Source organism: Eumetopias jubatus, unplaced genomic scaffold (genome assembly GCF_037043125.1).
Source record: "Eumetopias jubatus isolate StellerSeaLion01/CBP00866 unplaced genomic scaffold, mEumJub1_p1.0 scaffold_7, whole genome shotgun sequence".
In the NCBI taxonomy this organism is placed as follows: domain Eukaryota; kingdom Metazoa; phylum Chordata; class Mammalia; order Carnivora; family Otariidae; genus Eumetopias; species Eumetopias jubatus.
In genome coordinates, this window is record NW_028274813.1 from 143,829,977 (window position 1) to 144,966,870 (window position 1,136,894).

A 1,136,894-nucleotide genomic window follows, 5' to 3' on the forward strand; every position below is an offset into this window, starting at 1 on the left:
AGAGAATCCTAGGAGCTCTGCTGCATGAATTCCAGTTTGAAGATATGCCTATTGCATTTACATGCTGCTCAGTCTTAAAAATGATTACTATTTAGTGAAAAAGATCACATTAGTTTCTTGCTCTCTGATTTTGTATGGTAGATATTTCAGTGTTTATTATTTTTAATGAGGACATAAGAATCACCCTGGGAAGAATAACAAGGCAAGAAATAAAAATTTTTGGAAATAATTATAAATTACAGTGCCCTACTTTTAGAATGAGGGTATGTATTTAAATGTATCTCTTTTGACATTACCATAAATAGAATATTCTAATAAGTCAGCAATCAGTATTACTTCTATATTTCTCAGGAATCCATGGACCTATCTAGGGCAGGCTTTTGCTAAAGTTGGCCTAAACGCTTGTATAAATATTTGGGTTCAATTGCTTCTAGAGTAACCACCAAAGTTAAAATGGTATAGCAAACACTATCCCACCTCATTGAAGGTTGACAAAGAGGTTGTAAATTTTCTAACCTATTTGTATGTGAATGCCTTAGAAATAGTGTTTTATGTCTCCTATGGAACAAGCTATGGGAAATAGGTATAGCAAAAGAGAAATCTGTTTTACAAATAAAGATATTGAAACCCAAAGAGGTTAATCCATTGGCTCAAATCATATCACATGTTAGAAGAAAATGCAGGCCTAGATTTTAGTTCTCATAGTTCACAACACCATGTGATTGCTTCCAGATGGAAGTTGATTTAGAACAAAAATGTAACCTAAAATGAAAAATCTTGCTTTGTGCTCTGGTTGAATGATTATCTATTACAAATACCTTAGAGAATATTTTTGGTTTTTATTTTGTTTTTGTCTTTGTCACTGAAAGCATGACCTTTTTTTTTTTCATGTCAGTACTGTATTTTATTACACATTCATATATAATAAAATTATAAAAAGATACAAGAGGAAAAACCGTTGATGTGTAATAGTGCATACATGGGAGGCAGAAGGTGAGGAATGGAATGGGACAGAATTTACAGAAGGTTTTAACTACATCTGTAACATTTTATTTTTAAAAAGTTGAGGGGCACCTGGGTGGCTCAGTCAGTTAAATGTCAGACTCTTGATTTCAGGGTTATGGGATTGAGTCCCACATCAGGCTCCATGCTCAGCGGGGAGTCCTCTTAGGATTCTCTCTCTCTCTCCCTCTGCCCCTCCCCCTGCTCATGCTTGCTCTCTCTCTCACTTTCATTTTTTTATTTAAATTCAATTAATTAACATATAATGCATTATTGGTTTCAGAGGTACAGGTCTGTGATTCATCAGTCTTATATAATACCCAATGCTCATTACAACACATAAACTCTCCAATGTCCATCACCCAATTACCCATCCCTTCATCCCCCTTCCCCTAGCAACTTTCAGTTTGTTTCCTATAATTAAAAGTCTCTCATAAGACTCTTATGTCTCCCTCTCTGATTTCATCTTGTTTTATTTTTTTCTCTCTTCCCCTATGATCCTCTATTTTGTTTCTTAAATTCCATATACTGGTGAGATTATATGACAATCATCTTTCTCTGATTACTTATTTCACCTAGCATAATACCTTCTAGTTCCATCCACTTCATTGCAAAATGGCAAGATTTTACTTTTTTGATGGTTGAGTAGTATTCCATTGTATATATATACCACATCTTCTTTATCCGTTCATCTGTCGATGGACATCTGGGCTCTTTCCACAGTTTGGCTATTGTGGGCATTGCTGTTATAAACATTGGGGGTACAGGTGCCCCTTCGGATCACTACAGTTGCATCTTTGAAGTAAATACCCAGTAGTTGAAAGCATGACCGTTAAGTCTGTTCCTTTTTACATAAAAATTCTGTGCTTCTGTGATCTTAGAAACTCCTTTTGATAGAATGGACCTAGTGTAGCACTCTCTATCCCACCTCCCCCATCTAAAAGACAAAGAAACAGTGAGTGGAGGAATTGGTAGAGAGAAGTGGTAAGGAAGGAAGAGGCAGGGAGCAGATGGGTGTAAGGGGGAAGGGAGGGGAGAGAGAAGCCCTGATTGACTGGAGCCAAGTATCTTGATGTGATTGCTCCTTCCAGAGTACCGATGTAAATGATTATGGTTACTGCATTGGGCGGTGTCTACTTCAAGGAGAAAGCGTATCTTTCAATCGTATTGAAACAAAAAAAAACATTCATTATTTCAATTCAAGCGTATCAATCAACATTAGCTTCCATTGTAAAAACTAGCTTCAAATCAAAAAGAACTATTTTTTGAAAATTGGAAATACCATAGTTCTTTCAGTAAAAACAGTGTTTTAAATATTTAAAAATTAGTCTCAATGTCTTTTTTACAATACTAGCACATCTGGGACAATCAATGCCATGAGCAAACATGGTGAGAATTTGAATATGAATAACTCTGATCATTGCAATTACTTGCCAGGTTTGCAGTGATATAAGGTAATGCCTCTGAAGTGTGCAAAAGGTTCATTTCATCAAAGATTTGCATGATTATCTGTTTGTCACTGTCATTTTCAATAGACTGTCTCAATCCCAAACTCAGATGCCCTGTATCTTATCTTGAAATGATCATGGATTCTTTATGGAAACCTGTGATTCAAAAATATTTACTGCTTTGAATTTCCTTAATATAAAAGTCTGAAGAAATGAATTTCCTTAGATTTTCTGAGTTCAAATTGAAAGACAAACAAAACCATAGATCAGATACTATATTTTATAATGTATAATCTTAGAAGGCAAATTTTGAAATGAACTGTAATTGACACAATACTAATTTAAGTCCAATCTATTCTACATTCTTCATGTTGCTACCACTGCCTCTCTAGCAGCCAACACTATTCCAGGGCAGTGACAGGTGCTCAGTGAATGTGAACTGATAGAGGAATGAATACTAGAAAGTGGATAGACTGGATGTTATGAAACCTCTTTGGGTAAGGGTGGTTGTATCCCATGCAAGGAAAATATTTTTTTAAGAATGTATAAAATAAAAATTTCAGGATATTTACGAACTTATCCATATTTTCACATAACAACACTACTGGCAACACATCCCCACATGGCAACAACTGGCTTGGTCTGGCTAACAGGCTGACCCTTTAGGTAGAGTGACTATAAAATTTATTATCTAGGGGTGAAACTTCCAGATGACAAATAATGACAACACTGGCAAGATTATCAAAAGCAATCATTTCAGAACTCTGGAAACTTCACCAAAGACATACAACAAATTAAAAGTACTTATTGAAGAAAAACTACTGAACCTAAGTTGGAATAAAGAAGTCTATGACATTTTAACTTAGGAATACTCCCATCTCCCTACCAACTCTTTAGAATGGTAACATGAAGACCATAAGCCTTGCCGCCACCAGAGGGAGCTAATGTGATTTGGAACTACACACACACACACACACACACACACACACACACACACACACACACACAACCTGTCCCTAGGGCTTTGCCACTATTTGACCCGACTTGGAGATTCGTGGAAAAACTTTATTCCCAGGATGTAGCTGATAACAGTAGAAACCAGTAGTAGTCAGGAAGGTACATATCATGGTTTCGTAAGGCTGTGATATCAGCTGTGCAAGGAGTCCAGACAAGAATTTAAAAGGAAGGTCTGTCTAGGTAATTACATGTCCACAGTGGGCTAGGAACACCTCTGACATATTCCTGGGAGATCTGGAATGCTGTTTGCCTGTTCAGCGTTTAATGAACTGTAAAGAAATTGCAGAGAGAGCTATGCTGATGCAGGAATGACCCCTAAGAAGCCAGGACTAAAATTTAATCAAGAATTAAAACAAACAGAGACTTCACACAGCATGGGATACAAACACTACTGAACTGGTCCTGGGAAGTCATTAAAAAAAAGAAATCTAATTCCCAACAACAAAAAAAAAGTACAATAACAATGAACAGTGGGGAGATGGGAAGGATGATCAGATTTCAAAGTTACTAAAATATACACATAGTTTGTTCAGTTTTCAACAACTATTAGGAGATATGCAAAGAAACAGGGAAGTACAACCTGTATACAGGAAACAAAACAATCCAAAGAAACTGAACCCTGAGGGTGCCTAGATGTGTGCCTTAGTAGATGAACTTTAAATAAGCTTTTATAAATATGTTCAAAGAAAAGGAAACCATAAAGAAAAGTGGGACAAGAATATTTCACTAAATAGGTAATAGCAATACAGAGAGAAATCATTTTTATAAAGAAACAAATAGAAATTCTGTAGTTAAAAAAACAATAACTGAAATGAAAAATTCACTAGATGGTCTCAATATCAGATTTGAGTAGGCAGAAGAAAGAACCAGCAAACTTGAAGACAGCTTAATAGAGATTATTGTCTGAGGAACAGAAAGAAAAAGAATGAAAAAAATAAACAGAGCCTAAGATACTTATGGAACACCATCAAATGGACCAACATGTGCATAATGGGAATTCCAGAACAGGAAAAAGATAAAGATATTTGAAGAATTAATGGTCAAAATTTCCTAGAGTTGATTAAAAACATTAATCTACACATCAAAGAGGCTCAATCAACTCTAAGTATAGTAAACTTAAAGAGGTCTACATTATAATCAAGCTGTTGAAAGCCAAAGACATAGAAAGAATCTCAAAAGCAACAAGAGAAGAGACTTCTCATGTACAAGGGATCCTCCATAAGCTTAACAGCTAACTACTCATCAGAAACCATGGAGGCCATAAGACAGTGCTAAAAGGAATTTAAATGGTGCACTAGAAAATATCTAATACAAAAGAAGGCAAAAACAAGTAACACTGGTACAAAGGATATAAGAAAACAAAGAGCAAAGCAGCAGATGTAAATCTAACCATACCAGTAATTATATTAAAGGAAATGTATTTAGTATTCCAATCAAAAGGCAGAGATTGTCAATTGGATTTTTTTTAAAGATCCAACTATATGCTGTCAGTAAGAGATAGGTTTTAGATTCAACAGCACAGATAGGTTGAAAGTAAAGGATGGAAAATATATACCATGCATGCATACAGTAACCAAAAAAACACTGGAATGATTATACCAATATCAGAAAAAATAACTTTAATACAAAAAATATTACTACAGTCAAGGTGGGACATTTATAATGATAAAACAGTCAATTCATCGGGCATATGTAAAAAATTGAAAACAGATACATACTTAACAACAGAGCCCCAAAATACATGAAGCAAAAAATGACAGAACTGAAAGGAGAAATAAAAAGATCAATAATAATAGTTGAAAATGTCAATACTCCACTCTCAATAATTGATAGAACAACTAGTCAGAACATCAACAAGGATGCAGAAGACAAAAACAGCACCATCAACCAACTTGACTGACATCTATAGAAGGCTTCACCCAACAACAGCAGAAGATACACATATTCTTTTCAAATGCACATGCAACGTTCTCCAGGATAGCACATTTTCTGTACCATGAAACAAGTCTTAACAATATTAAAGAGATTGAAATCACAAAAGTTTGTTTTCAAAACACAGTGGAATTCAATTAAATATTTATTGTTCAAACCAGGACACTTTTAAGAGGGGCTCAATACTGATAATTACACCAGGAAAACAGACATAAATGAAAACTGACTTAAGCAAATCAAGGTATGTGTTCATCCTACTTTTAGCAGGGAATTGATATACCATTCCCCATAGTTCCCCTCTCCCTCTCCTTCAGTCATCTGCAGTGTGAAACCTACCTCACCCTGTAGACTTTTGAGTTTGTAACACATCTTCTAGGCCAATTTGAATTGGGGTGTTTCAGGGGACATGCACTTTATTTTCAAATGAATTAATCTTGAGTTCAGTATGCCTATTTAAAACAATTTTTAAAGACAAATTTAGTTAGAATTTTTTACTTTTAAGTTAAATCCACATGACAAAGGTGGGCTATGGGAAATTTTAAAGAAAAGTTTGGCTTTGTCCCTTTGTTGCATTTGGCTTCAGACTCGGTCTTGGCTTTGGGAATGCTTAGCATTTTAGAATGGTTAATTTCTACTTATTGTATCTACCTGGAAATTCCAAGCTTTACTAGAAATGTATACCATTCCAAACCTCAAACATCGTAAAACCTTGATATGGCAAATAAGAGTGGGGAAAAGAGATATTTTCCACTTTTCTCACCTATTATTTTGCTTAGAGGGGTGAACTAATTGAGCCTGATTATATGGAGGGGATTTTGTTAGCAGAAATATTCTAACCTAAAAGTTTGAGTATAAAAGGGGCAGGCAAAATGTAAATGTTTGGTCAAAACCACTCTTCTTCTGAATCCTGACAATTGTCTGTGAGAGAAAGCAGTTTGAATATTTTTGTGATCCTTTTAATTTGCTACTAGAACTAACAGTATACCTCCAAAGAATTTTAATGATTTTGTATTTGTCAGCAGTAAACAAGAGAAGCAAATCAGCAGGATATATATAGATATAAATAATACAGATATATAATTGCTTACACAATGTAGGGGCTGACTAAGCAAATTCAAAGTCTATAGGGCAGACGACCAGGATGGGTGATTGGGGACTTTAATTACATCTGCAAATTCCCTTCATAACAGCACCTAGATTAGTGCTTGATTGAATAACTGGGGACAGTAGCCTAACCAAGTTCACACATCAAAATGCCAACACAGTCTACCCCTTGTCAAACTGTATTTAATATCTCCTTAAACTGTATTCATTCAATCTCCTAATAAAGATAATAACAAAGTTATATCTCTGCATAACATAATACAACTAACCTACCCACAACAAAAAACACACCAACATTTTCCCCAGGTGAGTACACAAAGTCTTTGGGTGCTATTCATTCATCCTGATATATTATATCCTAAATAATGAGATATAAAATTAACTACTATCAACACATTTTATATTAGATGAAGGGATAATAAAGAGAAAAAAACAAAATATTTGTATGTACATACAAAAATATTCACACCAAAATAAAGAAGAAATATTTATAACTATTAGTCCTCATTTCTGAAATTGGCCTTATGGTTGGAAGTATTTATAAATACCTCCTTCTACAAATCATTTCATATTTGCTTTACTCTCAGCAAGCATTTCAGCTGATGGGGTGAACCAGGTCCATTCCTGAAAGGTGTCTGTTATTAGCAGTCCTGCCTTAACTGGGTGGTTGAAGTTTTCCATTGGCTTTAATCACAGGACATGAGAGTATTAAATGATGCCCTAAGAGATCTCCTGTATTCCAGATATACTCTTTCTTACGTCCATTGTGGGACAATAGTCCAATTTCCCCTTGGTAATCAGGGTTAGTCAATCCAGCCAGCAGTGACTCTTTTTTGGCCTATTGATTCAGAAGCATAAGGAGCCCAAAATGGCTGGTTGCTAGTCTCATCTTTTAGTTTTCAATGGAATCACTGTTATGTCCCTTGGTGGAAGCATTCCTGCCTTTGGAACTGAGACCTCTAAACATGTAGAGTCTAAGATCAAGGGGAAGGGAACCCAAATTTTGCTAGGTATTGCCAGTTAACCAGTGTCATGGATGAGTCTTCAAGGGGTATTTGTCTTAGTTCTGGCTGCTATAACAAATTACCAGAGACTGGGTAGCTGAAACAACAAACATTTATTTCCCATAGTTCTGGATGATGGGAAGTCCAAGATCAAGGTGCCAGCAGTGTCTGCTGAGAGCCCACTTAACTGGTTTTCAAATAGCTGTCTTCTCATTGTATCCTCATTATAGGGGAGAACAGAGAGAAAGAAAGCAAGCCTTGTGAATCTCTTCTAAGGACATTAATTTCATCATGAAGTCTCCACTCTCATGACCTAATAACTTCCCAAAGGCCCTCCTAATATCATCACAGTGGGGTTAATATTTCAACATATGAATTTTAGGTGAATACAAACATTTACTCTATACTACTATTCCACCATTCTATTAAGAAAGCTGCTGTAGGATAATGAAGAACATAGTAAGACCAATGAATTCCATGAGTGTGGGTCCATTATCATACTTTATTTGTTGTGAATGAATTTCTTGATCAGAAGCAATGTTGTCTGGAATACCATGGTGGTGAATAAGGAATTCTGTTAAGTCCATGGAAAGTGCTTTTGGCAGAAGAAGCATTACGGGCAGGGTGGGCAACTTTATATCCAGTTAAGTATCTTTTCCAATAACAACAAAACACTGCCCCCTAATGGAAGCAGTTCAAAGTAATCAACCCACCACCAGGTAGCACCATGAGAACTGATCACCATGGGAACTGGTGCCATATTGAGGACTCAGTGCAGCTCTCCGCTCCTGGAAGACTGGGCTCTCAACAGTGGCATAGCCATGTTGGCCTCTTTGAGAGAAAGTCCATCTTGCTGAGTCTATGCACAATCTCCATCCTTGCCACCATGGCCTGTTTGTTCATTAGCCTATTGGTCAATGACATAAGTGGCTGAAAAAAGAGGCTATCTAGTATCCCAAGCACGGGTCATACTGCCTACGTACTTATTAAAAGTTATCACTGCTGAGGTCATCTGTTGGTGAGCATTCTCATGGGACATATATGTCTTCCTTCTGAGCACATATTAAAAGTTCTATCCAAAGGGAGGAAGATGGCGGAGGAGTAGGAGACCTGGTTTTCGTGGGGTCTCAGGAATTCAGCTGGATAGGGATCAAACCATTCTGAACACCTACGAACTCAACAGGAGATCAAAGAGAAGAATAGCAACAACTCTCTGAACAGAAAAGCAACCACTTACCGGAAGGTAGGATGTGTGGAGAAGTGAATCGGAGGCGATATTCGGGAGGAGAGATGGCGGGGGAGGGGGCCTCCGTTGGCCGCTTCTGGCAAGTCATAGAGCCACGGAGCACAAAATCGGAACTTTTAGAAGTCGGCTCCGCTGAGGGACGTCACTCCAGTGGCTAAGCGGGGTGTGGAACCCTCGCAGGACAGTGTGATCTCAGGACCCTCGGGGTCACAGAAAGACCGGGGGTGCCTGAGTGCAGCAGAGCTCCCAGATATCGGAACGGGAAAGCCGGCTACAGAGATGGAGCCGAGGCGCGGGCTCTCAGCTCGGGGTTGCCACAAACTGTGATCCGTGGCCCAGTTGTGCCACTGCTACTCCAGCAGGGACCCAACAAGCGGCAGAGCTGGGGAGACTCCCCTTCCTTCCCCGGGAGGAGCGGCGCGGGAGCGCACCGCAGGGATCTGCTGGGTTTGGAGACTCCACATGGGGTCAGGTGCCAGGGATAGAAACACTCGGTCACAGGCCGGGTGAGCACGGAGTGCGGCCGGAGACCGGGGACATGGGAGTGACTGCTTCTCTCTGGGGGCGCACTGAGGAACGGCGTCCTGAGTTCTCAGCACCTCCGGAGGAGATTGGGAGGCCACCATTTTCAGTCTGGTCCTCCAAAGCTGTACCGAGAGATTGGAGGGAACAAAAGCACCGGAGAGCAAACCTCAGCAGATTGCTTAGCCCGGACCGACAAGGGCAGGGCAATTCTGCCTCCAGCAAAGACATTTGGGAACCACTGTAACAGGCCCCTCCCCCAGAAAATCAGCACAAAGAGCCAGCAAGCCAAGAACAAGTTTACCGATCAAGGAGAAAGGGAGAACACGAGCGCTAGGGGAATACTGCACACAGAACTCATGGCTTTTTTACCATGATTCATTAGTTTTTCAAAGTTGATTTTTTAACTGTTTTTTTTTCTTTTTTTGAATTTTTCTTTTTCCCTTTTTCAACCAACATCTTATCAATTCCTTTTAAAAATATATTTTTTTATTTTTCATTTTTAAGAGTCGTATTTTATCCCTTCATAGTAGTTACCCTTATTTTTGGCATATATATATATATATATATATATATATATATATATGTTATTCTCTCTTTAAAATTTTGAGATAATTTCTTCTAACAGATCAAAATATACCCTAAATCACTAGTGTATGGCTTTGTTCTAGTCTTCTGCCTGATCACATTCTCTCCCTTTTCTTTTTTCTTTTCCTTCTTTGTTTTTTAATCTTCTACTTTCTTTTTTTAAACAACTTCTTATCTTATCAATTCCTTTTATAAAATCTTTTATAATTTTCATCTTTACAGTCACCATCCATCCCTTCATTTTATCAACCCTTATTTTGTACATAGATAAGTCTTTCTTCCTTTAAAATATTAGGAGGCACTTTCTTCTAACAAACCAAAATACGCCCAAAATCTAGTGTGTGGCACTGATCTATACACTAGCCTGATCATATTTGATCATATTCTGTTTTTTTGGTTTTGTTCTGTTTTTTTTTTAATTTTTTTATTGTTATGTTAATCACCATATATTACATCATTAGTTTTTGGTGCAGTGTTCCATGATTCATTGTTTGTTCATAACACCCAGTGCTCCATGCAGAACGTGCCCTCCTCAATACCCGTCACCAGGCTAACCCATCCCCCTACCCCCCTCCCCTCTAGAACCCTCAGTTTGTTTTTCAGAGTCCATCGTCTCTCATGGTTCGTCTCCCCCTCTGACATACTCCCCTTTTCTTCCTCTCCTGTTATCTTCTTCTTTTTCTTTTTTCTTAAAATATGTTGCATTATTTGTTTCAGAAGTACAGAACTGTGATTCAACAGTCTTGCACAATTCACAGCGCTCACCGTAGCACATACCCTCCCCAATGTCTATCACCCAGGCACCCCATCCCTCCCACCCCCAACCACTCCAGAAACACTCAGTTTCTTTCCTGAGATTAAGAATTCCTCATATCAGTGAGGTCATGTGATACATGTCTTTCTCTGATTGATTTATTTCACTCAGCATAACACCCTCCAGTTCCATCCACGTCGTTGCAAATGGCAAGATCTCATTCGTTTTGATGGCTGCATAATATTCCATTGTGTATATATACCACATCTTCTTTAGCCATTCATCTGTCGATGGGCATCTTGGCTCTTTCCACAGTTTGGCTATGGTGGACATTGCTGCTATAAACATTGGGGTACACGTACCCCTTCGGGTCTCTACATTTGTATCTTTGTGGTAAATACCCAGTAGTGCAATTGATGGATCGAACGGTAGCTCTAATTTCAACTGTTTGAGGAACCTCCATACTGTTTTCCAGAGGGGTTGCACCAGCTTGCATTCCCACCAACAGTGTAGGAGGGTTCCCCTTTCTCCACATCCCCGCCAACATCTGTCGTTCCCTGACTTGTTAATTTTAGCCATTCTGACGGGTATGAGGTGGTATCTCATTGAGGTTTTCATTTGGATTTCCCTGATGCCGAGCGATGTGGAGCACTTTTTCATGTGCCTGTTGGCCATTTGGATGTCTTTGGAGAAATGTCTGTTCATGTCTTCTGCCCATTTCTTGATTGGATTATTTGTTCTTTGGGTGTTGAGTTTGATAAGTTCTTTATAGATTTTGGATACTAGCCCTTTATCTGATATGTCATTTGCAAATATTTTCTCCCATTCTGTCGGTTGTCTTTTGGTTTTGTGGACTATTTCTTTTGCTGTGCAAAAGCTTTTTATCTTGATGAAATCCCAATAGTTCATTTTTGCCCTGGCTTCCCGTGCCTGTTTTGTTCTGTTTTTGATTGTTTTTATCTTTTTCTTTTTTATTTTTTTCTCTTTCTTTTTTCTCTCTTTCCCTTTCCTTTCCCCTGGTTTCAGGGCTTTTCTGATATCTATAGAGTATATTTGCTGGGGACGTTGTTAACCTATTAGCATTTTGTTCTCTCATTCATCTATTCTCCTCTGGACAAAATGACAGGACAAAAAAAATCACCTCAGCAAAAAGAACAAGAGGTAGTACCGTCTGCCAGGGACCTACTCAATACGGACATTAGTACGATGTCGGACCTAGAGTTCAGAATCATGACTTTAAAGGTACTAGCTGGGCTTGAAAAAAGCGTGGAAGTTATTAGAGACTCCCTTTGTGGAGAAATGAAAGAACTAAAATCTAACCAAGTCAAAATCAAAAAGGCTATTAATGAGGTGCAATAAAAAATGGGGGCACTAACTGCTAGCATAAATGAGGCAGAAGAGAGAATCAGCGATATAGAAGACCAAATGATGGAAAATAAAGAGGCTGAGAAAAAGAGAGATAAACAATTACAGGATCACGAGGGCAGAATTCGAGAGATGAGCGATACGATAAGATGAAACAATATTAGAATAACTGGGATCCCAGAAGAAGAAGAAAGAGAGAGAGGGGCAGAGGTATATTGGACCAAATTAAAGCAGAGAACTTCCTGAGTGTGGGGAAGGAAACAGGCATCAAAATCCAGGAGGCACAGAGAACCCCTCTCAAAATGAATAAAAATAGGTCAACACCCCGACATCTATTAGTAAAACGTATGAGTCTTAGAGACAAAGAGAAAATCCTGAAAGAAGCTCGGGAGAAGAGATATGTAACCTACAATGGTAGAAACATTAGATTGGCAACAAACCTATCCACAGAGACCTGGCGGGCCAGAAAGGACTAGCATGAAATCTTCAGAGCACTAAACGAGAAAAATATGCAGCCAAGAATACTATATCCAGCTAGGCTGAGTTGAAAATAGAAGGAGAGATAAAAAAATTCCAGGACAGACAAAAACTAAAGGAATTTGCAAACATGAAACCAGCCCTCCAAGAAATATTGAAAGGGGGCCTCTAAGCAAACAGAGAGCCAAAAAGCAGCATAGATCAGAAAGGAACGCAGACAATATACATTAGCAGTCAACTTACAGGCAATACAGTGGCACTAAATTCATATCTTTCAATAGTTACCCTGAATGTAAATGGGCTAAATGCCCCAATCAAAAGACACAGGCTATCAGATTGGATTAAAAAACAAGACCCATCGATATGCTGTCTGCAAGGGACTCATTTTAGACCCAAAGACACCCCCAGATTGAAAGTGAGGAGGTGGAAAACCATTTACCATGCTAATGGACACCAAAGAAAGCTGGGGTGGCAATCTTTATATCAGACAAATTAGATTTTAAAACAAAGAGTGTAATAAGAGATGAAGAAGGACAAGATATCCTACTTAAAGTGTCTATCCAACAAGAAGATCTACCAACTGTAAATATCTATGACCCTAACATGGGACTAGCCAATTATATAAGGCAATGAATAACAAAAGCAAAGAAACACATTGACAACAATACAATAATAGTGGGGGACTTTAACACCCCCCCTGACTGAAATGGACAGATCATCTAAGCAAAATATCAACAAGGAAATAAAGATTTTAAAAGAAACACTGGACCAAATGGACATGGACTTCACAGACATATTCAGAACATTCCATCCCAAGGCAACGGAATACACATTCTTCTCTAGTGCCCATGGAACATTCTCCAGAATTGATCACACCTTAGGTCACAAATAAGGTCTCAACTGGGACCAAAAGATTGGGATTATTCCCTGCATATTTTCAGACCACAATGCTTTGAAACTAGGACTCAATCACAAGAGGAAAGACGGAAAGAACTCAAATACATGGAAGCTAAAGAACATCCTACTAAAGAATGAATGGGTCAACCAGGAAATTAAAGAAGAATTAAAAAATTCATGGAAACCAATGAAAATGAAAACACAACTGTTCAAAATCTTTGGGATACAGCAAAGGCAGTCCTAAGAGGAAAGTATATAGCAATACAAGCCTTTCTCGAGAAACAAGAAAGGTCTCAAATACACAACCTAACCCTACACCTAAAGGAGCTAGAGAAAGAACAGCAAATAAAGCCTAAACCCAGCAGGAGAAGAGAAATAATAAAGATCAGAGCAGAAATCAATGAAATAGAAACCAAAAGAACAGTAGAACGGATCAACGAAACTAGGAGCTGGTTCTTTGAAAGAATTAACAAGATCGATAAACCCCTGGCCAGACTTATCAAAAAGAAAAGAGAAATGACCCAAATCAACAAAATCACGAATGAAAGAGGAGAGATCACAACCAACACCAAAGAAATACAAACAATTATAAGAACATATTATGAGCAACTCTATGCCAGCAAATTAGATAACCTGGAAGAAATCGGTGCATTCCTAGAGATGTATCAATGACCAAAATTGAACCAGGAAGAAATAGAAAACCTGAACAGACCTATAACCACTAAGGAAATTGAAGCAGTCATCAAAAATCTCCCAACAAACAAAAGCCCAGGGCCAGATAGATTCCCAGGGGAATTCTACCAAACATTTAAAGAAGTATTAGTACCTATTTCCTGAAATTGTTCCAAAAAACAGAAATGGAAGGAAAACTTCCAAACTCATTTTATGAGGCTAGCATTACCTTGATCCCCAAACCAGACAAAGACCCCATCAAAAAGGAGAATTACAGACTAATATCCTTGATGAACATGGATGCAAAAATTCTCACCAAAATACTAGCCAATAGGATCCAACAGTACATTAAAGGGATTATTCACCATGACCAAGTGGGATTCATCCCTGGGCTGCAAGGTTGGTTCAACATCCGCAAATCAATCAACGTGATACAATACATTAACAAAAGAAAGAATAAGAATCATATGAAAAACTCTTCAAAGTATAGTGATAGAGGGTACCTACCTCAATATCATAAAAGCCATCTATGAAAAACCTATAGCCAATATCATTCTCAATGGGGAAAAGCTGAGAGCTTTTCCCCTAAGGTCAGGAACGCGGCAGGGATGTCCACTATCACCACTGCTATTCAAAATAGTATTAGAAGTCCTAGCCACAGCAATCAGACAACAAAAAGAAATCAAAGGCATCCAAATCGGCAAAGAGGAAGTCAAACTCTCACTCTTTGCAGATGATATGATACTGTATGTGGAAAACACAAAAGACTCCACCCCAAAACTGCTAGAACTCATACAGGAATTCAGTAAAGCAGCAGGATATAAAATCAATGCACAGAAATCAGTGGCATTCCTATACACCAACAACAAGACAGAAGAGAGACAAATCAAAGAGTCGATCCCATTTACAATTGCACCCAAAACCATAAGATACCTAGGAATAAATTTAACCAAAGAGGCAAAGGATCTGTACTCAGAAAACTATAAAATACTCATGAAAGAAATTGAAGAAGACACAAAGATATGGTAAAGCGTTCCATGCTCATGGATTGGGAGAACAAACATCGTGAAGATTTCAATGCTACCTAGAGCAAACTACACATTCAATGCAATTCCCATCCAAATACCATCCACTTTTTTCATAGAAATGGAAAAAATAATCCTAAAATTTGTATGGAACCAGAAGAGACCCCAAATAGCCAGAGGAATATTGAAAAAGGAAAGCAAAGCTGGCGGCATCTCAATTCCCGACTTCCAGCTCTATTACAAAGCTGTCATCATCAAGACAGTATTGTACTGGCACAAAAACAGACACATAGATCAGTGGAACAGAATCGAGAGCCAGAAATGGACATTCAACTCTATGGTCAACTTATCTTTGACAAAGCCGGAAAAAATGTCCAATGGAAATTAAACAGTCTCTTCAACAAATGGTGTTGGGAAAATTGGACAGCCACATGCAGAAGAATGAAACTGGACCATTTCCTTACACCACACACAAAAATAGACTCCAAATGGTTGAAAGACCTAAACGTGAGACAGGAGTCCATCAACATCCTAAAGGAGAACACAGGTAGCAACCTCTTTGACCTCAGCCACAGCAACTTCTTCCTAGAAACATCCCCAAAGGCAAGGGAAGCAAGGGCAAATACTAACTATTGGGATTTCATCAAGATAAAAAGCTTTTGCACAGTAAAAGAAACTGCACAAAACCAAAAGACAACCGAGAGATTGGGAGAAGATATTTGCAAATGACATATCAGATAAATGGCTAGTATGCAAAATCTATAAAGAACTTATCAAACTCAACACCCAAAGAACAAATCATCCAATCAAGAAATGGGCAGAAGACATGAACACACATTTTTCCAAAGAAGACATCCAAATGGCCAACAGACACATGAAAAAGTGCTCAACATCGCTCAGCATCAGGGAAATCCAAATCAAAATTTCAATGAGATACCACCTCACACCAGTCAGAATGGGTAAAATTAACAAGTCAGGGAACGACAGATGTTGGCGGGGATGCAGAGAAAGGGGACCCTCCTGCACTGTTGGTGGGAATGCAAGCTGGTGCAACCACTCTGGAAACAGTATGGAGGTTCCTCAAACAGTTGAAAATAGAGCTACCCTACCATCCAGCAATTGCACTACTGGGCATTTACCCCAAAGATACAAATGTAGGGATCCAAAGGCGTACGTGCACCCCGATGTTTATAGCAGCAATGTCCACACTGTGGAAAGCCAAACTGTGGAAAGAGCCAAGATGTCCATTGACAGATGAATGGATAAAGAAGAAATGGTATATATACACAATGGAATATTATGCAGCCATCAAAAGGAATGAGATCTTGCCATTTGCAACGACTTGTATAGAACTTGAGGGTGTTATGCTGAGTGAAATAAGTCAATCAGAGAAAGACATGTATCATATGACCTCACTGATATGAGGAATTCTTATTCTCAGGAAACAAACTGAGGGTGCTGGAGTGGTGGGTGGTGGGAGGGATGGGCTTTCTGGGTGAGAGACAGTGGTGAGTGTATGTGCTATGGTGAGCGCTGTGAATAGTGCAAGACTGTTGAATCACAGATCTGTACTTCTGAAACAAATAATGCAATTATGTTAAAAAAAAGAAGAAGAAGAAGAAGATAGCAGGAGGGGAAGAATGAAGGGGAGTAAGTCGGAGGGGGAGACAAACCATGAGAGACGAACGACTCTGAAAAACAAACTGATAGTTCTAGAGGGGATGGAGGTGGGGGGATGGGTTAGCCTGGTGATGGGTATTAAGGAGGGCACACTCTGCGTGGAGCACTGGGTGTTATGCACAAACAATGAATCATGGAACACTACATCAAAAACTAATGATGTAATCTATGGTGATTAACATAATAATAAAAAATGAAAAAAAAAAGAAAAGTTCTTTCCACATACATCTTCCCCAGATCACCTTGTTGCCAATATCCCAACTGTATTCCCTCCAGGTCTCTGGTTATCCAGACACACTACTTGCCACAGCTCATGAAATAGAAGAGATTCATATGTCTGGACATCTTTCCTTCCAGGCAAAATGGTCATGGGCATTTGAGTCTCTTCCCTTTTTTGGATGCGAAAGGTGACCAAGATTTCTGTGGAACTAATATGACATAGGCTAAAAAATTGGTATACCCGGGATGGAAGTGAGAATGAGTGGGTATAGCTATAAAAAGGCAACATGAGAGATCCCAGTGGTAAGGAAAGTATTCTATATGTTGATCGTATTAATGTCAATACCTTGGGTATAATATTGTGCCATTATTTATTAAGTTGTTACCTGTGGAAGAAACTTACTAAAGGATACATGAGATTTCTCTGTATTATTTTTTACAAATTCATATGAATCTGCAATTATATAGAAAAAATGCTTAATTAGTTAAAATTGCTATGCTTTTTCAAATTAATAAAAATACAGAGGGGGAAAAAAAAGATGAAATGAATGTTAAATTGTTACCTTTTTTCTCCACTGCATATGAGAAACCAAAAATAATGAGAGCCAAGAGAAAATAACTTTCAAATTGAATTCTATACCCATGACAACTATATTTTTAAGAAAGAAAATACAGTGGAGACATATTTAGGTTAATAAAATCTGAGATTTAATGCCAAATGATCCTCACTAAAGGAAATTCTAGGGGATGGAAAAAGATCCTACAAATTTCATGAATGGTACTTTGATCATTAGTAATAAAACTAGAAATTAAAGACAAAATTCAAAAAAGTCTCTTCCAACTGGAAATTTAAAAATACTTCTATTAAATAGTACAAGAATGAAAGGGAGACATAAAAACTATCAAAATTACAAAAAAAAAACCCAAATGTAATTTTAAATTACACATAAAAGTCTACGGGATACATTTAAGGCATATCAGAAGAAAATTCATATTCTTAAATACTTATATCAATAAAAATGAAAAAATGCAAAAAAATTAAATTCTCACTCAAAAAGCTAGAAATAAAACAATGAAATCGACCAAAAGAAAGCACAAGGTAAATATAATAAAGATAAAAGCAGAAATTAATGATGTAGAGCATATAAAAACAGAAGATCTAACTAATGAACCAAAACTCTGGTGATAAAATGAAATGTACAATCCATTTAGGGATAAAAGGGAATTGCACACAAAGTAAGAACTGATACTATATATACAGAGAAAAACAAAAAGAAGTCAAAAGAAAAAGAGACTACTTAGCATACCTTTATTCTTTATTTACTTTTAAAGACTTTATTTATTTGACACACACAGAGAGAGAGAGAGAGCACGCACAAGCAGGGGGAGCAGTAGAAGGAGGAGAATCAGGCTCCCCACCAAGCAGGGAGCATGATGCAGGGCTCAATCCCAGGACCACGACCTGAGCTGAAGGTAGACAACCATCTGAATCACCCAGGTGCCCCTAGCATACCTTTATTCAAAAACATGGAAACATGGATGTAGTGGATGATTTCTTGGAGGAAGTAGTTTACTGAAATTAACCTCATTAAAGATATACAGCTTTAGTTTAAGGAGACTATTTTCCATAGAAGAAAAGAAAAGAACATTCCCAGGAAACTTCTACACAGGGGAGGGAGGAAGATGGCAGAGGAGTAGGGGACCCTAGTTTCATCTGGTCCCTAGAATTCAGCTAGATAGCTATCAAATCATTCTGAACACCTGTGAACTCAACTGGAGATCTAAGAAAAGAATTGCTGCAATTCTACAAATAGAAAAGCGACCACTTTTTGCAAGGTAGGAGGTGTGGAGAATTGAATCTGAGGCAACATATTGGAAGATAAAATGCAGGGAGAGGGCACCTTCATAAGCCTGCTACTGGAAAGTGATATAGCTTCAGAGCACAAAATTGGAACTTTTAGAAGTCTGCTCCAGTGAGGGACATCCCTGCCTGAAAGCCACTCAAATGACAAAGTGGGGCAGAATCCTAGTTGGGACAGTGTGGTTTCAACATCCCTGGGGTCAAAGAAAGAATGGGGGTGTCTGAGTGTGGCAGAGTTCCCAGGCATTGGAGCAGGGAAGCCAGCTGCAATCAGCAAGCCCTGGAGGGGCCTCTCAGGTAGGTGTTGCTATAAACTGTGAACACTGGCATGCTCTCTGAGCAGGTCCCCAGCAAGCAACAGAACTGGGGTGAGACACCCCTCCTTCCCTCCAGGAGGAGCAGTGTGGGTGCACGCCACAGGAGTCAACAGGGCTTGGGGACTCATAGTGGGGTTGCGTGCCTAAGATAGAAATGCTTGGTCACAGGCTGGGTAGGCACAGAATGTGGACAGAAACCAGGGAGACAAGAGTGATTGATTGCTTTTCCTTAAGGGTCCACTGAAGAGTAGGGGTTGTGATCTTTCAGCTCTGGAGCTAGAGATTGGGAGGCCACCATTTTCATTTTCATCCTCTAAAGTAGTGCAGAAAGCCTTCAAGGAACAAAAGACACATAGAGCAATCCAGAGGGCTGACATTGAGCCTGGACTCCTGGCAAGGGAAGTGTAATTCCTCCTGGACAAGGGCATCTGAGTATCAGCATAACAGGTCCCAACCCAGAAGACCAGCAAGAACATCCAGTTAATACCAAGTTTACCAATCACACAGAACTGCAAAACTCCAGTGCTGGGAGAAAATAGTGTATAGAATTCATGTTTTTTTTTTTCCTCATGTTTCTTTAGTCTTTCAATTTTATTTTTCTTTCTTTTTCCTTTCAACTAATTTCTTATTTTATCAACTCTTTTAAAGTTTTTTTTTTTAATTTTCAATTTTAGAGTTACATTCTATCCTTTCATTGTATTTGATCTTAGTTTTGTACATATATGTTTTTCTTGTTTTACAATTTTGGGATCTAGTTTCTTCTAACAAACAGACCAAAATACACCGAGGATCTAGTGTATTGCTCTGTTCTGTTCAACTGTCTGATTATATTTTCTATTTTTTTTTTCTCTTCAGTTTCTGGTCTCTTCTGATTTGTATAGTGTATATTTCTCTGGGGTCATTGTTGCCATTTCAGTATTTTGTTCCCTCATTCATCTATTCTTTGGACAGGATAACAAGATGGAAAAAGTCACCTCGAAAAAGAGAACAAGAGGCAGTACTGACTACCAGGGACCTAATCAGTATTGATATAAGTAATATGTCAGAACTAGAGTTCAGAATAATGATTATAAAGATACTAGCTGGGCTTGACAAAAGCATAGAAGACACTAGAGAATTCTTTTCTGGAGAAATAAAAGAACTAAAATCTATCAGGTCGAAATCAAAAAAGCTATTAATGAGATGCAATAAAAAATGGAGGTTCTAACTGCTAAGACAAATGAGGCAGAAGAGAGAATTAGTGATATAGAAGACAAAATGATGGAGAATAAAGAAGCTGAGGAAAAAAAGAGATAAACAACTATCGGATCATGAGGGGAGAATTTGAGAGGTAAGTGATACCATAAACTGAAACAATATTAGACTACTTGGGGTCCCAGAAGAAGAAGAAAGGGAAGTGGGGCAGAAGGTATATTTGAGCAAATTATTGCTGAGACCTTCCCTGATCTGGGGAAGGAAACAAGAATTCAAATCCAGGAGGCAAGAACCCCCCTCACCTCAGAGAACCCCCCTAAAAAAACCCAATAAAAATAGGTCAACAGCTCGACATTTAATAGTGAAGCTTGCAAATCTCAGAAGCAAAGAGAAAATCCTGAAAGCAGCTAGGGACAAGAAGTCTATAACCTACAAGGGCAGAAACATAAAACTGGCAGCAGACCATCCACAGAGACCTGGCAAAGTAAAAAGGAATGGCATAATATATTCAGCATGCTAAATGAGAAACATATGCAGCCAAGAATTCTTTACCCAGCAAGGCTGTCATTCAGAGTAGGAGAGATAAAGATTTCCAGGACAAACAGAAACTAAAAGAATTTGTGATCATTAAACCAGCCCTGCAAGAAATATTAAAGGGGATCCTTTAAGCGATGAGGGAGCCCAAAAGTAACATAGACCAGAAAGGACCAGAGACAATGTACGGAAACAGTGACTTTATAGGTAATACAATGGCACTAACTTCTTACCTTCCATAGTTACTCTGAATGTAAATGGGTTAAATGCCCCAATCAAAAGACACAAAGTATCAAATTGGATAGAAAAGCAAGACCTATCCATATGCTGTCTACAAGAGACTCTTTTTAGACCCAAAGAAACCTCCAGATTGAAAGTGAGGGGGTGGAAAACCATTTATCATGCTAATGGGCATCAAACAAAAGCTGGGGTAGCAATCCTCATATTAGACAAATTAGATTTTAAACCAAAGACTGTAATAAGAGATGAGGAAGGATACTATATCATAATTAAAGAGTCTACCACATAGCCATAGCCAAACTATGGAAAAAGTCCAGCTATCCATTGACAGATGAATGGATAAAGAAGATATGGTGTATATATATATGTACAATGGAATACTACTCAGCCATCAAAAAATTGAAATCTTGCCATTTGAAACAATGTGGGTATTATGCTAAGCGAAATAAGTTAATCAGAGAAAGACAAGTATCTTATGATCTCACTCATGTGGAATTTAAGAAACAAAACAGAAAATCATAGGGGAAGGGAGGGAAAAAGAAAACAAGATGAAATCAGAGAGGGAGACAAACCATAAGAGACTCTTAATCATAGGAAACAAACTGAGGGTTGCTGGAGGGGAGGGGTGTGGGGGGATAGGGTGGCTGGATGCTGGACATTAAGGTGGGCACAAGATGTAATGAGCACTGGGTATTATATAAGACTGATGAATCACTGAACTCTACATCTGAAACTAAGAATACACTATATGCTAAGTAACTGAATTTAAATTAAAAATAAATAAATAAATATGCTCTGTTTTTGTCTAGGACAACTCAGTATCATAAAGCTGTCAATTCTCCCTAAGTTAATTTATCGGTTTAATAGAACTCCAGTAAAAGATGAAAAAATTTGGGGCGCCTGGGTGGCTCAATTGTTAAGTGTCTCTCAGGGACCTGGGATCGAGCCCCGCATCGGGACCCCTGCTCTGCGGGAAGCCTGCTTCTCCCTCTCCCACCCCCCGCCGCTTGTGTTCCCCTCTCTCACTGTGTCTTTCTTTGTCAAATAAATAAATTAAATCTTTAAAAAAAAAAGATGAATAAAGTTTTTTTTTCTGCAGCTGTACAAGTTGAGAGTAAAGTTAATTTGGAAAAATATGTGAAAGTACTTGAAATTACCGTACAAGAAGACTAAGAGCTATTGCTAACCCAAACAGATGTTAAAACATTTTACAAAGTCTCAATAATTAAAATTGTGGTACTAGCACATTAGTAGTAAAACAGCCATTGGAATTGAATGAATATTCAAAGACAGATCCAGGTACATATAGAAAGTTAATATATAATAATGGTGATAATTCAAATCAGTGGGGCAAACTTGAAATTTTGAATAAGTAATGTGGGAAGATCTGGATAGCCATTTGGGAAATATTAAAATTACATTCATACCTCACACAGTACACAAGAATATACTCCAAATAGACCAGCGATATAAATGTAAAAAATGCAAGCACATAGTGACCAGAGTAAATAATGGTTGAATTTTTTTATAACTTGGATGTAGGGAAAATCCAAATCAAGAGGCAATAAAATATTGATAAATTTGACCACAGAAATATTTTTAAAATTTGCATAATGAGAAAATTTAAGCAAGTCAAATGAAAAATGACAAGTGGGAAGGAATTATTTGTAACACATACTATAGAAAAATAGCTATAATATATAAAAATATAAATTCTTAAAGTGTAAGGACAAGATATGAAGAAATCTTACAGAAAAATGTTCAAAGGGCATGGGAAGACAATTTGCTAAAATATAAAATATTTATATTTTATATATAAAATAAACATATATAAATATATGAGACATGAAGGAAATGGACACACCTCCAATAGAATGAAAATAAACACGAACAAGGATATATAATCCAGCATTATATGTAATTGCAAAAGATTGGAAACTACTAAAATTCTCCAACAAAGTAGAATGATTTAAAATGGTAGTACTTACTCACAGAGTAGCTACATAAAATGAGTAAAAGCAGCATTAACTGGTATAGAGTGGTTTCCAAGATACATTATTGAAGAAGTTAAAGAAAAAACATGCAAAAAATTTTTACCTAGCATGCAATATTAAAAAAAAAAAACAAAGGAAGGGAATGAGAAAATAGTTATTCACCTATTTATTTTTGTAAAAAATAAAAGAAAAACATAAAGCAGAAATTCATAGAATAGGTTATATACAAGAAGGGTATGTGTGGTTAGGGGCAAATGGAAAGGATGGGGTGGAATGACACTCTTCTGGGTATTCCTTACTCCTTTTTGTATAGTTTTGACTTTTGGAATCATATTAATATTTTACATATTAAAAAACAAATTTAAATTTACCATGAAGGAGAACAAACCCTAAAGTTGAGTACACATGGAAACAAATGAAGTCCTCTCCAGTTTAAATTAATAGCATACTCTCATTGGGGAAAAAAACAAAAAAACCTAAACCAAATAACTTTTGAACACAGTATTTTGATTATTCTCTTGAATTCTTTTAAAGAGGACAAAAAGATCTGAAAAGAAATCTTGAACTCAATCTAGAAATCTGCCTTTCTTTGTAGTATGATTACAGTAATTCTGAAACTACCTTGCCTGCATTGTAGGGTTGAGCAAATTAATAAATATATTAATTTTTTTGAGAATTGGGAATCTTGATGTGAAAGAAGAGAGTTACAAATAGAATTGCAAAGGTAAGGAAGAATGCTATGGGAGTACCATGAGCACTCATAAATTCTATAATATAATAATATAATATAATATAATATAATATAATATAATATAATATATGTAATATATATAATTTAATATACAATATCATATTGTATATAATTAATTATATAATATTATATAAGATGGTATGATATATGATATAATAGTCTATAGCAGTATAGTGTAGTTCTGTATGTCATATAGAATATATATATTCTAGCTCATCCTTCTAGAAAGCCTCAAATCAATGGCACTTCAGAAGAATTAGATCTTGTTTCCTGACTATCATTCCCAGTTAAAAGGATCCAGGAAGAAATTGTGGCTTCAAGGGCTGGAAAAAGAACTTATGAGTGGGCCTTGAGAATCTTCTTGCACCACAATGTAAGAATATACTCAAAAATATACTGGTGACATACTAAAAGGAGTTAGGAGTCAGCTTGGAGAGGCTTCTACTGTCTAAATCTTGGATAATATGAGAATAACAATAAATAATTACAGCAATGGATTAAAATGCATTGAATAAAACAAGAAACCATGAATCCATGCTGAAAATAATAAGAGGGAAAGTGTTTTCTTATAGTATACTAATAATAACTCATAAATGTAGAAAGAACAACAAAATCACCTTTTACAACCAGCAGGTGGGATGCCTGGGTAGCTCAGTCAGTTGAACTCCAGACTCTTGGTTTAGGCTCAGGTCATGATCTCTTGGGTCCTGGGATCCAGCCCTACCTCTGGTTTCCCACTCAGTGGGGTGTCTGCTTGAAAGATTCTCTCCCTCTGTCCCTCCCCCCACTCACACTTCTCTCTCTCTCTCTCAAATAAATAAATGTTTACAACTAGCAGGGAAGAACCACCAACGCAAGCTAAAACTAAAATAGTTAAATGTTTTCAAATAATTTGTCCTAAAGAATAGTTAACAATTCAAGCTCCTTTCAGAGCTCAGTGAAATTAAAATTAGAGTAAAATATAAGAATGGCTATAATTAAAAAAGAATGATAAAGTCACATTTCACTGAAGTTATGTATGGAACTCATTCATAGCTAATGGGTGGTAAATTGATACAACTACTTTGAAAATCTCTTTAGTAATATTTATTATAACTAAACATATACCTTCCCTGTGTTCTAAAAATTCCATTTTTAGTCAGAAAACTAAAAGAAATGAGCACGTATTTCCACACAAAAAAAATGTACCAATATGTTCATATCAGCTAAATAATATGTGGTATATTGAACACCACAATGAAATACCATGTGCAGCAATAAAGCATAAGGAATGAATACATCTTGCAGACACTATATTGGGTGAAAGAAATCACATGTTAAATAGAACATACTACATAATTCTATGTGAGCAGGCAAAAACTGTCTACTGGGCCAGAAGCCAGAATAGTGTTTACCTGGGGTCAGTATTGACTGGGAAGATGACCCAGTTATTGGGAGGGAGCACCTGGAAAATGTTCTAAATCTTTATCTGGATGATATACACATGCTATTCTTATACATATGGCATATACATGTGCAAAAAATCATTAAGCCATTATTTTAAGATGAGTGCATTTTGTTGTATGTGTTCTTTTAATATTTTTAAGTGACGAGGAAAAGTTTTTTTTAACAACTATGAAACATCATAATACAATTCAGAAGTATAATTTTGAGGGCAAGAGAGATTTTATTCAAACAGAAAATTCAGAAGCAATAAAGAATAATATGCAGAACTGATGCAGTTGTCCAGTTATATTCAGCACGGTGACTCGCTCTGCTCCTTCGCGCCTGTAGGAGGTGAAGCGAGGCCATGAAAGAAATCCTGAGGTATTTCTCAGAGACGCCGCAAGAGGATCTCTAACCAAGCAGCCAGTCTGGCTGCCTCCTTGGGTTCCTTCCCGCTTCCTGCAGAGATGCAGCTCAACCCACGCTGTGCAGGCCAGCCTGGGTCTTTCCCCGGAAACCTTGAGTCTGGACCTGATGCAAAAGCTCGAAACAAACAGCATGCATTGCCGGAGGATGTTCGATATTCACAGAAGTGTATGTGTTTGGTTTGAGTGGCTCGATCCCCAACCCTTACCTCTTACGTTACATTTTATTTTTCCTTTCTCTTCCTGTGAACTTGGAGAATTGAATGAATGCAAGTCCCGCGCATCCATGTGGAACTGTCAGTTTTTCTGGTGCTGAAGATGGAGAGCTGAGGCAAAGGGAGAGTGAACACTGCGCATGCTCTGTAAAGCATTTTTTTTGTTTCTCTCTCTACCCCTTCCCCTTCTTTTCCTTTCCTTTCCTTCCCCTTCCCTCCCCTACCCACAGGTCAAACTGGGCAAAGGAGGAAAATCACAATCAAAGCCTGAAAGTTTGTCCTTCGAAGATTCTCTATTTTGGACCCTGCATTTTGTTTTTACACTCATGCCCAGAGAGCTTGTTTTGGATTTTCCTTCCTCTCAACTCAGTTTGATTATAATAGAGGAAAGGAAAGGAGAGGAAAGGAAAGGGAAAATTTTGCTCCAGATCTCAACATGAGAAAGGGGGCTTTTGAAGGTAAAATGTTCATGTCTACCAAGCTGACCCATTAAGTCCAATAAGTGGAGCAAAGCATTCCAAATGCCAGAAGAGCTTCAAAAACACTCAAGTATTGTTCTGTCTTTATTATAAACAACTTGTAAGCATTTTACTCATGCTCAAATAAAAAAGAATACAGCTACGAGTCTAAAACTTTGCTCAAAGGGGCAAACAACAATGGTTCACTGAGCTCCTATTCATCTGAGAAGCAGTATGACATAGTGATTAAGACTGAGACGTTGGAGCTGACTGTCTGGGTTTTAACCTCCAGTTCTCAACCTGTGTGAACTTAGGGAAGTGACCTAACTTCTCTGTACTTTTCCCTTCATCTTTGAAATAGGAAGATTGCTGTGAAAGTTAAAAATGAGTTAGTCAATGTAAAGCCTTCACATCAGCCCTGGGCCCCTTTATGTTATCAATATCTGAAGGTTATTTTTACCTATATTCCTATTGCTGTGTTAAAAATTGGGGGTCAGAATTCTTTCTTTACTTGAAGTTTTCTCACAGCACATTTAAAAACTATGTGAACATTTGACATATTTCTATAAGCAATTAACAAATGATAAGTCATTATCTAACTGATTTTTAAAGTATTCAGTTGTGTGATAGAGAAAATTAGAGATTAGGGCAGAGTATGATAAAGGCTCATATTCCCATGAAGCTGAAAGAATTTCTGGAAGTGGCAGAATGCAGGAATGTTGGGGGTCCTCTTAGAAAATAAGACTTGAATGGGGTCTGTGCATTTAAGTAGGAGAGATTTGGAAGGCAGAGGAGGATGCCAGAAGGAGCCCTGAGAAGCAGTGAGCTGGAGTGAGCTCAAGGCCACACAGAGATAGGAAGATAGTAATGGCAAGGAAGAAACCAATACTGACTTCACTGACTTCATTCCACTCCACTTCATGACCACATTCATGTTGATGAACTAGAAATCAGAGAGAAAACACCAACTTCCAACTTACTGTTCTATATATTTTATGAACAAAAGTATTTGAAATATTAAGAAAGTTATCATACTCTTCCATAATTCTATGAATAGTAGTTCAAATATAAAATAATTTATAAGAACTACTGTTTTGCAGTATAAAAGCAAACTTCTTAGTGGATTTATTCTAAGCTATCCTAACATTGTAATACTTATTTGGTGACAGACTAGCTTTCGGGGGCTACTATTACAAATGAAAATATAAATGCAATTTTCAGTCTTTGGGGAATGAAAATACATTGAACTAAGTGCCTTTTACGTTTTGACTTAGTATCTTTCTCTCTCCTACCTTTAACTTTTTCACCTGTTTATTGGTATGTGTTAGAATGGTACATATTGGGAGTGGTTTTTTCTAAATATCCCTAGCAAGCCATTTTTTCCACACACAATCTTAGTAATCTTAGAGTTCAGTAGGCCTAGCAGGGCGTGTGCATGGAAGGGGCGCTTTCAGCAAACCATCTCACTCCTTTGTTATGGCTATCTAGCTGAAGACGCGCGGTGAAGGACGGGCAACATGAGGTCAGAGAGCCTGGGAGAACCAACACGTCTGCTGAAAGGACAGAAGGAACGCATTCCGTCGGACTCGGGGGCTAGCTCTCAAAGATGAGGTGCCAGTCCCTGGAATCCTTCTAATGGCTCCCTGCGGGATCCCCAAGCTTCCCCTCCCCCGCCGAGCCCCGCCCCCTTCCTGGCCTCAAACTCTTGAGTCCATTCAAACCTTGCTTTCTTCGCCACGCGCGTTGTCAGGCGTGTAATTGGGGAAACTCCTCCCCGCCGGGACCGCCTCACAGAGGCGCTGCCAGAGGAGCTGCCTCGCTGCCCCCATCTCGGAGCGCGCGGCGGACTCACTCCCGCGCGCAGAGCCCACCGCCGGGGCACTGGCGCGCAGCTCTCCGCGGAGGGGGCAGTGCCTCGGCGGGCCTCGGGGCTGCAGGGCCAGGGACCACCAGGGACCGCCCGCGCCCACCCGCTCCTGCCACCAGGCTGCGCGGACCCGGCGCCCGGGTGCGGGCGGCGCGCCGCGGTGGCCGGGCGTCCCGCGTGCGCCCCGCGGAGCCGCGCGCAGACCCGCCGGCCGTCGGGGGCGCGGCGGGCAGCCAGACCCCACGCCTGTCCGCCGGCGGCGGCGGGGAGCCGGTGTGGCGCCGCACTCCGCGGCACCGGAGGCAGGAAGGGAGAGGAGAGCGGGCGGAGGCGAGGCGCGTGCTCCGGAGGACGCCGCACCCGCCTGGAGGCCCTGGACGCTGCTCCCCAAGCTCCACCGCACCATGGCCCCGAAGCTGCTGCTCTTCCTCTTCCTGTTCTCGGGCTTGCACGCGCGGTAAGTGGCACCCGGGCCCCGCAGCGCCGGGGCTCTGAGCCGGGCTGGAGGGCGGCGGGGGGCGCTGTCTGCCGGCCAGGAGTCCCGGCGCGCCCCGCCGTCGGCTGGGCTGCGGCATAGCCCGCTGGGCCCGGGCCAGGAGAAGAGGGGAAGTCGGCCCGCACCTCACCTGTCCCATTGCCCCCTGGACATGGCCATCTGCCTCTCCAGGCTGGGTGACTGCAGCCTTCTCTGCAATGGGGAATGTGGGGGCTCTGAGATTAATGGGCTTCTCCTAAAGCTTTTAGGATCTGGTTGTTTTAAGGGGTTTTGAAAACCACTATCATAAAGAACCGGAGGTGTCTACCTCCTGTTTACCTCCCTGCAAGTGTTCCAGGGGCTCACACACACACACTGGCCGACATTCTGTATAATTTCCATCACTCTGAAATTTCCCAGGACCCAGAAGTCATGATTTCCTAGCTGCCTAGTTTAGGTCACACTGGCAAAGAGCATCCAGGCTGGGGGCAGGTGGAAGAGGATTGGAGCAAGGGAAAGAACCCTACTTCTCAGAAAGGATTCCCCCGACCCAGGTCCTGCAAACACACACTATAAACATTGCACCCCTTCTAGATGAGCCACTTTTCACACACACGAACATACACACACTTACCCCCATAAAGCAAACATGTTGAAATTGATAAGTCTTCTGCCTGGTAACTGTAAGATCTTACCCTAAATACCCTTAACCTGCCTCCTAGAACAGCAACCCGCTAATGGGAGCTTAGAGGGGCTCCTGGAAGGGATGAAGATGGCTCATAAGGATGGAAGGGCTGTCGAACCAGAAGAGTTAAACCCTGTTGCTGTAAATATAACTGGATATTCTGGGTTTGGTTTCTTTAATTCTGTCTCCCAGACTAGATCTTTAGCCCAGAGCCTGCAGACTTTGGAAATCAGAGCAGCTCCATGCCTCTCCTCCTACCCCCATCCCAAAAGTCTTGGGACACCCCTTTCCCCAAAACACTCTTTGTTCATTTCCTGGATCTGGAAGCTAGAGAGCTAGAGAGCCTTCCTATGGGCAGTTAGCCCTGCAGGTGTCAGCAGGCAATGCCAGGTCTTAGATTTTCATTCATACTGATGAAGTAGGAAGGCACATTAACAAATCTTAGCAGACATAAAGGGACCCCCAATTTCACTCCCCACTTTTGACAGGGGTGTTTGACACTGACAAAGAAAGCCCCGGTTCTCCCCTCCATACCACTTATCCCTATTAAGAGGTGAGAGTGTGAAAGGCAGACAGTGTGCCAGAGACAGTGTCAGCTGGTGATACACAGGCAACTCTCTCAACCGGGCATTGTACTCCTTGGGCCTTTCAACTCAAGTTTCTTCCTGTCTAAGGAGAGAGCTAGGGAAGGATATGGAAGTGCACTTTCTGAAGTTGATTATGCCTGGAAGTATCTCTGTTTAGAGGCAGAGAGACCAGCAGATAGCACCAGGCATAATGTAGACGTCTGAAGTATATAATCTTGATCTAAAGTCACATCTGCATGACCCTTCTGTTGCTACCAACTGGATGAAGTGATCTGCATTTCAGAGTTAGATAATTACATACAGTTTAGATTTGTAGCTACTTAACATGCTACAAGGAAAACTGCTTATTGTCCTCATTAGTTTATGTGCTTAGTAGGAAGATATCTTAGTTTCTAACATGAAGCAGTCAGGTTTCTAGGGATTCCCAAATACATGTACAATTTCTTGGGATTCTTCATCCTTCCATTTCACCAAGGCAGATATAATTGTTTTAATATGTTCTGTCTCTCGGTTCATTGCCTGGCCTTTATAATAGAGGTTGCATATCAGTTGAAAAAAAAATCCAAATTTTAAACTAATTGCATTGCTCTATGCCTCTCCTTTGAGAGCATCTCTGTTCTTTGAATGGGTTTTATAGACATGTAAAATAATCTGAAGTCCAGTGACATCTTTCAAAACTATTATTAATGCTGAGAGGGTTCTCATTTTCACTCTGGAATGCCTTTCTGGTGTTCAGAATCCCTGGAAAAGGTTCTGAGAGTTGTGCTCTGTGGTGATGGCTTGGTACCTCCGTGGAGAGAAAAACACCCTGTTCTGACACCCATGGATGAAGTTATTATGCATTACAACGCACCACGGCATGCCTGGACCTTGGTGATACCTTGCAGACAGTTAACTGCTTTCTGAGGTTTAGGAGCTCCTTTTAATGTTTAAAAATACTTCAGACTTTGTCTCTGTCCTTCTAGTTGAAGGGAAGGTTTGTAAGACCTGAAAATAACATCTGAGGGTTGAGCAGTTCTGTGACAATGACAATACATTGCCGATTTGTTTTTTAAGAAAAGCTAATTGCAGTGATGGTTTTTGGGAGCCAACATTCCTGATAATAGAACACTCAAAAGATTATATATAGCCCACCTAGAATTTAGAAAAGCAGATCATTCTTATTTTATTCATATTCTAGTGGGTCCTCTGAGACGAGATTTGGTTTTCATGAAAGGGAGGATTTTCCTGTGGGGCTGGTGGTCTGACACTAGCACTGTGAGGCTTCTAATTCATTCCCTGAAGTCCTGCAGCAAACTGACGGAAGACCAGGATTGGGAGAAACTCGGTGTCGGCCTCTAAGGGGGCAAGAGGATCTCTGCCCACACTTTGCCACTGTGCACCCCAACCCAGCCACTGCGCTGCAGGTTCTGGTTTACCTCCTGAAGGGGTGGGAGAGGACCCTGCTGCTTTTCCTTCCTCCTCTCTCCCACTCTCACCTGCCTTGGCCTCTAAGGAAGAAGCTTATGCAATTTCAGGAAAACCCTCTCGTCACCACTAGAGGGAGAATTAGGCTCATTATAATACCTGCCTTTGAAGTAGCTCAAAGTCTTTTTCAAAAACGAAGGCTGTGTGTATACAGAGAACTGATGAAGAATTAGTGTGCTCAGTCTATGTACATATGACCATTGGGGCAATAGAAAATAACAGGGCATGGAGACCATAGTCTGGTCTGTGCTGGTGAGCTATCTTTGGGGGTGGGAGAGGGGAAACAGGGAGAGGAATGAGAAAGGTAAGGGAGGGGAAGAGAAGAGAGAGAAAGAAGCAGAGAGACAGAAGAGGGAGAGAGGAAAGCACTGTGGTTGGAGTTGGAACATGTCTTGAGAATGTTGTATGTGATTCTGCCAAAGTGATCTGCCCCTCTGTCCGTAGTCCCTCCGAATGGTTTTGCTGCAGAATGAATTGCCAGGTCCTGTGGGCAATGATTGCTTCCAGCTAACCATGTCCTAGAGAACCTGCTTCAACCTAGTCCTTTTTTTTTTTTCAAGATGATAAAATTAATATTCCTGACAATATTTCTGATAAAATGTTCTAAAGTGACATTTTAAATTCTATAATGTTATTTGTAAAAGTTCAGTTTTACAAATAATGAAATGCAGCATATCACTTCTTGAATGTGTCCCAAATTTTGTTGGTTCCTATTGATGGTGAATGTTCAGGGCAAATAAAAACTCACAGCATTTTATAGTTTCTGTGGATGATATATTTTAACCTTCTAGCCAATAAATATTCAAGAAATAGAATTAAAGTCTAAGATAAACCTAAGAAAACTTAAATAAAGTCAGTCTGCCAGACATATGCCATATACTCATTTTCAAAATCTCATTTATATGTATATATTCAACCAGGACCAGACTATGTGACACTGCCCTAGTCTAGGTTAAGGCTAGTTAACACTCATAGAAATACTGTAATGTATATGATACATGACATATACATATAATTACATATTATATAAAATCATGTATACTATTGTACTATATATGTAACTATGTGATTATATTATATATACAATTGTGAGCATTTAAACAAAGTAGAGATAATGAATTTTTAGAAGTTTCTTCTCTTCCTTTCTTTCATGTTCATTATAGATAATTTAGACAATTCCAAAAATTAACTTAAAGAAACGTGTCCCAGAGCACAACTTGCCCTGGGATAATGTTAACATTTTGGCTCCTGTTTGGGAAGCTAAACAGAAATGAGCTCGTACCAAGTCAGGACAAATAAACCTCAATACAATCTTCTATTCTATATTTTGTTCTCTTTGGTGAAGACAAGTCATTAAGGCATTTATGTCGACAAAGTATAAGGAAACAAGCAAAGTTGTTTGTTGTTTTATAAGTTTTTCTTGCCCTAGTAAATGAAAGTCCACCTGGAAATGCTGCTTTAAGGCAGAAGGAGACTCTCCTCTTTTAAGCCTGAATGGCTGTGTTGTTGATTTGGCCTCACTCACTGTGAAAACTAGCTTGTCATTTTGAGGCCTCTCCATTCAAGTACTCCTGTCAGTGTGTATCACCCAGGAGAGGCGGCTGACCTGCTGCACAAGACAAGCTCAGAGATGCTCAAGCATCTGTTTCAACCCGTTTATTGAGGGGCCAAATGATTAAGACATACTAGAAAGATTTTAATTTTTAATGTCTGTATTAGCCTGCTCTGTAGGAAATGAATCAGTTTATGTTGTAAGAGGTCAAATTGCCAGAGGGTATTCATCAAACACCATCTCTGCTCCTTTTCACCACACATGAGTGCTGGCCAAGCAGACCACCTCATAATGTCCCCATGTCTACCTAGATTGAAGGTTCCAGTCTCCTTAAGAAACACAAAAGTCAGACTCAGCTATTTTCAGCAAAAGTTAGTCTCACCTTCAACAAAAATGAGGTCTTGGCAGTAGGGGGTAGAAACAGCATGATAAAGTCACCATCTAACAAACATCTGGAAGGTTTGTGCCTGGACCTTTAGAGGTTCTCAGGGTGGGACCAAGCAAGGCTGATTGCTTGCTGTTTGATCTCCTGGCATTGATTTGCTTATTTTCGTGTTTATAGCTTAACATAGACAAGGAATCATTTTGTGACATTTAATGAAAACATTATAACATGTTAAGAGCAGTGGCATTCCTCCTATTGATTCTTTCTAAATGATATTTTGTTTTCATTTTAGAGGTAATCCATTTGGCTGCGAGTATTGGGGACTGTCTACTTATGTCAGTGGTGCTTGAGTGGGCAAAGCTTAAGATACTTCCTGGAGCCATTGCTACGACTTATACTTCACGCTTTGTCCCATAATTATAGGTCCAGAAAGGTGGAAGAGGATGAATATGAGGATTCATCATCAAACCAAAAGTGGGTCTTGGCTCCAAAATCCCAGGACACTGATGTGACTCTTATTCTCAACAAATTGCTGAGAGAATATGATAAAAAGCTGAGGCCGGATATTGGAAGTGAGTGTCGTTGTTTATTATTCTAATAGAAAATACACTGTGATGATATATTTTTAAAGTTTTTATTTTAAATAGTTATAAATTCACAGGAAGTTGCAAAGATGGTACAGAGTCACACAATTTATGAGTGTATGATATGATATCAAATATGACATCAAAACCAGGGAATTGGCATGGGTACAATGTATGTGCATGATTTCATGTCATCTTATCATACATAGATTTGTGGAAGGACCACCAAAATCAAGCTATAGAACTGTTTCATCAGCATAAAGACCCCCCTCCCTGCTGTGCCCCTTTATAGTTGTATCCACCTCCCTCTTCCAAAATTTCTGAACCCTGTCAGCCACTATTTGTTATTTCTGTGTTTTGGTCATTTTTAGAATGTCATATACATGCAATCATTCAGTATGTGAACTTTTTTTTAATATTTTATTTATTTATTTGAGAGAGAGAGAATGAGAGAGAAAGCATGAGAGAGGGAGGAGGGCCAGAAGGAGAAGCAGACTCCCTGCTGAGCAGGGAGCACAATGCAGGACTCAATCCCAGGACTCCAGGATCATGACCTGAGCCAAAGGCAGTCACTTAACCAACTGAGCCACCCAGGTGCCCTCAGTATGTGACCTTTTGAAATCGGCTTTTCTTCCCTCAGCAAAGTGATTTAGAGATCCATTCAAGTTGTTGTGTGTATTAATAGTAGTTTGTTCTTTCTTATTGCTAAGTAATCTTCCATGGGAGGAATATACCAGTTTGTTTATCCATTCACCTATTGAGGAACATTTTTGTTGCTTACAGTTTTTATTACAAATAAAATGACTATGTGCATTTGTATTCAGGTTTTTGTGTGGAAGTAAGATTTCATTCCCTCGGATGAATGCCCAGGAGTATGATTACTAGGTTTTATGCTGAATGTTTAGTTTTTTAAAGAAACTGTCAAAACTTTTTTTCCAAAGTGCCTGTTCCATTTTCTATTCCCACCAGCCAATGTATAAGAGATCCGGTTTCTCTGTCTTCACCAGCAAGGAGTATTGTCACTATTTTTTATTTTAGCTGTTCTAATAGGCATAAATCTAATAGGTTGATACCTCATTGTGTTTTGACTTGCATTTTCCTGATGATTAGTGATATTGAACTACTTTTATATGCTTATTTGCCAGCAATATATCCTCTTCATTGAAATATCTCTTCATATTAGTTGCCTTTAAAAATTGGATTCTTTTGTTTTATTTTTTCTGTTGAATTATTGAGTTCTTCATATAATCTAGGTATAATCCCTTTGCCAGATGTAGTTTGCAAATGTTTTTCTCTCAGTATGTAGCTTGTCTTTTCATTCTCTTAACATGATCTTTCACAGAGGAAAAGTTTTTAATATAGATGAAGTTCAATTTATTGATTTTTAAACATTTTTTGGAATATGCTTTTGGAGTAATGACTAAGAACTCTTCATGAAGCCCTAGTTCCTGAAGATTTTCTCCTCTGTTTTCTTCTAAAAGTTTTATAATTTTATGTTTTACATTTAATTCATTATCTGTCTTTATATAAAATCAGTGTGTTAGGTTTAGAGCTAAGTTCCCCTACCATTTTTTTTCTATGGATATCCGGTCCTTCTATCACCGTTTATTAAAAAGACTGTCTTTCCTCTGTTGAATTGCATTTACACATTTGCCAAAAATCAACTGGCATAGGATATTTCTGGATTCTCTATTCTGTTCTATTTATTTATGTGTCTATCACTGTGTAATACCCACTGTCTTGATTACTATAGTTACATAATAAGTCTTGAAATTGGGTAGATTAATTCAACCTCTTTATTCTTCTTTTTAAAAATTATTTTAACTCTTATAAGCCATTTCTTTTCCATATGAATTTTAGAATTATCTTGTTATATCTAGAAAAACTCTTCTGCTAATTTTCTATCAGTTTGGGAAAAATGCCATCTGTACTATGTTGAGTATTCAAATCCACAAATGTGATATGTCTTCCCATTTTAGATCTTTAATTTCTTACATTCAGTGTTTTACAGTTTTTAGTATACAAGTTCTGAATATATTTTGTTAGATTTACACCTTAGTATTTCATGTTTTGGAGTGATTATAAATGGTACTGTATTTTAAAATTTCTTTTTCCCTATGTTCATTGCTAGATATACAGAAATACAGTTGATTTTTTATATATTGATTTTGTGTCCTCTGACTTGCTGAAACTCACTATTTTAGGAAGTTTTGTGTGTTTGTTTTTTGATAGGTTCCTTGGGATTTTCTGTGTATACCATCATCTCATATGGGAACTTTTATTTCTTGCTTACCAATCTGTATATCTTTTATTTTATTTTTTTGCTTTATTTCACCAGCTGGAACTTCCAGCACTGTGTTGAATAGCAGTGGTGTGAATGGACATCTTGCTTTGTTCCAGATCTTAGAGGAAGGACATTCAGTCTTTCACTATTAAATGTAATTTTAGCTATATATTTGTATATATATTTTATCAGAGAGAGTTCCCTCTATTCCTTGTTTTCTGAAAGTCACTTTTTTAAAAATCATGAATGGATGTTGAATTTTGCCAAATGCTTTTTCTGCATCAATAGATGAGATCATGTGACTTTTTTTTTTTAGCCAGTTAATATGGTGGATTAGGTTGAGTGATTTTCAAATATTGAACCAGTCTTGCATCCCTAGAATAAGCCCCACATAGTTATGTATTTGATAATACTCTTTTTAAAAACCTCTTTTATATATTGCTGAAATTATTTGCAAATATTTTGTTAAGGATGTTTGCCTCTCTATTCATGAGGAACATTGGTCTGCAGTTTTCTGTTTCTTTTTTCTTTTCTTTTCTTTTTTTTGACAATCTTTGTTTGGTTTTGGTATCAGGTAATACTAGTTTCATAAGATAAGTTAGGAAGTGCCCTCTGATCTTCTGTTTTCTGGAAAAGATTGTGCAAAAGTTTGTGTAAACTTCAATATTTCATAGAATTCTCCAGCAATATTCTCTGAGTCAGGAGATTTCTTTTCTGAAGTTTTGTCATTACAAATTAATTTCCTTAATAGATATAAGTCTCTTCAACTTATCAATTTTATATTAGGTAAGTTGTGAGCATTTGTGCTTTTTAAGAAATTGGTCCATTTCTTTTAAGATGTTAGTTTATATGTGCAGAATTTTTCATGATATTCCCTTATAATCCTCTTAATATCTTTATGGCCTATAGTATATCCCCTGCTTCATTTCTGATATTAGTAATTTGTGTCATCTTTCTTTTTTTTTTTGTCATCTTGCTAGAGGTTTGATTTATCTTTTCAAAGAACTACCTTTTTGTTTCATTGTTTTTCTCATATTGTTTTTCTGTTTTCAATTTCATTAAACTTCTCTTTTATATTTATTATTTGTTTTTTTTTCTGTTTGATTTGGGTTTATTTTGCACTTCTTTTTTGAGGTAGCACTTAGTTTCTTGACATGAGACTATTTTTTTTTTTTTGGAAAGACTTAACACAAGTTTATTGTGGAATATATAAAAATAATAAAATGATAGCATCCATGAATATGAACAGTAAATATTCTAATGTAAGCAATAGTGCTTTAAATTACCCTCTCTGTACTGCTTTAACTGTTCTCTCACAGATTTTGGTATGTTGAAATTTCATTTTTATTAAGTTCAGTGTATTTATTTCTCTTGAGATTTTTTTTTCCTTAAGTCAGATTATTTAGAAGTGTATTTTTAGTTCCCAGGTGTTTGGAAGTTTTCCTGTTATCTGTTACTAATTTCTAGTTTGATATCATTGTAATAAGAGAATACACTCTACATGAGTTAAATTCATTTGAATTTGTTAATCTTTGATTTATGACCCAGAATATGGTCTATTTTGGTGAATGTCCCGTAGGCACTTAAAAAGAATGTATATTTTGCTGTTGTTGAATGGAATGAACCTGTTGTTTGATGGTACTGTTGAGTTCTTCTATATCTTTACTGATTTTCTGTCTGGTTTTTCTATCAATTGTTTTGATAAGTTAACAATAGATAGATCAAAAAGTAGATTTTGATCCAAGACCAAGACAAGAGTGGTGTGTTTGTCCAGGAGAGAATCACATACAGTTATTGGTATAGACCTGTGCCATAGTCATGATGATGATCAGAGACCATGGGGATTGTGGCAGATACATTTTTTATAGGATGAACCCAAGCTTTAGTTTATTTCTTCTTCTCCATGGGGCTCAGTTTCATTTAGAGCCCAGCAGCTTGCCAACTCGCATACTACCCCAGCCACCTTGTTCCTCTGTTTTTCCAAGTTTGAGGCTCGGGTGTCCAATTTATCAGTAGCAGGACATAGAACTACATTGGTTCCAATAGGCATAGAACATCAAAACCCTTGTGGTGTAGTGTGCAGGAGGCTTGGAGATGCATGCCCATGCATTATTGGAGCAGTCATGTCATCTTTACATGTTTCTGTTGCCTTTCCATACAATAAAGGAAAGGGACCAAATTACCTGTAAACTTCCTTCCAGCTTTAAGATATTTATTCAGTAAGCAATACATCTAAATTACCATTGCACAAGGTTCATAAATTCAACTGTCACCACATTTCCCCTTCATAATTATATAAAGTGTCTATCCAGTGTGAAGAATGTGCAGCAGTTCTGCACTTACATGGAAAGAGAAAATTGAGAAAATGTTGCTAATTTCTTTATTAATTGTCAGACACTGTGCTTGACCCTACAGCAAAGATAAATAAGACTTTTCTCCTTGCCCTTCTGGGTAAGTTTAGTCCTTTGCTTATCCCATGCTATAAATACAGCGCTGCACTTTCCATCTATGGTATTATTCAGTACCACATTTGTCCTCTGAGGTGGAAAATTGGACATGGGTAGAAAGTGGGTGAGCTCGGCTTCCCACCCAGGTCTCTGACGATACCTTGATCACTTAGCCACTTTACTAGTTATAGAAAATGCCAGGCAATTCTGTTCAAAAAACAGGGAGCCTCTCTTACACACACACACACCAAAACATTCAGAAGGGGATGTACTAAGGCTTTGTCATGTGCAACAGGCAAGCAGAATTCACAATTCTAAGGATTTTATTTTTCCACTATGTACATAGGAATTGTAAATTTTCTAAGTGAAACAGTGTGCTACAAACTAAGAAAGAATACTTTTTTAAATGGCAACTCTTCTAAAGCCTCATGTCATCAGAAGGGCTCTGTGGTTTTTGAGCGAAAGATATTTAAAAAAACAACTAAATATAAAACCATAAAGCAGGATGCTCCTCTTTTGTTTTATGATTTTGAAGTTCTTCCAAGCACACTGCCGTGATCCCTGGGGCAGCAGAGTGACCTGATGAAAGTCTGCAGGATCACTGTTGCATCTTAGGATTCCTCTTGTTTCATTTAAATGTTAAATAATGTCTGAGTGGCAGAATCCAGCAACTCACTGATGCTCAATCAAGAGTCATTGCCCAAGAACAGCTCTCCTGGTCAAAGATACTGAATTAGACACCATTTTCTTTCATGGTTTAGAAGGGCTCTTCTTTAAAGGACAATTTCCTATAACAATCTGAATTTCTTTTCTTTTTTTCACTACTTTTATCACTTGTAGCCTATTTATTATGACCATCCTGCCTCTTCCTCAGGGCACAATCAACTTATATTACATAGCATGGTGCTATACATGGATTTATCATTAGTTTACTATAATTCCCAGTTTATTTACTCACCTCTCCTATACTCTTCCTCCCTCTCTCAGTCAACCTCTATTTACGGTGCTTTCACTCTGCACCAAGCCCTGGGACATGGATATGTGGGGAGCAAAGCAGATGTTTGGGTTTTCCTAATGGAGAGGGAAGGAGGTAGGTTCCCTGAATACAGGCATGTAAGAGTCGATATTGGGATATTGGGATTCCCACTTTGGGGTAAGGCAAGCCTGTTTAAGGCACTCTTTAGTTTAAATTCCTTGAAAATTCCACTTTAATTCTAGGATAAAATCCAAACCCTTAGAATGACATAAAGTGTTAAGCCACTATCTGGCCCTTGCCTACCTCTCTGCTTTCACTTCCTGACACTCCACATTTCACATGTTATACCCTCTGGGGACACCAAACCTCCTGCTTTCCTTAACTGGATGCTTGCTTTTATGGTTCTCTCATTCTAGCATGTGGTTCTTTTAACACCCTTTTCCCTCTTCTGCACTGAGCTCTTTCCTACCTTTCTTCAAGCCGTGAAGTTACCTCCTATTAGAAGCCCTCTTCCATGACCTGCCCCGTTCTCACCTCCCTGCCAGGGTGGATCAAGTGTTTCTCTGAGTTTCTTCTAGCATCATTTTCTCATTTGTGCAATAGGAATAGTACATTTTGAAAGACTGTCTTGAGGATGGCGAAATGTGATGCAGCCATGAAATAGCTTCTGCAACACTTTTGTGTACTTTCCACAGTTCTGCAGCTGGGAATTTGTCTTCTTTCCTCCCACCCCAGGACACAGTTCCCAGCTCCTAACTGTAGATGCATCAGTTTACGTTGGCATCTCCCAACATACGTAGTCCAACTGCATCCACAAAGATCCAACATCAGGAAATAAATAAAATGGCTCATCACTGTTATTGTCCACAATAAATAGATGGAATTGAACAGACTCATTTATGTTGCACAAAAGTAACATACCCACATGGAATCCTCTACTTAGTTTTCATAATACAAACTGTGATCATTACGTTTTAAAAATACTCATTATTTTTCTAGCTATTATCTCTCAACTATCCACTAAATTATGGATGTATCTGTTTTAGTTCTCCATCTTTAATTCTCCTTCATTCTAAGTAATACTTCAGCTATGTCCTTTACTAGTTCAGGGTTATTCAGGGTATCATTTATCTCAGGAACAGATCTTGTCATGTGAGCTCAAAAAGGCTAGAGGAGGATAAAACTTCTAATAAGAGAACTGTGAAAAGGAAAGGAAATGAACCTGAGTGAATTTCTCTCCCTTCAGGGTTTGAAGAAATTTGAACCACTGTCTTGAAAATAAAGTATTTCAGAATACAAATTCCTTGTCCATAATCTGGACAGTCTATACCAAATACAGTCAGTATTGGGAAAAATAAAAGGTTATGTGTTGGCTTTTAAAGGTGAATGAACACCGAATACATGCACAATGCATAGAAATGACTCATGGACTCATTTAATTTAGGCAGAACATCTGAATAATCTTTTCTTGGCTATGTCCATAACAAGAAGGATTAATTTTTCTATTCCTCTTCTTCAGGTGTTTGCATATCTGGACTTCTTTTCCAGGCTTTTCTAAAGCTTATTTTCCCAGTTTAGTTAAAACTTCTTCAAAATGAGGGATGATGAGCATCCAGCATGAGAAGAAGCTGGTTGCATGAGTGAGAAGGTGAGCTTTGCACTGCTGTAATTTGCTGGCAGAAGACAGAGGAACCCCAACCTCCTCCTCAGTGGGGAGTACCCCCCTAGTGGAGAGGCCACTTGAGCTTCTTTTCTTCACAATTCCCAGAGCTGGACATGGCAGCTGGGCACTGATTCAAGAGTACTGAAGTGACAGGACCAAATCCTCGCTAGGAGGAGCTCCTGCTCCTTCCAAGGTCACGTTCCTGGCTGAGGAAGGAGAAGGAGAGAATGACTCAGTAGTGGGAATATGACCCCAGAGAGGTCTGGAGTTAGTTTTGTTGCAGATAATGTTACGTTAAATGACTAAAAGACATAACAAGTGGGCTTTGAAGTATAATTTTTAAAGCACACCTTATCATGTTGCTCTTTAATATCTTTCAGCTCAAAATTATGAGGATAATTGAGTAACCAAAGAACTGTAAAAAGAATGCCTAAAGAATGTTGGTCACAGATGTGATGTCTCTGAGAGAGGCCTGGAGTAGCCAGTAGAAAGGCAGAGCAAAACCTCCTTTGTTTCTGGACTGGTTCCTGATGTGTGTAAATGTGACAACTCCTGTCAGGCCCTGCCATAGGGTTTTGAGAGTTTAAGCTGGATCATAGAATTTGAGAGAATTTTGAAATGTGTGAAGGACTGTACAAACAATCAATTATATTAACATATGATTTATAATGGATATATACAATTGTCCCTCATCCTGATGGTTTTATATTTTAAGAAAAAAAAAGAGACATAAAGTTTTAATCTGAAGGAATGAAATACACATGTTAAAGTGTAGGTGCTTGTGTGCCAGAGGAAGAGAGAGTTGATTTTGGGGTCCCTAAAGCATAGCGACTTGATGGATCACAATCTAAGTGCCTCAGCTTTGGTACTGATTTTCAGATGACCTTTCTAACTGTCTTACTGCACATCAGATGACTGTCTCAACTGTACATTTAGGTTAGCTTGGTTAATCTTCATCTAAAACCACAGCCTACTATGCAGACGGGTGAGTTGTCATTTCCCAACAATTACTGTATATCCAGAAAATAATTCAAATATATTCACTCCATTCTCAGAAAAGGTGTAGGAGGAGAGGAAACAGACATTCTTAATTGCTGTGCTCAAAGTAAAAGCTATTACTGTAGACTTAGTTAACTGATTTTCTCACAAAGTTAATTCAAATACATAGAGAGGTGGAGAACAAATTTTGTGGAGAAATTATACCTGTCATCTCTATGGGAGAGTAATCAGGCATCCAGAGGATGCTGGGTTAAGACCCATTACCTCATGTAAGACCTACATGTTGGTAGGTGACCCTTCCCCTCATAATCCTTACCATTTTGGGCAGTGATCCTTTTTACACGTATACCTTAGCACTTGGGATTTCACCATGGCACTCTACCTAAGGCAGAATTCTGTGTAAGGCAAGGCTGTATGAGAACATCTGCCTATAGTTTGGTTCATTAAAAAGATTTTTTTACTAGGCTATATTTTTTCTTGTAGGAGACATATAATGAGATCTCAATGTATAAGTATTTTTTTTATCTGTAATTTGGTAAATAACTCTGATCACATGTCCCTAGGAATAATCTAATGACTGGACTTGATTTGAATATGCAATTCAGTTTATAGAATAACAAGTGATCTGTTTCTTATGTTTATTCATTACCACTGCAGGAATTGAGCAAATAGCTTCATGTGGCTTAGAGAGGGTTTGAGTGAGAAAAGAGCTGGACTCAAATAATGGGTTCTTCCACCAGTTGCCAGTGGATTGACTTAGAGATACAAACTCACTGACCTGTAGGTTTAGTTGGATAATTAAAACTGTATCCAAGTCTTGTAAGAATTGTAGATTATAACGTCTGACCCATAGAGAGAGGACAGAACGTGTCATCTGCCTTCCGCCCACTGTATTCCTAGACCTACACACCGTGTTGGCTGCTGGTTCTGCCTGGTTTATGAGTAGTGAAATAGAAGTCGCAGCCAGTTCCACTGTCATAAAAGCTTTGTCTTAGATCGAGATTTCTGTTCAGCTGTCGGCATATCATCAGTATGTAATTAACATCCTGATCCAAAATGTCTTACAGATCCTTTTATAAAGTATTACTGTGCCCATACTGATTAGGTTGTTATCCTACTAATTCACATTTGAGGGACAAATGCAGATGTGAGAATCATAGTTTCATAGAATATCATGGCTTGAAGGGATTCCAAAGGAAACCTGTCCAACAATTTACAAATCTGGCTTTATATCAGAATTACCTTGGGAGCTCTTTAAAACACAGAGCTCAGGGCCCAACCCCAAGACCTGCTATGGAATATTATTTTTCTGTTTTCTAGTTCACTGATTTTCACTTAGATCTGTATTATTACCATTCTTCTGCTTGCTTTGAATTTAGTTTGCTTTATTTTTAGTTTCTTAATGTGGAAGATGAAGTCATAGATTTTGAGACCTTCTTATCTAATTTTAGTGTTTAGTGCTATAAATTCCTCCTAAGCAATACTATAGTGGCATTCCACAGATTTCAGTGTTTTGATTTCATTTACATTCAATAAAGAAAACCCTACTAATTTCCTTTTTTATTTCTTCTTTCACCCATGCATGGTGTTCATTTAGATGTGTGGTATTCATTTTCCAAATATATGAGATTTTTCTGTTAATGATTTCTAATTAAAATCCACTGTAGTCAATGAACATACTTTGTATAACTTAGATCCTTTTACATTTACTGAGACTTGGTTCATGGCCCAGAATATGATCTATATTGGTGCACACTTGGAGAGAATGTATTCTGTTATTGTGAGGTGGAGTGTTGTGTGATTAGATTAGGTGAAGTTAGTTCATATTTTTATAAAGATCTACTTGCTGATTTAATTTTTTGTTATTGAAGTATAGTTAACATATAATGTTACATTAGTTTCAGGTGTACAATATAGTGCAGTGACACCATGTGTCACCATACAACATTACAATATTATTGACTATATTCCCTATGCTGTACTTTTCATCCTCATGACTTATTTATTACTTACTGATTTTTTTAAAACCAATTTTTATCAATTATTCAGGGTAGGGTATTGAAATCTCTGGCAATAACTATGGATCTGTCCATTTCTTTTTATAGTTCTATCAGTGTTTGAATCATGAATTTTGAAACAATGATATTAGGGGTAGAAGCATTTAGGATTTTTATGTCCTTTTGATTAATTGACCACATCATCATTAGAAAATGAATATCCTTGTACCTGGCAATATTCTTTTTTTGTGAAATCTACTTTGTCTGATGTTAAAATAGACCCTCCAGCTTTCTTTTGCCTAGTTTTAGTATGGTATAGGTCTTTCCATTCTTTTACTTGTAAACTATATTTCTCAGTAGGCTTAAAGTGTGCTTCTTGTAGGCACCTTATAGATTGGTTTTGCTTTCCTAACATTCAGTCTATCAATCTCTTCATTCTAATTGGAGTCTTTAGATCATTTACATTTATTGTAATAATTGTTGTGGTTAAATTTAAACCTGTCACCTTTTTATTAATTTTCTATAGATCCTGTCTGTTGTTCCTTTTCTCCTCTTTTTATGTCTCTTATTTCCTGTGTTATTGTCGATAACCTTTATCATGCCATTTTAGTGGTTATACTAAAGGTTTGTAGTATAATTTTTAACTTATCACAGTCTACCTCCAGGTGATTTTATACCAGTTTACATATAGTACAAATGTGTGTGTGGATACATATTTCTGTCTTTTATCATTTTCCTTCTACTTGAAGAACTTCCTTTGACTTTTCTTTTAGTGTAAGTCTATTATGAGTTCTTCCAGCATTTGTAAACCTGAAAATATTTTTAGTTTACTTTTTTAAAAAAATCTTTATTGAGATATAATTCATATACTATAAAATTCATCCAGTTAAAGTATACAATTCAGTGGGTTTTATATTTATTTATTTATTTATTTTTATTCATATATTTGAGAGACCGTGAGTGAGAAAGAGAGCATGAGCAGGGGGAGGGGCAGGGGTGAGGTTAAAAGCAGACTCCCCACTGAGCAGGGAGCCCCGACTCAGGACCCTGGGATCATGACCTGATCTGAAGGCAGAAGCTTAACCAACTGAGTCACCCAGGTGCCCGTCATTGGTTTTTAAATGTTCACAAAGTTGTGCTGCCATGATTTAGTTGGAGAACATTTTCTTTTTCTTTTTTTTAAGATTTAATTATTTGAGAGAGAGAAAGAGAGAGGGAAATTGCACAAGTGGTGGGGGAGGGACAGAAAGAGAGAGGGGAAGCAGACCCCCTGCTGAGTGGAGAGCCTGATGTGGAACTCGATCTCAGGATCCTGAGATCATGACCTGAGCTGAAATCAAGAATTGGATGCTTAACCAGATGAGCCACCCAGGCACCCCTAGGTTGAGAACATTTCATCATCCCCCCAAAAGACAAGTATCTATTAGCAGTCACTCTTCATTGTTACAACCTCCCACTTTGGGCAGTAGGCAACCAGTAATCTAATTTACATCTCTTATGATTTGCATATTCTGGACTTCGCATATAAATGGAATCAGAATATGTGCATTTTTGTGACTGGCTTTTATTACTTAGCATAATTTTTAAGGTTCATTTATATGATAGTTATCAGTATTTCTTTCTATTAATAATATTTTATTGTATGGCTATATTTTGTTCTATCCTTCATCAATTAATAATAACAAAACTCAATAAAGCATTAAGGTTGTTTTCACTTTTGGCTGTTTGTAATAATGCTGCTATGAATATGTGTGTATTTTGTGTGGACATATATTTTCATTTCTTATACATGTAGAAGTGGAATTTTTTTATTATGTTCAGTTAGCCAACATATAGTACATTATTAGTTTTTTTAAGATTTTATTTATTTATTTGACAGAGAGAGAAAGAGAGCACACAAGCAGGGGGAGCTGCAGAGGGAGAGGAGTTTTAGTACATTATTAATTTTTGATGTAGTGTTCAGTGATTCATCAGTTGCATGTAACACCCAGTGCTCCTTGCAACATATGCCCTCCTTTATATCCATCACCCAGCTCCCCCATCCCCCACCCCCTCCCTTCTGTAACCCTCAGTTTGTTTCCCAGAGTCCAGAGTCTTTCATGGTTTGTCTCCCTCTCTGATTTTTATACTTTAATAGAATTATATTAAAAATCAATAATAGAAAGAAATTTGGTAAATTCACAAATATGTGGAAAATAAACAATGCACTTATAAATAAACAATGGGTGAAAAAAGAAATCACTCAGAAATTTTTCACCCATTGTTTATTTGAAGTGCATTGTTTATTTTCCACATATTTGTGAATTCGTGGAAATTCTGAGTGATTTCTTTTTCCACCCATTGTTTATTTAGAAGTGCATTGTTTATTTTCACATACTTGTGAATTTACCAAATTTCTTTTTGTTACTGGTTTCTAATGTAATTCTATTATAGTTGAAGTACACATTTTGTATGTTTTCAGTCCTTTTACATCTATCAAGGCTTGTTTTATAGAATATCATATTATTCTAGCATGTTCTATACACACCTAAGAAAAATACATATTCTGCTTTTGTTCAGTAGAGTGTTCTATAGAAATCTGTTAAGTCTTGTCATTTTGTAGTGTTGGTCAAGTTCTCTGTTTCCCTGTCAATTGCTGTCTAGTTATTCTATCCATTATTGGAAGTAGAAAATTGAAGTAAAGTATGATATATTGAATTATCTACTACTTCTTTCAATTCCATTAGTTTTGTTCTTTATGTAATTTTGGGCTGTGTTAATAGTTCTAGTTACTGTATTTACCAGTATATTGACTCTTTATAATTATAAAATATTCCTCTTTATCTCTTATAGCATTTTTTATTTAAAGTATTTTGTCTAATATTACTATAGGTATTTCAATTTCTTACAGTGCTGTTTGCATCATGCATCCTTATCCATCCTGTTGTTTTCAAACTATTTGTACCTTAGAATCTAGAGTGTTTCTCCAGAACCAACAAAGTATTGGGTCTTGTTTTTATATTCATTTGGATTGTACTAGTTAATCATTTTACATTTAATGATATTATTAATACAGTTAGACTTCTGACATTTTGCTTTTTGTTTTCTGTCTTAAGTTCATTTGCTTGCTTGTTTGTTTATTTATTTAAGTATTTTCTCTGGCTTCCTTTACTACTTTCTTTTATAGTAAATGAATATTTCATGGTATAATATTTTAGTTTCTTTAATGACTTTTAAAAAAATTAATTTTTTCAAGAGCACTTTTGGGTTTACAACAACATTGAGAGGAAAGTACAGAGATTTCCCATATACCTCCTGTCCCCACACATGCATAGCTTTGCCCATTATCAATATCACCAAAAGAATGGTATACTTTTCTAAGGATAAGCCAACATTGATGCATTATGGTTACATAGAGATCACAGTTTATCTTAGGGTTCACTCTTTGTGTTATACATTCTGTGGGTTTGGACAAATGTATAATGATGTGTATCCATCATTATATTATCATGCAGAGTATTTTCACTGCCTTAAAAATCCTCTGTGTTCTATCTATTCTTCTCCCTCCCCTTACTAGCAACCACTGATCTTTTATTGTGTCCATAGTTTTACCTTTCCAGAATGTCATATAGTTGGAATCATACAGTGTCTAGCTTTTTCAGATTGGCTTCTTTCACTTAGTAATATGCATTCAGGGTTTCTTCATATCTGTTTATGGCTTGATAGCTTACTTCTTTTTTGTGCTGAGTAATACGCATCTGGATATACTACAGTTCATCCATTAACCTACTGAGGGACATCTTGGTTGTTTACAAGTTTTGGAAATTGTTAATAAAGCTGCTATAAATATTCCTGTGTAAGTTTTTGTGTGGATCAATGATTTTTAATTATATATTTTTTATTTTCTTAGTATTTGCAAGCCTATTACAATATACATTTATCAAAATCTTTTCTACTCTAAACAATATCTACCTTAGATCTTACTAATTAACACAAATTAAATATAGAAATTTACTCTAGTAGCTTCATTCACTCACCCATTTTTATGCCATTATAAACATATGTATTATAAACCTAATAATTTATTCTTCAAATTATTATTTTATATAATTTTATGTCTTTTAAATTGTATTTACTATTTAAATGCTATACTTGTATGATTCTTGTCATTTCTTCCTGTTAGAGCTGTCATCTGGAATTATTACCTATTCTAATATAGCTATATTCCTACCACACTCTTATTGTTAAACATATCACTTGTCTTTTTGTTATTGTTAAATGTATTTCATCAAATATATTTGTTGACAAATATAAATATATTTGTTACATATATTGTTATTTTAAAATTTATTTCCTGTTACAGACCTAACAATACAATTGTATATGTACTATTTTTTGCAATTACTTTTTAAGTTAGGAAGAAAGCAGAGAAGATATTTGCAATTATGCTTTTTTAAAAAAATTGTCTACATAATTATCTTTATCAGCTCTGTGGGTTTTTTTTTTTAATTTGAATTATTTTCTGGGGTTGTTTGCTTTTCACCTGAAGAAGTATTTTAATGTTTCTTATAAGGCAGGTCTGCTACCAAAAAAGTTCTCTCAGTATTTGTTTTCCTGAAATATCCTTATTTTGCCTTTATTTTGAAAGATAGTTTTTTTTTAATATTCAACACTTTGACTATGTCATCCCACTGCTTTCTGCCTTTGTTTTTGATGAGAAGTCAGCTTTCAATTTAATTGAAATTTCCTTGTATATGATGAGTTATTTTTCTCTTTCTGTTTTCACCATTTTATTTTTGAGTTTCAACATTTTGAGTATGATTTGCATGGATGTGGATTTCTTTGTGTTTATCTTACTTGGAGTTAAGTTTCTTGAATGTGTAGATGAATGTTTCCTATCTAATTTGGGAGGATTTTAAATCTTATTTCGTTGAATATATTTTCTGCCCCTTTCTTTTTCTCTTTCTGATATTCCCATTATGCATATATTGGTGTGTTCGGTGGTATTCTTCATTTCTCTGAATCTTTGTTGATTTTTTTCATTTTTTCCCCCTTCTGTTCTTTAGATCCCATTCTCTCTACTGATTTAACCTCAAGTTTGGTGATTCTTCTATCAGCTCAAATCTACTGTTGAGTCTCTCCAGTGAATTTTTATTTTGGTTATTATTCTTTTCCATTTTGGAATTTCCATTTGGTTCTTTGTTATCTTTTCTCTTTATTGATATTCTCTATTCCATGAGACTTTGTTATCATATTCCTTTAGTTCTTTAGATATGGTTTTCTTTAATTCTTTGAACATATTTAGTTTATAATAGCTGTTTTGAAGTCTTTGTTAAGTCCAGTATCTGGAACCCCTGAAGAGTAAGTGCCTACTTTTTTTTTCCTCCTTGTTTGGGTCACACTTTTCTGTTTGTCCATAATTTTTTTTTTTAAACTTTACCCTTTAGTTAATATATTATGGCAACTCTGAATACTAATCCTCCATCATTTAAGCATTGATACTGTTTTTGTTTGCTAGGTTCTTTATTTATTAGTCTAGTGATTTACCTGTATTACTCTGAGAAGTATATTCCATCCACATCCCACAGAGTAGGCAACCAATGATGTCTCTGCTCAGATTTTTTTCCCCATTTAGCTTAGTAACCTAGTGGTTGAGTTTTGCCTGAGTCAGCAGATCTACTACTTATTGGCCAATGGGTGTCCTTAAGTCCCCTTTTCCAGTTAGATTTTTTTATGAGAGGATGTCTTTAAGAGTTGGAGGCTACTCTCAAAGTTTTGAAATTTTATATTTTACCACATGTTTAGCTGGGAACTGGTAGGTTGGCTATCCAACCCTCCCTCTCCCCACACATCACTCCTGAGATGTTGCAGCCTTTGTCATGCACAGTCTTCCAGACTTCCAAGTATGCAAATGGTTTTATTTAAAGTCTGATTTCCTTAAGAATCACCCCTGGCTCAGAGTACTTTGTTCTTCAGACAGTGTTTGGTCAGTGGTTGTGTTTAAGCCCTTGTGCCATTGAGGCTTCCAGCCTTTACTGATGTATCTGTTTTTATGGCTTAGGGAATGTTTTCAGTATGTTCATATTTTGCTCTGATTGTACCTGAGTAGATATAGCTTAACACATATTCACGGAATTTCTGATGCCCAATGTTGACTGGTTCCACAAGAGCACTCTTTATAGTTGCCTCTTGCTCTGATTCTCTTTGTTAAACTTCTGGTTGCTCTGTTTTTTTGTTTGTTTGTGTTGTTTTGTTTTGTTACCAGTATCATAAAGCTAAGATCTTAATTGCTCTTTTCAAAGATCTCCATTGATTGCAGCAACACCCTTAGGCATGGAATTATCCACACTCTCTGCCAAATAATATCATCCTCCTTATGCAGATCTGAAGAGTATTTCATGTTTCTGGTCTTCTTCTTCTGGAAAGAATCTCTCTCTATGCCACTGGATAGTGCTGGGGACTGGGACAGTACTCTGCTACTCTCAGATGGTGACATCTCTGCTCTACAAGGACTGTGGGGGAGGGAGGTTGGTGACCTTGGACTATCTGGCTTGCTCTTTTCAGTGTGCAACCTTCACCTTACAAGTGTACAATGTATGAGCACCTGGATTAAACTTCTCCCCTATGAGGAAGGCCTTGGTGGTGAAAGGCAATATCAGTCCTCTAGACCATGCCTACCTGAAACAGAACTGCTGAAAAATAAGGCTAGAAAGAGAGAAACACTGGTAACCTGCCCCTCCAAGGGTGAAACCCTAACCCTAATCTCAGCCTGGAAGAGTGGGGACATTTGCTGTCTTGGCCAAACACACCCAACATAGATTTCCAGAGTAGAGTTTTTAAAATGGAGATGGGAGTGAGGTGGAGGGCTAAAATGCCATAGACTCGCACTGTTCTCACTGATATTTAGTAGATTTTCTTAAATGAATGTATCTCTTATTTGCTGTATGCCCTTAGGATATAGGGACATTAAATTCTTTTTCCTCCAGCTTTACTGAGGTATAATTGACAAATAAAATTTTAAGATATTCAAAATATGCATTATGATAATTTGAGGTACATATATATTGTGAAAGGATTCCTCTCATCTGATTATCAACACATCCATCATTTCATATATATATATATATATATGTATATATATATGAGAGATATAAATTCCACTGTCTTAGAAAATTTTAATTAAAAAATACAATGTTGTCAACTATAGTCACCATATTATACATTGGGTCTAATAATTTTTACCAGTTAAATAGCTATTTTATTTGGGAGTGGGTCTACTGAACTCCTCATCCTACCATTTTGGAAGTCCTGTCACTTGTCTTCATTTTTGATATAGGATTCTGGGTTAGCAGCCATGATTTGGTTTTTTGTTTGTTTATTCCCTTTCAGTACTTAAAAGAAAATGCTCCACTGTCTTCTCACTTGCCTTTTTCTGACAAGGAATATGGTGCTGTACTTCTTTTTGTTCCTTTGTATTCCATATGGTTTCCCCCCCTGCAGAGTCTTTTAAGATTTTCTTTTTATTACTAGATCTGAGAAATTTGATTATGATTTGTCTCATGGCATGTTCCTCATGCTTGAGTCTCCTCAAGCTTCATGGATGTGTAGGTATATGGGTTCATTAAATTCTGAAAATTTCAGCTACTTTTTCTTCAAAAGTGTGTTTGTTCTGATGCCCATATTATCTTTTATCTTCTCTAATAGACATATATATAAAGAGAGGGAGAGAGAGAATCCCAAGCAGGCTCCACACTGAGCATGGAGCCCCATGCAGCACTTAATCTCATGACCCGAGCCAAAAATCAAGAGTTGGACACTTAATCAACTGAGCCACCCAGGCACCCCACTTCTGTAAATATTCTTGAGTGTCATTCTAGGGTGTGTTAAGTTACTTTGAAACAGTTTGATCTTCTAAATCCTGCCTTTTTTATTTGTTCGGCAGATCAGGAGAAGTGGTCTGGCAGATTCTAGGGCTAATTATTCTCCACTATTAAGTCAAGATTTTTGTGAGTACCAAAACCTCCATGAATTTTGCATTTTTCCACTCTGGCTTTTGAGCACAGGTACTGTTCCCAGTCGTATGAGAGCATGGAAAACCCTTCTGTAATCGTATGGATTGTTCTTACACTGATTCCAGTGAGTTTTCCTTACTCATGTGCATTGATAATTGCTCTGCTAGATAGCAGAGAGGCGCCCTCTGCAGATCTCCATAATTCTCCTGCACAGCTCTTTCCTCTTCCAAGTTGTGTTCTGTGAACACTATTTACCTTCGTCTCATTAAATAATCAGCTTCATCTCTTGAACTCAGGTAATCCACTGAGCTTTTGCCTGGGTGCCTTATCATGAGCCACAGCCTGGAAACTCTTTTAAGGTAGTAAGCTGGGGTAGTTGTTAGGCTAACCTTACTTATTTCCAATCTCAGAGACCACTGTATTTCATTGCCACATATCCCCTGTCTTGAAAACCATTGTTTCACATATTTATTTTCTGATTCTTTACTGTTTCTTTTTTTTAATAATTTTTTATTGTTATGTTAATCACCATACATTACATCATTAGATTTGATGTAGTGTTCCATGATTCATCGTTTGTGCATAACACCCAGTGCTCCACGCAGAATGTGCCCTCTTTAATACCCATCACCAGGGTAACCCATCCCCCCGCGCCCCTCCCCCCTAGAACCCTCAGTTTGTTTTTCAGAGTCCATCCTCTCTCAGGGTTCGTCTCCCCCTCCGACTTACTCCCCTTCATTCTTCCCCTCCTGCTATCTTCTTCTTTATTTTTTCTTAACATATATTGCATTATTTGTTTCAAAAGTACAGATCCGTGATTCATCAGTCTTGTACAATTCACAGTGCTCACCACAGCACATATCCTACCCAATGTCTATCACCCAGCCACCCCATCCCTCCGACCCCCCACCAATCCAGCAACACTCAGTTTGTTTCCTGTGATTAAGAATTCCTCATATCAGTGAAGTCATATGATACATGTCTTTCTCTGATTGACTTATTTCACTCAGCATAACACCCTCCAGTTCCATCCACGTCGTTGCAAATGGCAAGATCTCATTCCTTTTGATGGCTGCATAATATTCCATTGTGTATATATACCACCCCTTCTTTACCCATTCATCTGTCGATGGACATCTTGGCTCTTTCCACAGTTTGGCTATTGTGGACATTGCTGCTATAAACATTGGGGTGCACGTACCCCTTTGGATCCCTACATGTGTATCTTTGTGGTAAATGCCCAGTAGTGCAAGAGCTGGATCGTATGGTAGCTCTATTTCAACTGTTTGAGGAACCTCCATACTGTTTTCCAGAGTGGCTGCACTAGCTTGCATTCCCACCAACAGTGTAGGAGGGTTCCCCTTTCTCCACATCCCTGCCAACATCTGTTGTTTCCTGACTTGTTAATTTTAGCCATTCTGACTGGTGTGAGGTGGTATCTCATTGAGGTTTTGATTTGGATTTCCCTGATGCTGAGCGATGTTGAGCACTTTTTCATGGGTCTTTTGGCCATTTGGATGTCTTCTTTGGAAAAATGTGTGTTCATGTCTTCTTCCCATTTCTTGATTGGATTATTTGTTCTTTGGGTGTTGAGTTTAATAAGTTCTTTATAGATTTTGGATACTAGCCCTTTATCTGATATGTCATTTGCAAATATTTTCTCCCACTCTGTCGGTTCTCTTTTGGTTTTGTGGACTGTTTCTTTTGCTGTGCAAAAGCTTTTTATCTTGATGAAATCCCAACAGTTCATTTTTGCCCTGGCTACCCTTGCCTTTGGCGATGTATCTAGGAAGAAAATGCTGCGGCAGAGGTCAAAGAGGTTGCTGCCTGTGTTCTCCTTTAGGATTTTGATGGACTCCTATCTCACGTTTAGGTCTTTCAACCATTTGGAGGCTATTTTTGTGTGTGGTGTAAGGAAATGGTCTGGTTTCATTCTTCTGCATGTGGCTGTCCAACTTTCCCAACACCATTTGTTGAAGAGACTGTCTTTTTTCCACTGGACATTCTTTCCTGCTTTGTCAAAGATGAGTTGACCATAGAGTTGAGGGTCCATTTCCTGGCTCTCTATTCTGTTCCATTGATCTATGTGTCTGTTTTTGTGCCAGTACCATACTGTCTTGATGATGACAGCTTTGTAATAGAGCTGGAGGTCCGGAATTGGGATGCCGCCAGCTTTGCTTTTCTTTTTCAATATTCCTCTGGCTATTCGGGGTCTTTTCTGGTTCCATACAAATTTTAGGATTATTTGTTCCATTTCTTTCAAAAAGGTGGATGGTATTTTGATGGGGATTGCATTGAATGTGTAGATTGCTCTAGGTAGCACTGAGATCTTCACAATGTTTGTTCTTCCAACCCATGAGCATGGAAAGTTTTTCCATTTCTTTGTGTCTTCTTCAATTTCTTTCATGAGTATTTTATAGTTTTCTGAGTACAGATCCTTTACCTCTTTGCTTAAATTTATTCCTAGGTATCTTATGGTTTTGGGTGCAATTGTAAATGGGATTGACTCCTTGATTTGTCTCTCTTCTGTCTTGTTGTTGGTGTATAGGAATGCCACTGATTTCTGTGCTTTGATTTTATATCCTGCTACTTTACTGAATTCCTGTATGAGTTCTAGCAGTTTTGGGGTGGAGTCTTTTCGGTTTTCCACATACAGCATCATATCATCTGCAAAGAGTGAGAGTTTGACTTCCTCTTTGCCGATTTGGATGCCTTTGATTTCTTTTTGTTGTCTGATTGCTGTGGCTAGGCCTTCTAATACTATGCTGAATAGCAGTGGGGAGAGAGGACATCCTTGCCGCGCTTCCTGACCTTAGGGGAAAAGCTCTCAGCTTTTCCCCATTGAGAATGATATTCGCGGTAGGTTTTTCGTAGATGGCTTTTATGATATTGAGGTATGTACCCTCTATCCCTATACTCTGAAGAGTTTTGATCAAGAAAGGATGCTGTTCTTTGTCAAATGCTTTTTCTGCATCTATTGAGAGGATCATATGATTCTTGTTCTTTCTTTTGTTAATGTATTGTATCATGTTGATTGATTTGCGGATGTTGAACCAGCCTTGCAGCCCAGGAAGAAATCCCACTTGGTCATGGTGAATAATCCCTTTAATGTACTGTTGGATCCTATTGGCTAGTATTTTGGTGAGAATTTTTGCATCCATGTTCATCAAGGATATTGGTCTGTAATTCTCCTTTTGGATGGGGTCTTTGTCTGGTTTTGGGATCAAGGTAATGCTGGCCTCATAAAATGAGATTGGAAGTTTTCCTTCCATTTCTATTTTTTAGAACAGTTTCAGGAGAATAGGTATTAATTCTTCTTGAAATGTTTGATAGAATTCCCCTGGGAATCCATCTGGCCCTGGGCTTTTTTTTGTTGGGAGATTTTTGATGACTGCTTCAATTTCCTTTGTGGTTATAGGTCTGTTCAGGTTTTCTATTTCTTCCTGGTTCAATTTTGGTCATTGATACATCTCTAGGAATGCACCCATTTCTTCCAGGTTATCTAATTTGCTGGCATAGAGTTGCTCATAATATGGTCTTATAATTGTTTGTATTTCTTTGGTATTGGTTGTGATCTCTCCTCTTTCATTCATGATTTTGTTGATTTGGGTCATTTCTCTTTTCTTTTTGATCAGTCTGGCCAGGGGTTTATCAATCCTGTTAATTCTTTCAAGAACCAGCTCCTAGGTTCGTTGATCTGTTCTACAATCTTTTGGTTTCTATTTCATTGATTTCTGCTCTGATCTTTATTATTTCTCTTCTCCTGCTGGGTTTAGGCTTTATTTGCTGTTCTTTATCCAGCTCCTTTACGTTTAGGGTTAGGTTGTGTATTTGAGACCTTTCTTGTTTCTTGAGAAAGGCTTGTATTTCTATATACTTTCCTCTTAGGACTGCCTTTGCTGTATCCCAAAGATTTTGAACAATTGTGTTTTCATTTTCATTGGTTTCCATGAATTTTTTTTAATTCTTCTTTAATTTCCTGGTTGACCCATTCATTCTTTAGTAGGATGCTCTTTAGCCTCCATGTATTTGAATTCTTTCCGACTTTCCTCTTGTGATTGAGTTCTAGTTTCAAACATTGTGGTCTGAAAACATGCAGGGAATAATCGCAATCTTTTGGTACCGTTTGAGACCTGATTTGTGACCTAGGATGTGATCAATTCTGGAGAATGTTCCATGGGCACTGGAGAAGAATGTGTATTCCATTGCTTTAGCATGGAATGTTCTGAATATGTCTGTAAAGTCCATTTGGTCCAGTGTTTCACTTAAAGTCTTTATTTCCTTGTTGATATTGTGCTTAGATGATCTGTTCATTTCAGTTAGGGGGGTGTTAAAGTCCCCCACTATTATTGTATTGTTGTCAATGTGTTTCTTTGCTTTTGTTATTCATTGCCTTATATAATTGGCTGCTCCCACTTAGGGGCATAGATATTTACAATTGTTAGATCTTCTTGTTGGATAGACCCTTTAAGTGGGATATACTGTCCTTCTTCATCTCTTATTACAGTCTTTGTTTTAAATCTAATATGTCTGATATAAGGATTGCCACCCCAGGTTTCTTTTGGTGTCCATTAGCATGGTAAATGGTTTTCCACCCCCTCACTTTCAATCTGGGGGTGTCTTTTGGTCTAAAATGACTCTCTTGCAGACAGCATGTGGATAGGTCTTGTTTTTTAATCCAATCTGATAGCCTGTGTCTTTTGATTGGGGCATTGAGCCCATTTACATTCAGGGTAACTATTGAAAGGTATGAATTTAGTGCCATTGTATTGCCTGGAAGGTGACTGTGACTGTATATTGTCTGTGTTCCTTTCTGATCTATGCTGCTTTTAGGCTCTCTTTTTGCTTAGAGGACCTCTTTCAATATTTCTTGTAGGGCTGGTTTTGTGTTTGCAAATTCCTTTAGTTTTTGTGTGTCCTGGAAGCTTTTTATCTCTCCTTCTATTTTCAATGATAACCTAGCTGGATATAGTATTCTTGGCTGCATATATTTCTCCTTTAGTGCTCTGAAGATATCATGCCAATCCTTTCTGGCCTGCCAGGTCTCTGTGGATAGGTTTGTTGCCAATCTAATGTTTCTACCATTGTAGGTTACATATCTCTTCTCCCGAGCTTCTTTCAGGATTTTCTCTTTGTCTCTAAGACTCATACGTTTTACTAATAGATGTTGGGGTGTTGACCTATTTTTATTCATTTTGAGAGGGGTTCTCTGTGCCTCCTGGATTTTGATGCCTGTTTCCTTCCTCACATTAGGGAAGTTCTCTGCTATAATTTGCTCCAATATACCTTCTGCCCCTCTCTCTCTCTCTTTCTTCTTCTTCTGGGATCCCAAATATTCTAATGTTGTTTCGTCTTATCGTATCACTTATCTCTCGAATTCTGCCCTCGTGATCCTGTAGTTGTTTCTCTCTCTTTTTCTCAACCTCTTTATTTTCCATCATTTGCTCTTCTATATCGCTGATTCTTTCTTCTGCCTCATTTATCCGAGCTGTTAGTGCCCCCATTTTATTGCACCTCATTAATAGCATTTTTGATTTCGACTTGGTTAGATTTTAGTTCTTTTATTTCTCCAGAAAGGGTTTCTCTAATAACTTCCACACTTTTTTCAAGCCCAGCTAGTATCTTTAAAGTCATGATTCTGAACTCTAGGTCCAACATCGTACTAATGTCAGTATTGAGTACGTCCCTGGCAGACGGTACTACCTCTTGTTCTTTTTGCTGAGGTGATTTTTTTCGTCTTGTCATTTTGTCCAGAGGAGAACAAATGAATGAGAGAACAGAATGCTAACAGGTTAACAACGTCTCCAGCAAATATACTCTATACAATTCAGAAAAGACCTGAAACCAGGGGACAAGAAAGGGAAAGAAAGAAGAGGAAAAAAAAGGAAAAAGAAAAAGATAGAAACAAACAAAAACAGAATATGATCAAATATGCTCAGGCTAGTGCATAGATCAGTGCCACACACTAGCTTTTGGGCATATTTTGGTCTGTTAGAAGAAAGTGCCTGCTAAAATTTTAAAGGAAGAAAGACTTATATATGTACAAAATAAGGGTTGATAAAATGAAGGGATGGCAGATGACTGTAAAGTTGAAAATTATAAAAGATTTTATAAAAGGAATTGATAAGATAAGAAGTTGTTTTTAAAAAGGAAGAAGATTTAAAAACAAAAAGAAAAAAGAAAAAAAAGAAAAAAAAAGGGAGCGAATGTGATTAGGCAGGAGAATAGAACAAAGCCATACACTAGTGATTTAGGGTATATTTTGATCTGTTAGAAGAAATTGTATCTCAAAATTTTAAAGAGAGAACAACTTATATATATATATGCCAAAAATAAGGGTAACTGCTATGAAGGGATAAAAATATGACTCTAAAAATGAAAAATAAAAAATGTTTTTTTTAAAAAAGGGATTGATAAGATATTGTTTGAAAAAGGGAAAAAGAAAAATTCAAAAAAAACAGTTAAAAAATTAACTTTGAAAAACTAATGAATTATGGTAAAAAAAACCATGAATTCTCTGTGCGGTATTCCCCTAGGGCTGGAGTTCTCCAGTTCTCCTTGATCAGTAAACTTTGTCTTGGCTTGCTGGCTGTTCGTGCTGATCTTCTGGGGGAGGGGCCTTTTGACGTGGTTCCCAAATATCTTTGCCGGAGGCGGAATTGCCCCGCCCTTGTTGGTCTGGGCTAAGCAAGCTGCTCGGGTTTGCTCTCAGGAGCTTTTGTTCCCTGCAAGCTCTCGGTACAGTTTTGGAGGACCAGGGTGAAAATGGTGGCCTCCCAATCTCTGCCTGGAGGAGCTGAGAACTTGGGGCCCCGCTCCTCAGTGTGCCCCCAGAGAAAAGCAGTCATTTCCGTCTCCCCAGTCTCCGGCCGCACTCCGTGCTCATCCGGCCTGTGATCGAGCATTTCTATGTCTGGCACCCGACCCTGTGTGGAGTCTCCAAACCCAGCAGATCCCTGTGGTGCACTTCCACGCCGCTCCTCCCAGGGGAGGAAGGGGAGTCTCCCCGGCTCTGCCCCTTGTTGGGTCCCTGCTGGAGGAGCAGTGGCCCAACTGGGCTGCAGATCACAGTTTATGGCAACCCCGAGCTGAGAGCCTGAGCCTCGGCTCCATCTCTGCAGCCGGCTTCCCCGCTCCAATACCTGGGTGCTCTGCCACACTCAGGCTCCTCCGGGTTTCTGTGACCCCGAGGGTCCTGAGACCACACTGTCCAGCGAGGGTTCCAACCCCCGCTTAGCCACTGGAGCGACGTCCCTCAGCGGAACGGCCTTCTATAAGTTCCAATTTTGGGCTCTGCGTCTCTAGCACTTGCCAGAAGCGGCCGACGGAGGCCGCCTCCTCTGCCGTCTATCCTCCCGAATATCGCCTCGGATTCACTTCTCTGCACGTCCTACCTTCCAGAAAGTGGTCGCTTTTCTGTTCAGAGTGTTGTTACTCTTCTTATCTTCGATCTCCTGTTGATTTCGTAGGTGTTCAGAATGGTTTGATCCCTATTCAGCTGAATTCCTGAGACCAGACGAAATCCAGGTCTCCTACTCCTCCGCCATCTTGCTCCGCCCCTGATTCTTTAGTTTCAAGTGACAGAGTAAATTCAGTTTCTATTACTCCATCTTGGATGGAAACAGGAGTGTTTATTGTCCTGGCTGAGTTTAAAATTGCAAGCCTGTTACTTCTCTACAAGCTAGCATTTGTGGACCTTGAATTTCTTCTCTCCACTCGATTTGAGGAGTTACTGCTTAAATTGGGACTAGCAGGAGGGTTTGTATGCTTCTTTTTAGCCATTTTCTTACTGCGTTGCTCCTTAAGTCATATTTGTAACAAGATGGGGGTGTGCAGTAGTTAATACTTACAGTAATTTTATATCTACCACATTCTATTACTTGTTTCTAGTAGGTCGCAGAAAGAATGGGAAAGATGAATTGATAACCTCGTGGTCTGTTTTCTTTGAGGCAGTATCTGATTTGGCTTAGAAACAGATGGGAAAAGGGGATTTCTCTTAAAGAAAGATGCCCATATCCAGCTTCTAAGACTGTGGTCAGGGCAAAGTGGACTCTTTAAGGATTTTTGGGGTATTATCAGCTAGTGGCAAATATTGTGATAACTATCATGAGTGTTATATATGTTTTTACAGTGATTGCATAGGAAACCATTTACTTTTACCTTTGTCAACCACAACAATGAAAGAACTTAAAGTTTTAAAATGTTCGTACCTGTAAGCCCAATCTTCCTCCAACAATCAAGTTTTAAAAATAATTAGCATTTAACTCAAACATTGAAAACCCTGTCATTACATGTACCTTGAGCAATAACTATAATACAGTTGTTGAAGGCTACTGCCTGAAGTCATGCCCTGATGACACACCATCGTGTTTTCTGTTAGGGCCCAGTGGCCCACAAGGAGATTTTCCAGTGTCATCTCAGGGCAGAGTCTGTTCATTGTCTGAAGCCATCTACTTCTCTCTGGCTGCAGGCCAGTCTTCACTGATAACATTTCCTCTCTAACAGATCATTCTGATTTCATAAAATTCTTTAGAAATTTTCACAAGATTAGGTAGTTTTGTTTAAACCATTTGACATTTTCCTCTGAACATTTAAATTGTTAAGTATCTTTTTTTTGGTTTTTTTTAATTATGTTATGTTAATCACCATACACTACATCATTAGTTTTTGATGTAGTGTTCCATGATTCACTGTTTGCTTATAACACCCAGTGCTCCATGCAGAACATGCCCTCTTTAATACCCATCACCAGGCGAAACCATCCCCCCAGCCCCCTCCCCTCTAGAACCCTCAGTTTGTTTTTCAGAGTCCATAGTCTCTCATGGTTCATCTCCCCCTCCAATTCCCCCCCTTCATTCTTCCCTTCCTGCTATCTTCTTCTTTTATTTTTAACATATAATGTATTATTTGTTTCAGAGGTACAGACCTGTGATTCAACAGTCTTACACAATTCACAGCACTCACCATAGCACATACCCTCCCCAATGTCTATTGCCCAGCCACCCCATCCCTCCCACCCCCACCACTCCAGCAACCCTCAGTTTGTTTCCTGAGATTAAAAATTTCTCAATCAGTGAGGTCATATGATACATGTCTTTCTCTTATTGACTTATTTTGGTCAGCATAATACCCTCCAGTTCCTTCTACGTTGCTGCAAATGGCAAGAATTCATTCCTTTTGATGGCTGCATAATATTCCATTGTGTATATATACACCACTTCTTCTTTATCCATTCATCTGTCAATGGACATCATGGCTCATCCCACACTTTGGCTAATGTGGACATTGCTGCTATAAACGTTGTGGTGCATGTACCCCTTCAGATCCCTACATTTGTATCTTTGGGGTAAATACTCAATAGTGCAATTGCTGGGTCATATGGTAGCTCTATTTTCAATTTTTTGAGGAGCCGCCATACTGTTTGCCAGAGTGGCTGCACCAGCTTGCATTCCCACCAACAGTGTAGGAGGGTTCCCCTTTCTCCACATCCCTGCCAACATCTGTCGTTTCCTGACTTGTTAATTTTAGCCATTCTGACTGGTGTGAGGTGGTATCTCATTGAGGTTTTGATTTGGATTTCCCTGATGCCGAGCGATGTTGAGCACTTTTTCATGTGTCTGTTGGCCATTTGGTGATGTCTTCTTTGGAAAAATGTGTGTTCATGTCTTCTTCCCATTTCTTGATTGGATCATTTGTTCTTTAGGTGTTGAGTTTAATAAGTTCTTTATAGATTTTGGATACTAGCCCTTTATCTGATATGTCATTTGCAAATATCTTCTGCCATTCTGTCAGTTGTCTTTTGGTTTTGTTGACTGTTTCTTTTGCTCTGCAAAAGCTTCTTATCTTGATGAAGTCCCAATAGTTCATTTTTGCTCTTGCTTCCCTTGCCTTTGGTGACGTTTCTAGGAAGAAGTTGCTGTGGCTGAGGTCAAAGACGTTGCTGCCTGTGTTCTCCTTTAGGATGTTGATGGACTCCTGTCTCACATTTAGGTCTTTCAACCATTTTGAGTATATTTTTGTGTGTGGTGTAAGGAAATGGTCCGGTTTTATTCTTCTGCATGTGGCTGTCCAATTTTCCCAACACCATTTGTTGAAAAGACTGTCTTTTTTCCATTGGACATTCTTTCCTGCTTTGCCGAAGATGAGTTGACCATAGAGTTGAGGGTCCATTTCTGGGCTCTTGATTCTGTTCCATTGATCGATGGGTCTGTTTTTGTGCCAGTACCATACTGTCTTGAGGATGACAGCTTTGTAATAGAGCTTGAAGTCCAGAATTATGATGCCGCCAGCTTTGCTTTGCTTTTTCAACATTCCTCTGGCCATTCGGTGTCTCTTCTGGTTCCATACAAGTTTTAGGATTATTTGTTCCATTTCTTTGAAAAAACTGGGTGGTATTTTGATGGGGACTGCATTGAATGTGTGGATTGCTCTAGGTGGCATCGACATCTTCACAGTAATGTTCTTCCAATCCATGAGCATGGAACGTTTTTTCCATTTCTTTGTGTCTTCTTCAGTTTCCTCATGAGTATTTTATAGTTTCTGAGTACAGATTCTTTGCCTCTTTGGTTAGATTTATTCCTAGGTATCTTATGGGTTTGGGGGTAATTGTAAATGCGATCGACTCCTTAATTTCTCTTTCTTCTGTCTTGTTGTTGGTGTATAGGAATGCCACTGATTTCTGTGCATTGATTTTATATCCTGCCACTTTACTGAGTTTTAGCAGTTTTGGGGTGGCGTCTTTTGGGTTTTCCACACAAAGTATCATATCATCTGCAAAGAGTGAGAGTTTGACTTCTTTGCCGATTTGGATGCCATTTATTTCTTTTTTTGTCTGATTGCTGTGCCTAGGACTTCTAAGAGAATGTTGAATAGCAGTGGTGATAGTGGACATCCCTGCTGTGTTCCTGACCTTAGGCAGAAAGCTGTCAGTTTTTCCCCATTGAGAATGATATTTGCTGTGGGTTTTTCATAGATGGCTTTTATGATATTGAGGTAAATACTCTCTATCCTTATGCTCTGAAAGTTTTGGACAAGAAAGGATGCTGTGCTTTGTCAAATGCTTCTTCTGTATCTATTGAGAGGATCATATGATTCTTGTTCTTTCTTTTCTTAATGTATTATACACACTGATTGATTTGCAGATGTTGAACCAACCTGCAGCACTGGGATAAATCCAACTTTGTTGTGGTGAATAATCCTTCTAATGTACTGTTGGATCCTATTTGCTAGTGTTTTGGTGAGGATTTTTGCATCCATGTTCTTCAAGAATATTTGGTCTGTAATTCTCCTTTTTGATGGGGTCTTTGTCTGGTTTGGGGATCAAGGTAATGGTGGCCTCATGGAGCGAGTTTGGAAGTTTTCCTTCCATTTCTATTTTTTTGGAACAGTTTCAGAAGAATAGGTATTAATTCTTCTTGAAATGTTTGGTAGAATTCCCCTGGGAAGTCATCTGGCCTGGGCTTTTGTTTGCTGGGAGATTTTTGATGACTGCTTCAATTTCCTTAGTGGTTATATGTCTGTTCAGGTTTTCTAATTCTTGCTGGTTCAGTTTTGGTAGTTGATACATTTTAGGATTGCAACCATTTCTCCCAGATTATCTAATTTGTTGGCATAGAGTTGCTTATAATATGTTCTTATAATTGTTTGTATTTCTTTGATGTTGGTTGTGATCTCTCCTCTTTGATTCATGATTTTATTTATTTTGGTGCTTTCTCTTTTCTTTTTGATAAGTCTGGCCAGGGGTTTATCGATCTTGTTAATTCTCTCAAAGATCCAGCTCCTAGTTTCGTTGATCTGTTCTACTGTTCTTTTGCTTTCTATTTCATTGATTTCTGCTCTGATCTTTATTATTTCCCTTCTCCTGCTGGGTTTAGGCTTTATTTCCTGTTCTTTCTCCAGCTCCTTTACGTGTAGGGTTAGGTTGTGTATTTGAGACCTTTCTTGATTCTTGAGAAAGGCTTGTATTGCTATATACTTTCCTCTTAGGACAGCCTTTGCTGCATCCCAAAGATTTTGAACAGTTGTGTTTTCATTTTCATTGGTTTCCTTGAATTTTTTTATTTCTTCTTTAATTTTCTGGTTGACCCATTCATTCTTTAGTAGGACGCTTTTTAGCCTCCATGTATTTGAGTTCTTTCTGACTTTCCTCTTGTGATTGTGTTCTAGTTTCAAAGCACTGTGGCCTGAAAATATGCAGGGAATGATCCCAAACTTCTGGTCCTGGTTGAGACCTGATTTGTGACCTACGATGTGATCTATTTTGGGAATGTTCCATGAGCACTAGAGAAGAATGTGTATTCTGTTGCTTTGAGATGGAATGTTCTGAATATATCTGTGAAGTCCATTTCGTCCAGTGTGTCATTTAAAGTCCTTATTTCCTTGTTGATCTTTTGCTTAGGTGACCTGTCCTTTCCAGTCAGGGGGGTGTTAATGTCCCCCACTATTATTGTATTGTTGTTGGTGTTTTTCTTTGCATTTGTTATATATGGCTTATATAGTTGGCTGCTCCCATGTCAGGGGCATAGATATTTACATTTGTTAGATCTTCTTGTTGGATAGACCCTTAAGTAGGATATAGTGTCCTTCTTCATCTCTTAATACAGTCTTTGGTTTAAATTCTAATTTGTCTGATATAAAGATTTCTACCCCAGCTTTCTTTTGGTGTCCATTAGCATGGTAAATGGTTTTCCACCCCCTCACTTTCAATCTGGGGGTGTCTTTGGGTCTAAAATGAGTCTTTTTCAGACAGCATATCAATAGGTCTTGTTTTTTATCCAATCTCATAGCCTGTGTCTTTTGATTTGGGCCTTTAGCCCATTTACATTCAGTAGCTATTGAAAGATATGAATTTAGTGCCACTATATTGTACATAAGGTGACTGTTACTGTATATTGTCTCTATTCCTTTCTGGTCTATGTTACTTTTAGGCTCTTTCTTTGCTTAGAGGAGGCCTTTCAATATTTCTTGTAGGGCTGTTTCGTGTTTGCAAATTCTTTTAGTTTTTGTTTGTCCTGGATGGTTTTTATCTCTTCTTCTATTTTCAATAAGAGCCTAGCTGGATATAGTATTCTTGGCTGCATATTTTTCTCATTTAGTGCTCTGAAGATACCATGCCAGTCCTTTCTGGCCTGCCAGGTCTCTGTGGGTAGATCTGTTGCCAATCTAATGTTTCTACCATTTTAGTTACAGATCTCTTCTCCCGAGCTTCTTTCAGGATTTTCTCTTTGTCTCTGAGACTTGTAAGTTTTACTATTAGATGTTGGGTTGTTGACCTATTTTTATTGATTTTGAGGGGATTTCTCTGTGCCTCCTGGATTTTGATGCCTGTTTCCTTCCCCAAATTAAAGATGTTCTCTGCTCTATTTTGCTCCAATATACCTTCTGCCCCTCTCTCACTTTCTTCTTCTTCTGGGATCCCAATTATTCTAATGTTGTTTTATCTTCTGGTATTACTTATCTCTCAAATTCTGCCCTCGTGATCCAGTAGTTTTTTCTCTCTTTTTCTCAGCTTCTTTATTTTCCATCATTTGTCTTGTATATCATTGATTCTCTCTTCTGCCTCATTTATCCTAGCAGTTAGATCCTACATTTTTGATTGCACCTCATTAATAGCCTTTTTGATTTCGACTTGGTTAGATTTTAGTTCTTTTATTTCTCCCGAAATGTTTTCTCTAATAACTTCCATGTTTTTTTCAAGTCCAGCTATTAACTTTAAAATCATCATTCTGAACTCTAGTTCCAACATCTTACTAATGTCCGTATTGATTAGTTCCCTGGTAGTTGGTACTGCTTGTTGTTCTTTTTGTTGAGGTGATTTTTCCATCTTCTCATTTTGTCCAGAGGAGAATAGATGAATGAGAGAACAAAATTCTAACAGGGTAACAACATCCCCAGAAAATATACACTGAACAAATCAGAAAAGCCCTGAAACCAGGGGAAAAAAAAGGGAAAGAAAGAAAAAAGAAAAAGATAAAGATAAAAACAAACAAAAATTAAAAAAAAAAAGAATATGATCAGATATGATCAGGCTGGTGCATAGCTCAGTGTCACACACTAGTTTTGGGGCGTATTTTGGTCTGTTAGGAGAAAGTGCCTCCCAAAATTTTAAAGGAAGAACAGCTTATATATGTAGAAAAATAAGGGTTTTCATTGAAAAATGAAAAGAGGATTTAAAAAAAAAAGGGGAGAATGTGATTAGGCAGGAGACTAGAACAAAGCCATACACTAGAGATTTAGGGTATATTTTGATCTGTTAGAAGAAACTGTATGGCAAAATTTTAATGAGAGAACAAGTTATATATATATACCAAAAATAAGGGTAACTACTATGAAGGGATAGAATATGACTCTAAAAATGAAAAATAAAAAAGATTTTTTTAAGAAAGGGATAAGATGTTGGTTGAGAAGGGGAAAAAGAAAAATTCAAAAGCCATGAGAGACGGTGGGCTCTGAAAAACAAACTGAGGGTTCTAGAGGGGAGGGGGGATGGGGGAATGGGTTAGCCTGGTGATGGGTATTCAGGAGGGCACGTTCTGAGTGGAGCACTGGGTGTTATGCACAAACAATGAATCATGGAACACTGCATCAAAAACTAATGATGTAATGTATGGTGATTAACATGACAATAAAAAAATATAGTCTTTAAAAAAATTAACTTTGAAAGACTTAAGAATCATGGGATAAAAGCCATGATTTCTATGTGCAGTATTCCCCTAGTGCTGGAGTTCTGCCATTCTCATTGATCGGTAAACTTGGTCTTTGCAGGCTGTTTTTGCTGATCTTCTGGGGGAGGGGCCTGTTGCCATGGTTCCCAAATGCCTTTGCTGGAGGTGGAATTGTTTTGCCCTTTCTGGGTCTGGGCAAAGTAATCTGCTTGCATTTGCTCTCGGGAGCTTTTATTCCCTGCAAGCCCTCTGTACAGCTTTTGGGGATGAGAGTGAAAATGGCAGCCTCTAAATCTCTGCCTGGGAAGAGCCGAGAACTCGGGCCCCCACTCCTCAGTGAGCCTCCTGAGAAAAGCAGTCACTCCCTTCTCCCTGGTCTCCGGCCGCACTCCATGCTCACCTGGCCTGTGACTGAGCATTTCCATCTCTTGCTCATGACCCCATCTGGAGTCTCCAAACCCAGCAGATCCCTGCGGTGCACTTCTGCGCCGTTCCTTCCAGGGGAGGAAGGGGAGTCTCCCTGGCTCTGCCGATTGTTGGGTCCCTGCTGGAAGAGCAGTGGCCTGACTGTGCAGCGGATCATGGTTTATGACAAGCCTGAGCTGAGAGCCAACTCCTCAGCTCCATCTCTGCAGCTGGCTTCCCTGCTCCGATACCTGGGAGCTCTGTCTCACTCATGCACCCCCAGTCTTTCTGTGACCCCGAGGTTCCTGAGACCACACTGTCCCAGCGAGGTTTCCACCCTCCTCTTAGCCACTGAAACGACGTCCCTCAGCGGAGCCACTTCTTAAAGTTCCGATTTTGTGCTCTGCTGCTCTATCAGTTGCCAGAAGTGGCCAACCGAGACCCCCTCCCCCGCCGTCTATCCTCCTGAATATTGCCTCAGATTCACTTCTCCACATGTCCTACTTTCCAGAAAGTGGTTGCTTTTCTGTTCAGAGAGTTGTTGCTATTCTTTTCTTTGATCTCCTGTTGAGTTCGTAGGTGTTCAGAATGGTTTGATCCCTATCCAGCTGAATTCCTGGGACCAGACGAAATCCAGGTCTTCTACTCCACCATCTTGCTCCTCCCCCCGTTCCCTTCTTTTTAACAACACACCCATGTCCCCAACTCAGGACCTACTCAGTTTTAAAGAGTTTAATCTCCATTGTTTTCCATTCCACCATCCCCAAATTTGGTCTTTGACATAACTCAGAACGGCTTAAAAACTGAAATTCTTACTTTTATTTTAAATTCTGACCATAGCATAAGCTTTTGTTTTAGTATTTTTTTTAATTTGAATGCAATTAGCCAAAGTATAGTACATCATTAGTTTTTGATACAATGTTCAATGATTCATTAGTTGAGTATATCACCCAGTGCTCATCTTATCACGTGCCCTCTTTAATGCCCATCACCTAGTTACCCCATCCCCCCACCTCCCTCCCCTCCAGTAACCCTCAGTTTGTTTCCTGGAGTTGAGTCTCTCATGGTTTGTCTCCTTTTATTTCTTCCCATTCAGTTTCCCCACCCCACCCCTATTGTCCTCTGAACTATTCCTTAGGTGCCACATATGAGTGAAACCATGTGATAATTGTGTTTCTCTGATTGACTTATTTCCCTTAAAATTCCCCAACTGTCTTAGGCCTTTCAGAATGTTTTTTTTTTTCCTCTTCACTGCTGTCTATAGAACCTTGGCACCTTTTTAAAAGCAAGATATCTTTCAATGAAATACTTTCTCCTCTTATTATCCCCTTTCTGGTATCTCTTCCCCTTCCCATCACCCAGATTTTTGGCCCTTCAATAAGTTTTTTTCTGTTCTTCTTCTTTTTTTAAATCCAATCATTTTTAATGTGACATCAACATATTTGGCTTCAACCACCATTCCCATGCATTCTTATAATATTTTCCAAATCTATACTTTGGCCTAGACCACATTGCTACTTAGTTCTACATTTGCAGTTTACTTCTGGATATTTGAGGTACATGCTATTCCATCAGACTCTTTAACTTCACATATGCAGTGGCTTTTAAAATAGTCCCAACTGGCCTGGCAGTTTCCCATCCCATCCTTATAGCTATCCACTGTTGCCAGAACCATCTGGATAAAGTCAGCCATGACGCAAAGCCTCTTCTTGTTAAAGTTCTTCACCATGAAAGTCAAACTTCTTTTTCTGGCAACAAATGGTATAATAGTTTTTATAACAACCAACGTTTTTTCAAACATATTTTCCCTTCTTTCTCACATGCCTGCTATATGCCAGTTAAAGACAAAGGCGCTAACGATTTCAGTATCTATTTAGTGATTTCCAGTTTCTTTGAAGTGGCTCCTGCTGTTCTGACTGCCTGAGTTACTCGCTTCTGTTAGCCTCACTTCACAAGGTCACTTTGTCCAATGAGCTTTCACTGCAAACCACAATAAACTCTACAACACATGTGTAATTTTAATAGAACATGTTACTTTCAACTCTTGTCTACTTAGACATGTACATCTTATTTTCTTCACTGTAGGAGTCTCACAGGCAATTCATCTAATTTGTTCTTACCTTCCCCCTTGGTACAATGCTTGTTCGTAGTGGGGCCATAACAAATTTTGATTGAATTTAATTAAATTTTGCCTGATAACTTCCTAGCCAGTCTTTTATGGTGCTCTTCATTCTTTCTTGCAGATCCAGGCTTCCATATGTTATAATTTATTAATAGTGTGAAAACTTTCTTTCAGTATTTCTTACAGTGAAAATATGCTGCAGATGAATTCTTTCAGATTTTGTCTGGCTGAAGATATATTTATTTCCCTTTGATTTTTAGAGGATATTTTTCCAGGTACAGAATTATAGATTAATATTTTTTTCTTTCAGTATTTAAAAAAATCTTGTATCATTGTTTTCTCATCTGTGTTATTCCTTATGATGAATCAGTCATCATTTCCTTCTTTATATATCTTTATTTGACTGCTGTTAAGATTTTATTCTTTACTGACTACTCAGCAGTTTGATAAGGACATGTCATGATAGAGTTTTCTTTATATTTATGATTCTTGGTGTTAGATGGCTCACTTAGATCTGTGATTTGATATCTTTAATCAGTTTTAGAAAATTCTTGACTCTTCAAATTTTTTCATCCCAATGTCTCTTTTTCTGGGAATCCAATTCTATACATTTTTTCTTCATAAATCATTAGATGTAATTGGGCTGCCTGTGTATTCAAAAAAACTACAGTCAAGGCTCTATTAACTATCTAGGGTATCATGGCTATAGGGGAGTGAACCACAGTACTGAGGGCAGGCTCCTATCCTCACACCGTACTCACTCTTTATCTCAATATCTAAGTTTATTCCTGTCATGGTACTCAGCACTATCAAAATACCTGGTTTATTATTAGTTTGCTTGTTTCCTATCTGTTTAACTCACTATGATTTAAAGTCTATGAAAGTAGGAGTTTTATGTCTTGACTATAGGCTATTCTCAGCCCCTAGGACTCTATCTAGTTCAGTAATTACCTACTGATTATTTGTTGAGTGAATGAAGAACACTAAGTAGGAAGGCAAGGATAGGATTTACCATATTTTCTTAGAAAGGACAATATTAAAACATAAATATTAATAAAACCCATTAATTGTAATACTGAAATGTTGAGTTATAAAAGTAGATTGGAAAGTGAAAGCAATTTGAAATAGTAAAAATATTTTGTATTATTAATGCTTAATTTGTTGTAATAGAATCACAGGATCACAGATGGCTTTTGACTTCATATTAGTGGAATCATCTAGCATTTGTCCTTTTGTAATTGGTTTATTTCATTTAACATGTTATCAAGGTTCATCCATACTCTAGCGTATGACAGAATTTCCTTCTTTTCTAGGGATGAGTAATAGTCCATTGTATTTGTGGACACATTTTCTCTATCCATTCATATACTGATTGACCGGTTAGTTCCACCTCTTGGCTATTGTGATTTCAGAAATTTTTAACTTTAATGCAGTCCCATTTATCCATCTTTGCCTTTGTTCTTTGGGCTTTTGATGTCATACCCAAGAAATCATTGCCAAATCCAATATCATGAATATGTTCCCATTTAGTTTTAGGAGTTTTCTAGGAGTCTTATGGTTTTAGGTATTATGTTAAGATCTTTGATACATTTTGAGCTAATTTCTCCATATGGGATAAGGTAAGGCTGTAGCTTCATTTTTTTTTTCACATAGATATACAATTTTTCCAACATCATTTGTTGAAGAGACTGTCTTTTCCTCATTATGTAGTTTTAGCACTCTTGTCAAAAATCATTAGGCCACGTACACAAGGGTTTATTTTTGGTTTTCTATTCTGTTTCATTGGTTTATATATCTGTCTTTATGCCACACAGACTTGGTTACTGTTGCTTTGTAGTATGTTTAAAGATATGTGAGACTGTTAACTTGAGCGTTTTCCTTTTTAAGACTGTTATGGTCTTTAAGGTCCCTTGAGATTCAGTATGGAGGTTAGAATGGGATTTTCTATTTCTGCCAAAAATGTCATTGATATTTTGGGTAGTATTGACATCTTAAAAATATTAAGTCTTCCAGTCCATGAACACAAGATGTCTTCCATTTACTGGTGTCTTCTTTAGCTTCTATTATCAATGTTTTATAGTTTTCAGTGTACAAGTTCTTTGCTCCTTTGGTTGAATTTATTCCTAAGTATTTTATTCTTTTTGATGCTACTGTAACTGGAACTGTTTTTTAAATTTCTTTTTCGGATTGTTCATTGTTAGTGTATAGAAAACCAACTGATTTTTGTGATTTTATATCCTGCAACTTTGATAAATCTGTGTGTGTGTGTGTGTGTGTGTGTGTGTGTGTGTGTGTGTAGAATCTTTAGAGTTTTCATCTTATAAGATAATGTTTAATTTTTCTTCTTCCTTTACATTTGGGTGCCTTTTATTTCTTTGTATTATAAGCAGTGGGCTTTTTATGTATGGCCTTTATTATATTAAGATAATTTCTCTCTGTTGCTAGTTTGTTGAATTTTTTTATCATGAAAAGGTATTAAATTTTGTCACATGCTTTTTGTGAATCAATTGAGATTATCATACATTTTTTTCTTTCTTTTTTTTTAAAGATTTTATTTATTTATTTGACAGAGAGAGACACAGCGAGAGAGGGAATACAAGCAGTGGGAGTGGGAGAGGGAGAAGCAGGCTTCCTGCGGAGCAGGGAGCCCGATGTGGGGCTCGATCCCAGGACCTGGGATCATGACCTGAGCCGAAGGCAGACACTTAACGACTGAGCCACCCAGGCGCCCCTCATACATTTTTTTCTTAATTTGTTAATTTTTGTGTGTGTGTATGTGTGTGTGTATATGTATATATGTGTGTATGTGTATATATATATATATATATATATATATATATATATATATATATATATGTTGATTTTCATATGTTGAACTAACTTGCATTCCAGGAGTAAATCCCACTTGGTCATGGTGTACAGTCCTTTTAATTTGCTGTTTCTATTTGCTAGTATTTTTTTGAGAAATTTTTATCAGACTTCAGAGATACTGGTCTGTACTTTCCTTGTAGTGTCTTTGTCTAGCTTTAGTATTAGAGTAATGATAGCAGCCTCGCAGAATGAGCTTGGAGCTCTATTATTTTTTATGATTCAGTCTTGGTAGGTTGTATGTTTATTCCAGGTTATTCAATTTGTTGGTGTATAATTATTGTTAGTCTATTATAACCCCTTTTATTTCTGTGACATCAGTTGTAGGTCCCCTCTTTCAATTATAATTTTAGTTATTTGAGTTTTCTCTCCTTTACTCTTAGTGTAGCTAAGATGTTGTCAATTTGGTGGATTATTTTGAAGAATCAATTCCTGCTTTTGTTTATTTTTTCTGTTGTTTTTCTATTCTTTATTATATTTAACTTGTCTACAATTATTATTTTCTTCTATCTGCTAACTTTTGGTTTAGTTTTTCTTTTTCAGTTCCTTGAGATGCAAAGTTAAGTTATTGATTTAAGATCCTTCTTCTTCTTCTTCTTCTTCTTCTTCTTCTTCTTCATCTTCTTTTCTTCCTATCTTGCAAGTGTTTACTGGTATAAAGTTCCCCCTTACTACTACTTTCTCTGCATCTCATAAGTTTTGATATGTTGTGTTTTTGTTTTCATTTGCTCCCAGATACTTTTAAATTCCTGTGATTTCTTCTTTGACCCATTGGTTATTTAAGAGTGAGTTGTTTAATTCCCACATATGTGTTTAATTCCCCCTTCTCATAGTGATTCCTAGTTTCATTACATCATAGTCAGAGAAAATAGTTCGCATGTATGGTTTCAATATTCTTAAAATTAAGACTTGTTTTGTGGCCTAACATGTAGTCAGTCTTAAAGAATGTTCCATCACATTTGAAAATAGTGTATGTTTCTGCTGTTGTTGTATGGAGTGTTTCGCATTTATGTGTTAGGTACAATTGGTCTATAGTGTCGTCAGATTTCCTGGTTCCTTATTGATCTTCTGCCTGGTTGTTATATCCATAACTGAAAGTGGGGTGCTGAATCTTTTACTAATAATGTGTTGCTGTCTATTTTTTCCTTCAGTTCTGCCATATTTACTTTATATATTTGGCAGCTCTAACAGTTGCATATATTTTTATATTTTTCTGGTAAATTGGCCTTTTTGTCATTCTATAATGACATTCTCTGTTGTGATATTTTTGGTCTTAAAGTTTCTTTTGTCTGATATACATATGGCCCCTCCTGCTCTTTTGGGTTCCCATTTACATGGAATAAGGTTTTCATCCTTCACTTTTAGCTGATGTGTGTCCTTAGATCTAGGGTGAATTCTTGTAAACAGCAAGTTGGATCTTGTTTTGTAAAACATTGAGCCAATTTCTATTTGTGTCTTTTAATTGAGGTATTTAATCCATTTACTTTTTTCTTTTTTTTTTGAGAAGGAGGAAGAGAGAGAGAGGGAAAGAGAGAGAAAGCATGAGTGAGCAGGGAAGGGGCAGAGGGAGAGAGAGAATCTTAAGCAGGGTCCACACAGGGCTCAGTCTCACAATTCTGAGATCATGATCTGAGCCGAAATCAAGAGTCAGGTGCTTAATCTACTGAGCCACCCAAGGTGCCATAATCCATTTAATTTTGAAGTGATTATTGATATGGAGGGACTTTTATTGCCATTTTAGTGTTTTCTGTATGTCTTACACCTTTTTGTCCTATTCCTCTTGCTGCATTATTTTATTTTCATTTATTTTTTGTAGTGACATATTTTGATTACATTCTCACTTCCTTTAGTTATATTTATAGGATATATTCTTTGTGGTTCCTATTATATTAAACATCTTAAAGTTATAATAATCTATGTTAAACTGATAACAACTTCAATTGCATATAAAAACTCTACTTCTTTATATCACTCTAACCCCTGAAAACTTTATGCTTTTGATGACCCAAATTACTTATATTTTTTTATTTTATTATGTTATGTTAATCACCGTACATTACATCAGTAGTTTTTCATGTAGCGTTCCATGATTCATTGTTTGCATATAACACCCAGTGCTCCATTCAGTATATGCCCTCTTTAATACCCATCACCAAGCTGGCCCACCCTGACACCCTCCTCCCCTCTAGAACAGTCAGTTTGTTTCTCAGAGTCCATAGTCTCCCAAGGTTCATCTCCCCCTCTGATTACCCCCCTTAATTTTTCCCTTCCTGCTATCGTCTTCTTCCTCTTCTTCTTCTTTTTTTTTTTACATATAATGTATTATTTGTTTCAGAACTACAGGTCTGTGATTCAACAGTCTTACACAATTCACAGCATTCACCATAGCACATACAATGTAATGTCTATGACCCAGCCACCCCATCCCTCCCCACCCTCACCTCTCCAGCAAACCTCAGTTTGTTTCCTGAGATTAAGAATTCCTCGTATCAGTGAGATCATATGATACATGTCTTTCACTGACTGACTTATTTCGCTCAGCATAATACCCTCCAGTTCCATCCACGTCATTGAAAATGGCAAGATTTCATTCCTTTTGATGGATGCATAATATTCCATTGTATATATATACCACTTCTTCTTTACCCATTCATCTGTCGATGGACATCTTGGCTCTTTCCATACTTTGGGTATTGTGGACATTGCTGCTATAAACATCGGGATGCACGTAACCCATAGGATCCCTACATTTGTATCTTTGGGGTAAATACCCAATAGTGCAATTGCTGGGTCATATGGTAGCTCTATATTCAATTTTTTGAGGAACCTCCATACTGTTTTCCAGAGTGGCTGCACCAGCTTGCATTCCCACCAACAGTGTAGGAGGGTTCCCCTTTCTCCGCATCCCCGCCAACATCTGTCATTTCCTGACTTGTTAATTTTAGCCATGCTGACTGTTGTGAGGTGGTATCTCATTGAGGTTTTGATTTGGATTTCCCTGATGCCGAGCGATGTTGAGCACTTTTTCATGTGTCTGTTGGCCATTTGGATGTCTTCTTTGGAAAAATGTGTGTTCTTGTCTTCTTCCCATTTCTTAATTGAATCATTTGTTCTTTGGGTGTTGAGTTTGATAAGTTCTTTAGAGATTTTGGATACTAGCCCTTTAACTGATATGTCATTTACAAATATCTTCTCCCATTCTGTCACTTGTCTTTTGGTTTTGTTGACTGTTTCTTTTGCTCTGCAAAAGCTTCTTATCTTGATGAAATCCCAAAAGTTCATTTTTGCCCTTGCTTCCCTTGCCTTTGGCGATGTTTCTAGGAAGAAGTTGCTGTGGCTGAGGTTGAAGAGGTTGCTGCCTGTTTTCTCCTTTAGGATGTTGATGGACTCCTGTCTAACATTTAGGCCTTTCAACCATTTCAGTCTATTTTTGAGTGTGGTGTAAGGAACTGGTCCAGTTTCATTCTTCTGCATGTGGCTGCCCAATTTTCCCAACACCATTTGTTGAAGAGACTGTCTTTTTGCCATTGGACATTCTTTCCTGCTTTGTCAAAGTTTAGTTGACCATAGAGTTGAGGGGCCATTTCTGGGCCCTCTATTCTGTTCCATTAATCTATGTGTCTGTTTTTGTGCCACTACCATACTGTCTTGATGATGACAGCTTTGTAATAGATCTTGAAGTCCGGAATTGTGATGCCGCCAGCTTTGCTTTTCTTTTTCAATTTTCCTCTGGCTATTCAGGGTCTTTTCTGGTTCCATACAAATTTTAGGATTATTTGTTCCATTTCTTTGAAAAAAGTAGATGGTATTTTGTTGGGGATTGCATTGAATGTGTAGATTGCTCTAGGTGATACTGACATCTTCACAATATTTGTTCTTCCAATCCATGAGCATGGAACGTTTTTCCATTTCTTTGTGTCTTCTTCAGTTTCTTTCATGAGTATTTTATACTTTTCTGAATACAGGTTCTTTGCCTCTTTGGTTAGATTTATTCCTAGTTATTTTATGGTTTTGGGTGCAATTGTAAATGGGATCGACTCCTTAATTTCTCTCTCTTCTCTCTTGTTGGTGTATAGGAATGCCACTGATTTCTGTCCATTGATTTTATATCCTGCCACTTGACTGAATTCTTGTATGAGTTCTAGCAGTTTTGGGGTTGAGTCTTTGGGTTTTCTACATAAAGTATCATATCATCCGTATGGAGTGAGAGTTTGAGTTCTTCTTTGCTGATTTGGATGCCTTTTATTTCTTTTTGTTGTCTGATTGCTGTGGTTAGGACTTCTAATACTATGTTGAATAGCAGTGGTGATAGTCAACATCCTGCCACATTTCTGACCTTAGGGGGAAAGCTTTCAGTTTTTCCCCATTAAGAATGATGTTCCGTGTGGGCATTTCATAGATGGCTTGAAGAATATTGAGATATGTACCCTCTATCCCTATACTCTAAAGAGTTTTGATCAAGAAAGGATGCTGTACTTTGTCAAATGATTTTCTGCATCTATTGAGAGGACCATATGGTTCTTGTTCTTTCTTTTATTAATGTATTGTATCACATTGATTGATTTGCACATGTTGAACTAACCTTTATTCTGAGAGATAAATCCCACTTGGTCGTGGTGAATAATCCTTTTAATGTACTGTTGGATCCTATTGGCTAGTATTTTGGTGAGAATGTTTGCATCCATGTTCATCAAGGATATTAGTGTGTAATTCTCCATTTTGATGGGGTCTTTGTCTGGTTTGGGGATCAAGGTAATGGTGGCCTCATAAAACAAGTATGGAAGTTTTCCTTCCATTTCTATTTTTTGTAACAGTTTCAGAAGAGTAGGTATTAATTCTTCTTGAAATGTTTGGTAAAATTCCCCTGGGAAGCCTTCTGGCCCTGTCCCTGTTTGTTGGGATATTTTTGACGACTGCTTCAATTTCCTTAGTGGTTATAGGTCTGTTCAGGTTTTCTATTTCTTGCTGGTTCAGTTTTGGTAGTTGATACATTTTAGGATTGCATCCATTTCTCCCAGATTATCTAATTTGCTGGCATAGAGATGCTTATAATATGTTCTTATATTTGTTTGTATTTCTTTGGTGTTGGTTGTGATCTCTCCTTTCATTCATGATTTTATTTATTTGGGTGCTTTCTCTTTTCTTTTTGATAAGTCTCGCCAGGGGTTTATCGATCTTGTTAATTCTCTCAAAGAAAGAGTTCCTAGTTTCTTTGATCTGTTCTACTGTTCTTTTGGTTTCTATTTCATTGATTTCTGCTCTGATCTTTATTATTTCTCTTCTCCTGCTGGGTTTAGGCTTTATTTGCTGTTTTTTCTCCAGCTCCTTTAGGTGTAGGGTTAGGTTGTGTATTTGAGACCTTTCTTGATTCTTGAGAAAGGCTTGTATTGCTATATACTTTCCTCTTAGGACTGCCTTTGCTGCATCCCAAAGGTTTTGAACAGTTGTGGTTTCATTTTCATTTGTTTCCATGAATTTTTTTATTTCTTCTTTAAATTCCTGGTTGACCCATTCATTCTTTAGTAGGATGCTCTTTAGCCTCCATGAATTTGAGTTCTTTCTGACTTTCTTCTTGTGATTGAGTTCTAGTTTCAAAGCATTGTGGTCTGAAAGTATGCAGGGAATGATCCCAGTCTTTTGGTACTGGTTGAGGCCTGATTTGTGACCTAGGATGTGATCAATTCTGGAGAATGTTCCATGGGCACTAGAGAAGAATGTGTATTCTGTTGCTTTGGGATGGAATGTTCTGAATATATCTGTGAAGACCATTTGGTCCAGTGTGTCATTTAAAGTCTTTATTTCCGTGTTGATCTTTTGCTTAGATGACCTGTCCATTTCAGTGATGGAGGTGTTAAAGTCCCCCACTATTATTGTATTGTTGTCAATGTGTTTCTTTGCTTTTGTTATTAATTGGCTTATATTATTGGCTCTTCCCATGTTAGGGCATAGATATTTACATTTGTTAGATCTTCTTGTTGGATGGACCCTTTAGGTATGATATAGTGTCCTTCCTCATCTCTTGTTATAGTCTTTGGTATAAAATCTAATTTGTCTGATTTAAGGATTGCCACCCCAGCTTTCTTTTGGTGTCCATTAGCATGGTAAATATTTTCCCACCCCTCACTTTCAATCTGAGAGTTTCTTTGGGTCTTAAATGAGTCTCTTGCAGACAGCATATCAATGGGTCTTGTCTTTTTATCCAATCTGAGACTGTGTCTTTTTTTTTAAGATTTTATTTATTTATTTGACTGAGAGATTCACAGTGACAGAGGGAACACAAGCAGGGGGAAGTGGGAGAGGGAGAAACATGCTTCCCACTCAGCAGGGAGCCCGATGTGGGATTCAATCCCAGGACCCTGGGACCACGACCTGAGCTGAAGGCAGACACTTAATGACTGAGCCACCCAGGTGCCCTAGACTGTGTCTTTTGACTGGGGAATTTAGCTCATTTACATTCAGAGTAACTATTGAAAGATATGCATTTAGTGCTATTATATTGTCTATAAGGTGACTGTTACTGTGTATTGTCTGTGTTCCTTTCTGGTCTATGTTACTTTTAGGTTCTGTCTTTGTTTAGAGGACCCCTTTCAATAATTCTTGTAGAGCTGGTTTCGTGTTTGCAAATTCCTTTAGTTTTTGTTTGTCCTGGAAGCTTTTTATCTCTCCTTCTATTTTCAATAAGAGCCTAACTGGATATAGTATTCTTGGCTGCATATTTTTCTCATTTAGTGCTTTGAAGATATCATGCCAGTCCTTTCTGGCCTGCCAGATCTCTGTGGATAGGTCTGTTGCCAATCTAATTAATGTTTCTACCATTTTAGGTTACATATCTCTTCTCCGAGCTGCTTTCAGGATTTCCTTTTTGTCTCTGAAACTCGTAAGTTTTACTATTAGATGTCTGGGTGTTGACGTATTTTTATTGATTTTGGGGGTTCTCTGTGCCTCCTGGAGTTTGATGCCTGTTTCCTTCCCCACATTAGAGAAGTTCTCTGCTCTAATTTGCTCCAATATACCTTCTGCCCCTCTCTCTCTTTCCTCTTCTTCTGGGATCCCAATTATTCTAATATTGTTTCATCTTATGGTATCACTTATCTCTCGAATTCTGCCCTCGTGATCCAGTAGTTGTTTATCTCTCTTTTTCCTCTTTCTTTATTTTCCATCATTTGATCTTCTATATCATTAATTCTCTCTTCTGTCTCATTTATCCTAGCAGTTAGAGCCTCCATTTTTCACTCTACCTCATTAATAGCCTTTTTGATTTCAACTTAGTTAGATTTTAGTTCTTTTATTTCTCCAGAAAGGGTTTCTCTAATATCTTCCGTGCTTTTTTCAAGCCCCGCTAGTATCTTTAAAATCATGATTCTGAACTCTAGTCCAACATTTCCTAATGTCCATATTGATTAGGTCCCTCGCAGTTGGTACTGCCTCTTGTTCTTTTTTTTTGAGGTGATTTTTTTTCTGTCTTGTCATTTTGTCCAGAGGAGAATAGATGAATGAGAGATCAAAATGCTAACAGGGTAACAATGACCTCAGAAAAATATACACTAAAATCAGAAGAGACCTGAAACCGGGAGAAAGGAAAGACAAATAAAAAAGGAAAAAGAAGGAAAAAGAAAAGGATAAAAAACAAACAAAGAAACAAAAAAAGAGAATATGATCAAATATGATCAGGCTGTGCATAGATCAGTGCCACACACTAGCTTTTGGGCATATTTTGATCTGTTAGAAGAAAATGTCTCCCAAAATTTTAAAGAAAGAAAAGCTTATGTATGTACAAAAATAAGGGTAAATATGATGAAGGGATGGAATATGACTGTAAAGATGAAAATTATAAAAGATTTTACAAAAGGAATTTGTAAGATAAGAAGTTGGTTGAAAAAAGAAAGAGGATTTAAAAAAAAAGAGAGAGAATGTGATCAGGCAGGCGACTAGAACAAAGCTATACACTAGAGATTTAGGGTATATTTTGGTCTGTTAGAAGAAACTGTATCCCAAAATTTTAAAGAGTGAACATCATATATATATATATATATATATACCAAAAATAAGATTAACTAGTATGAAGGGATAGAACATGACCTTAAAAATGAAAATAGAAAAGATTTTTTTAAAAAAAATGATTGATTAGATGTTGGTTGAAAAAGGGAAAAAGAAAAATTAAAAAAAATTTTAAAAATTAACCTTGAAAGACTAAGAATCATGGGAAAAAAGCTATGAATTCTATGTGCAGTATTCCCCTAGTGCTGGAGTTCTTCCATTCTCATTGATCAGTAAACTTGTCTTGGCTGGCTGTTCTTGCTGATCTGGGGGAGGGGCCTGTTGCCGTGGTTCCCAAATGTCTTTGCTGGAGGTGAAATTGCCCTGCCCTTTTCAGTCTGCGCTAAGTAATCTGCTCAGGTTTGCTCTCGGGAGCTTTTGTTTCCTGCAAGCTTTCCATACAGCTTTGGGAGATGAGAGTGAAGATGGTGGCCTCCCAATCTCCGCCCCAGAGGAGCTGAGAACCCAGGGCCTTACTCCTCAGTGCACCCCCAGAAAAAAGCAGTCAATCCCTCCCAACTCCCCAGTCTCTGGCCGCACTTCGTGCTCACCCGGCCTGCGACTGAGTGTTTCTATCTCTGGCACATGACTTCATGTGGAGTCTCCAAACCCAGCAGATTCCTGCAGTGCTCTCCTGCACTGCTCTTCCTGGGGAGAAGAAGGGGAGTGTCCCCGGATCTGCCCCTTGTTCGATCCCTGCTGGAAGAGCAGTGGCCTGACTGCGCGGCCGATCACGGTTTATGGCAACCCCAAACTGAGAGCCCACTCCTCGGCTCTGTCTCTGCAGCCGGCTTCCCCGCTCTGATACCTGGGAGCTCTGCTGCACTCAGGCACCCCTGGTCTTTCTGTGATCTAGAGGGTCCTGAGACCACTCTGTCCCAGCGAGGGTTTCAACCCCGCTTAGCCACTGGAGCGACATCCCTCAGCAGAGCCAACTTCTAAAATTTACGATTTTGTGCTCTGGTGCTCTATCACTTGCCGGTAGCTGGCTGATGGAGGCCCCCTCCCCTGCCGTCTATCTTCCCGAATATTGCCTCAGATTCACTTCTCCACAGATCCTACCTTCCAGAAAGCGGTCGCTTCTCTGTTCAGAGAGTTGCTGCCATTCTTTTCTTTGATCTCCTGTTGAGTTCATAGGTGTTCAGAATGGTTTGATCCCTATCTAGCTGAATTCCTGGATCTAGACGAAATTTAGGTCTCCTACTCCTCCACCATCTTGCTCCTCCCACCCCAATTTACTTATTTTTATATAGTGTATTCAATACATAGATTTGTAGTTACTTTCTATACTTTAAAAAAAAATCTCTATTATATTTAAAAGTGATTTATGTATGTACATTACAATACTACAGGATTATATACTTATTTTTATACTTTTACCAGGTAATTTTATGTTTTTGTATAGTGCTGTGTTTCTATTTATTATCTTTTTGCTTCAGCTTGCCTTCAGTATTTCTTGTAGGGCAAATCTAGTGGTGATGAACTTCCTCAGCTTTTGTTTAGCTGGGAAAGTCTTAATTTCTCCTTAATTTTTGAAAGACAGTTTTGCCAGACATAGTATTCTTGGTTGTCAGTTTTATCTTTCAGCACTTTGATTATATCATCCCATTACCATAGAGCCATGAAAGTTTATGCTGAGAAATCCAATGATGATCTAATAGGAGCTCCCTTATATGTGATGAGTCACTTTTCTGTTTTCAAGATTCTTTGTGATTTTTGAATTTGATTATGATGTGTCTCTGTGTAGATCTCTTAAGATTATCCTACTTGGGGTTTCTTGAGTTTCTTAAATTTGTGTGTCCATTTATCTCGTCCAAATTAGGACATTTTGGACCATAATTTCTTCAAATAAGCTCTGTACTTTTCTTTGTTTCTTTTCCTTCTGGAACTCCCATGGGCATATGTTGTTCTGCTTGATGGTATCTCATAAATTCCTTAAGCTATCTTCATTTTTCTTCATTTTTTTTTGTTTGTTCCTCCAGTTTGGTAATTTTTAATGTCCTATCTTTGAGATTACTGATTCTTTCTTCTGCTTGGTCAAGTCTGTTCCTGTGTCCCTCAAGTGAATTTTTTCAATTCAGTTATTGTAATTTTCAGCCCAAAAAATTCTGTTTGGTTTTTCTTCATGATTTCTGTATCTTTGATATTCTCATTTTGCTCATGTATCATTTTCTTTATTTCATTTATTTGTCTATCTGTGCTCTCTTTTCATTCATTGAGCATCCTTATGGTGGTTATTTTGAGTTCTTTGGTAATTAATATATTTCTGTTTCATTTCCTGGAGATTTAATATGTTTCTTTGATCGAACCCTGTTTCTCTTGTTATCTTCTGTGGGATGTAGGCATTTGAAAAATCAGTCACTTCTCCCAGTCTTTGTGGTGTGGTTTCATACAGGGAAGTTTTCACCAATTTTCCTGCCTAGGGATTCCAGCAACTTCTCAAACTTTGCCTGAGGATGCAGTCTTCTTGGGCTTTTTTTGGTAATAGAAGTGAAGAGGTTTGCCAGTACTACTCTGGTGCTCCCCCTGGTGTCTGACTATGGTACTGAGGCCTCTCCAGTCATGTAGCAAGCTAAACTGGAGCTCTTCTTAATGTCTTTGTTGGGTACTGCAGATTTTGCTGATTGACCAAACCATATTAATGGCTCTTGTTCTCAGTAGTCCCCAACCTGGTACCCACTTCCTGTGAGTGCTTAAATTCAGGCAAGACAGAAAATAGCCTCTGGGGCAGTTCTCCCAATAGTCAAAATGTTGAATGTATGTTCAACCCTTTTTTTCCCTCCCCAGGGTGAAGTTGGGAAATGGGAGCTTTGTCTTGATATTTTCCTTCAGTGTTAGGGGAAGAGACCCTGATAAGTGTGTGCCATGAATTTTCCTGCTGGGCTTCCATGCGGCTGGCTTCAAATTCACCTGGGGTGCAGGGACCTCTTAACTGGCTTCTGGATTTCTCACAAAGGCAGTTAGTAGTTGGGTTCTTTGTGGGGGTAGGAGGATCTGGGACTTCCTATTCACCCATCTTGCTGGTATTACCCTGTTATGCATTTTAAAGTACAGTAAGATTTGTCACATACCAGGCCTCTCATACCATTCTCAATCTTATTGTTTAAAAATGTAATGCATTCGTTTTTCATATCTGCTATGGGCTAAAAATTCTTTTGGTGAATATAGTTTGATATTCCCAGTTAGGTAGCACCACAAGGTGCTATCATGAAGAACATTGTTAAAATGTATCTTTCCTGTTAATAGCCAATTATATTCATGCTTGGAGGAAAATTTACTTTAAACACTCAGTTTACAGATGTAGAAAATGAGCCTCAGAGAATTTAAATTATTTTCACAAGGTCATGTGTCTACTTCAGAGTCGAATTTATAAGATTATTAGACTTTGTGGAGGCCTTTCTAAATTCCTTTATCTTCTTATCACCAAACTCTTTTAAGAGGTGGAAATTTGGGGCGCTTGGGTGGCTCAGCCATTAAGCGTCTGCCTTCGGCTCAGGTCATGATCCCGGAGTCCTGGGATCGAGCCCTGCATCGGGCTCCCTGCTCAGCGGGGGACCTGCTTCTCCCTCTCCCACTCACCCTACTTGTGTTCCCTCTCTCGCTGTGTCTCTCTCTGTCAAATAAATAAAATCTTAAAAAAAAAAGAGGTGGAAATTTATATACCCATTGGAGTTCTGAAGTTGTGGTTCTGAACTTTAGCACTAGTGCTCTTTTCATTCTTTTGAGAATATGAATTCTCAGGCTATCTACCTCAGTAATACATTTTTATCCAAGTGCATACAAAAGCAGAATCTCACTGTTTGCCTTCTTTCATATTACTTATCAGGTGTGACCCGGGTCTGAGGTGAGGACATCTGTATCTTTATCTTTTAACTTGGCCCACTTGAGATCACATACTTAAAGAAAGATTGAGAAAGAAGTAAGGCTTTGGAGTTGGCGTCTATAGTTCTGGGATTAGTGGAGGTGGGATTAGCTGTAAACCTTATAAGGGAATGCCAGAACCAAGGTAACTGGCCCAGTAAGAACCCCAACAGAGCTGAAATGGGACCCACAATAGTGCTCTCAATGCTCCAGTACTAACCTGTGTCAAACATTTCTGCATGGACTTAAGTTTTGAGAAAACTGTGATACTAACCAAGGTTGCCCATTCTAGGTACCTCTTTTCCCCAAATCCCTTCACCCATCCCCCCATAACCTAGTATTCTCCTAGCTAGAGAAAAGCATTTGAAAACACATCTCTGCTGAGATGGTATAGATGGACTTAATGTAAGCCTCAGAGGCAGTATTTGCATTTTAAGAAGAGCCTGGAAAGATTATTTACAATGATGATGGTGGTGGTGATGGTAGTAGTGGTGATAAACTGAAGTCATTTTTTAAAAGATTTTATTTGTTTATTTGAGAGAGAGCGAGAGCACAAAGAGGGGGAGAAGCAAAGGGAGAGGGAGAAGCAGGCTCCCCGATGAGCAGGGAGCCCTAGAGGGCTCGATTCCAGGACCCTGGAATCATGACCTGAGCCAAAGACAGAAGCTTAACCAACTGAGTCACCTAGATGCCCCCCCCCAATGAAGTCATTGTTATCCAGAATTCTTTTAAGCCTCATTATCAAAGTTAAGATTTTGCTCCAGTGAGGCTGTAGAATCCTGGATAAGTCACCTCCTCAACCATGTTTTTAACTGCCCATCTTTCAAATGGGAATGAAATATTACATATTGATTAGATGTAAATGCTTATTACAGTGCAGTTTAATTTATATTAATACTTTTATCTATGGGCATCAACAGGAGGGGAGGCAAAACTTAAATGGAAGTTGGCGATGGAGTGGGGAGTCAGTCTACCTAATGCATCATCTTCCTCAGTGTACTCTTACTTCAGGTAAAGGAAGGGGGCAATAAATTGGAGGGTCCCAGAGCAGATGAATCCCCACTTTTTCCCCAAAGGCAGCAAAGATTAGAAAGGAGGTTATCAGCTATAGGAAGAGCCCTACTGTTTAACCCTCATGAGCATGAGTTGTATTGTTTATTTTTCTCTCTTTTTAAAATTCATTTGCTGATATTTAAATATTTCTGTCAGTATACTTAAACTTCTCATGATAAAATAGAATTTAAGTGACCAGGTGACTTTTAAACATAAATATTAGTGGAAAGGCAACAAATGCAAGATTTTGGCATTCTTTTCTGTATGTAACTCCAGGGGTCCCAGCAGCCATAGCAAACATTTACTGAGCACCTACTACTTATTTCACAATGGTTTAACCACCATCTGAGCCCCCACCATGATTTAGGTTCTATTATCATCTCATTTTGCACATAGTGGGATTGAGGCACAGAGATGTTAAGACACTTTTCAGGATTACAGAACTGGTAAATGGCAGGGCTGCTCCGGACAGCCTGGCAGCAGGCTCTATTGTCTGTGTTGCCTCACTTAGCACATTTACTCAGTGTCCTTTGGGGTCGCCATTCCTCCTCCCTCTTGCTGCCAATCTGGGACCAGCTCATGAAGGATTGCCTTCTGTGAAGAGCTATAATCACCTGGAACTTTCCCTTACTCTGCACTTTCTATCCCTGTCAACCCTTACTGGCCCTATATTCCATCTATTCTAATCTGTGTTTCTATCATTGCCTATTTCTTGCTTGTTTATGAATGAATATAAATGGTTTATTTGCTTTCCCAATGCCACTCTCAGCTTTTTTCCCTCCCAGGGAGTTAATGTAATTTCCATTATAACAGATGCCTATTTCCAGGAGTATCCTTGTCTTGGACAATCTTTTATCAGCTCTTGACTATTGGTCTTGACTACTTGGCTACTTGCGTCAATCTGTGGTTGTCATCAGGTTCCAGGGGACATTTAAAAATTATTCTTCCTGTTGCAGTTTGCAATCTCATGTGAACAACTTAACATGTAAGAGCCATTTAAATATAATAAAACCACAATTTTCGGGAACCATAATTATCCAGTAATCAATGAGTACCTACTGTGTGCCAGGAACCGTGGCAGATGCTGTGGGAAGGGGTGAAACTGAGTCACCTGTAGATCCCTCTCTCCTAGGGCTAGTCCTCATTGGGAATGGTAAGGGATGTTCATGACCTAAAAGTAGCAAGTGACCTAACAATATGGAGATTCAGAGAAAGGCTATACATCTTTTTCTCTCAGTTACTACATGTAAAATAATTTTTCCTAACAGACCCCAGGCACTTATTCAAACTTTGTATGAGACTATCTTTTGTAAAAGATATTAATCAAATGACTTGAGAAAAACCAAATGATTATTAATGTGGGTCCTTGTGGTTTTGAGGCCTGCCACTTCAACATGCTGGGAATTTTGTGTAAATCTTTACCTCATTCCATCTGGGATGGATTTCTGGGATGGATTCCTGCTCTTCTACCTCCAGAGGAATTGACACCGACTCACCCAGAGTCCCATGAGTCCACATTGCACCAAGCATAACTCCTCTGTTTTCTACTGTCTTTTTAATTTTCTCCACCAATTTTTCTTAAGTAAAATATGCTATCATAATTCTATGGTTTTAGGGAGAAATGGGGTGCCTGGGTGGCTCAGTTGGTTAAGCGTCTAACTCTTGATCTCGGCTCAGGTTATGATTTCAGGATTGTGAGATCCAACCCTGCATCTTGCCCATGCTGGGTATGGATGTCCTTAAGATTCTCTCTCCCTCTCCCCCTGCTTCTCCCTACGACCCCTCCCCCCAGCTCACTCTCTCTCTCTCCTCTGCCCTCCAAATGAGAGGAACTTCTGGGGGTTTTGAGAAGCCAGCTCAATACACCTTTCCATTTCATCTTAGGAAAATTAGAAGATATGGAATCTGATCAGCCGGTCTGCCCCTTATCTTGCTATAAGAGAAGCTCAGAGCTGACCTTATTTTGAGGCACAATGACATATTTGATTCATTGGATGACATTGGTGTTCACCTCTGGGGGCCCAGGACCAGAGCAGTAACCACCAAATTGGATGATATTGGTGCTCACCCCTGGGGCCCAGGACCAGAACAGTAACCACCAAATTTGGCAGAAAAATGAAAGATGTTTGTTAAGATTTATATGTAACTGGGAAGCAGTAAGCTGGTGGCAGATTATACAGAAATGTTTTTATTACCTGTTTGATTCAGGTTTGGCATTTTAGACACCTGCTAGGAAGTAACATTTATGATACATCAGTGGGGCCCCTTAACAGATGCTTGTTGGGAATTTTGGAAATGAAATTTATTTTTCTTTTCACAAGAGGGGCTGAATTTGTCTAATAGGAATCTTATATTATATTAGATGTGGTTTTGGATGTCAAACATAAAAAAATAGACTTTCTTGCATCGAAACAATTTATTTACTTTTTATCATAACAGGATTTCTTTTGTGTCCACAGTAAAAAAGACAAAGAATTTGTTAACCTCCAGGCTTTAAGGAGCAAAATTCATCCATGTGCCCTTAGGTCCATCAGTAGACAGACCCACCCAAGAACTATACTCTTCCCGCAACAAGGTCACTCTGATAGGTGCCATTTCTTGTCTGTGCATCTGGGTCATCTCCTCAGCTCCTGACTGATAATTCTACGATGCTTGTTCTAAGATGAAGAAGCCTCTGGTTGAGTGGGGAAAACTAACCAGGCAGGTATGTGCATAGGTTTTATGAGAGAGGCAAGTAGAAGTGCAGTCTACATTACTGCCCTTTGGGCCACATATCATTCTTTGTTTTTTTATTGTTATGTTAATCACCATATATTACATCATTAGTTTTTGATGTAGTGTTCCATGATTCATTGTTTGCATATAACTCCCAGTGCTCCATGCAGAATGTGCCTTCTTTAATACCCATCACCAGGCTAACGCATCCCCTCACCCCCCTCCCCATAAAATCCTCAGTCTGTTTTTCAGAGTCCATCGTCTCCCATGGTTCATCTGCCCCTCCAATTTCCCCCCCTTCATTCTACCCCTCCTGCTATTTTCTTCTTCTTCTATTTTTCTTAACATATATTGCATTATTTGATTCAGAGGTACAGATCTGTGATTCAACAGTCTTGCACAATTCACAGTGCTCACCATAGCACATACCCTCCCCAATGTCTATCACCAGCCACCCCATCCCTCCCACCCCATCCCCATGCCAGCAACCCTCAGTTTGTTTCCTAAGATTAAGAATTCCTCATATCAGTAAGGTCATTGACTTATTCCACTTAGCATAACACCCTACAGTTCCATCCATGTCCTTGCAAATGGCAAGATCCCATTCCTTTTGCTGGCTGCATAATATTCCATTGTATATATATACCACTTCTTCTTTATCTGTTCATCTATCGATGGACATTTTGGCTTTTTCCACAGTTTGGCTATTGTGGACATTGCTGCTATAAACATCGGGGTACACGTACCCCTTCGGATCCCTACATTTGTATCTTTGGGGTAAATACCCAGTAGTGCAATTGCTGGATCGTATGGTAGCTCTATTTTCAACTGTTTGAGGAACCTCCATACTGTTTTCCAGAGGGGTTGCACCAGCTTACATTCCCACCAACAGTGTAGGAGGGTTCCCCTTTCTCCGCAACCCCCCCAAATCTGTCATTTCCTGACTTGTTAATTTTAGCCATTGTGACTGGTGTGAGGTGGTATCTCATTGAGGTTTTGATTTGGATTTCCCTGATGCCGAGCGATGCTGAGCACTTTTTCATGTGTCTGTTGGCCATTTGGGTGTCTTCTTTGGAAAAATGTCTGTTCATGCCTTCTGCCCATTTCTTGATTGGATCATTTGTTCTTTGGGTGTTGAGTTTGAGAAGTTCTTTAGAGATTTTGGATACTAGCCCTTTACCTGATATGTCATTTACAAATATCTTCTCCCATTATGACGGTTGTCTTTTGATTTTGTGGACTGTTTTTTTTGCTCTGCAAAAGCTTCTTATCTTGCTGAAATCCCAACAGTTCATTTTTGCCCTTGCTTCCCTTGCCTTGGCGATGTTTCTAGGAAGAAGTTGCTGTCACGGAGGTCGAAGAGGTTGCTGCCAGTGTTCTCCTTTAGGATTTGAATGGGCTCTTGTCTCACATTTAGATCTTTCAAACATTTTGAGTCTATTTTTGTGAGTGGTGTAAGGAAATGGTCCAGTTTCATTCTTCTGCATATGGCTGTCCAATTTTCCCAACACCATTTGTTGAAGAGACTGTCTTTTTTCCATTGGACATTCTTTCCTGCTTTGTCGAAGATGAGTTGACCATAGAGTTGAGGGTCCACTTCTGGGCCTTCTATTCTGTTCCACTGATCTATGTGTCTGTTTTTGTGCCAATACCATACTGTCTTGATGATGACAGCTTTGTAATAGAGCTGGAAGTCCAGAATTGGGATGCCACCAGCTTTGCTTTTCTTTTTCAACATTCCTCTGGCTATTCGGGGTCTTTTCTGGTTCCATACAAATTTTAGGATTATTTGTTCCATTTCTTTGAAAAAAGTGGATGGTATTTGGATGGGGATTGCATTGAATGTGTAGATTGCTCTAGGTAGCATTGACATCTTCACAATAATGTTCTTCCAATCCATGAGCATGGAACGTTTTTCCATTTCTTTGTGTCTTCTTCAATATCTTTCATGAGTATTTTATTGTTTTCTAAGCACAGATCCTTTGCCTCTTTGGTTAGATTTATTCCTAGCTATCTTATGGTTTTGGGTGCAATTCTAAATGGGATCGACTCCTTAAATTCTCTCTCTTCTGTCTTGTTGTTGGTGTATAAGAATGCCACTGAATTCTGTGCATTGATTTTATATCCTGCCATTTTACTAAATTACTGTATGAGATCTAGCAGTATTGGGGTGGAGTCTTTTGGGTTTTCCACATAAAGTATCATATCATCTGCAAACAGTGAGAGTTTGACTACTTCTTTGCAGAATTGGATGCCTTTGATTTATTTTGTTGTCTGATTGCTGTGGCTAGGGCTTCTAATACTATGCTGAATAGCAGTGGTGAGAGTGGACATCCCTGCCACGTTCCTGACCTTAGGGGGAAAGCTCTCAGTTTTTCCCCATTGACATTGATATTTGCTGTAGGATTTACGTAGATGGCTTTTCTAATATTGAGGTATGTACCCTCTATCCCTATACTCTGAAGAGCTTTGATCAAGAAAGGATTCTGTACTTTGTCAAATGCTTTCTCTGCATGGATTGAGAGGATCATATGGTTCCTGTTCTTTCTTTTCTCAATGTATTTTATCACATTGATTGATTTGCGGATGTTGAACCAACCTTGCAGCCCAGGGATGAGTCCCACTATATCATGGTGAATAATCCTTTTAAAGTACTGTTGGATTCTATTGGCTAATATTTTGGTGAGGATTTTTGCATCCATGTTCATCAAGGATATTGGTCTGTAATTCTCCATTTTGATGAGATCTTTGTCTGGTTTGGGGATCAGGGTAATGGTGGCCTCATAAAACGAGTATGGAAGGTTTCCTTCCATTTCTATTTTTTGGAACAGTTTCAGAAGAATAGGTATTAATTCTTCTTGAAATGTGTGGTAGAATTCCCCTGGGAAGCCATCTGGCCCTGGGCCTTTGTTTTTGGGAGATTTTTGATGACTGCTTCAATTTCCTTAGTGGTTATAGGTCTGTTCAGGTTTTCTATTTCTTGCTGGTTCAATTTTGGTAGTGATACATCTCTAGGAATGCACCTATTTCTTCCAGGTTATCTAATTTGCTGGCATAGAGTTGCTCATAATATGTTCTTACAATTGTTTGTATTTCTTTGGTGTTGGTTGTGATCTCTCTTCTTTCATTCATGATTTTATATATTTGGGTACTTTCTCTTTCCTTTTGATAAGTCTGGCCAGGGGTTTATTAATCTTGTTAATTCTTTCACAAAACCAGCTCCTAGTTTCATTGATCTGTTTTACTGTTCTTTTGGTTTCTATTTCATTGATTTCTGCTCTGATCTTTATTATTTCTCTTTCATGCTGGGTTTAGGCTTTATTTCCTGTTTTTTCTCTAGCATCTTTAGGTGTAGGGTTTGGCTGTGTATTTGAGACCTTTCTTGATTCTTGAGAAAGGCTTGTATTGCTATATACTTTCCTCTTAGGACTGCCTTTGCTGCATCCCAAAAATTTTGAACAGTTGTGTTTTCATTTTCATTGGTTTCCATGAATTTTTTAAATTCTTCTTTAATTTCCTGGTTGACCCATTCATTCTTTAGTAGGATGCTCTTTAGCCTCCATGTATTTGAGTTCTTTCCGACTTTCCTCTTGTGATTGAGTTCTAGTTTCAAAGCATTGTAGTCTGAAAATATGCAGGGAATGATCTCAGTCTTTTGGTACCGGTTGAGACCTGATTTGTGACCTAGGATGTGATCTATTCTGGAGAATATTCCATGGGCACTAGAGAAGAATGTGTATTCTGTTGCTTTGGGATGGAATGTTCTGAATATGTCTGTGAAGTCCATTTGGTCCCGTGTGTCACTTAAAGTCTTTATTTCCTTGTTGATCTTTTGCTTAGATGATCTGTTCATTTCAGTCAGTGGGGTATTAAAGTCCCCCAGTATTATTGTATTGTTGTCAATGTGTTTCTTTGCTTATGTTATTAATTGCCTTATATAATTGGCTGCTCCCATGTTAGGGGCATAGATATTTACAACTGTTAGATCTTCTTGTTGGATAGACCCTTTAAGTAGGATACCGTGTCCTTCCTCATCTCTTATTACAGTCTTTGGTTTAAAATTTAATTTGTCTGATATAAGGATTGCCACCCCAGCTTTCTTTTGGTGTCCATTAGCATGGTAAATGGTTTTCCACCCCCTCACTTTCAATCTGGGGGTTTCTTTGGGTCTAAAATGAGTCTCTTGCAGACAGCATATTGATGGGTCTTCTTTTTTTGTCCAATCTGATAGCCTGTGTCTTTTGATTTGGGCATTTAGCCCATGTACATTCTGGGCAACTATTGAAGGATATGAATTTAGTGCCATTGTATTGCCTGGAAGGTGACTGTGACTGTATATTGTCTGTGTTCCCTTCTGATCTATGCTGCTAAGGCTTTCTCTTTGCTTAGAGGACCCCTTTCAATATTTCTTGTAGGGCTGGTTTCATGTTTGCAAATTCCTTTAGCTTTTGTTTGTCCTGGAAGCTTTTCATTTCTCCTTCTATTTTCAATAAGAGCCTAACTGGATATAGTATTCTTGGCTGCATATTTTTCTTGTTTAGTGCTCTGAAGATATCATGCCAGTCCTTTCTGGCCTGCCAGGTCTCTGTGGATAGGTCTGTTGCCAATCTAATGTTTCTACCATTATAGGTTACAGATCTCTTCTCCAAGCTGCTTTCAGGATTTTCTCTTTGTCTCTGAGTCTCGTAAGTTTTACTATTAGATATCGGGGTATTGACCTATTTTTATTGATTTTGAGGGGGCTTCTCTGTACCTCCTGGATTTTGATGCCTGTTTCCTTCCCCAAATTAGGGAAGTTCTCTATTATAATTTGCTCCAATATACCTTCTGCCCCTCTCTCTCTTTCTTCTTCTGGGATCCCAATTATTCTAACGTTGTTTTGTCTCATGGTATCACTTATCTCTCAGATTCTTCCCTCGTGATCCAGTAGTTGTTCATCTCTCTTTTTCTCAGGTTCTTTATTTTCCACCATTTGGTCTTCTATATTGCTGATTCTCTCTTCTGCCTCATTTATCCTAGCAGTTAGTGCCCCCATTTTTTTTTTTTTTGCACCTCATTAATAGCCTTTTTGATTTCGACTTGGTTAGATTTTAGTTCTTTTATTTCTCCAGAAAGGGTTTCTTTAATTAACTTCCATGCTTTTTTCAAGCCTAGCTAGTATCTTTAAAATCATGATTCTGAACTCTAGGTCTGACATTGTACTAATGTCTGTGTTGAGTAGGTCCCTGGCAGACAGTACTACCTCTTGTTTTCTTTGTTGAGGTGATTTTTTCCGTCTTGTCATTTTGTCCAGAGGAGAATAGAAAATGAGAGAACAAAATGCTAACAAGGTAAAATGTCCCCAGAAAATATGCTCTAAACAAATCAGAAAAGACCTGAAACCAGGGGAAAAGAAAGGGAAAGAAATAAAAAAGAAAGAGAAAAAGGAAAAAGATAAAAACAAACAATAACAGAACAAAACAAAAAAAAACAGAATATGATAAAATATGATCAGGCTGGTGTATAGATCAGTGCCACACACTAGATTTTGGGTGTATTTTGGTCTGTTAGAAGAAAGTGCCTCCCAAAATTTTAAAGAAAGAAAGACTTATATATGTACAAAATAAGGGTTGATGATATGATGAAGGGATGGAATATGACTATAAAGATGAAAATTATAAAAAAAATTTATAAAAGGATTTGATAAGTTGTTTGAAAAAAGAAAGAGGAGGGTTTACAAAAAAAAAGGTGGGGGGAGAGAATGTGATCAGGTAGGAGACTAAAACAAAGCCATACACTAGAGATTTAGTGTATATTTTGATCTGTTAGAAGAAACTGTATATCAAAATTTTAAAGAGAAAACAACTTATATATATATGCCAAAAATAAGGGTAACTACTATGAAGGGATAGAATATGACTCTAAAAATGAAAAATAAAAATTTTTTTTTTATAAAGAGATTGATAGGGGCTCCTGGGTGGCTCAGTCGTTAAGCGTCTGCCTTCAGCTTAGGTCATGGTCACAGGGTCCTGGGATCGAGCCCCACATCAGGCTCCCTGCTCAGCGGGGAGCCTGCTTCTCCCTCTCCCACTCCCCCTGCTTGTGTTCCCTCTCTCGCTGTGTCTCTCTCTGTGTCAAATAAATAAATAAAATCTTTAAAAAAAATAAAAAATAAAAAGGGATTGATAAGATGTTGTTTGAGAAAAGGAAAAAGAAAAATTCATAAAAAAACAATTAACTTTGAAAAACTAAAGAATCATGGTGAAAAAGCCATGAATTCTATGTGCAGTATTCCCCTAGTGCTGGAGTTCTGCCATTTTCATTGATGGTGAACATGGTCTTGGCTGGCTGTTCTTGCTGATCTTCTGGGGGAGGGGCCTGTTGCTGTGGTTCCGAAATGTCTTTGCCGGAGGCGGAATTGCCCCGCCCTTGTCGTCTGGGCTAAGTAATCTGCTGGGGTTTGCTCTCGGGATCTTTTGTTCCCTGTAAGCTTTCAGTACAGCGAAGGAGGGTGAAAATGGCAGCCTCCCACTCTCCACCCTGGAGGAGCCAAGAACTCGGGGCCCCACTCCTCATGTGCCCCCAGAGAAAAGCAGTCAATCACTCCCATCTCCCCGGTCTCTGGCCACACTCTATGCTCACCGAGCCTGTGACCGAGCATTTCTATCTCTGGCACCCGACTCGGTGTGGAGTCTCCAAACCAGCAGATCCCTTCGGTGTGTTCCTGTGCTGCTCCTTCCAAGTGAGGAAGGGGAGTCTCCCCGGATCTGCCGCTTGTTGGGTCCCTGCTGGAGGAGCAGTGGCCTGACCGTGCCGTGGATCACAGTTTATGGTAACCCCGAGCTGAGAGCCTGCTCCTCGGCTCCGTCTCTGCAGCCAGCTTCCCCACTCCGATACCTGGGAGCTGTGCCGCACTCAGGCACCCCTGGTCTTTCTGTGACTCTGAGGGTCCTGAGACCACACTGTCCCGCGAGGGTTCCACCTCCTGCTTAGCCACTGGAGCGACGTCCCTCAGCGGAGCTGAGGTTCCGATTTTGTGCTCCACTGCTCTATCACTTGGCAGAAGTGGCCAACGGAGGCCTCCTCCACTGTCTATCCTCCCGAATATCACCTCGGATTCACTTCTCCACACATCCTACCTTCCAGAAAGTGGTCGCCTTTCTGTTCAGAGAGTTGTTGCTATTCTTTTCTTCCATCTCCTGTTGAGTTCAGGTGTTCAAGATGGTTTGATCCCTATCCAGCTGAATTCCTGAGACCAGACGAAATCCAGGTTCCTACTCCTCCGCCATCTTGCTCCGCCTATCTGGGCCACATATCTTTCAAGGGAATGAATGTGGTTGATGCCTGTCACAGCTAACCCAGTGCATCTTTGCCACATTCCTTTATGCTTCACAGTTTATGAGTTTGTGATTCTTCTCAGACATACTCATTCCGAACTTAAAGGTAATAATGACATCCAAATAGGTAAGATAGAATTCAAATGAAGAATTGAAAAGTGAATATATTTTTGTGTGACACGTATGGGACCCAGTATCATCAGCCCTATTTTATACTTTTTTTCAATTGAATCTGCCTCCTTTCACTCAGAAAATCACATCCCCTCCCCCCTCTCTCCCCATTTCTAGCTTCTTTACCTCTGTGTAACTCTTCATCCTTCTACCAACTATCCAGAGCTTAATCTTTTTTTTATTGTGGTAAGATATACATAACATAAAATTTACTATCTTGGCCACTTTTAAGTGTACAGTTCAGTGCTATTGTATGCATTCACATTGTTTGCAACCATCACCACCCACCACTCATCTCCAGAACTCTTTTCATCTTGCAGGGCTTTAACTCTGCACCCATTAAACACTAACTCCTCACTCCTCCCTTTCCCAGCCCTTGGCAACCACCATTCTGCTTTCTCTCTCTGTGAATTTTACTACTCCAAGTACCTCATAGAAGTTGACTTACAAAGTATGTGTCTTTTTTGACTGAAGTATTTCATTTATTATAATATCCTCAAGGTTCATCGATGTTGTAACATGTGTCATTGTATTGTATATATGTATACATAAACACACATGGATATTTTAATTTTACATTTCATATTTATAATTTGAATCTTATGATGTTTTGATATCTTAAAAACTTCTTGATTGAGGACAGACTGCTCCTCTGGGGCTAGCCAATTCTTAGAGATAGCAAAGGGCCTAGCCAGGAAGGAGTATACCTTTGGTATGCAGGCAAACCAGTCCAGAGCTGTAGTCGCTCTTTTTGGCCCTTACACTACAAGAAGCAATATTCTTCTGCCTTAATCATCCCAGGACCACTAGAAACCACTGGAATTATTCAAACTAGCCAATATTAGTTGTTTATCCTGCCTTGCTGTGTCTCTCCCATGGAAACCTCATTTATGATCGTGGCATAAGTGCCTTCTCCCTCTACCTTGCCCTGGCTTCTGCCTCCTGACCACTCTGGTGTCTTTCTCATGTGGACCTGCAAGTCATATGTCCAGTCTCTAGGACTTGTGAATATAATAAACTTTGTTATTCTGAGCCTTTTCTCTTGTAGCTACATGTGACTAACCATCACATAAAAGAATATAAAACAGTCAGAATCTCCATCCTTTTTATATCCGAACTATATTCCATATAAATATGCTACATTTGGTTTATCCATTTCTCCCTCTATGGGCACTGGGTTGCTTCTACCTGTTGTTTTTTGTGCATAATGGTGCTATGAATATGGGTGTACAAATATATGTCTGGTTTTAATTCCTTTGGGTCTATCGCCAGAAGTGGAATTACTGGGTCATGTAATTATATGTTTAATTTTTTTTGAAGAGTGCCATACTGTTTTCTACAGTGGCTGTATCATTTTACATTCCTACCATGTGCAAGAGTTTCAGTTTCTCCACATCCTTGCCACCACTTGTTATTTTCTGTTTTGTTGTTTTTCATGGACATGAAGTGGTATCATAATGGAGGTGAAGTGGTATCTCATTGTGGTTTTGATTTGCACTTCCCTAATGACTGGTGCTGTTGAGCATCTTTTCATGTGCTTAATGGTCATTTGTATATCTTTGAAGAAATGTCTAAGTTCTTTGTCCATTTTTAAATCAGGTTTTTTTTTTGCTTATTTATTGTTGAGTTGCAGGAGTTCTTTCTCTGTTGTGGATTAACCACATATCAGATATGTGATTTGCAAATGTTCTCCCCCATTCTGTGGGTTGCCTTTCCACTCTGTTGACTGTGTCTGATATACAGAAGTTTTTAATTTTGATATAGTCTAATATATTTATTTATTTTTTGTTGCCTGTGCTTTTGGTGTTCATATCCAAGAAATCATTGTCAACTCTAGTGTCATGAAGTTTTCCCCCATGTTTTCTTTTAAGAGTTTTGTAGTTTCTGGTTTTACCTTTCGGTCTTTGATCCATTGCATGTGGATATCCAGTCTAACCAACACTATTTGTTGAAGAAACTGTCCTTTTCACATTTGAATGGTCTGGGCTCCCTTGTCAAAGATCATTTGTCAGGGCCTAATTTTGAGTCTTTGAATTATAAACCATGAGCCACCTGTGGCCAGGCTCTTTCCTGGGTGTCACTGTCAGAGCCAATTTCTTAAAAGCTCCTTTTACTTTAGCATGATGCTTCTTAAAAGAGCATTTGCTTAAAACAGTTAATTTTCCCCTGGTTTTGTGTGCACATGTGTGCATCCGTGTGTGTGTGTGTGTGTGTGTGTGTTTATTCCAAACCGTTATCCCTTAAAACCTTTATTGCACTATTGCACTTAATACTCATTTGGCACTTCCCACTTCAAGTTAAGGTTTTATGTCTGTAGGTCTTTTTTAATTTAATGAGAGTAAGAGCTCTGGAAGCCTAAACTCTAATACCATAAAACAACCAGAAAAGTCTCTTGCAAAAAAGTAGGTTCTCAACTGACTGACTTAACCAGGCTTTTGAATGACATCACCAAAGGTTATTGCGGTGTCTGGGGACAGAAAACTTGCTGAATCCATTGAAGTTGAAGAAAGATGCTACTTACTATTTATAGTAGTTAACAAATCTGTCTAAAATGAAGAGCAGTCCTTTTAGGAAATGTAAGCACTATATACATAATACATAGAATTGTGTTGGGGTGTTTTCCAAAATGCCAACAGCTCTTTGAAGCCAATATGACTTGGTTGTCCTGACAGATGTTAGAGTGGTTGGCTCAAATTCATAATCATTGTTTTCATTTTCATGGAGGTCTGGAAAATGTGGCTCAGGCAACAGACTGCTGGGTATGCAATTTAATGAGATTGTGAGCTCAGAAGTACCCCTCATAGTTCGGAAAGTAGAGTGTGGAAGTCCATTTGTGAATGATTGGTTATTTAGCAAAACTGAGGGAAGCTTATCGAAATAATTGCGGATACAAACACTCTTGTATCTGAAATGATTTGTTTTATATGCAAAGGTTCAGAGTCTTTCTCCTTTTCCTCTGGGGAAGAAATATTCTGAAATTGGTGCTGTGATTCACTTTATCAGTTGCTAAGTTCAAAGAAAAGAACCTCCTTCTTTTCAGAGGGCATGAACCCCTGACTCAGAGGTTGGCCGGCTCTGCAATCTCATTATTGGTTTTCTTTAAGGGGAAATGAGCCAATTTTACCTCTGATGCACAATGTTGGATTACAATCTCTCATCTATACATTCTATGCCCTCGTAGTTGAAATTGTAATTCCTTGACTTACAAAAGTGTTATTTATTTTTTAACTATAGGATTTTAAATCTGTGATACGTGTATGTGTCTTTAGGTTTTCCAATAACAATAATCAGTATTCCTTATTCTTCTCTGATGCATACACTCTCCAATCTTTGCTTTGAGTCACGTTGCTTTAGAACAATTAAGAAGTCGGGTGATGGATAAGGGACTGGAGCTGTATCTGATATTACTCACTGGGGATTTGGCTTTATAGAAAACGTTGACATTAAGTTGCTTATGCAGTGTCTTTTACCATTTAACATTTATTGTCTTATATTTTCTTTGCCATATAATCAGCTTAACAAATATTGCAGGATATCTTTACAGTCATCTATTCCTGGCAACTTGCAATGTATAAATGTCCTGTTTTCCAAGAATTTGTTAAATACCAGTAAGAATCTCTAATCCTTTGAGAATTTTAAAAAAGGAAGAGAGGCAGGGTTTGAATTGCAACTACAAGGCAAATCCAAAAAAAAAAAAAAATCCACCACTTTTCCACATACCCATGAGGTGTCAGTGCATGAGTCAAAGGAAGTTGAATACTGCTTTCCTCAGTCTCTCTGGCACAAGGTGTTAACACACGTGTATTTTTCTCCACAGTAAAACCGACTGTAATTGACGTTGACATCTATGTTAACAGCATTGGTCCTGTTTCATCAATAAACATGGTAAGAAGCTCTTTTCTGATTTGAAGACCTTTATATCAGTTCTTACTTACATTCTTGTCATGAGTTTCTGTTCAAGATTTATCATGCAGGCTTAAACTCACAATGGACTTCTTAAATCTATAGCAGCGATTGGTAGTTTAAATATTGAAAATGATTTTAAAAAATCAAGGAGTGGAGTTTGTGACCCTAGTAGTGAGACATGGCTCTAGTGTTTAAAAGGCATCTCATCCAAACCTTCTCCACACACATATTTAATGCACATAGATTTTCGGATAAGATTATTTGCAATTAGGCAATCATTGGCTATATCTGATTTCATTAATATTAAGGATAAATATAAATGACAGCTTTTTAACTTTTGGTTCGGTTTTTCAAGACCCCAAAGAGCTGCCTTTTAGTGTTTCTTAGGAAAGGATCTGAGATTACCCAGTTTATACTTTGCTCTTCAGTTTGAACTCGGGGGGTAAATAAACTGCCTTATTTTTATTTGTTTATTTATTTTTGGCAGGAGAAAGTATGGCATCAAGTATATGATTTTCCTGAGTAGGGTATTTTCACAGATTTAGAAGCAAAATGAGCTCCAGAAGTAACTGCAGTGTGAAAGAAGGCCTTCCCTGTAAAAAGTGCTTAGCTATGAAGAAAGTGTTGAAATGCTGGAATACATTAGTATAAAAGTGTCCCATGAGGTGTTGCAGGCCGTGATGTGGCTCCCTGAGAGGCGTATGCAGGGTTCCAAGAGCACACATTGGCATTTGTGGACCCAGTGATGGCAGAAACTCTTGTATGCTGGGGGGCTTCTTTGTATTTTACTGCTGCACACTGGCTCCTGGATTTGGGAGAGGTGAGGCTGAGGGTGGGGAATTGCCAAAATGCTGACTTAGATGTTGTCTTTTCATTGCAATGTTCTGTAGATAGAAATAATCTCTCCAGAATTAGTAGCAAAATCAGTTCTTTTCATTGCCAGATATTAAAAGTGTTTATCTTTTCTCTGATGATATAAAATTTTCTATGTAGGGGTAAAATTATATTTATGGGTGACTCACATAAAAAAAAAAACATGTTATCCATAAATTGGGGATGTGGCACTGGCAAAGAAGTGAAATGAATAAAAGAGAATTCAGTTCACACAGCCTATGTGTTGCTGATTGTAAAATGTAAATTGTAAATGTAATATTCCCTTTCCTTGCTATATAATTATTCAGTTGACCGCGTAAAGACTATCACCACTTCTTAGTTCATTTGTTTCTTATTCTGGAGTTTTATTTTCTTACATCAGTTCCACATTATTCATCACCCTATGTCTAACATTAATTTATATCTAACACTAAAAAAGAAGTGCCTCCACAGAGATATAGTTACAAAATTATTTTAGAAACAGGTGCTTGCATTTATATATCTTAGGGAATTTCATGAACTCCTGTAGCTTTGATACCTACTCAGTGCCCAGGATTAAGCTTTGCTATTGGAATTGATAGAAATTTCTGCCTGGAAGTCATAGGCTTCACAGGAGGAGGCTAAGTAAGTGATAGTCACCCACGGAGTGATAAGGACTCTGCTAATGGGCAAGCCCCCTCTTGGGAAAGCTGGTAACATTTGGAGTAGATTTCTCTGATGAGGTCTCAATCTGAAACTTGATCAATAGGCAGGTGTTTGCCAAGTGGGACAGCATGGGGAAGTCCTCAGTAGCAGTCAGGAACACAGGTGTGTGACCTGATGGAAGGAATGGGGGGGGACTAGTGTGTTGTTTGAAAAGCCAAGGGAATGGGGTGTGGCTAGACAGCACTTTGGACCTGCCTGGGACTGAGGCCCTGAAGCCTTTATGAAGAGTTGGGCTTCATCCTTGGGCAGACCTTGGCATTTGGAAGTGTGCAGACCCACTTCCATCTAAGATATGTATGGGTCAAATTTTGTGAAATTGGTTTGTATCTAGCAAAGATCTCTATTCAGACCCCTTCCTCCAGGGAAGAGAGAGCACGCGCAATTACATGGCATAGAACTGACAGTGAAAAAAAAAGAAGATAGCAGGAGGGAAAGAATGAAGGGGGGGGAGATCCGAGGGGGAGATGAACCATGAGAGACAATGGACTCTGAAAAACAAACTGAGGGTTCTAGAGGGGAGGGGGTGGGAGGATGGGTTAGCCTGATGATGGGTATTAAAGAGGGCAAGTTCTGGGTGTTATACGCAAACAATGAATCATGGAACACTACATCAAAAACTAATGTGTGATGTATGGTGATTAACATAACATAATCATAAAAAAAGAACATCATTATTTAAAATAATTTACTCTGATCCCTTCATCAAGAGGGGATGGATGATCTTAAATGGTCTGAGATGTTGTAAGACCTGAGAAAAATACATGAGCATCAAAACCATATATGTTCTGTGGCAGACACACCAAAATACTGCTGTTAGATTTTTAATAAGTGAGATTGAGTAGAAAGCTTTTCCAGTTAACCTCCCATTTGAAAAAATAGCTTGAATATCTTGAAAATTCATTTGGTTCAGTTTTTCTTTCTTTCTAGGCGTTATCTACTGCAGTGAAAGGGGAGGCCAATAAATGTTGGTTGCCTTTTATTGATGAAAGTGAAGCAAGTATCTAGACAACAGTGGGCAAGCTGAACAATAGGAAATGCATTGCTTTGGAAATAGTGACATGTTTACAGACCGTTCTCAGCAGAACTAGAGTTGTCTAAGCTGTCCCCCTGTCTGCTTCCAAGAGGAATATTAATGTACTACTAACATACGTCAGCTAAGCAAAGCATAAAGGGTAGGCAAAGTTTTGATAGATAGATAGATAGGCAAAGGCTTGTTTTATAGATAGATCAATTGATCAATCTAGGTATACACAGGTACATTTAGATATTCAATTCCTATGTTTCTGGGGTGAATTTCTCTATTTCCATCTTTGTTCATTCAGTAAACATTTGACATACGACTACTGTGTGTCATGCATGGTGCTGGGTGCAGGTTAAGACAAAGATGAGTGGGAGGAGCAAGTCCAGATTCATAAACAAACCATCATGCTACATAGGGGGCCAGAGCAAAGATAGATTCAATGCCAAGTGTCCCCAAAGGGGATTATTCCATAGCCCTGAGGGGTGTTTCAAGAGGCTCATGAATCAAAAGCTTCTGAATTGCTTTTTTTAAAATTTATATATTTATTTTTTAAAAAGACTTATTTTTTTAGAGCAGTTTTAGGTTCACAGCAAAATTTAGAGGAAGGTACAGAGATTTTTCCATATAACCCCTGTCTTCACACATGCGCAGCCTTACCCCATATGAACACCACCTCCCCTCAACCAGAGTGGTACATTTGTTACAATCGGTGAACCTATATGTTGACTTCTTTATCAGTCAAATATCCTAGTTTACATCAGGGTTCACTCTTGGTGGTGTACATCGGTGGATTTGGACAAATGTGTGAGGATGTGTCCACCATTATAGGATCATACAGAATAGTTTTACTGCCCTAAAAACCCTGTTTGTCAGTTGCTTCTTGAAGGATGAGTATTTCTAACCTTTGTGCTCCAAACTTGAAAACGTCCAAACTTCGAAATTCTGCTTGGAAGTCAAAAGGATAAAGGGGTTCTTCTCACATTGCTGAAATCATCACATACATCCACTCTGTAACACCAAATAATGTAGTTTCAAAAGAATGTAAAGTGCTTCAAAGTGGACCTCATGAGAAGTAGAAGCAATTTAAAAGTAGAGAGTTGATGGTGTAAGTGGGTATTGGGAATTGGGTCAGCAATAATAATAAAAAGAAGAATATGAGAGAGACCAAAGCAATCAAATTAAATAATCTATTATGGGGGAAAAAAGTACAATTTAGAGATGTATGTGGGATTTAACATATACATTTTTATTGGGGTTTTGACTGTGATGCTAAAGCCTGATAAAATTATGGCTTCCTCCCACCAAATATTCATTTAACAACCAAGGAAAGAGAGAAAACAATTATTTCTACTCCTTTTTCCTCTCTTCCCTCCCACTTTTCTGTTTCTTCTATTGATACTATTAATACTTAAGATTTAGTTTCAGATATTCTCTCCGCTAAATAAAAATGAAGTTGCATTTCAGTCTGTTGTTTAATAGACTGATTCTCATTGTCTTGTTTATCCTGGAGTTGTTTATGATTTTTCTAGTTATTGAGAAGATTAGAAATGGTTCACACATGTTGAGGAGAATCTTTTTTTACAATCTTTAATCACATTCTCTGTCTTTGTCACTACAGGATATCTAAATGTGCACAATTTTTTAATTAAAAAATTTATTTATTTGAGAGAGAGCAAGAGAGAGAGCACAAGGGGGGTGGGGAGTGGCAGACGGAGAGGGAGAAGCAGACACCCTGCTGAGCAGGGAGCCCTATGCGGAACTTGATCCCAGGACCCTGGGATCATGACCTGAGCTGAAGGCAGATGCTTAACTGACTGAGTCACCCAGGTGCCCCTAAATGTGCACAATTCTTAATAGAAATTGTGCATCATTTATTTCAAGACTGGGAATCTGAAGATCAGGAGAGCTTGCACATTTATTTTTGAGAGTGATCACCATAAGCAACATTTTAGGAAAGGAAAAAAGAAAACTAATGCTTTGATACCTATTCTGTGGTATCGACCTCATCTCCTTTGATCTTCACAAGGTCATGGTAGAGAAGATACTGCTCTTTTCCACGTACTGTGTTTGTAATGAGTATGTGAAGCTCTTGAAGATGGAGATCCCGGAGCAATGGTTCCAACTATGACCAACTGCACTTCTGTAGTCAATATCAAAATACAGCTGCAGCACTTACGGAGTTTCAGCTTTAATTTGGAAGTTGAGATGATAAAGGCTCAGAGTGAGTGTAATGTTAGAATTGTTTTCCTTTTTTTAAAAAAAATAATAGACTTTATTTTTTTAGAGCAGCTTTAAAAATATTTTCTCAGCTTTGTTGAGATACAATTGACATAAAACAGTGTATAAGTTTATGGTTTACAGCTTGGCAATCGGATATATGTACACTGCAAAATGATTACCACAATAAGGTTAGTTAACACCTCTATTACCCCACATAGTTACTCCCCCTTTTTTGTGATGAGAACTCTTAAGATCTAAGCAACTTTCAAGTATATAATATAATACAATATTATTAACTATACTCAGCATGCTGTATGTTAGATTCCCAGAACTTACTCATCTTGATGCTGCAGGTTTGTACCATTTGAGCAACATCTCTCCATTTCCCCCACTCCCAGCCCCTGACAGCCACGATTCTACTGTTTCTATGATTTCTGTTTCTTTAGATTCCACATATAAGAATATCATACAGTATTTGTCATTCTCTGACTCACATAATGTAGCATAATTTTAAATTTACAAAAATTGGGCAGAAATCACAGAGAGTTCCCATATGGGCCTACACACACACACACACACACACACACACACACACACACACACACACGCCCCTTTTCCTATCATTAACATCTCATTAGTATGGTACATTTGTTACAATTGATGAAAGAATATTGATATATTATTATTAGCTGAAGTCTGTAGTTTTTATTAAGGTTCACTTTTGGTGTTGTACGTTCTATGGGTTTTCACCAATGTGTGATGACATGTATCCACCATTGTTGTATCACATAAAAATATTTTCACTGCACTATCAATCCTCTGTGCTCTACCTGCTCATCCCTATGCTGTAACCTCCAGCAACTACCGATCTTTTTACTGTCTCCATCAGTTGCCTTTTCCAGAAAGTCATACAGTTGGAATCCTAGAGAATGTAGCTCTCTCAGCCTGGCTTTTATTTTTTGCCTTTATTTTTAAGAGAACTGGTACTGAGTCATCTGAGGAAATCCAAGACACATAGTGATTGAGTCAATGTGATGTGACTATACTAGCTGGTTGTGATGACGTGTTACCTAGAAATGAAGGGGGCCTCTGTACAGGTCTTGAGGACAGGTCACACATCACCAGAATATGCTCCATGCCTAAAATTATAAAACTTGTGGGAGGACATGCAGCCAGGAGGGGAAGGTGGGGAATGTGGGCTTGTAAAGCTTGTTGTGACATCTGTGAACCTCATCCCACCTCCTCTTGCTGTTGGCTGAAGTTTTAAGAGGTGAAGTCAGGTGATCACGTGGAATCATGGAAGCCCAGAAGGGAGGAAGGTAAATTCCATTACAGAAAGATCTGTTATTACTACAGGTTGCCCATTGCTTCATAAAACTTTTCTGAAGGCATCTAAGCTCAGGAAAGTCCAAAGGAAGGGAAGGATGCAGTGCCCTGGAGGCGCCCTTGTTTTGGTTTTCTTTGCATTTATCCTGCTCACAATTCATAGCAGTTTTGCATCTGTACTTTGATACCTTTCATCAGTTTTTTTAAAAATCTTGGCCATTATTTCTTAAAATCTGGTTTCTGCACCATTCTTTCTCCCTCTTCACTCTCTAATACTCCAATCACATGCATGTTAAATGTTTCCCCCACATTCCACTTGTCCCGTATGCTTGTGGCCTTTTTGACATCCCTTTGGTCCATGCTTCCGTCAGTGGAAAAGCTTCCAGCCTACCTTTCAGCAAATCGTCACTCCTCATCGGTGTCCAGTTATCTCTGAAAGCCATTTGTTGAGTTCTTAATTTCAACTCTAAAATTTTAATTTGGTTGTTTCTAAGTTAGTTCTCTGGTGAAATTCTCCATCTTGCAATCTGTTTCCTTGAACACATTAATCATTAAATGTGGCTGATAGCTGCAGGATCTGGCTATCCATGGCACCAGTTTTATTGACTGTTTTGTTAATTGGCCCCATTTTCCTGGTGTGCCTGATAATTTTGATTATGTGCAGAAACTTGTGGAGGCTTCAGGTGATGTTCCCTCTCATGTCTGGACATCACAGCTGGTATGGTCTGGTCTTCAGTCTTACCAAGGCACAGTTGGGCTCTGTTTCTCTCCTACTCCAGGGCATAGCTCCCCAGGGGTCCCAATTGAGGTCCTGGGATGCTTCCCAGGGCCCCCCCAAAAAGATTCTAAACTCTAGTTTTTATATTTTTGGCACAAGAAAATAGCTGACAATTCTGCTCTTCTTTTTAAGCTGTTTTTATGACTGCTTTTTAACTTTTCTATGAGGTCTAATCAGTAAATGTATTGAGGGCAAATGAGTGTTGTATGGCTCACTTCCCCATCATTTATCTTCTCTGAAATCTTAGCCTCTTGTATATACCATATATACAAAGGAATATTACTCAACCATGAGAAAGAATGAATACCCACCATTTGTATCGACATGGATGGAACTGGAGGGGATTATGCTAAGTGAAGTAAGTCAAGCAGAGAAAGACAATTATCATATGGTTTCACTCATATGTGGAACATAAGGAATAGTGCAGAGGACCACAGGGAAAGGGAGGGAAAACTCAATGGGCAGAAATCAGAGAGGGAGACAAATCATGAGAGACTCTGGAATCTGGGAACCAAATTGGGGGATATAGAAGGGAGGGGGTTGGGGAGGATGGGGTTACCGGGTGATGGATCTTAAGGAGGGCACATGTAGTGATGAGCACTGGGTGTTATACGGAACTAATGAATCATTGAACACTACATCAAAAAGCAATGATGTACGATATGCTGGCTAATTGAATGTAATAATTAAAAATAAATAGATAAATAAATAAATAAAGACTTTTTCAACCTGAGATCCAGCAAGCCTCATTCTGTAGCAGGTGCCCACTTGACTGTGAGTCCTGAAGCCAACACCCACATCTCTTTTTGGTTCCCCTAGTATTTAGTCCAGATGCCCTGATAAGTATGTGTCAAATGAATAAAAGGACAAAAATCATTTTCACCCTCTGTTTCTCCACATACATACCCATTAGTATATCTTTATGTGTGAAAACATACATCCTTCACACCATACACTTTGCCATGTCATTAGGTTACAATTTTATTAGTTAATAGACTAACTTCTCTTTAGCAATATTAGCTAACACTTTTCCAGTACTTCCACATTGCAAGAAATTAATCCTGACAATAAACCTATGAAGGATATTAATATCATCACCCAAGCTATGGCTAATGGAGCTAAAGCTTAGAATCCTCATGTTCCATCTCAAAGGCTGTCCATCTGAAAGATGGCAGAACAATCACTCACCCTTTGAAGTAAAAAGGAAATCAGTGTGAGCTATCCTAACAGGCACATCTTAAATGTAAAACCTGCATTTTAAGTTTATACCATATGTCTTATTTCTTTGTCCTCTTGTGTCTTGGAACTTTTTACCATTTTATACAAAATGTTATTAGAGATATTACCTGGTAGGATGGGGCATTCATGTGCATTGTGTGAATGTATGTGAATTTTTCAGTGACTTAAGAACAGTGAAATATCTGTAATGATAATAAAACATCTGTCCTTTGTTAGTGGTGATCTTGCATACAAACTCCTTTAAATGTATGAGTAAGTTTCTTATTTTTTTCTCTTGAACTTTTCCATTTCTGTTGCATATTTCATAATTAATATCTGTCCTTCTTCACAATATGGGCTCCATGATGTACCTCTGAAAAGAGCATCTTCTTTTTGTTGTATATAAAAACCATTTTCTGAAAGGGTGGGCCATTGAATTGGGACTCATTATTAAAGAATCTGAAGAAGCTCTTGCATCTTACCTTGATTAAGTGCCCACAAGTCTTCACACAGGTCCAGCTTGCCTAGAGGCAGGAAATAGCACTCAGTTTGTTGTGGCCTTATTTTGCACCTATGGCAGGATCAGAAGGACAGGCGTGTTGTGCTGAGGTGTTGCTACAGGTGGCAGGGTACAATTATTGGCTCCTAAGGTGGTTGGTCACATGTATCTTTCAGAGAAGTCCTTCCTGTAGGATTGTGGAGGATGACAGTAGGGGCTAACAAGACTGAGTTAGGGAGATCTCTGAGGATTGCTATGCAAGTCTAGGGTGAGAAATATGAGTCCTGAACCTGAATAGTGGTGGTAGGATATAGAGGTGAGTGTGGACCTGAGAAATGTAAATTCCGAGACATGATGATTGGCCTCATGTAGGTATTAAAGAATGGCAGAAGTCAGGGTGACTCACAGTCTAACAGAGTTCGTTAATACAATAAATATTACTGAGCACCCACTATGTGCCAGATGCTGAGACAGGTAATGGGACACAATGTTTGTGTAATAAACTGCAAAAGGCCACAGTGTTTACGCAAGTTCAATTCCTATAGCATAAAACATTGAACAAACACAAGCACTATGGCTTCAATTTGTGGGCAGATCCACAAAGAAGTTAAACACATGGATGTGACCACACACTCAAGGTTTCCTTTTATGAGAGTGGAGAGAGCTAGATATGCTTGCTTATTGATGCCAGATCACAGTGGGGGCTTTGTAGAACACAGTAAGGTGTTTGGACCTTATTCTAGGTTCAGGAGGAAACCTATGGAAGTTACTAAACAGGTAAATTATGTAGCTTATCTTTCAGAACTACTAGTGCTGTACCCTGACTATGCAAAGGGTTGAAAGGCCAGCTTTACCCTTGTCACCCAGTTCCCTGGAGGCAGCATATAGCATCTACAAATCTTGTTAATGAGGCCTGTGATGGCCTAATTGTATCTCCCCTGTCAGGTCCCCCCTACTGAAATTCATTATTGAAGTCTTTTCCCCAAGTACATCAGAATGTGACCTTATTTGGAAATAGAGTCATTGTAAGTGTAACTAGTTACTAAAGTAGGGTGGGCCCTAATCCAACAAGACTAGTGTTCTTATAAAAAGAAAATTTGGACACAGGCATGCACATAAGGAGAACACCATGTGAAGATGAGGGTAGTGATCTATAAGCCAAGGAATGCCAAAGATGGCCAGCAAGCCCCCAGCAGCTAGGAGAAAGGCCAGGAATAAGGTCTCCTTCACAGGCCTCTGAAGGAATTGACCCCAATGCCACCTTGATCTTGGGCTTCCACCCTCCAGAACTGTGAGATGCCCCATTCTGTTGTTTGAGCCACCCAGGTTGTGGTACTTTATTGTGGCAGCCCTAGCAGGGTAAGACAGGGCCCATCCCATATTTTTCAGGTTCTGGTCATTTATAAGAGGTTGTCACTTTCCATGTGACACTGACTTGCTGCTTCAAGGAGGCTGTAGTTCCCCCACTACACTACCCCTTTCTCAGGACTCAGCATCACAAACAGGGATGACTGACAGGTCAGTGGAAGCAGGCGTAGCTTCCCTCTTTGTATAGCTACTCCCCTAGCCAGGTTGTATTTCATATTATATTACTGGTCTGGGACAGTCCTAGGAAGTAAGAATTATTGTTCCACTTAATAATGAAGAGCACAAGACCCACCCACAGAGAATAAGTAGAAGGAGGACTTGAAGGCAAGGCTGGTTCTAGAGGTGTGAATGGTGCTTCCTGAATCTCCCATTCTGAGAAACAAAGCTGTTCACTGGTTCTGCAAGAGCCATAGCTGGGAGCTGTGACCATTCTTCAGCTCACCAGCAATGAGACTTCCTAAGTGGGCAAGGAGGGTGTCAGGGTGGGTCACTGGACATGACCCATGGCTGTGAGGGATTATACAGAAGGGAGAATCGCAGTCCACCCCCCACCCCACCTCGCCAGGATGGCACCCACTGGTGTCAGCCCCTCATGGCCAGTGTGCCCCATTTCACACTTGGAGTGAGATCTGCAGGGGTTGTGAATCCCAAGGTCAACATGAACATCATATATTATGGCACCCGTATCATTGCTGTGGCCAGGACACCTCCACATAAGTGATAACCACTTATTTTTACATCTCTCTTTCCCATGAGACTCAGAAGTCCCCCAGAGCATGGATTTGTGTGTCTGTCATCCCCTGACTAGCACAGATGCAGGACTCAGAGAAAACTTGCATTCGGTGGGTGGGGTGGTGTGGATGAATGATAGAATGAATGAAGCACTCTGAGAACAGAATTGTGGGGGTAATATTTAGGGATGTGCATTCTGGAGCCAAGACCTTTAGCATCTAGTTCACTAACAAACCCTAGCATCTGCATGATGTCAGGCACAGAACACTAAATACTGGTGTTGACTGGAAGTCACACCTTTATCCTTTGAATCTAGGTTTAAGAGGCCCCGAGTTGTAGGCTGCTTGCTCATCCTTGTGCCTCTTACAGTACCTGCCGTGATGCTGGTCATGTATGGGTCTATGTTAGGTGGGTATGTGTGTGCCGAGCCTCACTGACCCAATTGGAAGGAGAGAATCAACAACACCTGTGTTGGGAAAATGGGAAGAAATGCGTTCGCCTGTGGCTCTCTCCAGGTACTACTCAGTCAGTTTAAACTACTAGAATGATTTGGATTCTTGGAAAAAATGCTGCAATTCGAAACCATGTCAGTCAAATACCATTTTCCTGAAAGTCACAATGCTATGACTAGGGGTTATTTCCCCACTAAAGCATCTGATGTTCTGATAATTTTTGTTTCATAAAAATAACCACAAACATCATTTCAAATCAGCTACAATGGAAGTAACTTACATTGTGCAGTCAGGAATTTCCTGAAGTTTGTAGAAACCACCTGGAATATTATGAATAACATAGCACTGTGCTCAGGGCTTCACTCAGTTGTGACATTCTAGACCCAGGCCTTACCACTCCCCAGGCCCAGACATTTCCTGTGCGGTGAGGCTAACAGAATGGCCTGGACAGTAGAAGCTTCATGAAACCTGTTGATAACTTTCCCACTTTGGAGCGACTGCCATGCTCTCCCCAGTATCAATCAGGGTGTGGGGGGTATGAGCAGTGCAGTGTGGATAGTCAGGAGTGCTTGGAGCTTGGCCCTCCCAAGGGCAGATCACTGGTGCAAAGGGAGCAGGAAATGTCCAGAGAAAGAGGAAAATGTGTGCATATGTTCTCTTCCTCATTTGTGAAGAATAAGGGGATGAGCAAGAGAGGCTGACCTTTGGAGAAGATGCCATGCTTTCCCCCTGTGTTTCTAGGACTGCACATGACAACAGAGAACACCTTGTTTGCTTGCGGGCTGTCAGCCACTCACACACCCCGACACAGATCCAGGCTCCAGCAGCAGTTGTCTGGCCTCTTTTGTCCCAGCTCATTTTCCTCCCGTCCAGGCTAGCCGTGGCAGGAGCGCTTCATGGGCTCCCTTAGCCACCTCCTGTCCTTTTCCCTCCCCCATTCACGGCTCTCCTTCTGCTCCCTCGAACTTTGCTCCAGGAACTATTTTCTTTGATTGTATCTTTGATCTCTTCTGCTCTCTCTTCAGGCTCCCACCTGTTTTCTCTGGGCTACTTCAGTTTCCTGACTGGCTTTCCTGTGTACAGTATTCTTTCTCTCCCATGTCACCTTCACACAGGTGCCCCAAGCTGTCTTCCTGGAGGTGGAACTCAGTTCACTGCTCCTCTGTTGGAACACCTTGTGCGGGTCCCAGGTGTCTGTGGAATAAAGGCTCCCCAGCCAGCACCATGGGTCTTGTACAGTTTGCCTCTAGCCTCTTTCAGCCTCACTACCCACTGCAGTCCCAGAAACATGATACGTTAGGCATGCTGAACTAGCAGTGTTACCCCCAATTTCCCATTCCTAGCTCAGGCCTCTGCTCATCCTGTTCCTCTCCTGGAATGACTGTCCGGTTTTTCTTTCCATAAAGATCACATTCACTCGTCAAGGCTCGAACACTCTGAAGACACCTCACCACTGCCATTCAGTGGGTTCCTTTTTTGCTTCTACTAGTGCAGTAAAAAAAAAAAGCAAACACAAAAATCCTCAATTGTGGCACTCACCACGTGCTTCTTCATATTCCTACTAGGGGAATATATGTCTGACCCCTAACATTTTTAACTGCTTCAGGAGTTCAGTTCTTGGGAACTGGTTTTGTCTGGTTGTTTTTGTCTCTTACTGTCATTTTCCAGGGTTCTGTGCACATAGAAGAGGATTAATAAATGTGTACAGGTTTGTGAAATTCAGTTGTAAGAAAATAATCAAGTGGGAAGGATGTAATAAATAGTAAGAATTAATTCAACTTTGAAATTAAAGAGAAGTTATTTTTAAATATAGGTGTCTTATTCAAGACTAGTCCTGAGAAACTCCCATTGTGGAGTTCCCTTACACTTACATAGCCACTTACCTAAGAGAATCTGCTTCTAGTTGTACCTTTTCAGGAAGTTCTTCCTTATTTAGACACTTTCATCCCCCTTTGAGCTTCTGCCATCCTCACATGGTTCAACTTGGTTCTCATGTCCTTGCTGACTCTGCCAAGTCTTTCCTTTGGTCGTACAGCTGCCCCACTGTGCATGTCCCCGCACTTGGTGTTGCCCCGCAGCTTACAGCAGCAGAACAGAGCCGGGCCAGTTAGGAAGAGGTGCATGTCCCAGGCAGGTTGGGAGTCCAGATTATCCACCACTGGATAACTCATTTGCTGAGTTCACTGCTCTTAGGCTGACAGGCAGGCACCTAGGGCTAGGAAGATCCTGAGACACACTCCAGTCTGCATAAACCACATTGCCCACTCTTTCTTTGTCCACCCAAGAATGCCTGAAATCTTGCAAGAGGATAGAACTGGAATGAAGCAAACGGCTGGGCCTTGGAGGCAAGCAGGTTGTACCTCCACTCCCAGAGGGCAGAGCCGGCTGCTCCCAGGTCACTGAAGGGCCCAGTGGAAACCAAGGTGCTGGGGCAATGTTGGGGAGAAGAAACATTCATGAAGTGTCCTTTTTGATCTCTTCTAGAGTAAATGTCCTACAGTTTCATGAGCCTATGACACAAAGGGGAAATTCTATAATACTGAAAAAAACTCTTTTAAAATTTCCTACCAACAATTAATTGTGTCAATGATTTGCAATCACTCACCTTTTGTTTCTAGACTCTAATCTGGCCATCCTTCTCTTTCACAATATTGAAGTCTAAAGATAGATTCATCCTTGGAGCTATGCAAGGAAATGAAAATGAATTATCAAAGAAAGCAGTAAAATTCTGTTTTCCTTTCTTTTCTTTTGGCTTCAAAGTTACAAGTTAGAGATTTCAAGAAAGACATTTGAATGAGGAAAGCAATTAAAGTTTAAGCTTTTAAAAGGAATTTACATGAGATTAAAAAAAAAGTGACCCTGTGAATTCAGTTTCCCTTTCTTCCTCCTTCTGGAATTGTCCAGTCTTCTCTGAATAACTCAGTTTTGATGAAATTGACCAGCAAGACCCCTTCTCTATGAGGAGTGGACCTTTCTATCAGGTGCACTGACAGGTGAAACCTCTTCCAGCATCCAGTATTTAAGGAGCATCTGTAGACTCTATTTGCTGAAAATCTCTCTGTCTAGCAGTGCTGGGCAGACTAAAAGCCACAGAAGAGAGAGACGTTAGATGCTCTATGCACTGTACACAGTGTTCCTTATTTGGAAAATTATATGATTTGAACATCTTGTGAGTTTTTTTTAGCCTAAGCTGTAGACATGATTTCTGACTTCTTCCTAGATCTTGTATGGCTATCTGGTAACTACTCCTCACTCAGCAGATTCTTAACTGAACACCCTTACTTGTCAATCCAAACTTCTGCTTCTTGGTTTCCATACTGTTAGCAACATACTCATTTGCAAAATCAGCCAGTCAAAACAAATGGGCCAAGTCAGAATCATCTTTGATCTTGTGTCTTTTACTTTTTCAAATATGTCTTGTCACCAGGTATGCTGCATAGGTGATGCTACCAGCATGAAGTCAGAACTCTAAACTTATCTCTGCATCCATAGGAAGACACAGTGAGAGGAAAAGTGCTGTCAGTCCAAGCACTTAGGTCACTGCAGTCCCTGGTAGAGCTCTCATGGTCCATAAAGTGGTATAAGAAGTCCTCAAATAGGTCTTCATATTCATGAAGGAAGGGTGACATCCTCCAAAAACAGCCCTGTTCTACATGCAAGGCAGGTCTCCTGTTTTGGGTCTTATTTTGTGGTGTGTGATTTCTTTAGAGGAAACTGAGGCAGAGAGCCAAAACTGACCTCGAGGTTCTTGGAGACCAGATCTGTATGGGAGGATGCAGCACCCTGGTGGCCTAGTTTGATGCAAAGGACTGCCCTGGTGGATCCCCTCTGCATCCCCACTCTCGCTATTGATAGAAAACCTCATTCTTTATTGATTTTTCACCTGACCTAGAGAATTTCAACAGAGTAGCTATATAACCTCCCCAGCCACACACACTATTTTCCAAATTCTTACACAGAATCAAAATATGTAAAATGAGTGGATGTTGGAGCTTCTCTGAGGCAAGTAGGAAGAGAGAGCCTGGAGCCATGCCACTTGTACCCTCCCACCACCTCAGGGAGCCACCTGCCTCCTGGGGCCCATAGAACCTTTCTGAAAATCCCTCACCTAGAATGCTGCAGCTCCCTCCTGCTGCTTCTGACTCTGGCTGCTTCCTTTTCTCTCCTTCCTGGACATGGCTGCCATGTCCTATGCATCCTCCAGAATGTGCAAAGTAAGCTGGCCAGCCCTTCTGCTGAAAAGCTTTTGAGGAAGCCTCATTGCTCTTTCATGTGGTTGTGTGATTATAGCTGGTTCCCCTTTCCTGGGTACCATTCCTGGCTCCCTGCCTTCCCTTCCACCTGCTGGCACATCACCAAGTGTTGCTGGTATGATACTGCAGGAGTCTCCCCAGCCTGGAGGCTCCCAGCCACTCCTCAAGACTGCTTGTTCACATTCTTTCAATGTGAACAATGCTTCCGGCCTCAGCTCCAAACTCCTTGCCATGGACGTCAGGCTCTCCACAAGATTCGTGGGACTTTGTCCCTTGGCTGGCGCCATTGCTTCCACCAAGAATGCTCTCAGCCTTTCTCTTTGCCTGTATAACTCTCTCTCTCTCTCTTTTTTTTTTTTTTTTTGAAGTGTAATCGCCATTTTTTTTTTTTTTTTTCCTGGAGAACAGCTTTTCTTCAGTCCTTAAGGACTTAGGTCTGTATAACTCTTACTGTTCTTCTCCTCCCAGGCAATCTGCTATCATTCCAGGCTGGGCAGGAGACTCTTTCCGGAGTGATCACAAAGCCTGGTACAGACGTGTGTTAGACACTTAGCAGATATCACTGTTGCCTTTCTCTCTGTAGGTTTGTGTGCTGTACTTAGTGACAAGCCTTTAAGGGTGGGGTCCTACATTTGCAGGGCTCAATGGCTGGCCCTGAGCAGATGCTCAGTAACTATCTTTTACTCTGCCTGAAACTGATTACCTTGTATATGCTTCTTCCACTGTCTGAAAGCTCTTCCTTGCCCAGACAAATGATTTCCATCTTTTCAGCTCAACTCCAGCATCTATCACTTCTTTAGTAATGCTTTCTTCAGCAAAGCCCAGGAGGAATTGTTGATTGAATTGAATTTGGTGGGCCACTTCATTTTTCTTAAACTCAGAAAAACACCACATTTTTTCCCCCTGTTGCTTGGATATAAATATGCATTTGTCCATCAGTATGTATTTCTCCATCAGGTCAGGAGTATACAGTTAAGTATGGGTGGCTACCTATTGCTGCATAACCTATTATCCTAACAGTGACTTAAAATGGCATATTTCTTGTCTCACAGTTTATATGGTCAGAAATCTAGGCACAGTTGGCTGGCATCTCTGCTCCAAGATCTCTCACAGGCTGCAGATAAGGCCAGACCTACAGACATGTCAAGGTTTGACTGGAGTTGGGGGGAGGATCCATTTCTGGCCTCACTCATGTGGCTGTTCGCAGGACTTGGTTCTTCATGGGTTGTTGAACTCAGGGTCTCAGTTCCTTGCTGGCCTTTGCTGGAGCCTCTCTCAGTTCTTGCCATATCAGCCTCTCTGCAGGGCAGCTGGTTTTATTAGAGAGAGGCCAGAGAGAGTGAGGAAGAAAGGAAGGAAGGAAGGAAGGAAGGAAGGAAGGAAGGATTGGGAGGAGAGAGAGGAGGTGTGTAAGAGGCAAGTTTTTATCATCTAATTTGGATGTGATACCCTATCACTTCTGCCATATTCTGTTCATTGGGAGCATACCATTAGGTCCAACCCACAGAATAGGTGGGGATATCCTCAAGGGCTGGAATGCCAGGAGGAGGGGGTATTTAGGAGCCATTTTAGAAGCTGATGACCACACACCTGCTTTGTGACAGTCACTCTGCTGGTTTTCTCCAGCCATGAAACTCCCTCTGCTGTGCTTTGAGCCACTGTGCACTTGGAACTGCAAACCAAAACTAGACATAGCCTCTGAAATCAAGGTTATAAAACCTAGAAGGTTTAGTAGTCATGAATTCACATAATCACTGAAACAGATTATTATACAAGTTGAGGTGAGTTATTTGGAGAAATGGAGTGAGCAACTTTGAAGCGATGTTATGATGGAGCTTGACCTAGATCAGAGATCATCAGAGGATTCCTCAAGGAACTCATGAGATCTGAAGAGATGAGTTGAAGCTAACCAGGGGAGCAGGTGGTGGGAGGCCTGGGGTGGGCATTGGGGCATCCTGAATAGGAAGGAACAGTAGGCACAAAGCGCTCATGCTGTGTGCTGCATGGCACATCCCAGACGCTCAAAGAAGAGCAAAACATCTCACTGGCTCTGACCAGGAGAACAGACTTGAGAAAGTTGCTACCTTATGCTCCATCCTTATTGGTTTGCACTCAGCCCAATACTTCATCCATTTCCTTTTTCTGGAGTGCACCTAGCCTCTACCATGAGATAAACTATTTGGAATGAATGAAGTGATATATGCTTTGGTGACAATCACTTTAAACAGCTTCTGGCTAGAGCACAAAACCATAAATCTGCTGAAATTGCTGGGTATCAAGGGACGTCAGCCATCACACTACTTTGCTTTATCAAAAGCAGATGTGTGTTCAGTGAAAGAGGGAATGGAACTAGCATCTACTGAGTTCCCAATACCCACCAAACAATTTACCCAAATTATCTCATTTAGTCCTCACAGAGCCTCATGAAGTCAGTATGACCAGAAGCTTTTCAGAGATGGAACCAAGTGCAGTTAGACCCTGGCCTGAGACCCATGCCCACGTCTGTCCACCCCAGGGGCAGTGTGCCCTCTGCAGGGTGGCTTTCCCTCACTTTGCAGCTATCCCTATCCCTACCAACAGGCCAATTAATCCTAAGTATACAGAGAAACCCTGCCTAACTTTGGAGCACAGTTTCAATTTCTTCATCTGCAAATGGTGATGTTAATTATGTTTGCTGTGTCAGCACACGGGGGTGGATGTTAGCTTGACTTGAGAACTCTGGAAAGTTCAGAGCTCAGAATGATGACAGCATGCCCTGAGTCCTTATATTCTTCTTAAATTATTTCTTCTTCTTCAGTGTCTCTCTGGCCTGTTCCTGTTTTCTCCACCAGTGTGAAAACAGCCACGAAACTTACTCTGCTGTGCTTCGAGCCACTGTGCTCTTGGAACTGCAAACCAAAGACTGACAAGGAGATGGGGTGTGTATAAAGATGGGGAAGACCTACCACACATCTTTATACACATGCTGTTTCCTCATCAGTCTTTGGTTTGCAGTTCTGTGTTATAGGAGAAGGCTTATCCTCCATACTTCTTTTGCTCTTTAATACATTGATAGGAAATTCTCTGAACTCCAGTTTCAGAGTCACCTCATGTTCATGTTTCATTGCTCTCCAATATGGGAGGCATGGTTTTTGGAGGTCAGAAAGTAGGCACGTGCTTTTATAATGTTATTCCAGTCTTGGAATAGAAGAAAACATTCATTATACTTTTGTCTTCCAGCCTTCTTTTGGAGGTAAAATATCATCAGGCACATCTGCAGCTCATAAATGCTTAGAATAGTATGATGTCTTCAGGACGAATTATACCTAAACAACTGTTAATCATGGCTATGCCTCTGTGTCTTTCTTGTTTTATATGTTTTATTATTTATTTAAAATCTTTCTTCAGTGACTTCTCTATAATACTCTGAGATGGCTACAGACACCATAAGATAATGTCTTCAGTGGGACCATATGGTATCAGTTGCTTACTCAGCTAGTTGCATAATTGTTCAGGCTAGCTTGCCTTCCAGAGATAAACCACCAAACATTCATTTAAAATCCAGCATATTGGGCATTGTTAGGCTGTGTTCTGAAGGAACATTCTGGTCGAGTGTCTGTATACTCACTGAGACTTTCCAGTCTTGTACTTCTTATATCACCAGCATTATTGAGGAATAAAAAGTCCAGGGGTGCACACTTATGTAAAGGATACAAGGCACCCTCACAGGCCATCATAATTATCTGCAGACTCAGTGAAGAAAAATGAGGCCCAGTGCCTTCATTACTATAGTTCTCAGTACTGGCTGTCATTCTGATGAATGGCCTGGCTTAGAGGGAGCCCCAAGGTCATATCATAATTAATTATACAACTCAGATACATTTTCATGATTCTTGGTTCTCATATGTTTGTTGCATGAGAAAACACTTAGCTAAAGGACAAAGGTGGTTCCATTTGTAGCAACATTCTATGTATTGAATACGGAAAAGGGAATTTTCAATACTTGAAACATATTTGGCCATACAGAGTTTTAAGTTTTTCAAATGTATACTTCATAAGCATCTTTAAAAACCATTTTCAGCTACAGAGGGTCATGGCTAGGCTCTGTCTTAAAAGAAACGAGCTGGAAATACTATTGGATTTGCTATTGGGCTGCTACCGACTTTGCTGATCTGGAAGAGGAAGTGTGAATCTATTTGTGGGCCAAAAATGGAGTCAAGATGGATTGTCTCAGCCCAGGAGACAAAACTTAATTGTATAGTTTATCTTTATTTAGATCTATTAGGTTTTAATCAGAGGCCATTTTGCTAAATGTTTTGAACCTGGGTAAGACTTTAATTTGCGAAACAACTGAATTACAGAAAATTAGAGACTCAGGTGAGTGGGGATCCAAGCAAATGAATTAAGGACAGCTCATTTATATTTAGTAAAGTGATGACACAAACAGGGTTATTACTTTGTGTGAGAGGGGTGAGGTGACACCCTAGGAAGAGCAGAGTGAGGCTCCATCTTGGCGGGGAGGGTCTGCTGCAGCCTGGGAGGAGGCTTTAGCAAAAGACCTGCAGATGACCGCCCAAGCGCTGCATCCCTGCTGCCCCTGGAGGTAGAACTTAAGCCTCTCAGGTGCGCATTACTCTGCTGAGGGCCTGGATACCCAGCCTCTTTCTCCCTTCCCGAGAGTGGTCACTGACATGGTTTCAGAGCCAGCCTACCCTCTGATCCAGAGCCTTCAGCATTGGACCAGGTGGACATCAGAATCTCTGGGGAAACCTCATAAACTCCAAGTGCGAGGCCCATAGCAGACCTCATGAGCAGATGCCTAAACAGGTATTTGTTTAGAAAGGCCACAGGGAGGTAATCTGGCCCCAGCAGTGGAGTTTTCTGGGAATGTGCCCTGGAGAACAGAGGAACCTGCAGGCTCAGGAGAGTCCAAGTGAGTGCAGCCCCTCCATGAGGACCTCAGGCAGGGCTGCCAGAGTCTCACTGTTTGTGTTCCTCCACCCAGTCCCATGGTAGTAAACATGTGGATTTTAGCTATTTGAGAAAAAGATGGGGGTTTCAGTCTCCTGAGACGGCCATTCATGCTAATATAAAATCATGAAATCATAATGTCGATTGGCTTCCTGAGAGCTGGCATTGTAATTCTCTTTAAAAGGAAGACATCTTCCTTTTAAATGACCATCTAACTGTCACCTTGAATTTATATCTTCCCCCAAGATGTGGGGTGTTCATTACTGTGACTGTGATGTGACTTATGTGCTGTCCAGGGAGTGGTACCACTGGCCTCAGACTCCTCCAGGAAGGCAAAGCTCAGGGCTGGGATTAGCTCAGAGCCCCAGGCTCCTCCAGGATCTCCCCTGACCCTCTGCTGTGCCTAAACCTGGTAAATCCGACCTTGGGACTTGGTCCTTCTCTCTGCCCCATACCCGCACAAGGTTTGTATCTCACCCCCTGAAGATCTTGATTAAGTGGTCTATTTCCCCCATCTGTCTCCTTCTCTGTTTCACTTCATGAGTCTTGGGGTTCTTCTGGTATAGTCAGTCCCTGACTTTCCTCCATGACCCTCAGGGCCCCTGCACCCACTGCTCACCATAACCTGGGCTCTGTACGCCTTTGTGGGGCACACAACCTGTTGGAGGAAGTCTGTACTCAGACACTAGAGGAAGAATGCAGAAGTCAGAGACTGATGAGAAATGCTGAGCTGCCTTCACAGGGCAGCTGCAGGGGTGAGTGCCCTATGCAGGCACACGGTGCCCTGTGTGAGTTTAATGTTCTTGTGTTACCACCTTCAAAATTTTTATAATTTTGACCAAGGAGCCCTGTGTTTTATTTTGTACTGGTCCCCGCAAATTATGGAGGCAGCCCATCTTCCAGTGAATCTCTACCTTCAAGTAGTAGGTTTGTTTCACCTGTCATGGTTACAAGGCCCATAATCCCACAAATTAGAGCATTACCTGTGCAAGCTACAATTTCAAAATCAATCATACAATTCCAAATCTTCTAGAAAGACCTGCTAGCCATTGGCTATTCACACTGTGTATTAGTGTCTTCCAATTTTTAATCTTACAGTTTCTAATTTGCAGCTCATTTCCTTCCTAGGAGCCTTACAAATCACTCACCTGAGTTGGGGAACGACTATAATAGTTTAGAGTCACACATGTGGGTGGTTGGGATACCCACACAGTGCACTGCAGAAATGTAGAGGAGAGCAATTGTCAGTCATGGAGTAAGACAAATCAGGGCTCATATGTTCTAACTCCCAGTGTTTGAATATCGTGGTTCTTATCTCCATATTTGAAAAGTGGACACAATAAAGCATCTATCAAATGAATTTATAATTATACCAGATATCACACGTAAATATGTATAATTAATTCATTAACGAGTAATTACTCCCTCAAAGTAAAGTAAATAAAAAGGATGAATGAAATGTGCAGATTGCTAGAACTCAGGAGAGTTGGGTGTGTGGGAGTTTTAGTTGGGAGGATGGGGGGAATGTGGGAGGATGTGACAAGGCCAGGGGTCCAGGAATGACCGTATCCAGGATGCATGTGCCCTCCCTGAGCCTCTGTTTTGTATTTGTTAAACCTGTTATAGACTGGTCAATTGTTAGTTAATGAGATAATTATGTCAAACACTTGCAATGCTCTCTGATATATGTTGAATAAGACCTATTATAAGTGAGTTCCTCTCTCTTGTTCTGAGATGGGACTTTTCAAAAGCAGAGATGAAGCAAGAGTCTTTTGGTGGAGGAAGATGGTTTAAATGTAATTTGTGGTACATCTGTCCCTTCTAATACCTGTGTATATTGCAGATTCTTAAGTGAGATTTAGTTTCTATAATAGGCATGAACTCAAATAGCATCCATTTATGCTTGGATAACACACAAGGAGATTAGCTTTAGAAAGAAAACTACACTATTTTATTTCTGTATGAAAGAGTGAATTTGCATTGGACTGTTTCCTTCTCCTTATGCTCTTGCATGGGAAGCTCTGTCAGCCCCTTAGATCAGCAGTGTTGACTTCACATGACGTTCCACCCCGTCCCCTGGAGCAGGAGCAGATTCAGCTATAACATAAGCCCCAAGAGCTCCAGCCAGCATCAGCAGGCTCCCCCCCAATCTGGGCAATGATGGCACACTGGTTTGTCTACCCATCTCCTTAGAGGGGATGCATCCTTCCATCCTCCTGCCATTCTTAGAATAAAGTACCATTTTAGAGTGGATCTTAGGAGGATGTATGGATTTTACTATCAGTAAAACTGTTACTAGCCAAAGACAGCAAGATTTCCTCAGATAAGTAAACAAAGTTATGTAGATGCTGCTGAGTTTAGACTCTAAGATTCAGACTTCCTAGTGTTGGTTATTTTCATACTTAATGTGTTTTATTTCCAAACTGATGACAATGCATTTTTAAAAGGTTTGTCTATTTAATTGTAATATTTTATCAACTATTTGTTCATTTTAATAAATTATAAACTAATAATTTATAATTATAGTGAAATTGTAATCTACCATAGTAATAAAATACTACTACTGATTAATAAATTATGTATTATAATGTTGCTAATAGCTGTATATAAGTAGCTTGCTTACAATATAATATTTAATATAGTGATTCTGCTCTTCTAAGTTTGGTAGTTTCTTAATTCATTTGAGAAGGTTAAGACACTTGTCCACTATGTAGGATGAAAGGAAAATGATTCAAATATCGTTCAATGTCTATTTTAAGCTGTTGGTAATCTCTAGCATATAAATACTGCACAAAGTCTAGGTGTAACCAGATGCGTTTAGGCAGTAGGATGTAATCCACAAATTTTGTACACTTATCGTATGCCCATAGTGCATTTTTTTCATACCTATCACCTAAATTCTATGGGCTTGCATTCCAAAGCTAAGAAATCTAGACAAGCTACAACTTTTGATTCCCTTGACTTTAATCATTTTAGGTAGTGATTAGACCTGCATCCTTTATTCTTAGATTTGCTTGTAGTTGTAAAGATTTTATTTGTCAGAGAGAGAGAGCAAGAGAGAGAGAGAGCACAAGCATGGGGAGCAGCAGGCAGAGGGAGAGGCAGGCTCCCTGCTGAGCAAGGAGGCTGATGTGGGACTCGATCCCAGGACCTTGGGATCATGACCTGAGCCAGAGGCAGATGCTTAACTGACTGAGCCACCCAGGCATCCCATACTTATGGTTTTGGGACTTCAGAATAAATCTCTTTATTTTTGTCAGGGTTCTGCAGAGAAACAGAATCAATAGGTTATATATATATATATATATATTTTTTTTTTTTTTTTTTTTTTTTTAATTTTGAGAGAGAGCGATATGGATGTGAGCCAATCCTCCAGATTGGCTCACATGATTATGGAGGCTGAGAAGTCCTATAATCTGCCATCTGTAAACTGCAGGTCCAGGAAAGCTGGTGGTGTAGTTCCAGTATAAATTTGAGAACACAGAACATCAAGTCTCAAGGCAGAAGATGGATGTCCAGTTTAAGAAGAGAGTAAATTCACCCTTCTGATGCATTTTTGTTCTATTCAGGCTCTCAATGAATTAGATTGTGTCCACCTGCTTTGGTGAGGGTGGATCTTCTTTACTCAGCCTACTGATTCAAATGATAATCTTTTATGGAAACACCCTCACAGACACACCCAGAAATAATGTTTTACCAGCCATCTGGGCATCCCAGGCAAATTGGTATGTAAAATTAAGCAACCCAGTGTTTTATTGATTTTATTTTTTATTGAGGCCATATCCTCCAAAAGTACATCCAAAATACAAACCATAGTGAAATGGCAATTATTTTTTTTATAATGAATTAAGAAAAATGTTGTTCTCTTGATTAATATCTGCCATTTAGCTGTATTTCTTTTTCTGACAGAAGGGAAAGCCACGTAAATGTCACGTCTGGTAGGAACAAAGTTTTATTCCCTAGTATTCTCAGGGAATAAAAGGAAACTCCTGAGATGGACCACTCTTGCTCTTTGTTTCCTGGGGCAGTGGGTTACTTTGATCACGATACCTCTAGCTGTTTTGAGAGGAGGTTTCTCACTTCCTTGCCTCTTCGGCAGAGCAGATTATAAGGAAAGACTGAGCCCTTAGACCAGATTATGAGGAAGGACTTAGCCCTCAGGCTCTGGAGCCTCAGAATGTGGCACTTGAGGAAGGGAGAAAAACTCACCATTCTGTGGTCCAACTATGGAGGATAAAAGCCTGGTTAATCATAGAAAATCCCAAGTGTGTGACACATCTCTTCTGTGGTAACCCCTTAATGAATCATGTCAGTAGCCCCTGATGTCTCCATATAGCAGACCATATACTTTTTACTGCTTCCAGAACACAAGAAATCTAATATCAACAAGTGAACGGAACAGAAAATTTAGCAAACAGATTAACCACTAATTAAAAAAATGTAATATACGGTTTTGTTAATAGTTTTTAAAATCTAAATAAAATGGACAATTTGTAGGGAAGATAAATTGTAAAATCTAGACCCAAGAGGTAAGCAAATAACTTTAGGAAAAATTGTACAAGTTGTCAAAGAATTTTCTCCAAAAAAGATATCAGAGCCAAATTTATGTTTTTCAGATTTTCTCAGAATTAGTAGTCTCAGAACTATAAAACTTGACTGAGCATTACAAGGAGGGTGAAAACACACCCTCCTTGTAATAAAATATTTATTTTGTAATGACTTTCCTATGACTACTCTGATCTTAATTCAGAAAGCTAGTGAAGGACAACAAAGTGCTGCACATCTGTAGTATATAATGAATTTAGATCAATCTCAACACAAAAGGCAACGCTTGCAAAGAAAACTCTGTATTACATTGAAAGGACCTTCTGCAGATCCCAGGACTGCTTGACAGGTTGTAAGGTGGTTCTGCATCAGAGAAGATGCAGCTGTGCAAATGTCGCAGCTGTAACATGAAGGAAATGCTTGTAATCATTGAGATTGACTACAAAAACCCAAGTGATAAATACTGTTCCTTTCTATGGTGACCCTGAGACAGACCCCTTGTAGGATGATTGTCAGCCTTAAAGCAAGAGTATCAAACCTGGACATGAAGCTGGTCAAGGTTTGGTAAATTACAGCCCATGGGCCAAATGGGGTCAAGACGTGTTTTTTTCTTTTTCTTTTTCTTTTATTTTTTCTCTCTTCTCCTCCTCCGCCTCTTCCTCCTCCTCCTCCTCCCCTCTTCTAAGCTAAGAAAGGTCTTTACATTTTTAAGGGATTAAAAAAAAAAAACAGCAGTAGCAATACCACCAACAAAGCCCCCAAAACAAAAGAAGGATGTGTGATAGATTCTGTGTCCTGCAAGCCTGAAATTTTTGATCTCTGGATCTTTACAGTTTTATGACACCTTCTCTAGCAATATCCTTACCTTTCTGCCTTTATAATATAACTTTTTTTTGGATGTTAAGATCAATCAATACAAAAAGTAACATGAACTATTAGGTGAATAATTGGGGGAAATTTGTGCTAAAATTATTACTTGCTGATGACATGATTATATATTTAGGAAACCAAAAGAAGACAATGGAAAAGTTAGATGAGAGAGATTTTTAAAGGTTTGAGAACAAAGATGAAAGCATTCTTAAAAGTCAGTAAGGAAAAATAAACCACCATCACACCAGAAGTACTGGGGAAAATAATTTTTAAATATTTACAAAATATTTTAAATTTAAAATAAAACTTTACAAAAGAAGAATCATGAATAGAAAATACAGATACAAAACAATTTTTAAATCAGTAATCAAAGGAAATGACTCATTAAACAAATGTGTATTGCCTGCCTTCTCTGGGTCAGGCATTGTTTTAGGTGCTGAAATAAAATTTAACACCAAAACTCACCCTGGGAATTAGCAAGATGTTCTCAAAGGTGATAACATAGTGCTGTAAAGGACTGTGGGGAGAGGTGAGATGTGTCATCCAGTGTTGGTGGGAGAATAATACTGGGGTTTATGGGGAGCAATTCTGAGAAGCCCCCACATGGAAGTGCATCATGTCACATCTGCTAGGACATTATGTATGGGCCAAATGGGAACCCCTAAGCCCCACCACGGAAGCATCTACTGCAAACAGAAAACAAATATATATGCAAGATGGGAGAGGTGGGCAGATAGGTTGTTTTCATTGGATTTGTAATATTTATTCTGTAATGAATAAAACTCAATTATACAGTGGATTTTCAAGAATGGTTCTAGCATATTATTCTGGATTCCTTTACTGACTCCTCCTAAGTCCTAAAATTTTGATCAGGAAAAAGCAACAGTAGGTCACCCAGTTCCTATATATACAAGTGCTTGAACCTTCCTCAAAGAAATATGTCATAAGAATGTAGACCGTTTCTCCCACTTTCCAGACTCTGTACTTTTCTTTGCTTAAAGTGTTGAAATATGAAGACAGAGTCTAGAGTAGACAGTGCTCTTCCATATCCATTGTCCTGATGGAAAAATAAAACCCTCCAGCAAGACCCTGCTGTTTTGAAGCATTCAGTATTTGTCCTCCCTCTCCCCCGCCTTTTTTCATCAGATTTTTCTGATGAAAACACCTGTTTTCATCAGATTTTTCTGATGAAAACACCACTGGTGTTTTTTGCAAGGGCAGTTCTTCCTTCCTACTTGTGGACATGAGCTGATCTGTGAGGAGAACTTCTGTACCCTGCGGTCACTGAGAACTTCCATAAAGACATTTTCTAATTGGGTCTTTTGCACAAAACCAGTTAGGACAAGTGATCAGGCAAAGATTTTATGAGACTAAATAATTTCTATTCTTGTCGTTCCAGTGGAGAATGTTTTTTGAATCTAATTAACAAGAAGTCTTCAACTCCTATGGTTACTTAGGCTTTGGGTTTCTAGGAGAGAATGGCAAATAAATAACTAGGATTCTCAGATTTATTAAAACAAAATAATTCCAGAGGATATGTCATGGAATCATTTGAGGTTTGCTCAACTGTCTGTGCCTTATACATCTAAAGGGCAGCACAGTCCTGAAGGATGCATCTATACTGTCTCAAAAGATTGAGGGCACTGGTGATGGGGAAAGTGAGTCTTGCTCTCCAGGTTATCCTTAGTGCTCCCTTTGGGCATGGCCTTCATGCCATTTCTATGTAAAAATGTGGTATTGTTTTAAAGGGATTTTACCATGTACTCATTCTTTGGAAACTTACAATACTGGTTGGTAGGTGTAAGACAATATAGTCCCAGATATTTGCCATTTAATCCAAACACAGAAAAGCCAAGTTTACTTGCCTAAAAGTCCCAGAGACAAAGAAATAAAAAAGAAGTTCCCACATATGTCCAGAATGAAACTCATTACATCTAGCCCTACTGTAGTGCCAGGAGGCCTTTCCTCTGCCCTGTGCTGTCAGGTTTGTTGCATGACGTGAGAGCTCAACCGGGAAGCTATTTACTCACATTCACGGTGAATCTTAGGGATATTTCTCAAAGTTGAAGAAACATGCAGATTCTTACAAACAGTTGGATGGCAAGGCCAGACTTTTGTTGAAGAGTGTGCTTATCTGTTGCATCTCCAAAGACAGTCTTTGATCTTAAAGTTTTATCTTATTGAATTCACATGATAGCTCACAATGATAAGACATCAGATCACACAGATCTTCAATATGCCAGAAGAGAACAAGAGAGATGCTGATTTCTGCTAGGAAGTCTAGGTATCCAGCTTTACCCTGCCTCTGAGAATGAAGTGGAGGGTGTTGAGAGTCCATACCCAGCTCTCCCCATAGAGCTGTTCTCTGTTCAGTGGGATTACATAATCTGACCTGATAACTACAGATAAGGGTAAAGATTTTTATGTATCCTTTTCCTTTTAAGCTTTAGATGCACGCTTTGGAGTGAAAATACTCAGCAGAGATCTGAATCATTTGATTTCTCAATTTGACTAAGTTCTGAAACATCTATTGAACAGGAAGTGAGTTATGCTATGCTCTCCCAGAAGTCACAGTATGTCTGAATTTGGGAAATAAATTTATGAATCCCCCAAATTTCTGGCTACATATCCATTTCTGGTCAATTGTTTTGATCTGTTGCTATCTGTCAAAGTATTTTTTTTAAAAAATCAAATTGCTGTAAAGGAAGCTAAGAGCCATGATCTCATATCTAATCAGAGTAACTGTAGAGATGTGCTGTCTGATTGTATCCGTGTAGATATGAAGGCTAATTTAGTCTGTTAGATTCCAGTATGTTCATTGACTTATTCTCAAGTGATAAGTGATTAGCACTAAGTATGTAACTATGCATTTTGTATGAAATAAAATTGCTTCTTAACTGCTTTTGTATTGCTACAGTATGTAACCCCCTCCCCAGCTTTATTGAGATATAAATTGACACATAACATTGTGTAAGTTTATTGTGTACCACCATAGTGTTAGCTACCACTTCCATCCCATCACATAGTTACAATTTAATGCATTTTTGAAAAGCTCTTAAACTAAATGCAACCACTGTCACCAATAAATCATTTGTGAAGCCTACACACAAATTTTGGATCCCATGGCCAATATTAAAATAAAGTTAGACTGTGATTTGTTGGATAGGGAGCACTAAGCTGCTGTAACAAGAGACTCCAAGTAATTCAGTGATCTGAAGAGAATAGAAGTTTCTCGTGTAGGAATTCGGAGGTGAACATTTCAGGCTGATAGGTTGCTCTGGCCCCTCAGTCATTCCAGGAAGCAGGCTGATAGAGCATGCTCCTTTTCATTTCCAGCATGTGACTACAGAGCTTAGGGGTACTCTCTACTTCTGTTTGTCCACATTTCTCTTGGGAAGATATAAGTCCCAGAGCTACAACCAGCTGCAAGGGAGTCTATGAAATAGGATCCTTTCTATCAGACAGCTCCAACCTGCAACCCCACCAAATAGAACATTGGGAGCTTTTGGTGGGCAAATAGCAGTCTTCGCTACTACATTAGTCTCTACAAGTTACATGAAGAGTATGTTGGCCTGTAATTTCTAAATTGCTATTGGTAACCATGATAATTTCAACCTTTATTCTAATTTGAAAATATGGTTCAATAAACAAGGAATGAGAATGTATTTCCAAATTAAGTCTTTATCACTATTTTGTAACAATTTCTAAACCCATATTCTCAATAGTGTTTCTTTTGCTGTCCTCACTCATGGTGGCATTGTCCCCACCATGTAGTGATGGCGCACAGGGCGGCTCACCTGGCAGAAACGAGCCCCTTTCATTTCCTCCTTGGCAACATGTACCACAGTTGTCAGAAATAGAAATATAAATATGTCTGATTATTTTCAGACCATCTGGATCTATTTCAAAAAGTGATATTAACAGGGCATATGACAAACAAACTCCTCTTTGGCTCTACTTGAAGAGGTTTAGCTATGTGTTTATTCTCATGACCAGTCCCAAAGAGAAGGCTAAAATTGTATCTACAGCCAACCAATACCAACTGCATTTCTCTCACCCTGTCAAGAAACCTGAAGAAGTTTGGCAAATATCCTTTTTCATTTCCAGCTTAGATGTTCAAGAGAGAAGACATGCGTTCCAAGACTATAGTCTTAAGACAGTGTGAAGGTAAATTATGCAAAGTAAAAGGATTTGCAACCATATGCAATCTTTCACCTACCTGATGATAATGCCCCTATGGTCTCTGTAAAAAGACACAGTTAGATTATTGAACCACCAGGTGGCACCACAGAGAGTGTAAATTTCTGCACCAATCACCAGGGTGTGGAAAGGTTTGCTCTATGCTTAAGTATCTGTTATTTCTAGCATCAAAACTTGGTCTTTCTTATGTGCAGTCAAAGCTTATTGGAGAAAGAACCATGTTCCCCTTCTAGTTTATTTCCCTAAATTATGTATGAACAGATAGTGTCCTATTAACTATAATCTTTTATCAGTGTTCTAAAATTAAATGCTAGAATATAGACAATGCATTTACTGTTCATTGTGGTTATAAACCAAGAGACGAAGAACAGTGGAAACTACAGACTTTTAAAACGTATACTTTAATTTGTATGCATGAAGGAGAATTTAAAATCCAGTTTTATTGTTTTTTTTTTTTTAATTTCCAGTATTGAACCACTTGTGGTCATGAATTTTCATGAGAGGAGAACTTAAGACTATTGGAATCTTTCAAACATAAGCCCTCTTCTGTTTGTCTCCAGAAGGGGCAGGCAGGGTGGTTACCTATTTGAACTCATCCCATGGTCTGGCAATGCACTTCCTGACCGGCTGACCAGGCCCCCTGGGCAGGGCTGAAGCTCTCCTTCGCAGGTTCTACAAAGTCATGGCATGTTGCTCTGGAAACTCTCTTTGGCAAACAGCTGGTAGTCCCACAGCTACTTAGACCTAACGGACTGTGTCATGGCCACATGTTGCAAAACAGTCCCTGCCCAGAAGGACTCAATTCAACCTCAGAAGGTCCTTGAGAATTCAAGAATGTTAACAGATCCATGCATTAACATGCAAAGCAATTCAATGAATCCTGTGGAATTACTGTGTTTCGTGTTAGGTGGAGGGAGGAGGATACAGAGATCATTCCTGATGAGTGCCTGCCCCCGAAGGAGCAACAGGTGATGAGAACACAGGAGTCCATGCTAAGTACCAGCTGTGGGGGTGGAAGGAAGGAGTAACCTTGGCCTTCTGCCCACTGCACTCTGCCAGTCTCATTGATTACTCTTTGTGCTTGAAAACAGGTGAATTTGATAGCCCCAAACTCCCTCCTCTCAGTAAAGGGGCTGATGCCGTAGGTCTGTTTTTTTAATATTTCTCTCTTCAGCTCTTCTGACATGTAGCAGTTCCAACTATAGTTCCATTGTTCCTCCTGTGGGGTGCTAATAGTATTTTGATTTTCTAGGGAAGCCACCAAATGCCATTAAATATTCTGTAGTTTATGCTAAGCGAAATAAGTCAATTAGAGAAAGACGTGTATCATATGATCTCACTGATATGAAGAATTCTTAATCTCAGGAAACAAATTGAGGGTTGCTGGAGAATGGGCGGTGGGAGGGATGGGGTGGCTGGGTGATGGAGATTGGGGAGGGTATATGCTATGGTGAGCGCTGTGAATTGTGTAAGACTGTTGAATCACAGACCTGTTCCTCTGAAACAAATAATACATCATATGTTAAGAAAAAAAAAAAAGATAGCAGGAAAGGAAAAATGAAGGGGGGGAAATTGGAGGGAGAGACAAACCGTAAGAGACTATGGACTCCAAGAAACAAACTGAGGGTTCTAGAGGGGAGGGGGTGGGAGGATGGGTTAGCCTGGTGATGGGTATTAAGGAGGGCATGTATTGCATGGAGCACTGGGTGTTATACGCAAACAATGAATCATGGAACACTACATCAAAAACTAATGGTGTAATGTATAGTGATGAACATAACAATAAAAATAAATAAATAAAATATTCTGTAGTTTACTTAATGAGGCGATGCGCAGTGCCTCGCTCAATATGATTCAAATGAGTGAAGCCCTACCTCAAGCATTTCAAGTTTAATAGATGAGAAGGTCACAGTACAAAGTTGGAATCTATTAGGGATGAGGGAATTTGCTCTCATGTGTTTAATATTTTCTTCTCCCAATAAAGGCAGATAATACTTGGAAAAGTGTGTCTGTGCTGGCAGAAAATGAAAGGTCACTTTATGGAGATGGTATTGTGTACATCTAATGATAATGGGAGATTTGACCAAACATATATTCTTATATTGCTGATGCAATGAACTCCATAGTTTCATGGATCTCTCAAGGAAGCCCTGAATGGGTCATCACAAGAAACACCACCCTGTTTGGTCTCATGCCTTATACTGAACTGGCTGGATTCTCAACTCTGGCCATCTAACTAATTAGGGTTTTTAATAAGTCTATGATAACAAAACAATGTTCCATTGAACTAACTAGTCATTTTTTGTTATTAAAATTAAGCATCGTATTTTACCATTTAATTCAAAAACAAACTGTTGGGCTGCATAAAAAACTGTTTAGATTATGATCACAACTCTCCCAGGCTTAATCCTTGTGCTTATTAGTCGTGTTCTTACACACCTGTCAGACGCAACCAAGGATTTATGATCAGTACCAGTTTCAAAGAAAATGCTCAGATTGATTTATGGAACCAGTCTCCCTATCTTTTATCTTCCTGACTCTCCCCTCTCAACAACAACAACAAAAAAAAAAGAAGAAGAAGAAAAAGAAAGAAAGAGAGGAAGGAAGGAAGGAAGGAAGGAAGAAAAAGAAAGAAAGGAAGGAAGGAAGGAAGGAAGGAAGGAAGGAAGGAAGGAAGGAAGGAAGGAAGAAAGAAAGAAAGAAAGAAAGAAAGAAAGAAAGAAAGAAAGAAAGAAAGAAAGAAAGAAAGAAAGAAAGAAAGAAAGAAAGAAAAGAAAGAAAGAGAAAGAAAGAAAGAAAGAAAAAAAAAAGAAAAAGGAAAGAAGAGTGTTTCCCCTGACGACTGAAACTCCAGCTCTGACCCCAGCTTAGTCGATGACCTTGAGTAAATTGCTTTCCAGCAGCAAGCCTGGTTTTAAAAAGTAACTCAGACCAGGTAGAAGCCTTAGCATCAGCGTCCCTTCCCTGGGTAGAAAATGTCCCTGACAGGATCACCTGCCTTCTGCGTCAGCATTTTCCATGCTTGAACAATTTGAATTAAAAGAAAATTCTTCTCATGACGCTAAAATCTGCCTATTTTACTTCTATATACTGGTCCTGTATTTTGCTGCCTGGAATCTTACAGAATAATTCTAACCAACCATCCACAAGCTACCTTTGAAACATTGGGAGGCAACCGCCTTATTCTCAGTGTTCTTGTGCCTCATGCATATCCTCAGCTTCCCCAGACTATGGTGCTACAAGTGGAGTTTCTGACCTGACCACACCACTGCGTTGTCTGGATATTCATGAGTTTGTCTCAGAGCTGCGACCTCTAGATTAAGTTTCTTCTGTAGATAGAGCTGACTAGCACAGAGTCACTAGAGAAGAAAAACAGCTCAGTGCACTGACTGTTTTGTGTGCGTGTTCAGATGGGTGCCCATGAGCGAACGCAGCCACTTGAAAAGACTGGGAATACTTCAGTCTTTAGCTCGAGAGCAGGAATAGATATTTTGACTATACTTGGTGAATAGTTCAGACAGATATTTTGTACTCATTTGTAGGTCCTGTGAGGACCAGATAGGTTCAGTTAATATTTACTAATTAGTGCTCAATTAATGTTTACTGAATTGAGAAGCATTTTTTTAAATTAAAAGTAAACCCTAAAAGAGAAATTTAACAAATTAGTTTCTCTGGAGATTATTATTTTATTTATAAAATAAGTGGATTTAGCTAAAATATATCTGACATCCCCTTCACTTCTTATATTTGCTGGTGATTTGCAAATAAAAGGAATTCATATATTATAGTTCAGTCTCCTAAGAAGTCAATTTTGCACTGCAAAAATGCAAACGTCATTACTCTTTCTTCCCCCAGTGAGGGACAAGCTCAAAGGATGAAATGTATACTTTGCATTACTCACTTGCCTAAGCCTGGCTAAGTTGTTGCAAGGCAAAGGCAAAGTTGGAACCATGGCAAAAGTGGAAACTTAAAAAAGAACTTTTGCATTTAAATGTTGTCAGTGTCTATGTCACAGCAGTGACAGCATATTAATATCTTAAGGTATATTTTTTCAGATGGGAAATGCAGATATTCATTCAGGTGGCTTTGGGAAGCCTTGTGCAGTGTTTAGAAAACCAATCAGTGGGATAGCCATGCAGCCCAGCAGCATTGCCTTCTTTTTAATGAGTATGGAGTTGACAAATGGACAGTCCCCCATGCCTGACCTCAGGAGATTCAGGCTGATCTGAAAGTGGGGAAATGTGCTGGTGTGGACTGGCTGCCCTGCCTGTTCACTTTCTTTGTGTCCTTTCTCATTTGCATCCTTTTCCCCCTGATGGGCATAATTTCAGGGTTGAGCCCCCACTGCTGTCTAGAGACAAAAAGCCATTTTGGCCGGTAAGAGTACCTGTTTGTCCCTAATCAGAGAAATGACCAACCAAGTTACAGTCTCTGGAGAAGCTGTAAATCATTTTAATGTGTTTACTTGAAGATGCAAGTATTGATTTGGGTTTCAGGAGAGAAAAATGGAAAGGGTCAGGTCCATGGAGTGGGGTGGACGGATGAGATATACAGAAGGCAAATGGCTTCTAAACAGGTGGACAAAGGTGATCATCAAAAAACCTAGTGTTCACTAGGGTGAGTTGCAGGAAGAAAATGGCCATTGTAAGTCTCACTATAGTTATAAAAGTGAAAATTTTTACAGATGAAGTAAACTTTACTTGACCATCAAGTTTGAGGGCCCCAGCCAGGCACGGCAATGTGGTTACACATCCTGGATTCTCTGGACTCTTTAAAGCTGGTAAATTGACACAGCTTTTCTTACCCTTCCTCTTAATCCATGAATCCCGCTGTTTGCAGGAACTCTAGTCTCACTGCTTCTTGGAGGAAAGGAACATTTCATTTTCTGGCTTTTGCCTGTCTTGGTGGGGCAGTCAAGGTGACCAGCTGGTCCATAGCTGAGTGAAGACTCAGGTCGGCAGTGTCCTTTGGCCCCACCGTTTCAGAAATCATGCTGAATAATAGGGAACATTGCTGCCCAGTTCTTTTGATTATCCTCAATTCACTCCTCCTCACCTTCACTAGGGGTTCAAAGCACTTAAAGAATGAGTGGAGCATGTGGTTAACAGGGGGCTTCATTTTGGCTCTTCTCATCATGGCAGAATGTTCAAGGGCAATTCCAGACATGATCACCTTTGCATACCACCTTGGTATGCAAATTTATTAATATCTTAAGGTATATTTTTGCAATATTATACAATTTTCTAACCATAAAGGACTAGTTATTGATGGTGCATTAAAAATCAGTCCTCATCCCACCTTCATTTCATTCATAAATTTTATCCTTTTTTAATCCTTTTTTAAATCAATGTAAAGTCAATACACTAAATTTAAACAGTTAAACTTGATTCTTCAAAGAGTCACCAGAGGTGACCGCCCATAACAGAGGCTTACGTTGTCATCTCTCCCAAGAAGGCCTACGTGCCATATCATATAGGGTAAGCTCCCCCATGGTTTCTTTTTGGCACTGTGTTGTTTACTCTGTGTTTTATGGTGCCTACCCTCTCTACTGGTAATGCTCTTGAGGAAAGCTTCAGTTAGCTGTTTACCTTGCACTTAGCAAAAATGGTAATGAATGGATTAGTGAATGGATCAAAGCAATTCACTGAACAAATTAATGCATGGATTTGATTCTTCTCTTATTTGTACAAAAAATTCTTAAGTAGGTCTTTGCTATTGTCTCTGGACTGGGACTTTCAGCTAACACATAGTAGGAATTGGATTCGTCAAAAACTTGCTCCTAGACATATGTCTATATTTCTGAAAATTTGAAATGATATGAAGTTGTTTCATTATTATAGGAAGAATTGGAGGCAGAATTCCAGGAATGTGTGAGTTTTCCTCTGGTTGGTCGGTGGTAAGGACACAGGAAGTCAGGGGCTGTCTTTTCTGCATGTCCCCTGAAAACTGCAGTAGGACAGATGGGTCTCTGTTCCTCCCACTAGTGACATCCCATGGGTGTAGACCAGTAGTTTTACAAGGAATTTGGGAGCCAACTCAAATTATGTTTATGTGCTTTTTGTTATTTTGATAAAAGATGTGTGGTATAAGATTTTTGTTTCCAGAGAGGTAACAGGAAAAGAGAAGAGGACGAAACACAATTTTGCTGTCTGCTGAGCAGCAATCAGGCAGTCGCTGGAGCCAAAATACAGCCTGATAGATCATAGCACTTTACAAGCTTCTTTTTGAGAAACAATAGAAAAACAACCCAAGCATATTTTCAGCTTTTATCTCCACTGGAATCCTCTGTAGGGAATTGAACTAGACAGCTACAACATTGTGTGAACTTCTTTTTTCATATAGACAAAATCCTGGCCAATTTAGACATGTCAACTTGGATTTATACTTTTAAAGGGAAGAGTATTCTCTGCGGGAAGGTGGCATTTACTTCCTGTGTACATTCCCAGAAAATGACTAATTTTGCATGATCATACTTCTACAATGTTTCTCAGTGATAGCTGAAATAAATGAACTAAAGTGACAATGGCTGTTTGCAAGGATTAAAAATTGGGTTTCTGGAAAAATGATATTTCAGGCTTCCCTGAAATTTACCCCCTCTTTTTTTCCTAACCCTTGATAGAACTAGGAACCCTTAATATATAGATGTTCACACAAAACTTGCTTAATACTAACTGTATCTTTTGAGCATCAAAGATCTCATCAGTTTAATTTATCCTGTCTTTTTCTACATATCCTTGAAATCATGGTGGTCTTTTATTCTGTATCTTTAGCTTATAGAGGTAGAGTGTTGCTTGAACTTTGCAGCTAAGTGGTCTGAAAGACCAGTGGGCTCAAACCCTAGACAAGAGAAAGCACCTCACTAACATTTGGAACAATTGGGACTGATTGTGATGAGATGTTAACAGTTCTTTTTCTAATGCTACAATTCAAATATTTCTGTAAGAAAAAGAAAAGCACCATCAAAATGCAAGCACTTAAAAGTAGACCCCAGGCCAATTGAGGGATTTCAGAAATGACTGGTGTTGTCCATAGTTGCATGGAAACACTTCAAGTTTTTGGAAAATTTTAAAATAGTTTTCAGTCTGAACCTCACTCAATGTTAAGCACTCAACTAACTTTTAAGTAACTTTTCTTAAATACTGTAATGTTTTCCTCAGAGCATTAAAGAAAAAAACCCTTTATAATTTACTATTTGTTGAAAAGGTGTCTTTTTCCTTTCTGCTACTCTTTTTTTTAACCAAAATTCACTGATCATGAATGTTTGTAAAATTGAATTTCAAATGCAAAATACTTAACTCATTTTAAGCTAAATTTTGTTACTGATTCACTTGTAAATCGTCATTGCAATGAATTTTTTCATAAAAAAACCCTTATTACTCTCTGGAAAATGCAATGGAACAAATTTTTGTAAAATAATGGAAAAATCTTTTAACCTCAAAGCAGTTTTACAGAGTTGGCAGGCTAGCTATCACAGATAGAGGAGTGGCTAGGATGGTGGGGAGAGGCTTGGACTTGATCAGGGTTCAGGAGGCCCCACATGGATCACATTTCCTGGATTCCCACTCAAGTTCATTTTGGAAAATAGCATCATTTTAATTTGCATGCTTCCAGAAAAATCTCTCTTGATTTTATCCTGTTAAATTCTTTATTCCAAGTTCTAAGGGTGAAGAAATTTATCATTTTTATTTATAATATTGTATAGCTAAACTTATGTGCCAAAATGTTGGGGAAGAGTTTTCAAGAGTGAGAGGGACTAAGTAAAAAAATAAATATGCAAAAACTTCAGTGTGCACATGACTCTCGGGAATGTGAAGGGCTAATTTGCAAACTTCTCCCAAGAGAAATGAAAGCACTGATGTATACATAAATGAAATATTCCTACTTTTTTAAATTCCATAAACACATTAAAATGTTACAACCTGAACCACCTTCCTCGCTACAGCTCCCCTTTCCCAATCAAAGAAGCATTTTATAGTATGTTATGCTTCGGTCTGGCCAAATGAGAAGATCTAAGGCTTAGTGAAGACAGGACATGGTTGGAAGTTGGATGGACCTGGATTCATCTAGATAAAAGCAACAAAAAAGCATTTCAGCTATTTGCATGTTACTGACATCTCGTTTCTGTGTTTTATTCAAAGCTGGTGGAGCAGGGTTATGCGTAGGTGAGGGTTCCTATGTCCTGATTCACATGTCCCTGCCTGTGTCTATTTGAGGTTCTTTCTTTCCTTTTTCTTTTATGATATATTGTGGAGGAAGCTGATGTTGTGTTGCCAGCTGAGGGCTCATGGCTACCCCTTTCCAGAGAACATTCCATGCTGAAAGGAGCCACTCTATATAGGAAGTTTTGTATCACTCTCCCAGGACAGCAGTGACTGACAACGGCTACAAGATGCTGGCCCTTTTGCCACAGGTGGAATAATTCTATAATATGGTCCATCCTCCCCTATGGGGCCAGTCTGCTTCCAGCTAAGACGTCCTCTTTGCTTGGCTTTTTTCTCCTGCCCTATTCTGCTTCCCTCACTCTCCTGCTCCTGAGATCACTCCCCTAGATTATCACCTGCCCAAGACCCCCATTTCAGCCTCCACTTTCAGGGAGCCTGACCCAAGACAGGACTTCCCAGGAACTTTGGCGCCTAGAACCCTAGATCTGTTGAAGTTGTTCTCCTTTCCAAGCCTAGCCTCCAGCCTTCCCCTTCATTCTGTAAACTGTTCAGTATCCTTCACTAATCTCTTTTCTGCTCTTAGTTAGAGACTGTGCATATTGTTTGCAACCACAGAGCTCTAACAGATTGATGCCTGTATCTATCATGAGGGTCAGGTCAGGAGAGAGAAGCTGTATAGTACTTTGAATGGGGAAAGTTTAATATAAAGAATTACTAACTGTAACAGAGGATTGGAGTGAAGAGGGGCCGGCTAATAAGAAGTAAAGAGAACACTGAAAAATACAGGAATAAAAGGATAAAAGGAGATAGACACCCAAGGAGGTGGCCCCAGGGGATAAGATGCAGAATTGTTGGAGGGACTGCGGCCGTGGCTCACCGGGTGACAGAGAAGTCAGTGTGGTCCTGCACCAGTGGAACTTGTCAGAAACCCACCCACCAAGTTATGGGAAAATCTCTTTACTGGGAGGTGTCCAATTAGGGAGTCACTGCACTATAAAATCACCCAAGGTGGGTGCTGGGGAAGCTCCTGGCCCTGGGAGCTATTAACTGCTGTACAATGAGGAGGTAGCTGTGAGAGGAGCTGCCCATACTGCAGGAGCTGGGCACTGGGGAAATGGTATGCTGCAGGAGCCTAGAACTGGAAAAGCCACATGTGCTGGGAGAGCCAAGCCTTGGAGACACCACCGTGTTGCAGGAGGTGGATGCTGGAGAAGCAGCACACACTGCAGGAACCTGCTCAGAAAGTTCCAGAACCAAGAAGCAAACCCTTGGCAGTGTCTCTACAGCATCCCCTGCTGACAGAACTTACTGCCAGTTGGCCGATAAAACGTATTCATATAGGGTCCAAGTCTATTTCCATGAATTGGCGATGAAGGGCAAACTCAGAGCTGAGAGGTAGTTAATTGATAAATGGCACAATGTCCTATTTCCTCATGGGATGACCTGGCAGGAACTCTTTCCTAGTCCGGTGGGATAGGGAGTGTCCGATAAATAAGCGGTGTAATTGAAGGGCAAGGTATTGAAGGGGATGAATTGTTAACACTTTCAAAAAGAAAGTGAAAACCATTTACCTTGGAACTGTAATAAGAGTATTTTATTTAATCAGAGCTCCCTAATCTCTCACTTTCTAGGCTCTCTGTGTCTTCTGAGATAGATAACACCTATGGATCTGAGTGCCACATTCCTCTGTTTTCCAGCAAGCACACCAGCTCAAGCATTATTGCAGAAACTCCTCACTTTAAATAGGACATTGTTTTCCACCCCCGGCAAATGGGACTGCAAATTCCAAGGCAAATAAATGACTGAAGGGAGGCACATACGCTGTGGATAGAATAATTTTGCTTCTGTTCCTGTTCTTGCAAGCTTGCAGTCCTGCATCTTGGACGTCACAGAAATAGCTAAATGGATACAGTGTGCCCTTGAACCATGCATCTTCTCTTAGAACTCTTAAGCATATTGATGCTTTTTCACAATGTATAATACTTTTGGACTTGTGATTTTCCCAAGGTCGAGTATCAATTTGGGATGAAACACTTTACTACGTAGACATTCATGACTTAGTGGAGAGATCATTGCACCCAGAGGCAGGCTACTACCCTCCATACACAGCTGGGTCATTGTGAAAAGCCACTCCAGGTCTCCTGTTTTCATTGCTGCATCCATAAAATGAATGAGTTGCACTGAAAGGCTCTAAAATATCATGTATTTTACAGTTCTACTGTGTATCAAAGAACTAAATTCTGTTAGAAAGCCTAGTGCAGGAATCACACTGTACACACACAAAACCGTCTCTGCCCTTTCTCTCCTCTCCGTATATATGTGTGTGCCTGAGTGGGTTTATATGCATCCATATGAGGGGAAGACTGGCAGGATATAGACTAAAATGTTAATTATAGTTATTCTAGGAGGTAGGATTTTGGATGACTTAAATTTCTTTCTTTATACCTTACTAAGTCTTCCAAATGTTACACAATCTGAATGCACCACAGTCGTAATCAGGAAAAGTAGATCTTATTTAGGAGTAATATTCACTTTATCGTCTTGTAAAAGACATGCCTAACGTTACACGTGTGCAAAAGTGAAATGTCCCAGTAATCTACTCACTGAAGGAATGAGTTCAGAGAGTTTGCAACCATGCCTGTGGATCTGTGCTTTCTCCAAATGCTCTTCTGTCTGATGAACAGAAGCCTATTTTCAAACATCCTCAACTGTTTCTGATCACACTGGTAATTCCATCATTTGAAGGTGATCCAAGCTGCACTTCCTAGAAGAAGCAGAAAGGGAAGCAAGTTAGAGAGAGTAGTAAGAGTTTTGCAAGCATATTAGGGAAACAAGAAAGCAAAGAGGCAGAGGGTGGATATGCAGTCTCCCTGGACGGGGTGGGGGGTGGAAATTGTCCTCCAATTTAGAAGAGAAGTGTCCAGTTTCCAGTTACACCACCTTCTGTGGAAAACAAAATATTTTTTCAACACTCTGAATGCAGTTCAAACTTTGCTTTGTGCCTTCAATGTCAATATAAAGAGACAAAAATCATTTGGTGGTATTGCTTCCTGTTGGTGAGTTATCACCGCAGGAGATGTAGCACTGGGGCTGTTCTGGAAGAGTATCAAGTAGTTATGACTGTCTTTAAAATTGTATCTGTTTTTCATCACTGAGAGTGACTGTGGTGAAAGGGAGAGAAAATTCTTTTCTACCCTCAAGGTCTTCCAACTGGACCAAGATTGAATTTACCTGAGGCAGATTAACAGGAGAAGAAAACAAAATTTTATTATGTGCACACAGAGGTTCAATAATGAAATTGAGATCTAAAGAAATGACCAAGGCAAGCAGTTTTTATACTTTTTAGACAGAGGGACAATAGATTCATGAACAACTGATAGGAATAAATGGAAAAAAAAAAAACACCTTAACTTTGGGAGCTTCAATTAGCGAGGAATCCTAAATTTCCTGTCTTTGGTGATAAGGATGTCTCTTTACTTCCTGGTACAAGGAGGGTAATTTCACATGGGAAATTTATTTCCTGCTTTCAGGGGGAAAAGGAAGGTCTGAGTGTCCTTCTTGCATAGGCTGTCTAAGTAACTTTATTTAAAATTATCAATATGCCAAAGTGGTACATTTTGGGGCAGCCTGCCCTTGACCCTACAGTGGCCACATATGATGTGTCACTGTGTCATACTTCCCTCCTCTGTTCAATCAGACTACATCCTATGGCATGAGTGAAACCCATTTTTAGGCAAGTCTTATAAATATGTAAGTTTCACACCAACAAAATTTCTTCTGCTCTATATTTGGGAATGGAATTACGCTTGTTACCAACAGTCTGAAGAGTTTTTGGTCAATTCATCTCCTTGTCCTTTTTGTCTTAGAGGTCGAAGTAGTGAATTTGATGAGATTTTTAAGGTTCATGATAATTGATATAAATGAAGAAGCTAGAACCTGTTTCTGGTTGGCCCTGAGCAAGCTGTGACCCTAGAGACATCCTGGGAAGCCAGAAATGGAGTGGACTGGTAGGATGTGTTTATTTAGAAAACTGGACTCTTTGAAATAAGGCACTGAAGTAAATGTCTCAATGATAAATGACCACATTTTATTCTGAGTTTAGAAAAAGAGAACTACCCAATTAATGTTGTTGGTGTTCAGACAGTAGCTTAGAGTCTCCCGCTGCCTGCTAAAACCAAATTTACTTTGCAAATGCAAATGAACCTTGCAAGGCCCTCTCCCACCTAAGGACCTCCCAAGGCACTGGGAGAATGGGCTTCACTGCTGCATTCTAATTTCTCTTCCATCTGACTAACTTGAAAGATGTCTGATCTTGCATTCAGTGTCTGTGTTGTTTTTCAAAATCTGGGCTCCCTTGTATCCTAGGCAACCGTTTGGAGCAAAGATAATGCAAAATGGGAGGCTGCCTGTGTGTTTGTCACAACCTCTAGTCCCAAGTAACAGCAACAATCTTGGTACTGTCATTTTGACCCTGTGGGATCAAAGCTTTTGTAGCCAGAGACTTTTGGTGGCACTGCACTGGGCTTGGCAGCCAAGGAGGGAATTCTTTTATCCTTTTGCCACCTCTACCCTCTCCTCCTCTCTTTTGTCAGTCTACTTAGAATTGTAGAGAGGTGAGGAAGGAGATACTGTGCTAATTACGCAGTTACCAATGTACTGCCCAATCTCTGCTTTTTGTCTTTGCTGGCAAGTGCACCAGTGATGTTGGAAACTTGAGTGTGCTTAATTAGGGAAGCCTGTTTACCAGTCCTGATTTGGTGCTGCAGCTTGATAAATCTCTGACTTTAATACCATGTCAGAAAATGTGATTGCTCTTCACTAACTAGGCAGCCTGCAAAGCGTTGCTAGCACCTCTCTCTTCTGGGTTTAGTATGGGAGAGTGGATTTTCCTCTATTAGTGATAAAGCAGTACCCACTCTAAATATGCTGAAAACTTATTTTCTAGAGATGCCAAAATTGTCACATTTGCAGTCAGTTATGGATATTTACTCTGAATTTTGGTTGTTAAGATGTTACCTTCTTAAAGTGTATCTTAGAGCTTGAACATTTTATTCAGGAGTTCTAGGACAAATTTTCTGGTGAATAGCAATTACGTTCTTCTTTCACAGTTGTGGGAATCAGGAAAATAATCTTGACACCTCCTCTCAGGCTGTACCAAATCATGCAAATGAAACCTCACAGAGTTTTCTCTGTCCACTAGCCAGCTTCAGGGTGTGGACAAGAAATCTGGGTCATGTCTAATAAATCAGGACAATATTTAAGCCATATGCAAAGCTGGACCTCAGTTCATACAGCCTTGCTTTTCTCATTCTACCCTTAGAAATGAGAACCTATTACCACACTCATCCCCAGGCATGCTCTTTGTGATGCCAGCCCCCTGCCTTTCCTCTCGGGGTCCTAAAAGACTGGATACTCTCCCTCTAAGTCTCCTCATGATCTAAAGACTCTTACCTGCAAGAAAAGACATTATTTGTCTTTCAATAAATGGCCTTTGTATGGCCCCAATCCATTTTCTAATATTGGTGTAGATACACTTTGTCTTCAGCATCTCATCACCTTTTCTTTGAAGCATCCTTCTGATTCTTAGAAACTCATTCATAACCACTTAGGTATGCATCTTATTCAAGGATTCTACAAGGTATTCAAAACAGCCCCCAAAACCACCTCTTTCATGGAACATGCTCATCAATTTCCAGTAATAGTTTTATCCTAGAGTAGAAAATGTAGGCTTCTGGTGGTGGTTAGCCATCTCTGCAAAAGTCCACCCTTCTAGCTACCAAATATTCAGGCTTACCCTATTTTTGAAATATAGAACAAAGCCATTCACTACTGTCCTCATCAGACAGCCACATTCTTGACCAGGACTGTGTCCAGCTCAATGTACAAGATGTTTGGGTCAGTGTATCCAGTTCTGGTGTGATTTGGGTATTCAGGGATCTATAAATCATGAGATATCTGGTTCCTTGCACATCCATCCAATTTGTGATAGGGAAGTAGAGACAGAATTTTTTCAAAAAAAAAAAAAAAACCTTCTGGAGAAGAGAAGAAATGGGTGCACAGAACCTTCAGGAATCCAACCTCATACATTCCCACATGGCAGACGTTGAGCAGCATTTCTGTCCTGGCTGAGGAGGAGGCTCCTGGCAATGACAATGCCTTCTAGAGATTCTTTCTTGTCCATGATGCTGGTATGGCTTCAAATGTGGTAGGCATTGGCAGGGTGTCTTCTTTAGAGTTGTCATAGTGTGTGCAGTTTTCTTCTGCTTAGTGGTGGCCACAATGAAGCATATGAAACAATAAACTTTGTTTAACGACAACAATATCACCTGATGGTTTATGATGTGTGGAGTTACCAGCTTTGACTGAGAATTCTTAATGGGGTTTTGTGGCTCAACATCTTTTATAATTCTACTTCTCTCATTGACTCTAGAAGCAGTCAATTTCACTATCCCTAAAGTCCCCAGATTTCTAGATTCTTCTTCTATTATTTATTTTTGCTTTTACACAAACCAATATTCCACTGAGCTCACCTTCTTGTAATACTTTGTTAACTAGTTAGCTATTGTTATATAATTATACTACAAACTCGGTGACTTAGAACAATAATTATTTATTATTTCACATAGTCTGAGGAATAAGAGTCCAAGCACAGCTTGGGTAGGCCTTCTGCAGGGCTGAGATCAAGGTATCAGCTAAGGTTGGGTTCTCATCTGATGGCTTGACTGAGGAAAGCTCCATTTCTAAACTCATGGGGTCATTGTTCACATGTGGTTTCTTGCTGGCTGTTGAACTGAGGGACTCATTTTGTTACTGACTGTGGCAAGAGGTGGCCCCTTGCTCCTGGTACATGGGCCCATCCAGCATGACTGTTTGCTTCATCAGAGCCAGACACAGAGAGTGTCCTAGTGAGATTGACATTGCAATCATAATCATGGAAGTGACATCTGGTCATTGCATGCTATTGATTCGAAGCAAATCATAGATTCTGCTCACATTCAGGGACAAGGGATTGCATAAGGGCTTAAGGACTAGGAGGTGGGTAGAATTTCAGGCCATTCTAGAGCCTTTATTGAAAATCTATTTGTAAATATATACTATAGCACTTACTTTTTACAACAAAATTTGAGGCAGTTATTATCTTTATCACACATATAAGAAAATTGAAGTTCAGAAAAGTTACTAACCTGATAGTAAGTGTGTAGCCAGGGATCAAGTTTAGTATTTAGTGTGACACATTTAGAAGAGTGTGTATGTGTATATGTGTGAGCGCACACATGTGCAAGTGTGTGAATGTGTGTGTAGAGAATAAATGAAAGGCAAGGGTAGAAAATGAGTAGAGGAAGTGAAGCTGGAAAGATAGATTGGTGTTGGTTTGTAAAGTGCTTGAGCCTCACACTGAGGCTTCATTCTGAAGTTCTAGGAGGAGGCATTGTGTTTGAAAGCCTGAGAATATGTGTACCCTTCAGTTATTTTTAAGTAATAGTCATACCCAACAGCTCATGTTCAAAGTTGATGGTAGAAAAAGATAATTCTTACTGATACCAATGGATCTTAACTAAACTACTTCAAGTTAAATATGATCATGATTCTTAAAACAACTTTTTAAAACTGGTTGGCTACTATTTCTTCTCATTTGTTTGGAGTAATATCACTGACTATTAGTAGTACTTGTGGTTATGTAAAAGTTATTTAACAGGAAGACTTTCCTCTCTTATTGAGCAAAACATTTCAAAATATTTAGTGGTGTAGCAAATGTTTAAGTGTACAGGCTCTACCTTGATTGAACTACAGTGTAGATTCTTCAGGAAAGAAACTGAACCTTGTTTATTTTGGCAATACAGCACCAAGGACAGTGTCCACCACATAGCAGAAGGTCAATGCTGGTTTGTAGAAAAAATGAGTTACATAATTCATCCTCAACCTAGTACAATAATGAAGTCAGCTTCCAGGAAATGACAGTTTTGGGCAGCCAGCAGAGAAGGCTTCCTATGGTGTTTGTGTAAGAAATCTGTTCTGCCCTCTGAGTCATTCATTGAACCTGAAAAAGTCAAACAATTCAAAACACAGAAGGCAAGCCAGAAGTGATGTTTAAAGTGACATAATTTAGAACATTTTTTTAAGAATCAAACAATTTAAAACACAGAAGACAAGCTAGAAATGATGTTCAAAGTAATATAACTTACAATAATTTTTAAAATCACATGATCAACTTTGCTATTAAAAGGATTTACAAGTCACTTTGTTAAGGAAGATTCTTCCTGAGAGCCAAGTTGGCTTGTTGGTGGAGGTGATATTTGTACTGGAAGATAAGTCCCTTGTCTGTCAGACAATGAGAGGTTCAAGGGACTCCAGTCGAGGGGAACCACAGAGTGAAGGTCCTGATGTGGAGAACTGCCACCCAGATGCATGTGTGTCTTGTCTACCATCTACTAGTCCCTGCAAGAATGCAATGCAACTCATAGAGTAGAAATGACCCAGTGTTCACTTAGCATGCAGAGTTTCTGCATTGAAAGTCAAGGTTATTTTTATTTTCAAGGGCTTCTTCAGAGTCCTGAACTTACTAATGTTTAACTCCTGGATACACTTCTTGCAGACCCTGCGTGCTTTTCCATTTGTCTTGGTTTCAAAGGAGTGCTGGCTCCATATCACTTTGTTTTCATTGATTCAGAATGTCAAGACTGGCTAGGTCTTATAGACTACCTCACCCAGACCTTCTGTGGGAGGCTGAAACACAGTTCCCTAAAAGTGGAGACTTCTTTCCAATGGGGAGTGGAGACTAATGTCCAAATCCCTGGGACCGTGAATGTGCCTTATTTGGTAAAAGGGCCTTTGCTGATGGGATTAAGTTAACAATCTTGAGATGAAAACATCCAGATGATTGGGGGGGAGGGTGTCCTAAATACAATGAGAAGTGTCCTTATAAAAGAGAGGCAAGGAGAAATTTGAGACAGACAGAGGGAAGAAGATACAGACAGAAGAGGGAATATGGTGTGAAGATGGACGCAGAGATTAGAGTGATATGGCCACAGACCATGGAATGTGGCAGCCATTAGAAGCTGGAGGAAGCAAGGAAAGATTCTCTCAGTGGAGCCTGGGAGAGAGTGGGACCTTGGAACACCTGAATTTCACACTTCTGACCTCCAGAACTGTGAAAGAAAAGATCCTGTTGCTTTAAGGCACCAAGTTTGTGGTATTTGGTTATGGTAGCCACAGGAAGCTTTCTCATTGGCAAACGGAGAAACTGATTTCTGAGAGTTCAGTGACCTTCCTTGACTCAAGGCCTCCCTCTGATTAATCCATATACAACCCTTGAGTTTAGTTTCTACAGTTCTGCTAGGGTGTAACACCTGTTATAATCGTCTTCCTCTGCCATTTTCCAGAACGCACCAATCAATGAGGCCGAACAGTGTGCAGTCTTAGCAAGGTAGTGACTGGATGTTAGTGGAGCAACATCACCCAGAGACATACAGTTTCTTGAAAACACTCTGCATTTTCAACCATGCTGGGTAGTCACCGTGTTGCAGAGTGTTTGTGGTATACATTTCATGAGCTGTACAGTTCCAACCATGCTAGCATCTCCATTTCATAAAAACTTTATTCTAATGAAAATTAGAACTAAAAGCCCTGCATGCACCCAACGGCCCATGTAGCCCCACACTGGCTTGTTAGATTCATTCCAGCTTGGCTGCATTTTCCGGAGCAGCTGGACTCTCATTCTCTCATTATTTTTTTCCTATTCTGTTCTATTCTGGGGTGCATTAATTTTAGAAATGCCAAGACAAATGGAGACTAATTTCCAAATGCCCCTTATGGCTTAATTGATTGTTTCCTGCACTGACCTTTGTGGGAAAGTGGAAGCCAGCAGGAAAATGAACATCCTCTTTGTGTCCTCAACAAGACTTCTTCCCTGTTGCCTTGTCAGTTTCCAGAATACTTTGAGGAAATTGAGTAAAGATGAAAGAAACCATTTCCTGAGACGGCCAGTGATTTTCTGGGCTTTGTAATGATCACCTGATATCTTTCCTCTTATTTAGCTGAAGATTGCTCTGGAAATCAAAGGAAGGGCTTTTCCCCCTCTTGCCTAACCAGTGTTTAAGGCTGAGATCTACAAGGACCAGAGACAAAGAGATGGCTAAGGGTGGATCGCTCTGGAGGGCAATTTTGAGTATTAAAACAGCCCAACAAGCACTAATGCAGTGAGCCTGACAGCATATATGTCTCAGCCCCACAGGCTGGCCCAGGCTTCTTCCGTTCAGTTTTCAGGTCAGGTCATATCAGGTACTTTAAATATGTGCCATGTTAATATTTTCCCAGGCTCTCAGGGATGCTAAACATGCAGAATATAGGTTTTCCTTGTATAAGGGTTAATTTTGTGTGCCAACCTAAGTAAGCCACAAGGTGCCCAGATATTTAGTCAAACAGTACTCTAGGTGTGTCTGTGTGGGTTTTTTTCTGGATGAAGTTAGCATTGGAATCACTAGACTAAGTAAAGCAGATTGTCATCCCAGATGTGGGTGGGTCTCATCCAATCAGTTGAAGATCTGAATAGAACACAAAGACTGAGTATCCCCTGGGTAAGCATATCCCCTGGATAAGAGGAGAGATCAGCTGATCATTACAAAGACTGAGTATCCCCTGGTGGCCTTCAAACTGAAAAAAAATCAACCTTATTCAAACTGAAATATTGATTCTTGATGCCTTGAATCTGCCAGCCTTCAGATGAGAACTACACAACTGTTTCTCCTGGTTCTCAGGCCTTTGGACTAAGACAAACTACAGCGTCGGCTTTGCTGGGTTTCTACCTTGCTGACTCACATGCAGATACCATCTGCAGATTTTGGAACCTGCTAGCCTCCATTATCCCATGAACCAATACTTTGTAATAAATCTCACTGTGTATACACCCTATTGCTTCTGTTTCCCTAGAGGACACTGACTAACACACCTTGTTTTATCTTATCATTTGGGGCTTTGATCATTTTCTCATTCTTCTCACAATATTTCTAACTTTGGACAACCAAGTTCTCAGCTCTTCTCCAATGGGGAAAAAAAAACCCATATTTATGGAAGGGAAAACATGCCTTAACCATAAACATATTACAAAAATCATAACACATTAAGATATTTGTAGAAGTAAAACAAAACTATAGTAGAGAAACTAGAAGATGTAATATCAGACATCACTGGGTCATTGCCCAGGGTCTTCTCATCTGTAAAATGGGAATAATCATAGACTCTCTCTGAGACCATTGTTGGCATGATGAAAAGAGACATTGAAATGTCTTTTGAATGATGGCCTTATTACAGGTCTGATAAAAATCAGTTGGTCAAACAAAGAGTCCTGTAATGCATTGGATAGTGTCCTCCCAAAGTTCATATCTTTCTTAGAACCTCAGGATGTGACCTTGTTTGGAAATAGGGTTGTTGCAGATGTAGTTAATTAAGATGAGGTCAGACTAGAGTAGTAGGGTGGGCCCTTAATTAAATATGACTGATGTCCTTATAAGAAGAGGAGAAACACAGAGACAGAGACACACAGAGAGAGTGCCATGTGATGGTGGTGATAGAGATTGGAGCGATGTGTCAATAAATCAAGGAATGCCAAGGATTGTTGGCAACACCAGAATCTGAAAAGACATGGAACAATTCTCCACTAGAACCTTCAAGAAGAGCCTAGCCAACACCTTGAATTTAGACTACCAGCAAGATCATGTGTGAGTGAAGCCATAGCACTTTGGGAGATAGACATAATGAACACTGAGGATATTTATTAATATCCCTAACCAAAAACTGGTAGTTGCTAAAAGCAATGGCAAAAGCAAAGAGTAGAGGGATAAAAAGAAGTCACTAAGAAAAAGCACCAAAAGCCCTGTTCTACAAAGTTGAACAAGTGTTGGAAGTTAGAATGATACTTTTAAGAATTAAGGGCAATTTAAAATAAAATGGGAGCAGGGAAGCATTTGGAGAAACAACAGGTCTTCCTTATAATTTAAGGACAAAAGCTACAAATAGAGTAAATTTAGAAGACATTGCATAGGATGTGTGTGTTGTGAGTGGGTGAGTTTTCATTGGAAGATGGATTTAAATCTTGGCAAGGACTAATAATCAATCAAGTGGCTGGGATAAAAGGGGACAGAATGGTAGTACAGAAGTTTCATGAAGAGGCCCAGTAGGAGTTTGGCAGCAAAGTTGGCTTTCTTAGCCAACGAGACCAAGCCCAGGTCTTGCTGTTAATAAACATTATTAAAAATAACTAACATATCCATCACCTTGCAGGAAAGCAAGGTAAATTGAAGACAGAGCCTCCAACACAGTCCCAAAGTAGTCCTGAAAACTGGTTCATGACATCCTCAGATGGAGCATCAAGACTTTTAATGGCAAAAGATGGGTTGATGGAAAATGAAATAAAAATTAGCTCTCACCTTCTAAGGTTTACTCTTCTGTTGATCATATTCCTGGCAGAAAGATATCTTCCCTAAATAATTCCCAGTTCTCTCTCTACATGCAGAGGTTAATTTTTCCAGGGGCTGGCTTTTGGCTAAGGATAATCTCTAGGATCAGGTGAAAAGTGAGGCATTATGTCAGCCCCTTGGGGAACACAGGATAAATGACAGCATTTTAAATTCAAAAGATACCTTGAATGACTGTCTATAAGCAGTGGGCATAGTTATATCCCTCTCTGTGTCCACATCACTCTACAGTGTGACTTCTCAACTCCTACAGTCAGAGTTGGAGTCTCTATCTAAATCCTTTTCATCTGGCCTGGCTTTGGGACTTGCTTTGTTCCTTGGGACTTAGGTGGAAGTTACCCTTCAGTTCCAAGTCTGGGAGGCAAGAGGCCTTGTGGTTTCCACTTACTTGCTTGGAACCCTTCCCAAGCTGCCATGGAAACCAGACATGGTGGCCCGATGGAGGATGGGAGAACACGTGGAACAGAGATGGGCCATCCCAGCTGAAGCCATCTTGGTGAGACACCCCTTTTGGGGCTGCTGGCACCCACATGAATGAGCCCAACCAAAATTAGCTAAGTCTGGCCCACATCAGTAGGACTACTTAGTTGACCTATATACTCACGAGTATTAATTTAAGCCACTAAGTGTTGGCTATAGTGAAAGCTAGCAGGTACAGGTGCTAATACTGACAATTTGCAAATTAGAAAACTGAGACCCAGAAGAATGCTAGATGCATGGTAATAAAACCAGGGTCTACTTATTCTGATGTTTGGTTAATGGTTTTTCCTGCTTGATTTGTTAGGAAACTGATGACAAACATTCTGGTAAAGTTGGTGGCTTTTTTAACCATTGCATGTTTTAAAAAAGATCTCATGTATTTATTTTTTTGAGATAGAGATAGAGAGCATGAGGGGTGGGGCAGGGCAGAGGAAGCAGACTGAGCAGGGAGCAGGGAGCCCTACTGAGCAGGGAGCCCAATGCAGGACTCAATCCCGGGACTTTTGGATCATGACCTTAGCCAAAGGCAGACGCTTAACTGACTGAGCCACCCAGGTGCTCCAGTGATTGCATTTTTATAAAAATTCTTTTTAAATTCATTAAGTATTCATTTATTGATTTTGCCCTCAAGCTGTGCCTTATAGAGACCTTCAGAGCATGTGTGGACCAGAGGGGGCTGGTCCCCAAATGGATCTCAGAATACATTGTGTGGAATGCTCTTGGGCTCTAAGAACTGGGACAGAAGGAAAGGGTTGTAAATGATGAGCAATGGACAGGACAGGCCTCTCCCATCCAATTATAATACCAACAGCACATGCTTTGCAGAGTCAGTGTCTAATAGCCTGTAACTGAACTCATCTGCTTATGGCTGACCCTGCTCACTGTGGGAGACATACTTTGAATGTTTGTGGCTCGACCACATGAGTATCAAATATATTTTCAGTATTAAAGAAGGCCCTTGGAGCTATATACGCTAATGTGGCACATCCCTCTAGTGGCTATTAACTGGGCACATTTCACTGAATTGAGTTTTAATCCTCGGTGAGAGTTCTCTTGGGAACCCAGAATGTACTTAAGTTATAGCCTGTATCTGAACATGTCTTGGTCAATCTTTAGTTGTGAGGCAAAGCAAACAGTCACACAACATTACAAATAACAGATCTGGCCATCATTGTGAGAAGCTCTGCTTTTCTCTCTGATTATGAAGATTTCCTGTGTCCAATTCTGTCTGAGGTATGTCCAGATATACCCTTACCCCTGCTGCCATGTGGCCCCTTACAATGATGGAGCAATCCTGTCTGCTCCCTCACAATGGCAGATGGTATCAGACATGAAATGACTTCTGAAAAATAAGTCACAGGGCATTTGGCTTCTGATTCGGCAACTTCTATAATCCTCAAGGGAAGTGGAAGCCACTATTCTGCTTTTAGTCAAAGGAAATGAAGATGCAGATATAATGATAGAGAAGAAAGAATCCGAGCACCTTGAGTAGATAATGTGTCCTTCATCTGGGAGAACACATGAGCTTGTGTGGCATTCATTCAGATTCTTAACCAAAATTTCAAAATAACAAAACAAAATATTTCTGTAAGCGAGGTTTCAGATCAGAAATGTTGTTTTAGGAGGATTCAAGATGACTGGGTGCACTGCAGTAAATGGAACCTGATTCAAAATCACTAATGCAAGGGCTCAGCATTAGTTTGTTTCTGAACCGTATGACTGAAGAAAGATGTCACAGAGAATTTAAGATCAAGGGAAAACCACAGTGTCATTAAGTAGTTGGCAGAAAATGTGACTTATGTGAAAGGATAAAATGACCTTATTTAGCTTACCAACACACAGATGAGAAATAACTTTCAGAAACCACCAGATGGCTTTTAAAAGCCCCTGCAATAAAAGACCCCTGACTTGATGAATAAAGACCAGCTAGAACAGCAGTAAGAATTTTGGTGAGCTTGGTAGAGGTCCAGTGCCCTGCAGTACCTGCCCCAGCTACTCTGTTCCTTGCACTCATCTACCAGAGTCCTGCTGAGCTCCCTGGATCTCCGTGCCCCCCACAGGGTTTTCATCACTACAAGTTTTCTCCATTAACCATTTCCTATGCTTGAAGAACCTTATGTGTATATGTGTAGTGTAATTTAGGTTTTATCATTATTTTTATAATATAAGGAAACAATCAAACCAGGCTAAACTATACAAAATGTAGTTTTTCATGTTTTTAATGGTAACTTACAAGCTGGGCTTGTTAGCATAACATAAATGAGGTAAGGAAAAATTAAGATGGCGTTCATTATGAAAAAATAGCACTTGCAAGCCAACAAGCTAACCCTCATTAACAAAGGCTAAGATCATTTTTTTCCTGACTTTTATTCACAAAGGAAGCTACATAACTGCATAAAATTTTTAGTTTTCTGAACTGACTGATGGCAAAATTTGAATTACTGGAAGAAAAAGAGCCATTGGCTATTTTTTCCAAGAAAGTTTCATCACTTCTAAGTACATATTGTTAAATGCGAAAGCCAAACAAAGATGGCCTCAGCAATGGTGAGTCTCTCTCCCCAACACATCAAAGTCCACATATGCATTCTTTCCCAATGTTGTCACAAAGCTCCAGGCCCTGTGTGCAGTACCATTTTACCATATGGGTGGAGCACGGGTGCTTTAACACTCCATGAATGGAGTTTAAGTAAATGTTTTCTTTCTAGACTTCTTTTTTACTATTTTTATTCAACAAGCCTCATTTTTTACATGGTATGAAAGTGAACTACTCACCTTTCTCTGTCTACACAATCATAAATTCATTTGCTAATAGTTTATATGTTAAACTGTCCACAATAAAGAGGATGTGGAGGGCAGCCTGGTTGGGTTCCTGGGCTGGTGAGGTCCAGTGATCCAGGACCCTGGATCCCAGTAGGACCACATATTTTTTTGTCTAACCCAGACCCTGTCTTGCCTCAACCATTTTGTTTATGCTCCCCCACCCAACTGAAAACTTGTCTAGATAAACAATCTCACTGAAAATGCTCATTCTTTCGGTTCAAATTCAAATACTATCTTGTCCTTGAGCCTTTCTGGATTATCCTAGATGTTTCTGAATTCCTGTGGTCCCTTGTGTCTCTCTGAGACTTTCTTTTGCAACCTTTTTTCTTTGGTTTTCCAGACACGTGTCTCATTCTCTGAAGAGGATGAAATTCAAGGAAGGACCCTAAATGTTCATGTCTCGGGGCGCCTGGGTGGCTCAGTCGTTAATCGTCTGCCTTCGGCTCAGGGTCCTGTTATCGAGCCCCGCATTGGGCTCCCTGCTCAGTGGGGAGCCTGCTTCTCCCTCTCCCACTTCCCATGCTTGTGTTTCTTCTCTCACTGTGTCTCTCTCTGTCAAATAAATAAATAAAATCTTAAAAAAAAAATGTTCGTGTCTGCACTGCATCTGGCAGGATGCCTTCTACAGTCCATCCAGAATGGGAAAGTATATGTTCTGCCCTGGTCCTGGGCTGGACACTAGCATTTAATAGAGATTCAGTCTTTAACTGAAGGAGCTTTTTTCTGTTTTGTTTTTTCTTTTTTTTACATTTTATTTATTTTTTATTATTATGTTCAATTAGCCAGCATATAGTACATCATTAGTTTTTGATGTAGTGTTCCATGATTCATCAGTTGCATATAACACCCAGTGCTCATTGCAACATGTGCCCTCCTTAATACCCATCATCCAGCTATCCCATCCCCCCCACCCCCCTCCCCTCTGTAACCCTCAGTTTGGTTCCTGGAGTCCAGAGTCTCTCATGGTTTGTCTCCCTCCCTGATTTCTTCCCATTGAGTTTTCCCTCCCTTTCCCTTTGGGCTTCCACACTATTCCTTATGTTCCACTATGAGTGAAACCATATGATAATTGTCTTTCCCTGTTTGACTTACTTCACTTAGTATAATCTCCTCCAGTCCCATCCATGTTGATGTAAAATTTGGGTATTCATCCTTTCTGATGGCTGAGTAATATTCCATTGTATATATGGACCACATCTTCTTTATCCATTTGTCTGTTGAAGGGCATCTCGGCTCCTTCCACAGTTTGGCTATTGTGGACATTGCTGCTATAAACATTGGGGTGCATGTATCCCTTCTTTTCACTCCATCTGTATCTTTGGAATAAATACATAGTAGTGCAATTCCTGGGTTATAAGGTAGCTGTATTTTTAATATTTTGAGGCATCTCCATACCATTTTCCAGAGGGGCTCTACCAGCTTGCATTCCCACCAACAGCATAAAAGGATTCCCCTTTCTCCACATCCTTGCCAATATTTGTTGTTTCCTATCTTGTTAATTTTTGCTGAAGGAGCTTGTGTGGTGAGAAAAATAAGGAGACTCTTAGAAGACAAGGTCATCATACAACAGTGAAGGTGAACACAAAGCACTTTAGGTTTGCTGGCACTGGTGGGGCCCCAGTCAGGCAGGTTTCCAGAAAGTTCAAAGTATACTCAGGAGGTGCTCATCAGTCAAGCAGTCAATTGTGTCTCTTTCAGATCATGGAAACCAAAAGATTAGTTAACAAATTGGGGTACAACATGGGCAAAAATCCTGTTTTATGAAGCAGACACAAAAGCTAGTTTCCACTAGATTCTGCAAGCAATCATATCCATCACCGGTGGAACTACAAAGCCTGAGCTGCTCCAAGGAGAGAGCACCCTCTCTGAGGAGCTTTTTCCTTTGCTTCTTGAGCAAATAGGATTAACATAAAAAGTGATTCTTGTTTTGATGTTGGTATTTTCTAATTGTCTGACTACTTAGCACTTGGAGCCTCTTTCACAGGATCTGGGACTTTTACAGTAACTGAAGTATCTCTAATCTCAGCAATTCATAGAAGTGGTTTATGTCAAAATTTGTTGAGAACTACTTTAAGGTTATTTATACTCAGTAAGTTCATTTTTGAATGAGCATAGGCCATGCCACAATGAGGGCACCTAAGGACTTTATTTCCAGGCTGATTTGAGTGGAGAATATCACATGATCCTAAGGACCCTGAAGGAAGAGTTATAGATGAGCAGAGTTCATCCCAATGGGATGCCATATCTCTAGGCTGTAATTTTATTATGTGTAATTACCTTTTACATAACAATAGATTTACCCCATTCTACTTAATTAATTCAAAGTATCCCATAGTATGGATGCATGGTCTGTTTTTTAACCAGTATGCTATTGATGGTGCCCCCAGGTTTTCCTCTAAACAGATCAGTTAGAAATAATGCAGTTGCAGTTTTCAAGGTCTGTGCACTTAAGTTATTGACAAATTTTACTTGAAAGAATTCAATATGTTATCTCAAATTACATCAATCATATAGAAGGGTGCTTTTTTTTTCTTTCACAAGCACTGGATATAACCCGTTTTAACTTAGAAATTGCAAATCTAATAATTAGTAACAATTTGTTTTTAATGATCTATGATAGGGAGAGACTGAATGAAGTATATTTATGTGTGTATTAAAGGAGGGTAATGGCAAGTTCCAGTTAATTTTAAAATATGAAAATGGTCACTTAAAAATATAATCAAAATTCTTTGGCTTATTTTATGCCTAGTATATTATTTTAACATACAGAAAGACCTTCTTATGATGTGTAAGCTTTATGGTTTACTTTCCCCTCCTAAGTTTAAAATTAAAATTGATATTATTTGAATATATCATGCCTTTTAGATGGAAGATAATGATTCATGCACTTTATGGTAACCATCAATGTAAACATTTCACTGAAGAACTTAAAACTAACTCCAAATGGATATTCAAAATGACAGAATGCTAACTAACAACTTGCTGTTCTTCCAACAAATTCATCCTCGATTCCTTTTTTTAAATTTTTATTTTATTGTGGTAAGAATATGTAGCATGAGATCTACCCTTTTTTTCTCTTTTTTTGTTATTTTTTTATTCATTTAAAATTATTTTTATTGAAGTATAATCGGCATATAATGTATTAGTTTCAAGTGTATGACATATTGGTTCAACAATTTTGTATATTATTCAGTGCTTACCATGATAAGTATGGTCACCATCTGTCACCATATAATGTTATTATAATATTATTGTCTATATTCCCTATACTATACTTTTCATCTCCATGACTTACTTATTTCATAACTGGAAGGTTGTACCTCTTATTAATTCCCTTTATTGATTTCATCCATCTCCCCACCCACCTCCCCTCTCGCAACCACCAGTTGGTTCTCTGTATTTAAGAGTCTGTTTTTGGGTTGGTTGGTTTGTTTCTTTGTTTGTTTTGTCTTATAGATTCCATGTACAAGTGAAATCATATAGTATTTGTCTTTCTCTGCCTAGCTTATTTCACTTGGCCTGATGCCCTATAGGTCCATCCATATTTTCACAAGTGGCAAGATCTCATTCTTTTCCAGGGCTTTTCCATGGCTGAGTAATATCCCATAATGGGATATATATATGTATGTGTGTGTATATATACACACACACAAACACATACACACACACACAAATATATATATATCACATCCTCTTTATCTTTATCCATTCATTTATTGATGTAAATGATATATATAGATAAGGCGATAATATACAAAATATATAAAGAATTTATAGAACTCAACACCAAAAAAACACAAATAATCCAATTAAAAAATGGGCAGAGGACCTGAATAAACATTTCTCCAAAGAAGACATACAAGTGTCCAACACGCACATGAAAAGTGCTCAGCATCACTCATCATCAGGGAAATACAAATCAAAACTATAATGAGATATCACCTTACACCACAAGGACTGGTCCAGCCACATCACTGTATACCTGTCAGAATGGCTAGTATCAAAAAGACAAGAAATAACAAGTGTTGGTGAGATGTGAAGAAAAAGAACCCTTGTGCACCTTTGGTAGGAATGTAAACTGGTGTAGTCATTGTGAAAAACAGAATGGAGTTTCCTCAAAAATTAAAAATAGAAGTATCATATGATCCAGTAATTCTACCTTGGGGAATTTACGGAAAGAAAAGGAAAACACTAATTGGAAAAGATACATGTACCCCTGTGTCTATTGCAGCATTATGTACAATAGCCAAGCCACAGAAGTGACCTAGTGTCTATTGAGAGATCTGCCCATTAAACAAAATTTTAAATATTCAATACAACATTGGTGAGATTAAACATTACATAGAATTTTGAAAAACTGACCATTTTGAAATGCTGACAATTTCTTTTCTTCCATAAAGAACATGGGAGTGGAGAATCAAATATATTAATGACTGTGGACCTCTACATGTCCGTCACTACTCCAAGAGACACTTTATGAAATGTTCCCTTGCGGAAGGAGGCAGAGAAGGGAGCCGCCTGTCAGGGGTAGAAGGTCTGCCCCTCCTCTCTGTAACCTGCTCCTACTGGGGGAGACATGTGGGCTGAGCTGCCAATGAGGTACTGTAGGCCATGGAGTGACAGACTAAGGGCTAGAAGTTTAAGGCCCAACTTGTTCCTCTGAAAACAAGGGCAGTAATTACTACCTTGCTTACCTTAGCAGGATTTACTGAAAATCCAACGAATAATATGCATGAAAGCATGCTGCAAATTGGAAAGTCTTGTACAACAGAAGGGTGTTAAAACTGTAATAAAGTTTAACTTTGAAAGGTAATTTAACAAAAACTATTGCAATGTAAGTGCCTGATGTTAAGCCTTTGATTGCCAAGGCATCCATTTCAATGACATCCATCTGGAATAAACACCTTAACAGCTGTGTGACACAGTTATTGGCTACACAACTACATAAGGAGCCAGGCCGGCCCACCCATGAAGTTCCCCTCTTAAGAAACCCCCGTAACCTAGACAACTGACAACCTAAGTGACCCTGCTTTTCCCTTCCCACAATCTAATGCCCACTCTTTAAATTCATCAAGAAAGAATGAACCCAGGAAACCTTGAGCACCCCACCCTCAACCCAAATAAAAGCAGAAACCCAGGTTTGAGATCCCCTCTCTCTCTTCCTTCCTGCCGGCCTTCCCTCTCCTCTCCTCTGTCTCTCCCTGAGACCTCACTGTGTGGCCCTACGTGTACTGTGTACCCCCCAGGACTTGTGAGTAATAAAACTTGTATTGTCCAAGTTCCATGATGGTTGTTGTTGAGGTGCATCTTGCAGTTATAATGAGAACCACAAGGACCGGTCCAGCCACAACACAGGCTCTATTCAGAGAAATGTCTGTGGGGCTGCCACCAGTAGGAGGGGCCCAGATGAGTGCCCCAGACATTTGTAGCTAATAGCATCAGAACAACTATGCTACTATATTAACAACTTTATAATATTTATGCTTAGGTTTGTTAGACAAATATTTTTTTCCAATGGACAGTTTATTTCAATTGCTAATCCTAAGTAAAGCATGCAAAAATATTCAAGGTTGTCTGAATTTGCTGATTTATTTTTGACATGTTTAAATTGTAATCTTTGTACCAATCGCCACTCTACAATGTTGGAGCTCTTGGCCTGTTCTGGGATGTCTGGGCTGGATTCTCAGAGCCCTACTAGGTAACAGTCTTGTCTCCATACCACATCTGTATGGTATCCACATATCCAAGATAAATGGAGGCAGGAATATTCCACCCCTATAGGAAACCACAACTTCTGTTACCAAAGATTCCACCAGCAAAAGAAAACTAGCTGGTGCTTAAAATACACCCATGAACACCTGGCTTGACAGAGCAATATGTCCTCTGGTCCTCTAGTAGCACATCACACTGCAGCCAACTCCTGTTCTTTGAGGTTGTTTTGACTGCAGGCAGACAAGGTTTCGATGACCTCGGAAGCCTCTCCTGCCCTGAGGCTTCATGGCGATGCAGTCTGAGCTGGTCACACATATACTTGACCTCCATGCAATTCTGTGGTGCAGACTGGACACTTCTGAGTTAAGTGCAGATATGGAAACCTTGCTGAGATGAGAGGTAGGTGCTGTACAGTGAGGTTGCTGACAGACACCTGAGTCAAATTTGAGCCCCTGGACTTCCTGACCTGTAAGTCCAGAATTATTGAATTTGAGGATCACATTTTCCATTTTGGCAAAAAATGCCCTTGGGATTTTGATAGGGATTGCATTGTTTGGGGGTAGTGTTGCCATCCTCTTTGGATTGTTAATTGCTAGTACAGAGAAATACAACTAATAGTTGAGTTTTTCTTGAATCCTACAACATTGCTGATATTGTTTATTAGCTCTAATATTGTGTGTGTGTGTGTGTGTGTGTGTGTGTGTGTGTGTGTGTTTGTATTCTTTGGGTTTGTTTACATAGAAGACAATGCCATCCTCAAATAGAGATAGCTTTTCTTCTTTTCTTCCAATTTGGAAGCATTTCTTTTCTTTTTCTTTTTAATTGAAGTATAGTTGACACACAAGATTATATTAGCTTCAGGTGTACCACATGGTGACTCAATATTTATATACACTACCAAATGCTCACCATGATAAGTGTAGCTACCATAAGGATACATTATTTATCACATATATACATACATATATATTATATATATATGATAAGTGTATCTGTCACTGTACAAAGTTATAATATTATTGACTATATTTCCCCGTGCTGGATATTTCATCCCCATGACTTATTTATTTTATAATTGGAAGTTTGTATCTCCTAATCCCCTTGATCTGTTTTGCCCATCTCACCATCCCCTCCCCTCTGACAACCACCAGTTCTCTGTATGTATAAGTCTGTTTCTGTTTTTTTTTTCATTTGTTCACTTGTTATATTTTTTAGGTTCCACATATAAGTGAAATCATATAATATTTGTCTTTCTCTGTCTAACATATTTAATTTAGCTTAATACCCTCTAGGTCCATCCATATTGTCCCGAGTGGGAAGATTTCATTCTTTTTAATAGCTGAGTAATATTCCATTGTATATATACCACATCTTTTTTATCCGTTCAGTTATCAAAAGACACTTAGGCTGCTTCCATATCTTGGCTATTGTAAATAATGCTGCAATAAACAGAGGGGTACATATATCTTTTTCTATTAGTGTTTTCATTTTCTTTCAGTAAATACTTGGAAGTGAAATTACTGGACTATGTGATATTTCTATTTTTAGTTTTTTGAAGAACTTCCATAGTTTTCCATAGTGGCTATACCAGTTTGCATTCCTATCAGCAGTGCACAAGAGTTTTCTTTTTCTCTACATCCACACCAAAACTTATTTCTTATCTTTTGGTGCTAGCCATTCTGACAGGTGTAAGCTGATATCTCATTATAGTTTTGATTTGCATTTCCCTGATGATGAGTGACGTTGAGCATCTTTTCATGTGTCTGTTGGCCACCTATATGTCTTCTTTGGAGAAATGTCTATTCAGGTCCTCTGCCCATATTTTTTTTATTTTTATTTTTTTGAAGATTTTATTTATTTATTTGACAGAGAGAGACACAGTGAGAGAAGGAACAAAAGCAGGGGGAGTGGGAGAGGGAGAAGAAGGCCTCCCATGGAGCAGGGAGCCCGATATGGGGCTGGAGCCTGATATGGGGCTGGAGCCCAGGACCCTGGGATCATGACCTGAGCCAAAAGCAGATGCTTAATGACTGAGGCACCCAGGCACCCCCTCTGCCCATTTTTAAATTGGATTATTTGGGGTTTTGGTGTTGAGTTGTATAAGTTCTTTATATATTTTGTATATTAACCCCTTATCAAATATATCATTTGGAAATATCTTCTCCCATTCAGTAGGTTGCCTGTTCATTTTGTTGACAATTTCCTTCACTGTGTAAAAGCTTTTTAGTTTGATGTAGTCCCATTTATTTATTTTTGATTTGTTGCCCTTGCCTGATAAGACAGCTCAAAAAAAAAAAAAGTATTGCTAAGATCAAAGTCCAAGGATTTGCTGCCTATTTTCGTAAGGAATTGTATGGTTTTGGGTCTCATATTTAGGTCTTTGATCCATTTCTTAATAGATTTTATTTACTTATTTATGAGAGACAGAGAGAGAGAGAGGGAGGCAGAGGTAGAGGGAGAATCAGGCTCCCTGTGGAGCAGGACGCCTGATACGGCCTTGACCCCAGGACCCTGGGATCATGGCCTGAGCTGAAGACAGAAGCCTAACCATCTGAGCCAACCAGGTGCCTCTCTTTAATCTATTTTTGAGTTAATTTTTGTAAATGGTGTAAAAAAGTGGTCCAGTTTCATTTTTTGCATGTTGTGGTCCAGTTTTCTTAGCAGTATTTATTGATGAGACTGTGTTTCCTCCCTTGTAAATTCTTGTCTCTTTTGTTATAGATTAGTTGAACAGGTAGTCATGAGTTTGTTTCTGGGCTCTATTATGTTCTATGGATCAATATGTCTATTTTTATGCCAGTGCCATATGGTTTTGATTATTATAACTTTGTAGTATAGTTTAAAATCTGGGATTGTGATGGCTCCAGCTTTGTTCATTATTTTCAGGATTGCTTTAGCTATTTGAAGTCTTTTGTGGTTCCACACAAATATTAGAACTTCTTGTTCTAATTATGTTAAAAATACTATTGGTATTTTTATAGGGATTGCACTGAATCTGTTGATTGCTTTGGATAATATGGTCATTTAACAATATGGATTATTCTAATCCATGAGCATGGTATATCTTTTCATTTATTTGTGTTACTTTCAATTTCCTTCACCAATGTCTTGTAGTGTTCAGAGTACAGATTTGTCACCTCCTTGTTTAAATTTATTCCTAAGTATTTTATTATCTTTGATACAATTGTAAATGAAATTGTTTTCTTAATTTCGCTTTCTGTTAATTTGTTATTAGCATACAGAAACACAGATTTTGTATTCTACAACTTTGCTGAATTCATTTATTCTAAGTTTTTTTGGTGGTTTTCAGGGTTTTCTACATATAATATCATGCCATCTACAAATAGTGAGTGTTTTATTTCTTCCTTACAAAGTTGGATGCCTCTGTTCCTATATGTTCATTTTGTTCCTGTATGATTGCTGTAGCTAAGACTTATTTTTTTTTAAGATTTTATTTATTTGACAGAGAGAGAGAGAGAGCACAAGTAGGCAGAGTGGCAGGCAGAGAGAGACAGAGAAGCAGGCTCCCCACTGAACAAAGAGCCTGATGCAGGGCTCCATCCCAGGACCCTGGGATCATGACCTGGGCTGCAGGCAGACGGTCAACCAACTAAGCCACCCAGGTGCCCCGTGGCTAGGATTTCTTATACTATATTGAATAAAGTCATGAGAGGGGACAATCTTGTCTTGTTCCTGATTTTGGAGGAAAAGCTGTCAGCTTTTCTTTACCATTACGTATGATATTGGTGTGGGGTTGTCATTTTTTTTTATGTTGAGGTAATTTCCCTTTATACCTACTTTATTGAGAATTTTATCATGAATGGAAGTTGAATTTCATCAAATGCTTATTCTACATCTATTGAGATGATCCTATGATTTTTATTTTTCGTTTTGTTAATATGGTGTATAATGTTGATTGATCTGCAGATATTGAACCATCTTTGCATCCCCAGAATACATCCCAGTTGACTGTGGTAAATAACCCTTCTATTGCGTTGTTGAATTTGGTTTGCTAATATTCTGTTGAGGATTTTTGCATCTATGTTCATCAGGGATATTGGCCTAAAATTTTCATTATTCTCTAGTGTCTTTGTTTGTTTTTTGTATCAGGATAATGCTGGCCTTGTAGAATGAATTTGGAAGCATTCCTTCCTTTTCAATTTTTTAGAATAGTTTGAGAAGGACAGGTATTAACTTTTCTTTAAGTGTTTGGTAGAATTTACCTGCAAAGTCATCAGGTCCTGGACTTTTGTTTGTTGGGTCCAACTCAGATGTCTTCTTTTTCTTGCTTAAGTGCTCTAAATAAACTTCTAGTACAGTGTTGATTGTAGTGACAAAAGTGGACATCCTTGATCTTAGTGGGAGGTTTTCGGTCTTTTATCATTGAGCATGTTGTTTGTTGTGGGTTCACCATATATGTCTTTTTATAATTTTGAGGAGGTTCTCTTTCATTTCTAGGTTACTGTATTTTTAATCATTAAAGGCTATTGCACTTTGTCAATTACTGTGGCTGCATCAATTGAGACGATTGTGTTGTTTTCTCAATTTTATTAATGTGGTATATTATATTATTTTGTATATCATAAGACTTTCTTGCAATTCTGTGATAAATCCTGCTTGGTCATGATATACAATTCTTTTAATAAGTTACTACATTCAGTTTGCTAGTATTTTGTTAAGGAATTTTGCATACATATTCATAACGGATATTGTTCTATAGTTTTCTTGTGATGTCTCTGTTTTACTTTGTAATGATGACCTGACCTCACTGATATGAGGAATTCTTAATCTCAGGAAACAAACAGTGTTATTGGAGTGGTTGGGGGTGGGAGGGATGGGGTGGTTGGGTGATAGACATTGGGGAGGGTATGTGCTACGGTGAGCGCTGTGAATTGTGCAAGACTGTTGAATCACAGATCTGTATTTCTGAAACAAATAACGCAACATATTTTAAGAAAAAATAAAAAGAAGAAGATAACAGGAGAGGAAGAAAAGGGGAGTATGTCAGAGGGGGAGACGAACCATGAGAGATGATGGACTCTGAAAAACAAACTGAGGGTTCTAGAGGGGAGGGGGGTAGGGGGATGGGTTAGCCTGGTGATGGGTATTGAGGAGGGCACGTTCTGCATGGAGCACTGGGCGTTATGAACAAACAATGACTCATGGAACACTGCACCAAAAACTAATGATGTAATATATGGTGATTAACATAACAATAAAAAATAAAAAAACTCAAAAAAAAAAAAAGAATGAGTTGGGAAGTATTCCCCCCTCTTCTAGTTTTGGAAAAGTTTGAAAAGGATTAGTGTTAATTCTTTGTTAAATATTTGGCAGAATTCACCAGTGAAGCCATCTGATCCTGCACTTTTCTTTGCTGGAAGGTTTTGATTGCTGATTCAAACTCTTTACTTGCTATAGGTCTATTAGATTTCCTGTTTTCTTTGTGAATCAGTCCCTTGAATCAGTTCTTTATGGAAATCTCTGTCAGGGCAAAACCAACAAACACAATTTCCTGGGAACAACGTTTGCTCTGCCCTTTCTGGAACCAAGTACTCACCCAGGGAACACAGGCTATTGTCTTCAAGACTGATGTTGTACTGGGTAAGAGGGTTGGCTTAGAAAAGTTAAAATATCACAATGCTCTCCTACCCTGTTTCAGTGGACTTATGTCCTGGCTTACTGTTCACTTGGTTACCAGAAACCTTCGACAAGCTTTGAGAGTTCTGATAAGGTTGATTTTGATAATTTTTGTGAATTTTTTTCTGTTTCTTTGGGACCTAGGGATCCCTACTCCACCATTTTTTGCCCCTGTTATTCCTTTCAAACTGCTGATACTTCTTCAAGCATTATTCCTTTTAATTTGGAGTTTTAAACATTTTCATTATTTTTATAGTCTTATATAGGCTCTCTGGTGAAAGCATGCTACTGCGTCCATTAATTCATGGCTTCAGTGTCTGGATCACACAGCATCAGTTGATAAACTAACCATTTCATTTCCATGTGACTTGGTTCATCAGCTTTTTATTTCTTTTTTGGGAGCAATGAGGAATCTTTAGGTGAAATGGTCCCTCAGATTTGAATCTCATAAATAATGTTATTTGTGTGTGCAAATTCTTAGTATATGAGCAAACATGGCAGGGAATGTCTTTCTCATTTGCTTTCCCCAGTATAGTATTTCTAGAGGACCTTGAGGGCCCATCCACATCTCTTCTGCTTTCCTCTTTCACTTATTTAGACCACATTCTATCTTGATGTACCCACATTTGACATTTGTTACTGACCTTTGGCTGCTGTGTAAGGATCCATAACACTCTCACTTCATGGTTTTTCTTGTTTTTACCAGCAACCAATATTCTGAATGTTCAAGGTAGTGATTCCCAGCCCCCATGGGCTGATAGTTCTCAATCTCTGGTGACTTAGTGCCAATGAAAACAAAGACAGGCTTGTCTGTTGAAAAAAGAGATGTTGAGAAAGAGAAGATGTGCTTATTATTTGTTTCCTTTGTGTACAATTTGAATTAACAGATTTTTCAGAATGGAAAAAAATCTTTGAGATCACTTATTCAGTGTCTTCATTTACAGACTAGGGAATAGAATTCACAAAAGCCCTTCAGGCAACAGATTCCTTCCTTCCAGGGGAGTGTGCCTCTGGTGCATCACACAGTTGCTAGTGTCTTCATCTAGGTGGTTCTTCTCAGTGAGTTTTCACTAAGCCTTATCTGGTAGCTGAATTTTCAGATTCTTGTGAGGTATAGTTTAAAGGGAACTGAGAAAGGTACCTCCTTTCCTAATGCCTTCCTTGCATCTTTCCCCAGTCTTTGAAATCCTACCACTAATCATTTCTCTAGTTGGTATGAATGAAGGTATTTCTTTGGTAGGGATGGCAGCCCAGAGCATCAGTGCCTGAGGTGAAGGCCCTGGCACCTGGAGCATGAAGCAGGAGAAGAAAGGACTATACAAGTGAGAAGGGAACAAACCAAAGGCAAGTGTGGTTGGGCTGGTGAGTCAGATGTAGAAGAACAGTGATAAGATAGGAGGGGCTGAGCCAGGCAGATTCAGGTCAAATGGGGTGGCGGGGGCGGGGAGTTCTGCCACTTATTACTGTGTGACTTTGAGCAGGCCAGTTACATGTTCTCCATCTCAGTTTCTCCATCTGTACAAGGGGGATAATAGTGATAGAAAAGATTAATGAAGAAAATGTATGAAACACTTAGGACATACACAAAGAACTCTATGAGACTTTGCTAGCTGTTATTAATTCATTGCTATCATTTGTAAACACATGTTAAGCACTGAGGCTCCCCAGTGAACTCAGGGATTCTGCTTTTCAGTATGCACAGGGTCCATTCCAATGTGCTTTCTCTTCATCTTTGCTGTTGGCTCTTCTACTGGATGTACAAAATAATTACATGTACTGATACCCAGGATATTTCTGTGAAAAGAAAGGCTTTTAGAATTTTAATTTTTTTTTAATTTTAGAAAGATACCAAGCTGGATAATTTTGGCAACCAATGCTTGGGTGCTCAAAATAAAAACCCAATTTTCCATATTGTAGTCAGAGAATGACCTAAAGAGCCCTAGAGAAGCTCCAAATGATATTGACAGTATTGTACTTTTTAAATGTTGAGATCACTTCAGTGTGCTAATGCATGCATTAGTAATGTCTTAATGTCTTCATATAAAGGGTGGAAAACATAGTGGCTCAAAGTTTGATCAGATAACCTGGTTCCAAAACCAAACTCCATGGGATCATGAGCAAGTGTATAACTTTGTCAACTCCATGCCTCCTTATTTAAAAAATGAAAATGATAATAATAATACCTTCCTCCTACAGTGTTCTACAACTGAAATTGGTTTTATGCATGCAAATTACATAGCAAAGTGCTTGGCACATAGTACACGTTCATAATTAGCATTAGTGGTTGCAAATATTTACTCAATATAGGAAACAGACCTTTACTGAGCTGGGTGCTTCCATGTGCTCAACCCTGGGCTCTGAGCCAATAACTCAGGCAATTATCCTTCCCATTTCCTAGTGAATACTCTAATGACTGATTATTCAGAGGCTGCAAGGGTTACCATATTTCCTTGTTATTCCTTTGGAAACTGGGACACAGAGACTGAGAGCATTGCCCAAGGCGTTTGCAGGGAGATATAAGATTCCAAATAAGGACTGTCAGACTATAAAGCTTTTCAGAGTACCAGACTACCTTTTTGAAAAATTGCCTGCCCTGATATTTGTAACTTGGTCCAGAAAGCAGTGTCTACAAATCTCAACCAAGGAAAACAGATGACTGGATTGTACCCATAAGACAATGCCCTTCTTGGGTCCTAGGAAAAGCCTCTGGCTCTAGGGAAGGGATGCCTAGATTCTAGAGATCCAGAACATAAAGATAGATGGCAGTAACACAGTGAACAGAGAGAGCCAGGTACCTTCTTATCTTGATAGAATGGGGCCCAAAAATGTTTCTATCCCTTTATGTCTACACTCAAAGGTAATTTTTTAAAAAATTTACCATGAAGTTTTTTTTCCTGACCACAAAAGTGATAAACGTTTACTGTTGAAATTTGAAAATATATTAAAAAAAACAGAGAAGAAAAAAAATCCTAAATATCATCATTTACATTTCAGTGTATAGTTTTCCAAATATATATGCATTATGACAACATATACACACACATATGCTTTTTACACAGAATACATTATAAGTACCTGGGTGACTAGCTTCTTCAATACCACAGTTTCTTACAGTCATGAGTCAAAGTCTATGTCTCTATATAGGCCCTTAATACATTCTCCACCCTGAGAGGCCGGCATCTCTGCCAACAAACTGTACAATACTGGGTTTCTGCCACATTGATGTCTCCCATTGTAAAAAAAAAAAAAAAAAAATGAAATGTCAGTGAACAAATTCCACAAGGAGCAGGACTTAGCCTATCCTGTCACCATCATATCAACAATGCCTGGCTCAGGCTGTCAGCAACTGTGCTGAATGAAGGCATTAATGTTTGTTTTAGCTAATGTGCATGGATTTTATGGAGCTGAAGGCTTTAAGAATTGGGGTTTTGTATGTATCTGTGTGTATCTGTACACACATCTATAACATATAACATATGACATATATAATATATAAAAGGTACATATATGTGTATATATATATGTTTGCTTATATATGTATATATATATTTATAATCTTCTATATGGCAAAAGAGAGTTCTGGGAATCCAGATACACTCCAAAATCACATCTGGAAGCTCAGCCTCAGTGGTCATTCCGCTTCTTTGCCATCTGCTCACTTTCCTGCAACAGATGTGGTAAATGTAAGTTTTCTCATTTAAAATGACTTCCTCTGGCTAGCATCTCTTACATTGGATATTTTGATGTGCTGGAGTATGGTGGTATCTGAAAGTGAAATCATTCTGGAATCATGTGTGGTTGTCTCTCATTACAATTTGCAAAACCTTCTCAGACTTCTCATAACCAAGTTTACACTAATCACTTGCTAGCAGAGAATGATGCTAAAGCATGGGGAGGGGAGGCAAGTGTCATCTTTTCCCCACTTTCTCACTGAATTTAGGTTTTTCCCTCTGGATGATGTGTTCTGTGGAGCAAGTCTTTGGGAATTAAGCCTCCTCAGAGAAAATCATCCAAGACTTGCCCTGAGGAGAGATCCTGCTGGACCCCTTCATCTGCTCACACCTCGTGAAGGCTGACCTCGTTTAACCATAGCCAGAAAGGACATGTTTTCCCCTGGCTCTCCCTGCTCTTCTGCTTTCCTCTTCACACCACCCTAGTCTTCAGACACGATGCCCACGTCTCTCTTGCGTCTTGAGACTGAGTTCCCCTGGCTGCAGAATTTCCTGGGGGCCCACCTTCCCTTCCTGTGTGCCCATGACAGCTCTTCAATTTCCAGCAGTTCAGCTTGACCTGGATTATCACATTTGATAAACAGCCACCATATGGTCAGCCTGGCAGGCTGTGGATTCTTGCATTCAGAAATGCTCCAATTCATCACGTACAGTTCCCAGCAAAATGTAGTCAATCAGCTCGTAATAAGTCATGACAAATTGTTCTTTCACAGATTCACAGTGGATCCTATCACACAAAGCAGCATTCTGTTTCCATGTATTTTTTTAATCTCATGTTTGTCGTTCAATTTAACAAATATTTACTGAGCACAACTGAATAGAGGCCCTGGGCTTGGTGTTGCCACGGATCCTGAGGTTGGTGAGAGAAAGTCTCTGTCCTGGAGTATCTAGTTTGGGGAGTGGCTAAGAGGTGCACACAAATATCTGGCAAACCAGATGCAGCATTGTGCCTCTGTTGTGTTTTGGACATCAGGAAAAAATGGATCTTTCAGCAGAGATGATGGATTGATTACTCATCTTTGTTCATATTCATGGTTCTTGCATCTTTGGACTTTTAAGAGAGAGCTGCAGTGCTACAGGGTTAACTGTGTTAAGACAAGAATCTTTAGTCAAGAATAGACAACTCTGGACAAAGCATAAAATTAGAACCAGCATTTACCTTCGAATTTTCAGGAGCTCTGTGTGCATACATTTTATTTGTATGTTTTCTGAGAAGGACACATAACTGTGAGATACTAATTTCCCTTTCTAAATTTATTTTTCAAATGTAGAATCACTTTCCAAATAAGCTATAAATTTGAACTGGGTCAGATAAAGGGCAAGGATTAGGTCCTGTCCACCTCGTTTTGGGGTTTATTTTTATTTTTCTATCACTGTATGATGTCTACCTCTGTATTAAAACATTGGTGAGGGCGCCTGGGTGGCTCCATCGTTAAGCATCTGCCTTCGGCTCAGGTCATGATCCCAGGGTCCTGGGATCGAGTCCCACATCGGGCTCCCTGCTCAGCGGGAAGCCTGCTTCTCCCTCTCCCACTCCCCCTGCTTGTGTTCCTGCTCTCGCTATGTCTCTCTGTCAAATAAATAAATAAAATTAAAAAAAATTGGTTGAAGCACATGCTGACATGTTATTTACATTAGTTCCTTCTACTAAGTTCTGAGTCTGGTGGGCAGGTACTTGCAAATTCTGGCCCTCTCTCTGGCACATCAAAATATGAGTGATGGAAGAAGCTGCATAGGGAAGCCTGGGGTGACAGAGACAAAGTAGTTTGAGGTGAGGGGTGGGCTAGTGGGAGCCTTCAGTACATGGGGCTTAGGATGAGGGACCTATTTACCTGAGGTATAGCCCCAAAGGTAGGAAGGGTTAGGAAGAAAAGGCATCTTCTTCATAGACATGGCTCAGCTCATTCATAATTTTTCTTGAGGCACAGAAAAGCTTATCCAGTTATTGTTACCTTTCTTTCCTTCCCCTCTCCCTCCCTCCTATCCTCTCCACCCAAGCCTTTCTTTCCTTCAGTGCCCCGGCTTTAATTATAATATTCTTTAAATTGTCTGATCACTCTAGGGCAGTGATACACAACCAAGGCTATTTTGCTGCCCCCTCCTCCCTGCCACACACACCAGAGGACATTTGGCAATGCTCAAAGCCATTTTTGTTGGTGCAATGTATACAGGTAGTGCCACTGACACTGAGTGGGTAGAAGCTGGAGATGGGCTGCTAAATATCCTAATGCACACAAAAGTCCTTCCCCATCCCCCAAAATAGGATTATCTGGCCCAAATGTCAATAGTGTCAAGATTATGAGGAACTTTGCCCTAGAAAATAAAGATATCCAGGATAAAGGGCATTGTGATTGTATTACAAGCCTGTTATCATTATTAGCTAAAAATTCTTTCCTTCTTAAGTGTATTTTTCTATTTTATCAGAGATGTTACAAGAAGAGATCCTGGGTAGAATAAAAAAAAAAAAAAAAAAACCTAAACTATATGATCCCATTTATGTGGAGAATCTAAAACAAAACAAAACCAACTGGTAGATTCAGAGAACAGATTGGTAGTTGTCAGAAATAGGGGTGAGGGGTGGGTGAAATGGGTGAAGGGTTTCCAAAGGTACAAACTTCTGATTATAAGATAAACAAGTCTTAGGGATGTAATGTACAGCATAGTGATGACAGTTAGTAACACTACATTGTATATTTGAAATTTGCTAAGAGAATAGATCTTAAAAGTTTTCATCACAAGAAAAAACCTTTGTAACTATCTGAGCTGATGGATGTTGACTAAACTTGTTGTGGTAATTGTTTACAATACATGCACATATCAGATCATTACATTTTACACCTGATACCAATACGATGTTATATGTCAGTTGTATCTCAAATTTTTTTAACTGAAAAGAAAAGAAAGCAACAGAGTGTGAGGTCCCTGTGGTAGATCCCAGTCCTCAAGTGCATGTAGCTGCATCTTGGCCCAGGCATGCTTCTCCATAGGATGTCAGGAAATTGTGAGGGTCCTGTGTGATGTCCTTCTCACCATGAATCCTAGTCCTTACCAGCAACGCTTGCTGGCATTCACCTACACCCTTTGCATGATACCCACTAACATAGTAGCCCTGCTAGACCCTTCCTCTGATTATTTTTTCACCAAATACATCACGAATATCTTTCCATGTAAGTACACATAGATCAACATTGTCTTTTTTAATGACGGCATGGTATTTTACTGCATAGGTACACCAGCATGTAATTAGCCAATCTCTTTGTTGTTTCCAATTTGAATTCTTCCAGTTATTCACAATTAAATGCAATACAGCAGTGAATAACTGTGCAAACATCTTTGTATGCTTGTCTGATTATTTCTTTAGGATAAATTCTTATAAGTGTAATTGCCCTAACAACAATTTTTCATCTGAAAAAGAAATAAAGAAAACAATCCCATTTGCAATCGAATCAAAACAAACAGTAACAATGAAGTCCTGGGTAATGCACAGATAGTTAGGCCTGAATATTTGGGGTATTTTGAATTTTATTATTTTGATTTTTTGTAAATATACTCTGAGAAACAATAAGGGAAAATTCAGTTTTTTTAAAAAAAAATATTGAACGCTAATATCACAGGGCCTACCCCAGAAAATATGCTCCCATTTTTTTTTAACCAACCTGACTTGGATACCAGGAAAAGGAAGTAATTTTTTAGTTTTTAAATAAGAAATTTTACATAATTATCATTATTTCTTAAGTAATTTGAGCCTTTCCCAAGCCTACTTTCAAGAGTGAGGTCTGAAGGCCTCCTAAGTCTGATAGGAGAAGCAGAGAGTCTCTACTCATTAAGGTAAATCAGAAATTCTTATAAAACTCAGATATGGCAAATTTCCATATGGAAAATGACAAAAAGAATTGACCAAAAAGATAGAAACATTCCCTGTACCAGACAAAAGTTTAAACATATCAGAGAGATTTCTAGTTCCAGTCAAGATGGAGCAGCCCCATTGCTCTCAGGACCTTCATTTTAGGAGAGAAAATCCCTGGATATAACACAATTATCAAGCATAGAAAGGCTGAAACATGGAAATAAGAGGCAAATCTCCTTGGGACTTTAGGACTTAAGAACAACACAATGGTGAGTTAGCCTCAGTGCTATAATATGTTATCTGGAATGCTGTATATAGAAATGAAACTCACTTGTTATCCAATGAGACAGGAAAATCACAACCTGAATGAGAAGAGAAAATGAACAGATGGCACTACCGAGATAAATAAGATGTTATTATTATTTAACAAAGGATGTAGTATGCAGAGAAAATACTGAGACGATTACATTTAGAAAGTGGGGAAGATAAAATGACCTGAATGAAATAAGTCCCCTCTACTTCACTCAAAGGGCTAACATGTCAACACCAGTAGACTATGACTGTGAGGCATTACTGCATTGGTTGGCTAGGGCTGCTATAACAAAGTACCACAGACTGGTAGGGGAGGCTTAAATAACAGAAACTTATTTTCTCAAAATTTGGGAGGCTAGAAGTCCAAAATCAAAATGTATGCAGGGTTGGTTTCTCTCAAGGCCTCTCTCCTTGGCTTGTAGATGGCTGTCTTCTGCCTGTGTCCTCATATTGTCTTCTCTCTATGCATGTCTGTTTCCTGATCTCTTTTTTTATTTATTTATTATTTTAGAGAGAGAGAGAGTGAGAGAGAGCACTAGGGGAGGGGCAGAGGGAGAAGAGAGATAATCTCAAGCAGAGCCCCCGCTGAGCACAGAGCCCAATGCAGGGCTCAAGCCCATGACCCTGAGATCATGACTTGAGCTGAAATCAAGAGTCAGATGACTGACTGAGCCACCCAGGAATCCCTTGATCTCTTCTTCTTATTGGACACCAGTCATATTGGCTTAGAGCCTACATTTATGAACTCATATTAATGTAATTACCTTTTTAAAGACCGTATCTCCAAATATAGTTGCATTCTGACGTACAGGGGGTTAGGACCCAACATATGAATTGGGGGGGCACAATTCAGCCCATAATAATTATGCACATTGTATTTTATGCAATTATATGCATATTATAATATCTAGAGCAACCACAAAGAAAACTATACAAGTGATACACTTAAAAAAACTAAAACTATAGGGGCAGAGCAAGATGGCAGAGGAGTAAGAGACCTGGATTTTGTCTGGTCTCAGGAATTCAACTGGATAAGGATCAAACCATTCTGAACATCTACGAACCCAATAGGAGATCAAAGAAAAGAATAGCAACAACTCTCTGAACAGAAAAGCGACCACTTTCTGGAAGGTAGGACGTGCGGAGAAGTGAATCTGAGGCGATATTTGGGAGGATAGACGGCAGGGGAGGGGGCCTCCGTTGGCCACTTCTGGCAGGTGATAGAGCCGCGGAGCACATAATCAGAACTTTGAGAAGTTGGCTCCACGGAGGGACGTCACTTCAGTGGCTAAGCGGGGGGTAGAACCCTCGTGGAACAGTGTGGTCTCAGGACGCTCGGGGTCACAGAAAGACCAGGGGTGCCTGAGTGTGGCAGAACTCCCAGGTATCAGAGCGGGAAGCCGGCTGCAGAGACAGAGCTGAGGAGCAAGCTCTCAGCTCGGGGTTGCCATAAACTGTGATCGGTGACAGTCGGGCCACTGCTCCTCCAGCAGGGACCCAATAAGTGGCAGATCCGGGGAGACTCCCCTGGGGAGGAGTGGCGCGGGGGCACACTGGAGGGATCTGCTGGTTTGGAGACTCCACACGGGGTCAGGTGCCAGAGATAGAAACACTCGGTCACAGACCGGGTGAGCGCAGAGTGTGGCCAGAGACTGGGGAGAAGGGAGTGACTGACTGCCTTTCTCTGGGGGTGCACTGAGGAGTGGGGCCCCAGTTCTCGGCTCCCCCTGGGCGGAGATTGGGAGGCCGCCATTTTCACTCTCGTCCTCCAACGCTCTAAGGAAAGCTTGAAGGGAACAAAAGCTGCCGAGAGCAAACCCGAGCTGATTACTTAGCCCGGACCCGGCAAGGGCGGGGCAATTCTGCCTTCGGCAAAGACATTTGGGAACCATGGCAACAGGCCCCTCCCCCAGGAGATCAAGAAGAACAGTCAGCCAAGACCAAGTTTACCGATCAAGGAGAACTGGAGAACTCCAGCGCTAGGGGAATACTGTACATAGAATTCATGGCTTTTTTACCATGATTCATTAGTCTTTCAAAGTTAATTTTTTTATCTTTTTTTTTGAATTTTTCTTTTTCCCTTTTCCAACCAACATCTTATCAATCGCTTTTTTTAAAAAAAAATTATTTATCATTTTTAGAGTCATACTCTATCCCTTCATAGTAGTTACCTTTATTTTAGGCATATATATGTAAGTTGTTCTCTCTTTAAAATTTTGAGATACAGTTTCTTCTAACAGATCAAATATACCCTAAATCTCTAGTGTACAGCTTTTTTCCAGTCTCCTGCCTGATCACATTCTCTCCCCTTTTTTTCTTTCTTTCTTTTCCTTTTTTTTAATCCTCTTCTTTATTTTTTCAAACACTGTCTGATCAATTCCTTTTTTAAAATTTTTTATAATTTTCATTTTTACAGTCATATTCAATCCCTTCATCGTATCAACCCTTATTTTGTACATATATAAGCCTTTCTTTCTTTAAAATTTTAGGAGGCACTTTCTTCTAAAAGACCAAAATATACCCAAACTCTAGTGTGTGGCACTGATCTATGCACCAGCCTGATCGTATTAGATCATATTCTGTTTTTTGTTTGGTTTGGTACTGTTTTTGTTTGTTTTTATCTATTTCTTTTTTCTTTTTTTCTTTTTCTCTTTCTTTCTTTCTTTCCCTTTCTTTTCCCCTGGTTGCAGGTCTTTTCTGATTTGTATAGAGTATATTTTCTGGGGACGTTGGTACACTGTTAGCATTTTGTTCTCTCATTCATCTGTTCTCCTCTGGACAAAATGACAAGACGAAAAAAATCACCTCACCAAAAAGAACAAGAGGTAGTACCGTCAGCCAGGGACCTACTCAATAGAGACATTAGTGCGATGTCGGACCTAGAGTTCAGAATCATGACTTTAAAGATACTAGCTGGGCTTGAAAAATGCGGGAAGTTATTAGAGAAACCCTTTCTGGAGAAATGAAAGAATTAAAATCTATCCAAGTTGAAATCAAAAACGCTATTAATGAGGTGCAATGAAAAATGGGGGCACTAACTGCTAGGATAAATGAGGCAGAAGAGAGAATCAGCGATATAGAAGACCAAATGATGGAAAATAAAGAAGCTGAGAAAAAGAGAGATAAACAACTACTGGACAACGAGGGCAGAATTCGAGAGATAAGCGATACGATAGGATGAAACAACATTAGAATAATTGGGATCCCAGAAGAAGAAGAAAGAGAGGGCAGAAGGTATATTGGAGCAAATTAGAGCAGAGAACTTCCCTAATGTGGGGAAGGAAACAGGCATCAAAATCCAGGAGGTACAGAGAACCCCCTCTCAAAATCAATAAAAATAGGTCAACACCCCGACATCTAATAGTAAAACTTACGAGTCTCAGAGACAAAGAGAAAATCTTGAAAGCAGCTCGGGAGAAGAGATATGTCACCTATAATGCTACAAACATTAGATTGGCAACAGACCTATCCACAGAGACCTGGCAGGCCAGAAAGGACTGGCACGATATCTTCAGAGCACTAAATGAGGAAAAATATGCAGCCAAGAATACTATACCCAGCTAGGCTGTCATTGAAAATAGAAGGAGAGATAAAAAGCTTCCAGGACAAACAAAAACTAAAGGAATTTGCAAACACAAAACCAGCCCTCCAAGAAATATCAAAAGGTGTCCTCTAAGCAAGGAGAAAGCCTAAAAGCAGCATAGATCAGAAAGGAACACAGACAATATACAGTCACAGTCACCTTACAGGCAATACAATGGCACTAAATTCATATCTTTCAATAGTTACCCTGAATGTAAATGGGCTCAATGCCCCAATCAAAAGACACAGGCTATCAGATTGAATGAAAAAACAAGACCCATCAATATGCTGTCTGCAAGAGACTCATTTTAGACCCAAAGACACCCCCAGATTGAAAGTGAGGTGGTGGAAAACCATTTACCATGCTAATGGACACCAAAAGAAAGCTGGGGTGGCAATCCTTATATCAGACAAATTAGATTTTAAACCAAAGACTGTAATAAGAGATGAGGAAGGACACGATATCCTACTTAAAGTGTCTATCCAACAAGAAGATCTAACAACTGTAAATATCTATGTTCCTCACAGGGGAGCAGCCAATTATATAAGGCAATGAATAACAAAAGCAAAGAAACACATTGACAACAATTCAATAATAGTGGGGGACTTTAACACCCCCCTGACTGAAATGGACAGATCATCTAAGCAAAAGATCAACAAGGAAATAAAGACTTTAAATGACACACTGGACCAAATGGACTTCACAGACATATTCAGAACATTCCACCCCAAAGCAACGGAATACACATTCTTCTCTAGTGCCCAAGGAACATTCTCGAGAATTGATCACATCCTAGGTCACAAATCAGGTCTCAACGGGTACCAAAAGACTGAAATCATTCCCTGCATATTTTCAGATCACAATGCTTTAAAACTAGAATTCAATAACAAGAGGAAAGTCAGAAAGAACTCAAATACATGGAGGCTAAAGAGCATCCTACTAAAGAATGAATGGGTCAACAAGGAAATTAAAGAAGAATTTAAAAAATTCATGGAAACCAATGAAAATGAAAACACAACTGTTCAAAATCTTTGGGATGCAGCAAAGGCAGTCCTAAGAGGAAAGTATATAGCAATACAAGCCTTTCTCAAGAAACAAGAAAGGTCTCAAATACACAACCAAACCCTAGACCTAAAGGAGCTGGAGAAAGGACAGCAAATAAAGCCTGAACCCAGCAGGAGAAGAGAAATCATAAAGATCAGAGCAGAAATCAATGAACTAGAAATCAAAAGAACAGTAGAACAGATCAACGAAACTAGGAGCTGGTTCTTTGAAAGAATTCACAAGATTGATAAACCCCTGGCCAGACTTATCAAAAAGAAAAGAGAAATGATCCAAATCAACAAAATCATGAATGAAAGAGGAGAGATCACAACCAACACCAAAGAAATACAAACAATTATAAGAACATATTATGAGCAACTCTATGCCAGCAAATTAGATAACCTGGAAGAAATGGATGCATTCCTAGAGATGTATCAACTACCAAAATTGAACCAGGAAGAAATAGAAAACCTGAACAGACCTGTAACCACTAAGGAAATTGAAGCAGTCATCAAAAATCTCCCAACAAACAAAAGCCCAGGGCCAGATGGCTTCCCAGGGGAATTCTACCAAACATTTCAAGAAGAATTAATACCTATTCTCCTGAAACTGTTCCAAAAAATAGAAATGGAAGGAAAACTTCCAAACTCATTTTATGAGGTGACTATTACCTTGATCCCCAAACCAGACAAAGACCCCATCAAAAAGGAGAATGACAGACCAATATCCTTGATGAACATGGTTGCAAAAATTCTCACCAAAATACTAGCCAATAGGATCCAACAGTATATTAAAAGGATTATTCACCATGACCAAGGGGGATTTATCCCTGGGCTACAAGTTTGGTTCAACATCCTCAAATCAATCAATGTGATACAATACATTAACAAAAGAAAGAACAAGAATCATATGATCCTCTCAATAGATGCAGAAAAAGCATTTGACAAAGCACAGCATCCTTTCTTGATCAAAACTCTTCAGAGTATAGTGATAGAGGGTACCTACCTCAATATCATAAAAGCCATCTATGAAAAACCTACAGCAAATTTCATTCTCAATGGGGAAAAGCTGAGAGCTTTCCACCTAAGGTCAGGAATGCGGCAGGGATGTCCACTCTCACCACTGCTCTTCAACATAGTATTAGAAGTCCTAGCCACAGCAATCAGACAACAAAAAGAAATCGAAGGCATCCAAATCAGCAAAGAGGAAGTCAAACTCTCACTGTTACAGATGATATGATACTGTATGTGGAAAACCCAAAAGACTCCACCCCAAAACTGCTAGAACTCATACAGGAATTCAGTAAAGTGGCAGGATATAAAATCAATGCACAGAAATCAGTGGCATTCCTATACACCAACAAGAAGACAGAAGAGAGGGAAATTAAGGAGTCGATCCCATTTACAATTGCACCCAAAACTATAAGATACCTAGGAATAAATCTAACCAAAGAGGCAAAGGATCTGTACTCAGCAAACTATAAAATACTCATGAAAGAAATTTTTTTTAAAGATTTTATTTTTTTATTTATTTGAGAGAGAGAATGAAAGATAGAGAGCACGAGAGGGAAGAGGGTCAGAGGGAGAAGCAGACACCCTGCTGAGCAGGGAGCCCAATGTGGAACTCGATCCCGGGACTCCAGGATCATGACCTGAGCCAAAGGCAGTCGCTTAACCAACTGAGCCACCCAGGCGCCCCTCATGAAAGAAATTGAGGAAGACACAAAGAAATGGAAAAACGTTCCATGCTCATGGATTGGGAGAACAAACATTGTGAAGATGTCATGGCTACCTAGAGCAGTCTACACATTCATTGGAATCCCCATCAAAATACCATTCACTTTTTTCAAAGAAATGGAACAAATAATCCTAAAATTTGTATGGAACCAGAAAAGACGCCGAATACCCAGAGGAATGTTGAAAAAGAAAAGCAAAGCTGGTGGCATCACAATTTCGGACTTCAAGCTCTATTACCAATGTCATCATCAAGACAGTATGGTACTGGCACAAAAACAGACGCATCAATCAATGGAACAGAATGGGGAGCACAGAAATGGACCCTCAACTCTATGATCAACTAATCTTTGACAAAGCAGAGAAGAATGTCCAATGGGAAAAAACAGTCTGTTCAACAAATGGTGTTGGGAAAATTGGACAGTCACATGCAGAAGAATGAAACTGGACCATTTCCTTACACCACACACAAAAATAGACTCCAAATGGCAAACATGAACTCTTGGGACTTCATCAAGATAAAAACTTTTGCACGGCAAAAGAAACAGTCCACAAAACCAAAAGACAACCGACAGAATGGGAGTAAATATTTGCACATGACATATCAGATAAAGGCTAGTATCCAAAATCTATAAAGAACTTATCAAACTCAACACCCAAAGAACAAATAATCCAATCAAGAAATGGGCAGAAGACATGAACAGACATTTTTCCAAAGAGGCCATCCGAATGGCCAACAGACACATGAAAAACTGCTCAACATCGCTCAGCATCAGGGAAATCCAAATCAAAACCTCAATGAGATACCACCTCACACCAGTCAGAATGGCTAAAATTAACAAGTCAGGAAATGACAGGTGCTGGCGGGCTTGCGGATAAAGGGGAACCCTCCTACACTGTTGGTGGGAATGCAAGCTGGTGCAACCACTCTGGAAAACAGTATGGTGGTTTCTCAAACAGTTGAAAATAGAGCTACCATACGATCCAGGAATTGCACTACTGGGTATTTACCCTAAAGATACAAATGTAGGGACCTGAAGGGGTACGTGCACCCCAGTGTTTATAGCAGCAATGTCCACAATAGCCAAACTGTGGAAAGATCCAAGATGTCCTTCAAGAGATGAATGGAGAAAGAAGAAGTGGTATATATACACAATGGAATATTATGCAGCCATCAAAAGGAATGACATCTTGCTATTTGCAATGACGTGGATGGAACTGGAGGGTGTTATGCTGAGTGAAATAAGTCAATCGGAGAAAGACATGTATCATATGACTTCACTGATATGAGGAATTCTTAATCTTGGGAAACAAACTGAGTGTTGCTGGAGTGGTGGGGGTGGGAGGGTTGGGGTGGCTGGGTGATAGACATTGGGGAGAGTATGTGCTTTGGTGAGCGCTGTGAATTGTGCAAGACTGTTGAATCACAGATCTGTACCTCTGATACAAATAATGCAATATATGTTAAGGAAAAAAAGATGAAGAAGAAGATAGCAGGGGGGTAAGAATGAAGGGGGTAAATAGCAGGGAGAGAGGGACCATGAGAGATGATGGACTCTGAAAAGCAAACTGAGGGTTCTAGAGGGGAAGGGGGGTTGGGGCAATGGGTTAGCCTGGTGATGGGTATTAAAGAGGGCACCTTCTGCGTGGAGCACTGGGTGTTATGCCCAAACAATGAATCATGGAACACTATATCAAAAACTAATGATGTAATGGATGGTGATTAACATAACAATAAAAAAATTAAAAAAACTAAAACTATAAATAAGATAAGAAGAAATCTTAAAAATATTCACATACCCTTATAGAAATAACAAAAGTAACAGAAGAATGAGAAACAGAGGGAAAATAGAAACCAGGAAAAAAACCATCAATCACTAGTATTAAGAAGGAAACAAAGTGTACTACTATAGATCCTGTAGACAGTAAGGGGATAGGAAAGGAATAATATAACCAAATTTAAACCCAATTTGACATTACTTTATAAGTTAGAATAAGTGGACCATTTAAAAAAATTGACTATAGAAAAAAAAGATGCAACAAGAACCTGAATATTCTTATAACCATTAAATAATTGAATTAGTAATTAAAAGCTCCCAAACAAGAAATATTTAATTTGATTTGGTTACACCAGAGGATTTTACCAAATAGCTAAAGAAAAATTAATACTGACTTTACACAATCTCTCCCAGTAAATCGAAAAGTGGAGAACATTCTTCAACTCTTTTTATAAAGCTAGTGTTCTTAAATACTAAAGCCAGATAAAGACAATACAAAAAAAAAAAAAAAACTACAGATTAATTTCTTTCATGAACCTAGGTGTAAAAATCCTTAACAAATTAGCAAATAGATCCCAGCAAAGTATAAAATTATTATACCTCATGACCAAGTGAGATTTATACCAGGTATGGAAGGCTGGTTCAACGTTCAAAATCAATCAATGCAATCTACAAAATCAGTGGGCTAAAGAAACAAACATCATATGATTATATCATTTGGTGAAGAAAATGTATTTAATGAAATCCAATGCCTATTCATTATAAAAACTCTCAGTAAACTAGGAATAGAAGGAAACCTCCCTGATATGGAACATCTACAAAATTCACATAAACAAACCAACTTACAGCTAACATTATACTTAACGATGAAAGACTGAAAATCAGGAACAAGGCAGGAGTGTATATATTTTTTTTACATATAATGTATTATTTGTTTCAGGGGTACAGGTCTGTGATTCATCAGTCTTACACAATTCACAGCGCTCACCATAGCACATACCGTCTCCAATGCCCATCACCCAGCCACACCCCTCCACTCCAGCAACCCTCAGTTTGTTTCCTGAGATTAAGAGTCTCTTATGGTTTGCCTCCCTCTCTGGTTTCATCTTGTTTCATTTTTCCCTCCCTTCCCCTATGTTTTCACTAGTCTTATTCATCATAGTACTGACAGTCCTAGCCACTACAATATGGCAAGAATAAGAAATAATAGGGAAACACTTTGGAAAGAGTAAAATAAAAGTATACTTGTTTACAGACAGCCTGATTGTCTACATAAAAATCACACGGTATGTACAAAATACACTTAGAACTAATGAATTCAGCAAGGTCTTAGGAGAAAAGATCATCACACAAATTGAATCATATCTGTATATAATAACAGAGAATATGTAGAAGCCAAAGTTAAAAACACAGTAACATTTACAATTGTTTCAAAAACTGAAACACTTAGGTATAAATCTAACAAAACATGTATAGATTCTATATGCTGAAAATTACAAAATGCTGATGAAAGAAATCTGAGAAGCTCTAAGTAAATAGAGAAATGTTTTGTTCCAGGTTTGGAAGACTCAACAAAATAAAGATGTTAGTTTTCTCCTACTTGATCTATAGGTTTAATGTAATTCCTATCAAAATATTGTCAATGATTTTGGTGGATATAGGCAGCTTATTTACAAATTTATATAGAATGAGGGGTGCCTGGGTGGCTTCGTAGGTTAAGCGACTGCCTTTAGCTTAGGTCATGATATCAGGGTCCTGGGATTGAGCCCTGCGTTGGTCTCTCTCCTCAGTGGGGAGTCTGCTTCTCCCTCTCTCTGCTCATGCTCTCTCTCTGTCAAAAAAAAAAATTATATAGAATGTTATAAGACCTAGAATAGCTGAAGCAATTTTGAAAAAAAGAGAATAAAATTGGAAGAATCAGTCTATCTTACTTAAAGACCTTTTATGTCGCTATCATAATAAAGACAGCAAGTTTGCATAGAAGAATAGACAGATAACTCAACAGAATATGAGGAATCCATAAGTAGACCCATACAATTATGCTCAACTGAATTTGACAAAGTTGGGCATCTATAGGCAAACAGACCAAAAAGCCCTTACAAAACCTCAACATTAACTTCACACTTTATATTTAAAATATTCACTCAAAATAAAATGTAAAATTATAAGCTTTTATTTTAAAAATGGGTAATTCTTAGGATCTAGGTTTAGTCAAAATAATTCTTAGACTTGACCCAGATTAATAAAAAAGGAAAAATGGATAAGCTGGGCCTCATTAAAATTAAGGCCCTACCGAAGACCTTTTAAGTAGATGAAAAGAGAGAAAATATTTGTAAACCACATATCCAACAGAAGATTAGTACCTAGAATGTATAAAGGACTCTCAAAACTTAATAGTAAACAAACAAACAATCCAATTGGAATATGGGCAAAAGACATGAAGAGACATTTCACTGAAGGAGATATGCAGATGACAAAAGATATTTAACATCACTAGCCATTAGGGAAATACAAATTAAAACCACTAGAAGAGGGGCGCCTGGGTGGCTCATGTCATGACCCCGGGGTCCTGGGATGAGCCCTATGTCAGGCTCCCTGCTCAGCTGGGAGCCTGCTTCTCCCTCTTCCCTCTGCCTCTCCCCACCACTGGTGCTCTCTCTCTCTCACTCTCTCAAATAAATGAATAAAATGTTAAAAACATAACACAAAAAGATATCACTATAGACCAATCGGAATGACTAAAAGAAAAGAATGGTGATAATGCCACAAGGATGTAGAGAGTCCAAAACACTCATGTTACTGGTGAGAAAGTAAAATCGACAGCCACCCTGGAAAACAGTTTGGAAGTTTCTTAAGAAACTCAAGGTGAATTTATAATTCAACCCATTGCACTCTTCTGCATTTGTCCCTGAGAAATGAAAACTACAGAAAAACCTATACATACCTTTTCATAGCAGGTTTCTGAGTAACAGCCCAAATCTGAAAATATTCAGATGTTCTTCAATGGGTGAGAATGGCCAAATAATCTGGGTCCATTCCTACCATTGAATAATACTCAGCTCTGAAGAGGAATGAACTGTTGATACAAAGAATAGTTTGGATGGTTCTCAAGGAAATCATGCTGAATGAAAGAAGCCTACTGAGAAGTTTACATATTATACAATTCTATTTAGATAACATTCTTGTAATGATAGAATTATAGCAACAGAGACCAGATGAGTGGTTGCTGTGTGTTGGGGCCTGGGAGGAGGCAAAAGGAAGGTGACTATGGATATAAAAGAGTTGTGTGAGGGATCCATTTGATGGAACAGCTCTGTGTCATTACTGTGAAGGAGGTGACATGAATCTACACATATGATACATTTGCATAGAACTAAACACACACATGCAAAACTGGTGAAATCTGAATAAAGCCAGTCAATCTTGGTTGTGAATTTTTACTATAGTTTTGTAAGATGTTAACAGTGGGGGAGACCAGGTAAAGTATATATGTGATCTGTCTGCATTACTTCTTAAAACTGCATGTGAACCTACAATGATCTCAAAAAGAAAGTTAAAATATATGTAATAGTATGCTTTTCACATGTATGTATATGAATGTGTTAAGAACGATTTGGACATAATTTTATCCATTGAACGCTGTAGGGTACCACTGACTTCTGGTCTGAGAGAGGCTCTCCACAGCCGACCCAGGCTCTGTGCATAATGTGAGTACCCACACAATCTTGCTACAGGGAGGCCACTCAGGTGTGAACAAGACCCTCCTGGTGTCAGAGGTCTTCCAACATGGGCTTGTACCCCCTGAGCTCTGCTTAGCAGGGTCCTCATGTCCAGATAAATACATTGGCTGCTGTTGATGTTAGAAGTTCATGGATCCAGTTAATTAAATTTAATCTTAACACATAAAATCCTAAAAACTGCTATTTTCCATACAGTTTTGGAAATGACAGTCTTTGGTTTGTAGTATGACCTGCCTCTTTATTCTTAATGGGTCTAATTATTTGAGGATTTGGGGATAGCTAATCAGAATTTCCACTGAGGAGTTAGACACTCAAACTTGGCTCTAAAAAATGATTTGGAGGCATATTCTGTTTCCTCAAAGGTGTTCAGATAAATGCCCAGTCTCCATAATAATAAATGATGTTGAAGAAGATGTTGGTGATGATAGTCTTCCTAGGAGGGGGGGATATCCCATGGTCTGAGGTATTGTTATTCAAATATTGTTCATTGTTATTTGAATCTTTGGCTAAAGACTGTTCTATGGTCATATAATATGAACACGTTGCTTCCTGTACTATATGCTTCAGGAATATGATGCTATGGATTGAATTTCAGAATTTCCACCACATTAACACATGAGCTCACTTCTCCTAATTAAAGTGCTGACAGGGCATACCTTTTAATACTCATTAAATTTAGTACATGTAATTGCTAATATCTGATTTTTCGACATAAATATGTAATTTTGGTGCATGTTTGTATTTTTTTTTTTTGCACAGTCTTCCCAGGAGTACTATATATAGTAAAAGTTAACCAAGTCTCAAATATTAAAAATCCTAGGGAAAGGGTGCCTGGGTGGCTCAGTCAGTTAAGAGGCTGCCTTCAGCTCAGGTCATGATCCCAGGGTCTTGGGATTGAGCCCTGCATCAGTCTCCCTGCTCAGCAGAGAGCGTGCTTTTCCCCCTCCCTCTGCTGCTCCCCCTGCCTGTGTTCTCTCTCTCTCTGTCAAATAAATAAAGAAAATCTTTAAAAAAATCCTGGGGGGGGGGGAAACATCCCAGGAAGAGCAAATAAAACTTACATCGATAGAAATGATACAAAGTGATTTCTAACTAATATTTTCTTTAATTGCTTTTGTATTATTATCTTTTAAAAAGTTTAAAAACTTGTTTATGCCAAGCATTCAGATTTGTGAATTATGAGATATTAGTCACTGTATAAGAAAAACATTCTTCTCACCCTGCTACTGCCATATTTGTACCACTGCTGACACCAGGTGTGTGGGTTTTCCACACATCAAGCAATTCTGTGACACTAGCTGGTTGTCCTGTAATTTAAATCAATCCTGACACCATCTATCTGGCCATAGCATCAGATCCCACAGGTTAAGCTCAGTCCCACAAGACCGCTCCACTTTAGATACCAATTGCAAGTCCTAGATCATCACTTGTACTTCTGACCACTGGCTATAAATCAGGGTTCCCATGACCCCTTCCTTGGGTTGCATTATTTGCAAGGATGGCAAACTCAGGGAAACAATTATGTTTACTGATTCATTATATAAAAAGGATATGATAAAGGATACAGATGAACAGATGAAGAGATACATAGAGCAAGGTCTGAGAGGGTCCTGAGCACAGGAGCTTTTGTCTCCATAAAGTTGGGGTTGTAGACACAAAATGGACAAACCTTTTAGAATTTCTAAAAAAAAAAAAAAAAAGTTTTATTCAAGCCCAAGTGAGGACAGCTGCCTGGGATACACAACCTTCACAAAGAAGAGTGCTCCAGAGAAGGAATGTTTAAGGATTTTTTTTTTAAAGATTTTATTTATTTATTTGAGAGAGAGAGAGAATGAGAGATAGAGAGCACAAGAGGGAAAGAGGGTCAGAGGGAGAAGCAGACTCCCTGCCAAGCAGGGAGCCCGATGCGGGACTCGATCCTAGGACTCCAGGATCATGACCTGAGCCGAAGGCAGTCATTTAACCAACTGAGCCACCCCTGCGCCCCAGAGAAGGAATGTTTAATACAGCGTTATATGTTTTTGTGTTACATCAAGTATTACAAATCATCATGATGAAGAACATTTCAGAAAATTACAAATTTTATCTTATGCTGTTAGTATGTGCAAGGTTGCAGGTTTTGGAGGTAGGAACTTAGGGAGATTTTTACTCTTTAGTTTGAATGTTTCTTTTAGGTTATTTGCTAACGAAGCAGATGTACAATGTGTGCTTGGGGCAGAAATAAGAGCCCATGCTTTGAAGTTTGGTGAAGTCATTCTGGCCTTGATAAAAATATAGCTTCCCTGGAATCCCAGAAACAGGTCCCTCAAATGTTAAAAGTTGAAAATTTCCTTTATCAGTGTGTATCACCCTTCTGGCACAGATATGTGTTCATCAACCTGGAAGCTCTCCAGACCCCGTAATAATGGGAATGTTATGGAGGTTTCGTCATATAGGCATGATGGATTATTAACTCAATTTCCCTTTTCATTTCCTGGAAGAGGGGGAGTAAAAATCCCGATCTTCTAATCATGGTGTGGTCCTTCTGGTGACCAGCCCTCACCCTGAAGCTATCAAGTGCCCACCAAGCATTGCCTCATTTGAACAAAATACACTCCTATCACCCAGAAAATTCCAAGGGATTTAGGAGCTGTGTGTCAAGAGTTGGGTCAAAGACCAAATATTAAAACAAAAGATCCTCCTAATGCTCTTATCACTTAGGAAATTATGAGTTTTAGGAGCTCTGTGCCAGGAACTGAGGGCAGAGACCAATATACTATTATTTTATAATCATATAACATCTCTTCTCAGTGAATGTGGAAGATTTACAGGTGTTTATGTGTGCTGTGTGATCTTCATCATACAGTAATACATCAGGGACACTGAACAACCACTCTCAGCAGGTTCTAGGTCTACTGAAGGCCTTACATCTGCTCTGACATATCCATCTCTATCCATATTTGCCCTGGACTGAAAAGCCTCTTCTTGGAACTGAATCCCTTATCCTTTAGTGTTAATAAAATCATATTGGCATGGTTTAATGCTTAAAAGGTAATCTTTCGGGCGCCTGGGTGGCTCATTCGTTAGAACGTCCGCCTTCGGCTCAGGTCATGGTCCCAGGCTCCTGGGATCGAGCCCCGCATCGGGCTCCCTGCTCCACGGGAAGCCTGCCTCTCCCTCTCCCACTCCCCCTGCTTGTGTTCCTGCTCTCGCTGTCTCTCTCCCCGTCAAATAAATTTAAAAATCTTTAAAAATAAAAGGTAATCTTTCTGCTGTCAAAGTTTCAAATCAAAGACTTCCACTCAAGCATAGTTAAAGAGCCCATGGACCCCGGGGCTGCCCACAGCAGGCCCCATTCAGATGACCCAGGGCTGCCCTTGCAGCAGGAGGGAATCAGAAGAAACAGGACCAATTTATAAATACCAGAGTGTAGGCAGGAAGCCTGGAGAAGAGAAAACCAAAAGGAATTGCTTCCTATTTTCCTTTAAATCTTTATTTGGTTTTATAAATTATAAAAATTTTACACACCCATTGTAACAAGTATGCAATACAGTGATGTATTAAAAAACAGTTAACTCCCCTTTCTGATCTCTGTTCTTTCCCACCCACCTAAGGTGACCAATAGTTTGGGGGTATGTTCACCCACAGCTTTCTCCTGGCTCTTATACATGCATTCAAATATAAATTATATGCCTTTTAAATGACTGCTTTTTAAATGGTCCTTTGGCATCTGTTTCTCATGGTGAGGGGTTTCTTTAATGGTTAGTTGGAAAACAAATAAACAGTTGTTTTAAAGAACAAAAGGCTAGCTCAGCCAGAGCCCTATAGAATGTGCCTCAATATATGGAAATTACCAAGTTGAGGCAGTCTTAGTGCAACACACATGCATATAGAAGTCACAGAATGGAATGTGCCTTGCCTTAAGGTGTTTGGGGAAGGAGAAAACCTACTCCTAATGAAATGTGAAGTCACATGAAAAATAACTCTTGTTAGCTTGTTTATAGAATGCTGAGCTATTTGTTCTGCCTTAAAATGATGATTTTAGTTAATTTCCTTTCTTTTTTTTAAAGATTTTATTTATTTATTTGAGAGAATGAGAGATAGAGAGCACGAGAGGGAAGAGGGTCAGAGGGAGAGCAGACTCCCTGCTGAGCAGGAAGCCCAATGCGGGACTCCATCCTGGGACTCCGGGATCATGACCTGAGCTGAAGGCAGTCGCCTAACCAACTGAGCCACCCAGGCGCCCTAGTTAATTTTCTTTCTATATGATATCTTGTTTTTTGTTTTGTTTTGTTTTATATTTTGTTTTCTAATACTTTGCCCATGGCACTTGATTGAATCAAATGACAAGCAAACTGACCAAGCAGTGTTGCCTTCCAGAGGCTTTTGTACAGTGACAAGCATGGTCCAATAATGGCCAAGGTGTCCTGGCTTTTGAGTATGAATTTGGATGCTAACTTAGTCTCAGGGAGAAGTAAATTTTACAAATTTTTAAAATTTGTCTGTTTGTTTTGTTTTGTTTATGGGTTGTATTAAACCTTTTCTCTCATTCACACATTGAGGGAAACATGGAGGGCTATCTGTATGACTGATGCTGTGTTATGCATTTGTTATACAGATACCAATTAAGCACGGCTTATGTTTCCTATGAGATGTTAAGCTGGCCTCAGCAGGCATCTCACCCATAGCTTTTTCTTCTGCCTCATAACGTTTTAACTGGGCTAGTCTACCTAGGTAAGAATAAAAGCCCCAGGTGATCTTCATTTCCTTGGTTGAATGGGAGATGGAAAATGTAATACACTGAAATACAAGTAACTGGAATCACACAGCTAAGAGAAAGTCATTGTAAAAATTAAGGCATTTCCTTCTAAGGATATCTCTGTTTAACTATAAATTTTGAAATTTTAAAAGTAAAATTAAGAGGACCAGAGGAAACAAAGAAAATTTAATATTAAATGACAGACTTATACCCTAATATATCAATAATTACCTTAAATGTAAATGGTTAAAACATGCAAATGGAAAGACAGAGATAGGCAGACTGGCTTTAAATTTAAAAAAAAGATCCAACTCTATGCTCCTTACAAGAAGCTCACTTCAAATTCAATGATATAGGTAGGTTGAAAGTAAAAGAATGAGAAAAGTTATACCCTGATTGACTCTGAGATTAAGAATTCCTCATATCAGTGAGGGTTCTAGAGGGGAGGAGTGTGGGGGGATGGGTTCGCCTGGTGATGGGTATTGAGGAGGGCACATTCTGCATGGAGCACTGGGTGTTATGAACAAACAATGAATCATGGAACAGTACACCAAAACAAATTATGTAATATATGGTGATTAACATAACAATAAAAAAATAAAAAAAAGTTATACCCTGAAAATATTAAATTAAAATTTAAAAAGCAGGGGAGCTATGTTAATATCTTATGAAGTAGAATTCAGATCAAGATAGAGACAAAGAGGGACATTACATAATGATAAAAGTATCAACCCACAAGGAAGATGTAATGATTCTAAACATGTATATATCAAACAATAGAGCCTCAAAATACATGAAGCAAAAACTGATGAAGCTGAAAGAAGAAACATATACACCCACTTGGGAAGTACATAGTCATATATACTTTGGATGTACTTCGGGAAGAATACAGGAAATCTGATCAATGCACTCAACCAGCAGGATCTAATTAACAACAGAATACACATTATTTTTCAAGTGTTCATAGAACATATACCAAGATAGATTATATACTAGGTCATAAAGCAAACGTCAACAAATTTAAGAGAATTGCAATTATACAGGGGTGCCTGAGTTGCTCAATGGTTAAGCATCTGCCTTCGGCTCAGATCATGATCCTGGTCCTGGGATCTGAGCCCTGCATCAAGCTCCCTGCTCAGCTGGGAGCCTGCTTCTCTCTCTTCCTCTGCCATTCCCCCCTGCTTGTGCATGCTTTCTCTCTCTCTCTCTCTCTCTCTCTCTCTTAAATAAATAAATAAATACAATCTTTAAAAAAAGAAGAATTCTGTTCTGTTCTGTGCCCATAATGCAATGAAATTAGAAATCAATAACAGAAAGACAATAAGAAAATCTCTAAGCAAATGGAAATGAATGCATATCTAAATAATCTACCCATCAAAAAGTTTAAAAGAAAAAATAATACATAGAATTGAACAAAAATGAAAACATATCAAAATATGTGGGATAAAGTTAGAGCAGTGCTGAGAGGGACATTCATAGCAAGAATGTTTACATTAGAAACGAGGGAAGATTTCAAATCAGTAATCTAAATCCCTACCACAGGAAATTAGAAAAGTAAAATGAACCCAAACAAATAAAAGGAAGACAGTACTAATAAGAACAGAAATCAATGAAATTGAAAATAGGAAAACAGTACACAAAATCAATGAAACAAAAAGCTGAATCAGAGGGGGAGACGAACCATGAAAGACTATGGACTCTGAAAAACAAACTGAGGGTTCTAGAGGGGAGGGGGGTGGGGGGATGGGTTAGCCTGGTGATGGGTATTAAAGAGGGCACGTTCTGCGTGGAGCACTGGGTGTTATACGCAAACAATGAATCATGGAACACTACATCAAAACTAATGATGTAATGTATGGTGATTAACATAACATAATATAAAAAAAGCTGATTCGTCCCCCAAAATCAATGAAATTGGTATGCAAGATGACAAAAATAAAAAGAGAGAAAAATGCAAATCATCATTATTAGGAATATCAGTACAGATCCTACATCTATTAAAAAGATAATAAGGAAATATTTTGAGCACTTTTATGCTGATAAATTCAACAACTTTGGGGCGTCTGGGTGGCTCAGTTGGTTGAGCGACTGCCTTTGGCTCAGGTCATGATCCTGGAGTCCCGGGATCAAGTCCCTCATCCAGCTCCCTGCTTAGCAGGGTGTCTGCTTCTCCCTCTGACCCTCTCCCCTCTCATGCTCTCTCTCTCATTCTCTCTTGCTCAAATAAATAAATAAATAATCTTTAAAAAACAAATAAATTCAACAACTTTAAGAAATGTACCAGCTTTAAGAAATGGTCCTTGAAAATTATAAAATTTCAACCAGGATTAACTAGACTACCTGAATAACTCTAGAGCCACTGCAGAATTTAATTTGTGATTACTAAGCTCCCCAAAAAGAAATATCTTGGCACAGATGGTTATACTAAATAATCTCATACAATCTCTTCAATTTTACACAGGTTCTTCTAGAAAATAGAATTAGGGTTGCATATCTCCAATTCTTTATGCCATTTAAAAAATAAGTTTTTAATTTTAGGATAGTTTCAGATTTATAGGAAAGTCATGAAGATAGTAGAGTGAGTTCCCATATATCCCACACTTAGTTTCCACTGTTGCTAACATCTTACATCAATATGATACATTCATCACAAGTAATGAGCCAATATTGATACATTATTATTAACTGAATTCCATATTTTATTTATATTTCCTAATGGAATATATGGAACAGTGAGTTCTATGTCATTTTTCTGTTCTAGGATCCCATTTAGGATATCACATTATATTTAGTTGTCCTGTCTCCATTGTGGGTTTTTTGTTTGTTTTGTGCTTTCTTTTCTGGTACTACAAGGTGCTCCAGGCTTATCCTGTATATTCCCTGCCCTAGCCCTAGTATCAGTCATTTTTCCAAGAGTTTATGTTTTGTATCCCTGGCCCACTGTTAACCATCACTGGAGCCACCTTGGTACGGTGGTTGTATATGGAGTAGGGGAACCATGCTATACTTTTCTGATATAGTCTCAGTCTTTAAGTAGGCCTGTGTCTTAGTGTTGTGGGCTTTTAGGTATTTTTGTTCTTGCTCTAGTGGTATAGATTTTCTTCCTACCCCATTCCTTCAGGAGTGGTAAGTTTCAGAATTCTGCTACTGCAAAGTTATTTCCTCTGGTGAGGAGGCCTTTGTTATGGAGCAGCCTCTGTGAGTGTTTCACAATAATTACTGTCCCTTACCCACTACCAGGACCATGAGAATGGGTTCCTTTTGTGTCCTTACCATGAGAATCTAAGAGTTTATGTCTTGTAGCTAATCTAAGGATTCTGATCAATTCCAATGTGTGTGTGTGTGTGTGTGTGTGTGTGTGTGTGTGTGTGTTGGTGGTGGGGGTTTGCATATCCCTAAGCAATTCTCTGACACCGTCTGGGTGTCCTATAATTCAGCTCAATTCTGACATTATCTACTTGGAGATAGCATCAGAATCCACAAGATAAGGGCTCAGTCCTATAAGACTGCCCACCCCAACATATACACACTTCAAAAGCCAATTGCAAGTTCAAGTTATTACCTGTGCTTCTGACAGATTGGCTATAGGTCAGGAGTGCCCCCTCTTTAGGTTTGATTAATTTGCTAGAGGGGCTCACGCAACTCAGAGAAACATTTTACTTACTAAATTATCTGTTTGATATGAAAGGATATAACTGAAGAACAGCCATATGGAAGAGATGCATAGGGCAAATATGGGGAAAGGACACAGAGCTTCCATGGATTCTCCAAGCACATCACTCTCCAAGCATCTCCACAGTGTTCACCTACCTGGAAGTTTTCCAAACCCTGTAATTTGTTTTTTTATGGAGGTTCATTACTTAGGCATGATTGATTAAATCATTGGCCATTGACAGTTGATTCATTCTCCAGCCCCTCTCCCCTCTTGAGAGGTCAGAGAAGTGGGACTTAAAGTTCCAACCCTCTAATCACATTATTGGTTCTCCTGACAACCAGCCTCCATTCTTAGATGGCGTCCAAAGTCACCTCATTAACATAAAAAAAGACTTTTGTTGCTGTCATCACTTAGGAAATTTCAAGCATTTTAGGAGCTCTGTGCCAGAAACAGGAATGAAGACTAACTGTATGTATCTTACAAGTCACAATATCACAGAATCTGGTGGAGTTCCTGAGGAAAAGCCCAGGAAAGTATTGGGTGTATCTTACGATGGGGCCCACAGAGTTTGCTCATTGTTGTGCTCACCTGAGCTCAGCCTCCAGAAAATCAACATTTCATTGATCCTGCCGTTTTATGGCTCCCATGGCTTCTGCCCAGTGCAGGCAGATCTCCATTGCTTACTTCTCAGAATGCTGCCATCTCTCCAGATTTTGATGTGGCAGTTTGCCTTATAACTTTATTTCTCTGATGCTTCCAAGAAAGGTCATTGATTATCAGTTTGTAAAGCTTTTTCTTGTCATAAAGCAGGAATAACAGCTTTTGAGTTCTCTGAATATATAGGAAACAAACCCAGATGTCCTACTAAACAAATTTTTTTTCCCACTTAACCTTCTATCTTAATCATTTTCTTATGTCATTTAATTTCTTTAGAAAACACAAGTTTGTGTTGTTTTCACTTGCATTGTATGGGCATGCTATAAATTAGTCATCTGATCCCTCATGTGTAATTAGTTAACTAGTTTGCTAGTTCACAGTACTATGATTTATTTGGGGACATTTTCATCCATTTACTTTATTTGCAGTCAGTAATCCTTTCCAACAAGGAAACTCTGCCCTTTAGCTCTAGGAATAATCTTGAAATATTTCTTCAATAATTTCCTCTAATGGGACTCCTGGGGGGCTCAGTCAGTTAAGTGTCTACTCTCAGCTCAGGTCATGATCCCAGGTCCTGGGATTGAGTCCCATATGGGGCTCCTTGCTCAGCAGGGAGACTGCTTCTGCCTCTGCCTGCTGCTCCCGCTGCTGGTGTTCTTTCTCTCTCTCTCTCTCTGACAAATAAATAAATAAAATCTTTAAAAATAAATAAATAAATAAATAAATAAATTTCCTCTAATATGTTTTCTCTGGTTTTACTTTTAAAAATTCTTACTATTTATTTATTATTATGTTCAGTTAGCCACTGCATAGTACATCATTAGTTTTTGATGTAGTGTCCAGTGATTCATTAGTTATGTATAACACCCAGTGCTCATCACAACACGTGCCCTTCTCAATACCCATCACCCGGCTACCCCATGCCCCCCAACGCCCACCCTTCTGCTCTTTAAATAACTTCTAGAGGGATCCTCTCTTTGGCATATATTTACTCTTTTCATTTTATTTTTTTGTTTTTCTAATCTTTGGTCATAGATTTCCTCAACTTTATGTTCTGTTCCTTCTAATTAAACTATCATATTTTTTTCCAAGAGCTTTTTTTTCCTGAATAATTCTTTTTCTCTCTTGAATGCAATAATTTTTTTTCTCTCTCTGAGGTTATATTAATAATAGTTTATTGTATGTTATTTCTTCATGCATTGTTTCTGCTTCCTCCAAGTTCCTTTTTTCTTGTTTGTTTTGATTTCTGTGTTTTTATGTTAGTCTATGTTTTTTTTTTAAAGATTTTACTTATTTATTTGACAGAGAGAGAGAGACAGCGAGAGAGGGAACACAAGCAGGGGAAGTGGGAGAGGGAGAAGCAGTCTTCCCGCCGAGCAGGGAGCCCAATGCGGGGCTTGATCCCAGGACCGTGGGATCATGACCTGAACCGAAGGCAGACGCTTAGCGAAGGCAGACGCTTAACGACTGAGCCACCCAGGCGCCCCTGTTAGTCTATGTTTTTAATCTCTAGTGATTCTTCCTTGTCTGTTCATAAATTTGATTATTATGTGACAAGTGGATCTAAGACTTTTCATCTATGTAGTGAGTGACTGGGAGTTTAATGGAGTAACCACATACCAGTGTGTCTATGTAACTGGACTAAGTTGAGAGTAAAGATGAGGGATGTTCTGGCTGTGATCTGGTGAGGGGTCGATGCATTTGGGGGAGGTATATTTCTGAGTTTTAAGACCTGGGCAAAGATTCAGACAAAGGGGGGCTAGATAATCAGAATCCTAATACATTTTTGGCAGAAGTGTGTGCCCCTAGCTTCTTAATCATTCAATTTTTTAAGCTTTAAATCTAGGGATTCCTGCTTTCTCTCTTTAGAAATAGGTCCCTTTGGGTATTTGTTTCCAAGAGAGAGCAGTTTCATCAAAATTAAAAATCTGACATAGAATAAAACCTTCTACATGAATGAAATATGGATAACAGCAACAAGGAATATGATACTGTATAAAAACTTACCAACTATTTGATTGCCTGGATACTCTGAGGTGCAGTTTGTATGGAAAAGATGAGATAAATGCTTAATTCTGCCTCCCCCGCCCCTTTGTTTACTGGTTTGGGTGATGGTAAGGCACTAGCTAATTATTTTGCCAAGATGACCAATAATTTTTAAAAATTTCTATAAAGGCATGGGATAAACATATCTGATATATTTTTAATCCATTGCACTTATTCTTACTGAAACTCAAATTGTCTTATCTTTAGCCAGTAGGAAAATATTGAAATTTCCTCCTAACTTCTTTGGGTATATGTTGAGTAGTCTTTAACAGATTATTTGCATTCTGTTATAACAAGATACTCCAGGCTTATCTTATACATTTCCTGCTTTAAACTTAGAATGACCATTTCTTCAAAGAGTCCTGGTTCCCTTTACTGCTAAATAATATTTAGTGACTACTATCTGGATTCTGCTACAAGTTTCCAGGATAGTTTTAGTTGATGAATGAAGATAATGATTTAAAAGTGAAAGTAGGAGATAAAGTTATTTGACTAGATAATATAAGGTACAGATTTATTGAGGGAATAAGGGAATATTTACCCAAAAGAATTATTCTGTTTGCCCATGGAAATGTACCATTACAGTGAACTCACAGGTATAATTATCATCTGCTGCCTTTATTGCAAAGAAGTTTATTATAATCATTACATGGAATAAAACTTTTAGTAATGTCATTGGCCTTTTGATTTCTGGAAATATTAATTTTTAGATAAATTTTGATAACTTCTTGATGTTAAAATTTGCCCTTAGTTTACTTTCCTATTATAACATCCAGGACATACTTTAAAAAGTGAAATAAATAGAAATAGTGCGCTACTTCTATACATTTTTTTTTGTAAGTGGGATATACTTTTTGACTAATGGTGGAAGTTGGATAGGATTTGATTGGACAGAAGCCTCAGAGGACCCAAAATGATCATGCCTACAAAGCTATAGTTTAGTGCAGGAAAAGGACTCAGTATAGCAACAGCAGCATTAAAAAAAGGATATACATGAGAGTCAAAGACACCCTGACAGGTCCAGAGAGGACAGGTGCCACATATAAACACTCATTCTCTCAGAACCACTGACACATGCACAGAACACCTTGGGTTGAGATGCCCAAAACTGAGTCCTGGTCAGGACATTTTATATCCTTCTGGTTGTGGCATATACCTACCACACAACCAACCCCAATAGCAGATACTTCTGGGTTTCTCACCTTCAGCCTGTGTGACTCATCACTCTCACTGTTACTGTCACTGAATGGAAAAGGCTTGCCTCTTGGAATATGTCAGCCAATAGATCAGCCCAAGTCCTTTCTGTTTGAACAAATAGTTTTTATTACTTGCAGCATGTAAGGAAACAGGGAGATAGCTCTCAAAATCACTCACTGTCTCCCCACAGCATTAGTACAGGAAGGTTTTATTTAGTGTATTAGGGAGCAGAGGAAGGGAGCTTGCATATACATTAAAGAACTTATGCATATTCTATTACTTAGGCACTTTGGTTCAATTGTGCATTCCCAGCATGTCAGTGTCTTAGTGCACACATCACATGTTCAGAAACTGGCAGAAAGCCCCGCCCATAGGAGGAGATCTTAGTATTATAATGAGCTAAAAGTAATCTCAGGACAACTTAGGGGGGCTTCTGCACAGGTCCTCAACTTCATCTGGCTCAAACTGGCTCACATTAGGAGCTATCAGATGAAACACCTAGCAAGGGGCTATCAGGTGAAACACCTAGTTGGGTGTCCCCTTGGAAGGAACTGCTCATTCTTCAAAACAAAACACATTTTTCTCTGCTTTTGTCCCTACCACCTCCTCCTCCGTTCAACTGATAGTTTTCAGCCCTCTGATTTGAGTACATCCTTGTTGCATTCTAACTAACATTATCAATAAAATGCTGATAGTGCAAATCACCCCCAAATTTCTTGGATCTGTGCTTATAAACAATATTGTCAAGTATCATGTGTCATGCCTTGACTAGGTGTCAGTCCCAAGCAAGTACATTTCTTATTTCAGTATAACATTTCTTATTTCAAGCTAGTTGTAGTCCTGCTGGGATTAACTTCCACAGCATACCTTTGAATTTAATATTATTCCAATACACATGCTAATAAACATTTGTTTTTTAATTGGTATTTCCAGAATTCTTTCATGAATTTATAAACAGTAAAATTTTCAAAGTTCCCAATTTCCAAATCCATGCAGTTATATACAAATCTTGAAAATAGGATTTGATGTTGATTCATCCTTCATTTTCCTCTTTATAGAAAACAATAATAGCCTTGACAAATGACAAAACTAAAACAATTTAGTAACAAGTTTGATGTCCTTTACTGAAGGGAAGACAATCCATGGGCTGGGGGGAGTCCACTGCTGTAAGCAGAAAGAGTTAGGGGTCCCTGGAAGAAAGAAAGATGAAACAGCTTTTTTGACATAAGAGAAGTCATTTTATGTCCCCGGCCATCTTGTGATCTATGCCTGACCAATACTACTTGACCAAAGCACATTTCTTGCAAAACCTCCTGGGATATGTTAAAATTGTGGAAGAATAGATCCCAATAGATAATGGTTTAAAAGGAACTAAAGAATGTAAGAACAAACACTACTATAAGGCCAAGAGATAGCCCAATCATATCAGGGACAATAAATCAGGTAGAACTTCTAGTGCTGGTTCAAAAGTAAAGATTGACCTGAAACACATTCTTGAGTTATCTTTGTTGGATTTAACCCTCTTTGAGCACTCAGACACCAAACCAACTAAAGCCAGAGAATTCATGATGCTGACCCTTGCAGTCCTTGTGATTTAGACCTGGACTCTATCATCTTAAGATGACTTTTGTTCCAATTCCATGCTAAATCCCCTATTGTGCAAGCCCCTTCCAATATATATGTACTCTTAAGCTTAAAACTTCCCTAGTTTTGTTGTTCAGGGAGACACTGCTTTGGGAAATATCCCTGGTGTTCTCCTTTACTTGTTGCAAGTAAAACCCTTCTTTTTCCTATTCTTTGGCTTGGTTGTCTTTTGGCTTGACATCCACCAAAAAGTGACTCAGTTTTGGCTAACAGTGCCTCACAAGCAATGGAGAACTCTTCCCAAAGGATTTTGGGCAAGAGTGAGTTTTATAGATTGTTAGGAGAGGCAATGCAGAAATGGCATAGCTGGCTAGGAAGTTGGGGATTTCCTTTTCAGCTTAGCAGGTCCTACTGTGTAAGGTAAATTAAGCCAGCTAAAGCGGAGTTGGAGAATGTGACTGGTGTTGTTTCCTTGATACTGAGGTGTTTTTTTAAATGTAGAGAGACAGGTTTAGATCCATTTTGTGGGTCCTGATATACAAATTAACTTTATCAGCCTCTACAATTTGTTCATGATTATTTTTTTCACATACATGCCTAGAATATGTAATACTCTTGTTACTCGAGTTCCTTAATAGCCAAAAAAAAAATAAATAAAACCTAGAAATATTTATTGTCTACTTATTTTTCTCAAGACACAATGAAGGATTCTAGTAAATAATATTAGTACTCCACTTTTACTACTTCTTCTATACTACTAAGGGAAAAAAAGGAGGAAAAGGAGGAGAATTATAGCTACCATTTATGCATAAAGTTCTCCTAAATACTTTACACGTCATAACCCATTTAATGCTCACATCAACGCTATGAGGTAGGTAATACTACTGTCTTGATTTTTTAGATATAAGCAAATCAAGGCAATAGCTCAAGGTCACAAAGCTAATAAGGAATGGAGACAGAATTTAAACCAAGAGTTTGGCTTTAGAGCACAGTCTTTGTTTCATACCTTGAACTCCCTTGTTTTGTGAATCTCATTTCACTGAGGTATTTCTCTGGAAACTTTACTCTCCCTGGAAATCTTACATAGGTAAATTTCTTCCTTATCCCCCTAGATGAGGCCTGGATTTCAGTTTAGAATTTTCTTCCCTGAATCAAAGAAATAATCAAGATTTCTTAGATCCTGGGGCGCCTGGGTGGCTCCGTCGTTAAGCATCTGCCTTCGGCTCAGGTCATGATCCCAGGGTCCTGGGATCGAGCCCTGCCTCGGGCTCCCTGCTCAGCGGGAAGCCTGCTTCTCCCTCTCCCACTCCCCCTGCTTGGGTTCCTGCTCTCGCTGTGTCTCTCTCTGTCAAAAAAATAAAATCTTAAAAAAAAAAGATTTCTTAGATGCAATATAAACAGATCACAAAGAAGTGCTTTCTCTCTCCATATTCTGAATGGCATACCCTTGCCTTCTCCCACAGGCTCACAAAGTGGTCCTCCTGTAACATTTTGGAGTGGGGTTGGGACAAAAAGACTCTGATAAAGTGGATCATTTGAATTGTTGAGTGATTGAGATGAATTAAAGATATTTTTATAAGAACTCTCCTAAAAAATCATAGAGAATTATTTGCAAATTTCCAGGGGTGAAGTGCCCTTTACTTCAAACAGTGTCATTTCCATTATCAGGCTCAGATAATTAGAAAGTTTTTCTTTACATAGAACTGGTCTCTGTCTCTGTGATTTCTATCCACTAATAGTAGTTCTGACCTCAGAGCAAGCCTACTTCTAACTAGTCTTTTAGCTAATGGGAAAATACTAATAATATTATTACTAATCACTAATGCTTCCTAAGTGCTACTGTGTGGCATGCCTTTTTCTAAGCTGTGTAAATGTGCTAACATGTCTCTTCATGAAACCCTCTTGAGATGGGTGTTGATATTCTGATCTTCATTTTACAAATAAGAACACTTAAGTAAAACGGGAGCAAATAATATAAAATGCAGGCGTAAGAGCTGATTTGAACTCAAATAGCCTTGCTCCTGTGTCTATGTACTTAACCAGTTTGCGGAGTAAAAAGTTTTCCTTTTTCTTAAGGTCCCTGTCTGGTATGAAAATGAAACAGTCAAAGACAGATTAACGGGAAAAAAGCATACAAATTTATTTAATATTAGTTCTACATGACACAGAGCCTTCATAAGGAAATGAAGACCTGAAGAAATGATTAAAATTGAATGCTTTTATGCTAAGTTTGAGGAAGAATGGAAAGTTGTGGAAAGATATGGTAGAACAAAAGGGTATGACCAAAGGGTGCTAAATTGAGGGAAACTTAGCAAGGCCTCTTCCTTGAGATTCTACTCTGTTCCCTTTGTCTTCAGAGGTAAGAATGCTCCTTTCTTCTGGGTATAGGGAGGGCTCCTTTCTCATGAGGGTTTTGTAACCTGCTTCAGGGGAAGATCTGAAAGACCTTCCTATGCATGCCATTTCTCACATTCCTTCAGATGACATATTCAATATGCCAAGGTGCCTTATTTTGAGGCAATGTGTCCTTGAGCTCCATCACCAGCATACTACAATTGCAAACTGAAACCCCCACTATGTCTTCTACTAATTTAAATCTTCATTTTCCAAACTGTTTCTTGTGGCTTCTGTTTACAGACATTCGTTCACTCAGTCCATAATGTAGTTATTCAATAAATATTTATTGACTATTAGCCACATACCAGGCACCATGCCACCATGCTGGGTTGCCTCCTTTAAAGGGCTTTAGTTGGTGATACCTGTCAAAATTGAACATGGTTCTCCAAGGCCTGGAATCGAGATGGGATGAAACCTGGTAGCATGGTTCATGTGTGTATATTATACCATAAATGCAGTAGCAATGGTGACATTAAGTAATAGGGCATTTCTTTTGATTCACAAAGAAGGGGCATACAGCCCAAGATATAAGACCTTTCCATTTCTGCTACCATATGTACTCTACTTCATCTGTGTGTGGTTTGTACTTTTCAACCTAAACTGAGAGATTTCAATTTAATCCTAAAAAAATGTGTATCATTAGAGTTGGTGCATCATTCTGACCTTTTAAGTCTACCTTGTTCTATTTTCTAATTCATTTTCTTCTCCTCCAAACAACATGTCATTTATGAATTTGGTTTCCAGAAACTCTGTTTTGCTTTGAGTTACTAATTCTAATATTGTAGAAGAATAGCACAAGGGCAGTCACCTGAGGCATGCCAAGGTGGCACCTGTCCATTAAATGTCATTCATGCATCCATTTAACATATAATTACTGCACATCTAGCTCTGCTTTAAATGCCATTTGGTGAGTCACCCAATCTCTAAAAAATCCACCTCTGAAGTAATTGTGTTATTATCTTGACCAACTCATCCAATCTTTGTAGAAATGAGCACATAAATCTTTACCAAATATAATAATAAAATCCAGGGTTATGCCTCAGTCATTTTCCTGATTCACTAATGAGGAAATGAATTAAAAAAGGAAAAACGTACCCTGCATGTACTATAATGACTCTCAGGGTTTATCTGTTTCCCCTAAATGCTTTGAACTCTGCCTAGAAAACATTATAATTTTGGCAAATATTGATGTCAGGTTTAGTGGAATACAGCAGATACTGTAAGTTAGTTTTCCATGGCAAAATATGTCTTTTAGATGTGATTTGTTTATTTTGCATAGTGTGTTAGTTGCATACTGTTGTGCAACAAATGAGCACAAACTGATGGCTTAAAACAGCACACATTTTTAATCTCATAGTTTCTCTAGGACAGCAGTCTGGACATGGCTTAACTGGGTCCTCTGTTTAGGGTCTCATGAGGCTACAATCAGAGTATCATCTGTCTTTGTTTTCATCTGGAATCACAACTGGGGAAGAATCTGCTCTAAGATCACTCAGGTTGTTTGTAGAATTCATATCCTTGTGGTTGGACAGAAGGCTTTGGATTCTTGCTAGGGTCAGTTCTTAGGTCCCAGAGAAAACCCTCAGGCCCTGGACACCACCCTGGGCCTAGTTCCTCCAGTTCCTAGAGGCCACCTGCAGCTCTTTGGCATGTGGGCTTTCCCTACTTGGATACTGACTTCATCCATCAATAAGGAGAATCTCTAGAGGGGCGCCTGGGTGACTCAGTCGGTTAAGCGTCTGCCTTCGTCTCAGGTAATGATCCCAGGGTCCTGGGATCAAGCCCCATGTCAGGCTCCCTGCTCAGCAGAGAGCCTGCTTCTCCCCCTGCCTGCTGCTTCTGCTTGTGCTCTCTCTCTCTGTCAAATAAATAAATAAAATCTTAAAAAAACGAGAATCTCTAGAGTGAGTCTACCAGCAAAACAGAGTCTTATATAATGTCATGGAATCACGGCAGTGACACTCCATCACTTTACAAAGTTTCCTTGGTTAGAAGCAAGTTGCAAGACCTGTTTATACCCAAGAAGAGGAGATTGAACAAAGATGTGAACATGAGGAGTTGGAGGATCACGGAGGGCTATGTGTCTGCCTGCGACACATTTAAATGATTAAATTTATTGCTACCACTTAAATGTTAGGAAATTATATATTAAAAACAAGGTGGTTTCCAGATTTTAAGAAGGTTGATAGAAGGTATGTTTTTATATGGCAAGTACTGGTGTGGGTTGAGAAATAGCTAGTTCCTTTGAACAGGTCACTTGCTCTTCTTTGGCTCACAGTCTGTCTTCTTACTGTATGCTGCTGTTTATTATCCTTGCATAGTTGTTTTTCTCACATCTAAGCAGCATCAATTATTTGTAGTACCTATCTGGCCTCTGTTGGCATTTGAGGTTTTATGACTCCTGGTCTAAATATATAATATTATTTCTTTCCTTTCCTTAGGGTTGCATGATGTCTTTGATTGCTCCTACTCCTTGTGAAATTCTGGCTATCATTTTGTGCTAAAGATTGTAAGGAATCATAATAGTCTATCTTTGGCCACTGAAAGTTTCTAATCATCCACAGGCTTTGTGCTTGTCAGTTGGTATTCCTTAACCAGGATCCTAGTGTCAAGGCTGCTGGTTGTCACTGCCAACTAAAACTCCTTTGGTGGAGGCCAAGTCTTGAAGCCCCATCTTACTGTTTTAGAATCTTGACTTGTAGTAAACTTCTTTAAATCTCTAACTTCCTTGAATGTGTTTTACATAGTATAGATATTCACCTTAGTCAAAGACAGCCTGAGGTTACAGATTCATTGTCATAAAAATGTTGGTTATCCTCCCTGTTTGTCAATATCTCAATACTCTCAGGAGGCAGTGCTATCCCAAAGTGACCACTCAGTTGGCCTTTTCTTTAAAAAAAAAAAAAGAAGAAGAAGAAAAAAAAAAGTAAATAATCTGAGGTCATCCATAGCTTGTAATTCAGAAAATGAACCGCCTTAGGGAAGGATGGTTATTCATTTATAGACCACATTTCACTTTATTTATTGTCTCTATGTAGCACAAGTCCTATAGGCAACAAGAGGGTAGCATTCCTACAGATTATTTTATGGTTCTGATACAATACAAACATCAGCCCTATCATGGCCGCTATATAAGAAATCAAATGCCTGCTTATTCTGGAAGCTGGTTAACTTTCTCTCCAGTAAAGTGGAGCTTGTATTTTCGTTCCTTATTTGAAGCTAAACTGAGATATTCTTGATTGCTTTAAAGCAGATGTTCATAGACTACAGATGCCTTTGCCCTTGGAGAGTACTCAGATTTGTATCTCACAGCTTCAGGGAGTCAGAATCTTAAAGACTGGCTCAGCTTCCCTTTGGTGATACCCATTCTGGTTCCATCATTTCTAATTTCCCTTTGAGCAGCTGGTGAGTAAGTTATTCAATCAACAGCTATATGCATAACTACTGAGTGATGCCAGGGTTGTGCAGTAATGTGACTAAAAGGGACTGTTGTAGAAGCTCCAGCATGGGTCTGCCCATCCAGCCACCACCCCAATAATACTAGGCAATATGGTAAAAACTGTGCCATCTACTCTTCTAAGCACTTTATATACTTAGAAAGTTATATAATTTGCCCAAGGTCATAAAGCTAGAGCATAACTGAACCGGGATATAAACTCAGGCAATTTGTTTCCTCTATAGTATTATATAATCTTAAAAAAGCATAGTATATAAGATGTGCTTTGGATAAATAATATCAATACAAACAATTTATGTGCCAGATACAGTACTATATACTTCATATGTAGTGTTCCATATGATAGAAGAACAACCTGTGAAATGAGATATATTATTATCGTCTTATTTCAGAAATGAAGAAACCAACACACAGAAAGGTGATGTACTTGTTCTAGGTCTCACAACTAGAAATGGGTTCAAACCCAACATATGCACTGTTAACCAATATACTAGAAATTATCAACTGTGTAGAGGAATTTATTTATCCACATGACCTTGCTCTGCATTTAGTAAAAAAAGAAAATTTGTAAAAAGGAGAGAAAGCCAAAGCAGCATCATTTCAGAAAAATTCCTCTCTTACAGTATGAAGGCTTAGATAGCCTGGTGCTCTGCACATAAAGCTGATCTGTCTCTGTGGCCCCATACCAATCGTATCAATAGGACGTGCTACTAGGGGCGCCTGGGTGGCTCAGTTGGTTAAGCGACTGCCTTCGGCTCAGGTCATGATCCTGGAGTCCTGGGATCGAGTCCCACATCGGGCTCCCTGCTTGGCGGGGAGTCTGCTTCTCCCTCTGACCCTCTTCCCTCTTGTGCTTTCTATCTCTCATTCTCTCTCTCTCTGAAATAAATAAATAAAATTTAAAAAAAATTAAAAATAGGCCTTCCTGCTAAAAGATGGCTCTTTAGCAACTGATTCAGAGTCAAAGTAGATAATAAGCTAATGGTTATTCTTGAAGCTCAGTAAAATAGTATACCTTCTGCACCTAACTTGTTTCCTTCACTCCCCCTTTATGATTTGTTTTGATATTTTGAAAATAGGATATGTTTACCACTGAAAGCAAGCTGGATAATTGTTTCAAGAGTGTCAAAGTGATCCCACTTCTAGTAAGATGTTGGGCACAGGTGGGCCACTGTCATAGGCATGGCTTGTAGCATGGAGTGGTTCCCTTTCTTTTTCCCCTCCTACCTTTTTCTAAGAACCATCTTAACCTTACATGTTGATTTTACCTAATAGGGCATCTGTGAAATCCCCCTTTTTCTTTCTTTGTCAGTGAAACTTTTGTTGAGGTTGGAATATGCTAATGAATAAAATAGGTGACTACTTGAAAAAATATAGATGAATTCTCATCCTCTTAGGTGTGAGATATCTTTGTGATGATTGGACATCTTGGCACATTTTCTTTGTCATTGCCTACAGTGAAACCAATAGACATTTATTAAGTATCATCCATGTAAAGTCTTGAATGATTAATATACTGAGAGAAATAAAGATAACTTATATCCAATCTCTATTCTCAAACAGCTCAGTGTACAGCTGGAGAGAAATACATCCATGAAAATGAAAATTTAAAATTTAAAGCTGCATAGAACAGGACCCAAAAAGGTGAGTGTAGGCAAAGGGAAAGCTGAGGTTAATGGGGGTTGACTTAGGTCACTGAAAGTGTTAGTGAAGGTGGCCTCTGACCCACTTCTGGAAGTAGACACCCACCCATCCCATCCATCCATCTGGCATTTGCTGAACACCCAGGTGGCTGAACTATCCTGCTGACTATCATGGATCTCCCTGTGAAGCTCACATTTTAGGGAAGGTATTAAAATCCAGATTGATAAAGGTGGAGTGCCTGAGGTATTTAGAGGGCAGCACTGAGGAGGCAAACTCTAGAGCAGTTTGACTCACATGAGATCATAGTGGAATGGCCTGTGTTTTTATAGGGTCTGGGAATAAATTACCAAGTAGATGATATCTACTGAGATAGTTACAGACACTTTCAGATATTGTAGAACCATGGTTTCCCTTTAAACACAACTTGTAGAATGATTGAAACAACTGTGGTAAGAAATCACATTTAACTTATTGTGTCTAGTTCACTTTGTTTTATTTCCTGGGATCCTCATAGTAACCCTATGAAGTCATTACCCCCATTTTACAGGTGAACAGATGGAGCTCAGAGGGTCAACTAGACTGAACCAAAAAGCCCAGTGGAACTGTTTTCCGATTCTAAGTCCAGGCTGCCTACAGCTGAGCCATCCTGTTTTTCACCATGTGAAGCAGAGTCATTTTTCCATACAGTCAAGACAGTATAGCCTTCTGGATGATGTGATCAGGGAATGGAGGGAGAAATTAGGCCCCTGTTGTCTTTGATTGATTATCATGGGCCTTGTCAGTTTTGTGTCTCATTAAAATGAAACCATTCTCAGCAACGTGCATCAGTTATTCACTGTGTGAGTAAATACCTTGTTTTGAATCGCAGCTCTAGTAGGGGAACATAGGGGTGGAGAGAGGCACAGAAAACTCTCTGGTGGGAAAAGCTGTGGGTGCAATGAGTAAACCTAATGCTCTCGGACCGGCCTGCTGGAGGTTCTCTCCACATTTAGAAATTCCTGGAGGAACTGTTCTGGTTCCTTTGAAAAGAATATATTTTGAAAGCTTTCCCTATCTTTTCTTTTTCTCTTTCAGCAGTGCTGTTGAGACTACCTGTTTGATGCCTTATAATTACATTTTTACTCTAATTATAGCTGCTTCTTTCTAAAAAACCTCAGTTCCTTCCAATATGACTTTTAATGCTTGCTTACTAGTCAATGTGGGTTTGTTTTTCCCCAAATGTTCATCAGACATTGACTTTAAGAAGCCAGTTGCATTTCCAAAACATCTTTAATTATATTACCTTTTTTGATCCTAAAGAGATTCAGTCTGAGAATATGCCAAAGGGCTTAAAAAATTTTTTTTGAATAAAAAGAGCTGAAATCTATCACTGATAGATTCAGCAGCCACTGTTGCATAATAAAAGGTAATTCAAACATAGGCAAAAAATAGCCTTGTTAGCTGGAGTGCCATCTTCCTGAGAGCGAGATTGTCTCTCAAAGTAAGACATGGGGGGGGAAGGCAGCTGTCCACCACATGGCTGGGTCATGTGGATTATGTGCAGGTGTACCAGAGTCTGCTCAGGACCACTGTAAACACCAAATGCAAGATTGGATCTAAGTTTGTAGTTGAATGCTTCTTAACAGAATTGAAGGGAAGTAATAATAAGATGTATTAGGAGCTTTAAAATGGCATATACGGTAAAAGAAAGTTGCCATATGTGATGCAGCAGAGGCATGAAAGACCTGATGACTGGATGTACTTCAATGTGTGTTTTTAAGATAAATGTTAAGGTGCATTCACCAAGTCAGACAGTCCCTGGTTGGGAGTTCTACCTCTTCTAAGTGTATAGGACTGTTCTTACAATACTTGTGAGTCTTTGCCTTCTGATCGCCCTCAGGACTGCACTTCCTGACTGTGTTTGATTGCAGTCACCTAACCAGGTAAGGTCATGGGTTTTTCACAGAAGCGATGGGTGTCACTTCCAGACCTGAGCATCAGATAGTTAATGGGACATCCTTTCAAGCTCTCTACCCCCATGCTGTGGTGAATCATCCCCCGTTGGTGGAATAAGTCCACAGTGAGGATAGCACAGTGCTGCACCCTGCCAACCTGCTATGGAAAATGCAGAGTGAGAAATAACTTTTGTTGTTGTAGGCCAAAGAAATTGTGGGATTCTCTTTTGCAAAAGTTTAGTTTACCCATTATGATGAATTCGGAAATTGCTATGAGGAATGGATGGCATAATAACCAAACACATAAAATATCCAGCACTAGTTTCAGGGCTAATAGTAGATGACAAGGGAAATATTCTCTGGGGCCAATGGCATCTTGATCTGTGTTATACAGTGATGAAACATTTGGTTTTGATGAGCAATAATTTGGAAAGCAGAGCAGGTACTACAGACCTCATGGCCAGGGGAGAGATCAGAAACCAAGATTGTCAATGGTACATGTTAGTTCGGTATTGATTGTATTTGACAAGGCATTAAAAGAAAGAGATGATCCCAAAAAACAAGTGGTTTTTACAAGTAGAAATTTAAGGCACTAATAGGAGTTCACAAATTCAGGGACTGACCAGATGGAAAAAGGCAATTACTTCTCAATTCCAAATTCTAAAGGTTAAAATTGAGAAGCATCTTGGTCAACAAAATCTGATTATAATAGACCAGTGGCAAGCACACAATCAAGAGTGTGCCCATTATAATCACTACTGAAACTGGCACCCAGTAAGCCCTTCCAAGGCTTGGAAAAAGAAATACAAATGTAGTCCTCACTCTGGAGCATGACCTGCCAAAGCACCCACACTGAAAGTACCCACAGCTGAGAGAAAAAGATGATGGCAAGAAAGAGGAGGCTGAAGGCATGGGGAGAGGAGGCACAGAAAAACCACACTTCACCAGTGTGTCTAGAGAGCTACGGGAGCAGCTGTAGGAATAGCTGTGAGCACGTACAGTTGGTGGCATCGTGCTTAAAAATGTACTTGATTTCAGGAGACTCACACTGCCAAAATAATCACAGACACAAAGACTGAAACACATGAACCTGAACAAAGTTTCTGTGACTGTGTGCAACTTAACCCATTAAACATCTATGAGCAAGGCTAAGAAACTGCTTAGCCCCCCCCCAAAAGGAATATTCTCCAGTGCCCACTGCCGAAGGGCCCAAGGAAGGCAACAGAAAGGGAAACTCACCCCTGCCTCCAAGGACAGAGCAAGGCTGTTGGGAGACCCTGTCAGAGAACAGTAGGGGCCCTCCCAAAGAGTTGGCACCCCTCACAGCATTGGCATGGACCAATTCCTGCCATCCTCCCAGTGGGTGGAAGACAAGGCAGGCAACTGGTCATTTTAGTTCTGAGTCTCCAGATGAAGAGGAACTGCATCTGGGACTTGACAGAGAGACTGCTGCATATGACACAGAATGCTGGAGCTGTGAGCTGGATGCCATGCAAAGGAAGGCCTCGGGTTGTCTCCCTGCAGGAAGGAAAGGGAACCAAACACTGTGACCAGAGTGCTTTTCATAAAATATTGTCACCCTCTGCCTTCCCTGTACATGGTGGGATTGTATTTCCTAGACCCATAATGTTGGGTAGGGCTGGGGGACTAGTTCAAGCCAGGATTGATACCACTTCCACATTTAATTGTCAGTTGGATACTCTTTAGCCCTCGCTTTCGCTCTGCCTGGGAAACAATATGAAAGCTGGTTCCAGACAGTTCAGGAATCTGGGCTTACAGAGTGAAGGGCATATGAAACCCTGGGTCACCAGGGAACATCAGCAGGGACAGCTGAGATGTCCAAGGCCAGTGAGGTGCAGAACATGGCAGCCCCTGGACAGCAATCCTGAACCAAGACTAGTCCCCCAAAACAGAATCTCATTGAAAGTCCTGTCTCCTTTTCTTTTTTTAATTGCAGAAATCTTCTATGAATTCCAATCCCTATATTTTAAGGTGGAGTGAGAGTTTAAAGACACTGGTGAACAGAGTGCTTTCTCATTGTCTGGACAACATGAACTTAATTTTCAAAGAAACATGCATTCTTTGTTTAACTTATATTTCATGTGTCTTTTAAATAATAGTACATGTGATCATAATAAAAATTGCCTTTGGCCTTGGTAGATTTGGCAGGCTATAACTCTCAGTAAGAGTAGAAACCCTCAGCTGGTGGGTGCATGAAGGGTGATGGTGATGATGGAGGGCCATACTCTGTCCCGTGAGCTGGTCAAGGAGAGGTCAGTTAAGGAGCATATGTGTGGGTTCAATATTATGAAATGAGGAGAAACATATGTGACTTGGATATCACAGTCAATAACATTAACATGCATCTAGTGATGTTTGGAGGGAAAGTCCTCTTTCATCCTTTAATATCTGGTTTGTTATGATTAATGGCGTATGTTGTTCATGTCCAGTGGAGGAGACCAAAGCAGCTATAATTAAGTATCTACAGAACAGTACCATGCATCTCATTATTTTAACAAGGTCTGTCTGATATTTTTAATTGATTTTGAGTTATGTATTTTGTTTATGAAACTGGATTTTCACTTGTGTGAGAATTAGAAGATACGGAATTTAAAAAGAAGATATGGAATTTATATCTACTTTTTAAAATTTTTGTATTTTATTATGTCATGTAATTTATATCTACTTTTAAGTTCCCACGTATTTAAGTAAAATTAAAATTAAGGTAATTTAAGTCAATATTGGAAGTTTGAAAAACCTTTTTGTGGGGGCTTTTTTTACTTCTGTTAAAACATACATAACAAAATCTATCATTTGAACTACTTCAGTGTCATTAGTAGATTCAAATTGTGCTACTATCATCACCATCTATCCAAAAAATTTTCTTCATTTTCCAAAACTGAAATTCTGTACCCATTAAAAAATAACTCCCTTTCCCCATACCTTTCAAACCCTAGCAACCACAATTCTACTTTCTGTGCCTATGAATTTGACTACTCTAGGTGTCTCATGTAAATGGAATCACACAATCTGTGTCCTTTTGTCGCTGGCTTGATTCGCTTAGCATAATAACTTCCAGGTTCATTCATTAGCATATGTCAGGATTTCCTTCCTTCTTTAGGCTGAATAATATTCCATTGAATGGATATACCACCTTTGTTTATCCATCTCTCAATGGACACTCAGGTTGCTCCTACTTTTGGCTCTTATGAATAATGCTGATATGAACATATATGTACAGATATGTCTGAGTACCCGCTTCCAAATCATTTGGGTGTGTATGTACCAGAAGTGGAATTGCTAGATCATAGCATAATTCTGTTTTTAATTTTTTGAGGAGCTGCCATACCATTTTTCATAGCAGGTCCGCCATTTCACATTTTCATCAACAGTACACAAATATTCCAGTTTCTGCACATCCTTACTAACGCTTGTTAGTTACTGTCAATTATTTTTTCTAATAGCTATCCAACTGGGTGTGAAATGATATCTCATTGTGCTTTTGATTTGCAGTTCCCTGATGATGAATGATGTTGAACATCCTTACATGGCTTATTAGCATTTTATATATCTTCTTTGAGAAATAGATACTCATGCTCTTTGCCCACTTTTATTTTTTTTAATTTTATTTTATTATATTATATTAGTCATCATACATTACATCATTAGTTTTTGATGTAGTGTTCCATGATTCATTGTTTGTGTATAACACCCAGTGCTCCATTCAATACGTGCCCTCCTTAATACTCATCACAGGGCTAACCCATCCCCCGAATCCCCTCGCCTCTAAAACCCTCAGTTGGTTTCTCAGAGTCCATAGTCTCTCATGGTTTGTCTCCCCCTTCGATTCCCCCCCTTCATTTTTCGCTTCCTACTATCTTTTTTTTTAACATATAATGTACTATTTGTTTCAGAGGTACAGGTCTGTGATTCATCAGTATTACACAATTCACAGCACTCACCAAACCACATACCCTCCCCAGTGTCCATAACCCAAAAAACCCATCCCTCCCACACCCCACCACTCACACAACCCTCAGTTTGTTTCCTGAGATTAAGAATTCCTCATATCAGGGAGATCATATGATATTTGTCTTTCTCTGACTGACTTATTTCACTTAGCATAGTACGCTCTACTTCCATCCACGTCATTGCAAATGGCAAGATTTCGGGTTTTTTTCATGGCTGCATAATATTCCATTGTGTATATATACCACCTCTTCTTTATTCATTGATCTGTCAATGGACATCTTGGCTCTTTCCACAGTTTGGCTATTGTGGACATTGCTGCTATAAACATTGGGGTACACGTGCCCCTTCGGGTCCCTACATTTGTATCTTTGTGGTAAATACCCAGTAGTGCAATTGCTGGATCGAATGGTAGCTCTAATTTCAACTGTTTGAGGAACCTCCATACGGTTTTCCAGAGTGGTTGCACCAGCTTGCATTCCCACCAACAGTGTAGGAGGGTTCCCCTTTCTCCACATCCCCGCCAACATCTGTCGTTCCCTGACTTGTTAATTTTAGCCATTCTGACTGGTGTGAGGTGGTATCTCATTGAGGTTTTGATTTGGATTTCCCTGATGCCGAGCGATGTTGAGCACTTTTTCATGTGCCTGTTGGCAATTTGGATGTCTTCTTTGGAAAAATGTCTGTTCATGCCTTCTGCCCATTTCTTGATTGGATTATTTGTTCTTTGGGTGTTGAGTTTGATAAGTTCTTTATAGATTTTGGATACTAGCCCTTTATCTGATATGTCATTTGCAAATATTTACTCCCATTCTGTCGGTTGTCTTTTGGTTTTGTGGACTGTTTCTTTTGCTGTGCAAAAGCTTTTTATCTTGATGAAATCCCAATAGTTCATTTTTCCCCTGGCTTCCCGTGCCTTTGGTGATGTTTCTAGGAAGAAGTTGCTGTGGCTGAGGTCGAAGAGGTTGCTACCTGTGTTCCCCTTTAGGATGTTGATGGACTCCTGTCTCACGTTTAGGTCTTTCAACCATTTGGAGTCTATTTTTGTGTGTGGTGTAAGGAAATGGTCCGGTTTCATTCTTCGGCATGTGGCTGTCCAATTTTCCCAACACCATTTGTTGAAGAGACTGTCTTTTTTCCACTGGACATTCTTTCCTGCTTTGTCAAATATAAGTTGACCATAGAGTTGAGGGTCCATTTCTCGACTCTCTATTCTGTTCCATTGATCTATGTGTCTGTTTTTGTGCCAGTACCATACTGTCTTGATGATGACAGCTTTGTAATAGAGCTGGAAGTCCGGAATTGGTGATGCCGCCAGCTTTGCTTCTCTTTTTCAATATTCCTCTGGCTATTCGGGGTCTCTTCTGGTTCCATACAAGTTTTAGAATTATTTGTTCCATTTCTTTGAAAAAAGTGGATGGTATTTTGATGGAGATTGCATTGAATGTGTAGACTGCTCTAGGTAGCATTGACATCTTCACAATGTTGGTTCTCCCAGTCCATGAGCATGGAACGTTTTTCCATTTCTTTGTGTCTTCTTCAATTTCTTTCATGTGTATTTTATAGTTTTCTGAGTACAGAACCTTTGCCTCTTTGGTTAAATTTATTCCTAGGTATCTTATGGTTTTGGGTGCAATTGTAAATGGGATCGACTCCTTGATTTGTCTCTCTTCTGTCTTGTTGTTGGTGTATAGGAATGCCACTGATTTCTGTGCATTGATTTTATATCCTGCTACTTGACTGAATTCCTGTATGAGTTCTAGCAGTTTTGGGGTGGAGTCTTTTGGGTTTTCCACATACAGTATCATATCATCTGCAAAGAGTGAGAGTTTGTCTTCCTCTTTGCCGATTTGGATGCCTTTGATTTCTTTTTGTTGTCGGATTGCTGTGACTAGGACTTCTAATACTATGTTGAATAGCAGTGGTGAGAGTGGACATCCCTGCCGCGTTCCTGACCTTAGGGGAAAAGCTCTCAGCCTTTCCCCATTGAGAATGAAATTCGCTGTAGGTTTTTCATAGATGGCTTTTATGATATTGAGGTATGTACCCTCTATCCCTATACTCTGAAGAGTTTTGATCAAGAAAGGATGCTGTACTTTGTCAAATGCTTTTTCTGCATCTATAGAGAGGATCATATGATTCTTGTTCTTTCTTTTGTTAATGTATTGTATCACGTTGATTGATTTGCACGGATGTTGAACCAGCCTTGCAGCCCAGGGATAAATCCCACTTGGTCGTGGTGAATAATCCTTTTAATGTACTGTTGGATCCTATTGGCTAGTATTTTGGTGAGAATTTTTGCATACATGTTCATTAAGTACATTGGTCTGTAATTCTCCTTTTGGATGGGGTCTTTGTCTGGTTTTGGGGTCAAGGTAATGCTGGCCTCATAAAATGAGTTCGGAAGTTTCCCTTCCATTTCTATTTTTTGGAACAGTTTCAGGAGAATAAGTATTAATTCTTCTTGAAATGTCTGATAGAATTCCCCTGGGAATCCATCTGGCCCTGGGCTTTTGTTTGGTGGGAGATTTTTGATGACTGCTTCAATTTCCTTAGTGGTTATAGGTCTGTTCAGGTTTTGTATTTCTTCCTGGTTCAGTTTTGGTAATTGATACATCTCTAGGAATGCACCCATTTCTTCCAGGTTATCTACTTTGCTGGCATAGAGTTGCTCATATATCTTCTTATAATTGTTTGTATTTCTTTGGTGTTGGTTGTGATCTCTCCTCTTTCATTCATGATTTTGATGATTTGGGTCATTTCTCTTTTCTTTTGGATCAGTCTGGCCAGGGGTTTATCAATCTTGTTAATTCTTTCAAAGAACCAGCTCCTAGTTTCGTTGATCTGTTCTACTGTTCTTTTGGTTTCCAGTTCATTGATTTCTGCTCTGATTTTTATGATTTCTCTTCTCCTGCTGGGTTTAGGCTTTATTTGCTGTTCTTTCTCCAGCTCCTTTAGGTGTAGAGTTAGGTTGTGTATTTGAGACCTTTCTTGTTTCTTGAGAAAGGCTTGTATTGCTATATACTTTCCTCTCAGGACTGCCTTTGCTGCATCCCAAAGATTTTGAACAGTTGTGTTTTCATTTTCATTGGTTTCCATGAATTTTTTTAATTTTTCTTTTTTTTCCTGGTTGATCCATTCATTCTTTAGGCTCTTTAGCCTCCATGTATTTGAGTTCTTTCCAACATTCCTCTTCTGATTGAGGTCTAGTTTCAAAGCATTGTGGTCTGAAAATATGCAGGGAACGATCCCAAAATTTTGGTTCCGGTTGAGTCCTGATTTGTGACCTAGGATGTGATCAATTCTGGAGAATGTTCCAAGGGCACTAGAGAAGAATGTGTATTCCGTTGCTTTGGAATGGAAGGTTCTGAATATGTCTGTGAAGTTCATTTGGTCCAGTGTGTCATTTAAAGTCTTTATTTCCTTGTTGATCTTTTGCTTAGATGATCTGTCCTTTTCAGTCTGGGGGGTGTTAAAGTCGCCCACTATTATTGTTTTGTTGTCAATGTGTTTCTTTGCTTTTGTTATTAATTGCCATATATAATTGGCTGCTCCCATGTTAGGGGCAAAGATATTTACAATTGTTAGATCTTCTTGATGGGTAGACACTTTAAGTAGGATATAGTGTCTTTCTTCATCACTTATTACAATCTTTGTTTTAAAATCTAATTTGTCTGAAATAAGGATTGCCACCCCAGCCCTCTTTTGGTGTCCATTAGCATGGTAAATTGTTTTCCACCACCTCACTTTCAATCTGGGGTTGTCTTTGGGTCTAAAATGAGTCTCTTGCAGACAGCGTATTGATGGGTCTTGTTTTTTAATCCAGTCTGATAGCCTGTGTTTTTGGATTGGGGCATTGAGCCCATTTACATTCAGGGTAACATTGAAAGATATGAATTTAGTGCCATTGTATTGCCTGTAAGGTGACTGTTACTGTATATTGTCTCTGTTCCTTTCTGGTCTATGCTGCTTTTAGGCTCTCTCTTTGCTTAGGGGACCCCTTTCAATGTTTCCTGTAGGGCTGGTTTCATGTTTGCAAATTCCTTTAGTTTTTGTTTGTCCTGGAAGCTTTTTATCTCTCCTTCAATTTTCAATGAGAGCCTAGCTGGATATAGTATTCTTGGCTGCATATTTTTCTCGTTTAGTGCTCTCAAGATATCCTGCCTTTCCTTTCTGTCCTGCCAGGTCTCTGTAGATAGGTCTGTTGCCAATCTAATATTTCTGCCATTGTAGGTTACATATCTCTTCTTCCGAGCTGCTTTCAGGATTCTCTCTTTGTCTCTGAAACTCGTAAGTTTTACTATTAGATGTCGGGGTGTTGACCTATTTTTATTGATTTTGAGAGGGGTTCTCTGTGCCTCCTGGATTTTGATGCCTGTTTCCTTCCCCACATTAGGGAAGTTCTCTGCTCTAATTTGGTCCAATATACCTTTTGCCCCTCTCTCTCTTGCTTTTTCTTCTGGGATCCCAATTATTTTAATGTTGTTTCATCTTATCGTATCGCTCATCTCTCGAATTCTGCCCTCGTGATCCTGTAGTTGTTTCTCTCTTTTTCTCAGCCTCTTTATTTTCCATCATTTGGTCTTCTATATTGCTGATTCTCTCTTCTGCCTCATTTATCCTAGCAGTTAGTTCCCCCCATTTTTGATTGCACCTCAGTAGCCTTTTTGATTTCGACTTGGTTAGATTTTAGTTCTTTTATTTCTCCAGAAAGGGTTTCTCTAATAACTTCCACGCTTTTTTCAAGCCTAGCTAGGATCTTTAAAGTCATGATTCTGAAGTCTAGTTCCGACATTGTACTAGTGTCCGTATTGAGGAGGTCCCTGGCTGACGGTACTACCTCTTGTTCTTTTTGCTGCGGTGATTTTTTTCATCTTGTCATTTTGTCCAGAGGAGAATAGATGAATGAGAGAACAAAATGCTAACAGGTAACAACGTCCCCAGCAAATATACTCTATACAAATCAGAAAAGACCTGAAACCAGGGGAAAAGCAAGGGAAAGAAAGAAAAAAGAAAGAGAAAAAAAAAAAGAAACAAAAAGATAAAGATAAAAACAAAAACAGAACAATACAAAAAACAGAATATGATCAAATATGATCAGGCTAGTGCATAGATCAGTGCCACACACTAGATTTTGGCCGTATTTTGGTCTGTTAGAAAAAAGTGCCTCCTAAAATTTTAAAGGAAGAAAGACTTATATATGTACAAAATAAGGGTTGATACAATGAAGGGATGGAAGATGACTGTAAAGTTGAAATTATAAAAAATTTTATAAAAGAATTGATAAGATAAGAAGTTGTTTGAAAAAAGAAAGAATAAGATTTAAAAAAAAAAGGGGAGAGAATGTGATCAGGGAGGACACTAGAACAAAGCCATACCCTAGTGATTTAGGGTATATTTTGATCTGTTAGAAGAAACTGTATCTCAAAATTTTAAAGAGAGAACAACATATGTATATGCTATAAATAAGGGTAACTACTATGAAGGGATAAAATATGACTCTAAAAATGAAAAATAAAAAATGTTTTTTTAAAAAAGGGATTGATAAGATGTTGGTTGAAAAAGGGAAAAGGAAAATTTTAAAAAATGTTAAAAAAATTAACTGAAATACTAATGAATCATGGTAAAAAAAAGCCATGAATTCTATGTGCAGTATTCCCCTAGAGCTGGAGTTCTCCTGCTCTCCTTGATCGGTAAACTTGGTCTTGGCTTGCTGGCTGTTCATGCTGATCTTCTGGGGGAGGGGCCTGTTGCCGTGGTTCCCAAATGTCTTTGCGGAGGTGGAATTGCCCCGCCCTTGTCAGTCTGGGCTAAGCAAGCTGCTTGGGTTTGCTCTCAGGTGCTTTTGTTCCCTGCAAACTCTGGTACAGCTTTGGAGGACCAGGGTGAAAATGGTGGCCTCCCAATCTCCACCCGGAGGAGCTGAGAACTCGGGGCCCCGCTCTTCAGTGTGCCCCCAGAGAAAAGCAGTCAATCACTCCCATCTCCCCGGTCTCTGGCCGCACTCTGTGTACACCCGGCCTGTGACCGAGCGTTTCTATCTCTGGCACCTGACCCCGTGTGGAGTCTCCAAACCCAGCAGATCTCTGCAGTGCGCTCCCGTGTCGCTCCTCCCTGGGGAGGAAGGGGAGTCTCCCCAGCTCTGCCGCTTGTTGGGTCCCTGCTGGAGGAGCAGTGGCCCGACTGGGCTGCGGATCACAGTTTATGGCAACCCTGAGCTGAGAGCCCGAGCCTCGGCTCCGTCTCTGCAACTGGCTTCCCCACTCCAATACCTGGGAGCTCTGCTGCACTCAGGCACCCCCGGTTTTTCTGTGACCCCGAGGGTCCTGAGACCACACTGTCCCGCGAGGGTTCCACCCCCATCTTAGCCACTGGAGCGACGTCCCTCAGCGGAGCCAACTTCTAAAATTTCCAATTTTGTGCTCTGCGGCTCTATTACTTGCCAGAGGCATCCGTCGGGGCCCCCCTCCCCCGCTGTCTATCCTCCCGAATATCACCTCGGATTCACTTCTCCGCACGTCCTACCTTCCAGTAAGTGGTCGCTTCTCTGTTCAGAGAGTTGTTGCTACTCTCTTCTTCGATCTCCTGTTGAGTTCGCAGGTGTTCAGAATGCTTTGATCCCTATTCAGCTGAATTCCGGAGACCAGACAAAATCTAGGTCTCCTACTCCTCCGCCATCTTGCTCAACAACCCCAATTTATCTACTTTTTATTTTAATGCCTGTGTTCTGGTGTCATATCCAGGAAATCACTGATAAATCCATTGTTATGAAGCTTTTTCCCTATGTTTTCTTCTCAGAGTTTTATAGTTCTAGCTCTTACATTTAGGTCATTAATAAATTTTGAGTTTTGTATATGGTGTAAGGTTAAGAGTCCAACTTCATTTTTTTACATATGACTATCCAGTTTCCCAGCATTCATTGAAAAATCTGTCTTTTCCCACGTTTAATAGTACTGGGTACCCTTGTAGAAAATCATCTGACTATATATTTGTGGGTTTATTTCTTGTATCTCTTTTCTATTCCATTGGTCCCTATGTCTGTCTTTATAACGGTATTGCACTATTTGGATTACTGTACTTTGTAGTAAATTTTGAAATTGGAAAGTGGGAGAGCTCTAACTCTGTTCTTCTCCAGACCTTTTTGACTATTTGGGGTCTTTTGAAATTCCATTTGAATTTTGGGATTCTTTTTTCTATTTTGGCAACAGGCATTGTTGGGAAGCAGACAGAGACTGCATTGAATCTGTAGGTCAATTTAGGTAGTGTTGACATCTTAATATTGTCTTTTAATCCATGAACACAGAATATCTTCTCATTTATTATTGTCTTCTTTAATTTCTTATAACATTTTGTAGTTTCTGGTGTACAAGGGTTTTTGCCTGCTTAGGAAAAATTAGTTCTAAGTATATTATTATTATTTTAAAGATTTTATTTATTTATTAGACAGAAAAAGAGAGAGCGAGAGCACAAGCAGGGGGAGCAGCAGTGGGAGAGGGAAAAGCAGACTCCCCGCTGAGCAGGGAGCCTGATGTGGGGCTTGATCCCAGGACCCTGGGATCATGACCTGGGCCGAAGGCAAATGCTTAACCAACTGAGCCACCCAGGCATCCCTATTATTTTTATACTATTATAAATAGAGTTGTTTTCTTAACCTCTTTTTTGGATTTTTCTTTGCTAGTATATAGAAACACAACCGATTTTCAGATGTCAATTTTGTATCCTTTAGCTTTGCTGAATTCATTTATAGTTCTAAGTGTATGTGTGTGTAATCTTTAAGGTTTCTACATGTAAGATCATGTCTCTTTCTGAAAAGTTAATTTCACTTCTTCCTTTCAAGGTTGGCTGCCTTTTAATTTCTTTTTCTTTCATAATTGCTGTGGCTAAGACTGCCGGTGCTACAATGAATAGAAGTGGTAAAATGGTCATCCTTGTCTTGTTTCTGATCTGAAGGAAGTTTTTAGTTAGTCATTAATGAGTATGATGTTAGCTGTGGACTTTTTATATATGGCCTATATTATGTTGAAATTGTTTCCTCTTGGTTCTTTTTTCAGGGTTCTTATCATTAAAGGTATTGAATTTCATCAGATGCTTTTCCTGCATGAGTTGAGATGATTATTGTTGATACCATCCTTGTTGTCCCACAAGGTCATGGTCTATAATCCTTTAAATGTACTATTGAATTCTGTTTGATAATATTTCATTGAGTATTTTTCTATAAATATTGGTAGGAGATATTAGTCTGTAGTTTTCTTTCCTTATAGTGTCTTTGTCTTTTGGTATCAGGCCTCATAGAATGAGTTTAGAAGTGTTCTTTCCTCTTCAATTTTTTTTGAAGGGATTGAGGAGGATTGTTGTTAATTTTTCATTAAATGGTAGAATTCACCAGTGCAGCCATATAGTTTCTGGGCTTTTCTTTTTTAGGAGGTTTTAGGCTACTGATTCACTCCCCTAAGTAGTTATAAGTTTGTTCAGATTTTCTATTTTTTCATTACTCAGTCTTGATAAGTTGTATTTCTGGGAAGTTTTCATTTCATTTAGGTTACCCAATTTGTTGGTGTACAATTTTTCATAGTACTTTTTTTTAAAAGATTTTTTATTTATTTATTTATTTTGAGAGAGAGAGAGAGAGCATGCACATGAGCAAGGGGAGGGACAAAGGGAGAGGGAGAGAGAGAATTTCAAGCAGATTCTGTGCTAAGCTTGGAGCCCAACCTGGGGCTTGAGCTCATGACCCTGAGCTCATGACCTGAGCTGAAATCAAGAGCCAGATGCTTAACTTGACTGAGCCACCCAGGCATTCCACCTCATAGTACTTTATTATAATATTTTTTATTTCAGTAAAATAGGTTAGAAGGTCCCCTTTCATTTTTTATTTTAGTTATTTGAGTTTTCCTTATTTTTTTTCTTGGTTTGTCAATTTTGTTGATCTTTTCAAAGAACCAATTCCTGGTTTTGTTGATTTTCTTTATTGTTTTTCTATTGTCTGTCCAATTTATTTTGCTTTAATTTTTATTTCCTTCCCTCAGCTATCTTTTGGTTTAGTTCTTATTTTTCTTTTCCTTTAAGCCTAAACCTAAGTTACGGATTTGAAATATTTCTTCTATTTTACATAAACATTTACAGCTTTAAATGTTCCTCTTAACCCAGCTTGTGCTATATTCTGCAAGTTTTTCTATGTGATATTTTAATTTTCATTATTTTCAAAATACTTTCAAATTTCACATGTGATTTCTTCTTTGACCCACTTGTTTAAAAATGTGTTGTTTAATTTTTACATGTTTGTGAATTTCCCAGTTTTTCTTCTGCTTCTAATTTCTAGTTTCACTCCAATTGTTGCAGTTTCTTCTGCTAACGGATAGAGAACAGAAAAGTGAATATGGCCATGCTTTCATTACCCTTTCTGCTTGCCTGTTGAGAAATTAAGAGGTTTTAAAATAATGGGTTCATTACTTTTTTAGCAAGTGTTCTGAGTTAAATGCCTAAAATTCTCAGGTTCTCCACTGCCAAACTTTTTTTCTCATTGACCAATTATTATTTGTGGAAACTCCTGCCCCGGGGGTTGTGTTGTGCCCGTAGTTGCTGAGTCATGGGGGACTTCCTGTAGCTACCACACAAGGGGCTCTTGAGGCAGCCTGTGGATTGCCTGTGTTTCACTTCAGGGCTGTGAATTGTCCTCCTCCCTCTAAGCCTTCCCACCTTGAAATGGACCTCTAATAAAGTGCTTTCATAGCGACAAAAATTAGTTGCACTGCTTCCAAGTATATAATTTGCTTTCTAACATCCAAATACAAACTGCTTTGGGAGAGCTTTTTATTAATTCTTACGGCAATGGAGTCTTTCTCCATTAGGCAATTTGTGAGGAATCATTTGAATTTGTTACCTGCGAAGTTGGATAGCAAATTGTTATAAGTTGCAAATGCAATCAGGTTGTCAATTTGAGCATGATAAATGATTTTTGTTAATGTAAATACCTGGGTTCATCTTATAGTATGCATTTACAAGATTTCACATTTCAGCAAGATCTATATACCTCAGCAGCTTAAAAATTTCTCACAGAATGCCAAACATTTGGACCTCTTTGGGCTACTTGCATTTTAAGCATTTAATTGCAGAAAATCAACATTTCCTTACTCATGAACCAAAGGAAATTATTATTTGGTTCTTATGGCTTTGCTATAATTAAATACTTTGTCAGGGCGCCTGGGTGGTGCAGTCAGTTAAGCGTCTGTCTCTTGATTTTGGCCCAGGTCCTGATCTCTGGGTTGTGAGATCGAGCCCCGCATCGGGCTCTGCACTCAGTGTGGCGTCTACTTGAGATTCTCTCCCCCTCTCCCTCTGCCCCTCCTGCTCGTGCTCACTCTCTCTCTCGAATAAATAAATAAATAAATAAAAATAAAAAAATCTTTAAAAAAAGTACTTTGTCATTTACCTCCTGCCACTTAAAGAAAAGACAATTTCACATCTCTGAGTGTGTCCATAGGCATCAGAAAACATCTTCTTACACCTCATTCATTTTATCCCTTATGGAATTCTGAATGTAGGAAATGACCTTGGCCATAACCATGACGATTGGCCAGAGACCAGAGTTTAAAATGTATGTCATTGAATTAAACATACATAAGTTAAATGGCAAGTACCAGGTGTTAAGCAGAGATTCGTCTGAGAGACAGCAGCAGCGTGTCCTTGAAGTGCAAGTTTGCTGCCGCTCCCCCTTCTCACAGTTTTGAAAGGGTATTTCCCTCTTTGGTACTCTGCCAGGGGAGCCCCTAACACTGCCTTTGTGAGCAACACTCTTCTGCTCAAGGCCACTGCCACATCTGTTCAAGGTCAGCCTCCTTTCCTTGGCTTCTGGGGGCTTTGCAATGTGACACCCCACTTGTCTACCCAGATGCCCCCCATCTGCTGAGGCCCCCATGATCACCACACTAGCCTCTGGCTTATTCCCACTCATGCCTGGCTTGTTCTTTTACCACCTCCCAACTGTACACTGTCTTCCTCAGAATGACCACAGGCATGAAATTGCCCTGGTTTTAGACAGAGCCCTCTCAAGGCCCCTCCTCCAGGAAGCCTTCCTGAAATTCTATTGTTCATGCTGGTCTCACCCTCCACAGAGATCCTCTTGCATTCATAAGTTGGCATTTTGCAATTTAATACTTCTTCCAAAGCATATGACAATGATAAAACAATTTCCTCTTTAAGATCATCAAAAATTCCTTGAAAAAAATGATCATTTTTGAGGCTTCTGTTTCACTTCTGAATCTCACATAGCTCGTCCTCTATTCATTAAAAAAAAGAAAGTAAAAAGATACAGATTTCCAGGGATTCATTAATGGTGTTCCCCACATTAGAGTTGATTTTCCAAAGTGTGATGAGAACAATTATCACCACCAGTGATAATGTGGGACTTTCAGACATCATAGAAAACAAGGTCAGTAATTTCCTCTAAAAATTTATATTCAAAATATATTTGTACTGATAAGTAAATGGGTGCTTTCAGGTATGGTGAAGAGAAATATCAGTGGCAATGTAGGATGCTAAATTTTTTTTTATCATGCTAAATTTCACTAGTTTAGATAAATGTGATTAGGATATAGTGCATTTATTTATGTGTGGATGTGTATTCTTATGTAAATAAACAATGAAACATCAACCAATCTTAATTAGGGAAAACATTAAGTAACTTTGAGAGTAACAGAATACGTGGCTAGATAGAGCTTCTTTGAATGGATGGATAATGGCAATTTTCCTAAGTAGATGTTCTTATGTACTTGAAGACAGTCTGTTCTCATAAGCAGCAAGGGGAATTCTGCATACCATCTTAATTTGTTTCCCAGCTCCTTCCCTATAGCTCCCACCATCCAGTACTTGATCTAGACATTTAAGGAGGAGGATTTTGATTCATCAGGTAAAACCATGTCTCAAGCACACTAATTGTGTGAGCTAGGGCAAGTAAAGTCATATTTTCCAGCACTGACTTTAGGTTTCCTATTAGAGCTAAAGAAGATGGTGAGAAAGTCCAATGGTGTGCCCTGAGGTGATGCTCAGTAAGCCTGTTTTTTCCTTCTCTCTAACTGGGAGTTATGAAGAGCTGGCAGCCCATGCTGGGGTATGACTGTGACACCCACAGCCACATGATGTCTTGAAGCAAAAGAAATGCCGGGTTCTGTCCCTTTAGCTCCAGGCCTGCCGTGTATGTGAAAGGATGCTATGATCATTAATTAAATATAAATACAATGATTAAACATTTTATCTCTTTAAGGCTCTGAAAAGTTATATTTGGCAAAATGACTTCCGCATCAAGAATTATTTATACTGGTCTTCAAAGAGTGAAAATTTGGATTGAATTTTATAATTACTGATATGGGATGTGAAATTGACATATATAAGTTTTGAAAGAGTCATTTTCAGAAGAAGTATTTTTGACTGTATTCTGATGCTCTTTAATTACATCTGAATATAATAGAAAACAGTTTCAGATGAAGTGGAGGTTTTAACATTAGGGGTTGGAATGTGGCTCTGCTAATTCAAGTCTTTCCTTGTGTTTTACCAGCTTTTTATTAAATGCATGAATTAGGTAATAATGCTGAAAGGCTGGGACCAGTCATAGACCCTAGAGATCAGTTATTAAATGATCACTTATAATGTGATCATAGGTTAGCTGCTTCATGTTCTTCTTATGTGAAAATGGATATAAATTCTTTTTAAAGAATTGCCATTTCCCATTTATGTTCTCTTGGATATAATACTCTAAATTTGTTCCCTGGTCTAGAAAATGTAAATTAACCCTAGGTTCCATGGCGCTTGGGTGGTGCAGTATGTTAAGTGTCTGACTCTTGGTTTCAGCTCAGGTCATGATCCCGGGTGGTGGGATTGAGCCCCATGTTGGGTTCCGTGCTCAGTATGGAGTCAGCTGCAGATTCTTTCTCGCTCCCCCTCTGCTCTTCCTTGCTCTCTCTCTCTCAAATAAATAAATAAATAAAATCTTTTTTAAAAAAATCATAGGTTCAGGAGTGCCTGGGTGGCTCAGTTGGTTAAGCATCTGCCTTCGGCTCAGGTCATGATCCTGGGGTCCTGGGATGGAACCCCAAGTCGGGCTTCCTGCTCAACGGAGAGTCTGCTCTGCCTTTTCTCCTGCCCCCATCATGTGCAGGAACTCTCTCAAATAAATAAAATCTTTAAAATAAACCGTAGGTTCCCACACATCATCCAACTCAGTCAGTGGGTCACAAGATCTCCCAATTACACCACCGAAATTATCTCAAGTGCAAACCACCCACCCCACACACCTTCCTTCTTTCAGCTCAAGTCCTTGCCATTTCTCTCTTGGATGACTATAGATGGGGCTGCTTCTGGATCACTCCTCGGATTAAAATACTGTAGTGATTTTCACTTGACTCCTCTGTAAGAGAAAGTCCTAGTGTCCTCCTGGGATGTACAGGATGCCCCATTAGCTGAATTGGGCCTCAAATCTCACCAGTCTCCCCCAGCATCTCCCATTGCAGGCAAACTCCAAACTGTCTATGCAAGGTTCCCTGTAGTCTTAATATCCTGGGCCTCTGTGGGTGGACCTCCAGCCTGTTGCCTACCAGATCCAGTAATCCATGCCCCAGGCAGCCTTGTCTGAGCTCTGGTCCTACACCCCAAGGTTAGTCTTTAAAAAAATTTATAGCATTTATTATATTGTCTTACAATAGCTGTATTTGCCATCTCCTACGCTAGACCATAATCTACAGATTCATTCCTATGGTTATGTCCAGTCAATAGCACATTGCCTAACACAGTGTGTGATAATTAAGGTTTGTGGATAAATGAATGATCCTTTCCCTGTCATAGTGGGGAGCTGGAGGAACCTTATGAGATAATTGCGATGAAGCAAAGCAATTGATGAAAACATCTGTAGAAAATGCCAAGATCAAGTATTCAAATGAATTCAGGAGGAAGAAGCATATGGAGAGAAGTACTATGAAAAGAGGAGGAGACATCACTGCAGTGAAGGCAAGAGGAAAGCCAAGGGTCTGTCCTGAAAAAACTCCCCTTCCTAGGCTGATACCAGTGAGCATGTGTTTTGGAATATTAAAGCTGTCAGTCAATTAATTAACTCCCAATCAAATTCCCGATGGTCTAAGGGGAAATGGATACAAGACCAAAGGTTAAAGTAAAAAAACAATAATCCAGTACCACATTATTATTTATAGTTTTTGCTTGTGGCTCCTCTGTCCTGAAGAAGGAGATCTTGTGGAAGAACTTCACTTACGTAAGCAAAGCCATGTTATTTTTCTTTTGGTGTAATAACTACATCAATGTCCATTTAATATTGGGTATTCTAAACACTCTGTGCACATCCTTTCTGGGACAACCAAGCCTAATGCATAATGTACTGGGGCAAAGACCTGGGAAGTGTTCTGACTAACCATTTGTAATACAGACTCCCTACGTTTTGTCTGTTTTCAAACAGTTCACAGGAGTTGCTAATATCTATTTGGAGGACTTTGTGACTGCTATTTGGTTTTCTCTTTCATAAAGCCGTAGGTATTCTGTGACAAATGAACCTATACTCAGGTTACTTTTTCCTTGTCTTTCTCTTCTTTGGGTGGTGTTGGGCTGGGAAGCTTGCTTTGTTTCCATCTAAGGTTTTTGTTTGCTTGTTTGTTTCTTTTTGCTTTCTGCTGGTTGTTCTGCATGGTTAGGGTATGTGACAAAGTCCTTCATTAGGATTTAACAAAGCAGCTGATGCCCCTGTAAAATGAGATGGTGTGACAGCACTTTTGAAATGTGTTTACTTTTCTAAAGTTTATTTCGTGTTCATTTAACTTATTTGCTATTCCTATTCTTACTTATGTTATTTGTAAATACTTTAAAACATAACAAAAAATCACGTTTCCCTTCTCAATCCTGTTTTCCAGAGGTAACGACTTTCAACTTTTCCAGCTTTTTTTTTTTTTCTGTTATTTATCCCTGCAGTTCAGGATAATGTGTATATTCTACTTCTTTGATTCAATTTTAGACACAGACTACTGACTTCCTATAATGGTTGCTGAAGATTCTGCGTAACTCATGGCTCCTCTCCATAACCTCTATCCTCCCTGTGTAACTGCATCTTAATTGGATAAACTCATAATAAGAGTTTTCATTCTTTTGACCATGTAAATTCTGTTCCCTCTTGGGCTAGTATACTGTAATTATATGTCCATTCTCACCAAACTCTTTATTTTTCCTTGGAATCAAAAATTGACCTTTTTTTCTACTATAGACTCAGGTTTCTTGGAACACATCCCAAAATCTTCCTACATCCTCAAACAGTTTGCAAAATACCTCTCAGAAGAATTTTGCAGACACTTAGTTCTGTCTGATGATTTACCCATCCCCCACCTCTTAGAGCCTTGCACTGCTTCGTGTAGACTTGTTCCCTGTGACAGTGCTGTAACCCCGACGGACACCTGTCCCATTAGGATCTTCCTTGAGCTTCACCTCCCTCTGGCCTTGGACATCTTTATCTAGGATCTCAGGCCTTCCTCATCCTTGGTTAAGCTCCACTGTGGAGCTGAAAATCATTATCCCTCAGGATTCTGAAGGCATTGTTCCATTGTCTTTCAGTTTAGCTGGTTAGGGAGTTCTATATCATTCTGATTAATTATCCTTTGTAATGTTTTTCTTCTCTCTGGAGGCTTTGGGGAATTCCTTTTATTCTTGGTGTTCTGAAATTTTACTATGAGATGACTAGAAATGGATTTTTTTTTTCATTTACCATCTAAAGAATTTTGGGGGACCTTTTCAATCTTGGATATCTCTCCTTCTGTTCTGAAATTTCTTCTTGTAGTATTTAGTTGACAATTTTATTACCATTTCTTTTTGGCCTCCCCTTCTGGAATTGATATTAACTGGGCATTGGACCAATCATATAGTATTCTTTTCATTACTCCTTTAGCTTTGTCAATTTTTTTCCCCATATGGGAAATTTCCCCAATATCAGCTTACAAATTTCTATGGAATTTTTATAAATTATCATATATTTTCTAAGATTTATTTTCTTATTCCCTGATTGTTCCTTTATAATAGCATATTGTTTTTAATTTATGGGTGCATTGGCTTTTTTTTTAATCTCCCTGAGGATATTATAGTTACTTTGATATTTTCTTTTATACTTCATATTATTTTTTATCTTTTTATTTTATTGTCTGTTTCATGGTTCTGGTTCCCTAATATTTTACTGCCATTTAATTTGAGAGTGAATTACTAAAAAGTTGGTTAAAATTTCTTTGTGTGTATGTGGGTGGAGGTGGATGTATAGACAGAGTGCTTCACTACAGGGTTATTGGTAGGTCTCACATATTTTTCCTTTGGAGTTCACAATCATCAGCATTTGCTGATTTTTTTTTCCTTTTTGCTATTGTTTCTTTGTGATTGTCTATGCAGAAAAGTAGGCTCGTGTGTAGTGTCTGCCTTGGAGGAGATGTCATAGGGTAGAGTAGAATTGGATATAGGCTTATTTTCTGACATCTGACATACTTAGCCTTTGGGATTATGGAAAAATAAAATGTTCCTGGAATTCTTATTGTTTCTATAAAAAGCCCTGGTCCTCTAGGCCCCAGATCTCACACCCCTTAAGAATTAAAAAAAAAAAAAAAAGAATTAGATCTCTAACCATTTGTTTAGTTAATTGCTCTGATCTGAAATGACAGTAAAACATCTTTTATCTTCACAAAGAGGACCGAATTGTTACAGCTCAGGCCAGATCCTAGGTTAGACTCTAGGGTTCCAGGAAGACAGAGATGGTTATCTCCCTAGGTGTTTACATTTCAAGAAGGAATGAGCTTTGGAGACATCTCTATGGTGATCAAGTTCCTGTAGATTCTTTTATTGACATACCAAATGGCTGGAATTGGGACTCAGACCCATTACATTCCCAAGGAGATCCTGTTTGGTGGGGCAAGGGACCTTATCCTTCACCTAAAAGGTGTCCAGCTACCAACATAGGACAATTGATTTGGCTGTTACATTACTCTAGGGACAAGGACTAGTGAAAGTGGAGGAGAGGGGCACAAACATATTTACTGTAAAGTATTTAATAAGAAATATGCCTCGGATCCTGAATAACACATGTGCACATTAAGGATATAATTAATAAAGATAAGATTAAAAACCCAACAGAGGTACTGGGAATAAATAGAGGTTCCTATTTTCAAGAACTGTTGTTCCTATTTTCAAGACCTGTTTTCACCAATCCACTCCCTTTTGTGAACCTGTGTTTGCTCTTTCTACTTACTGCTCAGTCATTTCTCATTTATCCTACTGCTTTCTATCTTCCTATATTTGAATGAGTTTTAAATATTTCTAGCTTTATTAGAGTTTATATCCTGTTTCCCTTTTCTCTTTGATGCTTCTTGAGAAAGAAGTGAAAAAGTTTTTATACCTCCACCTAGATTTTAAAACTATCAGGTTTCTTCTTTTTAATTTTAATTTACAATCAGCCTTTCATAATTTATACTTTCATAATGGAATTCTAGATGGTTGAGTTCATTCTATAAAATACATATGATTTTGCTACTTTTTCTTTGATAATTTATTCCTTTACTATATTTTGCATAGGTATTCTGTTTTAAGATAAAATTCACATCACGGACACTTGAAATGCTTCTCTTGTACATGACTTTTCCCTCTTGATCAAATTCTCATGGCTAGATAGTCAACGTTTTGCATAAGTCAGTTTTCCCTACATGCCCATCTGTTTATCACTTCAGTCCACCCCTTCATAGCCACTGAGAAGGGTTACTGGGTTTCTTAGGAAAAGAAGCACCATGAAAGCCTTCAGTTCAACCTTTCCTTAAAGATTAGATGAATTTGACAAATATTTGTCAATTATTTTCACAGGTTGAAATGCACTTTATTTATCAAATGAAAATTTCACTAAAGAATCTTTCATGCTCCTAGATAAGAGCAAGGCAAATCATACATTATCAATAAAAAGAAAGGCCAGGGTGACAGAATGATATTTCACAGGAGTATTTGAGATAATGATATGGAATTCTGTGAGTGTATCTTTCCTATAGACTTAAGAAATGGCTGACAGTCTATTAAGACTAGAATGTTTTGGGAGGAGTGACCAAAACAATAACATAAAATATTGAATGACTTGCATTGAAATAGCTGTGTCTAAAAGATAAGTTGAATTGCAACTGGCATTGAGTTCTTTTTTCAAAGCTGATTTGGATATTTATATATCCCCCTCTTGATCAATTTATAAATGTATTGACCAGAAACTTTGCTGTGATGATGATAAGTAGACTTTCATAGTGTAGGGAAAAAAATAGAAAATGGAAAATATATTTCTTTATAGAAAGACAAGACAGTATTTTGCTACATTTTGAAGACATTTAAATGCAACTCAGAGGCTTGCCATTAACAGAGCTTGTGAAATATTGAGAACTCTAAGTGAGGTTAAGGAAAATGGTGGAGTAAGGGCCTCCCAAAATTCACTCTTCCATAAAAACAACGTGAATACTGACAAAAATTGTCAAAATCAACTTTTTCAGAAGTCTGAAAATTAGTCAAGTATTTGCAATAATCTCAGTAGCATTTATTCAAGTAAAATATCTCAGTCTTGATAAGAACAGTGAGTTTGTGTGATTTCAACCTGCCCCATTCCCATGTCCCTCTCCACAGTTCTGTGGTAGCCTTGAAAACCAACAGCCCCAAATTATGATGAAAACCAGCAGCCTAGAAGATACTGGAAGATGTAAAATGGATTTGGAACTCCCCAGAGGACTGTCATTATTCAGACTGTTTAGTAGTTCCCATGAAGCTGTTTTGTCTTTATTTGACCTAATCAGAGTTCTCTTAGTACAAATATTCTTTTCACCAGAGATATTTGTTGAAAGTACTTTTTTACAGTAACATATTTCTGAGATGACAATATAAGTTGGGGCAATTAAGGATGACCAAAAGATTTAAAGGAATAAATAGCTGAAGTCTAAGATGCTCAAGGGGGGCTTGAGCATATATGGCATATATGCAGGGCTTTGGGAAGCCCAGTGTCTATGAATGTCCAGAAAAGACCTGAGTAAACCCTGGGCTCTCATCTGTGACTGGCCTTGAGGCTCTGCATAAGCAGAAAGTGAAGGCTAAGGCAAAGTTGTAAAATGTCTACCTGAGCATTGAATGTGCACACCAACATGCACATAGAATTCTTTGGCAGAGGCTGAGAGATTTATTACTTCTAGGCATTAAAGGAAATCTCTCCAAACACTAAGCAAGACCACTAAGTAACAGCAGAGATATTAATGGCTACACACAACAAAGAATACAGTAACAAATAACAGCAGTAAGAAACAGGAACAACAACAATTCCTGGGAGGAAAAGGAATTTGATTTCCAGATTTCACATTATTTTGAATGTCCCATTTCCAGGGAATAAATTATGAGATGTGAAAAGAAACAAGAAAGAATGACCCATACTCAAGTAAAAAAGTAGTCAGTGGAACTTGTCCGTGAGGAAGTTCAGTCATTGGACTTAATAGACAAGGACTTTAAATTACCTATTTTAAATATGTTCAAAGAACTAAAGGAAACCATGTTTAAAGAATTAATGGAAGTAATAAAGAAATATCACCAAATGGAGAATGTAAAAAAAGGATAGAGCTTATTTTTTAAATGAATCCAAACAAAATTCTAGAATTGAAAACTTCTATAATTGATTTAAAAAATTCACTAGAAGCACCAAAAACAGATTTAAATTGACAGAAGTTACCAATGAACATCAAGATAAGTCAATTGAGATTACCCAGTCTGAGGAATAGAAATTTTAGAAAGTGTGGAAAAATCAATAGAGCCTCAGAGACTTGTGATTTACTATTTACTCTGCATAAGCATATACATAATAAGAATCCAGAAGGAGAGGGGTGGCAGAAAAAAATATTTGAAAAAATTAATGGCCCAAGATTTTCCAATTTGAAGAAAAAATAGTAAATCACAAGTCTGCATAAGCATATACATAATAAGAGTCCAGAAGGAGAGGGGTGGGAGAAAGAATATTTGAAAAATTAATGGCCCAAAATTTCCAATTTGAAGAAAATAATTAACTTACACATCCAAGAAGCTCAGTGAACTATAGGTAGGAAAAACTTAGAGATCCATACCAGACACAACTGAATCTGACTTAAAAGCAAAAGAGAAAGGACCTTGAAGGCAGTGAAGAAAAGCTATTCATTCTGTTCAAGTGATCCTCAGTAAACCTACCCCTTCTTTTTTTTTCTTTTTTTTAATTTTCTTATTGTTATGTTAATCACCGTATATTACATCATTAGTTTTTGATGTAGTGTTCCATGATTCATTGTTTGTTCATAACACCCAGTGCTCCATGCAGAATGTGCCCTCTTTACTACCCATCACCAGGCTAACCCATCTCCCCACCCCCCTCCCCTCTAGAACCCTCAGTTTGTTTTTCAGAGTCCATCATCTCTCATGGTTGCTCTCCCCCTCTGACTTACTCCCCTTCATTCTTCCTCTCCTGTTATCTTCTTTTTCTTTTTTCTTAAAATATGTTGCATTATTTGTTTCAGAAGTACAGATCTGTGATTCAACAGTCTTGCACAATTCACGGTGCTCACCGTAGCACATACCCTCCCCAATGTCTATCACCCAGCCACCCCATCCCTCCCACCCCCAACCACTCCAGTAACACTCAGTTTGTTTCCTGAGATTAAGAATTCCTCATATCAGTCAGGTCATATGATACATGTCTTTCTGACTTATTTCACTAAGCATAACACCCTCCAGTTCCATCCACGTCGTTGCAAATGGCAAGATCTCATTCCTTTTGATGGCTGCATAATATTCCATTGTTTATATATACCACATCTTCTTTATCCATTCATCTGTCGATGGACATCTTTACCCCTTCTTTTTCTACAGAGAAATCATGGAGGTCAAAAGATTGGGAGAATTATAATAAAGTGCTAAAAGAAAAAGACTCACAGGAGAATTCTGTATCCAACAAAACTATCATTCCAAAATGAAGGTGAAATTCAGACATGCCCAGATAAACAAAAACAGAAAATTCATCCTTAGCAGATCTGTCTGTAGAAATTCTAAAGGAAATCTTTCAGGTTTAAATGGAAACACCAAAGAGTAATTGAAATCTATCTGGAGAAATAGTATTTTTCTTCTATCTAAATTGAAAGGCAACTGTATAAAGCAATAATTATACATCTACATTGATGGATATAATAATGTAAAAAGATGCACTTACTATGACAATGATGGCACAAAGAGGGTGTAGAGAATGGAGCTATGTATGTGCATAGTTTCTGTATATATTTGAAATTAAGTTGGTGCTGATGTGAGCTAGATGATTATAAATTAAGATGTTAATTGTAATCCCCAGGGCAATGACTATCAAAATAACTTTAAAAAATTTAAAACAAAGGTCAAGGGAATTAAAGTAGTACAATAGAAAATATCAATTGAACATGAAAGAAGGCACTAGTGAAGGAATGGAGGAACAAAAAAGACATAATATCAATTTAAAAAATAAATAGCAAAGTGACACACACAAATCCTACCTTATTAGTAACTAAAATAAAAGTAAATGGTTTTCTTTTTCATTAAAAATAATAAAGTACTGGATGCCTGGGTGGCTCAGTTGGTTAAGCGACTGCCTTCAGCTGAGGTCATGATCCTGGAGTCCCAGGATTGAGTCCTGCATCAGGCTCCCTGCTTAGCAGGGAATCTGCTTCTCCCTCTGACCCTACCCCCTTTCATGTGCTCTCTCTCTCAAATAAATAAATAAAATCTTTAAAAAAATAATAAAGTACTTTATTTTTTTAAAAATTGAATTTAATTGTATTATGTTATGTTAGTCACCATACAATACATCATTAGTTTTTGATGTAGTGATCCACGATTCATTGTTTTCATATAACACGCAGTGTTCTATGCAGTCCATGCCCTCCTTAATACCCATCACCGAGCTAACCCATTCCCCCACTGCCATCCCCTCTAAAACCCTCAGTTAATTTCTCAGAGTCCATAGCCTCTCATGGTTCATCTACCCCTCCGATTTCCCTCCCTTCATTTTTCCCTTCCTTCTCCTAAAGTCCTCCATGCTATTCCCTATGTTCCACAAATAAGTGAAACCATACGATAATTGACTTTCTCTGCTTGACTTATTTCACTTAACATAATCTCCTCCAGTCCCATCCATGTGGATGTAAAAGTTGGGTATTCATCCTTTCGGATGGCTGAGTAATAGTCCATTGTAGATATGGACCACATCTTCTTTATCCATTCATCTGTTGAAGGGCATCTCGGCTCTTTCCACAGTTTGGCCATTGCGGACATTGCTGCTATGACCATTAGGGTGCCTATGGCCCTTCTTTCACTACATCTGTGTCTTTGGGGTAAATACCCAGGAGTGCAATTGCTGGGTCATAGGGTAGCTCTATTTTTAATTTTTTGAGGCACCTCCACACTGTTTTCCGAAGTGACTGTACCAACTTGCATTCCCACCAACAGTGTAAGAGGGTTCCGCTTTCTCCACAACCTCGCCAACATTTGTTGTTTCTTACCTTGTCCATTTTTGCCATTCTAACTGGCGTAAGGTGGTATCTCAATGTGGTTTTGATTTGAATTTCCCTGATGGCTAATGATGTTGAACATTTTTTTCATGTGTCTGTTAGCCATTTTATGTTTTCTTTGGAGAAGTGTCTGTTCATGGCTTCTGCCCATTTTTTGACTTGATTATTTGTTTTTTGGGTGTTGAGTTTGAGAACTTCTTTATAGATCTTGGAAATCAGTGCTTTGTCTATAGTGTCATTTGCGAATATCTTCTCCCATTCTGTGGGTTGTCTCTTTGTTTTGTGGACAGTTTCCTTTGCTGTGCAGTTTTTACCTTGATGAAGTCCCAAAAGTTCATTTTTGTTTTTGTTTCACTAGCCTTTGGAGATGTATCTTGAAAGAAGTTGCTGTGGCCAATGTCAAAGAGGTTACTGCCTATGTTCTCCTCTAGGATTTTGATGGATTCCTTTCTCACATTGAGGTCATTCATCCATTTTGAGTTTATCTTTGTGTATGGTGTTAGAGAATGGTTGAGTTTAATTCTTCTGTATATAGCTGTCCAATTTTCCCAGCACCATTTATTGAAGAGACTGTCTTTTTTCCATTCGATATTTTTTCCTGCTTTGCTGAACATTATTTGACCATAGAGTTGAGGGTCTGTATCTGGGCTCTCTATTGTGTTCCATTTGTCTATATGTCTGTTTTAGGGCCAGAACCATGTTGTCTTGGTGATCACTGCTTTGTAATATAGCTTGAAATCAGACAACGTGATGCCCCCAGCTTTTTCTTTTTTGACATTTCCTTGGCAAATCGGGATCTTCTCTAATTCCATAAAAATTTTAGGATTTTTTGTTCCAGAAATTTGAAAAATGTCATTGGAATTTTGAATCGGGATGGCATTAAAGGTATAGATTGCTCTGGGTAGCATAGACATTTTAACAATATTTATTCTTCCAATTCATGAACGTGGAAGGTTTTCCCATCTTTTTTGTGTCTTTTTCAATTTCTTTCATGAGCATTCTGTAGTTCCTAGAGTATAGATCTTTTACCTCTTTGGTTAGGTTTATTCCGAGGTATCTTATGGTTTTTGATGCTATTGTAAATGGAATCGTTTCTCTAATTTCTCTTTCTACATTTGCGTTGTTAGTGTATAAGAAAGCAACTCATTTCTGTGCATTGATTTTGTATCCTGCCACATTACTGAATTGCTGTATGAGTTCTAGTAATTTGGGGGTAAAGTCTTTTGGGTTTTCTACATCAAGTGTCATGTCATCTGCAAAAAGGTAGAGTTTGACTTCTTTGCAAATTTGAATACCTTTTATTTCTTTTTGTTGTCTGATTGCTGTTGCCAGGACTTCTAGTACTATGTTGAACAATAATGGTGAGAGTGGGTATCCTTGACATGTTCCTGATCTTAAGGGAAAGGCTCTCAGCTTTTCCCCATTGAGGATGAAATTCACTGTGGGTTTTTCATAGATGGATTTTATGAACTTGAGGAATGTTCCCCCTATCCCTATACCCTGAAGAGTTTTAATCAGGAAAGAATGCTCTATTTTTTCAAATGCTTTTTCTGCATCAATTGGGAGGACCATATGGTTCTTCTCTCTCCTCTTATTAATGTGTTCTATCACATTGATTGATTGCAAATGTTGAACCAACCTTGCATCCCAGGGATAAATCCCACTTAGTCGTAGTGGATGATCCTTTTAATGTATTGTTGGAGCCTATTAGTTAGGATTTTGTGAGAATTTTGGAATCCATATTCATTAGGGATATTGGTCTGAAATTCTCCTTTTTGATGGGGTCTTTGCCTGGTTTGGGGATTAAGGTAATGCAGACTCATAGAATGAGTCTGGAAGCTTTCCTTCTGTTTCTATTTTTTGAAACAGCTTCAGGAGAATAGGTATTCTTTCTTCTCTGAATGTTTGGTAGAATTCCCCAGGGAATCCATCAGGCCCTGGACTCTTGTTTTTTGGGAAGTTTTTGATCACTGCTTCAATCTCGTTACTGGTTATTGGCCTATTCAGGTTGTCAATTTCTTCCTGTTTCACTCTTGGCAGTTTATAGGAATCCAGGAAGGCATCCATTTCATCCACGTTGCTCAGCTTATTGGCATATAATTGTTGATAATAATTTCTAATAATTGTTTCTATTTCCTTGGTGTTTGTCATGATCTCTCCCCTTTCATTCATAATTTTATTAATTTGGGTCCTTTCTCTTTTCTTTTGGTTAAGTCTGGCCAGTGGTTTATCGATCCTATTAATTCTTTCAAAGAACCAGCTTCTAGTTTCATTGATCTGATCTACTGTGTTTCTGGCTTCTAATTCATTGATCTCTGCTCTGATCTTAATGATTTCTCTTCTAATGTGTGGCTTTGTTTGTTGCATTTTCTCTCGTTCTTTAAGGTGTAAAGTTAGTTGGTGAATTCAGGGTTTTCTGGGGTTTTTTTGACTGAGGCTTGGATGGCTATATGTTTCACCCTTAGGACTGCCTTTGCTGTATCCCATAAGTTTTGGACCGGTGTGTTTTCATTCTCATTGGTTTCCATGAATTGTTTAAGTTCTTTGATTTCCTGGTTGACCCAAACATTCTTGAGCAGAGTGGTCTTTAGCTTCCAAGTGTTTGAAGTTCTTCCAAATTTTTTCTTGTGATTGAGTTCCAGTTTTAAAGCATTGTGGTCTGAGAATATGCAGGGAATAATCTCAGTCTTTTGGTATTGATTGTGACCTGATTTGTGACCCAGTATGTGGTCTATTCTGGAGAAAGTTCCATGTGCACTCGAGAAGAATGAGTATTCTGTTGTTTTAGGGTGGAATGTTCTGTATATATCTATGAGGTCCATCTGGTCCAGTGTGTCATTCAGAGCTTTTCTTTCTTTGTTGATTCTCTGCTTAGATGATCTGTCTATTGCTGAGAGTAGAGTATTGAGGTCTCCTACAATTAATGTATTGTTATCAATATGACTCTTTATTTTGGTTAACAGTTGGCCTATGTAGATGGCTGCTCACATGTTGGGGGCGTAGATATTTACAATTGTTAGATCTTGTTGGATAGACCCTTTAAGAATGCTATAGTGTCCTTCTGTGTCTCTAACTATGCCAGCTTTCTTTTGAGGTCCACTGGCATGGAAGATCGATCTCCATCCCTTCACTTTCAGTCTGGATATATCTTTAGGTTCAAAATGAGTCTCTTGTAGACAAAATATGGATGGGTTCTGTCTTTTTATCCTATCTGCATCCCTGTGCTGTTTTATGGGAGCATTTAGGCTGTTTACATTGAGAGTGATTATTGAAAGATATGAATTTATTGTCATCATGTTGCCTGTGAAGTCCTTGTTTCTATAGATTGTTTTTGTAAATTTCTGTTCTATATTACTTTTGGTGTCTTTCTCCTTTTACAGAACCCCCCTTAATATTTCCTGAAGGGTCAGCTTAGTGGTCACATATTCTTTCAGTTTCTGCCAGTCTTGGAAGCTCTGCATCTCTCCAACCATTCTAAATGACAGCCTTGCTGGATAAAGTATTCTTGGCTGCATGTTCTTCTCGTTTAGTACCCTGAATATGTCTTGCCAGCCCTTTCTGGCTTTCTGGGTCTCTGTGGATGGGTCTGACGTTATTCTGATGTTCCTCCCTCTGTACATAAGGAATATCTTCCCCCTAACTGCCCTTAAGATGGTTTCCTTGGTTCTAAGATTTGTGAGTTTTACTATTACATGCCAGGGCATTGGCCTGTTTTCCTTGATCTTGGGAGGGGTCCTCTCTGCCTCTAGGACATGAATGTTTGTTTCATTCCCCAGATTAGTGAAGTTCGCAGCTATGATTGGCTCAAATATATCTTCTGGGGTGCCTGCGTGGATAAGTTGGTTAAGCGACTGCCTTCGGCTCAGGTCATGATCCCAGGGTCCTGGGATCGAGCCCCTCATTGGGCTCCCTGCTCAGCCAGAAGCCTGCTTCTCCCTCTCCCACTCCCCCTGCTTGTGTTCCCTCTCACACTGTCTCTCTCTCTGTCAATTAAATAAATAAATAGAATCTTAGAAAAATATATATATCTTCTAGTCCTCTCTCTTTCTATCCCTTCAGGGATCCCAATAATTCTGACATTGGAATGTTTCATGGTGTCACTTATTTCTCTGATTCTGTTTTCATGGATTTTGAGTTGCTTCTCCCTGGTCTCCTCTTTTCCTTCTTTTCTGTCAATTGGTTTTGTAGATCACTAATTCAGTCTTCTGCCTTGTTCAACCTAGCTGTTAGATTATCTAGATTAGATTGGATCTCATTGATAGCATTTTTAAGTTCTGCCAGTTCATCTTTCATTTCTGCCCTAGAGACTCTACATTGCCATTAATCGACTTCTCCATTCTAGCTATTGTCTTCACAGCTGCTACCCTGAAGTCCATTTCTGACATCTTGGTTATATCTGTATCCATTTGTAAATCTGTGGCAGAAATTACAGTCTCTGAGTCTTTCCTATTTTGGGGGTTCCTCCTCCTACTCATTCTGTTGAGGGGTGGTTGAGGGAATGTACAGAGTCCAAATTATTGACCACAATCCAAGCAAGATGCACCTGTTTTATGGGGACCTTAGGGTTGTTGGCCTCTTATTCTCCCAGCCTGTGTTCTGGGGGAGGGGCCTGCTGTGCTGTTACTCAGGCAACCCTGTTTGGGCAGAGTTCCTCTGCCCTTTGTGGCAGGGGATGGGCTCAGTGAAAACTGGTTTTTTGGGGCTTTTGTTCTCTGGCAGCTTCCCCTGGTGGCTTTCTGCATCTCTTCTGAGAGTCAGCAGAAGAGATTGTTTCCAACCCTCTGCCTCAGAGCAGAGAGATTGCAGTCTGTTCTTCAGTGAACTCTCCAGGCCACACTGTCTCTGTTTCTGTCTGTGTTTCTGTAAACTGCAGCATCCTGGGTTGTGCGCTTCTCAGCAGGGCTCCCAGTCCTTGTCTCCAGGTCAGGGCACAGGAGCATGTCTCTGCCCTTTGCACTTCTAAAACCACCAGCCGCCCCCAGTTTGCTCATGCGGCCCCACCGCTCCAGGTTTCAGTCCAGTGGGAGTGCCCTAAAGTCCTTTCCCTGTTGCTACTGGTCTGCAAGTCTGTGCCCTGTCCCCAGCTCGGGAGGCTATTGCTCACTGGTAGTGTAGGATTGCCATGGATTCCTCCCCCTTCAGTTTATCTTCGGATATGTGCCTGGGAATCAGGGCTCCCCACTTCATACCTTGAAACCAACTGCCTGTGATACTCTGTTTTTAGAGGTCCAGATCTATCTTCTTACATCTCAGGTTGATTTCGTGGGTGTTCAGAGTGGTCTAGTAGATATCTAGCTCAATTCCGGGGACTGGTTGGAATCGGGTCCCTTACACCTCTTCCATCTTTTCGTCCCCCCAAAGTAAATGGTTTAAACACCCCAATCAAAAGGCAAGAATCGACAGAACAGATTTTTAAAAATATAATTCAAATATATGCTGTCTATAAGAGACACAGTTTATATTCAAAAACACAAGTAGATTGTAAGTGAAAGCATGGAAATAAGATATGCCATGCAAGCAGTCACAAAAAAAGAGAGCTTGAGTGGTTATATTAATATTAGACAAAATAGATTTCCAGAAAAAAATAAAGGACATTTTATAATAATAAAAAGAGTCAACTCACTAAGAAGACATAACAATTATAATCATACATGGACCTATCAAGAGAGCCCTAGAATACATGAAGCAAAACCTGACAAAATTGAAGGGAGAAATAAGATAATTCAACAATAATATTGGAGCCTTTAGTTCCTTACTTTCAGTAATGGATAGAAAAACTGGATGGAAGATTAACAAGAAAATAAAATATTTTAACTCTATAAAGCAACTAGACATATTTATAGAACTTAACAATAGCAGACTACACATTCTTCTTCAGTGTACACAGACAGATCTCCTCCATTCTCCAGGAAAAAATTCTATGTTCAGCCATTAAATAAGTTTCAATAAATTTGAAAGATATGAAATTATACAAAGTATCTTCTTCTAAATGAATTTGGAAGTCAATAATAGAAATTTCGGAAATTCACAAATGTGTAGAAATTAACAATATACTCCTAAATAATGAGTCAAATAAGAAATAAAAGGAGATTAGAAAATACTGAGATGAAATAATAGAAACACAATATTTTAAATCCTTTGAGATTCTGCACCAGCAGTGGTTAGAGTGAAATGGATACTTGCAAATGTCTATTTCAAAAAAGAAGAAATACCTCAAATAGATAACTTTTCACCTTAAGATAGTAGAAAAAGAGCAAAATGACCACAGAGAAGTGAAAAGAATGAAACAATAAAGATTATGTTGGAAATAGACAAAAAATGGAATAGAAAAACAATGGAAAAAATAAAACCAAAATGTTGTTCTTTGAGAAGATCAACAAAATTAATAAACCCTTAGCTACACTAACCAAGAAAAAAGAAGATACACATTACTAAATTAAAAACTGGAAAACGGGACATTACTACTGACCTCACAGGGAAAAAAAAGATTATAAAGGAATACTATGAACAACTGTATTTCAATGAATTAAATAATGTAGACACAATAAATTAATTTTTGGGAAGACAAATGATCAAAACTGACTCAAGATTTACAACAATTAGGATGACTATTATCAAAAAACAAAACCAAACTCAAAAGATAGCGAGTATTGGCTAGGATGTGGAGAAATAGGAACTCTTGTACACTGCTGGTAATGTGTCACTACTATGGAAAACAGTATGGAAATTCCTCAAAAAATTAAAAATAGAACTATCATATGATCTGGCAATCCCACTCCTGGATATATCTCAAAAGAAATCAAAAAAGGGGTCTCAAAGTCACCTTCATCCTCATGTTTATTGCAGCATTATTCATAATAGCCAAAATTTGGAAACAATCCCAATGTGCATACATAGATGAATGGATAAAGAAAATATGGTGCATACATACACTGGTATAGTATTCAGTCTTAAAAAAGAAGGAAATTCTACCATTTGTGACAACATGAGTTATCCCAGAAGACATTATGCTAAGTGAAATAAGTCAGATGCAGAAGGATATTCCATGATTTCATTTATATGAGGTACATAAAATAGTCAAACTCACAGAAGTAGAGAATAGAATGGTTGCCAGTGGATGGGCAGAGTGGGGAAAATGGGGAGTTGTTCCTTGGGTAAAAAGTTACAGTTATACACACTAAATAAGTTCTAGAGATTTGCTGTACCACACAGAGACTATAGTTAACAATTCTGTGTGGTGCACTTAAAAACTTAAGAGGGTAGATCTCATGCTGTGTTCTTACCACACACACACACACACACACACACACACACAAGGGACACAAGAAATGTTTTAGAGGTGATAGATGTGTTAAGAAACTTGTTTGTGGTGATGATATCACAGATATATACACATGTCTAAACTCATCAAAATGTATAATTATATATGTGAAACTTTATTAAGTATGTCTCAGTAAAGTTTTTTTTTAAAGGAAGTAAATCTGGATAGACCTATCAAATACAGGGATTTAATTAGTAATTAAAAGCCTTCCTATCAAGAAAACTGTAGACCTGGATGGCTTCACTAGTGAATCCTACCTAACCTTTAAAGAATTAACACCATTCTTTCACAAACTCATCTAAAAAAATTGAAGAGAAGGGATTACTTCCAAACACATTTTATGAGGACAATATTATTTTGATACCAAAACCAGACAGATATCACAAATGATGAAAACCACAGATCAGTATATCTTATGAATATGTACGCCAAGATCATCAACAAAATAGTAACAACCTGAATCCTGTAATATATAAATTTGATTATACACCAATGACCAAGTAGGATTTATCTTAGGAATGTAAGAATAGTTCAGCATACAAAAATCATTTAGTGTAAAATTCCATGTTCAGAGAATAGGCAAAAAAAAAAAAAATCACGTTCATCTCAGTAGATGCAGAAAACAAATTTGACAAAATCAAGCATTATTTCATGATGAAAACACCCAACAAACTAGGAATAAAAGGTATCTTCTTCAACCTGATGAAGGGAATCTATGAAAAATCCCCAGCTAACAACATAGTTAATGATTTAAAAAAAAAGAAAAAAGAAAACTTCCACACTAAGCACAGGAAGAAGATATGATGATGTCCACTCTCACCATTTCTATTCAACATTGTACTAGAGTTTCTACTCAGAGCAGTTAGGCACCTGTCAATAATAAAAATAATAAAACACATCTTATTGAAAAAAATAAGCAAAACTATATCTTCAGATGATATGTTTTTATATATAAAAAAATCAAAGGAATCTAAAAAAAAAAACCTAAACTATTACAACTAATTAGTTCAGCAAAGTCATAGAATACAAGATCAAAAGAAAGAAAGAAAGAAAGAAAAACAAAGAGAAAAGAACTCTACTAACTAGGTTGATCCTAGCCAAAATGTAAAAGAAGTGATATCACTACTGACCCCTGCCACTTTCCCATGTAACTCCTGTTTTACTCAATAGGAATAAATTTTGTGAATCACCAGCTCACAGTACAACACACAACTTGTTATTGCAGAGTGCAGACAAGGGGCCTACGTTTCTCAAGCTGACTACTTTGTTTTTTCCAACACAGCCCACTCCTCTGATTGACTAAATGCAATTTTGAATAGCACCTTGACCAAGTGGATGCCTGGAAAGGAACAGGTACTTTAGAGAAGAGAGTATTTGTCAAGTTGCTGAATAGACTATGAGCTCACAGAAGGAGCAATTCAATTTTTCTAGGTGCTCAGGTGATGATTAAGACAGACTGTGAAGCATCTCATTTCCAAATTTACTGATTTTCATAACATGCCTGAGATAAATATTTTTAAGTTAAACTTTTTTATTTTGGAACAATTATAGATTCATATGGAGTAGTAAGAAATAATAGAGGTCCCCTGTATCCTTTACCCATCTTCTCCAAATGATAACATTTTGTCAAACATTTAGAATATTGACAATGGTACAGTCAAGATACATAACATTTCCACCACCACAATAATGTTACATGTTGCCCTTTTATAGCTACATACATTTTTTTCTCACCTCCATCCTCTATTTAACCTGTGACAACCACTAATGTGTCATCCATTTCTATAATTTTGTTAATTCAAGATTATTGTAGAAAAAAATCATATAGAATGCTACCTTTGGGATTGGCTTTTTCTACTTTGATCCAAGTTACTGAGTAGATGCTTCCCTTTTATTACTGAATAGTGCTTCATAATACATTGGGCAGAATAATAGCATACTTAGTATGCCTTAAACACCAGATCCTGTGAATATTTTATGTCAAATGGAAAAAGGACTTTGAAGGTGTGATTAATAATCTTTTTTTTAAAGATTTTATTTGTTTATTTGTCAGAGAGAGAGAGAGCACAAGCAGGGGGAGTGGCAGGCAGAGAGAGAGGGAGCAAGGAGCCTGATGCAAGACTCTATCCCAGGGCCTGGGATCATGACCTGAGTTGAAAGCAGATGCTTAACTGACTGAGCCACCCAGGCATCCCTTAAGTTAAGAATCTTGAGATGAGAAGGTTATCCTGGATTATCAAGGTTGACCCAGCATCATCACAGGGTTGTTATAAAGAAAAGAGTGACAGGAGAGTCAGAGAAGGAGATGTGAAGAAAGAAGAGGTAAGTGATTTGATGTGAGAATGACTGAACCCACTGTTCCTGGCTTTGAAGTTGGAAGAACAAGACCAGTACTCAAGGAATACAGGAAGTCTCTAGAAGCTAGGAAAAGCAAGGAAACAGTTTTTCACCTGGAGTATCCAAAATAAACAGTCCTTCCAACACTTGGTTTTAGATTTGTGAAACCCACTTTGGTTTTTTGTTGAGTTCTAAAAGTTCTTTATATATTCTCCGTACTGGTTCTTTGTCAGTTATGTTGTTGTAAATATTTTGTCCCAGCTTATCTTTACATCCTCTTAACAAGATTTTTCACAGAACAAAGTTTAGTTTTGAAGAAGTCAACTTATCAATTTATCCTTTTCTGGTCATGCTTTTGAAAACAGTACAAGACCTTTTCTTCACAGGCCTAAATCCTAAAGATTTTCTCCTGTGGTTTTTCTTTAAGCTGGTGATGCATTTTGAATTATTATTATTTTTGTATAAAGAATGAGATTAATTTTTTAAAAATAGACGTCTAATTTTTACAACACCATATATTGAAAAGGGACTCTTCCCTCCATCGAATTCTTTTCAAACCTTTGTCAAATGTGTGTTGGGCATATTTGCAATTGGTGTGGGTCTCTTTCTGGGTTCTCTCTTCTATTCTATTTATGTGCCTGTTATTCCACAAATACCACACAGTCTAATTTACTGTAGTTATGAAATTAGTCTTGAAATCAGACACATTAATTCCTCCAAATTAATTCTACTTTTTCAAAACTGTTTTAGCTATTCTAGTTCCTTTGCATTTTAATATAAACTTTATAATAATCTCCATCTCAACAAAAATCTTGCCTATATTTTATTTATTTTTAAATTTTAATTCCAATATAGTTAATAGACTGCTATATTAATTTCAGGTGCAAATGTAGTGATTCCACAATTCCACACATGACCCGGTGCCCATCACAAGTTCACTCCTTAAACCCCATCACCTATTTCACCCATCCCCCTACCCACCTCCCCTCTGGTAACTATCAGTTTCCTCTGTATAGTTAACAGTCTGTTTCATGATTTGTCTCATTTTTATTCTTTGCTCATTTTTGATTCTTAAATTCCACATATATGTGAAATCACATGGTATTTGTCTTTTTATGACTCACTTTGCTTAGCATTATACTCTCTAGCTCCATGCTTGTCATTGCAAATGGCAAATTTTGTTCTTCTTTGTGGCTGAATAATATCCCATTATATTTATACACCCCATCTTCTTTATCCATTCATCTAGTGATGGACACTTGCCCTGCTTCCATAATTTGGCTATTGTAAATGATGTTATTATAAAAATAGGGGTGCATGTATCCCTTTGAATTAGTGTTTTTGTATTTTTGGGATAAATATCCTGTAGTGCAATTACTGGATAGTAGGGTAGTTCTATTTTTAACGTTTTGAGGAACCTCCATAATATTTTCCTCAGTGGCTGCACCAGTTTGCATTCCCACAAACATTGCAACAGTGTTCCTTCTTCTTCACATCCTCAACAACACTTGTAGTTTCCTGTGCTGATGATTTTAATCATTCTGACAGTTGTGAGGTGACATCTCATTGTGGTTTTGATTTGTATTTCCCTGATGAGGAGTAATATTGAGCATCTTTTCATGTGTCTGTTGGCTATCTGATGACTTCTTTGGTGAAATGTCTGTTCATGTCTTCTGTCCATATTTTAATTGGATTATTTGTTTTTGGGATGTTGAGTTGTTTAAGTTCTTTATTTATTTTGGATACTAACCCTTTACCATGTATGTCATTTGAAAATATCTTCTCCCATTCCATAGGTTGTCTTTCAGTTTTGTTGATTGTTTCTTTTGTTGTGCAAAAGATTTTTATTTTCATGTAGTTCCAATAGTTTATTTTTGCTTTTATTTCCCTTACCACAGGAGATATATCTAGAAAAATGTTGCTATGGCTGACGTCAGAGACAATACTGCCTGTGCAGTCTTCTAAAATTTTTGTGGTTTCAACTCTCAAATTCAGGTTTTTAATCCATTTTGTGTTTATTTTTGTGTATTGTGTATTTTGTGTTTCATTCTTTTGCATTTAGCTGTCCATTTCTCCCAACACCATTTATTGAAGAGACTTTTCAATTTCCCATTGGATATTCTTTCCTGCTTTTGTTGAAGATTAATTGATTATATAATTGTTGATTCTTTTCTGGATCTTCTTTTCTGTTCCTTTGATCTATGTGTCTATTTTTTGTGCCAGAACCAAACTGTTTTGATTACTATAGCTTTGTAATATAACTTGAAGTCTAGAATTGTAATACCTCAAGCTTTGTTTTCTTTTTCAAAATTGCTTTGGTTATTTGGGGGTCTTTTGTTTCCACATAAATTTTAGGATTTTTGGTCTAGTTTGGTGAAAAATTCTCTTGGTATTTTGATAGGGATTACATTAAATGTGTAGCTTTTTTGAGTAGTATAGACATTATAATAATATTTATTCTTCCAAAGCATGAGCGTGGATCTTTCCATTTCTTTGTGTTGTCTTGAGTATCTTTCATCTGTTTTATTATTTATTTATTTATTTATTATTTATTTATAAATAAATATTTTTTAAACAATTTTTTTCATTTTATTTGAAATAATATATAAGAATATAGTGTGCAAAATTTAGGGGCAACATCATGAAGAAGTGTAATGAACTGAAATCAATTTTACAGCTGTGATTCCTAACCAGAAACACCACTTGGTAAGTAACATGAAAAGCCATGATTGTAGTTCAGAGCAGAAGCAGTTGTCTTGCCAACGTGTGTGCTCTCACCTCAGACAGTTGGAGGAGAAGTAAAGTGCATGTGTTGCACTGCAGGAAGTGCAAAGTCTGCCCCCACCATACACATAGGATGACAAACAAGATATTTAAGATATGTGGCTGAGGAGATATAGAACACAAAGTTAAAAAATACAATGGTGTCAACTGTTAATAGCACCATGACAGTGACTATATCCCAATGCTATTAACTAACTTGACCTGGGCCTGGGCGAGGCCTCCGCCGCAAGTCCTGCATGGGTGCTGCCACCCGGTGCCAGTCTCGGCGTGCCCAGGGGACCCTGTGGCAGGCGGCGTGCATGCACTGGGACGCCAACACCAGGCACATGTTCAGGAGCTCCCGGGTTTGGCACAGATGCTGGGCCATGCGGTGGTCGCTCAAGGAAAGGCCAGCTCCCGGCTTGGTTTCATTCCACTATGTGTACAATACAGATTAATAAGCAGTAAGGAGCCAATGTATAAACAGCAGTTACATATTTTTAAATTCCCCTTTTGTACAATTTAAAATAAAACATGTATACACTCTCCTCTCTTTCTACTGTACTTTAACACCACAGGATATCAATTTTCAAGCCTATATTACCTGAGAGACATATATGAAGTTTGGAAGAAAAATAAGGCAATTTGGTTTACAATGTTGATAGTTTTAGCTTACTTAATGCTCTAATGGAAAAAGCAAATCCTCATTCATATTATTAAATCATTTCAAGACTCAATGCTATCAGTATCTTATGGTCACACGAATTCAGGACAAATGGTGACACCTCGATCTTAAGTCCCTCCGTCAACAGTCAGTGTTTATGCAACTACAGACTTAAGAACATATGCATCCTGGCTTAATGTTGCTGTGAGCCTGAATTGGTTCTTTTCCTTTTCCAACAGTCAGGATTTAGGCGTTTTTGTTCTTCAGCCAAAGCCTTTGCTTCTAACGTATACATCCTTCTCTCTTCATTCTTCATTTTCTTCCACCTGTCACCGAGGATCACGCTTATGGCTCTGTTATCTTTCCCTGGGTACATCTGAGTATATTCAACTCTATATTTTTTGGCAAAAAGCATGAAGGCATTCATTGGTCTTTTGCACTTGTTAGGAGAAGTGGCGCTCACAGTCCCTGAGCTGTGGGTTTTGACAGCTTTAGCATACAAGGAATTGGAAGAGAGCTGTGATGATCCTGGTGAGCCACAGTTTTTACTGAGTCCAGATCTTGCAAAGTCTTGACCTCCAGGCCCTCCACAAGACAAAGATGCACAACGCTGATGAGCCATACTACTTCACACATAGACTGCAGAAGAATCCATAGGTGTGAAGTCATAGCTTTTAAATGTATCAAAAACACCTGAATCATCAAAATTAATGGCATTGGGGTGTCCAGGAGGTAGACATACATCACCAATATGAATCTCACAACATGGGATGCCATGCTGTACCACAGTCAAGCTTGGATAAAATGATGACCAACCTTTATTCTTAACATAGAAAGGGTGGTCCAGCTTACACTCTACAGTAAGTAAACCATCTTCCTCTGTACCGGGATCAAAAGTCAACTTCAGTACAGACTCACCAAATGATACACTTTCTTCATGTGATAACAACTTTAGACCATCAGAACCATAGCCCTTGTGAGTGCCCACTTGGAAATCTTCTTCATTATCACAGCCTTCGGTTCTAGCAAAATCTTCAACATCCTGCCATTCCTTTTTGCTTCCCTTATGAAAGCACAGTCGTGTGCCTTTCAGAAAACAGTGCCAAGCAGTTGAAGGCCAGGAATTGCACCAGCCCAAATCATCATCATCGGAGAGGGAGGACATGCAGAAAATGCCAGATTCTGACTCACTATTTGCCCTTTCGTGTCTGACTGGTGTTTCCTCCTTCCAGTGATGATGAGGGAAGGCTGACTCGCTCTTAGAAGAGGATACAGGTGGAGGGCGTGCATAGGAATGTAAACTTTTGCTAGTAGCTATGATGTGTACAGGAGATGATCTGTTGTAGAACGAGCACTGCATAAGTGGACTCTGTGGGCTGGTGGCAATATTTGCTAATTCTGTTAGCCAGTCCACCTCATTTTCACCATAAGTATTTTCTGATATGTCTGAGGTATTTTGGTTCCAAGATGGTCTTGGATACTCTTGATGTGAAACATCTGAACTTAGCTGGTATATGGCAGATTGGGTAGGATCACTCTGAACAGCTTGAAGTTCAGGAAGGTCATCAAGCTCCATGTGCTCATCACAGGAGTTGTATCCAGGTGAGGATGGCAAGTTTTCATTACACTGCAGCAACTCCAGTGAGTCATTCATTCCTGAAGCTCGCTTGTCCATCACCAGCAGGAGTTTCTGTACTGCATTAGGCATCTGATTTGTCTTCACTTCCCACACCATGTTATGGTGCTCCGACAAACCCGTCGCCATTACCAAGTCTCTATAAATAAATATTTTTAAAATAGGCTTCATGCCCAGTGTGGAGCCCAACCCAGGGCTTGAACTTATGACCCTGAGATCAAGACCTGAGCTGAGATCAAGAATTGGATGCTTAACTGACTGAGCCACTCTGGTGCCCCTTTTCTTCGGTTTTTTAGAGTTTTCAGAGTACAGGTTGTTCACTTCTTTGGTTAGGTTTATTCCTAGGTATCTTATTGTTTTAGGGGCAATTGTCAGTGGGATTGTTTTCTTAATTTCTGCTGCTTAATTATTAGAGTATAGAAATGCAACAGATTTCCGTACATTGATTTTGTATCCTGTGACTTTACTGAATTTGTTTGTCAGTTCTAGCAAATTTTTTGGTGGAGTCTTCTGGGTTTTCTATATGTAGTCTCATGTCATCTGCAAATAGTGAAAGTGTTTCTTCTCTCTCGCCAATTTGGATGACTTTTATTTTTATTGTTGTTGTTGTCTGATTGCTGTGGCTGGGATTTCTAGTACTATGTTGAATAAAAGTTGTGAGAGTAGACATCCTTGTCTTGTTCTTTTGACATATGGCTTTCCCTCTAGCTTTGTTTTGACATCTATTTCCATGATAAATGTTTCTCTCAGGTTTCCCCCATTGAATATAATGTTCACTGTGAGTTTTTCATATATCACCTTTATTATGTTCCGGTATGTCCCCTCTAAACCTACTTTGTTGAGGGTTTTTATCATGAATGGATGTTGTACTTTGTCAAATGCTTTTTCTGCATCTATTGAAATGATCATATGTATTTTATTGATCATATTTTATATTACAAATGATCATATTATTTGTATTTCTGTGGTATTGGTTGTTATTTTTCCTCTTTCATTTGTGATTTTATTTAATTGGGTCTTTTTTCTTTTTGGTAAGTCTAGCTAGAGGTGTATTAATTTTATTAATTTTTTTTCACAGAGTTACCTCTTGGTTTCATTGATTTGTTCTACTGTTCTGTTTTTGGTTTGTTTTTGTTTTTGATTTTAGTTTCTATACCATTATTTCTGCTCTAATCTTTATTATTTCCTTCCTTCTGCTGGTTTGGGATTTTGTTTGTTGTTCTTTTTATAGGTCCCTTAGGTGTAAAGTTCAGTTGTTTATTTGAGATTTTTCTTGCTTCTGAAGTAGGACTGTATTACTATAAACTTCCCTCTTGGAACACTGTTGCTGCATCCCCAAGGTTTTGGACCATTGTGTTTTCTTTTTCATTTGTTTCCATGTTCTTTTTGATTCTTTCTTTGATTTTTGGTTGACCCATCCATTGTGGGTCATTAACCTTCATGCATTTGCTGTCTTCCCAGATTTTTTTCTTGTGGTTGGCTTCTCGTTTCATAGTGCTGTGGCCAGGAAAAATGCATGGTATGACTTCGATCTTTCTGCATTTGTTGAGGGTTGTTTTGTGGCCTAACCTGTGATCTATTCTGGAGACTGCTCCATGTGCACTTGAAAAGAATGTGTATTCTGCTGTTTTAGGATGGAATGTATCTAAATATATTTTGAATATATCTGTTAAGTCCATCTGGTCCAGTGTGTCATTCAAAGTCACTGTTTCCTTGTTGATGTTCTCTTTAGATGATCTGCCTCTTGATGTAAGTGGGGTATTAAACTCTCCTACAATTATTGTATTACTACTGGTTAGTTCCTCTGTGTTTGTTATTAACTCTTTTCTGTATTTGGGTGCTCCCATGTTGGGTGCATAAATATTTACAATTGCTATATCTTCTTGTTGGGTTGTCCCTTTATTATTATATAGTGTTCTTCTTTATCTCTTGCTACAGCCTTTGTTTTAAAGTCTGCTTTGTCTGGTGTAAGTACTTTTACTCTGGCTTTCTTTTGATATCTATTTCCATGATAAATGTTTCTCCGTCCCCTCACTTTCAATCTGCAGGTGACTCTAGGTCTGAAATGAGTCTCTTATAGGCAGCATAAAGATGGGTCTTGTTTTTTTATCCACTCTGTCACTCTGTGTTTTTTGATTGGAGCATTTAATCCATTTACGTTCAAAGTAATTATCAATAGATACGTATTTATTGTCACAAGTGTTTTGTGCTTATTTTTGTAGCTTTTTTCCTGATTCTTTCTTCTCTTTCTCTCTTTCATGGTTGGCTGGTTTTCTTTAGTGATATACTTGGATTCCTTTCTCTTTATTCTTTACATATCTATTAATGGTTTTTTATTTGTGATTACCATTAGGTTTGTATATAACATCTGCATTTGGCAGTCTATGTTCAGTTGATGGTCACTTAAGTTTGAACCCATTCTTTACTCCTCCCCTAACCCCACACATTTTAGGTATATGGTGTCACATTTTACATCATTTTATTTTGTCAATCCCTTGACTGATTTTTTACATAAATACTTACTTTTACTGCTTTTGTGTTTCCTACATTTCATACTCTTCCTTTCCATTTGAAGAGTCCCCTTTAATATTTTTTGTAGGGTTGGTTTAGTGTTATGAACTCCTTCAGTTTCTGTTTGTCTGGGAAAGTCTTTATCTCTCCTTCTATTCTGAATGATAGCCTTGCTGGATAGAGTATTCTTGGCTGCAGATTTTTCCCTTTCAGCCCTTGACTATATCACTCTCTTCTGGCTTGTAAAGTTTCTGCTGAAGAATCCATTGAAAAGGTTATCCTTGTATGTAACTGTCTTCTGTTTCTCTTGCTGATTTAAATTTTTTTTATCACTGTTTTTTTCCATTTTGAATACTATGTTTCCTGGTGTGGACCTCCTTTGGTTGATTTTGTTGGGGGATCTACATGCCTCTTGAATTTGGATATCTATTTTCTTCCCAGATTAGGGAAGTTTTCAACTATTACTTCTTCAAATAAATGTTCTGTCCCCTTTTCTCTCTCTTTTCCTTCTGAGATCCCTATATGTGAATGTTATTATGCTTGATGGAGTCATTAAATTCCCTAATTCTCTCCTTGTTTTGCACAATTCTTTTTCTCTCATTTGCTCAGCTTGATTACTTTCCATTACTCTGTATTCTAGTTCTTTAATAGTTCCTTGGCTTCTGTCAGCCTGCTATTCATTCTATCAACTGTATTCTTAATATCATTTATTGTCACCTTTTTCTCTTTTCTAATGCATGCACTTAATTCTGTAAATTTCCACTCATCACTGCTTTAACTGCTTTCCATAAATTGTGATACAATGTATTTTTAGCTTTATTCAGATCTATGTATATTTTTATTTCACTTTAGACTTCCTGTTTGATCCTTGGATTACTTAGATGTACATTGTTTAGTTTCCAAGTGTTTGGAGGTTTTCCTATTATCTTTCTGTTAATGCTTTCTAGTTTGATTCTATTGTGGTTATAGACATACTCTGTATGATTCCAATTCTTTTACCTTTGGTGAGGTTTGCTTTATCACACAAGATATGGTCTGTCTAGCTATATATTCTGTGGGCACTTGAAAAGAACACATATTCTTCTTACGTTGGGTGGCTTACTCTATAAATGTTGATTAGACCCTCTTGTTTTATGATGTTTTGAGTTTGTGTGTATCCTTGCTGATTTTCTGCTAGTTGTTCTATCAGTTGTTGCCAGAGGGATGTTGAAGCCATCAACTGTAATAATAGATTTATTTAATTCTCCTTTCAGTTCCATCAGTTTTCACTTCATATATATTTTATAGCTCTGTTGTTTGGTGCATTCACATTTAAAATTGCTGTATCTTCTTGGTAGATTGAAACATCATTATATTACCCTGTCTCTGGCAATTTTCTTTGCTCTGAAGTCCACTCTAGCTGATGTTAATGTAGCCATTCTTCCTTTCTTTTGATTAACTTTTGCATGATATATCTTTCCCATTTTTTTTCAACTTATCTATATGGTTGAATTAAGTAACATATAATTGATTCATCTTTTTTAATCCACTCTACCAATCTTTATCTTTTAATTAATATCTTTAAAGCATGTGCATTTCATGTAATTATTAATATGCTAAGGCTTAAGTCTGCCATTTTATGTTTTGTTTTCTTGGGTTTTTTCTGTTTGTTTGTTTTCTGCTCTAGGACTTACATTATATACACATAATTTATCTTACTTTACTGGTGCAATGATTTTACCAGTTTAAGTGAAGTTTAGACACCATACCTTCTTTACATCCCTTTACCCTCCCCAGTTTGTAATAAACTTGCTTTAGTAATTCCATTATATACATTTGGAACTGCATCAGACAGTATTATTATTTTTACATCCATCATCAAATATAATTTCAAAAAATAAAGAGGAGAGGGAAAATCTATTGTATTTTCCCATATTTTTGTTAATGGCTTACTTCCTTTCTCCTGTTGCCTATAATTTCTTTTTTTATTCTCTTCGTTTAGAGATACTCCTTTAGCCATTTTTTTAGAGTAGGTCTAGTGGTAACAAATTTTATTAGCTTTCCTTCATCTGAAAATGTCTTGGTTACTGCTTCCTTTTTTAAGCTTATTTTTGCCAAATACAGGGTTATTTAGCTCCTTCAGCACTTGAAAAATGTGTGCCACTTATACCTGACCTCCATGGTTTCTGATGAGTAATCCAGTGTCACTTAAGTTTTTGATTTTTTTTGTTTTAAATAAAGTATAATTTTTCTTTCACTAATTTCAGGATTTCTTTTTATTTTCAGTTTTCAGAAATTTTACTATGATGTGTCCTAGTTTGCCTTTCTTTGCATGTATTCTGCTTTTGGATTTCTTAGCTTCTTAATGTGTAGATTTATGTCTGTAGCTTAATTGTGATGTTTTCAACACCCCCCCCCTTTTTTGAGTACTTTTTCATACTTACTCTCCTTCTCTTTTGCTTCTTGGTCTTCAGTGATACGAATGAGCTCTTTTGTAATAGACCCATAAATCTCTGAAAATCTGATCATTTTTCTTTCAGTCTATTTTCTCTCTGTTCTTTTCTGATTGTATAATTTTTATTGTTCTATGTTAAATTTCATGATTCTTTTTTCTGTCCCCTCCATTCAGTTGTTGAACCCATCAGTGAGTTTTTTGTTTACATTTTAGTCATTCTGTTTTTCATTTTAATTACTCATTACTGTCCAGGGGAAATGAAAGTCCCATCTCAACATTCTCTGAAACCACCTTGGTTGAAGGTGGGGGATTCTTACTGTAGCCTGGCAGGAGTGGAAGTGAAGGCTCCCCACTCATCTTTGTTGGCATGAGTGGGGCTGGGTCCACTATTTTATCCATTGTGTTTATCTAAAGTAAAGCAATTATTGTTAAAAAAAAGTATTCTGTTTTGCTAGGTTGAACTTTTATTGGTCTTTTAGTTAGAAAGAGCATGCTTTTGTGGTGTTTTCAAATGTTTCTCAGTTGCTGGCTTTTTCAGCTCCAAGTCTGGACCATATGAGGTGAATAGATACCTCAAGGAACTTACCCCCAAGCCATTCTTTGTGTCCTGATGCCCTAAGTGTCGGCCTTCTTCTATTTTTCACAGTCTTATGCTGTTTTATGATAATATCCAAGGATTTTAGCTAACCTAGCAATAGAAATATGAGTAAGTATGTCTCTTGCATCTTTGCAGAAGTGAGATCTCTGAGATAATTTTTTTTTTTCTCAGCTCAGTCTGTTCTCATCAAGAGAAGTTTGGGTTTTAATAGAAAATGGGTTTGCTTTTCTGTTTTTATTCTCAGTGACCAGAAATTTTATTTTTGTGCAAGGGTAGGACTAATACATTTGGAACTATGGATCACAGATAAAATTAAAAGGTATGTCATATTTTCCTTTCTATTAAAGGTTTAGATAATTTGTCCATTAAAGAAGACTATACTTGAGAAGTAATTTTATCCTCCCATTTTCCTGTCTGCCTCTTACCCAGATGTAGAATGGCATTCCTTTCCAAATATAGAAACTATAAGAGTTGATAAAATCTGCCTTCTTGGACATTCCCCAGCCCAACAGAGAAAGAATCATATTCCTGAAGTAGAAGAAAAGCATATATTATTGGCAAACTTATTTGCACTTGTGGTTAGGGAACACTGCACTATAAAAAAATAAAAATAATTTTGCCAATAATATATGATCCTGTTCCACTTCAGAAATATGAGAGCTGGAATTCAATTGCTGCATGCTTGGAGCAGAAGATGGAAATTTTTATATTTTGGAGAAGAAAATATTACAAATACTTTTTGAGAATTATGGTTTGCAAAATTATGTGGTTTATCCAAGTTTTAAAAAAACTCACCCATATGGTACTAAAATTTTTATTCTAATGTGATAGTTTGCCCCATAAGAATTAGGAACATATGAAATGCAAATTTTTCAGGATTTGAACACAGGAGCCATAAGATGAAGAAAAGCTAGCAATAATTTTTCATTTGATAACACAGTGGGTTAAAAATAATATATTAAAATTCCTTTAGCCTCATCCTGAATTTTCTGGTGCACCAAAGCTCTTGGGCCTCCCCCCACAACTGTCAATCCTCTGGGTTTTACATATATTTATTATCAACCTGAACTTTGAAAGCGCTTGAGATATTTACTCCTGTGTTCAAGTATATCCTGAGCTTGGAAGGGGGCAGACAGACCTGGACTCAAATGCTAGTTTGGCCATTACTGCCTGTATGACAATTGGGTAAAGTATTAATCTTACCACATTTCTATTTCTTTACTTATAAACTAGAAATAGTAATATTATCTCCTTATAATAGTAATAATTCTTATACAGGCATATTCCAATATCAGATGCATATATGCTCATTATTATAATTTTTACTATACTGAGATATCACAATGTATAAGGCAGAATATATTGGACTATGTGTGTACAGTGTCAGAATTTCTCATGTTATCAAACTTCTTTTGATCATGCCTCCTCAGACTTCTTGTGCATAGAGCTCTCTGGCTGAATATAAATTACTATCTGCATTCTCCATCTGCATTCACCCAAATGCACAGAAGCTCTACTATATACCTGAATGAAGTGTATGGAGTTCTTATGTTCTCAGTTTATAAGTACTTACTAAGCATCTACTTTGTGCAAGAAGGCTCTGGCCCCTGGTTATATAGCAGTAAACCAGACCCACAGATGGGCTTTCTAGGTTTTTCTCCTGCCTGTTGGGTCAGGTTAGGTTTTCAGGTGAGCAGGAACTTCTGGAATACAGGTGGGTTGAGAAATATAGTTGTTAGGAATAAGACCTGGGTTATAAAAACCCATATGGAAAAGAGTGTGGTTAGTTTTCGGGTTAATTACACAAGAAAAGAGAGATAAAAAGAAGAGAAAATACATTTAAAACCATGGGTTAGACACTGAAGCAAGGTGCATAGCAGCAGAAAAACAGCTCCCACCATCACAGCAGATTTCTCATTCCTGTAATTTTGTGCTGAACACATACTAATCTGAACCTAACAGATCTTGTACCCAGGAGTCCATGAGGAAATCATTTTGTTAAAGGCTTTTTATTTCCCCATATTCCATGCTCTCTTTAATGTGATTTTTAAAATTTTTACTTTCAAATTATACCTATAAATCCTATTTAAATTTGCTTTATATTAAACATTTTGTCTAATTATGGCAGTAATAAAAAGGAATTACACTACTCATACCTATTTCCATAAGAATTTTGAGTGTAATATGTTATTTTATCCTAACTATGCACCTGTGTGAGTTTTTTTTAAATAATGTGCCAGAGGTTTAATAACAAAAAAATAGCATTCTTGTCAGATACGGATAAAAAAGGGAAAATAGAAACCATGTCACTTGGGGAATACTTCTTTTATTAGATGAAAATACTATACTGCTGATTTTTTATGTAGAAATACCATCTGAATATTAAATTATTCTGATAGTGGTCTTTTATTCCTCTCTGGTTTAAAGACATCATCCTTATAATTTACATCTCCCTCTTCCACACACATTGCCCACCTTTCCCACCAAAATTATTTACTTCCTTATACAGGTCATTTTAGTATTTCATGAAGTCATGTGACATTTTCTCCAAACTTCCCACATTGCTTATGCACCTACCAAGGATTTAAAAAAATTATTTCTTCTACTCCTCTCTGTTCTCCTCCTCTCCTATTCCCCTTCTCACTCCTCCTTCTGCTTCTTCTTTCCTTTAAAATTTATGTTAATCAATGGAACTTAATTTTCATAACTTAAAGAAAAAAATAATACTAAAAGATTTTAAAAAGAAAAATAGAGCTGCTTCATGCTCTACCTTGCCTGACTTGAGTCCACTTTCCATTCTCTACATTGTTACTTATCTTCCCGTTCCTAAAATATGTTTATATGAAAATTTCTGGATTAGTCATTGTAAGACAGTACATATTAGTGCCTACCAGAAATGACTAGAATTTAGTTTTCTACTAACTGCCCTCCCCTGTGTATTCTCCACCCCCATTGTCCCCAAACAATTACAAAACAAAATTTGATTAAATATATATTCCCTGCTTACATGTTATAATCATGTGATTACTGAACTCCGCAGAATGTCCTAGTGTGATTTGCTCAATTTTGGGGGGAGGGAAATAGAAATTCTGTTTGTTCTAGGAGGTAAATACTTCCTTTAAAAAACATAATGTCATATCCTGACATCACAGTGTTTTATCAGTAATTCTGACTGAATCATAAAATCCTCTCTAGGTTTGAGTTCTTCAACAGCCACCTTTGGCCATCTTCCTCAGATTGCTCTCCCTACATCTGCTCATGGAACTGCTCACTGGCTGTGGACCTGGAGTTTCCCTACACCATTATCCTAGGAAGCCCCTTCTTCTTTTTCTTGTGTCTAGACCAGTCCTTCCCAGTCTTAGGCATTCTCTTCCCTTATTTTGGGGGAACACATTCTCCAAGAACTTCCTGAAGAATGTTTCATAGAAGGAAACTTTTTAGAAACCTTGAATATCTGAAAGTTTCTTTACCTTCACTCTCCTAGGTTGGAAATAATTTCCCCTCAGAGTTGTGCAAGCATTAATCTATTGCTGGCTAGATTCTGTTATTGCATGTGGATGGATTCTATCTCAACCTTATTTATGCTCATTTGATTGTGACTACTTTTTGCCTCAACCCCTTTACTCCTTGCCACAATCAGAAAGTTTCTTTTCCTCTTCAAATTTTGGAATTTTATGATGATGTGTTTAAATACAAGTATTATCTGTTTGTTTGTTTTTTTTCCTTTCATTATGCTAGGCACTAGGCAAATCTTAACTACCTGGAAGGTCAAGCCTTTAGATAATAAAAATTTGTCTCCTATTATTCCTTTTTTAAATATACCCGCTGTAGTTTTAAAGTATTAAGCCTAATGCTAGTCTAACATGCTTTTACACATTAAGTGTACAAACAATTGTATCTTAATGAAAGAATATGTTACTTGAAAGACACATTATATGAGTAGAGTTTCACTGAGTCAGTAACAGGTATACTCTAAAGTGCTTCTACACATACATTTACAAATACTTATAATGAATAAATATGTTACATGAAAGAAGTTATATACACAGTGTATTGCAATGAGTTGAGCATCTGGTTATTCCCATATAATTCTACATGTATGTTTACATTTTAATGAAAGAAAATGTTACTTGAAAAAAGGTTTATACACAGTACAGTTTCCATGAGTTAAACATGTGGCTATTCCCATATGGTTCTACCCATATGTTTACAAACACTTATAATAAAAAATAAAGATGTTACTTGAAAGATGCATTATACACAGAGTAGTTTTAATGAGTTAAGCATAATGGTACTCCTATATGCTTCTACACAAGAGTTTACATACCGTATCTTAATGAATGAAAATGTCATTTGAAACACATATTATACAAAGTGTAGTTTCAATGAGTTGAGCATAGGGCTATTCGCATATGCTTCTACACATAAGTTTACATAGACTTCTATCTTAATGAAGAAGATGTTATTTGAAGAACATAATGTATACATTGTAGTTCTAGTGAATTAAGCCTACTGCTATATCCATTTGCTTCTACACAGAACTTTACACTTTTTTAAAGTTTTTATTTAAATTCCAGTTAACATACAGTGTAAAATTATTTCAAGTGTACAATATAGTGGCTCAACACTTTTATACAACACCCAGTGATCATCATAACAGGTGAACTCCTTAATCCCCATCACCCAATTAACCTATCCTCCCAACCACCTCCATTCTGGTAAGCATCAGTTTATTCTCTATAGTTAAGAGTCTGTTTCTTGGTTTGTCTCTCTCTCTTTTTCACCTTTGCTCATTTATTTTGTTTCTTAAATTCCACATATGAGTGAAATCATATGGTATCTGTCTTTCTCTGACAGATTTATTTCACTTAGCATAATACTCTCTAGTTCCATCCATGTCATTGCAAATGGCAAGACTTCTTTCTTTTACAGCTAAGTAATATTCTTGTGTGTGTGTGTGTGTGTGTGTGTGTGTGTGTGTACATATATAACACTTCTTCTTTATCAGTTCATCAGCCAATGGGCATGTGAGCTGTTTCCATAATTTGGCTATTATAGGTAATGCTGCTATAAACATCTGGGTACCTGTATCCCTTTAAAATAGTATTTTAATATTCTTTGGGTTATAAATACCTAGTAGTGCAATTGCTGGATCAGAGAGTAGTTTTATTTTTAACTTTTTGAGGAAACTCCATACCATTTTCCACAGTGGCTGCAATGGTTTGCATTCCCACCAACACTGCAAGAGGATTTCCCTTTCTCCACATCCTCACCAATACCTGTTCTTTCGTCTATTGTCCATTGTAGCCCATTCGGACAGGTATGAGGTGATATTGCATTGTAGTTTTGATTTTCATTTCCCTGATGATCAGTGATATTGAGCTTCTTTCATGTGTCTGCCGGCCATTTGTATGTCTTCTTTTGAAAAGTGTCTATTCATGTCTTCTGCTCATTTTTAAATTGGCATATATGTTTTTTGGGTGTTGAGTCACATAAGGTCTTTATATATTTTTGATATTAACTTTTTATCAGATATGCCATTTGCAAATATCTTCTCCCATTCCATTGGTTGCCTTTTAGTTTTGTTGATTGTTTCCCTCACTGTGTAGAAGCTTTTTGTCTTGATGAAGTCCCAACAGTTTATTTTTGCCTTTGTTTCCCTTACCTCAGGAGACATATCTAGAAAGAAGTTGTTATGGCCGATGTCAAAGAAGTTACTACATGTTCTCTTCTAGGATTTTTAATGATTTCAGGTCTCACAACTAGGTCTTTAATGATATTTGTGTATATGGTGTAAGAAAATGGTCCAGTTTCATTCTTTTTGCATGTGCTGTCCAGTTTTTCCAACACCATTTATTGAAAAGACTGTCTTTTTTCCCATTGGATATTCTTTCCTGCTTTACTGAAGACTAATTGATGATATAATTGTGGGTTCATTTCTGGGTTTTCTATTCTGTTCTATTGATCTATGTGTCTATTTTTTTGCCAGTACCATACTACATACTACAGCTTTTTAAAATAACTTGAAGTCTGGAATTGTGATACCTCCAGGTTTGCTTTGCTTTTTCAAGATTGCTTTGGCGATTTGGGGTATTTTGTGGTTCCATACAAATTTTAGGATTGTTTGTTCTAGCTCCATGAAAAATGCTGTTGATATTTGGATAGGGATTGCATTAAATATGTAGATTGCTTCGGGTAGTATACACATTTTAACAATATTTGTTCTTCTAATCCATGAGCATGGAAAGTCTTTCCATTTCTTTGCGTCCTCTTCAACTTCTTTCATCAGTGTTTTACAGTTTTCAGAATATAGGTCTTTCACCTCTTTGTTAGGTTTATTCTTAGGTATCTTATTGTTTTGAATGCAATTGTAAATGCAATTGATTCCTTAATTTTTCTTTCCACTGTTTCATTATTGGTGTCCAGAAAACACAAGAGATTTCTGTACATTTATTTTGTATCCTAGCACTTTACTGAATTTGTGCATCAGTTCTAGTAGTTTTTAGCAGAATCTTTCTGGTTTCTATATATATAGTATCATGTCATCTACAAATATTGAAAGTTTAACTTCTTCCTCGCCAATTTGGATGCTTTTTATTTCTTTTTCTTGTCTGATTTCTATGGCTAGGACTTCCAGTACTATGTTAAATAAAAGTGGAGAGAGTGGACATCCCTGTTTGCTCCTGACCATAGAGAAAAAGCTCTCAGTTTTTCTCCATTGAAGATGAGATTAGCTGTGGGTTTTTCACATATGGTCTTTATTATGTTGAGGTATGTTCCCTCTAAACCTACTTTGTTGAAGGTTTCTATCATAATTGTCAAATGATTTTTCTGCATCTATTGAAATGATCATATATTTCTTATCCTTACTTTTATTAATGTGATGTATTACATTGAGAGATTTGTGAATATTGAACCACCTTTGCAACCCAGGAATAAATCCCACTTGATCATGGTGAATGATTCTAGTAGTTTTTCGAGAATTTTTGCATCAGGGGTATTGGCCAGTAGTTTTCTTTTGTTGTGGAGCCTTCACCTGGTTTTGGTATCAGAGTAATGCTGGCATCATAGAATGAACTTTGAAGTTTTCCTTCCCTTTCTAGGCTTTTGGAATAATTTGAGTAGAATAGGTATCAGTTCTTTAAATGTTTAGTAGAATTCACCTGTGATGCCATCTGGTCTTGGACTTTTTTTTGTTTGGAGTTTTTTGATTATTGATTAAATTTCTTTGCTAATTATCCATCTGTGCAAATTTTCTATTTCTTATTGTTTCAGTTTTGTGAGTTTATATGCTTCTAGGAATTTATCCATTTCTTCCAAGTTTTCCAATGTTTTGGCATATAGTTTTTCATAATATTCTCTAAGAATTGTTTGTATTTTGGTGGTGTTGGTTGTTATTTCTCTTCTTTCATTTGTGATTTTCTTTATTTGGGTCTTTTTTCTTTTTGATAAGTCTGGCTAAAGGTTTATCAACTTTTTAAATTTTTTCAAAGAACCAGGTCTTGGTTTCATAGATCACTTTTATTGTTGTTGTTTTTTAAATTTTCTATATCTTTTATTTCTGCTATAATCTTTATTATTTCCTTCCCTCTGCTGGCTTTAGGCTTCATTTGTTGTTCTTTTTCCAGCTCCTTTAGGTCTTTAGGTATAAAGTCAAGTTGTTTATTTGAGGGTTTTTTTGTTTTGTTTTGTTTTGTTTTGCTTGGTGAAGTAGGCCTGTATTGCTATCCTTGCCTCTTAGGATGGTTTTTGCTGCATCCCAAAGGTTTTCGACTATTGTGTTTTCAGTTTCATTTGTTTCCATGTACTTTTTGATTTATTCTTTGATTTCCTGGTTGGTGCACTCATTGTTTAGTAGCATGTTGTTTAACTTCCATATATTTGTGGTCTTTCCAGACTTTTTCCTGTTGTTGACTTCAGTTTTATAACATTGTGGTCAGAAAAGGTGTGTGGTATGACTTCGATGTTGAGGCTTCTTTTGTGGCTTAATATGTGATCTGTTCTGGAGACTGTTCCATGTGCACTTGAAAAGAATGTGTATTCTGCTGTTTTAGGATGAAATGTTCTGAATATATCTGTTAAGTCCATCTGGTCCAGTGTGTAATTCAAAGCCGTTGTTTCCTTGATGTCCTGTTTAGATGATCTGTCTGTTGATGCAAGTGGAGTGTTAAAGTCCCATAATATTACTGTGTTATTATCAATTCATTCCTTTACGTTTGTTATCAACTGTTTTATATATTTGGGTGCTCCCATGTTGGATGCATAACTATCTACGATTGTTATATCTTCTTGTTGGATTGTCCCTTTTGTGATTATATAGTGCCTTTCTTTGTCTCTTCTTACAGTCTGTGTTTTAAAATCTATTTTCTCTGATAGAAGTATTGCTACTCTGGTTTTCTTTTGACGCCTGTTTGCATGACAAATGTTTCCTCATGGCCTCACTTTCAATCTGCATGTGTCTTTAGGTCTAAGGTGAGCTTCTTATAGGCAGCATATAGATGGGTCTTATTTTTTTTTAACCATTCTGAAACCCTTTATCTTTTGATTGAAGCATTTAGTTCATTTACATTGAAAGTAATTATTGATAGATATGTATTTATTGCCATTTTATTACTTGTTTTACTTTCTGGAGATTTTCTCTGATGATTTCTTATTTTTGTCTCTTTTGGTCTCTCCTTTGCACTCAAAGAGTCCCCTTTGATATTTCTTGCAGGGTTGATTTAGTGGTCCTTTAGTTTTTGCTTGTCTGGGAAACTCTTTATCTCTCCTATTCTGAATAATAGCTTGCTGGATCAAGTATTCTTCCTATTTAGCACTTTGAATATATCATGCCACCCTTTTCTGGATTGCTACATTTCTGTTGAGAAACGTCCAACTAGCCTTATGTGTTTTCCCTTGTAAATTAAGGACTTCATTTTTCTTGCTGTTTTTAAGATGTTTTCTTTACTAGGGGTGCCTGGGTGGCTCAGTCGGTTAAGCATCTGCCTTCAGCTCAGGTCATGATCCCAGGGTCCTGGGATCAAGCCCCACATCAGGCTCCCTGCTCTGCGGGAAGCCTGCTTCTCCCTCTCCCACTCCCCCTGCTTGTGTTCCCTCTCTCACACTCTCTGTCAAATAAATAAATAAGATCTTTAAAAAAAGATGTTTTCTTTATTAATATATTTTGCAAATTTAATTGCCATATGTCTTGGTATTGGCCTGTTTTTTATTTTGATGGGAGTTCTTTTTGTCCCCTGGATCTGGATGTGTATTTCCTTCCCCAGATTAGAGAAGTTTGGCACTATTATTTCTTCAAATAAATTTTCTGCCCCCTTTTCTCTCTTCTTCTTCTTCTGGGACTCCTATAATATGAATGTTATGTTCGATGGAGTCACTGAGTTTACTAAGTCTATTCTCGTGTTTTATAATTCTTTTGTTCAGCTTCATTATTTTCCATTAGTTTGTCTTCTAGATCACTAATTCATTGCTCTACTTCTTCCAGCCTGGTGTTCATTGCATCAAGCACATTTCTAATTTCATTTATTGCATTCTTCATCTTTTATTGATTCTTTAACTCTTTTATCTCTGTGGTAAGGATCTCACTGATGTCCTCTATTCATTTCTCATGCCCAGTATCCTTATAACTGTTTCTTGAATTTCTCCACCAGACATGTTACTCTTATACATTTCACTTTGATCTGACCATGCCTTTATCTTGTTCTTTCATTTGGGATAAATTCCTCCATCTTGGCATTTTTTCTAAGTCTCTGCCTTCTCTGTGTTAGAAAAGCCAGTTATGTCTTCTGCTGTTGCAAGTAATGGCTTCATGAATAAGAGGTCCTCTAGTACCCAGGGCCTGGTGCTTCAAGGAGAGTCTCCAGCGTGTGCTGCATGAGCTCTGTTGTTTTGTTTTGACTGCTCTATCCTTCAAGCCAGTCATCTGCTGAGGTTCTCCTTGCATGCTGTAGTCAGTGTTTGGTCTGTGGCCTGAATGTGGTGAGTTTTAACTAGATGTGCTCTGGTCTGCTTGTGAAATGAGACTTGTCACCACCTCTACCATAACTGAGGCCCTAAGGAACTCTCTGGTTGGGAGAAGCAGTATGGGCAGGGGTTTGCGCTGTTCTTCTGGGGGAGGGGTCTGCTGTGCTGGGACTGAGGCAAGCGTGACTGAGAAGGGCGGTCCTACCAGAGCACAAAGGTAGGGCTTAGTGTATGCAAGTTAGGCAGCCAGTGTGTGGGCTGTGCTGCTTCCCACAAGTGGCTCTGCATTTATACTGAAGGGCAGCAGAGGGAAATGGCACTGGCCAACTCCTGTGTTTCCTAAGAAGTGTCTCCATGAAAGCTGCCTCTCAGGAATGCACTCTAAGAAGAGTGAATAATCTCCCCACTGTGAGCCCGAGGTTCTCTTCAGACTGCTGTTTCCAGGCTGTCTGCCCCCAAGTTGTGTGCCTGCCTTCTTTCTGGGAGTAAGGCAGTGCCCTCCAGGCTCTAGCCCAGCCAACCTTGCTGACATTTGAAACTCCAGACTTTAAGCTTTGCTCATTGCGTGAAGTCATGAAATTCAACACCTCTCATTTTCCAAGCCAATGGCTTTGGGAAAACGTTCTCCTTGTGCATTACCTTGTCTGTTCCTCTCTCTCTCTCCCTTCTCCATGACCATGGCGCCCCCACCTCCACAGCATGAGCAATTCATTTCTCCCTGAAACCACATTTCTTCACTTCTTACTTCTTTGATGTGGCCTCTTCTCTTTCTTCAGTTGTGGAGTTTGTTCTGTCAGGCTTTAGGTCTATTTCTGGGATATTTAGGATGATTAGATAGTTATCTAGTTGTGTTTATGGGAAGAGGCAATCCTACAGTCCTCCGATTCCACCACTATCTTTCTCTGAAAACTTTCTTACATTATTTCTTTAATAAATTCTTTCTTCTATGGTATTATCTTCTTCTCATATTATAATTATATTATAACCACTTTGTACTGTATGCATTTTTCTTATTGAACTAGTTTTCAGGAAACTTCTACCAATTTACCTGCCAACTATCTACTAATTAAAAAAAAAAACAACAAATCCAAAGCACTATCTTGTCCTTGGAATATTCTTCTTTTATGGCATCTTGCTATTATTTTGATGACTTAATAATGTCTTTTCTCTCTCTGAGGACATTAATCATAATTACTTTGAAGTTTTCTTCTGGTCCCACATTGCTGCTGATACCTCTGGTATCATTTATTTGTTTTGGAGTACTTTTTTTATAATAAAGCATTTCCTCACTGGTGTCTTATTAATATTTAGAAATGAAGTACTTATGGATGATTGGAAGCTCTCTGTAGGTCTCACATTAGGGTGAAGACTGGGAATTTAGAGCAAGTGTGGCTTGTTAGTATTTCTAGGTCTTTTTACTTTGGCTTATTCATTTCACAAAGTTTTTTTTTTAATACTTTGCTTGGGAAGTTGCAAGCCTGTGGACAAAATGCTGGAAGCCAAACAAGAAAATGACCTGGTGTGCTCATCTTTTATTTCTGTGTCACTGAATCCTGGGTTTTTTGATTCAGTCTCCAAAGATCAAGGAACTCCATGTTCTACTGGAATGGGGAAAGACAATCACCAACTCTGTGTTTGGTTTATGGAGTTTTAACTCCCTCTTCTATTTTTGATCCATTGCTAGTTCTTGTCCTGAGATACCCAGAACCTCTAACTCTTGAGATACGTCAGGGTTCTCCTTATCAAGAACTGTGACAGTCTGAGATACTACCTCATTTGTGAGTTAACAAGTTGGCCTACTATAGTTTCATAGATTCTGGCAGAAGAGAGATGACTGGTTCAGAGACAAAGGACTTTATTATTCAGGTCACAGCAAGCATCATAAGTTCCATGTCTGTCTCTGTTCCTCTTGCCACCCAAGTTCCATGGGATAAATGTGAAACAGTTTGTGTCATAGATGAGGACCCCTGAAGTTAGAAAACCCTGACATTTTTAGTGTCTGCACATCTTTTAATGATGTATTTGATGAAGAAATTTCTTAATTTTAAGGAAATTCAATTTATCAATTTGTTCTTTTATGCTCAATGTTTTAATGTCCTATTTAAGAGATATTTGCCTATCTCAAAGTCATGAACATATTTTTAAAATTTATTTTCTTCTTAAAATTTGAATATTTTAACATTCACATTTAGATCTATAATCTACCTCAACTTAATTTTTGTCTATGACATGAGATAAGAGTCAAGGTTAATTTCCCTCCCTCATTATGATATCCAGTTGCTCCATGACCACATATTTGAAAAACTATCTTAAAGAATGCATAGAATCCTAAAGACTGGGAGCATGTTTCAGTACTTAATATGTACTACTTTTATGAACTATAGAATGTAAGACCAGATAAGGCTGCCATTATTGTGTTGTATTATTTGTATATTTGTGATTGGACTATTCAAAGGAAACAAAGAAACAAAAGATCTGTTTTTAAGGAGGTTATAAACAAATGGATAGAAATAAACTTTATACATATACTATAATTTATATAAATGAAGGAAAAATTTATGCAATAAAATGGATAACATGTTTTTCTAAGACCTCTTAACTGTTACTATAGTACTGCAGTTGTCCCATTTGTTCCAAAATATCTGTCCATGCCTAAGGAAAATTAGGGAGCCTGGAAAAACTGTATATCTTGATATATTAAGGAATTTCCTAGGAGAGAACTCAATCCAAGAAAAGGAGCACCAGGAAAGACAAATTGGATTCATAAACAAAGCTTTGGTTAACAGATGTGAGAGATAACTCTGAGTATGGTATCTGACACTCCCTTTCTTCTGCAGGTAAAGCTATTTCACTGAAACCATTCTAGGATATCGGGGCCCTTGCAGCCCTAATTTATCATTTCTTAAACCTGGGTCTACACAAAAGGGTGAAGTTAATTCTTCCTCATTTTGCTACTAATCACTGTGCAGCTTTGGTCCTCTGAGAGCTACAGGGCAAGTGAGCTAAATGGAATTGTAATGGCACCTTTTGGACAAGGCAGGTACCAGATCAGATGGCAGCACCCAGCAACAAAGGAAATCATGTACAATGGATAAAGCATGCCAAATGTATTAGTGTTTTCTAGACTACAATTAGAGGAGAGAAAATGAGCATTACATTTTGATGGTTCAGAGAGCAGACTGGGCTTGTTCTTTCTCCCTTCTTTCCACCCTTCCTCCCACTCTCTCACTCTCTTTCGTTCTTAAAGATTTTTTTATTTATTCATTTGAGAAAGAGAGAGCATGGGCAGGGGGGGAAGGTCAGAGGGAGAGGGAAAAGAAGACTCCCCCTGAGCATGGAGCTTAATGTGAGGCTTGATCCCAGGACCCCAGGATCATGAGCTGAAGGCAGATGCTTAACTGACTGAGCCACCCAGGTGCCCCATTATTTATTTATTTTTAAAGATAGATAGATTATTTATTTATTGATTGATTGATTGATTGATTGATTGATTTTAGAGAGAAAGAGTGAGCATGAGTGGAGAGAGGGGCAGAAGGAGAGGGAGAGAATCCAAGCAGACTCCCCGATGAGTGCAGAGCCCAACTTGGGACTTGATCTCATGACTCTTAAGATCATGACCCTGAGATGATGACTTGAGCTGAAACCAAAAGTTGGATGCTGAACCAACTGAGCCACCCAACTGTCCCTGGGATTTTTCCTTAGACACGTGAAACATCTCTTTGAGGCTCTTAGATAGATTATGAGCAAGAGAAGGGTTGGCAGGAGGAAGAATAAGGGTCTAATTAGCAGCTGGGATAGAGGACCAGCAGAAAACTATTTTGAACATATAAATGTAAGGCAACATTATTATTGGATTTTAAAACATTTAAATTATCTTACTTATTTGATTTTCTTAACCCAAGAAACTGCAGCCAGTTTTTCTAAAATGAAAAAGAAGGAATCACATGGAGGTTAAGAGATTTGCCTACTATTTTAGTAGTCAGTCCCAGTCTAGTGGAACCTGGGTCTATGGACATCATTCTCTTAACTCTTGCCTCTTACTCTCTGCAGCCTCACTGTCCCCACAGTTTCTCACCCTAAATTTCTCTCAACAATCCTGACCCATCAACCTACCAAGACCACTCGCAGGCAAATTCTGCTGAAAAATGCTGCTCTTAACTATGCTTCTACTCTATTCAACACATGCAGACTCCCCACTGGCTCCTAGATTACATATAAATGCCTCAGCCTGGCAGCCACATGCCCTTCTTCTCTCTCACTTCTCTTATTCTTTGGTTCAACCAATTTCCCAAACATCTCAAGTTTTCCCAAAGCTTTTGTAAACTCCCATTACAATCTCTCCCAGTGCAAACATTGCTCTCTATAATGCACTATATGGGTTTCCATCTCTTAGTCCCTCCATGAGTGAACATTCTGTGGTAGGAGGGGTATCCAGAGCCTCTTGGCATCTCCCCTGCAGGAGCTGGGGGAGTGCTCTGTGTAGAGGGCCGACTCCACCATTGATAGGCCCAGACTCACTGTCACTAAAAGAATCTTCTAAGTAGTGGACTCTGATCCAATTCATTTAGTGGAGAGTTTGGAAAAAAGAAGCATCAGAGGGAACCATAGTCATGTTCCCAAGTAAATTTTATTACCACTGAACATAGAAGAAATGAGAATGTTTGACATTAATATTCCAAAAATAATTTTGCACTTTTCTTTTGAAAATTTTCAAATGTAAAAAAAAGCTGAAGGAATAGTACAATAGATGCCTATTTACCCTTGACCTAGATTAACTGGGTTTTTTTTTTTTTGAAGGCTAAAAATTTTTATTTATAAAGAAATAATTGTATGCTAATTTTAACATCTAGATTGTACAAAAAAGTAGCTTGAAAATTCCCTTTTGATATCCTTAAAGAGCTGGATTCCATTATATATACCTTGCTCTCTCTTCAGGACATCTTAACCTCAGACTGGAGTTGAGAAGAAATATTGCTTAGGTCCCCTCAACTCATTCTTGGGCTCCAGACAATGTGCTGGACTTCTGAGCAAATAAGCAGGTTACTAGTAACAGTACCCAGGGAAAGACAAAGCTGTGGGTAATGAAAGTTCCTTCCACATGGCATCCCTCCATTGTAACCTTCAGTTTCTCAGTTGTTCACATGTTTTCATTGTATAAGTCATAGTGAGCTAGTTTGATTCATTGTAGAATGACCTAGATTTTTAACTTTTCCATGTTTACTTTCTCTCTGTAAACACACACACACACACAAACACACACACTCTCTCTTTTTTGCTAATATGTTGAAAATAAGTTGCAGACATCACAACATGTCACTTCTGAATATTTTGGATGCCCTAACTATGAATGAAAGCACTCCCTTCATAATACCACTAAAATAAAGTTATCATTTGGTGTCTAATCTACAGTCAAAAATTTTCCAGTTGCATTTGAAATGTCTTCCATAGCTGTGTTATTTTGATCCAAGAATCAAGGTTCACACTTGACACTTACTAATTATGTGTCTTCAGTCACTTCTGAACTAGATTGGCACCCTCCTTTTTGATTTGTTGTGTTTGTCGTGTCACTTACTTTTGTGAGGATTCCAGGTTGGTTATGTACTAAATGGTAGAATGTCCCACATTCTGGAATACCTGATTGTTTCATCATGATTAGATTTACAATGAACATTTTTTGGCAGTAATATCTCATTGGTGAAATAAATTTGATTAACCAGAAAATGATAACCATTTTCTGCTATACATTTCTATATTACATTTTCTGCTATTGTGAAAGGGAGTCTTCATCATAATGGGCATGCATTCCTTAGCTTCCAACAAAATTAACAAGTAATATTAACACATGTGGATCTCCTTCTCTAAATGGAAAGTGATATCTCTCACATTAGATCCATGTTGCTTTTGAAGTGTTTAGAAATTCAGCTCCATAAGCAGATCAGTAATAAGTCTCGGATCAGAATTTTCTTCATATTGTTCTTTTAAATATTCTCCAAGAGATCCAAGATGGCAGATGTGCTTTAAGTATTTTTACTTAAAAATTTACTTTTTACTTTGAAAAAAAAAAATCCAAAACTTAACATAACAGAAATTAATGGTAGTTGAGATAAGTCATTAAGAGAGCTATTTAGTTTCTTGTCCTAGATTGTTTTCTTTCCCTTTTCTTTTGTCTGATATGGGGCAGATGGATTGGGGCTTCTTATTAGAGGACCATAGAAGTGATGTTGCATTTATCTACAGCCAGACTCAGTGTTGGGAGACACCCACATGATCATGTAATACAGTGTTCCAACTCACTGCACCAACTCCCTGCAGAGAACTGGTCCCCACTCAAAATGGTGACATCCATCACCAGAGACATCCATTGAAATTTTTGAGTTAAAATTTCCCCCTATCTTCATATATAAATATAAGTTACAGTTCTAGTAAGCCTTTACCTACCTTAAAACCCACAAATATTTGTAGACAGCTCTATGTTCTCAGAAGAATTTTATTCTCTGGTTTAAAAATCCTAAGCTTGTCCTCTGTCCCCTGGGTATTTCCTCTAAATGTGCACATTCTGCCTGCTTTCTTTCTAAAATGTGTATTCCAGTCCTCTCTCCCTCCCTCCATCTCTCATTTCCTTCCTCAGGCAATAATTGGGGTCCACCATGTACAAACCAGGCATGGGAACACCAAGGTGACTGCTTTTCCTCAGGGAGCTCACAAATCACAAAAGTACAAGGACAGAATCCAAGGAACCAACAGCATTCACAGCAGTGAGTCAGCACCATGACTGGGATTGGGCTCCTGTCACACCCATCATGAAGGAGGAAGTGGTCACTGGACCCAGAGGAAAGAGAACCTCAGTTTTGTATGAGTGGTAGTATTCTAGGGAGGGGTGGGCATGGCCTAAGTTCTGGATGGGGGAGTGCAAGAGGAAGACATACCAAGTTACAAAGTAGGGAAGTGTAAGGTGGCAGGAGTGTGGGATGGTGAAGGCAAAGAGCCAGGCATAGTCTTTGGAGCCTTGTTCTCAGTGATTTAGATTATGTCTTTGAGCAGTAGGAAGCTTCCAGAATGAGTTTCACATTACAGAGTAGTAACAAGACAGACACACCTTTTAGAAGGATGTCTGATGGAAAATGCATTTAGATATCTATATATGAAATAAAGTATTTTCTCAACTAATCATCAGATGTACCAAGGAGGGAAAAAAATGCAAAACAGAACTATATTTTCCTTTTCTCTTAATATCTTAGTTATCTTATACCACCTTAGCTGATTGTAAACAGAGTATCACCATTGATTTGATTTTATTATTGTGTTTGCAGACAATATGCTCTTTAAAATTTAAGAAGTGCCCTAACAGGGGAAGAATGAAGCGGGGGGAAATCGGACAGGGAAATCAAAGACACAGGCTATCAGATTGGATTAAAAAACAAGATCCATCAATATGCTGTCTGCAAGAAACTCATTTTAGACCCAAAGACGCCCCCAGATTGAAAGTGAGGGGGTGGAAAACAATTTACCATGCTAATGGACACCAAAAGAAAGCTGGGGTGGCAATCCTTATATCAAACAAATTAGATTTTAAAACAAAGACTGTAATAAGAGATGAGGAAGGACACTATACTTGACTTAAAGGGTCTATCCAACAAGAAGATCTACCAATTGTAAATATCTATGCCCCTAACGTGGGAGCAGCCAATTATATAAGGCAATTAATAACAAAGTGAAGAAAAACATTGACAACAGTACAATAATAGTGGGGGACGTTAACACCCCCCTGACTGAAATGGACAGATCATCTAAGCAAAAGATCAACAAGAAAATAAAGACTTTAAATGACACACTGGACCAAATGGACTTCACAGATATATTCAGAACATTCCATCCCAAAGCAACGGAATACACATTCTTCTCTAGTGCCCATGGAACATTCTCCAGAGTAGATCCCATCCTAGGTCACAAATCAGGACTCAACCGGTACGAAAAGTTTGGGATTATTCCCTGCATATTTTCAGACCACAATGCTTGGAAACTAGAACTCAATCACAAGAGGAAAGTCAGAAAGAACTCAAATACATGGAGGCTAAAAAGCATCCTACTAAAGAATGAATGGGTCAACCAGGAAATTAAAGAAGAATTTAAAAAATTCATGGAAACCAATAGAAATGAAAACACAACTGTTCAAAATCTTTGGGATACAGCAAAGGCAGTCCTGAGAGGAAAGTATAGAGCAATACAAGCCTTTCTCAAGAAACAAGAAAGGTCTCAAATACACAACGTAATCCTACACCTAAAGGAGCTAGAAAAGAACAGCAAATAAAGCCTAAACCCAGCAGGAGAAGAGAAATAATAAAGATCAGAGCAGAAATCAATGAACTAGAAACCAAAAGAACAGTAGAACAGATCAACGAAACTAGGAGCTGGTTCTTTGAAAGAATTCACAAGATTGATAAAACCCCTGGCCAGACTTATCAAAAAGAAAAGAGAAATGACCCAAATCAACAAAATCATGAATGAAAGAGGAGGGATCACAACCAACACCAAAGAAATACAAACAATTATAAGAACATATTATGAGCAACTCTATGCCAGCAAAGTAGATAACCTGGAAGAAATGGGTGCATTCCTAGAGATGTATCAACGACCAAAACTGAACCAGGAAGAAATACAAAACCTGAACAGACCAATAACCACTAAGGAAATTGAAGCAGTCATGAAAAATCGCCCAACAAACAAAAGCCCAGGGCCAGATGGCTTCCCAGGGGAATTCTATCAGACATTTCAAGAAGAATTAATACCTATTCTCCTGAAACTATTCCAAAAAATAGAAATGGAAGGAAAACTCCCCAACTCATTTTATGAGGCCAGCATTACCTTGATCCCAAAACCAGACAAAGACCCCATCCAAAAGGAGAATTACAGACCAATATCTTTGATGAACATGGATGCAAAAATTCTCAGCAAAATACTAGCCAATAGGATGCAACAGTACATTAAAAGGATTGTTCACCATGACCAAGTGGGATTTATCCCTGGGCTGCAAGGTTGGTTCAACATCAGCAAATCACCAACGTGATACAATACATTAACAAAAGAAAGAACAAGAATCATATGATCCTCTCAATAGATGCAGAAAAAGCATTTGACAAAGTACAGCATCCTTTCTTGATCAAAACTCTTCAGAGTATAGGGATAGAGGGTACATACCTCAACATCATAAAAGCCATCTATGAAAAACCTACAGTGAATATCATTCTCAATGGGGAAAAGCTGAGAGCTTTTCCCCTAAGGTCAGGAACGCGGCAGGGATGTCCACTCTCACCACTGCTATTCAACATAGTATTAGAAGTCCTAGTCACAGCAATCCGACAACAAAAAGAAATCAAAGGCATCCAAATCGGCAAAGAGGAAGTCAAACTCTCACTCTTTGCAGATGATATGATACTGTATGTGGAAAACCCAAAAGACTCCACCCCAAAACTGCTAGAACTCATACAGGAATTCAGTCAAGTAGCAGGATATAAAATCAATGCACAGAAATCAGTGGCATTCCTATACACCAACAACAAGACAGAAGAGAAACAAATCAAGGAGTCGATCCCATTTAGAATTACACCCAAAACCATAAGATACCTAGGAATAAATTTAACCAAAGAGGCAAAGGATCTGTACTCAGAAAACTATAAAATACTCATGAAAGAAATTGAAGAAGACACAAAGAAATGGAAAAACGTTCCATGCTCATGGATTGGAAGAGCAAACATTGTGAAGATGTCAATGCTACCTAGAGCAATCTACACATTCAATGCAATCCCTATCAAAATACCATCCACCTTTTTCAAAGAAATGGAACAAATAATCCTAAAATTTGTATGGAACCAGAAAAGACCCCAAATAGCCAGAGGAATATTGAAAAAGAAAAGCAAAGCTGGCGGCATCACAATTCCGGACTTCAAGCTCTATTACAAAGCTGTCATCATCAAGACAGTATGGTACTGGCACAAAAACAGACACATAGATCAATGGAACAGAATAGAGAGCCCAGAAATGGACCCTCAACTCTATGGTCAACTAATCTTCGACAAAGCAGGAAAGAATGTCCAATGGAAAAAAGACCATCTCTTCAACAAATGGTGTTGGGAAAATTGGACAGCCACATGCAGAAGAATGAAACTGGACCATTTCCTTACACCACACACAAAAATAGACTCCAAATGGTTGAAAGACCTAAACGTGAGACAGGAGTCCATCAACATCCTAAAGAACACAGGTAGCAACCTCTTCGACCTCAGCCACAGCAACTTCTTCCTAGAAACATCACCCAAGGCAAGGGAAGCAAGGGCTAAAATGAACTATTGGGATTTCATCAAGATAAAAAGCTTTTGCACAACAAAAGAAACAGTCCACAAAACCAAAAGACAACCGACAGAATGGGAGAAAATATTTGCAAATGACGTATCAGATAAAGGGCTAGTATCCAAAATCTCTAAAGAACTTATCAAACTCAACACCCAAAGAACAAATAATCCAATCAAGAAATGGGCAGAAGACATGAACAGACATTTTTCCAAAGAAGACATCCAAATGGCCAACAGACCCATGAGAAAGTGCTCAACATCACTTGGCATCAGGGAAATCCAAATCAAAACCTCAATGAGATACCACCTCACACCAGTCAGAATGGCTAAAATTAACAAGTCAGGAAACGAAAGATGTTGGCAGGGATGCAGAGAAAGGGGAACCCTCCTGCACTGTTGGTGGGAATGCAAGCTGCTGCAACCACTCTGGAAAACAGTTTGGAGGTTCCTCAAAAAGTTGAAAATAGAGCTACCATATGATCCAGCAATTGCATTACTGGGTATTTACCCCAAAGATACAAATGTAGGGATCCGAAGGGGTACGTGTACCCCAATGTTTATAGCAGCAATGTCCACAATAGCCAAACTGTGGAAAGAGCCAAGATGTCCATCGACAGATGAATGGGGAAAGAAGAAGTGGTATATATACACAATGGAATATTATGCAGCCATCGAAAGGAATGACATCTTGCCATTTGCAACGACGTGGATGGAACTGGAGGGTGTTATGCTGAGTGAAATAAGTCAATCAGAGAAAGACATGTATCATATGACCTCACTGATATGAGGAATTCTTAATCTCAGGAAACAAACTGAGTGTTGCTGGAGTGGTGGGGGGTGGGAGGGATTGGGTGGCTGGGTGATAGACATTGGGGAGGGTATGTGCTATGGTGAGCACTGTGAATTGTGCAAGACTGTTGAATCACAGATCTGTACTTATGAAACAAATAATGCAACATACGTTAAGAAAAAAGAAAAAGAAGAAGATAGCAGGAGGGGAAGAATGAAGGGGAGTAAGTCGGAGGGTGAGACGAACCATGAGAGACAATGGCCTCTGAAAAAACAACTGAGAGTTCTAGAGGGGAGGAGGGTGGGGGGATGGGTTAGTCTGGTGATGGGTATTAAAGAGGGCACATTCTGCGTGGAGCACTGGGTGTTATGCACAAACAATGAATCATGGAACACTACATTAAGAACTAATGATGTAATGTATGGTGATTAACATAAGAACAAAAAAATTTTAAAAAATAAATAAATAAATCAGAGCGGGAGATGAGCCATGAGAGACAATGGACTCTTTAAAACAAACTGAGGGTTCTAGAGGGGAGGGGGGTGGGAGGACATGTTAGCCTGGGGATGGGTATTAAAGAGGGCACATTCTGCATGGAGTACAGGGTATTATACACAAACAATGAATCATGGAACACTACATCAAAAACTAATGATGTAATGAATGGTGATTAACATAACATAAAAAAAAAAGTGCCCTTACATCTATAACACCATCTTCTTTGAGCTTTAGAGCCATTTTTTAATTTTTTTATTTTTAGGAAAATAACAGCATTTCTGTGTCCTCCTTCCCAGCATTAACTCTTTGGAGAACTCTCTGGGGTAGAACAGATACTGCAGGGAGGCCTGTGCCTGTTCTCTTGGCTTGGCCCACATGTAGAAAACTGTGTGGCCATGACAGCCCTCAGCTTTCATGTACTGCAGCCACCATGCCCATCAGTTTGGTCACACCCATTAGGTTCCAACACCCAGTGAGGCACTGGCATTGGACTGGCAAAACAAATAGCTCCTGCTGTCTGTAGAGAAATAAAGATGTTCAGTATATTATCACAAATAGTATTACATATAATGTTATTTAAATAAGATTACAGCAAAGGAAAATTCAATCATCCTGAAGGATGAATGTCTCAAACTGTATGCAGGACATGCTTGTTCAGCAAAGATAATATCCCTCCTTTCTTAGCATATTTCTTCACAGAGATGATGGAATAAGTCTTGCAGCCTGAACCCCTCTCCTGTGTCACCTCAGGGGACTTTAGGCTGAAGCCAGACTCTTTATAACAAAAATTCAAGTGATAGGGAGCTTCATTCTCTCTAGGTTTAACTATCCAGCCAGTGTGACCTTGACTAATTTTGCTCAGCATCTCTAAATATATCCTTCTCTAAAATATAATTCCCTCTTTCTGGTTCTCTGGACTATGAGCTCATGTAGAACAGGGGCTTCTCTTCATTTTTGTGTCCCCAGCTCTTCCATAGTACAAGGCCCAGGCTCTGTTGGTTTTGGATGAATAGTTGAAGGAATGACTGCAGGAAGCACATCCTCAAGGCTACTGTGCTCCCACCATCATAGTGCCTCATGTTGCTTTTGCTCCTTCCTCTGCTTCTTGTTCTATTTGGGCCTTTGGATGGATTAGATGATTCCTACCTACAGTGGTGAAGGTAATCTTTACTCAGTTCACCAATTCAAATGCTAATGTCTTCCAGAGACATCCTAACAGACATACCCAGAAATAATGTTTTACCAGCTCTCTAGACTTGTCTTAACCCAGTCTAGTTGATGTGTAAAATTAACCATCACAACTCCCCAATGGGTGGTCACCCCACTTGTGCTGAAAACATACAATAATTAATCAGGTCTCCCTGTGAAAGGCAGAACATGTAGTTGTTTGGTTAAAAAGTTTCTCCTTCTGTTTTTCTGCAAGATTCCTATAGTCAAGGTTTATGCAGAGGAATTAAATCTAGGTCTAAGGGGAGAACCATGATGGCACGACCTTATGTATATGGAGGTCTATATTGTTCTTTATCAACATGTTTATTAGAATAGATAAGTTGGGCCAAAATAGGTATGTGCCAAGTCCTGTGCTGAGGGGTGGGGATACAATGGTGCGCAAAATAGACATGGGGGCCCTTGTCCTTGTGGAACAAGGAGAGAAGAGTGGAGGAAAAGCCATTAATCTCACACTTATAGAAAACATACTTAACAGATGTTGGTAAGTGCTGTGTACAGGTGTCATGAAATGTGTAATGGTAAAATTTATCTGATTAGGAAAGTCAGAGGAGACTTTCCTGGACAACTGCTAGATGTGAAAGGGAGTGAAAGAGCATGACATGCAGAGGGAGTAATACAACAGGGCATGAAGGCTGTAGGGAGCATGGCCTATTGGAGGAGCTGATCAAAGGCCAGTGAGTCTAAGGAAGAGAATGAAGAGGAGCATGTTGATGGATGGGCCTGGAGAAGTGGGCTGAGGATAGCTTACCCAAGGCTTCTAGGTGATAATAGCTATGGAAAGCCATTAGGAACGGCTGATGGGAATGTGAACAAAATTGTGTGTCAAATCCTTTCCCTTTGAGGGTTTCTGCACAAGAGGAGCTATAGCTGATGACCAACAATAGCATGTGCTCCCTCCTCACTGAGATAGTTCAGTATCCTTTGATAGCAGCTCTCCCTCCCTGTCTGTCTTAGCTTGGGCTGTCATGACAGAACACAGGAGGTTGGATGGTTTAAACAGCAGACATTTATTTTCTCAAGGTTCTGGAGGTTGGGAATCTATGATCAAGGTCCTGACTGATGCAGTTGCCTTCATGTCATCACATGGTACTGGTGTCTCTTCCTCTTTTTATAAGAACACTCCTCGCATCATGGGGGCTCCAACTTCATGACTTCATCTAACCCTAATTCCCTCCCAGAGGCCCCTCCTCCAAATATCATCACATTTGGAGGTTAGGACTTCAACATATGAATTTTGGGGAAACACTTACATTCAGTCCATAACACAACACTTTCAAAGACCATCAAGAAAAAGGCCAACAACAATGACAACAATAATAGCCAACCTTTATGTAGCACTTTCTATGTGTTTGGTATGCTTGTAGGTGTTTTACATATATTCATTTATCCTCCCAGCAGTGGCTTAAAAAAAAAAAAAAAGAAAAAGTCCCACCACCCTCTGTGAAAAGGACTTAATAGCAAAATTATTGTGCTTCAGTTTGTGTGGGATATTGGTTAACCAAACACCCAGCCTCTCTGTTCCCACTTCCACCTCACCTTTTCTTTTCCTTGGTTACAAGCTAAGTCTTGTCTCAGCAGTTCAGATTCTTAGGTAGCACTTTCTTCCCACCGGTCACCCCAGTGAAAAGTCCTGTCTATGTCCCCACTATGACTAGCCCCATACTAATGGGTCCATGACTGTCTCTCTTATTTATCAGTGCATCTCTACCCCCAAACCCAGTGTGTGGGTCACTATAAAGCTTAAAAAAATATTTGTGGAATAAATGCATGTTATTTTGGCCTTGACATTTGCTAGCATGTCCAAGACTGGTGTATTTCTGCCCAAAGGGTTTTGAATCAAGTATCTTGCTAAAATATCTCCCACATAAGCATATTCCTAGTTACTCATTAACATCTGTCAAACCAGTGCTCCTAATTCTACTTCCTGGAATTAGCCTTTGCATATTAAGGTCTTTAAATATTTGAAAATATAATCCCATTACCAATAAGTCTTCCATTTTCAAGGTTTAAAATCTTTTGTTTTCTTCTCCCAATGAGATTCCCTTTATTAGCTTGGTTGGACATAAGTGTTTTTATCTATCTCATTCCTCAAAATGTTCAACCTTGCTAATAATTTCCACTGGAAATCCTCCTGTTTAGCAATGAACTTTTATTGTTATTTTTTATTTATTTATTTGACAGTGAGAGACACCGCGAGAGAGGTAACACAGGTAGTGGGAGAGGGCGAAGCAGGCTTCCCGCGGAGCAGGGAACCCAATGCCGGGCTGGATCCCATGACCTGAGCCAAAGGCAGACGCTTAACAACTGAGCCACCCAGGCGCCCCCAGCAATGAACTTTTAAAAATAAGTTTTCCAGGGCGCCTGGGTGGTTCAGTCAGTTAAGCGTCTGCCTTCGGCTCAGGTCATGATCCCAGGGTCCTGGGATTGAGCCCCGTGTCAGGCTCCCTGCTCGGCGGGGAGCCTGCTTCTCCCTCTGTCTCTGCCTGCTGCTCTGCCTACTTGTATTCTCTCTCTGTCAAATAAATAAATAAAATCTTTAAAAAAATAAGTTTTCCAACCATGAAGTGACTCCAGATATAGTCAGTTCAGTGACCAATGCTGGACCACCTTTGCTGCCCTTAATAGGGATGAAAGACTTCTATTTATGCAGCATGAGTCTATACTAGCAATTTATTTTAATTAAATAATTAGTTATTTATTTATTTTTTGCTGGCTTAAAGTTTGTTTGTAGCCCAAACTCTGAGGCCTTTCTCAAATGATTTCCTGCTACATGATCTCTTTTTATTCAGTTATTATGTACTTAATTTTTACTTCTTATCCCTTTAAAAGTTCTTCTTAGTTTAAATTGATCACAATAACCTGGGACAATATTTTGGGCATTAATGTCAGCTAAGATATTCCCCTTACTCCACAGAATGCTCAACCCAATAGTTCATAATGTTATGATGTTCCTACATCTTCATCATGTTTTCAAATGTGACAAATGTTTATGATGCTGAGAAGTATGTTCTCAGCTGATATTAACTTCTATTCTCTGCGCATGACTCCAATCCTCTTTAAACCTCTATACTGCTCAGCATATAGCTGCCACATTTCTGTGCTCACCACAGCATTCAGTGTCCACAAACGCCTGCTAAAAATCAAGGCATATGGGCTCTCTGGTTTTCCTCTGACCTGCAATTTTGGTAGCTCTTGAAAAGATGTGGCATGGTTTGCCATAACCTTTTTTTTTTTTCACTGATTCCATCTTACTCCTAGTGATTAGAGTATCCTTTTCTAGAGGCTTAACAACCACCCAATAATTATTTATTCTTACCATTGAGGAGAGATTGTTAGATTTACCAGTCTATCCCAAACCTACCATTTCAATGTTAGGAAAATCATAACAGCATGTGCTAGTTTCTACTATTCCATAACCGCTATCTTCTCTGCACTTTGAAGGGTTTGTAGTTAACATCTATATGGAGGTAATTCTCTTGAACCTGAAACTTTAAACCTAAAATTTTAACAACTAAATGTCACCTTCCACGGCTAAAGCTTCCTGGAAGTCCATTTTAGCCTTACATTTTCCTGCTATTAGCGCCCCCTGGATCTCTCATTATTTCTAAAGCTCACTAGAGAGCACCATCTCCTGTTCTAAAATTCTCCTGCCTCCCATTGCTTTTCTGGGCTTCACTTACCATTAACATTTATTGCTATCTTTAACTTATATTTTTATATCCAACCAAGTTCTAAGACTTGGTAATCCTACCTATCTGGCAGCTGTGTCCTCCTTTTAAATCCCAAGGTCCAATTCAGGTTCTCATATCCTCTTACCTGGGACATTCCCGATGTCTCCAGACCCTGCCACTTGCTTGTCTTCCCATATGTTGCAGCAGATCCAGTTTGCTGAAGCACAGATTTTATCCTGGTATTTTCCTTTTCAAAAGCTTTCAGGCAGTGAAGGGCTTTGCATTGTGGGAACTCTTTCCTTTCTCTCTTCCGGCCATTTTGGCGGCTGCTTTGGGTTGGGACCCTCCGGCATCTAAGGCAGGAGGATGGTGGCCGCAAAGAAGACGAAAAAGTTGCTGGCGTCCGTCGACTCCAGGCTCCAGCTTGTTATGAAAAGTGGAAAGTACGTGCTGGGGTACAAGCACTCTGAAAATGATCAGACATGGCAAAGCGAAACTGGTCCTCCCTGCCAACAACTGCCCAGCCTTGAGGAAATCTGAAATAGAATACTATGCCATGTTGGCCAAAACTGGTGCCCATCACTACAGCGGCAATAATATTGAATTGGGCACAGCATGTGGGAAATACTGCAGAGTATGCACACTGGCTATCATTGATCCAGGTGATTCTGATATCATTAGAAGCATGCCAGAACAGACTGGTGAAAAGTAAATCACGCAAAATTTTTCTTTGATAAAACTGGCCACAGCTTGTTTTAAAAACAAAAATAAAAAATAAAAAGCTTTCAAAGTTTCTCCATTTCCTGTGGAATCAAGTCTTACTTTTTTTTGCCTCTTCTTGGCCAAAGTGTGTTAAATCCACATGAAAATCTTAATTCAGTTCATCCACTTCACATTCCTTTGGTGTCAGACTGAAGTTTATGACTTGATTCATTCTCCTGGTCAACCTTGCTTATTGCCCACATCCGGAAGGCTGGGAAAACCTAAAAGGGAGGCAGCAAGGAGCTTGGGTTAAGACTTTCAAGCCAGACACCTCCTTGGAATGTATTTTCCTTACTAACAGAATGGAAATATCTATTACAAAACATTAGGATTGTAAAATGTGGCTGAAAGTACTGAAAACAGTGCCCAGAATGTAATAAACACTTGCTGTATAAATGCATGTGGTTGCCTAGTTTAGGAGATTGAAGTGTTCGTTATTTCAAGTACTATAACTTAACTCCAGTGAGCCTCAGTTACCTCAATGATGAGATGGTTGGTCATAAGGATAAAGAACAAGGTTTTGCAGTCAGACAGACCTGGGTTTGAGGCTCAGCTAAGCCACCTGTTGGCTCTATGACCAAAAGAAAGCTACTTACAGTTAGTTACAAGAGGCCAGTTACCACATCCTTTTAACGTAATGCCCTGTAAACAGTTAAAGAATTATTGAATAAATGGAGTCCTGAAAATGGTCAAAGAAAGATGAACTGGAACACAGCACTATCACTTTCTATTTAAATGAATGTGAGCAAGGTACTTGACTCCTCTCTACTTCACTTTTCTCATATGAAAGTGTAAGGGTCAATGAAATAATGCATGTAAATAAAGCAGCATGCTCATACTTATTTGGCTCTCAATAAATGTTAATTGTTAATATATTACAATAAATAGTAATTAAATAAGACACAATGCATAATGTCCCTGGTGGAGTTGGGGTGCAGTAAATACCCAATAAATGATATTTGTCAGTCATCATCATTCTTTTTAACATTCTACCTTTTCTAATTCCAAAATTATTCCTTTTTATAGAAAAGATATAGATAGTATTTGAAATAGCATTAAACTCAGAAAAGTGGAAATTGAATGACTAGCTAGAGGCAGGTAATTCTTTCAACTATTTCCAAGGCTGGAATTTAATCAAGGATAACAGTATTCTGGATTTTTACTTTCACTCCATGTGTGTGATATTCCTCAGTTTACTATTGGAGACTAGAGGACATCTTTTTCCCTCTCCTACTCAGTGGATTCTCTGTTATCTTTCAGAAAATAGGTGAAGAACCATAAAAAATGATGAGAGAGCTTACTGGGAATTTCAAAGAGCAATAAGGCAAGTTAAAATCTTCTAAGACAACTGTCTCAAGGGAGACACTATGTGACAATGACATTTGCCCAAGATTTTAGAATTTTCTCAAGGTCTAATAATTCCTCTTTATTCCTATTATTTTACTGTGGGCTTCCACCTCATCTCTCCCATTTCCTCTCCTTTCTTCCATAGGTATTTCCACTCTTGTTCTTAATTTTCTCTTGGAAACTCTTTTCATTTCTGAGGACATCTTTAACTCTTCCTTCCCTACTTATTTTTTTACCTCCCCTCCCCTCTTGTTTTTAATTCTTAATATATAGATTTGAATATTATTTTAAATGTTTTATACATTAAAGAGGATTTTAATGTCTCTTAAAAAAAGTGAATTCATAATCTTTTTTACTCTTCTCTGTGATCCTTGAGGGTTTTTTCCCCCTCTCTGATTAGTAAATTTCATTTTTAGAAGAGCAGAAAAAAGATATTTTACCCTGAAAACAATGTTTTTGGTTAAATAGGTGACTTTATGTGAGTTTTCATATGATTAAAAATATATATTACACATGCATACCTACGGTGCACCTACTTTAGGAGTATGTAGTTACAACATGTGAGCACTGGATGTCAGAAGCTATCATAGGTGCTGTGTTTATCATCTCCAAATCTGACAGTGACCCTTCAAACACAATTTTTGCCTCTATTTTTCAGATAAGAAAACTGTTGTTTACAAAGATTATTATTTGGGGAGTACAAGACTGAGAATGGCAGAGACTAGCTTCAACCCAATGGAGGCTGAGTCTAAACTTCCTCAGACTGGGGGATTTTGAAGTATGGCTGGAAGAGCAGAAAATAAAGCTTTCATGTACTTCTAACATAAGTAATCTAAAACATCAGTTTATATTAAAACAAATATGATGTGTTATACGATAGATTGCAGATTTTTCATGAATTTTAAAGCTACCATAGGTAACTTCAAAGTCATCAGGACAGCAACAATATTGTGAGTTTTTTCATGATTTTTTTAAACTTTTCATTTTGTAATAACTATAAATATATTCAAATAAATAATAATTATTTAAAATAAAATACATTTATTTTATTTGCATTTATTAAATAAATATTTTATTTTAAATAATTACAGGAAAATGCAGCACTAGTGTAGAGAAGTCCTTTGTACCCCTCACCCAGTTTTCCCCAAAGGTTACATCTTATATAACTACAGTGTCAAAACCATGAGATTGGCATTGCTATAGTGTGTGGATGGATATAGTTTAATGCCATTTTATCACATGTGTATATTTCTGTACCCACAACCTCAATGAAGATACAAAACCGTTCCCTCACCCTGTTCCATCACTACAAAAATCTCTCTCCTACTGCCTTTTTATGGTCACACTCTGAATTTCTAACCCCAACAACTGCTACTCTGTTTTCCATTTCTACACTTTTCTTCCTTGGGAGCATGTTATATAAATGGAATCACACAGTATGTGACCTTATGAGATTGGCTATTTTTTTTTTTCCACTCAGCAGTGTCCTTAAGTACCATCTAAGTTGTAGAGTGAATAACTAGTTTATTCCTTTTTCCTGCTGAGTGATATTCCATAGTATGGATGTACCACAGCTTCCCTAACTGTGTACTTACTGAGAGAAATTTTAGTTGTCCCCAGTTTTAGGCTATTACAAATTAAGCAACTATGAACATTATTATACTAGCCTTTTATACTTATACAGTCCTAAGATCTAGAAAAAATTCTAGATCTAAGGAAAATATCTTCCAGAAATGAAGGTGAGAGTAAGATATTATATGATTAATGAGTGAAAGAATTCATCACCAGCAGGGATGAACTACAAGAAACATGAAAGGAATTTTTTCATGTTGAAGGAAAATTATACCAAATGGAAGTTGTCCACTGAAGGATTGAAGAGCTCAGATAAATGTAAATATATAGGCAAATTTAAAACACTTCTTATTTCTTAATTTCTTCAAAAGACAATTGACCATTTAAAGAACAAGTAATAACAATGTAGAATTAAGTTTAATATATACGGAAATAACATGTGACAATAATAGCACAAAGGACAAGAGAGAGTAATTGGAAGCATATACTCTTTTAGTTTCTAATATAATGTGATATGTAAATAATATAATACTAGTTTATAATAGACATTGATAAATTAAAAGATGCATATTGTAAACCACAGAGCCACAAATTTAAAAAAAACACAGAGATGTAGCTTAAAAACAAATAAAGGAGATATGGTAAAATATGAAAAAATCCTTCCTTAGTTGATCCAAAAGAAGACATAAAAGAAATATAAGGAATAAAGAACAGATAGAAAAAATAGAGAACTAATAACAAGATGGAAGGCAAACAGAAATATACCAATAATCACATCAAATGTAAATGGACCAAATACTCAAATTAATTACCTAATACATCCATTTTTCAATAGCAGTATTAGCGCTCTTGATTATTTTGAAATCATGACAGTGGAATCATGTAAAGATTGTGACAAATAAGATGTGTGCAAGAAATAAGATTTCATTTTTATTTTGTTAGCATTTTTTTGCCAGTTGTTTTAAATGAGTGTTTAAAATAGGAAGGCTGATGTAAAAAATGTGCCAATTATCAGTATATTATTTATGCATTCCCCAAATAGATTTTGAATCTCTCAACTCAAGCAGTTTTCAAATTGAAAATATATAATTACTACTTTCAAGTCTGTCCCTTCCAGATTGGGCTTTTAGCTCTCGCTCTGTAGCTGACTCAGACTTCACCAGGGCGGGTGACAAAAAAGAAAGAGCTGGGCATGGTCTGGTGCTGGGGTGACAAGGGAAGGATAGGATGAGAGGCCTAGTGTCTCAGGGCATAGAAGCACAGATTTCACTGCTCAGCAGTGGGTTGGGTGGGTTCGATGTTAGAGCCAGATCATCAAAAGTTTCTCCTAAAATTATAGTCCATAATTTGGTAAGGCAGATGAAACACCAGTATTTTAGAATCCATGATCCTAAATTAAGAAATAAATTATAGCTTTGAGATTCTATATCAGTCAAAAATCATGAAACCCATTCACTTTAAGTAATGATTTCTTTTAATATTAAATAAAAATTATTTTTCTTTCACTTGGCCCAATGTAACAGCTAGAAATAAAGGAATAGTGTTGCATATAAATGTTCCTATTGAATCATTATTCCTGGTAGATTTGCCCAAAAGTACCTGCCATGCCAATTGCCTTTCTCCCCAAATTGTGTGTGTGTGTGTGTGTGTGTGTGTGTGTGTGTGTGTGTGTGTGTGTGTGTAGTATAGGGAGAACAAGAGAAAGGCAGAGAGAAAAGAGAGAGAGGAAGAGGGAGAGATAGAAGGAGAGAAAATATTTCCCTCTCTTGTCACCTGGCACAACATTTCTTATATAGTGTTGGTGCTGAGAGGTGAAGCTTCCCCGAATGCATGGAGTTGTTGCCCCTGTGAAATCCTGGAAGATCTTTAGTTCTCAGGATGATGGCTTTCCTGGCTGTAAAATTTCTCTGGGTATTGTCAGCGCTGGGTTACACACTGACCTTCACTCCCCTTTCCTCCTTTGAAACTCATTGGCTCAGAACCATGACATGTGTAACTTAGACAAGTCACTATCCTGCACTTTTGCGTACTGAACTCCTCTCTGACACTTTTGTTACTACTTCCACGGGATCTTCTCTGTCCTTTAGCTCCAAGTTTCAACAGGACAGGTGGAGCTGGACAGGGACTTCTGTAGTGCCACCTCATTTAGTTAATGCATGTAGCAGGCTGCACCTGCAACTCCTAACCTCTGTGAGCCAGAAAAGTCCACTGATTCCTTTTTAGTCAAGTTAAGTATGACTGCAAGCCCCATCACTCAGTTTAATCCCAGTCATTACTGGGCAGGCACCTTACTCCCCCTCCAGGGATCCAGGGATTTCCGGGCTACTCAGACCTTCAGAGAAGGGCCTTTAGTCCACAGACAGCCTCCTAGTTCAGGTCTCTGTACCTGGAAATCATGGTCTCATTCCTCTTTTGCAAACTGTCATCTCAGAATTAACTGGTGAGTCTGGGAATACTGTGCAAGGCATCCAGCCACTCTATCAGATGAGGACTGTCAGATTGCCAGCAACAGTTTGTACCCCATCATCATCTGGGTGGCCTGAATTTCACTTATCCATGTGTGAATGCACCTAGAGAAATGCTTTTTCTGCTTGCAAGCCTCACTCCCATATTAGGAGAGCAACACTCCATCAAACAGTTAGACTCATTTCTTGTGACAGAGGCATATAATGCACCATTCTAAAAGTCTATAATCATTTGCTAACTCTAAAGTTGATATGTCAGGGCTTTCTTCTTGTTGCATTTTAACTACCTACTTCATTTCAAAATGTTCTGGATGTGATTCTCTTTATTGGTGTAGGGAAATGTTGTATGCAGTTAGAGTCCCATTAGCAGTTCAGCAGGGAATTTTCTGCATTCTAGCGGTGTTCAGAAGATAACCCAAACGCAAATACCCATTATGTCTGCTCCTTTGACTAGCAATTCCAAGCCATCTAGATACAGTTGGTATGGTTTTATGAGAAAGGGAGAGGGTTAGGGGGCAGGGGGAGGGGTGGACACCTAGTGTGGAAATTCTGAATAGCATTCCTTGCTCCAAAGACTGTAAGACACAGGTCCATAATTTTTAGCAAAAATATGGACTTTTAACACCTAACAACAATGCTATTACACTACCAAAAAAATTCCTGGTATTTCTCTGACATCCTGTATGTAATCCCCAGTCCACATTCAAATGCATTTGTGTGGCTGCCTGGCTTAAAGCAGTATCAGACTCCACTGTCCACACTTGGAAATACCCACATGTCTGTTGAATGTCCTTTGTTCTCCAGCAGAACTTCGATCTGCTTGTTTTCCGTAGCATGTGATGCCAGCAAGCCAGGTCAGAGGACCCAGATGGGGTCCCACAGGACCAGCCAACAGGGTCCCTTGCACACAGGATGGAAATCAAACAAGCCAGCAGGAGGTGAAAGCAGAGTTTATTGAAGATATAGAGGGAGTGCAGATACAGACAGAGTGTCTGGGAGACTCAGAAAGGAAAGGAGAGAGTCTCGTCTTTGGAGTCTGAGAGTTTTTACTGAGGACAGTGGTCTTGTGTCCATGTCCTCTTGGGCATCCAGGAACTGGTTAGAACAAAGATGAGGGCCTGGGTGTTATTCTTTGGAGCCAGGGGTCTTGGCATTGAGATGTCTAGCTCTGGTGATCTGGAATACACATATGATCACTTTATCCAGTCGTTCTCATCTGGTCCTTCCTTAGATGTCATCTGTTCTAGAGAAATCATAAACTCTTTGTCCCTTACAAGGAGGACATATGCTATTTGCATTACAAGGCATATGTCAAGTGGGATGGAAGTGCAGGTCCTAGCAAGAATTGAAGCAGGAGAAGGAGAAAAAGCAGATTTTTATGGAGCCCTTCAGTTTTCCTATCTCATGCTGATTTGCTGAAGACATTTGGCAGTTTTCTTTCTCACTGAGCCATTTAACTTTTTCTATTGCCCCCCTTCTCTGAATTGCAAATACTGCATCACATCAGGTGTGCCATCTCTTCCACTTTTAATAGCTAGAGTTTCTCGGTGCAAAACTACTTCTCTTCCTCAATTAGAACTATTTGGTTACCTGGAAAGACTACTGTATAGGAAATGGAGGATAAATGTGGAGATCTTTCCCTCCAGTTGCCAGTTTGCAGAGAGAGCGGTGCCCCAGTTATCTCCAGTGTCGCCCAGTGACTGTTCTTTTCTCTCTCCTCCTGCTCCTCTTGCCCCTCGTTCTCTTCCTTTTCCTTCTGTCTCTCCTCTTTCCCTCCTCACCCTGGCACCTTGTTAAATATCATTAGAAATTCAGCCTTCTTATATATTCAGTGCATTTCAGTCAGTTACAATGGTTACCTTTTGATTCTCACATATTCCTATCTTTAGAGAATGGAAGCCCCCACAAGTTGGCTTCTGTGACTTTTGACATGACTCTCCTCAGGACGTCCCAGAATCTCTTTTCACATTTCTTTCTCAAGCCCTGGAATCAATTATCCCTCTCTGGAGCTCTGCCCCGATTCGGTAGGGAATGGCTTTTAGAAAATAACATCAGGCACCTATGGTTGGGCTTTGCTATTATTCGGAGGTCACAGTTTCTAGAACCTTCTATGGTTCAGAGCTAGGAAATACATAGTGTTTAAAGAAAGCAGTTGGGACCAAGGGTTAGCCCCACATTTGTCAGTCTTCCACCAGGCCTTTCCCTGGGGATAGTGGATTTTGATGTTTGTCCATCTCTCTGGGATCCCCTTCTTTTGCACCCCTCTCACCCCATCCCAGGGGCACTTTGTTTTTCCTGGCCCAGGGCTTCTGCCCTATTCAAGGGACACCCTGCTTTTGCAACCATCTAGTATTTGTGACCATCACAGAGTTCCCTGCCCAGAGGGGCAATCCATCAGCCCCTCTGCCAGGCACACTTTCTGCATTTACCTACAGTTTGGGGTCTGCACTGACTTCTGGTTTCACCATCATTTGCTGACCCATGGACCTGGTTTCTATCAGGGGCCAAATCCTCCTTTTGGAAGGATGGAACCTGGTGGGCAGCCTATGGGACCTCAGGTATCTCCTGCATCATCCATGACCCCAACACCCCACACTAACCCCAGCTACCGGTGTGGCCACCACCAGTATTTTAGGGCTCAGGCTGTTCCCTGACAATTGTCTGTTTCGTTCAAAGATATTATCCATGAGTTTTCCATATACTATCCCCATTGATCTGTTTGTTTTGCATTGGGAATTTGGGGAAATCCAGAAACGATGCAGACATTCTAATTCCATGGCCCAATAATGTTTTAAATTAAAATTAGTATATAATTAGACATAGCCTAGACATATGCCTCTTATGGAGACATTACAGACATGTTCTCAGAGGAGAAGATAAAACAAAACAAACGCCAGAAAGCAAGGCAAATGGGCCCTTGGTGGTTCAGCATCCCTCAGGATTGTCCTAGAGAAGGGATGCCTTTATTCTCTTTCCCTCACAATGCATCCTGACCTTTGTGCTAAGAATAGTTCAGTTGTTGCTTTAAACATTTCTAGTTCACCTCTAACTGCTGGTTACAATGAAAGAAAAGAGCCATTGTCCCTTCCTTTTAAGCACACCTGCAGAGCCACCCAGCAGAATGGCTTGGAGCAGCAGGTCTGGGGCAAACCAAAAAAAAAAAAAAAAAAGGCTTAGAGAGTAGCTCTTAGCAACCTTTCATTAAAAAGGCTTGGAGCTTAAAAAAAAAAAAAGACTTGAAGCCCAAAGCTGGTATTAGGGAAACTTATTTTGACCTGTGTAAATAGAAATGCTGAAAAAATAATAATAAACAAGCAAAAAAGACATTCTGTAGCTTAAATTTGTCTCCTAAGTAAAATTAAACTTGTTCCTTTACAAAAAAAAATTTTATTAAAATATATTGACATACAGTGTTTCATTAGTTCCAGGTATACAACGTAGTGAAAATCTGTTCCTTTTTTTCTTTTAAGAAATCATCACACTCTTTGGTATGCTAATGCAATGCACACACACATATATATAATAGCAATGCATATAATAATGAATTTCTTAAAGAAAGAGCCAGCAGTCAGCATCCCCCAGCTAACTTGACCACCCACCCATTTTACACTTATATTTTAACAGTTCAATCCCAAGAAACACAGCTATAGAATGAATGTAACGGGGCTCTAGCACTTATTAGCACCAAAAAACTACTGTGAGCTTAAGAAAGGTAATAATATTTATTCTTTAACAACTTATTTATGAACTAGTGTTTACTGAATAGCCTGGTGTCATCCCAGGTCATGCTAGTTATGCCACCGAAGGAGACATTAGGAAATTAGGAAATCATCATAACAGAACATGATGAGTTCAGCAGTTATAAAGTACGAGGAACTATGGCTAAAAGAACAAGAGATCTTTTATACTAAGGATAGTTTTATTGTTACTTTAAACATTTGTGGTTTATTTCTAGTGTTAAAAGTTAGATTGAGGCATGTTGAAATTTTAACTTTATTTGCGCAAACATCAATTCGAGTCAGGCAGTGCCAACCCAGAAGTGGTTAAGAGCGCCCCAATGACAGGAACAAGGTGATGTGGTTTTGGAATACAGGTGAGGTTCAGTGGGATGGAGTCCGGAGTCAATGACCAAGAAAGAATTCTTGAGACATCTTTGGTGCAAAATGGTGGTTTATTAAAGCCGGGGACAGGACCCATGGGCGGAAAGAGCTGCTGCATGGGGGTTGTAATGGGTGGCTGATTATATACTATGGGGTTAGGGGAGGTAAGGAAAAAGGGAGCTTTCAAAAGAACTTTCACATGCAAAAGAGGACCTAGAAGATACCAGAAGACTTGCCATTGTCAAGTTAAGGTTGTTTTTCCCTCTAGCAAGGCATTAACATGAAGATAGTTGGGAGCTTCCTGGAGGAATACACTCTGCCCACTTCAAGTATCTGTCAATGGGCTGCAGGTTATAAGGGCATTTAATCGTATCTACATTTCCTTTTGGAAGCTAAATCATTGTTGATAGGAATGCTTTGGTTCTTGTAGATTGCTAAAACATTTGTAAACTGAGGGAGACTCATGTCTTGTAGGATTGTGATCTCTGTAAGTTAACTATTTGTTTTTCCTTTAGGGTAGCCAAAGAGTGCCTGAGGAATTTCACATATATCCCATGGTGGGGGGGGGGGTTAAGGGGTGTCAGCTTCTGCTTTGTCCTCAGCTTGACTTCTGTTCCCTCATCATAGGGGCAAAGCTTTTAAGGAGCAGACATGGAAGCAAAACAAGGAAATGATTTGATTAGTTATAGCTTAAGCAGTTTCCTTATTTGGGAAAGCCTAGCTGACTGTTTATGTTTGCTTGTTCTTAAATTTCATTTTCTTTTTTTTTAAAAGATTTTATTTATTTATTTGTCAGAGAGACAGAGAGAGTGAGCACACAAATAGGGGGAGCGGCAGGCAGAGGGAGAAGGAGGCTCCCCACTGAGCAGGGAGCCTGACGTGGGACTTGATCCCAGAACTCTGGGATCATGACCTGAGCTGAAGGTGGATGCTTAACCAACTGAGCCACCCAGGCATCCCTTAAATTTCATTTTCTGGAATACCAATGCATTTATAGGACTTGACTCTGGCTTAGGTTTCGGTTTGCTTACAGAAACCACCAAGGCATTAGAGCCACCGGTCTATTAGCCTATCTGTTTAATTGTTTTAACACTGTGATTGCCTCTGCTTTTGAAAGTCAGAAAGGCTTCCCAGAAGCAGTGCCCAGAGAGTACAAGTCTGAGAACTTGCATGGCAGAGAGCTGAAAGAGTTGGGAGTGTCCAATCCCAATATGTCATGTACCACTGTGTGATTTTCCACTGGAAGGAGAGCTTGGAAAATTCTGGGATTCAAATGCTGAATTCAATGCCTGATTTTAAATAAAGCCACGAAGAGCATCAGTGACAATGCTCAAGTTATGACTCTTGAATTAATGGATATTGTGTGGAAGAGTTGGTTTTGAAGTGGGAAAGTGAGGTTCCTCTCTCACGGAGTCAAAGAATGAATCTTGCAGACAAAGGAGAGTGAGTAAAGCAATAGAGTTTTATAAAGCAAGGATACAGAAAAAGCTCTCAGGAGTGAGAGGGGTCCCAACAGGGTTGCCAATGTGGGCCTCCACTGACAGTCTTTTATTTAGAACTGACCAGAAAGCTTGTGGCCTTAACATTCTTGTGATGTCTTGTTTAGAGTAAGGACTGGTGATAAAATCTTTAATGGCTCACATCTTCTTTGGGGTCTGCTCATTCTTTGTTGGTCACAAATGACTGTTATAAAAGCTCCCTACCTCTGACACCAAGGGCAGGGTGATTTGGTTTGTTCCCTTATCTCTGGTTTCATTATGTCTCAGCATTTCTGTGAGCTTGATCACATAGCCCCCTATCTATCTCTCCCTACCTAGCCTTGCCTGTCCCTTACTCACTGAGACCCTTCAGATGTATATCGGTGAGTCATACACTTAGGGGATGATTGCCAACATGTATCTTTGGGGGGGGTGGGTAGAGATAAAGGAAGTTTCCAAAGGAATTTTTATATGTTAAAGTAGACTTACAGGATCCTGGTTGGGGTGGGGGGGGGCAGGCTAAGCTTGCTTTATGCCCTTAGCGAAGTGTCAACATCCAAGCAGTTGAGTCCCTAGGTAATGTCACTCTAGGAGAATGTCACTCCACCTGTTTTAAGGACCTGTCAATGGGCTGCAAGTAGTAAGGAAATCTAATAATTTTTCTTTTGTCTTTGTTTCCTACATCAGTTTGGCTTGTGTCACACCTACCTGGGTGTGTCTCATTTCTGTGGTTCATTAAGCAGAGGAACACTCCTTAACTGCTTCAATGCATTTCAATCTCTTTTTTTATTAAATTAATTAATTGTTTCAATTAATTTGCCAGAGAGAGAGCACACAAGCTCCACGCTGAGCATGGAGCCCGATGTGGGACTTGATCCCAGGACCCTGGGATCATGACCTGAGCCGAAGGCAGATGCTTAACCAACTGAGCGACCCAGTCGTCCCACATTTCAATCTCTTTCTAAAAACTTTGCAGGGCTGCCAAGAAGACTAGCTTAACCAAACCATGGAAAATGATATGAGGCATCTTATAGATGCTCCAACAGAGATTATGAGTATTATTGACTCAGTTAATACTTACTCTTGGTTAAAAACCACAACTCATACAAGCCTAAATGTCAGAAAATATGAAATTCCTCTTCAGAAATACAAATCAATGCCAGAATCAAAAATACTACTTATTTTGTAAATGAAAATAGTATCATCAAGGAAGTGCCACGATTTGCCATTTTGGAACATGTCCAATTTAGCAATCTAGAAAAGCAGTGTTGTCAGTCTTCCCTCTAAGAGCAGCTTGCAACAATGTCCCATGCATTGTCCCATGCCCCTTGCAAGGCAGTGTCACTATGCATTCATTGTATGTGTCCACGATAATAATGCATTAGTCACATTCAAAAAAGGGGCATTGTGCTTTTTCCATTTTTGTTGATAACGGTGCCACCAGTTTTGTAATCACTTATTTTCGGTCTACTAACTTCTTTGCATAACAAATTCCTCTGATTTTTGTGATGAAATCCTCATGGTTTGATGCTTAGTCTGACTCCCAAGAAATTTATCTTTTTCTCCTCTGCTATAGTATGAAAACTTTAATCAAGAAGTACCCAAGTGAGCAATTTCCAGTTTGAAAATGTTCAGAATTCACCTCTTTCCAGAGTACAAAGAAACACAACACTCTAGGGTTCTATTCCTGGGTCAGGAACCCATTTATCTTGTGTCTTCAAAAGTTTGATTCCCTATTTGTTGCCACTTGTTCCTTATCCTTTCATGTCATGAACTTCAAATGCCACAGTATGTGGAGGTCAGAAGCAGCACGGGGTGCTTGGAAAAGGAAACAACGTAATGATGTAAGGTGGGGAAGGGGAACAGTTCCCTCTTCAGCCTGGTATGACTCAAAACAGTGCCTCTGTTTTTAATCTCTGTTACCAAACTGTCCTCTGCTGTCACAGTAAGTTCATCACCTTTTAGATGTAACTGAAGGCAGCTCTGAGGAGTCAGAGCAGTTCTACCTCTGAGTGCATTGTGCTTGCTGGTAGACTGCCTGCTGGAACATCCTTGGATCTTTGGCTTTCCCCGGGAAACACTGGGCTCAATGTACTTCATCTTCATGTCACAGAGAGTTCATGAAGATGTTAGCTGGCATCTAGGGGTGATAGTGATAAATTGGGCATGACCACCACACTCTTTCTGAAGAAACTTATTAATATCTAAGTAAAGCTGTGGGAACTGTTAGTTTAGAAGACTGAGTAGATTTATACCTTTCAACAGCAACTGAGAACAGACAGGCAAATGGCCTGAGTGGAAAAACAAAAAACAAAGAGACACTGAACAAGATAGCAGCTGTAATATTCTCCCAGATCACTTAGTGACAGTTGTTTTCAAATGCATTTCCATCCTCAGGTGGCCCAGTGCCCCTCTGGTAAAGTACTAGACTTTCCTCTACTGTAGCTTGCATTCACCTTCTCGAGATTCATTGATCAACCCATTTCTGTTAGCCAACCCTGACTCCTTTCATACCCTCAAGCTCAACTTAGGGCTCCAACCACATCATCATTTACCCTATTATCTTCACCCCAACTTAGATCCCATTTCTAAGGTGAATCTATACTCTGTGTGTGTGCACATGCACATGTGCATTCTTTTTTTTAATAATTTTTGTTGTTATGTTAATCACCATACATTACATCATTTGTTTTTGATGTAGTGTTCCATGATTCATTGTTTGTGCATAACACCCAGTGCTCCACACAGAACGTGCCCTCTTTAATACCCATCACCAGGCTAACCCATCCCCCCAACCCCCAGATCACTCAGTTTGTTTTTCAGAGTCCATCGTCTCTAATGGTTCGTCTCCCCCTCCGACTTACTCCCCTTCATTCTTCCCCTCCTGCTATCTTCTTCTTCTTTTTTTTTTCTCAACATATATTGCATTATTTGTTTCAGAAGTACAGATCTGTGATTCATCAGTCTTGTACAATTCACAGTGCTCACCATAGCACTTACCCTCCCCAATGTCTATCACCCAGCCACCCAATCCCTCCCACCCCCCACCACTCCAGCAACACTCAGTTTGTTTCCTGAGATTAAGAATTCCTCATATCAGTGAGGTCATATGATACATGTCTTTCTCTGATTGACTTATTTCACTCAGCATAACACCCTCCAGTTCCATCCACGTCGTTGCAAATGGCAAGATGTCATTCCTTTTGATGGCTGCATAATATTCCATTGTGTATATATACCACTTCTTCTTTCTCCATTCATCTGTCGATGGACATCTTGGCTCTTTCCACAGTTTGGTTATTGTGGACTGCACATGCACATTCTTACAAGGGTTCAAGCAGGGTCAGTTCTAGAGATTATTGGAAAACACCACCACCAGCAGCTCTGTTTTTGTTCCTTGTTCTTCTATTTCTTCCTTCATTCTTCCTGGCTCCAAACCCACTGACTAACACTAATGCTGTCTCTGTTAGCATAGACACAGACCTTATGGCCTCTGAAAATTCTCTAATATTTAGATAGGGCTCAAGATTCGGACTGACCAACCAAATGCACAAAATTGTTTTGGTTTGGTATTTTAAGGTTTGTTTTAGTCTTCTCAGACTACAATAACAAAATACCATAGTCTGGGTTACTTAAACAGCGGAAATTTATCGTCTCACAGTTCTGGAGGCTGGGAAGTCCAAGATCAAGGTGCCAGCCAATTGGGTTCCTGGTAGGACCTCCTTTCCTATCTTGCAGATCGCAGCCTTCTTTCTGTGTCTTCACATGGCAGAGACTCATATAAGGACACTAATCCTATCTCACTGGAGCCTCATGCTTATGACCTCATTTTAGCCTTGATTACTTCCATAAAGGCCTTCTCTCCAAATATAGTTATATTTGAAATGGTTTGAAGTGGTGGGGTTCAGAGCCATTGGTCAAGAAAAAATTCCTGAGACGTCTTCAGTACAAAAGGTGGTTTTATTAAAGCATGGGGACAGGACCGGTGGGCAGAAAGAGCTGCTGCCCTGGGATCGTGAAGGGTGGCTGATTATATACTTTCAAGTTGGAAGGGAGTTAGGGGTAACATAAATCTCTAAGGAATTTTGGAAGCAAAGTTTCCAGGACCTTGAGGGGGCTAGCTATTGTTAGAAAAAGGTCATTTATTACTGTCTAATAAAACCCTAGTCATGAGTCCCTTCAGATGTATATCGGTAGGTCATATACTTGGGGGATGATTGCTAACATAATAAAGGAAATTTCCAAAGTAATTTTTATACGTTAAAGTAGATTCACAGGATCCTGGAGGTTGGGCTAAGATTGCCTTTGCCCTTAGCCAAGTATTAAATCAAGGCAGCTGAGTTCCTAGAGGAATGTCACTCTGCCTGTTTCAAGGACTTGTCAGTAGGCTATAGGTAGTAAGGAAATTTAATTTTTCTTTTTTTTAAAGATTTATTTATTTACTGGGGGGGGGAACGAGAGACAGAGGGAAAGAATCTTAGGCTGACTACCTGCTGAGTGCAGAGCCCAGTGCAGGGCTCCATCCCAGGACCCTTGAGATCATGATCTGAGCCAAAACTAAGAGTTGAATGCTTATCCAACTGAGCCAAACAGGTGCCCTGGGAATTTAATTTTTCTTTTGCTTTTGCTTCCCACATCGACATTGGGCATTAGAACTTCAGTGTATGAACTTGGGGGCAGGGAATATATTCAGTCCATAGCAAGGTTGGAAATTCCTCTCTCACATCAGAAGTTACTTCTAGCTGCTAGATTGCACTGACTCTGCTTACAAGAGCCCCAATTTCAACCTTCATGAGAGGGAGCAGGGCAGTAAGGGCCTAAAGAGTTGAAGGGCCAGAATTCAATAAATTCCTTCATATCTCACCATCAAATCTTCCAACATTTTGGGATGGAGACATTGCAAGCAGGCACCTGATAGGAGGGATGGTTTGTTAAAAGCTGCTTTTATTCTCTAGTCTTGTGCCACTGACAGCCACTAAGAGCTGCTCATATATCATGTGGGCAATTTTGCGGGGGGTGTTTTTGGTGGGGAGTCTAAAATCAGCATAACCATGATGCCCCATTCCAAATCCCCAGAGTCCTTCGTTCTAGATTTTATTGATCAGGGAGGGAAAAAGAAGACAGTCCTCTTGCCAACATACACCTTATTTACTAGAAGTCTTACCTAGAATCACAGTTGGGTCTGGATTTGTGTAACAGACATACCCTAATACAAATACCTGGGCATACAACAAATAACAAAGGCAGTGTTACAAATGTGTGGCCACTGAAAGGTTCAGACAGAGGTTAGGGCCAGAAACACAGATTTCATGATTTCTGTCTGAATGAATTGCTAATTCTGTTTGTTCTATGATAATACACTATCATATATATACAAAGCCATCTGACCACACACATATATTCCAGCCACATCTTTCTGATTGTTCCTTTTTCAGTTCCATAATACATCAGTGATAAATGATTATTCATTCACTTATACAAATACTTATTGAGTGACTGTTATGTGTAAGCACTCCCCAAAGTGCTGGGTAAGCAGCTGTAAACCAAGACTCCAGCACTCAAGAGTGACAAGTTCTGGTCATATTCAGATCATAAGGTCCTAGTTAAGAACTCTCTGAACTTCTTAATGACATATATGTCATATACTTAGCAATCTTTTTATGCCATATACTTAGCAATCTCTCCCATTAAATTCTGCACACAAGAAAGTACAATGAATTCCTGAAACTACTAAAGGCATAGCATTTCCAATATAAAATACAACTGAATATAACTGAAAAATATATGTGACTCCTATTGAGAGTTAGTACTTAGTAAAAAAGCAATACAATTGAATGTGGACACAGATATTAGAATAACATGGAGAAGTCAATAAAAATGCAGATTTTGAGGCACCCTTGTACATCAGCCCTGGGGATGGTCCCACATCACAGGTACTTTCTGTAGTTTCTCTGGCTGATTTTTAGACTGCAGTCTCTATGTTTGAATGCAGATTGGTGCTTGGACACAGTTTGCTCCCACAAACTACTCTTGTTAGGTTTATTATTCAAATGTGCATGTATTCAAAATTACAGGTAGTAAAATGTCATGGACCTGAGAAGTTATTCTCAAATACTCAAGACTTTGGGTAGTCAAATCCATGAGTCAGAGTTTTACTGGCTTTTATTGTTTTTCATAAGTGATGTTTAAGAGGATGCACTCAGGAATCAGAGACCATGCTCTGAAGCTGTGTGACCTGATGCCTGGACACACCTGGGCTTCCACTCCTGATTTATACAATGGAGGTAAGGATTCCTGTTTCTCAGCATGGTGCTGAGATTTGAATGAGATGACCTGAGGAGGGTGCTTAGCTGGGAGGCCAGTATAGAGAGAAAAGAGCTTCCCAAGCAACCATCAACTAAATAGATTTGTGCTGAACGCTGGTGGCCCCACTGGATATCCAGCTGTGCACAGCTGGATTTTCAACTTTTGTAAATCAAGAGTGGCCCTGCTGGGGGAGCAGGCAGTGTGTGGGCTCAATGGTCCAACTAGCAAGATGTCCTCTTGACCGAGGTTCTGCTGATTCAGGCTGCTAATGGGCAACTAATGTTTACAGGAAGCCTACAAAAAACATCCTTTGATAACCGAGGACACAGTCTTAAGGTGATGCCAAGCTAAATTGAGCAAAAACAGCAAGAAAATAAAACTTCCACTTTTGTGATTTATTTTTAGTTTTTACTGAAGAATGATCAGTTCATCTTAGAGACAAAAGCCTTAGGTGGTGGATTCCTTTAAATCCTTGATTTCTACTTTGTGAAATATTATTTCACAGATGACAAGTTTGTTTGTTTGTTTGTTTTCAATTTTTTTCCTCCTGGCAAGCAGTGAAATGATCGGCTAGAGTTTTAAATGGATGACAAACATGCTTCATTTCTTTCTAATAGGTACCTGATCATGTTGCTGAATTTCTGAATGATAAGGATATAAAAAAATAGTTAACTTTATTACCACCTCCTCTACTCCCTTAGCTACAGAAAGCCTGGAAAGAGAAAACAAAACAAAGCATTAGGCTTGGCTTTCAACTAGCATCTTGTTCCTGGCATCTAGATAAGAAGAGAGAGAACTGAGTGATGGAGATGTGTGCCTGAGGTTGCACAGCTAGCTAAGCAGAGGGAGCCAGACTGAGAACAGGCAGTTTGGATCCCCATTCCCTGATTTTATCCAATACTGCAAATTTAAGTAACAAAAGTGGTGTTTTGAAGGAGGTTTGAAATGGTTCTGGGCCTTAAAAACTCTCAAAGTATATTTTCCCCTGTTTTATTGAGATGTAATTGACATATAACATTGTATTAGTTTGAGGTGTACAATGTGATGATTTATGGATGTATATATTGTAAGATGGTGACCTTATATGGTTATAATTCTTTTCTTGGGATGAGAACTTTTAAGATCCATTCTCCTGGCCACTTTCAAATCCACAGTACACTATTGTTAACATAGTCATCATGCTGTGAATTACATCTTCAGAACCTATTTATGTTATAACTGGAAGTTTGTACCTTTTGACCACCTTCACTATTTTCCCACCCCCCACCCCCATGGCAACCTGTCCCTGGCAACCACCAGTCTGTTCTCTGTATCTGTGAGTTCAGTGTTTTGTTTTTCAGATTCCACATATAAGTGAGATGGTTTGGTATTTGTCTTTCTCTGGCTGACTTATTTCACTTGACTCTGGAGGAGTTGGCCCTGGATGCAGATCCCAGCTCAGCCCTACTACGAGGGTCTTTGACCATGTGGATCACAGCTCTGCATCCATGAAATATGGGCAGTACTCCCAGGGTTGTGAAATTTAAAGGAGGCGACACATGAGAGCTCCTGGTGTGAGGTGTTGAGCATAGTAAGCACTCGATAACTTCTGCAGCTCTGGTTGTTGCTGAGCTTAACATTACTGCCGTGCCATAAAGTGAGACTCAGTGAGGTGAAATTAGCCCAAGAGCACAGAGCTCATAAGTGGTACAAGGTGGACGTCTCTCTAACACTGGAAACACAGGGTGGGAGGAGGAGTAGATGGAATGATCCTTCTGGTTACTTCCAGGTTTCCTCTATGGAAACTCTAGAAAGAACAAAAACCATTCTATTTAAAATGTGATATATTAGCTGCCTGCTTCTGCCCTGAACAGCTCTCACTACCAAACTTGTCTCTTTGTTCCATTTATGTGAGCAAGAAGTTGATGTTCATAGGAGGGCTTGTTGAGGAGATACCAATGGAACTCTCCATAGCAAAATAAGCATCCACCTATTTATTTAATTTTTGTCTTCTTTAAATAAGAATTTACTTCATCTTGAAAGCAATGTGGATGAGGTGGCAGCTGCATATGCCCCTGGTGGGAGTGACCCTCCCAGGTGACGCCCTCAGGAAACAGAACAGTGGAACTCAGGCTTGTACTTGGGTCTGGTGTCCAGTGGAGTACATACAAGTAAATGTCAAATATGCATTTTATGGAAGGTCTCACAAGAAAGGATTAAGGATAGATGGAGCCAAAGCTTATTGGAACAAAAGGACCACATATTGACAACCTGCTTTGGTTTTTTATTTTGATTGTGTGGTTAGAATGACAACCATTGTGTTAATCTGGTCCTGGAGGTGATGCACTTTTGTTTTAAAGTGAATCTGTTTTTCTTTATTATTATGTTCAGTTAACCAACATACAGTACATCATTAGTTTTTGATGTAGTGTTCAAGGATTCATTAGTTTATTATATTATTTATTTCTCCCTCTCTATCCCTCCCTCCTTCCTCTCTTTTTTTCTCTCTCTTTCCCTTCCTTCCTAGTTTTCTTTCTTCTTTCTTTCTCTCTTTCTTTCTTTCTTTTCTTTCTTTCTTTTCTTTCTTTCTTTTCTTTCTTTCTTTCTTTCTTTCTTTCTTTCTTTCTTTCTTTCTTTCTTTCTTTTTCTTTCTTTCTTCTTCCTTTCTTTCTTTCTTTTCTTTCTTTCTTTCTTTCTTTCTTTCTTTCTTTCTTTCTTTCTTTCTTTCTTTCTTTCTTTCTTTCTTTTCTTTCTTTCTTTTTCTTTTCTTTCCTTCCTTCCTTCTTTCTTAAATATTTCTCCTAAAAATAATGCCTTTATCTCTTCCAAACAAAAAAACAGAAGAAAAAGAAGGAAGAATGTTTACCAGCTTCTCTGTGACCCTTCAACAAAGAAATTACAGCAGATACAGTCCAGCAAGATTTCCTGGTTGACATTGTCTGTGTGCAGCTATGACGTGTTACGTTTAAATTCAGTTTATATGGGGCAGATGTGGCTTTCCCTCTTACTATAAATCATCTAATTATGAGGTTGAATTCTATGAGCCATACTAGAAAAACTGTCTCAGCACTCTTCACTCTTAAAATATATGCTCCCTTTTGGGAATTTTACAGGAAACAAAATAAGAAAATCATGTTTTTCCAGACTGGCATGTTAGTTAAGTGTTTAGGATTTCTGTCGGTGCTTCATCGATGGCATTACTTCTCTAGCTCAAGACACATCCCTGAGCACAGCAGATGCAGGCCCTTCCTTCAGGGAGTTTGCATTCTGGCATGAGGAAGAAGAGTGACTGACCCCTTTTCTCTTTTAGAGAAGGGGGTCCCAAAAGTCTTCCTATAAGAGTCCAGATGGTAAATGCTTTAAATTTTGACCACTGGGTCTCTCTTGCCATTGCTCACCCACGCCCTTGTTTTGGAAACAGCCGTGAACCATATGTGAATGATGGGCATGGCTGTGTTTAGTGAAACTTTATTTATAGAAGTATACCTTAGGTGGACTTGACCTGAGAGTCCCAGTGTGCTATCTCTGAGCTATATTCATCACTCCCCACAAAATCTTTCCTTAAGGCCTCGATATTTACATCTTTTTAAATTTTTTATTGCTGTTGCCTATATTCCCTACTCCTTTTAGCTGTCTCCAGCTTTTTAGCTCATCCATATTTTATGAAATGCAGAGAACAGCATCTCCTAGACTCTGTATAGATAACCAGCCATCTCTACACATCTCCCCTGGAATAATCCCCACTAATCCAAACAAATATAAAGTAGAGAGGAGAAATAGAGCAGAATGTTTGTCTTTAGCTCCTGTCTGCTGCTTGACTAACTGCATCTGCTTTGATTTCTAAAGAAGAGATTAAACAGAAATTCTTCTCTGTTGAGTACCTGTTGGGTCCCTACCAGTGTGTTGTTTTTTGGATATGCAGCTGTAGGACATGGCTGCTATCCCTTAAATGTGGGCAGGTCAGGAAGAGAGTTAGAAAAGCAAATACCCAGCAGAGTAGAGCATGGTAAAGTCAACCAGCAGAGCTCCACATAGGATGTCACTGGAGTACATGGAATGAGCATCTACCCAGCTGTGTGTGTGTGTGTGTGTGTGTGTGTGTGTGTGTGTGTGTGTGTGTGAAATAGGGAGAGAAAAGGAGAAAGGAATACAGAAAGAACGAGAAAGAACAGTCATTCTGAGCAACACAACACAACAACAAAGACAACAACTTGCCCAAGGGCAGTGGACCAGAGTCCATAGTATTTTTGAAAACTGGGAACTGCTTCTTGACAGTTTTGGTCTATGTAAATAACTTGAATATTTGAGGCCTGAAAATCTGGTTTAGGGACTCTTAGGATGAGAAAAAAGTCCAACAAACATCCAGGTTCCTTTATGAGGCCGGACAACATGCCCAGTTTACCAGGGACTGGCCACTTCTATGCAGGAATGCCTCTCAGAAGACCACAGAATCAAGACCACATGAGCCCTAGATAGGGGGCAGAGTTGAGGTGAATGTTCACAGGTGGATAAAGCAGAAGAAAGGATCCCTCTTTCTCTCCTCAGCCTCCAGAAACACCTGTAATTCATTTTAAACTTTCCCCTCCTGATTGCAGGCAACAGAGCTGGCCTTTATTTTACCTATGCTAAAAACAAATGAGTGTAGTAAGAAGAGTATTCATGAACACATTTTCCCCCACATAGGTGACTTTCAACTTTCTAGTTCCCATAGTGTTTAGTGGCATACTGCCTGTCTCTCACAGCCAGGGATTCTTCCCAACTTTGGGCTACTTGCAGCTATGTGAATTTTTTCTCTATCATATGCACACACCTGTACACACAAACACAGGCACTAGGGCATGGTCACTTTCAAACTCACAACCTAAACTGATGCAGAATTGTGTTTCCAGTGAGTTGCCAACTATGAGGGATACCACTCTAATATTTCCCTTGATAACAGGTAAGTGTAATGGAGAATATTACTGACAGTGCTTATTCTTAGAAGATACAATAACAGTAGACCATGGTACAGTTTGAATGTTTAAATCTTGACATTTTAAAAGTCAAGTGCCAACAGAGTAGGAGAAGTAGCAGTTCCATAGCCTGGAAAGGAACACTCTGTGGACCTTGCAGATGCCACCCCCCCCCCCAGGGACATAAGGAGGAGCTATGGGGACAGCCCTGGTGTAAGTGTTTTGCTTGACAACATGTTTTGTTAAAGCACACTAGAAAGCCAGGTTCCTAGGAACATAGTCCCTATTTTCTCTCACCCTGATCTCTCCAGATTCCTTAGAAGATCCCCTACTGAAGGAGCATTTTTCTATCTATCAGAAAGTAGAAATAAAAGGAGGATTGAAGAAATACCCTAGGCCATCTCTGAGCCTGTTGGGAATATATTTTTGTTATTGTGGGAGACTGAAAAAGAGACCTGGAAGGAAGTGAGCCAGTGAGGGAACACCAGGGCCAGGCTTGCCTGCATCTGGACTCTAGTCACACAGGTCTCCTTGTGCCCACTGAGAGGACCAGATGTTGCATCCTTAATGTCATTTTGGCTAACAGAAGCAGGCCATTCCTTCAAGACAAGAAGCCTGTGTTCCTTCAGTCATCTCTTCACCAGGTCTATGTAACACACAACCTTTCATGGGACCCAAGCAAACATTCCATATGCTCAGAATCACAGGAAGTCCCTAGAACACATAAATATTCATCATCCCCAAGTTACAGGGATAGATTTAACTATACCCTTTAGGCAGCCCTCTTTCTAAAATGTAATTTGCAATTTGGTGTTCTTAAAGACAGTTCATCAAATGTAAGTTGCTCTGTGGTCTCCAAACAGAGGGCTGGTTGGGGACCAGAGGTCCTCTGGCACAGCTGCAGTGCTGGCCACAGTGCTAAGTGCTCCTGGAAGCTGGAGGTCTCTGATGTCCTGTGTCTTCTTGTCATTATTTCATTCTGTCCCTCCCTGATCTTATGCTCTCCTAACATTTTGATGCCATTGGTAATATTATCTATTGTAATTCCCTCTGTTTCTAATTAACATTTTTAAGCTCCTAAGCTTCCAGCAGCTTGGAACTCAGAAAACAAATCTTAAAGTAAATCAGAACTGGAGGAGCTTGGGAAGATGGTGGAGTAGGAGGACCCTGAGCTCACCTTGCCCCACATTTTCAGTGAGATATCATCCACATCCAACTCAATAAACTGGAGAGTGATTCAAAGACTGGCAGAACAAACTCCACAACTAAATTCAGAGAAAAAGCTGCATCTGAAAGGTTACAAAAGTCAGAAAGATAGAGGGAGGCTGCCCACAGGAGAGAGTGAGCTGTGCACTCGGAGAGGGCAGAGACACTAGTCCTTGAACCAGGGAGCTCACATGGGGAAGACTAATCCCTGTAATGTTTGGCTTTAAAAACTGGTGGGGCTGAATTCTGGGAGTTTGTAAAACTAGTAGGACTTGGAACCTGGGGCTTTGGAAGTCAGTTGACTCAGCACTGGATGAGCCAGGAGGGCAAGCAAGAGCCAGTTGCCACCCTTGGAGAGATAGCAGCCTGCATGGAGAAACAACATACAAATGGTCATTTACATAATTCTGGGGGCAAACAGGAGACAGAACTGTTCACACTGATTTCTGAGCATGTTAGGGGACTTCTCTGAAAACAAGGGAGCTGGCAGGCACCGTTCCCCCCTCCCACGCCCTAAACATAAGCACAGAGAAACCTGCTAGAGGCCGGGCTGCACAGACACTTGCTACCTAACCCACTAGCAGTGCAGCAGGCTTACAAGTTCTCCTTAGGACTTGCCCACTCCAAGCCTGCTGGCCTCAGGCCTGAGATCAGGGCAAATTTTGTTAAAAATTTGTGGTACACGGGCACCACACCCAGATGCCAGGTACACAGCTGCCACTGACACCATGTACATCTGCTGTGCTTGGCTATCCACCCCTTTGCCCAACTATGCACCTCCAGCCACCAACACGTGCCATGGGTTGATGCACTATTTTGCCCCTGCCTAGCCAGGTGCCCACAGGCACCGTCTCTCACCCCACCCAGCTATGCAACCCCGGCAGCAGTTGTGTGCCTCACCCACCTGCCAGGTGCACAGCCGAGGCCACACTGACACCTGGCCACCACAATTAGCTAGAAGGGCATGCCATGCTTAACCACACATCCCCAGCCACCATCTGGCTCTGCAACCAGCCTCATGCCCCTGGCTGCCCTGGCACACAGCCCCCTGCTACCCCAGCAATGAATGGGATCTGGTGTAGGAATAGTTGCCCAGTACACATTTTTCTGACACTGCCACCCTTCTCCCAAGTTCTCCAGTGGACATGCACCCCCAGAGCTGGCTTAGTAAGTCCTACTAACACAACAGAGAGCAAACACAGCCCAAAACAGGCAAAGAGTCAGTGCAGATGACTGCACAGAAAGGAAAAGTGACTCAGACACAACAGCAAGGTGTAAACAACACACATAGGATATTCTTCTGAAGTGCCAGGTTTTGGTGCACAGGGGATGTGGACTACAGGGAACTCTAGGACCTCTTCATAAAGCCACTACTTTGAAGAGGAAAAGACACAGCTGACATTCTTAACACACAGAAATAGACACAGAGAGGCAGACAAAATGAGGAAACAGAGAAATTTATCCCAAATGAAAGAACAGAGCAAAGCCAAGGCAAAGATCTACTAAAATAGATACAAGTAACATGCGTGATACAGAATTCAAAGCAATAATCATAAGGATACTCACTGGACTTGAGAAAAGAATGGAATACATGAGTGAGATCCTTACACAGAGATAAGGAAAATATTGTAGAGATAAAGGATACAATAAATGAAGTAAGGAACTAGCTTGATGGAAAAACAGCAAGCTGAAAGAAGCAGAGGAACAAATTAGTTACCTAGAAGACAGTAATGGAAAGTAATCAAGCTGAACAAAAGAGAGAGAAAAGAATTATGCAAAATGAGAATAGACTTAGGGAACTCAGTGACTCCATCGAACATAATAACATTTGTATTATAGGAGTCCAAGAAGAAGAAGAAAGAGAAAAGGGGCCACAAAATTTATTTGAAGAAATAATAGGTGAAAGCTTCCCAAATACAGGGAAGGAAACAGATATCCAGATCCAGGAGGGACAAAGAACCCCCAACAAAATCAACAAAAGCAGACCAACACCAATACATATTGTGATTAAATTTGCAAAATATAGTGATCAAGCCAGAAGGAAGTGGCATGACATATTCAACATGCTGAATGGGAAAAATCTGCAGCCAAAAATACTCAATCCAGTAAGGTAATCATTCAGCATAGGAAGAGAGATAAAGAGTTTCCCAGACAAACAAATACTAAAGGAGTTCATGACCACTAAACTAGCTCTGTAAGAAATATTAAAAGGGACTCTTCGAGTGGAAAAGAGAACCAAAGGTGGCTGTACAGAGGTATGAAACACAAAAGCAGTAATAAAGAATATTTCTGTAAAAAATCAGTCATGGAAATCACAAAAAAAGAATATAAAATATAATAACATATACCTAAAATGTGGGGAGGAGAGGAAGAAAGAATAGGTTCAAACTTAAATGACCATCCACTTAATACAGGCTGCTATATGCAGAAGAGCTTATATACAAATTTAAAGGTAACCATATATCAAAAACCACTAATAAATATGCAAAAAATAAAGAGAAAGAAATCCAAATATATCACAGAAGAAAATTAACAAAACATGAAAGACAGAAAAAGATCAGAGAAAATCTTCAGAAACAACCACAAAACAAGTACAACATGGCAATGAATACATATTTATCAATAATTACTTTGAATGTGGGGGCACCTGAGTGGCTCAGTTGGTTAAGTGTCTGCCTTTAGCTCAGGTTATGATCCCAGGGTCCTAGGATTGAGCCCTGCATCGGGCTCCCTGCTTAGCAAAGAACCTGCTTCTCCCTCTCCCTCTCCCTGCTGCTCTGCCTACTTGTTCTCTCTCTCTCTGTCAAATAAATAAATAAAATCTTTAAAAAAATAAAAAAATAATTACTTTGAATGTAAATGGACTAAATGCTCCAATCAAAAGACATAGGGTGGAAGAATGGTTAAAAAACAAGACCCATCTATATGCTTCCTACAAGAGATACATTTTAGACCTAAAGACACCTGCAGATTGAAAGGAAGGAGGTGGAGAAACATCTGCCATGCAAATGGATGTCAAAAGAAAGCCAGAGTAGCAATATGTATATTGGACAAAATAGATTTTAAAACAAAGACAGTAACAATAGACAAATAAGGACATTATATAATAATAAAGGGAACAATCCAGCAAGAAAATATAACAATTATAAATATTTGTGCACTCAATACGGGAACAACTAAATACACAAAACAGTTCATAGCAAACATAAAGGAACTAATTGATAATAGTAGGGGACATTAACATCCCACTTACATCAATGGACAGATCATCTAAACAGAACATCAACAAGGAAACAATGGCTTTGAATGACACACTGGACCAGATGGACTTACCAGATATATTCAGAACATTCCATCCTAAAACAGCAGAAGACACATTCTTTTCAAAGGCACATGGAACAGTCTCCAGAATATATCACATATTAGCCCACAAAACAAACCTTAATAAATCAAGATCAAAGTCATAGCATGCATATTCTCTGAACACAGCCCTATGAAAATAGAAATAAACCAGAAGAAAAAATCTGGAATACACAGAAGTTAAAGAACATGCTATTAAACAATGAATGGGTAAACCAGGAAATCAAAGAAGAAATAAAAAACTACATGGAAACGGGGCACCTGGGTGGCTCAGTCGGTTAAGCATCTGCCTTTGGCTCAGGTAATGATCCCAGGGTCCTGGGATCAAGCCCCGCATTGAGCTCTCTGCTCAGTGGGAAGCCTACTTCCCCCCTCCCTCTGCCTGACCCTCTGCCTACTTGTGCTCTCTCTGTCAAATAAATAAATAAAATCTTTAAAAAAAATACATGAAAACAAATGAAAATGAAAACACAATGGTCCAAAATAGCAAAAGTGATTCCAAGAAGGAAGTTTATTGCATTACAGGCCTACCTCAAGAAGCAAGAAAAATCTCAAATAAACAACCTAACCTTGCACCTAAAGGAGCTAGAAAAAGAACACCAACAAAACAAGACAAAATGAAACAAAACCCAAACAAACAAACCCTGAAACCAGAAGAAGGAAAGAAATGATAAAGATTGAGCAGAAATAAACGATACAGAAGCTAAAAAAAAAAAAACTAAAAAAAACAAAAATGAAAGAACAGCTCAATGAAACCAGGAGCTGGTTCTTTGAAAAAAAAAAAAAAATCAATGAAATCGATAAATCTTTAACCAGACTTATCAAGAAAAAGAGAGAAAGGACTCAAGAGAATATTATGAAAAATTAGATGCCAACAAATTGGACAACCTGAAAGAAATGGATAAGTTCCTGACTCTTGATTTTGGCTCAGGTCATGATCTCAGGGTCATGAGATTGAGCCCCGTGTCAGGCTCTGTGCTGGGTGTGGAGCCTGCTTAGGATTCTCTCTCTCCATCTCCCTCCTCTTTCTCTCTCTCTCTCCAAAAAAAAAAAAAAAAAAGTCCTAGAAGAGAACACAGGCACTAACTTCTTTGACATTAGCTATAGCAACTTTTATCTAGATATGTGTCCTGAGGCAAGGGAAACAAAGGCAAAAATAAACTATTGAGACGTCATCAAAATAAAACTCTTCTGCACAAAGAAACAATTAACGAAATTAAAAGGCAACCTACAGAATGGGGAAAGATATTTGCTAATGACATATCTAATAAAAGGCTAGTATCAAAACCATATAAAGAACTGATACAACTCAGCACCCAAAAAACAAATAACCCAATTAAAAAGTGGGCAAAGACATGAACAGACATTGTTCCAAAGAAGACATCCGGAGGGCCAATAAACCCATGAAAGGGTGTTCATTATCACTTATCATTAGGGAAATGCAAATCAAAACTACAATGATACATCAGCTTACACCTGGCAGAAAAGCTAAGAGGCTAAAATCAACAACACAGGAAACAACAAGTATTGGCGAGGATGTGAAGAAAAATGAATACTTGTGCACTGTTAGTGGGAAAGCAAACTGGTTCAGCCACTGTGAAAAACAGTATGGAGATTCCTCAAAAAGTTAAAAAGGGAACTGTCTTATGATCCAGCAATTGCACTAGGGGGTATTTACCCAAAGAATACAAAAACACTAATTCAAAGGGATACATGCATCCCTATGTTTATAGCAGCATTATTTACCATAACCAAGATATGGAAGCAACCCATGTGTTCAATAATTGATGAATGGATAAAAAAGAAGTGGCATATACATACAATGGAATATTATACAGTCATAAAAAGGATGAAATCTTCCCATTTGCATTGACATGGTTGGAGTTAGAGAGCACCATGCTAAGCAAAATTAGAGAAAGACAAATACCATATGATTTCATTCATATGTGGAATTTAAGAAACAAAACAAATAAACAAAGGAAAAATATAGAGAGACAAACCAAGAAATAGACTCTTAAATATAGAGAACAAACTGATTTACCAGAGGGAGGTGAGTGGCTGGGATGGGTGAAATAGGTGATGGGGATTGAGGAGTGTATTTGTCATGATGAACACGGGGTGTCGTATGGACATGTTGAATTACTATATTGTACACCTGAAACTAATATAACACTGTATGTTAACAAACTGGAATTTAAAAACTTAAAAAAAATAGTAAATCAGAACATGAGCAATTTAAGTTCATGGAAGGTCTGGCTTTGGTCTGGCTCCTGGGAGGTTTACATGGGTGAACTTTTGTCCATGCTGGGTATAATGATGGGAGCTACATTTCTTGAGGTCTTGCCATGGGCTATCTCCATACAGACCCCATCGTGGGATTCTTGCAAGTGCTTCCAGGGTGGGGCTATTAGGAGACAGTTCTTGTAGAGAACATATCTGATCGATGCATCTAAAAGAGGCCCAAGGCTTTCCAGGAATGAACTACCTCTAGATTCCCTGCTCCTGGCCCCTTGGTTACTATCACAGAAGCAGTGCCATGGTTCATTAGTTAACAACCTACAAAAATTTAATATAAAAACGAGACATTTCAACCACTGATAAATAAGACTTTTGATATAATAGAGAAATACTGCTTAGGAAACAAATAATACATGAAGCATAGAGACTTCCCGTCCTAAGAAACAAACACATTTAGAAGGTTTTAGTATTCCTAAACTAGAATAGAGGTTATTAACATGCATATTTTTATAGTGTAGTTAGGCTTGTATACAGATACATTGGAAAGTAACTAACAGCGCATACTAATATGTTTTTCCTCTTATCATTGAGAGTACAGTTTAGAATGACAACTTGCCTTTCTTTTTTCTTTTTGAGACTAGTAAGAAAGGCCAGTTAAATATCCCCAAGCCTCTGTGCTGAGTAATAAAAATTAGACACATTCGGCTCCACTGGTCTGTCCTCCTGCTCTCTCATCTAGAATTTGACTTTGTGTTTGTTTGAAATACTTACTATATATTCATGAATTTGCATGCATAACCTCATTAAATACACATAACAATACTGGTGTTGGAATTTTTGTTTTCCATTCTAAAAACTGGAAAATTGAGGCTTAACGGTTTGAGTTCAAACTTCAAGAATTGGGTTCAGGGGACAATAGCACTTACATTTTCAGCTTAAGGAAAACTACATATAGGGAAAAAGCTGAATCTTGTCATTAAAATGAGCATCTTTAAAATGTGAATAAATTGACAAAAAACTCCTGGAACTAATAAGTGATTATAGCAAGTGATTATATCAAGGTTGCAAGATACAAGGTTAATATAAAAAGGTCAGCCCTTTCCCTGTACACCAGCAATGAACAAGTGGAATTTGAAATTAAGTGCACAATACTATTTACATTAGCACCCCAAAACAATGAAATACTTAGGTATAACTCTAACAAAATATGTACAAGATCTGTATGAGGAAAACTACAAAACTGTGATGAACAAAATAAACAGATATTCCTTGTTCATGGATAAAAAGACTCAATAGTTTCATGATGTCAGTTCTTCCCAACTTCATTTATAGATTTAATGCAATCCCAGTCAAAATCCCAGGAAGTTATTGTGTAGCTATTGACAAAATGATTCTGAAGTTTACATGGAAAGGCAAAAATACCCAAAATAGCCAACATAATATTGAAGGAGAACAAAGTTAGAGCACTGATGCTATCTGATTTCAAGACTTTACTATAAGGCTACAGTAATCAAGACTTTGTGGAACTGTTAAGAAAAATAGTCAAATAAATCAATGTAGCTACTCTCCATTGATCTCAGAAATAGAGAGATCCCAGAAACAGACACGTGTATTCAACTGATATTTGACAAAAGCAATGGAACAAGATAATTTTCAACAAATGTGCTGGGACAGCTAGATATCTACAGGCATAAAATGAGTCTAACACAGATTTTACACCCCTCACAAAAATTAATTCAAAATAGATCATAGATCATAGACTTAAATGTAAAATGCAAAACTATAAAACTCTTAGAAGTTAACATAGGAGAAAATCTTTGAGTATGGTGATGCCTTTTTAGATACAGTACCAAAGGCATGATACATAAAATAGATAATTGATAAGCTGGACTTCATTAAAATTTAAAACTTCTGCTCTATGAAAGACAATGTCAAGAGAATGAGATGAGCAACAGACTGGAAGAAAATATTTGCAGAAAAACACATCTGATAAAGGACTGTTATCCAAAATATACAAAAAACTCTTAAAATTCAATAGTAAGAAAACAACTTGATTGAAAAATGGACCAAAGACCTGACCAGACAATTCACCATATAAGATATATAGAGAAAGGATGTTCCATATCATATGTCATCAGGGAAATGCAAATTAAACAACCGTGAGATACCACTATGCATCTATTAGAATGGCCAAAATCTGGAACACTGAAAACACCAAATGCTGACAAGGATGTGGATCAGTCTTCTATCTAATGTTCACTCTATGTCAGATTTACTCGATGCCAATATTCCTTTAAAGAGAAGCAGCCAGTATTTTTGGATCGCTCCTTGCGGGGAAAGGTTGGGAAACTCAAAAGAGGAAGAGGGCTCAGCAAGGCTGTTTAGCAGGTGATTTGGGACCCTGCACACTCCCAGTGGCTTCTGAGCTCCCTGGCTTCCCTTTCTTTCCCTAGCTCATTATTAGGCACTCTCCCTGACTTTGATGTTCTTGCAAACATGCTGCAGCTCCCTAGGCAACCATGACAAGGCCTGACTGTTCAACACTCAACACGTTAGGAATGCGAGATGTGCCTACCCTATGCTGCACTCCAGAAAGCACTATGAGGAGGGGTTGCACATGGCCTGAGGGCAGAAGCACAGAAGATTTGCCTCTGCCTGTCTTCTTTGGTCTTTATCCCGCTCTTGCCCTAGCCTTAAAAAGGTGAGCCCTTCTCATGTTACTTCTGCACTGTTTCCTAAGGGCTAGGGTTAAAAGGAGGCAAGGGGTTCTCCCAGCTGCACCTCATTCGTGCCATTTAAACTTTCCTATGCTTCTCTGAAGCTCAACATTCTGCAAACTTTTACCCCATCAAGATCCTAAGTCTAATCTTGATAGATAGTTCCAAACTTCTCCCACACATTGCAAGGACCTTAGAACCATTCCTTATGATTAACCAGCAAAGGTTCAGTTTGCCTCTCTTTATCTCATGCTGTATTATTAAAGATATTTGCAAAACCTGTGTGGGAGAATTGGCATCCACTCCTTGGGCATGAATCACAAGACCAGACCAGGGTATTCTGAGTCACTTGGATCAGGAGTGTGGACCTGCAATGACTGGTGTGTGACAGATGAATGTGGGCAGTGACTTTCTGTGAGGACATGTGGTTTGTGTTTTTTCTAGTCATAGGGATGGGTTCTACTGGGCCATGTCCTCCCTCTCCTGGTCCCTCTTCTGGGAGCTGATGAATATCTGCATATTGTTACCTAGAATTAGTGGCTCAAATTAAAATAATTTATACATATATTCTTCTTTTATCAGCTGAGTTTGCAGGGTATAGAAAAGATGAAAGTGTATCTTCAGTCGCATTTACACACAACTTAATGAATTGAGGGAATTGGCTAGGATAAACCTGTACTGTATCAAGATTATCCAAAGATCTCTGCTTTACTGATGCTCTAATGTGGTATTGGCTCATTTGCGGTGTTTTACAAATAAGACTGGCACAGGCTGGCTATTCTGTAGATGGTAAAAACTAAGGGAGGTGGATTTGGGGCCAAACATGGGTGCAGACCTCTGCATGCTTGGGTTGGAAACATAGTCTATGGAGCTGGTGATAATTAGATGCACAAAGATGAAGTTTACCAAGATTTGAAAGGAGAGCAGGGAGACTCTGCAGAAATCTTTGGAGACAGTAAAAACTAGAGAGCCTTCCAGCTCAGTTCTGCCACCTGGGAGCACAGGGGTTCTTCTGCAGAGAAAGACAGAGCCCAAGGGGGTGGGCATTCAAAAGTCACACCAGCAACCATTGCTCTGGAGCAGTCCCAGAGGCAGAAGCTACTTTATTACTGGGGATCACCTATTCTGACATTTATCTCCATCAGTATGTTTTCAAGAAGAATCCACTGCATATTTCACAAACCAGCTCTTGGGAATCAGTTGTTAGGTACCAACACTCAGTGAACTTGGAGCTGGGTTCATGCTGTGACTACACATTCCCTGTTTCTGCAGGTATAATCTCCCAAGCTATAAACCTGCCATTATATTTGACCAGCTCATTTCCATGTAGGGATGTTTGAACCCCTGCTATGGCTGTTAGTAACAGCAGTGGACGACAAGTACAGCTCTAGTCGCCACCGCTGTATACATGTGATATTTTGGGAAACGCATCTTAGCTTCTTTTTTTCATCCACCAGGGTGTCATGGTTCTGAGATGCTATTGTATAGCTAAATAATACCCACTGCCTTGTGGCCCCTAGGGGCCCCCTCCCTGGCCTCACAACCTTACCCCAGAACCGCCTGGAATGGCCTTCCTTGCTCTACCTCAGTTTCCGGAGCTGCAAGTCTCCACCTGGGCCAGCAGGAGCTTCTAGGATCCTGCTGCAGGCTGTGGCCACACTGGTTGTTAAAAATTTTGCTTTCACCCCTGCATGCCTCATGTGGTAATGGTGAATATGGAAGTGTTTTGTAAACAATAAAGTATCAGGGATCACACTGTCACTACAGTTTGATACTCTGTGTGTCATGCATTGAGGGACACAAAGGAGACCAAAAGATTTTGATTTCAAGATAGACACACATAAGAGAAAGCAGGCTCAATGGGGCAGTCCTTGTTGGCCAGACCCTGGCCAGGTCACCTGTAGGCACAGGCTCCCAGAAGGCAGAGCTATCTTGCCTCTCCCTGAGGTGGGGTCTGTGGGAAGGGGGGTGAGCAGCACTCCAACCTCAGGGGCAGGGTATGAGAGGAGGACATGAACAAGGGCCACAACCTCTGGGTGCTCTAGTGACCTGCACTTTGGAAGTCTCACCATTTTTCTGGACCTCGTCCGTACTCACAGGGTGGTAGCCCCACTTCTTCTTCATGACAAGAAGGAAAATAAACTTTCCTCTACCCTTTAGGTTCAATAGTTGGAGCCCCACAAATTGAACTGAAATAGGACAGATTAACAGGAGGAAAAGGTTTATTTCATATACATGTGGTAGGCCTCACAGACACAACATGAAAACCCCTAAGAGACAGGCAGACCTGGATGTTTATATACCATTTTAACAAAGGGCAATAAATTTGTGGAGAAGTGATAGATCAAAGGAAAAGGGTTTTGAGTTTCTAGGGATGATAAATTGTGAGAAAGTAAATATATAAGAAAACCAAGGGAAGATAAGGGTTATTTAGTAATGTTTGTACAGTCCAATCTCAGTCCAGACTCCCCTGGAAGAGGGGATTTATGGCAGTCCTCATTTTTCAGAAGTTCATGCTCTTAGATAAGGGATGCTCCTGAGAAGGCTTCTTTCTGTACTTATGGAATCTCAGTGGCCTTCAGTTCAAAATAATCTATAGCCAAAGTGGCATATTTGGGGTGGCACATTCTGATCTTCACACAGCAGTGATAAATGCTCACATCCCAGGGCTGCCATGCCCTGCATTTCTGTCTCCTCCTCATCACTACCCAGTTTCTGTCTGTCTGACTTGGTTGAATGTGGCAGCCCAGCCCAAATGTGTCCTCTCAACTCTATTAACCCCTTTATCAACTCTGAGGCCAAGCTCTGAGGGTGGTCATGCAACTCATATCCTGCTTGTTTTAGAGAACAGAGCAGGATTTAGCAGAGGACTCAGGAATCAGTCACCATTGGGTTTGAATGGCTGGAACTGATGCTAACAGGTGGGTGACCTTGAATAGGTCACCTTCCAAAATAGTTTCCATTTCTCCCCCTTGACAGTATGACAGAGGTTTTATGTCTATTCACATTAACAGAGAAAAAGTCAGCTACTATTATTCTAACTGTTGAAGTAAGGACTAATGAACACAAACCCTGTGGTTTCCTCTTGCCCCTGAGGAACCTGGCTGGCATTCTCCCTGCCAGTCTCTCAATTTACTTATGTGCCGCTCTAACCTTGGCCTTCTCCTTTTGGCTACAGTCCAAGCTCTAACTATTTGCCCTGAGATTCTGAAATCTTTGCTGGACTTGTTCCTTCATTGGTTTTAATTTCTTCCCTCTAGATTTTAAGTTCCTTCAGCAACCATAGGGGCCCAAGGGGACCCTGTACCATATATATATATATATATATATATACTTTTTTTTTCTATTTCAGGTGGATGTCATTGCATGGGGAGTGGTGATTGTTTTCACCTACATAGTCGTCCTGGCCTGGGGGTGGGCATGGCTTTCCCTTTGGTTCTCCTCCCAGGCCATGGCAATTGCCCCAAGGGATAAGCAAAGAGCCCAATTTGGGCAAAACCTCTTCCCCAGTATTAGTCATACAAGGTCTGGGTGAGAGAAGCTCTGTCCCCTTTCTGGCCTCTGAATTGTAGAGGTGAAATAGTCTCCAGTGGCTCTGTGCCTTCCTACCCCACACATAGCTGCCATGACAGGTGATGGGATAGAGCAAGGAGGAAGCAGGAGGATAGATGCACTCATGGCTGTGGATCCCATAGCCCTGGACACCTGCTGTGGGATCCCATGGTTGCCACCCCCAGCCTCCATCTTCCTGGCCTCTGCCTGGCAGCCAACTGTGTCACCACCCTGCAGACTTGCATGCTGCAGGCTCCTGCTGGCTGGCTGGTGCTGGCTTCCCCTAGCAGGGAGCCCCACAAGAGCCTGGAACACTGAGGAATACAGTGTTGAGGAAATTTAATGTCTGTTCCTTCCTTGCTTTGTTTAAAAGCATCTCCCTACAATTAATATGATTTACTTAAGACAGATTTGCAGAAATGTAATCATTAGATTCAAGTCTGTTTGCCATGACTTGTGCAACTGTTTCTCCCAAGAACTATTCCTGGTTACACATTCAACAATTGAGGAATGTGGCCATTTTACTACATAGTAGTAGTAGGGGGTGCTTTTTGCCATCCATAATAAAAAATTACAGATCAGGAATTCTGTTCAAACTTTTAAATTGACAATACTTTATATGCAAGGCATTATTGAACTTTCCAGTCGGTTGAACCTAGAATTATTTATTTTTTCTTTCTTCTATTTTTTCTCTCTATCTTTTACTCCACAAATATTGAGGTGCACATACTGGGCTACATCCAGGGAAGAAAGTTGCTCAGACTTTCAGGATTAATTAAAGGGAATTAGAATTTGTTCTAAAGAGATGAAGTCTTTTATTTAATAGATGATTAACATGATATAAAATATTCCAGGAATATTTGTCTCCTGAAACATGCAGAAATGTGATTCTTTTCCTTTCTTTGTGACTTTCATTTTTAGATACTTGCTGTGCTCCCAATATGCTCTGTAGAGGGAAACCTCCTTCTCTTCCCATTTGTTTGGTGAAGAGGCTGAAGACCAGTTAATTCCTGGTGCAATGTTAGTTTATGTTACTGCACTTCACATCTTTAAATCACAAAATCAATGACCACATGGTTTGAAAAAGAGTAGAGGAAGTTATAAAACAAAAAAACCCAGACAAACAAAAAGCAATAATCTTTTTTTTGTTTGTTTGTTTTGCAAGATTAAGGTACAGTGACTAAGTGGATACTGATTTTTACTTTTAAAGTATTCAGAGAAAAGGAGTCTGGTAAGAGATGCTAATTTCAAGGTGGATTCTCAGAAGGCCCTGGGGGACACAGACATAACCATGTGTACCAAGACTTTGGGGGCTCCCATCAGGTCATCCATCACACTTGTGAACTAAAATACATTTCCAGTTGCCTCTGTAATATTTTGCCTCCTTACAATGTAGTGGTCATTTTCTAGAGTGTCTAAATAGCCCTTCATAATTTCTTCTGAGTGTGCCTGGATAAATGTAGCCTGTTTTGGCTTTATAAAATGTTGCTTCTCTCTATTTCTCAGCTACTCAAAATTTGAGGTCAGCAAACTGACCTTGCCTGTCCAGATGGCAAATAAAAATGATGAAGATCCTGTTTTATGTCTTCTTTCTCAAGTAAAGCCATGCACTAGGCGTTTTTATGATTGCCCCCAAATGGGTTACATGATTGAAATCCATTTAGTTTGAGGATAGCAGGTGCTTTTGGTTTTCCTTTGCTGCCTCTATATTCTTTTTTTAAACCCTTTTTAATATATTCTTCTGCCTTTCAAATGCAGATTTCTCTATCGTTCTGGTCTCAACCCTTCTCTCCCTTCCCTCCTTGTTCTCTTCCTGGGGAACCTTTCTGGGGAAGCTAATCCTAAGGCTCCAAATATTCTTCAACAGAAGACTCCCTGAACTGCTTTCTCCTTTGTGAGCACTACCCTGGGTGGAGCTTATCCCCTACCCCTTCAACGTTGAGAGTCAGTAGGTCTGAGCCAGGTGCATAGGCTTGAATATTGGCTCAGTTGCTTATTGGCAATGCCGTCTCAGGCAGGGTATCCGCATATGTAAAATGTGAATAATAGAATAATCTGCTTGCAGGGATGTTTGAAGATCATATACAAAGTCTCAGAAGAGTACCTGAGAGATACTTCATGTCAAATAAGGGTTAGTTATAATTATCAGTGATATGATCTCTGTCAGACCTACTTCTTCACTTGGATTTCATGCTAAAACTTCTGGCAAAATATCCAAAAGCAAATTCCTAGTTTTCTAAAGTGAATTAGTGGAGAATGTGGACTTTAGAATTCAGGGGTACTTGAGTACAATATGGGTGCATAAAGCAGGAACACACAATCAGTGCAAATATCAATCTAGGAATTAGAGGTGTCAAATGACATAACTCATTATCTCCAAAGATAGGAGCTCCCCAATCCTGAATGTGTTCAAGATCTTGAGAGGTATTTGAGAGGTATTTGGAGTGAATTGTTACATTACAAATGTATGATGTACATTTGTATGACCTCATTACAAACCGAGATTGATTCCAGCTGTAGCTGCAGTGATGCTCCTCGGGAGCCATAGGCTGAAGCCAAGCCATTGCCAGTGGCTACACTCGCTTGTGAATAGTTTCAGCCCAAGAACACACAGAGAGGGCCTTACATAAATTCTTCTTGCCACACATGGGTGCCCAAAGCAGAATTAAAAACAATCTGCAGCCAAGCTTAAGAAATCCTTCCTCTTTCTTCAATTGTTTGCCTCTTTTGGTTGATTCTTATTTACTTTCTTGAGGGTAGGTTTGAAGTAATTGAAATTCATGATTCATTCATTCTAAGGGCAGAGAAAGGAGTGCTGTGAATAATTTAAAGATGTAACATCGATTTGTATCTTTATAGCATTTCTTTTCAATCCAACACTGATGTGGGGGCGCCTGAGGAAACTTTCTTGTAAACCACTAAAACATGGGGCACCAGGGTGGCTAACTTGGTGAAGCACCCAACTCTTGATTTCAGCTCAGGTGCTGATCTCAGGGTCATGAGATTGAGCCTCCAGTTGGGCTCTGCACTGGGCATGGAGATGTTTAAGATTCTCTTTCCCTCTGCTCCTCCCTCCCACATCCAGCTCATGTGTGTGCATGCTCGCTCACTGTCTCTTTCTAAAAAAAAACCCCAAAACAAACAAAAAAACTAAAACACATATTTTTTATTGTGCAGAAATTTGAGATCAGTTTATAATTAAATGATTTTTCTTTCCAAAATATCAGAATACGAAGAAAAAATTTTTTAAAAGACTCACAATCTTACTACCTTAACACAGCTATGTTTAGCATTTTGGTAGGATCACTTTTTAATTTTTAAAATACTAGGTAGATTAGATAGATAAAAATAAATGTTAGATCTTTAAATATATGTGTGTGTGTGTGTGTGTGTATTTTCATACATACATACATATACAACCCATTTTGCTACATAGCTAGATAGATATAAAAGGATATTTAGATAGATTATCCACAGCCTGACACTGCACACTCAGGGACTGTGAAGTCTGCTGCAGGATAATACTCAATTGAGTACAGTGAGTGGCTGCCCCTAAATTCACTTGGTCCATTTCCTCATTGCAAGAAATGTTGATTTCATGTTGCAGAACACTGCTATACACAATCTTTTCTATATAGAACCATTTTCTTTAGGTAAATTCCCAGAACCTATTTGAGTCAAAGGTTGGACATTTCTTTTTTTTAATTTTTTATTGTTATGTTAATCACCATACATTACAACATTATTTCTTGATATAGTGTTCCATGATTCATTGTTTGGCATAACACCCACTGCTCCACGCAGAACGTACCCTCCTTAATACCCATCACCAGGCTAACCCATCCCCCCACCCCTCTCCCCTCTAGAACCCTCAGTTTGTTTTTCAGAGTCCATCGTCTCTCATGGTTCCTCTCCCGCTCCGACTTACTCCCCTTCATTCTTCCCCTCCTGCTATCTTTTTCTTTTTCTTTTTTCTTAACGTATCTTGCATTATTTGTTTCAGAAGTACAGATCTGTGATTCAACAGTCTTGCACAATTCACAGCACTCACCATAGCACATACCCTCCCCAATGTCTATCACCCAGCCACTGCATCCGCCCCACCCCCCACCACTCAGCAACATTCAGTTTGTTTCCTGAGATTAAGAATTCCTCATATCAGTGAGGTCATATGATACATGTCTTTCTCTGATTGACTTATTTCACTCAGCATAACACCCTCCAGTTCCATCCACGTCGTTGCAAATGGCAAGATGTCATTCTTTTGATGGCTGCATAATATTCCATTGTGTATATATACCACTTCTTCTTTCTCCATTCATCTGTCGATGCACATATTGGCTCTTTCCACAGTTTGGCTATTGTGGACATTGCTGCTATAAACATTGGGGTGCACATACCCCTTCGGATCCCTACATGTGTATCTTTGTGGTAAATACCCAGTAGTGCAATTGCTGGATCGTATGGTGGCTCTATTTTCAAATGTTTGAGGAACATCCAAACTGTTTTCCAGAGTGGTTGCACAAGCTTCCATTCCCACCAACAGTGTAGGAGGGTTCCCCTTTCTCCACATGCCCGCCAACATCTTTCGTTTCCTGACTTGTTAATTTTAGCCATTCTGATGGGTGTGAGGTAGTATCTCATTGAGGTTTTGATTTGGATTTCCCTGATGCTGAGCAATGTTGAGCACTTTTTCATGTGTCTGTTGGCCATTTAGATGTCTTCTTTGGAAAAATGTCTGTTCATGTCTTCTGCCCATTTCTTGATTGGGTTATTTGTTCTTTGGGTGTTGAGTTTGATAAGTTCTTTAGAGATTTTGGATACTAGCCCTTTATCTGATATGTCATTTGCAAATATTTTCTCCCATTCTGTCAGTTGTCTTTTGGTTTTGTGGACTGTTTCTTTTGCTGTGCAGAAGCTTTTTATCTTGATGAAATCCCAATAGTTCATTTTTGCCCTGGCTTCCCTTGCCTTGGGTGATGTTTCTAGGAAGAAGTTGCTGTGGCTGAGGTCGAAGAGGTTGCTGCCTGTGTTCTCCTAAAGGATTTTGACGGACACCTGTCTCACGTTTAGGTCTTTCAAGCATTTGGAGGCTATTTTTGTGTGTGGTGTAAGGAAATGGTCCAGTTTCATTCTTCTGCATGTGGCTGTCCAATTTTCCCAACACCATTTGTTGAAGAGACTTTCTTTTTTCCATTGGACATTCTGTCCTGCTTTGTCAAAGACGAGTTGACCATAGAGTTGAGGGTCCATTTCTGGGCTCTCGATTCTGTTCCATTGATCCATGTGTCTGTTTTTGTGCCAGTACCATACTGTCTTGATGATGACAGCTTTGTAATAGAGCTGGAAGTCCGGAATTGTGATGCCGCCAGCTTTGCTTTCCTTTTTCAATATTCCTCTGGCTATTCGGGGTCTCTTCAGATTCCATACAAATTTTAGGATTATTTGTTCAATTTCTTTGAAAAAGGTGGATGGTATTTTGATGGGGATTGCATTGAATGTGTAGACTGCTGTAGGTAGCACTGACATCTTCACAATGTTTGTTCTTCCAATCCATGAGCATGGAACGTTTTCCATTTCTTTGTGTCTTCTTCAATTTCTTTCATGAGTATTTTATAGTTTTCTGGGTACAGATTCTTTACCTCTTTGGTTAAATTTATTCCGAGGTATCTTATGGTTTTGGGTGCAATTGTAAATGGGATCGACTCCTTGATTTGTCTCTCTTCTGCCTTGTTGTTGGGGTATAGGAATGCCACTGATTTCTGTGCATTGATTTTATAGCCTGCTAATTGACTGAATTCCTGTTGAGTTCTAGGAGTTTTGGGGTGGAGTCTTTTGGGTTTTCCACATACAGTATCATATCATCTGCAAAGAGTGAGAGTTTGACTTCCTCTTTGCCGATTTGGATGCCTTTGATTTCTTTTTGTTGTCTGATTGCTGTGGCTAGGCTTCTAATACTATGTTGAATAGCAGTGGTGAGAGTGGACATCTCTGCCGCATTCCTGACCTTAAGGGGAACGCTCTCAGCTTTTCCCCATTGAGAATGATATTCCCTGTAGGTTTTTCATAGATGGCTTTTATGATATTGAGGTAGGTACCCTCTATCCCTATACTCTGAAGAGTTTTGATCAAGAAAGGATGCTGTACTTTGTCAAATGCTTTTTCTGCATCTATTGAGAGGATCGTATGATTCTTGTTCTTTCTTTTGTTAATGTATTGTGTCACGTTGATTGATTTGCAGATGTTGAACCAGCCTTGCAGCCCAGGAAGTAATCCCACTTGGTCATGGTGAATAATCCTTTTAATGTACTGTTGGATCCTATTGGCTAGTATTTTGCTGAGAATTTTTGCATCCATGTTCATCAAGGATATTGGTCTGTAATTCTCCTTTTGGATGGGGTCTTTGTCTGGTTTTGGGATCAAGGTAATGGTGGCCTCATAAAATGAGTTTGGAAGTTTTCCTTCCATTTCTATTTTTTGGAAAAGTTTCAGGAGAATAGGTATTAATTCTTCTTGAAATGTCTGATAGAATTCCCCTGGGAAGCCATCTGGCCCTGGGCTTTTGTTTGTTGGGAGATTTTTGATTACTGCTTCAATTTCCTTAGTGGTTATAGGTCTGTTCAGGTTTTCTATTTCTTCCTGGCTCAATTTTGGTAGTTGATACATCTCTAGGAATGCACCCATTTCTTCCAGGTTATCTAATTTGCTGGCATAGATTTGCTCATAATATGTTCTTATAATTGTTTGTATTTCTTTGGTGTTGGTTCTGATCTCTCCTCTTTCATTCATGATTTTGTTGATTTGGGTCATTTCTCTTTTCTTTTTGATAAGTCTGGCCAGGGGTTTTTCAATCTTGTTAATTCTTTCAAAGAACCAGCTCCTAGTTTCGTTGATCTGTTCTACTGTTCTTTTGGTTTCTATTTCATTGATTTCTGCTCTGATCTTTATTATTTCTCTTCTCCTGCTGGGTTTAGGCTTTATTTGCTGTTCTTTCACCACCTCCATTAGGTGTAGGGTTAGGTTGTGTATTTGAGACCTTTCTTGTTTCTTGAGAAAGGCTTGTATTGCTATATACTTTCCTCTCAGGACTGCCTTTGCTGTATCCCAAAGATTTTGAACAGTTGTGTTTTCATTTTCATTGGTTTCCATGAATTTTTTAAATTCTTCTTTAATTTCCTGGTTGACCCATTCATTCTTTAGTAGGGTGCTCTTTAGCCTCTATGTATTTGAGTTCTTTCTGACTTTCCACTTGTGATTGAGTTCTAGTTTCAAAGCATTGTGGTCTGAAAATATGCAGTGAATAATCCCAATCTTTTGGTAGCAGTTGAGACCTGATTTGTGACCTAGGATGTGATCAATTCTGGAACATGTTCCATGGGCACTAGAGAAGAATGTGTATTCCGTTGCTTTGGGATGGAATGTTCTGAATATGTCTGTGAAGTCCATTTGGTCCAGTGTGTCATTTAAAGTCTTTATTTCCTTGTTGATCTTTTGCTTAGATGATCTGTGCATATCAGTTAGGGGGGTTTAAAGTCCCCCACTATTATTGTATTGTTGTCAATGTGTTTCTTTGCTTTTGTTATTAATTGCCTTATAGATTTGGCTGCTCCCATGTTAGGGGCATAGATATTTACAATTGTTAGATCTTCTTGTTGGATAGACCCTTTAAGTAGGATATAGTGTCCTTCTTCATCCCTTATTACAGTCTTGTATTAAAATCTAATATGTCTGATATAAGGATTGCCACCCCAGCTTTCTTTTGGTGTCCATAGCATGGTAAATGGTTTTCCACCCCCTCACTTTCAAACTGGGGTATCTTTGCATCTAAAATGAGTCTCTTGCAGACAGCATATTGATGGGTCTTGTTTTTTAATCCAATCTGATAGCCTGTGTCTTTGGATTGGAGCATTGATCCCATTTACATTCAGGGTAACGATTGAAATGTATGAATTTAGTGCCATTGTATTGCCTGGAAGGTGACTGTGACTGTATATTGTCTGTGTTCTTTTCTGATCTATGCTGCTTTTAGGCTCTCTTTTTGCTTAGAGGACCTCTGTCAATATTTCTTGTAGGGCTGGTTTTGTGTTTGCAAATTCCTTTAGTTTTTGTGTGTCCTGGAAGCTTTTTCTCTCTCCTTCTATTTTCAATGATAGCCTAGCTGGATATAGTATTCTTGGCTGCATATTTTTCTCGTTTAGTGCTCTGAAGATATCATGCCAGTCCTTTCTGGCCTGCCAGGTCTCTGTGGATAGGTCTCTTGCCAATCTAATTTTTATACCATTGTAGGTTACATATGTCTTCTCCCGAGCTGCTTTCAGCATTTTCTCTTTGTCTCTGAGACTCGTGAGTTTTACTATTAGATGTCGGGGTGTTGACCTATTTTTATTGATTTTGAGAGGGGTTCTCTGTGCCTCCTGGATTTTGATGCCTGTTTCCTTCCCCACATTAGGGAAGTTCTCTGCTATAATTTGCTCCCATATACCTTCTGCCCCTCTCTCTCTTCTTCTGGGATCCCAATTATTCTAATGTTGTTTCATCTTATCGTATCGCTTATCTTTCGAATTCTGCCCTCGTGATCCTGTAGTTGTTTATCTCTCTTTTTCTCAGCCTCTTTATTTTCCATCATTTGGTCTTCTATATCGCTGATTCTTTCTTCTGCCTCATTTATCCTAGCAGTTAGTGCCCCCATTTTTTATTGCACCTCATTAATAGCGTTTTTGATTTCGACTTGGTTAGATTTTAGTTCTTTTATTTCTCCAGAAAGGGTTTCTCTAATAACTTCCACACTTTTTTCAAGCCCAGCTAGTATCTTTAAAGTCATGATTCTGAACTCTAGGTCCAACATCGCACTAATGTCAGTATTGAGTGGGTCCGTGGCAGACAGTACTACCTCTTGTTCTTTTTGGTGAGGTGATTTTTTTGTCTTGTCATTTTGTCCAGAGGAGAACAGATAAATGAGAGAACAGAATGCTAACAGGTTAACAACCTCTCCAGCAAATATACTCTATACAAATCAGAAAAGACCTGAAACCAGGGGACAAGAAAGGGAAAGAAGGAAGAAAAAAAAAAAGGAAAAAGAAAAAGATAAAAACAAACAAAAACAGAACAAAACAAAACAAAAAAAACAGAATATGATCAAATATGATCAGGCTAGTGCATAGGTCCGTGCCACACACTAGGTTTTGGGCATATTTTGGTCTGTTAGAAGAAAGTGCCTGCTAAAATTTTAAAGGAAGAAAGACTTATATATGTACAAAATAAGGGTTGATACAATGAAGGGATGGCAGATGATTGTAAAGATGAAAATTATAAAAGATTTTATAAAAGGAATTGATAAGATAAGAAGTTGTTTTTAAAAAGAAAGAAGATTTAAAAAGAAAAAGAAAAAAGAAAAAAAAAGGGAGAGAATGTCATCAGGCAGAAGAATAGAACAAAGCCATACACTAGTGATTTACGGTATATTTTGATCTTTTAGAAGAAATTGTATCTCAAAATTTTAAAGAGAGAACAACTTATATATATATATATGCCAAAAATAAGGGTAACTACTATGAAGGGATAAAAATATGACTCTAAAAATGAAAAATAAAAAATGTTTTTTTAAAAAAGGGATTGATAAGATGTTGTTTGAAAAAGGGAAAAAGAAAAATTAAAAAAAAACAGTTAAAAAATTAACTTTGAAAAACTAATGAATTATGGTAAAAAAGCCATGAATTCTATGTTCAGTATTCCCCTAGCGCTGGAGTTCTCCCGTTCTCCTTGATCGGTAAACTTGGTCTTGGCTTGCTGGCTGTTCGTGCTGATCTTCTGGGGGAGGGGCCTGTTGCCGTGGTTCCCAAATGTCTTTTCCGGAGGCGGAATTGCCCTGCCCTTGTGAGTCCGGGCTAAGCAATCTGCTCCGGTTTGCTCTCAGGAGCTTTTGTTCCCTGCAAGCTGTCAGTACAGCTTTGGAGGACCAGGGTGAAAATGGTGGCCTCCAAATCTTCACCCAGAGGAGCTGAGAACTCGGGGCCCCTCTCCTCAGTATGCCCCCAGAGAAAAGCAGTCACTCCCGTCTCCCCGGTCTCCGGCCGCACTCCGTGCTCACCCGGCCTGTGATCGAGCATTTCTATGTCTGGCACCCGACCCCGTGTGGAGTCTCCAAACCCAGGAGATCCCTGCGGTGTGCTTCCGCGCCGCTCCTCCCAGGGGAGTAAGGGGAGTCTCCCCGGCTCTGCCGCTTGTTGGGTCCCTGCTGGAGGAGCAATAGCCCGACTGGGCCGCGGATCACAGTTTATGGCAACCCCAAGCTGAGAGCCCGCGCCTCGGCTCCGTCTCTGCAGCCGGCTTCCCTGCTCCGATACCTGGGAGCTCTGCCACACTCAGTCACCCCCAGTCTTTCTGTGACCCTGAGGGTTCTGAGACCACACTGTCCCGCGAAGGTTCCACCCCCCGCCTAGCCACTGGAGGGACATCCCTCAGCGGAGCTGACTTCTAAAAGTTCTGATTTTGTGCTCCGCGGCTCTGTCACTTGCCAGAAGCGGCCGATGTAGGCCCCCTCCCCCGCCGTCTATCCTCCCGAATATCGCCTCAGATTCACTTCTCCGCATGTCCTACCTTCCAGAAAGTGGTCGCTTTTCTGTTCAGAGTGTTGTTACTCTTCTTAACTTCGATCTCTTGTTGAGTTCGTAGGTGTTCAGAATGGTTTGATCCTTATTCAGCTGAATTCCTGAGACCAGACGAAATCCAGGTCTCCTACTCCTCCGCCATCTTGCTCAGCCCCCTAAGGTTGGACATTTCTTAAGGCTTTAAATCTGCTTTAACCCCCAACCTCCCACTGCTGGTCTCCAATTTCGCAGGAAATGATTAACAGTTAACATGACTTTCACTGAGAGAAGGGATTCTGTAGTATCCCATGTTTGTGTCCTCACTGTGCCAGCACCTAGATATGTAAAACAGAAAAATCATATTTCAGCCAAGCTGGATTTTAGTGTCCCTGAGTGCAGAATCATTTTCTTAGAAACCCTGAAATACTGAATCATGTTACCCAGCTTTAGTAGCTGTATAGGAAGTAGCTCTTAGGGAATCTAAACAGTGTATAGTTTTACCTGACCCTAGGAAGAATCAGCCAGCAGACAGGTACAGGCACACAGATGGCAATGTGGATGCACTTGGTGCTGAGGATGTGCTGATGGATTTGAGTCTAGGAAAATGAGGCAGGGAGGTTGAAAGCCTGAGCAGAAAGGGGTAAAGGTAACTGTGTGGGCCTTCGCTGGCAGAGCATTAAGGACAGAGTGCTCAGGGAGAAGTGCTAAAAGAAGAGTTAAAAGTTTTTATTCCTAATTACAAGCAAAATGAAAACCTGCAGTTTTATATGGTTTATTAAGACCACAAGGAAAAACATGCATGGTAGGATGGAATTATTGAATAATTACCTCAGCCTTTATATTATTTCTGAAGAGCAGATACGGTACAAAGCTTCTCTACCAAGTACTTGATAACATTTCTTTATTTCATGGTTGAAATCTAGTAATTGATTTTTTCTATAAAAGAGATATGAAGGGGTATATGCACCCCAATGTTTATAGCAGCAATGTCCACAATAGCCAAACTATGGAAAGAGCCAAGATGCCCATCAACAGATGAATGGATAAAGAAGATGGAGCAAGATTTCCATAGCCAAGCTATGGAAACTCATGTTGTGGGAATGTCGCCAAAGGCTTGGGAGTAGCTGTCTTGGACACCTAGAGATTAGAGGAACAAGGTCTCAGGAGCCATGGGCCTAGGCAGATGAGCTGTCATCCCAGGGAGCATGGTGTGAACTTTGTGCTCACACTAAGCTTCGTCATGGCTGCAGCAAGGCCCAGCTGCTCTGGGCTTGGGGGTTGGGGTGCACATCATTGGTGATTGCCCACCCTCTGGTTGTCAGGGCCCATGCTGACAGAGGTGCTGAGTGGGGAACTCTGCTTCCATTTTAGTTAATGTAATCTACCAGTGACAGCTCCTAAGTTTATGGAATGACAACACTGCCATACCTTTCCTAACTAAGATCTTTCTCTCCATTCCTGGAGACACGAGGACAGAAGCGTGCTCACCTGATTCATGAAGGACATCCTGGACATTTATTTGGTCACAGCCAGCACCTCCCCTTAACCTATTGTTTTATCCCCTGGAAGAATGGACCCCTAAGGGAGTTAGACTGGCTCATATTGTCCCTGTTACCAAAGGAATTAACCACAGACCTCTACTTCCCCAAGGAACTTTTTATCCTCCTATAATAAAACATCCATACCCCGTCAAAAAAAAAAAGAAAAGAAAAGAAAAGAAAGAAAAAGAAAGAAGAAAGAAAGGAAAGGAAAGGAAAAAAGGAACAAAGTTCTTCATAAGTTGCAAAAACAGCCAAAGGCCCTGAGGCAGACAGCAAAGTTCCCTAGATGTTAACTTACATAAAAGATTGGCTTGGGGTGCCTGGGTGGCTCAGTCGGTTAAGCTTCCGCCTCTTGATTTAGGCTCAGGTTGTGATCTCAGGGCCCTGGGATCTAGCCTGGTGTTGGGCTCCTCCTTCAGCGGGAAAGTCTGCTTGAGGATTCTCTCTCTCCCTACCACCCTGTTCTCTCTCTCTCTCTAAAATAAATAAATAAATCTTTAAAAAAAGGTTCTTGGCTTAACATTAAAGTATCAAGTTTATTAACAGAAACTAGAAAATATGATAATCTCATAATTAAAGAAGACACAAAAGCAGCCATGGTAATCTCTCTCTCTCTCTCTTTTTTTGCAGTTCATTTTGTCTTTATTCATAGACTCCAGTCATTTCCAAAAATACTTAGGTCAGCACCATTACCCCCATGCTTTTCAGTAAGATTGTTCCACATATTTGTTTTGTTTGTTTTTTTAACATATAATATATTATTTGTTTCAGAGGTACAGATCTGTGATTCAACAGTCTTACAAAATTCACAGCGCTCACCATAGCACATACCCTCCCCAAAGTCTATCACCCAGCCACCCCATCCCTCCCACTCCCCACCACAACAGAAACCCTCAGTTTGTTTCCTCAGATTAAGAATTCCTCATATCAGTGAAGTCATATGATACATGTCTTTCTCTGATTGACTTATTTCACTTAGCATAATACTCTCTAGTTCCATCCACATCGTTGCAAATGGCAAGATTTTGGTTTTTTTGATGGCTGCATAATATTCCATTGTATATATATACCACATCTTCTTTATCCATTCATCTGTTGATGGGCATCTTGGCTCTTTCCATAGTTTGGCTATTGTGGACATTGCTGCTATAAACATTGGGGTGCACATACCCCTTCATATCTCTTTTATAGAAAAAATCAATTACTAGATTTCAACCATGAAATAAAGAAATGTTATCAAGTACTTGGTAGAGAAGCTTTGTACTGTATCTGCTCTTCAAAAATAATATAAAGGCTGAGGTAATTATTCAGTAATTCCATCCTACCATGCATGTCTTTCCTTGTGGTCTTAATAAACCATATAAAACTGCAGGTTTTCATTTTGCTTGTAATTAGGAATAAAAACTTTTAACTCTCTTGATATATATTTTTACAATTTCATTTTATTTATTTAAACTTTTTCTTTTTCTTAAGATTTTATTTGTTTATTTTAGAAAGAGAGAGACAGAACATGTATAAGCAGGGAGGGACAGAAGGAGAGACTCTCAATCAGACTCTGTGCTGAACGCAGAGCCTGAGGTGGGGCTCCATCTCACAACCCTGAGATCATGACCTGAGCTGAAATCAAGAGCCTGGTGCTCAACCAACTGAGCCACCCAGGCACCCTTATTTTTACAATTTTAAATGCTCACATAGATAAACTGAAAGGTAATGTTTACTATGTTTTCACAGTTGAATAACAGTGTTAGCACCAATTAAATACCCATTGTAATACAGAGCTCTGAACTTGTACATTGAATCAAACCTATAGCATGAATCTGAGATGCATTTATGATGGTAACGGTCTGAAATTAAATTACAGATCAACCCTAACTAGTTTTTATACTGTTCTGTTTGTTTCTGCACATCTGATGGCTTCTACCTGTCAAAATATCATGGCACACCCTAAATGAGGTTATGTGCCAGAGTCTGGAATGGACAGGTTACTCACATTCATTTTCCTTAGTTTCTACCTTGGATGTTAACTCTCACTGTTACTTTTTAATTGTTCATTTTTTTCCCTAGAAATACTTGTTCTACAAGCGCAGGCTTTTATCATTTGTGGATGTCTATAGAACTTGCATATGATTTCCTCTAGACTATTTGCTGTTGGTTTTTGCTGAATAGGTTTCCTCTGCCTTGTTTGACCCTTTAATAGTGGAGAAAATAATTAGTCTAGTGCTCTTTGCAAGAGCTGCCATTTGAAAATGAGAAACATTTCTACTGTGGTCTTCTTATTTATTTATTTATTTTAACTGTGAATATTAAGCCATTAAATGACTTAGCACTGAAAATATTTAAATTGGCCTAAAAATAAATTTTACAAATTATAGACCTGAACCTCCCATGCTGTTGTAGCTTGTCATTAACAGCTGGGTGTAAAGTACTCTGCAGGAGACAGTAGAGCAGCTGAAATCTGGGTCATTGTTTTGGTCCTTTGAATAGTGAAAATAGTTTTAAAACTGTATTTTAAGTGATTGGACCAAATTAAAAGGTGTGTGTGTGTGTGTGTGTGTGTGTGTGTGTGTGTGCATGTACACATGGTGGGCTTTCTTCTTAATATTAAAGGGGATTCAAGAAAATAAACCTTTAATATACTTATACTTTCTATATAACATATCAAATATCTGAATCTCAAACTAATGTTTTCATGTTGCATACACACTAGTGTTACATGTATTTGTATGAATAAATAAACTATGAACTTTTAAAGTTACCTTTATATTTTACATATTTTCCCAAACACTTAATTTTTTAAAAAAATCCTGTGAAAAAAATCCTATATGTTCAAGTGTTAGATGTCCAACACAGCAATATAATTATAGTTAAGCTAATGATAACCATAAAAGAAAAGAAAGAAAGAAGAAAGAAAGAAAGAAAGAAAGAAAGAAAGAAAGAAAGAAAGAAAGAAAGAAAGAAAGAAGGAAAGAAAGAAAGAAAGAAAGAAAGAAAGAAAGAAAGAAAGAAAGAAAGAAAGAAAGAAAGAAAGAAAGAAAGAAAAAAGAAAAGAAAGAAAGAAAGAAAGAAAGAAAAGAAAAAGAAAGAAAGAAAGAAAGAAAGAAAGAAAGAAAGAAAGAAAGAAGAGAGAGAGAAGGAAAGAAATATGAAAGAAGGAAGGAAGGGATAGAAAATACTTAGCAAGAGTCATACCAAGCTTCAAGGCAGTACTTTCTCTTGAGAACTTTGAAGGCCTCCTGAGCAGCAAATTTGTCTTTGATTTCAGAACATTCCTTGAGGTTCAAGTGCTACAGATATTGTGAAATGTGGAGGGGGAAGAGGACATCAACAGCAGGAGAAGAGGAGGGCTTGGTCCTATGCCAAGGAGACTGTAGCCTGGAATGAAATAAGCTGTTAATTTCTAAATGTCTTGTATTATCTGCTATCATTCATGGATGTGGGGTTGAAAACCTGAATTTGGTGACTCTCTTTCTTGGAAAATATCTTCTGGAAAAGAAAGGCAGAGGGTGCCTGCCAGTCGAGGTTGGCATCCTAGAACCCTCCCTAGTATCCTAGCTGTAGAAACAAAAATAGAGATTTCAGCTTTTTTTCATTTATTTTCAATTAATTCGTTTTCTGGATATGGTAACCTTTTTATGTTTTGCTTGGTAGACAGAGTATATCCAAATTTTTTTGGCTCTTCCACAGTTTTGCGAGGGAAAGAATGATCCAATTATCTAAACCTTGCAAAACATATTAAAATATTTTTTTTAACTTGACAAAGATCCTCTCCCCTTCATCAAATGATCTAAATAATAGATGGGAAAACTGTAATGCTACTCTTGTTTACCGTGGTTCATAAGAGCTTCTCATACAAAAATCCAATTTTTATGCTGGTAAATAATAAAGTCAACTACATAATAAATTGTATCAGCCCTCTTACAATTCAGGTAAAAATAAATTTTTAATATGTGAAAATGATATAGAAAGTAAGACAATTTTAGATTAATTTTCTCAGAGAAAATGGAAACATCAGATGCTTTATAATAATTGTGCTGTGTTAAATGGAGTAAAATCCAATTTCATTGCAGGAAATTCTGTATGTCATAATTCAGTCTAACTTTGAGGTCTTGAACATACTGTTTAACCACGTGGAATATGGTTAGTGAGGGCCGATTCTTCAAACTTAATTCAGTAAAATAACAAAGAGTGAATATGGTTTACATTAAATTCAATAAGTACTTAAAGTAACCCATTTTCTTCATGCTTCTGGCCTGAAATGTAGTGGAGGCAAGTGTGGTTCAAGCAACTGCCATTTTATCTGCCACCTGCCTCATTCCAGATCTGAGGTCTTCTGTACAGAGTTAGCACATGGTTACTTACTGGATGGAGACCGTAAATCTTGGTGGGCTGTGGTGTGGCATGAGAGGATAGGTTGGCAGTGTGCTGGGCTGAGGAGGAGACCCAGAGTACACCAGGAGCGACTCCCTACCTTAGGGGTAAACTGAGGCAGCTTTTCTCCTACCAGGTCACATTCTAAGTGCCGAGACCCTAGAGGATATTCATGAAAATTCTGTTTATGATCAGTCAACCTTGACTTGGGGGCAGAAGGCAAGGAGACATAGATGAAAGAGGAAAGGCCATTATTCTCTTTTGTTTGATGACATTAAGAGTAGAAATTACTTTCTACTCACAAACATTTTCAGTGGAAAAATGATACAATGTCTTAAATATTTCTTCTCAAATAAGATACCATAGTTAGGTCCATGGTAATTGAGCTCTCTTCTACCTGCATCTCTAAAGGAAATGAGTTGATGAGAAATCTGCTTCTTTACTTCTGATGTAGTGCCCTCCGGGGAGCCTGTGTCAATCAAGAGGAGCCTTGCTCTCCTGGGCATGCTGCAGAGAAAACACAGGTGGAAGCAGACATTCTTCTGTGAGCATCTGTCCATTTGAATGATGCCCTCCCTCAGTCTCGGGTCCTTTTGTCCCTGGAGTGGGAGAGATGGGAGCCTGGGTTGAAGAGAAACAATTAGAGGTGTGGTTGTGTGGGAAGCTAAACCTATCTCACTGGGTGGCATGCCTGGAAATGTGGGGCGTGTGTGCCTTTCATCTCAGGCTGGGGCGAAGAGATGGGGCTGCTGGGTGATGGGTTGTGTTTATCTTTGCCGTGTACCCAAACATCTGTTTGTTAGACTTCCCTTTTCTTTAAATTCCTGTTTTATTTAGCTAAGCCTTAATATGAAGCATAGAGAAGTGGAATAGGGTGTGTGACTCAGTCATCTTGGGCTAATATAACAAGATACCATAGACTTGGTGACTTTAAAATTTATTTCTCACAGTTCTCGAGGCTGGAAGTCTGAGATCAGGATGCCAGCATGGTTGGGTTCTAGTGAGAACCTTGTTCCTGGTTTACAGACCATGTCCTTCTTACTCTGTCTCCACACAGCAGAGAGAGATTTTGTGTCTCTTGCTCTTTTCATAAGGACACTAATCCCATCCTGGAGGCTCTACCCACATGACCTCATCTAACCCTAATTTTATCTCAAAGACCTCACCTCCAAATATCGTCACATTGGAGATTAGAATTCCAACACATGAGTTTTGGGCGATACAATCATTTGGTCCAGAGTAGTTTATAGAAATAGTGAACCCACTTCATTAACATTTTTCTACAAAATACACTAGACACCTATACAAACCACTAGATAGCTTGACTATAATAGAAAAATGGGGTTAATTTTGCCCCCATTCATGGTTTTTATGTTTCCTATAAGTTGTGAAGCTATTAGATATAATATGAAATTATCATTCTATTAAAATTATTTTTATGTCATTAAATAGGTAGTTATTTAAATTTACAATATGACGTCTTCTCCTTCTTTACATATTATGAACCATGCATTTGTACTTCAAGACCACAGAACTTTAGAGAGGAAGATTCCTGTCTGTCTTTCTCTCTTTTTCTTTTCTTAAATATTTTTTTCTTTTCTTTCTTTTCTTTTCTCTTCCTTTTTTTCTTTTCTTTTCTTTCCTTCCCTTTCTTTTTCTTTTTTTGTTCTTTTCTCATCTCTCCTCTTTCTTTCTCTCTCTCTTTCTCTTTCTTTTTTCATTAGTCTGAGAAGATTTAAAAAATAAGGAATGAAATTCTACAATTTTATTAAAAAGGAAACTAAAAATTATTTAGAACTATTTAGTTCTAATTCTATTCTGTTCTATTCTGTTTGGTTCTGTGACATTTGGTTGATGGAATAATGTATCAAGAAAGCTTATTATTGTATAAAAAACAAAACAAAAAACCTCCTGAAGCCCACATTCTCCCCAAGGAGGCACCCCATCCTCACATCCATAACACATGGGCAAGGGTGTGGCTCTGCACCATCCGTCCCTGGGCGCCAGTGCCAGTTCTGCCACATTCTTGCTGTGTGACCTTTTCACATGTATTTAGCTTCTCTGGGCCTCAGTCTTCTCATTTATAAAATAGAAAGACCTTCTTCCTAGGGTTGCTATGAGGATTAGGTGTGGGTGGCCTTGCCCTGGCATTTATCAAGATTTGTTATCAAGCATTAGTAATTATGGTATGTAGGATTGGTGTAAAAATACATAAAATAGACCAAAGGAGCAGAAACAGACTGATGTATATATCCCTGTATAGATGGGGCCTAGAAACACACCAAAGGTAGATTTTCAGATTATGGACAGTCAATGGATTTATAATAAATGTTACTGGATAATTTGTTGATCTATATATACATATATATATGTAAACATACAAAACAAGCAAAGTAACTGGTATATATATTAAAAGTCCATCTATGCATATATACATATAAATTTTACTGGATAATTAGGTTAGGTACATATTTAGATGGATTAAAATTAAGAATTTCCATTTTATTACATAGTAATCCAAAAGGACTAATACTAAAAATATGTAAGAACTTCCCAGCAGACAAAAGTCTAGGACCAGATGGCTTTAATAGTGAATTCCACCAAGCATTTAATGATGAATTAATACCAATCTTTATCAAACTCTTCCAAAAATAGAAGAGGAGGAAAGACTTCCAAACTTATTTTATGAGGACAGCATTGCCATCATACCAAAACCAGATAAGGACACCACAAGAAAATTATAGGCCAGTTGCCTCGATGAACATAGATGCAAAAATCCTCAACAAAATTCCAGCAAACTGAATTTAATAATAAATTAAAAAGATAACATACCATGAACAAGGGGGGTATATTCTTGGGATGCAAGGATGATTTAACATCCACAAATAAATCAATGTAATGAACTGCATTAACAAAACGAAGGATAAAAATCATGATCATCTCAATGGATGCCAAAAACATTTGACAACATTCAACATCCACTAATGATAAAAACTCTCAACAAGGTGGATATAGGGGTAATATACCTCAACATAATAAAGGCCACATATGACAAACCCACAGTAATACTATACTCAATAGTGAAAAGCTACAATGGTGAAAATGTTCCTGTAAGATCAGGAATAAGACAAGGTTGTCCATTCTCACCATTTTTATTCAGAATAGTATTGGAAGTCCTAGCCAGAGCAATCAGACAGAAAAAAAGAAATAAAAGGCATCTAAATCAGAAAGGAAGAAAAAATGTCATTATTTGCAAATGGCATGATATTACATATAGAAAACCCTAAAGACTTCACTGAAAAACTGTCAGAACTAATAAACAAACTTAGTAAAGTTGAAGGATACAAAGTCAGTATACAAAAATCTGTTGCATTTCTATAACTAATAACAAATGATCAGAAAGAGAAATTAAGAAAACAATCCCATTTACAATTGCATCAAAAAGAATAAAAATATCTAGGAATAAATTTAACCAAACATAAAACACCTATACACTGAAAACTATAAGATATTGATGAAAGAAATTGAAGAAGACACAAATAAATTGAAAGTTTGTGCTCATAGATTAGAAGTAGTTAATTCCTTTTTAAAGTGAACAATATTCCATTGTACAAATATGCCACATTTGTATCCATTCATCCATTGGTGGACATTAGGGCTGCTTTCACTTTTTCAACCATCATAAACAGTACTGGTATGAACATTTGTGAACAAATATTTTGTTGCATATCTGTTTTCAATTCTTTTGAATATACAACTTGAAGAGGAATTGCTTGGCAAAATGACAACTCTGTTTAACCCATTAAGAAACTGCCAAACTATTTCCTATAAGGCCTACATCATTTTACACTCCCATTAGCCAATGTATAAGGACTCCAACTTCTCCACACCATCATCAACCATCATCAACGATTGTCATTTTCCACTTTTAAAAAAAATTATAGGGGCGTCTGGGTGGCTCAGTCAGTTGAGTAACTGACTCTCGGTTTCAGCTCAGGTCATGATCTTAGGGTCGTGAGATTGAGCCCTCTGTAGGGCTCTGTGCTCAGGAGGAAGTCTGCTTAAGGTTCTTTCTCTCCCTTTCCCTCTGCCCCTGCCCCATCTCTCTCTCTCAAAACAATAAGTGAATCTCAAAAAAGCATATAGCCATTACAGTGGGTGTGAAGTGGTATCTCATTGTGGTTTTGATTGAGGAATGTTAAAGAAAATGGGGTGTGTGTGTGTATATATATATATATATATATATATATATATATATGAAATGTTATTCACCATAAAAAAATGAAGGAAATCTAGTCATTTGTGACAAAACAGATGGGCCTTGAGGGCATTATGCAAAGTGAAATAAGTCAGAGAAAAAAAATACTATATGATCTCACTTATATGTGCAATCTAAAAACAAAACAAAACAAAAACAAAAACAAAAAGCAAAAAAAAAAAACCCACAAAAACTCATAGATACAAAGAATAGATTCGTAGTTGCCAGAGGTGTAGGGTAGTAGATGAAATGGGTGAGGGTGATCAAACCATACAAACTTACATAAACAAAAGAACAGTATATAATGGATTCCTATAAAACAGAAAATGGCAATCAACCCATGATAAAGATGGGCAAAGCAATTTAATAGATATTTCACAGAAAACGTAAATAGCCAATAAAAATCTGAAAGATGCTCAACCTCATGAGCAATTGAGGATTGCCAAGTGAAAATAGAACACTAAACTTTGTTACTTAGAACTGCATAGAGAGGCAGTAAGCCTATAGTGAATGTAAGAGAACTATTAGCACAAATTTAAAGTAGTGAATACCTTCTGAAGAAAAGTCTGGACACACGAATGCTTGATGTCCCTACAACATTCTACTTCTTAACCTGAGGGGCAGAGGGGCATTCTACTTCTTAACTTCTTAACTATAACTCTCTTGGTTATAAGAGAGTTTGCATGAAAAAAACTGCCACACTTAATATATTTTATACATTCTTTTGAGTGCACATTTTATTCACAATTTAAAATAGAAAAAAGTTAATTCTAGAGCCATGTACATAATATGAGGCCATTAAAAATTATTTAAAAAAAAACTGGCAAAATTCACCTGATAACATAGGAGACAGATTGAGAAACCCATGAGAAGGAACACCACAGGCTAGATGAGAGCCCCAAGGAGTTAGGTATGGGGCTCCAGGGAGAAGGATGAATGTTTTGCTTTGTATTTGCACTATTTTATTTCTTTCACATACATATATTACTCTTTAAGTAATTTTAACAATGTAAATAAAATTCACAGCATAAGATCATACTCCAGAAATTTTTAATAATCTACCAATAGGTTTAGAAGTCACATAACTCATGCAGCAATTTTCAATACTTTTGCTTTTTTCCCCCTTAAATGAAATCTACAGCAGAAAGTCGTAATATAAGACAGAGGACAGTGGTAATGAAGGGGCCCACAGCCCTCTTCAAATACTCTCATTCCACCCTATCGCCAATTGACCCAAGTCCCCAAATCCCGGGAAGTGGGTAACCCAAGTTGGAAACCATCCTACAGTGCAACAATTTCATGGTACAACAGGCCAATCTGTGATGTGTTAAAGAGAAATTATTCACCAAGCACTAGTTAAAAAATAGCAAGACAGATTTTATTCAAGACTATTGCAATGGGGGAGAGAGACTGAACTCAAATCCAAATACAATAGGGACAAGTAGGAATTTATAGCCAATGTCTAGTGAGGGGTTCAGTGGAAGAAAAATTGCTAAGAGGAACTTGGTTAGACACCAGGGGTGGAGGGATTCTTAATTGCCTGACCTAATAGGATTCTTGCTGACCAAGTCACGATTTTTACATCACAGGTGGGGATGAGGAACTTGATCTGATAGCAGAGGTGATCAGATACAGAGAATGGGGGGATTTCAGCTAAAATGATTTAGCAGAATTCTTGCTAAAACTATGCTAGGCAGGCCTAGCAAGGAAGGACAGGACAGATACAGAAGGCCAAGGTTGAGATATAGTTGAGAAGAGAGCTCAGGGGAATGAGGCTAAAGTTTGGTCAAGCAGAGAGTCTTCTCATTTGTGCTAACTTAAGGTGTCTTATGTTTGTGTTATTTCCACCAGAGTCCATAAACTCCTTGAAGAAGTGTACTAGAGGTTTGGGAAGGAGGAAGGTGGAGGAGAACACGTAAGAAGTAGAGTTGATGTTCTCTTAATGTGAATTACATGCAAATAGGAACACAAGATTCTAGGAGATTGGAAATGCAGTAAGAAAGTGCAGAGTCCTGTTTATCCAATTTTGAGAATCACTCCTGTCATGGATACACTTGGGACACAGATTTCCAAGCTGTAGGGGAAATTGAGGTATGGGCTAGTGATCCCCACCTTCCTGCAGAGAAGTGAGTAGAAGTAAGAAAGGGGATGCATGTGGGTAGTTTATTTATTTTGGGGTTTAATTTGTTTTAAAATTCTATTTTACTTTTTATTTTTTAAAAAGGATGGGGTACCTTGGGCAGAGGTTTGAGTAATGGTATTTAAGATTTTACTGAAAAAAATTCACTGTGCTAACAAACACATTCAAAGAAAACCTCTCATGTAAGGGAAGGTTAATCCCTTCCTCAGCCCTCCTTCTATCCTTCCCAACTACTGTGTATTTGACTTTTGAAATTATCTGCAGCTCACCAATGTGAACACTCCAAAGTGAACAACATTTGGAAGGTGGTCACGTTTTATATGTATTTCAGGGCACTCATTTAGACCGGCAAGGAGAGTTCCTATTTGGACGTGTCCTCTCCCATTCTCTTGAAATTTGTGTGTGTGTGTGTGTGTGTGTGTGTGTGTGTGTGTGTGTGTGTTTTAAGATTTTATTTATTTATTTGAGAGAGAGAGAGAATGAGAGACAGAGCATGAGAAGGGGGAGGGTCAGAGGGAGAAACAGACTCCCTGCTAGGCAGGGAGCCTGGATGCAGGACTGGGACCCCAGGATCATGACCTGAGCCAAAGGCAGTCCAACCAACTGAGCCACCCAGGCAACCCAACATTGGGTTTTTGATAGCATTGGGAACATTCTCATGTTTGACAATAACACAATTAGCCACCTCTTCTCTTGATGTGAAAAGATAAACAAACTGTTTAGCAGCAAACAATTAGGATTAGTTGAAAAGCAATTAATCTGCCTTCCTCTCTTCCTGTGCTCTTCCGTAATGACTCAGAGCTGTGCTTTCTTTTCAAAGGGGAACTCAAAGGTCAAGAATTAGGGCTCCAGCTTGTGGCATATTACTTTTATTAGCAGGCAAATGGCTGGTAAGAGACAAGGGATGTAAAAGGCCATTATGATGGGTGCCTGGGTGGCTCAGTTGGTTAAGCGACTGCCTTCAGCTCAGGTCATGATCCTGGAGTCCCAGGATCGAGTCCCACATTGGGCTCCCTGCTCAGCGGGGAGTCGGCTTCTCCCTCTGACCCTCTTCCCTCTTGTGCTCTCTATCTCTCATTCTCTCTCTCTCAAATAAATAAATAAAATCTTTAAAAAAATAAAAAAATAAAAGGCCATTATGAGGAGGAGAAATTTAAGAGAAGGCTGAGCCCAGAGGCTAAGTTGTTACCTTACAGTAGGTGGAAAATATGCCTGGCACAAGCTCAATCTTATTACAGAATTGCAAAGATTTAAATGTTTTAAGGTGTTGGAATTTCCAGGTTAAAGTTTTATTTTATTTTATTTTTCACTAAAATGACCCAAGAAACTGAACTCTTTCATAGCCAGTTACCACTCCACACTAGTGTCCAGGCAGAACCACTGTTCTGTGGCTTCTACATGCTCTGCATCTGACATGGTAATTACATACCTTCCTGTCTCCCTAGAAGCTGGTCAGTGATTTGCATGTCACAACATATTAAGTGTAAACTAACTAAAAAACTCTCATAAAATCATTGAGTCCCAGTGACTGTGCCCACATATTTCTTTGGTGAAATTCACCCAATTCATTTAATGTGTTCAAACTGAAATATCCATTAGGAAATGTATCCAATTTTATCCCCCATTTCATTAAATAATAGTCACATTCATAAAAGAAGGTAGATAAATTGTTTTGAAACAAATGATTATTTCAGAACTTCCTAAGACGTTAATGGCTACAGTCCATGATTCCCTAACTCGTGGTTTATGGGGTCCTCTGGGACCCTCAGGGTTGGCAGTTAATACCTACCCTGTTATGCCCCCAAAGGGGTACACTGTCTCTCCCCGTCTTCCCTTGCTAGTGATTGCTACCAATGCGAGAATGAAAGAAGCTGCCCTTTGCAAAGGGTATTTGTTCTTTCTGGATTTTTTTATCTTGTCTTCTCATTAAAATTATAAATCCAGTGAAAGCTGACATTGGATCAAGTATTTTTGTTATGTATCTAACAGATTTTAGCACAACTAGCTTTAAGCATGTCGAAGGTACATATTAGATTGGATGATTGCTGAGTTGAATGAATGTTATAGGTTATTAGAAAGAGGTATAAACTGACATAATTCATGAAAGTTAATGATAAATGAAATTGAATCTATGAAATAAATGGGAAGTTAATGGTGACAATGCTGACCACTTTTTAATCACAGGACTAAGTGTAAAGCAACTGCATTCAGATGAACACAACCCCTTCTCATCTCTAGGTCATGACAGTTTGATCACCTGAAGAATGGTATTACAGCACATTTTATAAAGAACCATGGCAGAGACTCAGTAGGACACATCCAGCATGCATGCACAGCATGCATGCACCCATCTTAACAAAAAAAATCTGCAAATTCCTATGAGGTGTCCAATGTATTCAGAGCTCCATGAATGAGGTCAGTCCTTCTGAGTGCTACTTGATGTCTAGTTGATGTTTTCATGTCACCAGAGAAGGTGTGCTGTGGACTGAATTGTGTCTCTCCCAAATTCCTGAGTTGAAGCCCTAACCCACCATTGACTGTATTTGGAGATAAGGCCATTAGGAAGAGGTTAGGTTTAAATAAGGCGATAAGATGGGAAGACCTCATCTGATAGGACTGGTGACCTTAAAAGAAGAAGTAAAGAGAGAGGTCTCCTTCCTTCTATACACACATGGTGATAAAAAGCTATGTGAGGATAAAATGAGAAAGTGGCTGTCTGCAAGCCAGGAAGAGGGCCCTCACCAGAATATGACCAGGCTGGCACTCTGATCTCAAACTTGCAGCCTCCAGAACTGAAAGAAATAAATTTCTATTGTTTATAGGCCACTCTGTCTGTGGAATTTTGTTATAGCAGTCCAAACAGACTAAGATGCCATGATCCATTCAACTGATTTTTCAACCCAGCAGAGAGATTTCTCATCTGTAAAGGGAGACTAACAATGCACCTAATATAGAGGGTCTCTGTGAGGAGTAGGTGAATTATGTGGGTCTATGTGTTATTTAATTTTTGTTTATACCTGTTGTACATAGACTGTGCATGGTGCTAGTGAACACAGGAACATTTAGTTATTATATCTAGGGGAAGGAAGGGAAGGAGGGAAAGGTAAGAGAAGAGTTTACTCAGACCCTGCATCAATTCTGCACTTAGAAGGTGAAGCACTTGGTCCTTTGTATTGGACATACTATGATAGAATCATCTTAGCACTCCACACCTACTAGATAGCAGGCATGGTAGATTTAACACTTCTTTTTGTTTTTGTTCCTTATTAGATATGTGATAAATGAGGTCTCAGAAATGGAAGAATTTATGCTTCATAAGGAAGCAGTGACAGAAATTACATTTGTTTAATGTGTTTAAATTATTAAAAACTGGGAGAGACAGTGTTCTCTAACATGGGTCCTCAGAACACCCATGGCAGGAGGAGTGAAGCTTCCATCACCCTCCTTCCTGCTCAGGATTTCCTGAGGAAGACCTGGGAGAATAGTATACATTATCCCATTTATTTCACATTAGGGCAACAACGTGGAAAGACATGAAATGATGCTGTGAAGTTACAGAGATCTGGATGAGAAATATTTTATCATTTCCTTCCTTCATTCATTCCTTCCCTAATCTGTAATATGAGGCGAATAAGAGGAAAATAAACATAGACTAAGGCCCCAACCTTCATGAATGACACATAATTGAACTAAATAATATTTTTTAATGCTATGTATGCTTCCCTTCTCTTTCTTGTTTGTAAGTGCTGGGAATTTTTGAGTTTTTTAATCACTTAAAGAATTTGCTTCCCATAACAAGACCAAGTAAAATTTCTCTATAGTTAGAAAGTGTTCAACAACTACTGGTTAATTCACCTGAAGTTTCAAAGAACAGTCAGCATCGCTACTGTATTAAACTAACGGATAGGTTACGGTTGCTTCAAATGTTTCTATATACATCATGATTGTTAGTATCCTAATAGTCAAACAAAAACTAAAATTCTGAATTTAGAAGAATATTTGTAAAACATTGATTCTTTCAAAAAGAGCATAACCTCTTTAGAAATAGAAGAACTATGCATAGTTTAAGACCCTTTTATATTTTCTAACCTTGTACAGCTAAACATTTCTATATATTAAGTGAAATACATTTAATAGGTTGATTTTATATATTTCTTTTTCTAATACTGAACTCAGAGCATTTGTTTAAATAATAACACCTGTTTAAAGCTCATGAGACTTCAGAAATCATATATCTTATTAATAAAATTTTTATCTGAGTTAAACAGTTTCCCCATCTGCTTAAATATATTGGTTTCTACAAGTTATCTAAAAACATTTTCTCATATATCTTCAGAACTAAATGGTAATCTTTAGTCATTCATAAATTGCTCTTATATGAGAATTTTCATCACTCCACAATTTCCCAACCATTATCTAAGATCTCTTAACATTTACTAATTTGTATGCTTGGACTTACAGCTAATTGTATTATGATAAATTACCATATCCTTATTATAATACTAACAATGATTAGTTACTCCCTCAATGTTAAATTCAATCATTTAGTATTGATGCTTTGAAACTTTTATGAAAACTCCTAATGAGTTAGTGCTATCAATTACTTAATATTTTTTCTGAAATTTAAACTTTAGAACGGCAAGCCCATACAAATCCACTGAAATTTCCCACTTGCTCTATGATTTTGTCATCTTTGACTTTCTTTCTAAAGCCCCCTATATTTTGTTATGTGTAAGATCATTTTATATTTTTAGAAAATGAACTAGACACAGCTAATTATCTTGCTAACAAGGTGGTAAAAGCAGTAAAGCAGGCTCTTAGAGCAAAGAACGGGACCATCGTACACACAGATGTGAGAAACTCTTGATCAGGGATGTGGGAAGACTAGTGATAGGTGGTAGGAGTTCATTTCCTGATGAGGTAGGACCTTGAGTTTTGCAGGTGATGATTTCCATACATGACTTTTGCATGACTTGTGGAAATTACTTCATAATTAGCTAACACATTAAAAATATATGTGCCATTTAAAAAAATGTACACAAGAATAATTAAATATTTTCGCTCCCATCTGGATTATCTAAATGGATTATTTCTAATATTCCTGACAATATTCTTAATATTTTATAAAGCAGGTGGGAATTATGACTAAATTGTATTGATAAAGAACAACAAAACACCTATTTAAAGGCATCAAGGTGGGTCTAAGCTTAAGGTAACAGATATTATCAAATTGAGTCCTGAAATTTTTAATTTTTCTTTTAGGTCTGATGAATGACTTTTGTAGAGACCTCAGCATATTTATGTTTTCTGTTATCATGATGAAATGATATGTAAAATGTTGATTTCAGTGTTGCACTGAATGTGGTTAGGTGACTTTTCATACCATTGTAAATGTTCAGGATAGTGGTGTTTCTTTCTTTGTTTTTATTCGTTTATTTTGGGCTTTGAAACTTTTCATCAAATGCAATTTTATATGGAATCCTGATAAAAAATCTGAGATGCTCTTACTGAAGTTGGGGCAAGAGTAAGTCCTTCCATGTCCATCAACCCCTGCATCCCTTCCCACCACCCCAAGTGACCCCTCAGGTAACTCCAGATATCCCGAGCATTGAGCACTGATAGGGAACAGTGTGAGAATAACTGTTTTAACACACACTAAAATAATTGGATTCATTTCCCTGGAGAAGCAAGTGTAAATTGTGTTTTTTAATGTCTTTTCAAGATCGAAGACTTCATGTGTATTTTAAGATACCTGGGGTCACAACAGGTCATTTCTTCAGAGGCAGATAGAGTGAAAAATCTTAATCTATTACAAAGAATGTAAGTTGGTGACAGCATTATCTCCTTTGTTTCTTCCTATATGCTTATCAGCTTAATTTGTCAAATTAAGACATTTGGCAACACTTGGGTAAAAGAATGGCTGACTTTTTAGGAAGTATACTATTTCTGTGACTGAATGCCATACCTCCTAGAGCAGCAGGTGGGACTTTATGGCTTCCAGCACAATCTCCCATTTAACATGCATATTGGGTATTTGGTGACAGGACTGTGTTGCAATTGAGAATGTTTGGATGCTGCATCTAAAAATCTCACTTTTTATTTTATTTTTTTTTTAATTTTTTATTGTTATGTTAATCACCATATATTACATCATTAGTTTTTGGTGCAGTGTTCCATGATTCATTGTTTGTGCATGACACCCAGTGCTCCATGCAGAACGTGCCCTCCTCAATACCCATCACCAGGCTAACCCATCCCCCTACCCCCCTCCCATCTAGAACCCTCAGTTTGTTTTTCAGAGTCCATCATCTCTCATGGTTCGTCTCCCCCTCTGACATACTCCCCTTTTCTTCCTCTCCTGTTATCTTCTTCTTTAAAAATCTCACTTTTTAAATCTCCATTTAAATGTTCTCGTTCATGTACTATTTGATTCTAGTCACATCAACTACTATCCTCGTGCATAGTTAGCAGTCCATGAGCATTCTAAATTCAGTTGAACATCTGTCTTTCCAAGGTGATCAATCAAGACAAGCCAGATTTTGCCTCTCGATATGTCCCTTCCTCTAAAGTGAATGGCATATCAGAATTTTGAATTTTTTTTGTTTTTCTTAATAAAAGCTCCACTTTCCACAAGAGCTAAAACTAGATTTAATATTATATCTGCAACCCTGTAGATCACTTAGAAATTGAGCTTAACAAATAGTAATGGAGACTCCACATAAGTGCCTTAACCATACAAGAGATTATTCTCCCAGAAGGTGTCTGTAGGTAGATAGTTCAGAGCTAATATGGTGACTTCATAAAATCATCAGGGACCCAGGCTCCTCCCTTTTGCCATTGCTCTGTCCTGGTTGTTTTCATCCTTCACATACATGATGGAAGGTTTGCCTGGACAAACTGCTGCTCTACCATCTCAGGGAGCAAAAATGAAGAAGGGTGTGAGAAGGACTTACAGAAGTTATATATAACACAGGATCTTTTTAGCTAAAACTCACATTTGTGGCTATACCAACCTGCAAGAGACACTGGGTAGTTCTACTCTTTAAACTGGATACATTCCCTAGGGTTCTCTTGTAGGACAGGAGGAGACATGGGGTCAAACAGGAGACAACTACATATCTCTATGATACTGCAACATTCACTTAGTTGTTTTGGGCTTAGAGGAGTTATTTTTTTTTAATTCTTTGAGTATTTGTGATTAAGACAGTTTGTGTCTACCCAAATTATTAGTTAACGAGGGAAAATTCAGTTAGGTCTTTCCTGAGTAGTCCTTAATTTACATAAAAATTAAATTTACTTACATTATTTTGGTTAAAATAATGAACTCTACATCTTATTTCCTTTGAAAAGCCTTGTTGCTAATAATTCTCAATCAGAATAATGATACTTCAAGAAGTCAATGTATTTATCAAACCAATGCTCAAATTACTTTCTATTCAGTTGAAACTGATAGTTGGTATATGTTAAGTCTTCATTGGACAGAGCAGGATAAATAGCAACTGCAATTTGGGCCACCATTTGCTAAGGACCACAGAAAGAGCCACAACAGAAAAATGCATGGATGATGAGAATTTAATTTTGGGTAATTTGCAGCTTGATAATTAGATTATTCTCAATAACTAAAAATGAGCAAATTATTTTACATGTTTCTCATACAGCTTACCACATAAGTATTAGTTAGATTATAAATATTAATTTAGAGAATAAATGAATTAATTGAGGCATTTAGGATTGATTTTTAACTTATTTTTGACTTTATTCCTATTTCTTCCCAACATCCACAACATCCATGAAGATACAATAGACATTGCAGCTGCATGAATGGAAGGATAGATGAGAGGGATAGTGGGAATCACCATAAATTATTGTGAGTCTTAGCATTTTGAATTCTGCTAGGATTACAGACTTCAGTATCCAATCATGTCAGTTCTAAAGAAGTTTTCTGGATCCTTACCAGTTACTATTCCACTCGTGTTAGGGAATACTCCTAATACAATTCTCTTTTTATAATTGCTAGAAAAACATTTGATATGAAGAATAAATACTTGATAAGGGTGCATGCTCTTCGTTCAGATGCAAGAAGGAAGGTACTTTAATGTTACCATCATTAATACTGTAGAAGTAAAAAAGACCACCCAAAAGAGAGTAAGTGAAGGCTGTTTTTTGGTTGGAAATTCCTATAGCAAAAAAGTCAGCCACCATCACTTGGAGGTGGTGGAGACTCAAAAGCAGGTAGAAAAGTGGGAGAGCTTTATGTGGAAAAAAGGAAAGGCTTCAGGGGTGCCCTGAAGGCCACTGGCATGAGGAGACTGGAGGTGGGCTAACTAGAAACAAGGCATCTGTGTAATTGGTTAAGGGTGCTTATGTGGCTTTCTTTAGTGGTTCTTAAGTTTGACATGGGGGCAAAAATTAGGGAAATTGGCAGTTATTGACCAAGTTGAGAAAAATTTGAGTGAATTGCTGCAGAGCTGTGGCTTGGCTTCCCTGGCTGGTTGCTACAAAGGTTATGACTCAGAGTTCTGTTTTATATATGGTCTGGCCATTGTCTGTTTGCATAGTCTGTCTATAAGTACCAGTTCAACAACAATTAATACTAGTAAAGCTTAATGGGAATCCTCTTAAATGTTATGACAGAACATTTTCAGAAGAAAAAGACCCCAAATCATGATTTTACCAGTAAATGGAAAATTTCAGAATCTTGTGTGCATATTCATAAGGCATGTATTCTAGAAGCTGTCAAGTAGATTTCAGTACATACACACTGGAGCTTACTAGTACATTCACATTTAGGGCCATAGAACTGTATGAATAATGATAACCCAATTAAACTGGGATTTTTCAGGAAAACAAGGTTACAGCACTTAGTGTTTATTTGTTGTTTCTTTTCTTTATTTATTTTGGCTTTGTTGATTTCTGAAAGTGATAAGATGCTAAGGAAATTGAAATGAAACAAAGGCAAGAAACAACAAATGTTGGAGAGGTTGTGAAGAAAGGGGAACCCTCTTACATTGCTGGTGGGAATGCAAGTTGGTACAGCCACTTTGGAAAACAGTGTAGAGGTTCCTCAAAAAATTAAAAATAGAGCTACCCTATGACCCAGCAATTGCACTACTGGGTATTACCCCAAAGACACAGATGTAGTGAAAAGAAGGGCCATATGCACTCCAATGTTCATAGCAGCAACGTCCACAATAGCCAAACTGTGGAAAGAGCCAAGATGCCCTTCAACAGACAAATGGATAAAGAAGATGTGGTCCATATATACAATGGAATATTACTCAGCCATCCGAAAGGAGGAATACCCAACTTTTACATCAACATGGATGGGACTGGAGGAGATTATGTGAAATAAGTCAAGCAGAGAAAGTCAATTACCATATGGTTTTACTTATTTGTGGAACATAAGGAATAGCATGGAGGACATTAGGAGAAGGAAGAGAAAAATGAAGGGGGGGAGTCAGAGGGGGAGACAAACCATGAGAAACTGTGGACTCCGAGACACAAACTGAGGGTTTTAGAGGGGAAGGGGGTGAGGGAATGGGTTATGCCGGTGATGGGTATTAAGGAGGGCACATATTGTATGGAGCACTGGGTTTTATACGAAAACAATGAATCATGGAACACTACATCAAAAACAAATGATGTACTGTATGGTGACTAACATAATGTAATAAAATACAATTAAATTTTATTTTAATTTTTTTAAGATTTTATTTATTTACTTGAGAGAGAGAATGAGAGAGAGAGAGAGAGAGCATGAGAGGGGGGAGGGTCAGAGGGAGAAGCAGACTCCCTGCTGAGCAGGGAGCCTGATGCGGGACTCTATCCCAGGACTCCAGGATCATGACCTGAGCCGAAGGCAGTTGCTTAACCAACTGAGCCACCCAGGCGCCCCAATTAAATTTTAAAAAAAGAAAGAAAAGCATGTAAAATATTGATTGAGTATGGAATGTGTGAGTGCTGGTTTCTGGCCACTGTGGATAAATACACAGGAAACAGAAGACATCATCTCTTTATCTGCCTGGAGATTAAGAGCATGTGTATATGGATATTTAAGAGGCAAAGTTGAAAAAAAAAACATTCTTTATCCATCTCAAGGTTTTTGTGTAAGATGAAGCTAGGCTATGTCTTAGGGTTTGGGAAAATGAAAATGAAAGAGCTCTGAGCTATAAGATCTCATAATTTTCATGTGGTACAAACATGTTATATTTATTACAACCTGCAGTTAGCACCATAACAAGGTGTGGGTAGAGGTGAGAGGAGAGTGACTGTATAAAAGACATTAAAGAACTATGGACTCTGAGAAACAAACTGAGGGTTCTAGAGGGGAGGGGGTGGGAGGTTGGGTTAGCCTGGTGATGGGTATTAAAGAGGGCATGTACTGCATGGAGCACTGGGTGTTATACGCAAACAATGAACCATGGAACACTACATCAAAAACTAATGATGTATGGTGATTAACATAACATGAAAAAAAAAAAAAAGACATTAGAAGACCATAGGGGCCTTCTTGATTTGGTGAGTTAGGAACAATTCCGGCAGGAGCACCTGAGATCCAGGGAATGTACCCAGCTGAGCCCCTCACAGAACATCTTAACTCCAGTATGTATTAGCCTCTATCATGCTACATAGCTTCAACCTAGATGGATCTGTCATTTTTACTTCATTTGACACTTAATGTACAGCATATATATTAAATAGCTGTGGTATTTTTAAACTATAATGTCATTTGGATAGAATTCTCTTTTTATCAGTCTGGAAATATTTAAAGAAAATAATACTAAATAATACTCTAATAATTTTTCTTTCCAAAGAAGGTTACATATCCCTTTCAACAGTGTGTATATATGTGTTCTTAAAACTTCCATGGTCTTTTTGCCCCTAGAGAGAAGTAATTTAAGGTTAGTAAAGGGGGTCCCTTCCTTCCATATGCATGTCATGTGTATGGGTTGAAATGTGTGTAAAGCAGGCCCTCCTCAGCCCTGTAAGGTACATAGAGAGAGACACATGGACACTCTGACAGAGGAGGGCCCCACAAAGGAGGGCTGTCATTCTGTATTGTGATGTGAGAGCTGAGGAGAATCTACAAGGGGGAAATGAGGTCTGTCTTGAACTTTGGAATATGATGATCTGGGCCAGGTAGCAGGTTCCAGGCAGGAGGAGCAAATGAAACAGCCCTAACATTTGGAAATGACATCTTTTTCAGGGGGTCTGCTTCCTCACTTGTGAAAGACCTAATGGATTCAATGGATTGTAAGGATTCAATGAAGTAACATTGACAATACTCTAACCCAGTTGCCCAGCACTTAGTTAACTCTCAAGGAATGATGTTGTTTATATGTGAGCAAATGTACTAATGAGTAGTTGTTTAACTAAAAATTGGATTTTCCTTCAAGCTGTCTTCAAAAGGTGGCTGAAATATGATTTGGGCATCCAAAAACCTGAAGCAGCATGGACATAATCTCTCTGTCTCCTTTTTTCTTTAAAATATAGCAATGTAGGGGTGCCTGGGTGGCTCAGTTGGTTAAGCGACTGCCTTTGGCTCAGGTCATGATCCTGGAGTCCCAGGATCAAGTCCCACATTGGGCTCCCTGCTTGGCAGGGAGTCTGCTTCTCCCTCTGACCCTCTTCCCTCTCGTGCTCTCTATCTCTCATTCTCTCTCTCTCAAATAAATAAATAAAATCTTTAAAAAAAATAAAATAAAATATAGCAATGTCAACATATTTAGGAGAGTTTAATTCCAAGATGATATGGCATACTCTTTACATGGGGAAAATGAATGTGAATGTGGGTGAACATAGCTGAGTCATGTAATCATTTTATGAATAATTACTTTCTAAATATATACATGTTCCATTTACAAATGGAGATTGATGTGCAAAGATAAACAAACACATCTAAGATAAGGCAGTTGTTATTCTCTAAAGGTTGGGTATCATTTGGTCACAAATGTATAGGCCATTAATATAATAAAATATTATCCATCAAACTTCTCTTTTAAGGAAGCTACCTACCAAAGCTTTCTTAGCTTTTTTATTCTTAAAATGGCTTTAAGTAATATTAAACTTGGACAACTGTTCTAATTAAGGCATAACTCTGGCTCAAAGCACTAGGTTTCCAATTCTAGCATCATTAGTTGCCTTGAATTAAAATCATAACAGACCTAATTAGATAAATATTGTGGTTATCACGATTTGATTATTAAGCAGCAATTTGGAAAGACCTGCCATGAAAGAATATTTCTTCTGGTTTTATAAATACTGAAAGACAGCACTGTAACAAAAGCAGTGTGACCTGAATATAAAATGGTGTTAAGTAGCATAATGATTTACAAACGCTTCTTTTGCTTGTGATTGCATTTTGTGCATGTGTACTCATATGCACATAAATGTATATTTATATAAAATCCCATCTTTAAATTGTCTTATATATGCCCCTCTTCTCATGAGCTCTGCATCCTCCTCCTGTCCCGTAATTCTCTTACTGCTCTGGTCACCCCATCCATCCTCCTTGCAGAGCTGCTGCCTCAAGCACATGTTGGGCTACCACCTTTGATTGAGTTTTCTCACTCCCAACCTCCAAGAACCATGAGCTCAATAATTGACCTGCTTTATATTTAGCCTTACAATATTTAGCCTTGTAATATTTCCAGATGTTATCTGATGCTGAAAACACCACTTTCATTCTTATTCTGAGTTTTCTTAAAATACTACTCAACCCTGCCATAAAAGAAAAAAAATATTGTCTATTTTAAGAGACAGAGGAGAATCCCCCCAAACTGTCACATGGTACATGTAAGCAGATGATCACTAACAGAGTCTGAAACACAGAGAGAAGACAAAGCAGGAGTGACTCCACCGTCATCTGTATGCATTTCTACTTATTTTTTCTCCCATGAACCATGCAGAAAAGCTCTTCATGTATTTGGAAAAGCAGTTTCTGCTTCATTTTCTAATTTTTGCTCATTGCTGTTGAAGTCCTCCAGACAGGTGCCTGTCTCACCTGCAGTTTCCCTGTCTCATGAGGCAAAACTGCTCCCCCAAATTCCCTTTGAACCTCACCACTTTAAAATCATCCCATTCTCCTAGGAATAGATCCCATAATCCTGTTTCAGTGGGTTCCTACTGTCATTCTCTATCAGGTCACCACTAAATCTGGTGCAGTCTTTAGGTAGATTGGCCATCCTGCCTTCTGTTTTCCTAACTATCTGTCATATGGTCAGAGCCAAACCAGCACCATACAATGAGCAATAGCTCATCCCATTGGTATCTGAAGGCAAGGCAAAGAACTAAAGTATACTTTCAGAAAATAGCACGTACATCCAATAAAGAAAACGTGAGTATTTCACAACATTCAATATTGGTACAAGTTAAATCCTGTCTTAATTTTTGTACTTGAGCTGTTTGACCACATAAAGTTCTGGCATATGGTTCCAGTCATATCATTGGCACTAAGAACAAACTAAATACTGAAATCAGTGATCTGTAGAGTATTTGATGATACCAGTAATGACATCTAAAAATGGAAGAATTTTGAGTGAGGAGTAAAAAGAAGAATGGCCTCTGTAGGTCTTGGAGAAAGGAAGGACCATCGTAACCTCAGGGGCCTGTGTGTCAGTCATTAAGGAGAACACCATTGAAACAATGAACCATCACAACTTTGAGGATGGATCAACAAGTCTGTGTTCTGGGTGATAGGGTGATATGTAGAGTGAGGAACACATACAGTCTCCTTGTGAGGAGCAACAACACGGAATTTAACTAAATGGCTGGGATAACTAGAGACAACACATAAGGAAGAATATTCAGGACATTTGACAGATATGAGGTGGGCTGTAAAAATGATAGTCACTTCCAATTTTTCAAGTAGACACATTTGGGGAGAAGGTCAGGAGAAATGCTTGAACCTGAAGGTCCTGGTCTATAGGTGACAGCCATCATCATCAGTGTTTCTCAGATTCATGTACCATGCTCCTCAGAGGTTTCTTCCTAACATGGGTCAAAAACAGCCCTGGGGACTAAAACCAGAGAGTTGTCATCCAAAAGCAGGGCTGAGAAGCTTGGGGTCAGTCAGCTGTTACTCATTCATCAGGAAGGGATTTCCAAGATTTCTACTTCAAAGCTTGCCATGTGTACCTGCTAAGGATGTCACTGAACCCATTTCAAGACCAGCCCATGGAACCTACCCTACCCCAAGGCCATGGCATCACAGGGCGTTCACATGGCTGCATCTATGTTAGCCACTCACACCAACTCAGCCTGGCCATGCAAACTCTATTACTGTCACAAGTTTCCTACCAGGAAGCAGGACATACTTTTGAGTGCCTATTAGTGTGAATTGGATGTAGAGCCAGGCTTGACAAGCTGAAGAAATATTCTCGATGGGTAATAAAGAAGCTGCAATATCTGATTGTGGTGGGCAGTAGCCAGATGACAAAGGCAGCTCGTACCAGCAGACATATGATGCATTTATTTTTTTCAGATGGTATAATAACCAGTTTTTCTCTCATTCCTCATGGTTGGAAGAAGGTGAAATTTGGTATTCTGCAGGAGCACAGAATTTCGAATAAGACCATCTCTGCCACACTGATGAAAGATAAAGCACTTTCTGACTTTTGGAGAGCATAAGTGACCTGTTAAGTGGACAGCCACCCCCTCCTGGAGTGTCTCTTCCATGCTGATCTACTTACGTGCACCCTAGTAAATGTGATGATGGCACATCTGTGTCTCAGGAGTACTTTGCAATGAGTAGGATAGCACAAGGAGGGCAGTGGGGTGGAAAATGCCTAAGGCCTTATGCCTGGATATAATGCATAAGCTTTACGTGAGCTTTATTGAAATCTTAAAGATTAGTCAAGTTTCACAATCAAATACACAGAGCATAAGGGTGGACTTTGGCTTTGATGCCAACTAAGTTTGAACTGGGGGTACCTAACCCTGCATGTTGGGACATCAGGCTCTCTGGGAGCAGGGTGCATATCTGGACAACTGTAGGCTAGTGGGATTATTGCAAGATATCTCTTTGCTGAAAGACATTCATTGGTACTGAAGCCCACTTTACTAATGGGTCCTGCATGTCACCATAATTACAAAATCTGAAGGCATAGATTTACACACACATATCTGATCTACATCACCTCAGCCCCATGCCTTAAACACAGCTCAGGGCTATGTCTTTGCTATTTATCTTGCCTGGCACCATATTTCCCCCAGAACTTTGTAAGTCCCTTCTCCCTTCCTCAGAGAGCCCTTTCCTTATCATCCCTCCTCCCTGAGGCTTTGTCTGCTTAATCTCGCCATGGTCATAGTGTCACCACAGGACACTATAGCATTCCTTGTTGTCCTCCTCCAGTAGGATTAACTACAAACTGCTGCATCCCAGTCACCTTCAACTGTATGACAGTGTGAGCTCAATGACACACGTTGCTTGAGCAGATACGTGTATTAATTAAAGAATGTAGCTCTAAAGGAGATTACCTAATTGATCGCTCAAACCTTTGCAACTCAACCTGCAAAACCTTTTACCAGACACTGTGGAGGAGAGACAGCACAAAGAAAGAGTGATGCTTCATTTGGCAACCAGAAAGAAGTTTCTGCATAATTTCATTTGGTGCATTAAGATAATGACGTTTTTGTGATTTGTGAAAGCCGAGCAGGTTGTGTCAAGGGACAAAAAGGAACTGGGAGCCTCAGATCTGACCTTCCGTTCAGGGCAGCAAAGATGCTGAAATCCATGGGGTGGAGGCAGGTGGTAACCTGGCACAGGCTGCCCTGGACAGGAGGCATCACCATGTGCACACCCAGTTTCCTCACCTTTCCCTCCTTCTCTCCATCTTCTCCTCTGCTTCTTCCCCTCCTTTCCACACTCACCTAACCTCCCCCACACCCACCACCACATTTGTCTCACTTCCATTGGCCTGATTGGGCACTTCTGAGTTTAAGAACAGGAATGCCTTGTCCCTGGACACAAGGGGTCTTTGTATACCCAGCCACACTCCCCCATCCTTACCCCGTGGAAGAGTATCTGTTTTCTTTTGCCCTGAAAACCACTCTCTGTCCCCTGTCTTGCAGCATAAGCTTTGCTTGCCTGCAGACCTATGCCGTCCAGTACCATAACCACTGGTCACAAGAGGCCATTGACATTTACATTAGTGAAAAGGAAATAAAGTTAAAATTTTGCTTCCTCAGTGGCACTGACCACATTTGAAGTGATAAATAGTCACGCATTTTATGTGAACACTTCTAGCATTGCACAAAGTTCACTCTAGATAGTACCTATGAGCAGAGCTAAATATTTCATCACATTTTCCTAGGCTGTCAAGTTATAAGATAGGAACAGTGCAAATTCAGAGGCTGCTCAGAGTGCAAGGGAAGTGAAGGGCCACCACAGAGCTCCGCAAGCCACAGGCACTGTTCCTGTTAGTCGCCCCCAGTGCCAGAGCCCACTGCTTTCACAGCTTCTCATTGCATTCTGTCTTTGCTTCCCTGTCTTGCCTGCAGGAGGCCTGGGGCAAACTGAACCTTCAGGCACACTCTACAACAGAGACCACCTGCCAGATGCTCTGGCTATTCTCTCCTATCCAGCTTCACTGTGTGGTTCACTCTTGCAGGGGGAGAGAGCTCTAAAGTGAATTGACAAACCATACCTGTTTTCTGGCTTATTCTATCACCTATATGGTAGTTACTAGAAAGGTAAACTCTCTCATCATGATTCTCCTTTTGCTGTCTTCAAGTGCTAACTCCTTTCATGTTTTATTTCTAGCATTGCAGAAGTTTCTTTTCTAGACACTTTTGCATTCATGACTTCCCAGGTGATGACCAGTGAGGGTTTTTTGTTTTGTTTTGTTTTTGGTTACAAGAAGCATGTGCCTTCAGAGACAGTGACATACCCCTACCTTCCATTCTTCTCAAAGCAGAGAGAATAAGGGACACTTGGAAAATGTAGGATATTTGGAGAGTAAAATCTTTTTATGTTTGTTTGCATTTTTGTTTTTTTTTCATTGTTTGTTTGATTTTAAAAGTGCTATTATTGGGGCGCCTGGGTGGCTCAGTTGTTAAACATTTGCCTTCAGCTCAGGTCTTGATCCCAGGATCCTGGGATCCAGCCCCGCATTGGGCTCCCTGCTCAGTGGGGAGCCTGCTTCTCCCTCTTCCATTCCCCTTGCTTGTGTTCCCTCTCTGTTTCTCTCTGCCAAATAAGTAAATAAAATCTTTTAAAAAAAAGTGCTATTCTTAGTGAATGTAAGTAGTAACATTTTGACTTGAACCAAATGTTACAGATAAACTACAGTGCTTTTTAAAGATATCCTAATAAAATATTAAATATGATATGGTAAGCTATAAATTATTTGATGGGCTTTTTTCATAACTCAAGCATTGTGTGAGGTTTTGATTTATTCTCAGTATATATTCCTTTCTGCAGTTCACAGAGGTGATTCTGTAGGGGAGTCTAGTACCGGAATAACCTGAGAAGAAGTCAAGAGCTCAGATGAAAAGCAAAATGGGGACAGAATTGACTGCAGGCTTTTTTTTTCCTGTGTCCCAGCCAAACAGCCCCCTCCTTTGCCATCGCTGCCCCTGCCTACCTGGGCCAGAACCTTGGGATCCTTGTTGCTAACAGATGAGACTTCCCCTGCAGGGCTGCTCAGCATCAACCCTGTGAGAGTTTGGGTGGATACACCCTGCCGGTGCTTTGAGGCCTGATGCCTGCAAATCCAGTATAGATGAGCCTCCTTGAGAAAGATGCATGCTAAGGAAATTAATAATTGCTAAAGTGAGACTTGCAGTCTCCCTCCCCTTCTTTAGTGCCCCGTCACCGGTGATATAACACTGGCTATTCAGTCAGTGGGTATGGGAGATGATTAGCAAGAGAACAGAGAGTGGCCGCTGAGACAGCTTCTCTGTGCTCTCTGCTGCTAGTCACCCCTTCATGCCCTCAGGTTCTGTTTTTTTCTGGTCTGATGTCTTCCAGGCTTCCAGACCACTAGGTGACATAATGCATCATCATGGGCCAGCCCAGGCCTGGCTTCCCTGGGTCCTTACCAGCCCCAGACCTTAGGCTGGCTAGTCACTCTGTCAACACTACTTCCCTAGCTTCCAAGGGGCCATCCTATCCCATGCGTGGACCCCACGTGAAAAGCCTGTGCCCTATAGGTATTGAGCACTTAAATAGATGAGATTGCCCCAGATCAGGGAGAACATACCTGCCTCCATCTCTCTCTTTGCCAGGGGAAACTCATGCCATCTGCTTTGTGGACAAACCAGTTGGGCCTCTGAGGAATTTATACAACTTTCTTAAACCCCCAAGCACTCTGCAACCATGGAAATTAAATGCTTCAGCAGGGTCAAGTGGGGCAGATTCTTTCAGATAACAAAATTAGACTCTGAGAGGGGACCCTTCCCACCTACATGCCTGACACCAGGCAGGACAGAAAGAATACTAAATCTGGAAGAGATTTCTGAGATAATCCAATGCTATCATTTTATGGATAAAGAAACTTAGGATTTGAAAGGTCCATGTCCAGAGGATTTCATTGTAAATAATAGCACAGCACACTGCCTAACAGTTTATAATTTTAATCTGTAATCATCTGTATGTCTCTAACACAGGGTTTGTGTTAATTTGGCCATGTATCTTCAAGGACTGTAACATTTGCTTTCACATTGAAGTCCACTTGCTTTTACTGAATTGGAGCTTGGGCCCCAACATTGGCTCTAGTGCTTAGATGGTTGAGGTCATATTGTCAGATTATTTCCTCAGTGATTAATACTGTAGACACACACACTGTATACTGGCTATGGCAAGTTCACTGAACTAACATAAAATAGTTCTGGGGTATCATTGATCTAGTCGCAGGGCTCCTGGGCCACTCATGGAGTGTTTGCCTGTCACCCAAGAAAGGACTTCCTGGGAAGGAGCACTGCAAAAATGGCATGTATCAAAATGTAGACTACAGTATTTTCCAAATGGATGGGTTTAGGCATTTAGGGACATGACTGATTTTTAGTGAGAATGCCCAGAGCAGGGCTCTCCTGGGTGCTACAAGGGGCACAGCAGGGTGAATTTCGCTGGAACCCTCTGCCCCTTCCCTGGCTGACCTCCTCTGCCTCTCTAAGGGTGTCTCATGCTCCTCCCTCCCTTGGTGCTAACCACCCAGTTGGCCCAATTGTCACATTCCAGGCTTTGAGAAATCCCCATGAGGTAAAACTCCCCAGAGGGTTTCCTGGCCCTGTGTGCACTGATTCCTTTTGCTGTTGGTTAGAAAATGCATTTTCAAAGACAGGAGCCTCCTTGTGGAGTAGGCTTCCTCTGGAAAGACCCTGAAGAGACCTGGTCCCTGGTCTTGGTGGTGTTGGCCATAAGTTCCAGGCACAAAGTGGGAATGTAGCGCAGGAACCTGGAGTCATGGTTCAATACCGCAGCTGCTCGCCCCTGGCGGGAAAGACAGAAACTCTCTTCTGATCTCACTGACAAACCCTGGGCTTAGGACTCCATCTGCTGCAGTGCCATGGGTGTTGTCTTTTATGATATAATGGGGTGGGAAGGAATAATTCTCATTCTACCATGAGCCAGATCTTACTTCTTTTATTCCCAGCTTCTTGGACTAGCTCAATTTCACTTTGGGGAGAGGAATAATGACCGGCTGGTGATATTTTAAATTTCCTGCTTTAAATAGAGTCATTCTCAGAGGTTGTGTCATTCTCCAATTGACTTTTCCTCCTATAGTTCGAAAAGTAACCTAATGTGATGCTTGAAATTAATTTTCCCAATTACTAACTCTAATCACCTTGCTTTGAAGAATCTTGGGGCATCTGTGAAGAATCTTGTTTTGCTGCAGTTCTAGAATTCTTCTAGTAACTGCAGAGACATTGTCCCAGAACTCAGAGGTGACAGTGCAATTGCCTGGCTCTCAGCTGCTCAGCACACTCACCAGTACCCATGCACATAGTGTCAGATGGAGATAAAGGCTGGGGAAGAAAGGGCCTGGGCAAGAGGCCCTGAGAGCGAGGAGGCAGACTGGGGTCAGGAAGGGTCTCTGCAAGAGGCTTCATTCAACAGAAACCAGATGAAGGGAGGGGTTTGCATGCAGACCTCACAGAAGCACAAAAGGCAAGGAACCTAAAGTGGGAAGGAGCTCAATGTGTTATAGACTTGAGAGAAGGCAAGGTGACCTGAGCACAGTGGAGGGACACTGTAAGATGGAACACATCACATGGGCGGGTTCTTGAATGCTTTTTTGAGTAAGCTTCCCTGTCATTTTAATCAAGGAAATTGCACTGTCTGGTTTTGATTTAAGGATCTTCTCTGTTGTGCTCCACTCTGTGGGATTAGGTTGCAGTAGGACAGGAGCAGAGCCCACATTGCAGTGAGAAGTAATCCATCACTCTTGGAGAGAGCAGGGCATAGAAAACAGAAAGGAAGGTGGAGAGGTGAGCTGTCTGCTCTGACATAAGCAGGGAGGCACACACAGAGCTAGCCTGGTCCCACCTGGGCCAGACACTGCCCACCACCACCCGTGCCTTTTTTGGCAGCTTGTCCAGGCTCACAGCTGCATGGGTACTATCTCTGTGTGGGCTCCTTACAGCTCCCAGGGCTGCCCCTCAGGGTGTGTGACCTATCTGGCTTGGCAGTTGATGCTGAGGTAAGGAATATGTTTCATTCTTTCCACACAGGCTAGTTCCCTGGGCAAACCTTTGATCGACAGAAGCAGGATCTGCAGATCCTTCCCTCCACCTCTTCCCCCGTGGGCATAGCTTCCTCCTGGAGAATGCCCTGTGAAATCAAGAGCCAGGGTCTCCTTTCTCCACCCCCCTCCACACCCCTCAATAGACCAGTAGCTCCAGGAAACTTTGCTGTGTGTTGCTTTGGAGAAGCCAGACCAACGTAATGATCAATTCAGATATGTCAGGCTACTCATGCCTTGCTTGGCTTGTTAAAAATCCAGAAAACAAAATTAAAATCACCAGGTCAATAACGTGGTAACTAGTAAGAGTATATTGTGCTCATAAAAACAGTTTGTGAATGGGAGCTTTCAAATCCTTGAACTGGTATGCAGCTCAGGGGCATGACCTTCTAGAATGGCTTTTGAAGTAAAAAGGAGGAAGTTGTTTAACCTTTATAATACTAGGGCGCCTGGGTGGCTCAGTTGGTTAAGCGACTGCCTTCGGCTCAGGTCATGATCCTGGAGTCCAGGGATCGAGTCCCGCATCGGGCTTCCTGCTCAGCAGGGAGTCTGCTTCTCCCTCTGACCCTCTTCCCTCTCATGCTTTCTATCTCTCATTCTCTCTCTCTCTCAAATAAATAAATAAAATCTTTAAAAAAAAATAACCTTTATAATACTAGATATTATAGTGGGGTTTCTAGATGTCAGGAGATTGGTTAAAAGTGATTATCTTATACCATTTTTAGAAAGATGAGTTAAGTTTCTGTTATGATTATCAGAGCCATTTACAAGAAATAACCCAAGTTAAGTTTTGCCTATGTTCATAAAATATTAGATTTAGTTTTGCTTACCTGGTTTAAATGGTTTTATCTGCTCAGAGAATTTTGAGGTTTGGTCTTCATTTTGCTTTGTCCTTTAATGGACTATTGGCCTACTTATGTATGAAACTGAATGAAATGGGTGCTGGAATGCCTCCTGCTTTCACACATTACCATTTCATTTCAGGCTATATCTTTAGATGATAGGGAGGACATAAGGTCTTTTCAAATTGAAACTTCTATTCCATTTTCATATTTTTTTGGAAATGTATTAGTGATCTATTATACCTCATTCTTTTGAATCCTGCGGTAAGTAGTATTATTATCATAAATTAGGCTCCTCCAAGCAGCTCACATGGTCCATTGCATTAATCCTCCTGAGAGGCCTTTGGTGACAAAGCCAGTAAGTGCTAAGGGGCAGAGCCAGGCTGGAATTGAGGTCTGGTATCTTCAAGGCAGAGGACTCTGGGGCTACACAGCATCCTTTCTCCTAAGTTGGCTCTGAAGATGCCAAATTTCACTTGAAACTGAAACATACTTTGGTTACTTTTTGTGGGTTTTTAGTGAGCGTGGAAGGCAGAATAATGGTCCTCCCTCCATCTAATATGTCCATGTCCCAGAACCTGTGAATATGCTATGTTAAAAGGACTATGCAGATATGATTAAGTTAATGGTCTTGATATAGCAAGATGTATTATCTGGGTGGGCCTCATGTAATCATAAAGGTCCTTTTAAGAGGGAGGCAGGGTGGTGTAGAAGGAAGGAGGTGTGAGGGCCCTGGGCCAAGGAATGTGGATGGCCTCTAGAAGCTAGAAAAGGCAAGAAATAAATTCTTTCCTGGAGCCTCCAGAAAGAATGCAACTCTGCAGATACATTTTAAATTTCTAGCCTTCAGAACAAGATAATAAGTTTATGTTGTTTTAAGCTAAATCTGTGGTAATTTGTCAAAGCAATGATAAAAACTAATATAATGATATAATATATTGTAACTAATACAATACAGTGTTTCTTTCTAGAGTGACTCTTTTTACAAAATTATTATTTCAATTGGTCACATTGTACTGTGTTCAAGGATTTTTTATCCCTGCAGAAGAATATTTAGAACAGTATGTGAAACATTAGGGTATCTATTTACTTATATCTCTATAGGTAATTTGGCTCAAAACATTCATCAGTTTTCTACTTAGAACTTTCTTAGTTAATAAAGTAGTTCAAAAGGAAAATGTTATTTGTATTTTAAAAACAGCTTATTGCCAATGGTCTAAATAACAGACTTGCACTGTGTATCCCATACAGGCTGTTTTCAAATGCATTATTGTGCTTGCTTCAATAGTAACATGGGCCTGGGGTGCCCAGTCCCTTAGGAGTAAAATTATGAAAGGAAACATTTGATTTCTAAGGGCATCCTGAGTGTAGGAAGAAAATCTAAAGGACACAAGTTGAGCGTAGGTATAAATATATAAAGACGAAGGCTTATTTCAATGTCATCATAATAGTAATGCCCAACATAAATCTTAATAATGAAAGTACAAACTGTTTTTAAATTGAGATATAATTGGCATATAAAATTGTATAGGAGGCTATGTTGATTTGATACATTTATATATTGCAATATGATTATCCCAAAACATTAGCTAACACCTCTATCATGTTACACAATTAACATTTCTTTTTTTGTGGTGAGGACAATTAAGATCTAGTCTCTTAGCATCTTTGAAGTTTATAATACAGTATTATTGACTATAATCACTATGCTGTGCATTAGGTCTCCAGGACTTAATTTATCTACTAGTTGTAAGATTGCACCCTTAAACAACATCTCCCAATTCCCCCACCCACCAGCCCCTGGCGACCATCCTTGTACTCTCTGCTTTTATGAGTTTGGTTTTTTTAGATACCACATATAAGTGAGATCATACAATATTGGCCTTTTTCTGTCTGGCTTATTTCACTTAGTATAATGTCCTCAAGGTCCACCCAAGTTGTTGCAAATGGCAGGATTTCCTTCCTTCTCATGGATGAATAACATTCCACTGTATATAAATACCACATCTACCTTATCCATTCATCCATTGACCCAAAGGAAATGAAAACAGGATATTAAAAAGATATCTGCTCTTCCATGTTTATTGCAGCATTGTTCACAATAGCCAAGATATGGAACAACCAAAGGGTCTGTCAAAGTATGACCTTTTAAAAAGTGGTTGCACAATCTACCCCTCTATCTCTACAATCTCCAGAATCATTATCTCCACAGTCTGTGAAAGGCTCCTTTATAAGTCTAAGCTTTGAGTGACCCCCAGCAGCACTGGAGGCAATTTCCTGGAGATGCCTCCCCTGGGGGAGGCCCGGCGCCCCCTGCTGGCCATGTTGGTGAGCACCATGCCAGGGGCTGGCACTGCTCCCAGAGGATACCCATCTTTTCTTACTTTTTTTTTAATTGAAGTATAGAGAATATTATTTTAGTTTCAGGTATACAACATAGTGATTTGACAATGATATACATTACAAAATGCTCACCACTATGTGTAGTTACCATCTGCCATCTTAAAACATTATCACAATATTATTGACTATATTCCCTATGCCTGTTTCTTTTCCTTAGTATGGCTGACCGTCTCAGCCCCTTAAGTTCTTGCTTTCTGCAGCTCCCACTTCCCTATCAGCCCTGTAGTGCGGCTGTGATCTCCTTCACCCTCTTCTCTATTCTCTGTCTCTCAGCTCCTTTTTCTATTGCAAGATGTCCTTGGATACTGTGAATACAGCACAAGGTTTTCTTCAGGACCTTGTTTTTTCTGCTTGTTATACTCAGTCATTAGCTATCCAGAGTCTTCTGTTGCCCCAATACCTTGGGAATATGCCTGCCTGTGATACAAAGAAAAGGTTTTTTTTTACTTTCATGAGTTCTAAGACAGCATGGTCCCACCATCTTCAAGCTCCAGCCCCTCAAATCTTGCCATTGATAGTAAGAGATAAGTTCAAAGAATCTCTTCTACCTTTTGAGAGTTAACGAGTCAGCAAGTCTCTTTCCCTGGAGTAGATTGGGAACTACACCATCATCTGCCTTATTCCCATTTCCATGAGACTGAGGAACAAAATGGAACACCTTTACAACAATGAAGACAGGAGGAGGAGGGTCTTCATTGTGAGTGATGGGAAACATCTTGGAACATGGAAAGCAGATGGAGGAGTGGGGAATCTGAGGGGGGGAACTGCAGCTCAAAGCCCACTAAGAGGCTGCAGAAAAGGGGCATGCTTTGTCCTACAAGAACTGGAAGAGACCCAGTCTTTAGATATGTGAGGCAGGAAGCAACCACCATTGAGCTGCACAGACAGAGCATGACTTTCCTTGTCCCTAGGAGCATCATACTGGAAGTCAGGTGTGTGCCACCAGAGAACACCCAAAAGGTGTTGTTCAAGAGAGTTGAACAGGGAGGTAATGAGAGGCAGGGTCCCTGAGTACAACCCTGGGCATTTGTCTAGTTGGACTTCTGTCTGCTTACCCTAGAGTTCACCCTTCCTGCCTAAAAGCCTTGCCAGCTATAAGGCAGCAGCTTTCTCTCTTTCCTTACATGTAAATATATATGGCCCAATAACCATGTCCATTAGGGCTACCATAACAAAATAGTAAAGACTACATGGCTTAAACAACAGAAATTTATTTTCTGATAGTTCTAGAGCCTGAAAGTCTAAGATCAAGGATTGGTTTCTCCTGAGGCTTCTCTCATTGACTTACAGATGAAACCTTCTTGCTACGGTCTCACACAGCCTTTTCCCTGAGTGTACATCCCTGGTATCTCTTCCTTTTCTTATAAGGCCACAGTCCTATTGGATTAGGGTCCCACCCTATGACCTCATTTAACCTTAATTACCTCTTAACTACCCCTGTCTTCAAATATAGTCACATTGGGGTTTAGGGCTTCAAAATATGAATTTTGGAGGAACACAAATACGTGTGATGGTAAAATAAAGACATTTATATATGTCAAGGACTCAGACAGTTTGCCTCCTTCCAGAAAAACTGGTAAACCAAATTTCAAGAAAGATACTGGTTCCAGGAAATAAGGCCAAAGTGGGAAATGTGTGAAGAGGGTTCAAGGATGATCCTGTATAGATGCTCTCTAGAAAGCACCAGGGCAAATGGACTGGGGTGGTGGAAGGTCAGAAGCAAGGGCACTAGGACAAAGCAGGTATGCACTAAATGATGTAACATGGGCCAAGAACACAAGGGTACAAGAAAAATAATAATGAAAAAAGCCACAAGATGTGCATAAATAAAAGGGCATAATAATACTCCACCTATCTCTGTGGTAAAAATACTAATGCGAGTTATTTATTGATTTTCAGCTTTTAGAATCAGCATGCAAACTTTGTGTTAATAGATGACAAATTAGAAGCTGAGAGATGAGAGGAAAGGATGGGAAAATAAGTTATCCTGTAACACTGTGAATCAAGATCTCTTATCTGTAGAAGGAAACATTTGGAAGCAGGTGATTTAAAGTTACAAATGTAAGCAATATAGGCAATCGTAACAGTCTTAGAGACATTTTAAGAAAGGTGATGGAAGTGTCATGTACTAGAGTCTAGAATTGTTAAATCAATATGTATTTCAGTGGCAAAGCATTATCTGGAGAGCTGGAATTAACCACTGGGACGAGAAAAAGTTGAAAGAATTAACACCCCCGCCCTTACCTCCCCACTTGCTTCTGCTCAAGGTAGAGGGTATTTGGGTTAGCTAGATGGGCAGATCCCCATCATATACACTTCTGACATTCTATTTGTTCATATATGTGTGTATTTAATTAAATAGGCATATCAAATGCATATAATTAAATATATCTGATATTTATAATGTTGACATTTTAGTTGACAAAGACTTAAAAACTACCTCTCCCTTTACTTTCCTTTTTGTATAAACCTTTTCCTGGTGTATTTCCATCTGCAGGATCAACTTCTTGACTTGCAAAATTACTGAAAAATTTATTTCACTTCACAACAAGGCATGCTCTTAAATTGCCCCATTTCTATCTAAATAAAAAGCTTCCATTATATGAATGACTACCATTTAGGGTCTACATTTTTTAATTCTCTAAATTTATGTGTTGTGAGTTGAGGCCAAAAATACAAATTTTCCCTTATTTTTCCCTGTGAATCAGTTGGTTGCACATCTGTGTCTTAGACCAAAGTCGCTTTAGTAAACGGCTTTGTTTTTTATTATTGCTTTCTCCCTTTCTCCCAACAGAGTCCATCTTGTCTTTCTTTTCCATGAGTATACAGCAAATCAGAACTCATTCTTGAGACCACCTATACAGCCATTCTCTCTCAAATTCCTCCTTTTTCAAACTTCCTGTGTTAGAGTAGAAAACAATGATAAAAGCTCCATATTTGTGCATCCTACTTAGACAGTGATCAGAGACCTGTGTGTCTTTCAAGGGAGGGAAAATATAATGTGTACCAGGGAAGAGAAAGGAGAATCTCAGAATTTAAAGAGACACTTCCATCAGTTGTTATCTCTTTTCTCTTTTCAGATGAAAGCTGCAGGTAGTCAGTGGAATCTTCTACCCTGTGATACTAGGTGCCTTTAATGAGCCATTTCTGTAACACTTGCTTATAAGAATGCTATTTTCAAAACAAGGATGCAACAGGGTCTTTTGGTCCATAATGGGTCTTAATGATTCTTTTCCAGATCTCTGCAGCCCTTATTACACGAGTGATTTCTTTTTAGGATCTAGTTCTGCCTTATTAGGAAGGTGACATTTGGTTAACTCCTTCTCCTCCCTGCCCCATTAGCTACAGTTGACTCCCACCAGAATGTTGAGGAAGTTTATAAATTTTACTCACTTGTTTGCCATTCATAATTATTTGAGGTGGGACGAATGCCCTTACCTGATTTAAGTATCATCTTTAACAATTTGGGAACTTTCTAGGGATGCACATGTAGAACCAAAAGACAGTCAAGTGACTTACTAAGAAATCAATTTAATAAACTTTTTTTTAAAAATTAGCAAATTATTTTGAGAAAATAGAGTCCGCTAAATTATATGTCTTCTCTCTAGTCCTTCATTCTGCCTAGTGCCATTTTCTACACAAAAGAAACACATATTTCCTCTTTTTAAAATTAGCAAATAATTTTGAGAAAATATAGAGTCCACTAAATTATACGTCTTGTCTCTCTTCACTATGCCCAGTGCTATTTTCTACACAAAAGAAACACACATTTCCTCAATTGGTTATTGTATCAGTTTGGCGCAGGTGAGAACTACTAATTTTGAATCAAGTGGGCTCTCATTCCTAGCCTCGCCAAGGATACATGCTAAGTGAATTCCTCTTTGAAAATGAAATCATCAGAGCTCACTTACATCAAAGCCAGGAGCTGTCACGGATAGTGCAGAATGCAAGGAGTGCATCTGTAGTAATGACAGATTGGCAGTGGGCCATAAACTTCCCTGAAGGACAGATGAGAAATGGAAGCAATTTGAATTTAGCACTCAAATGTGGTGTCATAGTTAGATTCTTGTTTTCCAGAGTTTAGTAATATTTTGATCTCAACCCAAGTGGTCAGTCATCTGTAAGCTGTAGTGTGTCCCAAAAAAATTCATCTGAAACGTGTGATGTTGTTTTGTTCAAGTCACCGGGCCCTAATTTCTAGTAACCATTCAGTCTATGACAGAGATGGATGCTATAACTGATACTTGGATATTTCCCCACATTAAGAGATTTGAACTTGTTGAACACTTTCAAACAAGCAAATGAAGCCTGTGGTTAGCCATTTTAGGAGCAGATGGGAACATCTGATACACAGACAGAAACCAAAATATTTAAAACACCCATTTTCTTTCTCTCTATCTGTGGGAATCATTTTTGTTTTAAACTTATGAACCAAAACTTCTATGCCTAGGATTAATTACTACCAAGTCAGTGGTGTTCAGTTATGATTCCTTAAACAAATATTTATGAATTATTTTTACATATTGATCAATGCCACTTGCTGAGACAGTAAGCGTGATCCCCATGTTGAGTAGATGAACACTGATCAGACTATTGTTAAATAAATTACAATCGTAACAAGTGCTGGAAAAGAGGAGCACAGGATTCTGTGAGAACCCATGTCTTCGTCTGGTGGAGGGTCAAGAAATGTCTCTTGGGAGATTAATTTTTGAGCTGACAGCTGAGAAATAAACAAGGCATTGTTGGGCTCAAGAAGAGGTGGCAATATTCTATTTGGAGGTAACAGTGGAGGATGGATGTAGAGGTGTGGATAAGTAAGTGTAGACACAGGCTTCCGGAGAAACTGAGAAAGGCTAGCAACCCTCATGCTTAGAGAGTAAAGAGTGAGCATCCAAGACATAGCACAACAGGTTGATAATAATCAAGGTAACCAGGGCTCCAGAACTATCTAAGTGTTTGGGCTTCATGGCCAGAGCTAAAGGAAGCAGTGGAGGCATTCGGCATGGGTGTTTACATGAATGGATATGCATTTTAAAGTGACCTTTCTGGCCCCAACTAGGAGTAGATATTTCAGGGAACAAAAGTGAGTACTGTTGTTTTGGCACATGTCCTTTATCATATACGTGCGTTGCAATTGTTTTCTCACAGTCTGGCTTGTCCTTCATTTTCTTAGCACTATCTTGAAGAGCAGATTTTTAAATTTTGCTGAAGTCCAGTTTATCTACTTTTTTTTTTCCTTTCATGGATCATGCTTTTGGTGCTTTACCTAAAAACTCATCACCAAACCCAAGCTGTGTGTTTTTTTCTTGAAGATTAGAGTTTTAGGTTTACCTTTAGGTCAGTGACCCATTTTGAGGTAGTATTTGTATGTGGTATGAAGTATCAGTCAGAATCCTTCTTTTCTTTTCTCTTTCCTTTTCTTTCTTTTCTTTTCTCTTTTCTTTTCTTTCTTCTTTCTTCTTTCTTTTTTCTTTCTTCTTTTTGTCTTTTCTTTCTTTCTTTCTTTCTTTCTTTCTTTCTTTCTTTCTTTCTTTCTTTCTTTCTTTCTTTCTTTCTTTCTTTTTTCTTTCTTTCTTTCTTTCTTCTTTCTTTCTCCTTCCCTCCTTCTTCCTTCCTTCCTTCCTTCCTTCCTTCCTTCCTTCCTTCCTCTCTCTCTCTTTCTTTTCTTTTCTTTCTTTTTGCTGTGGATACCCAATCTTTCCATGCTATTTGTTGAAAAGATTATCATTTTGCATTGTCTTCTTATCTTTGTTAAAAGTCAGTTATTCATGTGTGTGGGTCTATATCTAGACTCTGTCCTCTTCCATTGATCAATTTATTTGTTTTTATCACACTGTCTGGATTGCTATAGCTTTAAATAAACCTTGAAATCAGATCTATAGTCCTGCAGTCTTGTTTTTCTATTCTTCTCTTTCCAAGTTTTTTGGCTATTATAGATGCTTTGCATTTCCATGAGAATTTTAGAAATAGTTTGTCAATTTATAAAAAATATTGTACTGGATTTTTAGTAGGAATGCACCAATCAATTTACATCAAAAAGATCAATTGGGAGGATTAATGTCTTAATATTGAGATATAATATTCTTATAGTCTTCTGAAGTATAAATGTGGTATATTTTTTTCATTTATTCAAGATTTCTTTAATTTCTCCCAACAATGCCTTGTAGGTTTCAGTTTACACCTATTTCACATCTTTTGTCAGATTTATACCCATTAATTTCATATTTTTGATAGTACTGTAGGTAGCATTGATTTTAATTTTAATTTCCAATTGTTGCTAGTATATAAAAATATAATTTATTTTTGTACATTGATTGTATCTTGCTGTCTTGGTAATATGCTTTTAAAATAACTTCCATAAGTAATTATGTCACCTACAAATAACTATTCTTTCCAGCTCAATCTGTATGTCTTCTATTTCTTTACTTTGTGTGTGTTATTGCATTGGCTAAAATCCCTAGTACAAAGTTCAGTAGAAATGGTGAGAACAGATATCCTTAAATTTTTCATGATCTTAGGAGGAAAGCATCCAGTCTTTCATAATTAAGTCTGATGTCACCTCAAAGATTTTTCAAAATGCCATTTATCAGATTAAGGATATTCTCTTTTATTTCTAGTTTACTAAGAGTTGTTAAGTCAGGAATAGGTGTATTTTGATAAATTATTTATTGGTATATATTGATATGATTATATCCTTTTCTGTTTGTTAATATGGTGAATTGCATTAATTAACTTTTGGGTGTTAAACCAACCTTACATTCCTGGATTAAATACCACTTGATAATGCTGCATTTTCCTTTCTATGTATTGTTGGATTTACTATGCTAAAAATATGCTTAAAATTTCTGCATGTATTTCCATGAGGAATATTGCTATGTAATTTTCTTATAATGTCTTTTTCTGGTTTTGACGTTAGGGTATTCCTGGATCATATAATGAATTAAGAAGTATTCCCTTTTTTGCAGCTTTCTGGAAGATGTGTATAGATTTTATAGATTTGGTTTCATTTTTTTACTTATATGTTGATTAAATTCACCAGTGAAGCTATCTGGACCTGGAGTTTTGGTTTTTTGTTTTGTTTTTTTTGTTGTTGTTGTTTATATGGGAAGGATTTTTAACTGAAAATTCAATTTCAAAATAGATCCAGGGATTTTCAGATTAACTATTTCTTCACTTAAATTTGGAAATTTGTGTCTTTTAAGGAATTTTCCCATTTCATCTCAGGTATCAATTTAGTGCCAGAAAGTTGTTTGTAGTCTTAACTTTTTTTTCCTTTTAACAGAAATAGAATTTGTAGTGATGTCACTTCTCTCATTTTTTTAAATATTTTTTTTATTCATTCATGAGAGACAGAGGGAGAGAGAGAGGGGGAGAGAGAGAGAAGCAGAGGGAGAAGCAGGCTCCCAAGGAGCAGGGAGCCCAATGTGGGACTCGATCCCAGGACCCTGGGATCATGACCTGAGCTGAAGGCAGACACTTAACCATCTGAGCCACCCAGGTGCCCACTTCTCTCACTTTTGATACAACTAATTGTGTCTTCTCCCTTTTCTGATCAGTCTGGCTACAGGTTTGTCAATTTTATTAATTTCCAAGAACTAGCTTGTGGTTTAATTGATTTTTTGTTGTTTTCTTTTTTATTATTATTATTTTCCTTCTTGAACTTTATATTTCTTTTCTTCTATTGAAAGGTGAGGATAAGAAAAGTGAGGATGTTAATTTGCTCTTCTTTTACAAGTTTCTTAAGGCAGAAGCTAAGGTGATTGATTTGAGATCTTTCTTCTAATATGTTTAGTGCAATAAACTTAGTGCAATAAGAAATTAACTTAGTACAGTAAATAGTAAAAAACAATTCTGCTTTAGATGCATCCTGCCTGTTTGCTATGTTATGTTTTCACTTTTATTCATTTCAAATATTTGCTCCCAGTGCAGTTCTCTCCTCTAGTGCTCTGTTTTGCAAACTCTAGCCACCTAGTTTTTCCAGCGTCTCAGCTTCATCCCCTCAATTCAAGGATTTCCTTCATTGCCCTGAGGCCTAGAAACTCTTCTAAGTCAGTAAGCAAGAACAACCATAGGGGTCACCTCTTTTGATTCCCTTTTCTAGGGAACCATCCACTGATGCCGTTTCTTGCAAACACTGGAAGTGAAGAAATATCTTCACTTCTGCCACCTTTTATCATTCATGGTCTCTCAACTGGGCTACTTCAGTGCCTGTTCTTCTGTCCCTCACACAAAAAATTAACCAATCTTCCCCCCTCTGCCAGAGCAACATCTGCCTCCCAGAACCCCTCTGTGGTCTCCCCCATGACTTCAATGTAAAACCTAAATATCTTTAATTTGGAGCCAAGACATTTTTTTTTTTAAGTAGGCTCCATGCCCAGAGTGAACTCACAACCCTGAGATCAAGACCTGAGCCAAAATCAGGAGTCATATGCTTAACCAACTGAGCCACCCAGGTGGCCCAAGCCAAGAATTTTCTTGATCTTGCTACTGGCCTGCTTCATCCTGGTCCTTCCTCAGTCTTCTTTATCCAGCACATTATTGCCTGATCCAACAGTTCAAAGCCACATGGAGTTCTTATAACCCTGTTTTCATTCACATGTTGTCATTTTCCTATAATGCCCTCTGTCTCTAGGTGTCTTCAGGAAATTCCAGCTATTATTTTATGCATCAGCCTAAAGTTGTATCCTCTAATACCACCACCTCCATCCTTCACTAACTTTAGTGTTCTCCCTTTTATGTTTATACTGCATTTTGTACAACTCACTCCCAGCAAGCATCATATTTAAATGAATTTTTACATATCTATCTTGTTAAAACTCTCTAAACATTTTGAAGGCAGGGCTTTGCCACTCACAGTTCATCTTTTATACCCCAGGCCTTGTGTAGTCCTGACGTTAATAGGTAATGAATATACTTATAGACTAAAAAAATAATTCAACATGAAATTGGCCTGAAGATGATGTATCATAAAACATCACTGGAAGTCTGGAGAACTGGTGATAGGTAATTGAATGATGTTTTATCATTTATTTTCTGTTTAATATATATGTCATAAATACACACACCTATTTTAAGTATCGTGAAAAATATATTATTAATACTATCTAATATTAAATATTATATTAACTATAACCATAAAAGCAAGGGAAATTTTTTTAAACATTTAAATTTTAATACTTCCTTTATTAACTCTTTTATAGTGGAAGATACTTACAACCCAAGATTCATAGAAATTAAAAAATCCATCACTTGAAAGGAAGCTATGTCAGGAAAAAATAATGAATATTCCAGATAGCATCCAAAATAGAAGTGGTAAAGAGCAGTATATAAAAAAGAGAATGAAAATAAAAAAACACTTTTTGGAAAAATGAATCCATTTTCTCTGCTAATATTTTGAATGATCTGTGTTTGGGCTTAAGATCTGGAAACATCTCTTTTGCAAGAGGGAAAGGCCATGAAGAGGATGTATTCAGATGCCTAGTAATTGAATTTTTCTTTGATCTTTAAAACACAAATGATGGTGTGGACATGGGGCTTTGTTTCACTCTGTCTGTTGGCACCTGGTCATGTAGCCTTGCTTGTTTCCCAACTTTGTTTTACTTTGTCTGTTGGCAGCTGGTCATGTAACCTTGCTTCTTCAACACAGAAACTATAGCCAAGCAGATTAAGAGGAAAAGGTCCACTTATAGATGATGTACCTTGAATTCACTACCTAATACCAAAACATGTAAGGGGAATAGACTAACTCAGCTATTCTTCTGGGATGTAGGTGGACAAGAGCCACTCCAGGAGAAACTGGCAGAGGAAATTCAAGGATTCAAGGTCATGGTGGTGACTATTTTTATTTGTTCTTTTATTATCATTTTATGTGCTGTGCACACCGAGATAGAGCCTGAACAGAGAGGGGAAACACTGAACTTAGGGAGTCTAGCTCTCTGAACCCCCCTTCCCTTCTGGGTGAGTTCCTCCCATCACTAGGGGTTGAACGAGAGGATGGGGAGAAAGGCTCTTCCACCCAGTCAGAACTCTCCTGGCTGGCCCTACCCACTGAAATTGCTGGTTCTGACATCTGGACCCAGTTCTACAGCCCTGCAGGGCAGACCTTTGAGTTAGTTGTGTTTGGCTTTTCTGCCAGAAATGTCTCTTTGTGTCTCTTGGGCTATCACTCGGGCTCTCACATGCTTGCTGTTTGTGTGTGTCATATGTGCTCTGACATATGCTAGACACTGGAAGTAGAGGTAAGTGGGGCCCGGGCCTCACCCTTGGGGAGGCAACAACCAAGAGGGTTGGGTGGAAGTTGGGGTGACAACATCTCAGCCACCAATATGATGATAGCTGAACACTGGAGAGGGGTATGTTTCAGTCTCATTTGGAAGAAAGGGTGCTTCATAAGAAGATTGCATATTTTCTTTTTCTTCCTTAAGAAAGTAACAGGTTAGGTATGCAACCAACCATCAGTCACAAACATGGCAAGAAAGCAAGACACTCTCTGTAATCTTCTGCTAGTAACTGTACATCAGGGTAGACGTGTGTAGGTGGCTGGGGGACCCTCCTGGATGATGCACTTTACAGGGTGAGATGCAGACACTTGCTGTATCTTAGCAGATAAAGTGCAAAGAGAAAGAGGGCAGAGGACATATGCAGGCCCCGGGGAGGTCTTGAGGAATAATACCCATGTAAGCTTTGCCAGTATAGCCTGTCTTTTTAAATCACATAAACTAGGTTTGAAGTTTCCACTACCTTTAATGAGTATGGTTCAATTTACGTAAGGATCCCCAGTGTATATTATTAAAGTCTTCTGGAAAAAGATATGTCTATGATTGTACCTACTCTAAGCTCTTCAAAACCCTTTTTCCCCCTGAATGTCTGGCTGCTGAATCAGGGCTGAATCATGCTCCTGAAGACAGGGGAGGAGACCAAATTGAGCAGCTAGGACCCATGGTGCAGCATTTCAGTCACTAACGTGATGACAGCTGAGCCCTGGTGGGGGGCGTGCTTCAGTCTCATTCAGGAGAAAGGGTGCTTCATAGGAAGACTGACTGTTTTCTTTTTCTCCTTTAGGAAAGTAACAGAAGAAACAGGCTGTTTGGCTATCCAAAATACAATCAGGGCAAGTGAATTTTTAGACATTGTAATTTTTAATAATGAGCCAATAATAAAGTATTTTCAACAAAGTATTTAATGGAAACATATATTCTACAGCAAGGGTTAAAAGACTTTTTTTGTAAAGCACCAGGTAGTAAATATTTTAGGCCAAGTCTTGCAACTACTCACCTCCGCAGTTGTGCAAAAGCAGCCAACCACAGACCACACGTAACTAATAGGACATGGCTGTGTTCTGATACAACTTGATTTACAAAAATAGATGGTGTGTTAGAGTTTAGCCCATGGGCCATCATTTGCTGACCCCTGACTCTTGTTCTACAATGATAAAAAATAGACAAAGAGCAAGCTAGAGATCATGACAGAAGAAGTGTTTCCCCTAAGTCCAAAATAACATTATTTTTGGATGCTGTTTGATTCTTGAAAGACTTTTTTTTTTTTGAGTAACTGTATATAGCTTAGTTCAATTAAGTGTTTAATACCTATATTTTGTGATGATAGATTGCATCAGTATGCTCCAGGCTATCCTACTGCAACAACAACAACAACAAAAAAACAAAAACAGTAGAGTGCTTAAAACACATAGAAGCTTATTTTATTTCTCTTTCATGTAATGCTTTGACATGAGCCATCAGGGCTGTGGGATGACTCTGCTCCATGCAATTACTCAGGGGCCCAGGTTTCTTGCATGTTTTGGTTCATAATCATATGCAAGGGCATTGTGATGTTCTTCGTGGTTAAAACTAGGCTACTCTCTGTCTGCATTTCTGCTGGTAGCAAGAAAAAGAGAAACAGGGCACCTGGGTGGCTCAGTTGGTTAATCGACTGCCTTTGGCTCAGGTCATGATCCTGGAGTCCCAGGATCAAGTCCCGCATCGGGCTCCCTGCTCAGCAGGGAGTCTTCTTCTCCCTCTGACCCTCCCCCCTCTCATGTGCTCTCTCTCTCTCTCTCACTGTCTCTCAAATAAATAAATAAAATCTTTAAAAAAATAAAAAAGAAAAAGGGAAGAAACAGAGGAGGGAGCTAATACCCCAAGACACAGAAGCTGCATGAGCTTCTGAGAAATTGGTAGCCCCTCCACACAGTGCTGCACAGGAGACTGGGAAGTGGGCTCAGCCTGGGACCAGCTACAAATGGAGTCACTGTAGACGTGAGACATTCTGAAAGACAATTGGAGTTATCTGCCAAGTAAATGCACACTTGAACACAAGGTAAAGAAAGGGATTTTCTGCCTAGTTCACTGCTGTATCTTAGTGCATGGCTCATGGTATCAACATAATTCGCACTTGATTGCATGAATGAGCATGTCCTCCTGGTACAAACCTAAATATCATATTCCCCAGGTTTTCTTAATTATCTAGTTTATTAGTTACCTATTGCTGCATAACAAATTGCCCCCAAACTTAGTAGCTTATGAAAACAGCATTTAGTGTCTCACAATTTCTAAGGATCAGGAATTCATGAGGGGCTTAGCTTGGTGAGTCTGGCTTCAGGTCCATCAAATGTTGCAGCCAAGGGAGGAGCATCTTCCAAGTTCACACACATGGCTGCTGGCACGAGGCCTCCATTTCTCACCAAGAGGTTATCTCCATAGGCTGCCTGATCTTCCTCACAACATGGCAGCCACCTTGCTGCAAAGCTAGAGATCCAAGAAAGGGCAAGTCCAAGATGACAGTCACAGTCATTTATAATACAGCACTTCTGCCATATTCTGTTGGTCACACAGGCTAGCCTTAGTAGAATGTGGGAGGGGACTACACAAGACTGTGAATAATAAATGACAAGGATCATTGGGGTCCATTTTGGTATCTGTTTTCTGCTTCCAGTTCTATATCAAAAAGCACCACCTATCACATACTGGCATGAAGTCTCAGAACACCTTCTGAGACATGCTAGGGCTATGCAATGAGTTAAACATGTGGTCAGTGAAAAAAGTTTGCATGTGGAAATATCTGGGAAACACTGAATTTAGCAAAGTAAAACTTTTGTTTGTTTTGTAATTTCAGGATTTCTTAGAGACTTTGATATACTAAAATTCCTTATGAAACTTGGCAGGGTTGAAGCATATGGTGGGCATTGTTCTCCAAAGTTATTAGACTATGGACACTTTTTCATGGAACCTCTATTAATATTTCATAGAAATTATTTCATAGTGAAAGATTCAGAGAAAGGCTGCTTGGAGAAAGAGACATAACCACTGCAAGAGGATGAAGCCTCAGCCCCATGTCAAAGATAGAATAATTATCTGAAGTGAGAATTCATGTGCATTACATGGTTCATTTACTTGTCTTGCTTGTGAACTACTGAAGGAATGTGGCACTGGCCCTCGAAGAATCATCTACTCCTTCAGTCATCCTTACTTATTTACCATCCTTCTTTCTGCCTGCATCTTCCTTCTCATTCTTCCTTCTATAACACAGACCTTATACATATGCATAGTGCTTTGCTTACATAGCATCTTTCTTGAAACAACACTGCAGTTAATCATGATAAGTACTGTGTTCATTAAAGAACAAATTAGTCTTAAAGGCCCCTGTCCTTTTATCAAAGTGTTGTCATTTCTTGAATTGCTAAAATGTTTGTGGTGGATGTGAAGGCAAAAACCATAGAAATGTCTAGTGTTATGAATTGAAGGATAACAAAGGCAAGACGATAGAGTAAGTGATGCAATAAGCTCAATGTTTCCTGGACTTGGGCCACAGTGTGCTGCATCCACACAGTGAATCTGTTCATCTGTGACCTCTGGGAGATGGCAATGGAAAAACAAGGATCCTACCCTCAGTGCAAGCATTGGTGAACTCAGTCATGCATGTTACAATCATGGAGGTTAGGTAGGCTTGCAGTCTATGCATTTTAAGAGTCCCTGGGTTGTCTGCAAGTAACATGAGCTTTTGACTTATACTTGAGTGTTATTGTTCAAAATATCCTTGTTTGTTCTAAATCTACCTATTATCTCCTTGAGCTATACATTCAGTTTCCCCCTGGCTGGGTGGTAGGACTAGCTTTGTATATAACAAATATTTTTTAAAAATCTTAAAATAATGAGATTTTAGTATTAAACATTTTACTGACAAAAAGCTGGTCCTATTGAGTCAGTGAACCTTTATGGACTGCATGGAGAAAGTGATGTTCTGTGATTAAAGTCCAGGAAAGCCCATCCCTCTACTGGGACACCTGCCTAGACTACACCAAACAGACCTGCCAAGTTTGTTCCCACAAGGATTGGGTTGAATTTCTGATAGTTCCCAATGGTCTTTACTCTTCTCCTGTCTGTTGAGACATAAGAGAAATTGTATCTTCTCACAAATGCCACCAGGTAAATGAGTAATTGTCCTCAGTGTTTGGTCAGTTTTTAGTATCGCTTCCCTATGACAAACAGAAAAACCCTGAATATTTAAATTAGGTCATCAGTAAAATGCACTAATTAACCACTGATTCCTGTGATTGCAGGCCTGACCAAGGGACTTCATGGTATCATTTAGTAGCAAGAACAAATGATAATGAACACAGAGATGTTAGAGAAAGGAGCTTTGAGAACGGAGTCCTGGATACATTAGGTTGAATGATAATGACCTTCACCAGCTTCTGCCCACCCCACATCATGGTCTCTACATCTGCCAATGATGCAGATGACCCTGTGGATTGTAGACTTGTGGAAATAAATGAGACCAACCAAATGCCAATAAGCAGAGGCTATTCAGAGGTTGCTATAGTAAGGAAATCAGCCACCATGACTTGCATTTGACAAGGAATTAAAAGAAGGCAGCGAGGTGAGAGAGATTTATAGTTAAAAAAGTGATGGCTTAAGGCATGCCCTGATTGGAGGTTTGTTGGCATGGGAAGCTGGAAGCAGGCTAATTAAAGTTGGGTATCCTATGTGATTGGTTTGGGGAGCATATTTGGCTTTCTCTGGTTTGTCCTGAGTTAGAAATGTGGGCAAATTAAGGAATCTGGCAGTCATCCACCAAGTCCTGACCATTCTCAGCCAATGGCTGCTGCAGTTGATTTTAGCTTCCTGAGCTGTTAGCTGCAGAGGTTGTGATGCAGAGTTCTATTGCCGTATGTGGTCTGGCTGTTGTCTGCCTGTATGTCCATTCTTTCAGATTGGGATTAAATGAGATGTCACCAAGTACCCAGCACATCACTTTATGTATGGTAAAGCTTTCAATGAGCCATATTATAATTTTTAAATATTAAGAAACAGATAAGACTGGGCTTAATTACCAAGAGACTTGAGTATGGGAATGGTGATAATTTTGTTTGGAAAATTTTATCCTGCAATGCTATGTAGCATTGATTAAAGGGAAAAGGGTGGCATGATGCAGGCCTGCATGACCATCCTGGTTGTAGCACCTCAGAGTAGGAAATGCTCGCTCCACACAACGGATTAAAGTATAAGATAAATCTGACAAAGCAAAGCCAAAGCAGGGTCTGAATTCAGTATGTGAGACATGTATTTTTTACATCCCTGTGTGGATGTCATTCCAATGCCATTGGAATTGCTAATTTTACTGGGGTTGGACCAATGTTTCTATTCTGTGCCTCTTCGTGGCCCCTAGCTAAAATAGAAACAAAGTTTGATAGTTGACTGGATATCTCTGAGAGAAGTTTGTAGTTTGTTTAGATGAAAAATAAGGAAGAAAATATCAAAACAGCCGTAAATAAGGTGCTCAAGAAAGGGAAAGTCAGAATAAGGCAAGCCTCTGAGACTGAGAGCTGAGGTCATTGAGCAGGTAAGGAGGCTTCCCCTTTGATGAGGGTTGAGGAGGATGTAGATCCAGGTTCAGACCACCAAGAAATCAGAGAAGTTCTCTGCAATTTTTCTTTCTTCTTTCTTTCTTCCTTTCTTCCTTTCTTCCTTCTTTCTTTCTTTTTCTTTCTTTCTTTCTTCTTTCTTTCTTTCTTTCTTTCTTTCTTTCTTTCTTTCTTTCTTTTTTTCTTTCTTTCTTTCTTTCTTTCTTTCTCTTTCTTTCTTTCTTTCTTTCTTTCTTTCTTTCTTTCTTTCTTTTTTTTTCTTTCTTTCTTTTTTTTTTTCTTTGTGGAGTCCAGCAAGGAGTTCTTTGAGAAGGAAACAGAGTAAATGAAATGTTTACAGAAAAAGATATCTGTGAATGATTATGGAAAAGTATGACACATGACCACCTGTTGTTTTGAAGCCTTCTTGTTCTTATCTACATTGTTCATTGTTTTTATTTTTTCCTAATCACCATATAATATTACAAGGTATGGACATTTGAGTACAAACTAGTTCATATTGCATAATTATGAAGATAGAGATGATAATTACTCACCATAAATTCCTTGATGGCTTCGGAGAATCAGTCCTGGTGTCTAACTGGAGGACACTGAAAGCATACTTAGTGGAATCAGTATAAAAATATTCATAGACAGGCGCCTGGGTGGCTCAGATGGTTAAGCGTCTGCCTTCGGCTCAGGTCATTATCCCAGGGTCCTGGGATCGAATCCCGCATTGGGGTCCCTGCTCCTTGGGAGCCTACTTCTGCCTCTCTTTCTCTCTCTGTCTCTCATGAATAAATAAATAAAATATTTAAAAAAATATTCATAGACTTTCATTCTCCCAGGGCATATAAACTCATAATTATGTAATGATCTATTGATAGCCTGACATTCACTTCTATAATGCATTTAACCTTTTTCTCTGCTTTTTCTCCTATTTTCTGCTTTATGATACTAGTTATAAAGATTGCAAAAAGACTTCCATTTTAACTACTATAATTCTGTGTGATTATAATCTAAATTTACTATTGTTAATCAGTAATAAAGAAGAAATATAAAGGCAATTGAGCCATTATTTTTATTTTTTAATTTTTCATTGTGAGATTATTATAGATTATGAGGAAATCATAAAAATAGTACAGAAAGCCCTGGAAACTCTTTATCCCATTTTCCCCAGGGGAAACATTATGCATAACTTTAGGAGAGTATCAAAACCATAACATTGACATTGGTACAATCCACAGAATTTACTCAGATTTAGCCAGTTCTACATGCACTCATTGTGTGTGTCTGTGTATGGTTCTAAGAAATTTTGTTACGTAGTAGGTGCCTGTAATTACCACCATAGTAAACATATAGGACGGTTTCCTAACCACAATGATGTCTTGAGAAGATGTGCTCTGCTTGATAGCCATACCCATCCCCACCCCTATTTGTAACTGCTGGAAACCACTAATCTGTTTTCCAAGAATGTTTTATGAATGGAATCCCACAGAATGTAACTTTTTGGGATTGCCTTCTTTTCCTCTCAGCATAACTCTGTTGAGATTCATCCAACTTGTTTGTATAGATAGTTTGTTTCTTTGTATTCCTGACTAGTATTTCATGGTATGGATGTACCACAGTTTATTTAGCCATTCATTCATTGAAGGACGTTTGGATAATTTGCAATCTTTAACTATTAGAAAGAAAGCTGCTATAAACATTCTTGTACAGGTTTTTATGTGAGCCTAAGTCTTTATTCCTCTGTAATAAAAGACCATGAGTGTAATTTCTGGATAATATAGTAATGATATGTTTAATTTTTTTGTTTTGTTTTGTTTTTGTTTTTGTTAAGCTACCAAACTATTTCCTAGAGTGGCTGTACCATTTTACATTCCCACCAGCAATGTATGAGAGATTTATTTTCTCTACATCCTCTCCAGCATTTGGTGCTATTACTTTTTTTTATTATTATCATTTTAGCTATTTTAATAGGTGTGTTGATATCTCATCATGGCTTTAATTTGCCTTTCCCTACTGGTTAATGATGTTGAACATTTTATCATATGCTTATTTGCCATCTATATCTTCCCTTTAGTGAAATGTCTGTTGGTGTTTTTTGCCCATTTTCTAATTGGATTGTAGTGTTGAGTTTTGAGAGTTCTTCATGTATTCTAGATAGGAGCCCTTTGTCAAACATATGGTTTGCAAATATTTTCCCTAAATCTATATGTTATGTTTCCATTCTCTTAATAGGGCTTTGCGGAACAAAAGTTTTTAATTTTGGTGAAGTCCCATTTATTTTTTGTTCCTTTTTTTTTTGTTCTTTTATGGATCAAACTTTTGGAGTCAACTCTTGATCTTGCTATAAGTCTTAAAGATTCTCCTCTTATGTTTTATTTTAATAGTTTTGTAGTTTCACATTTTGCTTTTAAATCTATGATCAATTTTTAATTAATTTTTGTATAAAGTGTGAGACTTTGCTATAAGTTCATTTTTGTTTTTCCTGTGGATATCCAGTTGCTTTCACACCATATATTAAAAAGAATATCCTTCCTTGAATGAATTGATTTGCATTTTTATACAAAATCAGTTGGTCATACATTTTTGGGTTTATTTGTGCTTTCTCTATTCTGTTCCTTTGATCTGAGTTTCTGTTTTTCTTCCAGAACCACACTCTTCTGAGTATGATAGTTAGATAGTAAGTCTTAACATTAGATAGAATCATTCCTCCCACTATTCTTCATTTTAAAAAAATGCTTTAACTATTCTCACTTATTTGCCTTTCCACATGAATTTAGAAACCTTTTTCTATATCTATATGACTTTGATAGAAATTATATTAAACTTCAGATCAGTTTGGAGAAAGTCAGTTATCTGAAAATATCAAAGCTTCTAATCCATGAATGCATTATGTCTCTCCATTTATTTAGGTCCATGATTTCTTTCATCAGTATTTTGTAGTTATCAGTGTACAAATGTTGTATAGTTATTATTAGATTTATACCTATGTATTTCATTTCTAGTCATTATAAATTGTAATGTGTTTTTAATTTTTATTGGATTTCTGAAATAAAATTCTCTTCGTCATGGTGTATAAATTCTTTTTGTATATAGCTGGATTTGATCTGCTAATATTTTGTTGAGTATTCCTGCATTTATAATCATGAAGGATATTAGTATTCTTCCTTTTCTTGTAGTCTCTGGTTTTGGTATTGGATAATACATGATTTGGGAAGTGTTCCATACTCTTCCATTATCTAGAAGAGATTGGGTAAAATTGATCTTAATTCTTTGAATATTTGGTAGGATTTCCCACTGAAATAGTCTAGACTTGGAGATATTTTCCTTAGGAAACTTTAAACTATATATTTAATTTATTTAATAAGTATAAGGCTATTTATTTATTTTTAAGGATTTTATTTATTTATTTATTTATCAGAGAGAGAGAGCGCGTGCACACAAGCAGGGGAAGCTGCAGGCAGGGGGAGAAGCAGGCTCCCCACTGAGCAAGAAATCTGATGCTTCTGGGATCATGACCTAAGCTGAAGGCAGATGCTTAACCAACTGAGCCACCCAGGCATCCCTAGGCTTTTCATTTATATGATATATTTAATGTTAGTTGATTTTTGTTATTTTGTATATTTGGGGGAAATCGTCTATTTTATCTAGGTTGTTGAGTTTATGTGTGTAGAGTTGCTTATAGTAGTCCCTTATTATCCTCTTAATATCTGCAGGTGTGTTATGATATTCACTGTTTCATTCCTGATACTGGTAATTTGTGACTTCCTTCTTTGTCAGTCTTTCTAGATCTTTGTGAACTTTGTTGATAATGTCAAAGAACTAGTACCCCCACCCCCATTAATTTTCTCTTTTAATTTTATTGATTTCTGCTGATATCTTCATTTTTCTTCCCTTCTGCTTTCTTTGGGATTATTTTGCTATCATTTTTCAAATTTCTTGTGGTGAGAATTTTGATTATTGATTTGAGAACTTTTCTCTTTTTTAATGTAAACATTTTTTGTGCTATGAATTTCTCTCTCAGCACTGCTTTAATTGCATCTTACAAATCTTTTTAAAAGATGTGTTTATTTATTTTAGAGGGAGGAGGGGCCAAGTAAGAGCGTGTCTTAAGCAGACTTCATGCTGAGTGGGGAGCCCATCGCCTGGCTCAGTCTCACTACCCTGAGGTCCCAACCATCAGATTATGACCTGAACCCAGAGTTGGATACATAACCAGCTATGTCACGCAGGTGCCCCAGTTGCATCTTACAAATTTTAATGTGTTTTATTATTTTCATTCAGCTGAATGTATATTTGATTTCTTTTGTGACCCACTCTCTGGCTTATGGATTTTTTGGAACTGTTTTGTATAATTTCCAAATGTTTGCAGATTTTCCTACCATCTTTTTATTACTGCATTTTAGTTTTAATTCATTGTAGTTAGAAAACAAACTTTATATGCCTTCAACTCCTTTACATTTGTTGAAGTTTGTTTTGTGATTCAGGGTGTGATGTATTCAGATGAAAGTTTGATAGCTGTTTAAAAAATACGTATTTGTTGATGGTCATAGAAAGTTCTGCAGATGGCATTTCGAATATGTTGATTGATGGTGTTGTTTAGTCCTTTTCTATCCATACTCACTTTTTTAGATTTAATTTAATTTTATTAAGTTATGTTAGTCACCATACATCATTAATATTTGATGTAGTGCTCCATGGTTCATTATTATCCTATAACACCCAGTGCTCCATCCAGTACTGCCCTCCTTAATATCCATCACCAGGCTAACCCATCCTCCCACCCCCCTCCCCTTCCCTCTAAAACCCTCAGTTTTTTTCTCGGAGTCCACAGTCTCTCATAGTTCATCTCCCCCACTGATTTCCCCCCCCTTCATTTTTCCCTTTCTTCTGCTAATGTCCTCCATGCTATTCCTTATGTTCCATAAATAAGTGAAACCATAGGATAATGGACTTTCTCTGCTTGACTTATTTCACTTAGCATAATCTCCTCCAGTCCCATCCATGTTGATGTGAAAGTTGGGTATTCATCCTTTCTGATGATTGAGTAATATTCCATTGAATATATGGACCACATCTTCTTTATCCATTCATCTGTTGAAGGGCATCTCAGCTCTTTCCACAGTTTGGCTATTGCAGACATTGCTGCTATGAACATTGGGGTGCCTATGGCACTTCTTTTCACTACGTCTGTGTCTTTGGGGTAAATACCCAGGAGTGCAATTGCTGGTTCACAAGGTAACTCTATTTTTAATTTTTTGAGGCACCTTCACATTGTTTTCCAAAGTGGCTGTAGCAACTTGCATTCCCACCAACAGTGTAAGAGGGTTCCCCTTTCTCCACAACCTCTCCAACACTTGTTGTTTCTTGCCTTGTCAATTTTTGCCATTCTAACTGGTATAAAGTGGTATCTCAATGTGGTTTTGATTTGAGTTTCCCTGATGGCTAATTATGATGAACATTTTCATGTGTCTGTTAGCCATTTGTATGTCTTCTTCAGAGAAGTGTCTGTTCATGTCTTCTGCCCATTTTCTGACTTGATTATTTGCTTTTTGGGTGTTGAGTTTGAGAAGTTCTTTATAGAACCTGGATACAAGCCCTTTATTTTAGTCATTTATAATATCTTCTCCCATTCTATGGGTTGCCTCTTTGTTTTGTTGACTGTTTCCTTTGCTGTGCAGAAGATTTTTATCTTGGTGAAGTTCCAAAAGTTCATTTTTGTTTTTGTTTCAGCCTTTGGAGATGTATCTTGAAAGAAGTTGCTGTGGCCAATGTCAAAGAGGTTACTGCCTATGTTCTCCTCTAGGATTTTGATGGATTCCTGTCTCACATTGAGGTCTTTCATCCATTTTGAGTTTATCTTTGTGTATGGTGTTAGAGAATGGTTGAGTTTCATTCTTCTATATATAGCTGTCCAATTTTCCCAGCACCATTTATTGAAGAGACTGTCTTTTTTCCATTCGATATTCTTTCCTGCTTTGTCGAAGATTATTTGACCATAGTGTTGAGGGCCCATATCTGGACTCTCTATTGTGTTACATTTGTCTATATGTCTGTTTTTGTGCAGCACCATATTGTCTTGATGATCACAGCTTTGTAATATAGCTTGAAATCAGACAACGTGATGCCCCCAGCTTTGTTTTTCTTTTTCAATATTTCCTTGGTGATTTGGGGTCTTTTCTAACTCCATACAAATTTTAGGACTGTTTGTTCCAGCACTTTGAAAAATGTCGTTGGAATTTTGATTCGGGATGGTGTTAAAGGTATAGATTGCTCTGGGTAGCATAGACATTTTAACAATTCTTATTCTTCTGATTCATGAACATGGAACGTTTTTCCATCTTTTTGTGTCTTTTTCAATTTCTTTCATGAGTGTTTTGTAGTTCTAGAGTATAGATCCTTTGCCTCTTTGGTTAGTTTTGTTCCAAGGTATATTATGGTTTTTGGTGCTGTTGTAAATGGAATCATTTCTCTAATTTCTCTTTCTACAGTTGCATTGTTAGTGTATAAGGAAACAACTGATTTCTGTGCATTGATTTTGTATCCTGCCACATTACTGAATTGCTGTATGGATTCTAGTAATTTGGGGTTGGAGTCTTGGATTTTCCACATAAAGTATCATGTCATCTGCAAAGAGAGAGAGTTTGACTTCTTTGCCAATTTGATTACATTCTATTTCTTTTTGTTGTCTGATTGCTGTTGCTAGGACTTCTAGTATTATGTTGAATAATAGTGGCGAGAGTGGGCATCCTTGTCGTGTTCCTGATCTTAAAGGAAAGCTCTCAGCTCTTCTCCATTGAGGATATTTCCTATGGGTTTTTCATAGATGGATTTTAAGAACTTGAGGTATATTCCCTCTATGCCTATACTCTGAAGAGTTTTAATCAGGAAAGGATGCTGTATTTTGTCAAAAGCTTTTTCTGCATCAACTGAGAAGACCATATGGTTCTTCTCTCTCCTCTTATTAATGTGTTCTATCACATTGATTGATTTGCGAATGTTGAACCACCCTTGCATCCCGGGAATATATCCCACTTGGTCATGGTGGATGATCCTTTTAATGTATTGTAGGATCCTATTACCTAGGATTTTGTTGAGAATTTTGGAATCCATATTCATTAGGGATATTGGTCTGAAATTCTCCTTTTTGATGGGGTCTTTGCCTGGTTTGGGGATTAAGGTAATGCTGGCTTCATAGAATGAGTCTGGAAGCTTTCCTTCTGTTTCTATTTTTTGAAACAGCATCAGGAGAATAAGTATTATTTCCTTTTTGAATGTTTGGTAGATTTCTCCAGGGAATCCATCAGGCCCTGGACTCTTGTTTTTTGGGAGGTTTTGATCACTGCTTCAATCTCGTTACTGGTTATTAGCCTATTCAGATTGTCAGTTTCTTCTTGTTTCAGTCTTGGGAGTTTATAGGTTCCCAGGAAGGCATCCATTTCATCCAAGTTGCTCAGCTTATTGGCATAGAGTTGTTGATAATAATTTCTAATAATTGTTTCTATTTCCTTGGTGTTAGTCGTGATCTCCCCCCTGTCATTCATAATTTTATTAATTTGGGTCCTTTCTCTTTTCTTTTGGATAAGTCTGGCCAGTGGTTTATCAATCTTATTATTCTTCCAAAGAACGAACTTCTAGTTTCATTGATTTCGTGTTTCTGGTTTCTAATTCATTGATTTCTGCTTTAATTTTAATTATTTCTCTTCTAATACGTGGCTTAGCCATCGTTTGTTGCTTTTTCTCTAGTTCTTTAAGGTGTAGGGTTAGTTGGTGAATTCAGGATTTTTCTATTTTTTTGAGTGAGGTTTGGTGGCTATGTATTTCCCCCTTAGGACCGCCTTTGCAGTATCCCATAGGTTTTGGACCAATGTGTTTTCGTTCTCATTGATTTCCATGAATTGTTTAAGTTCTTCTTTGATTTCCTGGTTGACCCAAACATTCTTGAGCAGAGTGGTCTTTAGCTTCCAAGTGTTTGAATTTCTGCAATATTTTTTCTTGTGATTGAATTCCAGTTTTAAAGCATTGTGGTCTGAGAATATGCAGGGAATAATCTCAATCTTTTGGTATCGGTTTAGCCCTGATTTGTGACCCAGTATGTGGTCTATTCTGGAGAAAGTTCCATGTGTGCTCGAGAAGAATGAGTATTCTGTTGTTTTAGGGTTGAATGTTCTGTAAATATCTATGAGATCCATCTGGTCCAGTGTGTCATTCAAAGCTCTTGATTCTTTGTTGATTTTCTGCTTAGATGATCTGTCTACTGCTGAGAGTGGAGTATTGAGGTCTCCTACTATTAACATATTAATATCAATATGACTCTTTATTTTGGTTAACAGTTGGCTTATGTAGATGGCTGCTCCCATGTTGGGGATGTAGATATTTACAATTGGATCTTCTTGTTGGTTAGACACTTTAAGAATGTTATAGTGTCCTTCTCTTCTCTAACTACAGTCCTTAGCTTAAAATCTAATTTGTCTGATATAAGAATTGCTACCCCAGCTTTCTTTTGAGGTCAGTTGGCATGGAAGATGGATCTCCATCCCTTCACTTTCAGTCTGGATGTATCTTTAGGTTCAAAATAAGTCTCTTGTAGACAGCGTGTGGATGGGTCCTGTCTTTTTATGCAATCTGCAACCCTGTGCCATTTTATGGGAACATTTAGGCCATTCATGTTGAGAGTGATTATTGAAAGATATGAATTAATTGTCATCATGTTGCCCGTGAAGACATTGTTTTTATAGATTGTCCTTGTAAATTTCTGTTGTATATCACTCTTGGGGTCTTTCTCCTTTTGTAAAACCCCCCTTAATATTTTTTGCAGGGTCGGCTTAGTGGTCACATATTCTTTCAGTTTCTGCCGGTCTTGGAAGCTCTGCTTCTCTCCATCCATTCTAAATGACAGCCTTGCCAGATAAAGTATTCTTGGCTGTATGTTCTTCTCATTTAGTACCCTGAATATGTCTTGCCAGGCCTTTTTGGTTTGTCAGGTCTCTGTGGACAGGTCTGATGTTATTCTGATGTTCCTCCCTCTGTACGTAAGGAATCTCTTCCCCCTAACTGCCCTTAAGACGGTTTCCTTGGTTCTAAGATTTGTGAGTTTTACTATTACATGCTGGGGTATTAGCCTGTTTTCCTTGATCTTGGGAGGGGCCCTGTCTGCCTCTAGGACATGAATGTTTATTTCATTCCCCAGATTAGGGAAGTTCTCAGCTACGATTTGCTCAAATACATCTTCTAGTCCTCTCTCTCTCTCCAGTTCCTCCAGGATTCCAATAATTCTTGCATTGGAACACTTCATGGTGTCACTTATTTCTCTGATTCATTTTCATGGATTCTGAGTTGTTTTTCCCTGGCCTCCTCTTTTCCCTTTTTATCTATTAAATTGTCTTCCAGGTCGCTTATTCGTTTTCTGCCTCACTTACCCTAGCTGTTAGATTATCTAGATTAGATTGGATCTCATTGATAACATTTTTAAGTTCTGCCAGTTCAGCTTTCATTTCTGCCCTTAGAGACTCTACATTGCCATTAATCAATTTCCCCATTCTAGCTATTGTCTTCACAGCTGCTACCCTGAAGTCCATTTTCGACATCTTGGTTATATCTGTATCCATTTGTAAATCTGCGGCAGAAGTTACAGTCTCTGAGTCTTTCCTATTTTGGGGGTTCCTCCTCCTAGTCATTCTGTTGAGGGGTGGTTGAGGGAATGTACAGAGTCCAAATTATTGACCACAACCCAAGCAAGATGCACCTGTTTTATAAGGACCTTAGGGTTGTCAGCCTCTTGTTCTCCCAGCCTGTCTTCTGGGGGAGGGGCCTGCCATGCTGTTACTCAGGCAAATCTATTTGGGCAGAGTTGCCCTGTCCCCTGTGGGGGGGATGGGAATAGTGAAAACCTGTTTGTGGGGGGCTTTTGTTCCTTGCAGCTTTACCTGGTGGCTTTCTGCTTCTCTTCTGAGAGTCGGAGCAGAAGAGATCATTTCCAATCTTCTGCCTCAGGGCAGAGAGATCACAGTCTCTTCTTCAGTGAGCTCTCCAGGCCACACTGTGTCCATTTCTGTCGGTGCTGCTATAAACTGCAGTGTCCCGGGTTGTGCGCCCCTCAGCAAGGCTCCCAGTCCTTGCCTCCAAGTCAGGGCATGGGGGCATGTCTCTGCCTTTTGTGCTTCTAAAACTGCCAGCTGCCCCCAATTTGCAGGCATGGCCCCCACTGCTCTGGGTTTCAGTCTGGGGGGCTGTCCTAAAGTCTTTTCCCGTCGCTACTGGTCTGCAAGTCTGTGCCTTGTCCCCAGTGCAAGATCCCCATGGCTCCTTCCCCCTTCCATTTATCTTTCGTTATGTGCCTGCACAATCAGGCTCCCCACTTCATACCTCGAAACCAACCGCCTGTGATACTATGTTTGTAGAGATTCAGTTATATATTCTTACATCTCGGGCTGATTTCATGGGTGTTCAAAGCGATCTGGTAGATATCCAGCTCAGTTCAGGGGACCGGTTAGAATAGGGTCCTCTACTCCTCCCCACCATCTTTTCCCCCAGGTTATCCATGCTCATTTTTTGACTAGTTGTTCTATCAATACTGAAAGGGGGTGTTGATGTCTCCAATGTGTCTATTGCTTTTTCCAGTTTTATGTTTTGTTTCATGTACTTTGAATCTATGTTGTTTGTGCATACACATTTAGATTGTTATGTCTTCTTTGTAGGCTGACCATTTCATCATTAGGTAACGTCTTTCTCTGCTCCTGGTAATTTTCTTTGCTCTGAAGTCTATTTTATCTTATACTTTCTTTTGATTAATGTTTTTATAATAAATATTTTCAATATATGTGCCTTTTCCTTATTTATGTTTCTGGTGAGAAATCTATTGTCATTCAAGTAATTGTTCTCCATATGTAATGCTTGTTTCTCTCTAACTTCTTTCAATGTTCTTCTTTGTCCTTTATTTTTAGACGTTTGATCATAATGTGTTTTGATATGGATTACTTTGGATTTACCCTGTTTAGAGTTTATTCATCTTCCTTAATATGTCAGTTAATGTCTTTTACCTTTTAGGAAGTTTGCTTTATTATTTGTTTTGTTTGTTTGTTTGTTGTTTAAGTACTTTTTCTGCCCTGTTCTCTTCTTTCTTTCCTTTTTTGACTCTGTCATGAATGTCACATCTTTTGTTATAGAATCAATGTCTCCAATGCCCTCCTTGTTTGCTTGTTTGTTTGTTTGTTTGTTTGTTTTTTAGTGCATTCTCTCTGTTGTTCAGATTGAGTAATTTCTATCTATTTTCAAGTCCTTTGGGTCGGGTCATGATGTCATGATCCCAAGGTAATGGGATTGAGTCCTACTTCGGGCTCCCTGCTCAGCGGGAGTCTTCTTCTCCCTCTCCCTCTGCTCCTCTCCCTGCTCACTCTTTCTCAGATACATTAATAAAGTATTTAAAAAATAAATAAAATTTCCATTTGGTTCTACTTTATCATCTATTTTTTGTATTGTGATTTTCATTTCACTTGTATCAATTATGTTCTTAATTGCTCATGAAAACATTTTTATGATGGCTGCATCAAAATTCTTTTCAGATAATTTTGACACCTTGTCATCTGGTTGTTGTTTTCTGTTGATTGTCTTATCCCATTCAAGTTGAAATTTTCCTGGTTCTTGGCATTATGAGTGATTTTCAATTTTGACCTGTTATTAATTATGTTATGAAACACTGGATCTTCTCTTTTACTAATTGTTCTCTGAAACCATGCTGTCAGTCAAGGAGGGGAACCAAGTTCTTACTGCTGGGTGGGGGCTTGGAAGTCCAGGTTCTACACTCATCTTCAGACACACTGGTGGGAGGGGTGCTTGGTTGCCAGTGGGTGAGTAAAGTCTAGCTGCCTGTTTGGCTCCCTCCAACATCCCACTCAGGGACGTGGAGGGACACACTCTATGGCTGAGCTTCAGTGGTAGCCCAGGCTGCCCATTCAGCCCCTACCAGTCAAGGAGGGGAACCAAGTTCTTACTGCTGGGTGGGGGGTTGGAAGTCCAGGTTCTACACTCATCTTCAGACACACTGGTGGGAGGGGTGCTTGGTTGCCAGTGGGTGAGTAAAGTCTAGCTGCCTGTTTGGCTCCCTCCAACATCCCACTCAGGGACGTGGAGGGACACACTCTATGGCTGAGCTTCAGTGGTAGCCCAGGCTGCCCATTCAGCCCCTACCAGTATCATCCTGCTGGGGAGACAAGAGGCTCTTCCTCCTGCTGGGTGGAGTGGACATCCAGGATTCTCACTTAGCTTCTGCTGGCACTTTGGAGGATTTGGTGCACTTTGTTATTACCAGACATTTGTTGATAAGGTTAAGGACAGTGCATTTATTTTTCCCTGATGCTCTAACTGAGTAGGATGTGTGTTATCAAAAAATTTCTGTCTTGCTAAGCTTCCCCTTCTCTGGTTTTATGGCAAACTGAAGCAGGCTTTTCTTGGGGATATTTTTGTCTGTGCCTATTGGCATTTCCAGGTCACAGGCTTTTCCAAATTCTGTTTGGGATTTTGAGACAAAAAAGGAAACTCAGAGAATTTACCAGTATGTCTCCTGGGATCCCAAGCTGATCTGAAATCTTCTCCTTACCTTTTAGTGTATGTATGGTTTTTAGGGTTTTTAGCTGTACTCAGTAGGAGAGATCAAGAAAAAAAAAATAACTAAATGTATGTCTATTTTGTCTTGTCCAGAACTAGAAGTTCTCAATCAAGTCATTTTTGTGGTCTCAGAAAATCAGAAGACAAACTAAGCAGTATACAAAAATAGACACATAAGTGTTCCCTTCCTTCTTATTAACAAAGGTAGTTTATAATAAAAGGTCAGTCATCTTACTCAAGGTCATGAATTGCAGAAACATAGATTTAGAAGCAAATTTAACACCTGCTTCCTATGGAATTAAACTTGTTCACAAAAATCTAGGATTTCATAAAAATATTTCCCAAATATTTGCCAAGTGACTCTTGAGATCTAAGTCATGAAAAAATAGAATTGTGGTCAGTTTTGTTTATATATAGGATATGATAGATAAGAAAGATAAATAAAAATATTATCTATGTATTTAAGAACAGACACCTGTCTGTGCATGACATCTTTCTCACTCTTTGTCTCTGTGTCTGTCTTTCTCTCTCACATGCACACACACATGGCCCAAAGGAAGCAGCATCTGACCCCCCCTTTTTTTCTCATCGGGAGAGACTGGCTTGAACCCAGCTGAGCAGCAAGAGGAAAACACTGTGAGCAGTTAGAAAAGTCTGAAAAATCCTCTCATACTTAGGATAATCAAGATTTGACTGGAGTTTCCATGGAGACAGAATATAACTCATTATTAGCCTACAAACTCCAAATAATTTAACTAGTGATCTACAGAAATGATTCCTGTTTCCTTCTTCTAGTTTGCCATAGTCCCTAATGATGGAAGCAAAATACAAGAGAAAAAGTTGTATTTTCAGTTCTAATAGCTTTTGAGAAGAAAGACAACTCAGGAAGGATATAAATTTATTACAGAAATGTTTTCCTCTTTATTATGTGACTTTTCACAATGTGGAAAGTAGATATTGCATTTGGCTAATGAAGAATCTCAGGGCTTTGTTCTAACTTCTACCTTCGATCCTTAAATTTGCTGTGATGACTTGTTTTTCTTTGGGTACAATAAAGAATGTTTCCACCAATCCATAAAGAACTATGAATTGTAGTTACCTTGGAGATTTTGCTATGGGTAAATGTCAGAACAGAACAACCTGTTCCTCCCTCCTTAGTTCTATATGTGTATATTTAATTCAAGAATTGGGTAATTAAGGAGGACACATGTGGTGAGCACTGGGTGTTATACACAACTATTGAATCATTGAACACTACAAAAAATAAGATCTTAAAAAAAAGAACCTTAGAGACTAAAGTTTTCCTATAATGTGTTTTCTGTAGTATGGTAGCTATAGTTTGCTGAGTTTTCAGGTGTGTGTGTGTGTGTGTGTGTGTGTGTGTGTGTGTGTTACCTGTAATATGGTGTGCAAAGGAAATCAGAGGACAGGCTCTGTAACCAATGACTGAGACAGAGGAAAACTCATTTAGCTTCCCTGAAGCTAATGTTTCCCCATTGTTACCTCCTTGTTTCCCCAGAAAAAAATGTGTTAATTTTTCTTGCCAAAAATTTTGTCAGCAGGTATTGAATTTTTTTAAGTGAAATTCTACATCGTTGTTTGAATTTTTAGTCATTCAGTAAAAAAATCAGAATAGAAAAAATAAATGTATTTGTTTTTTCTAAGTGAGAAATAATAAGACATTTAATGATGTAGTATAGATATGTAGTTTATTAATTAGTATTAGCCATTAATATTTGATGACAGAGGTGATATAACCAGAGAATGAGCAGACATTTAAGCTGATTTTTTTTCTGCTCCTATTTCTAGTTACATAATCTTTATCTCCTTTGGTAGTGAAAGAGTTTGAGAGGAAAATGGATTCCATCTTCTCTGCCATCAAAGCAGATTGGCTTATACTAGGCAAGAGGTCACTCCTTACGTTTGTAGACATCTTGCCTTATTTTATCTTAAGTGGTAGTTTCTACCTCTCTCTATTGCTACATTTATATATAATTATGCTTTATGGTTTGCTTCTGGCATTACACTGAAGCTCCCAGACAGCTGAGGGGCATCTTCTCACCTTTGTGTCAATTACACATTGCTTGGCACATGGTAGGATCTTGAAAAATACCTGATAAATAAATTCATTTGGGAACTTTCTTTGCTTAAAAATAACCATTTTAAAAATAGGCAGTCATAAGAGATCACAGAACACAAAACTAATATCATACTTTACACACCAGGCAAATGTATAAGCAAAATGAGCTTTACATTCAACTTTTATTCACTCATCAAGCATTTTCTAAAATCTTCATTTGAATTGACCTGATATGTGTGTATATACCTCTTAAATGCAGGGCAGTGTTACACTTACTTTAGGATATACAAAGTCAAATGAAATAGTCACTCCTTCTAACCCTGAAACCTGTGATGGTTCAACCAGACTGAATCTCCTGACATCTGGACCATTTTCTTTCTCTGGGGCTGGCTGGTTTGTCTGTTCTCCTTCCCATTTGGAAAGCTTCAAACAGCTTCTTATTCTTCCCACAAGGGTTGACAGAGGGACATGCCCCTTGAGGCTGTGCTCTGAGGGAGGGATGGAGAAAGGGAAGTCTGCTACTTGTGAAGAGCAAGCAATGATAGGAAAGAAGGCAACTGTATGGCCATGGGAAGGAGAGTAGCATTTGAATCAAATCATCCAGATCACTAGAAGAGTCTGGTTGAAATGACTTTAGATAGAAAAGGTGCAGTTTGTACTTTCAATGTTTGTAAAAATGGAGAAGAAACATCAATAATTTAAGGAGTGCACAGACCTTGAGTACTTTCAAGAAAGAAGTTCCTGAATGACTACTCAGAAACATAAAATCTCACCTCAAGCAATAAAAATATAAGGAGTTCCTTGGTAAAGAACAGAAATATACCATGATATATTTTAATCAGTGGATCAAGTATTCATGTAAGGGAGAGTCCTTCCTTTTGAGGCTCATCCTCACTGCCACTGTCTTAATTCCATCTCTCCTCATCTTTTTCCTAGATAGGTAGCCCCTGGCCTAGATAGGTAGCTACTATGCCCTTTCCCATCAGATCATTCCTTAATGTAATCCTACAAGTCAACATGTCAGATGCAGCTAAAATGATCAGCAGATCGATGATATAGATTCTGTAACATTATCTTCTGCTCTTGCTGGGTTGAGTGTCCTATAGATAGCAGTGAAATCTTGTTAGTTGATGGTATTGTTCAGTTATTCTATATCTTACTCATTTGTGCCTCATAGTGCTGGTGAGAGTTTGGTGTTGAAGCCCCCACCTCTATTTGTGGACTTTTTTATTTATCTTTTTAGGCTTTTTGTTGCATATATTTTACAGTTGTGTTGTTTTTTGCCATCTAGAATCACTGTCTTCTTGGCAAATTGATCTTTTTTATCATCATGTAATGTGCTTCTTTAATATCTGATAATTACCTTTGTTCTGGAATCTATTTTATCCTTTAAGGAGTAATTCTTTCTAAATCTCCCTGATTCACTGGGATAAGCAGTTCTGTTTCTCACTCTTTTAAGAAGGTGCTGTGGCTCTGTCCTGCACTCGGTGAGGCCCCGGGATCATATCATGCTGCGGTGTCAGTTGCCGTAATTGGTATATTGACCCGTTGCCAGGAGAGAGAAAGATAGGAAGAGCTGATGACACAGGACGACTGACAGTAACTGCTTTTGTACCTATGGGTCTTCTCATCCAAGAAAGAGACAGTACAGAAGAGATCTTGCAGACAGCTAGAAATCTTGACAAAAAAGATAGAAACATAAGTGAAATTATTCTTAGTGACTACAGTTTAAATCTTGGCCTCCTGTGGCCTGAGGAAATATGGGCTGAGTGAGCAAATGAAGTAATTCACAGGTTGGCTTTTTCTTTTCTTGCTTCACACACAATCATTCTCCTTGAAGACACCATGACATCTCTGATAGTGATGTTTTCCAAAAGAAATTTAAAAGCTTTGAGATAAAACCATGGATAAAATTGATTTCATCAAGTTAACCAATGAAAAATTGATCTCTTACAATATAAATCAGGAACCCACACTTGACTTTTAAATATGAAGGTTTAATTTAATGCATATTTTGTTCAATTCAGTAATTGTATTTTTTTGCATCAGTGGAAGAAGAATTAATTCAATATTTAATGGATTAAAGGTTAATGAACTTGTGTTGCTTTCAGGAAATCAAGATAATTTCATCATAAGCTATATTCTATATTATATAGTGTCAGTACTCACACTAAAAGTAATAAAATGAGTGACTGTCACATCATAGATAGCTAATTATCCCAGGGCTAATCAATTAGAGATTTAGGGAATTGTTGGTTTGGAAGGAATCTTTGAGATGTTTTTGTTCAGCTTTTAATTTTGTAAAGGTGTAGCTGATGCCCAGTGAGGGGAACTGGCTAAGAATGCCACCTAAGGGTGGGTGGGTCTTAGCCTTGCAAGATGTCTAGGAAAGGATACAAAGAAAAACTTCATTTATATTTTATTTTATTTATTTTAATTTTTATTTTTGTTTTCTCTTTAAAGCAATATTTTTAATAATGTGATGGAATTTGCCATTTTATGGATTGAGAAGTTGTGATAAATATGTTAGTAAGAAAAGATAGAAAGACTTGAATTATGAAAGAATATTTTGAAAAAGTTATTAGGAGGATAAAGGGTTAAGTTTTTTTTTCCATGTAAAATTAAAAAAGAAAATAGAACTTCCCAAAGGTAAATACATGATAAAATTTGAGTCAATAAAGTCCATTTTTTATAGCACTTATAGGTACTTTGTGATGAGGAGTATAAATTTTAATCCTGAAATTAAAAAAAAAAAAACGTTTTGGAGGATAATGGTTTAGATTGCACAGAGTCTTTCAATAAATAGCTTTTGAGTTGCTCTATCCTAACTGAACACAGAGCCAGTTCTTGCAAGGAAATTTACACTATTTAGTGAGAAGACCCCTTGAATTTTAAAATTCAAATACTTTTTTCTGCAAGTAACAAGAAGTATTTTGATTCTGCCTGGGGAATACATTGATCATTACAAATCACTTAATTATGTGGGAGATTTATAATTTTATTTATATTATATTTATATTATTATATTATAGAATATTATTTATATAATATTATGTTGGGAGATTTATAATATTAAGAATGAAATGAAAGTCTTCAGTGAGTAATATGTATGGGAAATATTTTTTTAAAAATACGTTTAATATGTTTTGAGTAAAAATAGAATTATTGAATCAGCACAGTTAGGCAAAAGGTCATGGTTAGCAAGATCATGTCTCAAAGATATATTTGAATATGCAGACATTTAAGTATTCTTTTGGGGTTATGTCAATCACAAGAGAAGCGATTAAGATAATGAAACTGGTACAGGTGACAAGGACTAAGATTGTAAGGCTTAGAGTAAGAAGTTTACCTTATCTTGTAATAGATTGAGTCTAGAAGACATATTATAAAAGTCCGGATCACATGAGATACTAGGATAAGTATCTCAGTTTTCAGCCCTGATGACTGACTTTAGCAGATGAGCTGTTAATTGAAATCTTTAGATATCTTACCCCTTATTTCACATCAAGTTCAAATTAAATGTAAACAAATATGAGCTTTCAGGTGCATATGAGTAACATTAAGAATTATTTACTCTTTTCTATGAAATCATTTATCAATTCTTTTCTAACTTTTGGAAGAATCTACTATTTTAACTACTTTGGTTTGATAAACAGACTTCACAACTTTTTTATTTACTTCCTTCTGAAATTCAACATCAATGACTGCAATATATATTCCCAAATCAGATCCTCATTTTGTTAGGTTTTTATTATTGTGAGGAGCAGCTGTTCAATGTTAACACCTTCCCTATCATTTAACAAGTGTTACATTCATCAACAGACTTTGGCCATCACACTATATTTATTCATTGCCTTTTGCAAGTGAATTAAAATGAAAAGTTTATTTAAAAATATTACCAGCCTTTTCTCAGCCATATTAAGAACACTTTAAAAAGCTTGAAGTTAAACAATAATTGTTTTTGATAAACAGTAATGTTTTACAATATAAAGAAGGAAAGGTGAGTCAGCTTTGGTATGAGTCTCACTTTATATGCTTTCATATTCTTGCACTCTTCTCATATAAATTCTTCCTCTTTCCAAATAGTTTTTCAGAAACAGGAGGAATGTTAATCTATGAAATAGGCAACAGAAAAATAAAATATTAATGTAGCAGAATACTGAAAGAACACCCTTTCCCTCCACATCTTCATGGGCTTTGTCATGAATGCTGAATATGTTTGCATGTGTATCTGATCTTTATAACATTTTCTTTTATATGGAGCTGAAATTGTTGCTAATAAGAAATACCCTTCTTAGATATTCTTGAAAGTAGCTATTTTATATATTTATTTCCATTGATAATTGGAATCAGTGAGGGGATTTGGAATGCCCAGTGAGTCTATCTGCTTAGGCTTTTAATTTGGTTAATTATGAAAATTTGGTTTTCTTTTTTTTTTAAGATTTTATTTATTTATTGGAGACAGAGAGAGCACAAGCTGGGGAGAGATGGGAGGGAGAAGCAGACTCCCTGCTAAGCAGGGGGCTCGATCCTAGGACCCTGGGATCATGACCTGAGCCGAAGGCAGATGCTTAACTGACTGAGCCACCCAGGTGCCCTGAAAATCTGGTTTTCTTTTTGGAAAGATCTTTATAAATTTTAAGTTGATCATTTGAAACAACTTTAAGTTGTTGATAGTGCTGTTAATAAAGTGAGATGGTATTTCCTTTTTATTAGTTGCTATTTTCTTTAAACAACAAGAAGCAGAATACTTAAGATAAAACTAAAATCACTTTCTGCTTGCTTCCTAATACCTATCTACACTGCCGTGCCCAGAGTCAACCACACCCATGAATTTGGTGTGTATTCTTCCAGTCACTTTATTTTTACTTCCACTAACTGGCTATATTATCTATAAAATCTATAGTATGGCTTGGTGTGTCTTCAAATTCACAAAGATGATATGATAGTCCATTAGGTCTTTTAACTTGCAGCTGGCACATTGAACTTTATGTTTTTGAAAACTAGCTATGTGCATATGTATAGGTCTACTTTATTCATATTCATTTAACTGCTATGCAGTATTCTGTTGTTTGTCTGAATCACAGTTCAGTTAGATAGTTTTGACCTTTCCATTTTCAGGATTAAAATAATGCAGCAGAGAACAATTTCATCCATGTTTCCCATTCTCATATATGACAGAATTTCTAGAAAATTCGCATACAACTTACTTAATGAGGATTACTATTCAGAAAACATAAAGGACTACTGTACATCAACTAAGGAAACAAAGGACAACACACTCGAAAAAGAGGCCAAGGTTATGGACAGGGGATTTGGAAAAGAGATAACTTGAATCAGCAAATAACTTTTTTGTTAGGAAACGTTTGGTTATTACATTGTTTGTGGTTTTTCAAATTGTATTTTATTATGTTATGTTACTCACCATACCTTACATCATTAGTTTGTGATGCAGTGTTCCATGATTTATTGTTTGTGTGTAACACCCAGTGCTCCATTCAATATATACCCTCTTTAATACCCAGCACTGGGCTAACACCGCACCCTCTTCCCCCCTAGAACACTCAGTTTGTTTTTCAGAAAACATAGTCTCTCATGGTTCATCTCCTCCTCCGATTTCTCCCCCTTCATTTTTCCATTCCTACTTTTTTTTTTAACATACAATGTATTATTTGTTTCAGAGGTACAGATCTGTGATTCATCAGTCTTATGCAATTAACAGTGCTCACCATGGCACATATCCTCCACCATGTCTATGACCCAGCCACCCCATCCCTCCAACCCCTCACCTTTCCAGCAACCCTCAGTTGGTTTCTTGAGATTAAGAATTCCGCATATCAGTGAGGTCATATGATACATGTCTCTCTCTGATTGACTTATTTCACTCAGCATAACACCCTCCAGTTCCATCCATGTCCTTGCAAATGGCAAGATCTCATTCCTTTTGATGGCTGCATAATATTCCATTGTGTATATATCCCACATCTTCTTTATCCATTCATCTGTCAATGGACATCTTGGCTCTTTCCTTGGCTCTTTTCTTTTCTTTGGCTATTGTGGACATTGCTGCTATAAACATTGGGGTGCACGTACCCCTTCGGATCCCTACATTTGTATCTTTGGGGTAAATACCCAGTAGTGCAATTGCTGGATTGTATGGTACCTCTATTTTCAACTTTTTGAGGAACCTCCATATTGTTTTCCAGACTGGTTGCACCAGCTTGCATTCCCACCAACAGTGTACGAGGGTTCCGCTTTCTCCACATCCCCACCAACATCTGTCGTTTCCTGACTTCTTAATTTTAGCCATTCTGACTGGTGTGAGGTGGTAACTCATTGAGGTTTTGATTTGGATTTCCCTGATGCCAAGAGATGTGAGCACTTTTTCATGTGTCTGTTGGCCATTTCGATGTCTTCTTTGGAAAAATATCTGTTCATGTCTCCTGCCCATTTCTTGATTGGATTATTTGTTCTTTGGGTGTTGAGTTTGATAAGTTCTTTATACATTTTGGATACTAGCCCTTCATCTGAATGTCATTTGCAAATATTTTCTCCCATTCTGTCTGTTGTATTTTGGTTTTGTGGACTGTTTCTTTTGCTGTGCAAAAGCTTTTTATCTTGATGAAATCCCAATAGTTCATTTTTGCCCTTGCTTCCCTTGCCTTTGGCGATGTTTCTAGAAAGAATTTGTTGCGGCTGAGGTCGAAGAGGTTGCTGCCTGTGTTCTCCTTTAGGATTTTGATAGACTCCTGTCTCACATCTAGGTCTTTCAACCATTTGGAGTCTATTTTTGGGTTCCATTTCTTTAAAAAAAGTGGATGGTGTTTTGATGGAGATTGCATTGAATGTGAAGATTGCTCTAGGTAGCATTGACATCTTCACAGTGTTTGTTCTTCCAATCCATGAGCATGGAACGTTTTTCCATTTCTTTGTGTCTTCCTCAATTACTTTCATGAGTATTTTATAGTTTTCTGAGTACAGATTCTTTGCCTCTTTCGTTAAATTTATTCCTAGGTATCTTATGGTTTTGGGTGCAATTGTAAATGGGATCAACTCCTTAATTTGTCTCTCTTCTGCCTTGTTGTTGGTGTATGGGAATGCCACTGATTTCTGTGCATTGATTTTATATCCTGCCACTTGACTGAATTCCTGTATGAGTTTTAGCAGTTTTGGGGTGGAGTCTTTTCGATTTTCTACATAAAGTATCATATCATCTGCAAAGAGTGAGAGTTTGACTTCCTCCTTGCCGATTTAGATGCCTTTGATTTCTTTTTGTTGTCTCATTGCTGTGGCTAGGACTTCTAATACTATGTTGAATAGCAGTGGTGATAATGGACATCCCTGCTGCGTTCCTGACCTCAGGGGGAAAGCTCTCAGTTTTTCCGCATTGAGAATGATATTCCCTGTAGGTTTTTCATAGATGGATTTTATGATATTGAGGTAGGTACCCTCTATCCCTATACTCTGAAGAGTTTTGATCAAGAAAGGATGCGGTACTTTGTCAAATGCTTTTTCTGCATCTGTTGAGAGGATCATATGATTCTTGTTCTTTCTTTTGTTAATATATTGTGTCATGTTGATTGATTTGTGGATGTTGAACCAGCTTTGCAGCCCAGGGATAAATCCCACATGGTCATGGTGAATAATCCTTTTAATGTACTGTTGGATCCTATTGGCTAGTATTTTGGTGAGAATTTTTGCATCCATGTCCATCAAGGATATTGGTCTGTAATTCTCCTTTTTGGTCGGGTCTTTGTCTGGTTTTGGAATCAAGGTAATGGTGGCCTCATAAAATGAGTTTGGAAGTTTTCCTTCCATTTCTATTTTTTGGAACAGTTTCAGGAGAATAGGTATTAATTCTTCTTTAAATGGTTGGTAGAATTCCCCTGGGAAGTCATCTGGCCCTGGGCTTTTGTTTCTTGGGAGATTTTTGATGACTACTTCAATTTCCTTAGCGGTTATAGGTCTGTTCAGGTTTTCTATTTTTTCCTGGTTCAATTTTGGTAGTTGATACATCTCTAGGAATGCATCCATTTCTTCCAGGTTATCTAATTTGCTGGCATAAAATTGCTCATAATATGTTCTTATAATTGTTTGTATATCTTTGGTGTTGGTTGTGATCTCTCCTCTTTCATTCATGATTTTGTTGACTTGGGTCATTTCTCTTTTCTTTTTGATAAGTCTGGCCAGGGGTTTATCAATCTTGTTAATTCTTTCAAAGAACCAGCTCCTAGTTTCATCGATCTGTTCTACTGTTCTTTTGGTTTCTATTTCATTGATTTCTGCTCTGATCTTTATTATTTCTCTTCTCCTGCTGGGTTTATGCTTTATTTACTGTTCTCTCTCCAGCTCCTTTAGGTAGGTGTAGGGTTAGGTTGTGTATTTGAGACCTTTCTTGTTTCCTGAGAAAGGCTTGTATTGCTATATACTTTCCTCTTAGGACTGCCTTTGCTGTATCCCAAAGATTTTAAACACTTGTGTTTTCATTTTCATTGGTTTCCATGAATTTTTTTAATTCTTCTTTAATTTCCTGGTTGACCCATTCATTCTTTAGTAGGATGCTCTTTAGCCTCCATGTATTTGAGTTCTTTCCGACTTTCCTCTTGTGATTGAGTTCTAGTTTCAAAGCACTGTGCTCTGAAAATATGCAGGGAATAATCCCAATCTTTTGGTAGCAGTTGAGACCTGATTTGTGACCTAGGATGTGATCAATTCTGGAGAATGTTCCATGGGCACTAGAGAAGAATGTGTATTCTGTTGCTTTGGGATGGAATGTTCTGAATATGTCTGTAAAGTCCATTTGGTCCAGTGTGTCATTTAAAGTCTTTATTTCCTTGTTGATCTTTTGCTTAGATGATCTGTCCTTTTCAGTGAGGGGAGTGTTAAAGTCCCCCACTATTATTGTATTGTTGTCCATATGTTTCTTCGCTTTTGTTATTAATTGCCTTATGTAATTGGTTGTTCCCATGTTACGGGCATAGATATTTACAATTGTTAGATCTTCTTGTTGGATAGACCCTTTAAGTAGGATATCATATCCTTCCTCATCTCTTATTACAGTCTTTCTTTTAAAATCTAATTTGTCTGATATAAGGATTGCCACCCCAGCTTTCTTTTGGTTTCCATTACCATGGTAAATGGTTTTCCACACCTTCACTGTCAATGTCGAGGTGTCTTTGGGTCTAAAATGAGTCTCTTGCAGACAGCATATTGATGGGTCTTTTTTTTTAATCCAATCTGATAGCCTGTGTCTTTTGATTGGGGCGTTTAGTCCATTTACATTCAAGGTAACTATTGAAAGATATGAATTTAGTGCCATTGTATTGCCTGTAAAGTGACTGTTACTCTATATTGTCTGTATTCCTTTCTCATTCATGCTGCTTTATGCTCTCTCTTTGCCTAGAGGACCCCTTTCAATATTTTTTGTAGGTCTGGTTTCGTGTTTGCACATTCTTTTAGTTTTTTTTTTTTTTTTTTTTGTCCTGGAAGATTTTTATCTCTCCTTCTATTTTCAATGACAGCCTAGCTGGATATAGTATTCTTGGCCGCGTATTTTTCTCGTTTAGTGCTGTGAATATATCATGCCAGTCCTTTCTGGCCTGCCAGGTCTCTGTGGATAGGTCTTTTGCCAAGCTAATGTTTCTACCATTGTAGGTGACATATCTCTTCTCCCGAGCTGCTTTCAAGATTTTCTCTTTGTCTCTGAGTCTCGTGAGTTTTACTATTAGATGTCAGGGTGTTGACCTATTTTTCTTGATTTTGAGGGACGTTCTCTGTGCCTCCTGGATTTTGATGCCTGTTTCCTTCCCCACATTAGGGAAGTTCTCTGCTATAATTTGCTCCAATATAACTTCTGCCCCTCTCTCTCTTTCTTCTTCTTCCGGGATCCCAATTATTCTATTTTGTTTTGTCTATGGTATCGCTTATCTCTCGATTTCTGCCCTCATGATCCAGTAGTTGTTTATCTCTCTTTGTCTCAGCTTCTTTATTTTCCATCATTTGGCCTTCTATATCGCTGATTCTCTCTTCTGCCTCATTTATCCTAGCAGTTAGTGCCCCCATTTTTTATTGCACCTCATTAATAGCCTTTTTGAATTCGACTTGGTTAGATTTTCATTCTTTTGTTTCTCCAGGAAGGGTTTCTCTAATAACTTCCATGCTTTTTTCAAGCCCAGCTAGTATCTTTAAAGTCATGATTCTGAACTCTAGGTCCAACATCACACTAATGTCTGTATTGAGTAGGTCCCTGGCAGACGGTACTACCTCTTGTTCTTTTTGTTGAGGTGATTTTTTTGATCTTGTCATTCTGTCCAGAGGAGAATAGATGAATGAGAGAACAAAATGCTAACAGCTTAACAATTTCCCCAGAAAATATACTTTAGTCAAATCAGAAAAGACCTGAAACCAGCAGAAAAGAAAGGGAAAGAAAGAAAAAAGAAAGAGAAAAAAAAAGAAAAAAGAAAAAGATAAAAACAAACAAGAACAAAACATAACAAAAAAAAAAACAGAATATGATCAAATATGATCAGGCTGGTTCATAGATCAGTGCCACACACTAGATTTTGGGTGTATTTTAGTCTGTTAGAAGAAAGTGCCTCCTAAAATTTTAAAGAAAGGAAGACTTATATATGTACAAAATAAGGGTTGATATGATGAAGGGATAGAATATGACTGTAAAGATGAAAATTATAAAAAATTTTAAAAAAGGAATTGATAAGAAGATGTTTGAAAAAAGAAAGAAGAGGATTAAAAAAAGGAAGGAAAGAAAGAAAAAAAGGGGGGGAGAGAGTGTGATCAGGCAGGAGACTAGAACAAAGCCATACACTAGAGATTTAGGGTATATTTTGATCTGTTAGAAGAAACTGTATCTCAAAATTTTAAAGAGAGAACAACTTATATATATATATATATATATATATATATATATATATATATATATATCTCCCAAAAATAAGGGTAATTACTATGAAGGGATAGAATATGACTCTAAAAATGAAAAATAAATTTAAAAAAAAAAAAAAGGATTGATAAGATGTTGGTTGAAAAAGGGAAAAATTTAAAAAAACAGTTATAAAAAAATTAACTTTGAAAGAGTATTGAATCATGGTAAAAAAGCCATGAATTCTATGTGCAGTATTCCCCTAGCGCTGGAGTTCTGCCATTCTCATTGATCAGTAAACTTGTTCTTCGCTGGCTGTTCGTGCTGATCTTCTGGGGGAGGGGCCTGTTGCTGTGGTTCCCAAATGTCTTTACTGGAGGTTGAATTGCCCCGCCCTTGTCGGTCCCTAAGCAATCTGCTTGGGTTTGCTCTGGGTAGCTTCTGTTCCCTGAAAGCTTTCTGTACAGGTTTGGAGGAGGAGAGAGAAAATGACAGCCTCCCAGTCTCTGCCCCAGAGGAGCCGGGAACTCGGGGCCTCAATCCTCAATGAGCCCCCAGAGAAAAGTAGTCAGTCACTTCCATCTCCCCAGTCTCTGGCTGCACTCCGTGCTCACCTGTCCTTTGACTGAACATTTCTATCTCTGGCAGCTGACCCATTTGGAATCTCCAAACCCAGCAGATTCCTGCAGTGCGCTGTCACACTGCTCCTCCCCAGGGGAGGAAGGGGAGTCTCCTTGGATCTGCCACTCGGGTCCCTGCTGGAAGAGTAGTGGCCTGACTGTGCCACTGTGGTCATGGTTTATGGCAACCCCGAGCTGAGAGCCCACTCCTCAGCTCCATCTTTGCATCTGGCTTCCCCACTCTGATACCAGGGAGCTGTGCCACACTCTGGCACCCCTGGTCTTTCTGTGACCCCAAGGGTCCTGGGACCACACTGTCCCAGCGAGGGTTCTACCCTCCGCTTAGCCCCTGGAGTGACATCCCTCAGTGGAGCAGATTTTAAAAGTTCCAATTTTGTGTGGTCCACTGCTTTATCCCTTGCTGGTAGCCAGCTCCCTCTCCCCGTGGTCTATCTTCCCAAATATCACCTCGGATTCGCTTCTCTGCACCTCCTATCTTCCAGAAAGTGGTCAGTTTTTTGTTCAGAGAGTTGCTGCACTCTCCTGTTGAGTTTGAGGGGTTCATAATGGTTTGATAACTATCTAGCTGAATTCCTGAGACCAGATGAAATTTAGATCTCTTACTCCTCCACCATCTTGCTCTTTCTCCCAGCAATTAACTATTGAAGAAAGAAAGGGAAGAAGGAACAAAAGAGTAGGAGGATAAGAAGGAGGAAAAGGAGGAGGAGGAGAGGAAGAAGGAAAAGGAGAAAAAGAAGGGGAAAGAGAATCCGTTAGTAAATAGTAATATTCATAGATAAACAGTGAAATAATATTTGCATTCACGAGACTGCAAATCTTTTTTTTTAAAGATTTTATTTATTTTTTTGACAGAGAGACATGAGTGAGGGAACATAAGCAGGTGGAGTGGGAGAGGGAGAAGCAGGCTTCCTGTTGAGCGGGGAGCCTGATGAGGGGCTCGATCCCAGGACCCTGGGATCATGACCTGAGTCGAAGGCCGATGCTTAATGACTGAGCCACCCACGTGCCCACCCACCCAGCAAATCTTGAAAAGTCTGACAATATCAAATATTGGTGAAGATATGCAAAAATAAGAACTCTTTCCTATATCTTCCTGAAGGAAGTTAAAATTGGGAAATTACTTTGGGGAATAACAGGTTGTAGGTAATCATTTTGAAATAAGCTAAATATTTACACATTTACACATTCACAATTATACCTCTTAATTGTTAAGATATTTTTATTATGAATAAATATTTATTATGAATGAAGGAATGTTTTTCTTCAACTATTGAGATAATGCTACAATTTCTTACTTTGTAATGTAATTTCTGATGTTGAGCCAACCTTGGAACATAACTTGTATTTGTTCAGGATGATTTGTTGTTTTTATATACATTTAGTTTTGATATAACTATTTAGGATTTTTGCTTTTTTGAATTTGGCAGAATAATGGCTCCCCAAAGATGTCTGCATCAGAATCCCCAGAACCTGTGAATATTATCTTACATAAGTAAAGGGACTTTGCAGATGTGAATATGTTAAGGATTTGAGATGGGGAGATGATCCTAGTGTCTGGTATGTGAGTCTAATTACAAGGGTTCTTAGAGAGGCGTAACACCAGAGTCAGAGAGGGAGACATGACAAGGCAACACAAGGTGATGTCAGACTAGAGCCAAGGAATGCCACAGCCTCTGGAAATGGGAAAAAGCAAAGAAATGATTTTATCCTTGATCCTCCACACAAGCATGCAGCCCTGCTAACCCATGTTAGACTTCTAACCACCAGAATTATAAGAGCTGCAGTTTGTGCCACTACATTTGTGGCAATTTGCTGCAACAGCAGTAAAATCTAATACAATGTCTTTAATTGCATTTGGTATTTTTCTTGTATTTTCTTTGTTTTGTTTATTGTTAAGATTATTTTTGTTTCATAAAACCAGTGAATAGCTTCCTTTTTTTTTTAAAGGTTTTATTTATTTGACAGAGAGATAGATAGAAGAGCACAGGCAGAGGGAATGGCAGAGGAAGCGGGAGAAGCAGGCTCTGCACTGAGTAGAGACCCTAATGTGGGACTTGATCCCAGGACCCTGGGATCATGACCTGAGCTGAAGGCAGACGCTTAACCATCTGAGCCAGCCAGGTGCCCTTCCTTTTTTTCTTTTTATTCTCTGAATCAGTTTTACAAATTGAAATCATCCACTCATTCAACATTTGATAAAGAAACTCCCCGGACTATGTACATTTTTTGTTTGGGTGAGGGTTGGGGGAAGGCACTGGCAAAATGTTTTATAACAATTTCAGTTATCTTAATTGCATATGGTAGCTTCCTGTTTTCAGGTTTTTTTTAGGTTGATTTTGATAAATAAAAATTCTTCAGAGAATTTTCTATTTCATCTAAAATTTTAAATTTATTCACAGCAGGTTGTTTGTCATATTCTTTTGTTATTATTAAAACTTATACTCATTTGTGGCTGTACTATTTCTTTTATGCCTAATATTTTGTATTTATGCTTTCCTTTTCCTTTTAAATCAGCCCTCTTGAAGTTATTTTTGTTTTATTCAGGCTCTATTTTAATATTTTTCTATATCTTTTTCTCCAGCTTTATTCACATATAATTTACACATAATAAAACCTGCTAATTCTGTGTAGTTTATTGATATTTAACAATTGTTTACAGTCATGTAACTTCCACTACAAACAACATTTCCATCACCCCATCATCTTCATGCCCCTCTGCAATCAATCTCCTCCATTCATCTAGCCCCAAGCAGTCACTGATGTGCTTCTTGTCACTATGGTTTTGCTTGGCTTAAAATTTTATATAAATGGAATGATGCAATATGTAGTCATTTGTAGTTGACAGATTTTTACTTCATGCCATGTTTTTAAGATTCATCCATTGTTGTTGTGTTTATCACTTGTTCATTTGCTTTTATATAATTAATATTTTATAGCATAGACTCCTACAATTTATTCATTCACAACTTGACATACATTTGAGTTGTTCCTAGAGTTTGGCTATTATGAATAATGCCACTCTAAACATTTGCATACAAATCTTTATGTGAGTGTATGTTTTTATTTCTTTTAGGTAAATTCCAAGGAACAGGCCGGCTGGGTTTAGATGATAAGTATATGACTAACTTTATAAGATCTTGACAAATAATTTTCCAAATTTTCCAAAATGACTGTACCATTTTATATTCCTATTAGCAATATAGAAGATTTCAGGGTACTCCACATCTCTAGTAATGCTGAATAATGACTTTGAACATCTTTGATAAGATTGAGTTTGGGTCTATAATTTTATTAATTTTTCCCCATTATGCCTGATTTTAAAAACCATAAAGAACAGTAAAAATACATAAAAGATAAAAACCATAGTTTTTAGGTTGTTTCATGTATAATACTTTGCACTATATTTGAGTGTTTGCTTTCAGAATTAAAATAGACTTCCTTAAGTTTTCACAATCTATTTAGAATTGAAGTTGTACTACCACAGACAAATATAGAAATTCCAAAACTGCATAAATCCACTTATCTCTCTCCCCTGTACCTTATGCTATAGTTGTTAAACATATTTTTAATGCATATATTATCCATGAGAAAATATAGTATTTGCTCAAAAATGTCATATCTTCATAAGGAAATTAAGAGGAAAAATGTAAAAAGTTGATGATTTTTATTTACACAGATATTTAAATTTACGAAGTTCTTCCATGTTTTCATATATAATTTTTCCTGAGCCTGAATTTTCATTATCATACACACACACACACACACACACACACACACACACACTTTTGTCCAGTTTACTTATTTAAATATTATTCTTCATTTTTTCTGCCCATTCTATCTCTTCCCTCTTTTTAAGACTCTAATTCCTCAAATGTTGATGTCTAAGACGTCTCTAAGATTTTATACATTTTTATTTTACTTATTTTTCAATCTAGACAATCTATCTTTGAGTCCATTGGAACTATCATCTGTCATTTATATTTTTCTGCTCATTATGGATAAACTTAACTCCCTGTATTGAATGAAGAATATGAGAAAACATTCTAACAATATCACATATTTATGAAACAAAAAGGGCAGGGAAAATCTAGTGACCTAACTAACTTTGTAAATAAGTGGAGTCTGTAAGACTAAAGATCAAAAACTGTACATAAACACTGTAAACTAGATGACAAATTTGTGTCCTTTGGGAGTATGGTTTAAAATTCTGATACCACTATCTAGTATACTAAAATTGCACAGTTAAATAAATGGATGGCCAATGTAGGAGTCAGGTTTCTCATGGTTGGAGTGAGAATTTTTACATAAGCAAAGGGAGGAGGCTGGAATGATCTGTGTGGTAATGATTTAGAATTGGTTATGATTTAGCTGAGTGTGAATTCATGTTTAGTTTAATATAGATATAGTTACAAGTAGGAATATTTATAAATAAATGTATACATAGAGTAGTACACACATAGATATGTGTTGTTCTTTCAGCTAAGAGTGCCTAGAAGCAACAAGCATAACTAGTATCCAGATAATGGTTTCTCATACCAGTCTCCAATAAAAAAGATATAAACCAGGGCTTCTTGGAGAAATGGCAGATTCTAGGACTGGGGAAGTAAATACATGAGTCTGGAGTATCTTATAGTGGCAGAAAGCAAGACAGTTCTAAACACACACACACACACATTGGTGGATGTATGGCAAAAATGCACATGAGCCAATAAAACAGTGGAAAAGCTGGAAGAATTTGAGTCAAAAATACATAAAAAGTACAATTGGTTTATAAGTGAAAGTATAAAATCAATACCATGAGACCATAATGATATAAATGAAAATAAATAAATAAATAAATAAATAAATAAATAAATAAATGTGGAGAAGGGGCAAATCTTCCTTATGGGAGAACTTCAGATAATTTATGTAGATAACTTTTTTCCAGGAGGTGAAGCTCAATCCTTCCCCAACCTGAGTGTAAACTAGACTTAATGATTTTCTTTTAAAAAACTAGAATATGGAAAGAGGGCGCAAGAAAGTAACTTTACAGAGGAGAAACTTGACAAACATGACCTCATCCAGGGGATCAAGGTCAACATCAGCAGTGCTAAGCAGGCATGTGCCCTTGATAGATTGTATTGAGTGTGTCTATACCTCTGTGGTCTTCCTTCTAAAAACCATAACGCAAGTCTAATCATGAGAAAAACATCAGACAAATCACAATTAAAGACATTCTACACAATTCCTAACTAGTAGTCTTGAAAATTGTCAAGGTTTTCAAAAACAAAGAAAGTCTGAAACTGTTACGATCACAAAGAACCTAAGGAGAATTGGCAACTAAAATTGATGTGGTACCCTGGATGGGATTGTTACAGAAAAATCCAAGTTTGGCTACTTGTGGTTCAAAAAGCCAACACTCAAGAGATGAGTTTTGATTGGAAAGGAATATGAGCTTTATTCGGAAGACCACCACCTGGGGAGAAGGGACACTCTTGCCCAAAAACAAATTCTGAGGTTTCTGCCTGGCCCAAAGATTTTTAAAGGAATTTTACAACAATTCATCAGTAAAAAAGGAGTGCAATGGTCTGTAACACTTCTTGATTGTTTGCAGACTCAATGGTGCCAATTACAGACCTTATCATGGTGTTTAGAGGTTGTGCATTGGTGCCTGGGGGGAGGGTCTGGGTCTGAGTCTTTCTAGGAAGCAATGCATGATCTATAGATACACAAAGAAAGGTTTAGTTAATCAATCATGTGGGCTAAATCATGTGTTTGCTAAAATTTAAAGACTACTAAGTTGGCTGGAGGGGTCCAGGCATTGGTTTCAGGATCATGGAATAAAAAAAGTGTATTAGGTAAAAACTAGGAAATATGAATACAGGGCTCCTAAGTGGCTCAGTCAGTTAAGTGTCTGCCTTCGGCTCAGGTCATAACCTCCAGGTTCCTGGGATCAAGTTCTGCATTGGGCTCCCAGCTCAGTTGGGAGTCTGCTTCTCCCTCTCCCTCTGCCACACCCCCTGCTTGTGTTCTCACTCTCTCTTTCAAATAAATAAATAAATATCTTAAAAAGAAAAAAGTTTGTATATTAAAAAAAGAAATATGAATAAAATATGGACCTTAGTTAACTATAATGTATCAATATTGGTCCATTAATTGTTACAAATATTTCATACTAATCTAACATGTTAATAACAGGAAAAACTGGGTAAAGGGTGTACAAGAACTTTATACTATCTTTCCAGTTTTTCTGTAAATCCAAAACTGTCCTTAATTTAAAAATTATTAAGAAAATAAATAAAACAAAAAAAACATACTTACAGTTTGTTGAATTATACAATGAATTATATGTGTCCCAATAACAACAAAAGTTCTCCTATTTTCTGGGGCACCTGGGTGGCTCAGTCAGGTGAGCATCCGATTCGGTTTTGGCTCAAGTCGTGATCTCAGGGATGTGGGATCCAGCCCCATTTTGGGCTCCGTGCTCAGTATGGAGTCTGCTTGATATTCTCTTCTCTTTCCATCTTCCTTCCTGGCCCCTCTCCCTGCTCACACTCTTTCTCTCTCAAATAAATAAGTAAAATCTTTAAAAAAAATTTTCTCTTATAAAACTTTTCTCAGTAATTATAGAAAGAATAATATTAATGGAGAATTTTATAGGTGTTTCAGAAAACACACACACACACACACACTCAAATATACACACACACTGTATTTATTGCCAAACTGTGCTTAAATTCCCAAGATATTTGGATATTTGGCTGATGTGATATGGGCCAGAAGCAAATGGTCAAGAAAGAATCTTGAGACATTTTGATGCAAAAAGGTGTTTCTATTATAGCACAGGGACAGGACCTCCGGGCAGAAAGAGCTGCACTGGGTTTGTGAGGAGTGACTGATTACATACTTTTAAGTTGACAGGGGTAGAGATAAAGGAAGTTTCTAAAGTTATTTTCTTTTTTTTTTAAGATTTTTATTTAATTATTTGAGAGAGAGGGTGAGAGGGAGCACGAATGGGGTGAAGGGCAGAGGGAGAAGCAGACTCCCCACTGAGCAGGGACCCCGATGTGATGCGATGTGGGGCTCAATCCCAGGACTCCAGGATCATGACCTGAACCAAAGGCAGGTGCTTAACCCACTGAGCCAGCCAGGTGCCCCATAAAGTTATTTTCATATGTTAAAGAATACTTACAGGATCCTGGAGTTCTGGCTATTCTCAAGCTAAGGATTTTTGCCTCTAGCAAAGCATTAACATTAAGGCAATTGTGAGCTCCTTAAGGAATGTTTAATACTCTGCTTGTCTCAAGTATTTGTAAATAGGCTGCAAGTTGTAAGGAAATTTAATTTTATCTGCATTTCTTTTGCCTTTGTTCTCCTTATCAAGGCAAACTTCCATAACTGGCTATTTTGATTATTATGAAGTTAGATATAACCCATGCTTATGAAAGTAGATCCATGATTAATAGTTTTGGATTCTAGGATAAACATGGCCTTCTGTGTAATTTCAGATATCACTTGTATTTTTACTTAACTTTATTGTAGTTGCTGTGAATCTTAATGCCTTGTATGTTAATATCTGTGCTATGTCTAGATGACATATTAGTATAACCTTGGTCTTTGTTCTCAACATCAGTCATTAAAATCATCCCCATCTTTTATCTGTACCCATATAATTGAATCCCACTGAAATCTATCAACATGGCAGCAGATGATCTTATTTTAAAACACCAGTTTTCATTTAACTTCAAGAAGTAAAACAGAATTATGCAGTCCATTTGAGAAGTTTCTTAGTTAATGAAAACATTCTGTACAAAATGAATATTTTGCCCTTTTATATAGTATTCCAAATCTTGTCAAAATCATTGAACTCTTTTAATGTGAACTGAAGAACAAACAAATGTGTTTGGGGCAGAGTTATAATTTTGACCTCATTTCATCCTGCTATTGTTGGGGCAGCCCTCCATTAGAAAGAAGAAACTGTGCTCTTCCTTCATGCTGTACTCTTTGTATGTCTAATAAATTTGGCTATGGATTAGATGTATGAAAGAGAGAGAGAAAGGGGACATGGGTGTGTCTCCCCATGTAACTAACACTCCAAATGTCTTTGAGGCATTTGCATACTGGTGTTAGAACAAGTTATCTAACATTGTTTCCTAGATAATAAGCCATGTCACTTAGTTGAAATAAAGACTATGTTCTGGTGTGCAGAGATGGGAGAGAAGCAGTGATATGAAAAGCAACTTTCTGCAAGCTGTTACTATTGCTACCGAGATGCAGTCTATTTCTATACGAGCAGTAAACAGAAGTGCTTTCAGACAAGGGACAAAGGGAAAAGAAATCGGGGTTGTGTCCATAGCAACATAGATCTACTGTTGTTGGTAGATTATACTTTTCTTTACCTAATAATATTGATACTAATCATTAACAATTTTATAGGAGTAGAAATTTAGAAAGCCCTGATCCTGAACTAATAATGGCCTAAAATGAAAGACATAGAAACTGCATTAATTGAAAATGTCACTAAGGTCCAGGGGTGATGCTGTGAATTTGGATGACTGACACTGGGGAAACTAAGGGATTACTGACTGCTACAAATGTTTCTTTTTATTTTTCTGCAAAATTCAGAGAAATTTTCCTTAATTTATTTGTACCAAGGACTGTGTCAGGGGACAAGTGCAAGATATAGAATAAGTAGACATTAGGGGTGCCTGGGTGGCTCAGTCAGTTAAGCATCTGCCTTCAGCTCAGGTCATGATCCTGGAATCCCCAGGATGGAGTCCTGTGTCAGGTTCTCTGCTAAGCAAGAAGTCTTCTTCTCCCTCTGTGCCTCACCCCACTCTTCCTCACTCTCTCTCTCAAATAAAGAAAGAAATAAATAAATAAAACCAAAAGTAGACATTAGAGAAGTGATGTAAATGGAATTAGATTTAGAATGTATGGAGGGGGAATCCGAATAGATTGCAACATTACATAACAAAGATCTGATAAAAAAAGAGAAAAATGTAATTGATGCAGTAATATGAGTGTGTTCCTTGGAAGTAAACGCTGGAGGGAAAGGAGAAATAAAAGCAAATGGAGGGTAAGATTGCACAGCTGGAAAGGCACATTAGGACTATCCATGCTCAATTTGCATATCAAGTGTTAAAAGGCATTCATTCATGCAAATATTTATTGAGCCTCTACTATATGCCAGATACTATTTTAAGTTCTTGGTTTGTATATAAGTGATTTAAACAGACAAGCATCCTTGTCTTTGTGGAGCTATAGTCTCAAGGGAAAATATGGACAATAAAAAGTAAAGATAATAAATAAGAAAGTTGTGCATGTGTGCATGTGTGTGTACATGACAAGTGCTATAAAAGAATGCAAAATCAGCAGGATAGCAGGTATAAAGGTGGAGTTATAATTTAAAATGGAATATCAGGGTTGGCCTCATTGGGTAAGCAACATTTGTGGAAGTTAGCCATGCCAAATAGCTTAGGAAGAACATCCCAGTAAGAAAGAAGGGTACTGTCTTGACAATATCACATGCCAGATAATGGCAGACCAGGAATAAAACCTAGTGCCTGTCCTCTGTGTCTCATTGTTTTCTCTATCCCTCCATTTTAAACAGTTGCCCACCAATATAATTTCCTCTACAATTGTTCTAGTTCAGAGGTTCTCAAAGGGCTGTCCTTGGACCAGCAGCATCAACATTACCTGGGAGCTGGTTAGAAATATAAACTATCAGGCCCTACCCAAAGACTTACTGAGTTTAACAAGCTCCTCAGGTAATTCTGATAGTTATTTCTCTAAATACACTGCACATCCTCTTCAATGACTTGCCTCACTTTTGATTCTGGGGTCTGTGACATCTTTCATAAATGAGTCCTAATTTATCAACTATCCTAGTTCCCCAATATCCCAATTTGTTTTTTTGTAAGAAGGAAATATTCAACAGAATTTATTCCAGAATAAAGAAGACATACCTTCAATGTAGCATAATCAGAACCAAGTGAGGACAGAATGGATACCCAAAGATGAAGGCCTGGCCTAGTGCTATCCTAACAAAGAATAAATGTAAGAACAGCCAAGTTCTGGGACACCAATTCACCCAACCTGGAGGAAATTCTGGGGGAAAAGAATCTCATCCATGGAGAAAGAAAGGATTTTCTAGAACCACTCTGAGAACAAAGGTCCTCTGGAGAGAGAGACCCATCAAAAGTCACTGTTGAGTCAATTTTTACCTAAATGTGGGGCAGTGTAGATTTTTAATTAAATTTTATTATGTTTCCTTCCTTTCCATTACTTAATATTAGAATTATATTCCAACTTGAGGTGGATAAGCACAAGGATAGCTTATATCTTTTTACTCCTTCACTTTAGCCTAAAATCTTACTAGTAGTCATGATGTTTTGAACCATATTGGACTCCAATTCTGATAATAGTGAATAAGGGAGATCAGAACAACTAGCCCACTAAAAATAACCACAAAAGCTGAACAAAATACAAAAATTCTGCTTGAAAGCATGGGAAATCAAGCATCATGGCTGTGAAAAGTTTTGGGACAAAGATTCAAGTGATAAAGAAAATTCACAGTAGGTAGCCAGGCAGTTAGGACTATGTTACCTTAAGGAGCATCTGCATTTTGGGAGAGGTTGTTGACAAGCTGAGACTCTGAGCAGAAATTCTAGCCAACCATATAGGTATTAAAGAAAAAATTAATGTCCAGAGCCCTCCAAGAGGATGTCTGATGAAACCTGCAAATTTTGGATTTCAACTCCCAAAGTCTACAGACTAGGAGTAAAAGTATATGGAAATAGACCCACACTGAATCCTGTTCCTGAAATGGGGAAAATGTAGGTGTTATAATGGAGCAAACACAGCTGTCATTATTTGCAGATAATTAGGAATGCAGATGGGTGTTTTGGAATGATGGAATGAGGAGCTCAGCAGATCCTTTTTTTTTTTGGCAAAACAACCATTTAACTGGAGAAAATTATAACACACACACACACACACACACACACAATCATTTAAAGTCTCTGGAGCTCATCCTGAATGCATACAACAAATGGAGAACCATTCAAGAAATCTACTAAGTCTCAGTAAGGAGAGCAAAAGCCTGTGGTGTTTAAGCCACATCTGCTCCCTCCCCCCACCTTTATCTTATGGAAGTTTAAATATAGGCACTGTACTCTGGACAGGTGCCTCCAACAAGACTGCGGCTACCTCTCCCCTCAGATCCTAATCTAGGACTACAGTTTCACTGGGATGGGCAGGCTGCTGGCATTTCAAATAAAGTCAGTCCTTTCAGGCAGAGCTATGGAGATCTTTAACCCTATGACCTACCTTTACCCTGGGCAGAAACAGGAACTGGGAGGGAGACAGTGGCTTTCTACTTCTTCCAGGATGAATTTGCTCTATGAGCTGAAAATGGGAGGAATAGTAGTCCCTGATCCTGTAGGCTTGCCCTTCTTGGTATGGGATCTTCACCCACAGGTAACCTGTGATAGGGGTTACTGGGGCCCCAAGTGTTTATGGCCTGCTGTGCTTAGAGTGATCTCTTACCCTGTGAGTAGGGCAGCATGAAGGAGGAGCCTCTGTCCTCTCTGTTGCACTTATCTTGACTAGAGCTTGTGCAATATGGGAGTGAAGGTGGCGATGATGAGACCCGATTATAAGAAATGCTGAGATATTCTTCTGGCTGTGAGCAGGTGATCCTAGACAGTAATTCCACATGAAAACAAAGACAACAGTAAAGCTAAATATGTAATTACAAAAGACAGTATAATTGCCTGTTTCTTCTCTTGATTTAAAAGCAATTGCATAAAACAATATGTATATATAAAGAGAAATTTAATTAATAATAATAGCATAGAGGATGTGAGTGAGAATAAAACTGTACTAGATGAAGATTATTGATACTAGATGCTAATTTGAATCCACTGGAAAAAATTAAAAGAATCAAAAATGGTAAATAAGATGGTTAATATAACAACTCTACAAATATAAATGTATACTTGATCTCTTTTCTTCTTTTGGCTTTCTTAAAATGTATAAGATTATATAAAATAATAACGAAACAATGTGTAGAGTTTTTAACATATATAAATGTCATACATATAACAATAACACAAAAATCAGAGGAAATGGAGCTATGTAGGAGTAGTTTCCACATTTCCCTGGACTAATTTTGTGCAAATCTGAAATATATTTAATGAGCTAAGATGTATTGTGTAAGTCCAAGTACAACAACTAAAAATATAATTTTTAAAATACAATTTAAAAAATTACTGCAGAAATTCAAATGTTATATTAGAAAACATTCACTTAATATTAAAGAAATAAATAAACAAGGAAAAAAAGAATAAAAAAAGTAGAAATAATATTAAAAAAAGCAAATGGCAGATGTAAATACAACCATATCAATGACATTAAATCTGAATGAATTAAATAATTTAATTAAAGGCAGAGATTATCAGATTAGAAAAAAGGAGGACCCTACCTACCATATGTTGTCCACAAAGATACACTTTAGATTCAGGGATGCAAATGAGTTGAATGTAAAATGATGAAAAGAGATTAACACAAAACCAGCCAATGTTAGTATGCTAAAGTGACTATACAAATATCAGGCAAAATTGACTTTAAGAAAAACAAATGTTGCCAGAGATAAATAGGAGTATTACATAATGATAAAATGGTCATTGCATCAGGAAGATATTAACATACATGAACATAAAAACAGAGCCTCAAGTAAAGTCAGCATATGGAATATAGTCAATGGTATTATAATAGTGGTGTATGGTGACAGATTGTAGCTACACTTGTGGTGAGAATAGCATAATGTATAGAATTATCAAACCACCATGTTGTTCACCTGAAACTAATGTAACATTATGTGTCAACTATACTTCAATTAAAAAAAAAAAAACTCCAAAATATATAAAGGAAAAACAGAACTGAAGAGAGACATACACAATTCAACAATAATATTTGGAGTTTCCAATGACCACTTTCAATAATGGATAGAAAAAATAGAAATCAATAGGGAAATAGAAGACTTGAACAACAGTATAAATCAATTAAACCTAACAATTGTCTCTAGAATACTCATCCCCAAACAGCAAAATGCACATTCTTCTCATGTGTAACATGGAACATTCCCCAGGAAAAACCACATCATAGGCCAGAAAACAAGACTCAATGCATTTAAAAGGATTGAAATCATGCAATGTATAGTCTTTAACAACAATGGAATTAAATTAGAAATCAATAATTTTATACATAAAATATTGAATAAGGTCTATTTTTAAAAAGTAATGTGTGACTTTTCCATGATTCTTGGCCATAATATCAATATTTCATAATTAACTATTTTTATATATCAATGAAAAATCAGTTAAAACTAAAATTTTCTTAAAGATACAATTTATAAGTTCCTGTTCTAGGTTAGATAGGATAAACGTTCTTCACTCTTTCTCTCTCACTTCATTACAGCAATAAAAAACATAGGCAGAGTGCCTGGAACACCTATTTGAAGACACTGAAAATTAAATAATAGCAGGTGGATTGGGAAAGGACACCAAAGTTTGAAGTACCACACACAGTCAAGGAATTTACCATTATTTTTCTTCCAGGATCTTCTCACCTGAATTCAACACAAGTTGAAATCTGGAAGTCAGCACTATTTTGTAGACAATGAGAGCTCTTAAAATAAGCCTTCTAGTCCTGCTTGAGGAGTTGGACAAGAACTAATTCATAGAGAGGACAAAAATCTCCCATTTCCTCCCCCCATTTCTTTCATTCTCTCACATCTGAGTCCCTATATGAATCAAGTGTATTTCTGCATAGTATAAATATATATTGGAAAACAGAAAAGTTTGAAAGCATCATTTAAAATAAGTCCAAAATTGAAAGACTCAGGTATAAAAGTAACAAAATATGCACAGTGTCAGTTTATAGAAAACTAAAAATGCTGATAAAAGAAATCAAAGAGGACATAAAAAATGAAGAGTTACATTGTGTTCATCAAATGGAAAACTCATATGGTAAACATAAAAATTATCCACAAATTGAGACATAGTTTGAATGCAAAACCAATCCAAATCCCAGAAGGATTTTTGTAGATATGGACAAGTGATTCTACAATTTATTGGAAAAGTAGAGGAACTAGACTATCCAAAACAATTCTGAAGAAGTATGATAAAGCTTTAGCAGAAGATAATTTTGGTGAATGACAGAACTGTTCCATACTCTTATTATGTTGATAGTTACACAAATATATACATGTTTAAAATTCATGGAACTGTATTTCCACAGAAAGAGTTACTGTATGATAAATACAGAAATAAAATGTAATAGCAAATACCTAAGGAACTCCTAACAAAAGATGCTTATTACCTGATAGCTAACTATAAACCATTATTGAGAGAATTGAGAGACCTAAGTAAAGGTTGGTGTATTCTATGTTCATGGATTTGGAAGGCTCTATATTGGAAACAAGGCAATTATCCATTAATCTGTAGAGTCAGTGCAATCCCTATCAAAATCCTATTGTTTTTTGTAAAAATTTAGAAGCTAATCCAAAATGTATGTAATATACACATAACTAGAAATGACCAGCATATTTTTTTGTTTGAATATAGCTGACAAACAATGTTACATTAGTTTCAGGTGTACAATTTAGTGATTTGACAAGTTTGTACATTATGCTGTGTTCACTACAAGTGCAGTTACCATATGTCCCAATACATCGCTATTACAATATCATTGACTATATTCCTTATGCCTTTCCCTTTTATTCCTGTGACTTATTCATTCCATAACAGGAAGTCTGGATCTCCCACTCCTTTTCACCAATTTTGTCCAACCCACCACCCCCATATTTTTTAAAAAAAAGAACAAGTTGGAAGGACTTGCTCTACTGGATATCAATATCTATTAGAAAGCTATAATGGTTACAAGAGTGGTATCTGTGTCAAGGTACACTAACAGGTCAGTGGAACAGATTCAAGAATCTGGAAAAAAGGCCTGGGCATATATAGACACTAGGTTTATGAAAAGATTGGCATTGCCAAACAGTGAGAAAAACACAGCCTTTTCAGTCAGTAGTGGTGGGATAACGGTATGACAATATGAGAAGAAAACTTAACATCTATCTCACACAAAACCCAATTCTGATGGATTATAGACTAAAATATGAAAGACAAAACAATAAACCTTCTGGACATAAATAAATGGAGATATTCCTGTTAGTGTTATAGTCCTGGTAATTGACGGATTGGAACCTGAATGCTAAATATTTTCATCAAACGCATTCTTGCTCTTCTCATGGTGATAGATATGAGTCATATTACATTTATGCACAGAAATCCTTTTATCCTGTTTATCCTTTTATCACGTGCTTTAAAATAATTTTGGTAATATTGACGATTTTTAAAAAACACATTGATTATATAAATGTTGAGACTTCTCAAATAATTAAAATGGTCTTAGATCTACACAATGATTTTTGATGAATCTATATGTAGACTATACAAGTATATGTTTCATTTGACTTCTGAAGTTTTTCAATATGAAACTATTTCATATTGTTATATATTCATAGTTCAATATGAACTTTTGTAGTTCAAACTTCTTCATTTGACTTTTCTGAAAACATCCAAATTTTGATTTTTGTAGTTGTAGCATTCTACATTTTTAAACATGAGTTCTTTTTGAAAATATTTGTTTAACGAAATTTGACAACTTCAAATGATATTTTCCTTGGAATTATATTTTGTAAATTACCTTCACTTATTCAGCTTCTTAATTCATTAGTATTTTCAAAAAAAATGTGAAAATGGTTTGGCTGTTTCCAGTTGAAAAGAAAGTATATCTCTTCACTGACACCATCTTTGGATAAAAAATTGAGAAAGTTTTTACCTCATAAGGTAGTTGGGCAGATTAAAAAAAGTATTTGTCAAACAACTGTAACACTTGGGATATATACTGTGCACACTTGTACACAGTAAATGAATTACTCACTGGTGCTTTAAAATGTCTAAGATTATAATCCAGGATCTTATTCCATGTCTTTAGTTTGGGTATATTTTTCATGTGAGAGAAATTCCTCTGATTAATGAGGAATTTAGTTTGTTTTAGGGAGTGGAGTTTTCAGCATGACCTCTGACTTCCACCTGGGCTATAGCTGTCAAACAAGGAGTGCTATTTTATGAAGTGATGCTTTTCATCTCTACAAATTTATATGAGAAAGTGGTGATTTTCAATCAATTCTTTTTTTAATCCCAATTTCCAAATGAAAATCACTTCTTAGATATTTGTGAGGAATATAAAATGTTTAAATAAAAGATTAACAAAATCTCAGAAATTTCTTGTGATGTCACAAAGTACTATCTAGAAAAAAAAAAACCTGTCTTCTGTGAACCCTAATCCCAGAGCTGATAAAGTTTGTGCTCACTTAGTTTACTTATTTTAATCTTTCTAGGTCAGAGGTTTTAAACTCTGATGTGCTTTGGAGCTCCTCTCCACTTTTATAATTGTTTTCCAGGTCCTTCCTCATTTACTGCATCAACTCTTTCCTTCAGTTAAGTGCTGGCTCACATTTTTCCCATGCCTCTGTCCTCTCCCCTGCACTGAAACCCTGACCTCTCTTCCCTCTTCACTGTGGCATCCATCCTGAATATGTGGTATCTTCTATAAGGCTTGAAAATTATGTACACAGCCTTCCAGTACCACTGTGGGGACTGCTTTCCAATCTGAAAATGAGGTCAAAAGTTTCTCTCCTGGCTAGCTCAGGCTTATACTTTGTATTCACCAATTTGAGTGGTGGACTCATGGGACCCAAGCATGAGAATCAGCTGTTGTCATTTTCTGTGTTAGCCACCATTTATCTTAGATTCTTCTTTGTTATTCCAGATTGACCCAGACTTCCTTCAAAGGTGCTTTATGTTCATTGAGAATCCCCACTAGTGCAAAGTTATTTAGAGACCTGGCAAGGCTAAGGACTTGCTGTGTTATGTCTAAATATTAAAAAAGCAATACTTTAGTCTGAAGATAAAATGTGATTTGGCAACGAACTTTGACCAGGAATGATCACCAACTGTGACCAACTTCATGCTGGGATCAGCTGTACATCGAAACATTTTGTAGGAACTTAAATCATTTTCTCATGGAATGGTCAAACATTTTTGGGCTAAAAAAAGTGGTTGAGAAGTCACCTTGTTAAATTACAGATAGAGCATCATTTTCCTTTTCTCACCACAGGAATAAAATGTAATTATGTGATGGAATGGAAGTACTAGCTAAAGCGATAGTGATGATCACTTGCAATATATAAGCGTGCCCGTACATTATACTTCTTAAAACTTACACAGTGAATATATTAATTTATATCTCAATAAACCTGGAAAAAAGACTTCCCCACATCCTTTGCTCATGCAGTTTAAATAGAGCGTTGTTAACATATCTTGCAATACATTTTAACACCAACTGTGTTAAAACAACAACAACAACACTATGAAATCTGGAATCCTGATTTTTAAGGTTGCTAATAAGAGAAAGAGCTCAGTTCTTCAAGGGTAAAAGCAAATAACACAAAGTAAAAACCTTGCTTATGTAAATACCTGATACAGCTTCCTTTATGAAGTTTTACTACACCATCTTACATTCTAAAATTCTCACAATTCCCTTTTGGGTGGTGGTGAGTACTTCTGAATAATGACTAAAAGGAAAGTACTTCATCATTCTGGAAGGAAACACAAAGCAGGGATCTCCTGGAGACCTATTTACAGAGGTAAATATTAAAAATGTAACCCAGTGCAGAATTATAATAGTTTTCTCTATGCACAGGAAAGCCACATTATTTTTTTTCACCTTCCACTATTACCTTTATAGAGCCTCATGTAAAGCAATGTCCCAAAGGGGAGATTTACATCTTTAAAGTCATCTCTAATTGTAAAGGTCCCCTAGGGTAAAACAGGCACTCTGTTGGAAAGGAGGAGAAAAATACTGTATGTTCCACCTCCTTCCTCCTTGCTCTACCTTGGAACATTATGTGGATTCTCTAAATCACTGATGAGATCCCAGGACCTAAAAAGGCTTCATTTCATATTGGTCGGAAATTCTGTTTATTCTTTATTGTGGTGATGCCCCAGGAATGCTACAGACTGTTGTCAGATTGTGACTCAATTCATCTTACTTTACCTGGAAGAATTTTAAATCTCTGTAATGCATCCTCTTTATAATGTATTTAGCTTTGCATGTATGAAGGCAACTTCCTCGAATGGAGGCTAGCACCAAAAGGCATATCTCCACTTCCTGCCTCCTGTTTGTGGGTCCAGTGGTCTGAGGTGAACCTCTCACTATTGCTGGGCATAGTCATGAGAAAACATTTAAAACCAACTTGGCTCCACCAAAGCTGGATCACTGGTTAGGTGGATGATTTACCCACCCCTTGGTTCCTGTCTGAGAAACAAGGATATTAACAGTTATGAACACTCAGCAAATTGAGGGTACATGAATCATTTAGAACATGGATTGAGTCCTAGAAATTTGTAATGAGTGTCAATGTATTAGAAAGATGGAGCCTACTTTCTTCCAACAAAGGTAATTTGGTGATGACACCTGTCATCACTGTGGCAGGGGTCTTGGTGGTTACTTATTAATCAACAGGAACACCAGGCACACATGGGCTGGTGATGTGACCACAGTCCACCAAGAAGTCAGGCCTCTCTCATCTCCTGTTCTCCATTTTATACTATGCTGAACTTACTGATGGGGCACCACTGTCCATTTAAAATTTCAGTTTAGGGACCTAATTATTTCTGGAGGATTGTGATCCTGTGTCCCTGTCTTGGTGACAGAACTCCCCTCTCTAACTTTCCTGCATGTGCCAGTAGTATCCTGCTGTCAGTATATGCTAACTTCACTTCCTACACTCAGAAGTTACCCTGTCTGAACAAGAGAACACTTGGAAAATGCACATCCAGAGGAATGTTCATGAATATTTAGGGAATGAGTGGTGTCCAGTGCTTTGATTGGAACAAAGAAAATGCATTTATCATTTGGTACTGATATTTAACTTCCTAGAACGTCCTAAAACTTGTATTACATACAAATAATAACATGAAGGATTTTATCTAGAAAGAAGATATACTAGGAAAGTGGCAGACAATTTTTCTAGAAAAAAATTCAGGTACTCTGTTTAAAAGAGTCATCTTTTAAAAAAAATTAATTTAATGTTTTAACTTTTATTCCAGTATAATTGACATACAATATTATACTAGTTTCAGGTGTACAATATAGTGACTCAACAATTCTATACATTACTCAGTGCTCATCATGACAAGTGTACTTTTAATCTCCTTCATCTATTTCACCTATCCCTCCAACCACCTCCCTTATGGTAACCATTAGTTTGTCCTCTACAGTTAAGAGTCTGTTTCTTGGTTTGTTCCTTTTTTTCTTTGTTTGTTTAAATTCCACATATGAGTGATATCATGTAGAATTTGTCTTTCTCTGACTGAATTATATAACTTAGCATTGTACTCTCTAGATCTATCCATGTTGTTGCAAATGGCTAGAGTTCATTCATTTTTAGGGCTGAATAATATTCCATTACATATATATATATATATATATATATATATATATATATATATATATATATATATATAACATATCTTCTTTATCCATTCATCTATCAATGGATGCTTAGGTTGCTTCCATATCTTTGTTATTGTAAATAATGTTGCAATAAACATAAAGGTGCATGTATCTTTTTGAATTAGTGTTTTCATTTTTCTCAGTAGTGTAATTACCAGATCTTGTGGTAGTTCTATTTTAAATTTTTTGAGGAACCTCCATACTATTTTCTGCAGTGGCTGGACCAGTTTTCATTCCCACCAACAAGGCACAAGTGTTCCTTTTTCTCCACATCTTCATCTACAGTTTTTATCTCTTGTCTTTTTGATGTGAGTCATTCTGACAGATGTGAGGTGACATCTCATTGTGGTTTTGATGTGCATCTCCCTGATGATGAATGATGTTGAGTATCTTTTCATGTCTGTTGGCCATCTGTATGTCTTCTTTGGAAAAATGTCTGTTCGTGTCTTCTGTCCATTTTTTAATTGGATTATTTGTTTTTTAAGTGTTGAGTTATATAAGTTCTTTATATATGCTGGATATTAACCCCTTATCAGATGTATCATTTGAAAATATCTTCTCCCATTACATAAGTTATCTTTTTGTTTTGTTGATTGTTTTCTTTGCTGTGCAGAAGTTTTTCATTTTGATGTAGTACCAATAATTTATTTTTGCTTTTGTTTCCCTTGTCTCAGGGGACATATCTGGAAAGATGTTGCTATGTTCAATGTCAGAGAATTGCTGTCTATGCTCTCTTCTAGGATTTTTATGGTTTCAGGTCTCACATTTAGGTCCTTAATCATTTTTGAGTTTATTTTTGTGTATGATGTAAGAAAGTCATCCAGTTTCATTCTTTTGCATATAGCCATCCAGTTTTCCCAACACCATTTATTGAAGATACTATCTCTTCCCCATTGCATATTCTTGCCTCCTTTGCATAGATTAATTGTCCACATAATTGTGGATTTATTACTGGGCTCTCTATTCTATTCCACTGATCTGTGTGTCTATTTTGTTCCAGTACCATACTGTTTTCATTACTACAGCTCTGTAGTACATCTTGAAATCTGGATTGTGATACCTCCAGTTTTGTTTTTTTAAGATTGCTTTGGTTATTCAGGGTCTGTTGTGGTTCCATAAAAATATTAAAGTTCTGAAAGAATTGCACCTTCAATTTCAGGGTTTTACACCTTTTTTTTTTTAAGAGAGAGAGAGAAAGAGAGAGAGTGCAAGGTGGGGGAGGGGCAGAGGGAGAGAGAGGATCTCCAGCAGGCTCCACGTCCAGTGCAGAGCCCAATGCAGGACTGGATCCCACAACCCTAAGATCATAACCTGCACCAAAATCAAGAGTTGGATGCTCAACTGACTGAGCCACTCAGTTGCCCCATGGGTTTCATACATTCTGTAGGAAGGGTTTGCATAGGACATTCTTTTTTCTTAACATAAGATGACATTTCAGAAATTGCAGGTACAAATCTTTCAGAACTTTAATATTTTTAAAAAATTGAAAAAAAGAGTCATTCAGGGCCTTGTCTGACTCTTTTGTGAAGGTTAAGGAAGGTCCAAGGGGCTGCAAAGTTGTCTCTGAAAAGGTCTTGACTCCAGTGCCAAGGGCATTAATGGGGAAAGGTGAACACAACCACAGTCAGAAAATTCAGGGGCTTACAGAGATGCCTTAGAACTTAGGCAAATATCTAGATATCTACACACAATCTGGTTTTCTTTACATATCTCCATGCCAAGGTGTACTTTACAGTGCAAATCTCATCATGTGCATTACTTTTCAAAATGGACAGTAAAGATTGCTTTGCTTAATTGGAAGCACCAATGAACTCGAAATTTTCTTGTAAGCATTGTGATTACCTTCTTTCTCTTAAAATTCTCTATATATGCAAGAATTTAACAGCCTTTGTCAATGTGCAGGGATATGAAGAGAGCCATGCTGCCATGACTATTTGTAAAAGGTAGTATTTACTTCAGATTCTCATTTCTTCCATGGCCAGGCATACTTTTCCATAAATTAGTACATAGATATAATTATTTTATATATTTGTTATATATGTTTAATATACATTTAAATAACATATATATGTATATATATACACACATACATAGAATAAGCTTTCAAATAGTTTTTAAAACTAGGACTATATGAAGATGACTAAGTGATTTCTTAAAAACAAATGTATCTAATGTGTTAAGTGCAAGCTATATATTACCATGATGCAATTTTTTTTCTTTTATTATGTTATGTTAATCACCATACATTACATCATAAGTTTTTGATGTAGTGTTGCATGATTCATTGCTGGCGTATAACACCCAGTGCTCCATTCAATACGTGCCCTCTTTAGTACCCATTACCAGGCTAAACCATACCCCCACCCCCCTCACCTCTAGAACCCTCAATTTGTTTCTCAGAGTCCATGAGAGACTATGGACTCCATGATGCAATTAAAAATGATATATGAGGGGGATGGAGCAAGATGGAGGAGTAGGAGACCTGGATTTCATCTCGTCCCAGGAATTCAGCTGGGTAGGGATCAAGCGATTTGGAACACCTACAAACTCAACAGGAAATCGAACAAAAGAATAGCAACAACTCTCTGAACAGAAAAGCGACCACTTTCTGGAAGGTAGGATGTGCAGAGAAGTGAATCCGAGGTGATATTTGGGAGGATAGATGGCGGGGGAGGGGGCCTCCATCAGCCGCTTCTGGCAAGTGATAGAGCAGCGGAGCACAAAATAGGAGCTTTTAGAAGGCGACTCTGCTGAGGGACGTCGCTCCAGTGGCTAAGTGGGAAGTGGAACCCTCACGGGACAGTGTGGTCTCAGGACCCTCAGGGTCACAGAAAGACTGGGGCTGCTTGAGTGTGGCAGAGCGCCTAGGTATCAGAGCGGGGAAGCTGGCTGCAGAGACAGAGCTGAGGCATGGGCTCTTAGCTCGGGTTTGCCATAAACTGTGATCAGCGACACAGTCGGGCCATTGCTCCTCCTGCAGAGACCAAACAAGCGGCAGATCTGGGGAGACTCTCCTTCCTCCCCTGGGAGGAGCATCGCGGGAGCACACTGCAGGGATCTAATGGGTTTGGAGACTGCACACAGGGTTGGGTGCCAGAGATAGAAATGCTCGGTCACAGGCTGGGTGAGCACAGCATGCGGCCAGAGACCTGGGAGATGGGAGTGATTGAATGATTTTCTCTGGGGGCGCACTGAGGGGCGGAACCCTGAGTTCTTGGCTCTTCCAGAGTGGAGATTGGGAGGCTGCCATTTCCACTAAGTCCTCCAAAGCTGCACGGAAAGCTTGCAGGAAACAAGAGCTCCCAAGAGCAAAACCGAGCAGATTACTTAGCCTGGACCGACAAGGGCGGGGCAATTCCGCCTCCGGCAAAGACATCTGGGAACCATGGCAACAGGTCCCTCCCCCAGGAGATCAGCAAGAACAGCCAGCCAAGACCAAGTTTACCAATCAATGAAAACGGCAGAACTACAGGGCTAGGGGAATTTGCACATAGAATTCATGGTTTTTTTTTACCATGATTCTTTAGTCTTTCAAGGTTAATTTTTTTTAACTGTCTTTTTTTTTAATTTTTCTTTTTCCCTTTTTCAACCAACATCTTATCAATCCCTTTTTTAAAAAACCTTTTATTTTTCATTTTTAGAGTCATATTCTATCCCTTCATAGTAGTTACCCTTATTTTTGGCATAGATATATAAGTTGTTCTCTCTTTAATTTTTTTATTGTTATGTTAATCACCATATATTACATCATTAGTTTTTGGTGCAGTGTTCCATGATTCATTGTCTGTTCACAACACCCAGTGCTCCATGCAGAACGTGCCCTCCTCAATACCCATCACCAGGCTAACCCATCCCCCTACCCCCCTCCCCTCTAGAACCCTCAGTTTGTTTTTCAGAGTCCATCATCTCTCATGGTTCGTCTCCCCCTCTGACATACTCCCCTTTTCTTCCTCTCCTGTTACCTTCTTCTTTTTCTTTTTTCTTAAAATATGTTGCGTTGTTTCAGAAGTACAGATCTGTGATTCAACAGTCTTGCACAATTCACAGTGCTCACCGTAGCACATACCCTCCCCAATGTCTATCACCCAGCCACCCCATCCCTCCCACCCCCAACCACTCCAGTAACACTCAGTTTCTTTCCTGAGATTAAGAATTCCTCATATCAGTGAGGTCATGTGATACATGTCTTTCTCTGATTGACTTATTTCACTCAGCATAACACCCTCCAGTTCCATCCACGTCGTTGCAAATGGCAAGATCTCATTCCTTTTGATGGCTGCATAATATTCCATTGTGTATATATACCACCCCTTCTTTATCCATTCATCTGTCGATGGGCATCTTGGCTCTTTCCACAGTTTGGCTATGGTGGACATTGCTGCTATAAACATTGGGGTGCACGTACCCCTTCGGATCCCTACATTTGTATCTTTGGGGTAAATACCCAGTAATGCAATTGCTGGATCGAACGGTAGCTCTAATTTCAACTGTTTGAGGAACCTCCATACTGTTTTCCAGAGGGGTTGCACCAGCTTGCATTCCCACCAACAGTGTAGGAGGGTTCCCCTTTCTCCACATCCCCGCCAACATCTGTCATTCCCTGACTTGTTAATTTTAGCCATTCTGACGGGTGTGAGGTGGTATCTCATTGAGGTTTTGATTTGGATTTCCCTGATGCCGAGCGATGTTGAGCACTTTTTCATGTGCCTGTTGGCCATTTGGATGTCTTCTTTGGAGAAATGTCTGTTCATGTCTTCTGCCCATTTCTTGATTGGATTATTTGTTCTTTGGGTGTTGAGTTTGATAAGTTCTTTAGAGATTTTGGATACTAGCCCTTTATCTGATATGTCATTTGCAAATATTTTCTCCCATTCTGTCGGTTGTCTTTTGGTTTTGTGGACTGTTTCTTTTGCTGTGCAAAAGCTTTTTATCTTGATGAAATCCCAATAGTTCATTTTTGCCCTGTCTTCCCGTGCCTTTGGTGATGTTTCTAGGAAGAAGTTGCTGCGGCTAAGGTCGAAAAGGTTGCTACCTGTGTTTTCCTTTAGGATTTTGATGGACTCCTATCTCACGTTTAGGTCTTTCAACCATTTGGAGTCTATTTTTGTGTGTGGTGTAAGGAAATGGTCCAGTTTCATTCTTCTGCATGTGGCTGTCCAATTTTCCCAACACCATTTGTTGAAGAGACTGTCTTTTTGCCATTGGACATTCTTTCCTGCTTTGTCAAAGATAAGTTGACCATAGAGTTGAGGGTCCATTTCTGGGCTCTCGATTCTGTTCCATTGATCTATGGGTCTGTTTTTGTGCCAGTACCATACTGTCTTGATGATGACAGCTTTGTAAGAGAGCTGGAAGTCCGGAATTGTGATGCCGCCAGCTTTGCTTTTCTTTTTCAGTATTCCTCTGGCTATTCTGGGTCTCTTCTGGTTCCATACAAATTTTAGGATTATTTGTTCCATTTCTTTGAAAAAAGTGGATGGTATTTTGATGGGGATTGCATTGAATGTGTAGATTGCTCTAGGTAGCATTGACATCTTCACAATGTTGATTCTCCCAATCCATGAGCATGGAACGTTTTTCCATTTCTTTGTGTCTTCTTCAATTTCTTTCCTGAGTATTTTATAGTTTTCTGAGTACAGATCCTTTGCCTCTTTGGTTAGATTTATTCCTAGGTATCTAATGGTTTTGGGTGCAATTGTAAATGGGATCGACTCCTTGATTTGTCTCTCTTCTGTCTTGTTGTTGGTGTATAGGAATGCCACTGATTTCTGTGCATTGATTTTATATCCTGCTACTTTACTGAATTCCTGTATGAGTTCTAGCAGTTTTGGGGTGGAGTCTTTGGGGTTTTCCACATACAGTATCATATCATCTGCAAAGAGTGAGAGTTTGACTTCCTCTTTGCCGATTTGGATGCCTTTGATTTCTTTTTGTTGTCTGATTGCTGCGGCTAGGACTTCTAATACTATGTTGAATAGCAGTGGTGAGAGTGGACATCCCTGCCGCGTTCCTGACCTTAGGGGAAAAGCTCTCAGCCTTTCCCCATTGAGAATGATATTCGCTGTAGGTTTTTCATAGATGGCTTTTATGATATTGAGGTATGTACCCTCTATCCCTATACTCTGAAGAGTTTTGATCAAGAAAGGATGTTGTACTTTGTCAAATGCTTTTTCTGCATCTATTGAGAGGATCATATGATTCTTGCTCTTTCTTTTGTTAATGTATTGTATCACGTTGATTGATTTGCGGATGTTGAACCAGCCTTGCAGCCCAGGAATAAATCCCACTTGGTCATGGTGAATAAGCCTTTTAATGTACTGTTGGATCCTATGGGCTAGTATTTTGGTGAGAATTTTTGCATCCATGTTCATCAAGGATATTGGTCTGTAATTCTCTTTTTTGATGGGGTCTTTGTCTGGTTTTGGGATCAAGGAAATGCTAGCCTCATAAAATGAGTTTGGAAGTTTCCCTTCCATTTCTATTTTTTGGAACAGTTTCAGGAGAATAGGTATTAATTCTTCTTGGAATGTCTGATAGAATTCCCCTGGGAAGCCATCTGGCCCTGGGCTTTTGTTTCTTGGGAGATTTTTGATGACTGTTTCAATTTCTTTAGTGGTTATAGGTCTGTTCAGGTTTTCTATTTCTTCCTGGTTCAATTTTGGTAGTTGATACATCTCTAGGAATGCACCCATTTCTTCCAGGTTATCTAATTTGCTGGCATAGAGTTGCTCATAATATGTTCTTATAATTGTTTGTATTTCTTTGGTGTTGGTTGTGATCTCTCCTCTTTCATTCATGATTTTGTTGATTTGGGTCATTTCTCTTTTCTTTTTGATCAGTCTGGCCAGGGGTTTATCAATCTTGTGAATTCTTTCAAAGAACCAGCTCCTAGTTTCGTTGATCTGTTCTACTGTTCTTTTGGTTTCTAGTTCATTGATTTCTGCTCTGATCTTTATGATTTCTCTTCTCCTGCTGGGTTTAGGCTTTATTTGCTGTTCTTTCTCCAGCTCCTTTAGGTGTAGGGTTAGGTTGTGTATTTGAGACCTTTCTTGTTTCTTGAGAAAGGCTTGTATTGCTATATACTTTCCCCTCAGGACTGCCTTTGCTGTATCCCAAAGATTTTGAACAGTTGTGTTTTCATTTTCATTGGTTTCCATGAATTTTTTTAATTCTTCTTTAATTTCTTGGTTGACCCATTCATTCTTTAGTAGGATGCTCTTTAGCCTCCATGTATTGGAGTTCTTTCCGACTTTCCTCTTGTGGTTGAGTTCTAGTTTCAAAGCATTGTGGTCTGAAAATATGCAGGGAATGATCCCAATCTTTTGGTACCGATTGAGACCTGATTTGTGACCTAGGATGTGATCAATTCTGGAGAATGTTCCATGGGCACTAGAGAAGAATGTGGATTCCTTTGCTTTGGGATGGAATGTTCTGAATATGTCTGTGAAGTCCATTTGGTCCAGTGTGTCATTTAAAGTCTTTATTTCCTTGTTGATCTTTTGCTTAGATGATCTGTCCATTTCAGTCAGGGGGGTGTTAAAGTCCCCCACTATTATTGTATTGTTGTCAATGTGTTTCTTTGCTTTTGTTATTAATTGCCTTATATAATTGGCTGCTCCCATGTTCGGGGCATAGATATTTACAATTGTTAGATCTTCTTGTTGGATAGACCCTTTAAGTAGGATATAGTGTCCTTCCTCATCTCTTATTACAGTCTTTGTTTTAAAATCTAGTTTGTCTGATATAAGGATTGCCACCCCAGCTTTCTTTTGGTGTCCATTAGCATGGTAAATGGTTTTCCACCCCCTCACTTTCAATCTGGGGGTGTCTTTGGGTCTAAAATGAGTCTCTTGCAGACAGCATATTGATGGGTCTTGTTTTTTAATGCAATCTGATAGCCTGCGTCTTTTGATTGGGGCATTTAGCCCATTTATATTCAGGGTAACTATTGAAAGGTATGAATTTAGTGCCATTGTATTACCTGTAAGGTGACTGTTAACTGTCTGTTGTCTGTGTTCGTTTCTGCTCTTTGCTGCTTTTAGGTTCTCTCTTTGCTTAGAGGACCCCTCTCAATATTTCTTGGAGGGCTGGTTTCGTGTTTGCAAATTCCTTTAGTTTTTGTTTGTTCTGGAAGCTTTTTATCTCTCCTTCTATTTTCAATGATAGCCTAGCTGGATATAGTATTCTTGGCTGCATATTTTTCTCCTTTAGTGCTCTGAAGATATCTTGCCAGTCCTTTCTGGCCTGCCAGGTCTCTGTGGATAGGTCTGTTGCCAATCTAATGATTCTACCATTGTAGGTTACATATCTCTTCTCCCGAGCTGCTTTCAGGATTTTCTCTTTGTCTCTGAGACTCGTAAGTTTTACTATTAGATGTCGGGGTGTTGACCTATTATTATTGATTTTGAGAGGGGTTCTCTGTGCCTCCTGGATTTTAATGCCTGTTTCCTTCCTCACATTAGGGAAGTTCTCTGCTATAATTTGCTCCAATATACCTTCTGCCCCTCTCTCTCTTTCTTCTTCTTCTGGGATCCCAATTATTCTAATGTTGTTTCGTCTTATCATATCACTTATCTCTCGAATTCTGCCCTCATGATCCTGTAGTTGTTTCTCTCTCTTTTTCTCAGCCTCTTTATTTTCCATCATTTGGTCTTCTATATCGCTGATTCTCTCTTCTGCCTCATTTATCCTAGCATTTAGTGCCCCCATTTTTGATTGCACCTCATCAATAGCCTTTTTGATTTCGATTTGGTTAGATTTTAGTTCTTTTATTTCTCCAGAAAGGGTTTCTCTAATAACTTCCACACTTTTTTCAAGCCCAGCTAGTATCTTTAAAGTCATGATTCTGAACTCTAGGTCCGACATCGTACTAATGTCCGTATTGAGTAGGTCCCTGGCTGACGGTACTACCTCTTGTTCTTTTTGCTGAGGTGATTTCTTTCGTCTTGTCATTTTGTCCAGAGGAGAATAGATGAATGAGAGAACAAAATGCTAACAGGTTTACAACGTCCCCAGCAAATATACTGTATACAAATCAGAAAAGACCTGAAACCAGGGGAAAAGAAAGGGAAAGAAAGAAAAAAGAAAGAGAAAAAGAAAAAAAAAAGAAAAAAGATAAAAACAAAAACAAAACAATATAAAAAAGGCAGAATATGATCAAATATGATCAGGCTAGTGCATAGATCAGTGCCACACACTAGATTTTGGGCGTATTTTGGTCTGTTAGAAAAAAGTGCCTCCTAAAATTTTAAAGGAAGAAAGACATATATGTACAAAATAAGGGTTGATACAATGAAGGGATGGAAGATGACTGTAAAGATGAAAAGTATAAAAGATCTTATAAAAGGACTTGGTAAGATAAGTTGTTTGAAAAAAGAAAGAAGATTTAAGAAAAAAAAAAAAAAGGAAAAAGGGAGAGAATGTGATCAGGCAGGAGACTAGAACAAAGCCATACACTAGTGATTTAGGGTATATTTTGGTCTGTTAGAAGAAACTGTACCTCAAAATTTTAAAGAGAGAACAACTTATATATATATGCCAAAAATAAGGGTAACTAGTATGATGGGATAAAATATGACTTTAAAAATGAAAAATAAAAAAAAATTTTTTTTTTAAAAAAAGGGATTTATAAGATGTTGGTTGAAAAAGGGAAAAATTAAAAAAACAGTCAACAAAAATTAACTTTGATGAAATAATGAATCATGGTAAAAAAAAAAAAAAAAAGCCATGAATCTATGTGCAGTATTCCCCTAGCGCTGGAGTTCTCCTATTCTCCTTGATCGATCAACTTGGTCTTGGCTTGCTGGCTCTTTGTGCTGATCTTCTGGGGGGAGGGGCCTGTTGCTGTGGTTTCCAAATGTCTTTGCCGGAGGCAGAATTGCCCCGCCCTTGTCGGTCCGGGCTAGGGAAGCTGCTCCGGTTTGCTCTCAGGAGCTTTTGTTCCCTGCAAGCTCTCGGTACAGCTTTGGAGGACCAGGGCAGAAATGGTGGCCTCCCAATCTCCACTCGGAGGAGCTGAGAACTCGGGGCCCCGCTCCTCAGTGCGCCCTCAGAGAAAAGCAGTCACTCCCGTCTCCCTGGTCTCAGGCCGCATTCCGTGCTCACCTGGCCTGTGACCGAGCGTTGCTATCTCTGGCACCCGACCCCGCGCGGAGTCTCCAAACCCAGCAGATCCCTGCAGTGCGTTCCCGCACCGCTCCTCCCCGGGAAGGAAGGGGAGTCTCCCCGGATCTGCTGCTTGTTGGGTCCCTGCTGGGGGAGCCGTGCCCCAACTGGGCCGCAGATCACAGTTTATGGCAACCCCGAGCTGAGAGCCCGCGCCTCTGCTCCGTATCTGCAGCCGGCTTCCCTGCTCTGATACCTGGGAGCTCTGGCGCACTCAGGCACCCCCGGTCTCTCTGTGACCCCAAGGGTCCTGAGACCACACTGTCCCGGGAGGATTCCACCCCCCGCTTAGCCACTGCAGCGACGTCCCTCCGCCGAGCCAACTTCTAAAAGGTCCGATTTTGTGCTCCGCGGCTCTATCACTTGCCAGAAGTGGCCGGCGGAGGCCCCTCCCCCGCCGTCTATCCTCCCGAATATCGCCCCGGATTCACTTCTCCGCACGCCCTACCTTCCAGTAAGTGGTCGCTTCTCTGTTCAGAGAGTTGTTGCTACTCTCCTGTTCGATCTCCTGTTGAGTTCGTAGGTGTTCAGAATGGTTTGATCCCTATTCAGCTGGATTCCTGAGGCCAGATGAAATCTAGGTCTCCTACTCCTCCGCCATCTTGCTCCGCCTCAAGTTGTTCTCTCTTTAAAATTTTGAGATACAGTTTCTTCTAAGAGATCAAAATATACCCTAAATCTCTAGTGTATGGCTTTGTTCTAGTCTCCTGCCTGATCACATTCTCTCCCCTTTTTCTTTCTTTCTTTTTTTTTTAATATTCTTCTTTCTTTTTCCAAAAAACTTCTTATCTTATCAATTCCTTTTATAAATTTTTTTATAATTTTCATCTTTACAGTCTGACTTTACAGGAGAATGGGCTACAAGTTTGGTTCAACATCCACAAATCAATCAACATGATACAATACATTAACAAAAGAAAGAACAAGAATCATATGATCCTCTCAATAGATGCAGAAAAAGCATTTGACAATGTACCACATCCTTTCTTGATCAAAACTCTTCAGAGTATAGGGATAGAGGGTACATACCTCAATATCATAAAAGCCATCTATGAAAAATCTATAGTGAGTATCATTCTCAATGGGGAAAAACTGAGAGCTTTCCCCTAAGGTCAGGAACATGGCCGGGATGTCCACTATCACCACTGCTATTCAACATAGTATTAGAAGTCCTAGCCATAGCAATCAGACAACAAAAAGAAATCAAAGGCATCCAAATCAGCAAAGAAGCAGTCAAACTCTCACTGTTTGCAGATGATATGATACTTTATGTGGAAAACCCAAAAGACTCCACCCCAAAACTGCTGGAACTCATACAGGAATTCAGTGAAGTGGCAGGATATAAAATCAATACACAGAAATCAGTGGCATTCCTATACACCAACAACAAGACAGAAGAAAGAGAAATTAAGGAGTCTTTCCCATTGACAATTACACCCAAAACCATAAGATACCTAGGAATAAACCTAACCAAAGAGGCAAAGGATCTGTACTCAGAAAACTATAAAATACTCATGAAAGTAATTGAGGAAGACACAAAGAAATGGAAAAACATTCCATGCTCATGGATTGGAAGAACAAATATTGTGAAGTTGTCAATGCTACCTAGAGCAATCTATACATTCAATGCAATTCCCATCAAAATACCATCCACTGTTTTAAAAAAAATGGAACAAATCCTCCTAAAATTTTTATGGAACCAGAAGAGACCCCGAATAGCCAGAGGAATGTTGAAAAAGAAAAGCAAAGCTGGCGGCATCACAATTCTGGACTTCCAGCTCTATAACAAAGCTGTCATCATCAAGACAGTATGGTACTGGCACAAAAACAGACACATAGATCATTGGAACAGAAGAGAGAGCCCAGAAATGGACCCTCAACTCTATGGTCAACTCATCTTTGACAAAGCAGGAAAGAATGTCCAATGAAAAAAGGACAGTCTCTTCAACAAATGGTGTTGGGAAAATTAGACAGCCACATGCAGAAGAATGAAACTGGACCATTTCCTTACACCACACACAAAAATAGACTCCAAATGGTTGAAAGACCTAGATGTGAGACAGGAGTCCATCAAAATCCTAAAGGAGAACACAGGCAGCAACGTCTTCGACCTCAGTCGTAGCAACTTCTTCCTAGAAACATAACCAAAGGCAAGGGAAGCAAGGGCAAAAATGAGCTATTGGGATTTCATCAAGGTAAAAAGCTTTTGCACAGCAAAAGAAACAGTCCACAAAACCAAAAGACAACCGACAGAATGGGAGAAGATATTTGCAAATGACATATCAGATAAAGGGCTAGTATCCAATATCTATAAAGAACAAATAATCCAGTTAAGAAATGGGCAGAAGACATGAACAGATATTTTTCCAAAGAAGCCATCCAAATGGTCAACAGACACATGAAAAAGTGCTCAACATTGCTCGGCATCCAGGAAATCCAAATCAAAACCTCAATGAGCTACCACCTCACACCAGTCAGAATGGCTAAAATTAAGAAGTCAGGAAATGACAGATGTTGGCGGGTTGCAGAGAAAGTGGAACCCTCCTACACTGTTGGTGGGAATGCAAGCTGGTGCAACCACTCTGGAAAACAGTATGGAGGTTCCTCAAAAAGTTGAAAATAGAGCTGCCATACGATCCAGCAATTGCACTACTGGGTATTTACCCCAAAGATACAAATGTAGGGATCCGAAGGGGTACGTGCACCCCAATGTTTACAGCAGCAATGTCCACAATAGCCAAACTGTGGATAGAGCCAAGATTTCCATCAACAGATGAATGGATAAAGAAGATGTGGTATATATACACAATGGAATATAATGCAGCCATCAAAAGGAATGAGATCTTGCCATTTGCAAGGACGTGGATGGAACTGGAGGGTGTTCTGCTGAGTGCAATAAGTCAATCAGAGAAAGACATGTATCATATGACCTCACTGATATGAGGAATTCTTAATCTCAGGAAACAAACTGAGGGTTGCTGGAGTGGGGGTGGTGTGGGAGCGATACGGTGGCTGTGTGATAGACATTGGGGAGGATGTGTGCTATGGTGAGCACTGTGAATTGTGCAAGACTGTTGAATCACAGATCTGTCCCTTGAAACAAATAATGCAATATATGTTAAGGAAAAAAAAGAAGAAGAAGATAGCAGGAGGGGAAGAATGAAGGGGGGTAAATCGGAGGGGGACACAAACCATGAGAGACACTGAACACTGAGAAACAAACTGAGGGTTCTAGAGGGGAGGGGGTTGGTGGGATGTGTTGGCCTGGTGGTGGGTATTAAGGGGGGCACGTTCTGTGTGGAGCACTGGGTGTTATGCACAAGCAATGAATCATGGAAGACTGCATCACAGACTAATGATGTAATATATGGTGATGAACATAACAATAAAAAATTTTAAAAAATGATATATGAATCTTTAGTTTTCCAATTTGCCTAGAGAACCTTTGGCATGAAGAGGTTTTGTAGCATACCCATGTTTTCACTACCCTAAGTGGTGAGGTGTGATATGAACCCAGGTAGGCTGTCTCTAGGCTATGCTTCCATCAGGACACACTGGGAGAGGGAGCAGAAGAGTGATAGGAGCAGTGAGCTTTACAATTCCTCCCTTAGGAACAACATGAGACTATGAGGCTAATAAGTCTGAGTGGATGGTCAGACCTGGGCTATGATGCTTTCCCAGTCCCTATGATGCTTTCTGCAGTCATGAAGTTGCTTGGGATTGCCCCAATTTTTTAGAAACCTGGGTGTAGGGAATCAGCTTTGAAAGGTACCTCCTCTGCTTTCATGTTGTACTGTGTCTCCAGACATATGGGATCCCAGAATCACTCTCAGTTCTGGCATCTGGAAGGCACTCAATACTGTTTTTGAGGACTAGAATCATACAACTAGGACAACTATTAACACATATTTCTTGTATTATCTGTAATGGAACAAAGTAAAATTTGTAAACCATTTTTTAAAGTTTTTATTTAAATTCTAGTTAGTTGAGGGGTGCTTGGGTGGCTCAGTTGTTAAGCATCTGCCTTTGGCTCAGGTCATGATCCCAGGGTCTTGGGATCAAGCCCCACTTTGGGCTCCCTGCTCAGCGGGAAGCCTGCTTCTCCCTCTCTCACTCCCCCTGCTTGTGTTCCCTTTCTCACTGTCTCTCTCTCTCTCTCAAAAAATAAATAAAATCTTAAAAAAAATAAAGTAAATTCTAGTTAGTTGATTTCAGGAGTAGAACTTAGTGATTCATCACTTACATATAATACTCAGTGCTCCTCACAACAAGTGCCCTCCTTAATACCCATCACCCATTTATAATCTTGCATTTTTTTAGTTAACATGTATTGTGCTATTAATTTCAGGATAGAGTTTGGTGATTCATCAGTTGCATATAATAACACCGAATGCTCATTACATGAAGTGCCCTCCTTAATGCCCTTCACACACTCACTTGCCCTCCCACAACCCTCAGTTTGTTCCCTATAGTTAAGAGTCTCTTATGGTTGGCTTTTCTTTCGGTTTTTTTCTTATTTTATTTTTCTTTCCGTTCTTCTATGTTCATCAGTTTTGTTTCTTAAATTCCACATATGAGTGATATCTTATGGTATTTGGCGTATTCTGACCGACTTATTTCACTTAGCGTTAATATATTGTAGCTCCATTCACATCATTGCAAATGGCAAGATTTCATTCTTTTTGATATATATATATAAAACCACTGTTCTTTACCCATTCATCCATCAAAGGACATCTTGGCTTTTTCCATATTTTGGCTACTGTGGATATTGCTGCTATAAACAATGGGGTGCATGTGCCCCTTCAAATCACTGTTTCAGTATCCTTTGGATAAATGCATGGTAGTGTTATTGCTGGATCATAGGATGTAATTCATTTTTGAAATTTCGGAGATGAAAGTTCCCGATAAGTATCAAGGGGTGATAAATGGAAATTATTTCTATGACATTCTCTCTTTACTTTGGATGTGCAGATGCCATTGATATTCTCTCTAGTGGGATGTCTGTGTTTTTATGTTTTTGTTTATGATTTTTATTTGTGATTACGGTTTTCTTTGCCCTCCTTTCCCCATAATACCAACTTCTTCAAACCTGGATGGGACTACAATGGCATTTTCATTATTTGATTTCAATCCCTTTGTGAAAACTGAAAAAATAGCAATTTTTAGATAGTGGAAGGCTATATTCTATTTTCAAGTGAAAACATTAATGTATTTGCAGTCCAAACAGAAATTCCAATCTCCAAGAGGCAAGATGGCAGAAAAGTAGGGGACCTCGTTTCATCTGGTCCCTTGAATTTACCTAGATAACTATCAAGTCATTCTGAACACCTATGAATTCAACTTGATATGTAAAAAAAGAATTGCTGGAATTCTACAAATAGAAAAGCAATCATTTTTTGCAAGGTAGGAGGTGCAAAGAAGTGAATCTGAGGGGATATATTGGAAGATAAATGTTGGGGGAGGCCTCCATAAGCTGGCTGCTGGAAAGTGATATAGCCCCCAGGGCAAGATTGGAACTTTTAGAAATCTGCTCCAGTGAGAGACTTCCTGCCTGAAAGGTTCTCAGATGGAGAAGCAGGGCAGAATTGTAGAAGGGACAGTGTGGTCTCAGGATCCCCAGGGTCACAGAAAGAATGGGGGTACTTGAGCTGGAAGAGCTCCCAAGTATTGGACCAGGGAAACCGGCTCTGGTCAGTGAACCCAGTAGGGGGCTCTCAGCTCAGTTTGCCATAAACCACAAACCCCAGCAGGATCAGGCAACCACTGTCCGTGCAGGGACCCTCCAAGGGGATGAAACACGGTGACCCTCCACCTTCCCCTGGGAGTATCAGCTCAAGAATGCACTGCAAGAGTCTGCAGAGTTTGGCGCACAGTAACATGAAAACGATTTTTCCCTGCTTTCTCCCTGAAGAGAGGAGGTTAGGAACTTTGAACTCCAAGGCTGGAGATTGGGTGGGGCCATTTTTATTTTCATCCTCTAAAGAGAACTGGAAAGCTTTCAGGGAACAAAAGCCACATAGAGCAACCCAAGCAGCTTACACTGAACCTGGCCCACTGGCAAGGGGTGGTGCAACTCCCACGCAAAGATATCTGAGAATCAGAGCAGCAGGCCCCTCTCTCAGAAGACCAGCTGGAACAGCAGGCAAATACCAAGTTTACAGAGCACACAGAACTTCAAAACTCCAGCACTAGGGGAAAATAGTATGTAGAATTCGAGTTTTTTTTCTCATGATTCTTTTATCTTTCAGTTTAAAATCTTCTCTTCTTTTTTGCTTTTTCTCCTTTTCATCTAGTTTCTTATTTTATCAACTCTTTGTTTTTAAGCCTTTATTTAACTTATATTTTTACATTAACATTTTGTAGATATGTTCTTCATTTTTGGCTTCCTTTAACTGTATTCTATTTTAGTTTTGTATATTAGATTATATATATATATGTATATATATATATATATATATGTTTGCTTTCTTTACAATTTTGGGATTTAGTGTCTTCTAACATTGTCTAGTGTGTATTTCACTTTGGGTCATGGTTGATATTTTTGATTTTGTTAATCCATTCTTCTGGCAAAATTACTAGAAGAAGGAATTCACAAAAAAAGAAAAAAACAGAGGTAAGACTCTGCCACAGATCTAGTTGATACGGATATAAGTAAAATGTCAGAGCTGGAATTCAGAATAACGATTATGTTACTAGCTGAGTTGAGAAAAGCATAAGAGACACTAGAGTATCTCCTAGTGCAGAAATAAAATTTAAAGAGGCTGAAATTAAAAGTGCTTTAACAGAGATGCAGTCTAAAATAGATGTTCTAACAGCTAGGGTTAATGACACAGAAGACAGAGTCAATGACATAAAAGACAAGATGATGGAAAGGAAGGAAGCTGAGGAAAAGAGAGAAAAACAACTAATGGACCACTAGGGGAGGCCTGAAGAAAGCAGCAACATCATAAAGTGAAACAATATTAGAATTGCTGGGGTCCCAGAGGAAGAAGAAAGAGAGAGAGGACCAGAAGGTATATTGAAGCAAATCATAGCTAGGAACTTCCCTAATCTGGGGAAGGAAATAGGCAATCAAGTCCAAGAGGTAGAAAGAATACCCCTCAAAATCAATAAAAATAAACACTCTGACATATAATAGTGAAGCTTACAAATTTCAGAGATAAAGAGAAAATCCTGAAAGCTGCTCGAGACAAGTAGTTCTTAAACTACAGGGGTAGGGCCAGTAGACTGGCAGCAGCAAACCTAACCACAGCGACTTGGCAGTCCAGAAAGGGCTGGCATGATATATTCAGGGTACTAAATGAGAAAGAGATGCAGCCAAGAATACTTTATCCATCAAGGCTGTCATTCAGAATGGAAAGACAGACAAAGAGCTTCCAAGACAAACAGAAACTAAAAAAATTTGTCATCACTAAACCAGCCCTGGAGAAATATTAAAGGGATCCTATAAGTGAAGAGAGCCCAAAAGTAACATAGTCTAGAAAGAAACAGAGACAATCTACAGAACAGAGACTTTACAGGCAATACAATGGCACTAGCTTCTTATCTTTCAGTAGTTACTCTGAATGTAAATGGGATAAATGCTCCAATTAAAAGAGACAGGGTATCAGATTGGATAAAAAAGCAAGACCCATCGATATGCTATCTACAAGAGACTCATTTTAGACCTAAACACCGCCAGATTGAAAGAGAGAGGGTGGAGAACTATTTATCATGCTAATGAACATCAAAAGAAAGTTGGGGTAGCAATACTCATATCAGATAAATTAGTTTTTAAACCAAAGACTGTAGTAAGGGATGAAGAGGGACACTATATCATATTTAAAGGGTCTATCCAACAAAAAGATTTAACAATTATAAATATTTATGCTAACTTGGGAGCAGCCAATTATATAAACCAATTAATAACAAAATTAAAGAAACACATAAGAAATAATACAATAATAGTAGGGGATATCAACACCCCACTCAGAGCAATGGACAGATCATCTAAGCAGAAGATCAATAAGAAAAGAAGGGCTTTGAATGACACACTGAATGAGATGGACTTCACAGATATATACAGAGCATTCCATCCTAAAACAACAGAATATACATTCTTCTCAAGTACACATGGAACATTTTCCAGAATAGATCACATACTGGGTCACACATCAGGTCTCAACCAGTACTAAAATTTTGGGATTTTTCCCTGCATATTTTTGAACCACAAAGCTTTGAAATGAACTCAATCACAAGAGGAAATTTGGAAGGAACTCAAAATCTTGGAAGTTAAAGAGCATCCTACTAAAGAATGAATGGGTCAACCAGGAAATTAAAGAAGAATTTAAAAAATTCATGGAAACAAATAAAAATGAAAACACAAATGTTCAAAACCTTTGGGATACAACTAAGTTGGTCCTAAGAGGGAAGTACATACCAATAAAAGCCTTTCTCAAAAAGTTAGAAAAATCTCAAATACACAATCTAAACTTAATCAGCTAGAGAAAGAACAGCAAATAAAGGCTAAACCAAGCAGGAGAAGAGAAATAATAAAGAATTAGAGCAGAAATCAATGAAATAGAAACCAAAAGAACAGTATAACAGATCAATGAAACTAGAAGCTGGTTCTTTGAAAGAATTAATAATATTGATAAACCCCTAGCCATACTTATCAAAAAGAAAAGAGAAAGGACCCAAATTAATAAAATCATGAATGAAAGAGGGGAGATCACGACCAATATCAAGGAAATACAAACAATTGTAAGAACATATTATGAGCAACCAAATGCCAACAGATTAGACAATCTGGAAGAAATGGATGAATTCCTGGAAACATATAAACTACCAAAACTGAAACAGGAAGAATAGAAAACCTGAACAGACCCATAACCAGCAAGGAAATTGAGGAAGTAATCAGAAATCTCCCAACAAAAAAGAGTCCAGGGCTGGATGGCTTTACAGGGGAATTCTACCAAACATTTAAAAAACTAATACCTATTCTTTTGAAGCTGTTTCAAAAAAAAAAAAAATAGAAATGGGAGGAAAACTTCCAAACTCGTTCTCTGAGGCCAGCATTACCTTGATCCCCAAATCAGACAAAGACCCCATCAAAAAGGAGAACTACAGACCAATATTCCTGTGAACATGGATGCCAAAATTCTCATCAAGATATTAGCCAATAGGATCCAACAGTACATTAAAAGGATTATTCACCATGACCAAGTGGGATTTATTCCTGGGCTGCAAGCATGGTTCAACATTCAGAAATCAATCAATGTGATAGAGCACATTAATAAAAGAAAGGACAAGAACCATATTATCCTTTCAATTGATGCAGAAAAAGCATTTGCCAAAATGCAGCATCCTTTCTTGATTAAAATTCTACAGTGTAGGGATAGAAGGAACATACCTCAATATATTAAAAACCATCTACAAAAGTCCACAGCAAATATTACTCTCAATGGGGAATAACTGAGAGTTTTTCCCTTAAGGTCAGGAACACGACAGAAATGCCCACTCTCATGACTGTTGTTCAATATAGCCTCAGCAATCAGACAACAAAAAGAAATAAAAGGCATTCAAGTTGGCAAAGAAGTCAAACTCTCACTCTTCACAGATGACATGATACTTTATGTGGAAAATCCAAAAGTCTCCACCTCAAAATTGCTAGAACTCATACAGGAATTCAGGAAAGTGGCAAGATATAAAATCAATGCACAGAAATCAGTTGTATTTCTATATACTAACAATGAGACAGCAGAAAGAGGAATTAAAGAATTGATCCCATTTACAATAGCACCAAAACCCATAAGATACCTAGGAATAAACCTAGCCAAAGTGGTAAAGGATCTGTACTCCAAAAACTACAGAATACTTATGAAAGAAATTGAAGAAGACACAAAGAAATGGAAAAACATTCCATGCTCATGGACTGGAAGAATAAATATTGTTTAAAAGTCTATGCTACCCAAAGCAATATACACATTCAATGTAGTCCCTATCAAAATATCAACATTTTTCACAGGGCTGCAACATATAATCCTAAGATTTGTATGGACCCAGAAAAGATCCCAAATAGCCAGAGGAATGTTGAAAAAGAAAAACCAAAGCTAGTGGCATCACAATTCTGGACTTCAAGCTATAGTACAAAGCTGTGTTCATCAAGAGAGTATGGTACTGGCACAGAAACAGACACATAGATCATTGGAACAGAATAAAGAAACCAGAAATGGACCCTCAACTCTATGGTCAACTAATCTTCAACAATGCAGAAAAGCATATCCAATGGGAAAAGGACAGTCTCTTTAATAAATGGTGCTGGGAAAATTGGACAGCCACATGTAGAAGAATGAAACTGGACCATTTTCTTCCACCACACACAAAGATAAACTCTAAATGGGGCGCCTGGGTGGCTCAGTCATTAAGCATCTGCCTTCAGCTCAGGTCATGATCCCAGGGTCCTGGGATCAAGCCCTACATCGGGCTCCCTGCTCAGCGGGAAGCCTGCTTCTCCCTCTCCCACTCCCCCTACTTGTGTTCCCTTTCTTGCTGTGTCTCTCTTTGTCAAATAAATAAATAAAATCTTAAAAAAAAGATAAACTCTAAATGGATGAAAGACCTAAATGTGAAACAGGAATCCATCAAAATCCTAGAGGAGAACACAAACAGCAAATTCCTCGACCTCAGCTGCAGCTATGTCTTGCTAGACACCTCTCCAAAGCAAGGGAAATGAAAGCAAAAATGAACTATTGGGACTCCACCAAGATAAAAAACTTCTGCATAGCAAAAGAAACAGTCAACAAAACTAAAAGGCAACCTATGGACTGGGAGAAGATATTTGCAAATGACATACCAGATAAAGGGTTAGTATCCAAGATCTATAAAGAACTTATGAAACTGAACACTGAAAAAACAAAGAACCCAGTCAAGAAATGGGCAGAAGACATGAACAGATATTTCTTCAAAGAAGAGAGACAAATGACCAACGGACACATGAAAAAATGCTCTATATCCCTTGGCATCAGGGAAATACAAGTCAAAACCACAATGAGATACCACCACATACCTGTCCAAATGGCAAAAATTAACAAGACAGGAAACAACAAATGTTGGCAAGGGTATGGAGAAAGGGGAACCCTCTTACACTGTTGGTGGGAATGCAAGCTGGTACAGTCACCCTGGAAAACAGTATGGAGTTTCCTCAAGAAGTTAAAAATAGAGCTACCCTAAGACCCAACAATTGCACTACTGGGTATTTACCCCAAAGATACAAATTTAGTGATTTAAAGGGGCACCTGCACCCCAATGTTCATAGCAGCAATGTCCACAACAGCCAAACTGTGGAAAGAGCTGAGATGAGATGTCCATTGACAGATGAATGGATAAAGAAGATGTGGTGTGTATATATATATATATATATATATATATATATATATAGACACACAGACACACACAGAGTGGAATATTACTCAGTTATCAGAAAGGATGAATACTTATCTTTTACATCAATGTGGATAGAACTGGTGGGTATTTTGCTAAATGAAGTAAGTCAATCAGAGAAAGACAATCATCTTATGGTTCCACTCACACTTGGAATATAAGAAATAGCACAGAGGATTATTGGGGAAGGGAGGGAAAACTGATTGGGAAGTCATCAAAGAGGGAGAAAAGCCATGAGAGACTCTTAACTATAGGAAAAAAAAACTGAGGGTTGCTGGAGGGGAAGTGTGTGGAGGGATGGGGTAATTGGGTTATAGGTATTAAGGAGGCACATGATGTGATGAGCACTGGGTGTTTACACAATTGATGGATTGTTGAACACAACATCTGAAACTAAGTATGTACTATATGGTGGCTAATTGAAATTAAATTAAAAAAAAGAAATTCCAATTTCCCTAAGAAACAATGAAATACTATTAAACACCTATATAACAACCCAGAAAGGCTATCTGAGTACTGTACTGGTTATGAATTATAATTTTCCTCCCCAGTACAAAGAGTCCATGTGCCACTCTGCAAGCTGCAAAGAATACATGTTATGATGTAAAGAATAGAGACATAATATTTAAAAGATAATAAAGATACTACCTAAAATTGGGCTCAGTTTTGCAATAGGTTTGATAGGTTTGAAGACATGAATATCACAAACTTTAGGAGTTAAACTTTTCAGGAAAGGGAAGGGGATTGAAAAACATAATGCAACAAATATAACATTTGATGTATGAGCCTATCAGTCAGCTTGCTGTGTAACAAACCATCCTAAAATCTAGTGGGTTTTTATTATTCCTCATGATTCTTGGATTGGTTGGGCAAGTTGTCTGATTGAGGATGGCCAGGCTAGGGCTGGCTAGTCAATGATGGCATTACTCACCCGTCTGGGTGTTGGCTTGACTTGAGCTGGGGCCATGAACATGTCTGGGCATTTGTCTTATTTCTGGCAGATTGGCCTAGACTCACTCATTTGGTGGTTACAGGGTTCCCAAGAGCAGCAAGAGGGGCCAAACCCAGCCCTCAAGACTTTCCAAGTTTCTGCTGATGTCATTTTTGCTATTAAGTCACATGGACAAGGCCATGAACAAAATAAAAAGAATTCTTATAGCTGTTTTCACAAATAACTTACATAGTACCAGACACACTTTCATCCTTCACCTATCTCTTAAAAGTTTTGCTAATGTGCACATAAAGATTCATTATAGCAGATTTTCTACTTGATAGTAAATTTGGATAATACTGTTTGTGAACTGTTAGAGTGAATATTGAGACAGTGAGAGTTTGGGTAACAAGGATAGGTGCATTTTCAAATGGAAACCTGAAAGTGGCAGAAAACTGTGTTTAAGGACAAATGTTACAAACACCTTTGGATAACTTTGTGTTTTATTTCTGACAATCTCAACTGACATTTTGCGCTTGGCTGAGATATCTGAGCAGCCTTTAATTGGCATGGGCCTGTGATTACCATTTTATAACGAAAACTTCCAGTGGCTTCATTTACTAATATATTTATGCACCAGCACCAGGTGTGGTGCTAAAGTGCTCAGAACCTAAGGAAAAGAGCCTCTGCCCCCTGGGAGTGTGTGTCTGCTATAAACCCAATCTCCAAGTCCCTGTCCTTTATTAATCATTTTTCCATTTGACCCTCTTCTATCTATGGTAAAGGAAAAGGAAAGTGTTAGGAAGTAATTTTCTGAGTTTTAGAAGTTACAAATTGATATCATTAAGAGGCATAATTTTTCTTCTGTTTTGTCAAAATGCTCCACATGCTACAATAATTCATGGCCTATTTAGGAATCATTAAGCTCTCCAATTATTAAAACAAATTATGAACATAGGCTCTCCACAAGCATGATGTTTTAAACTGGGGGATTCTGCACATTTACCATGTGTTACATTTATTAGTATTTTAAACACATTAATTTCACAGCTATTTATGAATTATATAAAATATTTATTTGTAAGTGATTTTTTTTCTTGCAGAAAGGAAAAATGTTTAATGACATAACAAAGAAAGTTTGAGAAACATAAAAATATTTCTCTGTGGGTGGGAAGTGTTTCTTCAACATTTAGTCAAATGTAGACACAATAAAACATCTACCCCATGCACCACACACACCATCTGCATTATACCCTCTTGAGTTAGAGTTTGTGGCAGGGCTTCAGAATAAAGAGAGCATTCCCCCAAGCCCCACTGTCCCCAACCCCAGAGCATCATGGTGTGCTCTTTTCCCTTATAAGAAAGTAATACTGGGGGTAGGGACAGGAATCCATGCCTCACTCTGCAAGCTGTAGCATCACAGATGGTTTCTGATTACAGTGGTCCCCCCCCTTATCTGTGGTTTCCCTTTCTATGGTTTCACTAATCCTTAGTCAACCTTAGGTTGTCAGTCAGGTGCCCCCAAACCCATTTTAAAATTAGTCAGTATACAACAGGAAATAACACACATGTATACACACACACACAAACTTCCTCTTTATTTCTCTCTCTCTGTACAATTCCAAGGTCAGAGTCTGTTAATGAGAGACACGTGCAAAGTTCTGGAAGGTGATAATGAGACAGGCTATTATCCCCCAAAGGCATGTTTAGGCAGACACATGGACAGAGGGGAGGACTTGCACTGGGCCCCTCTGGATGTTGAGATTTCTTTCAACTCTGGAAGCTCCCACAGTTACCTGCCCCCAGCTTCTGCTTCCCTGGTATTTGCTCCTGCAGCTGGTCAAATGCTTAAGCAAGACTCAGATTCCCTATACATAATTCTTTCCACATTAAAAACTTGGATGTTTTTTGTCTTTTCTAGCTGGAATCCTAATTGATACGCCGACTTCATTTTTCTGGTTGCTATGTGTGACCATCAAACTTGCTGTTTTTTCACCTTAATTGTATGTTTAATTCCCAGACTAAAATATAAGCTCCATGAAGGGAGGGAGTTTTCTTGTCGGGGCAGTGATGGGTCTTCAGTGGTTTGCAGGGCATGGCATACTCAGTGCAGCAAAGAGATATAAATGAATGGATCAGTTAATAAAAATCAGGATCTGGTCAGTTGAATTAACTACCTCAGAAAGGTTCTTTAACTGGAAACTCGATGGTAAGGATAAATGTGGGATTTATTGAGAATTACTGAACCCACACTCGGTAATAGTAATTCATTATTATATATAATATGTAAATAAAACTGAAAGGTATAAAAATCTCTAACAGTCTGCTTCTAGATCCACTTTACTATGGGCCTAATTGATGATAATCCTTTAAACTATGTTTAGGGGAAGGGCCTCTGAAGTGGTCCAGTCTCTGAATATTTCTTTTATTTATTTTTTTAAGATTTTATTTATTTACTTGAGAGACAGAGGGAGAGCACAGAAGGAGAGGGAGAAGCAGGCTCCCTGCTGAACAGAGAGCCCCATGTAGGGCTCGATCCCATGACCCTGAGATCAGGACCAGAGCCAAAAGTAGACATTCAACCGACTGAGCCACCCAGGTGTCCCTCGGGACATTTATTTAGGTCTCTTGGTGAAATTAGTCCTATCCCACATCTAATGGTTGCAGCAAAGCTTTATTCTGTGCTGGGAATACCAAAAGGTTTCCAATTACAGAGGTCGTGTGAACCTCACCAGCCTTCTGTTGAATCAGCATTTGGCTTGGATGTCTGTTACCTTTATAGTTCTTTGTTGTTGCTTGTTTCTTACTTTTCTTTTTGATTTAGATTGTGTTGTTTGATAAGGCTTTTAAGTGAAAATGATCATTATTATATAAGCTAATACTGTATGGATCTATGCCAGACATTAAGGGTTTTTCATGTAATCATTTCCTTTCTTCTTTATAACCCATTTAGGAGGTGAACATTCCACCCATTGTACAGATTAGAATGAGGCTTCAATAGGTAATATTACCAGTTAAAGCTTGGACTTATGAATGCAGGGGAATCTGATTCTGTGCTTTGAATTATAGTCTACTACCACTTGACCCCTTATCACATTTTATGTGTTTATTACAATTTAAGACTTACAGAATCTTTTGTACATATGTTATCACATTATTGACTAATAAACTGGTTATCATTTGTTAAAATGTTTACCATATTGAGCCATGCACTATACTAAGCTCTAACAGAAAGGGACGTGGGGGTTAAGGAGGTAAACATGGAGGAAACCCAAACTTTTGACAAAGAAAATGAAACATACGGACAATTCATTTAATGAACCACTTTGCCTCTCCTTTTGCTCTGTTTCAGGAATACCAAATTGACATATTTTTTGCTCAGACCTGGACAGACAGTCGCCTTCGATTCAACAGTACTATGAAAATACTCACTCTGAACAGCAACATGGTGGGATTAATATGGATTCCAGACACAATCTTCCGTAATTCTAAAACTGCAGAGGCTCACTGGATCACCACCCCCAATCAGCTACTCAGAATTTGGAATGATGGGAAAATCCTTTATACTTTAAGGTGAGATGTGGTGGATTTTTAATCACTGATGGGCTGATAATTTAGATCATTGTAGAGATGGGACCCTATTTTCATTTCTGCGTTCTGTCACTTCTCACGTTTGACATGCTACAGCATCCTGAAAAAGTTTGTCCTAATGCCACTATGTGTGAAAATAAAGGCATACAAATCATCTACAATGAATATAAACTCATTCCTTCATCAGAACCCATTTCTGCTGGAAGTGGACTGTGCAATTATCTTTAATATATTTAACCCATGGGTCCACTCAGCTAAGAAAATAAAGGTATCTTGGTGTACCAATTAACAAATGTAATCATAGCCAAATTTAAGACTACAGGAAAAAAAGAGCACAAAAGGTATTCCCCAATGCATCCCTAATGGAAGTGGCAGCTACAGTGTAATAAGACTTCCTGTGGGCCAGGCAGTCCTTACAAAGCTGGGCAAGGTAAGAGAAACCACACGTCAAAGAAGTGAACTGACTTGCCTGTCCAAAGTCACCACTGGGAACTAGTGTTATCAGAGTTTGAACCTGTGTCTGTATCTCTCAGAAGTCTTTCCACTAGCGTGGCCCAAGTCTAACTGAACACCCAGCTGTAACATACCACAGGAATGCCCTGTACCTTGGCCAGCCTTTCTGTTTGTCTAGCATTAGGATCAGGACAGTACCCTCCAGACACTGTTGTCCCCACTGCCCGCCATCCCTTAGGAACACTATATGTGCTCACTCTCTTCTAACACTTTCTTTCACCACCTTTGCAGCACCATGGCTCCTCTCTATGTCTCCTGCTTCTGCTTTTGTGCAGTCTTTTCTCCCACTGTTCTTTCTGCCTCGGGACTTCCTCATTACTTCACTCACTTTCTTCCCTCCTGCTGACTTAGTTCATCCATTTCCATATCTATGCTGAGGCTTCCCACATGCCTACCTCCAACCCAGAACTTTCCTTCTGGACTCCAGATGCTTGGAGCCACCTGCCTATGGGATGTCTCCTCCTGAGGGTCTGAAAGGCATTGCAAATTCAGCATGCCTCAGGAGACTGTGACTTGTCTAATTCTTCTGACACATGTATCTTCCTGGCTCAGTAAAGCCCACCACCAGCCCCTGGGCACGTCTCCTCTCCCACCCCCACATTCAGTACATGAACTCTTAATTGCAGGTGAATTGTGGCCATGCAGAGAAGTCTGTAACTCAGAATGGTAAACAAGTATCCACAGCACAAATAAAAGTACTGATTAAAATCAAAAGAAGTGGAAGATTAGAGAATTTCAACTTTCAGGGAAATAATAATTTTGGCAGGCAGAGAACAACAACAACAAATCCACAGCAGGGAACTCTGCTGATGGATTATAGTTAGAGAGACAGAGTCTGTAACAGGTGTTTCCACATCAGTCTTAATGGAGTGCGGATGAGACTCTGAAGTAAAGGTGAGCCTCAGCAAACCAGAACGGGGACATGGCCTATCCTGGGATCCTTCATAGGAACTCTGGCCCCAGAGCTGTGTGCTCTGGAAGGATGCAGTGCACACACTTGTATAGCCACCACCTGCTTAGTCTAATGAGAGAGTTGTCTATATATGAAGTCCATTCTACAAGTGGATTAGTTTTGCATTATACCTACCTAGACAAATACACCAGTTTCAAAATGGAGGAAGGTTTTAATTCAGTCAAACAGATTGAAGACAAAGACATAAAATAACGGTTGTTTTTATTTGTCTCCTCTCTGACTTTGCTTGTATTTCTAGACATATTTGGAGTTTTACTAACTGAAGTTCTCTCTGCTACCAATAGTTAAAAACAGAACAAAATAACCCAAAAGCCACTAAATGGTATCCCTAAAAGGCACCACTGCCGAGTGAGTTAAGTGCACTGCTCTCACTCCCCAATTGTGGTAAAGTGACTGCTCCTTGGCTTTGATCTGGGACTTTTCTGGGTTGCTCCTGGCAGACCTCAAGAGTGACCCTTGGCTCTCCTGCAGGCTCACTATAAATGCAGAATGCCAGCTGCAGCTGCACAACTTCCCCATGGATGAGCACTCCTGCCCTCTGATTTTCTCCAGCTGTGAGTACCAACTTGGGTATAAATGCTGTGTAAAGGAATGTCTATCTTCTGTTGATTTATGGCAGATGGTCATGAGATTGATTATAGCATCATTGTGCACAGCAAAAAGGGATAATGGTTTTGGTATTAGACACATGGGTGTTTTAACTCTATTGTTTGGATGTATGTTACAGAATAGGTAGCTTTGAAAAAGCTGTGAGCAACTTGACCATTACTTAGAATAATGAAAGAGTCAGAAATTGGTGAACAGTTGACTTACCAAAGACCCTTATGCTAATGAGCTGTGCATATTTGGAAGTATAAAAAATTCATTTGCAATATTTTTGGGTTTAATATCATCTTCAAGCAAGTTGTTTTGTTTTCAGAATAGAAAGGTAAAAAATTTTATTTAAATATATTTATATTTGTTTTATTGCCATATTGTAGGATATAATTTTTCAGTATTTTATTTTCTAATATTTTATATATAATTAATATTAGCTAACAAGTAATCATTCACAAATTCTTTAAGACAATATCTAATACATACAGGGATACGTATAAAAGGAAATATCAAATTTATGTGTATTTATAAAATAACTTTTTAAGTAAAGCTCAATATGGAAATATATCTGTAGAATTCAGGATAGTTCCTTTTAAATGTATTGATCACAAGTAGCTAAGTATGACTCATAAGAATTTAGTTAACTTTATTGGCTTTCTATAAAATTGCATATGGAACTTGACAAACAAATGTGATGAAATCTCAGGCAGAGGTTTTGTGGCTTCCCTCACCAGACATTATAGTGAAAAGACAAAAATGAAATAAGAGATGAACACATTTTATAGTTCATTTTAGGTACAGAAAAAGGCAAGGTAGAAAGCGTTTATTACTTTAAAAGTTATAGAACCATTCAAAAAGTCTATTTCTTTGTGAGTCAGTTTGGTATAATGTATACAATTTTCCTAGTGATTTGTCCACTTCACTATTTATTAGTGTTCTCAGTAAACCCAATTTAGCTATGTAGATCCTTCCAATGCTCTGATATGCTATTAATTCATCTATAACTACTATAACTATAATTATTACTACTACATAACTTTAATGGTTGTTTCTTATTTTTTGCTTTTTTCTAATTCTTTATGCAATTTGACAGCATCTCATTTCTTCACTAAATTTTTAATGTCATCTTCCACTTATTTAAATTTCCAAAACTTTCCGATATCTTTGTAGGAGCAATTTGCAGAATTTGTTGTTTTGTTTTACTTGGTTACATGGTAATTAATTTACTTTTCTGTTCAATAAGTAATTTGTTCATTTCAGTTCATGTTTCTTGGATTTTTTTTTTTTTTCTGTGGGATTTCTTTGAGGCTTACATTTAAAACAGGTTTTTCTAAGCAGGTTTTGCTCTGGCTCTGCCTGGTGTCTCTATAACTTTAAAGTTTAAACCTGGATTCCTAGGCTACATAGTTGGTGTGAATTCTAGCTACATGTCTGTGATTTTACATTCTTAGGAAAGACTTTTTTTGCTTTTCTGTTGTTCCCAGAGCCAAATCAGGATAGGGAATCTACTTTTAGGGAGAGTTTCTCCTGAGTCCACAAGCTGAGGTTATCTCCTTTCCCTGTGGTAGCAACACAAATGTCCACCAACAGATGCATGGATAAGCAAAAGTGGGAGAAAGGATAAAAGATCATGATCCTGCTATATACTGTCTATATGAGACACAATTTAGATTCAAAGATAAATCATTTGGAAGTGAAAGGATGAAATAAGATATATAATGCAAATAGTGACGGAAAGAGAGTTGGATTGGTTATATTAATATAAGACAAAATATATTAAAGAAAACTGTTATTAGAGACAGAGAAGGATGTTTATAATGATAAAATGTGTCAGCACATCAAGAAATTCACAGTAATAATAAACATGCATGCATCTAATAATAGAACATTAAAATACATAAAGCAAAAATTGACAGATCTGAAGGGAAAAACTGATGATTCAACAATAGTTAGGTAATTTAATAACTCACTTTAAAAAATGGATAGAAAAACTATAAATAGAAGGTCTATCAGGGAAACAGAAGACTTGAACAGTACTTCAAAGCGACCAGATCTAGTAGATATCTATAGAATAGTCCACTGAACAACAACAGAATACACATTGTTCTTAAGTGCACATGAGACTTTCTGCAAGATAAGCCACATATTAGGTAATGAAACAAGTCAATAAATTTAGAATGATTGAATTAAGATTGCAGGATACAAGATCAATATACAAACAACATTTGCATTTCTATAAACTAGAAATTAAGCCTCGAAAAGGAAAGTAAGAAAACAATTACATTTTCAAAAGTATCAAAAAGAATATAATACTTAAGAATGAATTTAACAAAATAAATGCAAGAATTGTATGTTGAAAACTACAAAAATGTTGAAAGAAAGGAAAGAAGATCTAAGCAAATGGAAAGGCATTCTATGTTCATGAACAGAGACAATGTTTTTAAGGTGGTAATGCTTTCCAAAATAATCTATAGATTCAGTACAATACTTATCAAAACCCCAGCTGGCTCTTTTTCCCTGAAATTGACAAATTGCTTCTAAAATTTATGGGGAAATTAAAGAAATCTAGAATAGCTAAAACTATCTTGAAAGAAAAACAAATTTAGAGAGCTCACACTTCTGATTTCAAAACTTACTACTAAGCTACAATAACCAAGACAGTGTGGTGTGGTGCTGCTATAAAGATGGATATACAGATATACTCAAATGCCCATCAATTGATGAACAGATAAAATTTGATGTATAACAGAATATAACTTCACCTTAAGTAGATTGGGAAAAGAGACAAATCTCCCATACAGAAGAACTCCAAATAATTTATATAGATATTCCACCTTCATGGAGGTGGAACATAACTTCTTACCCCTTAGGTCAAAGACGAGCATAGTAACTTCCTTCCAAGAAGTTTATAATGGAAAGGGATAAAATGAGGTATTTTATAGTGGAGAAAACTAACAAACACTACTTCAGCCAGGTGATTAAGGTCAATATCAACAGTTGTAAGTCATATTGATAGTATGTACCTTTATATGATGAGATGATAATGGCACTTTACCTCTGTGATCTCCCTCCTAAAAACCTGTAACCCCCTTTTAATCATAAGAAAAACACCAGACAAATCCTAATTCTACAAAAACCTGAACAGTACTGTTCAGAACCGTCAATGCCATTGACAGAGCAAGAAATGTCTTTGAAACCATCATAGCCAATGTGGTATCTTGGATGGCATCCCAGGATAGAAAAAGAGCATTAGGGGCAAATGGATGAAATCTGAAAGAAGACTGGACATGAGTTAACAATAATATACCAATATTGGCTCAATAATTGTGGCAAATGTATATATTAATGTAAGATATTAATAATAGGGGAAACTGGGTGTGGTGTATTGGGAACTCCCTCTAGTATCTTTGTAATTTTTTCCATAAATTTAAAACTATTTTAAATTTCAGCATAGGAACAGTAGACAAAAACAAAATACAACCTAGAGAACGGGAGAAGATATTTGCAAATGTCTTATCAGATAAAGGACCAGTATCCAAAACCTATAAAAAAACTTATCAAACTCAACACCCCCCCAAAAATCTTATCTTCAAAAAGATAGAAATATGAGTAATCATACCGAGCTGGTATTATAGGTCCAAATCCTAAATAAAATTGGTCCAAGTTGCTGATAAATTACTACTTTAAGAGCTTAAGTGAAATAATAAGGTGAAAAATGACAAAACAAGATCCCATGCCTCTTCCTTCACTTCAGCAAAACAAACTTCTGAATTATGGGAAATTTCTGGAGACCCTGAGTTAGAAGTTCCAGCGTAGAGATCTCAGTGGTAAACAATCTTGTACAGTGGTTCTTACATATTTTGGGCTCACATATCACTATGAGAGTCTGAACAAACTTATGGTCCTTTATTCACACATTTAGATAATTTCACATGATATTTTGCACCTCTCAGCTACATAATTTGTAGTCCAGAGTTTCAAAACTTCTCATCTAGTCCATCTTGCTCATGTGTAGATGAAGAAACAGAAACAGATGCTGTCACTTTCCTAGGTTAAGGGATTAGAAATGGGATCCTCTGACTTCTGGAAAGTGCTTCTTCCATTGTATCAAACTATTACTATTGATTAGTTACTATTGACTCTACCTCAAAAATGTTACTATTGACTCTACCTCAAAAATGTCCCTGAACTTGTTCACTGCTAACTGTTTCCACCTGTTGGATTTTTCGCTCCAACTCTTATATTTCAAGTTCATTATATACATATATCCTGGCATTCGCTTACTAAAATATATATCTGTCTAAATCATTCCAGTACTTCTAACCATTCAAAATTCTTTCCCCTGGTGATGAGTATCAGACAGGAATGCTTTACCATAACCAACAAGATTCCTTCCTCTCTCTCTAACTTAATTTCTTTCCACTCTCTGTCTTGAAAGTGCATGCTTTACTATTCCTTTTATGGATGTTTATCTCTTTTTCACTCAAAATATAGCTCTATACAACACTAATCTATATCCTTTATATTTTCATTTTACCAAACTGTAAACTAAGGCATCCTCAATAACTTGTGTATATAGATCAATTCAAACACAAAGATTTAGTATCTATGGATTTTACTCATAGAATTTTAATTGCATGTTCCAAACCAAAAATAGTTTCTTCTACAGTTTTTAGTTATATGATTTAATGATATTTCACCTGCAGAACAACACATATGAAAAGAATAAAATATAGTCATTGTGAGTAGAATGGAAGCCTCTAAAGAGGATCATAATCATCATGACAATAAGATCATCCTCCATATTCCTTTATGGTTACTTGATGAGGAGGGATGTTTGTTAGCTCTTCTAGCACTCCATGAGCCCCTCATTCAGGAGAGTAGCTATGTGCTTGGTGAGAAATGGCATCTGGTGGATAATGTCAGTTGTGCTTCACTTTACTCAATTTCATGAGAAGTTTCTGTGAAGGAAGGAGGTTACACTAACCTGTTGTGTTTTCCTTAGGAATTTGATTATCTACTCAATAACAGTACCTCACATGTACCAAAATAAACTTCAAGTCCACCCCTCCATTTTCTGTGATATGTACAGCTTCCTTCTGATGTTGAGATCTGATACTTCTTCCCATATCTTTTTCAATATCTGAAACTGTTATTCTATCATATTAAGAGGGATATTGCTTTCTGTTCCTGATCTGTGGATTATTTTTAATTGTTCTTATAAAGATAAATTGAAAAGATATATTAGGACCCACAGAAATAGTTATCTTTGATCATCCTTCAATATTATTTTCCCCATTGCAGAAATTTCTGTTTCTATTTTTCCTTATCTAGTGCTCCTAACTCTGAGAAACTTGTACTCTATATGAATGCCAAGATTTACTCTTAGCTCTTCTTGGCGCTGCACCATCCTCTCCTATACCATAGGGTAGGGGTTGCAAATGCAATGAACAACAACAACAAAACAAAAACAAAAATACTGAGCCACATCAAGAATTTCAGTGAATGACTCTGATATATATACTTTTTTTCCCTCATATATGTATATACCATATATACTTTTTTTCCCTCATAAGTATACAGCAAGAAGCATGACTACATGCTTGACTAGTAAAAAGCAGCCAACCTTTATTTTCAGGCTCCAGCGTAAAACAGGTCATGATGGAGATTATGGCAAAGTACATAAATTGCCTGTGAGAGAACCACTTTCAATGTTGGCCAAATCTTACTTTGATGGAACACAGGAAAGATTTTGCCAGGTATTTTTATTTTTCAAACAGGAGATCTGAATTTTTATATGAAAGTTTCCAATATTTTTTAAAAGTTGACAAGAAATTCATTTAAAATTAAATGTATAATTAAAACATTTTGAACTTTAGAACTCTACTGACCAAACAAAATATATCCATGAACTGGACAGACAACAGCACAATCTCTGTATTAGCTCTTTCCTCTGTTTTACATTTCTTTTAAACTGTGTAACTGTTTCCTCTGGGTAGCACTGTGTTCTCTTCATTTTCCAAAGTGTTTATTTTCAATTAACAGTCCTTGTTCTCCTTTTATCATACTATCTAACAGAAATAGAATGTGAAGCACAGTCTTAGACTCTCCCAGAGGTTTTCAAACCAGCTCTTAATCTCCTTTAAAACTGTGTATTTTGCTTAATATCAATAATGTTCTTGATTCCTCTTTCCTATTTTGCTCCCTGTTTAGTTTACTTAAATACCTAGATGTAAATTTAACCAAAGATCTGTATTTTGAAAACTGTAAGACATTAACTGAAGAAGACACAAATAAATGAAAAAATATTCCATGCTCATGGATTGAAAGAATCACTATTTTTTAAATGTCCATACTATCCAAAGCAATCTAAAGATTCAATGCAATCTCTATCAAAATTCCAATGGCTTTTGGAAAAAACAGACACAGATCAATGGAACAGAATAGAAGTCCCATAAATAAACCCATGCATATATACTGAATTAATTAATGACAAAGGAGCCAAGAATATACAATGGGGAAAGACAGTTTCTTCAATAAATGATGCTGGGAAAACTGGACAGCCATATGCAAAAAAATGAAAGTTGACCACTATCTTACATGCACACAAAAATTAACTCAAAATGGATTAAGCACTTAAATATAAGACCTGAAATCATACAACTCTTAGAAGAAAACATAAGCTGTAAGTTCCTTGACATAGGTCTTGGTAATGATATTTTGAATCCGACACCAAAACCCAAACTAACAAAAATGAAAATAAATAACTGGGGCTGCATCATACTAAAAGGCTTTTTTTTTTTTTTTTGCACAGAAAAGGAAACCAAACAAAATGAAAAAGCAACCTATTGAATGTGATAAAATATTTGCAAATCATATATATAGTAAAGGACTAATATCCAAAATATATAAAGAACTCATACAATTCAATAACAAAAAAAGACAATTTGATTAAAAATTTCCTTTAGTAATGCCCCCAGACATCCCTTCTATTTTCCTCTTAATACATACCTGCCATGATGAGATACAAAAAAGCCAAAGGGCAATGGAAACCAGTTTCCAATTGATCAAATTACCCAGTTCTGTGGTTGTGAAGTTAAATTCATTGCTACTGAATTTGATTCAGACACTGGTTTACTCTGTTCGCATCCCTTCATGGCAATAGGATCTCTGAGGAATGTTGACTCAGAAAAAGATTCTAAAGACATCCAGGAGGTTCATGCTCCCATTTAGGTCTCAGAACTTAGAGGGAGGGCACCATCTGCATCTCATGGTCAGTTGAATTATATCCTTTCAAGGCAGGAAGGCAAGCTGAGCAGGACTAGAAGACTTCACTTAGCTTCATCACTATCAGGCTCCAGCAACATCTGACTGCCTTGCAGAGGTACAAATAAACCAGAAAGACTTATTTTTAGGAGTCATTAATACCTTCTTTATTCCTATGTGTGCAGCAGCCAGATTACAGCCAAATGTATTTTATTCTAAGCTTTTGTTGATGTGACCTGGAGAGGGAACTAAGTACTCTAGGCTCATCCAAATGCTTTTATAACCAGTGCATGTCTTAAAATAAGTTGAGTCAAAATTGTTTGTTTCCTGAATGCTGCCGAAGTGCATTAATGAGGTGGGCCTTCTGCCAGGTAGAGCATCCTGGCAGGTGGGGCTGTCTCCCATCCTTTTTGCTTTGGCAGGAAAGGAATCACACAGCTCCTTGAAAGTTGGAGGAGTTAATCACCAAATAGCAGATGGTGTGAAATGCCAGCAGTTGTCCTGTGTCCTCTGAAGCAAATGCTCAGGTGTGAGACTTCCAAAAGGAAACCCATCATCCAAGGGGAGAGTGGTGGTTAATTTTATGTGTAATTTGACTATGATATTGGTTGCTTGGATAACTGCTAAAACATTATTTCTGGGTGTGTCTGTGAGGATGTCTCCAGAAGAGAGATTAGCATTTAACTGCTAGACTAAAACAGATTACTCTAATCAATGCTGGTGGGCATCATCCAATGCACTGAAAGTCCAAATAGAACAAGGCAGAGGAATATGAAACTTGCTCTCTTTACTGGGGCCAGGACATCCATCTTCTGCCCTCAGACATTGCTCCTTCTGGTTCTGAGGCCTTCAGACTCAGACTGGGACTTATATGATTAGCCCCCAGTCGTCAGGCCTATAGACACAGACTTACATAGGCATACCTCATTTTATTTCCCTTCACTTACTGTGTTTCACAAACACTCTTTTTTTCACATATTTAAGGTTTGTGGCAACCCTGCATTGAACACGTCTATTCATGCCATGTTTTCCAACAGCATTTGGTCATTGCATGTCTCTGTGAATATTTTGGTAACTCTCACAATATTTCAAACTTTTTCATGATTATTTTATTTGTCATGGTGCTCTGTGCTCAGTGATTATGATTCACTGGAAGCTCAGATGATGGTAGCATTTGTTAGCAATAAAGTATTTTAAATTAAGTTATGTACATTATTTTTTCACATAATATTACTGTATACTTCATAAAGTGCAGTCAGTATAAATACTGGGAAACCAAAAAACTCATTTGACTAGCTTTATTGTGATACTCACTTTATTGCAGTGATCTGGAACTGAACCTGCGATTTCTCCAAGGTATTCATGCACCACAAGCTTTTCTGAGTCTTCAGCTTATAGATGACAGATCATGGGACTTCTTGGCCTCTAACTGCATGAACCAATTCCTGTAGTAAGTCTTCTCTTATGCCTATGCCTCTCTGTATCTGTCTATTCTACTGGTTCCACTTCTTTAGAGAACCCTGACTGATACTAAGAGGAAGTACCCACCCTCTGAGCCTACCAAATACATGAATTCCAAGGTCTCAAATGCTCCAGCATCTGCTTGAATCTACCTAATCTGGATGCAGCAAGAGTGAGCTCTGTGGCATGTCTGGGGGACACAACTGAGTCCAACAGCCTCCACCTTTCAGTGAGAATCAAGACAGCACCCTGGCAACCAGGTTTCCCATCAAGGACCACACCAGGCAAGCCTGTGTGGTGGGTGAGGCAGACTTTGCCGCCTTCTCTTGGCCGGCCCCATACTCCTCAAGGTGCTTACCCCACAACTGCCAGCCAGCTTGATTGCCCACATGTTCCTGGATCTCTGGCCTCTCCAATTCTGTCTTGTCCCTGTCTTCCCCTTGCTGTAGACACACATGCCTTGGTGGGGCTGGGAGGGTGTCCACTGCAGATGGTTATGACTGGGCATGCCTTCTACAATGGCAGTGATGGTATCCACAGCAGAACGAACAGGGCTTTGGGATCTCCTCCATGTAACTGTCACCCTCAATGTGGTGGAAACTCATTAAAACTGGTAAATTACTGTTACACATGATTTCTGTGGCTCCACTCTCCAGTCTTGAATGTGGGTTATATTTATTCTAGCTTTAGGTGAAGTAAGATGTTCAGAGAGGTTAAGGACCTGATCATGGCAGAACAAAGAATGCTTCACTGCAAGAGATAAGTTGTGACTTTGAATGCTGGGCTTTTCTTTTTTTTTTTTTTTCCCATCTTTTTTTTTTCTTTCATAATGATGTTCTGCTATTTTTATTTTTGAAATCACTTTATTGAGGTATGATTGACATGTGAAAAGCTGTAAATATTTAATGTGTACAACTCAATAAGTTTGGGGGTAAATATGTAGCCATGAAATCATCCCCAAATATATCCATCATATCCCAAGGTTTCCTCCAGCTCCCTTTATTATTTTTATTATTATTTTATTATTATTAATTATTTTTATATTTTTATTATTACTTTATTTTTTCATTTTTTGATAACCACACTTAACATAAGATCTACCCTCTTAACAGATTTTATGTACATAGTAAAATATTGTTAGCTATAGGCACCATGCTGTAGAGTGGATCTCCAGAATTTATTTATCTTGCATAACTGAAACTTTGTGCCCTTTGACCATTACCTCCCTATTACCCCCTCCCTCCAGCCCCTGGAAGCCATCTTTCTACTCTCTGCTAACTGTTTGACTGTGTTAGGTTCCACACATAAGTGAGATCATGCACTGTTTGTTTTTCTGTGTCTGGTTTATTTCATTTAGGATAATGCCCTCAAGATCCAACCATATTGTTGTAAATGGCAGGATTTCTTGCCTTTTTAAGACTGAATAACATTCCATTGTGTGTGTGTGTGTGTGTCTGTGTGTGTGTGTGTCTATGTGTATATATATGTATATATCACAACTACTTTATTCATCCACTGATGGACACTTAAGTTGTTTCCATGTCTTACTTGTTATGAATGTTAAAATGAACACGGGTGTGCAGATCTCTTTGAGATCCTGATTTCATTTCCTTTGAATACATGCCCAAAAATGGAATTGCTGGATTGTAAGGTAGTTTTATTTTTTAATTTTCTGAGAAGCATCCATACTGTTTTCCATAGCGGTAGAACTGGTTGACATTCCCACTAACAGGACACTAGTGTTCCCTTTACTCCACATCCTAGCCTAATACTGTTATCTTTTTTATAATAGCCATTCTGATAGGTGTGAGGTGACATATCATTGTCGTTTTGATTTGTATTTCCCTGATGATTAGTGATATTGAGCATTTATCTTGTACCTGTTGGCCATCTGTATGTCTTCTTTGAAAAAATATCATTCAGGTCCTTTGACCATTTTTTAATCACGTTATTTTTTCCCCTACTGAGTTGTGTGAGTTCTTTATATGTTTTGTCCTAATATTTTCTCCCATTTTGGAGATTGATTTCCATTTTGTTGATTGTTTCATTTGCTTTACAGAAGCTCTTTTTTTCATGTAGTCCCACTGTAGCGAGCCCTGTCACAGTGAATCCCTGGAGGCATCTTGCCTCTTTTCCAAATGACTTACAACAGGTGGAAGGAGGGAGGATGGTACAGTGGTAAGAAGGTCAAGGAGGTGCCAGAGACGGTGATTTTTCAGTATCCTGCAGATTCTATCATATAACAGCAAGACCACTTCCCTTGATATCTAAAGGGTATGCAGCAAATGGTCTTGTGGTTGTGCCTGTATTCAGGGCTGGATCACATGGAGAAGAATGTGATTTTTGTCTTTTGCACAAGAATGTACACAGGGGCTGTCTGCACATTCCAAACACTGTGTGCCTGTAAAAAAGCAAAGTGGAAGCATCAGAGGTCTAGAGTGAAACAGGAGTGGGATCTCTTCCCACTTTCACCACTTCTCACTGTATAGGTGTTTTCATACTGTTTAACCCTTCTGAACATTAGTTTTTTCATCTATGAAATCAGAATAATAATACCTACCTCATCTGTCACTGAAGATTAAATAAAGTGACAGTGTGTTTGCAATCGGAGCCACTGCCCAGGGCTCACCTAGAGGTCAGGAGGGAGTCATCTGATCTTCATTACTATAAAGAACCCTGTGGCAGCAGAGTACTGGGAGCAGAGTCTGTGAGGGAGGGGACAAGGACATGAAGCAAGGCTTTCTGGGCTGGAATCCCAGCTGGCAGCTCACTCACTATAGAACATCAGGGAACTTCTTTTACCTCTTTAAACCCCCCTTTTTTATTTATTACGTTTTTGTTTTAATACAGTGTTATATTAGTTTCAGGTGTACAATATAGTGATTCAGCAATTCCATACATTACCTAGGGCTTATAAGGACGAGTGTACTCCTTAATCCCCATCACCTATTTCACCCATTACTCCATCCACCTGCCCTCTGGTAACGATCAGTTTGTTTTCTATAGTTAAGAGTCTATTTCTTTGTTTCTCTCTCTCTCTCTCTCTTTTTTTTTTCATTTGCTTGTTTGTTTTGTTTCTTAAATTCCACATATGGGTGAAATCATATGGCGTTTGTCTTTCTCTGACTGATGTATTTTGCTTAGAATTATATTCTCTAGCTCCATCCATGACATTTCTTTTTTTTTTTAATTTTTTTATTGTTATCTTAATCACCATACATTACATCATTAGTTTTTGATGTAGTGTTCCATGATTCATTGTTTGTGCATAACACCCAGTGCTCCACGCAGAATGTGCCCTTTTTAAAACACATCACCAGGCTAACCCATCCCCCCACTCCCCCCTCCCCTCTAGAAACCTCAGTTTGTTTTTCAGAGTCCATAGTCTCTCATGGTTCCTCTCCCCCTCCGACTTACTCCCCTTCATTCTTCCCCTCCTGCTATCTTCTTCTTCTTTTTTTTTCTTAACATATATTGCATTATTTGTTTCAGAAGTACAGATCCATGATTCATCAGTCTTGTACAATTCACAGTGCTCACCATAGCACATACCCTCCCCAATGTCTATCACACAGCCACCCAATCCCTCCCAACCCCACCACTCTAGCAACCCTCAGTTTGTTTCCTGAGATTAAGAATTCCTCATATCAGTGAGGTCATATGATACATGTCTTTCTCTGATTGATTATTTCACTCAACATAACACCCTCCAGTTCCCTCCACGTCATTGCAAATGGCAAGATCTCATTCCGTTTGATGGCTGCATAATATTCCATTGTGTATATATACCACCCCTTCTTTATCCATTCATCTGTTGATGGATATCTTGGCTCTTTCCACAGTTTGGCTATTGTGGACATTGCTGCTATAAACATTGGGGTGCACGTACCCCTTCGGATTCCTACATGTGTATCTTTGTGGTAAATACCCAGTAGTGCAATTCCTGGATCGTATGGTAGCTCTAATTTCAACTTTTTGAGGAACCTCCATACTGTTTTCCAGACTGGTTGCACCAGTTTGCATTCCCACCAACAGTGTAGGAGGGTTCCCCTTTCTCCACATCCCCGCCAACATCTGTCGTTTCCTGACTTGTTAATTTTAGCCATTCTGACTGGTGTGAGGTGGTATCTCATTGAGGTTTTGATTTGGATTTCCCTGATGCCGAGCGATGTTGAGCACTTTTTCATGTGTCTGTTGGCCATTTGGATGTCTTCTTTGGAAAAATGTCTGTTCATGTCTTCTGCCCATTTCTTGATTGGATTATTTGTTCTTTGGGTGTTGAGTTTGATAAGTTCTTTAGAGATTTTGGATACTATCCCTTTATCTGATATGTCATTTGCAAATATTTTCTCCCATTCTGTCGGTTGTCTTTTGGTTTTGTGGACTGTTTCTTTTGCTGTGCAAAAGCTTTTTATCTTGATGAAATCCCAATAGTTCATTTTTGCCCTGGCTTCCCTTCCCTTTGGCGATGTTTCTAGAAAGAAGTTGCTGTGGCTGAGGTCGAAGAGGTTGCTACCTGTGTTCTCCTTTAGGATTTTGATGGACTCCTGTCTCACGTTTAGGTTTTTCAAGCATTTGCAGTCTATTTTTGTGTGTGGTGTAAGTAAATGGTCCAGTTTCATTCTTCTGCATGTGGCTGTCCAATTTTCCCAACACCAGTTGTTGAAGAGACTGTCTTTTTTCCATTGGACATTCTTTCCTGCTTTGTCAAAGATGAGTTGACCATAGAGTTGAGGGTCCATTTCTGGGCTCTCGATTCTGTTCCATTGATCTATGTGTCTGTTTTTGTGCCAGTACCATACTGTCTTGATGATGACAGCTTTGTAATAGAGCTGGAAGTCCAGAATTGTGATGCCGCCAGTTTGCTTTTCTTTTCCAACATTCCTCTGGCTATTCAGGGTCTCTTCTGGTTCCATACAAATTTTAGGATTATTTGTTCCATTTCTTTGAAAAAGGTGGATGGTATTTTGATAGGGATTGCATTGAATGTGTAGATTGCTGTAGGTAGCACTGACATCTTCACAATGTTTGTTCTTCCAATCCATGAGCATGGAACGTTTTTCCATTTCTTTGTGTCTTCTTCAATTTCTTTCATGGGTATTTTATAGTTTTCTGAGTGCAGATCCTTTGCCTCTTTGGTTAAATTTATTCCTAGGTATCTTATGGTTTTGGGTGCAATTGTAAATGGGATGGACTCCTTGATTTGTCTCTCTGCAGTCTTGTTGTTGGTGTATAGGAATGCCACTGATTTCTGTGCATTGATTTTATATCCTGCTACTTGACTGAATTCCTGTATGAGTTCTAGCAGTTTTGGGGTGGAGTCTTTTGGGTTTTCCACATACAGTATCATATCATCTGCAAAAAGTGAGAGTTTGACTTCTTCTCTGCTGATTTGGATGCCTTTGATTTCTTTATGTTGTCTGATTGCTGTGTCTAGGACTTCTAATACTATGTTGAATAGCAGTGGTGAGAGTGGACATCCCTGACACGTTCCTGACCTTAGGGGAAAAGCTCTCAGCTTTTCCCCATTGAGAATGATATTTGCTGTAGGTTTTTCATAGGTGGCTTTTATGATATTGAGGTATGTACCCTCTATCCCTATACTCTGAAGAGTTTTGATCAAGAAAGGATGCTGTACTTTGTCAAATGCTTTCTCTGCATCTATTGAGAGGATCATATGATTCTTGTTCTTGCTTTTGTTAATGTATTGTATCACGTTGATTGATTTGTGGATATTGAACCAGCTTTGCAGCCCAGGGATAAATCCCACTTGGTCATGGTGAATAATCCTTTTAATGTACTGTTGGATCCTATTGGCTAGTATTTTGGTGAGAATTTTTGCATCCATGTTCATCAAGGATATTGGTCTGTAATTCTCCTTTTGGATGGGGTCTTTGTCTGGTTTTGGGATCAAGGTAATGGTAGCCTCATAAAATGAGTTTGGGAGTTTCCCTTCCGTTTCTATTTTTTGGAACAGTTTCAGGAGAATAGGTATTAATTGTTCTTGAAATGTCTGATAGAATTCCCCTGGGAAGCCATCTGGCCCTGGGCTTTTGTTTGTTGGGAGATTTCTGACGACTGCTTCAATTTCCTTAGTGGTTATAGGTCTGTTCAGGTTTTCTATTTCTTCCTGGTTCAATTTTGGTAGTTGATACATCTCTAGGAATGCACCCATTTCTTCCAGGTTATCTAATTTGCTGGCATAGAGTTGCTCATACTATGTTCTTATAATTGTTTGTATTTCTTTGGTGTTGGTTGTGATCTCTCCTCTTTCATTCATGATTTTGTTGATTTGGGTCATTTTTATTTTCTTTTTGATAAGTCTGGCCAGGGGTTTATCAATCTTGTTAATTCTTTCAAAAACCAGCTCCTAGTTTCCTTGATCTGTTCTACTGTTCTTTTGGTTTCTATTTCATTGATTTCTGTTCTGATCTTTATTTTTTCTCTTCTCCTGCTGGTTTTAGGCTTTATTTGCTGTTCTTTCTCCAGCTCCTTAGGTGTAGGTTTAGGTTGTGTATTTGAGACCTTTCTTGTTTCCTAAGAAAGGCTTGTATTGCTATATACCTTCCTCTCAGGACTGCCTTTGCTGTATCCCAAAGATTTTGAGCAGTTGTGTTTTCATTTTCATTGGTTTCCATGAATTTTTTTAATTCTTCTTTAATTTCCTGGTTGACCCATTCATTCTTTAGTAGGATGCTCTTTAGCCTCCATGTATTGGAGTTCTTTCCGACTTTCCTCTTGTGATTGAGTCCTAGTTTCAAAGCATTGTGCTCTGAAAATATGCAAGGAATAATCCCAATCTTTTGGTATTGGTTGAGACCTGATTTGTGACCTAGGATGTGATCATTTCTGGAGAATGTTCCATGGGCACTAGAGAAGAATGTGGATTCTGTTGCTTTGGGATGGAATGTTCTGAATATGTCTGTAAAGTCCATTTGGTCCAGTGTTTCATTTAAAGTCTTTATTTCCTTGTTGATCTTTTGCTTAGATGATCTGTCCATTTCAGTGAGGGGGGTGTTTAAGTCCCCCACTATTATTGTATTGTTGTCCATGTGTTTCTTTGCTTTTGTTATTAATTGCCTTATATAATTGGCTGCTCCCACGTTAGGGGTATAGATATTTACAATTGTTAGATCTTCCTGTTGGATAGACCCTTTAAGTAGGATATAGTGTCCTTCCTCATCTCTTATTACAGTCTTTGCTTTAAAATCTAATTTGTCTGATATAAGGATTGCCACCCCAGCTTTCTTTTGGTGTCCATTAGCATGGTAATTGGTTTTCAACCCCCTCACTTTCAATCTGGGGGTGTCTTTGGGTCTAAAATGAGTTTCTTGCAGACAGCATATTGATGGGTCTTGTTTTTTCATCCAATCTGATAGCCTGTGTCTTTTGATTGGGGCATTTAGCCCATTTACATTCACGGTAACTACTGAAAGGTATGAATTTAGTGCCATTGTATTGCCTGTAAGGTGACTGTGACTGTATATTGTCTGTGTTCCTTTCTGATCTATGCTGCTTTTAAGCTCTCTTTTTGCTTAGAGGACCCCTTTCAATATTTCTTGTAGGGCTGGTTTTGTGTTTGCAAATTCCTTTAGTTTTTGTGTGTCCTGGAAGCTTTTTATCTCTCCTTCTATTTTCAATGATAGCCTAGCTGGATATAGTATTCTTGGCTGCATATTTTTCTCCTTTAGTGCTCTGAAGATATCATGCCAGTCCTTTCTGGCCTGCCAGGTCTCTGTGGATAGGTCTGTTGCCAATCGAATGTTTCTACCATTGTAGGTTACATATCTCTTCTCCCGAGCTGCTTTCAGGATTTTCTCTTTGTCTCTGAGACTCGTAAGTTTTACTATTAGATGTCGTGGTGTTGACCTATTTTTATTGATATTGAGATGGGTTTTCTGTGCCTCCTGGATTTTGATGCCTGTTTCCTTCCTCATATTAGGGAAGATCTCTGCTATTTGCTCCAATATACCTTCTGCCCCTCTTTCTCTTTCTTCTTCTTCTGGGATCCCAATTATTCTAATGTTGTTTCATCTTATCGTATCGCTTATCTCTCGAATTCTGCCCTCGTGGTCCTGTAGTTGTTTATCTCTCTTTTTCTCAGCCTCTTTATTTTCCATCATTTGGTCTTCTATATCGCTGATTCTTTCTTCTGCCTCATTTATCCTAGCAGTTAGTGCCCCCATTTTTTATTGCACCTCATTAATAGCCTTTTTGATTTCGACTTGGTTAGATTTTAGTTCTTTTATTTCTCCAGAAAGGGTTTCTCTAATAACTTCCACGCTTTTTTCAAGCCCAGCTATCTTTAAAGTCATGATTCTGAACTCTAGGTCTGACATCGTACTAATGTCAGTATTGAGTAGGTCCCTGGCAGACAGTACTACCTCTTGTTCTTTTTGCTGAGGTGATTTTTTTCATCTTGTCATTTTGTCCAGAGGAGAACAGATGAATGAGAGAACAGAATGCTAACAGGTTAACAACGTCTCCAGCAAATATACTCTATACAAATCAGAAAAGACCTGAAACCAGGGGACAAGAAAGGGAAAGAAAGAAGAGAAAAAAAAAAGGAAAAAGAAAGAGATAAAAACAAACAAAAACAGAACAAAACAAAAAAAACAGAATATGATCAAATATGATCAGGTTAGTGCATAGAACAGTGCCACACACTAGCTTTTGGACATATTTTGGACTGTTAAAAGAAAGTGCCTGCTAAAATTTTAAAGGAAGAAAGACTTATATATGTACAAAATAAGGGTTGATACAATGAAGGGATGGCAGATGAATGTAAAGATGAAAATTATAAAAGATTTTATAAAAGGAATTGATAAGATAAGAAGTTGTTTTTAAAAAGAAAGGAGAAGATCTAAAAAGAAAAAGAAAAAAGAAAAAAAAGAAAAAAAAGGGAGAGAATGTGATCAGGCAGGAGAATAGAATAAAGCCATACACTAGTGATTTAGGGTATATTTTGATCTGTTAGAAGAAATTGTATCTCAAAATTTTAATGAGAGAACAACTTATATATATATATATATGCCAAAAATAAGTGTAACTACTATGAAGGGATAAAAATATGACTCTAAAAATGAAAAAGAAAAAATGTTTTTTTTAAAAGGGATTGATAAGATGTTGTTTGAGAAAGGGAAAAAGAAAAATTTAAAAAAAAGTTAAAAAAATTAACTTTGAAAAACTAATGAATTATGGTAAAAAAGCCATGAATTCTATGTGCAGTATTCCCTTAGCGCTGGAGTTCTCCCGTTCTCCTTGATAGGTAAACTTGGTCTTGGCTTGCTGGCTGTTCGTGCTGATCTTCTGGGGTAGGGGCCTGTTGCCATGGTTCCCAAATGTCTTTTCCGGAGGCAGAATTGACCCGCCCTTGTGAGTCCGGTCTAAGCAAGCTGCTCCGGTTTGCTCTCAGGAGCTTTTGTTCCCTGCAAGCTCTCAGTACAGCTTTGGAGGACCAGGGTGAAAATGGTGGCCTCCTAATCTCTGCCCAGAGGAGCTGAGAACTCGGGGCCCCGCTCCTCAGTGTGCCCCCAGAGAAAAGCAGTCACTCCTGTCTCCCCGGTCTCCGGCCGCACTCCATGCTCACCCGGCCTGTGATCGAGCGTTTCTATGTCTGGCACCCGACCCCGTGTGGAGTCTCCAAACCCAGCAGATCCCTGCGGTACGCTCCCACGCCGCTCCTCCCCAGGGAGGAAGGGGAGTCTCCCCGGCTCTGCCACTTGTTGGGTCCCTGCTGGAGGAGCAGTAGCCCGACTGGGCCGCGGATCACAGTTTATGGCAACCCAGAGCTGAGAGCCTGCGCCTCGGCTCCATCTCTGCAGCCGGCTTCCCTGCTCTGACACATGGGAGCTCTGCCGCACTCAGGCACCCCCAGTCTTTCTGTGACCCTGAGGGTCCTGAGACCACACTGTCCCGTAAGGGTTCCACCCCCAGCTTAGCCACTGGAGTGACGTCCCTCAGTGGAGCCAGCTTCTAAATGTTCCAATTTTGTGCTCCACGGCTCTGTCACTTGCCAGAAGCGGCCAACGGAGGCCCCCTCCCCTGCCGTCTATCCTCCCGAATATCGCCTCGGATTCACTTCTCTGCATGTCCTACCTTCCAGAAAGTGTTCGCTTTTCTGTTCAGAGTGTTGTTACTCTTCTTATCTTCGATCTCCTGTTGAGTTCGTAGGTGTTCAGGATGGTTTGATCCCTATTCAGCTGAATTCCTGAGACCAGACGAAATCCAGGTCTCCTACTCCTCCGCCATCTTGCTCTGCCTCTCCATCCATGCCATTTCTAATGGTAAGATTTTATATGCTATCCAAAGCAATCTACAGATTTAATGAAATCTCTATCAAAATTCCAATAGTATTTTTACAGAACTGGAACAAACAATCCTGAAATTTGTGTGGAACCACAAAAGACCCTGAATAGCCAAAGAAATCTTGAAAAAGAAAAATAGAACTGGAGGCATCACAATCCCAGACATCAATATATACTACAAAGTAGTGGTAATCAAAACAGTATGGTAATGGCACAAATAGCTCAATAGATCAGAATAGAAAACCGAGAAAGAAACCCATAATTTTATGGTCAATTAATCTTCAACAGAGGAGGAAAGAATATGCAATGGGAAAAAGACAGTACCTTCAATAAATGGTGTTGGGAAAACTGGTCAGCTACAATACAAAAGAATGAAATGGGACAGCTTTCTTACAGCATACACAAAAATAAATTCAAAATGGATTAAAGACCTAAGTGTGAGACCTGAAACCATAAAAATCCTAGACGAGAACACAAGCAATAATTTCTCTGATTAGCAGTAGTAACATTTCTCTAAATCTCTTTAAACCTCCTTCCTCCCATCTGTAAGGTGAGAATAGCAGCAAGTTACTAAATGATAGAAAGGGACTAGAAGCACTCTGTTTAGAGATTTCTGGTTGGTTTAGTCAAGGATGTCAACATCAATGGGATTAGGATGTCAGGAACAAGTGTGAGAGATGTTTGCACATTTTCCCTCTTTCTGTTGGATTTCCCAATGATGCACAACTATAGTAGACACACTCTGCACAGAAGGCTTTCTAGGGAAAAGAAAAAAGTCAAACCCTCTGTAGTTATGTAGTTATTAGCATTTCCTACTGGACTTGACTTCTCCTAGTCAAAAGAATTTACCCAACAATGCACACATTTCTGTATAGGATTGTCTGAAGACACTAAGCTCTGTGACTGTGTTAAAAATGAAGCCAGCAATACGATAGCCAGTCTCCTTTCCCTAGACCATATCAATGGCATGCTCACTGGACTGGGTCTTGTCAGTGAGGTGAAATTTAAGGTTTAAGAAAATCAAGGTTTCGATCTGAGAATACAAAGAAAGTATATTTTTGGCAGCTGATGGGAAATCTTATCAGTGTCAGTACTAGTCCAGCTCTCTGTGTTCTGGTGGGGGTCAAAAGCACCCCCAGTGATTTATGGTACAACTTCATTGAACTACCATATCATGGAGAAAGCATCAGCAGGCTGACCATTCTGCCAACCAATATCTCCACCGCCATCCTTGGCCATTACCTCCACATCAGTACCTACCATAGACAGCTGATGTGAGCACCAAGGCATCAAGAGCATGCATCTATCCTACCCAAGTGCACAGCCATAGCACAAACTGATTTGAAGGAGCCACTGAAAGTTGTTGGTGTTGCCAAGGTGCTTGATCCATCAAAAGAAACTTCTGCAAAAATAACAAGATCAAAAAAACCTTCATGTTTCTTACATCTTGTAAAAAGCAAAACTTGAAGTCAGCAAAGATGGAACCAAAACTTCAGCAGCAACAACTGGGAATCTAATGACAACGTCATTACTTCCTTTGTTTATTGGAGACAGATATTTTTTACCTTTCATCTAACATTATCCCACAAGTGTTGTCTTACTCTTGGGGCAGACAAACAAACACTGAAGAGTACACAAAAGAAGCCCGGCAAAGCAGAGACTGCTTGGCTATGAAGAAAGGACTGCTTCTTTACATTTTTTATAGTTCTGTTACAAATTCTTGTACAGTATTTTCTTTTTTAAAATGAATTCTTAGGAACAGATACCCAAAGATACAAGCATTTTTGCTCTGGGTTGTAGTTTAGAGGGAAAACAGGGCAGGACAGCTGAAACACTGTAATGGAGAAATGAATGCCTTAAACTAATGAACAGTTACCTACGTCAACAATCCGCTTGAGTATTTACCCTCCAGTTCAGGATTTTTGTTTTATTTTATTTCTACATTTGGCTTTCCAGAAGAAATTTAACCAGTGTGGTGGGGGCAGGAGAGACATTTATTTAGTAGTTGTTTTCATTTTTTTAAATTTCATTTTATTTTATTTTTATGTTAGTCACCATACAATACATCATTAATTTGCCTTTAAAAATTTTCCCCTAACACAGTCTTGATAGTAAGCATTATGTGAAGGAATAGAAATGGTGAAATCTCTATTCTCTTTGTGTGTTTTTGTTGTTTTATATAATGCATGTATTCTCTAAAATGAAGTTTAAAAAACTTTTTTGAACTTTAAAAATAAAGTATGAGCCATGCTGAGTATCAGGGAAGCCCTGGCCTCTTCCCTGCTCAGACCTACCCACAGGCTGGGGTAGAGGGGTTGTGGATTAATGTTAAGCATTGACCTCCGTGCTTACCCCTGACACCTGACACTTTTGTAGGTGCACTTAGTATGTGCCAGACACTGTTCTGAGCACTTATGATCATAACCCCATTTGATCCTTACAGTGACCCTGGGAGGCCCTGTGTTTCCCAATGACTTTCACGGCTGTGGAAATCCAGCAAGAGCAATGAGGTCATCTACTACATCACTGGAGGTTTGAATCAAGTCCAATGGCTATTGAGTCTGTGGTCTTGATTATCACTATTTTTATTGTTATTGGTAGAGGAAGGTAGAGCAAAAACAGATACCCACGTCATAAGATATGAGAGGTATTTTGCTGCAGTGTGGCTTTATCCCAGTAAACCATTTAAGGCAAAAATAAACACATACACAAGTACTATTTATCTTTGACACTTATATCAACTTGTAACCACATTGAAGCTAGAAAAATTATTAGGGAAATGTCACTGCTGCTACAATGATGTATGAAATGTCTGAGAATGTTGGCTGATTTCAGAGTTTTAAGAGGCAATGCTCCATTCTCCCAAGGTAATTAATTTGGAAGAGGAGTAAATGCCAGTTAGTAAATCTCAGTGTCAATGTGTCTGGGTCCTGCCACTGCTGAGTTAGAGCAAAGGGTGAATCCAGTTCTCCCTCTGGTCTGATGCCACACCCAGCACCAAGCAGTGGCCAGAGAGCAGTGACAGATCCTCTTTTGGGCATGTATTTCCTGTCAGTGTGCAGGGAAGCACATTTTGAACCCCATTCCCACCTGCCAATCCCCTTTTACAGATGAGAAAACGGAGTCTTACATAAATAATAAAAATTCAGGTTCAAGGTCATACAGCTAGTGCATGGTAGATAAAATCAACTCTTGCTTCCCCAAATCCAGGCTTTTCTCTACCAGGCCAGCCTTTACCTGCGCAGTTATTAGTTAAATAGAACCAATGTCAAGGCAAATGACCCCTTGTAGGGCATTCTAGAAATGTACTCTCTATCTCTTCCATCCATACTCTGAACACTGCCTCCTCAGTGGACGACTGAAAGGCATGAACCTGAATGCAGGACATGACACAACTACTGCTTCCATTTCCCTAAACATTCCAGACAGAAAAAGAACTTGGAAATGTAAATCTCAGAGGATTCCTAGGGAAATAATGCATTTTTCAAAGGAGAACCTAGCACATTCTTTATCAAAGCATTGTTGATGTCATTTGTAAAAGCTTGTTAAATGATAGATACTAGGAATTCTTGGAGCTTCTCCCTGCTCTGCTTTGCCTTGTTCCACTGAGTGAACCAAGGTGGGGAGCCTGCCTCTAGATCCTGATTCAGAGGGTTCTGCCTGAATCAGGTAAGCCATAGACAGAAAGCAGCACTCCTCACTCACCTGCTTCTTCCCTGTGGCTGGGCTCTCAGGAAGCTTCACACTGTTTTCTACTCTGCTTAGAGGTTAAAGCGCATCTCAGCAAGGGTGTGTGGACAGTTTCAGGATTATTTGAACCATGCCAAGGTGGGTGCACTTAGCAACAGAAAAACATGGTAAACTGTGACACAGAACTACTACAAAAAATGTTTTGAATTCCCTCCCTGTCTACTATAAAACTTGTCTTTTTCTCCTCTAAATTCTCCTCCCCTTTCAACTGTCCAATGATAGTTTGCATGGTGCCACTAACTTATCTGACCTTCATAGATAAATATGAAAAAGGAAGGAGAAATGTGGACTATGAGTTTGACTTTTCCATTAATTTTGAAAAGCTGCTGTGCTTCATTTCACTTGTCCACTGATATACCTGTTTAAAGATTTTATTTACTTATTTATTTGACAGAGAAAGACAGCGAGAGAGGGAACACAAGCAGGAGGAGTGGGAGAGGGGAGAAGCAGGCTTCCCGCTGAGCAGGGAGCCCGACACAGGGCCTGATCCCAGGACCCTGGGATCATGACCTGAGCCAAAGGTAGACGCTTAATGACTGAGCCACCCAGGCACCCCAATATACTAAGATCATGGGGTGCAGAAGACCCTGTGGTCTTCAGTTATGAACTGAAAGAATTTCTGGGAAAAGTGTTTTGTTGTCACCTTAACAACATGAAAAGATCAAAATAGGAAATCTATAAACCAACTAAATTTCCCTGCTGGGCCAATGAAGCCAGAATGTAATTGGGAAGAAAGACTATCAACGCATGTTGGTTATAAACTGCTCTTTCTGTACATTTAGTCATTATTAAAAAAAAAAAAAACTTGACCTTGTTGAGTTTTGGAGGTTAGGGATCATATTTTCTGTGAGCTACTAAATACCTGTTCACAGTAGGTGCTTAATAGATATTTATTCTGTGTAGGTAGCTGGCTAAGGTCAACTATTTATATTAGCAACTTAAGGTGATGCAGCCCATGTAATGCCTCATTTTGGGGAATACTATTGGTCTAAGTAGGTGGTGAGCTCATTAATGAGGACATATGCTGCTCTTATTAAAGAACATTTTCCATCAACAAATTCTAAAATGTCATCTCAAACATCTCATCTAAAATCTCTGTAATTTTGGCTCAGTTTTGCTGTGAAGCTAAAACTGTTCCAAAAAATAAAATCTATTAAAACAAATGAACAAAAAACCTAAGGTTGAGGGAGAGAATCCAAAGTAGAAACAAACCGGAAGCAGATCTTCTTTGAAGGATTTACACTGGGACCTTGTTGGAGCAAGTGTGGTGGCAGCTCACCAGATGGTGGAAAATTCTCTGGGCTGACCTGGGCCAGAGCTGGTTTATCGTTGGCATGCAAGTAGGAAGCACCTGGTCAGAGTCCAAATGGGTAAAAATCTTGGCTGGTATTTGCAACCAGGAAACAACCCTGTGGGTATAGGTGACCAAGCCTGATTGGAAGGCCCAGAGAGGAAGTCAGGGCTTCAGAACCTGCTAAATGGCTGTGTGTTGTGAGGCCTGAGGTATGTGGTATCTGTGTCAGATGTTTCTTGACACACTGATGGGGTGCAGGTAGACCCAGGCACATGGATGGATTCATGGAGGAGGACAAGGCATCAGGAACTGGTCACTGAATGGTTAGCACAAAAGCTGGGTTGTACGGTCTCTACTGAGAGGACTGCATTGAGGTGGTAAGCAGGCCAGAACTGGGGCTGCAAACTCACAAAGGAACTGCATGCTCTGAGTGTACACTGTATAGCAGAAGGAAGAAAAAGCCAAGAGAAGAACACCCAAACTAGGAAAAGAAGTCCCACACTTTTATTATTATTATTATTATGTTATGTTAATCACCATACATTACATCATTAGTTTTTGATGTAGTGTTCCATGATTCATTGTTTGCGTATAACACCCAGTGCTCCATGCAGAACATGCCCTCCTTAATACCCATCACCAGGCTAACCCATCCCCCCCACCCCCTCCCCTCTAGAACCCTCAGTTTGTTTTTCAGAGTCCATCGTCTCTCATGGTTCGTCTCCCCCACCCTGATTTCTGCCCCCATTCTTCCCCTCCTGCTATCTTCTTCTTTTTTAAATATATAATGTATTATTTGTTGCAGAGGTACAGGTCTGTGATTCAACAGTCTTACACAATTCACAGCGCTCACCATAGCACATACCCTCCCCAATATTTATCACCCAGTGGAAAGAGTCAAGATGTCCATCGACAGATGAATGGATAAAGAAGATGTGGTATATATATATATATATATATATACACACAATGGAATATTATGCAGTCCCATCCTTTTTTCAGTTTCTTTCCTATGCCTTCTATTTACAATACTTAACACTGTACCAGCTGTAAAGGAAAATTGTTGACAGGAGTCCATGTCTGTCATCACAGAGCAGGTAGTAAAGGATGAGTTTACAGCTGAAAAATAATACGTTTATAAGTGCAAATAACTATCAAATACATATTATTTTAAACATATCTTGAATTTGTGTATTAATTTCCTTTCCTCTATATTGTGATTCTTTAAACTTTCACTAATACTCAGATTTAAAATCTGTTCTCTACTGATTCAACTAAATGACCTACCAAAAGAGGAAATGTGAATCATTCTTCTTTAAAAATTTTCAAAAATTATTCATAAGTAAATTCAAATTTATTTATCAAGAAAGAAAGAAAGAAAAAGAAAGAAAGAAAAGAAGAAAGAGAGAAAGAAAGAAAGAAGAAAGAGAGAAAGAAAGAAGAAAGAAAGAAAAAGAAAGAAAGAAAAAGAAGGAAGGAAGGAAGGGAGGGAGGGAAAAAGGAGAGAGAGACAAAGACAGAGAGGGAGAGAGAGAGTTGGCAGTCAAAAAGCACTCATCATCAATTTTCATTATTTGGGAATAGAGCCAAAACAATCCTATTATTCTTTATGTGAGCATGAACAGAGGACTTGGGTAAAGTTTAAGTACCAGGTGAACTACATTCTATACCTCTAGACACATTTCCTTTCTTTGGATGACCAAGAAGTAGAGAAAATCAGATAACTCTATACATTTTGATGTTTTATTGCAGCCAGGCAGAGGTTGTAGAATTTAAGATGATGCACATCTTTGAGCTTGAATAAAAAGGAAAATAGTTATGGTGAAAGGGAGTACTTTGTTTCAGGGTTCTATAAATATGTTTGACACATAGCTTATAACGAGTGATGTATTTCCTGAGAACTTAGAGGGTTCTGGGATCTCAGGTCATCATCTTATGAAGTATGTGATCTGTACTGAGAGGACCAGGAGGGAGGAACATCATGTCTGTTCTCAACTTGTTAGGCTTATTCTTTTTTTAAGCTTTTATTTAAATTCCTGTTAGTTAACATACAGTGTAATATTAGTTTCAGGCATACAATATAGTGATTCAACACTTCCATACAGCACCCAGTGCTCATCACAAGTGCATTCCTTAATCCCCATCACTAATTTAACCCATCCCTCACCCACCGTCCCTCTATAGCTGGGAGTCTGTTTCTTGGTTTGCTTCTCTTTTACTTTTTACCCCCTTTGCTTATTTGTTTCTTTTTTCTTTTTTATATTATATTCAGTTAGCCACTGTATCATTTGTTTTTGATGTAGTGTTCAGTGATTCATTAGTTGCATATAACACCCAGTGCTCATCACCACATGTGCTCTCCTTAATACCCATCACCCTGTTACCGCCTCTCCCCTCCCCTCTGAAACCCTCAATTTGTTTCCTGGGGTCCATAGTCTTTCATGGTTCTTCTCCCTCTCTGATTTCTCCCCCTTCAGATTTCCTTCCCTTCCCCTATGGTCCTCCATGCTATTGCTTATGTTCCATATATAAGTGAAACCATATGATAATTGTCTTTCTCTGCTTGACTTATTTCACTTAGTATAATCCCCTCCAGTTACATCCATGTCGATGCAAATGGTGGGTATTCATCCATTCTGATGACTGAATAATATTCCATTGTATATATGTACCACATCTTCTTTATCCATTTGTTTCTTAAATTCCATATATGAGTGAGATCATATGGTATTCGTCTTTCTCAGTTACCATAATACTCTAGCTCCATCCATATCATTGCAAATAGCAAAATTTGATTCTGTTTTATGGCTGAGTAATATTCCATTATATATATATACACACACACACACACACACACACACACACACACACCACATTTTCTTTATCCATTCATCAGTCAATGGACACTTAGACTGTTTCCATAGTTTGGCTATTGTAGATAATGCTGTTATAAACATCGAGGTGCATGTATTCCTTTGAATCAGTATTTTAGTAGTATTTGAGTAAATACCTAGTAGTACAATTGCTGGATCGTAGGGTAGTTCTATTTTTAACTCTTTGAGGAAACTCTATACTTCTTTCCAGAGTGGCTGCACCTGTTCTCATTCCCAAAAAAAGTGCAAGAGAGTTCCCCTTTCTCCACATCCTCCCAAACACCTGTTGTTTTCTTTCTTGTTGATTTTAGCCATTCTGATTCCTGTAAGGTGACATCTCATTGTACTTTTGATTTACATTTCCCTGATGATGAGTGATGTTGAACATCTTTCATGTGTCCATTGGAAATCTGTGTCTCTTCTTTGGAAAAATGTCTATTCATGTCTTCTGCCCATTTTTAAATTCAATTACTTGTTTTTTGGGTGTTGAGTTTTTGGAGTTCTTTATGTATTTTAGATGCTATTTATTGGATATGTAATTTGCAAATATCTTCTTCCATTCCACAGGTTGCCTTTTAGTTTTGTTGGTTGTTTCCTTTGCTGTGCAGAAGCCTTTTATTTTGACGAAGTCCCAATAGTTTATTTTTGCTTTTGTTTCCCTTGCCTCAGGACACACATCTAGAAAGAAGTTGCCATGGCCAAATAGGTTACTGCCAGTGTTCTCCTCTAAGATTTTTATGGTTTTATGTCTCACATTCAGGTCTTTAATCTATTTTGAATTTATTTGTGTGTATGGTGTAAGAAAGTGGTCCAGTTTCATTCTTTTAAATGTAGCTGTTGGAGACAGTCTTTTTCTCATTGGATATTCTTTCCTGTATTGTTAAAAATTAATTGACCATATAATTATGAGTTCATTTCTGGGTTTTCCTATTTTTCTTTAAGATTTTATTTATTTCTTTGAGGGAGAGAGAGAGAAAGAAAGAGAGAATGAGTGGGAGAAGGGACAGAGGGAGAGGGACAAGCACACCCTCTGTTGAGTTGGGAGCCTGACATGGGGCTTGATCACAGGACCCCAAGATCATGACCTGAGTTGAAGTCACATGCTTAATCCACTGAGCCACCCAGGACCCCAGTTTCTGTGTTTTCTACTCTGTTCTATTCATCTATGTCTATTTTTGTGCCAGTACCATGCTGTTTTGATTACTACAGATTTGTAATATAACTTGAAGTTGAGAATTGTGATGGACTTTTGCTTTGCTTTTTCAAGATTGTTTTGACTATTCAAGGTCTTTTGTGATTCCATGCAAATTTTAGGATTGTTTCTTCCAGTTCTTTTTTGTTGTTGTTGTTGTTTGTTTGTTTGTTTCTTCCAGTTCTGTGAAAAATGCTGTTGGGATTTTGATAGGGATTTCATTGTAGATTGCTTTGGGTAGTATATAAAATTTGCCATTTCCAATGGCATGGATGGAACTAGAGGATAATGCTCAGTGAAATACGTGAAAAATGCTGTTGGTATTTTGATAGGGATTGCATTAAATCCATAGATTCCTTCTGATAGTATAGGCATTAATATCTGTTCTTTCAATCCATGAACATGGAATGTCTTTCTGTTTCTTTAGGTCATCTTCAATTTCCTTCACAGTGTTTATAGTTTTCAGAGTTTTCTTCTCTTTGATTAGGTTTATTCCTAGGTATGTTATTGTTTTTGGTGCAATTGTAAATGGGACTGATTCCTTAATTTCTCTTTCTGCTGGTTCATTATTGGTGTATAAAACTTCTACAGATTTCCGTACATTTTTTATCCTGCAACTTAACTGAATTCGTGTATCAGTTCTACCAGTTTTTTGGTGGAGTCTGTCGGGTTTTCTATATATAGTATCATGTCATCTGCGGATAAACCAAATTTTGCTTCTGCCTTGCTGATTTGGATGCCTTTTCTTTCTTTTTGTTGTCTGATTGCTGTGGTTTACACTACTATTTTGAATAAAATTGGTGAAAGGAGATATCCCTGTCTTGTTCCTGACCTTAGGGGAAAAATTCTCAGTTTTTCCCTATTAAGGATGATATCAGCTGCGGGTTTTTCATATATGGTCTTTATTATGTTGAGGTATGTTCCCTCTAAACCCACTTTGCTACTTTGTTGAGGGTTTGATCATGAATGGATGCTGTACTTTGTCAAATGCTTTTTCTGCATCTATTGAAATGATCGTATGGTACTTATCCTTACTTTTATTAATGTAATACATCACATTGATTAGTTTGTGAATATTGAACCACCCTGGCAACTGAGGGATAAATCCCACTTGATCATGGTGAATGATGTTTTTTAATGTATTGTTGGATTTGGTTTGCTAGTATTTTGTTGATGATTTTTGCATCTGTGTTCATCAGAGATATTGGCTACTGGTTCCTTTATTTTCTGGTTTTGGTATCAGGGTAATTCTGGCCTCATAGAATGAATTTAGGTTTTCCTTTTTTTTTACTTGGAATAGTTTGAGAAGAATAGGTATTAATTCTTCTTTAAATGTTTGGTAGAATTCACCTAGAAGCCATCTGATCCTGGACTTTTGTTTGTTGGGAGTTTTTTTTATTACTGATTCTATTCTTTTCTGGTTATCAGTCCGCTCAAGTTTTCTATCTCTTCCTGTTTTAGTTTTGGTAATTTATATGTTTAGGAATTTTCCATTTCTTCCAGGTTGCCCAATGTGTTGGCATATACTTTTTCATGATATTCTTTTATAATTGTATTTCTGTAGTGTTTATTATTTCTCCTCCCTCATTTTTAATTTTGTTTATTTGGGTCCTTTCTCTTTTCCTTTTGGTAAGTCTGGCTAGAGGTTTATAGATGTTATTAATTAAAAAAAAAACACAGCTCCTGATTTCATTTCATTTTTTTTGTTTTGTTTTTTGTTTCTATGTCATTTATCTCTACTCTACTCTTTATGATTTCCTTCCTTCTGGTGGGTTTAGGCTTCATTTGTTGTTCTTTCTCTAGCTCCGTTAGGTGTAAGGTATGTTGTTAATTTGAAATTTTTCTTGCTTCTTGAAGTAGGCCTGTATTGTTACATACTTCCCTCTTAGGACAACTTTTCCTGCATCGTAAAGGTTCTGGACTGTTTTCATTTTCATTGTTTACATGTATTTTTAAAATTTCTTCTTTGATTTCCTGGTTGACCTATTCATTGTTTGGTAGCATGCTATTTAACCTCCAGGTATTTGTGGTCTCTCCAGATTTTTTTCTTGTGGTTGACTTCATGTTTCACAGCATTGTAGTAAAAAAAGATGTATGCATGGTATAACTTCAATCTTCTTGTATTTGTTAAGGCCTCTTTTGTGGCCTAATATATGATCTACTCTGAAGAATGACCCATGTGTGCTCGAAAAGAATGTGTATTCTGCTATTTTAGAATGGAATGTTCTGAATATATCTATTAAGTCCATCTGGACCCAGTGTGTCATTCAAAGCCATTGTGTCCTTGCTGATTTTCTGTTTAGATGTTTTGTCCATTGATATAAGTGGGGTGTTAAAGTCCCCGACTATTATCATATTATTATTAATTAGTTTCTTTGTGGTTGGCATTGTTTTATACATTTGGTTGTCCCACATTGAGTGCATAAATATTTACAACTGTTACATCTTCTTATTGGATTGTCCCATTTATTATTATATAGTGCTTCCTTTTCTATTGTTATAGCCTTTGTTTTAAAGTCTAGTTTGTCTGATATATGTTTTTCTACTCCAACTTTCTTTTGTCATCCATCTGTATGATAAATATTTTTTCATTTCATCGCTTTCAATCTGCAGGTGTATTTAGGTCTAAAATGAGTCTCTTGTAGGCAGCATATAGATGGGTCTTTTTTTCAACCATTCTGACACCCTATTTCTTTAGAATGGAGAGTTTAGTCCATTTATATACACAGTAATTATTAATAGATATGTATTTATTACCATTTTATAACCTGTTTTGTGCTTGTTTCTGTAGATTTTCTCTGACCCTTCCTTGTCTTTCTTTCATATTTTGTTGATTTTCCTTAGTGATATATTTGGATTTCTTTCTCTTTTTTCTTTGCATGTTTATTAATGGTTTTTGATATATGGTTACTATTAGGTTTGTATATAACCTCTTCTGCAAATAGCAGTCTATATTAAGTTAACGGTCATTTAGGTTTGAACCTATTCTTTTCTCCTCTTCTTCTAATGTTTTAGGTATATGTTATATAACTTATATCCTTTTTATGAGTTCCTTGAGTGATTTTTTACAGAAATATTCATTGTTACTGCTTTTTTGGTTCCTACTTTTATACTGTCACTTTTGATTTTCCTTTCCACCGGGTCCCATGTAATATTTCTTGCAGGAAGGATTAGGTGGTCACAAAGTCCTTTATTTATTTATTTTTGTCTGGGAAACTCTTTATCTCTCCTATTCTGAAATAATAGCCTTGCTGGATCAAGTACTCTTGGGTGCAGATTTTCCCTATTCAGCACTTTGAGTATGTAGGACACTACCTTCTGGATTGCTATGTTTCTGGTGAGAAAATCCAGCTAGCCGTATGTGTTTTCCCTTGAAAGTTAAGGACTTTTTTCTTCCTGTTTTTAATATATTTTCTTTATCAATATGTTTTGCAAATTTAATTACAATACGTCTTGGTGTTGCTTGTTTTTGTTGATTTTTTTAATTTTTTTATTGTTATGTTAATCGCCATACATTACATCATTTGTTTTTGATGTAGTGTGCCATGATTCATTGTTTGTGCATAACACCCTGTGCTCCATGCAGAACGTGCACTCTTTAATACCCATCACCAGGCTAACACATCCCCCAAACCCCTCCCCTCTAGGACCTGTTTGTTTTTCAGAGTCCATAGTCTCTCATGGCTTGTCTCCACCTCTGATTTACCCCCCTTTATGTTTCCCCTCCCGCTATCTTCTTCTTCTTTTTTTCTTAACATATATTGCATTATTTGTTTCAGAGGTACAGATCAGTGATTCAACAGTCTTGCATAATTCACAGCACTCACCATAGCACTTACCCTCCCCAATGTATATCACTCAGCCACCCCATCCTTCCCACCCCCCACCACTCTAGCAACCCTCAGTTTGTTTCCTGAGATTAAGAATTCCTCATATCAGTGAGGTCATATGATACATGTCTTTCTCTGATTGACTTATTTCACTCAGCATAACACCCTCCAGTTCCATCCACGTCGTTGCAAATGGCAAGATCTCATTCCTTTTGATGGCTGGATAATATTCCATTATATATATATAAAACATCTCCTTTATCCATTCATCAGTCGATGGACATATTGGCTCTTTCTACAGTTTGGCTATTGTGGACATTGCTGCTATAAACATCGGGGTACATGTACCGCTTCAGATCCCTACATTTGTAACTTTGGGGTAAATACCCAGTAGTGCAATTGCTGGATCGTATGGTAGCTCTATTTTCAACTTTTTGAGGAACCTCCGTACTGTTTTCCAGAGTGGTTGCACCAGTTGCGTTCCCACCAACAGTGTAGGAGGGTTCCCCATTCTCCACATCCATGCCAACATCTGTCATTTCCTGACTTGTTAATTTTAGCATTTCTGACTAATGTGAGGTGGTATCTCACTGAGGTTTTCATTTGGATTTCCCTGATGCCAAGGGATGTTGAGCCCTTTTTCATGTGTCTGTTGGCCATTTGGATGTCTTTTTTGGAAAAATGTCTGTTCATGTCTTCTGCCCATTTCTTCATTGGATTATTTGTTCTTTGGGTGTTGAGTTTGATAAGTTCTTTATATATTTTGCATACTAGCACTTTATCTGATGTGTCATTTTCAAATATCTTCTCCCATTCTGTCTGTTGTCTTTTGGTTTTGTGGACTGTTTCTTTTGCTGTGCAAAAGCTTTTTATCTTGATGAAATCCCAATAGTTCATTTTTGCACTTGCTTCCCTTTCCTTTGGCAATGTTTCTAGGAAGAAGTTGCTGCAGCTGAGGTCGAAGAGGATGCTGCCTGTGTTCTCCTTTAGGATTTTGATGAACTCCTGTCTCACATCTAGGTCTTTTAACCATTTGGAGTCTATTTTTGTGTGTGGTGTAAGGAAATGGTCCAGTTTCATTCTTCTGCATGTGGCTGTCCAATTTTCCCAACAAAATTTGTTAAAGAGACTGTCTTTTTTCCATTGGACTTTTTTTCCTGCTTTGTCAAAAATGAGTTGACCATAGAGTTGAGGGTCCATTTCTGGGCTCTCAATTCTGTTCCATTGATCTATTTGTCTGTTTTTGTGCCAGTACCATACTGTCTTGATGATGACAGCTTTGTAATAGAGCTGGAAGTGGGGAATTGGGATGCCGTTAGCTTTGCTTTATTTTTCAACATTCCTCCAGTTATTCGGGGTCTTTTTTGGTTCGATACAAATTTTAGGATGATTTGTTCCATTTCATTGAAAAAAGTGGATGGTATTTTGATGGGGATTGCATTGAATGTGTAGATTGCTCTAGGTAGCATTGACATCTTCACAATATTTGTTCTTCCAATCCATGAGCATGGAACGTTTTTCCATTTCTTTGTGTCTTCCTCAATTCCTTTCCTGAGTATTCTATAGTTTTCTGAGTACAGATCCTTTGCCGCTTTGGCTAGATTTATTCCTAGGTGTCTTATGGTTTTGGGTGCAATTGTAAATGGGATTGACTCCTTAATTTGTCTCTCTTCTGTCTTGTTGTTGGTGTATAGGAATGCCACTGATTTCTGTGCATTGATTTTATATCCTCCCACTTCACTGAATTCCTGTATGAGTTCTAGCAGTTTTGGGGTGGAGTCTTTTAGGTTTTCCACATAAAGTATCATATCATGTGAGAGTTTCACTTCTTCTTTGGTGATTTGGATGCCTTTGATTTCTTTTTGTTGTCTGATTGCTGTGGCTAGGACTTCTAATACTAGCTGAATAGCAGTGGTGATAGTGAACATCCCTGCCCCGTTCCTGACCTGAGGGGGAAAGCTCTCAGTTTTTCCCCATTGAGAATGATATTCGCTGTAGGTTTTTCATAGATGGCTTTTATGATATTGAGGTATGTACCCTCTATCCCTATACTCTGAAGAGTTTTGATCAAGAAAGCATGCTGTACTTTCTTGATGCACTATTCCCCTAGGGCTGGAGTTCTGCAGTTCTCATTGTTCAGTAAACTTGGCCTTGGCTGGCTGTTCTTGCTGATCTTCTGGGGGAGGTGCCTTTTGCCGTGGTTCCCAATTGTCAAATGCTTTTTCTGCATCTATTGAGAGGATCATATGATGCTTGCTCTTTCTTTTGTTAATGTATTGTGTCACGTTGTTTGATTTGCGGATGTTGAACCAACCTTGCAGCCGAGAGATAAATCCCACTGTTCCTGGTGAATAATCCTTTTAATGTACCTTTGGATCCTATTGGCTACTATTTTGGTGAGAATTTTTACATCCATGTTCATCAAGGATATTGGTCTGTAATTCTCCTTTTGGATGAGGTCTTTGTCTGGTTTTGGGATCAAGGAAATGGTGGCCTCATAAAACGAGTTTGGAAGTTTTCCCTCCATTTCTACTTTTTGGAAGAGTTTCAAGAGAATAGGTGTTAATTCTTCTTTGAATGTTTGGTACAATTCCCCTGGGAAGCCATCTGGCCCTGGGCTTTTGTTGGGAGATTTTTGATGACTGCTTCAATTTCCTTAGAGGTTATAGATCTGTTCAGGTTTTCTATTTCTTCCTGGTTCCGTTTTGGTAGTTGATACATCGCTAGGAATGCATCCATTTCTTCCAGGTTATCTAATTTGCTGGCATAGAGTTGCTCATAATATGTTCTTATAATTGTTTGTATATGTTTGGTGTTGGTTGTGATCTCTCCTCTTTCATTCATAATTTTGTTGATTTGGGTCATTTCTCTTTTCTTTTTGATAAGTCTGTCCAGGGGTTTCTCAATCTTGTTAATCCTTTCAAAGAACCACCTCCTAGTTTCGTTGATCTGTTCTACTATTCTTTTGGTTTCTATTTCATTGATTTTTGCTCTGATCTTTATTATTTCTCTTCTCCTGTTGAGTTTAGACTTTATTTGCTGTTTTTTCTCTAGCTTCTTAGGTGTAGGGTTAGGTTGTGTATTTGAGACCTTTCTTGTTTCTTGAGAAAGGCTTGTATTGTTGTATAGTTTCCTCTCAGGACTGCCTTTGCTGCATTCCAAAGATTTTGAACAGTTGTGTTTTCATTTTCATTGGTTTCCATGAATTTTTTTAATTCTTCTTTAATTTCCTGGTTGACCCATTCATTCTTTAGTAGGATGCTCTTTGGCCTCCATGTATTTGAGTTCTTTCCGACTTTCCTCTTGTGACTGAGTCCTAGTTTCAAAGCATTGTGGTCTGAAAATATGCAGGGAATGATCTCAATCTTTTGGTACCAGTTGAGACCTGATTTGTGACCTAGGATGTGATCTATTCTGGAGAATGTTCCATGGGCACTAGAGAAGAGTGTGGATTCTGTTGCTTTGGGATGGAATGTTCTGAACATGTCTGTAAAGTCCATTTGGTCCAGTGATTCATTTAAAGTCTTTATTTCTTGTTGCTCTTTTGCTTAGATGATCTGTCCATTTCAGTCAGGGGTTTGTTAATGTCCCCCGCTATTATTGTATTATTGTCAATGTGTTTCTTTGCTATGGTTATTAATTGCCTTATATAATTGGCTGCTCCCATGTTAGGGGCATAGATATTTACAGTTGTTAGATCTTCTTGTTGGATAGACGTTTAAGTAGGATATAGTGTCCTTCCTCATCTCTTATTACAATCTTTGGTTTAAATTTAATTTGTCTGATATAAGGGTTGCCATCCCAGCTTTGTTTTGGTGTTGATTAGCAAGGTAAATTGTTTTCCACCCCCTCACTTTCAATCTGGGGGTGTCTTTGGGTCTAAAATGAGTCTCTTGCAGGCAGCATATCGATGGGTCCTCTTTTTTAATCCAATCTGATAGCCTGTGTCTTTTGATTGGGGCATTGAGCCCATTTACATTCAGGGTAACTATTGAAAGGTATGAATTTAGTGCCATTGTATTGCCTGTAAGGTGACTGTTACTGTATATTGTCTGTGTTCCTTTCTGATCCATACTGCTTTTAGGCTCTCTCTTTGCTTAGAGAACCCCTTTCAAAATCCTGTAGGGTTGGTTTCGTGTTTGCAAATTCCTTTATTTTTTTGTTTTTCAGGAAGCTTTTTATCTCTCCTTCTATTTTGAATGACAGCCTAGCTGGATATATTATTCTTGGCTGCATATTTTTCTCATTTAGTGTTCTGAATGTATCATGCCAGTCATTTCTGACCTGCCAGGTCTCTGTGGATAGGTCTGTTGCCAATCGAGTTTCTACCATTATAGATTACAGATCTCTTCTCCCGCGCTGCTTTCAGGATTTTCTCTTTGTCTCTGAGACTCGTAAGTTTTACTATTAGATGTCGGGGTGTTGACCTATTATTATTGATTTTAAGAGGGGTTCTCTGTGCCTCCTGGATTTTGATGCCTGTTTCCTTCCCCACATTACGGAAGTTCTCTGCTATAATTTGCTCCAATATACCTTCTGCTCCTCTCTCTCTTTCTTCTTCTTCTGGGATCCCAATATTCTAATGTTGTTTCGTCTTATGGTATCGCTTGTCTCTTGAATTCTGTCCTCGTGATCCAGTAGTTGTTTATCTCTCTTTTTCTCAGCTTCTTTATTTTCCATCATTTAGTCTTCTATATCGCTGATTCTCTCTTCTGCCTCATTTATCCTAGGAGTTAATGCCCCCTTTTTGATTGCACTTCATTTATAGCCTTTTCGATTTCGATTTGGTTAGATTTTAGTTCTTTTATTTCTCCAGGAAGGGTTTCTCTAATAACTTCCACACTTTTTTCAAGCCCAGCTAGTATCTTTAAAGTCATGATTTTGAACACTAGGTCCCTAATCGTACTAATGTCCGTATTGAGTAGGTCCCTGGCAGACGGTACTACCTCTTGTTTTTTTTTGCTGAGGTGATTTTTTCCATCTTGTCATTTTGTCCAGAGGAGAATAGATGAATGAGAGAACAAAATGCTAACAGGGTAACAACGTCCCTTTCCGTCTTGTCATTTTGTCCAGAGGAGAATAGATGAATGAGAGAACAAAATGCTAACAGGGTAACAATGTCCCCAGAAAATATACTCTAAACAAATCAGAACGGACCTGAAGCCACGGGAAAAGAAAGGGAAAGAAAGAAAAAAGAAAGAGGAGAAAAAAGGAAAAGATAAAAACAAACAAAACAGAACAAAACAAAAAAACAGAATATGATCAAATATGATCAGGCTGGTGCATAGATCAATGCCACACACTAGATTTTGGGTGTATTTTGGTCTGTTAGAAGAAAGTGCCTCCCAAAATTTTAAAGAAAGAAAGACTTATATATGTACAAAATGAGGATGATACGATGAAGGGATGGAATATGACTAAAGATGAAAATTATAAAAAATTTTAGAAAAAGAATTGATAAGAATTTGTTTGAAAAAGAAAGAAGAGGATTTTAAAAAAAGAGAAAAAAAAGGGGAGAGAACATGATCAGGCAGGAGAATAGAACAAAGCCGTACACTAGATATTTAGGGTATATTTTGATCTGTTAGAAGAAACTGTATCTCAAATTTTTAAAGAGAGACAACATATATATATCTATATGCCAAAAATAAGGGTAACTACTATTAAGGAATAGAATATGATTCTAAAAATGAAAAATAAAAATGTTTTTTTAAAAAAGGGATTGATAAGTTGTTGGTTGAAAACGGGAAAAAGAAAAATTTAAAAAAAAGACAGTTAAAAAAATATTAACTTTGAAAGACTAAAGAATCATCGGATAAAAGCCATGATTTCTATGTGCAGTATTCCCGTAGCGCTGGAGTTATGCCATTCTCATTGATCGGTAAACTTTGTCTTGGCTGGCTGTTCTTGCTGATTTTCTGGGGCCTGCTGCCGTGGTTCCCAAATGTCTTTGCTGGAGGCGGAATTGCCCCATCCTTGTCGGTCCGGGCTAAGTAATCTGCTCGAGTTTGCTCTCAGGAGCTTTTGTTTTCTGCAAGCTTTCGGTGCAGCTTTGGAGGACAAGAGTGAAAATGGCAGCCTCCCAATCTCCATCCCAGAGGAGCCGGGAACTCGGGCCCACTCCTCAGTGCGCCCCTAGAGAAAAGCAGTCAATCACTCCCCCTGGTCTCTGGCCACACTCTTTGCTCATCCGGGCTGTGACCGAGCGTTTCTTTCTTTGGCACCCGACTTGGTGTGGAGTCTCCAAACTCAGCAGATCCCTGCAGTGTGCTCCCACACCGCTCCTCCCAGGAGAGGAAGGGGAGTCTCCCCGGATCTGCCGCTTCTTGGGTCCCTGCTGGAGGAGCAGTGGCCCAACAGTGTCGCCGATCACAGTTTATGGCAACCCCGAGCTGAGAGCCTGCGCCTTGGCTCCGTCTCTGCAGCCGGCTTCCCCACTCTGATACCCAGGAGCTCTGCCACGCTCAGGCACCCCGGTCTTTCTGTGACCCCGAGGGTCCTGAGAGCACACTGTCCTGCGACAGTTCCACCCTTCACTTAGCCACTGGAGCGATGTCCCTCAGAGGAGTCAACTTCTAACAGTTCCAATTTTGTGCTCCGCTGCTCTATGACTTGCCAGAAGCGGTCGTCGGAGACCCCCTCCCCCGCCATCTATCCTCCCGAATATTGCCTTGAATTCACTTCTCTGCACGTCCTACCTTCCAGAAAGTGGTCGCTTTTCTGTTCAGAGAGTTGTTGATATTCTTTTGTTCGATCTCCTATTGAGTTTGTAGGTGTTCAGAATGGTTTGATCCCTATCCAGCTGAATTCCTGAGACCAGATGAAATCCAGGTCTCCTATTCCTCCGCCATCTTTCTCCACCCCCTCCCCCGTTTTTGTTGATTTTAATGGGAGTTTTCTGTGTCTCCTGGATCTGGATGTCTATTTCCTTCCCCAGATTAGTGACATTTTCAGCTATTATTTTTTCAAATAAAGTTTGTGCCCACTTTTTTTCCCTCTCTCTTCTTCTTCTAAGACACCTCTAATATTAATGTTATTATGTTTGATGGGGTCACTGAGTATCCTAAGTTTATTCCCTTTGTATAATTCTTATTTCTATCTCTTGTTCAGCTTCATTGCTTTCCATTATTTTGTCTTCTAGATCATTAATTCATTCTTCTGCTTCTTCTAGCCTGCTGTTTATTGCATCAAGCATGTTTCTAATTTTGTTTATTGTACTCTTTCATCTTTGATTCTTTTTTAACTCTTTTATCTCTGTGGCAAGGGTCTCACTGATGTCTTCCATTCTTTTCTCAAGTCTAGTGTGTTCCTTATGATTGTTGCTTTAACTTCTTTATTAGGCATGTTATTTATATCTGTTTGGCTTAGGTCTCTGACTGTGACCTTATCTTGTTCTTTCATTTGGGATAAATTCCTTTGTATTCTCATTTTGTCTAAGTCTCTGCCTTCTTCTCTGTGTCAGAAAAGCCAGTTTATCTCCTTCTCCTGAAAGTAATGGCCTTATGAAGAAGAGGTCTTGTAATGCCCAGGGCCTGGCACTTCAGGGAGTGCCTCCTGTGTGTGTTGTGTGCACTTTGCTCTTATGTCCTCGCTATTCTGTCCTTCAGGCCAGTCATCTACAGAGGCTCTTCTTGCCTGATGTGGGCCGTGTTTGGTCCCTGGCTTGAATGTGGTGAGTTTTAACTGGGTGTGTTCTGGCCTGCTTGTGAAATGAGAACTGTCACCACCTTCACTGGAACTGAACCCTGCAAAACTCTCTGGAGACATGGTGTGGGCAGGAGTTTATGCTTGTTTTTTTGGGGAAGGTGCCCCCACAATGGGACTGAGGCAAGCATGACTGAGAAGGGCAGTTCCACCAGAGCACAAAGGGGTGGGACTTAGTGTAAGCAAGTTAGTCAGCCAGTGTCCAGGCTGTTCTGTTTCCTGCAGGTGGTTTTGTATTCAATCTGAGGGGCAGGAAAGGAAATGGCACCAGCTAGCTACTTCGTTCCCTGAGAGGTGTCTCCATGAATACTGTCTTTCAGAGACACCTGAGAAGAGCAAATAATCTCCTCACTGTGTACCCTGGATGCTCTTGAGATCAGTGTTTCCACACTGTATGTCCCTGGATTGTTTGCCTGCTTTCTCTCCAAGAGCGGTGCAGTGTCCTCCAGACTCTCTCAGCCAAGCCTGCTGACCTTTAAAACTCCAGGCTTTAAGGTTTCAAGAACTGATGAAATTCAGTCTTTCTCATTTTCCAAGGCAATTGCTATGGAGAAACATTCTCCTTGTGTGTTCCTCTGTGTGCCCTTCTCTCTCTTGCCCTTCTCTGCAGCCATGGCTCCCTCCCCTCCACAGCAGCCAGGAATCCTCTTCTCCCTGAAGCCACATCTCCACATTTCATAACTTCTTTGATGTGGGTTCTTCTCTCCTTTTAGTTGTGTTTATTCTGTCAGTCTTCAGGTGGGTTTCTGGGGCATTTATGATAATTTGATAGTTATCTAGTTGTATTCATGGGATGAGGTAAGCCTAGGGTCCTCCTACTCTGCTGCCATCTTCCTCCCAACTTGTTAAGCTTATTCTGACATAACACACATTCTCATGCTTGCATGCTTGGAATAAAAGAAACATTGGGTCAGACTCTGTTTTAGGTGAGGGATTTCCTTATTAGTCTTAATACCTCAGCAATGTGAAGTGATGAATGTTTTGTTGTTGTTGTTGTTGTTTGTTTTATTATCGATCTGATGCAGACTATGAATGTCAATGTAAATATGCTTTGCTATTTAATATGTATCTTTCAGAGTTCATTCCATTACTAGTCTTTGTAAAGAATTTTCATTAAAGAAGTCCCATAGTGAAAAGTTAATATTGGACAGAAATAAATATTGGAAACATTCTCTTAATTTAGCTGAATTAAATCCTCTTAACTTTTGAAAGGCAATGTAATTTTTGTGATGAAATTATTTTGATTATTATATCAAATTCTATAAACTGTTTAAAACATTTAAGACATTTTAAGTCACAGATTGGTGCTTTCTTTAATCATAAGTTTATGAACTAGTTGGAAAATTACCAATTGATAAAACAGTGTTTTTGATTTAGATTTGAATTTTCTCTGCCATTTAATAGCTGTGTAAGTTTCTATATCTGCTGAGATAGGGATGTTGAAGGATCTCAAGAAATTTATATACTTCTCTTTTCAGTTCTTTCAATTTTACCTCATGTAATTTGATGTTATTTTGTTAGGTACCTACATTTCTAGAACTGCTTTGTCTTCCTGTACAATTAACACCTCTACCATTGTATAATGTAACTTTTTACCCCTTATTAACTTTCTTATTCTGATGTCAGCTTTGTCTGAAACTAAAATAACTATTTTTTCTTCTGATTAATGTTAGCAAATCTTTCTCCATTCCTTTAAAATTAACCTGTCTGAGTCTTTCTGTTTAAAATGAGTTTCCTATAAACAACATATGGCTCTCTTTTTTTACTTCACTCTGACAATCTCTTTTACTTGAGGTATTTAGAGCATTTTGATTTAAAATTATCATTAATATAACTGGATTAATATCTACTATGTCTATAATTATTTTTGTTTCATTACCTTTGTTCTTTAATTCCCCTCTCCCTTTTTCTCCCTTCTTTGGTTTTAATTGAGCATTTCATGTGATTTTATGTGATTCCATTTAATTTTTAGCATATAAATTATATTATTTAAAAAATGATAGTTTCCCTAAAGTTTGCAATTTACATTCTGAACAACTGTAATTCTAATTTCAAATGATGGGATATTATTTCACGTGTGGTGCAGATTCCTGATTAGAGAATTTGCTTTTTTTTTTCTGTCCCTTGTGACATTATTCTTTTTTATTTCACTTGTCCATATGCTATAATCATATAGTTACTATTTTAAACAGTTATATTTTACATCAATTAAAAGTTATTAAAAGATTTTATTTTCTCTTTTTTTCCCCTAATACTCCTTTATTTAGGTAGATCTGAATTTCTGACTTCATTTCTCTTCTGTCTGCTTAACATACTTTAACATTTCTTGAAGGGCAAGTCTGTTGTTGACAAATTTTCTTAGTTTGTGTTTGTATGAGAAAGTTTTTTCCTTCACATTTGAAGGATAATTTATCTGGATATTGAATTCTAAATTAATGTTTTATTCTTTCTTTCAACATTACAAATATTTCACTCCAATCTCTTGCCTGCATTTTTTTTGGAAGACTTTATTATTAGGTTTCCAGCAAAATTAAGAGGAAGTTACAGAGATTTTCCACATACTCCCACCCCCCCCCACACACACAGCCTCCCTTATTATCAATGTCCCCCACCAGAGTCGTGCATTTGTTATAATTTATGAGCGCACATTGACATGTCATTACCAAAAGTCCATAGTTTACATTTGGGTTCATTCTTCGTGTTGTACATTCTGTGGATTTTGAAAAGTGTATGATCACATATTCACATTATAGTGTCACAAAGTACTTTCACTGCCCTAAAACTCCTCTGTGATCTGCCAGATTATCCATGCACCCTGCACCCATCCCATGGCAACCAATGATTTTTCTAATGTCTCCATAGTTTTGCCTTTTCCAGAATGTCATATAGTTGAAATCACAGGTTATAGCCTTTTCAGATTGGCTTTTTTCACTTAATAATGTGCATATAATGTTCTTCCATGTCTTTTTATGGCTTGGTAACTCGTTACTTTTTAATGCTGATTAATATTTCATTGTTTGGATGTACCATAGTTTGCTTATCCATTAACCCACTGAAGAACATCTTGGTTGGTTCCAAAATTCCTTGTGGAGCTTTTAGTGTGAACATAAGTTTTCAATTACTTTGGATAAATAACAAGCTGTGTGATTGCTGAATTGTATGGTTGGAGGATGTTTAGTTTTGTAAGAAGCTGCTAAACTGTCTTCCAAAGTGTCTGTACCAGCATGGTTTCTAACATGTGCACTGGAGTTTTTGTCCTTGTTTCTCTAATGTTAGGATTTATTAGCCCTCTTAGACCTGCTACCATTCTCATGTTTTTTCCCAAAAATTTACTGTTTGTCTTTGGTTTTCTGCAGTTTGAATATGATATGTCTAAGTGATGGGTTTTTGGTTGTTGTATTTTTTAAAAATTGCTTCATGTTCTCTGAGCTTCTTGGATGTGTGGTTTGGTGTCTGTCAATCTTGGAAAATTCTTAGCCCTTATTGTATTACTTTGTACATTTCTTCTCCTCCTCTCTTTCTCCTTTTAGTATTTTAAATCTCTTTTTTTAAAGATTTGATTTATTTATTCATCAGAGAGAGAGATAGCACAAGCAGGGGGAGCAGCAGGTAGAGGGAGAAGCAGCTCTCTGCTGACCAAGGAGCCTGATGCAGGACTCAATCCCAGGACCCCGGGATTATGACCCAAGCTGAAGGCAGATGCTTAACCAACTGACTGAGCCACCATGGTGTCTTTCCTCCTTTTAGTATTTTAATAAAATATATGTATATTCTATAACTATATATATTATATCTATATATTTTACATATATTATATATATATTTAATAATGTATATGTATATATATGTATATATTTATTTTTTTAAGTAGGCTCCATGCCCAGCATGGAGCCCAACCCAGGGCTTTAACTCATGACTCTGAGATCCAGACCTGAACTGATATTGAACCAGATGCTTGACCCACTGAGCCACCCAGGCACCCCATTAATTATGTATATATTAAACCTTTTGTAATTGCCCTACAGTTCTTAGATGTTATGGTCCCTCTTTTTCTCCCCCTTACTTTCCATTTGTTGTGGAAGTTTCCATTGACCTATCTTCATTATTTCCTTGATTGTGTCAAATCTACAGATGAACTCATGAAGATAGTCTTCATTTCTGTTATAGTGTTTTTGGCTTAAAATATTTCCTTTTTTATTAAAGATTTTAAAGATTTATTTACTTATTTTAGAGAGAGAGCATGTGTCTCTCTTCAAACAGACTCCCACTGAGTGCAGAGCCCGAGGTCATGGGACTTGATCCTACAACCCATAAAATCATGACCTGAGCTGAAACCAAGAGTCAGACACTCAACTGAGCACCCAGGCATCCCTATAACATTTCCATTTAATTTTTCTTTGTGTTTTCAGCTTTCTGCCTATATAACTCAATGGTTCTCCATTTTTTTCTATTAGAACCTTTAACATATTAATCTTAATTAATTTAAATTTCTTATCTGATTATTCCAACACCTGTGTCATCTGTGAGTATAGTTCTATTGATGGCTTTGTCTCTCCAGAGTTTTGTTGCCTTTTGGCCTGCCTTCTAATTTTTTTTGAAAGCCAGGCAAGTTGTATTGATTACTAAATACCAGGAAATAGGCCTTTAATGTGAGAATTTACCTTAATCTGGTAAGGAGTTGGGCTGTTTGTCACATTTGCTGGAGCTGTAAGTGCCAAAGGCTAAAAATCCCTCCAGTGTCCTTGTTGAGTGATTTAGGCTTGCCAGTTGCACCTCCTCATAGAGAGTCTGCATCTTGAAACTCTCTCAGCTCCAATCCATTGTTCTTACACTGGAGTCCTGTTAGTTTATAGTGAGGTATTGGGGTGGGGGAGCTCTAATTTTATAATTGCATCTCAGCCTTTAAGTAAGCCTGGGTTTCTGGTTATGACTTTCACAAGTATTTCTCCAGGGGTATAAGATGTTTTCTTCCTTACCCCTATTCACCTCGCTGGCTACAGTATCCTTATCTGATATTCTTGAAGCCCTAGTTCTTGCTGACTGTGCCTCACCACCTTAGGTGAGATAAGAAGGCCAGAGGCCCGGAAGTGCCAGGAATGCCTTTCTCTATCTGAGATAAGATTCTGGTAAAGACTTTTTCCCTCTCCGGTAGATATCCTTTATATAGTGAGGGCTTCAGATGTATTTTATAATGATTAATCTTCTCTTCCCAGAGAAAAGAAGAGATCTTTCTTGGACCTTCACTTCGAGAACCTTATAGGGTTCCTGGAGGTTAAGTCCATGAAAATGTTGGGGCACCCCTGAAGTTGTTGCCCCAAGAAGTTTTTCGGTTTCATTCTTGTTCACACTGAGCCTCCAACAACTATCAGAATTATTATGTGAGTGTTCCTACTAGCTTATTGCTTCAGTGATTTCTCCATATAAATAGACCTTTTCTTTGACTCCATGTTCACATGTCTCTCCATATTTCTGAGTGATGATTTGCTTTGTGATCTCAGTTCTTGGATGGGTCTAAAAAAAGTCATTGACTTTCAGTTAGTCCAAGCTTTTCTCATTGTAAGGACAGTTGTGACAACTTGCAAGCTCTTTTCAGCCTGGAGCAGAGTCCAGAAGTGTCTATGTATGCTATTTCAGTTACAGCTAATAGTTAAGAATCAGGAATTTTCAAAGAAAGATGTCCTTGAAAATGGAAACAAAAGATTGCAGAGTTAAATAAATGTCCGACACTCCTTTCATCAGTAAGAATTTACTGAGCAGATACTGTTTAGACTGCTGTATTTATGTAATAACTAATTAATTAATTAACTTAACCCTTTAAAAGCCCCAATGTGATACATACCATTGTTGTTTTCACTTTTTGGATGAGGACACTGAGGTCCAAGGTGCTCAAGTAACTTGCTCAAGTCCCAAGAGTCAAGATTCTAAAACAAGTCTGCAGATCTCATTCTCTTAACCACTGTACTTTACCTCTCTCCAACTATTACGTGTAGATAATATACTAACACATAATAATGCAAATAGTAACAAGGAAAGTAAAATTTCCTCTGACATTTTAGGAGGCAGGAAATTACTCCTGTAATGGGGAATCAGGGAAGAGTTGGCATTTCCAGTTATTAAAGTTAGGATTTAACAGACAGTTATGATGACAGGCTTTTGAGAGGAAAAAAAATGGTGGACAGACCCAGAGATTCATAAACAGTGTGCAGTGCAAGAGAGAGAGAGAGAGAGAGAGAGAGAGAAGCCTAGAACAGAATGTCAGCCTGGGAGATCTCAAATGTTTCCTGACAACAACAGGAAAGAGAGCTTTTGAATTAAGAAACGACAGGATCACTTGCATGTTTGAAAAAGATCAATGTGTAACAGAGAGAGCTGGAGAAATAAGGAACAGAGACAGACAAACTAGTTAGATACATGTTAGACAGTTGTAGTGAGAGTGGAAAAGGGGGAGAAAGGGCCAGAGGGGACAAAGACTAGTGAGTTGAGGATGTGTTAAGGCAGAAAAAGAAATAAAAATTGACTCTAGTGTTTAAAGTTTCTGTGATTAGAGAATGATGAAATAGATTGCTAAAGAGCAAATAATATACATAAAATAACATTTAAAATTAAATTGGAGCCCTTAGGGGAGAACTCAAATACTCCTCTAGCTTTCTGTGTCGTTGTAATTAGTTGGGCTGGAACCTAAAATGAAGGGTGATCTTCTCAAGACCCAGAGACCAAAGAAAAATTATGTCTGCCATAACTCTTACTCAAGAGAGGGATTGTGTCATTTTTTTTCGGAAGAGACACACTTCTACTTAAGTTTAAAATCTAAAGAGAGTTTATTTAACTTAATATAGGGGACAATAGAAATGGTGAAGGGTGGTGTCCTCAGCTCCCACTCTCACCAGAACATCATCAACACTGTTGAGATCAAACACCTTTTTGCAATCTTTCTGCATTCAGAACATGCTGACCAGACATTGGGTCTGCCTTTCTGTCCTTGCAAATTCCCCCACTAAGGGAATTTCTTTATTGTTTGGCTGGGATAACAGAACCTTGCCTGCTTCTTGAGCCTTGTGTAAAGTTTTCCATAGTTCATAGTTTGTGAGGTTATTACCAAAGAAAATGGAGGGATGTTTAGAACTTGTGCTTTGGGGGAAATGCATTTTAGAGGAATGGTTGTGCAGCAGTCTTTCTCCCAGAAACATGTTTTTTGGGCTCCCCATTAAGTTTCAGACCATGTTTATTATTTTGCTCATACCTGACTGCATCCTTTACTGCCCTATTTTTTTTCTTTTGTGACAATAACAAAAACACTTCTTACCAATACTTATTTTTGGCAACTTCAACAATAGCCAAAAGGTTATTGTGTTGGGTTGTGATTTTCCCCTGTGTACACACAATAAACTTTATTTGGAGAAATTACCACACTTGTCATACATTTCTTCCTTCCTAATCACTTTCCCAACCATCCTTTTAGACTTCAGGACTTCCCTCCATGTACATCTGAGACATTTAAAAGTTTCAAGCTTGAATGTATCTTACAGATAATCTCATCCAAGACTTTCACTCCATTTATGAGGAACCAGGGCCCAGAGAGCTTACCTATGCTTCTCACAGCACAAAGCTGGTCCTGATAGATCCATGATGGGAAACCACATCAGTGCTCTTTTTATTACTCAGTTTTTGGAGGAATTATAGGAGGAAAAATCCAACATCAATTCAACAACTTAAACTGTCTTTTTTTTTAAATAGATAAGCTATCAATACATAAAAATAGAAATATTGAATATAGATCGATATGAAGATACACAAGGGATGATTGCACAGATAAGAGAGGTTACCAATTGTTTGCCAAGTGAATTGTAGAAATCCCATTGCTCTTTATGTTTGGAGAGTCAGGATGGAGCTGGATCAGAAATGGGAGACAAACTGGGATGACAGGCCTGCTGAGGGAGGAGAGCCCAACAAGGCCAACTCTGGAAGCCCTCATGGGAGAGGAAAGACACCCTAGACTTGGCAGACAAACAAGGTTGGCCTGTCATGAGTGCTGAGACAGAAGATGTATGCTGTATGGCTTTTGGAGGTTACAGGGTTTCCACAGGAGACCGTTGGTCCACTGGACATTCCTTTGCAGCTAAAATACATAGGTCTAGACAGGCCAGGTATTCTTTCTTGTGAGTGTTTATTTTTTTCTTTTTTGTCCTCTTACATTTTTTTAAGACTGCATGGCACACAGGGACTCTGCCAAACCCCTCGCTCAGCCATTTAATCTCCACCTCACTGTCACTCTTCACCTCATAAATCAGGGCAGATAGAGAAAGAGGACCAAGGGAGAGCACGTTCAGCTCTCTACACTTCCAAGAGGGAGGGGTGTGTGAGGAGGAGATTTGTCAGCTTCTCTTTTTCATTTTCCTAAACTAGAAAAAATGACTCAGGAAATCCCACAAGACATAAATTCAAGGTGAACCAAGCAAGTTGATAGCCTTCAAATTAAGACTAAAAAACATTAAAGTATGGAATTCTAAGAATGAAAAAATGAGATATAGTGAACATATTTTGGGTCAGGGGCTGTCATAAGTTATTCCTCACTGGCCTGTAAGGCAGGTGCTCACGTCACCCCATGCTTCTGAGGGGGAAGGAGACTGTAGGAGCAACTTGCTTGAGGCCACAGGCCACACATTAGGGTCAGGTTTGGACTCAGCCCTAATGCCTATAGTTGAGCTTGAGAGTCAATGCTGAGCGATGTTCTCACTGCTTTCCCCATGCCCCACACTTGACATAGAAGCAGGAGGTGATGTGGTGGAAGTCACAGGGCCTGATAATTAACTCACAGGATTGTGGGGATAAAATAAAGGAAACCACCTCTGTGACATGCCCAAGATAGAACCCAGCATGTGCTCATTTGGTAAAAAATTGATACCTCATTTTATCTGTATTATTTAATTTTGCTATTGTTGACAAAGAAACATTGAAAGGGGATGGGTATTCTGTTAGTTGGGTGCCCATCACGCATTTCAAGTGTAACACCTACAAACCACCCCAAACATGTCCTTTTCTGTTCTTTTCTCTGCTCATTAAAGGAAAACCATCTTTGCAGACTTTAGAGTTGTCCTGGACATCTCTCTCTCCCTAACATGTAGTCACTGTATTCTCTGAGGGCCTATGTCCACTTTCAGTGTCTGTGTAGCTTCCTCCTGGCCCAGTGGCAGTTTCTCCATGTGGAGGCTGGTGGATGCCTCTTGCCACCACCAGGGCATTTGTACGTCATCTCATTAGTGCAGCCAGGCTGGTCAGATATATCCTTGCAATTGCTTTCTACCTCACTCAGAATAAAGACCAAATCCTTACCACATTCCCAAGGCTTCTCCACCTCCCATACAGACATACTGTTGCTCCTCCAGGTGCTCAGCCACACTGGACACCTATGTTCTGCACTTGCCAGACATGCCTGCCTGCAAATGCTGTATCAGCTTTTCTCTCTGACCAGAAGCCTCTTCTCATACACCTATGCATAATTTTCTTGCCCTTTTTCCAGGTCTTGGTGTAAAGTTCACCATATTCAAGAAGCCTTCTGAGATTTGTCTGTGTATAACAGTACCACACTCCACCCTTGGGTTCTGCTTTATTTTCTTTGAGACATCATGCATGTTCTTTTTCCTGTGTTCACTGCCTTTCCCACCCCAGTGAGTACCATGAGCACAGCAGTTTTCTCTGTTCTCTGTGGCACCTCTAGCCCCTGAGGGCAGTGCCTGGCTCTGTAAGGGCTCACAGTGCTTTTGAAAGAAGGGAGGAAGAAAGGGTTGATAAGGTAGCTGGCCAATTCTAAAGTCAGATCACTTTGGTTCAAATCTGAGCTTGCACTGATAAACTGGATGACCTTGGGCAATTACTGTATCTTTCTAAGCCTTAGTTTCATAGTCTGAAAAATTATGGTAATAATAGTAGGATGAAGTTAGATAACCCTTTGGAATGGTGAGTCTCACTCTTGGTGACAAGAAAACTGACAGCAGGTGCAAGTTATCATTTGAGCATTTATTCACCATGAGATTAAAGCATGTCCCTGCCCACCTCCTTCTCAGAAGAGCAAGATGGAATTCAGTGCTGTGCCATCATCACCATAACCTCAAATCTTTTCTAATTAACAAAAGTATATCATTTTAAAGTTATTTTGACTACAATGAATGACTATGTCTTTGGCCATACCTCACTTTGAGACGGAAGCACAATGACAACTCCTACCCCTGGCAGGGGCTGTCTAAGGATGGGTGATGCTGCCTGTGTGTGGATGGGAGCCTGGAAGACTCAGCATTGTCAGGGGCCTGAAGAAGGGCAACAGCACTTACCTGCACAGAGAAGCATCAAGGGGAGGCTTTAAGAAATGCTAATATGCTTTCTCATATTTTGTGGCTTACAGTAGCAGTATGCCCCAACCAGAGAAGCTACTGTAAGAATTTAATATTTGTTACGTTTCACTTCAGAGTTCTGTTACATGGGAGACTGTTTCACATGTGTTTAAAGCATGATTCAATTCCCACAATCTTGATATCTACTAGAGTTTTATGGAAGACTCTCATTAACTAGATAAATGCTCCCAAAGTCAGTGGCTACACCTGCTATATTCAGCACCACATGTCTTGCACACAGCCTGGGTGATACACAACCCACATTACTGAGTTTTTGAATGGACTTTTGCTGTTCAGTAGTGTTACTACCCAGGACTTGTATATCATGTAATTCTTGTTTCAATCAAAACACTTTTAAGAAGGAAAGAGCACTGTCAATAATTCTGGGATGGCAACAGGACCAAACTGCTGTGCCAGAAAAGCTCAGGGTGTTCAGGGTTTCACTTCAACAGGAAAAGGTTTGTCTCTGCTGGCTTCCATCATGAGCTATAACATGTTTGTCTCCTAGTCTCTCTATGTCTCAAAATCTGCCACCAGATGGGAGCTGCTTAGTGATCCCCAGCCTTAAATCTGGTGGGGAGTCTGTCTCCTCTGTGTAAACAAACAGACCACGAGAATAGAGACACTAAGAGTGTATGCCTGTACAACACAACAACAAAAACACAAATAGGCAATTAAAGATGGGAAAAGGATTTGAATAGGCTTTTCTCCAAAGAAGATATACAAATGGCCAATCAGTTCATGAAAAGATGCTCAATAACCCAAGTCATGAAGGAAATGCAAATCAAAACCACAATGAAGTGCTACCTCAACCCACTAAGAAGGCTTCATAGTAAAGTAAGTCTTTGTGATGATATGGAGAAATTAGAACCCTTCATTGCTGGTGGAAATATAAAATGATGCATCTGCTTTGGAAAACAGTTTGGCAGTTCCTCAAACAGTTAAACATAAAGTTACCATATGATTCATCATTTCCATTCCTAGGTATATAGCCAAGAGAAATGAAAATATACATTCACACTTATATAAAACTTGCTCATGAATGTTCATAGCAGCATTATCCATGATAAACAAAAAGTGGAAAAAATACAAATGTCCACCAACTGATGAATGGATAAAAAACTTGTGATATATCCACACAATGGAATATTATTCAGCAATTAGAAGAAATTTGAAGTCCTGAGGTATGCATCAATATGGATTAGCATTGAAAGCACTTTTTTAAATGAAAAAAAAGGACCAAAATTTGTATGATTCCACTTATATAAAATATCTAGAATAGACAAATTTATAAAGACAAAAATTATATTAGTGGATGCCAGGGACTGGGGCTAGGGAAGAATAAGGAATAAGGGCTAAAAGGCATAGATTAGGCTTTCTTGTTGGAGTGAAGACATGTTCTGGAATCAGATATTGGTAATTAATGGATTGGTAACCAATGTGTGAATATACTAAAAACAACTGAATTGTCCACTTTTAAAGGGTGAATTTAATGGTATGTCATTTATAGCTAGATAGAGCTGCTATAAAAAATACTATAGATGATTTATAAAGTGTATTTACCATAATGAATTTTATATTTATATAATAAATTATATCTTACCCTTGATTTCCATGACAATTCGAATAAAAAAATTTCTATCTAGGGAGTGGGGAGGATTTGACGGGGGATGCGATGGAGGCAGGAGATCTCAATGTACAGACAAAGCTGACTTCCCAGCAACTCTGTGATTTTTACCTCCCAATCAGAGACTCCAGAAATAAATCTTCTAGCACTGTGCTTCATCATTAAGTTATTTCATTTCATTAAGTTATTTATGATACTTATTGAGGACCCACTATGAAGCAGGATGTGAAAAGAGCTATTAATGCCCCCTCTATTCCTCTTGTCTTCAAACTTTCTTTGCCTGCTACATATGGACTCATATTGCACAGAAGATTTATGTTGACAAAACTTACCACAATACACACACGAAACCTTGGAAAAGTGTATGTTCATTCACTGAAGGATCCTAATTCTTAGACTTTATCTTAGGTAAATAAAGGATCATTGTAATGGAAAAATGTGTCTATCTCAACATTTCTCAAATTAGTAAAGAGTTTAACCAGTCCAAATATTAAATAATCTGAGATAAGTTAGATAGATCTCAGTGTGTCCTTACAAGAACAGGCTGCACACTTTGAATGTGGTGCTAAGGACTTGTATTCATGACATGGAGAGAATTTCCTAACATGTTGACTGATAAATGCAGTTAGATCACAGCAGGAATCCTATAACCCCATGGATTTATTTGATCTATACGGATAAGGATAAAAGCAAATATAGTACAATGTTAACTGAAGAATCTACATGGATATGGGGTGTTCATTATAAAAGCCTTGCAGCATTTTTGTACATTTGAAATTTTTGTAAACATTATAAAGATAAATTAACTTCAAGAGTGGGGCATTTTTTGGTGTTATTTTTGTTTTTGTTTTTACTGGGATTCCATGGGGAGGTACTCCAATGCAGAAATTACCCTTGCAGTCTAAAGGTCCTTCACTGTGATTAACTCCCCTTCTCTCATTCTGTCTTCCCTAATACTGAGCGGAGACTAGCCCTTTATGTTCATTTTTCCCATTCTGCCTCTGAAACGATTCCTAGTGAATAATTTGAATTTACTAAAATACACTGAGTCTCAGTGAAATTTATATTAGCAGCCATGACTTTTAAATGTGTGAATTGACTTAGCGTAAGATACAAAACCCCCAGTCCATGTGCCCACTAATACAGCAAAAATGCTCTCAGTATTATGTAAAACTCATAAAAATTATTGAAGGCCCAAAAAACTTTGATGTGCATTATCTCCATCAATATTTACTATATTAGAGATTAAAACTGATTCATTTTAATATATGTATTTATTAATTCATTTGAAAATAACAAAAAGCCTGCATAAGTAATGTACTTCTATAAAAACAACTATATTATCCAAAACAAAAGAATTTAGCAAGAACTTAGTGATATTATTTTACATTTTTGCAAATCTCTATAATAATCTGGCTTAATGAAAGCCAGAAAATTTTCATATCTCCCTCTGCATTCAATATTTTGTGATATATAATTTTGATTGAAGAAAATCCAGCCTGAGACAGATTTGTAGTTAAAAAACGGATAAGTAGGGGGCGCCTGGGTGGTTCAGATGGTTAAGCATCTGCCTTCAGCTCAGGTCATGATCCTGGGATCCTGGGATGGAGCCCCACATTGGGGTCCCTGCTCAGGGGGGAGCCCGCCTCTCCCTCTCCCTCTGCCTCTCTCCCTGCTCATGCTCTCTCTCTCTCTCTGTATCTCTGTGTCTCAAATGAATAAATAGAATCTTAAAAAATAATAAATAAAAATAAAAAACGGATAAGTATTTTATTAGACCTTTCAGGTAATCATGGATATTCTTCTTTGATATCACATAAACTTCAACAAGGAGTAATTTCTTAGAATTTAATTGCAATGTGAAACCTGAAACTGTATAATAAACTGTTCATACTGTTACATTGCAATCTATTGGTCTATCTTGTTATTTGAATATACCTTTTACCCATGCATGATTTTGCAACATTATGCACTGGTCCTTTGAAAAATATTGGTTCACAGAGTCATGCAGATCATCCAAATGTTGACACAATGTCACAAAGATCACACTTGTTAACGATCTCACCAATCTCATTAGAATAGTATTTAAAGTATTGGGAATCTATCAAACTCATGATGGTAAATACAAGTTTTCCAAAATTTTAATGTGTGCTTGAAATCTGAAATTTTAGTATTTTCAACAAAAACTTTCAATTGTTTTCCTAGAAGTGACAGACTGCCTTCTTTCATTTTCAAGAAAATATCTACCAAACACCCAAGTCTGAAAGTAACCACAATTTGTCTGCTTGTTTTTACAAATAGCATTCTATTTCATGAGAAAAACTGTGCCTTTTAGCACCTTGGATGTAAGGTTAGTTGTAGGTGAATATTGTAGATTCATTCTAAATCCTTTCTGGGAACTACTCTATTGAAGACAGTATCCTTCCCAGCTTTAGGAAATTTTATTCCAATGCAAATTATACTGTGTTGAGACACGAAAAGAAGTGTAGAGAGAAGGGCTGGTGGTTGGTAGTAAAGCAATCAGTAAATTCAGAGGTGAGAGAAGTGACACACCCTCAATGTACCTCCCCAGTGGGAAGCTGTGCTCTGAGCTAACAGATCTGCCTGAAGCCCTTTATTCTGTTATCCCTTCAGGTTTCCAAAGAGATCCAAAAAGAAAAACTGTCAGAGCACAGGGCATGTAATAAATGAGACACTGGATGAACACTGAAGAATGTAAAGAGAAAGTATTGCATAAAAAATAATTTATTTCCTACTCAAATACATATATCAAGAGGCTACTATGGGTGAAATGTACAGTCAAGAAGCAAGGATTTTTTGTTTTTATTTTTCTCTTGAAGCACACAGAAACATAGGAGACTCTGGTTACTGTGTGAGCTGGAAACTAGTTGGTTTGCACATCTCGAAGCTCCTTGAAGGGCTAACCTCAGCTCCAGTTCACAGAGTTAAGCAATGCAGAGTGCCACTTTTTGGAGCATTTGGTTAGGTCTGACTCCTATCCTGGTTGTACTTGGGAGGGCGACCGGTTCGTAGTTCAAGAGCCGCAGTGACACCGTCTGGTGGCTCTTTGGCACTGCAGGCTTCTTTTATAGACACTGAAGTTTAGAGGGAAAGCAGTGGAGAAGCATTACTGGGCAGGTCAGCTTGGCTTCATTCCTCCCATCCAGGATGTCCCAGAGGCCTCCTGGCCCCATGCCAATCCCACTTCAGGATGGTGCCCAAAACATCATGAGCTGGACTCATTTGTTCAGTGGGGACAACTATCTATTGTCTCTTTGGTCCTTCAGTTTCCTCAGTCAGAAGCTGTTTAAAGTGTTATGCAATTATAATAAAATACATTGATTTTTATTGTTATACCTCCTTTTCAGCCTTTTTTTTGGCAATATATTCAATTTTAATCAGATTTTAATGTTTTCCACAGTGGCCCATAATTAAAACTTAATTGAATGAGAGGTGATATATTCATTTAGTTATTTTATTTTTTAATTTTTTCAAGATTTATTTATTTATTTGAGAGACAGTGTGTGAGCTGGGGGAAGTGCAGTGGGAGAGGAAGAGGGAGAGAATCCCAAGCAGACTCCCCGCTGAGTGTGGAGCCAGGCCTGGGGCTTGATCCCATGGCCCTGAAATCATGACCTGAGCCAAAATCAAGAGATGGATGCTTAACTGACTGAACCACCCAGGCGCCCCAGTTATTTTGTTTTTGTGAATAATCAAATCAAATACAAAACAAAAGCTAGGATAAACAATGCAATTCTTTATGGGCCAGGATATTATAAACTCTGGTTTGAAGCTGAGGAAGCAAACATTTGTGATCTATCCCCATCGTTAAAAGTATAATAAAATATAAAATGAAAGGGAAAGTATTTGTATAAGCATTCCTATCTAAATTTTTGTGACCTTTTCTATGAAGTCACTATAGGCAAATGACATGTTGCAATTTCTGAGGGTTTAATAGATAATTTCTGTTATTTCCGTGCATGTTTATCTTAAACCTCCATCCAGATTTCCTTTCTTTAAGACAGATTTGAAGCAGAGGCTTATGTAAGCCAGAGAAGTCATGCCAAGATTATCTGAACATCTTTATAAAACCTTCAAGTTCTCTGATTTAGGTCTGATATAAATATTTTTATATGTGTCCTCATTCTCTTCTTCCTCCTTCGTAAGCTTGTCTACTTTGTTCTTCAATTTACCACACAGTTTTTTGGTATAGACCACACACTGGGCTCTGTACTAGGGCCTGGGGACAGAGGGAACCTGCTTCCCTGCCTCTAGGAGTTAGGACCCAGAGCATTTCCAGACCATGATGCAGCGTCAAAGTGCTATGCAAGGAGAGCAATTACTTAAGGGCTCACCAGACACTTTTAACTTAACAGAGGAGGTGATACCCAGTATGACAACAGAAGCAGCTGTGGCAGGACAGGCACGACTATTCAGTGACCAGGAGGGTGGGAGAGTGGAAGAAACTTAGGTCCAAACCCTGTTGCTTTTCCAGTGAGTCTTCACTGGGAGCCTTGTCCTGCCTGGAGAGAGTGATTCAAAGAATGAGCAGAAGAGAGGGCTTGAGAAATGTGTCTAATGGGACATGATCTTGGCTTGTGTCAGAAAGCCCAAGTGAAAAAGAACTAGCATTCTCTTGTCCGGATGTTTAACTGCTCTGAACCCAGAGCCCTGTAAGTCAGTTGGAAAATATTTTACCTGGAAAGCATTTTCCTCAGAACATGTGCTGTTTCAATGAGAATGTACCAAAAGGAGATTTTATTAACATGAAACACCAGTGATGAGTAATTCCTAATAGACAAGCCATCATAGTCTAGGCATGTGACCTGGATAAGGACCTCCCAGTCTACCTGTTGGTGTGTCCAGTGGTAGGAAATGCTCCTCCTTGGGATGCCTGGGTGGCTCTGTTGGTTAAGCGTCTGCCCAGGGTCCTGGGATCAAGCCCCACATTGAGCTCCTCCTTGCCCAGTGAGGACCTGCTTCTCCCTCTGCCTGCCTCTCCCTCTGCTTGTGCTCTCTTTCTCTCTGACAAATAAATAAAATCTTAAAAAAACAAAAAGGAAATGTTCCTCCTCCATGCTCACTGTTCCCCTGCAGTTACTACATAAGCCCTGCAAGCCTGTTTCTGCCAAACCAGACTCCCCTGCTGCAAAGATGACCCCTAAGAAATCCAAAGGTTGCCACTGTGATGCTAAACTCCCATCTGTTTCTGGGATGAAGAGCCCAAGTTTCTTTGGCTCCCAGAGAAATGTGTGGGATCCTCCCTCATCTGTGTGAAATGGAACCCTTGATGCTTCCAGATGGTGCTGTGTGGCCATGAGTCAGGCAACTATGGAGTTGAGCTCATGCATTCAGGGCTGAGGTCCATTTCTTAGCAGTGTAATCTTGGGCAATTCATTCTGGGACTGACTTGAGGTCTTTGTTTTGGTAATTGGGAAAGAGAGATCACGAATAGCTTATCTCAACAGTACCATGCAAGAGTGAAATCATCACTTATTTAAATGCCTAAGCATTGTGCCTGGCAATCAGCAAGCCCTCAGTACCTGTTGTCCATCATGACTGCAGCCTCTCCAAGGCTGAATGGAGGCACAGAAGAGCAGAGCCTTCTTCTCATTGACTAGGGCTCAGGGCTCTGAAGGAGTATGTTCATGTGGCATTTTAGCTAGTAGGTTCAGCAAAACACCTGGACTTGTGGTATGATCTAGCATGGCACTTGGGGCACTTCCACAGTGAACCTCACTTTCTCCTGGTTCAGCCCATTTCTGGATTTGAGTGCTGAAGTCTGCTTATCTAAATGGTACCCCAGGGGTGGGAAAAGGCCAATGCAATGTCTTAGGTGGGATACTGAATTAACTTCTTTCTGGAATGATGCTAATGAGCTAAGATTAAGGACTGGATCAGTGCTTTCTCTGAATATTATTCTATTCTGGAGGTAAGGGTGGAGAGAATAGCATTATTTTCATGGGTAAACTTCCATGAAATTTAACTGAAGCTGGTTTCACCTTCATGAACATCCCTGGCAAAAGACAGGAGACCTCTCCTCTCACTGGAGAGCCCAGGGGAAATTCTTCCAAGATTGGGCCCAAGCACTCCAACCTTTAATGAGGGTGAGTGGTCAATAGACTGTGAATATAAGAAGGTAGGTGATTCTTCGGGGCTTATGTGTTCTAATACAGATGTCATTCACTTTTTGTTGCACTCCTGAATCTGGCCTTCATTTAGAGACAGGCTAACAGAAGTGTATATGTCAGGGACACCTGGATGGCTCAGTCAGTTGACTCTTGGTTTCGTCTCAGGTCATGATCTCAGGATCATGAGATTGAGCCCAGCATCAAGTCCCACATCAGAGGGGAATCTGCTGGATATTCACTCTCTCTATCCCTCTGCCCCTCCCTCCCTTTCTCTCTCACTCTCTAAAATCAATCAATCAATTAAAAAAAGGAAGAGTATGGGCCAATTAAGTCAAATTACAACATTTCCCATTCAATCTGTAATTTCAACATTTCTAAAATGATTATTATCCCATATCTTTAAATATTAGGACTTATTTAACTGATGGATTTCACTAGCCTCTTTGAGTATAATTCAATAACCCCATTTTATTTACTTTGAGAAAAGTTCATGTTAAAAAATTAATATACACATGTATATTTTGCACTCACACTCAACACCATCTTTCTGTCTCCCAACTCATTGTACTTAATTATGATGACCACAAATGTTCATTATACAAAATGATTTTATATTTGCTCCCAGGTACTTAGTGTTAGATTGGATATTTTCTGAAACTATTGAATATTTTTCAAGAGCTCAAACTGGCTTAATTAAATGTACATACAGAATATTAAAAGCACACATCCAAAAGTGGCAAAATGACACCTTCTACTATCATCTTTATGTTTTGTTCTTTATCTGGTGGTTTCACTTTAATGACAGAAATTAGGTTAAAATGTAAAATCTAGACTAGCAGATTCCACCAAGAGGGAATTTTTGCACATGGCAAGTGTCCCAGCAGGATTCATCTGTGAGGTTCAGACATAGGATTAAAGATGGTGTTGTAGTTTGAATCAGTGTGTGAAGATGTTCTTTGGAAGAAGTCAAGAATCAAAATAAAAAAAAATATTGTGACCTTATAATTCTGCAAAAGTAGAGGTTTTGAAGGGATTAGTTTTTGGCTAAGAAAGTGGTGAGAATTGATTAATGCCTATTTCCATCATTAACTTTTTATGGTTTTTACTTTTCAGTATACATTAAGAGCCCTTTGATGTAGCATTTATATTCAGTATATTAAAACATGAAAAATAGACACAAGTGAAAATATCTCCCATTTTTGTGATTTTGCCATGTAACAGGAAATGGAAGGTTCACCAAAAGGACTCTGTATACCTTGACATTCAGTTGGATGCCTTTTACTTAACCCTAATATCATGCTCTGCTCTAGGTTATAGTCACTGCTTCCAACTAGTTAGGGCTTAACATTCCATCTCAGATGTTAGAGCCAGATATCAGTATTTCAAATGAGCATCTCTCCACACAATGGTGCAAATGAAGCTGTTTAAACTGCCAAAAATAACACTTTGTTCTTCATTATTTCAAGGAACTAGAAAGTACATAAGAATAAAACAAGTAATTATACTGATAAACAAAAACTTATGAAAATAATGATATTGTATATTGCTACAAATTTTATTTTATTTTTTTATAAATATTTTATTTATTTATTTGACAGAGAGAGAGATAGCGAGAACAGGAACACAAGCAGGGGGAGTGGGGGAGGGAGAAGCAAGCTTCCCGCTGAGCAGGGAGCCTGACATGGGGCTCAATCCCAGCACCCTGGGATCATGACCTGAGCTGAAGGCAGACGCTTAACCGACTGAGCCACCCAGGCGCCCCCCATGTGTTTTTTTTTTCTCCCTCACCTGGAGTTTCTCCCTCATCCAGGCTGGTAGGAATATCTGTGGCATCTTTCTCATTCCCCACCCTTAAAACCTACCTGTCCTATATATTTGTTTAAGTCATCTAGGTGACAGATAGTAGTCTTCTTCCTCCTTCTCTAAAACAATATAACTCTTAACCTATCCTCATGGACAAAAGGGATAGCAAAAGAAGCCAGCTACCAATAAAAATATGTGGTGTCTAAAGGTCAAAGAGTAGCTTCATTATTCCAAACAATATGGTAAATCTTGGTAAGGGTAGGCAGCAAGGATACTATTGTTTTATTACTAAAAGGCGTTTTATATTACTTTGAGGAGCCAATAAATTTACAGTTCTCTTTTTTACACAGTGCCCTTCCCATTGCATGAAAAGAGAAGGAGGGAGAGTGAAAGGGAAGGATGGAGAGAAAATGAGAGAGAACTATAGAGAGAAGGAGAGGGAGATAAAGTGAGAGAGGAAGGGAAAGAATTGGAAAGAAGTTAGACTTTCAAACTACATTTGAAATGTTTCAAATATAGTGGGAGTATCTATAAATATTATGACAAAATTGAATCATTTTATACACATGTGGCAACTTCTCTAAATTGTATGCAGCTTGTTGATTATTTAAATTTTATAAATTTTAGTCAGCTAATCATACATTAATTGTAAACCCTCTTGATGCCATATGGCCTTGACTGGTTAACCTTCATGGGTTGTACCAGTTTTCCTTCTGTTTACCAGGCAAAGAAGTCCAAATGTGAGATAAGGAAAGTCAGACAACTGTAATAAGGAATACTTTTATAGGTGGGAAAGTAGAAAGAGATCAGGGTAAATCTCTTAGCTTTCTCTGTCTCTCTCTCTTTTGAGTTCACTGTCTTTTCTTACTCCTATCCATCTCATTGGGGTATTTCCAGGTTCAGGACCTCACCACTTCCTGAGACCCCCAGCATGGCCAGGAGTGGGATAGGAAAAGGACTGATAGGATGGGCCACTCAGCTTAAAGTCTTGGAAAGAAGGACTCTTTCTTCTCTTCATTTAATTTCTTCTTCAGTGAAGTAAAGTCAGAGCTTAATGACTCAGATTATAGCATGAATTTAAGGGAATGGAGACAAGAAGACAATATGGCCACCTCTCATCCAAGTTTTAAACTCATTCCTAAAGCTTATCATCAGGAAACCTGATAGAGGTGTGTGGGCCCAAGAGCATGCGCGCACACACACACACACACACAAACACACACACACACACGCGTGCGTGCGCACACACACACACAAACACACACACACGCGTGTGCATGCACACACAGAAAATGCTAGGGTAGTTGGTCAAGAATGTTGTGATATAGTAGATCTAGGTATAAGGAATATGAAAAGGACATGGAACTGTCCTCACTGTACCACTGTCCCTCCCAGAAAACAATAATATTTCAATCATTTTATTACATGATACAAATAATTATAATACTACTAACACTAACAGTTATCCTATCTGACATTCATAGTGTTGCTGCCACTGTTCCTGTCATTGTCCTGGTGTTGTTTTACTTAACCCTCACAACACAATTTGTGGTTGGGATGCTCCAATTTTACAGGATGCTGATGCATAGGGATGAAGAACTCTAGGTCACGCAGGGTTCAACATACAGGTTTCGGTACACTCTGAAAATAAGAAGTAGAACCCTGTAGAAGGAAATGCATCCACTTAGGAGTCGAGGAAGCATCACAGTAGAGATAACGAATAAATGAGGATTTGACAGATATGTAGGGGTTTTCTGGATGGAAAGGAAATCAAGGAAGTGAAAGAAAGGGAGGAAGTTGAAACAGCCCAACACCTTGAAATCATCTTGGATAGGTAGGCAAGAGTCAGATAATAAATCCTCTACATTTTCTAAGACTTGACTTTCATTCACCTTTTTTCTTTCATTATTTAAAAAACGGTTTATGCTTTTCATCCCACCTAGTATTTTTGCCTTTTAACTGTATTTGATCTTTCTTAAGCATACTACTAAAAATGTACTGAACAACTTAATCTTATCTTGATTATTCAAAGGATTTATTTAGTTTTTAAAGCCTCAGAGATCATTTTATCTGACATCAGTTAGTATTATACCATAGGTGTGTAGAGAACCAATTATCAGAAAGTTCTAGGTAACTCAAGTGTGTTCAGAAAGATAACCTAATGGTGAATGAATACAAAAACAAGGAAATACCCAGTCCAAATATTCTTTATAAGACCTTTCAATTAATGGGCATAAGAAGCATAACTAGGAAAATTGCTCAACACAAAAGCTCTGCTGGGAATGTAGACAATACCAATATAGGTAGTGCTGCCTCAACACAAAATGATGTAGGTATTCTGTCTGAAAATTGGATGAGATTCTAGGAATTTTCTTGTTGTATGAAGTTAAGGCACATTAGAAAGAACTTTCAGACATGGGTATTGACAAAATTTCCTTCTTCTTTCATCATGTGGAGACTGAGAATGGGATGTTCCTTCTACCCCCTTACTCCAGATAAGCATGCGAGGCCCATCAGTTCCAACGTGTAAGCATAATAGGTTGGATACTGATTGCAAAATCCTTCAATACATCCTAATCAAGTGAATTTTTAGTTCTTAAAGAACAAAGCCATTCTTTAAAATATGCCTTTAACAGAATTCACCACTAACTGACCTTGTCCCTCTTTACATTCCCTGCCCATAAATACAGTCTGCCCAAAACCCTCAATGGACTCGCCTGTAGATTGCTACAGTTGGTCCTCTCAAATTACCATTTGTCATATTGCAAATTTAGTTGCAATTGCAATTGCTATTGCTTCATCTTCTAGTCAATTTTGAGTTTGCCTCAGTTTATCTCTTTATTTAGGTTGACAGCAACCATGATGATTACATTAAGCTTTTAGCAGAGCCTAGAGGGAAATTAAGGAGAACAATGCAATGTACAGATTGCCAGGGAAGAATTACCAACCAGATGGTTACTTAGCCACTCATCTTGCTCAAACAATAGCCTGGAGTAAATATTTTACAGCTTTCCCTTGCTTTGTTTTTGTTGTCAACATCAGACAATTTAAAGTTGCCAGTCTTCTGCCTGTTTGGATAACGTCCAGATTGCTTGGCGAAGTGTTTCTGTCACTCCACCTGGGATCTGAGCAGCAGAGTCTGGAGCGACCCATTTTGCTTGGTCCAGCAGACTTCAGGCACTGTGACATGGACCTGTTATTGCCCTAGAATCTCAGAAGTCCACTTCAGAAGAGGAGCCAGGTGCCTCCCACTTCATTGGCTGCTTGTTTAAAGCAATTGCATGGTTTTTTTCCTCATCAGTTACATTTCAATGATGAAAATAACTAGCAATGGCAAAATGAAGTGGCAGTCTGGCACATTCTCCTGCTATATTTAATATAACAAATATCTGTGTTTCTCATGCATGGAGATGCTACCAGTCGCTACTCTAAAGATATTAGTTGTTATTCCAACAGTGGCCAAAAATGGGTGCAGGTCCATGTGCACATTAATAACAATGACAAACTTGGTTCTGCACTACACAGCTGTGACATTCACTGCTCTCCTGATTGTTTCTCAGTCACCAGGTCACGATACTGGGAAAAAACAAACATACAAGCACTTATGTCTTATGTTGAGTTTTATTTTATTTTATTTTTTTAAAAAGTTTTTATTTATTTATTCATGAGAGACAGAGAGAGAGGCACAGGGAGAAGCAGGCTCCCAAGGAGCAGGGAGCCTGATGCGGGCACCGATCCCAGGACCCTGGGATCATGACCTGAGCCGAAAACAGACGCTTAACCATCAGAGCCACCCAGGCACCCTATGTTGAGTTTTAAAGTGACACAGGTGCCCTCATTTATCTCTGCAATTATGTGATCGCCCTACATTAACCAGCTTTTATGGTCAGTGCACTAAATTCCAGATCTGTACCTCTGAAACAAATAATGCAATATATGTTAAGAAAAAAAAAAAAAGAAGAAGATGGCAGGAGGGGAAGAATGAAGGGGGGGAAATCAGAGGAGGAGACGAACCATGAGAGACTATGGACTCTGAAAAACAAACTGAGGGTTCTAGTGGGGAGGGGGGTGGGAGGATGGGTTAGCCTGGTAATGAGTATTAAAGAGGGCACGTTCTGCGTGGAGCACTGGGTGTTATGCACAAAAATGAATCATGGAACACTACATCAAAAACTAATGATGTAGGGTGCCTGGGTGGCTCAGTTGGTTAAGCAACTGCCTTCAGCTCAGGTCATGATCCTAGAGTCCTAGGATCGAGTCCCACATTGGGCTCCCTGCTCAGGAGGGAGTCTGCTTCTCCCTCTGACCCTCTTCCCTCTCATGCTCTCTATCTCTCATTCTCTCTCTCTCTCTCAAATAAATAAATAAAATCTTAAAAAAACTAATGATGTAATGTATCGTGATTAATATAACAATAAAAAAATTAAAGAAAAAAAGAATTAGAAACAGAGATTTGTGAGAAAAGATTTACTATATTAAATCATGTACTATATTAAATCATACATTAATTCTGTGTTTGCCTAAAGGCTAGATTAATGATTAACCATTGATAGAATATGTTAACATTTTCCTGCCTCTCTTTTCCCTCAAACAACATTTTTGGAATGTTTTATAAATATATCTGGAATTCCCAGGTGTGAATTAAACGCTAATCTCTTTTAGCCTAGGTAGGAAGATGCAAGTATATTTATTAAAGAAATTTTTGATCGTTTTCTAAAAAAGAAAGATGATTTAGAAAAAGGAATCTGCTCTGTTAGAAGGAAAAGCTGACCCTCTTATTAATGTATATATTATATAACATACATACTATACATAATATAATAATATAATATATAATATAAATGTATCTTTCCTTGTAGTCTGTGGCAATTATGTTGGTGATAATTAATAACACAAATCACAAGAGTACCATTTATAGTTAATGTTAAATGATTTCCAAAACTGTTAATGATTGGGTGCCAGAGGAAAGTTGAAACGCAACTTGTTTCTATGGATTTTGACTCTTGTTTATATCCAACAAACCTGTGCATATGTGAGGAAAAAGAAAAAGAATTACAAAAAGATGACCTATTTCCCTAAATCTCAGTTGCAATAAAGCTCATTACAATGAAATTTGTCATCCACAAATATTAATATTTTACTTTACAGTATATTTTATAAAAAGCAAATAATGCTAATGTTATCAAAATATTATATTGATAGCCTAAAATCAGAGCATTAAAATGATGGGAACATGTGGTTTAATAATGTTAATTCATTTTGATTGCTTAAGAGCAAAGAATACTGCATCTTTTTTTCAATGGCTTTTAAAACACATACCGTTCAGTTTTAATTGTTTTAATTGACTTCGGATATATTTATATTTTAAGTTAATAAAAACCTAAAATATTGCACAAAATTTTATTCAAATATTGACTCAGCTTAAAGCTTATATCTGTCCACATTTTATAGACTATATGTCATTGTTATTAGGTTTGAATCCTATTATGGGATGCTTTTTAGCTAAAATGATATCAGAATCTTAGGGGATGATTTTCTGATGATATCTTTATATGTTTTTTTCTCAGTTTTATTATTAAAACTTTCTCAGTTTTATTATTAAAACGTAGTTTAACAACCAAACTTTAATATTCTTTTTTAATTTAATTTTATTATGTTAATCACCATACATTACATCATTAGTTTTTTTTAATTTTTTATTGTTATGTTAATCACTATATATTACATCATTAGTTTTTGATGTAGTGTTCCATGATTCATTGTTGGTGTATGACACCATACACCCAGTGCTCCATGCAGTACGTGCCCTCTTTAATACCCATCATCAGGCTAAACCATCCCCCCACCCTCCCCCCCAAACTTTATTATTCTTAAGAACAAGTTCCTTGCAGCATTAGTCTACTTCTTAAAACTTAAGTCCACCACTAAATATAGAAACTTACCATCACTGAGCCTGTTTAAATGGTCCAGCTCAAAACCAGCTTCCTCTTTGAATCCTTCACTGTGTCTCCACACCTGATTGCCCCCCTTCTAGCCCCAGCAGCACTCACTGTGCGCAGACCTCTCTCCAGGTCCCAGGCCACTGTAGCTTAAATGGTCCTTAACTGTAACTGACAGCTCCTTGTGGGCATCAGCCATACTGTGGTGATCTGATTACTAGGTTTCCGGCCTTAAGCAAGATATTATGCCATCTGTGTTCACTTCTCTCCATTTGCAAAATGCTAGTGTTTAACCCATACCTAACAGTACCTATGTAAATGAAAGGACATACAGACGTCAATTAAAATACAGTAGGAGATGGGGTGCCTGGGTGGCTCAGTCAGTTAAGCGTCTGCCTTTGGCTCAGATCATAATCTCAGGGTCCTGGGATTGAGCCCCATGTCTGGCTCTCTGCTCAGCGAGGAGCCTGCTTCTCTCTCTCACTCTGCCTGCTTGTGCTCTTTCTTTCTGTCAAATTTAAAAAAACTAAAATACAGTAAGAGAAAGATGAGCCATTCTAGCAAGGGCCCAGTCTGGGATTTAGAATGCATGGGTTCAAATTATTTTTTTTTTACTTTTTCAATTTTTTTTTCAAAATTAAATTCTAGTTAGTTAACATATGGTATAATACTGGTTTTAGGAGTAGAATTTAATGATTCCTCACTTACCTATATAACACCCAGTGCTCATCGTAACAAGAGCCCTCCTTAATACCCTCAAATTCTTGACCAGGAATTTGCATAATCTTTTTCAGTGTCTCTGCCTATGAAATAAAGAATTCAAACTATATGCCGCTGAAGTATAACTTTCAAAAACCTAAAAGGATGACTCTTAAAATATAAAATGAACATGTGTCAAACATTTTAATAAACTCAATAAATGAGGAAATCAATAAGATGCCAAACTCATTTGAAGAATGAGGTATTTAAAGGAAATTTGATTTTTATTTATTTTTTATTTTTTTAAAAAGATTATTTATTTATTTGACAGACAGAGCGAGAGAGCACAAGCAGGGGGAGGGATAGAGGCAGAGGGAGAAGCAGGCTCCCCGCCAAGCAGGGAGCCCAATGTGGGGCTCAATCCCAGGACCCCAGGATCATGACCTGAGCTGAAGGCAGACACTTAACCATCTAAGCCATCCAGATGCCCCGGAAATTTGACTTTTAAAAATGGTAGAAAGATTGCTGTTAGATATAGAATAATTAAATCCCTTCAGGAAAATAACCCTTAATATTTAGGGTTATCTTTTCTACAAGACAGAAAATATTTGCATCTCTACTGGGCAGAAGTCTACAGGTTAATAGGTGGCTTCACTAGGAGCAGGGCTTTTAGTCAGTGGTCTTAACAGTGTTCATTAAAAGGGATCTCACAACTCTAAAATGCTATGAATCAATATTAGTAATATTTAACTATATTAGTGGCAATTCATATTAAAATTTCTTTGAAAAACATGAACTTTTACAACTGCTGGCATTTACTTTTGGAATTTATTTATTTTTTTTAATATTTTTATTGTTGGGTTAATCTCCATACATTACATCATTAGTTTTGGATGTAGTGTTCCATGATTCATTGTGCATAACACCCAGTGCTCCATGCAGAATGTGCCCTCTTTAATACCCATCACCAGGCTAACACATCCCCCCACCCCCTCCCCTCTAGATCCCTCAGTTTGTTTTTCAAAGTACACTGTCTCTCATGGTTTGTCTCCCCCTCCGATTCCCCCCCTTCATCCTTCCCCTACTGCTATCTTCTTCTTTTTTTTCTTAACATATATTGCATTATTTGTTTCAGAGGTACAGATCTCTGATTCAACAGTCTTGCACAATTCACAGCACTCGCCAAAGCACATACCCTCCCCAATGTCTATCACCCAGCCACCCAATCACTCCCACCCCCCCACCACTCTAGCAACCCTCAGTTTGTTTCATGAGATAAGAATTCTTCATATCAGTGAGGTCATATGATACAGGTCATTCTCTGATTGACTTATTTCGCTCAGCATAACACCCTCCAGTTCCATCCATGTCGTTGCAAATGACAAGCTCTCATTCCTTTTCATGGTTGCATAATATTCCACTGTGTATATATACCACTTCTTCTTTATCCATTCATCTGTCGGTGGACATCTTGGCTCTTTCTAGAGTTTGGCTATTGTGGACATTGCTGCTATAAACATCAGGGTGTACTTACCCCTTCAGATCCCTACATTTGTATCTTTGTGGTAAATACCCAGTAGGGCAATTCCTGGTTCCTATGGTGGCTCTATTTTCAACTGTTTGAGGAACCTTCATACTGTTTTCCAGAGTGGTTGCACCAACTTGCATTCCCACCAACAATGTAGGAGAGTTCGCCTTTCTCCGCATCCCTGCCAACATCTGTCATTTCCTGACTTGTTAATTTTAGTCATTCTGACTGGTATGAGGTGGTATCTCATTGAGGTTTTGATTTGGATTTCCCTGATGCCGAGCGATGTTGAGCACTTTTTCATGGGTCTATTGGCCATTTGGATGTCTTCTTTGGAAAAATGTCTGTTCATGTCTTCTACCCATTTCTTGATTGGATTTTTGTTCTTTGGGTGTTGAGTTGGTAAGTTCTTTATATATTTTGGATGCTAGCCCTTTATCTGATATGTCATGTGCAAATATCTTCTCCCATTCTGTCGGTTGTCTTTTGGTTTTGTGGACTGTTTCTTTTGCTGTGCAAAAGCTTTTTAACTTGATGAAATCCCAATTGTTCATTTTTGCGCTTGCTTTCCTTCCCTTTCGTGACGTTTCTAGGAAGAAGTTGCTGCAGCTGAGGTCGAAGAGGATGCTGCCTGTGTTCTCCTTTAGGATTTTGATGTACCCCTGTCTCACGTTTAGGTCTTTCAACCATTTGGAGTCTATTTTTGTGTGTGGTGTAAGGAAATGGTCCAGTTTCATTCTTCTGCATGTGGGTGTCCAGTTTTCCCAACACCATTTGTTGAAGAGACTGTCTTTTTACCATTGGACATTCTTTCCTGCTTTGTCAAAGATGAGTTGACCATAGAGTTGAGGGTCCATTTCTGGGCTCTCTATTCTGTTCCATTGATCTATGTGTCTGTTTTTGTGCCAGTACCACACTGTCTTGATGATGAGAGCTTTGTAATACAGCTGGAAGTCCGGAACTGGGAGCTGCCAGCTTTGCTTTTCTTTTTCAACATTCCTGTGGCTATTTGGGGTCTCTTCTGGTTCCATACAAATTTTAGGATGATTTGTTCCATTTCGTTGAAAAAAGTGGATGGTATTTTTTTTTTAAGATTTTTTATTTATTTGACAGAGGGAGACAGCAAGAGAGGTAACACAAGCAGGAGGAGTGGGAGAGGGAGGAGCAGGCTTCCCGCTGAACAGGGAGCCCGATGCGGGGCTTGATCCCAGGACTCTGGGATCATGACCTGAGCCGAATGCAGACGCTTAACGACTGAACCACCCAGGCGCCTTGAAAGTGGATAGTATTTTGATGGGGATTGCACTGAATGTGTAGATTGCTCTAGATAGCATTGACATGTTCACAATGTTTGGTCTTACAATCCATGAGCATGGAACGTTTTTCCATTTCTTTGTGTCTTCCTCAATTTCCTTCATGAGTATCTTATAGTTTTCTGAGTACAGATCCTTTGCCTCTTTGGTTAGATTTATTCCTAGGTGTCTTATGGTTTTGGGTGCAGCTGTAAATGGGATCAACTCCTTAATTTGTCTCTCTTCTGACTTGTTGGTGTATAGGAATGCCACTGATTTCTGTGCATTGATTTTATATCCTGCCACTTCACTGAATTCCTGTATGAATTCTAGCAGTTTTGGGGTGGAGTTTTTTGGGTTTTCCACATAAAGTATCACATCATCTGCAAAGAGTGAGAATTTGACATCCTTTTTGCCAATTTGGATGCCTTTGATTTCTTTTTGTTGTCTGATTGCTGTGGCTAGGATTTCTAATAGTATGCTGAATAGCAGTGGTGATAGTCGACATCCCTGCCACGTTCCTGACCTTAGGGGGAAAGCTCTCAGCTTTTCCCCATTGAGAATGATATTCACTGTAGGTTTTTCATAGATGGCTTTTATGATATTGAGGTATGTACCCTCTATCCCTATACTATGAAGAGTTTTGATCAAGAAAGGATGCAGTACGTTGTCAAATGCTTTTTCTGCATCTATTAAGAGGATCATATGATTCTTCTTCTTTCTTTTGTTAACATATTGTATTACATTGATTGATTTGTGGATGTTGAACCAGCCTTGCAGCCCAGGGATAAATCCCACTTGGTCATGGTGAATATTCCTTTTAATGTACTGTTGGATCCTACTGGCTAGTATTTTGGTGAGGAATTTTTGCATCCATGTTCATCAAGGATATTGGTCTGTAATTCTCCTTTTTGATGGGGTCTTTGGTTTTGGGATCAAGGTAATGGTGGCCTCATAAAATGAGTTTGGGAGTTTTCCTTCCATTTCTATTTTTTTGGAACAGTTTCAGTAGAATAGATATTAATTCTTCATGAAATGTTTACTGGAATTCCCCTGGGAAGCCATCTGGCCCTGGGCTTTTGTTTGTTGGGATATTTTTGATGACTGCTTCAATTTCCTTAGCGGTTATAGGTCTGTTTAGGTTTTCTATTTCTTCCTGGTTCAATTTTGGTAGTTGATACATCTCTAGGAATGCATCCATTTCCTCCAGGTTATCTAATTTGCTGGCATAGAGTTGTTCATAATATGTTCTTATAATTCTTTGTATATCTTTGGTGTTGGTTGTGATCTCTCCTCTTTCATTCATGATTTTGTTGACATGGGTCATTTCTCTTTTCTTTTTGATAAGCCTGGCCGGGGGTTTATCAATCTTGTTAATCCTTTCAGAGAACCAGCTCCTAGTTTCGTTGATCTGTTCTACTGTTCTTTTGGTTTCTATTTCATTGATTTCTGTTCTGATCTTTATTATTTCTCTTCTCCTGCTGGGTTTAGGCTTTATTTGCTGTTTTTTCTCTAGCTCCTTTTAGGTGCAGGTTTAGGTTGTGTATTTGAGATCTTTCTTGTTTCTTGAGAAAGGCTTGTATTGCTATATACCTTCATCTCAGGAATGCCTTTGCTGCATCCCAAAGATTTTGAATAGTTGTGTTTTCATTTTCATTGGTTTCCATGAATTTTTTTAATTCTTCTTTAATTTCCTGGTTGACCCATTCATTCTTTAGTAGGATGTTCTTTAGCCTCCATGTATTTGAGTTCTTTCCGACTTTCCTCTTGTGACTGAGTCCTAGTTTCAAAGCATTGTGGTCTGAAAATATGCAGGGAATAATCCCAATCTTTTGGTAGCAGTTGAGACCTGATTTGTGACCTAGGATGGGATCTATTTTGGAGAATGTTCCATGGGCACTAGAGAAGAATGTGTATTCCGTTGCTTTTGGATGGAATGTTCTAAATATGTCTGTGAAGACCATTATATCCAGTGTGTCATTTAAAATCTTTATTTCTTGTTGACCTTTTGCTTAGATGATCTGTCCATTTCAGTCAGGGGGATGTTAAAGTCCCCCACTATTATTGTATTGTTGTCAATGTGTTTCTTTGCTTTTGTTATTAATTGCTTTATATAATTGGCTGCTCCCATGTTAGGGGCCTAGATATTTACAATTGTTAGATCTTCCTGTTGGATAGACCCTTTAAGTAGGATATAGTGTCCTTCTTCATCTCTTATTACAGTCATTGTTTTAAAATCTAATTTGTCTGATAAGGATTGCCACCCCAGCTTTCTTTTGTTGTCCATTAGCATGGTAAATGGTTTTCCACCCCCTCACTTTCAATCTGGGGGTGTCTTTGGGTCTAAAATGAGTCTCTTGCAGAAAGCATATTGATGGGTCTTGTTTTTTAATCCAATTTGTTAGCCTGTGTCTTTTGATTGGGGCATTTAGCCCATTTACATTCAGGGTAACTATTGAAAGATATGAATTTAGTGCCATTGTACTGCCTGTAAGGTGACTGTTATTGTATATTGTCTGTATTCTTTTCTGGCTTATGCTGCTTTTAGGCTCTCTCTTTGCTTAGAGGACCCCTTTCAAAATCCTGTAGGGCTGGTTTTGTGTTGCAAATTCCTTTAGTTTTTGTTTGTCCTGGAAGATTTTTATTTCTCCTTCTATTTTCAATGATAGCCTAGCTGGATATAGTATTCTTGGCTGCATATTTTTCTTGTTTACTGCTCTGAATATATCATGCCAGTCCTTTCTCACCTGCCAGGTCTCTGTGGATAGGTCTGTTGCCAGTCTAACGTTTCTACCATTATAGGTTACATATCTCTTCTCCCGAGCTGCTTTCAAGATTTCCTCTTTGTCTCTGAGACTCGTAAGTTTTACTATTAGATGTCGGGGTGTTGACCTATTTTTATTGATTTTGAGAGGGGTTTTCTGTGCCTCCTGGATTTTGATGCCTGTTTCCTTCCTCACATTAGGGAAGTTCTCTGCTCTAATTTGGTCCAATATACCTTCTGCCCCTCTCTCTCTTTCTTCTTCTTCTGGGATCCCAATTATTCTAATGTTGTTTCGTCTTATCGTATCGCTTATCCCTCGAATTCTGCCCTCATGATCCAGTAGTTGTTTATCTCTCATTTTCTCAGCTTCTTTATTTTCCATCATTTGGTCTTCTATTTCGCTGATTCTCTCTTCTACCTCATTTATCCTAGCAGTTAGTGCCCCCATTTTTGATTGCACTTCATTTATAGCCTTTTTGATTTCGATTTGGTTAGATTTTAGTTATTTCTCCAGGAAGGGTTTCTCTAATAACTTCCATGTTTTTCTCAAGCCCAGCTAGTGTCTTTAAAATCATGATTCTGAACTCTAGGTCCGACATCGTACTAATGTCTGTATTGAGTAGGTCCCTGGCAGATGGTACTACCTCTTGTTCTTTTTGCTGAGGTGATATTTTTTGCCTTTTCACTTTGTCCAGTGGAGAATAGATGAATGAGAGAACAAAATGCTATCAGGGTAACAACGTCCCCAGCAAATATACTCTAAACAAATCAGAAAGGACCTGAAGCCACGGGAAAAGAAAGGGAAAGAAAGAAAAAAGAAACAGAGAAAAAAAAAGAAAAAGAAAAAAATAAAAAAACAAAAACAGAACAAAACAAAAAAATAAACAGAATATGATCAAATATGATCAGGTAGTGCGTAGATCAGTCCCACACACTAGATTTTGGGTAAATTTTTGTCTCTTAAAAGAAAGTGCCTCCTAAATTTTTAAAGAAAGAGCAAGACTTATATATGTACAAAATAAGGTTTGATACAATGAAGGGATGGAAGATGAGTGTAAAGATGAAAATTCTAAAAGATTTTATAAAAGGAATTGATAAGATAAGAAGTTGTTTGAAAAAAGAAAGAAGATAAAAAAAAGAGAGAGAATGTGATCAGGCAGGAGACTAGAACAAAGACATACACTAGTGATTTAGGGTATATTTTGATCTGTTAGAAGAAACGAAACTGTATCTCAAAATTTTAAAGAGAGAACCACTTATATATGCCAAAAATAAGGGTATCTACTATGAAGGGATAGAATAAGACTCTAAAAATGAAAAATAAATTTTTTCCAAAAAAAGATTGATAAGATATTGACTGAAAAAGGGAAAAAGAAAAATTCAGAAAAAAAAGTTAAAAAAATTAACTTTGAAAAACTAATGAATCATGGTAAAAAAGCCATGAATTCTTGTGCAGTATTCCCCTAGCATTGGAGTTCTCCCATTCTCCTTGATTGGTAAACTTGGTCTTGGCTGGCTGTTCGTGCTGATTTTCTGGGGGAGGGGCCTGTTGCCATGGTTCCCAAATGTCTTTGCCAGAGGCGGAATTGCCCCACCCTTGTCGGTCCGGGCCAAGCAATCTGCTCCGGTTTGCTCTCAGGACCTTTTGTTCCCTGCAAGGTTTCCGTACAGCTTTGGAGGACGATAGTGAAAATGGTGGCCTCCCAATCTCTGCCCGGAGGAGCCGAGAACTTGGGGCCCCGCTCCTCAGTGCGCCCCCAGAGAAAAGCAATCAGTCACTCCCGGGTCCTGGTCTCCCGCCGCACTCCGTGCTCACCCGGCCTGTGACCTAGCGTTTCTATCTGACACCCGACCCCGTGTGGAGTCTCCAAACCCAGCAGATCCCTGCAGTGTGCTCCTGCGCCGCTCCTCCTGGGGGAGGAAGGGGAGTCTCCCCATATCTGCTGCTTGTTGGGTCCCTGCTGGAGGAGCAGTGGCCTGACAGTGTCGCTGATCACAGTTTATGGCAACCCCGAGCTGAGAGCGCCCGCACCTCGTCTCCGTCTCTGCAGCCGGCTTCCCCACTCTGATACCTGGGAGCTCTGCCGCGCTCAGGCACCCCCGGTCTTTCTGTGACCCCGAGGGTCCTGAGACCACACTGTCCCACGAGGGTTCCACAACCCGCTTAGCCACTGGAGTGACGTCCCTCAGCGGAGCCGACTTCTAAAAGTTCCGATTTTGTGCTCTGCTGCTCTGTCACTTGCCAGAGGCGGCCGACGGGTGCCCCCTCCCCTGCCACATATCCTCCTGAATATCGCCTCGGATTCACTTCTCCGCACGTCCTACCTTCTAATAAATGGTCGCTTTTCTGTTCAGAGAGTTGTTGGTATTCTTCTCTTCAACTCCTGTTGAGTTCATAGGTGTTCAGAATGGTTTGATCCCTATTCAGCTGAATTCCTGAGACCAGACGAAATCCAGGTCTCCTACTCCTCCACCATCTTGCTCCGCCCACACCTTGGCATTTATTTTTAACCTTCAATAGTACAGAAAAATAATTTTGGTGTCCTACAAATTTATGATTAAAACATGGATAATTTTATTTATAAATACTCAAAAGATAATTAACACTTAGTAATAGAGAACCTTCATTAAACCCCTCTCCTGGTACATCAGCTAATTTTAGTTTTTCTCTGAAACACTATCATGTGTAGCTGTAGTCCCAATGTAATATTAATGTGCTACTAATATTTTCATATTTTTCTTTATTTTGTTATTTATTTCTCATCTCAGAGGGGATGCTCAAGTCTTAAATGACATTTATTTTTGTAAAAAAAAGAATTCAAACTGATGTATCCTACAGTGTTTTATTAATATATTTGCATCTTAAAATTTAAGAATCCATTTGATATTTTGTCTGTTTTCAAGTTTGTTCCTGTTACTCATAAACAAATGCTTTACCCATACAACCTAGTTGTATGGTCTGTGTATTTCTCTTGTCTCAGGGTGGGTTTTCCCAGAAACAGAACCTGTAGCAAACACTAACTGCAAGCAGTATATTTGGGAGGAAACCTCAGAAACACTGGTAGCCAATCAAAAGTATGCATAGAGCAGGCTGTGGTCTCCTGGAATAGAACACACCTCAGAATTGTCTCATCTAGGGGTTAGGAAACTGGGGCTTATCCTCCAGTTGCATTTACCATTGGCTAAGGTCCTGTCACTTGTAGTGGAAGGAAGCCTTAAAACAGAATTGCAGGTGCTGCTTTAGGACACTCATATTAGAGCTGTGAGTGCCAAAGGGGCCAACACCATCCACGTGGATATATCATTAAAAGTACCTTGGTTGAACATGGCTCTTTGTAAGGCTTACCTCTGGAGTCTTTGAAATAGTACCTAGTATTGGTTTTTCATGCTTCATTTGGCCAAATTTTAATTGGTCTTTACCAGTTCTGAAATCATTTTTTAAGATTTTTGTGCTAGAATAAGGTGTGGAAACTTCAGATAGCAATTAAATGATCATATAATATTAACAGGCCTAAGAAGTTAGAAAAGAGGCCATGGAAACAATTTAATTCACCCTCTAACCTTACAGATGATTGAGTAACTTGCCCCCAAATTGTCAGTTGGTGAGTGGTGACCTTTTGTACCACATGTGTTATCGCCTCCTAAAAAAAAAAAAAAGACAAAAAACTGTTTTATCTGATGTCATGATATTAGCATAGGTTCCACGCAGAAATTATGAGGTAGGGAAATTGTCTGACATTCTTCTACTTCTTTTTAAACAACTAACAATCTCTACTTTATCAACATTCCCCAAAGTACTTATCCCCTCCCTTCGTTCCTTGAATGGGCTACTTGAGGCACAATTTGGCCAGTTTTGTTGGACCATCTGTCAGACATGAAAACTTTGTTATCTATCAGAAGTAGTCAATAGTGACTAATAGGTAGTTGAACATTTGGCAAGAACAAAGCTACCCAGTGAGAATACACCTTACTAGTGAAGTAAATATTACTAGGGTAGATGAGGACATTTTTATTGTCACTGTATGATTCTAGTATGGATTCTGAAACATCATAGTCTTGCAATTAGATATGTGACCTAATATGTCACGCATGTTTAAAGCATGATGATTTCTGATCCATGTTTTGGCTCTACAGTTTATTTGTATAATTACTTGATTATTGATTTATTGAAGTCATGATAAATGGTCAGAGTGCTAATGGTTAAGCTAAGGCAGCAATTTCACTTATTTTATGAAAGGAGTGTCATCTCACTGGAAAACTAAGATGAGATCATATAAATCTCTTGTTTTTGGAATTGGTGTGTGAAGAAGCCAAGTTAATTTTGAACAGGTGGGAGAAGTGGTTATGGGATGCAAAGAAAGAAAATTAGATGAAGTAGATCTTCAATGAATGCCATCCACAGACGTGTGTATTAGAAAAGTGTTGTTTTGCTTTGTGCCCCTCTGTGTGTGTGTGTATTCATGTGAATGTGTCTGTTCTTTGCTGTCTTTGTTTCTAAAGATCCCCACTCATCTGAAGAACTAAGATTTCCCAGTCTCCCAAAGCCAAAGGTCATCTCTCCTCCTTTGTTCCCACTCTTTTTTCTGCCTTTCATGGTTGTAACTGAGCAAATTATATTTTGTATGATTCCATTTTTCTCCCCTCATCATATTGATTATGCTTTTTTTTTGCCTTTTTCAGTGGTTGCTCTTGAGTTTGCAATATACATTTACAACAAAGTCAAGTCCACTTTCAAGTAACATTGTATCACTTCACAGGTATTGCAAGTACCTTATAACAGAGTAATCTTAATTCTTCTCTCACTTCCTTCATCCCTCATAATATTGCTGTCATTCATTTCCCTTAGCCATAAACTATAATCACCAAATTGATTACTGTTATTATTTTGAAAAACTATTATCTGTTGGATCAATTAAGAATAATAAAAGTAAAGTACTTTTTTATCTCCTTTCCTTAACGTTCTTCTTTATGTAGACCTGAGTTTCTAACCTATATAATTTGCCTTCTTTATGAAGAATTTCTTTTAATATTTCTTCAGGGCAGGTCTATTGGCAACAAATCCCATCAATTTTTGTTCATATGAGAACGTCTTTATTGTGCTCCACTTTTGAAGAATAATTTTTCTGGATACATAATTCTAGGTTGGTGGTTTTCTTCTTTCAACATTTAAATAATTCCCTCCATTGTTTTCTTGTTTCCAAGATTTATGAAAAGAAACACAATGTAATTCTTATTCTTGCCCCTCTGTAAATAAGGGGTTTCCCCACACATATACCTGGCTTCTTTCAAGATGTTCTTTTTTTTTATATTCTACAGTTTGTATTGATACACAGCTATAGTTTTTTGTATTCATCCACTTAGTATTCTCTGAAATTCCTAGATCTGTGGTTTGATGTCTATCATTAATTTTGGAAAATTCTCAGTTAATACTTTTTCAAACATTTCTTCTGCTCCTTTCTTTTTTTCTTTCTTTCCTTCTGGTTTTCTCACTGTATACATGCTAAATTTTTGTAATTGTCCCATGGTTCTTGGATATTCTCTTCCGTCCTTTCATTCTTTTCTTTTTTTCTTTACATTTCTGTTTTGGAAGTTTATATTGACCTGTCTTCAAGAGCACTAATTGTTTTCTTGATTGTGTCCAGGCTATTTATGAGTCCATTAAAGACTTTCCTCATTTCTGTTAGTGTTTTTTATTTTTAGCATTTTCTTTTGAACTCAGAATTTTCAGCTTTCTGTTTACATTGCTCATCTATTCCTTTTTTTTTTTAAGATTTTATTTATTTATTTGAGAGAGATCGAATGAGAGATAGAGAGCACGAGAGGGAAGAGGGTCAGAGGGAGAAGCAGACTCCCTGCTGAGCAGGGAGCCCAATGTGGGACTTGATCCCAGGACCCCAGGATCATGACCTGAGCTGAAGGCAGTCGCTTAACCAACTGAGCCACCCAGGTGCCCACATTGCTGTCCACTTTTTACATTAGGTCCTTTAGCATACTAATCACAATTGTTTTAAATTTCTGGTATGATAATTCCAAAATTTCTGCCGTATTTGAGTCTGGCTTTGAAATTTGTTTCATCTCTTTAAACTGTATTCTTTGGCTTTTAGGATGCCTTGCAATTTTTTTTCTGAAAGCCAGACATGTTGTATTTGTAAAAGGAATTGAGATAAATAAACCTTTAATACGAGGTTTTGCACTTATCTAGCTAGGAACTATGTTGTGTTTATTCTTGGCTCTAGCTGTCATGTCAGAGACTAAAATTTCTTGATTTCCTTGCTTCAGTCCCTATGTTGTCTTTAAATTTCCTTAGAGACATCTTCTTGAATGAGGTCTGTGACATATAGTTCTTTCAGTTGTATGCCCCTGTTATAATACAGGAGCCTATTGATGTGGTAGTAAGGGGTCAGGAGAGGAAAAGTGTTCCATAGTTCTACTATTAATTCTCAGTCTCTTAGTGTGCCTGTTTTCCTGGTCTGTGATCTTTGCAAATTCTTCTCCGTTGTTCTTCCCACTTTTAGGTGAGACAAGAAGGCTAATGGGAGCTTGAGTTAGGTATTTCTCTTCCCCAAGGTTAGTTAGGTTCTGGTAAAACCCTATTTTACCTACTTTTTGCTGGTAAACCAAACAATTTCCTTGATGTTATGCCTTGTTAAGAACAGGATGCTCTAGGTATATTTTGAAACAGCTATCTCCCCCTTCTGCTGGAATCAAAAGAATGTTTCTCTAGTCTTCACTGTGAAAACCTGGTGGGCCTCCTGGGGGTAAAACTCATGAAAATGTTAAAGCCCTCTGAAGACTGGACTCCCTGAAGTTTTTAATTCTCCAGATTTGTCCACAGCGAGTCTCTGACAACTTGTCAATTACAGTTCAGTTTTCTGTAAGAATACTGGTTCCCACAGAACTTTCTATTCCTGCAGTTCTGCTTCAGTAAGTTACAAGTCTCTGTATTTACTTGTCTGTCTCCAATTTTGGGAGCAATCGTTTTCCTTGTGACCTCAGCTCTTTAACAGATCTAAGAGGAGTTGTTTATTTTCAGTTTATTCAGCTTTTTTTCTTGTGATGTTTAGAGTGATGACGTCCAAGTTTCTTACATGCTGAACCAGAAAATAAAGGAGAATGGAAGTCCTCCTCCTTTGTTTCCCCTGATACTCACTTATGTGTAAGATCCAGGCTGGTGAACATTTCCCCCCTCAATGATATGTCTGATTGGATATGCAGAATGAGATAAAGAGAGGCTAAGATGACTTTTAGGATTCAGCGTTGTGTTGAATAGTTGGAAGTATGATTTACTTATGAGCTTTCCACCTATGTCAGCCTGCTTTCCTGCTCTTCCATGCCCCAATTACAAGAATATTCAGAGGAATTTATTATTTTAAATCATAATTTACTGAAGATGTAATGTAGCTATTATGCCTGCTTCTATATTCTCTATCAAAACTAGTGTTGCATTTGTAAAACCTTGTTAAAGATTAAGCAACAGTTAGTTGATATTTTGCTGAATTTACATACTTCATTCACTGCACATTTATTTAATACCTGCTATGTGTTAAGTACTCTTCCAGGAACTGGAAATACATTAATAAACACATAGACAAAAATGCCTATCTTTTTGGCATGTTCATGCCATATTCTAAGGTAGAAAAAAATCAATAAGCAAATGTGTGAAATATCCAATATGCCATATGGAGATAAGATATATGGATGAAACTAAGAGGAAGTATATAGAAATGCTGGAGAGGGGGTCTTTCAAGTAGGGCAATGCCAACTATGTTGATTAAGTGACAAGAGCATTAAGGGCAGATGCAAAAACAAGTGTAAAGTTCCTAAGGCAGAGCATACTTAGACTATTTAAGAGAAGCTAGAGGCCACCATATAGCTTTCACTTGAGTGAAGATGGGAGCCATTATAGAGTTTTAAGGAGAAGACATAATTTGATTCATATTTTTAAAAGTTTGTTCTGGATATTGTGTGGAAAATAAATGGGACAAGAACAAGGGTACATAGAGGGAAACCAATAGAAGGCAAGTTATGATAATAGTTTAAACTAGTGTGTATTAGAAAAAATGATAGGGGGGTCGGGGAATGGGTTAGCCTGGTGATGGGTATTAAAGAAGGCACATACTGAATGGAGCACTGGGTGTTATACGCAAACAATGAATCATGGAACACTACATCAAAAACTAATGATGTAATGTATGGTGATTAACATAACATAAAAAAAGAAAAAATGATAAGGTGTAATTGGATTCTGAATATATGTCAAGAGTATAGTGAAAACCATTTGGTGAGGGATTAAATATATGGTATGAGAGTAAAGAAGAGTCATGGATGAATCAGATTACTATGTATAGAGATGAGGACCACCATAGGAGGAGTCAGTTTTGGTGGATTAGGGGACAATTTTCAGCTCTTTTGGAGGATATTGAGTTTGAGATGTTTGGTAGATATTTAGAAGGGTTGAGTACAGTTGGATATACCACTACTAAATTTAATGGAGAGTTGGAATGTGAGATATTTTAACTGGATGAAATCACATAAGGTACAAGTTGAGAGAAAAGAGAAATCATCTGAACACTCATAGAACACTCCTGCATTAAGGGATTGGAGAGATGAAGAGAAAGCCACCAAGGAGACTGAGAAGTGGTCCACGAGATGAACTGATGCACTAGGGGCCCCATCCTGGCAACAGTTTTGACTGTATTGACTAATGGTTAATGTGTCTTAAAGCTCTTTCTTAAACAAGGCATCGTTATCTTCATCTGAGTACAGTTACTTTAATTTGGGATTTTCATGAAGATACAAAATGTTTTGTCTTTCTATCTTGTTACCCAAGACCACTCGTTCATTTGTTTAATATAGTTTACAAACTAGGTTATGTGTACTTTGACAGACCCCTGTCTTATGCTCCCGTTGAAACTAGGATACTGTAATTCTAGGCTGTAACTTTAGGAAAGTCATCTATTCCTCAGTTTCCCTATCATAAGTGATCATTCATTTAGCTGCTCAAAGCAATTCTGATCCCTTCTTATTTTCCAGCTACATATGTCCAGTTTAGTAATTGTCCCATTTGTTTCATTTTTCAATAAAATAGAACATTAAGTGAAATATTTCCAGCCATTCTGCCAACTGTATCAAGCAAAGCAGGACATAGGTTTATCCAAGTACCTATAAGAGGAAGACACAATATCTGAAGGAAAAATTATTCACACCTTATAAAATCTCACTAAATGTGAAGCATTATAAATGCATATGTCATTATCTTCACTATTTAACTTGCTTAATTGAAATTTAAAAATAATTTTTAAAGATTTTATTTATTTGCCAGATTGAGAGAGAGAGATCACAAGTAGGAGGAGCTGCAGGCAGAGGGAGAAGCAGGTTCCCTGCTGAGCAGGACCCTGGGATCATGACCTGAGCGAATGGCAGATACTTAACCGACTGAGCCACCCAGGCATCCCCAAAATAATTTTTAATGAGTGCTTATGAGCTTAAAAGTAATTTTATAAAATAGAGTATATGATAATTACAGGGTTCCATGTTTTATTTGTATAATGTCACCAAGTGCAGTGGTAAATTTAGCAATGGAAAATTGAGGCCAATTGATTGATATTTTTATTGATTATTCTGCAAATTTTCTTCAAGAATGAACAATATTTAAGGACCACATAACAGACTTTATATAGTAGCTTTCTTCTGCTATTTTTTAGCTTAATTAATTGTAATCTGTTCAACAGATGAACTAGGTTTAATTTTGCTCAACAGAAATGCAAACATATAAGTTCAATGCTATTTTTATATTATATTTAATAGTTACTGTATGTCTAAAGTGCAAAATCTGAGGTCAAGTAATTTTGGCAATAGAAAACAACCAGGACACAGTGAATCAGTGCAAGAGGCACAGAAGATGGCTCAGCCTTCCAGATTCTGTCGCTTCTCTTGATTAAATGCAAATCAAGTGTCACTGAGGATGATTTTCAGAAGAACCTTGAAATCTAGCATAAGCCTAGGAAATGAGAATTGAGTATTGCATTAAATAAGATGATTCCAGCTATGATATCACAAAACCCACCTGCTGCCTGAAAAAGTAAAAGAGGACATTTTAATAAAAGGATTTTTGGAAATTACTAAGAATAAACACAAGTGAGAAGTGAAATACACACACAAGTACCTGGGAAAGGTGGTGTGTGGATCATTTTAACTGACAGAATAAGTTAATTCATGTTTTAGATTAATTATGAATATTTAGAGAATAGAGGATAATAAAAATGCCCTGATGATTGCTCCTCATTTAGTAATGATTTAATAATGTTCTGTGCCTTAGATTATGACCATAATTCTTTTTTTTAATTTTTATTTAAATTCTAGTTAGTTAACATACAGTGTAATATTAGTTTCAGGTGTAGAATTTAGTGATTCAACACTTACATAGGACTTACAATGTTTAACACAAGTGCACTCCTTAATCCCCATCACCTATTTGACCTATCGCCCCACCCATCCCTTCTCTGGTAACCATCAGTTTGTTCTCAGTAGTTAAGAAAGACAGATACCATATGATTTAACTCATATGTGGAATTTAAGAAACAAAACAAATGATCATGGGGGAAAAGGAGAGAGGAAAACCAAGAAAAAGACTAACTATTGACAACATAATTCTGAGTTACACATTAATGATAAATGTACAAAAGTGGTGGAAAGTAGAAAAGTCTTGTGGGTAATACAAGAATAAAAATGCCTCTATTTTATAAAACTCATAATATGTACCAAACTGCACTAGAAACCTTCTGTACATGGTATCTGACCCTCATAATAAGTTTCCAATATGGACTTTTTTGGCTAATTTTAGTATTACTATTAATTTAATATTAATATTACTATATCAGATTGATTTTCTGAATTTTATTTGTATTTATATTTGATTGAAGTACTATTGGCATACCATAAAATTCACAGATCTTAGATGTCCCATTTAATGTATTTTGACACTTGTCTACATCTGTGTAAGTACAATCCAAAAAGATATAGAAAATTTCTCTTATCCCCCAAATATTCCTCCTACCCCTTTATTTATTAAGCATATTTTTTTATTCTGATGCTTTGACCTTTGGGGACATTGCTGACACTATAAAGGGCTCCCAGGGTTAACTAATTCCTAGGGATAGCTAACAGCTTCCCTGGGAGCAAACCAACCAATCCGGAGCCCATACCCCACAACCTCCTGCAGGGTCTGTTACACTTGGTGTCCCTCTCCACCTGCCCTAATCACCCCAGAGCCAGGTACCAGACAAGTAGGGAAAATCTGTATGCTCCAGAGTCTGCTGAAATTATTCAAACTAGCCATTCTTAAACAGCTTACTCTGCCTTGTCTATTCCCTCCTATATTCCCCCTTTTCCCTCTATCCCTAAACAATCCTGGTGCTTCTCTGTGTGGACCCCCATGGCATAGCATACATTTTCCTCTTGGGAACTATCTTTTCAATGACAATCTTGTCCTGATTTGTTGGCCTCACCATATTTGAATAATAAAGTTTGCATTTTGAAACACTTTACAAATTCTCTACAGCCCTAAAGCAAAAGCATTATCTATCTATCACTATAAATTACTTTTGTTTTCGACTTTTAAGAATTTGGCTATCTTGTGTCTGAGTGTGGATCTTTTTGTGTTTATCCAACATGGAGTTTGTAGAGCTTATTGGACATACATGTCAACATTTGCACCAAATTTTAAAAGCTTTCAACTGTTATTTTTTTTCAAATATATTTCCTATTGCTTTATCTCTCTCCTCTCCTGACACTACCATTATGTGTATTTAAGCGTCCTAAATGATGTCCCACAGGTCTCTAAGTTTCTTCTTATTTTTCTTCATTTTTTTCCGTTTTCTTTTTTAGAGTAATCTTTATTGAACAATCTTTAAGTTCATTCTTTCTCCTACCAGTTCAAATCTGATACTGAGTCTTACTAGTGAATTTTTGTTTCATTATTGCCCTTTCAAATCCAGAATTTCCATTCGGTTCATTTTTACAGTTTCATTGTATATTGATACTCTGTATTTTGTGAGTCATTATCATAATACTTTCCTTTAATTCTGGAAAAGTAGTTTCCTTTAGTTCTTTGAACATACTTACATCTTTTTTGTAGCTCTTGTCTGCTTGTCCAATATCTGGAACCCCTCAAAGAGTTTCTATTAATTTTTTTCCTATGCATGGGTCACACTTTCCTGTTTCTTTTAACATCTCGTATTTCTTTATTAAAAACTGGACATATTATTTGTTTCAGAGGTACAGGTCTGTGATTCATCAGTCTTACACAATTCATGGAAAAAATGAAGGGGGGGGAATCGGAGGGGAAGATGAACCATGAGAGACTATGGACTCTGAGAAACAAACTGAGGGTTTTAGAGGAGAGGGGGTGGGGGGATGTGTTAGCCTCGTTATGGGTATTAAAGACGGCACATACTGCGTGGAGCACTGGGTGTTATACACAAACAATGAATCATGGAACACTGCATCAAAAACTAATGATATAATGTATGGTGATGAACATAACATAATAAAATAAAAACCTTAAAAAACTGGACATAGTAGATAATGTAGCAGCTCTGTATTCTGATATGCCTAAGATTTATTGCCATTGCAGTTTTTATGTTTCCTGATTTGCCTGGACTAATTTCGTGACACCTGTTACCCTCACAGGAAGAGTTTCTGATCTTTCTTTCTTTTTTTCTTTCTTTTTTTCTTTCTTTCTTTCTTTCTTTCTCTCTCTCTCTCTTTCTTTCTTTCTTTCTTTCTTTCTTTCTTTCTTTTTCTTTCTTTCTTTCTTTCTTTCTTTCTTTCTTTCTTTCATTCTTCTTTTTTTTTTAGTTTTTCTTTATTTTTATTTTTAAATTTGGCTTTGTAAGTGGATCAGCACAACTTTAGTTGTGTTTAAACCCCTTGAGTGAATTAGGTTGCCACATTTTACCATTGGATTTTTTTTTAATTAAAGGACCTAATGAGTCTCTTCAGTGTTCCAAAGGCCCTCTCCAATCTTCTGAGTGGGTTCAAGATAAGTGAAATATTAGCAGGGCTCTCTTTGGCAATCTCTTTCTCTGGATCTGTCAAATCTCTGGCTGGTCTTTTTTTTGTTACTTTCTTCAACTAACATCATAGCCATGTTAGCCTTCATAGTTTGCCACTGAAATTTCTACTGTTTTTGAAACAAATATTCTATTTTTAATAGGATTTTCCCACGCTCTGCTCCAAATAAAATAAGCCTTGTCTGACAGTGCAGCAGAGCTGCCAGTACTCAAGGAATGCCCCAACAATCAGGGAAGAACTTACATTCATGGAGCTGGGGGTGGGTAAAAGCAATCCATGGCAAAAAAATGACATAGATTTCAGAGTTTATATAGAGTTCAATAGCTTTCTTTAATGAATTATTCTTGACTTGTTGTATGTCCTTCAGCCAATATCTAGAGACTAAATCATAATTTTTGAAAACGTTGTCAACTTTATCATTGTTTTTTTTGGAAAAGGATTAACCAAGTTCCTCTCACAGACATTCTGCTACCATGGATTACTTTTGTTTTTTCTTAGATTTCAGAAAAATGGAATTATACAGTATGCACTTGTGTGTGCATATGTATGTGCGTGTATATATCTGACTTATTTTGACAGTTTAAAAATTTTTTCCGTGTTAATGTTTGTATCAGTAGTTTCTCTACTTTTTAATTTTTCTAATTTATTAATGATTTTGCCTTCACATAGAAACTTGAGAAATAGTATAGAGAATACCTGTGTATGTTTTACCCAGAATCTCCCAATACAGTATGCATGATCAGACAAGGAAATTGACGTTGATAAAATATATTAACTAAATGACAAACCTTATTTGGATTTTTTTTTCCTCAATTCACCATGACCTTTATTTTTTTTTAATTTGGATTTTACCAGTTTTTAAATTCACTGTGTGTGTGTGTATGTGTGTGTGTGTCCTAAGAATTTATCATGTGAATAACTTCATGCAGCTTCCACTATAATCAGGACACAGGACTATTTTATTGCTTAAAAGAAATTCTCTATCATTTTATATTCATATCCTCTACCCAAATCTAACTAGTCATAACCATCAATCTGTTCTCCATAATTGATTCTATCATTTCAAGAATGTTATATAAGTAGAACAATAGAGGATGCAAACTTTTTGAGGCTTTCTTCCCTCAGAATAATGTCACCCAAATTGTTGCATGTATCAATAGTTTCTTCCTTTTATTGCTGTATAGTATTCTATTGTATGGATTTAGTGTAGTTTGCATATCCACTCACCCATTGATATTTAGATTGTTTTCAGTAATTACAAAGAAAGCCACTATGAAATCTTGTACACAAGCTGTTATATGAACATAAGTTTTCATTTTTGTACAGTAAGTAATCTGGTATGGGCTGGCTAAGTCATATGGAAGGTGAATGCTTAATTTTATAAGAAATTGCCAAAATGTTTTTACAGTGACTCTATCATTCTGTATTCTCACCAGCAATGTAGGATGTATCCAGGTGCTCTGTACTAATCCCATTATTAGTTTTACCAGCTTTTTTTTTTTTATTTTAGTCATTCTGCTTTAACTTGAATTTACCTTTTGGCTAATAATGTTGAATATATTTGCAATGCTTATTTGTCATCCATATATTTTCTTTAGTGATCTGTTTGCCCATTCTCTAATTACACTGTTTTCTTACAATTGAGTTAAGAAAGTTCTTTATATATTTTTCATAGAAACCATTTCTTAAATGTATGATTTGCAAATATTTTCCCCCAATCTGTAGCATACATTTTTCTTCTATTAACAGTGTCTTTCACAGAGTTAAAACTTTTGATTTTGATGAAATTCAGTCTACCAATTTCTTTTATGAATTTTGATTTTGTGTTAAATCTAACAACTCTTCAGTTAATTTTAGATTATGAAGATTTTCTATATTTTTATAAAATATTAAAATTTTGTTATACACTTACATCTATGACACATTTAGAGTTAATATTTGAATTCTATAAGGTATAAGGTTTAAATTAAAGTTCATTTTGGCCTATTGTTTTATGTATTGAAAAGACTATCAATTCTCTATAAAATTAATTTTGCATCTTTGTAAAAAAAATGTTGGCTATAATTGTATGAGTCCTGGACTGTCTTTTATTTCACTGATCTAGAGTTTATCCCTATGCTAATTCCACACTATATTTATCATTGTATCTATATAGTAAGTCTTTAAATTAGGTAATGTGAATTCTGTAACTTTATTCTTATACAAAAATGTTTTACCTACTCTAATTCCTTTTCCTATACATAGAAGATTTTGAAATAGCTTTTCTATAGTTATAAAAAAAATCTTCAGGATTTTGGTAGGAATCTTATGGTGCTACTGGCTACTCCAAGAATTACAGTATACATCCTTAATTTATCATGGTCTAGTAATGTCAACATTTTACCACTTAAGTAGACTGCAGAAACCTCACAAGCACTTACATTTCTTTACCTACCCCTCTAACTTTTATGATATAAGTGTTTTAAATATTTCTACTATGAACATTGAAAACTATGTAAGGTGGTGTTATTAATTTTATTAAACCATCAAACATAATCTAAAAAAAAAACTCTAGAGAAAAATAGGGTATTATAAGAACTCTGAAATTTGGGCGCCTGGGTGGCTCAGATGGTTAAGCGTCTAACTTCGGCTCAGGTCATGATCCCAGGGTCCTGGGATCGAGTCCCGCATCGGGCTCCCTGCTCCTTCGGAGCCTGCTTCTCCCTCTGCCTCTCTCTCTCTCTCATGAATAAATAAATAAAATCTTTAAAAAAAAAGAATTCTGAAATTTATCATTTTTATTACTTTTATTAATTTTTATGTTCCATGTTTCTCTCTGTTGTCATTTCTTTCTGTCTGAATAAATGCCTTTACCCATTATTTTAGAACGGGTCTAACAGGTTCTCATAGTTTTATTATTTTTTTTAATTTTAAGAGTGCCTTTTTTACCTTTATTCTTTTTTTATCTTTCTCTTTCCTCATTGTGTGTTTATTTTTTCTCTTTAAATTTTTTATTGTTATGTTAATCACCATACATTACATCATTAGTTTTTGATGTACTGTTCCATGATTCATTGTTTGTGCATAACACCCAGTGCTCCACACAGAACGTGCCCTCTTAAATACGCATCACCAGTCTAACCCAACCACACAACCCCCTCCCCTCTAGAACCCTCAGTTTGTTTTTCAGAGTCCACTGTCACTCATGGTTCGTGTCCCAACCCGATTTACCCCCTATCATTCTTCACCTCCTGCTATCTTCTTCTTCTTCTTTTTTGTTTTTTTAACATATATTGCATTATTTGTTTCAGAGGTACAAGTCTGTGATTCAACAGTCTTGCACAATTCACAGGGCTCACCATAGCACATATCCTCCCCAAAGACTATCACCAAGCCACCCCCTCCTTCCCACCCTACACCCACTCCAGCAACTCTCAGTTTGTTTCCTGAGATTAAGAATTCCTCATATCAGTGAGGTCATATGATACATGTCTTTCTCTGATTGACTGATTTCACTCAGCAGAACACCATCCAGTTCCATCCACGTCATTGCAAATGGCAAGATCTCATTCCTTTTGATGGCTGCATAATATTCCATTGTGTATATATACCACAACTTCTGTATCCATTTATCCATCGATGGACATCTTGGCTCTTTCTACATTTTGGCTATTGTGGACATTTCTGCCATTAACATCGGGGTGCACATACCCCTTCTGATCGCTACATTTATATCTTTGGGGTAAATACCCAATAGGGCAATTGCTGGATCGTATGGTAGCTCTATTTTCAACTGTTTGAGGAACCTCCATACTGCTTTCCAGAGGGGTGGCACCAGCTTGTGTTCCCACCAACGGTGTGGGAGGGTTCCCCTTTCTCCACACCCCCGGCAACATTGGTCGTTTTCTGACTTCTTAATTTTAGCCATACTGACTGGTGTGAGGTGGTATCTCATTGAGGTTTTGATTTGTATTTCCCTGATGCCGAGAGATGTTCAGCACTTTCTCATGTGTCTGTTGGCCATTTGGATGGCTTCTTTGGAAAAATGTCTGTTCATGTCTCTGCTCATTTCTTGATTGGATCATTTGTTCTTTGGGTGTTGAGTTTGATAAGTTCTTTATAGATTTTGGATACTAGCCCTTTATCTGATATGTCATTTGCAAATATTTTCTCCCATTCTGTCGGTAGTCTTTCGGTTTTGTGGACTGTTACTTTTGCTGTGCAAAAGCTTTTTATCTTGATGAAATCCCAATAGTTCATTTTTGCCCTTGTTTCCCTTGCCTCTGGTGATGTTTCTAGGAAGAAGTTGCTATGGCTGAGGTCGAACACGTTGCTGCCTGTGTTCTCCATTAGGATATTGATGGATTCCTGTCTCACATTGAGGTCTTTCAACCATTTTGAGTCTATTTTTGTGTGTGGTGTAAGGAAATAGTCCAGTTTCATTCTTCTGCATGTGGCTGTCCAATATTCCCAACACCATTTGTTGAAGAGACTGTCTTTTTTCCATTGGACATTCTTTCCTGCTTTGTCAAAGATGAGTTGACCATAGAGTTGAGGGTCCATTTCTGGGCTCTCGATTCTGTTCCATTGATCTATGTGTCTGTTTTTGTGCCAGTACCATACTGTCTTGATGATGACAGCTTTGTAATAGAGCTGGAAGTCCGGAATTGTGATGCCGCCAGCTTTGCTTTTCTTTTCCAACATTCCTCTGGCTATTCGGGGTCTTTTCTGGTTCCATACAAATTTTAGGATTATTTGCTCCATTTCTTTGAAAAAAGTGGATGGTATTTTGATGGGGATTGCATTGAATGTGTAGATTGCTCTAGGTAGCACTGACATCTTCACAATGTCTGTTCTTCCATTCCATGAGCATGTAAAGTTTTTCCATTTCTTTGTGTCTTCCTAAATTACTTTCATGAGTATTTTATACTTTTCTGAATACAGATCCTTTGCCTCTTTGGTTAGATTTATTCCTAGGTATCTTATGGTTTTGGATGAAATTTAAATGGGATTGAATCCTTAATATCTGTCTCTGCTGTCTTGTTGTTGGTGTATAGGAATGCCACTGATTTCTGTGCATTGATTTTATATCCTGCCACTTCACTGAATTCCTGTATGAGTTCTAGCAGTTTTGGGGTAGAGTCTTTTAGGATTTCCACATAAAGTATCATATCATCTGCAAACAGTGAGAGTTTGACTTCTTCTTTGCCAATTTGGATGCCTTTGATTTCTTTTTGTTGTCTGATTTCTGTGGCTAGGACTTCTAATACTATGTTGAATAGCAGTGCTGATAGTGGTCATCCCTGCCACGTTCCTGACCTTAGGGGAAAAGCTCTCAGTTTTTCCGCATTGAGAATGATATTCGCTGTACGTTTTTCATAGATGGATTTTATGCTATTGAGGTATGTACCCTCTATCCCTATACTCTGAAGAGTTTTGATCAAAAAGGATGTACTGTGTCGAATGCTTTTTCTGCATCTATTGAGAGGATCATATGATTCTTGTTCTTTCTTTTGTTAATGTATTGCATCACGTTGATTGATTTGTGGATGTTGAACCAACCTTGCAGCCCAGGAAGAAATCCCACTTGGTCATGGTGAATAATCCTTTTAATGTACTGTTGGATCCTACTGGATAGTATTTAATGAGAATTTTTGAATCCATGTTCATCAAGGATATTGGTCTGTAATTCTCCTTTTGGATGGGGTCTTTGTCTGGTTTGAGGATCAAGGTAATGGTGGCCTCATAAAACGAGTTTGGAAGTTTTCCTTCCATTTCTATTTTTTGGAACAGTTTCAGGAGAATCGGTATTAATTCTTCTTGAAATGTTTGATAGAATTCCCCTGGGAAGGCATTGGGCCTGGGCTTTCGTTTGTTGGGAGATTTTTGATGACTGTTTCAATTTCCTTAGTGGTTTTAGGGCTGTTCAGTTTTCTATTTCTTCCTGGTTCAGTTTTGGTAATTGATACATCTCTAGGAATGCATCCATTTCTTCCAGGTTATCTAATTTGCTGGCATAGAGTTGCTCATAATATGTTCTTATAATTGTTCGTATATGTTTGGTGTTGGTTGTGATCTCTCCTCTTTCATTCATGATTTTGTTGATTTGAGTCATTTCTCTCTCTCTCTTTTTTTTTTTTTTTTGATAAGTCTGGCCAGGAGTTTATCAGTCTTGTTAATTCTTTCAAAAACCAGCTCCTAGTTTCATTGATCTGTTCTACTGTTCTTTTGGCTTCTAATTCATTGATTTCTGCTCTGATCTTTATTATTTCTCTTCTCCTGCTGGGCTTAAGCTTTAGTTGCTGTTTTTTCTCTAGCTCCTTTAGGTGTAGGGTTAGGTTGTGTATTTGAGACCTTTTTTTTCCTTGAGAAAGGCTTGTATTGTTATATACTTTCCTCTTAGGACTGCCTTTGCTGCATCCCAAAGATTCTGAACATTTGTGTTTTCATTTTCATTTGTTTTCATGAATTTTTTTAATTCTTCTTTAATTTCCTAGTTGACCCATTCATTCTTTAGTAGGATGCTCTTTAGCCTCCATGTATTTGAATTTTCCGAATTTCCTTTTGTGACTGAGTTCTAGTTTCAAAGCATTGTGGTCTGAAAATATGCAGGGAATGATCCCAATCTTTTGGTACCAGTTGAGACCTGATTTGTGACCTAGGATGTGATCAATTCTGGAGAATGTTCCATGGGCACTAGAGAAGAATGTGTATTCCGTTGCTTTGGGATGGAATGTTCTGAATAGGTCTGTAAAGTCCATATGGCCCAGTGTGTCATTTAAAGTCTTTATTTCATTGTTGATCTTTTGCTTAGATGATCTGTCCAATTCAGTCAGGTGGGTATTAAAGTCCCCCACTATTATTGCATCGTTGTCAATGTGTTTCTTTGCTTTCGTTATTAATTGGCTTATATAATTGGCTGCTCCCATGTTAGGGGCATAGATATTTACAATTGTTAGATCTTCTTGTTGGATAGATCCTGTATGTAGGATATTGTGTCCTTCCTCATCTCTTATTACAGTCTTTGGGTAAAATTTAATTGTCTGATATAAGGATTGCCACCCCAGCTTTCTTTTGGTGTCCATTAGCATGGTAAATGGTTTTCCACCCACTCATTTTCAATCTGGGGGTGTCTTTCGATCTAAAATGAGTCTCTTGCAGACAACATATCGATGGGTCTTGCTTTTTAATCCAATCTGATAGCCTGTGTCTTTTGATTGGGGCATTCAGCCCATTTACATTCAGGGTAACTATTGAAAGTTATGAGTTTAGTGCCATTGTAAGTGGCAATGCCATTTTCATTGCCTATAATGTTCCTATATTGTCTGTGTTCCTTTCTGGTCTATGCTGCTTTTAGGCTCTCTCTTTGCTTAGAGGACCACTTTCGATATTTCTTGTAGGGCTGGTTTCATGTTTGCAAATTCCTTTAGTTTTTGTTTGTCCTGGAAGCTTTTTATCTCTCCTTCTATTTTCAGTGACAGCCTAGCTGGATATAGTGTTCTTGACTGCATATTTTTCTCGTTTAGTGCTCTGAATATATCATGCCAGTGCTTTCTGGCCTGCCGGCTCTCTGTGGATAGGTCTGTTGCCAATCGAATGTTTCTACCATTACAGGTTACAGATCTCTTCTCCCGAGCTGCTTTCAGGATTTTCTCTGTCTCTGAGACTCATACGTTTTACTATTAGATATCGGGGCGTTGACATATTTTTATTGATTTTGAGAGGGGTTCTTTGTGCCTGTTGAATTTTGATGCCTGTTTCCTCCCCACATTAGGGAAGTTCTTTGTTATAATTTGCTCCAATATACCTTCTGCCCCTCTCTCTCTTTCTTCTTCTTCTGGGATCCCAATTATTCTAATGTTGTTTCATCTCATGGTATCGCTTATCTCTCAAATTCTGCCCTCGTGATCCTGTAGTTGTTTGTCTCTCTTTCTCAGCTTCTTTATTTTCCATCATTTGGCCTTCTATATCGCTGATTCTCTCTTCTGCCTCATTTATCCTAGCAGTTAGTGCCTCCATTTTTTATTGCACCTCATTAATAGCCTTTTTGATTTCGATTTGGTTAGATTTTAGTTCTTTTATTTCTCCAGGAAGGGTGTCTCTAATAACTTCCATGCTTTTTTCAAGCCCAGTTAGTATCTTTAAAATCATGATTCTGAACTCTAGGTCTGACATCGTACTAATGTCCGTATTGAGTAGGTCCCTGGCAGACGATACTACCTCTTATTCTTTTTGCTGAGGTGATTTTTTTCGTCTTGTCATTTTGTCCAGAGGAGAATAGATGAATGAGAGAACAAAATGCTAACAGGTTAACAATGTCCCCAGAAAATATACTCTAAACAAATCACAAAAGACCTGAAACCAGGGGAAAAGAAAGGGAAAGAAAGAAAAAATAAAGAGAGGAAAAAAAAGAATAAGATAAAAACAAACAAAAACAGAACAAAACAAAAAAACAGAATATGATCAAATATGATCAGGCTGGTTCATCGATCAGTGGCACACACTAGATTTTGGGTGTATTTTGGTCTGTTAGAAAAAAGTACCTCCCAAAATTTTAAAGAAAGAAAGACTTATATATATACAAAATAAGGGTTGATACGATGAAGGGATGGAATATGAATGTAAAGATGAAAATTATAAAACATTTTATAAAAGGAATTGATAAGAAGTTGTTTGAAAAAAGAAAGAAGAGGATTAAAAAAAAGAAAGAGGAAAAAGGGGGGAGAGAATGTGATCAGGCAGGAGACTAGAACAAAGCCATACACTAGAGATTTAGGGTATATTTTGATCTGTTAGAAGAAACTGTATATCAAAATTTTAAAGAGAGAACAACTTATATATATATGCCAAAAATAGGGGGAACTACTATAAAGGGACAGAATATGACTCTGAAAACGAAAAACAAAATTTTTTTTTAAAAAAGGGTATTGATAAGAAAGTTGAAAAAGGGAAAAAAAAGACAGTTAAAAAAATTAACTTTGAAAGACTAAAGAATCATGGTAAAAAAGTCATGAATTCTATGTGCAGTATTCCCCTCGCGCTGGAGTTCTGCAGCCTCACTGATCGGTAAACTTGGTCTTGGCGGTCTGTTCTTGCTGATCTTCTGGGGGAGGGGCCTATTGCCATGGTTTCCAAATGACTTTGCAGAGGCGGAATTGCCCCGCCCTTGCTGGTTGGGCTAAGTAATCTGCTCACGTTTGCTCTCTGGAGCTTTTGTTCCCTGCAAGCTTCGGTACAGTTTTGGCAGACAATAGTGAAAATGGTAGCCTCCCAATCTCTACCCCAGAGGAGCCAAGAACTCTGGGCCCCGCTCCTCAGTGTGCCCCCAGAGAAAAGCAGTCAATCACTGCCATCTCCCCAGTCTCCGGCTGCACTCCATGCTCACCCAGACTGTGACCAAGTGTTTCTATCTCTGGCACCTGTCTGGGTGTGGGGTCTCCAAACCCAGCAGATCCCTGTGGTGCACTCCCATGCCGCTCCTCCTGGGAGAGGAAGGGGAGTCTCCCTGGATCTACCGCTTGTTGGATCCCTCCTGGAAAAGGAGTGGCCTGACTGTGTCGCTGATCACAGTTTATGGCAACCCTGAGCTGAGAGGCCGCGCCTCAGTTCCGTCTCTGCAGCTGGCTTCCCCGCTCCAATACCTGGGATATCTGCTGCACTCAGGCACCCCTGGTCTTTCTGTGACCCCGAGGGTCCTGAGACCACACTGTCCTGTGAGAGTTCCACTCCCTGCTTAGCCACTGGAGCGATGTCCGTCATTGGAGCCGACTTCTGAAAGTTCCGATTTTGTGCTCCGCTGCTGTCACTTGCCAGAAGTGGCCCACGGAGGCCCCCACCCCTGCCGTCTATCCTCCCGTATATCGCCTCGGATTCACTTCTCCGCACATCCTACCTTCCCGAAAGTGGTTGCTTTTCTGTTCAGAGAGTTGTTGCTATTCTTTTCTTTGATCTCCTTTTGAGTTCGTAAGTGTTCAGAATGGTTTGATCCCTATCCAGCTGAATTCCTGAGACCAAACAAAATCCAAGTCTCCTACTCCTCCGCCATCTTGCCCCCCTCTTTTTTACCTTTATTCTTAAAGGTTATTTTTCCTAGACCTCAAATTCTAGGTTGACAGTTTTCTTTCAGCATCTGGCAAATTTCATGCCATTTTCTTTAGGCTCTCATGATTTCTGATGAAAAATTAATCTGAATAGTTATTCCCCTGTAAGTATATCAGTAATGTCTCATGTCTCTCTGGATTCTTTCAAGGTTTTTTGTTTGTTTCTTTTGTTTTTGTTTCTTTGTGTTCTTTTTTTTTTAATTCCAGAAATTTGATTATGATGTGTCTGTGTGCAGATTTCTTTGAGTTTATATTTTTTGGAGTCTCTCAGCTTCTTGAATCTGTATGTTTCTGTCTTTCACCAATATTGAGAAGTATTCTTCCATTATTACTTCAAACATATTTTTTTCCCCACACCACACTTTTCCTTTTCTTCTTCTTGGACTTTCATAATGCAAATATCAGTTTTCTTGTATATCTCACAGGTCCCTGAGGCTCTGTTCCTATTTTTACAATTGATTTTCTATATGTTGTTTAGATTGGAAAGTTTCTAATCCTATCCTTCTATCTTCAAATCCACTGATTCTTTTCTCTGTCATCTCTGTTCTGCTTTTGAGCCCATCCACTGACTGTTTTATTTTAGTTACTTCATTTTTCAGTTCTAAAATTTTCATTTAGTTCTTTTGTATATCATCTGTTTATTTGCTGAGATTTTCTATTTCCCCATATGCTTAAAGAGTGTTTTGAATTATTTGTTAGAGCATTTTTTAAGCACTGCTTTCAAATCCTTGTCAGATAAGTAAACCACATGTGTTTTCTTGGTGTTGATGTCTGCTGATTATCATTTGTCATTTCAATTGCGATTTCACTTTTTTTGATATGTAATTTTGGATTGTATCCTAGACATTTTGAGGATGAAATTATGAGACTTTTGTACCTATTTAAATCTATTATTTTAGCAAAAAATAAATCAGTTGGTTTCCAAATACTTATTCTGGCTCACATTTGTGAGCTTTCATTTGAATGTTAATTTTATTTTCAAAGTCTATGCAGCACTATTCTGGCCCACCCTAGTTAGTACTACCCAGAGGCCATTTTTAATCACATATTCCATATTCTAGTTCACTTATTAAAGCTTTTCTCTGTGTATTCTGGTTGGTTTCATTCATGCACAACTTGGGTGTGTGCCCAGGACTCAATACACCACTATGAAATATTTTTTTTCCAGTTTTATCCTCCTTAGGTGGAGGAGGTTGGAAGCCAACTCTGCTGTGACTTGTTTAGTACACACTGGAGATGGCTGGCAGGTCTCCCTCCCCCAGTGTTGACAGACCCACTGGAGACTGGGATGAGCAATATCTTTGCTCATAAGAGTGCAGAGTTGGTGGACTTTAGAGTCTTCCACCCCACAATCTCTACAGCACTTTCTGGGCAAGGTGAGAAGTATTGCTATTTTTGTGGCATTCACCTGGAGTAAGGCAGATATAGCCCCCCATATTTTTATCTTGCAAGTCTATACTCTTCCTTATCTCTTGATTAGAAACAGTGGATTGTGTGTGTGTGTGTGTGTGTGTGTGTGTGTGAATGTGTATGTGCATACATGCATGGAGACATGTGAGTGCACATATGTATATTTGTCACTGACATTTTCAAGTTGAAAATTTCTCAATTTCCCAGGCCTGTGTACATAAGAGATATAAATATAAAATCCCAAGAAACCCACCACCATGTCTTCTCTTTTTTAAAAATTATATTTATATTCTAGTTAGTTAACATACAGTGTAATATTGATTTCAGGAGTGGAATTCAGTGATTCATCACTTACATACAACTCAGTGTTCATCAACAAGTACCTTAATACCCATCACTCATCTAGTTCATTCCCCACCCACCTTCCTCCATCATCCCTGTTTTTTCTCTATTTTTAAGAGTCTCTTATGGTCTGTTTCCCTCTCTCTCTTTTTCCCCCTCCCATATGTTCATTTGTTTTGTTTCTTAAATTCCACATATGAGTGAAATCATATGGTATTTGTCTCTCTCTGACTGACTTATTTCACTTAACATAATACACTCTAGCTCCATCCATGTCATTGCAAATGGCAAGATTTCATTCTTTCTGGTGGCTGAATAATATATATATACACCACCTCTTCTTCATCTATTAATTAGTCAATGGACATTTGGGCTCTCTCCATAGTTTGGCTATTGTTGATAATGCTGCTATAAACATCAGGGTGCGTGTATCACTTTGAATCTGTATTTTTGTATCTTTTGGGTAAATACCTGGTAGTGCAATTGCTGGATTGTAAGGTACTTCTATTTTTAACTTTTTGAGGAACCTCCATGCTGTTCACCAGTGGCTGTACCAGTTTACATTCCCAACAGTGCAAGAGGGTTCCCTTTTCTCCATCCTTGCCAACACTTGTTATTTCTTGTGTTGTTGAGTTTAGCCATTTTGGCAGGTTCACCACCATGTCTTCTCTTGAGTCTCAAAGTTCCTAGCCATTCTAGCTTCTTTATCCCCTTTCAGGATATTCTGATAGTTGTTTTAGATATATTGTCCAGGATTTTGAGTTGTGATCAGCAATAGAAAAAGGGTGGAACGTGTTTATTTCATCTTTTATGGACTTTTAAAAATGAGTGTTATTCTGTTGTATGAATATGCCAAAATTTGTTTTCTCTTTTTTTGTAAGTAGACAGTTGGGTTGATTTCAGTGTTTTCTTTTTCATTTATGAAAAGCTGTTATAAAAATTATTGTTTAACTTTCAAATATTTTCATTTTTCTTAGATAAATGGAAGTCATGGTCATAAGAAATTTATTTTTACATGGATGAAAACAATCAAAGAGTGCCGGATAATAAGGGTTTTTTTTTTCTTTGAGTTTTTAGAGTTTCACACCTAATTTAGAGAAAGTAATAGTACTTTTAATAAAACAATGCAGGAGCACCTGGTTGGTTCAGGTGGTAGAGTGTGTGACTTTTGATCTCAGGGTAACTCAAGCCCTGCATTGGGTATAGAGATCACTTAAAAGTAAAATCTTAAAAAAACTCAATGCTACTTTTAGTACAAAACGGTTGACTGAGCATGACATTAACTTCTCTTTCATTCATAATCCTGCCAAAATTATAGAAAATATATGAAAATAAAATAATTTCATAACATCACAAAAATTGAAAAAGGGTTTCATTATTAGAACAGACTATTAAAGAACATATGAAAAATAAAAGTCAATGGAGTATTATACAATAATAAAGATAAATAAACTATGATGACATCCAATAAGGATAACGGTAAAGCAATATTATATTTAATGAAAAAATTCTCAGAGGATTATTTACATCATAGATTGTTAACTTAATGGTGACCTTTGTAGAAAGTAATAAAACAACATATGTGTATATATGTATGTGTGTGCATACACACACAGAGAGAGAGGCACTACAACTATATAAAAGGAAATCTGGGGAATAATAAACACTAAGATAATTATTCCACTGTGGGTATGCAAGTGGGTGGGTTTGGGGGAGACTGCTAATTTAGATGCAGGGTGTTATTGAAGTCCTAATTTTTACTTCAGGTGGTAGTTTGTAGGAGCTTATTATACCATTAAAAATATCTAGCTGAATAAATTAATAAAAGGAGACTTTGAATGGACCAATGACAAGGGTATATCATGAAACAAAGATAATGATTCATCCAATTATGCGCTCCCAAGATCCTTAAAAGAAAGACAGAGAGACAGGAAGGAAGGAAGGACACTTATGACTTGCAACTGAAAGAATCCTGACTTATATAATATCTTTCTTAAACTGCAGCCCTATAAATAAATACCAAAAACCTAAATAAATAAAATCCACAATGCAATAGGAAGGTGTGCATATAATACAAACAGGAAATTCACACAGAAAAAGAAACACAAATGGTAATTTAACAAAAAATTAGTTGCATATCAATAAAATACAAAATATAAATAAAAATAACTGTGAGTTGTCATTTTAAACTACGAAAGTAGCAACAATTAAACTGTTTGAAAGGGCTCAATAGTGAGTATGTGTGAAATGAGAGAGTTTTAAAATAACATAAATGAATATATCACCTTGAAAGTAACTTGGTATTCAATTATTTAAACCTTCAATCTTTCTTCCAAGTGGGAAAATATTTCCTGTACCACAGAGAACTGATCAGATGCCTATATAAGTTAAAGGCTTATCCAGCCAAATTTTGTGCCAATGCAACCAGTGTTATCTGAGGTCAAATGGATTCAAGATACATGGATTATTTTGATAAACAATGTGTAATATTTGTATGTGTGTACCCTCAGGAAAATGCTGGCCATTGACTACATTTTGTTTACTAAGTATATATTCTTAAACTTTTAAAGTGATGTCTTCTTGCTTTTAGTCCATCCCACAATCTAATTCTGATTGATAAAATATACACATATGACGGCACCCAATAGTCACACCTACTCAGAATAAGCTATTTAAATGGTCTGTGCTAAAAAAAATTAATTTGGTAAATTGCTTAAATCTAGTTAAATATTTAGTTAAATATTTGGTTTCCATTTTTCCTTTAACAAATATAGAAAAAAATTTAAAAAAGCGTGTTGTGGTTTATCCTCCTTTATGGTTAAATTTAAAAGCAGTATAAAATATGCAGGCATAAAACTGCCTCCAGGGTATAAAAAATGTCATGAAGCCAAGGAAATATGCAAATATTATTCAAGAACAAAGAATGTAATCTATCTCACCTCTTATGCTAACTTTTTGTGTGCTAGGAATCTATTAAAAAATGTATAAAAATATAAATGTCAATGTTAAAAGTATAAATTTCTCATGATGCGTCTAGTGAGGTGTTTGCTATTTTTATTGTTTTAGCTTTTTAAAAATCAAATATTCATAGTGGTAAAATCATATAGGAGAAATATTTTTTTTAAGATTTTATTTGTTTTTTTGATAGAGAGCACAAGTAGGCAGAGGGGCAGGCAGAGGGAGAGAGAGAAGCAGGCTCCCCACTGAGCAGGGAGCCTGACTCTGGGCTTGATTGCAGGACCCCGGGATCATGACCTGAGCTGAAGGCAGCCACTTAACTGACTGAGCCACCCAGGCACCCCTCATATAGGAGAAATATTGAGCAATAAATACTTTAATGAGTAATGCTTCATAAATAATACCTCAAGTCAATTTTGCTCCTTTGATATGTGACCTCATTAGAAAATTAGAAAACAAACCACTGTTGTTTACTGTTAACATTAGTTGCTCTGTAGAAATTATATTTGACTTCACTAGGAATAGATTATAAACTGTGAACAGCTTGTAATTTCTAAAATATAAGTTAAGAATGGACAAACCAGGAGTGCCTGGGTGGCTCAGTTGGCTAAGCATCTGCCTTCGTCTCAGGTCATGATCTTAGGGTCCCGGGATTGAGCCCCACATCTGGCTCCCTGCTCCATCCCTCCCTGCCTCTCTTTGTCTCTTTCAAATAAATAAATAAAATTTAAAATAAATGAACAAACCAAAAATAAAGTTTGATAGTTATTCTGCTTTGAAGCACTGGACTTCAAACTGTTGACATGATTTTATTTGTTTTACTGTGATAACCATGAATCTATAAACACCCCAGGGTGTCAGTAAGCCCAAGCACCCAAAACACAAATATAATTCATGCACTGAATGAAGTGGATTCATTCATCCATTCATCCCTCCTCATGGCCCCCATTCTGTCACTTCATCCTGGTGACCCTAGGGAATGTGGAATGTTGTCTGCACTTTTGTCCCTGCTCATTTCTATGAGTGTCCCACAATGAGTCAGATAAGAAGTAGAGATCTATTACATCTTTTGTCATCTAGCTAAACCAAGAAGGAAGGCTAATGAAATCCTTTGTTAGGTCTTTATGGTCTGTCTGGAGATTTTCTCACCAGTTCTGGAAAGTCTATGGTATTCTGATCAAAGGAAGCAATTACCATCCCTCAGGTAGAAAACAGCACCCAGTGTAGGCTGGGAACCAAATATTCACATAACTTCCCAGAAGACTTTGTAAAATAAAAAAAAAAGCCCCTGTTTTCATGCCCACAGGAATTGTTTTAAAATCTTGTTTAAAACATGCTGGGGGGAGTGGAGCAAGATGGCGGGGGAGTAGGAGACCTGGAATTTGTCTAGTCTCAGGAATTCAGCTGAATAGGGATCAAACCATTCTGAACACCTATGAACTCAACAGGAGATCGAAGAAAAGAATAGCAACAACTCTCTGAACAGAAAAGCAACCACTTACTGGAAGGTAGGGCATGCAGAAAAGTGAATCCGAGGCAATATTCAGGAGGATAGATGGCAGGGGAGGGGGCCTCCGTGGTCCACTTCTGGCAAATGATAGAGCAGCAGAGCACAAAGTCAGAAATTTTAAAGAAGTTGGCTCTTCTGAGGGACGTCACTCCAGTTGCTAAGCTGAGGGTGGAACACTTGTGGGACAGTGTGGTCTCAGGACGTTCGGAGACACAGAATGACCGGGGGTGACTGAGTGCGGCAGAGCTCCCAGGTATTGGAGCAGGGAAGCTGGCTGCAGAGATGGAGCTGAGGCGTGGGCTCTCAGTTCGGGGTTGCCATAAACTGTGATCTGCAGCACAGTCAGGCCACTGCTCCTCCAGCAGGGACCCAACAAGTGGCAGAGCCGGGGAGACTCTCCTTCCTCACCCGGGAGGAGTGGCACGGGAGTGCACTGCAGAGATCTGCTGGGTTTGGAGACTCCACACGGGGTTGGGTGCCAGAGATAGAAACACTCGGTCACAAGCCAGGTGAGCAGAGTTCAGCCAGAAACTGGGGACACGGGAGTGACTGACCGCTATTCTCTGGGGGCGCACTGAGGAGCGGGCCTGGAGTTCTCGCCTCCTCTGGGGCAGAGATTGGGAGGCCGCCATTTTCACTCTCATCCTCCAAAGCTGTACTGAGAGCTTGCAGGGAACAAAAGCTCCTGAGAGCAAACCCAAGCAGCTTGCTTAGCCGGGAGGACAAGGGTGGGGCAATTCTGCCTCCGGCAAAGACATTTGGGAACCACAGCAACAGAGCCCTCCCCCAGAAGTTCAGCACGAACAGCCAGCCAAGACCAAGTTTACCAATCAAAGAGTACAGGAGAACTCCAGCCCTAGGGGAATACTGCACATAAAATTCATGGCTTTTTTACTATGATTCATTAGTTTTTCAAAGTTAATTTTTTTAACTGTTTTTTTTTTAATTTTTCTTTTTCCCTTTTTCAACCAACATTTTACCAATCCCTTTTTGGGAAAAAAATTATTTTTCATTTTTAGAGTCATATTCTATCCCTTCATGGTACATACCCTTATTTTTGGCATATATATATATGTTGTTCTCTCTTTAAAATTTTGATATACAGTTTCTTCTAACAGATCAAAATATACCCTAAATCTCTAGTGTATGGCTTTGTTCTAGTCTCCTGCCTGATCACATTCTCTCCTTTTTTTTAAATCTTCTTCTTTCTTTTTTCAAACAATTCTTATCAATTCCTTTTATAAAATCTTTTATGTTTTCATCTTTAGAGTCATATTCCATCCCTTCATCATATCAACCCTTATTTTGTACATATATAAGTCTTTCTTTCTTTAAAATGTTAGGAGTACTTTCTTCTAACAGACCAAAATACACCCAAAATCTAGTGTGTGGCACTGATCTATGCACTAGCCTGATCATATTTGATCATATTCTATTTTTTTTGTTTTCTTCTGTTTTTGTTTGTTTTTATCTTTTTCTTTTTCTTTTTTTTTTCTCTTTCTTTTATCTTTCTTTCCCTTTCTTCTCCCCTGGTTTCAGGTCTTTTCTCATTTGTATAGAGTATATTTGCTGGGGACTTTGTTAACCTGTTAGCATTTTGTCTTCTTATTCATCTATTCTCCTCTGGACAAAATGACAAGACGAAAAAAATCACCTCAGCAAAAAGAACAAGAGGTAGTACTGTCTGCCAGGGACCTACTGAATACGGACATTACTACAATGTCGGACCTAGAGTTCAGAATCATGATTTTAAAGATACTAACTGGGCTTGAAAAAAGCATGGAGATTATTAGAGACACCCTTCCTGGAGAAATAAAAGAACTAAAATCTAACCAAATCGAAATCAAAAAGGCTATTAATGAGGTGCAATCAAAAATGGGGCACTAACTGCTAGGATAAATGAGGCAGAAGAGAGAATCAGTGATATAGAAGACCAAATGATGGAAAATAAAGAAGCTGAGAAAAAGAGAGATAAACAACTACTGGATCATGAGGGGAGAATTCGAGAAATAAGCGATATGCTAAGATGAAACAACATTAGAATAATTGGGATCCCAGAAGAAGAAGAAAGAGAGAGAGGGGCAGAAGGTATATTGGAGCAAATTATAACAGAGAACTTCCCTAATATGGGGAAGGAAACAGGCATCAAAATCCAGGAGGCACAGAAAACTCCTCTCAATATCAATAAAAATAGGTCAACCCCAACATCTAATAGTAAAACTTACGAGTCTCAGACAAAAAGACAAAAACTTGAAAGCAGCTCGGGAGAAGAGATATGTAACCTATAATGGTAGAAATATTAGATTGGCAGCAGACCTATCCACAGAGACCTGGCAGGACAGAAAGGACTGCCATGACATCTTCAGAGCACTAAAAGAGAAAAATATGCAGCCAAGAATACTATATCCAGCTAGGCTGCCATTGAAAATAGAAGGAGAGATATAAAGCTTCCAGGACAAACAAATACTAAAGGAATGTGCAAACACGAAACCAGCCCTCCAAGGAATATTGAAAGGGGTCCTCTAAGCAAAAAGAGATCCTAAAAGCAGCATAGACCAGAAAGGAATACAGACAGTATACAGTAACAGTCACCTTATAGGCAATACAGTGGCACTAAATTCATATCTTTGAATAGTTACCCTGAATGTAAATGGGTCAAATGTCCCAATCAAAAGACACAGGCTATCAGATTGGATTAAAAAACAAGACCCAACAATATGCTGTCTGCAAGAGACTCAATTTAGACCCAATGACACCCCTACATTGAAAGTGAGTGGGTGGAAAACAATTTACCATGTTAATGGACACCAAAAGAAAGCTGGGGTGGCAATCCTTACATCAGACAAATTAGATTTTAAACCAAAGACTGTAATAAGAGATGAGGAAGGACACTATATCCTACTTAAAGGGTCTTTCCAACAAGAAGATCTAACAATTGTAAATATCTAGGCCCCTAACATGGCAGCAGCCAATTATATAAGGCAATTAATAATGAAAGCAAAGAAACACGTTGACAACAATACAATATAGTGGGGCACTTTAACAGCCCCTCACTGAAATGGACAGATCAACTAAGTAAAAGATTAACAAGGAAATAAAATGACACACTGGACCAAATGGACTTCACAGACATATTCAGAACATTCCATCCCAAAGCAACGGAATACACATTCTTCTCTAGTGCCCATGGAACATTCTCCAGAAATGATCACATCCTAGGTAACAAATCAGGTCTCAACTGGTACCAAAAGATTGGGATCATTCCCTGTATATTTTCAGACCACAATGCTTTGAAACTAGACCTCAGTCACAAGAGGAAAGTCGGTAAGAACTCAAATACATGGAGGCTAAAGAGCATCCTACTAAAGAATGAATGGGTCAACCAGGAAATTAAAGAAGAATTAAAAAAATTCATGGAAACCAATGAAAATGAAAACACAACTGTTCAAAATCTTTGGGATGCAGCAAAGGCAGTCCTGAGAGGAAAGTACATAGCAATACAAGCCTTTCTCAAGAAACAAGAGAGGTCTCAAATATACAACCTAACCCTACACCTAAAGGAGCTGGAGAAAGAACAGCAAATAAAGGCTAAACCCAGCAAGAGAAGAGAAATAATAAAGATCAGAGCAGAAATCAATGAAATAGAAACCAAAAAACAGTAGAACAGATCAACGAAACTAGGAGCTGGTTCTTTGAAAGAATTAACAAGATTGATAAACCCCTGGCCAGACTTATCAAAAAGAAAAGAGAAATGACCCAAATCAACAAAATCATGAATGAAAGAGGAGAGATCACAAACAACACCAAAGAAATTCAAACAATTATAACGTATTATGAGCAACTCTATGCCAGTAAATTAGATAACCTGGAAGAAATGGGTGCATTCCTAGAGATGTATCAACTACCAAAACAGAACCAGGAAGAAATAGAAAACTTAAGCACACATATAACCACTAAGGAAATTGAAGCAGTCATCAAAAATCTCCCAAGAAACAAAAGCCCAGGGCCAGATGGCTTCCCAGGGGAATTCTATCAAACATTTAAAGAAGAATTAATACCTATTCTCCTGAAACTGTTCCAAAAAATAGAAATGGAAGGAAAACTTCCAAACTCATGTTATGAGGCCACCATTATCTTGATCCCAAAACCAGACAAAGACCCCATCCAAAAGGAGAATTACAGACCAATATCCTTGATGAACATGGATGCAAAAATTCTCACCAAAATACTAGCCAGTAGGAACCAACAGTAAATCAAAAGGATTATTCACGACGACCAAGTGGGATTTCTTCCTGGGCTGCAAGGTTGGTTCAACATTCGCAAATCAATCAACGTGATACAATACATTAAAAAAAGAAAGAACAAGAATCATAGGATCCTCTCAATAGATGCAGAAAAAGCATTTGACAACCTACTGCATCCTTTCTTGATCAAAACTCTTCATAGTATAGGGATAGAGGGTACATACCTCGATATCATAAAAGCCAGCTATGAACAACCTACAGCGAATATTATTCTCAATGGGGAAAACCTGAGAGCTTTCCCCCTAAGGTCAGGAACGTGGCAGGGATGTCCACTATCAGCACTGCTATTCAACATAGTATTAGAAGTCCTAGCCACAGCAATCAGACAACAAAAAGAAATCAAAGGCATCCAAATCGGCAAAGAGGAAGTCAAACTCTCACTCTTTGCAGATGATATGATACTTTATGTGGAAAACCCAAAAGACTCCACCCCAAAACTGTTAGAACTCATACAGGAATTCAGTGAAGTGGCAGGATATAAAATCAATGCACAGAAATCAGTGGCATTCCTATACACCAACAACAAGACAGCAGAGAGAGAAATTAAGGATTTGATCCTTAAGGATTTACAATTTCACCCAAAACCATGAGATACCTATGAATAAATCTAACCAAAGAGGCAAAAATCTGTATTCAGAAAAGTATAAAATACTCGTGAAAGAAATTGAGGAAGACACAAAGAAATCGAAAAATGTTCCATGCTCATGGATGGGAAGAACAAACATTGTGAAGATGTCAATGCTACCTAGAGCAATCTACACATTCAATGCAATCCCCATCAAAATACCATCCACTTTTTTCAAAGAAATGGAGCAAATAATCCTAAAATTTGTATGGAACCAGAAAAGACCCCAAATAGCCAGAGGAATGTTGAAAAAGAAAAGCAAAGCTGGTGGCATCACAATTGCCCACCTCCAGTTCTATTACAAAGCTGTCATCATCAAGACAGTATGATACTGGCACAAAAACAGACACATAGATCAAGGGAACAGAATAGAGAGCCCAGAAATAGACCCTCAACTCTATGGTCAACTAATTTTTGACAAAGCAGGAAAGAATATCCAATGGAAAAAAGACAGTCTCCTCAACAAATGGTGTTGGGAAAATTGGACAGCCACATGCAGAAGAATGAAACTGGACCATTTCCTTACACCAATCACAAAAATAGACTCAAAATGGTTGAAAGACCTAAACGTGAGACAGGAGTCCATCAAAATCCTAAAGGAGAATACAAGCAGCAATCTCTTCGTCCTCAACCACAGCAACTTCTTCCTAGAAACATCACCAAAGCAAGGGAAACAAAGGCAAAAATGAACTATTGGGATTTCATCAAGATAAAAAGCTTTTGCACAGCAAAAGAAACAGTCCACAAAACCAAAAGTCAACCGACAGAATGGGAGAAAATATTTGCAAATGACATATCAGATAAAGGGCTAGTATCCAAAATCTCTAAAGAACTTATCAAACTCAACACCCAAAGAACAAATAATCCAATCAAGAAATGGGCAGAAGACGTGAACAGATATTTTTCCAAAGAAGCCATCCAAATGGTCAACAGACACATGAAAAAGTGCTCAACATTGCTCGGCATCAGGGAAATCCAAATCAAAACCTCAGTGAGATACCACCTCACACCAGTCAGAATGGCTAAAATTAACAAGTCAGGAAACGACAGATGTTGCCGGGGATGTGGAGAAAGGGGAACCCTCCTACACTGTTGGTGGGAATGCAAGTTGGTGCAACCACTCTGGAAAACAGTACGGAGGTTCCTCAAAAAGTTGAAAATAGAGCTACCATACGATCCAGCAATTGCACTACTAGGTATTTACCCCAAAGATACAAATGTAGGGATCCGAAGGGGTACGTGCACCCCCATGCTTATAGCAGCAATGTCCACAATAGCCAAACTGTGGAAAGACCCAAGATGTCCATCGACAGATCAATGGATAAATAAGATGGGGTATATATACACAATGGATTATTATGCAGCCATCAAAAGGAATGTGATCTTGCCATTTGCAATGACGTGGATAGACCTGGAGGGTGTTGTGAGCGAAATAAGTCAATCTGAGAAATGTATCATATGACCTCACTGATATGAGGAATTCTTAACCTCAGGGAACAAACTGAGGGTTGCTGGAGTGGTGGGGGGTTGGGAGGGATGTGCTGGCTGGGTGATAGACATTTTGGATGGTATGTGCTATGGTGAGCGCTGTGAATTGTGCAATAGTGTTGAATCACCGATCTGTACCTCTGAAACAAATAATGCAATATATGTTAAAAAAAAAAAGAAGAAGAAGATAGCAGGAGCGGAAGAATGAAAGGGAGTAAATCGGAGGGGTAGACGCACCATGAGAGACGATGGACTCTGAAGAACAAACTGATTGTTCTAGAGGTGAGGGAGGTGAGGGGATGCGTTAGCCTGGTGATGGGTATTAAAGAGGGCACGTATTGCGTGGAGACTGGCTGGTATGCACAAACCATGACTCATGGAACAGTACATCAAATACTAATGTTGTAATGTATGGTGATTAACGTAACAATAAAAAATTTAAAAAATAACATGCTGACACAATCTCTGTCCATTCATTTGGCAATGTTGTTCATTAACCATGTAAGTAGGCCAGAATGACTCCAGGGAATGAAAAAGCAAAGGGCAAGACATTGTCCAGGTTTTTGCTCCACATAACCACATAAGCTTAGATAAAAATAACTTGCTGAAATCTGGTTTAAAGAGTTAATTCGCAGAGCCAATACATACATTGTGAAATGCATCATTGTCAGGAACGGCCAGCAATCCCTGCACCGACGGATGAAAGATTACTCCAAACTTCATGTTACTTGAGCTTCATGTTCTGTAAATTTGGGAAATGCTTTACTTGGTTTTGGTTTCTTGGCTTTATTTTTATTAAAAACCAACATCATGGATAAGAGAGCCACAAATCTGTTAGATAAGGAAGATTCTTAAGAAAGAAACACTGTGGCTTCTTGCAATGTATATCAATTATGAACATGGACAATTTGGAGCAACCAAACATTTACCTGCTCACTTGGCCTTTTGTCATTGATCTGATTGATGTCTTTCACATGCAAATTAAAGAAAAGCTTAAGAAAAAAGTTTTATTTACTCAGAGAAAGATAACTATATGAATATCATATTAAATAATGTCAATGTTTTCCCCCAAAATTTTCTCTGAAAGTTGGCAGTTTTTCTTGGAAGCTTCTATGGTTATTTTAGATATGTGAAACATTTTCTAAGGGAAATAGAATATTTACTTTCTTTCAATGTACTTAGTAGAATATATTCAGTCAATGGAGCATAGAAACCCTGTGTAAAGTCTCATATTTTTATTTAGAGAGGTATATGCTAAAATAGAAAGAAAAAAATCAGGAAATCAGGAACTGCAAATAAAATGAAAGGATGGTTAATGTTTTTCCTCTGCCTCTGCTCCCAGTGTTAGTGGAGGTAATAACTCAAAACCACCAACAACAAAATGATGGTGATCAAACTATTTTTTTTTTAATGTACTGGGAGTTATGTGTGCTTGTCCTTTACATTCAAACTTAAAACTATTTTTTTCAGGTGAAATAATTTTATTTCACAGTTGTCTTTAAAACCACAAAGACACTATGTTCTTCATATAAAAACATCAGTACAGATACCTATACTTTCTAGAAAATGATTATATAGATGATCTCAAAGAAAAATGCACACCATTATATAGTTTCAGACAAGTTGCTAGGAAAAACACATTTGGACTGATTCCTATGTATAGATTATTGTCATCAGTACATGTTCCTGCATTCTTACAGATTTGATAATAAACATACAGACTGGCTTGTAACTTAATGTTCCATCAGTTCATCAGCTTTTTCTGCAGGTTCATCAGCAGGTTGAGCAGGCTGTGCCTTTCTCTGTGGTCCTTCTTCAAGACCTTCCAGGAATGGAGATACATCGTCATCATCATAAATCGTAAACTCCAAGTCTTTACCAACAACTCCAATGGAAACATTCTTTGTAGTTAGGTCCTGTTCTGCAGGAAGTGTCTCTCGTAAGGCACGCAGACAATGTTTAACGAGTTCATTCAAATTGCACTCCATAAACCCAGACATATGTCTCTCCAAGTAAGTACGAGCTGATTGAGAACGGGCTCCAGTGGGCATGGCTCTACAATCAAAATAGTTGGCAGATGGACAGGTTTGGAAAATGTGAGGACCCATATCATCATAACCAGCAATAAGCAGCCCAACACCATATGGTCTCCGGCCATATCATTGTGTTGGTATCTGGGTCTTGCTTCCAATTAGAGATTCAAGATGAGACACAGGAAGAGGTCTGTCAAATATAAATCTGGAATCCAAACACTCTTGGTGCATAAAATTACGTAACAGTCTAGCATCAGCAGTAAGTCCCACAATTGAGATACCAATATGGTTTTCAACACGGAGAATTTTTTTCTGATGAGAAGCAAGCTCTGACTGTGCTCTCTTCAATGCAACCAACACTGCATGCGTTTTTGATTTCAGACCAACTGTGGCTGAACCTTGCGTGACAACTTCCATTGCATACTCAATTTGATGAATCCTGCCCTGAGGGCTCCAAACAGTGAAATCATTGTCATACTGGTTGCGAAACATGGTTCTGGTGTGGGTCTGCCTGTGGCCTCCTGCAGAGGTGCGGATTCAGGAGGCTCAAAATTAAAACTGTTTTTTATTTTGAATGAAAAAAATACCCTAATTTAATTTATCCCCTTATGTTATTTCATACATTTAATGAGCATTCTAGAGGAAGTGAATTAAAGAGTTATGTTAGTGATAGTATTTGTCAAAGAAATGTTGTATAATATCTCCAATTTGGATGACATATGAACATAGAAAAAGTATGTAAAACTGTATGTGTAGTTCATATATCTCCATCCATATATTTTTATTTTTGGACACTGGTCTTCCAAAGTGACAATATAATTCACATTTTACATGAACACTTGCCACATGCCTGGTATTAAAAATGGAATACATTCTTTTTCCTCCAGAAATTTACATTTTAGTTCAGACAGTGCAAAGATCATGAAAAAAAAAAAATAACAAGAGTATCCATGCCCTCAACCTCCATTAGATTTTTATGTGGATAGGTCAGAAGAACTGCATTCTAAATTTGGTTAAAAGAATCTGGTCAGAATTTTCTTGAGGTGGTCCAAAAGTCTTCAATTAATGTATCCCCTATAGCCATCAGTTTTCTCAATGTGTATGACCTCCAAGAAAGCATCCCTGTTATCCTGCCAAAAGAACCAAAGTAATTTCTATTTTTCCTCCAGCAAGTTTTCTGGTTTTATTAAATATAAAATAGTCCCCTTAATTTCCTAGTGCTATTGCAGATTTCATTTCCTTCTATTGAATTCTTTGCTTTGTAAGCTGTGACTTTTATGTACTGTAGACTCAGATGCTCTCCACTGTTTCAGTCACTCTTGGACAGCAAGTACTTAATTGGTGCATTAACTGTTTTTGACTCTAAGGACCATGTTTAGTATAACAGGGGAAGTATGCACATGAATTATTCCTCTGTAGTTTATTTATTTATTTATTTTTAATTTTTTATTGTTATGTTAATCACCATACATTACATCTCCTCTGTAGTTTAGAATAGTTGATTTTTCCCTAAATTCAACAACAGGAGTTTCCCAAGTTCTAGGAAATGGAGCCAGATGCATGTATTCTTGAGAATATCACCCAAATTTGGGTGCTGAGGATACACACAGTGTTCATGAGAGATACTAAGAAGAAAGGATGCTGGCCTCCATGTTAGAAATATCAGTGGTTTGAGAAATAGGCAGGTTTTTCTTTTTTTATTAAACTTTTTTTAAAGATTTTATTTATTTATTTGAGAGAGAGAATGAGAGAGAGAGCGAGCACATGAGAGGGGGGAGGGTCAGAGGGAGAAGCAGACTCCCCGCTGAGCAGGCAGGACTCGATCCCGGGACTCCAGGATCATCACCTGAGCTGAAGGCAGTCGCCCAACCAACTGAGCCACCCAGGTGCCCAGAAATAGGCAGGTTTTTAAAGGAAATGATATCTGGGAAAGTGAACTGGCATGGAGAATTTTGTCCCCGACAACCATATCAAGTGAGTGGGAATGCAACGTGGAAGCTGTGATGCTGGGCAGCAAACTCTCCCAGGCAGATGATACCACTGCAATAAGATCTTTTCTCCTGAATTCCTGGGAAATGTGGAGTTGGAGGAAGGCATGAGAAGGACTAAAGAGCAAATCACCTGAGTGGTTAGACACATATTTTAAGTGTTTAAATACATATTTTGAGGTTTAAATACATAGTTTAAGTTTGTAACTGTCTGTGGGTATTTTTTGTCAATGGAAAAAAAAAGATAGTAGGGTTCCACACATAAAATGTCTGAAATCAAAATTATAAGATGACTTTTCTTGCTGGAATCACAATATTAGTTTTACAAGGAATACTGTTCGATCATGCCTGTTTAGCTCTGGAGAAATTTTGCTTTATTGTGTAGCAAACAACAACAATAAAACAAAGAAACAAAAAATGATACATCATCAAATAAGAAGAATTAATGTAAATTAATATGTGAAGGCATTATTTTCTGCATGCATGATTATAATTCTCAAAATTTAAAGAGAGACAAACCTATATTTGTTGAGATATAAAAATAACAAAGAGAGAAAAGTTCATGCTTAGGCGTGAGAATACAATACTGTGCTAGACTGAAATTTTACTGACTCATGTTCATTAACCATACTTCCAGAGCTTTACCAATGCAGGAGTTCTATCGAAAGCATTTAAGTTTCCTTTGTTTGGAACTAACATTCATTTGAACAATCCAAATTTTAGTTTCCCTCTCACTGGCTCTAATCTTATCACATGAAGCAGAAAAACAGGGATCTAAAGGGGAAAACTAATTTATCAGTATTGATACTTAATTATGCAATACTTTGGTTTTTCTCAACAGAGAAAATGAGCTATGCACAGGAAATGAGATTTTCTGGGAGATATTAGAAATACAAATAGACCCACAGTTGGATGGCTCAACCATTGTAGAAAATTGTTTGATGCTATCTCTTAAGCTTAAATATATACCTATTCTATGACCTGGGAATCCCACTCCTAGCATATACTCAAGAGAAATGAGTGCCCACAAAGAATATTAAAAAATATTCACTTCAGCTTGGTTCAAAGTTCCAAACACCCGTCTACAGAAGAATGGACAAACCTTCATACAAATAAATGCTCCTCAGCAATAAAACATGGAATATTGATATAAGTAACATGATGAATCTCTCATACATTAAAAAACCAGACACACACAAAAAATATATACTGATCCTAATTATATGAAATTCAAGAACAAGAGAAAATAATGTATGACAGTGAAGGCAGTATTCACTAAAACTATGTGCTAGGTAGCATACAATTTTGATTTCAGGAAAGTTTTTTGTTTCAATAAAATGTGAACACACCAAGTGATTAGGATTTTCCTGTTTATCCCCCATCACAATATGAATATTTAAAATTTCTAAAAATCATCAGGATATGAAAGTAAAGATGAAATTCATTCTCTGACAAATGAATCTGATTACCTTACAAGGACAACATATGACCACCCTAAAAGGGGTAGGGGAGAAAAGAGCTGTCCCCAGTAACAATGTTTTGTTTTGTTTTGTTTTGTTTTGTTTTGTTTTGTTTTTCAGGCTAACCCATCCCCCCACCCCCTCCCTTCTAGAACCCTCAGTTTCTTTCTCAGAATCTATAGTCTTTCATGGTTCTTCTCCCCTTCTGATTTCCCCCCCTTCATTTTTCCCTTCCTTCTACCTTCTTTTTTTTTTAACATACAATGTATTATTTGTTTCAGAGGTACATCATTTTGATGTGATCCTCTAAGGTTAACGATAAAAACAACTGCAATTTTAATTTTGACTACCATGTTGTTTTCCTAAATGTCTATAATTCCAATCTTGGTATATAAGGAAATGATGACTATTTATAAGTGCTGTAACAATTTGTCATTATTATGTAATTTCTCCATATTTTCTGATTTGTCATGTCCTAGGTTTTCTACTTAGCTTTTGGGCAATACTAATCATCAGGAGATCCTATCCTATGTAGTTCATCTTATTTTAGACTCTTTTGTAATCTGCCTCTCTCTCTGATTCCATTCACAGTGGCCCCTTCACAGACCACAACACATGTCTTCTGCCATGTAAGGGACATACTTCCCTCTGATTTTTCAGTGTTTCTTGCTTTTAATTTTTTTCTCTGCCTCTGCTTATGTATGTTCTTTCTCAGCCCAGTCCTATACTTTCCTCCAAACTTCTGATTAAGTTGACAGTGATTCGCATGTAACTTATACAAATAGAGGATATTTTATATACAGGTATTTGTTGTGGGTGTTCACAGTATCACACCAATCTTCATCTCAGCATCAAAGTTACTTTTTTTTCTGAAACTTTACTTTCTATGTCATTTATAAATAAAGGTAAGATATCTATATCATATATAAATGCAAGTTGAAACCACTTACAGAAAAGCCTGAGATTGACATTTGCTGGAAAAGAAGTTTCTGGATGTCAAGATGTTAAATAGTACCTGATATTTAAAATTACATATATATGTAAATATAATACACTATTATTATATAATATATAAATAATGCAATAAGTATATACATATACTTAATTTAAGGTGATATGTTTGGGGTTTTATGAGCTTCTACTACTATAAGTTTTTGGAAGGTGGAGATGAAGGAATAGGTAAAATTTTATTGCCATTCTCAAAACCATACTCATTAACATGAATTATTTTCTTTCTCATATGACATATCATGTCTTTTTTTTTAAAGATTTATTTATTTATTTGAGAGAGAGAGAGTGAGCATGGGAGAGGGAGGGAGAAAGAGAATCTCCAACAGACTCCCTGCTGAGTGAGGAGCTGGACGTGGGGCTGGATCCCACAACCCTGAGATCATGACCTGAGCTGAAATCAAGAGTCAGAGACCTAACCCACTGAGCCACCCAGGCACCCTGATGTATCACATCTTTAAATTTATAAATATTTATTGGGCAATTGCCATTATGAATATATGTGTTATATGTGTGTGTTTATGTGTGCAAATTATGGTAAGAGTTGCAAAGGAAATATATTTTATAAAGAAAGCATTTTATCTGGAAATCACAAATACTTACTAATTTCCTACCAGTATGGTGTAGTAGGAATGTATAAGACAAGGCACACGAATTTAAAAGTTTTGCCATCTTTTTGGGAGAATCTCACACCCACAAACACACCCACACACATGCCAGTCACAGCACAATGGAAGGCACTGTATAATTAAATAATGTTTGAGTTCAGTAAAGGGCTTGCTAAGAGACCAACATAGACCAAACTATTTGCTGAATTTTTCAGAAGATAGAACATAGTAGTCCCTGAACTACAGATAAAATCCACATCATCAGGAGTGCACAAGAGAGGCAATTCTGAGTAGAAGAACAAATGAAGCACAGAGGTGGGGTTAGAACACAAGTGTGGGGCACATCTGACACATGACAGCCAAACAGAAATTTGTTTTCTGCATTGTGAACAGAACCTTCCCATCATCAGAGCTGTGGTTTATGAGTTTTACTCTTAACTTTAAATATGAAGAATGGCAGAACTTTCTTCTCATTTACAAATCTAGATGAAAACAGAACTGGTTAATAAGCTGAAAGAATGGCATTGTCTGTGGGCAGCTAAAATTTGTTATTTATTACCTAAAATTTCAGGAAGTTGGTTTAGTAATAGTAGGCTTTCTACCTGAAGACTTCCTCTGAGTCCATTCGGAAACTGTTTGAAAAGACCCTACAAAAAAGACTGAGTGATTAAATGAAAAATTGACAAATCAGAGGATGTCAATTCTGTCCATTGAAAAGGAGAGAAATGGCAAGTGCTCTCTCTGCCAGACTCAAATCTGTGCTTAAGATGCTTAATAATGGTTTCCAATCCATCACTTAATCAATATTCAAGTGCCTTATTTAATTACATAGCAACGGTTTCTTTGTAATCCCTTTGCTTTCCTTAGACATACCTAGTAACCTTTGTTCAAACTATAGTGCATTTTCAATTAGTCTATCAAAAGGCTCTAGCTTAAGGTTTGAGATATTTAGAAACTTTGGACTTGGAAGTATGTTTTCTGAAGAGACTCATTCCTGTGCTTGACCTCGGGACCCTTAGTAGAAGAAAGAGAGTACTTTATTATATTTTATAGATTATATTATTATAGATTTATCTTAAAGCATTATCTGTATTTGCTATTTAAATGGCTGACTCTGAATGTTTGGTCCATTTTATTAAAATATCTTCAATTTTCTGCCTCAAGATTATTAAAGTTATTTCCTCTGAGTGATGAGAGTAGACCCAGATCTTCACAAGTGGACAGAAAAGGTCAGATCTGAGTCAGAAATTAAATATCCCCATTTTACTAACACACTCTTTAGGGTACTCAAAGAAGAAAGGCATTTGGCCTTGCTTCCAAGTGAAATATAAGGAGTTATATATTTTTATATGATAATCTATATGAATAATTAAAGCCCATGTCTATTGCATGTTATTTTTATTTTTATTCCATATTTTCAAAGTTACAAATAAAGTTTAAGTATTTTACCACTTTGTTATCAAATAAATTTTTGAAGCAAATATGTATTTCACAGATGATGTTTCCCCTTCTCTACTAAAGCCAGATATTGAGGGTTTTAACACTATTTTTCCTCCTCTTTACAATTGGTAGTTTTTGGAACACTAAAATGAATTGTCATCATCATATTTTAAAAAAATGTCCTTTTAGGTCCTTCTTCCTTAAAGTAGATTATGGAAATAAATAAGTTTATTTTTGTTTTTTCTGATCTAAGATTTTTATCTCACATTTGTATTTATTTTTCCATGATTTTACATAGTATTCTGCAATCATATAGGAATGTTTCAATTAATTTCTCTACTTTAAAATACTATGTTAAAGTAACTAAAATTCTGCCATTACCCATGCTGAGATAATATTATTTGGTGTTTTTGCATAATAATAATTGATTAGTTCCTTTCACCTTATTCCCCTTCCACTCACATGTTTGTTTACTTGTTTTATTTTTATTTTTTTAAATTTTTAAAATTTATTTATTAGAGAGAGAGAGAATGAATGAGAGACAGCACAAGCAGGGAGGAGAGGGAGAAGAAGGTTCCCTGCAAGCAGGGAGCCCAACGTGGGGCTCTATCCCAGGACCCTGAGATCATGACCTGAGCTGAAGGCAGATGCCACCCAGGCACCCCTGTTAATACTTAAGTGGTAATTAGGAAAGCACATGATTTTCTTAGAACTAAAATATGTCAGACAAACAAAACCAGAATTTAAAAAAATGTGTAACTTCATAACTTTATTATTCCTCATCATTAGATAAGAATATGCTCTTTAAAAATAGTTATATGTGGAGTGTTCCAAGTTCAAGATGAGCTTTTCAGAACAGAAAGAAATCAATTGACTCAAAAAACCTTATTTTCCTAAAATGCATAAGCAAAAGCTTAACATATGAATAACTGGAGTCCTAACCAAAGAAGAGATAGAAAATAAGATAGGCAATATTTGAAGTAATAACAGCTATGAAATTTTCAAAACTGATGGAAGATATCAAATCAAAAATTCAAAAACCCATATGAATTCCAATCAGGATGAATGAGAAAGTAGTTAAAAAATACTTAAACACATCGAGGTAATCAGCTAAAAATTAGACCAAATAGAAAAATCTTAAAAATACTTAGAGCAAAAACACTCATTTCCTTGAAAGATGCAATCATTAGATTGAAAGCTAAGTTCCAACTGAGAAGATGGAATTCAGAGGACAATAGAGTGAATTCTTCAACATACTTTCAAAAAATAACTGACATCAGGGTCTTGTACTTCTGGGGCCCCCATACTTTGGAGTACCTTCCTTAAAATCTTTTAAATCCCTCTCTGTTGCTTGGGATGGCCAGTGCATCCAGGACACCACCAGCACAGACAATGTCCTGCATGGATCTCAGTTCCTGGAGATGATGACCTTAAAATTATCTAACTCCCCTTCTGGTATCCGACTAGGGGGTTGCCTAGTTGGTTTGGCAACATGAGCCCAGGTTATACACATCTGGCCTTTGTCTCTGTTTCTTTCCTTTGGAGTGCTTTCTAACCTTCTCTTCTACACATAAGGTCAACCAAATGCCCCACATAGCTCTGGATTTTGTGCCTGTGGGTCATCCTGGGGTCCAGTGGCAAGGCCTGGTGCTGGGAGGGCAGTCTGGTCAATGTATTGCTCCTGCTTGCTTATCTGAGCTTGGAGCTCAAGAATAGTGCTGATGCACTGATGTTTGGTGACTTTTACTCATATTGGACACAAGAATTCAGAGATCTGCCTTATTGGCAGATGTGGACTTTGAGTCCCATCTGTGTTCTCACCACAATGCCGCCACTAGTCTATAAGAACCAACACATTCTCCACTTGTGCACCCGTGCAACTGGCCTTCTGTGTGATCACCTCAGTATATACCACATGGCAGTCAGTCATCCAAGGCCACACATATTTTCCCTGATGGCTTTCGAGACCATTGGCCAGCAAAGGCAACCAATTCTTCCCATCAGTGTCCTCCCTTGATTTTGACTGATAAGGTGTCACTGTGGTCTCAGTTCTGTTTCAGCCATGTTGGAGGAGGGATGCTCATCCTTTGTATAAATGGCATAGCCATTTATACAACCCTTCCATTCTTCCTGCTGGGAGTCTTCTCAGAAGTCAGGGATGTGGTCTATATTAAAACAGATCATATTCCAGGAATGCAGTTATTAGGACCTTAGAAGTTCAGGAAGAGATATGATTGGAGAATGTATTGTTCTATGCTTGTGCTATAAAATTCCAAATAGTAAAATTCAATATGATCTGAATATGAATTATTTTTTTCCTGCATACTCTGGTTTAGACTTGTATTTGTGATTATCATAAATGAAATAAAATAAACACCTCTGAAAGAGTTATTAGAAACTGGTATGTAGAGGCAGCCCAATGGATGAAGCACAATCATGAGTAATGATGTAACCAACAACAAATCAATAGTATTGGGGAACAGCAAAAGGCAAGAAGATATGTGCTGTTTTTATACAAACAGGTTTCAAAGAGCCATAGCATTGTGAGTAATTACAGTGTTCCTTCATTTTTTTTCCTGGTAGGAGACATAGAATTAGTTAGGAATGGCAAATTTTAACAAGAACACCAACTGAGTTTGATATCAGTAATATGTATGAATAAGAATATAGGTGAGAACATCCCTACCAAAAAATTAATGAATAGCCTGTGGTCACACAGCTATTTTAATATGAGCTACACTAGAAATCAAATCTCCAAATCTCTTAGGAGAACTACAAATGGCTGCTTCATAATTCTGAAATGATTTATGAATATTAAAGGACTTATGCATTTTGTTATCAGTGTTCAACTGAAGATTGGTACAAGAGAACCTTGTGTCAAGGTGGGTGGAAAGGTGAAAAATGAAACAGTAACAGCTGGGAGGGCCACCATGCCTGCCACATTTTGAATAGTTCCTGAGAATTCCAGTGTGGTGTTATTCCGCTTCAGGATGACTGGAGAGGACATTTCTCCTTATCATGGCACCTGCTGGGCCTTAATTGCTTTCTGACTTCCAGATGTCATGAAGTCTATTTACCTCCACCTAATATAAGATAAATATTCAAATCAGACAGGAAGCAGGAATCATTTCTTTCTTTTCAGCTTCTCTTGGTAACACATTTTGAGACACTTCTCTTGGTAACACATTTCATACACTTACCTCCTCTTCAGACTTCTATCTTAACTACAGATCCATTCATCCCACTACCACCCAATGCCCCATCATTGCTTCAAAATCAACATGCTGCAAACCTCACTCATTACTACCCACCAAGCCCTCAGCTCTCATTCCAAAGCTGTTATTTCCATTTCTTATCCAAGTGAAGACACTATCTGCACCTTTGTTCAGATGATTATCAAAGCTTGTGGATTTTACCTGGCAGTTTCTTTTCTCTGCTGCAACACCGTCAAAGTTTGAGCCAAAACTATTTGTGGGGGCACCTGGGTAGCTCAGCTGGTTAAGCATCTGCCTTCGGCTCAGGTCATAATCTCAGGGTCCTGGGATGAAGTCCCACATTGTTCTCCCTGCTCAGTGGAGAGCCTTCTTCTCCCTCTCCCTCTGTCCCTGCTTGTGCTCTCTCTCTCTCTGTCAAATAAATTAAAAAAATCTTTAAAAAGACTATTTGTGTACAGAAAAACTTCTAGACTTAGAATGACAATAAAGACATGGAAAATTCTAGAAGATAAAACCTTTTGTCTTACAGTTTTTATCTGGGGACAGTGTAACCTGAAACATTTGGCATTAATTGTTTGTTATTTAATTTCATGCAACATTGCTGAGTAACTTTTATTCATCTAATTACATTATGAGAAAAACATTGAGTAAAAATATTAAAAGTTTCAGGCACTCTATTAGGCAATGAGGTTAAAAATGCCTGTTCCCAATTCCAAGGAGACTATCTAACTATCAGAAAGTGAACCATAAGGTGCTCAGGTCTTGTGAATGGTAAAAGGAGTATATACCTTACATTTCTGGCTAGGCTGCACTTGATTATTGACTAATATCATTGCTTGAACTAGAACATAGCCTTGGGCAATGTTTTATAATTTTTAAAGATTCTTTTGATGGCAGGACACTCAGCACTCAGGTAGATGAAAGGCAGAACATTTTCATAACTTGCAGTTCCAAGCAAGAGAAGGCTGCCAGTCAGGGTCAAATGGGAGGTTGTCCCCTGGGACAGAGTAACAGCAAACTGCAGCTCCAGGGGGCGGCTTGTGCATGGCATATGGGGTGGACTTGGCCAGGTTTTATGGACTCCCCATGGATTGGCTAATTTAAGTAATTTCTTAGGCTCAGGGGCATAAAGGTTGCCCTTTTTTATCTGATACCTGGCCCTGAGTGATTAGGGCTGGTGCACTGTGGCTCTGTGTGAGATCCTGGCAATAGAAGTGGTTCAGGTGCAGATTTATTCAGCTGCTCAAGAAAGGGAATTGATCATCCTCTAGCCAGGACCCCAAAATTAAGTCAAGATGGCATTTAAAACAAAACAAAAAAACCCTATATTATAAGCAAGGGATTTGTTAATCTGATTTTTGCCTTCCTTGTCTTAGATTATGATATCTACAAGCTGTACAATTCTGTGATATTTTTTCCCAACTATTAAAACTGTGTCCTTTGGTTTAGGAACCTTGATAATGTGGCAAGTGCATGTCCTTTTATGAGAGGTTTTCATGGGTTGAAGCCTGTCAATCATTGTCTTTCGGTGGCATGACCCCTTCTCTCCAGATTTTGTCAGCACAGTTTTATCTTCTTCCTCAATGTTGAAATACAATGACTTCAGGGATGGTGGCCATGATCTCTTGTTGATGGTATGATCTTTGCTAAGTGGTGATGTTCAGTGTTCTGTCAACAAGTCTGTTGACTCAACATCTGTATTTCAAGGCTCTAGTCTGTTTGCTTTCTCCCAATTTCCATTCTAAATGTGAACATGGTACCCTGATTCCCATGTAGCCTTCACCCAGGTTCTGTAAATAGTGAACAAAGATAAGAGCTAGAGAAAAATTTACTGTTGGTCCCTATCTGGGTCACTTTGTTTAATTTGGCTATTTCTGGATATAGCCACTGCTCTGAATTAAGTTCCGCCTTAAAATGCAGTATCTTCTTCTATAATAATTTAGTTATTTAGAAAAGACTGTGTCCTGGACCTTACATCAGGTGAAGTCAGCAACTTTCTGTATAAAGATTTGAGAATATCAGAAGTCATCTTGCTTTTCCTCAAATCCCTCCAATTAGCTTTTATGTTATTGTACTACATTTTAACCAATAGAAAATAGGTTGTTTAATTTTGAAAATAATAAAAAAGGAGTCTCTGCTTTAAACAAATCCTAATAGATGACATGTGTTTTATTAATGGGAAAAAGCAAAAGCATTCAGTTTCTCCTCCATCATTCTCATATTATCAGAGTACAGCCTCTTTCTTCAGGTGAATCCAATATTTTTAGTCTTGTCAGACATATTTAGGGCTCAAACAGACCATGAAACCAAATCAAAGGGTGTGGGACAGCAGGATTAGAAGCCCTTATACCCAAGTGGAGTGTTCTCCAGAGCAGCTACCTCATCAAACCAGCCCAAGTTAATTTATCAAATTGCCACTTATAAAATTAGAAAACACAAAACCTAGAATACAAAAAGCATGGGGCACAGAGAGAATGCTTCACTTCATGGAGGAGAGAAGGGTGGGAATTGACAACAATCTGCTAATGCACCACAAGAAAACAGGGAGCAATAAAATGCAAAGGGCTGGGTATGCATGGTGGCACATGGAGTGGGACCTGGGAAGGAAATGTCACAGGTAGTAGGTGTTAAGTTGATGGCAATAGCTAAAAGTAGGGAATGCTCCCCATCTCTTGTTTAAAACTTTGAATTTTGAAATGATTATAGATTTCAAAAATTCCACATAGAATCCCATATAGTCTTCCCCACACTTACTGCAATGGTGACATCATACAGAACTGAAGTAAAATAACAAAACCAGAAAATTGACACTGGAACAATATTAGTAAGTAGAGTATAAACCTTATTTGGTGCTCACCTTTTCTTTTAATTGACTTATTCATATGTGTATTTGTATATTTCTGTGTGGTTTAATCACACACAAAGATAATGTGTAACTTCCACCACAATCAAGATACAAAACTCTTCTATCACTTCAAAGGAATTCCTTCCTGCTACTTTATATTTGCACCATGCATCACTACCCCCCACCTCCCAGCCCTACCCCCTAGCAACCACTAACCTGTTCTCTACTCCTGGTCTATTGTCTTGTTTTTTAAAAGATCTATATAAATATTATCATATAAGCATGTAGCCTATAGCTTAACTGGGGGAATATCTTTACTATATTGAGTCTTCTAATCCATCAACATGCTATTTCTCTTTATCTAGATTTTCTTTAATTTCTTCTATCAGATGCACTTTTCACTAAGCATACGTTGTTGCCTAAATCAGTAGTGTGTTTCTTTTTATTATTGAGAAGGATTCCATTGTATGGATGTACCAGATTTCATTTGGCCACTCACTCCTTGAAAGGCATCTGAGTTGTTTCCAGTGTTTTTGCTATTACAAATAAAGCTGTTATGAATAATTGTTATGAACACTTGTACACAGCTTTTTACGTAAACATAGTTTTTATTTCTCTGCTGCAAATTCCTAAAAATGTGATTTCTGTGTCATGTTGTAAATTCTGTTTACCTTTTTGTTAAACATCTTTATTGAGCTATCATTCACATACTATGCCCTTCTAAAATGTGCGATTCAATGGTTTTTAGTATATTCACAGACATGTGCAATGATCACTCCACTCAGTTTTCATCACCTGACAAAAAATCCCCATACGTGTCCACTATTGTGGCTTATCTCCATTTCTCCTCCACTCTTCAGCAACTAATCCACTAATCTACTATATGCCTCTCTAGATGTGCTTATTTTGGACTTTCATGTGAATGGAATCATATAATATCTGGACTCTTGTGCCTAACTTCTTTCATTTAGCATAATGTTTTTCATTTACATCCAAGTTATATCATGCATCAGTACTTTGTTCCTTTTCATAATTGAGTAATATTTCATTGTATGGATATACCACATTTTGTTTATCCATTTAACTGTTGGTGGATATGTAGGTTGTGTTCACTTTCAAATATTGTAAATAATGCTGGCATAAACATTTGTGTGCATGTTTTTGTGTGGACATCTGTTTTCTTTTCTCTTGGGTATATACTAAGTAGTGACATTCTGAAGTCATATGGTAACTCCATGTTTATTCATTTGAGGAGCTACCAAATTATTTTCCAAAGCTATTGCATTATTTCACATTCCTGCCCAGAAGTGTATGGAAGTTTTGATATCTCTGCATCCTTGCCAATACTTGTCATTATCTCACTTTATTATTCTAACCATCCTACTGGATGTAAAATGGTATCTCATTATGGTATTGGTTTGCATTTCCCTGATGACCAATGATGTCTATCTTCTTTCATGTGCTTATTGGCCTTTTGTATATCTTCCTCAAGCCACTTATGTATTTCCTTTTCTATGGGTTGTATTTGCACTTTCTTAAGTGTCCTTTGAAATCACAAACATTTTAAAAATTATTTTGATGAAGTCTAATTTATTTGTGTTTTCTTTTCTTAAGAACAAAATGGTTGCTGTCATATCTAAGAATTATTGCCAAATCCAAGGTCATGAAGATATTATCCTGTGATTTATTTTAACAGTTTTATAGTTTTAGTTCTTTAATTCATCCTGAGATAATTTCTGTATATAGTGTGAAGGAAGGGTTCAACTTCATATGTTTTGCTTGTGGCTATCCTACTCTCCCAGCACTATTTGTTGAAAAGTACATCTTTAATAAAAAAAAATTTCCAAACAATTTTCCAGAGTATTTATACTATTTTAGATTCCCACTAGCAATGTGTGAGAGATCAAGATGCTCTGCAACTGGATCAGTAATTTGGTAATATGACTATTTTTATTTTAGCTGGTCTACTGGCAAACTTGCATTTCCATAATGGCAAATGATGTTGAATATCTTTTTGTGTTTATTGACCATGCATAACTCCTCTCTGGTGAAATATCTCTGCATTTCTTTTGCCCATCCTCTAAATACTTGTTTGTTTGATTGTTTGTTTCCTGTTGAGTTTTGAGTTATCTTTATGTATTCTAGACATAAGATTTTGTCATATATATGTGGTATAAACTTTCTCCTAGTCTGTAGCTTTTTTATTCATCCTGTTCATAGGGCGTTTTCATAAAGCAAAATTTTAATTTTGTTGAAATCCAATTACTTTGTTTTTTCTAATATGGATCATGCTTTTGGTATTACATCTAATAACATTTTGCTTTAGACCTCAAAGATTTCCCCCATGTTTTCTTCTAAAATTTTTATCGTTTTTTTGTTTTCATTTTTGTTTTTGTTTTTGTTTTGAGAGCATACGTATGACAGAACAGGGGGAGGAGCAGAAAGAACGAGAAAGAGAGAATCTTAAGCAGGCTCCATGCCCAGTGTGGAGCCTGACTTGGGGCTCCATCTCATGACCCGGAGATCATGACCTGAGCCAAAATCAAGAGTCAGATGCTTAACCAACTGAGCCCCCCAGGAACCCCTAAAATGTTTATAGTTTTGCACTTAAATCCATTTAAAATTAATTTTTATCCATGACATAAAGTTTAAGTTACACTTTATTTCTTTTGCTGGTATCCAATTTTTCCTATACTTTGTATTGAAAAGGCTATCATTTGGGTGTGGAGCAAGATGGCAGAGGAGTAGGAGACCTGGATTTCATCTGGTCTCAGGAATTCAACTGGATAGGGATCAAACCATTCTGAACACCTATGAACTCAACAGGAGATCGAAAAAAAGAATATCAACAACTCTCTGAACAGAAAAGCGACCACTTTCTGGAAGGTAGGATGGGCAGAGAAGTGAATTTGAGGCGATATTCGGGAGGATAGATGGCGGGGGAGGGGGCCTCCGTCAGTCACTTCTGGCAAGTGATAGAACAGTGAAGCACAAAATCAGAACTTTTAGAAGTCAGCTCCATTGAGGGATGTTGCTCCAGTGGCTAACTGGGGGGCAGAACCCTCATGGGACAGTGTGGTCTCAGGACCCTCGAGGTGACAGAAAGACTGGGGGTGCCTGAGTGTGGCAGAGCTCCTAGGTATCAGAGTGGGGAAGCTGGCTGCAGAGATGGAGCTGAGGCACAGGCTCTCAGCTTGGGGTTGCCATAAACTGTGATCTGCAGCACAGTCGGGCCACTGCTCCTCCAGCAGGGACCCAACAAGTGGCAGATCCGGGGAACTTCCCCTTCCTCCCCCCAGGAGGAGTGGCACAGGAGCGCACCACAGGAATCTGCTGGGATTGGAGACTCCACAATATGTCGGGTGCCAGAGATAGAAATGCTCAGTCACAGGCTTGGTGAGCACGGAGTGCGGACAGAGACTGGGGAGATGGGAGTGATGGACTGCTTTTCTCTGGGGGCTCACTGAGGAGTGGGGCCCCGAGTTCTCAGCTTCTCCAGGGCGGAGATTGGAAGGCCGCCATTTTCACTCTCATCCTCCAAAGCTGTACGGAAAGCTTGCAGGGAACAAAAGCTCCCCAGAGCCAACCCGAGCAGATTACTTAGCCCGGACCTGGCAAGGGCGGGGCAATTCCGCCTCTAGCAAAGACATTTGGGAACCATGGCAACAGGCCCCGCCCTCAGAGGATCAGCAGGAACAACCAAACAAGACCAAGTTTACCGATCAATGAGAACCGCAGAACTCCAGAGCAAGGGTAATACTGCACATAGAATCCATGGCTTTTTTAGGATGATTCTTTAGTCTTTCAAAGTTAATTTTTTTAACTGTCTTTTGTTGGTTTTTTTTGAATTTTTCTTTTTCCCTTTTTCAACCAGCATCTTATAACAATCCCTTTTTTAAAAAACATTTTTACTTTTCATTTTTAGAGTCATATTCTATCCCTTCATAGTAGTTACCCTTACTTTTGGCATATGTATATATATATATATATATATATATATATATATATACACACACATATATATATGTAGTTCTCTTTTAAAATTTTGAGATACAGTTTCTTCTAACAGATCAAAATATACCCTAAATGTCTAGTGTATGGCTTTGTTCTAGTCTCCTGCCTAATCAAATTCTCTCCCTTTTTCCCTCTCTTTTTTTTAAATACTCTTCTTTCTTTTTTCAAATAACTTCTTATCAATTCCTTCTATAAAATTTTTTATACTTTCATCTTTACAGTCATATTCCACCCCTTCACTGTATCAACCCTTATTTTTGTACATATATAAGTTTTTATTTCTTTAAAATTTTGGGAGGCACTTTCTTCTAACAGACCAAAATACACCCAAAATCTAATGTGTGGCACTGATCTATGCACCAACCTGATCATAATTGGTCATATTCTCCTTTTTTGTTTTGTTTTGTTTTTGTTTGTTTTTATCTTTCTTTTTCTTTTCTTTTTTCTTTATCCTTTCTTCCCTTTCTTATCCGCCAGCTTCAGGTCTTTTCTAATTTGTTTAGGGTTTATTTTCTGGGGACGTTGTTACCCTGTTAGCATTTTGTTCTCTCATTCATCTATTCTCCTCTGGACAAAATAACAAGATGGAAAAAATCATCTCAAAAAAAAAAAAGAACAAGAGGTAGTACGGTCTGCCAGGGACATACTCAATACGGACATAAGTACAATGTCAGATTTAGAGTTCAAAGTGACGATTTTAAAGATACTAGCTAGGCTTGAAAAACGCATGGAAGTTATTAGAGAAACGCTTTCTGGAGAAATAAAAGAAATAAAATCTAACCAAGTCAAATATCAAAAAGATATTTACAATTGTTAGATCTTCTTGTTGGATAGACCCTTTAAGTAGGATACCGTGTCCTTCCTCATCTCTTATTACAGTCTTTGCTTTAAAATCTAATTTGTCTGATATAAGGATTGCCGCCCCAGCTATTTTTGGGTGTCCATTAGCATGGTAAATGGTTTTCCACCCCCTCACTTTCAATCTGGGGGTGTCTTTGGGTCTAAAATGAGTCTCTTGCAGACAGCATATTGATGGGTCTTGTTTTTTAATCCAATCTGATAGCCTGTGTCTTTTGAATGGGGCATTTGACCCATTTACATTCAGGGTAACTATTGAAAGATATGAATTTAGTGCCATTGTATTCCCTGTAAGGTGACTGTTACTGTATATTGTCTGTGTTCCTTTCTGGTGTATATTGCGCTTAGGCTCTCTCTTTGCTTAGAGGACCCCTTTCAATATTTTTTGTAGGCCTTGTTTCGTGTTTGCAAATTGCTTTAGTTTTTGTTTGTCCTGGAAGCTTTTTATCTCTCCTTCTATTTTCAATGACAGCCCAGCTGGATATAGTATTCTTGGCTGCATATTTTTCATTTTAGTGCTCTGAATATATCATGCCAGTCCTTTCTGGCCTGCCAGGTCTCTGTGGATAGGTCTGTTGCCAATCGAATGTTTCTACCATTATAGGTTACATATCTATTCTCCTGAGCTGCTTTCAGGATTTCCTCTTTGTCTCTGAGACTTGTCAGTTTTACTATTACATGTCGGGGTGTTGACCTATTTTTATTGATTTTGAGAGGGGTTCTCTGTGCCTCCTGGATTTTGATGCCTGTTTCCTTCCTCACATTAGGGAAGTTCTCTGCTATAATTTGCTCCAATATGCCCTCTTCCCCTCTCTCTCTTTCTTGTTTTTCTGGGATCCCAAGTATTCTAATGTTCTTTCGTCTTATGGTATCGCTTACCTCTCGAATTCTGCCCTCGTGATCCTGTAGTTGTTTATCTCTCTTTTTCTCAGCCTCTTTATTTTCCATCATTTGGTCTTCTATATCACTGATTCTCTCTTCTGCCTCATTTATCCTAGCAGTTAATGCCCCCATTTTTTATTGCACCTCATTAATAGCCTTTTTGATTTTGACTTGGTTAAATTTTCGTTCTTTTATTTTTCCAGAAAGCGTTTCTCTAATAACTTCCACGCTTTTTTCAAGCCCAGCTCGTATCTTTAACGTCATGATTCTGAACTCTACGTCCGACATCGTACTAATGTCTGTATTGAGTAGGTCCCTGGCTGATGGTACTACCTCTTGTTCTTTTTGCTGAGGTGAATTTTTTCGATTGTCATTTTGTCCAGAGGAGAATAGATGAATGAGAGAACAAAATGCTAACAGGTTAACAACGTCCCCAGCAAATATACTCTATAGAAATCAGAAAAGACCAGAAACCAGGGGAAAAGGAAGGGAAAGAAAGAAAAAAGAAAGAGAAAGAAAAAAAAACAAAAAGAAAAAGATAAAAACAAAAATAGAACAATACAAAGAAACCCAGAATATGATCAGATATGATTAGGCTAGTGCATAGATCAGTGCCACACACTAGATTTTGGGCGTATTTTGGTCTGTTAGAAAAAAGTGCCTCCTAAAATTTTAAAGGAAGAAAGACTTATATATGTACCAAATAAGGGTTGATACAATGAAGAGATGGAAGATAACTATAAAGATGAAAATTATAAAACATTTTATAAAAGGAATTGATAAGAAGTTGTTTGAAAACAGAAAGAAGAAAATTTAAAAAAAAAAGGGAGAGAATGTGATCAGGCAGGAGACTAGAACAAAGCCATACACTAGTGATTTATGGTATATTTTGATCTGTTAAAAGAAACTGTATCTTAAAATTTTAAAGAGAGAACAACATATATATATGCCAAAAATAAGGGTAACTACTATGATGGGATAAAATATGACTCTAAAAATGAAAAATAAAAAATGTTTTTTTAGAAAAGGGATTGATAAGCTGTTGGTTGAAAAAGGGAAAAAGAAAAATTTAAAAAATACAGTTAAAAAATTAAGTTTGAAAAACTAACGAATCATTGTAAAAAAAGCCATGAATTCTATGTGCAGTATTCCCCTAGCGCTGGAGTTCTCCCTTTCTCCTTGATGGGTAAACTTCATCTTGGCTTGCTGGCTGTTCATGCTGATCTTCTGGGGGAGGGGCCTGTTGCCGTGGTTCCCAAATATCTTTGCCGGAGGCGTTATTGCCCCACCCTTGTCTGTCCAGGCTAAGCAAGCTGCTCGTGTTTGCTCTCAGGAGCTTTTGTTCCCTGCAAGTTCTTGGTACAGCTTTGGAGGACCAGGGTGAAATGGTGGCCTCCCAATCTCCACCCAGAGGAGCTGAGAACTCGGGGTCCCACTCCTCAGTGCGCCCCCAGAGAAAAGTAGTCACTCCCATCTCCCTGGTCTCCGGCCACACTCTGTGCTCACCCGGCCTGTGACCAAGCGTTTCTATCTCTGACACCCGACCCCGTGTGGACTCTCCAAACCCAGCAGATCCCTGCGGTGCGCTCCTGCGCCACTCCTCCCCAGGGAGGAAGGGGAGTCTCCCTGGCTCTGCCACTTTTTGGGTCCCTGCTGGAGGAGTAGTGGCCCGACTGGGCCGCAGATCAGTTTATGGCAACCCTGAGCTGAGAACCCACGCCTCGGCTCCGTCTCTGCAGCCGGCTTCCCCGCTCTGATACCTGGGATCTCTGCTGCACTCACGCACCCTGGTCTTTCTGTGACCTCGAGGGTCCTGAGACCGCACTGTCCCGTGAGGGTTCCACCCCCCACTTAGCCACTGGAGCGATGTCCCTCAGCAGAGCTGACTTCTAAAAGTTCCGATTTTGTGCTCCGCGGCTCTATCACTTGCCAGAAGCGGCTGACGGAGCCCCCTCCCCCGCCGTCTATCCTCCCGAATATCACCTCAGATTCACTTCTCTGCATGTCCTACCTTCCAGTAAGTGGTCGCTTGTCTGTTCAGAGTTGCTGCTACTCTCTTCTTCGATCTCCTTTTGAGTTCGTAGGTGTTCAGAATGGTTTGATCCCTATTCAGCTGAATTCCTGAGACCAGACGAAATCCAGGTCTCCTACTCCTCTGCCATCTTGCTCTGTCCCCCTATATGATTTTTATCTTTCATTTTTTTGATGTGGTGTTTGATATTGATTTGTGAATATTGAACTATCCTTGCATCCAAGGAATAAATCACACTTTGATTGTGGTGAATGATCTTTTAATATATTCATGTATGTGTTTTGCTAAAATTTTGTTAAGGATTTTTGCATCTATGTTCATCAGAGATATGGACCTGTAATTTTCTTTTTCTGTAGTATCTTTGTCTGATTTTGTTATCAGGGTAGTGCTGGCCTCATAGAATGAACTTGGAATAGTTAATTTTTTGGAATAGTTTGAGGAGAATAGGTATTAACTCCTGTTTAAATGTTTGGTAGAGTTCGTTTGTGAATCCATCTGGTCCAGAGGTGTCCTTAGGTCCTACCTTTTTGGTAGTTTTTTGATTACGAATTCAACTTAATTACTTGTAGTCGGTCTGTTCAGATTTTCTATTTCTTGCTTGTTTCATTTCAGAAGACTGCATGTTTCTAGGAATTTATCCATTTTTTCCTAGTTTGTCCAGTTTGTTAGCATATAATTTTTCTTAGTATTCTCTTATAATCGTTTGTATTTCTGTTGTGTCAGTTGTTACTTCTCTCTCATTTTTTATTTTATTGATTTGGGCCCTTTATCTTTTTTTCTTGAGGAGTCTGGCTAAGGGTTTCCAATTTTATTTATCTTTACAAGAACTAGCTCTTGATTTCATTGATTTTTAAATTGCTTTTAGTCTCTACATCATTTATTCTGTTCTGATCCTTATTATTTCTTTTCTTCTACTCACCTTGGTATTGTTTGGTCTCCTTTAAATTTCATTTATGTCTTGAATAGCTGGAAGAGAAATTTGATTCTACTTTTTTGCTTTTGATTCCTTCCTTTCCTAACCTTTATATACAAATGTATGCTTAAGCATTTTCATAAATTAAGATATATCTAGCCCATCCCCTGGAGTGGCTTGTTATATTTAACTTCTCTGAAATTTAAAAGGCTTATGCTGGGGCACCTGGGTCGCTCAATCTTTTGGGCATCTGTCTTCAGCTTAGGTCATGATCCTAGGTGCTGGGATCAAGCCCCACAACTGGCTCCCTGCTCCACAGGGAGCTTGCTTCTCCCTCTCCCTCTGCCTGCAGCTCCCCCTGCTTGTGCTCTCTCTCTTTCTCTGTGTCAAATGAATAAATAAAATCTTAAAAAAAATAAAAAACATTCAAATAAACCCTTAATGTGTGAGTTTTAGGGTGGGGAATAGGGCTTCCATTTGAAAACTCCTACCATGGAATGTGAAAACTACTACCATCTCCTGTGTTGTTCTTACTAAATATGAAAATATAGCTGAGATATATGATTAAGGATACTGCTTTGTCATTCATACCAGAGATATATTGCCAAAGGTCATTTTCAACCTGGATCTATTACTTTCTGGTCTGGGAAGATTTGGCAACATTTAAATTGAAGCTTAACTCCCATCATTTTCACAAGAATGATTGACTAATGGGGTGCCTGGGGGTTCAATCAGTTAAGTGTCTGCCTTTGGCTCAGGTCATGATTCCAGTGTTCTAGGACTGAGCTTCATGTTGGGTTCCCTGCTCAGCAGGGGAGCTTGCCTCTCCTTCTCCCTCTGCCCCTGCTCCTATGCTTTCTCTCTTGCTCACTCTGTCTCTCAAAAAAATAAATAAAATCTTAAAAAAAAAAGAATGATTGACTAAGGGGACAAAGGGAGGGGGAGAGAACTTAAAATGAGACCATGAATGATCTTCTGCCACTCTGTTGACTCTGTTGTTATTTGGAGGATTTGTGTAATTTTCAAAAATAAAAAATGTAAGAATCTGAATTCTTATTATTCATTTTTCTGTGGATTAGACCTATATTGTTTAGCTTACTGCTTCCTAATTGGCCCACCAGACATGAATGAAATAATAAGAGATAAACTTAATGGGAGAAAGTCTTTACCACATTCCTAACTAATACTTCTGGTTAACAACAAAAAAGTAATGGCATGTGATTTTAAGTGTTTCTGACTGAATAAGCAAATAAGCAAACAAGCAAAGACTCTGAGAAAAAATAGGTCCATTTAAATGTTGTGTCAGTTCACAAATGGATTTCCTAAAACTAAAATAGCTAAATGCCAACATTTTGTCTAAACCTCTCAATGTTTACAACAATTCAGGGGGAAAGTTGAATGTGAATATGTGAAACTAAGCCTTTTAAAAGTTCAGAAAACATTTTCATGGACAGAAGAAAAATAAGGTATACTTTCATTCTCTTACTTAGATAAGCTTTAACTAGATTTCTGCAATCTAGGATTACAGATCATATTGAGTCTCCTAATATGATTACTTTGATTATTTAGAAATTGAAGTCTAGAAGAATTATTTGATCACATTAACACTTTCTTTTTTTATTTTTATTTTTTATTTTATTATGTTAATCACCATACATCACATCATTAGTTTTTGATGTAGTGTTCCATGATTTATTGTTTGCATATAACACCCAATGCTCCATTCACTACATTCCCTCTTTAATACCCATCACCAGGCTAACCCATCCTCCCACCCCCTCCCCTCTAGAACCCTTAGTTTGTTTCTCAGAGTTCATAGTCTCTCAGGGTTCGTCTCCCCCTCCAATTTCCCCCCTTTCATTTTTCCTTTCCTACTATCTTCTTTTTTTTTTTTTTTAACATATAATGTATTATTTGTTTCAGAGGTACAGGTCTGTCATTCAACAGTCTTACCCAATTCACAGTGCTCACCATAGCACATACCCGCCCCAATATCTATCACCCAGCCACCCCATCCCTCCCACCCCCCCACCACTCCAGGAACCCTCGGTTTGTTTCCTGAGATTAAGAATTCCTCTTATCAGTGAGATCATATGATACATGTCTTTCTCTGATTGACTAATTTCGCTCAGCATAATACCCTCCAGTTCCATCCACATCATTGCAAATGGCAAGATCCAATTCCTTTTGATGGGATAACATTCCACTGAATATATATACCACATCTTCTTTATCCATTCATCTGTTGATGGACATCTTGGCTCTTTCCATAGTTTGGCTATTGTGGATATTGCTGCTATAAAAATCGGGGTGCACGTACCCCTTTGGATCACTACATTTGTATCTTTGGGGTAAATACCCAGTAGTGCAATTGCTAGATTGTAGGGTAGCTCTATTTTCAACTTTTTGAAGAAACTCCATACTCTTTTCCAGAGTGACTGCACCAGCTTGCATTCCCACCCCAGTGGAGGAGGGTTCCCCATTCTCCACATCCCCGCCAACATCTGTCATTTCCTGACTTGTTAATTTTAGCCATTCTGACTGGTGTGAGGTGATATCTCATTGAGGTTTTGATTTGGATTTCCCTGATGCTGAGTGATGTTGAGCACTTTTTCATGTGTCTGTTGGCCATTTGGATGTCTTCTTTGGAAAAATGTCTGTTCATGTCTTCTGTCTATTTTTTGATTGGATCATTTGTTCTTTGGGTGTTGAGTTTGATAAGTTCTTTATAGATTTTAGATACTAGCCCTTTATCCGATGTGTCATTTGCAAATATCTTCTCCCATTCTGTCAGTTGTCTTTTGGTTTTCTGGACTGTTTCTTTTGCTGTGCAAAAGCTTTTTATCTTGATGAAATCCCAATAGCTCATTTTTGCCCTTGCTTCCCTTGCCTTTGGTGATGTTTCTAGGAAGAAGTTGCTGTGGTTGAGGACGAAGAGATTGCTGCTTGTATTCCCCTTTAGGATTTTGATGGACTCCTGTCTCATGTTTAGGTCTTTCAACCATTTTGAGTCTATTTTTGTGTGTGGTGTAAGGAAATGGTCCAGTTTCATTCTTCTGCATGTGGCTGTCCAATTTTCCCAACACCATTTGTTGAGGAGACTGTCTTTTTTCCATTGGATATTCTTTCCTGCTTTGTTGAAGATGAGTTGACCATAGAGCTGAGGGTCCATTTCTGGTCTCTCTATTCTGTTCCATTGACTTATGTGTCTGTTTTTGTGCCAGTACCATATTGTCTTGATGATGACAGCTTTGTAATAGAGCTTGAAGTCTAGAAGGTACATACATCAATATCATAAAAGCCATGTATGAAAAACCCACAGCGAATATCATTCTCAATGGGGAAAAACTGAGAGCTTTCCCCCTAAGGTCAGGAACATGGCAGGGATGTCTACTATCACCACTGCTATTCAACATAGTATTAGAAGACCTAACCACAACAATCAGACAACAAAAAGAAATCAAAGGCATCCAAATCAGCAAAGAAGAAGTCAAACTCTCACTGTTTGCAGATTATATGATACTTTATGTGGAAAACCCAAAAGACTCCACCCCAAAACTGCTAGAACTCATACGGGAATTCAGTCAAGTGGCAGGATATAAAATCAATGCACAGAAATCAGTGGCATTCCTATACAGCAACAAAATGACAGAAGAGAGCCAAATTAAGGAGTCGATCCCATTTACAACTGCACCCAAAACTGTAAGATACCTAGGAATAAATCTAACCAAAGAGGCAAATAATCTGTACTCAGAAAAGTATAAAATACTCATGAAGGAAATTGAGGAAGACACAAAGAAATGGAAAAGGTTCTATGCTCATGAATTGGAAGAACAAATATTGTGAGGATGGCAATGCTACCTAGAGTAATCTACACATTTAATGCAATCTCTATCAACATTAACACTTTCAAAACTAAACTGAACAGGACTTGGAGCTAAGTCATTCATATCATCATATTAGTAAGAAATGGAAGGAAGAGAGATTACCTAATCTAACCTTTTCATTTTGCAGGTAAAGATGATTTATCCATTTTTTACTTTTTGACTTTAGGCTACTAACATGGTAGTGAATTCTACAGAATTAAAAGCAGGGCTTGACTTGGGGTCCGGTCTCATATAACTTAAAATTCTGATGGCTAATTTTGAAATAATGACTTTAATGAGATGTAATGCATGTACCATAAATTCCTTCTTTTTAAAGTATACAATTTAATAGTTTTTTAGTATATTAACAGAATTATGCAAGTGTCACTACTGTCTAATTTTAAAAACTACTGTTTTTGTCACCTCCAAGATAAACCTGGTACACATTAGCAGTCACTCCCCATTTTCTCTTTGCCTCAGATCCTGGCATCCACTTTCTGTACTTGGATTTACCTATTCTGGATATTTCATATAAATGGATGGTATGATATGTGGCTTTCTATGACTGGCTTCTTTCACTGAAAATAATGTTTTCATGATTTGTCCATATTGTAGCATGTGTAAGTGTTGCATTCCTTTTGTTTGCAGAGTAATATTCCATTGTATGGATATACTACATCTTGAAGACCTATTCTTCAAGTGATAGACATTTGGGTTTTTTTTTCACATTTTCGCTATTATGAATAATTCTGCTGTGAAAATTCATGTACAAGTTTTAATTTCTGTTTTCAATACTCTTGGGCATATACCTAGGATTTGAGTTGCTAGATCATATGGTAAATCTAGTTTATATTTTGAGGAACTTCCAATTTTCCACAGTGAATTCATCATTTTACAATCTTACTGGCAATGTAAGAGTATTCCAATTTCTCCATATTCTCATCAAAACTTTGGTATTATCTTTTTTATTTTAGCTATCTTAGTGGATGTGAAGTGGTATTTCATGGTGATTTGATTTCCATTTTATCTAATAACTAATGATGTTGATCATATTTTCAAATACTTACTGGCCCTTTGTATATATTCTTTGAAGATATGTCTACTCAACTCTTCTATCCATTTTTCAATTGTATTATTTGACTATTGTTGAGTTATAGGATTTCTTTAAATATTCTGGTTACAAGTACCTTATAATATCATATGTTGTAGAAATATTTTCTTGCATTCTGGGTTGTTTTTGACTTATTTAATGGTATTTTTTTGAAATACAAAAATTATAAATTTTGAATAAATATAATTTTTTTATTTTTTGTTGCTTGTGTTTTTGGCATAATATCTAAGAAATCATTACCAAATGAAGGTCATAAAGTTCTATTTCTGTTTTCTTCTAAGAGTTTTATAATATTAGCTCTGGTAGCTAGGTTTGTGATCCATTCTTAATGAATTTTTGCATATGGTGAGTGGAAGGAATCTAACTTTATTCTTTTTCATGTGCATAACCAATTGTCACACACCATTTGTTGAGAAGACTGTTCTTTCACCCAGTGAATAGTTTTGGCACCCTTGTCAAGAATTAATTGACCACATTAATGAGGGTTTATTTGTAGACTCTCAATTTTATTTCATTGGTCTACATGCCTAACCTTATGACAGTACCACCCTATCTTGGTTACTGAAGCTTTGTAGGAAGTTTTGAAATAAGGATCTGCCAGTCCTCCAACTTTGTTCTTTTCCAAGAATGTTTTGTTTATTCTAGGTCCTTTGAATTTCCATATGAATTTTGGGATCAGTTTGTCAATTTCTGTAAAATGTCATCTGGAAGCTTTTAAAGTGAAATTGTTTTGTACTTTTCCTTTCTGATTTTCATTGCTGGTGTATAGAAACACAATTTACTTTTGTATATTGATCTTGGAAACTGCAACTTTACTGAATTTCCTTATTATATTTAATAGTTTTTCTGTGGATTACTTTGGATTTCTATATTTTATGCCATGTTATCTATACATAGAAATAGTTTTACTTCTTCCTTTTTAATATGAGTACCCCATTTCATTTTCTTGCTTAAATCCTTGTACAGAAGCTCTTGTTCAAGTCTGAATAGAAATGGTAGGAAAAAATATCTTTGTGTTGTTCCTAGGGTGAAAGCAGTTTTTCAATACTCAGCATCCTGTAAACTATAAGTTTTTTTTGTAGATACCCTTTATCAGGTTGAGGAAGTTACCTGCTGACTATTCCTTGTTGGTTATCTGCTCTTATTATAAAAGAGTATTTGTTTTGCTAATTTTTTTGGAATCTATGAGACCATCATGTTATTTTTTTCTTCATTATATTAATAATATGTTTTATATTATTTGATTTTCATATATTAAGCCAACCTTGCATTTCTGCACTCACCTAAAAGTATTTTCTTATTTCCCTTGTGATTTCTTCTATGATCTTTTCATTATTTAGGAGTGTGTTGTTTAACTTACAAATATTTGTGAATTTACCAAATTTACTCTTGTTATTGATTTATAATTTCCTTCCATTGTGTTTGGAGAACATACTTTGGATGGTTTCAATAATTTTAAACGTAATGAGGTTTGTTTTATGGCCCAGTCTATGCTTCATCCTGGAAATTATTCTATGTGTACTTGAGGAGAATATGTATTCTGTTACTGTTTGGTGGAGACATCTATAGATGTCTGTTAGTCTAATTAACATCTTAAATTGAAATAATATAGTTCAGACTAATATTGACTTAATTTTAATACTGTATAAGAGCTCTGTTCCAGTATAGCGCCTTTCCCTCACCCCACCTTTGTGCTATTAATTATATACAAATAATTTATCTATACATTATTAGCCCATCAACACATTTATATAATTATTGATTTATGTATTTATCTTTTAAATTAGACAGAAGAGTATAACAAGCAACTTACATTTATATTTTCTTTTATATATACAAATGTAAATTTCTTTAGTGTTCTTTATTTCTTTGTGTGGATTCAAGTTATTGTCTAGTGTTCTTTCATTTGTTGACATGGCTAAGTAGATCCAAGAGCCACATGCCTAATCTCTTCAAAGAGCTTTCTATGTGACTGAATATTCTACTTTTTGATCCTTAGGAGGAAAAGAAAGTCTAGCCACATTCTTGGCTTTTTCTTCAGGACACACTTTCCTCACATTTCCTGAATTTATCATCTTTTGCAATCTGGATAGGCTGATAATTTTTCATATCATGAAACCCTGGTTCTTTTTTACATAACAGTTTATCTCCTCAATTTATCTCTTTCCTATCACATTTTACTATAGGCAGCAAGAAGAAACACTTTGTTCAGAAATCTCTTTAGCTAAACTTACAACATATTATTCAAGAGTTCTATATTCTACATAACTATAGAACATGATTCTGCAAAAGTTTCTTCTACTGTATAACAATGAGTCTCCTTCCTCAGTTTTCAGCGACACATCCCTCATGCCTAGTGCCTTTAATATTAATATTTCTATCAACAGTGTGTTTATGATGATTTAAGTGTTCTTTAAAATAATGTTTTCTCTACCATGGTCCTCACTTTGAATTCTCACTAGCAGAGCTATTAATATTTACATTTATACTGTCTTTTCAAGGAAATCTAGGCTTTTTTCTATTGCTCTCCTCAGAATGATGCTAGCTTCTCTCCACTGCCAAAAGCCAGAACCCTACTTCCGGGTATCAAAATCTTAGTTTCCTATTGCTGCTATAACAACAAACTTAGTGGCTTAAAAGAACATAGGCTTGTTATCCTCTAGGTCTCATTATCAGAAGTCTAACATAGATCTTGACTAAAATCAAGCTGTCAGTAGACCTTTGTTCCTTCCACAGGCTGTTGGAGATTCCATTCTTTGCCTTTCCCAGCTTCATGAGGCAGTCTGCATTTCTTTGTTCATTGCTACACCGGATCCGACCTCTGCTTCTATCATCACATCCTTCTCTGAATCTGACCCAATTGCCTCCTTCTTTAAGGATCATTGTTTACATTAAGCCCACATTGAGCCCTGAACAATGCAAGATACTTACCCCCTACAAAACTCTTAATCCTATCTGTAAAGGCCTTTTGCCATGTAAAGTAACATATGCACAGGTTCCAGGAATTAGGATGTGGGTATCTTTGAGGGCCATTATTTATCCTACTGACACAGCCAAACAGAATAAACAGTGAAAATTCTATGGTCTAGGACTCACTGGGGAATTCCCAGTACATTCTGACTCTTCCCATGCCTTCTAAGCTGTGTTGGCTTTCACAGCTACTGTGGTGGGGAAGCCTTTGGTTTTCAAAGCCACCACAGAGGTGGGGAGAGGGAGGTGGAAGTAGGCAAGTCACAACACCACAGAGCTTTCTCTTCTTACTGAACTGTCAACATTTGTCTGTATAAATTCTCCTTGGACTGCTGTAAGGCTTTGGTTAATTTCCAGAGTTCTGAAAAGATTAATAGTTTTGCCAGTGTTCTCCTTGCTATTATGGAGTAGTGGCTTTGCAGAGATCTTTACTTTGTCCTTATAGAAGTGTTGCCACTCTGGTGGCTATTTTAAAATCCAATTAATCAACTAGTTTATCAAAATGATCTCATTAATTATTTTAGCAACTTCAATGCACTGGGGGCTGTGAAGCCGTCCTTGGCTTTCGGGGTGCCATTGCATGTGGTTGGGTATAGTTCATATGGCAAAAACATGCTCTATCACTCTGCTTTGGTAGATGCTGATTCAGAACCTTCTAGGGAGCAGTGATCATAGATCCCTCCCCACATCTTCAAATGTCCTAAAGATAAATTTCAAGATGACCTGTGCCTTCTGTACAAACACTAAAAACCTAAGAGTAATGAGTTTCTAATAAATGTTTGTTTCCCCCAAAATGTTTAGACAACACAATTGTTATAGACCTGTACTGAGTCTTTTTATTTATAACACTTTTCTTCACCAGGTACCCATGTCAAGTGCAGCTATGTGAAGTCTTCAATCTGACCCAGGAAATATATTTGCATAACAAATTGCAGGCAGTTGATTTTTGACTTTACTAAAGCTTTTTGATAAACATTAAAATTGCTAGTGTGACACTATAGTTCACACACATTATAAGCAGCCCAGAATAATGCATGACATATTTATGCAGATGTTAACAGCAGATTCAATTAGAATGGTTTAAATTTGTGTTTATGGCTAGAAAAAGATGGAGACAATGAGCACTTAAGGATAATCATTTTGTCAGATAAAATTACGAGGAATAACTTCTTTGAATAACAGAATTGAAGCACAGTGAAAAAGAAACATTTAAGTTATACATAGTGATTTGTACTGCAGTATAAAGACAGACAAGAGAAAGATGGGTAGAAAAGAAGGAAGGAAAAAAGGAAGGAAGGAAAGGTAGGAAGGGAGGGAGGAAGAAAGAAGAAACAAAGAAACAAAGAAACAAAGAGAAAGAAAGGAAGAAAGAAGAAAGAAAGAAAGAGAAAGAAAGAAAGAGAGAAAGAGAGAAAGAGAGAAAGAGAGAAAGAAAGAAGAGAGTTCAGTATAGGTAGTATCTCTGACAGGGGTCTCATATTGTCATCATTTTTTGCCTTTATAACACATAACAGTGATGGATTTTTAAAAAGTCCATCTTTTATATGAACTAATTCATGAGATATAATGCTTATTTATATAACTGGAAAATCCAGAATACAGAAATGATCTTATTCATATTGAATATCTCTTAAAATTAAAACAAATGATAGCACATACCATAGCCTAACACAACTAAAGTGTGAGTGTGTAGATATAACCTTTCCCTCATATGCCATTCGAGCCAGTGTCACTTGTCACTGAGAGCAGTAGAAATGGGCCAGAGCAGTGGGATAGTCTCCTGGGGAGACCAGGAGAGGACTGTCATTACTCTCCAGGGGCTTTGATTTGGAAGGTCCCTCTTTGATGTCTAAGGTGGAGGGAAATTTTCCTGCCTTACAACAGGATCCCTCTTTATCTGGAGTCCAGTTTGGGTTAGTTGCATTCCATTTGTGCATTTATCTGAATTTTCTTCCTCTTCTCATCTTTTTCTACTCTTCCCCAGTCACCCAGCCCAAGAACCCTGACACCTTTGTTGTTCTTCCAATATGCCAAACTTTCTTGTACTGGGCCCTTATACTAACTCCCACTCTGTTTAGATACTCTTCTCCTGCAAGTGCAGCACCTGTGCCCTCACATTTTTAGGACCTATTGGAGGGTTTCTTTATCCTAAGGGCTTTCCAAATTACCCTAGATATCCTGCCATGATCGCTGTCCCACAGTCTCTTTCTTCCCTTACACTGCTCTATTTCTTTCTGTAACAGAGTTTAGCAAACTTCTTCTGTAAATGTCAAAGCAGTCAGTAGTTTAGGCTTTGTGGGCTATATGGTCTTTCTTCCAACTACTCAATTATGTCATTATGGCACATAGAAAATATGCATATAAATGTGTGATTCAATAAAACCTATTTATAAAAATAGGTGGAAGCCAGATTTTACCAGCAGCCATTGTATGCTGGCCCCTGCTCTAGAGCTGGCAGTTTGTACCCCTGGAAAAATGTTGTTTATTTATTATCTTTCACCAGAATATGGGTGCTCAATAAATATGGTGAATGAGGAATGAATAAAGACTATTGCTTAAACATTGAATGATTGATATTAGTTTCTTCTTACCTTATCTCTGTTAAATAATTTAAGTTTATGGTATTAGAATCACGGCCAAAGCCTACAAAAGTAAAATGTCTAAATCTGGAGACAGACCAGAGTCCAGAACACCTAGACTTCAGGCAACCAGTTGTCCATTAACTATTCTTTTAATCAGTTAGCAAACATTCCATAAATAGTTTATTGATGCCTCCTTTATATCAGGTATGAATTAGGGAGAGAAGGATCCAGCTTGCCCTCCTGCTGCTCAGTTTCTATAAGCTCTGTGAATGGGTGCAGGGCTAAGAGAAGCCATTGCGGTAGTTCCTGTACCAGATAAAGATGCTTTGACGTACACAGTGCGGTGAAGTTGAGGGGAAGTGTTCAGACTCATGATATATGTTGGGGTTCATATAGATGGCAATTGCTGATGAAAAGAGTGTTAGGGTTACTGAAGGGATAAATAAAATACTTTAACTTAATTTTTGGCTTGAACACTGGGTATGTGGGGGGAATAGGCTTGGAGGCAATCTTAAGTCTTTTGGACATGGAAAGATAAGATTGTGATTCTTGTTATATATATAAGTGGTAATTGTGAGTTACTCAAAAGATGAGGCTGGAGGGGGCGAATCTAGGAGAGAGAGAAATGTAACAATTGTCTGCACATCCTTTGTATTTAAAGCGACAGCACTGAATATGGCCCCTTAGAGAGAAAGTGCAAATCACAGGGTCCTTGACTGAGGGCTGGGTTGCTACGTGGACTGGCCTGAAAGTGGGGAAAAAACTTGCAAAGTACAAGAAGAGCATCCAGGAGGTCAGGAGGATTAATCAGGGGGCAGTCCACAGTCTCATCAGAACATCAGCAATAATATATATTTCTTTTCATCTTCTACTTACTTAGCTTTGATAATGTTGATTATCATCAAGCATCTTTCAATTTGTCACACACATTCCAGACTGTTCTAAAATTGCAGCTACTTAGGAAGAGTGAAAAAAATATTAAAACTTTTCAGGTGAATCTGCTGACATGATGCATTATTCAGCATATAAGTCAAAGAAGTTGTAAATTTTAGAGTTACTGAACATAGCAACTCTAAATGTGTCTTTGCTTAATAAGTGGGGTATAATTAAATTTTATTTCATATTGTATTTTGGTGGAAACAGAAATTTTCTTTATTATCTAGGAAATAGATTAGTTTGGCTTTTTTTGCAAATCTTTTCCTACTTTCAAACCCCTCTACACCTCACCCCACTTTTCACTCTAATGGAGGCATTTTCTTCCACTCTTTCCCTCATTTTTCTCAAAGATTTTATTTATTTATTTGAGAAAGAGAGAGAGCATGAGTCAGGGGGCACAGGGAGCCCAACATAGGCTTGATCCCAGGACCCTGAGATCACGACCTGAGCTGAAGGCAGATGCTTAACCATTGAGCCACCCAGGCGCCTCTTATCCTTCATTTTGCAAATATTTTTAGAGCACCCACTATGTCCAGGCCCTGAACAAAAAGTTGGCATGCAGTGGAGAAAAAGCAGACCTGGCTGCCTCCCAGGGAAGCATTGTTTCTGGGAGAAATATGGGAATGAATACGATATCTAACTAAGCCTAACAGAGCAGAGTTCACCTCCTACAAATGAGGGGAGGCTGTGCCTTAGGAAGCAGGCCTGGGAAGGCCCATATGGAAATGATGCTTCAGTTGAAAGCAGAGCAGGGGAGAAGTCTGAGTGTTGATGTGTCCTCTGTGAGCATTCACATTCCAGCAGAGGAGAAAGGAGGAGGGAGGATCTCTGTGGATCCAAGGTGGACCCCTGAAGAAGGTGTTCCTCCTGCATTAATAGGACATCATCTGGTTCAGTTCATTAGGTCAAAAGTCATACAGATTTGATTACCTGAAAATAATGGTGTGATTGTTTAAGTGACATTTGAATTTCTTACTTCTAATAAATGTATCACTCACCAGAGATCTGTTCAGTGTTTCCTCAATTGCTTAGCTAAAAGTAAAGTTTTTCCTCATAATTTTATTCATGTCACACATTTTATGAGGGCTTTTTATAAAAAAAATAAATAATACTTTGAAGTCTTGTGCTTATTTTCTAAAGACAATACATAAGACCAGCATTGTCTGTGAAGTCAAAGTACACTGGGAAATTCAATGAAATGCATCCATCTTTGGAACTGTCACTCATGTCTGCGGTGGAATGCCCCTAAGGACCACCAGGACCCACACTGCCAGGACCCACACTTTTGGGACCTCCAGAGGGTCACCTTCAGAGCAGAAGGCTATCCCAGGAGCCCACTCCAGGTGGCCTTACGCCTTGGAAATAATTTTGCCTGATTATCAAATTCAATCAAATGAGTCACTGTAGAAGGTAGAACCCTACATTTTGCTTTAGGATATTTACTATGGAAACTTGGAAGTTACCATTGGCCCATTATGATTTTTTTATATGTAGAGAAGGTATAGATTGTACTAGTTTAACCCCCTAGGACTTAATCTTATTTCCAGGTTGTTAACATTTATGACTGACACCAGAGACCTTATTAGATTTTCCATGTGTCTGCATTTCCCTCTGCGTGCAATGATACCATACATGTGAGATCTTGGCTATATATGAATTGTATATGTCTGTGGCCTGTGTGGATGTCACTAAATTGTGAACTTTTTGCCCAAACTCTCCCCCCAAGCCCCCACTTGGCTCAGGATCCCTGCCCCATCCTGAGAATCCACATATGGGGGAGCTTCAAGCTGCAGGTCTTTTCAGACATCTGCTTTACCCACAAGTCCCCCCATTCCCACCAATCTCTCAAGAATTTTTCTGGGCTTTCCCTAGCAAGCCAGTGCCCTGTCTGAAACTACCCATGAAAGACCTTTCAACATTATAAATAGAAACAAATCAATAATGGAAGATATTCTGAGTCAGTTTGATCCTTTACTTTTTAGAATCTATACCTGTCTAGATAACATTTTTATGGGCTCTGAGATTCACATGTGTGTGTTTGAGGTTTTCATTATAGTGCATCTTTTTTCTCCAACAAGTTAGAAATGTTGGGGAACTGTTCTTGCCTTCTAGCTCCAAAATCATTCCTTTTCAGTAATTCTCATCATTAGCTATGCCATCTGCATTGCAATATGCTTCATTCCATTAGAAGAGTATCAAAATCCATCTGTTGGTGTCACTTCTCTTTGCTGGATATTAACAGCAAATATTAATCTGTGTTAATATAGCAATTAATGTTGATTAGGGCTTTTCCTGTGCCAGGCACTATAAAGCACGCTTAATATATCAGACCCACAAAGTAGGCATTTTTAATATTTAGTCCCCATTTTATCTAAGGAAGCAGGCAGGAGAGATTCATTATTTAGTCCAGAGCAAGGGGTGGGCCTGGTGCTACTCTTTAAAGGAATTATAAATGTAACATGGCTAAAAAATAGATCATAATAATCTGATATATCTAATTATTCAATTACATGAAGCCATTATAAAATAGAAGATAAATGACAAAGTAAATAGTATAACAATGGAGTAAATCACAGATTTTACCAGGTGAAGGCCTGAGATTAGGTATTCCTGTCTTTATGTAAAGCGGTTTCTTTTTTTTTTTACTTCTTTTTTGTAATAAGATTGGAGGTAAGTAGAGGGGCATACATGTTGGAGCCTCTGAAATCATAATGTGTAAGTTATGGATTCTGTCAGTGAGTGAGAGCAGCCCTGCTGGGAGGCAGAAGAGTGTGGCTCCCTACATACCACCAGCTATCCCAAACACCAAGTACTTACTCCAGGTGAAAATTCTTGGGTGGCTGGGTATGGTTTGTGAGGTGCCCTTCCATGTGAGAGAAGTTCTTTATCATACATGTGAGTGCATTTGGGTACATAATCATGAGGAACATGAAAGTAAAATGCATGCATGAATGCTATGTGGGTCCTGGAGTATTTACTGTTACCCTGGAGCAAGGCTCTCCAACTTTATTCCTTTTTTACAGCTTTATTGAGATATATTTAACATATAATATTGTGTAAGTTTAAGGTGTACAATGTATGTATTGCAAAATGTGTTTCTTAATAAGATTAGTATCACATTCTTCACCTCACATAATTACCATTTTTTGTTATAGTTATGATGAGAACAGCTAAGGTCTACCCTCACACAATTTTCAAGTAAATTAATACAATATCATTAACTATAGTCACCATGTTGTACATTAGATCCCCGGAATTTGTTCATTTTATAACTGAAAGTTTGTAGCTTTTGATCAACATCTCCCCATACTCCCACCCCCTGGTAAGCATCAGTCTACCCTTTGTTTCTATGAATTTGACAATTTTAGGTTCCATGTATAAGATTATACAATATTTGTTTTCTTCTTCTGAGTCATTTCACTTCGCATAATTCCCTCCAGATCTATTCATGCTGTTTGCAAATGCAGAATTACCTTCTTTTTTTTTTAATGGCTGAATAATATCCTATTTATATATGACACTTTTTTTATCCATTCATTCACTGATGGACACTTAAGCTTCTACCATGTCTTCGTTCTTGTGAATAACGCTGCAAAGACCAGGAGGGTGCAGATATTTCTTCAAATACTGATATCGCTTCCTTTGGATACATACTCAGAACTACTAGATCCTATGATAGTTCTTTTAGATTTTTGAGGCCCCTCCATACTATTTTCCATAATGGTTGCACCAATTTACATTCCCACCAACGGTGTACCACCAGGGTTCCCTTTTCTCCACATCCTTGCCAATATTTCATATCTCTTGTCATTTTGATAGCAGCTTTTCTAACAGGTATGAGGTGATATCTTATTGTGGATTTGATTTGCATTTCCCTGATGATTAGTGATGTCAAGCACATTTTCATGGATCTATTGGCCATTTGTATATCTTCTTTGGAAAAATGTCTATTCAGGTCCTTTGCCCATATTTTATCTGGATTACTTGTTTGTTTTTGTTTTGTTTTGTTTTGTTTTTTGCTGCAGTGTTGTATGAGTTCCTTATATGTTTTGGATAGTAACCCTTTATCAGAAAGATGATTTGCAGATGTTTTCCTCCATTCCATAATTTTCTGTTTCGTTATATTATTTTTTTGCTATGCAAATCTTTTTCATTTAATGTAGTCCCATTTCATTTTTGCTTTTGGTGTGTGTGCTTTTGTTGTCATATCAAAAAAATTACTGCCAAGATCCACATCAAGGGGCTTTTCACTTATGTTGTTTTTTCCCCCTGCTCCTAGGAGTTTTATGGCTTCAAGCCTTACATTGAAGTCCTTAATCAATTTCAAGTTGATACTTGTCAGTGGTGAAAGGTAGGAGTCCAAATTTATTCTTTTGCATGTGGAGATCTAATTTTCCCACCAACCCTTGTTGAAACAACTCTCCTTTCACCATTGAGTATCCTTGTCCCTCTTGTCAAATATTTTTCACAGTATATCCATGGGCTTATGCCTGGGTTCTCTTCTGTTCAAATGGTCTATAAATGTGTTTTTATACCAGTACAATATAGTTTTGATGACTATTACTTTGTAATCTAGTTTTAAATCATGAAATGTGATGTCCCCAACTTTGTTCTTTTACTAGATTGCTTTGGCTACTTGTAATTTTTTATGGTCCCATATAAATTTTAAGATTGTCTTTTTCTATTTCTGTGAAAAATCCAATTAGAATTTGTTGATATTTCATAGACTTTGGATAGTATGAACATTTTAATACTAAGTCTTCCAATCTATGGACATGGGATCTTTCCATTTATTTGTGTCTTCTTCCATTTCTTCCATCAATGTATTATAACTTTCATTGTATAGATGTCTCACTTCCTTGGTTAAGTTTATTCCTACATATTCTTATTGTTTTTGATACCGCTGTAAATAGGACCTTTTTAAAAATTTTTCAGATAGTTCATTGCTAGTCTAGAGCAATTCAATTGATTTTTGTATGCTGATTTTGCTTCCTGAAATTTACTGAATTCATTGATTAGTTCTAATAGTTTTTTCTTTCTTTCTTTCTTTCTTTTTTGGTGGGGTCTTTAGAATTTCTGTATACAGCATCACATCATAAGGAGACAGTTTTACTTCTTCCTTTTGGATTTGGATCCCTCTTATTTCTTTTTCTTGCTTATTGGTCTGACTAGAACTTCCAGTACTATTTTGAGTAAGAGTGATGAAAGTGGACTTTCTTGTTCCTATCTTAGAGGAAAAGTTTTTAAACTTTCACCATTGACTATGATGTTAGCAGTTGCCTTATGATATATGGGCTTATCATGTTGAAGTACACTTCTTATATTCTCAATCTGTTGGGTATTTTTATTATGAAAGGATATTGTATTTTGTCAAGTGCCTTTTCTGCATCTATTGAGATGATCATATGAATTTTTCCTTAATTCTATTAATATGAAATATCACATTTATTGATAAACCATCTTTGTATCCTAAGTATAAATTCCACTTTACCATGATATATGATCCTCTTGATGTACTGTTGAATTTAGTTTGTTAGTATTATGTTGAGAATTTTTGCATCTATACTCATCAGCAATATGGGCCTGTGTTTTTCTTTTCTTGTAGTACCATTACATGGTTTTAATATTAGGACAATGCTGGCCTCATAAAATGGGTTTGGAAGTATTTTTTTCCTCTTCACTTTTTTGGAAGAGATTGTGAAGGATTAGGGTTAATTCTTTTTTTTTTTTATTTTATGTACAACATCCAGAGCTCATTACAAGTGCCGTCCTTAATATCTATCACCCATTTAACCCATCCCCCCTCCCACCTGCCCTCCAGCAACCCTCAGTTTGTTCTCTATAGGTAAGAGTCTGTTTTATAGTTTGCCTGTCTCTCCCCCCGCCATGTTCATCTGTTTCATTTCTTAAATTCCACATATGAGTAAAATCATATGGCATTTGTCTTTTCTGACTGACTTATTTCACTTAGCATAATACACTCTAGCCCCATCCATGTCGTTGCAAATGGTAAGATTTCATTCTTTTTTATGGCTGAATAATATTCCATTGTGTACCACATTGGATTTTTGGATCTTTCCATTATTTGGCTATTGTTGATAATATTGCTATAAACATTTGGGTGCATGTACCCCCTTTGAATCAGTATTTTTGTATCCTTTGGGTAAAATACCTAGTAATGCAATTGCTGGATCATAGGGTAGTTCTATTTTTAACTTTTTGAGGAAACTCCATACTGTTTTCCGGAGTGACTCTACCAGCTTGCATTCCCACTAACACCATAACAGGGTTCCTCTTTCTCTTCGTCCTCACTAATGCCTTGATGTTTCCTGTGTTGTTAGTTGTAGCCATTCTGACAGGTGTGAGGTGATATCTCACTGAAGTTTTGATTTGTATTTCCCTGATGATGAATAATGATGAGCATCTTTTTTGTGTGTCTGTTAGCCATCTGTATGTCTTCTTTGGGAAAATGTCTATTCATGTCTTCTGCCCATTTCTTAAATGGATTAGTTGTTTTTGTGTGTGTGTGTGTGTTGAGTTTGATAAGTTCTTTATAGATTTTTGGTTACTAACCCTTTATCAGATATGTCATTTGCAAATATCTTCTCCCATTCTGAAGGTTGCCATTTAGTCTTATTGATTGTTTCCTTCACTGTGCAGAACTTTTTTATCTTGATGAAGTCCCAATAGTTCATTTTTGCTATTGTTTCCCTTATTATCAGGAGACATCTAGCAAAAAGTTGTGGCTGATGTCAAAGAGGTTGCTACCTGTTTTCTGCTATAGGATTTTTATGATTTCATGTCTCACATTTAGGTCTTTCATCCATTTTGAATTTTTTTTTGTGTATGGTGTAAGAAGTGGTACAGTTTCATTCTTTTGCATGTTGCTGTCCAGTTTTCCCAACACCATTTGTTGAAGAAACTATCTTTTTTTCCATTGGATATTCTTTCCTGCTTTGTTGGATATTAGTTGGCCATATAGTTGTGGGCCCATTTCTGGGTTTTCTATTCTGTTCCATTGATCTATATGTCTGTTTTTGTGCTAGTACAATACTGTCTTGATCACTAGTGTTCTTATTTAAATATTTGATAGAATTAACCAATCCATCTGGACTGAGCTTTTTTGGTTAGGAGATTTTTAAAATTGAAATATAGTGGACATACAATCCTACATTATTTTCAGTTGCACAATATAGTGATTTGACAGCTCCATACATTAAGCTATGTGCACCATGAAAATTGCAGTCACCATCCATCACCATAAAATGCCATTATAATATTATTGACTATATTCCTTATGCTGTACTTTTCATCCCTGTGACTTATCCATTCTATAACAGCAAATTTGCCCTTCTTAATCTACTTCACCTATTTCACCTATCCCCTGATCCCTTTCTCTCTGGCAACCACCAGTTTGTTCTCTGTATTTATGATTCTGTTTCTGTTTTTTGCTTGTTTGTTCATTTGTTTTCTTCTTTTTTTTAGAGAGGGGGAGGGGCAGAGGGAGAGGGAGAGGGAGAGAGAGAAACTTAAGCAAGCTCCACACCCAGCTGGAAGCTGGAGGTGGTGCTTGATCTCACAACATGATCTCAGGATCATGAACTGAGATGAAATCAAGATTCAAATGCTTAACCAACTGAGCCACCCAGATGCCCCCCACTCTCTGTTTTTATCTTATTTTATTTTTCCTTCCCTTCACCTATGTTCATCTGTTTTGTTTCTTAAATCCCACATATGAAATCATCTTTTTTCTGCTAACTTTTGGCTTAGTTTGTTCTTTTTCTAATTTCTTGAGGTGTAAAGTTATGTTGTTTATTTGAGTTTTTTTTATGTAGGCATTTATTACTATAAACTTCACTCTTAGCTTGGCTTTTGCATCATGCCATAGGTTTTGGTGAGTTGTGTTTCCATTTCAAGATATTTTTTATTTCCCTTTTGATTTCTTCTTGGACCCATTGGTTGTTAAGGAGTGTGTTAATTCCTACATATTTGTGAATTTTTTAGTTTTCCTCCTATTATTGATTTCTATTTTCATACCATTGTGGTTTGAAATGATGGTTGGTATGATTTCAATCATCTTAGTCTTGTTTTGTAACTGAGCATCTGATTTATCCTGGACAATGTTCCATGCACACTTGAGAAAAATGTGTATTCTGCTCTTGTAGATGGAATGTTCTATATATGTCTGCTAGGTCCATTTGGTCTAATGCATAGTTCAAGCCCAATGTTTCTTTATTGATTCTCTGTCTGGATAATCTGTCCATTGTTGAAAGTAGGATATTGCAGTCTTTTACTATTATTACATTGTCATCTACTACTCTTTTCAGATCTGTTAGTATTTCTTTAAAATATTTAGGTATCCAATGTTGGCTGCATATATATTTACAGTTGTTACATCTTCTTGATAAATTGACCCCTTTATCGTTATATAATGACCTTCATTGTGTCTTGTTAGTGTTTGACTTTTAAGTCTGTTTTATGTAAGTATAGCTCTCCCTTGTCTCTTTTGGTTTCCATTTGCATGAAATATCTTTTAATATACCTGCACTTTGAGCCTTTGTGTTCTTGAAGCTGAAGTGAATCTCTCATAGGCAGAATAGAGTGGGGTTTTTCCATTTAACCATTCTATGTCTTTTGATTGGAGACTTTAATCTATTTACATTTAAAGTAATTATTGATTGGTAGGGAGGGACTCTGAGGGTTGGTATCTGTGAATGTGAAAACCTGAGAGGGAAAAACTGGTGAAATCTGCAAGGAGTCTATAGTGTCTGTGCTGGCTGTTAGTTTCTTCAGTGGCAAAAGGTGTTGAGGTTAAAGGAATCTCTTCAGGTTGCCAGTTGTCACTTGAAGCTGCATTCCCATTTCCTGTTACAATTCAAAATATGGATCTCCTTTGTTAACCCAAGCAAGAAAAAAAAAGATCAGGATTTTTTTGTTTTTTGTTTTTCTTTTTTTATTTCAAAAAAATCATAAATATGAAGAATAGCAAAAATATGGCAGATATTTCTAATTGCTTTGAGCATTTATATCAAAGATCCATTCTCCATGACTTATGAAATATTGCTGCAATTTTCTTTTTCAAAGGGACAGACTACTTTGGAACATTTGTACAATGTCAATTTTCTGTACCCACTGTAGACTTAAGTCTCTTGCATGGAATATATTTTGTCATCCTAAGTTCATCATGTTAAGTTATTGATCTGTATAAGCCATATGGCAGGTATCTCACTGTTCTGCTCTAGTTTAGCAGGTAAAGCACAGAGTATCCTATAACGTGGTTGTTTTTTCATGTTTGGCTTGGAAAGCAGCCCTGGAAAGATGTTTAACTATCTTGTATCCTTGAACTCCCAGCTACAAAGCAGTTAGGAATTCCCAACACACACTCCAGGATGAGTGCAATGACAAATCATTTCTCTTCTCCTTGATATCACGGAACAATTTCCTGATAAAAGCTTGTCTTCATCTTCATTTTCCCTGCCTAGAACCAAAATTTCATCTCTAAAATCTTGGGGGCTCTCAAACTACCCTGAGAACATATACAAATCAGGGAGGACCCAGGCCAGCCAGGAGCTATCATTAAGCCCTTGCCTCTTGAATTTCCTTCTCTGTGCCTGTGACTTCCTGGGAAGAAATAGCCAAGTCCACACATTCTAATGCAGTGGTTCCCATAGGATGTTCAGAGAGTTAATGCTATTTTTTTTAAAGTTTGTGATAAGGTTTGGAAACCACTGAATTAAACACATTTCAATGAAGTTTACTACTATGAGGTTACTCACACCAATTGGGAATTTCAAAGTGAAAGCATAATATACAGCATTCCTCAAATTATTTTGCCACAGACTCATATTTTAAAGAAGCAGTTAAGATTACACTAGGTGAAATCTTAGGCCAAAGGGTGAGGCCTGTGCAAACAAACCAGGCCCAGAGAAACCCACTGCTCCCTCCTTAGAGCTTCTAGGAGGGAGAGGTGACTACCATGTCTCCACCCCCAGTCTTGGAAGAGTTCATAGCTGATGCACTTAGCAAGGCTCTGTCTTAGCCTCCTCCTCTAATCCTTTGCTCCCTAAAGCACAGATTCCTCCAGGTTCCCTTTCTTTTGCTCCCAGAGTTTTCCTTCTTTTTTTTTTTTATAGTGTTTATGACGATTACTGTCCTGTGAGTGCACCAGAACAGTGATGTTCTCTATAAACACAGCCTCAGAATGGTGGACAATGCATGAGAGTGCTGAGTGGTTAAATGAGTACTGGAACACACTCATGGGCACAAGTCCACTTTATAGCATTAACAGGTGAATATGCCACAGCTCAGCTTCTCCTTGTAGCAAATTACTAGGAAAAGGAATCCATTAAGAGAAACCAACACACATGTATTTTAATCAGGGTGTCTAATCAAGCCACCTTGGGCACTGTCAGACTGGAAGCTAGACCATACAGGTAATTCCTTTACACAAAATGCAGTTTGGAGGCCAATTAAGTTAGTTTTTCCATATATTAGCATTGGGTTCAAGTTTTCATCCTCTTATAAGGACCTCCAGAATCACTTTTTTTAACCTATTTTTCCACAATATGGTCCCTTTATACAGGAAATTTGAACAAATGAGGCTATAAATCCTGATAACATTTTTGTATCTCAGATAGAAAATAGAGAAAAACATGATTGTTTTCTTCTAAGTAGTAGACTGCATGAGGTCAGAGGGGTCAGCCCATCAAAGCAAATAGGAACTGTCAAACATCAAAGGCAAGAAGAACATTTCTCTTCAGTAAGGGTGGTCTGTATGCTATCAGAGTAGACGTGCTCTAGGAGCTGGCCAGAGTCTGGTCCTCCCTGCATGAAGTCTGTTATGGGTTGAACTGTGTCTCCTAAAAATTCATATGTTGGAGTCCTAACCTCCAGTACTTCAGAATGTGACTGCATTGAAAGATGGGGTCTTTGAAGAGGTGATTAAGGTTAAATGAGTTCATATATATGGGCCCTAATCCAATCTAACTGGTGTCCTTACAAAAAGAGATTAGGACACAGACACACACAGAAGGATGACCACATTAGGGCACAAGGAGGTGTCCATTTGTAAGCTGAGACTTGAGACATCAGAAGAAACAACCCTGCTGACCCTTTGATCTAAGATGTCCAGCCCCCAGAACTGTGAGACTACCCATTCTGTGGTATTTTGTTATGGCACAAATGGCAGCCAAACAAACCCATATAAAGTCCTTTCTGCAGAGCATCCAGTGGAGTGACTGTCAGACAACACCTTGGATCCCCTCAGTTTTTAGTTTTTATTCTTTGCTACCTTTGGGAACCTCTTATATGTTAGGTAGGGTTGCTCATGCTTTCATTTCACTTTCAATGGACATCTCCTCAGAAAATTTAGAGTAAAAACAAAGCATTCTGCACTGAGGTATTCTTATTTGCTTTCCAAAGGACTATGAAGTAAAAACAAAGGAAGTCTTAGTCATAACCATGGAAATCATAGTTATGAAATCAGAAAACTTTTCAACTAAGCTGGCTAGAATTTGTGTAAAAATTTAAGGTCAGTTTTGTTTTGTTTTTGTTTTTTAATAAAGCCAGGCATTTTTTGTTAGGGTGAGTGTCCACTTGTTCTTCCCAGTCACTTAATAAAAGTGACATTTTGGACTATAGTGAAACTTGACTCTTTTCTCAAGCCTTGCCCACTGAATTCAAAATCATTAGTCAGTAGATCAAAATTCTGCCATTAAAGCACCAATATTCCCAAAGGGGAATGTATCCTCATAGCTGAGAAATCTAAAGATTATTTTACAAATAAGCTGCAAGAAGTATATATCAATTACCTGCATGATTGGAAGACTCTGATAGGCACTTAAGTATTACCTCTTAACGAGCTTCTGATGAAGATTTTTTTTAAGATTTTATTTATTTGTCAGAGAGAGAGAGAGAGAGCACAAGCAGGGGGAGTGGCAGGCAGAGGGAGAAGCAAGCTCCCTGATGAACAAGGAACCTGAAGTGGGACTTGATCCCAGGACCCTGGGATCATGACCTGAGCTGAAGGCAGACGCTTAACTGACTGAGCCACCCAGGTGTCCCTGATGAAGATATTATTAATCTTTTACCCTGAAAACAAATTAAGGTTTAATTTGGTTAGTGATAGGGCATAGTTTAGAACTAGAAATACAATAAGTTGCAACCTCAGTCAAATGCCTGGAGACACTCACAATGACACTAAGGCCTCGATAAATCAGAATGTTTGTGGCTTGATGTGCTGGCCAGGGAAGTCCCTGGGAAAGCCCCTTGATCCATCAACAGAAATTTATGGCAGCAGTTTTAACAGATGCCATTGGAAACATGTCTTCCATAGGAAGTCCCTCCTAATAGCTGTTCACTTCGTGGTGATGTCTTGGCAACAGTTCTGCTAAGAGTGTTTCTGGTATCACCACTGGGGCTTCAGTCAATGGAGGCTCCCAGGGAGAATGCTTCTGTCTTCTCTAAGTGTCCCTCCGAATGCAGTGCATGCTGTGTTCCCCCAGCTGCCCTTGGATTCTGCTGGCATTCCAAGGCATCTCCCCGAGACATACTTTCTCTCTGATGGACAGCATCTTTAATGGGGGGCTACCAGAGCCCATGCTGCCTGCACACGTGGAGGTCCAGAGTGATGGGAAGTATATGTCCTCCAAGTGCTCCCTTTCTGCAGACTGGTGCAGAAGTAAAAATACCCCAGCTCCCACCTCTTGCTTGATGGGGCAACTCTGAATGGGGCCATACCAATTTTTTCTTAGCCCCTTTCCTTACTTGCACCGCCTTACCCACACCCTACTGGTTTTCCAGCAACACATCTTAGTAAATTACTTCTGCTTCAGTACTTGTCTCAGGGTCTGCTTGCTGCTGAAGAGCCTAGAGCAAGGTACCTCACACTATGAGTCATTTTGTCAGTTTATTCACACACACACACACACACACACACACACACACACATATGCAAGCACACAATTGGTATTTTATTTCAAATGGCATTGAATTTTTAATACATTTGGTGTGAATTGATGCCTTTGTTTAGGCTTAACTAGCAACAAACCCTAAGAGAAGTGCAAATAGCAATTTGGGAGATGAAAGAAGCACTACTATAGGAACACTATCAGGAAGGGAAGGACATAGCCACACTTTACAATAAAGTGTATAATTATGCAATTCACCAATCCTGCAGGGAAGCTCTGGAAACCAGCACAATTCAAAGGCCTCAGAATTGTCCTGCTGGAGGATTAATACACAACTCCACAGTTATTGGTTGAAACCTGTCCCCAGGGGACAATTATTCTCCAGTCTTCCAGCCACCACACAAATAGGCAAAGGAGACCCTGGTGGCCAATAAAATGAGCAGGCAAATGGGAGGTTAGGCTGCCATGCCCTAAAGCTATAGGCGTGAGAAGGATATCAACAGATAACTATAACAGATATGGGCACAAAAGTGACTTCCCATCCATGGATACAGAATATGGAATGAAGAATGATTAAATTATTCCTCCCCTCTCTCCATAAGTTTCTGTAATATGTTTTTAATATCCTCCATTTACTTAGTAGTAAAAGATTTACATTTTAAGTTATATTTCAAATGCTACCTTTTAAGTTGTCTAATTATTGACTATTAGTACATGAAAAGATAATCGATTTTTTTATTTTTTATTGTTATGTTAATCACCATACATCATTAGTTTTTGATGTAGTGTTCCATGATTGTTTGTGCATAACAACCAGTGCTCCACGCAGAACGTACCCTCTTTAATACCCATCACCAGGCTAACCCATCCCCCCAACCCCCTCCCCTCTAGAAACTTCAGTTTGTTTTTCAGAGTCCATCGTCTCTCATGGTTCGTCTCCCCCTCCGACTTACTCCCCTTCATTCTTCCCCTCCAGCTATCTTCTTTTTTTTCTTAACATATATTGCATTATTTGTTTCAGAAGTACTGATCTGTGATTCAACAGTCTTGCACAATTCACAGCGCTCACCATAGCACATACTCTCCCCAATGTCTGTCACACAGCCAACCCATCGCTCCCACCCCCCACCACTCCAGCAAGACTCAGTTTGTTTCCTGAGGTTAAAAATTCCTAATATCAGTGAGGTCATATGATACATCTCTTTCTCTGATTGACATATTTCACTCAGCATAACACCCTCCAGTTCCACCCATGTCGTTGCAAATGGCAAGAACTCATTCCTTTGATGGCTGCATAATATTCCTTTGTATATATATATATATATATATATATATATATATATATATATATATACCAAATCTTCTTTATCCATTCATCTGTTGATGGACATCTTGGTTCTTTCCACAGTTTGGTTATTGTGGATATTGCTGCTATAAACATTGGGGTGCACATACCCCTTCGGATCCCTACATTTGTATCTTTAGGGTAAATACCCAGTAGTGCAATTGCTAGATCGTATGGTAGCTCTGTTTTCAACTGTTTGAGGAACCTCCATACTGTTTTCCAGAGTATTTTCACCAGCTTGCATTCCCACCAACAGTGTAGGAGGGTTCCCCTTTCTCCACATCCCCACCACCATCTGTCGTTTCCTGACTTGTTACTTCTAGCCAGTCTGACGGGTGTGAGGTGATATCTCATTGAGGTTTTGATTTGGATTTCCCTGATGCCGAGCGATGTTGAGCACTTTTTCATGTGTCTGATGGCCATTTGGATGTCTCCTTTGGAAAAATGTCTCTTCATGTCTTCTGCCCATTTCTTGATTGGATTATTTGTTCTTTGGGTGTTGAGTTTGATAAGTTGTTTATAGATTTTGGATACTAGCCCTTTATCTGATATGTCATTTGCAAATATTTTCTCCCATTCTGTCACTTGTCTTTTGGTTTTGTGGACTGATCCTTTGCTGTGCAAAAGCTTTTTAACTTGATGAAATCCCAATAGTTCATTTTTACCCTTGCTTCCCTTGCCTTTGGCGATGTTTCTAGGAAGAAGTTGCTGCAGCTGAGGTCGAAAGTTTACTACCTGTGTTCTCCTTTAGGATTTTGATGGACTCCTGTCTCATGGTTAGGTCTTTCAACCATTTGGAGTCTATTTTTGTGTGTGGTGTAAGAAAATGGTCCGGTTTCATTCTTCTTCATGTGGCTGTCCAATTTTCCCAACACCATTTGTTGAAGAGACTGTCTTTATTCCATTGGACATTCTTTCCTGCTTTGTCAAAGATGAGTTGACCATAGAGTTGAGTGTCCATTTCTGGGCTCTCTCTTCTGTTCCACTGATCTATGTGTCTGTTTATGTGCCAGTACCATACTGTCTTGATGATGACAGCTTTGTAATATAGATGGAATTCTGGAATTGTGATTCCGCCAGCTTTGCTTTTCTTTTTCAATATTCCTCTGACTACTCGGGGTCTCTTCTGGTTCCATACAAATTTTAGGATTATTTGTTCCATTTATTTGAAAAAAGTGGATGGTATCATGATGGGGATTGCATTGAATGTGTAGATTGCTCTAGGTAGCATTGACATCTTCACAATGTTTATTCTTCCAATCCATGAGCATGGAACGTTTTTCCATTTCTTTGTGTCTTCTTCAATTTCTTTCATGAGTATTTTATAGTGTTCTGAGTACAGATCCTTTGCCTCTTTGGTTAGATTTATTCCTAGGTATCTTATGGTTTTGGGTGCAATTGTAAATGGGATCGACTCCTTGATTTGTCTCTCTTCTGTCTTGTTGTTGGTGTCTAGGAATGCCACTGATTTCTGTGCATTGATTTTATATCCTGCTACTTGACTGAATTCCTGTAGGAGTTCTAGCAGTTTTGGGGTGGAATCTTTTGGGGTTTCCACATACAGTATCATATTATCTGGAAAGAGTGAGAGTTTGATTTCTTCTTTGCTGATTTGGATGCCTTTGATTTCTTTTTGTTGTCTGCTTGTTGTGGCTAGGAATTCTAATACTATGTTGAATAGGAGTGGTGATAGTGGACATCCCTGCCGTGTTCCTAACCTTAGGGGAAAAACTCTCAGCTTGTTCCCATTGAGAATGATATTCGCTGTAGGTTTTTCATAGATGGCTTTTATGATATTGAGGTATGTACCCTCTATCCCTATACTCTGAAGAGTTTTTATCAAGAAAGGATGCTGTACTGTGTCAAATGCTTTTTCCGCATCTATTGAGAGGATCATATGACTCCTGTTCTTTCTTTTGTTAATGTATTGTATCACGTTGATTGATTTGCGGATGTTGAACCAACCTTGCAGCCGAGGGATAAATCTCACTTGATCATGGTGAATAATCTTTTGGGGTACTGTTGGATCCTATTGGCTAGTATTTTGGTGAGAATTTTTGCATCCATGTTCATCAAGGATATTGGTCTGTAATTCTCCTTTTTGATGGGGTCTTTGTCTGGTTCGTGGATCAAGGTAATGGCGGCCTCATAAAATGAGTTTGGAAGTTTTCCTTCCATTTCTATTTTTTGGAACAGTTTCAGGAGAATAGCTATTAATTCTTCTTGAAATGTTTGATAGAATTTCCCTGGGAATCCATCTGGCCCTGGGCTTTTGTTTCTTGGGAGATTTTTGATGACTGCTTCAATTTCCTTAGTGGTTATAGGTCTGTTCAGGTTTTCTACTTTCTCCTGGTTCAGTTTTGGTAGTTGATACATCTCTAGGAATGCATCCATTTCTTCCAAGTTATCTAATTTGCTGGCATAGAGTTGATCATAATATATTCTTGTAATTGTTTGTATTTCTTTGTTGTTGGTTGTGATCTTTCCTCTTTTATTCATGATTTTGTTGATTTGGGTCATTTCTCTTTTCTTTTTGATAAGTATGGAGTTTATCAATCTTATTAAATCTTTCAAAGAACCAGCTCCTAGTTTTGTTGATGTGTTCTACTGTTCTTTTGGTTTCTAGTTCATTGATTTCTGCTCTGATCTTTATGATTTCTCTTCTCCTACTGGGTTTAGGCTTTATTTGCTGTTCTTTCTCCAGCTCCTTTAGGTGTAGGCATAGGTTGTGTATTTGAGACCTTTCTTGTTTCTTGAGAAAGGCTTGTATTGCAATATAATTTCCTCTCAGGACTGCCTTTGCTGTATCCCAAAGATTTTGAAAAGTTGTGTTTTCATTTTCATTGGTTTCCATGAATTTTTTAATTCTTCTTTAATTTCCTGGTTGACCCATTCATTCTTTCCTCTTGTGATTGAGTTCTACTTTCAGAGCACTGTGGTCTGAAAATATGCAGGGAATGATCCCAATCTTTTGGTATTGGTGAAGACCTGATTTGTGACCTAGGTTGTGATCAATTCTGGAGAATGTTCCATGGGCACTAGAGAAGAATGTGTATTCCGTTGCTTTGGGATGGAATGTTCTGAATATGACTGTGAAGTCCATTTGGTCCAGTGTGTCATTTAAAGTATTTATTTCCTTGTTGATCTTTTGCTTAGATGATCTGTCCATTTCAGTCAGGGGGGTGTTAAAGTCCCCCACTATTATTGTATTGTTGTCAATGTGTTTCTTTGCTTTTGTTATTAATTGCCTTATAAAGTGGCTGCTCCCATGTTCGGGGCATAGATATTTACAATTGTTAGATCTTCTTGTTGGATAGACCCTTTAAGTAAGATATAGTGTCCTTCTTCATCTCTTCTTACAGTCTTTGGTTTAAAATCTAATTTGTCTGATATAAGAATTGCCACCCCAGCTTTCTTTTGGTGTCCGTTAGCATGGTAAATAGTTTTCCACCCCCTCACTTTCAATCTGAGAGTGTCTTTGCGTCTAAAATGAGTCTCTTGCAGACAGCATATTGATGGGTCTTGTTTTTTAATCCAATCTGATAGCCTGTGTCTTTTGATTGGGGCATTTAGCCCATTTACATTCAGGGTAACTATTGAAAGATAGGAATTTAGTGCCATTGTATTGCCTGTAAGGTGACTAGGACTGCATATTGTCTGTGTTCCTTTCTGATCTATGCTGTTTTAGGCTCTCTCTTTACTTAAAGGACCCTTTTCAGTATTTCTTTTAGGGCTGGTTTCGTGTTTGCACATTCCTTTAGTTTTTGTTTGTTCTCAAAGCTTTTTACCTGTCCTTCTATTTTCAATGATAGCCTTGCTGGATATAGTATTCTTGGCTGCATATTTTTCTCGTTTAGTGCTCTAAAGATATCATGCCAGTCCTTTCTGGCCTGCCAGGTCTCTGTGGAGAGGTCTGTTGCCAATCGAATGTTTCTACCATTGTAGGTTACAGATCTCTTGTCCCAAGCTGCTTTCAGGATTTTCTCTTTGTCTCTGAGACTCGTGAGTTTTACTATTACATGTCGGGGTGTTGACCTATTTTTATTGATTTTGAGAGGGGTTCTCTGTGCCTCCTGGATTTTGATGCCTGTTTCCTTCCCCAAATTAGGGAAGTTCTCTGCTATAATTTGCTCCAATATACCTTCTGCCCCTCTCTCTCTTTCTTCTTCTTCTGGGATCCCAATTATTCTAATGTTGTTTCGTCTTATCGTATCGCTTATCTCTCGAATTCTGCCCTCGTGATCCTGTAGTTGTTTCTCTCTCTTTTTCTCAGCCTCTTTATTTTCCATCATTTGGTCTTCTATACCGCTGATTCTCTCTTCTGCCTCATTTATCCTAGCAGTTAGTGCCCCCATTTTTTATTGCACCTCATTCATAGCCTTTTTCATTTCGACTTGGTTAGATTTTAGTTTTTTTATTTCTCCAGAAAGGGTTTCTCTAATAACTTCCACGCTTTGTTCAAGCCCAGCTAGTATCTTTAAAGTCATGTTTCTGAACTCTAGGTCCGACATCGTACTAATGTCCATATTGAGTAGGTCCGTTGCAGACGGTACTACCTCTTGTTCTTTTTGCTGAGGTGATTTTTTCGTCTTGTCATTTTGTCCAGAGGAGAACAGATAAATGAGAGAACAAAATGCTAACAGGTTAACAACGTCCCCAGCAAATATACTCTATACAAATCCGAAAAGACCTGAAACCAGGGGAAAAGAAAGGGAAAGAAAGAAAAAAGAAAGAGGAAAGAAATTAGAAAAAAGATAAAAACAAACAAAAACAGAAGAAAACAAAAAAAACAGAATATAATCAAATATGATCAGGCTAGTGCATAGATCAGTGCCACACACTAGATTTTGGGTGTATTTTGGTCTGTTAGAAGTAAGTTCCTCCTAAAATTTTAAAGAAAGAAAGACTTATATATGTACAAAATAAGGGTTGATATAATGAAGGGATGGAAGATGACTGTAAAGATGAAACTTATAAAAGGTTTTATAAACGGAATTGATAAGAAGTTGTTTGAAAGAAGAAAGAAGAAGGTAAAAAAAAGAAAAAAGAAAAGAAAAGAAATGGGAGAGTCTGTGATCAGGCAGGAGACTAGAACAAAGTCATACACTAGTGATTTAGTGTACATTTTGATCTGGTAGAAGAAGCTGTATCTTAAACTTTTAAAGAGAGAACAACTTATATATATATATGCCAAAAATAAGGGTAACTACTCTGAAGGGATAAAATATGACTCTATAAATGAAAAATAACAATTTTTTTAAAAAAAGGGATTGATAAGATGTTGGTTGAAAAAGGGAAAAAGAAAAATTCAAAAACAAAAAACAAAAAACATTTTAAAAAATTAACTTTGAAAAACTAATGAATCATGGTAAAAAGCCATGAATTCTATGTGCAGTATTCCACTAACGCTGGAGTTCTCCCTTTCTCCTTGATCGGTAAATTTGGTCTTGGCTTGCTGGCTGTTCGTGCTGATCTTCTGGGGGAGGGGCCTGTTGCCGTGGTTCCCAAATGTCTTTGCTGGAGTCGGAATTGCCCCACCCTTGTGAGTCCGGGCTAAGCAAGCTGCTTGGGTTTGCTCTCAGGAGATTTTGTTCCCTGAAGCTCTCGGTACAGCTTTGGAGGACCAGGGTGAAAATGGTGGCCTCCCACTCTCTGCCCAGAGGAGCTGAGAACTCGGGGTCCCGCTCTTCAGTGCACCCCCAGAGAAAAGCAGTCAATCACTCCCATCTCCCCGGTCTCTGGCCGCACCCCGCGCTCACCCGGTCTGTGACCGAGTTTTCTATCTCTGGCATCCGACCCTGTGTGGAGTCTCCAAACCGAGCAGATCCCTGCAGTGCACTCCCGCGCCACTCCTCCTGGGGGAGGAAGGGGAGTCTCCCCAGCTCTGCCGCTTGTTGAGTCCCTGCTGGATGGGCAGCAGCCTGACTGGGCCGCGGATCACAGTTTATGGCCACCCTGAGCTGCGAGCCCGTGCCTCGGCTTCATCTCTGCAGTCGGCCTCCCCACTCCGTTACCTGGGAGCTCTGCTGCACTCAGGCACCCTCGGTCTTTCTGTGACCCTGAGGGTCCTGAGTCCACACTGTCCCGCGAGTTTTCCACCCCCCTCTTAGCCACTGGAGCGACGTCCCTCAGCGGAGCTGACTTCTAAAAGGTCCGATTTTTTGCTCTGTGGCTCTATCACTTGCCAGAAGCAGCCAACAGAGGCCCCCTCCCCCGCCGTCTATCCTCCCGAATATCGCCTCGGATTCACTTCTCTGCACGTCCTACCTTCCAGTAAGTGGTCGTTTCTCTGTTCAGAGAGTTGTTGCTACTCTCTTTTTTGAGCTCCCGTTGAATTCGTAGGTGTTCAGAATGGTTTGATCCCTATTCAGCTGAATTCCTGAGACCAGACGAAATCCAGGTCTCCTACTCCTCCGCCATCTTGTTCCACCCCCCTCAGACTCAAGATAATCAATTTTTAAAAGAAACTTTTAGTTTACGTATTATCAACTTTAGTTACTTCTTTCTCTACAGATTAATTCTGCCTGTTCTATAATTTTATGTAAATGAAATCACAAGTGTAGACTATTTTGAACTTGACTATTTTCATTCAGCTTAAAGTTTTCTTAAGATTTATTATGTTATTATCTGTAAAATTACTCCATACCCTTCTTATTAGTGAAAAATAATTCTCTTAGTGTAGATAGTCCACAATTTATTGATCCATTCATTGTTTGATGGAAAGCTAGGTTGTTTCCAGTTTTGAACTTTGAGGATTAAAGCTACTATAAGCATGCATATGCAAGTCTTTGCATGGACATAACTTCACAGTTCTTTCTGGTAAATACCTGGGAGTGAAATTATTTGGCCAAATATAAAGGTATGCTTCACTTTATAAGAAACTGTCCAACAGTTTTAAAAAGTGTACCATTTTACATTTCCATCAGGAAGATTATGAAGTTTGCTCCACTTTATTCATCTTTTAAATTATAGCCATTCAAATAGATATATAGTGGCTTTCCTTCTCAGTTTTTTTTTTTTACTTGCATCATTCAAAGAGAAAGAGCAGAAGTTATTAATTTGGGAAAGTTCAATTTGCGACATTTTTCTTTGATATGATTCTTGTGTTCTTGTCTTGAATTACTTCAAGAAGGTGAACACTTTTTCCTATATTTTCTTCTTGGAAATCTATATATTTAATTTTTACATTTGAACCTACATTAAATTACATTAAACATTTCGAGTTAAATCTTGTAAATGGTGAAAGGTAAGGACTGAAATTCACTTTTCTTAAAAAAGACTATCAATTTCCTATTGACTTATCTTCACTCCTTTTGTAAAATATCAATTAACCAGATATGTGTGAATCTACTTCTTGATTCTGTTTTGTTTTACTCTGGTAACACAGTGTCTTGAATACTGTAGATATATATTAAAACTTTTTTCTTATTTTTATTGTATTTATTATGTTATGTTAAACACCATACATTACATCATTAGTTTTTGATGTAGTCTTCCATGATTCATTGTTTGCATATAACACCCAGTGCTCCATTCAGTACCTGCCCTCTTTAATACTCATCACCAGGCTAACTCATCGCCCCACCCCCTTCCCCTTTAGAACCCTCAGTTTGTTTCTCAGTGTACACAGTCTCTCATGGTTCATCTCCCCAACCAATTCCCCCCCTTCATATTTCCCTTCCTACTATCTTCTTTTTTTTTTAACATAGAATGTATTATTTGTTTCAGAGGTACAGGTCTGTCATTCAACAGTCTTACACAATTCACAGTGCTCACCATAGCACATACCCACCCCAATGTCTATCATCAAGACACCCCAACCCTCCCAACCCACCCCATTCCGGCAACCCTCAGTTTGTTTCCTGAGATAAGAATTCCTCATATCAGTGAGGTCATATGATACAAGTCTTTCTCTGATTGACTTATTTCCTTCAGCATTATACCCTCCAATTCCATCCAGGTTGTTGCAAATGGCAGATTTCCTTCATTTTGGTGGCTGCAAATATATATCTATATCTATATCTATCTATCTATCTATCTATCATCTATCTATATATAGATATATATATCTCACATCTTCTTCATCCATTCATCTATTGATGGACATCTTAGCTCTGTCCATAGTTTAGCTACTGTGGACATTGCTGCTATAAACATTGGGGTGCATGTACCCCTTCAGATCACTACATTTGTATCTTTGGGGTAAATACCCAGAGTGCAATTGCGTGGTCATAGGGCAGTTCTATTTTCAACTTTTTGAGGAACCTTCATACTGTTTTCCAGTGTGGCTGTACCAGCTTGCATTCCCATGAAAAGTGTAGGAGGGCTCCCCTTCTCTGCATCCATGCCAACATCTGTCATTTCCTGACTTGTTAATTATAGCCATTCTGACCGGTGTGAGGTGGTATCTCATTGAGGTTTTGATTTCGATTTCCCTGCTGCCAAGCAATGATGAGCACTTTTTCATGGGTCTGTTTGCCATTTGGATGTCTTCTTTGGAAAAATGTCTGTTGATGTCTTCTGCCCATTTCTTGATTGGATCATTTGTACTTTGGGTATTGAATTTAAGAAGTTCTTTATAGATTTTGGATACTAGCCCTTTATCTGAAATGTCATTTGCAAATATCTTCTCCCATTCTGTCAGTTGTCTTTTGGTTTTGTGGACTGTTTCTTTTGCTGTGCAAAAGCTTTTTATGCTGATGAAATCCCAATAGTTCATTTTTGCCCTTGTTTCCCTTGCCTTTGGCGATGTTTCTAGGAAGAAGTTGCTGCGGCTAAGGTCGAAGTGGTTGCTGCCTGTGTTCTCCTTTAGGATTTTGATGGACTCCTGTCTCACATTTAGAACTTCCAACCATTTTGAGTCTATTTTTGTCTGTGGTGTAAGGAAATAGTCCAGTTTCATTCTTCTGCATGTGGCTGTCCAATTTTCCCAACATCATTTGTTAAGGAGACTGTCTTTTTTCCATTGGACATTCTTTCCTGCTTTGTCAAAGATGAGTTGACCATAGAGTTGAGGGTCCATTTCTGGGCTCTCGATTCTGTTCCATTGATTGATGTGTCTGTTTTTGTGCCAGTACCATACCGTCTTGATGATGACAGCTTTGTAATAGAGCTGGAAGTCTGGAATTGTGATGCCGCCAGCTTTACTTTTCTTTTTCAACATTCCACTGGTTATTCGGGGTCTCTTCTGGTTCCATACAAATTTTAGGATTATTTGTTCCATTTCTTTGAAAAAAGTGGATGGCATTTTGATGGGGATTGCATTGAATGTGTAGATTGCTCTAGGTAGCATTGACATCTTCACAGTATTTGTTCTTCCGTTCCATGAGCATAGAAAGTTTTTCCATTTCTTTGTGTCTTCCTCAATTTCTTTCATGAGTATTTTATAGTTTTCTGAGTACAGATCTTTTGCCTCTTTGGTTAGATTTATTCCTAGGTATCTTATGGTTTTGGGTGCTGTTATAAATGGGATCGACTCCTTAATTTCTCTCTCTTCTGTCTTGTTGTTGGTGTATGGGAATGCCACTGATTTCTGTGCATTGATTTTATATCCTGCCACTTCACTGAATTCCTGTATGAGTTCTAGCAGTTTTGGGGTGGAGTCTTTTGGGTTTTCCACATAAAGTATCATATCATCTGCAAACAATGAGAGTTTGACTTCTTCTTTGCTGATTTGGATGCCTTTGATTTCTTTTTGTTGTCTGATTGCTGTGGCTAGGACTTTTAATACTATGTTGAATAGCAGTGGTGAGAGTGGACATCCCTGCTGCATTCCTGACCTTAGGGGGAAAGCTCTCAGTTTTTCCCCTGTGAGAATGATTTTCGCTGTGGGTTTTTCATGAATGGCTTTTATAATATTGAGGTATATAACTTCTATCCTTATACTCTGAAGAGTTTTTACCAAGAAAGGATGCTGTACTTTGTCAAATGCTTTTTCTGCATCTATTGAGAGGACCATATGGTTCTTGTTCTTTATTTTATTAATGTATTGTATCACATTGATTGATTAGTGGATGATGAACCAACCTTACACCCCAGGAATAAATCCCACTTGATCGTGGTGAATAATCATGTTAATGAACTGTTGGATTCTATTGGCTAGTATTTTGGTGAGAATTTTTGCATCCATGTTCATCAAGGATATTGGTCTGTAATTCTCCTTCTTGATGGCCTCTTTGTCTGGTTTTGGGAACAAGGTAATGTGGCCTCATAAAACGAGATTGGGAGTTTTCCCTCCATTTCTATTTTTTGGAACAGTTTCAGAAGAATACGTATTAATTCTTCTTTAAATGTGTGATACAATTCCCCTGGGATGCCATCTGGTCCTGGGCTTTTTATGTTGGGAGATTTTTGATGACTGCTTCAATTTCCTTGGTGATTATAGGTCTGTTCAGGTTTTCCTTTTCTTCCTGGTTCAGTTTTGGTAGTTGATACATCTCTAGGAATGCATCCATTTCTTCCAGATTATCTAATTTGCTGGCATAGAGTTGCTCATAATATGTTTTTATAATTGTTTGTATTTCTTTGGTCTTGGTTGTGATCTCTCCGCTTTCATTCATAATTTTATCTGGGTGCTTTCTCTTTTCTTTTTGATAAGTCTGGCCGGGGGTTTATCAATCTTATTAATTCTTTCAAAGAACCAGCTCCTAGTTTTGTTATTCTATTCTACTATTCTTTTGGTTTCTACTTCATTGATTTCTGCTCTGATCTTTATTATTTCTCTTCTCCCGCTGGGTTTAGGATTTATTTGCTGTTCTCTCTCCAGCTCCTTTAGGTGTAGGGATAGGTTGTGTATTTGAGACCTTTCTTATTTCCTGAGAAAGGCTTGTATTGCTCTATACTTTCCTCTTAGGACTGCCTTTGCTGCATCCCAAAGATTTTGAACAGTTGTGTTTTCATTTTCATTGGTTTCCATGAATTTTTTAAATTCTTCTTTTAGGGCGCCTGGGTGGCTCAGTTGGTTAAGCGACTGCCTTCGGCTCAGGTCATGATCCTGGAGTCCCGGGATCAAGTCCCACATCAGGCTCCCTGCTCATCAGGGAGTCTGCTTCTCCCTCTGAACCTCTTCCCTCTCGTACTCTCTATCTCTTATTCTCTCTCAAATAAATAAATAAAATCTTTAAAAAAATTTCTTCTTTTATATTTGGTTGTCCCATTCATTCTTTAGTAGGATGCTCTTTAGCCTCCATGTATTTCAGTCATTTCCAATTTTCCTCTTGGGATTGAGTTCTAGTTCAAAGCATTGTGGTGTGAAAATATGCAGGGAATGATCCCAAACTTTTGGTACCGGTTGAGACCTGATTTGTGACCTAGGATGTGATCTATTCTGGGGAATGTTCCATGGGCACTAGATAAGAATGTGTATTCTGTTGCTTTGGGATGGAATGTTCTGAATATGTCTGTGAAGTCCATTTTGTCCAGTGTGTCATTTAAAGTCTTTATTTCCTTGTTGATCTTTTGCTTAGATGATCTGTCCATTTCAGTGAGGGGGGTATTAAATTCCCCCACTATTATTGTATTGTGGTCAATGTGTTTCTTTGCTTTTGTTATTAATTGCCTTATATAATTAGCTGCTCCCATGTTAGGGGCCTAGATATTTACAATTGTTAGACCTTCTTGTTGGATAGACCCTTTAAGTAGGATATAGTATCCTTCCTCATCTCTTATTACAGTCTTTGGTTTAAAATCTAATTTGTCTGATGTAAGGATTGCCACCCCAGCTTTCTTTTGGTGTCCATTAGCATGGTAAATGGTTTTCCACCCCCTCACTTTTAATCTGGAGGTTCTTTTGGTCTAAAATTGGTCTCTTGCAGACAGCATATCAAGCGGTCTTGTATTTTAATCCAACCTGATATCCTGTGTCTTTTGATTGGGGCATTTAGCCCATTTACATTCAGGGTAACTATTAAAAGATATGAATTTAGTGCTATTGTATTGCCTGTAAGGTGACTGTTACTGTATATTGTCTTTGTTCCTTTCTGGTCTATGTTTCTTTTAGGCTCTCCCTTTGCTTAGAGGACCCCTTTCAATATTTCTTTTAGGGCTGGTTTCGTGTTTGCACATTCCTTTAGTTTTTGTTTGTTCTCAAAGCTTTTTACCTGTCCTTCTATTTTCACTGATAGCCTTGCTGGATATAGTATTCTTGGCTGCATATTTTTCTCGTTTAGTGCTCTAAAGATATCATGCCAGTCCTTTCTGGCCTGCCAGGTCTCTGTGGAGAGGTCTGTTGCCAATCGAATGTTTCTACCATTGTAGGTTACAGATCTCTTGTCCCAAGCTGCCTTCAGGATTTTCTCTTTGTCTCTGAGACTTGTAAGTTTTACTATTTGATGTCGGGGTGTTGACCTATTTTTATTGATTTTGAGGGGGGTTCTCTGTGCCTTCTAGATTTTGATGCCTATTTCCTTCCCTAAATTAGGGAAGTTCCCTGCTATAATTTGCTCCCATATACCTTCTGCCTCTCTCTCTCTTTCTTCTTCTTCTGGGATCCCAATTATTCTAATGTTGTTTTGTTTTATGGTATCACTGATCTCTCACATTCTGCCCTCATGATCCAGTAGTTGTTTATCTTTCTTTTTCTCAGCTCCTCTATTCTCCATCATTTGGTCTTCTATATCGCTGATTCTCTCTTCTGCCTCATTTATCCTAGCAGTTAGAGCCTCCATTTTTTATTTCATCTCATTAATAGCCATTTTGATTTCAACTTGGTTAGATTTTAGTTTTTTTATTTCTCCAGAAAGCATTTCTGTAATGTCTTCCATGCTTTTTCAAGCCCAGCTAATATCTTTAAAATCGTCATTCTGAACTCTAGTTCCAACATCTTACTAATGTCCACATTGATTAGGTCCCTGGCAGTCAGCACTGCCTCTTTTTCTTTATTTTTTTTTTTTGTGGTGATTTTTTCCATCTTATCATTTTGTCCAAGGGCAATAGATGAATGAGAGAACAAAATGCTAACAGGGTAACAATGACCAAAGAAAAATATACACTAAACAATTCTGAAGAGACCTGAAACTAAGGGAAAAGGAAAGGAAAGAAAGAAAAAGAAAAAGATTAAAATAAAAAAAAGAATATGATAAAATATGATCAGGCTGGTGCATAGATCAGTGCCACACATAGATTTTGGGCATATTTTGGTCTGTTAGAGGAAAGTGCCTCCCAAAATTTTAAAGAAAGAAAAACTTATATATGTACAAAAATAAGGGTAAATACAATGAAGGGATGGAATATGAGTGTAAGGATGCAAATTATTAAAGATTTTATTAAAGGCATTGATAAAAAGTTTGTTTAAAAAAGAAAGAAGAGGAATTAAAAAAAAAGGTGGGGTGATAGAATGTGATCAGGCAGGAGCCTAGAACAAAGCCACATACTAGGGATTTAGGATATATTTTGGTCTGTTAGAAGAAACTGTATCCCAAAATTTTAAAGCAAGAACAACTTATATATATATACCAAAAATACGGTTAACTACTATGAAGGGGTAGAATATGACTCTAAAAATGAAAAATGAAAAAGATTTTTAAAAAAGGGATTGATAAGATGTTGGTTGAAAAAGGGAAAAAGAAAAATTCAAAAAAAAAAGAAAAAAGAAAATTCAAAACAATTAACTTTGAAAGACTAAAGAATCAGGGGGAAAAAGCCATGAATTCTATGTGCTATATTTCCTTAGTGCTGGCGTTCTGCCATTCTCATTGATCGGTGAACTTGGTCCTTGCTGACTGTTCTTGCTGATCTTCTGGGGGAAGGACCTGTTGCCATGGTTCTTAAATATCTTTGCCTGAGGCGGCATTGCACTGCCCTTGCTGGGTCTGGAATAAGTAATCTGCTGGGGTTTTTTTTCTGGGAGCTTTTGTTCCCTGCAAGCTTTCCGTACAGCTTTGCAGGATGAGAGTGAAAATTGCAGCCTCCCAATCTCCTCCCTGAAGGAGCCGAGACCTCCGGTCTCCACTCCTCAGTGAGCCCCCAGAGAAAAGCAGTCAATCACTCCCATGTCACTGGTTCCCAGCCGCACTCTGTGCTCACCCGGCCTGTGACTGAGCATTTCTATCTCTGGCACACGACCCCATTTGGAGTCTCGAAACCCAGCAAATCCCTGTGGTGTGCTCCCGTGCCACTCCTCCCCTGGGAGGAAGAGGAGTCTCCCTGGATCTGCCACTTGTTGGGTCACTGCTGAAAGAGCAGTGGCCTGACTGTGCTGCGGATCACTGTTTATGGCAACCCCGAGCTGAGAACCCATTCCTTGGCTCCATCTCTGCAGCCAGCTTTCCTGCTGTGATACATGGGAGCTCTGCTACACTCAGGCACCCCCAGTCTTTCTGTGACCGCGAGGGTCCTGAGACCACACTGTCCCAGCGAGGGTCCCATCCCCTGCTTAGCCACTGGAGCGACATCCCTCAGTGGAGCAGACTTCTAAAAGTTCCGATTTTGTGCTGTGCTGCTCTTATCACTTGCCAGTGGCGGCTGATGGGGGTCCCCTCCCCCGCTGTCTATCTTCTGGAATATCACCGTGGATTCAATTCTCAGCACATCCTACCTTCCAGAAATTGGTCACTTTTCTGTTCAGAGAGTTGCTATTTTTTTCTTTGATCTCCTATTGAGTTCGTAGGTGTTCAGAGTGGTTTGATCCCTATCTAGCTGAATTCCTGGGACCAGACGAAATTTAGGTCTCTTACTCCTTCCTCCTCCCATCTTGCTCCTCCCCTATAGTAAATCTTGAAATCCAACTTTGATCTTTTAAAAAATTGTTCTAAGTCTATAGAATTTCCATATTATTTTGGGATTATCTTACTGATTTCTGCAAAAAGTGTCTACTGGAATTTTGACTGGGATAGAATTAAATCTATAGATTAATTTGTAGACACCTGACTTTTTAAAAGCAAAGCATCTCTCAATCCATTAAGTTGGATATTTCTTTATTTAGCTGGGTATTCTTTAAATTTTCTGAATAATGCTCATACCACATATTATACCACATATTTTGTTTAAATTATCCTTAAGAATCTCATATTTTAATGCAATTATAAGTGGTATTTTACTTTAAATTTCATTTTTAATTGTTTACTGCTAATATAGAAGTGTAATATATTTTTGTTATTGATCTTGTACCTGAGACTTTGCTAAAGTAACATATAAATTTAAATAAGTTTTTGTAGATTTGTTAGTATTTTCTACATATAGACTCATGTTTTCTTTTTTATTTTCCAATTCGCCTATTTAATTTCTTTTACTTGTCTGATTGTTCCTGCTAGAATGTGCAGTGCCACACTGAATAGGAGTAGCAAGAAAAGATGTCTTTTCCTTTTTCCAGATCTCAGAAAGAAAGTTGTTAATCTTTCGCCATTAAACATGATGTTAGCTAAAGGTTCTTTGTAGATGTCCTTTATCAAGTTAAAAGGATTCCTTTTATTCAAATTTCCTGGGAGGTTTTATCATAAATTCACTTATGATAAATATATTCACTTATCAAGTATTGGTGTTGAATTTAATCAGATGCTTATTTCATTTATTGTAATATCATACTGCTTTCTTTTTTAATCTATTAATATGGCAAGTTGCATTGATTGATCTTCAAATGTTAAAATGATTTTGTATTCCTGGAATGAACTCTACTTGTACATTATATATTGTCTTTTTCATATATTGCTAGATTCAAATAGCTAATATTTTGTTGAAGCGTTTTTGTCCAATTTCTTTTCTTGAATTATCTTTAGTTTTAGGGGCACTTGGGTGACTCAGTTCATTAAGCAATTGCCTTCGGCTCAGGTCATGATCCCAGGGTCCTGGGATAGAGCCCTGCATCTGGCTCCCTGCTCCCTGGGGACCCTGCTTCTCCCTCTACCTCTGCCTGCTACTCCCCCTGCTTGTGCTCTCTGTCAAATAAATAAATAAAAATCTTAAAAAAAAGAGAAATATTATCAAAGTAAAAATGGTCTCATAAAATTAGGTGGGAACAATTGATTTTTAATGTTTACCTTGTGAAAGAATTTACAGTTCTTTTTCTAAATTAAAGAATTAGATTAACTTTGTCATACATTTAAAAATCTTCTTACTACTTACTGAATTTTTTTGTATACTTTTGTATACTTATTCAGTTATTAGTCACTTATTAGTCATGGTTCTCTAGAGAGACAGAACCAATAAACCATCACAAAGCATATTCAAATCTTCCAAAATGATTAAGAGCTCTTCATTTTTACATCTGGTTCTGTACATTGAGGCTTTGAATATTGTGAGGCTATATGAGGTTTATGCAAATGTAGAATTGCTATACCTCCCCAAAATGGAAATTTTCACCACTATTAAATGTTCTTCATTTTATATTAAAGTCTACATGTTCTAATGCTACTATGGCAACAGGTGCTTTATTTTGGTTAATGATTTCATGATATTTTTTTTATTATGACTTGATTTCCAACTTCTTAATTTTTATGTTTTAGATAATAAACTAAAAATAGTGTAGTTGATTTTCAGGATTTTTTAAAGTCTAATATTATCTTTTTGAGTGTAGTTATTAGTTCTTTATTATATAATCTTAATTATATATAACTCTTAATTATATAATCTTTATTATATAATTATATAATTAAAAAGTGATATGTTTGGATTTATTTCTATCCACTTACTATTTAATTTTTAATTAGCCCACCTTTGCAATCCCTCTCCCTTTATTTTCTTTATCTTCTTTTGACCAGCTTATATTTCATTATTTTACTTCCCCCTTTTATTATCTTGGTAGTTATACAGCTTTTTAGTTATTATTTTAGAAATAAATAAATAAATCTTTTTAAAAAATAGAAATTATATCATGCATTACTACAAGTCTTCCTGGCTTGTAGGAATTGATGACACTTGGTGTGTTTTCATTATTTTCAGATAATAAAAAGACTTTATAACATTTTAACATCATTTACTTTTGTTTACTTAATTTGGTATTATGGTTGTATGGTAATTATGTATACACTTAGTGCATTATTATTATTTTATATTGTCAATATTACCATCATGTTTACCCTTTGCATGATCTTCAATCCTACTTCAGTGCTTCCCTTTAAGAGAATCTAATTCTGCTTAGCCAACAATATTTTGGGTCAGATACACAGATGAATAAATTTTCCTGGTTGTTTGCCTAAAATGTCTTTGTTTCATTTTTGTAGAATATTTGCTTATAAAATTTTAGGCTTATAAATATTTTTCATCAGTTTGAGGAGGTTATAGATTTGTATTGTGATTTTCATTTTTCTATTAAGTCGGCTATCAGTCTAACTGTTGCTGACTTGAAAATGTCTATCATTTTCTCTGCTTTTAAGTTTTTCTCTTTGTCATTTGTTTTTAATGAGGATATTATGATATGCTACATGTGTGTATTTATTTGTCAATTTTATCATTAGATCATATAGCTTATTTAATTTATGCCCCTGTACATTTCTATAGTCTTAGAAAATACTTAGCCATTATTATTTCAAGTATTGATTCTTCCACATAGTTATATTTTCCTTCTTGGACTCCAAATACACATGTTAGGCTTTTTGACTGTATCTCCTATTTCTTTATTAATTCTATCCTCCTTTGATTTTCAGTGATTTATTCTGGATAATTTTTTCTTGAGCTATCTTCTACATCATTGTTGTGTTATTTGATTGTATCCAAGTGATATCTAACCTATCTGCTGAGTTCTTTAAGTTTTTATTTTAATGCCAGTTAGTAAATATACACTGTATGTGAGTTTCAGGTATATCCACAGAATTCTTAATTTTTATTTTGTATTCCTAAATTCTAGCACTTGTTGCATATAATTCCCAGTATTTTACCAAGATTTTTAATCTTATTATCTGTCTTCTGAAACATATTAAAGATAAGTATTTAAGCCTCTCTGTCTGATATTTCCATTAGTTAGATCCTGCAATATTTTTCTATTGTCTCCTATGTATTTTCTATTGTCTGCTATTTATTCTATTCTATCGTCTGCTTTTTCTACATTACTTGACAACTTCTTCTTGTATAATACCTTTATTGAGACACATTTGCATGCCATAAAACTGACCCATTTAATATGAGCCATTCTTTTTTTAAATTTTATTTTATTATGTTATATCACCATACATTACATCATTAGTTTTTGATGTAGTGTTCCATGATTCATTGTTTGCATATAACAACCAGTGCTCCATTCAGTATGTGCCCTCTTTAATACCCATCACCAGGCTAACCCATCCCCCATCTCCCTCCCCTCTAGAACCCTCAGTTTGTTTCTCAGAGTCCATAGTCTCTCATGGTTCATCTCTCCCTCCAATTTCCCCCCCTTCATTTTTCCCTTCCTGCTATTTTCTTCTTCCTTTTGTTTTTTAACATATAATGTATTATTTGTTTCAGAGGTACAGGTCTGTGATTCATCAGTCTCACACAATTCACAGCGCTCACCATAGCACATACCCTCCCCAATATCTATCACCCAGCCACCCTAATATGAACAGTTCTATGATGTTTGGCATATTCATAGAACTGGGCAACCATCACTGTGATCAATTTTAGAAAAAATTTCAGCATTCCGTGATCATAACCCAAATTTATTGGCAGTCACTCCCCGTTACCTCCAACTCCCTATTCCATCTTTAGACAAACACTGATCTTGCCTCTTCTGGACATTTTGCATGAATGGAATTTATCAATGAAATGGTCTGTCTTTTGTGACTGACTTTTTTCACTTAGCATATTTTCATGGTTCATCCATGTTTTAGCATGTTTTAAGTACTACACTCCATTTCATTGCTGAATTATATTACATTGTACAGACAAGCCACATTTTGATTATCCATTCATTAGTTGATGTACATCTCCCAGGCCAGTTCCCTCCTGTTATGAATAATGCTGCTATTAACTTTCATATACAAATTTTGCATGTACATATGTTTTCATTTCACTTTGGTGTATAACTAGGAGTGAAATTTTGGGGTCATATGCTATCTCTTTGTTTGACCTGTTGAAGAGCCATAAGACTATTTTCAAAGTAGCTGAACCATTTTACATATGCACCAGCAATTTTCCTACATCCTCATCCATACTTTTGGTTACCTGTTTTTTTTAATTATTAATATTATAGACATCCTGCTAGGTGTGAAGTGGCAGCACATTGTTGTTTGTATTCAAGTTTCCTTGATAGTCATTAATGTTGAGTGTCTTTTCATGTTTCTATATATCTTCTTTGGAGAAGGAAGTCTATTCAAATCTGTTGGTGTTCTTAAATTGTTTTATTTGTTATTTTTATTATTGAGTTGTAGTTTTTAAAATGTATCCTAGGTAAAAGTGTCTTATCAGATTATAAGGTTAGCAAATATTTGCTCCCTTTCTATACATTGTAATTTTACTTACATAATGGTAACATTTGAGGTGAAAAAATTTTAATTTGATGAGGTCTGTTCTTTTCTTTCAGTTTGTGCTTTTGGTGTCATATCAAAGACTTCACTCTTAATTTTTCTTATAAAAATTTTGTAGCTTCAGCTATGTTCCACATACAGTTAATTTTTGTGTACTGTGAGAGAGTAGTGTAATTTCTTTCTTTGGCATGCAAATCTAGTTGTGCCAGCAACTATGCTACAATACAACATAATGATTTGATATTTGTATATATTGGGAAATTATCACAATAAATATGTCCAGTTAACATCTTTCAATATATATATATTTACAATTTTTTTTCTTGTGATGACAACTTTAAAGATCCACTCTTTGAGTTACTTAAAATATGCAATACAATATTATGAATGATAGTCACCATGCTGTACATTATATCCTTATGGCTTATTCATTTCATAACTGCAAATTTGTACCTTTTGAACCCTTTCACCTATATCATCCACCCCATCCATCCATCCTCTTCTGCCTTAGGCAACCACAATCTGTTCTTTATATCAATGAGCTTCGTTTTTTGTTTGTTTTGTTTTATGTTCCACATAAAAGTGAGATCATACACTATTTATCTTTTTCTTTCTGACATTTTACTTGCATAACGCCTCAAGTTCCTTTGTGTTGTTGCAAATGGCAACTATCATTCTTTTTTCATGGTTAAATAATATTCCATTATACATATATATTATATACATATAAAAATTAAATACATTAAATAAATGTACACATATAAAATATAAAAATATTTACACATTTTCTTTATTCATTCATCATCAAGGGACACCTAGATTGTTTCTATACCTTGGCTATTTTAAATAATTCTGCAATAAACATGAGGGTGCACAAATATTTTAAAGCTAAATACCTGGAAATAGAATTGCTGGATCATATGGTAGTTCTATTTTAATTTCTGAGGAATCTTCATAATAGCTGCACCACTTTATATTCCAACCAAGTGTATACAAGTTTTCCCTTTTCTTCACATTCCTTCTTTTTCTTTTTAAACATTTTTTTAATTTAAATTCAATTAATTAACATAGAATGTATCATTGGTTTCAAGGGTACAGGTCTGTGATTCATCAGTCTTATATATTACCCAATGCTCATTACATCACATACCCTCCCAAATGTCCATCACCGAGTTACCCCATCCCCCCACCCTCCTCCCCTCCAGCAACCCTCACTTTGTTTACTATGATTAAGAGTCTCTTATGATTTGTCTCCATCTCCGGTTTCATTTTGTTTCATTTTTTCTTCCCTTCCCCTATGCTCCTCTCCTTTGTTTCTTAAATTCCACATATCAGTGAGATCATATGATAATTGTCCTTCTCTGATTGACTTATTTCACTTAGCATAATATCCTCTAGTTCCATCCACTCATTGCAAATGCAAAGATTTCATTTTTTTGATGGCTGCATCATATTCCATTGTGTGTGTGCATACACACAAAAGCACATATATATACACATATATATGTACAAGTGTATATATATATACACATATATATGTACAAGTATACACACACACACATATATATATATCACATCTGAGTACAGATATATATATGCATATATTTACATGTATATATACACCACATCTTCTTTATCCATTCATCTGTCGATGGACATCTGGGTTCTTTCCATAGTTTGGCTATCGTGGACATTGCTTCTCTAAACATTGGGGTGCAGGTGCCCCTTTGGATCTCTACATTCGTATCTTTGGGGTAAATACCCAGTAGTGCAATTGCTGGGTCATAGGGTAGCTCTATTTTCAACATTTTGAGGAACCTCCATACTGTTTTCCAGAGTGGCTACACCAGCTTGCATTCCCACCAACAGTTGAGGAAGGATCTCCTTTCTCTGCATTTCGCCAACATCTTTTGTTTCCTGAATTGTTATTTTAGCCATTCTGACTGATGTGAGGTGGTATCTCATTGAGGTTTTGATTTGTATTTCCCTGATGCCAAGTATATGTTGAGCATTTTTTCATGTGTCTGTTGGCCATTTGGATGTCTTCTTTGGAGAAATGTCTGTTTATGTCTTCTGCCCATATCTTGATTGGATTATTTGTTCTTTGTGTGTTGAGTTTGATAAATTCTTTATAGATTTTGGATACTAGCCCTTTATCTGATATGTCATTTGCAAATATCTGCTCCCATTCTGTCAGTTGGCTTTTGGTTTTGTTGACTATTTCCTTTGCTGTGCAAAAGCTTTTTATCTTGATGAAGTCCCAATAGTTCATTTTTGCCTTATTTCCCTTGCCTTTGGAGACGTGTCTAAGAAGAAGTTGCTGAGGCCAAGGTTGAAGGGGTCGCTGCCTGAGTTACCCTCTAGGATTTTGATGGATTCCTTTCTCACATTAAGTCTTTCAACCATTTGGAGGCTATTTTTCTGTATGTATTAAGGAAATGGTCCATTCTTCTGCATGTGGGTGTCCAGTTTTCCCAACACCATTTGTTGAAGAGACTGTCTTTTTTCCATTGGACATTCGTTCCTGCTTTGTCAAAGATTAGTTGACCATAGAGTTGAGCGTCCATTTCTGGGTTCTCTATTCTGTTCCATTGATCAATGTGTCTGTTTTTGTGCCAATACTATACTGTCTTGAAGATTACAGCTTTGTAATAGAGCTTGAAGTTGGAATTGTGATGCCAACAGTTTTGGTTTTCTTTTCAACATTCCTTTGTCTATTTGAGATCTTTTCTGGTTCCATACAAATTTTAGGATTACTTGTTCCAGCTCTGTGAAAAAAGTTGATAGTATTTTGATAAGGAATGTGTAGATTGCTCTATGTAGCATAGACATTTTAATATTTGTTTTTCTAATCCATGACCATGGAACGTTTTTCCAATTCTTTGTGTCTTCCTCAATTTCCTTCAGAGTGTTCTATAGTTTTCTGAGTACTGATCCTTTGCCTCTGGTTATTCTTGCCAAATGTTGGTTCTTGTCTTTTTCATAATAGCCATTCTACTAGGTGTGAGGTGATGAGTTCATTGTGGTTTTGGTTTGCATTTTTTTTTTTTTTGATGATTAGTTACGTTGGAGTAGAGCATCTTTTCTTGTGCCTGTCAGCCACCTGTATGCCTTTTTTTGGAAAAATATCTATTCAGATCCTCTGCCCATTTTAAATTGGATTGTTTGTTTTGTTTTGTTTTCTTTTGTTTGCTATCAAGTTGTATAAGGAAAATCTTTTCCTCACTTTAAGTGTTTTTTTTTTCCACACAGGTTATGGATTTTTTGTGAAATTCTGTTTCTGCATCTATTGAGAGAATCATGTGTTTCTTGTCCTTTATCATAATAATATGGTGTATTACATTAATCTTTTTTTGATATTAAGTTGTCCTTGTGTACCTGAGATAAATAGCACTTAGTAATATTCTATAATCTATATGTTGCTGGATTGATTTGCAATATTTTGTTCATGATATTTTTTGTCTATTTCTTAGGGGTTGTTGCTTTAGAGGTGTTTTGTTTTGTTTTGTTTTTAGTCTTATAATGTGATGTCTGAGTTTAGTATCCAGGTAATACTAGCCTCACAATGAGTTAGAAAGCATTTGCTCTTTTATTTTGTGGAAGACTTCCTAAAATGTTGATATTAACTCACTTTTAAATGTTTCATAGAATGTGCCTGTGAATAGATCTGGGCCTGGAATTTTCTTTGTGGGAAGTTTTAAAGTACGAATTCAATCACTTAACTTGTTATAGATCTATTCAGATTTTCTATTTCTTTTATGGGCCAGTTTGTATCTCTCAAGTAATTTCTTTATTTACTCTAAGTAATCTGATTTGTAGATGTACAGTTGTTCATATTATTCCCTTATGGTCTTTTCTATTTCTGTGTAAGTTCAGCAGCGATGACGCTTCTTTCATACCTAATTTTAGTAATTTGAGTTTTCTCTAGTTTTTCTTGGAAAGTATGCAAAGGTTTGTCCATTTTGTTAAACTTTTCAAAGAACCAACTTTTGATTGTTTTATTTTCTTTAATCTTCTATTTGTATTCCATTAATTTATGCCCTAATCTTTAATTTTCTTACTTTTGCTAACTTTAGGTTTAATTTATTCTTATTTTTCCACTGTCTTAAAGTAGAATGTTAAAGTATTTATTCTTTTATATTTCTTCTCTTTTATAATATGGATATTTACCACTATAAATTACCCTCCCTGCACTGCTTTAGTTGCATCCTGTAAGTTTTGTCATTTGTTCTTTATTTCTCATATCCAATTTAATTATAGTGTGGTATGGAAATATTACTTCTATAAACCTCTGTATCCTCTCCTCTTTTTTAGCAATTATTATAGCACACAATGCTTAATAGTTTTTAAGTACTGGATGATGCATATAAAAATATACTGAGATAATATTAGCCCACAGATATAATTCATTCTTCAGAGTGAGTTAAATTTGTTTCTGACAGGTATTTGGGTGCATGAGATGATTTGCAGGTAGTTTTCAATTCTACCAAGGCTTCTATCTCTTAATCACACTTACTCATTCAAGATTGAATTATAGTCAGAATCTCTATAGGATTTTGTCTTACACGTCATATTTCTTTTATCTCCTTTCCTATCTAATCCCCTTTCCTACTCCCTACTTGTTTTTCCCAAGAAAACATTTTCCTGGGGGGCTTGTTTCCTTGAGTTTTGTGTGCTGTTTGATTGTGAACTATATTTATTTAATCTTTCCTGTACTATTTTGAGAGTCCAGATGATTTACCCCAGAGAGAATTTTTTTACAGTGAAGATTCAACCCTAATTTATTTAACATAACCGTCTTTCCATAGAGAATGAGATTTTACAATGTCTCATAATTCTAAGCAATATAACAAAGAATACTAAGTATGTATTTGTGAACAGGTGAAGATATTTTAGTAGAATAAATAGTTGGGGAGAGAGAAAAGATGGCAGAGGAGTAGGGGACCCTATTTCAACTAGTCCCCAGAATTGTGCTGGATATCTACCAGACCACTCTGAGCACCCACCAAATCAGCCTGAGATATAAGAAAATAGATCTGGATCTCTACAAACAGATTATTGCGGGCAGTTAGTTTGGAAGTATGAAAAAGGGAGCCATGATTCTGCAGACAGATATCAGAAGATAAATGGCAGCGGGAGGGAGTCTGGCCTTGGGGATCCTACACTGCTGGTAAGCGACAGCCTCACACACTGGGGATGGGGTACAGACTCGCAGACTGGTAGCAGCGTGGAAAGGACTTTAGGGCAACCCCTGGGTCGGAAACCTGGAGCGGCGGGGTTGCACGTGTGAACTGGGAGTGGCTGGCGAATTTACAAGCACAAAGGGCAGAGATATTCCCCGACCTGGAGGCAAGGACTGGGAGCACTACTGAGGGATACATAAACCAGAGCACTGCTATTTATAGCAGCACAGACAGAAATGGAGTTAGTGTGGCCTGGAGAGCTCACTGAAGAACAGACTGCTATCACTCTGCTCTGAGGCAGAGGGTTGGAAACGGTCTTCTGCTCTGACTCTCAGGAGACAGGCGGAAAGCCACCAGGGAAAGCCGCCAGAGAACAAAAGCCCCAAAAAACTGATTCCCACTGAGCCCATCCCCCACCACAGGGGGCAGGGCAACTGTGCCCAAATAGGGCTGCCTGGGTAACAGAGTGGCAGGCCACTCCCCCAGAACACAGGCTGGGAAAACAAGAGGCCACCAACCCTAAGGTCCCTAGAAAACAGGTGCATCTTGCTTGGGTTCTGGTCAATAATTTGGACTCTATACATTCCCTCAACCACCCATCAACAGAATGACTAGGAGGAGGAACCCCCAAAATAGAAAAGACTCAGAGATTATGACTTATGCAGCAGATTTACAAATGGATGCAGATATAACCAGGATGTCAGAGATGGAATTCAGGCTGGCAATTGTGAAGACAATAGCTAGAATGGAGAAATCAATTAATGGCAACATAGAGTCTCTAAGAGCAGAAATGAAAGCGGAAATAAAATGCTATCAACGAGATCCAATCTAATCTAGATACTCTAACAGCTAGGGTAAGTGAGGCAGAAGAACGAATCAGTGACCTGGAAGACAACTGAATAGATAAAAAGGGAAAAGAGGAGGCCAGGGAAAAACAACTCAGAATCCATGAAAATAGAATCAGAGAAATAAGTAACACCATGAAGCATTCTAATGTCAAAATTATTGGAATCCCAGAGGCAGTGGAGAGAGAGGACTAGAACATATATTTGAGGAAATTATAGCTGAGAACTTCCCTAATCTGGGGAATGAAACAAACATTTGTGTCCTAGAGGCAGACAGGACCCCTCCCAAGATCAAGGAAAACAGGCCAACACCGCAGCATGTAATAGTAAAACTCGCAAATCTTAGAACCAAGGAAACCATCTTAAGGGCAGTTGGGGGAAGAGATTCCTTACATACAGAGGGAGGAACATCAGAATAACATCAGACCTATCCACAAAGACCTGGCAAGCCAGAAATGTCTGGCAAGACATATTCAGGGTACTAAATGAGAAGAACATGCAGCCAAGAATAGTTTATCCATCAAGGCTGACATTTAGAATGGATGGAGAGATGCAGAGATTCAAAGACTGGCAGAAACTGAAAGAATATGTGACCACTAAGCCGGCCCTGCAAGAAATATTAAGAGGGGTTTCTATAAAAGGAGAAAGACCCCAAGAGTGATATACAACAGAAGTTTATAAGGACAATCTATAAATACAATGTCTTCACAGGCAACATCATGACAATTAATTCATATCTTTCAATAATCACTCTCAATGTGAATGGCCTAAATGCCCCCATAAAATGGCACAGGGTTGCAGATTGGATAAAAAGACAGGACCCATCCATATGCTGTCTACAAGAGACTCATTTTGAACGTAAAGATACATCCAGACTGAAAGTGAAGGGATGGAGATCCATCTTCCATGCCAGCGGACCTCAAAAGTAAGCTGGGGTAGCAATTCTTATATCAGACAAATTAGATTTTAAACTAAAGTCTGTAATTAGAGACACAGAAGGACACTATATCATTCTTAAAGGGTCCATGCAACAAGAAGATCTAACAATTGTAAATATCTATGCCCTGAACATGGGAGCAGCCATCTACATAAGCCAACTGTTAACCAAAATAAAGAATCATATTGATAACAATATGTTAATTGTAGGAGACCTCAATACTCCACTCTCAGTAATGGACAGATCATCTAAGCAGAAAATCAACAAGAAAAAAAGAGCTTTGAATGATAAACTGGACCAGATGGACCTCATGGATATATACAGAACATTCCACCCTAAAACAACAGAATACTCATTCTTCTCGAGTGCACATGGAACATTCTCCAGAATAGACCACATCCTGGGTCACAAATCAATCTCAACCAATACCAAAAGATTGAAATTATTCCCTGCATATTCTCATACCATAGTGCTTTAAAACTGGAACTCAATCACAAGAAAAAAATTGGCAGAAATTCAAACACTTGGAAGCTAAAGACCACTGTGCTCAAGAATGTTTGGGTCAACCAGGAAATCAAAGAAGAACTTAAACAATTCATGGAAATCAATGAGAACAAAAACACATCGGTCCAAAACCTATGGGATACTGCAAAGGCGGTCCTAAGCGGGAAATACATAGCCATCCAAGCCTCACGCAAAAAAATAGAAAAATCCCGAATTCACCAACTAACTCTACACCTTAAAGAACTAGAGAAAAAGTCACAAATGATGACTAAGACACGCATTAGAAGAGAAATCATTAAGATTAGAGCAGAGATCAATGAATTAGAAACCAGAAACACAGTAGATCAGATCAATGAAACTAGAAGCTGGTTCTTTGAAAGAATTAATAAGATCGATAAACCAGTGGCCAGACATATACAAAAGAAAAGAGAAAGGACCCAAATTAATAAAATTATGAATGAAAGGGGAGAGATCACTACTAACACCAAGGGAATAGAAACAATTATTAGAAATTATTATCAACAACTATATGCCAATAAACTGAGCAATCTCGATGAAATGGAAGCCTTCCTGGAAATCTATAAGCTGCCAAGACTGAAACAGGAAGAAATTGACAACCTGAATAGGCCAATAACCAGTAACGAGATTGAAGCAGTGATCAAAAACCTCCCAAAAAACAAAAGAGTCCAGGGCCTGATGGATTCCCTGGGGAATTCTACCAAACATTCAAAGAAGAAATGATAACTATTCTACTGAAGCTGTTTCAAAGAATAGAAACAGAAGGAAAACCTCCAAACTCATTCTATGAGGCCAACATTGCCTTAATCCCCAAACCAGGCAAAGACCCCTTCAAAAAGGAGAATTTCAGACCAATATCCCTGATGAATATGGATTCCAAAATCCTCAACAAAATCCTAGCTAATAGGATCCAACAATACATTAAAAGGATCACCCACCACGACCAAGTGGGATTTATCCCCGGGATCCAAGGGTGGTTCAACATTTGGAAATCAATCAGTGTGAAAGATCACATTAATAAGAAGAGGGATGAAAACCATATGGTCCTCTCAACTGATGCAGAAAAAGCATTTGACAAAAAAGAACAACCTTTCCTGAAAACTCTTCAGATTATAGGGATAGAGGGAAGATTCCTCAAGTTCATAAAATCCATCTATGAAAAACCCACAGCAAATATCATCCTCAATGGGGAAAAGCTGAGAGCCTTTCCCTTAATATCAGGAACGCATCAAAGATGCCCACTCTTGCCCCTATTGTTCAACATAGTACTAGAAGTCGTAGCAACATCAGACAACAAAAATAAATAAAAGGTATTCAAATTGGCAAAGAAGAAGTCAAACTCTCTCTTTCTGCAAATGACATGATACTTTATGTGGAAAACCCAAAAGACTCCACCCCCAAATTACTAGAACTCATACAGCAATTCAGTAATGTGGCAGGATACAAAATCAAGGCACAGAAATCAGTTGCTTTCTTATACACTAACAATGCAACTGTAGAAAAAGAAATTAGAGAAACGATTCCATTTACAATAGCACCAAAAACCATAAGATAACTCGGAATAAACCTAACCAAAAAGGAAAAGGATCTATACTCTAGGAACTACAGAACACACACAAAAGAAATTGAAGGAGACACAAAAAGATGGAAAAATATTCCCTGCTCATTGATCGTGAAGAATAAACATTGTTAAAATGTCTATGCTACCCAGAGCAATCTATACCTTCAATGCCATCCTGATAAAAATTCCAATGACATTTTTCAAAATCCTGGAACAAACAATCCTAAAATTTGTGTGGAATCAGAAAAGACCCAGAAAAGCCAAGGAAATGTTGAAAAAGAAAAACAAAACTGGGGGCATCATATTGCCTGATTTCAAGCTCTATTACAAAGCTGTGATCACCAAGACAGCATGGTACTGGCACAAAAACAGACATATAGACAAGTGGAACAGAATAGAGAGCCCAGATATGGACCCTCAACTCTATGGTCAAATAATCTTTGGCAAAGCAGGAAAAAATATACAATGGAAAAAAGACAGTCTCTTCAATAAATGGTGCTGGGAGAATTGGACATTTATATACAGAAGAATGAAACTCAACCATTCTCTAACACCATACACAAAGATAAACTCAAAATGGGATGAAAGACCTCAATGTGAGACAGGAATCCATCAAAATCCTAGAGGAGAACATAGGCAGTAACCTCTTTGACATAGGCCACAGCAACTTCTTTCAAGATGCATCTCCAAAAGCTAGTGAAACAAAAGCAAAAAATGAACTTTTGGGACCTCATCAAATCAAAAGCTTCTGCACAGCAAAGGAAACAGTCAACAAAACAAAGAGGCAACCCACAGAATGGGAGAAGATATTTGCAAATGACACTAAGATAAAGGGCTGGTATCCAAGATCTATAAAGAACTTCTCATTAAAGAGGGCACATTCTGCATGGAGCACTGGGTGTTATGCACAAACAATGAATCATGGAACACTACATCAAAAACCAATGATGTAATATGGTGATTAACATAACAATAAAAAGATAAAAAAATTTTAAAAAAAGAACTTCTCAAACTCAACACCCAAAAAACAAATAAGTCAATAAACGGGCAAAAGACATGAAAAGACACTCCTCTGAAGAAGACATACAAATGGCTAACAGACACATGAAAAAATGTTCATCATCATTAGCCATCAGAGAAATTCAAATCAAAACCACATTGAGATATCACCTTACACCAGTTAGAATGGCAAAAATGGACAGGGCAAGAAACAACAAATGTTGGAGAGGTTGTGGAGAACGGGGAACCCTCTTACACTGTTGGTGGGAATGCAAGTTGTTACAGCCACTTTGGAAAACAGTGTGGAGGTTCCTCAAAAAATTAAAAATAGAGATACCTTATGACCCAGCACTTGCACTCCTGGGTATTTACCCCAAAGACACAGATGTAGTGAAAGAAGGGCCATATGCACCCCAATGTTCATAGCAGCAATGTCCGCAATAGCCAAACCCTGGAAAGAGCTGAGATGCCCTTCAACAAACAAATGGATAAAGAAGATGTGGTCCATATCTACAATGGAATATTACTCAGCCATCAGAAAGGATGAATACACAACTTTTACATCCACATGGATGGGACTGGAGATTATGCTAAGTGAAATAAGTCAAGCAGAGAAAGTCAATTATCATATGGTTTCCCTTATTTGTGGAACATAAGGAATAGCATGGAGGACATTAGGAGAAGGAAGGGAAAAATGAAGGGCGGGAAATCAGAGGGAGAGATGAACCATTAGAGATTATGGACTCTGAGAAACAAACAGGATTTTAGAGTGGTGGGGGAAGGGGGATTGGTTAGCCTGGTGATAGGTATTAAGGAGGGCATGTACTGCACGGAGCATTGGGTGTTATATGAAAACAATGGATCGTGGATCACCACATCAAAAACTAATGATGCATTTAGTGGTGACTAACATAATAAAATTTAAAAAAAAAAGGATAAATAGTTAGGAATAAGATTACTGCATCAACAGACATGCCTTTAAAATTTTAATTTTGATAGTGTCAAATTGCCCTCCAGGAAAAAGATACCAACATTTAATCTCCTAGCAACTGGGTATACAATTGCCCATTTTATTAAGCCTTGTATCAACACACAATATTATTTATTCTTGTTAATTTCAGCCATATGATGGGTGAAAAATATACTTCATGATTCCTTTTTTTCTTTTTCTGACTAAAGGAAGTTGGCCATATTTTTAAACTTCTTTTGGTCATTTGTGTTCCTGTGAATGGCCCATTTTTAGCCTTTGCTCATTTTTCTATAGCAAAGTTTGAAGATGCATATTTTGTTCATTCTACACAGCATTTTGTAGTTCTTGTCAAAGTAGTTGCTAACATTTAGAAATGGGAATATTTAACATTTTTTAAAAATCCATATTTCTAGCTTCTCCTTAATATTGACAGCTCTTCAACCCTGATCCCCTGTTGGCAATAAATACCTGGAACAGAAGAAAGGTTTTTTTCCTCTAGTGGTGCAGGTGCTATCCTAGATCCTATGTCCCTCTCCCAGAGAAAATTTTTGTTTTAATTTATGGCTTCCATTGGACAAAACAAAGTTGGGAATACTTTAGCCCTGCTCAGTTTTTTAGCCTAATGTGGAAATCTTAGATTCTCATCTGCCACTTTGTGACAGGCTGAATAAGTGAATTAATGCAGGTAAACCACTTATGGAAGCACTTTGCATATTTAAGGAGTCCCTGAATAGTATTGTCATTATTATCATCATTATTATCATTAACATTACCGGTTCTCAACCTCTGTGTCAAGCTGTCAACACCACCAAAAAAGAACAAAGACTCGTAGGAGGGACTCTGCGGAGACTTCTTATATTATTTTTCTTTCAGTTCATAATAAATTATCACACACTTGGTGGATAATTACACCTATTTATCAGCTCAGGATTCTGTAGATCAGACATCTGGCATAACGTGATTGGATTATGTGCTCAGGTTGAAATCAAGGAGTTGGCCGATTACATGCTTTTATGGAGGGTCCTCTTGAGGACCTCTTCCAAGCTGATTCCGGGTGTTGACAGAGTTCAATTTCTTGTGGATATAAGAATGAAGTCTTATTTTCTTGCTGACTGTCAGCTAGGGACATCTCTAAGCTCATATATGCTGCTCACAAGTTCTTGTTCCTTATCCTCCTCCATATCAAAGCCAGGGACAAAGAGCTTTCCTCATTTTAAATCTTTCTCACTTTTGTAATATTTTGACTAATATCTGTGATCATTTATAAATCTCTGTACTTGTAAAAGGCTCATATGATTAAGTTAAGCCTACCCTATAATCATCCTATTTTAAGGTCAACTGATCAGTAATCTTAATCATATCTGAAAACTCCCTTTTCCATGTAAAGTATAATCATGTGAATTAACATCAGACACCAAGATCATGGGGCAATGTAAAGCTTTGAAATTTGGGCAAGTGGTGTATGTATGGGGTAGGGGGCTGTTAAGTCTTACTCCACTCTCAGGTGTCTGTTTTCAACAGAGCAGTGGTACATTTCATGAGAATATAATAGTACTTGGTTGATTTATTTTTCCAATTGGTGCAGATGAGACCTGGACATATTTCAAAACATCACAAATTATTTTATATTGCTAAAACAAGGCATGTATTTAGTCCAGTATATGAAATATAGCATAAGAAACAGTGGCTCACTGAACTGTCCTTTAAATGACTCCCTGGTGTGGTCAGAGAAGAGCTCTCCCCACATTCCAATCCTTCCATGATATGAAGACAGATCTGTCCCTGAGGGATAGATAACATGGTAAAAGGGAATTAGACCACCTCTTTTCCAGTGTGGGCAGAAATGCCCTGATTCAGTGAAATGTTCCTAGCTATAGATTGGTGTCCTTGTCTGTGCAGGCTGCTGTAACAAAGTACCTTAAACTGGATGGCTTAAACAACAGAAATTTATTTTTTCATAGTTCTGGAGGCTAGGAAGTCCAAGATCATGGTGATGGCCAATTCAGTTTCTGGTGAGTACTCTCTTCCTGATTGCAGATGACCACCTCTTTCCTCATAAGGCAGAAAGAGAGACCAGGCTTTCTGGTGTCTGTTCTTATTAGGGCAGTAATCCAATTTGAGGACCTTACCCTTATGACTTTTTAAACCTAATTATCTCCTAAAAAGCCCATCTCCAAATACAAACGTTGGGGTTTAGGGCTTCAACATATAAATTTGAGGGAGACACAACTCAGTCCATAGCAGTTAGTGTAGATCCATGATTTGTAATCCCAGTATATTATTGTAAAATTTGCATTGTATTTGCTAAAGCTGCACTATGGTCTGAATATGTGTTCTCCCAGATTCATGTGTTGAAATCCTAACCCCTAACGGTGATGGTATTAGTAGGCAGAATCTTTGGAGGTGCTTAAGTCATGAAAGTGAAGCCCTCATGAATGGGATTAGTGCTTTATAAAAGAGGCTCTAAAGATATCCTTAGCCTACATTGTGGGTACACATTAAGTAGGGACTAAGAATTAGTTTTGTTTCAAAACAAAGGTGACCATGCTGGCATATTGGTATTGGACTTTCTGACCTCCAGAACTGTGAGCAATACTTTTCTGTTGTTTATAAGCTATCCAGGCTGTGGTATGTATTACAGCAACCCAATCAGACTAAGATAGGATACCATAAGAAAATACCATGAAATGGATGGCTCAAACCACAAAATTGTATTGTCTCACAGTTTTGAAAGCTGGATGGTATCAAGGTATTGGCAAGAATGGCTCCTCCTCAGGGCTATGAGGGAAGAATCTCTTTCAGGTCTCTCTTCTTGGCTTGCAGGTGGCCATTTTCTCCCCGTATCTCTTCATATTGGCTTTCTTCTATCTATGTTTCTGTGTCCACATTTTCCCTTTTACAAGGACACCAGTCATTGGATTAGGGTCTACCTAATTACCTAATTTTAACTTGATCACCTTTGTAAAGACCTTATTTCCAAATGAAGCTCCATTCAGAGGCACTGGTGATTAGGACTTCAACTTGGAGGAAACAATTCAACTCATAACACCTATGCTTCCTTTTTACAACTAATACCTGATGTATCTTACTTTTCTGAAATAAAATCTGTGAATAATATAACCCACTTACACAGAAAAAGTTTTCAAAAAAATAGTATAATGCTCTAACTGCCACATCAAGGGAAAGCAAAAATGAAAGTAAGAATAAGTATTTCACTTCCACCTTGTGCTTTATTAATTCTTAGGAACCACTGAGTTACCTTGGAACTTCCAGAATGGCATATATGTGACTGCATATGTGTGTGTGAGTGTGTGTTTACGAGTGTGTATACATATGTGAGTGTGCATGAATGGATGCATATGAGTGTGGTATGTGTATGTATATGACTGTGTGTATGTATATGAGTGTGTATGAGTCTGTGAGTGTTGTGTGTACACGTGTGAGAGAGAGAAAGAGAGGGAGAGAGAGAGATATGCTATTCACTGAGACTATGATGGTTGTGCCTTTTCACTATATTCAGTTCCTTGTCACACTCTGGGTGCTGTCAAGGAGGCATTTTGTTAAAAATACCTTCTCATCTAGGACTCATTAGCTGGGGATGGTAAACACTCTGCTTACAGATAGTACCTATGGTTGTTAAGCATTCTGGGACCATTGAGCTCACTATACCTCCAACTAGACAGAGGATATCCTTTTTTTTAAAGGATATCCTTTTTCCTTTAAAAAACATAGGCAATATTCCCCCTCTGCAACAGAGGTGATGTTGTGCATTTAAGGTGATAGAAATGAATCAGACACATATTCCTGCCTTCATAAAAAAGCCAAAGCCTATGCAAGAAGACACACCTGTAAAATATTAAAATGCATTTGACAAGAGCCATAACTCATATATGTACAAAATGCAACAGCTCTAGAGGGGATGGAACAACTAATTCTATGTGGAAGAGTAAGGGAAGGCCTTGGGAAGAAGGTTCTCATTCTAAACAGAGTAACAATCATGGCAAAACAAGAATCAAAAGAGACCAGCTTGGGGCACCTGGGTGGCTCAATTGGTTGAGGATCTAACTCTTGGTTTTGACATAGGTCATGATCTCGGGGTCCTGAGATTGAACCCTGCATTAGGCTACATTCTAGGTGCAGAGCCTGTTTGAGATTCTCTCCCTTTCCCTCTGCCTCTCCCTCTGCTCACACACACACACACACACACACACACACACACTCTCTCTCTCTCTCTCTCTCAAATAAATAAATAAATATAATCTTTAAAAGAGAGAGAGAGAGACCAGCTCATGTCAGGAGCATTGAACATACTCGTCCACTCCAGTGGGGGAGTGGAACTTGTATAAGCCTGGAAGTGTAGGTGGGAGAGGCTGCACTAGACTTGGGGTAGCCTTGCTTACTACGGACATTTATGCTGTGGGAAGTGGGGTGTCATTAAGGTTTTTAATAATAGAAGTGCCATAGATTTTTTAGAAAGAAAAATCATTCTGGAAATGGTGTTTTCAGTATTTTTAGCAGAGAAGTTTGCATAATTATAAAGAGAAATTAAGAGGCCACATCAGAGGCCAAAGGAGACCTGGGAGGGTCTGAACAAGAATGATGGGGTTGAGCAAATGGGGAAAAGACACAGACTTCATGTACTGATGATTAAATAAAGCACAGGTGGGAGATGACTCTGATAGTTTTTTGCCTATATGTCTGGAGAAATTATAATACATTTACCCAAGAGAAGGGATAGTGAGGAGAAATAAGAATCTATTACAAAAGAGAATGAATTTCATCATAGACACATTGAAATAAGAATTGAAATACACAGCACAAATCTGACCAGGAATTCAGCTAAATGGGGTAGAGTATCAATCTGGAAGGCATCAATTCATGCAAAATAGAAGATGCTAGCAGGGAAGAGCATATAGGAGTCTCACTTGTAAATGCAGCTCATTTTCATTTGAATACCAGTTATGACATAATTATTCACATAATTATGCCTGAAAAATATAGTTTGAGTACATATCCATAGCACTAGCATTTGATGATATCATCTTATATGCTTCAGAGAACCCTGATTCAAATCAGTTTGGCAAGTTTTGATGAATGCACGCTCCATAATCCTTGTCAGGGAGAGAAGGCAGGGATCTCTGCTAGGTTCACTGATATGTCCCATATGCATATATTCCATATGGTAGATATCAGAGAACATTTGTTGGTTGAAATGACTGTCCTCACAAAGCCTGTAGAACTTGAGAAAATGCAAGCCTTCACACATGCATTCTGTGCCTGCACACAAATGCAAACATCCATACATGCAGAACATATACTTGAAAAGTTATTAAATTAAAATTTTCTAAAAGTATCTCCTACCAGGACACCTGGGTGGCTCAGTCAGTTAAGCGTCCAATTCTTGATCTCAACTTGGGTCTTGATCTCAGGGTAATGGAGTCAAGCCCTGCTTTGGGGCTTAAAAAATATAAAATAAATTAAAAAGATAAAAAAATAAAAATAAAAATAATAATAATAAAAGTAGATCTTACCATGTATAGTCTGGACCAGGGGTTTTCCCAACTGTTTCTTTTGTAGTTTTTTTTTTTTTTTCAGATAGTTGCAGGAAACTCCCTGAATAACAAAATTTAGTACATTTATTTAATACCAATTTTTTAAGCATCTCTAATGCATTCATCATCTCCAAGAGGGGAGAAGAATGTGTCTGGTGTCCACAACGTACCTGTGACAGACCTGTCTTCCTTCCTTTTCATGCTAATCCCTCATTCTTGTGCTGATCTCCTCCTGCAAAGGTGTCTCCTATACCAGTAAGTGAAGGAAAGGAACGTGCTGGGAGGTATAATCTTTCAGGAAGAGCTCTGCCTTTGCATACCTGTGTTGGAATACTACAGCTTCCTGGAAGTCCTCAAGCTCAGGTTGGGCCACTTTCTCCTGCATCTGGGCATCTCCTCAGTAGTATTCCTTACCTCTGGCAACTCAACTCCAGAGGGCTAAAAGAACCCACAAAATTCAATCAGTAAAATCGTAGCTCTGCTGAAGACTGTTTTTTTAAATCATCTTACCCCATTTGGGACCAGCCATCCCATAAGCCTTCAGTAATGAAATCTAATCTTTTTTTTTTTAAATTCTGCTTTGAAAACTTAAGATGGTAAATCCCATGAAAATAGAAAAATATAGAATGTTTACATTCTTGCTGTTAGATAAGGAAGGAAATAATTTTGTTATTTGAGATTCCTACATTTTATCCGGGGGGAATCAGATAAACTGGTTTAAAATAGTGAAAAACAAAATGAGAAATATGGAATCACTATGTGCTCTCCAGCTCTAGGAGAATGAACACATTTGTGTGAGTTTTAAAGGAAAAGGTACCTACATTGTGCTCGGGTGTTGTATCATTTATGACAATGAGGGCCAACTCTAAGATGGCTAAACACCTACATTGTGAGTCATGCTTTAATCAGCTCAACATGAAGTTTGTGCGAAGTTCAGTTGAAAGAATTGAATGTCCTCAAATGCTTGCCAGACTCAGTAGAAAGTGAGGCACTCTCCAGGAGTATACGAAGGTGTTGGTGACTTTGATTTTGTACCTTTTTTATAGCTGCACATATAACTGTCTTTTAAAATACTCAAAATATTTGAAATGTGATTTTGCAAATTCACCCTGCAATCAGGCATTTTGCACTGGGGATAGGCTGAACGGATGTCTGGTTCATAAATGGAGATTCTGGAAAAATTCTGCCTCCTCCATGAGAAGAACATAGTTATTTTCTGGCAGACATAGACATTTGGGGGTGGATTTTCATAAGCTTGACAAAAACATATCTTTTGCAACTTCCTTCCCTACTGTCATTCTTTTCATTTTTAATCCACTGCATATGCTTCTTCAAAAATATGAAAATACAGAAGTTATTAATATACTCAAGGGTAGAACATAGCCATTTAATCATATCAGTAACCTTTGAAATCTCACAAAATCCCTCAAACTAAGTTCATGATGGCAGCAATCTTACTCTTTTATCCCCCCTGCAATTTTGACCAACATTTCCTCATTTCCCTCATCCTCCCCAGCCCCTGATAACTACCATTCTACTCACTGCTTCTATGAGTTTGGTTTTTTTAAAGATATCACCCATAACTGACATCATACAGTATTTATCTTTCTTTGTCTAGTTTATTTCATCTAGAATAACGCCCTCTAGATCCATCCATGTTGTCACAAATGGCAGAATTTCCTTCTTTCCCATTGCTGAGTAATATCCCAGTGTGTGTGTGTGTGTGTGTGTGTGTGTGTGTGTGACATCTTTATCCATTCATCCGTTGATGGATATTTAGGGTATTTCCATATCAGTTGTGAATAATGCTACCATAGACATGGGTATGCAGATATCTCTTTTAGATCTTGATTTCATTTCCTTTGAAAACTTGCCCCAAGTGGGATTACTGGATCATATGATAGTTTTATTTTTAATTTTTTCAGGAACATCCATACTGTTTTCCATAGTGACTACACCAACTTACATTCTCACCAATAGTGCACAAGCGTTATTTTTCTCCACACACTCATCAGCACTTACTATCTCTTGTTTTATTGATGGTGTCCCTTCTTTTTTTTTTTGGCCTACCTTCCAGTTTTATTTGTTTAATTTTAATTCCAGTATAGTTAATATACAGTGTTATATTTAGATTCACTTGTACATATAATGATTCAACAATTCCATATATTACTCAGTGCTCATCAAGATAAATGTACTCTTTAATCCCCTTCACCTATTTCAACCATAGACTCATCCACCTCCCCTCTGGTGACTCTCTGTTCTCTGTAGTTGAGAGTTTGTTTTTTTGGTTTGTCTCTTTTTATTTCCTTTGTTGATTTGTTTTGTTTCTTAAATTCCACATATGAGTGAAATCACAGGGTATTTGTCTTTCTCTGACTGGCTTATTCCACTTAGCATTAAACTACTAAGATTGTTCCATGTTGTTACAAATAGCAAGATTTCATTCTTTATGACTGAATGATATTCTGTTCATTCTTTATGACTGAATTATATATTTATCTTCTTTATCCAACCATCTATTAACACTTAATGCTGTTTCCATAATTTGGTTATTATAAATAATGCTCCAATAAACATAGGGGTGCATATATCCCTTCAAACTAATGTTTTTGTATTTTGGGTATAAATACCCAGTCGTGCCATTACTAGATCATAGTGTAGTTCTATTTTTAATTTTTTTAGGAATTTCCATAATGTCTTCCACAGTGGCTGCAACCAGTTAGCATTCTCATCAAAAGTGCATGAGAATTCCTTTTTCTTCACATTCTCACTAACACTGTTATTTCTTGAGTTGTTTATTTTAGTCATTCTGACAGGAAAGAGGTGATATCTCACTGTGGTGGTGATTTACATTTCCTTGATGATGAGTGATGTTGAGCATCCTTTCATGTATCTGTTGGCCATTTATATGTCTTCTTTGGATAAATGTCTATTCGTGTCTTTTGCTCATATTTTTTATTATGTTCAGTTAGCCAGCATATAGTATACATCATTAGTTTTTGATATAGTGTTCAGTGATTCATTAGTTGTATATGCTCATTTTTTAATTTGGATTATTTGGTTTTTTGGTGTTGAGTTTTATATTTCTTCATATTTTTGGATACAAATCTTTTATCAGGTATGTCACTTGCAAATATCTTTTCCCATTCAGTAGACTGTCTTTTAATTTTGTTGGTTGTTTTCTTTGTTGTGTAGAAGCTTTTTATTTTGATGAAGTCCCAATATTTCATTTTTGCTTTTTTTCCCCCTTGCCTTAGGAGACATATCTAGAAAAATGTTGTTATGACCAATGTCAGACAAATTATTGCTTCTGCTCTTTTCTAGGATTTTTAAGGTTTCAGGTCTCACATTTAGGTCCTTAATCCATTTTGAGTTTATTTTTGTGTATGGTGTAAGAAAGTGGTCCAGTTTCATTCTTTTGCATGTAGCTGAACACTTTTTTCAACACCATTTGCTGAAGAGACTGTCTTTTTCTCATTGCATATTATTGTCTCCTTTGTCAAAGATTAATTGACTGTAATAGTGGGTTGGTTTCTGGGATTTCAGTTCTGTTCTATTGAACTATGTGTCTATTTTTGTGCCAGTACCATACTGGTTTTGTTGTTCTAATTTGTTTTTTTTTAAATTTTTTAAATTTTATTTTAAGTAGGCTCCATGTCCAATGTGGGGTTTGAACTCCCAACCCCGAGATTAAGAGTCACATGTTCTACTGACTGACCCATCCAGGCAACCCAGTACCATACTGTTTTGATTACTACAGCTTTATAATATAACTTTAAGTCTGGAATTGTGATACCTTCAGTTTTCATTTTCTTTCTCAAGATTGCTTTGGCTATTTGGGGTCTTTTATGGTTGATACAAATTTCAGGATTGTTTGTTCTAGTTATGTGAAAAATGCTGTTGGTATGTTGATAGGAATTACATTAAATACGTAGATTATGGGAGAGGAGTTAAGATGGTGGAGGAGTAGTTGATCCTAAGCTTGCTTCATCCCTCAAACATAGTTAGATAAATCTCAAATCATTCTGAACACCCAAGAAATCAATATGAGGACTGAAAGAATAAAACTGCACATCTACAAGTAGAATCATGGAAGGTAAGATCTGTGGAGATTTAATTTAGGGGGGATTAGAACTGTGGGTGCTGTGGAGGGGAGGGAGCCTTATTTACAGAGACTACTGCAAGGTAGTAAAACACAAAATCTGAACTTTTAGAAGTCCACCACTGTTGGAGTCATGCCTGGCTTAGCAGTATTCCTGTAGGGAAGGAGGGTGGAATCCTGGGAGTGGACTGCATGGTCTGGGGATCCCCTAGGTTGCACAGGAAGAAACAGTTCGCCTGCCTGGAGTGCATTTTGGAGTGGTGGCAAGACCTCCTCATGGACAGAACAATGGGTGGTACCAACCTGCTGCACTGTTCCCAAGCGTAGCAGTGGGAACACCAGCTGAAGGCAGCGAGTCTTGATACTGACTTTATGCTCCATTTTGCCATAAACTCTGAACCACCACATGGTCATGGGACTGCTTTCCTAGGACTGGTCAGCAAACAGCAAAAGCACTGTGAAATCCTTCCCCAGAGGATCAACACAGGGCCACACTGGGTGACTCCCTAAAATTTGGGATTCAGAAACAGCTATGAGCCTGAGATAAGACACAAAGAATACTGTGCCATCTGGCAGGCAGACAGCTCAGACACAAACAGGGTGAAGGAAGATGGAGACACAAGAGGGATGATTGTTTGCTCTTCTGTGAGGGCTTCCTGAAGAGTGTCAAGTGTGAGATCTCCACTCTGGATACAAGAAAACAGGGGAACACCATTTTGCCCCCTGCCCACTATCACTAACTGACCTCAGTGAGCTAAACAGCATCAAGTGGAGACAAGAACCATTTATACCAAGCCCAGCACCCCTGTGAACAGCAAGTGCATCTCTATGAGGACAAGTCAGCCTGAGAATCAGTGCAAGAGACCTTCCCCCTAGAAGACCAACACAAACCCCTTACATGCATCAAGTCTACTGATCATAGAATGCTGCAAAGCTTTGCTTCAAATCTTATTTTTATTTTTTAATTATTTGTTTTTTTATGTATCTAGATTCTTTTAACAAGCAAACCAAAACACACCTGAGATCTAGCTTTTTTTTTTTCTGGACAAAATGATAAGAGGAGGAAATCACCCCAGAAGAAAGAACAGGAAGTATAAGTAACAGCCAGGGAGCCAGGGATTTAATCAATACAGGTATAAGTAAGATGTCTGAACTAGAATTTAAAATAACAATTATAAGGATACTAGCTGGGCTTGAGAAAAGCTTAGAAGACACTAGAGAATCCCTTACTACAGAGAAAAAAGAACTAAAATCTAGTCAGGCCAAAATTAAAAATGATATAAATGAGATGCAAATACAAATGGATGCCAGAAAAATGAGGATGGATGAAGTAGAACAAGTCAGTGATATAGAAGATGAAATTATGGAAAATAATGAAGCTGAAAAAAGAGGGAAAGAAAAGTATTAGATCATGAGGGTAGAACTTAGGGAACTCAGCAACTTCTTAAAATGTAATAACATTCATACATTAGGAGTCTAAGAAGATGAAGAGAGAGAAAAGGGGGCAGAAGGTTTATTTGAGCAAATTATAGTTGAAAACATCCCTAATCTGGAAAAGGACACTGACATCAAAACTCAAGAAGCACAGAGAACTCCCATGAAATTCAACAAAAGCCAGCCATCAGCAAGACACATCAGTCAAATTCACAAAATACAAAGACAAGGAAAGAATCCTGAAAGCAACAAGAGGGAAAAAAAATCCTTAAAATACAAGGGAAGACAGATCAGGTTCTCAGGAGATCTGTCCACAGAAACATAGCAGGCCAGAAGCAAATGGCAGGATATATTCAATGTGCTGAGTGGGAAAAATATTCAGCCAAGAATATTTTATCCAGCAAAACTGTCATTCAGAATAGAAGGAGAACTAAAGAGTTTCCCAGACAAACAAAAACTAAAGGAGTTTATGACCACCAAACCAGTCCTGCAAGAAATATTAAAGGGGACTCTTTGAGGGTGGATGGGTGGGAAGCAACAAAGACTAGAAAGGAACGGAGAAAATCACCAGAAATACCAACTTTATAGGTAACACAATGGCACTAAATTCATATCTTTCAATAATCACTCTGAATGTAAATGGACTAAATGCTCCAATCAAAAGACATAGAGTGTCAGAATGGATGAAAAAGCAAGACCCATAACATGCTGCCTACAAGAGACTCATTTTAAACCTAAAGACACCTGCAGATTGAAAGTAAGGGGATGGAAAGCCACCTGTCATGCTAATGGATGTCAAAAGAAGGCCAGTGTAGCCATACTTATATCAGACAAACTAGATTTTAAATCAAAGACTATAACAAGAGATGAAGAAAGGGATTATATCATATTTAAGAGGTCTATCCAAAAACAAGACCTAACAATTGTAAATATTTATGCCCCCAACTTGGGAGCACCCAAATATATAAATTGATTAATAACAAAATTAAAGAAACTCACTGATAATAATACAATAAGAGCAGGTACATACTAACAGTAGGGGATTTTAACACCCCACTTACAACAATGGACAGAGCATCTAAGCAGAAAATCAACAAGGAAACAATGCCTTTGAATGACACACTGGACCAGATGAACTTAACAGAATATTCACATTTCATCCTAAAGCAGCAGAATACACATTCTTTTCAAGTGCACATGGAACACTCTCCCAGGTCACAGATCAGTCCTCACCCAGGACAGAAAGATCAAGATCATTCCATTCATAATTTCAGACCATGCTATGAAACTTGAAGCCAACCACAAGAAAAAATTTGGAAAGATCACAGATACATAGAGGTTAAAAAACGTCCTACTAAAGAATGAATAGGTTAAACAGGAAATTAAAGAAGAAATTTTAAAAAGTAAAATTTTAAATTTTAAAAGTAAAAATTTAAAAGCACATGAAAATTAAAACACAACAGTCCAAAACCTTTTGGATGCAGCAAAGGCAGACCTAAGAGGGAAGTATGTTGTAATACAGGCCTACCCTGCAAAGCAAGAAAAGTTTCAATACAAAACCTTAAACCTAAAGGAGCTAGAAAAAGAACAGCAAACAAAGCCTAAAGCCAGCAGAAGGGAAATAATAAAGATTAGAGCAGAAATAGATGATATGGAAACAAACCAAAAAAATTAGTAGAAACAATCAATGAAACTAAGAGCTGGTTCTTTGAAAAAAATTAATAAAATTGATAAACTCCTACCCAGATCTATCAAAAAGAAAAGAGAAAGGACCCAAATAAAATCAAGAATGAAAGAAGAGAGATCACAACCAGTGCTGCAGAAATACAAATAATCATAAGAGAATATTATGAAAAATTATATGTCAACAAACTGGGCAATCTGGAAGAAATGGACAAATTCCTAGAAACATACAAACTACCAAAACTGAAACATGAAGAAATAGAAAATTTGAACAGACCCATAACCAGCAAGGAAATGGAATCAGTAATCTCAAATCTCCCAACAAAAAAAAGTCCAGGACCAGATGGCTTTCCAGGGGAATTCTACCAGACATTAAAGAAGTAATATCTATTCTTCTCAAATTGTTTCAAAAAATAGAAATGGAAGAAAAACTTCCAAACTCATTCTCTGAGGCCAGCATTACCTTGATTCCAAAACCAGAAAAAAGACCCCACTAAAAAGGAGAATTACAGGCCACTATCCCTGATGAACATGGGTGCAAAAATTCTCACCAAGATACTAGCAAATAAAATCCAACAGTACGTTAAAATAATTATTCACCATGATCAAGTGGGATTTATTCCTCGGCTGCAGGGCTGGTTCAATATTTGCAAATCAATCAACATGATACACCACATTAATAAAAGAAAGGATAGGAACAATATGATCCTTAATAGATGCAGAAAAAAGCATTTGACAAAGGACAGCCTCCATTCTTGATAAAAACTCTCAACAAAGCAGGGATAGAGGAAACATACTTCAACATCATAAAGACCATATACAAAAGACCTACAGCTAATATCCTCAATGGGGAAAAACAGCTTTTCCTCTATGGTCAGGAACAAGATAGGGATGTCCATCTCACCATTACTATTTAACATAGTACTTGAAGTCTTAGTCTCAGCAATAGACAACAAAAAGAATAAAAGGCATCCAAATCAGCAGTGAAGAAGTGAAACTTTCACTATTTGCAGACAACATGATACTTTATGTAGAAAACAGAAAGATTCCACCAGAAAATTGCTAGAAGTAATAAATAAATTCATCAAAGTCTCAGGATATAAAATCAACATACAGAAATCTGTTGCATTTCTATACACCAATAATAAAGCAGCAGAAAAAGAAATCACGGAATCAATCCATTTACAATTGCACCAAAACCAGTAAGATACCTAGGAATAAACCTAACCAAAGAGGGAAAAGATCTGTACTCTGAAAACTACAGAACATATATGAAGGAAATTGAAGAGGACACAAAGAAATGGAAAAACATTCCTTGCTCATGGATTGGAAGAACAAACATTTTGAAAATGTGTATGCTATCCAAAGCAATTTATGTATTTAAAGCAATCCCTATCAAAATACCACCAGCATTTTTCACAGAGCTAGAACAAACAATCCTAAAATTTGTACAGAACCAGAAAAGACCCTGAATAGCCAAAGCAATCCTGAAAAAGAAAAGCAAAGCTGGAGGCATCATGAGTCTGGACTTCAAACTATATTTACAAAACTGCCATCATCAAGACAGTACAGTACTGGCATGGAAATAGACACATAAATCAATGGAACGGAATAGAAAACTCAGAAAGGGACCCACACTATATGGTGAACTAATTCTTTTTTTTAAAGATTTATTTATTTATTTTACAGAGAGAGAGGTAGCACAAGTAGGAGGGGCAGAGGGAGAGGGAGAGAATCTCAAGCAGACTCCATGATGAGCACAGAGTTCAATGCAGGGCTTTATCTCAGGAACTTCAGATCATGACCTGAGCTGAAACCAAGAGTCAGATACTTAACCAGCTGCACTGCCCAGGTTCCCCATGGTCAGTTAATTTTTGACAAAACAGGAAAGAATATCCAATGGAAAAAAGTCTCTCAACAAATGGTTTTCGGAAAACTGGACAGCAACATGCAGAAGAATGAAACTGGACCACTTTCTTACACCATATTCAAAATGGATGAAAGACCTAAATGTGAGACATGGAACCATAAAAATCCTAGAGGAGAGAACAGGTAGCAACCTCTTTGACATCGGCCACAGCAACTTCTTGCTAGACATGTCTCCTGATGTAAGGGAAACAAAAGCAAAAATGAGCTTTTGGGACTTCATCAAGATGAAAAGGTTCTGCACAGTGAAGGAAACAATAAACAAAACTAAAAGGCAACTTTCAGAATGGGAGAAGATATTATCAAGTGACATATCTGATAAAGGGTTAGTAACCAAAATCTATATAGAACTCATCAAACTCAACACAAAAAAACCTCAAATAATCCAGTTAAGGAATGGGCAGAAGACATGAATAGACATTTTCCCATAGAAGACATACAGATGGCTAACAGACACATGAAAAGATGCTCAACATTACTTACCATCAGGGAAATACAAATCAAAACCACAATGAGATACTACCTCACACCAGTCAGAGTGGCTAAAATTAACAAGTCAGGAAACGACATGTTGGCAAGGATGCAGAGAAAGGGGAACCCTCCTACACTGTTGGTGGGAATGCAAGCTGGTGTAACCACTTTGGCTGTTGAACATACTTTGTTGAGGGTTTTTGTCAGGAATGGATGTTGTACTTTGTCAAATGCTTTTTCTCTATCTATTGAGATGATCATATGATTTTTATCTTTTCTCTTATCGATGTGATGTATTATGTTGATTGATTTGCAAATATTGAAATCCCCCTCACATCTTGGGAGTAAACCCCACTTGGTTGTGGTGAATGATTTTGTTAATGTATTGTTTGATTTGTTTTGCTAGTATTTCGTTGAGGATTTTTGCATTTACATCCATCAGAGATATTACTCTGTAGTTTTCTCTCTCTCATTCTCTCTCGCTCTCTCTCTCTCTTTTTTTTTGTTTGTGATGTGTTTTTCTGCTTTTGGTATCTGGGTGATACTGGCTTCATAGAATGAATTTGGACATTTTCCTCCTTTACTATTTTTATAATAGTTTGAATAGAACAGGTATTAACTCTTCTTCAAATGTTTGGTAGAATTCACCTGTGAAGCCATCTAGTCGTGGAACTTTGTTTGTTGGGAATTTTTTAATTATTGATTTAATCTCCTTGCTGGAAATAAGCCCGTTCAAATTTTCTATTTTCTATTGCTTAAGTTTTGGTAGGTTATATGTTTCTAGGAATTTGTCCATTTCTTCTAAGTTGCCTAATTTGTTGGCATATGGTTTTTCATAATATTCTCTTACAGTTTCTATTTCTGTGGTGTTGGTTATTGTTTTTCCTCTTTCATTCATAACTTTATTTGAGATTTCCTCTTTTTAAAGGTGCTTATTTTCTTATTTGTTTCAAGTTCTTATTTAAATTCTATTTAGTTAATATATAGAGTAATGTTGGTTATAGGAGTAGAATTTAGTGATTCATCACTTACATACAACAAGTACCTTCCTTAATACCCTCCACCCATTTAGCCCATTCCCCCGCACCCCACCTCCCTCCATCAACCCTTGATTTGTTCTCCACTATTATGAGTCTCTTATGGTTTGCTTCTCTCCCTCTCCCTCTCCCTCTCCCTCTCTCTCTCTCTCTCTTTGATGAGTCTGGCTAGTTTACCAATTTTGTTGATCTTTTCAAAGAACCATCTCCTGGCTTCATATGCTCTATTGGTGTTTTTGGTTTTTGTTTTTTTAATTTCTATATCACTTATTTCTGCTCTAATCTTTATTAGTTCCTTCCTTCTGCTTGTTTTGGTTTTATTTGTTCTTCCTTTTCTAGCTCCTTTAGGTGTAAGTTTAGGTTATTTATTTGAGATTTTTCTTGCTTCCTGAGGTAGGCCTGTAATGCTGTAATTTTCCCTCTTAGAACCACTTTTGCTGCATCCCAAAGATTTTGGACCATTGTGTTTACATTTTCATTTGTTTCTCTGTAATTTTTTTATCTCTTCTCTAATTTTTTGGCTGATCCATTCATTATTTAGTAACCTATTATTTAACCCCCATATACTTGTGCTCTTTCCAGATTTTTTTCTTGTGGTTGATTTCTAGTTTCATAGTGTTGTGATCAGAAAAGTTGCATGGTATGATTTTGATTTCTTTTAATTTGTTGAGACTTGTTTTGTGGCCTAATATGTGATCTGTTTGGGAGAATGTTCTATGTGCACTTGAAAAGAATGTGTATTCTGCTTCTTTAGAATTAAATGTTCTGAATATATCTATTAAATCTATCTGGTCCATTTTGTCATTCAAAGCTAGTGTTTACTTGTAGATTTTCTGTTTAGATGATCTGTCTATTGATGTAAGTGTGATGTTCAAGTCCCCTACTATTATTGTATTACTATTGATTAGTTCCTTTATGTTTGTTATTAATTGTTTTATGTATTTGGGTGCTTCCATGTTGGGTGCATAAATCTTTACAATTGTTTTGTCTTCTTGTTGCATTGTCCCCTGAATTATTACATAGTACCCTTCTTTGTCTCTTATTGTAGTCTTTGTTTTAAAATCTATTTTCTCCAGTATAAGTATTGCTACCCTGACTTTCTCTTCACGCCCATTAGTGTGATAACTATTCCTTCATCCCTTCACTTTCAATCTGCATGCTTCTTTTGGTCTGAAATGAGTCTCTTGTTGTTAGTGTATATATGGGTCTTATTGTTCTATCTGTTCTTTCACCCTATATCTTTTGATTGGAACATTTAGTCCATTTACACTCAATGTAATTATCAATAGGTATGTATTTATTGTCATTTTGTTATTGGTTTTGTCATTGTTTTTGTATATCTTCTCTATTTCTTTCTTCCCTTACTCTTTTCTCTCACCATAAGCTGGCTTTCCTTAGAGATATACTATGATTTGTTTCTCCTTATTATTTGCATATCTATTACTGGTTTTTGATTTGTGGTTACTACTAGGTTTGTATATAACATTTTCTGCATATAACAGTCTATATTAAGTTGATGATTCTTTAGTCATCTCCCCCCACATTTTAGGTATAGGGTGTCATATTTTACATCCTTTATTTTGTGAATTCCTTGACTGATCTTTTACAGATATACTTATTTTTATTGCTTTTATTTTTCTTACTTTCTTAACCTTCCTTATGGTCTTTGCTTTTACTCAAAGTCACCTTTAATATTTTTTGCAGTGCTGGTTTAGTGGCCATGAATTTCTTTATCTTTTGTCTGTCTGGGAAACTCTTTATCTGTCCTTCTATTGTGAATTGTAGCCTTGCTGGATAGGATATTCTTGGTTGCAGATTTTTCCTTTCAGCCCTTTAAATATATCGTGCCCCTCCTTTCTTATTTTAAAGAGGATTTATTTATTTACTTATTTATTTGAGAGACAGAGAGAGAGTGGGGAGAGGGGCAAAGGGAAAGCATCTTCAAGCAGACTCCCGACTGAGCATGGAGTTCACACAGGGCTTGATCTCATGACCTATGAGATCATGACCGGAGCCAAAACCAAGAGTTGGAAACTTAACTGACTGAGCTACCCAGGCACCCCATCATGTCCCTCCTTTCTGGTCTGCAAAGTTTCAGTTGAAAAATCAGCTGAAAGCCTTATGGAGTTTCCCTTGTATGTAACTGTCTTCTTTCCTATTGTTGCTTTTAAAATTCTTTCTTTGCCACTGTTTTTGCCGTTTTAATTATTATGTGTGTTGGTGTGACCTCCTGGGGATGATTTTGTTTGGAGATCTCTGTGGCTCCTGGAACTGAATTTCTGTTTACTTCCCCAATTTGGGAAGTTTACACTATTTCTTTTTTTTTAATTTTTTAAATTTTATTATGTTATGTTAGGCATCATATAATAGATCATTAGTTTTTGAGGTGGTGATCCACGATCCATTGTTTTCGTATAACACCCAGTGCTCCATGCAGTACATGCCCTCCTTAATACAATAACCCGTCTGACCAATCCCCCTTCCCCCCTCCCCTCTAAAACCCTGTATGTTTCTCAGAGTCCATAGTCTCTCATGGTTCGTCTCCCCCTCCAACTTACTACCCTTCATTCTTCCCCTCCTGCTATCTTCTTCTTTTTTTTTTCTTAACATATATTGCATTATTTGTTTCAGAAGTACTGCTCTGTGATTCAACAGTCTTGCACAATTCACAACACTCACCATAGCACATATCCTCCACAATGTCTGTCACCCAGCCACCCCATCCCTCCCACCCCCCACCACTCCAGCAACCTTCAGTTTGTTTCCCGAGGTTAAAAATTCCTCATATCAGCGAGGTCATATAATACATGCCTTTCTCTGATTGACATATTTCACTCAGCATAACACCCTCCAGTTCCATCCACGTCGTTGCAAATGGCAAGATCTCATTCCTTTTGATGGCTGCATAATAATCCATTGTGTATATATACCACATCTTCTTTATCCATTCATCTGTTGATGGATATCTTGGTTCTTTCCACAGTTTGGCTATTGTGGACATTGCTGCTATAAACATTGGGGTGCACGTACCCCTACAGATCCCTACATTTGTATCTTTGGGGTAAATACCCAATAGGGCAATTGCTGGATCGTATGGTAGCTCTATTTTCAACTTTTTGAGGAACCTCCATACTGTTTACCAGAGTATTTGCACCAGCTTGCATTCCCACCAACAGTGTAGGAGGGTTCCCCTTTCTCCACATCCCCGCCAACATCTGTCGATTCCTGACTTGTTAATTTTAGCCATTCGGACTGGTGTGAGGTGGTATCTCATTAAGGTTTTGATTTGGATTTCCCTGATGCCAAGCAATGTTGAGCACCTTTTCATGTGTCTGTTGGACATTTGGATGTCTTCTTTGGAAAAATGTCTGTTCATGTCTTCTGCCCATTTCTTGATTGGATTATTTGTTCTTTGGGTGTTGAGTTTGATAAGTTCTTTAGAGATATTGGATACCAGCCCTTTATCTGATATGTCATTTGCAAATATTTTCTCCCATTCTGTCGGTTGTCTTTTGGTTTTGTGAACTGTTTCTTTTGCTGTGCAAAAGCTTTTTAACTTGATGAAATCCCAATAGTTCATCTTTGCCCTTGCTTCCCTTGCCATTGGCGATGTTTCTAGGAAGAAGTTGCTGCGGCTGAGGGTGAAGAGGTTGCTGCCTGTGTTCTCCTTTAGGATTTAGATGGACTCCTGTCTCACATTTAGGTCTTTCAACCATTTGGAGTCTATTTTTGTGTGTGGTGTAAGGAAATGGTCCAGTTTCATTCTTCTGCATGTGGCTGTCCAATTTTCCCAACACCATTTGTGGAAGAGACTGCCTTTAATCCACTGGACATTCTTTCCTGCTTTGTCAAAGATTAGTTGACCATAGAGTTGAGGGTCCGTTTCTGGGCTCTCTATTCTGTTCCATTGATCTATGTGTCTGTTTTTGTGCCAGTACCATACTGTCTTGATGATGACAGCTTTGTTATAGAGCTGTAAGTATGGAAGTGTGATGCCGCCAGCTTTGCTGTTCTTTTTCAATATTCCTCTGGCTACTCGGGGTCTCTTCTGGTTCCATACAAATTTTAGGATTATTTGTTCCATTTCTTTGAAAAAAAGTGGATGGTATTTTGATGGGGATTGCATTGAATGTGTAGATTGCTCTAGGTAGCATTGGCATCTTCACAATGTTTGATCTTCCCATCCATGTGCATGGAACGTTTTTCCATTTCTTTGTGTCTTCTTCAATTTCTTTCATGAGTATTTTATAGTTTTCTGAGTACAGATCCTTTGCCTCTTTGGTTAAATTTATTCCTAGAAATCTTATGGTTTTGGGTGCAATTGTAAATGGGATCGACTCCTTGATTTGTCTCTCTTCTGTCTCGTTGTTGGTGTATAGGAATGCCACTGATTTCTGTGCATTGGTTTTATATCCAGCTACTTTACTGAATTCCTGTATGAGTTCTAGCAGTTTTGGGGTGGAGTCTTTTGGGTTTTCCACATACAGTATCATATCATCTGCAAAGAGTGAGAGTTTGACTTCTTCTTTGCCGATTTGGATACCTTTGATTTCTTTTTGTTGTCTGATTGCTGTGGCTAGGACTTCTAATACTATGTTGAATAGCAGTGGTGAGAGTGGACATCCCTGATGCGTTCCTGACATTAGGGGAAAAGCTCTCAGCTTTTTCCCATTGAGAATGATATTCGCTGTAGGATTTTCAGAGATGGCTTTAACGATATTGAGGTAGGTACCCTCTATCCCTATACTCTGAAGAGTTTTGATCAAGAAAGGATGCTGTACTTTGTCAAATGCTTTTTCTTCATCTATTGAGAGGATCATATGACTCTTGTTCTTTCTTTTGTTAATGTATTGTGTCACGTTGATTGATTTGCAGATGTTGAACCAGCCTTGCAGCCCAGGGATAAATCCCACTTGATCATGGTGAATAATCCTTTTAATGTAATGTTGCATCCTATTGGCTAGTATTTTGGTGAGAATTTTTGCATCCATGTTCATCAAGGATATTGGTCTGTAATTCTCCTTTTTGATGGGGTCTTTGTCTGGTTTGGGGATCAAGGTAATGGTGGCCTCATAAAATGAGTTCTGGAAGTTTTCCTTCCATTTCTATTTTTTGGACAGTTTCAGGAGACTAGGTATTAATTCTTCTTGAAATGTTTGGTAGAATTCCCCTGGGAAGCCATCTGGCCCTGGGCTTTTGTTTGTTGGGAGAGTTTTGATGACTGCTTCAATTTCCTTAGTGCTTATAGGTCTGTTCAGGTTTTCTATTTCTTCCTGGTTCAGTTTTGGTAGTTGATACATCTCTAGGAATACACCCATTTCTTCCAGGTTATCTAATTTGCTGGCATAGAGTTGCGCATAATATGTTCTTATAATTGTTTGTATTTCTTTGGTGTTGGTTGTGATCTCTCCTCTTTCATTCATGATTTTGTTGATTTGGGTCATTTCTCTTTTCTTTTTGATAAGTCTGGCCGGGGGTTTATCAATCTTGTTAATTCTTTCAAAGAACCAGCTCCTAGTTTCGTTGATCTGTTCTACTGTTCTTTTGGTTTCTATTTCATTGATTTCTGCTCTGATCTTTATTATTTCTCTTCTGCTGGGTGTAGGCTTTATTTGCTGTTCTTTCTCTAGCTCCTTTAGGTGTAGGGTTAGGTTGTGTATTTGAACCTTTCTTGTTTCTTGAGAAAGGCTTGCATTGCTATATACTTTCCTCTCAGGACTGCCTTTGCTGTATCCCAAAGATTTTGAACAGTTGTGTTTTCATTTTCATTGCTTTTCATGATTTTTTTTAATTCTTCTTTAATTTCCTGGTTGACCCATTCATTCTTTAGTAGGATGCTCTTTAGCCTCCATGTATTTGAGTTCTTTCCGACTTTCCTCTTGTGATTAGGTTCTAGTTTCAAAGCACTGTGGTCTGAAAATATGCAGGGAATGATCCCAAACTTTTGGTATCAGTTGAGAGCTGATTTGTGACCTAGCATGTGATCAGTTCTGGAGAATGTTCAATGGGCACTAGAGAAGAATGTGTATTCTGTTGCTTTGGGATGGAATGTCCTGAATATGTCTGTGAAGTCCATTTGGTCCAGTGTCTCATTTAAAGTCTTTATTTCCTTTTGATCTTTTGCTTAGATGATCTGTCCATTTCAGTGAAGGGGGTGTTGAAGTCCCCCACTATTATTGTATTGTTGTCAATGTGTTTCTTTGCTTTTGTTATTAATTGCCTTATAAAAGTGGCTGCTCCCATGTTAGGGGCATAGATATTTACAATTGTTAGATCATCTTGTTGGATAGACCCTTTAAGTAAGATATAGTGTCCTTCTTCATCTCTTCTTACAGTCTTTGTTCTAAAATCTAATTTGTCTGATATAAGGATTGCTACCCCAACTTTCTTTTGGTGTCCATTAGCATGGTAAATGGTTTTCCACCCCCTCACTTTCAATCTAGTGGTGTCTTGGGTCTAAAATTAGTCTCTTGCAGACAGCATATTGATGGGTCTTGTTTTTTAATCCAATCTGATAGCCCGTGTCTTTTGATTGGGGCATTCAGCCCATTTACATTCAGGGTAACTATTGAAAGATAGGAATTTAGTGCCATTGTATTGCCTGTAAGGTGACTGGGACTGTATATTCTCTGTGTTCCTTTCTGATCTATGCTGTTTTTAGGCTCTCTCTTTGCTTAGAGGACCCCTTTCTATATTCCTTGGAGGGCTGGTTTCGTGTTGCAAATTCCTTTAGTTTTTGTTTGTTCTGGAAGCTTTTTATGTCTCCTTCTATTTTCAATGACAGCCTTGCTGGATATAGTATTCTTGGCTGCATATTTTTCTCGTTTAGTGCTCTGAAGATATCATGCCATTCCTTTCTGGCCTGCCAGGTCTCTGTGGATAGGTCTGTTGCCAATCTAATGTTTCTACCATTGTAGGTTACATATCTCTTCTCCCGAGCTGCTTTCAGGATTTTCTCTTTGTCTCTGAGACTCGTAAGTTTTACTATTAGATGTCGGGGTGTTGACCTATTTTTATTGATTTTGAGAGGGGTTTTCTGTGCCTCCTGGATTTTGATGCCTGTTTCCTTCCCCACATTATGGAAGTTCTCTGCTATAATATGCTCCAATATACCTTCTGCCCCTCTCTCTCTTTCTTCTTCTTCTGGGATCCCAATTATTCTAATGTTGTTTCATCTTATCATATCGTTTATCTCTTGAATTCTGCCCTCGTGATCCTGTAGTTGTTTCTCTCTCTTTTTCTCAGCCTCTTTATTTTCCATCATTTAGTCTTCTATATCGCTGATTCTCTCTTCTGCCTCATTTATCGTAGCAGTTAGTGCCCCCATTTTTGATTACCTCATTAATAGCCTTTTTGATTTCGACCTGGTTAGATTTTAGTTCTTTTATTTCTCCAGAAAGCGTTTCTCTAATAACTTCCATGGTTTTTTCAAGCCCAGCTAGTATCTTTAAAGTCATATTTCTGAACTCTAGGTCCGACTTCATACTAATGTCTGTATTGAGTAAGTCCCTGGCAGATGGTACTACCTCTTGTTCTTTTTGCTGAGGTGATTTTTTCGATTTTCATTTTGTCCAGAGGAGAACAGATAAATGAGAGAATAAAATGCTAACAGGTTAACAACGTCCCCAGCAAATATACTGTATACAAATCAAAAAATACGTGAAACCAGGGGAAAAGAAAGGGAAAGAAAGAAAAAAGAAAGAGAAAAAAAAGAAAAAGAAAAAGATAAAGATAAAAACAAAAAAAACAGAATATGATCAAATATGATCAGGCTAGTGCATAGATCAGTGCCACACACTAGATTTTGGGTGCATTTTGGTCTGTTAGAAGAAAGTGCCTCCTAAAATTTTAAAAGGAAGAAAGACTTATATATGTACAAAATAAAGGTTGATACAATGAAGTGATAGAAGATGACTGTAAAGATGAAACTTATAAAAGGTTTTATAAATGGAATTGATAAGTTGTTTGAAAGAAGAAAGAAGATTTAAAAAAAAGGAAAAAGTAAAGAAAAAAATGGGAGAGACTGTGATCAGGCAGGAGACTAGAACAAAGCCATATACTAGTGATTTAGGGTATATTTTGATTTGTTAGAAGAAACTGTATATCAAAATTTTAAAGAGAGAACAACTTATATATATATATATATATATATATATATATATATATATATGCCACAAATAAGGATAACTACTATGAAGGGATATAATATGACTCTAAAAATGAAAAATAATTTTTTTTTAAAAAGAGATTGATAAGATGTTGGTTGAAAAAGGGAAAAAGAAAAATTCAAAACAAAAAACAAAAATAGTTAGAAAAATTAACTTTGAAAAACTAATGAATCATGGTAAAAAAGCCATGAATTCTTTGTGCACTATTCCCCTAGCACTGGAGTTCTCCCGTTCTCCTTGATCGGTAAACTTGGTCTTGGCTCGCTGGCTGTTGGTGCTAATCTTCTGGGGGAGGGGCCGTTGCCGTGGTTCCCAAATGTCTTTGCTGGAGGCGGAATTGCCCCGCCCTTGTTGGTCCCGCCTAAGCAAGCTGCTTGGGTTTGCTCTCAGGAGCTTTTTTTCCCTGAAGCTCTCGGTACAGCTTTGGAGGACCAGGGTGAAAATGGTGACCTCCCACTCTCTGCCCGGAGGAGCTGAGAACTCGGGGCCCCACTCCTCAGTGAGCCCCCAGAGAAAAGCAGTCTCTCCCGTCTCCCCGGTCTCCATCCGCGCTCCTTGCTCACCAGGCCTGTGACCGAGCATTTCTATCTCTGGCACCCGACCCCGTGTGGAGTCTCCAAACCCAGTAGATCCCTGCAGTGCGCTCCCGCGCCGCTCCTCCTGAGGGAGGGAGGGGAGTCTCCCCGGCTCTGCCACTTGTTGGGTCCCTGCTGGAGGAGCAGTGGCCCAACTCGGCCGCAGATCACAGTTTATGGCCACCCTGCGCTGCAAGCCCGTGCCTCGGCTCCGTCTCTGCAGCTGTCTTCCCCACTCCGATACCTGGGAGCTCTGCTGCACTCAGGCACCCCCGGTCTTTGTGTGACCCCGAGGGTCCTGAGTCCACACTGTCCCGCGATGTTTCCACCCCCCACTTAGCCACTGGAGCGACGTCCCTCAGCGGAACCGACTTCTAAAAGTTCCAATTTTGTGTTCTGCGGCTCTATCACTTGCCGGAAGCGGCCGACGGAGGCCCCCTCCCCCGCCGTCTATCCTCCCGAATATCGCCTCGGATTCACTTCTCCGCACGTCCTACCTTCCAGTAAGTGGTCGCTTCTCTGTTCAGAGAGTTGTTGCTACTCTCTTCTTTGATCTCCTGTTGAGTTCGTAGGTGTTCAGAATGGTTTGATCCCTATTCAGCTGAATTCCTGAGACCAGACGAAATCCAGGTCTCCTACTCCTCCGCCATCTTGCTCCCTGACCTCTCTATTTTTAATTTTTTGAGGAACCTCCACACTGTTTTCCAAAGTGGCTATACCAACTTGCATTCCCACCAACAGTGTAAGAGGGTTTCCCTTTCTCCACAACCTCTCCAAAATTTTTTGTTTCTTTACCTGTCCATTTTTGCCATTCTAACCGGTGTAAGGTGGTATTTCAATGTGGTTTTGATTTGAATTTCCCTGATAGCTAATGATAATGAACATTTTTTCATGTGTCTGTTAGCCATTTGTACGTCTTCTTCAGAGACGTGTCTTTTCATATCCTCTGCCCATTTTTTGACTTGATTATTTGTTTTTTGGGTGTTGAGTTTGAGAAGTTCTTTATAGATATTGGATAGCAGCCCTTTATCTGTAGTGTCATTTGGAAATATCTTCACATTATTTCTTAAAATAAATTTTCTGCTCCCTTTTCTTTCTTCTTCTCTTGGGATCCCTATAATGTGAATGTTATTATTACACTTGATGGAATCACTGAGTTCCCTAAGCTTATCTCATTTTGCATAACTTTTTTTTTTTCCTCTCACCTGCTCAGCTTCAATCCTTTCCATTACTCTGTCTTCCAGGTCACTAATCCATTCCTCTCCTTCCTCCAGCCCACTATTTATTCTATCTAGTGTATTTTTAATTTCATTTATTGTTTCCTTCATCTCTGATTGGTTCTTTTTTATCTCTTTGTTAAGGGTCTCACTGATGTCCTCCACTCTTTTCTCAAGTCCAGTGAGTATCTTTATGATCATTACTTTAACTTCTCTATCTGGCATATTACTTATCTTCATTTTGCTTAGGTCTCTTGCTGTAATTTTGTCCTGTTCTTTAATTTGAGACATATTCCTCTGTCTCTTCATTTTGTCTAACTCTTTTTTGTTGTGTCTTTGTGTTAGGAAAGTCAGCCATGTCTCCTTTCTTGAAAGTACTGGGTGGAGAAAAAAAAAAAGTAGTGGGTTGTACATGCACTTTCACAAGGCAGCACTGGTCCTTTGCCAGAGGGCACATGCTTTGCCAAGAACAGGCAAGCCAGGGTGAAACCACATAGCACATATGGGTGGGGCACCCAGTGTTCACAACTTTTGTTCTCTAGTCATCTTCTACCATGCTGTGTGAGCACAGCACACAGTGCCCACAAGTTATTCACATTGGTTCTCTTCCACAAGGTATGTGATGCCTTGGTCTTGGCAGTGGGGTGGCTTGGGGGGTGGGCTGATGGTGCAGTGCCCACAAGTTTTCTACATGGATGTACCACCACTGTCAAGACCAGGGCCCTGCTAAGCACAAGGGTTGGGAGACTTGGTGTTGGCAAGGTTTGTGCTGGTCTTCTGGGGATGGGACCTACAGCAATGAGATTGAGGCAGGCCTGGCTGCAGGGAGTGGGGAGCAGTATAAGCAAGTTATGTAGTGAATATTTTTATTGTGCTGATTTCCACAGGTGACCACTATTTTTATGCTAAGGGACATGGGAGGGAAATGGCACCTGCCAGCTCCTTTGTTCCTGGAGAAGTGTCCCAGTGATCTCTGTCACTTTGGGATACACTCTGCAATTAGTAAATAACTCTCCCTCTCATATGCCTCAAATGTTTTTCAAACTGCTGCTTATGTGCTCTCTTTATCTCCACAGGCTGTTCGATATGTTGCCTCTTTTTCTTTCTTTCTTTCTGTTGTTGTTTGTTGTTGTTGTTTTGTTTCTTTAAAGGTGATGACTCAGTTTCCTATTGCTTTTCTGGATCTCCTATAGCCAAGCCTGCTGATTTTAAAAGTTCCAGGCTTTAAGTCCCACTAGTTGTCAGAAATCATGAAGTTCAGTTTTCAAAGCCAATTGCTATGGAGATTTGTCTTCCCTGTGTGGACTCCCTGGTGTGATAGTCTGTTTCTCACCCTTCTCCACATTCATGGTTCCCCCTCTCCCCTGGATGGCCCAAAAATCCTTTTAGCTCCCCACAGTGTCTCCGCCCTTCCTACCCTCTTCAATATGGCTTCTTCTCTACCTTTAGTTGTAAAGTTTTCTCTGCCAGTCTTCAGGTAATTTTCTGGGTTATTTATGCTGGTAGAGCTTAGGGTCTTCCTACTCTGTCATCTTTCCCAGAAATCCAATGATATCCATTCTAACAGATGTGAAGTGACAGTTCCTTGTGATTTTGATTTATATTTCCCTGATGATTAGTGATATTGAGAACCTTTTCCATGCACCAGCTGGACATTTGGATGTCTTCTTTTGAGAAACACTGATCTTATTTTTAAGACTTCCTCCACTCTGCTTGTCCTCCAACCCCATTTGCTTCTATTCTTCCTTTTCTTATATTATTCCGTTTCATGGATAGGTCTATGTACTTCTTCTTATGGTTTTGTCATAAAGCTCCGGAGTTCTGTGGTATATTCAAATTCTATATTGAAAGTGATAGGTCCACAGAGGTGGCTGCCATGCTGACAGGTTAGGCAAAAGTTACAGGAAAACTCCTGCACAAGGTCATTTTGGGGATGGACCTTTATTTAAGCAGCTGTAGTGTGTCCATCTTTAAATAAGCTTTTCATTATGCCCCTAATGTTTTCATTGGAATAACATAGCATTTCCTTGAGCATTTTTGGAAAAATTAAACATATTTGATATGAAATGGACAAAAACATCTCTCCCTGGCCCTGCACAAAAATGAGAGAAAAGTTATTGTGCATCATAACAGCATGCCTTATCTAGATATTTGCAAAGCTTCTTGGGAATTTTTGTAGTAGGCATCTAAATACAGAAAAATTGGGTAATGCATTTCTAATAACTTTGCTTCAGAAATGAAGAAATTTTGAAAGGGTAATTGATTACACTGGTAACATTGATGTTAATATTTTTCAAGCAGAGGAAATGATGGTCCAATGGCTCAAGATTCCATGTGGCTCAGTAATGCTGCCACCATGCAGACACCTAGTGCTGCTGATATAATCATGTTTCTTTCACACTAGAAGAACACAGAAAGGTGAAACCTGCACATCAGAATCTGTTATTTAGTTGCCTGGGGTATTCAGACCATAATGGCAAAGTGGCTATTGTATTATGCTCTATCTTACATTCCTCCATTCATGTGTTTCAGTCCTTAGCAAATCATCCTTATCCACATTTGGAAAAGTGCTCATTTTTGCTTCTTGCAAAGCAGCTTTCACATCAAACTATACGTATCTTAACAAAGTGAAAAATTGTAAACAGTAACACCTGCAGGAAGCAATAATGAGTTCATCCAATTCTATACTAAATCTTATATAAACTGTAAACCTGGAATGTTACATGGTCATTATTAATCTTTTCTTTCTCCCTTCAGGCAGTTAGCTCTAAGTGCATTCTCTTTGACATCAATAAACATAGGCATCATTCCCATTTACTGTAGTATCTAATGGTTGTTCAGTGTACATTTTCCATTATCATTTTAATGGCTGAGGCTTGAAACTGCCTAGAAAGAATTTGCTTCATTGGAGTCTTTCTCTTTTACTGGAATCTTAAATTTTTAAGGTCCTTTTAAGTGAAAAACTGTTAATATTCCTGGTTATCACCATTATCCTGGCTGGCAAAAGGTGGAATGATAAACAATTCAAGAAAATAAATCAGTATAAGCAGCTACAGAACTTCTGTGTGTTTGTTTCTCTCTTCTTCTAATCTTCTACCATTTGTGTATGTGTGTATGTGGTGAGTATGTGTGTATGTATGGGTGTATGCATGTGAGTTTGTGTGTGATGTTATGAGTGTGTTCACATGGTGTGTGTGTGGTATGTATGTGTATGCATGTCATGTGTGATTGTGTAAGTTTGTATGTGTGTAAGGTATGTATAAGTGTATGCACGTGGTATGTGTGTGTGTGTGTGTGTGTGTGTGTGTGTATGTGAACCTAATCTGAAGATTCTACATCTCCTAATTCTAGACCATTAAACAAAGCTTCCAGACTCCAGGGCTATGGGGCTTTCTCCTGGGATATTACTGGATACAGCCTGGCAAAAGAGGCAGAAACAAGACCATTTCCCCTTATTGTGAACTCTCAGGAAAGTGTAGAAACTAGGCCCAAAACTCCATTCCTTTGTCCTCCTCCTCTTGATGCCCCCACTGCATCTCAATCTCTATCTCTATTAGTCAGGACTTTCCAGGGAAACAGAACCAATAGGGTATAAAGGAATTTGTGGTAGGAATTGGCTCATGTGATTACAAAGTCCCACGATCCACCATTAGCAAGCTGAAGAGCCAGGAAAGCTGGTGGCGAAATTCAGTATGTCTGAAGGTCTGAGAATCAGGGGAGCTGATGATGCAAATCCCAGTTTAATCCCAGAAGATAGAAAGACATGTCCCAGCTTAACGGGCAAAAAAAAAGGGGGGGTACAAATTCACCCTTCCTCTGCTTTTATTCACACCCTCAACTGATTGAATGATGCCTGCCCATATTGGGGAAGGCCATCTGCTTTAAGATTCCACCAATTCAAATGCTAACCTGACCTGGAAACACCCTCACAAACACACCCAGAGATAATGTTTAACCAGCTATCTCTTTAAACATCTATCTATTCCCTTAACCCAGTCAAGTCGACACATAAAATTAACCATCATAAGTCCACCCCTTGTCAACATGGCACCCATACACATCTCCATAAACCATACTTAATCTCCAAATAAAGACAATGACAAATCAAGTCCTAACATGGTACAACTATCATGATACAACTGTCACGATACAACCCGTCATGATACAACTATCCTACCTCCAACCAAAACATACTAACTTCTTCTCCATAAAAGGAAGTAAGTCCCTACTCTTCTTGATATTCTCGAACTTAAATACTATAATGTTAACAATACTTAAATACTATGGTATAAAGTCAATACATCTTATGTTACATAAAGGAATAAGAGAAGGAAGAAAAAAGATATTTGTACACAAATATTCATAATGAAATAAAGAAGACAATTATTCATGACAATTATAGCCCTCTTTTTTGTAACTGGTCATGTGTTCACAGCTGGTATTTATATGTATCTTCTACTATGTACTCCACATTCCCTTTGCCTTCAGCAACATCTCTGTTGGTTATGATTCGTTAACTAATGAGATGATCAATCCTTCATTCCCAGAGTCTGGGCATTTGTTAGTCGTGCTTGGATTGAGTTGTTGTTTTTTTATTTACCTTAACCACAGGGCATGGTCATACTAAGAGATGCCCTGAGGAATCACTTGTATTCCAGACATACTCTTCCTTAACTCCATTGTGGAGTGGTATTATCTAATCTCCCCTTGCTATTCAGGATCAGTACCCTCAGCCAACACAGTAACTGCCTTCCTTTCCTATTGATTCAGAAGCATGAGGAATCCAAAGTGAATGGGTGGGAGTTTTCTCTTCCAGCTCAGTGGGATCACTGTTGTGTATCCTGGTAGAAACATTCCACTTTTTGAAACTAAGACCTCTGGTCAGGGAAGCAAGAAGTAAGAATTTTGCTAGTGGGTGATAGATAATGAGTGGTGCCACTCTCATTTCCATCCCTTGATTTCTGAAATCATAAATACTAGTTATCAGAGAAATAGCACGATTTATTGGATGCTGATTCAGAATATATACAACCTCCTGGAGAATCTTGTCTTAGCTCTGCAAGGTATTGCCATCCAGCTGGTGCTGCATCTGAGTTTTCAAGAGGCCATTCCACCTTTCTGTGAAGCAAGCTGCTTCAAGATGATGGAAAATATAGTAAGATTCCTGAATTCTATGAGCATAGGTACATTGTCAGACTCCTTTTGCTGGCACATGCTGGACACTGACCAGTGCACTATGCCTGAGGCATGACCAGGTAGCATCTTCAGGGCAAGCAAACGCAGATCATGGCAAGCCCACTGGAATGTGGCTTATAGGGGACATGTTTCTCTTATTCTTCAAATGCAACTAAGTGACTCATCACAATACTCTATCTTAGTGAATCACATTGACAATTATGCTGTTTATCTTCATCACAGTTTGGCAGAAAGAACCACAGAACAATTTAATAATAGTACTTTTTGACTGGTGACATGTATTTGTCTAGCCAATTCTCACCCTGATTGAAACAGTTGAAATTGTTCAATTTAATATAGCCTTAGTTACTGGGAATACAATGCTCTTTCCCTGAAATTGCATCTCCATGCTCATTCACATGCTCATCAAGTCTTGAGAGGTGTTCCATAGCTGTTTCATGATTTGAGGAAATGCAAGCTCAATTTCATTATCTGGCTGAGAAGCAATCAATTCCTTGTGGTTCCTTTGGATCAGAGATTGAGCAGCAATTAAATGTGCCTCTCAGGAGAGTATCTTAACTGAGAAGGGCTCACTTTCTTCTTCCAACAAAAAATGCTTCCAACAAAAAATAACCCAGATCCAGACTTATTTTCCAAAGGTTATTTTTTATGTGAGTTAATGGTTGCACATTGCTGCTTATTGCTTATAACAGAGGATGTAATGATGAGAGTCTGGGCTGTCCAGTCTTTTAGAGGAACTCTTGGTTTCCATGGCACCCAGGCATGGAAGTGTAGTTCTCCAGGAGGATGCTGTGAGTATCACATCCCCAAGAACTTGTTTTCTCTGACTACCCTGTCTCCAGCATATTTCTGCCCCTTCTTTCTGGTTCCAGTATTCCATACCCATTATTTTCATGCTCTCATAGCTCTATTCCACCAACATCCTCTCTTATAAGATTTTCCTTCCTTCTCTGCATTCTCAAGACATACATCCTTCCCAGCACACATTCCTGAATATCAAAAACTGGTTGTTCTTTGCCCTCTGTCTCAACAATTTTTAGATGGAATATATGATAGCTATTGAAAATGTGTCAGTGTAAAAATATGAGAGGACTTTTCTCTTTCTATTCTCATGGTGAGACAAGGAGTCTTCAGAGTCAGCTACCACATGATGGTGGTTTGTTCTCCCCCCTCTTTTTTTTTAAGATTTTATTTATTTCACAGGTGCCCATAGGGTGGTATGATTGGTTTGTTCTCCCTTTGCCTCAGTCTTGCATCCTCATATCTGTGATGAGTCTCTGGAATGTCAAAGTGAACACATACATCCTGTGGGCCATAGTCAGCCCATGTGCTTCAGGTGACACACGTGACAATGTGAGCGGTTTCCAAAAAGAAGGGAAAACCCCTTTCAAGGATGTCATCATCCAAAACATGTCACCCTCCAGAAAAAGAAACTGGAAAACAAATTATAATTAGCATGAGATTTAATAATCAAGGTGATAATTTAAACATGGGTCTCTGGACAGTCCTTTGCAATTTCAAGACTGGTGACATGTATTTGCAAACTTCCTTCAAACTATAACTAAATTCCTCAGACTGATATTCATTGTCCAATATTCAGAGTTTTTCTCTCTCATTTTTGCTATAAAGTGTAATTTTTCATTATTATCAAAGAGTGAAACTTGCATGTTTTCTGCATTTATCTCTTATTTGTTGTTTCTGTTTTGGGGGAAATGAGGGAAAGGCGACCATGGCTAGCTGAATCATGGGGAGCCTAAAAATCTGAGGGTCCATTCTATAGAATTAAGACTGTCATTGCTAATGTAATTGCTCAGAGTCCATACTTCTGGAGTTGTAGATGTATCCAGGAATATTTGAGTTTAGTATCAAAGCATTGATCATTGGATAAATGTAAGTATTATAATAATATAACCAGAAAAATATTTAAATATATTACCACTCACAATATTTTTGCTCACCATTTCCTCAAATAGAACATTTCGAATATTTTTAGTTTCTGATTTTTCATATTGTTTTAGGTAGATAGACCCCAAAAAATTGTTTCCAGGCAGACATTTTTTGTGATAATTTGCATGAGGCAACAATTCAAACAATATCCAAAATAAGTAAAAGTCATTCCACCTCTCCTGATGGCAACCCAAACCTCTGCTTGACACTGAACCATGGTTAGCACATCATGTGTTTGTCCCATATGTTTATGTTTGCTCATGCAAACTTACAATAATATGTACATGAATACACACATGTACACACACTTATTTTTTAAGATAAACTTACACTCACCATATCTTTCTGGATCTTGTGTTTTTTAAAGTGCTGTGGGCATACTTCCAACTCAGTGCATATTGTACTACCTCCTTCTTTTTAATGGCTTTATTGTAATCAAGAATATGGATGGAGCATAATATTTTCCACCTTTGAAAAACAGCATGGCAATAAACATTTGTGCGTGTCTATTTTGTTTGAGTTTTATTACTATTATTATTCGTTTTCCAGGACTGAATTTCTATCAAATAAATTCACAAGCCAAAATTTATGACATTTGCTGCTTTAAAACATAGTGCCACATTTCATTTTTATGATTTTGTATTAATTAATAATGTGTAAGTGATCTTTTTTTTTATCACCTTTATCAGCACTGGGTGTTATGATACCTGTTTTAGTAAGTTGTTTTTTAAAATATATACACTGCCTATCTTGGAAAAAGTCAATAAAACAAAGAGGCAACCCACAGAATGGGAGAGGATATTTGCAAATGACACTACACATAAAGGGCTGGTATCCAAGATCCATAAAGAACTTCTCAAAGAGGTTACTGCCTATGTTCTTCTCTAGGATTTTGATGGATTCCTGTCTCACATTAAGGTCTTTCATCCACTTTGAGTTTATCTTTGTGAATGGTGTAAGAGAATGGTCGAGTTTCATTCCTCTGCATGTAGCTGTCCAATTTTCCCAGCACCATTTAGTGAAGAGACTTTTTCCATTGCATGTTTTTTCCTGCTTTGTCAAAGATTATTTGACCATAGAGTTGAGGGTCCATATCTGGGTTCTCTATTCTGTTCCATTGGTCTATATGTCTCTTTTTGTGCCAGTACCATGCTGTCTTGGTGATCACAGCTTTGTAATAGAGCTTGAAATTGGGCAACGTGATGCCCCCAGCTTTGTTTTTCTTTTTCAACATTTCCTTGGCAGTTTGTGGTCTTTTCTGATTCCATACAAATTTTAGGATTGTTTGTTCCAGCACTTTGAAAAATGTCATTGGAATTTGATCAGGATGGCATTACCCACAGCAACTTCTTTCAAGATACATCTCCAAAAGCTAGTGAAACAAAAGCAAAAATGAACCTTTGGGACTTGATCAAGATAAAAAGCTTCTGCACAGCAAAGGAAACAGTCAACAAAACAGAGAGTCAACCCACAGAATGGGAGAAGATATTTGCAAATGACACTACAGATAAAGGGCTGCTATCCAAGATCTATAAAGAACTTCTCAAACTCAACACCCAAAAAACAAATAATCAAGTCAAAAAGTGGGCAGAAGATATGAAAAGACACTTCTCTGAAGAAGACATACAAATGGCTAACAGACACATGAGAAAATGTTCATCATCATTAGCCATCAGAGAAATTCAATCAAAACCACATTGAGATACCACCTTACACCATTTAGAATGGCAAAAATGGACAGGGCAAGAAACAACAAATGTTGGAGAGGTTGTGGAGAAAGGGGAACCCTCTTACACTGTTGGTGGGAATGCAAGTTGTTACAGCCACTTTGGAAAAAAGTGTAGGGGCTCCTCAAAAATTTAAAAATAGGGCTACCCTATGACCCAGCAATTGCACTCCTGGGTATTTACCCCAAAGACATGGATGTAGTGAAAAGAAGGGCCATATGCACCCCAGTGTTCATAGCAGCAATGTCCACAATAGCCAAACTGTGGAAAGAGCCTAGATGCCCTTCAACAGATGAATGGATAAAGAAGATGTAGTCCATATATACAATGGAATATTACTCAGCCATCAGAAAGGATGAATACCCAACTTTTACATCCACATGGATGGGACTGGAGGAGATTATGCTAAGTGAAATAAGTCAAGCAGAGAAAGTTAATTATCATATGGTTTCACTTATTTGTGGAACATAAGGAATAGCATGGAGGACATTAGGAGAAGGAAGGGGAAAATGAGGGGGGGCGGAATTGGAGGGAGAGATGAACCATGAGAGACTATGGATTCTGAGAAACAAACAGGGTTTTAGAGGGGAGGAGGGAGGGGGATTGGTTAGCCTGATGATGGGTATTAATGAAGGCACGTACTGCATGGAGCACTGGGTGTTATATGAAGACAATGGATCATGGATCACCACATCAAAAACTAATGATGTATTGTATGGTGACTAACATAACATAATAAAATTAAAAAAAAAGAACTTCTCAAACTCAACACCCAAAAAACAAATAATCAAGTCAAAAAGTGGGCAGAAGACATGAACAGACACTTCTCCAAAAAAAGACATACAAATGCCTAACAGACACATGAAAAAATGTTCATCATCATTAGCTATCAGGGAAATTAAAATCAAAACCACATTGAGATGCCACCTTACACCAATTAGAATGGCAAAAATTGACAAGGCAAGAAACAACAAATGTTGGAGAGGTTGTGGAGAAAGGGGAACCCTCTTATACTGTTGGTGGGAATGCAAGTTGTTACAGCCACTTTGGAAAACAGTGTGGAGGTGCCTCAAAGAATTAAAAATAGAGCTACCCTATGACCCAGCAATTGCATTACTGGGTATTTACCCCAAAGACATGGATGTAGTGAAAAGAAAAGCCATTTGCACCCCAATGTTCATAGCAGCAATGTCTGCAATAGCTAAACTGTGGAAAGAGCTGAGATGCCCTTCAACAGATGAATGGATAAAGAAGGTGTGGTCCATGGGGCGCCTGGGTGGCTCAGTCATTAAGTGTCTGCCTTAGGCTCAGGTCATGGTCCCAGGGTCCTGGAATCGAGCCCCTCATCAGGCTCCCTGCTCGGAGGGAAGCCTGCTTCTCCCTCTCCCACTGTCCCCCCAACTTGTGTTCCCTCTCTCGCTGTCTCTTTCTCTGCCAAATAAATAAATAAAATCTTAAAAAAAAAAAAGAAGATGTGGTCCATACATACAATGGAATATTATTCAGCCATCAGAAAAGATGAATACCCAACTTTTATATCAACATGGATGGGACTGGAGGAGATTATGCTAAGTGAAATAAGTCAAGCAGAGAAAGTCAATAAGGAATAGCATGGAGGACATTAGGAGAAGGAAGGGAAAAATGAAGGGGAGAAATTGGAGGGAGAGATGAACCATGAGAGACTATGGACTCTGAGAAAAAAACTGAGGGTTTTAGGGGGGGTGGGGTGGGGAGATGGGTTAGCCCGGTGATTATACTAAGGAAGGCACGTACTGCATGGAGTACGTATAACACTGGATGTTATACGAAAACAATGAATCGTGGATCACTACATCACAAACTAATGATATATTGTATGGTGACTAACATAACATAATAAAATAAAATTTAAAAAAATGATTCAGTAGCATATTTCAATAAAAACTCTAAGCATGCATTACAAGGAGAAATACAAGATGCCAGACACAAAGCAAGCATCAGGGATGTTATCACTGCTTCAGTGAATTATATGAAGAAAATAAACATAAGCATCAAGAATACTGGAAAAGTCAATATTATCATTTTCAGATGAAATGATCATATATCTTGAAAAAATAATGCATGCAACTGCAATGATTAAAAATAATAGAAATTTTGAAATGGGCTCAATACAAAATAAATATATAATGTTTAACAGCTTTTATTTGCATTATCAATATGTATGTAAAAATATAAATGAAAAATGCCTCTTTGCAGTAGACAAAAAGAGAAAGTAAAAGCAAACTTATACATGATAGGAACATTTTTTAACATTAATGGCACAAGACTTATGTGAAGAAAATCACCAAAATTCTATTGAAGAACCTAAAATAAGTCCTTCAAGAGAGGAATATGTTCCTGAAAGGAAAGATTTGCTATTGCAAAGATGACTTCCATGATTAATTTGATAATTAAGATATTTCAATCAGCATTCCAATGGTGTGGGTTTTTCTGTATAATTGTTGTATTAATTGCGGTTATAACAGGAGAAGGGATCCTAATTTTAACAGTGATCCAGGGGAGGATTACAGTGATGATGATAAGCTTCAACTGCCTGACCTCTCATTTGTACAAGCTCTTTCAAAGCCCCAAGGAGGGATCCTAGGAAAATCTGCAAAAATAAAATATTCAAGCCATGCTATATGACCATGCCTATCCCTTTCCACATTGCCTCCCAAGCACTTTGGAGGGAGCAATGGGCATAGTGGTGGCCACATTTAGGATGCAACAGAAGAGGCTGATTGGAGTCAGAGGTGTCCACACTTCACACCTGTGCACACATCTTGAGACATGTTCCTGAGTCCATGTGCCAGTCCCGAACTTCTCTCTTGGCTTGCCAGGAGCAGCTTTGCATGTTAGAAACTTTTCAGGAAAATGAGGTGAAAGGTTAGAGGAATAGCTGACAGCTCCTTTGCTGCTCATGGAAAACTAGGTGTTTACTACATCACTCAACAAATGTTCCTCTCTTGCCTTCCCATCCCAGGGAGTGGGCTCAATTTTGACATCACCAAATCCATAGCCCCTTCTCATAACTAGAACTTGAAATTTGTTATGTCTTTATTTGCATCACTCACATGCAGCCTGCCATCTGTTAGTGAAAAGGGGGCCAGTTTCACTCATGTGTTGGTGCCCCTGAACAGTTATTGGAGGTATGAGCACTCTGTATTTTTATGGTACTCCCAGAACTTTTTAAAATAACCACTTTATTGAGTTGTATTTTGTATACCATAAAATTCACTAGTTTGAAGTATACATGTCAGCATCTTTTGGTATGTTCATAGAATTGCACAACCATCATCACTACCTAACTTAAAACATTTTCATTACCCCAAATGAAACTCTGTGTCCATTAGGCAGGCACTCTCCATGCTCCTCCTCAGCAACCCTAGGTAACCACCAATGTATTTTCTGTCTCTCTAGATTTGCCCATTGTAGACATTTCATATAAGTAGAGTCATACAATATGTGGTTTTATTTTTACATTCCTCAGTTGGTACATACTGGGTTGTTTCCACTTTGGGGCTATTATGACTATTGCTCTTATGAACATTAATGTCCAGGTTTTGGTGTGAACATTTTTTCTTTTCTCTTGGGTATATACTGGGAAAGTGGTATGTATGGTTGACATTTGTATGGTTGACATTTTGAGGAACTGCTAAACTGTTTTCCATAGAAGTTGCACCATTTTACATTCCTACCAACAGTGTTTGAGGGTTCGAATTTTTCCACATCCTCTCAAACGCTTGCTGTTTTCTCTCTTTTTTTATTGTACTCACCGTAGTGCATGTGAAGCAGTATCTCATGCTAGTTTTGGTTTTCATTTCCCTAATGATTAATGATGTTGAGCATCTTTTCTTGTGCTTATTGGCCATACAGATATCTACCTTTAAAAAATCTATTCAAAACTATTGCTCATTTTTAATTAGACTATTTGTCTTTTTATTGTTGAGATGTAAAAGTTCTTATATATTCTGGATACAAGTCCTTCATCAGATGCATGACTTGCAAATATTTGCTCCCATTCTGTTCCAGCATGCTTTTAAATTTTTATTTTTATTTTTTTTAAATCTTGTAGGATATTAAAATTACACAACAAAGCTAATAATTTCAAATTTATGAATGGGTAATTCTTTGTGAGTAGCTGAATTTTTATAAGTAGTGAGTAGGTGAAACCTTGGAAGACTTCAGAAGCCACATATACACACACTCCCAGGCACAGAGCACATGGATGCCTCTCAGACTGCACTAAGCTAGGATGATCAGATGATGTGGTCCCATTCACTTGTTGGGTGGAATGCCAACCTCATGTAGCCCCACTAGCCCCTGCACACCTCAGCTGGGCTCATTTGTCCTCCATTTGGTGAGATTAAGGATTGATGACAGTCTTCTGAGAATTACAAAAGAAAATTAAAAATATATATATATACACAAGAGGTATAATTAAATCTAGGCTGGTGTTTTCCCTTTTTTTCAAAACTAAGAAACCCTTAAAAGTAATACAAAAAATAAACATAAGCCTAAGGGTCTCTTGTTGACTATTAACTTCCCAAAGTCTGAACTGCTGTCTCCCTAGGGAAACATAGTTTGAAAACCTTTACCTTTTACCAACTAATTCCCTGAAGTGTCAACATCCATCCCATGAACAGATTTGGCTTGTTAAAAAAAAAAAAAAAAGAGTTGTCAACATTTAGAAGCCAGGAGATTTTATACAAAATTACCTATTTCTACTTTTTTTTGAAAGGCCAAATATTTGGTGATTCTGGGCAGATACAGGTGGTGGGCATTGCTCTGGATAGGGCTGTGTGCTGGAGGTCTCTGTCACCCTTACCCCCTCATCCCACTTCACCCATGGCCTCTCTCATTTATGTTCCCTGCTCCCAAAGGCACTGAACTTGCAAATTTATTTCTAGATGGAGCTTTTCAACTTTTCACACGAAGTCCTCCTGTAAAGTACAATTTCCATTCCAGAATCAGGATATGTACACATATATGTGTGTACTGAAAATAGCACAAAATATTTCTGGGGACAATACATGATGGTTTCTGATATGTTCTTTTCTATTCTTCTACTATATTTCATTTAAAAATCCTGGATATGATCCAATAAATTGATTTCAAAGACCCAATGTTTCAAAAAAACTATCCTAGACCACCCTATCATATTTTTTTTTAAGATTTTTATTTATTTATTTGTCAGAGAGAGAGAGAAAGCACAAGCAGGGGAGCGGCAGGCAGAGAGAGAAGCAGGCTCCCTGCTTCTCAAAGAGCCTGAGGCAGGACTCAATCCCAGGACCCTGGGATCATGACCGGAGCCAAAGGCAGACATTTAACTGGCTGAGCCACTCCGGCATCCTCACCCTATCATATTTAAAGAGATAAAGCCCCAAGAGATTGAGTGGCTTGTCTACTATCTAAAAACCAGGTGAACAATGTGTTTAGACCAAAAAATAACCTACAAGCTTCAATTCAAGGGCTCTTATTTAATAATAAATAGCCACTGAATGTTGGAGTACAGTGAGTTCAGAAACCTCTGAATGAAGAATTTTGAGGTAGAATCTGGAATGATTTTTAAACAGTGGACTTAAGAGTTTTGTGACCTAGCAGTAAACCCTACCATACCCAGTAGACCCTACAATATCCAGTGGACTCCACAGTATCCAGTAGCCCCTACAGTACCCAGTAAACCCTACAACATCCTGTAGCCCCTACACTATCCATCAGCCCCCTAGACAATATATCCAGTAGCCCTTACAATATTTCTTAATCTCTGTGCCTTCTTACCCTGACAGTGATAAATTTGCCATTGATGCCTGAAGCTGCCCCTAATCTCTGGAGTACTTTTTGTGACATTTGCATTGAGAAAATAACATTTTTCCTAGCATCAGGAAAATTATTATTATAGTTGGCTACATTAACAACCATAAACAAGAAATTAATCACAATTGCCAAAGTGGAATTTATTTTTTCTTGCTTAGAAACAAAAATAAATTTAAAAACAGCTTCTTATTGCATCTTTTAAATCAATGGTGTCCTCTTTCACCTCTAAACATTTCTCAGAGTAGGTCAAATGCAACAGATAAGGAAGCTACCACTTAACTCTCATCATTCAAAACAAATACCACTTTTCTCTAGACAAAAGGCTGTGCAGAGTATAATTTTTCTCTAAGGTTGTTGCCTCTTGACCCACTGCATCCTAAGCTGAAAGCACAAGAAGAGGGACCCAGAGGGGCCTGCAGGAGAGCAGTTGACAGTTGGCATAGCTACTACTTGTTGTGCCTTACCCACCCTCCCTCCTTTAGCCACCTAGGACTGAAAACCCATAATGGAGAGCCTTCTGGACAGCTCAACACAAAGAGGGAAGAACTTTTCAATGCAGTATTTTGAATGAGGGGTGTAATTTTATTTTATATTTGGCTCCACAATAAAAACTACAGTTGACATTAATTCAGTAATCACCATGGCCTGGAACACTGCTGAGCACTTTATATAATCTCTTAGTCAGTTTGGGCTGCTATTATAAAATTTCATAAAATGGGCAGCTTAAACAGCAAACATGTATTTCTGACTGTTCTGGAGGCTGGAAGTCCAAGATCAAAGTGTCAAATTCAGTGTCTTCGGATGGCCCACTTCCTGGTCTACAGATCTCCCTGCCCTGCCCTTATGTGGCAAAAAGAGTAATCATCTTTCTTGTGTCTCTTCTTATAAGGACACTAATCCCATCACAAGAGCTCCACCTTCATAAGCTAGTTGCCTTCCAAAGGTCCCACCTCCAGATCCCAACACATTAGGGGTTAGAGTTTCAACATATAAATTTAGTGGGGTGTTAGGGACACAAACAATCACTCCATAACATGTAACTATGTGCAGTCCTCAGTGCCACTACACTATTAGGAGATAGGATTCCCATCTGCATTCTTCACATTTCACAAATTAGGAGCCTAAGACCTGGGAAGTTTTTTACTTAATGGGATCAAAGTCCTAGAGCATAAAGGGCAGAGTCTGAATCCTGGCTGTAGGGTTGCTGGTATTGCTGTTTTTGACATGCTCGTATATTTTCATTTTGATAAAACTTTTAGGCTCCCAGTGGCTATTTTGTTGGCTAAATATAGGCTTTGGTTTGCAAATTGTGTGGACATTTTCCCAGTCTTTTTTTCTTTCTTTCTTTCTTTTTTTTTTTTTTTTGATAAGGAAAAGTGCAATGAAACCCCATATGATAGGTACCCAACATCAACATTTTGCTCTTTCAGCTTAGAATGTCTCCTCTCCTATTTGTTAAAGAATACCATAGGTGCCTTTACCAGATACACACTTCTGCTAATCCATTGTCATTATCACACAAAGTTAATAGTGATTCCTTAATATCATAGAAAGCTCAATCTATGACCAGTTTCTCCAGATCATGACCTGGGATCATGACCTGGATCATGACCTGGGCAGGAGGCAGACGCTTAATGACTGAGGCACCCAGGCACCCTGACCCTCTATTTATTTGGATAGAAACTAAATGATCTTGCCTGTCAAGTTTTACACATTCTAGATTTGGCTGATTGTATTTTCATGGTGTCATGTAGTCTCCACATTTCTTGCACACTGGTAGTTAGCTCTAGAGCCTTAGTGAGCTTTAGGTTTAACTCTCTTGACAAGAACACTTGATAGTCAGTCCTGTGTAATTTTGATTACATCATGGCAGAAGGAACATGTCTGCTTCTCCTTCTTTAATGATGTTAAGACAGCCTCCCAAATCCCTCAGATGCTACAGAGGGGCATAATTTAATTACACCATTTTTTTCTACATTTGTTAGCTGTGGTTTGTTTGTAAAAAATAACTTTCCCTAATCAGCATTTATTTAGCTTAAATTCAATTCTTAGAGGGCACCCATGAAAAATGCATATTGCCCTTTATTTATCAATTTTCAGTACAATTTGTTGGCTCCCAGCACCTTCTAGTTCTTTCTCTTATTTGGAATGAGGTTTGGTGTCTTTATCAACTTATGGTCCATTTTTATTGTTAACTGTTTATTCATAGATTTTACTATTGGATTTTTGGTGTTAATTTTTCTCATTTTTATATGTAATTCTTTATCAGTGTAGTTAGTCCTTTTATTCTGATATATTAACCATATTTGTCTCAATTTGTCATTTGTTGTTTTTACTTTCTTTAAGGATACTTTTTGCTGTAGATTGTTAAATCTTTTTTTTCATATTGCCAATTTTATAAATATGTTTTTTAATTGCTTTTGGATTTTGATTGTTAGGAAACTTTTTTAAAATCCAAAGTTGTAAAAGAATTCATTCCTATTTCTATGCTAGTACTTGCTTGGTTTTGTTTTATTTTGTTTTGTTTTTTTCCACAGTTAGATCTCTGATCCTTTTTGAATTTATCCTGGCGTACGGTATAAGAATGCATCCAATTTATATTTTTCTCATATGGGTTCCACAGATCATAAACTCCTTCCTCCTACTAATCTAAGTTGCTGCCTTCATCATATACTAATTCCAAGAGAATCTCACCTATCTTGTTCCTTGGTCTGTTATGTACCAATGCAAAATTGTGTTTAGTGTAGTCTTTATAGTACTAAATAATCTAAAAAAAACCCAAAAAACAAAAACTGGTTCCCCTCATTGCATTTCTCCTGGTAATTCTCACTTAACTATTCTTTCAAGTAAAACTGATAAATAATCAAATTGTCCGGAAACAGGGAAAAAAAAAAGAAGCTAATGAACTTCTTAATCTAGATCACATCAAATACATATTTAACTTGGGTAAAATCAACACCCTTACATTATTAAGTCTCCCTATGCAAGAACATGGCATGTGTCTCATTTATTTGGTTTACTTTTGGCTCAATAATAACTTATGGACTGCCTCTTAGAGAATTTCACATTTTTGTTGTTATAACTGGTTATTTTATGATAGCTAAAAAAAATCATTTGTGTTAGTTCATCCATTAAGTCTTCTGTGTCTTCTAGTTGCAAAACCATATTTTTCTTTCTAATTTGTATGCCATTTATTATTTTATGTATTTATTTTGCTAGAAATATTTTGGCTAATGTATCCAATACAATGACAAATAAGAGTGAAGATAATAGACATTTACTCATTTTAAAAGAAAAGGAAAGTTTCTACTATTTTCCTTTTAATTAAGTTATTGGCTTCTGGTAATATGTGCACACTATGTATACACATATATGTGTATATACTTATACATATATATGAAATATCATTTAGATTCTCCTTTATTGAATATTTTTACACAAATACATGCTACATTTTATCAAATGTCTTTGCCTTCTATGGAGATGAATATCAGATGGATTATATTCATGAATTTCCACTCTTTTCTTTCCATTAATCTCATTAGGTCATGTGTATTTAAAATAATATGCTGATTGAGACTGTTTACTAATAATTTATTTGAGGTTTAGCATCAGTATTTGTTAAGTGTGATTTGCTTTTCTTGAGCATCCATTATCAGGTTGTATATCATTGTTATACTTACTATATAAAAATAACTAGGATGTTTTCCTTCATTTTCTACTCTCTAGATGGGCTTAAATACCACCAACAAGATCTGATTATTAAAGGTATGGTAGGACTCCCTGTGTTTCTATCTGGCCTGATGCTTTCTCACAGTCACTTGTTCTACAACCTTCCATTTTTCCTTCTATGGGAACCAAATTGTTTTGAAAGAAAATTTGAAACTATGAAAAAGAGAAAAATACTCATGTTTTTGAAAATTAGAACTTGTAGAGTAAAATCTTTTACAAGTAAAATGCTCTAATTGTGAAATATTGTTGTTTGTTAAATCTGTGTTAAAAGTAATTATAACCTTCATGACAAACTTGACCAGCCACTGAAGTTATGAATGTCTGGTACATGAATCATTGATATTTTTATTTTATATGTTAACTATTCAATATAATAAAATGATTGGTCAGTTTGTTTAATCAAAAGCTTAATTTTATATATTTCACTGTGAAGTGAGGAAAAAGAAATAATTTTCATGTTTTCACAATGAGCAGATCAAATAGGTCAAGTGAGAAATAAATTAGATTGGGTGCCTGGGTGGCTCAGTTGTTAAGCGTCTGCCTTCGGCTCAGGTCATGATCCCAGGGTCCTGGGATCGAGTCCCACATCGGGCTCCCTGCTCAGCAAGAAGCCTGCTTCTCCCTCTCCCACTCCCCCTGCTTGTGTTCCTGCTCTCGCTCTCTCTGTCAAATAAATAAATAAATAAATAAATAAATAAGAAATAAATTAGATTGATCAGATTTGGTTTCCCAAGGAATATATGGTTATGGCAAGGATTTTGATTTCTGTAAGATACTGTAGAAAATATTATACCTGAACTGATAATTTAAGTATTAGCCTAGATCTCATGATGTATGTGAAAGAACTTAAGGTTAAAAAAAAAATCTTTGTTTTAATGAAACAACAAAGCAACAGTTAATAGAGAAAGCCTGTAAAGATTAAAATCCTTGTCTTAGATTTTTCTTAATATTGTCTTCTAGCTTCAAAAATTAGAAAATACTTTGGGGTGCCTGGGTGGTTCAATCAGTTAACTGTCTGATTCTTGAATTCAGCTCAGGTCACGATCTCTGGGTTGTGAGATCCAGGCCCACCTCAGGCTCTTCACTCAGTGTGGACTCTGCTTGAGATTCTCTTTCCCCCTCTGCCCCTCCCTTCTGCACTTTCTCTCTCTCTCCCAAACAAATAAATAAATCTTAAAAAGAAAGAATGAAAGGAGAAAAAAAAAGAAAAGAAAAGAAAGAAGAAAAAAAGAAAGAAGAAAGAAAGAAAGAAAGAAAGAAAGAAAGAAAGAAAGAAAGAAAGAAAGAAAGAAAGAAAGAAAAGAAAGAAAGAAAGAAAGAAAGAAAGAAAGAAAGAAAGAAAGAAAGAAAGAAAGAAAGAAAGAAAGAAAATACTTTGTTTTATAGGATACACACAGAGAGCCTGAAGAAAATCTTTCCCATCATGGCAGCCAGGGGCTGAACCTGGAGAGCAAGCCTATCTGCCATGGTCATGACTCTTAATGCAAGCTTCAGTAAAATCTCTATAACATGAGGCCAGCTGGACAGTTTAATGGACAAGATTAGGAATTAACTTTGTTGATATGAAAACTTTATTCTCATAACCACAGGGCATGTTTCTCTTTAAAAAATTGCCATCAAGTAGTATTAGTGAATATCATATATACACACAAGTCGCACACACACATACAGGTACACATACATACACATACACAGAACTGACATCCAAGTAGAAGGAACTTGGTCAAAATAAGTTCAGAATAACTAATAAATAAAATTAATAATAAAACTATAAAATAATTATAATTAAATTTTGGAAATACTTATCTGAATATATTTTAAGGAAGGATTACTTAAACATCAATACAAAGATATATATAGAAATGATTGATGAATTTACTAATACAAAATTGTTGAAGTTCAGTATGTCAGACATACAAGAAAAATACCAAGAGAGAGAAAACAAATGGGAATGGGAGGCCTTCTTGAAATGATTCAAAATTATCCCAAAACAAAAGTTTCTATGTCTGGGGCGCCTGGGTGGCTCAGTCGGTTAAGCGGCTGCCTTTGGCTCAGGTCATGATCCCAGGGTCCTGGGATGGAGCCCCACAACCAGCTCCCTGCTCGGCGGAGAGCCTGCTTCTCCCTCTCCCTCTGCCTGCCACTCTGCCTGCTTGTGTTGTCTCTCTATCTATCAAATAAATAAATAAAATCTTTAGAAAAAAAAAAGGTTTCTATGCCCTGCTTAGGACTTTGGGAGGTTTCCTGCAAGTAAGGGCCCCTTGACCCTTAGAACATTGTTTGGCACATAATTACAGTTATATGTGACAGCAATATGATGGTGGTGGTGGTGGTACTGGGGAAGTTGATGATCACTGTGATAATGATGACCATGACCATGATTGTGAGGATATTGATGATGATGATATATTGGAAGAGGAAGCGTAGAAGAAAATTCAGTGGCTACTTAAGATACTGAAATTTTCCTCCCACTTTACCTTCTCTCTGAAATCCCAACTACCATCATTATATCAAGTTATTACATGCATCTTTGGAAGACTATGGTTAATTTAAATGTAAATACGTTTTATTGAAAGTATTACATATAAATTTATCAACACATTAGTATTGATTTATTTGTGGAAGGAAGGATACAATGGGAGGCCTTCTGAATTAGAAATAAAAATGGAAGTTTTGTAAAAGGAGAAGTCATGTAGAATGGAGTTAAGAGAAGGCTCTGGGTTTGTTCTGCAGCTTCATCGAAATGGGCAAGTTATTTAACATTACAATGCTCAGATCAGTCCAAAACAGGATAAGATTAAATGGAAAATGTAGGTAAAAGTCCTATTGAGACTATTGGTGTGCAATAAATAGAAGCCATCGTTTGTTTCTGTTATTATTGTTATTAGAATTATGGCATAGGGAAATCAACTTCGGAGTGGTGGAGTAAGGATCTCAGTGACCACTTTCCCACAGAAGCAGTGAAAATACTGGCAAAGCAACTAAAATCAACCATTTTAAAACACCATAAATTAACCAAAGTCACAGAAAAAATGAAAATTGTCTATCAAAGAGAAACTTCTGAATCTCAAAAAGACAACAGTGCCTGTACTTGTCAGCTTGGGACTATTCCCTTTCTCTCTGCCTCCCTGCCAGCTCAGGAGTGTGGTAGTTGTATAAGATGTGCAGGCTCACAATGAATGGAGAGGTAAGAACTTTATACCAAGAGCATCATCAATATTATGTCAAAACTAGCAGTATTTGAAAATTTTCATTCCCAAAGTGTTGTGGACATTTGATTTGACTCAGAGCTCAGCTCAGCTAAAAAATAAATTTAAGAAGCCATATCACCAGGGCATCATAGAAAAAAATGGAAATCTTCTGACAGTGTTACATCTGCCTAAGTTTGTGATATCAATTAGTGCAAAGAAAAAAACCACACCCCACCCCAAAAAATTAAAGCAAGACCTAGATACAGAGAACTTTGAAAAACTCCAGCAAATTCATAGGGATCTATAAGAATGTTGTGCACATGTGCAAGGCTGTGTGCATGCCCAGGAAAGATCTAAGAAAGGAGAAAGCCCCAGTTACTCACCTCTGGGTTTGAGGAATTGTACAAGCAGAAAACTAAAGCTAAGGCTGACTTGTAAACTGTTTAAAGTTTGAAGACATGCTTTCACACACAGATCTCCTTGGCAGAGGTAGGCAAGGCATTTAAGGAAGCATTCTGACTGATCATTGGCTGACCACTAAATTATAATGAACCAAAGGTGAACCCTAGGAGACCAGGCTTGAAAACGAGAACATGAAATCAACAACAACAAAAAGATAGCAGGGAACTCAGTGGCTACACACTGTGGGGAGTACAGATTTATAAATTAACCTGGAAAAGTCACTAAGGAAATAAACAACAAGAAGAAAAACAAGAACAAAACCAAAAATCCAGGAACAACCACCACCTCGAGTGGAAAGAGGGTTCTGATATTGGAGTTGTCACAAAACATTATCTAAAATGTCTGATTTCCAGTGAAAAATTACAAAACCTGCAAAGAAACAGGAAAGCACATCACATACAGAGTAATAAAAACTGTCAATAGAAATAATCCTTGAAATAATAGAATAATCCTTGAAAAATCCCAGATGTTGGATGTACTAGGCAGAATTTAAGTCTGCTATTCTACATGCATTCAAAGAACTAAAATAAACCAATGCCCAATGAATTAAAGGCAAGGAAAGTCTGACAACTAGGTGTCATTAAATAGAGAATATCTGTAAAAAGACAGAAATTATTGAAAAGAAACTAATTGCAATTCTGGAGTTGAAAAGTACAATGACTGAAATTAAAAAGTCACTAGCCAGCTACAAACAACAGATTTGAGGAGACAGAAGAAAATATCAGCAGACTTGAAGATAGGCCAGTAAAGATTATCCAGTAAGAGAAACAAAATGAAGACTGAATGGAGAAAAATGTGAGGAAACTCATACACCTGTGGCACATCATGAAAGTTACCAATATACATTTAATGAAAGTCCCAGAGAAGAGCAGAGAAATAAGGCCAAAATTATTGGAAAAAATAACAATCAGAAGAAGTTCAACTAACTCCAATGAACTCAGAGATCCACACCTATCCACAGCAGAGTCAACTTGATGATTTCTCATCAGAAACCATGGAGGTTAGAAGACAGATAACAGCTTCAAAATGTTGAAGGAAAAAGACTGTCAACCAATAATTCTATAACTAGCAAAACTCTTCAAAAATGCAGGAAAGTCAAAAGATAAGCCATAGAATGGTAGAAAATATTTGTAAAACATATGTCTGATAAAAGACTTGACCCAAAATATACAGATAACTCTTAAGACTCAAGAATATGAAAACAAATAATACAATTTAAAAATGAGCAAAAAATCTGGATACCCCACCAAAGAAGACATGTATTGACCAATAAACCCATGAAAAGATGCTCTATATCATCAATCATTAGGGAAATGCAAATTAAACAGCAAGGTGCCACTTCACACCCACTATGACTATTACAATTAGAAAGACAGATATTAGCAAATGTTGGAAAGAATATGGAGAAATTGGAACCCTCATACATTGCTGGTAGGATTTTAAGGTAAAGCCTTGAAAAACAGTCCAGCAGTTTCTCAGAAATGGTAAATATAGAGTTACCTTATTCCTCAACAATTTCACTCCTATTTACATACCCAAGCAAATTGAAAATTATGTCAGCACAAAATCTCATACACAAGTGTTCTTAACTCTTAAGCAATTAGGTGGGTACTGTCATTTGCTTAGGTAGAAAAATGGAAGAGAAACAAGTTTCGGTTAAGGGAAGGGAACTCTGTTTTGGAACAAGATGTAAATCTTTTTAAAGGCTTTCTTAAGGTCTGGGAGCCATTTCTTTAAAATATAATCAAGAAAGATAATATCCCAATCTCCTAGTTTCTGTGGGAAGGTAATAGCCTAATTCAGTGGGGGCCTTGCTCCAAGTTGCAAAACTACCACTCATCATAAAGATAGGAGAAGTCCTTGTTTATTTAAAAAAGAAAATGCTAAAGTTCATAATAGCATTATTCATAGAAAGCATAGAAGTGGACTCAAACTGCCTATCAACTGACAAATGGATAAGCAAAATATGGTATATTCATGTAGTGAATTATTATTCCAATATTATTATTGGGTAATAAATAAGGATGAAATACTAACAAGGGCTACAATATGAGTGAATGTTGAATACATTACACTAAGTGAAGGACATCAGTTCAAAAGATAACATGTTGTGTGATCCCATTTATATGAAAGGTCCAGAACAGGCAAATCTATAGAAAGAAAATATATTAATGGATGCCAAAAACTGGATGAGACAGGTGATGTGTGCAATGTGTGCAAGGAAGGGGAATGGGGAGTGACTGCTACTGGGTCTGCGGTTTCATTTTGGGGTGATGAAAATATTCTAAAATCTAATTCTAAAATTACATTGTGATAATAGTTGCACCACTCCAAGAATACACTAAAAACCACTGAATTGTACATGTTTTATGTATGTGAATTGCTCCTCAATAAAGCTGTTTAATAAAAAAATTAAAAGAAATAATTACAGCATAAAGTACTTTTTCTGATTATGATAGTCTAATAGGAAGATAAAGCAAGCAGGACAGTGGCTTATGACCAAGTAAAATGTTTGGTTACTTCATAGAAATGTCTGGGGCTGAGTCTTAGTGCCTTGATATGAACATTGTCAAGTTAAAAGAGAGCAGGTATCCCAGCAATGGTGACAATAATTTCACAGAACAATACACAATCAGAAAGCAGGGGGCATACCTGTGTTTTATTTTAGTCTTTGAATGAGGGAGCCAAGCTAGCACTGATGGGAAGAAAGGGAAAATACCAGGAAGGCATATTATCTTTAAGAGTTTTACAAACTGATATTTGCAATGTCTAATTAGAAATTTCCAACCACTTTATTAATATGTTTGTGTAAGCATGTGTGTATCAGTAAGGTGTTTTTCATATTCAGGGTGGTAGTGCATATATTTCCTCCTACCACAGTCTTGCCATCGGTGCCTATATTAATCAGTGAAGGGGTAATAATACCAATGCTGTCATGTGTTGAGTGACAACATGGGCTCTAGACCTGCTTTTGGTGAGGGATGCCCCAGGGAGCAGACCTTGCCATAGAGCCTGGAGACAGGTACTCTAGAAAACAAGTATTGCCCAAGTGGTATTCAGAAGTGGAGATCCAGGAGTTGAGAAGCAGCCACAGGGACAATCTCTGGCTTGGGTCAGGGAGCCCAAGCGGCCCTAGTAATAACACCTGTCCAGGACACCTGGCTCTGGGCAGGTTACCACACTAGGCTTAAGGCAGCAGAAACACACCAGCATCTTGCTTCCTTGAGTAATGAATGAATAAGATAAGCATTGGTCTCTAATAATGGTCAAAGCTCACTGATCAGAACTGGAGACTGATGTCAGAGCAGGACTGAGAGTCAGTTGACCTTTGGAATCCTGGAGTGATTGCCTTATTAAATTTGTCTTTCCTGAGATCTGAAAGGATTAACTTCTGGGGAAGGGTGAAGGTGTGATGGGCGTAGGCCAGGTAGTTAGATCTCAGAGTCTGGAAACAAGTAACACTCTGAGCAGCATCTCCACACTTTGAAAGTTGACCACAGCCTATGGTGACTAAAAGTGGCTCTCCAAGGTTAAAGAAATAAAGATAGCAGCCTCCTTATATGCTGTGTCCACACAATGACCAGGCTTGTGGCTGGAAACATCTTGCTGATGAAGATCTGCAGCAAGAACTCTGGGTTGAGTGGCCTTTACCCATTAATTTTTGAGTTTTAGTGTCTTTGAGGAAATTTTTGAGAACAAAAACAAATATGGCCTAAAATTTTAACTTCTGTTAAATGATCAGAATGATAATTTTGACTTTCATATTTAATAAACCTATGTCTTCAAGTGTTAATATTTATTCTGTATTTTCAGATGGCTACCCCAAAGAAGAGATGATTTACAGATGGAGAAAAAATTCAGTTGAGGCAGCTGATCAGAAATCCTGGAGGCTTTATCAGTTTGACTTTATGGGACTCAGAAACACAACAGAAATTGTAACAACATCTGCAGGTAGGAATTAATTTAAGGAAACATAACTATCAAAGAAAATCTGACTTTTTCCTCTGATGCCTGAGGCATAATCGTGCCTTTAATGTAGAGTTACATCATGTGTATGTTTTAACTAATTATATTAAGGCAATTATATACCTCGGTGATAATTGAGACAAAACAACTGATTCAATAGTGAAAATATATTTTTTAAGATTTTATTTATGTATTTGAGAGAGAGAATGAGAGAGAGATAGCATGAGAGGGGGAAGGGTCAGAAGGAGAAGCAGACTCTCTGCTGAGCAGGGAGCCTGATGCAGGACTTGATCCCGGGTCTCCAGGATCATGACCTGAACCGAAGGCAGTAGCTTAACCAACTGAGCCACCCAGGTGCACTAGTGAAAATATTTTTTAATGTTTTATTGGGATGGAAAAAGGATCATGAGAATTGTCTCATATTTTTTAATCAATATTGTTTGCATCATGTCTACAAACTTAACTAGGATTCCCACTATTGACCATATTTACATAAACTGATTTTACTAATGATGAGAGTTCTACAGCTTTCCACATACATAATAAGAATAAAATATTATTGACAATCTACACATAAAAGAAGCTGTTGTGAAATGTCCTTTGAGTTTTAATTTCTAGCTTCTTCCTTTCCTTTATTCTAAACCTTATTTTGAGCTTTATATTTCTTTTCCAACATATTGAACACACAATAATTATCCACCAATTTGATTTTATTAAGTGACCATTATATGCATAATATAAAGTATGTAATTAGATAAAAAGAGATGTTTCATCTATTAGAGTATTTGACTGTTTTAAGGGTTTTGTTTTGTTTTATAGGGGTTTTTTTTTTGCTTTGTTTTATGGGTTTTTTAATTTATTTTTGACTATTTATTCCTATAATCCACTATTTTGCAACTGATTTTCTTTTGCCAGGGTATGGGGTGCAGATGAGGTTGGAGCCAACTTCTCTACTGATCTTATTGTTAATATGAATAGTTTATTGGCTCTTAAAACTCCATAATAATTTGTTTCACTGATGACTAAGATTAAGATCTAAACCTTGCTAATCAGTGGTAAATATCTTTAAAGGATAGTCTGAATTTTTGATAGAGTTGTAAAATATAGAACATTTATACATTAAGAAAAGTCTGAAAATCTACCTGATTAACAGAGAAGAGCAAAACTTCCCTATAGGTGTCATGGTGGTAAAGGTGAGAAAGCCATCTGTGTTTAAATATTAAACAATAAGGTTAAAAGAATAGAAGATCATAATCTATTTAAATAATCTGTGGAGGCAGCAAGAAGGGAAGTGTTTTGGAGAGACTTTTTCCCAATTATGAGGCACCTACATTAAGAATGTATTTCTGCTCCCTGAAAGGTAGAAATGCACTAGCAGACCTTTGGATATAAGGCAACCCAAAGGAGGGTAACTAAATGAGGGGATTGTTCTAGCATTTAAATGCCAAATGTCGATTCTGTTTTTCCTTTCTCAGTGTTCTCTGAAAGATGATGTTAAAGGATAGGAAATTCAAAGGCAAGTAAAACTGCTATAGGGTTTTGAAACTGACTGTATGAGAATGCCAGCACAGGGAAGCAGCAAACAGAAAGGGGTGTGGAGTCAAAGTAATAGTCTGAGTGATTATGTGCTAGGTGATACTTTTACCAGACACAGAACCCATTGCAAAAAGGTTCAGCTACCTGCTGCTGGAAAATCAATACTCAAGAGATGTGATGGTGGGAGAGGAAAGGTTGCTTTATTCAGAAGATGGTGGGCTAACATCTCAAAGATCATCTTCCTTGTCCAGCTGAAGCTGGAAGGTTTTAAAGGGAAAGACATAGGAGAAGGGAGAAGGACTACATGCAGGAGAAGCAGGTACCCAGGGGCCAGTCCTCTGTGGACATGATCCTGAACAGACTTGTTGGCATCAGTGGCAGTTGTTTTCCAATGTAGTCAGGCCTTATCTTCTGGGAAAGTTTGGTTCTTCCCTCCTTGAGGCCAGTGGTCTGTAAATCCCAAGGAAAGTAAGTTGGTTCTGTTAGAGATTAAAGGACTTAGTTCTACAAATAATGAGTGTATAAGCTTGAAGCAAGTTTACCCTTCAGATGGGTGGGAGTGCTATTACATTACTGTGGGTTTAAAAAAATATATATGGAAAACATTCACTGGCAGCAAGGAGCTTTCAGTCTCACTAGAAAAACATGGTAGATATGAGAGACTTATGAACAAACTAGGAATTTGTACACCAGCATAACAAATAGACATTATATTAAACTAAATTGTACTCAAGATGGAAGCAAGGTTTAGGACAGTCCTTTATGAATAAGGAATGAATGTTTCTCAGGACTTTTTTTTTTTTGGTCATTCTTTTTCCATGAAGTCAATGAATGTATTGACATTAATAGATGGATGTTCTCCATCTGCTCCTCTTCTCTGGCTTCTCCTATTTCTATATGAAACTTTACATTATATTGAATCTTATAAATCATTCCCTCTCCTTTAGAAAATAAGCAAAAAATATATTCTGAAGAAATTAATCTATATTAAAAAATTAAACTCATTTGCTTCTAGCTAATCAGATGCTCTTTGAAGATGGGAGTGAGATGTATGGATTTTCACTATTCATTTCTAAACTTCTCATGGGCCCAAGGTGGTCAGCACCCTCCCATATCTGTCTTTAGCAGCCCAGAATGCTCTTTATCTTATTTCCCCAGTGGAAAACCCTGGAGAAATCATTACAGTCACTCTTTTGCACACTCCCTCATTCCCTTTCCTCTTTTCTTGCACACACCCAACCATAGTGAAATCCAGAACTCCACCCACTCCACACCACAAGTGTGCAGCATTATGGGGGGGTTAATAATAAATAAAGCACACTATTTCCATAACTGCTGTCTTTTGAAGTTGTTGTCCATGAATTTCAAGAGAATTTTAAGGTTATAGTATCATAGTATGTGCTGGTCCAGTGTTTCTCAATCTTTTATTCATTATCACCTCTCTTAAGGAGTCTTTTTGGTATTTTTAATTGCCTCTCTTATAAATATTGATACTACAGATATGCTTGTATATCTTTTCATATGTTATGGCCTTTTGGAGGGCTACATATAGCAATATCAATGATTTGTCACCTCTCCCCCCAAAAAGGAATTTTCACTCCCATAGGAATAAATATCACCTCCATTAAAATGCAAACTCTAGTCTGTTTATTCTTTCACTTTCCTAGATGGGGTTCCTATTTTGTTCTTGGTCCCAACCTCTGACAGCAACACCTTCTTTATTTTCCATTAGTGATTTTGTTCCTCACTGTTCCTAGAATCTTGAGGAAATTAGACAATGTCCAACATCTTTGCCCACCTATGGCAACTACTCCCTCATAGTGTTGCAGATGAGCTCCCATTGCTTATCCACATGTACATCAGATCCTGTTCTTTCCCCTACACAAGAGATTGCTCCAGCACATCTCCCTTTTACTCACACCATTTTTTTTTTTTACTTTCTACTGGATTGTTACTATCATCTATTTAAAAATAAGCTTTTATTTCACTAACATATTTTTTTAATTGTTTCAGTTAGGTCTCCAGCATGCAATAAGTGACCCACACAAACTGGGTTATTAGAAGAAGTTAATGAAGGGAAGAAACTATGTACAATCTTGCTGGCATGGCTTAGGACTTATTGCAATAAGGCATTGTGGTAGGCAGAAAAATGGCTCCCAAAGATTTCCATTTTCTAATTCTCAGAACCTGTGAGTGCATCGTGTTACATAATAAAGGAGAATTAAGGTAGCAGATGGAATTAAGGTTGGAAGTCAGCTGACTTTCAGATGGAGAGGTTATTCTGGATTACTGAGGTGGGTTCAATGTGGAAGAGGGAGGCAGAAGAAGAGAGTGAGAAGGAAATGTGACTGTGGAAGAAATTCACAAAGAGGTGCAACTTTCCTGGATTTGAAGATGGAGGAAGGAGCCAACCAGCCTAGGCAAGTGGGTAGTTGTAGAAGCTGGAAAGAGCAAGGAAATTAATTCTAGAATCTGTAGAAGGGAATATGGCCCTACTGATATCTTAATTTTAGCCAAACTAGATATGTGTCAGACTTCTAACCTGAAGAACTGTAACATAACAAAGTTTTATTGTTTCAAGCCACTGTTTGTGATCATTTGTTACAATAGCAATAGGAAACTAATATAGACATATTGCAGTAATCTCAAACTAGTGGTATTGAGAAGCTTTTACCACTTAGCTAAAGAGGCAAGAAGTGGGAATGGTTACTGGAATCTGGTGAAATAGTACAAGTGAGAGGGCTGCATGACAGCTGGTGTCACTTTCAGCAGAGAATCCAGCCAACCTGCAGCACAGAGGCAGGAAAGAAGCCTAAGGATACATGGCTTAACCTCTTTACCTCACATTATCTGTTCCTTCTCCCCAGTGGCCAGAAGCCGAGGCTCAGGGAACTTATATGGTGTGCCTCAAGCAGAACCTTCCTGGGCATAAAGCAGGTAAAAAAAAAAGTAGAAAGTAGGTATGGAGGGGCAACAGAAGGTGCCCCACACAGTGTTATTCCAATACTCTTTCCTCCATAAGATACTGACTTATTTGTGCCCTTCACAGCAAACTCTTCTAAAGAGTCATCAGATCTCACTGACCCAGTACTTCCATGCCATTCTCTTGAGCCCACCCCAGCCAGGCTTTCCTTTTTACTCCTCCACCAGCACTATTCTTAGGAAGGTCACCAGGGACCTCTACAATGCTAAACCTTCTTTCACCATGACTCTTCCCTTGGCTCCCAGGATACTCCTCACTTGGTTCTCCTCCTCCTGATGTTTCTTCTGCATTTTTGTGTTGGACCTCCATCTTCTCCACCTTCTATTCATTTGTGAGTGCCCCAGGACTCTGTTTTCTATCTATACTCACTCCTTTGTGAGTCTCATCCAGACTTCTCTGGTATTAACTCCAAAATTTATATCTCCAGCTCCTAGATCAAACATCTCATAAATTCCAGCCTCATAGACCCAAACGCTTGTTCATGATCTCCTCTGGGATGTCTTGGAGACTCTTTCTACTTAGCATGTCCCAAACTCATGCTCACAGACAATTCCACCTGTAGTCTTTCCCTACCAGATAGTGGCCCTTCCATCCTTTCATCTTCTCAGGCCCAAACTCCAAAATCATCAACTCTTCCCTCTTTTATACATCAAATCCAAAATATCAGCAAATGCTCTTGACTATATCATCAAAACATTCTAAATATGATGACTTCTACCAATTCCATTGCTACTATCCTGATTTGAGTCATCATCACCCTTTTCCTCAGTTATAGCATTAGCCCCTTATTTACCTCTTTGATTCTTGACTTGCCTACCTATGGTCTACAACGAAGTGATATTTCATTATTGAAGTCAACATTTCTCTGCTCAAAACTGTTTCATGACTCCGCTTCTTGCTTAGAGCAAATGTCAGTCTTTATGATGGCCTACCAAGCCCTACATGATCTCCCTCCTGATGGCCTGCCCCCCACATCTCACCCAAAGCACTCTTTCTGACTGCTCCCACTGTATCAAGCGTGTTCTCACCATTTGACTTTTGACTGATGGTTCTATGCTTACATACCTTTCATTAGGGCTTCTGCATGACTAACTCCCTATGTTCTGTAAGTCTGTGCTCAAAAATCATCTTCTTATTGAATCCTACCCTATGAGCAATCTCTACCGTCACTAGTTGATATAATCTATCATATAATTTATGTATTTATTACGTTTATCTTATTTTGCTGTGTTACATGAAGGGGTTATTGTCTATGTTATTAACTAATTATATGGAACATGTAGACTGTGCTTGGCTCCTACTGATACTCTCCTAAATAAATTAGAAAGGAAAATATTTGAGTCAAGGAGATAAGTTAGGAGGAATCTGTGAGTCTAGACAAGAAATCATTGAGTGCTGACTCAGAAAGAGGCAATACAAAGGAAAAGTATTATATTTAAAAGACTTTCTGTCAGTAAAATGAACAAGTCTAGTAAGTGATGTATATATGAGATAAGACAAATACATTAAAAACAAAGGGGAATGAAGTAAGGCATATAGGAGCAATATGTGATCACATTGGTCAAACAGGATTGGACATGTGTTGGAGGGAATCATGAGACTGACTCAGATATTCTGGAGGAAAATTCTCATTAAGAGTCCCCAATGGCAGATATGACTCCAAATCTAGTAGGCTTATCTGTGAAATGGGGGCTGAACAAGTTGATGTCCATGTTTCTGTAATAGAATCATGCTGGAAGGGTGTCTATAACTAGTCACAACCAGAGGGTGATACCCATAAGAACAGATCTAGATCAAGTAGCTTCTGGAATAATGCCTGCTTGAGATTGGATCCCTTCCTGATTGTCCCAGCCTGTGAAGTTCTTTGCCTGAAGGGAATACAGCTGTTGGATTTCACCTGCACTTTCAGAGAGATTCCTGAAATCTTTCCTTGGTGCAATATCAATTCTGACATCTGGCTGTAAGGCCCCAAAGATCTGTAAAGCAGTTTGGTAATTGGTCGATCTCAGATACAGCACAATGAGCTGGATGACCTTGACTGTAATAATGCCAGTTAATATATAATATGCCAGTTATTATTTTAAATGTTTTCATGAATTAACTCATTTAGACTTCACAATGCCCACACATTATTACTGTTAGGGAACCCAAAACTCATCAAGATAAAGTAATGTGCCCAAAGCAAGTTATTGGTGGAACTGGAGTACTTCAAAGTCCATATGAATTACTCTTGCCATAGAACCCAAGACAAACCTTATGGATATGAGATGATTTAACACAATCATAAGAGGTGTTAAATATAGGCAAAGTAATTTTTCTGTTAAAATATCATGATAGAAAACTCTAAAATATTTAGGAAGTGGTGGAAGTGTTCATGAGCTGATTTCTTGAATATTTTTATACAAATTTTGCTATGCCCTTAAAAGTATTTTCAACTACTATTCTTAGATTCAATCATCTATTAACTCTTTTAGTTGCAAAAGGGTTCCTGGAGAAGCTAAAATGTGCTGGACACTGCTTGATCTTAAGGAGTCTTCAGGCTAGCAATGACCATAAGGATTTAGAATTTAGTGAGAGATGTGTCAATATAAATGTGTTCCACCAACTGCTGCAGGAGCACAGGGGTGAAGGAATAGCTTATTGCTGGCACTTCACATGTGACCAGGTGTCTCAGCATCTCCCCACCATTTTCTTTTTTATTTTAAGGTTTTATTTATTTATTTATTTGACAGAGAGAGACACAGCTAGAGAGGGAACACAAGCTGGGGGAGTGGGGTAAGGAGAAGCAGGCTTCCCATGGAGTAGGGAGCCCAATGCGGGACCCAATCTCAGGACCCTGAGATCATGACCTGAGCTGAAGGCAGATGCTTAATGACTGAGCCACCCAGCACCCCTCTCCCCACCATTTTCTATGGGTCACCAGTATAGTACAAAATACCAACAGCAGTGTTAGTGAAAGTGTTTCCTAACTGAAGCAATAAATTAGGAAACACGGAAACATTGCATATTGCATTCTCTTCCTGAAGATGTCCAATATGTCTAAACACAAAGAAGAATTATTTTAAATAAATTAGTCTGTGTTTAATCCTGCATTTTTCAGATGCATTATACCATAAAATACTTTTTTTTTCATGGAATATCCAACAACTTCCTGGATAGCATTATTAGTCGGCAAAACATCACTTAGGGCATTCCATTTGTGTATAATATTGTTGTTTTTTTTTTTTTGGATTTAGAAGATAGGTTGAATACTAAATGTCATCATTGAGGGAAAAATGCAAAAAAAAAAGATAGCCTCACAAAATCAACATACTAGTCAATAATTGAGCTTTTTCTTTGGACGAATATGGAATATTTACATGTGCCGCTCACATGTATTCTGAGAGAGAAAAAGAAGAAATGCTTTCTGCCACAGAGAAACTTGCAAATTTATTTCTCATTTAAATTTTTATCATGGAGAAAACTAATTTCCTCAGGTGAGATTATTTATTTTTACCAATACTGTGGTCCATAAGAAAATTAGAATAAATCTGAGTTCACACTTTTAAAAAGTTTTGTAACCATAGTCAATCTTTTGTATAATTACATAATTACAAGAACACTCTTTACATGTAAAAAATATTCCAATTCATATGTTTACTAATTGATAATCTTACTTGCACTTTAACCATTGATGAGCATTAATCACAGCATCAATACAATTCTCAGATTGTTGTTGATTATTGGCGGAATCCAGATTATGTGAACCAGGAAATCAATTCATTAGTATAATCACTGTTTGCAAAATAAGATAAAAAATAGTTCTCTTAGGTATTTCTTTATTTGGCAATCACATTCTTGTGTTGTAATGTCTCCAAGTATGAAAACAAAAGCAAAAACAAACAAAAAATTCTGCTCCTGTAGAAGTTTATCTACTGATCAAAAATATTAGGTTTTTATACTCTTTAATTCAGGTGCGTTTCATGTTATGCAGTGTCTCCTCACACTATTCTTAGCTTCACATCATCTTTCTAAGATCCCCAGAATGTTCTTACAAATATCATTGCAGTTTGGGGAGAGATCTGACCTGATACCCCACTTCCTACTGAGGGAATTCCCAGGTGGCATATTCTTCTTTTTGTAGAAACTCAAGGTTAGTGGGATTCATATCCAACCTAATGGATATGAAAAGGAGTTACTATGAGCCCCTCAAAGTCCTAAAGTAGCATCAACAAGTGTCCAGCTTTGCTGCATTGATCAGCTTCTTCATAATTTTTTTTAAAGATAGATGATAGGTAGATAGATAGATTGATTGATATATTACAACGACTCATTTATTCATTACTCTAACACCCAATTTGAGGAGAGAAATTTAAACCTTTGTTTACAATTAAGGTTTGCAAGAAAGTTGAGCAGGGATAAATGGGAAGGAAATTTTCTCATATATAACTGCAAAATTTCTATGGACTGAAGATAATGTGAGATGGGTGTGTGGTAGCTAGAACCCCCAAGGATGAGAAAACATGCTGTACCCGCCCACCACAATGTGCTGTTTTGTATGTGTTTTTCTGGCCAAATCCAGCATGAGTTTAAGTGTCAACAATTAAGACAGTTTAATGAATATTCATGAAACACAGTTGTGTCGCTAAGTGTGTCTGGAATTTTGCAACATGGAGGATCACTCACAGTGCTCTGATGGCATTTTAGAGGATCCCTGTTAGATAAATGTCTTTTTATAGACAAATGTCACTTCTTGTTTTCAATCTCCTATCTCAAAATGAGGATGACAATAATATAGAATTACACATCTCTTTTATCCAAGAAGATTAAGGCATTTGGAGCATTATCTATTTAACTGGTTCCCAGAATCATTGTGAAGTTTGAAGAGGATGGATATTATTATTCCATGTTTTTAAATATGTATAAATAATTCTATGGAACTTATCTGTGAAATAGAAGAACATTGCAAAACCTCTCAATCATAAGGCCAGGTGTCCAGTCTCTAGTTGTGTTGCCAACACCAGGTACTTTGAGGTGGACTGTCTTCATTATTGCCTCATATCATCACAGAACCTATGTAAGCACAATCTTCACTAACCCCAACATCCTTTGGGTGTGACTCTGGACAGCCACTTTTATCTGACTGGCCCTACTTTTTTCTGTTAACAAGAATATAAAAAATATTATTTATATTACTCTCAGACTTTGATATAAAATAATAAATATGCTTATCTAAATTTTGCAGACACCATTTCAGAGCATGAGTGACTGTATTTGTTTCCTGGGGCTGTGGTAACGGTAGCATGGAATGGTTGTTTCACAGTTCTGGAGGTGGTAAGTCCAAATTCAAGGTGTCACTGGGATTCCTTCCGAGGACTGTAAAGGAGGATCTGTCCTAGCCAACCCCCCCCAGCTTGTAAATGACATTGTCTCTGTGTCTTCATGTCATCTTCCCTCTGTGCATGTCTGCCTCTGTGTTCAAATTTCCCCTTTCATGTAAGAATACCAGTCATATTGGACTAGAAGTCCACCCTACTCCAGTTTGACCTCATCTTAACTATACATCTGCAATGACTATATTTCCAAATAAGGTCACATTCTGAGGTACTGTGTGTTAGGACTACAATACCTTTTGGGGAACACAATTCAACCCATAACAGTAACCTAGAAAGTATCACATACTATGAGGATTTGTGTTTCAGTTGTATTTGGAAATGAGACTTTCTCTTTGTCCCAAACACATTCTTTATACTTGGATTCCCTTAAGGATAAGTGTTCCCTCCCAAGTGGACTGTTTGCATTGACTGTGAAGAAAATAGGCCATGCACCAGCACTGCCAGCATGTATGTGACCTGTTAATGGGCAGCCTTTGCATCACCTAGTAGGTGGTCAGAAATTGTGATTCCTGGGACTCACCCCAAACCTTTTAGATCAGAATCTTTTGGGGAGGATCCCAGGACTCTACATTTCATACCACCCCCCCCCCCCCAGTGATTCTGATGATACCAAAGGTTGGCATGCACTGGGTGGACCAGACTAGATTATAGCTGGTGGATAAAAATTGCATTCCTGTGACAGCAAAGCCAGTGAAGAATAATCTCCTACTATGATTTCTGACTGACTCAATAGTGTGCTGTATTTCTTATGTTACTGATGTTTTTGAACATTCTTTATTTAGTCTTTATGCCTTCCTCAGCTATTCCTCTGAAGATGGTTGCAGAAAATCTTTTCCTTTGTATTAGCCAAATGCCACCTTGCATTAAAGGTTTCTGATTAAAATCAGAAACTTTATATCTAGAATGGATAAAGAAGATGTGGTATATATATAGAATGGAATATTATGCAACCATCAAAAGGAATGAAATCTTGCCATTTGCAACAATATGGATGGAACTGGAGGGTATTATGCTGAGCCAAATAAGTCAATCAGAGAAAGACATATATCATATGACCTCACTGATATGAGGAATTCTTAATCTCAGGAAACAAATGGAGGGTTGCTGGAGTGGTGGGGGTTGGGAGGGATGGGGTGGTTGGGTGATAGACTTTGGGGAGGGTATGCGCTATGGTGAGCGCTGTGAATTGTGTAAGACTGTTGAATCACAGACCTGTACCTCTGAAACAAATAATACATTATATGTTAAAAAAAAAAAAAAAGAAGATAGTAGGAAGGGAAAAATGAAGGGGAGGAAATTGGAGGGGGAGATAAACCATGAGACACTATGGACTCAGAAACAAACTGAGGGTTCTAGAGGGGAGGAGGGTGGGGGGATGGGTTAGCCTGGTGAGGGGTATTAAAGAGGGTGCATAGTGAATGGAGCACTGGGTGTTATATGCAAACAATGAATCATGGAACACTACATCAAAAAAAAGAAATTTTATATCTAAATACATAAAGTCTTTTTTTTTAATTTTATTGTTATGTTAGTCACCATACAATACACCATTAGTTTTTGATGTGGTGAATTATAATATATATATATTGAAATATATATACAGACATACCTCGTAGATATTGCTGGTTTGGTTCCAGACCACCACAATAAAGCAAATATCATAAATTTTGGGGTTTCTCAGTGCATATAAAAGTTATGTAAACATAACTATAAATACTGTACTATAGTCTATTAAGTGTGGGATAGCAGTGTGTTTAAGAAAATAATGTACATATCTTAATTTTAAAAAATATGTTATTGCCAAAAAATGCTGTCATCCGAGCTTTCCGCAAGTCATAATCTTTTTGCTGGTGGAAGGTCATACCTTGATGTTGACGACTGCTGACTGATCAGGGTGGTAGTTGCTGAAGGTTGGGTGGCTGTGGCAATTTCTTAAAACAAGAAAACAATGAAGTTTACCACATCAATTGACTCTTCCTTTCACAAACAATTTCTCTGCAGCATGTGATGCCCTTTGATAGCATATTTTCCACAATAGAATGTCTTTGAAAATTGAAGTCAATCCTCTAAAAACCCTGTCACTATTTTATCAACTGAGTGTATGTAACATCCTAAATCTTTTGTTGTCATTTCATCAATCTTCACAGTATCTTTCCCAGGAGCAGATTCCATCTCAAGAAAACCACATTTCCTTTGCTCATCCACAAGAAGCAACTCCTCATCCATTAAAATTTTATCATAAGAATGTAGCAATTCAGTCACATCTTCGGCCTCCACTTCTAATTCTAGCTCTCTTGCCATTTCCTCTACATCTGCAGTTACTTCCTCCACTGAAGTCTTGAACCCCTTAAAGTCATCCAAGCAGGTCAGAATCAACTTCTTCCAAACTCTTATTCATGTTAATATTTTGACCTCGTTCCATGAATCACTCATGTTCTTTTTTTTAAAATTTTTTATTGTTATGTTAATCACCATATATTACATCATTTGTTTTGGTGTAGTGTTCCATGAATCACTCATGTTCTTAATTTAAGGCATCTAGAATGGTGAATCCCTTCCATAATGATTTTTTTAAATTTTATTATGTTATGTTAGTCAGCATATGATACATCATTAGTTTTTGATGTAGTGATCCACGATTCATTGTTTTCATATAACACCCAGAGCTCCATGCAATACATGCCTTCATTAATACCCATCACCAGGCTAACCCATCCCCCCACCCCCTCCCCTCTAAAACTTTGTTTGTTTCTCAGAGTCTATAGTCTCTCATGGTTCATCTCTCCCTCCAATTTCCCTCCCTTCATTTTTCCCTTCCCTCTCCTAATGTCCTCCATGCTATTCCTTATGTTCCACAAATAAGTGAAACCATATGATAATGTTTTTAAGTGACTTTGCCCAGAACCATTAGAGAAATCATTATTTATGGTAGCTATAGCCCTATGAAATTTATTTCTTAAATAATAAGACTTGAGAGTTGAAATGACTCCTTGAGTCATGGGCTACACAATGGATGTTACATTAGTAGACATGAAAACCATATTAATTTCGTACATCTCTATCAGAGCTCTTGGGTGACCAGGTGCATTGTCAATGAGCAGTATTATTTTGGGAAAAAATATTTTCTGAGCAGTAGGTCTCAACACTGGGCTTAAAATATTCATTAACCATTTTGTAAACAGATGTGCTATTACCCAGACTTCGTTATTCCATTTATAGAGCACAGGTAGAGTAGATTTAGCATAATTATTTTTCTTTAAAGATAATTATTTTTTATTTATTTATTTAATTATTTATTTATTTAAGAGCGAGAGAGCAGGGCAAGGGGCAGAAGGAGAGGGAGAATCTCAAGCAGACTTGTTGCTGAGTGTGGAGCCCAACATGGGGCTTGATCTCATGACCCCATGATCATGACCTGAGCCCAAATCAAGAGCTGGATACTTAACCAACTGAGCCACCCAGATACCCCTATTTAGCATAATTCTTAGGGGCCCCAAGATTTTTAGAATAGTAAATGAGCATTGGCTTCAACTTAAAATCACCAGGTGCATTAGCCTCTAGCAAGAGAGTCAGCCTATTCTTTGAAGTTTTGAAGCCACACATTGACTTCTCTCTAGCTATGAAAGTCCTAGACAGTATCATAATCCACTATAAGACTTTTTCATCTGCATTGAAAATCTATTGCTTAGTGTAGCCACCTTCATTAATTATCTTAGCTAGCTCTTCTGGATAACTTGCTGCAACTTCTGCATCAGCACTTGCTGCTTCACATTGCACTTTTACATTATGGAGATGACTTCTTTTTCTTATTTTATTTATATATTTATTTGACAGAGAGCGAGAGAAAGAGTGAGAGAGGGAACACAAGCAGGGGAGAGAGGGAGAGGGAGAGGCAGGCTTCCTGCCGAACAGGGAGCCTGATGCGGGACTTGATCCCAGGACCCTGAGATCATGACCTGAGCTGAAGGCAGACGCTTAATGACTGAGCCACCCAGGAACCCTGCTTCTTTTTCTTAAACTTCATGAACCAACCACTGATAGCTTCAGACTTTTCTTTTGCAACTTCCTCACCTCTCCCAGTCCTCATAGCATTAAAACCTCTGAAACAAATAATACATTATATGTTTAAAAAAAGAAGAAGAAGAAGATAGCAGGAAGGGAAAAATGAAGGGGGGGAGGAATCGGAGGAAGAGAAGAACCATGAGAGACTATGGACTCCAAGAAACAAACTGAGGGTTCTAGATAGGAGGGGGGTAGGTGGATGGGTTAGTCTGGTGATGGGTATTAAAGAGGGCACGTTCTGCATGGAGCACTGGGTGTTATACGCAAACAATGAATCATGGAACACTACATCAAAAACTAATGTTGTAATGTACGGTGATTAACATAACATAATAAAAAAAAGAAAAAAGAGTTTTGCTCTGCACTAAGTTTTGGCTTAAGGGAATGTTGTAGCTGTTTTGATCTTCTATGAAGACCACTAAAACTTTCTTCATATCATCAATAAGGCTGTTTCACTTTCTTATCATTTCTCTGTTCACTGGAGTAACACTTTTAATTTCCTTAAAAACTTTTCCTCTGTATTCACAGCTTGGATAACTGGCATAAGAGGCCTAGTTTTTCATTTATCTCAGCTTTTGACATGCCTTCCTTGCTAAGCTTAATCATTTCTAGCTTTTGATTTCAAGTGAGAGATGTATGACCCTTCTTTTCACCTTAACTGTTAGAAGCCACTGTAGGGTTATTAATTGGCCTAATTTCAAAATTGTTGTGTCTTAGGTAATAGGGAGGCTTGAGGAGAGGGCGAGAGATGGGGAAACAGTTGGTGAAGCAATCAGAACATATATGATATTTTTCAATTAAATTTGTCATCTTATAAGGGTGCTATTCATGGCACCTCAAAAATAATTAGAGTAGTCACATCAAAGATCACTTGATTACAGATCCCCATAATAAAAATAATGAAAAAATTTGAAATATTGGGAGAATTGCCAAAATGTGACACAGAGACACAAAGTGAGCAAATGCTGTTGGAAAAATGGTGCCAGTACATTTGTTGCCACAAATCTTCAATTTATAAAAAATGCAATATCTGTGAATTGCAATAAAGCAAAGACTAGTAACAGAAGGTATGCCTGCATTAGGTTGTTATTTTAACAATTTAAAATCTGTATATCAATATCTTCACTGAGAAAAATGTGCAGGGAATTTAAGGACATATATATTGGAATTATTTGAAATAAGTCAGTGTCAAGACATTTGGCCTGGGTTTTCAAAAAATTGTATTAATTTAAAAGAAGTAAAGTATTTATAAATATGTATACATGCACAGGTTAGTATACACACATACATTTTCTTGCTCTGTCAGCTGAGAGTCTCTAGAAGCAATGACACTCCAGTATCAATGAGCCCAAATCTTGGTTTCTAATGCCATTCTCCAGTAAAAGGAAACAGGGCTCCTTGGAGGAATGATTGATTGTATGGCTAGGGCAGGAAATATATAAGATTAGAGCACCTTGTAGTGCCAGGAAGAAAGAAAACACACAAACAATGACAATGTATGTAAAAGGGAAACAGGAGCCAACTAAAAGATGTCACAATTGTTAAAGCTGAAAAATTTGAGCAATAAAATAAAGTAGAGTTAAACTATAACTCGTGTAAAATATGTACATGATGATGATCTGGAGTTCCTACTGACATAAATAAATGATTAAATAAATAAATAGGAGAAATTTGACTAATACCCTGTGCATAAAAATTCCAAGTAATTTATGTAGATGTTACACCCTCAAGGAAATGAAGACTAACTTCCACTCCTCAAGTGTGAACTACAAATAGTGACTTCCTTCTAAAGAGTACAGTATGGAAAGGAGTACAATATGGAAAAATAATTTTACAGAGCAGACATCTGACAAACACAAGCTCAGGCAGGGGATCAAGGTCAGCATCAACAGTCATATAATGTTGGTAGTATGTACCCTTAATATGATGTGATGAAAGTGGTACTTTACCTCTGGTCATTTCCTCCTAAAATCATAGAAGCCCAGTCTAATAATGAGGAAAACATTAGCAAATCACAATCAAGGGATATCCTACAAAACACTACCAGTACTTCTCAAAACTGTCAAAGTCAGTACAAACAAGGGAAGTCTGAAAAATTGTCACAACCACTTAAAGTCAATATAGTATCCAGATTAGGATCCTGGAACAGAAAAAGGACATTTGGAAAAAACTTTAAAAATCTGAATAAAGTATGGGCTTTAGGTACTAATAAGGTATTAATATTGGCTAATTGTAACAAATGGGCTATACCAATGCAATTATTAATAATAGGGGAAACTGAGTGTAGGGACTATGGAAACCCATTATTTTCACAATTTTTCTGTAAGTCTAAAACTGTTATAAAATTAAAAAAGAAAAAGAAACTGAATCATAATGATGAAGTTCTGCTTCCAATTATTTTTAAGTGGCTTGCAGTACACCAACTCTTTAACTGAAATAAACTAAAATATAAATGGATAGGATAACATTATAATCTCATTGAAGACATCAGGTAGGTGCTGTGCTGAACCATGACTTGAGGGTACAAAATCCTGGAAAAGTGAACACCACATAGGGAGGTGAACCTACATTCTGTTGTGGCTTTATCTTCCTGGACATTTGCTGAGCATCTGGAAATAGAAAATGAATTTTAAAATATAGGTAAAGACTCTGGAGAGTGGGTGCTCTGAAAAGCTCTCTTCTTGGGTTAGAGCATCAACAAGATTTAATAATTAAAGGTCTTTTGGGCCAGAATCCCTGGGGGAAAGGATGAAGAGGAAATGAATTCTATTCTCCAAATATTTTAATTCTGATACTGTTAAGAGAAAGAAGTTAAAGCAAGCTAAAAACCTCTGAAAAGCAGAATAGTCTAACAACCCATCAATGTTGGTAAGACAAGAATTATCACTGAGGATGTACCAGGAATAGGGGCCATGGTGAACACACCAAGCACTCAGAATCCCTGAAGGGTTATAGCCTAGAGCAATTGTGAAAGAGACCAAAACAAAAACAAAAAACAAACAAGTAAACAAAAACCAACCACACAAACAAAAACAAAAACAAAATGTATCCTACTAAACTAACTGAGCCTTGAGTTACCCCAGCCCCTCATTGTGTTAGAGTGACTAGTCCCATACTTATTGACCAAAAAAGAAAATGATGAACTGTCTTTGGAGGATTAAAAAAAAAAGTTTCATACAAATTTCACACAAGGTGTATGCTGTTGCCAAATGAACAAAACCCAAAGGAAAAATAAAAGAGGATAAACACAGAGGTGATTAAGATATTGGAGTTAGCCAGCAAACACTTTAGTATGGAAATAAATAATATTTTTAAGAGAACAGAGGAAAAGAGAAAATGATGAATGAAAATATTTTTACTTTCATCAGAGAACAGGAATTTGTAAAATAGAAAACACTCAAATGGATTTTTTAATTCAAGGATTTTAATTACAAACACAAAAGATAAAAAACCTTTACTTATTAGATAAGAATAGATAAAAGGACAAATATGACCAGTAAACTATAAAACAGATCAATAGAAAATATCAAAAACAGGGGCGCCTGGGTGGCTCAGTCGTTAAGTGTCTGCCTTCAGCTCAGGTCATGATCCCAGGGTCCTGGGATTGAGTCCCGCGTCAGGCTCCCTGCTCCACGGGAAGCCTGTTTCTCCCTCTCCCACTCCCCCTGCTTGTGTTCCCTCTCTTGCTGTGTCTCTTTCTGTCAAATAAATAAATAAAATTAAAAAAAAAGAAAGAAAATATCATAACTGAAGAAAAAATAGAAAGGAATAAATAAAGAGTTAAGAGTGCAATAAATATGTGGGATATGTTATAAAGTTATAATGTAAATGAATTGGTAAAGAGAAAAATTAAAAACTAAGTGCAATTGGAATCCCAGAAATGTAGGCAATAGAAAATGGGAAGCACTCTCTGAAGAAATAAAGGCTTATACTTACCATAGATAGATGAAGACATTCACTCACATGCTCAGTAACACTTGTAAACTCCAAAGGATGTATAATGCAAAGGAAACCACTGAACTGCCAAAGACCAAAGGTAGAAAGTACGTCTTTAAGCATGGAGAGAAGAAAAGATGCATTACCATCAAAGGAGCAAAATTAACACAGATATCTGACTTTGAACAAGAAATCAAGGCTGCCAAAAGACAATGGAATTTAAAATGTGAAAAGAAACAGAGAATTTATTTTTTTCATTCATATGTCCAATTTAAGAAACAAAACAAATGAACAAACAGAGACAAACAAAAAACCAGACTCTTAAACAAGCTGGTGGTTTGCCAAAGGGGAGGTAGTTGGGGGGATAATCACCCAAAATAGATAAAAGGGGTTAAAAGTACACTTATCTTGATGAGCTCTGAGAAATGTAGAGAGTTGTTGAATCCTTATAGTGTACACCTAAGACTAATATAACATTATATGTTAATTATACTTCAGGTTAAGTGTCTGCCTTCGGCTCAGGTCATGATCCCAGGGTCCTGGGATAAAGTCCCTCATCAGGCTCCTTGTTCAGCAGGGAGCCTGCTTCTCCCTCTGCCTGCCACTCCCCCTGCTTGTGCTCTCTCTCTGTATCTCTGACAAATAAATAAATAAAATCCTTTTAAAAAATTATACTTTTATAATTAAATATAAATAAAAAGAAAATTTGATATCCAACAAAATAGGCAATAAACATAACAGTGAAATGATGATGTTTTCAGGCTAAGGGAACATGGGGGAGAGAGAGAGATTGATTTTGTGATTTTTTATAGCAAACGCTTCTCTCTTGGGTTAAACCTTTAAGATATTTGCATACTAATCCATTTCTTTGCTGTATCAAGTCTACCCATAATGTCCATCTGAATCTGAGTCCAGTTATATAAATCACTTGGGCAAGACACACAGCATTTTTTATCCAGAGTGTCCAAGCATCTAGAGCAAGCTTTGTGAAATGGGACCAGAAATGTGAAACACATTCCGTGGTGGGCATACTTATGGCAAGCTTAGAGCATGCTCAGAGCATGCTTATAAGTGGCTTTTTAGTGGAGGCAGTCCTAACAGAGGCATCAAAGGAAGAGATCAAGTCAGAAGCTTGGGGCCCAAATATAACTGCACTAGTGGCTTTTCCCCGGGTGCCTGTTTTGTTACAAGCCCCCAAATAGGCCCCCTAAAAAAGTAAAGTTGTTATCATCAAAGTAACCATGGGAAAGAATTGCTCTGCCATGACTATGGCAAAAGCCACACCATTTGATGTGAATATGCCTGATATTTTTAAAGTTTATTCAGGCTTTAAGTTTAGCAGCTTCTGAAACTAATTCTCCTAACCTCCCCCAAATTATTCTGTACATGAAATTTTATATATTCAATAGGTAGGTCATCCTCCAGTAGAATTTTTAAAAAATATTTTCTCTATCAGTGCCCATGGTAAAGAGTAAGCACAGAGGGTAGGAGCAGCGGAACCAGACTGCCCAGCTTTGAATGCAGTAGCACCACTTACCTGCTATCTGACCTTGGGCAACTTCTGTGATCCATCCATGCACATCTCTCATAAATGAGAAGGAAATTGCCTTCTCCTTTATATGGCTGTTGTGAATTTAAGTAAACTACCATACATAAAGTGCATAATTGCCATCCCTTCATATAAATATTATCTGTTATTATTGCTTTAATCCACTTCCTGTGAGGGACAATTGTGAGACTTCTGCATTGCTTCATTTAGTAAATAGTCCGTTAAATCAGCTCTTAGCGCTGTATTCAATGAGACATGCTTTAACATGGCACTAGAGTGAGATTTATATCTTGAGTGCAAATAGGAATATACATTTAAAATAGCTCGGTAGAAGAATCTCTAAAAGTGGTTTCTTCTGGGCTTTTTGTCATATTTGTCTGAGTGCAATCTGAGTAATAAATCAGTCTGGGTTTTAGAGTCAGAATTCTAAAAATAGCGACGGTGTCTTTGTGCACAAGACTGAGTGAAAAATCTTTCAAACCCACTGTGAGTCATCTTCCTCCTCTAATTCAGAGAGGAAATGTGGAAGAACCATGGCTTGGTTGAATGAACTGCTCACCCACTAAGAAAATTGAAATTCTCTAATACAAATTACATCTGACTATGTCTGCTCTTTTAAAATCAGATTTAATTAATTACTCCTTAAAAGCAAAACCATCTTTCCATGGGACCTGAACAAATTATAACACTTAGTATATGGTGACAGTGATATTTATACATATACCATTTTACAGTTTTCATTTGCTTCTCATCTTGCACTTTGAGGAAGGTGGAACATGCACCAATATCTTTATTAATAGATAAGGGATTGAATCTCAGGAAGATTGTGGGCATGGCCCACAGCAACACACCCAATGTGCGCTGTGGCTGATGTTTGAGCCTCTTACTCTGAGGCCAGTGTCTTTTCCATGACATCACTGAAACAAAGAGTTAACATTACTTCCTGCAGCTAACTCTCAATTTTCAGAATATTTTATTTTCTCTAGTCCTATATGTTGGGTTAGACTTCATTGGTATATTTCCTGTCGTGACTGATATTGTATATCATTTTTTTTTTCATTATGGAGTTACATTCCTGTTTCCAATCATTTTACTGGAAGAAATGTCTTAAATTTTACACTCATATAAGGAAGGATAATAATTTAAAATTATCTGTAAAAAGAATTACATTATTGTTGAAATTTAGAACTCTGGCAAGGAATACTCTAGTATGTCCCCATGTTTAAAATGTTAGTTAACAGATGGCAAACCTAGGTCTTAAAATCATGCTTGTTTATGTCAACCAGTGTCAAGCCTCAAGACAGCTATTGAGTGTTCTTATTGAGTACATCATTCTAAAAAGTGCTAGGGGAGTCCTGTTTAGCATAAAATCAAACAATTCTCCGAACCCTGTGCTAAAGCCACCTAGAGTACTTATTCCTGTCTACATCCTAGCAAGCATGTCACACCACATTTCTCCACATTCCCTTCCACACAACCCTTGTTCACTTTATCCCTACAGTTGTAAGCATTGATATTGGTCAGCCAGGAAGCCATTTTTAAGAAATCTCTCAAACACTAGGTTAAGTAGGACAGCCATTTACTTCTACAGTTCCTGACCTTGCCCCAGGGTAGGGTTTATCACATTGCAATGTATTATGATTGCAATCAAAGGGAAAATATGAGACATAGTAGAGAACAAGAACTCTAGAACCATGCTCTCTCGGTTTAAATTCCAGGCTTATACTTATAAGTTGTATCATCTTGGACAGTTATCTTACCTCTCTGAGACTCAGTTTTTTCATCTGTAAAATGGGGAAGACAATACCAGTGCCTGCCTCATAGACAAGGATCTTGTGAGGATTAAATGAGCTTGAAATTTGCCAGTAATCATTGTCTAGCATTAATTTTATGGGTGTTTCCCAATAGATGGAAAGGTTCTAGCAAAGTACATAATTCTCTCAAAAAGAAAGTACTTGGTAGATATATGAATGTGTGGAAGAAAAAAGAACCATTTGTTTACCAAACAAGTAAAAAAGATAAATATTTCACTTTGCCAAGATTTAATTATCATCTTAGAAATATTAATATAATACCATTAAGATGATATAGTAATAAAGAAATTGCATTTTGATTTTAGTAGTATTTTCTATTTTTTATTTAGTATTTTGTTTATAGTTTCATGATTTAAAATTTAATTAAGAAGAACACTTTTATCTACTTTGTACTTTACAGATAACACTTATTTTGGTGTGTGAATACAAATGTCTGAACTGAAATTTGTGAAAGGAACAGAGCAGATTAATTTATTAAGTTATTTGATATGCATATTTATAGACCACACAAGACATGCTTTACCACAAATTTGTTTCTATGAAAACCCTGAATACTTTTGGCAGGAGTCATTAGTTTTTGATGTAGTGTTCCATGATTCATTGTTTGTGTATAACACCCAGTGCTCCATGCAATATGTGCCCTCTTTAATACCCATCCCCAGGCTAACCCATCCCCCCACCTCCTCCCCTCTAAAACCCTCAGTTTGTTTCTTGGAGTCCATAGTCTCTCATGGTTCATCTCTCCCTCTGATTCCCCCCTTCATTTTCCCTTCCTTCTCCTAATGTCCTCCATGATATTCCTTATGTTCTACAAATAAGTGAAACCATATGATAATTGACTTTCTTTGTTTGACTTATTTCACTTAGCATAATCTCCTCCAGCTCCATCCATGTTAATGCAAATGGTGGGTATTCATACTTTCTGATGGCTGAGTAATATTTCATTGTATATATGGATCACATCTTCTTCATCCATTCATCTGTTGAAAGGCATCTCGGCTCTTTCCACAGTTTGGTTATTGTAGACATTGCTGCTATGAACATTGGGGTGCATGTGACCCTTCTTAACAGCTTGGAACCTGTTTGGAGACTGGCTTCCTTAATTAGGAATCCCTTAGAGGGTCAGGAGCTTAAGTTGTTAATGTTCATCCAGAAGGTAACTCATCTAACTCACCTGAAGATTTTGATTTGACTTCCATTTTCTTTTTAATCAACATACAATCTGGGGAAACTCAGACCTATTTCCCAAGATAACGAAATGTTTGCTTTCTAGGAATGAATCTTCAAAGTGCCACTTGGATTGAATGGAATGACACTGTTTTATAAAGAAATGTGTTTTCCTGAAGAAGAATAGCTATTTGTTTAAGACAGATTTTTGTATTGTTCTTTGTATTGATGAAAGAACCACTGGTAAAAATACATCTGTGCATTTATGATTTGCATATAAAGCCTACCTTTTAGCATCACACCTGCTATTTGAAGTTTCTGTCATCAGTAATATTCTGTGTCTTCAATTCACAAACCGTTCAATGGCCCCAAAGGAAAGGATGATTTATTGAATAAGAAGACCATGAAAGAATTAGTTATTTTGAACAATGAAAAATGCTTATAAAAATGTTAGATCAAATAAAATAAAACCATAATGGTGGTTTTACTATCATCTCTGGGAAATATTTTCCATTCTTCTTAAATTATGTGTGCATATTCCACATGTTTCAAAATATTGTTATTCTTTTTTTAATATTTTATTTATTTATTTATTTATTTATTTTAGAGAGAGATAGAGCATGTGAGCAGGGGGAGGGGCAGAGGGAGAGGAAGAGAAAGAATCCCAAGCAGACTCCACACTGAGAGTGGAGCCCAATCCGGGGCTCAAATTTATAACCCCAAGATCAGGACATGGGGGTGCCAGGTTTTGAGCCAAAACCAAGGGTTGGATGCCTAACTGGCTGAGCCACTCAGGTGCCCCTGAAATATTGTTATTCCTAATAACTTAAAAGTCACAGGAAAATTCACAAAGGAGGAATAAATCTCCATCCTCCACCAATCATTAATATCTTGTAAATATAACCAGAGGTTTTTTTTTTCCCCTTAACATTAAACACACTACGTTGCATGCAATAGATTTGTTGTCATATTTTAAAAAATAAATTCTCAAAAAAAAACTTCAAAAGTGGAGAAAACTACAGAGATGAGAGTTTTTTTGTTTTGTTTTGTTTTGTTTTAAGTATCTCCTAGTAAAGCCCACAGCTAATATTAGGTAGATGTCTTCCACAACAGTATGCAATGAGCCCATACAGATTAGTAGATCGATATGCAAACATAGAAATGTAGATATGTTTTTGAACAACTTAGAAGAATTGGATGAAAAATTTGAACAGACCGATTACCAGCAATGAAATTGAATTGGTAATCAAAAAACTCCCAATAAACAAAGTCCAGGACCAGACAGCTTCATAGGTGAATTCTAACAAATATTTATTTAAAGAAGAGTTAGTACCTATTCTTCTCAAACTATTACAAAAAATAGAAGAGGGAGGAAATCCACCAAATTCATTCTATGAGGCCAGTATCACCCTGATACCAAAACTAGACAAAGACACCACCAAAAAAGAGAACTGCAAGCCAATATCTCTGGTAAGCTTAGATGCAAAAATCCTCAACAAAATATTGGTGAACCTAATCCAATAATACACTAAAAAAAAAAAAAAATCATTCACCAGGATCAAGTGGGATTAATTTCCAGGATGCAGTGGTGGTTGAATATTTGCAAAACCATTATTGTAATATACCACATTGATAAGAGATAAGGATAAAAGTTATATATCATTTCAATAGATGCAGAAAAAGCATTTGGCAAAGTACAACATCCATTCATGATATAAAAAAAAAAACCTCTGCAAAGTAGGTCTAGAGAGAACATAACTCAAAATAATAAAAGCCTTATATGAAAAACCCACAGCTAACATCATACCCAGTTTCCCACTGGGTATTTCCCACTGAGAGCTTTTCCCCTAAGGTCAGAAACAAGACAAGGATGTCCAGTCTCACCATTTTGATTCAACATAGTACTGGAAGTTCTAGCCACAACAATTAGGCAACAAAAAGAAATAAAGGACAACCAGATTGGTATGAAAGAAGTGTAAGTCTCATTATTTGCAGATGACATGATACTATATACTGAAAATCCAAAAGATTCCATCAAAAAACTACTAGAACTGATAAATGAAGTCAGTAAAGTCACAGTATACAAAGTCAATGTGCAGAAATCTATTGCATTTCTGTACACTAATAATGAAGAATCAGAAAGAGAAATTAAGAAAACATTCCCATTTACAATTGCACCAAGAACAAAAAAATACCTAGGAATAAACTTAACCAAAGAGGTGAAAGACTTGTACTTTAAAAATTATAAAACCCTGATAAAAAAAATTCAAGACTATGCAAAGAAATGGAAAGACATTCCCTGTTTATGAATTGGAAGAACAAATATTGTTAAAATGTCTCTACTACACAAAACAATCTACACATTTAATACAATCCTTATCAAAATACCAACAGCATTTTTCACAGAACTAGAATAATCCTAAAATTTGTATGGAACCACAAAGACCTAGAGTAGCCAAAGGAATCTTGAAAAAGGAAAACAAAACTGGAGGTATTGCAATTCAAGATTTCAAGTTCTATGACAAAGTAATAATAATTAAAACAATATGGTATTGGTATAAAAATAGACACACAGATCAATGGACTAGAACAGAAAACCCAGAAAGAAAAAAAAAAAACAATTATATGGTCAATTAGTCTGCAATAAAGAAGGAATGAACATAAAATAGGAAAAAGTCTCCAACATATGGTATTGGGAAAATTGGTCGGCTGCACGCAAAAGAATGAAACTGGATCACTTTTTTTCACCATACACAGAAATAAACTCAAAATGAATTAAAGATCTAAATCTGATATTTGAAATCATAAAAATCCTTGAAGAGAGCACAGGCAGTAAATTTTCTGACATGAGCTATAGCAACTTCTTTCTAGGTATGTCTCCCAAGACAAGGGAAATAAAAGCAAAAATAAACTATTGGGACTATATCAAAATTAAAAAAGAAAAAAAACAAACTTCTGTACAGCAAAGGAAACAATCAACAAAACTAAAAGACAACCTAAAATGAGAGAAGATATTTGCAAATGAGATATCTGATAAAAGGTTAATATCCAAAATATATCAAGAACTTATACAATTCAACACCAAAAACCAGATCATCCAATTAAAAAATGGAGAGAAGACATCTCTCCAAAGAAGACATACAGGTGGCCAAAAGACACAGGAAAAGATGCTCAACATCACTCATCATCAGGGAAATACAAATCAAAACTACAATGAGATATCACCTCACACCTTTGGAAATGGCTAAAATCAAAACACAAGAAACAACAGGTGTTGGCGAGGATGTGGAGAAAAAGGAACCCTCTCTCACTGTTGGTGGGAAGGCAAACTTGTGCAGCCACTGTGGAAAACAATATCTTTGAAGATTCCTCTGAAAGTTAAAAATAGAACTACCCTGGGGGCGGAGCAAGATGGCGGAGGAGTAGGAGACCTAGATTTCGTCTGGTCTCAGGAATTCACCTAAATAGGGATCAAACCATTCTGACACCTATGAACTCAACAGGAGATCAAAGAGGAGACTAGCAACAGCTATCTGAACAGAGAAGCGACCACTTACTGGAAGGTAGGACGTGTGGAGAAGTGAATCCGAGGCGATATTCGGGAGGATAGATGGCGGGGGAGGGGCCTCCGCCGGCTGCTTCTGGCAAGTGATAGAGCTGCAGAGCACAAAATCGGAACTGTTAGAAGTTGGCTCCACTGAGGGACGTCGCTGCAGCGGCTAAGCAGGGGGTGGAATCCTCCCAGGACAGTGTGGTCTCAGGACCTTTGGGGTCACAGAAAGACCGGGGGTGCCTGAGTGTGCCAGAACTCCCAGGTATCAGAGTGGGGAAGCCGGCTGCAGAGACGGAGCTGAGGCGCGGGCTCTCAGCTTGGGGATGCCGTAAACTGTGATCCGCGACCCAGTCGGGACACTACTCCTCCAGCAGGGACCCAACAGGCGGCAGATCCGGGGAGACTCCCCTTCCTTCCCAGGGAGGGGCAGCGCGGGAATGGACCGCAGGGATCTGCTAGGTTTGGAGACTCCACACGGGGTCGGGTGCCAGAGTTAGCAATGCTCGGTCACAGGCCTGGTGAGCACGGAGAGCAGCCGGAGACCGGGGACAAGGGAGTGACTGCTTTTCTCTGTGGGCGCACTGAGGAGCGGGGCCCCGAGTTCTCAGCTCCTCCGGGTGGAGATTGGGAGGCCACCATTTTTGCCCTAGTCCTCCAAGGCTGTACGGAGAGTTGCAGGGAACAAAAGCTCCTGAGATCAAACCCGAGCAGCTTGCTTAGACTGGACCGACAAGGGTGGGGCAATTCAGCCTCTTGCAAAGACATTTGGAAACCACAGCAGCAGGCCCCTCCCCCAGAAGATCAGCACGGACAGCCAGCAAGCCAAGACCAAGTTTACCGATCAAGGACAACGGGAGAACTCCAGCGCTAGGGGAATACTGCACATAGAATTCATGGCTTTTTTTTACCATGATTCATTAATTCATCAAAGTTAATTTTTGTTAACTGTTTTTTTTTTCTTTTTCCCTTTTTCAACCAACATCTTATCAATCTCTTTAAAAAAAAAATTTTTTTTTATTTTTCATTTTTAGAGTCATATCTTATCCCTTCATAGTAGTTACCCTTATTTTTGGCATATATATATAAGTTGTTCTCTCTTTAAAATTTTGAGATAGAGTTTCTTCTAACAGATCAAAATATAACCTAAATCACTAGTGTATGGCTCTGTTCTAGTCTCCTGCCTGATCACATTCTCTCCCTTTTTCTTTTTTTTTTCTTAAATCTTCTTTCTTTTTTCAAACAACTTCTTATCTTATCAAGTCCTTTTATAAAATCTTTTATAATTTTCATCTTTACAGTCATCTTCTATCCCTTCATTGTATCAACCCTTATTTTGTACATATATGTCTTTCTTCCTTTAAAATTTTAGGAGGCACTTTTTTCTAACAGACCAAAATACGACCAAAATCTAGTGTGTGGCACTGATCTATGCACTAGCCTGATCATATTTGATCACATTCTGCTTTTTTTTGTATTATTCTGTTTTTGTTTTTATCTTTTTTTCTTTTTTTTTCTCTTTGTTTTTTCTTTCTTTCCCTTTCTTTTCCCCTGGTTTCAGGTCTTTTCTGATTTGTATATAGTATATTTGCTGGGGACGTTGTAAACCTGTTACCATTTTGTTCTCTCATTCATCTATTCAGCTCTGGACAAAATGACAAGACGAAAAAAATCACCTCAGCAAAAAGAACAAGAGGTAGTACCGTCAGCCAGGGACCTACTCAATACGGATATTAGTACGATGTTGGACTTAGAGTTCAGAATCATGACTTTAAAGATACTAGCTGGGCTTGAAAAAAGCGTGGAAGTTATTAGAGAAACCCTTTCTGGAGAAATAAAAGAACTAAAATCTAACCAAGTCGAAGTCAAAAAGGCTATTGATGAGGTGCAATCAAAAATGGGGGCACTAACTGCTAGGTTAAATGAGGCAGAAGAGAGAATCAATGATATAGAAGACCAAATGATGGAAAATAAAGAGGCTGAGAAAAAGAGGGAGAAACAACTACAGGATCACGAGGGCAGAATTCGAGAGATAAGTGATACGATAAGACGAAACAACATTAGAATAATTGGGATCCCAGAAGAAGAAGAAAGAGAGAGAGGGGCAGAAGGTATATTGGAGCAAATAATAGCAGAGAACTTCCCTAATGTGAGGAAGGAAACAGGCATCAAAATCCAGGAGGCACAGAGAACCCCTCTCAAAATCAATAATAATAGGTCAACACCCCGACATCTAGTAGTAAAACTTACGAGTCTCAGAGACAAAGAGAAAATCCTGAAAGCAGCTGGGGAGAAGAGATATGTAACCTACAATGGTAGAAACATTAGATTGGCAACAGACCTATCCACAGAGACCTGGCAGGCCAGAAAGGACTGCCATGAGATCTTCAGAGCACTAAACGAGAAAAAATATGCAGCCAAGAATACTATATCCAGCTAGGCTGTCATTGAAAATAGAAGGAAAGATAAAAAGCTTCCAGAACAAACAAAAACTAAAGGAATTTGCAAACACGAAACCAGCCCTCCAAGAAATATTGAAAGGGGTCCTCTAAGCAAAGAGAGAGCCTAAAAGCAGTATAGATCGGAAAGAAACACAGACAATATACAGTAACAGTCACCTTACAGGCAATACAATGTCACTAAATTCATACCTCTCAATAATTACCCTGAATGTAAATGGGCTAAATGCCCCAATCAAAAGACACAGGCTATCAGATTGCATTAAAAAACAAGACCCATCAATATGCTGTCTGCAAGAGACTCATTTTAGACGCAAAGACACTCTCAGATTGAAAGTGAGGGGGTGGAAAACCATTTACCATGCTAATGGACACCAAAAGGAAGCTGGGGTGGCAATCCTTATATCAGACAAACTAGATTTTAAAACAAAGAGTGTAATAAGAGATGAGGAAGGACACTATATCCTACTTAAAGGGTCTATCCAACAAGAAGATCTAACAATTGTAAATATTTATGCCCCGAACATGGGAGCAGCCAATTATATAAGGCAATTAATAACAAAAGCAAAGAAACACATTGACAAAAATACAATAATAGTGGGGGACTTTAACATCCCCCTGACTGAAATGGACAGATCATCTAAGCAAAAGATCAACAAGGAAATAAAGACTTTAAATGACACACGGGACCAAATGGACTTCACAGACATATTCAGAACATGCCATCCCAAAGCAATGGAATACACATTCTTCTCTAGTGCCCATGGAACATTCTCCAGAATTGATCACATCCTAGGTCACAAATCAGGTCTCAACCAGTACCAAAAGATTGGGATCATTCCCTGCATATTTTCAACCACAATGCTTTGAAACTAGAACTCAATCACAAGAGGAAAGTCAGAAAGAACTCAAATACATGGAGGCTAAAGAGCATCCTACTAAAGAATGAATGGGTCAACCAGGAAATTAAAGAAGAATTAAAAAAATTCATGGAAACCAATGAAAATGAAAACACAACTGTCCAAAATCTTTGGGATACAGCAAAGGCAGTCCTGAGAGGAAAGTATATAGCAATACAAGCCTTTCTCAAGACACAAGAAAGGTCTCAAATATACAACCTAACCCTACACCTAAAGGAGCTGGAGAAAGAAGAGGAAATAAAGCCTTAACCCAGCAGGAGAAGAGAAATAATAAAGATCAGAGCAAAAATCAATGAACTAGAAACCAAAAGAACAGTAGAACAGATCAACGAAATTAGGAGCTGGTTCTTTGAAAGAATTAACAAGATTGATAAACCCCTGGCCAGACTGATCAAAAAGAAAAGAGAAATGACCCAAATCAACAAAATCATGAATGAAAGAGGAGAGATCACAACCAACAACAAAGAAATACAAACAATTATAAGAACATATTATGAGCAACTCTATGCCAGCAAATTACATAACCTGGAAGAAATGGGTGCATTCCTAGAGATGTATCAACTACCAAAACTGAACCAGGAAGAAACAGAAGATGTATCAACTACCAAAACTGAACAGACCTATAACCACTAAGGAAATTGAAGCAGTCATCAAAAATCTCCCAAGAAACAAAAGCCCAGGGCCAGATGGCTTCCCAGGGGAATTCTATCAGACATTTAAAGAAGAAGTAATACCTATTCTCCTGCAACTGTTCCAAAAAATAGAAATGGAAGGAAAACTTCCAAATTCATTTTATGAGGCCACCATTACCTTGATCCCAAAACCAGACAAAGACCCCATCAAAAAGGAGAATTACAGACCAATAAACTTGATGAACCTGGATGCAAAAATTCTCACCAAATTACTAGCCAGTAGGATCCAACAGTACATTAAAAGGATTATTCACCACGACCAAGTGGGATTTATCCCTGGGCTGCAAGGCTGGTTCAACATCCGCAAATCAATCAACGTGATACAATACATTAACAAAAGAAAGAACAAGAATCATATGATCCTCTCAATAGATGCAGAAAAAGCATTTGACAAAGTACAGCATCCTTTCTTGATCCAAACTCTTCAGAGTATAGGGATAGAGGGTACACCTCAATATCATAAAAGCCATCTACAAAAACCCTACAGTGAATATCATTCTCAATGGAGAAAAGCTGAGAGCTTTTCCCCTAAGGTCAGGAATGCGGCAGGGATGTCCACTCTCACCACTGCTATTTAACATAGTATTAGAAGTCCTAGCCACAGCAATCAGACAACAAAAAGAAATCAAAGGCATCCAAATCGGCAAAGAGGAAGTCAAACTCTCACTTTTTGCAGATGATATGATACTGTATGTGGAAAACCCAAAAGACTCCACCCCAAAACTGCTAGAACTCATACAGGAATTCAGTCAAGTAGCAGGCTATTAAATCAATGCACAGAAATCAGTGGCATTCCTATACACCAACAACAAGACAGAAGAGAGACAAATCAAGGAGTCAATCCCATTCACAGTTGCACCCAAAACCATAAGATACCTAGGAATAAATTTAACCAAAGAGGCAAAGGATCTGTACTCAGAAAACTATAAAATACTCAGGAAAGAAATTGAAGAAGACACAAAGAAATGGAAAAACGTTCCATGCTCATGGACTGGGAGAACCAACATTGTGAAGATGTCAATGCTACCTAGAGCAATCTACACATTCAATGCAATCCCCATCAAAATACCATCCACTTTTTTCAAAGAAATGGAACAAATAATCCTAAAATTGTATGGAACCAGAAGAGACCCCGAATAGCCAGAGGAATATTGAAAAAGAAAAGCAAAGCTGGCGGCATCACAATTCCGGACTTCCAGTCTATTACAAAGCTGTCATCATCAAGAAACTATGGTACTGGCACAAAAACAGACACATAGATCAATGGAACAGAATAGAGAGCCCAGAAATGGCCCTCAACTCTATGGTCAACTTATCTTTGACAAAGCAGGGAAGAATGTCCAATGGAATAAAGACAGTCTCTTCAACAAATGGTGGTGGGAAAATTGGACAGCCACATGCAGAAGAATGAAACTGGACCATTTCCTTACACCACACACAAAAATAGACTCCAAATGGTTGAAAGATCTAAACGTGAGACAGGAGTCCATCAAAATCCTAAAGGAGAACACAGGTAGCAACCTCTTCGCCCTCAGCCACAGCAACTTCTTCCTAGAAACATCGCCAATGGCAAGGGAAGCAAGGGCAAAGATGAACTATTGGGATTTCATCAAGTTAAAAAGCTTTTGCACAGCAAAAGAAACAGTCCACAAAACCAAAAGACAACCGACAGAATGGGAGAAAATATTTGCAAATGACATATCAGATAAAGGGCTAGTATCCAAAATCTATAAAGAACTTATCAAACTCAACACCCAAAGAACAAATAATCCAATCAAGAAATGGGCAGAAGATATGAACAGACAATTTTTCCAAAGAAGACATCCAAATGGCCAACAGGCACATGAAAAAGTGCTCAACATCGCTTGGCATCAGGGAAATCCAAATCAAAACCTCAATGAGATACCACATCACACCAGTCAGAATGGCTAAAATTAACAAGTCAGGGAATGACAGATGTTGGCGGAGATGTGGAGAAAGGGGAACCCTCCTACACTGTTGGTGGGAATGCAAGCTGGTGCAACCACTCTGGAAAACAGTATGGAGGTTCCTCAAACAGTTGAAATTAGAGCTACCATTCGATCCAGCAATTGCACTACTGGGTATTTACCCCAAAGATACAAATGTAGGGACCCGAAGGGGTACGTGCACCCCAATGTTTATAGCAGCAATGTCCACAATAGCCCCCCTGTGGAAAGAGCCAAGATGTCTATCGACAGATGAATGGATAAAGAAGATGTGGTGTATATATACACAATGGAATATTATGCAGCCATCAAAAGGAATGAGATCTTGCCATTTGCAATGACGTGGATGGAACTGGAGGGTGTTATGCTTAGTGAAATAAGTTAATCAGAGAAAGACATATATCATATGACCTCACTGATATGAGGAAATCTTAATCTCAGGAACAAACTGAGTGTTACTGGAGTGGTTGGGGTGGGAGGGATGAGGTGGCTGGGTGATAGACATTGGGGAGGCTATGTGCTATGGTGAGCGCTGTGAATTGTGCAAGACTGTTGAATCACAGATCTGTACTTCTGAAACAAATAACGCAACATATTTTAAGAAAAAAGAAAAAGAAGTAGATAGCAGGAGAGGAAGAATGAAGGGGAGTAAGTCAGAGGGGGAGACGAACCAGGAGAGATGATGGACTCTGAAAAACAAACTGAGGGTTCTAGAGGGGAGGAGGGTAGGGGGATGGGTTAGCCTAGTGATGGGTATTAAAGAGGGCACATTCTGCATGGAGCACTGGGTGTTATGAACAAACAATGAATCATGGAACACTACACCAAAACAAATGATGTAATATATGGTGATTAACATAACAATAAAAAATTTAAAAAAATAAAGTCAAAAATAGAACTACCCTACTATCCAGTAATCACACTACTGAGTAATTACTAAAAACACACAAAACACTAATTCAAATAGATACATGCACTACTACGTTTATTGCAGCATTATTTACAATCGCCAACTATGGAAAGAGCCCAACTATCAGTATCCACTGATAGATGAATGGGTAAAGAAGTGGTGTGTGTATGTGTGTGTGTGTATACACACACACAATGGAACACTACTCAACCATAAAAAAGAATGAAATCTTGCCATTTGCAATAACATGAATGGATCTGGAGTATAATGCTAAGTAAAATAAGTCATAGAAAGACAAATACCATATGATCTCACTCATATGTGGAATTTAAGAAACAAAACAAGTAAAGGAAGGGAGAGAGAGAGGCAAACGAAGAAATAAACTTTCAACTAAGGGAACTAACTGATGGTTATCAGAGGGGAAGTTGGTGGGGGATGGGTAAAATAGGTGATGGGGATTAAAGAGTACACTTATTATGATAAAAAAAACCAGCAGCAATAGCAATTATTTAGAATCTAGACTAACAAAAACATTTTTCAAGGACATTGTTGGGAATTGCATGTGCATGATGTTAAAAAAATAATAAAATAAATAAATAAATAATTTAGATATGTTTCATAACAATTTTATATTTGATGCTATTTTCTAAGTTAAAGAGTTTATATAATTTCTCATGATTCTCATTGAATAATAGGAAACTAAAGAGTAAAGAAATTAAAACTTCAAATAAATGTTTTTTCATTAATGTTAGATAGACTCAATAGTCTCAGCACCAAGACATCGAGGTGGTGTCATACCCTCCAGCCAGAGATCATCAGGAACACACCTACAGTTGAACAAGCTGGATTTATTACTCATTGAGTGAGGGAGAACATGAAGTGTGGGAACAATGGGGCATTTTAGTAAGAGGGACATAAAGGAATTATTATAGCATTCATGTGTCTGGGGGAAGGTTTGAGGGTGTAGAGCTTGGCTCTGATTTTGGATGCTACCACATGCCTATCTGTGAGTGTCATATGTCAACTCCTAGCAACCCCAAGGGAGCCCTAGCCAGTAGTATAAGGCCAGCTCCCAGATGCCAGAGACTCTTCTCTTTCTCAGAGACACTATCTTTCTAAATTCTCTTCTCATTAATATCCTGCATGGTTACATATTCCTTACATTAGGATTTTTCACTTTTAGATTCCATAAATTTCAAGTTATCTTCTGGAATGAAAATTTCCAAAGTTTTAAAAAGTCTTCCTATATTAAGGTGAATTCAATGATTACCAAATTTCCTGATGTAATATCCCTTTGCCCCTGAGTTCTTTTTTTTAAACAGGAGAAAATAAAATTTAATTACATATGTACAGGAAACCACATACACATGAGATTTTGAAGGCAGTCAGACAAAATGAGTTATATATGCTATCTTGCACTAAGGAGAAGGGGGTACATTCCAGGAAGTCAAAGGGAAGGAAGGCAATTCACAGAAAAATGAAGAATAAACATTTGGTTAACAGATGTTTGCTGGGTTATGCAGGAACAATGGGATATAGAGAGGAATTTTAACAGACTGCTAAATTCCTTTCTTTCTGCCACTCCTACTTCATATTATACTGTAGTTGTCTATGGTGAAATAGCTCCCTTCCTGGGACAGGTCCTCTATTTAAATTCTTTTAAGGAAGGTCAACTTAGAAATTTATTTGTTCAATAAAAAAACCTTCATTTTTCCCTACATTTTTATTCTGAAAAATTTTAAACCTTTAGAAAAATGGCAAGAATAATTCAATGAACATCTGTATGCTCTTCACTTAGATTCATCAATAGTTAACATTTTGCTGCGTTTGCTTATCTTTTCCTGAGGGATGGCCAAGTTAACACTGTTTACAGGATATGTATGAAGCTTGCATTTGCAAGATGGCTTGTCCACATTTATTGTGCTGTGGGATGGAGCTTGAGATGGAAAGAGAAAGGAGGAAGCGGAAGGTTTGGGACCAGCAACCAGAAGCTTACTTTCCTTACAGTGCCATGTTCCAGGATAGAATGCTAAAGATCCAGGAATTTCATTTTTGAACCTACACTACTAGGTCATAATAAAGTATATTTATCAAGTTAGGAGGATAAAGAGAATAAACATATTTTATGACTTTATTAAATTGGTTTATACCTTTTAAACCTCCAGTTGTATACAATAAGTGTCTCTATTTGTAATCTTGTCCTGGGTCATGAAAACATTAGGGGGTCACTTAACACTTATTTGGAAGGGAAATAGAAATACTGCTTTCCTACTGATTTCATTTATATGTAGTATAGGGGTTCAGAAGGAGTGGCCCCAAGATATGTTGCTTTGGCATGCAGATTATTTCAAGCTGAAAATATTTAAGGCCCAAAAGACTGAGGAAAAAACTTTGACCTTTTCCCTGAATTCTTAATTTGAGCCAATACTTAATGGGGTGGGTTTTATTTTTAAGTTATTTTTTTCATGAAAGACCCCCTGACTTCTATATTTAAGAATGTTTGCCCTTGCCTTTATTCTTTAATAGTGTCTTAGCTTAGTCAGTTTCTTTCCCTGAGAACTTTGTAGATATTGTTCTATGTCTTCTGGCCATGAATGTTTGGAGAAATCTGAGGCCAATGCAAAGGTTTCCCCTTAGAAGCATATACCATATCAGAAAGATAGCAGCTTTACAGTGGTAATCATTGTGAATTTGCACTACTTCATCCACATGGCTTGTCTACTAACTCATATGAGAAGTATCACCTTTTGGAGTTATAGCTGGGCTTGTTCTAGCCTTTGATTATAATTTAGGAAAAAGATATCTGTCCATTAGGAATTTATTATCAAACAAACCTGGTCAGTTATAGTGGTAATAAGTACCATGCTTTCATCATCCCAAGATAACTAACCTCATATGGCTTAAGATACACTTTTTTTTCATATTTATAATTGCACATCATGACAATTCTTAGAATTTTTAGGATTTAATTTGATACAAAGATGTAAGACTCATTCTGAAAATATTGGAAACAGATTTGAGAAGGGTTGCATTCTAAGTACTAATTGATCTCAGATAAAACATTCACCAGAAGGAGTCTCAGAAGATAAGATATAGTCCACAGGGGAGATTGACTTCCTAATATCCACTTTTCCATTCAAATCTTCCATTATTGAAACAATAGCACTAAATCCAGAGACATATTACTGACTATAAACAACCCAGTCATTGGTGAGGGGCACAAGTAATGTTAAAAAAATGTTCAACTCCAATCTGAGAGCTAGTCTTACATTTGTCTTCAAAAACCAACTCCTGTTTGATATAAAGCTTTGTTTTAATGTAAATGTTTATTTCCATGTAAGAAGCAAGGCTTCTGAGGATATTTGATAAGCAGTGAGCATTAGCAGCAATTAAGCTTGTAGTCCTTATTGAAGTAAAAAGATACAAATTATGAATTTTACTTGGTCCTCAAAGGTGTCATATAGTGTCTACAACATCAGCATAGTTTAAAAACACAGTTGACATATGCTGTCAGCTTCCTTCTACTAGCCCTGTTCTGAGGGCTTTACATTTATTAACTTATTTAGCCTTCCCAACAAGCATAGGAGATATAGATATCATTATTATTACTAGTTCACAAGTGAGGAAAATGGGGACACAAAGAGATGAGCCACCTAGTGAAAATCCAGGTAACACAGTTGCTCCGGCTGTGCTCTTAAATATGCTACTCTGCTTCTTTACAAAATAAGAGTTCTGATGATGGATGAGTAAATATACCAGCAATTCTGATAGGCACAGAAAACAAAACTATTGCATTTGAGTCTACAATGCACATTAGACACTTAGCAGATGCTGAGAATATTACCAAAAGAGTGAGGAAAGCAGGGCAGAACCAGAGTCCACAGCTGCTCCTATGAGGGCAATGTCTTGCCTAACCTACTCATCCATTTGACTGCAGTCTAAAGTGGCAACTGGATTTTCATTCATTTATTGGCTGACATGATTAGTAATCATCATCTCCTTTGAGTAATGCCTCTTGTTAAACATTAGAAATGCAATTGTGAAAGCTCTTTTTAAAAAAATTTTTTAAGATTTTATCCATTTATTTGAGAGAGAGAGGGCATGAGCAGGGGGAGGAGCACAGGGACAAGTAGACTCCCTGCTGAACTCAGAGCCTGATGTGGGGCTCCATCCCAGGACCCCAAATTCATGACCTGAGATGAAGTCAGACACTTAATCAACTGAGCCACCCAGGCATCCTGCAAAAACCCAGCTCTTAATGGGGTTTGTAGTCAATAGGGAAGATGGACATTAATCAACAGTGTCACCAAAAAGTATGAAATCACAACTGTGATAAGTTAAGGAGAATACATGTGCAAAATTCTCTGTAAGACACTAACTGGGGAGCCTGACCTCACCCCAGTGGTCAGGAAGGTAATCTTCAAACTGAGACCTGAATGAACAAGCAAAGGGGTACATTTGGCATGGTGGAAAAGGTGGCTCTGGGAAGCAGGCTGTTAGAAGGAGCACAGTGCCACTGAAAGAGGATCTGATGTCTGGAAGAAGCACAAAAGACAGATGAACTTGGAGAAATGTCTCTCTGTATGGGAACTACCTTACATATCAGCTGACTTGAGCTGGTCAGAGCGTGACCAGGATAACAGCTGAGAGAGTTGAATGCAGGGAATTGGCTAGACAAGTGATTGAAAGGCAGAGAAGGCAACCGGGGGATATAAGACAACCCAGAGTTAATAAGGGTGGAAGACCCTATTCCTCCATATTAGTGAGACAAAGGAGGGAGTGTTCAAAATAGCCTCATGGAAGCCCAGTTAAGAGGAGTCTCATAGAACCTAGTGAGCTCCATGTCCCTGAGACATAGCCAAGACAGCCAGGGAGAGGGGGAAATAACTTGGTTTCTCCCATTCTCCACTCTGCCAGCTACCTTTCTCACTGGCAATCATTTAGCCACTTACCTAGGAGCTAGGGAAATAGCTCACAGTTGCCAGTCTCTGTGAAGTACAGAATGGGACAGAGGAGAGACAAGGGATAGATTTGTCATCAGAGGCCCAAGGCCAGCGCAGACATGACATAAACCTGTCTTGTTAAATAAAGATGTTCCTTAAATTCCCACTCCCTAAAATCTGCCTTTTCTGGAGGCATCTTCTATGTTAACTTCCATCTGTCAATTTGAAATCCGGAAAATCTTCCCAGCCTACTCTCTGATCTCATTTATTTTTATTTTAGGATACATTCACTTATTATATAAAGTTAAAGTAGTGTAGTACAAAATCTACAGAGTTCAGTGCTACAGACTGAATAACTATATTAACAATATAGCCAAGTGTCTATTATTTTTGGTAATTTGCAGGGATCATCTGTATTTGCTATAAAAAATTAACTCAGGAACCTTATAATAAGGGAGAATGAAAAGATAAAAGATGACCATAGATTTAGCCTTGAGTAACTGTTGCATCAAAATAAGAACCAAGACCTGTTTCTAAACATTGACTGGGGTAGTGGAAGCAGACTCGAATGTTTATCCCTAAAGAACGCAGACTTCAACTACAATGATGTGCCAGGAACAGAGATTCTCCTCTCCAAAGCAAGCTGCACAAATCTTCCTGGAATATTCCCTGCAGACAGTTATGGACTGATCATGAGGCCAGTCTTTGAGGCTCCTTTTAGAGTCTCAAAATCAAACACCTCAAAACCATTTTAAACCCTCATCACAGATGTAATAAGTTCTAGCCCAAAAGAGGCTCATTCTTCTACAATCTATTTAAATCAGGATTCCTAACTGACAGTTCATCCCTGACACTGAATTTGAAGGAATTCCGTCAGCTGTGAAAAATCCCAAAGCTTTAAAACAAAGAATTGAACAGACTTTATATGAAGTAAAATACGTTTATGAAACATCCCACGTGAACGCTCCTCATCTGACTTCAGGCACTTGAGACTGTGCCCAAGTTGTCTTGATTAATAGTGTTAAAGCACCTTTGAACACCTGGAAATGAGAAACTAGGAGTTTTAATTTTAGTTCTATCTCTGATTTTCTATAATGGAGTTGCCTACAAATATAAGAATAGAGTGTCATAGCGTACTGAGAAAATGCCAACTTTAGAAAATGACACTTGTTTTATTACCCATGAGTCAGTCTTGCATTCATGTTGAAATATTCTCAGGAGTTGACTTGAGAGGACCTGACCAAGGGCCTACCACAGATCTGGTGATACAATCACCAACAAAAAAGTCCAAGCTCAAGGTAAGGAGAGCATATGACTTAGATTTAATAAAAATCAGATAGCTTAGGTAAATGAAACTAATCACCTTTGGCAAAGTCTGAATCAGAATCATGGATGATTTTTACTAAGTTCATTTTCATTCAACATTTACATTCAATATAATTTTCCTTTAGTTAAAATACTTCCACATTTTGATTTATTATTTGATAGGGTGTTTTAAATTACCCTTTTTATTTTAAGATAATTATTGATTAAAATATAAGTATAAGAAATATATATAAGTAATATATACATATGTAGTCTTTACCAAGTTATAAAGTGTATCACAGATTGGTAATATAGACAAGATATGAAACATTTCCATCACCACAAAGATCTCTCATGTTGCCCTTTTATAGCCATGCTCATTTCCCTTTCTCCTTCACTCCCTCCTTAATCCTTGGCAACAATTAATATGCTCTCCACTTCCATTTTGCCATTTCAGGAATGCTAGCTATATAAGTGGAATCATATAAAATGGTACTTCTGGCCTTTGCTTTTTATTTGTGTGATTACCATTTAGAGGGCCGGTTTCCCTGTGTAGATCCAAGTTTCCATTTGTTATTTTTTTCCCATGTGAATGATTTCCTCTAACATTTCTTATGGATCTATTGGTGATGAATTCTTTCCACTTTCATATGTCTGGAAGATATTTTTGCTGGTATAGTCTTATAAGTTGACAGGATTGCTTTTTATTTCTCTTTTGAAAAAGTTTTAGATTTACAAAAGAATTATAAAAGGTAATATAAAAATTTCTCATTTATGTTTTCCTCACCTTCCCTTACTGTTAATGTCTTACATAGCCATGGCAAAGTTGGCAAAACTAAGAAGTTTACATAGGCACAAAACTATTAGCTCAGCTATGGCCTTTGCTGACACTATCAATTTTTCCATTAATGTTCTTTTCCTGTTTTAGGATCCAGTCCAAGATACCATGTTGCATTGAGTTTATATGTTTCCTTAGTCTCTTCTAATCTGTGACAATTTGCTTTATGAAAAGCAAATTGACCTTGGCACTTTTGGATACTACTGGTGAAATATTTTGTGGAATATCCTCAGCTTAGGCTTTTCTGATGTTTTCTCATATTAGACACTTTTCATCACATAACATTAGGGATTATGTGATATCAACATTACTTATTACAGGTGGTATTAGTCTTCATCTCTTTATTAAGATACTGTCTGCCAGATTTCTCCACTGTAAAGTAACAATTTTATCCTTTTTAATTTTCTACTAATTAGAAGTGAGTCACTAAGTCTAGCCCATATTCAATGGGAGGGAATGATGTTAGCTGTAGTGTTTTTGTTTTTGTTTTTTTGTTTTTTTCTTGTAAATGCTCTTTATAGATTAATGAAGTTCCTTTCTATTTGTAGTTTTCTGAGATTTTTTGTTCCCTTTCATCAAATTGTTCTACATTTCCTAAATGACCAAATAATTTTTCCTGTTTAAGCTGAATTATTGACTGATTTTTTAATGTGAACCAGCCTTTCATTTCTGGTATTAATCTTACATGTCATGATGTGTATTTAATATGTATCGCTAGGTTCAATTTTGTTCTTATTTTGTTGATGGTTTTTGTGTCTACATTAATAAGAGGTAATTGCCTTCATTAGTTTTATTAACTTTTCTTCTAATATCTATGTCTATTTTTGCTATTGGTAAGGCAGGTCTCATAAATGAATTCAAAAATTCTCCTTTTCCTATATTCTGGAAAAGTTTGTGTTCTTTGTACTATAAATGCTTGATAAAATTTGATGCTTGATAAAATTTGATAGAGAAGCTATTTATGATTAGAGTTGTGTATTTAGAAAATCTTTAATTGAAATTTAACTTCTTTAATAGATAAAGGTTTATAAAGATTATCTATTTTTTAATGAGTTTTGATAGTTTATATCTTTCAAGGACTATGTTAAATATAACTTATGTTGTAGAATTATTGATATGGCATTTTCCACTTAATTTTTTGATCATAAAATAATGTTGCCCCCTCTTTTGTTTATGATATTGATTTTTTGTGCTTTATCTTTTTTCCTTGGCAAGCTTGTCCAGGGCTTTTTCAGCTGTATAGGGAGGATTCTAAGAAGGCTTCCAAGGTTTTCTACCCTCTATATAGTCTTCCACACCATTAATTTGATGTAGTTTGCTCCCATGATTAGGTTATGTTATTTACATGGCACAGTTAAATGTAAGATATGGAAATTATCTGGATGGGCCTTGCTTAATCACGTGAATCTTTTAAAAAAACAAGAGTTTTCTCTAGCCAGTTCCAAAAGCAGAATTTAGAGTAAAGCACTAGAAGGATTTCATGTGTTTTTGCTGGCTTGAATATGGAGTTAGCAATATAGCAAATAGTAGACAGTGTGTTACTGTTCCATAGCTCTTGGTTTCTCTGTTCTGATTTTTTTAACTTATTTTTTTCTTTGTGTTTCAGATTGGATAATTTCTGTTCAGCTGTTGTCAAGCTCACTGGTTCTTTCCTTTGGCTGTGATAAGTCTATTCATATAACCATCAAAGGCATGCTTTATCTCCCCTATGTTGTTTTGTTTTCTGCATTTCCATTAGATTCCTTCTTAATAATTTCCATTGATCCATTGAAATCACCTATTGGTCTTGCATGTTGTCTACCTTCTCCATTACAGCCTTTAACATATTAAATGATTATTTTAAACACTTCTTTTATGTCTGGTTCTCTTTCTAATGACTGCTTTGTGTCTTCAGACTGCTACTCTTGGTTTATTGTTGGACATGTTGTATAGAATAGTAGGCACTGAGGTTAATGTTTTGTATGCTTGGAGATGAGTATGCCTTTCATTCTCTTAGGCCTTTAGTGTGAGGGTTTTTGCTTATCTGGTAGGAAGTTGATCCGGGTTTAAAGTTTTCTTCCTACTTGACTTTGAGTGTTGTGACTTGGATTTGGGTCTTCCCTTTTCCTTTGCCCAGAGATAATCTGTCTCTTACAGTTTCTCCACCTGGATTACACTATTGCTTTTATTCAATGCTTGCTAGTGTATTAGTGTTTGCAACAGGGGAGGGTGGGTGTTATCTGATATTTTGACTAAAATCTAGTCTTAGGCAGAATTTGTATATTTAGTTCTTCAGGTGTGAACTTTGCAAGTGCTTCTATGCCCCTTCCAGGTGTAATGCTGAGCCTAGCAAGTATTCCTACTCTTCCCTGAAAGTAGTTTTTTTTTTTTTTTTATTTTACAGTTCCTCTCACAGCTGCAGTAGGTTTCCAACAGTTCCCTAATGCAACAGTACTTGCTGTTCTCTTCCCATATAATAAGGTATTTATTTCACAGGGAACACAGCAATATGTGTCTGGGTAGAGTTTTGGCAGTGGACTTGATCTTAGCCAAAAGGCCGAGAAGCGATGAGTTTTGGCAGTGGAAACTGTTGCCCTCCCACAGGTTGTGTCACTGGAAAGGCTTTCTCAGGATTCTCCCTGATCCTCCCTTTGAAAGCCAGTGAAATTTCTGGATAAGAAACTGCAAGAGGATGAGAAACCGTTATCTCTGTGGCTCTCAGAGGCTTCACATTTTCATGCTACCTACATTTAACGTTTAGTAATTTGGTAAACCCTTTTGCCTCAATAGTCTTAATGGATTATATAGTGTTTGGTGATGCTTATCTCAAGTAAGCAATGCTTAAATAAGCAAATGCCTACTAGTGTCTCTCTTTCTAAAGATTTCAGATTAGTCATTTGCCCTGAAACCTTATATTCTTGATAGTTCAATAAAAGTTATTATTCAGTAAAAGATGGTTCAATAAAAGTTATTAGTTTGCAAAAAATATTATTAATTTGCAATCACTACAAGCAAGTGAGTAAATTGCCCCAGTTAGCCAAGAGTAGATTACATTATTATTAAGGAGGGCCAGAGACAATGATTGACAGCCTAACAAGAACTAAATGAAATGGGAGATGGCAGTTTTCCATAGGAAAAAATGAGGGGTAGACAAACTGTATACCTCCACTATACTAAATGCTTTATTCATACCTAAATTATAAAAATGTTTGTCTCAACCCAATTAACATATACTTGATGCTTATCTCTAATTTATGCTATCTTAATAATTTAAACTTTTTATTTTGAAGTAATTTTAAATTTACATAAAGTTTGCAAAGACACTATAGAAAGTTCCTATACCCTCCTTACCTAGGTCCCTCTGTTAACATCTCTTTCAATTTCTATAGTATATGAGTAAAAAAAGGAAAGATAAATAAATAACCAGTATTGATATATTATTATTAAATAAACTAAAAGTATTCAGATTTCATAATTGTTGTTCACTATATCTTTTCTATTCAAGGATCCCAAGCAGGATACCACATTACATTCAGTCATAATATTTCCTTAGGCTTTCTGGGCTATGAAAGTTTCTCAGATGTTCTTTGCTTTTAGTAAACTTGACAGTTTTGAAAGTACTTATCAAGCATTTTGTAAAATGTCCCTCAGTTTAGGATTCTCGGGTGTTTTTCTCATGATTAGATTAGTGTTAAAGGTTTGGGAAGAGAGACCACAGAGATGAGGTACCATTCTCAACACACCACATTAAGGTAAGTGCTTGAACATTACTTATCACTGATGATAAGATAGTGTATCCTCACTGTAAAGTTACTTCTCCCTGCTTTCTTACTGTACCTTTTGAAAGCAAGTTACTAATCACACCTACTTATCAGGCAAGAAGGTATGCTTTACTTCCTTGAGGTAAAAGTATCTACATAAATTATTTGGTAATATTTTTCATGGGAGATTTGTCCCTTCTCCAGTATTTATTTACTCATTTATTTATTTATTTATTTATATCAGTATGGGTTCATTAATATTTATTTTATACTTTGGGTTACAATCCAATATAGTTCTATCCATTTTTCTTCTCAAACTATTCCATCCTTGAGCATTAAAGAGTCCTTTGACATACCCCCTGTCATTTAATTTTCTTCAGCACATCTTTAAGCACTACACACAAACTCCAACTTCATCTTGTTTATTTTCTGCCCTCACTTAAAAAAAAAATCAGAGATTTCTCCAGGGATCCCTGGTTCTCTTTATTGGGGAATAGTATTATAAATCAAAATCTAGGTCCTCAGTTAGCTCATTGCTAATGGTGTATCATCACTTCTAAACCCTCTGCACAGATAGAGCAAGGAAATATATGTATGTATACTAAACTATGAATGAGACAAAGGTGACACAGAAGGCATCATAGAAATAGGCCTTATTCCATGGAATAGACAATGATATATCAGTAAAAAGAGAGAGAGAGAGAGATCCATCATACTGCTACTAATCATGGAAAAGGAAGCACTAAATTACTATACCTAGCCCTATGTCTTACAAAGACCCTTTAAAATTCTCCACTGATGTCTTGTTCAATGAAAAATCAGAGGCTGCACAATGCTGAAAAATTAATTGGCTATTCAACAAACATCCATGGAGGGCCCACAAGAGTTAAGAAAGCAAAGAAAAGGACAAAATTGCCCTATTGAAACTTGCATTCGACGAGGCAAGGAGAATAGATGGTAAAGTAATAAACATGCAGATATCTTGTATGTGATGGTGATAAGTGCAATAGAAATAAAACAGGGAAGGAGAGAATGGATTCCCACTGTTTGTGGCAAACGATTTTTATTTAAACAAGGTATTCAAGGATCTAATGGGATCTTATTTGGGGAAAACCTGAAGGCAGTGAAGAGGTAAGAAATGCAGAGATCTGTTGGGAGATTGGTTTGGGAACTAAAAATGCAAAAGCAAAGGAGGAAAAACTGGGATGTTTGAAGGATAGTATGAGGGCCAGTGTAGCAGGAATTGGGGTCAGTAATGGAGAGGGAATTCAAGCCATGGAGGTCTTTATAGTCCAATTTAAGATCTTGGGGGTTTGTCTGAATGAGATGGGAAGTTCCTGGATGGAGCTTGGCCAAGGTTCGATCTGCCCTCTACTTTAAAAGAATTGTGTTGGCTGCTGGATGGAGAATAGTCTGCAGATAAGCAAGTTAGACAACTATTATAATAACCAGGTGGGACATGACTATACACTGATGCTAATATGTGGTTGGAATCTGAGTATATTTTTATGTTTTTTTAATGGATTGAATATATAGTGTGATAGGAAGAGAAGAATGAAGAATAGCTCTGAAATTTCAGGTCTGAGCAATTAGAAGGGCAGAGTTGACATTTGCTGAGCTGGTTATACTGCAGACAGAGCTGCTTATTCTAGAGTAGGAAGCAAGAGAAGCAGGAGTCATAGGGCACATAGAGTTTGAAATGCTTTTTAGACATTTGTGTGGACATATTGAAATGATGTTAGGTTATATATGACTGGCCAATATTGTGTGGTACATTCATAGTATTTAAACTCCTGAAATTAGATGATATCCTCTAGAGAAAAGGAATAGAAGGAAGATCTCAGGGCTAAACTATGGATATGCTCATATACAGAGGTTGCATAGAGGAAGAGACACTACAATAAGATTAAGGAGATACTGCTCAAAGACAAAGCCCAGGGGGAAAATAGACAGTTGAGGGCTTTAGAAATATCTCTAGACAATCACTTGTGCAAAGTTGACCTCAGTTGGCATTATTCTTCTAGTAGTGCTGAACCTAAAAGAAGAATCTTCAATTAATGTTGAATTATAAGTATAAATAGGACCTATGCAAAGATACCAGAGAATAAAAAAAAAAAAGAACAAAAACACAAACGAAAGAAAAAACATAAAACACTACAAATTCAGGTGATGGATACGTATCCTAAGAATCCAAACAAATACTAAACATTTCCCTAAGACTTTAGAGTAATTGGGGAGAAAAAATGTTTGAGTTCAAACATGAAATAGCCAAAAGGAAATAAAAGAAGGCTGGAAAGAGATAATAAGAAAGGAAATATAAAGGGTGGGAGAGGTCAGGAGAAATAAAACAGAAGAAGAAATAAGATAATAAAAGATGAAAACCACATTAAAAGGAGAAATAATAAAATCTAATCTGCCAAAAACATTGTCAGGAACATGAACAACAGGTTTAGAAATACTGAGGAGTACACCCAAGACAGAATAATTAGTTAGAAGAAAATAATCTGTATGTAAATCAAACAGAGTGTTCACAAACACATAGTTAATGTTCTTGAGAAAGGGAAAAGAACAAACCAAATAAAGTAAAATATTTAAAGATATTATTAGAAAAAAGGAAGACCTGAAATGAAGGAAGCCATGAATCTGGAGACTAGATCCTAGGAAAACAGTATGTGAGATGTCTTAATAAAGTTATAAAGAAACAGGAAAAGCTGGGAAGATGGCAGAGTAAGAGGACCCTAAGCTCACCTCATCCCATGGAAAAAACTAGATAACACTCACATCAGCATAAATAATCCAGAAAATGACCCGAAGACTGGCAGAACAAATTCCACAACCAAAGGTAGAGAAGAGGCCATATCAAAGAGGGTAGGAAAGGCAGAGACACTGTGGGGAGCTAAATGAACCATGGCTGTCCATTGGGAAGAGGGAGCCTCAGGCATGGAGAAGCAGGAGAAACAGACTATCACACCAGGGAGCCAGCACAGGGAAGATGAATCCTCATAACAATTGGCTTTGAAAGCAAGAGGGACAAAACTTCATGAGTTCTTACAACAGCAGGGCTTAAAAACTAAAATTTTAAAAATCAGCAGATTTGGTTCTGGGACAGCCTGGGTGAGGGGTTGGTGATAGGAAGCTGAATCTCTACCCTTAAAGTGATAGCAAGACAAACAGCTTGTGGAGATACAGTATAAGAAGTGATTTGAAAACACCTGAGACATACAGGAGGGAGTTATTTAGTAATCTCAGCGCATGTCCCAGAGGGGCAACGTTCACTGACGGACTTCTCTAGAAAAAAAGGAGCTGGTAGGCACCAATCCCCTCAACCCCTCAGCCCCCCAGCATAAACACATGGCCACCTGTGGGAACAAGCAGGGTGCCAATATTCACTACTTAACTTGCTTACACTGAGCCCTGCCCCACCCAACCCCCAGGATGGGGGCAGATCTGCCCTTATAAGTCACAATTGCCCCAGTCCTGACACTTCAGGTCCCCTCTTCCAGAAGATTAGCACAAACCTTGCCAACACCTCTTCTCCCAATGTGCTTTGTGCAGAGCCTCAGTCCCAATAGTGTTGACAGAAGCCCAAAACCACCTTGTTAAAATTGTATGCCCTGCCCACATGCATTTTGTGGCTCTACCCAGGCTGGCCCTGTCCTGGCAGCAGCAGCAGAAAAAGGTCTCATTACCCAAGCAGACCCGCTCTCACACTTAAAACTACATGCCCCACCTTGGCTGGGGACAAAACACTGCCCACAACAGGCAAAGAGAGCCTCTGCAGATAACTGGACTGAAGGAAAAAATGGCCAGGACACAACAGCAGGGCATACACAACACACAGAAGACACCCTCTGAAGCAGTAGGTTCTGGTGAAAGAGGACATTGCACTGCAGGGCACTACAGGACCTATTCACCATAAGGCCATTATTTCAAGAGCAGGAGATGTAGCTGACTGTCCTAACACAGAGAGACAGAGAGAATTAGACAAAATGAGAAGACAGAGGAATATGTCCCAAATGAAAGAACAAGACAAAGTTATAGCAAGATGGAAGCAAAATGGAAATAAGTAATATGTTGGATAGAGAATTTAAAGTAATGATCGTAAAGATACTCACCAGACTTGAGAATAGAGTAGAGGACATCAGTGAGACCCTTAACAAAAATATAAAAAAGAACCAATCAGAGATGAAGAAAACAATAAATGAAATTAAAAATCCACTAGATGGAATAAATAGCACGCTATGGGAAGCAGAGGAACAAATTAACAACCTGGAATACAGAGTAATGGAAAGGAATGAAGCTGAGCAAGTGAGAGAAAAAAATATGCAAAATGAGATAGACTTAGGGAACTCAGTGACTCCATCAAGTGTAATAACATTTGCATTATAAGGATCCCAGAAGAAGAGAGAAAAAAGGGAGCAGAAAATTTATTTGAAGAAATAATAGCTGAAAACTTTCCTGATCTGGGGAAGGAATCCAGATCCAGGAAGCACAGAGATCACACAACAATATCAGTCAAAAGAAGTCCACACTAAAATAAATAGTAATCAAAATGGCAAAAAGTTGTGATAAAGAGAGAATTTTAAAAACAGCAAGAGAAAAGAAGACATTTACATACAAAGGAAACCCCATAAGGCTATTAGCAGATTTTTCAGCAGAAACTTTACATGCCAGAAGGGAGTTGCATGATATGTTCAAAGTGCTAAATGGGAAAAATCTGCAGCCAAGAATACTCTACCCAGCAAGGCTATCATTCAGAATAGGAGAAATAAAGAGTTTCTCAGACAAACAAAAGCTAAAGGAGTTCATGACGACTAAATCAGTTCTACAAGAAATGTTAAAGGGGACTTTGAGTGAAAAGGAAAGACCATAAATAAGAATAAGAATAGAAGGAAACAAAAACAGTGATAATAAGTATATCTGTAAAAATCAGTCAAGTCATTCACAAGATAAAAATTTATAACATTGAGACTTATACCTAAAACCTGAGGGACAGAGGAATAAAGAATGGGTTCAAACTTAAGTGACCAAATAATATAGACTGCTATATGCAGAAGGTGTTATATACAAACCTAATGGTAACCATAAATCAAAAACCAGTAATAGACATGTAACAAGTAAAGAGAAATAGAGTCAAGTATATCACTAAAGAAAACCAGCAAAGGGGCACCTGGGTGGCTCGGATGGTTAAGCATCTGCCTTCGGCCCCTGCTAAGCTTCTCCCTCTGCCTCTGCCTCTGCCTCTCTCTCTCTCTCTCTCTCTGACTCTCATGAATAAATAAATAAAATATTAAAAAAAAGAGAAAGAAACCCAGCAAAAGATGAAAGAAAGCAAGAGAAGAAAGGATCAGAGAAGAACTACAAAAACAACTATAAAACAACTAATAAAAAGACAATAAATACACACATATAAATAATTACTTTGAATGTAAATGGACCAAAAGCTCCAATCAAAAGACAAGGGTCACAGAATGAATAAAAACTCAAGTCCCATATGCTGCCTACAAGGGACACACTTCAGACCTAAAGACAATTGCAGATTGAAAGTGGAGAAATATTTATCATGTAAATGAATGTCAAAAAAAGGCAGGATAGCAATACTTAAATTGAACAAATAGACTTTCTAAAAAAGACACTAACAAGAGACAAAGAAGGACACTCTATAATAATAAAGGGAACAACACAACAAGAAGATATGGTAATTGTAAATATTTATGCACCCAACATGGGAGAACCCAGATACACAAAACATTTAGTAGAAAACATAAAGGAACTAAGCAATAGTACATAATAATAGTAGGGGACTTAGGGGACTTTAACACTCCACTTACATCAATGGACATATCATCCAAACAAAAAACCAGCAAGGAAACAATGGCTTTGAATGACACACTGAACAAGATAGATTTAATAGATATATTCAGAACATCCCATCCTAACACAGCAGAATGCACATTCCTTTCAAGTATACATGGAACATTCTCCAGAATGGATCATATATTAGGCTACAAAACAAGTCTCAACAAATAAAAAAGATCAAAATTATACCATATATCTTTTCTGACCACAGTGCTATGAAACTAGAAATCAACCACAGAGTAAAATCTGGAAAGACAAAGATACATGGAGGTTAAATAACATGCTACTAAACAATGAACTTGTCAACCAAGAAATTAAAAAAAAAAGTCAAAATTACATGGAGAGAAATTAAAAATGGTCCCAAATCTTTGGGAGGCAGCAAAAGCAGTTCTAAGTGGGAATCTTATAGTAATACAGGCCTACCTCAAGAAGCAAGAAAAATCTCAAACAACCTAAACTTACACCTAAAGTAGCTAAAAAAGAAAAAAACAAAGGAAAACCAAAAGGTTAAAGCAGAAATAACTGAAATAGAAACTAAAAAAAAAAAAAAAAAAAATAGAACAGATTAATGAAACAAGAAGTTGGTTCTTTGCAAAGATCAATAAAATCAAAAAAACCTCTAGCCAGACTCATAAAAAAAAAAGAAGCAGGAAGAAATAGAAAATTTGAACAGACTGATTACAAGCAATGAAATTGAATCAGTAATCAAAAAACTCCCAACAAACAAAAGTCCAGGATCAAATGGCTTCACAAATGAATTCTACCAAACATCTAAAGAAGAGTTCATATTTATTCTTCTCAAACTTTAAAAAAAATTAGAAAAGGAAGGAAAACTTCCCAATTCATTCTGAGGACAGCATTATCCTAATACCAAAACTAAATAAAGACAGTACAAAAGAGAAAGAGAGAGAGAGAGAGAGAACAGCAAGCCAAAATCTTGATGAACACAGATGCAAAAATCCTCAACAAAATATTAGCAATCCCAATCCAACAATACATTTAAAAAAAAAATCATTCACCATGATTAACTAGGATTTATTTCTGGGTTGCAAGAATAGTTCAATGTTTTCAAATCAATCAACATGATACATCACATCAATAAGAGAAAGGATAAAAACCATATGGTCACTTCAACAGATGCAGAAAAAAGCATTTGACAAAGTACATCTATTCATGATAAAAACCCTCAACAAAGTAGATTTAGAGGGACCATAGCTCAACACAATAAAGACCTTATATGAAAAACCCACAGCCACATCATACGCAATGGGGGAAAACTGAGAGCTTTTCCTCTAGGGTCAGGAACAATATAAGAATGTCATTTTTACTACTTTGATTCAACATAGTATTGGAATTCCTAGCAAACGAATAAAAGGCATCCAAATTGGTAAGGAAGAAGTAAAACTTTCCCTATTTGCAGATGTCATGATTCTATATAGAGAAAACCCTAAGGACTCCAAACAGAAACTACTAGAACTCATAAATGAATTCAGTAATTACAGTCACAGGATACAAAATCAATGACAGAAATCCATTGCATTTCTATACAACAATAATGAAGTAGCAGAAAGAGAAATTAAGAAAACAATCCCATTTACAGGCACCAAAAGTAATAAAATACCTAGGAATAAACTTAACCAAAGAAGTGAAGACTTATACTCTAAAAACTATAAAACATTGTTGAAAGAAATTGAAGACAGAAAGAAATGGAAAGACATTCCATTTTCATGAATTAGAAGAACAAATATTGTTAAAATATCTACACTACCCAAAGCTATCTACAGATTTAATGCAATCCCTATTAAAATACCAACAACATTTTTCACAGAACTAGGATGAAGAATTCTGAAAATTGTATGGAACCACAAAAGACCCTGAATAGCCAAAGCAATCTTGGGGGGATAAAAGGGCAAAGCTGGAGGCATCACAATTCCAGATTTCAAGTTATATTACAAAGCTGTAGTAATCAAGACAGTATGGTACTGGCACAAAAATATACACATGGATCAAGGGAACAGAATAGAAAGTCCAGAAATAAACCCATGGTTATATGGTCAATTAATCTTTGAGAGAGGAGATGAGAATATGCAATCAGAGAAAGTCTCTTCAACAAATGCTTTTGGGAAACTGGACAGCTACATGCAAAAGAATGAAACTGGACCATTTTACCACACCATACACAAAAATAAACTCAAAATTGAGGACCTGCATGTAAGACCTGAAACCAGAAAAATCCTTGAAGAGAGCATAGGCAGTTATTTCTTTGACATCAGATGTAGCAACTTTTTTCTAGATGCATCTCCTGAGGCAAAGGAAACAAAAGCAAAAACTATTAGGATGACATCAACATAAAAAGCTTTTGCACAGCAAAGGAAACAACGAAGAAAACTACAAGGCTACCTACTTCATGGGAGAATGTATTTGCAAATGACATATCTGATAAAGGTTAGTATACAAAATATATCGAGAACTTAATACCAAAAAAAAAAACCCAACCCAATTAAATGAGCAGATTATATGAACAGATATTTCTCCAAAGAAGACATCCAGATGGCCAAAGGACACATGAAAAGATGCTCAACATTACTCATCATCAGGGAAATGCAAATCAAAACCACAATAAGATATCACCTCACAATTGTGGGAATGGCTAAAATAAAACCTCAAGGGACTCCTGTGTGGCTCAGTTGGTTGAGCGTCTGCCTTCAGCTCAGGTCATGATCGGGTCCTGGGATCAGGCCCTGCATCAGGCTCCTTGCCCAGCAGAGAGACTGCTTCTCCCTCTGCCTTCTGCTCTCCCTGCTTGTTCTCTCTTTCTTTTCTCTCTCTCTCTGACAAATAAACAAATAAATTTTTAAATAAATAAATAAACAAACAAACAAACCCAAGAAACAACAAGTGCTGGGAAGAATGTGGAGAAAAAGGAAAGCTCTCACACTGTTCATTGGAATGTAAACTGGTGCAGCCACTATAAGACAGTATGGAAGTTCTTCAAAAAATTAAAAATAGAACTACACTACAATCCAGTAATCACACTATGGTGTATTTACCCCCCAAAATACAAAAATACTAATTGGAAGGGATATATGCACCCCTATATTTGTTGCAGCATTATTTATGATAGTCAAAGTGTAAAATAGCCTAGGTGTCCACTGATAGGTGAATGGATAAAGATGTGTTTATATATATATATATATATTATATGTATATATATATATATGTGATAGAATATTATTCAGCCATAAAAAGGTATGAAGTCTCTCCACTTGTAACAACATAGATGGATCTAAAGAACATAATGCTAAGTGAAATAATCCAGTCAGAGAAAGACTAATAGCATATCATTTCACTCATATGTGGAATTTAAGAAACAAATCAAAGAACAAAGGAGAAAAAAAGGGGGTCACAACAGGAAAGAGACTCTTAATTATAGAAAACAAAATAAAGGTTACCAGAGGGGAGCAGGGTGAGGAGATGGATGAAAGAGGTGAAAGGATTAAGAGTACACTTATCTTGATGAGCACTGAGTAATATATGGAACTATTGAATCACTATATTGTACACCTGAAAATAATATAACACTGTATGTTAACTACATGGAATTAACACAAAAAATTTTTAAAAAGTTATAATGAGAGAGAAAGAGAAAAATTAAAACAACAGAAGTATGCTCAAGATGACTCCTTCTGTTCTATCAATATATGACTAGAGGTACTTGAAAGTATAAAGTTAAGATATTCTACATAGAAAACCCAAAAGACAGAATCCATAGAAATTATTATTCAAATTAATAAGATTTTAAAGGTAGTTGGATATAAGATCCATATTAAATTTCATTTCTGTATGCCAGAAATATAGAGTTATAAAATGTAATTTAAGTAGAAATATAATTTATATTTAAATATGTCATTGTCCATAACAACAGAATATATATCCATCAATATTAAATTTAACACAAGACATGCCAAGACTGTATGGAAAAAACTCAATATCTTATTGAAGGATATTCAAATTGAAATAAGTAATACTTTATGAAGGATAAAATTTTGTTTTGCTAAGAGCTCTACCTCCGGGTAATCACATTGAACTATAAATAAATGAAGATACATTAATTTATTGATATACTCCAATAAAAATACCCAAAGTGTTTGTTAAAGAATTTTTCTTTTTTTTTAAGATTTTATTTATTTATTTGAGAGAGAGTGAGCGAGAGAGAGAGCACAAGTTGAGGGAAAGGCAGAGGGAGTGGGAGAAGCAAACTCCCCACTGAGCAGGGAGCCCACCACGGGGCTTAATCCTAGGACCCTGAGATCACGACCTGAGCCAAAGGCAGACGCTAACCAACTGAGCCACCTAGGCGCCCAAAGGAACTTTTCAAACTGTACAATTTATATAGAAATACAAAGACCCACAACTAGCCTTGGTATTCTTGGAGAAGAATACTAAGGTTGAGGATTTTTCTACTAGTAATAAATGTTATTGTATTATTTCTCATCTCTCTTTTTTTCCAATTTTATTGAAATATTAACATATAACATTGTTGTACATTTAAGGTGTACAACATGTTGATTTGATACATGTATATATTTCAAAATGATTACCACAATAGAATTAATGAACACCTCTGTCACCTTACATAATTACCTTTTTTGTGGTAAGAACATTACAGATTTACTCTCTTAGCAACTTTCCAGTATATAATACAGTAGGATAACTATAGTGACTACATTGAATATTAGATCCCTAGAACATATTATTCCTATAACTAGAAGTATTTAATTTTTGACCAACATCTCCCCATTTCCCCCAGCCTCCCCATCCCTGCCCCTGACAACCACAATTCTACTCTCTGTTTCTATGAGTTTGGCATTTTTATAGCCTACTTATAAATGAGATCATAGAGTATTTTTCTTCTGTGTCTGACTTATTTCACTCAGATCATGCCCTCAAGGTCCAACCATGTTGTTTGTTGCAAATGGCAGAATTTCTTTCTTTCTCATGGTTGGAAAATATCCAATATTTGTATGTAAATGATATGATATATATATCACTTCTTTTATCCACTTATCTGTACATGAACACTTACGCAGTTTCCATACCTTGGCTGTCATAAATAATGCTGCAATGAACATATCTCTTTGAGATACATTTAGAGATATACCCAGAAGTGAGGTTGCTAGATTATATGGTAGTTCTATTTTTAATTTTTTGAGGATCCTCCATACTGTTTTCCATAGTGGCTTCATCAACTTATATTCCCACCAAAAGTGCATAAGAGTTCTCTTTCTTCCACATCCTCTTCAGTACATGTTATTTCTTGTCATGTTGATATTAGCTGTTCTAAGAAGTATAGGGTGATATCTTATTGTGGTTTTGATTTGCATTTCCCTGATATTATGGATGCTGAACATCTTTACATGTACCTGTAGGCCATTTGTATGTCTTCTTTGAAAAAATGTCTATTTTGTTCTCAGCCCATTTTTAGTCAGATTTATTCTCTGTTGAGTTCCTTATATATTTTGGATATTAGCCTGTTATAAGATACAGGATTTGCACCTATTTTCTTCCATTCCATTGGTTGTCTTTAGATTTTGTTGATTATTTCTTTTGGTATGCAGAAGTTTTTTAGCTTGATATAGTCCCACTTATTTAATTTTCCTTTTGTTGTTTGTGCTTTGGATATCATAGCCAAAAAAAAATTTTGCCAAGACCAATGTTAAGGAATTTTTCCCTTATGTTTTCTTCCAGGAGTTTCATATTCTAAGGGACTGACATTGAAGTTTTTGAACAGCTTTGAGTTCATTTTTGTGAATGGTATAAGATAGGGAATCGGTTTTATTATTTTGCATGTGATTATCCAGTTTTCCAATTTATTGAAGAGATTATTTCCCTTATTGAATATTTTTAACTTCGTGGTCAAATATTAGTTGACCATATATGTGGATGTTTATTGATGTTTATTTCTGGGCTCTCATTCTGTTCCATTTGACTATTTTAATGCCAGTACTATACTGTTTTGATTACTATAGCTTTGCAATATAATTTGAAATCAGAAAGTGTGATGCCTCTACTTTTGTTCTTCTTCCTCAGGATTGCTTTGGCTATTTAGGGTCTGATGGCAGTGCACAGACCTGCCCTGAGCGCCGACTTGAGGGCTAACCTTAGGGTGAGGTTCTGTCTTCTGGTTTGGCCTTAGGGAGATGTTCATAGTGTTGCTGAGGTTTAGGTTTTTCATTAGAATCATGCTCTCCAATAACATCCTGGGGGTTGCAAGTGGTATGGTTTCCTTCTGTGTTCCTGCCTGATTAGTCTGGCATCAACCAGGTATCCCAAATTCACTGTGCCCTCAGACATAGGGTTCAGACCAAGTCAAGGTCACAGCCAGAGTTAGGGTTAGAGTTATGTTCTGGGAGTCAGAAGGGGTCTATCCAATGGCACTGTGCAGACCTGCCCTAAGGGCTGAGTTGAGGGGGAGCATTAGGGTGAAGCTCGGGGTTCATCTTCTGTTTCAGAGACTAGGTACATGATGGAGCTGAGGATCAGGTTTTCACTAGAATCATACTCTCTAATGGCATTCTGGTGGTTGTACCTGCAATGGTTTCCTTCTGTATTCTTGGCTGATTTGTCCTGCACCAGTCTTGTGTCCCAAACCTGTCTTTCCTCAAACTTAGCATTTGGGGCCAAGTAGGGCCAGAGCCTTGTCTAGGGTTAGGATGAGGTCCTGGGAGATGGTAGGGACCTATCTATGGCAGTATGGAGACCTAACCTGAGGGCTGAGTTGAGAGGTAGAAGTAGGGTGAGTCTCTGACTTCCACTTTAGCCTCAGCGGGATGCTCATAGTGTTGCTGAAGTTTAGGGTTTTTGCTAGAATCATGCTCTCTAACAACTTACCAGGGGTTACAAGTGGTACAGTTTCCTTCTGTGTTCCTGCCTAATTAGTCTGGCATGGAGCAGGTGTCCCAAATCCATTATGCCCTCAGACCTAGGTTTCAGACCAGGTCAGGGCCACACCCAGGACTAGGGTTAGGGTTATGGTACAGGAGATGGTAGGGGCCTATCTGGTAGCAGTGTGGAGACCAGGCCTGAGGGCTGAGTTGAGGAAGAGCTTTAGGGTGAGGCTCAGGGTTAGGGTTCCACAGGATGGGGGTGAATTTTTCATTAGAATCATGCTATCTATTGGAATCCTTGTGGTTGCACATGCACGGCTTCCTTCTGAATTCTTGTCTGATTTGTCCTGTGCCAATCTTGTGTCCCAAATCCCATCTCTCCTCAGACCTAGCATTCAGGTCCAGGTAAGGCCAAATCTATGCCTATGGTTAACGTGAGGATCCAGGAGGTGGTAGGCATCTATCTGATGGGAGTGCAGAGACCTGCCCTGAAGGCTGAGTTGAGGACTAGCATTAAGGTGAGGCTCCACCTTCTGGTTTGGCCTCAGAAGGATCTTCATAATGTTGCTGATGTTTAGGTTTTTCACTAGAATCATGCTCTCCAGCAACTCCCTGGGGGTTGCAAGTGGCCTGGTTTCCTTCTGTGTTCCTGCCCAATTCATCTGGCATGGCCAGGTGTCCCAAATCCATTGTGCCTTCAGAACTAGGGTTTGGGCCCTCTCAGTGCCACAGCCAGGGCTAGGGTTGGGGTTATGGACTGGGAGTCAGTAGGGGCCTATCCAATGGCACCACCCAGAACTCCCTGAGGGCTGGTTGAGGGTGAGCGTTAGGGTGAGGCTCCGGGTTCATGTTCAGGGTCAGGGATTAGGCACATGATGGGGCTGAGGGTAAAGTTTTACCTAGAATCATGCTCTCCAATGGGATCCCAATGGTTGCACCTGGCATGGTTTCGTCCTGTATTCTTGCTGATTCATCAAGGGCGAGTCTTGTGTCCCAAATTCCATCTTTGCTGAGACTTGGCATTCAGGACTACAGAGGGACTAAACCATGCTTATGCTTAGAGTGAGGATCCAGTGGATGGTATGGACCTATCATTTATATTTGGACTGATCTTTGTTTTTTTCTTCCTCCTACTAACTCTGGGCTTAATTTGATCTTATTTTTTTAGTTCCTTGATACGTAAAAGTAAGTCTGTTTATTCGAGATCTGTCTTTTTTCTTAAAGTTGGTATTTGTCACTATAAAGTTCCCTCTTAGAATTGGGTTTGCTATATCCCATGCGTTTTTGTATGTTTTCATTTTTATTTGTTTCAAGAATTGCTTTTATTTCTCTTGGATCTCTTCTTTGACCCACTGGTTATTCAGGAGTGTGGGGTTAAATTTCCACATGTTTACAAATTTTCCCATTTCTTTTCCTGTTGCTGATTTGTAGGTTCATACCATTATGGTTAGAAAAAGAATTGGTATGATTTTAATCTTCTTGAATTTGGTAAGACTTTTTTTGTGACCTAACATGATCTGTTCTGGAAAATGTTTCCTGTGCACTTCAGAAGAATGTGTATGCTTGCTGCTGTTGGATGGAATGTTCTGAATATGTTTGTTACGTCCATTTGGTCTTAGATATAGTTCAAGTCCAACATTTCCTTATTGATTCTCCATCTGAATGATCTCCCCAGTGTGTCAAGTGGGGTATCAAAGCCCACTACTATATTTGTACTATTGTCTATTTCTCTCTTCAGATTTGTTAGTTATTGCTTAATATATTTAGATGCTCCAATGTTGGGTGCACTTATATTTACAATTATTATATCCTGTTGATAAATCAACTCCTTTGACATTACATAATGACCTTCTTTGTCTCTCGTTACAACTTTTGACTTGAAGTCTTTTTTGTCTGACATAAGTATATCTAACCTTGTTATCTTTTTGTTCCACTTGCATGGAATTTCTCTTTCCATCCTTCACTTTGAGCTTATGTATGTCTAAAGCTGAAGTCTCTGATAGGCAGCATATAGTTAGATCTCCTTTTTAATCTATTCAGCCACTATATGTTTTTAATTGGAGATTTTTATTCTATTTACATTTAAAGTAATTATTGATAAGTATGTACTTACTAATGTTATCCTATTCATTGTTTTCTGGATGTTTTATAATCCCCTTATTCCTTTCTTTCTCTCTTGCTGTCTTCCCCTTTGTAAACTGATGACTTTCCATTGTAGTATCCTTTTATTCCCTTCCCTTTATCTTTTGTATATCTATAGTAGCCTTTATTTCTGTAGGATAGTAACTTTTTGTCTTACAGTTACCATGAAGATTAAATAAAATATCTTACAGCTCTAACAGTCTATTTTACACTAACTTCTATTGCATTAAAAATGCTATTCTTTTATTCCTCCTCCTTTAATTTTTTTATATTTTTGATATCAGAATTTGCCTCTTATTCTTTGTACCCATTAACAAATTATTGTAACTATAATTATTATTAATACTTCTTTCCTTTAACGTTTATACTAAAGTGGTTAACGCTCCACCATATTACAGTATTGGAATATTCTGAATTTGACTACATACTTATCTTTACCAGTGTGTTGTATATTTTCATGTTTTTATGTTACTAATTAGCCTCCTTTTGTTTCAACTTGAAATCCTTTCAGCATTCTTTTAAGGCAAGTCTAGTGGTGATGAACTCCCTAAGCTTTTCTTTGTTTGGGAAAGTCTTTATCTTGCCTTTATTTCTGTAGGACAACTTGCAAGGTAAAGTATTCTTGGTTGGCTGATTTTTTTTTTCCTTTAGCACTTTGAACATACCACTCCACCTTTTCTTGACCTGCAAGGTTTCTGTTGAGAATTATGCTGATAAACTCATTGGGGTTCCCTTCTATGAGAACTATTTTTTTTTTCTTTTTCTTCTATTAATGATCTGTCTCTTTTATTTTAGTCAGTTTTATTATAATGTATTTTGGAGAAATTGTTTTAGATTGAAATGTTGGGGTTACCTATCAGCTTCATGATCTTGGATGTCCAAGTCTTTCTCCAGATTTGGGAAGTCTCAGCTAGCCATTATCTATTTAATTAAATTTTTTTATCCACATCTGAGTCTCTTTTCCTTCTGGGACTCCAATAATTGGCAAATTGTTTCTATTAATAATATTCTATAGATCACATAGATTTTCTTCCCTCTTTTTTATTCTTCCTTATTCTTTTTTGACTGAATAATTTCAAAGGTCCTGTGCTCCTAGTTTACAGATTCTTTTTTCTGATTTATCAAGTCTGCTGTTGATGCTTTCTATTGCATTTTTTTTCCAACCTCATTAATTGTATTCTTCAGCTCCAGAATTTCTGTTTGGTTCGTCTTTGTGTGTGTGTGTGTGTGTGATTTCTATCTCTTTGTCAAACTTCTCATTTTTTGTGTGTCTTGTTTTCCTGATTGTATTAAATTGTCTTTCTGTTTTTTTGTAGTTCAATGAGCTTCCATAAAACAGCTATTTTGAATTCTTTATTGGGTAAATCACAGATCTCCATATTTGGGCTTGGTTATTGGAAAATTATGATCTTTGTTGGAGTCGTTTCCTTAATTTTTTATATTCCTTTAAGTCTTGCATTGCTGTCTTTGCATTTGGAGTAGCAGTCACTTCCTCCAGTCTTTACATACTGACTTTGGGAGGTAAATACCTTCCTTCCAGTAGCCCTGCTAGGGATTGTGAGTCTTTCTCATAATTTTTCCATGAGTGCACATGCTCCCTCTTGTGACATAATATTTATTTTTTAAATTTTATTATGTTATGTTAGTCACCATACAATACATCATTAGTTTTTGATGTGGTGATCCATGATCCGTTGTCTTCATATAACACCCAGTGCTCCATGCAGTACGTGCCCTCCTTATACCCATCCCCCCACCCCCCTCCCCTCTAAAACCCTGCTTGTTTCTCAGAGTCCATAGTCTCTCATGGTTCATCTCTCCCTCCGATTCCCCCCCCCTTCATTTTTCCCTTCCTTCTCCTAATGTCCTCCATGCTATTCCTTATGTTCCACAAATAAGTGAAACCATATGATAATTGACTTTCTCTGCTTGACTTATTTCACTTAGCATAATCTCTTCCAGTCCCATCCATGTGGATGTAAAAGTTGGGTATTAATCCTTTCTGATGGCTGAGTAATATTCCATTGTATATATGGACCACATCTTCTTTATCCATTCATCTGTTGAAGGGCATCTAGGCTCTTTCCACAGTTTGGCTATTACGGACATTGGTGCTATGAACATTGGGGTGCATATGGCCCTTCTTTTCACTACATCTGTGTCTTTGGGGTAAATACCCAGGAGTGCAATTGCTGGGTCATAGGGTAGCTCTATTTTTAAATTTTTGAGGAACCTCCACACTGTTTTCCAAAGTGACTATACCAACTTGCATTCTCACCAACAGTGTAAGAAGGTTTCCCTTTCTCCACAACCTCTCCAAAATTTGCTGTTTCTTTACCTGTCCATTTTTGCCATTCTAACCGGTGTAAGGTGATATCTCAATGTGGTTTCAATTTGAATTTCTCTGATGGCTAATGATGGTGAACATTTTCTCATGTGTCTGTTAGCCATTTGTATGTCTTCTTCAGAGAAGTGTCTTTTCACATCTTCTGCCCATTTTTTGACTTGATTATTTGTTTTTTGGGTGTTGAGTTTGAGAAATTCTTTATAGATCTTGGATACCAGCCCTTTATCTGTAGTGTCATTTGCAAATATCTTCTCCCATTCTCTGGGTTGCCTCTTTGTTTTGTTGACTGTTTCCTTTGCTGTGCAGAAGCTTTTTATCTTGATGAAGGCCCAAAAGTTCATTTTTGCTTTTGCTTCACTAGCTTTTGGAGATGTATCTTGAAAGAAGTTGCTGTGTCAAAGAGGTTACTGCCTATGTTCTCCTCTAGGATTTTGATGGATTCCTGTCTCACATTGAGGTCTTTCATCCGTTTTGAGTTTATCTTTGTGTATGGTATTAGAGAATGGTCAAGTTTCGTTCTTCTGCATGTGGCTGTCCAATTTTCCCAGCACCATTTATTGAAGCGACTGTCTTTTCTCCATTGCATGTTTTTTCCGGCTTTGTCAAAGATTATTTGACTGTAGAGTTGAGGGTCCATATCTGGGTTCTCTATTCTCTTCCATTGGTCTCTATGTCTGTTTTAGTCCTTTTAATGTGGATCTAATTTTAATCTAGATCCTTAGATTATCTAGATTAGATTGGATCTCATTGATAGCATTTTTAAGTTCTGCCAGTTCAGCTGTGTCTTGGTGATCACAGCTTTGTAATAGAGCTTGAAACTGGACAACGTGATGCCCCCAGCTTTGTTGTTCTTTTTCAACATTTCCCTGGCAGTTTGTGGTCTTTTCTGATTCCATACAAATTTTAGGATTGTTTGTTCCAGTACTGAAAAATGTCATTGGAATTTTGATCGGGATAGCATTGAAGGTGTAGATTGCTCTGGGTAGCATAGACACTTTAACAATGTTTATTCTTCTGATCCATGAGCATGGAATATTTTTCCATCTTTTTGTGTCTTCTTCAATTTCTTTCATGAGTGTTCTGTAGTTCCTAGAGTATAGATCCTTTCGCTCTTTGGTTAGGTTTATTCCGAGATATCTTATGGTTTTTGGTGCTATTGTAAATGGAATCGTTTCTCTAATTTCTCTTTCTACAGTTGCATTGTTTGTGTATAAGAAAGCAACTGATTTCTGTGCTTTGATTTTGTATCCTGCCACATTACTGAATTGCTGTATGAGTTCTTGTAATTTGGGGGTGGAGTCTTTTGGGTTTTCCACATAAAGTATCATGTCATCTGTGAAAAGAGAGAGTTTGACTTCTTCTTTGCCAATTTGAATACCTTTTATTTATTTTTGTTGTCTGACTGCTGTTGCTGAGACTTCTAGTACTGTGTTGAACAATAGTGGCGAGAGTGGGCATCCTTGACGTGTTCCTGATCCTAAGGGAAAGGCTCTCAGCTTTTCCCCATTGAGGATGATATTCGCTGTGGGTTTTTCATAGATGGATTTTATGAACTTGAGGAATCTTCCCTCTATCCCTATACTCTGAAGAGTTTTAATCAGGAAAAGTTGTTGTATTTTGTCAAATGCTTTTTCTGCGTTAATTGAGAGGACCATATGGTTCTTCTTCCTCCTCTTATTAATGTGTTCTGTCACATTGATTGATTTGCGAATGTTGAACCACCCTTGCATCCCGGGGATAAATCCCACTTGGTCGTGGTGGATGCTCCTTTTAATGTATTGTTGGATCCTATTAGCTAGGATTTTGTTGAGGATTTTGGAATCCATATTCATCAAGGATATCAGTCTGAAATTCTCTTTTTTGATGGGGTCTTCGGCTGGTTTGAAGATTAAGGCAATGCTGGCCTCATAGAATATGTTTGAAAGTTTTCCCTCTGCTTCTATTTTTTGAAACAGCTCCAGTAGAATAGGTATTATTTTTTCTTTGAATGTTTGCTGGAATTCCCAGGGAATCCATCAGGCCCTGGACTCTTGTTTTTTGGGAGGTTTTTGATCACTGCTTCAATCTCGTTACTGGTTATTGGCCTATTCAGGTTGTCAATTTCTTCCTTTTTCAGTCTTGGCAGCATATAAGTTTCCAGGAAGGCCTCCATTTCATCCAGATTGCTCAGTTTATTGGCATATAGTTGTTGATAATAATTTCTAATAATTGTTTCTATTTCCTTGGTGTTAGTTCTGATCTCTCCCGTTTCATTCATAATTTTATTAATTTGGGTCCTTTCTCTTTTCTTTTGTATATGTCTGGTCACTGGTTTATCAATCTTATTAATTCTTTCAAAGAACCAACTTCTAGTTTCCTTGATCTGATCTACTGTGTTTCTGGCTTCTAATTCATTGATCTCTGCTCTAATCTTAATTATTTCTCTTCTAATGCATGGCTTAGGCATCGTTTGTGGCTTTTTCTCTAGTTCTTTAAGGTGTAGAGTTAGTTGGTGAATTCGGGATTTTTCTATTTTTTTGCGTGAGGCTTGGATGGCTATGTATTTCCCCCTTAGGACTGCCTTTGCAGTATCCCATAGGTTTTGGACTGATGTTTTTGTTCTTATTGATTTCCATGAATTGTTTAAGTTCTTTGATTTCCTGGTTGACCCAAACATTCTTGAGCGGAGTGGTCTTTAGCTTCCAAGTTTTTGAATTTCTGCCAAATTTTTTCTTGTGATTGAGTTCCTGTTTTAAAGCACTATGGTCTGAGAACATGCAGGAAATAATCTCAGTCTTTTGGTACCAGTTGAGACCTGATTTGTGACCCAGTATGTGGTCTATTCTGGAGAAACTCCATGTGTGCTCGAGAAGAATGAGTATTCTGTTGTTTTAGGGTGGAATGTTCTGTATATATCTATGAGGTCCATCTGGTCCAGTGTATCATTCAAAGCTCTTGTTTCCTTGTTGATTTTCTGCTTAGATGATCTGTCCATTACTGAGAGTGGAGTATTGAGGTCTCCTACAATTAACGTATTGTTATCAATATGACTCTTTATTTTGGTTAACAGTTGGCTTATGTAGATGGCTGCTCCCATGTTGGGGGCATAGATATTTACAATTGTTAGATCTTCTTGTTGGATAGACCCTTTAAGAATGATATAGTGTCTTTCTGTGTCTCTAACTACAGATTTCAGTTTAAAATCTAATTTGTCTGATATAAGAATTGCTACCCCAGCTTACTTTTGAGGTCCGTTGGTATGGAAGATGGATCTCCATCCCTTCACTTTCAGTCTGGATGTATCTTTAGGTTCAAAATGAGTCTCTTGTAGACAGTATATGGATGGGTCCTGTCTTTTTATCCAATCTGCAACCCTGTGCCATTTTATGGGAACATTTAGGCCATTCATGTTGAGAGTGATTATTGAAGAATATGAATTAATTGTCATCATGTTGCCCGTGAAGACGTTGTTTTTATAGATTGTCCTTGTAAATTTCTGTTGTATATCACTCTTGGGGTCTTTCTCCTTTTATAAACCCCCCTTAATATTTCTTGCAGGGCCGGCTTAGTGGTCACATATTCTTTCAGTTTCTGCTGGTCTTGGAAGCTCTGCATCTCTCCATCCATTCCAAATGACAGCCTTGTCGGATAAAGTATTCTTGGCTGCATGTTCTTCTCATTTAGTACCCTGAATATGTCTTGCCAGGCCTTTTTGGCTTGTCAGGTCTCTGTGGATAGGTCTGATGTTATTCTGATATTTCTCCCTCTGTACATAAGGAATATCTTCCCCCTAACTGCCCTTAAGACGGTTTCCTTTGTTCTAAGATTTGCGAGTTTTACTATTACATGCTGGGGTGTTGGCCTGTTTTCCTTGATCTTGGGAGGGGTCCTGTCTGCCTCTAGGACAGGAATGTTTATTTCATTCCCCAGATTAAGGAAGTTCTCAGCTATGATTTGCTCAAATAGATCTTCTAGTCCTCTCTCTCTCTCCACTTCCTCCGGGATTCCAATAATTCTGACATTGGAACGCTTCATGGTGTCACTTATTTCTCTGATTCTATTTTCATGGATTCTGAGTTGTTTTTCCCTGGCCTCCTCTTTCCCCTTTTTATCTATTAAATTGTCTTCCAGGTCGCTTATTTGTTCTCTGCCTCACTTACCCTAGCTCTTAGATTATCTAGATTAGATTGGATCTCATTGATAGCATTTTTAAGTTCTGCCAGTTCAGCTTTCATTTCTGCCCTTAGAGACTCTATGTTGCCATTAATTGATTTCTCCATTCTAGCTATTGTCTTCACAATTGCTAGCCTGAATTCCATCTCTGATATCTTGGTTATATCTGCATCCATTTGTAAATCTGCGGCATAAGTCATAATCTCTGAGTCCTTTCTATTTGGGGCAATCCTCCTCCTAGTCATTCTGTTGATGGGTGGTTGAGGGAATGTATAGAGTCCAAATTATTGACCATAACCCAAGCAAGATGCACCTGTTTTCTAGGGACCTTAGGGTTGGTGGTCTCTTGTTTTCCCAGCCTGTCTTCTGGGAGAGGGACCTGCCATGCTGTTACTCAGGCAGCCCTGTTTGGGCAGAGTTACCCTGCCCCCCTGTGGCAAGGGATGGGCTCAGTGGGAATCAGGTTTTGGGGGCTTTTGTTCTCTGGCGGTTTTCCCTGGTGGCTTTCTGCATCTCTTCTGTGAGTCATAGCAGAAGAGACTGTTTCCAACCCTCTGCCTCAGAGCAGAGAGATCACAGTTTGTTCTTCAGTGAGCTCTCCAGGCCACACTGTCTCCGTTTCTGTCTGTGCTGCTATAAACTGCAGTGTGCTGGGTTGTGCGCCCCTCTGCAGCACTCCCAGTCCTGCCTCCAGGTTGGGGCATGTCTCTGCCCTTTGTGCTTCTAAAACTGCCAGCGGCTTCCAGTTCGCATGTGCGACCCTGCTGCTCTGGGTTTCTGCCATGGGGGCTGCCCTAAAGTCCTTTTCCCACTGCTACCAGTCTGAGAGTCTGTGCCCCGTCCCCAGCGCATGAGGCTGTCACTCACCGAAGGTGTAGGATACCCATGGCCAGGCTCCCTCCCACTGCCGTTTATATGCTTCAGTATCTGCCTGTGGAATCTAGGCTCCCCATTTTGTACCTCGAAACCAAACTATTCTGTTTGTAGAGATCCAGATCTTCTTACATCTCAGGCTGATTTCGTGGGTGCTCAGAGTGGTCTGGTAGATATCCAGCTTAATTCCAGGGACCAGTTGAAATAGGGTCCCCTACTCCTCCGCCATCTTTCCTTCCTCCTGACATAATATTTAAACTTGTATGCCTTCTCTCAATCGGGAAAAGCCATAGCGGGTGCTCACAGCCTCTTTTTTGCTTTCCTTAGTGCTTTGCTGAGTGCTCAAGCTTGTAGTTTCTCCCAGGCCTACGGATTTGGGTGAGCTTTTTGTGTGTGCTCACTAGCCATTTGCTAAAGCTTGCTCTCACCACTACTGAGAATGCACACAGGGAGCTAGCCACTGTTGGGGGAGGGAGTGGTACACAGAGCACTAAAGGGGCCTGTGGTCCAGTTAGGGAGGTCCATAGGTGAGGTTTCCCCAGCAACTTGTTGGCAAACCTCCTGATAGAATCCATGAGACTGTTAGCAGGATCTGTGTCCCTTTATTATATTCCATTCCAAGCCCTGGCTGCTATTCCCTCAGTGCTCACCACCCTCCATGCATGCAGCTCAGGACTCAGCACTCTGTGTGAGAGGAGAGAGAAATGGGCCTCATTAGCAGCACCCCACACAGCTGGGGAAGCCAGGCACTAAGTCACACTTTCTCACTTTCCCCTGTGGGAGAAATCACAGACCAAGATCTCTCTTGTCACTGAGCTGTGCTGCTTTGGGGGATGGGTGATATGGCTTAAGTCAAACTATTCCTCTTAAATGTGTCCAGTCCCAGATTTTTTTGCTCTAGCAGTGTGCTTTAACATCTCCATTGACTTTTGGATTTCCACAAAGGCTCTCTCATCTGTGGACGAATGTCTAAGTCAGTGTTCTTCAGAGACTCCCAGATAGTGACCAACCCGGCTAGAGCTGTTTCATGAGCCATTTTATGGTCCACAGCTGGGATTGAGGTTCTATATGCCAATTACCCCACACACAGTAGGTGTGACTTTTCATGGGTCCCTTGGCATATGGTGCTAGCAACAGAACCAATTACAAGTGAGGCTGTAGATGAGTCCTCAGGTGAACAGAGCTGTTTTTAGATTCAATGAGTCAGTTGCCTCAGTAAAAGTCTGTTTTCTCAAAATGGCTGTCTTCATTCTTGAATAACACCAGGATTTCATAGTCTCCTACTTGGATCCCACAGATCCCACAAAGGCACAAAGATGGATGGATGCCAAATTAGTGTTATTGAGGGGGAATATGTTTGAGGGACATCTTATTTGGCCATCTTGTTGATGTCACTGTCCCTTAATTTTTCATTTCTGTGTAACAGATTACCACAAATGTAGTGACTTAAAATAAAACATTTATAATTCCACAGTTTCTGTGAGTAAAAAGCATGGATTTGGCTTAGCTTGGTCCTTTGTTTAGGCTCTCATAAGGCTACAATTGGCTGAGCTTCATTCTCATCTGGAGGCTTGACTAAGGAAGAACCTACTTCTAAACTCATTAGGTGGTTCACAGAGTTTATTATTTGTAGCTGTAGAGCTAATGGTGGCTCACTTCTTCAAGACCAGAAGGAGAATCTCTGTTCAGGAAAGTCCCAATCCTTAGGTCCACCCATGATAATTTCTCTTTGGATTAGCTTAAAATCAACAGATCTCAAAATCTATTCACCTTTGCTCTCTAAAGTAACCTGATCAAAGAAGTGACAAGTTACATTCTTTTGGTTAAAACAAAATCACAGGTTCTTCTTACACTCAAGATGAGAGAATTGTACCAGAGTGTGATTAATTTGGGGTCATTTAAGGGTGTGTTTCCCAGTTTTAATAATTAAGATAATGTGGTGATTGTGCAGGAATCGACATGTAGAAATAGATCCATACATATATGGATACATGAATAAAACAGATCCATACCTATATGGACATGTGAGATGGCACTGTGGATGACTGAGGGTGACAATGAATGATTTTGTGACAACTGATCATGGAATTTAAGAAACTTAATTTAAAGAAGAATCAACTACATCTAAAAATAAAAACAAAACTTATAGACAAAAACAATACAATATCTTCATGATTTTAGGATAGGAAACAGATTCTCAACAGCACTAACAATAACATAAAAGGTTGAGAGATTTAATTCCTTAAAATGAAGAATTTAATTTCATGAACAGATGTCATAAACAAAAGAAAAGACAAGTCTTCCCATGGCAAACTTTTTTTTTTGTACTGAACATTGCTTGCTAATTACCAGGCCTTGGCTGGCTTTTGATGGCTATTAACTTGGGATATTTTGAAAGGAGACCAAGGGAAGATACCTCTGTGAGGGGGTTAGAAGACATGGCCATCAGAAGGAGAGCAAATTGGGAGAAATAACAATGATGTTTAAAAGAAATTCAGCAATTGCACTCCTGGGTATTTACGCCAAAGACACAGATGCAGTGAAAAGAATAGCCATACGCACCCCAATGTTCATAGCAGCAAAGTCCGCAATAGCCAAACTGTGGAAAGAGCTGAAATGCCCTTCAACAGATGAATGGATAAAGAAGATGGGGTCCACGAAGGGGTACGTGTACCCCAATGTTTATAGCAGCAATGTCCACCATAGCCAAACTGTGGAAAGAGCCAAGATGCCCATCGACAGATGAATGGATAAAGAAGATGTGGTATATATACACAATGGAATATTATGCAGCCATCAAAAGGAATGAGATCTTGCCATTTGCAACGACGTGGATGGAACTGGAGGGTGTTATGCTGAGTGAAATAAGCCAATCAGAGAAAGACATGTATCACATGACCTCACTGATATGAGGAATTCTTAATCTCAGGAAAGAAACTGAGTGTTACTGGAGTGGTTGGGGGTGGGAGGGATGGGTGGCTGGGTGATAGACATTGGGGAGGGTATGTGCTATGGTGAGCGCTGTGAATTGTGCAAGACTGTTGAATCACAGTTCTGTACTTCTGAAACAAATAACGCAACATATTTTAAGAAAAAAGAAAAAGAAGAAGATAACAGGAGAGGAAGAAAAGGGGAGTATGTCAGAGGGGGAGACGAACCATGAGAGATGATGGACTCTGAAAAACAAACTGAGGGTTCTAGAGGGGAGGGGGGTAGGGGGATGGGTTAGCCTGGTGATGGGTATTGAGGAGGGCACGTTCTGCATGGAGCACTGGGTGTTATGAACAAACAATGAATCATGGAACACTGCACCAAAAACTAATGATGTAATATATGGTGATTAACATAACAATAAAAAAATAAAAAAAAAGAAGATGGGGTCCATATATACAATGGATAATTACTCAGCCATCAGAAAGAATGAATACCCAACTTTTACATCCACATGGATGGGACTGGAGGAGATTATGCTAAGTGAAATAAGTCAAGCAGAGAAAGTCAATTATCCTATGGTTTCACTTATTTGTGGAACATAAGGAATAGCATGGAGGACATTAGAAGGAAGGGAAAAATGAAGGGGGGGAATTGGAGGGAGAGATGAACCATGAAAAACTATGGACTCTAAGAAACAAACTGAGGGTTTTAGAGGGGAGGGGGTGGGGGGATGCGTTAGCCTGGTGATGGGTATTAACGAGGGCATGTACTGCATGGAGCACTGGGTGTTATATGAAAACAATGAATTGTGGATCACTCCATCAAAAACTAATGATGTATTGTATGGTGACTAACATAAAATAAAATAAAAATAAAATAAAAGAGATTCAAAGGAAGTTTTTGGTGCCTAAGATATAATAAATAAACAAAGTTATCTATGACATGGAGTAAATAATGATTTATAATAGTTCTTTCTGGAAACGATGCTGGGGTAAATTACGGAAGATGCGGCTGGCTAGTCTTTAGCTTTGAGGGAACTTTCTGTATCTTATTAATCTTTGTACTTCCAACTTCATGAAACACAGTATTAGCTTAATAAATTTTTATTTCATAAATATGTGCCATTGTGCTAAAAAATAGTACTACACATGCTCTCCCAAAAAGCCTTCAACGCTTTCACATATTTTTCTTTACATTGGCTCAGGAGATGCACACACACACACACACACACACACACACACACGCACACAAGTGAACTACTGGCAAAGAGCAACTTGTTCTTATAATTCCACTAGGCCCAAGATGACTTTTTTTTACCTTGATGGATCAAAGAGAAGCTTCTCAGTCCCTCCCCAACTGTTTCTGTTCCATTTTCCCCTGGGGAAGTGGGCATCAAGCACATTCCAGGGTGAACTCTGGAGACCTCTGTGGGTTCTAGATCCCTATTATCTGTCATAAGAGTCAACCAAAAACCCAGGAAACTTTGGTTTAGAAAGAACTGATCACAGAAAACCAAAACCATTCTTGTCCAGTTCATGAATTCCATTAGGAAAGCTGCACATTGATAAGGGTGCATGGGAAAACATTACGGGGGTGGGGGGGAAGCCTCCAAGGAACACAAAGCAGGAGCTGAGACTTCACACCCAAGTTGGAGCAGACTGGGTCCATGGCGGTGTGTGAGTGTCTGTGTGTGGGAATGTGTCTGTGTGGGTATATGTACACTTACAGAAGCGGAGCAGATAGAACTACATTTTTCTTGAGCCAAGAGCCCGAAAACTAATGGCACATATAACTTAGGCATGTACTTGGCCACTCTGAAGAACTTTTCAACCACATGTTTATAGATATAGGGAAGGATTTTTGCTACCTCTGAGGGTTTTTGCTTCCTCTCCTTGCCTCAAGCCTACACAAACAAATTAAGTATATACTGAAACATGTGATGCATCTGAAAATTAGGACCCCATGGCCCCTTCCTTCCAATTTAGGATGAGTGGCAAATTGGCTATGCGTTGGTCTTGTGTGGGGCAATGGGCTAGAGCCCACAATTCCTCCCTCTCTGGAACTGCTTCTTGGGGAGTGTCCCAAAACCTCACCAAAAACTACTAGTTATAGGACCAGGCCCCAGAATGTGGCCCTGACAGTCCATCTGTCCTTCATACCTGATAATGGGACATTCAACAGATCTCTGAGTCAGGCAAAGGTGTATGTTGAGCACAGGTGTAGAGAGTCCATTTACTTTAGGTTGGGGGGAAGCATATAGATTTGCTAAAATGAATTGTGTGTCTGCTCTGAAATTGTCCCTCTTTATCTTTCTCAGAAACCTACAATGGTAGCTGAAGAAATTATTCAACTCTGGATATTCCATTGAGGCTGTGTTCATAACTGATTTATTATGTTTTGTTTTTCTGTCTACACTTGTTTTCTGCTTGGCTTTTAATTGAAATTTTATGTAAAAATTAATAGGCATTTAAGTATCACACATAATTCAATAATATTTCCTCAGGAAATGATGTAACTTGGCATTCATATTAGAAAAATATCTTTGTGTCTTTTGATTGCTTCAGGTTAATCATTCTGATTTCTTTGTACTGAAATGTTAATTTGCTTAAAATTTTAAGCCTTTCTTGGAAAATGATCTCAATATTGATGTTTCTATCAACCATCCTGAATATTGCTACAACAGAACACCACAAAAAAATTCTAATTATTGAAAGGCAGTTTTCATATGGGCTCAATATAGTCTCCCTGTCAATCTTCTTAAGTAAAAATGGGATTTTCATTATGATCTTTTCATTAAACAAACACTAATCAATCATTTATCATTAAGTAATATTGGTAAACAAGAGAGATATATTCTATAACCTAACCAGTTTATTGCTCTGAAAAATATATTAGCAATTATGGAAATGAATTAATAAGAGTTGTTGGGAGGGGCTCAGTGAGGACTTCCTGGTAAACTAAGTGATTTCTAAGCTGAGATTCAAAGGTGAATGGAACTATTGGGATGCAGGGGAAAGGAAAAGAAGAGCACCCTAGGCAGATGAAAAGAGATTTATTGATCCATGGGGAAGGATCTTTGTATATCTGAGGACCTGGGGAGACTCTGATGTCCAGAGTGCAAAGACTTCCTTTGGAAGGGGCAAGGGGCATTGCATACAGAATGGGCAAGGGGCATTGCATGCAGAATGGTATAGACCATAATAAAGTCATGAGTAGCAAGATGCTAAGGAAGGATTATGAAAGAGATATCCTGATATTTGTGTTTTAGCATGATCCTTTTGATGGTAAGACATGGAATGGTCTGGAGTGGAAAAGGGCTAGTTTTTAGGAGATAGGTGGGAGCTGTGATAGAATCTGGCACTTGTGGGAAAAAGAATTAAGGGCAATGCAGGAAATGAAGAAGGGAAAAGAGGAGTCACAGGTGGCTTCTGGATTTCCGCCTTGCATAGTGAGAAGGACTTGGGTTTGGTGAGAGAAGAGCAGGCATTGGTGTGGGGGAAGATGATAGTTCAGGTCTGGACATGGTGAATTTCAAGTGCCAAAAGGCTGAATCCAGCACGTTGAAGAGTGAAGGTCAGGTGGGAGAAAGGGGACAGACCTGCTCTCAACAGGAGGTTGCCTAGAAAGGGCATAAATAGAGATGATTTTGGAATAAAATGTCTAATGTATTTAGCGTGCACCCTCTCTTAACCTTTCAGGGAATCTTATGGACTCTCTAGTAACAACTCTTTTATGGTGTGGCTTTGCTGTAGTAGGAGGAAGCAGAATGTCATAAAATGATTTCTTCTGTTTGTGTCCTGGGTTGGCACAGCCTAACTGCTGGAGCCATGAAAGGAATCTAAGATCAACATAAAAATGTTAAATAAAATATAAAATACAAGGTTGATAAACTAAAATCATGCTATAACATAGAAATATAAAACTGTTATACAAATTTATGTATTAAAGTTTATGTTTAGCTTTGTTACTATTGAAAAAACAAAATAACTATGGATCTGCTTGATGGATTTTATGTTACGCTTGATTTTAAACATGAAACATACAGATGGACCCAAGCAATAATAGCTCATTAAGTAATGGTCTATCACAGAATAGATGTGCATGTCTGTCTCCTCTATCAATTAATATGTTTGTTTGTCTTTTCCAGTGACCAGTAAAATGTCTTGCACAGCCATGGATAAAATAAAGTTTATGAAAATTAAGTTTAAGAACACCAGTATTTTGACCTTTTTTCACAGTTTGATCTTATTGTAGTTGTATATTTTTATCCAAGTCATACATTTAACAAAATTATTTCCCTGAATTATTTTTTAATCAAAGAAAGTTGTTTTACTTTTGACAATATTTTATTACAGGTGATTATGTTGTCATGACCATATATTTTGAATTGAGTAGAAGAATGGGATACTTCACTATTCAAACATACATTCCCTGTATACTGACTGTGGTTTTATCCTGGGTGTCATTTTGGATCAAAAAAGATGCTACACCAGCAAGAACAGCATTAGGTGAGTTTCAAAAACAAAAACAAAAACAAAACTTTCCCACCATTTTGTATAATATTAATACAGAACTATTCATAAAAATACTTCCAGTGAAAGAGACTTAGTTCAAATGTAATTGATCTAATTTGAGGGCTCCTTAAACTATGCTTAGATTGTTTCAAGTAGTCAAGTTAGACTCTTCTTTCTGACAATAGAATTCCAAGTGTGCCACTTAAAATAAGTTGGGGTTAGAGATTAAGAACAAATCAATTGCATCATCTGATATTATGCTCTAAGGATGATGTCATCATAAAAATTAGTCACATCCTAGGAATCTGCCACCCTGAAAAGTCTCATTACAATAGTATAAAAAGACACAACTTTTCACACACTTTTGAGGACTAAAGACATAATATCAGTAAAATAGTCTCTCAATAACAAAAGTTCTGATTGTCTATAGCAACTTTATCATCAAACAAGAAAGTGATCATTCTTTTCAGCTGTAATCTACACACTAAAGCTCAAAGTCTTCTCATGAGTTTTCCTCTGACCCCCAAAGTCCTCTTAATAAAACACTAAATTCCAGTGGTTTTAGAATTGTGCAACATTTTTCTATCAATTTTTCTTTATGATAGGAGTATTACCTAACTTTCAATATTTTGATTTGTGAAAACAGATTATATAAGACTGAATATAAAGGTTGTTTTCCCTAAAAATGTTTTTCAGAAGAGGGAGCTCCCCCAATTTCAAAATCCTTGCAAAGTCTCTCATATTACATGATGTTTTTTCTGTATTTGTTACTTTATTCTTTGTTCAACCAACTAAGTACTTTTTGATCAAGATAAACTAGCCTGTAATGCCCCCACCAGTGTTAGTTTTGCATGTTTATAGAAAATACATAATAGAATTGATAAATCATCCAGCAAAGTCACAACACAAATTTAGTAACTATTCTTGGGCTTATGACTGCACAATTACAAATGCCAGGTGTCATAGTAAGCATCACTTGAAAAATCAGCTTCCAAACAGTATAATATGTAGTAATGGTTACACAACTTGAAGCTATGAAAGTCCTGTCAAAGAGTCACCACGGGGGCATTGAGGAGATAGAGATACTAGAAATACATAATGCTGGAAGATAATAGATTTACAGTCCAGAAGAGTGGAGAAATGTCATTAACACCAGAATATTTAGTTGAGACACCAGAAAAAGCTGTGCCTAAGATGAAAGGAGTACTCTAGACCCCCTCTAAATAAAGCTTAAACCAAGCCATAACAAGATCAATGAGAACCACCAGTAAATTAACTGTCATAAGAAAGCATTTAACATGGTTTAAAAAAGGATAATATACTTCATAATCTTTGTAATGTATCATCCACAATATTGAGTATGCAATAAAAAATAATTAGGCATTCTTAGAAGCAGAAAAATGTGACCCATGATCAAGAAAAAAATAATCAATATAAAAAGACAAATCTGGTGTTGAATCAGCAGACATGAGTTTTAAAGCCCCTATTATAACAATGTTAAAGGACTTACAGGAAAAAATAATGTTAATGAATGAACAGATGGATAATCACAGCAGGTAAAGTATTTTAAAAAGTAAACTCTGGAATGAATGTATAATAGTTGAATTGAAAAATTCACTAACTGGGCTTAATAGTAGATTGAAGATGGCAGAAATAAAAGGTCATGTGTAACTGAAGACCATCATATAAAATTTATCTAATCTTAAGAAGAGAGGGATAAAAAGATTTTAAGGGGTGCCTGGATGGCTCAGTCAATAAGCGACTGCCTTCGGCTCAGGTCATGATGCCAGGGTCCTGGGATTGAGCCCCGCATCATGCTCCCTGCTCTGCGGAAGCCTGCTTCTCCCTCTACCCCTCCTCCTGCTCGTATTCCCTCTCTCGCTGTCTCTCTCTCTCTCTGTCAAATAAATAAAATAAAATCTTAAAAAAAAGATTTTGAAAAATGAACAAAGCCTCAATGATCAGTAGGACAATATGAAGATGTATAACTATAACTGGGGTTCCAGAATGAGAAAAGAAAATGAATGCAATAAAAAAATTTTAAGAAATTAGGTTAAAATCCCCAAATTTAGTGAAAAAATTCCTACCTACATATTCTGTAGACATGACATAGTCACCATATTTTTTAAAGTTAAATTGGATATTTATTACAAAATCATTATTTTTATAAAAACACATCTACCATCAGTGTAGACTTTTTACACAGCATTTTTTCCCACCTACAGTAAGGAGAGCCTGGCATTCTGTTTTCACTGTACTGATTAAAGAAACAGATTCAAAGAAGGTAGGTAATTTTACATGACCAAATGCTGAGAAGTCCCAGAGCAAGGCTGAGGGCTTTGACTTCCAGGTCAATATCCTTTTACACGGGGCTAAGCTGTCCACCTTATGCTGTTAGCCTCATTCTCCAACTGGCCCTGGCTAACCTCCCTGACGAGGTGCAGGGAAGCACTGTTTAGGAGTTGTGATGCTCAGCAAAGGTGGGAACTAATGTGTATTTATCCATCATGTCTACCCAATCACGGAGTATTACTGCTAGGTAGATATTTTATAGTATTCTCATCCAAGCACAGAAGTAGTGAGTGTTAGGTCAATATTCCTATGATTCCAGAGTCCATGTCACTAGCCTGCCTGTCCAGCAGCTCTAGCAGGTTCTGATTTTACAGGAGCTCATCTAGAGGAGAGTTAGCCTTAACTCCTTTTGTATAATCATCACCCAGTAATTTCATTCTTCTTCACGTTAGTAGCCTCCCTTCTTTTTTTAATTTGTCTTTCCTTTTAAACCATCCATCACATATATGTCTGTTTTCTGATTCTTTTCCATAGTCTCTGTTTAAATCTTTAGTATTTAAAAAAAATGCAAGTTCGCTTTTCCCAGCTAAGTCCCATTCCTCTTTTTTTAATTTTTAATTTTATATTTTTTTTATCATTTCCTTTTCTGTTGTCTGGGAAACCACTCTACGGGTAACCTGATTTCTCTCCAGACTTTTAGAAATACATGTATATTTTTCTATTTGGGCATATAGTATTCTCTGACTTGCTTTTTTTTTTTTTTAATCACTCTGCCTTAGAGATCTTTTGAAATGTGAATGAATTCCATCTTATTCTTTAAATGAAAACCCAGCAGTTTATGGATCTACCCTAAATTATTTAACTAGCTTCTATTGATTAGCATTTAAGCAGTTTTTACCCAAAATGTCCATGGTCAACTCCTTTGTTCATTTCCTCAAAAGCCACTCCAAATCTTCATTTGCAGTTCAAGGCTAATTGCTCCATTGTACCCTGGAAACAATCCATTCAGAGTTCCTTTATTCAGGGTTCATTAATTTTCCTTTCTGCTGTATCTTCAACCTGCCAAACATCTTAAATCCTTCCCTCCCTTTCTGTTGCCAGTGCTCTGGTTCACCCACTCCTGTCTCTTATACAGACTAGTGCAGTAGACTGCCTACCGATCTTGCTGATTCCAAAAGCGAACTTGCATTTTTTTTAATTATATTCACCTTGTACAGTCATGCTATTCACCTCGTTTCCCATACAAGGAGTGTGTGCTCATGTATTTGATAAGTTTGGAACATTAAAACAAGTTGATGTGTTCCTTACCCAAGTAATATGTAGATACCTGCTCCTTGTGAAAACATTAAAGCATTACAAACAGTACTATAAGTATTCTTTCACCACAGCCTCCAACCTCACCAAAAATAATGTCTACTCTCATAAGAAGTCACCACTGTTGGGGCGCATGGGTGGCTCAGTTGGTTAAGCATCTGCCTTTGGCTCAGGTCATGATCCCAGGATCTGGGAACGGGCCCCACGTCAGGCTCCCTGCTCAGTGGGGAGCCTGCTTCTCTCTCTCCTTCTGCTGCTCCCCCTGCTTGTGTGTTCTGTCTGTCAAATAAATAAATAAAATCTTAAAACTAAAATAAATAAATAAATAAATAATCTTTAGTATTGACACATATATATATAAAATAGTCAAAGTCAGACCAACACTATTATTAATTAACTAATTAATCAATGAATCAATACGTTCCATGTGAAGCATTCATTGAAATGCCTAAGATGTGCTAAGCACAATGCTTGATGACAAGTAAGCAAAGATAAGCAAGGTACAGTTTTGTTTGTAATGATCACACAATTTATTGAGAGACAGACTACAAAGACTATAAAACATGCAATTCTCTGTGCTAATGCAGAAACCAGGCATATAGAAGGTAAGGGTAGTGCAGTCTTGCATGTTATCAACTCTGCCTGGGGTGTTATAAGCAATGCCACCCCATTAAGAGAGGTACTTCAGCTGGGTCTTAAAGAAAGGTGGGAATTTATAAATTGCAGAAAGAAAAAATAAGAAAGGAAACAGTTTATCTGGACAGAAGAACAGTGTGAGATGTGGAACAGACAGAATGTATGGAGGACTGCAAACTATCTTTTGTGTGTGTGTGTGTAATTTTTTTTATTATGTTATGTTAATCACCATATGTTACATCATTAGTTTTTGATGTAGTGTTCCATGATTCAATGTGGATAACACCCAGTGCTCCACGCAGAACATGCCCTCTTTAATACCCATCACCAGGCTAACCTATCCCCCCACCCCCTCCCCTCTAGAACCCTCAGTTATTTAAAAAATATTTAAAAGACAAAATGTGAAACAATTTGAAAATTTCTGAATAAATTGAAAGGTGTTGACTTAATTCAGGTATTTTAATGTTAATGTATGGATTATGATAAAAAATGTTATGGAAATGTTGCTTGCAAAATTATATAGACATTAAAATTAAAGTATTATTATATTTATGTAATGTCAGGAAGGATTGACCTAAAAATAAAACACTGTTGGAGTGGAGGAATTTTATATGGCTCCTTTTACAACTTGATAACTGTCTCCTGCACAGGCATCACCACAGTGCTGACCATGACCACGCTCAGCACCATTGCCAGGAATTCCTTGCCCCGTGTGTCCTATGTGACTGCCATGGATCTCTTCGTGACCGTTTGCTTCTTATTTGTCTTTGCTGCTCTGATGGAGTACGCCACCCTCAACTACTATTCAAGTTGTAGAAAACCAACTACCACTAAGAAGAAAACATCGGTGAGTTCTGGTAGCAAAGATTTTCTGGGAAAGTAGTGGGAGGATAGTTTGCAATAAATGATCCTTATTCCTAAGGATCTTATACAATGTTATATAAATAGCTACTTCAAAAAGATGTCAAAAAACAAGACAGATATTCTGAAGATATGAATATGACCCAAATGCACCTCTTCAGCTTCACCTACCAGTGACATGGATTGATGTAATCATACCTCAAAGATTGCTCTTAATGAAGGTGATCTATGATGCAGATTTCCAAAGAAGTTTTCTAATTATTTTTTTTTCTGCTTTTCTTGTAGTTATTACATCCAGATTCCTCAAGATGGATTCATGAGAGAATAAGCCTACAAGCCCCCTCCGTATGTATAGCATTGAAGGTGCAAATATTTCTGAGAACTCTTTTAAACTAAGATTGAATGATATGTTATTGTTTATGTATGCATGTATTGAAAAACAATGAGTAATGTATATAACCCCTTCAAAAATGTGTATACTTTTTAAATATCCAATTTGGAAAATAAAGGGAAAAATTAATCATAATCCTTCTACCTAAGGATTAGCATATATATACATATTCCTGTTTTTTAACTCAAAATACATTATGAATAATTTTCTATATTACAAATATTATTTTACAGAATCATTTTAATGATGCATTATATGTTCATGATTGATGCATAGACAATCTTGGTTGGATACTGGGCTAATCCACACCTTCTCACTTTTATACATATTCTTATCACCGCAGTTTTGTATAAACCTGCGACTATTAACTTAATATAAATTCCTAGAAGCAAAATAGCTGGGCCAAAAGGGTTGCTTGGTTCCATCAGCAGTGTGGAACACCCACCTCCCAGAACTCTCCCTGTACAGGTTTGATAGCCAAACAGAAAACTGGCTTCTGCAAACTATTCCCTTAGCATTTCTTTGATTACTGATAAAGTTGAATATTTTCGTTTGTTTATTTTTTATTTGCATTTCTGTTTTTGTGACTTGTTTTTATGTCTTTTGACTTTTATGAAAAATTTTTATATAACCTTTTTAACTTTTTTGTCTTTTAACTTTTTTAAAGTAACGATCTGCCAGTTACTTATACTATATATTATGTATGTTGTATTTTATATGACATAAAACTTATATAGTTATATACCGAATAATTAAGGATATTAATATGTTTTTTTGTTATGTAGTTTTAGTTCAGTTTAATTGCAATGTTGTCACTGTTCATTTCTTGTGCTTTTTCCACACACATGGTTTTAAATCACCTTTGCCAAATCTATCAGTCTTCCCTTTTGTGGTCTCTGCATCTTGCTCAGAATGATCTAACTCTCCCTCACTTTCTTTTGAGCACTTACTTTTTTGGACACTATATTCTAAGTGTTTTCATGTATCAATTCATTTTATCCTCAAAACAACCCATTCTACTGATGAGAAAACTGAAATATGGAGAAATTAAGCTCTATAAATATTGGTTAAGTTTCAACAACTTACAATATTGTTATATTTAATTATTAATGCATCTGAATTTTTAGTATGTGGCTTGAGGTAAGAACCCAACTATTGAAAAATTGAGAAATGTTTTAAAATCGCTGATGTGGACTACCTTTTTTATTATATAACAAAATTTATATATAACTTGTATCTCTTTATACATTTCAATTCACTAATTACACTGAATGCTTTATGCCCACCCATACGTGGTTTTCTAATTGCTGATCAGTAATTTATGTTTAGTGCATTTCAACATACTTTTTCAAGGAGACTGCTTGGTTATCTCTACTCTGCAAGTGCATCATTTTAGTTCTGACAGAAGGTGAGTGGTGAAGCCACTTTTACAGCTGTGGGAAGCCACAGAGAACATACAGATTTGTCAGCAAATGCTTCCAAATAGCAACAGACTGAAAAGTAATGGAAAATGTTGGGAATGGGGATGCTGTAACAGAGACAAGTCAGAACAAATAGCCTGAGGTCCAGAAAGCACTTTACCACACATAGCCAGGGGGCTGGGAGTGGAAGAAGAAATATTGACATTTTGGTATAGAAAAGATACTGCCAAAAGAAAGAATTTTTTAACATAGAGAAAAAAGAATTTTTCATAAAGCTATAAGAATTGTTTGTTGTTGTTTTTTTTAAGAGGCAAAGTGTAATGGCCTTGAAGAAAGTACATAGAAAAACAATTCAGAGTGAGAGGCTCTAGGCCAGGTGAGAAGACACGGAGAGATCTTCAACAAAAGTTCATAAAACAGCCGAATAAAGAGTTTTCCAAGGTTGGGTGATAATTGTCAATGTCTTCAGTACTATTCTGAAAGATCCACAGGGATAGGCTGGTTAAAGGGCTGCTATCACCAACAGCCACAGAGATGAGCAGCTCTGAGCTGCTCAGGACAGGAGCCAGGTCCTACTAACAATCACATGTGCATGTTAGGGCAAGCTGTCTGAACATCCCTGTGCCTCAGTTTCCTAACATGTAAAATGCAAGGCTAACCACTTCATATGTGCAGTAGTACCTGCCACCCAGGAAGCATAGCATTTCCAGGGAAGTCATAGGACTGCATTATATATGCAGGCAAAGCAAGAATGAGTCACAGTCCCACTTGGCTGCAGGTGACCTTGAGGACTCAATAATTAAAATCTCCATTTTGAGCACAGTTTGAAATTTTTATGACAAATGAGAAGTATGCATTTAAAAAAGTATTTAAGGAATTTAACATATGGCTGTTTAGGGCTCTTAGCATCCTAAGTTTTATTGCAATATTATAAAATGCAATTAGTTTTATTTCAAAAGTAAGCTATAAAGATATAAATAGAACTCTCTTAATTATTAGATCAGGCTTGTATATGTTTCAACGATCATAAGTTTTTAGTTTGTTAAATGAAGAAGTGAAATAGGGGTTTCTCTTGACCCCAGAAACCTTGCTGCTTATTTGCCTACAGCTCTTCTTGTCACCCTTTAGATCTTTAGTGAGCTGTCCCCACCCCTTCAGAGCCTTCTGATGCCTTTTCTGCGTCAACATCTTCCTTTAGGCCTGCTCTGTCAGTAATGGCTGGCTACTCATCTCTGTGTCACTACACAGGCACAGAGGTTTGAAGAAATAAAAAGATGAATATCTGACTGAAAACTGTCAAAACACACATGCAATTATTATTTAATAAAGGCAGATTTTTCAGATTGAATCTTGTCAAAAAGATGCAGAATCTTCAAATGCAGCAGACTACATTTTTTTTTTCAGCAGACCCCTCCTGGTGATTTTTATACCCCTAGAAATGTGTCCACAGTAGAGCCTATAGAACAACAAAGTTTTTGTTTCTGTCCATTGCCCAGAATTGTGGAGGAAGGTAGAAGGCTGCATCATGACACTCTTGACTGGCCATTAAAAGGATGCCCCAAAGAGACAAGCCATGAGACACTATGGACTCTGAGAAACAAACTGAGGGCTCTAGAGGGGAGGGGGATAGGGGGTGGGTTAACCTGGCTATGGGTATTAAAGAGGGCATGTACTGAATGGAGCACTGGGTGTTATACACAAACAATGAATCATGGATCACTACATCAAAAATTAATGATGTAATGTATGGTGATTCACATAACATAATAAAATTAAAAAAAACTATTAAAAAAAAAGGATGCCCCAATAGGCTACCAGTTGTGAGGCTGCATGCTCTACACTTTTACCAGCTTTCCTCTGGTTTTTGACTCCAGACTTCTATGGACATATTCAAATTAACATCCATAAGAAAAAGGAAAGGGGCACAATGTTTCCTTGTAACAATTGTTTTTGATAAAAATATAGTTGATCCTTAAAAGAAATACAGTTAACCCAATAATGTAGGGGTTAAGGGTGCCGACCCCCAACACATGCAGTCAAATATCCATGTAGTCAATAACTTCTGACTCCCCAAATACTTAACTACTCATAGTCTACTGTTGAGTGGAAGCCTTACCAATAATATAAGTAGTTGATTAGCATATATTTTGTATGTTATATGTATTATATACTATATTCTTACATTAACATAAGATTGAGAAAAATGTTATTAAGAAAATCATGAGGAAAAGTAAATACATTTGCAGTACTGGGCTTATATTTATTGAAAAAAAAATATCTGCCTATAAGTGGATCTGCACTGTTGAAATCCATGTTGCAGGGGCAACTGCATGAGGTACTCAAAGATGCTTTCTAATGAGTTCTGAAAGGTCTCTCTCCCAGCAAGGGACAAAGGATCTAGCCAGCCAGCTGAGAACTGGGTTTGTGCATCCTCTTCTCCCTTGATTTCAGGCTCCACTGCTTTCACTGGCACACTTCAGTCCCTCAGTTCAACCAGCACAAATAACACTAAAGCAGAAAGGCAACTATGATTTTTATTTCTTTCACATTATTCACTCAAATTTAGAAATATATCCTCTTGACAGACTTCAATTTAATACATAATTCATAGTTATTTTGAAGAACTCAAACAAGTGTCTGAAGAATTGACAAGTCTGCTGCTATGAAGAGTGCAAATCAGGGTCTTGAAGAAAAGGGCATATTCACATAGACATCTTGGAGCTGGACTCATATTCCCAGGTCTTTTTCCCTACATCATTCCCGCTCTTCAACTTGGTCTATTGGGTTGGATACCTGTATCTCTAAATGTCGCTATGGTGATGAGTGAAGAGCACTAGGTTTCCCTCTTTACCTTTCACCCTTTGAGAAGCCACTTCTCAAAGTTTAAGAGTGATTCCTCTCATTTATGAGTGAACATAAGTCATCCTCTCTCCTTTACCTGCCCTACAGTCACTTTTCCACATCAGAAGGAGAGCTTGGGAAGTAGAAAATAAAACATTCCAATTGTACACATTTTTGGCTGTGACTCTTGATATGACAAGTGGTGTCTGGCCACCACACACTGAAAGCTAATTTTTTACATAAATTACATGGAACAAGAAGATTCTCTCATCATTCTTATATAGCACAGTTTTTACTATTTACTACTTAGGTAAAAAACAAATTTATCTCTCCACATTTTAAATGTACTGCTTAACACCTAAGGGTTTGTAGACAATATGTACATATTTACTCCCAATCAATCAAAAAGTAGGCAGAACAGAGACTTGAAATGGTTAATACACATCTGAAAATGTGCTCAGCCTCCCTCATCAATAATCTGAGATATGCAAGTTTTGAAAACTGCACTGTACTCTTTTTGCATTAAATTTGCAAATATTGAATTGGCAGATTGAACTCTCAAAGATCAAACTGTCCAGTACAGAGATGGGGGATGTGTGGGAAGGGGCATGGCATTATTCTATTTATCTAAAGGGCAGACATAACATACACCTATTGCTTGATTCACCTTGGGCTGTACTTATTGTATTTCATGATGATTTTTGTGTTGTTCTTGTTGCCTACAGAACTATTCTCTCCTCGACATGAGGCCACCACCACCTGCAATGATCACTTTAAACAATTCTGTGTACTGGCAGGAATTTGAAGATACCTGTGTCTATGAGTGTCTGGATGGCAAAGACTGTCAGAGCTTCTTCTGCTGCTATGAAGAATGCAAATCAGGATCTTGGAGAAAAGGGCGTATTCACATAGACATCTTGGAGCTGGACTCATATTCCCGGGTCTTTTTCCCTACATCGTTCCTGCTCTTCAACTTGGTCTATTGGGTTGGATACCTGTATCTCTAAATGTTGCTATCGTGATGAGTGAAGAGCACTAGGTTTCCCTCTTTACCTTTCACCCTCCCCAGACCAGTAGTGACCAACTGCAGTAGGAAGGAAGGACACTGCTCAATTTATCTGAAGTTATACATTACCTTTGAGCAGTACAGGAGTATGTGGCAAATATTTCTATTATGTATTTCACACTCACACACATGTGTGCACATACACATTAATTGAGTCTTAAAGTGATATTCTTGCTAATCCCTTATTAAATCTGTAGCTTGGTGATGTTTATGAATGGTTTTTGGATATTGAAAGCAGTTGCCAATTGTTGCCAAGAAATCTGTAAAACATGCAAGCAAATAGCCAAGAAGATCTCTCAGGCCAAGACCCCTTCTATAACTTTCCTTTGCAACCCTTGGATGTACCAGTGCCCACATTCGTGGAGCCACTGCTTGCTGGTACACACTCATGCTGACCTCAGCCCCACGTTCTTGGGCAGTCTGAGTTCAAATGTGAACTGCAGTGAGTTTTGACCCAGTTTCCTCTCCCTGTGTCCTCTTTTACGCAGGCACCATCATTGTTACTTAGCATTCCTTTATCAAATAATTTCACCCTAGGCTTGGGAAGGGTGTATATGCATCCACAAGTTTCTAGTTGAGAAAAAAATAGGATTTTAAAAATTCTCATGTTGCTGAATTCAATGATGTTTATTGCCTCTGAACATCAGTTACCACTTTATTCCAAACTACTGAGAGTCAGCAGTATTTTTAACTTTGGGTTCTGGGACTAGTTCAGCTGGAGTTCAACATTTTACCTTAGTTGTGTTTTACTAGACCAAAACACTACCCCAGAGTATGCGTCTTGCTTATGTTATGCTATTACAGGGTCAGTGATTATCTTCATCTTGCAAAGACAGATATATAGCATTCACAAGATTTTGTCTTGAAAATGCTTTCCAGAGTGTGAAAGAAATGTAGATAGAATTTAAAACTTGCTTAGGGAATATTAACTTTCAAGTCAAATCAACCTTAGATGCAAAAACAAGGGCAATGGCTATCATCAATGATATATTTTGATGAACAAAAATTATTTTATACTTTGAAATATGAATACGTAGCAAAATCCCAAAGAAAAGAATCCCCTGAAATTATTACTCTTTTGATATTTTTATAACACAAAACTAACTTGCTTCTTGATGTTAGTTCTTTGTTATGACTGGATGCCAGTATGTACTTCACAAGACTCTTCAGAAGCTTCCCACCATTGATAGGGAAAAAGAAAGTCCTATAGTTCATTAATAATGCTTTGGCATTATTAAAATTTTGGTACTAAAATTTTGGTACCAGTATCTCTGTGCTTCTCATTTTTCTCACCCAGAAAACTGAATTAATTTTATTGGAAACCATATAATTTTATTTTAATTATCTAGTGCAAATATGATTATTACTCAGAAAAAAGATAAAATAATATACAGAGAGAATATATAAAAGTACTGATTTCACACAATTTACTGGATGCAGACCAGACAGAAGGGGATGGGAGTGGAAGAGGCTAGAAAAGTAAAATTAGATGAATCTGTTTACTTTTATGAACATCATTCATATCAAGTAAATGCAAGTATATTGGGACACAATCACCCAGTTTTCAAGGACTTAGTCTATAAATAGTGTGAGATATTCAAGCCCATTGCTTTTCTTCCTGTCAACTCCCTGCCATTTGATTTGATAGTTGCTACATAGGCCATAAGCCAATTGGGTTCGATCTAGCAAATTCATCTTAAAATATAAAATAACAATAAATATTTGTGGAGAACCAGGTTGAACCTATTGGCTTAATAAAATTTCTACTCTATTGGAGAATTTCACCTCCTAGCATCCTTGTTCTGTTTCTTATGCATAAACCACCCTCCCAACCTGGCAGTGGTAGTTTGGAGGCATCCTGACCAAAGGAATTTCTCCATGTCCCACCAAAGCATTGAGTACCCATGGAAGGTGGCCCAAGGCCAGTCTTCTTCAAACATAATTTTCAATTTTATGAATTTATAATATCTAAATATGAAGAATTTCAACCCGTTACGTCTTTTAAAAAGTTCTGGAGGGAAATGAACTTTCTAGTGAAATTCTTCTTGGAAGGAAAATAAACTTAGAACACTTTTATAACATAAGTTTGGCCCAATTTTACCTTTAAAATTTTATTGATGCTTCTTGTTTCAAAGCCACTTATTATTTGGGTCTCATTGGCAACTCTTATGAAATTATATATATAGGATATACGTATCAATAACCTGTTTTCTGAATCCAACCATTCTCTTCTCCCTGACCTCAGTCATCCTGCTGATCTAAACACATTAGTTATCATTCATTTTCCATGAAGGGAAACTTTCATCTCAAGAGAGTCTAATAGATGTTCACTCACAACGTGTAAAATTCATTTCTGTACATACAGCAATCTACCCACAATGGGTTCTGACTAAAAAGAACTCAGACATCCCTTCAGAACACATTAATGTCAGTTTCTCCGCAGCCTTGCCTGTTCAAGTTCTCTTTATCAATTTCAACTCCTGAGATGAGCCTTCAGTCCACAAATAGAGGAGAGTGGCATGTACCTCATGCAGATGCAGAACTCAGGGGCTTGCTTACTAAGTATGTATGAGTTTACCTTTAGGAGAAAGGAAGAGGAGAGGCACAGGAAGAATGTGAGGGAAATGTATCACTCTTAAATTGAAGGACTCTCTTTCACCAGTATGCTTGGTTAGTAGGGTTTGTGTAAGGTGTATGGATGTAAGACTGTTCTGCACAGACCCAGCACCCTTACAGCTCTGCGCAGCTTGCTTTGCATTTAGACTTGAGAAATACTTTTGTGGTTTTGTGGCAGCTGGTGGGGAAGTTGTCTGAGTGACTGGTATCCTAAAGGTGCTACTGTGTTCCTTACTTTCAGAAATACTGTAAATTGGAGAAATGAGAGTTCTGTATTTTGAAAAGGATTTCTAATTTCTTACCACTGTGGATCATACTTACAACTGTGACTGTCTCTCCTTTAGGATGCATCCAGCTTGAGAGATAAAGAGAAGGCATTTCACATTAATGGAATTAGAGAAAAATGCCTCTTCAGAGCCTAGAAAGTACAGTCTGTACAAAGTCTCAACACCAATGACCAGAGGAGAGATTCTCAGGTACTGGACAGAGAAGGAAAATGTTACTATAATTTACTCTGGACCCAGCCAATACTGACCCTAATTTGCCCAAAATATGCCTTACAGTAACATATAAAGCTTATATCATACACATCTTATAGATTTTCCATTTCCTGTGATCACATGTATTTCATGCCAGGTTTTTTTATTGTTTATGAATGGATGGAGACAGCATTTTCATTTTTTTATGTGCCAAGCAGTCTTATCCTTAATTGTCTATCAATCAGTTAAGAACACAGTTTTTGTGGCTTCAATTGGAAAAATGCTTGTTCTCCATGGCAAAGTATTTTCAGGCTACATAAGGGAAATTGGAGCCTATCTAAAAGTCAGTGACATAGTACTTATGATGGGATATGAGTGTCCACATAGAATCTTCACACCAAGTCTTTTTTACCTAGCCATAGCTTGCTGCAGTAAAAGTGTCTAGACATATTTTTGCTGCTCTGCAAAATATCACAGTCTGCAAGCAAAGGTGGGTAATTGACAACTCCATTTTGCATTAACAAATACTTGCCACAACTAGGAAGCAACACACTCTTTATCTAAAGGGCTAGAAAACAAGACAAACAAAACCTCTTTTTCCTTGATCATTTTTTATCTCAGCTGCCAGTAACTGAGAACTTTCTGTGATTTACTTGCAAACTTGAAGAATTATAACTGGTTTCTAACCATTAAACTTATCACTATATGAGATCAAAATTCTCAAGACACAAAGCACCTTGAAATCTCTCCATAATCTTGCAACTGTCTGCTTTTTCTGAAAGTTTATGAATGATACACATATGAAGTTTCATCATCAATTTCTGTAAAAAAGAAAAGTTAGTGAATGATTTGGGATAAACATAGATATAAATATACATTGAAATGTTTATGATTAGTCTTGGGCTTCAGAACACTATTGTTTTTAAAATATTCAGAAGGGGGTCTGGAAATGAGGGGAAACAGACTGTAAATACACTGTAAATGTGAAATTCACAATTTTCTGTTGAGTCCCCTTCAAATTGCCCAAAACTGAGGAAGTATGCAATCTGTACATGTTTCTTTCTCTCAAATTTGCCTGTAGGAAACCTTCAGGTTCATATGGTTTAGAAGTACCTCCAAATTGTATAATAACATCCAAAGAACCAACCAAAAAAGAACAATTCAGGCTAAATGACAAATCCCTTCTTGTAATTCCTTCTTGACTTACTTTTTACTTAAAAATAAATTTCTATCATTATAAGGAGAAAACATGTATATGTTGAGATAACAGGATAACAACTCAGACATTCATATCTCTGGGAGAATAAAAACTTGGCTTTTTAAAAATGTCTGATGGTTTTGAAGACTAGAGACTAGAGCAATTCGAATCCTCCTTTTAAAATTTCTTCTGATTACAACTCAGCAATTCCAGGCTATAAGCCTGGTCTAGTTCTAGTAAAGTCAAAAGACAGGCTGTTCCCTACTATTTGTTTGTTTGTTTGTTTTTTTCAAAATGTCCTTTAGTTAAATGATGCTTTGGTTTTTAATGTTGGCAATAAAATACCTTAAGCCTCTTATTACTCTGCTCACATAAAAAAACAAATTTTAGACTAGTTTAAATCAGTGTTAAAAATTAGTTGAACAGTCACTAACAAGTTTTCAATGTTTTGAGCTAATCAAGTAGGTTTTTCAGATTGTATAATATAGGAACATGAGCTAGAAAATTAGGAAGACCAAACACACAAACGTGCACACACACACACACACACACGTGCATACACACATACATACTTCCATACACACACATGCATACACACAAAGCAAACACTGCTTGAATGCAACATTCAGGTAATTGAAGGAAATGTAAATTGTTGTACTTGAATTATTCAGATAATGGCCTACTTTCACCACTTTATTTGTCGAATTTGTAATCACAACACAGTTTTCCCAGCCCAGTGGACCAGCTCCACAAAGTGAGGGTGATAATGGTTCCTGCAGGGAAGTAAGGTCCTCTATGTCTGTTGAACAGTTTAAACTCAACAGATTGGAAAGAATAGTGAAGATTGATTGTCAGTAATGATATCCCCCAGAGTGAGAAGGTAGCTGCTATCTTTTCCTCTTTTCTAGTTATTTGGAGTTTCTTCTTTGTTTTTCCCACGAAACAGTTATTCACAAAATAATTAAAGTTCCCAATTTCCATTAAAAGGTAGAAGTCCCAACTCACAGTCAGACTGATTTTCAGGAACAAATGACAAGTTCTTTGATTTGATTAGAATTTATTATAATAGATTTTTACTATGCACTGTTCATGTTTATAAGAGGAGGGGTTTGGAGAGGTCAGTTTGTCAACTGAGTGAAAGCCCCCCAATACATAGAGCAACAGTTTAGTCACTTTGATGGGGAGATCAGACCACCCCATCCTCTATCTAGCCATGACAGTCCCAGTCAACCCATCCACCATTTAGTTAACATGCCCCATTCATTTAGTCTATGCACTGGTTAGTGCAGGGTAGCCCTGGAACCTATAGAAAAAGTTTTAAAAGAAAAGAAAAAAACTGCATTCTGAAGTAACTTTCAATGCAATTGCAAAATAAGTAATGATGATAGAAAATTCACATAATTTGCTGACTAAATTTTTGAATTCTGTGCCATATAGGATAAGATTTTAGAAGAAATAAACTATGCTGCATCACTATAACCATCATCATCATCACCATCACATCACCACCATCACCACCATCACCATCATCACCATCATCATCACCACCACCATCATCACCACCATCATCACCATCACCATCATCACCATCACCACCATCATCACCATCACCATCATCACCATCATCACCACCATCATCACCATCATTACCATCACCATCACCATCATCAGCACCATTATCATCATCACCATTATCATCATCTATATCCTTTTTCTTGTTCCATACTAGTCCTTAGCTATTGATCCAAAACAAAGGTTTAATGTTTTTTCCAAATCATTATGAAATTAGACTTAAATTAAGAAGAAAATGGATAAGTTTCATTTTAGTTTAAATATTAAATACACAGATCATAGCTTAAAATGTTGCTTTCCTAAAACATTTCCATAACTTCTCTGTGTCCCCCCAGTTCTATCTATCCTTCTTCAAACAAAATTTGAAACAATTCCTTAAGAGAACACTCCACTTACTTTCATTTATTTTGGGTTTTATATTTGTTTGCTTTGTTTTATCTCACTTGGCTTTTGCATTCTTTTTCATGAAGATAACATATGTATTGGCTAAGAACTTTTTTCCCTAAAATGGATGCATCTGTGGACACCACAGATTTTCTTAGCCCAAAAGGACAATCAATATGCTTCATATTATACAATTTGGGTCTGGGCTTTGATTCTCCCTAATTTATCTTGAGATTTTTACTTTGAGATAGAAATAGACACAGGCAAAATATATTGATTAAATTTACAGTGTTTTATATTATCTGTTTAGAATAACTCTATGAAAACAGTGTAAAAGACACTTTCAATCATTCTTGACCTTCAAAATGACTAATTTTGTGCTAGTGAACAATGTTTACATGCATATATTTGTAAAACCACATGACATGTTTTTCTTTACAAGCAGCTCCTAGACTGAGTGAAAGGGTCATTCCTCATGAGTGCTTTTCCTATGGAAGATTTTAGAAGAAGAATAATTTTCAGGGATTGGGCCTGGGTAGTCTTGTAAGAAGCAAAGGGCCATCTTGTGTTTACATGCAGTGATGTGTGTATTTGTGTATGTATGTACAGTGGTAAAACTGGAACAACTTATTAATATGTGTATTACTCTACCCATCACCCCAAATGTAGTTGAAACAAGTAGAAAGGAGCACAGTTTCCTAGTGGTAGTGTATTAGCTTACTAAGCATTTAGTTAAGGAAAAGGGAGTGAGGGAGAGAGAGGAAGAGAAACTGACAATCTCTACATTTTCTGGAAATGTGGGACCACATTCTCTCCTAAAAAAAAAAAAAATCAAATTTAAATACCTAATCAGAAGTTGGTTTTGAGTTCAAACAAGGCTGCCTCCTATTGAGAACACCTGATCATGTTTTTACTTGAGTGCATATCTGAGTGATTACTTGATCATTTGTGCAGGTGGCCAATATCATCTGATAGGCTAGAAGTAGTTCTCAAGATGTAGGTGGCAAGTAGCCATCCTCACACTTGTTTAGGACACAGCTTTCCAATATAACGTGAGAAAGCATCTATCAGGGGTCTGGTGTGAACCATGTGACATAGGAATTAGCCATAGTGCATGGACTGTCCTCTCTTTTTGAAGCTTGTGTAGGAAGTAAAACCATTTTGAGCCCTGGGAGATGCCCTAGACAGAAAGGAAGGGCAAAAGCACAGGTCTGCTCTCTGCCTCAATAGAATCCTTCCTGCTTGTGAAACCATTTCCTTCAGTTGGGAGGAAGGTAGAGGGATTCCAGAGCCTGAGAGCATCTTGGAATCAGCTCTTAGCACACAGTGCAGACAAGCTTGGCCCCAAGAAGGGGTCCACTCTGCTCAAGTGCGTGCACCCAACCCTCTCCAGCAAGTGGACCAAGGACCAGGCCAGGGTCCCTGCCCTCACCAAGTGGCCTCCAATAGCCCCTGCTCCCCTGTCGTCCTAAAAGGGCTTGGAAGCCCTGACTCCCAGTCTTCGGGCCATCTTGGTCCCTTCCCCACTGTCCCAAGACAGTACTGAGGTCCCGCTGTCCTCCTCCCCTCTGTCAAGGACGTAACTCCCCGCTAACCGTGCAGCTCAGCTCGTGGTGTCCTAGTGAAACGAGGGCGCACTAGCGCCCGACGTGCCTTGGCGACACGGGAGGCACCGCACCCCGCTTCGCCTGTACGGTCCTGCTGCAGCCTCTAGGCCCCCTGCCCTTGGCCAGCTGGGCCTGGTGGCTGGGCCACCCTCTGTATTTGTATTTGGATTCCTACATTTGTACTTCTAATACAAATAAATGCACATATTGTCAAAAATACTTGAGCCAGGAATGAGCATCTTTCTGGTTTGGGGTGACTGACCAGGAGGCTGGGGAAACGCAGGCTGGGGTGGAGATCAAGTGTACAATTCTATATGACTCTGCCCACCAGAGGGGCATGGCAACAACTGCCCCTTTTGGAGACTCAGCTCCCTGCTCAGTCCCACACAGGGACAGATTCTGCAAATGTTAAAGGGGAGGAGGTTAAGTGTCTTCTCTGGCAGAAAGGTTACAAGTGGACAGTGTCCAGAGGAAATGCCTTCCTCTTCCACTCCTGCCAAAGCCCATGAACAGAGATTTTGAACCCATCCCAGAGAGCAGGAGGCCCCACTCCAGCCAAGCCAAGGCAGCTGGTGCCAGCCTTCAGGGCCTCACCTGAAGCTCAGGAGTGGATTAAATAGTGTTGGCAGGGATCCTACACCTTCTATGCATCTGGAAAGGAGAGCTGGCTACCCCCAATGTCCAAACACTGGCTCCGTGGGATGGTGCTGTAGCCCCACACTACGTAAAGGCAAACCTTCACAAAAACCACAAACCAATTACAACTACAAACACTGCAGGCAGACAGAAAATTTATACTCTAGTCCCTTTGAATTGAGCACATATACTAAAAATGAACAACCCCAGGTCCTCTGGCTCATGTACTATGACTTCAACAAGACTGGACTCTTCAACAAGAGGACGCCACCTCTTCTCAGATGGGCACTGTGCTGGTGGGAGGGGGGGGGGCTATGAGACATTTTCTACCACCTCTGTGTGTTTCTAGCTCTGCTCTCAGTCCTAATAGAGGACTCCAAATGTGATACTGTGTTTTCAGAAGTTGATAAGACCTCTCCAAGGTATCTAGTCTGGCGTTTTCAGCAATTACTTCTAGGATTACTTCAATCTGTGCTTAAACACTGGTGAACATTTCATGTTCTTAATTGCTTCCTCTTACTAGAATTGTCACATTCTCCCTTGTCTGTGGCCCCTTCAGAGATAATTATAACAACAGCTCTCATGTATGGAGGACTATGTACTAAGAACTCTGCACACATTGAATCATTCAGTCCTTCCAGCACCCTGTGATGGAGGTACTGTTTTGTCACCATTTTACTGATAAAACAACTAAGATGTGGGTTAAAATAACTTGTCCAGTACTGTAAACCTAAAAAATGCAGAAAAAAATATTTAAAGGCTAGAAATATGACTTCAAGCATTTTAAACCTCCTGTGCTTAGTGGCTACACACGGCCAGTCAGTGTCTTGAAAACCTTGATATTGTGGAGTGAACTTCTGAGACAGTTCTCTTACTGTGGTAGCAATTTACTTTTTAATTAACTTAAACACACCGTTGTTTGGGAAAGAACATCTCTTTCAAAGGGGCATCTAAATAATGTGTTAAAATGGCACACTGAGGTGATCTGTACTTGGTAGGGATCCAATAAAAGCTACTCTCAACTAAAAAGTAATACATAGAATGTTCACTCACTTGATTGCTTGACTTATAAATTAAGAAGAGAGTTCATGCTCAGGAGCTGAAGGTACTAGATGCAGAACAAGAACTCTAGGTAAAAGAGAGACTTCATAAAGTCTCAAGATTTGGGACCCTGAGACTTGGAGTGGCATGTTTAAACTTCTCACCTCACACCAAACTAGATTCTCTTTTCTGAAAACCTTTCAGTGACTTTCCATGGGCCATTAGCCTCATTGGTCCAGGCCCAAAGCAAAGTCTCATCTAAGCACAGACCAGAAGGAGTGCCTCAGATCTTTCCTAGGGGAGATGGCAGGTACACTTGGGACACAGCAGCATGTTAAATATTTGTATTGAAAGGATGCTGGGAAGCCTGCCTGGAAGTTATTTTAAGGGTTTTAGAAATAGAAGGGACCAACTATAAGGCTGGGCTGGCTGCATTTATATATGAAAGGATTAAACAGCACCAGCAATTAATTTTTAAGGTTAATGATGAACTAATCAAGAAAAATGACTATTTAAACCTGGATTCACAGTGGTATTCAGCCAAAGAAATTGAGATGCCCTCACTTCCTTGATATACCATAGAGGAAAAGCCTAAGTCTTTGTGAGGTGGGAATATTGGAAGGGGTCCATCATGTGCAACTAATCTATCCACCATCTAACCACAAACAGGGACACTTAGGGTTAACCCCCTCACCTAGAGGCTAGGAAAGTCATCGGTGAGGGAACCCCAGCATCAGTGGAAGCTCAGGGGAGGCTGCAGATGATGGAGATGTGCTACCATAGACCTGAGATCCCTGGTTTCAGTTGGAATCATTAAATCTTGGAGTAGCAGGGCCAGGTGGTGTGACTTAACCTTCAGAGGCAGTGGACTTAATGAGCATAAAAAGCCCTAGGAATGGAGGAGAAATCAGAGCATGTCAATCCACAAATATCTGAGGCAGTGGCTAACTGATGCCAAAGTCTGTAGGAATGACATAGATGCAAAGCCTACAAAGGTATTGCTTGATGTATATAATCAGGGAAGTTCTAGGGCAAGCAGGCAGAAACTCATGCTGACATAATAAAAGTTCACGGACCTTACTACAGCCCTGGATTAAGCTGATTCACAGAGTCCCCTTGTGGCGCATGAACCAGATCCCTTTGAAAGGGACCCTGCATCATGGCTAAGTATATCCTGAGATTCCTCCTCTAAGCCTTTCCTAGAGAAAAGGAGCTATTTATCAGAGTGACTGTGTCAGGAGAAAAGGGAAATCATCAAAATTTCTAGAGTTATTTGATATTGGTTATGAATGTTAAAAGTTCCCTGGGAACACAAAATGACACTAGGTCTAAGGTCACAGTGGGGCTATGGAAGTCAGGGCATAAACAGTCTTTCTTCTTTCTCTTTGCCTGTGCCAATCCTCCAGGAGGCCAGAGGACTAAGGCTCTTAATATGTAATAGAAGTACACATACTGTAAATCTGATGGAATCTCCACACATTTGTTCTTTGAAGACTGAGAGACAAAGGCTTTAATAAAAAGCATTCTAGGGACCCCTGGGTGGCTCAGTCAGTTAACAGTCCTACTCTTGGTTTTGACTCAGGTCATGGTCTCAGAGTCATGGGATCGAGCCCTGGGTAACTCAGTCAGTTAAGTGACAGACGCTTGGTTTCGGCTCAGGTCATGGTCTCAGGATGGTGGAATCGAGCCTGGAGTTGGCTCCATGTTCAGTGTGGAGAGGTTCTCTCTCCCTCTCCCATGCCCTCCCCCTCTCTGCCTCCCCCTACCCCCACTCATGCTCTCTCTTTCTCAAATAAATAAATAAGAAAAAGCATTCTATGTGCAAAAGTGTTTTCCAGTGAAGTCACAGCTAAATCTTGCCGAATGAAACACATGATGGTATTTAAAGGAAATAAAACCAAATTACTAAAGTAACCAAGATATAACTGTTCATGTGACAAAAACAGTCACTTTCTTTTTTTTAAGACTTATTTATTTATTTTAGAGAGAGAGAGAGCGAGCATGAGTGGGAGGAGCAGAGGGAAAGGGAGAGAGAATCTCAAGCATACTTTGTGCTGAGCATAGAGCCTGACTCAGGGCTCAAACCTAGGACCCTGAGATCATGACCTGAGCCAAAACTAAGAGTCCAACACTTAAGTGATTGCACCACCCAGGCACCCCAAAAGCAAGCATTTTCTATCATGGTTAACACAATATCAACAAAGGGTATCACATATCTTTAAACATCAGGAATATAGAAGTTAGGGATAAACATGTTCTTATTAAATCAGTAACAGAAAAACAGAAAAGCTCATGGTTTTATTTTTTGGGGGTAGTTGAGGTAGGAGACAAAGTGCCTTTTTCTTTCTGACTGTGTTCCATACAATGTTCCCCATGATGTGCTACCATGGGGGTTGTCAGTTTGCTTCCATATTCGCTGACCCATGGAGTGAGGACTACTACAGTATGAAGGTCAAGTGGAAGCTGGCCTAGCTGCCCCAGTTTGCCAAAATAGTAAATCCAAAATATTGTGATATCCCTGGGGAAGTTTCAATCTCCTTCCAACTAAGATGTAAAAGATGAAGGGGAGATGATTCTACCACCCTTCTGGAACTTGCACATGTGTCTGGTACAAAAGCTAGACAGACCTTAGAGAATGACTTTTTGTGATAAGTGACTTTGGGGATTATTATAAAATGAATCAAGTTACAATGCCATTCAGAGATTATTCCAGATGTGATATATTTTCTGGAGCAAATGAACAAAGTTTCTGGCAGTTAGTGTGCAGCTACTGATCCAGGAAATGTTTTGATTTTAGTCCCAATTAATGGACACATTAAAAAATGATTGGCTTTCATCTGCAATGGCCAGTAATACACTTTGACTCTAATACCAGAACAATGTAAACTCATGTGCTTCTGTCATAATATATCCAGCCCAGAGGGACCTTAATTATATTGATGTACACAGAGCATTATACTAGTCCATTTCAATGGATTCAAAATTATTTAGGTCTTTCAAATGGCAGAATTAAGAATCCTAGATGCTTTAGTAAGAGACTCATTCCAGAATCCAATGAATTCTGGGGAAGCCCAGAGTCCCACTATATGAGTGACTTTCCTAGGAGCAAACTGATCTTGAGCATGTCTAGATAGTTCCCTTACATGTAGAGACAAATTGTTCCATCTTCAGTCACACACAATAGATAAATAAATATTTGATACATCTCTTTGGACTTTGGAAGCAATATACAAAACATGTAGATATAATGTTTTGACATATTTATTGCATAGCGCATAAAACTGAAAAGTTGGGGTAGAACCCATAGCAAAAGAAGTATTTGAAGTAGGCCCTAGATAGGTACAGGCTGAAGTGCACAGTAGGCCTTGTGACTCAGTAGAGCCAATGATATTTAAGGTATTTGTGACAAACAGGGATGTTGTATGGAATCTCTGACAGGCTGTAATAGGAAAATCACCATGCCTACGCCTTGAGTTTTGGAGCAAAGACTTGTGCCCCTCTATTGACAACCATTCTCCATTCCAGTAGCCTTTCCTGGTTTGCTAGTATGCTTGTAGAGATTTAATGACTGACTGTGAATTGCCAAGGAAGATATGTGGCCTGATAGGCCCATCATAAATGGAGATGCTATGTATGACACCATGCCTGAATAGAAGTGGAAAGCATAAGCAATTTTGCATGAGCAGCAGGTACAGATTCTCATGGTATCAAGTCCATATATAAAGTAACCATGACAGAAGGGATTGAGGACATGCATAGGTGCAAGAAAATGGACTTTCCTTCACCAAAAATGATCTACCACCAATGAGAGCCCATCTGTCACCAGAGGAGACAAACTCTATGCTTTTTTTTTTTTAAGATTTTATTTATTTATTTGAGAGAGAGAATGAGAGAGAGAGAGAGAAAACATGAGAGGGGGTTGGGTCAGAGGACGAAGCAGACTCCCTGCTGAGCAGGGAGCCTAATGTGGGACTCGATCCCGGGACTCCAGGATCATGACCTGAGCTGAAGGCAGTCGCTTAACCAATTGAGCCACCAAGGCGCCCCTCTATGCTTCTGATACAGCACCATTCCTTAGGGACACAGCCATCCACCTGGCAGTTTCATTACATAGAACACATCCTTGAGCTAGTGGTGAATGGTTCCTCTCTTTGGAATAGATAAGTATTTCTGATGTGAATTTACCTTTCCTACCAATATGGCCATTCACATATTTACACTCCTTATTCATTGCCATGGCAGCCCACACAGCATCACCTCTGCTTTTCAGGCTGATACGACTTGCCAGAACTTAAGAGGTTCTCATAGATTTATGAATGGTCTAGAAACAAATGCTCTTATTGGTGGGAAATGTTTAAATGGTAATGGTATAATGATATAAGCAATGATGGACAAACACACCACAATGCTCCAGTCAGATAATCCACACTGTCTAATAATACTAGCCATAATTCATTGAGGACCAATGGAATAGAAATAAAAGGCAAAAGAAATGAAGTGTCAGAGCAATTCAAGTGTTAACAGACTCATGAAAAAGAGGGCTGACAGGTTTCTGGACACTCACCTTTAATCTGATCTGTCTATCCCTCTCACCTTCTTCAGCTTGCCATTCAAGGTTTGAATATAGCATAAATCTCCTCATATGAACACAATATGGAGCAGAAAATCACTGTGAAGTAGCAAACATGGGGCCAGCAGACAGGTGCATATACCCGACCCAAGGAGATGCAGCATCTGGCATTTTAAAAGTAAGATGCAAATAAGTACAGATCACCTGGTGACAGAAAGTTAAATTTTATGAATTTAACTCCTATACATTTTTCCCCCTGGGGGCGGAATAAGTGAATAAACTAAACAAGTAAGAAAAATGCAAAGTTGAGAATAATCTTCCACAAAGAAAGCCTTTTTAAAGATAGAAAGTTAAAAATGCCACTCTTCTCCAATCCATTTTCCCCTTCCATCCACAAAGCCTATTTTGCCTGATTCCTCATTTCCAAAAATTAGCTGCTGATAAACATGACACCTGGGGCTCTCGCTAAAGTTAGGTTCCTCCTAAGTGCCCCCTCTGTAGATTCTGATTTTATTAGGTCTGGAGTAGGACCCACTATTCACAATATGCATTTGTAAAACATTTATCCAACTAAATTGGGAGGAGTTAATGTAGAGGTAACATGAGAAAGGTGTGATATCTGAGCAAAGCTCTTCAGTTGTCCCCTTAGAATGGAAGGGGGGATGCAAATCATAAATCAAATAGGTATATCTTTGAGGTTGAGAAGTTTTGTTTTGTTTTGTTTTGTTTTTAGATTTTTAAATTTATTTTAGGGAGAGAGGGAACACGCTCAGGGGTTAGGGGCAGAGGGAGAGGGAGGGAGAATCTCAGACTCCATGCTGAGCACAGAGCCCCATGTGGGGTTCAATCTCACAACCCTGAGATCATGACCTGAGCCGAAATCAAGATTTGCCAACTGTTGATGCTCAACAAACAGCACCACCCAGATGCCCTAGGCTTAGAAGTATTTTTGAAATTAGATTGAAGTAGCAAATCTTCTCTGCAAGCAGTACGGTCCCAGAATTAAGCAGTCTGACCTCAGACGCTGAATTTGCCAAGGAGGCTGATACAACAAACTCTGAAATCTCAGCCTCCTCACATAATCAGAGCTTTCTCACATTGCAGCCTAGACAGGCCAGCAGAGGGATTCGGCTCCATTCAACATGTGGAGATACACATTGCTTCTCCTATATGGCTCTGTTCTTCTTTTCCACTTATCAAGTGGATGGGGGAGAGAGTGTGAGGCTCACAGGTGGAAACTGTTTATGGGCTGGGTTGTCAAGTGGCACCACACGTGCCATGAGGCAGAGCCAAAGAGCAGGGCCACACCCAACTGACTGCACAGGAGGCTGGGAAGTGTCCAGCTGTCTGCCTAGGAAGAAAGAGGGAGAGCTCGGAGTTTGGTCAGTAAGAGTCTCTGCCACACAGGTGAACAGAAGTGGAAATGGGGTGGGGAACCCTTGCAGTTCAAATACCAGCAAGCAATATTGGAAAACCCTGTAGCTGCCAATAAACACAGCACATGGTTTTCCATGGACCAGCAATAGCCACAGCACCTGGATGCTTATTAGAAATGCAGCCTTGGACCCATCCCAGACCCACCGAAATAAAACTGCATTTATAAGCTCCTTAAAATTTGAGAGGTACTGACTGCTCTTGCCAAGTCAGAATTGTCTTCACGTAGTTTAATCTTATGGTTATCTTCAAAGGTCAGTGGAAATGAGAAGACTGTAATTCAATTAAAATTCACCAGACATCTCCACACACATTACCTTGAATTTAACAGCAATTAAACTAATTATTTCAAATGTGACAAAATGACACATTTCAAATTCAGACATATCAATTCCTATGTATTTCTAGAGTGCTGAGCTCCAAGAACTATCTTTAAAATCATGTAAGAGCATAAAGGATGCATAAACATCAGAATTCATACAAGACAATCCTATTTATAGATATTTGAGATTGTGTTAGATAAAATTCGGATCAAATATCAACACTTCAATCACCTGTGCCAAGAAAGCTGAGAAGCCTGAGTGACAACTATTACATTGTTGGTCAACTGGGCAAAAACCCAGGGTTACTAAAAGGTTTGCATGGCTGTGAGTACAGATGAAATCTACTTTTCCCTGTATAACAAGTCCTGCTTTGTGGCCACTGGCAGGCTAAAGATTGGCGTTATTTCTTAGGCAAAACCTTTCGATCTGTCAAACAATGAGCACACTGACAAACTCACTACCACCAGTACAAGGCAGAAAATGGAGGCTCTACCCAGAGGAATGGGTAAAAAATCATCCCAGAAGAATCCAGAAAGTATTCTGGTGTTTTAAATACCTTCCCCAAAGCAGGTTGTTTTGTCTCATTTTTAAAGTATACACCAAACATGTTCTCCAGAAAAAAATAAAATTTCACTACCTTGAATATTGTAATTTTCCCTTAAAAAACAGATATTGTAGAAAGAAGTCCCACATGGGCAATGCACATGTAGGTACAACAGGTAATAAGCATTTTCAGGCTTATTACCCATTTTAATATAGTCATTTTTATGATTCTCAATGCTTCTTTTCCTATTTATTCTATTTGTGAACCACCAGGAAAAAGCACACATAAAGAGGAAAAGAATAGAAATCCACATTAGGAATGAAGCCAGCTAAGGCCACTAAACACACACCATGACCCAGCACCAAGGTGGTCCTCTGTAAACCAAAGGGCTTACATTTGGAGATATCAAATATGCCTCCAAGCTCTCTAAAAATGTGAGAAAATAATCCTATTGCATTTAGAATACACCTGACCTGCCTTATTATAAACCCAAACTTGTCACCAGTTCATGGGTGCTATATAGGCAATGAGAAACAGATTCACTGATCTCAGTTCAGACCTTACAGAAGTCACAGTACAAAGATGCACATACCCCTTTGGGTTATTTTCCTATAAATCATGGTTCGGTTTTATTTGATTGTGGGGGGGTCAGGGAGGGATTTCCAGCAGAACAATTTTATAATGGATATATACATTGGTGAAATTTTAGCTCTATTCTGTAAAAACAAGATTTTAGGATTTTTCTAATAAACTGGTAGTTTTGAAGATATTAGATGTATAATGTTTAAAAGCAGAAAATGATATCAAGGGTTGAGTTTGTATTTTCCATACTGCACTCTGTCAAGTCCTTGGTGTGTGGGGGAGCATCAGGGAATCCTACCAGACAGTCACCTTAGCCAGAGAGGTTCTGGGAAGGTTTTACACAGAAGGCTTCTTTTAAGACAGGAAAACTGAAAACAAAGCTTAAAGTTTGAAAACCTTTGATACTGTCTGAGTCTACCTCTCTATCCCTCCATTTGCTGGTGTGTTGAAGATGGGAACAGCCTGGATGAAATCAGGTAACATGTCAGGTTTGCAGAATGAGGCTCTGTGTGTGGAGAGTGTGCAACGTAGGTCTGGTGTCCTGGCTCTTGCTATTGTCGTCTTCATTGTTGATATGTCACAGTATTATGCAGCAGTCCAGAGGAAGGGCACTCTTCCCAGGGGTATGGCTGTGAGAGCCATATACCTGAGGCTTTGGGTACCATAGACTGTTCTAAAATATTCATTTCATTTCTTCTCCAAAGTTAAAGATTGGGGCAAACTAAGACACTAGGTAAAAATACTAGTTGCAGAGTTTGGATATATTGAATTCATTTACTCATTGAGATATTCTATACATTGTCCTGAAACACACATGAGCATGCACTTACACACATGCACTCATGTGTGCAAACACAACACACACACACGTGTGTGTCGATCCTCTTGGCTTAGGAAAAAATGTTTTCTTTCTCTTTGCTTTCAACTCAGTTCAGTGGTAGAATTCAAACACTGATGAAGCCTGAGAACTACAAAAGACCTCTTGGCATGGAATGACTCCATCCAAGCCCTTGTGTGAAATGATTTGATCAAACTCTAGCATGGCTTCCAGCAGCTTAAGGCCGTGTTGCTCAGATGACCCTCCCTAAAATGCCTGCCTGAGAAGGCTCAGTGCTGCCAGGATTTATTTGTCTCAGCCAAATTTACTTATTAGTACCAGCCAAAACCTGGTATCACCCAGATAGGCCCCTGTACCTTCTCTCAGAACAGTTACTTTAGAAAGCTTCAAGTTGTAAATCCTTTCTCTGCCCTTTGAGATTTAACTCCTCCACCACCAGAGCTGTTTCCTCAAGGACCTAAGAACTGTATTGTTGAAATGCAAACATTCAAGGAGATTACTCTCTTCTTGCTCCCAGCCCCTGTGGGAGGGTACAGGCCTACCCACACCACATCATAAAGATATGAGAAGTATGTTTCTCCTCCAGATAAAAACCAGTTAATAAGCCCTGATGGCCTAAGTCACACAGACTAAAACACTCCACACTTCTCATTGTCTATCCCCTAGCACACCCCAGCCATTAGAAGATCCTCTGCCTTTTGTTTTAGCAAAGTTGAGTTTACTTCATGCTGGATGCTCTGCCTTTTGCAATAGTTGCTACTGGACAAAATCTACCCTTACCAGCTTAAATAGTGTCCAGCTTTGTTTATCTTTTTTTTAAGATTTTATTTATTTGGGGCACCTGGGTGGCTCAGATGGTTAAGCATCTGCCTTCGGCTCAGGCCATGATCCCAGGATCCTGGGATCGAGCCCCACATCGGGCTCCTGGCTCAGCGAGGAGCCTGCTTCTCCCTCTCCCTCTGCCTCTCTCCCTGCTCATGCTCTCTCTCTCTCTCTCTCTGTATCTCTGTGTCTCAGATGAATAAATAAAATCTTTAAAAATAAATAAATAAATAAATAAAATAAATAAAAAATAAAGATTTTATTTATTTATTCGACAGAGAGAGAGAGAGAGATCAAGGGCAGGAACACAAGCAGGGGGAGTGGGAGAGGGAGAAGCAGGCTTCCCACCAAGCAGGGAGCCCAATGCGGGGCTCGATCCCAGGACCCCGGGATCATGACCCGAGCCGAAGGCAGATGCTTAACGACTGAGCCACCCAGGAGCCCCTGTTTATCTTTGACAAACCTAATCTGTAAAAACATCACAAATGTGGCGTATTTCAACTTTTTGTTATAAACAATCTTCATATTTAAAGGAATCTGCCATTAAGTACTATAATGGAAATAAAACTATAAAAAAATAAGTGAAGTCAATTGCTATAACAGAATTGTGTAGTTTACTTAACTAGGGGGAAGAAAAGTAGTTTTAATCCTAGTATGTCTAGCATGAACTATTTTATTGTACATGATACGGCTCCATAGTTTTCTCATTGGCCAGAAAAATAACAATGCAGAATTTTTATAACAATACATATCAGAATTTAGGCAGATATGTTCATTTTTTTAAGAAGTGGTAAGTAACCGGGATGCCTGGGTGGCTCAGTCATTAAGCATCTGCCTTTGGCTCAGGTCATGATCTTAGGTGTCCTGGGGTCAAGTCCCTCATTGGGCTCCCTGCTCAGTGGGGAGCCATCTTCTCTCTCTGCCTCTGCCATTCCCCCTGCTTGTGCTCTCTCTGTCTGCCAGATAAATAAATAAAATTAAAAAAAAAAAAGAAGTGGTAAGTAACCTTTTTAAAAACAGTGTAAAACTTTTGAGATCTGGAGACTATTTGTTCCCAGGCTCTCAGGGGTCTCTGCTTCTCTTGAAACCACTGGGTGAAGATTGAGGATTGAGAGGGCCTGAGAGTAGGGCTCTGCTGTGGTGGAAAAACTCATGACAAAATCCAAGAATTCTGGACAGGGTCCATGGGGGTCCAGGTGGTCCTGTGCAGCCCAGATACCAGGTGGGCTGCTGGGCAGAGCTGGGGGTCCAGAGCATGAAGATGACCATGCTTCAAAGGGATCAGAAAAGGCTGGTAACACCCATCATTTACATGAAATGATTACAATGGTGACTTTTACATTATGTGTATTTTACCACAAAATTTTTAAAAGACACCCCCCCACCCCTGGCAAAATGCTTTCCTGCACTGTACCCCGGACAAAGTTGGAAGAATTTAAAAGTGGCCAAAGACCCCTCTCAGCCTATGCAGCTCTCTTAAAAGCACATTTCTCCCACTTGCACCTGAGCTCTGGTTGCCCACCCTTACACTGGAAGGCAGACCCTGTGTTGGCATTGCTGGGCAGGGCCAGAACCTAAGGGCAGACAGCAGCACAAATTTCCTCAATCCTGGCCCTCATCCCTCTGCTGTCAGCATGACCTGAGGACAAAAATCTCTTCTCAGCCAGTCCCCAGCTGGGCCACTGCACACTCACGAAAGCCAGGGTGAATGTCAATGGCTTGCCTAGGCCTATTCAACTAGCAATAGGATCAGGGCTCAAGCCTTCTCTTTTTTACCTCCAAATAATAAAATAGATAAATCAAGAGAAAAACTTGTGTGTGTAGATTGAGGTTATGGCATTGCATACACTTGTCCAAGTTTCATCTAGAGAATAAGTTTCACTCATTAGTGCATTTAAAACACCACTTCATTCAGGAGAAATAAAAATGAACACTGATATTCATATGTAGCTTTTTAAGGTATGATTTTTATGCAAATCCAGTATACCTGTATTATTTATATCATTCTTTAGCATCTTTCAGTTGTAATGCTGAGAGATCAAAGATGCCATACTGGAAAGTGATGGAAATAACCCCTGACAACTGGTCTCTTAAAAATCACCCTTTGGGACCTACTCAATACTGACATTAGTACAATGTCGGACCTAGAGTTCAGAATCCTGACTTTAAAGATACTAGCTAGGCTTGAAAAAAGCGTGGAAGTTATTAGAGAAATGCTTTCTGGAGAAATAAAAGAACTAAAATCTAAACAAGTCAAAATCAAAAAGACTATTAATGAGGTGCAATCAAAAATGGGGGCACTAACTGCTAGGATAAATGAGGCAGAAGAGAGAATCAGCAATATAGAAGACCAAATGATCGAAAATAAAGTGGCTGAGAAAAAGAGAGATAAACAACTACAAGATCACGAGGGCAGAATTCGAGAGATAAGTGATACGATAAGATGAAACATTAGAATAATTGGGATCCCAGAAGAAGAAGACAGAGAGAGAGGGACAGAAGGAATATTGGAGCAAATTATAGCAGAGAACTTCCCTAATGTGGGGAAGGAAACAGGCATCAAAATCCAGGAGGCACAGAGAACCCCTCTAAAAATCAATAAAAATAGGTCAACACCCCGACATCTAATAGTAAAACTCACGAGTCTCAGAGACAAAGAGAAAATCCTGAAAGCAGCTCGGGAGAAGAGATATGTAACCTACAATGGTAGAAACATTAGATTGGCAGCAGACCTATCCACAGAGACCTGGCAGGCCAGAAAGGACTGGCATGATATCTTCAGAGCACTAAACGAGAAAAATATGCAGCCAAGAATACTATATCCAGCAAGGCCGTCATTGAAAATAGAAGGAGAGGTAAAAAGCTTCCAGGACAAACAAAAACTAAAGGAATTTGCAAACACAAAACAAGCCATAAAAGAAATATTGAAATGGATCCTCTAAGCAAAGAGAGAGACTAAAACCAGCATAGATCAGAAAGGAACACAGGTAATATACAGTCACAGTTACCTTACAGGCAATACAATGGCACTAAATTCCTATCTTTCAATAGTTACCCTGAATGTAAATGGGCTAAATGCCCCAATCAAAAGACACAGGCTATCAAATTGGATTAAAAAACAAGACCCATCAATATGCTGTCTGCAAGAGACTCATTTTAGACCCAAGACACCCCAGATTGAAAGTGAGGAGGTGGAAAACCATTTCCCATGCTAATGGACACCAAAAGAAAGCTGGGGTGGCAATCCTTATATCAGACAAATTAGATTTTAAAACAAAGACTGTAATAAGAGATGAAGAAGGACACTATATCGTACTTAAAGGGTCTATTCAACAAGAAGATCTAACAATTGTAAATATCTATGCCCCTAACATGGGAGCAGCCACTTTTATAAGGCAATTAATAACAAAAGCAAAGAAACACATTGACAACAATTCAATAATAGTGGGGGACTTTAACACCTCCCTGACTGAAATGGACAGATCATCTAAGCAAAATATCAACAAGGAAATAAAGACTTTAAATGACACCCTGGACCAAATGGACTTCATAGACATATTCAGAACATTCCATCCCAAAGCAACAGAATACACATTATTCTCTAGTGCCCATGGAACATTCTCCAGAATTAATCACATCCTAGGTCACAAATCAGGTCTCAACCGATAACAAAAGATTGGGATTACTCCTTGCATATTTTCAGACAACAGTGCTTTGAAACTAGAACTCAATCACAAGAGGAAAGTCAGAAAGAACTCAAATACATGGAGGCTAAAGAGCATCCTACTGAAGAATGAATGGGTCAACCAGGAAATTAAAGAAGAATTTTATAAATTCATGGAAACCAATGAAAATGAAAACACAACTGTCCAAAATCTTTGGGATACAGCAAAGGCAGTCCTGAGAGGAAAGTATATAGCAATACAAGCCTTTCTCAAGACACAAGAAAGGTCTCAAATACACAACCTAAACCTACACCTAAAGGAGTTGGAGAAAGAACAGCAAATAAAGCCTAAACCCAGCAGGAGAAGACAAACAATAAAGATCAGAGCAGAAATCAATAAAATAGAAACCAAAAGAACAGTAGAACAGATCAACGAAACTAGGAGCTGGTTCTTTGAAAGAATTAACAAGATTGAGAAACCCCCGGCCAGACTTATCAAAAAGAAAAGAGAAATGACCCAAATCAACAAAATCATGAATGAAAGAGGAGAGATCACAACCAATACCAAAGACATACAAACAATTGTAAGAACATATTATGAGCAACTCTATGCCAGCAAATTAGATAACCTGGAAGAAATGGGTGCATTCCTAGAGATGTATCAACTACCAAAACTGAACCAGGAAGAAATAGAAAACCTGAACAGACCTATAACCACTAAGGAAATTGAAGCAATCATCAAAAATCTCCCAACAAACAAAAGCCCAGGGCCAGATGGTTTTCCCGGGGAAATCTATCACACATTTAAAGAAGAATTAATACCTATTCTCCTGAAACTGTTCCAAAAAATAGAAATGGAAGGAAAACTTCCAAACTCATTTTATGAGGCCACCATTACCTTGATCCCAAAACCAGACAAAGACCCCATCAAAAAGGAGGATTACAGACCAATATCCTTGATGAACATGGATGCAAAAATTCTCACCAAAATACTAGCCAGTAGGATCCAACAGTACATTAAAAGGATTATTCACCATGATCAAGTGGGATTTATCCCTGGGCTGCAAGGCTGGTTCAACTTCCGCAAATCAATCAATGTGATACAATACATTAACAAAAGAAAGAACAAGAGTCATATGATCCTCTCAATAGATGAAGAAAAAGCATTTGACAAAGTACAGCATCCTTTCTTGATCAAAACTCTTCAGACTATAGGGATAGAGGGTACATACCTCAATAACATAAAAGCCATCTATGAAAAACCTACAACGAATATCATTCTCAATGGGGAAAAGCTGAGAGCTTTTCCCCTAAGGTCAGGAGCGCGGCAAGGATGTCCGCTATCCCCACTGCTATTCAACATAGTATTACAAGTCCTAGCCACAGCAATCAGACAACAAAAAGAAATCAAAGGCATCCAAATCGGGAAAGGAGAAGTCAAACTCTCACTCTTTGCAGATGATATGATACTTTAGGTGGAAAACCCAAAAGACTCCACCCCAAAACTGCTAGAACTCATACAGGAATTCAGTAAAGTAGCAGGATATAAAATCAACTCACAGAAATCAGTGGCATTCCTAGACACCAACAACAAGACAGAAGAGAGACAAATCAAGGAGTCGATCCCATTTACAATTGCACCCAAAACCATAAGATACCAAGAAATAAATTTAACCAAAGAGGCAAAGGATCTGTACTCAGAAAAGTATAAAATACACATGAAAGAAATTGAAGAAGACACAAAGAAATGGAAAAACGTTCCATGCTCATGGATTGGAAGAATAAACATTGTGAAGATGTCAATGCTACCGAGAGCAATCTACACATTCAATGCAATCCCCATCAAAATACCATCCACTTTTTTCAGTGAAATGGAACAAATCATCCTAAAATTTGTATGGAACCTGAAGAGACCCAGAATAGCCAGAGGAATATTGAAAAAGAAATGCAAAGCTGGTGGCATCACAATTCCAGACCTCCAGCTATATTACAAAGCTGTCATCATCAAGACAGTATGGTACTGGCACAAAAACAGACAAATAGATCAATGGAAGAGAATAGAGAGCCCAGAAATGGACCCTCAACTCTATGGTTAACTCATCTTTGACAAAGCAGGAAAGAATGTCCAATGGAATAACGACAGTCTCTTCAACAAATGGTGTTGGGAAAATTGGACAGCCACATGCAGAAGAATGAAACTGGACCATTTCCTTACACCACACACAAAAATAGCCTCCAAATGGTTGAAAGACCTAAATGTGAGACAGGAGTCCATCAAAGTCCTAAAGGAGAACACAGGTAGCAACCTCTTCGACCTCAGCCGCAGCAACTTCTTCCTAGAAACATTGCCAAAAGCAAGGAAAGCAAGGGCAAAAATGAACTATTGGGATTTCATCAAGATAAAAAGCTTTTGCACAGCAAAAGAAACAGTCCACAAAACCAAAAGAAAACCAACAGAACGGGAGAAAATATTTGCAAATGACATATCAGATAAAGGGCTAGTATCCAAAATATCTAAAGAACTTATCAAACTCAACACCCAAAGAACAAATAATCCAATCAAGAAATGGGCAGAAGACATGAACAGACATTTTTTCCAAAGAAGACATCCAAATGGCCAACAGACACATGAAAAAGTGTTCAACGTCGTTCGGCATCAGGGAAATCCAAATCAAAACCTCAATGAGATACCACCTCACACCAGTCAGAATGGCTAGAATTAACAAGTCAGGAAACGACAGATGTTGGCGGGGATGTGGAGAAAGGGGAACCCTCCTACACTGTTGGTGGGAATGCAAGCTGGTGCAACCCCTCTGGAAAACAGTATGGAGGTTCCTCAAAAAGTTAAAAATAGAGCTATCATACAATCCAGCAATTGCACTACTGGGTATTTACCACAAAGATACAAATGTAGGGATCCGAAGGGGTACGTGCCCCCTGTTTATAGCAGCAATGTCCACAATAGCCAAACTGTGGAAAGAGCCAAGATGTCCATCAACAGATGAATGGATAAAGAAGAAGTGGTATATATACACAATGGAATAATATGCAGCCATCAAAAGGAATGAGATCTTGCCATTTGCAACGATGTGGATGGAACTGGAGGGTGTTATGCTGAGTGAAATAAGTCAATCAGAGAAAGACATGTATCATATGACCTCACTGATATGAGGAATTTTTAACCTCGGGAAACAAACTGAGGGTTGCTGGAGTGGTCGGGGTTGGGAGGGATGGGGTGGCTGGGTGACAGACATTGGGGAGTGTATGTGCTATGGTGATCACTGTGAATTGTGCAAGACTGTTGAATCACAGATCAGTACTTCTGAAACAAATAATGCAATATATGTTAAGAAAAAGAAGAAGAAGAAGAAGAAGATAGCAGGAGGGGAAGAATGAAGAGGAGTAAGTCGGAGGGGGAGACGAACCATGAGAGACGATGGACTCTGAAAATAAACTGAGGTTTCTAGAAGGGAGGGGGTTGGGGGGATGGGTTAGCCTGGTGATGGGTATTAAAGAGGGCTCTTTCTGCGTGGAGCACTGGGTGTTATGCACAAACAATTAATCATGGAACACTACATCAAAAACTAATGATGTATGGTGATTAACATAACAATAAAAAATTTTAAAAAAATCACCCTTTGGGACTCAGATTTGAGGTTCACAGGTAGCTGTATAGGAGTGCCCAGGCACTGCAGCCACCCCAAACTGGATGGAGAGTTTTCCTTTCACCTCCAAGGCTCCATTCACAGAGATGAACTAGAGAACAGAAGACACACAGAAACCCCTAGAAAACTGATGTAGTGCCTTGCCAGTAAGCATAGAGGCGATACAGCCCAGCTCCCCACTCCAAGGCTGGGCAGCCTATCCTCAGCCTGAATGTGCTCAGGCATGGGCTTCCAGATGAGGGCAAAGACAATCAACTGTCCCAGAAGCATTGTTAAAGCAAAGTCATGTCCCCCTCGTGACGGCATCTCAAGAACAGGGCCTGGTACATTGTGGGTATTCAGTCCACATTGAATGGATGAGGGCCTGCATGACAGAGACCACTGAGGCTGGAATAGCTGACCTGGGCATTCTGCTTCTTCCCACATAATTCCATGTATGTGGTTTTAGAAGCAGGACTCAAGGCTAAAGAATACTATTTTCTTTAGAAATGGGGAATATTTTTTTTCCAAAGCTGTCAGCTAGGTCTACTTCACCAACACATTTATAGTAGTTACAAATACAAATATGCCACTTAAAATATATATATATCAAGTCTTTAGGAAGAAGGCTTAAGAAAAAGTAAAAGTAGACATAAAATTCTGACTTTGAGTTTTATTCACAGATTCATTCTTTTCCTCTCCCTCTCTCTCCCCTCCGTTCCCTTCTCTCTCCTTTCTCCCTCCCCCTTCTACCCTCCTCATCCTCCTCTTCCCCTCCTCCCTGCAGTGAGCATCATTCCCCCTTAGCACACACAGTGGCAAACAACTTGGTCCAGGTGAAGTAGCAGGTGGCAGCAGCCTTGGCAGTTGATTAGGAAATATGTCCTCAAGGATTCATATCCTTAGAAATAGTCGATGCAGAGGAAGCAAGAGGCTGTGGGGATGTGGACTCATGTTTTTGAGCAGGGTTTCCATTGTCAAAGCCCATTTAAACCCAGACATTCTTGAGCTTGGGAAGAGGAAGTATTTTTATGTTTAAGATCTTACATCTAAGCAAGCTAGTAACCATTTGGTAAGTTTGTCTCAGGTTTCAGGAATTCTTTCTAAATGCCTGGTCTATAGTAAGTGGTCAATGACAATTAGTTATTATCCTGATGATTAGGATGGTTATTGTCCTCTGATCAATTCTGTTTCCTTCAGTTGATGCATCAGCTAACAAAGATCATCTGCTCTGTGAGTTTCAGTTGTTCCTATCCATACCACCAATGGGGTTTCATTTCTACTCTGTTATTGTCTCCTCCACAGAACATGTGACAGTCACACAAAAAGGGATGGCATCAAGTGCTGTGGCAGTCACTGTTTTAGAACATCTCTTTGTATTATGAGGATGAAGCAGAGTTTCATTTTCTCATGAATCCCTTCAAGAAAAATTTGCAAGTTTATAAGAAATATAAGTTTTTATTAGTACTTTCCATGAAGTAAATTAAATATGCCTAGCAATAACTGGAGACAATGAGGGGTGTTAGCTATATGCAGAGGTCATCACATAAATCTCAGAAGACAATAAACTTATAAAACAATTACTTTTATTACTCCATTTCCATAAAGTCCACATCCTTGGGGATAAGATAGCAAAACCTAATAAGGACAAAACAGAGTCAACCACTGCATAAAAAATATTCTCACTATGTTGTTTCTAAGGACACCCTTGCCCTTGATCATCAGCAGAGAAAATCTTTACTGAATATTCAAAGTCAAATTCATCTCCCTCTCCCAACACTTCCACTTGTGACCCTAACTTTACCTTCAGTGACCCTCAAAGACTTACCACCAATATACTATGATAGGGAGAAACAAGGCAATCTTACAAGTTGTTCATAATTACTCAAGATATCATATTGTCTTTTTAGCCCAATAGCTTGAACTTTTAAACTTGTGTTTTCTTTTGCTTGGTTATGTTTTTAATTTGCTTTAGTGTTAAGTGTCTAGAAAATGTCTTTACTTCAATTTGCACATATCACAACCATCCAGTTCAAGTCAGTCCAACTAAACGATCATTCTGTGCCGAGTATATGAATACAAAGATCAAGACAAGTGGAAAGCTTAGGTCCCACTGCTCTGTCATCTAACTGATATTGGTTCCAGCTGCTGTCCTTCATTCTGGGGAAAATTGACTAGAATCTGCACAGCATCTGCAAATTCCCTGGGGAACTCACAATTCCTGGTCCCCTCTAGTGCTGAGATGACTTTCCCTAAACACCAGATTCTACTGACAATTCGTCTCCCAGGAATGTTCTTTTACTTTTGGAACCAATTCTTTTCTCTTAATCCCTTACAAAAAAAAAAAAAAAAAAAAAGCATGTAGCCAAGGCTGTTCAGTATATAATAGATTTTACTGAAGATTTGGATCAACAAAGCAGTTTACATCAGAGTAACTCAACTACCTGAAGTTAGATATTAGCCTTGCTTAGTCTTAAACTCTTTTACCACCCTGATACCAAGAATGTCTCACATTTCTGCACAGGTGATAGCCCAGACCTTGCTGCTCAGTCCCTCCCTCCCCATACACTCCTTTCTTCCCCATCCCCAATGCCTCATTGTTTTAGTTAGACAGATTTACCCTTGGCTCACCTTTTGGACTCTATTTAACCTGATCTACTCCTCATGGCCTCATCCTGTATTATTTTTACCCCACTATGGAGGTCCCTGTTATAGATCATCTCAGCATATCCTGAAATCCTAGTTGAAACAGTTAATTAGATGAACACTACATTGATTCAAATGCAGTGCCTCCCTGTAGAGACAAAGCATGCACATGGTGGAGGAGAAACTGTAGTTATCTGTTCAAGGTTGTAGACATGACAGGAGTGTCCAAGAGGGTTTCACGGAGGACCCCTGAGAGATAAAAGGGGTTTGAAGCATGAGCAGATGTCCCAAAATATCAGGAAGGAAAGGTGCTTCGGGGCAGAGAACAGGCATCCAATGTCCATGGGCATGAGGTTGTCAGACATGATTGGAAAGCCACTGCTGGGATGTTGTTATTTTTAGCCATAAGAGAGATTTGGGGAAAGAAAGCTGGGTCCAGATGGGGAAAAACTTTCATTCCATCCATCCTTAAGAAAATTGGATTCTATGAGTGAAGAGATTTGAATTTTGGAAAGATCACTCTGATTATAATATAAAGAAGTTACTGGTGTAGGGTTTGCAAGACTGAAGGTGGGAGACACATATCAGCTGTAGAATTGGTTCAGATACGTCATTTGAGCTTTGCTTTAATAAGACAGTGGCAAGGAACAAGGAGAAAGAACAGATGACAGAGTCACTGGAGGGTAAAACCAATCAGATGATGCAGTATAGTACCTTAAATGATGGTATAAAGAGGGAGAAACAGACCAAGAGAGCTTCAGTATTTTCCTGAGTGCCATAGCAAACCCACTTTCCTGGAAAATGGGGGAAGGAAGCTTCTGACAGCTCTTCCCACCTTTTCTTGCCACTACAATTTCTTTCTAAAGCCACTGATCTAGGTGCAGGATTAAGAAGCAGAGCTAGGTTTTCATGAACAATTTGCAACCAAAATGTCTTCTAGTCAGGATGACTATTTAATAGAGCAACAATCCATGGTGAGCTTTTTCTGACTAATCTTTCCTTGAAATGTATGCTTGCATGATAGAGAACATGGAAATCCAGGTTAAGCCTCAAAGCAAGCTTTTATTTTGAGAACAGTGGAGCTAAGACTTGTGACTAACCATCAGTCCCCACCCTGGAGATATCTTTTTTTTTTAAGATTTTATTTATTTATTTGACAGAGAGAGACACAGCAAGAGAGGGAACACAAGCAGGGGGAGTGGAGAGGGAGAAGTAGTTTTCCTGATGAGCAGGGAGCCTGATGCGGGGCTCGATCCCAGGACACTGGGATCATGACCTGAGCCGAAGGCAGAAACTTAACGACTGAGCCACCCAGGCGCCCCCCACCCTGGAGATATCTTTTTTTTTAAAGATTTTATTTATTTATTTGAGAGAGAGAGAATGAGAGATAGAGAGCACGAGAGGGAAGAGGGTCAGAGGGAGAAGCAGACTCCCCGCTGAGCAGGGAGCCTGATGCGGGACTCGATCCCAGGACTACCCTGGAGATATCTTTTTTTTTTTTAATTTTATTTATTTATTTGAGAGAGAGAGAATGAGAGATAGAGAGCACGAGAGAGAAGAGGGTCAGAGGGAGAAGCAGACTCCCCGCCGAGCAGGGAGCCCGATGTGGGACTCGATCCTGGGACTCCAGGATCATGACCTGAGCTGAAGGCAGTCGCTTAACCAACTGAGCCACCCAGGCACCCTACCCTGGAGATATCTTAATGGGCCCCCTCGCCACAGGTGTGTCCCCTCAAGGAACTGCCCTGGATGACCCTCCAAAACTAGTTATAGGTGCCACTCACCTCACTATCTGACCCTCCGCCTTTCTCAAAAAATTTAGGTAAGTGAAGAGGTTCATTAAATGACAGAAGATGAAGAATAGCTAATTTCTATTTCTGAAAATAGAAAATGTCACATCCAATATTGTGAAGCTATTTCTATCCTTCATGTTGGGTCTAAACAATTGTCCTACTGCAAAATACGTGGCATTCATACACACAGCAACATCCCAAAATATTTCACAAGGAATGAAGTTAATGACACTGCAAACTATTTTAAGCATACCATATATGTCGCTACTATTACTTACAATAATAACAAAGCAACCATTTGCGTGAGTTTAATTTATACCTAGATGTATTCATTTATTCATTCCTCTAATCAATATGTTGCATAATTAAGAGTACTTATTATGGACTAATCAGCATGATGCATATTTAGAAAGTACTTACTATGTACTAAACAATAGTGAATAAAACAAAAATTTCTGCCTTTATATATCTTATAGGGGCAAATGGAAGATAAGTCAGTGTTCTAAGAACTTTTCTGAAGTGAACTTAATCCTTACCTCAGCGCTCTTTTAATCCCCCTTCTAAGATAAGGAATCTAAGTCACAAAACATACTTGCCGAAGGCTACATGGATAGTAAGGAGAGTAAAGGAGTCATTTTCTAACCGCAGAAGTGTTTTATTAGCATGTGTTTGATACTGTCAGCCATTTGTGCTATCAACAAATCATCACTTCATGTGGAATAATAAATAACTATAATAAATCTAATTTTTAAAATTAAACTTAATTAAAAATGGGCCAAAGACCATAACAGACACCTCACCAAAAAAGATATACTAGAAGATGGAAAATAAGTATAGGAAAAGATGCTGCACATCAGATGTCATGAGGGAAGTGCAAATTAAAACTGTAATGAGATACTACCACATACCTATTAGAATGGCTAAAATCCAAAACACTATATCCAAAACCAAATGATGGTGAGGATGTGGAGCAACAGAAATTCTCATTTATTGCTGGTGGGAATGCAGTACAGTACAAACACTTTGGAAGACAGTTGGATGATTTCTTACAAAACCAAACATATTCTTACCATACTTTCCAGTAATCATATCCTTTGGTATTTACCCAAAGGAACTGAAAACTTATGTCCACACAAAAACCTGCACATGAATGTTTATGGCAGTTTATCCATTATCACCAAAACTTGGAAGAAACCAAGATGTTCTTCAGCAGGTGAATGGATAAGTACATGCACCCAGACAATGGAATAGTGTTCAGCACTAAAAAGAAATGAGCTATCAAGCCATGAAAGGACATGGCTTGAGTGCATATTACCAAGTGAAAGAAGCTAATGTAAAAAGGCTACATACTGTATGATTCTAACCATGTGACATTCTAGAGAAGGCAAAACCATGGAGAGGGTAAAAAGATTAGTGACTGCCAGGGGTTGGGTGAGGGAGATAAATAGGCAAAGCACAGAGGATTTTTAAGGCAGTAAAAATACTCTGCATGATACATCAATGGTGGGTACATGTCATTATACCTTTGTCCAAACCCGCAGAGTATACAAAACAAAGAGTGAACCCTAATGTAAACTAGGGACTTCGGGTGATTATGATTGTGATGTATAAATGTAGGTTCATCCTTGGAGAAAACAATAAAAAGATACCATTCTGTTGAGTGATGTTGATAATGGGGGAGGCTATATATGTGTGGGGGCAGAGGATATATGGTAAATCTCTGCTCTTTCCTTTCAATTTTGTTGTAAACCTAAAAATTGCTCTTTAAAAAGAAATCTTTTAAAAATAGTAGATGTTCAGTGAATTCAATTTAATTAACATAAAAATTAAACTTTATGTCTGTTAGGAATTGCCTTCAGCTGTAAGTAATAGAGAACTAACTACAGTGGATGAAGCAAATAGCTGTCTTTTTTTTTCACACATGACAAGATTTCTGGAGGTTGGGACTCTTGGGTTGCTATAGCAGCTTCAAAAAAAATAATTTTGGGGACCAAGGTTCTATTCCTATTTCACTCAATCATTCTCCATGAGCAGCTTTTATCCACATTTGCTTTCCCATATTCTCAGTCACTTTATCTTCACATTTTAGGCAAAAATGAAAAAACAATAAAAACAAAACACTCTCCTGTCAACTGAATCTGACACCTTGAAAAGAGTTTTCCTGGAATTCGAACAAACAACATGTGTCTACGTCTCATGAGTCAGCACCATGTCCCACAGTCACCTCTAGCTGGGCACATTGGTACCTAAAACAAAATTGGAATTTTGTCAGTGAAACAAGAAGAGTGGGTATGTAGTAGCAAAGCTCTCCTACCTTCATAATCATCTTGGGTATTCTTGGTTTTTTGCCTTTTTATTTAGCCAACTGCCACAAAAGAAAAATGTTGGTACTTTTTTATAATGATTGTGTTGATTCTATAATCTCAGGGAGCATTGATATCTTTATAGTACTGAACTTATAGTTAAAAATATAATTTGTTGCTATACTTAAGTATTTAATATCACCCAACAGTCTTTTGTAGTTTTTATGTAGGTCTCATATTTTATCAGATTTATTCCTAGCTATATAAAATTTTTAGTGTTATGGTGAGTGGGTTAAGTATTTGTAAATTTTGTAGGCAGTATATGAAAATAAAGTTTACTTTTTCATTGATGTTAAGTCCAGTGACATGCTAAGTCAATTTTGTTATGCTAAAATATGGATTTTATTTTTTCTTTTTTTAAGTTTTTATTTAAATTCCAGTTAGTTAACATACAATGTAATATTAGTTTCAAGTGTATAATATAGTGATTCAGTACTTCCATGCAACACCCGGTGCTTATCACAAGTGCACTCTTTAATCACCATCACCAACTTAACCCATCCCCCACCCCCTTCCCCTCTAGTAACCATCAGTTTGTTCTCTATAGTTAAGAGTCTGTTTCTTGGTTTGCCTCTCTCTCTCTTTTTCCCTTTGATCATTTGTTTCTTAAATTCCACATATGAGTGAAATCATATGGTATTTGTCTTTCTCTGACTAACTTATTTCACTTAGCATAATGCTCTCTAGCTCCATCCATATCATTGCAAATGGCAAGATTTCATTCTTTTTGATGGGTGAATAATACCCCCTTGTGTATATATACCACATCTTATTTTTTTAAATCCATTTATCAGTTGATGGACACTTGAGCTGTTTCTATAATTCGTCTATTGTAATAATGCTGCTAATGGGGTGCATGTGTCCCTTAGAATCAGTATTTTTGTATCCTTTGGGTAAATACCTTCTAGTGCAATTGCTGGATCATAGAGTAGTTCTATTTTTAATTTTTTGAGGAACCACCATACTATTTTCCAGAGTGACTGCACCATTTTGCATCCCACCAACAGTGCAAGAGGGCTCCCTTTTCTGGGCATCCTCACCAATACATGTTGTTTCCTGTGTTGTTACTTTTAGCTATTCTGACAGGTATGAGATGATATCTCATTTTAGTTTTGATTTGTATTTCCCTGATGGTAAGTGGTGATAAGCATCTTTTCATATGTCTGTTAGCCATCTGTATGTCTTCTTTGGAAAAATCTCTATTCGTGTCTTTGTCCCATTTAAAATATGGATTTTAGATTCTTGTATAAATCTTGAATAAAGACAACTTTATTTTTTCCTCAACAATGTTTTTTTTCTTTTCCTATTACACTTTCCTTTCTTATAATGTTCTTGTCAGTTCCTGTCAACTTATGATGCCAAGGTTGTGCTGACCTCATCAAATAAATTGGGAAATATTCCTATTTTTTTCTATTATCTAGAGAAGTTTTGGAATGATTAGAATTATTTATTTCTTAAATACTTGTAAATATTCCAATGGGGAAGACTTCTGGGCCTGGAGTTCATTTTGTGAGGAGGATTTTAGTTACTAATTCAGTTGCTGTTGTTGTTTAATGGAATAAAACTACTCAGGCTATCTATTTTGCCTTGTGTCAGTTTTGGTAAATTGTATTTTTTTATGGAATTTTTTTAGACATATTTTCATTTCTTTAATAGAAAGAGGCCTCTACACTATAGCTACCTCTCTCCATTACTTTAAATGTTTTTTCTTTTTTCTTTTTTTTCCCCCTTAGAATATTTTATAGCTGACACAAAAACTCCCAATGCAGGAAAATACAAACTGACATATTTAATCAAAACAAAATCATATGAATCATGGAATTTCTTTATTGTAAATTTTCAAAATATATTGACAAACATTGTTTTGTCTCTTCTAGTTCCTTTGCCTTTCCATGTAAATTTTAGAATTAGCTTGTCTATAAGTACCAAAAAAATGGATCCTGGAATTTGATCTGGATTGCTTTGAACCTATAGAATGAATTAGGCATAACTGATGTCTTAACAATATCAAATCATATCAAATATCAACCATGAACACAATATATCTCTTCATTCATTTAGATCTTCTTTGATTTCTTTCATCAATATTTTATACTTTGCAGTACACAGATTCTGCATAGATTTTGTGAGATTTATACCTAAATATCTTATTTGGGGGGATATTTTAAATTATATTTAAAATTTTAAATTTCTTGTATAATAATCCTGATACATGCACTTAGTTCTAGGAGGTTTTTCATCAATACTTTAGAAATTTCTATATAGACAAATATTGCACCTGTGAATAGAGACAGTTTGATTTCTTCTTTTTCAATTTGTATTCCTTTTGTTTCTTTTGCTTGCTTTATTGACTGGTTGGAACTTCCATCAGAATGTTGAGTAGAAGTGATAAGAAGGGACAGTTTGGCTTATTCTAAAATGTAGAGGGAAAGCATTCAGTCTCTTCTTATTTGGTATTATGTTAGCTGTAGGATTATTTTTTTTTAATTGTGTTTATTAGATTAAGGAAGTCTCTATTCCTACTTTGCTGAGAGTGTTTTTTCTTTTATCATGAATGTGTATTAAATTTTCTTATATGCTTCTTCTGCATCTTTGAAATGATCATGTGTTTTTTAATCCTTTTTAGTTTGTTGATATAATTTTATTGAATTTAGAATGTTGAACAAGTTTTATATTCCTGGAAAGAACCCCATATGATTTTCTAGTATTTTGTTCAGGCTTGCAACTACATTGCATTTTCTATAGTGACGCTTTTGTTCAGTTATGATACATAGGTAATGCTAACCTCTATAATTGACTTCTTTCCCTGTTCTGAGGTCTGCTTTGCTTAAATTAGTATTGCTACACCAGCTTTTATGTTCATGCTTGAATTCTATATTTTTCTCTCCCTTTATTTTGAAATGATCTATGTCTTTACATTTAAAGTGAGTTTTTTTTTAAAAAAGCATATCGTTAAATCTTGCTTTAAATCCAATTTCAAAATCTGTTTTTAACTAGTGTGTTTAGAACATTCATATTAATGTGACTATTAAGATTGTTAGATTAAAAACTACCATCTTTTCTTTTTTAAGATTGACTCATTTATTTGTGAGAGAGAGAGTGCAAGAGCTGGGGGAAAGGCAAAGGGAGAGAGAGAGGGAAGCAGACTCCCTGCTGAGCAGGAAGTCAGATGCAGGGCTCAATCTTAGGAACCCGAGATCATGACTTGAGCCAAAACCAAGAGCCAGACACTAACCGACTGAGCCAACCAGGTGCCCTAAAAATTACCATCTTGATTGCAATTTTATATTAGTTCCATATTTATTTTATTTAAACATTTTGTCTGCCTTGCAGTATTTTATACCAATTTTTATTATCCCATTTTATATTCTAAGATTATTTTAACATTTTTGCTTTTAGTGCTTGTCTTCAGGTTTACAATATACATCTTTTATCAGAATCCAGCTTTGAATAATATAGTAGCTCTTATGTGATTTAAGAAACTTTTTAAAAATATATTCAAAATTTCTCTTTAATCCTTTGTTTTATTTTTGTCATACATTCTGCTTTCACATATGCTGTAAACTACATGATGCATTGCTACTATTTTTGCTTTAGAAAGTTAGTTTTCTTTTAGGTCAATTAAAAGTTAAAAAAATTAATTATTCCATTTCCAGTGTCCTTCATTTATTTGTGTAGATCTAAGTTTTAGTCTGATAATCATACTCTTTCTGCATGAAAAATTTCCTTTAATTTCTTAGAGAGTACTTCTGCTAGCAATGAATTCTTTCTCTCTCTCTCTTTTTGTATAAGGAGGTCTTCGTTTTGCCTTTATTTTGGAAAGATATTTTTGTGGCTTATACAATTCTTGCTTGTTAATTTTTACCTTCAAAACTTTACATTTGTCACTCCATTGTCTCCTGGTTTGCATAAGTATTAATAAGAAGTGTCCCAACTTATATCCCTTATTCCTCTGTAGGTAATATATTTTATCAGTTCTCTATTCCTATAATTTGATCTTTTCATAGATGTCATATAAATGGAATTATTATGTAATCTTCTCAAATTTATGTCTTTAACACAACATAATGCCTAAGCTTCATCTAGGTTGTTGCATGTATTAATAGTCTGTTCCTTTTTATTTATGAGTAGTTATTTCTTTCTACAGATATATCCCAGTTTGTTTACTCATCCAATAATTTAAAGACATTTGGACTATTTCCAGTTTTCAACTATTACAAATAAAGCTGCTATGAATATTCATTTACAGGCTTTGTGTGAACACAAGTTTTCATTTTTCTACCCAGGGATAAAATTTCTTTACTATATAATGAGAGCGCATTTCAATGTATAAGAAACCAACAAACTATTTTCAAGAGTGACTGTGCCAGTCTGCATCCCCACCAGCAACTTCTCAAAGTTCCTTACATTGCATCTTAGCTAACACTTGGTATGCTCAGTCTTTTTTATTCTAGCCATTCTAATTGATGTGTGTTAGTTTCTCATTATGGTTTTAATTTGCATTTCCATAATGGCCAGTGTTGTTTGACAGCTGTTTATGGGTTTATTTGCCATAATTATATCCTCTTTGATGAAATGTCTATTCAAGTCTTTTGTCCATTTTTAAAATTGGGTTGTTTGTTTTTATATGGCTGAGATTTGAGAGTTCTTTATATATTTTACCTACAAATCCTTTGTAGGATATATGATAAGCATATATTTCTTCCCCGTTTGTGGCTCAGATTTTCATTCTTTTAAAAACTATTTTACAAAGGGCAGAAGTTTCTAGCTTTGGTATAGCCCAATTTATCTTTTTTTTTTTTCTCATATAGATCATGCTTTTGGTCTTATAGATAAGAAATCTTTGTATAAGTGAAATTTCTTATATTTTCTTTAGGAATTGTACAGTTTGGGATTATATATCTACATCTTTGATCTATTTTTAGTTAATTTTCTAAATTGTGCAACGTGCAGATTAAAGTTTACTTTTTTTGATTTTTTTTTGCATGTGATACCTAATTGTTTCAATACCACCAGATGAATCCATTGTACTATGCTATCTATTGTTTTGTTGAGATGTCTGAGGTGAACCTTATTACTTATTACTCCTTTGAAGATAAATGTTTCTTTGTTGCATTTTTTTTACTGTGTTAGCTTTGATCTCCTTTATTTAGCTTGCACTAGTTTAGTCTAACTCAAATATGCTTTGACGTGGTTTTTTTTGTACAGTTGATCCCTGAACAACATAAGGGTTACTGGCTCTGACTCCCCGCCCATGCAGTAAAAAATCTGCTTATAACCTTTGACTCCCTGCAACCTTAACTAAAGCTTACTGTTTGACCAGAAGTCTTACTGATAATAGTGATCAACACAATTTTGTATGTTTTATGTTATATACTGTATTCTTATAATAAAGTAAACTAGAGAAAAGAAAATAAGAAAATCATAAGGAAGAGAAAATACATCTATAGTACTGTACTGTATGTATCCAAAAAATAATAATAACTGACATATAAGTGGACCCATGCAATTCAAACCTATGTTGTTCAAGGGCCAACTGTATTTATCATAATTACATTTTTTAGAAATTCTTGAATCTAGGGCTTGATGTCATTCATCATTTTGAAAACCCTCAACCAGTATTTCTTAAATTATTTTTTCTACATTATTTTTGCTGTTCTACTTTTGGGCCTTTAATTACATATAATTTAGATCCTTGCCTTCTATTCACCATGCTTCTTGTTCATTTCTTCTCCATATTTTATAGTTTAAAATTTTCTTTTTATGCTTCAGTGTGACCATTTTCTCTTTTTTTAATTTTATTGTTATGTTAATCACCATACATTACATCATTAATTTTGGATGTAGTGTTCCATGATTCATTGTTTGTGCATAACACCCAGGGCTCCACGCAGAATGTGCCCTCTTTAATACCCATTACGGGCTAACCCATCTCCCCACCCACCTCCCCTCAGTATGTTTTTCAGGATCCATCGTCTCTCATGGTTGGTCTCCCCCTCCGATTTCCTCCCCTTCATTCTTCCCTTCCTGCTATCTTCTTCTTTTTTTTTCTTAATATATATTCCATTATTTGTTTCAGAGGTACAGATCTGTGATTCAACAATCTTGCACAATTCACAGCACTCGCCATATCACAGCACTCGCCATAGCACTTATCCTCCCAAATGTCTATCACCCAGCCACTCCATCCCTCCCACCCCCCACCACTCCAGCAACACTCAGTTTATTTCCTGAGATTAAGAATTCCTCATATCAGTGAGGTCATATGACACATGTCTTTCTCTGATTGACTTATTTCACTCAGCATAACACCCTCCAGTTCCATCCACGTCGTTGCAAATGGCAAGATCTCATTCCTTTTGATGGCTGCATATTATTCCATTGTGTATATATACCACCCCTTCTTTATCCTTTCATCTGTCGATGGACATCTTGGCTCTTTCCACAGTTTGGCTATTGTGGACATTGCTGCTATAAACATTGGGGTGCACGTACCCCTTCAGATCCCTACATTTGTATCTTTGTGGTAAATACCCAGTAGTGCAATTGCTGGATCGTATGGTAGCTCTAATTTTCAACTGTTTGAGGAAGCTCCATTCTGTTTTCCAGAGTGGTTGCACGAATTTGCATTCCCACCAACAGTGTAGGAGGGTTCCCCTTTCTCCGCATCCCCGCCGACATCTGTCGTTTCCTGACTTGTTAATTTTAACCGTTCTGACTGGTGTGAGGTAGTACCTCATTAGTTTTGATTTGGATATCCCCGATGCCGAGCGATGTTGAGCACTTTTTCACGTGTCTGTTGGCCATTTGGATGTCTTCATTGGAAATATGTCTGTTCATGTCTTCTGCCCATTTCTTGATTGGATTACTTGTTCTTTGGGTGTTGAGTTTGATAAGCTCTTTATAGATTTTGAATACTACTGCTTTATCTGGTATGTCATATGCAAATATTTTCTCCCATTCTGTCGGTTGTTTTTTGGTTTTGTGGACTGTTTCTTTTGCTGTGCAAAAGCTTTTTATCTTGATGAAATCCCAATACTTCATTTTTGCCCTTGCTTCCCTTACCTTTGGCAATGTTTCTAAGAAGAAGTTGCTGTGGCTGAGGTCGAAGAGGTTGCTACCTGTGTTCTCCTTTAGGATTTTGATGGACTCCTACCTCACATCTAGGTCTTTCAACCATTTGGAGTCTATTTTTGTGTGTGGTGTAAGGAAATGGTCCAGTTTCATTCTTCTGCATGTGGCTGTCCAATTTTCCCAACACCATTTGTTGAAGAGACTGCCTTTTTTCCATTGGACATTCTTTCCTGCTTTGTCAAAGATGAGTGAACCATAGAGTTGAGGGTCCATTTCTGGGTTCTTTATTCTCTTCCATTGATCTATTTGTCTGTTTTTGTGCCAGTAACATACATGTCTTGATGCTGACAGCTTTGTAATAGAGCTGGAAGTCCGGAATTGTGATGCCGCCAGCTTTGCTTTTCTTTTTCAATATTCCTCTGGCTATTCGGGGTCTCTTCTGGTTCCATACAAATTTTAGGATTATTTGTTCCATTTCTTTGAAAAAAGTGGATGGTATTTTGATGGGGAATGCATTGAATGTGTAGATTGCTCTAGGTAGCATTGACATCTTCACAATGTTTGTTCTTCCAATCCATGAGCATGGAATGTTTTCCATTTCTTTGTGTCTTCCTCAATTTCTTTCATGAGTATTTTATAGTTTTCTGAGTACGGATTCTTTGCCTCTTTGGTTAGATTTATTCCTAGGTATCTTATGGTTTTGGGTCCAATTGTAAATGGGATCAACTCCTTAATTTGTCTCTCTTGTCTTGTTGTTGGTATATAGGAATGCCACTGATTTCTGTGCATTGATTTTATATCCTGTCAATTTACTGAATTCCTGTATGAGTTCTAGCACTTTTGGCGTGGAGTCTTTTGGGTTTTCCACCTAAAGTATCATATCATCTGCAAAGAGTGAGAGTTTGTCTTCCTCTTTGCCAATTTGGATGCCGTTGATTTCTTTTTGTTGTCTGATTGCTGTGGCTAGGACTTCTAATACTTTGTTGAATAGCAGTAAGGGTAGTAGACATCCCTGCCGCATTCCTGACCTTAGGGGAAAAGCTCTCAGCTTTTCCCCATTGAGAATGATATTCGCTGCAGGTTTTTCATGGATGGCTTTTATGATATTGAGGTATGTACCCTCTATCCCTATACTCTGAAGAGTTTTGATCAAGAAAGGATGCTGTACTTTGTCAAATGCTTTTTCTTCATCTATTGAGAGGATCATATGACTCTTGTTCTTTCTTTTGTTAATGTATTGTATCACGTTGATTGATTTGCAGACGTTGAGCCAACCTTGCAGCCCAGGGATAAATCCCACTTGGGCATGGTGAATAATCCTTTTAATGTACTGTTGGATCCTATTGGCTAGTATTTTGGTGAGAATTTTTGCATCCATGTTCATCAAGGATATTGGTCTTTAATTCTCCTTTTGGATGGGGTCTTTGTCTGGTTTTGGGATCAAGGTAATGGTGGCCTCATAAAATGAGTTTGGAAGTTTTCCTTCCATTTCTATTTTTTGGAACAGTTTCAGGAGAATAGGTATTAATTCTTCTTTAAATGTTTGGTAGAATTCCCCTGGGAAGCCGTCTGGCCCTGGGCTTTTGTTTGTTGGGAGATTTTTGATGATTGCTTCAATTTCCTTAGTGGTTATAGGTCTGTTCAGGTTTTCTATTTCTTCCTGGTTCAATTTTGGTCGTTGATACATCTCTAGGAATGCACCCATTTCTTCCAGGTTATCTAATTTGCTGGCATAGAGTTCCTCATAATATGTTCTTATAATATTTGTATGTCTTTGGTGTTGGTTGTGATCTCTCCTCTTTCATTCATGATTTTGTTGATTTGGGTCATTTCTCCTTTCCTTTTGATAAGTCTGGCCGGGGGTTTTTCAATCTTGTTAATTCTTTCAAAGAACCAGCTCCTAGTTTTGTTGATGTGTTCTACTGTTCTTTTGGTTTCTATTTCATTGATTTCTGCTCTGATCTTTATTATTTCTCTTCTCCTGCTGGGTTTAGGCATAATTTGCTGTTCTTTCTCTAGCTCCTTTAGGTGTAGGGTTAGGTTGTGTATTTGAGACCTTTCTTGTTTCTCAGGCCTGCCTTTGCTGTATCCCAAAGATTTTGGACAGTTGTGTTTTCATTTTCATTGGTGTCCATGAATTTTTTAAATTCTTCTTTAATTTCCTGGTTGACCCATTCATTCTTTAGTGGGATGCTCTTTAGCCTCCATGTATTTGAGTTCTTTCTGACTTTCCTCTTGTGATTGAGTTCTAGTTTCAAAGCACTGTGGTCTGAAATTATGCAGGGAATAATCCCAATCTTTTGGTACCAGTTGAGACCTGATTTGTGACCTAGGATGTGATCAATTCTGGAGAATGTCCATGGACCTTAGAGAAGAATGTGTATTCCTTTGCTTTGGGATGGAATGAATATTCTGAATATGTCTGTGAATTCCATTTGGTCTGGTGTGTCATTTAAAGTCTTTATTTCCTTGTTGATCTTTTGCTTAGATGATCTGTCCATTTCAGTCAGGGGGGTGTTAAAGTCCCCCACTGTTATTGTATTGTTCTCAATGTGTTTCTTTACTTTTGTTATTAATTGCCTTATTTAATTGGCAGCTCCCATGTTAGAGGCATAGATATTTACAACTGTTAGATCTTCTTGTTGAATAGACCCTTTAAGTAGGATATAGTGTCCTTCCTCATCTGTTATTACAGTCTTTGTTTAAAATCTAATTTGGCTGATATAAGGATTGCCACCCCAGCTTTCTTTTGGTGTCCATTAGCATGGTAAATGGTTTTCCACCCCCTCACTTTCAATCTGGGTGTGTTTTGGGGTCTAAAATGAGTCTCTTGCAGACTGCATATCGATGGGTCTTGTTTTTTTATCCAATCTGAGAGCCTGTGTCTTTTGATTGGGGCATTTAGCCCATTTACATTCAGGGTAACTATTGAAAGATATGAATTTAGTGCCATTGTATTGCCTGTAAGGTGACTGTTACAGTTTAGTATGACCATTTTCTCTTGACCTATATTCCATTTATCTAATCATTTCTTGTGGCACTTCTAATCTTCTGTTAAAAATGCATGTTCCTAATTTCAATTCTAGAAATTCTGCTTTATTCTTCTTGACGTATTATAGTTTTCTGCTAAAATTTCTTTCTTGTCATTTATATATCTAGTATTGACAATTACTATTACTTTAGAGATCATGCCTAATAACTTTGATGTCTGTAACACCTATGGGTCTATTCTATAATCTGTTTATCGTCTTTTCCTGCTTCTTGGCATGCCCGTTAAATGCCAATTCTATGGCAGAAATTCTGCATGGAGAATTATAGAGGCTCTAGATTATATTATCTTCCCAAGAAAAAATTCACCCTATCATATGAGAAGTAGCTACTGTAGGACAGGTCTTTTCAATTCAATTAGTCATGACCCCCCCTGATTCTTGACTTGGGTCATGTTTCAGACTTTTTTTTTAAGATTTTATTTATTTATTTGAGAGGGAGAATTAGAGAGAGAGAGAGAGCACATGAGAGGAGGGAGGGTCAGAGGGAGAAGCAGACTCCCAGCTGAGCAGGGAGCCCGATGCGGGACTTGATCCCGGGACTCCAGGATCATGACCTGAGCCGAAGGCAGTCGCTTAACCAACTGAGCCACCCAGGCGCCCTGTTTCAGACTTTTTAATGCTCAGTAAACATTTGTTATATTCTGACTTCTAAGGTATAGCTTTTGGGGGTTCTATAAAAAGCTTCAGGTCTTCAACATGGGCTCTTCTACTTGGAGGCTCTTACACTCTATTTGTTTTCTCTCTCTGCCACCTTGATACTGCTGGAAGCTCCACTCAGCTTTTAATCAGATTTCTCTTTATTTTTGGCATCTCACCCTGTGAAGTTTAAGAATCAGCAAATGCCTGAAGTAAAGCCTAGAGCAAAATGTTGTGCTTATTTCTTTGAGGTATCCTTTTCTAAGTGACCTTAGCTACTCATGCCCTGGCTATTTTGACAAACCCAGAATATAAGGTTTTATCTCTAGAGCCCCCATACAATTTCTAAAATGTATCTCTGCTTCTTTCCTTCTGTAAGCTACCCTTTACCGTCTTTTAATATTCTTGCACCATGCATATGTCCCAAGAGAAATGGTATGTGTCATTTCAATGAGCTTTTCTTTTTCTCAGAATCATAAGACCTCCATTCTAACAGCCTCAGCATCTCTTTGATGTCTTCACATAAATGGTTTAGGTTTTTTTTCTTTTATACATTGTTAAATTACTTTAATAATATTTTGTTGAGGACTTTTTGCATCTATGTTTGTAAGAGATATTAGTCTTTTATTATAATGTCTTTACCTTGTTTTAGTACTTTCATCAGGCCTGGATTGTAAGGCTGGAATGAAGGGTGACTTGATATTAATTTTCATAGTAATAAGTTAAAGTTAGAGTGCTCTTCAGGGGAAGACTTAGTGCTCAAGGAAGAGCTAGATCTGATAAGTGAGTGTCAAGCCATCCCAGCTTCACAGAGAGGAAGTCAGGTGTCAGGCTAGAATTAAAGCTAAATCTGTATTTCACCTTAAGGTAAAATCTGTTTTGCAGAAACTTGTAGGTGGTTTTTGTTTGTTTGTTCTTCCATGAACACTATATAGTTGTACAGTTGAATTAATTCAACAACTACTTATTGAATCTTCATTGATGATTCCCCACCTGAAATCTACCACTTTGAAAATTAACTCCAAAAACATACTTCTGATACTGCTACTGCTCTGTTTTCATTCATTCTCCTTATCTAAAGGTTAACATCTATTTTCTTACTCTGGCAGTTAAGCTATCCCATCATCTGACACGAAAACATTTTAATCCTCATGGAATCCCTTTTTATGTGGACTAAATTCCAATCAAACTAAGTATCCACCATTTTTTATATGACTTTCATTTCTCCACATGAATATCTTCACTTATGTTGTTTCCCCAGCCTGGAATGATTTTCCCTACCCTCAGTGACTGGACATGTTCACTTTACCCATATTTCAAGGCTCTACTTAAAGGTCATAAGCAATGTGGGATTTCTCCAGCATGTATAATCTCCCTCGGCTGAACTCCTAGAATAATTTATCAGTACATGCCCTATGGAAATTAACTCTTTCTGCTTTACATTATAGTTACCTACTCATTTCCTAATAGAACATCTCCCAAATTTGGAGGACAGATCATCCTGGTAGGCTGGGGGCTCAGGATCTTCCCACCACAAACTTTTTCAAGTTTATTAGCAGGGTCACTACTCCTACAAAATAGACATTTTGGAAACAAATCAAGGATATACCTTGTTTGACTTTCCAAGGCAGGGATGTGCTACACAGAGTTCCAAGGCCCAATTTGGGATTATCCAACAGGCTCCAATCTACCTGGGATTCAACCTTCTGTCCCTCCCACAAGGCTAGAGATGGGTTGGGTAAATGGTCCTTACACAGGAGCCATAACTGATGCCATTAAAGTCACTTCTTGTTTTCCCTTCCTTCCCTACTTGTGAAGAAATGTTGAAACAAAGGGCCAGAAATTGGGATTTCCATACATAAGCCTTTCTCTGTGATGGCGGGAGGTGAGCAAAACAGGACTCATAGGATGTAATTTACAGGGCTGGTCATTCTAGGAATAAAGATCCCATGTTTGATTTATCTTTGTATAGCCAAAATTATCTGATCTAATGCTAACTAGATATTCAATAAACATGCAAAAAATAGACCTGTGTTCATTCATGATACAAGGAAATATTTAAAATATTAATCCTTACTAAAATGTGCTTGAAAGCCATGATAATTTAAAACACATGCAAAACAAAGTATTTGCTGTTTAGTATGTTTTCACTAAATTATAAATTCGAACTCATCTTTCTCTCAGAACTGTATATGTTTTCCCTGGCTTGAGGCAGTTTTCTATTGCTGAGTTCAATGTTCAGAGCTTCCCTGTTATGTAAGCTTGTTGTTAAGGTGATGTTCTTGAGCTATAATTGCATTGGAATAGGTAGGAAGCATCTTATCCCTTAGCTCATTCTAGCATCTAGGGGATCCTGCAGTTCAAAGTCTGTTTAGTACCACCCTCACTCCTCTTTCACTCCCTCCCTCCCCTTCACTAAAGTTGGGAAAGCAGGAGAGGGAAAAATGAAAAGAATCTCCCCCAAGGAGACTGTGTCTGAAAATCATAATAAAGACTCATTTTGTGCCACAGCTCTCACATTATTTGTAGAAACATCTTTTTATCTCTTGCACAGTCTTCTTATTTTCTGTTAATTTCTCATGGGAAGACCAGATTGGCAGTTCCGGGTTACAGATAAAATTGAGAATTCCTACAGTAAATTTCTCAGAGCTCATGAAACTGATTTTACCAGTGTCTAAAAATACAGTGGAGATGACCAAAACTGACTCACTCTGAATGCGGCCAGGAAACTTGTGCCAAGGAACCCCACACCTGGGACAGTTGAGCAGAATGGGACTGTGGGGTTTGGGCCCAAATATTGTTTGCTAGACAGGTAATCTTAGATTCTTACTTAACCCTTCTGAGTTCTGTTTCTTCATTGGTAAAATAGAGATATAATATAGATGGTTTTCATGATTTTATGAGATTGTACATGGAAAAGTATAAAGCACTGCTCCTCATGACATATTAAGTTATTGGCATTGCCTTAATCTCTTCTGTCTTCATCAGACATGGTTCCTGTGGCTCAGAGATACCCCACCCAGCACCCCAAGAATGGGATGAGTGTAATCAGGAACACAGGTGGGGAAAGAGCCTTCCATACTGCCTCTAAGGGCCCTGCTGTGTTCCAATCTGGCCACTGATGCAGGTCAAGTTGCCCTATCACAAGGTGTGGGCACTGTGGTGCTGGGATGGACTCCATAATTATGTCTATAGAGAGAAACACAGCTGATGTACATGGAACAGTACTTGTGTGCTGATGTGTCCAAATGGAGCTTCTAAAGTGAAAAACAAAGAATTGATCCAAAACACTCCAAAATTGAGACCATTCTCTTGTTAGCATGGTGTGAACCACACCCCTCTTCCCACAAACTCCCAGCAGTTGTGAATAGTCAGAAAGGAGAAAATGGGGGGAAAGGGTTCTAGTGTGGCTTTTTCAGTGCACTAGGTCTCAAGCAAGCAGGGTCTTCAGAATTCAACATTGCCAAATTGAATAGTACACATGTATCATTTTATAAAGAATACTACATTTTATGAAGAAAATTCAAGTTGAGCCACAGTGACCATGTATATTAGTAATTCAATACATAATCCATTAAAAAAATAACACCCACTATGTGTCAAGAATCAGGAATAAAAAAGACCCATAATATAGTGGGGAAAACCCTTCTATATATAAAGAAACGTTGAATAGAACTATTCCCTGGACTCAGGACATCTCAACCTCAGCACTACTGACATTTTTCTTGTGGGGGGCTATCCTGTGCATTATAGGATGTTTAGCAGCATCCCTGGTTTCTAGCCATTAGATGTTAGTAGTACCCTCTCCTAGTTGTAACAACAAAAATATTTCCAGACATTGCCAAATGTCTCTTGGAAAAGGAAGAGTGGGAAAATCCTTATCCCCACCATTAAGAACCTACCCTAGTCCCAAGCTTAGGGACTGAGAACTAAAACAGAGAGCAAATGGTATTCATGTTCTCCACACCCTGAATTTGGACACACTCCAATGTTGTCAATAGTTGGTCCGGCTACCCTTGTCATTATCCCTATCCCTGCCCAATCTGTCTGTCTGTCTCTCTGTCTGTTTATATCACCTATCTATTTATTATTGAGGTAAAACTGGTATATAACATTACATAAGTTTCAGGTGTACAACATTATAAACTCAACATCTGCATTCATTACAAAGCTATTACCTCCAAAAGTCTAGTTACCATCCACCAAAATACATTTGACCCCCTTTGTTCGTTTTACCCATCTCGCAACAGGTTTCCCTTCTGATAACCACTAACATGTTCTTTGTGTCTATGAGTTTGTTTTTGTTTTGTTTTGTCTCATTTCTTCTTTTTCTTTTGTTATATTCCACATATGAGTGAAATACTGTTTTGTCTTTTTCCTTCTGTTTACTTCACTTAATATAATACTCTCAAGGTTCATCCATGTTGTCACAAATGGCAAGATTTCATTCTTTTAATGACTGAAGAGTATTCCATTGTGTATACATGCCACACCTTTATCCATTCATCCACTAATGGACATTTAGGTTGCTTCCACATCTTACCTGTTGTAAATAGTGCTGCTATGAACATCAAGGTGCATATATCTATTTGAATTAATGCTTTCATATTATTTGGATAAATACTCAGATAAGGAGTAGCTGAATCATATGACAGTTCTACTGCTAAATTTTTGAGGAAGCTCCATACTGTTTTCCAGTGTATGTACTAATTTATATTCCTACCAACAGTGCTCTTTCCCTCATACTCTCCACACTTGTTACTTCTTGTCTTTTTGATGATTGATAGCCATTTTCTTTCCCAAGAGGTGAGGAGGAGCAGAGAGAGAGAGGGGAAATCCTCAAGTGCACTTCCCGTTTAGTGTGGTGCCTGGAGCCCCATACAGGGCTCAATCCCACAATCCTAACCCAAAATCAACAGTCAGACCTTCAATTGACTGAGCCACCCAGGCACCCCTGATGATAATCATTCTAAGAGGTGTGAGGTGATATCTTCTTGTGGTTTTGATTTGCATTTCCCGAATAATTACTGATGTTGAACACGTTTTCATTTGCTTGTTAGCCATCTGTATGTCTTCTTTGGAAAAAACGTTTATTCATATCCTCCGACCATTTATTAATTGGGTTGTTTTTTGTTGTTGTTAAGTTGTAGGAGTTCTTTATATATTCTGGGTATATATCCCCTGTTGAATATGTGACTTGCAATTATCTTCTCTCATTTAGCAGATTGCCTCTTCTTTTTGATGATGTTTTCTTTCACTGTGCAGAAGCTTTTTAGTTTGATGTAATCACACTTGTTTATTTTTGTTTCCCTTAACTTTGGAGTCAGATCCACAAAAACATCACTAAGACCAATGTCAAGGAACTTACAACCTATGTTTTTGTCTATGAATTTTATGGTTTCAGGTCTTACGTTCAAGTCTTTAATCCATTTTAGGTTAAATTTTGTGTCTGGTGTAAGATAGTGGTCCAGTTTCATTATTTTGCATGGATTTACAGTTTTTCCAATACCATTCTTTGAAGAGATGTCCTTTCTCCATTGTATGTTCTTGGCTCCTTTGTTGTAAATTAATTATCCATATATGAGTGGGTTTATTTCTAGGCTCTCAATTAAGGAAACAGATCTTTGTGTATGTTTTTTATGCCAATACCATACTGGTTTGGTATATTATAGCTTTGTAATATAGTTTGAATTCAGAAAACATGATACCCCCATCTTTATTTTTTCTTTCTCAAGATTGCTTTGGCTATCTGGGGTCTTTTGTGATTGCATACAAATTTTTTAATTATTTGCTCTAGTTTTGTGAAAAATGCCATTGGTAGTTGATAGGGATTGCATTGAATCTGTAGATTTCTTTGGGTACTTTGAACATTTTAACAATATTGATTCTTCCAATCCATGAGCACAGAATACCTTTCCATTTTTTTTATATTTTCTTCAGTTTCCTTCATGAGAGTCTTATAGTTTTCAGTGTACAGATCTTTCATCTCCTAGTTAAATTTATTCCTAGATATTTTATTCTTTTTAATATAATTGTAAATAGGTATGTTTTCTAATTTCTCTTTCTGATAGCTTGTTATTAGTGTACAGAAGGGCCACTGATTTCTGAAAAGTGATTTTGTATCCTGCAACTCTACTAAATTAATTTATTAGTTTTAACAATTTCTTGGTGGAGTCTTTAGGATTTTTTTATATAAAGTATTATGTCATCTGCAAATAATGAGAGTTTTACTTTTTCCTTTCCAATGTGGTTGCCTTTTATTTCATTTTCTTGTCTAATTGCCCTGGCTAGGACTTCCAATATTTTGTGGAATAAAATTGACAAGAGTGAGCATCCTTGTCTTGTTCTTGATCTTAGAGGAATAGCTTTCAGCTTTTCACATTGGAGATGTTAGCTGGGGGTTTGTCATATATAGCCTTCATTATGTTGAAGTGTGTCTCTTCTATTTCCATTTTGTTGAGTTTTTATCATAAATCAATGTTGAATTTTGTCAAATGCTTTTTCTGCATCTATTGAGATGATCATATGATTTTTATCCTTCAAGTTGTTAATGTGGTATATTACATTGATTGATTTGCAGATGTTGAACTATTCTTGAATCACTGGAATAAATCCCACTTTATCATGGTGTATCATCCTTTTAATGTGTTGTCCAATTCATTTTGCTAATATTTTACTGAGTAGTTTTGTATCTGTGGTCATTAAGAATATTAGCCTGTAATTTTTGTGGTATCCTTGCATGGTTTTGGTATTAGGGTAATGCTGACCTCATAAAATGAGTTTGGAAGCATTCCCTTCTCTTCATTTTTTTTTTTGAAATATTTCTAGAAGGATGAGCATTAAATCTTTGCATGTTTAGTAGAATTCACTAATGAATCCATCTTGTCCTCAATTATTGTTTGTTGCGAGGTTTTTGATTACTGGTTCTATCTCCTTACTGATAATTGTTCTGTTCAGATTTTCTATTTCTTCTTGATTTGGTCTTGGAAAATGATGAGTTTCTGGGAATTTGTCCAGTTCTTCTAAGCTGAACAATTTGTTGGCATGTAATTGTTCTTAGTAGTCTTATGATCCTTTGTATTTCTGTGATATCAGTTGTAACTTCTCTCTCATTTCTAATTTTATTTGAGCCCTCTCTCTTTTCCCCGTGGTTATCAGAGAACCAGCTCTTAGTTTCATTGATCTTTTCTTTCTTTATTTTTGTCTCTATTTCATTTATTTCTGCTCTGATTTTTATTATTTCTTTCCTTCTACTCTACAAACTTTGTGCTTTGTTCTTATTTTTCTAGTTTGTTTTAGGTATAAAGTTAGATTGTTTTTGAGATTTTTCTTGTTTCTTGAGGTAGGTCCGAATTGCTATAAACTTCTCTCTTAAAACCATTTTTGCTGCATCCCATAGATTTTTGAATGTCATATTTCTGTTTTCCTTTGTCTAAACATTTTTTAAAAATTTTTTCTCTGAGGGAGGCCTGGGTGGCTCAGTCAGTTAAGTTACTGCCTTCAGCTTCGATCATGATCCCAAGGTCCTATGATAGAACCCCATGTCGGGCTCCCTGCTCAGCAGGGAGTCTGATTCTCCCTCTGTCCCTCCCCCTGCTCATGCTCTCTTGCTCTCTTTCTCTCAAATAAGTAAATGAAATCTTTTAAAAAAATTCTTCTCTGATTTCTAGATGACCCATTGGTTGTTCACTAGCATGTGGTGTAATCACCACATTCTTGTGCTTTTCCAGTTTTCTTTTTGTAATTCATTTCTAGTTTTATACCACTGTTGTCAGAGAAGATGCTTGATATGATTTCAATCTTGAATCTATTGAGACTTGTTTTGTGGCCTAATATATGATCTATCCTGAAGAATATTCCTTATGCACATGAGAAGAATGTGTATTTTTGTTTGTTTTTTGGATACAATGTTCTGCATACCTCCATCTAGTCCAATGTATCATTTAAAATCAATGTTTCCTTATTGATTTTCTGTATGGTTGATCTACACATTGATGTGAGGTATGAAAACCCCCTACTATTATTGTATTGATGTTAATTTCTCCCTTTAGGTGGATTAATATTTATTTATATCTTTAGGCGCTCCCATATTCAGCACATATGTATTTATTTTTTTAAAGATTTTATTTATTTATTTAATTGACACAAGAGAGAGACAGCGAGAGAGGGAACACAAACAGGGGGAGGGTCAGAGGGAGAAGCAGGCTTCCCTCAGAGCAGGGAGCCCGATGCGGGGCTCGATCCCAGGACCCTGAGATCATGACCTGAGCTGAAGGCAGTCACTTAACCAACTGAGCCACCCAGGCGCCCCAAGCACATATGTGTTTATAAATATTATGTCTTCTTGCTGAATATTGACCCCTTTATCTTTATATAATGCCCTTCTTTATCTTTTAGTACAGTCTTTGTTTTAAAGTCTGTGTTGTCTAATATGTCTACAGCCTCATCAGCTTTCTTTTCATTTCCATTTGCATGGAATACCTTTCTCCCCTTCACTTTTGGTCTGTGTGTGTCCTTACTTCTGAAGTGACTTTCTTGTAGGCAGTATGTAGACGTATTGTTTTTTATCTATTCAGCCACTCTCTTGATTGGAAAATTTAGTCCATTGACATTTAAAGTATTGATAAGTATATACTTATTGCCATTTCTTTTTATTGTTTTCTGGCTTTTATTGTAGTTCCCATCTGTCCTTTTCCTCTCTTTCCCTCTTCCTTTGTGGTTTTATGGCTTTCTTTAGTGTTACATTTGGATTATTTTCTCATTTCTTGGTGTTTATTTACTATGCATTCTTGTTTTGTGGTTACTGTGAAGGGTTCACATATAGTATCCCATACATATATAATAGCGTCTTAAGCTGACAGCAACTTAAAATTGAACAAATTCCAAAACTTTACATTTGTACTATCCTCCACTGAGTTTTACATTTTCTATGTCACATTTTACATCTTTATATCTTATGCATTCCTTAGCTAATTATTATGGTTTTAGTTAATTTTACTACTTTTGTCTTTTAACCGTCACACTTATGAGTGATTAATCTACTATCTTTACTATACATTTACCTTTTCCACTGAGATTTTTACTTTTGTATATATTTTTGTTTTTGTTATTTAGTGCCATTCTTTTTCAGCTTGAAGAAGTCCCTTTAACATTTCTCAAAAGGCAAGTTTACTATTGAACTCCTTCAGCTTTTTAATTTTATTTAAATTCAATTTAATTAATATATACTTTGTATTATTAGTTTCAGAGGCTGAATTTAGTGATTCGTCAGTTGCATACACCCACTTCTCATTACCTCGAGTGTCCTCCTTAATGCCCATCACCCAATTATCCCTTCCCCTGAAAACAATATGGAGTTTCCTCAAAAAGTTAAAAATAAAGTTACCCTATGGCCCAGCAATTGCACTACTACATATTTATTCAAAGGACTCCTTCAGCTTTTGCTTATCTGGAAAACTTAAATCTCTCCCTTTCAATTCTGAATGATAACATCGCCAAGCAAAGGATTCTTGTTTGGAAGTTGTTTTTGTTTTTTGCCTTTTGTTGTTTTTTTCCCTTCATGTCACTTTCTTCTGGCTTGCAAAGTTTTTGCTGAAAAGTCTGATGGTATCCTTATGGGGTTTCCCTTGTATATAAGAAATTATTTTTCTCTTGCTGCTTTTAAGATTCTCTCTTTATCTCTAACTTTGGCCATTTTATTATAATGTGTCATGGTGTGAATCTTTTTGGGTTCATTTTATTTGGAATTCTCTGGGATTTCTAGATGTAGATGTCTATTTCCTTGCCCAATTAGGGAAGTTTTCAGCCATTATTTTTTCAAATAGTTTTCCTTTCTCTTTCTTTTCTCCTTCTGAGATCCTTATAAAGCAAATATTATTTTGCTTGATGTTGCTCCAAATGTCCCTTAAGGACTCTTTATTTTTTAAATCCTTTTTTCTTTCTTTATGTTTCTCTGTCAATATGATTGTCACTGCCTTGTCTTCCAGCTCACTGATCCATTCTTCTGCTTCATCAGGTCTGCTGTTGAACACCTCTAGTGTATTTTTCAGTTTGATTATTGTATTCTTCAGCTCTGTTACTTCTGTTTGAACTTTCTTATATTTTATATCTTTTTGTTGAAAAGATACACTGTTTATCCATTTTTCTCCTTATTTCAGTGAGCATGTTTATGATCACTAATCTGAACTCTTTATTCAGGTATATTGCTTATCTCTGTTTCATCAATGTCTTTTTCTGAGGTTTTGTCTTGTTCTTTCATTTGGAACATATTCTTTCCTCTCCTCATTTTTCCTGAAACTCTGTATTTGTTTCTATGTATTTGGAGAAGCAGTTTCTCTCTGTCTTAAAAGAGTGGTCACTGTAAGGCTGGAGGTATGTTTCAATCTGTTGTCTATGCAGTGCCCTGGAAAGGATAATCTCCAGGTTCTGTTTCGTCAATGGTTTCAGTTCTGTGGGTCTCAGAAATGCAAGTCCCCTTGGCAAGCAGCACCAGATATTCAAAGTGTGTCCCCTGGGTAGGGTGCATGCACCTACAGGGTCTGTCAGGAGACCAGCTACAGTGAACGAGAACTGGGCCAGATCTGGTGGGGTGAGTCCACAGTGAACACTAAGGCAGGGCCAATAACATTAAAATGAAGATTGAGAGCACAAAAATGGTACCCACTAAGGCCAGTCTAGCAAGGAAGAAGAACATTTAAAAATAACATCTGCCAGTGTTCTCTGGGATTTTGATGGATTCCTGTCTCACATTGAGGTCTTTCAACCATTTTGGATCTATTTTTGTGTATGGTGTAAGAAAATGGTCTGGTTTCATTCTTCTGCATGTGGCTGTCCAATTTTCCCAACACTATTTGTTGAAGAGACTGTCTTTTTTTCCATTGGATATTCCTTCCTGCTTTGTTGAACATTAGTTGACCATAGAGTTGAGGGTCCATTTCTGGGTTCTCTATTCTGTTCCATTGATTTATGTGTCTGTTTTTGTGCCAGTACCATACAGTCTTGATGATTATAGCTTTGTAATACAGCTTGCAGTCTAAAACTGTGATGCCTCCAACTTTGGTTTTTGTTTTCAACATTATTTTGGCTATTCAGGGTCTTTTCTGGTTCCATATAAATTTTAGGATGATTTGTTCCAGTTCTGTGAAAAATATTGGTGGTATTTTGATAAGGATTGCATTGAATGTGTAGATGGTTTTGGGTAGAATAGACATTTTCACAATATTTGTTCTTCCAATCCATGAGCATGGAATGTTTTTCCATTTATTTGTGTCTTCTTCAATTTCTTTTTTTTAATTTTATTTTATTATGTTAGTCACCATACAATAGTCTATAGTTTTCTAAGTACAGATCTTTTAGCTCTTCAGTTAGGTTTATTCCTAGCTATCTTATGGTTTTTGGTGCAAATGTAAATGGGATTGGTTCCTTGATTTCTCTTTATGTTACTTCTTTGTTAGTGTATAGAAATGCAACAGACTTCTGTGCACTGATTTAATATCCTGCCACCTTGCTGAATTCCTGTATTAGTTCTAGTAATTTTTGGTGGGATATTTCTGGTTTTCTACATAAAGTATCACATCATCTGCAAAGAGTGAAAGTTTGAATTCTTCTTTGCTGATTTGGATGCCTTTTATTTTGTTATTGTTGTTGTTGTTGTCTTATTGCTGAGGCTAGGACTTCCAGTACTATGTTGAACAACAGTGGTGAGAGTGGACATCCCTGTCATGCTCGTGACCCTAGGGAAAAAGTTCTCAGTTTTTCTCCATTGAGGATGATATTATCTGTGGGTCTTTTGTATATGGTCTTTATGATGTTGAAGTATGTTCCCTCTATCCCTACTTTGTTGAGGGTTTTTATCAAGAAAGGATACTGTATTTTGTCAAATGCTTTTTCTGCATCTATTGAGTGGATCATATGGTTCTTATATTTTCTTTTATTAAAATGGTGTATCATGTTGATTTATTTGTGGGTGTTGAACCACCCTGCATCCCAGGAATAAATCCCACTTGGTAATGGTGAATAATTCTTTTAATGTACTGTTGGATCCTATTAGCTAGTATCTTGCTGAGAATTTTCACATCCATGTCCATCCAGGATATTGGCCTGTAATTTAACATTTTTGACGTTGGGCACAGCAACTTCTTGCTAGACACATCTCCAGAAGCAAGAGGAACAAAAGCAAAAATGAACTCCTGGGACTTCATCAGGATAAAAAGCTTTCACACAGCAAAGGAAATAATAAACAAAACTAAAAGGCAACCTACAGAATGGGAGGAGATATTTACAAGAGATCTACAAAAACTTATCAAACTCAACACTGAAAAAACAAATAATCCAGTCAAGAAATGGGCAGAAGACACGAATGGACATTTCTCCAAAGAAGACATATAATGGCCAATAGACACATGAAAAACTGTTCAATATCACTCAGCATCAGGAAAATACAAATCCAAACCAGAATGAGCTACCACTTCACATCAGTCAGAATGACTAAAATTAACAACTCAGGAAACCAAAGTAGTTGGCAAGGATGCAGAGAAAGGGGAACCCTCTTACACTGTTGTTGGGAATACAAAGGTACAACCACTCTGGAAAACAGTATGGTGGTTCCTCAAAAAGATAAAAACAGAACTACCCTACAACCCAGCAATTGCACTACTAGGTATTTACCCAAAGGATACAAAAATAGTGATTCAAAGAGGCACATGCACCCCAATGTTTATAGCAGCAATGTCCACAATAGCCAAAATATGGAAAGAGTCCAGGTGTCCATCGACAGAGGAATGGATAAAGAAGATATGGTATATACATATCCAGTGGTATATTACTCAGCCACCAAAACAAATGAAATCTTGCCATTTGCAATGACATGGATAGAACTAAAATGTATTATGCTAAGCAAAATAAGTTAGTCAGAGAAAGACAAATACCATAGGATTTCACTCATATGTGGAATTTAAGAAACAAAACAGATGAACATAGGGGAAGAGAAGGAAAAATAAAATAAGATGAAAACAGAGAGGGAGGCAAACCGTAAGAGACTCTTAACTCTAGGAAACAAACTGAGAGTTGCTGGAGGGGAATTTTTGGGTGGGGGAATGGAGTATTTGGGTGATGGGCACTTGATGTAATGAGCACTGGGTGTTATATGCAACTGATGAATCACTAAATTCTACCCCTGAAACTAATAATACACTATATGTTGGCTAAATTGAATTTAAATAAAAGAAATAGCACCTGCCAGTATCTCTGTTTCCATAGAGATCTTCAAGAGACATCTACCCCTTCAGTACACCTCCCCTAAGACAAGTCAAAGAATCTCCCTCACATATGGCCCAGGTGTTTCTCAAGTTACTACCTCTACACTGGGACTCATAGCAAGTGATTCTCTGTGTGAGTCCTTCAGGAGGGGGTCTCAGTTTCCTACAGTCCTCTGACTGTCTCAGACATCAGCCCTGCTGGTTTTCAAAGCTAATAATTTGGAGGGCTTCCTTTTCTGGTGCAGGTCTCATGGGCTAGGTTGCCCCATATGGGGCTTGAAACCCTTATTCCTCAAAGAGGAGCCGTGCCTTTGATATCCCTCCTTTTTTGTGGGTCACCAAGTTGGGTATGGGGGTCCTAGCCAGATCATTTTTGCCCTTCCTACTGATCTTGATATGACTTGCTTGTTTTGTTTTGTTTTGTTTTGTTTTGTTTTGTTTTGTTTTGTGGAGGAGCTGCTCTGCCAGTCTTCAGGTATTTTTTGTGAGAATGTCCTATATGTAGTTGCAACTTTGCTGTGTCTGTGGAAGGAGGTGAACTCAGGATCTCCCTATGTTGCCATCTCGAACCCTCCCTCAAACATCCTCCTCAGTCTATTTAAAAGAAAGGTAAGAAAGAGAGAGAAAAGGAGAAAGAGAGACTAGTTTTCAGCTGAGGAAGGTTGAAACCCAACTCAAGGAAGAGGTTCTAAGAAAATGAGTCGCCTAGAATGACAGTGAGGAAATACTGGTATTGAAACAGCCACCAGGCAAGAAAAAACTTTCTAATACCCCTACACTCTGAATTGACAAGAATAGGGGGAAAGGACCCAGAAGGAGAGGGAAGGAAGAACCTAGGGTAAAACAAATCCTTCTTCCCTTTAAGTCTTTGGATGTAATTCAGTTTGAAGAAGATAATAGTATTTAAATCATTATGGAGGTGCTTCTCTTTCTGACCAAGATGGAGTAACAAGGAAAAGAAATAATCTCCTGCTTGGCAATATTTGAAATATATATATTTGAATATATATTTGAATATTTGAAAAAATGGTTTTCAGGATGTGGGACATCAGGCAATGAAGACCGGTGATCTCTCAGAGATGGGAAACAAATTAGATGAGCCCTAAGGTAACTCCTGTTTAGCGCCTTGAAGGAGTTTCTAGTGTGTGGTGCAGGCAGGGAGATCCTGGGGGCACCATGACAGTTCCCTGAATCAAGGAGACATTGATGAGAGTCTGGGAGATTAAGATGGCTAGAGTTCATAGGACAGAACTCTACACCAGGGAGGTAATGGTGTAAACACCCCAATTAAGGCAATATTTGTCAGCTTGGACAAGATCTGTCAGCTTGGAAAAATGGAAAGACACTCTATCGACTAGCTACAAGAAACACACTTTAAATACTAAGACACAAATAGGTTAAAAATAAAAGGATGAGAGAAAGTATACCATTCTAAAAATAATCAAGAGAAAGTTGGAGCAGCTACATTAATATCAGATTGAAGTAGACTTCAGAGCAAATATTACCATAGATAACTAAAGTCATATCATTTGGATCAAGGGACCAATTCATGAAAAAGACAAAATAATTTTAAAAGCCTATGTATCTAATAACAGAGCTTCAAAATACCTAAAGCAACAGCTGTTAGAACTATAAGGGGAAAGGCAAAACACTTCTGATAAAAAAAGGTTAGAAGACTCACATTACCCAATGTCAAGACTTACTATAAATTTTTGTCAAAGAAGTCTGTGGTATTAGCATCAAGATAGACAAATAGGTCAATGGATCAGAGTACAATGGATGACAAAGGTGTACAGGCAATTCAGGGGAAAAGGATAATCTTTTCAATGAATGGTGCCAAGAAATATGAGGGAGAGGAGGAAAAGAAAAGTAAATAACTTAGATTTATATTTTTGTATCATATGCAAAAATAAACTCAGTATAGATCTTAGGCCAAAATGTAAATCCTAAAATTATAAAACTTCTAGAGGAAAACAGGACAAAATCTTTCTGACACTGTTTCAGGCAAAAATTTCTTAGATAAAACACTAAAAGCATGATTCACAAAAGAAAAAAAAATTACTTGGACTCCACGAAATTAAAAACTTCCCTCTCTTCCTCGGTGCTTCCTGCAGAGGTGGTAGCCAATCTCCTACTCATCATCATGGCCACCCTCAGACCTCTGGTGAAGCTCAGGATCATTAAAAAGAGGACCAAGAAGTTAATCTAGCACCAGTCAGACTAATATGTCAAAATTAAGAGCAACTGGCGGAAATGCAGAGGCATAGACAGTAGGGTGCACAGAAGATTCAAGGGCCAGATCTTGATGCCCAGCACTGGTTACAGGAGATACAAGAAAACAAAACACATGCTGCTCAGTGGCTTCTGGAAGTTCCTAGTTCACAAGGTCAAGGAGCTTGAAATGCTGCTGATGTGCAACAAATCTTACTGTGTAGGGATTGTTCACAATGTCTCCTCCAAGAATCGCAAAGTCATTGTCGAAAGAGCAGCCCAGCTGGCCATTAGAGTCACCAATCCCAATGGCAGGCTGCACAGCAAAGAAAATGAATAGACAGACAGTGTATGTGCATGTCATATTTGTATTAATAAAACTATAGAAAAGGAACAAAATTTAAAACTTCTTGGGTGCCTGAGTGGTTCAGTTGGTTAAGCGACTGCCTTCAGCTCAGGTCATGATCCTGGAGTCCCGGAATCGAGTCCCGCATCAGGCTGCTCAGCGGGGAGTCTGCTTCTCCCTCTGACTCTCCTCCCTTTCGTGCTCTCTATCTCTCATTCTCTCGCTCTCAAATAAATAAATAAAATCTTTAAAAAAAAATAAAACTTCTTTTTCCTTTCTTCATTTAAAATGAAAATCAAGACAGTGATATTTAAAGAGCACGTGTAAATATTAAATGTCCTAGACATATGAGTGATGCCAGGGATCCCTGTTTGCTGTGTTCAGGAGCATCTCCTTCAAGGAAAAAAAAGCCCCCTCCACCATGGTGATGCCTAAAAAGGCCACATGGCCATCTGGGAGTCTGAGACCAGGTAGACTGCAAGCAGGGAAGTCTGGTGAGATTCAAGTCCATCACAGATCCTTGAATTAAAGTCTGACAGTCCTAAAGTCCGAGCTGGACACTGATCTAAACACTTACTTTGTATCTAGTTGGGTTGACAACTGCTTTGTATAACAGAGTCAAATTGTAACATGTAAACAAATTTTGACTGAGTAGTGGGGGGTGGGAGGGATGGCGTGGCTGGGTGATAGACATTGGGGAGGGTATGTGCTATGGTGAGCGCTGTGAATTCTGTAAGACTGATGAATCACAGACCTGTACCTCTGAAAGAAATAATACATTATATGTTAAAAAACAAAACAAAACAACAACAACAGAAAAAAAAAACAAGAAGATAGCAGCAGGGGAAGAATGAAGGGGGGAAATCGGAGGGGAGAATGAACCATGAGAGACTATGGACTCTGAGAAACAAACTGAGGGTTCCAGAGGGGAGGAGGAGGGGGATGGGTTAGCCTGGTGATGGGTATTAAAGAGGGCACGTATTGAAGGTGCACTGGGTGTTATACACAAATAATGAATCATGGAACACTACATCAAAAACTAACGATGTAAAGTATGGTGATTAACATAACATAATAAAATAAAAAAATTAAAAAAAACTAAAACTTCCTGTTCTGAAGAAACTAAACCTAAATCCATTTAAATTACAGGACTTATTTATTTATCCAGCCATTCATGTATTAGTTTGTTTGATTATTTTTGCCACATCCTTCTAAAAGATGGCAGTGGTCTGATTACTATTAACAACAATGTAGAAAATAAATCTTCTAAATCCCAGAATGGATTGCTCAGTCTGAACTGGGCTGGTTTGTTATTTGTGTGTCTATGGCAATTAGAGCAGCCTGGCACATTGTTTCCTATTAGCCCTGAGGGTCTAGGGCTTGGTCAGTTGCAGGCTTAGGACCATATTCCCTCACATGTACTCACCTTCAAGGGAGAAAGGCCCTCTCTAACAGGAAGTCATACCAATGGAGGGGACACAGTCTCAGGGTCCTGGAAAGTGGGAATATAGTTAACCCCAGCATGACTACGCCACCTTGTTGGAGGCTGGGTGGAACGGACTGTGGCAAGTTGAAAATAGGGCAATCCCTACTGCACCTTGTGGGGCCAGCCCTCAAGGGCAGCCACTGTCAGGAAGTTTTTTTGGATCAGGGTAGGAGTGAACCTGGAGGTCACATGAAGGGCATGATGGTCCCAGGAAGAACTGGAATTTTACACAGACCATTGCTCACTATTTTGTTGTTAACCAGGGAAAGGAGTTTTCCCATGTTCCCTCCTTCATTCACCAGAGAGCACTTGCAAGGGCCATAGAGGACATAATGCTTACTCTGACAAGCAGCCATGCACATTGCACAAGTAATTTATGCTTCCTGAGTGAGGAGTGACACACCACGAAGCTTGTTTTTGTTAGAACCCAAATGAGATCTCCCTCCCCCATGGAGCTAACTGGGTTGTTTCATTCAAGGCCCAGCCTGAGACTCTGTGTCTGAGAACAAGTGTCTCCAACAAGGTGGACAGAGCAAATGAAACAGCAAGCCACTAGAGAAAAGGACAGAAAAGCATGAATCATTATGGATAGCTGCACAACAATCCCTTGAAATATTGCTAATGACTTACCACTCATCACACCATTTATGATGTGAATATGTTGGGTAAGATGAATCAATCTTAAGAACAATGGAAAACACAGTGATCTGGACCAGGAGCCAGTAAACTGTGGCCCTCTGGCCAAATCCCACCTACACCTGTTTTTATAAATAAAGTTTTATTTGTACTCATTATTCAACATATCATTTATGACTGCTTTCATGCCTCAATGGCACAGTTGAGTAGTTATGACAGGAGCTTAAACCTAAAATATTTATTACCTGACCTCTTTAGAAAAAGTATAGTAAGCTGAATAACGGCCCCAAAAAAGGTTCACATCCTAATCCCTGGAACCTGTGAAAAATATTCCCTTACATGGCAAATAGACATTGCAGATGTAAATTAAAACTCTTAGGGAGGTTAGTCTGGATTATGCAGGGAGCCCAACTTAATGCTATGGGTCCTTAAAAACAAAAAACTGGAATGATGGCAATGTGAGAAGGACTGTACCTTGGCTTGGAAGAGGGAAGGAGAGGGTCAGAGAATGGAGCCATGAGTCAAGTAACGCAGACAGAGAAGTTAGAAAAGGAAAAAACATATTCTTCCCTACAGTCTCTAGAAAAGAATACAGCCCTCCTGAAACTGTAGTTGTAGCCCCATGAGACCCTTCCCAGACTTCTGACCTACAGTACTGTAAGATAACATACTTTTATTGTTTAAGTCACCATGGCTGTGGTGACCTGTTATGGCATCAACATAAAACTGGTTCATGATTCTAAATGATGAAACATTTGATAATCATTTATTTAGCAAACAACTGCAAGTTTTCTCTATGTTGCTCATATCAGTACTTTGTTCATGTCACCAACAAAACATTTATCATATCTTCATTGGTTTTCCATGTAACCAGCTTACTGAGTAGTCTGAATTTGTTCAAATTTTATATTTGGTTTTATATTGTCCCCAGGGTCTTAACAACCATGCTCTTGTAAGTTTCACTTTCCATTTCTTGAAGACAACCTAAGTAGATCCCAGAAATTTCAAGACATTTATTCATTTAAATCTCTGATAATATATTACAATATAATTGATACACAATAACTGGCACATATTAAAATGTATAATTTAACAGGGTTTTACATATGTATATATGCACCATCACCAAAATCAAGATAGAGAATCAATCCATAATTCCCAGAAGTGTCCTCCCGCCCACCTTCACTCCTTGTCCACAGGCAACCACTGATCTGCCTTTTGTCACTATAGTTTGCACGCTCTAGAGTTTGGTGCATATGGAATCATACAGAATGCATTCCTTTTTGTTTAACTTCTTTTACTGAGATAAAGATTCATCCTTATTGTGTGTATCAACAGTTTGTTCTCTTTTAGTGAATGGATATACCATAATTTGCATATCCATTAACCTGTTGATGAATGTTTAGATTTTTTCCAGTTTGAGGCTATAACAAATAAGCTGCTACAAACATTTGTGTACAAGTCTTTGCATGGACATTTGATTTCTGTTCTCTTGGGTAGATAAATACCTAGGAGTGATATGACTCATATATTAGGTATACGTGTTTAAATGTTTGAGAAACTGCCAAACTACCAAAATAATTAAACCGTTTTACATTCCTACCAGCAGTGTAAGAATATTATTTCCTATACATTTTTAACAATGCTTGCTATGGCTAGTCTTCTTAACTTTATCCATTCTAATAGCTGTGTGTTGTTTTAGTTTTAATTTGCATTTCTCTTATTACAAATGATGTTGAACACCTTTTCATGTGCTTATCTGCATCCAGTTAGGTTACCTTCTTTGGTTAAGTGTCTGTTCAAATCTTTTGCCTATATATTTATTGGGTGTTTATTTTCTTATTGAGTTTTGAAAAGTCTTTAAATATTCTGGATACAAGTCTTTTGTCAAATATAAGCTTTGCAAATATTTTCTCCTAAGCTAGCTTTTCATTTTCTTAACTGTATTTTGAAGAAATATTTATTTCTAATTGTTATGAAATCCTATTTAGCATTTTTACTTTTAAGAGTTGTGCTTATGGTATTATATCTATGAACTCTTTGCCTAACCTAGATATGGCAGATTTTCTCCTGTTTTTATCAAAAAGTGTGATTTCTTTTTTTACATTTTGTATTTAGTTGCATTATATTTTGAGTTAATTTTTACATAGTGTGTGAAGTCTAGATTGAGGTGTGTTTTTTTTCTTGCATATGGATGTCCAATTGTTCCAAAATTTGTTGAAAAACTGTTCTTCCTACTCTGAATTCCCTTTCAACATTGATAAAAAATATTAATTGACCATATTTGTGTGGATCTCCTTCAGGATTTCATCCCGTCCTACTGATGGATTAGTTTTCTAATCTATGAACATATTATACTTATTTAGCTTCTTAAATAAATTAGGAAGTTCCTTAGTTCCTCATATTATATATACTTAGCTCTTTGATTTATGTAGTTTTCAGAATATACATGCTTTGTTAGATTTACACATATGTATTTTTGGAGCTACTATACATGACCTTTTTTTTAATTTAGGTTTTCAATTACTTTGGTAAACTCATTTTTAAAATTAATTGATTCTAGAAATAAATACCACTCCTTACCCATCCCCTATATCCTTGCTAAAGACTCCTTTCATATCCTACCTTCAGTTCACTGTGATATCTCCCCCCCTTGAATCTCAGGAGTATTTACTCTGTGTGTGTATATTGTTATATATTTCTTTTTCTGCTATTTTAACTCCATAGTTAAAGTACACACCTCCTGAAAGCAGAGTCTGTGTCTTGAAATTTTTATCTCCCACAATGTCTAACACAGCAGGTTCTCAATAAATATTTGTGTCTTTTTCATTTTTTATTTAAATTAAATTAGCCCTATTTTCAACTTTTTGAGGAACATCCATACTGTTTTCCAGAATGGCTGCACCAGCTTGCATTCCCATCAACAGTGTAGGAGGGTTCCCCCTTTCTCTGCATCCTCGCCAACAATGAATCATGGAACACTACATCAAAAATAAATTAATTAATTAAAAAATAATAAATTCAATTAGCCAACATATAATACATCATTAGTTTTTGGTGTAATATTCAATGATTCATTAGTTGTGTATAACACCCAGTGCTCAGCACATCACATGCCCTCCTGAATGCCCATCACCCAGTCTCAATAAATATTTGTGACTATTGGTGACTGAAATTTTTTCCCTTGGAAAATAATTTGAAAGCTTTCATAAATGTATTTGAGTACATTTTAACATATATCCCAGCTGTGATTCCATCCTCCACTCTTCACCATACCATATACCCTCACAAACTTTGAAATCTGAAATTGGAAGACAACTAAGCAGCTAGAAGAGAGGATTTTTTGAGCCATTTCTGATAGACAGTGTTTATACATCTAGTCTTCTTAGTTCACCAGAGCTGCTGCTAGAGAAAGTCAAATAGAACAGAGAAATTAAAAGGGATTAACACATTAGTCGGCTAAAGAGGGCTTTAATAGAAGAGTAGTAGTTAGTTTTTGCCCACAAACATGAAGACTCCTTGCTAAGTCTTTTATTGTCAAATGTGCCATTCCTGGCTAATTACATGTCTCTAACCACTAGAAGAATGTAGCAACACTGTTATTACTCATACTGCCAGGGTTCTTCCAAACACATTCATATTGAAATATTATAGATCTGCTTATCTCTGAAGTTCCTAGTAACACTTAATCCTGACTATCATTACTTATAATATCATGTCATCCATTCTTCTGCCTGTGAATACTGGCTTCTAAGTGTTCCCAAACTTTCTCACTGTGCTGCACTGATTATGACCACAGATACAAGAGAATGTGAACTATCATTTATTTTCTACTCATGTTAAGTTCTCCTTTTTTCCAACCATGTACTTGTTTTAAGTCTTTTTTTTATTTTATTTTTTTTGTTTTATTTTTAGCAGGCTTCCCACCGAGCAGGGAGCCCAATGCAGGGCCGGATCCCAGGACTCTGGGATCACAACCTGCGCGGAAGGCAGACCCTTAAGGACTGAGCCACCAAGGTGCCCCTAGGCCTTTCTTCTTTCTCAATGTAAGAATTTAATCCTGTAAATTCCCCTCTAAACACTGTGTTAGCTGCATTCCACAAATGTTGATATGTCATATTTTCTCTGTCATTTAGTTCAAAAATGTTTTCTAATTTCCTTTGAAGCTTCTATTTTGACTCACGAATTTCTAAAAGTATGTTATTTAACTTTAGAGTATTGGGGACTTTCTCAGCTTCCTTTCTGTTATCCATACCTATTTAATTTCACTATGATCAGAGAACATACTTTATAGATTTTCAATTATCTTAAATTTAAGGGTTTTTTTTTGTGAACCAGAATATGTTCTGTATTGAAATGTGTTCTATGAGCTCTCGAAAGGAATAGGCATTCTGCTGTCTTTGGGTGGAATTTTCTATAATTTTTATTTGAATCAAGTTGATTGATGGTATTATTCAGCTTTTCTATAAGCTTATTGATTTTCTAATTCCTCTTTTGATTGCTGAATGAGGAGTATTGAAATCTCCAGTTATAATTGTGGATTTGTCTATTTCTACTTTCAATTCTGCTTCATGGTTTTTGATCTTCTGTGTTAGGTGCATACAATATTTAGATTGTCATATCTTTTTGGTAAATTTACCATTTTATCATTATACAATGACAGCCTCTATCCATGGTATTTTTTCTTGCTCTGAAATTTATTTTATCTGATATTATTATTGGCATCATTATAGGGATAAAAAAATCACTTATTCTATATTTTACTCTCCAAATGGGATTTGCTTTGATCTAATACTCTTTTCAGTGATCCACATATCAATATGCTAAGAGAATGTCAAGACCTATCTGGAACAAATATGCAAAATTGAAATTAGTATTTATAGAATTCAGTCACTTCTGTTAAAAAGCCAGTGGACATTCACTTGGCTTGACAAATCTTACCCCTGGGTGGTTTGATATTCTGCAAATACAGTTCACTGTGTAATTATATAGATTTAAATTTCTAAAGAAATTAAATAAGAAAGAATCAAAATGCTAGGGTCCACATCATAAATTCTATTCTTCAATTGTCGTTTTAGATCTTAGTCTTGTAAACCTGCACTTGTTATCACTGCTTAGTAAACACTAAGAAAATACTTAACATGTCTTATTACTCAAATATGACCTAATTTTTGGTTCTTCTTGAGAGTCTGCCTGTTCAAGTCAGATCTCTTGCTCTTGCAAATGGTAGGGGGATGGAAAGTGAGAGGACCTCATACCTTTCCTCAAACAATCTGTGCATTGACCACTTTTATTGCATGATCGTTCTACCTTGCATAAGAAACCTCTGTCCCAGGGGCGCCTGGGTGGCTCAGTCGTTAAGCATCTGCTTTTGGCTCAGGTCATGATCCCAGGGTCCTGGGATTGAGCCCCACATTGGGCTCTCTGCTTAGCAGAAAGCCTGCTTCTCCCTTTCCCACTCCCCCTGCTTATGTTCCCTCTCTCGCTGTGTCTCTCTCTGTCAAAAAAATAAATAAAATGTTTTAAAGAAAAGAAAAGAAAAGAAACCTCTGTCCCAGAATCCCTGCCCTGTTCTCAGTCTCTGTGGCTCTTCCACCAGATACAGTATGTCTTCATGGTTGCCCTATTTCACTCTTCACTAAGGCCCTGGGAGCTGTTAGTGCTAAAGCCATATGCCCTCATGCTGCTAAGTGGGGTAAATGGCTCTCCCTGCAACAAAAATAATATCTAACACTCATTAAGCTCTTGCCATATGTGCCAAGTTGTTCTAAGCAGTTTTTATATATTATTTCATTGGATCCTTATAATAACCTCTTGAACTAAGTTTTATTTTAAGCCTATTTTACAGATAAGGAAACTGAGGCATTGAGAATTTAAACAGCCTACTCAAGGAACTAGTCACTGCTTAGGATAACACACAGAACAGCTGGCCTGAGCAGGAAGCAGGGGCTTCAAAAATAAGTGTCCAGACCTCCAGACAGCTGATACAAATTCATCTGCCTGAGCAATTGAGGCTGTTACTAACCAAGCTTTTTGTTTGTTTGTTTAGGTCCCCTTCCTCTTAGTATTAATTCTCATTTAAGAAAGTCCTTGCTGCCTTGCCCTGCTTTGCAAATAGGTATCTATCATTTCATCCCTGCAATTTTGCAATTATAAGTCAGATGCCATTCTCCTCACAAAGCCTTCCAAGGGTTTCCATCTCAGAGTACCAGAACATTCTTCACAGTGGGTCCCCCAACCCTCCATGACAGACACCCCACTTTCACATTATTGCTTTGATCTACCCTCCCTCTGTCCCCACATCACTCACTCTCTGCTGTCTCCTTGTTTACTGATGAACATTGCACCCATCCTTCACGTCTTTGCTCAGATAACCACCACTTTCGCTGAGATCTTCCCAAATCACTCCATTTTAAACTGGAAGCACTAACCCCTTTCCTGCTTATTATCTCCTTGACACTGTTATTGTGCTCAGTGCATAAAGGATGCCAGACCAGGAGTGGACACACAGTTAATATGTGTTATGTGATAGCTGTACCCTAGGATTAACAATGCTGAAAGAAAGTGTAGTTAGCTTCTTCCCAGATGTACCTGAGCCATGGAATCAGGCATGACCAGATGTCAGATCTCAATGATACCACATTCATAGGGATTGACTAGAGTGGATCACGGCAGCCTTCTTTTTGCCAAATCAAACAGTTCATCCAGGATTCAGAAACTGGGTCTCTTGCTGGTGCCTCTGAATCTCTTCCTCCTGGTATGTTCAGTTTACCTGATTGCAAATCCTAATGATTTTCTAGACCTTAGATTGCTATTTCAGTAATTCCACACATTGTGTTGTTTGCTATATGCTATAAATCATATCCCAAATATCTAGAATGTGTATGAAGAACGTTTTTGCACTGGTCCCACAACTGAAAACAAAATGAAGGCTACTTTCAGTTCTTTTGAGTGTATCAAGTTATGCAGAACTGTGTATTTTAAATATTAATTAATAACTTTGTAGAAATTAAAAGAACACATTTGAAATTGGAAGAAATGGCATATTTAGGAAACAAAGTGAATGAGCTAACAGACTACTGTGTTCTAGGGAGCTTCCCCCCACCCTACCTATTGTAGTTTGTAGAATAATTGGTCCCTGTTGAGAGAAGCAATGTTTACAGAAGAGAGTTGAAGGAATTGTCTGGGTAATAAAAGTAAAATAACCTGTATCTTATTATAAAGGAAGTAGCTTGGAGTACTTGACCTCACTCAAAATGTTTTTCAGTCCCTTGGTATCCCAGAGTTTATTGAGTCAAGGATAAATTTCACCCTTACCAACCTCCTAAGAGTTCAAAAGACAAACACCAGATCTGATATATTTGTTTCCAAGGTACCTTAGTGATTAGAATCCCTCTGTTCACCATGGGAGCACCCCCTCTCTTGCATTGCTATATTTAGAAGGCCAATCTAGCAAACAGAATGGTGGGCCTAGGATCAGAAAAATGGAGGGGAAATTTTGAGGATCCTTATGTTCATCCATGAGCAACTGGGAGTAGCTGTCTCAGTGCTGCTCCAAGAAGGGTTTGGAGGTGGCTGTGTACAGGATGTGTGAGGAAGACGACCCTGGTGGATGAGAGACTGCCCTGAGTACAGACTATTTGTTATGCATTTGTCAGACCTGATCAGAGTTTCCTACTTTCTTATAATCACAGAACATTTCTCTAGGTGGCCTAATACAACTGTTTAGCACCCTATTTTCCAGACTGACTTCATATTCCAGTGTCAATTCACTGACATTAAATACCTGTCACCTTGATTAGAGTTCAGGTTACTGAAAATTTCAATCGCACCCACCATCTGTGTGGAGAGGATGTGTCCGGGGACAAGATGTACAGTCAATGGGGAGGACCTGCAGAGTGAGGCCAATGTCCTGCCATGGGAACCCTCAGAAGTGGTAGGAGGACCAACAAAGACACTTCAGGCTTATTGCTTTATTTTTCCCAACATTTCTCAACGAACTATATGACTTCCAAAGGTAATGTCAACCCCTTACCAAATTTGTCAGCAAGTGAATATGATGTACTCCTAGGACACATCTTCTCAGACTAATGTGTTATTTATGTAATATTCTCAGTTGGGCCTACTGACATATTGACACAACTGTTGACAAATTAGCAAAATAGAACATCACTGCTGTGCTTATTTCCCTCCAAACCAAACAGTGATTATAAGCATCTTTTTCACATGCTTTGGATCCTTTAATAAGAGACATTGAATAACCCATTAGATTGATGAGCAATTTAATAAACAATTTGCTGATCATTAATAGTTATGGGTTATAAACCTGAGCATAAAAATACATGTGTGTGCTTATCAGTGTGTGTGCATGCATCACATGTTTATCTTATAATATCCATATATCTGGGTCTTAACTTGATAAGTCACATAATGCCTGTCAATCATTATGAACTTGCAGGACTTAACTGCAGTTGGACTTTGATTCTTAAACTAATTCTTAGATTAATTCTTAATCTAATATTTAGTGCAAATATTCATATGACTTGCAAAGGAAGGAAAACCATTAGCAAATCCATCCTTTGTTTTCCTGTGCTTAATATTATTGTTGTGAATTTCAGTTATAAAGCTTTTAAGCATCTGGGATTTATGTTTTGGTTATTTCATGGTCATGTAAAGTAAAGGAAAAATTTGTCTGAACATGATTTTTACTTTACAGGATGCATTTAGAACATAATTCTTGTGTAAGATACTACCCATTGTAATTACTTAAGTTCAGCTATATTGAATATAATAAATACTACTAGTCAAAATTAAGTATCTTAAGAAAAAGTGAAGAGGAAATTTTTTACTTATCAAAAATATATCATTGTGATTGAAAGATTAATATGTGAGTCCTTCCAGGCATGCCTCCTGGGTTGTCTAATGTCCATGGGTTCTCAGGGCTGCTGGCCCTCCTCCTAAGCCATAGGAAAGTCTCACTTCCCAGGATTCTCAAACTGTCACTTCATCCATGACCTTATGATGCAGAGCAAAAGCCACCTCTGCCCTCAGATGCCCAGACCTGTAATGAGGTTTAGCAGGGATAGGACCAGCATTCCCCAAACTCTTTTCCTCATTATCCTGGGTACAGACCTTACAGAGCTTGCATACTCGGCCAGTGAAACATGAACAGAAGTGATGCCTATCTCTGGCCTATAAATAACACCCATGTGCCATCGTTCATTTTCCTTCCTGTGCAGAGGACACTGGGCCCTAGGAGAAGACAAAACCCCCAGTCAAGAAGGCTGAATGCCAACATCCCCTGTGACAAGCTACTCACTGGCTTATCACACAATGTAAGCACCATTTAAGCAAGCAGTCTATGCACGATTTAAGCCTCTACCACATTAGGCCACTGAAGCTTAGCGATTTAGAGCAGTTAGCATTACCTAAGTCACATCAGCATTCCACTCTGTGCACTGGGATGTGGTTTGCAGGGAAATGAACCCCTGACATCTCTCTAATTCTGCCTTTTCTTCCCTGCTTGGGGAAACTTGATTAATCTGGGGATGGAGTGGGTGAGGTGGGGACAGGGTTGGTTTTCCCATAATTCATATATTTTTCAAAATCTTTTCTTGATCCCAGAACATGACGTCTTTGTTGTTTGCCCCAATCTGACAATTATTCTTAGGGAGAATGGCACCTCCAAATTTCAGAACTTGAATAAGACCTCATCATGGGGGAGAATAGACTGTTTAGCCCATCAAACAGGACAGCCATGCAAAGGTATTGAGTACAAGGATTCTTAGAAGTGGTGTTGAAGGCACAGCATGCAACTGCTAAAACACCTTGGTCCTAGAGCCAGGGGTACAGAAGTGCAATTTGATTTTACCAAATTTGTGATCTAGCACAGGGAGGCAGGGACATGGAGCTCATCCTCACCCACATCCTTCTACCAGGTACCCTTCACATGGCCTGACGCCAGCAAGCACCTGCTCTATCTTTCTGCCTCACTGAATTCCAGATCTTATGTGGGGACTTTCTGCACTCTAGAAACCAAAGGGGAGCTGAAGTCCTGACCTGTCATATTGCCATCTCTATGGATTCTAAGTCATGTGGTAATGGGGACCTCTGGGGCTGCTAATAATTTCTGAAACTAAAGGTGGAAAAGGCACAGATCCAAGCTTCTCTTGGGTCCCAAAGTTTCTTTCCCCAAGACTGCTCCTTTTTTTTAAGATTTTATTTATTTGAGAGAAAGAGTGTGAGAGAGAGAGAGAGAGAAAGAGAGAGAGAGCACAAACGGGGGGAGGGGTGAAAGGAATGGCAGACTCCCCACTGAGCAGGGAGCCCAACACGGAACTCGATCCCAGAACCCTGGGATCATGACCTGAGCCGAAGCCAGACGCTTAACTGACAGAGCCACCCAGGTGCCTAAGACTGTTCCTTTAAAAAAAAAAATCTACTCTCCCTTTATAAAAGATGGGTTATTTTTCTAGTTGAGATGGATACAGGTTATACTGGATTGACCCTGTCCCAAAATATGTGGGTGTTTATATAAATATACATATTTTTAACTAATTGGGTTTTTTTTTTTTTGCTTTCACCCAAATCATGTGTTTTTAAGCCTAAAATCTAAGAGTTAGTTGTGTGTTTCTTCTGCCCTTGATCTCCTTTGGGGTTGAGAGCAACTCTGTGACCCTAGCCTCTGATGAGGGCTAGTTGCTGGTTAAAAGAGAAGTTTTGTTAATGTCTCAACTTGTGTGGGTCCATGTATGTAATAGGGACTAATTAACATATATTATTGTCCTTTCTAATTGAGAGTTTCAATTATTTCTGCAACTTGCTTTTTCTGACTATATGGAAAATTTGACATTTTAGGGTTATTTTCATCTAGAGAAAGGATAATATCCCATCTTCTAATTCCTCCTTTATCTTATCTGCACTGACAAAAAACACACATACACACACACACACACACAACAAATGCTGGCTCAAGCTTCTAGAGGAACAAAACAATATATTGCTTTGTGCATTGGGAGAAAGAAATATCGGGAAAAGGTATACAGATATTATTTTTATAGAGAGAAACGAAAGCACATTGGTTACATTGCCTTAGATATAAAAAGGCAGGGATCATACCCTTGGTGGCCCTAGTTCTTACAAATAGGAAGACCCAGCCATCACGGGTTGTGTAGTTCTGATGGGAAAATAGTGACAGAGACTGGGGCCTACAACCTGGCACCACCAGCTGATGGGTGCTCTCCTGGTAGGGAACATGCACACATGGACAGCAGTTCTTAACCACAGTGAGTGGGTTTCCCTCATGTATCTTGGTATTTTATTCAGTATAGGATTGAAGTGGACCCAAGAAATAGGTTGATCAAAAAAAAATCTTAGCATTAAAAAGAAAGTATACTTGGATCTTCATAGAAGTTCTTTAAAAAAAGATTTATTGATTTATCTATTTGAGAGAAAAGCATGCACATGAGTGGGGAGAGGGGCAGAGGGAGAGAGGGCATCTCAAGCAGACTCCCTGCTGAGCATGGAGCCTGACATGGAACTCGATCCAATGACCCTGTGATCATGACCTGAGCAGAAACCAAGAGTTGGACGCTTAACCAACTAAGCCACCCAGGCACCCTTCATAGAGGTTCTGAAGAATATAAGAGAATATATAAAAAGCTGCATCATTATGAATGGTCTGAAAGCCTTAAAATTAGGGATTTCACTTCCCACTGATATAAAACAATTTGCAACACAATGAAACACACAAGGACATGCACAAACAGGCACACATGCAGTAAAGCCTAAAATGACCTTTCTGCAAAAGGTAAAGGTAAAATCAACAGGGCATGAGACATGCTCAGTCGCTCACCATGTGCAATTTCTCTTCTTCCCATAACTCTCTGTCAATGGGTCCTATCTGAATCTTGAATCACTGAAGCTGTCACCTCTATTCTGCAGCAAAAGTAGCACTGAAACCTACAATAGTGAGATTAATTCTTATGTTTTACTGATTTACAGCAGTCCCATCCTTATTTGAATTATTCTTAATGCTTTGCTCACCTGTAAGAGAAAATTTTCACTTTCCTACATCAGAAGGAGGTAGTGAAGCATGTAACAAATTCTAAAACAAAATTGGTAACATCAGTATAAGTGAATCTTTAAAAACCAGACTTAAAAATATTATTTAATGTGAGCACTGAATGTCTTTAAATTCCATCAGGGTACACAATTGACTAATTTCTCATATTTAAGAGTGACAGTTTGGATGTTAATGGGAAAGGTAAAAAATGAGTCTTCTGTCTTTGATGGTTCCCTTTAGCTCACCAGTGTGTTACTCATCCCACTCCCTCTGCAGAACAGCTCTCCCATTCTGTTCACTAAACTTATATCCCACCTCATTTGGAATCAATCTCAAATATGGTGCTGAAATCAGCTGAGTTTATTTAGGACTGCATTAATTTTCATTCAATCAATAAAAAACCAAGATGTTTTCAAAATCTAGTATATATAAAGCATTGTCATCTGTAATGACAAAATATTTTACAATAAAAAAGTTATACATCAAGTTAAGATATAGGATGTGTTATATATAACATATTATACACATGCAGTATATTCTAATCTTACATATTATATTAAGAATGTACATGCTAGGACATAGCATTTGCAAGAGTGTCTTTTGAGGACAAAAACATTTTAATCTTGATAAAAACTCGTTTATTATTTACTTTTTCCTTTATGTTTTGTGTTTCTTCATTTCGTATTTTAAAAAGTTTTTGCCTATGCCATGGTTGCAGATATTTTCTTTCCTATTTTCTTCTAAAAGTTTCTTTTTTTAATTTTAGCTCTTATATTCAAGTATATGAGAGATTCAAAACTCATACCTATATATAGTGTGAAGTATGTGTCAAAGTTCCTTTTTCACCCATAGGGGTATCCAATTGCCCCAGGACGATTTGTTGGAGAGTTTTCCTTGTTCCAGTGATTTGTCTTGGTATACTTAAATATCAATATATATACTTAAATATCCATTAAACATAAAAAATAAACAATTGGGACTACACCAAAATAAAAAGCTTTTGTACAGTTGGAGGAAACCATCAACAAAACAAAAAGGCAATCTACTGAATCGGAGAAGATTTTTGCAAGTGATATATCTGATAAAATTGATATCCAAAATATGGGAGGAGGAGTGAGATGGCAGAGGAGTAGGAGACCTAAATTTTGTCTGGTCCCAGGAATTCAGCTAGATAGGTATCAAAACATTCTGAACACCTATGAACTCAATAGGAAATCAAAGAAAAGAATAGTAGTAACCCTTTGAACAGAAAAGCAACCAATTTCTGGAAGGCAGGATTTGCAGAGAAGTGAATCCGAGGCAATAATTGGGAAGATAGACCATGGAGGGAGGGAGCCTCCTCAGCCAGCTACCAGCAAGTGATAGAGCAGCAGAGCATAAAATCAGAACTTTTAGAATTCAGCTCTGCTGAGGGACATCGCTCCAGTGGCTAAGCGGGGGGTGGGGGGGTGGGGGGTGGGGGGGTGGGGGGGCTTACACAAAGACCGGGGGTGCCTGAATGCAACAGAGCTTCCAGGTATTGGAATGGGGAAGCCGGCTGCAAAGACAGAGCCAAGGAGTGGGCTCTCAGCTTGGGGTTGCCATAAACCATGGTCCATGGCACAGTCGGGCCACTACTTTTCGAGCGAGGACCCAACAAGTGGCAGATCTGGGGAGACTCCCCTTCCTCATCCAGGAGGAGTGGTGCAGGAGTGCACCACAGTAATCTGCTGGGTTTGGAGACTCCAAATGGGGTCGGATGCCAGAGAAAGAAATGCTCGGTCACAGTCCAGGTGAGCATGGAGTGCGACCAGAGACCGGGAAGATGGGAGTGATTGACTGCTTTTCTCTGGGGGCTCACTGAAGAGTGGGGCCCCAAGTTCTCGGCAACTCCAGGGTGGAGATTGGGAGGCCACCATTTTCTTTCTCCTCCTCCAAAGATGTATGGAAAGCTTTCGGGGAACAAAAGCTCCCGAGAGCAAACCTGAGCAGATTACTTAGCCCAGACAGGCAAGGGCGGGGCAATTCCCACTCTGGCAAAGACATCTGAGAAGCACAGCAGCAGGCCCCTCCCCCAGAAGATCAGCAAGAACAGCCAGCCAAGAACAAGTTTACCGATCAATGAGAACGGGAGAACTACAGCACCAGGGGAATACAGCACATAGAATTCATGTTTTTTTTTCCCCATGATTCTTTAGTCATTCAAAGTTAATTTTTTACATTTTTTTTCCTTTTTCTATTTTTTGAATTTTTCTTAGGCCCATTTTCACTCCCTTTTTTGAAATCTTTTTTATTTTTTATTTTTAGAGTCATATTCTATCCCTTCACTGTAGTTGACCTTATTTTTTGTATATATATTAGTTGTTCTCTCTAAAATTTTGGGATACAGTTACTTCTAACAGACAAAAATATATCCTAAATCTCTAGTGTATGGCTTTATTCTAGTCCCCTGCCTGAAGACATTCTCCCCCCCTTTTTTTTTTAATTTCTCTTCTATCTTTTTTCAACCAACTTGTTATATTATCCATTCCTTTTATAAAATCTTTTATAATTTTCATCTTTACACTCATATTCCATCCCTGCACTGTATATACCCTTATTGTTCTACATATACAAATATAACATTCTTTACAATTTTGGGAGGCAGTGTCTTCTAACAGATCAAAACATGATCAAAATCTAGTGTGTGGCACTGATCTATTCACCAGCCTGATCATATTTGATCATATTCGGTTTTTTTTCCTTTCTTTTCCCCCAGTTTCAGGTCTCTCCTGATACGATTACTGTATATTTTTCTGGGGTCATTGTTACTGTCTTAGCATTTGGTTCTCACATTCATCTGTTCTCCTCTGGACAAAATGACAAGATGGAAAATCTGACCTCAAAAAAAAAAAAAAAAAAAAAACAAGAGGCAGTACCGAATGCCAGGGACCTAATCAATACGGACATTAGTAAGATGTCAGAGGTAGAGTTCAGAATGATGATTATAAAGATACAAGCTGGGCTTGAAAAAAACATGGAAGATACTAAACAATCCCTTTCTGGAGAAATGAAAGAACTAAAATCTAACCACGTCGAAATCAAAAAGGCTATTAATGAGGTGCAATCACAAATGGAGGTTTTAGGGGGTGGAGCAAGATGGCGGAGGAGTAGAAGACCTAGATTCCATCTGGTCTCAGGAATTCACCTGAATAGGGATCAAACCATTCTGAACACCTACGAACTCATCAGGAGATCGAAAAGAAGAATAGCAACAACTCTCTGAACAGAAAAGCGACCACTTACTGGAAGGTAGGACATGCGGAGAAGTGAATACGAGGCGATATTCGGGAGGATAGACGGCGGGGGAGGGGGCTCTGTCGGCCGCTTCTGGCAAGTGATAGAGCCGCGGAGCACAATATCGGAACTTTTAGAAGTCGGCTACGCTGAGGGATGTTGCTCCAGTCGCTAAGCTGGAGGTGGAAACCCCACGGGAGAGTGTGGTCTCAGGACCCTCGGGGTCACAGAAAGACCGGGGGTGCCTGAGTGCAGCAGAGCTCCCAGGTATCGGGGCAGGGAAGCCGGCTGCAGAAACGGAGCTGAGGTGCGGGATCTCAGCTCGGGGTTGCCATAAACTGTGATCCAAGGCCCAGTCGGGCCACTGCTCCTCCAGCAGGGACCCAACAAGCGGCAGAGCTGGGGAGACTCCCCTTCCTCCCCCGGGAGGAGCAGCGCAGAAGCGCACTGCAGGGATCTGCTGGGTTTGGAGACTCCACACGGGGTCGGGTGCCAGAGATAGAAACGCTCGGTCACAGGTCGGGTGAGTACGGAGTGCGGCCAGGGACCAGAGAGACAGAAGTGACTGCTTTTCTCTGGGGGCGCACTGAGGAGCGGCACCCCAAGTTCTCAGCTCCTCTGGGCAGGGATTGGGAGGCCACCATTTTCACTCTGGTCCTCCAAACCTGTACTGAGAGCTTGCAGGGAACAAAAGCTCCTGAGAGCAGACGTGAGCAGATTGCTTAGACCGAACCAAAAAGGGCGGGGCAATTCTGCCTCCGGCAAAGACATTTGGGAACTACGGCAACAGGCCCTTCCCCCTGAAGGGGGGCCTTCAGAAGAAGGTCAGCATGAACAGCCAGCAAGCCAAGACCTAGTTTACCGATCAAAAGAACCGGAGAACTCCAGCGATAGGGGAATACTGCACATAGAATTCATGGCTTTTTTTACAATGATTCATTAGTATTTCAAAGTTAATTTTTTTAACTGTTTTTTTTTTAATTTTTCTTTTTCCCTTTTTCAAATAATAACTTATCAATAACTTTTTTAAAAAAAATATTTTTTATTTTTCATTTTTAGAGTCATACTTTATCCCTTCATAGTAGTTACCCTTATTTTTGGCATATATATATAAGTTGTTCTCTCTTTAAAATTTTGAGATACAGTTTCTTCTAACAGATCAAAATATACCCTAAATCACTAGGGTACGGCTTTGTTCTAGTCTCCTGCCTGATCACATTCTCTCCCATTTATTTTCTTTCCTTTTTTTTTTAAATCTTCTTCTTTCATTTTTCAAACAACTTCTTATCAATTCCTTTTATAAAATCTTTTATAATTTTCATATTTACAGTCCTCTTCCATCCCTTCATTGTATCAACCCTTATTTTGTACACATATAAGTCTTTCTTCCTTTAAAATTTTAGGAGGCACTTTCATCTAACAGACCAAAATACACCCAAAATCTAGTGTGTGGCACTGATCTATGCACTCCTATTTGATCATATTCTGTTTTTTTTTTGTTCTGTTCTGTTTTTGTTTGTTTTGATCTTTATCTTCTTTTTCTCTTTCTTTTTTCTTTCTTTCTCTTCCTTTTCCCCTGGTTTCAGGTCTTTTCTGATTTGTATACAGTATATTTGCTGGGGACGTTGTTAACCTGTTAGCATTTTGTTCTCTCATTCATCTATTCTTCTCTGGACAAAATGACAAGACGAAAATAATCACCACAGCAAAAAGAACAAGAGGTAATACCGCCTGCCAGGGACATACTCAATACAGACATTGGTACGATGTCAGACCTAGAGTTCAGAATCGTGACGTTAAAGATACTAGCTGAGCTTGAAAAAAGCGTGGAAGTTATTAGAGAACACTTTCTGGAGAAATAAAAAAACTAAAACCTAAACAAGTCAAAATCAAAAAAGCTATTAATGAGATGCAATCAAAAATGGGGGCACTAACTGCTAGGATAAATGAGGCAGAAGAGAGAATCAGCGATGTAGAAGAGCAAATGATGGAAAATAAAGAGGCTGAGAAAAAGAGAGAGAAACAACTACAGGATCACGAAGGCAGAATTCGAGAGATAAGCAATACAATAAGACGAAACAACATTAGAATAATTGGGATTCCAGGAGAAGAAGAAAGAGAGAGGGGGGCAGAAGGTATATTGGAGCAAATTAGAGCAAAGAACTTCCCTAATGTGGGGAAGGAAACAGGCATCAAAATCCAGGAGGCACAGAGAACCCCTCTCAAAATCAAAATAAAGGTCAACACCCCGACATCTAATAGTAAAACTTATGAGTCTCACAGACAAAGAGAAAATCCTGAAAAAAGCTCGGGAGAAGAGATATGTAACCTAAAATGGTAGAAACATTAGATTGGCAACAGACCTATCCACAGAGACCTGGCAGGCCAGAAAGGACTGGCATGATATCTTCAGAGCAGTAAACGAGAAAAATAGGCAGCCAGGAATATTATCTCCAGGTAGGCTCTCATTGAAAATTGAAGGAGAGATAAAAAGCTTCCGGGACACGCAAAAACTAAAGGAATTTGCAAACACGAAACCAGCCCTACAAGAAATATTGAAAGGAGTCCTCTAAGCAAAGAGAGAGCCTAAAAGCAGCATAGATCAGAAAGGAACACAGACAATATACAGTAACAGTCACCTTACAGGCAATACAATGGCACTAAATTCATATCTTTCAATAGTTAACCTGAATGTAAATGGACTAAATGCCCCAATCAAAAGACACAGGCTATCAGATTGGATTAAAAAACAAGACCCACCGATATGCTGTTGGCAAGAGACTCATTTTAGACCCAAAGACACCCCCAGATTGAAAGTGAGGGGGTGGAAAACCATTTACCATGCTAATGGACCCCAAAGGAAAACTGGGGTGGCAATCGTTATATCAGACAAATTAGATTTTAAAACAAAGACTGTAATAAGAGATGAAGAAGGACACTATATCCTACTTAAAGGGTCTATCCAACAAGAAGATCTAAAAATTGTAAATATTTATTTCCCTAAAATGGGAGCAGCCAATTATACAAGGCATTAATAACAAAAGCAAAGAAACACATTGACAACAACACAATAATACTGGGGGACTTTAACACCGCCCTTACTTTAATGGACAGATCATTTAAGCAAAAGATCAGCAAGGAAATAAAGACTTTAAATGAAACACTGGACAAAATGGACTTCACAGACATATTCAGAACATTCCATCACAAAGCAACGGAATACACATTCTTCTCTAGTGCCAATGGAACATTCTCCAGAATAGACCACACCCTAGATCACAAATCAGGTCTCAACCGGTACCAAAAGATTGGGATTATTCCCTGCACATTTTCAGACCACAATGCTTTGAAACTAGAACTCAGTCACAAGAGGAAAGTCTTAAGAACTCAAATGCATGCAGGCTAAAGAGCATCCTAATAAAGAATGAATGGGTCAACCAGGAAATTAAAGAAGAATTTAAAAAATTCATGGAAACCAACGAAAATGAAAAGACAACTGTTCAAAATCTTTGGGATAGAGCAAAGGCATGCCTGAGGGGAAAGTATATAGCAATACAAGCCTTTCTCAAGAAACTAGAAAGGTCTCAAATACACAACATAACCCTACACCTAAAGGAGCTAGAGAAAAAACAGCAAATAAAACCTAAACCCAGCAGGAGAAGAGAAATAATAAAGATCAAAGCAGAGGGGTGCCTGGGTGGCTCAGTTGGTTAAGCGACTGCCTTAGGCTCAGGTCATGATCCTGGAGTCCCGGGATCGAGTCCCACATCGGGGTCCCTGCTCAGCAGGGAGTCTGCTTCGCCCCCCCCATGTGCTCTCGCTCTCTCTCATACTCGCTCTCTCAAATAAATAAATAAAATCTTTAAAAAAAAAAGATCAGAGCAGAAATCAATGAAATAGAAACCAAAAGAACGTAGAATAGATCAATGAAACTAGGAGCTGGTTCTTCGAAAGAATTAACAAGATTGAGAAACCCCTGGCCAGACTTATCAAAAAGAAAAGAGAAATGACCCAAATCAACAAAATCATGAATGAAAGAGGAGAGATCACAACCAACACCAAAGAAATACAAACAATTACAAGAACATATTATGAGCAACTCTATGCCAGCAAATTAGATAACCTGGAAGAAATGGGTGCATTCCTAGAGATGTATCAACTACCAGTTTGAACCAGGAAGAAATAGAAAACCTGAACAGCCCTATAACCCCTAAGAAATTGAAGCAGTCATCAAGAATCTCCCAACAAACAAAAGCCCAGGGCCAGATGGCTTCCCAGGGGAATTCTACCAAACATTTAAAGAAGAAATAATACCTATTCCCCTGAAACTGTTCCAAAAAATAGAAATGGAAGGAAAACTTCCAAACTCGTTTTCTGAGGGCACCATTACCTTGATCTCAAAACCAGACAAAGACTCCATCCAAAAGGAGAATTACAGACCAATATCCTTGATGAACATGGATGCAAAAATTCTCACCAAAATACTAGCCAATAGGATCCAACAGTACATTAAAAGGATTATTCACCACGACCAAGTGGGGTTTATCCCTGGGCTGCAAGGCTGGTTCAACATCCGCAAATCAATCAACGTGATACAATACATTAACAAAAGAAAGAACAAGAATCATATGATCCTCTCAATAGATGCAGAAAAAGCATTTGACAAAGTACAGCATCCTTTCTTGATCAAAACTCTTCAGAGTATAGGGATAGAGGGTACATACCTCAATATCATAAAAGCCATCTACGAAAAACCTACAGCGAATATCATTCTCAATGGGGAAAAGCTGAGAGCCTTCCCCCTATGGTCAGGAACATGGCAGGGATGTCCACTATCACCACTGCTATTCAACATAGTACTAGAAGTCCTAGCCACAGCAATCAGACAACAAAAAGAAATCAACGGCATCCAAATCGGCAAAGAGGAAGACAAACTCTCACTCTTTGCAGATGATATGATACTGTATGTGGAAAACCCGAAAGACTCCACCCCAAAACTGCTAGGACTCATACAGGAATTCAGTCAAGTAGCAGGATATAAAATCAATGCACAGAAATCAGTGGCATTCCTAGACACCAACAACAAGACAGAAGAAAGACAAATCAAGGAGTTGATCCCATTTACAACTGTACCCAAAACTATAAGATACCTAGGAATAAATTTAACCAAAGAGGCAAAGGATCTGTACTCAGAAAACTATAAAATACTCATGAAAGAAATTGAAGAAGACACAAAGAAATGGAAAACGTTCCATGCTCATGGATTGGAAGAACAAACACTGTGAAGATGTCAATGCTACCTAGAGCAATCCACACATTCAATGCAATCCCCATCAAATTACCATCCACTTTTTTCAAAGAAATTGAACAAATAATCCTAAAATTTTGATGGAAGCAGAAAAGACCCCAAATAGCCAGAGGAAGGTTGAAAAAGAAAAGCAAAGCTGGCAGCATCACAATTCCGAACTTCCAGCTCTATTACAAAGCTGTCATCAAGACAGTATGGTACTGGCACAAAAACAGACACACAGATCAATGGAAAAGCATAGAGAGCCCTGAAATGGACCCTCAACTCTATGGTCAACTTATCTTTGACAAAGCAGGAAAGAATGTCCAATGGAAAAAAGGCAGTCTCTTCAACAAATAGTGTTGGGAAAATTGGACAGCCACATGCAGAAGAATGAAACTGGACCATTTCCTTACACCACACACAAAAATAGACTCCAAATGGTTGAAAGACCTAAACGTGAGACAGGAGTCCATCCAAATCCTAAAGGAGAACACAGGCAGCAACCTCTTCGACCTCAGCTGCAGCAATTCCTCCTAGAAACATTGCCAAAGGCAAGGGAAGCAAGGGCAAAAATGAACTATTGGGACTTCATCAACATAAAAAGTTTTTGCACAGCAAAGGAAATAGTCAACAAAACCAAAAGACAACCGACAGATTGGGAGAAAATATTTGCAAATGACATATCAGATAAAGGGATAGTATCCAAAATCTATAAAAAACTTATCCAACTCAACACCCAAAGAACAAATAACCCAATCAAGAAATGGGCAGAAGACATGAACAGACTTTTTTCCAAAGAAGACATCCAAATGGCCAACAGACACATGAAAAAGTGCTCAACACCCCTTGGCATCAGGGAAATCCAAATCAAAACCTCAATGAGATACCACCTCACACCAGTCAGAATGGCTAAAATTAACAAATCAGGAAACGACAGATGTTGTCAGGGATGTGGAGAAAGGAGAACCCTCCTATACTGTTGGTGGGAATGCAAGCTGGTGCAACCACTCTGGAAAACAGTATGGAGGTTCCTCAAAATTTGAAAATAGAGCTACCATACAATCCAGCAATTGCACTACTGTTTATTCAAATATACAAATGTAGGGATCTGAAGGGGTACATACACCCCAATGTTTATAGCAGCAATGCCCACAATAGCCAAACTGTGGAAAGAGCCAAGATATCCATCGACAGATGAATGGATAAAGAAGGTGTGGTATATATACAGCAATGGAATATTATGCAACCATCAAAAGGAATGAGATCTTGCCATTTGCAAGGACGTGGCTGGAATTGGAAGGTGTTATGCTGAGTGAAATAAGTCAATCGGAGAAAGACAGGTATCATATGACTTCACTGATATGAGGAATTCTTAATCTCAGGAAACAAACTGAGGGTTGTGGGAATGGGGGTGGGGTGGGAGGGATGGGGTGGCTGGGTGATAGACATTGGGGAGGGTATGTGCTATGTTGAGCACTGTGAATTGTGCAAGACTGTTGAATCACAGATCTGTACCTCTGAAACAAATAATGCAATATATGTTAAAAAAATAAATAAGAAGATAGCAGGAGGGGAAGAATGAAGGTGGGTAAATTGGAGGGGGAGACCAACCATGAGAGACGATGGACCCTGAAAAACAAGCTGAGGGTTCTAGAGGGGAGGGGGGTGGGAGGATGCGTTAGCCTGGTGATGGGTATTAAAGAGGGCACGTTCTGCTTAGAGCACTGGGTGTTATGCACAAACAATGAATCATGGAGCACTACACCAAAATCTAATGATGTAATGTATGGTGATTAACATAACAATAAAAAAATTTAAAGAGAAAATAAAAAACAAAAAACAAAATACTAGCCAATAGGATCCAACAGTCCATTAAATGGCTTATTCACCACCACCAAGTGGGATTTATCCCTGGGCTGCAAGTTTGGTTCAACACCTGCAAATCAATCAATGTGATATGATACATTAATAAAAGAACGAACAGGGGCGCCTGGGTGGCTCAGTTGGTTAGGCATCTGCCTTCGGCTCAGGTCATGATCCTGGAGGCCCGGGATCAAGCCCCACATCACGCTCCCTGCTCCACGGGAAGCCTGCTTCTCCCTCTCCCACTCTCCGTTTGTGTCCCCTCTCTCCCTGTCTCTCTCTCTCTCTCTCAAATAAATAAATAAATAAATAAAATCTTTAAAAAAATGACAAAAAAGAAAAAAAGAACAAGAAACATATGATCTTCTCAATAGATGTAGAAAAAGCATTTGACAAAGTACAGCATCCTTTTTTGATCAAAACTCTTCAGAGTATAGGGATAGAGGGTACATACCTCAATATCATAAAAGCCATCTTTGAAAAACCCACAGTGAATAGCATTCTCAATGGAGAAAAACTGAGAGCTTTCCCCCTAAGGTCAGGAACACAGCAGGGAAGTCCACTATCACCACTGCTATTCAACATAATATTAGAAGTCCGAGCCACAGCAATCAGATAACAAAAAGAAATCAAAGGCATCCAAATCAGCAAAGAAGAAGTCAAACTCTCACTGTTTGCAGATGATATGATACTTTATGTGGAAAACCCAAAAGACTCCACCCCAAAACTGCTAGAACTCATACAGGAATTCAGTAAAGTGGCAGGATATAAAATCAATGCACAGAAATCAGTGGCACTCCTATACACCAACAACAAGACAGAAGAAAGAGAAATTAAGGAGTCAATCCCATTTACAATTGCACCCAAAACCATAAGATATCTAGTAACAAATCTAACCAAAGAAGCAAGGATCTGTACTGAGAAAACCATAGAATACTCAGGAAAGAAATTGAGGAAGACACAAAGAAATGGAAAAACTTTCCATGCTCATGGATTGGAAGAACAAATATTGTGAAGATGTCAATGCTACCTAGAGCAATCTAGACATTTAATGCAATCCTTATCAAAATACCACCAACTTTTTCGAAGAAATGGAACAAATAATCCTAAAATTTATATGGAACCAGAAAAGACCCCGAATAGCCAGCGGAAGGTTGAAAAAGAAAAGCAAAGCTGGTAGTGTCACAATTCCGGACTTCAAGCTCTATTACAAAGCTGTAATCATCAAGACAGTATGGTACTGGCACAAAAACAGGTACATAGATCAATGGAACAGAATAGAGAGCCCAGAAATGGATGCTCAACTCTATGGTCAACTCATCTTCGACAAAGCAGGAAAGAATGTCCAATGACAAAATGACAGTCTCTTCAACAAATGGTGTTGGGAAAATTAATAGGGTGAGAGCCATGGGTCGATTTCACTGGGTCCTGAAGTTTTGCAAAATGGGTTTCAAGTTGTCTTGAAGCTGACTAAGCAATCATGCCCCTCTTTTAGTCTGACTCAGAATGGTGGCCTTGCTGATGTATATCATATTGAAAGTCCTAGAATTATTACTAATAGTTATAGTAGTAAGAGTATTTCCTAGGCAGCTTGATGCATTTTCACATATGTTTACATCCATGTACCTACCATCTAGATCAAGTGATAGAACATTTCAATATTCCAGAATGCTCTCAAACCCCTTACCAGATACCATTTTCCTCCAAATATGGGCACTAGTTTGACCTCTATGCCCATAGATTTGTTTTTAAACTTTAATTAAATAGAATCATATCATGAATGTTTATTCTTCACAATTGACTTTTACCAACTGTAATCCAATAGGAAATACATGTTAGAGTTTGTATCTTCACCATAACTCAATTGTTATTAATTAATTTCTTTTTTGTTGTTATTAAGTATTTTCAAAAAAACATGGCTAAAGAAATCTTCTATCTACAATGTTCAAAAGCTAAGACTATTCAATTTATATGAATACTGTTTGAAAACATAAAGCACCTCTGGCAGAGAAGCCTGTTGATGCTCAAAAGCTTCAAGAAGATTTTACAATCTCAGAGGAACAAGAACAGGTGCCATAGTTGGAAGGCAGATATGACCTTGAGTGGTAAAGAAACAAGGCTTGAAGAAGTTCTCAAAAAAAAATCTGTCCTGTCTTTTGTTATGGAAATTGTACAGACTTGAATGATAGGGTTCTTAAATATTGCTGTTTAGCAGATATAAAAGTAGAATTAAGGATTGGCTAACCCTTGGGGGCATCAGATATATGGCACTTTTATTTCTTTTGCTCTTTAATTTGTTGTTGAAGCATTCATATTTTATCATATTTAATTTTGGGGTAGAAGTTTGGGAGTGGATATCAGATTACTTCACAGTGGGAGAGCATTTACACATTTGTGTGCATGTGCATTTTTATAGACCTTGTTTCCATCCAGAGATCATTCTTTTTGTTTCTTATTGAGCCCTCACTGACATATAACAGTATATTAGTTTCATGTGTATGACAGTGATTCAGTATTTGTATACATTGAGAAATGGTCACCACAATAAATCTGGTTAACATCTGTCACCATAAAAAAAATGAAGGGGGGGAAATCAGATGGGGAGATGACCCATGAGAGACTATGGACTCTGAGAAACAAACTGAGGGTTATAGAGGGGAGGGGGTGGAGGGATGGGTTAGGCTGGTGATAGGTTAAGGAGGGCACGTACTAAATGGAGCACTGGGTGTTATATGCAAACAATGAACCATGGCACATCAAACTAATGATGTAATGAATGGTGACAAACATAACAAAATAAAATTTTTAAAAAAGATTAATATCCAAAATATATAAAAAAACTCATACAACTCAACACACACACACACACACACACACACACACACACAAACAGATAAACTGATTTAAAGATGAGCAGAAGACTTGAATAGACATTTTTCCAAAGAAGACATACAAATGGCCAACAGGCACATAAGAAGATACTCAACATCATAATAATCAGGAAAATGTTAATCAAAACCACAATGAGATATCACCTTACACCTGTCAAAATGGCTAGTATCAAAAGAAAAGAAATAACAAGTGTTGATGAGGATGTGGTGAAAAGGGAACCCTCATGCATTGTTGATAGAAATATTGGTACAACCACTGTGGAACACAATATGGAGGGTCCTCAAAAAATTAAAAACAGATCTAAAACAATATTAAAAGTGGAAACAGCACACAATCCAGTAATTCCACTACTGTTTACCCAAAGAAAATGAAAACACTAATTTGAAAAGATATATAAAACCCTATGTTTGTTGCAGCATTATTTACAATAGCCAAGATATGAAAACAACCTGAGTGTTCATCAATAGACAAATGGATAAAGATGTGATTATACATATATGTGTGTGTGTGTGTATATATTAATTTTAGGATTTATTCATTTACTTGAGAAAGAAAGAGTGCAGAGTGGGGGGAGGGGAAGAGGGAGCGAGAGTCTTAAAGCAGGCTCCATGCTCAGTGCAGATCCTGATGCAGGGCTGGATCCCGTGACCCTGAGATCATGACCTGAGCCAAAAACTGAGTGGATCACTTAACTGACTGTGCCACCCAGGTGTCCCTGTCTTATTTTTTCATAAGGGAAGACTGTATCTCTTAATTCCCTTCACCTATTTCGTGCATCCCCCAACCTGCTCCCCTATAGCAACCACCAGTTTATTCTGTCTACTAATCTGTTTCTGTTTTGTTTTGTTTGTTCATTTGTTTTGTTTTAGATTCCACATATAAGTGAAATCATATGCTATTTGTCTTTCTCAGTCTGACTTACTGCACTTAGGATAGTACCCTCTAGGTCCATCCATGGTGTTGCAAATGGCAAGATCTCAGTTTTGTGGCTGAGTAATTCCATTGTATATACATGCAACATCTTCTTTATACATTCACCTACTGGTGGACACTTAGATTTCTTTCATATCTTGGCTATTGTAAATAATGTGGCAATGAACATGGGGTGCATGTGTTTTTTTTTTCAAATTGCTATTTTTGTTTCTTTGGATAAATACCTAAAAGTGGAATTGCTGGATTGTATGATAGTTCCATTTTTAGTTTTTTGAGGAACCTCCATACTGTTTTTCACAGTGTGTTTGTTTCTATGTGTTAGGTATTTCATCTACACTTCCCCGTCTTGAAGGACTGGCCTTATGTAGGAGATGTTCCGTGTGATCCAGTGGTGCAATTGTCTATAGCCATCAGAACTAGGTGCTCCAGGGATGTTCCATGTGTGGGCTGTGTTCAATCTCCTGTTGTGGTGATGCCACAAATGTTGTGAGCACATTGGTGGGCAGGGCTGACCCCCAGCCTTGCTGGCTGCCACTCATATGGGAGTGCTTGTGGACAAAGTTATCCTTCTGTTGGCTGTGAGACACAGCTAAGGTATAGAGTTGTGCTAGGCTCTCAGCAGGGTGTGCCCAATGGTATCAGCAATCTAGAGGGAGGATTCCAATATGGCATCCACTAGTTCCAGGATCAACATGGCAGAATGAGATAGCAAAAATGACTGCCATCACTGTCTCAGTCCCTGGGTAGCAGCCCAGCTTCCTCCTGCTTCTCTGGCAAGTGCTCCAAGATTAGCAATTGGGTCTCCTTCATCTATGGCTTATGCTCTTTTCAATCTACTCTTTTTCTGTTGGTTTCTGGTTGAGTGAGTCTGTGCATGAGCCCTTTAAGAGTGTGTTTTCCTTTCTCTACAGTTCTATAGTTTTCCTGGATATATTCCCTGTTAGTTTTCAAAGTCAGGTGTTTGGGGGATTCATATCTCCTGTGCCTGATGTGGAGCTCAAATCTCCCACTTCTAAGGAAAAAGTTCTCTACCTTTGAGATCCCTCCTGACCATGGAATGTTGCATCTGGATGTGGTTTTTTTCCTTAGCAAGACCACATCTCTGCTTCTTCTACATGTCTCAGTGCTGTCTCTTATTGTGGAGGCTTTGTTCATCCAGTATCTAAGGGTCCTAAAGAGAAAATTATTCCATATGTAGTTGTAGGTTTCTTGTGTCTGTGGAGGAAGGTGAGCTCAGTGTCTTCCTATGATGCCACCTTGACCTCTCTCTTCCAGACAGCACTTTACATGGTATTTTAAAATTTCAATTCCAGTTACCTGTACTAGTATATAAAAGCACACAGTGATTTTTATATATTACCCTATACTCTATAATTTTGCTAAATTTACTTGAAAGTTCTAATTGTTTTATATGTCCAGGAAGATGTTCTACATAAAATAAATTTCTTTTTTAAAGTGTTTTAGTGGGGGCACCTTGGTGGCACAGTCAGTTAAGTGACTAATTCTTGGTTTCAGCTCAGGGTCATGAGATCGAGCCCCATGTAAGGCTCTGTGCTTAGCACAGAGTCTGCTTGGACTCTCTTTCCCTCTCCCTCCACTCCTCTCCCCTGCTCTCTCTTTCTCTTTCTCTCTCTCTAAAATAAATAAATAAATCTTTTTACAAAAAGTGTTTTAGTGGATATTATCCCAACAATATAAGGTTGGTTCAAAATATAAAAATTAATCAATACAATATACCATATTAATAGAATGAAGGAAGGAAAACCACATGACTATCTCACTAATGCAGAAAGAGCTAATATCATAATCAATGGCAAGAAACTAAAATCTCTCTTCGAAGATGAGCAACAAGACAAGGATGCCCACTACCACTACTTCGATTCAAGGTAGGACTGGAAGTTCTAGTCAAGGTAATCAAACAGGAAAAAAAATTAAAAACATCCACATTTAGGGGTGCCTGGGTGGCTCAGTCATTAAACGCCTGCCTTTGGCTTAGGTCATTGTCCCAGGGTCCTGGAATCGAGCCCCACATCTGGCTGCCTGCTCAGCGGGAAGCCTGCTTCTCCCTCTTCCACTCCCCCTGCTTGTGTTCCTTCTCTCGCTGTGTCTCTCTCTGTCAAATAAATAAAATCTTTAAAAAAATGCACAATTGAAAAGGAAGAAGCAAAGTTATCTCTGTTCACAGATGACATGGTCCTATATATAGAAACCGTGAAGAACACACACACACACACACACACTGCCAAAGCTGATTAATTCAACAAAGTTGCAAGATAAAAAATCAACATGTAAACATTAGTTGTACTTCTAAACACTAGAATAATTCAAAAAATAAATGAAAATTTTGTTTTAAGTAACATTAAAAAATACTTTAGAAATAAATTTAACCAAGAAGGTGAAAGGCTTGTATGCTGAAAACTATAAAACACTGATGAAAGAAATTGAAGGCCTAAATAAGTGAAAAAATATCCCTTGCTCATAGGTTGGAAGTATTTTTACACTGACAATACTATCAAAAAACTTTATAGATTCAACCCTTATCAAAATCCCAATGGCATTTTCTGCAGAAATTAAAAAAAAAAATCCTAAAATTCATATGCAACCTCAAGGAACCCAGAATTCAAACTGTTCTTGAAAAAAAAATACAAAGTTGAAGGACTCACAATTCCTGATTTCCAAACTTGCTTCAAAAATATATTAATCAAAATAATGTATTTTTGTCATTAATACACATAGACCAATGGAATAGATAGAGTGCCCAGAAATAAATTCTCCTTTTGATTTTCAACAAGGGTACCAAGACCATTTAATCAGGAAAGAACAGTCTTTTCAATGTGATGCAGGGAAAACTAGATATTCACATACAAAAAAAGTTAAGTTGGGCCTCTATCTTGCATCACACACAAAAATTAACTCAAATGGATCAAAGATCTAAGCTTAGGAGCTAAAACTAACATTGAGTAGAATAAATATAAGAAAATATTCATGCCACTGGATTTGTAATGATTTCATTAATATGACACCAAAAACGCAGACAACAAAAAAAGAAATAGATAAATTGAACTTCATTAAAATCAAAAATTTTATGCATCAGGGGCACCTGGGTGGCTCAGTTGGTTAAGCAACTGCCTTTGGCTCAGGTCATGATCCTGGAGTCTTAGGATCGAGTCCTGCATTGGACTCCCTGCTCATCGGGGAGCCTGTTTCTCATACTCTCTCTCTCAAATAAATAAATAAAATCTTTAAAAAAACTTTATGCATTAAAGCATACTATCAAGAGAGTGAAAAGACAGCCCATAGAATGGAAAAAAATATTTGCAAATCAGAAATCATATATGTACATATGACTTACATATATCTATAAGTCATATTTATATATATGATTTGTATATATCTATAAGTCATTTATGTATAAATCACATGTATATGATTACATATATATTAATATCCAAAATAAATAAAAAATTCCTATAACTGACAACATAAAAACAACCCAATTTAAAAATAGACAAAAAACTTGAACAGACTTTTTTCTAAAAATGATATACTATATAAGCAGCCAATAAGCACATGAAAAGATGTTCAACATCAATAGGGACATGCAAATCAAAACAATATTGAGACACCAATTAACAGTCAGTAAGATGGCTATTATTAAAAAAGAATTAACAAAAAATAAAAAACACCAAGTGTTAATAAAGATGTAGAGAAATTGGAACACTTGTACATTGCTGGTAGGAATGTAAAATGGTACAGTCCCTATGAAAAATAATTTGGTGGTTCCTCTAAAAGTTAAAGATAGCATTACCAAAGACTCAGAGATTCCACTATAGGTATGTGTGTGTGTATATATGTATATATACATATATATATGTACCTATATATATATATATCAACATATATATATATATGCAAAAGAGTTGAAAACAAGAACTCAAACAGATATTTGTGTGTCATTGTTCATTGCAGCATTATAACCCCAATAACCAAGATATAGTAACAATCTAAGAGCCCATCAACAGATGAATGGAAAATCAATTGTGGTATACCCATACAATGGAGTATTATTTAACAATGAAAAGAAATGACGTTCTAACACACACTACAACATGGATGAACTCTGAGAACATTATGCTGAGATAAGTCTAACAAAGAAGGAGAAACATACCATTTACATAAGATATCTAGAATAAGCAAATTCATAAGAGACATAATGTAGAGTATAGGTTACTAGGGAGTAAGTGGAGGGAGATATGGGGAGTTACTGCTTAACGATTACAGGTTCTGTTTCTGGTGATGAAAAGTTTAGGAAATAGACTGTGATGATGGTTACACAACACTGTAAATGTACTTAATGTCACCAAATTGCACACATAACAATGGTTAAAGTGTTAAAATTCATGTTATTTAGACTCTACCCAAATAAATAAATAAATAGTCATCTATTTAACACAGAGAGACAAGACAGGAAATACAGAATTTAAGAGCCTATCATTTTACAATACTAAATATCTGAGCAATGCATCTACTATAGAGTGAAACAGTATCTGGGCAAAAATGGAAGTTTCCAACTTTTCCTTTCTTTTCATAATCTGGATAGGTGCTCCCTTGACTGGTTAACTTCAGCCACAAGTTCATGAATCAAGCACCCAGAACTGTACCTGTTTCCTCTACAAGTCCACCTCCAAGGAGCAGAACTATTCATTTCCCTTTAGAGAATTCAGTTTAAGGGGTGCATATTGAAGTCCTTGACAACATCCTAGATACTCTCAAATAGGTGTACTAAATCCTTCTTCCACAACTTACTGGATTTGCTAAATCTAATTCAAGATTGTAGACACTGTTTTTTCTCTTGAGCGTTGTTACTGAAGATTGAAACAAGTTTTCTACACTCAGCACAATTCAAAACAAAAATTTTCCCCCTGAGGCTCAAGGAAGTTTACTGGATTCACTCAGGAGCCTCAAAATAACCACTCTTGTGAATTGCATGTGCTAACATGCTTTCAGTGGCTGCCACTGAATTAGCAAGTGATTCCCTGTGGAGGGTGTGACTAGTTGGTCACATCCAAGTTGAGTCAGAAGAACTCACATGGGCTGTAAAAGACCAGCAACCTTATAAATAAAACAAATGAATTACACAATCAACATTCCAGAATTTGAAGCTTTGATTCTTTAATAATGTCCCAGGAAAGTAATTTTCAAATGAAGAAAACTTGCTTTGGATATAATAACAACATATCTTTTGGAAGTAATAAAAGCATGTGAACTATTGCCCATTACATATGAATTTGTTGTTGACTACATTAACAAAGCAGCTGAGGAATTCAAAGGAAGAAGATGATTTTAAACTGGTGAGAACATTAGGGGTTTGTATAATTTTCAAATCTAGGAAACTGTTGTGAAATGCACATGGACAAATGACCCACATTTTGATGTTCCCACCACACATATTCAATCGGTCCTCAGATCTGAGTCCCTTAAGGCAGCAGCCTTACTGTGTAAGTGACAAATAACTTCCTTGTTTGCCTGTCCTCTACTCTGTCTCACTGACTGGCTAACTGGACCATCCACAACAGGTCCAGACTAGTCCTTGTCATCTCTCTAACACAGAACCTACTACAGTATCTCAAACTATAGAGTGTTCTGTGTTTCAAAATTCAGTTTTGAATTCTGTTAGCACATCCACTCAGGATTAAGCCCTCTTAAGATACAATTCTCTGAGGGATGTTATGAACGGGGTGTTGCAGAAAACTATTTTTTTCTGTGTTGTTTGTTTCTTGGACTTGAGCATCCATTTACTTTCTAGCAATCATATTCCTTTTCTCCTCTGGGAAAAGAAGGGCTCCCTCACTCTCAGCCTATGTGTACAGAACATGGAAACGAAACTGGTTCAAGGTAGTCATGTGACCCTTCAGAGCCAACATTGCAAAGACAAGTATTCAGGGGAAGCGGGGACTTGCTACTTCCTGCTAAAATTGAAGAGGGAATTATGCAGTACACATCTATGAGAATGGCAAACATGCAAGAGTGACAACACCAAATGCTGGTGAGGAGGAACAAGCTCATTCACACATCACTGGTGGAAGTGTGAAGTGGTACAGACTCTGGAAAACAGGTTGACAGTTTCTTTAAAAAGTAAATATGCACTGACCATGAATGTTTGCCAATTGCCAATTAACTTCAACAGATACTAAAGTTAATTCAGAATGTTTATCATAAAGACACAAAACTTCTTTTATATTTTTGTTGTATACATTTTTTCAGTAAACTTTGAAGTTCCAGTTGGGTCAAATTGTGGACCTTTGTTTTAATTTTGTTTTGTTTTGTTTTGTTGTTTTGTTTTGTTTTGTTTCCTCCAGAGAGCTTCAATTCAGTATTGTCGGGTTTAGGAGGCTCTTCTTGACAAAGGTTACTTTATATGGTTTAAGGACCTTGAGATTATATTGGGCTTGAATTATCTCCTTTACTGTGCCCTTGTCTGCCTTAGATGTTTTCTCTAAAACCCTTGGGATCAGGATCTTGTGGTGACTGAGGCTGGGCAGTGGAGTGGTGCAGTCAAAGAGCACTGGGCCCACAGTCCAGAGGTGGATACATTGAAACCACCTCCTGCTGCAGCCTCACCTTTTCATCCTGTGTGGGCCTCCTCTTCTCTCTTTCTCTCTCCCCAAATTCCCTCAGTATTTTGGATTTCTAGTTGCATAAAATCAGAATTTTTGGTTTATGTCCCTGTTCAATTACCCATAGTGAGGATCTTCTGAGGGTTACAGGAAAAATTTGGGTTCTTAGTGGCCCACCTCTTCCTCCAGGAAATTCCAGTCAATTTCATCAGGGTCAGGGTCCATATCCAGTAGTCAATTCATCTATGACATGGACATGGGCAGTCAAGCACTGTGATCACTAGGCTAGTCTTTTGTTGAGCTGGTAAGAAGTCTTAAGCAAAGTACAGGCACATTGGCTAGGGGCTTTACATTGAGAGAATAGTTGAGTACCAAATGTTTTTCTGCCTGCTCCTTTTTTATCATCATTGCCTGGGCCATGGGCTCCCTTAGATATGCACCTGGACATTCTTGGGAGTCAGGAGAGACTACACAGAGCATCAAGGGAGCAAGAGCACAGGAAAAAGGCCCTACTCTTTCCCGAACAATAACAATTGGGCCACTGGGGTGCTATGCTTAATTCCTCCAGGGTGGTGTCCTCCTTGTCTAGCAAATCTCAAAAAGGGCCATCCGTGGGCCTGTCCTAGGGATGCACCATCACAAACCACATCTGTATGGCTTCCTCAAGCAGTCAGTGATGGTCACCAGGATACATTCATTAACCACAGTGACCTTGGTAATCAGGACTCAAGTGCTGACAAGTTAGGGTTCTGAGTTGCTGCCATTTTCTCATGAGGGAGATTCAGAGACCACCTGTCATACAGGCCAAATCTGAAGGCAGGCCATGCTGTGGTAGAATTAACAGTTCTTGTCTTGTATTTTGGGGTGGGAAGAGATGACAACATGTGACAGAAAGATAACACAGTGCCACAACTTCAGGCCCACTAGCAGTTGCTGGATCTATCCCAAGTGGCTATCACTGTATCACAAAACTGGTCACATAGCCAAGGATAATTTAAAGTTCACCCTTAGTAGTAATTGGGCCATTCCTACCCTAGGCTTATGGGGATGACTGAACACAGGACACCCAGCTCTGGATAGATGAGGTTGTCAGCAATTTATTAGTCACATATGCCAGAGTCTGGAGAGGAGGACACAGAATAACATGCAAGTACATACAAGAGTGGCACTAGAGAAAGAGTGAATCACCAAGGCCTTTGGGAAGCAGGCTTTCTAGTAAGAAGAGGGTGAGGTGGCCCTAGTTTCCACTGGAGGATGAGATTTGTTTGTTTGAATAATTCAACAGGCTAACCAGGAACTGAAACCAACCACTCGAGGATAAACAGGACCTGCACGTGGTCCATTTGGAGTTGTTTGGCTAGGCAACCTTATTCTTGGGAGTGGAGTGGACAGAGGACTTGTGGTTAGGCCATTCAAGTTCTTCCCAATTTTGTCAGATGTCAAGGCAGCACATATTGCTAATTTTAAGCCTTACACAACACTTGTGGCTTCCAGGTATAATCATAAATTGAACTACATACATAAAGGAGTGCATTAGAAATAGCTTTTACCAAATTCTATTTGAAGCACTGTAGAATTGAGGAAAAAGCCAATATCTTTCAAGCTGTTGCTACAATGCATACAACCAATATCTTTGCACAGTGTCCATATTCTGTCAGCATTTTGTACAACAGGGAGATAATTAGTCTCTAATTCACCATACGGCTAAAGCACTAGAGATTAATAGAATAGTCATTAACCAGACACTGAGACCCATTTCATTGCTCTGATGTGGACAAAGATAGGGCCAAAAACAATCAGGCATATCTGACTGGTGTGGGCCTTAGCAAAATAATGTTCTCATCAAGCACTGAATTTTTAATATTAATCAAAGACAAGCTTCTTTGCCTTAGAAAGAGCACCAGGGATTTTGTGCATGCTTTATGTCCATTTCTCTATTCTAAAGCTGGGCAGACCTACTCAGTCATACACAACTTTCTCCTCTCGACTCTAGAGAGCACCGCGCCCCACCCTGCGATGTTCTTAGCCTTTATTCACACTCTTTTCATTCTACTGTGCAAAGGCAGAGTATTAATTGGTCAAGTAAAGTAGAGTCCTACTACTGCTTTTAATGCCAATTTCCCTTCAAGCAGAAAAGTGGGCCATTGTGGAATGACAATTGAAGATGATGGGAATGAAAATCTAACTCCCAGAAGCCAGCACTCCTCCTTCAGCAAATGATCAAAAGAAGGAAATTCAATATTTCTTTCCCATTGGCAACAAAGAAAGATTCTACAGAGAGAACTTGGAAAGGATAATATCATACAGGTGGAGTAGCTATGGAGCTATCCGTGGGAAAGGAGAGAAAGCTAGTGGGATAACAATGTGAAAAAGCAGTTTGACTAAGGCATGTACCCTAGTGGGTCACCAGGAGCCTCACATAGACTCCTGGTTTTAAGAAGGGAAAGGAATATATCAGGGCCGATGCCTCTGAGCAGCCTCAGAGGAAGGATTTAACCTGGGAGGGATGCTTTTCTGCTGGTTCAAACTCTTTCAAATTAGAGTGTATAAATCTAAGGTAATATGCACATTCATTTCTATACTAAAGAAAGCAAAACACCAGCTTAGAAGTATATAATGTAATCTGCCTGCCTCCAGTAAAAGAGTTCTTAATTTGCACATTTCCTACCCATTGTGTTCTGTCATTCTTATTATTTATGACTTTTGTACCACAAAGCCTTCCTATGGCACCATCTGATTAGGCAGACTTTCTAGCTATCTGGCCCAGGACCAGACGCTGCCAGCTGTTTGCCCACCTCAAGCAACCTCCTGGAAGTTCCCTTCATCAGGACTCCCTTTTTTTCAATCACATTGATTATTGGAGCACTTAACTACATGCCTGAGGGGTACTGTCACTAGCAGGAGCTGAATTCCTGCTCACAGGCCAATTACAATGATGTGCATGTGCTTGAAAGGAACCCCATGCAGGGACTGGGCTAGCCAAGGGGAAACTGGGTATGTCTCCCAGAAGTCTTGAGATGTCTTGGCCTCACCCAAGGTGGCCTCAGTGGAGAACCCAATGCACTGCCCATCAGGAATTTAAAAAAAAAATGTGCCCCCCAAGGACATGCACATAAGGATTCATGACAATCTAAGAGGTTTAATCTGCACTGGAGCATGCTAAGCACTGGGACTACTATGGCAAGCAGTTCAGTACTGCTCCTGCCCTCAGACTGCCCGCCATTTATAGAGGAAACTGACTCACAAAATAATCACAAAAATACAGATGTAATAGCAACTATGATGGTTCACATTGAAAGATATATGAGGCCTTAGAATCCTATCATCTAGGGGTTGACCTTGTCTGGGAGGTCAGCAAGGTGTCACTAAAGCAAGCTGAGACTTACAGGATGAGAGATAATGAACACAATCAGGTGGGAGAGTCATGAGCTTGAGCAAGTGCAAAGGTCCTGTGGCAGGAGGGGTGTGACAAAACAAAACCAGGTTTTAAACAACTGTGAGTCTGCAGCACAGAGGATGCTCTTCTGGACCATGTGTGAGAAAGATTAGACAGGGTGGAACTGTACAAACTCCTGGGATATGTCTTCATAGGTGGAGCACCAGGAGGCCATGGAAGGGTCAAAACAAGGAGAAAGAGGAAAAGGGGGTATATGAGGTTCAGAATACCTGACAGCTGTGTGATCAGCAGGTTAGATATATGGGTGAGAGTACACCAGGGTGGGACACTCACAAGGGTATTGCAGGAGTGGCCTTCGGAATTCCATCTCTATAACTCTATCATGAGGAAATCCTGCCAAGGAGTGGAGGAAGTGTGGACCCAGGTGTGAGGGGGAGTTGCTTATTGGCAGTACTGAGCAGGGCACAAAGAATGGGGAGGAGGGTGGGGAAGAAGAGGGAGAGCAGAGGTGGGAAGAGAGAGGAAATAGTGGAAGAAGGAGGGGGAGAAAAGGGGTTTTGAATTGGAGGAGGATATTGAATCTCCTTCTTTTGATCATTTGTGTAAGTGCTGGCTTCCAGGAGTTAAGTTTTTTGTTGCCATCATCTTCAATTGTCATTCCACAATGGCCCACTTTTCTGCTTGAAGGGAAATTGACATTAAAATAAGTAGCAGGACTCTATTTTACTTGACCAATTAATGCTCTGCCTTTGGACAGTAGAATGAAAAGGGTGTGAATAAAGGCTAAGAACATTGCAGGGTGGGGCTCGGTGCTCTCCAGAGTCTAGAGGAGAAAGTTGTGTATGACTGAGTAGGTCTGCCCAGCTTTAGAATAGAGAAATGGGGATGAAGCATGCACAAAATGCCTGGTGCTGGTTCCAAAGGGGAAAAGCTTGTTTTTTACTATTAAAAATGCATTGCTTGATGAGAACATCCAAGGAGGGAAGGAGGGGGAGGAAAGGAAGAAGAAGAGAGAAGAAGAAGAAGAAGAAGAAGAAGAAGAAGAAGAAGAAGAAGAAGAAGAAGAAGAAGGAGGAGGAGGAGGAGGAGGAGGAGGAGGAGGAGGAGGAGGAGGAGGAGGAGGAGGAGGAGGAGGAGGAAGTGGGAGGGAGAAGGAGGAGGAGGGGGGGAGGAGGAGGAGGAAGTGGGAGGGAGAAGGAGGAGGAGGAGGGGGAGAGAAGAAGAACAGCTGTTTGTGGGGAAGACTACAGTCTCTGTGCTAGAGGTCTGCATTTGGACACACAGGAATGTCACCTGTGCAGAGGCAGGAAGGGTGCAGAGTATATGTAGTGGTCTGTGGAGAGAGGCTGAAAAAGAAGAGGAGCAGAGATGACTGATGTGAAAGACGACACCACTTCAAGGAAAGAGACAGGAAGTACCAGCCAGGAACTGAGGGAAGTCTAGTGTCATGGAAGTTGAGAAAAGAGAATATTTCATAAAAAAGAAAGAAGAGAGCAGCCAGCCATGCAGGTGATTCTGATTGGCCAAATAGGACAAAGCTTTAAAAACATCCTTTGTGGGGTGCCTGGGTGGCTCAGTCAGTTAAGCGTCTGCCTTCGGGTCAGGTCACGATCTCTGGGTCCTCAGATGGAGCCCTGTATTGGGCTCCCTGCTCAGTGGGGAGCCTGCTTCCTTTCCCTCTGCAGCTCCCCCTGCTTGTGCACTATTTCTCTCTCAAATAAATAAATAAAAACCTTAAAAATAAATAAATAAAAAATAAAAAACGTCCTTTGTGCATACCATGTTCACAGCAGCATGAGTCACGATGGCCAACAGGAGAGAGCAATCCAAGCGACCTTCAAAAGATGACCAGTAAACACTCTGTCATAAACATACAATGAAATATTATTCAGCCTTGAAAGGGAAGGAAATTCTGACACATGCTGCCACATGGATGTGCTTTGAGGACATTATGCTGCGTGAAATAAACCATCACAAAAAGACAAATACCATATGATTCAGCTTATATAAGGTTCCTAGGGTAGTCAAATTGAGAGACAGAAAGTAGAGTGGTGGTTGCCAAGGACAGGGGAAAGGAGAAACATGGAGCTAGTGTTTAATGGGATAAAGTTTCAATTGGGGAAGATGAAAACATTCTGGAGATGGATAGTGGTAATTGTTGCACAACATTGTAAATGTACTTAATGCCACTGAACGACACGTTCAAAAGTGTTTAAAATGATCAGTTCTGTGTTTTGTTTTGTTTTGTTTTTTCCTACCCACAAGAGAAAACTAAACATAAAATGTCCTTTGGACTTACAAATAAAGAGGACATTGGTGACCATAGCAACAGCTGATTTGACGAGGGAATATTTCAAAACCGGCCCAAAAGGGGGCATTTGGGAAATGGTGTCAGTGAGTAAAGCAATTCTATGGAGACTTTCCCCAGTAAGGAGAGGGCAGCTGGCCAGGGTTTATGCCAATGAAGAGTGGGGGTTTGTTTCATGGGAGAGGCTTGAATACACAGGCAGCATCCAGTTGTGAGGGTGTGGATAGTTCAAGGCCCCTGAGGAGGCTGGGAATCAGGACACAGATAAGCAATGAGCCAGAAGAGGGATGCAGACAGACAGAGTAAGGGCTGTTTGTATAAAGAAGAGGAGGAAATTCTGATCCCATGGCCCTTATTTCCCTCACAGTGTATCACTCATCAGCAGCTCCACTGAAACAATTTTCCCTTTGCACAATTCTCAATTTGCATGCAGTACACCATGGCAGAAAAATGGTCCAAGATGAGAGCTTTAGTTTAAAAAAGAGAGGATGAGGTTGGTATGTTAGATTCCACATAGGGCCCAGGTCCCCATCCCTTCCACTCACTTGTTTTTCAGGGAAGATGAGCACCTTTGGAGAATGTTGAGGAATGGTACTTCACCATTGAAGATCCACATGCTAGGACCATGCATGCTCTGAGCCTGGCACAGTTGATTTGGGGAGTTGCTGCCCTGGAGGAAGTTGGTCAGAGCACAGGTGCTACCATTTTGGTTTCTCTCTTCCAAGCCGAGAAGTAGATATCAGGAGGACCCAATCCCAGTAAAAGGTGGCCCTCTTCACTTCTTACTGGAGGAGTCACGTGGTTGGCCCATCATACTCCAAGGAGCCCAGGGATCTCCTTCTCTTGGATGCCGCTTCATGGGTGGCTGGTAGAAGCCACTTGTGTACCCTCTTCCTTGCCATTCCCACAGAATTCTGTGCTGGGGCTTTCCTCACACCAGAAGTTTTAGGGCTGAGACTTGCATCTTGGCTTAAGGTGAGTAAGCTTAAACGTGCCAGGTACAGAGCTAATGCATTCTACCCACCCACACTCAGGCCTGGACCTCACATCTGTCCATCCTCTCTGCCTTTGTCTTCAGTGGGTACCACTTCTGAAGAAGTGGAGGAGGGCAGAAATATGTCATTTCTGGGCCCTGACCAAATGCCCTAATAACAGCTCACCATATCCTTGTTTCTTACAGAGATAAGAAAAGGGATTTATCCTAATGCCTTTAAACAAGGATGTGTGGGTTTCAGGAGCAAGACGGCAGAGGAATAGGAGACCTGGATTTCATCTGGTCTCAGGAATTCAGCTGGATAGGGATCAAACCATTCTGAACCCCTACGAACTCAACAGGAGATCGAAGAAAAGAATAGCAACAACTCTCTGAACAGAAAAGCAACCACTTTCTGGAAGGTAGGACGTGCGGAGAAGTGAATCTGAGGTGATATTCGGGAGGATAGATGGCGGAGGAGGGGGCTCCGTCAGCCACTTCTGGCAAGTGATAGAGCAGCATGCACAAAATCGGAACTTTTAGAAGTTGGCTCCACTGAGGGACGTCGCTCCAGTGGCTAAGCTGGGGGTGGAACCCTCGCGGGACAGTGTGGTGTGAGGACCCTCAGGGTCACAGAAAGACTGGGGGTGCCTGAGTGCAGCAGAGCTCCCAGCAGGGAAGCCAGCTGCAGAAATGAAGCCGAGGCACGGGATCTCAGCTTGGGGTTGCCATAAACTGTGATTGGCGAAACAGTCGGGCCACGGCTCCTCCAGCAGGGACCCAACAAGCAGCAGAGCTGGGGAGACTCCCCTTCCTCCCCCGGGAGGAGTGGCATGGGAGCGCACCTCAGGGATCTGCTGGGTTTGGAGACTCCATACGGGTTTGGGTGCCAGGGATAGAAATGCTCGGTCACAGGCCGGGTGAGCATGGAGTGCGACCAGAGACCAGGGACACGGGAGTGACTGACTGCTTTTCTCTGGGGGCGCAGTGAGGAGCGGGGCCCGAGTTCTCAGCTCCTCTGGGGTGCAGATTGGGAGGTCGCCATTTTCACTGTCATCCTCCAACACGGTAGGGAAAGCTTGCAGGGAACAAGAGCTGCCGAGAGCAAACCCGAGCAGATTATTTAGCCCGGACAGGCAAGGGCAGGGCAATTCCATCTCCGGCAAAGACATTTGGGAACCACGGCAACAGGCCCCTCCCCCAGAAGATCAGCACGAACAGTCAGCAAAGACCAAGTTTACTGATCAATGAGAATGGCAGAACTCCAGTGCTAGGGGATACTGCACATAGGATTCATGGCTTTTTTACCATGATTCATTAGTCTTTCAAAGTTAATTTTTTTAACTGGTTCTTTTATTTGAATTTTTCTTTTTCCCATCTTCAACCAACATTTTATGAATCCCTTTTTAAAAAAAAACATTTTTATTTTTCATCTTTAGAGTCATATTCTATCCCTTCATAGTAGTTAACCTTATTTTTGGCAGATATGTATATATAAGCTGTTCTCTCTTTAAAATTTTAAGATACAGTTTCTTCTAACAGATCAAAATATACCCTAAATCTCTAGTGTATGTCTTTGTTCTAGTCTCCTGCCTGATCACAATCTCTCCCCCCCATTTTTTTTCTTCCTTTCTTTCCTTTTTTTTAAATCCTCTTCTTTCTTTTTTTCAAACATCTTCTTATCAATTCCTTTTGTAAAATTTTTTATAATTTTCATCTTTACAGCTATATTCCATCCCTTCATCGTATCAACCCTATTTGTAAATATATAAATCTTCCTTTAAAATTTTAAGAGGCACTTTCTTCTAACAGACTAAAATAGACCCAAAATCTAGTGTGTGGCACTGATCTATGCACCAGCCTAATCATATTTGATCATATTCTGTTTATTATTGTTTTGTTCTGTTTTTGTTTGTTTTGTTCTTTTTCTTTTTTTCTCTCTCTCTCTTTTTTTCTTCTTTCCCTTTCCTTTCCCCTGGCTGCAGGTCTTTTCTGATTTGTTTAGAGTATATTTTCTGGGGACGTTGTTAACCTGTTAGCATTTTCTTCTCTCATTCATCTACTCTCCTCTGGAAAAAATGACAAAATGAAAAAAATCACCTCAGCAAAAAGAACAAGAGGTAGTACCATCTGCCAGGGATCTACTCAATACGGACATTAGTGTGATGTCGGACCTAGAGTTCAGAATCATGACTTTAAAGATACTAGCTGGGTTTGGAAAACCATGGAAGTTATTAGAGAAACTCTTTCTGGAGAAATAAAAGAGCGAAAATCTAAACAAGTCGAAATCAAAAAGGCTATTAATGAGGTGCAATCAAAAATGGGCGCAGTAACTGCTAGGATAAATGAGACAGAAGAGAGAATCAGTGATATAGAAGACCAAATGATGGAAAATAAAGAAGCTGAGGAAATAGAGATAAACAACTACTGGATCACGAGGGCAGAATTCGAGATATAAGCGTTACCATAAGACAAAACAACATTAGAATAATTGGGATCCCATAAAAAAAGAAAGAGAGAGAGGGGCAGGAGGTATATTGGAGCAAATTATAGCAAAGAACTTCCCTAATTTGGGGAAGGAAACAGGGATCAAAATCCAGGAGGCACAGAGAACCCCTCTCAAAATCAATAAATATAGGTCAACAACCCGATATCTATAGTAAAACTTACGAGTCTCAGAGACAAAGAGAAAATACTGAAAGCAGCTCGAGAGAAGAGATATATAACCTATAATGGTAGAAATATTAGATTGGCAACAGACCTATCCACAGAGACCCGGTAGGCCAGAAAGGACTGGCATGTTATATTCAGAGCACAAAATGAGAAAAATATGCAGCCAAGAATACTATATCCACCTAAGCTGTCATTAAAAATAGAAGGAGAGATAAAAAACTTCCAGGACAAACAGACACTAAGGAAATTGGCAAACACGAAACCAGCCTTACAAAAAATATTGAAAGGGGTCCACTAAGGAAAGAGGGAGCCTAAAACCAGCATAGACCAGAAAAGAATACAGACAATATATAGTAACAGTCACCTTACAGACAATACAATGGCACTAAATTCATGTCTTTCAATAGTTACCCTGAATGTAAATGGGCTAAATGCCCCAATCAAAAGACACAGGCTATCAGATTGGATTAAAAAACAAGACCCATCAATATCCTGTCTGCAAGAGACTCATTTTAGACCCAAAGACAACCCCACATTGAAAGTGAGGGGGTGGAAAACCATTTACCATGTTAATGGACCCCAAAGGAAAGCTGGGGTGGCAATCCTTATATCAGACAAATTAAATTTTAAAACAAAGACTGTAATAAGAGATGAGGAAGGACACTATATCCTACTTAAAGGGTCTATCCAACAAGAAGATCTAACAATTGTAAATATCTATGCCCCTAACATGGGAGCAGCCAATTATATAAGCCAATTAATAACAAAAGCAAAGAAACACATTGACAACAACACAATAATACTGGGGGACTTTAACAGCCCTCTGACTGAAATGGACAGATCATCTAAGCAAAAGATCAACAAGGAAATAAAGACTTTAAATGACACACTGCACAAAATGGACTTCACAGACATATTCAGAACATTCCACCCCAAAGCAACAGAATACACATTCTCCTCTACTGCCCATGGAACATTCTCCAAAATAGATCACATCCTAGGTTACAAATCAGGTCTCAATTAGTACCAAAAGATTGGGATTATTCCCTGCATATTTTCAGACCAAAATGCTTTGAAACTAGAACTCAATCACAAGAGGAAAGTCAGAAAGAACTCAAATACATGGACGCTAAAGAGCATCCTACTAAAGAATGAATGGGTCAACCAGGAAATTAAAGAAGAATTTAAAAAATTCATGGACACCAATGAAAATGAAAACACAACTGTTCAAAATCTTTGGAATGCAGCACAGGCAGTACTGAGAGGAAAGTATATGGCAATACAAGCCTTTCTCAAGAAACAAGAAAGGTCTCAAATACACAACCTAACCCTACCCCTAAAGGAGCCAGAGAAAAAAAGGCAAATAAGGCCTAAACCCAGCAGGAGAAGAGAAATAATAAAGACCAGAGCAGGAATCAATGAAATAGAAACCAAAAGAACAGTAGAACAGATCAAGGAAATAAGGAGCTTGTTCTTTGAAAGAATTAACAAGATTGAGAAACCCCTGGCCAGACTTATCAAAAGGAAAAGAGAAATGACCCAACTCAACAAAATCATGAATGAAAGAGGAGAGATCACAACCAACACCAAAGAAATACAAACAATTAAAAGAACATATTGTGAGCAACTCTATGCCAGCAATTAGATAACTTGGAAGAAATGGATGCATTCCTAGAGATGTATCAACTACCAAAATTGAACCAGGAAGAAATAGAGAACCTGAACAGACCTATAACCACTAAGGAAATTGAAGCAGTCATCAAAAATCTCCCAAGAAACAAAAGCCCAGGGCCAGATGGCTTCCCAGGGGAATTCTACCAAATATTTAAAGAAGAATTGATACCTTTTCCTCTAAAACTGTTCCAAAAAAATAGAAATGGAAGGAAACTTCCAAACTCATTTTATGAGCCCAACATTACCTTGATTCCCAAACCAGAAAACGACCCCCAAAAAAGGGGAATTACAGGCCAATATCCTTGATGAACATGGATGCAAAAATTCTCAGCAAAATACTAGCCAATAGGATCCAACAGTACATTAAAAGGATTATTCACCATGCCCAAGTGGGATTTATCCCTGGGCTGCAAGGTTGGTTCAACATCCGCAAATCAATCAACTTGATACAATATATTAACAAAAAATAAGAACAAGAATCATATTATCCTCTCAATAGATGCAGAGAAAGCATTTGACAAAGTACAGCAACCTTTCTTGATCAAAACTCTTCAGAGTATAGGGATAGAGGGCACATACCTCAATATCATAAAAGCCATCTATGAAAAACCTACATTGAATATCATTCTCAATGGGGAAAAACTGAAAGCTTTCCCCCTAAAGTCAGGAACGCAGGAGGGATGTCCAGTATCCCCACTGCTATTCAACATAATATTAGAAGTCCTAGTCACAGCAATCAGACAACAAAAAGAAATCAAAAGCATCCAAATAGGCAAGGAGGAAGTCAAACTCTCACTCTTTGCAGATGATATGATACTTTATGTGGAAAATCCAAAAGACTCCACCCCAAAACTGCTAGGACTTGTACAGGAATTCAGTAACGTGGCAGGATATAAAATCAATGCACAGAAATCAGTGGCATTCCTAGACACCAACAACAAGACAGAAGAGAGACAAATCAAGGAATTGATCCCATTTACATTTGCACCCAAAACCATAAGATACTTAGGAATAAATCTAACCAAAGAGGCAAAGGATCTGTACTCAGAAAACTATAAAATACTCATGAAAGAAATTGAGGAAGACACAAAGAAATGGAAAACGTTCCATGCTCATGGATTGGAAGAACAGACATTGTGAAGATGTCAATGCTACCTAGAGCAATCTACACATTCAGTGCAATCCCCATCAAAATACCATCTACTTTTCTCAAGGAAATGGAACAAATAATCCTAAAATTTGTATGGAACCAGAAGAGACCCTGAATAGCCAGAGGAAGGTTGAAAATGTTAAACAAAGCTGGCGGCATCACAATTCCGGACTTCCAGCTCTATTACAAAGCTGTCATCATCAAGACAGTATGGTACTGGCACAAAAACAGACACACAGATCAATGGAAAAGCATAGAGAGCCCTGAAATGGACCCTCAACTCTACGGTCAACTTATCTTTGACAAAGCAGGAAAGAATGTCCAATGGAAAAAAGGCAGTCTCTTCAACAAATGGTGTTGGGAAAATTGGACAGCCACATGCAGAAGAATGAAACTGGACCATTTCCTTACACCACACACAAAAATAGACTCCAAATGGTTGAAAGACCTAGATGTGAGACAGAAGTCCATCCAAATCCTAAAGGAAAACACAGGCAGCAACCTCTTCAACCTCAGTCACAACAACTTCTTCCTAGAAACATCGCCAAAGGCAAGGGAAGCAAGGGCAAAAATGAACTATTGGGATTTCATCAAGATAAAAAGCTTTTGCACAGCAAAAGAAACAGTCCACAAAACCAAAAGACAACCGACAGAATGGGAGAAAATATTTGCAAATGATATATCAGATAATGGGCTAGTATCCAAAATTTATAAAGAACTTATCAAAGTCAACACCCAAGGAACAAATAATCCAATGAAGAAATGGGCAGAAGACATGAGCAGCCATTTTTCCAGAGAAGACATCTAAATGGCCAACAGACACATGAAAAAGTGCTCAACATCGCTTGGCATCAGGGAAATCCAAATCAAAACCTCGATGAGATACCATCTCACACCAGTCAGAATGGCTAAAATTAACAAATCAGGAAACGACAGATGTTGTCGGGAATGTGGAGAAAAGGTAACCCTCCTACACTGTTGGTGGGAATGCAAGCTGTTGCAACCACTCTGGAAAACAGTATGGAGGTTCCTCAAAAAGTTGAAAATAGAGCTACCATACAATCCAGCAATTGCACTACTGGGTATTTACCCCAAAGATACAAGTGTAGGGATCTGAAGGGGTACGTGCACCCCAACGTTTATAGCAGCAATGTCCACAATAGCCAAACTGTGGAAAGAGCCAAGATGTCCATCGACAGATGAATGGATAAAGAAGAAGTGGTATATATACATGTTGGAATATTATGCAGCCATCAAAAGGAATGAGATCTTGCCATTTGCAACGATGTGGATGGAACTGGAGGGTGTTATGCTGAGTGAAATAAGTCAATCAGAGAAAGACATGTATCATATGACCTCATTGATATGAGGAATTCTTAATCTCAGGAAACAAACTGAGGGTTCCTGGAGTGGTGGTGGGTGGGAGGGAGGGGGTGGCTTGGTGATGGACAGTGGGGAGGGTATGTGCTATGCTGAGCACTGTGAATTGTGCAAGACTGTTGAATCACAGATCTGTACCTCTGAGGCAAATAATGCAATATATATTCAGGAAAAAAAAAAGAAGATAGCAGGAGGGGAAGAATGAAGGGGGGGAATTCGGAGAGGGAGACGAACCATGACAGATGATGGACTCTGAAAAACAAACGGACGGTTCTAGAGGAGAGGGGGTTGGGGCGATGGGTTAGCCTGATGATGGGTATTAAAGAGGGCACGTTCTGCGTGGAGCACTGAGTATTATGCACAATGAATCATGGAACACTACATCAAAAACTAATGATGTAATGTATGGTGATTTACAGAACAATAAAAAATTTAAAAAAAACAAAGATGTGTGAACAAACCTCCATTCCCATTATTTTAGGGACTAAAAATTGCCTAAGAACATATTTTTCATCTTTTTAATAAGTCCAAAGAGAGACTTTCCAAATGTATGGTATCACAGAGATGCTAGGTTCTTAGACATAGGCTGTTACAAACATAGGTCTTCATTCAGCTTGTGGTTGGCCATAACAGAGGTAGGACTGGCCTGAGATGTCTGAGTCCTCATTCTGTGTTAATAAGAAGGACACCATATGTGCTGTCTTGTTCCCAATGCTTTTCCATCATTTGGTAAATGAGCCATCCCCATCCTCTTTGCTGTTGCAAGGCAAAGGGTGAGAATGTCCACAGGAGTTGGTAAGAAGGTAAGAGTCAGATTACTTCTGAAAGTAACCAAGTATGTTATCAGCACTAAGTCCACATCACCCCATGCCAACCATATATGAAGCCATCTCCATGCAGATGACTATCTCCAAATTTACTGGGTTCCAGGAATCTGTGAGTGTGCATAGCACTGAAAGTTTCTTGGGTCATCTCAGCCCTTGTTCTTTGCTCTCAGAGAGTTGGTCATTTGTTTGATACTTGACATATATCTTGATCTCTATGATTGGTCAGCTGTCAACCTGTATGTTATGTCCATCCTAGGAAATTGAAGCCTGAGATTGGCTAAAGTGAGTGGGTAAGATGGAATTTTAAAGCCAAATGTTCTGACTTCAAATCCTGGGCCCCTCATTACTAGTTGGGTGACTTTAAATTTCAATTCTCTGGTCCCAGTTCCCTTACTGGTAGTTTGAGAATGTAATGATACCCACCAGGCAGATCTCTTGTGATGGATAAATGCTAAAACACTTAACATGGGGCCTAGCACGTTCAATAATGTCAGCTGTTTCTTACATGGTTATGGCATTGTATGTTACCTATGTTGCCTGGAACAGTGGGTATTTACTAACTGTTCAAGACATGGTTATGTCATTCTCTGACTTGGGAGAAAAAGGGAAATTTCTTCACCTTTCTCAGATGTCTGTGCTTTCATGGCCTCCTCTCTGAGCTCTGGAATGAATCTGTGATTGGAGTGAAAATGACTGGCAAGCTCCCTGAGGCCATTAAGATCCACATGCTGGGACCATGCCTGCTCTGAGCCTGGCACAGCAGTATGCACCCAGCTGGAGTCCCCTGAAATAGGAAGATTCATCAATACAAGGATAGCATAGCTTTATGTTTTAAGAAGCTGTAAGTCCTTATTGAAAGAACTGAACTCTATGGGCTCTCTGGTAAACCTGCACATTTAGGAAAAGTGTTGTTTTCATAAGACCCATCATACTTGTTGATTGTCCCCAGGTTCATCAGACATAAGGGCCACTTCAAAGTCCTCAGATTTACTGAGTATTATAAAAATGTTATTTCTCCCTCAAATTATTCTATAAGTTTAATGTAGTACTAATAAAAATTCCAATTGGATTTTTTGAGAAACTGAAAACACACTAAAATTATGTAGAAGAATAAATATCCATGAAAAGCCAAGTAAACTTGGAAAATACAATTGCAAAGAGTGTATGTAGCCTATTATGATGTTAATTTTTTAATATTAAGCTACCAATTCTGTTTTGAATTGCAGGTATCTCTGGATTTTAAAAATCTTTTATTAGGTTCAGAAAGAAATATTTTGCATAAGAATAGCACATCTTAATGCCAGGAAGCATTTCAGATCTTCCTAAGAAGCAGGTTTCTCTGTCTTCAGAAAAGGAGATTTTTAGCTTTGAGTCCAGAGAACAAGTGGAATAAAAACACAATATTACAATTTTAAATGTGAATTGATGGACAGCAACTTCCCCCTTTGTGTTCAATTTTGAAATGCCACACAATTAATCCTCATAAGGTGTTTCATTACACCTGTTTATAAGGATACAGAAGCAGGACGTGTAGCTAAGGATTTCACAAAAGACGGCTGCAGACTATTTTTCAGAGCCAGGGCTCCGAAATCAGAGTCTGGACAAAAGTCTTATGATCTAAGACCATACCTCACTTCTCCAAGAATCATCATGAAAACAACAGAAAGAACCCCACAGTTTTTTCCCTTTGCACAGCAATTTTTTTAAAAAAATGAATGTACAGAATGAATGACACATGTGTGTGTGTGTGTGTGTGTGTGTGTGTGTGAATGGCAATCGATCGTCTTGTTGTTCATCTGCTCTGCATCCCACCCACCACATGCCAAGTGGAATAAACAGAGATGGCAGCATAGGGATCCAAAAAACGGAGGACACAAGGACTCATCCAGGATCAACTCAACCCTCTCCCTTATTAGTCTGAGCCACTCAGAGGGAAATGAATCAATCCACCAATTATAGACATTTTTTTGGAATTTTATGTGTCGCACACTGTAAGGGATACAAATAAATGTCAAACTTGGTTCCCAGTCTAGAGAGGACTGTATAAATAAAATGGTCATTTGCAACACCTGGCGGAAACTGATGTGTGCCATATCTCATTGACTCAGATCTGGAAAGATCCTAAAAGCATCATGATCATGGTTCCAAATCTGACTGAACATCAAAATCCTAGAGATACTTTTTAAAAATACTGATTTCCAAGATCCAGCCCAGAGGTACTGAATCAGAGTATGTGGGATGAGGCTCCATGGTCTCATAGCATAATACAAAAATGTTTAGGTTTTGATCAAATATCATTCATCATACCAACAACCAGGAAGATCTCACACTGAGTGACAAAAGACAGTCAAAAGATTCCAACACTGAGATGACAGAGATGTCAGAATTATCTGACAAATCAAGAAGACAGGAACATAAAATTTCTTTAATGAGCAATTACAAATATACTAAAACAAATTAAAAAAAAAAACCACAGCAAAGAAATAGAAGTTATGAAGAGGCACTAAATGGAAATTTGAGAACTGAAAAACACAATAACCAAAATAAGAAGCTTGATGAATGGGTTCAACAGCAGAATGAGGAGACAGAGAAAAGGACCAGTGAATTTGAAGAAAGAACAATAGAACTGCCCAATGTGAACAGAACATAAATAGAAGAAAAATGGACAGAGCCTCAGGGAGTTTGGAAGGAACCACAATAAAAGATGTAACATTTATGTCATTGGAATTCTTCCTTACTGCCTGGCAGAGTGGAAATTGTGGCTCCCACATGGTCTCCACTGGTACTGGGGGTGGAGATGTATTCATTTCCAGCTAGCAGAGGAGTAATGTCTTGGCTTCCCTCATGGGGTGATCTATTACATCCTCTTGAGAGTGGAAAATGCAAGCTACCCACAGGGCCTTTGCTGGCAGGATTGGGGTAGGGCCGTAGTTTTTCTGTGGTGTTTGGCAGTAGTCAAACATTGTTTGTCTAAATATTTTCTCTTACTTGGCTGCCCTTTCCTTGGTTCTTGGGCTTACGGGCCTTTTTTGTTTGTGTTCATTGGTGATTCTGTGTTTCTGGCTTCTCCAGGACATGGTCTGGGACATATGAGGTAAAAGGAAAACCCAGAGAATGCACCACCATGTTCTTTGAGCTCTAAAGGTCCAGTCAGGTCTGTCTTCTTCTCTTTACTTTTCAGAATCTTCTTAATATTTGTTGTACTTAGCAGTAGGAATAGAGAAAAGAATATCTGCTCCATTGCTTGGAAGTGGAATTTAAAATACTTTTCAAAAATTCAGATTAAAAATTGTATGCTTCCCTAGAGTTTCTGATAGAGCCTCCTCTAATGGGGTCATTTTCTTTCCTTCCTTCCATTCCCATTGACAATCTTTGCTCACTGCCAGGAACTCTTTATGGTTTCACTTTATGTCAGAAAAAGAATAAGTCATTTATTTAATTCTGAACAGAAATATATTTTATTCTAATAATGAAAGCAATTTTTTAATTATGCACACATTTCTCAAAATACTGTTTCTTGGGGGAAGCTGGAGGACATACCTTTTTTCCATCCTCTGAAAAACTACCATCCATAAAGGTCTCCATCCCTTTCAAAAGTCAAGGCTGTATTTGTCGAAACAAGCAATAAAATATCCTTATCTCACCAGTACTAAGAAGAGACTCTCATAATTTTGGGGCTGCACACCCTACATAGGAGAAAACACTGATATTAATTTCCTTACAACTTAAATCAGTGCATTATTTTAGGGTGACCCAACTTTCATAATCAATGTTTTTTCTGCTTTTTAACTCTAACTTTCTGATTTACAAGACTCCACCATGATCTCACCCAGGCTCATGGCCAGTCAGAGTAGGTAGTCTGCTATACGCTGTTAGAGAATCTCAGATAATAAGAGCTATCTGACCTCAAAGTAACACAGACAGGAATCCAGACTAGAACATATTTTCTTTCAACAGTTCAGAGGTCTTCAACCACACTCAGATCCTCTATATGTAGATCCAAGTTAAACTAACCTCCTTCCCAGGTGTCTTTGTACATCAGTGGTTTTCACCTGGGTGCAGTTTTGCCTCCTAGGATACATCTGGCAATGTTTGGAGACACTGATGATTGTCACAACTGGGAGCACACTACTGGCTAAAGGCCAAGCATACTATTAAACATCTCACAGCACACAGGACAGCCCCCACCACAAAGAAATACAAGATCCAAAATAGTGGCACTGTTGAAATTGAGAAACTCTGATATACATAAATCTTTAAGAACCTGTTTATGAAGACTGTTCCATAATACAAGCTACACATCACCTAGTAACATTTCTCAAACTGGGGTTTTGTTGCTGTTGGGGGGAGGGTACATTTGTTTTCAACAACCTCCAAAAGAGAGGAGAGAACATAGTCCAACAAGTTTGGGAAAACCTCCAAAATATATCCCCCTCTTGGAGATTTGCAATGCTCATGAACATTTAGAAACGTATACAAGTTGTCTGAAGCAGGAAATATTTCTATTTGTTTAATACACCATTTCCCTAAATTCCATGTCCACTGAAATTTGTTCTGTGAAACACAAATTAGCATACAATGACCTTTAGGCAATGCTTCAACTTGAGATTTCTGAAAGGAATGGTTGTAATCAGTATTTAGGTATCTTAAGAAAATTTTACTTAACACCTTTAAGAATAGACAAGTACTGCAAAGGAAGATAAAATCTTCAAATATGGAAAGTCTATTGGCCTTAACTTCAAACTTCTATTAAAATTCTATTGTAAAGGAGAAAATAAAACCTCAACATCTCTGATGATATTTTCTGTCTTTAAAAAATATGTATTGAGGGTGCCTGGATGGCTCAGTTGGTTGGCTCCCTTCACTCAGGTCATGATCCTGGAGTCCCAGGATCAAGTCCCGCATCGGGCTCCCTGCTCAGCAGGGAGTCTGCTTCTCTCTCTGACCCTCAGCCCTTTCATGCTCTCTCTCTTTCTCATTCTCTATCTCTCAAATAAATAGATAAAATCTTTTTAAAAAATTGTATTGAGATCACAGTACCATCCTAAGAAAAATATTGTTTGAGCATGTCCTTGATTCTACCATAATCAGCCTGCATCCTTATAAACCAATAGTATTAAAATCTCTAAGTAAAGGCTTCTTTATTTAAAAATGATTTTATTATAGTAATGTCCCAGCACAATTCAGAGAAGTAAAAGAAATTTGAAATCATACACAATTCTAGAATATAAAGGAATATGTTCTATCCTTTTAGAGAATATCTTCATGTCCATACATATGGGGCCAAAGCAGTTTTACATTAATAGGATTTGATTATTCTCCTATTGTAAGACCTACCCTTTTTTTAAGCTAAACAACATGTTACCAACATCTTTTTGGGGTCACTAATCATTATAAATCCTTAACCATCTTTTTAATGTCTACATAGTATTCCAAATTATGTACAACCTGAAATTAACTTAGTAATGTTGAATATCGTTTCACACTATTCACTCTTGCAATGTCTCAGTTAAAATCTTGTTTAATTCTTTTTTTATTTCAGCAATTTTTTCTATGAGACAATGGCTGACTGACTCAAAATATGAAGCTTTTATATTTTGATACATATTTTTACATAAATATTAGACAAATTCTTAATCCAATATTAAAATTTTTTCATGCCATTTGATGTGGAAATGTTGGTTGGGGTTCAGAGCTGATGGTTAAGAAAGAATTCTTGAGATGTCTTTTATGCAAAAATGTGTTTTATTAAAGCATGGGGAAAGGACCTGTGGGCAGAAAAGCTTCAGTGGGGTTGTGAGGAGAAATTGATTATGTATTTTGGAGTTAGGAGAGGTAAAGACAAAGGGAAGTTTCTAAAAGGACTTTCATATGAGTGAAACCATATGATAATTGTCCTTCTTTGACTGACATATTTTGCTCAACATAATATCCTCCAATTCGATCCATTTTGATATAAATGGTAAGTATTCATCCTTTCTGATGGCTGAGTAATATTCCATTGTGTATATACCCCAAAGATAAAAATATAGTGATCTGAAGGGGCACCTGCACCCCAATGTTTATAGCAGCAATGTCCACAATAGCCAAACTATGGAAAGAGCCGAGATGTTCATTGATGGATGAATGGTTAAAGAAGAAGTAGTATAAATACCCAGTAGTGTAATTGCTGGGTTGTAGGGTAGCTCTATTTTCAACTTTTTGAGGAAAGTGGATGCACCAGCTTGCATTCCCACCAACAGTGTAGGAGGGATCTCCTTTCTCTGCATTCTCACAAACATCTTTTGTTTCCTGACTTGTTAATTTCAGCTATTCTGACTGGTGTGAGGTGATAACCTACAAGGGTAGAAACATTAGGTTGGCAACAGACCTATCCACAGAGACCTGGCAGGCCAGAAAGGCCTGGCGTGGTATATTCAGGGTACTAAATGAGAAAAATATGCAGCCAAAAATACTTTATCCAGCTAGGCTGTCATTCAAAATAGAAGGAGTGATAAAAAGCTGGTGGTATTCTGTTAGGGATTGCATTGAATGTGTAGATTGTTCTGGGTAACATATACATTTTAACAATATTTTTTTGGTCCAATCTATGAACATGGAATGTTTTTCCATTTCTTTGTGACTTCCTCAATTACTTTCACAAGTGTTCTGTAGTCTTTAGAGTACACATCCTTTACCTCTTTGGTGAGGTTCATTCCCAGTATCTTATGGTTTGGGGTGTAATTGCAAATGGGATTGACTCCTTAATTTCTCTTTCTTCTGTCTCATTGTTTGTGTATAGAAATGCAACTGATTTCTCTGCACTGATTTTATATCCTGCCACTTTGCTTAATTCCTGTGTTTTTTTGGGTTTTCCACCTGAAATATCATGTCATCTGTGAAGAGTGAGGGTTTGACTTCTCCTTTGCCAATTTGAATGCCTTTTATTTCTTTTTGTCCAACTGCTAAGGCTAGGATTTCTAGTACTATGTTAAACAACAGTGGTGAGAATGGACATCCTTGCCTTATTCTGTTTTTTTCCCATTGAGCGTGATATTCGCTGTGGGCTTTTCATAGATGGTTTTTATGATATTGAGGTATATTCCCTCCATCCCTGCACTTTGGAGAATTTTAATCAAGAAAGGATGCTGCATTTTGCCAAATGCTTTTTCTCATCAATTGAGAGGATCATATGGTTCTTGTCCTTTCTTTTATTAGTGTGATTTTTCACATTGATTGATTTTCAGATGTTAAACCACCCTTGCAGCCCAGGAATAAATCCCAATTGGTCATGGTGAATGATCCTTTTAATGTACTGTTGAATCCTATTAGCTAGTATCTTGGTGAGAATTTTGTATCTATTTTCATCAGGGATATTGGCCTGTAATTCTCCTTTTTGGTAGGGACTTTCTCTGGTTTTGGGATCAAGGTAATACTGGCCTCATAGAACAAGTTTGGAAATTTTCCCTCTATTTCTATTTTTTGAAACAACTTCAGAATAGGTATTAGTTCTTCTTTAAATGTGTAGTAGAAGTCCGCTGGGAAACCATCTGGCCCTGGACTCTTGTTTATTGGGAGATTTTTGATTACTGCTTCATTTTCCTTGCTGGTTATGGGTCTTTCAGGTTTTCTATTTCTTCCTGGTTCAGTTTTTGGTAGTTTATAAGTTTCTACGAATGCATCCATTTCTTCCAGATTGTCTAATTTTTTGGCATGTAGTAGCTCATAATATGTTCTTTGAATTGTTTGTATTTCCTTCACGTTGGTTGTGATCTCTCCCTCTTTCGTTCATGAGTTTATTTGTGTCCTTTCTCTTTACTTTTTGATGTCCAATGAATCCAATCCAATTTATCATCCAAGAAAACCTTTAAGTTTTAGGTTACCAGAGGCTTTGAGATTATCTTAACAACTACCTATGAAAACTTTGAGACAGACAAAATTAACCACCATTTTAAGTCATCTTTTTGCTGACAAATTGCAACAAAGATAATATAAACTTATTTGACCTTTAGTCAACCTAGATAGAGGAAAGTTTCATATTTAATGCTGATAACTCTAAAGACATGACTATCTTAATTAAACCAACAAACTTAAATTTAAATATTGAATTCTGTCCCACCTGTGTCCCCTTAAAAATCAGTCAATTTATTCCCCATTGTCAGTTTTTACCTGGGACACTGCTGGGGAAATCTGAAGTGGGTGATGTAAGTCCAATGGGTGCTCTTTGCTCCTAGACAGTGAAGGTAGAAGGAGGAACAAATGGTGCTGGAAGCATCCAGATAGTATAGAAGCCAGTTGTGTAGTCCATACCCTAGATGGTGCAGAAATAGGAGGGGGAGGGGAAGGCAGAAAAGGTGAGGTGCCACTAGAAGGCAGAGAAAAAAGGTTCTATGTTCTAAAACTTGTCAGCTCAGACAGATGAGCAGACAGTATTTTTTTTTTTCCACCAGAGTGGAAATAGGCAGTCCACATCACCAGAGAAGACAGGGAACTTCCCCTCAAAAAAGGAACTTTAGCAGCTGCTTGGGAATATTCCATAAAGTCTCTGTCCTGAGGAAGACTAACCAGAGACAGTTGGTTCAATTGTAGCCATTAGCCCAGGAAATGAATAAGGGAGAAGCCCCCATATACAGCTAGAGTAACGCGAGTCTATGAGGAGGAAGACTGAGAGAGTCAGCTTCCCCTTCATCAGGGATAGCCTATGTTTCCTCCAGCAGCCTGGGTTTTACCCAGAGGAAGCTTATTTAAATAATCCTCACCCAATATATCAGGAGGGGTTTAAGAGCCAAACACATTCATGCAAACACATTCTGTAAGAGGCCCTTAGTTTGGGGTCCTGATCTAGAGATGTGAAGATTTGAACATAAGGTACCTTTGTCCATTTGCCCTGTTTCTTGCAAAAGAGATCTGATAGATCATACTGAAGCTTAATGTCCCATTAATGGGACATTTTTCCTTGTCCCTTAAGGAGTACTGCAGTGGTACAAAAAATAAAGAAAGAAAGAATCAGTTTTTTATTTCCTTAATTCTTGCAACCCAAATTGTTTCCAGTAGATTAAAAGGCATCCTAAGGGACAGTCCTTGGGAACTGAAGTAGAAGCTCCATGCTCCTAGAAGAGTAGAGACTGCCCATTACCAATAAAATACACCCTGACTCCCACCTGGCATCCTACATGCAGGATGTCAGAGATTCCTGGTGTCCAAGTGACCTGAGGTGTCCCTCGAACAAAATCACTATGATCACTGCCCTGCCATAAAGGCAGGCCCTGTAAGAGGGAGGCTGGCCCTCTCCCAACTTCCCCATCATATTCTAGACTACAATGGGTGCCAGCATATGGACTGAGTTTGCCTTGCTGTGAGGACCATGCCACGAAGGCCATGCTGCACCTTGGCTTGCTTTGTTGTGAAGGCTGTGAAGGACCTGCCATTTTTAAACCACAGAAAACAACAGAAAAGTTTTAAAAGAGGAAATTAACCATTTTTTTTAATTTAAGTAGTTAGCAGAGGATATTGATGGAAAACCATAAAGAGATCCATCATGATCTAAGCCAAATTCTAAAACATGTAGTCTTTACAGCCAACTTCTCTAGGAAACGGTCCCCAGTTGTGTTTTAATTCAATTGGGTTCTGGTTTTGGCAGGTTCTGAGTGGAGGTACTGTGGCCAGAAGCAGCTAGACCAGGGAAGTCAACCAATGAGGAGGAAACCTTACATGGAAGTCTTAAGATCAGCAGCCTTGTGAGTCTCTTAGGTGGCTGTCCCAAGCCCAAGACAGACAACTTTGTATAAGGACAGAAATAAAGAGAAGGCATCAAGTTTCTGGGTCTTATTACCATTCTGGCAGGGTACTAACTACCAGCCAAAAGACAGGCTTTCTCCTCCCTGTAGAGTAGCCATGGGCTAGAGGATTACAACCTGGGCAATTGACATAAAAGTGTTCCAATAAGACCATACTCTTTGAAAAGCCCCTGAAATGAAAGTAAAGAGAAGGAGAAGTACTCACTGAGTTTGCACCAAGGCTCAGAGCCCAGATGAGAAGACTCAAAGCCCCACTTTGGGCACCAAAATGACGTGGAAATGTTGGTTGGGGTTCAGACTTGATGGCCAAGAAAGAATTCTTAAAACATCTTTGGTGCAAAAAGATGATTTTATTAAAACACTGGGAAAGGACCATGGGCAGAAAGGGCTGCCCTGGGGTTGTGAGAACAATTGATTATATACTTTGGAGTTAGGGGAGGTAAAGACAAAGGGAAGTTTCAAAAGGACTTTTCTATGCTAAAGATGACACAGGATCTTGGAGGCCTAGCTATTGTCAAGTTAAGGTTGTTTTTCCCTCTAGCAAAGCATTAACATTAAGACAGTTGGGAGTTTCCGGAGGAATGCCGTACTCTGCTTGCCTCAAGTATTTGTAAATGGGCTGCAGGTTATAAGGAAATTTAATTTTATCTACATTTCCTTCTTCCTTTGTTCCCCACATCACCATTGTCAATATTGGATTATGTCAGTGATAGTTAATCTTTGTCATTCTGATGAATAAAAACTAATATCCAGTTTTTATTTGACTCTCTCTAATTGTAAATAAATGTGAATATTTTCATAGAATACAACTGTTGATAGTTTCTGCCAGTACCTGAAATAGATTTTAGAAAAGACAGAAGTAAATATATACCCAGTTCTTATTAATTATTAAGTAGTTCCTTTTCATTTTTCCATAAAGAGGCCCAGTTACTCATTTAAGTCACATACTGAGTCAGTGGCACTGTCCTCACCCTCAGGGTGAAGGGTTTCATGTCTAAACAGGAAGATCCCATCCTTACCTCCAAAGACTGACTGTATCTTGATAGTCCATTGGGTGCTTTGGATGTCACAAGCTTCAAGGAATGTTTTGCTCATTCTCTAAAACTTGATTTTAGCTTATCCTGAATGGCCAAATATTAAAAATCAAATTTTCATGGACAAAATCAACTGTCACCTTTGTGAAACTGACTTTGGAATATACAAATAAATATATCAAAAATTAATTATAATTATAATATTGTTTTAAATTTGAGTAGTTATACTTTAAAAGTTTGTAATTATGCTAAGGAATATTATTGTACACCTTCTGGATCACTATACTAAGTATTTGTAATACCAAATAGACATTCACGTTCAACTCACTCAAAAAATGTCACAAATTTTTTGACCTGCAGCAGAATATAATTCACAAAAATATTTGAGTAATATGTTTTCCAGAAGGGATGATCTATTAAGGATTAGTACTTTGGACATATTTTAAGACAAATTTATCAACTCCCGTAAATTTATTATCAACTCTTGTAAAAGCAAATGTTTTGACATGCTCCACCTACATACACTTATAAGAAACTGCGTTTTAAAGACAGTATTTAAAAATATGTTCTTTAAAGGTTGTATCCTTAAAGTATCATTGAAAATAAACTACATTTTGAGTAATAGTTTTTTTCTTCATTATATTTGGATCAAAAATAAATTGTCAAAGATGTTGTGTACATGACTTTGATGTTTGTTTTCTTTGTGAAATCTGAGTAAAAAAATTGACATTTTGCTTTTGATTCATTCTAAGAATGTGGGAATAATTGCCAAATGGAATTTTGTAAGACTTATAGTCAAATTTAATTAACTAAAATTAAATCAATTTTTTGCATGCTGTGAGTGCTAAAGAAACTAAACAAATATTAAAATATAGAATTATAATTAATATAATCCTCATTTTCTGCCTCTATTCATTATATTTTTTAATTTAAAATGGATATAGTTAGAAGCCTATAGGTGGCCAAAGTAATTTTGACTGCCCAAAGCAAAAGTTCTCAACACATCATCCAAAACTACACAGATCAACAGAGAACAAGTAACACCATTGAAACCTCACATCTTCAGCATGAATTAAAGAAAAAGAGCATGAGAGATTTTAGATTACATGCAAAAACAAAAATCAATGTCCAACAATGATTTCTGGTACTATTCCTAAACCTTTTATATATGTTTGAAATTATATTTGAATAAAAAATAAACAAATCATAAACAAAATAATTGGCAAGCATATTTCAAGCTAATGGAAGCAAAAGCAAAGTAGAGGTTGTGGACACGGAAGCCTAAAAATAGAATACAAGATGAAAACGTTGGTGATAGAAAGAAAATGAGACCTTTTAATGTTAAAAGCCGTAATTCACAATGACAATATAATAATTATGAATTTCCACGCACCAAGTAACACAGCTACCATCACAAAACAAACTGTAGGAGATTTAAAGAGACATAGACAGAAACAGAATAACAGTAGACTTTAACATACCATGCTTAGAATATATGAGACATAAAAACATAATATTATATCAAATCTTACATCCTGACATTAGAAAATAGATCTTCTTCTTAAATTTAGATAATATTCCTCAAAACTGATTACATATAATAAGAATCAGCAAACTATTTCTATAAAGGACTAGATAGTGAATATTTTAGGCCTTATAGGCCACACAAAAGCAGCCATAGATAATACGCAAATAAATATGACTGTATTCCAGTAAAATTTAATTTATGGACACTGAAACGTGAATTTCTCATTATTTTCATAGGTCATGAAAGACTAATCTTTTAAAATATTTTTTAAATGATTTATTTTTTTAATGATTTAACATAGGCAGTGGGCTAGATTTGGCCTGAGGGCTATAGTTTTTTGGGCCTGTGACATATTAAGAAACAAAGAATCAGCAATTTCTATAAAGCAGAAATTTTACAAATACTACTACTCAGTGACCACAATGAGAAAAAAAAGATATTAGCAACAAATTTTAATCAGGTCATCTACATACAAAATTAGAATAGAAGGTTTAATTAACAACATTTTGGGGAAGGTAGGAATGCAAACCCAAATTACAAAGTTTTTTCAAAAAAATAATGACAATAGAAACACTGATATTAGGCCTTGAGGGATAAATATAAAGCACTAATCAGAGGAAAGTCCATTGCCTTAAATATCATGTCAATAAAAAGTGTAAAAAAAAAGAATTTTCCCACTTGACTAGAAAAAAAACAGAAAATAGTGCAAAAGAAAAACATCAGGAATAATATAATAAAAATAAAAACTGAAACTAATGAGGTAGGGAATATAATACAAAAGTTTTAAATATTAAATTAAAGTCTCCCTTTTTTCCCCCAAACAATTAATAAAGTAAGGGAAAAGCCACTTAATAGCTTAAGAAAAAGCCAAGAAGAAGAACAACAGGCAAGATGGCGGAGGAGTAGGAGACCTGGATTTCGTCTGGTCCCATGAATTCAGCTGAATAGGGATCAAACCATTCTGAACACCTACAAACTCAACAGGAGATCAAAGAAAAGAATAACAACAACTCTCTGAACAGAAAAGCGACCACTTTCTGGAAGGTAGGACATGTGGAGAAGTGAATCCAAGGTGATATTCAGTAGGATAGACGGCAGGGGAGGGGGCCACCGTCAGCCTCTTCCAACAAGTGATAGAGCAGCAGAGCCCAAAATCAGAACTTTTAGAAGTCAGGTCCGCTGAGGGACGTTGCTCCAGTGGCTAAGCGGGGGGTGGAACCCTCCCAGACAGTGTGGTCTCGGGACCCTCAGGGTCACAGAAAGACTGGGGGTGACTGAGTGCAGCAAAGCTCCCAGGTATCAGAGTGGGGAGGCCAGCTGCAGAAACAGAGACAAGGAGTGGGCTCTCAGCTCAGGGTTGCCATAAACCGTGATCCGTGGCCCAGTCGGGCCACTGCTCCTCCAGCAGGGACCCAACAAGCGGCAAATCTGGGGATACTCTACTTCCTCCCCTGGGAGCAGTGGCATGGGAGAGCACCGCAAGGATCTTCTGGGTTTGGAGACTCCACACCTGGTCAGTGGCCAGAGATAGAAATGCTTGGTCACAGGCCGGGTGAGCACGGAGTGCAGCCGGAAACCGGGGAGATGGGAGTGATTGACTGCTTTTCTCTGGGGCTCACTGAGGAGCGGACTCTGAGTTCTCAGCTCCTCCGAGACAGAGATCAGGAGGCCGCCATTTTAACTCTCATCCTCCAAAGCTGTACGGAAAGCCAGCAGGGGAAAAATGCTCCCGAGAGCAAACCTGAGCTGATATCTTAGCCCGGCCTGGCAAGAGCGGGGCAATTCCACCTCCGTCAAAGACATTTGGGAACCATGGCAACAGCCCCTTCCCCCAGAGCAGCAAGAACTGCCAGCCAAGACCAAGTTTACTGATCAATGAGAATGGCAGAACTCCAGACCTAGGGGAATACTGCACATAGAATTCATGGCTTTTTTACCATGATTCTTTAGTCTGTCAAAGTTAATTTTTTAAGCGGTCATATTTTTTTTCAATTTTTCTTTTTCCCTTTTTCAACCAACATCTTAATTCCTTTAAAAAAAAAACATTTTTATTTTTCATTTTTAGACTCATATTCTATCCCTTCATGGTAGTTACCCTTATTTTTGGCATGTATATATAAGTTGTTCTCTCTTTAAAATTTTGAGATACAGTTTCTTCTAACACATCAAAATATACCCTAAATCTCTACTGTATGGCTTTGTTCTAGTCTCCTGCCTGATCACATTCTCTCCTTTTTATTTCTTTGTTTTTTTTTTTTTGAAATCTTCTTCTTTCTTTTCTCAAACAACTTCTTATCTTACCAATTCCTTTTATAAATTTTTTTATAATTTTCATCTTTACAGTGGTATTCCTTCCCTTCATCGTATTAACCCTTATTTTGTACATACATAAGTTTTACTTTTTTTAAAATTTTGGGAGGCACTTTCTTCTAACAGAACAAAATACACTCAAAATCTAGTGTGTGGCCTAATCTATGCAACAGCCTGATCATATTTCATCATATTCTGTTTTTTTGTTCTGTTCTGTTTTTGTTTTTATATTTTTCTTTTTTCTTTCTTTCTTTTTTCTTTCTTTCCCTTTCTTTTCCCCTGGTTTCAGGTCTTTCTAATTTGTTTAGAGTATATTGTCTGGGCACGTTGTTACCCTGTTAGCATTTTGTCCTCTCATTCATCTATTCTCCTCTGCACAAAATGACAAGACAGAAAAAAATCACCTCAAAAAAAAAGAACAAGAAGTAGTACTGACTGCCAGGGACCTACTCAATATGGACAAGAGTAAGATGTCAGACCTAGAGTTCAGAATCATGATTTTAAAGATACTAGCTGGGCTTGAAAAAAGCACGGAAGTTATTAGAGAAACACTTTCTAGAGAAATAAAAGAACTAAAATATAACCAAATCGAAATCAAAAAGGCTATTAATGAGGTGCAATCAAAAATAGGGGCACTAAAATTGTGGAAAGAGCCAAGATGTCCATCGACAGAAAATGGATAAAGAAGAAGTGGTATATATACACAGTGGAATATTATGCAGCCATCAAAAAGAATGAGATCTTGCCATTTGCAACAACGTGGATGGAACTAGAGGGTGTTATGCTGAGCGAAATAAGTCAGTAAGAGAAAGACAAGTATCATATGACCTCATTGATATGAGGAATTCTTAATCTCAGGAAACAAACTGAGGGTTGCTAGAGTGGGGGCGGTGGGAGGGATGGGGTGGCTGGGTGATAGATATTGGGGAGGGTATGTGCTATGCTGAACGCTGTGAATTGTGCAAGACTGTAGAATCACAGATCTATACCTCTGAAACAAATAATGCAATATATGTTAAGAAAAAAAAAAGAAGATAGCAGGAGGGGAAGAATGAAGGGGAGGAAATCAGAGGGGGAGATGAACCATGAGAGACGGTGGACTCTGAAAAACAAACTGAGGGTTCTAGAGGGGAGGGAAGAGGGAGGATGGGTTAGCCTGGCGATGGGTATTAAAGAAGGCACATTCTGCATGGAGCACTGGGTGTTAATGCACTAACAATAAATCATGGAACACTACATCAAAAACTACTGATGTAATGTATGGTGACTAACATAACAATAAAAAATTTTTAAAGAAATGGGGGTGCTAACTGCTAGGATAAATGAGGCAGAAGAGAGAATCAGTGATAAAGAAGACCAAATGATGGAAAATAAAGAAGCTGAGAAATAGAAAACAACTATTGGATCACGAGGGCAGAATTCGAGAGATAAGCGATACCATAAGACGAAACAACATTAGAATAATTGGGATCCCAGAAGAAGAAGAAAGAGAGAAAGGGGCAGAAGGTATATTGGACCAAATTAGAGCAGAGAACTTCCCTAATTTGGGGAAGGAAACAGGCATCAAAATCCAGGAGGCACAGAGAACCTCCCTCAAAATCAATAAAAATAGGTCAACACCCCGACATCTAATAGTAAAACTTACGAGTCTCAGAGACAAAGAGAAAATCCTGAAAGCAGCTCAGGACAAGAGATCTGTAACCTACAATGGTAGAAACATCAGATTGGCAACAGACCTATCTACAGAGACCTGGCAGGCCAGAAAGGATTGGCATGATATCTTCAGAGCACTAAACGAGAAAAATATGCAGCCAAGAATACTATATCCAGCTAGGCTGTCATTGAAAATTGAAGGAGAGATAAAAAGCTTCCAGGACAAAAAAAAAATTAAGGAATTTTAAAACACAAAACGAGCCCTACAAGAAATATTGAAAGGGGTCCTCTAAGCAAAGAGAGAACCTAAAAGTGACATAGACTAGAAAGGAATACAGACAATACACAGTAACCGTCACCTTACAGGCAATACAATGGCACTAAATTCATATCTTTCAATAGTTACCCTGAATGTAAATGGGCTACATGCCCCAATCAAAAGACAAAGGTTATCAGGTTGGATTAAAAAACAAGACCCATCAATATGGTGTCTGCAAGAGACTCATTTTAGACCCAAAGACACCCCCGGATTCAAAGTGAGGGGGTGGAAAACCATTTACCATTCTAATGGACACCAAAAGAAAGCTGGGGTGGCAATCCTTATATCAGACAAATTAGATTTTAAAACAAAGACTTAAATAAGAGATGAGGAAGGACACTATAGCCTAATTAAAGGGTCTATCCAACAAGAAGATCTAACAATTGTAAATGTCTATGCACTTAATATGGGATCAGCCAATTATATAAGCCAATTAATAACAAAAGCAAAGAAACACATCAACAACAATATAATAATAGTGGGGGACATTAACAACCCCCTCACTGAAATGGACAGATCATCTAAGCAAAAGATCAACAAGGAAATAAAGACTTTAAATGACACACTGGACCAAATGGACTTCACAGACATATTCAGAAAATTCCATCCCAAAGCAACAGAATACACATTCTTCTCTAGTGCCCACGGAACATTCTCCAGAATAGATCACATCCTAGGTCATAAATCAAGTCTCAACCGGCACCAAAAGTTTGGGATCATTCCTTGCATATTTTCAGACCACAATGCATTGAAACAAGAACTTAACCACAAGAGGAAAGTCGGAAAGAACTCAAATACATGGAGACTAAAGAGCATCCTACTAAAGAATGAATGGATCAACTAGGAAATTATAGAAGAATTTTATAAATTCATGGAAACAAATGAAAATGAACACACAACTATTATATATCTTTGGGATACAGCAAAGGTAGTCCTAAGAGGAAAGTATATAGCAATACAAGCCTTTCTCAAGAAAAAGAAAGTTCTCAAAAACATAACCTAACCCTACACCTAAAGGAGCTGGAGAAAGAACAGCAAATAGAGCCTAAACCCATCAGGAGAAGAAAAATAAAGATCAGAGCAGAAATCAATGAAATAGATACCAAAAATCAGTAGAACAGATCAATGAACTTAGGACCTGGTTCTTTGAAAGAATTAACAAGATTGATAAACGCCTGGCCAGACTTATCAAAAAGAAATGAGAAATGACCAAAATCAACAAAATGATGAATGAAAGAGGAGAGACCACAACCAGCACCAATGAAATGCAAACACTTATAACATATTACGAGCAACTCTATGCCAGCATATTAGATAACCTGGAAGAAATGGATGCATTCCTAGAGATGTGTCAACCACCAAAACTGAACCAGGAAGAAATAGAAAACCTGAACAGACTTATAACCCCTAAGGAAATTGAAGCAGTCATCAAAAATCTCCCAAAAATCAAAAGCCCGGGGCCAAATGGCTTCCCATGGGAATTCTCCCAAACATTTAAAGAAGAATTAATACCTATCCTTCTGAAACTGTTCCAAAAAATAGAAATGGAAGGAAAACTTCCAAACTCGTTTTCTAGGCCCACATTACCTTGATCACAAAACCAAAGTCTCCATCAAAAAGGAGAATTACAGACCAATATCCTTGATGAACATGGATGCAAAAATTCTCACCAAAATACTAGTCAGTAGGATCCAACAGTACATTAAAATGATTATTCACCACAACCAAGTGGGATTTATTCCTGGGCTGCAAGGTTGGTTCAACATCTGCAAATCAATCAACGTGATACAATACATTAACAAAAAAAAAAAAAAAAGAATAAGAACCATATGATCCTCCCAATACATGCAGAAAATGCATTTGACAAAGTACAGCATCCTTTCTTCATCAAAACTCTTCAGCATATAGGGATAGAGGGTACATACCTCATATCATAAATGCCATCTATGAGAAACCCACAGCAAATATCATTCTCAATGGGGAAAAGCTCAGAGCTTTCCCCCTGAGGTCAGGAATGCAGCAGGGATGTCCACTATCACCACGGCTATTCAACATAGTATTAGAAGTCCTAGCCACAGCATTCAGACAACAAAAAGGAATAAAAGGCATCCAAATCGGCAAAGAAGTCAAACTCTCACTCTTTGCAGACGATATGAATCTTTATGTGGAAAACCAAAAGATTCCACCCCAAAACTGCTAGAACTCATATAGGAATTCAGTAAAGTGGCAGGATAATGGAGAACTGGGTGTTATACGCAAACAATGAATCATGGAACACTACATCAAAAACTAATGATGTAATGTATGGTGATTAACATAACAATAAAAATTAAAAAAATAAAAGACAAAACAGAAAAAAAAGAAGAACAGCAGAATAATGTAAGAAACGAAAGGGTGGAAATAACCATTGACATAGGGAAAAAAATTTAATGGTAAGAAATTACTTTGTAGCTTTTTGCAAATAAATTCCCAACCTAAAAGAAATGAATAATTCTGTTAAGTTAAATAAAATTAACTTACTAAAATTGATCCCATTAGTAACAGAAATCTTAAGTGAACTAATTTTGGTAGAAGAAAAGAAAAAGTTATCATAAAGCTACTCTCACAATGCACAGGCTCAGACCATTTCAAAAGGAAATTACACACTTTCAAAGAACCAATAGTCCTAATGTAACATTAAATTTTCCAAAAAATAGCTAATGAAAAGAAAATGTCTTGTTGAAGCAAGTATAACATTGATCATTAACATTTTAAATATAGCATGTTAAAAAGTTAGAAAATGATATCATTGGCTATCAACAAAAAATATTAAATAAGCTATCACTCAGCAAAATCCAACACCACATTAAGAAAATACCATGTGACCAAATAGAGTTGAGTGCACAATATAAGCTTGTTTCAATAACGAAATTCATTAATACAATAGATGGTATTAATAGGTCTAAAGAGAAAATCATTATCTCCGTTTTGCAGAAAAAGTCACTGAAAAAACTTAATACCCATTAGTGATAAAAATACTCAAAAAATAGAAATTTATGCCAGTATCTTGCTTAATTGTCAAGTATAAGGGGTAATTCCAATAAGATCAGATGATCAACAAGGATGCTCAGTGCCTTCATTATTACTGAACACTGTACTAGATGTTTTAATCAATGCAATGAGATAGAAAAATCAGTTGGAGGCATGAGAATTGAAAAAGAAGAAAAACTATTTGCAGAAAATTTGATAGTATACCTGTAAACCCTAGAAAATCAATGATAAATTTAACAATAATTTATCAAGGAAAAGGATATAAAATTAATTTTAAAAAAACAATAGCTTTAACAAATACTAAAAATCACCAATTGGAGGATATAATGGTAGAGGAAATCCTACATTCAAAAACAATAAGGAAGATAAAATACTTAGGAATAAACTCAACAAGAATATGTATAACCTATAAGATCAAAATACTGATGTACTTTTAAAGCACACAAAAGTAGACTTGCACAAATAGGAATGTACACTTTTTCCTTATGTAGGATGGCTAAACGTCATCAATTCTCCAAAAATTAATTCATGAGTATAAGGTAATTCCAATGAAAATATGAATAACTTTTTGTAATCAATAAAATTTGCATATGGAAAAATAAACATACAGCTAGGAGACAACACTGAGAAAGCAAAGCTGTAAGGAGAGGCAACTAACTCTACTAGATATTACAAGATCTGGTATTTTAAAATTGTCTAAATATGTGTTTTTTTAAAATTTAAACAGTCAGGTATCAGAATCCAAATAGACAGAGACCAACAAACTAAATTAGAAAGTGCAGACATAGACTCAAGTAATTTAGTATATGATAAAAATTGCATGTGAAAACAGAATGCAAAATAAATTTTTAAATAAATGGTATTGGAGCAAGTCATTTGTTATTTGGAAAAAGTTAAAATTAAACCCATATTCCCCAGGACACAAAAAAATAAATTCCAAATGGATTAGATATCTAAATGTAAAGAGTGAAAACCACACAAAGAACAAAAGAAAACATGGGTGTGGGGTAAAGCCATCTAACTCTGAGTGTGTGGGTATGGGTGTGTGTGTGTGTGTGTGTGTGTGTGTGTGTGTGTGTGTGCTGTGTGCATATGTTTCTGGTGCTGGCTGTAAACCGTATTTATCATTTGCCAGTTAATAATTAAGAAATACTTATTCATTTTTTGATGGCTGCCTAATATTCCATTGTGTGTGTGTGTGTGTGTGTGTGTGTGTGTGTCACATTTTCTTTGAAATACTTATTCATTAACTTTACAACAGAGAACTTGGAAGTCATCATCTTAACCTAGTGATAAAATTAACATTCCAGGAATGGGACTAATCTACATGATGTACATTCCTTTTTATGATGCATTGTTTTTACAAAGTCATTGGTCAAAGGTGTGTAAGTAAGGAAAAACTTAGGAACTGTTCCAGACCAAAGGAGTCTACAGAGGTATGACAACTGTATTCAACACATGATCTCAAACTCCATTCTGTAATGAGAGCAAAATTGCATAGGAACCATGGATTAGATGGTAGTGTTATATCAATATGAATTTCCTTATGTTTGATAGTCTTATTGTGGTCTTTTTGTGGAAAGGTGTCCTTTTTCAAGGAAATGCATACTGAAGTATTTAGGGCTAAAAGGGCATTATGTATGCTAATAGGGCAAACAGTTTACAAAAAAGTCTCAATTTAGAGAGAAAGAATGATAAAGCAAGCAGTAGCAATTGGGAAACCTGAGTAAGAACTATACTAGTCACCCAGATTTGTTTAAAATAAAAAAAAAAATTAGAAAGAAAAAGGAATAATGCATAAAACATATAAACATGCAAATATTCTTGTCTTTTTCAAATGAAAATGATAAAGAAAATTTTAAATGGGCAAAAATATACAGACAATTCAGAAAAATGTATGTAAGCAAAATGGAATATTATGCAGCCATCAAAAGGAATGAGATCTTGCCATTTGCAACGACATGGATGGAACTGGAGGGTGTTATGCTGAGTGTAATAAATCAATCAGAGAAAGACATGTATCATATCACCTCACTGATATGAGGGATTCTTAATCTCAGGGAACAAACTGAGTGTTGCTGGAGTGGTGGGGGGTGGGAGGGATGGGGTGGCTGGGTGATAGACCTTGGGTAGGGTATGTGCTATGGTGAGCGCTATGAATTGTGCAAGACTGTTGAATCACAGATCTGTACTTCTGAAACAAATAATGCAACATATGTTAAGAAAAAAGAAAAAGAAGAAGATAGCAGGAGGGGAAGAATGAAGGGGAGTAAGTTAGAGGGGGAGACGAACCATGAGAGACGATGGACTCTGAAAAACAAACTGAGGGTTCTAGAGGGGAGGAGGGTAGGGGGATGGGTTAGCCTGGTGATGGGTATTAAAGAGGGCACATTCTGCATGGAGCACTGGGTGTTATGCACAAACAATGAATCATGGAACACTACATCAAAAACTAATGATGTAATATATGGTGATTAACATAACAATAAAAAATTTAAAAAAAGAAAAATGTATGTAAGTATCCTTTAAATGTATGAAAATATGTTCAAACTCATTCACAATAAAAGACATGCAAAGGAAAACTACTCTGAGGTATAATTTCTCACCTATCAGATGGATAATATTAAAAAAAACCCAGCTCTATAATACATTGCTGGAAGAATGTAAATTCCCTTTTAGAAGGGTATTATTTGGCAAAATCTAGCATAGGCCTCCCCTTTTCTCACACCAAGTCTCCACTAAAGTAAAAGTTCATTAGAAATAAAATGTTCACGATAATAGATCACATCTGGGCCACAAAATACATCTTAACAAATTTAAAAGAAGAGAAATCATAAAATATACATTTTCAGACCACACAAAATTAAGCCAGAAGTCAATAACAGAAAGATATCTTGACAACACTCAAATATTTATAAATTAAATAACAAACTTCCAAGTAACCTCTAAGTCAAAAAAGAAGTATAAAGAGAAGTTTCTAATTTTTTCAACAAAATAAAAATAAAATAAACTCATCAAGCATGGAAAGATGGCGGAGTAGGAGGACCCTAAGCTCACCCCATCTCATGTTTGCAACCAGATATCACTCACATTTGTGTAAATAAACCAGAGTGATTGGAAGACTAACAGAACAAACTCCACAACTAAATGTAGAGGATGAAACTGCCTGCAAGAGGTTAGAAAGGGCAGAAATGTGATCAGGAGCTGCCTACAGGAGGAAGGGAACTGCAGGTGCAGAAAAGGGAAAGAAACAGTTCCCCATACCAGGGAGCCCACATGGGAAAGATGAATCCCCATAATGTCTGGGTTTGAAAACCAGAGGGACAGAATCCCCTGAGTTTGTATAACCAGCAGGACCTGGAGCCCAGAGCTTTAAAAGTCAGCTGACTCAATACTGGGCAAGGCAAGAGGGCAAGTGATAGCTGGGTCCCCACCTTAAAGAGACAGCAGCCACAGAGAGACAGCATAGAAATGACAGTTTACACAATGCCTGGGGCAAATGGGAGGAAGATCTGTTTATACTGATTTTGGAGCATGTTGGGGGCCTTCTCTGGGAACAAAGGAGCTGGCAGAGACCATTTTCTTCCACAGCCTCCAGCATAAATACAAAGCCTCCTTCAAGAGTCTGGGCTGGAAAGACATTTGCTAACTAACGTCTAGCAGTGTGCCCTGCCTATGCATTCTCCTGAGGACTCACTAACTCCAAACGTGCTGGCCTCAGCCCTGGGATCAGCGCAAATTTTGTCAGTACTGCATGCTTATACCCTGCCAGCCACCATGCACCCACAGCCCTCATGCCACACTGTTTCGCACTCCTGGCTGCCACTCCTGGTTGCTTTGCTTTGGGGTACCCAGCCTAGGACTAGCAGCTCAGTGAAAATTTTGCTAATACTGCTGCCCTGCCCTCCCTCCCCTCATATGGTCATGCCCCCTCAGAACCAGCCTGCCTGGGTCTCATTAACACCACAGAGAGCAAGCACAGCTCACGATAGGTAGAAAGTCAGTACAGATGTCTGGACTGAAAGAAAAAGCAGCAAAATGAGGAGACAAAGGAGTATGTCCCACACAAGAAAACAGGACAAAATCACAACAAGGGATCTAAGCAAAACAGAAATAAGTTATATGCCTGGTAGAGAATTTAAAACAATTACTATAAAGATACTAACTGGACTTCAGAAAAGGGTGGAGGACATCAGTGAGACACTTGACAAATGGATAAAAAATAACATAAGGATGAAGAAGCCAATAAATGATATTAAAAATACAACAGATGGAATAGTAGTAGGCTACAGGAAGCAGAGGAATATATAAGTGACCTGGAGGATAGAGTAATGGAAAGCAATCAAGTTAAACAGGTGAGAGACAAACAAATGCTGCATAATATGAATAGACTTAGAGAACTCAGCAACACCATCAAAGCATAACATTCATATGGTGAGAGACAAACAAATGCTGCATAATATGAATAGACTTAGAGAACTCAGCAACACCATCAAAGCATAACATTCTCCTCCTTCTCAGGAGGAGAAGAGAGAGAAAGGGAAGTAAATAACGTATTTGAAGAAATAATAGCTGAAAACTTCCCTAATCTGGAGAAACACAGAGATCAATATAATAGAATAGAAAGCCCAGAAATAAACCCATGTTTATATGGTCAATTAGTCTTCAACAAAGCAGGGAAGAATATCCGATGAGAAAAAGACAGTCTCTTCAACAAATTGTGTTGGGAAAACTGGATGACAACATGCAGAAGAATAAAACTGGACCATTTTCTTATACCACAGACAAAAATAAATTCAAAATGGATGAAAGACCTAAATGTGAGACCAAAAGCTATAAAAATCCTCTAACAGAACACAGGCAATAATTTCTCTGACATGGGACACAGCAACTTTTTTCTAGATATGTCTCCTGAGACAAGGAAAACAAAAGCAAAACTGTATACTGAATGGGAGAAGATATTTGCAAATTACTTATCTGATAAAAGATTAGAATCCAAAGTATATGAAGAACTTATCAAACTCAACACCCAAAAACCCAAATAATCCAATTAAGAAATGGGCAGAAGACATGAACAGGCATTTCTCCAAACACATCCAGATGGCCAAGAGACACATGATAAGATGCTCAACATCACTCATCATCAGGAAAATACAAATCAAAACTATGATGAGATATCACCTCACACCTGTGGAAATGGCTAAAATAAAAAAATCTCAAGAAACAAGTACTGATGAGTATGTGGAGAGAAAGGAATGCTCTCACACTGTGGGAATGCAAACTGGTGCAGCGGCTGTGGAAGACAGTATGGAGTTTCTTCAAAACATTAAAAATAGAACCACCCTACAATCCAATAATCACACTACTGGGTAATTACCCAAAAATGCAAAAACACTAATTCAAAAGGACACATGCACCCCAATGTTTATTGCAGGTGGTATTTAGAATAGCCAAATTATGGAAGCAGCCCAAGTGTCCATTGATAGATGAATGGAAAAAGATGTGGTATATACATACAATGAAATATTACTCAGCCATAAAAAAGAATGAAATCTTGCCATTTACAATGGCATGGATGGAGCTAGAGAGTATTATTCTAAAGTGAAATAAGCCAGTCAGAGACAAATACCATCATACTTCACTCATATGTGGAATTTAAGAAATAAAACAAACAAGCAAGAGAGAGAGAGAGAAACCAAGAAATACACTTAACTATACAGAACAAACTAGTGGTTACCAGAGGCAGGTGGGTGAGGGGATGTTGAAATAGCTGAAGGAGAGTAAGAGTACACTTATCACGATGATGACTGAGTAATGTATAGAATTGTTGAATCACTATATCATATACCTAAAACTAATATAACACTGTATGTTAACTATACTGGAATTAAAAAATATGTATTGAAAAAATTAAAATAAATAAAAATGTAAGAGAGAATAGGATTTACAATCACAATAAAATAAAATAACTCATCAAAAGCTATGGCATACTATATCAGTATTTAGAGGAAAAAGAACAAAAGATCTAAAATCATTTAATCTAGATGTGAACCCCAGGAAACTGAAGACATATTAACAAGTTGAACCTAAAGCAAATAGAAGAAAAGGAAATAATAAAAATTACAGCTTAGTCAATGAAATTAAAATATGAAAACAGAAAAGGAAACCAAAAGTCATTCTTTAAAATATTAATACATTTAACAAACTTCTAGCCAGGCTAAGAAGAAAGATAATTCAAATTACTAATGCCAGGAATAAAAGAGGCATTTTACTATTGAGTCAGTAGTCACTAAAATTATAATAAAGGAATTAGTAATTAACTCTATGTCCACAGATTTGTTAAAACAAAAGAAACAGATCAGTTCTTTAAAATACACAAGTTAACAAAACTCACTCAAGCATTGAATAACATGAAAAACTATACAACTATTAAAGATATTTTAGTAGTTAAAACATCTCCAGAAAGAAATCAATGGTTCAGATGTTTTCATTGGCAAATTTTAACCAAATATAAAGGAAGAAATAGTACGAATTCTCCACAATCTCTGCTGGAAATTAGAAGAGGAAACAAGGTGCCTATTAATTTTTTGAAGACTACATTATCCTAATGACAAAACAAGATGATATTACAAAAAGAGAGACACATAGAGAGAACTATAGACCAATCTCTGATGAACAGAGACACAAAAATCTTTAACAGAATATTAGCAAAACAAATCAAGAAATATATAAAATGGGTAACACACCACAACCAAAGTTCATTCCAGGCACACAAGGTGAGTTTTATATTTTTAAGTCAATCAACATATGGGTTACCATTATATTATCGGACTACATTAGAAAATCATATGACCATAATAATAAGTCCATGTAAAACATTCAACAATGTAACATCCTTTATGATAAAAACTGTCAATAAACTATGAGTAGAAAAGAATTTTCTTAACCTAAAAAGAACTATTTACAAAAATTCTATAACTAATATTGTCATTGGTAAGAAACTGAATCTTTTAGAATTTGGAACTAAAAATATTGAAATAACACACACAAAAGAAATACTTAGGTGTACATCTAACAAAATATGTACAGGAAAATATGTATAGAAAACTGCAAAACCCTGGTGAAGATTATCAAAAAGATCCAAATAAATGCAGGTATACTCAGTGTTTAGAAGTCTTAATACATTAAGATGTCAATTTTCCCTAGTTTGATCTATTGATTCAACAAAATCCCAACGTAAATGCCAGCATGATTTTTGTTTTGTGGGTATCAGCAAATTGATTATAAAATTATATAGAAAGACAAAGAAATGAGAAAAGAACAAAGTTGAAGGATTGACACTGCTTGATTTAGACTTACAAAAATCTACAGTAACCAAAAATCTACAGTAACCAAGTACTCCATACTGTGGTATTAGGAAAAGTATGGTATAATCTGGGACCAGAATAAATAAATAGATCAGTGAAACAGTATAAAGAGCCTAGGAATAGGCACACACAGATGTTGTCACCTGATTTTTAACAGAGGTACACAAGTACTCAGTAGAGAAAGGATAGTTTTTTCAACAAACACTGCCTGCACAATTAAACGTCCTTTGCCAAAATGAATGAATGAATGAATGAATGAATGAATAGAAGCCTAGACATTGACCTAATATCTTACACAAAAATTTTCTCAAAATGGATCATAGACCCAAATAGAAAATGAAAAACTATAAAAATTCTAGGCGCAAAGAGGGAGAAATCTATATGACTTTAGTTTTTGTGATGAGATTTTGGAACACTAAAATCACGATGAAGGAAAAATTCATAAATTAGACTAATATAATTAAAAACCTTTCTTCTTCGAAATACTCTGTTATTATAATGAAAAGACAAGCCACAGACTGGGAGACAATATTTTCAAACAAAATATCTCACTTACAGCCACAATATACAAAGTATTTTTAAAACTCAACTAATTTTTTTAACATATAATGTATTATTTGTTTCAAGGGTACAAGTCTGTGATTCATCAGGCTTACACAATTCACAGTACTCACCATAGCACATACCCTCCCCAATGTCCCTCACCCAGCCACCCCATCCCTCCCAGCCCCCTACACTCCAGGAACCCTCAGTTTGTTACCTGAGATTAAGAGTCTCTTATGGTTTGCCTCCCTCTCTGGATTCATCTTGTTTCATTTATCCCTCCCTTCCCTATGATCCTCTGTCCTGTTTCCCAAATTCCTATATCAGGGAGATCATATGATAATTCTTTCTCTACTTGACTTATTTCGCTTAGCATAATACCCTCCAGTTCCATCCACATCATATCAAATGGCAAGATTTCATTTTATTTGATGGCAGCGTAATGTTCCATTGTATAAATACAACACATCTTCTTTATCCATTCATCTGTTGATGGACATCTAGGTTCTGTCCTTAGTTTGGCTATTATGGACATTGCTGATATAAAAATCGGGGTGCACGTACCCCTTTGGATCACTACATTTGTATCTTTGGGATAAATACCCAGTAGTGCAATTCCTGGGTCATAGGGCAGCTCTATTTTCAACTTTTTGAGGAACATCCATACTATTTTCCAGAGTGTCTGCACCAGCTTGCATTCCCACCAACAATGTAGGAAGGATCTCCTTTCTCCACATTCTCACCAACATCTTATATTTCCTGACTTGTTAATTTTAGCTATTCTGACTGCTGTGAGGTGTTATCTCATTGAGGTTTTGATTTGTACTTCCCTGATGTCGAGTGATGTTGAGCACTTTTTCATGGGTCTGTTGGCCATTTGGATGTCTTCTTTGGAAAATTGTCTGTTCATGTCTTCTGGCCATTTCTTGATTGGATTATTTGTTCTTTGGGTGTTGAGTCTGATACATTCTTTATAGGTTTTGGATACTAGCCCTTTATATGATATGTCATTTGCAAATAACTTCTCCCATTATGTCAGTTGTCTTTCGGTTTTGTTGACTGTTTCTTTTGCTGTGCAAAAGGTTTTATCTTAATTAAGTCACAACAGTTCATTTTTGCCCTTGCTTCCCTTGCCTTTGACGGTGTTTCTAGGAAGATTTTGCTGAGGCTGAGGTCGAAGAGGTTGCTGCCTGTGTTCTCCTCTAGGATTTTGAGGGATTCCTGTCTCACATTTAGGTCTTTCAACAATTTGGAGTCTATTTTTGTGTGTGGTGTAAGGAAATGGTCCAGTTTCATTCTTCTGCATGTGGATGTCCAATTTTCCCAACATCATTTGTTGAAGAGACTGTCTTTTTTCCATTGGACATTCTTTCCTGCTTTGTCAAAGATGAGTTGACCATAGAGTTGAGGCTCTCGATTCTGTTCCATTTTCTATGTGTCTGTTTTTGTGCCAGTACCATACTGTCTTGATGATGACAGCTTTGTAATAGAGTTGGAAGTCCGGAATTGTGATGCCGCCAGCTTTGCTTTTCTTTTTCAACCTTCCTCTGGCTATTCGGGGTCTTTTCTGGTTCCATACAAATTTTAGGATTATTTGTTCCATTTCCTTGAAAAAAGCTGATGGTATTTTGATAGGGATTGCATTAAATGTGTACATCATTCTAGGTAGCATTGACATTTTCACAATATTTGTTCTTCTAATCCATGAGCATGGAACGTTTTCCCATTTCTTTGTGTCTTCTTCAATTTCTTTCATGAGTATTTTATAATTTAAGTACAAATTCTTTGCCTCTTTGCTTAGATTTATTCCTAGGTATCTTATGGTTTTGGGTGAAATTTTAAATGGGATTGACTCTTTAATTTCTCTTTCTTCTGTCTTGTTATTGGTGTGTAGAAATAAAACTGATTTCTGTGCATTGGTTTTATAACCTGCCACTTTACTGAATTCCTGTATGAGTTCTAGCAGTTTTGGAGTGGAGTGTTTTGGGTTTTCTGCATAAAGGATCATATCATCTGCAAAGACTGAGAGTTTGACTTCTGCTTTGCTGTATCAAATGACTTTATTTCTTTTTGTTGTCTGATTGCTGAGGCTAGGACTCCTAGTACTATGTTGAATAGCAGTGGTGATAGTGGATATCCCTGTGATGTTCCTCACCTTAGGGGAAAAGATCTCAGGTTTTCCCCATTGAGAGTGATATTCGCTGTGGGTTTTTCATAGATGGCTTTTATGATATTGAGGTATGCTTCCTCTATCTCTACTCTGTGAAGAGTTTTAATCAAGAAAGGATGCTGTACTTTGTCAAATGATTTTTCTGCATCTATTGAAAGTATCATCGGGTTCTTGTTCTTTCTTTTATTAATGTTTTGTATCACATTGATTGATATGCGGATGTTGAACCCACCTTGCAGCCCAGGAATAAATCCCACTTGGTTGTGGTGAATAATCCTTTTAATGTACTGTTGGATCCTATTGGCTAGTATTTTGGCGAACATTTTTGCATCCATGTTCATCAAGGATATTGGTCTGTAATTCTCCTTCTTGATGGGGTCTTTGTCAGGTTTGGGATCAAGGTAATGCTGGCCTCATAAAACGAGTTTGGAAGTTTTCCTTCCATTTCTATTTTTTGAATCAGCTTCAGATGAATAGATATTAATTGTTCATTAAAAGTTTAATAGAATTCTACTAGGAGGTCTTTTGGCCCTTGACTCTTGTTTGTGGGAGATTTTTGATAACTGCTTCAATTCCTTGGTGGTTATAGGTCTGTTCAGGTTTTCTATTTCTTCCTGGTTCAGTTTTGGTAATTAATACATCTCTAGGAATGCATCCATTTCTTCCAGATTATCTAATTTGCTGGCATAGAGTTGCTCATAATATGTTCTTAAAATTGTTTGTATTTCTTTGGTGTTGGTTGTGATCTCTCTTCTTTCATTCATGATTTTATTTATTTGAGCTATTTCTAATTTCTTTTTGATAAGTCTGGCCAGGAGTTTATCAATCTTGTTAATTCTTTCAAAGAACCAGCTCCTAGTCTCGTCGATCTGTTCTACTGTTCTTTTGGTTTCTATTTCATTGATTTCTGCTCTGATCTTTATTATTTCTCTTCTCCTGCTGGGCTTAGGATTTATTTTCTCTTCTTTCTCCAGCTCCTTTAGATGAAGAGTTAGGCTGTGTATTTGAGACCTTTCTTGTTTCTTGAGAAAGGCTTGTATTGCTATATACTTTCCACTTAGGACCTCCTTTGCTGCATCCCAAGGATTTTGAACAGTTGTGTTTTCATTTTCATTGGTTTCCATGAATTTTTTTTAATTCTTCATTGATTTTCTAGTTGACCCATTCATTCTTTAGTAGGATGCTATATAACCTCCATGTATTTGAGTTCTTTCTGACTTTCCTCTTGTGATTGAGTTCTACTTTCAAAGCATTGTGGTCTGAAAATATGCAGGAAATAATCCCAGTCTTTTGGTACCGGTTGAGACCTGATTTGTGACCTAGGATGTGATCTATTCTTGGGCATGTACAGTGGGCACTAGAGAAGAATGTGTATTCTGTTGCTTTGGGATGGAATGTTCTGAATATGTCTGTGAAGTCCATTTGGTCCAGTGTGTCATTTAGAGATTTTATTTCCTTGCTGATCTTTTGCTTAGATGATCTGTCCATTTCTGTGAGAAGGAAGTTAAAGTCCCCCACTATTATTGTATTGCTGTCAATATGTTTCTTTGCTTTTGTTATTGGCTCATATAATTGGCTGCTCCCATGTTAGGGGCATAGATATTTACAATTGTTAGATCTTCTTGTTGCATAGACCCTTTAAGTAGGATATAGTGTCTTTCCTTATCCCTTTTTATAGTCTTTGGTTTAAAATCTAATTTTTCTGATATAAGGATTGGCACCCCAGCTTTCTTTTGGTGTCCATTAGCATGGTAAATTGTTTTCCATCCCCTCATTTTCGATCTGGGGGTGTCTTTGGGTCTAAAACGAGTCTCTTGCAGACAGCATATCTATGGGTCTTTTTTTTTTTTTTTTTTGTCCAATCTGATAGCCTGTGTCTTTTGATTGAGGCATTTAGTCCATTTACATTCAGGGTAACTACTGAAAGTTATAAATTTAGTGCCACTGTATTGCCTGGGAGGTGACTGTTACTGTGTATTGTCTGTGTTCCTTTCTGGTCTATGTTACTTTTAGGCTCTCTCTTTGCTTAGCGAATCCCTTTCAATATTTCTTGTAGGGCTCGTTTCGTGTTTGAAAATTCCTTTAGTTTTTGTTTGTCCTGGTAGCTTTTTATCTCTCCTTCAATTTTCAATGACAGCCTAGCTGGATATAGTATTCTTGGCTGCCTATTTTTCTCGGTTAGTGCTCTGAATATATCATGTCAATCCTTTCTGGCCTGCCAGGTCTCTTTGGGTATGTCTGTTGCCAATCGAATGTTTCTACCATTTTAGGTTACATATCTCTTCTCCTGAGCTGCTTTCAGGATTTCCTTTTGTCTCTGAGACTCGTAAATTTTACTATTAGATGTCGGGGTGTTGACCTATTTTTATTGATTTTGAGAGGGGTTCTCTGTGCCTCCTGGATTTTGATGCCTATTTCCTTCCCCAAATTAGGGAAGTTCTCTGGTATAATTTTCTCCAATAGACATTCTGCCCCTCTCTCTCTTTGTTCTTCTTCTGGGATCCCAATTATTCTAATATTGTCTTGTCTTATGGTATCATTTATCTCACAAATTCTGCCCTCATGATTCAGTAGTTGTTTATCTCTCTTTTCTCAGCTTCTTTATTTTCCATCCTTTGGTCTTCTATATCACTAATTCTGTCTTCTGCCTCATTTATCCTAACAGTTAGGCCTCCATTTTTTATTTCACCTCATTAATAGTCTTTTTGATTTTGACTTTGTTAGATTTTAATTTTCTTATTACTCTAGAAAGGGATTCTCTAGTATCTTCCATCCTTTTTCAAGCCCAGCTAGTATCTTTAAAATCAACATTTTTAACTCTAGTTCCGACATCTTACTAATGTCCGTATTGATTAGGTCCCTGGCATTCAGTACTGCCTCTTGTTCTTTTTTTTGAGGTGAGTTTTTCCATCTTGTCATTTTGTCCAGAGGAGAATAGATGAATGAGTGAACAAAATGCTAAAAGGGTAACAATGACCCCAGAAAAATATACACTAAATAAATCAGAAGAGACCCAAAACTGAGGGGAAAAGAAAGGAAAAAAATATAGAACAGAGCCACACACTAGTTTTGGGGGTGTATTTTGGTCTGTTGGAAGAAACTGTTTCCCAGAATTTTAAAGAAAGAAAATATATATATATATATATATATATATATATATATATATATATATATACCAATATAAGGGAAATACGATAAAGGGGTGGAATAAAACTGTAAGGATGAAAATTAAAAAAGATTTTTTAAAAAGGAATTGATAAGAAGTTGCTTGAAAAAAGAAATAAGAAAAATTAAAAAAAGAAAGGAGAGAATGTGATCTGGTGGGAGTCTAGAACAAACCATCCACTAGATTTAGGGTATATTTTGGTCTGTTAGAAGAAACTGTATCCCAAAATTTTAAAGAAAGAGAAACTTTATATATACAAAAAAAAAAATTAACTACAATGAAGGGATAGAATATGACTGTAAAAATTAGAATTAAAAAAGATTTTAAAAAAGGAATTGATAAGATTTTGGTTGAAGAAGGAAAGAAGAAAAATTCAACAAAAAAGTAGAAAAAGAAAAAAATAAAGAAAATTTTAAAAAATTAACTTTGAAAGACTAAAGAATCCTGGGAAAAAAGCTATGAATTCTATGTGCTATGTTCCCCTAGCGCTGGGGTTTTGCCATCCTCACTGATCAGTAAACTTGGTCCTGGCTCACTGTTCTTGCTGATCTTCTGGGGGAGGGGCCTGTTGCAGTGATTCTCAAATGTCTTTGCCCCAGGGGGGATTGCACCACCCTTGCCAGTGGCCAGGCCAAATAATCTGCTCAGATTTGCTCTCGGTAGCTTTTGCTCCCTGCAAGCTTTCTGTACAGATTTGGAGGACGAGAGTAAAAAACGGCCTCCCAATCTCTGGTCCTGAGGGAGCCAAGAGCTCAGGGACCCACTCCTCAGTGAGCCCTCATAGAAAAGCAGTCAATCACTCCTGTCTCCCTGATCTCCGGCTACAATCTGTGCTCACCCAGCCTGTGACAGCATTTCTATCTCTGGCACATGACCCGTTTGGAGTCTCCAAACCCAACAAATTCCTGGGTCGGGCTCCCACACTGCTCCTCCTGGGGAAGGAAGGGGGTTTCCCAGGATCTGCTGCTTGTTGGGTCCCTGCTCAAAGTGTAGTGGCCCAACTGTGCCATGGATCACATTATGGCAACCCGAGCTGAGAGCCCACTCCTTGGCTCTGTCTTTGCACCTGGCTTCCCTGCTCTGATACTTGGGAGCTCTGCTACACTCAGGCACCCCCTGTCTTTCTGTGACCCTGGGGGTCCTGAGACCACACTGTCCCAATGAGGGCTCCATCCCCCGCTTAGCCACCAAATTTCTGATTTTGTGCTCCACTATTATAACTTGCCATTAGCCAGCTGACAGAGGCTCCCTCCCCCCATGGTTTATCTTCTAAATATCTCCTTGGATTCACTTCTTCGCGGGTCCTACCTTCCAGAAAGTGGTCGCTTTTCTGGTCATAGAATTGCTGCTATTCTTTTCTTGGATCTCCTGTTGAGTTTGTAGGTGTTCAGAATGGTTTGATAACTATCTAGCTGAATTCCTGGGACCAGATGAAATTTAGGTCTCCTACTCCTCTGCCATCTTGCTCCTCCTCCTAAAACTCAACTAATCTTTAATACTCAACCCTATTAAAATCTGGGCAAAAGATCTAAAACATCTTATCCAAGGTGTACAGATGGCAAAAAGAGACGATGAAAAGAAACTCAACATCATTTCTCAACTGCAAATTAAAACAGTAGTGGATTACCCATACACATCTATTATAATAGTTAAAAATTAAAAAAAAATCTCATAGGGTATTTGTTTTTCTCTGATTGACTTATTTCACTTAGCAGAATACTCTCTATATCCATCCACATCATTGCAAATGGCAAGATTTCATTCTTTTTTTGACTGAATAATATTTGATTATTATCTTCTTTATCCATTCATCAGTCAATGGACATTTGGACTCTTTCCATAATTTGGCTACTGTTGATAGTGCAGCTATAAACATTGGAGTTCATGTGCCCCTTCAAAGCAGTGTTTTGTATCTTTTGGGTAAATATCTAGTAGTGCAACTGTTAATCATTGGATAGTTCTATTTAAATTTTTAAGGAACTTCCATACTATTTTCCAGAATGGCTGCACCAGTTTGCATTCACACCAAGAGTGTAAGAGGGTTCCCCTTTCTCCACATCCTTGCCAGCCTCTCTGTTGTTTCCTGTGTTGTTAATTTTAGCCATTCTAACAGGTGTGAGATATCTCATTGTAGTTTTGATTTGTATTTCCCTGATGAGGAGTGATGTTGAGTTTCTTTTAATCTGTCTGTTGGCTATCTGTATGTCATCTTTGGAAAAATGTCTATTTCTGTCTTCTTCTCATTTTTTAACTGGATTATTTGGGTTTTTGGGGGGTGTTGAGTTTGATAAGTTCTTTATATGTTTTGGATACTAACCCTTTATCACATATGTCATTTGCAAATATCTTCTCCCATTCTGTAGATGCCTTTGAGTTTTGTTGATTGTTTCCTTCACTGTGCAGAAGTTATTAATTCTCAGTAGTTCATTTTTGCTTCATTTCCCTTTCCTCAGGAGACATATCTAGTAAGTAGTTACTATGGCTGATGTCAAAGAAGTTACTGCCTGTTTTCTCCTCTAGGATTTTGATGGTTTTCTGTCTCACATTTAGATCTTTAATCCATTTTGAATTTATTTTGTGTATATGTGGAATTTAAGAGACAAAACAAATGATCATGGGGGGAAAGAGAGAGGAAAACCAAGAAACAGACCCTTAACTATTGAGAACAAACTGATGGTTACCAGAGAGGATGTCAGCGGGTAGGTGGGTTAAATAGGTGATGGAGATTAAGGAGTGCACTTGCTGTGATGACCACCAGGTGTTGTATGGAAGTGTTGAATCACTAAATTGCACACCTAAAACAATAGTATTACATTCTATGTTCACTAACTGGAATTTAAATAAAAACGAAAAAAAAATTTTTAAATAACTAAAAAAATTATTTAAAAAGCTGGCAATACCAATTGCTGGTGAGGATGTAAAGGAAGAGGCACCCTTATACACTGCTCATGGGAATACAAAATGTTACAGCTGCTTTTGAAGTACTTTAACAGTTTCGGATAAACAATGGTTTTACATATAATCTGGCAGCTATACTGCTATGTATTTACCCAATTGATTTAAAAAGTTATGCCACACAAAATCTGCACACTGTTTATAGCAGCTTTATTTGCAATTGTCAAAACTGAAAACTCCCAAAATAGCCTTCAATAGGTGAAGAGATAAACTGTGGTAGATACATACAATGGAAAAAATACTATTCAATGATTTTAAAAAGAGCTAGCAATCTTTGCAATAAAAAAATACATGAATTTTAAATATTACTAAGTAAAAGAGCCAACCTGAAAATGTTACATACTATATGATTACATTATATGACATTTTGGAAAAAGCAAACCTACAGAGCAGAAAATAGGTCAGTGGTTGCTAGAGCTTTGAAAGGGGGAAGACTGAATATGTAATGCACAGAAGATTTTTAGGATTGTGAAATTCTTTTATGGTGTTGTATTGTTACATAGGTGACACTATCCATTTGCCAAAGCCCACAGAACTTTCTGGCATAAAGAGTAAACTTTTATGAATGTAAATTAAAACAAACCCAACTATATTGGCAGAGGATACCAGACAGAAATGCAGACTGTAATGAAAGAATTTAAATCTATTTAAAACATGTGACATAATCTCACCAAGGAGAGAGAGATGAGAAGAGCCACGGAGCTAAGTAACTTGGGAAATAAGTAGAGATTGTAAGACTAAAGACAAAATAAACTACCATAAGCACTATACACTAGTTGGTAAAGTTCTTTCTCCACGATGAGATAATAACTCTAAAACTGTTGTATGTATATACTGAAAGTGAATAAGTAAATGGATGGTGGATACTTGGAGCAAAGTTTCTCACTGGTGGTGTGGGAGGTTACAGAAAAGCAAAAAGAGTGCCTAGAATGGGCCACATTTGTGGGATTAGAGCTGGTGACAGAATTATGAATTTGTATGTTGTTTAATGTAGATATAAATGGGTATAAGTAGAAATACTAATAGATGTGTTTATAGATGGATTAGCATGCCCACATATTCTTTCAAGCTCTGTCTGCTGAGCAAACTCAGGAACAACTGTGACCCAGACGCAACAAGCTCGCATAGCACCTAGGACTTAGTTTCTTTTTTTTTTTTATTAATTATTTCTTGTTATGTTAAGCACCATATATTACATCATTAGTATTTGATGTAGTGTTCCATGATTCATTGTTTGTGCATAACACCCAATGCTCCATGCAGAATATGCCCTCTTTAATACCCATCACCATGCTAACACCTCCCCCTACCCTCCTCCCCTCTAGAACCCTCAGTTAGTTTTTCAGAGTCCATCGTCTCTCATGGTTCGACTCCGTCTCTGACTTACTCCCCTTCATTCTTCCACTCCTGCTATCTTCTTCTTTTTCTTTTTTCTTCACATATGTTGCATTATTTGTTTCAGAAGAACAGATCTGTAATTCAACAGTCTTGCACAATTCACAGTGCTCACCATAGCACATACCCAACCCAATGTCTATCACCCAACCACCCCATCCCTCCCACACCCCACCACTCCAGCAACACTCAGTTTGTCTCCTGAGATTAAGAATTCCTCATATCAGTGAGGTGATATGATACATGTCTTCCTCTTACTGGCTGATTTCACTCAGCATGACACCCTCCAGTTCCATCCACGTTGTTGCAAATGGCAAGATCTCATTCATTTTGATGGCTACATAATATTCCATTGTGTATATATACCACCTCTTCTTTATCCAATCATCTGTCGATGGACATCGTGGCTCTTTCCACAGTTTGGCTACTGTGGACATTGCTGCTATAAACATTGGGGTACATGTACCCCTTCGGATCCCTACATTTGTATGTTTGGGGTAAATATCCAGTAGTGCAATTGCTGGATTGTATGGTAGTTCTATTTTCAACTGTTTGAGGAACCTCCATACTGTTTTCCAGAGTGGCTGCACCAGCTTGCATTCCCACCAACAGTGTAGGAGGGTTCCCCTTTCTCAACATCCCCGACAACATCTGTCGTTTCCTGACTGGTTAATTTTAGCCATTCTGACTGGTGTCAGGTGGTATCACATTGAGGTTGTGATTTGGATTTCCCTGATGCCGAGCGATGTTGAGAACTTTTTCATATGTCTGTTGGCCATTTCGATGTCTTCTTTGAAAAAATGTCTGTTCATGTTTTCTGCCCATATATTGATTGGATTATTTGTTCTTTGGGTGTTGAGTTTGATAAGTTCTTTATAGATTTTGGATACTAGCCCTTTATCTGATATGTCATTTGCAAATATTTTCTCCAATTCTGTCGGTTGTCTTTTGATTTTTTGGACTGTTTCTTTTGCTGTGCAAAACCTTTTTATCTTGATGAAATCCCAATAGTTCATTTTTGCCCTTGCTTCCCTTGCCTTTGGCGATGTTTCTAGGAAGAAGTTGCTGCGGCTGAGGTCGAAGAGGTTCCTACCTGTGTTCTCCTTTAGGATTTTGATGGACTCCTATCTCACGTTTAGGTCTTTCAACCATTTGGAGTCTATTTTTGTGTGTGGGGTAAGGACATGGTCCAGTTTCATTCTTCTGCATGTGGCTGTCCAATTTTCCCAACACCATTTGTTGAAGAGACTGTCTTTTTTCCTTTGGACATTCTTTCCTGCTTTGTCAAAGATAAGTTGACCATAGAGTTGAGGGTCCATTTCCGGGCTCTCGATTCTGTTCCATTGATCTATATGTCTGTTTTTGTGCCAGTACCATACTGTCTTGATGATGACAGCTTTGTAATAGAGCTGGAAGTCCGCAATTGTGATGCGGCCAGCTTTGCATTTCTTTTTCAATATGCCTCTGGCTATTCGGGGTCTCTTCTGTTTCCATACAAATTTTAGGATTATTTGTTCCATTTCTTTGAAAAAAGTGGATGCTATTTTGATGGAGATTGCATTGAATGTGTAGATTGCTCTAGGTAGCATTGACATCTTCACAATGTTCGTTCTCCCAATCGATGAGCATGGAACGTTTTTCCATTTCTTTGTGTTTTCTTCAATTTCTTTCATGAGTATTTTATAGTTTTCTGAGTACAGATCCTTTGCCTCTTTAGTTAGATTTATTCCTAGGTATCTTATGGTTTTGGGTGCAATTGAAAATGGGATCGACTCCTTGATTTGTCTCTCTTCTGTCTTGCTGTTGGTGTCTAGGAATGCCACTGATTTCTGTGAATTGATTTTATATCCTGCTAATTGACTAAATTCCTGTATGACTTCTAGCACTTTTGGGGTGGAGTCTTTTAGATTTTCCACATACAATATCATATCATCTGCAAAGAGTGAGAGTTTGACTTCCTCTTCGCCGATTTGGACGCCTTTGGTTTCTTTTTGTTGTCTGATTGCTGGGGCTAGGAGTTCTAATACTATGTTGAATAGCAGTGGTGATAGTGCACATCCCTACGGCATTCCTGACCTTAGGGGAAAAGCTCTCAGCTTTTCCCCATTGAGAATGATATTCGCTGTAGGTTTCTCATAGATGGCTTTTATGATATTGAGGTCTGTACCCTCTGTCCCTATACTCTGAAGAGTTTTGATCAAGAAAGGGTGCTGTACTTTGTCAAATGCTTTTTCTACATCTATTGAGAGGATCATATGATTCTTGTTCTTTCCTTTCTTAATGTATTGTATCACGTTGATTGATTTGTGGATGTTGAACCAACCTTGCAGCCCAGGGATAAATCCCACATGGGCATGGTGAATAATCCTTTTAATGTACTGTTGGATCCTATTGGCTAGTATTTTGGTGAGAATTTTTGCATCCATGTTCTTCAAGGATATTCATCTGTAATTCCCCTTTTGGATGGGGTCTTTGTCTGGTTTTGGGATCAAGGTAATCCTGGCCTCATAAAATGAGTTTGGAAGTTTTCCTTTCATTTCTATTTTTTGGAACAGTTTCAAGAGAATAGGTATTAATTCCTCTTTAAATGTCTGATAGAATTCCCCTGGGACGCCATCTGGCCCTGGGCTTTTGTTTCTTGGGAGATTTTTGATGACGGCTTCAATTTCCTTCGTGGCTATAGGTCTGTTCAGGTTTTCTATTTCTTCCTGGGTCAATTTTGGTAGTTGATACATCTCTAGGAATGCACCCATTTCTTCCAGGTTATCTAATTTGCAGGCATAGAGTTCCTCATAATATGTTCTTATAATTGTTTGTATTTCTTTGGTGTTGGTTGTGATCTCTCCTATTTCATTCATGATTTTGTTGATTTAGGTCATTTCTCTTTTCTTTTTGATTGGTCTGGCCAGGTGTTTATCAATCTTGTTAATTCTTTCAAAGAACCAGCTCCTAGTTCGTTGATCTGTTCTACTGTTCTTTTGGTTTCTATTTCATTGATTTCTGCTCTGATCTTTATTATTTCTCTTCTCCTGCTGGGTTTAGGCTTTCTTTGCTGTTTTTTCTCTAACTCCTTTAGGTGTAGGTTTAGGTTGTGTATTTGAGACCTTTCTTGTTTCTTGAGAAAGGCTTGTATTGCTATATACTTTCCTCTCAGGACTGCCTTTGCTGTATCCCAAAGAATTTGAACAGTTGTGTCTTCATTTTCATTGGTTTCCATGAATTTTTTTAATTCTTCTTTAATTTCCTGGTTGACCCATTCATTCTTCAGTAGGATGCTCTTTAGCCTCCATGTATTTGAGTTCATTCCGACTTTTCTCTAGTGATTGGTTCTAGTTTCAAAGCATTGTGGTCTGAAAATCTGCAGGGAATAATCCCAATCTTGTGCAACCGGTTGAGACCTGGTTTGTGACCTAGGATGGGATCAATTCTGGAGAATGTTCCATGGGCACTAGAGAAAAATGTGTATTCCGTTGCTTTGGGACGGAATGTTCTGAATATGTTTGAGAAGTCCATTTGGTCCAGTGTGTCATTTAAAGTCTTTATTTCCTTGTTGATCTTTTGCTTAGATGATCTGTCCATTTCACTGAGGGGCGTGTTAAAGTCCCCCACTATTATTGTATTGTTGTCAATCTGTTTCTTCGCTTTTCTTATTAATTGACTTATATAGTTGGCTGCTCCCATATTAGGGGCATAGATATTTACAATTGTTAGATCTTCTTGTTGGATAGACCCTTTAAGTAGGATATAGTGTCCTACCTCTTCTTATTACAGCCTTTGTTTTAAAATCTAATTTGTCTGATATAAGGATAGCCACCCCAGCTTCCTTTTGGTGTCCATTAGCATGGTAAATGGTTTTCCACCCCCTCACTTTCAATCTGGGGTGTCTTTGGGTCTAAAATGAGTCTCTTGCAGACAGCCTATTGATGGGTCTTGTTTTTTAACCCAATCTGATAGCCTGTGTCTTTTGATTGGGGTATTGAGCACATTTACATTCAGGATAACTATTGAAAGTTGTGAATTTAGTGCCATTATATTGCCTGTAAGGTGATTTTAATCTGTATTGTCTGTGTTCCTTTCTGATCTATGCTGCTTTTAGGCTCTCTCTTTGCTTAGAGGACCCCTTTCAATATTTCTTGGAGGGCTGGTTTCGTGTTTCCAAATTCCTTTAGTTTTTTTTCTCCTGGAAGCTTTTGATCTCTCCTTCAATTTTCAATGACAGCCCAGCTGGATATAGTATTCTTGGCTGCATATTTTTCTCGTTTAGTGCTCTGAAGATATCTTGCCAGTCCTTTCTGGCCTGCCAGGTCTCTGTGGATAGGTCTGTTGCCAATCTAATATTTTTACCATTTTAAGTTACATATCTCTTCTCCCGAGCTGCTTTCAGGTTTTTCTCTTTGTCTCTGAGACACGTAAGTTTTACTATTAGATGTCGGGCTGTTGACCTATTATTATTGATTTTGAGAGGGGTTCTCTGTGCCTCCTGGATTTTGATGCATGTTTCCTTCCTCATATTAGGGAAGTTCTCTGCTATTATTTGCTCCAATATACCTTCTGCCCCTCTCTCTCTTTCTTCTTCTGCTGGGATCCCAATCATTCTAATGTTGTTTCATCTTATCGTATCTCTTATCTCTCGAATTCTGCCCTCGTGATCCTGTAGTTGTTTATCTCTCTTTTTCTCAGCCTCTTTATTTTCCATCATTTGGTCTTCTATATCACTGATTCTCTCTTCTGCCTCATTTATCCTAGCAGTTAGTGCGCCCATTTTTGATTGCATCTCATCAATAGCCTTTTTGATTTCGACTTGGTTAGATTTTAGTTCTTTTATTTCTCCAGGAAGGTTTCTCTAATAACTTCCACGCTTTTTTCAAGCCCAGCTAGTATCTTTAAAGTCATGATTCTGAACTCTAGGTCCGATATCTTACTAATGTCCGTATTGAGTAGTTCCCTGGCTGACGGTACTACCTCTTGTTCTTTTTGCTGAGGTGATTTTTTTCGTCTTGTCATTTTGTCCAGAGGAGAATAGATGAATGAGAGAACAAAATGCTAACAGGTTAACAACGTCCCCAGCAATTATACTGTATACAAATCAGAAAATACGTGAAACCAGGGGAAAAGAAAGGGAAAGAATGAAAAAAGAAAGAGAAAAAAAAAGAAAAAAGAAAGAGAAAAACAAAAACAAAACAATACAAAAAAAGCAGACTATGATCAAATATGATTAGGCTAGTGAATAGATCAGTGCCACACACTAGATTTTGGGCGTATTTTGGTCTGTTAGAAAAAAGTGCCTCCTAAAATTTTAAGGGAAGAAAGACATATATGTACAAAATAAGGGTTGATACATTGAAGCAATGGAAGATGATTGTAAAGATGAAAATTATAAAAGATTTTATAAAAGGAATTGATAAATTGTTTGAAAAAAGAATGAAGAAGATTAAAAAAAAAAGAAAATAGGGAGAGAGTGTGATCAAGCAGGAGACTAGAAAAAAGCCATACACTAGTGATTTAGGGTATATTTTGATCTGTTAGAAGAAACTGTATCTCAAAATTTTAAAGAGAGAACAACTTATATATATATGCCAAAAATAAGGGTAACTACTATGAAGGGTTAAAATATGACTCTAAAAATTAAAAATAAAAAAAATTTTTTTAAAAAAGTGATTGATAAGATGTTGGTTGAAAAAGGGAAAAAGAAAAATTAAAAAAAAAAACAGTTAAAAAATTTAACTTTGATGAACTAATGAATCATGGTAAAAAAAAAAAAAAGCCATGAATTCTATGTGCAGTATTCCCCTAGTGCTGGAGTTCTCCCGTTCTCTTTGATCGGTAAACTTGGTCTTGGCTTGCTGGCTGTTCGTGCTGATCTTCTGGGGGAGGGGCCTGTTGCCGTGGTTTCCAAATGTCTTTGCGGGAGGCTGAATTGCCCCGCCCTTGTCGGTCCGGGCTAAGCAAGTTGCTCGGGTTTGCTCTCAGGAGCTTTAGTTCCCTGCAAGCTCTCTGTACAGCTTTGGAGGACCAGGGCGAAAATGGTGGCCTCCCAATCTCCACCCGGAGGAGCTGAGAACTCGGGTCCCCGCTCCTCAGTGCGCCCCCAGAGAAAGGCCGTCACTCCCGTCTCCCCGGTCTCCGGCCGCACTCTGTGCTCACCCAACCTGTGACCAAGCGTTTCTATCTCTGGCAACCGACCCTGTGTGGAGTCTCCAAACTCAGCAGATCCCTGTGGTGCGTTCCCGTGCCGCTCCTCCTGGGGGAGAAAGGGGAGTCTCCCCAGCTCTGCCGCTTGTTGGGTCCCTGCTGCAGGAGCAGTGGACCGACTGGGCCGCGGATCACAGTTTATGGCAACCCCGATCTGAGAGCCTGTGCCTTGGCTCTGTCTCTGCAGCCGGCTTCCCCGCTCTGATACCTGGGACCTCTGCCGCACTCAGGCACCCCTGGTCTTTATGTGACTCCAAGGGTCCTGAGACCACACTGTCCCGGGAGGATTCCACCCCCCCCCCTGCTTAGCCACTGCAGCGACGTCCCTCAGCGGAGCCAACTTCTAAATGGTCCGATTTTGTGCTCCACGGCTCTATCACTTGCCAGAAGTGGCCAACGGAGGCCCCCTTCCCCGCTGTCTATCCTCCCAAATATCACCTCGGATTCACTTCTCCGCACATCCTACCTTCCGGTAAGTGGTCGCTTCTCTGTTCAGAGAGTTGTTGCTACTCTCCTCTTCGATCTCCTGTTGAGTTCGTAGGTGTTCAGAATGGTTTGATCCCTATTCAGCTGAATTCCTGAGACCAGACGAAATATAGGTCTCCTACTCCTCCGCCATCTTGCTCTGCCCTAGGGCTTAGTTTCTGATACTGTTTGCCAATGAAAGGAATCAGGACCCCTTGAGAAAGTGGTTGAATCTAGAGATGGGGCAGGAAATATTCCAGACAACCCTAGAGCATCCTGTAGTTCTAGAAAGTAAGGATGTGCTGAAAAACAAAATGATTTGTTTTATTAGAAAATACTGGAGCCAACCTGCATGACCTTCCAATGGAGACAAAAACTAGAACAATTTGAGCAACCAAAATAATAATTAATAATAATAATAATGTGGTGTTAGATCACAACCTCAAGTATAGTAAAATAAATATTCATGAGTGCTGATATAAGTTAATTATTAAATAAATAAGTTAATGAGGGAGAACAGACAAACCTCTTGTAGGAGGTGGAGCATGGGGTGGGAGGGAATAACTTCACAATGGGGAAACTTGATCAAAAATATCTCAACCAGGGGGGAACCTGGGTGGCTCAGTCATTAAGCATCTGCCTTCAGCTCAGGTCATGATCCCAGGGTCCTGAGATCGAGCCCTGCACTGAGGTCCTTGCTCAGTGGGGAGTCTGCTTCTCCCTCCCCCACCAAATGTGTTCCCTCTCTCACTGTGTCTCTCTCTGTCAAATAAATAAATAAAATCTTTAAAAAATATATCTAAGCCAGGGATGTCTGGATGGCTCAGTCGGTTAAGCATCTGCCTTTGGCTCAGGTCACGATCCCAGGGCCCAGGGATCGAGTCCCGCCTGGGGCTCCTTGCTCGGGAGGGAGCCTGCTTCTCCCTCTGCCTGCTCTGCTGGCTGCTCCCCTTGCTGTGCTATCTCTCTCTCTCCTTCTCTAACAAATAAATAAATAAAATCGTTTTTTTAAAAAAATCTCACCAGGTGATCAAGGTCAACATCATCAATGATAAGTCATGTTGATAGTATGTACCCTTGATATGAGGTTATGAGAATGGCATTTTACCTCTGTGGGTCTTTCTACCCAAACCCATATCCCCATTGTAATCCTGAAAAAAAAATCAGACAAAACCAAATTGAGAAGTATATAAATTACTTGTCGAACACTCCTCAAAACTGTCAAAGTCTTCAAAACAAGGAAGGTCTAAGAAAGTTTCACAGTCTAGCAGAGCCCAAAAAGACATGGTGGCTAAACACAATGTATTATCCTGGATGGGATCTTAGGAAAGGAAAAAAACATTAGGTAAAAACTAAGGGGATCTATATAAAGTATGGACTCCAGTTAATAATAAAATATCAATATTGGTTCATTAGTTGTGATAAACATATTAAACTAATGTAACCTGCAATAAGAGTAACTAGGTATAGGGTATAAAAGAACTATCTGCATTAACATTGCAATTTTTCTGTAAAACTTCTGAAAAAAAGTTTATTTAAAAAATAATTATTAAACAATGTAGTAAACACAATAGACATGTACAGTATTAGGGAAGTACAGAGGAGGGGCACTTATCCCAGGCTGTTTTTACATCTCAAATAATTTTGGAAATAAAATTTCAAACATTTTTTTCCAATTTTAAAACATATATTTCCATAATTACTTATCAAATTGTTAATTACTAATTAAATTAAATTGTTAATTAAGAATTTTTAATCTTAGGTGCCTCGGTGGCTCAGTCAGTTAAGCATCTGCTTTTGGCTCAGGTCATGATCCCAGGGTCCTGGAACTGAGTCCCACATCATGCTCCTTGCTCAGCAGGGAGCCTGCTTCTCCCTCTACCTCTGCCTGCCACTCCCCCACCTGTGGTGTCTCTCTCGCTATCTTTCTCTGTGTCAAATAAATAAATAAATAAATCTTTAAAAAAGAATTTTTAATCTTTTATTTAAAGATATTAAGGGCATCTATAAGACAATTCTTTGTAACATCACAGATTCCTCCATGTCATAAAAGGAGCCTCAAATGCCATAATTCTTCAATTTTCTTTTATAAGTATTTTCATTGTGAAATATAATATATACATGGAAAAGTAACATAACAGGATGTACAGTTTAGCAATTTTATCTCAAAATAAGCCTCCCTCCTCCTTGCTTCCTCATGACATCTCTAGTCCCACTCTGAAATGCCCCTCTAAAACAGCTATGAATGCACAAACCACATGCGCACAGATGTGACACTGGGAACTGAGCCATCTCCGGAGTTTCCCAGGGCCTGCCCTACCCAGCCTCCAAGACAAAGCACCCCTCTGCTCCTTGTTTTGTGTTTCATGTTTCCCTGTCCCCACCAGTGTTTCAAATTCTCTCCCTGCATCTGATCTCCCCTTGGGTGAATTTGAGCAAAAATTTTGATATCCACCCCCAATTCCAACCCCCAAAACCCATTGCATTAGTGATTTGTTGAGTCCCCCAGCAGGGAAGAGCAGGGAGAAAAGGCGACCATCTGTGTTCTGGGAACCATATTCTAAGGATTTTTCTGTAATTTTTACTTTTACATCTTTTTTAAAAATTTATTTTATTTAAATTCAATTGACATAAAACGTATTACTAGTATCAGAGGTAGAGTTTAGTAATTCATCAGTGGCATTTAACACCCAGTGCTCATTACATCAAGTGCCCTCCTTAATTCCCATCACCCAGTTACCCCATCTCCCCACCCAAGACCCTCCAGCAACCCTCAGTTTGTTCCCTATATTTAAGAGCCTCTAATGGTTTCTCTCCCTCTCTGGTTTCATCTTATTTTATTTTCCCTACCTTCCCCTATGTTCTTCTGTTTCGTTTCTTAAATTCCACATTTGAGTGAAATAATATGATTATTGTCTTTCTCTGACTAACTTATTTCACTTAGCATAATACCCTCTAGTTCCATCCATGTCGTTGTAAATGGTAAGATTTCATCTTTTTGATGGCTGAGTAATATTCCATTGTATATATCATGTCGTTATCCATTCATCTGTGGATGGACATCTGGGCTCTTTCCATATTTTGGCTATTGTGGATATTGGTGCTATAAACATTGGGGTACAGGTGCCCCTTCATATCACTGCTTTTGTATCTTTAGATAAATACATAGCAGCGCAATTGCTGGGTCCTAGGGCGACTCCATTTTTAACTTTTTGAGGAATCCCAAACTGTTTTCCAGAGTGGCTTGCATTCCCACCAACAGTGTAAGAGGGTTCCTCCACATCCTTACCAACATCTGTCATTTCCTGACTTGTTAATGTTAGCCATTTTGACCAGTGTAAGGTGGTATCTCATAGTGGTTTTGATTTGTATTTCCCTGATGTTCAGTAATGTTGAGCAGTTTTTCATGTGTCTGTTGGCCATTTGGATTTCCTATTTGGAAATGTGTCTGTTAATGTCTTCTGCCCATTTCTGGACTGGATTCTTGTTTTATGGGTGTTGAGCTTGATAAGTCCTTTACAGATCTTGGATATCTTCTCCCATTCCATTGGTTGTCTTTTACTTTTGTCAACTGTTTCCTTTGCTGTGCAAACTCTTTTTATCTTGATAAAGTCCCAAGATCATTTCTGCTTTTCTTTCCCTTACCTTTGGAGACGTGTCTAGCAAGAACTTGCTGTGGCTGAGGCCAAAGAGGTTGCTGCCTGTATTCTCCTGTCTCACATTTAGGTCTTCCAACCATTTTGAATTTATCTTTGTGTGTGGTGTAAGAAAATGGTCATTTCATTCTTCTGCATGTGGCTGTCCAAATTTCCCAACACCATTTGTTGAAGAGACTGTTTTTTTCCCACCTGATATTCCTTCATGCTTTGTCGAACATTAGTTGACCATAGAGTTGAGGGTCCATTTCTGGGCTCTCGATTCTGTTCCATTGATCTATGTGTCTGTTTTTGTGCCCTTACCATACTGTCTTGATGATTACAGCTTTGTAATAGAGCTTAAAGTTTGGAATTGTGATGCCACAAGCTTTGCTTTTCTTTTTCAACATTCCTCTGGCTATTGGGGGTCTTTTCTGGTTCCATATAAATTTTAGGATTATTTGTTCCAACTCTGTGAAAACTGTCAATGGTATTTTGATAGAGGTTGCATTGAACATGTAGGTTGTTCTGGGCAACATAGACATTTTAACAATATTTGTTCTTCCAATCCATTAGCATGGAATATTTTTCAATTTCTTTGTGTTGTCCTCAATTTCCTTCAAAAGTGCTCTCTAGTTTTAGAGTACAGATCCTTTACCTCTTAGGTTAGATTTATTCCTAAGTATCTAATGGCTTTGGGCGCAATTGTAAATGAGATCAATTCCTTAATTGCACTTTTTTTTCTATCTCACTGTTAATGTGTAGCAATGCAACTGTTTTCTGTGCATTGATTTTATATCCTGCCACTTCGCTGAATTCCTTCATGAGTTCTAGCAGTTTGGGGTTGGAGTCTTTTGGGTTTTCCACAAAAAGTATCATGACATCTGAGAGTGAGAGTTTGACTTATTCTTTGCCAAATTGAATGCAATGTATTTCCTTTTGTGGTCTAATTGTTGAGGCTAGGACTTCTAGTACTATGTTAAACAACAGTGGTGATACTGGACACCCCTGTTGTGTTCCTGACTTTGGGGAAAAGCTTTCAGGTTTTCCGTATTGAGAATGATATTCACTGTGGGCTTTTTGTACATGGTTTTTATGATATTGAGGTATGTTTCCTCTATCTGCACACTGCGAAGAGTTTTAATTAAGAAAGAATGTTGTATTTTGTCAAATGCTTTTAATGCGTCTGTTGAGGGAATGATATGGTTCTTGTCCTTTCTTTTATTAATGTAGTGTATCACATTGAATGATTTGTAGATATTGAACCACGCTTCAGTCCAACAATATATCCGACTTGGTCGTGGTGAATAATCCTTTTAATGTACTGTTGGATCCTATTGGCTAGTATCTCAGTGAAAATTTTTGCATAAGGGATATTTGTTTATAAGGAATGTTGGTCTGTAATTCTTTTTGGTGGAGTCTTTGCCTGGTTTTGGGACCAATGTAATGCTGTCCTCATTGAAAGAGTTTGGAAGCTTTCCTTCCATTTCTGTTTTTTGGAACAGCTTCAGAAGAATAAGTATTAGTTCTTCTTTAAATGTTTCGTAGAATTCCCTTAGGAGGCCATCTGATCCTGGACTCTTGTTTTTGGGGAGATTTTTGATTACTACTTCAAATTCCTTGTTGGTTACGGGTATGTTCAGGTTTTCTATTTCTTCCTGGTTCAGTTTTGGTAGTTTATATGTGTCTAGGAATGCATCCATTTCTTCCAGACTGCTTCATTTGTTGGCATATGGTTGCTCATAATATGTTTTTAATTGTTTGCCTCTCTTCAATGTCAGCTGTGCTCTCTCCCTTTCATTAATGATTTTATTTATTTGGGTACTTTCTCTGTTCTTTTTGATAAGTCTGCTAGGGGTTTATCAAGTTTATTAAATCTTTCAAAGAACCAGTTCCTAGTTTTGTTGATCTGTTCTACTGTTTTTTGATTTCTATATCATTGATTTCTGCTCTCATCTTTATTAATTCTCTTCTGCTGGATTTCGGCTTTATTTGCTGTTGTTTCTCCAGCTCCTTTAGGTGTAAGTTTAGGTTATGTGTTTGAGAATTTTCTGGTTTCTTGAGAAAGGCTTGTATGGCTATGTATTTCCCTGTTAAGAACACCTTTGCTGCATCCAAAGGGTTTTAAAAAGTTGTGTTTCCATTTTTATTTGTTTCCATGATTTTTTTTTAATTCTTCTTTAATTTCCTGGTTGACCTAATCATTTTTTAGTAGGATGCTCTTTAATCTCCATGTATTTGTGTTCCTTTCAAGTTTCCTCTTGTGCTTGAGTTCATGTTTCAAGGCATTGTGGCCCTCCCAGGAAATAGAAAGATGGGACCATGTGTAGAAAATAATAAAATGAGTTATAGTAAATGGTTAAGGCCTGTTCCAGATTGAAGATGGCAGCATAAAGAAGTTTTGGTTTCTTTTTTTCTGGAAATTCATCAAAAGAAATAAAGAGAACAAGAAACAGAATCACAAATGATAACTTCAAGGAAGGTACTAACCCTGCAAACAACAGAATGTGATAAAGGACCACCAGAAGCAAAGGCAATCAGACATAAGCATGTGTGAAGGAAAGCAGTTGGAGGAGTGCATATTCAGCGCTTGTCTCAATAATAAGAGTCAAACAGCTAGTTCAGGTGGTGTGCTAGCTGGGATGGGAGCAGAGGCTGCCACCAAAACCTCTCCTGGGCCTGGTTTGGTTCCAGAAAACAGAAGAGAAACTAAATGGTGAAACACAGAGAAAGCTCTTTGTCAATAGCATGGCTTTCCAGTAGGAAGGAAAAAAAGAGACCCTAATCTGATCAGTATTATACTATTGCCTAGGAAGAAATAAAGACTATACAAACTCACAGAAAGAAAGAAAGAAAGAAAGAAAGAAAGAAAGAAAGAAAAGGAAAGAAAGAAAGAAAACCCTATGTTATCAGGAAAATTCTTGCTAGACTGGAACATGGTCTTGTTTCTTCCCCAACATGCTGTACCCTGGAAATGGCCTAGAAACCTGGACTTCCTAATATTTAGTCAAGCACAGAGGATCCAGAAAATAATCTATACACAGAGAATCTACAAGAAAAAGAAAAGGAGGAAAGGAAGACCAGATCCATAAATGGAAACTGCAAAACTTCACTAGAAAAATGTTTCCAGAAAGTTAATAACAGTTATTTAAAATCACCTCTAAATTTTTAAATAAGACTGAATTAATCACCTCTATGTTTAAAGAGCACAAAACAAAGATTTAAAAAAGAAAGTTCAGGGAAGATGGTAGAGGAGTAGGAGACCTGGATTTCGTCTGGTCTCAGGATGTCAGCTGAATAGGGATCAAACCATTCTGAACACCTACGAATAGAACAGGACATCAAAGAAAAGAATAAGAAAAACTTTCTGAACAGAAAAGTGACCACTTTATGAAAGGACTTTTCTGATTGATCTAGAGTATATTTTCCGGGGACGTTGTCACGCTGTTAGCATTTTGTTCTCTCATTCATCTATTCTCCTCTGCACAAAATGACAAGACGGAAAAAGTCACCTCAACAAAAAGAACAAGAGGTAATACCGACTGCCAGGGACATACTCAATATGGACATGAGTACGATGTCGGACCTAGAGTTAAGAATCATGATTTTAAAGACACTAGCTGGGAATGAAAAAAGCATGGAAGTTATTAGAGAAATGCTTTCTGGAGAAATAAAAGAACTAAACTCTAACCAAGTCAAAATCAAAAAGGCTATAAATGGGGTGTAATCAAAAATGGGCGCACTAACTGCTAGGATAAAAGATGCAGAAGAGACATTCGGTGATATAGAAGACCAAATGATGGAAAATAAAGAAGCTGAGAAAAAGAGAGATAAACAACTACAGGATCACGAGGGCAGAATACGAGAGATAAGCGATACCATAACACAAAACAACATTAGAATAATTGGGATCCCAGGAGAAGAAGGAAGAGAGAGGGGGGCAGAAGGTATATTGGAGCAAATTAGAAAATAGAACTTCCCTAATTTGGGGAAAGACACAGGCATCAAAATCCAGGAGGCACAGAGAACGTCCCTCAAAATCAATAAAAATAGGTCAACAACCCGACATCTAATATTAAAACTTATGAGTCTCAGAGACAAAGAGAAAAACCTGAAAGCAGCTTGGGAGAAGAGATTTGTAACCTACAATGGTAGAAACATTAGATTGGCAACAGACCTATCCACAGAGACCTGGCAGGCCAGAAAGGACTGGCATGATATATTCAGAGCATTAAACGAGAAAAATATGCAGCCAAGAATACTATATCCAGCTAGGTTGTCATTAAAAATTGAAGGAGAGATAAAAGCTTCTGGAACAAACAAAAACTGACAGAAATAGCAAGCACCAAACCAGCCCTACAAGAAATATTAAAAGCGGTCAACTAAGCAAAGAGAGATCCTAAAAGCAACATAGATCAGAAAGGAACACAGACAAGACACAGTAACAGTCACCTTACAAGCAATACAATGACACTAAATTCATATCTTTCAATACTTACCCTGAAGGTAAATGGGCTAAATGTCCCAATCAAAAGACACAGGCTATCAGATTGGATTAAAAAACAAGACCTATCGATATGCTGTCTGCAAGAGACTCATTTTAGACCCAAACACCCCCAGATTGAAAGTGAGGGGGTGGAAAACCATTTACCATGCTAATAGACACCAAAAGAAAGCTGGGGTTGCAATCCTTATATCAGACATATTAGATTTTAAAACAAAGACTGTAATAAGAGATGAAGAAGGACACTATATTATACTTAAAGGGTCTATCCAACAAGAAGACCTAACAATTGTAAATATGCCCCTAACATGGGACCAGCCAATTATATAAGGCAATTAATAACCAAAGCAAAGAAACACATTGACGACAATGCAATAATAGTGGGGGACTTTAACATCCCCCTCACTGAAATGGACAGATCATCTAAGCAAAAGATCAACAAGTAAATAAAGACTTTAAGTGAAACATTGGACCAAATGGACTTCACAGATATATTCAGAACATTCCATCCCAAAGCAACAGAATACAAATTCTACTCTTGTGCCCATGGAACATTCTCCAGAATTGATCACATCCTAGGTCACAAATCAGGTCTCAATCGGTACCAAAAGATTCGGAATATTCCCTGAATATTTTCAGACCACAATGCTTTCAAAATAGAACTCAATCACAAGAGGAAAGTCGGAAAGAACTCAAATACAAGGAGGCTAAAGAGCATCCTACTAAAGAATGAATGGGTCAACCAGGAAATTAAAGAAGAATTTAAAAAATTCATGGAAACCAATGAAAATGAAAACACAACTGTTCAAAATCTTTGGGATACAGCAAAGGCAGTCCTGAGAGGAAAGTATATACCAATACAAGCCTTTCTCGAGAAACAAGAAAAGTCTCAAATACAAAACCTAACCCTACACCTAAAGGAGCTGGAGAAAGAACAGCAAATAAAACCTAAATCCAGCAGGAGAAGAGAAATAATAAAGACCAGAGCAGGAATCAATGAAATAGAAACCAAAAAAACAGTAGAACGGATCAACGAAACTAGGAGTTGGTTCTTTGAAAGAATTAACAAGTTTGATAAACCCCTGGCCAGACTTGTCAAAAAGAAAAGAGAAATGACCCAAATCAACAAAATCATGAATGAAAGAGGAGAGATCACAACCAACACCAAAGACATACAAACAATTATAAGAACATATTATGAGCAACTCTATGCCTGCAAATTAGATAACCTGGAAGAAATGGGTGTATTCCTAGAAATGTATCAACTACCAAAATTGAACCAGGAAGAAATAGAAAACCTGAACAGACCTATAACCACTAAGGAAATTGAAGCAGTCACCAAAAATCTCCCAAGAAACAAAAGCCCGGGCCCAGATGGCCCGCAGGGGAATTATACCAAACATTTAAAGAATTAATACCTATTCTCCTGAAACTGTTCCAAAAAATAGAAATGGAAGGAAAACTTCCAAACTCATTTTATGAGGCCACCATTACCTTGATCCCAAAACCAGACAAAGACCCCATCCAAAAGAATTACAAACCAATATCCATGATGAACATGGATGCAAAAATTCTCACCAAAATACTAGCAAATATGATCCAACAGTACATTAAAAGATTATTCACCATGACCAAGTAGGATTTATCCCTGGGCTGCAAGGCTGGTTCAACATGCACAAATAAATCAACGTGATACAATACATTAACAAAAGAAAGAACAAGAATCATATGATCCTCTCAATAGGTGCAGAAAAAGCATTTGACAAAGTACAGCATCCTTTCTTGATCAAAACTCTTCAGAGTATAGGGATAGAGGGTACCTAACTCAATATCATAAAAGCCATCTATGAGAAACCTACAGCGAATATCATTCTCAATGGGGAAAAGCTCTCAGCTTTTCTCAGCGTTCCTAAGGTCAGGAACGCGGCAGGGATGTGCACTATCACCACTGCTATTCAACATAGTATTAGAACTCCTAGCCACAGCAATCAGACACCAAAAAGAAATCAAAGGCATCCAAATCGGCAAAGAGGAAGTCAAACTCTCACTCTTTGCAGATGATATGATACTGTATGTGGAAAACCCAAAAGACTCCAATCCCAAAACTGCGAGAACTCATACAGGAATTCAGTCATGTAGCATGATATAAAATCAATGCACAGAAATCAGTGGCATTCCTAGACACCAACAACAAGACAGAAGAGAGACAAATCAAGGAATTGATCCCATTTACATTTGCACCCAAAACCATAGGATACCTAGGAATAAATCTAACCAAAGAGGCAAAGGATCTGTACTCAGAAAACTATAAAATACTCATGAAAGAAATTGAAGAAGACACAAAGAAATGGAAAAAAGTTCCATGCTCATGGATTAGGAGAGCCAATATTGTGAAGATGTCAATGCTACCTAGAGCAATCTACACATTCAATGCAATCCCCATCAAAATACCATCCACTTTTTTCAAAGAAATGGAACAAATAATCCTAAAATTTGTATGGAACCAGAAGAGACCCCGAATAGCCAGAGGCATATTGAAAAAGAAATGCAAAGCTGGCCGCATCACAATTCCGGACTTCCAGCTCTATTACAAAGCTGTCATCATCAAGACAGTATGGTTTTGGCACAAAAACAGACACATAGATCAATGGAACAGAATAGAGAGCCCAGAAATGGACCCTCAACTCTATGGTCAACTTATCTTTGACAAAGCAGGAAAGAATGTCCAATGGCAAAAAGACAGTCTCTTCAACAAATGGTGTTGGGAAAATTGGACAGCCACATGCAGAAGAATGAAACTGGACCATGTCCTTACACCACACACAAAAAAATAGACTCCAAATGGTTGAAAGAACTAAACATGAGACAGGAGTCCATCAAAATCCTAAAGGAGAACACAGGTAGCAACCTCTTCGACCTCAGCCACAGCAACTTCTTCCTAGAAACATCGCCAAAGGCAAGGGAAGCAAGGGCAAAAATGAACTATTGGGATTTCATCAAGATAAAAAGGTTTTGCACAGCAAAAGAAACAGTCCACAAAACCAAAAGACAACCGACAGAATGGGAGAAAATATTTGCAAATGACATATCAGATAAAGGGCTAGTATCTAAAATCTATAAAGACCTTATCAAACTCAACACCCAAAGAACAAATAATCCAATCAAGAAATGGGCAGAAGACATGAACAGACATTTTTTCCAAAGAAGACATCCAAATGGCCAACAGGCACATGAAAAAGTGTTCAACATTGTTCAGCATCAGGGAAATCCAAATCAAAACCTCAGTGAGATACCACCTCACACCAGTCAGAATGGCTAAAATTATCAAGTCAGGAAACGACACATGTTGGCGGGGATGTGGAGAAAGGGGAACGGTCCTACACTGTTGGTGAGAATGCAAGCTGGTGCAACCCCTCTGGAAAACAGTATGGAAGTTCCTCAAACAGTTGAAAATAGGCTACCATACAATCCAGCAATTGCACTACTCAGTATATACCCCAAAGATACAAATGTAGGGATCCGAAGGGGTACGTGCACCCCAATGTTTATAGCAGCAATGTCCACAATAGCCAAACTGTGGAAAGAGACCAAGATGTCCATCGACAGATCAATGGATAAAGAAGGGGTGGTATATATACACAATGGAATATTATGCAACCATCAAAATGAATGACATCTTGCCATTTGCAACGACGTGGATGGAACTGGAGGGAGTTATGCTGAGTGAAATAAGTCAATCAGAGAAAGACATGTATCATATGACCTCAGTGATATGAGGAATTCTTAATCTCAGGAAACAAACTGAATGTTGCTGGAGTGGGAGGGGGTGGGAGGGATGGGGTGCCTGGGTGATAGACACTGGGTAGGGTATGTGCTATGGTGAGCACTGTGAATTGTACAAGACTGATGAATCACTGATTTGTACTTCTGAAACAAATAATGCAATATATGTTAAGGAAAAAAAAAGAAGAAGATAGCAGGAGGGGAGGAATGAAGGGGAGTAAGTTGGAGAGGGAGACGAACCATTAGAGACGATGGATTCTGAAAAACAAACTGAGGGTTCTCGAGGGGATGGGGTGGGGGGATGGGTTAGCCTGGTGATGGGTATTAAAGAGGGCACATTCTGCGTGGAGCACTGGGTGTTATGCACAAACAATTAATCATGGAACACTACATCAAAAACTAATGATGTAATGTATGGTGATTAACATAACAATAAAAAATTTAAAAATAAATAAATAAAACACTGTGAAATCCCCCCAAAAAAGTTGAAAATAGGGCTACCATTTGATCCTGCTTTTGCACTATTACATACTTACCCAAAAGATACCAATATAGCGATCCAAAGGGGTATGTGCACCCTGATGTTTATAGCAGCAATGTCCACAATAGCCAAACTGTGGAAAGAGCCAAGATGCCCATCAACAGACGAATGGATAAGGAAGATGTGATATATATATCTATATATCTATCTATATATATAGATAGTGACGTGATAGATGTGATATATAGATGTGATATATATATCTATCTAAATAGATAGATAGATAGATAGATAGATACACAATGGAATATTATGCAGCCATCAGAAGGATTGATATCTTTCCATTTGCAATGGCATGGATGGAACTGGAGGGTGTTATGCTGCGTGATATAAGTCAATCAAAGAAAGACATGTATCATATGACCTCACTGATATGAGGAATTCTTAATCTCAGGAAACAAACTGAGGGTTGCTGGAGTGGTAGGGAGTGGGACGGATGGGGTGGCTGGGTGATAGACATTGGGGAGGGTATGTGCTATGGGGAGCACTGTGAATTGTGCAAGCCTGTTGAATCACAGATCTGTACCTCTGAAACAATGTAATATATGTTAAGAAAAAATAAAGAAGAAGATAGCAGGATTGGAAGAATGAAGGGGGGAAAATCGGAGGGGGAGACTAACCATGAGAGATGATGGACTCTGAAAAACAAACTGAGGGTTCTAGAGGGTAGTGGGTTGGGGGGATGTGCTAGCCTGGTTTTGGTTATTAAAGAGGGCACGTTCTGTATGGAGCACTGGGTGTTATGCACAAACAATTAATCATGGAATACCACACCACAAACTAATGATGTATGGTGATTAACATAAGAATAAAAAAAATTTAAAGAAAAAAACTTAAAAAAGATAAAATATGAATTAGTGTGACTTCTTTTGACAACAGATTGACTTCCTGTTCTGCAATTACTTTCCATTTCCTCAGTGCAACACCAAGTAATATAAAAATGATGATTTGATGATCAATGCAAAATTTGAATGTATTTAATTTACTTTATTAAAATACTAAAAAACATTATATGAGAAGCATAGACACCCACACATGTTTTCATTTGATGATCTTTAGTGCAGTCCTGCACTGTGTCAGGACTGTCGCAGGAGTGAGGATTTAGACAAAATCTTTGCCCTGGTAGAGTGAATAACCAATTGACAAAAGTTTTTTATGCTGTTTAACGGCTTGCATATTTTATTTTTGTAAAACATTGCCAATATTGCAATCATAAGATTTTTATATATTTGACTTTGTGTCCTGATGCAAATCTAAATATTCTATGGCAACCACTTTCCCATCACCACATAATCTTTGTGTTGTTTTTATAACATTTTGCCACAAAATAATGTATCATACTGATTTGTTTATTTATTTAAAATGAGGCTCTATTAACATATTGATATTAATATATTCATTAATTATATATTAATTTCTAGTGCTCAGGAAAATAATTTTTTCCTATGATAACATTCAACATAAGTTCACTCAAAAGTAACATAACACAGTAATCTTGAAATAATGATGGATAGTTGAGGAAATTTTACATGAACATGGACACAAGCCTAAAGTTTAGAAAACAAAATAAGTAAACTTAATAACCCCATATAAAACTTTTTAATTTTATTTTTCATTATCAAATTATCACTGCACTTACTTTTTAGTTCTCTTTCTTACCTTTGTTTAGTCTTTCCCCTTTCCTTTCTGCCACCCCCCTAACCTACACACACACACACACACACACACACACACACACACACACACACACACACAGACACACACACACACCCTTGATACTATGGGGCATGGGCTATTTTAAGTGACTAATTAGAGTATGAAGATGAGAAGAAGGAAGAGAAAGTCTGAGGGAGGGAGGGCATTGTGGTAGAGAAAGGCCAGACAGAAGATGGACAGAGGAAAGAGAGCAAAGAGGTCTACAGAGAGTGCATAGATTATTTAGATTGCAATATAATTCAAAACAATGCTGTTAAATTAATCATTTAATCGTTTTTTAACTTAATTCCTTCCTTGATTAAGTTTAACTTTAAAAATCTAATTCTTTGAAGTTAATTTTTATTTCTTCAACAATTATACATGTTTTTGACAAAGGCTGTTTTAAGCAAAATTTCATCCTATAATCAAACTTATTTAAATTAAAAGATAAATGATACATTTTTGTTATACAATAACTTGTTGTATACCTTTGGAATGAAGATATTTCATCTGTATAGTCTAAATCTTTTCTTGACTTTGACATAGACAGTACTGATGCATATGTTTGCACATTGTTCTTAAATGCTAACAGTTCATCTTGGAAGTTTCCACTGGAGCTACATATGGGGGAAAGTAAAAGAAAACATGGATCCAACCTCTGTGAGGCCCAGGTGCCAAGCTACAGAGAAGGATACCATCTCAAGAAAAAAAAAAACATTTCCAAATTTCAATATTTTCTTCATTATAAGAAAAATGAGGATGAATGCATATTAAAAATGTATTTGTTCTCTCTTACAAAACGTGTCAGGAAACACTTGGATGATGCCCCTCCTCTGTCATTACCCCCACTGGTTAGGCTGCATTCCTCTTTGTTAATGATCACACAACTCTACAACACCAACACTGGGCACTCCATCTAAATCAATCTCAAAAATTAATTGACCACAATAAGCACACTACAATGAACATAAGTAAACAGAACTACCTAGCTATTGGCTCTTCAATTAATTAACATAGACACAACTTTAATTCAGGCACAAATAACATCTTTTAAAAATCAAGGAATGAGCTTTTTTGACCTTCTACTCAATCCTACAGCTCAATGTAGACATTGGTGAAGATACACACTCAGTTATTTATCCTGCAAGATGTTTCCCATCATTCATTTCTTGGTCGTTTTCATTATAGTTGAGTATACACATATTAATACATTTATTTAATGCCCTGAAATAAAGTGTCTATAAGAGTGATCAGGTTGTAAATGAGCACTAACTCTGCTAGTTAGGTTAATTGAATAAGAGAAAATGGGGCTTGTAAGGTTTAGGCAAGAGTTTATGAAGTACATAAGATAAAATTACTTCATACATATTCACACACACACACAGAGTGAAGGGGAGAATAATGAAAAAAATGGGGCAAAATGGTGAGTCAATCTGGTGGATATACAGAAGTTTTTCTACTCTAATGACAACGCTTTTGTAAATCTAAAATTAAAACCAGATGAAAATTTATAAGTAAAGAAACAATAAAGAAATATACTATGCATATAAAAAAGAAAATATATGTCAACAATTCTAAAAGTCAACAGAAAGCAGAAAAATAGCTCAGGGATTCAGGCAATGGAGTTTCCAGACATGGGCTTTAAAATGACCAAAATTACAATATTGAAAGAACTTAAAAATATTCAGATTTGAGCATGGAACTTCAAGCTATAAAAGAATGAAATATAAATTCTAAAAGTGAACAAGAGTGACTAAAATTAAGAACTAAACTAGTCAGGAGGTGCATGGAAAAAAATGTCAGGGTGCAGGAATTCCAGACTAAGGGACAAGTGCACTGAGGTCTAGGACCAGGGAGCCTGCTTCCTGCAGGCAGGTGACACATTAGTAAGGCTGTAGTGAATTGATCACCGGGCTGGAGCTCAGGTTGTGACTGACTGAAGGATAGGATGTTCTGAGCAGAGAAGGCTAGAAGCACAGTGCTTCTTGCAGAGGGGAAACTTTGCAACTTTGAGGTGTTGCTTTCTACATTCTTTGTCTTATTTTAAATTTTCATATTGGCTTGTAGGGGAATCTATCTCTCAACACCTCAGCAGGTAGTGGGGGTGGGGCCCTCCTGCCACATGAAGTGCACCAGCAGGCATTGTCTGTGAGTGGGGGCCCTGATCTATGGTGTGTGGCCACCCCTCGATCCACTCTCCTTCAGAGGCACGGGGCCTGCCATGGGCAACCAAGAGCTCTGATTCTCCTCCATAGAACCCCAAACTCTGTTAGCCTGAGGTAAATTTGTGCTCTGCTCCTCCATCACTGCCTTTGTTGATTTTTTTTTTAATTTAAATTCAATGAGCTAACATATAGTACATCTTTAGTTTAAGATGCAGAATACAATAATTCATCAGTTGCATATAACACCCAGGGATCATCACATCACGTGCCCTTTTAAATGCCCACCAACCCTCTCTGATTACTTTCCATTCAGTTTCCCTTCCCCTATTATCCTCTGCACTGATTCTTATATTCCATGTATGAGTGAAACCAAATGATAATTTTCTTTCTCTGATTGAATTATTTTGCTCAGCATAATACCCTCCAGTTCCATCTGCATTGATGTAAATGGTAAGTATTCATCCTTTCTGATGGCTGAGTAATATTCCATTGTTTATGTATACCACATCTTCATCCATTCATCTGTAGATGGACGGTTTAGCTATTCTGGACATTGCTGCTATGAATATTGGGGAGCAGGTACCCCTTTGGATAACTACATTTGTATCTTTGGGGTAAATACCTACTAGGGCAATTGCTGGGTTGTAGGGTAGCTCTATTTTTAATTTCTTGAGAAATCTCCATACTGTTTTCCAGAGGAGCTGCACCAGCTTGCATTCCCACCAACAGTGTAAGAGGGTTCCCCTTTCTCTGCATCCTCACCAACAGTTGCTGTTTCCTGACTTGTTAGTTTTAGCCATCCTGACTGGTGTGAGGTGGTATCTCATTGTGGTTTTGATTGGTATTTCCCTGATGCTGAGCAATATTGAACTTTTTTTCATGTGTCTGTTAGCCATTTGGATGTCTTCTTTGGAGAAATGTCTGTTCATGTCTTCTGCCCATTTCCTAACTGGATTATTTGGTTTTCGTGTGTTTGTAAAAATAATTCTTTATAGATCTTGGATATTAGCCTTTTATCTGCTATGTCATTTGCAAATACCTTCTCCCATTCCATGGGTTGCCTTTTAGTTTTGCTGACTATTTTCTCTGCTGTGCAGAAGCTTTTTATCTTGATGAAGTCCCAATAGTTCATTTTTGCTTTTCTTTCCCTTGCCTTTAAAGGGAGACGTGTCTAGCAAGAACTTTCTGTGGCCTAGGCCAAAGAGGTTGCTGCCTGTGTTCTCCTCTAGGATTTTGATGGATTCCTGTCTCACATTTAGGTCTTCCAACCATTTTGAATTTATCTTTGTGTATGGTGTAAGAAAATGGTCATTTCATTTTTCTGCAAGTGGCTGCTCAATTTTCTCAACACCATTTGTTGAAGAGACTGTCTTTTTTCCACCGGATATGCCTTCATGCATTGTTGAACATTAGTTGACCATAGAGTTGAGGGTCTATTTCTGGGTTCTCTATTTTGTTCCATTGATCTATGTGTCTGTTTTTGTGCCCTACCACACTGTCTTGATGATTACAGCTTTGTAATAGAGCTTGAAGTCTGGAATTGTGAAGTCTGGAAATACCAGCTTTGATATTTTTTTCAAAATTCCATACAAAAATTTAGAATTATTTGTTCCAACTCTGTGAAAAATGTCAATGGTATTTTGATAGGGATTGCATTGAATGTGTAGTTTGCTCTGGGTAGCACAGACATTTTAAAAATATTTGTTCTAATCCATGAACATGGAATGTTTTTCTATTTCTGTGTGTCTTCCTCAATTTCTTTCATAAGTGCTCTCTAGTTTTCAGAGTACAGATCCTTTACCTCTCAGGTAAGATTTATTCCTAAGTATCTTATGCTTTTGGGTGCAACTGTTAAATGGGATTAACTCCTTAATTTCTCTTTCTTCTGTCTCATTGTTTATGTATAGAAATACCACTGATTTCTGTGCACTGATTTTATATCCTGCCACATTGCTGAATTCCTGTATGAGTTCTAGCAATTTTGGGGTGGAGTCTTTTGTGTTTTCCACCAAAAGTATCATGACATCTGCAAAGAGTGAGAGTTTGACTTCTTTGCCAAATTGAATGCCCTTTATTTCTTTTTGTGGTCTGATTGCTGAGGCTAGGACTTCTCATGCTATGTTGAACAACAGTGCTGAGGTGGACATCCCTGTCCTGTTGCTGAACTTTGGGGAAAAGCAGAGAATGATATTCATTGTGGGCTTTTTGTATATGGCTTTTGTCATATTGAAGTATGTTCTCTGTATCCCTACACTTAATCAAGAAACGATGCAGTATTTTGTCAAATGCTTTTTCTGCATATGGCACTTGTCCTTTCTCTTTTTATGTGTCCTTTCTCTTTTTAATGTGATGTATCATGTTGATTGATTTGTGGATGTTGAACCACCCTTGCAGTCCAGGAATAAATCCCACTTGGTCGTGGTGAATAGTGCTTTTAATGTACTGTTGGATCCTATTGGTCAGTATCTCGGTGAGAATTTTGGCATCCATGTTCATTAGGGATATTGATCTGTAATTCTCCTTTTGGGGGGGACTTCGTTGTTTTGAGACCAAGGTAATGTTGGCCTTGTAGAACAAGTTTGGAAGTTTCTTCCATTTCTATTTTTTGAAACAGCTTCAGAAGAAGAGGTATTTGTTCTTCTTTAAATGTTTGGTAGAAGTCCCCTGGGAAACCATTCAGCCCTGGACTTTTGTTTGTTGGTAGATTTTTTTTATTACTGCTTCACTTTCCTTACTGGTTATGGGTCTATTCAGGTTTTCTATTTCTTCCTGGTTCAGTTTTGGTAGTTTGTAAGTTTCTAGGAATGCATCCATTTTTTCCAGCTGTCTAATTTGTCGGCATATAGTTGCTCATAATATGTTCTTATAATTGTTTGTATTTCCTTCATATTGGTCATGATCCCTCCTCTTTCATTCATGATTTTATTAATTTGAGTCCTTTCTCTATTCTTTTTGATAAGTCAGCTAGGGGTTTATCAATCTTATTAATTCTTTCAAAGAACAAGCCCCTAGTTTCATTTATCTGTTTTAATCTTCTTTTAGTTTCTAGTTCATTAATTTCTGCTCTAATCTTTACTATTTCTCTTCTCATGCTGGGTTTAGGCTCTATTTGCTGTTCTTTCTCCAGTTCCTTTAGGTGTAAGGTTAGGATGTGTGTTTGACACTTTTCTAGTTTCTTGAGAAAGGCTTATATTGCTATATACTTCCTCTTAGGACTGATTTTGCTGCATCCCAAAGGTTTTGGACGGTTGTGTTTTCATTTTCATTTGTTTCCATGACTTTTTTAATTCTTCTTTAATTTCCTGGTTGACCCATTCATTCTTTAGTAGGATGTTCTTTAGCCTCCCTGTAGTTGAGTTCTTTCTAAATTTCCTCTTGTGATTGAGTTCATGTTTCAAAGCTTTCAAAGCATTGTGGTCTGAAAATATGCAAGGAATAATCGCACTCTTTTGGTAACAGTTGAGATCCGATTCGTGACCCAGAATGTGATGTATTCTGGAGAATGTTCCATGTGCACTTGAGAAGAATGTGTATTCTGTTGCTTTGGGATGGAATGTTCTAAATATATCTGTGAAGTCCATTCAGTCCAGTGTGTTATTCAAAGCCCTTATTCCTTGTTGATCTTCTGCTTAGATTATCTGTCCATTGCAGTGTGTGTGGGGGGGTGTTAAAGTTCCCTACTATTATTGCATTATTATCAATATGTTTCTTCGATCTTGTTATTAATTGGCTTATATAATTGGCTGATCCCGTGTTAGGGGCATAAATACTTACAGTTGTTAGATTTTGTTTGATAGACCCTTTTAATTATGATATAGTGTCCTTCCTCATCTTTTATTACAGTTTTTTATTTTAAATATAATTTGTCTGATAAAAGGAGTGTCACCCAGCTTACTTTTGATACCCATTAGCATGATAAATGGTTTTCCACACCCTCACTTTAAATCTGGAGGTGTCTTTTGGTCTAAAATGAGTCTCTTGCAGACAGCATATCAATGGGTCTTTCTTTTTTATCCAATCTTATACCCTGTGTCTTGATTGGATCATTTAACCCACATACATTCAGAGAAACTATTGAAATATATGAATTTAGTGCCATTTTATTACTTGTAAAGTCACTGTTTCTGTAGATTGTCTCTGTTCCTTTCTGGTCTATGTTATGTTTGGGCTCTCTCTTTGCTTACAGGATCTCCTTTCATATTTCTTGCAGGGCTTGTTTAGTGATCACAAATTCTTTTAATTTCTATTTGTCCTGGAAGCTTTTTATCTCTCCTTCCATTATTGAATGATAGCCTTGCTGGATAAAGTATTCTTGGCTGCATGGTTTTCTCATTTAGTATCCTGAATATATCATGCCAGCCCTTCCTGGCCTGCCAGTTCTCTGTGGATAGGTCTGCTGCCAACAATGTTTCTATCCTTGTAGGTTAAGGGGCTCTTGTCTCAAGCCGCTTTCGGGATTTTCTCTTTATCTTTGAAATTTGCAATCTTCACTATTATATGTTTGGGGTTCATTCTATTTTTATTGCTTTTGAAGGGGGTTCTCTGTGCCTCCTGGACTTGAATGCCTGTTTCATTTCCCAGTTTAGGGAAATTCTCAGTTATGATATGCTCAAATATACCTTCTGTCCTTCTCCCTCTCTCTTTTTCTTCCTCTGGCACCCCAGTAATTCTAATTTTGTTTCACCTATGGTATTGCTGATATCTAGAAATTTCCCTTCATGGTCCATTAGTTGTTTTTCTCTCTTTTCCTCAACTTTCTTCCTTTCTATCATTTTGTACTTTATGTCACTGACTCTGTCTTCTGCCTCATTTATCCTAGCTTTTAAAGCATCCATTTTAGACTGAATCTCAGTTAAAGCATTTTTCAATTTTGGTCTGATTAGATTTTATTTCTGCACTAAGGGATTCTCTAGTGTCTTTTATGCTTTTTTTTTTCAAACCCAGCTAGTAACTTTGCAACTGTTATTCTGAATTCTACGTCTGACATTTTACTCATATCCATATCGATTAAATCTATGGCAGGGAGAGTATTACCTCTGGTTCTTTATTTTGTTGTGAATTTCTCCTTCTAGTCATTTTTTCTGAGAGAAGAATAGAAGAATGAGAGAACAAAATAAAAATATCAACCACAATCCCAGTGAAGTATACACTAGACAAATCCGAAAAGATCAGAAGCCCAAAAAATGAAAAAAAAAAAATGTGAGGAGGTATAATCTAACAGACACTTGATCCCAAAATTGTAAAGAAAGCAAAGCTTATGTGTGTGTGTGTATATATATATATATATATATATATATATATATACATATATATACATATATATATATGTATAAACAGTTACAAAAATAAAATTGAATACAGTGAATGGAAGCCAAATATGAATATATCCATAAAATGAAAATGTAAAAAGGAAAATTTTTAAAAAGACTTAAAGAGTTGATTAAATAAACTAGTTGAAAAGGGGAAAAAAAGAAAAAGAAAATTTCAAACTGAAAGACTAAAGAATCATGAGAATAAAATCTCGAATTCTGTATACTATTTTCCCCTAGCACAGGAGTTTTGCAGTTCTGTATGATTCATAAATTTGGTATTCCTCTGATATTACTGCTGGTTTTCTGGGGGAGGGGCCTGGTATCTTTGCCTGGATGGAATTACACCATCCCTTACCAGGGGGCTGGGCTCAGTGTAAGCTGCTTCCGTTTGCTCTATGTGGCTTTTGTTCCCTGAACAGTTTCTGAGTAGCTTTAAAAGGATGAAAAAAGTAAAAGTAGCAGCACCCTGATCTCCAGCCCCAGAGCTGAGGTGCCCACTCTCCAGTGCACCCTCAGGGAAAAACAATCAATCACTTTTGTTTGCACCAAACTCTGCAGACTTCTGTGGTTCACACCTGCACCAATCCTCAGTGGGGCAGTATCTCACCAGGGTTCCACTGTTCACTGGGCCCCTGAGTGGTTGTTGGATCCTGCATGCACCTGCCTTGTTCTTCCCTGGGGAAGGAGGAGGGACATGCTGCTTGCTGGGCCCTTACTTTGAGAACAATACCCCCATCTTCTGTGGTTTGTGGTTTATGGCAACACCTAGCTGGGAGCCCACTCCAGGGCTCACTATTGTATCTGGCTTACCTGCTCCAATACCTGGGAACTCTGTCACACTATGGCACCCCCATTCTTTCTGTGACCCTCGGGAATCCTGAGGCCACACGATCCCACCCAGGATTCTGTCCCGCTTTGCCACCTAAGCACCTTCCAGGCTGGGATGTCCCTCACAGGAGCAGATTTCTAAAAGTTCCAATTTGGCACTCCATTGCTATATCACTTTCTGGCCGCCAGCCTCTTATCTTCTGATATATCCCCTCAGATTCACTTCTCTGCACCTCCTACCTTGTAAAAAGTGATCACTTTTCAATTTGTAGACTTGTAGCAATTATTTTTTTAGATGCCAGGTTGAATTCACAGGTATTCAGAATGATTTTATAGATATCTACCTGAATTCAAGGGATCAGATGAATCTAGGGTCCCTTATTCTTCCACCATCTTCCCTCCCTCCTCCAGATCTCCTTCACTGCCTTTTAACTTGGAGTAACCCCAGTGCTATATCCAGCCTCTTAACCCCCACCTCTCTCTGGCTGGCATTTTGGTCTTTCAAAAATATTTTTCTCTTTGTTTGTCATTTACTATAAAGCAGAACCTGAATCAAATAAATGCTCAATCTTCATTCTGATGCAACTTGTGTTTTCAACATCAAATCCATTTCAGTGACTCACTTGAGCTCTTAATAACCTTGACTGTAAGCCTCTCAAGTTCACCCTGTACCTTGAAGAAGCTAAACAGTATTTGCAGAACTTTTCAGCATTTTCTTCATAACTTGAAAGGAGACCAGACTTCAGGCAACTGCTTACTTTTATAGAGAAGGGAAAATGTGGAATCAAAGATGCATGAGTGTTGAGGTTCAGGTATTGGGGGAACAGTGGTGCCACTAATAGAGAAAGGGGAAAGGCAGCTCTGTGCTGGGAGCATTATAGATACATTCAGTTTTAGGCTCATTATTATGTAATCTGTCCCAAATGTGAATGAGATTTTTAATGTTATTTTTAATATTTCTTGAATTCTGGATAGTTTTGTTCCTAAAAACACAGCCAGAATTGGAGATTTTATTTGCCCTTTGCACATATATAAATTCAATTGGCTTTACATTCTCACTAAGACTTTTGCTTTACTTAGGGCCCTCCCCTTATTTTTAAATAGAGGCCACAGCCACAGTATGAATTTGCATAATGAATGCAAGCAATCTGAACTTGATCTCTGAAGACGGGTGGTATCTGTGCACAGGGGCCGGTTGAGCTGCCAGCTGGAGTTGGCAGGATTAATTTTCTGTGTTCAAGATGTATTATGGCTTGTGTGTGTCTCCCTGCAGGAGCTATTTTTATACCTTCACTGATTTCAAAAGCTTTTCTTTCTTTTCCTTTTAACCTTTAGATCAGTAGTTGGTTGCAAAAAAATGTAATTCCACTGGGGGGAAAACTGTTAGAAGGAAATGGTTTCCAACTCTAAGGAATAAATGGGACAATAACCTGACTCCAGGGTGTTCTGGGCCACACTGAGCCCTGTGCAATGCTGAAAGCAGGAATCAGGTTCTTGTGATACACTTGGATGCTTAGCAAAAACAAGACTGGAATTGTCTCTCCAACCATTTCTGTCTTATTATCGCCTTAAAACTCCCAAATTCTTCTAAACATGATTACAAGGGTTGAGAACAAAAACAAAAACAAAAACAAAAACAAAAAAACAGAAAAAATTCAATCACAAATTGATCAAATGTGCTTATAGGAATATGTGTCAACAATGTATCATTTGCTTACAAACATTTCTAAACATTCTTAGCACCCTAAGAAATATCCTCGTCTATAAGACTGCTTTCACAACACATTATATTGTCTTCTTCTTCTTCTTCTTCTTCTTCTTCTTCTTCTTCTTCTTCTTCTTCTTCTTCTCCTTCTTCTTCTTCTTGTTAGTGTTTTGAAGCCCCCTGTTAGTTTGTTTGCACCTGAAAAGTTCCACAATTAAACTGAAGTGAGAGTTCTTGTGGCCCACTGATCTAAAGTCTCTTTTGAAACATTGCATTTCATGGTGTGTGCTCCCTCAAGCAATCCCATCAAGAGAATATTAACTTTTTCTAATTTAGAACCAAGTACTTTATGTACAAATAAAATGGAAAAAAACTAATAAATACCTATTTTAAGATTGAATTGTGAGGCAAATCACAGATGCTGTAGATTTGCTTTTCATAAAACAATATCACTGTTCACTCAGCAACATGATTCTAGTTTCCCTCTGATGATTCACTGAAAACAGAAGATCTTAACAAAATAGCCCCTTCTTTGTGGGCAAAGCTCTGGCTTCCTGCCTGCCTGGCTGAGATATACCTTCCCTCACAGAATGAGGACCAACAGCACAGCAAACGTTCCTCCTTATAGCACATTTTCCCAGCAGGAGACATGGCAATGACTTATGGCCTTAATAATCTCTTACATTTATCTATAACACTTTACACTCCAAAGTGTTGCACTTGTTCATCTCTTTGAAACAGCAAAACCACTCTCCAAGGCCACATCTTCTTGCTTCAATTACAGGCACAAGCTCAGGAAGCTTTCTTGACTTATTTACAATCACGAAGACATATGTGGGAAACCTGGAGCTAACTGGAGCCAGAATCCAGGACTTCTTACCCTTAATATTTGTTCACTAAAATGTGCATCTATTTATTCTATTTATCTATTTATTCAGATTAGCTGTCTTTAAAATTTGTCCCTAACAGAAATAATAGAACACACCTTGACAGATTTCCTGGGCGTTTCAGCCAAAAAAAAAGGAGCATTTGGACATATTGACTTCCTCTTCTCCTTTAACTCTTACAAAACTAGACACACATATTAATCCAATGAAAAAGTATGTATTTTGCATACAGTGTCCAGCTCTGTGTAAGGTGCTTTAAAACATGGCTCCCACTTTTCCAGAGGAAGCAGCTGGGGAAAGAAGGAGCATATGGTGTCCCAGGAAGTTTCTACACTTATCGTGACATGGGTGCACTGTGGGTTGAGGGTTCCAAGCCACTGCTGGCACTTAGCACCATATATGTGATTCAAGGCATGCACACTGTTATTGGGGAACCACCATGCAATAATAGTCAAAGACATGTTCATAGAAAGGGAGGTCTTGGGAAAAGAGGTGTCCAGCAGGGCTAGGGAGAGAGAAGGGTTAGCTGGCAAGAATGATATCTGGAAGATAAATCCTTGGGGTAAGACTATTGCCTGAAGACATCTAGTTTCAGTGAATAAGGGGGGAAACCACTGAGCCCTCAATGGGGGAAAGCCTCCACCAACTCAAAACACCCTCACTGATCCCACTTTCAAAGCTGTTAATGTTCCTGTTTTACTAACAGTAAAGCAGATGTAAATTGCTGGTATGACAGACTAGAGGGAAATTCAAATCTTAGTCTCAGACTTCTATTACAATGTGGTTTGGCATTTACCAGGATGACCAAAGATTGTGGGGACTCTGAGAGCCAGAGAAATTCACACCCAATCTTCATTTCTCTGGAGAAACTAATGTTCTATTTATTGGTCTAATTATTTCTCCTACTTTCTAAAATAAAGAGAAGAAACAAGCTCTAGTATCACCTCAGTGGTACCCATTGCTTTATAATATTGAATACTCATACTACTATGAAAAATAGATTTTTTATAGAAAACTAGAAGCTGTAATAAGTACAAAGGAGTCTAAATCTGTAGCTCTCCACCCTGCCTACTGAGCAGGCATTATTCTTTAGGAGGGCGGGATGACTCAGGACTCACCCTGAAGCTGAGAAGTTGGTAAGAACCTGCAGACACAGAACAGCTGTTGTCTTCCCAGTAATCAACATGACATTTTTGATTGTTGTTTCAAGAAAACAGAGTGTGTCAGCCACAGCATCTTTCTGTTTATTTTTGGTGCTTTTATTTTTTGAAATCATGAACCAGAATCAGCACATAGAATAAGAGATAAATACTCTTGGTTGGTTCTGCCTTTAAAATAGTCTGCCTTTTGTTTTTGTTAATTTCCTGAATATAGACATAATAATCTATATAGATCAAGTTATTTTTGGCAAACCCAGTCAGTAATTCAAGATAGTCTCTATAAAAACCTGAGATTGAAAAACATAAAATAAACAACTTTACTAATCTTGAATTTAGGAATCTTCAGAATTACATATGCCATATTTTGATCAGATGCCTTTTTTACTAATCTAGCTAATATAACATGAACCCTGAATTCAGGATTAAGAAGCACCTTTTGCAATTTCCAGTCGATTTAAAATGTATGGATTTATAAACCCAATTGGCTTGAAATTTTTAATTAATTATATTATAGTCCTTTCCCAGATCACAGTGAGAGATCAGTATGTCGTTTGTTTTTACTCTTAAAACAATAACAACAACAAAACAAGGTGGATCTCACACCTATGTGACCTCTTTGTGAAGTGGACTCTTCATTAAACCCTCTGCTTACCCTGAAGCCCACTGCGGTCTGAATTCCCTAGGCCAAGGACACTGGGAATAACTCCTGGAGTTTTAACAATACTTTAATTAACAATAGCAGTCAAGTCCTGACTCAATAAAATAATTTCACACTCTTATTGAGAAATTAGCTTGTGATGTAATGACGTTATCAAATTATCTTCTTTAGTATTTCTAAGAGTGTGTTGTGCCTAAAATAAACGACAATGAGCTACCACCTCACACTCATTAGGATGGCTACTATCAAAAAAAGAGAAAATAACAAGTGTTGGTGGGGATGTGGAGAAACTGGAGTGCTTGCATGTTGCTGGTGAGAATGTAAAATGATGCAGCCACTATGGAAAACAGTATAGTGGTTCCTAATAAAATTAAACATTGAGTTACCATATGGTCCAGAAATTCCTCTTCTAGAGAGCAGGGCTGTGAAGAATTCATAGCACACCCAAGTTCATAGCAGAATTATTCACAGTAGCAAAAATGTGGAAGCAACCCAAGTGTCCATCATTGATGAATAGATTTTAAAAATGTGACATATACATACAGTGAAATAGTATTCAGTCTTAAAAAGGAAGGAATTTCTGAGACATATTATAATATGGATGAAACTTGAGGACATTCTACTAAGGGAAATAAACCAGTCAGAAAAAGATAAATACTGTAGGATTCCAAATTTTTTGCAATAACTGGAGGAGTCAAATAATGGAGACAGAATGTAGCATGGTGGTTGCTAAGGGCTCAGGAGAAGGAAGAATGAAAATTTGTTGTCTAGTGGGTGTGGAGTTCAATTTTGCAAGATGAAAGAGTTCTGGATGATGGTTGCACAACAATATGAATGTACTTAGTACCATAGTACTGTACACTTTAAAATTGTTAAAATGGTTAATTTTATGTTATATGTATTTCACCACAATTGAGAATTAATTATATATTTCATAATATAACTTTAGAGAGTTAATTGATTATCTTCTTTTTAATAAAGATAAATTACACATATTAGTAATAGCTGAAATGGTGTAATATTTTCATAAAAACAAATTTTTTTATGAACTATGTACATTTATTTTCGGCCTCAAACCACTGGTCTTTAATGGTATGTAATGTACAAATTATGTCAATCATCATCATCATCATAGACAATAAAAGTTGATGTATAAAAAATATGCTTTCAAAATCTAAACAGTGAGGCGGAGCAAGATGGCAGAGGAGTAGGAGACCTGGATTTCGTCTGGTCTCAGGAATTCAGCTGAATAGGGATCAAACCGTTTTCAACACCTAGGAAGTCAACAGGAGATTGAAGAAGAGAGTAGCAACAACTCTCTGAACAGAGAGGCGACCACTTCCTGGAAGAGTCATATTTTATCCCTTCATAGTAGTTACCCTTATTTTTGGCATATAAATATATAGGTTGTTTTCTCCTTAAAATTTTGAGATACAGTTTCTTCTAACAGATCAAAATATACCCTAAATCACTAGTGTATGGCTTTGTTCTAGTCTCCTGCCTGATCACATTCTCTCCTTTTTTTTTAAATCTTCTTCTTTCTTTTTCCAAACAACTTCTTATCTTATCAATTCCTTTTATAAAATCTTTTATAATTTTCATCTTTACAGTCATCTTCCATCCCTTAATTGTATCAAACCTTATTTTGTACATATATAAATCTTTCTTCCTTTAAAATTTTAGGAGGCACTTTTTTTTCTAACAAACCAAAATACACCCAAAATCTAGTGTGTGGTACTGATCTATGCACTAGCCTGATCATATTTGATCATATTCTGGTTTTTTTTTTGTATTGTACTGTTTTTGTTTTTATCTTTTTCTTTTTTTTCTCTTTCTTTCCCTTTCTTTTCCCCTGGTTTCAGGTCTTTTCTGCTTTATATAGAGTATATTTGCTGGGGACGTTGTTAACCTGTTAGCATTTTGCTCTCCCATTCATCTACTCTCCTCTGGACAAAATGACAAGACGAAAAAAAACACCTCAGCAAAAAGAACAAGAGGTAGTACCGTCAACCAGGGACCTACTCAATACCGACATTAGTAAGATGTCGGACATAGAGTTCAGAATCATGACTTCAAAAATACTAGCTGGGCTTGAAAAAAGCATGGAAATTACTAGAGAAACCCTTTCTGGAGAAATAAAAGAACTAAAATCTAACCAAGTCGAAATCAGAAAGCCTATTAATGAGGTGCAATCAAAAATGGGAGCACTAACTGCTAAGATAAATGAGGCAGAAGAGAGAATCAGCGATATAGAAGAACAAATGATGGAAAATAAAGAGGCTGAAAAAACAGAGAGAAACAACTACAGAATCACGAGGGCAGAATTCAAGAGATAAGCGATACGATAAGACAAAACAACATTAGAATAATTGGGATCCCAGAAGAAGAAGAAAGAGAGAGAGGGGTAGAAGGTATATTGGAGCAAATAATAGTAGAGAACTTCCGTGAAGTGAGGAAGGAAACAGGCATCAAAATCCAGGAGGCACAGAGAACCCCTCTCAAAATCAATAAAAATAGGTCAACACCCCGACATCTAATAGTAAAACTTACCAGTCTCAGAGACAAAGAGAAAATCCTAAAAGCAGCTCGAGAGAAGAGATATGTAACCTACAATGGTAGAAATTTTAGATTGGCAACAGACCTATCCAGAGAGACCTGGTAGGCCAGAAAGGACTGGCTTGATATCTTCAGAGCATTAAAAGAGAAAAATATGCAGCCAAGAATACTATAGCCACCTAGGCTCTCAGTGAAAATTGAAGGAAAGATAAAAAGTTTCCAGGACAAACAAAAACTAAAGGAATTTGCAAACACGAACCAGCCCTCCAAGAAATATTGAAAGAGGTCCTCTAAGCAAAGAGAGAGCCTAAAAGCAGCATAGATCAGAAAGGAACACAGACAATATACAGTAACAGTCACCTTACAGGCAATACAATGGCACTAAATTCATATCTTTCAATAGTTAACCTGAATGTAAATGGGCTAAATGCCCTAATCAAAAGACACAGGCTATCAGATTGGATTAAAAAACAAGACCCATCAATATCCTGTCTGCAAGAGACTCATTTTAGAACCAAAGACACCCCCACATTGAAAGTGAGGGGGTGGAAAAATATTTACCATGCTAATGGACACCAAAAGAAAGCTGGGGTGGCAATCATTATATCAGACAAATTAGATTTTAAAACAGAGACTGTAATAAGAGATGAGGAAGGACACTATATCCTACTTAAAGTGTCTATCCAACAAGAAGATCTAACAGTTGTAAATATCTATGTCCTTAACATGGGAGCAGCCAATTATATAAGGCAATTAATAACAAAAGCAAAGAAACACATTGACAACAATACAAAAATAGTGGGGGACTTTAACACCCCCCTCAGTGAAATGGACAGATCATCTAAGCAAAAGATCAACAAGGAAATAAAGACTTTAAATGACACACTAGACCAAAGGGACTTCACAGATATATTCAGAACATTCCAACCCAAAGCAACGGAATACACATTCTTCTCTAGGGCCCATGGAACATTCTCCAGAATTGAACACATCCTAGGTCACAAATCAGGTTTCAACCGGTACCAAAAGATTGGGATTATTCCCTGCATATTTTCAGACCACAGTGCTTTGAAACTAGAACTCAATAACAAGAGGAAAGTCGGAAAGAACTCAAATACATGGAGGCTAAAGAGCATCCTACTAAAGAATGAATGGGTCAATGAGGAAATTAAAGAAGAATTAAAAAAATTCATGGAAACCAAGGAAAATGGAAACACAACTGTTCAAAATCTTTGGGATACAGCAAAGACAGTCCTGAGAGGAAAGTATATAGCAATACAAGCTTTTCTCAAGAAACAAGAAAGGTCTCAAATACACAACCTAAACCTACACCTAAAGAAGCTGGAGAAAGAAAAGCAAATAAGGCCTAAACCCAGCAGGAGAAGAGAAATAATAAAGATTAGAGCAGAAATTAATGAAATAGAAACCAAAAGAAGAGTAGAACAGATCAACAAAACTAGGAGGTGGTTCTTTGAAAAAATTAACAAGATTGATAAACCCCTGGCCAGACTTATCAAAAAGAAAAGAGAAATGACCCAAATCAACAAAATCATGAATGAAAGAGGAGAGATCACAACCAACACCAAAGACATACAAACAATTATAAGAACATATTATGAGCAACTCTATGCCTGCAAATTAGATAACCTGGAAGAAATGGGTGTATTCCTAGAGATGTATCAACTACCAAAATTGAACCAAGAAGAAATAGAAAACCTGAACAGACCTATAACCACAAAGGAAATTGAAGCAGTCATCAAAAATCTCCCAACAAAAGCCCAGGGCCAGATGGCTTCCCAGGGGAATTCTATCAGACATTTAAAGAAGAATTAATAGCAATTGTCCTGAAACTGTTCCAAAAAATAGGAATGGAAGGAAAACTTCCAAACTCATTTTATGAGGCCACCATTACCTTGATCCCAAAACCAGACAAAGACCCCATCCGAAAGGAGAATTATGGACCAATATCCTTGATGAACATGGATGCAAAAATACTCACCAAGATACTAGCAATAGGATCCAACAGTACATTAAACGATTATTCACCATGCCCAAGTGGGATTTATCCCTAGGCTACAAGGTAGGTTCAACATCAGCAAATCAATCAACGTGATACAATATATTAACAAAAGAAAGAACAAGAATCATATGATCCTCTCAATAGGTGCAGGAAAAGCATTTGACAAAGTACAGCATCCTTTCTTGATCCAAACTATTCAGAGTATAGGGATAGAGGGTACATACCTCAATATCATAAAAGCCATCTATGAAAAACCTACAGCAAATATCGTTCTCAATGGGGAAAAGCTGAGAGCTTTTCCCCTAAGGTCAGGAACGCAGAAGGGATGTCCACTCTCACCACTGCTATTCAACATTTTATTAGAAGTCCTAGCCACAGCAATCAGACAACAAAAAGAAATCAAAGGCATCCAAATCGGCAAAGAGGAAGTCAAACTCTCACTCTTTGCAGATGATATGATACTGTATGTGGAAAACCCAAAAGACTCCATCCCAAAACTGCTAGAATTCATACAGGAATTCAGTCAAGTAGCAGGATATAAAATCAATGCACAGAAATCAGTGGCATTCCTAGACACCAAAAACAAGACAGAAGAGAGACAAATTAAGGAGTCGATCCCATTTATAATTGCACCCCAAAGCATAAGATACCTGGGAATAAATTTAACCAAAGAGGCAAAGGATCTGTACTCAAAACTATAAAATACTCATGAAAGAAATTGAAGAAAACACAAAGAAATGGAAAAACATTCGATGCTCATGGATTGGAAGAACAAACATTGTGAAGATGTCAATGCTGCCTAGAGCAGTCTACACATTCAATGCAATCCCCCTCAAAATACCATCCTCTTTTTTCAAAGAAATGGAACAAATCATCCTAACATTTGTTTGGAACCTGAAGAGACCCCGAATAGCCAGAGGGATCTTGAAAAATAAAAGTAAAGGTGGTGGCATCACAATTCCGGACCTCCAGCTCTATTACAAAGCTGTCATCATCAAGACAGTATGGTAGTGGCACAAAAACAGACGCATAGATCAATGGAATAGAATCGAGACCCCAGAAATGGACCCTCAACTCTGTGGTCAACTCATCTTTGACAAAGCAGGAAAGAATTTCCAATGGCAAAAAGACAGTCTCTTCAACAAATGGTGTTCGGAAAATTGGACAGCCACATGCAGAAGAATGAAACTGGACCATTTCCTTACACCACACACAAAAATAGACTCCAAATGGTTGAAAGAACTAAACATGAGACAGGAGTCCATCAAAATCCTAAAGGAGAACACAGGTAGCAACCTCTTCGACCTCAGCTGCAGCAATTCCTCCTAGAAACATTGCCAAAGGCAAGGGAAGCAAGGGCAAAAATGGAACTATTGGGACTTCATCTAGATTAAAAGCTTTTGCACAGCAAAAGAAACAGTCCACAAAACCAAAAGACAACTGACAGAATGGGAGAAAATATTTGCAAATGACGTATCAGATAAAGGGCTAGTATCCAAAATCTATAAAGAACTTATTAAACTCAACACCCAAAGAACAAATAATCCAACCAAGAAATGGGCAGAAGACATGAACAGACTTTTTTCCAAAGAAGACATCCAAATGGCCAACAGATACATGAAAAAGTGCTCAATATCGCTCGGCATCAGGGAAATCCAACCAAAACCTGAATGAGATACCACCTCATACCCGTCAGAAAGGCTAGAATTAACAAGTCAAGAAACGACAGTTGTTCGCGGGGATGTGGAGAAAGGGGAACCCTCCTACACTGTTGGTGGAATGCAAGCTGGTGCAAATACTCTGGAAAACAGTATGGAGGTTCCTCAAACAGTTGAAAATAGAACTACCATACGATCCAGCAATTGCACTACTCGGTATTTACCCCAAAGATACAAATGTAGGGATCCGAAGGGGTATGTGCACCCCAATGTTTGTAGCATCAATGTCCACAATAGCCAAACTGTGGAAAGAGCCAAGATGTCCATCGACAGAAGAATGAATAAAGAAGGGGTGGTATATATACACAATGGAATATTATGCAGCCATCCAAAGTAATGAGATCTTGCCATTTGCAACGACGTGGATGGACCTGGAGGGTGTTATGCTGAGTGATATAAGTCAATCAGAGAAAGACATGTGTCATATGAGCTCACTGATATGAGGAATTCTTAATCTCAGGAAACAAACTGAGTGTTGCTGGAGTGGTGGGGGGTGGGAGGGATGGGGTGGCTGGGTGATAGACATTGGGTAGGGTATGTGCAATGGTGAGCGCTGTGAATTTTGCAAGACTGTTGAATCACAGATCTGTACTTCTGAAATAAATAATGCAACATATGTTAAGAAAAATGAAAAAGAAGAAGATAGCAGGGGGCGCCTGGGTGGCTCAGTTGGTTGGGCGACTGCCTTCGGCTCAGGTCATGATCCTGGCTTCCCTGGATTGAGTCCCACATCGGGTTCCCTGCTGGGCGGGGAGTCTGCTTCTCCCTCTGACCCTCCCCCCTCTCATGTGCTCTCTCTCTCTCTCTCTCTCATTCTCTCTGTCTCAAATAAATAAATAAAATCTTAAAAAGAAAAAAAAGAAGAAGATAGCAGGAGGGGAAGAATGAAGGAGAGTAAGTCAGAGGGCAGATGAACCATGAGAAACGATGGACTCTGAAAAACAAACTGAGGGTTCTAGAGGGGAGGAGAGTGGGAGGATGCGTTAGCCTGGTGATGGGTATTAAAGAGGGTACATTCTGCATGGAGCACTGGGTGTTATGCACAAACAATGAATCATGGAACACTACATCAAAAACTAATGACGTAATGTATGGTTATTAACATAACAATAAAAAATTAAAAAATAAAGAAAAAAGATCTAAACAGTTGATGTATAAAGAATGTGCTTTAACAATCTAATTTGTCATTAAGTGTCTGCCTTCGGCTCAGGTCATGATCCCAGGGTTCTGGGATCGAGCCCCGCATCGGGATCCCTGCTCTGTGGGAAGCCTGCTTCTCCTTCTCCCACTTCCCCTGCTTTTGTTCCCTCTCTCTCTGTGTCTCTCTGTCAAATAAATAAATAAAATCTTAAATAAATAAATAAATAGATAAATAAATAAATAAATAAAAATCTAAACAATAAATAAGTTTAATATAAGAAAAAAATTGCAAAAATATTGAATTGGCTTCTTGGAATTTTAATTTTTTTATAATTCGTAAATGTGTTCTATTTCCTTTACCAAACTGAAAATCCCTTTCAAAGTGTGCACTCTTTAGTCTTTATATGATGACAATTTTGGCCATTTACCTTAATCCCTTATTTCAACTTTTTTAACGTAAGAAAGAGTGCTTCCTAAAAGTCTGCAATTTATCATCATGTGTTTTGGTTACATTATTTTTACACTTGCATTTATCTCATTCCTTCTTTTTTCCCCCCAGTTTTATTGAGATATAATTGGCATTACGTTGCTGTATATACAGCATAATAGTTTGATTTACATATATATTATGAAATGATTACCACTGTAAGTTAAGTTAGTATCCATCATCTCATATAGATGAAATAAAAGAAGAATATTTTCCCCCTGTTTTTACACTCTTAACAACATTCCTATATATCATACAGTAGTTATGGATGACATATCATAGTCACCATGTTGTAAATTACATCCTAGTATTTATATATCTTGTCACTAAAACTCTGACTACCTTCCTTCTACCCCCACCTCTGGTAACCATAAATCTGATCCCTTTTTATATGAGTTTGGTGTTTGTTTGTTTTTTAAGATTTCATATATAAGTGAGATCATACCATATTTGTCTTTCTCTGATTTATTTCACTCAGCATAATTCCCTCAAGGTCCATTCGCATTGTTGCAAATGGCAGGATTTTCTCATTGCTTATAATTAAATAATATCCATATATATAATACATAATACAATATATTAATAATATTTGAATAATATCCATATATGCAATGCAATAATATATATGATATAATAATATATATATTATATATATTGTATATATGGATATATATATATACAAACCACATATATATATGTGGTAACATAAATATATATGGATATATATATTTATATTATGTTGTATTTATATATTTATATTTATGTGATATATATGTGTGTGTGTGTATATATATATATATATATATATACACCTTAATAATATATGGACATATAATATCCCACTATAAAATCCCACTTGATTGTAGTGTGAATAAATCCCACTTTTAATGTACTGTTGGATTCAATTTGCTAGTATCCTGTTGAAAATTTTTCCATCCATGTTCATCAGGGATATTGGCCTACAGTTCTCCTTCTTAGTGGTGTCTTTGGTTTTGGAATCAAGGTAATGCTGGCCTCATAAAATGAGCTTGGAAGTTTTCTTCTATTTCTATTTTTTGAAACAGTTTCAGAAGAAAATGTATTAATTCTTCTTTAAAAGTTTGGTAGAATTCCCCTGGGAAGCAATATGGCCTTGGACTCTATGTTGGGAGATTTTTGATTACTAATTCAATTTCTTTGCTAGTTATGGATCTGTGCAAATTTTCTATTTCTTCATGCTTGACTTTTAGTAGTTTATATGTTTCAAGGAATTTATTCATTTTTTCCAGATTGCCCAATTTGTTGCTCATAATATTCTCTTAAAATTATTTGTATTTCTGTGGTGTTGGTTGTGATCTTTCCTCTTTCATTCATGATTTTATTTATTTGGGTCTTTTCCTTTTTTTTTTTTTGACAAGTCTAGCTATGGGTGATAATTTTTATTAATTCTTTCAAAGAACCAGCTCCTAGTTTCATTGATCTGTTTTATTGTTTTTGTTGTTGTTGTTGTTGTTGTTTCTATATCATTTATTTCTGCTCTAATCATTATTTTCCTTCTTCTATTGGTTTTAGGCTTCATTTGCTGTTCTTTTTCTAGCTTCTTTAGGTATAAATTTTGATTGTGTATTTGAGATTTTTCTTGCTTCTTGAAGTAAGCCTGTATTGCTATATACTTCCTTTTTATGAACACTTTTGCTGCATCCCAAAATTTTGGACGGTCATACTTTCATTTTCATTTGTTTCTGTGTATTCTTTTATTTCTTCTTTATTTCCCTGGTTAACACATTCATTCTTAAGTAATGGATGTAAGTGTTCTTTAACACGATGTATTTGTGGTCTTTCCAAATTTTTTCATGTGGTTGACTTCAAGTTTCATAGCATTGTGGTCTGAAAATATGCATGGTATGATCTCAGTCTTTTTGTATTTGTTGAGGCCTGATTTGTGACTCAGTATGTGATCTATTCTGGACAATGTGCCATGTGCATTTGAGAAGAATATGTATTCTGCTGCTTTAGGATGAAATGTTCTGAATATATTTGTTAAGTTCATCTGGTTCAGTATGTCATTCAAAACACTTGTTTCCTTGTTGATATTCTGCTTAGATGATTTATCCATTGTTTAAGTGGGATGTTAAAATCTCTTCCTATTATTGTATTATTATCAATGAGTTTCTTTATGTTTTTTTTTTTTTATGTATTTAGATGCTCCCAAGTTGGGGGCGTAAGTATTTACAATTGTTAGATCTTGTTGGATGAACCCCTTTTTATGATATAGTGCCCTTCCTCATCTCTTGTTAGAGTCTTTGGTTTATTTATTTTTTAGGTGTGGAGGGACAGAGGGAGAAAAAGAGAGATTATCTTAAGCAGGCTCCGTGTCCAGCACAGACCCCAACATGGAGTTCAGTCTCACAATCCTGAGATCATGATCTAAGCTGAAATCAAGAGTCAGACACTTAACCAACTGTGTCACCCAAATACCCCACCGTCTTTGGTTTAAAATCTAGTTTTTCTGATATAAGTATGACTACTCAGGCTTTCTTTTGATGCTCGTTAGCATGATAAATTGTTCTCCATCCCCTCACTTTCAATCTATAGGTGTATTTAGGTCTAAAATGAGTCTCTTGTAGGAGGCATATTAGAAGGGTCTTGTTTTGTTTTGTTTTTTAAATTCATCCTGATACCCTATGTCTTTTGGTTGAAGCATTTAATCTTCTTACATTCAGAGTTATTATTGAGATATGAATATAGTACCATTGAGATATGAATATTGTACCACTATCAGGGCTCCCTCCCCTTTGCAACACCTGTGATCCTTTTCTCCCCTACATCACATCTCTGCACCTCCTATCTTCCACGATGTGGCCTCTTCTCTTCCTCTAGTTGTGTGGTTTGTTCTGTCAGTCCTCAGATCGATTTCTTGGTTGTTCAGAATGATTTGATATTTATCTGTTAAGTTATTGTTTCTGGAGATTTTCTCTGCTCCTGCCTAGTTTTTGTCACTTTTGGTCCCTCTTTCCCACTCAAAGAGTCCCTTTTAATGTATCTTGCGGGGCTGGTTCAGTGGTCAGGAGCTCCTTTATTTTTTGTTTGTCTGGGAAACTCTTTATTTCTCCTTCTATTCTGAATGACAGCCCTGCTGGACAGAGTATTCTTGGCTGCATATTTGTCCCATTCAGCATGTTGAATATATCATGCCAGTCCCTCTGGCTTGCCAAGTTTCTGTGGAGAGGTCTACTGCTAACCTTATTTGTCTTCCCTTTTAAGTTAGGGATTTCTTTTCCCTTGTTGCTTTTAGGATTTCCTTATCTCTGTATTTTGCAAATTTTACTATGATGTCTTGGTGTTCATCTGCTTTTGTTGATTTTGATGGGAGTTCTCTGTGCCTCCTGGATCTGGATGTCTGTTTCCTTCTCCAGATTAGGGAAGTTTTCAGCTATAATTTCCTCAAATAAACCTTCTACCCCTTTGTCCCTTCTCTTCTTCTGGGACTCTTATGATACAAATGCTATTACCCCTTACAGAGTTGCTGAGTTTCCTAAGTCTACATTCATGATCCAATATTTTTCTTTCCCTCCTCATTTCAGCTTCAGTTATTTCCATAATTTTATCTTCTATATCACTTATTCATTCCTCTACTTCTTCCATCCTTGTGATCATTACATCCAGTCAGTTTTGCATCTTGGTTACTGCATTTTTTATTTCAACCTGACAAGTTTTTAGGTGTTTTATCTTTGCGATAAGGGACTCTCTTGGTATCTTCTCTGCTTTTCCCAAGCCCAGCTAGTATCCTTATAACTGTTGTTTTAAGTTCTGGATCAAGCTTATTACTTATATCTGTTTCAAGTAGATCCCTGGCTGTGACCTCTACTTGTTCTTTCTTTTGTGATGAATTCCTCCATCTTATCATTTATCTAGGTCTCAGTTTTATTCTCTGTGTTAGGAAAGCCTGTTGTGTTTCCTGCTCCTGAGAGTAATGGCTTTATTAGGAAGAGGTCATATATGGACCAGGACCTGGCACTTCAGGAAGGGTCTCTGGTGTATGCTGTGTGCACTCTGCCCCTGTGTTTTGGTTGTTCTTTCCTTCAGATCAGTCGTCTGCAGAGTTTCTCCCTGCCAGTAATGGGAAGTGTTTGGACCTTGTCCAGAGTATGGCAAGTTTTAACTAGGTGTGCTTCTGGTCTGCTTCTTTAAAGAGGCTTGATCTAATTTCCACTAGGAGCTAAAGATTTGCAGCATTCTTGGTGTGTGTGTGTGAGGGGTTTGTGCTAGTCTTCTGGGGGAGGGGTCCCAATGCTCTGGTTCTCAAGCCCACTTGCTCTAATAAAAAAGCACCTGCAGTGCACAGGGGGTAGGGGTTGGCACTGTACTGCTCACTGAAGTCAGTCCATGCTGATGGGCAAGGGAGAAAACTGGCACCAGCCCTTTCCCTCATCCCTGGAGAAAGGAGTTCATACCCACCACTGTCCAGGAAGCCCTCACAGAAGAGCAATCTCCCCTCATATGTCCCAGGCATCCCTCAGATACCTGCCTTCACCTTGTCTGTGTCCGGGCCATCTGCCCACCCAACAGTGCAATGTGCCTGTGTTTTATCTCAGACACATGGGCTGAGTTTCAAAACCAAACTTTAGAGACCCAGCACACACAGACCCACACTGGTCCTCTGGGGGAGGGTCTTGCCACACTGAAGCTAGTGCCTGTTTGTCCCAGAAAGGCAGTCACACCAATGTGCAGGAACTTGGAGTTTAGAGTAAAGCACAGCAAAAAGCCTGAGGTTAGCCGCCCTCAGCAGGTGTCTCTGTCCCTATGTTAAGGGGTGGGGGAGTACAATGGCGCCCACTGGCTCTTTTGGCCCCTGAAAGGTAATGCCACCTCTCCCAGTTGCACTCCAAGAAGGGGGAAACCTCTCTCCCCGTGCATCCCGGGGGAACATGCTGTTTATTCCTGGGATTCTGCCCTTTTTCTCCATGGGAGCATGTCAGCACCCACTGGGCTCAACACCAGCCATGGTGTGGACTTCTAAAATTCCAGTCTTTGACCTCTGCTGGTTGTAAAAACTCAAAAAAATCAGTCCCTCTCATTTTCCAGTCAATAGCTTTAGAGAAGTGTTTTCCTTGTGCAATCCCCTCTCCACCCCACTACCACTATCAGGGCTCCCTCCCCTTTGCAACACCTGTGATCCTTTTCTCCCCTACATCACATCTCTGCACCTCCTGTCTTCCACGATGTGGTCTCTTCTCTTCCTCTAGTTGTGTGGTTTGTTCTGTCAGTCCTCAGATCGATTTCTTGGGTGTTCAGAATGATTTGATATTTATCTAGCTGTGTTCAAGGGACAAGGCAAGCATACGGTCCTCCTACTACTCCGCCATCTTAACTCCTTCCTGCTATCTTAACTCTTTCCAGCATTAATTCATCTTTAAATGCTTGGTAAGATTCACCAGTAAAGCCATTTGATACTGGGCTTTTCTTCATTGGGAGATTTTTGACTACTGATTTAATTTCCTTACTAGTAAGTTGTATATTCAGACTTGAATTTTTACTGACTCAGTTTTGGTAGTTTGTATGTTTCTAAGAATTTTTCCATTTCTTCTAGATTGTCCTGTTTGTTTGACATATTCTTCTTCATAGCCTCTTATAATTCTTCACATTTCTGTGGTATAAGTTGTAATGTCTCCTTTTTCATTTATAATTTTGTTGATTTGAGTCTTCTCTATTTTTTGCTTAGTTAGTCTAGGTAACAGTTTGTCAATTTTGTTTATCTTTTCAAAACATCAGCTCTTCATTTGGTTAATCTTTTGTACTATTTTTATGTTCTCTATTTTATTTATTTCTGCTCTCATCTTTATTATTTCCTTCCCTTTGCTAACTTTGGGCTCAGTTTCTTCTTCTTTTTTTTTTAATTTTCTTAAGGCACCGTTAGGTTGTTTATTCGGGATCTTTCTCAAATGTGGGCATTTATTGCTATGAACTTCCCTGTTAGAACTGTTCTGTTACATCTCATAAGTTTTATTATGTTGTAGTTCCTATTTCATTTGTCTCAAAACACTTTTTTATTTGTCCTTTAATTTTTTCTTTGATCCATTGGTTGTTCAGGAGAGTTTTGGTTTAATTTCCATGTATTTGTGAATTTCTTAGTTTTCCTCTTGTTATTGATTTCTCATTTTATACTACTGTGGTCATTTTAATCTTCTTGAAATTGTTAAGACTTGTTCTGTGGCCTAACATATGGTCTATCCTAGAAAGTGTTCCATGTGTGCTTGAAAATAATGTGTATTCTGCTATTGTCAGATAGTATTTTCTGTACTTGTGTTGCTCTGTGTTATTCAAATCCACTGTTTATTGATTCTATCTGGATGATCAATCCATTGTTGAGAGATGTGTATTAAATTTCCCAACTATAATTGTATTGTTTATTTCTCCTTTTGGATCTATTCGTTTTTGCTTTACATTTTTAGGTGTTCCTATGTTGGGCACATAAATATTTACAATTTTTATATCTACTTGAGTATTTATTATTATATAATGACTTTCTTTGTCTCTCTTTTTTCTTTTATTTTTTTAATTGAATTCAATTAGCCAACACACAGTATGTGTCTCCAGTTTTTGATGTAGTGTTCAGTGATTCATCAGTTGCATACAATACCCAGTGCTCCTCAGATCATGTGCTCTCCTTAATGCCCATCACCCAGTTACCCCATCCCCCCACCCACCTCCCTTTCTGCAACCTTCAGTTTGTTTCCCGAAGTCAAGAGTGTTTTGTGGCTTTGTCTCTTTTTTGTCGTTTTTAGTTTAAGGTCTGTTTTCGTCTGACATAAACACAGCTATGCCTGGTTGTTGTTGTTGTTGTTGTTGTTGTTACCATTTGCTAGAAATATCTTTTCCCATTCATTTACTCTCAAGCTATGTATGTCTTTAAGGAATAAAGTGAGTCTCTTGTGGGCAGCATATTGTTGGATCTTGGTTTTATTAATAACCCAGTCAGCCATTCTCTGTCTTTATTAGAGGACTTAATCTCTTTATGTTTAAAGTAATTATTGATAAGTAAGGACTTACTGTTGCTGTTTTGTTAATTGTTTTCTGGTTGTTTAGTAGATCCATTGTTCCTTGTTTCTTATTCTGCTGTCTTTTTTGGTGTCTTAATGTCTTGTGGTATCAGTATGCTAGGACTTTGTTTCTTTTTAACTACTTTCTTTTTAATCACTACAGATTTTCCTTTGTGGTTATGACAAAGCTTACATAAAACATCTTAAAATTGTAACACCTTATTTTAAACTAATAATAATTTAACTTCAAAAGCATTTCTAAGCTTTAGACTTTTACTTCTGCTTCCCTTCACATGTTAGATTATTGATATTCTAATTTACGTATTTTTTTTACATTGTGTAACTGATAGATTATTGTAGTTATGGTTATTTTTACTACATTTTTAAACTATGAAACCAGAGCTATTATTACAGGCCACCATTTACCATAATACAGAATCCAAGTTTGACTATATACTAATCATTACCAGTGAGTTTTACATTGCGCTTTTTTTATGTTTTATGATGTTAATTAGTGCCCTTTTATTTCTACTCAAAGAACTCCTTTTAGCATTTTTTGTAAGACAGGTTTAGTGGTGATGAACTCCCTCAGCTTTTGTTTCTACAAGAAAACATTTATCCTTCCCTTATTTCTGAAAGAGGTTTTTGCCAGAAATTGTACTCTTGATTAATAGTTTTTTTTCCTTCAATATTTTTCATATATCACCCCATTCTCTTATGATCTGAAAGTTTCTGTTGAGAAATCTGCCTATAATCTTATGGGGGTCCACACAAATGTAAAGTCTCTCTTTTCTCTTGCTGCTTTTACATTTCTTTGTCTTTGACTTTTGACAATTTATTTATAATTTGTCTCAGTGCATCTTTATTTAAGTTCAACCTATTTGGAATACATTAGGCCTCTTGGGTCTGGATGATTATTTCTTTCCCAGGTTTGGAAAGTTTCCAGCCATTATTACTTTAAATAAATTTTCTGTCCCTATCTTTTTCTTTTCTGGAATTCCAATAATAAAATTTCTTTTTTAAATTGTGTTCCATAATTCCTGTAGGCTTTCTTCACTCTTTTTTTTTTCTTTTTTTCTTTCTGCTCTTCTGACTGGATAGTTTCAAATGTTCTATCTTCTAGGTTGCTGATTCTTTTGCATCGTCAAGTCTGCTTTTGAAGTGCTCTATTGAATTCTTCAGTTCAGTTATTATATTTTTCAATTCTAGAATTTCTGGTTGTTTTTTTTATATAGTTTCTGTTACTTTGTTGAATTTCTTGTTTTGTTTATACATTGTTTTCCTAATTTCATTTAGTTGTCTCTGTGTTGTGTTCTTATAGTTCACTAAACTTCTTTAAAAGGATTATTCTGAATTCTTTTTCTGACTGTTCACAGATCTCCATTTCTTTGAGGTTAGTTATTACAGCTTTATGAGTTTCCTTCAGCAGTGTCATATTTACCTGGTTTTTCATGACTTTTGATCCCTTGCATTGGTATCTGCATATTTGAGTAAGTGATCTTTTTCAGACTTTGTATGTTTGCTTTGGCAGAGACAATTCTTTACCATTCAGCTCAGTTTGGGTTTCTAGACAAGTCTTCTGGTAACACCTCTGGGCAGATAAGACCTGCTGTTAGGGTCAATTTTGGATGCAAGGTAACTGAGTTCTGAGGTTAGAGGTGGGGAGGGGAGTGTGCCACTGGCTGAGAAGAGCTTGGTAGAACTGCCAGCTTGATGAAGCTGTAAGATGGGCCTTCCAATTACCTGAAATCTCTGGTCACGTGTAGTAGATGATCAAGACTGAATACTATATTCAGCAGCAGATGAGGCTATGAATTAGTTTCCCTGCCCTGACTAGGGAACTGGATGTGACCCAAGGCCTGCACATATCATTGTCTAGGGACCCAAATCAGGGTATGCATTGAATATCCTGGTCAGGTGAGGCCACCAGTTTCGCTCTGCAGACAAATCCATGGGCTGTGCTCTCTGTTAAAATGCCACTGCAAGCAGGGCTGTTGGATGAGTTACTCAGCATCTGTGTGCTCTGGTAAAGTTCTCAGGTTAGGCAGTCTGAAGAGTGTATTCAGCAATAAGTGGGGCTACAAATTAGTTTTCTTGTTTAAGTGCAGTGGGAAAAGCACTTCCAAGGTCATTAATGCTCTTTGTTTGTGATCTTGACATGTCTCAAGTTCCTTTATTGAACAGGGCCACTGGCTTTGCTCTGAAGGTGATCAGCACTACCCACTGACCTCTTGGCTCGAGTTGACAGATTATGCCACTTCCAGCTCTTCTCACCAGCCCTTCTTTTCAAGTGGGTCTGTCAGCTTTTCTCTGCAGCAGGTAGGGTTATGACTGTGGCTTCTACTTCTGTGAAACTGGGAGGGTCTACTTCAGGCAAGTCTCAAATTTTCCCAAACAGGCTTTCTGTTTGGGAGGAGCTGTGCCATGATCCATGTGGGTGGGGTTATGCCTGAGCTCTTATGCCTGGACATAGACAGACCAGGTTCCAGGGCCAAAATGCCTCTCATTTTGGGACCCAAATCAGGCAGACCTGCAACCTGCCAACTTCCCTGGTCAGATTCCCCCCTAGCTCAGTTCTGCAGATAAGCAAAACTGCTGGTTGGGATTATTACTTGGACTCTGCAGGTAGGAACTCAGTCTGCCAAGATTTGAGTTCTGGTTGTTGGAAGCCCCTCCGCAATTACTGGTCACAAATGGATTCCCAGTCATTGAGCCCCACAGATTCCCATGCAATTCCTATGCAGCAAAACCACAAGTAGGAGCTACATGAAATAACCCACAAAACTGGGGATAAGGTTGAATATCACTCCTGGGTTCTCTTTTTCTACTCTAGTAACCACAGGCTCAAGGGAGACCTCTCAACATGCTGTTATGCTGGCCTGAGGGAGGAACAATTCAGTCTCTTACCCTTCTGATGTAGTCTATGTTGTGCAGGAAGGATGCCCCAGCCTCATTCCTGTGTTCTAGGATTCTCTCAATAGTTTCTTATCCATAAATAGTTGTTAGTTGTTCTTGTGAGGGGGAGCAAAATCAAGAAAAACCTATGTCACCATCTTGGTGATGTCACTCCCTCTTATTCCTTCTTAAAAACCTCATTTATCTACATGAAATAGAAGTAGATTACATTCTTTTGACTGGGCAGCTATTTAAATTTGATCTTAAAATCCATGGCCTTGGTGGTAGAGTGAAGAGGTTGGATTAGATCAGTACCTTAATCCCTTCCAGTTTTCACATTTTAAAATCCTGAACATAGTTTTATTTTGTATAAATTAAAAAGAAATTCTTAAGCATTTTTTGTGTCCTTGTCTACACAATGGATTTCAGGGATTGAGGGAGCAAGTGTAGTTGCTAAAAGTCCAGAGGAGGAGGCAGTGTGCTCGGTGCAGAGGCTGACCTCACCATGTGCTGTCTTTGAAACCTTGACCAAGGAAGCCAGTCACTAATCCCCTTGAGCCTCAAGCACCTCATTGGCAAAGTGAAGATTATAAAGGTGCTTTCCTCCCAGGGTTGTTTTAAGACTTAAATTAGTTCATGATTATTTGAAAGCATTTAGAATAGTGTCTGGAAAAGAATGAGTGCTTATAAGTTTATTAAATGAAATCTCACATATGGAAACAAATTTAGCAGAAGGATCCAACACATGGATTAAGGAAAGAAATTACATAGGAACGTTTTTTGGGAAAGGTTTACGAAAGGCAACCGAGATTGTGAAAAAGATACAAATAACATGTTCTTATTAGATTCAGTGTGAATGGAAATTAGCAAGTGCAATACACCTACTAGGAAACAGCCTCAACATCAGGTTAGGAACGTTTTCTCTCTTAAATGGATTACTAGAATCTTTTCATAGGAAGATATTAGGTGAAACATTATAAGTGACTAAGGTTTCTTACTTCTCAAGTAGAAGACAAACTGTCCTTCAAGAAATATCTATTAATCCAATGTGTTTGCTCTTCCCTTATTTAAATTACCAAAGCCAAGTATTTTGATGTATTTAGTTGTGTCCCTTGCAAATGAAAAGGTATTTTGTTAATGACTTCTTTTTTTAAATTTTATTATGTTATGTTAGTCACCATACAATACATCATTAGTTTTGATATATTGTTCCATGATTCATTGTTTGCATATAACACCCAAGGCTCCATGCAATACATGCCTTCCTTAATACCCATCACCGGGCTAAGTCCATCCCCCCACCCCTCTCCCCTCTAAAACCATCAGTTTGTTTCTCGGAGTCCATAGTCTCTCATGGTTCATCTCCCCCTCTGATTTCCCCCCACTTCATATTTCCCTTCTTTCTCCTAATGTCCTCCATACTATTCCTTATGTTCCACAAATAAGTGAAACCATATGATAATTGACTTTCTCTGCTTGACTTATTTCACATAGCATAATCTCCTCCAGTCCCATCCATGTGGATGCAAAAATTGGGTATTCATCCTTTCTGATGGCTGAGTAATAATCCATTGTATATATGGAACACATCTTTATCCATTGTTGAAGGGCATCTTGGCTCTTTCCAGAGTTCGGCTATTGTGGACATTGCTGCTATGAACATTGGGGTGCATATGGCCCTTGTTTTCACTACATCTCTGTCTGGGGTAAATACTCAGTAGTGCAATTGCTGGGTCATGGGGTAGCTCTATTTTTAATTTTTTGAGGAACCTCCACACTGTTTTCCAAAGTGGCTGTACCAGCCTGCATTCCCAACAACAGTGTAAGGGGGTTCACCGTCCTCCACAACCTCTCTAACGTTTGTTGTTTCTTGCTTTGTCAATATTTGCCATTCTAACTGGTGTAAGGTGATATCTCAATGTGGTTTTGATTTCAATTTCCCTGATGCCTAATGATGAACATTTTTTCATGTGTCTGTTAGCCATTGTGTGTCTTCTGGGAGAAATGTTTGTTCATGTCTTCTGCCCATTTTTTGACTTGATTATTTGTTTTTTGGGTGTTGAGTTTGAGAAGTTCTTTATAGATCATGAATATCAGCCCTTTGTCTGTAGTGTCATTTGCAAAAGTCTTCTCCCATTCCATGGGTTGCCTCTTTGTTTTGTTGACTGTTTCATTTGCTAAGCTTTTTATCTTGATGAAGTCCCAACAGTTCATTTTCCCTTTGTGTCCTTTGCCTTTGGAGACATGTCTTGAAAGAAGTTGCTGTGGCCAATGTCAAAGAGGTTACTGCCTATGTTCTCCTGTAGGATTTTGATGGACTCCTGTCTCACATTGAGGTCTTTAATCCATTTTGAGTTTATCTTTGTGTATGGTGTGAGTTTCATTCTTCTGTATATGGCTGTCCAATTTTCCCAGCACCATTTATTGAAGAGACAGTCTTTTTTCTATTGCATATTTTTTCCTGCTTTGTGGAAGATTATTTGACCATAGAGTTGAGGGTCCATATCTGGGCTCTCTATTCTGTTCTATGTCTGTTTTTGTGCCAGTACATGCTGTGTTGGTGATCACAGCTTTGTAATACACCTTGAAATCAGCCAATGTGATGTCTCCAACTTTGGTTTCCTTTTCCAACATTTCCTTGGTGATTTGGGGTCATTTCTGGTTCCATACAAATTTTAGGATTGTTTGTTCCAGCTCTTTGAAAAATACCATTGGTATTTTTTTTTAATTTTTTTATTGTTATGTTAATCACCATACATTACATCATTAGCTTTTGATGTAGTGTGCCATGATTCATTGTGCATAACACCCAGTGTTCTACGCAGAATGTGCCCTCTTTAATACCCAACACCAGGCTAACCCATCCCCCCAAACCCTCCCCTCTAGAACCCTCAGTTTGTTTTTCAGAGTCCATCGTCTCTCATGGTTCCTCTCCCCCTCCAACTTACTCCCCTTCATTCTTCCCCTCCTGCTATCTTCTTCTTCTTTTTTTTTTCTTAACATATATTGCATTATTTGTTTCAGAGGTACAGATCTGTGAATCAACAGTCTTGCACAATTCACAGCGCTCACCATAGCACATACCCTACCCAATGTCTATCACCCAGACACCCCATCCCTCCCACCCCCCACCACACCAGACACCCTCAGTTTGTTTCCTGAGATTAAGAATTCCTCATATCAGTGAGGTCATATGACACATGTCTTTCTCTGATTGACTGATTTCACTCAGCATAACACCCTCCAGTTCCATCCACATCGTTGCAAATGGCAAGATGTCATTCCTTTTGATGGCTGCATAATATTCCATTGTGCATATATACCACATCTTCTTTATCCATTCATCTGTTGATGGACATCTTGGCTCTTTCCACAGTTTGGCTATTGTGGACATTGCTGCTATAAACATTGGGATGCACGTACCCCTTCGGATCCCTACATTTGTATCTTTGGGGTAAATACCCAGTAGTGCAATTGCTGGATCGTATGGTAGCTCTATTTTCAACTGTTTGAGGAACTTCCATACTGTTTTCCAGAGTGGCTGCACCAGCTTGCATTCCCACCAACAGTGTAGGAGGGTTCCCCTTTCTCCACATCCCCGCCAACATCTGTCGTTCCCTGACTTGTTAATTTTAGCCATTCTGACGGGTGTGAGGTGGTATCTCATTGAGGTTTTGATTTGGATTTCCCTGATGCCGAGCGATCTTGAGCACTTTTCCATGTGTCTGTTGGCCATTTGGATGTCTTCTCTGGAAAAAAAGTCTGTTCATGTCTTCTGCCCATTTCTTGATTGGATTACTTGTTCTTTGGGTGTTGAGTTTGAAAAGTTCTTTATAGATTTTGGATACTAGCCCTTTATCTGATATGTCATTTGCAAATATCTTCTCCCGTTCTGTCGGTTGTCTTTTGGTTTTGTGGACTGTTTCTTTTGCTGTGCAAAAGCTTTTTTTCTTGATGAAATCCCAATAGTTCATTTTTGCCCTTGCTTCCCTTGCCTTTGGCGATGTTTCTAGGAAGAAGTTGCTGCAGCTGAGGTCGAAGAGGTTGCTACCTGTGTTCTCCTTTAGGATTTTGATGGACTCCTATCTCACGTTTAGGTCTTTCAACCATTTGGAGTCTATTTTTGTGTGTGGTGTAAGGACATGGTCCAGGTTCATTCTTCTGCATATGGCTGTCCAATTTTCCCAACACCATTTGTTGAAGAGACTGTCCTTTTTCCATTGGACATTATTTCCTGCTTTGTCAAAGATGAGTTGACCATAGAGTTGAGGGTCCATTTCAGGGCTCTCTATTCTGTTCCATTGACCTATGTGTCTGTTTTTGTGCCAGTATCATACTGTCTTGTTGATGACAGCTTTGTAATAGAGCTGGAAGTCCGGAATTGTGATGCCATCGGCTTTGCTTTTCTTTTTCAACATTCCTCTGGCTATTCGGGGTCTCTTCTGGTTCCATACAAATTTTAGGATTATTTGTTCCATTTCTTTGAAAAAAGTGGATGGTATTTTGATGGGGATTGCATTGAATGTGTAGATTGCTCTAGGTAGCATTGACATCTTCACAATGTTTGTACTTCCAATCCATGAGCATGGAACGTTTTTCCATTTCTCTGTGTCTTCTTCAGTTTCTTTCATGAATATTTTATAGTTTTCTGAGTACAGATCCTTTGCCTCATTGGTTAAATTTATTCCCAGGTATCTTATGGTTTTGGGTGCAATTGTAAATGGGATCGACTCCTTGATTTGTCTCTCTTCTGTCTTGTTGTTGGTGTCTAGGAATGCCACTGATTTCTGTGCACTGATTTTATATCCTGCTACTTGACTGAATTCCTGTATGAGTTCTAGCAGTTTTGGAGTGGAGTTTTTTGGGTTTTCCACATACAGTATCATATCAACTGCAAAAGTGAGAGTTTGACTTCCTCTTTGCCGATTTGGATGCCTTTGATTTCTTTTTGTTGTCTGATTGCTGTGGCTAGGACTTTTAATACTATGTTGAAGAGCAGTGGTGATAGTGGACATCCCTGCCGCGTTCCTGACCTTAGGGGAAAAGCTCTCAGCTTTTCCCCATCGAGAATGATATTCGCTGTAGGTTTTTCATAGATGGCTTTTATGATATTGAGGTATGTACCCTCTATCCTTATACTCTGAAGAGTTTTGATCAAGAAAGGATGCTGTACCTTGTCAAATGCTTTTTCTACATCTATTGAGAGGATCGTATTGTTCTTGTTCTTTCTTTTGTTAATGTTTTGTATCACGTTGATTGATTTGCAGATGTTGAACCAACCTTGCAGCCCAGGGATAAATTCCACTTGGTCATGGTGAATAACCCTTTTAATGTACTGTTGGATCCTATTGGCTAGTATTTTGGTGAGAATTTTTGCATCCATGTTCATCAAGGATTTTGGTCTGTAATTCTCCTTTTTGATGGGGTCTTTGGCCATTGGTATTTTGATCCGGATGGCGTTGAAGGTACAGATTGCTCTGGGCAGCACAGAAATTTTAACAAAGTTCATTCTTCCAATCCATGAGCATGGAATATTTTCTATCTTTTTGTGTCTCCTTCAATTTCTTTCATGAGTGTTCTGTAGTTCCTAGAGTATAGATCTTTTACCTCTTTAGTTAGGTTTATTCCGAGGTATCTTATGGTTTTTGGTGCTATTGTAAATGGAATCCTTTCTCTAATTTCTCTTTCTACAGTTCCATTTAGTGTATAAGAAAGCAACTGATTTCTGTGCATTAATTTGTATCCTGCCACATTACTGAATTGCTCTATGAGTTCTGGTAATTTGGGGGTGCAGTCTTTGGGTTTTCCACATAAAGTATCATGTCCTCTGTGAAGAAAGAGAGTTTGACTTCTTCTTTGCCAATTTGAATACATTTTATTTATGTTTTGTTGTCTGATTGCTGTTGCTAGGACTTCTAGTACTATGTTGAACAATAGTGGCAAGAGTGGGCATCATTGATGTATTCCTGATCTTAAGGGAAAGGCTCTCAGCTTTTCCCCATTGAGGATGATATTCCCTTTGGGTTTTTCATAGACGGATTTTATGAACTTGAGGAATGTTTTCTCTATCCCTATACTCTGAAGAGTTTTAATCAGGAAAGGATGCTGTATTTTGTCAAATGCTTTTTCTGTATCAACTGAGAGGACCATATGGTTTTTCTTCTCTCCTCTTATTAATGTGTTCTTCACATTGATAGATTTGCAAATGTTGAATGGCCCTTGCATCCCAGGGATAAACCCCACTTGGTCGTGGTGTATGATCTCTTTAATGTACTGTTGGATCTTATTAGCTAGGATTTTGTTGAGAATTTTGGACTCCATATTCATCAGGGATATTGGTCTGAAATTCTCCTTTTTGATGGGGTCTTTGCCTGGTTTGGGAATCAAGGTAATGCTGGCCTCATAGAATGAGTCTGGAAACTTTCCCTTTATTTCTATTATTTGAAACATCTTCAGAAGAATAGGTATTCTTTCTTCCTTGAATGTTTGGTAGAATTCCCCCAGGGAATCCATCAGGCCCTGGACTCTTGTTTTTTGGGAGGTTTTTGATCACTGCTTCAATCTCGTTGCTGGTTATTGACTTATTCAGGTTGTCAATTTCTTCCTGTTTCAGTCTTGACAGCTTGTAGGTTTCCAGGAAGCCATCCATTTCTTTCAGGTTTCTCAATTTATTGACATATAGTTGTTGATAATACTTTCTAATAATTGTTTCTATTTCCTTGGTGTTAGTCATGATCTCTTCCCCTTCATTCATAATTTTATAAATTTGGGTCCTGTCTCTTTTCTTTTGGATATGTCTGGCCAGTGGATTATCAATTTTATTAATTCTTTCAAAGAACCAGCTTCTAGTTTCATTGATCTGCTCTACTGTATTTCTGGTTTCTAATTCATTGATCTCTGCTCTAATCTTAATTATTTCTCCTTTAATGCATGGCTTAGGCGTCATTTGTTGCTTTTTCTCCAGTTCTTTAAGTGTAAGGTTAGCTGGTGAATTCAGGATTTTTCTTTTTTTTTTTTTGAGTAAGGCTTGGATGGCTATGTATTTCCCCCTTAGAACTGCCTTTGCAGTATTCCATAGGTTTTTGACTGATGTGTTTTCATTCTCATTGGTTTCCATGAATTGTTTAAGTTCTTCCTTAATTTCCTGGTTGACCCAAACATTCTTAAGCACAGTGGTCTTTAGTTTCCAAGTGTTTGAATTTATTCAAAATTTTTTCTTGTGATTGCACTCCAGTTTTAAAGCATTATGGTCTGAGAAGATGCAGGGAATAATCTCCGTCTTTTGGTATCAGTTGAGACCTGATTTGTGACAAAGTATGTGGTCTATTTGGAGAAAGTTCTGTGTCTGCCTGAGAAGAATGAGTATTCTGTTGTTTTAGGGTGGAATGTCTGTATATATCTATGAGTTCCATCTGGTCAGTGTATCATTCAAAGCTCTTTTTTCTTTGTTGACTTTCTGCTTAGATGATCTGTATATTGCTTCATAAGCATTTGCCTTTCCTTCCTCCCAAGATGCCGATAAACTGATGCCAACAACTTTATGGAGAAAATAAAACTTTACTGAAAGACCTGTGTGAAGTAAATAGACCAAGAGAAAATATTCATAGACATTCAAGAAGCAACATGGGGGGAAGATGTCATTTCTCCCCAAATGAATCTGCAGACTCAGTGCAATTCCAATTAGAAATCTACAGGGTCCTTAGCAGAAATCGATTAAACCTAAAGCACGTGTTGATAGGTGTGTGGGTTAGTGGAGCTAAAACAATGTTGAAAATTAGCAATAATCGCGCCTCAGATAAACCTCATTGGCTATGATACTGCCACTGCACATTGTTGAAAATTAAAACAAAGATAGGAACTCAACTGTCTGAGACTTAAACCTATTAGAAATCCATGGAGATTAAACAATATAGTATTGACACAAAATTTGCAGGTTAGTGGAACAGAATAGCCCCCAAAGCTGTATGATAAATTCAGGAATTGATATGGTGGATGATAAAGATATCATTTAAAACCATGAAGAAAAAGATTTTTCAGTAAACACAGGTACTAAAATTGAGTACCAATATGGGAAGAAAATAGTGAGATAGCTAATTCACATCATTTATAAGAGCAAATCCCAGATTAATTTTAGAGTTAGTATGAAAATAAAGGCAACTTAGAGGGGCAGTGAGTGGCTCAGTCAGTTAAGCATCTGTCTTCAGCTCAGGTTATGATCTCTGTGTCCTGGGATTGAGCACAACGTTGGTTGGGGGGGGTCCTAGCTCAGCAGGGAGTCTGCTTCTCCCTCTCCCTCTACCCCTTTCCCCTGCTCATGTTCCGTCTTTCTCTCTCAATAAATAAATAAAATCTTAAAAGAAGAAAAGAAAAGAAAAGAAAGAAAAGAAAAGAAAAGAAAGGCAACTTAGAAAAGATAGGCCATCTTTATGACTTTGGAGAAAGCAAGGCCCTCATATTCAATTAGTGATAGTCTTAGAGGAAGAGATTGAGATATCTTACTCCTTCAAAACTAAAAACTTATGTATGAATACAGATACCATAAATACATCATATTCAGATTATATAAAAAATACCTAACTACAAATAAGAAAAAAAAGTCAAAAATCTGGTTCAGTTGGTAGACTAGTTAAGGTTACTGAGTAACACTAACAGCAAATCCAAAAATTTGCCAAAGGAGAACCATAGGCAAATTGCTGAAAAGAAAATGCAAATGGCAAATAAGCATATAGATATGTTGAGTCTCTGAGTTATCAGTGAGCTACAAGAAAAGAAAAACTACCTGGTTGGATAGCAGCACATTGCCTCCTAACATCACAAAGGTCAAGCCACTGACCCACAGGGAAGGAAATGGAACCCAGGCACGTGCCTTGGCTCTATATTTAACAGCCCTACCTAGTCGTAATCATTTAAATGTTCTTAATGGTTTGCTTTGACAGACTCTAACAGACATAAGTATGCTTACCCAAGAGACTATACCAATATGCATGTCATCAACTTTCATATGGAGGCAAATATGAAAGGAAAATTGGAGGGAAAATAAGGATATGAATATTCTTCTCTACATTAATGGAGTAGGAGTAGAGAATGCTTTGAGTTGTTGGGATAAAACATGAAGATTCATGCTAATGACTTAAGGGCACTAATGGCTCTCTACAACTAGAATGGTTAAGAGAGGTAGTGTTAGTGTGAAGGACACTAAAGTCTCTGATGTAATACTGAAGACTCAATATATATGCCCTATGTAGATAAAGCACTGGCCTAAACATAATACTAGAGTTGAGAAGATTACCAGCAGACAGCTTCAAGTAAATTGATTTTTAGAAATAAAATAGGAATAAAACAAAATGAAAAATGAACTATAAGCCAACAATATGGTAAAACCTCCAAAAAGGCAATTTCCAAAAAGTTTTTACTTTAACAGTAAACTGTAAAATTCATGTGGGTTTACTTATATAATGAAATTTGTTAGGACTCTCACTTTATTTCCTTCCAAAGCAGAGTCAATTTTGACACTTCTTACATCAGTTTGTGGAAATAGTTTCTTTACCACTCTAAATTAAGACACTAAGTATATTCCAGTTGTTATCCCATTGACACTGATGGCCTCATCCAGTGGGGACTCATTTCTTCTCATTACCTTCCAGATGAAAGTGTGGGGGGGCATCCCAGAATCCTTCCCTCAAGTGTTTTACCAAATCAAGTTGCCTTTGAGTGACATATGGCATCTCCATTTATGTTTCTTTTTCTTATTTTGTGTGACTCTTAGAATTAAATATGAAGGAGGGGGCGCCTGGGTGGCTCAGTCGTTAAGCATCTGCCTTCGGCTCAGGTCATGATCCCAGGATCCTGGGATCGAGCCCCACATTGGGCTCCCTGCTTCGCGGGAAGCTGGCTCCCTGCTTTGCGGGAAGCCTGCTTCTCCCTCTCACACTCCCTCTGCTTGTGGTCCCTCTCTTGCTGTGTCTCTCTCTGTCAAATAAATAAATAAAAACTTTTTTAAAAAAAGAATTAAATATGAAGGAAAGAATTCATGAATTTGGAGAACATCATCCCTAAGGAAGTAAAGATACAATAATACTTCTCTATAGTTTAAAGGGGTTATCAAGTTATATGTGGAAGCAAGACAAAACAAGTGATCCTTGTCTGATAAGTCTTAGAGCCACCTGGGCAACAGAATTAGGGAGCAACATATAGTAGAGTAGCTTGAGACATTTTTACTGAAAATTTAGCACAATTATAATTTCTTTTTTTAAAAGATTTTATTTATTTATTTGAGAGAGAGAGAGAATGAGAGACAGAAAGCACGAGAGGGAAGAGGGTCAGAGGGAGAAGCAGACTCCCTGCTGAGCAGGGAGCCCGAAGTGGGACTCGATCCCGGGACTCCAGGTTCATGACCTGAGCCGAAGGCAGTCACTTAACCAACTGAGCCACCCAGGCGCCCCACAATTATAATTTCTTACTTTGCAACAAAAATCAAGCTTTTAAAAAGTGGTGATAGTTTTGTTTGGTAACCAATAATGATTTCCACATAATACAGACACAAATTCCTCTGGAGCTGTTAGCTTTTGTAAACTCAGTAACCTTAACTAGTCTACCAACTGATAACACTAAGTTCTCACATGCAACTAAAAGCTAAAAACCAAGAAACAAATGTAAAATAAAGATCCAAAGAGACTTCCACTTTTCTACTCTTCTTACCCATAATGTCATCCGATGTCTGAGACTCTCCTAAAAAAAAAAAACTCAGCACCAAAAGTCCCAGCCAACCAGGAGTCTAACACCCCTTGTCTTGGCTGAGTAATCACAAATCTCCTTCTCTTTTCTTTTCTTTTTTTTTTCCTTCTCTTTTCTTTTCAACCAGAATGTTACTTACCTTATCTGACTAACCATGCCTGCTCTAAATTTTCAAGTTCTCTTTCTACAGTGCCTATTCCCTTCAGTGCAGAATGGAGTCTTCTGTTTACCTACTGAAATCAGTTTTTACTTTTTTCCTATTCTTTTATCTTGAATTCTTTTGCTTTTCTCATGTGGAGAAAGAGAAGAAACTGTATTCACCAGGACTACTTTAGGGGAATTGGCATTTGTTCAGAAGAAATTCCATGGTACTCAGTTTGTGATAGAAGTTAGTGGTTTAGGATGTCAGTTTAGGTGGGAACCACTCTGCATGGGATAAGAAAGTTGCATACGTTCCTCCACTGTGAAAGGAAGAAAAAAAAGAGAGAGGAAGGAAGAGAGGGCACACATTCTCCCAAATATTCAGTAAAAGTAATTAGATATTAGTCAATTTATGTTTGAAGCCAGTGAAGATGGTTTGAGCCATGAAGATGACACATCATGGCAAGCATCGTAGAGGTGAACAAAAAATATTTTTGAGGATGAGGGAGACAGAGGCAAAGGAAAATGTGGAGAAGGGACACAGCATATCTCAGAAACCCTGAGGATGGCTCTAGAGTCTCTCTACATGGAATGAGTGAGATGGGGGCCAACCCAGTGCCATAGGTCTTATTTCTGGTTTCACAATTATGATCTCACAGGTAAGAAGATTGGACAACACCGAAAACAGCTTTACTACCAAAACAGCAAGAAAAGAGAGAGAAGTCCAAGACACTGGAGGAGTAGGAGACCTTGATTTCGTTCAGCTAGATAACTATCAAATCATTTTGAACACCTGTGAACTCAACTGGAGATCTAAGAAAAGAATAGCTGTAACTCTACCGATAGAAAAATGACACTTTCTGCAAGTTAGAAGGTGCAGAGAAATGAATTTGAGGTGATATATGGGAAGATAGACCATGGGGGGGTGGGACCTTCCATCAGCTGGCTACCAGCAAGTGATACAGCAGCTGAGCACAAAACCAGAACTTTTAGAAATCTGCTCTGATGAGGGACATTGCTCAGGTGACTAAGCAGGGACAGAACCCAAGCTGGGACAGTGTGGTCTCAGGATTCTCAGGGTCACAGAAAGACGGGATGCCTGAGTGTGGCAGAGCTCCCAGGCATCAGAGCGGAGAAACTGGCTGCAATCAGTGAGCCCAGGAGTGGGCTCTCAGCTCCGGGTTGCCATAAACCACAAACCATGGCACAGCTGGGCCAGAGCTCTCTGAGCAGGGAGGGACCCAACAAGTGGCAGATCCAGTGAGACCCCCCCTTCCCCCCCAGAAGGAGACGTGAGTGTGCCACAGGAGTCTGCAGGGTTTGGAGACTTGAAATGGGGTCATGTGCCTGAGATAGAAACACTCGGTTACAGGCCAGGTGAGCACGGAGGGTGGCCAGAGACCAGGGAGAGAGGAGTGATTTACTGCTTTTCTCTTAGGGCTCACTGAAGCATGGAGCTCTGGGCTTTTGGCTCCAAGGCCAGAGATTGGGAGGTCACCATTTTCATTCTCATCCTCTAAAGCTGTATGGAAAGCCTTCAGGGAACAAAAGCCACGTTGAACAAACAGGAGCAGATTATTTAGCCCGGCTCCCTGGCAAAGGCAGTACAATTCTGCCTGGGGCAAATACAAAACAACAGTCCCCTCCCACAGAATATCAGCAAGAGCATATAGCCAAGACCAAGTTTACCGATCAATGAGAACAGCAAAACTCCAGCGTTAGGGGAATACAGCACATAGAACACATGGCTTTTTTCTCCATGATTCTTTAGTCTTTCAACTTTATTTTTTTTTAATTCTTTTCTTTCCTTTATCAACCAATTTCTTATTTTATCAACTCCTTTTTAAAATTATTTTAAGTTCTATTTTTACAGTTACATTCTATCCCTTCACTGTATTTAATCTTACTTTTCTATATAAGTTTTTCTTCCTTTACAATTTGGGATGCAGTTTCTTCTAACAGACCAAAATGCACCCAAAATCTGGTGTATGACTCTGTTCTATTCACCTGTCTGTTCGTATTCTTTTTGTTGTTGTTATTGCTGTTATTTTTCTTCTTCTTCCCTTTTTTTGTTTTTGTTTTGTTTTGTTTTATTTTGTTAAAGTCTTTTTTATTATTATGTTATGTTAGTCACCATACAGTACATCATTAGTTTTTGATGTAGTGTTCCATGATTCACTGTTTGCATATCACACCCAGAGCTCCATGCAATATGTGCCCTCCTTAATACCCATCACTGAGCTAACCCATTCCGCCACACCCCTCCCCTCAAAAACCATCAGTTTGTTTCTCAGAGTCCAATCTGTCATGGTTCATCTCTCCCTCCGATTTCCCCCCCTTCATTTTTCCCTTCCTTCTCCTAATGTCCTCCATGCTATTCCTTATGTTCCACAAATAAGTGAAACTATGTGATAATTGACTTTCTCTGCTTGACTTATTTCACTTAGCATAATCTCCTCCAGTCCCATCCATATTGATGCAAAAGTTGAGTATTCATCCTTTCTGATGGCTGAGTGATATTCCATTGTATATATGGACCACATCTTCTTTATCCAGATGTAGTGAAAAGAAGGGCCATATGCACCCCAATGTTCATAGCAGCAATGTCCACAATAGCCAAACTGTGGAAAGAGCAGAGATGTCCTTCAACAGATGAATGGATAAAGTCTTTTTTAATTTTCATTTTACAGTTAGGTTCTATCCTTTCATTGGATTTAATTTTATTTATATATATATGTTTTTCTTCTTTACAATTTAGAGATGTAGTTTCTTCTAACAAACTGACGAAAATACGCTCAAGAGATAGTGTATTGCTCTGTTCTGTTGATCTATCTGTTTATATCCCTTCCTTTATTTTGTTGTTTTTTTTTCCTTTGGTTTTCTCTTGTCTTTTAATTTTGATTTTTACATTCTATCCTTTTATTGTATTTAATTTTATTTTTCTACATATAAAATTTTATCTTTCTTTACAATTTTGGGATCTAGTTTTCTAAAAAACAGACCAAAATACACACAGAATCCAGTGTATTGCCCTATTCTGCTCACCTGTCTGATTATATTCTCTTTTATTTTTACTTTCTTTTTTTCACCTGGTTTTGGGTCTCTTCTAATTTGTTTAGTGTATATTTGTCTGGGATCATTGCTGCTGTTTTTTGTATTTTGTTCTCTCATTCATCTATTCTTCTCTGGACAGAATGACAAGACAGAAAAAAACTCACCTCAAGAGGCAGAACTGACTGCCAGGGATCTAACCAATATTGACATAAGTAAGAGGTTGGAACTAGAGTTCAGAATAATGATTTAAAGATACTAGCTGGGCTTGAAAAAAGCATAGAATATACTAGAGAATCCCTTTCCCAAGAAATAAAAGAACTAGGGCGCCTGGGTGGCTCAGTTGGTTAAGCGACTGTCTTCGGCTCAGGTCATGATCCTGGAGTCCCAGGATCGAGTCCCACATCGGGTTCCCTGCTCAGCAGGGAGTCTGCTTCTCCCTCTGACCCTCTTCCCTCTCGTGCTCTCTGTCTCTCATTCTCTCTCAAATAAATAAATAAAATCTTTAAAAAAAAAAAAGAAATAAAAGAACTAAATCTAACCAAGTTGAAATCAATTACAATTAATGAGATGCAATAAAAAGTGGAAGCTGTAACTGCTATGATAAATGAGGTAGAGGAGAGACTTAGTTGATGTAGAAGACCAAATTATAAAGAATAAAGAAGCTGAGATAAACAACTACTGGATCATGAGGGGAGAATGTGAGACATAAATGATACCATAAAGTGAAACAATATTAGAATCATTGGGATCCCAGAAGAAGAGGAAAGAGAGAGGGGGGCAGAAGATATATTTTGATAAATTATAGTGGAGAACATCTGTAATCAAGGGAAGGAAACAGGCATCAAAATCTAGGAGGCACAGAGAGCCGATCTCAAAATCATTAAAAATAGGTCAACATCCTAACATATAATAGTGAAACTTACAAGTCTCATTGGCAAACAGAAAGCAGCTCAGGACACGAGGTCTGTAATGTACAAGGGTAAAAACATTATATTGGCAGCAGACCAATCCACAGAGACCTGGCAGGCCAAAAAGGACTGGCATGATATATTCAGGGCACTAAGTGAGAAAAATATGTAGCCAAGAATACTTTATCCAGTTGGATATCATTCAAAATAGGAGTGATAAATAGCTTCCAGGATAAACAGAAACTAAAAGAATTTGTGATCACCAAAACAGCCCTACAAGAAATATTAAAAGGGATCCTCTAAGCAAAGATAGAGCCAAAAAGTAACATAGACGAGAAAGGAACAGAGACAAGATAATGTAACAGTCACTTTATAGGTAAATGGAACTAAATTCATATCATTCAATAGTTACTCTGAATGTAAATGGGCTAAATGTGCCAATCAAAAGTCACAGGGTATCAGTTTAGATAAAAAACAAGACCCACTGATATGTTGTCCTCAAGAGACTAATTTTAGAACCAATAACACCTCCAGATTTAAAGTGAGGGTGTGGAAAATCATATACCATGCTAATGGTTATCAAAAGTAAGCTGGGGTGGAAATCCTTATATCAAACAAATTAGATTTTAAACCAAATACTGTAATAAGAGATGAGGAAGGATACTATATCCTACTTAAAGGGTCTATCCAGCAAGATCTAAAAATTGTAAATATTTATGCCCCTAACACGGGATCAGCCAATTATATAAGCCAATTAATAACAAAATCAAAGAAACACATTGATAATAATGCAATAATAGTAGGGGACTTTAACAACCCCCTCACTGAAATGGACATATCATCTAAGAAGAATACCAACAAGGAAATAAGGGCTTTGAATAACACACTGGACCAGATGGACTTCACAGATATATTCAGAACATTCCATCCCAAATCAACAGAATACACATTCTTCTCTAGTGCAAATGGAACATTCTCCAGAACACATCACATTCTGGGTCATGGATCAGATCCCAACTGGTCCCAAAAGACTGGAATCATTCCCTGCATATGTTCAGACAACAATGCTTTGAAACATGAACTAAATCACAAGAGGAAATTTAGAAAGAACTCAAATACACAGGGAAGGTAAAGAATATCCTACTAAAGAATGAATGGGTCAACCAGGAAATTAAAGAAGAATTAAAAACAAATTCATGGAAACAAATGAAAATGAAAACACAACTGTTCAAAAGATTTGGGATGCGGCAAAGGCGGTCCTAAGAGGGAAGTATATAGCAAAAAAAAGCCTTTCACAAGAAACAAGAAAGGTCTCAAATACACAATCTAACCTTACAGCTAACGGACATGGAGAAAGACAGCAAATAAAGCCTAAACCTGGCAGGAGAAGAGAAATAGTAATGATTAGAACAGAAATTAATGCAATCAAAACCAAAAGAACAGTAGAACAGATGAATGAAACCACCCACTGGTTCTTGGAAAGAATTAGTAAGGTTGATAACCCCTAGCAGACTTATCAAAAAGAAAAGAAAAGGATCCAAATAAATAATATCATGAATGAAAGAGGAGAGATCACAACCAACACCAAAGAAACACAAACAATTATAAGAACGTATTAAGAGCAACTATGTGGCTACAAATTAGGCAACCTGGAAGAAATGTATGCATTCATAGAGATGTATAAACTGCCAAAAATGAAACAGGAAGAAATAGAAAACCTGAACAGACCCAGAAACAGCAAGGAAATTGAAGCAGTAATCAAAAATCTCCCAAAAGAGCAAGATGGCGGAGGAGTAGGAGACCTAAATTTCGTCTGGTCTCAGGAATTCAGCTAGAAAGGGATCAAACCATTCTGAACACCTACGAGCTCAACAGGAGATCGAAAAAAGAATAGCAGCAACTCTCTGAACAGAAAAGTGACCACTTTCTGGAAGGTAGGATGTGTGGAAAAGTGAATGCGAGGCAATATTTGGGAAGATAGACGGTGGGGAGGGGACCTCCGTCAGTCACCACTGGCAAGTGATAGAGCAGCACTTCTAAAGTTCTAAAATCAAAATTTAGAGTTGGCTCTGCTGAGGAACGTCACTCCAGTGGCTAAGTGGGGGGTGGAACCCTCGCTGGAACACTGTGGTCTCAGGACCCTTGGGGTCACAGAAACACCAGGGGTTCCTGAGTGCAGCAGAGATCCCAGGTATCAGATCGGGGAAGGCAGCTGCAGAGACAGAGCCAAGGAGTGGGCTCACAGCTCTGGGTTGCCATAAACTGTGATCCGCAGCACAGTCGGGCCACTGCCCTTCCAGCAGGGACCTAACAAGTGGAAGATCTGGGGAGACTCCCCTTCCTCCCCCAGGAGGAGTGGCACAGGAGCACACTGCAGGGATCTGCTGGGTTTGGAGACTCCAAACGGTGTTGTGTGGCAGAGATAGAAATGCTGGGTCACAGGCTGTGTGAGCACGAAGTGTGGCCAGACACCAAGGAGATGGGAGTGATTGACTGCTTTTCTTTGGGGGCACACGGAGGAGCGGGGCTGAGTTCTCAGCTCCTGTGGTGAAGATTGGGAGGCTGCCATTTTCATTCATGTCCTCCAAAGCTGTACAGAAACCTTGCAGGGAAAAAAGCTACCAGAGAGCAAACCCGAGGAGATTACGTAGCCCAGACCAACAAGGGAGGGGCAATTCCACCTCGGCCAAAGACATTTAAGACCATGGCAACAAGATCCCCCAGAAGATCCACAAGAACAGCCTGCCAAGACCAAGTTTACCAATCAATGAGAACGGCAGGACGTCGGCACTAGGGGAATATTGCACATAGAATTCATGGCTTTTTTCCCATGATTCTTTAGTCCTGGAAAGTTAATTTTTGATTAACCTTTTACTGTTTCAGCTGACAGATTAAGGTATAATGATTAACCATTAAAGGAAGTTTTTGCAAAAAAACAATATTTTGGGGGCAAGATGGAGGAGTAGGAGACATGGATTTCATCTGGTCTCAGGAATTCAGCTGGATACGGATCAAACCATTCTAAACACCTACGAACTCAACAGAAGATAGAAGGAAAGAAGAGCAACAACTCTGAACAGAAAAACGACCACTTTCTGGAAGGTAGGACGTGGGGAGAAGTGAATCCGAGGTGATATTCCGGAGGATAGACGGTGGGGGAGGGGGCTTCCTTCGGCCACTTCTGGCAAGTGATAGAGCAGCAGAGCACAAAATCGGAAATTTTTGAATTCAGCTCCGCCAAGGGATGTCGCTCCAGTGGCTAAGCAGAGGATCAAACCCTTGCAGGACAGTGTGGTCTCAGGACCCTTGGGGTCACAGAAAGACCGGGGGTGCCTGAGTGTGGCAGAGCTCCCAGGAATCAGACTGGGGAAGCCAGGTGCAGAGACGGAGCAGAGGAGTGGGCTCTCAGCTCGGGGTTGCCATGGACCATGGTCCATGGCAGAGCAGGGACACAACAAATGGCAGATCTGGGGAGACTCCCCTTCCACCCCCGGGAGAAGTGGTGCGGGAGGGCACCACAGGGATCTGCTTGGTTTAGACTCCACACACGGGGTCATGCACCAGAGATAGAAACGCTTGGTCACAGGCCGGGTGAGCACGGAGTGTGGCCAGACACCAGGGAGACGGGAGTGATTGACTGCTTTTCTCTGGGGGCTCACTGAGGAGCAGGACCCCGAGTTCTCGGCTCATTGGAGGTGGAGATAGGGAGGCCACCATTTTCACTCTTATCTTCCAAAGCTGTACCAGAAGCTTGCAGGGAACAAAAGCTCCCAAGAGCAAACACGAGCAGATTACTTAGCCCGACCGGCAAGGGCGGGGTAATTCTGCCTCCCTCAAAGACATTTGGGAACTAAGGCAAAAGGTCCCTCCCCCAGAAGATCAGCAAGAACAGCAAGCCAAGAACAAGTTTACCGGTCAATGAGAGCGACAGAACTCCAGCACTAGGGGAATACTGCACATAGAATCATGGCTTTTTTACCATGATTCTTTAGTCTTTCAAAGTTTTTTTTTTTTTAATTTTTCTTTTTCGCTTTTTCAACCAACATCTTATCAATCCCTTTTTTAAATAAACATTTTTATTTTTCATTTTTAGGGTCATATTCTATCCCTTCATAGTAGTTACCCTTATTTTTGGCATGCATATATGTGTGTATATATATATATATATATATATATATATATATATATACATATATAAAGTTGTTCTCTCTTTAAAATTTTGAGATACAGTTTCTTCTAAAAGATCAAAATATACCCTAAATCTCTAGTGTAAGGATTTGTTCCAGCCTCCTGTCTGATCACATTCTCTTCCTTTTTTTTGCCCTTTTTTATAAATCCTCTTCTTTCTTTTTTCAAACACCTTCTTATCTTATCAATTCCTTTCATAAAATCTTTTATAATTTTCATTGTTAGTGTCACATTCCATCCCTTCATCCTATCAAACCTTAGTTTTTTACATATATAAGATTTTGTTTCCTTAAAATTTTGGGAGGCACTTTCTTATAACAGACTAAAATACAAACAAATTCTACTCTGAGGCAATGATCTATACACTAGCCTGATCATATTTGATCATATTCTGTTTTTATTGTTTTGTTGAGTTTTTGTTTGTTTTTATCTTTTACTTTTTCCTGTCTCTTTTTTCTTTCTTTCCCATTCTCTTGCCCTGGTTTCAGGTCTTTTCTCATTTGTTTAGAGTATATTTCCTGGGGACGTTGTTACCCTGTTAGCATTTTGTTCTCTCATTCATCTATTCTCCTCTGGACAAATGACAACTGAAAAAATGACCTCAACAAAAAGAACAAGAGGAAGTACTGACTGCCAGGGACCTACTCAATATGGACATTAGTAAAATGTCAAAAGTAGAGTTCAAGAATGATGATTTTAAAGATACTAGCTGGGCTTGAAAAAAGCATGGAACTTATTAAAGAAAACTTTTTTGGAGAAATAAAAGAACTAAAATTAACCAAGTCGAAAACAAAAAGGCTATTAATGAGGTGCAATCAAAAAAGGAGTCTCTAACTGATAAGATAAATGAGGCAGAAGAGAGAATTAGTGATATAGAAGACCAAATGATGGAAAATAAAGAAGCAGAGAAAAAGAGAGATAAACAATTACTGGACCACGAGGGCAGAATTTGAGAGAAGAGCGATACCATAAGATGAAACAACATTAGAATAATTGGGATCCCAGAAGAAGAAGAAAGAGAGAAAGGGGAAGAAGGTATATCGGAGCAAATTATAGCAGAGAACTTCCCTAATTTGGGGATGCAAACAAGTATCAAAATCCAGGAGGCAGAGAGAACCCCTCTCAAAATCAATAAAAAAAGGTCAACACCCCGACATCTAAGAGTAAAATTTAAAAGTCTCACAGACAAAGAGAAAATCCTGAAAGCAGCTCGGGGCAGGAGATCTGTAATCTGCACTGTTAGAAATATTCGATTGGCAACAAAACTATCCAAAGAGACATGACAGGCCAGAAAGGACAGGCACAATATATTCAGAGCACTAAATGAGAATAATATGCAGCCAAGAATACTATATCCAGCTAGGCTGTCATTAAAAATTGAAGGAGAGATAAAAAGCTTCCAGGACAAACAAAAACTAAAGGATTTTGCAAACACGAAACCGGCCCTAAAAGAAATATTGAAAGGGCTCCTCTAAGCAAAGAGAGAGCCTAAAAGCAACATAGACCAGAGAGGAAACAGACAATATATAGCAACAGTCACCTTACAGGCAATACAATGGCACTAAATTCATATCTTTCAATAGTTACCCTGAATGTGAATGGGCTAAATGCCCCAATCAAAAGAAACAGGCTATCAGATTGGATTAAAAAACAAGACCCAGGGGGGCGGAGCAAGATGGCGGAGGAGTAGGAGACCTGGATTTCGTCTGGTCTCAGGAATTCAGCTGAATAGGGATCAAACCACTCTGAACACCTACGAACTCAACAGGAGATTGAAGAGGAGAGTAGCAACAACTCTCTGAACAGAGAAGCGACCACTTACTGGAAGGTAGGACGTGTGGAGAAGTGAATCCGAGGCAATATTCGGGAGGATAGACGGCGGGGGAGGGACCTCCGCCGGCCGCTTCTGGTAAGTGATAGAGCCGTGGAGCACAAAATCGGACCTTTTAGAAGTTGGCTCGGCTGAGGGACGTTGCTGCAGTGGCTAAGCAGGGGGTGGAATCCTCCCGGAACAGTGTGGTCTCAGGACCCTTGGGGTCACAAAAAGACCGGGGGTGCCTGAGTGCGCCAGAGCTCCCAGATATCAGAGCGGGGAAGCTGGCTGCAGAGACAGAGCTGAGGCGCGGGCTCTCAGCTCGGGGTTGCCATAAACTGTGATCCACAGCCCAGTTGGGCCACTGCTCCTCCAGCAGGGACCCAACAAGAAGCAAAGCCGGGGAGACTCCCCTTCCTTACCGGGGAGGAGCGGCACAGGAACGCACTGCAGGGATCTGCTGGGTTTGGAGACTCCACACAGGGTCGGTTGCCAGAGACAGCAACGCTCGGTCACAGGCCAGGTGAGCACGGAGTGCGGCCGGAGACAGGGGCGACAGGAGTGACTGCTTTTCTCTGGGGGCACACTGAGGAGCGGGGCCCCGAGTTCTCAGCTCCTCCGGGTGGAGATTGGGAGGCCACCATTTTTACCCTGGTCCTCCAAAGCTGTGACGAGAGCTTGCAGGGAACAAAAGCTCCTGAGAGCAAACCCGAGCAGCTTCCTTAGCCCAGAACGACGGGGCGGGGCAATTCAGGCTCCGGCAAAGACATTTGGAAACCACAGCAACAGGCCGCTCCCCCAGAAGATCAGCACGAACAGCCAGCAAGCCAAGACCAAGTTTACCGATCAAGGAGAACGGGAGAACTCCAGTGCTAGGGGAATACTGCACATAGAATTCGTGGCTATTTTTTTTTTACCATGATTCATTAGCTCATCAAAGTTAATTTTTGTTAACTGTTTTTTTTTTACTTTTCTTTTTCCCTTTTTCAACCAATATCTTATCAATCCTTTTAAAAAAAATTTTTTTTTATTTTTCATTTTTAGAGTCATATTTTAACCCTTCATAGTAGTTACCCTTATTTTTGGCATATATATACAAGTTGTTCTCTCTTTAAAATTTTGAGATACAATTTCTTCTAACAGATCAAAATATACCCTAAATCACTAGTGTATGGCTCTGTTCTAGTCTCCTGCCTAATCATATTCTCTCAATTTTCCTTTTTTTTTTCTTAAATCTTCTTTCTTTTTTCAAACAACTTCTTATCTTATCAAATCCTTTTATAAAATCTTTTATAATTTTCATCTTTACATTCATCTTCCTTCCCTTCATTGTATCAACCCTTATTTTGTACATATATGTCTTTCTTCCTTTAAAATTTTAGGAGGCACTTTTTTCTAACAGACCAAAATATGCCCAAAATCTAGTGTGTGGCACTGATCTATGCACTAGCTTGATCATATTTGATCATATTCTGCTTTTTTTGTATTGTTCTGTTTTTGTTTTTATCTTTTTTTTTCTCTTTCTTTTATCTTTCTTTCCCTTTCTTTTCCCCTGGTTTCAGGTCTTTTCTGATTTCTATACAGTATATTTGCTGGGGACGTTGTAAACCTGTTAGCATTTTGTTCTCTCATTCATCTATTCTCCTCTGGACAAAATGACAAGACGAAAAAAAATCACCTCAGCAAAAAGAACAAGAGGTAGTACCGTCAGGCAGGGACCTACTCATTACGAACATTAGTACGATGTCGGACCTAGAGTTCAGAATCATAACCTTAAAGATACTAGCTGGGCTTGAAAAAAGCGTGGAAGTTATTAGAGAAACCCTTCCTGGAGAAATAAAAGAAACTAAAATCTAACCAAGTCGAAATCAAAAAGACTATTGCTGAGGTGCAATCAAAATGGGGGCACTAAATGCTAGGATAAATGAGGCAGAAGAGAGAATCAGTGATATAGAAGACCAAATGATGGAAAATAAAGAGGCTGAGAAAAAGAGAGAGAAACAACTACAGGATTACGAGGGCAGAATTCGAGAGATAAGTGATACAATAAGACGAAACAACATTAGAATAATTGAGATCCCAGAAGAAAAAGAGAGAGAGAGGGGGGCAGAAGGTATATTGGAGCAAATAATAGCAGAGAACTTCCCTAAAGTGAGGAAGAAAACAGGCATCAAAATCCAGGAGCCACAGAGAACCACTCTCAAAATCAATAATAATAGGTCAACAACCCGACATCTAATAGTAAAACTTACGAGTCTCAGAGGCAAAGAGAAAATCCTGAAAGCAGCTTGGGAGAAGAGATATGTAACCTACAATGGTAGAAATTTTAGATTGGCAACAGACCTATCCACAGAGACCTGGCAGGCCCGAAAGGACTGGCAAGATATCTTCAGAGCACTAAACGAGAAAAATATGCAGCCAAGAATACTATATCCAGCCAGGCTGTCATTGAAAATAGAAGGAGAGATAAAAAGCTTCCAGAACAAACAAAAACTAAAGGAATTTGCAAACACGAAACCAGCCCTCCAAGAAATATTGAAAGAGGTCCTCTAAGCAAAGAGAGAGCCTAATAGCAGGCTAGATCGGAAAGAAACACAGACAATATACACTAACAGTCACCTTACAGGCAATACAATGGCACTAAATTCACACCTTTCAATAGTTAACCTGAATGTCAATGGGCTCAATGACCCAAGCAATAGACACAGACTATCAGATTGGAATAAAAAACAAGACCCATCAATATCCTGTCTGCAAGAGACTCATTTTAGACCCAAAGACAGCCCCAGATTGAAAGTGAGGGGATGGAAAACCATTTACCATGCTAATGGACACCAAAAGAAAGCTGGGGTGGCAATCCTTATATCAGACAAACTAGATTTTAAAGCAAAGACTGTAATAAGAGATGAGGAAGGACACTATATCCTACTTAAAGGGTCTATCCAACAAGAAGATCTAACAATTGTAAATATATATGCCCTGAACATGGGAGTAGCCAATTATATAAGGCAATTAATAACAAAAGCAGGGAAACACATTGAAAAAAATACAATAATAGTGGGGGACTTTAACACCCCCTGACTGAAATGGACAGATCATCTAAGCAAAAGATCAACAAGGAAATAAAGACTTTAAATGACACACTGGACCAAATGGACTTCACAGATATATTCAGAACATTCCAACCCAAAAGCAACGGAATACACATACTTCTCTAGGGCCCATGGAACATTCTCCAGAATTGATCACATCCTAGGTCACAAATCAGGTCTCAACCGGAACCAAAAGATTGGGATCATACCCTGCATATTTTCAGACCACAATGCTTTGAAACTAGAACTCAACCACAAGAGGAAAGTCGGAAAGAACTCAAATACATGGAGGCTAAAGAGCATCCTACTAAAGAATAAATGGGTCGGCCAGGAAATTAAAGAAGAATTAAAATAATTCATGGAAACCAATGAAAATTAAAACACAACTGTTCAAAATCTTTGGGATACAACAAAGGCAGTCCTGAGAGGAAAGTATATAGCAATACAAGCCTTTCTCAAGAAACAAGAAATGTCTCAAATACACAACCTAACCCTACACCTAAAGGAGCTGGAGAAAGAACAGCAAATAAAGCCTAAACCCAGCAGGAGAAGAGGAATAATAAAGATCAGAGCAGAAATCAATGAACTAGAAACCAAAAGAACAGTAGAACAGATCAACGAAACTAGGAGCTGGTCCTTGAAAGCATTAACAAGATTGATAAACACCTGACCAGAATGATCAAAAAGAAAAGAGAAATGACCCAAATCAACAAAATCATGAATGAAAGAGGAGAGATCACAACCAACACCAAAGAAATAAAAACAATTATAAGAACATATTATGAGCAACTCTATCCCAGCAAATTAGATAACCTGCAAAAAATGGGTGCATTCCTAGAGATATATCAACTACAAAAAATGAACCAGGAAGAAATAGAAAACCTGAACAGACCTATAACCACTAAGGAAATTGAGGCGGTCATCAAAAATCTCCCAAGAAACAAAAGCCCAGGGCCAGATGGCTTCCCAGGGGAATTGTATCAGACATTTAAAGAAGAATTAATACCTATTATCCTGAAATTGTTCCAAAAAATAGAAATGGAAGGAAAACGTCCGAACTCATTTTATGAGGCCAGCATTACCTTGATCCCCAAACCAGACAAAGACCCCATCAAAAAGGAGAACTACAGAACAATATCCTTGATGAACATCGATGCAAAAATTCTCACCAAAATACTAGCCAATAGGATCAAACAGTACATTAAAAGGGTTATTCACCATGACCAAGTGGGATTTATCCCTGGGCTGCAAGGCTGGTTCAAATTCCGCAAATCAATCAACGTGATACAATACATTAGCAAAAGAAAGAACAAAATCATATGATCCTCTGAATAGATGCGGAAAAAACATTTGACAAAGTACAGCATTCTTTCTTGATCAAAACTCTTCAGAGTATAGGGTTAGAGGGTACATACCTCAATATCATAAAAGCCATCTATGAAAAACCTACAGCGAATATCATTCTCAATGGGGAAAGTCTGAGAGCTTTTCCCCTAAGGTCAGGAACGCGGCAGGGATGTCCACTCTCACCACTGCTATTCAACATAGTATTAGAAGTCCTAGCCACAGCAATGAGACAACAAAAAGAAATCAAAGGCATCCAAATCGGCAAAGAGGAAGTCAAACTCTCACTCTTTGCAGATGATATGATACTGTATGTGGAAAACCCAAAAGACTCCACCCCAAAACTGCTAGAACTCATACAGGAATTCAGTCAAGTAGCAGGATATAAAATCAATGCACAGAAATCAGTGGCATTCCTAGACACCAACAACAAGACAGAAGAGAGACAAATCAAGGAGTCGATCCCATTTACAATTGCACCCAAAACCATTAGATACCTAGGAATAAATCTAACCAAAGAGGCAAAGGATCTGTACTCAGAAAACTATAAAATACTCATGAAAGAAGTTGAAGAAGACACAAAGAAATGGAAAAACGTTCCATGCTCATGGATTGGGAGAATCAACATTGTGAAGATGTCAATGCTACCTAGAGGAATCTACACATTCAATGCAATCCCCATCCAAATACCATCCACTTTTTTCAAAGAAATGGAACAAATAATCCTAAAATTTGTATGGAACCAGAAGAGACCCAGAATAGCCAGAGGAATACTGAAAAAGAAAAGCAAAGCTGGCGGCATCACAATTCCGGACCTCCAGCTCTATTACAAAGCTGTCATCATCAAGACAGTATGGTACTGGCACAAAAACAGACACATAGATCAGTGGAATAGAATCGAGACCCCAGAAATGGACCCTCAACTCTATGGTCAACTTATCTTTGACAAAGCAAGAAAGAATGTCCAATGGCAAAAAGACAGTCTCTTCAACAAATGGTGTTGGGAAAATCGGACAGCCACATGCAGAAGAATGAAACTGGACCATTTCCTTACACCACACACAAAAATAGACTCCAAATGGTTGAAAGACCTAGACGTGAGACAGGAGTCCATCAAAATCCTAAAGGAGAACACAGGTAGCAACCTTTTCGACCTTAGCCGCAGCAACTTCTTCCTAGAAACATCGCCAAAGGCACGGGAAGCCAGGGCAAAAATGAACTATTGGGATTTCATCAAGATAAAAAGCTTTTGCACAGCAAAAGAAACAGTCCACAAAACCAAAAGACAACCGACAGAATGGGAGAAAATATTTGCAAATGACATATCAGATAAAGGGCTAGTATCCAAAATCTATAAAGAACTTTTCAAACTCAATACCCAAAGAACAAATAATCCAATCAAGAAATGGGCAGAAGACATGAACAGACATTTTTCCAAAGAAGACATCCAAATGGCCAACAGGCACATGAAAAAGTGCTCAACATAGCTCGGTATCAGGGAAATCCAAATCAAAACCTCAATGAGATACCACCTCACACCCGTCAGAATGGCTAAAATGAACAAGTCAGGGAACGACAGATGTTGGCGGGGATGTGGAGAAAGGGGAACCCTCCTACACTGTTGGTGGGAATGCAAGCTGGTGCAACCCCTCTGGAAAACAGTGGGGAGGTTCCTCAAACAGTTGAAATTAGAGCTACTGTTCGATCCAGGAATTGCACTACTGGGTGTTTACCACAAAGATACAAATGTAGGGACCCGAAGGGGTACGTGTACCCCAATGTTTATAGCGGCAATGTCCACCATAGCCAAACTGTGGAAAGAGCCAAGATGCCCATCGACAGATGAATGGATAAAGAAGAAGTGGTGTATATACACAATGGAATATTATGCAGCCATCTAAAGGAATGAGATCTTGCCATTTGCAACGACGTGGATGGAACTGGAGGGTGTTATGCTGAGTGAAATAAGTCAATCAGAGAAAGACATGTACCACATGACCTCACTGATATGAGGAATTCTTAATCTCAGGAAAGAAACTGAGTGTTACTGGAGTGGTTGGGGGTGGGAGGGATGGGGTGGCTGGGTGATAGACATTGGGGAGGGTATGTGCTGTGGTAAGTGCTGTGAATTGTGGAAGACTGTTGAATCACAGTTCTGTACTTCTGAAACAAATAACGCAACATATTTTAAGAAAAAAGAAAAAGAAGAAGATAACAGGAGAGGAAGAAAAGGGGAGTATGTCAGAGGGGGAGATGAACCATGAGAGATGATGGACTCTGAAAAACAAACTGAGGGTTCTAGAGGGGAGGGGGGTAGGGGGATGGGTTAGCCTGGTGATGGGTATTGAGGAGGGCACGTTCTGCATGGAGCACTGGGTGTTATGAACAAATAATGAATCATGGAACACTGCACCAAAAACCAATGATGTAATATATGGTGATTAACATAACAATAAAAAAATTAAAAAGAAAAAGAGATGAGGAGTGACACTATATCCTACTTAAAGGGTCTACCTAACAAGATTTAACAATTGTAAATATCTATGTCCCTAACATGGGAGCAGCAAATTATATGGCAGTGAATAACAAAAGCAAAGAAACACATTGAAAACAATACAATAATAGTGGTGGATTTTAAGACCTCCCTCACTGAAATGAATGGATCATCTAAGCAAAATATCAACAAGGAAATAAAGATTTTAAATGACACACTGGACAAAATGGACTTCACAGATATATTCAGAACATCCCATCACAAAGCAACAGAATACACATTCTTCTCTACTGCCCATGGAACATTCTCCAGAATAGATCACGTCTTAGGTCACAAAACAGGTCTAAACCAGTACTGAAAGTTTGGGATCATGGCCTGCATATTTTCAGACCACAATGCTTTGAAACTAGAACTCAATCACAAGAGGAAAGTCAGAAAGTACTTAAATACATGGAGGCTAAAGAGCATCCTACTAAAGAATGAATGGGAAGACCAGGAAATTAAAGAATTAAAAAATTCATGGAAACCAATGAAAATGAAAACTCAACTGATCAAAATCTTTGGGATACAGCAAAGGGAGTCCTAGGGGGAAAGTATATAGCAATAAAAGCCTTTCTCAAGAAACAAGAATGGTCTCAAATACACAACCTAACCCTACACCTAAAGGAGCTAGAGAAAGAAGAGCAAATAAAGCCTAAACCCAGCAGGAGAAGAGAAATAATAAAGATCAGAGCAGAAATCAATGAAATAGAAACCAAAAAACAAAAGAACAGATCAACGAAACAAGGAGTTGGTTCTTTGAATTTAACAAGACTGATAAACCCCTGGCCGGACTTATCCAAAAAGAAAAGAGAAATGACCCAAATCAACAAAATCATGAATGAAAGAGGAGAGATCACAACCAACACCAAAGAAATACAAACAATTATAAGAATATATTATGAGCAACTCTATGCCAGCAAATTAGATAATCTGAAAGAAATGGATGCATTCGTAGAGATGTATCAACTATCAAAACTGAACAAGGAAGAAACAGAAAAACTGGATCGACCTATAACCCCTAAGGAAATTGAAGCAGTCATCAAAAATCTCCCAACAAACAAAAGCCAAGGGCCAGATGGCTTCTGAAGGGAACTCTACCAAACATTTAAAGAAGAATTAATACCTATACTTCTGAAACTGTTCCAAAGAATAGAAATGGAAGGAAAACTTCCAAACTCATTTTATGAGGCCACCATTACCTTGATCCCAAAACCAGACAAGGACCCCATCCAAAAGGAGAATTACAGACCAATATCCTTGATGAACATGGATGCAAAAATTCTCACCAATATACTAGCCAATAGGATCCAACAGTACATTAAAAGGATTATTCACCATGCCCAAGTGGGATTTATCCCTGGGCTGCAAGGTTGGTTCAACATCCGCAAGTCAATGTGATACGATACATTAATAAAAGAAAGAACAAGAACCATATGGTCCTCTCAATAGATGCAAAAAAAGGATTTGACAAAGTACAGCATCCTTTCTTGATCCAAACTCTTCAGAGTAGGGATGGAGGGTACATACCTCAATATCATCAAAGCCATCTATGAAAAGCCCACGGCGAACATAATTCTCAATGGGGAAATACTGGGAGCTTTCCACCCAAGGTCAGGAATGTGGCAGGGATATCCACTATCACCACTGCTCTTCAACATAGTATTAGAAGTCTAGCCACAGCAATCAGACAACAAAAAGAAATCAAAGGCATCCAAATTAGCAAAGAAGAAGTCAAACTCTGTTTGCAGATGATATGATACTTTATGTGGAAAACCCAAACGACTCCACCCCAAAACTGCTAGAATTCATACAGGATCAGTAAAGTGGCAGAATATAAAATCAATGCACAGAAATCAATGGCATTCTTATACACCAACAACAAGACAGAAGAAAGAGAAATTAAGATATCAATCCCATTTACAATTGCACACAAAACCATAAGATACCTAGGAATAAATTTAATGAAAGAGGCATAGGATCTGTACTCAGAAAAGTATAAAATACTCATGAAAGAAATTGAGGAAGACACAAAGAAATGGAAAAACATTCCATGCTCATGGATTGGAAGTACAAACATTGTGAAGATGTCAATGCTACCTAGAGGAATCTACACATTCAATGCAATCCCCATCAAAATACTAACCACTTTTTTCAAAGAAATGGAACAAATAATCCTAAAATTTGTATGGAACCAGAAAAGACCCCGAATAGCCAGAGGAATGTTGAAAAAGAAATGCAAAGCTGGCGGCATCACAATTCCGGACTTCCAACTCTATTACAAAGCTGTCATCATCAAGACAGTATGGTACTGGCACAAAAACAGACAAATAGAAAATGGAACAGAATAGAGAGCCCAGAAATGGACCCTCAACTCTATGGTCAACTTATCTTTGACAAAGCAGGAAAGAATGTCCAACGGCAAAAAGACAGTCTCTTCAACAAATGGTGTTGGGAAAATTGGACAGCCACATGCAGAAGAATGAAACTGGACCATTTCCTTACAACACACACAAAAATAGACTCCAAATGGTTGAAAGACCTAAATGTGAGATAGGAGTCCATCAAAATCCTAGAGAAGAACACAGTCAGCAACCTCTTCGACCTCAGCCACAGCAACTTCTTCCTAGAAACATCGCCAAAGGCAAGGGAAGCAAGGGCAAAAATGAACTATTGGGATTTCATCAAGATAAAAAGCTTTTGCACAGCAAAAGAAACAGTCCACAAAACCAAAAGACAACCGACAGAATGGGAGAAAATATTTGCAAATGACATATCAGATAAAGGGCTAGTATCTAAATCTATAAAGAACTTATTAAACTCAACACCCAAAGAACAAATAATCCAATCAAGAAATGGGCAGACGACATGAATAGACATTTTCCCAAAGACATCTAAATGGCCAACAGACACATGAAAAAGTGATCAACATCCCTCGGCATCAGGGAAATCCAATCAAAACCTCAATGAAATACCACCTCACATCAGTCAGAATGGTAAATTAACAAGTCAGGAAATGACAGATGTTGGCGGGGATGCGGAGAAAGGGGAACCCTCCTACACTGTTGGTGGGAATGCAAGCTGGTGTAGCCACTCTGGAAAACAGTATGGAGGTTCCTCAAACAGTTGAAAATATAGCTACCATACGATCGAGCACTTGCACTACTGGGTATTTACCCCAAAGATACAAATGTAGGGACCCAAAGGGGTACGTGCACCCCAATGTTTAGAGCAGCAATGTCCACAATAGCCAAACTGTGGAAAGAGCCAAGATGTCCATTGACAGATGAATGGATAAAGAAAGTGTGGTATATATGCACAATTGAATATTATGCAGCCATCAAAAGGAATGAGATCTTGCCATTTGCAACGATGTGGATGGAACTGGAGGGTGTTATGCTGAGTGAAATAAATCAATCAGAGAAAGACATGTATCATACGACCTCACTGATATGAGGAATTCTTAATCTCAGGAAACAAACTGAGTGTTGCTGGAGTGGTGGGGGGGTGGGAGGGATGGGGTGGTTGGGTGGTCGACATTGGGGAGAGTATGTGCTATGGGGAGTGCTGTGAATTGTGCAAGACTGTTGAATCACAGATCTGTACCTCTGAAACGTATAATGCAACATATATTAAGAAAAAAAGTAGAAGAAGAAGAAGATAGCAGGAGGGGAGAATGAAGGGGAGTAAATTGGAGGGGGAGACGAACCATGAGAGTCGATGGAGTCTGAAAAACAAACTAAGGGTTCTAGAGGGGAGGGGGGAGGGGGGATGGGTTAGCTTTGTGAAGGTTATTAAAGCGGGCACGTTCTGCGTGGAGCACTGGGTTTTATGCACAAACAATGAATCATGGAACACTACATCAAAAACTAATGATGTAATGTATGGTGATTAGCATAACAATAAAAACATTAAAAAATAGGCCAAAAAATCTGAAAAGCCACATTACTGAAGATATACAGGTGGCAAATAACCTTATGAAAGATGTTCAGCCCTGACATTAGAGAATTTCAAATTAAAATGATGAGAAACCACTGCATCCTACAAGGATGACCAAAATCCACAAAACTGCCAATACCAATTGCTGAAGAGGATGCATAATGCAACAGCCACACTGGAAGACAGTTAGGCAGTTTCATACAAAGCTAAATGTAGACTTACCATAAAATTTATCAGTTGTACTCCTAAGTATTTAACCAATTGACCTGAAAACTTATGCTCACACAAAACATGCACATGAATGTTTATAGTAGCTTTATAGAGACTTTAAGAATATCAGGCTTTGTCAGGAATTTGAGGTAGGAAATTGAATAGGTAAAGCATGGGGGATTTTTAGGGCAGTAAAACTATTCTGTACAATACTGTAATCATAGATACATGACACTATGCATTTACCAAAATGTCACAAGCTTTAAAGCACAAAGAATGAATGTTAATTGTGAAAACTTAAAAAAATAATTTAGGAGGTTGTGGAATCCCAGGATGGAATCTAGAATTTGCCAGGCAATCTAACTGTGCTACAAATATATGAAACAATCTCCCTGAAGGGGTGACAGAAAGATGCTGACCTAAATAACTCTGTAAATGTGTGATGTCTTTTAGACTAAAGGCAAAAGGAACTGCATGTAAGCACTGTTGTATCCCAGGAGAATATGGGTTCACAATTCTAATTCTGTAACACATGTATACCAGAGTTGAACAATGAATGAATGGCAGACAGTGGGAGCCAGTACTCTGACTGTTGGAGTGGCTGTTTACCAATAAGCAAGGGAAGGAGAGCTATAAGGTTCCATGTAGTAATGGACTGGAGTTGTAGATATTAGTATAAACTCATGTTTAGCTTAATATGATTGTAGAAGTATTTATAGACGTGTGTATACACAGGCTAGTATATATACATACATCTCTTTGTCAGCTGACAAGTCCTAGAATCAACCACCTTCCAGTATCAATGAGCATACTTAGCACCCAGATATTGATTTCTATTGCCATTCTACAATAAAAGGAACAAGGACTCTGTGGAGAAATGGCTGGTGTGGGCATGGGGAAACACATAAGATAAGCCTTGAATATCTTGTAGTGCCAAAAAGTAAGAAAGTGTTTTTGTTAAAAAAAAAAAAAAGGTGTATGCTGAAGGGACACAGGACACAGCAGCCAACTAAAAGAGCTCCCACTGCCCAAAGCTGGCAACATTTGAGCAACAAAATAAAGTAGTGTTGGATTATAACCCAAATTTAAATAAACCCCCATGAGCCATAATGATATTAAGGACTGAATGAATAAATAAATAAATGGGGAAGAAAAGACAAATCCCCTTTCCAGAAAGATTTCTAATATTTATGTAGACACTCCACTGTCAAGCATGTGGAACATGGCTTCCCACCCCTTCAGTATGGGCCACACAGTATGGAAATGAAGTGGGGAAGTGTAACTTTACAGTGGAGAACCCTGACAACCAGGACTTAAGGCAGACAGTTATGTCCACATCAACAATGGAGGGTCATTTGAAAGGCCCAAAGAGCAGACTCTGCGGGGGACTTGTTCCAGACCAATAAGCATCTCCAACAAAAGAACAATTAGGAGCTATGGGGCTGTAGGAAGTTCTAGTTAGTTTTCTTTCTTTAACCTTCTAAGAAGGTATATTGCCAATATACACAAACTATTAGGGAAGCTAGACCCCAGAGGAGGATACAAAGATATTTAGTGACTTCCAGACTTTCTTAGCTCCCCATGGATGTAAATAAGTGACCCCACTAACTACCAGCACTTTGTCTGCAGACAGTTATCTCATGCTCCTTGCCCCTAAGATGCATCTACACCTCAGAGTCAGGGGGCAGGGGGATCCTGGAGGACCTGTTCAAATTCCAGCATTATATCATTACCCCTATAACCCCCAAACATTCCAGAGGCTAATAATTACTGCCAAATATGCCCAAGGCATTTCTTGTTTTCAGCAAACTGTAAAACATCTTGATGTTATTGGTTCTGAGACCGTGTTAAAAAATCCCAAAATTATAACTTACAGAAAATAAAAACAGAAAGACAAAGATCATTATTTCATGGTAAGACAGGCAAGTCATCCTTGTGGACATCATTTGTCCTCACTAATTATTTGCTCACAATATGGAGTGACAGTAATAGTAGCAGCATTTACCTTTCCATACTGATATATCCATTGTGTGTTTTTCCAACACCACCAAACAATTAATTATCCACAGACACTGTCAGGGTGTCCCACAGATTCAACTTGATTCTGACACCATCTACCTGGAGACAGTATCAGATCCCACAGGTTAAGGTCTCAGCCCCCAAGATTGCCCCCACTTCAGGCACCAATCACAAGTCCAGGCTGTTACCTGTGCTTCTGACTAATTGGTGATAAATCAGAGGTTCCCATGTCCCCTTTCTTGAGTTTGACTAATTTTCTAGAGCATCTCACAGAACTGAGATTACCAGTTTATTACAAAAGATATTGAAGGATATGAATGATTACTAGATTACTACTAAGATTACCAGTTTATTACAAAGGATATTGAAGGAAATGAATGAATAGTCAGATGGAGGTATACATAAGAGCTGTTTCCCTGAGGCTGGAGCTGTGCACATGGATGCCTTCTGGTTCAGCAACCCGAAAGCTTTCCAAACCCCATCCTTTTGGGGATTTATGGAGACTTCATTACACAGACATTAAATCATTGACTATTGGTGATTGGCTCAACTGCCAGCCCTTTTCCCGCCTCTGAGTTCAGGGGGTTGAGACTGAAAATTCCAACATTTAATGACATGGTTCATTTCCCCAGCAACAAGCTTCCATCCTGTGGTTATCTATGGGCTCTCCAAAAAAATCGCCTCATTAATATAAATTCAGGTGAGTTTGAAAAGGGTTTGTTATGAATATCAAGCACATTTATCACACTCATCATTTAGGTATTCCAAGGGTTTTAGGAGCTCTGGGCCAGAAATGGAGATTAAGAGCAAATATGTACTTCTTGTTATAAATTACCATATCACAATATGTTGTGTTTTTTAATATATTACTAACTGTACTTTCAGTCAGTTCTCACAAAAAAAAAAAAAAACACACACACACACAAAGTAGGCACACTTGGTAAGCCCGTTTATAAATGATGAGACAGGCTCACACACCCAGGGAGTTTTGAGGCCAGGACTCAGGTCCAGGTATGTCTCCCTCCATAGAATCTCAGCCACTTCCTCTCCACTGCTATCCAACTGTCCCAGGTAGTCATCAGTGTTGGCAGAGGATATTTCATCTTCTCAATGGTGGACACATCATCTTATGTATATGTTTGGCTGATAATAATCAGAAATAAAAAGAATAAAATTCTAATAAATGGATAAAAATAAAGTTGTACATTGAAAACTTGCTCCATGTTGCACCCCAATTATCAAAAGTTGTATAACCAGTGAATGGAACTATTTATTTATCAGACAAATCATTTTCTACAATTTTTGTTAGTCAAATCTGGCACCAGATTTTCCAACCCAATAGTATAAGAGAAGAGCAATAAAGGAGGAAAGTTATAGCTTTTTCAACCTCTCAGCTCCTGTGTGTTCCTCTGTTGGCAAGAGCAGGAGCCAAAGTTTCTCTGTCTGGAAATAAACAAAGGCCATCCAAATGAGAACAAGCAGAGGCTATTTATTCAGCACTTGCTAGAGCAAGGAAGTCAGCCACCATCATTTGCACTTGGCTGAGACTCAAAGGCAGGCAGAAGAGAGGGAAAGCTTATAGGAAAAAAGGGAGAATGTCATGATAGGAGGCTGTTGGCATGGGAGGCTGGGGGCAGGGGAACTAGAAGTGGGACATCCTGTGTGATTGGTTTGGCTTTTTCCAGTTGGTCCTGATTTGGGAGCAGGGGGCAAAACTCAGGGAAGCTAGCAGTCATTGACCAAGTCCTGACTACTCTTGGCTGATTCCTGCAGAGATTGTGGTTTGGCTTTCTGGGCAGGTTGCTGCAGAGGTTGTACAGAATTCTATTGGCATATGTGATCTGGCCCCACATGTACATTCAGTTTCTCATCCAGGTAACCCTAATTACAGATGACTATCTTTCACTTTGACACTTGAGAGTGGGTGTGGTAATGTGGGATGCATAAAAGGGCTCATTCTAAAAAATATGGAGTGAGACTAACACAAATATGGAAAAGTATAGGAACATGGGTGCACACACACACACACACAGATTGGCACTCCTGCCACTATGTCAGGGGTAGCTGTCCTCTCATCACCAGAGGTCTCCTCAGAACATGTCTTAGACTTGCTTCCTACTTGGTGACACACATAAAAGTAAGGTGTCTGTCTGGAAACCATGGACACTGCACAAAATTAGCCTTCTATCCACCATTATTACCTTTTGCTGATAACTGTGTGGCATAGCAACTCATGTGATTTTCCCAGAGATATACCCATTTGCAAAAATGGAACGTGAACCATATCCCTGTAATTAAAGCTGGCTTCTATCTCAATCTTCTAGTCCATCTAATTGCAAATAATAATGATAAGGATCAGTCACCCCCAGGACCACACAGCTGCTTGGTAAATTTGCAGTCTTCAATTTAGTCAAATTCCAGATATTCCACCTTTCCTTCCTTCTAGGCATTGGGAGGCCTCAGCCTCAGTGAGAAAGGCCATTCACCTTTCTGCCACTGTCTTCTCTTAGTGATGTACAACTCTCTATGGTGACCTGTATCCATTTCCGCTGTTGAACTTTCTGCGTGAATACTGCTTCTAAACCCTAAACATAAATAAGACACCTGCAACTCCATCTCCAGGGGCAGCAGAGGAGCCTTCCTGAATGAGAGTCTGAATTCTCTGTCCTTTCCCTGCTTGAGACATCATATCTAGCTGCCCCTACCTGGAGGGGTAACTTTGTCAGCTAGTATACTTCCCAAATCTTTAACCTAAACTAGTCAGCAAAATATGGCTCACAGCAACACCCCTTTTGTAAATAGAGCTTTGTTGGTACACAGTGCCCATTTGTGTGCGTATTGTCTCTGCTGCTTCCTGGGTACAAAAACCAACTAAGTAGTAGCAGTAGAACCTTAATGGCTACATATTTGTTATCTGGGCCCTTAAGAAGAAGTTGCCAACCTCTAGTCTAAATATAGGTTTAAGCTTTGCAGTTTTGAACTGCTAAGTTACACTGATCCCTTTTCCCTTCACAGAGAGGAGACTGGCAGCAACCCTGTTGATGGCCCCAGAGCTCTGGTGAATGAGTGCAATCCTGGACACAGCCAGGCACACTCACAGGTGAAGCAAGATCCCTTCTCTCCCCAACAATGTATGAACAGCTCACTCCACACACCCTAAGTCACCCTCACTTTGAGGAAGCCTGTTGCCCAGATGGATCGCGATCCCCTCTTCATGGCCTTCCTTGACTTGTCCTTCTTGGGCAGGCAGCATAGCCCCAGTCCAAACCATGGCTCAGCCATGGGACTCATTTTGGTTCCTGAGATGTTTGCAGGTAGGATGCAACAGAAGCTTGAATATGGGTCCTGTGGTGGCAAGCTCACAATCTTATTGTGGCACTGGGATTGATGGAGCCCACACCTCCTTCCTTCCATGTGACCACTTTGCTTCTCACACTGCTTATGATGCCCTAAGGATCATCCTGTGCAGGCTTCACCAAAGAGCCAGTGCCCTCTTGGCACATCCACAGGAGCATGATGTGGATACAAAGAATTCTAACATCCAGAAATATAAGAAGGGTTATGTTACAGAACAGGTCAAATATGAAAAGTAATCGCCTGGACTGTAGTCTGGACAAATGGATAGAAGTCTGTTTCCACAAATCAACTTTATTCCTTTGGGTCACAGACAAATCATGAATTGGCTTCAAATGGGTTTCTGCTCTAAGTTTAATCACCACAAGTTCCAGAAATGATCATAGAATGGTGAGGCTCTTAGGATGAAGAAGATAACTTTATTACCATTCAATAAAATAGAGGGGATGTGCCATTACTGCTTCACTCCTAGGAAAGCAAGGTTTTTGCAGCAGTTTCTGAGTCTCTAACCAAGGGTCTCCAGAGTGTGTTATTCAATGGCATTTACAAATGCCAAGTGTTTGCATGGCTCACAGGATCCCCAGAGCACTGCCTTCAAAACACTTATCTGGATATGAGTGGGAAGGAAAGACGAGAAAATGGAAACCTGGCCAACTCTCCTGCGTGCCTACCAGTGTGCTCATCCAAGAGCCAGGCCTTCCTCTGCAAGGATGACTTCTAATTTCCCCTAGGGCTCTGCTCCAGAATTTCCCTAGGACCTGAATAGGAACACCGGATCCCAAGTGTGGGTGCAAACATGCGCACACACAAATATACACTTACACATGTACACCTTATAAGTACATGCATGTGCAGACACAGACACATATATACACACCCACATCCACCTACATACACACATGTATATGCATATTCACATGCTCATACCTTGTTGACTGTGTGGACTTTTCCATTTTTTTGAAGGTCGTTCACACTTAATTCTCCATTCCTATTCTGTCCCTTAGAAATAACTCATAAACCTGCTTTGGCAGCTCTGAAGCACATATTGTCGGCTGCATCCCAGCAGCTTTAGAAATCATCTTAGGTGGAAATGCCATCTTAAAAGCATATTTAATTGCTCATTGCACAAGCTAAGGGGTTGTGAGGAAGAGTCATACAGAACCACAGGGGAACACGGAGATCTCTGAAGTGTTAGGAAGACCAGCCCTGGTGGACTGGGACATTTCAAGTCAATTACTCTGAATTTTTTTTCCTTTTGCCCCAATATGTCTCTGGCAATCCTTTCATTTCTAATCTTTCAGTCTCTCTCTTTCTATCTCATATAAACACTTAGATTTGAATTTTACTTTGTTAGCCAAACTGAAAATCTTTTTTTTTTTTTTTGGTAAAAACTCAGTTAAGTCCATTTACATTATATATTTAATGTTAGTTCTGTCATAGTGTTTATCATATTTCATGGCATATTCATTATATCCTATTGTTTTATATTTCATATCTTTCAAGTCAAGCTAATACTTTTCACACAAAAACACATTCTTGTGAAATTCAAAATTAAAGGGGAGAATAGCCAACAAAAGGATAAATGAAACAATGAGCCATCCTTGTCTCCATTGAGGTCTGATTTTTTTAAAAATTTTTTTATTAACATATAACATATTATTTGTTTCTGGGGTACAGTTCTGTGATTCATCAGTCTTACACAATTCACAGCACTCACCATAGCACATACCCTCTCCAATATCCATCACCCAGCCACTCCATCCCTCCCACCCCCCTCCACTCCAGCAATCCTCAGTATTTTTTCCTGAGATTAAGAGTCTCTTATGGTTTGTCTCCCTCTCTGTTTTCATCTTGTTTCATTTTTCCCTCTCTTCCCCTATGATCCTCTGTCTTGTTTCTCAAATTCCTGTGCATACCTTTGCTTAGTGAATTCTCCCAGAATACTGAATGAGAAATTAGAGCCATGAGCCCACAACAAGGAATGGGGGAGAGAAGAGTGTGACACTGTGACATGGGACCAAGTCCATGGCCCACACCTGAAAGACACAATAGTCAGGAGAGCATTCTGTAAAACATACAACATCACACAAACATAAGCAACAGTTATTATCATTGCCCTGGGCCCCAGGTGTGGAGTTAGTAACTTGACGAAAGTCATGGACTCCTTGGGAGGGTGACAAGAGCACCTCGGCTTGCCCAGAGGTGAACCAGGCATCCCTCACCATGCGGTTAACCTTACAGCACTCCAGGGGTCATGTTCACAGCACAATATCAACTGGAACAATAACACTAGATTCCAGGGATGCTGGGAGGCCTGAAATTCTACACAGACATCTGTGATACAATAGGATGCAAACCAGGAAAATTATACTCATCATTTTGATTTGGTGTAAGGATAAGATATAATAAATGCAAGGTTTCTGTAACTGTCCTTGGCAATAACACACTCAGTAAACAGTAGTAGCTATTATTTTCCTTTTAGTTTGTTAAAGTAAAAAAATTAATCTCTATTATATACCCCTGCTCTGCATACATTATAGAGATGAAATAGGGTAATAAGTCTCAAAATATTTAGAGAAGTTACTCACATTCAAAAAGTTCCTCTGCTCCTTACTCAGTGTTCCTCTGATCCTTACTCAGACCTCGCTTCTGCCACATTCTTGGGGACATGACTATAGAACGAAGCTGTGTGGTTCTGAACAGCCAGGCTTGCAGCAGACGCTTGGAGGGGTTGTTACCCAACAGTTAAGGAGGTAACTACCCACTCCAACCTCATCCACAGAAGGAGAAGGATGGAATTCTGTTTGCTGAGGAGCTTCCAGAACTAACATTTTGCTATTCTACATCTCATAAACTGTTGAGTGAAGGAGTAGTGATGACAATGCTGATAGCAAGACTTCACAGTGCTCACTCATCACGTTCCCAGCAGAGGTGAGCTTGCAGAACCAGGCTATGTTCTCAGTAGTCAGTACATGGGAAAGCACCGCTGCATGCCAATATCAGCCATCTCCCATGTCCCTCCCCCAGAATGCTGAGATCTGGTAACAGATGGAGACTGAGGGTGGAATCCCAGCTGTTTCTAAAACCCTGGTTGCTAAGGCTGGACATGCTCACTGGGGAAGAAAGCTGGACAGGATTATTCCTCTCATTTGATGTCCCCACACAATTAAGGAGTAGTCCTTTATTCTTCTGGAATTCAGGACAAATACCAAGGACATTTATGGCTCTGTCCAGCTTGAACTGCTTCTCGCATGGTTTCCTGACGTTCCTAAGCTGCCTTTTCTTGCCACTGTGGTCCCCGGGTGCACCATCACTTCAGGTCATTTTAACCCAATGAGGCCGTGGAACTGGCCTGCACTCTACTCTGACAAGTTCTGTTTGTTTATGGGGCAGCCCAAAAAGGATGTGTGAAAACATCTGTTAAGGTAATCACACCTGGGCTATGAGAACTGCTCATGGCTCAAGGGCATTCTGCTCTCTCTCACCCCTGCCATTACTCCTACCTCCCCAGCTGTGATGCAGCTCACCTCTTACCTAGATGGAGAGGGTCTAGGATGGGCCTGTGCAGCTCAGCATTGCCTAACTACATGCCTGCTGATGTTCTCAGCCTGCTTTTGCTTTGTTGGCTCTGCAAACTGGGAAACCAGAGAGTCCACACCAGCTTGCATGCCACCACTACAACCCAACTAAATAGCCCTGGAAGTGTGATGGACATTGCAACATTTCCTGAGAGTCTTCTTGCTTTTCTTCCTTCATTTTCCTTTAGCCTGATTTGTTCACTTCTTTTTTATTATTCCCCCATGTTATATGCACTGATAAGAGTATTTCCAAATGTGATTTTTTAATAAGGTCCTAAATTAGCAAGTGGACATCTCACCATTGGACAATCAAATTGCTCCAGGCCCCAGAGGTTTCTACTACTCCATCCAACCTCTTTGAAAACATGCTCAAAGCAATTTGGTCTTCCTGCCTTCTATTGTTGAAAGACCCATGCTGGGCCTTATCTTCCTGTAAAAAGGAACCTACTGGGGTTCAGAACAGAGTCCAGGAGCCCTTACTTGTTTCCTTTTGTCTAGGACTCATTCATAGCATGCTAGCTGCAGGCACCCTGCAGGCACCATGTATTCTTGACATTGCTTGCATAAGAGAGGAACAGCACCCCACCCTTAGGAGGAAAATATGAACTTTTAAGGTAGAAGGCTTGGTCAAAGACTTAGGCTTTAAAACCCAGGAGCCACCTTCCACTAACTGGAATGGTGAAACTGGGATCTTCCTCACAGGGGAGACCCAGGTCAAGGGGCATCTTGGCCAGGGAACAAGGAAGCCTGAGCCTTGTGGGCTTCATCACCATCCAACATGGCCTGGCTGGGGGCCCTGGGAAGCCATCCTCCTACTTCCCTGTGGCCTGCTAAGAAAACAAGACTCATTGAAACTCAACCAAAACTATGAGTCGTTTTTCCTCAGTCTTATAAAAATCAATATAAGTTCCAGGACTGAATGCTTGTCTAGTCACACAGACTCTAGTATTTGTGAACCTGGATTTATTTTAGCAGTTTGAATAATGTTTATTTTCTCAAGTTCTCACCCCCTCTTCTTCCTCTCTGTGCATTTAGCTGTGTACCCAAATATGGCAGTTGCTGAGATGCTGGAGGTTAAAGCACTAATGACTCAGAATCAGTTTAGAGTTGACAAATAATGGGGCTTTATCCTGAATTCTTTATGGATCAATAAAAGGAACAGATTCAAATAGACTTGTTCTATCAGGTCTACAAGGAGTACTAATACCTTAAGCTGGGCCACTAGGGCATTGTCAAACAAAGACCAAAATCATGATTCCCATACATTTATAAAATGAACATGTTAAAGAGTTTATTTAACTCATTATCAGTGAGGGAACTAGTAAAATGTTACAGCCAGTTACAACGAAGGAGAACTAAGAACAGACATATTAACAGATCAGGAATATTGACAGGAATGTATAAATGGAAGCAAAGTGGCCTCTTCAACCATGGGGAGGAAGTTACTTGGAACTCCACAGCACTGCAGAGTTTACATGGCTACAGACAGGAAGTATTTTTCATTGCTGTGAGCTGTCTACAACTTACTGAGGTGTAAAATAGTTCCCTTAGAACCAGAATGGATACCCTGGAAGGGTGAGTCACAGACAGGGCCGTTTCCCCAAAAACACATCTTTTTGTATGGGAATAGGCAGGCACCACATAGTTCCAGCACCGGGATCAATTGCTGGGGCCCCAGGTGTGCCTCTTTCTGTGGCAGAGGCCAGGCAGAGGCTGTGGCTGTGGATCTGCGTATTTCTATTTCTAAAACAATTTCCCAGATGATTTGGTTGCACATTTATTTTGAGTGAAGAATTAATTTGCAATTTATATTCTCCACAGTCTCTCTTCCAATTTCCCTCTCTCTGAGACCACACTCAGGGCTCCTCAAAGCCACATGGAGTATTGACAGGAGGGACATTTGGGATATGGCCAACTGCTCAAAATCAAATCTGATCTAGGCACCATTATGCCTTCGGTTCCATCTGCGGAGTTTAATCAGCCATGTCTCTATGGTGGTCTATTTTTTAAATGAAATGTCCCTAGAATGCATTCATTTATTTGATGATGCTTATAACAATAATTTGAGTGACGAGTATTTAATGACCACATCATATTGTATGCTAAGACCTTTCAGGCATTATCTCATTAATGAATTACAACAATTTTAAGGGATGGTTATTATTATTATTCCTACTGTGTAGGTGATGAGGCCAAGATCCTGAGAGGTAAGACACAAGTGGAGGTAAGGCTGTGACTTCTATAGCCCTGGCCCCTATAGAGTGCTCTGGATTTTCCTATTTTGAGGTGCCAGTGCTTTGGGGGGGCGTCCAGAAGGTGCACTTGTGCTGAAGAGAAGAGAAGGAAAGAATGAGAAGTAGGAGGGAAGACACAGAAAGAAAGCAAGGATCCCCAAAGACAAGTCTTCTGTCTTACGCCTTGGAACACAACTAACCTTTTGTTTGAGAAAGAGTCTTTGTTCTCTTACTCTCTAATTGTTTATAAAAGGAAAATAACAGAGCAAATTGGCCATTAAACCAACTGAACGCCAATTGAGCTACTCCATCCATATGCAATCAGAGAAAGAGCAGCAGCTCCAGTGGCAGATCAAAGGCCCAAACAGCAAGTTGCTGAAACTCCACCTGCCTTTCAGGTCATTTGATCACCAAAGACCAAAGGACTCAGAAGCTGCAGGTTTTTAGCTGTGTCTATTTTCCAAAACAAATGTTCTTCTTAAAAGTATGTTTGGAAATGACCTTTTCCTCAGTGATTCAGAAGAGAAGACAGACTAGACTGCCCCTCACACCCACCCCTGCCGTCCTGCTGCCACACACACTAATTTATCCAGGCTAAGAGTATCCTTCTGAGAAACCAGGGAACACTGTCAGCAGAGGTTATTATGAGGTTCGGAAGCCTCAGTTCTCTAAGGAGCCACCAGGCCTCTGTTACAATGAAGCTGTCAAATATGGACTGTTCTGTGCTAAACACAGAACCAGATGGAAAAGGACACATAAGAAGCTTTGGCCACAAAACAGGCACTCAACAAATATCTGTTGAAGTACTAGGAATGAATGACAATTGTACCTACATGCTAATCTTTACCCTACAGGAACAGAACAGATTACACTAATACCTTTTGTAGAAATGAATGGATAAAGGCCTTTTCCTTTTTAATTCAAAATTCAGATTTTTCTAAGTTCAAGGCTAAGAACTCAGAGTAGTATAACTCAAATAGAATCAGATCTCCTCTGCACACAGTATTTTCATGGTCTGTTCTTGAAGATTGATGTTAAATTCTAGGCATTCAGGCCATTATCTCTCCAAATGAAATGCTCTTAGAAGAAAACATAGTGGGTTTTCAGCAATTTCTCCTCCAATTTCAGCCAGAAATATATTTTTAATGGACACAATGAATCCTTTAAATGCATTTTAATAATAAAAATGCTCTGCAGATACCCTCACTAAACTGCTATCTGTTACCTGCCCCCCCCCCCCCCGGTGCACAGGGCAACCCACCAGATCAGGGTCCGTGAAAAGAAACAGGGACACAGCAGCCAGCAAATTGCAATGGACTTGGTAATTTCCTAATATGCAGTGCTTGTCTTGCACAGTCCATTCAAGAAAGCATCTTTTTTCAGACTACTGTTAATCATTTTATGACTATTATTATTATGACTTGTCTTATGGCATCCCAGCACTGTCCTAGAGTTCCTTACCACAGCCCCACCATGCAGGAATCAATACCTTGTGTTATGGCTGAGAAAGCTGAGACTTAGGGAAGCTTACTCTGCACTAAGGAGCAGACTTTTCAGACTCCAAAACCCAGGTATTTCAGCACCATTTATGCCATTGGCCACACTGAAGACTCCTTTCTGGCCTCCCTTTTGCCCTCCAGGGTAGGTAAGGCAGGGCCTGGCATCTGCAAGATCTCATGGTCAGAGCATTCCCCCTATTGCAATAGCTCCTTCCCCTAAATGAAATAATACCCTAGGATAAAATCTGTCTACCTAAGTATAGATTCTTTGTTATCTAGCAGTACTATTATTTCCATTCATAAGTGAATAAACTGAGGCACAGGGAGGATGCAGAGCTCACTAAGGTATACAACTTAGAACGCAGCACCAGAGCCCTGTGCTCAACAGCTATGCTTTCTCCTGGTATGTGTTTCATACAGACTTTCCATCTATATGGAGGAAGAGCCTGCCCCAAAGAAAAGGGGATCTAAAAATGTTTCAAAGTAAAAAAAAAAGTTTCACAGTGTTAATAAAGGGAAATCTCACTAAGACGAAATTGGGAGGCCAGAAGGGGAACTGTAACACTCAGTGGCCAATTACAAACCCCACTGGGAGAATCCTCAATGGGAAAGAATCATCAGTTACAGGTCCCAACAGAGAAAGCTAGACATTGCATCTCCCACAAGAAATCAAACACCCCAGCAACATAGCCAATAAGAAACCATCATCAACCTGAACCCTTGCTTTTCTCCAATGGACTTTCCTTCAAAACAACACCTCCGAACTTCCTTCTTCTCCATAAAATAATGTTCCCTTGTTTCTTGGGCTTGCTTATGATTTTGCTTTCTTAAATCGCAATTCTCTATCAGTCTTGAATAAACTCATTTTTGTAGTATTATTAAGGTTAGCAATAATCTGTCCTTCCTCACCTTCAAAGGAATTTCAAGGCTGACACTTGAGAAATTATGAGAATTAAAACTATTCAAATTATGAGAATTACAGTGGAATTTGGTTATGTGAAAAAGAGATGAAAATAACCCCTCCCCCACCCCACTCTCATTCATAGCAAAATATGTCTCTGAGTTAAATATGTCACTTAGAGAATTGATTTTCTTAGAACTCTTTGGGGCCATCAGTTGTAAGTAATTGACATAATACAGTCGATCCTCATTATTTTTGGATTTCTTATTTGTGAATTCACCTGCTCACTAACAATTATTTGTAACCTCAAATCAATACTCGCTGCCCTTTTCCAGTTATTCAGAGCATGGCAAAGAATTTGAATCACTGATATATACATTCCCAGCTGAGGCATAACAAGGCACACTCTGCCTTTTTTTCATGCTATAAACAAGTGTTCTTTTTGAAATCTATTTAGTATCATGTTTCTTTAATTTTTGTGATTTGTGTTGGTGATTTTACCATTTAGAATGACTCCCAAGCATAGTGGTTAAGTGCTGTCTGGTGTTCCTGTTACCAGATGGAAAAGGAAAGAAACCTCAGTTGAAACAAAAAAGTATGCTCCAAGTTAGGAGCAGGCCAGTCAAGAAAGTCAACAGCCCAGCAACTCTGGGTTGTGGACTTATGTCAGTTTTTTCTTTTGGGGTGGGTCCTAGGGTTACAACATTTGAGTGACAGGTCTGGATTATGTAATAATCAGCCAGCTACCATGTCCCTTACCAAGATGTATTCAAAGTACCTTCAAGGGGTAGGAAAGTGTAGTATTATTTCATTCTGGAGATGTAGGTCAAACAAGGACAAGCGCAACAAGCACAACAAATTTAACTCTTCCTCTGCTGGGATGTTGTAACCACAAACCCACTGCTAGATGGGTGGAATGGGGTAGTCTATGGGCAGTCCTTGGTTGGGGCTCTCTGTCAGGACATCTAAAGTCCGTCCTCCTGTTCCTCATGCCTAGCCTCCTGCCTAACATTCCTAAGAGCCAGAAGGTTGTGATGTGCCTTATGGAGAAAGTATGTGTCTGATAAGCTTCATATTCAGGCATGAGTTTCAGTGCTATTGGGGATGGGTGCAATGTAAATGATTCAACAATATATGTTAAATAAGTGTCTTTAAACAGAAATACACATCAAACAAGGTTCTATATTACTTAATTGACAAACATGTGACCAGAGGTCACTGGGACCTAATATCCTGTATTCTCCTGGAAGCAAAGGTTCAGAATTCACTAATGCAGCATTCCAGGTGACTTCACACGACATAAATTACTGGGAAGAACAGTAAGGATCAGGATAGACTACATGCTGTGACAGCCTTTTTTTTGTAAACTGACTTCTCTGGTTTGCAAATTGCAAGGTAAGCAAGAGTTTACTTACCAGCTACTAAACCAGTTTGTTTGTGTGGGAGAGAGGGAGGCTTTAGAAAGAATGGCAGACACTTGGAAACTAGGCAGATTAGAAATGTGCAAACCACCCCCAAATAATGCAACATTGTTCATTTTGATGCCTTAACATCTGTTCTGAGAAACAACAGGAGGTGGATCTCAGGGGAAGAGAGAAGAAATTTTCAGTGCTGGGCCTTTCTGGGAATATTCTTTTGTAACCCCGGTTTTTACTCTAAATGTAATGCTGAGTATTCACAGAAGCCAAGTTTCTTGCAAGGAAGTCAGGCTCAGAATAAAACCTGCATTTCCCACCTGCTGACTGTAATGCTCTAGCATAGGCACCAGCACTGTAAGAAGCTCTCCAGCACCACCCCTGGCTTAAGATGCATTTGCAAAGCCCTCACTTGCACCCTCTGCTTGTCTGTCTTTTTATTAGTGCCTACTTGTATCCATTTATTTCCCTTTTCACACTGTTCCAGAAATGTGGTTTTGGTCATGGTAGTGTTGCAGAGTTGCAGGGTTCTTGTCTCATGGAGTTGAAGAATGAATCTCAGGGACAAAAGAGTGAAGTGAAGTGAAAGTTTAAGTGAAGGTGAGAACAGATAGGAAAGATAAAAGCTTTCTGGAGGGAGAGGGGTCCTGAGTGTGTTGCCACTGAGGGCTTTTATGGTCAGTGTATATAGAAACCTGACCAAGGAACTTGGTAAGTTTCATGTCAAAAACATGGTGGATTTATAAATATCGTGAGAATATCCTATCTATATTTAGAACAACAACAGGTGTTCTCTAAATATCATGAGAGCAAACAAGGTGTCCCTTTCTCTCTGGTTAATATCTCATCTATTTCTCCACATCTTGGATTTCTGTGAGCTTCCTCATGTGCCCCCCCACCTGTCTCTCCCTACCTGCCATACCTGTCCCTTACTCAGAACAACAAACACCAAACAACACCAATACCTATTCCCATCCCCACTCTGTGTCCTGCTGGTGTTTGCATCCTGGCCAGGCTACAGACCTCATATACACTGTAGATTTCATTGCATGTAATGTGATAAATAATGGTACACTGCAGTAACAGGCATTGCTAAATCCTATCTGTGAGGTTTGATCCCACTTCCAACAAATAAAATTAGGTCCATCCATGTCAATTCCACCTAAACTTTGACAGCACATTTCTACCAAACAAGTTTTTAATTATTTGCCCTTAGGTCTGATCCTGTCATGCTTAACATTTGTTCCAGAGAAACCAGAGACACTCAAGTTTTAAAAACTGTACATTCATGAGTGCTTTTGCTTGTAACAAGAAAAAATAGTATTCTTATAGACTAGGAAGACAAAGAGGAACTATAGATATTTATGTTTGCCGAAATAACAAAGGGAACAATATAGCAACATTTATAGAATATAATTAGAATGGTGAATAGATCCCAATCTTACCCATTTCCTGGGCTCCTGACAGTGTTTACACTGCAGACTGTTTCAAGTAGAGTAATTCACACCAGAGGTTTATTTCTCAGACTGCATCATCCACATACACATCTTTCACAGTATTTTCAGATAATCTGCCATTAGTGGCATTCAATTTTATTTAAATATGAGAATCAGAAGGGAAATTTTGTGTTGTCCACCACCCCCACAGGCTGAGAAATGGACTCAATAAATGTCTGAGAATAGCAAATAGAATTTCAAAAAAAAAGATAAATGACCAAATCTGAAATTTCAATTTGAAATGACCTAGCTGCCAAACTGGACAGACATCACATTACCTATCAGCTGTCTAAAAAAAAAAAGAAAAAAGAACTTAGGGTGGGGGGTGGGAAATAGCTGGAATCAGGTCAAAAGGCTCTTAATTTCTTGTGCTTTTCTGCAAGGACCACCCCCTGCTGGCACACAGCAAGGTATCTACTCTAGGAGGCTTCTGGGGGCTCCCTTATGCAGTTTCAAAGTGTTTTCAGAGGCTACTCTTTTTTTTAAGATTTTATTTATTTGACAGAGAGAGACACAGCGAGAGAGGGAACACAAGCAGGGGGAGTGGGAGGAGAAGCAGACTTCCTGTGGAGCAGGGAGCCCCATGCAGGGCTTGATCCCAGGACCCTGGGATCATGACCTGAGCCACCGAAGGCAGACACTTAACGACTGAGCCACCCAGGCGCCCCTTCAGAGGCTACTCTTGTTTTTTTTTAATTTTTTATTGTTATGTTAATCACCATACATTACATCATTAGTTTTGGATGTAGTGTTCCATGATTCATTGTTTGTGCATAACACCCAGTGCTCCACACAGAACATGCCCTCTTTAATACCCATCACCAGGCTAACCCATCCCCCCACCCCCCTCCCCTCTAAAACCCTGTTTGTTTTTCAGAGTCCATCGTCTCTCATGGTTGGTCTCCCCCTCCGATTTCCCCCCCTTCATTCTTCCCCTCCTGCTATCTTCTTCTTTTTTTTTCTTAACATATATTGCATTATTTGTTTCAGAGGTACAGATCTGTGATTCAACAGTCTTGCACAATTCACAGCACTTGCCATAGCACATAACCCTCCCCAATGTCTATCGCCCAGCCACCCCATCCCTCCCACCCCCCCAACCACTCCAGCAACCCTCAGTTTGTTTCCTGAGATTAAGAATTCTCAGAGGCTACTCTTAAGTTAGATGGTTACAAACTGAGATGCAAAGTAGTTACTTAGAAGAGCCAGCATATCTCCTGAGAAAGTTAATAAAGGGAAACCTCACTGAAGTGGACTCTAGATGTTAGAAAGGGAAGCTGGAAGTGGTGAGCTATGCCACTCACCCTCAGTTAGAGGAAAAATTGTCAATTACAGAACCGCACAGGAAGGATCAACAGGAGAGAGCCATAAATTACAGGACCCCAACAGGGCAAGATGTATATTGCAACTCCTACAAAAAACTGACAACCCCTGCAACTCAGCCAATGAGAAACCCTCATCACCCTGAACTCTTACTATTCCTCCAATGAAATTTTGTTCAAAACAACCCCTCCCAAATTTTTTCTTCTTCTCCATAAAACAACTCCTCTCTTCTGTTTGTGGGACTTGCTTATGCCTTTGCGATAGCTTGCTTGTCCTGAATTGCAATTCCATTATTCATCAATACACACATTTTTGCTGGGGAAAAAAATTTTTTATTTTTAATATTATTTTAGTTTTTATTTTTATTTTTTTAAAGTTTTGTTTTAATTTTTTATTGTTATGTTAATCACCATACATTACATCATTAGTTTTTGATGTAGTGTTTCATGATTCATTGTTTGTGCATAACACCCAGTGCTCCATGCAGAATGTGCCCCCTTTAAGACCCATCACCAGGCTAACCCATCCTCCCACACTCCTCCCCTCTAGAACCCTCAGTTTGTTTTTCAGAGTCCATCGACTCTCTTACTCCCCTTCATTCTTCCCCTCCGGCTATCTTCTTCTTCTTCTTTTTTTTTTTTAACATATATTGCATTATTTGATTCAGAAGTACAGATCTGTGATTCAACAGTCTTGCACAATTCACAGCGCTCACCATAGCACATAACTTCCCCAATGTCTATCACCCAGCCACCCCATCCCTCCCACCCCCACCACTCCAGCAACCCTCAGTTTGTTTCCTGAGATTAAAAATTCCTCATATCAGTGAGGTCATAAGATACATGTATTTCTCTGATTGACTTATTTCGCTGAGCATAACACTTTCCAGTTCCATCCACGTCATTGCAAATGGCAAGATCTCATTCATTTTGATGGCTGCATAATATTCCACTGTGTATATATAGAACATTTTCTTTATCTGTTCATCTATTGATGGACATCTTGGCTCTTTCCACCATTTGGCTATTGTGGACATTGCTGCTATAAACATTGGGGTGCATGTAACCCCTCGAATCCCTACATTTGTATCTTTGGGGTAAATACCCAGTAGTGCAATTGCTGGATCGTGTGGTGGCTCTATTTTCATATGTTTGAGGAACCTCTATACTGTTTTCCAGAGTGGTTGCAACAGCTTGCATTACTACCAAGAGTGGAGGAGAGATCCCCTTTCTCCGATACCCGCCAACATCTGTCATTTCCTAAATTGTTAATTTTAGCCATTCACTGGTGTGAGGTGGTATCTCATTGAGGTTTTGATTTGGATTTCCCTGATGCCAAGCAATGTTGAGCACTTATTCATATGTCTGTTGGCCATTTGGATGTCTTCTTTGGAAAATGTCTGTTCAAGTCTTCTGCCCATTTCTTGATTGGATTATTTGTTCTTTGGGTGTTCAGTTTGATAAGTTCTTTAGAGATTTTTCATACTAGCCTTTTATCTGATATGTCATTTGCAAATATCTTCTCCCGTTCCATTGGTTGTCTTTTGGTTATGTGGACTGTTTCTTTTGCTATGCAAAAGCTTTTTATCTTGATGAAATCCCAAAGGTTCATTTTTGACCTTGCTTCCCTTGCCTTTGGCGATGTTTCTAGGAAGGAGTTGCTGCGGCTGAGGTCGAAGAGGTTGCTACCTGTGTTCTTCTTTAGGATTATGATGGACTCCTGTCTCACGTTTAGGTCCTTCAACCATTTGGAGTCTATTTTTGTGTGTGGTGTAAGGAAATGGTCCAGTTTCATTTTTTGGCATGTGGCTGTCCAATTTTCCCAACACCATTTGTTGAAGAGACTGTCCTTTTTCCATTGGACATTCTTTCCTGCTTTGTCAAAGATGAGTTGACCATAGAGTTGAGGGTCCATTTCAGTGCTCTCGATCCTGTTCCATTGATCTAAGTGTCTGTTTTTGTGCCAGTACCATACTGTCTTGATGATGACAGATTTGTAATAGAGCTGGAATTCTGGGATTGTGATGCCGCCAGCTTTGCTTTCCTTTTTCAATATTCCTCTGGCTATTCAGGGTCTCTTCTGGTTCCATACAAATTTTAGGATTATTTGTTCCATTTCTTTGAAAAAAGTGGGTGGTATCTTGATGGGGATTGCATTGAATGTGTAGATTGCTCTAGGTAGCATTGACATCATCACAATGTTTGTTCTTCCAATCCATGAGAATGGAACATTTTTCCATTTTTTTGTGTCTTCTTCAATTTCTTTCATGAGTATTTTATAATTTTCTGAGTACAGATCCTTTGCCTTTTGATTAAATTTACTCCGAGGTATCTTATGGTTTTGGTTACAACTGTAAATGGGATCAACTCCTTGATTTGTCTCTCTTCTGTCTTGTTCTTGGTGCATAACACCCAGTTATAGGTGTTATAGGAATATATAGGAATATACAGGAATATATAGGAATGCCCCTGATTTCTGTGCATTGATTTTATATCCTGCCACTTGACTGAATTCCTGTATGAGTTCTAGCAGTTTTGGGGTGGAGTCTTTTGGGTTTTCCACATACAGTATCATATCATCTGCAGAGTTTGACTTCCTCCTTGACGATTTGGATACAATTGATTTCTTTTTGTTGTCTGATTGCTGTAGCTAGGACTTCTAATACTATGTTGAATAGCAGTGGTGATAGTGGACATCCCTGCCACGTTCCTGAATTTAGGGGGAAAGCTCTCAGCTTTTCCCCATTGAGAATGATATTCACTGTAGGTTTTTCAGAGATGGCTTTTATGATATTGAGGTATGTACCCTCTATCCCTATACTCTGAAGAGTTTTGATCAAGAAAGGATGCGGTACTTTGTCAAATGCTTTTTCTGCATCTATGGAGAGGATCATATGATTCTGTTTTTTCTTTTGTTAATGCATTGTATCACATTGATTGATTTGCAGATGTTGAACCGACCTTGCAGCCCAGGGATAAATCCTACTTGGGCATGGTGAATAATGCTTTTAATATACTGTTGGATCCTATTGGCTAGTATTTTGGTGAGAATTTTTGCATCCATGTTCATCAAGGATATTGGTCTGTAATTCTCCTTTTGGATGGGGTCTTCGTCTGGTTTTGGGATCAAGGTAATGTTGGCCTCATAAACGAGTTTGGAAGTTTTCCTTCCATTTCTATTTTTTAGAACAGTTTCAGGAGAATAGGTATTAATTCTTCATTAAATGTTTAGTAGAATTCCCCTGGGAAGACGTCTGGCCCTGGGCTTTGTTTGTTGGGAGATTTTTGATGACTGCTTCAATTTCCTTACTGGTTATAGGTCTGTTCAGCTTTTCTATTTCTTCCTGGTTCAATTTTGGTAGTTGATACGTCTCTAGGAATGCACCCATTATTTCCAGGTTATCTAATTTGCTGGCATAGAGTTGCTCGTAATATGTTCTTATAAGTGTTTGTATTTCTTTTGTATTGGTTGTGATCTCTCCTCTTTCATTCATGATTTTCTTGAGTTGGGTCATTTCTCTTTTCTTTTTGACAAGTCTGGACAGGGGTTTATCAGTCTTGTTAATTCTTTCAAAGAACCAGCTCCTAGTTTCGTTGATCCGTTCTACTCTTCTTTTGGTTTCTATTTCATTGATTTCTGCTCTGATCTTTATTATTTCTCTTCTCCTGCTGGGTTTAGGCTTTCTTTTCTGTTCTTTCTCCAGCTCCTTTAGGTGTAGGGTTAGGTTGTGTATTTGAGACCTTTCTTGTTTCTTGAGAAAGGCTTGTGTTGCTATATACTTTCCTCTCAGGACTGCCTTTGCTGTATCCCAAAGATTTTGAACAGTTGTGTTTTCATTTTCATTGGTTTCCATGAATTTTTTTAATTCTTCTTTAATTTCCTGGTTGACCCATTCATTCTTTAGTAGGATGCTCTTTAGCCTCCATGTATTTGAGTTCTTTCCAACTTTCCTCTTATGATTGAGATCTAGTTTCAAAGCATTGTGGTCTGAAAATATGCAGGGAATAATCCCAATCTTTTGGTACCAGTTGAGACCTGATTTGTGACCTAGGATGGGATCTATTCTGGAGAATGTTCCATGGGCACTAGAGAGAATGTGTATTCCGTTGCTTTGGATGAAATGTTCTGAATATGTCTGTGAAGTCCAAGGTCCATTGTGTCATTTAAAGTCTTTATTTCCTTGTTGATCTTTTGCTTAGATGATCCGTCCATTTCAGTCAGGGAGGTGTTAAAATCCCCCGCTATTATTGTATTGTTGTCAATGTGTTTCTTTGCTTTTGTTATTAATTGCCTTATATAATTGGCTGCTCCCATGTTAGGGGCATAGATATTCACAATTGTTAGATCTTCTTGTTGGATAGACCCTTTAAGTAGGATATAGTGTCCTTCTTCATCTCTTATTACAGTCTTTGTTTTAAAACCTAATTTCTCTGATAGAAGGATTCCCACCCCAGCTTTCTTTTGGTGTCCATTAGCCTGGTAAATTGTTTTCCACCCCCTCACTTTCAATCTGGGGGTGTCTTTGGGTCTAAAATGCGTCTCTTGCAGACAGCATATCGATGGGTCTTGTTTTTTAATCCAATCTGATAGCCTGTGTCTTTTGATTGGGGCATTGAGCCCATTTACATTCAGGGTAACTATTGAAAATATGAATTTAGTGCCATTGTATTGCCTGTAAGGTGACTGTTACTGTATCTTGTCTGTGTTCCTTTCTGATCTATGCTGCTTTTAGTCTCTCTCTTTGCTTAGAGGATCCCTTTCAATATTTCTTTTATGGCTTGTTTTGTGTTTGCAAATTCCTTTAGTTTTTGTTTGTCCTGGAAGCTTTTTATCTCTCCTTCAATTTTCAATGACAGCCTAGCGGGATATAGTATTCTTTACTGCATATTTTTCTCGTTTAGTGCTTTGAAGATATCATGGCTGTCCTTTCTGGCCTGACAGGTTTCAGTGGATAGGTCTGTTGCCAATCTAATATTTCTATCATTGTAGGTTACAAATCTCTTCTCCCGAGCTGCTTTCAGGATTTTCTCTTTGTCTCTGAGACTCGTAAGTTTTACTATTAGATGTCGGGGTGTTGACCTATTATTATTGATTTTGAGAGGGGTTCTCTGTGCCTCCTAGATTTGATGCCTGTTTCCTCCTCACATCAGGGAAGTTCTCTGCTGTTATTTGCTCCAGTGTACCTTCTGCCCCACTCTCTCTTTCTTCCTCTTCTGGGATCCCAATTATTCTAATGTTGTCTTGTCTTATCATATTGCTTATCTCTCGAATTCTGCCCTCGTGATCCTGTAGTTGTTTATCTCTCCTTTTCTCAGCCTCTTTATTTTCCATCATTTGGTCTTCTCTATTGCTGATTCTCTCTTCTGCCTCATTTATCCTAGCAGTTAGTGCCCCCATTTTTGATTGCACCTTACTAATAGCCTTTTTTATTTCAACTTGGTTAGATTTTAGTTCTTTTATTTCTCCAGAAAGGGTTTCTCTAATAACTTCCATGCTTTTTTCAAGCCCAGCTAGTATTTTAAAGTCATGATTCTGAACTCTAGGTCCTACATCGTACTAATGTACTTACTGAGTAGGTCCCTGGCAGACGGTACTACCTCTTGTTCTTTATGCTGAGGTGATTTTTTTCATCTTGTCACTTTGTCCAGAGGAGAACAGATGAATGAGAGAACAAAATGCTAACAGGTTAACAACGTCCCCAGCAAATATACTCTATAAAATCAGAAAAGACCTGAAACCAGGGGGAAAGAAAGAGAAAGAAAAAAAAAAAAAAGAAAGAGGAAAAAAAAAGAAAGAAAAAAAAGAAAAAGATAAAAACAAACAAAAACAGAAGAAAACAAAAAAAACAGAATATGATCAAATATGATCAAGCTAGTGCATAAATCAGTGCCACACACTAGATTTGGGGCGTAGTTTGGTCTGTTAGAAGAAAGTGCCTACTAAAATTTTAAAGGAAGAAAGACTTATATATGTACAAATAAGGGTTGATATAATTAAGGGATGGAAGATGACTGTAAAGATGAAAATTTTAAAAGATTTTATAGAAGGAATTGATAAGATAAGAAGTTGTTTGAAAAAAGAAAGAAGAAGATTTACAAAAAAAGAAAAAAAAAGGGGGGAATGTGATCAAGCAGGAGACTAGAACAAAGCCATACACTAGTGATTTAGGGTATATTTTGATCTATTAGAAGAAACTGTATCTCAAAATTTGAAAAACTAATGAATCATGGTAAAAAAGCCATGAATTCTATGTGCAGTATTCCCCTAATGCTGGAGTTCTCCCGTTCTCCTTGATCGGTAAACTTTGTCTTGGCTTGATAGCTGTTCGTGCCGATCTGGGGGAGGGGCCTGTTGCCGTGGTTCCCAAATGTCTTTGCTGGAGATGGAATTGCCCCACCTTTGTTGGTCCTGGCTAAGCAATCTGCTTGGGTTTGCTCTTAGGAGCTTTAGTTCCCTGCAAGCCCCCGGCACAGCTTTGGAGGACTAGAGTGAAAATGGTGGCCTCCCAACCTCCACACAGAGGAGCTGAGAACTGGGGGCCCCACTCCTCAGTGTGCCCCCAGAGAAAAGCAGTCACTCCCGTCTCCCTGGTCTCCGGCCGCACTCCATGCTCACCCGGCCTGTGACTGAGCGTTTCTGTCTCTGGGACCCAACCCCATGTGGAGTCTCCAAACCCAGCAGATTCCTTCGGTGCACCCCTGCGCCGCTCCTCCCGGGGGAGAAAGGGGAGTCTCCCTAGCTCTGCCGCTTGTTGGGTCACTGCTGGTGGAGCAGTGGCCCGACTGGGCCACAGATCATGGTTTATGGCCACCCCGAGCTGAGAACCTGCGCCTCGGCTCCGTCTCTGCAGCCAGCTTCCCTGCTCCGATACCTGGGAGCTCTGCTGCACTCAGGCACCCCTGGTCTTTCTGTGACCCCGAGAGTCCTGAGACCACACTGTCCCACGAGGGTTCCACCCTCAGCTTAGCCACTGGAGCAACGTCCCTCAGCGGAGCCGACTTCTAAAAGTTCCGATTTTGTGCTCTGCTGCTCTATCACTTGCCAGAAGCGGCCACAGAGGCCCCCTCCCCTGCCTTCTATCCTCCCAAATATTGCCTTGGATTCACTTCTCCGCACGTCGTATCTTCCAGGAAGTGGTCCCTTTTCTGTTCAGAGAGTTGTTGCTACTCTCCTCTTTGATCTCCTGTTGAGTTTGTAGGTGTTCAGAATGGTTTGATCCCTATTCAGCTGAATTCCTGAGACCAGACGAAATCCAGGTCTCCTACACCTCCGCCATCTTGCTCCGCCCCCCAAAATTATTTTATTTTTAAAGTTAACACTTCCAAGATGGATTTCCAGGACATAGAGTGGTGCCAAGTTCTGTCTCCACATGGAGGGCAGTGTGACCTGCCCAGGGATGGCCAGGCCTGCTGTCTAAGCCGTGTTGTCCCTGAACAAACACCAGAGGTGGCCTTGGGCTTGTGTCTGACTCTCCCACCCACAGCTGGAGGATGCCAAAGACTTGGAGCTCACAATTAGTAAAACCATAGTGATAAGCATACATACCTTCCCCACACAGCTGACGAGGTTCATTAAAATATCTATGAGTATTCGGTTTGCTATGAATGATTGAAAAGGCTTGGAGAGGGTAGGTGATGACCCCAGGGCAGATGCAAGGGCTGGAGTAGTGGGTTCTTCACTGGGTTTAATCATAGAGCCCTCAAATAAAATCAAACGCACAAGCTGAACACATCAAACAAAAGCATGTTGTTTCAGTGGGAAGAAAATGGGAGGGCCACTGCCCACCTGTCTGCCCTTAGCTCAATGGAGCCATAGAGTTACTTGGTGAACAGGGAAACTGTCAGGCTTCCCCCACCCCCATATTCCCCTCAGGAATGGAGAGTGGGTCTGAGCCTTGCCTATATCCCTACATTCTGAGTTTTGGCCATTACTGACCATTTGATTGTCCTTCCTTTCCTACCCAACCCAGAAATTGCAGAGACAAATTCCAACTTTTTCCTCTTCTGGAGATGCATGCAGAACCCTCTCCTTCTGTCTATTCTGATAATGTTGCCAGGTCACAGTGTTCTTGTTTCATGGACTCAAAGAATGAATCTCATGGACACAAACAGGTGAAGTGAAGTAAAAGTTTATTAACTGAAGGTGAGAACAGAAAAGAAAGAAAAAAAATCTCTCTAGAGTGAGAGGGGTCCTGAATGGGTTGCCACTGAGGGCTTTTATGGTGGGTCTTTTATAGAAAACTGAACAGGGAATTTGGTAAATATCTGGTTCATAACATTTAAGACAAACAAGGGAGGCAGAGCAAGATGGGGGAGGAGTAGGAGACCTGAATTTCGTCTGGTCTCAGGAATTCAGCTGAATAGGGATCAAACCATTCTGAACACCTACGAACTCAACAGGATATCAAAGGAAAGAATAGCAACAACTCTCTGAACAGAAAAGCGACCACTTACTAGAAGTTAGGACGTACAGAGAAGTTAATCTGAAGCGGTATTCGGGAGGATAGATGGCGGGGGAGGGGGCCTCCATCGGCCACTTTTGGCAGTTGATAGAGCCGCAGAGCAAAAAATCAGAACATTTAGAAGTCGCCTCCACTGAGGGACGTCACTCCAGTGACTAAACAGGGGGTGGAACCCTTGCGGGACAGTGTGGTCTTAGGACCTTCGGGGTCACACAAAGACCGGGGGTCCCTGAGTGCAACAGAGCTCCTAGGTATTGGAACAGGGAAGCCTGCTGCAGAGACAGAGCCAAGGCACAGGCTCTCAGCTCGGGGTTGCCATAAACTGTGATCCACGGCCCAGTCAGGCCACTGCTCCTGCAGCAGGGACTCAACAAGCGGCAGAGCCGGGGAGACTCCCCTTCCTCCCCCGGGAGGAGCGGCGTGGAAGCACAACGCAGGGATCTGCTGGGTTTGGAGACTCCACACGGGGTCGGTTGCCAGAGAGGGAAACACTTGGTCACAGGCCGGGTGAGCACGGAGTGCAGCCGGAGACCGGGGACACAGGAGTGACTGCTTTTCTCCGGGGGCGCACTGAGGAGTTGGGCCCCGAGTTCTTGGCTCCTCCGGGCGGAGATTGGGAGGCCACCATTTTCACTCTGGTGCTCCAAAGCTGTACCAAGAGCTTGCAGGGAACAAAAGCTCCTGAGAGCAAACCCGAGCAGCTTGCTTTGCCCGAACCGACAAGGGCGGGGCAATTCAGCCTCCTGCAAAGACATTTGGAAACCACGGCAACAGGCTCCTCCCCCAGAAGATCAGCACGAACAGCCAGCAAGCCAAGATCGAGTTTACCGATCAAGGAGAACCGGAGAACTCCAGTGCTACGGGAATACTGCACATAAAATTCATGGCCTTTTTTTTTTACCATGATTCATTAGTTCATCAAAGTTAATTTTTAACTGTTTTTATTTTATTTTTCTTTTTCCCTTTTTCAACCAACATCTTATCAATCCCTTTTTTAAAAAAAAAAACATTTTTATTTTTCATTTTTTGAGTCATATTTTATCCCTTCATAGTAGTTACCCTTATTTTTGGCATATAAATATATATATATATGTTGTTCTCTCTTTAAAATTTTGAGATACAGTTTCTTCTAACAGATCAAAATATACCCTAAATCACTAGTGTATGTCTTTGTTCTAGTCTCCTGCCTGATCACATTCTCTCCTTTTTTTCTTTTTTTTAATAATCTTCTTTCTTTTTTCAAACAACTTATCTTACCAATTCCTTTTATAAAATCTTTTATAATTTTCATCTTTAGAGTCATCTTCCACCCCTTCATTGTATCAACCCTTATTTTGTACGTATATGTCTTTCTTCCTTTAAAATTTTAGGAGGCACTTTTTTCTAACAGACCAAAATACGCCCAAAATCTAGTGTGTGGCACTGATCTATGCACTAGCCTAATCATATTTGATCATATTCTGCTTTTTTTGTATTGTTCTGTTTTTGTTTTTATCTTTTTTTTCCCCTTCCTTTTCCCCTGGTTTCAGGCCTTTTCTGATTTGTATACAGTATATTTGCTGGGGACGTTGTTAACCTGTTAGCATTTTGTTCTCTCATTCATCTATTCTCCTCTGGACAAAATGACAAGACGAAAAAAATCACCTCAGCAAAATGAACAAGAGGTAGTACCGTCAGCCAGGGACGTACTCAATACAGACATTAGTACGATGTCAGACCTAGAGTTCAGAATCATGACTTTAAAGATACTAGCTGGGCTTGAAAAAAGCATGGAAATTATTAGAGAAACCCTTTCTGGAGAAATAAAAGAACTAAAATCTAACCAAATCGAAATCAAAAAGGCTATTGATGAGGTGCAATCAAAAATGGGGGCACTAACTGCTAGGATAAATGAGGCAGAAGATCGAATCAGTGATATAGAAGACCAAATGATGGAAAATAAAGAGGCTGAGAAAAAGAGAGAGAAACAACTACAGGATCACGAGGGCAGAATTCGAGAGATAAGTGATACGATAAGACAAACAACATTAGAATAATTGGGATCCCAGAAGAAGAAGAGAGAGAGAGAGGGGCAGAAGGTATATTGGAGCAAATAATAGCAGAGAACTTCCCTAATGTGAGGAATGAAACAGGCATCAAAATCCAGGAGGCACACAGAACTGCTCTCAAAATCAATAATAATAGGTCAACATCCTGACATCTACTAGTAAAACTTACGAGTCTCAGAGACAAAGAGAAAATCCTGAAAGCAGCTCGGGAGAAGAGATAAGTAACCGACAATGGTAGAAATATTAGATTGGCAACAGACCTATCCACCGAAACCTGGCAGGCCAGAAAGGACTGGCAAGATACCTTCAGAGCACTAAATGGGAAGAATATGCAGCCGAGAATACTATATCCAGCTAGGCTGTCATTGAAAATAGAAGGAAGATGAAAAGATTCCAGGACAAACAAAAACTAAAGGAATTTGCAAACACGAACCAGCCCTCCAAAAAATACTGAAAGAGGTCCTTTAAGCAAAGAGAGAGCCTAAAAGCAGCATAGATCAGAAAGGAACACAGACAATATACAGTAACAGTCACCTTACAGGCAATACAATGGCATTAAATTCCTATCTTTCAACAGTTACCCTGAATGTAAATGGGCTCAATGCCCCAATCAAAAGACACAGGCTATCAGATTGGATTAAAAAACAAGACCCATCAATATGCTGTCTGCAAGAGATCCATTTTAGACCCAAAGACGCCCCCAGATTGAAAGTGAAAGGGTGGAAAACAATTTACGAGGCTTATGGACACCATAAGAAAGATGGGGTGGCAATCCTTATATTAGACAAATTAGATTTTAAACCAAAAACTGTAATAAGAGATGAGGAAGGACACTATATCCTACTTAAAGGGTCTATCCAACAAGAAGATCTAACAATTGTGAATATCTATGCCCCTAACATGGGAGCAGCCAATTATATAAGCCCATTAATACCAAAAGCAAAGAAACACATTGACAACAATACAATAATAGTGGGAGAATTTAACATCCCCCTCACTGAAACAGACAGATCATCTAAGCAAAAGATCAACAAGGAAATAAAGACTTTAAATGACACACTGGACCAGGTGGACTTCACAGATATATTCAGAACATTTCATCCCAAAGCAACAGAATACACATTCTTCTTTAGTGCCCATGGAACATTTCCAGAATAGATCACATCCTAGATCACAAACAGGTCTCAACTAATACCAAAAGATTGGGATTATTCCCTGCATATTTTCAGACCACAACGCTTTGAAACTAGAACTCAATCACAAGAGGAAAGTCGGAAAGAACTCAAATACATGGAGGCTAAGGAGCATCCTACTAAAAAATGAATGGGTCAACCAGGAAATTAAAGAAGAATTAAAAAAATTCATGGAAACCAATGTAAATGAAAAAACAAGTGTTTAAAATCTTTGGGATGCAGCAAAGGCAGTCCTAAGAGGAAAGTATAGAGCAATACAAGCCTTTCTCAAGACACAAGAAAGGTCTCAAATACACAACCTAACCCTACAACTAAAGGAGATGGAGAGAGAACAGTAAATAAAGTGTAAACCCAGCAGGAGAAGAGAAATAATAAAGATCAGAGCAGAAATCAATAAAATAGAAACCAAAAGAACAGTAGAACAGATCAACGAAACTAAGAGCTGGTTCTTTGAAAGAATTAAGAAGATTGATAAACCCCTAGCCAGACTTATCAAAAAGAAAAGAGAAATGACCCAAATCAACAAAATCATGAATGAAAGGGGAGAGATCACAACCAATACTAAAGAAATACAAACAATTGGACGCCTCTGTGGCTCAGTTGGTTGAGCCAGTGCCCTCGGCTCAGGTCATGATCCTGGAGTCCCAGGATCGAGTCCCACATCGGGCTCCCTGCTCAGCAGGGAATCTGCTTCTCCCTCTGACCCTCCACTCTCTCTCATGTGCTCTCTCTCTCTCAAGTAAATAAATAAAATTTAAAAAAGAAGTACAAACAATTATAAGAACATATTATAAGCAACTATATGCCAGCAAATTAGATAATCTGGAAGAAATGGATGCATTCCTAGACATGTATCAACTACCAAAACTGAACCAAGAAGAAAGAGAAAACCTGAACAGACCTATAACCACCATGGAAATTGAAGTAGTCATCAAAAATCTCCCAACAAACAAAAGCCCAGAGCCAGATGGCTTCCCAGGGGAATTCCACCGAACATTTAAAGAAGAATTAATACCTATTCTTCTGACTGTTCCAAAAAATAGAAATGGAAGGAAAACTTCCAAACCCGTTTTATGAGGCCACCATTACCTTGATCCCCAAACCAGAAAAAGACCCCATCAAAAAAGAAAATTACAGATCAATATCCTTGATGAACATGGATGCAAAAATTCTCACCAAAATACTAGCCAATAAGATCCAACAGTACATTAAAAGGATTATTCACCATGACCAAGTGGGATTTATCCCTGGACTGCAAGGTTGGTTCAACATCTGCAAATCAATCAATGTGATATGATACATTAATAAAAGAAAGAACAAGAATGATCCTCTCAATAGATGCAGAAAAAGCATTTGACAAAGTACAGCATCCTTTCTTGATCCAAACTCTTCAGAGTATAGGGATAGAGGATACATATCTCAATATCATAAAAGCCAACTATGAAAAACCCACAGCAAATATCATTCTCAATGGGGAAAGGCTGAGAGCTTTCCCCCTAAGGTCAGGAATGTGGCAGGGATGTCCACTCTCACCACTGCTCTTCAACATAGTATTAGAAGTCCTAGCCACAGCAATCAGACAACAAAAAGAAATAAAAGGCATCCAAATCGGCAAAGAAGAAGTCAAACTCTCACTCTTTGCAGATGATGTGATACTTTATGTGGAAAACCCAAAAAACTCCACCCCAAAACTACTAGAACTCATACAGGAATTCAGTCAAGTGGCAGGAGATAAAATCAATGCACAGAAATCAGTGGCATTCCTATACACCAACAACAAGACAGAAGAAAGAGAAATTAAGGAGTCGATCCCATTTAAAATTGCACCCAAAATCATAAGATACCGAGGAATAAATCTAACCAAAGAGACAAAGAATCTGTACTCAGAAAAGTATAAAATACTGAAGAAAGAAATTGAGGAAGACACAAAGAAATGGAAAAATGTTCCATGCTCATGGATTGGAAGAACAAACATTGTGAAGATGTCAATGCTACCTAGAGCAATCTACACATTCAATTCAATCCCCATCAAAATACCATCTACTTTTTTCAAAGAAATGGAACTAATAATCCTAAAATTTGTATGGAACCAGAAAAGACCTCAAATAGCCAGAGGAATATTGAAAAAGGAAAGCAAAACTGGCAGCATCACAATTCCGGACTTCAAGCTCTATTACAAAGTTGTCATCATCAAGACAGTATGGTACTGGCACAAAAACAGACACATATATCAATGGAACAGAATAAAGAGCCTAGAAATGGACCCTCAACTTTATGGTCAACTAATCTTTGACAAAGCAGGAATCAATGCCCAATGGAAGAAAGACAGTCTCTTCAACAAATGGTGTTGGGAACATTGGACAGCCACATGCAGAAGAATGAAACTGGACCATGTCCTTACCCCACACACAAAAATAGACTCCAAATGGTTGAAAGACCTAAATGTGAGACAGGAGTCCATCAAAATCCTAAAGGAGAACACAGGCAGCAACCTCTTTGACCTCAGCCGCAACAACTTCTTCCTAGAGACATTGCCAAAGGCAAGGGAAGCAAGGGCAAAAATGAACTATTGGGACTTCATCAAGATATAAAGCTTCTGCACATCAAAAGAAACAGTCAACAAGACCAAAAGACAACCGACAGAATGGGAGAAGATATTTGCAAATGACATATCAGATAAAGGGCTAGTATCCAAAATCTATAAAGACCTTATCCAACTCAACACCCAAAGAACAAATAATCCAATCAAGAAATGGGCAGAAGACATGAGCAGTTATTTTTCCAAAGAAGACATCCAAATGGCCAACAGACACATGAAAAAGTGCTCAACACCGCTTGGCATCAGGGAAATCCAAATCAAAACCTCAATGAGATATCACCTCACACCAGTCAGAATAGCTAAAATTAACAAGTCAGGAAATGACAGATGTTGGCAGGATGCAGAGAAAGGGGAACCCTCCTACACTGTTGGTGGGAATGCAAGCTGGTGCAGCCACTCTGGAAAACAGTATGGAGGTTCTTCAAAAAGTTGAAAATAGAGCTACCATATGACCCAGCAATTGTACCACTGGGTATTTACCCCAAAGATACAAATGTAGGGAATCCGATGGGTATGTGCACCCCGATGTTTATAGCAGCCATGTCCACAATAGCCAAACTGTGGAAAGAGCCAAGATGTCCATCGACAGATGAATGGATAAAGAAGACGTGGTGTATATATATATATACAATGGAATATTATGCAGCCATCAAAATGAATGAAATCTTGCCATTTGCAATGACATGGATGGAACTATAGGGTATTATGCTGAGCTAAATAAGTCAATCAGAGAAAAACATGTATCATATGACCTCACTGATATGAGGAATTTTTAATCTCAGGAAACAAATGGAGGCTTGCTGGAGTGGTGGGGGGTGGGAGGGATGGGGTGGCTGGGTGATAGACATTTGGGAGGGTATGTGCTATGGTGAGTGCTCTGAAGTGTGCAAGACTGTTGAATCACAGATCTGTACCTCTGAAGCAAATAATACATTATATGTTAAAAAAAGAAGAAGAAGAAGAAGAAGAAGAAGAAGAAGAAGAAGAAGAAGAAGAAGAAGAAGAAGAAGAAGAAGAAGATAGCAGGAGGGGAAGAATGAAGGGTGAGAAATCAGAGCAGGAGATGAACCATGAGAGATTATGGACTCTGAAAAACAAACAGAGGGTTCTAGAGGGGAGGGGGGTGGGAGGATGGGTTAGCCTGATGATGGGTATTAAAGAGGGTACCTTCTGCATGGAGCACTGTGTATTATATGCAAACAATGAATCATGGAACACTACATCAAAAACTAATGATGTAATGTATGAAGATTAACATAATAAAACAAAGACTAAAAACAAAACATAATAAAAAAAGACTAAAAAAAGCAAAGGATTAAATAAACATTTCTACAAAGAAGATCTGCAAATGGACAATAAATATATTAAAAGTTGCTCAACATCACTAGTCACTGGGAAATGCAAAGCAAAACCACAGTGAGATATTACCCATTTAAGATGGTTACTATTGATGAAAACAAAAACAAAAACAAAACAAAACAAAACAAAAAACAAATAGAAATTTGTAGGTATTAGCAAGGATGTGGAGAAATTTGAACTCGTGTTCATTGTTGCTGGGAATGTAAAGTGGTGCAATCATTGTGGAAAATAGAATGGCAGTTCCTCCCCAAATAAACACAGAATTACCATATGATCCAGCAACTCTACTTCTGGGTATATACCCCAAAGAACTGAAAGCAAAGACTCAAAGTGATATTTGCACACTTCTGTTCTTAGAAGCACTGTTCACAACAGGTTGAGGTAATCCAGGTGTCCATCAATGGATTAAAGAGCAAACAATATCTGTTATATATACACAATGAAATATTATTCAACATTAAAAAGGAAGTAAATCCTGACACATGCCACTACTTAGAACAATCTTGAGGACACTATGCTAAGTTGAACAAGCCAGTCACAAAAGGACAAATACTGTATGATTCCATGTCTCTGAGGTACCCACAGTAGATATGTTCACAGAAAGAGAAAGCAGAATGGAGGCTACCAGAGGCTGGGGTAGGGGTGAATGAAGAGTTAGTGGTTAATGGACACAGAATTCCAGTTTGGGATGATGAAAAAGGTTTAGAGCTTGATGGTGGTGATGGTTGCACAACAATGCAAAAGTACTTACCTCTGAACTATACACTTAAAACTGGTTAGGTTGGTAAACTTTATGCTATGTTTATTTTCTGCAATGAAAAATAAAATATAACAAAGGGAGATATGATATGATTCATGTTCCTATAACCTACCAGAAAGTATTAACTACAACTGCCTATCCTCACTTTAAGCTGTCCAAAGATACATATTATTTCAAGAGTGTATTTTTACTTATTACTATTTTGTGGTTCTTGAAAATGTTTCCAATCTGAAGGAACCGAGTCAGAGATGAGGAGGGAAAGGGACCAGCCACCACAGAGTGCCACTGTGTGTGCCTGCCCCTGTGTTGAGCTCTAAACTTTTCCCCCAAGTCTTCTGTTCTGGTCATCTGCCCCCAAGGAAAGCCCAGTGTCACTGATAGCTCTGCCCTTGTAGAGTACTCTCAACTCTCGAAGACTTTTTGTATCAGTTATCTTAGGACATATTGTGGCAAATATTCTTCCTTACTCTTCTTAAGGATCCTTATTAGACTGTCCTTTAGTGCTAATTACTTTTCCAGTCAGTCTGGGCCTTGCTCTTCTTGCCCTTGGATTTATTTGTTCGGTCCTATCTGTGGATTTTGAATAATAGTTGGACATTTTCATTCATGTTATACACTTTCAAATTATTGAAAATGGTTTTTCATATGCACCCCTGTTCTTCTTTCTCTAGCTAAGCTGAATTCTCCTTATCCAAGAGACTCCTTAAAACCTAGCTGACCTCAAAAGCTGAACATCAGTATAACCGCTGCAAGAATTCTTACAGCACTGGGGAAGGCCAGACCCATCCCAGGCTGCTGGCTCCATGCCCATCTCCAGTGTCCTACAGAAACAGCTGCCCCTCCACCCATCCTGGGTTTACCCTGGCCCAGATGCAAGATGGCAGCTGGGAGAACAGGTCCTGACAAGAAGGAAGTGGGCAAGGCAGGAGCCAGCAGTGCCCAGCCCAGGGAACCAGCAACACTGATTCTGCCTGCTGTTGGGAGGGCAGCTTTAGAGACCCCAGCCTGATTCACCACAAGGAGGGACAGGATGACATTTCCCATATGATGGTGCCAGGAAAGTTTCTCAGAGTTCTCCTGCCATAGCCTGGCAAAGGTCTTCAGCAGCTTCGGGATGGGAGAGAGGTAGTGGGCTTCCTGCTCCACTCCTGCTTCAGGGGTCCATCTGTGCCCCTGACACACCTGGGGATGAGTCCTAGCTCTGCTGTGGTCCTTGACAAGCACTCAGACTCTGCACCTCTTTGCTCTCTTCCATTAAATGCCACACGCAAACCCAGCTTCCAGGCTTCCTCTGCCTCCTCCTGCTGGATTAGCCACAGTAGAGTGCATGCTTCATGGCGTCACCCAGACATGGAACACTGTCCTTGTCTTTGATTTGAATTGATTTCACTTTTCCTTCACTATTGCAAGGAGAGGGGAAAAGCACCCAAAGCCTTGATGTATATAGCAGATTTTTGCACTTTACAAAAGATCTGGAGAGATGGAGAAAATTAACAGTAATCTACCTAAAATTACATACTGGGTATACTGACTCTCATTGTCATTTCAACTATTCTCCTTCCTCTCCTCTCTCTTCCTCCCTCTCTTCCACTCTCCAATTTCTGACTTATTTTAGAGTAAATAAATTTTAGTTCCCTTCTTTTTTTTTTTTTTGTCTCCTCTGTCACTACCATGCCTATACATCTTATCTGCATCCCAGGCATTACTATGGTATTTTTCTAAGCCAAAACCATTCCCTCCATCAAAGGAATCGAGCTACATAGAAAGAAGAATCCTTAACAATTTTTGGGAGTACAACTCATTAGCAAAAACCTGACTCAGAAATGAACATAGAGTGATATATTGAACCAAATGCCTAAAATTGACCCCGGCGACACATTGCCACAAGGGATCACTTGATGAATGAGTTTTGAAAGGCAGAGAGCTGAGTGCTCCTCTCATAGACTTGTCTTATAGATAGAATCACACCCACAAGGATGGGTGGGGTGTCATGGCATTGGGGTAGATGCTGCATATGTTCTTCAGTCAGTTTTCTCAAATAGGGTCCTAACAGTGTTTGGAAACAAATAAGCATTGTGTGAAAATACTGTTTGGCTCATCTGAATGTAAGAGTTCTGCCCACATGCAGACAATGCCTTTAACTGGAAGGACATTAACAGAATGTTCATCAGGACATAGCTGAACACTGCAAAAAGATATCTGCCATGCTTGGTTTTTAGTGCTCCAACGGCCCCGGAGACAGGTTTGAATTATTTAATTCTTTTGCCAAATAGCCACTGTAAATCCATGCTCCCATGATGAAGCACAAGAATGTGCCATTTCTTGGCTATACAAGTGGAGATGGTCTATAATTAGCACATGGTTTTTCTTTGCTGTCAGCCAGTTGGTACATGAGCACTGAACCAGGTTTAGTAGTTAATAAAGCATAGCTGTCTGGAAGCTAAATCTTATTTTGTAAGGGAGGCTATCACGAAGTGTCCCTTCGTTAGCCTGGCCACTGGCTCTAGCTTGAAGGCCAGAAGACTTCTGCTAAAACAAAAATGTTACCTGGGTAGGTGTAATGGGTTCTGCAACTCAGTTGAGGCAGGAGAAATTGTCACTTAATTGAAGTTGTCACTAAATGAGCAGCCTACCTAGTATACAGTGATCCCACATATCAGTCTGCAAGCCTGACAGTGTGCCCTCAGGGGAAGGTCTGGATAAAATAAGAATAAAAGAAGGGAGTTTGGTGGCAGTAAATTGCTCCTGGCTGGGAAAGACAAAACCAGGAGAAGCACAGAGTCAGACAGGCTTTGATTCACTGAATGCTAACTGAGACCTACTGTGAGCCTGGAACTGGAAAGCAAGTGCACAGTGCAGGAAGGACCCAGAACTGCATGGGGAGCAGGACTTGTGGGCATAGCAGCCCCAGCTTCTGGGATCTTTGCCGGACAAATCCAACCCACTGCCTGTTAGCATACCCTCAAGCTAAGGATGATTTTCACACTTTCAGATGGTTGAATAGATATCAAAAGAATAGTATTTCATGACATGGGAAAATTACATGAAGTTCAAATTCCAGTGTCAAATAAAGTTTTACTGGAACACAGCCATACACATTCATTTACATCCATGATGCTCCTGCATAACAGAATTGGGTAGTCATGATGGAGACACAACTGGCCCACAGAGCCTAAAATATTTATTTTCTTGCCCTTCATACAAAGTGTGCTGATCTCTGTGCTAAGTTGCCTTCTGCAAAGCAAGTTGTTACTTCTGTCCACAACTGGTAAATCCTCCCAAGCTCTAAAACAGCTATGTAAGCCAGCAACCATGTAAGCAGCTTCACCACGACTCTGCAGCAGCATCTGTGGGTTTGCATGTTGGGATGCACTTTTCCTTATTAGTTAATTCAAGTGACAGGGAGAAAAGGAAAAGGGAAGGACTGGTAGTGAAACAGAGTACTCAAACAAAATTAAATGATGAAAGAGATTGAAAGGTTTCAGCCGAATCCACCTGCAAAGATCCACGGATGGTAAATGCAGCCCAGTGACTCAGATGGCCCAAAGCTGAAGGGGCATGGGGAGACCCAAGAGCAGCCCACCCTGAACTGAGCAAATAAAGATATACTTGCTGAGTCTGAGGGAGAAATGTCATTTAATTGAATGGAAATCTGAGATTATTCTTTGTAAAACAGTTAAGATTTCAATTACTGTAATTTCTCATTATTTGCTTTGCTATTCTGATTATCTCAAATTCTCTCAGCCATTTCAAACCTTACATTTTATTTTTCTTCACCTTCTTTTGCTTCGTAGCTGCCTACATGTTTGGTTGGCTTTGAAATGGCTATTTTGGAAAAATATGTTCAATCCAAGAGAAAGAAAAAGAAAGTAAAATAATAGGCATTCACTTAAAATAATACAAGGATTTGATAGGGGAGCAAAATTAAATGCTTCAAAACCAATCTGTTCAAATGGAATTCTTTCTGCCCAATAACTGCTTTCTGAGTGCAGTTTTTCTTTTTTTAATCTCTCTAAATTTTGAAAGAGACCCAGTAAGTCACCGCTGCCATTTGGAAATGTCAGAATGTCTCTCACTTGGTTTCCCTGATCCCTGTAACTTGAAACACCACACCACATCACACCACACCACAAGCCACAAATACACATACACCTCCCACATATATGCTACAAACACGCACGTTGGGCAGGCACCCACACTCACACACTCACACACACACACCCTCCATAGGTGGAACACCACACATACACAATTTGGGGTCCTATAAAATAAAAACAATCCACTCTGAGGGCATTTGCTCTGCAGACATAGAAACAGACAGAGGATGCCTTATCCAACGTGACACACAAAAGGATTTGCATAGTCTGTAAGAAATTAGGCTTTTGGCTTGTCATTAAGGCTGGTGAGGGCATGTGTCTAATCCTTTTCTAAAGACCCTCCTTTATTTTCTCACAGTATTAAATGCTTTTTTTGTATGCTTTTGAGAACACTGCACAGAGGTGTTACAAAGAAAGGAGTAATATCAGTCTTAAGAAGGGGGAAAGGAAGACCAGAGCCACATCTTAGGATGCCAGTCTCCAAAGAGAGGGCACTTTTGAAGGCTGCCCTATCCCTTTTACCCGCCCTTGTTCATCCAACTACAGACTCACTGAGGTCTAAAAAGAGATGAGGTATCTGCTCAGATATCGTGTCTTCTCAGAAGCTCCTGATGACTAGCCATGCAGCATAATCCACCAAGCCTAGGTAGGAGCACCCCTCTGTGCACCCATGGCCTTCCCATTCAGTGGTGGCAGACACTGCCTTCCTGACCAGTAAAAGCTGATGGGTGCACCTCCCCGACTGCTCTAAGTGACCTCCCACTTAAACTTCTAGTCCATCTGAACAAAGGCTGAGTCTGCCCTATCTTTGAAATGCTGTGACCATCCTGCCTTCAACCCCAGTACCCAATGTGGGCCGTTGGCCAGGGCCGGGCACTCAAGCCCAGTATCTCCAGAGATGAGCCAAATGTGAGGGCACAGGGGCACAAGGCAAGGAGGATGAGCAGTTTCAGGTGCAAGCAGGATGCGGGGGGCAAAAGGGCATGAGCATTCAGTGCAATGCAGGCATGCAGCGCTTGAAGAGGGGTGATGCCTGCACCTGGAAGAGCAAATTCCATATCTGAAATATAAAGAATGCAGTACAGGAAGGACTGCAAAGTAAGGGAGAGTTCTTTGGAAACTATAAATCACGTGCAAATGTAGTCTTTCATGCCCTTGCCCCTGCTGTTTTCTCCCATAACAAGCGTCCTTCATCATCTCTCTTTTATTGAGAGCCTCCTCCTGCAGTGAGACATAAGCCCCATGAAGACAGCATTTCTTCTTATTCAAACTGTGTCCTCAGTATGTATAACTATGCTTGGTACTTGGTAGGAGCTTAATAAGTACCTGTTGAGAGAAAGAAATGAGGGCATTATAATAAGAGAAAATGCCTCCAATGAAAAGAACAGGCTCTGGGGAGGCTAAGCTTCCAGGCCCCCAAGCGAGCTCAGGGTGCCCTGGGAGGAACACATCTGACAGGCCCTGGAGAACCTGGGGATGCACTGGTTGCCAAGGTGACACCCCAGGCCACAAGATACTTTGGGCAGCTGACATCTCCTGGGGACAGAAGAGCTGCGCCATTTGCAGGAAAGTTTTCTTGAAAATCTCCTTGCAAAAGAAACACAGAACTTCTTTGATTTTTTGGCCCCTTTGATATTGCAATGACTGCCTGATTTTTCCTGGTGCTTTAGAGATATGCACTATGCAGGCTGAGAATCCAGCAGTGTTTGCTACTCTGTTAAAAAGCGTCAGATTTGGCCATTTGTAGGACACCCCCAACCTCCATTAGAATCAAGGCCTCCTTTCCATAAGCTGACAGATTTGCAATTCAGCAGGTTGTACACATAGCCTGGTCCCTGTGCTTAGATGGTTCAGGAAATTCATGTGTGGCAGGCAGGACCCTGCTCCGCTTGGATGGCCCTGGAGAAAACTAGCATTTGATGTCACACTAGAAATACAGGCTTTATCTGTAAGACCAGAGCAAGCAGGTCAATCACAGAGGAAAGTGCAGACAGGGCAGATATGTGCACTCCAACTCAAGGATGATTTCTTTCTATTCTGTTCTATAAGTCCAGAAAGAGAACAAGGTATCTGGGGAGGTCTTCAGGGAGAGAGGGGTAGATGCAGAATCAGGAGCCATCTTTTGCTCCATTGGCTTTCTTCTCCAAACTGTTTGGTGACATCTTTTGTTTCATTTTTCCTTTTCACCATTCATTCAGTATTGGCCACGTGACTTCTCAGAGTCAGGTGCTGACTCAAAGAGGAGCCACTGGTTCTCTGTGCATTCCACATGGCAGATGGGGACAGCAGGAATGTGAGTCATTGCCAAGGATAGCATTGTGCTTGGTTGCAGAGATCTGAGCAAAGGGCCCCTTGGAGGTTTGAACCTGCTCTTGAGAAGGGGAGGGGACCTCACTGGGCAACCACAGCAGTAATACTTCAGACGTTCACAGCATGAGTCAAGGTGCAGCCAAAACTTCATCTTGCAGGCTGAGGACAGTTGCTTGTGAGGAAGGGCTCTGCTATCATTGAAGGAGATCCAAAAAGGATCAAAAAGGTGCTTAACTGGCAGTCTGTCTAGAATATTAGCAAGAGAATTCTTATGCCTGGTGGTATGTCTACTGTGATAACTTAATGTTTATTTTAATGAGATATTTCTGCATGTGTTTCTACCCAAATTAAAACATGGGTTCATGGCAAAAAAAAAAAACAAAAAAAGTCAGATCTGTAGGATAACATATTCCAATGACTAGAGAAACAACTGTTAACATTTTGGGGTGAGTCTTTCCATAATTTATTCTGAAAATGTTAAATTATACTCTATCTTCTTAAAACCCTTTTTTAAAAAAAAACTACATTAAGAATTTTCTTTTCAATAAGCACTTATTTTAAGAGTTGCTTACAAGTTCATTGCATACATGCAATGTCATTTCTTTTTTTTTCTTTTTTTTTAATTTTTTATTGTTATGTTAATCACCATATATTACATCATTAGTTTTTTGGCGCAGTGTTCCATGATTCATTGTTTGTTCATAACACCCAGTGCTCCATGCAGAACGTGCCCTCCTCAATACCCATCACCAGGCTAACCCATCCCCCTCCCCCCTCCCCTCTAGAACGCTCAGTTTGTTTTTCAGAGTCCATCATCTCTCATGGTTCGTCTCCCCCTCTGACATACTCCCCTTTTCTTCCTCTCCTGTTATCTTCTTCTTTTTTTTTTCTTAAAATATGTTGCATTATTTGTTTCAGAAGTACAGATCTGTGATTCAACAGTCTTGCACAATTCACAGCGCTCACCGTAGCACATACCCTCCCCAATGTCTATCACCCAGCCACCCCATCCCTCCCACCCCCAACCACTCCAGTAACACTCAGTTTCTTTCCTGAGATTAAGAATTCCTCATATCAGTGAGGTCATGTGATACATGTCTTTCTCTGATTGACTTATTTCACTCAGCATAACACCCTCCAGTTCCATCCACATCGTTGCAAATGGCAAGATCTCATTCCTTTAGATGGCTGCATAATATTCCATTGTGTATATATACCACTTCTTCTTTATCCATTCATCTGTCGATGGGCATCTTGGCTCTTTCCACAGTTTGGCTATTGTGGACATTGCTGCTATAAACATTGGGGTACACGTACCCCTTCGGGTCCCTACATTTGTATCTTTGTGGTAAACACCCAGTAGTGCAATTGCTGGATCGAACGGTAGCTCTAATTTCAACTGTTTGAGGAACCTCCATACTGTTTTCCAGAGTGGTTGCACCAGCTTGCATTCCCACCAACAGTGTAGGAGGGTTCCCCTTTCTCCACATCCCCGCCAACATCTGTCGTTCCCTGACTTGTTAATTTTAGCCATTCTGACGGGTGTGAGGTGGTATCTCATTGAGGTTTTGATTTGGATTTCCCTGATGCCGAGTGATCTTGAGCACTTTTCCATGTGTCTGTTGGCCATTTGGATGTCTTCTTTGGAGAAATGTCTGTTCATGTCTTCTGCCTATTTCTTGATTGGATTATTTGTTCTTTGGGTGTTGAGTTTGATAAGTTCTTTATAGATTTTGGATACTAGCCCTTTATCTGATATGTCGTTTGCAAATATTTTCTCCCATTCTGTCGGTTGTCTTTTGGTTTTGTGGACTGTTTCTTTTGCTGTGCAAAAGCTTTTTATCTTGATGAAATCCCAATAGTTCATTTTTGCCCTGGCTTCCCGTGCCTTTGGTGATGTTTCTAGGAAGAAGTTGCTGCGGCTAAGGTCGAAAAGGTTGTTACCTGTGTTCTCCTTTAGGATTTGGATGGACTCCTGTCTCACGTTTAGGTCTTTCAACCATTTGGAGTCTATTTTTGTGTGTGGTGTAAGGAAATGGTCCAGTTTCATTCTTCTGCATGTGGCTGTCCAATTTTCCCAACACCATTTGTTGAAGAGACTGTCTTTTTGCCATTGGACATTCTTTCCTGCTTTGTCAAAAATAACTTGACCATAGAGTTGAGGGTCCATTTCTGGGCTCTCGATTCTGTTCCATTGATCTATGTGTCTGTTTTTGTGCCAGTACCATACTGTCTTGATGATGACAGCTTTGTAATAGCTGGAAGTCCGGGATTGTGATGCCGCCAGCTTTGCTTTTCTTTTTCAGTATTCCTCTGGCTATTCTGGGTCTCTTCTGGTTCCATACAAATTTTAGCATTATTTGTTCCATTTCTTTGAAAAAAGTGGATGGTATTTTGATGGGGATTGCATTGAATGTGTAGATTGCTCTAGGTAGCATTGACATCTTCACAATGTTGGTTCTCCCAGTCCATGAGCATGGAAAGTTTTTCCATTTCTTTGTGTCTTCTTCAATTTCTTTCATGAGTATTTTATAGTTTTCTGAGTACAGATCCTTTGCCTCTTTGGTTAGATTTATTCCTAGGTATCTAATGGTTTTGGGTGCAATTGTAAATGGGATAGACTCCTTGATTTGTCTCTCTTCTGTCTTGTTGTTGGTGTCTAGGAATGCCACTGATTTCTGTGCATTGATTTAATAGCCTGCTACTTGACTGAATTCCTGTATGAGTTCTAGCAGTTTTGGGGTGGAGTCTTTTGGGTTTTCCACATACAGTATCATATCATCTGCAAAGAGTGAGACTTTGACTTCCTCTTTGCCGATTTGAATGCCTTTGATTTCTTTTTGTTGTCTCATTGCTGTGGCTAGGACTTCTAATACTATGTTGAATAGCAGTGGTGAGAGTGGACATCCCTGCCGCGTTCCTGACCTTAGGGGAAAAGTTCTCAGCCTTTCCCCATTGAGAATGATATTCGCTGTAGGTTTTTCATAGATGGCTTTTATGATATTGAGGTATGTACCCTCTATCCCTATACTCTGAAGAGTTTTGATCAAGAAAGGATGTTGTACTTTGTCAAATGCTTTTTCTGCATCTATTGAGAGGATCATATGATTCTTGCTCTTTCTTTTGTTAATGTATTGTATCACGTTGATTGATTTGCGGATGTTGAACCAGCCTTGCAGCCCAGGGATAAATCCCATTTGGTCATGGTGAATAATCCTTTCAATGTACTGTTGGATCCTATTGGCTAGTATTTTGTTGAGAATTTTTGCATCCATGTTCATCAGGGATATTGGTCTGTAATTCTCCTTTTTGATGGGGTCTTGGTCTGGTTTTGGGATCAAGGTAATGCTGGCCTCATAAAATGAGTTTGGAAGTTTCCCTTCCATTTCTATTTTTTGGAACAGTTTCAGGAGAATAGGTATTAATTCTTCTTGGAATGTCTGATAGAATTCCCCTGGGAAGCCATCTGGCCGTGGCCTTTTGTTTCTTGGGAGATTTTTGATGACTGTTTCAATTTCCTTAGTGGTTATAGGTCTGTTCAGGTTTTCTATTTCTTCCTGGTTCAATTTTGGTAGTTGATACATCTCTAGGAATGCACCCATTTCTTCCAGGTTATCTAATTTGCTGGCATATAGTTGCTCATAATATGTTCTTATAATTGTTTGGATTTCTTTGGTGTTGGTTGTGATCTCTCCTCTTTCATTCATGATTTTGTTGATTTGGGTCTTTTCTCTTTTCTTTTTGATCAGTCTGGCCAGGGGTTTATCAATCTTGTTAATTCTTTCAAAGAACCAGCTCCTAGTTTGGTTGATCTGTTCTACTGTTCTTTGGGTTTCTATTTCATTGATTTCTGCTCTGATCTTTATGATTTCTCTTCTCCTGCTGGGTTTAGGCTTTATTTGCTGTTCTTTCTCCAGCTCCTTTAGGTGTAGGGTTAGGTTGTGTATTTGAGACCTTTCTTGTTTCTTGAGAAAGGCTTGTATTGCTATATACTTTCCTCTCAGGACTGCCTTTGCTGTATCCCAAAGATTTTGAACAGTTGTGTTTTCATTTTCATTGGTTTCCATGAATTTTTTTAATTCTTCTTTAATTTCTTGGTTGACCCATTCATTCTTTAGTAGGATGCTCTTTAGCCTCCATGTATTTGAGTTCTTTCCGACTTTCCTCTTGTGGTTGAGTTCTAGTTTCAAAGCATTGTGGTCTGAAAATATGCAGGGAATGATCCCAATCTTTTGGTTCTGATTGAGACCTGATTTATGACCTAGGATGTGATCAATTCTGGAGAATGTTCCATGGGCACTAGAGAAGAATGTGTATTCCGTTGCTTTGGGATGGAATGTTCTGAATATGTCTGTGAAGTCCATTTGGTCCAGTGTGTCATTTAAAGTCTTTATTTCCTTGTTGATCTTTTGCTTAGATGATCTGTCCATTTCAGTCAGGGGGGTGTTAAAGTCCCCCACTATTATTGTATTGTTGTCAATGTGTTTCGTTGCTTTTGTTATTAATTGCCTTATATAATTGGCTGCTCCCATGTTCGGGGCATAGATATTTACAATTGTTAGATCTTCTTGTTGGATAGACCCTTTAAGTAGGATATACTGTCCTTCCTCATCTCTTATTACATTGTTTGTTTTAAAATCTAGTTTGTCTGATATAAGGATTGCCACCCCAGCTTTCTTTTGGTGTCCATTAGCATGGTAAATGGTTTTCCACCCCCTCACTTTCAATCTGGGGGTGTCTTTGGGTCTAAAATGAGTCTCTTGCAGACAGCATATTGATGGGTCTTGTTTTTTAATCCAATCTGATAGCCTGTGTCTTTTGATTGGGGCATTTAGCCCATTTACATTCAGGGTAACTATTGAAAGGTATGAATTTAGTGCCATTGTATTTCCTGTAAGGTGACTGTTAACTGTCTGTTGTCTGTGTTCGTTTCTGCTCTTTGCTGCTTTTAGGTTCTCTCTTTGCTTAGAGGACCCCTCTCAATATTTCTTGGAGGGCTGGTTTAGTGTTTGCAAATTCCTTTAGTTTTTGTTTGTTCTGGAAGCTTTTTATCTCTCCTTCTATTTTCAGTGATAGCCTAGCTGGATATAGTATTCTTGGCTGCATATTTTTCTCGTTTAGTGCTCTGAAGATATGTTGCCAGTCCTTTCTGGCCTGCCAGGTCTCTGTGGATAAGTCTGTTGCCAATCTAATGTTTCTAACATTGTAGGTTACATATCTCTTCTCCCAAGCTGCTTTCAGGATTTTTCTCTTTGTCTCTGAGACTCGTAAGTTTTACTATTAGATGTCGGGGTGTTGACCTATTATTATTGATTTTGAGAGGGGTTCTCTGTGGCTCCTGGATTTTGATGCCTGTTTCCTTCCTCACATTAGGGAACTTCTCTGCTATTATTTGCTCCAATATACCTTCTGCCCCTCTCTCTCTCTCTCCTTCTTCTGGGATCCCAATTATTCTAATGTTGTTTCGTCTTATCGTATCACTTATCTCTCGAATTCTGCCCTCGTGATCCTGTAGTTGTTTCTCTCTCTTTTTCTCAGCCTCTTTATTTTCCATCATTTGGTCTTCTATATCGCTGATTCTCTCTTCTGCCTCATTTATCCTAGCATTTAGTGCCCCCATTTTTGATTGCACCTCATCAATAGCCTTTTTGATTTCGATTTGGTTAGATTTTAGTTCTTTTATTTCTCCAGAAAGGGTTTCTCTAATAACTTCCACGCTTTTTTCAAGCCCAGCTAGTATCTTTAAAGTCATGATTCTGAACTCTAGGTCCGACATCGTACTAATGTCCGTATTGAGTAGGTCCCTGGCTGACGGTACTACCTCTTGTTCTTTTTGCTGAGGTGATTTCTTTCGTCTTGTCATTTTGTCCAGAGGAGAATAGATGAATGAGAGAACAAAATGCTAACAGTTTTACAACGTCCCCAGGAAATATACTGTATACAAATCAGAAAAGACCTGAAACCAGGGGAAAAGAAAGGGAAAGAAAGAAAAAAGAAAGAGAAAAAGAAGAAAAAAAAAAGATCAAAACAAAAACAAAACAATACAAAAAAAAGCAGAATATGATCAAATATGATCAGGCTAGTGCATAGATCAGTGCCACACACTAGATTTTGGGCATATTTTGGTCTGTTAGAAAAAAGTGCCTCCTAAAATTTTAAAGGAAGAAAGACATATATGTACAAAATAAGGGTTGATACAATGAAGGGATGGAAGATGACTGTAAAGATGAAAGTTATAAAAGATTTTATAAAAGGACTTGGTAAGATAAGTTGTTTGAAAAAAGAAAGAAGATTTAAGAAAAAAAAGAAAAAAAAAGGAAAAAGGGAGAGAATGTGATCAGGCAGGAGACTAGAACAAAGCCATACACTAGTGATTTAGGGTATATTTTGATCTGTTAGAAGAAACTGTACCTCAAAATTTTAAAGAGAGAACAACTTATATATATATGCCAAAAATAAGGGTAACTACTATGAAGGGATAAAATATGACTCTAAAAATGAAAAATAAAAAATGTTTTTTTTTCTTTTTAAAAAAAGGGATTGATAAGATGTTGGTTGAAAAAGGGAAAAAGAAAAATAAAAAAAAACAGTCAACAAAAATTAACTTTGATGAAATAATGAATCATGGTAAAAAAAAAAAAAAAAAAGCCATGAATCTATGTGCAGTATTCCCCTAGCGCTGGAGTTCTCCCATTCTCCTTGATCGATCAACTTGGTCTTGGCTTGCTGGCTGTTTGTGCTGATCTTCTGGGGGAGGGGCCTGTTGCTGTGGTTTCCAAATGTCTTTGCTGGAGGCGGAATTGCCCCGCCCTTGTCGGTCCGGGCTAAGGAAGCTGCTCCGGTTTACTCTCAGGAGCTTTTGTTCCCTGCAAGCTCTCGGTACAGCTTTGGAGGACCAGGGCAGAAATGGTGGCCTCCCAATCTCCACCCGGAGGAGCTGAGAACTCGGGGCCCCGCTCCTCAGTGTGCCCCTAGAGAAAAGCAGTCACTTCCGTGTCCCTGGTCTCCGGCCACACTCCGTGCTCACCGAGCCTGTAACCAAGCATTGCTATCTTTGGCACCCGACCCCGCAGGGAGTCTCCAAACCCAGCAGATCCCTGCAGTGCGTTCCCGCACCGCTCCTCCCTGGGAAGGAAGGGGAGTCTCCCTGGATCTGCTGCTTGTTGGGTCCCTGCTGGGGGAGCCGTGCCCCGACTGGGCCGCAGATCACAGTTTATGGCAACCCCAAGCTGAGAGCCCACGACTCTGCTCCGTCTCTGCAGCCGGCTTCCCTGCTCTGATATCTGGGAGCTCTTGTGCACTCAGGCACCCCCGGTCTCTCTGTGACCCCAAGGGTCCTGAGACCACACTGTCCCGGGAGGATTCCACCCCCCGCTTAGCCACTGCAGCGACGTCCCTCCGCCGAGCCAACTTCTAAAAGGTCCCATTTTGTGCTCCGCGGCTCTATCACTTGCCAGAAGCGGCCGGCGGAGGCCCCTCCCCCGCTGTCTATCCTCCCGAATATCGCCTCGTATTCACTTCTCCGCACGTCCTACCTTCCAGTAAGTGGTCGCTTCTCTGTTCAGAGAGTTGTTGCTACTCTCCTGTTTGATCTCCTGTTGAGTTCGTAGGTGTTCAGAATGGTTTGATCCCTATTCAGCTGAATTCCTGAGACCAGACGAAATCTAGGTCTCCTACTCCTCCGCCATCTTGCTCCGCCCCTGCAATGTCATTTCTGTTGAATGTGTGTGTCATTTCCAGATTTCCCCTACCGCCAACATAGTGGGCATCTTTGTTAACAATTCCTTGATCTCTACCTGATTGTTTCCTGGGAAAAGTTCTCAGAAGTGGTTTGCTGGATCAAAAGAGATTCATATTTCAATGTCTTTAATGTATTTTGCCAAGTTGTCCAAAAATACATGCAATTATCTGCTCTCCTCACAGTGAAGAATACTGTAATTCTTTGTAATCTCTGCCAATTTCATAAGATTTTTAAAAGGCATTTCAGACTTGTTCTGTGAGATGTATAAGACTGGTATCATTATCCTTTTCAGAGAGGAGAAAAACAAGAAGCCCAGAGAGTTTAAGTTACTTCATCAACATCACACAGCTCTGGAGCCTAAGCCTATCCAAGCCTTATTCTTTCCACTTGAACTTGGGACAATCCCAAGGTTGGTTTTCTCAATTTGGATTTTGGCTATTTTAAAATTGACACATACCCCAAACCTTCCTTTGACTCTAAAGGGGTCACTATTCTTTTTTAACTCATCTGCTGCTTCTTTGGTCCTTCCTTTTTCCCTTCATGTCCCCTTCTCTCAGAATATTCCAGCATGTTTCCATTGGAAGAAATAATAAGTGGAGCTGACATGTATTGAGTGCTTACTGTGTGTCAAGCACTACACCATGCACTACAACTCTTTCCTATTTGGAGTGGATTCAAACTTCTTTTTTCACCTAATTATTAGATTTTTTTTTTTTTACAAAAACAGTTCTTGCATCTTGCCCATTTGATCTTTTTTAATTTAATTTAATTTTATTATGTTATGTTAGTCACCATACAATACATCATTAGTTTTTGAGGTAGTGATCCATGTTTCATTGTTTGCATATAACACCCAGTGCTCCATGCAGAATATTCCCTCTTTAATAACCCATGCCCCCCCCCTCAAACCCTCAGTTTGTTTCTCGGAGTCCATAGTCTCTCATGGTTCGTCTCCACCTCCAATTTCCCTTCATTTTCCCCTTCCTTCTCCTAATGTCCTCCATGCTATTCCTTATGTTCCACAAATAAGTGAAACCACAGGATAATTGATTTTCTCTGCTTGACTTATTTCACTTAGTGTAATCTCCTCCAGTCCCATCCATGTTGATGTAAAAGTTGGGTATTCATCCTTTCTAATGACTGAGTAATATTCCATTGAATATATGGACCACATCTTCTTTATCCATTCATCTGTTGAAGGGCATCTCGGCTCTTTCCACAGTTTGGCTATTGTGGACACTGCTGCTATGGACACTGGGGTGCATATGGCCCTTCTTTTCACCACATCCATGTCTTTGGGGTAAATACCCAGGAGTGCAATTGCTGGGTCATAGGATAGCTCTATTTTTAATTTATTGAGGCACCTCAACATTGTTTTCCAAAGTGGCTGTACCAACTTGCATTCCCACCAACAGTGTAAGAGGGTTCCTCTTTCTCCCCAACCTCTCCAACATTTGTTGTTTCTTTCTTTGTCAATATTTGCCATTCTAACTGGTGTAAGGTGGTATCTCAATGTGGTTTTGATTTGAATTTCCCTGATGGCTAATGATGATGAACATTTTTTCATGTGTCTGTTAGCCATTTGTGTTCATGTCTTCTGCCGATTTTTTGACTTGATTATTTGTTTTTTGGGTGTTTAGTTTGAGAAGTTCTTTATAGATCTTGGATACCAGCCCTTTATCAGTAGTGTCATTTGCAAATATCTTCTCCCATTCTGTGGGTTGCCTCTTTGTTTTGTTGACTGTTTCCTTTGCTGTGCAGAAGCTTTTGATCTTGATGACGTCCCAAAAGTTCATTTTTGCTCTTGTTTCATTAGCCTTTGGAGCTGTATCTTGAAAGAAGTTGCTATTGCCAATGTCAAAGCAGTTACTGCCTATGTTCTCCTGTAGGATTTTGATGGACTCCTGTCTCACATTGAGGTCTTTCATCCATTTTGAGTTTATCTTTGTGTATGGTGTTAGAGAATGGTCGAGTTTCATTCTTCTGCATGTGGCTGTCCAATTTTCCCAGCACCATTTATTGAAGAGACCGTCTTTTCTCCACTGCATATTTTTTCCTGCTTTGTTGAAGATTATTTGACCATAGAGTTGAGGGTCCTTATCTGGGCTCTCTATTCTATTCCACTGGTCTATATGTCTGTTTTTGTGCTAGTACCATGCTGCCTTGGTGATCACTGCCTTGTAATATAGCTTGAAATCCGGCAATGTGATGCCCCCTGCTTTGTTTTCTTTTGCAACATTTCCTTGGTGATTCGGGGTCTTTTCTGATTCCATACAAAGTTTAGGATTGTTTGTTCCAACACTTTGAAAAATGTCATTGGAACTTTGATTGGGATGGCATTGAAGGTATAGATTGTTCTGGGCAGCATAGACATTTTAACAAAGTTTATTCTTCCAATCCATGAGCATGGAATGTTTTTCCATCTTTTTGTGTCTCCTTCAATTTCTTTCATGAGTGTTCTGTAGTTCCTAGAGTATAGATCCTTTACCTCTTTGGTTAGGTTTATTCTGAGGCATCTTATGGTGTTTTGGTGCTATTGTAAATGGAATCCTTTCTCTAATTTTCTTTCTACAGTTGCATTGTTAGTGTATAAGAAAGCAACGGGAGATTTCTGTGCATTGATTTTGAATCCTGCCACATTACTGAACTGCTGTATGAGTTCTAGTAATTTGGGGGTGCAGTCTTTGGGTTTTCCACATAAAGTATCATGTCATCTGTGAAGATAATGGGGTTTGACTTCTTTGCCGGTTTGAATACCTTTTATTTCTTTTTGTTGTCTGATTGCTGTTGCTAGGACTTCTGGTACTATGTTGAACAATAGTGGCAAGAGTGGGCATCCTTGACATGTTCCTGATCTTATGGGAAAAGCTCTCAGCTTTTCCCCATTAATGATGATATTCGCTGTGGGTTTTTCATAGATGGATTTTATGAACTTGAGGATTATTCCCTCTATCTCTATACTCTGAAGAGTTTTAATCAGGAAAGGACGCTGTATTTTGTCAAATGCTTTTTCTGCATCAATTGAGAAGACCATATGGTTCTTCTTCCTCCTCTTATTAATGTGTCCTATCACACTGATTGATTGCAAATGTTGAACCACCCTTGCATCCTGGGGATAAATCCCACTTGGTCGTCGTGGATGATCCTTTTAATGTGTTGTTGGATCCTATTAGCTAGGATTTTGTTGAGAATTTTGGAATCCATGTTCATCAGGGATATTGGTCTGAAATTCTTCTTTTTGATGGAGGCTTTGCATGGTTTGGAGACCAAGGTAATGCTGGCCTCATAGAATGAGTCTGGAAGCTTTCCTTCTGTTTCTATTTTTGAAACAGCTTCAGGAGAATAGGTATTATTTCTTCTTTGAATGTTTGGTAGAATCCCCCAGGGAATCCATCAGGCCCTGGACTCTTGTTTTTTGGGAGGTTTTTGATCACTGCTTCAATCTCATTACTGGTTATTGGCCTATTCAGGTTGTCAATTTCTTCCTGTTTCAGTCTTGGCAATTTATAGGTTTCCAGGAAGGCATCCATTTCTTCCAGGTTACTTAATTTATTGGCATATAGTTTTTGATAATAATTTCTAATAATTGTTTCTATTTCTTTGGTGTTAGTCGTGATTTCTCCCCTTTCTTTCATAATTTCATTAATTTGGGTCCTTTCTCTTTTCTTTCAGAAAAGTCTGGCCAGTGGTTTATTCTTTCAAGGAAAGAGCTTCTAGTTTTGTTGATCTGATCTACTGTGTTTCTGGTTTCTAATTCATTGATCTCTGCTCTAATTCTAATTGTCTTCTAATGCATGGCTTAGGCATCATTTGTTGCTTTTTCTCTAGTTCTTTAAGGTGTAAAATTAGTTGGTGAATTTGGGATTTTTCTATTTTTTTGAGTGACGCTTGGATGGCTATGTATTTCCCCCTTAGGACTGCCTTTGCAGTATTCCATAGGTTTTGGACCGATGTGTTTTCATTCTCATTGTTTTCCATGAATTGTTTAAGTTCTTCTTTAATTTCCTGGTTGACCCAAACATTCTTAAGCACAGTGGTCTTTAGTTTCCAAGTGTTTGAATTTATTCCAAATTTTTTCTTGTGATTGCATTCCAGTTTTAAAGCATTATGGTCTGAGAAGATGCAGGGAATAATCTCAGTCTTTTGGTATCAGTTGAGACCTGATTTGTGACCCAGTATGTGGTCTATTTGGAGAAAGTTCTGTGTCTGCTGGAGAAGAATGAGTATTCTGTTGTTTTAGGGTGGAATGTCTGTATATATCTATGAGGTCCATCTGGTCCAGTGTGTCATTCAAAGCTCTTGTTTCTTTGTTGATTTTCTGCTTAGATGATCTGTCTATTGCTGAGAGTGGAGTATTGAGGTCTCCTACAATTAACATATTGTTATCAATATGACTCTTTATTTTGGTTAACAGTTGGCTTATGTAGATGGCTACTCCCATGTTGGGGGCATAGATATTTACAATTGTTAGATCTTCTTGTTGGATAGACCCTTTAAGTATGATATAGTGTCCTTCTGTGTCTCTAACTACAGTCCTTAGTTTAAAATCTAATTTGTCTGATATAAGAGTTGCTACCCCATCTTTCTTTTGAGGTCCGTTGGCATGGAAGATGGATCTCCATCCCTTCACTTTCAGTCTGGGTGTATCTTTAGGTTCAAAATGAGTCTCCTGTAGACAGTATATGGATGAGTCTTGTCTTTTTATCCAATCTGCAACCCTGTGCCATTTTATGGGAGCATTTAGGCCATTCATGTTGAGAGTGATAATTGAAAGATATGAATTTATTCTGATCATGTTGCCTATGAAGACCTTGTTTCTATAGATTGTAAATTTCTGTTCTATATCACTCTTGGGGTCTTTCTCCTTTTATAGAACCCCCCGTAATATTTCTTGCAGGGCTGGCTTAGTGGTCACATATTCTTTCAGTTTCTGCCAGTTCTGGAAGCTCTGCATTTCCCCATCCATTCTAAATGACAGCCTTGCCAGATAAAGTATTCTTGGCTGCATATTTTTCTTATTTAGTACCCTGAATATGTCTTGCCAGGCCTTTCTGGCTTGCCAGGTCTCTGTGGATAAGTCTGACGTTATTCTCATGTTCCTCCCTCTCTACGTAAGGAATCTCTTCCCCCTAATTGCCCTTAATATGGTTTCCTTGGTTCTAAGATTTGCGAGTTTTACTATTACATACCGGGGCATTGACCTGTTTTCCTTGATCTTGGGAGGGGTCCTCTCTGCCTCTAGGACACAAATATTTGTCTCATTCCCCAGATTAGGGAAGTTCTTAGCTACGATTTCCTCAAATATATCTTCTAGTCCTCTCTCTCTCTCCACCCCCTCAGGGATCCCAATAACTCTGACATTGGAACGTTTCATGGTGTCACTTATTTCTCTGAATCTATTTTCATGGATTTTGAGTTGTTTTTTCCTGGCCTCCTCTTTATCCTTCTTGTCTATCAGTTGGTCTTCTCAATCACTAATTCATTCTTCTGCCTCATTTACCCTAGATTAGATTGGATCTCATTGATAGCATTTTTAAGTTCTGCCAATTCAGCTTTCATTTCTGCCCTTAGAGAATCTATGTTGCCATTAATTGATTTCTCCATTCTAGCTATTGTCTTCACAATTGCTACCCTGAATTTCATCTCCTACATCTTGGTTATATCTGTATCCATTTGTAAATCTGTGGCAGAATTACAGTCTCTGAGTCTTTCCTGTTTTGGGGGTTCCTCCTCCTGGTCATTCTGTTGAGGGAATGTACAGAGTCTAAATTATTGACCACAACCCAAGCAAGATGCACCTGTTTTATAGGTACCTTACTGTTGCCGGCCTTTTTTTCTCCCAGCCTGTCTTCTAGGGGAGGGGCCTGCTGCGCTGTTACTCAGGCAACCCTATTTGGGCAGAGTTGCCCTGCCCCTCTGGTGGGTGATGGGCTCAGTGAAAACTGATTTTGGGGGGACTTTCATTCTCTGGAGGCTTTCCCTGGTGGCTTTCTGTATCTTTTGGAGAGTCAGAGCAGAAGAGACTGTTTCCAACCTTCTGCCTCAGAACAAGGAGATCGCAGTCTGTTCTTCAGTGAGCTTTCCAGGCCACACTATCTCCGTTTCTGTCTGTGCTGCTATAAACAGCAGTGTCCTGGTTTGTGCGCCCCTCAGCAGTGTTCTCAGTCCTCGCCTCCAGGTCAGGGCACGTCTCTGCCCTTGTGCTTCTAAAACCGCCAGCCACCCCCAGTTCGCATGCATGGCCCCACTGCTCTGGTTTCAGTCTGGGGGGCTGCCCTAAAGTTCTTTCCCCATCGCAACCAGTCTGCGAGTCTGTGCCTGGTTCCCAGCGTGGGAGGCTTTTGGGCTCCTGTGTTATTTCACTTTCCCAGCACCAGTGCTATGGCAGCTCCCTCCGCCTTCCGTTTATCTTAGGATATGTGCCCGCAGAATCATGGCTCCCCACTTCATACCTCAAAACCAAACGCCTACGATATTCTGTTTGTAGAGATCCACATCTATCTTCTTACCTCTCAGGCTGATTTCGTGGGTGTTCAGAGTGTTCTGGTAGATAACCAGCTCAATTCTGGGGACCGATTGGAATAGGGTCCCCTACTCCTCTGCCATCTTTTCCTGAACTCTTGCCCATTTGATCTTTGCCATAACTCTCTTGGAAGGTACTCTTAATAACCCCTGGGCTGAGGAGTGTGTGGGTTCCTGGGCTCCACCTCACAGCCCTTTTGAGCTAGGGACAAGGGAGGAAACTCCATACTGCCCTTGTGTGTTTCTTGTTGTGGCCATAGGCATTTATGCTACATTTGGGGCCCAGTGAAAAACAGACTGTTTCTGCTCAAGGCCTGTCTGTATCACTGGTACCCACTGAGAATTGGGTGTGCAAAATAAACATAAGATGTGACCCCGTCCCTTAAAGATTTTCAGTCTTGTCCTGGAAGCAAGACTTCACTCCACCTAACCCTGGAGTAACAGTAGAGGCATTACCTCATTAAGAACCCAGATGTAAGCATGCACAATAAATGTCCTACTTGGACCAGGTGAGGTGATGAAGCTGACCTCTGTCAGCAAAAGTTCTGATGGAGGCTCCCCCAGTGAGAGCAAAGAGCCTGGCCAGTGTAGAGGAGCAACCTTCTTCTATCCAGGTCTGGCCAGAGTGCAGGGAGGTAAGAGGGTGCAACAACACAAACCATGCAGGAGGGAAGGGATATTTCTTATTTTGTTAGACTGGAAGTACAGAAAGAGAAGGTGAGGTGCTAAAGGCAAATTCAGAGTGGGAGTGTGAGATTAAAATGCTGTTTTTGCTGCTTGCTGAGTGACTGGGGCATTTCTGGTTTCTCTGAGCCTCAATGTCTTCATCTGTAGAATGACACCAACCATGCCTGTAGAGGATGTTTTTAGGCCACAGGCTTGAACAATGGAATGTTGAGCAAGGCAAAAGTGCTCACAGTGATGGCCTGGGTGAATACAAACATGAGGCAACCCACCTCAAAATAGGCCCTAACTAACTAATGAGCTGCTTACAACCAGGCAAAGTTACCAAGAAAGGGAAAATTCCATATAACCCCATACCTCCTCACCATCCCCCTTTAAACACATCCTCCACCCACTGCCAGGTGGCAGACAGTCTCTCCTTTGCTGTCTTGTCCACTGCTCCCTTGTGGTGTATTCAATAAATTTCTATCTCCTTTGTTTACCTCAGGTGAATTCTTTCACTGCTCAAGAAACCCCACATTTGGAGGCCCCTATCCTATCAGGGAGATGCCACAATGCCCCCAGTTAATGGTGTTTGGGAAGAGTCTGAAGGGGAAGACATGAGCAGAAAGTATGCAGATGACTGAGGGTTAGGGGATGTGCTCAGCCTATGATTGTTTTATTCCAACCTGTTAACCACACACAGGCCTAAGTTACGCCTAAAGCAAATGTTTCAGAAACATGCACCTTCCCCTACTTCCGACAGGCTCAAGAAAGGTTTGGGCACCTTTGCATCTCTGTCACCTTTGTACCTCCCTCTGTGGAAGCCCTTTCACGGCCTAGTTCCGGGTGGGCCTAGGAGGCCTCTGGTGAATGGCTCAGCCTCTTACCAGGCAAGGGAAATACTGACACTAATCTCTGGGAATCCCAAAGTCTTGGCCATTCATAAGGCTTAACCAGCAAGGTCCATCCTGTCTGATATGGGATCTCACACATGCCTTTAGAGAATGATTAAGGCCAGAAGATGATCTAATTCTAACTACTTTGTCGTCGGTGTTTTCCTTGCCAAATGCTCCACGAGAAACCCTCACTCTTTGCCGCTGGTACAGGGAGGACAGAAATGCTGGCCGCCAGCAACAAAAAAAAGCTGCCTTCTGCTTTATTATGCTGGAATAAGGAGGGGTTTCATGGAGGGGCACGTGGCTGTTAGTGCTGCGTGCTCCCATAGCAACCTAGCTTCCAGCTGGCCAGGCTTCAGGGTTTAGCTCTGCTAACTTTTAAAGAATTGAGAAACCTACTAGCCAGCCTTAGCAATTATGAAAAAGCAGGTTATATTTTAAATACAGAGTGACAGCTAATTGGTGCAGACTGCCCACCACATGCTCCCCCAGTCCCCCCACCGCATCTACTTCTGACCACATGCTGAAGTTCATGAGTTACCTGTGGTGGTTTTCATGAGAGTTGTGTTATGAAAACTCTTATTCTTTTTTGGAATTATTTCTTTCTCTTGGATAAAATTTTAAAAATTAAATTTATGTCTAACGTTAGTGAAGTATGCTGGAGTTTTCTTCTTCCTAAAAACTCCCCTGCACAGGTTTAAGTGGAACCTCAATGGCTATCTGGAAATTTTAATCAAAGTTATCAGCTTTGATAATTAATTTAGAATATTTTTTAAAATACACATATGGGCTATTTGTTAGTTGAATGATTTTGCTTAAACTATTCAGAACAACCTTGAAGTTAACTCTACCTACATGAACATTTACATAAATATTCATTATACCTGAGTAAAAGAACAAACAGATAGATATATGAATTTCAACTGAACTACAAAGAGTCTTATCTTTAAGTATCTTCTGGCATATTGCTCAGATCCTTAGGGGGATATTGCTGTAGAAAGGGAATTTTTTCAGAATTTCAGTTGGGGAAAATGAAAACTTTCTGGAGATGAATGGTGGTGATGGTTGTGTGATGATGTGAATGTACTTCATGCCACAGAAACTGTATACTTAAAAATGGTTAAGATGGCGTATCTGTCAGGGTTCTTCAGAGAGACAAGACCAATAGGATGAATATAGAGATAGACAAAGATTTATGATAAGGAATTGGCCCATGTGATTTTGGAGGGTGACAAGTCCCAAGATCTGCAAGGGTGAGCCAGCAAGCTGGAGACCCAGGAGCACTGATGGTATAAGTTTTAGCCTGAAAGATAGCAGGCTCAAAACCTAAAAGAGACTATGGTTCAGCTCAAGTTCAAAGATAAAAAAAAAAAAAACAATGTCCTAGCTCATTACAGTCAGACAAGAATTTTTTTACTCAGTCTTTTTGTTCTATTCAGACCTTCAACTGACTGGGTGAGGCCCACCCACACTGGGGAGGGCCATCTGCTCTACTCAGTCCACCAGTTCAAATGTTATTCTTATCCAGAAACACCTGCACAGACACACCTAGAATAATGTTTGACTAAATATCTGGACACCCCTCTGGCCCAGTCAAGTTAACATTATGTATATTTTGTTATATATATAAGAAGATTTGTTTTATGTTATGTATATTATGTTATGTATATTTTACCACAATAAAAAAAAAGATGAAGAAGAAAAATGTATTTCTTTTCAGAGCTCAAAGCACTGAAGCCTGGAAATTTTTCATTTACTCCTAAATATGAAAAGCAAGTTTTCTCAGTCTTCCCTAAACTTGGCAGAAATTCTCCTGTCCCTGATTACGCTCAGTTGAACCCAATACAGGTTGTTGCTTTTCCACATGTAATGTTTCATTTGTGCAACACTAAACTTGGAAAGAACAGCCAAAACTCCCACCCTGTAATGTCGCCCCCGTGTAGCATTTCTTGTGTCACGTTGGCTTTTCCCAGGGAAATCTAAGTTAAGTACCATGCATTTCAGCATGGCCAACTGAGACAAGAGACTGAGGTCACAGGACAACTTATGCTGCTAGGCACTCACAACCCATGGGGACTATCATCTTAGTTTCTCGGAAGCACTCTGCTCCCCTCTACTTTCTGGTCTCCAAAGACATTCATGCTACAGAGCCAGGAGGTTGTACACAGCTTCCCTGTTAAGCAGAACACACTTGCAGAAAGTGCGAGGTCAACACGGCTCCATGCAGGTTCACAGGCCCTGCCTGTCACTCTCCTGACTTGAATGGCCTGGGCCACTTTGCCTGTTTTTTGTACTTTACATAAATGGAATCATGCAGTAGGTACTCTCTGTCTAGGGACTCGTCCACTTGGCATGTGTCTTTAGAGGCTATGTATTCTCATGGCTCTGTACTATTTCATTGTGTGACTATTTCACAATGTATTTACCCATTCTGTTGATGGACATTCGGGGAATTTCCAGCAGGGGCACATTTTGGCGAACATACACATGCAGTGCCATTTGCAATATTGGTAAACCTCCCTTGTTGTTGGTGGGGGTGGTGTGGTTGTTGTTGTTTAAACAAGCTCAGTGTAGATTTTATTTGGATTACTCTCCTTTCACTTGTGCTTTATTTTTTATTTTTTTAAAGATTTTATTTATTTATTTGAGAGAGAGAGAGAATGAGAGATAGCATGAGAGGGAAGAGGGTCAGAGAGAGAAGCAGACTCCCTGCTGAGCAAGGAGCCCGACGTGGGACTCGATCCCGGGACTCCAGGATCATGACCTGAGCTGAAGGCAGTCGTTTAACCAACTGAGCCACCCAGGCGCCCTCACTTGTGCTTTAGATAGTTGTGACCTGATTTTATCTTTCTTGGTTTCCTGCACTATTAAAAAGTAATGGTGTGCACTGAAACAACATTTTTACAAAGTATATTTCTAGCAGTTCAATATTATATCTAATTATAAGTTTTTGAAACATGGAAGTAAATTACTAACTGAACAAATCCTAACAAACCATTTCCCCAGAGCATCCTGATCATGAACCTGTTCTCAGATACTTGATGAGGTCATCCAAGAGATGCTGTCCTCCAAATGGTGAATTAGTTGCTGTGGTCAATCTGTGCTTCCCGCTGACCACCTCTGATTAGCTGGCTTCAGTGGATGGCCAGGGAGATGCTAAGGGCTGCTGGAAACCTGTCTAAATGGGTATGGGTGATTACCTAGTTACTTGGCTGGCTGTCAGGGAGGGAGGCTTAGAGCTGGGGGAAATGTTTCACCTTCCTCCTTGAGCTTCATTATCCTCCACAGCAATGGAGGATTAAGTGCCTGAGAATTTCATGTTTCTTGGCAGGGTACAGACGTTCTCCCTGTGATTTCAAAGAGCAGAGAAACACCTGCTGCTGCTCTCTGCCTTGTCCTCTGCTTGAGCAGTCAATGCCAGCTTATCCCTGTGTACAGGGAGATGCTCTGGGTAGTCCCTGAGGTAGGGAGCTGTAAGGTTCTTAGGAGTGGCAGAGGGGCAGCACAAGACTAAGGGGTGCCCAGCTGCCTGCTGCCTGGGCCCTGCTTCTACACCAGCTAGTTCAGGCTCCTCAGCACGACTACAAACTCAGCGAGCTAATTTAGATGCACTCTCCCCCTCCCCAGCCCTTCACAACCCCTCCTCAACCTTAGCCAGCCTGACCCAGTGGGCAGACTGAACCGGCCACTACTGCTCCCTTTGTTACAAGATGTATTACAGCCTGACCAAGACAGCCCTCAATGTGCTCAATACCACATTGGTCCTGCTCCCCATAACATCCTCTAGCACTTTCTACTCACCCCAGCACTGCAAACCCCTCTCCCCAAACCCCACCTTTTGTTTCAGCAAACTTGAGTTCAGTCTCTCTTTTCAGGCAAGAGCAGGAATAAAATCTTCTTAGGCAGTTCAGCTTTGATGCATTTTTTGCTTTGGCAGTCTCATAAGCTGTATCCCTTAGAGGAAATCCCCAAGCACCTCTCTATCCTGTCAGTTCATCAAAATGTCACCCCCGTTGGTCTGGAAGCTTCACAGCTTTGTACTGAATTTTATTAAATATAAGCCTTTGGCATCAATTGACCCATCTTTAACATCAGATAAAAGCCAAAACACTTAGGAATAGTTCTGGATAGAGCACAGGGATGGAAGACAGGAAGAAAGTCCCTTGAGGGATAAACCAAGCTGCTGTGCAGCCTCCTGGTGGGCCTGGCATGCTCTGTGCACTCAGGCATGTGGATCAGAGCTGGGTCCCCCTGTTCCTGGGCAGGTCTTTAACATTTCTGGGCCCTGGTAACTTCATCTGCAAATCAGACAGTGACTTAATGTAGACAGTTACTGAAAAAACAATAAATTATGAAATCATAGAGAGTTGGACCTGTCAAATACACACACACACACACACACACACACACACACACACACACATCTGCTCTCAATCATTTTGCATGAGGCCTGTTCTGCCTGTTCAGGGAATAGTGATCATTGTCATCTACAGTGTGAGGGAGACAAGAAGTTTCATTTTAATACATGGCCATTGCATTAAGGAAGAAAGATACTGAATAGGGAAAGTGTTAAGGAATAGGCAGGAAGAGATAGGAGGCTCCTGACTAGGCTCCGGAACTATTACTGACAGGCAGAGACTCCGATAAAGAGCTGAACAAAAGTGAAGAGAACAAATCAGACCACCTAGCCCTGGATGTTAGGGGATTTTTTTTTTTTTTTTATGGCAGCTACATTGTAACCACAGAAAATGACCAGACCTCAAAGAAGAAGTAAGCTATTAAGGATGTTATCAATAGTCCTTGCTCAAACAAAGATGGCACAAGGATCTCAGGCTACAAGCTTCCTAGTCAGTTCTCAATAAAAGACTGCCAATAAAAGCCCAGAGTGGCAACCCATTCGGGACCCCTCTCACTCGAGAGAGCTTTCTTTCTTCTTTCTGTTCTCACCTTCACTTAATAAACTATCACTTCACCCCTCTGTGTCCACAAGATTCATTCTTCAACTCCACAAGAAAGAACACTGTAACAATACTTTCCCTTCTTTGGGGAAGGATGACAGAATGCGTCTCACTTCTGGGGAGCATCTTCCCTCCCCACCCACCTATCTTTCTGAGCCCCAGTGGCTATACATACTTCGCATGTCATGACAAAGATGCCTGATACCCCATTGGACTCACAGATACCCCGTCACACTCTGCATCCCAAGGTTCCCTGATATGGTGAATGGCATTATCCGCCCAAAACTAAGGTTGTCTCTTGGTGCTCCTCAACACTTCTCTGCCCACTTCCAAACTTTTAGCAGGTTCTGTCAGTTCTGTTTCAGAATCTATCTCTGGTCCAACCTCCTTCTCACTACCAGCACTTCTCCGATCCAATGGGATTCCATCAACAACCTCTTAATCCATGTCACTCCTGCCCACAATAGGCACAATAGCATTCTGATTTATGAAGCTAGCATACCTTCCCTAACTGGTGCTCTGGACTCGGTTCTTGCCCACCGGCCCACTGGGTACTGCTACCCCAGGCCAGACAGCTGACTCCAGGTCTTCTTGTGGCTCCTTTTCCATCACATCTCTGGAATTATTTCTCACCATCAGTACTGAACCATATTCTGTCACTTCCTTTCCCTTGTATGCTCTACTTTCCTCAGCACACCTGTCCTGGTGACTGCACATGCCCAGCACCTGTGCACATTGTTTCCTCTTTACCTCCCAGTGACACAAAGCTCCATGAGGGCAGGAACAATGACTACCTGCTCCTCACAGGAGCCTCAGAATCTAGAATCATATCTGGCAGAGTGATTTCTGAATACCTTTTTAAATGATTTAACAGATTTCCATTCGATTAATGAGGAAACAAAGACTTAAGGAAATGTTAATATCTACCCTATGGTGGAAAGAAACAAAGTTAGTCTGCTCTGAGATTCTCCTTTACCTCCATCCTAGATCAGCCCAACCTGGAATTCTTTTTCTCTTGGATCCCCTAGTATCATTCACTCCTTCAAAATGACTTACAAAGCACCTCTGTGGATCAAGAGATTTTCCTGACCCTCCAGACCCAAGATGAATAAGAAAAACTGCTCCTGGCTTCATGAATCTCACATCATCCCTACAGCAAAGGCTAACAAAAGTAAACATAAAATGATATTAGGAAGAGGCAAACAGAGCCTAAGGGCTGGGTGAGCTGAGAAGGCTGCTCAGCCTGTAGGATGGGATTTTAAGGGTGGAAAGAGGGAGAAGGGGACACCGGTGAGTAGTAATGCCAGTGTTTAGTTAGGGGTGACTGGGTTTGGGGCTGCCTTGGGAGCAGGGAAAGAGAGGGACCCTGGAGCATTAGATTTTATGAGGCACATGCAGGTAACTGTGAGGTATGTGGATATCCAGTTGTCCCAGCACCATTTTTGAATGGTATTGATATTTGTTGAAAATCAATAATTGTGGATATATGGGTTTATTTCTGATTCTCAGTTCTATCCCATTGATCCATATATCTATCCTATGCAAGTAACACACTCTTTTTTGATAATTTGTAATAAATTCTGAAGTCAGAAAATTTGAGTCCTCCTACTTTGTTCTTTTTCAAGATTGTTTTGGTTATTCTTGGCCTCTTGCAATTTCATATGAATTTGAGGATTAAATTTTCCATTCCTGAAAAAGTTCTATTGAAATTTTGATCACTATCTTAAAAATATTAGGTCTTCAGTCTATGAAGACAATATCTTTCCATTTATTTAAGACTTCTTTCTTTCAGCAGTGTTTTGTCACTTTCAGGTATAATATTTTTATCTTGCTGATTAAATTTATTCCTAGATATTTTATTCTTTTGGATGTTATTGTAAATGAAATTGTTTTCTTTTTTCTTTTTCAGATTGTTCATTGCTAGTGTGTAAAAATACAACTGATTGTTGTGTATTGATTTTGTATTCTGCAATTTTGCCAAATTTATTTATGAGAGGTAATGTACTAGATGTCACAGCTTTTTTGTGGATTCTTTAGTATGTTCTTCATGTAAGTTCATCCCAGCTGCAAAGAGAGATAGTTTTACTTCTTCCTTTCCATTATGGATACTCTGACTAGCACTTCCAACACACAGTTGAATGTAAGTGGCAAAAGCAGGCATCCTTATCGTGTTACTGATTTTAGTAGGAAAGATTTGTCTTTGAGCATTGAACATGTTAGCTGTGGGTTTTCATGACAGTCTTTATCAGGTTTAGGAAGCTCCCTCCTATTCTTTTTTTTTTTTCTGAAGTATAGTTGACACACAATATTACATTAGTTTCAAGGGTATAACATACTACATTCAACAAATTATGTTATGCTCACCACAAGTGTAGCTGCTGGCTGTCACCACACCATTACAGTACCACTGACTATGTTCCCTGTGCTGCACCTGTCATCCCTGTGACTTACTCATTCCATAACTGGAAGCCTGTACTTCCCACTCCCCTACACTCATTGTGCCTATCCTCCATCCTCCTCCGCTCTGGCAACCATCAGTTTGTTCTCTGTATTTATGAGTCTTTGTTTTTTGTTTGTTTGTTTTGTGTTTTGGTAAGTGAAATCATATGGTATTTGTCTTTGACTCATTTCATTTAGCATAATACTCTCTAGCTCCAACCATGTTGTCACAAATGGTAATATCTCATCTTTTTCATGACTTGAGTAATATTCCAATTGTGTGTGTGTGTGTGTGTGTGTGTGTGTGTGTATTACATCTTCTTTAACCATTCATCTATCAGTGGACACTTGGGCTTCTTCCATATGTTGGTTATTATAAATAATGTTGCAATAAACATAGGGGTGGCTCCCTTCTGTTCTCAGTTTATTTTTAATCATGAAGAAGATATTGGCTTTATCAAACACACTGCTTAATTGAGATGATCATATAATTGTTTCCCTTCATTCTATTAAGGTCATATATTATATTAATTTTCATAGATTAAATGGCCCTCACATTCCTAGGATAAATCCCATGTGGTCATAGTGTATAATCCTTCTAATATGCAGCTGGATTTGGTTTGCCAGTATTTTGTTAAGCATTTTTGCATCTATATTTATAAATGATATTGGTCTGCAGTTTCTTTTCTCGTGATGTCCTTTTTTGGCTTTGGTATTGGGAGGACGTTGGCCTCATACAAGGAGTTAGGAAGTACTCACTCCTCTTCTAATTTTCAGGAAAGTTTGAGAAGGATCAGTATTAATTCATCTTTAAGCAATTGGCAGAATTAACAAGTTAAGGCATGTGGTCCTATCCTGGGATTTTCAGTAAGTTATTTGCATCTTCTCTCTTTCTCCTTGTCCCTCTAGCTAGAGTTTCTCAAGTTTTTGTCTTTTCAAAGAACAAACTTTTGATTTTATTGATTCTCTGTATGGTTATTCTATTCTCTATTTAGTGTATCTCCACTAATACTTATTATTACCTTCCTTTGGCCAGGCTGGAGTTTAGTTTTCTCTTCCTTTTCTAGTTCCTTGAGATGTAAAGGTAGTTTACTGATTTGAGATCTTTTTTTCATGCATACATACATTTACTGCTATAAATTTCTGCCATAAATTTCTTTTTTTAAATTTAATTTAATTTTATTATGTTATGTTAGTTTCTGCCATAAATTTCTTCTCTGTCACATCCAGTGCAGTTTGGTATGTTGTGTTTTAATTTTCACTCATTTCAAAATACTTTCTAACTTCCCTGTGATTTCTTCTTTGACCAGTTGGATTTTTGAAAGTTTGTTGTTTAATTTCTACATATTTGTGAATTTTCCTGTTTTCCTGATGTCATTGGTTTCTAATGCATTCATGGTGTTTTGAGAAGATGCTTTGTGTGACACTACCCTTTTAGACTCATTAAGGCTTGCTTTATGGCTTAACATATTCTGGAAAATGTTCCATGTGTGCTGGAGGAGAATGTATATTCTCCTGTCATTGGTGGAGTGTTCTATACATGTCTTCTAGGAATAGCTAATTCATAGTACTCTTCAAGCCCTCTTTTTCTTATCAATCATTGATTTAGGGGTGGTATCCATTACTGATGCTGGGGAAGTCTCCCAACTGTTATTGTGGAATTGCCTATTTCTCCCTGCAGTTTGTCAGTGTTATCCTTCATATATTTTTGAGTCTCTGCCATTTGGTTCAAATTTTGGTTTAAACTTGTTATATCTTTTATATGAATTGACTCTTTTGTCAATTTATAATGACCTTCTTTGTCTCTTGTAACAGTTCTTGACATAAAGTCTTTTTTGTCTGATGTTAGTATACCACTTCACCTGTCATTTGGTTACTATTTGCACAGAGTATCTTTTTTCATCCTTCCAATTTCAACCTAATTTGTGTCTTTGGCTCTAAAGTGCATTACTTCTAGACAGCATATAGTCAGATCATGCTTTTCTTTTTTTTAATGTTGCATTCTTTCTATATCTTCTAATTGGTGAGTTTATTTTTTATTTATTTGTTTGTTTATTTATTTTGAGAGGGAGAGAGAGAGCACACACAGGGGCAAGGGCAGAGGGAAAGGGAGAGAAGGTCCCAAGCAGACTCTGCCTTGAGTGTGGAGCTTGATGTGGGGCTCGATCTCACAACCCTGAGATCACAATCTGAGCTGAAACCAAGAGTCAGACGCTTAACTCACCTCACCACCCAGGTGCCCCATAAGTTTATTTCATTTGCATTTAAAGTAATTACTAATAAGGGAAAACGTCTGCTATTTTTATTAATCTCCTGTCTTATCTTACTTTGTCCTCACTTCCTTCAATATTCTTCAATCAATTCTTTTGAATTGATTGATATTTTTCTGGTCCAACACTTTGATTTCTTCCTCATTTCCTTTTCTGTATACTTTTTAGTTGTTTTCCTAGTGTCGCCATGAGGATAAATACCCTAAATTTATCACAATCTACTTTGAATTTGTCACCAATTTATCTTAAATAGCATACGAAAACTCTGCTTCTATACAGACCCTCTGCCCAGACTCTCCCTTCATGTTGCATTGTCACAGATTATACCTTTGCACATTGTGTGCCCATTAAAATAGGTTTATAATTATTACTTTATGAATTTGTCAAACCAAATGAATTTGGAAACCAAAATAGGAGTTACAAGGCAGAAATATAATAATATTGGCTTTTATATTTGCCTATGTAGTTACTTTGACCATAGTTCTTGATTTGTTCTTATGACTTTGAGTTACTAGTTATTGTCCCTTCATTTTGGCATGACAGACTCTTTTCGGCTTTTCTTATAGGTCTACTAGTGACAAACTCCTTCAGCTTCTCTTTATCTGAAAATGTCTTAATTTCTTCTTCATTTTGGAACTATACTTTTGCTGGATATAGTACTCAGTTGACAGTTTTATTTTCCCAGCACTTTAAATATGTCATTCCTTTGTCTTCTGGCCTCTATGGTTTCTACTGTGAAATCAGTTTTTAATCACATTGAGGATCCCTTGTGTGTGATGAGTCAGTTCTCTCTTGCTACTTTCAAGATTCTCTTTTTGTCCTGGGCTTGTGACAGTTTGATTACAATATGTCATATTATGGATCTCTTTATGTTTATCACTCTTAAAAATTCCCTGAGCTTCCAGTATATGCAAACTAATGTCTTTTATCAAATTTGGAAGGTTTGGACCATTATTTCTTCAAATATTCTTTCTGTCTCTTTCTCTCTCATTCTTTCTGGGACTTATTATGTGTATGTAGGGAACTTTCATTTTAGCAGTTGTACTTCTCAGCTCCAGAATTTCTGGTTGGTTCCCTTGTACCACTTTATCTCTTGACTAATATTCTCTACTTGATGAGACATTGTCCTCCATTTCCTTTATCTCTTTGTCTAGGGTTTCCTTTAGGTCTTTGAGCATATTTAAGATAGTGAATTTAAAGGTGTTGTCTAGTAAATCCAATGTCTGTGCTTCCTCAGAGCACTTTCTTACTTTCTTTCTTTTTTTAAATTTTATTTATTTATTTGACAGAGAGAGAGAGAGAGAGTGAGAGAGAGGGAACACAAGCAGGGGGAGTGGGAGAGGGAGAAGCAGGCTCTCCGCTGAGCAGGAAGCCTGATGCAGGGCTCGATCCCAGGACTCCAGGACCATGACCCGAGCCGAAGGCAGTTGCTTAATGACTGAGTCACCCAGGTGCCCCCTCAGAGCACTTTCTGTTAAGTTCTGTGATAATCCATACTTTCTTGTTTCTCTGCATGCTTTCATGCTTATTTTCTCTGCTCACTCTGAGGTGTAGTTGTTTATTTGTTTATTGAGCTGTTTCTGTAATAACTGTATTTTTTGTCATGCATGGTCTCTGACATCTCATTTCCTTTAGCTTGTGGTCAATGGGTGTTTTGATAGAGATTTCCTTGAATGCCTGGAGCCAAAAAACAAAAACAACAACAACAAAACACTTCTAGTTATTATAGATTTGCCCTATGTTGAGACATGCCAACAATTAGCAGGCCTTTTATAACTCTCCCTTAGCCTTCACACTATCTGCTCAGGCTGAAAACTCAGAGAGAGGTGAAAGTTTAGGGTCTTCTTGGGTCTCTTCTGAGCATGTGTCCTGCCTTGGGAAGGTATATGACTTTCTAGATTCTCTGGTACACACACTTTCTAGTAGTCTGATTCACCAAAGAATCTCTTTTCCTCCCAGACTTGGATATATCTGTTGCTTGCTTCCACTGTAATATTTTGCCCTGGTCAGCAGGGTTCATATGCCTTTCAATATTTTTTGAAAAATGCCCTCTGCATAGCTACTTTTCCACCCTGGGAGAATTCTGAATTCTGCCTTGTGCCAGTCTTTTAGGTAGCCCCTGGACAGGTCAAAGATAGGTCTTCTCTGCTCTCTTTGGAGCCAACAACTAGGACCCCAACATGGCAATGTGAGGTGCTGTCTTCAAGAGTGCTGCCCAGTTGGGAGAGGAGTGGGGCAAGGGAAAGTAGAAATTTAGCCAAGCTTTCCTATAGCATTTATTATCTCTTTCCTGATTCAGCCCTCACTTGACTGATAAACCTGTCACCATTTTCTAGGGTAAAACAAAATTGATTCTGATCATTTTTCTCATTCTTTTAGTGTTTCTGTGGAGGGTTGACCCCTTGTAGCTTCATACTCTGCCATTTTCACTGACATCATCCCAGCTGTTATTTTTGGTTGTGAATGCCTACTGTTTCCTCAGTACATTGTGGTAAGCAGAATAATGACCCTTTAAAGATGTCCATGCCTGATAACAAGAACCTATGAATATGTTACCTTACATGGCAAAAGGGATTTGAAGATCTGATTATGATTACAAATTGTGATATGGGGAGATTTTTACGGATCCTCTTGTTGGACCCAATCTTTCCACATGAGAATGGCTTTCAGCTCACAGCCAGCAAGAAATAGATATCTCAGTCCTATAACTGCAGGTAACTGAATATTGCCAAGAAACTAAATAAGCAAGGAAACAAGGCTTCCTTTGGAGCTTCCAGAAAGTAATGTGACCTTGCCAACATCTTGATTTTAGCCTGGTAAAATTGATGTTGGACTTTTGACCTAGAGAACTGAAAGACAATGCATCTGTGTTGTTTAAAACCTTATGTTTATGGTAATTTGTTAGGGCAGCAATAGAAAATTAATGTATATATTTTCAGCATTACAAACAAACAGCTTGACAATTACTTGTACTGTGTGTGTGCATAAAAGCTGGCCCCACCCAATAAAATGAAAGCTTATTAAGCATAATGTTTTCCTTTCTTACACTACAACTGCTTATAATTCATTGTTATACATGGCTGATTGTCTGATAGAGACCCAAGATGCCCTTTTCTCTTCTCATATTTCATTCACTCATCTAACAGATTACTGTGTGCCTGCTGCAGGCCAGGTGGTATGCTGAGTGCCACAGAGACTACAGTCAACCATATGGGAGTGGTTTTGCCACCTTTGGATGTCAGACATGAGAGGAAACAGACAACACAATTAAGCAATGATTTTTGCAATCATTCACACCCACTCTCTTTAAAATATCTTGACTTTATTACCTTCAGAATCACTTGTGAATTTCTGTGTTTTTAAAGAATCCCACTACATAATCCCTATATGCCTGAATCTACATTTTCCTAATACTTTCCTCCATGATTCCTTTGTGATTTTAGTGGATCTCAAATTTTAGCATGCATTAGAATCATCTGAAGGCTTGGAGAAACTCTGGTCCTTTCCCATTTCTCATTCAGCAGGTCTGGGGCAGGAGACTAACAATGTGTTTTTCTAACAATTCCTAGGTGCTGTCAATGCTGAAAGTCTGGGAACCACATTCAGAGAACCACTGTTCTAATCACACACAACTGAACCAGACAGGCCACCCTCTTACATATCCAAGTCAACTTGGTAGACACATCTCGATGGCAGCTTTCTCATTACTAAACATAGGATGAATCTAGCAAAACTGACACCTGTGAGTACTATGCATCCCATTTGCTGGGTGGCAAAGACTACCAATTGGCCTCACTTGGCTTCCTCATTCATAGCAATACGATTCCGTTTTTATCTGTTCCCCTCACCATTCACCACAATGGCTCCTTTTCCTAATTCCTGCTGCTTGGTATGTCCATGTGACTCCATTCTGACCAATGATAAGAGTCATATCCTTAGAGAACCTACTGGCCCCTTTCTCTCTCCCTGCTGACTGCAGTACGGGCATTGTAGAAAACCACTTTAAGGATGGCATAGACAGAAGCTGGGTGGAGCTACATCAGCCCTAGACCAGGCTACTGCATAAGCCCAGAGTGGCCTTGCTGTGTATGGGCACATGAAAGATAAACCAATTTCTAATTTGTTTAACCTCTGAAATTTAGGGGCTCTGTTATAGGCAGATTAATCCAGTTTAATCTATCTATATTATAGAAACTAGTAAGTAAAAGAAACTTCACAATACACAGGGTCAAGTTTGAACTTTTTTTTTAAGCTTACTGTTTGCTTTTTACATGAATATTCAGAAAAAACAAACAACCTTTACTCTGATATTTAATGAAAAAAACACATTATAAAGGATTACTGAAGTTAACATTTTGGTAGTATCCACTGGGTCTTTGTGAGATTAATTTTTGTCCAGGGTGTAATGCAAGTGTCAGATTTTCTTTTAATTCTCAATGAGGAGCCAGCTGTCCCAGCACCATGTGCTGAACATCAGTGTGTAATGGTAGCTCTGCCTTGTTGCTAGTTGGCATTATCCATAGGCCTGCTTTGGGCTTTCCATTGCACTCCTTTGGTCTGTCTTCCTATCTCCGTACTGATACTATACTGATTTAATATTCTGTAACTTTTCATTTTGAAATTATTACAGATTAACAGGAAGTTGCCAAAATCGTACAGAAAGGTCTGGGTACCATTTACTCCATTTCTCCAGGGTAACGTCTTACATAATTATAGGACAGTCTCAAAATCAAAACATTGACATTGGCACAATCCTCAGACCTTATTCAGATTTCATTAGTTTCATGTGCACTCATTTGTGTGCATGTGATTCTATGCACATTTAGTCACACGTGTAATTTGTGTAACTACCACATGGTTTCCCTGAGCTAGTTTTCTGTAGCCACAATTTCCCCTCCAGCCTTAACACCCAACAACCACTGATCTGTTCTCCATCTATATAATACAATGTCTCTTCCCTTATTTACATAATCTTTGATCTCTTTCGTTATCATTTCACAATTTTTAATACATAGAATCCTGTCCATGTTTGCTAGATTTCATTTACTTTGGAGCAACTTCAAACGGTAATGTGTTGTCAATTTTTCATTAGTATATAGAAATGCACTTAAATTTTTTTGTAGATCTTAAATCCTGCAAACTTGTTAAACTCGCTTGTTTGTTCAAGGAGGGTTTTGGGGTTTTTTAGTTGTTTGTTTATTTTTTGTAGATTATTTGGGGTTTTCTGCATAGATGGTCATGTCATTTGCAAATAGGTACAGTTTAACTTCTTCCTGTCCATTCTATATGAACTTTATACAGACTTTCCTTTCTTTTTCTTTTTCTTGACTTATGTCATTGCCTGCACCTTTCAATACTATGTTGAATACGAGTAATAAAAGCAGACATTCTTGCTTTGTTCTTGTTTTTAAAATAAATTCATTCAGTCTTTCACCATTAAGTATGATGTTAACTATAAGATTTTTGTAGATGCTTTCTATGAAGTTAAGGAGGTTCCCCTCTGCTACTACTTTGTTGAGATATTTTATCATGCATGGTTGTGGTATATGATATGCTCTTTTGCACCTACTGATGTGATCATATTGCTTTTCTTTTTTAGACTGCTGTAGTGAACAATGTTGGTTAATTTTGAATACTGAACCAGCTTTTTTATGCCTGGAATGAACTCCACTTGGTCATGGTATATAATTTTTTTATAAAGATTTTATTTATTTATTTGAGAGAGAGAATGAGAGATAGAGAGCACAAGAGGGAAGAGGGTCAGAGGGAGAAGCAGACTCCCTGCTGAGCAGGGAGCCCAACATGGGACTCGATCCCAGGACTCCAGGATCATGACCTGAGCTGAAGGCAGTCGCTTAACCAACTGAGCCACCCAGGCGCCCCGGTATATAATTTTTTAAATAGATAACTGTTTTCATTCCTGATAATTGTGATTTGTGTCTTCTTTCTTTTTAATCTGTTTTAATCTTGCTAAAACTTCATCAGTTTTATTGAACTTTTTTGAAGATCAGCTTTTTGTTTCATTGATTTCCTCTTCCTTTTTTTTTCTGTTTTCAACTTCATTGATTTTTGCTCCAATTTATTCTTTCCTTCTGCTTGCTTTCAATTTATTTTGTTCTTTTCTAGTTTCTTAAGGTTGGAATTTAGATTAATGATTTGAGACCTTTTTTCCAATGTAAGCATTTAGTGTTATAAATTTCTGTCTAATTAATGCTATAGCTACATTCTCCATATTTTTATATGTTCTATTTTCTCTTTTATTCAGTTGAAATATTATCTTTAAAACAAACTTATAGCATTAACACATCAGCTCTGGGCACTTCAAAAACTTTCCGATTTTGAATATGTGGTCTGATCTAATGGGTTGTATTTCCTCATCTGTTTACTCAGACTGTCTGATGGTGCTATCATGATCCCAACCCATTTCCAGACACCTGGGCCTCCTATCCAGGAAGCAGGGTGCCACTAAAATAAAGGGCTGGCACCACACAGTCAGTAACTATGACAGATGACCTTCACTAAGGAAGATGGGGTTAGAGGAGATCTTGTATCCTTCCACTCAACATAGAAGGTAAGACTTTTGTATTTTCTAGGAGTTGGCACAATGGCTAACAGTGACATTACAAATGCTTAGTAAATGTTGAGTGAACAAGGATTGAGTTATCATACAGAACAGTTAATCCCTGGTGAGCTGAACCTGTGAACTGGGCAGAAATAGGATGGAAACAATTGAGAATAGCAGACTGTTATGGGGGTGATCATGTCAGCATGGCATGGGAATGCCAAGAGTTAGTGCTCTGTCACAGACAGAGGCTTACTGCTGCAGCAGGAGTTATAGTGATGTCAGGACCTCCAAGTCTTTGAGGAACCACTGCTCTTCTCTGTGTCAGCATTACCCCTAGGCATCTCTGCAGCCCCACTCCTCCAGTTTTGCCAGGACAAGGCCTCCTCTGGCCAACACTGGTAGGAACGTACTGGGTCCACAGTATGAAATAACAACTGAGGAGCAAAGGGTGCATGTTTATTCTGTAGGAAAAGAGTTAAAACTCTCAATTACCAGAGGCTTATTACCTCATAAACCAAATAGAAAAATGTATTCCTTAAGCAAAATAGAATATCAGGCTTCTTAGAAAAGCTGGCACTCATGATTGCTTCACTTCCTCCTTCTCCTGGAAGAAAGTCATTCTAGCCACAGACTTATCACTTCCACCCCCTGTCCGTGCCCCCAAACCTCAGTCATGGTCAGGTTCAGACCAGGTCCAAGTGGCAGTGAAGAAGTCTCATAGGGGACCTAGACATAAGAGAGCAAACACAGATTATGAGTCATTAAGGGAAGTCATTATGGGAAATAATATGATCAAAGGGAAGAGATTCTTTACCTTCCAACCATATTGTAAATGCATATGTATTGGTTTATCCCCCTTGTTAAAAAATGCAGGTCATTAACATTTTATCGTATCCCAAGTGCCTAGCCCCAACATCTGACACAAAGCAGGGGCTCAAACATGTTTGGCATTAATTAAAGGTCTGCTCTCTATACACTTAGCCTTCTAATGCTCATGTAATGTAACATAATGTGTAGGGATTTATAGCATCCTTATACCAGTCCTCTGTTTAAGCAGAAGCACAAACGACAGTGAGCACACATCAGAGAAATTCCAGAGGAACTAGAGGGTATTATGCTAAGAGAAATAAGTCAGTCAGAGAAAGACAAATACCATATGATTTCACTCATATGTGGGATTTAAGAAACAAAACAGATGAACATAGGGGAAGGGAAAGAAAAAATAAGATAAGACAAAATCAGAGAGGGAGACAAACCATAAGAGACTCTCAACTATAGGAAACAAACTGAGGGTTGCTGGAGGGGACTTGGGTGGGGAGATGTGGTAACTGGGGGATGGACATTAAGGAGGATACTTAATGTAATGAGCACTGGGTGTTATATGCAACTGATGAATCACTAAATTCTACCCCTGAAACTAATAATACACTATATGTATTAATTTAATTTAAGTTAAAAAACCAAAAAAATAAATAAATTCCAGAGGATCAACGACGCCCAGGTTTATTACCCAGCTCCCACTGTGCATATATATACGTGCATGTATATATTCATGCATACATGAACGAGTAGACATACATTCGCACATATGCTGCTGGGAATGGACACTGGTGTAACCATCTTGAAAAAATCCACCTATCATATAAGTCAGACATTCTATTCCTAGGTACATGTCCAAGATAAATGAAAAATATATCAACACAAATATGGATTTCATAGCATCTTTCTTTGTAATAGCCCAAAGCTGTAAAAAATATCTAAATGTCCACTGGTGGGTGAGTGAATAAACAAATTGTGATATATCAATTCAGTGCAATAATACTCAGCAGAAAGAGAGAGAGAGAGCAAGAACAAGTTCTTAAGATATGTAACATCCTACATGAGTCTTGAAATCTCTGGGCTGAGTTTAAAAAAAAAAAAGAGTACATGCTTTCTGATTTTACTTATGTAAAACTCCAATGACAGAAATTCAATCAGTGGTTGCCCTCAGAGAAGGGCAAAGTGAAGTAGGCAGCATTGGGGGTTGACAGACATATTTGTTATCTTGATAGTGATGACATTTCACAGGTCTATGGACCTGCCAAGACTGATCAGATGGTACACTTTACATATGTGCAGTTCATTGTACATCAAAAATACCTCAATAAGTTTGTAAAAAAAAAGTATACTCTGTTTATCACAGCATCTGAGGGAAACTTGCCATGTGATGTATTTCCTTCCCAAAGAAAGACATGACCCAAATCCTGAGACTGAATCTCTGAACAAGCATGAAGAAGCTCCTGAATCAGGACTTAGGTGCAGTGTTGGAATGAAAGCCCAGTTTCACATTATCTCAGCAACTGAAACTACTCAATGTGTAGTTTTAATGTCACAATGAACTTTCTGGATCTTGTTTGATTTTAATAGCTTTTTTTTTGCAGCTTTATTGAGATGTAATTGACATATAACGTTGTGTTAGTTTAAGGTGTACAACCTATTGATTTGATACACGTAGCTAACACCTCCATCTTGTCACATAATTATCATTTTTTGTAGTGAAACATTTAAGTTCTACTCTCTAAGCAACTTTCAAGTATACAATACAGTATTATTAACTATAATCCCAATGTTGTACATTAGACCCCCAGAACTTACTCATCTTCTAACTGAAAGTTTGTAGCCTTTGACCAGCATCTATTTGTCTATGTTTTCTGTTAGTTGATCCTGGGAACTTTGAAGAGTGCTTTGTTTTGAGTTTAGTTTAGTTTGGCTTTTCTAAAGCTTAATCTGATTTCAAACCCATTTATTAAACAATTTGTAAAGTGCAATTTCAGTATGTCACATTGTATGTGACACTGGAAAACTCTAGCAGAAAATAAATGAACCATATTATTTTAATGAGTAACACTAAAAATATAATTATTTCACTGGAAGAAAAATATTTTTATACACAATGATTACACTTAATTTTAATGAACGTGAAATGCTATTTCCATACTACCTTCAAATAATCAAATTCTGTGTGAAAACCTGGTGGAAATTAAAGTATAATCAGTATTTCCAAAGGACATTTACCACATTCATCAACTTTAAGTTCAAATTGCATTAAATCAAGTAAAAATGGCTCATGGTCCAATGTAATGCTCTTTTGTCTTCTACACAAATCCATAAATGAGAGTGACAACAATTTTATTTGTAAAATGTGTGTCTCTATGGGTCATATGCTCAGCACATTATTTTTTTGTCATGCCTTAAAACCATAGAATCTTTTTTTTTCTGATCAAAACATAATGTGTGTTCTTTACAGAAAATTTGGGAAATTAAAAAAAAAAGACAAAGAAAGAAAATCTGTCATTTAAACATCTATTTTTAAAAACCCAAGAGAGGACCTCTGTTAGCAAGCTGGTACCTAGGCAAACAGTGCTTTTCCTAAAATGAATTTAGACATATTTGTATGTATTAAAATATCTGTCCTAAATTTATTTCATCAGCTTCTTTCAACTTAATACTATATGGATATTTACCTGAATCATGAAATATACTTATCAGCATGAATGTACAATGTTCAATTCTGTAACTGAAATAATTTCTGAAGTGCTTCAGGGACCCAAAAATATGTGTTTTCAGAGGACTTGCTTGCCATGTACCTGCTGCACCAATCTCTAGGCTGATCTCTGGAGTCATATATCTATTTTTCAATGGTAAGTGATGTGAATGTGAAAACCTTAGCACATCAATCTTTGCCAATGTCTGTGGACATTCGCTCAGAATAAATTCCTGGAATTGAATTGCTCAGGCAGAGATGGCATGTTTTCAGGGCCATGAGTTCAGTTTCCCACAAGTCATGTTCCATTTGCACACCTGGCAACGTATGTCTGTATGTCTCTCCTGAATGCAAGGTAGCTGTGGATGCTCTCATTAAATGTACTAGCTTCCATCTAATAGCTGCTCAGATTTCTTTTAGTATTCATGAGAAACCCACAAGACCCTAGAGGGCTACCTTCCCACCCCACCACCATTCTCTCTTACCTCCTTAACCTATTTTGTACCTCTTGGCCCTTCTCAACTTCTAAAATTTTATACCTATATCTATTTTTCTAATTGTCTATCCACCAACCCCCCAATTTAAAAAAAAAAAAAAGAGCAGAGATTTTGTTTTTTATCTGGTTTTCTCCATGTCCCCTTGTTTAGAATAATATCTGCCACATGGTAGGAGTGATTTTTTTTCTTTAATGAATGGCTAACAAGCGAATGAATGCACATCCAAATATGCATATGTTATGAATACGGCTGTGTGAGTCCATAGTTTCCCTTTCTAGAAATCAGGCCATATTCTCATGGACACTAAATGTGTCCCAAGTGTGGGGGAGGCCATTCACACACACACTTGACCCAGAGACAGAGGGTACCTGCAGAGAGAAATCAGTGTGAAAAACAGAATTGAAGTAGGTCAAAAGTGGGGCCCTGAGGAAGACTGGGGGAACCAGCTAACCAGCTGGATGCTTTCGATGGCTCATTCACACTTTCCTGTCCACCTCAGCCATCCTTGCATTTCATATACCCATCCATCAAACTTGTCAGTCCAAGAATCTCTTGCAGGCCTCCCTGCTCCCTATCACATTGTCCAAACCCTTAGTCCAGTCTTCTCAACATTTCAGATGTAGAGGAATCTCCAGAGGTGTTACAAACCAGAATGTGAGTCACTTGGTTGGGAAGGGACATTTCAGAGATGGGATATAGGAAATCACATGTTTAGAGGTACATGTGGCACACAGGGCCTCCAAGCTGCACACAGAGCCTCCCATCTGTTTCAGCTCATATATGTCCATGTGGCTTCCTGGGCCTGCTGTAACAGAGTACCATAAACTAGGTGGCTCAAACAAGCTCTTGGGGGATCTCCCAACTGAAACCCGCAGGAAAAGATGTCTGAAGGCTTTCTCAGAGCTATTGTCAGCTTCTGCAAGGATCATGTTTTAAATGTACATGCATTTGTCTCTAGGGCTGCTGTTAACAAAGTTCCACAGACTGGGTGCCTTAAGCAAAAGAAGTTCATTGTCTCATAGTCCTGGAGGCTGAAAGTCCAAAATCAAGATGTTGTCAGGGTTGGTTTCTTCTAGGGGCTGTGAGGGAAGGGTCTGTTACAGGCCTCTGCCCTGTCCGCTGGTGTCCTCAGACATCTTTGGCTTAAAAATGGCATTCTCCCTGTATCTTCATGTTGTCTTCCCTCATTGTGTGGGTGTCTCTATGTCCAAATTCCCCCTTTTATAAAAGACACATAAAATTGGATTAGGGCCCACCCTAATGATCCCATTTTAACGGGTCACTTCTGTAAAGACCTTATCTCCAAAAGGTCACATTCTGAGGTACTGGGGGTTAAAAACTCCAATATATCGGGGCGCCTGGGTGGCTCAGTCATTAAGCATCTGCCTTCAGCTCAGGTCATGATCCCAGAGTCATGGGATGGAGCCTGCATTGGACTTCCTGCTCTGTGGGAAGCCAGCTTCTCCCTCTCCCACTCCCCCTGCTTGTGTTCCCTCTCTTGCTGTCTCTCTCTCTGTGTCAAATAAGTAAATAAAATCTTAAAAAAAATCCAATATATCTTTTTTGAGGGGATGCAATTCATCCCATGATAGGCCCCCAGGGGACTTTAATGGTACTGTGCATATTTCTATAATCCACTGTCCCTTGCTGGTTATCCTAAGCTCCAGGACCCTTGAGTCAGTCATAGGAATCCCGACTTCTTTAATGCCTAATCTTACTAATAACTAAAAAGAACAGGAAACCATTTACTGTTTTTTTGTTTTGTTTTCTTTGAGATACCTGATATCCAAAGCTCTGTGAAAAAGGCATTTTATCCCCAGTATACATATGAGAAAACTGAGGTCAAGTCAATCAGCAACTTGGTATTATACTCAATTTCATGCAAACTTCAACAACCTCAGTGTTCAAAACATTACCATCAAAATCAGGTGTTGGTGAGGCTCTGAGTACAATCTGTCTTGGAGCAAAATTCCCCTCCATTTGTGGAGCTTTGAGACCAAACGAACAAGTTGTTCCCAAAATACAGTGGGGGACAGGTACCAGTTAATAGTTGCAGACATTCCCATTCAAGGATAAAAGGTCCCAAGCCATTTAAAATCAAGGCAGGCAAACTCCACTAGGTCTGAAAGTCAAAACATGGTAGTAGGTGGTCTCAGCTCGGTGACTCTCCAAATTATCCTAACTTTTCCATGAAATACAGCACCTATGGGAGTGCCTGGGTGGTGCTGTCAGTTGAGCATTGGACTCTTGGTTTCGGCTCAGGTAGTGATCTCAGGGTGGTGAGATTGAGCCCCACATTGGGTTCCACACTCTGTGCAAAGTCCGCTTCAGATTCTCTCTCTCCCTCTGCCCCTCCCACTACTGTGCTATCTCTCTCTCCTTCTCTCAAATAAATCTTTCAAAAAATAAAGAAAGAGAGAGAGAAGAAGAAAGAAAGAAAGAAAGAAAGAAAGAAAGAAAGAAAGAAAGAAAGAAAGAAAGAAAGAAAGAAAGAAAGAAAGAGAAAGAAAGAAAGAAAGAAAGAAAGAAAGAAAGAAAGAAAGAAAAGAAAGAAAGAGAAAGAAAGAAAGAGAAAGAAAGAAAGAGACGAAAGAAAAGAAAGAAGAAAGAGACGAAAGAAAAGAAAGAAGAAAGAAAGAAAGAGAGAGAGAAGAAAGAAAAGAAAGAAAGAAAGAAAGAAAGAAAGAAAGAAAGAAAGAAAGAAAGAAAGAAAGAAAGAAAAGAAATACAACACCTGTGTACAGCTAGTAGTTTTATCAGCCTGTTGCCTTCCAGTGGAATTGTGAGGGTCCAAAAAATTTCTTTTATTTTTATTCTTTTCTATACTTTTCAGCACAAGCTAGTACTGTTTCTGCTGATATAAAATTCTCAAGAAACCTGTGGGTCACACATGTATGTCATGGGGATTCACTCCATTGAATAAGAGGCTTGACCACATATCCCATCTCCATCTTTCCTTTATTGAGATGGTTGAGGGACAATGTCTTTAAGCTTCTTTGATGCTTTCTGGTTTGATTGAGGGCATCTGTGAATCACACTCAGTCTCTTCAAAAAGCCTTCTGTGTTACTGAATACTCTGAACTTTTGATCTTTCTAAGATATTTACAAAATGTTGTACAGCCTTACATTCAGCTTTTTCTCCAGAGCACACTTTTCTGACAGTAAAGTGCTTAATTTTAGTGTCTTTTTGCAACCTGGATAGGTTGAGGATTTCTCAAGCCATCAAGTCCTGGTTCCCTTTTGTTGGACAATTTTTCCTTTAGTTTATCTCTTTTCTTTTGTTTTTTACTAAGCAAACAAGAAACCAGACTGCACTTTCAACACTTGAAAGTCTCTTACAAGTTCTGTTTTCCACACAACCACAAGACATGCTAAGCTTTCTGCCACTATATCCCTCTTCTTCCAATATCCAATAATACATTTCTGATTTTCTTCTAAGTCTTCATCATCAGTGCCCATAATGTTCATATTTTTACTGATATTCTGCTCACAAACTTAGATATTCTCTAAGCTGCATACAGGTTACTCTACCATGCACCTCACTTCCTCCTGTTTCCTCCTCACTGGCAATGACATCTGTTTTTGTTTTTGTTTTTGTTTTCTACTAATAGTCTGTTCAAGACAATTGAAGTTTTTCTACCATCTCAAAATTCTTCTAGTCTCTGCCTACTTTCCAACTTCAAAGCCCTTGCCACATTTTTAGTCATTTGTTATAGCAACACCTCTGGTTCCAAAAATATGTATTAGTTTTCTTTCTTTCTTTTTTTTAAGATTTATTTATTTATTTGAGAGAGTGGTTGGGAAGGGACAGAGGCAGAGGGAGAGAATCTGAAGCAGACTCCCTGCCAGGTATGGAACCTTACTCGGGGATCAATCCCAGGACCATGAGATCATGACCCAAGCCAAAATTAAAAGTCGGCTGCTTAATGAACTGAGCCACCCAGGCGCACCCAAAAATACGTATTAATTTTCTGTTGCCACCATAACATATTACCACACTCTAACTGGCTTAAAACAACACAAATTCATTATCTTTTAGCTCTGTAGGTCAGAAGTCCCATTCCAGTCACACCAGCCTAAAATCAGATTGTTAGAAGGGCCTTATTTCTCTGCAAAGACCCCAAAGGAGGACTGTTTTCTTGTTTACTTGAACTGCTGGAAGAATTCTGTTCCTTACATGCAGAGCCTTCCATCTCAGAACCAGCTCTTGGAGGAGCAACTCCTCCCCACTGCCATCTTCCTCTCTGCCTACAGCCAAGAAATGTTCTCTAGGGCCTCTGCTTTTAAAGACTTATATGATTGGCATTAGGGTGTAGCCCTCTTAGTGAGGGGAGCATTATTGTGTCTACCACATGGACAAATGTAAAAATTCATTGAATTATAAACTTAAGAGCGTGGTGTTCTAGTGTTTTGTGATTTATTTTTCAATAAAAGTAAATTTTAAAAAATAAGTGGCATTAAGGCTTTGGGAATGGAACTGGTGGGTAACAACAAAAATGACCCAAGCTCCCTCCACACAGCAGAAAACAGAGTCATGGAATGGAGAATAGAGTGAGTTTTAGGGTGTTTTTGAGCCATGGGTCAACTAACTCAAAAGCTCACCTTTTCTCAAAAGCCCATCATTTGCCCTAATATGAGTTAATAAATTTCCTTAGTTTTTAAATTAATTTGAATTAAATTTTCTGTTATTTCCAGGCAAAGTCATTGTAAGTAGAAGTGTATCCACTTCGTAAGTGGAAGGGCACTCCCAGCTCCTCTAATGACAAGACTGTTACTATACCGGATCTAAGGCGGCTTTACACACTGCCAGTGCATATAACACTTTCTGTTTTTTTTTTAAGGATTTTATTTTATTTTTTTTCTCAGAGAGAGAGAGAGAGAGAGAGAGAGTGAGCACAAGCAGGGGGAGCAGCAGGTAGAGGGAGAAGCAGGCTCCCTGCTGAGCAAGGAGCCTGACGCAGGACTTGATCCCAGAGCCCTGGGATCATGCCCTGAGCTGAAGGCAGATGCTTAACTGACTGAGCCACCCAGGCACCCCAACACTTTCAATTGATTTTGCATTTGATTATAAAATCTACCTTAGAATTCAAAAAGCACTGATGGCTTTGTATGAAATGTCTTCAAAACCAGTCTCATAAACCTCATATACTTTGTTATAAAATTATAGTGGGTCTCAGAATTTACAGTACCTATTAGTTCTAGGTAGGGAGAAAATTATGTGTGTTAAATATTATTATGCAAGAATAGCTATTTTAGCTGTGACATGTGTATAACTTCAAATTACATGTCTCTCTTTGAGAAGGAAATGTTGATGGTATTTTATTTTGTGGCAGGTGTAGAGATTCCTCTTATGTGGGATTTGGCCTCAGCCTGAATGTAAAAAGAAAAAAAGAACTCAAAGGAAATGAATACATTCTGATGTTAATGTTCAACCATTTATAGATAGAAATGCTAAACTATATCTTTCTTTGATTTAATGAAGCATGAATAAATTGCATAAACGTACTTTCAATCCTCATTCCTTCAGACATCCCTATCAGAGACCCTCAGAGTCTCCTTAGGCTCTTAATGACAGATCATGGTCAGCCTGGGTAACAGGGCAGGAGGAAGGTAGCGGGTGCTATGTGCCCAGGGGAGAGAAAGAAAGGTTATCCTTTAAAAAGATAGATTTCTGAGGGCAGGCTCAAAAATAGCACATATGCTAACACTGTTTAACATAACAGGATCCCCAGTGTGCTTTCTCCATTTCTGTCGTATGTTTAGTCCACCTATAAAAATATGTAATCTATTCCAGTACTGCCAAGAGGTTTAATCACTTTTGGCTCAACTTTGAGGCAAGAACCCTGGGTTATCACATATACAGTTGGATGTCTGACAAGATATTGTCATGATGGATGTCCCAGAAATACAGTAAGGTGGACAGACTAATAAAGTAGGCTTACTGACCAAAGATGATCTTATTTTAAATACCAATCCATTGTACACAATTATCATTTTCCAATCTGAATTAAAGCGTTTCCTCCAAAACTTAGACTTGAAAACAATGATATAAATCAGAAGCTGAAGACAGTGAGAATTCCATTGTGCATGAACATGGCAAGAGATGAGGATCTGTCTTTTCATAAATTGGGGGAAGAAGGAGCAGAAACACTGTGTTCATGCATGGATGGTTTTCTACCTTCAACACCTGTCATGGGAATATACAAACACAGATGGGCACTGACACAGGGACAAGTAAGAGAGCCTCTCTGTCAGAGGAGACTCCAGTCTAAGGAGTCACCAGGGTGCATCCCAACACCACATTCACAATCCTCCAAAGCCAAGTGGGAACCATGGAAAACAGAAGACCCAGGTAGGGAAACAGGATGACAGGAGCTCTCAACAGGATTTTGCAATTGATAGCAGAGGAAGGAGATAAGGAAAATCCTGGATTTAAGAAACTGGCTAGAAGAGAAGGCAAATGTGGGGGGTGTGACCCTGGAGGCCAGACCCTCAGGAGAATCTCCTTTCTGCTCACTGGGTGTAGGCCTGGTTTTCCCTAGACTGGTCAGTTCCCAGTGGACATTTCTGGCATTAGTCTACGATGAGATAACACTCTTCTCAGCTAGCACAGTGTCTGGGCTTTGGCGCCCCCCTCCACACACACTACATGAACAGGGATCTCTCCTTTTCTAACTATGTCCTCTCTCAGATGTTTCAGTGAACTAGAAGCTAATTTATGACTTTTGGAGATAATAATTTGTCAAATTAGGGTATGGGAAAAGTGTCATTTATTGTTTTGGTTTTGTCCAACAGGAAGGAACAAATTTGATTCCTATTTATATATTTTTTCAAATTGACCACATCCAGCTTTCTTTGTCTGCCCATTACAGAAAATTGGGGCAAAGGATAATTACAACTATGTACCAAAAAGGAACACATGGATTAAAAAAAGCATTCTTAGCATTAGGAACACTCATGACCCCAGAATCCATGAGTTTTCATCTCTGTTGAATGACTGCATTCTTTTAAACCAATCTGATTTGGTTAAAATATAAACAGAATGCCTAAAAAGTTTTTGATTGATCTAGACTTTCAAAGGATAGAGGATATGGTCAAATTTAGAATTGGGTTTTTAAAAATTCTTCATATTTTCTTTCAGATGGAACTTTTTTTTCCTTTGAAGATATAAGTAAGATCCCATTATTCCTTTGATAGTGCAGAGGCTCCACATGTCACTGGCCCCGTGGTCCACACTCCTGTCCACCTCTGACCTGTGTCTTGTCTGCTGCTCCCATCCCAAGCCCTCTTGAGCATCAGACCAGCAGACTGGCAACCCACTGTCCGGAACACTGTCCCCTCAGCCAGCCTGGCTCAAATCCCCTTTCCAATGTCGCCTTCCTTCCTGATGGTCCTAACCAGTCTGCTGGTTTAGAATTCCAGTAAGCTCTGCCCATCTGGCCCTCCCAAGCCCTCCTTAGCCCTTCCCACAGGTTGACATATTATGTTAATTTCTTGTGTCTGCTTCTGATAGAATATAAGCCCCTCCAGGGCAGAGATCTTTGTTCTGATGTGTCTCACTGAGCACTGAAAAGTTCCTAGCACATAGCAGGTATTCAGCAAACATTTATTGAATGATCTTTAATTAATTAATAATGAGAACAATCCATAAAACTGAATATCTCCATTTTAAATCATCACATTTTATGTATTTTAATTTAACTTAAAACATTAATATAGTAAAAATATTGTTCAAATATTACATGTTACTACTAAAATTGTAAATTTTCATGTTATATGTATAAAACATTAAAATTATTATTTTAAAATTATATATCACATCTGCTAAATTTTGCATTTCCAGAACTTACTTCTGCTTATGGCAAATGTCAGATTCAGTTGTTTCTGACAAACTCTCTCCTGCAAAATAATGTAAAAGTTGGACATAATATTTTTGTTGAGAACCAGCAAGAATTCAAGGGGGCTACCTCCCAAGAGAAGGGGAGGCATAGGAAGGAGAACCCAGTATTTCCTGGCACGTTTTGTTCAAGTCATTCATAGATTCTACAGAGACACCTGACAGGCTGACAGAACAGAGGGAGTTGCCAAGAGGCCAAGAAACCAAGTAGACTTTTCATTAGACTCATAGGGCTTGAAAGATAAAATTTGCAGGTGAGGGTCTCCCGAGGCAGGCCCAGTCTAGCCCGCTGAAAGCATTCTTAGGTAAGAACCTGTTACCTAACAGCCCCTAAAGGCCCCTGATTGTCTTTCAATTAGCAAATCCCATCAGTATATTTACAAGGAAGTCTGGTGGGAATAAAGAAATAATGGCCCAAGGGTGCCCACAGAAAATAGGCAATGAGTTCCCACCTGCTTTAAAATCCTCCCCAGAGGGAATTTCCTTATCTGATAAAGATATAAAAATTAATAGCCAGCATTATATTTAACAGTGAATTATTGAAAGCTTTCTCTCTGAATTTGAGAATGAGATAGGGATGCCTGGTCCTGACCAGCACGACAGTGCAAGAAATAGAATAAAAGAATAATGATTGGAAAGAAGGAAATGGAAAATGCCATTCTTGTGAATGGCTCAATTATTATGTAGAAAATACAGGAGTTTATTCAGATACATCAATGGAATTAATGAATTGACTTTAGCAAGGTTGCTAGGTAGAGGGACAAAATACAGAAACCAATTACTTCTCTTTATACCAGCAATAACTTAATAAGAAAGGAAAATTTAAACAGCTGTCATTTACAGTAGCCTCAGAAAGAATCACATTTTTAAGAATAAATCTAGTAAAAGACAGATAAGACCTTTCCACAAAAATACTTCAAAATCATGCCTCAGAGAAACTAAAAAAAAGCCTAAGTAAATGGAGGGATATATATAATACTCATTAGTCTGATTCTTCCCAAACTTATCTGTAGATTCAGTACAATCCCAATCAAAATCACAGCAGGTATTTTTGTGGAAATTAATGAGCAATGTATAAAATTTACATGAAAATGAAGAAGGCAAAGAGCCAAGACAATCTTGAGAAAGGGACAAATTTAGAAGACTTGGACTTTAGTGCATCTAGACTTGTGACAACAAAGAATGCTGGTTCAAGGATAGCAAAATATATCAATGGCACAGAATAGTCCAGAAAAACAAAGAGAAATGTCTTTCTTTTTTTTAAGATTTTATTTATTCATTTGAGAGAGAGCACGCAGAGCAAGAGAGAGAGCAGAAGCAGGGGGAGGGGGAAGAGGAGGGGCAGAGGGATAGGAAGAAGCAGACTCCCCACTGAGCAGGGAGCCTGACACTGGGCTCCATCCCAGGACCCTGAGATCATGACCTGAGCTGAAGGCAGATGCTTAACTGCTTAACCCACTGAGCCACCGAGGTACCCTGAGAAGTGTCTTTCAATAAAGGGTGCTTTGTCAATTGAATACCCAGGCAGAACAACATGTCTCTTAAGTCCTACTCATACCATATATTAAAAAAAAAAAAATCAATCCTAGATGACTCGTCAAGCAAAACTGGAAAAGTAAAGCAAAACATTTCTAGCCGATACTATGAGAAAATATCATGTTTCAGAGGTTGGCAAACAATTATTCTTCAGGGCATAAGAGATACTACTAACCATAAGGAAAATGAGTTGTCAAATGGACTGCATAGGAATCTGTGTTATATTCAAATATACCATTAAAAAAAGTACCAAGACAGTCACAGAGGGGACAGAATAGTTCAATACATATATCCAACACAGGATTCGAATCCAGAATATATAAGGAACTCCCATATAAAGAGACAGAAAGCATAATAAGAGAAGGGACAAAAGTAGGATATGTTCTACATTGTTAGTGATCAGAAAAATGCAAATTGCAACCATAGCAAAGTACCAGTACCATTAGAATGTCAGAATGCCTAATAACAAAACTTTCATAATATCACATACTGCTGAGGAAGGGAACAAAGGGAATCTGATCTTCCGCTGGTGAGAGTGTAAAGGAACGTAATCACTTGGGAAAACTATCTAATAATGTTAACCATATGTATACCCTAGGACTGAGAAATTTCATCACTAGATATGTATCAGCTAGAAACATATATATGTATACCAAAATAAAAACAGAAAACTATGCACAAGAGTGTTCCTGGCATAATTATTAATAACTGTTAGAAATGGGAAACAGTCCAAACACCCATCCATCAACAGCAGAGTGGGTACATAAACTATGGCACATTCACATAATAGAACATTCGCAGGAACAAAATGAGCAAACTCTGCTACTTGCAATACCACAGATGGGTCACACAAACATAGGTGAAATAAGATAGACAGACAGACTCACAAAATTCACATGGTGTGCTTCCACTTAAGAAAACTTCAAAAGCAGACAAAACTAATCTATGGCGTTAGATGTCAGTGGCTCCCTGAGGGCATGGAGGGAATTGGGCTTCTGCGGAGTGAGATTTTTGTGAAAATTCATCAAGCTGTGGATTTATGATTTATGATATATGTGCATTATATGTCTATACAAATGTTTATTTTAAAATACAAAGTAGCCAGGCTTAAATATGTAATTGTAATATTTAGGATCTAAAAGAAAAGTTACAAAGCATCTTATTCAGTGGCTCTGTTCTATAGGTCAAACACTGAGATGACGTGACTAAAGGGCATGTGTGTGGTTGAATCAGTGGAGGAACTGGAGTAGAATGGGGTCCCCGGTGCTTTCCAGGGCAGGAAGCCCTTTCCAGCTTTCCCTGTCAACATAAAACACTGGTGTTTTCTTCAGTTTTAGATGCCATGGCCATAAAACATGAGACATAAGAAGTCCTAGAAATAGAGTAGGGGGGCACCTGGGTGACTCAGTCAGTTGAGCACCTGACTTTTGGTTTCGGCTCAGGTCATGATCTCGCAATCATGGGATTGAGCCCGGCACTAGGCTCTGTGCTCAGTGAGGAGTTGGCTTCAGATTCTTTCTCCCTCTACCTCTAACCCTCCCTGCTCATGTGCTCTCTCTCTCTCTCTCTCTCTCTCAAGTAAATAAATAAATCTTAAAAAAAAATAATAGATGTAGGATGGTAATCCCTTAAAGAAACTTGCCAGGCTGCACTGACACTTACGGGAAAGACTGAAATAGAACTCTCATTATGCATTCAACTCCAACACTCTGTAGTGTGAACCTCTGATACATATTGATCTTGCCTATGTAGGGGATGACCAGGGTGGACATATTATTTCCAGATTTAAATTGTTCCTCGGAGAAACAGTGATGGTATGACTGCACATTGATCATTATACTCGCTAATAATAACATTGTTTTCTAGACACATAAAACTCACAGCTTTTAACTGGAGACTTCCTCATGTCTAAATCCCACAACTTCCCATATCCCTCCATGCAGTGAGAATGAGTTCTTTTACTCAGCTAAGGAAGCTGCCTCTCCCAGAGAGTTGGCGAGTGCTCAGAAATCACTGTCCATGAAGGACATGATTCAGGAGAGCTAAGTTACAGGTAAGATTTGCATTTCATGTAGTACTCCTTAGAATGCTAATTTTAAGGCATATGCTTAATTATATGCTCATTGTTTTTATGGCTGAGTAATAAGACAGTGAATTGGACAGTATCTTCTACTTGCCCATCTCAAGAACTGTTGTATTCACAGATAGCATTTCTATTCATAGCTGCTTTTATGAACATGATTCATACCAAGCAGTTTGCTGTGTCCACACATTTCTTTCAGCATATTATTTAGAATAAAAGGCCAGTAAGGGTGGAGTTTAATGAACTCTGTGCCCAGCCCTGTGCTTGGGTGTAATTCATGCCCGTTTCCAGCAAGGTTAACTTAAAGTGTTCTTGGGCACAGGACAGGAAAGGATAAGAAGCTCCAGCTCCTCACATTCCAGATTCCAGCCCCCAACCCCCATGCCCACTCTCCCAGTGCACAAGCAAGAGCCACCTTCCTTACCTTCACCACTGGTGGGAAGATAAAGAACGTCCAGGTAGCCCTGGACCCACTCCTCCAGATAGTACCCTCCTCTCACATTACGTTACCAGGCTGCTATCTTGCTACCTTCTCCACCAGGAGAGAGGAGAGAGAGGTGAAGGGTAATTTAATCTAATTGAGTCAACAAAAACATATTCAGCACCAGCTATGGACTGGGTATTTCATCATGTGCAGGAGATGCAAAGTTGAGTCGTGTGTGGTCCTTGTTTTCTAGGCCCACAGCTCATAGGACAAACAGGCAATGAGTGCTCACCAAATATTTAATCATGATGAATGGAATCAACAGATTAATTCAGATCCTGCCTAAAGAAGCTCAAGCCTTCCTCCTGAGTATGGCTGAGCTTGGTAGAGTAGAGGCTGATACAAGACCTCAGTCAGCCATCTTCTTCCCAGGCTGGTGTGTACCCCTTGCTCTCTGCCCTCCACATCATGCTTTGATGCCAGACTGAAGACACTTCTGCAGTCAGCAGGCAGAAACAGCTCTTGCCCTCATCCCATGGGTCTCCAGCCTCCTGAAAAGAGCTATTTCTCTTCATCCATCCCCACTATCAATCTCAGAGCAGAGGATCTATAGGGATCTCCTGGAGCTCCCCAAGTCACATAATTTCAGCTGTGGGAGAAACAGGCCACTGAAGGCCAAAGGACATTTCTAGGACAGTGATTACTAACAGACTAGGGGTGGGATGTGAAGGCTTCTGGTCCTGCATTATTTATACCATAGCTTTTATCTCATACGTATTTATGTCTGAGGCCTCTCATTCTCACCAAGACAAAATTTCTCTATTTCGGGTTATAGAAAATGTAATTACTCATCAGTTGGACCCTTCAAAATGGAGAATCCCTTATACAACATTTATGACTTCTATTGTCCCATAAAGAAGTAAACCCATGCCTAAGTGAGGAGAGACCTTATTCAATGGATTGTTGCAATTAGGGTGAGGCGACTTTGCAATAGAAGGAAGGGGCTAGTGCAATAGCAGAACACTGTGACCATCAGATCTGCAAGGCTCTCAAAGGTCAGGCAGAAAGAGACTTTCTGTTATAGAGAGGGGTAAGCAAGGCTAGAAAAACAGAGGGGGCAGGGAGAGGGTGACATGTTCCCACAATTTAGCAGGAAATGATCCCAGGCAGGCATTAAGGAGGGTTGTTCTGTGTTGCAATGCTCATGGGTGGGCCCAAGTTGAGGGGCCTGGGGAAAGGCATTTTGTCCAGATTGGTGAGTGGGGACAACCAGCTCAGCTAATCATTTATGAGGCAAGGAAGGGGAATTTGGAGTGTCTGGCCTTATTCTAGCAAAACAAGGGGGAGCATTTTTGTCTTAGGTAAATCACATGGGATAGAGGTTTTTTCTCAGTAAGTCACATCTAGGGACACAAAGGGTATGGTGTTTTTCTTAATTTGCACTGTTTCTAGGAGCACAGACTCAGGAAGAGTTTAACATCATCACTATAAATTGTGTCAACTTACCTTTATTCAAATGTCTTATACAAATTGTTTTGAATAGCATATTTTTCATTATTACATGATAAACATTTATCATCATATGGAGCAGCTCAGAGCCACTGCAGCAGCATCTTAACCAAAATGACTTTTCCAAGGGATGGGACATTTCAGCAATGATTTAACTTCTTAGTGATAATTTATTTTGCCAAAAATGATGCTTTTAATAAATCCACACTGAATACTTATCTGGGCTGTTGAAGAAGGCCTTTGCCTGCAGGCAGGTGATGTTTCATAGTAGAGGATAGGTATGAGTGGGGCTTAGTAAGAGCAAAGAGGAGATGGAAAATGAAAGATGCTTGCCTTTCTGGCTGCAGATTGCTAGGTAAATGGCATTCTTAACTGTTCTAAAGCATGATGCTGACAAATGTGCAAAGCAGCTAGGAAGCCGTGCAGTAAACAACATGCTGGGGAAGGGTCAGTCTCCAAAATTTTTGTCCCAAAGTCAGACTAGACCAGCCCTGACTGTGCATGTGCCAGATGAGGGGATGGGGTGGGGGTTAGGGACACGGGAAATGGGGGCATTGGGGACATGTAAGATGAAGACAAGAGCCAGTCTCCTCTCACTCCAAAAGTTCTGGATGACACTTTCAAAGGCTGGACCCTGAGACAAGGAAAGGAATGAGAGGGATGGCTGAGACCAATAAGATTTACATGCAGTGGGAGATGCAGAACTGGGCCACATTACTTACCTGTAAGGTTTGCCACTGTCTGCAAAAGAAAGCTGGGCAAAAACCGGGAGAGAATTGACTTCGGAATGTAGAGCAAGGAACACAGCTGGAACCTGGATTGTCACTAAAAGAGTTCTTCCAGACATCTAAGACTCTCCCTTTGCATATAATAGGCTCTACAGTGATGTATTAATCCACAAACATGTTTATTGCTGTCTGGCTACATGCAAATCTCTGAGGAGTCTGGATTATAGGGCGTGCCAGCACATGGTGGCAGCCTCAGGGAGAGATTGCACTCACTGAGAAGAAAATAAGGAAATATGTAACATTTCGTGAAAGCTCCTGGAGGGCAGGGGCTGGCTGTCCCCTGTTTCTTCTGTACATACCTCATAAGGCTGTATTAGATTAGGCACTTAATTGGAAAGCTTGTTTTTAATTCACCTACAGTTATAAAATATCATCAAGATAGACATTCCAAAAGGGTCATTTTGCCCCCCTCAGTTCAGTTTCTTCCTGCTGCACTCCTGGGAAGGAAATGCCGTGGCACTGCCCATGGTGGCAAGAGGCAATTGAGAGGGCACATGTGCTCAGTCTAGATGGGCTGTGAGTGGTTTGTGACAGGAGATTGAGCTGCTCCTTGCTGCAGAGACTAACCAGAGGAACCGACATTCTGCCGTGCTCCTAAGAAAAGGGCAGGGACAGGCTTTATTCCAGTCAACTTCAGGCTGCCCTGAAGAACATCAGCTATACCCAATAAAATAACATGCTTTCAATCATCCCTACTCCCTGTTTCTGAACACTAGGGCAGAGAGCCTCCTGACAGCCTTAGGTCAGACTTTCACCATTTGCCCTCCTCTGTCTTTTCATGAAGCTTATTCCAGAGAAGCAGCCATCAGTCCAGACACCCCAGATGCAAGTCTGAGCCTGTCACAGATGTCTGTTTGTGTTGGGCCTACAAGCACTTGGGGGTCAAGCGGGCTATAAGTTGGTGATTTGAGAAGCTAAAGTCTACCATCCACAGGGCGAAGGCCAGGAGTCCCATCACCATACAGCAAGTGGATTCCATTCAAAAACCCTTGTTCTTCAGGCACAGATTATGTCCTGATGGTGCCTGGTAAATGAGTTCCATTGACCAAAGCAGGGGAAGGAGGCTGACTTCCCTTTGATCTCAGCGGGACTCCCTCTCCACACCAGCAGCCCCTGCTCTCCTTCTAGACCCCTCAGCTTCTTTCTCCAGCCAGCCTGCTGAGTACACTGCCTTCCCAACCTTCACACTGGTGCGTGTCTCTCCTTTTGATCTTTCACCAGCTGCTTCCTTTTTCACAAATGCTTCCTCTAAAATCCATTTCACCTATGAAAGTTTTCATTGATTTTCTACCACTGTAGGATCCATAAAAGAGTGTGAGAAAGAGAATGAAGGTCAGTGAAAAGGCTAGTCCCCCTGCAGCTGGCCAAGTCCATTCACATAGCAATATCTGTGCTTCATTTTAGCCTCCCTTGGGGCTGAAAAAAAGCCTGTGTAACAGGGGCAAAAAATACTAAAAACAGTGATTAGATCTAGCCTCTCCCCATTCCACCCTGGGTGTCTAAGACTGTTTGCATTGCTGAGAGGAGGGACCACCAGGGAGGGAGAAAGTGGTCTTTTAATAAGTTAATAAATCACTTAAAATAAGGTGTGAAAAAGAGCTGCAGGATTTAAAGAAAGCAAAGACAGAATTATGGAAATTGTACATTGAAAATGAAGACTGGCAAGGGGTTGAAGATGAATCTAGAAAGACTGGAAGTGAGTGGGAAGAGATGGGCTGGATGTGGAGCAAGTACTTTGGGCCCTGGGAGGAAGAGAGAGCCCAAGGGCCAGGCCAGGGCTGGTGACAGGTAAAGGGGCAGATAAAAAGGATTTGCTTCTCATGAGCTCTTCTGTGGGTTTGCACTGTCTCTTTTTTGGTTTTCTTTTAAGATGCCTGTTGGGGAAGTAGCCATATTGTCCCTCCCCCTGGAGGGAATCCATTGCCCCCTTCAGTGCCCAGGGTCCAGAATATTTCCCTCAGATGGTGGCCAGATATCAAGTTGTTGCTGACCCTGGATTCTCCTTCCTTATTAGGAGAAATCATTGCCTCTTCTGGGGTGAATGCTGATCTTGCTGGGTCTGCTCTCCCTCTGTAAGGCATCGTTCCAACCAGCACTGTGTGTGTCGATTTCTCCTTGGTGATGCCAAGCCAATAAGTGAATGGATGAAGTTCTCAGTGAACTTCCTTGTTCTGCCTAAGTTTATATAACACATGGCACCTGTTCAGCCCACTGGTATATCTGCCCCCTGCGGGAAGGGAATGAGGTCTCTGCCTGCAGCAGGAGAGGGGAACATGCAGCCCATCATCCCGGATCAACTATCTGGAGACCCTGCTGATGTGGAAGACCACCACACATTGCAGACGCTGATCTTGCCGGGTCTGTTCTCTCTCTGTGAGTAAGGCATTGTTTCAACCAGCACCTTCTGTCTGGTGACTCAATTCCATAGGTGATGCAGTGAGCTAAGGCTAGTGGTGGGCAGTTGTGCTCTTCACTGTCCTCCATGCAGTGGGGACCTCACTGAGGGCTATTATCTGGAACTTCTTGCTCCAAAATGCAGGGAAAGATTTATACATATTTTGTATTGTTATTCTTAGCTACTTGAATGCTGCTGTATTGAGATAGGATGTCCTACAGCCCAACAATTATGTAATGGTAGCTGCCAAAGTCAAACACAGACCCTCCAACTTCCTGTTCTTCATTTCATGATTGATTAGCAAAGGTTAAAACTATTTCTTGTGATTGATTGGCCAAGATGAGAACTACTTGTCCCCCGAAACTAGCTAAAGTTAAAATGAAAAACAGAGGCCAGTCTCAAAAATTCCCTGAGGAGATGAAACCAGTTCAGTCATACAAACAAAGCTTAAATTAGCTTTTTTTTTTTTTTCTTTTTAGCAAGACTAACTTGACCTAGGTTATTTCTTGGAAATATGTCTTTGGAATATCATAAGCAAAACTTAAACTGCTTCCCAATATTAGTATGAGGTAACCAGTAACCAAATCCCTATCATTTAAGAAAATTTTACTGTAATAACCAATCAGTGTGAAGACTAGACAGTCCCTGACTGCTCACTATATAAGCTCTTCTATGACAGTATACCTCTGAGCCTCAGTCCATGTTTTAGTTCAAGTGTTCCAGGTTTGCAAACCTTTTGGTGTATGCACAGTAAACTTTTACTAATTACTACTTTTGACACTGACTACAAAGAAAAACATTCCCTTTCTGATAACTGAGTCTTCTTTTTCAAACAGCCCCAACCTCAAATCATCCCATCTGCTGCTTGCTTACTCCCTACTAAATGCAGCATATCCATCCTTTTAAGACACTCTGATCTTTGGAGCTGGGTCATTCTCCCCATTGCAATAACCTAAATAAAATCAGTCTCCTTACTGGTCCAGTTCTTGTCTTTGACACAGAAATGGAGACAGCAACATGTTTCTAGGACAGCTGGGATGTGACCCCCCTCCCTTCAACATTCCCCATTTATCCATCTAGTGTTGTTTTTTTTTTTTTTTTCAGTGAACAAATATCTAAAGTCCTACCCTTGGCCCACAGTCCTGCAGGGCCAGAACCTGGGTTCCTCTTCCCCCAGCTCACTCTGCTGGTACAATAACACCCCGGCATGTTCATGCCTTGGGGGTCTCATTTCTTGAGCACTCTGTTGTGCTCCCTTTTTATCCAGACCCCTCTATGGCTGATCTCACTTTATGTCTCTGCTCAGATGTCCTGTCTCCAACCAGCCTATCTAAAACCACTAGCTGCATTTTTCTTCCTAGAACTCACCACTGCCTGACATATTTACTTAATCTACTCTCTGCACAAGCTCAAGTAAGGCACAGTGGTGACAATGACACAGGGACCCAGGACCCCTGCTGGGGAGTAATGATACAAGAGAATTTGATTTCATGAGGTGGAGCAAAAGCATCAAATCTATTTGTAGTTATCTCTAGGGAAGGGGGAGAAGGAGAGTGTTATCAGGTGTGGGGCAGAGAGGGGTTTGGGTGATAGTATTTTTTTCAAGTCAGCTGCTTAGTGCATACACAAATATTCATTATATATTTTTATTTCTGTATGCCTGGATTATTTATAGTAATAAAAAGAGAGTAAACTGAAGAAGAGAAAGTATAAGTGGTACAGACAAAATTATTTCAGAAAGTTTTAGAAATGGGGTGGGAGCTGGAGGAAAATGATTTTTAAAACGGGCATTAAACATAAATTCCATGAAGCTAGAGTTATTCAATCATTCATTCATTCACTAGCTGTTTCATCTCTAGCATCCGGAAAAGTTGTCCAAAGCATACAAACATTAAGTTAATACAGGTTTTTCCAGCTATCCAAAAGCAGAGCACTCCTATGAAATTTTCATAAGCCAAAATGACATGCCACTAATTTATATGGAAAATGTTTTGAGCATTCCCAGACCCAAAAAATGCCCTCTCTCAGGCTTTCCTGGTACCTTAGGACACATCTTGCTAACAGACGCACAAAATGAATCCAGATAAAGCACAGACGCTCACAGACACAGTCCAAAGCTATGTCCACTTGATGCTGAGACGCTGGGTGCAATTTCTGGGGAAGGAGCTTGGGGGCCACCCTCGCTGCTCTGGCTGTGCGCTACCTCTCTAGCAGCTCTCTGAAAAACCAACACTGAACATAATTTTTGCTTTTCACTCCTCCTCATAAAAGCAAAAATCCTCTTCAGATTTCCTCTAGTTACCAAAAACAGGAACTAACGTAAGTCTTTGGTAAAAGTGAAGGCCTAATGAGCACTTTTAAAAAGCAGGGCATACCTACACCTTCAAATGAATGAATGAGTGAATGAACGAACTCCACAAAATCATGTTTGTATGTGGGTGGGAAGGATATGGTAGACAATGCAGAGTCGTTTCTCATTGGAAACAGTGAAGCTTTTATGAGAAATGAGGACTACAAGATTCAGAGCAAAAATGGAGGGACTGGCCTTTGACAAGGTCACTGTTCTTATGTTATAAAGTAAGACAGAAATTTGGGGCCAGATGCAAACAAACTTGTAAAGTTACTAATGACAATGTTCTTCTCTGAGGGCTTCTATGTTCTCAAAGAAGGAAAACTGGGGTTGGGGGCAAATGAGGTGTGATGGCTTGGAGGAGAGGAAGCGTAAAATCATCCCAGAGCAGAGGAAGATGAACTTCCTTCTGACTTGCATCACCTCTCTCTAACCCACAGGCTTATCCATCCTTTTCTACCCTGCTCCATGCTGGAATCTGGCCCACATGGGCAGCGTGGATAGTTTTCTATGCCTTATAATTCTCTCCATATTCAGACAATGGGAATCACTGGCAAGAACTAGAAGGTGGGGAGATTGAGATCAGTATTCCTTTTCCTGACTCCTTCCTACAGGGACTAGTGGGCAGGCTGCAGCCCTGGGCCACAAGGCATAGGCCTCTTGGGAAACCATCATCACACAGCTGTGGGTATTTTTATGGCTGCATAATATTCCATTGTATATATATGCAACATCTTCTTTATCCAATGAGCTGTTGATGGACATCTAAGCTCTTTCCATAGTTTGGCAATTGTGGACATTGCTGCTATAAACATTCGGGTGCACGTACCCATTCAGATCACTATATTTGTATATTTGGGGTAAATACCCAGTAGTGCAATTGCTGGGTTGTAGGCTAGCTCTATTTTCAACTTTTTTTTGTTTTTTTAATAATTTTTTTATTGTTATGTTAATCACCATACATTACATCATTACGTTTTGATGTGTTCCATGATTCATTGTTTGTGCATAACACCCAGTGCTCCACGCAGAATGTGCCCTCTTTAATACCCATCACCAGGCTAACCCATCCCCCCACCCCCCTCCCCTCTAGAACCCTCAGTTTGTTTTTCAGAGTCCATCATCTCTAATGGTTCACCTCCCACTCTGACTTACTCCACTTCATTCTTCCCCTCCTGCTATCTTCTTCTTCTTTTTTTCTTAACATATATAGTGCATTATTTGTTTCAGAAGTACAGATCCATGATACATCAGTCTTGTACACTTCACAGTGCTCACCATAGCACATACCCTCCCCAGTGTCTATCATCCAGCCACCCCATCCCTCCCAACCCCCACCACACCAGACACCCTCAGTTTGTTTCCTGAGATTAAGAATTCCTCGTATCAGTGAGGTCATATGATACATGTCTTTCTCTGATTGACGTATTTCACTCAGCATAACACCCTCCAGTTCCATCCACGTCGTTGCAAATGGCAAGATCTCATTCCTTTTGATGGCTGCATAATATTCCATTGTGTATATATAACACTTTTTCTTTATCCATTCATCTGTCGATGGACATCTTGGCTCTTTCCACAGTTTGGCTATTGTGGACATTGCTGCTATAAACATTGGGGTACATGTACCCCATCGAATCCCTACATTTGTATCTTTGGGGTAAATAGCCAGTAGTGCAATTGCTAGATCGTATGGTAGCTCTATATTCAACTGTTTGAGGAACCTCCATACTGTTTTCCAGAGGGGTTGCACCAGCTTGCATTCCCATCAACAGTGTAGGAGGGTTCCCCTTTCTCCCCATCCCCACCAACATCTGTCTTTTCCTGACTTGTTAATTTTAGCCATTCTGACTGGTGTGAGGTGGTATCTCACTGAGGTTTTGATTTGGATTTCCCTGATGCCGAGCGATGTTGAGCAATTTTTGATGTGTCTGTTGGCCATTTGGATGTCTTCTTTGGAAAAATGTCAGTTCATGTCTTCTGCCCATTTCGTGATTGGATTATTTGTCCTCTGGGTGTTGAGTTTGATAAGTTCTTTAATCTTTATAGATTTTGGATACTAATCCTTTCTCTGATATGTCATTTGCAAATATCTTTTCCCATTCTGTCGGTTGTCTTCTGGTTTTGTTGAATTTGGAAAAATGTCTGTTCATGTCTTCTGCCCATTTCTTGATTGGATTATTTGTTCTTTGGGTGTTGAGTTTGATAAGTTCTTTAGTCTTTATAAATTTTGGATACTAGTCCTTCCTCTGATATGTCATTTGCAAATATTTTCTCCCATTCTGTCGGTTGTCTTTTGGTTTTGTTGACTGTTTCTTTTGCTGTGCAAAAGCTTTTTATCTTGATGAAGTCCCAAGAGTTCATTTTTGCCCTTGCTTCCCTTGCCTTGGGCGATGTGTCTAGGAAGAAGTTGCTGCAGCTGAGGTTGAAGAGGTTGCTGTGTTCTCCTCTAGGATGTTAATGGACTCCTGTCTCACATTAACAACCATTTGGAGTCTATTTTTGTGTGTGGTGTAAGGAAATGGTTCAGTTTCATTCTTCTGCATTTGACTGTCCAATTTTCCCAACACCATTTGTTGAAGAGATTCTCTTTTTTCCACTGGACATTTTTTCCTGCTTTTTCAAAGATTAGTTGACCATACAGTTGAGGGTCCATTTCTGGGCTCTCCATTCTCTTCCATTGATCTATGTCTTTCTTTTTGTGCCAGTTCCATACTGTCGTGATGACAGCTTTGTAATAGACTTCAAAGTCTGGAATTGTGCTGTCGCCAGCTTTGCTTTCTTTTTCAACATTCCTCTGGCTATTCAGGGTCTTTTCTGGTTCCATACAAATTTTAAGATTATTTGTTCCATTTCTTTGAAAAAAGTTGACAGTGTTTTGATAGGGATTGCATTAAATATGTAGATTGCTATAGGTACCATTGACATCTTCACAATATTTGTTCTTCGAACCCATGAGCATGGATCATTGTGTCTTCCTCAATTTCTTCCATGAGTATTCTATTGTCTTCTGAGTACAGATACTTTGCCTCTTTGGCTAGATTTGTTCCTAGATATTTTATGGTTTTGGGTGCAATTGTAAATGGGTTCGACGCCTTCATTTCTCTTTCTTCTGTCTTGTTGGTGTATAGGAATGCCACTGATTTCTATGCATTGATTTTATATCCTGCCACTGTACTGGATTCCTGTACAAATTCTAGCAGTTTGGGGTGAGTCTTTTGCGTTTTCCAAATAAAGTATCATATCATCTGTGAAGAGTGAGAGTTTGACCTCTTCTTTACTAATTCAGTTGCATTTTATTTCTTTTTGTTGTCTTATTGCAGTGGCTAGGACTTCTAGTACTAAGTTGAATAGCAGTGGTGATAGGGGACATCCCTGCCATGTTCCTGGCCTTAGGGTAAAACTCTCAGTTTTTCCCCACTGAGAATGATACTTGTTGTGGGTTTTCCATACATGGCTTTTATGATATTGACATATGTACCCTCTATCCCTACACTCTGAAGAGTTTTAAACAAGAATGAATGCTATACTTTGTCAAATGATTTTTCTGCATCTATTGGCAGGATCATATGCTTCTTGTTCTTTCTTTTATTAATGTATTGCATCACATTGATTGAATTGCACATGATGAACCAACCTTGCAGCTCAGGAATAAATCCCACTTTGTTGTCAGGAATAATCCTTTTAATGAACTTTGGATCCTATTGGGTAGTATTTTGGAGAAAATTTTTGCATACATGTTCATCAGGAATATTGATCTATAATTATCCTTTTGGATGTCATCTTTCTCTGGTTTTGGGATCAAGGTAATGCTGGCCTCATAAAAAAAGTTTGGAAGTTTTCCTTCCATTTCTATTTTTTGGAACGGTTTCAGAAGAATATGTATTAATTCTTGAAATGTTTGGTAGAATTCCCCTGGGAAGCCATCTGGCCCTGGGCTTTTGTTTGTTGGGAGATTTTTGATGACTGCTACAATTTCCTTACTGGTTACAGGTCCGTTCAGGTTTTCTATTTCTTCCTAGTTCAGTTTTGGTAGTTTATACATCTCTAGGAATGCATCCATTTCTTCCAGATTATCTAATTTGCTGGCATATAGCTGCCCATAATATGTTCTTATAATTGTTTGTATTTCCTTTGGTGTTGATGGTGATCTCTCCTCATTCATTCATGATTTTATTTATTTGGGTCATTTCTCTTTTCTTTTTGATAACTCTGGTCAGTGTTTTATCAATCTTATTAATTGTTTCAAAGAAGCAGCAACTAGTTTGGTTGATCTGTTCTACTGTTCTTTGGTTTCTATTTCATTGATTTCTTTTTTTAATTTTTTTACTCTTATCATAATCACCATATATTACATCATTAGTTTTTGATGTAGTGTTCCATGATTCATTGCTTGGGCATAACACACAGTGCTCCACGCAGAATGTGCCCTCTTTAATACCCATCACCAGGCTAACCCATGCCCCTACCCTCCTCCCCTCTAGAACCCTTAGTTTGTTTTTCAGAGTCCATCGACTCTCATGGTTCGTCTCCCCCTCTGACTTACTCCCCTTCATTCTTCCCCTCCTGCTATCTTCTTCTTTTTCTTTTTTCGTAACATATATTGCAATATTACTTTCAGAAGTACAGATCTGTGATTCAACAGACTTCAAAATTCACAGAGCTCAACATAGCACATACCCTCCCCAATGTCTATCACTCAGCCACCCCATCCCTCCCAACCCCTCCACTCCAATAACCCTCAGTTTGTTTCCTGAGATTAAGAATTGTTCATATCTGTGAGGTCATATGATACACGTCTTTATCTGATTGACTTATTTCACTAGGCATAACACCCTCCAGTTACATCCATGTCGTTGCAAATGGCAAGATCTCATTTCTTTTGATGGCTGCATAGTATTCCATTGTGTATATATACCACCCCTTCTTTATCCATTCATCTGTCGATGGACATCTTGGCTCTTTCCACAGTTTGGCTATTGTGGACGTTGCTGCTATAAACACTGGGGTGCATGTACCCCTTCGGATCCCTACATTTGTATCTTTGGGGTAAATACCCAGTAGTGCAATTGCTGGATCGTATGGTAGCTCTATTTTCAACTGTTTGAGGAACCTCCCTACTGTTTTCCAGAGTGGTTGCACTAGCTTGCACTCCTACCAACAGTGTAGGAGGGTACCCCTTTCTCCACATCCCAGCCAACATCTGTCGTTTCCGGACTTGTAAATTTTAGCCATTCTGACTGGTGTGAGGTGGTATCTCATTGAGGTTTTCATTTGGATTTCCCTGATGCCGAGCGATGTGGAGCAATTTTTCATGTGTCTGTTGGCCATTTGGATGTCTTCTTTGGAAAAAATGTCAGTTCATGTTTTCTGCCCATTTCTTGATTGGATTATTAGTTCTTTGGGTGTTGAGTTTGATAAGCTCTTTATAGATTTTGGATACTAGCCCTTTATCTGATATGTCATTTGCAAATATGTTCTCCCATTCTATCGGTTGTCCTTTGGTTTTGTGGACTGTTTCTTTTGCTGTGCAAAAGCTTTTTATCTTAATGAAATCCCAATAGTTCATTTTACCCTTGCTACCCTTGCCTGGGCGATATTTCTAGGAAGAAGTTGCTGCGGCTGAGGTCGAAGAGTTTGCTACCCGTGTTCTCCTTTAGGATTTTGATGGACTCCTGTCTCACATTTAGGTCTTTCAACCATTTGGAATCTATTTTTGTGTGTGGTATAAGGAAATGGTCCAGTTTCATTCTTCTGCATGTGGCTGTCCAATGTTCCCAACACCATTTGTTGACGAGGCTGTCTCTTTTCCACTGGATATTCTTTCCTGATTTGTCAAAGATGAGTTGACCGTAGAGTTGAGGGTCCATTTCTGGGCTCTCGATTCTGTTCCATTGATCTATGTGTCTGTTTTTGTGCCAGTACCATACTGTCTTGATGATGACAGCTTTGTAATAGAGCTGGAAGTCCGGAATTGTGATGCCGCCAGCTTTGTTTTTCTTTTTCAACATTCCTCTGGCTATTTGGGGTCTCTTCTAGTTCCATACAAATTTTAGGATTATTTGTACCATTTCTTTGAAAAAAGTGGATGGCATTTTGATGAAGATTGTATTGAATGTGTAGATTGCTCTAGGTAGCGTTGACATCTTCACAATGTTGGTTCTCCCAATCCATGAGCATGAAACGTTTTTCCATTTCTTTGTGTCTTCTTCAATTAATTTAATGAGTATTTTTAGACTTTTCTGAGGACAGATCCTTTCCCTCTATGGTTAAATTTATTCCTAGGTATCTTATGGTTTTGGATGCAATTGTAAATAGGATCGACTCCTTGATTTGTCTCTCTTCTGTCTTGTTGTTGGTGTCTAGGAATGCCACTGATTTCTGTGCATTGATTTTATATCCTTCTACTTGACTGAATTCCTGTATGAGGTTTAGCAGTTTTGGGGTGGAGTCTTTCCAGTTTTCCACATACAGTATCATATCATCTGCAAAGAGTGAGAGTTTGACTTCCTCTTTGCCGATGTGGATGCCTTTGATTTCTTTCTGTTGTCTGATTGCTATAGCTAGGACTTCTAATAATATTTTGAATAGCAGTGATAAGAGTGGACATCCCTGCGCGTTCCTGACCTTAGGGGAAAAGCTCTCAGCTTTTCCCCATTGAGAATGATATTGGCTGTAGCTTTCTCATAGATGGCTTTTATGATATTGAGGTATGTACACTCTATCCCTATACTCTGAAGAGTTTGATCAAGAAAGGATGCTGTACTTTGTCAAATGCTTTTTCTGCATCTATTGAGAGGATCATATGATTCTTGTTCTTTCTTTTGTTAATGTATTGTATCACGTTCATTGATTTGCAGATGTCGAACCATCCTTACAGCCCAGGGATAAATCCCAATGGTTCTGGTGAATAATCCGTTTAAAGTGCTGTTGGATCCTATTGGCTAGTATTTTGGTGAGAATTTTTGCATCCATGTTCATCAAGGATATTGGTCTGTAATTCTCCTTTTGATGGGGTCTTTGTCTAGTTTTGGGATCAAGGTAATGCTGGCCTCATAAAATGAGTTTGGAAGTTTTCCTTCCATTTCTATTTTTTGGAACAGTTTCAGGAGAATAGGTATTAATTCTTCTTTAAATGTCTGATAGAATTCCCCTGGGAAGCCATCTAGCCTTGGGCTTTTGTTTCTTGGGAGATTTTTGATGAGTGCTTCAATTTCCTTAGTGGCTATAGGTCTGTTCAGGTTTTCTATTTCTTCCTGGTTCAATTTTGGTAGTTGATACATCTCTAGGAATGCACCCATTTCTTCCAGGTTATCTAATCTGCAGGCATAGAGTTGCTCATAATATGTTCTTATAATTGTTTGTATTTCTTTGGTGTTGGTTATGATCTCTCCTCTTTCATTCATGATTTTGTTGATTTGGGTCATTTCTCTTTTCTTTTTGATACGTCTGGCCAAGGATTTATCAATCTTGTTAATTCTTTCAAAGAACCAGCTCCTAGTTTCGTTGATCTGTTCTAATCTTCTTTTGGTTTCTAGTTCATTGATTTCTGCTCTGATCTTTATTATTTGTCTTCTCCTCCTGGGTTTAGGCTTTATTTGCTGTTCTTTCTCCAGCCTCTTTAGGTGTAGGGTAACGTTGAATGTTTGAGACCTTTCTTGTTTCTTGAGAAAGGCTGGTATTGCTATATACTTTCCTCTCAGGACTGCCTTTGCTGTATCCCAAAGATTTTGAGCAGTTGTGTTTTCATTTTCCTTGGTTTCCGTGAAGTTTTTTAATTCTCTTTAATTTCCTGGTTGACCCATTCATTCTTTAGTAGGATGCTCTTTAGCCTCCATCTATTTCAGTTTTTTCCGACATTCCTCTTGTGATTGAGTTCTAGTTTCAAAGAAATTTGGTCTGAAAATATGCAGGGAATAATCCCAATCTTTTGGTACCGGTTGAGACCTGATTTGTGACCTAGGATGTGATCAATTCTGGAGAATGTTCCATGGGCACTAGAGAAGAATGTGTATTCCATTGCTTTGGGATGGAATGTTCGGAATATGACTGTGAAGTCCATTTGGTCCAGTGTGTCATTTAAAGTATTTATTTCCTTGTTGATCTTTTGCTTACATGATCTGTCCATTTCAGTCAGGGGGGTGTTAAAGTCCCCCACTATTATTGTATTGTTGTCAATGTGTTTCTTTGCTTTTGTTATTAATTGCCTTATACAATTGGCTGCTTCCACGTTTGGGGAATAGATATTTACAATTGTTAGATCCTCTTGTTGGATAGACGTTTAAGTAGGATACACTGTCCTACCTCACCTCTTATTACACTCTTTGTTTTAAAATCTAATTTGTCTGATATAGGGATTGCCACCCCAGCTTGCTTTTGGTGTCCATTAGCATGGTAAATGGTTTTCCACCCCCTCACTTTCAATCTGGGGGTGTCTTTGCGTCTAAAATGAGTCTCTTGCAGACAGCATATTGATGGGTCTTGTTTTTTAATCCAATCTGATAGCCTGTGTCTTTTGATTGGGGCATTGAGCCCATTTACATTCAGAGTAACTATTGAAAGGTATGAATTTAGTGGCATTGTATTGCCTATAAGGTGACTGTGACTGTATATTGTCTGTCTTCCTTTCTGATTTATGCTGCTTTTAGGCTGTCTCTTTGCTTAGAGGACCCCTTTCAACATTTCGTGGAGGGCTGGTTTTGTGTTTGCAAATTCCTTTAGTTTTTGTTTGTCCTGGAAGCTTTTTATCTCTCCTTCTATTTTCAATGACAGCCTAGCTGGATATAGTATTCTTGGCTGCATATTTTTCTCGTTTAGTGCTCTGAAGATATCTTGCCAGTCCTTTCTGGCCTGCCAGGTCTCTGTGGATAGGTCTGTTGCCAATCTAATGTTTCTACCATTGTAAGTTACATGTCTCTTCTCCCGACCCGCTCAGGATTTTCTCTTTGTCACTGAGACTCGTACATTTTACTATTAAATGTTGGGATGTTGACCTATTTTTTATTCATTTTGAGCGGGGTTCTCTGTGCCTCCTGGATTTTGATGCCTGTTTCCTTCCCCACATTAGGGAAGTTCTCTGCTATTATTTGCTTCAATATACCCTCTGCCCTCTCTCTCTTTCTTCTTCTTCTGGGATCCCAATTATTCTAATGTTGTTTCATCTTATCGTATCACTTATGCTCGAATTCTGCCCTCATGATCCTGTAGTTGTTTCTCTCTCTTTTTCTCAGCCTCTTTATTTTCCATCATTTGGTCTTCTATATCGCTGATTCTCTTCTGCCTCACTTATCCTAGCCATTAGTGAACCCATTTTTTTATTGCACCTCATCAGTAGCCTTTTTGATTTCGACTTGGTTAGATTTTAGTTATTTTATTTCTCCAGAAAGCGTTTCTCTAATAACTTCCACGCTTTTTCCAAGCCCAGCTAGTATCTTTAAAGTCATGTTTCTGAACTCTAGCTCTGACATCGTACTAATGTCCGTATTGAGTAGGTCCCTGGCTGACGGTACTACCTCTTGTTCTTTTTGCTGAGGTGATTTTTTTCGTCTTGTCATTTTGTCCAGAGGAGAATAGATGACTGAGAGAACAAAATGCTAACAGGTTAACAACGTCCCCAGCAAATATACAGTATACAAATCAGAAAAGACCTGAAAACAGGGAAAAAGCAAGGGAAAGAAAGAAAAAAGAAAGAAAAAAAGATAAAAACAGAAACAGAACAATACAAAAAAAAGCAGAATATGATCAAATATGATCAGGCTAGTGCATAGATCAGTGCCACACACTAGATTCTGGGCGTATTTCGGTCTGTTAGAAAAAAGTGCCTCCAAAAATTTTAAAGGAAGAAAGACATATATGTACAAAATAAGGGTTGGTACAATGAAGGGATGGAAGATCACTGTAAAGATGAAAAGTATAAAAGATTTTATAAAAGGATTTGATAAGATAAGTTGTTTGAAAAAAGACAGAAGAAGATTTTTTAAAAAAAAGGGAGGGAATGTGATCAGGCAGGAGACTAGAGCAAAGCCATACACTAGTGATTTAGGGTATATTTTGATCTGTTAGAAGTAACTGTATCTCAAAATTTTAAAGAGAGAACAACTTATATATATGCCAAAAATAAGGGTAACTACTATGAAGGGATAAAATATGACTCTAAAAATGAAAAAGAAAAAAAAATTTTTTAAAAAGGGATTGATAAGATATTTGTTGAAAAAGGGAAAAAGAAAAATTTTAAAAAAAGTTAAAAAAATTAACTTTGATGAACTAATGAATCATGGTAAAAAAAAGCCATGAATTCTATGTGCAGTATTCCCCTAGCTCTGGAGTTCTCCCATTCTCCTTGATCGGTAAACTTGGTCTTGGCTTGCTGGCTGTTCGTGCTGATCTTCTGAGGGAGGGGCCTGTTGCCATAGTTTCCAAATGTCTTTGCGGGAGGCTAAATTGCCCCGCCCTTGTCAGTCCGGGCTAAGCAAGCTGCTACGGTTTACTATCAGGAGCTTTTGTTCCTTGCAAGCTCTCGGTACAGCTTTGGAGGACGAGGGCGAAAATGGTGGCCTCCCAATCTCCACCGGGAGGAGCTGAGAACTCGGGGCCCAACTCCTCAGTGCGCCCCTAGAAAAAAGCAGTCACTCCTGTTTCCCTGGTCTCCGGCCGCACTCCGTGCTCACCCAGCCTGTGACCGAGCGTTTGTATATCTCGCACCCGATCCCGTGTGGAGTCTCCAAACCCAGCAGATCCCTGCGGTGCGCTCCCACGCCGCTCCTCCCGGGGGAGGAAGGGGAGTCTCCCTGGCTCTGCCGCTCTTTGAGTCCCTGCTGGAGCATCAGTGGCCCGACTGGGCCGTGGATCACAGTTTATGGCAACCCCGAGCTGAGAGCCCAGCCTCGGCTCTGTCTCTGCAGCTGGCTTCCCCGCTCCGATACCTGGGTGCTCTGCCGCACTCAGGCACCCCCGGTCCTTCTGTGACCCCGAGGGTCCTGAGACCACACTGTCCCAGGAGGGTTCCACCCGCGGCTTAGCCACTGCAGCAACGTCCCTCAGCGGAGCCGACTTCTAAAACTTCTGATTTGGGGCTCTGCGGCTCTATCACTTGCCAGAAGCGGCCGACGGAAGCCCCCTCCCCCACCGTCTATCCTCCCGAATATCACCCCGGATTCACTTCTCCTCACGTCCTACCTTCGAGTAAGTGGTCGCTTCTCTGTTCAGAGAGTTGTTTCTCCTCTCCTCTTTGATCTCGAGTTCCTAGGTGTTCAGAATGGTTTGATCCCTATTCAGCTGAATTCCTGAGACCAGACAAAACCTAGGTTTCCTACTCCTCTGTCATTTGCTCCGCCCTCTCTATTTCATTGATTTCTGCTCTGATATTTATTATTTGTCTTCTCCTGCTGTGTTTAGGCTTTCTTTGCTGTTTTTTTCTCTAGCTTCCTTAGGTGTAGGATTAGGTTGTGTATTTGAGACATTTCTTGTTTCTTCAGAAAGGCTTGTATTGCTATGTACTTTCCACTTAGGACCACCTTTGCTGCATCCTAAAGATTTTGAATACTTGTATTTTCATTTCATTTGTTTCCATGAATTTTTAAAATTCTTCTTTAATTTCCTGGTTGACCTGTTCCTTCTTTTTTTAAATAATTTTTTATTGTTATGTTAATCACCATACATTACATCACTAGTTTTTGATGTAGTGTTCCATGATTGATTGTTTGTGCATAACACCCAGTGCTCCACACAGAATGTGCCCTCTTTAATACCCATCACCAGGCTAACCCATCCCCCCACACCCCTCCCCTCTAGAACCCTCAGTTTGTTTTTTACAGTCCATCATCTCTAACGATTCGTCTCCCCCTCCGACTTACTCCCCTTCATTCTTCCCCTCCTGCTATCCTCTTCTTCTTTTTTTTTTCTTAACATATATTGCATTATTTGTTTCAGAAGTACAGGTCCGTGATTCCTCAGTCTTGAACAATTCACACCACTCACCATAGCACATACCCACCCCAATGTCTATCACCCAGCCACCCCATCCCTCCCACCCCCCACCACTCCAGCATCCTTCACTTTCTTTCCTGAGATTAAGAATTTCTCATATCAGTGAGGTCATATGATACATAACTTTCTCTGATTGACTTATTTCACTCAGCATAACACCCTCCAGTTCCATCCACGTCATTGCAAATGGCAAGATCTCATTCCTTTTGATGGCTATATAGAATTCCATTGTGTATATATACCACCCCTTTTTTATCCATTCATCTATGGATGGACATCTTGGCTCTTTCCACAGTTTGGCTATTGTGGACAGTGCTGCTATAAACATTGGGGTGCACGTACCCCTTCGGATCCCTATATTAGTATCTTTGGGGTAAATACCCAGTAGTGCAATTGCTGGATCGCATGGTAGCTCTATTTTCAACTGTTTGGGGAACTTCCATACTGTTTTCCAGAGTATTTGCACCAGCTTGCATTCCCACCAACAGTGTAGGAGGGTTCCCATTTCTCCGCATCCCCGCCAACATCTGTCGTTTCCTGACTTGTGAATTTTAGCCATTCTGACTGCTGTGAGGTGGTATTTCATTGAGGTTTTGATTTGGATTTCCCTGATGCTGAGAGATGTTGAGCACATTTTCATGCGTCTACTGGCCATTTGGATGTCTTCTTTGGAAAAATGTCAGTTCATGTTTTCTGCCCATTTCTTGATTGGATTATTTGTTCTTTGAGTGTTGAGTTTGATAAGCTCCTTATAGATTTTGGATACTAGCCCTTTATCTGATAGGTCATTTGCAAATATTTTCTCCCATTCTGTCGGTTGTCTTTTGGTTTTGTGGACTGTTTCTTTTGCTGTGCAAAAGCTTTTTATCTTGATGAAATCCCAAAAGTTCATTTTTGCCCTGCTTCCCCTGCGTTTGGCGATGTTTCTAGAAAGAAGTTGCTGTGGCTGAAGTCTAAGAGGTTGCTGCCTGTGTTCTCCTTTAGGATTTTGATGGACTCCTGTCTCACATTTAGGTCTTTCAACCATTTGGAGTCTATTTTTGTGTGTGGTGTAAGGAAATGGTCCAGTTTCATTCTTCTGCATGTGGCTGTCCAATTTTCCCAACACCATTTGTTGAAGAGACTTTGTTTTTTCCACTGGACATTCTTTCCTGCTTTGTCAAAGATGAGTTGACCATAGAGTTGAGGGTCCATTTCTGGGCTCCCGATTCTGTTCCATTGATCTATGTGTCTGTTTTTGTGCCAGTACCATAATGTCTTGATGATGACAGCTTTGTAATAGAGCTGGAAGTCCGGAATTGTGATGCCGCCAGCTTTGCTTTTCTTTTTCAATATTCCTCTAGCTATTCGGGGTCTCCTCTGGTTCCATACAAATTTTAGGATTATTTGTTCCATTTCTTTGGAAAAGGTGGATGGTATTTTGATGGGGATTGCATTGAATGTGTAGACTGCTCTAGGTAGCACTGAAATGTTCACAATATTTGTTCTTCCAATCCATGTGCATGGAACGTTTTTCCATTTCTTTGTGTCTTCTTCAAATTCTTTCAAGAGTATTTTATAGTTTTCTGAGTACAGTTCCTTTGCCTCTTTGGTTAAATTTATTCCTAGGTATCTTATGGTTTTGGGTGAGGAATTGTAAATAAGATCGACTTCTTGATTTGTCTCTCTTCTGTCTTGTTGTTGGTGTCTAGGAATGCCACTGATTTCTGTGCATTGATTTTATAGCCTGCTACTTGACTGAATTCCTGTATGAGTTTTAGAAGTTTTGGGGTGGAGTCTTTTGGGTTTTCCACATACAGTATCATATCATCTGCAAACAGTGAAAGGTTGACTTCCTCTTTGCCGATTTGGATGCTTTGATTTCTTTCTGTTGTCTGATTGCTGTGGCTAGGACTTCTAATACTATCTTGAAGAGCAGTGGTGAGAGTGGACATCTCTGCCGCGTTCCTGACATTATGGGGAAATGGTTCCCCATTGAGCATGATATTGATTTGCGGACGTTGAACCAGCCTTGCAGCCGAGGGATAAATCCCACTTGGTCATGGTGAATAATCCTTTTAATGTACTGTTGGATCCTATTGGCTAGTGTTTTGGTGAGAATTTTTGCATCCATGTTCATCAAGGATATTGGTCTGTAATTCTCCTTTTGGATGGGGTCCTTCTCTGGTTTTGGGATCAAGGTAATGTTGGCCTCGTAAAATGAGTTTGGAAGTTTTCTTTCCATTTCTATTTTTTGGAACAGTTTCAGGAGAATAGGTATAAATTCTTCTTTCAATGTCTGATAGAATTCCCCAGAGAAGCCATCTGGCCCTGAGCTATTGTTTCTTGGGAGATTTTTGATGACTGCTTCAATTTCCTTAGTGGTTATAGGTCTGTTCAGGTTTTCTATTTCTTCCTGGTTCAATTTTGGTCATTGATACATCTCTAGGAATGCACCCATTTCTTCCAGGTTATCTAATTTGCAGGCATAGAGTTGCTCATAATATGTTCTTTCTCCAGCTCCTTTAGGTGTAGGGTTAGGTTGTGTATTTGAGACCTTTCTTGTTTCTTGAGAAAGGCTGGTATTGCTATATACTTTCCTCTCAGGACTGCCTTTGCTGTATCCCAAAGATTTTGAACAGTTGTGTTTTCATTTTCCTTGGTTTCCATGAAGTTTTTTAATTCTCTTTAATTTCCTGGTTGACCCATTCTCTCTTTAGTACGAAGCAGTTTAGCCTCCATGTATTTGAGTTCCTTCCGACTTTCATCTTGTGATTGAGGTCTACTTTCAAAGCATTGTGATCGGAAAATATTCAAGGAATAATCCCAATCCTTTCGTACCAGTTGAGACCTGATTTGTGATATAGGCTATGATCAATTCTGGAGAATGTTCCATGGGCACTAGAGAAGAATGTGTATTCTGTTGCTTTGGGATTGAATGTTCTGAATATGTCTTTGAAGGCCATTTGGTCCAGTTTGTCATCTAAAGTCTTTATTTCCTTGTTGATCTTTTGCTTAGATGATCCGTCCATTTCAGTGAGGGGGGTGTTAAAGTACCCCACTATTACTGTATTGTTGTTAATGTGTTTCTTTGCTTTTGTTATTAATTGCCTTTTATAATTGGCTGCTCCCACGTTAGGGGCATAGATATTTACAATTGTTAGATCTTCTTGTTGGATAGACCCTTTAAGTAGGATATAGTGTCCTTCTTCATCTCTTATTACAGTCTTTGTTTTAAAATCTAATTTGTCTGATAGAAGGATTGCCACCCCAGCTTGCTTTTGGTGTCCATTAGCATGGTAAATTGTTTTCCACCCCCTCACTTTCAATCTGGGGCAGTCTTTGGGTCTAAAATGAGTCTCTTGCAGACAGCATATCGGTGGGTCTTCTTTTTTAATCCAATCTGATAGCCTGTGTCTTTTGATTGAGGCATTGAGTCCATTTACATTCAGGGTAACTATTGAAAGGTATGAATTTAGTGGCATTGTATTGCCTATAAGGTGACTGTGACTGTATATTTTCTGTGTTCCTTTCTGATCTATGCTGCTTTTAGGCTCTCTTTTTGCTTAGAGGACCTCTTTCAATATTTCTTGGAGGGCTGGTTTCGTGTTTGCAAATTCCTTTAGTTTTTGTTTGTCCTGGGATCTTTTTATCTCTCCTTCTATTTTCAATGATAGCTTAGCTGGGTATAGTATTCTTGGCTGCATATTTTTCTCATTTAGCGCTCTGAAGATATCACGCCAGTCCTTTCTGGCCTGCCAGGTCTCTGTGGATAGGTCTGTTGCCAATCTAATGTTTCTACCATTGTAGGTTACATATCTCTTCTCCCGAGCTGCTTTCAGGATTTTCTCTTTGTCTTTGAGACTCATAAGTTTTACTATTATATGTCGGGGTGTTGACCTATTTTTATTGATTTAGAGTGGTGTTCTATGTGCCTCCTGAATTTTGATGCCTGTTTCCTTCCCCACATTAGGGAAGTTCTCTGCTGTTATTTGCTCCAATATACCTTCTGCCCCTCTCTCTCTTTCTTCTTCTTCTGCGAACCCAATTATTCTAATGTTGTTTCATCTTGTCGTATCGCTTATCTCTTGAATTCTGCCCTCGTAATCCTGTAGTTGTTTTACTCTCTTTTTCTCAGCCTCTTTATTTTCCATCATTTGGTCTTCTATATCACTGACTCTTTCTTCTGCCTCATTTATCCTAGCAGTTAGTGCCCCCATTTTTGATTGCACCTCATTAATAGCCTTTTTGATTTCGACTTGGTTAGATTTTATTTCCTTTATTTCTCCAGAAAGGGTTTCTCTAATAACTTCCACACTTTTTCAACCCAGCTAGTATCTTTAAAGTCATGATTCTGAACTCTAGGTCCGACATTGTACTAATGTCATTATTGAGTAGGTCCCTGGCAGATGGTACTACCTCTTTTTCTTTTTGCTGAGGTGATTTTTTTCGTCTTGTCATTTTGTCCAGAGGAGAACAGATGAATGAGAGAACAGAATGCTAACAGGTTTACAATGTGTCCAGCAAATATACTCTATACAAATCAGAAAAGACCTGAAACCAGAGGAAAAGAAAGGGAAAGAAAGAAGAGAAAAAAAAAAGGAAAAAGAAAAAGATAAAAACAAACAAAAACAGAACAAAACAAAAATAACAGAATATGATCAAATATGATCAGGCTAGTGCATAGATCAGTGCCACACACTAGGTTGGTGGGCATATTTTGGTCTGTTAGAAGAAAGTGCCTGCTAAAAATTTTAAAGGAAGAAAGAGTTATATATGTACAAAATAAGGGTTGATACAATGAAGGCATGGCAGATGACTTGTAAAGATGAAAATTATAAAAGATTTTATAAATGGTATTGATAAGATAAGAAGTTGTTTTTAAAAAGAAAGAACATTTAAAAAGAAACAGAAAAAAAGGGAAAAAAACGGGATAGAATATGATCAGGCAAGAGAATAGAACAAAGCCATATACTAGTGATCTGGGGTATATTTTGATCTGTTAGAAGAAATTGTATCTCAAAATTTTAAGAGAGAACAACTTATATATATATGCCAAAAATAAGGGTAACTACTATGAAGGGATAAAAATATGACTCTAAAAATGAAAAATAAAAAAAAAATTTTAAAAAGGGATTGATAAGATGTTGTTTGAAAAAGGGAAAAAGAAAAATTAAAAAAAAAACAGTTAAAAAATTTAACTTTGAAAAACTAATGTATTATGGTAAAAAAGCCATGAATTCCATGTGCAGTATTCCCCTAACTCTGGAGTTCTCTTGTTCTCCTTGATCGGTAAACTTGGTCTTGTCTTGCTGGCTGTTCCTGCTGATCTTCTGGGGGAGGGGTCTCTTGCCGTGGTTCCCAAATGTCTTTGCCGGAGGCGGAATTGCCCCACCCTTGTGAGTCCCGGCTAAGCAAGCTGCTCCGGTTTTTTCTCAGGAGCTTTTGTTCCCTGCAAGCTCTCGGTACAGCTTTGGCGGACAGGGTGAAAATGGTGGCCTGCCAATCTCAGCCCAGAGGAGCTGAGAACTCAGGGCCCCGCTCCTCAGTGTGCCCCCAGAGAAAAGCAGTCACTTCCGTCTCCCCAGGCTCCGGCCGCACTCCATGCTCACCCAGCCTGTGATCATTTCTCTGTCTGGCACCCGACCCTGCATGGAGTCTCCAAACCCAGCAGATCCCTGCGGTGCGCTTCCGCACCTCTCCTCCCAGGGGAGGAAGGGGAGTCTCCCCAACTCTGCCACTTGTTGGGTCCCTGCTGGAGGAGCAGTAGCCCAACTGGGCCGCGGATCACAGTTTATGGCAACCCCGAGCTGAGAGCCCGCGCCTTAGCTCCGTCTCTGCAGTCGGCTTCCCTGCTCCGATTCCTGAGAGCTCTGCCGCACTCAGGCACCCCCGGTCTTTCTCTCACCCTGAGGGTCCTGACACCACACTGTCCCGCGAGGGTTCCACCGCCCACTTAGCCACTGTAGCGACGTCCCTCACTGGAGCCGACTTGTAAAAGTTCTGATTTTGTGCTCCGCGGCTCTAGCACTTGCCAGAAGCGGCCGACGGAGGCCCCCTCCCCCGCCGTCTATCCTCCCAAATATCACCTCGGATTCACTTCTCCGCACGTCCTACCTTTCAGAAAGTGGTCGCTTTTCTGTTCAGAGTGTTGTTACTCTTCTTATCTTCGATCTCCTGTTGAGTTCGTAGGTGTTCCGAATGGTTTGATCCCTATTCAGCTGAATTCCTGAGACCAGAAAAAATCCAGGTCTACTCCTCCGCCATCTTGCTCTGCCCCCTGACCTTTTCATTCTTTAGTAGGATGCTCTTTAGCCTCCATGTATTTGAGTTCTTTCTGACTTTCCTTTGTGATTCAGTTCTAGTTTCAAAGCATTGTGGCCTAAAAATATGCAGGGAATGATCCCAATCTTTGGTACCAGTTGAGACCTGATTTGTGACCTAGGATGTGATCTATTCTGGAGAATGTTCCATGGGCACTAGAGAAGAATGTTTATTCCTTTGCTTTGGGATGGAATGTTCTGAATATGTCTATGAAGTCCATTTGTTCCAGTGTGTCATTTAAAGCCTTTATTTCCTTGTTGATCTTTTCCTTAGATGATCTGTCCTTTTCAGTGAGGGGGGGGTGTTAAAGTCCCCTACTATTATTGTGTTGTTGTTGATGTGTTTCTTTGATTTTGTTATTGATTGGCTTATATAAAATTAGGGGCATAGATATTTGAAACTGTTAGATCTTCTTGTTGTATAGACGCTTTAAGTATGATGTAATATCCTTCCTCATCTCTTACTATAGTCTTGGTTTAAAATCTAATTTGTCTGATATAAGAATTGCCACCCCAGCTTTCTTTTGATGGTCATTAGCATGGTAAATGATTTTCCACCCCCTCACTTTCAATCTGGGGGTGTCTTTGCGTCTAAAATGAGTCTCTTGCAGACAGCATATCAATGGGTCTTATTTTTTTAACCAGTTGATAACCTGTGTCTTTTGATTGGGGCATTTAGCCCATTTACATTCAGGATAATTATTGAAAGATATGAATTTAGTACCATTGTATTGCCTGTAAGGTGACTATTACTGTTTATTGTCTGTGTTTCTTTCTGGTCTATGTTACTTTTAGGCTGTCTCTTTGCTTAGAGGACCCCTTTCAATATTTCTTGTAGGGCTGGTTTGGCGTTTGCAAATTCCTTTAGTTTTTGTGTGTCCTGGAAGCTTTTTAATCTCTCCTTCTATTTTCAATGACAGCCTAGCTGGATATAGTATTCTTGGCTGCATATTTTTCTCATTTAGTGCTCTGAAGATATCATGCCAGTCCTTTCTGGCCTGCCAGGTCTCTGTGGCTAGGTCTGTTGCCAGTCTAATGTTTCTACCATTGAAGTTTACAGACCTCTTGTCCCTAGCTGCTTTCAGGATTTTCTCTTTGTCTCTGAGACTTGTAAGTTTTACTATTAGATGTTGGGGTGTTCACCTATTTTTATTGATTTTGAGTGGGGTTCTGTGACTTCTGGATTTTGATGCCTGTTTACTTCCCCAAATTAGGCACGTTGTCTGCTTTAATTTGCTCCAATATACCTTCTGCCCCTCTCTCTCTTTCTTCTTCTTCTGGGATCCCAATTATTCTAATATTGTTTCATCTTATGGTGTCGCTTATCTCTCGATTTCTGCCCTCGTGATCCAGTAGTTGTTTGTCTCTCTTTTTCTCAGCTTCTTCCATCATTTGGTCTTCTGTATCACTAATTCTCTCTTCTGCCTCATTTATCATAGCAGTTAGAGCCTCCATTTTTTATTGCACCTCATTAATAGCCTTTTTGATTTCGACTGGGTTAGATTTTAGTTCTTATATCTCCAGAAAGGGTTTCTCTAGTATCTCCACGCTTTTTTCAAGCCCAGCTAGAATCTTTATAATCATCATTCTAAACTCTAGTTCCGACATCTTACTAATGACTTTATCGATTAGGTTCCTGGCAGTTGGTACGGCCTCTTTCTCTTTTTTTTTTTAGGTGAGTTTTTCCGTCTTGTCATTTTGTCCAGAGGAGAATAGATGAATGAGATAACAAAATCCTAACAGGTAACAACAACCCCAGAAAAAATATACACTAAACAAATCAGGAGAGACATGAAACTGGGGGGGAAAGAAAGGGAAAGAAAAAGATAATAAAGAATATGATCTCGTATGATCAGGTTGGTGAATAAATCGGTACCACACACTAGATTTTGGGCATATTTTGGTCTGTTAGAAGACACTGCCTCCCAAAATTTTAAAGAAAGAAAACTTATATTTGTACAAAAATAAGGGTAAATATGATGAAGGGATGGAATATGACTGTGAAGCTGAAAATTAAAAGATTTTATAAAAGGAATTGATAAGATAAGAAGTTGGTTGAAAAAAGAAAGAAGAGAAATAAAAAAGGGGGGGAAGTAATGTGATTAGTCAAGAGACTAGAACAAAGCCATACATTAGAGATGTAGGGTATATTTTGGTCTGTTGGAAGAAACTGTTTCCCAAAATTTTAGAGAACAACTTATATATATACCAAAAATAAGATTAACTACAATGAAGGGATAGAATATGACTCTAAAAATGAAAAATAAAGATTTTTTTAAAAAGGGATTGATAAGATGTTGAAAGGGGAAACAGAAAACTTCAAAAAATAGAAAAAGAAAAAGAAAATTTAAAAAATTAACTTTGAAAACTAAAGAATCATAGCGAAAAAAAGCCATGAATTCTATGTGCTGTATTCCCCTAGTGCTGGAGTTCTGCCATTCTCGTTGATCAGAAAACTTGGTCTTGGCCGGCTGTTCTTGCTGATCTTCTGGGGGAGGGGCCTGTTGCAGTGATTATCAGATGTCTTTGCCTGAAGCAGAATGCCCCGCCCTTGCCAGAGGCCGGGCTAAGTAATCTGCTAGGGTTTGCTCTTGGGAGCTTTTGTTCCCTGTAAGCTTTCCATACAGCTTTGGAGGATGAGAGTGAAAATGGTGGCCTCCCAATCTCCACCCTAGAGGAGCCAAGGACTCGGGGCCCCACTGCTCAGTGAGACCCCAGAGAAAAACAATCACTCCTGTCTCCCCAGTCTCTGGCTGCACTCCATGCTCACCTGGCCTTTGACCAAGCATTTTTATCTCTGGCACACGACCCTGTTTGGAATCTCCAACCCCAGCAGATTCCTGTGGTGCACTCTTGTGCCACTCCTCTGAGGGGAGGAAGGGGAGTCTCCCTGGATCTGCCACTTCTTGCATCCCTGCTGGAAGAGCAGTGGCCCAACTGTGCCACGGATCATGGTTTTTGGCAACCCTGAGCTGAGAGCCCGCTTCTTGGCTCTGGCTTTGCAGCTGGCTTCCCTGCTCCAATACCTGGGATCTCTATCAGACTCAGGCACCCCCGATCTTTCTGTGACCCCAAGAGTCCTGAGACCACACTGTCCCAGCGAGGGTTCCACCCCCCACTTAGCCACTGGAGCGACATCCCTCAGTGGAGCTGACTTCTAAAAGTTCCAATTCTGTGATCCGCTGCTCTATCACTTGCTGGTAGCTGGCTGAGGAGGCTCCCTCCCCCGCAGTCCATCTTCCCATATATCACCTCGGATTCACTTCTCTGCACGTCCTATCTTCCAGAAAGTGGTGGCATTTCTGTTCAAAAGGTGTTCTTATTCTTTTCTTTGATCTCCTGTTGAGTTTGTAGGTGTTCGGAATGGTTTGATACCTATCTAGCTGAATTCCTGGGACCAGATGAAATTTAGGTCTCCTAATCCTCTGCCATCTTGCTCCTCCCCTCCTCCCCTTTGTAATTTCTTAATATGCACCCGTACTTTGCAGATATCCCTTTATCAAGCTATTCTCATATTTTGCAACTTGATCATGCCCTCTGTTCCCTACCTAATCCATAACCTGAGTGACCCCAGGAAATAACCTCTCAAAATGAGAATTGGAATTATTTTCCTCATAACTCTGAGGAAGGCAGGAATAATTCTTGTTCCAGGGGAGAATGAGACCAAGGCTACTCATGACTGAAACAGCATCACTATCACTGAAGGTCACAGGGGAAATAAGACATCGGGTTCCAAGTGGCTTCATCACCAAGGTGTGTGGGGTCAGCTGGGGCTTTTCCTGATAGACCTAGAGACCATAAACAGGGGACAAGACACGAATTGAAACCTGTGGATATTGGGGGCAGAGCAAGATGGCAGAGGAGGAGGAGACCTGGATTTCCTCTGGTCTCAGGAATTCAGCTGAATAGGGATCAAACCATTCGGAACACCTACGAACTCAACAGGAGATCGAAGATAAGAAGAGTAACAACACTCTGAACAGAAAAGCGACCACTTTCTGGAAGGTAGGACGTGCGGAGAAGTGAATCCGAGGTGATATTTGGGAGGATAGACGGCGGGGGAGGGGGCCTCCGTCGGCCGCTTCTGGCAAGTGCTAGAGCCGCGGAGCACAAAATCAGAACTTTTACAAGTCGGCTCCAGTGAGGGACGTCGCTACAGTGGCTAAGTGGGCGGTGGAACCCTCGCAGGACAGTGTGGTGTCAGGACCCTCGGGGTCACAGAAAGACCGGGGGTGCCTGAGTGCGGCAGAGCTCCCATTATCGGAGCAGGGAAGCTGGCTACAGAGACGGAGCCGAGGCTCGGGCTCTCAGCTCGGGGTTGCCATAAACTGTGATCCGCGACCCAGTCGGGCTACTGCTCCTCCAGCAGGGACACAACAAGCAGCAGAGCCGGGGAGACTCCCCTTCCTTCCCTGGGAGGAGCAGCGCGGAAGGGCACCGCAGGGATCTGCTGGGTTTGGAGACTCCACGTGGTATTGGGTGCCAGACAGAGAAAAGCTCGATCACAGTCTGGGTGAGCACGGAGTGCGGCCGGAGCCCAGGGAGATGGGAGTGACTGCTTTTCTCTGGGGGCACACTGAGGAGCAGGGCCCCGAGTTCTCAGCTCCTCTGGGCAGAGATTGGGAGGCCACCATTTTCGTCCTGGTCCTCCAAAGCTGTACCGAGAGCTTACAGGGAACAAAAGCTCCTGAGAGCAAACCGGAGCAGCTTGCTTAGCCCAGACACACAGGGTGGGGCAATTCCGCCTCCGGCAAAGACATTTGGGAACCACGGCAACAAGCCTCTTCCCCAGAAGATCAGCCCGAACAGCCAGCAAGACAAGACCAAGTTTACCGATCAAGGAGAACGGGAGAACTCCAGCGCTAGGGGAACACTGCACAAAGAATTCATGGCTTTTTTACCATAATTCGTTTTTCAAAGTTAAATTTTTTAACTGTTTTTTTTTTAATTTTTCTTTTTCCCTTTTTCAAACAACATCTTATCAATCCCTTTTTTAAAAAAACATTTTTTATTTTTCATTTTTAGACTCGTATTTTTATCCTTTCATAGTAGTTACCTTTATTTTTGGCATATATATATAAGTTCTCTCTTTAAAATTTTGAGATACAATTTCTTCTTCTTTTTTTTTTTCATTTTCAAGTGTACATTCCAGCGGAATTAAGTACATTCACATTGTTGTATAACCATCAGAGATACAATTTCTTCTAACAGATCAAAATATACCCTAAATCATTAGTGTATGGCTTTATTCTATTCTCCTGCCTGATCACATTCTCTCGCTTTTTTTTTCTTTTTTCTTTTTCTTTTTAAATGTTCTTTCTTTTTAAAAACAACTTCTTATCTTAAATTCCAATTATAAAATCTTTTATAATTTTCATCTTTACAGTCATCTGTCATCCCTTCATTGTATCAACCCTTATTTTGTACATATATAACTCTTTCTTCCTTTAAAATTTTAGCAGGCACTTTCTTCTAACAGACCAAAATATGCCCAAAACCTAGTGTGTGGCACTGATCTATGCACTAGCCTGATCATACTTGATCATATTGTTTTTTTTGTTTTGTTCTGTTTTTCTTTGTTTTTATCGTTTTTTTTTTCCTTTTTTTTCCCTCTTCTTTCTTTCCCTTTCTTTTCCCCTGCTTTCAGGTCTTTTCTGATTTGTATAGAGTATATTTGCTGGACACATTGTAAACCTGTTAGCATTCTGTTCTCTCATTCATCTGTTCTCCTCTGGACAAAAATGACGAGACGAAAAAAATCACCTCAGCAAAAAGAACAAGAGGTAGTACCGTCTGCCAGGGACCTACCTACTCAATAATGACATTAGTACAATGTCAGACCTAGAGTTCAGAATCATGACTTTAAAGATACTAGCTGGGCTTGAACAAAGTGTGGAAGTTATTAGAGAAACCCTTTCTGGAGAAATAAAGGAAATAAAATCTAACCAAGTCGAAATCAAAAAGGCTATTAATGAGGTGCAATCAAAAATGGGGGCACTAACTGCTAGGATAAATGAGGCAGAAGAAAGAATCAGCAATATAGAAGACCAAATGATGGAAAATAAAGAGGCTGAGAAAAAGAGAGAGAAACAACTACAGGATCACGAGGGCAGAATTCGAGAGATAAGCGATATGATAAGATGAAACAACATTAAAATAATTGGGATCGCAGAAGAAGAAGAAAAAGAGAGAGGGGCAGAAGGTATATTGGAGCAAATAACAGCAGAGAACTTCCCTAATGTGGGGAAGGAACAGGCATCAAAATCTAGGAGGCACAGAGAACACCTCTCAAAATCAATAATAATAGGTCAACACCCCGACATCTAATAGTAAAACTTACAAGTCTCAGAGACAAAGAGAAAATCCTGAAAGCAGCTCGGGAGAAGAGATATGTAACCTACAATGGTAGAAACATTAGATTGGCAACAGACCTATCCACAGAAACCTGGCAGGCCAGAAAGGACTGGCATGATATCTTCAGAGCAGTAAACGAGAAAAATATGCAGCCAAGAATACTATATCCAGTTAGGCTGTCATTCAAAATAGAAGGAGAGATAAAAAGCTTCCAGGACAAACAAAAACTAAAGAAATTTGCAAACACAAAACCAGCCCTCCAAGAAATAGTGAAAGAGGTCCTCTAAACAAAAAGAAAGCCTAAAAGCGGCATAGATCAGAAAGGAACACAGAAAATATACAGTCACAGTCACCTTACAGGCAATACAATGGCACTAAATTCATATCTTTCAATAGTTACCCTGAATGTAAATGGGCTCAATGCCCCAATCAAAAACACAGGCTATCAGATTGGATTAAAGGATGAGACCCATCGATATGTTGTCTGCAAGAAACTCATTTTAGACCCAAAGACGCCCCCAGATTGAAAGTGAGGGGGTGGAAAAACATTTAACATGCTAATGGACACCCAAAAAAAAGCTGGGGTGGTAATCCTTATATCAGACAAATTAGATTTTAAAACAAAGACTGTAATAAGAGATGAAGAAGGACACTATATCCTACTTAAAGGGTCTATGCAACAGGAAGATCTAACAATTGTAAATATCTATGCCCCTAACGTGGGAGCAGCCAATTATATAAGGCAATTAATAACAAAAACAAAGAAACACGTTGACAACAATACAATAATAGTGGGGGACTTTAACACCCCCCTGATTGAAATGGACAGATCATCCAAGCAAAAGATCAACAAGGAAATAAAGACTTTAAATGAAACACTGGACCAAATGGACTTCACAGACATATTCCGAACATTCTATCCCAAAGCAACGGAATACACATTCTTCTCTACGGCCCATGGAACATTCTCCAGAATTGATCACGTCCTAGGTCACAAATCAGGTCTCAACTGGTACCAAAAGATTGGGATTATTCCCTGCATATTTTCCAACCACAATGCTTTGAAACTAGAACTCAATCACAAGAGGAAAATCGGAAAGAACTCAAATACATGGAGGCTAAAGTGCTTTGTACTAAAGAGAGAATGGGTCAACCATAAATTAGAGAAGAATTTAAAAAACTTCATGGAAATAAGGAAAATGAAAACACAACTGTTCAAAATCTTTGGGATACAGCAAAGGCAGTCCTGAGAGGAAAGTATATAGCAACACAAGCCTTTCTCAAGAAACAAGAAAGGTCTCAAATACACAACCTAACCCTACACCTAAAGGAGCTGGAGAAAGAACAGCAAAGAAAGCCTAAACCCAGCAGGAGAAGACAAATAATAAAGATCAGAGCAGAAATCAATGAACTAGAAACCAAAGAACAGTAGAACAGATCAACGAAACTAGGAGCTGGTTCTTTGAAAGAATTAACAAGATTGATAAACCCCTGGCCAGACTTGTCAAAAAGAAAAGAGAAATGACCCAAATCAACAAAATCATGAATGAAAGAGGACAGATCACAACCAACACCAAAGAAATACAAACAATTATAAGAACATATTATGAGCAACTCTATGCCAGCAAATTAGATAACCTGGAAGAAATGGGTGCATTCCTAGAGATGTATCAACTACCAAAATTGAACCAGGAAGAAATAGAAAAGCTGAACAGACCTATAACCACTAAGGAAATTGAAGCAGTCATCAAAAATCTCCCAAGAAACAATAGCCCGGGGCCAGATGGCTTCCCAGGGGAATTCTATCAGGCATTTAAAGAAGAATTAATACCTATTCTCCTGACACTGTTCCAAAAAATAGAAATGGAAGGAAAACTTCCAAAGTCATTTTATAAGGCCACCATTACTTTGATCCCAAAACCAGACAAGGACCCCATCCAAAAGAAGAATTACAGACCAATATCCTTGATGAACATGGATGCAAAAATTCTCACCAAAATACTAGCCTATAGGATCCAACAGTATATTAAAAGGATTATTCACCATGACCAAGTGGGATTTATCCCTGGGCTGCAAGGCTGGTTCAACATCCGCAAATCAATCAACGTGATATAACACATTAACAAAAGAAAGACCAAGAATCATATGATCCTCTCAATAGATGCAGAAAAAGCATTTGACAAAGTACAGCATCCTTTCTTGATCAAAACTCTTCAGAGTATAGGGATAGAGTGTACATACCTCAATATCATATAAGCCATCTCTGAAAAACCTACAGTGAATAGCATTCTCAATGGGGAAAAGCTGAGAGCTTTTCCCCTAAGGTCAGGAAAGCGGCAGGGATGTCCACTCTCACCACTGCTCTTCAACATAGTATTAGATGTCCTAGCCACAGCAGTCAGACAACAAAAAGAAATCAAAGGCATCCAAATCGGCAAAGAGGAAGTCAAACTCTCATTCTTTGCAGATGATATGATACTGTATGTGGAAAACCCAAAAGACTCCACCCCAAAACTGCTAGAACTCATACAGGAATTCAGTAAAGTGGCAGGATATAAAATCAATGCACAGAAATCAGTGGCATTCCTATACACCAACAACAAGACAGAAGAGAGACAAATCAAGGAGTCGATCCTACTTACATTTGCACCCACAACCATAACATACTTAGGAATAAATCTAACCAAAGAGGCAAAGGATCTGTACTCAGAAAACTATAAAATACTCATGAAAGAATTTGAAGAAGACACAAAGAAATGGTAAAACCTTCCATGCTCATGGATTGGAAGAACAAACATTGTGAAGATGTCAGTGCTACCTAGAGCAATGTACACATTCAATGCAATCCCCATCAAAATACCATCCGCCTTTTTCAGAGAAATGGAACAAATAATCCTAAAATTTGTATGGAACCAGAGGAGACCCCGAATAGCCAGAGGAATATTGAAAAAGAAAAGCAAAGCTGACGGCATCACAATTCCGGACTTCCAGCTCTATTACAAAGCTCTCATCATCAAGACAGTATGGTACTGGCACAAAAACAGACACATAGATCAATGGAACAGAATCGAGAGCCCAGAAATGGACCCTCAACTCTATGGTTAACTCATCTTTGACAAAGCAGGAAAGAATGTCCAAAGGAAAAAAGACAGTCTCTTCAACAAATGGTGTTGGGAAAATTGGACAGCCACATGCAGAAGAATGAAACTGGACCATTTCCTTACACCACACACAAAAACAGACTCCAAATGGTTGAAAGACCTAAACGTGAGACAGGAGTCCATCAAAATCCTAAAGGAGAACACAGGCAGCAACCTCTTCGACCTCAGACACAGCAACTTCTTCCCAAAACATCGCCAAAGGCAAGGAAAGCCAGGGCAAAAATGAACTATTTGGATTTCATCAAGATAAAAAGCTTTTGCACAGCAAAAGAAACTGTCAACAAAACCAAAAGACAACCGACAGAATGGGAGAAAATATTTGCAAATGACATATCAGATAAAGCAGTAGTATCCAAAATCTATAAAGAGCTTATCAACCTCAACACCCAAAGAACAAATAATCCAATCAAGAAATGGGCAGACGACATGAACAGACATTTTTCCAAAGAAGACATCCAAATGGCCGACAGGACACATGAAAAGGTGCTCAACATCGCTCGGCACAAGGGAAATCCAAATCAAAACCTCAGTGAGATACCACCTCACACCAGTCAGAATGGCTAAAATTAACAAGTCAGGAAAAGACAGATGTTGGCGGAGATGTGGAGAAAGGGGAACCCTCCTACACTGTTGGTGGGAATACATGGTGCAACCCCTCTGGAAAACAGTATGGAGGTTCCCAAACAGTTGAAAATAGAGCTACCATACAATCCAGCAATTGCACTACTGGGTATTTACCCCAAAGATACAAATGTAGGGATCCGAAGGGGTACGTGCACCCCAATGTTTATAGCAGCAATGTCCACAATAGCCAAACTGTGGAAAGAGCCAAGATGTCCATCGACAGTTGAATGGATAAAGAAGGGGTGGTATATATACACAATGGAATACTATGCAACCATCAACAGGAATGAGATCTTGCGATTTGCAACGACGTGGATTGAACTGGAGGGTGTTATGCTGAGTGAAATAAGTCAATCAGAGAAAGACATGTATCATATGACCTCACTGATATGAGGAATTCTTAATCTCAGGAAACAAACTGAGGGTCGCTGGAGTGGTGGGGGGTGGGAGGGATGGGGTGGCTGGGTGATAGACATTGGGGAGGGTATGTGCTATGGTGAGCAATGTGAATTGTACAAGACTGATGAATCACGGATCTGTACTTCTGAAACAAATAATGCAATATATCTTAAGAATAAAAAGAAGAAGATAGCAGTAGGGGAAGAATGAAGGGGAGTAAGTCGGAGGGGAGACGAACCATGAGAGACAATGGACTTGAAAAACAAACTGAGTGTTCCTGAGGGGATGGGGTGGGGTGATGGGTTAGCCTGGTGATGGGTATTAAAGAGGGCACATTCTGCGTGGAGCACTGGGTGTTATGCACAAACAATGAATCATGGAACACTACATCAAAAACTAATGATGTAATGTATGGTGATTAACATAACAATAAAAAATTATTAAAAAAAAAAGAAAGCTGTGGATATTTATCCAGGTGAGAATATGAGTGGTTGATCAGAAAACTTTGAAGGTAGCTTGGAAATAGTCCAGCAGATCTGGTTGAGGCCTGGGCCTAGGCCTGACTATGAAGATTGGTAAGGATACTGGTGGAGAAAGAGCAGGACCATGAAATTGGGGTGTGTGCCTCCGAGCAGACTCAGACATGACTGAGAAGTTTGAATCCCCACACTGTCCTGAGTTTCCCCTCAGTAATAAACAGGAGAGCACCTTTTCCTGACTAACAGCCATTTCATGGCCACACCTGTGTCAGTTGCCTCCCAAGCTGAAGTGAATTTGCTTCAAGACCAATCCCCAATACCCTCCATTTTCTCCAGGAGTCTAACAAGATACCAATATGTTTTGGATAGAGAAGTAGAAAGTCCACTTCAAGACAAACTATCCTGTTTATTGAAAATATCAAACTCCACTACTCTGTTTAGGGAGGATGTAAGGGATAGAAGTCTACAGATAGCACACCAGGAAGGATGAGATATAAGGACCAAAATCTTGAGTCAGTGCACTCATGTGGAATTTGGGATTTCATGTGCTGGCTTGAGCACTTGGAAGACATTTCACCTCTTTTTTTTTTTTTTAAGATTTCATGTATTTATTTGATAGAGAGAGACACAGCAAGAGAAGGAACACAAGCAGGGCAAGTGGGAGAGGGAGAAGCAGGCTTCCTGCACAGTGGGGAGCCCGATGCGGGGCTTAATCCGAGGACCCTGGTATCATGACCTGAGCCGAAGGCAGACACTTAATGACTGAGCCACCCAGGCGACCCCCCCTCCTTTTTTAGTGTTCAGTGATTCATTGGTTGCATATAACACCCAGTGCTCATCACAACACATCAATTCTATGCACAAGTGGTTAATCCTTGGCATACAGACAAAAGAGTCCAAAGGCTCAGACTGATTATTCATGACCTACCCGCTAGCCCCTTGCAAGAGAACTCATTGGTCACTTCCTTCCTGAGAGCAGGATGTGGAGGAGGGCATCAGTGTTGTTGGAAACCCCTGAGATGGCTGTCCTCTGAAGACTGTTGATGATAGTAGGGGTCACAGTAATTGAATGGAGTCTTCTTTTTCCAATGGGAATAATGGGATCCCAAGACAGGAAAAGCCAAAGAAGTGCTTCATCGTTGTAGTCAGCTGTGTACAGTTTCCACAGTAAGCTTCAGAGACCTATACTAAAAGGCAAGTTAATCATGGAGTTCATGGTAGTGAATTATATGAGCAGCTTCCCATATAAAACTGGAAAAAAAATCTTCATCCTTAACGCAAGGATCATAAGAAGGATTAAAGTCCTCAGTTACTTCCCAGATCTAAATGTTTTCCTTGAAGGGAAGCTATGTCTCTTTGAGAAAGAACTCTGCAGCACAGGCAAGGATGTGTTTAGTGCTCTGCCCTCACACTTTCCTCAGAGGACAGCAGTGAAACAGCACAAGCCATTTTTGGCCATTTATCAGAGGACTTGTGCATTGGTGAAAAGAATAACTTAGATTTTCATATGTAGGTGTTAATTTTCTGCAATCCTCAGTGACCCAGAATGCCCTTTGATTCACTAGAAAAGTAGAGGCCTATGGCCGGCAAGCAGTAGACACATTCTTGAGCTAAATCCATACAATAGTTGATCCCATAGAATAGTGGACCCATCCTGTGGATGTCCCAGCTCCAGAATGAGTCCTGGGATAGATATGTCAAATAACTATTAGAGTCTCCAAGTGTGTTCCCTATTATGTTAGAAAGTTTACCCATTCACACCAAGATAGTAAAAAGAAAGAAATACAACATCCTGATGCAAATGGCAGAGGCTAGTGCCAATCAATTACTTAAAATTACTCTGCAAAGTGAGAGACAAATTGTTGCACTAAACACACACACACAAAATACAAAATACAATTCTTCTTGGTCTACTTTTGATTTTATAGGCAACATATAACAGATTGGAGAATCTACTCTAACCCTCATGAGGCTGCATGGTTTGAGGGGGACCAAAGCAAGCAAAAGCCCTTCAGTAGGGCCAGGTTGTAGTGCAAGCTGCCTTGCCACGTGGGCCTTCTGTAATGGCACAACACATTGAGGGGAGGTGTTGGCAAACCTCAATGGGATAATCATAGTACAGACCCTGAGGATTTGGACAAAGTCCCTGCCTTCTTATTCTGACTACTTATCTCCACTAAAGGCTTGTGGAAACTCCCTTGGCTGCCACTCTACCCTGGTACAGATTGAAGACCTGATTATGGGAAATAGTGTGACCAGGCAAGTTGAGCTGTGTATCATGAACCAAGTGCCATCTGACCAACCAATCCACAAAGTTGTTCTTCTATAATGTGGCAGTTAGGAAACTGGACCCAAGCATGTTTAGAAGGCACACATAAATTGCAGGAGGAAGTTGCTCAGATTCCCATGGCAGCTGTGTCTGCTGTTTTGCCACCTCTTCCTCCACCCAGGCCTGCATGTGGCTTTGGGAGTATATGTGGTGCAAGGCACCTGTCAAAGGTAATACACAACTACCAATGCAAGTTCAGAATCCTCATATGCAGCAGAAGAGCAAATAGATTTTCATGGTGAATTCAGACTATAAAAGTATGTCCTCATGGTCCTTGCGGCCCCGAGGGGTTTATGCATGAGGTATCAGAACAACTCCAACAAGGATAATTGACCTATGGTGGTACAACATTTATAGCAAAGCCACAGTTTGTCCCTTCAGTGTTGTCTTTTCCTATCATGGTGAAACAGGGTTAAACGGGCATTGGATTATTTACCTATTAATTTTGGAGACAGTATCAGGAGGGAGTATAGACAAACTTGCATTGTCTCCTAATGACAAGAAAGCTGATGGCACTTTCAATGTTTCCTTTATTGCAGATGTGAACTTTTTATCTGCTGAAGAGAAAAACTGGTGGATGGAGTAATTTATCTTTCACCTACTCCTTCAAACCCACTTTCCATGCTACTTGTCCTGCTCTGTGTCCACAGGAGCTCACTTATGTAAACAACATCAACAGTTCCTCTCCCCTTCTAGCTTCTGACTGGCTTCAGCCAATGGGAAGGACATTGCAAATCACAGGGAGGAAAGGGAGTGAAATCAAAAAAATTTCCACAGCCTCCTCCCAGCAGTGACTTTTGCCGGCTGCAACCAACTGCAGAAGATCACAGCTTCCATCAGGGGTCCCTTGCCATCCAGCTCCCTGCATCTCTAGGTTCTGCCAGTTCCTTCCTTCACCCTTTGACCAGTCTGAAGGACTGCACCATACTGGTTAAATTCTCTCTGAGTTAAGCAATTTGATCAGCCATGTGTTTCTAGCCATGACTCTGACAGCTGTACTAGGAAAAGGCAAGAAATGAGTCAGGCAGTGTTGAGTGCCTGTTTGATGCTTGTGATCTCTATTTTAAAGTAAAACCAGTCATCCAATCTCATGAATTACCTCAGCACTATTCAGGTGCTTAGACACAGGGACAGAAAAAGGAGAGCAGTGGCGGTTCATTTAAGAGCGGTTTTGAATTTAGAGCAAAGGTAGAAAACTGAGCTGGGAAGGAACTGATGTGGGAGGTTATTAAAGGGGAGCAGCTGATGAACTGGAGACATCAGTGGAGGAATGTGTTTGGGTGGTGATCTGGAGCAGATGATCAGAAGTGTCAGAGAGAGATATGTGAGCTGACGAATTCAAGGGGCAGTTACTGAGGACCACGTTCAGACGTAATGAGGCCTGAATGTTGAGTGGGGAATGCTGAGAAAGTGAGGGGGTAAAGAGGAGAGGAAGAAATGAGTCTGGAGCCAAAGGTATTTAAGAATGAGAAGGAGTGACTGAGGACTGAGGATGGCATCAATGAAGAGAGGTGGGAGGTGGAGGGACAGAGGCTGCAGCATCATGGGGGAGGAGATGTAGAGGAGGAAAGAAGAGCCGTGAATTAGAAGCAGCAGCTGGGCACAAGGAAGGAACCAACACCACCACCAGGCATGGAAATATGTGGGAGAAGAGAAGACAGTGCCTTTTAGTGAAAGACTTTGGGGAGATCTAGGCATCAGTAAGGCCATGTGAAAAGGGACCAGAGCTAGAACAGCTGTCAGGTCTCCTTCCCTCGGAAGTCTGGGGTGGGGACTCCTCTGGAGCACTGAGTCAGGTGCACACAGCAGCTTCTGTGACCAAGACCAGATTTTAAAACAAATTGGGGCTTAGTGTCATCTTTGCTGTCAAAGAATTCATGAATCCAAAGGGCATATTCTCATAAACTCTCTCCCTGACTTTCTACCTTTTCTTTCAGGAAAGACACAGGTTGCCATTTAACAAATACAGATTCTAAACTATAGAAAGGACACATTCATCCAGAGAATGCCAGGGACAGAAATGCAACTAGAAAGGTCTCCAATTTTCCAGTATTTAGTGCCCTGGGGATCTTAAACTGTTTGAAATTGGACACTTTATACAACTACCACTTCTGAGAAGAGTCCCCAGTAAACATTTTCACCTCAAGGAATCATACACAGTAGACCAAAAACTGAAGAAGAGTTCAGTTATCTGGGATATAATAATGCTACTGACCAAGCAAAAGCAGATGAGACCCCAGACCCTCTTGCTCTTTGCTCTCACTATCTTTGTCTCACATGTAACGCTCCACAAAAGAACAGCATTTTTTTAAATTTTATTTTATTATGTTATCTTAATCACCATACATTACATCATTAGTTTTTGATGTAGTGTTCCATGATTCATTGTTTGCGTATAACACCCAGTGCTCCATTGAATACATGCCCTCTTTAATACCTATCACAAAGCTAACCCATCTCCCCAACCCCCCTCCCCTCTAGAACCCTCAGTTTGTTTCTCAGAGTCCATAGTCTCACGCTTTTGTATAATTGATGGAAATAGCATGTACCACCTTCAAAACTGAAGATTATTATTCTAGGCTGTTAAATATGTAAAATATTATTTAAAAAGCACTTATGACCTTCTTACAAGTCAAATTTCTGCCCTTGTAAGAAAATTAAAGATTTTCTTTATTTGAGAGAGGGAGCACAAGTGGAGGGAGGGGCAAAGGGAGAGGGAGAAGCAGACTCCCTCCTGAGCAGAGAGCCCAATGCAGGGCTAGATTCCAGGACCCTGAGGTCATGACCTGAGCTAAAGGCAGATGCTTAACTGACTGAGCCACTCAGGCGCCCCCTGCACTTGTAATTGGTGACTTAAAAACTCCAGAGAAAA

The 1,136,894-nt window shown here is 38.5% G+C and overlaps 1 protein-coding gene, 2 non-coding genes and 3 pseudogenes across 5 annotated transcripts; 2 read left to right on the plus strand and 4 right to left on the minus strand.

Annotated features, from left to right (window-relative positions):
- The first annotated feature begins 28,637 nt into the window (after positions 1–28,637).
- On the plus strand, positions 28,638–777,311 carry GABRG3 (gamma-aminobutyric acid type A receptor subunit gamma3). 3 transcript variants are annotated; one of them, XM_028087281.2, is made up of 10 exons: positions 28,638–28,690; positions 33,808–33,956; positions 99,354–99,421; positions 451,513–451,733; positions 453,709–453,791; positions 692,942–693,079; positions 766,390–766,542; positions 771,441–771,637; positions 771,937–771,996; positions 777,030–777,311. In XM_028087281.2, the coding sequence occupies exons 1-10, from the start codon at positions 28,638–28,640 to the stop codon at positions 777,309–777,311; spliced, it is 1,404 nt and encodes a 467-aa protein (XP_027943082.2). The 3 variants fall into 3 exon arrangements, with proteins under 3 accessions (XP_027943082.2, XP_087881345.1, XP_087881346.1); XM_088025219.1 differs by lacking the exons at positions 28,638–28,690; positions 33,808–33,956; positions 99,354–99,421; positions 771,937–771,996 and adding an exon at positions 776,450–776,496 and having other exon boundaries at positions 451,606–451,733; positions 771,441–771,641; positions 777,048–777,311; XM_088025220.1 differs by lacking the exons at positions 28,638–28,690; positions 33,808–33,956; positions 99,354–99,421; positions 771,937–771,996 and adding an exon at positions 775,663–775,668 and having other exon boundaries at positions 451,606–451,733.
- Positions 247,203–249,204, minus strand: LOC114196526 (HMG box-containing protein 1 pseudogene; annotated as a pseudogene).
- On the minus strand, positions 269,699–269,765 carry LOC114196571 (small nucleolar RNA SNORD29). The gene has a single exon (XR_003606735.1). It is a non-coding gene; the product is annotated as a small nucleolar RNA SNORD29 (small nucleolar RNA).
- LOC114196529 (large ribosomal subunit protein eL30 pseudogene) lies at positions 281,476–281,821 on the plus strand (annotated as a pseudogene).
- On the minus strand, positions 563,203–563,994 carry LOC114196528 (proteasome subunit alpha type-1 pseudogene; annotated as a pseudogene).
- Positions 777,312–982,424: 205,113 nt separating the features above from the next.
- LOC148164031 (U4 spliceosomal RNA) lies at positions 982,425–982,563 on the minus strand. The gene has a single exon (XR_015768659.1). It is a non-coding gene; the product is annotated as a U4 spliceosomal RNA (small nuclear RNA).
- Positions 982,564–1,136,894: the final 154,331 nt, after the last annotated feature.

Excerpts from the sequence above, each read along its gene's own strand:
- GABRG3 (XM_028087281.2), top strand. The coding sequence starts at position 28,638 with ATGGCCCCGAAGCTGCTGCTCTTCCTCTTCCTGTTCTCGGGCTTGCAC. Across the intron at positions 33,957-99,353 it reads GCTGAGGCCGGATATTGGAA|TAAAACCGACTGTAATTGAC; the intron begins GTGAGTGTCGTT and ends TTTTCTCCACAG. Across the intron at positions 453,792-692,941 it reads CCCTCTGATTTTCTCCAGCT|ATGGCTACCCCAAAGAAGAG; the intron begins GTGAGTACCAAC and ends CTGTATTTTCAG.